Genomic DNA, 1153433 nt, shown 5'->3' on the forward strand with positions numbered 1-1153433 from the left:
CCTCATCTCGAATAAAGATGAAAACCCCCAAATACGAGAATGGCTCAAAGCCTTAAACGCCCTTCATGTTCCTCTTGTTCCTACAAACTCCGTAAAATCCCTAGGGATCACCCTTGACCCCAAACTGGACATGAAAGAACACATTTCAAAAACTGCCAAAAGTATTTTCCTTAACCTGAAACTTCTCTACAAACTGAAACCCTTCCTCCCCACTAAAGACCTGAAACAGGCCACTCAGGCTCTGGTTCTCTCCAGAATTGACTATAGCATTGCTACTCTGACTGGAACAGCCAAATCGCACCTGGGATCTCTGACCTCTACCCTAAATGCCGCAGCAAGAATGGTCACGGGAACTAAGAAATACGATCACATCTCCCCGGCTCTTAAGCATCTGAAGTGGCTTCCTATTTTATTTATTTATTTTATTTATCTTATAAACTTATATGGTGCAAACAGCTACCCAAAAAGGGTTTCCCGGCGCCTAAGAACACAGCACGATGGATGGAGTATACGGCAGAGGTCGTTCAAGATGACTGGTCGAACAACCAGGTCTTTATCTCTTTTCGGAACCTGGAAAGACTTTGCTCCTTTCTTATATGGATTGGTAGTGTGTTCTAGATGGAGGGACCCTGATGGGCAAAAGATCTTCCTCCCCTATTGACCAACGAGCCAGCTTCCGTACAGCCTGCCTCACACACAAAGCCCTGCATACAGGCAAACCAGAATATCTGGTCAACAAGCTCAAAAGGGCCGGTCAGTCTAGGAACCTCAGAAGCGCCAACACGCTCCTACTCATTCCTCTGAAATCCCAGAAACACAAAACATCTAGTAAATCCTTTGCGGGTAATGAACCCAAGATATGGAACTCCATCCCCCCCCATATCAGAATGACCGCCTCCTTCCCGAAATTCAAGATGCTACTCAAAGCCCTCTTCCTTGAGCGTTCTGGATCGTAACAAGAACTCCACGTTTGACTTTGAAAGACCATGATCTCTATGATCCCAGAGCCGGATGATTCGCTATCGATCTCCGCCCTGTATTGCGCTCATGTTTTTTTTTTGTGGTTTTTTTGTTATTGTACAGACTTTTACTTCGCCCATGTGCTCCCTGCCCTGTTTTCTGTCCTCACTGTCTTTCTGATGCCTATTTGTATTTGTTGTGAAGCGCTCTGATACCCTCGGGTCCAGCTAGCGCTATACAAAACTTCAATAAATAAATAAATCAGAGTGTGGTTAAGTGCCACTGAGGGTTGAGTGTCATATTAGGGTTTTGGGTAGTTGATTGCTAAGTGCCTTTCGATTGTCCAAGTGCTCGCTGGAGGTGTCTCTGTTCTCGTCGCCCTCAGGGACCCTCTGCTAATGATGACTTATGGTGGTCTGAAGTCTGGCTTGGGATCCCTTAAATTAAAGGGTCAGTTGAGTGTCTGAGTCTGTGAAGACGGTCTGTGAGAGCTGAATGATGACGTAAAGCAAGGCCCCCTCAGGGTCAGCAGATGGTCTGTGAGGGTAGATTCAGGGACCTCTTACGAGCTGATTGCGGGCCTCCTGGTGACCAGAACACTGCTCCTTATGCCTTCCACCTTTCACTACTGGGGCAAGGAGGCCCCTAGATTTGGGGGGTTTGCTCGCCAGCGACACCTGTTCTTGTGTGAGGCAAGTATGTATTGCCGATGCTAAAGATGCATATGTTCATGTGCGAGAAAAGCTGCTGCTGCTTGTAAAGTGACGTCATATTTGGCAATGACAACAATATTCTATGTTCACGGTTACAGGTTTTAGCAGGTTATGTCTCCGGGGGCCCTTTAGGCGCTACATAAAAACATTCGAAGACCTCTGCATTAAAATGTGTGTCCTTCACGACTTAAACCCCAGTCTATGTTGCATTGGTTATGCAGGTAGCAAGACATGTCGTGGGCACCACAGCCCCGCGCACTCAGCCAAATAGGCATGCAGCTCTGAACTGACCGTTCGCAGGGGGCATGGTAACTTTCTGCCCCTCAACCTGCAGTCCCTCCACCAGGGCTGGTCACAGGAATGACATTGGGAGACATATGTTGGAGGCAAAAAGCTCACCTGAGAGATGTAGTGGTTAATTTGAGCCTTTTGTTGAGTCCATGGATCCATTGTCAACAATTTTGAGGACGGGGGCTTGTCTAATATCCTTGCCCGATTATACATAAAATAAACACACATAAAAACTCAGCAGTCCTCAGGTAGAAGCCTAAATTTGTCTGCTTGGCCGACTGCTGCCATACTCAAAAATTAAAAAATGAAAGTGCATTTCTTCCACATACACCGCAGAATCATTTCACTTTAGTACAATAGATAATCTAATGAAGGGGTTCTTTACCTTTTCACAACTATGGACCCCCACTTAATCATTACTGAAACCTGGGGACCCCCAGTGAATCATTATTAGAATCCATATACCCCCAACGAGTCATTACTTTAAGTCGGGGAGCCGGACCTAATCCTTTCTGATTATTTGACCCACAAAATAGTACACATAAAATACAGAAGCAAGCATTCATCAAACAAATACACAAATGAGGAAATATTTTATTTAAGTCACAAACAAATGTAAACAACATACACATTTTACTGGGTAGTTTGGAGCTTTTCAAAAATTCATTTGAGGCCACTAATTGTCCATACTATATTCTGTTAGATGCACTTGCTCTGACTCCACAAACCAATCTGGATACTAATTTAATTATTAGCCTTCAATTTCAAATCCTTTCACATTTACAGAATGTTTCAAAATATTAGATTTTACCATTTGATTCTTTATTAATATATATTTTATCAAAACATTGGAATGTTGAGAGCTCCATCGAAGACAATTGATTAGCACCAGCCTTATAATAACTGTGTAAGCCTGGAGCTCCGACATTCCAGTGTTGTTCTTCGTATTTCTCCCCTTATAATTTACAACACTCTAACGCTAGTGGGTGGAATGTTCAAATAGCCATATAGCCCTTCTGCCTCGGATGTCCCCAGTAAATGCTGACTTTGAAAGGGGTCTCTATCGACTCTCTATTCTTAACAGCCTTAAGTTTACAGGCAACAATGTTGATTGATTTATAAGACTGGGCTTAAAAAACCCTTAAAATAATCCATGTCAGTGATGCAGCACCTGTTTACATTTCACATTTCACTTTATCTTGCATTCCCTTCGAGTATTTGCTTTAAAAGATGTGTTTTATTTATGTAACACATGAGTATAGCCCATACTGCGAACTGGGGTGGCTTATTTACAAGACCTGTCTGTCGCTGGAACATCACTCTTTGCGATGTCCCGGAAGAGCACAGGGCTTAGCTATATCTACATGGATACATAAAGCCACCCTGGGTGGATTTTCATGGCCTTGTAGTTATGGAGTCAGGCAATGCAGTGCAAGTCACTGTGTTGCCTCACAGTATAATGGGGAGACATGCCATGGGCATTACGGTGGGTGTTCCCATGTAACACCCATAACATTTGACACATTCCAAATTTACAACAAGCTGTAAACCTGAGAATGTGTTAAAAGCCTACGCCTCCCTAGGGGAGGCAAAATGAGAAGTAATAACATTATTTTTCCTCTGTTCCTCTTTTCATGTGCGCTGCATTCCGCAGCACACATAGCACTGCTTAATTTGCGCCGGTGCTTTCCGGTGTTTAGCACCAGCACTTATTTCCCAGGGCCGGTCTATAGAATTTCTCTCCCCTCGAGGTGTGCCCAGTAATTATTGCTTACCTGTGGTGCATGTTCCCTGTTCTACCCATAGTCATAAGTGACAAGGCTGTTGCTGCCATGGATTAAACTGCGCAGCAGCGTCATGACTGATTGACCTTTTCTCTGGCTCGTCTTTCCAGCACACTTTGAATTCTATGTCAGTCCACGGAGGCACAAATTATGCTTCTCTATCTTTACTGACAAATACAGCAGCAAAAGAGTTAAACTATAAACAATCATAAGCCGGAAGAACAGCCCCTTCCAGGCCTGCATCAATAACATCACAGCAATAAATATAAATGTCAAAATGACGTAGGCACTTCCTCTTTCTTTGCTGCTGCAGCAGCGAGATAAGTGCTTTCCTTATTTACATGTTTTGAATATTTACATGCTTATTTGTTTCCAAAATTTGAGCGCGCTTTGCTGCCTTTACTTCACGCGAGCTTGCGCGTCTCAAATTAGTATCGGGAGCAGCGTTTTACTTCCCGTGGGTTTCGCATGGTTTTTATCATTGCGCATTTTCAATTTTCTGTAGCGCTGCTTCGCGCTTCATTTGGCAGGTTTATTTTACTGCTTACTTGGGGGTTGAGGCTTCGGTGCCCCTCCTTGTTGTCTCTCTGTTGTGGGCCGTGGCGAGGGAGCTGAGCTACGCACTTCGGTGCGCGTGGGGAGCAGGCTCTGAATTGGCCCCGCCTTTGAGTTTCTGCACATGCGCGAGGAGCCGGTGACTGAATTGAAGCCCGGCTCCTCAAGCTGTGTGTTCTCATTCGCCTGTCAAATCCCTGGCTCATTACTGAACGCTGACTGGAGTGCTTTCCAGATAAATGCATTGCATTAGGGGAGTTTCTTAAGGGCTTGCTCCTGCCACTTCTATATTGCTTTTTGACCCAAGTCTTTTCTTTTTGGCTGTTTAGAGGTCTTTTTGCACTTGGGTTCTCCCATCCTCAGAACTCCTTCAGACCTCCTGACATTGTCATGGTGTACTACGTTGAGGAGGAAGACAAGTGGGTGGAATACAATGAATACGTAGAATATCAGGAACCATATGAGGAAAATATGGAGGAGCAACCTATTGAGACCCAGGATGCCCACTCCCGGGGTTTAATGAATAAGGCGCTTCTCAAGGCGCTAAAGCCTTTAGTGAAGACTTTAAAATCTTCTAGTAAAAGAAAGTCTAAATCCGCAGGCACATCTTCCTCTTCCTCTCGGGCTTCGGCTGAAGCCCTGTTGAAAGCGGCAAAGAGTGTGCTTTTAGACCATGGTTCCTTGGCTGACAAGGATATACAGGATGACAAGTCTCCGACTTCTCCTGATGCTTCGGACTCTGATGAGTCAGTTCAACACAAAAAGAAGGTCATGAAGACCAAGCACACATTTTATGACGCACAAGAAGTGGTGCAGCCTAAAACTTTGTTGTTTAACCCTCAAAATGTAATCCACCCTCGTTCCACGGAATGGCAACCCTGTGTGGAAGTGGCACATTATGTACAAAATAATCTACGTCAGGGTTTTGAGAACCAAGTCAGAGCCACCCTACGGTCTGAGTGTCCTCTGCCGTCTTTATTGGGCAAGGTGACTGATACTCCTGATTTGGACCCCAATATGGCTACCTTTATGCCTAAATTCGCAAAGGACCCCAAAAAGGGTTTAGATAGGGCCTGGAAGGGATGCCAGGATAAGCTTTTGGACATCTCTGGACCACTGACTAAAATTTTAGACGCTGAAGTCGTGGCTAAGGATAAAGGTACTCCTCTGAATCCTTCTGAAATTATGGAGTGGGCGCAACGCGCCATGTGTTTCTTAGTCAACGCAAATGTTGCATTATCCACTGAGAGGAGAAGATCCTTTTTAATGCATATTGACCCTCAGCTGGCAGAAATGGCAACCACGGAACCAGGTTCTTTAGCCAATGGCGTGCTCTTTGGTGAAGATTTTGTAAAAAAAAATGGGAAAATATCTGTCAACTTTTTCGGCTTTAGATAAAGCACAAGCCAATATCAGAAAGGTTTTTCACTCTGGTGTTTTTAATAGGGCCGGCCGTTTCAGAGGTCGCGGTTCCGGCCGAGGAGGGAATCAGACCTCTAGAGGGCTATAGAGTCAAAATATCGAGTCCATAATATCGACTAGACACAATATCGAGTTAAAAATATAGTATGGACATAATATCGACTACAATACATACAAAAAGGGGGTCTGAGGGAATATTAACGACCAAAATGCTACAGCCCTCTATCTTTACTTCTACCAACAACAAGGTAGCATTTGGTCACTATCTCCGAAGGGAATGAATTAAATAAATAAAGGTGTGAATGAATTGCTTACAGGAATCGTTCACTGGGCACTTTCAGACCACTGATAGTGTTCCCATCAGGCAACCGACCTGTACCGCCCTTCATCATTTGGGACAAACATCTTCAGGCTCACTGGAAATCGCCCAGTGTGCGAGCATGCACAATAGTGCTATAATGGTTCTTTATATCCAAACGATTGGCTTAGTCAAAGAGTAGGTATCAAGGGTTGCTCACAAGCAGGTCAAAAGTATTAAATTAAACAAATTAATTAAATATAAACGGTGGTGGTGCCATTAAAATAGGGTAAAGGAAGGAAAACAGTTTAATAGGGACCTTCCCTTCCCAACTTTAAAAACAGTGGAAAGGAGGTAGCATTAACAAATAACTACCTTAACAGTTGTTCTGGTCGACATGTTTCTGCAGTATTTACCTTGGGCCCAGAGGTCACCTACTGCTTCATCAGGACCTATTGATTCTACTGCTTGTAGTGAGAATAACAAAAAAAGTGTAAACAATATCCCCTTAAGCTCTCCTATTCTTTAGGAGAGTAGCGCCTCACCTCACCCGGCATCAGCGCAGGTAGCAAGGAGCCCCGCTCTGCCCGTCGGTACTCCAGACGTCCTTCTGGGCTGTAGGAGAGCTTAAGGTGATATTGTTTACACTTTTTTTGTTATTCTCACTACAAGCAGTAGAATACTGCAGAAACATGTCGACCAGAACAACTGTTAAGGTAGTTATTTGTTAATGCTACCTCCTTTCCACTGTTTTTAAAGTTGGGAAGGGAAGGTCCCTATTAAACTGTTTTCCTTCCTTTACCCTATTTTAATGGCACCACCACCGTTTATATTTAATTAATTTGTTTAATTTAATACTTTTGCACTGCTTGTGAGCAACCCTTGATACCTACTCTTTGACTAAGCCAATCGTTTGGATATAAAGAACCATTATAGCACTATTGTGCATGCTCGCACACTGGGCGATTTCCAGTGAGCCTGAAGATGTTTGTCCCAAATGATGAAGGGCGGTACAGGTCGGTTGCCTGATGGGAACACTATCAGTGGTCTTAAAGTGCCCAGTGAACGATTCCTGTAAGCAATTCATTCACACCTTTATTTATTTTATTCATTCCCTTCGGAGATAGTGACCAAATGCTACCTTGTTGTTGGTAGACATAATATCGACTAGACATAATATAGACAACAAAAATATCGACTAGAAAAAATTAATATCGAATAGAATGGACATAATATCGAATCAAAAATATAGAATGGACATAATATCGACTAGACATAATATAGACAACAAAAATATCGAATTTAAGGTAAGTTAATATTATTTTTAATTGTTTGTGTAATATAATTCTGTAGCGGGTTGTGGGTTTATAGGGGAATAGGGTGGGAAGTAATTTAATTATAATTAATTAAACATGTTAATTTATTTATTGATATTTATTTAGAATTAATTGTTAATTAATTATTAATTGGTAATTAATTAAAATATAATTGGTAATTAATTATAATTGATTAATTGATACATATTTTAATTTTAGTAATTTATTTTCAGTAGCGGGTTGTGGGTTTATAGGGGAATAGGGTGGGAAGTAATTTAATTATAAATAATTAAATTTGTTAATTTATTTATTGATATTTATTTAGAAATAATTGTTAATTAATTATTAATTGGTAATTAATTAAAATATAATTGGTAAATAATTATAATTGATTAATTGATAAATATTTTAATTTTAGTAATTTATTTTCTGTAGCGGGTTGTGGGTTTATAGGGGAATAGGGTGGGAAGTAATTTAATTATAAATAATTAAATATGTTAATTTATTTATTGATATTTATGTAGAATTAATTGTTAATTAAATATTAATTGGTAATTCATTAAAATATAATTGGTAATTAATTATAATTGATTAATTGATAAATATTTTAATTTTAGTAATTTATTTTCTGTAGCCGGTAGTGGGTTTATAGGGGAATGGGTGGAAGTAATTTAATTATAATTAATTAAATTTGTAAATTCATTTATTTAGAAATAATTGTTAAATAATTATTAATTGGTAATTAATTAAAATATAATTGGTAATTAAAATTAATAGATTAATATTTAAATTTTAAAAATAAAATTGTTAATAGTTAATTAATTAGTATTAGTAGGTGATTTTTATAATTAAATAAATGTAATTTGTATTTATAAATAATTATTTAATATGTTTTATCCAATTGTTAAATATTTTAATTAATTTGTAATTGGTATTACTATTTATGTTATTTATATTTATATATAAAGTATTTACTTTCCCTACTATTGCACTCTCTGAAGTTGGAATAGTAATTTTAACCCCTACGCTATCCAACTCTTTCTCTACTGTTGAACTATCTGGAGTTGGAATAGTAATTTTAACCCCTACGCTATCCAACGCTTTCCCTACTGTTGCACTCTCTGGAGTGGGAATAGTAATTTTTACCCCTACGCTATCCAATGCTTTCACTACTGTTGCACTCTCTGGAGTTGGAACAGTAATTTTTACCCCTACACTATCCAACGCTTTCCCTACTGTTGCACTCGCTGGAGTGGGAATAGTAATTTTTACCCCTACGCTATCCAACGCTTTCCCTACTGTTGCACTCTCTGGAGTGGGAATAGTAATTTTTACCCCTACACTATCCAACGCTTTCCCTACTTTTGCACTCGCTGGAGTGGGAATAGTAATTTTTACTCCTACGCTATCCAACGCTTTCACTACTGTTGCACTCTCTGGCGTGGGAATAGTAACTTTAACCCCTACGCTATCCAACGCTTTCCCTACTGTTGCACTCGCTGGAGTGGGAATAGTAATTTTTACCCCTACGCTATCCAACTATTTCCCTACTGTTGCACTCTCTGGAGTTGGAATAGTAATTTTAACCCCTACGCTATCCAACGTTTTCCCTACTGTTGCACTCTCTGGAGTGGGAATAGTAATTTTTACCCCTACGCTATCCAACGCTTTCCCTTCTGTTGCACGCACTGGAGTCGTTACAGTACATTTAAACCTCTTGCTATCCTACGGTAAAAATATTGTATATGTTTTGTTAATAATATGTATATATATATATATATATATATATATGTATATATATATATATATGTATTCAAAATAAATTACTATTTTTAAAGTTATATTATTTATTTTTTAATGTTATGTTTATTTAAGTATTTTTAATAAGTTAAAATTAATTTTATTTATTATTATATTACTTTTAAATTACTTTTAAGACATTTAAAAAAACGATATTTTGACAGTCTATATTTTTTACACTCGATATTTTAAAGTCGATATTTTTGTACTTACCTGTTTGAAGATAGGAAGTCGATATTTTGTCAGTCGATATTTTTACCTCGATATTTTGACATCTCGATATTATGACAGTCGATATTATGTCAGTGATCCCTCTAGAGGTTCAGATCAAAGGGGCAGAGGTGGTACCCAGACATCCAAATTTTATCCGACCAGGAACAGAGGTGACAGAGGCGGTGGTCAACGCGGCAACTATCGAGGCCAGCAGTTCCAGTCTGGAGACTCCTCGTATTCAGGTACCCATTTTGCATTATGGGGATCACATGGTGGGAGGTCGTCTGGCACAGTTCCTTCCCAGGTGGGAGGCCCTGTCTTCAGACCCTTGGATCCATCAGACTGTTCAGGGTTTCCGGATAGAGTTTTATTCCACTCCCAATCAAACAGTGGTTCCGAGACCCCTAAGTTTTTCCCCTGTAGAGATGACTTTCATCAACGAGGAAATTCAGTCTTTGTTGGTCAAAGGGGCTATTGTGCAGATGGATCTTCATCCGCACAGTTTTGTAAGTACGATTTTCCTAGTGCCCAAGAAACATCTTGGCTTTCGTCTAGTTCTGAACCTGAAGGATTTCAATGTGGATGTAGTGTACCGCCATTTTAAGATGGAGGGTATTCATCTCTTACGAGACATGTTGTTGAGCCACGATTGGATGGTTCGGTTAGATCTAAAAGATGCTTACCTAGCTGTTGCCATATTTCCTCCTTATCGCCGCTTCCTCCAATTTCAGTGGCGCAATCGATGGTTCGAGTTTACGGCCATGCCCTTCGGTCTTTCGTCCGCTCCATGGTGTTTCACGAAACTCATGAGACCGGTTGTTCAGTGGTTGTGGGAGAGAGGAGTCAGACTAATTATCTATCTAGACGACATTCTGACCATGGGTCAGTCAGTCGAGATAGTTCAGCTGCATCTGTCCTGGACTATAAGTCTCCTTCAAGAGTTCGGTTTTCTCCTCAATGTTCCCAAATCTCTCCTGATTCCATCGCAAGTCGTCGACTTTTTGGGTTTTCAGGTCAACTCTGTGACGTCTCAACTACTTTTACCTCTCAAGAAGAGGACTGCGATCAAGAAAGAGTTGAGGAGAGCGCTTGCCTCTCCGACAATACCATTGAGGACATTAGCCCGCCTCGTCGGTTTGTTGGCAGCGTCCATTCAAGCGATATTTCCAGGTCCCCTTCATTACAGGGCCTTACAGAGGTTAAAGATCTTACATCTTCGCAGGGGCTTGCATTATGCAGAACAGATTGCGCTCTCTCGGGAGGCTCGTCTGGAAATGAATTGGTGGTTAGAACACATGGATGCTTGGAGTGGCAAGGCCATCTTTGCAGCGACTCCGGATGCCATCATCAAGTCCAATGCCAGTCGTTGGGGTTGGGGGGCTCATTACGGGACTCTGGAGACCGGTGGTCGGTGGTCCCAGGAGGAGATGCGACTTCATATCAACTGCCTAGAGCTGTTGGCGGGTTCTTTTGCTATTCGGACTCTTTCTCCTCAGAAAGCAAGTTGTTGTATATTTCTGCGCATGGACAATGTGTCCGCGGTACGTTTCATCAATCGCCTGGGAGGCACCAGATCCCGGCTCTTAGTGGAAATTGCCAAGGATTTTTGGCATTATTGTCTGGATCATCACATCTCAGTGACGGCGGAATACATTCGGGGTTCCTTGAATGTGGTGGCAGATTGGAATTCCAGATTTCTAAGGGACACCAGCGATTGGAAACTTCATCCCAGTGTGTTCCAAGCGTTGAACTCCAAATGGGGCCCGTTTGCTCTAGATCTCTTTGCGTCTCGACTCAACAAATAACTTCCCCTATTTTACAGTTGGCGTCCGGATCCTCTGGCGATCAGCTCGGACGCCTTCCTTCAATCATGGACGACGGGCATTCCACCATTTGTAATGATCCCCAGGTTGCTGGCTCACACTCGCCGTCAGGGAGCGGAAATAATCCTAGTGTCACCTTGTTGGAAAGCCCAAGCGTGGTTTCCCGGTGCAATGACCCTTTCATGTGCCCCTCCGATTCGGATCCAGTCTTTTCCGGAGTTGTTGACGAACCCAGTAGGCCTTCTACATCCTTAGGTCCTGCAAGGCCAATTATCTCTCATGGCGTGGAGACTTTCCGGTGACGCTGGCAAGTGCCGGGAGTTTCGCAAGACACTCTCTTTTTTCTCTCACAGTCTTGGGCACCCTCCACTCACAAGCGTTATGAGTCCGCTTGGCGTCGATGGGTGCGTTGGTGTGGTGTACAACAGAGTGATCCCTCGGGATCTCGAGTCTCTATGATTGTGAATTTCTTGTCCGAGTTAGCCAAGTCTGGCATGGCTTACAGAACGGTAGCGGTACAAAATAGGGTGGTGATGGACGGAGCATCTGAATCATACAAACACTCATACCCAGTCAAAAGATCTGGGTTTATTCCATCACGTTCTTTAGCCCACTCTGCCACCCCAGTTCAGACATGGCTATATGCAAATCAGTCTGACCCTGTGCCTCATGGGAACAGTCCAGCCCGAACTGCCAAGCCATGCCTTCCCTGGACCGGAAACAAGCTTCCGAGGACCGGTTTCTGGCATTCCAGCCGTCTTCAGCCCGGCTTGCTTGAATTCAGTGGCAAAGTGAGCAAGGGACTCACGTCTGAGCATACCATGCCATTCTAACATCTCGGCTTAGGGAGGCAGAGGTCACTGGGCCGGCTCTGAGCCTTCTTAACTCCTTTCTCCATGGTAGAGAGCAGAGAGTAATGCTTGGAAATTTCCTCTCCCCTGCCAAGTCATTGCAATGTGGGGTGCCACAGGGGTCGGCCTTGAGTCCGACCCTGTTTAATATCTATGTGGCCCCCCCTTGCTAGACTAGTAAGATCGCAGGGGATGGAGGTGGTGTCTTACGCAGACGACACCCAAATCATGGTATCGCTGGCTCACTCCTCTGTCAGCACATCCGCCGTTAGCTTTAGATCATGCATGCAGCATGTGGCAGACTGGATGATCATCAACTCCCTAAAGCTTAATGGCGATAAGACAGAGGTTCTGATCTTTGGGAAAGACCAAGATGTTTGGTCGAGTGAGTGGTGGCCTTCATCTCTTGGCACCTGCCCCACTCCCTCGTCTGCCAGAAATTTGGGTGTTATCTTCGACACCTCACTTTCCATGACACTCCAGGTGAACAGGACTGTGGCCACGTGCTGGGGTGTTATCAGGATCCTTAACAGAATTGGTAATTATCTCTCCCTTCAGGCGAGTAAACAGATCGCAGTCGCTCTCGTTGGTTCCAGGATCAATTACTGCAATTCTTTGTATGCGGAGCTCAACAAGGGCCTTATTCATCGACTGCAAATTGTGCAGAATGCTGCAGCGCGCTTTGTTTTGGCCCTTCCCATGGCATCATCGGCCACGACTGCTAGGAGAGACCTTCACTGGCTTCCTGTCCAGTATAAAATTTCTTTTAAGATCCTATGTCTGACATATAGAGCACTCACGGCTGGCACCGATGATGCACTGGGTACTTTGCTTACCCGCTATGTTCCAACAAGATGCCTTCGATCGGCCGGCCTATTTCAACTTGTAGTGCCCCGTACCAGGCTGGTCAGATGGGGAATGATAGCTTTTTCTGTAGCCGCTCCTCAGCTCTGGAACTCCCTTCCAATTGAGATTAAAACCCTTCCCTCAATTGATTTGTTTAAAAAGGCTCTTAAAACCTGGTTTTTTATTAGAGCCTACCAATGAGAGAATGCTGTCTGATTTGGCGAGCTGTTTTATTTGAAGTAGGCGCCTTGACGCCCATCGGGCAAAGTGTGCGCAGGACAAGATACATTTCATTCATTCATTCATTCATTCATACTCTGCCACACTTATGGCGGCCAAAAGCGGTACAAAAGAGGGTGGTGATGGACGGAGCATCTGAATCAATCAAACACTCACACCCAGTAAAAAGATCTGGGTTTATTCCATCACCGTTCTTTAGCCCACTCTGCCACCCCAGTTCAGACATGGCTATATGCAAATCAGTCTGACCCTGTGCCTCATGGGAACAGTCCAGCCCGAACTGCCAAGCCATACCTTCCCTGGACCGGAAACAAGCTTCCGAGGACCGGTTTCTGGCATTCCAGCCATCTTCAGCCCGGCTTGCTTGAATTCAGTGGCAAAGTGAGCAAGGGACTCACGTCTGAGCATACCCTGCCACACTTATGGCGGCCAAAAGCGGTACAAAAGAGGGTGGTGATGGACGGAGCATCTGAATCAATCAAACACTCACACCCAGTCAAAAGATCTGGGTTTATTCCATCACCGTTCTTTAGCCCACTCTGCCACCCCAGTTCAGACATGGCTATATGTAAATCAGTCTGACCCTGTGCCTCATGGGAACAGTCCAGCCCGAACTGCCAAGCCATGCCTTCCCTGGACCGGAAACAAGCTTCCGAGGACCGGTTTCTGGCATTCCAGCCGTCTTCAGCCCGGCTTGCTTGAATTCAGTGGCAAAGTGAGCAAGGGACTCACGTCTGAGCTTACCTTGCCACACTTATGGCGGCCAAAAGCGTTACAAAAGAGGGTGGTGATGGACGGAGCATCTGAATCAATCAAACCCTCACATCCAGTCAAAAGATCTGGGTTTATTCCATCACCGTTCTTTAGCCCACTCTGCCACCCCAGTTCAGACATGGCTATATGCAAATCAGTCTGACCCTGTGCCTCATGGGAACAGTCCAGCCCGAACTGCCAAGCCATGCCTTCCCTGGACCGGAAACAAGCTTCCGAGGACCGGTTTCTGGCATTCCAGCCGTCTTCAGCCCGGCTTGCTTGAATTCAGTGGCAAAGTGAGCAAGGGACTCACGTCTGAGCATACCCTGCCACACTTATGGCGGCCAAAAGCGGTACAAAAGAGGGTGGTGATGGACGGAGCATCTGAATCAATCAAACACTCACACCCAGTCAAAAGATCTGGGTTTATTCCATCACCGTTCTTTAGCCCACTCTGCCACCCCAGTTCAGACATGGCTATATGCAAATCAGTCTGACCCGGTGCCTCATGGGAACAGTCCAGCCCGAACTGCCAAGCCATGCCTTCCCTGGACCGGAAACAAGCTTCCGAGGACCGGTTTCTGGCATTCCAGCCGTCTTCAGCCCGGCTTGCTTGAATTCAGTGGCAAAGTGAGCAAGGGACTCACGTCTGAGCATACCCTGCCACACTTATGGCGGCCAAAAGCGGTAAACAATTTTCGATCAGCCAACTCGGCGGGACATCCTCATATAGATGGTAGACCTGTAGGAGAACATCCCTTGGTCTGTAAAGTTTTGCGCGGTATTAGGTTGGTAAATCCCCCTCAACCTAGATATCAATCGTTATGGGATGTTTCCATAGTTTTGAGATTTTTACAATCTTGGCCGGCTAATGAAGGTTTGTAGCGTAAACAATTATCGCCCAAACTTACTCTGTTGCTTTGTCTTATTTCATGTAGACGTGTGTCAGATGTTCGAGCTCTGGATTTAGCAGTTAGAGTATTTACTCCCTCTGGAGTTTCTTTTACGATTTCTCGTCGGACAAAGACTAATTCTAAATGTGTTTCTTATCCTGCTTTTCCACATCATAGCAAACTATGTATTGTGCAATGTTTGAAAGTCTATGAGGACTGTACCAGGGAATTTAGGAATGATGTTGCAGGTCAACTTTTGATTTCTCTTCAGAGGCCTTTCTGCCCAGTCTCTTCAGCTACTCCAGCCAGGTGGGTTACTTGGCTCTTGACCCTAGCTGGTATTGATTCCTCCATTTTTGGAGCACATTCTGTTCGAGGCTCTATGGCTTCGAAAGCCCATTTCACAGGGTCTAGGTTATAGGATATCATGACTGTGGCGGACTGGTCTTCTGAGTCCACTTTTAAGACATTTTATCACAAACCTATTGTGGATATTGCGTCTGTTGTGGTGGAGCAACTTTAAACTAGCATAATTTCAGCCTCCGTGGACTGACATAGAATGAAAAATTGTCTAGCAAACACGACAAAGAATTTTCAATTCTATTAAGGACACGGAGGCGAGAATTATCCCACCCAGGATGTTTTATTGTATTTGTATATACTTTGTAATTAATATTGACTTTGATTGCATTCTTTGATGCTATGTTTGACTTCTTATTTTTTCCCCCACCCAATTCTCTTTTGTGACTGTTTCCTTTCAGTCCGACATGGGTGTTATGGCTGTGTTTCTTTTTTTCAGGTGATCAAGGCACCCAATCCTGAAGGTTGAACTATCCTGACGATCTTTGACCAGACCTCTGCGTTTTAGGAGGATTGCTTCTGATGTTTTCCACGTCAAGTTCACTTTGATCCTGTTTTAGTTCGATGGACATTGCAAAGAAAGAGGAAGTGCCTACGTCATTTTGACATTTATACTTATTGCTGTGATGTTATTGGTGCAGACCTGGAAGGGGCTGTTCTTCCGGGTTATGCTGGTTTAAAGTTTAACTCTTTTGCTGCTGTATTTGTCAGTAAAGATAGAGAAGCATAATTCTCGCCTCCGTGTCCTTAATAGAATTGAAAATTCTTTGTCGCGTTTGCTAGACAATTTTTCAGTCTCCCAGCTGCACTGCCTGAGAGCCGGAGGGAAGAGAGAAAGCAGCTCCCTGTTCTTAGATGGAGTGCTTGAATTACGTGTCTCAGGCAATCTAGTTGCCCCTTTCAAGTTTTTCTTTTTAGTAAAGAGGAGAGTGGCTTCAGGATTGGACGGGAGGTCTGCCTCGGTGCAAATCAAACTCTGTAGACATGTGCACAATCAGGAAATTACAGGCAGCGCGAAGATGGAAGCACGCACAGTCTCACCAATCACAGGGCAGCTTCATTTTGAAGGCATAAAGTGGTTGGATATATTTTGGTTAAATTTCAATTTTAACCACGTTGGAGAGGCGCATGCACCGTTTATGTGGCTGGCGGCACTATGTGTTCCCATTTCCTGATATAGAAGTGTCACATGGCTTTTCTTCCAGGAGACCACAAATCTTTTCATTTAATTTTGTATGTCTATGCCGTCATCAAAACCATCATCTGACAAATGATTGAATCTAGGCATTTTACATGAATGTATAATAAAAGCAAAAGCTTTTTTTTGCTTCTATTAAATTTATGTGTCTGGTTGCAACTCAACTATTTTACCTCTCATTATTTACCCGCTAAGCCAGTGAATCATGCACCCATGTGTGCAGAAAGAAAAAGTACTACTGTGGTCACTGTACAAATTTGACAAATTATTTACTTATGTGCATGAGATAATTTTCACCAATGGGAAAAATATAAAGACGCACTCAACCCTAAGAAGTACAATCGGAATTGCTTTTAAAACATATATTTCCAACCTACTGTTTTCTCAAAATATTCTGTAAAAAACATCTTTCTGCGCTATTCTCGGATATTTACCTTGCTTTGCTCTCTCAATTTGGGAACATTCTTTAACACCACGACTGCGCCGAATTACACTGTGTTTTTATGGTCTGTTTTCTAATTCTCACATCCCACTATATTGCTGGGCCACCGTCTTGGCTTCTGGAATGTGTGAGTGCTGAGTGCTTTTTGATCTGGTCACATTTTCTACTTTCCTCTGATTGTGGAGGCAGAGACTGCTCTTTGACTTCGGCATTCAGTGTGCTGTAGATCCAACCCGAGGGTAGCTGAAAAACGTCACTCTCCAATCTCACTAGGCGTTTTCCCCATCCTGGTCCAAATACCGATGCATACATTGAAAACACAATGGACTTCTACATTTCAGATTTATATTCTATGCACATGCATGTCTGTGCGGTATTTATCTAGAGCAAAGTGAGCTAGAAAAGAACAAGGCTCTCTACAGAGACCGCTGTGCAGACATGGAGAATATCACACAGGCTCAAACTTTCAGTAAAGAGGAAAGGGTATAGAAACGAAGAGGGGGTGGGCAGTGGCATAGCAAGGTTCCCATGGGCCCTTATACTAGCAAAGAAAATGGGGCCTAAACGTTCATGTTGGGCGGTAAAAACATAAACACTTGGAGTTCAGAGGCGCCCTCCCAACCACTGCATTTGCTGCACAATTGACAGCCCAAGCCCCTGGGGTCCCAAAATTATATGTCTCAAAAGATGACCAAGCCTTAAAACAACAGAGTGCTGAAAGTCACTGGAGAAGAAGGCATGGTGCTCTATTGATATAAAAGATTTAGGTCCAAGAGATTTAGATCACACCAAAGCTGAAATATTCCATCAAATGTTAACCAACTATCACAATTTACCCCCTTCTTTCCCTTCTCCTTCTTCCACCTTGCATACCTTAATTTGTCCACTGGCTTGAATGCCATCGACTTTTGTTCAGTAAGATTTGGTGGGGTGAGCTTCAGGTTTCCAAACAACCACACTGGCAAACAATGTTAACACACAATCTATGGAAAGCAGGGTGCATGAGAGGGTCAAATGGGCAGTGGAGAAGGAAAGGAATGCAGACTGGTACAGGTACTGCGTGAGCTAAATTGCAATAATTTGTAAAAATGCTCAATATTTTTGAAGAGTTTCAAAACAGAGAGCGGGAGAGAGTGTGTGTGCTTTTGTGTGTGTGTGTGTATGTAACAATTCTTGGTGAAATGTTTGATCTGAGGGTCATAAATTTAAATCTTCGTGTGGCCACTCATCCTTTCATCTTTCTGAAAAAATGAATGCCTTTATTTATTTATGAAATTTGTTAAGCGCAGGCAAATACCCAAAGGCGTCTCGGAGCTGTAAACTTTGAGTTGGATAACAGCATTTTGAATTCGGTTGCAAGGACTACTCTGGCGAATATGTGATTTACAAACATACATGATGTGTTAAGGACATAGAAATGTATTTTCATCTTTTTTTCTTTCAATTTATTTGCAATATTCCTCAGTCATTATTTCCTCTGTCGCCCCTTGACCCAGTACCTTTCATGCTTGTATCCATTCCCCTGACCTCCTTTATTTCCTTCTTCTCATCTTTTTCTTATTCTCTTCCTCAGCACTTTAAGCCATGCCTCATTCATTCCCCACCCTTTCTCCTTTGATGCATAGCTTCTTCCTTCCTCCATTCATTCCTTCCTTTCTTTTTTTCTAGATCCTTCTTTAATTTCTTCCTCTTTCATCCTCAACCCTTCCTTCTGCTTGTCTGCCTCCAATCCTTTCTTCTTTCTATTCTTCCATCACACAGAATTCACTTCCTTTCTGGTCATAAATATCCAGTCTTGCTCTTTCAATGTTAGAGCTCTTCTGCTGAGCTGCATGATATCCTACTTCGATGGCTTCTCTGTCTCCTCTGAGAAAAGTACCTTAACTACGGCATATTTCTATGGTCAAATCTCAAAGTTTTGAATTAGAGGAAAGTTTATTAAGCACAACAACTAAAGGAAAGATGCAGTTTAAAATATGAAATTATAAGTGATATTATGTGTACCCCAGAAATGATATTTCGTATTTTATTTATTGTGGTAATTGATTATGTTGATTAGTTATATTAGTTTGCTATGTTAATTAATGTACAATTACTTTTACAGGTATAAAGTGTAATTATACAGGTATAACGTGTAATTTATCTCCTAGTGTGAAGTTAACATGGCTGGTCAGGGGTTAGCTCCACCCCCTACATTTCTGGCTACTCTGGATGAACTGTCAATACCTTGAAAACACTGGAAAAAATGGTTTCATAGTTCTATGTTGTCTTTGGTCCTGTGAGAAGACAAGCTATTTTGTTCCACTATCTTGGTGTTGAAAGGCGCAGGCTGTAAGAAGATTTGTGTGAAATATCTCTGGGAATGGGGGATGGCCAGTCCATTAATGTATATCAGATGTCTTTGCAAATATTGGATGCATGGTTTACAGGAAAAGTAACCACTGTGTTAGAGCGCCTTAAGTATTTTTTTCTAGGGTTCAGAGATCAGATGAGGACATTGCATCCTATATAGCAGCATTGTGAGGATTGTCATTGACCTGCCTATTTGAAAATTTGAGTGATTCGTTGATTTGGGTTCAAATAGTTTGATGCACACACACTAAGCGTAAAGGAAAAAATGTTGATCAAATATCCTACAGTTAAAGAAGCCATGCAAATTGCCAAAGGGCTCTATCACAATCAAATGTGGATAAAGGAAATAGTTGAAAGTGGTGTAAGTGAACTAGCAAAGAAACCTCAGGCCAAGATATCTGAAATTGGTATGTCAATAGAAGATATTAAGAAAGTGAAATCTAATGAGAAGGTCAAACAACAAGGGAAATAAAAGAAAAAAGAGCAGAATCAGTCTATTTTTTCAGGATCAAATTCCAGAATAAGAAAATATTATTGATATGGAGCTCCGGGACTGATAGCATCTAGCACAAGGTGTATTGCAAGTAATGTTGTATGCCGCAAATTCAGACACAGGGGTCATTTTGCGTACGTTTGCAGAATGAAAGGTGGAATCAAAAAAAATTAAGGAAATAGATAAATGAAATAGTACTCACTATGGAGGATTTGGATAATAGTGATGAAATCGTCAATACAACCCAAGAAGGAAAAGAATTAGAGAAGGAGAGCACAGACCAGTTGTAAAAACCTCACTGCAACCTGCATATAGAGAGCCAAGAAGTGTGGATAAGGGCAGACTCTGAAGCTTATATACTTTGCTATCTAAACATACCTAGGGAAACAAATGGGACAATGAAGAATAGAACAAATCTGACATCAGGGCTGTGGGGTACGGATGAAAAACCATAGATTTGTGGGGATAAAATGGATAAAAATTGAGTTTGGAAAAGAGCTGTATTGGGCCGTGTGAACATAACCAAGCAAGGTTTAGATCTGTTGAGCTGGTGTCATCCAAAGGATCTAAATATAATACTAAACCCTAATGCCAAACAACCAGTTATGTTGGCTGAAATGCATAGTGCAGCCACAGAGAGACACTTGTTATACGTATGGTGAAAAGTTAATGGAAAGATATCCTGAAGTATTTGCAGAGAGTCAGTGTAAATTGAAAGGCTTTTCACATAAAGTTGTGCTGAAGAAGGGTGCTATTCCAATTGTTCACAAAGTGAGGAATATCCCACACCTGATGAGAGAGCCTTTGCAAAAAGAACTTGATAAATTATTGGAACATTTCGGGGACCTTTAAGGAGGGGGGAAAAATTCCCCTGTTCATTGACTTGCATGACCACAATAGAAAAATTTGGGTTGACATGCAACCACTTCCAAATATTTCAGAGATGCTGAAGGTAATGGGATGTGCTGAATATGACTAAAAGGCGAGGTTGTCAGTCATTCTCATGGCCAAAAATAGATGATGTCATTGAAAATATTGTCTAAGAATGCTATGCGTGCGCCAACAGTGACAAAACCACAGTTGTGAGGCAGCCACCACTGGGTTGTGTGGAGTTACCTAATAGACCTAGGGATAGGTTGGCCATTGATTATTTGTGTCCTGTAGGCAGACTGGGCACAAGAGACAGATACATAATTACCCTGATTGATTACCACACGAAATGGTTGGTGACCACAACTACTGATCGCATTTGTACGGAAAATGTGATTAGATTTCTGGAAGGTGTATTCATGGATGAGGGTATTCCTAAGACATTAGTTTCAGATAATGGTGTACAGTTTATTTCTAAATCTATGACTGTGATTTTGGAAAAGATGGGTGTCAAACATGAGAAGGTGGCATTATTCAGACCTCAGGCCAATGGACTATTTGAGTGAGTCAATCGTCTCATTATGGGGAACATCCAACTGTCCTTGGCCAATAGGTTATCTTGGAAAGAGGAGTTAAGAAAATTGGCTAGTTCATATAGAGATACGCCTCACTCAATGACAGGGATGTCACCTTTCATTTCCTTTAAAGGAAGGGAACCAGGGAGGAAGGAAATTCAAGCGTGGTTAAAAAGTAAAGAGCGTGTGTGGGTTGCCCCAATGTAAAGAGAGTGTGTCAGAGAAACAACGAAAATCAAAGAAATGTTATGACAGTCAAAAGAGTGGGCATAAAGAAGAATGATTGGGTGGTAGGGGAAAAAGGCAGAATTTTCAATAAAGGGAAAAGTACATTTTCTCAACCAGTCAAGGTGAAAGAGGTAAAACACAGTGTAGTGATTCTAGAAGATGGATCTGTTTGGAGTTTGGGGAGTGAGTGCATATGTCTGAAAAGAGACATGGATGATGAAGATGAAGAACCATACTAAATGTAATTGTATTAATTAAATTCTTATACACTTGCATTTGTGTGCTATGAACGATTTGCTAAGTGCATGCATCACATGCATCCTTACATGTTATTATGATGTCTTATATGTATATTTCTTGTGTACATATGTTCTTAGAGATATTTATTTAGTAATGTATTTAATTTGTAAGAGCATAAGCTCTCTTTTTCCTTCTTATTGATAATTGTCCTATGTATGTATAAGAGGGGATATGTGTGGAGGTGGTAGAGCTTTGCATATGTTACATAGAATTTAGAATGTGGGGGAAATGGATTCTCTGGTGGATTGAAGCAGGAGTAGGTTGGAAAGCTGTAAGCTGGAGGTAACGTAATGGCAGAATAAACTTGGATATGTATCTACTATATCTTTGGTGAATGTTTAAAGGTAGTTTGGAGTGGAGTGGCATAGTGTGGAGCAGAGGGGCATAGAGTGGGGTGTGTGGACTACAGTGGCGAGACGTGTTCTAGAGTTTTTACATTGGAGTGTTGTGTCGTTGAGTGGTGTGGTATGGCGTGGAGTGGCATTGCTTAGAGTGGAAGAGAATAGAGTGGATCTGAGTGCTTTAGAGTGAAGTGGTGTAGAGTGTAGTGTAGTGTAGTGTACAGTGGAGTGGTGGAGTGTGGAGTTTGCATAGTGTGATAGCGTACTGCAATTAAAGACAACACATTTCCAACTGAAAATGGTAATTTGTTTTGATCGTATTAAAATATTTGTTTCTACCACTCTCCAGAATTACAAAACAAATTAGCTGCATTTATATTGTTCTTATTCTGATGTGGTCTGAAATATCAGCACAGTTCATTTTTGTTGTGTGCTAGAAAAGATAACATCGTACACCCTGTCCTCTCACATGGGTACTCAGTGGGATGGGTGTCACATAAATTCTCAAACTTTGAAGTCAGGGAAAGAAAAGTAAACACCAAGTTCCCCCGGAACACAAAGCTTGACATTTGATCTTTGTTTTTGAACGCACAAAAAATGAGACAAGATAAGAACAAGATTTAGGGCCTGTTTACAAATAGCGAGAATTGGCATGAGAAAAAGTCAAGCTGAGCAGCCTAAAACAATAAGCAAACTACAGAGGCAGTTAGTAAAGATGAACTCTCATGGCTCAGCAAAAAATTAAAAAATTGGTCCCAAACGTGTGGGCAGTGTAAGGACACAAGTAGTTGGGCCATCTAGGGCAGGGTCACATGCAAGAAGAGGAAAGTGCTGACTGCAGAACTGACCAGCAAGAAGCAAGCAACGGAGAGTGGCATTGAAGCCCACCAATGGTTAGTTACCTAGGGGCTCCAAGCCCACTAACAGTACACAAAATGTCTTGAAGACACAGCACATGCGCTGTCTACGTGAAACCTAAAAAATATTGGCTCCTGCACTTGTGTTTGTTACATTATTTTTTACAAATTAAATGCAGGAGAGATCACGCCTCCCAGGATTTCTTTAGAAGATCAGTCATGGCAATGTGGTGAAGGATTGCAGAATGCAGAGTGGAATGCATTGGTAGAGGAAGACCATTTCTTTCCTTTTTGCTGCTTAATATGGGCTCTTCCAAGAACAAGGGTAACCTGTTATCCCTACTGAACTCTAGGTACATTATGTACAAGGAAATTAATGGTTTACTAGAAACTTATTTAGAACCATTAGGCTTGTGAATATTGTATTGACTCCTAAACCACAAAGTATATATTAATAAAGTAATTTATTCACAGAACAAACATCAGTCAGTCAATTCACTTTATTGGAAAATTATTTTATAAGATCACAAAAGTACAGATAAACACAGTAAAAATAGCCTTCCATATTCAAGTTTTTAAAAACCAATTTAAAAACATCCATTAAAGAACTCAATACAATCGCAATTACAAAAGCAGTCATTAGAACCCAACTGATAAAAACAAGGGTTACAGTTCATTCTTGGGTGTTATACAATCGCCTGGACTTCCATGATAGAACTAAAAAAGTCGCCAAAGAGTAATAAACTAGGTGATCGGGTAATAGTTGTAAAAAATATATTCCTACACAGCATCATTTAAAATTTTATTTATGCATCATTGGCAATAAAAATCTTTTGTTGCGGTGTTCCTTATAAAATTTTCAAAAGAAAAAGATGTGCAAATTTGATTGTGCAGAGACACCATCACAAGGACAGAACGGTAAAGCATGTATAGAAAAAATTCCTGCTGGATGGGCCAACATACAAGGGATGAAATCCAATCAAAATCTGATTAAAAAGAGTCTGTCATGCACATTTGTCACGGTCAAAAGTTATGACGATATCCCTTCCTGTACCATCGGTCCCTCTAAATAAGATTTAACTGATACTTTTCTGTGGTTGATTTTCAATCTTTCGTTTGCGCTTTATTTAAGGAAACTGGATTTGATATCCGTCTTCAAGATATTCGAGCAATCACTGGGGGAAACAAATAGATACTCTAAACCGAGAAAAAAGAGAGTGTTTTTAATATAGGTAATCCATGGGATCCTATGAGCATGTTCCAGAGATAGGCAATCTTCAATTAGCTTTTGGGTGATGTGAATGGATTCCCTTCTTCAGATAGAATGCCATAAGATTATTGGAGCCAGGCTAATAATATCAGTAAGGTATGGAACATCTATTTCTGCATGGCAAGTAAAATTGGAGCAACCTACGAGGAATGTTTTCCAGAAAGTGTCCTCTATGGTCTGGAGAGCTAAGGAGTTGGAAAAACCCCAGATACCTGCCCCATAAGTTGCTACCAATACAGATTTGACAGTGTATACTTTTTTAACCATATCAATCGGTTTTGCATCCACTTTTTAATGAAAGAGTGTAGAGCAATAATGCTTTTTTTCTAGTAGTAAGCCCCTTGTGGTGATCATATTGGACCATGTTAGTTGTGTGTCAAAAGTCACACCTGGGTAGGAAAAGTGAGGTTCTGTGAATTCTGAACCCGTGGGTTCCATTTTGTGTATGGCAGCCATTTTGTGGTTGCCCTCACATAGGCCGATGATTGTGGCTGGACTAGTCTTTTAAGGACATGTACACCTTAGCTCGAGTTCAAGCTGACTCCTGTTTGACCTGAGTGAACTGACCCTGTTGACTGAAGCTGACCTTGTTAAACCAGTTCCTGCCCTTTAGCTGATCAAGATTAAGGATCAGAGCACAGGACATCATAAAGTTTTACTGCACACAAACATGCCTTATCCTACTTCTATCTGTTTCTGTTTCTTCTTTTATGGTCTATTTACGATATGGGTTGTGGTCCTTTTTATTATGGGTTTGTCCGGCTTGTCTAAAGAAGAATGTTGGGTTTGTTCAACTTGCATGTCCATGTTAGGCATTTTTGCATGCTTGCAAAAGCAAGGACTGCCCCTTACTTTTATGCTGAGTTTTGTAACCCTGAGCATATATAAAGCCTCTGTTCTCTGTACTCCTCAGACTACCTCATTCAGTTGCTACGGCTTCTGTGTGACGTGGCCTCACTTATTAAATTTAATAAAGATGTCTTTTCATATTTTCAGCTTCTGTGCCAAGTTCTTTTTTCTATTAGTAAGTATTCCCTGAGAATGAAAACTAGATTTCTTCAAATGGCGCCCAGCGTGCGGCTTCATCAGAGAAGTGACTATCTGTGGGAGTGATCTTGTCAGAGGACTGAAATCTACTGAGGAGGACAGAACAGGATTCTACTAAGGAGGTACTCTGTGCACAGGGATTCTGGAGATTCTTTGTTTCTGCAGCCCAGTATATTTCTGATCTTCCTGATTTTGATCCTCCACATGATGTCACTCCTGACTGAGAACCTTTTTTGGCGTGAGTATTCTAAAAAAGACCGTTGGGTCATGTAGAACTAGACAGTTAGAATTTGGATAACTTTTGATTAGTAAGAATAAGAAGTACAAGTGGGTCGCTCCCACGACTTTGTTTGGTTTCTTGGTTTTGATTTGGTTATTGCAATTACCAAAGCCGAGGGGTTGGTTTCTTGGTTTTTATTTGGTTATTGCAATTACCAAAGCCGAGGGTCTCGTATATTTGCGAGTATATCGTTTTTGATAACCCCTTGAAGTTTGAAGCTAGATTAGTGAGCTATAAGATGCCTGGTCTTAGCAAATTTAGGACTGTAACTTTGGAACTTTGGAATTTGTGTTGGCCAAATTTGGATTTGGATAGGTTTGTATATGCGAATAGCAATTTGTGTAGAACAGGTAATGAGGAGAATTGTCTCTATTTAGTTGAATGGTGCACGTACGAAAAGTACATTAAGCACTACATTGATTATAATATTGTATATTTTGCAATATTTCTGGCATGCCTGTTTAAAAGCTCACATAGAAGAATGTGTGGCTTTATTTGAAAGGTACCATGTTGTGATGTGAAATTAATTAGCCGGCTCTTCTAGAAGGAATACTTAAATAGGTTTAAGTATACAAACATATTTCTTCCTTGGTGATTCTGTAATCCCCAGGGAATTAAAATATGACATAATACAAAACAAGGATCCTTTGTTCTGTGCAATTTTATAAATGAAGATATGCAGAGCGATTTTTTGGTGTTCTGCCAGCCAAAGCTACGGAATTAAGTGTGTTTTGGCTTCTTGGATATGCAGCAGTCTGTTTTTGCAGTCTTTTGGAACACTATTGAGAAGCGTTTCTTGTAAATATGACTTACAACTAGTATTTGCAAATAGTTTGGTTTAAGTACAGTCTGTGGGCTGTCCTTTATTTTTGTTCTGAGTATTGATTTGTGGGTTAAATGTGTGTTTAAATGTCTATGTGGTTTTCCCATTAGTGCAACTTCTGTAAGTACATAGCGATGGCGCTATTTATGAAATACATGGCTAAAGCTCGCCGTATTGTGTGTGCTGAGTGTTTCACCCCTTTCTGTTTATGTCTGAAATGAGCTCAAATGTGTGTTTGTGGTTTTTTATGTTTTCAGTCTATTAAGCAAAATATCTAAATGCTTAAAAAATAAAATTAAAATTTGCATTCACTAGGAATAAATTGTCCTTTTTAGAAAGAAAAATGTGGCGCCAAATTTTGTTATGTTTTAAGTTAGGCTTCTGTGCTTAGGCTTATAAATGAATGCGTCTAAAAATGATAGGCAAGGGATGCAGCTTGCTTTTATATGTGGTATTATAAAAAATGATTGGGTTTATTAAAAATAATTATTAAATTATGAAAAATAATTATTAAAAATAAGTGCTACAAAATTCATTTTTTACTATTCATGAAGCTTAATGCTCATACTGTGACCTCCTAGCATTATAATTTAATTTGAGTTGTGTTGCACTGCATAATGAGGACATTAGCATATGACATCTCACTTAGCGCAGGCGTAAAAAACTCATTTTTCTAAGGATTTGCATGAGATATGTCTAATGTCTAATATCTGTAATGTGTAAAGAACATTCTGAGGATGATTAATATGTAATATACTTATAGGATATTTATTTTTAAGTGCCCCAAGTATCAAAGTCGAATTTGGGTATTTTTTGCCATTTATAATAGCTTTAAAGTGCTTTTAGGCTTCAGTGAATGCATACATTTAGGTATAATACAAATTTGCAGGCTGTCCTCATTTGGGGTTTGCTTTTAAATGGCCCAGTGAAATTCATTTAAGGTTGATGAAATAAGTGCCATTGCAACAAGCACTTGTTCTAAAACTGGTATGTATGTTATTAGGTTCTGTGAATTATTCACAGTAAATGTTGTTTAATAATCTGGAAACAGAGATAATTTTTAGCGCCTAAAAAGGAGACATTATTTTTCAAAATAGAGTGAATTTTTGCAGGTTAGGAGGAATTAGGAAGGCCTTTTGCCTTTGTCAGCCTCAGAATGAGCAGAGGGTGGGGGCTAGTAGAGCTGCAGAGGCTTGCTCAAGTCGCGCTGAGGTGTTATCTTTAGTTTCCCTGAAAACAATGGAAGGAGGCTGTCATGTTAACATTTGTGACCTTTTAAATTAGGGCCTTGTCTCTGTGAAATGCAGAATGACCTTGCTAAACAGGCCTCTAAAAAGGGAGGGTTTCTGGTTTCTCCATAAGAACATCAATAAAATTAAAGAACTTAATACCAAAGGGAAAATATGAAAAAAGGGTTTCTTTGAAAGTCCCAACATCATGCTAAATGCTCTGTAGAACTGATACATTTGTGTCTCTGCTCTAAAAAAATAATGTCTGCTAGTTGCTTTCATTTGACAGAAAACGAAGTATTGCATTAAGTCTTAGACAGAAAAATAAGATGAAGCCCTTTACTAAAATTTTGAAGGCTACATGCCTAAGTGAGAACGATTTGCCAATTAAGAATTATTTTTTTTCACAGTGGAAATTGTAGGTGCCAAATTAATAGGGAGTGTCAGTGAAACAATTCTACTTTTAGAAAGTTAAAATTAAGGTGACTTAATGTTGCAAGCTGACTGACAAGATAGTAACAGTTAAGTAATGGAAATTTATTTTTGTGTCTGTTAATTTGTATCATGTTTGGTCTTCTGATTACAAGTTATACAGAATATTTGTTTGTTATGAGAAATGTTTTCTCTTTTGTGTGTTGTGTATTTTTTTTTGCTTCTGCTCACAGATCATCCATTGATTGCTCTGGGTGATTTTAAGGCTGACAAGACACGTGAGTTTGGTTGGTTGAAATGAGATGTGTTTTTGCGTAACTCCTTTGGAAAGAAATGTCCATGCGTTTTTCATGTTTGTGTATTTGGTTCTATCATGAATTGTTCTTGCTGGTTCTGTGTGTCTGAAAGTTGTATTTGACAGCAGATATCCACTAACTGGTGATCTACTGTCAAAAAGGAAGGTAAGGATTTTAAACCTGACACAGTGTTATGCGTCACCGCTCATTTATATATGCTATTGTTTTGTCTATGCTTTTTGTGCTTGATATACAGCAAGTATATCTGATGGCTTGACATGTGCGTTTTGTGCGTTTTTTTTGCATGTTTTTGTTTTATGTTGCTGCTTTAGATACTATTACAAGTTCACCTGTGTTGTGAAGGGTTCTACATGACGATGTATATCGCTGTACAACAGTTGGGTGAATTTGCGCTAAATTTCACAGATATGATATTTTTTCATCCGGTGAGCAAGACAGACAACACTTCACCAGTGCATGTCTATTTTGTCTATATATTATTGAAGTAAAATAAAAGAGATATACAGGAAACAAGGTTTCACCTACAGTCACGTTACTGCCCCCTTTCCTGTAAGGAACAGGCAGCCCTAAATTTATGTATCCTGAATTGGACGTAAGGATAAATTATAGATCTGTGACTTTTGCGCATGGTGACCTAATTTTTATATTACATTAGTCAGTTTTGTTCTGCTTCCTAAGTAGTGTATGGCTTTGTACCATAAAGGAAACAAGGTTTCATTTTTCTCCCTGAAGAAGGAACTGGAACATTAGCTGAGGTTACCGTATATGGTGTAGCGGCCAGCGGTAGAGTTAAATTTGTGAACTATTTGGACTTTTTGTGTATCATCCATACTCTTGGTATTGTGTAACATGCTTGACTATCACCCAAGTAATTTCTTGTTCTTCCTAAAGATTTTTCTTTTGTCATTTCTCCCCTGATTGATGTCACATTGTGCCTAGTTATTGGGGATTTTAGCTGTGTCCTAGTTCCATTTCCCTTTTCCATATTCCTTTCACCAGATAGGCCATTTTTTATTGTTGGTGTATAATTCAAGTTCACACTTCCAGATTGCAGTAATGTACTAGGAACCCATATTATGTATAAATCCCTTTTGTATAACTAGACTGGTTTTTAAGAATTTTCCTTAGGCCTACTTTGATGTTTTCCAGTCTGACTGTCAGGGTAGTGATGGACTGGTTAACTGTCTTGATACTATAGTAAGACAAGTTTTCCACCTCAATAGGAGACACCTTACGGTTTTTTTAATATAACAAATTCAATGCCTATTCTAATTTGGTTTTTAGTTCCTTTTTTCTGCTGCTTTAATTTTTGATGGACCAGATGTGTTTTAACCCCTTCAGCGCTCATGACAAGGTCAGCTCGTCATGGGCGTTACCTGCGATGCGCGCATGACGAGCTGACCTTGTCACGTAACGTGGGATTTTTGAAATCGCAGCGCGCAGCGGGAAAACCGCTAGCGCGCATGCGGTTAATAATGGAAATACCAGGACTCTCTAGTTCTTGTCTTTTGTTTCCACATTTGATCATTAGCCTTTATATTGTATAGTGCACCTGATGCAGTTATTCAAAGGGAGGTATCTACATGTCCCTGATAATCTGTATCATGTGATTTCTCTTTTGAGATGTTCTAGATAAGGAATTTAGGAACACCTAGACTTAATCATTGAGAAAAAAAATGTGTTTACCCCATTAGACGATGTCACCATGCGTGAGGACATCCATTCAGATAGAATCCCCATGTCGCTATCTACCAATAGATGGTAGAGGATATGCTCTCACACGGAAACCCAATTGAAGAGGCTAGAGACACTGTTTTTCCTACTGCCCGTGTCTTTGTATTGCTTTTGAGAATGACAGTGTGTTCTAGACCAGAATTGTCTCATGGCGTATGGCCACTCCCTCGCAGATTGCAGACCACCTGCTTGCAATCCTCTTGTTAAAGACATACTGTTTTTTTTACTAAATTGAAGGTAACTAATAAATGTGTCCCATTTCCTACGTCACTAGGTTCTGCGGGATTAAGTCATAATAACCTGCGGACCTTTGATGAAAAGCTAATTCCCATCAGTGACAGTCCCAGCCCCCAGACAGTGATCGCCAGTGTGTCATCCTTGATATCTCCAACGTATTGTACTTGCTTCATCAGAAGGCGTTGAACATCAGAAAAGAAGGAGGAGCTGGTTTTGCCACAGAACCAGAGTTTTAGTGCAAAAGAGCGACCTTTCATGTGCTGGTAACCTCTGACAGTGTGCAGTCCCTTGAGCCCCTTGGCCTGAGTTTTGGCCACACACACCCTTTTCTTTGCTCCAACAGAAAGGCAGTGCACCAGAGGATCCAGGATTGGAAAAAGGCAATACATTGTGGTACCTATGATTAAATGAAAGAGCAGCCCGAGTATCCTCTGACACTGAAAAGCGAGTGTTGGAGTCTGAAAGTGTTGCTGAGTATGAAAGCCTGTTCTCTTTCCTGATTATTAGTACTTGGGTCTGCATGAGATGATCTGTGCCCATGATCAATGGAGAGCACACTATCTGTAGTGCCTGCCGCAGAGGAGAGATATTGGTGCACTGCCTTGAGACATTGAGACTTTCAAATAAGCTGCGAGTGTTTGCCAGGAGGGTACTCCAACGGATACTGAGAAGGACCATTTTCATGAAAGGCCTGAATGAAGAGGCCCATGCGGAAGAAAACAACAGAAGAGGACTTGATGAACAATAGAAGCCTGCCGGAGAGGCTTGGATGGACTCTGGGTATTTCCCGTGCGATTGCATACAATGGGTGTTAGGAGACTGATTTTTGCTGTTTTGCTGGCATTGTTTTAAAGTAGTATTCTGTTTAGTAAAAGCAGAATAAAGTCCATTCCCTGTGGAAGAGTATCCCTTTTCACCTCAGAGCATTGACAAGGATCACCACTGTTTCACCTGAACATATAATAAGTTACTGAAATGCATAGGAGCCATAAAAAAATGTTACTAGATAATTTTAGGATTTGCTTTCTGCTTAGAGTTGTGAAAAATGATAATTTTGTTTGTAATAGTGGTCATTACTTTCTCCTGTTGTCCATATGTTCTTAATAACATGTTTTCTAGTATTTTTAAGCATGACGTTGTCTTTTGTGGGTTGGATTGTTTTTGCTACCCAATTGACATCTGTACCCACCTCCCAACCTATGTCTCTTCCTACTACTACTTCTTCGCATTCTTTCCATACTTTATCTGAACATGAACTGGTTAGGAGGTCAGAGTTTACTAATAATTCCTTAGTACAGCTTCTGCATCAACACCAGTTAGTAATGAACACCACTAATTGTTGGGTGTGTGGTCTTATGCCACATACTACAGATAGAGGTATTCCCTATTTGGTTCTGTCATTTAGTTACAATGGGTCTGTATGGGGTTATCAGACGATGTTTATTTATGTCAACGAAGTCTATCCCTTGCGTTCCATGAAAGATAACTCGAGTAATAATGCCTTAGTGAAGGGAATAACGGATAATATTGACATCGATTCAGATACAGACTGAGTGATTGCCTATGTAAGGGCAAAAGGAGGGGCTGAGGTTCTGTGAATTCTGAACCCGTGGGTTCCATTTTGTGTATGGCAGCCATTTTGTGGTTGCCCTCACATAGGCCGATGATTGTGGCTGAACTAGTCTTTTAAGGACATGTACACCTTAGCTCGAGTTTATGCTGACTCCTGTTTGACCTGAGTGAACTGACCCTGTTGCCTGAAGCTGACCTTGTTAAACCAGTTCCTGCCCTTTAGCTGATCAAGATTAAGGATCAGAGCACAGGACATCATAAAGTTTTACTGCACACAAACATGCCTTATCCTACTTCTATCTGTTTCTGTTTCTTCTTTTATAGACTATTTACGATATGGGTTGTGGTCCTTTTTATTATGGGTTTGTCCGGCTTGTCTAAAGAAGAATGTTGGGTTTGTTCAACTTGCATGTCCATGTTAGGCATTTTTGCATGCTTGCAAAAGCAAGGACTGCCCCTTACTTTTATGCTGAGTTTTGTAACCCTGAGCATATATAAAGCCTCTGTTCTCTGTACTCCTCAGACTACCTCATTCAGTTGCTACGGCTTCTGTGTGACGTGGCCTCACTTATTAAATTTAATAAAGATGTCTTTTCATATTTTCAGCTTCTGTGCAAAGTTCTTTTTTCTATTAGTAAGTATTCCCTGAGAATGAAGACTACATTTCTTCAAAAGGCATCAGTATGGACTATTTTCTGGCCAGCTATATAAAAGCGTGGGACCTATCTATCTTTACGGCCTGTAATTAAGATGAAGGACTTGGCTTCATCCGTTTTTAGCTCTAATTTATGCATGTAGTTCACATAAGTAGCAAGTAACGTTTGCTGGGCTAGGCCCGTGCGGGCAATTAACACTGCATCATCTGCGTACAGGTGGATTGGGGTACGTACATTATTAATCTTAGGGATGCCTGGTGTTGATTCTGACAGGGGAGCTTCCACCCTATTGGTATAGATGGAAAAAAGAAATGGGGCGGGTACACAACCCTGTCGGACATCCCTGTTGATTGGAAACACCCTGGTGCACTCCCCCTGGCTCCCGTATCAGACGCTAGCCGAGGAATAAAGCTGCTTAATGAAGAGTATAATTGCCTCATCAACACCCATTTCTTGGATTATCCTCTATAGGTGTTGGTGTGCAACGCAGTTAAATGCTGCTGATAGGTGTATAAATGCCAAGTATAACTTACCAGGCTTAACTTCAGTATACTTGGCAATTCGGAGACTTAAATTAAGGCACTGATCCTGGGTGCCCAATCCCTTTTTGAAGCCATATTGGACCGGGACCAAAATGTTGTTATTAGCAGCCCATGCCTCAAGTCTGTTCAGTAAGACCGTGCCCATGAGTTTAGCTGTGCTATCCAGCAATGAGATTGGCCTATAGTTTTGTACCTCGGATTTGTCTCCTTTCTTATGGATCCGGATTAAAATAAATTTCTTCCATGAAACTGGTGGACCCACCATGGCACCTGTGTTGTCAGCACCGGTCCCCATCAATCCAACTGGTCAGTGAAAAAATCTATGGGAGCGCCATCCGGGCCAGGGGCTTTATTGCTGGAGCACTACATAGGAGCTTCTCTGATCTCATGGAGATTAAAAATAAGAAGTGGTTTAGTGAGAGGGGAAATGGGTGCCTGTTGTGTTGTTCCCCCTCAGCTTTTGGATCAAATATTAAGGAGAAGTGTGTAACCCAGAATTCCTCATCTACATGACAATCCAAACTTGGGACAATTATTGGTTTGAGGAAAGGGGCATTAATGGTACTCTAGAAGTCCCTGGCATTTTTTGAGATTGCGGCTAGATACCTTTGTTCCCATGCTTCTTCCTTTTGAGTTTTAATTCTGATCTTCCTGGCCTCTTTATATTGGAGACGAAGAAGCTTGAATAAATCCATAGTTCTAATAGCCTGATATAAAGCTGATAGGGACTTGGTACAAGCTTGATCAAACCATCTGTGGCCTGATGTTTTGGCATTAGGATTTTTGCGCCTGCCTCTTTATTTTGGTAACTATTATTAAAGTGAATTACAGGCGTCTTGCGCCAGGCAGCTTTGGTATTTACAAGAGAAACGCTGTTTTTCTACAGCTCTACCTGATTTGGACAGAAGGGCAGCAGTATAAAAAGAGAGATAACCATCTAGATTAATCAGCCTAGTAACCCATGTTTCCTTGAAACAGATCAGAACGTACATGGTAACAATTTTTACCTAATCAGGATTGAACAGTTTGTTGCTCAGTCCAGCAATATTCCATGTCATTAGTTTAATATATTCAATCCGATTGTGTGTTGTGTTCAAGGGCTTGGGACTTATGAATCCTAATATAGAAGAGCTTTGAACAGGAGTGGGAGTTCTCCTGTTCATCCTCTGTCCATCACATCCCTCTAAGGGGGATATTCTCAAGAACTTGTGATAATTACCGCAAAATTATCCTAACGCAACTCTCTTTATTGCAGTCTATTGCGGGAAAATAATGCTGTGTTAACATAGCATTCCCAACGCGTGGTACCATGCGATAGGCTCGCGATAACACATCAAATATCCACGATAAAGTCAACGCGACGCTGCAAAAATGCAAAACATGAACACAAAAAAGTTGCGATGAGGCCAATTGCGATACAAAAATCTGTGAAAACCAGTGACAGACCTGCAATTCATACACATCAGTCAGGAAACATTACCATAAAAGTAGGAAAACAACAGACAAACAAATGCCAAACAACAGCGAAGCACAATGAATGTTTCCGGAGCAAGTACGGGGGACAACCAGAACCCCACAAGCCCCCTTGACGACCAGCCAGGGACCTCAGGGTCAGGGAAGGGCAAGGAGAAGAAGAGTAGGAAGAAGCGGTTCAGTCCACAGGACAACAGGATCCTGATAATGGAGGTGGTAGAACACCATCAACTACTGTTCGTCACCTCCATTGTATCATTGGCAACAAAAAATGGACTATGGCAGTCCATTGTGGACTGGAATGATGTGAAGCGCAAAAATAAGCAGAAACTCGCCATCAACCGGAAGGCAGCAATGCAAACTGGAGGTGGTAGTCCTGCGCCACAGGAGGACCTGGACAAAATGGAGGAAATGGTGTCCACAGTCATCAGTGGGGAGACGGTTGCAGGAGTGAGGGGACCGACACTGCTCAACATGACCGGACACAACAGCACCAGGGTGAGTAAAGACCAGGGACTGGGGGGCAAGGGGGAGATGGCACAATGGCACACATGTACAATTAAGTAGAGCACATCTGCGGACAAACCATGCCCCAGCCCCCAACTCCCACCAAGAGACCAATGTACCCAAGTATGCAACATGACAGCAGTGTATAAGCACAGAAGTCAAAGGCACACCCCAAGAAAGGGAGAAGGGGGCAGCAAGATCAGGGCTGCAGGGGCGACTTCCACGAAATGCAGCATACACACACATAGCATGCAGAGCACATCAACATTGATAAAAATATTGTACAAACCGCAACACGTCCACGACAGAACACATGACACAACTGGTGCCGCTTGTGTGTAGAAACTGGCCAATCACATTTGGCATTGCAGAGAAATGTGAGTTGATAATGTACAAGTACAAACACACATCCGTTATGTTGTCGAAATATCCACTCTCCCCCATCAAATAGGCAGCTCCTCCCAAACAGCCACAATGTACACAGTCATGCAGTCTGTATAAAAACATGTACAATGTGACAACATACATGTGAACGCATTGTTAAACTGCATCTCCCCTTCACATTGCAGAGGGAGAATCAACACCTCCTGCAGAGCAGCCCAAACCTCTCTTCTCTAATGATGAAGAGGAGCACCACAGCTTCGACTTTGATGCCCGCCAACAGCTTGTGGAGACCCTCCACATTCCACCTCCAGGAGCAGGGCAGCCCAGCTGCTACGAGAAGACACCACCCCCTGCACAGACCACACAGCAGGCAGCACCCACCACCACAGCTGCCTCCCAGGACCCCAATGAAGGACACATGGCCTTCCAACGCCGTGTGTTGGGGTACCAGGAGAATCTGGCTGGACAGGTGCAGGTGGGCTTCGACCGCATGGCAGCCAAACTAGATGCCATATGTGGGTGTCTAAGTCCCATCAGGCACCACTCACGGTCCCTAACGGACACCCACAGTCCACTCCATGCTCTGCAACAGACCATGGCTGACATCGCTGGAGCCCTGACTCAGAGACTAGAACAACTGTCCAGTCAGAGTGGCTCTAGCGTTGTGACCCGGGAGTTGGGACACAAGCGGAGGTTAATGGAGACCATGGAGCAGCGGCTGCCACGGGCGCACACCAGCAAGAGGTAACTGGGTTTCTCATTGACCCCAGGACCATCCTCATGGCATTGCTGCCACAAGACCTGGTGCTGATGCATGCTGATGCTACCACTACATCCACATCACCGCCCCCTGAAGTGTCAGTGCCACACAGCGCGGCAGACATTCCACACAATGCTGGTGACAGAACACCACTATCCACACGTGAGGCACATGAAACAGTAGAGGACGAAGATGCGGATGAAACCGCCTTACTGGGTAAGAAGAAAACTGTAGCATTCATCTCCGACATATGGTCTGTTTCTGCTTGGTTCTGCCCTCTGCATCATCACCTTCCACTGTCCCCTGATACACTCTGCGACACTCACCTTGTACCTCGACATGGACTGCCATATTATGTTTGATTGACAATGACACAGCAATTAGACTGCGGACTGAACACATCCTCTTCATTTGGACTTGTCATTCCCTGAAGGACTCTGGCTGGCCCTCCACAGGCCAATATTGTAAAGTGGGGTTTGCATGGCCCTGCACTGCTCCAGCCGCAACACTTCACTGAATGTTCATTAAACATTCATAATCACACAGATGTGTCATGTCTATGATCTTTCAAGTGTGGAAGTATGGATGAATGTAGGCTCAGTGATTCCCCCTTACGTCTATGTTGCTCATGTCGTTGGACTTGGGTCACAGGGTGACACATTGACGAATGCGGTCCGGGTGGCGCCGACACAACAACAGGGACACACGCATTAGTTACTTCCTTGTCCAGCCCAGGACAGAACCACCCCCAGAGCCCCGGGGTCATTGTTCACACCCTTACACTGGACTGGCATACGCCAGGCCAGCCCACTCCGCTCACGCTCACAGGGGGGACGACAACGCTACATGTCCCAGGTCTTCCCTGTGGTGATCTGCTGATCACGGGTCTAGTTGTCAGCATGCCCAAGCCACTCCCTCACGGCTGGTTTACACCCACACCACACCCATCCAGCACACGCGTCACAGGAAATGTGACCATGCCAATAAAAAGGGCTGGGCGCATGTGCTCGACACCATTTCCACTCTCTATCTGGGTGTATCCGTGTGGTTATTATTTATGCATGAGGGCCTAGGGCCGGAGGTGACATGATGGCGTCCGCACCACGATACTCAATCATAGAGGATCCATGACTTGCGGGGCACAGACTTGGTGGCACCGGATACACTGCGGCCGGCACAGGCCCACCGCTACTTGACGGTGAATTTGGTGCACTGAGGTAGGGGCATCTTAAGTGCTGAGCGGGTGTGCAGCCTGCGATGATGCCCCGTCCTGGCGGTCCGGACTGGTGACGATCGTTGTGAGGCCTGCTAGACCGCAGTGTAGGCCTGAACCAGCAGGCAGAGCGTGCCTACTGCCATGTGGCGTTACCTCGTGGGTCACAGAGTTAGTGGCACCTAAAGGGCTGAGCGGGTGTGCAGCCTGCGATGATGCCATGTGCACTGGTATGTCCTCTGCCATAGGGAAATCAAGACCCAGAATCAAGTGTGAGACCTAGTTGCCCATGGAGCGGGGCTGCATGATGTGGAGGGTGCCAAGGTCACAGGCCCCGGGCTTGCACCTGCACGTGGTGGGCCCTCTTTGCCACACGCCGCTGGCGGAAGGTAAGCAGTGAGGCCTGGGTGCGCAGGGGCGGGCATGCACCGCTGGGCGGCGGGAGGGGCTGGGGTGCAGCTGCCTGGGTGCGCAGGGGCAGACAGGTGATGATGGCGTGTGCAATTGTATGTACTTTGTACTTTGTATGTACTTTGTCATTCATGTATCTGTACCCTGTTTCAGATGAGGGATCTGTTTCAGATGAGGGACTTGGTAAACTGCACTACATACCGGCACGTGGTTGGAGACACACCGGTGGCAGCAGGTGAGCAGGGAGGCCTGGGTGCGCAGTGTTGGCACTCTCTCTCCCTGTCCCTCTCTTCTTTTCTCTGTGTCTCTCTCTCCCTCTCTTTCCGTCTTTCTCTCTCTCTCCCTCTCTTTCAGTCTACCTCTCTCTCTCTCTCTCTCTCTCTCTCTCTCTCTCTTGGTCTCTCTCTCTCTCCTTCGCTCTCTCTCTCTGTCCTTTGATAGGCACATGACACACCTTCTTATCGGGATTTTGTCTTGCAGGCTCTGACCTACAGATTGTCCCGAGGAGAGCTGCCGTGTGTCTTCATTAATGTTCTTCTGAGTTTTTTAAAATACATTTTCGTTTCGTAATTCGAAGGTGAATGTGTGATGCTCATTTTTGTGATGACACATGCATGTTACCTGTTGTGATTGTGCAACATCAGGCGGATTCTTTGGTACATGATTTCACGAAGGTGATGTGGCATGTCTTTGCCTGGGGGGAGTGCCGGGGGCAGGGGTGTTCGGGGAGGGGGGTCCTTGGGGTGGTGGCGGTGGGTGTTGTGGCCCTATTGGGGCTTCGAGCTGCATGATCAGTGGGTCCATGGCATCTGTTGTTCTTCATGTGTGGCTCTGGGATGGGCTCCCTTTTCTGGTGCAGGCTGTTGTCCGACTTTGCACCAGGTCAGAGCAGGTGTTAATTTCCTGCCGCTAACGCGCCTTATTGCCTGTTTTGGGTTCTTATCGCCGATCTGGCTGGTCGTAGAGAATGTTGCGGAGTGGTGTTGTCGCTGCTTTTTGCACGGGAACTCCTACTCTGCATCTCATTAGTGATAGTTGCTGGGGTCATCTGTGCCAATGTTTTTTGCAGCTGCTATAGCAGGTAAACTGGTGATATGGGCTGTTAGCACCTGCAACTTTGGCTGCGATAAAGTGCCGATAACTCGGTGATAGCTCCTTGAGTATATCCTCCTAAGTCTGCTAGCACGCTAAATTGGTTGTGTGTGGAAAGGGGTTGACCCAAGTTAGTGCCCTTTCATTTCTGGTGCCCTACAACCGTTTTAAGATCTTCTTAGAATTTCTTGTTGCTCAAATGGGTGTAATGTCTGATATTTATATGTTTCCCTCCTCTCCATTGCTTAAGTTTGCTAGCGAGAAAGTGTCACTGCTGGTCATTGAAATGTCACTTATAATTACACTGAAATTGTGAAAATGTCATACATAGCAATTTGAAACCTTGGCAGCTATGCATAAGTGCTGGTGGTTAGGACAGATTAGACTTGAGAAGCCTCTGTGGGGAAAACAGTGTTTACAATGCTGTCATTACATCGCATTACTATTACAACGCAGTTGTTACAACAATTTGCAGTAGGGGGCGCTGAGGTATTGGAAATTAATTCTAACACCTTCCCTACTGTTGCTCAAACTGGAGTAGGAATAGTAAATAATACTATTCCTAAGTCCAGCGCGCCCTCTACTGCATGTCGTTGTAATGACTTGCGATGTAAATGCATCGCGTACTAACAACGCAGTTGTTGTAACGACAGCGTTGTAAAAGCTTTTTTACAAGCCAGACACTTTTTGAAGGAAGTCAGGGGACGAGACATTAGAGCAAAGTTCTCAGCTTGTGTAACCCACTGTGCGAGTTGTGTGTAGTGGAAGGCATCGGAAGAAGGTAAGTCATAGTCTTTACACAATTGGGTAAAGGGGATTAAGCCCTCGGTATCAAAAAGGGAGCCCACGCTCTTGCATCCCTCTTCCCTCCGGCGAAGAAATACCGGGGACGAGCATCCTGGCTGAAAGTCGGGATTATCTACAATAAGGGACATGGGAGAAGGGAATGTGGTCCAACCCTTTGGCCCTGCTAGACGATCCCACACCTTAAGGGTGGGGGAGGTGACCGGTGATGAGTACAGCCCCCATACTCTATGCTTATTCGGGAGCCAAAATTCACGCCAAATGTTCTGTCCGGCCACAGATTGGTCCATGAAGTTCCAGTGTTTGCTGGACAGGGGCCTATTCCATTCAACAATGTAGCGAAGGCACGCCGCTTGATAATAAGCGCCCACCAATGGGAAGCCCAGCCCTCCCTGAGCCTTTGAGAAAGCAAAGTGCGCAAGCGAGATGCGGGGCTTCTTATTTTCCCATATAAACTTATTGAGTAGCCCTTGCAATTTCTTTTTTTTTGTTTAAGAAATTTTTATTATGCATTGATAAGTAATACAAAAGACATGTCATAAAAAGTTAGAAAAAAGTACATATGAATATAATATTAAATGACATCAGTCCAGAGGAATTTTATGAGGAAAAAGGGGGAGAAAGATAGAGAGAAAGAAAAGAAGGATAGAGAAAGAAAGAAGAAACGAAAGAGAAGGAAAGAGTAGAGAGGAGAGAGGAGAGAAAAAGAGGGTAACCAGAGGAATCATGTGGGAGTAATAGCACGTGGTAAGTGAGAGGGATTAGAGGAAAGATATGAAGTGAAGGGAAGCCATAACAGATCGGCTTTAATTTTTAGAGGTACAGAGGTGGAGGAAGCAATAGAAATTCTGTGTTCATCACAAATGTAGTTCCACCAAGTGTGGACAGATAGTTTAGAATTATCCTTCCAACACGATAAAATAACTTTAAATGCAAGAGCAATAAATAGGTCTAATAATTTAGCAGAAAAGGATGTAACAATATTAATATCATCAGATAAAGAACCTAAAAATATGTGTAAAAAAGATAATGGGGAAGAGAGAGATAACATTTTCATGCAAATATTCCAAACATTAGTCCAAAAAGAGAAAACAGGGGAACAATCGTATATTTGGTGTGTTAGAGTGCCTGGAACTTTGGAACAAGACCAACATAAAGGAGAAGAGGCATGAGAAAATGTATGAATACTAACCGGGGTAATAACAACTCTATGATATATAAAGAGTAAGGATTGTGTAATGCGTGCAGCAATGAAGACTTTAAAAATCTTGGACCATAACCGATCCCACATTGCAGTATCGAGGGAGACATCAAGATCAGTCTCCCAGGCAGTCTCTATATTAGATTTGGAGCGATCAGAGGTATTGGATAATAAAATTGAGTATACAAGAGCAGCTTTAGGGAGTTGAGTAGAAAATAAAGGATAAAGTGGAGTGACAGGAGTGAAGGAAGAGAAAGACTCAGAAGAAGAAAGTAGGGAAGACAAGTGAGATTGAATGGCAGATGTTATAATAGTATATTCAGAGAGAAATGTTGAAGGTAAATGAAACATGTTTTGCAATACTGGAAAGGAAATAAGAGAGGAGTCAAGAAAAAATTGATGTACAAACAGTATATCCTTTTCCTTCCAGTGTTTAAAATAGAACGATTTTCCTTTGTATCTAAGAAATTTGTTAAACCAAACCACAGAGGATAAAAAACATTGAAGAGGGGAAAGGGTAGAGGAAAAACAGTGTGTAATAGGGATTGGGAATATTTCAAAATGGGATATTTGGATAGAAAGGTACAATTTGACATAAAGGTGATATGTTGAAAGGAGAAATCTTTCAAAAGGGAGCGTTCCAGGAGAACCCACATCAATGATGTCATAAGCCAAGGAGAAGGATTGTTTGATCAAAAAGGCAGAGTGGTATGATTTAAAGTCAGGGAATCGAACACCACCTTCATTTTTAGGCCGGATCAACTTATGCAAACCAATACGAGGATGTTTATTATTCCACAGGAATTTTATACATAGAGAATTAATACGAGTAAAATAGGATTTGTGAATTTTGAAAGGGAGCATAGAAACTGTGTACAAAACATGTGGGGTGATCATCATTTTGATGGTGTCCAATCTACCCCACCAGGATAGGAATAAGGGGGACCAAATTTGAAGAAGAGATTGAATTTTGTTAGTCAGTGAATCAAAGGTTAATTTAAGGGTATCCTTTAGAGATGAAGAAAACCATATACCAAGGTATTTAATTTTGGATGGGCACCATGCAAAATCAGTGTTATTAAACATGTATTGAAAACATATTGAGTTAAGGGGGAGGACTTCCGTTTTGGATAGATTAAGCTTATAACCTGATATGGAGGAATACAACTGAACTTCATTTAAAAAAGGTGGAAGGGAGGATTCTGGATTAGACATGTAAATGAGGACATCATCAGCATACGCAGATAATTTAGTATCAACAGAGGAACATTTTATACCAGTAATAGCAGGGTTGGAACGAATACGTTCTAGAAAAGGCTCAAGACATAAAATAAATAACAAAGGGGAAAGGGGGCAATCTTGTCTTGTGCCTCTGGTCAATGAAAAGAATCTGGAAAATTGGTTGTTAACAAAAATACTGGCACGGGGGGAGGAGTAAAGAAGCTAAACCAAGGATATAAAAGTTGGACCAAAACCAAACCATTTGAGGGTACGGAACATAAATTGCCAATTAATACGATTGAAGGCTTTCTCAGCATCTAGGGAAAGGGCTGCCAAGGGGGCTTTGACATTCTTACTATGAGCTATGACATTAGAAAAAAGGCGAGCATTATCAGCAGCAAGTCTGCCCTTAACAAAACCCACCTGGTCTGTTTTGATTAAGCGAGGGATAATGGTATCAAGGCGAGAGGCAAGGATTTTAGCAAAAATCTTACAATCATAATTAATCAAAGATCTGGGGCGGTAGTTTTTGCATTGTGAGTGATCCTTGTCAGGTTTGGGGATAATGACAATGAGAGCATCCAAAAAGGACCCAGAGGCCTTAGCATCTGAAATAAAAGAATTAAATAACTGAAGGAGTTTAGGGGCAAAAAAGGAATGGAAGGAGGAATAAAACTCGACAGGCAGACCATCGGGGCCAGGGGCTTTTGATTTTTTGAGAGAGTGGATGGCTGTAGTAATTTCCTGGAGAGTAATTTCCCGTTCCAAGTGAGTGAAGTCCACCGGGAGGGAAGGAGGGGAAGGGAGGCCTTCAAAAAATGTCGTTAAGTTTGCATCAGAGGGGTGTGTATCATCGGAGTATAGGGCTTGGTAATAGTTGTGAAATACTTCAGCAATGTCTTCATCAGAGGTAACCAATTTATTAAGAGAGTCATTAAAGATTGGGCCAACAGCTTTACGTTCTGACTTAATTTTCAAATAATTGGCCAACATTTTCCCTGCTTTGTTCTGGCCACCATGGAATTTAGATTTTATTTTAAGGAGGGTGTGACAAGCTTCATTATTGATAATTTTGTTAAGGTCTGTTTTGGCGAGAATCAACTCCTGAAGGGCAGAGGAGGATTTAGAAGTAAAATATATGTGTTCAAGGTTTTTAATCTGTTTAAGCTGATCTTCATACTTTTGTCTATTAAGCTTCTTTTTCGTAGAAACATATGAAATAGTAAAAGCTCGGAAAGAAGCCTTAAAAGCATCCCAGGTGATGGGAATTGAGGTATCCGTGGGCTTATTAAAGGAGAAGTATTCATTGAAAAACTCGGTACTTTTTTTCATGAAAGTGGCATCAGATAAAAGAAAAGAATTAAATTTCCAGCGACTAAATTTAGAGGAGGTAAGGGAAAGATCTAGGGTAGTGTAAACAGGAGCATGGTCGGAGATTAAAAATAGAGCCAATAACAGATTTTTGAATGGAGGGCAGAAGAGACTTACTAATCATAATATAATCATTTCTCGAGCGTGTATGATGAACATTAGAAAAAAAAGTATATTCCAATAAATCGGGGTTACACATTTTCCAGGAATCATATAAAGGACGCGAGGCAATGGCAGATTGAAAACTCTTATGGGATTTGTCAGGCTGAAATTTACTAGAGGACAATCGGTCTGAAAAAGGGTCTAACCATTGGTTAAAATCGCCAGCTACGATAAAATCAGGGCAATCTATGGATGCAATAAGAACTTTGATATCTTTCCAAAATTTTGGGTCTGGGCGAACTGGGCCATATATGTTCAGCAAAACCATTGTCTTGTTATGTATAACAACCTTAGCCATTGCCCAACGTCCTTCATCATCATTTTGAGAGGAAATAATCTGAACATTTAAAGCTTTGTGAAACAATATAGCAACCCCTCCCTTTTTGTGGACAGCAGGTGAAAACACAGCCTGACCCACCCAATGTCTCTTAAGCTTAAGGGATTCAACATCCGAGCAATGTGTTTCTTGAAGGAAAACAACCTGTGAATGAAATTTGGATAAGTGAGACAATACCTTCTGACGCTTGACAGGATGACCAAGACTTCGTACATTCCAAGAGACAAAATTACACATGTTGGGAGGAGGGGAGGATGGGCGACAAATGGAGGCGACACATGGCAAGGAGATCACTACAAAAGGGAAGACAAAAAATACCAGTTAAACAGTGGATTCTTAAGACGCTCACAATAACAGGACCAAAGAGAGTCAAAAAACGAGGAAGCAATAATTGTAAGAATAGAAGTAAAAGTAGAGACCACTTAGGAAAAAAATACCAAAGAGAAAGAAAGAGGAGAGAAAAAGAAGAAAGATAGGTAAGGACAGAAAGAAAAAGAGTGAACAGATCAAGGCACCAAGGCTTGATCGGAGAAAAAGAGAGCAACCAAAACATGTGAGGCGAGGGTACACCAGAGAGAGAACTTGACCCATGAGCAGTCAAGAGACGGACAATAGTAGAAGGAAAAACACAAGGATGTGAGGATATTATCTCAAGAAATAGATAAGGAAGGTAAATTAACAGAGGTCAGATAGAATAGGATAGTGACAATAAAAAGGGAGAACAAAGAAATAGATAGAAGCATTAGCTAGCAGTGTCCATAGTAGAAGGAGAGACACTCAGAAGATATTCGTGAAGTTTCTGCGGATCATCATAGGATCTGGTACGGCCATTGTGTGTGATCTTGCAGAAGCAGGGATGCAGGATTCCATATTGAATGTTCAGCTGTCGCATCACGGGACGAAGATTCAGGAATTCCTTGCGCCGAGCATTCGTAGCCGATGAAAGATCCTGCGAAATAAAAATGTTATGACCAGACCACTGGAGACGACGTTTGGACCTGGCAGCCTTCAAGACAGCCATTAACTCTGTGAATTCCAAGAACAGCATGATGATTCCACGTGGTTTGGAGGAATTGGAATTGATACGGCCAAGACAATGCGCTGTTTGGATGTTGAGAGGATGGGACGATGGTTGGAGCTCCAAAAGTTCCTGAAGAAATTTCCGAATAAAGGATACCATGTCAACACCCTCCAAATTTTCCGGAACACCATAAACGCGTAGATTATTTTGTCGATTACGGTTTTCCAAATCCTCGGTGTGAAGTTTGAGCTTATGGATCTCTTGTTCCAATAGTGGAATTTTAGTTGAGATGTCTTGGATATCGCTCACACGCTGTTCTAAGTTCAAAACTTTATTTTCCATAACCACCCAGCGCTCCTCAATCTGCTGAAGTTTAGCATTAGTAGCAGACATAAAAGGTTGAAGACCACGCACCTCTTCAAGGATGGAGTCCAGTACAGGATTAGACGAAGAGTTAATGCGGGAGGGTGGGTCATTCTTAGGCCTTTTAGGTTTGGTTCCGGTCTGTGACATTTTCGGCGAGGTAGAGACATTCGCCATGGTAAAGGACACCAAAAGCACGTAGGGTGTAGATGTGTACCACCTTGAGAAGCAGAGTCCAGTGAAATTGTGGAGTTTGAACTGGCTTAGAGATGCACGATGATAATAGGGGCACACAGTGTGTGGCAAATATAAGGCGAGAAAAAGGAATCGCCAAGAAAACGCACTTCACTTCAGTGCTAATCCAAAAAAGCCACACAGCACCAAAGGAGAGGCATCAACCAAGACCAGTACATGGACAAGATGGTACGGCACGGTAATTTAGAAGGTGTTGGTCTGAAGAAAAAATATATAATGAAGACCGGAACACAGTAAGACTTGTAGTGGCAAGTGTAGGCACAGTAATATCAAAATGCAGGAGGCAGATGATCATGGGAGGCCAGGGGAGCGAGCGCCACGAAAAGATGGTGAAGCAACCACCTCAAAGGCCTCAATTAGAAGCAGAATACTTCGCATTCAGGAGACTCAAAATGGCGGCCGTTTTCCCTCAGAGGAGCAGGTTAACAGTAGAATTCGATAGGTACAGTGCACAGAGTAGAAAGAAACTCTGAGTATTCTGTAAAGAGAGCAGCACACGCCATAGTATTATGTCCAAAACGAGCTAACGCTGGAATGGAGAAAGAGGGACTGAAGAAACGGCGGAGAGAGACATTCACGCGATCGGCAAACAAAATGGCGGCAGTCCGTGATGAGGAGATAGAGAAAAGTTACCGCTGTAAATATTCGGTGAAATGTCGCTCGTAGAGACTGCACAAGTACTCCATTGTAGACTGTCCACCTTCCGACACTGCTGTAGGCCAGAAAAGCCTTCCGAAAAACGGCAGGAAGGGTCCTCACGGCATCCGCGGATCAGTCTGTAGCGGAGCTCACGGGAAAGACGTCCTCTACAGATGGCGTGCAAGCCATGCCCCCCAGCCCTTGTAATTTCTGAAGCGCACTCTGCTGTGGGGCCAGTGATAGCATTTGGAAGATGTAAAGGATGCGTGGGAGCACTGTCATCTTCACGCCGCTATTCTTCCAAACTACGCCAACTTGAGGCGTGACCAGGCAGCCAGCTCCTTGGTCGTTTGCTCCATCAGCATGGAATAGTTGAGGGAGACCGTTTTAGCAATGGTCGAAGTTAGCCAAAGACCCAGGTAAGTAATGTCTGTTGGTGCCAAGCAGAACGCAAAGTCTCGTTGCAGGTTCAGAACCTCATTCTCTGGTATCGAGATGTTGAGAATCTGTGACCTTGCGAAGTTAACCTTGAACCCTGCAACATTCCCTAAAGCAGTAAGCTCTCGAGTCAGGGCCTGCAGCGACAGCCGGGGTTGGGAGAGTAAAAGGATGACATCATCGGCATACATACTAATTTTATGTATGTTAGCTCCAAATTTGAGGCCAAAGATGTCAGAATTTGACTGAATGCACTGTGCAAATGGCTCCATATAGAGTGCAAATAAAAGAGGGGATAAGGGACAGCCCTGACGCATTCCCCGGGCGATTGGGAAGAGGGTCGACTTACATCCGTTAACCAGCACCGAGGCTGTGGGGGAAGTGTATAAGCAATAAACCCACCGGATTAAGTTATTACCAAAACCGTACACGTGCATCACCGTGAACAAGAACTCCCAGTCAACACGATCAAAGGCCTTCTCCGCGTCGATCGAGAGTAGGAGGGCCTGTGCTCGCGAGCGATGGATGAGGTGAAGGAGATGCAACAGTCGTTTAGAATTGTCACTCCCTTGCCGAGTCGGAATAAAATCAGACTGGTCCGGATCTATGATATCATCCATAAGGGGGTTAAGGCGTGCAGCTAAAATGCCAGCAAACAATTTCGCATCAATGTTAAGGAGCGAGATAGGTTGGTATGACCCACATTCCTTGGGCTCTTTCCCGGGCTTCAGAATACCAGAAATTGCTGCTTCGGCCATTGTAGGTGTCACCTCCCCGGTGTCCAGGAAAGAGTTAAAAAGCTACGTTAAAAAGGGAGCCAGCTCCACACAAAATGTTTTATAAAACACGGCCGGGAAGCCATCCAGGCACGGTGACTTAGTAACCTTTAATCTCGAGATCGCCGATATGACCTCTTCTATGCAAATGGCTGCATCTAAGTTCTCTGCCGAAGATTTGAGCCCAAATATGCTGCTGGGTCATGCAGGATGGTATCACCCTTGGCATAAAGGCGCCGATAAAAATCACGAAAGGAGTCGACGATAAGAGCATCTGTGGTGTGTTCCACCCCATTCTGATCCTTTATGGAATGGATTGCGGACATCTGAGCCTGGGCTCGCAATCTATGTGCTAGCATTTTCCCACATTTGTCCCCAATGAGAGAGCATTTGTGCCGCAACCTCAGGAGACCATGCTCAGCCCACCTCCTTTTCTAGTTCCACGCGCTTCTCAGTGCGTAAGCTCAAAAATGTTGCCGCCGCTGCGATGAATTCACCCCGCACCACCAGCTTCAAAGCCTCCCAAACTGCAGCGGGAGGTGTATCCCCCGATCATTCTCAGAGAAGTAGTGTACAATAGTATCTCTAATCCGTTTGGTAACCTCTTCAGAGTGGAGGAGGGATTCACGGAGTCTCCAACCCGGTGGGGTTGACTGCGAACACCTCGCCGGCAGAAGCACTGAAATGAGAGCATGGTCTGAGAGAGAGCGTGGGGTGATATCCGCTGTGTGCAATTGGGGAAGAAGAGATGAGGAGGCTAAGAAGTGATCAAGATGCGCATATGTTTTGTGTGCTGCTGAGAAGTAGGTATAGTCTCGCTCGGTGGGATGCTGCATCGCGCAATCCACAGTCAGCCAACCACTGTTCCCAGCCTGCGAAGCGCACCTGTTTGGTGTGATCTCTGCCCCGATCTATCCATGTCTGGATCCATTACCACGTTTAAGTCCCCCCGACCAAAAGCGCCGCATCAGGAGAGGCAAGAACCTCGGATAGGGCAAGGCGCAGGAAAGATTCTTGCCGTTCATTAGGAGCATATAAAAATCCTATTGTAAGATGTGCATCCCCCCATTGTACCCTAACAGCTAGTAAGCTGCCTTTAACTTCTGCCAATGTGGAAACAGCTTTGCATTGAGAGCGCGCACTGAATAGGATCGCTAGTCCATTTTTCTTGGATGGCCCAGATTACCACAACTGTTGCGGTAAGCGCCTATCACTCATGCGCCTGGTATCTTTAGCTAGGAGGTGGGTTTCCTGGAGCAGACAAATATCGCTATTAGCGTTCTCTAGGAGTCTGAGTATTGCAGAACGTTTTACGGGATTATTCAACCCACGAACGTTCAGGCTAACAACTTTCAGATCTTTACCTATCGTAGTGTTGGGGGGGGAGAGCTAGGTACTTGCGCAAGCCTAAACAATATTCGTACTGAAAAGGTTATCCCATCTAGTTTGATCACCTGCCTGTCTCGCCCATGAACTGATGCGGAGCCCCAACATAATATCCGAAAACCCCAAACCCCAAACAATAAGAAACTGCAAAGCAGGAAAAGGAGAAGGGGAAAACCAAAAAGCATGACAAAAGTGCGTCTCGTTGACCAAATGTTCAGGAGGACGTGGCGCACCCCCAGTCAGCACCACGTAGTACGAAGCTCTCACTTAGATGGCCAGGGAGTAGTGTCACTGCACACATTCAGACTGTTTCCTCCCTCCGGCACCAGCAGGTATACCCAGGTGGATGCCATACCTCAGGAAAATCAAGGGGCGTCAGGGCGGTCTATTACTTGTGACACCGACGAAAGGGCTGCATCTCTTTCAAGTTTGCTAGTGGCCATGTCAGGTTTGGAGCTAGGTGACGATCTCCTGACCTGCTGCCAATCCGAAGAGTGCCGGCGTCTACGAGGGGTAGGCTTATCATCTCCTGCCACGGCAGGGTTCCTTTCAAGGCCTAAGATATTATATGCTTCCTCCAGGGACCGAATCTGCAGGAGTTTGCCTTGGTGTTTGAAGATGAGGCGAAATGGGTGACCCCAGGAATAGGGGATGCCTTGCCACGGAGGTGGTTGGTGGTAGGTTTAAATTCTCTGCGCTTAATCAATGTGGAGGCCGCCAAGTCTTGGATGAGCGCAGACTGGTGGCCACGGAACTGCACCGGGTTAAGATCTCTTGCCTTGCGGAGGATACGCTCTTTCAATTGAAAGTCATGGATACAGACAAGGATATCTGGGGGAAGCTTTAGCTTTGCGTGGACTCGGTCCATTTGAATCTCCTGGCCCTCTTCATCCCCGAGGATCTGGCAGAACAGCACGCTGACGTAGGCACGAAGGTCATCACCTTCCTCTTTCCAAGGGACCGCTCGAATTCGGATGTTATTACGTCTGGAGCGGTTCTCAAAGTCCTCTGTATGGGCCTGAAGGTCAATATTCTGCTCCCGTAGGCTCACCATTTCTTGTTGTAGCTGATGTATGTCCTCCTCCCTCCCCAGATCGTGCTCCTCCAGAGTCACCACCCTTTCTCCTATGCCATCAACATCACACCGGACCTCCCTTAGATCTGCCGAGAGTTGGGAGAGCAGTTCCTGAATATCATCCTTGATAGCCGAGAAGAGCTTGACCATAAAAGCCTTAGTCGCTGGTGTGTCATCTCCTTCCATAGGTGGTACCTTGGTATCAGGCTGTGAAGTCGAGTGCCCAGACGTTTTCTGGAGGAGTTCCTTCAATGATTTCTCTTTCCGTCCTCTGGCCGACGACATGATGGAGCAACTAGGTCACAGTCCTTTGCACCACTCTTCCCACTGCGCCACAGGAGAAAGCATTGTGCCAAGCCCACCAGTAGTACTGCCTTCACACTGCCAAGCGTGAGTAATCCAATTAGAACTCCGTCCAGCCTTAGGAGTGGCGGTAGGCTCTGTTGCGCAGAGTAGGTCAGCGCCGAACTCGTGTCTCTTTCAGTGCACCTCCCACCAGACCGCAGGTCGGTCAATATATCCCTCCGGGCCAGCACTCCCTCACAACGGAGCTCTGGGCCAAGTCGGGGAGGATGCAAATCAACATAGCATGCTAAGTGGACTCGAATGGCACTGGCAACACGCTGCCTCTGAGCTGTATAAAGAGACAACGGGCACTCAACTCAATTCCTCACAGGTCTCAAAGCACAGCCGTGAAGAAGGTGGGAGGGAGCATACCACAGTCATCAACCACCCCCTTGCGCCGACCGGCCTGTGGTCGTCTGCACAGAAAATAGGCACCTCCTGGGACCTCACAAGGGAAAGCGATGCACACACTGTAGCCCTCTGATACTGATGAGAGGCCTCGTTGAGAAAATCGCCGTCCGACGAACTACGGACCGAAGTCAGCCCCACCTATCCACCCGAACACAATAGGCCACGCTCTCCTCACTGCCAATCCTTTGGAGATCAGGCAGATCCCTTATCATGCCCCACACAGAGAGAAAAGCACTGCATCCGCCATTGCAAACATAATGCTAGGATACCCCACTTTGGCCCACAGTGTCTGCCACTTCACAACTTTAGCCCAAGGCGGCAGTGCTGCTCCTCTTCCACCCGGCCCCGCGTTCACCAACAGACACCCCCCGGGCGCTGGACGATGACCACGGCAGCCCACCATGCTGCAGGCTTAGGGGGGCCCCACAGGAGAAGACACATATCTCGGCACGGCCCGCAAATACAGGCGAGAGCCCTCGCCCGCCACTGGCACCGTCTGCCAACCTGCAGACCGGGGCTAGTGCCAGCAGGCCGCACCCCACACTACCGGCCCTCTGCTCCGAACCTCTGGGGGGCAGTCTGCTTCATCGGCGCAGGCGGTCCAGACCACACCGCAGCTCACAGGCACTTCAGCCGGGTACAGGCCCCAAGCAACAGGAACACTCAGGGCCAGTCCCTCGTGATTGCTAGGCCCGCATTCCTTTGCCCGTAGTCTTCCAGAGGGCCCCGATCAGGCCGCGGCAGGGGAGTCCAAAATGGCACCAGCGCCGCGTTGCTCCTCGCCGCAAAACTCGCCAGCTGCTACACCGTCCCGATCCGCCTCCCGGCGGACAGCTCACCAGGGGGGCACATAACAGTCCCCTTTGCCAGTCAATCACGGCAGCGACAGCGCCGGGGCTTTGCGATGAGCGCAAGCCCGCACCAGGCCCACTGGGCCGCAGCAATGTCGGGGCCGGGAAGGCCGTGGAAAGCAGAAAAGGCCACCGAAGAGCAGGAAAAGAGGCACAACGTCAGTGTCGGGGCAGCAACCCGAGCAGCCACTCTTGCCGGTAAGCGTAGATGGGCTCCAATTAGGGTGATAAAGCAAAGCTGATGAGTGGCGGCGCCGGAGGGATAGGAACACACGTTCTATATTGTCACCATCTTGACCACGCCCCTCTGCATCACTTTTTTTGACTCACCGGCGGCGCAGTGTGCCTGCCCATATTAACAAGGCCTCATAAGTCACCCTGCGTGATTTTACATGGCCTTGTAAATATGGGCCCCTTTCACATATTACTCTGCTTGAAAGGGGCATTCCATGAGTTTTGCTGTGGGTATTCCACGCAACATCCATGGAACCTGACACTTTGGCAGATTTACAAAGTTTTGTAAAGCTGGGAATGCATCAGAATCCTACGCCTCCCCAAGGGAGGTGTAGGAATGGCGCAACAAAGAGAAATACTTTTGTGTGCTACAGAAAAGGCCATCAATGGTTGTTTTTTTGCAGGAAGGACGTAATTGCCATGGAAGGGCTTGACTACAGGAAGGAACGGTGCACCCATTCAGGTGTTAAGCAGGCTGTGCGTTTTTCCTCCTTCCATTGTCGTTCGTTCGGAAATGTGAGTGTTAATGAAGGCTGACGACATCTCACTTTGGTGCACTCTTCTTATCTTCTCTGTTACTTGGTTTGGTTTATGGGTAATTCAGAAATATTACATGTGCTCTGTTAATAATGATACTCTGAGTCCTTGTACTTTTACCCTGAGGGTGTGATCTCCACACTCCACTAGTTGTGATCTAATGAGGCACCGGAAGATGACCCCTATTGGGCGTGTTTTAGTGATTTCAGGCAGTAAGGGTGGTTATTTGGTCATCTGGAGTAACTCTTTTTATAAGGCAATGAGCCCCCCCTCCAATCCTAATGAGATGCTTAGATTGGTGCCACATATGTTTGTGGGGTGGTCTAATGGGCATCGGGATGGATAGCATCATGTTTTAGCTGGGGTTCCATAGACGTCACTGGTTCTCAATAAACCCGTCTAGCCTGGTGTGTGCAGGAGGGTGCCGTTGCTGTGACCTGCGTTTTTCAGTCTACATCCGCGCTGTAATATGTGATGAGGTGGCGTGTCGCTATTTAGTGCTGATGGTTTTTGCAACCTGCCTCGGGATCACGTGTTTGTGCATCTCTGGCACATGGTGTGCTGTGGCTCTCCCTTGTTTCTTCCAGGTACCAGGCTTCCGGTTGATCTTGACTCCGCCTTGGTTTCTGGAACCTTCTTTTTGGGCTAGATTTGGGCGTTTTTCTTCAGTTACGGGCATTTCACTTAATCTTGCACAACCTGTCTGTGCCCCCTATTTTCCTAATCATGCCACCTTGCGGGTCCGAGGTTGGGCCAACTGTTTTCCCTTGTCAGAGTCTGCGAGGTTTGGAGCACAGTTAGTTGCTAATCTTTGTATGGAAGTGCACTCACCCGGTGCCCTACATTCATCTGGAGCCAGAGTGGATATTTAGGATCCCTCTTCCCGCAACCCCGCCCCCCCTGCCTCAGACCACACCCTGCTTCCTCTGAGTGCGATGGTGCGCCCGCTGTCCCTAGCTTGTGGCTGGAGACTCTACGGTCGTGTATTGCTAAATGAATTTTGGGATGGTGTGGCTAGGTGACCGGACTTTGTAAATCATATAAGGAGACCTGTCCACAAAATGTATAAAAAGGCTGTCTAAGCTGATTATTCACCGTGTAAAATCAAAAATGTATAACCCCGGAATTTGACCAAAAATCAGAAAAGCCTGTTGGGTGATGATGGAACAAATGGGACAGCCTCCACAAATCTGTGATACCTGGTCAACCTAGTGACCCCACCTCCCCAACCTGGATGCTCAGACTCGACATCATGTTGAGACTTCTCGCTTATTGACTCCTCATGTGTGCACTGTGGAGTCTCTTGGTGTTTTACCATCCCAGGCGCACTGGAATCCTGGTGGCAGCCACCGAGGATAGCTCAATTTTAGAACTGAAAAGGGGGCCTCAATTGGTGCGGAGGCTTCTGACTTTCGGGGTGCAGTTGGGACTACACACCAAGATGGAAACTTTGGCCCCGGACCTGGTGCCCGAGAATAGGGACCTTTTGACTTGGTCATTGAAATGCGCCCCTTGGCCTTAGGACCTGGGGGACTGCTTTCTAAATACTTTCTGGGTGGCACCCCTCCCCCTTGTCTGACTGCCTTCCCCCTGGGATGTGGCCAGCCAACCCCACCCTGGGGAAATCAGCAGTAGAGTGGGGCCTTAGCTTCTGGAGATGCCCACAGTAACCTGGCTATTCCACTCTACCGTGGGGTCGCCATTGATGTCAAACTCAAAGTTTAGTGAGGATACCCGGTCGACACAGCTCTCAGTCGCTCTGAATTTCTGAATGCAAGCACAAAAAATATTTTTTAACTCCCACTGTTGTCTTGTTAGTCATTTTTTGCTTTGGTACAGTTTTTGGGGAAAGAGGGTAGGTGGGTGCTAGTTATTAACCACCAGTTTTTTATTTTTATTCCTTTTATTAACCAAGAAAAACAAACGCTTCAGTTTCAAACAGAATGAAAATACGTCAGGTGGTTTAGTTTAGGCATATACACAGATGCATACATGTTGCGCAATCCCGCTGGCCCATCATTCCCTCTCAGGATGTCAGGGATATCACCGATCCCATGAGCCCCGGTCAGAGTCCCTCCCCACTTTACTAGCCTAGGTCCCTATAAATTGCCCATGCCCCCCATATCTTTTCCCATTTGAGCGAGCACCCTCTGCTCTGGTAAATGGTCTGTTTGGCCTGTTGGCACCAGTCCAAGTCCCTTTCCCAGGACTCTACCAATGGTACCTTCCCAGCCCCCATAACGGGGCTATGTTCCTATTTGCAACAACGCCTACCAGTGCAAGACATGTTTATGCCCATTTCGGCAAGACAGTCTCACCCATCACCCCGAGGATGTGCCCTCTCGCATCTGCCGGGACCGGGGAAACAACCACCTTGGATATCACTTGGGCCAGTCTACCCCATTACCTTTGAATCCTGGTGCAGGCCCATAATATGTGAAAGAATGTTTCGGTCTGCCCACAGCCCCTGGCACACTCATCAGACACACATTTTCCAATAGGGAACGGCACTATGTTATGTTATGTTAAGTATGTTTGTATAGCGCATGGCTGCCCCAGTAACAGGGCGTCCCAGCGCTTGCAGACAAGTCAACCAGAGGAGTAAGAAGGATAGGTAAGTTGAGCTAGAGACGCTCGTGCTAAATGGAGGCGAACAGCCAGGTTTTTATTTTTTGCCGGAAGAGCCAAAGGTCTTGGGTGGAGCGTGCCTCAAGGGGGATGGAATTCCATAGAGCAGGGGCCAGGGATTTGAAGGAACATCCGCCTGCTCTGCTCTTGCGTATCCTAAAGGTGCGGGTGAGGTGGAGGTCCGCAGAACGCAGGGCACGTGTGGGGATGTAGAAGGAACAGAGACCCTGTAGTATTTGGGGGGCCTGGCCATGTAGGATTTTGTGGGTTAGACAGAGAGTTTTAAATTGAATTCTCTGTTTCACCGGCAGCCAGTGAAGACGGCAAAGGATGTGTGAGGTGTGGCAGCGTTTGGGTAGGGAAAAAAAGGATACGAGCAGCTGCATTTTGAGCCCTTTGGAGTCTATTTGTGGTCGTCAGGTTAGCACCGGGCAATAGGCCGTTGCAGTAGTCCAAGTGGGATAGGACCAGGGACTGGACTATTACTTGTCTGGTGGGCGGCTCAAAAAAGCCCAAAATGGGTTTAAGGGTGCGTAGGCATCCAAAATAGGTACCAGCCACCTTTTTTGTATGTGACTCCAAGGAGAGAGAGTTGTCCATTAGGACTCCCAGATTCTTAACTTCCTTCTTGGGAATCGGGGGAGGGACCATCGTCGGGGGCCACCACTGGTCGCCCCATTTCTGTGACTCCCGACCAATCAGGAGCACCTCCGTTTTCGAGGAGTTAAGTTGGAGGCAGTTCTCCGTCATCCAGCGTGAGATAGCTGTGACATCTTCCTGAAATTTTACCTGATCCGATGGTGTTATTGGAAAAGGTGAAAATAAGCTGTGTGTCGTCAGCGTACGAGATCAACTTGATCCCGCGTTCTTTTGCTAGCAGAGCCAAGGGGCGAACATACACATTAAACAGCGTAGGGCTAAGGACAGAGCCCTGGGGAACGCCGCATTTAAGAAGGAATTTGCTGGATGAATAAGGTGGGGCGTGAATCTGGAAGGAACGATCAGACAGAAAGGATGCGAACCACGCCAAAGCCTTGCCCTGACTCCGATCTCCCCGAGACGTTTGAGTAAGATCTCGTGGGAGACCGTGTCGAACGCCGCACTTAGGACGAGCAGGATCCAGGCCGAGGTGTGTCCATGGTCCTGTGATGCCCTTAGTTGCTCCGTGACTGCCAGGAGCGCAGACTCCGTGCTATAGTTTGCCCGGAAGCCGTTCTGTGACTCGTCCAGGATCCCATGTGCTTCCAGATATTTGGTCAGGGTGGAGTTCACATGGGCCTCCATCACCTTGGCCAGGTATGGTAGGAGGGATATGGGTCTGAAGTTTTCTGGCAGGGAGGGGTCCCGGGTGGGTTTTTTTAACAGGGGGATAACTTTGTCATGTTTCCAGGATCTGGGGACAGTGGAAGACTGGAGGGATCTGTTAATCAGTTCCCCGCCCACGAGCAGAATGGAGTCCTGGAATTGCCTGAAGGTATCAGGTTTGACAGGCTCATCGGGTGACCCAGGCTTTACCTTTATGGCCAGGAGCTCGAGGTCTTTATTGGTCATGAGCGGGAGAGTTAGGAGGGAGAAACGGGAGTCCAGCTGGTCAGGTGGTCGGGGGGGAGAGGGGGGGTCGGCCAGGTAACGGGGAGGGTCCACTAGTATTCAGCAGTTTATAGATCCCCTCTACCTTATTAATAAAGAAGCAGGCCAGATCTTCACATTGAGAGTTGGAAACCATTAAGTACTGTTGGTTCCCTCTGTCACTTTAGTCAAATTCAAATTTTTCAAATTCAAAAGGCTATTCCAATTCAGTAAAAAATTCATAAAAGCGTACAAGTTAAAAAGACACAATACAAACAGACATCAATTATATTCATTTCAAGGACACTATATATACAAAGCTAACAAAGTTACTAGTCAAAAACAGACCCTAGCAGCATAGATATAAAACATTTTAAGTGACCGAGAGGCAGTAAGATAGGGACTCAATCATAAATGAATTTCCCACACCAAGATTAAACGGCGAACATAAGCAGTTATATGAATCCTACCACATGGAAAAAGATTTCGGAAAAGGAGGAAAACTGGGGAATTTGGGGTAAAAGTCATGTAAGTCCCATAAGGATATTGGGCCGTCTCTTACTTGAGGCGGCCAAGTTTTCAAGTAAGGGACAATGTTTCTATCTCTGAATCTCACGAGTATCAAATCCCCAGCAACGTCTTTGTGAAGGGAGCCCAACCATCCCACCCTTCTGACACTCCTTATTGCTCTGAATAAGTCACGAGGCAGTGGCCTATTTTTAGACAGCCAGAATGTGGTTTTATTAAGTAAGTCAGATTGTCTCTCAGTTTTTCCAGGTTGAAGAACTGGTACACCCGCAAGGATGCACAAAAATGGGGCCGCTTCCGGAGGTAACTGTATAGAATTGACTTTGTTGTTGCCTGTTCCTGGTGCGGTCGTCTGGAGGAGGGAAACTTTTGCAGGGCATTTAGCTATTTTTTGCCCTGAAGCACTAAGGCCAGCAGGTTGTTTTAGCCGCCTTTTTTCCTGGGCAAGGGGTTTGGGGGCTGGGTGAGTGGAAGGCGACCTAAGGAGGTTAGGTGTGTCGCTACGTATATCAGCCTGCGGGTTTGATTTAATGGATCTCTCTATTCTAGAGAGTCTATCCCCTAGCATATTAATTTTTTCAAGCAGTGGTGCTAGCATAGCGCTTACCATTCCTTCGATTAATGGTAATAGGGAGGAGTGGGGAGGAGGTGTTAAAGCCTCTGAATTCTCAGCATTTGGGGGGATAATTAAAATATTGGTGGAGGGTGTGTTTAAGCACAATTTTGGTGTTATGGGGTTGCTTCCGCCTTGGTTCCGTTTCGCCGATAGAACCTGGGATGGTTCAACACTTGCGGTGTTCGGGTAGCAAGTTTTGTGAGCATCTAGAGGTGTAAGAATGTCAGAACATGTACTAGCGTTAATGAGCGGAGGGGGGGGTTCAAAAGGGGCATAGTTGGTTTTACATAAAAGATTTAACTCATCTAAGAAGGAGGGCATGGTGAATGGGGGAAATAGGGAAACGAAGTATAAACAAGTGCACAGGTAAGGGATCGAATCAATTGGGGGAAGGGGGGGGGATTACCTTCTTAATGGAGGGCCAACAATGTAACGGCCAAATGGGATGGCCCGTCCCGTCCTTATCCGGCCTTTGAGGGCCGTAGAGGGCCCGCCCTTTGCCCGGGCTTAGCTCGGCGTCCCGCTCGCGTCCCGCGAAGTGAAGCAGAGCGCTGTTTGTAGGCGCCTCCTGGCGCTTGCGATGCGTGGCAAAGCAGCGCCGCCGCTGAGGCAGCCGGGAGTTGCAGTCCCGGGGCGGCGGCGCTGTCTCAACAGTGAAGTGACTCCTGGCGGTGGCGGCAGCGGAAGAGGACTCCCCTCGTCCCCCCAGCACCGGTAAGTGTTGGTCCCCCCTGCTCCGCCAAGCAGAGCGCTGTCTGTAGGCGCCTCCCGGCGCCCGCGCCCGCGCCCCCCAGCACCGGTAAGTGTTGTCACTTTTTAATTAGTGAGAAGATAGTTTTGGATGGGTTGGGACTAATTTTAATCATGTTCGTATAGAAAGCAGCTTTCGGGTTTTTTATGAGTTTATGGTATGCTTTAGTAGCAGATCTGTAGGTATTCTTTGCCAACGGGTCATAAGAACGCCTCCAGGAACGCTCGAGGGTTTTGCAGTGCTTTTTTTCTGCTGCTAGCGTCTCTGAGTACCACGGATGTGACTGCTCGCGTTTGGCCCGGGACAATTTTTTAGGGATGAGATGGTCGAGAGAGTTGTTGATCCACCCTCTGTAGGCTTTATCTGCATCCTCCAGATTGCTGGGCCAGACTGGGCGCGAGGCTTTGAGTCTGGATTCCAGACAGGTAGCATTTAATTTGTGCCAAGGGCGCCTCCAGAGGGGGAAGGAGGAGGTCTGCTGTACCATGGCTCTTATGCTGATGCAGAAGTGAATGAGAAAATGGTCTGTCCAAATGAGCGGAAGAGGGGCATGGACTTTAATTCCCTCTATATTGGAGAATACAGGGTCTAGCAAATGCCCTGCTAGGTGTGAGTGGGCTTCGACTAGCTGGGTTAGCTGACAGGCTTCCAGGTCGTCCAAAAAGTTAGAGATGACAGGGGAGTCGAGACGCTCTAGGTGGAGATTAAGGTCACCCAATATGCTAAAATTGGCTGTCTGAAGTGCAAGAGTGGGAATGGTCAGCGTTAGGGATTCTTTAAAAGAGCTCGCCGGCCCAGGAGGTCGGTACATGAGAAGCCCTGAAAAAGTAAAGTTGTCTGATATTCTGATCTTAAATAGGGTGCATTCACAGTCTGATATAGTAACGGGGGAGAGAGTGCAGGAGTAAGTTGTTTTAAATATCTCTGCTAACCCACCTCCTCTACCTTTAGGTCTGTTATGAGTGGACATCGAAAATCCTGACGGAAGGGCCAGGGCTGGAATGGCCGTCGAGTCACTGGTTAACCAGGTCTCGGTTAGAAAGAGTAGATCTGGTGACTGGTCCATAAGGAGGTCAAATACCTCTTCGTGGTGTTTTACCAGAGACCTACAGTTCAGACTGTATACGTTCAGTTTGGTGGTTTTCGGGGGCTCTGATGGAATCTGGGGAGTCTCCGTGGCCCTGAACCCACATTTATTGCACCCTAAGTGTAGCGTATCAGGGTGCCTGTACTGGGCCGTGCAGGATGCCCACTTGCGAAGGGCAAGCCGGTCCTCTCGGGAATAGGGGGACATCTGCCTGGTCCGAGGGCCAGGGGTCGGGCGGCGGCAAGGCGCGGACGGGCGCAGACGGGCTTGCCTTTGGCGCGCCAGCGGCGCACCCGCTGCGCGGGAGTGGTGGGCTTCGGGTTTAAGAAGCTGCAAGCCCCGCCTCCACCGGAAGTGCTACGCCCACGGGGGCCGGGCACAGGTCTGTTCACGCCCTCCACGCAATCTGCACAGGCCGTGGTGGAACAGGGCTCAGACCAGGAGGGAGGAGCAGTGAAACAGGTAAAATACTGTCTTCAAATATATTACAGTTTTTAAAAGCACGAGAGATCCAAATACAAAATACCGCCACTAGCGCCCTGCTGAGCGGCGCGTCCGCTGCGTGGGAGTGGTGGGCTGCGGGTTTAAGAAGCTGCAAGCCCCGCCTCCACCAGAAGTGTGATGCCCACGGGGGCCGGGCACAGGTCTGTTACGCCCTCCACGCAATCGGCACAGGCCGTGGTGGAACAGGGCTCAGACCAGGAGGGAGGAGCAGTGAAACAGTTAAATACTGTCTTAAAATATATTACAGTTTTTAAAAGCACGAGAGATCCAAATACAAAATATTGCCGCTAGCGCCCTACTGATCGGCGCGTCCACTGCGCGGGAGTGGTGGGCTTCGGGTTTAAGAAGCTGCAAGCCCCGCCTCCACCGGAAGTGCGACACCCATGGGGGCCGGGCACAGGTCTGTTCACACCCTCCACGCAATCTGCACAGGCCGTGGTGGAACAGGGCTCAGACTAGGAGGGAGGAGCAGTGAAACAGGTAAAATACTGTCCTAAAATATATTACAGTTTTTAAAAGCACGAGAGATCCAAATACAAAATACCGCCGCTAGCGCCCTGCTGATCGGCGCGTCCGCTGCGCGGGAGTGGTGGGCTTCGGGTTTAAGAAGCTGCAAGCCCCGCCTCCACCGGAAGTGCGACGCCCATGGGGGCCAGGCACAGGTCTGTTCACGCCCTCCACGCAATCGGCACAGGCCGTGGTGGAACAGGGCTCAGACCAGGAGGGAGAAGCAGCGAAACAGGTAAAATACTGTCCTAAAATATATTACAGTTTTTAAAAGCACGAGAGATCCAAATACAAAATACCGCTGCTAGCGCCCTGCTGATCGGCGCGTCCGCTGCGCCACTATGCCCCACTATCCTGGGGCATATGACCTATGGAGGATTCTGAGTTGAATTAGGGGGAATCGCGCTCTCACTGCAATTTCTCTAAGGCACTGCAGGGCCACTGCCCAGTCGCCGTCTTCGAGAAGACCCACATCCGATTCCCAAACCCCCTCAATGGTCCCATGGGGTCTTGTGAGTTGTTAACCAGCTTCTTGCATGTGAGGGATATCACTCTATCTATCATTGGATCAAGTAGGAGTCTATCCTCCAGCAGTGTGTATTCCGGCAGTGGATACCCCTCCTTCAAATGACAGTAGAGAGCATGGCACAGTTGTAGATACCTAAAATACTTGCCCTTTCCCATCTGATTCTCTGTTTGAAGAGTGCCAAATTCAATTTTTTCCCCTTTTTTCCAGACATCACCCAGGAGGTCTATGCCTATATTGCTCCAGCTAGAGAAGCCCCAAAGGCGTGCTGACTCTCTCAAAAGGCCCCCCTCCCACAGTAGGGTTTGTTCTGTGAATTTAGTCTCCCACCCGGTCATTTTGGTTGCCTACCCCCATGCTGGGACCACTGTCTGAGTGTGAATGGGGAAGGTCTTAGTACACAACCTTTTTTAATAGAGCGCAGAGAGATAACCGCCCTTGCCCAAATCCATTCGGTCAACCCGATAATCTGGCTCCTCATTCGTAGAGAATACCCACCCATTAACATTCATAAGTTGAGTTGCCCAGCTGTATTTTCTGATATCAGGCACAGCCAGACCTCCCTCATATACCCCCTGTTGCAGTTTTCGTAGGGCAATTCTGGGACTGCCCCCTCCCCATAACAGCGTGCATTGCTCTGACTCGATCGCAAGAAAGAAGTTCTCCAGGATCAGATGAGGCTGTAATGCATATAGCAGGCATGGGAGGGCCATCATCTTAAACAGAACTGCTCTCCCCATAAGGGATACCGGCATACGTTGCCAGTGGGACACGTCGCCCTTCAGCCTATCCAGTTGTGCATTTACATTTAACTGCATACATTCCTCCTCCGATTTGGTGATCCAAATGCCCAGGTATTTGAAAGTTTCCTTGTGCACCAGCTCCCTGCATGCGGACGTCAAAATGGGTGGCTCGCCCGCCAGGGAAAACATCAGGGACTTGTCCCAGTTTATGCGATACCCAGAGTATGCCCCGAAATATTGTATAATGTGAATGAGTCTATGGAATGTCTGTCAGGGTCTGTGGGCATAGAGCAGGATGTCATCCACATAGAGGGAGATACGCTCCTCCCATCTCCCTCCTATGTCAATGCCCCTAACCACTGGATTCCCTCGCACCCACAAGGCCAGCAGTTCGAGTGCCAGCGCGAAAAGTATAGGCGAGAGCAGGCTGCCCTGCCGAGTGCCCCTATGTAGTTTGATGACCCTAGACATTGTGCCTTTAATCCTGACTCGTGCCATTGGCACTGAATAGAGAAGCCCAATCCATGCCCGAAAATTTGGGCCAAAGCCCAGTTTAGCCAGAACTGCAAAGAGGTACGCCCATTCGATACTATCAAATGCCATATGGGCGTTGAGCGATAGGAGTGCTTCCGGCACCTCTGGTTGTTCTGAAACCATATGCAACACACCAGGTGTCAGAGATTCAACCTGGTGCCGCTGTGGGACATAAAGCTGGACTGGTCAGGATGTATCAGGGATTGTATTACCGGACATAGTCTGTTGGCTAACACCTTTGCCAGCACCTTAGTTTCATAGTTGAGTAACGAGATAGGCCTGTAAAAGCTTCAAAGATTCTAGGGCTTGGCCTTTTTAGGGATAACCACTATGGTGGCTGTTCTCAGGTCTATTGCCAACTGACCCACCTCCAGCACCTCTTGAAGCATATTGAGCATGTATGGTGCCAGCGACACACTTGAACGATTTCGTAGAAAAGCCGTTTTGGACCACCGCCTTCCCTGACTGCAGGTCACCCATGGCCTCTTCGATTTCTTCAATTGTCAAGTCCGACTCAGTCATGTCCTGCTTCTCTACACTCAGCACCGGGTGCGCTATGCCTTTCAGCAGCTCGTTGTAATCTAGTTCCCCTCTCCCAGTACACGATTGATAAAGCTCTTCAAAGTATTGAGCAAACGCCTCTGCTATTTCCGCACCCGCTAACCGCTGTATACCCTCAGGGATTCAGAAAAGGGGGTGGTGATGAACAGAGTGTCTGAATTAAGCAGACCACTCTTACCCAGTCCAAAGATCAGGGCTTGATCCATCACCGTTATTTAGCTCACTGCCCCACCCCAGCTCAGAACCTGGCTATATGCAAATTAGTCTGTCCCTGGCCCAGTGCATCATGGGAACAGGGCAGACCAAACTACCAAGCCAATTCTTCACCAGAAAGGAGACAAGCTTCCGGGGACCGGTTTCTGGCATTTCAGCCGTCGTCGGCACGGCTTGCTTGAATCCTGATGGAGCAGTGAGCAAGGGACTCATGTCTGAGTATACCCTGCCACACCTATAGTGGCCAAAAACGATTCAGAAAAGGGGGTGGTGATGAACAGAGTGTCTGAATTAAGCAGACCACTCTTACCCAGTCCAAAGATCAGGGCTTGATCCATCACCGTTATTTAGCTCACTGCCCCATCCCAGCTCAGAACCTGGCTATATGCAAATTAGTCTGTCCCTGGCCCAGTGCATCATGGGAACAGGGCAGACCAAACTACCAAGCCAATTCTTCACCAGAAAGGAGACAAGCTTCCGGGGACCGGTTTCTGGCATGGCAGCCATCGTCGGCCCGGCTTGCTTGAATCCTGATGGAGCAGTGAGCAAGGGACCCATGTCTGAGTATACCCTGCCACACCTATAGTGGCCAAAAACGATTCAGAAAAGGGGGTGGTGATGAACAGAGTGTCTGAATTAAGCAGACCACTCTTACCCAGTCCAAAGATCAGGGCTTGATCCATCACCGTTATTTAGCTCACTGCCCCATCCCAGCTCAGAACCTGGCTATATGCAAATTAGTCTGTCCCTGGCCCAGTGCATCATGGGAACAGGGCAGACCAAACTACCAAGCCAATCCTTCACCAGAAAGGAGACAAGCTTCCGGGGACCGGTTTCTGGCATTTCAGCCGTCGTCGGCCCGGCTTGCTTGAATCCTGATGGAGCAGTGAGCAAGGGACTCATGTCTGAGTATACCCTGCCACACCTATAGTGGCCAAAAACGATTCAGAAAAGGGGGTGGTGATGAACAGAGTGTCTGAATTAAGCAGACCACTCTTACCCAGTCCAAAGATCAGGGCTTGATCCATCACCGTTATTTAGCTCACAGCCCCATCCCAGCTCAGAACCTGGCTATATGCAAATTAGTCTGGCCCTGGCCCAGTGCATCCACGCATATATACCTCAGCTGGGTAATGGTCCGATATTCCACAGGCCTTCTGGCATCCAGCCTGAAAGAGCCCGGCGGACAAAGTGTGTGTGAGGATGTAGTCTAATCGCGCTCCGCTGCCATGCGCCGCTGAGATATGGGTATATTGACTTGCGCCAGGGTTGTGCCTTCTTCAAAGGTCCACCAGCCCCATTGCACTCGCAAAAACATTTAACGGCTGCAGTCCCCTAACTCTCTGGGACTGTGTGTCAGTTCCAATGACATTGTCTCATTGATGTCCCCACCCAGGATCAGAGAACCCATGGGCATCTCGAGCAACAATTTACTGAGATCTGGAAATGTCACCCCTTGCATCCTAGGAGGTATGTATACTGAGCATATATTCAGGCTGAGGCCCTCCCACTTCCCTGAGAGCGCTACATAGCATCACAAACGGTCATACCACGTGCAGTTCAGTACAAGTGGCTCCGAGTTTTTGATCAAGATTGCTGTCCCCCTAGAGCCAGTGGTGAACCCAGCATGGGCCATAAGTGTTTATCTGAACCGATTTAAAGCTAGGTAATTGTTTCCTTTCAGGTGCGTCTCCTGCAGGAGCACGATATCTGGGGAGTGTCTATTCAGATACTGTAGTACCATGGTACGTTTAATTTTGTCCCCCAGCCCATTCACATTCCACCATATAACCTTTAGTCTGCTGGTTGGTTGTAGGGCCATCTGGGAGCCTTGCACTTCCCATGTACCCCCTCCTCCCGCCCCTCCCGTTCAGCCCACCGACCCCGAATACACAGCAATACTGAAGCATTGTGTACACAACTTTACGCAAGCAAATCCAGTTAACAAGTCCCCTCTCCCTGCTACCCCGCAATTGTAGATCTAAAACTACCGACATCCCCAACTAGCAGAGCGCCTGTCGCCCAATAAACAGACAGATAATGTAGGGGGTGCCGAGCGCCGCCTCCCTTAAATCCCCTGGGGCCCAACTTAGCCCGAGTTCTTCAATGGTTTTTGCGTCATAAGAACCGTATCTCACTTCGGTTTACAAACATGCAGACCCACCCACCTTGTTGAGTGCATTTAACCTTGCGCTTAACTCAGTCCTGAGCGTGGTGCGCGGCCACTGTAAGTCCCAATGTCAATACTTCGGCGATACCTGGATTACTTTTGGCGATTTTCCGAGTTTGCTGGGCTCAGCGATCTCGACCTACTAGAGCGCTTCCCAAGAGTGCCCATTTGGAGACCCCGATTGCAGACTCCGATTTCCTCTCCATCTGCCCCTTTGGTGCTGAGCACGCTTCTGGGGACGCCCCATATCCAGCCATTCCTAAACTTCCAACTTGGCCGTGAAGAACCATGACTTGCCATTGTCGATCACTTTAAGTTTAGCTTGGAAGAGTATCATGTACTTTATCCCTTTTTCCTCAGAGAGCAGTCCAGGAAGAATTATATGGTTGTGTTCTCATAGGCAAGATCACCATGTAGTCTGGCAGCTTGCAGGATCCTGTCAATAATAGTTCTAGGGGGAGCCCCAGGTTTTGGTGGGGAGACCGGTGCCCTGTGAGCCCTCTCCTCTCTGAAAAAGGTGGACAGTTGTTTAGGTTTCAGATGGTTCAATATTATGTCTTCGAGGAAAAGGTCCACGCTAGGGTCCTCCGCCCCCTTCATGACCACCACCCTTATGTTATTCTGACGGGTCCTCCCTTCTTGATCCTCCAGCTCTGGGAAACTTGGTTGTGTTGCTGGATCAGTTGCTGTACCTTTTCTTCGAGTTTACGTGTGGCAGCTTGGATATCTGTGATACTAGTCTCTGCCGCAGCAACCCTCTCCTATGTGTTTTTCATATCTGCCCTCATTAAGTTAATTTCTATTGTAACTTTATACATTTTTGTCTCTATTGTCGTTCCAAGCGTCTGGCTGGCCGCCATTATTGATCCAAGCGACAGTTCTGGTTTATTGTCCCGTTCTCCGGTATTTCCCCCTTCCGCCTGTGACAGTTTAGGGATCGTATATTTGTTGAGCCCCCTTAGGCTTCATTGCATCAAGTTCCAACCTTCAGTAGGGGTGATGTATGGTGGGCATCCTAAGTACACACAGCTGTCCCGTAGCGTCGCACCAATCCCAGTGCAAGGGAGGGAGTGCCAGTAGATTAGACCCTTCTTGGAACTGCCAGGTCTGTTGCCCCCACCCACGTGTGGCAGCCGCTGCGCTCGATCTCTGCTCCGGAGTGTTTTATCAAGCCTAGCTCCTCCCTCTGTTGTACCTCCGAAGTGGTCCCGTGGGTCAGCTAGTATCGGTGCCCAAATAGCCCACCCAAGTAGAACAGGCCGGGTATTCCTTCCAGCTCAGCATAGGCATGCCAAATTACGCTTTCCTGGTCCCTCTTGCTGCGCACACCCAGGATATGGAAAGGGCGGTGGTTCGGCCGCTTCCTAGTTCTCCGAGTAATGAGGAGGTGTTGCACTGCCCCAACCACCCAGACAGCCCGGGTCCGCGCTGCAGCGGCGTTCCCGGCCCTTGCCGTAATTGCTGGCACCTGTGTGGGAGGGGCACTTCTTCTGTCCTGTCTGCATGGTCTGTGTAGATGTCCGCCACCCAGCCTCACTGGCCCCCACAAGACACACTCTGTCCGGCCACACACTTCTCTGTGGCTGTCCGCTGGCGCCCGGCCTCTCTGCTTGTACCGGGCAGGAGCAGAAGCCAGTCTATAGGATCACTGGAGGTGCCAAGTTGCCCCGGATGCCCAGTTACCTCCGGCCCGCGCCGCAGCAATGCTCCAGGATCTCGATGAGTTAGTTGGCACCTGTGAGGGAGGGTGCGCTCCTTATGTCCTGCCCGCGTGGTCCGTGATGTGGGCTGCCGCCCTGCTTTCTCTGCCTCCACAAGGCTCACTCCATCCGTCCACGTTCCTCCCTTCTGCTGCCCATCCGCACACCGGCCTCACAGTTCTCACCGGTCAGAGGCGGCAGCAGGTTCACAGGATCACAGGAGACTGGCCCCTGGTTTCTATCACACTCACATGGCCTCTTCTCCTTCCTGCATCCGTGCTGCGCAGCCCGTTCCGGCGCGCGTCCCACTCCAGCACCTCCCAGCGTCTACACGGGCCCTCACTCCTGGAAGTCTCACAGGCCCATCCCCGCCCCGCTCCGGATTCACGGGGTGGGGCTCCATCTGCGGGCGCCAAACACTGGTGCGTGATATTGAGCGGACCTACACTCGGGGGCGGTGTTGCAACAACAGGATTTAGAGTGGATATTTACGGCCTTTTGTTGAGGCCCCTGTGGAGCTCTCGCTCTACGCTGCCATCTTGGCAGACGCCAGGCCGCGCCCCCCAACCACCAGTTTTTAAGGTGTTGGAGTAATTCCTACTTATGCTGGACATTAATCTTACTGTGCAATGTGGCTTTGTGATTGTGGGAAGGTGCTACCTCCCCTTAATGTCACCTCTCTCTGCAGGGAGTGTGGCCCCGGTCCCTGTTGTGCGGACTTCCCTGTCTCTGGCTGCTGCTGCCACATGTTTCTCCAGTTACCTGATCCCTGCTTTGGTGGTCTGGTGGGCAGCAGACCTCCCTGAGGTTGAATGTAGGATGCACTCTGATTCCCCTGAGCTTGGTGTTGGCTTTCATGAGGTTTTGTGGTGGCTGGCCCTGGCTCATCGATCTCTTCTGCTTTTGATGCTCAAGTTATGACTTTAACCGGCATCTCTCTGCCAGGTGACCCAGCCTACTGCAATTTTAGCACTCCCTAGGGTCTGGTTGCTGCTAACAGAGATCAAACAAGAAGGATAACCCGCCCTATAAATTCAAAAGGAGGCCTACAAAAGGTCCAAACCACTTAGTATTACACTCTGAACCCTGAGTGGATGTATCAAATTTGAATAAGTATGTATATAATGAGAAACATTTTTATTAGAATTTCATTTTATTTCTTTTTCATTTATATTTTAGCACAAAAAACAATACATATTTTAGAACAAACAATTATAAATATACGTGAATAAAATTCATCGCCCAAACTCCCAAGGGGACTACCACCAGCACACAAAAACAACAATCATTCACACATCATACAACACTCCACACAATGGTCACAGATGGATACGATGGGTGGGGACCGATGTCATATAGTCCCAGATGGTTCAGAGAGTTCCTATGGTGGAACAAACGCCGACGCACGTTTCGGTGTATAGCCCACACGGGCTACACCTTCATCAGGGCGGGAGTGAGGTGGGAGGGGGAGAGAGGTCCACACGAAGGTGATGATAATCTTAAAAAGTGCTATAGAGAGTCAGAAGGACTGGGGTTCTCTGCTCTCTGGGGGGTCATCGGGGAATAGTTGTCGTATCAGTTCTTCACAATAGTTGACTGGTAAAATTCAAAAGGAAGAACGCTCAACAGGGTGGGGTATTTTGGGAATCAGGTTCCAGATTCGATGCTCATAAGTTAGGGAACTGCACAGAAGTAGGGGAATTCAGGGAGCCCAATTCGGCTTCTTGATGGAATAAGGAGCAACACAGGATTTTGGTCTGTCTCAGAAGTATCCATGGGATGGCTATATGTGTAGTTATCAGGCGGTAACTGATAGCTTCCTCATGCAATCTTGGTGGGGGCGGCGTGGGTTAAATAAGGCACCATCTTGATGTAGCCGGCCGTAGGGATCAACGATTCGCGGAAGACTAGTCCTCTGTTTTCTTCCCCGTCAACCTGCCTACTATTGATGTGGGGTCCCCCGCTGGTTGCTGCTAACCTCTCTAGCTTCTAATGCCTTAGCTACTTTGGAACCTTCTGGGGCTTGGGGGTGGATGCCCCATTGAGACTGGTGCCATTTGCATGGTTGCGTCCATTGCTCCCCTTCGATGACGGTTTTTTTCAATTTGTTTTGAACCAGTTTCGAGTTGTCTCTTTGGGCCTGCTCCTGTTTTTCTCTATTCTTTTTGTGCTTCTTTTTGTAGTAGTGTAATATATGGACTTGTATCTCCTGCCAGGGTGTGGTATCTAAACCAACTACGCTATCCAGCCCACGTTGTATCACGGTGGGTAACCCCTTTTAAGAATATTACAGAAAAATGCGACTTGTGGGCCCGTCTCAGTCAATGGCTGTCTTGTCTTTTGTCCCCATAGTTTCCTCATTTTACTCAGGAAATCTGTTATGCTTTTCCCTGGCTTCAGGGTCTTTGCTTCACTCTGAATGGGGAGGACATTTTTCTGTCCAACAGCTCGATGAGCAGCCTTCTTCGGCAAGCAGTTGACAGGGGCGTTTCTCCCGATAGGTTCTTACCCTCAGTTTGCGCTGCACATTTTACTACTGCTACACACTTGGGTAGAGTAATCAGCAGATGAAAGAAGTATTTGTGGAGGACTGGTGTACCGTACGACATCGCGAAGCCTCACCTTCACTACCCCCAGATGTTTGGGAGCACTGCGCTGGAGGGATAAGCTGAGTTCAAGAAAATCATGAGCTGTGGTTTTTGTAAAGGTGCATGACTTTGGGCTGCTACTACCACTGCCCCCATGTGTTTAACCCCTGTTTCCTGTCCTATCATAGGAGACCTATCAATGAACAGTGCATTGCTGTCTGGGTTGGGATCCTCCTCTGCCTGGCTAAACCCATGGGTACATATGCTGCACAGACAAAAATCTCTTTTCCCTCCTGCACTTCATTGGGCATGATGGCTTTTGCCCTTTTAATAGCAACAAATAAGGGGCGATGAGCATGCCATGCCCAATGCCTAATGTAATGACAAAGGTCTAAGAATGTTTGCATGACCTTTAAGACTGCCTTAGAGAAGACAATTTGATCAGCAGGTGATGCCCTTATTTGATTACCTGCTCTGTAGGGGCATGTTAATGACGTGGGTCTCGGGATGATACCGCAGGGGAGGAGTAGGCCATAGTCCTGTTGTCAGAAAACTGAATGGTGGTGTTTAGCATGGCCATTAAATCTCATCCCAATATATTTGTTGGAGATGAGGGATAATATAATAGCAGTCCCCTCAAATGACTACCTCCTATGTCCAGTTCTAGGGGTTTCGTGATTGGAATCCTAGTCACGTACCTGAAAAACCTTGCATGACCATAGTGATTTTTGACAAAAAAACTATCCCCTCACTTAGTCCTGACTTTGTTGCCCTTGTGTCTATCAGGAAGTTATGATTGGTGCATGGTTAACAGTATGAGGTATGTGTTGTTGTGTGCCCTTTCTCTTTCAAGCATCAGTTCACGAATTTCATCCTCTCCCCTTCCGGCCTGTGTCTATTTCTCTGGACTACTCTCTGCTTCCGATGACCTGGCTTCACTTTTGGGCAAATGCTGAAGCCTCACCCTCCACATCGGTTCCTGGGGGACTGGAGCAACTTTACTCTCCCCAAACTCACTGCATCGCTATTGAGAACCACCATATACCTCCCTGTCACTTGAGTATGTTGGCGTGAACCAGTGGGAGAGTGTGTTTTTCTTGATATTGAGGTCCTACCTGTTGGACGTGGTAGACGGGCGGTCAAACATTTGGGGACCTTTCCCAGGAATTTGGGCTGCGCTGGAAGCATCTAAGCTCACGGGCTTTTTGCTCTCTTGTGCTTGGGTCTAACTGTCCTCCTATCGGTGGGAGGCTTGTCGGCTTCTATATTCTTAAATTTGAATATCCTAATGCGGGGGAGCTGGCTTCTGGTGTGAGCTATTCCTGCATATGGAGGAGGAGGTGCTAACACCTTGCTTCCTACCAGCATTGTAGGTCTATCGCTCTTGGCCTCTTTGAAGATGGCCCATAATGTTAATACAGTCTCTCTCTAGTCTCACTTTTGACCTGTATATTTAGTGTTTATGTGTTTTAGCATGCTCAATTGTGTTAGTGTGAAATGTTTCCTCCTTAGACCAAGGAAATGTCTGTGCCTTTGTGTGCGAGTGCCATTCTTAGCAAAACTTATTGAGTTGCTTTACCTGTGTGGGGAATCTGGTTTCCATATGCTTTAATGGTCAATCAATGACTATCTTAGAAGTTTTGTGGACAAATACAACTCAAATCTTTTGGGAATTTCTGTTTGCTCTAATCATGGGGGCAAACATATATGGTGCACTCCTACAATTTTATGTCCTATGAGCTCAGCGGTGACAATTTCTTACATAGAACAGTTCAAAAAAGCATTTACATGAAATAACATAACACTCAATTCAGAGTATTGTAGCACAGAGTGAATATTCAATGGGTTAGCACACAATCTGCATCAATTCTCATGCAATACAGGTTTCAAATGACAGGAAATGCAATGACATTCCATACAACAATGCATTTCATAAATGACTGAAAGAATGAATTTATTTGATGACATGCACGAATCACCCCCACAGTGGTATCTCGGCACATGGTCAATACAGCAAGGTGAAATTGTTGTAGTTGGGCTGGTTTTGACATGAAATGTCAGTTTCTTCCAAAGGGTAGGAGCCAGATAGGACAAAGATCTCCCACCCCATCTAGATGGTTGAATGCGGAGGACTACCAGTAGTTCCTTCTCACTGGAAAGCAGGTTCCTAGCAGGGTGATATCATTGGAGCCTCTGACAGAGATACTCAGGGCCCTTCCCAGCCATGGCTTTATAGGTTAAGTGGCACATTTGTTATTTTATCCTGTTCTTTACTGGCAGCCAGAAAAGGGATTTTAGGGGGGGAGCAGATGCTGATCTGGGTTGTTGATTACAGATCCGACCTGTATTTTCAACAATAGAGACTCATTTACAGACGCAAGTAAAGTGTTGCCATAGTCCAGCCTACTCACAAGAGCCTGTACGAAGGTCTTCCTAGCAGATAATGGAAGAAATGGAAACACTTTCTTCAGTAGACCCAGCATGTAGAAACGCATGTCCGTTATAGATTAGAATTGATCTTTCATGTTGAGTTCCTGATTTAAGTTGATTCCTAGGTTTTCCTAGGTTTTTTACTTACTTGCCTAATTCTGGTGGCCACCAGTCTGGGGTACACACAGTTTGAGCTTCCACAAACACAGTAATCTCCATTTTCCACGGGGTAAAGCTGTAGGAAATTATCTAATATCCACTTAACAATTGCTTTCATGCCCTCTGAGAAGTGACCCTTTACTTTGTGAAAATCCTTGTCAAAGCTGAGTATTGTCTGGTGATTGACAGGATCTTAAACCTATATGCTGTGATAACTTTTGCAAGGGAAGCCACATACAAGTTAAACAATGTGGGGCTCAAACTTGGCCAAAGAGGGACCCCTTTATCTATCTGCCTGGGCTTGGCTTTGATGGCTCCCAGCAAGACACACTGCATTCTCTCTTTCAGGAAGTCCTGGAACCTGGCCAGGGCAGTCCCTTCAATCTCGACATCTTGGAGTCTTTGGAGTAGCTTAACACGGGACACATTATCAAATGCTGCAGATAGATCTAAGAGCACAAGCATAGTAGGCATACCAGCATCTAGTGAGCACCTGATGATGGCTGTCATGGCCACCAGTGCCAATACGGTGCTATGCTCTGCTCTAAAACCTGCTTGTGAAGGATCCAAGATTTTGTTTACTTAAAGATAATCAGTCAGCTGGTTGTTGATTATACTTTCCAGCAACTTGCCCAAACACGGAAGAAGTGAAATGGGTCTGTAGTTTGAGAAAATTGATGTTTTGCCCTTTTCATCCCTTGTTGAACTTGTTCCAGAGTAAAGGTTTGGAAATTGCCCAGCCTGAAACCCCTGGTGCTCAAATAGGTCGTGCTGATTGGTTCTTCAGTGGATTGGAGTGGCTTGCTGGTAAAAGTTTGATAGATCAGTTTGATCTTGTTGTCAAAGTAGACTGCAATGGAGTCACATAATTCCTGTGTTGGCTAGATTGGCTGAAGGTAGAAGGATGAGTAAATTATTTGAGGATTTTAAATAATTCCTTAGAGGAGCTACCTGCTATATAGATTAGGTCTCAGATGTATATTTTTCGGGCCATTTTAATGTTGCAATGGTATCCTGAGAGGGCCTCCTTAAAGGCAGTATTGTCGTCTAAATCATAGTTATGTCATCTAAATCAGTGATCAGCAGAGAAAAAAATTACTTTGTCCAAAAAAATGCATATGTTTCAACATATTTTATCCGCTAGGAAGAGACAACTAGAATGGAACAAGTTCCTACGTGAACTTGATAATCTTCCACTCCTAGACAAAGGTAGTAGTAGTAATAGATACGGAAAAATGAATAACTCTGGAATTACAGGCCTCGCTAGGCCACACACAAGTTCACCTAGTTTCCCAGGTCCAAATTTTCCCTAAAGTGCAAATCACACCCTGAATCACACCCAGGGGTGTGTTATGCCCAACGGTCCAAGTGACCAACACCTCTCACTCCTTCCAGATGCCAACTGTGTTAAGAAATCAGAAGCACTGAGAAATTCTTTTTGGCTAAAAACTATGAGATTGAAGTGCCAACTCCTCCCACAGGATAGCTGTATCACACCAATAGTGTCCTTGGAGCTCAAAGGGGCTATACAAAATGCATAAATATTCACCTTTCATAGTGTGCTAGCTACCGAAATAAAGGTGACTTTCGCAGGATCGCCTCCGACACCGTTTTACGACTGGTACTGTTGTGATGTATAAAATTGGTAATATACCAGACTCTGTCAGTTGCAGGGTGCTCAGGTTATTTTTTAAAGCTTCTCTCTCGTTTGCCATTTGCCAAATGGTTTAAAAAAAATGCAATTTTTCAGGCTTGGATGTGGTCTTATACCCTCTGTGACGGCTGCTTCAGGACGGAGTTCTGCCCCTCGGATTCAGCAGAACTTCCAATCAATTGTGGTGTCTGCCCACATCTGTTGTGGCGCAATGTGAATCCGTTCCGTTGGGGTCAACTTCCTTCGGCTGCAGTCAGGTATGAGGTGACAATTCCTCCTGGCTGGCTTATCAAAATGTTACTTGAGTATGAAATACCTTGAAAAACAAGAGACAGGAAGTGGTTGGTAAAACAGGAACAGTTTGTTTAATTAAATGTAGTGGCCGGGAGAACAGTTACAGGCACAGGGTCTGAGGACCGTCTCAATTTACATTCTGTTGGAATCCTTCTTAAATACAGTTTTCACAGGTTGTAAAAGTTCTCCCGTTAACCTTATATGGTGAGGAATTGTGGTTGCTGCCTTATAGTCATAAATTAATCGTCAAATGGTTACCACAGGTGGGCCTCAACCTTGCGTGGGCACACTGTGGCCAGTGGTAAATGTGTCCAGATGTCCAGAGTGGGGAGTGCAGGATCACCCTGTGTGCTAGGTCCATTGTCTATGTGTTCCTAACTCATGTGGCATCTGACTTTATGGTGTTTTTTGAAGCGTGCATACCCCCTCTGGAAATGTCTGCTTTATTGGAGGCAATCTCTCCTGACCATTGTGTTGTCGCTGGCCCTATCTGTGGGATTGATTAATAGTTTCCTGTCCGTGTGTTTGTCCACCACTATGCACCCTATCAAATGTGATCTATCAATCACTGACTGCAGGCCTCTGTCTCAGAGCTTGCCTGACTATGTATTTGTTCATCAGGATTGATGTGGAATTCACGACGGGTGATATTGCTAATAGGGACATGATTTTGTTTTCATAAATGAATGTATCGTTTTCCATATTAACACTACTGTTGTCCATATAAACAAGGGAGTAACCAGAAAATTCAAATGCCCCTCACTTTGAGCCAAAACTCTTACAGCACCATGCAAAGGAAGCAAGTCATTGCAAACCTTCCCAAAAGAGCTTGCTTGTCTCTTCCATCCAAGCATCTGCAATTCATCTTTTCATCCTTCTATCCACCCGCTGATATCCGCCATTTCATCTTTACATTCTGTCATCTATTCAATTTTTGATCCAACTTTCAGTTTGACGTGAGCGTGGCTTAGCCGGCTGCAAGAAGGCCGCACTCTAAGTAGGCTCCGCTGGGCAAGCCTTAAATCCGTCATCATCCTGCAGATTTCATCTGAGCTGATTCTCTTACCTCAGGGCTCTTAACACCCTGCTCCGTGGGGCAATGAGAGATCCTTCAGCGGGCGCTCAACTCCACCTTAACGCCGCTTACTGTCGAGGTCCTCTGGCCTGCGTGTGGCTGCCAGGCCTGCCTGGTGGAGTGCAGGCGGGGGCGTGCCAGGACGCTGTGGTGCTGTGGGATTGCTTTGCTTGACCTGTTGCTGCCTGCTGCTGTTCCCTGGAGTCCAGTTATCCACTCAGTCCAGTAAGAGGGCTCGGTGGGTGGGGCGGCTTGAGATGGGGTTGGGGGCTCGCAGGCCGCACCGCGGGGCCTGGGCTATTTCTCCCATGATTGAGCTCCTTCTGACGCTCTATTAGCCCTGCTCACTACCAAGCCCTGATTTGGGCCCGTGACGTGGGCGGTATGCTCCCCGCGTCTCCCTGCTGCCCGTTGCTCCTTCGTTCGCGGGCTTCCGGCTGAGACCCAGCCATCTTGCCTCTCAGGATTGGAGCTTTGCGCAGGCCCACAGTGGGATCGCCGTTATTGCTGCCTGGACTGCTGCACCAGCCCCAGATTACTTCAGAGGGCTCAACCTTCTACAGCACTGCCTCTGTGGCCTATATTCTGCTGCACCCCTTGCATTCTTTGGGGACCACTGCACATTGGGGGCCCTGCCAGCCACCACTTTCTGCCTCACCGCCTGGCTCATACACTGACTGTTCCTGGCGGCGGGGTTGGAGTTGGCCCTCTGTATAAGCCATACTTTCGCTTGCCAGCGTCTCAGGTCTGCTCCTTTCTGGTTCCACCTCCTGTTTTGAGGCATGAGTCAGCTGCATCGTCCACTCCAATGCCTGTGGCCGCTGAGTTTCCTGCTGGCCCCCGCCTTCCCTCAGGCAATCTCATCACACCTGCTTCCTTAGGGTACTGGAGGTGCGTTTTGGTGACTGGGCAGCCTGGGTATGGGGAAAGCATACCCCAAACAGTCTAAGCTGGCCTTCGACCAGCGCAGACAGACGCGTCAAGATGGTTCTCCCCCGGATACGGGCGACCTTGCTACACAGACTGAAGTTGGCTCAACCCGTGAGGATGGCCTAAAAGCCATCATGCTGGATGTAAAGGCCACCGTTTCTGGCATCGCTAATTCGCTACCCAACTTGACCAACTGTCTGCTCGCCTAGACATTGTTAAGGCCCGGGTGGACACAAACGCCTCACGTCTGGCCCACGTGGAAGCGAGGGTTTCCGATTTTGAGGACGCTACGACTGGTGACCGCCAAAAGTTTCTCCAAATGGACAAAGTGCTGGAACTCATTAAGAATAAGAACGAGGATTTGGAGGCGGGCTCTCACCGGAGCAACCTCTGCATTACGGGCGTGCCCGAATACTCCAACATTTCCAAAATGGAGGACTTTGTTGAGCAACTCCTGCGTGACCTATTTGGCGATGTATTATCCCCAGTCTTTATTGTCGAGCGGGCCCACCACTCTCTGGGTCCCCGGCCCGCTCCTGGCTTGCCCGCTCGTCCAATAATCGCCAAACTGCTAAATTTTTGGAATCTTGACGCAGTTCTCCGTGCTGCCAAGGAGAAGGGTGAAATTCGTCACCAGGGCAACGCTCTTGCCTTTTATCCCGATTACATGTTGGTGGTGCAGGCTGCCCGATGCGAGTTCCTCCCGGCCAAATGGCTGCTTCAGAAGCACAACGTCTCCTATTCCCTGGCCTACCCGGCCAAGCTGCGAGTCAAGCAGGGCTACCACATGCACGTCATTACTGAGCCAAAAGATGTCCTGGCCTACGCTAAGAAACAGGATAAACAGCATCGCTCCACCCCACCCAGATCCCAGCTAGCCAATGGTGGGGGTTTGAGTGACAATGACTGATATCGATCCTCATGGCAAGGTTTTTGCTTTTCAGGTGGCTTGCTTCGTTGTTAACTGACCTAACTGTCCTGCCGCCCAATGCTGTAACCGCACCTGTGTTTACTCTATACGCGTCTCACATGTCAGTGTGTTATTGGGTATCTGATTGCCTGTAGTAGAACACCTCTGGTCCATTTTATACTCGCTTTGCCTCACTCTTCTATTGCACCGTTGCCACCATTGTTGCCTGATTACTTATTTGTATTGTTACGAGGCACTCTCGGGTGGGGATGTTCTATAGTACCTCTTGTTCTAGCTCTTGATGTCTGCCATTATATGCGGCTTGGCCACCCTGTCCTAGTGGCATGGCTGTATGCCTGGCAGAGCCATGCCTCCTTGGGAGGATTCCCTACTTTGCCTATGACTGTTCCCCTCCCAGTTGGGGTGGCCCTGGGAGGTGGGGTGGGTAGCTCAACCTAATTGAAGGGTTGGTGTGGGTGGGGGGTTAGGGTATGGGATGTTGCCTCCTCGTACAGGCCTGTTTTTCTTATTGTTTTGGTTTGTTCTTTGTTAATGGTCACAAAAGGCGTTCAATTGCATCTCGTAAGACCTGGAACTCGCTGTTTTTTTTAACACTGTGGCACGCTTGGCACGCATCATTTTATATCATTGTCTCACCTTCAATGGTTGACACTAGAATCTGGACCTGGAACATTAGAGGTCTAAAACCGTAAAGCACACCTTATGCCCACATACCTCATACGCCACCAAGTCAACATCTGTTTCCTCCAGGAAACCCACCTTGTCTCTGCTACCTCCTCCAGGTTGAAATCGCGACACTGGGATGAGACCCACTCATCCTTCTACTCTAACTATTCCCGCGGCATCTCCATCCTGCTTCGCTGGGGGCTCCCCTGGCACACTACTCCCTCTTTTATTGGCTCCGAGGACTGCTATGTTATTTCAAAAGGCACACTTTTTACACAACCCCTAATACTTGCCGCAATTTATGGTCCTTATATTGACACCCTTGAATTTGTTATTCATGTGTGGCAACTTATTTCTTCCCCGGGTCCTTGCCCTCTCCTTTGGGGGGGTGACTTCAATATTGCTCCTTCACAGACACTTGACCGCTCAGGTCTGCATGCGCAGCACCCCCAGTCCACCACCCTTCTTAATGTGATCATCTCTGACCACTCCTTGCTTGACATGTGGAGACACGCCAATCCGGATTGGCATATAGGCACTTGCATGTCTGGTTCACGGGGTGCTGGTCCTGTCTTAAGCTTTGGCTCACCACTCGTGATGCCACCTCATCGGTTACATCCGCAGACCTTATGCCTCATACCATTTCGGACCATGCTTCCATGTAGCTACGCCTTCGGCTCATGCTCTCCACGTGCCGCTTGTTCTCTTGGAGGCTGCCTCCGCATGCTCTCCGGGATGCAGTCTTCCAGGAGGAGATCCGCACTGCTATTGTCAATTATTGTGAGCTGAATGTCGGCTTGGTTGAATCCCCTTCTACCTTCTGGGGGGTTTTATGGTAGTAATCCAGGAAGAGTGTATTTCCATACAATCTGGAGTGCTGCGTTCTCTTCGTGGTACCCCTGCATGCCTTGAGACTGAAATTAAATCTTTGGACCCTCAACAATCCCTCAACCTACGGCCCAAAGTTCTAGCCCAGATTTGAGGTAAACTTTCTGAGTTCCAGGAAGAGGCAGATACAGAACTGGCATTTCTAGGCAAGGTGGCGAAGGCTCGCCCCTATGGAGAAGGCGAACGCCCTGGCAAGACCCTTGCCAACTTACTCCGGCACCCCCACGCTTCCTCCTATGTCACTGCCCTACAGAGTGGTCCCACTGACAGAATTACTTCCCCTTCGGATATCATGGCCCACTTCTCCGCTTTTTACGCCCAACTTTACTCTGCAGGTGCGGTGCCCTTCCGCGAGCTATCGACCAATATTTTGACACCCTTGAACTCCTGTGGTTGGGTTATGCACACCGGGAGTACCTGGATGAACCGTTCCCCCAGGAGGAGACATACGCTGTTATCTCAGAACTTCCCGGGAACAAAGCCCCCGGCTTTGATGGCCTCACTCCGGCCTTTACAAGCAATACACGCCCCTCCTGGTTCATCACCTAGCTGCCATGTAGAATGATTCTCTAGAGCACGGGTGCCTCCCCCCTTCTCTTCGGGAAGCCATGCTCATCCTTCTCCAAAAGCCCAACAAATCCCCTGAGCTGTGGACACCTATCACCATTTGTACCTCATTAATATTGACATATAAAATCTATGCTAAACTACTGGCCATTAGTCTCCTTCCCCTAATGTCTCTGATCGCGTGTCCTGACCAATCTGGATTCATCCCCTGGCGTGCCACGTCGCATAATCAACGGACCATCTTTGCTGTACTTCACCAGATAAACCCGTCTCTTCCTGCTGTTGTGGCACTTTTAGATGCTACTAAAGCTTTTGACACCCTTGAGTGGCCTTTCCACTTCTACCTCCTCCCTCACCTGGGCTTCAGTCCGGGCTTTGTGCGCAAGATCCAGCATCTCTACACCCTCCCTACGGTCCGCATCCACATCAATGGACATGTCACGGAGCCTTTTTCCATCTCGAGGGGCACTAGGCAGGGGTGCCCTCTTTTCTCCTTGCTTTTTGCCATCGCTATGGAACCCTCGACGCGCGACTCCGACAACACCACACTCAGCACGGCCTTGGCTTCGCAGCACGGGCCCTGGTTGTATCCATGTATGCGGATGACATCACGCTTTACATCCGCAATCCGCAAGATAATCTCGGCCCTATGACAAGGGAGGTTGTGCACTTTGGGGGCCTCTCCGACATCCAGGTCAACAGGAATTATTTTTTCCCTTACCAACGCTACTAAACCCTTCATCCCAGACTACCCTTTTGTCTGGGCATCCGGCCCCGCCAGATACCCAGATACCTCGGTATCTGGCTTAGTCTTGACGTTGATGAACTCTGGCGCTCTAATTTCGGACCCGCTATGAATTGGTTGGAGTCCAAGCTACCGGTTTGGCAAAAACGTCCTCTGTCGCTGGCGGGACGCATTGCGATAGCAAAAATGCCCGTCCTCCCGAAATTTGTATTACTTTTTTTAAACATTCCACTCCCACTCACCTTTCACTTTTTACGTAAACTGAATTCACATATCATCGCGCTGGTATGGCCTGGGGCGACAACCCAGAATAGCTTCCAAAATTCTCACACTTCCCCTATCCCTCGGGTGCATGGGTGCTCCTGACTTTCGTCTATATGCGCTCTGTGCCCAAGCTAGCTTTCTTCACTTCCGGCTCCACCTCAACCCCTTCCAACCCCACTTGGCTGTCGAAGCTGATCTTGCTGCCCCTTTGCCACTCCAGACCGCACTATTTATTGCACCTAGGCCTCCGTGCGGTGAAGTAGACACGGTAGAATGTCTGCGCTGGGCCTGGAACAGACTCCAGAGTCTGGCTGGCCTATCTACACTCTATGCTCCTTCCATACCTCTAGCTTGTAACCCGGCGGTTCCTCCCCTCCAAACGTCCGGCATGGTTAAATGCGCTGTGTCATTAGGTCTCGCCACTATTGCTGACCTCTACCGTGCCGATACTTTCTTCGCCCTTCCCGAAGATGCTGGGCCGCTAGATCGGCTCCTCTACTACCAAATCCGAGCTAATTGTAGAGAACTCCACCTCACATTTCCAAACCCTCCACCGAAGCTTGTTGCCCTCGAGTTGGTATACTCTTCTAGCTCCTCCAAGAAGTTAGTCACCAGGCTCTATGCTCTTTTGCTTGCCGCTTCCCCCGCTAGCACTGACAGAGCCCGCACAGTGGAGTGAGGACCTTGGCAGGGATCTCCCCCAAGACATTTGGCAGAATTGCTGCAATTAGATAAAGCGCTTGTTGCCTAACTATCGCTTGCATTTAATCCATTTTATATATATGCACAGATTATATCGTACCCCTGCTTCACTGCATAGAAAAGGGCTCCTCTCTAGCGATATGTGTGTGCACTGTTCTGCTACCGCTGCCGACTTCTCGCACCTGGCTTGGCTGTGCCCAAAGTTCTCCACCTACTGGCAGGTTGTATGTGCGGCCATTAGTGATATCACCTCTGTGAGAATAGACCCTGACCCATTGGCGTGTCTCCTTCTCTATGTCAAGCATCTACCTAACGCTAGTCGCAAGCTGATCGCCATGCTCCTAGTCCCTGCCAAACGCAGGGTGTCACTTCACTGGGGGGCGCAGACCGGTGCCTACAGTGTCTCGTTGGCTAAACAATGCTACCCATTGCTAGACGTTATTGGGTGAATTTTGGGACCTGATACGTGCTGCTTGTCGTCCCCCGTCATCTGTGCCCCCCTCATTTCCTACTTACAGAGCTTAACCGCTAGAGTCAGTCCCTTACCTGGTTCCCCCAGCACTGTTCTAAGGGCCTCCCCTGCTTGAACTACTGACGACCGCCTTACCCCCGCTACTGACCCTCTATCATTTGAGTAACATGCTCACACCACTGTTTAGATCTTCGTGCCTGAAATGTACCTTTTTCCTTTTTTATTTCTCATGCATGTTTTCTTCCTAAGTTTCTCAGGGGAAGTAACGATGTAGTCCATGTGCCGATGCCATTAAGTCATTGTATATTGTGTCGCTCAATTATCTGCCTGTTTTGTATTGTTTCTTCAAAACCAATAAATACAATTTTTTTCTTAAAAAACATTCAGTTTGTCACCATTTCGTCCACCCGTCCACCCATCCATGTCTAAAACTCTCCATCTATCTTTAAACCTATCCTTCAAATATATCCATCTTTTCACACAGTCATTCTTCAACGTATCCATACCCCCTTTCATTCATTCATCATCCATCCTTTCAGTCATCCATCCATACCTTCGCTCGTCCATTAACCCTATTACTAATGCATCCATTGCCTCCATATATCCATCTATCCTCCCTTTCACTCATCCATTCATTATTTCACTCAGCCACCCACCCTTTGACCCTTCCATCCATTCACTCATCCATCCATCCATTTACCCTTTCACTCATCTTTTCTTTCACTCACTCATCCATCCATCTACCCTTTCACTCATCCATCTATCTTTTCACCTGTTCTCAAGTCCAGCCACCCTTTCACTCAATCCATCCATCCACTCATCGATCCACCCATGTACCCTTCCACTCATTGATCCATCCATTAATTTATCCCTCTTCTCTTTCACAGATCCATCTTTTCACACATCCATCCTTCCTCCTTTTCACTCCTCCATCCTTACATGCATCCTTTCACTCATTTATCAATGCATACACCCATTCACTCACCCATCCATGCACCATTTCACTCACACATCCATCCATCATTTCATTCACTCAACTTCCCACCATTTTGAGGGAATGATGAGCCTTCTCCCTCGGAGCAGCCGAGGCTTGGAACAAATTGCCACTCAACCTCAGACAATCCTCGGACATGATGGCCTTTAGGAGAGAGCTTAAAACCTGGCTCTTTACCCACTAAGTTACCTGACACCCACACTCTCCTGTACAATCATGTTAGCGCCAGGACACCTCCAGGTAACAGAGCGCTCTACAAATGTGATAATAAATAAATAAATAAATAAATTTGTCTGCCAAATCCTACCCTAACTGTTGCTGCTAAAGCGGGGGGTTGATGAGGCCCCTGCACTGATACTTACTTTGGAACGTGGCCTATTCGATCGATTTTTGCTCACTATACCACTCTAGACAGGACCAACCATCTGCAGCTTAGCCCTGTTTGCATACTTGTTGTAACAGTACAGTCCACCAACATCTCTTCTGAGCATGAGTACAAGCATCACTGACAGTTGTCAACTTCATTGGGCCTCCCCAGTGGGCTGCAAATTAAACACGATGTACTGGAGCGTGGCCTATAGTAATTACTAGATTAATTCAAATGTTCACTTTTTGTGCCATTCAGTGAGAAACCTGAACATTTTGGGCCAGATTTACTAAATTCTCATGCAACGCAGGGGCTACAAATGCTGTGCTGCATTTGCTGAGAAGGAGAGAGCAGGATAGTGCCATATCTACCTCTCCCTAGCACCGGCACAGACTTTTCCTGCATTCACTCACCTACAATCCATATTGCATAGGTTTCGTACTGAAAGACTACTCTTTCAGTACAAAATACTATGCCTAGACAAGTTTTAAAACGTTTCCTACTGTGAACGTGTGTTATACAGTGCAGCACACATGCAAAGTCGAAAAAGAAAAGAGAAATGAAAACATTTCTCCTTTTAACGTCTGCTTTCAAAAGGCTTTAATTTTTTAAGCAAACCCTTGTCTAAAATGTTTGATATATAGGGCTTTGCATCAAAAAGCATGGGTGGTTGCATGGGAAGGCCCCCTTGACTCTAAATAACGCAAAGCAGCCATTCGCGCTACTTTGCATTACTTTTAGGCAATTTCCAGTGCAAAACAAGTTTTGTGCTGGAAAGTAACAAAAAACGATGTGTGCTGGTTCATGTCACTTTGTGATGCAAACACAATGCAAAATGTTGGTGAATGTAGTCCCTAGTGACATGATCACATGCTTGAGATTGCTGCTCTGCTTCACATATTTTCATCATAATCGTTCCACACATTAAATTGCAAATCTGAAGGTGGCCTGAACCCACAATATCCTTTCCTTTTAAATGTGCATAAGTGATGAAGTAGATCGGTAAAGGATTAGGAAATTATTCACCCGGAGCTGTGACTCTGAACAGCCTTTCAGATGTAAGGTCATTCTCACACAGGCCAGCCGGCAGCTGAACTGTCAGGTTTCCTACACACCCCTGCCACAGCCCTTGCCTTAGTAGAGGTCCACATTGGGGACATTTCCTGATAGACCAATGCCTTTAAAAGACTTGTAGGGGAGGGGAAAAGTCAGTCTTCAGTGAGGGGAGACACTCTCAATATGGCTGGACTTGGGCAGAAGGGTCACTGACATGGCATTACCTCTGAAGAGTTGACATGTCCTAACAGTAGCTCTGTCATTTTTTTATTTGATGGTTTATTTACTTATGAGCCCCGCCATAGATAAATAACTAGTCACTTCCACGCAATTCAAGGGTCCCCGTATTGTATTAGTGCACCTCCATACTACTGAGTTTTTAATATCGACCTATAAAAATATCAACTGCAACATATCGACTACCACTGGGTACTGGGTAGCCTTGCTGGCAGTGGTGGAGGAAGCAAGGAGCATTCTTGATTCAGGGGGATCAGTGGCAGTGATCCTCCTGGACTTGAGTGCGGCCTTTGACACCGTTAATCATCAGGTGCTCCTCCAACGGCTGGCAGAGGTGGGTGTTACAGGGACGGCCCTGAAATGGCTGAAATCTTTCCTCTCAGACCGGTCTTATCAAGTATGGGAAGGGGGAGAACAGTCCACCTTGTTCCCTCTTCAATGTGGAGTCCCGCAGGGCTCATCCTTGAGCCCTACTTTATTTAACACCTATATGGCTCCACTTGAAAGAGTGGTCTCCCCTTCAGGAGTGAAGATCATCAGCTATGCTGATGATACTCAGCTGGTTGTAGGCCTCACCCAGCTGGAGGAACAACCCGAAGTCCTTCACAACTGTCTAACTAATGTTCAGCGCTGGATGTCCCAGTCCGCTTTGAAGCTCAACGGTGACAAGACCGAGCTGATGGTGCTGGGCAAGGCCAGTCCCTCTCTCATCACTAGCTGTTGGCCTCGGTCCCTGGGTGACCCGCCATCCCACAAGAAGGAAATCAAGAGCTTGGGGGTATGTTTAGAGGAAGATTTATCCTTCAGGACCCATGCTAGGAAAACCGCGGGGGTTTGCTTTGGCTTGCTGCGATCTGCCCGCAAGGTGTTACCTTTGCTCCCTAATTCATCTAGGAAGCTTTTGATCCGTGGTCTAATTCTGTCGCGGCTCGACTTCGGGAATGCGCTATTTTTGGGCGCACCCGAAGCGACTTTTAAAACCCTTCAGCAGGTGCAGAACGCAGCCGCGAGGGTTCTGATGGATGTGCCGCGAAGGCAGTCAGCTGCCCCCGCCCTGAAAGCGCTCCACTGGCTCCCTGTTAAGGAGCGGGTGAAATTTAAGGCGCTATGTACGGCCCATAAAATTTTGCATGGTAGGGGTCCTTCTATTCTGTCCGCGATGGCACGCCCCTACAAGCCCACACGTCCATTGCGCTCAGATCAAAGACATCTGATGCAGACTACAAGAGTAAAAAGAGCTCGCTCTGGGGGCCGACGTTTCTCGGTGCAAGTGGCGGCACACTGGAACTCCTTGCCCCTCAAGATCCGCGCTGAGCCCAATATCCTGCACTTTAGGAAACTATTGAAAACACACTTGTTTCCGGTGTAGGACTGAGTGAGAGCCTTTCTTCCTGTGTTCACAGCGCCGGGATGCCCCTGGGTAACTGCGCGATATAAATTTTATATAAATAAATAAATAAAATAAATAAAACTATATAGAGCTAAGTGCGGATTTATTATTCTTAACATCACGTCTACTTAACCTGACAATGTAAATATTTAAGATGTGACGTTGTATACATTTTAATTGAATTGACGATATAGTGGCTGCAGATATTCAGCATTAAATATTGTTGATTTTGATATTTTTGACCTTGATATTCTGACATACAACCCTTGCACTGGCTGAGGCTGCTCGAAAGGAGTGTCTCCCACATCTTGTGCCGCCATTCCCTGGGTTCTCCATTGGTGCCCCTTTCAGCATCTAGACGGAATGTGGCTGACTCTTCCTAAACCCTACCAAGATTTGGAAGTAACCAGCATCACAGTAGCTCCTTCTGCCCCAGATCTCATTAAAACTGTAAGAGACCACCCTGTATTCCTAGAGTTGATCAGTAAATAGTGCAAAGAGTGGTTCCCTCAGAGTTAATGCGGCTCCTCCATTGGAGCGGAGGAGTGCCGCCCCACTTAAATGCACCCCAAAAGAAGCCCAGAAATGTAAAATAAAATGGCAAAGTTACCACTTTATTTTTCACCCACCCGTCCTGAACAGAGCATTAGGATGAGGCAGAGCCTGCTGAATGACAGCAGCAGGGAGGAGGGGGGCTACCTGAGCATGTCTCTTTGCCTTGCCGTCTTGCGATGGCCAACCAGACATGTACACTTTAAAGCTCTCAACCCAGCTGCCTTAAGACAGCTGGATTGAGAGCAAGTGCAGGCCTCCAGTGCGCTGTGGAGCACCGGGACAGGACGCTCCCTCTAATCAGGGTGCTGTTTTCATGCTGTGAGCAGCACCAGGATTGGTCAAGGGAGTTGCAGCAACCAGTTCCTGTTTAGTGGGCGAAAGAAAAAGTCCAGCATGGAGGATGTCATGTTGAAGGTAAGTGTTTAATATTTGAATTGTATTTGCCCACACATCCGATCCACTCCGCCTCCCCATAGATGCCAGCCTCCACTGCGTTCAGTACGTAGGTAACATTTTTGGTGAGATCAATCAATGTATTCCCAGACAACACATATGTTAGAAAGACCCACAGTTCAACGAAGAACTATACCATAATTAAAGTTTGATAACAAAATGTTGGGAATGTGCAACATAGAACCAAAACAAGGGGCCTCATCCGCCCGCCACCCTATCGGAAAACGGGACCGCCCGCCTTAAGGGCGGGGGTCCTGGGGGTGCCATTAGGATGTGCCCGCCACAGTGGCGGGCACATCCTGTATTCTCAGCATTGTGGCGGGCGGTGCTCTCTGCACCGCCCGCCACAATGCTGACAATACATCAATATGAAACTTGTTAAAAATAAGTGAAATAACACACGAGCTGTTTAATTGATTTGAAGCTCACATTTTGCTGGTAATTAAAAAGCAGCATGAAATTCGAGACCAGGCAACTTTGTATTATTTAAACTTCTGTGTCCTGCCTGGCCCCGTAGGACAAAACCCCTGCAATTACATGACAATACATCACAGCATTTTCATTTCCAAAGCGGCAGGCAACGCGCGGTGCCTGCCGCTTTGGAAATTAAAATGAAGGGGGGTACCACAGGTACCCCCGTGTGCACCCCCCCACTCACCTTCAGTCTGGGGGCCCGCAGGGGGCCCCCAGAGTGAAGACCGCATGCCTTTCCGTGGCGGCATTGCCGCCACGGAAAGGCATTGCACCCTTGCCATTGTAATATGGCTGGCGGTGTCTCATAGACACCGCCACCATATTCAACATTTTCCACCCCGGCCGCAAGGCGACCGGGGCGGAAAAGTGGCGGGCAGTGGTTTTTTCCGCCGTGGTCCCCCCCGCCATGCTAATATGGCGGGGGGGAATGCAGGGAAGGATGTCGGGCGGATTGCCCCCGCAAGGCTGGCGGTGGCTACCGCCAGCCTGGCGGGGGCAATCCGCCCGACATCCTAATTGGCCCCAAGGTGTTCCAAAGGAAAATGAGAAAAGGTGCAGTGAATGAAGCAATCTTTTGGGTAACAACAATATGGAAGTAGAGAGCATGGTCCCGTTGTTGAAAATACTGCATTCATGGAACTAAGCTGTATTTTGAAAGATGTGTGTTAGAAAAAGAAATAAAAAGATGATATTCGCATTTTAAGTGTTAAACGTAAAAAATCATACCCAGCAAAATTGTGAATAGTAGATACTTTTGACAACTGGGCAATATTTTTGGTGTATCTTTTCTTTGTGATCAAAAAGCTGTAAATCCAACAACATGTTATCGTAAAAACAAACTAAAACAAATGAACATGCAAGTTTAATAAACAAACAGCCTTAGTTTATCGTAAAGATAAACAGGCTGCAATTTCTAAATAGAAAATCAATGCATCAATTTGGTAAAATGCAATTTCCGCCACTAAAGGAAAAACATCTGAATTGGAATCTACAAATCTTGGGGCAGATTTACAAGCCCCTTGCACTCCCAATCCGTCACTTTTTGTAACGCCCCTGGCAGCTTATTTCTCCGCCCCATATACACAAGGACCGGGAAAGCCACTCTGCTTGGCTTTTCCTGTCCTAGTAAATACGGCCCCTTTACACGCAGCACTTTGCGTGAAATGGGCGTTCCATGTGTGTTGATGTGGGTGTTCCCACACAACAACCATGGAACCAGACACTTTTCCAGAATTAAGATGATTCATAAACCTGGAAATGTGTCAGTATGCTACGCCAGGGGTGGCATAGCGAGGCGCAACCTTTTTTTCCTCTTTCAATGCGTTCTGCATTCTACAGCACGCATTGAAAGAGGAAAATGCCAGTAGTGATTGTTCTTGTCCTGGAAGGTGCCCCTTCCTGCACAAAAACAATCTCCCCATGACGCAGGCATCCTTGCACCATGGTGCAAGGGTGCCTGTGCATTGCAGCTATTTGTGCACCAGCACAGGGGAGAGCACAGGAATGTGACATATCATTGTAAATATGTCGCATTCCTGTGTTCTGAAAGTGCAGCAGTGTGGCGCAGACAAAGGGCTTGCGGTGCCACCCTGCGGGACCTTCTTGTAAATCTGCCCCCTTGTTGGTTGTGTAGTGTAACAAAAGCATTACTTGAGTTCATAAGAAGATCAAACTGAGACCCAATGAGACATAGTAACTATCCACTAAATGTCATGACCTTGATGGACACCCCATCCAAGGAATGGCAAACTATGAAAAAACATGAATGCCAAAGACTACAGTAAGCTGTCCAAAAGCCCGCTCTCTTTTTGCTACTTATTAGATGTACCTTTGTCTTAAGTATTGGTAACATGAGCTAAACCTGTCTGTAGCAAGACCTATAAAAAAGACTTTCAAATTCCCACTGCAGCCTTTCTATTCAGTTTAAAAACATTTTGGATTGATCGAGTACATTGAGGTTTCTGATTGATATTTCAGACAAGTTTAGTAAATGTAGGAAGATATGGGAGTACCTGTACGTATGTGGTCTGTGGGGAAAGTGTAAGGTCAATATCAGAGTCACAGAGATGGAAAGCATAGCAGGAGATTCTGTGTAGTTCAAGAAGGCCAGAGTGTTTTCCCAGACTCAGGCTCAAAGAAAGTGGCAGTGCCAATACCCTAACTGGTTTCACCTCTTCTCTGACTTTATCTACATCGAGGGCACCTACTCTCAGCATTCTCTTGACTCACAAATACAAGAGAATGCCAGTACTTCTCTGCCATACTCTGTACTGTGCTCCATAATCACTACCTCAAGTCATTTAAGGTTTTTGTCACCACATTCTCAACTGAGGGTTGTTCCAGGGGATCAATATATTTCGTTTAACTGTTATAGGCATTTTCCATTCCTTCATTGTCCTTTCGGGGATGTTACCTCAAGAACTGGCCATGGGATCTAGACACACTAATCCAGATGTGAATATGCGAGCAAGACACAGTACCGTGGATGAGGCATCTAGGACTGGAGACAGTACTCCAGACACAGATGTGGCCTTCTAAACTGGATACAAGATAACAGGTATGCTATTTTGAATTTGCACACAATATCCATAGGTGTCCTCCCAAAATGGTCACAGTACTCTAGATGAAGCTTCCAGACCAGCAACCCAAAGTCCAGATTAGTTCGTTAAAATTATAACAAAACACAGTATTTCACATGAGGCATCCAGAACTTTGCATAATACTCCAGACAAGAGATACTGAAATCTACACAGTCCTCTAGATAAAAACCCTTAGAAATGGAAGCCATAGGGGAAATGTGCAATCTTTTCATGCAACGTAGTGCAGCAACCAAAGTTTCTGTGCTGCATTGCATGGAAAGGAGGGATCAGGATAGATATGTGCTGGGCAGTTTCAAGCTCCATTGCAATGCATTTACACCATTTTGCAAAGAAAAGTGCTAAGTCTAGCATAATGTTTTGTACTAGGAGGGAAATTCCTTTCAACACTATGAGGGCTCTGTCCTAACTTACTAAAACTTTACAAAAGAGAGAAATAGTATCAACTTATAAATACAAATACAAAATACAAAACAGCTGTACAAACCTCTATACCTACAAACGTAAGATAATATACAGAGCAGATTAAATTTAGCACACAAATTCTTTGTACTTCTTGGGAAATTTAATTTTCATGTTTTTTTCTCTCTCACTCTTGTTCATCCATATCAACCAAACCTTCATTTCCTCATCGACTGTCTTCACGCATATCACTAACTTTCACCAACCTGCTCTTACCATCTAGATCCATCCTTCAATTCCACATAATGCCTTCCTACTCTCTTGACAACTTTGGGGCAGATTTACAAGGTCTGGCATATCTGCAAATCAGCATGGATGCACCAAAAAACTTGTGACACGGAAAACTACCAGTGCGCCCCCAGGGATGCGCTGCATTTGCAATGTGGCGCGCCGTGGTGCACGGATAGGCAGATGCGTGTCATATTTGCCGGCGTAAGGTGGGCGCAGTGCTAGAATCGTGTCGTGGGTGCGACGCAACTCCAGCACTGTTCCAACCCAGCCTATCTCCAACATGCTGCGTCTCGCCTTACGCCTGAGTCAAGCAGGGGCAAGGTTTTGACGCAGCGTCGTCGAAAAAAAGTGACGGGGTGAAATCTTGTAGATTTCACTCGGGCACTTTTCCGAGGCTTTCCTGCGACAGACTGCCCACACTGTGACGGTACGCCCACATTATAACTGACGCAGGTTGTTAGAAATGGGGGTCTCTAGATGGCACTGTCCAAGTAGGGACCCTTCTTCCTAAGTCAGAGTAAGGGGGCTACAACCTTTGATAACCCCTGCTCAACCCTGTGGTAACGTAGCAAGAGCAGCTAGGCTTATCTTAGAGGTAGTGTGTGAAGCATTTATGATCATATACTGTAACACAGTGAAGAATGCTACATAGGGACACCACACGAGTAGTTATAAAAAATAAGTATCTTTATATATAGACTTAACACAAGACCAATAACGATAAAAAGCCACAATACTGTAAAATAGGGAAACTCTTGAAATGCTGTAAAAATAGTTCAAAGTGTGCGAATAGGAGTTCAGTTCAAAGCAGTGGTCTCTGCGACCCTTTTACTTACAACGTACCTGGATTTCATAGAAAAACAGACAGAATGTCGCAAACGAGCTGTAGCGATGATTTTCCTCACGCGAGGTCGGCGCTGAGTTGTATCCTTGCCGCAAGGGAGGATGATGCGCCGATCTGCAGATGCGTGTGGGACACAGCGACAAACTTCTTCACGCAAGGCCAGCGATGCGTTGAATCCTTGCCGCAAGGGAGGATGATGCGCCGAGCCTGTTGCGTGTGCGAACCTGTTGCGATGAGAAGAAATGGCGCTCCGCGAGGGAGCGACGCACCGTGTGTGATACAATGATCTTTGGGTGTTAGGAAGCACTGTGTGGCCCGCAAGTGTGCGATGCAATGATTTTTGGTTTGCGAGCGCTCGGCGGCAGCAGCGCGATGATTTTCCTTACGCTCTTCAGCTGCAGCAGCTCACAAACAGGGGTTAGCGACAATTTCAGCACTCTCTTCTCTGTAGTAGAACTAGAGGCCCTGGAACTCACAGGAGCTTCACCTGCAGATAGAAATCCTCACTGGGAGGATTCAGGAGGCTGGTGGTGGAGTCAGATGTGCCTGAGACTCCAGCAGGAGGCTAGCTCTCTTCTAGCCCTTGGGTGATTGCTTTAGCAAGTTGGAATAAAAGTTCTCTCATTGTCCTTTCCCCTCTTCTTCCAAGTCCAGGGAAAACTACTCCAGGCCACTCCAAGAAACAGCACACAATCATAAGGACAGTCCTCTCCTGCAGATTCCTTCAGTTACACTGACAGAGGTTCTTCTTGACATCCAGGAGCAATACCAAATACAGGGGTTTGGGCAAAGATATTTATACCCCAAATGTCTTTGTTCTGAAAAGTCACTAGTCACTGAACCCAGCCAAAACCAGTTCTGCTCAGTCCTGGAGCACTTTGTTTACCAGGCTGCATACTTCCTTTTAGAAAGAGGGGTCTGCCATCAGACGCACAGTAGGAGGTGGAGCCAGCATTCACCTTGCCAGGCACAGCCCTATTCAGCTCAAGGAGCTACCCCTCCCCAATACTCAATCAGATCTCTCTATTCAACCCAAGTCTGACTCAGCCTGCCTTGCCCCTCTAAACCCAGACAGCCAATACACATAACAGCAGAGCACACTGGAAGGCTTAGGCCAAAAAATACCTACTTTCTAAAGATGGTATTTTCAAACACAGAATGTTAAAACCAACTTCACTAAAAGATGTATTTTATCACCCTGAGTTCAGGCATGCTAAACTCGAATTTATACCATGTTCCCTGAGTCAGTTAGGATTATAAGATGTAATAATCAAACTGCCAATTCTAGCCTATGGAGAACAGGTAGCCTTGCAGTAGTGAAAAACGAAATGGGGTGTAATTCACTACCAGGACATGCTACACATATCAAGCCATGTCCTACCTTACACACACAATGCCATAGGGGTGACTGATATCATGCCAAGGGAAGGTTCAGGGGCTGGGAAGTTTGGGCACTTCACATCCAAGATGGCAGTTCTGGACCGCACACAGAAACTGCAGTGGCAGGTCTGAGGTATACTTTACAAGCTGCTTCTGTGTGTGGCGCAAACCAGCGCTGCAGGCCCACCAGCAGCATTCCGGTTACCAGCCCTCGGCACACACTGGCCACGCTACTAGGGACTAACAGGTAAACCAAATAATTCAATCAGGGATATACCAATTCACAGTCATATTTACACAGGGAGCATTTGCACTGTGGCATTGAATGGCAGTGGAACAGCGCCCAGAGCATCTAATACCAGCAAAAACAGAGGAGACAACAGCGAAAAATGGAAGGGAGACCCACGCCAATGGTGCCAGGTCTAACACTGGTATAATGTGGTGTAGGGGTTTACGGTGTGATGCATCTCCCTGGATGCATCACGTTGTAAATCCGTCACAGCATGGTGCTTGCTTTACGCCGCCGCTGCGTCACAGAAGTGACACAGCGGCGGCGTAAATGCATCGCAAGTACCTCGTAAATCTGCCCCCTTGGACTCTGAAAATACCGATCTTGCTTTCCATATACACCCTGGCAATTTAATTCTGACCTTTTGACCACACACCACATCAAGCTCCTTAGCCATCCTCCTCTATTCAAGATACTTTTTATACAATATCTGAGTTTCACTAACATTCTTTTGCAATGCCTTCTCATCAATCTCAATACTTCTTGTCTTGTAACCAAAATCAACATCCAGTTCCGGCTTCCTCTTTCTCAGTAGTTCAAAAGGAGATAAACATGTGGTATAATATATACTAGTTCTGTATGCTCATAATATTTTGTTATCATGCTCAATAACATTTTACCCATTTGCCACTGCCAATTGAATGTTTTCCTTCACAATCTTATTGACCCTTTCAACGAGACCATTGGCCCTGGGATTGTATACGGCAGTTTTGCCATGACGAATGTTTCTATGGCATAACCTTCTCTAATGATTCATTTGTCCATGAATTGTATAACATTTTTACTTGTCATGTCACTCATGAATTCAATCTCAAACCACTTAGAATAGTAGTCTAACATGAATGCCGCAAACTTCTTGCAATCTCCCATGATGTCAAAAGGACCCTTTATATCTATGGCAAACCTCAACCAGAGACCAGCAGGATAACTAATAGGTAGAAGTGGTTGTGTGTTGGTTTTCAAAGTTGTATCACTATTTCCACATAGAACACATTCTTTAACCACCTTCTCCATATCCTTGTCCATTCCTCGCGACCAGAACAAATCTCTCTACCTACTCTTTGTTTTGTTCCTCCCCAGATGACCATGGTGCCCACAATCTGTAATTTGTTTCCTCAATGTCATGGGAGGAATGAGTTTGCCACCTCTTCTGACACCCCACTCATCCACATTCATGTCATCCTTAACTTGTACATACCCTTTCATGTCCGTAACATCAGACCAACCTACCTTAATACCCTTAGCCAAAATTGTCAATTCAGCATCTTCCTTACCATCATCCAATCATTATTTCATTGTGATGGTTTGTTCCTCAAAACATTCTAGGGGGCCCATTAGGATGTCGGGCGGATTGCCCCCGCCAGGCTGGCGGTAGCCACCGCCAGCCTGGCGGGGGCAATCCGCCCGACATCCTTCCCTGAATTCCCCCCGCCATATTAGTATGGCGGGGGGACCACGGCGGAAGAAATCACCGCCTGCCACTTTTCCGCCCCGGTCGCCTTGCGGCCGGGGCGGAAAATGTTGAATATGGTGGTGGTGTCTATGAGACACCGCCAGCCATATTACAATGGGCATTTTGCAATGCTTTTCCGTGGCAGCAATGCCGCCACGGAAAGGCATGCGGTGTTCACTCTGGGGGTCCCCTGTGGGCCCCCAGAGTGACGGCCAAAGGGGGGTGGCACACGGGGGGTACGTGTGGTACCCCCCTGCATTTGCATATTCGCAGCGGTAGGCACCACGCGGTGCCTTCCGCTTCGATTATGCAAATACGTGCATTTGTTTTTAACATTGTGGCGGGCGGTGCAGTGAGCACCGCCCGCCACAATGTTCAATTGAGGAAAGTGCCCGCCACTGTGGCGGGCGCATTCTAATGCCAATGTCGGGACCCCCGCCCTTTAGGCGGGCGGTCCCGATCTCCGTTAGGGTGGCGGGCGGACAAAGTCCGCCCGCCATCCTAATGGACCCCATAGTGTGCAACCCAACCAAATTCCTGCAAGTTGTCCCCAGAAAGGGTGCATGCCTCCACCACAACGTTGTTCTTAAACAGAGCATCAGCTAAAACATTTTTTGAACCTGTAATACATTGCATCACAAAAAAGTTTTCCAAATTAGCCAACTATCTTGCAATTCTAGGTCCCAATATGCCTGAACCTTTTGTTAAAAAAAACATGTATTAATGGCTTATGATCCATTCTGACCATAAAAGGTATGCCCCATAAGTAAGTTCTAAAGTGTCTGCTTGCCCAAAAAACAGCCAATGCTCCTCTTTCGATCGCTGAGTAGTATTATTCCATTTCAGATAATGTGCAAGAAGCATAAACAATTGCAATTTCTTCACCTTCCTAAATTTGTGTAAGAACTGCTCCAGCACATATCAAAACTACCTGAATGGGTTGCATTTTCAATTTCTAACTTGATGATGTCAAATTCCTTTTGACAACCTTCACACCATTCAAATTTGGAAGATTTCATCTGTAAACTCCTGGTTGACTTGGTCTTGTCCCAAAATTCAATTGCACCCAAAAATGACTTCATATCATCATTGTTGCTAGGTACCAAACTTTTAACAATATTGTCTAACAGTTTTCACAAGGTCTTACCCCCTTGATATCAATATTGTGTGATAGATATTTCACACTATTGACCTTAATTTTGCATTTTTCAGCTTTCATCGTGAGGCTACTGGTTTGTAACTTTTCCAAAATATTTCTTCATTTTCTGTCATGATCTTTCTCATCTTTCCCACATATCAATATGTCATCCCGAAAATAACATACCCTCTTAATGTTCACAAACTGAAACACTGAGGTTGCAGAGGCTAACCCAAATGGCATACGGGTGTCTGTCAATCAATATAGCAGTGTTCAAATCTCTCAAATCAATGCACATTCTGATGGATTGATCAGGTTAACGCAGTATTACAATGGGTGCCTTTTAGAAATGGGGGTCTCTCGTTGACAAAGGTTTGCACCTTTGTCAAAGTAGGGACCCTTGCTTCGAGTCAGGGTAAGGGGTTATGCCCTTAGACAACCCCTGTTCACCCCCTTGGTAGTTTTGCAAAAGGAGACACAGTGAAAACACTACAATGGACCCCACACCAGTTTAGAAAAATAAGCAATCTTTATCTAAACCAAACAAGGTGAAAACAACACACATTCAACATACAGTTATCAAGGTATGACTTTTAAAAGGTAAAAACAGTTCTGTCCATAGCAAACTATAGATGGGACACTTTCAACACAAAGTACCTTGAATGCGTCAAAATCATAAACAAAAACAGCTGCAGGGAAGGTGATATATCGGTTCCAGTGTTGATCTCTCCAGCCGCAGTCCCACGATGCGTTGGTTCTTGCAGTCGCACAGCAGGGCTTGTGTTGGAGTCAGTGTGGTGATCTCGGACTTCGGAGATCAGTGCACAAGACTCAGCATGCTGCGATTTCTCCAGCGTGGGCAGGCATTGCATTGGTTTCTTTGTGACACGGCCGCATTGCCTGGAAACGGATGTGGATGTAGCAAGCTTCTTTAGTTGCTTCTCTTTTCTCGGCTCACAGCAGCAGGAACAACCTCCATAGGCCCAACACAGGAACAGGCACCTCTTGGCAGGTCAGAACTCCCAGCATGGGAATTCTGAGGAGCTGGTGGTGACGTCTATGTGTCCCTTAGACTTCAGTACAGGAGGCAAGCTCTACTTCAAGCTCTTGGAGATCTTCTTCAAGCAGGGCACACAGCAAAGTCTTTGTCCTCTCCTCAGCAGAAAGAGCCACTGCAGGACAATACCAGACAGCACACAGCAAATAGGCAGTACTTCTTCAGCTTTCCTAGCTCTTCTAATTGGCGGAGGTTCCTCTAGAGTCCAGAAGTATTGTAAAGTTCTGGGGTCTGTGCCCCAATATTTATACTGAATTTCTCTTTGTTGTCTGGTGTCAGCTAGGCTCTGTGCTCAGTCAAAACCAGTTCTGTCCTCCCTGGTCAAGCTGCCCGGCAGGAGGTGGAGTCAGCATTGTGTAAGGCAGACGAGGCACATTCAGGTGCAAGGACATCTCACCCACTACCCTAAATGCAGCACAGGTCTATTCAGCCCAGCCCTAGCAGGACACACCTCAACACCCTCCCCCCGTGGCTGTCTACAATTAATACATATCCCAGCCCTGTCACTCCAAAGCCAGACAGTCAATCCACAAACCAGCAGAGGCACAGAGGATAACTAAGCAAGAAAATACCCTCTTTCTAAAGGTGGGATTTTCAAACACACACTATAAAAATCATCTTTACTAAAAGATGCATTTTTATATTCTGAGTTCAGGCATACTAAACTCCATCTTTCTATCTTGTTCCAATGGGAAGTAATACTTAGAATATGTTATAAATAAACTTGCATTATATCCTATGAGAAAGATAACATTTCAATAATGAAAAACGAAATACACTGTATTCAACTACCATGATATGCCACACATACCAGTACATGTCCTACCTTTCATATATACTGAACTCTGCCCACAGGGGTACTTTGGGCCTACCTTAGGGGTGACTCACATGTAATAAAAGGGAAGGTTAAGGCCTGGCAAGTGGGTGCACTTGCCAGATCGACATGGCAGTAGAAACTGTGCACAGAAACTGCAGTGGCAGGTCTGAGAACCCTTTGGAAGACTGCTTGTGCAGGTGGCACAATCAGTGCTCCAGGCCCACTAGCAGCTTTTGATTTACAGGCCCTGTGCACACACAGTGCACTGTACTAGTAAATCAAATAAGCCAATCGTGGAAGCACCAATCCATAATAACAATTTACACAGAGAGCATATGCACTTTAGCACTGAGTAGCAGTGGTAAAAGTGTCCAGAGTCCTAAAACCAACAAAAACAGTCCAAAAAGCGAAATGTCTGGAGATAAACCCGCTGTAAAAGCCAGGTCTAACAGTGCCAATCACTTGGATGATTCAAACTCCTCAATAATATCTGCATCAATCAAGTTGCTTAATTCAGATTTAACATCATCCCTGACAGCCAATGGTAAACTATGTGCCTCATGAACTTTTGGGTGACAACATTGACATAGTTCAATTTGATGTTTAAAACCTTGTAACTTCCCTATTTTCTCAGAAAATACCTCTGGAAATGTTTTACTATACTTTCTCCTTCTTTAGTATCCCCCACCTTTTCCTTCTCACATGGATATAATTGCATTCACATAGCAGTTTGGTGAATCAAACCAAATAAGCTTGTGCCTGTCTTTGCAGCATACACTCTTCCTGAAGTTTTTTTGTTCTTACATGCAATTTTAGCAATAAAGAATCCCAAATTCACCACCATATCGTTTAAGTCTTCCATCTGGTTTGCACAATTGCTTGGCTTTGAATATCTCACACTTCCTAAAATCTTACTCTGAAACGATTATATATTGAGCTCCAGAATCTTCAAAAGAAAATCCTCAGCACATGAAAGTCATGTCACAATGATTATGACAGTGCAGAACGTGAGCTCAAATTCAATAAAGTAATTCTTGTTCTTTTCCTTTATTCCTTAGATCTTCAAATAGCCGACACATGTTTAGTTGCTTACTAGGGAAATCATCCCGCTACTTTATCAAGGCTATGTTTTCTTTATGTATATCCTTATAAAGTGGTGATAATTCCAACCCTCAAGGGGGAATCTGTTTCTAGCGAGGTCCACTATAGTTGTGCATGTATCCAAAAGGTCCAAGTGTTTCATACACTCTCTTAGATCCATGATGTGTGAAGACTGGTCTGGGGACGTCGCTCCTCGTGTTAGTCCGAGTATGGAACATGTCAGTGTTCTGCACTGTGATAATCATTGTGACATGACTTTCGTGAGCTGAGGATTTTCGATGCATGTTTAGTTGGCTTAGGTCAGCATTTTTTGGGGACATCAGTGGTTGTTCTCACCTTACAGCACCGAGACAAAGATAGGCATTTTCATATCGCTATTCTCCTATGTGGCGCCCTTTTTCCTAAAAAACAATACCACTGTCCAGTAGTGTCTGCTGAGCTCCAGAATCCACCAACATATGGAAAGGATTTCCATCAATTTTAATAACACACTTAGAGCCCCTTACCCCCATGAGTCTCTCTTCATCCTAATCGATGACTGACCAAACTACTTGTTCATCGCATTCTTCCCCATCAACATCAATAATGCACAAAATGTGATTATCATACCCCTTTTCATTCTCTGAGTCATCAAAACTCATTTCACTCACATCTCCAACATATTTGAATGCCATACTCTTGCAAACATGCATAATGTCCTCATTTCTTACATTTCATGCATGTAACATTGCGTGCAGGACAGGACATCATTTGCCCAATGTCTCATACTGCCACAGCTCATATATGAACTTTTTTGTCCTCCTTTATATTTATTTTTACTTTTCTCTGTAGATTTATTGCATTATCCTTCTGCCTTCACCTTACCCTTGACTAAGCAAACGTGTGGCCCTTCATGGCATTTCTCATCTTTTGTTTTATTGTGATTGACAGCCTTGACTTGCAGGCCAGGTCACCCCCTACCGCCGAACAGCTCCACCTGTTCACCGCCCGCTGCTGCCACCGCCTGCTGCTCCCTCGAGCGCAAGTTCACGCCAGCTGTCCCCTGTGCCCCACTAGCACCGCCGTGCCTGGTGATTTGTTCTTTTTTCTACATTCCATCCTTGGATTCCTTCTTGTATTCTGCGCTCTTTTTTTACCGCTTTTCGCACTCTCTTGCCCGCATCTCCCCCCCCCATTCCCACTTCTGGTCCCCGCTCCCCGCCGCTGCCCTTGTGGCCACGCCCCCTCGCCACCCCCTCCCGCCTTTCCAGCTGCTCCTCCCTCCCTCCTCGCATTTATATGGCGGCCGCTAGGCGGCCGCGCCGCTGGCGCGCCAAAGGCAAGCCCGTCTGCGCCTGGTCCGCGCCCAGCACCAGAACCACTGGACTCCGCGGACCCCGCAAATACCACAACACCAGACTCCGCTACGATGCCAGCACCCTCCACGCACTCAATGCCGGCCGAAACGACACCTGCTTCCAGGCCGCCCCGAAACGGACTCACTGACCGTTTTCCTGCCACACCTGCAGCTTCACCTGCGACAGAACAACCAAACCTCCAAGGACCGGACCCAACCACCTCCATTGCATACTCATCAACACCCACTCCGCACGCAAACACGCAGTCGAGCTTTGGGACCTGCTCGACACCTCCGCCCCAGACGTGGCCTTCCTGACCGAGACCTGGTGGAACGATTCCTCGGCGCCCGACATCGCCATAGCCATCCCGGACGCTAACAAGATCACCCGCAGGAATCACGCAAATGGAATTGGAGGAGGAATAGCCATCGTCCACAAGTCGTCCCTCAAGTTCGCCACCCACGCAGACGACACCCTCAACACCCCCGAACAGCTCCTCCCTCCCTCCTCGCATTCATATGGCGGCCGCTGGGCGGCCGCGCCGCTGGCGCGCCAAAGGCAAGCCCGTCTGCGCCTGATCCGCGCCCAGCACCAGAACTGCTGGACCCCGCGGACCCTGCGAATACCACAACACCAGACTCTGCTACGATGCCAGCACCCTCCACGCACTCAATGCCGGCCGAAACGACACCTGCTTCCAGGCCGCCCCGAAACGGACTCACTGACCGTTTTCCTGCCACACCTGCAGCTTCACCTGCGACAGAACAACCAAACCTCCAAGGACTGGACCCAACCACCTCCATTGCATACTCATCGACGACACCCTCAACACCCCCGAACACCAGCACTTCCAAATCCACACTGACCCCAACACCACCCTCAGAGGAACACTGATCTACAGACCACCCGGACCCCGGGCTCAGTTCAGCGACTCCATCGCCGACCTCGCCAGCACCCACGCACTCGCCTCCACGGACTACGTCCTCTTCGGGGACCTAAATTTCCACCTTGGGAACAACAACGACACCAACTCCGCCACCCTGATCGACAACCTCGCCCACCTCGGCCTCAGACAACTCGTTACCGCACCGACCCACGCCGCTGGCCACACACTGGACCCGATTTTCTCTACAGGCACCCACGTCACCTTCGACCACACCACCGAACTCCACTGGACCGACCGCCGCTGTATCCACTTCACCTTCAACAAACCAACCACGCACCACCGCACCCAACAGATGCCTCGCCGCTACTGGAGCAAAGTCACCGAAGACCAGCTGACCACCTCCCTCGCCCAGAACCCACCCACCGACCCCACCGACCCAGATGCCGCGGCCCGCAACCTCAGACAGTGGATCAACGACTGCACCAACACCCTTGCCCCACTCAAGAAACCCTCCAACAACCATGCCAGCAAGAGAGCCACCTGGTTCACCGACGAGCTGCAGACCTCCAACCGTGCCGGCCGGAAACTGGAGAAGATATGGCTCCACGAACGCACTCCGGACAACCACGCAGCCCACAAAGACGCCATTCGCAGACATCACCACCTCATCAGAATAGCCAAGAGATCCTCCTTCAAAGACCGCCTGGATAACAATGCACACGACAGCAAAGAACTCTTCAGCATCGTAAAGGAACTCTCCAACCCCAGCGCCAACGCCAACGACATACCTCCCTCACAAGAACTCTGCGACTCGCTGGCCACCCTCTTCCACCGCAAGATTGCTGACATCCATGACAGCTTCAACACCACGACCGCCCCGACTATGCCTGAACCCACCTCCCCTGTGAACACCACCAGCACCAACCGCCTGTCCATGAACTCCATCCACTCAGGATCCCCGACAGACCCGTGTCCACACCACATATTCAACAAAGCAGACCCTGCCATCGCACCCCAACTACGGAAGGTCATCAACATCTCCTTCGAAACAGCAACATTCCCGGAAAGCTGGAAACACGCCGAAATCAACGCCCTCCTCAAGAAGCCCAAGGCGGACCCCAAGGACCTCAAGAACTTCCAGCCCAGCTCCCTGCTCCCGTTCCCGGCGAAGGTCATCGAGAAAATCTACAACATACAACTGGCCCACCACCTGGAAGACAACAACATCCTGGACCCGTCCCAATCCGGGTTCAGACGTAACCACAGCACCGAGACCACCCTCATCGCCGCCACAGACGACATAAGGCGCCAACTAGACAACGGCGAAACATCAGCCCTCATCCTCCTGGACCTGTCAGCCGCCTTCGACACGGTCTGCCATCGCACTCTAAAGACACACCTCCTAGAGACCGGAATCCAAGAGAGGGCCCTCGACAGGACCACGTCCTTCCTCTCCGGCAGAACCCAGAGCGTCCGCCTCCCGCCCTTCTGATCCGAGGCCACCGACATCATCTGCGGCGTTCCCCAGGGCTCAGCCCAACGCTGTTCAATGTCTACATGACCCCCCTCGCACAAGTGGCCCTCCAACACGACCTCAACATCATCTCCTACGCCGACGACACCCAGCTCATCCTCTCCCTCACCAAGGCCGCACACCGCCAAAACCAACCACCACGAGGGAATGAAGGCCCTCGCCGACTGGATGAAGAACAGCCGTCTGAAGCTGAACTCAGACAAGATGGAGGTACTCATCCTCGGATCCACTCCCTCAGCCTGGGCCGACTCCTGGTGGCCGACCATACTGGGGACAACACTGACACCCACCGGCCTTGCACGCAACCTAGGATTCATCCTCGACTCCTCCCTCTCCATGTCTAAACACATCAATGCCGTCTCCTCCTCCTACTACAACACCCTCCGCATGCTTCGCAGAATCTACAATTGGATCCCGACCGACACAAGAAGAGCAGTGACACAGGCCCTCATCAGCAGCAGACTGGACTACGGCAACGTACTTTACGCAGGACGACTACAACGCATCCAAAATGCCTCCGCCCGACTGATCGTCAACGTCCCTTGCCGCAGCTACATCACCCCCCACCTGAGAGACCTACACTGGCTCCCTGTCGACAGGAGGATCACCTTCAAACTCCTCACCCACGCACACAAGGCACTCCACAACGCCGGACCAGCCTACCTGAACAGCAGACTCAGCTTCTACACCCCTACCCGCCAGCTCCACTCCGCCAGTCTCGCCCACGCAGCTGTCCCCCGCATCCAACGTACTACCTCCAGCGGCAGATCCTTCTCTTACCTCGCTGCCAAGACCTGGAACACCTTCCCTACCCACCTACGGCAGATCCAAGACCTACTCACCTTCAGAAGACTCCTCAAGACCTGGCTCTTTGAGCATAGCGGCCCCCCCAAACGCTCCCCCCCATCAGCGCCTTGAGACCCGCACGTGTAAGTAGTGCGCTTTACAAGTATTCTGATTGATTGATTGACATATTTATTTGTTAATTCTTCACCTCTAGCGAAATCAAGTGCTTCTGATAATGTAGGATTACGTGTACTCCACAATTTTCTTTTAATTGCAGGACTAGAAGTATGCATCATGAGTTGAATATGGATATATTCATCTTGATTACCAGTGAATGCACATTTCACTATTAATACTCTCGAACAAGTTACAAACAAATCAGTATTTTTATCAATTGTCTGTATGAGGTAAAAAAAAATAAGGCTCTGAAATAACATTTGTCTTGTTGGTAAAATGTAAATCCAAAAGTTTTATAGTCTTAGCATATGACAACAAATTACCTCCTTCTTCCTAATTAGGAATATCAGGGAGAGTGCGATACATTCGTAACCATTCTGTACCTAGAGAATGTAACTGTATAGCTTGCTTCCTATCATCAGCCATTCTTTAATTTCCAGCAGCCAACATCAAGATTTTAAAACTATCTATCCTCTCCTCTCACGGAGTCACAGGAATACCTGGATTAGGTCAAAACATTAGCGGATCTGAGAAATTGCGTGACATTTTGTACATTCAAAATAATAAATCAAAATAAGTATTTATTTTATTTATAAAGTTTTATATAGCGCGAACAAGATCCCGAAGGATATTAGAGCACTTTACAATAAGTTGTTAGAGGGGACAAAATGAAATGTGCACAGCAATTTGGAAAATAAATAAATAAATAAATAAATAATGCTTAACAGTAAACAATGGTACACATATAGGGTATAATATTATGCAGAAGAGACGATCAGTGACTGTTAGGTGTGCCATGGAGATAGAAACCAAGAGACAACCACCTTATGAGTGCCTCCACACCTTATGGTAAGAATTTGCTCATTAGGAATCTTTTGGCTTCCAGTTTGAAAGCTGTCGTTGAGGAGAGTCTGCGTACATCCGGAAGAAGAGGGTTTCATATTTTAGGAGCAGCACCAGAGAAGGCTCGGTGACAAGTTCTCTTTTTGCTAAAGAAGATCAGTTTCAGGAGGAGAGTAGAGGCACTTCTAGATGGCCTCGCACCACAGGATAATTCAAGTTTTTGCGCCAGATACGTGGGAGTATTGTAGTGCAGGGCTTTGTGCGCCAGTTTTGCAATCTTTAGCTGGATTCGTGCTTCAAAGGGTAGCCAGTTGAGAGATTTAAGGACTGGGGATATGTGCTCATTTCGGGAAACAACCCTTACAACGCAACTATTACAACGCACACCGTTACAACGCACACCATTACAACGCAGGATCCGTTACAACGCATGCCTTTACAACGCATGACATTACATAGCAGATGCTATTACAACGCATGCCATTACAACGTAAGTATTGGTAAGTATGTTATTTTTTAAAATCATTTTTTTTTAATGTAAATTAAATAAATTAATTTAAGTAATAGTATATATTTAGTTTTGGGTTATGGGGTACAGGGGTATTTTTAGGTTTCAGGGCTAGGTTTGGGTTTTGGGGTACAGGGGTATTTTTAGGTTTCGGGGCTAGGTATGGGTTTTGGGGTACAGGGGTATTTTTAGGTTTCAGGGCTAGGAATGGGTTTTGGGGTACAGGGGCTAGGAATGGGTTTTGGGGTACAGGGGTATTTTTAGGTTTCAGGGTTAGGTTTGGGTTTTGGGGTACAGGGGTATTTTTAGGTTTCAGGGCTAGGTTTGGGTTTTGGGGTACAGGGGTATTTTTAGGTTTCAGGGCTAGGTTTGGGTTTTGGGGTACAGGGGTATTTTTAGGTTTCAGGGCTAGGTATGGGTTTTGGGGTACAGGGGTATTTTTAGGTTTCAGGGCTAGGTATGGGTTTTGGGGTACAGGGGTATTTTTAGGTTTCAGGGCTAGGTTTGGGTTTTGGGGTACAGGGGTATTTTTAGGTTTCAGGGCTAGGTTTGGGTTTTGGGGTACAGGGGTATTTTTAGGTTTCAGGGTTAGGTTTGGGTTTTGGGGTACAGGGGTATTTTTAGGTTTCAGGGCTAGGTTTGGGTTTTGGGGTACAGGGGTATTTTTAGGTTTCAGGGCTAGGTATGGGTTTTGGGGTACAGGGGTATTTTTAGGTTTCAGGGCTAGGTTTGGGTTATGGGGTACAGGGGTATTTTTAGGTTTCAGGGCTACGTTTGGGTTTTGGGGTACAGGGGTATTTTTAGGTTTCAGGGCTAGGTTTGGGTTTTGGGAGACAGGGGTATTTTTAGGTTTCAGGGCTAGGTTTGGGTTTTGGGGTACAGGGGTATTTTTAGGTTTCAGGGCTAGGTTTGGGTTTTGGGGTACAGGGGTATTTTTAGGTTTCAGGGCTAGGTTTGGGTTTTGGGGGACAGGGGTATTTTTAGGTTTCAGGGCTAGGTTTGGGTTTTGGGGTACAGGGGTATTTTTAGGTTTCAGGGCTAGGTTTGGGTTTTGGGGTACAGGGGTATTTTTAGGTTTCAGGGTTAGGTTTGGGTTTTGGGGTACAGGGGTATTTTAAGGGTTCAGGGTAACAGGTATTTTTAGGGTTCAGTTTTTAAATAAATAATTTTAAATAATTTAAATAATTATTTTAATAATTTTATTATTTTTTAATATTAGTTCTTTAATAATAATTGTTCTTTTTAAAATAAACTATTTTTTAAGTATATATATTTACAAATTAATTATTAAAAATAATTTAATTTATTAAATAATTAAATTTTAATAAATTACATTTTTTTTTAAATAATATACTTACCTATACTTACGTTGTAATGGCATGCGTTGTAATAGCATCTGCTATGTAATGTCATGCGTTGTAAAAGCATTCGTTGTAAATGTATCTGCGTTGTAAAAATTGCGTTGTAACGGTGTGCGTTGTAAAAGTTCGCGATGTAACGTCATACATCCGCTCATTTCATTTGGAGCCTGTAATCAGTCTTGTTGCAGAGTTCAGCAAGGCCCTAAGTGGAGCCAAGGCGTATTTAGGAAGGCCACGGAGAGTTGCACTGCCATAGTCTAACCTTGGTAAGACAAGCGCTTGTACCACCTGCTTGAAAACCTTTTGTGGAATTAAGGGTTTGATATTTCTGAATGTCCTCATCAAGTGGTTCGCTCCCTTACAAACATTGCTGATATGAGTCTTCATACTCAAGTGCTTTTCCACTGTGACTCTGAACGATTTGGCTGAGTCTATGATAATCGGAGTGCAGTTGAAAGCCGTGAGGTGAGGCATTCAGAGATCGATCTTGGGGTAGTGATTCAGCGGGGAGATGAGCAAGAACTCCGTTTTGTAAGCGTTGAGCACGAGATGGTTCTCCGTTAACCAATTTTGAGTGGACGTGAGGATAGAATTTAGTGAGATGATGTTATCCGGGGATGAAATTTTCAAATAGAGTTGTGTGTCGTCGGCATACATGTGGAAGAGAATGTTCAGAGTTAAGTAAGTTAGCAAGAGGTTCCAAGAAAAGGTTAAAAAGGATAGGAGAAAGGGCGGATCCTTGGGTGACCCCCATAAGTACTGGGGAGGGCTGAGAGAGAGAGTGGTTTGTCTTGAATCTTTGAGATCTGTGAAGAAGGAAGGATGAAAACCAGTGAAGCACCCGATCTGAGAAACCCATTCTGTTTTGTAGGATGAATAGGAGAATGTCATGATTGACCGTATCGAATGCAGAGGAAAGGTCAAGGAAGATCAAGAAGCAGGATTCGTTTTTGTTAAGCATTTCCAGGATGTCATCAAAAATGTGTATGAGGGCCGATTCAGTGCTTTGACCCCTCCGAAAAACCGGATTTATGAAGGTCTAGGGGTGGGTAATTCTCAATGTGAGCACAGAGCTGGGATTGGACGCATTTTTCAAGAAGTTTCGCTAGGGTGGGGATGTTGGAGATAGGACGGAAGTTATTGAGGTCGGATTTGTCAGCGTTGATTTTTTTTAGAATAGATGAGACCTGGGCTTAGGCAGTCGGGGATCGAGCCTTGAGATAAGGAGGTGTTTACAATCCTGGTCCAGGTGGGGATGAGCGCTCTTGATCTCTTTGAAGATGGCCGGAGGCAGCGGATCACCGAAGTGGTTAGACGGGTTGATAGTCTGGAGAATTTTTTCTGCAAATTACTACATTCAAAATGCTACTATTTTGTATGCCAAGTTAATGCCGCCACAACATACTGTGTCAATTGCTGTTAACGCGCATGTCGTGACAGCTATACCAAGTTTAGACAGTAGATGGAGGCATCTCCTTATAAAAAAACTAAAACAGGTTCTCACGCTCCAGAAACGTGCCGAACGAAAGCAAGCTTGGTATGTTGATAGGCAGTCACAAAAAATGGCTTTCACTTGCAGGGAGCCCTTCAATGTCGACAGGCAATGCAGAACCCTCAAGATGTCACAAGCAGCAAGTCATGAGTCCTCCATGTAAGCTGATGGAGGCAGCAAACCTTAATCAACAACGGGGCCGCAAGGGATACTAAATGTAGCTAGCCCAGTCTGTCTTGATTAAGACAAGTGTGAAGCGCAGGTGCAGGACATCTGGGAGTAAAACAGTGTCTGTAAACTGATGCACACTGAAGTTGGATCGGTGAAGTTGAAACTAGAGATGAAACTTGATACTGCGATTAATAATCCTCACACAGCGTGGACCCACAACTGGGGGGCCGTATGCTCGTCGCCAATTTGTAGCGGGCATCACACAGCACACTGAGACATCTGAATGCAGTTAAAGAAAGCTTTATTTCCACGGCTCCCCCGAGCAGCTTGTCTCATTCCTGCTCAGCTCCAACTGCTTGTTTCTTAAACCACAGCACCGCCAGTGACCTGCATACACATCCTTTTACAGGACACTGGCTGAGCTCGCTTTACTACATGAGCCAAGCTTGCAAATGTTTGAAACATATCAGACTCCATGGTGAATTTAGCAGGGGTACCACAGTACAAGCGGGGGCTGCATTTGCGACACTGTTGAGTTTCAGTAATGGCGCTGCAGTGGGTGAGGCAGGTGAAGAGTGTGAAGTGTATTTACCATGCACAGGGTGGGTCTCAGTACTAGAATAGCACGTGGGGCTCTGAGATGGTTGTGTGCATCAGTAGAGTTGTGTGTGGTTCAGCACTGGACTATCATGTCAATTTACAGGCAAGGACTGATATGCTTTGTCAGTGCTGGGTGGGCTCCCTTGGGTGAGTGAGTCAAGGTTGCATATGCCCTGTTTCCTGGAAGCAGTGGTGGCTGTCATTGCTGTGTGGCCTCGTGCCCAGAGTGGGTGGCTTAGTGCCCAGTGGCCTCAGTGCCATCAAGCTGCACTTCTCCGAAGGCCGCACTTTGTGTTCAGAGAGCTCTGCCATGTGGCTGTGATTATGTTTAATTAGGGCGATTGGGGCGTGATGCAAGGTGTTTGGCCGATGCAGTTGCAAGATAGGTCAAGGGACTTCACCCACATTTCAGACACAGGGGACTTTAGCACAAAACACACCACCGGCCAGGCCTGACCTGCGGCTTCGAGGATGCCAACTTGGTCACAGCAAAAAAACACAACTCCTGGTATAAAGTCAAGGGACAGTCGAGGTGACCTCAACCGTCTGCTGCACATGAGACTGCCACATGAACACCTACACCACAGAGGGTCTCGAAAGCACTGGTAAATAGAGATAATCCCTGAGTCACAGACTAATGCGTGTTCCTCTTTTATTAAATATAATTCCGACTAGTCCTTTTCTAACTTCCCGTATATGGTAGGACGCTATGTAATGGGACAACGTCTGAGAGGTCCACGTGTCTATTCTTATGAATATGTTGCTCCTGCTCTCAGGTGTTGGGTACGCTGTGAAAGCTGGCCTTATTGATGTGCTTGATGAACAGATGGAGGGGCTTATTTACAAGGCCCTTGTGCCGCCAGTGCGGCACTTTTAATATGGGAAAGGGGCGTACCTGCGGCGCCAGGGGCTTGTAAATACGCTCCAGAGTGTCCTGTCCTAACAGTCTAGTGTTTCTTCTGCAAAACTGCTGGGGGACTGGGGTTGACTTTATAAGGACCTGTGTTCACAGACCGGGCCAGCTCTAGCGCTGGCGGTGCCCTGTGCGACAATCATTTTGGGCTTCTCGCCTCCCATGACCGACTACTAGGATTCCTACACTACCACCTGCCAAAAGCGCCGCTGTTCTCTCCATAGCCCCTCTCTCACATGCATGTCTTTTGTTTTAAAGCACTGGCAAAGGCTGGCTTTACTCATTAGAATCTATATCTACCCAAACAAACCATTTTTTGGCAACATTAGGAATAGATAATGAAAGATTGGGAAAAAAACATAGGGGCATGTTATCAAGGCAGGGGAAATGGAATTATTGCAGCTTTTGCGGCTCTTTTCGGCCGCAAAGTGGCGATAATTTCATCGCCTTATTAGCAAGCTGTCGCTAACATCAGTTAGCGACAGCTTTTAGGTGATAGCGAGCGGTTTGGGGCCCGCTTTGCATGTCAGCGATGTTTATCGCTAAAGACATGCAAAGTGGGCGTACTCAACCAGTTAGCGACTGAAAGCAGTCGCTAACGTCGCTTTCGCCTATTAGCAAGGCAGGCGTAGCGATAAAAAAATTCACGCTAAGCGCGAATATCGCTGAAAACTAGCGCCTGCTCAGACCAGTTCTTAGCTTGTATATTGTTGTAATCAATGAGAAGATGGATACTTCAAGTAGGATTGAATAAGTTACTTTATTTAAGTTATTTAGTTAAGATAGAAAGGAAACCCCATCAGGAGCAGCTGTCCTGCTGCTCAGCCCTCACTCAACTGACATTCACTGCATAGCTACATTCTAATCATCCAACATTCCACATGACATGCATACCAGCTGAGCAGCAGGGAAACATAAGTTACAACATATCTCCCTTCGTTATGGGTACAATTGCATAAAGCAATAAAATAGTTGTCAATTAAATGTATTCTAGTACACATAGTCAAAGGTATTAAAACTGTGCACCAAAGTACAAATGGACAACACAAATAAAATATTTTAACACATCCTTCACTGCATTGCTTCCTGAAGAGAACAACTATCTTCATCCTATATCCTTATGCCGCTAATTATACAAGTTGGCCAGACCAGCATAACTAGTAAGACACAAAGGAACAAACTTAACACAACAAATATCAGGAAACAACGCGTATTCCATAGACTAAGAATAAGCACTTACATAACTTATTCTTGTCTCAAACAAAGTAATAAGTGGCAATATACAGTATAACCAACTCTTACTCGAACTAATGGTTGGGTAGTTTTATACTACATAGCTTCCACAAACATGAGCTAATGAGTCGTCTATCATCTAGACACTCTCACACTTAACATTAGTCTTTAAATCAGCATCAACAGCTAAACAACATTTACTAAGGGGTGACTATATACCACATAGTCCCCACAAACATGAGTTAATGAGTCTCCTAATTTCTGGACACACTCACACACAACACTAGTTGTGGAACAACTCTTGTTAAATTAGCGTCAACAGCTAAACAACACAACCAAGGGGTGACTATATACCACATAGTCCCCACAAACATCAGTTAATGAGTCTCCTAATTTCTGGACACACTCACATACAACACTAGTTGTGGAACAACTCTTGTTAAATTAGCATCAACAGCTAAACAACACAACCAAGGGGTGACTATATACCACATAGTCCTCAAACAACCATGTGACTACATACTACGTAGCCACTACAACATGAGTTAATGAGTCACCTAATATCTAGACACACTCACACACAACACTAGTTGTGGAACAACTCTTGGTGAAACAATGACTAACACCAAAACAAAATAACCATATACAGCATGGTCCTCAAATAATCATGTGGCCATATACAGTATAGTCCACAAAGGCACTACCAGCCCACAAATAGACACCAGACCTATTGTGAAACAGTTCTTGAAAATTCAAACAGAAATCCAAAACCACAGTGACCCCAACAATTGCCAACAAACCTCACCACGTACAAACAAATAATACCTCACTCACACACAACAATAATGAGAATTAACTCATAATGTCTGCACCCATCCTCATGTACTCCTAACATTTTATCTACACTGTTGCTTGTCAAATTCAGCAACACTTGTCCCATCAAAGTGTCCGCAGCGTAGATCCACTTTCTGTCACTGGGACATCTTCTTGCTGCAGGCACGGATTGCAGGAACAAGACTGCACTGAAAAGTTGTCTTTCTCTTTTGCTGCATCATCAAAGCTGCGCATATACAATACCAATAGAACAGAAAACGCTGTCCAATGTGTTCTAAAGTCATTCTTTTGAATAGTATACATGAGCGTAGGCTTTACCGTTTCCGTTTCCTTATCCCGCTCTTCCTCTCTCCTCATATAGTAACTGACACTTCCCCAAAACGAGTTGCTCCGGTAGAATTGGTTGCTTAGCAACCTAACACTGACTAAAAATGGCTGCCACGTAGCGTCATTACGTCACCACCGCTAGGTGTGATGACGCTTGCTTCCTCTTCCTGCCTGACGCTTGCTTCCTCTCCTTGCCTCACGGTGGTAACAGAATCATCAGCGTCAATGGCTCCGTTCGGAAGATGTCATCAGGAAGGTTCCAACGGTGAGTAGGCTCGTGTTTTCCTGCTCGTGTACGATTTCAAAAAACGCTACGCTATGATTTAATGACTCAGTTTTTCTGCTCGAGCTGCAAATTGATTTCAAAAGACGCTAAAACTCACCGCTGTAGTCCCTTTTGCATTTGAGCCATGAATAAAACGTTTGGGTTGACAAATTCCTGTTTCTTCTGCTCAAGTTACACTTTCCAAATTGCCCGAGCATCAAGTTTACAGTTACAGTCAAGTCCACAGTTTTGATCAAAACCAAAGTACAGGGGGGGGGCAACGTCAAATATTTATATGAACTCTTCTGCCTCGCCACAGTTAGTCACAGCGCTAATCTTTAATCTCTCCTGGCTTGTCAAAGTTTGTCAAAGTTTTATTTTCCTTTTTAGACAGTCACAGCGCTAGTTCTTTCTGCTTTGCCAAGAAGTTTAAAACAGGTAACCAAGCAGACCACAATGATACTCCACACTGCTGCTGGTAGTTTAAACTAGATTTTCTCTTTTTGCTCTGGCAAATCTTGGTTTCAGGGCGACCGATGTAGGGGTCACTGATGGGGTTAGTTTGCCAGCCAGCGTTACACACACACTTTACATCCAAACTCAAAGTGTTTTACCTCTAGTTTTCTTTTCTTCTCTTTAACAGTATTTGTGTGGTACCGGTTCTTAATCCTTTTCCTTCTCTCCTTGGTCACAATGTAGTCTTCCTTATATAGTCTTCTTCCTTTAAGTTGCACGCGTTGGTTCTTTACAGAACAGTCCCCAAATGTCGCCAAAATGTTGTAATCAATGAGAAGATGGATACTTCAAGTAGGATTGAATAAGTTACTTTATTTAAGTTATTTAGTTAAGATAGAAAGGAAACCCCATCAGGAGCAGCTGTCCTGCTGCTCAGCCCTCACTCAACTGACATTCACAGCATAGCTACATTCTAATCATCCAACATTCCACATGACATGCATACCAGCTGAGCAGCAGGGAAACATAAGTTACAACATATATCCAATGGAAGGTGGATATTCAGGCTAAGACCCTATTAGCGATAATGCCTGAATATCGGTGGATTTCCAACGATATTCACACGTTTCTCCGCTATCGCCGGATATTGTATCGCTTTGGAGATAAACGTTGCTAATGGCATGTCATCTCTGCGATAAAATCCGGCGATGCTTGGCGATAAAAAATATGTCACTAAGCTTCTTTAGCGATAAATATCGCTAGTTGTTGATAATATGCCCCATAATGTCCTAACCTATTTTATGCAGTTGGCATGCAGTTCTTTGATGGCAGCTCATAACAGTCACTGTTCTATATTAGAATTGTATTTCATGAACAGTGGTAACAAAGGGTTGTCTGTGACACAAGCAGTAATTCACTCAAGTATCCACATAAAATACAGATCTGTGATCTACACGATGTGCGTTCTTTGCAGGGGGCATATTAACCCTTTGCGATACTTTAAGCCTGCCACTTAACACATCTCCGATCTCTCTCTCTGGCAGGAACATTATTCACACGAGTTATCATGACATTTTGATTGCTGGCTGAAACTGGAGCACAAGGAACTCTGCAGCAGGTGTTATTAGATTGTCAGTTATTGCTAAATACAGAGCCCCCCCTTGGTCTGGGACCCCTTACCCAGGTCAGCGCCCAGTGTGGCCGCACCAGTGGCACTGCCCTAAAGCGGGCCATGTTCACAAAGGTAGGACTATGGAGCTGGGCAAGATTAGTCTTATGATCCTTGGGCCCCGCTAATCTGTGTATGCCAGGCAGGCAAGTAGACGTGCTACCCGCAACTTCAATGGCGCTCAAGCCTTTAGCTGAAGGGGAGGTAACTTAGGGCCCTATTTCTGAGGCCTCGTGACAGTTTTGCGCTAACTTTGCTTCACTTTTTGTGATGCATTGGCGGCGTAAAACATGCCTCCTGTTGTGCCCTATTGACAAAGTGATGCATTTAAGCAGATGCGTCACTTTGTAAACCCCTGCGCTACATTATACCTGCGTCAGGTATAATGTATGCAGGGTGGGCGTTCCCACGTAAGTAAGCCTCGTAGAAGTGACGCAGTGAAATCTACCAGATTCCATTCCAGACATTATTTTAAAGGGTTATATATGTCTTTATGTTGGTCATCACAGTGTCCTCTCCTCTCTATGACAGCTAAATCAGGCACTCCCCTTGTTCTTCACAGCAGTCCCCTCTGGCATACACGGTCACTTACATCACTCCACACACGGGCTACGGCTCGATCAGCACTGCAGTAATCTTCATAGTTGCCCCCACTGGCATACGGGGTTGCCGACTTCCCTTTGCACATGGGCTACAGCCCCACTGGTACAACCACTGGCTTGAGCCTGTACATGGGCAACCACCCCACTGGTGCAGCCGCTGTCTCCTCACACCTTTCTACAGCGATCCACATGCCAGGATTCCCCATTGGACCTAGCTTCCACCAAGCACTCTCCTCTTCCTCACAGGGCACACTCGTCTTGGGTATCAGGCAAGCACTGGTGCTCCAAGCTCCAGGGGCACTTGATCTTGGAATTCCCTGGGTGATGATACCTCCTCCAGATGGGAGTCTGGCTGGCCTTTGCCCCCAGTCGTGGTCACAGTTAGAAGTCTTGCGGAACTTCTCCTCGCACAGTCTGACTGGCTGCTGGACAGTTGGCAGTTTTTGGGGCCTTGAGCTCGCCTTCTAATAGTCCATTTCCAGAAATGAAATGTGATTAAGGATCTGAGTTTTGGGATTGTGTTGGGGGTCTGCTTCCTTGTGAAGTGCCTACTCCTCTGTTATGCCCTTCCTCTAGAAAGCCGTCTGTCACCGTAGAAGCGACTCCAAAGCTGATTACCTCATAACACGGCCATGGGAGTGACTAGAGTTCACACCTGGATGTCAGCCATAGTAATATGCCATAGTAATATGTGCATCAAATGGCTACCCAGGGCCCAGCCCTACTCATTATGTTTCTCTTATGAACCCCATTTCCTTCCTGAGATGTGCCCAGGGCCCCTCTCCCCTTTACCTCTTCCTGAATCAAAGAGCAGACTTTGAAGTGTACTGAGGAGCCTGGCTGGCCTTCCTCCAGTGTGTGTCTCACCCTGCTCACAGGAATGCAGCAATACACAAATATATCTGGGAGGATTCCTGTACCTCCTCATGCTCCTCCAGTCAGCCCTCGGTCTTCCAGAATGGAACACAGAGTCTTCTATGTATTGTACCATTCATAGGTACACACACACCCAGCACATGCAATCAACACTTGTGGTGCACAGCGCTACATACTAAAGTGATGTAGGCTAAGGTCAGCTAAGCACAGAGCAGCAGAACTTTAAATGAGTGAGCCTTTAGGCTTCACTCAAGTAACAGAGGTACAAGGGCTTGTTCACTTCTACTGTTCACTACACAGTATGCTGCCACCACTGGGATCGTGCCACGTAACTCCTGACAAATGCAGTCACTTTTCAACACTATTAGAGTGGCGCTTTGGGTACCCCTCTTGGTCCAACAAGACCGCAGTGCACGAGACAGGCCTATGTCATGGCACACGTGCATGGTCCGTATTCACCCATGCCAACAAAAATCAGCCCAGGGATCCAGACATCGTTGCAGGTGGGGCGCTCAGAGCAGGGGTGCACATCTATCATCACGTGAGTGACTTTGCCTTCCCAACATCTGCGATTTTTCACACATGTAATCTCCTTGTGCAAAACAAGATGCCTTGAACTGGACCCTCAACTCCACTGTTAATTACTGCAAGACGTGCCCGGCACCTGAAACATGCAAACCAAATTCCATAGATTGGGCATCACTTTTACCGTAACTCAATGGATACTTTGAAGCATGTTTATAAGAAATACAGGCATTCTCAAGCAGAGCTGAGTCTAGATAGAACACATGCTGTATTCAGTGCACTAAGCATGTCAGATGGGTGACTGGGCAAAGTTTCTCTCAAGGCATGCAGGCTGAAGGTCACCACTGCTTTAACCTTGCTTTTTAAGGAAGCCTTTCAGATATGCTTGCAGCTAGATAATAGAAGGTGAAGGTGAGTGAGTCGATTACAAGACTTTGAGTCATTTCGGTTGGGTGAGGGTGCCCAAACTGTCCTCTAAAGGGCAGCTAACGACTTCTGTTCCACAATCTTTGTTTTTCTCCTAGCTAGATCTGATTGGATAGGTTGTATCCAGCAATGAATAACCGAGGGATCTAGTTCGGTCCTGGTCTATTTATAAAAAATTAATCAGTTCAGTGGATTAAGGGTGCAAGTACCAGCTAAAACTTTGCTGTTTTATGGAAGCCTCCTGTCAGCCATCCTTGTGACAGGTGACCATAAATATTATCAGGCTGGATTATGCATAAAAGTGGACATGGGGACGTGGCTGAACCAGCAATGCCGCCATTCATTTTTTTCTGAAGCACCGTGCTGTCCACTAGGCCCATTTCAGAGATCTGTACATTAATCTCGTTTCAGTGCTCAACCATAGGCCCTAAAAGGTGGTTGTGTTGGCCAGCTTGCGGAGCTTAAAGTGTGGAGTTTTTGCTGCTTTGTCAGGCATTGCTAGAGAAGAGTGATCTCTGAATACAAGATGGCAGCTTCAAAGGCTTGAGTCAGCTGCACATTGGTCGAACGGGAGTCGGGTTGCGGGATTGAAAGGCGAAGCCAGACAAGTGAGACAGTGGTGTAGCTAGAGCTTTTGCCGCCCGGGGTGGTCTCTGAGTTTGCTGCCCAGTGATGGCGGCCAGTGCAGGTAAGAGTGGGTGGATGAATCAAATTTAAAAAACAGAAAACTTACCTTGCACTCACTGCCCCCCTCCCCAAATAAAGTGCTGCCCGGTGTGCCCACCTAGCTACGCCACTGCAGTGAGGGACCCCAAGGAACACCTACCAAGGACAGAAAGAGCCAGAGGTGTGGCGACCTCACACCCGTGAAATAGCACACCTGGCATTAGCCAGCCTGTTTCAAATCCCACAATGAGATTGGGAGGGTGTGGCAATCGCATGGCCAAAGTGGCATAGAGCAGCAGCACCTGCAATGAAATTCCATACATTTCACTGTGCCAATTCTACAAGGCTTTTTTACTGGGGAACGCCCACCCTGCATACATTATACCTGATGCAGGTATAATGTAGAGCTGGCCTTTACAAAGTGAAGCATCTTCCTTGATGCACCACTTTGTAAATTGGGCACAGTGTGGCACATTGATTACGCCGCCGCAACATCACAAAAAAATGGCGCAACGGCGCAAAACCCTTCATAAATAAGGGCTTAACTTGTGTTGCTGATTTGAATGTAGGCAGATCTTTCCCTCCTCTTCCCAGGGCAGCGAATAGATTTTGTATGTGGTTATCAGAATGGAGATTGTTTGATGTTTGGAGAAGCTTGGACCCCGAGGTTAAGGGTTCATACATAACACACTAAGATGCATGAAGTTCTCTGCAACTCACAGTCATTCATGGCTGTGACTGACTAAGAATATTTCAGTAAGAGATTCTCTGATCATAATTCTGTCAAGTTGACCTTTCAGTGGGGAGTGTTTGTTCCAAAGGTACCCAATGAGATAAGCCATGCTTGTTTCCGAAGTATGAGGGGGCGAATGCAGATAATTAAGCTGTCCTGTGACTGAAATGGGACTTGATGGGTTTTCAGTATCTGGGCATACAAGTGTACCATAAAGATGTGGACACTATTGAGGGTAATCTGTGGAAGGTCATATCTAACTTTATAGATTTAGGGGCAGATTTATGAGTTCTGGCGCATCTCTGCAAATCAGCAGGGATGCGCCAGAACTGATGCGTCACGCAATTCCCTCCTTGCGGCACCACAGATGCGCCGCATTTACAATGCGGCGCACCATGGTGCAAGGAATCGCCGATGCGTGACGCATCTTGTGTTGTACGGGCGGCGCATTGCTGGAGTAGCGTCGCAAGTGCGACGCAACTCCTGCAATGTACAGAGGCCACCCATACATAACATGGTGCGTCACTCCTTACGCCTGCTTCAAGCAGGCGTAAGGATTTGACCCAGCAGCGTCGTAAAACTGACTCAGTGAAATCTTGTAGATTTCACTGCGTCAGTTTTACGGGGCTTTCCTACGAGGGAACACCCACCCTGCGACAGAACGCCCACATGAAACCTGACGCAGGTTTCATGTGGCGCAGGGCTTTACAACGTGACGCATCTGCCTAGATGCGTCACGTTGTAAATAGGTCATAGGGATGCGCCGCGTTTCCGCGCCGTTGCGTGACGCAACGGCGGCGTAAACGTGGCGCAAGTCCGACATAAATCTGCCCCTGTGTCTGTTTTGGAATAGATTGCCTTTATCTGATATGGGACAGATAGCCTTATCTAAAATAGTGGTCCTCCCCAGACTCTTATATTTATTTTCATATGTGCCTTTATTCGTTCCTAGGAAATATTTTAAAATATTGAATTCCTTACCACTGTAACTAATATGGAGGGATAGTCGTCATAAGATCGCCTTACGCAAAATCCAGCTGTCTATTGCAGAAGGTGGAATGAACATACCTGATTTTGAGTGTTATTATAAAGCAGCTGAGTTACCATGGATGGCCCACTTGTGTTCCTCTACTGCCAATGATGCATCAATTCTCTTTGGTCCAGAGATAATCCAAATTATGAATGCACAATGGAAGCTGGAATTCAAGGTTAATTTACCATGTAGTACCACGGAATACAGCTTCAACATTCTGTGATAGTGCTGGCCAGATTATGTAGTGAACCATTGCTCTATCTGTGCACACCTCCAGACAGGGAGGTTCTGGAAAACCTGAGCTTTCTCTACTACTTGAGTGACTTTGAACAAGACCACGCCCATCTTCCTGTTCTCAGCTGTTACTTCTATCCCTTTAATTATAAAATATAGCTTTACACAAGTCTAATGATGGGTGGCCACACCGAGTCACTGGTAGGTATGTGCCTGGAATGATTCCTGTTTACACCAAGGTCTGTACTCTGATCTGCAGTACACCTACTTCCCCATCCAGGAGCAGAAGATGGCAACATGTTCTGTGAGGCTCACTACAAACCACTGGCTTTTATCAGCAGCTGTTGCTATTTTACCGTCGCTGCTTATTTAACCCTCAATTGTGTAATTATTAGAAGTGCTGCCTATTTTTATTTTCTGATAGAAAACCCTATGCTGTCCATAACTCCTATTGTTGCCGTCAGGTAGTATTAATGAACTTGATTGACGTGTGCCACTGGGCTAGCTTGTGATAGCCCAGAAGGCATCACTTTTTATTCCAAGGTTCTGTCTAGGTGAAGTTGTCTGTATCAGTTGGTTCCAGAAAAGGTTTACTCACCAATCACACCCACATTATGCCCATTTGAGTGTTCCACCCGCGGTGTGGAGAAGTTGTGTTAGTTGTGCATGTTTTCAAATCCCAGTACATCATAAGATCACTTTACATGCTTACCCATACATTCCCATGATTTACAAGGATCTGTAAACCTGCGAATGCATCAGAACTGTAAGCCTCCCCGGGGCCTTTCCGCCCTTGAGATTACAATGACGGTTTCCAACATGGTTTCCATGCTGGCCTGTTCGACATAGAAACCATGTCGGAAATCATCTTTGGAGGCCCTCAGCAGGGCCCAACCAGAGGCCGAGGGGGCAGGGATGAACCACACCTCTCATTTCACTATGGGAGCATGCATTATGGCCGGAATGCATGCTGCCATAGTAAAATGTAGAAATGGCAGTCGAAACCGCTGAATGGGTGTCGGGTGGCCCCATGACCAATGCGGTGTCTTGCGGATGTGGTTCCTATCGACATTGTAATGACCTCCTGAATCTCCGATGGCACCAAGCAAGTGAGTCCAACCCTCCCTAGAAGGGTTCTCTTGTATCTTCCATCCAAGCATCTATCCATTCATTCTTTCACCCTTCCATCCACTAGCTGATATTCCTTATTTAACCATTACATGTTGTCATCCATTCATTATTCATCCATTATTCACTTCCCCCATTGCATCCATCTACCCAGCCACTCTATAATTCATCCATTTATCCATCCAATCCCGTTACTCTGCTATAAATTCACCTCTCCATCCACTTATCCATCCCTTTACTCTGACATCCTTTCACCTGTTCAGCCACCTATACACCTATCCCTTTACTCTGGCAATCCTTGAATCTGTTTATCCACCTATCCATTCACTCGCTCATCCATCCATCCATCCTTTTAATCTGCCATCCTTTCACCTGATCATCTACCTCTCTAGCCATCCCTTTACTCCGGCAATCCTTTCACCTGTACATCCACCTACCATTTCACTCACTCACCCATCCACCTATCAATTTCCTCACTCATCCATCCATCCCTTTACTCTGCCCTCCTTTCAACTGTCCATCCACCTATCCAGTCACTCACTCAACCATCCACTGAGCCAAACATCCCTTTCCCCAGACATCCTTTCAACTGCCAATCAATTCACCCAATCATCCATTCACCCACTCATTCATCCATTCACCCACTCATTCATCTACCCAGTCAACCATCCACTAACTCATACATACATCCTTCCTTCCATTCAATATCCCTTCTTTCTTTCCCTTTTCTATTTCCCCATCTGTGGTTTCTCCGTGCTCCTGCTAGCGCAGCTATTAAATCTGCATTCCTTTCTAGCGTTAATTATGAACTTCTGTCTGTGAAAATGTGGACAAAAGAGGCTCATAAGGCACTCCGCCCCCTCTGCAGCTGCACCAAGGCCCACGGGTCCTGAGGGGCCCACTGAACCCAGACAATTGCTCTATTTTATTACCCTTAAAGCAGACCGTGGTTCCTAGGCCCTTATTTATGAGGCTTGCACCGCCGTTCCGTCACTGTGTTGTGATGCTGCGGTGGCGTAAACAATTCGCCACACTATTTACAAAGTGATGCATCTAGGTAGGTGCGTCACTTTGTGAAGGCCTACACTACACCTCTGTCAGGTATAATGTATGCAGGGTGAGCGTTCCCACGAAAAAAAGCCTCGTAAAAGTGTCACAGTGAAATCTATGAGATTTCACTGCGCCACTTCTACAACTTGACTCCCACATACTCCTTACACCTGCTTCAAGCAGGCGTAAGGAGATACGCAGGGCCTTTACATGGGACTCGCCCCATGTGTAATGACATGTTGATGGTGTTGCATCACTTTACCTGCACACTCCAGCAATGCGTCATTACTGCTCCACCAGACACATCAGTATTCCTGACTTATCTGTGCAATCCTTGCGACATGGAGTGCCGTACTGTAAATACAGCGCATCCATGGTGTCGCAAGGATGGCGCTATGAAAAGTGTTGCATCGCTGTTCTTCCCAAGGATTGCAACACTTTTCACAAATGAGGCCACTAGTTGTTTACTTGAGCTTGGGTCGTGACCGCCTTGTACGTGTGTATCCGTTGTCATTGGTGCTGTCCCTGACATCTAAAGGGGGAAGCAGGGAGCAAAGTGTCCTACATTCACTCGCGAACACAACAGCGTAACACACATCATATCATACATAGTACACAATGCCACAATAGCCTATAACAGAGCCAAAACAATGTACAACATAAAGCAACAAGACATATCATAACAATAAAGCTACATATAACCTATAATGATGTATAACAACATATAACAATGCATAGCATGCATGAGATAACATGCAGCACGACAAATATGACAACACATTGCACATGAAATACAATACGACACAACATTTGGGTTGTAAAATAAGATATGACACAATGCAACACTGCATTGAACTGGTGTTTGCGTAGTGCAAGGTTTGTGTTCCCCTGGATCTCTTGACTGGTTGCACCTGGCATGCATAGGTTTCAGTGAGTTCAGTGCGTGCCCACAGACACTAACCATAGGGGGCCTCATTTATGAGGCTGTGCGTCACTTTTACGCCGCTGGTGCGTCACATTTTGTGACGCACCAGCAGCGTAAAAAATGTGCCTTGTTGCACCATATTTACAAAGTGACGCATCTAGGTAGATGCGTCACTTTGTAAACCCCTGCGCTACATTATACCTGCGTCAGGTATAATGTATGCAGGGGGGGGGGCGTTCCCCAGCAAAAAGGCTCGTAGAAGTGACGCAGTGAAATCTATGGGATTTCACTGCGTCACTTCTAGGAGTCCGTTGCGTTAAAATCTTGCACCTGCCCCACAGCAGGCGTAAGGCTTACGCAGTCCCTTTCACATGGGGCTTGCCCCATGTGAACGGACGCATTGCTGGAGTTGCGTCACTTTTTTGACACACTCCAGCAATGTGTCACTTTTGCGCTAACAGATACGTCAGAAATACTGACGTATCTGTAACTCCTTGCGACATGATGCGTCATACATTAAATATGACGCATCAGGTATGTCGCAAGGAGGGCGCACTGAGAAGTCACGCATCACTGCTTTCACGCAGCGATGCGTCACTTCTCATAAATGAGGCCCTGGATGAGGGGTCATTTTGCAAGAAATCATGGATTATGCCTGTTTTCTTATGTGACGGAACGTTGTCACCTGAGGGATAGCTGAGGTGTCTGGGGCCTCACCTCTGTGTGGACTGAGAGATAGCTCGGCTAGGTGATACCCGGGCATACACATTTTGTGTAAACAGAGGGATACCCGGGCGTGCCTCCTAAATCAAGGGCCATTATGAGCAATATTCCATAGTGCAGTCTAAGACAGAAGTATATTTTGCTCTAAGGCGTGTCTTGTGTGTTTTCCCTGAATTGGTGCCTGTGCAGCGGTAGTACAGCATAACATAGCACTCCCTTTGTGCAGGTACTGCAATGTATCGATGTGTACTGCCTTTTCAAACTGATGACGCTTGCCAGTAAAACACCCGTAAAGCATAATCTGCAGTCAAATGAAGCTTGAGCCTGTCAAAAGCAGCATAACTCTGATACTGCGTCGAAGGCTAGTAGGGTACCAGTGCTAAATAACTGCACAGGGAAAAGGTTCGAATTTGTGTACAGCACGTTCCAATGACAATTGCATAAATCACTTTTTGCTATGATTAGTACAAACATATAGGAGCAGCCATTTCCAAGAATATGGTCATTCTCCCAAAAGAAGTTTTGAATAAATGAATAAAAATGAAGCATTGTATAACCAACACTATTTCTGCAAGCTTTAAAGACAACATTGATATTTTAGTGGATCTAACACTTTGTGTGCTGTGGGCTTTAGAATAGAATAGAAAGCATGGTGGTTGTTGTTATAATGTATTTTATTAGAAGGCACTTCTGTTAAGGTGACCTGCTTGTAAGATATGGCAAAACAGCGCACTGATTGAAAACTTTGGGGCAGATTTACACGCCCCTTGCACCACTTTTGCGTCACTTTTCCCATGTTAAAAGTGATGCAAAAGTGGCACAAGGGGCTTGTTAAGCCGCCCCTTTGGGCCTAATAACAACTCTGGTGGTTCGAGGACCGACAGACTCGCAGACGGTGGAGGAGGTGGTGGCAGTCCAGCCACCGACGCTCTGACCACCGTGTTACAACTAGGGTGGTTGGACTGCGACACCCCACAGGGAACCACTGTTCCCTGGCAGTGGCATGGCGGTTTTGGGGCTGCAAGCATATTACAAGTTTCCTCTCGGCCATGGTTTTCATGGCAGTTTCTCCTCGATGACAACCGTGGCGGAGAGGAAAATTTGCCTCAGGGCCATAGGATGCATGCAGGGGGCACAAGATGTGCCCCCCCCGTGTGCGTGCATCCCTCTTCCTGATTGGCATGGACTTTATAGTCCATGCCGTGCAGGAACTTTTTTTGCGTTACCCATTTTTAGAGGCACAGCTGTGGGACCACAAAAATAGCCAGCTAGACACGAGACGCACTCGTAATCTGGTGGGTGGCCCGACCATGGTTTGGCAGTGCGGGAGCAGGTTGCCGACATATCGGTCCGCTCCCGCATCGCCAAACTAGTAATCAGGCCGTTTATGTGTCCTGCAGCTTGAAGTAATACTTGTATACTTTGCACTTTAGCACGCCATTCTTTGCAAAGTTATTTTAAGGTGACCACCTTTTTTGCAAGCTTAGAAGGCCTGGTGGCTTCAAAAAACCTAGATTTAGCTCCAATACGCATTGCATATGTGAATGGTTCAATATAGGATGCAAACAACTATTTTATTTTTATTTAGTATAGAGGATAATCCTGCAGAGCAATTAAGAATCGGAAAGATGAAACAGAAATCCAACCTATATCATGCCTGACACGTTGCTCAGCATCAGGTGTGTTAACCCACTCAGCTCAGTATTCTTTAAGACCTATACATGCATGTGTAACCCAACAACGAAATGCTGCGACATGCAAAGAGCAGATGAAAACATCATTTTGGCCAATAAAAAGTCTGGGGCACCTTTCTGGGCATACAATGGAGCATTTTTCATGAGCACGCTGTGCTTTCACAGAAGAAATTCTCTGATAATTGGCAAAAGGGTTGTGTCTTGAAATTACTTTGTGAAACTGGTTCCAAAGCTTTTTTCCTGTTGAAATCTGTACAGGTTGCTTTCTCTTTTATTAAGACATCTGACAGTAGCTTATAGACAGGGTTAAATTGAGAAAAAAGCATGTGTTATCATGGAGCATATTAGCAAGGGCAATATCGCCGCTTTAGCAGGACTTTTTCCAGCTAAAGCGGCGATATTTTTATCGCCCTATCAGCAAGCTGTCGCTAACAGTAGTTAGCGACAGCTATTAGGTGATAGCGACTGGTTTGGGGCCCGCTTTGCATGTCAGCGATATGTATCGCTAATGGCATGCAAAGTGGGTGTACGCAACCTGTTAGCGACAGAAAGCAGTCGCTAACACAGCTATCGCCTTTTAGCAATACCCGCGACGCGATAAAAAAACGCACGCTAACCGCGATTAGCGCCAGGATTTTACACCTGGTAAAAACCTGACTTGGCCATATTAGTCAATGGGAGGTGGATTCTATGGCTAAGTCCCCACCTGCCTATTAGCAAGATTTCCTTAGCGATAGGATTTTTATTGCTGGATATCTCACATTAAACATGGGTTTCGCCGCTATGGCTGGGTTTTATATCGCATTGGAGATAAACGTTGGTAATACTGCGTTATCTCTGCAATAAAATCCAGCGATAGGGGGCGATAAAAAAATTCACGCTAAGCGAGGTTTGCGATAATTATCGCAAGTTGTTGCTAATAGGCCCCTGTCAAAAAATATTAGTAACTGGGTTAGCAGTAGTGTGGCAAGTGTTGGCACCTCTAAGGTTCACGTAAGTCTGAACAACTAAATAATATTTGCGGTGCAACAAGTAAGAGGATAACCCACAACCTCCAAAGTGGACCGTAGTCCTAATACATAAAACAAGCACCTTGTGCACACGCAATTATTATTAGCAGTATTAATGCTGAAAGTATCCCATGAATCACACAATCATGCAATATATGATTTCAACGAAGTTCTTTTTCTCCTTTTCAGGTTCATATATTTTTCAGGTGCCCAGCCAACACGTGTTTCGTCTGGGATTACCCCACGACTTCTTCAGGGCTATCGGACCGAAGGCACAACTATAAAGTAAACCTCTCTGTCGGTTCTACTTCCGTCCCGGCTGAAATCTCAACAGTAATTAAAACCAAAGTTCGGTCAAGTGGCGGCGATAAGTCAATCCCAAAGTTGGGGCGAGGGGGGGGGGGAAGCGCGAGTGTGGCTCCCTGTGTCCCCGTACACGCCTCTCCAGCACGCGTAGTGCTTCTTAATTCTGCAACTGCCCCTGTGTTTCTCCAATGTGCTTCGAATATGCAGTCTGTCGTATTTTCTTGCATTAGCTCCGACCATAGCTCTTCCCTGTTGCTGAAGCCGTTGCTCCTCCCAACACTTGGGCCTATTTGCCCCCTGATAACTTGTATATTGAAAGATACAACCCTGTTTATCATTTGTGTTGTTTTAAGCACGATATTTTGGCAATTTATTACACCCCTATTGTAGCCTGATCTATTACTTCGACTTTTTCCTGTATTTGGGCCAATAGATTCCCCTGTGATGCCAGAGTTTATTCAGTGTGTGCTGGCAGTAACATCACGGGACGCGAATTTCGTGGAACAGAGTTCTAGGCATGCCTCCAATGCAGGTCAAGAATAAATCAGCACAGAGCCCGCGGGATGTTGGCATTGCCAAAATAATGGGTCTGCTCGACTCCATTGAGGAGTTATTAGCCTGCCCAGTCAGGTGATGCAATGGGGCCCAGGTGAGGGAAATAGCCCTTGAGGATGAGTGACCTGGAAGGTCTAATGTCACTTCCCAGGGGGCTTTCCTGCCTGTGCCTCAGTGTCAGGAAGGAAGTCTCCCGCATCAAAGGGTCCTTGGAGGGGATCTGGGGCGGTGTCCATGGCTGAGGGGCCCTTGCTGCCTTGGGTGGTGGAGGTGGTTGACACATCCACATACCGGCGTAGCCGTGTGGCTCCAGTTGATGTTTCTCCGGTGTTTACTCTTTCTGTGGTGGTCAGTTGGTGGCAGCTCAGGAGCCTACGTCTGATCTGGTGCCCAATCTTCCCAAATTTGACCATGGACATCCAAGCTGGCGGGATGGTGATCTTTAGCTGCAGGGGTGCACCAGCGTTGGAGCCTCCAGGGACAAAAGAGGATAACGTGGCTACTGCCAGTGCTTAATTTAGGCCCGAAAGGGTGGTTTCCGGTGCTCAGTACGTGCAACTAATCATCAACATCAGCACTTTTCATGAGCACCAGTCAAGGACACATTCATTTGTGGTTGTCACAGGAAGATGAAGTGATTTGCACAGAATCACAGGATGTTGAGTCAACACCCAGACTTGAACCCAGTTCCCGTCCAAAAAATCGGCAGCTCTGGCCATTACGCCACATCATGTCCCAACTTTCATGGTTAGTAGTTGGTTTCGTTTTAGGTGGCGCTAGCAGTAGAAAAGGGCTGGTGCAAGCTGCCTCATGACGAGAGCCCTGGCACTTTTTTTAACCAATGCTGCCAAGACATTAGTAACGTCTAAACAAAAGGAGAGGCAGGGAGAGTAGAGTGACACTCTTATTCCCCGGTAATAGCCAATAAACAAAAAAAGAGTGTCCAATGGTTGTTTTCGACCACAAAAAGGAGCAAGTAAACGGCTTCACTTAAGACGTTAAAGAAAGCCCTCACTCACCACCTAGTGATGACATGCTTCATCATCGGGCCCCACCAAAGAGACCGAGTGTCTCTTTGGTGTGCTGCAACGCCAGATTTACTGCGGAGCGGGTTGGTGAGTTCAGGCAGTGTTGTGCAAAGAAAAGAAACTAGTAAGTGGTGGATGGTTAAAAAATAGTCCGTAGTGTATCAAAATTGACTTTATTTTAATGATTACTAAGGACAGGATTATAAAAACTTATGTGTTGGAAATTCGTCCACAATTAGTTGAGTGGTAGTTTCCTAAATATCAGTCGACATGTTTCAGCCACGAAACGGTGTGATTTTACCTGGCATTCATCAGGACTCTGCGTGTGCTAAACCATGGTGGAATGGACGTGCTAAGGTCCACCCTTACCTAGGGATGTGAAAGTGAAAATTAATGAAAAGGTGTAAAGTGCAAAAAAATTAGGAAGAAAAGATTGTCTTCCAAATTACTCCTGGTTTAGGAGGCTTCCAGCTTAAGGATTTCTGCACTTTCGTGGTGTTGAGGATTCACACTATGGGTCACAGGAGGGGGGTGGGAACGTAATTGGCACAACGCCCTCGACGCTCGGCACCCGCTGTATACCTGCATCTACCCTTGACTGGTCCCCCCTCCTGTGACCCATGGTGTGAATCCTCAACACCACGAAAGTGCAGAAATCCTTAAGCTGGAAGCCTCCTAAACCAGGAGTAATTAGGAAGACAATCTTTTCTTCCTAATTTTTCTGCACTTTACACCTTTTTATTAATTTTCACTTTCACGTCTCTAGGTAAGAGTGGGTCTTAGCGCGTCCATTCCACCAGGGTTTAGCACACGCAGAGTCCTGATGAATGCCAGATAAAATCACATCGTTTCGTGGCTGAAACATGTCGACTGATATTTAGGAAACTACCACTCAACTAATTGTGGACGAATTTCCAACACATAAGTTTTTATAATCCTGTCCTTAGTAATCATTAAAATAAAGTCAATTTTGATACACTACGGACTATTTTTTAACCATCCACCACTCACTAGTTTCTTTTCTTTGCACAACACTGCCTGAACTCACCAACCCGCTCCGCAGTAAATCTGACGTTGCAGCACACCAAAGAGACACTCGGTCTCTTTGGTGGGGCCCGATGATGAAGCATGTCATCACTAGGTGGTGAGTAAGGTCTTTCTTTAACGTCTTAAGTGAAGCCGTTTACGTGCTCCTTTTTGTGGTCGAAAACAACCATTGGACACTCTTTTTTTGTTTATAAGACATTAGTAACCTCATTGGAGAGTGATAATGGGAAATAGGACGGCTCATCAGCAGCCTAGGAAGCGGGGGAGGTGGCGGCACTGTAGGGGTCACTGGCAAGCTCCAGGGGCCCATGGCATCAGTGGAGGGGGGGGGGGTAGACATTGCAGTCTACTGCCTCCTCAGCAGTGCAGGACAAACTTGTTGACAAGGAGAATAAGAAGAAGTTGAGAAGAAGCCCTCTAGACCTCAGCCTGTGAGCTCAGTCCTGTACCCTAGGCATCAGTTGGGGTTGCTCGTTCCAGGGGCTGCAAAGGAAAGGGATAGGAAGGGGGCACTTGTTGAGATTTTCAATTTGATCACAGAGAACCCAGTTGCCGAGGAGAGTGAGCAGGTTAAGGAATACTCTCACAAGCATGAGAAGCCTGAGGTGGAGGACATTCTAATTCAATGAAGGAGCCCACTATCTGCCTTGGGAAGATCCCAGAGCTAGCCCCCTGCCCTCTCCACGAGAATAAGATTGTGAATGCACACGAGCAGTTCGGGCAGAATTGGTGGAAGAAATGATGTGCAAAACGATGAACTGGGATGCGGCCCGACGAATTACCAGAGGCTGAGTTCAGTGCTTAATTTGTTAAAAAAAAGCATGTGACAGGGCCCAGACGTGGGTCCCATGCAAACTGTGTCACTGAAACCAAGTTATACCCAGCTGATGAGCCCATAAATCGGCCCTGGGTTGCTGGTGTTCCAGTTCATGTAGGACGTGGTTTGGCAGTTCGGGCTGGACTGCTCCTATTGGACCCGGGTCAAGACTGATTTGCATATAGCTGGATCAAAACTGAGGTGACCTGATGTGCAAAATAATGATGGATTGGAATGCGGCCCCAGTGATTACAAGTGACGGAGAATAATTCAACCATTCCAATCCTTCCCTTTTTGTATACCTTAAAAAATCCAAAGGCAAGAGAGTCCATAAGTAAGAGTCAGACCCAGCTAATGGATAAGGCCCCATCACCCATTGAGATATAAACAATGATCCCATGGCTCAATCAGCACCCTAAATTGCATGCTGCCTTGCTACTCTTGGCAAAAGTGGATATAAAGTCTGCTCCCAGGCTCCTACCAGAGCCCCAGAGTATTTCCATCTTTTGGGCTATCGGTTTAAGGGTGCTCTTTAGTTTTATAAATGCAATGCTATGGACAGTTCCTTCTCTGCCCATTTTTACAGATTTAACACCTTCCTGTGGGTGGTGTTTAGAAATGAATCTGGGACAGGAGTGGTCTTGCATTCCTTGGATGATTTCCTGTTCCTTGATCGGTCCAGCTCTCCCTGCCATGGTAAATCTTAGGCAGCATTCAAGGGCTTGGTGTCGTCCTTTAGGGTTCCATCAATGGCTGAAGGCACAGCAGGTTCTGTGACTGCTTTAATTTTCTCAGTATTGAGACCAATACAGTCTAGGGCCTTTGCTGGTTGCTCAGTGAAAAGGTGGCTGCTTTCAAGAAGTCAGTTCAGGTCTACTTAGGGGCACACAAGGTTACTTTCCATCGGCATCAGGTCCTAGTGGACCCGTTGAACTTTGTGCTGGACAGCATTCCTACAGGCTGCCCTTTCTCTTGGTGAATTTTGCAGGCCATCTCTGGCTTGAAGGAGAAGCATCATAAGATTATGCTTTTTGTGGCAAGCAGACAGGACTTACATATTTGACCCTAGATAGCTTCAACAGCATGGCCACACTTAAGTCAGGAATCAGGGTATTTCATAGAAGAGACAGGAAGTCTAAGATTTAGGCAGTGCGTAATTTGTGCCGGTGTTTGCCAGTGCTCGGCACCAGCACTTATTTCTCAACAAATGCAATTATTTCTGACAGGTGCTCTGTCTGCATATTTGTGAGAAAAGCCGTTCAGTAAAGCCTTTCAAACTTCAATGTGCACTGAAATTAAAATCAGTTTTTTTTTTACAGCGTCTGTGACATGTCCAAATTGTCACATTTGTTGGAGTCTGACAGTGGGAGGCAACTGTTGCACTGGCATTTGGCAGCACTGGTAGTGTGTTCAAGGTACGGTGCATCCAGTGAAATTCCTTGCACTGTGGCACTTATTTTACAAATTAGGCATTGAATTTGGATCTGTCTATGGGGTGGCCATAGATGGCCTCTGTAATGATTTGAGTCTGGATTAGTATTAATGACACATCCTTGGAGTTGTCCTCCATTTCAGTGGCCTTCTGCATCTGGAAGGATCACCTCTGGTTTTTGGTCTGAATACATGGGTATGATTAAGTCAACTAACCTGCAGCACGTTATGTGCAGGATGGTGCTGAGAATGTTGAAGGAAATTGTCCTCTTCTGTCTAATGAATAATATTACCCTTAAATTGAGGAATGTGTCTAGTGTGATGAGTACATATTTAAGATACAGGAATTCAGATACCTCCACCAGGAGGCAGCAGGAAGAAGCAACTCCATTTACGAATCATCTTTAGAAGCATGGTGTACTATTCTGCCCAACTTCATCTCAGCTAGCCTAGTGCCAAACACCAAAAGAGCCTATAAAGGGGAGTTTGAGAGCTCCTTGCTTTTCCTGGAGGGACCTCCTGGGTTACAATCATTCTATTTGGAGTCTTCGGTATGATCCTGGTATTTCTAAAACAGGGCACAAGTCAGTCACCTATGCTAAAAGGCACAAGGCTAACCCTAAATTGTTTTGTGAGGGATTTGGGGGTTTAGGATCACAGCAAGTAATGTTGCCAATAATAAGGCGTAGAGAGTTTGTGAGAGGCAAGAGGGTTGTAAGCAAGATGGCTGGTGGCATATAGACCTGAATAATGTGGTCACGATAATAGCGGGGCTTGCGTTAGTCTGTACTTCATCATTTGAAGCCCTACTCTTCAAGGCTGGTTGTGGTTTAGCTTTTTATGGGGAGTTCAAAGTTGGCGAGCTAGTAGCAAAATCAAAGCTGTGTTTGGGTGGCAGATTGCTGTTGTCTAGCAACACGTGTACTCAGGGACTCCGGCTCTGTCTCACTCTTCTTTTCCAAAATGGATCAAGTGGGTAGGGGTGAACACATAGGGGTCGATTACAATGTCATTCGGAAAGGCTCTGATTCGGATTCGTGTCTGCCGAATTCGATTCGGCACCCGTCTTTCTGACTGATTCGGAAAGCTTTCTGAACGGCTAATTACGATGTTCGGAAAGCGTTTGGACTTTCCAAGTCGGTTCCGTATATCATTCGGAGGAACCGAGTCATTCGGAGCCGACTCCAACAGGTCAACTGACCGCATTTCCGACTGAGCAATTACGATGTCAGATTCGGACAGCCTTTCCGAATCGGTTGTTACGACAAGAATCGGCTGTCGGAATCTGACTTTGGGGACCAGTAGCAGGCCCCCCTTCACCCAGGGCCTTCCAAGTGGGGCCCGTGGTGGTACCCAAGGGACCTCTATTTTCAACCAGGCACATTGTGGTAGGCACCATGGGGTGCCCGCCATAGGGTGCACGATTTTTCCCAGCAACAGCTTTCTTCAATGGGAGCCTGTGTATTCGGTCGGAACACAGGCTCCCAATGAAGTCAATGGGAGTATGACCGAATTGTATTCGGAACAATCGTAATTGGTCGGTCGGACTCCCCGAATCCGATTCGATCGGAAAGCATTTCGGGACCGATTCAGTCGGAATGCTTTCCGAACTACATTGTAATTGACCCTATAGTCTTTGGAAAGCCGTCTGGCCATCCCTGCTGCCCAGTGGTAGCCTTTGGAGGCCTTATTTTTACATGCTAATGAGGTTCCTGTGTCTAGGTTTCAGTTTGGCAGCACATTAGTTAAAGTGCTCAAACTGGCAGGTATTGATCATGCTAACTTCAGCTCACTTTCTATTAAGATAGGGGATGCAACCTTGGCAGCTCGGTGGGGTTTAGAGCTTGGGCAGGTACAGAAGATTCAGAAAGGGAAGGCTGACTGCTATAAGTGCAATGTGAACCCGAACGATCAGAGAATCAGAAGCCTCAGGATGGTTTTGGATAGGGAATGGGTTCCAGGTTGATTGCTAATGACTTTTTTCACTTTTTTATCTTCTTCAGGACTTTTCCAAAGTCTGTGTAATATGCCATTCCTATGTCAGATGAGTCGAGACAACATTCTTTTCTGGGGATTTTGTGTAGAGAACTCAAAGAGCTGGCTTTGAATGTGGGTTGGTGTTGGCGACCTTTGTATGGTGAAGAAGAAGCAGGTTGTACTAAGGACTTCGACCAGATGGCTTATGCAACTGGCTCGGGTGACTCTTCATAAGGGAAGTGTGAGAAATTGGGTTGGTGGTTGAGAGGGTTGAACCCTGCTCAAGCAACAGCCACAATTCTTGTCAGGGTGAACCACTAAAAGTCACTAAATTAACCTGTGCTTTACCCTCTGGTTGCTTGGCACTAAAGCAGTCAGTCAATGTGTAAAGTATTTACGCAGCCCTTAAACAGTAATAAATTCAAAACACAACACGAAAAATCCCACACCAACTTAGAAAAATATAGTACAATTAATAAATTATTTGACACCAAAATGACAAAAATCCAATCAATAAGACATCAATTACGAATTTTTAAAGTGAAAAATGGCACCTAAAAGATCAAAATGCCAACTGCAGGGAGGAGCTTGGCGGGCATCCGAGATGGCCGCTTGAGCACAGCGCTCTCCGGACCCTCGCCGCTCCCGGCATTTTATCCTGACTGAATCCTGATTTCTTGCAAGAATCCGTGTGGAGGACGTTTGGCTGATCAGCCTGGCACCTTTCAGAAATTGATTTGGATCTCTTATTCCTGAGATATGATGGTCTGAACTTTTGGACTCCGCCCTCGAGGTGCGCCCGGGACGGGGTGCGGTTCTGTAGCCGTCCTGGAATTGAACAACAACGGCAGGAGATCTGGCCTTGTGGGTCCCCCTTCCTAAGTTTCGGTTTCGATTCTGTTCCGACTTGGGCCACGGGTGTGACTATCGAGTTGCGGCTGAGACCTGGAGGCGGATCGGCTGTTGGGTTTTCCTGCGGACTATTTGCTGGCTTGGCGACCTCTACCCGAGTTGTGCCCCTCATTTTTGTGTACTTTTGATCCTGTGCTTTGGGTGTCGGGCCCGTCGACCCTGGTGGCTTGTCCTGTGACGCATCTTCAAAATGGCGGGCAGAGGGGACAGAGAGACGCGCAAGACGAAAGCACCTCTGCGCGGAGCTCCGGTTCAATCAAATGTCATGGACCGCTATACTCATTCTAAGGGGTCCCCCGGAGCTGCCCTGCCTGGTTCTAGTACAGCGTCCGAACGAGTTTTGGAAGAGTCGGCGGAGCCCTCCCTACAGGACATCATGGGCGCCATCTCGGGCGTGTGGGAATCCACCGGCCTACAGTACGAGGCCTTGGCCCATAAACTTGACACCGTGGCTATTGAGGTTAATCTTATTCGTGCTGATCTCGGCAAGACGAATGAGAGGGTGCAATCGTTGGACATTAAATCGTCCAGCCTCACGAAGGACGTCTCGGAGCTCCAGACAGAAGTCGGAAATCTCCGTCGGGTGAACGACTTCATGACCCGACGCCTGGAGGATTTTGAAAATAGGGCACGTCGCTGCAATGTTCGCCTGGTTGGTGTACCGGAGAACCCTGAACCCCACTCGGTGGATCTCCTGGTTGAGGATCTGGTCTTGAACCATCTTGCCCCTTCCGGCCTTACGAAGTTCTTCACGGTGGAACGCGCACATCGTGTTCCAGGGGGCAAAGTTCGGCCGGGAGCCCCGCCGAGACCCATTGTAGCGAAGCTTTTTCACTATAGAGACCGGGACGCTATCCTGCAGGCCTCGCGGGTGAAGGGCCCGGTGGCCTTTGAGAATGCTACGGTGAACTTTTACCCGGACTTTTCCCAACAAGTTCAGAGACAACGGATGGAGTTTCGTGGGGCCAAGAAACGTCTTCGGGATCGGGGCTTACGCTATGCTATGCTCTATCCCACCAGACTTCGGGTCGAGTACAATGAGCGTACCCTTTTCTTTGATCGCCCAGATGCTGTTAATGACTGGCTGGACTCCTTGCCTGACCGTACTCCTGAGACTGAATCCGCCGCTCACCCTGGTGGTGCCGAAGGTGGTGTGGAGATCTGACTGTTTGGCTCACATGTTTTATTTTGAATACATTTTCAGGATTGTTGACCGGCGTTCCTCTGCATTGTGATTATTTTATCTTTCTTTTGTTACTTTTCGTTCTTGATGTTTGTCAGGGGCGGGTGGAACGGAGACCTTTCCTCCTCCGGGGTCTTTGTGTAGACTAGGGGTTATGGGGCGACAGGCACACTGCAGGTTGGGGTGGCTCTTTAGCTTTTTGCAGGGGTGCAGGGTGGGGGGTGTTTCCTTTCAGTTTGGGGGAGGGGGGCTGGGAAGTTCTTTCTTTTTTGTGTGTTGTTTTCAAGGCGAATTGCTCCTGTGTCTGCTGCTGTTTCTGGTGTCTTGCTCGTGGATGAGGGGTCTTGGCTCGGGTGGATGGGATGGGGGGTAGAGGGTTGAAATTTGTTTCCTGGAACGTTAATGGCCTGGGAGATCGTATTAAGCGCAGTGTGGTCTTGAATTGTATACGACGTTTGTCGCCAGACATTGTTTTCATGCAGGAAACCCATTTGATTGGTAATGTTTGTAATGCAATGAATAGATGGGGCTACCGCCTTGTGGCGCACTCGGGGTTTACCTCCGGATCTAGGGGTGTGGGTATCCTTGTTCGAACCTCCCTCCCCCTAGCAATTGACGAGGTGATTCAAGATGACCGTGGGAGATATACTGTCTTGGTGGGTAGATATGAGGGCCGCACCCTATCTCTCTTTAATGTTTATGTTCCCCCGGGTTTACAGACTTCTACTTTCACTGATTTGGGCCGTGTTTTGTTAGATCTCCCTGAAAGTACTCTCTTCCTGGCCGGTGATTTTAATTCGGTGCTTTCCGGCCTTCACGATCGCCATCCCCCTAGGGATACTCCGCAGGCTCAGCAGTGGTTGGGTGGGTTTCTAGATACCTTTGGCCTTGTGGACTGCTGGCGACTTTTGCATCCCACTCAGCTCCAATACACTTTCCATTCTGGGGCTCATGGCAGTCTGTCTCGGCTGGATTATTTCCTGATGCCCGCGGCCCAGTCGTCGGCGGTTCGTGAGATTTTGCATTTGCCAAGGGGTATTTCTGACCACTCGCCGCTCTGGCTTCGTTTCGAGGTTGGGGTGGAGGCAGCGGGCCGAGTGGCTCCAATTAACCCATGGTATCTTTCCTCCCCTGAGACTCGTACCCTCTTGCTCAAGTCCATGGATGCATATTTCCTGGAAAACGAGGGGTCGGTCCCTTCGGCTGTGTCCCTGTGGGAAGCCTTTAAAACTGTGATTCGTGGACAGGCCCTTTCCTTGATTGTTGAAGCCAAAAAAGCCGGGAGGAGGGAGGTGGTGGACCTTGAGGGGGAGATCTCTGCTTTGGAGGACGAGTTGGAATCTGGTGTCACGCCTGAGAAACTCCATGCCCTGGGTCTAAAACAGTTTGCATATAAATCCCTGGTCACTGACGCTGCAAAGGTGATGTTTCGTGAGCAACAAGGCAGATTGTACGATGTGGGTGATAAGGCAGGTAAACTCCTAGCGTGGTTGGACAAGAAAGAAAGAGTTAATCGTGTGGTGCCTGTGATTCAGTCTGCGAGTGGTGAGAATGTGATTGATCCGACTGCCATTGTTGATCGTTTTGCGGAATATTTCCGTGTTGTATATGCTCCCGTGTCTGTGAGGGACGTGGCTGACTCCCGCTTACTCTTGCGCGATATCACTTTGCCCTGTGTCTCCGACCTGGACCGTATTGCTTTGGACTCCCCTTTTACGAATGATGAGATAGCGACTGCTATCCGTTCGCTCCGTTCGGGCAAAGCGTTGGGCCCGAACGGGTTGCCTATTGAGTTGTACAAGCTACGCCCCGATAAGATGGCGCCGTATCTTCGCGCCATGTTTCTAGAATCTCGTGAACGTAACATCCTTCCCTATGATCAGCGCCTGGCGACAATTGTCGTCATCCCTAAAGATGGTAAACCACGTGACCTCTGTTCCTCATATAGACCCATATCCCTGTTAAATGTTGAACCCAAGGTTTTGGCAAAACTTTTGGCGACCCGTCTCCTTTCGGTTCTCGGGGATTTGGTCCATCCGGATCAGTCTGGCTTTATCCCGCATCGCAACACTGCTTTGAATCTGCGACGCCTTCACGGCGTGATGGCGAGGGCGGGGCTTCTGACTGAGCCGGCCATTTTGGCGTCCCTGGATGCCTCTATGGCCTTTGATACTGTGGAGTGGCCCTATCTATGGGCGACTCTTGAGAAATTTGGATTCGGGTGCGAGTTTATTAGCTGGATTCAGTTGTTGTACGCGGAACCTCTGGCACAAGTTGTGGTAAACGGTAGAGTGTCGGCTCCCTTCTCCTTGGGCAGGGGTACCCGTCAGGGTTGCCCCCTGTCCCCGTTGTTGTTTGCGCTCGCTCTTGAACCATTAGCGGCCTGGCTCCGGTGGGAACCGTCCCTTAAAGGGATTCGCTGGGCCCCGGACTTCGAAGACCGCGTCTCGCTTTATGCGGACGACATCCTTTTGTACCTTACTTCCCCTCGCAAGTCTTTAACTGTTTTATTTGACGTTCTTGTGTCCTTTGGCGCTAACTCAGGCCTCGTCATCAATTGGACTAAATCCTGTGTATATGTTTTATCTGGTGTCTTGCCTCCGTTGCCGAGCAGACTTCCTCTTCAGGTGGCCAGGGATGGCTTCAAATACTTGGGGGTTTTTGTTACCTTGGACTCGTCCCTTCGTTTTGATCGTAATCTCCTTCCCCCGTTGCTTAGGCTACGTTTGGACGTTGCCCGTTGGCGCAAACTTCCCCTGTCTCCCATGGGTCGGGCGGCCCTGTTTAAGATGATGTCATTGCCGCGGTTTCTCTATGCTCTCCAGAATTATTATGATCCTATCCCTAAGTCCTATTTTCGGGAGATTGAGAGCCTTCAGAGGCAGCTTATTTGGGATGGGCGTCCGCGCATTGCTCTCGCGAAACTTTCCATCCCGTGGTATGATGGGGGCATGGCGCTCCCCGACATTAAGAGATATTACTGGGCTTCCCATCTGTCCGCTATCAATCACGCTATGTTTTCGCCAGGTCGTAATCCGGCGTTTGAAATGGATAAACTTCAGCTTCCGGGAGGTGACTTTAACAGAGTGCTTTATTCTCGCTCCGCTGGGCGCCATCTTGTGGGACCTACATTGACTGCTTTGACGGTGTGGCGTGCCGCGAATGTGAGCTTGGGCTGGGAGGATCGCTTGACGTTGGCGACGCCGCTTTATGCTTCAGAACGTCTGGGCGGTCTTTGGTCTTCCAAGGGTTTCGACCGTTGGGACATGATTGGGATTTCTAAGGTGGGGGATGTATACTCTAAGGGTTCTGTGCGTTCGTTTCAGGCCCTCCAGGCTGACTATGGCCTGAGTGGTCGGGAATTCTTTCGTTATTTACAGCTCAGGCACGCCCTGGCTTCGGTGTTTGCTCCTGGTGAGATTCCGCCTGACTCTTCCCCCCTTGAGGACCGTATCCTTGATGAACATCTTCCTGATAGCACTATCTCCCTGATCTATAAAAAGTTGATTAACAATCGGACCGACTTATTGGCCCGACTTCGGGAATTGTGGATGGGAGATGGGTTAGAACTTGATGATGAGGATTGGCAATCAGCCCTCTCCTCCCCGAAGGAGGTGGCTATTCCGGCTCGTCTCCGTCTGGTCCAATTGAAGATCCTTCATCGGGTGTACGTGACGGGACCGCGACTGGTGGTGATGGGCTTTTCCTCCGATGGATTGTGTAAGCGTGGGTGTGGTTTGCGTGCTACTTTCCTGCATATTCTTTGGGAGTGCCCGATGGTGGCTGCTTATTGGGCGGCCGTGCTTGAAGTGATGGCTGTGGTGACAGGTGTGTCCTTGCGTCCGGAACCTCGTCGATGTCTTTTGAATGTTTGTGAGCCCACGGACTACTCGGTGGCACAGACTAGATGGGCCACCCTGGGGTATATGGTTGCGAAGCGAGATATTGCACAACTCTGGGGGGCCTCCAGGCCCCCTGACCTCTCGAAATGGGAGGATAACATGGATTGGTCCATGTTCCGTGAGAAAACTGTCTATGTGGCCAGGGGCAGACCCGGGGCATGGGTGAAGGTGTGGGGTCAATGGAACGACTACCGTGGCGATATTTGTACTCCTCCCCTTGTGGGCACTATTGAGCTTGCCCTGTCTCCTTAGGCAAGCGTTCTTGGAACCTTTCATATAGGGGTTGTGCTGGTGTCTCCGGCCCTCCCCCCCCCTTTTTGTACTGACTTCTGTGTCCCTCCCCCCCCCCCCCCGAGCTCCTCAGTGCTTAGTGTTTTGCTACTGTACTTCTGTTGCTGTCCCCCCCCTTACGTCCATTGAGCTGACCTTCAGTAATACACTTTCGCCTTTTGTGTGTGTTTGTTCTTTCATATAAATAAAATCTGTTTTTGTCCTGTAAATAGTGATGAGTATTGCATTGTTGATTGACTTTTACCTCTGCGGGCATATATGATATGTGTCTACTCCTCTTTAGCGGCCGGCCCGTGTGGTTGTAGGCCCATCCTTGTACTTTTTTGCTTACTCAAATAAAGGTTTTTGAAAAAAAAAAAAAAAATTAAAAAAAAAAAAAAAATGCCAACTGCAGACATCTAGTCGAGCGAGATTGGGTTAAAGTCGAAAGTTATGGCAGACCACGAATGAGCGCAGTTCATATACACAAAGTGGATTGGGCATGGTCTCTGCTACCCTACCGACTTGGAAGAAATGTTGCAGAAAAATGTCTGAGAAGGTAAAGTTTGCTGTGGCAAGGCAGCTGGCGGTGTCCAAGGAGGAGGTGTCATTGTCAGGGAGCCACTGGATAAAGTCGTGGTGAAGAGTCCTATGTTGGGAATTAGTCATTTTTATGACAGTTGAAAACCTCCAGAAGTACGAAGCTTAAGGCTGCAACTGACGAGGGCTCCACAAGGCCAGATACCTCTTCTGAGGCAGTTTGGGCTGGATTGCTCCAATGAGGAACAGGGTTAAGACTGATATACATAATACTGGGTCAAAACTGAGGTGTAATGGTGAGTAAAAGAATGATGATTGGGATGCTACCCAGAGTGATTACCAGTGGTTAGACACATTGCAAGCATTCCTCACATCACATTTTGTGTGTTTCAATGAGTTTACTTTGCCAAATCGAATTGACAATATTAAACTGTTATTTTCGTATTTACGGGTTGCACACCTTTCTTTTTCACAAATCTTCCAAATTTCACACAACGCTTCTTCCTTATAGCGTGCTTATCACTGGTGACGTGCCTAGCCCAAACTGCACGTTTCAAACTACACAACATCATTTTTGGGGCGACCTTTCATCCCAATTCCAATGGCACTGCCGAAAACTGCATTTGCATTTCTTATTCCAATATTTTCTGTTTTATCCGTTTTATTCCTTTAATTTTTCTGTTTTCATTGGGATCATTACTCTGTTCAAGTCTACATGCAAGGTAAGCATTTTTCTGGGTTTCTCATGTTAAAAACGGGCCATCCGAACCTCTTATTTAAAACACGTACAAGCGCTTGGCTCAATGACAGCAGTTTATTTAGATAACCCAATGCATTTCAGGCCTCCTGGGCCTTTCGTCAGGGGCAACTGAAAATAACAAATAACACATACATTAAATCCTGTTCACTTATTTCAAGTTCAACAATTCAAATTATTTATCAATTTCACATGTTAAATACCAACGGCGTTATAAATGTAGTACCTCTGCACCTCGAAATTACTCTGGCAGTGCTTCCTTCCTTCATTTTTGATGTAACACCGGGTCTGCACCCACGTTGAACAGTGAATCTAAAATTGGATTTATTAGAAACTATGTTGCTACGCTCATGCAAGGCGGAACATCTACGTTCAAGAAGCACGTTTATTTATTCAGGAGTTGGACGAACATTGAAAAATTAGCAAAAGACATTGAAATAAGAAAATGATAATGTGTTTTAAAGTTGTTTTCATGAAGTTGCACATACAATGAATGCTGATCGCAGGATTAACAAACGAGTATTAAAAGACTCAGATGAGTAGCACAGTTAAGGTCAGCACAACGGTGCATTATGGGTAGTGTAGTGTTGGTGGGAAGCGTGGGAGAATAGAGTACGTAAAATCACGTGGGAAAAATGGGTGGTTACCTAAAGGGTTTAAATCTGAGGAGTGCAATGAAAGAGGTGAAAGCCGTTATGTAGGAGAGACGAAAATGATGTTAGACAGCAGGTACGTGTGGAAAATAAGTTAGGCAGAGGTTGGAATTGTGAAGGGTGGTTGAGAATAGGAGAGAAATGTGATTGGTAATACAAGCAATGAGTTTACTGGGTACGAACAGTTGAAGGGAGGTAGAGTGGGTGTGCAGGAAACTGAAGAGGTTTAGGCGCAGCTCGAGTTAAGTTGTGTTACATCAAAAATGAAGGAAGGAAGCACTGCCAGAGTAATTTCGAGGTGCAGAGGTACTACATTTATAACGCCGTTGGTATTTAACATGTGAAATTGATAAATAATTTGAATTGTTGAACTTGAAATAAGTGAACAGGATTTAATGTATGTGTTATTTGTTATTTTCAGTTGCCCCTGACGAAAGGCCCAGGAGGCCTGAAATGCATTGGGTTATCTAAATAAACTGCTGTCATTGAGCCAAGCGCTTGTACGTGTTTTAAATAAGAGGTTCGGATGGCCCGTTTTTAACATGAGAAACCCAGAAAAATGCTTACCTTGCATGTAGACTTGAACAGAGTAATGATCCCAATGAAAACAGAAAAATTAAAGGAATAAAACGGATAAAACAGAAAATATTGGAATAAGAAATGCAAATGCAGTTTTCGGCAGTGCCATTGGAATTGGGATGAAAGGTCGCCCCAAAAATGATGTTGTAATATTAAACTGTTGCCAGTCTGCAACAGCAGGTCTGAGACATGTTTTAAGGAGTTACTCAAGTGGGTGGCACAATAAGTGCTGCAGGTGCATTAGTTTCAAGAGAGGTGGGAAACCCAATATACCCTTGGAGGCTTGGGCGATAAAGCTTTAAATAAGTGAGGTTTGCCTACAAGGGATTTTGTTCGTCTATGAATTTTAGAGATGATATCTCAAGTGCAATTGTCAAGAATCAACCCTGATTAGTGGTGAGCAGTTGAATAATCAAGCAGTGAATGAATAAGTCTATCTCGCAGATTACTGTCTTAAAAACACAGGATGTATTACACGGGGCAAAATCTGCTTCAAAACAAACATATATTTAATATATGGTCAATTTACAAATCAAGGAAAACAAAAAGATCAGGATCAGCCAAACATAGTTCATGAGGTAACATAAATCAACCTACAAACAAACGATGTAAACATCTTTTCTGTGAATTAGTAGAAGGAAATAATCAGATACATCAATGAAAAAAATTCCTTCAACACAACCAATGTACATAAGAAAAGATGTCGCAGTCGACGTTTCGGTCTGTGATGGCGATGAGACCGTCAGACCATCTTCAGGACAAAAGGTTGATGGATATCCTTCAAGAAAATCCTAATTGTAAGTTGCTTATGCTGACTCAGGGAAAAAACATTGGATTCCTTTAAGTTCAGATAACAATCCCACAATTGGTGGAAGCACGGCATGCGAGGGCACAACTTAATCAGCTCCTCGGCACATCCGGTATTTTATTTAAAGACTTGTGAGTGATCTCGTGGGAAAGCGTTGGTGAAGAAACTGTAATTTTCTTAAATATGCAGCTCAATGTCAGCCATCAGTGGTTTATTGGTGAATTTCTCTGTACGATTTAAAATCCAGGTCTACACACTCCGGTTCCTGTCACTCTGAAACGAAATCCCTTGTAGGCAAACCTCACTTATTTAAAGCAGGTGCATTAGTGGCATTTAATTTTCCAGCCCTGTCTATATGGTATACCACTTTACTAGGGACTTGTACATAAATGTAATATGCAAGTCAGGTGTGAGTCAATATTAACACATTTTCGGGAGTGAATACAAACACTTTAGCACTGGTTAGCAGTGGTAAAGGGCACAGAGTCAAAAGCGAACAATTTAGCAAAAAAGGATGGGTGACGGCAAAAAGTTTAGGTGTGCCCCTCAGGGAGGACCAATCCCAACAGGACGTAACTACTTGATACCCCATGATCGAAGGAAATTGATCAAGCTTTTGATGGTGGACATTTCTTGGCTATCACTGATACTTCCTGGGGCCATGATTGCCTGATTATATGTGATTCACAGTAAGGTTTGAATGGATTAAAATTTTGTTACAATCCTTTACAACTCCGCCAAGTGCCTGGTTAGGTATATGCTCAAGCTTTTCAATACTTGTCAGTTAAAGTTAGGTAAAGAATGGTAGATGAACCATGGTTGATCTGTGATAGGAGTAGACTCATGGGTAGCAAAAAACAGTGCTTTATTTTTTTTAAAAATGAGTTCCGGAGCCCTCACAAGGAGGCAACTGCAGCTTGTACCATCATTGCTACTGCCAGAGCCGCCATTGACAGAACCAATACAATTACTAACCATCACACCCGTGTGACAATTCAGACTATTCCTGGCCACCATTGCTATAAGAATAGCTTGGACTGTAGGTATTAAACATTTTTAATAAACAACTTTTGTTGTGTTCATTTCTAATTCCAACAAACAGTGCCACCATGTGTCAGACTGTCAAAAGTGCCGGTGTTGACAATTTAGTTAACCGGAAACCACTGGCTGAAATTAAGCACTGCAAATTAGTCTGGCAGGTACTTTGGCATCTCGCATCAAGAAGTCAGTCTAATGATGAGCAATGTTCATCCCATGATTGGGTTGTTGAAGCTCTGTTTATGACAAGGAGCTGGGCTGTTTCTGGCTATCAATTAGCTGGGTATTCCATCTTGTAGCTTGTGGCAGATGAGACTTCTGCCAGGGAAACCTGTTATAACCCAGGTGTGTTTATCCGGCTTCAGGTTCCTGCAAGTCATGCACCTGGTATCAGTCTAATCTTTGGGTTTCCCATGTAGGGGGGTTGTTAGGAATATACTTATTTATAGTTCTTGGTTCTGGGCAGTGTTTGGCGACAACTTGCGATGACCTGTATCCATTGTTTGTAATGGATACTTGGACAAGCAGGCACTTGCAATCCCAGAGAGCTTCCTTCTCAAGAGATAATTCTCTCCCATTTGTAGCTCTCATTCACAGACAGTGACACAAGGAGTCCAGTGATCAGTCACTGACACTGAAAGATCAGTCACACAGTATAACACAGAGAGATCAGTACTCAGTCACTTAGGGCCCGATTCACAGAACTAACTTAAGACAAAATCCTAAACTTACTACCATTTTGGTATTCACAGAAGGCACTTACTCATTTTGGTATTCACAGAAGACACTTACTCATTTCGGTATTCACAGAAGTTAGGAGTCCTAACTTTACTACTACTAAATTGAGAAAGATCCTAATTTTAAGACTTTCGGTATTCACAGAAGGCATTTAGGAGTCCTAAAGTTAGGAGTCCTAACTTTACTACTACTAAACTGAGAAAAATCCTAATTTTAAGACTTTCGGTATTCACAGAAGGCATTTAGGAGTCCTAAAGTTAGGAATCCTAACTTTACTACTACTAAATTGAGGAAAATCCTACTTTTAAGACTTTCGGTATTCACAGAAGGCATTTAGGAGTCCTAAAGTTAGGAGTCCTAACTTTACTACTACTAAACTGAGAAAAATACAAATTTTAAGACTTTCGGTATTCCCAGAAGGCATTTAGGAGTCCTAACTTCTGTGAATACCGAAATGAGTGTCTTCTGTGAACACCAAAATGAGTAAGTTCCTTCTGTGAATACCAAAATGGTAGTAAGTTTAGGATTTTGTCTTAAGTTAGTTCTGTGAATCGGGCCCACTGAGTGACATGGGGTGGTCGGTTCTCAATCACAGACAGCAGTGGTACTGGAACAATTTTCAGAGTTGTAGTGCTGACCAGTGACATCACCTGACATTAATACCTTGATTGTAATTTCCATGCTGATGATGTAAATTTTAAGATATTTGTACTTTACTTTGTAAACAGAGCGAACAACTTTGTACATGTGCTTGAAAACCTCTGGAATTCTATGGCGTTTTCCTTTTATCTGTACCCCAGGAAAAGTGTCACAGGTTAAAATTTAAAAACATGCCCTAAGCAAGCAGTCAGAGAAAGAACCAGTAAACATAGCTGTGCAAGTTAAAACAATAGAAGCACTTTCTCAATTGAAGTTGCCTGTCTTGAGACAGTATGTGCTTAAATGCACCGTAAATACTTCAGGACACAGGATGATCACGAGCCCCCAGTCACAGACAGTGACACACCGAGACCAGTCACGGACAGTGACACTGAGAGACCTGTCACAGACAGTCTCACAGGGGGACCAGGCACAGACAGTGACTCACAAAGATCATTCACAGACAGTGGCAGAGGGATACGAGTCACAGACAGTGACACAGGGAGACCAGTCACAGACAGTGACACAGGGAGATCATTCACGGACAGAGACTCTGGGAGATCAGTCACAGACAGACACTGGGAGACCAGTCATACAAAGTGACTCTGGGAGACGAGTGACAAACAGTGACACAGAGAGACCAGTCACAAACAGTGACACAGGGAGACCAGTCACAGACAATGACACAGGGAGATAGTCACAGCCAGTGACACTGAGAGACCAGTCACAGACAGTCATGGACAGTGGCACAGGGAGACCAGTCACACACAGTGAAACTGTAAGACCAATCAGAGACAGTGACACAGGGAGATAGTCACAGCCAGTGACACTAGGGAGACCAGTCACAGACAGTGACACAGGGAGATAGTCACAGCCAGTGACACTAGGGAGACCAGTCACAGACAGTGACACAGGGAGATAGTCACAGCCAGTGACACTGAGAAACCAGTCACAGACAGTCACGGACAGAGACACTGGGAGACCAGTCACGGACTGCGCCACAGGGATACCAGTCACAGACAGTGGCACAGGGAGACCAGTCACACACAGTGACACAGGAAGGCCAGTCATAGACAGTGACTTTCGGAGATGAATCCTCAGTCATAAACAGTGACACCAAGAGGTCATCAGTCTCCAGTTACAGAGAGTAACACAGGAAGATCAGTCACAGGCATTGACACTCCGAGATCAGTAACAGGCAGTCACACTGGGAGATCATTCACAGACAGTCGAAGAGGAATGTCAGTCGAAGACTAACACTGCGAGATCAGTGGCAAACTGTGATTTTGGGAGACCAGTCCTCAGACATAGACAATGACACGGGACGATCAGTCCTCAATCACAGATTAGTACAGGAGATCCGCATTCCTCTAGTTACAGAGAGTAATACTGGAAACTCAGTCCTCAGTCACAGACCGTGATATAGGGTGATCAGTCATCAGCCTATGTCACAGTCACCGACAGTGGCACCGAGTTATCATCAGCCCTCAGTCACAGACAGTGACAATGAGAAATCAGTAACAAACAGTGACATTGGGAGATCAGACTACAGTCACAGACAGTGACTCCAGAAGATCAGTCTTCAGTTACAGACAGAGAAACGGGGAGATCAGTACTCAGTCACAGAGGTTTACAGGAGATCGTCAACCCTCAGTTACAGAGGGTATACACTCAAAATATCGAGTTTTTAATATCGATTAGCAATAATATCGAATAAAAAATATAGAATGGACACAATATCGAAGGGACAGAATATAGACTACAAAATTATCGAATAGAATAGCAATAATATCGAATTCAAAATATAGAATGGACAAAATATCGAATGGACAGAATATAGACAACAAAAATATAGAATGGACAGAATATAGACAACAAAAATATCCAATTTGAGGTAAGTAAGTTAATATCCAATTTGTTAAAGTTATTTTTTATGTTAGTATATGTGTGAAAAGTGTATATTTATTTTAAATTTTATTTTAATTAATTGATTTTATGGTATTTAATTTTTGCGTAATATAATTCTGTAGCGGGTTGTGGGTTTATATGGGAATAGGGTGGGAAGTAAATTAATTATAATTAATTACATTTTTTAATTTATTTATTGGTATTTATTTTGAATTAATTGTTGATTAATTGGTAATTGGTAATTAATTAAAATATAATTGGTGATTAATTTTAATTGATTAATTAATTGATAACTATGTTCATTTTATTATTTTATTTTCTGTAGCGGGTTGTGGGTTTATAGGGGAATAGGGTAGGAAGTAATTTAATTATAAATAATTTTATTTTGTTATTTATGTATTGATATTTATTTTGAATTAATTGTTATTTAAATTTTTAATTGGTAATTAAATAAAATATAATTAGTAATTAATTTTAATTAATTGATTAATTGATAATTATGTTAATTTTATTAACTTATTTTCTGTTGTGGGTTGTGTGTTTATAGGGAATAGGGTAAGTAATTTAATTGTAATTAATTGAATATTTTAATTTATTTATTGTTTTTTGCTGTTCTAATTTTTTATTATTTTATAATTGTTAATTAATTAATTGTTAATTGGTAAATATTTTGTATTAATAGGTAATAATGTTTAATAATTAATTTTTAGTAGTATTTTTAATTGATTCATTATTATATTATATAAAATGGTTAATTACTTTTAATTAATTTGTAATTGGTATTAATATTTAATGTATTTGTATTTATATATGAAGTATTTACTTTCCCTACTGTTGCACTCTCTGGAGTGGGAATAGTAAGTTTTACCCCTACGCTATCCAACGCTTTCCCTACTGTTGCACTCTCTGGAGTTGGAATAGTAATTTTTACCCCTACGCTATCCAACGCTTTCCCTACTGTTGTAGTCTCTGGAGTTGGAATAGTAATTTTTACCCTCCCGCTATCCAACGCTTTCCCTACTGTTGCACTCTCTGGAGTTGGAATAGTAATTTTTACCCCTATGCTATCCAACGCTTTCCCTACTGTTGCACTCTCTGGAGTGGGAATAGTAATTTTTACACCTACGCTATCCAACGCTTTCCCTACTGTTGCACTCTCTGGAGTTGAAATAGTAATTTTTACCCCTACGCTATCCAACGCTTTCCCTACTGTTGCACTCTCTGGAGTGGGAATAGTAATTTTTACCCCTATGCTATCCAACGCTTTCCCTACTCTTGCACTCTCTGGAGTGGGAATAGTAGTTTTTGATAGCTACGCTATCCAACGCTTTCCCTACTGTTGCACTCTCTGGAGTGGGAATAGTAGTTTTTACCCCTACGCTATCCAACGCTTTCCCTACTGTTGCACTCTCTGGAGTTGGAATAGTAATTTTTACCCCTACGCTATCCAACGCTTTCCCTACTGTTGCACTCTCTGGAGTTGGAATAGTAATTTTTACCCTCCCGCTATCCAACGCTTTCCCTACTGTTGCACTCTCTGGAGTTGGAATAGTAATTTTTACCCTTATGTTATCCAACGCTTTCCCTACTGTTGCACTCTCTGGAGTGGGAATAGTAATTTTTACACCTACGCTATCCAACGCTTTCCCTACTGTTGCACTCTCTGGAGTGGGAATAGTAATTTTTACCCCTACGCTATCCAAAGCTTTCCCTACTGTTGCACTCTCTGGAGTGGGAATAGTAGTTTTTATACCTACGCTATCCAGTGCTTTCCCTACTGTTGCACTCTCTGGAGTGGGAATAGTCATTTTTACCCTGCCGCTATCCAACGTTTTCCCTACTGTTGCACTCTTTGGAGTTGGAATAGCAATTTTTACCCCTACACTATCCAACACTTTCCCTACTGTTGCACTCTCTGGAGTGGGAATAGTAATTTTTACCCCTATGCTATCCAACGCTTTCCCTACTGTTGTACTCTCTGGAGTGGGAATAGTAAATTTTACCCCTACGCTATCCAACGCTTTCCCTACTGTTGCACTATCTGGAGTTGGAATAGTCATTTTTACCCCTACGCTATCCAGCGTTTTCCCTACTATTGCACTCTCTGGAGTGGGAATATTCATTTTTACCCCTATGCTATCCAAAGCTTTTTCTACTGTTGCACTCTCTGGAGTGGGAATAGTAATTTTTACCCCTACGCAATCCAACGCTTTCCCTACTGTTGCAGTCTCTGGAGTGGGAATAGTTATTTTTACCCCTACGCTATCCAACGCTTTCCCTACTGTTGCACTCTCTGGAGTGGGAATAGTAATTTTTACCCCTACGCTATCCAACGCTTTCCCTACTGTTGCACTCTCTGGAGTGGGAATAGTAATTTTTACCCCTACGCTATCCAACACTTTCCCTACTGTTGCACTCTCTGGAGTGGGAATAGTAATTTTTACCCCTACGCTATCCAACGCTTTCCCTACTGTTGCACTCACTGGAGTGGTAATAGTACATTTTACCCTTTCCGCTATCCTACGGTAAAAATATTGACATTTTTTATTAATATTACGTTTATATATATATATATGTATTAACAAATCAATTTGTATGGTTTTTTTTTTACTTACATTAATTATTTATTATTTTTAAGGTTATTTAAGTATTTTAAGTATGTTTAAGTTAATTATATTTATTATTTAATTCATTTTAATTAATTTAAAGCATTTTAAAAAATTCGATATTTTGACTAACTATATATTTTACATTGATCTTTTTTATTCGATATTTTTGTACTTACCTGTTTAGAGATAGGAGGTCGATATTTTGGTATTCTATATGTTTTTCCTCGATATTTTTGTAAATCGATATTCTTGACATCGATATTGTTTCAGTGATCTGTTACAGAGAGTAATACTGGAAGATCAGCCCTCAGTCACAGACGGTGATATGGGGAGATGAGTCCTCAGTGATATTGATATATATTTTGCAGTCCAAGGACCTTATCTGTGGGGCGTGTATCATTTGCATTCATCTTTTCCGATTGCATTTCTTCCATGCCATCGTGCTTATGATGCCTTGAGGTGATTCAGCTCCTGAGCTTTCTCTGAAAGTGTTTCATTCATTCATTAATCCATTCATTCATCCATCCATTTATTCACCTGATGTTTATGTCATTGACAGAGCATAGCAACCCTTATTGTCAGTAATGGGATATCTTCCTCGTTTCTGAGAGTTCCACTAAAAGAAAGATGGCCAGTTCCCTCTCAGCTGGACAAATGCACTTCAGGCGTCACTCTTCCTTCCCAACAGGTATCTGGTAAAATCAGGTCCCAGGGCAGCAACACTACTATCCTGTAGTGCCACCCTAGTGACACTAACATCTCCTAGCCCTGGTCTTGTAGCGTCATTTTGCAATATCATACTTCAGCATGTTTTCAGTACTTTTATTATAATGAATCCTTATCCCTGTAGATTTATCCTGGTATAAACCTGGTAGTGTTATCTTACAGCATAGCCCTGTTCTACCAACCTAAAATTTCTGTTTGTAGGATCACCCTGTGGTATCATCTTGTGTGAATTTACTATGAGCCGGACACCAAATAGTATTATCCTGCAACTCAATCATTTTTTTTATTAACCCTTACTATCATCCTATGATGTCATGCTGTAGTATAAGGCTCTGTAGTGTCATCTTATACCATCAGCCTGTAGACTCATCCTGTAGTACCATTTTCCTGTCTTATTGTGATGTCTGAAGGCAATAATCTTTCATCCTGGCTTATGGCAAGGAACATTTTGGGATATATTAACAATGAAGCGGGGGTGCGTGGCATTAGTCTCCTTGGCTTAACGCCACGCTCTGCCACTTCTGAAACGCAGGGCTGCACCATATTTACAACAATATGGTGCAGCCCTCTGTTTCCCCTGCGCTGGCACTAAATTTAGCAGCTGAGCGCCAATGTTTCAGTTGAGGGGAAGATTGTTTACGTGCAGGAAGGTGGCCCTTCCTGCGCATAAACAATCTTTAAATGGTGTTTTGTCACTTCTATGTGTGCTGCTTAATGTAGCATAGAAAGTGACGTTCCTGTGGCTAAAGGGGCTTGTAAATATGCCCCTTTGTCTCTTGAAGGTGTGATGGGATCCATTAGCCATTTTTCAGAAGGGATTTGTCTCAAGAAGGATGTTCCATGGGAGCAGCTGCAGCTAACTCCTCAGGAAGTGTGAGAATGCGGTGGTTTTGTTGTGACGGAAGCTGAATGGCACTAGAAGAATTGTGGTTCCCTCTCCCTCCCAAGACTTCTTTACCCGGCACCTCTGAGAGGCAATGGGCCCTCTGATGTGCATTCTGTGGCTGGGCTTAGTCTACAGGTTAGGGGTACTTTGAATAGGTATGTTTATTGTATTGCAACATTTATATAGTGCGTACTACCCCTATGAGGGGCGCTGAAACACATGCCTACATGGGTAGCATGCTACACCACGCAGGCAAGGTGTTTGTTTGAAGTGTGTTTTCTTTGTTCTGATCTTGTGTCGAGAGTGTTTCTATGTCGTGAATGAGGACCACCGGGGTGCAGTTATAGTGTTATGGGATGCAGCCCTTAGCAGTGAGATTGATGAAGAAGTGTGAGAGATAGACATGCAGTTTATGGTTTTCAGTAAACTGGCAGCTTTGAGAAGCTCTGCAGGGCCCTTTCGGATATTTCTTATATTGAAAGTCAACTTAGCTGGCTACTGTACTGGTTTGTCCATTCTGAGATATTGTGCACCACATTTATGGTCCTGAGCAGGCACAGGTTTCAGGGAGAAGTGGTGGAGAGATCTGCTGGGATATCATCCCAAATCTGCTCGTCATTGTGAGATACCAAGAAGTGGCCATAGCATGTTGCTAGTCGGAACCTGCAGTGCTGACTAAATTAGACGATAATGGAAGAGGAGGAAATTTTGTTTGCTGAGTGGATAAACGTAATAGTCATGGGGTTTTGGTATGTTAATTACTTTAAGCTTTAGGAGACATGAGACAACTTTTGCAAAAACTATTAATAATTAGGCATTTAAAGCACTCCTGATATGTTGTTTTTTCCTACATTACAGTTACTCCTGAAGAAGGGCGTAAAGCTCGAAATGCATTGAGTCATAAACGTCACATCACTCATCCGCAACCAGGAGAAGGGGAAGAGACTATATCTGGAAGGAGTCTTTCAATGAATGGAACAGGTATGGCTCAGATGCCTGTGAAAACTAGTACTCCACTACCAGCTACTGCTGATCCATCAAGAATGGACAGTAGGTCGGAACAAAGATGAACAGGAGCTTTGACAAACACTAGAATGTGGTTCCACCAGTGAGAGAGTCAATGATACAGACAGAGGAATTGGATATGAGACGAGAAACACCTCGAGTACTGTTCGAACCACAGAGTCTATGTGAGGGTAACCACTGGAGAAGTCGAAGTTGTGAGAGAGAAAGTCGCCCAGTGTTGAGAATGGAGGAGAGTGTAGGTCCAAGAAGAGCACAAAGATGTGGCAGGGAAGAATCAGGAAGTGAAAGAGGTCAGAGAATTATACAAGTTGCAATGAAGGCACCATTGATAGATGTGGTAAAATAAAAAGCGGAAATAGATGAAGTGATTGAAGGGAATCTGCCATTGGAAAGAATTGAAACATATGACCCATGTGAATTGCTATTTGTAGCTAAGGATTTAACTAAAAAGGCTAAGCGAGCTCACGAAGCATTGGTACAGTTGGCAAGAAGGTATGAAGTGGTGAGGTGAATCATGGTCCTTCACCCGAGGTAATGAAGAAATATGAACAAGTGATCACAGGGTTAGAATCCAAAGTAGCTCCACAAACTGTCGATTGGCTTAAAATCGATCGTACTACTCAAGATCTTAAGGAGTTGGTACATGACTATTATGAGAGACCTTTAGTGGCTTTTAAACAACATTGTGGTTGGACACCATTGAGCAGAAAGACATGGGACAGCTTGTCTAGAATTTTGTGTTAGGATTGAAATCTGATATTAGCCTGATGCTACAGCATCATTTGATATGTTGGCAGTGTAAGTCAGTGGCAAAATTCTGCATTATGCAAAATACTGCATGAGCAGGTAGAGGCATCACAAAAGAAAATGAAAGATAAATTGATGATGGTACAGTTGAGAAATGCCGAAAGGCCTGATTGGATGCAAGGGGTTGGAGGAGCGATGGGCCCAGGAAAAGAAAGTGGTAGGGGAATGAATCAACAGACAGTACCTCAACCTGGACAGGGAAGAGGAAGGGGTATGGATGCAGGTATGGGAGGTGATTGGATGGCGAATCAAAAGAAGGTCACTGCTTGTCATTATTGTCACAAAATCGGGCATTGGAGGCGCGATTGTCGGTTAAATCCAGCAAATCAAATGCAATATGACGGAGAGGGACAGATGTCTGAAGGGTTGAACGCCGTAACAAGACCTAGATCTATGAATGGGGGAGGTTGTGAGTCACAAATACAGATACCTCAACCTCCAAGAATGCCCATAAATAATCAGGTATATCATCAAATGTCTTATTTTGAGTAACAAGATAGATTTGACCAAACTTAAGGTCCTCATGGGTGTCAGAGGGGGATGCAGGGAGAGTGCACTTTGGGTGCCGCTCTGGAAGTAGATCAGAGTGGACCATTTGTAGATGCTGACGTGAATGGACAACCTGTTACCGTTTTGTTAGACACCGGAGCTGCACGCTCCACAGTAAGGACAGAAGTGGTCCCAGATTGATCCCTTTCAGGAAAATCAATTCAAGTGGTGGGAGTTACCAATTTGAAAATGACTAACCCGTTGACAAACAAGTTACCTGTGAGAATAGGACCGTTCCAAGACAAACACCAATTTGTGGTGTGTTACCCAAGCCCAGTCTGTCTATTGGGACGAGATCTTTTGTATAAGCAAAATTGTACAATATTGTGCACTCCGAGGGGTGTGGAGTTGCAAACTTATGATGACAATGCTGATTTTAAAATGGCCAATATGAGCTTGTGTGCAGAAATATTTGTCGTTCTTACGACAGAGGATTTACCCCATGATTTGAGAGATTCAGTTTCTCCGAAAGTGTGGGATATTACAGGTGAGGAGATAGGATTGATTCAAGGGGTTGAACCTGTTAAGGTACAGGTCAAACCAAATGCTGAAGTCCCACAAACTCCACAGTATAAATTGACTCCAAAAACTGTGGCTGGAATAAGACCTGTAATCGAGTCTCTGATTACACTAGGCGTACTTAAGGAGATAAGAGGAAGTCCCTGTAACTCACCTATAATGGGAGTACAGAAGCCTAGTGGCAAGTACAGAATAGTGCCGGATTTGCGCAGGGTTAATGAAATAGTGATCCCATGTTGTCTTGTGGTACCGAATCCAGCTGTTATACTATTTCAAATACCATGTGAGGCAGAATGGTTTACAGTTATCAAATTGTGTCAAACGTTTTTTTCCATACCACTCCACGAGGATAGACAACTTATTTTTGCATTTAGGATGGATGACCGTGTGTTAACATGGTGTCCTATCCCTCAAGGGTATACAGAAAGTCTCTCTATCTTTAGTCAATGTTTGACAAAGAACCTTGAAGGACTTGTGATGCCCCAGAGCTCAGTCTTGTATCAGTATATCGATGACCTTTTGGTCGCTTCAGAGACTGGGGATGCTTGCAAGATCGATACAATGGCTGTTCTGAATCATTTGGCAGAAAATGGACACAAGGTGTCCCCAAATAAACTTCAGTATTATCAGACTGAAATTCAGTATTTAGGTCACTGGATTGAGAAAGGAAAACGATCGCATAGAGACGATTCTGCAAATGGGAACTCCAAAAACGCAGAAAGAAGTCTGCTTGTTTTTGGGAATAGTCGGCTATTGTCGACAGTGGATCCCAAATTTTTCCTTGCTAGCAAAGCCACTGTTGAGGCTGACTCAAAAGGACATTAGTGATCCGGTACTATGGGATGATGATTGCTTGAGAGCCTTCCATGAGCTGAGAGAGGGCCTATGTCGGGCCCCAGCTTTAGGAATGCCAGATTACAACAAAGCATTTTCGCTCATTTGTTGTGAGAAAGAAGGATGTGTGTTAGCAGTGCTTGAACAGACACATGGAGGTGTCCCGTAGCCTCTGCGTTGCCCGGATGTCTCAAATCCGTTGCTGCAACCAGTGTCAGCATTGAGAGATGTGAAAGCATAGTGATGGGTTACCCACTGATTGTTTATGTGCCACACTCAGTAGAACTGTTAATTACAAGAACTAAGACACAGTATCTAACGAATAACAGACTTACAAAGGATGAGCAGGTTATATTTGCCTCCGAAAATGTTCCTGTGAAACGTTGTACCACTTTGAATCCTGCCTCGCTGTTGCCTCTTCCACAGGAGGAAGGAGAGGATTATGAAGAGCATGGCTGCCTAGATGTTACTGAGCTATCTAACAAATCCAGACCTGACACTGTTGATAAATCTTTGCCTGAATCTGATTTGATCCTTTTTGTCCATGGTTCATGCTTAAGAGACAATGAAGGGTGTCTGAGAGCAGCGTTTGCTGTGTGCACCATTTTGGGGGTAGTGGAAGCTGCCGGTTTGAAAAGAGTATACTCTGCTCAGGTGGCTGAGATTATTGCTTTGATACGTGCTTGTACCATCTAGAATGGAGTCCGAGTGACTATCTGTATGGACAGCCAATATGGGTTTGGAGTTGTTCATGACTTTGGACAGTTATGGCCACAAAGGGGATTTTTAACGTCCTCAGGATCCCCTATCTGTAATGGAGAATATGTGTGCCAATTGCTAGAGGCTTTGCAGAACCCTAAGGGGTTACAAGGGAAATAAATATGCTGACGAAGTAACTCGGTTTTGTGCTATACATGCATGTGTTTTCAATGGCGAATATGTAGGTGAGAGCACAGAAGAGACCAAGCTCAGCATTATGTTAGCTGTAGCCGATACTTGGGATGCTGTGAAGCGGTTGCAGGATGAGGTCCCAGAGGAGGAAGCTGCATCATGGGTTAGAGCAGGCTGTGAAAAGAGAGAAGATGGCATTTGGGTATCAACAGATGACAGAGCAGTATTACCCAACTGTCTACAAAGCCCAATGGCAAGACACATTCACGGAGCAGTTCATCTTGGAAGAGATGCCATGGTGTGAGTATTCAGGCAACGTGGTTTAACCCACGATTTCGTGTGTATGCTGAAGCAGTGTCACAGGTGTGTTACATGTCAACAAATGAATGTTGGAAAGAGAACTGTGGTTGCAATGAGCCACATTGGAAGATCAGGAGGTCCTTCCAACTGGATACAATTGGATTTATTGAAATGCCGAGATGTAATAGGCGGAGATATGTTTTAGTGGTGGTGTGTATTTTTTCACGTTGGGTTGAGGCATATCCAACTAGACGATATGACAGTCTCACAGTGGTGAAACTGTTCTTAAGGGAACAGATACAGCACTTTAGATTTCCAACCTCAGTGGAGACAGATAGAGGAACACACTTCCATAATGAAATTATGAAATTGTTGTGTACAGCTTTCAAAATTCATCAGATATTACACTGTAGCTACAGGCCTGGGGATTCTGGTTTTGAGGAGCAGATAAACGGCACAATCAAGATGAGGGGAATGTATGATGTTACAACGCATTCATTTACAATGCAACATCCACTGCAACGCATTCCATTACATCACATGACACTACATCGCATATTAAAAAACTACCTTTACAACGCATTCCATTACATAGCATACTACCTTTACAACGCATACCATTACATTGCATTTAAGGTAAGTATTGGATAGTATAGTGGTAAAAGTTACTATTCTAACTCCAGGGGGTGCAACAGTAGGGTAAGTGTTGGATAGTGTAGGGGTAAACATTACTATTCTAACTCCAGGGGGTGCAACAGTAGGGTAAGTGTTGGATAGTGCAGGGGTTAAAATTACTATTCTAACTCCAAGGGGAGCAACAGTAGGGTAAGTGTTGGATAGTGCAGGTGTACTATGTGTTGTAATGGTATGTGTTGTAATGGTATGTGTTGTAATGCCTGTGTTGTAGTGACATGCGTTGTAAGGGATGTTGCAATGTACTGACTGCGTTGCAAAGTTTTTTTCCCACGTAGTCCTCCTGATAGGAGGACAGGGCTCTCTCCCCACGAAATATTGATGTGAAGAGCTATGAGATTGCCTATGGTGCCAGCTACAGCATTAATAAACATCACAGATGGGTGTCCTGGAACTTGGGATAGGAAATGGGGACACTGGAATGTTTATAGAGGTGAACTTTGTACTTCCCCAACAACTGAAATGGCAATGACTAGAACTGGTCCTCCCCAAACTCGTACTTGTGATGCACCACTGTAATGTATGCATTCTATGTCAATTCTGTAATTTCTGATTGTCAATTGATTACTTCCTCTGCTTTTGTTCAATAAAATATTTTAAACAAAAAAAAATAAACATCACAGATGATTTGGTTATGGATTATTGAAAGGAACAGGCTGATGTGGTTAATTCTGTGTCCCACCAGGTCAAGGCTGCAACTGCATCCACCTCGGGAGACCTGTTGCATGATCTTAGCCCTTGTGACTGGGTGCTTGTCTGAAAGCATGTGAAGAAGAGCTGTCTTGATGCTCGGTGGCGAGGAGCATACCAGGTGATTTTGGTTACAAGTACGGCTGTAAAGTGTGGAGGATTGCCAAACTGGATTCATGCTTCACTTACGTGTAGAGTTCCCGAGCCTGTTGAGGAAACGACTCCTGTTGTTCCTAGAAGTGCAACTGAGAATGCCACAGAAACAGGAAGAACAGGTAATAGAGCGTGAGAACTCCTGACGAGGCTGAAAAATCAACCAAGCAAGAAAGAATAGACCAAACAGCGACAGAGTTGAATTCAATTCTGAGATAGACTAAATTGCAAAAGTGAACTTCGAACCAGACCAGAGTGAACGGCCTAGTGCAGAAAGATCAGATCAAGAGGAAGAGAGGAGGGCAGGTGCTTAAGCAGAAACGTGGCCAGCAGGAAGAGAGAGGCTGAATATAAGGCTTGCATCTGAGAAGAACCTCACTTCTATCCTGAAACATCTGAGTCCGATCAAAGTGAAACCGAAGAGAGACCGGATGGTCGAAGACGATCCAGAAGAGAAAGGGTACTGTCTCAAAAATACGCATCTCCCAAGTGGACGTACTTGTTCATAGATGCATAAACTGGAGAGCTCTGGGAAGCTGGTGTCCGGGACCGTAAGTTGCAGAGGCAGCACTCTGACAATTGATATTCAGTGGATAATTCCTAAAGTCGATGCTTTCGGAATTCTGACTTTGACAATTCCCGATCCACCAAGGCTAAGTGGTTTGCGATTTCTGATCCTAAACCAGATTGCTTTCCCCACCTTTGGTCAACAGCCCAAAGCACAGGACATGGGAGAAATTCGTGCTGTAATCCTACAGCTTGTTCTTACTATACTTTGATCTAATATCATAAACAACGAAGCTTGAACTGTGAAAGAAGAACTTATTAGCCTTAGAAAGAAGATAACCTAGGACCAAGTGGAAGAAGATTTATTTCACTAGAAAAAGAACTGAGGACTGGGCTAACTATATCTCTTCAATAGGTTTAGTATTGTTGGACTGAAAATGGCAATAATTGAATGGAAAACAGAAAATAAAAAGACATTGTAAATAACAGGATAAAGCAAAGAAAAGAGACTGTTGATTTCGTTTGCGCCTTAAGAAATCTAACAGTGGTTCAACATGGAGTCTGGATAGTCAAGACCCAAACAGAAGTGCATCATTGGTACCCTTTTTGTTGTGGTGATGATTCGCATAGCTGTGGTGATTATTACATCTTTGGTTGGGTCTCAAAATGATAAAAAAGAATGAAGAACAGGCGACACTTACCCCACCTGTTTCAAATGAAGGAGGGGGTACTTCTGCAAAAGAAAGAAATATGATTAGGGAAACTAGTCGTATGTTACACGTAGATTTGTCAAAAGGTGATTTCACGTTGAATGCATATGCTCATTTGTTGTATGAGTATTTTGATACAATGGAAGCGAAAGATTGCTACTTGTGTATGTAATTGCCAGCATCAGTAGACGAGGGCATTCAATATCATCACTTACCCTTGACATATGGCATTACATGTAGAGGTAAGGCACATTTTGAGTACTACTTCTAAAATTATGATGTAGTACTATCAGAAGTTCCAGTTCTTAAGTACATCAATAAATATGATTACTATAAGTAGGTAGAGAGGATGTCTACGTATTTTGTGCCTACTACTACTTTGGATACATCATATACTCATAGACACAATTTGACTTGCATGCTGTCTGACATTGAAAAGAAATTTGTAGATCAGATAGAATATCGGCCTAGGCAGACTTTATTTAGACCAGATCCAAAGCATAAGGTTATTCCCTGGACACAGGAAGAATTGGATCATAGGGCAAAGGGAAGTACTGGTCCAATAGCTTTGGACTTTCAGCAGAAAGGGAAATTGTGTATTAGACATCCATCGATATATTATGACAAAATATTTGTGGATGAGAGTGATTGTGAACACATTTTCTTAATTGAAGAGTCACTAAGGAAAGCACTATTAGATAAATTAACCATAGTGCCAAATGTGTATTTTGTGTGTGGAAAAAGTGCTTATGTAAAATTGCCTAAGAATTGGTATGGTACGTGTTATGTAGCTGTAGTGTTTCTCAAAATCTTTCATGTGGATGATTTATGGCCTTTGGAAGGAAAAGGATCTTACAGAGGGAAACGTGGTGCAAGTGCTAGAGAAATTGTTGGAGATGTATTTGGAGCCATTATACCTAGTGTGGGTGTGATTTTGAATGATGTGAAAATTAGAAAGTTGGCAACAATAGTGGATAAGCTCTGTGAATACATCCCAAATCGTATTACTTGTTGATGGGTAGATGGTCTCGATAAGGGTTATGGTCATTCAAAATCATCTTGCTTTAGATGTATTATTAATAATGAATGTAGGTGGAGGTCGTACTCAGTTAAACTACTAGTCTGTTTGAGTGGTATGTGTGCTGTGCTGGATTACTGCCTGCTGAACAGTGACTAAACATGAAAGTGGCCTGACCCCAGAGTATGGCGGTTAGGACTGCAGAACGCAACAACAATCTGAATTTAAATCATTCATCAATATTTTAATTCATATTTATCGTGACATTCCACAATATTCTTCGTTGAAAACATATGATTACATGTTTAACAAATCAATCGTTGTACATATTGCATTACATGAAACTCAATTGCTTCTGTGACAAAAAGAAACCACAAACTTTGAGTACCCAATGCATTTCAGGACCTAACTGTCCCTTGCGAAATCATGATTAATGGATCGGTAAAGGCATCGGATTAAAGGTTTCCTTTTTCTTACAGGAACCCCTGATGAAGGGACAGTTAGGTCCCGAAATGCATTGGGAATCGCATTCAAACAAGGTTGTTTAAAAAACCTACAGATAAGAACAATGCACTGCAATTTCACAGATTTCATCCAAAAAATTTGATTCAGAACTTACCTTTATCTCAGTTCATGCGCATCAAAAGAATCTCATCAGACAAAGATATTTGCAATACAACACTAGAAGAACAAAAACTGCGCTACATCCAACGTGGTTATCCAGAGGGAATCTTGGATAATCAAATCGTTAAAATTAAGACTATGCCAAGAACAAAACTGTTGGAAAAGAAACAGAAAAAGAGCATGCAAAGAATGGTGTTTGTTTCCAAATTTTCTTCAGCGTCTCGAGACATCAAAAACATAATCACAAGAAGGTGGGAATTTTTGGAATCTGAAAGTGAGTTTGTGAATTTATTCACAGAGAAACCACTGTTCGCCTTTAATCGGGCGCAGAATTTAAAAGAATTGCTAACAAAACGGAAAGGTGACAGACTTGTCAGAAGTGAACAACCCCGCGGTACAGGAAAGTGTTGGAACTGCAAAAAATGTAACAATGTTATCCCTGGAAACGTCTTAGCACATCCTAGAACGGGAGAGAGTATAAAATTGCACCATACAAGTAATTGTGATTCAGAACATCTGGTGTATATGATTAAATGCCCTTGTGGATTATTGTATGTGGGCAAGACTGAGCGTAAAATCAAGACACGCCTATCAGAACATAAAAGTCGCATCCGGAATAAAAACACCACATCACCACTAGACTGGCATTGCACTGGATAGAACAACGTCATTCGATTGCCCAACTAACATTCCAAATCATTGAACAAGTACCAAAAAGACCCGGCATTGACAATTCTAAAATCCTCCTACAGAGAGAGGTCTTCTGGATTAAAAGACTTAAAACTTTGATGCCATTCGGGCTTAATGACAAATTGGAAATGAGTTGCTTTCTATAAAAATAGGTTATGGACTTAAGAAGTCTATTAAGCCTTAGATCCCAAATACACAGTGGGTAGTACAAATAAACATACACACATCTTAGCAAGATATTTATTGGCCATCATGTGTAGATCTATTTATATGTTTAAAAGTGGAATATGATTGCTGTTGCCAACTGTTTATATTACTAATGTATTTTGCTGACGATTTACGTAATGTGGTAAATACATGGTGAAATAAGAGCTGTATGTCACTGGTTGAATGTGGCATTTACAGAGAGGGTATATTTTATAACTAGATACGACGTCCGTTTTTCATTTCTTTTTATTTCATTCCCTTCATTTTTGTCTATTTACTCATCTATCGCATTAATACGTCGGTAAATAGTAGGAGGTTCCGCTGTTACCAAAATTCTATTCTCGCAAAAGTAGCAAGGTTTAATCACGAGTGTCAATATCGTAAAAAGAAATCCTTAAAAAGCATATTGCGTGCTTGCAAATAGCTAGAAGACTGCAGTATAAAGTTTAGTTGAAAATGAGGAGTAGCGTTAAATAGCAGTAGTCCACTTTTTGTATTCATTAACCGTGACGCAATTGTTTTATTCAGTGGAGACGGACACGGAAGTGTATATACCCCTCCTGATATGGAAAGGCGTATTGTTTAATGCGCGAGTGGCGTTGTTCACCGGTAAGCGGTTTAAGTTTTTTTTTAGCCATAGTCTGTTTGACAAAATATTTGTTTGACACGATGTCACTAGACGAGGTTTCTTTCGTTTTTTCAGACGATGCTCGCATAACTGCATAGAGGCTGTTTAGAAAAGCGACTCTTTAAGTTAGGTGAGACCAGTATGCCTTTGTTAAAAAAAGAATGGCTTCATACCTCTTTTTTGATTTCCTTCGGTTTTAAAGATCACATACAAATATTTGTTTGCATACATATTTTTCGACAGGTCCTGAACCTGCAAGCCGCATTTTAATCTCCCAACCGGTAAGACTGGTTTCTAGTTATAAATAGTGTGGGATCTTTTTTCCTTCTTCTTATTTCCGGACGTTTAAATCTGATTATCAATCTGTTGGTATTTAGGTCCCAGCAGCAAGAATAGCTCCGCAATAAAAGTACAAGCTCTTTTTGCATTTTAAGGTGAGCTTTCCACGAATATTGTTTCAGCAGGGTTTGAGATGGTCTAAGAGTATTTTTTTGCTAAAATATGTCTATTTGAATCACATTTGGAGATAAGTGTTCATAGAGGTTGTTATGTAAATATTGATTTGTATAATAAGACATGATGATCAAATGCTTGCAAAATCATGATTAATGGATCGGTAAAGGCATCCGATTAAAGGTTTCCTTTTTCTTACAGGAACCCCTGATGAAGGGACAGTTAGGTCCCGAAATGCATTGGGTACTCAAAGTTTGTGGTTTCTTTTTGTCACAGAAGCAATTGAGTTTCATGTAATGCAATATGTACAACGATTGATTTGTTAAACATGTAATCATATGTTTTCAACGAAGAATATTGTGGAATGTCACGATAAATATGAATTAAAATATTGATGAATGATTTAAATTCAGTTAGATGTATTATTAGCAAAAGCCGGAGGAGTCTGTAAATAATTGAAAGTTCAACAGTGCTGCACGTATATTCCTGACAATATTTGGAATATCCAGAAATATATTAGTAACATATCAGAGATAGATCAAGATTTACGTGATTTGGCTGCAGATGGAATTTGGGAACCAATTGGTAAGAGATTTGAGAAAATTGGGTGCTGGTTTGGAAGTCTGGGACAAGGAATAATGGGATATATCTTGAAACCTATCATAATACCTGTCATTTGTATAATCATACTATTGGGAGTCATTAAGGCTTACAAATGGCAAAAGGCACATCATAATGAAAACTCTTTGAAGAAACGAGAGCAGCAGTTAAAACGACTGCAGGAGAGTAATTATCTGCACCTTAAAGGGTTAGAAAGATTTATACAGGGATGGTAAGTTACAACTTCTGTTTAGGTCGGTCTTTTCTACAAGGAGGAAACTTGAGTGAGTAGATGTTGGTGCTATGACACTAGTCAAAAGAGGGGTAACTGATAGAGCTCTTACAGCACTCTAAATTGTATGGGTGCATTATACTCATAATTCAAGTGCACTTACATATATTTTGTCATTTGCAGTGTTTCACGATTATTAAAATGCATTTCTTCAAGTCACATAAGCATTTGTAATGTAGTATGTGTAAAGTCCGTGATGGGCCCTAGGCCCTCATGCTGGCAATCAGTCACACGCAGACACAGGACACACTGGAGGTATGGTGCAACTGGCCCAGAGCACGTGGGCTTGGCCTCTTTTATTAATGCTGTGTCACCTGACCAGTGACATCAGTGGTGGGTGAGTGTTAAGTGTAGTTACAGGCTCAGCACTAGAATGCTGACTTATGCTGGGCATTACATCCCTCCCCAAATTGGTTAAAAATTCAACCAAACAGAAAAAGTCCAAAAACCTGTGGGGGAAAGAAAACATAGAAATGTACCATTGGACTTGTGCTTTCAAAACGAGTCTCTTTGGCTGCTTGCAAGCCGCAGGCAGTATAGTTCTTGCATTCAGGACTAACAGTTCTCGGTGGCACGGTTCGCAGTTGTTCGGCGGGTTCATTCTTTGTCTGTGCTGTCTGTCCGCTGTTCTCAGCCCTGCCTTTGCTTCGCTCCGTTGGTGATGAGAGATAAATGGATGACACAGGTGTCACCAGTCTTCTGGTTTTGTTCTCTCTTCTGGCTTCGTGATGTTTTCCGGGCAGGCTTGAGTGTTGACTCTTGGCAGGTGAATAGAGTAGGTGCACACATCCCTCTCACTAGGATGCCCCTCTTGCCTGTATTCTTCTCTCACCAGATGTCCGGGAGGACCTCTTTGCCAGGCTTCCACTGGACTGGTGTTTTCGGTCGTGTTGCTCCACCATAGCCTTCGGGCCGTGAGCAGGGCGCTCCACAAGCCTCACCGTCGTGTCCTAGTTCCACCTGAAGGTTGAGTTGTAGACTCTTCTCATTGCTCGCGAGGCTTTCATCCCCTTGGGTCCTGCAGACGCGCATCTGTGGATCTGTCTCCCGTGCGGGACTTGCTGCCACCAGAGTCCCTTGAGGCCTCTGCTTCTGGGTTGCCACGGGCTGGTGCGAGGTGGTCAGTTCCTCAGCTTCCGGAGTCCTGAGTAGTCTCGCCATCCAATCTTCCGCTCAACCCCAGAGGTAGATGTCGCCAACAGTCTAGCTTGCTCTCTTCTGCAATCGCCATGTGGATGGGTGGCTCGTAGGTGGTTGTCTTTGGTCTGCGCTGCCGGTGCTCTTGCCAGGCTTGTCTTCCGTTGCACTCAGGTGTTCCAGTGCCTGTCACCTTGCTTCTTTCCACAGGGGCGGCTTCTTCTTGCAGTGGCAGCGTGCCATTCCGATTTCTCCCTTCTTCTTTTCTTCTTAGTGGCGGTGGCCACTCTGTTCTTTCTTCCTTCTTCTTGAAGTGGCTGTGTGCCACTCTGACTTCTCCTTTCTTGCTTTCTTCGGTGGCGGCGTGCCACTCCGATCTTTCTTCTTCTCTTCTCCTCTTCTCGTGACGTACCCTGGTCCCCTTTTCTTCATCTTCTCTGGCCCGGGTTCCCCCTGCAGCGCGCGCACTCTGCACGTGTCATCCTGGTCTTGTCCTAGGACACTGTCTTCTTGTCACTCACTTCCCAGGGTTAGCGTCACGACCTTCACTTCCTCTTTCTGTCACTTTCAATATTTACGGGGTTGAATTTCGTGGGTCCATGTCCTTTTCTTTATGGCGTCGCGCCCTTCTTCTCCCTGTTCATTCTTTTTTTTTTTTTTTTTTTTAAAAACCTTTATTGAAAGATACGTATTATTACAAGCGCAGGCCTACAACCACGAGGGCCGGCCGCAAAATCAGGAGATAAAAAAAAAAAAAGGCAACATCAATGTGTACGATAGAATGAATACAGGATAGACGTGGAATAAAGTCGTTACACAGTCAGCGCCAGGATAAAAAAGGTTTCATTTTACGTTTTATAGAGGAGGCAGCAACCATGTCTACCAGAGCGTCATGCAACAGATACAGAGAAAGAAAAGGGGGGGGGCGGGAGGGAAACAGCCCCCCACGCAATCAGATAACCACAGTAAGGCAAGGCCCAGAGTCATCCCACGCCCATCAAAGATTCAAAAATAAAGGACAAATCGCAGCAAACAAATAAAGTGGACGCCACATATACAGCCCTCCCGCCCCGAAAAAGGAAAAAGTGCAGACATTTACGAAACAAAGGATATAAAACAAAGGGACATAGCCCACCCCCTAGAAAAGGCAAAAAAGGGACCATAGAAGAAAACAAACTAAAATAACAAACACCCCCCCCACCCTACATCACTGTAATGGCTACGGCCTACCCCACTAAACAGCGTGCCTGTCGCCCAGAGTCACCCGAAATATAGAAGAAAGAGAAAGGGAATAATAACGAAGAAAGAGAAAGAAGAAAGAGAAAGAAGGAGAGGAAAAAGAAGGAAGGGAGAGGAGAGGAGCCAGTGACCGAAACATAGAACACCACCCCCCCCCGCAACAACGGATCACTAATCGAGGACGAAGAGGATATTGAGAAAAGCCTACACAAGGATAGAAACAGGAACTGTCCAAAATAACGAGGCCCGGAGATGCCATTTAAAAAGGTCCCACAGGCACCCAGGCACGATCACCCCTGTCCACTTCTATGAAGAGTTGAGCTGCCAGACCCCGCCACGGCCAAAGAACTGCATGATACAGTGGGTCCATACCAGTCAGGGACGGCCAGTGGGATCTCCGCAAAACACCGTCCCGGCCAACAAGAAGCAACCAGGAGAGCTCGGCAACAGTCAGAATGCAAAAGTACCTCAAAGATACACGTGGCCAGGCACAATTTCTGGACTGTCCAGCACGAAGCAAAGAAATCAGGATATAGGAAATACTGCAGCATCGGCACCGGGTCCATTTGATCCCATTGAATCGAACACCCTGCCGGAGATCCCAGCACAGCAGCTGGAGAAGTTTCAACCATCACAACTCGGGGAGACGACTCTGCGTCACAAAATGGCGAAGCAACCATGGCGGCGATCCGCAACTCCAAGTCTCGGCATTTCAAGGACAGGTCAATCCGCAGAGCAGCCAGGGCAAACAAGACAACACTCCGAGTAGGGGCCGCCCGAATCAAACGAGGCTCGGAGAGAGCAAATGCAGCAACTTCCCTGTCTCCAGGAGAAAGAAACTCCGAGGGGGCATCCGCCATCTTGAGCACATCGCCCACCGCCATCATCGCAGCCGACTCCAAGTCCACCAGGAGCACCGGCGGTCCCAGGGCACACAGCCGATCCGCGGCGGATGGCGCTCGGCGGAGAAAGGAGAGTCACCAGAAGAACGGGCGTGCTCCCCACAGCACTCGGGGGGAGCCCAGCACCGGATCCCAGGCGGGTCAAGCAACAGGAGTGGGCTTCTCACTTGAGGGGTGCCGGACAGCGCGGCTTCTCTTCTTCGGGCCGGCAGGCAATCGGGCATACGGGGTGGTCCACCATCGGGGGTGGGTCCGCTCCGGGGCTTCCGGCCCGCGGCTCTCAGGCTCCCACCATCGGGTCTCCCCACCGGTTCCGGACCGCCGGCACTCTGAACATCTCCGGGCAGGCCCAGCACTCGAGGCCCCGGCGTCAGGGCCGGGAAGGCCAGCAAGGTGACAAGGGTAGAACGCCGAAATCCCTGCACGCCAGAGCCCCGGAAAAAGGATGGTAAGTGAAGGCTCTTCCTTGGTAACCAAATTCGGAACACCCCGAACAGGATTAAAGACAGGATAGGTGGCGGGGAGGAAGGGATCACGGAGCGAGGCGGTTATGCGACTGTTCCGATCGCCATCTTGGCTCCTCCCCTCCCTGTTCATTCTTGCGACGTGATCCGGTCACTGTCCTGCCTTGGTCTTTCCAGCCAGTCTTCTCCAGGTAGCGTGCACTCCACCTGTTTCTCTCTGGTCTGGGCATGGTTCTCGGACACTGGTCTTATCTTCTAGTGACTGGACCGGTTGTCGCCATCTTCTCAGTTGCATCTTTTCTTTCCTTGGCGACCAGACTGGGTGGTCGGCTTTCACCTTCGGCATGAGTCGTCATGCTGTGCTATCTTCTTCGTGGTCGCTATTCACCGTCACGGTGTTTTGGCGTTGGCGCGTCGCTGTGTAGCGTCACTCTGGCGCTCCTGATTCCTGGCTCTGCTGGCACATTCTGGCGCAGTGCTGCGCGGTCCTGTCGTGCGGGTGTGGAGTTCTTGCACTCCTGTCGCGTTCATGCGCTTTTGTGGTATGGTTCCGTGCTTCCTGGTGCGTTACTGCGCTGTCTCCTGGCGTCTTCTTTGCGCTTTCTGGAGAGTACCTGCGCTTCTGGCGTCGCAGTGCTGACCTTTGTTCCTCGCTCTCTTCTTTGAGCACTTTGGGCACTCCTGGTGCTTTCTTGCGCTTGACCACTGTCGTCTTGCTGGAGGGCAATGAGTTGCAGTCTGCCCTTGGCTTTTAACCTTGCTTTTGCTACACTCCCTTGCTGCTACAGTCTTGTGCTGCTGCGTGGCGTTGCTGTGCCAGTCCTATACTGCCTGTCCCCTTGACTTTACTTCAGGGTTGGCTTGTCGAAAAGACTGTTCCTTTCTTCTGTGCTTCTGGCACAGTCTCCTTTTGTCCTCAGGAGGTTGCGTATTGATGTGGCGTCGCAATCTGTGAGGGAGAGTATTCTTCGCAGATCTTCCTCCCTGTAGATGTGCTCACCGCAATGTCCCTGCGCTGTTGTGTGCTTGTGCATTCGCTCATCTGGCACTTGGTTTGGCCAATGCTTGCTTGCTCTTCCTTGGGATTCTTCACCTGCCCTTAATTGCTCCCTCCGGCCACTAGATGGCAGCTTTCTATTATGTTATTTTTTTCTCTCAGCCTCGGATGTTCCATCTACTGCAGGCTTCGTGCTCCGTTTCAGGGACCTCACAGCTAGCTTCATTCCCGGTCCTCCTAGCACGATGCTGGGATTCCAGCCATGCCTCCTGTCAGCCTCAGTTGCTCCCCATGCGCTGCAGACCTCAGTTCACTGCGGCTTTCTACTCGGGCAGCTGCACGTTCTTGCAATTCCCCTGGTAAGTTCAATTACTTACTTTTTTTTCCTAGTGCATTGTATTTCGCGCTCTGCCGGGTAGGAGCGGGAAAAACACGCAGGTCTTGGCTGAGTGTCCGGGAGATGCTGCGCGGGAAGGGGGGGCTTGTCTTCAGTCCTTGCTGACCGCTCTGTACGGCCACAGGCCCGCTGTCTCTCTTCTCCACCGCCTCACACGCTGCACGGGGTGGAGGAGGTGCTCGCTACTCCCCGGGGCTTTTCAGGTGGGGCATCGGCACAGTTCGTCTCTTGGCGGGGACGGGGGAGCAGTTAGCTACTCTGCTCTCCGTCCTCCTTCCTTGGCCTTCGTCCTCGCCCCCACGTCCTGCAGCTAGGGCTCACCTTTGGGCTGGGGCCTTTTCCCTCCACGCGGGTAGGCTCCGCTTGTCTTCTCTATACCGCCGGGGCTCTTCACACACTCCCCGCCGCCTTGTTCCTCTCAATCGCGGGTGGGCTCCGCTTCTCAGTCGACGCCCCGCAGCTTCCCTCACGCTGCGGGCGCTCTGGTACAGTTTATTTACTCGCCGCCGCACTTCCCACACGCGGCGGGGGACGCTGCAGGCAGGCCGCGGGTGGGCTCCGCTGGTCCTGCTTCGCTTCCACCTTCTTTCACCCTCGCAGCGGCAGCCGCGCATCACACATGCTGCGCTGCGGGGGTAGGAGGCGCTATAGGCAGGCCGCGGGTGGGCTCAGCTGGCGCTGCTTTCTTCACTGTTCACCGGGGGGTGCCATAACTATGCGGGTGGGCACCGCTCTATTGTTCAGTCATGGGGGGTCGCTTCAGGCTCACGCGGCCCCCCAGGCAGTCTATCGCCAGGGCTCACCTCCGGCCTACGGGCCTTTCACGTTGTCGCGGGTGGGTCCGCGTTGGTTGCCGCATCTGTGGGGGCATTCAGGTCCGGCGTGATGGCAGTCGATGCGGGTGGGCTCCGCACGGCTCTCACTTCACCCCAGGCAGGGGGGTACACACGCTGGGCACGGGAGATGCGGGGTCGGCTCCCGGTCACCTCTTTTCCTTCTCTGGCCCTGGCCTCTCGGCGGCCGGCGTGTTCTTTAGGGGGTGTGCCTTCACTGCTGGCAGCTCCCCTTTCCTTTTTCCCCCGATGTTCTTCAGCCGCGGCACACGTGGCTAGCGTTACCGCCTCGTCGCCATTGTAAAGTCTGTGATGGGCCCTAGGCCCTCATGCTGGCAATCAGTCACACGCAGACACAGGACACACTGGAGGTATGGTGCAACTGGCCCAGAGCGCGTGGGCTCGGCCTCTTTTATTAATGCTGTGTCACCTGACCAGTGACATCAGTGGTGGGTGGGTGTTAAGTGTAGTTATGGGCTCAGCACTAGAATGCTGACTTATGCTGGGCATTACATCATACACATGAAAAGTTTATTATTCCTGTATGTATAATGTGCAGGATGGAATTATACTCATATAATGTAATTGTATGTCGTTCAAGTTGCCTGCATTGTAGGCCCAAATTGCAGGTTATTGTTAGTTTCTATTCTCCTTGGTTGCTCAAGAATTATTTAAATGAATCCTTTTTGTATTTGAAGATAGTATTTAGGAACCAAGGCCACTGGACAGAAGCTGAACAACAAGGCTCCTGTGGAAAAGTACAGAAATGTTGTGATTGAAAAGTTTATTCTGTGAAGTAACGGGGCTGAACATTGTCTTTTTGTATGATGCGCAGGGACAGATTCAAGAGCCTTCTCTTTTTTCGGAGAAGAAGGAGCATCTTGGAACGAGCTTCATAGCCTTAAGCTATCTGACCCATTTTTGACGTGAGTACTTCTTAGGAAGTCAACACGTGCTGACACCTTTGGGGTATGATGGAAAGGAGATAGGCAGGACCCTCATTTAGCAGAGAGTAGGGAAAGATATTTTTGTTTATTCCTCAATTAAAAGAGAATTGGACTCAGCTTCTATTTTGTGTTGCATTTTGATTTTGGAGTTTATCATATTGTGCCTTTTATGCCGAATGATTTATATTCGTAGATTTGGCTCTGTATTGATTTTCATGTACCTATATTCTCTGATATTAAGGTGTGTTTAAATTCAATTATTTTTGGCTTTATGATAAATCCATTAAAATGATGTCCAGAGTCTGTGGTCCTTTAGAGCTGACTAAATTGTAAGTATAATCTCAAATTGCTTTTATCCCCTCTAACACTTTTAGCAGGCGAATAAAAGACCATTTAGTAGGGAAGGCAAGGAGTAAATTTAGCATAATCATGTGCTATTGTATAAGTGCTCTTTGCCGTGCTTATTGTAGTGCATGGTTTATTCTTTGCCCAAGAGGGCAGTGCTTTGATGGTAAGTGCATTGCAAATTTTGACCAATGGGTCTTATAAACAGCTAACTCTATTGAGCACCAGCATTCTTATCCTGTGCTGCGTGCACTCCTGTCCTCTGCCGCAGCTGTTCTCAGAAACATGCGACTCAGCTCAAGTGCCTCCATTTTTTATCTGCCTCCTCCCTTCAGTTCAAAGATCGTAGGAAATTTTGTCAGCCAAGTTTATGTACCAACTGTCCTATTTATTCTCCTAAATTCAGATATGAAGAAAGTATAATAAAATGTACTTCACTTCATAACATGGTTTAACTACTGGAAATATTACTTGTTAGATCTTGCATTTAATTAAAGAACAAATCACATGGTGCTTCCGATCCAAAAACCAATTCACAATTTGGCAAGCATTCTTTACCAGCCTTTTCTTGCGTAATAGCTAAAATGACAATAAGTGACTTTAAGGGTGTCCACCGTAGGTCCGAGACACCCAAGTTCATGCCAGATCTTCTTGCAATCCACATACAAATGTACTTACATTGATTTGAAAAACAACGTATGTAATTAGTCAGTGGGTAGGTTATCCTTAAAATATGGTGTTGATCCAGCCCATCTGGACTTATTTTGGGCACCCATCTATGCCCCACATTTGGAAACGACACAGCAGTTCAACTGGTGTCACACTCCACTGCCTAGCTCCCTCAAGCTCCCTCATATGATACTATGTTTCAAAGGAATTTTTAGGACAGATTTGTAAGTGTGTGTGAATAACAAAGAAAGAAAGGATGGAGTGTTTCACAAGAATACTTATTTTAAGCAGATATCTTCCTCATAGAAACTTTATCCATTCAAATCAGTGGCGGCATGCAGAGGGAGTGCTGCGGGGCGGCAGGGCGTGGAAGGGCAGGGTGAGGGGTAGTGGACGTCGACATACGACGGAACGGAGTAAAGTAAGTAAATAAATAAATAAAACTATTTGCCTTGCATGCGCTGCATTGCCAACACGGCGATGCAGCATGCGCAAGGTAAATAGTTTTATTTATTTATTTACTTACTTTACTCCTTTCTGTCGTATGTCCGAGTCCCCCACCCTACAGCCCCGCAGCACTCCCTCTGCGAGCCGCCACTGATTCAAATGATCCACCGAGTAGGATGGTTTTAGAGGCGTGAGATGGGATTATTGCAGTAAGCGTCGCAGGCAGACTGTTTATTAAGCATTTTAGAATCACCCAGGCTGTTTAAGTCCTGATTTACCATCCGGAGCTGTAATATTGTCCTTAATCTCCATTTCAAGGCTGTTTAGGGGAGGTGTCCAGGGCACTGTCTATTGCCTCACAAGCGACAGGATTGTGACATCCTACTTAGCTGATGTAATAGTTTTTACAATGTGTATACATTTTCAGTCAGTCACATTCTGGGCACAGCCACTCCATTAAACAAATCAAAGTAAAATAGAATAGGATAATCATAGTCAAAATAAATAACTCAGGACAATAATACAAATTGATGACGGGGAAGAAGTGCATTACTTCCTAAAGTGCATATCAGTGATTAGAAAATCAGCCTAACAAGGCTTTTGGCCAGCATAATAATTCAACAAAGATAAAACAATATTGTTCCTTTTAGTCCTCAGTGTTGGCCGCTGTGTACAGCTCTCTGCAGAAACTGGATTATTGCGAATGTTTTTACTGAGTCGTGAACACAACTGGTTCGTATATTTTTGGGAGCCTTGCGGTGGGTGGATGTGTGAGTGCAGGCTGCAAGCACCTATCCATTATCTCTTTAATGTGCAATAGGTGGAGCAGATGTGGGTTTGAAAAATCATCTGGTTTATGACTGAAATAAAGTAACATTCCTGATGTGCACATTATGCACCAATGGACCTTAATAGGGTCAATGTGCAGTATTTGGCTGATCACCACTCCAAATCACTGACAGTGTTTTCAGTAGAGTACGTTTCACCTACCAATCATTAGGTCCGCGTGGGACAGCTCATTGAGCTTAGACCCCATCCATTGCTTACCATTGGTTGAGTTAATTGTCACTGTCATTTCCTTGCTTCTCTTTGGTCAGTGTGCACCTGATTCACTTCATCTTCATGGGTTTGTCTCCTCCCTTGGAGCATGGCCTAAGTACCTCTCCATTGCCCACTGTGCTCCCAGTATTCACACTTTCAGAGCTACTTTTTTTTTTTTAAATTACAGCACTCCATAAGAGTGCATATGTTTGCAGACCATCTCTCTGCTGATTCGTGCTTGCTTGCACCCATCCCCTCCTGCAATGTGTTGCTTGCCCCATAACCCTGAGCCCCCTCCTACATTGTGTTGGTTGCACCATCACCCCGATGCCCCTTCTGCATTGTGTTGCTTGCTCCATCCCCCTCCCATGTTGTGTTGTTTGCCCCGTCCATCCCCAGCATTGTGTTGCTTATCTGATCCCTCCCGGCAGAAAAAAAGCATTATGACACAACCAGTGCTAGCAGCACAATAGCACTTTCCCCCCGTAACTTTCAGCCATGCTCTGGTACAAAGTGGCTAAAAGACATTGGCAAAGCCAATATGTCTCACATAGACGAGACCTATTGGCTTTGACAATGCTTGTTTAGCTAGCTCCAAAGCAGAGAATTGCTTCACATTTGCAGAACCTTAATCAACACATGGGTATTGGTAGTTAAGAGGTTAAAAACAGCCTCCTGGGCTATTCTCACAAATAAAGCAGATATTGCAGGTTTAGTGGAGGTTTCCAAACATCCTGAGGATAGGTTACAACTGTGAACAACACTTACAACGCAACTTTTACATCGCAGAGCCTTTACAACGCAACCATTACAACGCAAACTATTACAACACATTGCTCTGGGGGGCACTCTAGGATAGGGAATAGGTTAATTTACTATCCAATAACCTTCCCTAGTGTCCACGGGGACTGGAGTTGGAATAGTAAATTAAACTATTCACTATCCAGCACCCCAAAGCACTATGCATTGTAATGGACTGCGTTGTAATACTTACGTTGTAAAGGCATGCGATGTAAATGCATGCGTTGTAATGTCATACATCCGGTAACCCCTGGCATAGTTCACGAAGTAGCGCTACGCATAGCTACGCGAGCTACACAAACTGCATAGTGCACTCTGCAAAATGCTGTTCGCACTGATAGCACAATGCCGGATGCTTGTCCGCACTGTGCAATCAGTGCAAACTGCATGTTGCACAGTGCAAGCAGTCGTTTTCTGCCGCTTCAGTAGATTTCTACTCGAGCAGCAGCTTTCTCAACGCAGACTGATAGTTTCTCATCGCGAGCGGTCACGAGCATACGCAACCACTCACAATGAGAAACTTGACATCCCCACGTTGAGAATCTCGCTGGGAGGTTTATTTACCTCGCTGCAACATCAAGTTGCCGATCGCGAACAAGGACAAAGTCTCCCTGGGATGTCATTTTGCTTGCTTGCGGTCGCCAACTTGACGTTGGGGACCGCGAGCAAGCAAAAAATTACCGTTGCACTACGCTATGTGTGTTTGCACTGTGCTACGTGCAATTTGCATAGTGCGAAGTAGCGCAAACTTCGCAAACAAAGCGAGCGTAGCATAGTGCTTTGCCCAGGGTTAATTTTGATGCTCTGGTGAGGTAGACCTCTCAATCATATCTATGTGGCGACACAAAGCTACCATGCCTGGCTTTGCAGGACCTCATAGATATGGAGTAAGGCAAGGCAGTGCAATACGATGCGTTGCCATACTCGGCGTCAAGGAGGCATTCCATGGGCGTTGCGCTGGATGTGCCCAAGCAACACCAATGGATTTTGATGCAGCCCCAGATTTACAAAATCACATAAACGTTGGACAAAAGCAAAACCTTATGCCTCCTCAGAACAGGCATAACGAGGAGAAATGTTTTCATTTCTCCAAATTATTTCCTCTTTCCATCATGGATTGTTTTTGTGCATAAAGTTGCCCCTTCTTCCACAAAAACAATGCAACCAACAATGTAGACACCTATGCACCATTGTGCAAGGGTGACTGTGTAGGCACCATATTGTGCACCGGTGCTGCCAGAAAGGACAGGAATATGCCCTATATCATAAAACGGCACATTCCTGCCCTTTTCTTTTAAGGCAGAGCAGCAAAGTGACTTGCTGAGCTGCCCTGCGTCAAAAACTAGTAAATGAGGCCCTATGTTTAGAAGTTGCATTTCATCCCTATTAGTACTACATTGTGTTTTTTTATGTTGGTGAGCGCAGCGCTGTAATCTGTCATTCCGTGCTCTTTGCTTAATGCAAAATTATAGTCTCACTTCTATCTTGATGAAATGTCCCCATTTTTCGTTTTGAAAGTCTGGCCACTCTAACAAAAAGCCCAATCACCACTTCTAGCCGAGCTGACCTCGAGGGCAGCTGAGTACAATGTCTCATCTTCCCGTCCTAAATTCACGGACACTGCGCGTCTCTCTTTTGTTTCCTTGCCGCGCTGTGTAACATTGATACGTGACTATCTGTCCGAGCCTGCGAGCTTTTTGGGTGTAAATAATGATGGCATTGTTGTTGTGCTTCATTTTGTCAGCGACTGTGATACAACCCCAAATAACCGCGGGGACTGCAGCTTCAGTTGGATGCAGTGTTTGCATGCCTTAGGCAGATGTCCTTGGGATGGAGCTGGAGCTGGAGCTGCTGTGTGTGGTATCAGGACCTAGGGCAGAGGATAGGCAAAGAAGTGAGTGCCACTAGTCCAATATTTTTTAGATGCATTCAGGAATGTGTAGTCCTAAAGTACAAAAAGCCCTAGAATGCAAAGCAGACACTAGTCTGGATAGGCTAGCCAGGCAGGGAGAATTGTAGGATTAGTGTGCCTTCTCTGATTACCCCCACCCCCCTTCTGGTGTACACGCAGAGTATGCCACACCGACCCTCTGGCTGGAATGGTGCTGTGTTTTAGTCGTGATTATAATTTGCACACCTGTACAGACCTTACACCTCCTTCTCCGTCACGTTGCTACGTGCTGCGTCCCAAAACGAGAGCACATCTCTGCACACTAAAAACATGACAACAAAATGGTTCCCATCTAGGATCGCAACAAACACAGCAGGCTACCAACCACACACACCCTCCGCCGCGGTGCATTGTGCTACCTGTCAGAAAGTGCTTGTTGACACCCCACAGCGTTGAATGCAGCATTATATGAAAGCTACTGTACAATGCACTGCAATCCTGCCAATCACTTGTCTCGGCTGGTGTTTGATATGAAAGGTCTGTGGAAGGTCCTTGCCTTGTGATGTGCAGGAGTTTGCGTGTTGAAGAGCTTTTGGAATAAGCAGTCCAGGATCACAGGATGCAGAGCACCTGCAGCCCCAAACATATGTCAAATATTCAGTGACATGATCGTGTGTTTTTGGGAAGGAGGTGGAGGTGGAGGGCAGGGGCATTGCCTAAATGTTTATACTACAGAAGTACTGCAGAAATTAAATTAAACATGGGAATCTTTTCCTGTCACTTGTCAGATGGCATGTGGTGGGCCAATTGTTGTGTTAGTGCTGTGAGGCTAACGCCTCCAGTGCAGGCTGTTGGCACTGCCCAGTTATTGAGGGATGAAAGTCCTCTCACTGTGCAATGAGCTTTCCCGCCCTGTCTCTGTTTTGACTTTCTGGCTAACCCTGTCTTCCCCTCTATGACAATCAGGCAGTTTCAAGCCAGCTGATCTGGGTTGCTGCTCAGCAGACCATTAGGATCTACAGGGTTGTGGATGTACCCAAATGTACCCCCGTCAAGGGGTGACATTTACTTGCTGGTGATTGATACTGGTATCTCTAGCCAAGGGGTCTTCTAACTCCCCCACCTGTAAAACCCACTCAGGCACCCATAACTTTATTTTTTATGGAGTGCATGTAGTGTTACTGTGCATAAATGCACTATGCATGGAGAGATTGTGTTCTCTTTGTTTGATACACAAGATATTAGTTCCTTGCACCAGACTCAGTTCCGTTTTGGCTTCCCTACCCCTCATTGTTTCATTTGTGTCTAGGTTCTGGTCTTCAGCTGTGCTTTAAGTGGAACTATAGAAGTGCAGGTACTCTCTCTCTTTACAGTACCTGTTTGATCATGAGAAGTGCCAGTACTCTTCAGTTAAATGTATTGCAGCGGTGCTGAGAAGTACAGGTACTTTCCCTTTCAAATTAAAGAAGTGTGGGTACACAGTACCAGACAATGGAAGGGACGTGGGACCTGACATCCTGGACTGTGTAATGCACACTGCCAGAGGAATCTGTTGTGCACAAGGAGGAGACTGCTATTAGATAAAACCCTGCACCCTGCCTGATTAGTGGCTGGCCTGGGCTGACTACCTGCTGTTGTGTGGTGCCCTGACGTGTGCTCTCCAAGGGCTTGTTGGCTTGCCCCCTACTCTTTGCAGAGGTCTCAGGTACATCAAAGACCTCCCATGAGAGGCCTACATCGTGTACGTCTTTCGCCTGGAGAGCGGTGCCCTCTCAAGCATCTACTACGTCTGCTGGATCCTGACTGCAGCGCGATGTCAGTGTGGAACTAAGTATTGTGCCTGAAGACCGGATTGCCTTGTGCAGAGCCCCAAAACCGTGTCTGCATCTAAGAAGTGTGGCCCCTACATCGTGGGACCTCAGCACGCACAAGCATTTCATTGGTGGTGAGCAGATTAATCGGTTGCTGAACTCAGTGTAGCCCGCTTTGCCGTCTGTGCCACTTCTTTCTCGTGCAACACACCGACTGCATGCTCATTGCATGTGGTGTCCGATTCAAAGGTTGTGACCCTCAGAGGGAGGGTACATCTGTAGAAGTGCCTCATCCTACCTCGTGCAGTACTACTGAACTTGCGACTGTGTCTGGGACCAGATTGTCTGGTGTGGCTCGCATCATCATGCACTAGACATTGTGCCTCATTCCAGGGATGTACGGCGAACCAGACTGTGGGTTGATTGCAAACAGATTTTCTGATGCGACTCCTATCATCGCATAACAGACGTGCCTCATTCCAGGGATGTACGGCAAACTCGACTGTGGTTTGATTGTAACTGGATTGTCTAATGCAACTCCTATCATCGCACAACAGATGTTGTGCCTCATTCCAGGGAGGTACGGCGAACCGGACTATGGGTTGATTGTAATCAGATTGTTTCATGCGACTCCTGTCACCGCACAACAGATGTTTTGCCTCATTCCAGAGAGATATGGCAAACTAGACTGTGGTTTGATTGTAACCAGATTGTCTAATGCGACTCGTATCATCGTACACCAGGCATTGTGCCTTATTTCCTGGGAGGTATGGCAAACCCGACTCAGGATTGATAGGGACTGGATTGTCTGGCTTGACTCAGATCATTGCACACCAGACTTTTTGCCTAATTTCCAGGAAGGTATGGCAAACCCAGCTTTAGGTTCATTGTGACCAGATTGACTGGTGCGACTCGTATCTTCGTGCACCAGATGTGCCTCATTTCCAAGGAGGTATGGAGAACAAGACTTGTGGTTCATTGTGACCAGATTGTCTTGAGAGACTCCGATCAGAATGCACCAGACATTGTGTTTCACTTCCCATGGGGTGCGGGGTAGCTGATCCTCCCATTCACCGAGTGCTCCGTTTTTCCCTCAGTGCAGCGAATCAACTGCTTTCTCCTCTCCCAGCCCAACGGCTTTGTGTTGCCAGGTTGTATTGCCCAGATCAGTCCTGGGTGGTGAGAGTAAGTGACTGGGCCAAGGAACACTTCCAAAAGCGATCTGAAGTGGGTTGAGGGTCTGCTCGACCTCCCCCTTTGCTTCACAGAACTGGGCTGGTGCGAGAAGGCAAACTGAGAACCTCTTGATTCAACTAGGACAGCCTCTAACCCATTTCTGCTCCACATAAAGTGGTTGAACTTCCTGAGTGGTGGCCAAACCCCCATTTGTCGACTGTTACTTGGTTACCGTGATTGTTACTCTAGCCTTCTCCCATTGGTCCCTGACTAAGTATGACTCTGGCCATAAACTGGTGGAGTAAGAGTTGGAGGGTTTTAACTCTAACCTGTGGGTAGACTAGTGGGGAAGGTAACTGAGAGGTGTGGGAGGGATTGTACCATGTGGTCTGTATTCATATTATCAACGTACCTGCCGGTTATCATTTGCAACCCATTACTGTGCCGAGTGTATGTGTGCACAAGTGGGCTTCCTACAGACTTGCTGATATCATTTGCACTGTGTTATGGTGCTGTGTGAGTGAGAGAGAGAGGGAGTGATGCATGGGAACAGCCTGCTAAAAAGTGCACTGCGCAGCAGTGTCATTTTAATGGTTTGCTTCATTACCTAATGAATACTCCAATTTGACATAGTTTTTATCTGTGCAAAGTTTGATAAATTCCTGTGTGTTCACATTCCTGATATCGTTGTGACCTGGAGTACCTGTGTCATTTGCGTATCGCACCACATAATGGAGCTGGTGATAAAATAGGATTTTCTCAAGTGTACATATTACTGATGTCATTTTAACACTGTTGGGCCTAGTACTGCTAGTAATATTTTCAAGTGTGATATGCCCAGAAACACACGATGTTCATGTGTTAATTGTGTGTTTTGAATACAATCTTTATTTACATACACCACGTGTGAAGTCTCTTTTGTTACGCTCAGTGTACTTACTGTGTGAGAGTTCTGTGCCAATGCTTTACACATTGCGTCTGTGATAAGCCTGACTACTCAGTGCCAAGCTACCCAAGGGTGAGCACAGGTTATACAGTGAGTGTAATCACCTAACCCTGACAGGAGTAGAAGGTTCTGCATGGCTGGGGCACCACCATAGCTAACTAGGAAGTACCAGTTCCAACACACCTCTTCCATCAGCAGGTCCATTTTGTTCCTTTCTGAGAATCGTTCACCCCTCCCCCAGAATGGCAGTAGGATGTCTCATGGCCAGCAACCGTAAATTGTCACTGGAAATCTTTGGGCAATGAAGTGGCTACTTGCCACTTGTGCAAAATTTACAATAAATTCAACATGGGCATCAAGTCAGGTTTTTTTCAGTGATTCTTGGGATACCTTGAAGTGTCTTATTTAGTAATCCCATTCAGACATTACCATGGCTGAGTTGTCAACATGTAACTCCCCAATGGGGCTACAAGGCAGGTTTTTTTACTGTCAGGGCAAGTAAAGTTAAGAACTGCGGGGCATATTAGCAAGGGCACTATCGCCGCTTTAGAGGGACTTTTTCCCGCTAAAGCGGCGTTAATTTTATCGCCCTATTAGCAAGCTGTCGCTAACAGCAGTTAGCGACACCTTTTAGGCGATAGCGACCGGTTTGGGGCCCACTTTGCATGTCAGCGATATTTATCGCTAATGACATGCAAAGTGGGTGTACCCAACCTGTTAGCGACTAAAAGCAGTCGCTAACACAGCTATCATCTATTAGCAAGGCAATTAAAAAAGTCGCGCTAAGCGAGATCATCGCCAGAACCTACCGCCTGCTCAGACCATGACTTAACCTGTATATACAACGGGAGGTGGATATTCAGGTTAAGTCCCCATTAGCGATAATGCCTGAACATCGCTGGATTTTCAGCGATAGTCACGCATTGAGCCGCTATCGCCGGATATTTTATCGCATTAGAGATAAACGTTGCTAATCTCTGCGATAATATCCGGGGATAGACAGTGATTAAAAAAAAAGCGTCTTTAGCGATAAATATCACTATTTGTTGCTAATATGCCCCCACTTGTCCAACTTTTAATATAATGCATACTGCCCATACGGCTTAGTAGGCCTACCTTAGATGTGACTTCTGAATATTAAAAAGGGAGATTTGGGCCTTTCCATTCCTTCAAAGGGCAAAGTTGAGTTGGCAGTCGCAAACTGCCCTGACAGCCAGCAATTGCGGGCTGGGAGCCATCCTTTGCTTTATCACAATTGTGGTGAAGTGCTGCGTTCCAGGACAGACACTTCTACTTATAGACTCTGGTTATCCCTAGCACCATATACTAGGGATTTATAAGTAAGTTAACTTATGCCAATTGTGGGTGTGTCAATCAGGCATATACCTTTTTAATGATTAGAGAACATATAATGAGGTCTGGCCAGCAGGGCCCAGTGCCTAACAGAGTACTTACACCAGTACCTAATAGTCAAAAAGTGGGGCAAAAAGTGAAGGGGGGTCATCAACCCATACTTATAAAGGACACTGCAAATCGAAGTGTAATATATAATATAGCTTTGTATGATCTATCTAGAACTTGGATCTTCCTCTACAGAATATGTGTGAACCTTCTGGAATGTGTTACTGAATATTTTCTGGATTGTATTTTAGTTCTCTGGATTTCATTACTGATTGCCGACCACAGAAATATTGTAATATACAGATTTTGAATAAAAAATATCGAGAAACACAAAATCAACTTTGAATTGAATCTATGGAATTGACAAAAATATTGAATAATATAAAACTGATGATTTAAATATTTAAAAATATTCATTAACAAAAGATTAACCGAGACATCCAGAAACACCAAACATTAAACTACTACTTCAATAATGAACACATATCACAATATTACAAAATAAAATACTGAGAAATGTATTATTGACAAAATATTAAAATAAATACATATAACTATACAACTCACCAAATAATAAACATACCCAAGCACTTAGATACACGTTTTACATACACATTAATTAGTGTTTTCTGTAGCAAGAATGTCAAAAAAATAAAATGCTCAATCGCATTAATATAGAAATACTGATTGCAAATCAGAATAAAACATTAATTAAAAATGCATAGAAATGAAAAGAAATTGCAAAACTCAGGGGATTGCCTTTAGGAATTTGAGGTACTTTATCACATCCTGGTATTACTCCTGTCAATCGCTGTGTGCATGTTTACATTGCTAGGACCCTCCTTCCCCATGTCACACGATGTGTGGTATTAACGATGCAGCATTTTACTGCCTCATCTAAGGAGCATCTCGATTCTTTAAACTCCTGGTGATGTGGCCTCCAGGCTGGGCATACTATTCCCAAGATTAGAAACAATGCTTCAGAGTTGCTGCCCTCACAGTGCACTGTACTGAACTCACACTGCATGCCTCTGTGCTAACTGCACGGACAGTCCACCCCTCTGAAATTGCACTGTAGGGGAAATGGACCAGCTTCTCTGTTTTAAGACCAATTAATTCCAATCATATTTTCCTAACAAATGTGGAGCAGAAAAAAACAGCTACCAAGTTTTCTCTGACTTCTTAATTGCTCCAATTCTGTGTTTGCAGGGCAGCATGCAACAAATGAGAGCAGAGAAGTGTAGCGGCAGCCCCAGCCACTGAGTAAGGGGTTCAGCTCCTCTGGTCTGTGGCATCTCATCATTATGCAGGAACAAGCCTTCTGCCCAATGATCCAGTAGCTTAGCAGAAAGCAGACCTTTATCCATAATCAGGGAGCAATGTCTTGTAAAAGAAGGCAGTGTGCACGCCGTTCAGGTAAGCAGATATCTTTATTCAGCACAGAGCAGACAGAAAACGGTCCTTTCCTCAGCTGGTCAGCCGCAACTGCCCAGCCGGGAACGTTTCTGTTTAAAGCATAACAAGGAACCTTTAGGCAAAGTTCTGTAAGGCATAGAAAAGGAAAACAGCAATACAATAAGAGAGCAATTGTGCAAACAAAGTAAAAACAACTTTACAACACATCTTTTTCCTCTCTGCACAAAACAAAACAAAATGAGGATAGGGAAAAATGGAAGGGTCAGAAACAGAAAGGTAAAGAAGAGGAGAGAAAAAAGGCACATAAGAATCAACGTACAAAGTCCTCCAAGGAAGCAGGGGTTCTGCGATTTCTGTTCCCACTCCTGACACCAATCTCTACCTGAGTGGAGGAAGACAAAGAGGAGATGCATGGCACTGAGCCCTCCACTTGGCCAAGCTCCGCTCTGGGTGTGACAGCTGTGTCAGTGACATCATTAGCCAATACATAACCATCATTCCCAAAGGTAGCTTCAGCATTACTAGAAACAATAGCTTCTTCTGAAACACCTATTTTCTGGTACACGGCCACCAGCCTAAAATTTTTATCTTTGATCATTTTCTAACTCAACACCGTAACTGTAAAATCCTCTTGATCTTTGAAGGGAACCGAGAATCTTAAAAAGACCACTTCCCACTCTTCCTGAACTGACTTTGACCAGAGCACCAACAAAAATGTGCTGGGGACGAGCTTAAACCTTACACGTGGTAGTATCAGGTGTCACCCCACCTTTCTCAAACTTCTTCAACCACGCTGGGACTAATTTGGACCCAGTAGGTCTACCACGCAAAAGTTCAAAAGTGGTTTTGAGATCAGGGGAATGGCCAGTGATGTCGTATGCCCAAACCATCTCCTCGACAATCTTGCGTACACCCAAACCGTTGGCACATGCCATTTGTAACGTATCTTTGAGCATTCTGTTCACCCTCTCACAAAGGCTGTTTCCCTGTGGGTTGTACAGGGCAGTACAGTGATGCGCAATCCCACATTCTCTCAAAAACACTTGCATCTCAGATTAAACGAATTGCGTGCCATTGCCCATGATAAGCACCAAGGGAAATCCCTCTTCTTGAATTAAACTACTAAGGGATTTAATAGTAGCTTGTGTAGTGATTTCTTTTAAGAACGTGGCCCACAACCATTTTGAGTAGACATTGACAACCATGATGGCAAAATGTTCGTTCGAGGCAAGATCGTGCATGGGCCCTATGAAATCAAGGCAGATGCTATGCCAAGCGTTCCCCGGGTTCTCGATATGCCCAGAGACGAGACTCTTGTACTATCCACCTTGAGTCTTTTCTCTCCTTCCTTTCAAATGGAACACTCTTTGACCCATGACCTAACCTGGTTGTCTAACCCAGGCCACCAAAAATAGTATTTTAGGCGGTGTTGAGTCAGAGTCTGGCCCAGGGGACCTCCATGGGCCATAGAGAAGATCCTCTTTCTCAAGCCAAATGGAGGGACAAACCTGTCTCCCCTCATGATCATCCCATTGCCGGGTACATACAACTCATCCAAAATGTTGACATAGGGACTTACTTGTACAGCCAAACAACTTTCTCTCCTATCACATTGCTTGACCATGTGTTCCACTTCATCCAAAATAGCATCTTCTTGCATAGCAGTGTGCCACTCCTGAGCTGTAAAGGCTGCCTCCCCCAACACAACAGCATCTTCAATTGAAGTAACTGAACCACAATTTTCAGTTTCAGTTACCAATGGACCATCCACTAATCTGCAGTCCACCAACAATCTCGACAAACAGTCGGCCTGTGCATTCCTCCAACCCTGGTGAGGATGTAACCTTACAGCTAGAGAGGTTGACCTCGAAGGTGGGGAATAGGGTTTGAGTCTCTGCAACAACGCTCAACATCCTGTGATTCTGGGCAAATCACTTAATCTCCCCGTGACTAACAAAAATGAATGTGTCTATCTGTAACAAAACTAGTGCTCATGTAAAGCGCTCTGATACCCGAAGTCTCGGGACTAGTTTGTGCTACATAAAAACTCAAGAAAGAAAAAGAAAACCCGGATATAGCATACATCATACTGATACTCCTGGATCCATGCAAAAGTCGAGCCAACCTGGCTGAACCCTTGCCTGCCCCCCATGGGGAGAAAATTTGGTTAAGGGTTTGTGATCTACACTGATAAGAAACTTAGCGCCCCACACATACTCACAAAAATATTGCACCGCCCAAGCAGCCACCAGAGCCTCCCTCTCAATATCCGAATATTTTTGTTCAGCTAGGGTAAGAGTTCTGGATGCAAAAGCCACTCTCCTCTCACCATCCTGTTCACACTGGGAAAGAACAGCGCTCAACCCTGAGGCGCTGGCATCAACAGTGATGATGGATTTCAATTTGATGTCAAAGGTAGCCAACACTTAGGCTTCACAAATTACGTCAAAACACTCAAACTGTCTTCTATACCATTCAAAGATGACACCTTTCTTAAGAAGGCTTCTCAGGCATTCTGTCTTGTCAGGAAAAAAAAATCACAAATCTGGAGTAGTACTCAATAAGACCCATATTGGTCCGCAACTGGTCCTTGTTCTTGGGAGCAGGTGTCAACTCAATGGCACTCATGAGGCTTTTCTTTGACTTAACACCAGAGGCCGAGATACGGTACCCTAAATATTCTACTTGCTCAGTCAAGAACAAACACTTTTCTTTTCTCAAGGTAAAACCAACCTCAACCATTCTCCTTGAGATGTTCCTCAACACAGAATTATGCTTTTCCACAGACTTCCCAAAAATTAAGATGTTGTTTTGGAAGCACACAGCATTTGCTATACCCTTAAAGACGTGTGTTACCACGCGTTGAAAGACGATACCGCAGATGACAACCCAAACGCCAAGCACTTGAACTGGAAAGTGCCTTCTGAAGTGATGAATAACCCTGGGCGGTGAACTCCGCTCCGCTCATGGAGTTTTCTGCTCCCCGCATTACGCAGAGCTCGTGGAGTTCCAAAAAACATCAAGTTGGAGACCGCGAGCGAGGAAAATCAATCTCCCGTCAAAATTTTTCCCTGTTCGCGATCATCAACATCAAGTTGCCGAGCACGAGCGGGGAAAATCAATATCTCAGCGAGATATCTCAAAGCTGGGTGGTCAGGTTTCTCATTGAGAGTAGTCGAGTATGGTCGCGACAGCTCGCATTGAGAAACTGCCCCTTTTGCGTTGAGAAAGCTGCCGCTCGAGTAAAAATCTACTCGAGCGGCAGAAAAGGAAAGCAGAGACCGCTTTCACTGTGCATGGTGCTGTTCGCAATGATTGCACCGTGCGGACAAGCATCCAGTTCTGTGCAATCACCGCGAACAGCATTTTTCTATCGAACTCCACTGCTTGCGGAGCTCCGCATAGTGCGACTGAGTTTTTTTTGCACTTCACGGAGTTCCGTGTAGTGCAACTCCACAAACTCCACCCAGGATTAGTGATGAAAGACGTGAGATGTTTGGATACATCATGTAAGCGTATTTGGTGATATGCACTCTTGAGGTCAAGTTTAGAAAAGAACCTCGCTCCATTAGGAGTGGACACTGATTCACCAATATTGGGCAAGGGAAAGGTATCAGCAATCACACAGCGATTGAGAGACCTCCAGTCCACACAGAACCTAAGGCTCCCGTCAGGTTTCTTGGTTATGACAACCGGATAAACCCATTCTGAGGCCTCAACGGGTTCAATCACACCAGAATTCAACATATGTTGTATGAGGGATTTAACTCTATCACAAACAATAAGCAACACTCTTCTTAATTTATGCTGCACTGGTACAACCCCGCTCACCAACTTAATCTTATGCACATAGCCCTTCTGTTGCCCCAAGTCTGGTCTTAACACCTCACTGGCATCACGTAAGACATTATCCACACCTTCTTCTTCTACCTCCATAACTTATGTGGGGGCCCCAGGGTTCACACTGATATGGAGGTCGTACTGGTAAATCCAACCAAGAATAGGGGGACCATCAACAGCAACATATATCTTGCCCTGCGTGGACCTATTTGAAAAAGAAATGTTTGCGGAAAGTATCCTATTATATCGATGGACTCCCCTTGGTATGCACAAGGGGATATGTCCTTGGGCAACAAAATCTTGTTGCCCCCCCATAGACTTACAAAGAGACTCCTAGGGATTATGTTGTATTTGGACCCAGTATCTACCAGAAGCGAAAAATCTTTGCCATTAATTTGGAATAAAGCTTTGGGTCTGTTGAGCCTTTTGTTTTCCTCCAATACCTTACAATCATCACCAACACTCAGAATCCTATCTCCTGCCTCAGCATTATTATAAGCTTGTACATCTGAGAAAACGGCAATCACACTTCTAGTTTAACCCTTACAGACTCTAACATAATGTCCCACTCAACCACACTTCAAGCATCTATAGCACACCCTGGAAGAGGACAGCCTAGGTTGATTGGTACGTTCGAAGTTCTTATTCTTACTCCTTACTGCAGCCACAGGACCTGTGGCCTCATCATATCTGGCTTTCTCAACATCCTCCAAGGATCCCTAGTCAGATACTTCTGCAACTTCTGGACTACGTTGCATTTTTCTAACTCCTTCATACTAATTTGAGATTGTTCTACTACTTTGGCTAGTTCTTACGCACTCTTAAATGATGGACTATGGCAGCCCATAGTCTTTTCTAGATCGTTTTGCTATTATATTTTAATATTAACTGATCTCTGATTAATCCATTGTTTATTGTGCCTAACTTGCACTGGACAGATACATCTCTTAGTCTAGCTATAAATTCATCAATAGACTTCTCCGGCTTCTGATGTTGCTTGTAGAATTTGTTTTGATTCATGACCAGATTTTCCTCCTTAGCATATCTGGCTTCCAACCGACACACTGCCTCCTTGCACTCATCAGGCATGGGCTGCACATTAGTTTGTAAGGCTTGAGGTAAGTACCTATAGATACTTTTACCTTCTTTCGCTAAAGTGCTTAAAAGTAATGCTGTTTACCTTTTTGCACTAAATTCTTGACCCTCCAGGGCATCCAAATAATTTTTTAATATTAAAATCCAATCCTCCCTTGGTATGGGAGAAGGGCCGGATCGTGATAGAAAGGTAGGTGGAAGTACGATGCCAAACTGTGAATTAGCCATAAATGATGAAAAGGTACAGGTGATCCCAGCTGTATCACGATGGCAGCCAAACTAGACGCGAGCTGAGACTCACCAAGATTACAAGAGAAACAGTTCCACATAGTGCTTCGTATATGGAGGAGGCAACCTGGCACAGAGTGGTGATCTGGACCTGTAGTATATCACACTCTTGTCAGTTCTGAGTAGAAGAACAATTCTGATAAATGGTGATTTTTTTAATTCTTTCATAACCCCCAAAATATTTTTGGGACCAATTATATGACTTATTACATCTGTTTCTTGCCACAGATGAGATGTAGAGTATTTCAGCCATAGAGAATCGCCTCACAGTAACTTCCCAGAAACAGGCTCTGCACATTCTGATGAGTGCAACAATTGCTGTTGGGGAACCATAGAAGATCTGGAAGAGTTCAGTGTTAGTAGAGACTTCACCCCTGAAGTCTGCGAAAGCCGCACTCAAGCGCTGCATCCGAGTGTCTGCCCCTGTAGATGGGCATCGCTGATATCTCTAGACTTTCTGGACTACATGAGTTCTTCAAAGGGCAACTGAGTTATGGAGCTCGCTTTTTTATCACAGGAAGTGTGCAAAGTACTCTGATTGGGTAACTAGTGTATGGATAAAACACTGATACCAGAAGGTGACATGACTGATATTCCACAGAGAGTCAGTCTTTGGGGACCTACAGTACACCCCCAACTGGAATATGGAATCTGCGGCACCGGAGTAAACTTCTCTACCCACTAGGGTGATGGTTATATTGTTATACATTGTCTTTAGAATATTATAACCTTTTATAAACCACACACTCAGCTCATAAGTAAAAAAGCGCTAAACAAACACGAATGCATACAGAAATCCTCACAGAGACATAACAACATATCCCGGCGCATCACGGTAATATTTGCTTTAATATTCTATTTGTATTTGTGGTTTGCTTTATTCTTATTTAAAACCGCCTGCTGCATCGCAAGCTCTTGTCCTATCTGCTGTCTGCTGGTTTCTCGGTTGGTGTTCTGCCTCCATAGCTCAGGCTGCTCTTTGTAAGTTGGAGCCTGGTTTCTGGAGCGTCTGGTAACTGATCAGTGTCTCCTTACGTTTATCCTCAAAAAGACTTTCAGCTCTCTGCTACTTTGCCTTCGTGATCCTTCAAGTCTTCACTTCTTCACTGACCCCAATACAAAGAAATTGGAAAAATATGTTGAAAACTCTGGGGTTCTCCAGGTGAAGCAGGACACAAGCCAGCCTTATGCGAAAGAATTCAGCTTTAGTAAATCACTTGAGTAGAGCATGCCCCCCCCAATCCACCTTGCTCACAGGTTAGACCAGTGATGTGAAATAAAAGCCTCAATTATTCATAACAGGTGAAGATGAAATTGGGCTGTCTTTTATTTCCATTATGAGCTGATAGAGTGGACACTTGAATGAAGTCCACATACTTGGTACAAATTACAATTTTGAGAGTCATGAATGTAATTCTAGAGATTAATTCATAGAAACAAGAATACATTATTTGGTATACTGAATTTAAAAAAAATCGGAGGACAATCTGGACTCAGTGACATAGACAATCCGATTTCAGCAGGAGAGAGGGAGATCTGGAGTTTTCTGCCCAGAATGAGTATCTCCAAACCAGAAGGGAGGTAAACGACACCAGAGATAATCAAACCAAAGCCTAGCGAGAACAAAGAGAAAATGATACATTGGCACATTAAATGACGTTGAAAAGTCAAAAATATTCAATCTATAATCAAACATGAAAATGGTCTTGTCCAACAACAATGGAAAGTTGGCAGTGTCTCTATTACATCTAAAACTTGATTGTTAAGGTTTTTGCACACTATCACAGACAATATGTAATTGCAACAAATTTGATGTACACTTCTCAGTGGTCTAAATGAAGAAAGGGGTTGGGTTATTTGTTGTTTATTATCAATATTGCTGGTGTTCAGGATGGATTTTGCAATTCTATCAGAGCAGCTGATAAAGAGGGTGATAGCTTCTTCAAAGCGTGAACTGGACCTACATGATATGATATCCATAAATGATGTTGGCTGAAGACAGAAATGAGACTGCATCACATTCTGGAAAAACTCACCTTATTACAAAAGCTGGATCAGTTGAAAGGATGTGCAGTAATCCAGTTTAGCAGCAGTACATTGTGACACTGGAAGAGAAAGACAACCTACAGTGGTAGACACTGATAGGCAGATCAGCGCTTATTCACCATCAGTGACATTGGAAGAGCGAGATATCCTGCAGTGTTAGATACTGACAGTCAGATCAGTTCTGATTCACCAACTAAGATGGTGAGAGACAGAGGGAGACACTTCTCAGAGACAAACAGTGCTAAGCAGGTCAGCTCATAAATTTATAAAAGCAAAGATGATGGTGGTAAAGTAGCCTTCAGACAGACTCAGGCAGTAACCTGTGAAAGATGAGGTCTCAGTACCCAATTCACCCATCTCTCGCATATCAGCAGACATAAATGGAGGTTTCCTCATGTAAGTGAACCCCCTCCTTGAACTAGAGCCATACACAGTACTTCGGGGTTGGCTTCTACAACTGAACCAATGCTCACCAGCGAGATCTCGCAGGTGATGTACACATCGTGTCATAGAAAATCTCCTTACATGCTAATTGGAGGCTGAAAGGTTCATTGACAAAAGAAAAATGAATAGTTTGGAATCATAAATGAAATCGATCAGGGGGCTTACCTCAGCAAAGGTTAATGAAGCAACCACCAGCTATCACGCTCTCAGGAACGGAAGACTATACGCCGCCTTCACGAGACTCTAATTGAGCTCCTCGGAAATTAGCAGCCATTGCTTGCCGCTCCCATCCTCTTTGATTCTATGGATAACGTGCCCGGCTGGGCACTTGGACCGTGAAATGGTCACACAAGACCACGATCCGTAATTCCATTCTCAAGGTCAATCTACATTTAGAAATTTGACTACGATCCTGTCAACACTGGCTTTCACTCCAACGAGCCCCTTAAAAAAGGCGTTAAAATCAAATCAGGCAATTATGTATTTTTTAGTCCTGAAGATGATCCCATTGTACTAGGAGCTAGGGATCGAAACGTCGACTTTCAAAACAATACTGCAATTTATCCATTGTGTAAATTGTATTGTGGTAACTGCTGGGTAGAGCTTACTGAAGCTTGCATTATATTGTAAGCCACCACTTGCTCCAACGTTTTTGCCTGATACTTTGCTTTCTTCTCATTTTTCTTCTGTCACGCTTGGTACAGAATTGTGCCCTTGTTTCATCTTTCTGGTGCTCTCATTCTAACTTTATTCTTTTTGCATTTGTGTTAATAAACATTCCTTTGTCCGGCTGGGCATCGGGAGACTATCCATAGTTCTTATTGAAGTCTATGTGAAAATGTTTTCATTATCAATTGTTAGGCTAAGGACCTATGTTCTTTAAAATACATAGGAAGAAGGCAGCACTCACAATTACATCTTAGATTACATGAGTTTCGAGCAGTAGGGGTTGCAAGGGTATTTTTAATTTTTTTTTTATTTATTAGCGTTTGGCATATGACACTAGAAAAAAAACAAATTCGACAGTTAAACAATGTGCATAAATAAATCCAGTAGTTGTAAAGCGGTAACTACTCACCCCTAAGTGTCTCAAGGCACTGGGGGCCGTCGGGGAGATTAAGTGAGCCATTGCCTAGAGTCACATGAATCTGAGCTGAGCTGCCGCCGGGGATCGATCCGTAAGCCCTGTGCTCTGGAGTCAGTCAGTGTGGCCACTGATTTTTACAAAGACAGTTTAGGTGTCCCAGACTTAAATATGGACCTGGCAGTCTGCCTGCGGCTACATGTCCAAAAAGTTGAACATAAACTAGTTTTTCATTCCATTGCCTCTCTCCTCCTCAGCGAGGAGGCGGGTCGGAGGATGAGGGGTGGCTTATTTTAGCTTGAAGTAGATATGCTCTTAAGGGCTCCCATATGTCCTTCAGACGTGATGAGGGATGCAGTTCCTCTGCATTCGGCTTAGCCATGTTCCCACAATAAGCAACATCCTTGAGCCATTGGGTGACCATGGGCGTCCTTGGGTGCATCCCAGACCATAGCCACACGTCGTTTAGCTAATACCAACAGTAAGGATGGTAGACGGCGGGTCGCCAGGGGAAAAGCAGGTGTGTCTCCCAGCAGAACAACCTGATGGGAAACTACAATTACAAGTTCAAGCATGTCACTCAGCATTTGGAATGTAACACCACCATTTTCACTAAAGAGATAAGACCCATCATGGAGTGGGGCAATCAAAGCCATCTCTCTAATCACATTTGTAAAATTGTCTAAAGCCACCCCAAAGTTTGCCCTTCCCATCTCAGCATGGTTGCACTTAACCCTTGTTCCCTCGTAGTTAACAACCTCAGGGCACCACTGTAGCGGCTAATCCATTGACAAGTCAATATCAGTGAGCGGAAACATTTCAGATTTGGAAAAATTGATCCGAAGTCCAGAGTGGCCCCCAAATTCGGATATTTTCACAAATGATAGGCAATAGATTTTATTCTGTTTTTTGGACATAAAGGATCATGACATATACATACAGTGCGATGATTTAGGATCCACTATCAAACTCCAAGCCCTGATGTGTGTGTAGTTCCCTTTTGTAGCATGCAAGCGGCTCTAGCGCTAATACAACAATTAAGAAACATAACAGATATCCCTGATGGGTGCCTAGGTTATTGAAAAAAGCAAACACAAGGAGATGATGGACGGAGCGATGAAACTTTTCCGACACTCACCCCCAGTCACAGATCTGGGTTGAATCCATCATCGTTCTTTAGCTCACTTTGTCACCTCAGTTTGGACCCAGCTTTATGCAAATAAGTCTTGACCCTGTGCCTTATAGGAACAGTCCAGCCCAAACTGCCAAGCCGGGTCTTCCCTGAACCTGAAACAAGCATTCTGGGACCGGTTTCGGGGTAACACCCCTCATCAGCCAGGCTAGCTTGAATCCAGTGGCAAAGTGAGCATGGGACCCACGTCTGGGCATACCATGCCAACCTAGGGCGAACAAAGCAAACACAAGGAGATGATGGATGGAGCGCTGAAACTTTTTAGACATTCACCCCCAGTCACAGATCTGGGTTAAATCCATCATCGTTCTTTAGCTCACTTCGCCACCTCAGTTCAGACCTAACTATATGCAAATCTTGACCCTGTGCCCGACATGGGTGCCCTGCTCACTGTGCCACTGGATTCAAGCTATCCCGACTGATGAGAGGTGAAACTCCAAAACCGGTCCTAGGATGCTTGATTCCAGTCCATGGTGGACCTGGCTTAGCAGTTCAGGCTGGACTGTTCCCATGAGGCACAGGGTCCAGACTGATTTGTATATGGCCAGGCCTAAACTGGGGTGACATGGTGAGCAAAAGAATGATGGATTTAACCCAGATCTCTTGACTGGGGGTGAATGTTTTGATTGGTTTTGCAATCCGTCCATCAACTGTGTGTCTTTTGCTAGGCTATCAAAAAGGCGTCCGAATGCAGCCTATGAACATTGATTCTGGAACAGGCGTACAATAGAGTGATCAATGAGACAAAATATTCACCATACTGTAGTGTTCTGAGTATTGTGCCTCTCAGGCACTTGTAGATAGAATACTGTTGTGTGGGCATTCTATACTCTGTATTGGAATGTGGGCATTCTGGCAGTTGATGCCTGCCTTTCCCTGATGTCGCTGTTATTCTCTTGAGCAGAATAAACCGACTTTCAACCTTCAAGCCTAAGTGATTTTATGAACACTTACTACATTATTTTTGGCGACGATGCTCAAGAGAAGGTAAAGAACCCAACTAACCTCGTGGTTTCATCTTTATATCGAAATTGTGTGGCGAGCGCTGTTGCCGAAGGAAGGAACGCTGTTATCTTCGCAGCGAAATAAAGATAAGTCACGTTCATTTCCAGCATCATCGCAAGGTAACGGAAGCTGTTTTAAAATTAATCTACAGCGCAAGTCGTGGTTGTCAGAAGGAGACGCGTGTGTTTGGCTGCGCGTCACATCAGCGAGAGTCGTGATTGGCAAATTAAGACGCATGTGGTAGGCAGCGCTTCACGACGTACTAACGCGTTCAAGTCGGCCATTTCACAAACTGCAGTCTGTGCGCGTGTTGACTAGTAACCACAGCAACGCTGCTGAGACGCGGAGAGAAATTAAACAAATGCAGCGCGGAGAGAAATTGAATGCACTGATGCAGCTTTGTGAATCAATGCGAGGAACATTTTGAAATGACATTTGCGCTGACTAATAGTTTAAAGTCAATCAACACATTAAAATATATGCAGTGTTGCTAACCTGACACCAAGATTTTCGAAGTTAAAATAAAGTGTACACACTGAATTTGTTGGCATATCTATCTCTTCATTAAACGACTGATTAATTATATTTTTCAGCATTTGTAATGCTTGTTCATAGTATTGCTTACACTAATTTACTATCTTATGAGAACAGCGTATGAGAACAGCGACAAAAGTATAGTTCTGTGGTAAAGCAATTACTTTTGAACAGGATGCAATCAGTTTCTCCTCCACCACCCTTTTTGGAGACACCAGGAAATCCTCCAATAGTCTGGAAGAAATGGTTTGATTCGTTTGAAACCTATTTGGGAGCAATTGGTGCTTCAAGATATCGAGCAGAAAGGAAGAAATGTTTACTGTTGCACTCATTAGGGTTTGAAGGAAGAGAAATTTATAAACATTTACCTCCTTTAGTTAGAAACAACGCTGAAGAAGACATAGATGAATATACTGAGACAAGGAGGAGACTGGAGTTGAGATTTGATATTAAGCCTAGCCTTGTTGTAATTAGACACAAATTTTTCAAAAGAGAACAGCTACCGGGAGAAGATGTCGAGACGTATGTGTCAAGTCTAAGGCAGTTAAGTGCGGAATGTGAATTTGAAGGTTTCAGAGAACAATTGATTAGAGATCAGTATATATGTAAGTGTACTGACAAGTCAATTCAACAAAAACTGCTTACTTTGGGTAATCCAACACTCGAAGAGACTATCCGTACGGCGAAAAGCATAGAATTGTCAAAGAAAGAAGTAAAGGAACTTGAAAAGAAGAATGAAGAAGCAGTTTCTGCAGTTAGGCCTAAGGAAAATAGGGAAAATAAGGCAGTACCTGGCCAACAACGTTTCGAAAGGAACAACTTTCCTAGTTCACAACGTTATGATAGAAATACTTTTCCTAGGCAAAGTGACATTTGTTACAGATGTGGTAATCTTTCGCACAATAAGGGTAACAAGTTTTGTCCTGCAAGGAATTCCACATGCCGGAATTGTGGGAAATATGGTCATTTTGCAAAGATATGTCAAAATAATAGGCAGGGAAATTCAGTTTTCATGTACAAGTCTCAAGGACAAGGTAATGTAAGTGGGGTAGACAATGTTTCTGAGTTTAATGAAAATGCTGAAAAGGAATCAGATTCTATTAACAGTATCCAAGACAACCTTAGGGAGATGGTTGTGGTGGTACGGGAAGATGGAGTTATCATTGGAGACCCTTCAGATTGTGTGGATCCTTACGAAGAATTTGGCGTGGGTGATAAAGTGCTTACCTTGTTAGTTGATTCGGGTGCAAGGATAACAATGATCACTCAGGAGTTGTTTGATGAAACTTGGCCTGAAAGGAAGCTAGAGCCACCTGATAGGGCCCATGTTTCCTATGAAGGGTGCAAAATAGTTTTGGCTGGATATTTTGAAGATGTCCTGCAGTTCAAAGGTAGAAGGATACTTGGGAAGATCTATGTTGCGATACAGGGGTTAAACATTTTGGGGTGGTTCCACCAGGGTCTTTTCCAATTGGTTCTCAGACCGGGTACTAAGGAACAAGTAAGTGTGGTAGAATCTAATGATTATACAGAAAAATTGGCTTTCACGTATCCTACAGTTTTTGGAAAGGGTCTTGGGATGGTTAAAGGTTTTACCCATGAGATAAGAGTGAAAGATGGAGCTATACCCGTAAAGCATAAAGTCAGGAGTGTCCCTTTTAGCGTGAGAGAAAATCTAGAAAAAGAGTTGAATGAGTTGTGCAAGAAGGGGATCATAGAACCAATAGAGTCATCCTTGTGGTTGTCTCCACTTGTTGTCGCCAGGAAAAGGAATGGAGATTTGCATGTGTGTGTTGAATTGCGCAGTCTCAATAAAAACATCTGGATTGATTCACACCCATTGCCGAAAATTACAGATTTGTTGTCACTCACTAGAGGTGGAAGATGGTTTACTAAGTTGGACTTAGCCTCCGCTTACCATCAAGTGGTGTTGAGTCAATCCTCTAGACATTTGACGGCGTTTGTCTCTCCTTTCGGTAGTTTTCAATACTGCAGGATGCCGTTCGGCCTCGCGTCGGCGGCAGCAGTTTTCCAGAGACTAATGAGTCAAATGTTTAAGGATACTCCTGGAGTCATAGTCTTCCAGGATGATGTTTTGATTTTTGGCGAGAACAAAAGTGATCATGACAATTCTTTGAATCAGGTTTTAGAAATTATGCAGGACAAGGGTATTGTACTTAAGAATGAGAAATGTGTTTTTCTCAAAGAAAAAATAGAATTTCTTGGTCATGTTGTTTCGCATGATGGTGTAGAACCTCGTCCTGGGTTGGTGAAAGCCATTGTAGATGCTTGTCCTCCTGTCGATAAATCTGGATTGAAGTCATTCATTGGTCTCAGTGAATTTTACTACAGATTTATCAAAGATTATGCATCAAAGGTTCAACCATTGACAAACATGTTAAAGAAGAATGTGCCTTTTGTATGGGATAAAAATTGTCAAGAAATTTTCCAATGGATTAAGTTACAATTAGTAAGTGACAGAATCCTTAAACCCTTTGATCCAAATAAGAAATGTATTGTGACTGTGGATGCTAGTGGTTTTGGTCTTGGAGCTGTGCTTACTCAAGAGAATGGCCAAGTTGATAACACCGTAGCATATGCTTCGAGGGTCTTGCGTGGGGCTGAAATGAATTTCTCTGTCATAGAGAAAGAGCTTTTAGCTTGTTGGTGGGCGGTCAGGAAATTCAATTCTTTTCTCTGGGGAAGTCATTTTGTAATACGAACTGATCATAGCCCTTTAGTCTCTATTTTGACAGGTGAGAAGATCAAAGAGCATACTCTGAGGATTGCTAGGTTATCAACAAAATTACTTCAGTATAATTTTGACATTGTTTATTTACCTGGAGTGAAGAATGTTAGAGCAGATTACCTCTCACGTTTCCCCATTACTGGTAATTGTTCCGATTTTGAAAAGGAAGATGATGAGGAAGATTGTTTTGTTGCTGCTTTGGATGTTGAGGGAATGTGTGCTATAAGTGAGGCTGAGTGAAAAAGAGAGTTGATGAAAGATTAGGTACTTGTTCAAGTCATTAAATACTTGAAATCAGGTTGGCCCAAAGAGAAGAATGTGTCTGGCCAGTTTCAGACCTATGTTAAAATTGCAGAAGAACTCACTGTAGAGGATGGTATTCTTTTGAGATGTGGAAGACTTATACCTCCAAAAAGTTTGAGGTGCTCATGAAGGACGTTTAGGGAAAACCTTTACGAAACGTAGGTTGAGGGATGTGTTTTGGTGGCCGCAAATGGATGTTTGTGTTGACACATTGATTGATAACTGTGTTATTTGTAAATCTTCTGACAAAAGTCACAAAGTAAGGACACCCCCTTTGGAACCTATTCAGTTTCCCGAAAGAGCGTGGGAGGATTGGAGTTGATTTGGTTGGCCCGTTCAATCTTTTACCATCTTCTTCACGTTTTGCCATTGTTGCCATAGACTATTACTCCAAATGGCCAGAGATCCGCTTTATCAGTGAGCCAACCTCAGCAAATGTGATTCTCTTTTTGAAAGATATTTTCCTGAGGGAAGGGTTTCCTTCTTGTTTCATGGCGGACAATGGTGTACAGTTCGTGAGTTCGAAATTTGAGTTTTTTTAAAAACAAGGTGGCGTTACACACAAGAGGAGTTCTTTCTATCACCCTCAGGCAAATGGCCTTGTTGAAAGGATGAATCGGGTACTCAACAATTGTGTGCAGTGGGCCATCGCTAGCAAGTGTGTGGTTGAGAATGCGGTGCGTTCCATGCTATGGTTTTATCGCACTACAGCACATTCGTCGACTGGAGTATCTCCTTTTGAACTTCTAAGAGGGAGGAAACCTTCTACGAAAATTTGTCCTGGTTGGATGTCGAAATGGGTGAAAATGGATGTTATGGATGGTATTGATGGATTTGTGAGGGACAAAGTTATTGGGGCTCAAGTGAGACAGAAGGTCTATTTTGATGAAAGAAAGAACGTTTTTCCTCAAAACATTTGTGTTGGAGATGTTGTACGTATCAAAAATCCTGTTCATGTTACCAAGGGAAGAAGTAAATTCTCTGAACCTTTAGTTGTTGATAAAGTTTGTGGTAATGCTGTGCGGGTCAATAACAAGAATTGGTGGAACATTTGTAAAATTGTTAAAGTTAAAAATGTGGGTGTTGACTGTAATGACTATTTGACTACTTCTGGTTCCAATGCCAGTAAAGTGAATGGAAAGTGTAATGGTGTTGATTTTGTGCCAGAACCTCGCAGGAGTTTGAGAGTTTGTAAAATTCCTGTTAGGTTCAGGTAATCTTCTTTGTTCTTTATCTGCAGTTCTTCCCTGTAGTTTTTCTTGTTCTTTTATTTGCTGTTTTTCCTTTCTAGTGTTCTTCCTTTGTTCTTTCTTCCTTTCTCTCTTTCTCTCTTGTTTTCTTTTCTTTGTTTTCCTTCTTTTGTTTTGGAAGAAATGGGGATATGTAGTGTTCTGAGTAGTGTGCCTCTCAGGCACTTGTAGATAGAATACTGTTGTGTGGGCATTCTATACTCTGTATTGGAATGTGGGCATACTGGCAGTTGATGCCTGCCTTTCCCTGATGTCGCTGTTATTCTCTTGAGCAGAATAAACCTACTTTCAACCTTCAAGCCTAAGTGATTTTATGAACACGTACTACACATACTCCTATGCCGGAACCTCTCCATCATTATATACAGCCATTCCAGTGCATCAAATGCTTTTTCTGTGTCAAACAGGGCAGTCACTGATGGCGGTACTGGATCTACCCTGTGAAGGACGGCCATTAGGGTCCTCAGATTGAAGGTGGTGGATTTTTGGGGCATGAAACCCTATTGGCCTGTCAAAACTAGGAACTCCATGTGAGGCTGGAGGTGCTGTGGCAAAATCTTCGCTAAAATGTTGTTATCAGTATTCAGCAAAGACCGAGATATATATATATATGAAGAACAGGTCTCAGGATCCCTGTTGGGCTTTAATAAAACTGTGATAGCTGCCTTCATAGTGGATGGAGGGAGCTTGCCTTTAAGTATAGCTACATTTTGCATTTGAAGCAACTAAGGCGCCAGTAGATCTCTATAACCTTTATAGAAATTCATCTCCTCCGAATGCTTTGTCACTAGGTAGACTCATTTTGGCTTTCATTACATCTATTAGCATTATAAGGGAGCTAAGCAGGTCTGTGATAAGGGATCTCCAACCATTCTCGAGCAATACAATCAAGGTAGAAAGAATATCTGCTAGGGTATGCTGAGTGAAGGAGGTGTACAGATTCTCACGGTACGGCCAGGAAAACGGCTAGGATCTCAACTGGGTTAGTAAGGATATCCCCATCATTCCTACGGATGTCGGCACCGTTAGGAGGTTGGATGAGGATTTTACCCGGGTGGTCACAATCCCCAATTTGCTACGCACGGGCTTTCCTGCCCATGTAGAAATCTTCCAGTGCAGCATCCTCTCTAAACTCAGAAAGAGTTTCCTGCAGCGCCACCATGATCCTTTCCTTGGAGGTTGCATAAGTGTTTTCAAGAGTATGAAATTCAGACTTGAGTCGGTCCAAGTCGTGGCAAATGGATTTGAAGATGCAAGCAATTTTACAGCTACGCATTCTCTAATGTAGGCCCTAAAAGTCTCCTACAGAGTTGAAGTATTCCTAACCATTGATCACAGGGACCAAGAGACCAGCAAATCCAGTTGAAAAGACATGCCAGGCACATGTGAGTGATAGGTGTATTCAACTTTATTTGTATGTTAGTCATGCCATGCGTCCACCATATCACATAGCTGCGTCGTGTGAGCTAGAGCTCTCTGTATGGGATACAGTTTCACAGAGGGTCGACCCAACAAGATAAGAAGAGTTATTCTGAAATTGTCCCTCCTCCCCCAAACTGTAGGCCAATCTCTATATTTAGCACAAAGGTTATCATTAAAAACTCAGAACAATCCACATTTGGACTATATACATTAACTGTGAGTAGTCCAACCTCTCTAGTTTAGCAGCAACCGCCACCACCTTACCCTTCATTTCTTTAAGAGTATTGATTATCATGAAGTCAATAGATTTCCTGATCAGAATGACCACACCACAGGCATTAGTGGAATGCAAGGAGAAATACCTATGTGTGCCCCCACACAGTTACAAAGGTGGGGAAGCTCATCAGCGAGCAACGAGTGCCCTCTAGGGGAGCCACACTGGCCCGGTGGTGTTCGAGGTAGGCGAGCACCTGGCAAGCTTTGCAGGAGTTAGTCACACTTTCCATGTGAGGAAAGTTATCATGAGAGTAAAGTAGAGGAAAGAATATGTTTGGCCAGTGTAACCCTGGTCCACAATATGGTCACTGTTGTGTCGAGATCAGATTGTATGTTAAAGTGCCCAGCGGTTGTTTTGTGGAAATTAACAGGTAAGATAAACAATCCTGGAGATGGAAAAAAGATCCTTGCCACCCCCTCCCAGGCCAACCCCATCATTAGTGAGTGCCCACCCCGTCACAAAAATAATGATTAGAAGTGTCCATGAAGGTTGTGAAGACCTCTTGTCATTTGTCTCATGAGTGGGGGGGCAAGGAGCACAGCTAGACCTTCAGAGGCAACCCAGTAGCATTTCAAACATCATTGCAATTCCACCAATGCCAGGCAACAAGTAAATAATATCCTATAGTTACATACTGACATATACACCAAGCCCAGTGCTATTTCAGGTGATATAGCAACAAGATCTATACAACATATAGCCATTCTGGGTAGATGTAATATTTATCCAGAGGGAAGCTCGATGAAGAAACCAAATAATGCAAGCCCATTCTCAAATTCCAGCAAATTGAGGATCATGTTGAGTGTATGGACCTATGGTGGGAGGGAGTATTTAGTCATTATCGCTGAGAGCCAAGGCACAGCGTCTTCTGCCTTTCCTGGGTGATGCAGGTTGCCCATCTGCAGGTATTTGTGGCTCAATAAATTCAAGTGCCAATCCTTTCCTATTGTATTTTAATCCGAGTTTAGCTGGGTACATCATTGAGTACTTGAGGCTCCTAGTGCAGAGGACTTTCTTGGCCTCTGTAAATGGTTTTCATACACAAATAACCTTGTTATGCTGAACACATCATAGTCTTTATAAGTTATATATGATGGGTATTTATATACTCCAAGGTATGGCTATGCTAAATTATATAGTCATGCCTACCTCTAAGTTTTCCTCATTTAAAAATGATCAACCATCCCCAACTAATATCACCCCACCAAGGAGAAAAAAATGTGAGAAAAGTCATAAAGTGCCTCACGTAAGCACCATCCATGGAGCTGCTGGTTGGTACTCACCAGTTTGCTTGTTCTGTCATCACTGGCAACTTTCCTGACAGAAAGGAAAAGTGTGTGACCTAATCCTTGGGCTCATGTGAAGTGGTTAAAAAATATAGTACTAGTGTGTAAATGAAAGTGCTATCTATTGTACATCTAAGCCCAGTCGTGTAAACAAGTGAATAAATCTCCTAATTAAAAGTGAGTTATGAACATCTATTCCACACATACTTTAGTTACATAGTGTCCACACTCAATTAAAAGAAGCGGCATGTTTAGAATATCTTAGCTTGGGGGGCGTGGCTTACGCGCCGTGGTGTGATGGCGTCTCTCTAGTGAGCTCCGCGGCAATGTGAGCCTACGGAGCTATTTAAGGACCTTATCTCGAATTGTAGAGGTCCCCGCTTCCTGTTCCTGCCCTCGGAAGATGCCGTGAACGGACTGTTATCCATGCCTGCTGACTGCCGCCTTGTTCTCAGCTAATTTTACTGCCGGTAAACTTGTCCATTTTCGGACGCGGGCGGCCGCCATTTTGTGTCGCCGAGTCCGCGTCCTCTCTACAATTCTCACAGCTCAACTGTTGCTGGCTTATTAAGCGACCGGCACTCTCCCAATATCGCGTTTCCACTTTTCTTCACTTAGCTGTAATGTGGTGTAAAACGCGAGGTAAATGAACTCTTTCTGTGTAACTTTCGCCTCAGCTGCCTCTGCCTTGAATACTCTGTGCTAATGCCGGCCGCCATTTTGAGATATGGCGCAAATGCCCGATTTTGATGTTTTGTGGCTCCTACAACTATATTTCCTAGGGAAAGGCTACTGAATATGTTGTAATGATGCTTATTTCCGCATATTACCTACATTCAACCTGGAAGACATGCTTTTCCTCATAAAATTGATTTTTCTTCCTTTGGTCAGGCAGTCAGTCTACTATACTACATGGTCTCTCATCCTTTCATCTCTGTTTGCCGCCTGCCTTTCTTGGAACTGCCACATATTTACATATTCTGCATTTGTTTTTGGGATCGAGACTGTTTGACACTACATTTTTAACTGCAGGTATTTATTTGCATATATACTCTTTGTGCTCTTTTGAGGTGTTGCTTCTGTCCAGCCGTGTAGTGGGTCACTGTTTTAACTTTCTTTTCTCAGTGTCACCATGGCTCATGAATCTGGCAATTCCAAGCATTCTCTCACTGGAACTAAGTCAAAGAGACCAAAAAATGACCCGCCCTCTCCTACTTCATCTCCAAATCCCATTCTGGATTCTATTTTGGAGGAGGTCCGAGTTCTTCAACCATTCTTGTCTGCTACTAACGTTAAACTCAATCAAATTGAAGGTAAATTGGCTCTTATGGAAGGCAAAATTCTAGACTTGAAACAACGTGTTAGTGATATTCAAGATGTCTCCTGAAATGTCCCTTTATTAGAGCAAGAGATTCACAAGTTGAAACTTCACACTGAGGACCTTGAAAATCGTAATCGAAGGAATAACCTACGCCTTTATGGTCTTTCTGAAAATATTGAGGGGCCTGACATGGTGTCTTTTGTACAGAAATTCCTGATGGATCTTCTAGAACTCCAACCTAAGGCACAACCTCTTAATATCCAGAGAGCCCACCGTTTAGGTAGCCTTCACCCTAACGCCTCTAAGCCTCGGGGTATTATTATGCTTTTTCTTGAATTTACTGAGTTAATGACTGTGTTGAAGGCTGCTAAACTCAAAAGACGTCTTATTTGATCTGGTCACAATATTTTTATTTCTCAAGATCTTTCTAATGCAACGAATGCTCGACGCAAGGAATTTTTGAATCTTCGACCTCAGATGAGACAATTGACTATCCAATATGGTATTCTACACACATGTTTCTGTAAAATCACTCACAATGGTCGTACTCGGTCATTTGACTATCCGCAAAAACTCCATTCATTTTTGCAGAATATTTCTCCTTCAGGCATGGATACTAATGCTTGATATTTCTTTTTCCGTTTTGATTAATGTTCCGTTCTGGAATGTTCTGAGTTTTGTGTTTCATATCTCTCCTCTATGATTCCTTTTCTCAATGGCTTTTCTCACTTCTTGTGATTCTATTTCCCTTTTACCCTATGCGCTGCTCCCTGGAATCCGCCTCCTCTTCGGCGTCACTACGCTCCTACCATTTTGGTTTTTCTTTGCTCCTCAGACCTGGCTTTCTTCTGCTCACTCTTTCCTTGCTATCTTTCTCTCTTTGTTCGTTTTTGTTCCCTCCTTTCTATGCTCTTTCTCTCTTTGGTTTTATATTTTTGTTCATACTTTCATTTATGGCTCTCTATATCAGCGATCTCTTTTTTTGGTTCACTTGTTTTCCCTATCTCCTAATGCTATTTGGTGTTATTATGTTCTAATGTTGTGAATAAGTCTGACAAAATGTTTCATTGTAATGTTTTCGTTTGTTGTGTTTTTTTCTGTAGTTTTTTCCTTGAGGTGTTTCCACTCCAACTGTTCCCCATCTTCCTTACCATCCTCCATGTGTAACTTTGTCTCGTGGAACGTCCGAGGTCTTGGTCATCCTGTTAAAAGACAAAAGGTACTATCCCACTTATCTAAACTTAATTCTCAAATTGCTTTTCTCCAAGAGACTCATTGTAATGATGTGGAATCGGCTAAGTTGAAGAGACAATGGGTAGGCCAAGTTGTATTTTCTCCTGCTGTCGACAAAAAAGGGGGTGTCGCTATATTGTTCCACAAAGCTTTATCAGTTCAAATATTGTCTACGCAGGCTGATGATGGCGGCCGTTGGGTATTGGCAAAGGTTGTGATTCAAAATAAGACATTGGTCCTGTTAAACATTTATGGTCCTGTTCGTCCTGACCCCTCCTTTTGGAATAATATTAAAATTATTTTGCCCTCTGTAGACTGCCCTAACATAGTAGTTGCAGGTGATTTCAACCAATGGTTGGACCCTTTCTCTGATAGACTTTCTTCCTGCAAATTGCAACCTGATAAATCCCACAAATCATTCCAATCTGCCATTGCCTCACGACCGTTATATGATGTCTGGAAAACTTGTAACCCTGACTTACTTGAGTATACTTTTTTCTCTAATGTTCACCACACTCGGTCACGAATTGACTATGTTTTGGTTAGTAAATCATTGCTTCCCTCCATTCAACTTTCTGAAATTGGTTCTATTTTCATTTCTGATCACACACCTGTATACGCTATCCTGGACCTTACCCTTGCTTCTTCTAAATTTAGTTGTTAGAAATGTAATACTTTTCTTTTATCTAATGATGTTTTCATAAAGGAAGTTACTGTTTTTATGAATGAATTTTTCACCTTGAATGACCGAAATGACACCTCTATTCTCAATAATTAGGACACATTTAAGGCTGCTCTTCGAGCTTTCACTATTTCTTATGTTTACAAAAAAAATAATTGAATATAACTAAATATATGGCTCAATTGCAGAAAATTAAAAAACTGTAACATTCATATTTCTCGTCTAAAGCTACTACTGCCCTTCATGATCTAATTGTAGCAAAAACTGAGCTTAATAAAATTGCCACATTTGAAGCTTGTAATACCTTGCTTAAGATTAAATCCAAATTCCATGGGGGTCAAAACAAAGCGGGTAAAATGCTAGCTAATTATTAAAAAATTAAATCTGAGCATAAAGCTGTTGGCCCTATTCTCAATGAAGCTGATAATAAACTTGTTACATCGGATGAAGATATTGCTGCTGTTTTTCATGATTATTATCAGTCTCTTTATACGGATGATACTCATCCCTCCGCTCACAATTTAACGTCTTTTTTTGACGGTCTCCCCTCACCACCATCGCTTCCTGATGAATTTGCTCAATTAGAAAATGCCATTACTCTTCTGGAAGTACTTTCAGCCATTAACGCATTGAAAAAATCGAAGGCACCTGGCCCCGATGGGTTGCCTGTGGAATTTTACTCTACTTTTCATTCAATATTTGCCCCTCAACTCTTACAGCTTTTTAATTCTTTTATTGCAGATGCCAAGGCCTCTGGTTCCTTTATGGATGCATTAATTGTTATTATTCCCAAACCTGATAAAGATCATTCCCTATGCAAAAATTACCGCCCCATATCGGTAATTAATTATGATTGTAAGATCTTTGCTAAAATTCTCGCCTCCCGCCTTGACTCAATCGTTCCAGTCTTGATTAAAACAGACCAAGTTGGATTTGTGAAGGGCAGATTAGCCTCTGATAATGCTCGTTTGTTCTCTAATATTATTTCTCTTGGCAAAAAATTCAAAGACCCTCTTGCTGCCTTATCTTTAGACGCTGAGAAGGCCTTTGACGGCATTAATTGGCACTTTATGTTCAGACTCTCCATTGGTTTGGTTTTGGTCCCACCTTTATTTCCTATGTCAAACTTTTATATTCCTCCCCTCGAGCCAGTATTTTTGTTAATAATCAGTTTTCAAGATTTTTTCCACTGGCTAGAGGCCCTAGACAAGGATGTCCTCTTTCCCCTTTATTGTTTATCCTTTGCCTCGAACCTTTTTTGGAACGCATCAGAACTAATTCTCTAATTACTGGTTTTACATCCTCCTCCGTTGAAACTAAAATATCTGCATATGCTGATGACATATTAATCTATATGGCCAATCCACTTACGTCCTTACCTCCTTTTTTGGATGAGGTTTGTTTGTACTCCTCCATTTCAGGTTAAAACGGAAGTTCTACCCTTAAATGATCTTTGTTACCAATATATGTTCAACACTACTGATTTTACATGGTGCCCCTCCAAAATCAAATACCTTGGCATTTGGTTTTCTTCGTCCTTGTCTGACACGCTTAAATTCACTTTTACAGCCCTTACTAACAAAAATTCAATCTCTACTCCAAATTTGGTCTCCCTTATTTCTTTCTTGGTGGGGTAGGCTCAACACTATCAAGATGATGATTACCCCCCATATATTATATACTGTTTCTATGCTCCCTATTAAAATACCCAATGTTTATTTTTCTCGCATAAATTCCATTTGTACTAAATTTCTGTGGAACAATAAACACCCTCGCATTGCCTTAACTAGACTTACTCGCCCTAAAACTGAAGGTGGTGTCCGCTTTCCTAATTTTAAAAATTATCACTCTGCTTTTTTGATTAAACAATCCTTCTCTTTAGCGTATGATTTTTTAGACACCCCGGTCCCTAGATGGGTTCTTTTTGAACGCTCCCTTTTGAAGGATTTTTCGTTCCCTCATATTGTTTTTATGTCTAATTGCTCCTTTTTGGCTAAATACCCAATTTTGAAATATTCACAAACGTTACTATATAGTACATTCTCCAAGGATTTTACCCCCTTACAATGCTTTCTCTCGTCACTTGTATGGTATAATACATTTCTTAAATACAAAGGCAAATCCTTTTACTACAAAAATTGGAAGGAAAAGGATATTTTATTTGTTCATCAATTTCTTTCCAATACTTCTATTATTACTTTTAATGAACTACAAACTATTTATCACTTACCCAACTCCTTTTTACGTGAATATACCATCATTACTAATCAGCCGCGGGCCGTGGAGGGAGTTACTGTGGGGCAGGGAGGCTGGGAGGGGGAGGGGCAGGGTGGAGGGACCTAAAAACCGGCATATGGATAATTGCATGTAAGTACACAATTTAATTATTAAAACGAATTTCGTAGCGCGCACTGCATCGCAAAATGCGATGCTGTGCGCGCTACGAATTTCGTTTTAATAATTAAATTGTGTACTTACCTGCAATTATCCATATGCCAGTTTTTTAGGTCCCTCCACCCTGCCCTTCCCCCTCCCCCTCTCCCCCCTCCCTGACCCACCGTAACTCCCTCCACGGCCCGCGGCTGTTACTAATACCATACGTTCTCACTTGCCTACATTCACGTTGCCTCCTTCATTGTCACAGACTACTCCCTCTACTCCTTTATACCCTTTATTTTCTATTCAATTGCCTAAGGCTTCATATGTATATACATTACTGTTATCAACTGTTATGGTCCGTTCTAAATCTACTGTTGAGATTGCTTGGGAACATGATTTATCCGTTTCTATCTCTGTTATTACTTGGGATAAATTATGGACCAAATTGTTTAAACTTTCGGCTGCTGCCCGTATTACTCAGTCTTTGTTTTTCATTTATAATAGAGCTATTATAACTCCTGTTCATGTTTGTAGATTTTCACCATCATCCTCTTTGTTGGTCATGTTCCAAAGAAACGGGTACGTTTAAACACCAACTCTATGATTGCCCTTCTGTTTTATCTTTTTGGAATGCTATTTGGAATATTTGCATGCTAATGTTTGGTTTTACTACTCCTTTATCCTTTTTGCATGTTTCTTTAGGCTCTTTATCACATGATATTGACATTGTTCCTTCCTCTATGAGATTATTGGATCTCTTTATTGCTCTTGCTTTTAAAGTAATTTTATCCTTGTGGAAGGATAACTCCAAATTATCTGTACTCACTTGGTGGAATTTCATTTGTGATGAACATAGTATTGCTATTGCTACTGCTTCATCTTCTTCTGTCTCTCAGAAAATTAAAATTGATCTACTATGGCTCCCTTTTACTACCTATCTTTCTTCCAAACCTAACCACTGTTAACTCTGTGTTCTCCCTTCATGCAAATATTCACTTTCACATTACTTGGTATACCCTTTCTTTCTCTTCCTCTCTTTCCTTTCTCCCTTTCTCTTCCTTTCTGTCTCTCCTCTCTCTCTCTTTTCTACCTTCCTCTTTAGTCTTCTTCTTCTCTCTTTTTCCTTTCTAGGATATATTTGTTTTATGTTTTATGCCTAATGGTTCCCTTTATCAAATTATTTGCTTATTCTTCATTTGGCCTGTGTATTGTATTTGCAAAAAAACCTAATAAAAATCTTTTAAACAAAAAAAAATACATAAAAAAGAATATCTTAGCTTGAACGCCCGACATGTTTTATTGAACGAACACTTTTTGGCAAATTCATCAGGGCACGGGGACGCATCTCCACCTCACCGCCTCTTTGAAAACATGAACTGTACTTGGGAGAGTGCTGTGTCAGGAGAAACTTTACCCAGGCAGTCTGTGACGTGTGTCAGGGATGGTTGCCAACATCAAAAGCCATTCTTTGTGTCTCAGCTTAGAGAGGCCCAGTAGATTGGCAGACACTGGCCTCTGCTGTTGCCAGACTTTCCCTGAGAACAGAAAGTTTTTGAAGGTCGTCACTGATGCTTTCCTCAATTAATCAATGTCTGCCTAACTAAGGTGAATGTAACACACATGCTGATTAATTAATTAAGTTGATACTGCATTAATAATGTCAGCTCCCTCCAGCATTACAGCAAGGCAGACTTTGGTTTCTTGCGCATAGCTCTTAAATCCCAACTGGTCAGGGGTGCAGAAATTCGAGAATCTCATGCTGACAGAGCAAAGTCCTGGGACAATCAGGGTTATGTTTATTTGTGAGAATTATTTAAAGTATGAGCTTAGCTCATTGGTACAAAACTCTGACTGAGTTAAAAACATAATATATGCATAAAACATGATATTACATCAGGACAAGGAACACTTTGGCTTCAGCACATCGCAGCCTGTTATACTAGCCAGAAGGGCAAACAGAAAAGCACCTCAGGCTCATGGAGTGCGGCGCTAAGAGGAAATGTCAATGTTATATCATCTTGACATACTCAGGATTAATTGTGTTGTCTTGCAACATTCATATAGTGCTTACTACCCCTTTGTGGGGCGTTGAAGCGCTTGGCTACATGGGTAGCAAGCTACACCGTGTAGGGTGTGTGTGGTTGGAAGTGTGTCAGCGTTCTTTTGCTCGTGATTGGCAGTGTTCAAGGGAGTTGTTCTCTCCTGTCTCTCTTTTTGTGCAGCCTTATTAAGGGGCACAATTAGAGGTTAATAAAGAACAACTGTGAGACTTGAGATCCCATCCCGAGAATTTCCTTTAAAACAAATAGGGATGCCCTTCCTGTCTCTTATCTGTGAGCTGCAGTTGAGGATGCTGTTGAATATTTAAGGTAGCTGGTCACTATGAAGGTCCAAGCCGCATTGGCGCAATCAACCAAACCTGGGGTGACTTGAAAAGAAGCTTGGATTTTAGAGACCGAGAAAGTACCACCCCAACTCCAGATGAGGGCAAGAGAGGGAATACTATAGGACCAATTAGGCTGACAGCCTGTGTCAAACTAGAGATTTACAAATAGAGATAAAGGGCTTACCAGTCTAAAGGACTGCCTCCTTCGGTGAGACAGATCAGCAGGTGTTGAAGTGTCAACAAGAGAAGAGGGGAGTGGGAGGAGGTGAAGAGTATTAGAGGGAAATTATAGTTTAACAATTCTGAGTACTTTGGCTCAAATTTACTAAGATTTTGTGTCAGGTTTGTGTCACTTTTGTGGTGCATCCCTGTTGCAAAATCTTTTTTGGCATTTACTAAGCCACACAAAGCCACTTGCATAGCTATGCGTGATTTAGTGCATACAAATTAACACAATGGAGCGCATAGCACTGCCTTGCATTACTTTGCATCAGGTTGGCATTACCTTGGTGGAGCAGGGATGTTCCCATGCATCCACCCATGTTTTTTGAAGTAAACCCAAATTTACAAAGGTGTGTAAACTTGGGGTTCCATCAAAAGGTGTGCCTACGTGAAAGAGGCGTAACTAGCAGAAATATCTTCATTTCTCTCCATTACTTCCTCTTTGCAAATTCTACTGCATTCTGCAGCACACATAGAAAGAGGAATATGCCTCTAAGGATTGTTTTTTTGCATGGAAAAGTGTGCCTTCCTTCACAAACACAATCCTGCCCATAGGGCAGACACCCTTGCACCAAGGTGCTGTGGGGGCGCTAGGCAGCCTGAAGTATGCTAGCACAGGGAGAGAGATGAAGAGCACCATATCATAGTGGATATGGCAGTGGTATAATGCAAAATAATGGGCCCGATGTAGAATATATGAGGGGTTCTGAGACTCCCATATGTCGCCGATATTCAAACTTCTGAGGATGAATGGTGGCACCCTGAAGGGTGGCCCCCCCTTGCACTGTAGGGGCTACAGGGGCCTGTGTTACACCCCTACATATGGCTTAGTTCAACTCTTTCCCATTCAAGCAAAGAAGCACAGCAACATTGTGCTGTGTGAACTTTTAATACATATGCCCTGCAATGTTTATCTTTGCTATTTATTTTGTGCAAACAAATCCTGGAAATAATAAAATGTGAATTATTAATCCCTAAACCTAATCACCGAAGTCAGATGAAGGATAAAAGAAAAGAAAAGCTTACAAACCAAAATATAAACATACAATAAATGAACAAGGAAAATGTGTATCCCATAATCAATCATGCAATAAACAGTACAGATCTCAATCTAGTTTAGACTCCTCAACAGTTGCGGCTCCTCCGCTAAGGAGGAGGAGCGTCGCCCACTGATTTTTAGCAGTGAAATAGACGGTAAATAAAATGATAATAACTGATGTTATTATCATTTTATTTTGTCCTACTTCTGGCAGCTTTCATAGTGAGCATAGTACCCCTGCTATGACCATAACGCAGGGCAGGGGACGAGTGGACGAGTGGGCCCTCATATGTGTGCAATGACTGTTTGCCCGGCCATCTTGGGCCCTCCAAACAGTCATGCATATTACAGCCTGCACGGAGAACATGCCTAGGCTCCCAGTCAGCGTCTGAGCACCAAAAATTGGTGCTCAGACCAATCACAATGCTGCAAAGGCAGCATTGTGATTAGCTGACTGGGAGCCAGGGTGTGCTTCCTGTTCAGGCCGAGCAAGGGACTATGGAGAGAGACGCGATGAGGAAGCGGTGAGGAGGTAAGTTTTTTCTTTTATTTTTTAATACCCGCTTCCCCCGTGTCCTACCTTCCCGTTCGTCTCTAAAAATTGGATAATTGTCCTTGTTATCTGGCTCATTGGCTATAAGGCTAACACATGAGAAGTTATGCTTGCATGAGGTAATGAAAAAGATGGTGCAAGGACTACACGTGATTAAGAAGAACAACAGGCTTAAATATATTACTAAATTCAGGCAATGGCAAACATTCATCTATCTTATATGCAAGCTAGTCAAAGTCATCATGAACCGAAAGAAAACTTTCACATTATGATTTCTTTAGTAGATATTATGGGGCATATTTATCAATATTTCGGGCAGCGCAGTGCAGCACAGCAAGCCACCTTGCTGCGCTGCGTGAAAAGGGAAGGGCATGAATGTGCCGTATTTAACATTATAGGGCGCATTCCTGTCCTTTCCTTGCGCTGGCACACAATATGCTGCCTAGGGCCAAAGGAGGCACCCTTGGGTCATGGTGCAAGGGTGTCTGTGTTGCAGGCAGGACTGTTTTTGTGCAGGAAGGTACACCTTCCGGTTCAAAAACATTCCTTAGAGGCAATTTTCTCTTTCTATATGTGCTGTAGAATGCAGCATGCAAATAAAGAGGTGAAAACGAGGAGAAATAAAGATATTTTTCCTCATTGCGCCTCACCTGGAGAGGCATAGCATTTTGATGCATTCCCAGGTGTACCAATAATGGTAAATCTGTGAATGCACCAAAATCCATGGGTGAATGCATAGGAACGTGGGTACAGCCATGCTCCACCCATGGAATGCTTCCCTGGGCAGAGTAGCGTACCACAGTGATCTGCTCTGTGTTGCGTTACTCTAGATTTATCAAACCACTCAGAGCCATGCAAGGAATTCTAGCGTGGCTTGATAAATCTGATTTAGTAGTTGCATCGCCCATGGCCCCTTGCATGCACCAGGACGACACAACTCTTTGATAAATATGCCTCTTAATGTTACATCATCAGGGAGTAGGAATCACAAATAGTGATTGGTACTAGTGATTGGTACTATTTGCCACAGCCCAGGATTAAGTTGTAACGTTAGAGAAGGATGTTATAAAAACAATATTATAAGTGTAGCTAAATCAATACAGAACATTTCACTAAATTGTATGACATACTGCTCAAGCCATCTTTTTGGGTTGATGTACATTAATCAAGTGAAATGTATGTTTGTATTAGAAAAGATAAGGCAGGACAGTATAAAACCCCTTCCGTCCTTCTTGTGATACACAGCTAGAACTCTCATGCCTCGAAGGGAGCGGTCATTGACAAATGCGCTCTCCTTCGGAACAACATCTTGCTTTTTCCATTTCAAGTTAGTAAATGGATGAATAATGATCAAGTCTCATCAATTTAATAACCACACCATAGTACCTACAATATTGTTACCAAGAATACTAGAGATCACCAACACCTGTTACTACGACACACTCCCTAAGAAGATACCAATACTCAATACCTATAACAATTAGCATCCCTTCATGAAGCCGTATGTCACCCGTGGTCATCATGGGGCAGATGTACGACCCTTTTTAGCAGTCACAAATGGAGAATTGGCCCATTTGCAACCTCTAAAAAGGGTTGTGGTATGTACAAACCTTATTTTGTGAGTCGGTAATCAATTACCGACTCACAAAATAGGGTTTGCGATTCGCTATTAGGAAGGGGCGTACCAAGGGGGCATGCCATCCTAATAGCGTGTCACACTGGTATGTTCAATTGTTTTGCAACCGGTTGCAGAACATTTACAGGTACCACCTTCTTCAAGTAGGTGGTAATTCAGTCACAAATGGGAAGAAGTCCTCAGGGGATCACTTCCCCTTTGTGTTGGGCAGCGAAAATATTTTCTAAGAGCAGGCAGTGTGCCACAGACCACTGCCTGCTCTTAAAAAATTAAACAGAAACATTTCATTTTTCTTTTTTAAATGAATCCCGTTTTCCTTTAAGGAAAACATGCTGCATTTAAAAAATAATTGGTCTATTTAAAAAGCAGTCACAGACATGATGGTCTGCTGACTCTAGCAGGTCACCATCCCTGTCAGTGCTGGCCATTCCTAATGAGTCGCAAATTGCGACCTGGCTCATGAATATTGATGAGGCAGGTCATTTGCCAACCTAATGGGAATCGTTAAATGTGTCTAAGAAACCTTAGCACATTCCGTTTTGTGAGTAATTTGCGAGTCGCAAAGAAATTGCAATTTGTGACTCGTAAAATGGAATGGTCGTACAACAGCCCCCATATCCTTTACCAGTACTTTCAATCTTCCATTCCTGTATTCGTCTTGGAATCTAACAAACACATTTTCATTTTTAGAAATAGGAAGCCACCAAGTGCAAAAATCCCCTCCTTAATCATGCAGCAGTCGAATCGCTAAAAAGGGATGGATCCTACTAAATTGGCATGTATGGTGAACTGGTAGGAATTTTGGACTCATTACAGGTATCAATCAATCAATCAGGGAAATTGTAAAGCGCACTACATACCCGTGAGGGTCTCAAGGCGCTGGGGGGGGGGGGGGAGCTGCTACTGATCGAAGAGCCAGGTCTTGAGAAGGTCTTCTGAAGTCCAGTAGGTCTTGGGTCTGTCGTAGGTTGGTGGGGAGGGTGTTCCTGGTCTTGGCGGCGAGGTGGGAGAAGGATCTGCCGCCGGCGGTCGTTTTAAGGATGCGAGTGACCGTAGCGAGGGCCAGGCTGGCTGAGCGGAGGCTGCGGGTGGGGGTGTAGAAGCTGAGTCGTCTGTTGAGGTATGCTGGTCCGGTGTTGTGTAGGGCTTTGTGAGCGTGGGTGAGGAGTTTGAAGGTTATCCTCCTGTTGACGGGGAGCCAGTGTAGGTCTCTCAGGTGGGGGGCAGGCACGGCCCGTGCAGGGCGTTATACTGGGGCGTCAGGCAGGGGAGGGTCAGGGTTGGGGGTTGTAAAATACGGGATATGGACCATTAGAGGTAAGTACCGAAAAAAATGAATACAACGAATTTCGTTGCCCACGCTGCATCACACTTGGCGATGCAGCGTGGGCAGCGAAATTTGTTTTATTCATTTTTTTCGCTACTTACCTCTAATGGTCCATATCCCGCATTTTACAACCCCCACCCTGACCCTCCCCAGCCTGACGTCACTGCCCCAGTATATCGCCCTGCATGGGCCGTACCTGGTGGGGGGTGATGTGGCTGCGTCGGGGGATGTCGAGGATCAGTCGTGCCGAGGCGTTCTGGATGCGTTGCAGCCGTCTCAGGAGCTTGATTGTTGTTCCTGCATAGGGGGCATTTCTGTAGTCCAGCCTGCTGGTGACGAGGGCTTGGGTGACAGTTTTTTTCGTTGCGAAGGGGATCCACTTGAAGATCCTGCGGAGCATTCGGAGGGTGTTGAAGCAGGATGCGGAGACGGCATTGACCTGCTTGGTCATGGAGAGGGTGGAGTCGAGGATTACCCCCAGGTTGCGTGCGTGGTCAGGTGCTGGAGCTGTTCCCAGGGAGGTAGGCCACCAGGAGTCGTCCCAGGCTGACGGGGTGGAGCCGAGGATGAGGACCTCAGTCTTGTCAGAGTTAAGCTTCAGCCTGCTGTCCTTCATCCATTCGTCGTCGGCCTTCATTCCCCTGTTGAGGTTGGCTTTTGCGGTGAGAGGGTCTTTGGTGAGGGAGATGATCAGCTGGGTGTCATCAGCGTAGGAGATGATGTTGAGGCTGTGCTGTCGGGCGACGTGGGTAAGTGGTGCCATGTAGATATTGAACAACGTCGGGCTGAGTGAGGATCCTTGTGGTACGCCACAGATGATTTTGGTGGTCTTGGAGCAGAAGGGTGGGAGGCGGATGCTCTGGGTTCTGCCGGAGAGAAAGGATGTGGTCCAGGCCAGAGCCTTCTCTTGGATTCCGGCGTCGTGGAGGCGTGCTCTTAGGGTGCGGTGGTAGACCGTATCAAAGACGGCAGATAGGTCCAGAAGGATGAGGGCAGCTGTTTCTCCTTTGTCCATCAGGGTCCTGATGTCGTCGATGGCAGCGATGAGGGCGGTTTCGGTGCTGTGGTTGCCGCGGCAGCCAGACTGGGGTCCAGGATGTTGTTGTCTTCGAGGTAACGGGTCAGTTGTCTGTTGATGATTTTCTCTGTGGCTTTCGCCGGGAGCAGGGAGATAGGACAGACGTTTTTTAGGTCCTTGGGGTCCGCCTTGGGTTTCTTGAGTAAGCCGTTGATCTCGGTGTGCTTCCAGCTCTCTGGGAAGGTTGCTGTCTCGTAGGAGATGTTGATCGCTTTTCGGAGATGGGGGCCGATGACTGTGCTGGCTTTGTTGAAGACGTGGTGTGGGCATGGGTCGAACGGGGATCCGGAGTGGATGGAGTTCATGGTCTTGATGGTGTCTTCGTCGCTGACGTTGGACCAGGAGATCAAGCGACTGGTGCGGATGGTGGTCGCAGGGGTGGTGAGCTCGGCAGTGGATGTGGGGGTCGTGGTGTTGAAGCGGTTGTGGATGTCGGCGATATTGCGGTGGAGGAAGGTGGCCAGCGAGTCGCACAGGTCTTGAGATGGGGATGTCGTTGGTGTTGGAGCTGGGGATGGAGAGTTCTTTCATGATGTTGAAGAGCTCTTTGCTGTTGTGTGCGTTGTTATCCAGGTGGTCCTTGAATGCGGTCCTCTTGAGGTCCTGATGAGTTGGTGGTGTCTGCGGGTGGTGTTCTTGTGGACTGTGTAGCTGTTTGGTGATTGTTTGTGGAGCCAGTTCTTCTCCAGTTTCCGACAGGTGCGCTTGGAGGTCTGGAGGTCTTCGCTGAACCATGTGGCTTTCTTGTTGGAGTGGTTGGTGGCGGGGGTCCTGAGTGGAGCGAGGGTGTCGGCGCAGTCGTTGATCCACTGTTTGAGGTTTAGGGCGGTGGTGTCGGGGTTGGTGGGGTCTGCGGGTGGTCTCAGGGCGAGGGTGGTGGTCAGCTGGTCTTCGGTGACCTTGCCCCAGCAGCGGCGTGGCATCTGTTGGGTGCGGTGGTGCATGGTGGGTTTCCTGAAGGTGAAGTGGATGCATTTGTGGTCAGTCCAGTGGGGTTCGGTGGTGTGGTTGAAGGAGACGTGGGGACTTGCGTAGAAGATGGGGTCAGGCGTGTGTCCAGCGGCGTGGGTGGGTGTTGTCACGAGCTGTCTGAGTCCGAGGTTGGCGAGGTTGTCGATCAGGGCAGTGGAGTTGGCATCGTTGTTGTTCTCGAGGTGGAAGTTTAGGTCCCCGAGGAGGGTGTAGTCCGTGGAGGCGAGGGCGTGGTTGCTAATGAAGTCGGTGATGGAGTCGCTGAACTGTGGTCGGGGTCAGGGCGGTCTGTAGACGAGGGTTCTTCTGAGGGTGGTGTTGGGGTTGGTGTGGATCTGAAAGTGCAGGTGCTCGGCGGTGTTGAGGGTGTCGTTGTGTTGGTCGAGACTCTGATGGTGTTCTTGTGGACGATGGCGATTCCATCTCCCACTCCGTTGGTGCGGTCTCTGCGGGAGATCTTGGAGCCTTCTGGGATGGCTATGGCGATGTCTGGTGCTGAGGTGGTGTTCAGCCAGGTCTCTGTCAGGAAGGCGACGTCGGGGGGGGGTTGAGTCGAGGAGGTCCCAGAGTTCGATGGCGTGTTTGCGAGCAGAGTGGGTGTTGAGGAAGATGCATCGGAGGTGGTTGGGTTCTTTGGTCGACAGTTTGGCGGGCTGGCACTGGACATCACATACAGCTTTCTGTGTCTTTAATTCCGCCCCCTAGTAAAACTTGGGTGATTGAACTTGAAGAAAACATTTTATGGGCATTCTGTTTGTTAAATAACAGATCTATAACAGATCTATACAAGAACATCAGTGAGAAAATCTTTTTTCCTCTTTAATGACCAGAGGTAATCTCCTGCACATCACACCAAAGGTATGAAAAGGGTTACCTTGTAATGAGGCTGAACCCAGTAACTTTTGTGACCCATAGGAATTTACAGCCCACTCATAATGAGGGCCTATGTGTGAGGAGCACAAACCCATTTAGATGCGCACCAATGCTATTTCTTTCCACATACACACAAGATCATAATGGTGTTTTTTCGCTCCAAAGATTGGTCAGACCAAGACAGCTGTCAGCATCCATGGTTCACACTCACCTGAAGATGATATTAATTAACCTACAACTAATAAAATAAAATGTTACAGAGCATTAACTCATCAAATTAAGTGTGTAATACATAACACATTTAAATATATTAACATAATTTAGAAATACATTATAAACAGTAATACAAATAAAGTCCAACCCTCATTGGCATATTTATTTTATTTATTATGTGCTTAACTTAGTTAGCAGTTCTGCGTTTCATTAATTTAAACAAAAATAATAAGTATGTCGATTTTTTTAATACTGAAAAATATAAGCATATACCACATAGACATTTAAATGGGTCCGTGTCTTCTTTTGCAGGAGTTTTGCTGATTTGAAGACTTGGTTTTTCATATATATATATATATATATATATATATATATATATATATATGGAATATATATATATGTGTGTATATATATATATTCCACATAAAATCCTCTCGCCTGCTACTCCGGAGGAAACAGACACACCAACGTGGAAATGGTTTACGGGTATTGTTTATTCGAGCAAACGAAACTGACGCATTTCGATCTTACGATCTTTTTCACAAAGTGAAAGAGGAGGCCCAAATGTACAAAAGAACTCCAGCTCAGCCTTAGAGTAAGTCAAGCACCACACATAGCCAGCCACTGGTACCGCAACACACTTCCTTAGAAAATAAAATAACACCCATAGGAACTAATGTTAAATTAATTAAATTATTGCAACATTTCTATGGAAGTGTGTTGCTATACCAGTGGATGGCTATGTGTGGTGCTTAACTTACTCTAAGGCTGAGCTGGAGTACATTTGGGCCGGCTCCGTCACCTTTAGGGCTGTAGTAACTTTAGAATTGCAGTTTGTGAACCACAATTGTATTACTCTTTAGTGGGATGTGTGTTTGTATTAGCATATCTCTCCCTTAACGCCTCTTTATGTTTCCCTAAATCTGTTACATTTTGTAGTAGATATTACTAATTTTCCACAAATCTTGTGGTCCCTTTCACACTTACTACTAAGTCATATAGCGACATATGTGGAGGTCTCCACCATCATGGTGTAATATCTACACAGAAAAGATAGAAGAGGAAGAGCAGGAAGTCTCTATTTGTAGGTTTGTCAATATTATTTAGTGGTACAATTAGTGTATACCACAAAATTCAGTTTGTGAATAGGCGCCTGAGTCTATGTGAAGGTCCTGTTGCTTACATAATAATATGGAGGTCTATAATTGGAATCATTGTTATTTTTGGTCAGTTAAGATAATGATTTTAAAACCACAACGAATAGAATTGCCATATATTCTCGTTCCACTGCACAGAATTAGTTGTTAACTATTAGTTAACTTTTAAGTAATGGCCATTGGTTGAAATGGCATGGGTCAATCAAACCTAAACTCTGACTACCTGGGGATGTGGGGGATCCCTTCTGGGATCTTTCCTATTCAGTCATTGCCTCAGATTTCTTATATTATACTGATTTAAGTATGGTATTATTAAGAGAATTACTGTTCTTCGGGGTCCAAGAAAAATATGATATGCAAAGTCTTTGAAATTGATATTTTCTTTCTGCTAATGCCTTAGTCAAATCTTTCAAGGAGTTTGACAATTCAGTCTTCCTGGGTCATCCAATAAAAAGCGTCCAATAATTGGAAGCCATCCAGAATGCCACTCTCCTTCCACTATCAATCTAAAGACGTTTGACAATCCTTTTGGTCAGTTGAAGCAACTTCACTGGGCCAACATCCTCAAGATCTACTTTAAAAGCAGCTTGCTAGATTAATAGATTTTTTCACAACTTTAAATGTTCTGTGTTATCTCAGAATATCTCTGTATACATCCCTTCTTGGTCATTATGTTCTTCCACCAACATGAATTATTTCACTGTCCTGAAAATATGTAGTGGCTGGGCGTTTAAGATCCAGGGTTCTCAGATGTGGAATAACCTTGCTACTGACCGCAGCACTGAAACTTCTTTATTTAAGCTTAGGAAGTGTTTAAAACCAGTTTGTTTAACAGAGTTCTAAGCCTGCTTTTCCTTCTAACTGTTGCTGTTAAGTTCAGGCTCTCCCTTGCAACATCTCTGCTGACTTTTTCTCATACAGCTATGTTGTCAATAGTCTGCCGCTGAGTGATTGTACACTTTAAGAATGTCCTAAATAAAATACAAAACATCAAATGTCATCTCCTACCCCAATGCTTATATTATTACAGACCATTCCAGATGCAATAGGACTGGATTTTCCCAGTTTTATCGCATGTAGTCTTATCGCATTATAAACTGACAGTCATGGAAAGCATGATCCAAAAACCATTGATTGTCAGTTACCGCCAGGTCTTCTCTCGGAAGTGAGCCAACAATCTTCCTTGGAACATTACAATAGCCAAGAAACTTATACTTCATTCCTTAAGATGTCACCCTCAGCTAAGTGTGATAACAAACGTTTAGTCATTGTTTTCATCTCTAACACACTTTATTTGGGACTGCTTTTGGGTTCTGATACATTATCCCTGGGGAATTAATATTTATGTTATGTATAAGCCTGTTTGATTGTTCACAAATGGTATCCATTGAGAAATCCTAACATATGAATTTAAGCTGATTTAACCATTTGTATCAGGAGGTAAATTCTAATCCTGAGCCTGGGTACCATTGATTTGTTTGTGCAACTTTTGCTTTCTGACTGAGGCGCCTACAACAAACATGTTACCAAGGTCATATGGCTCCACATAGTCTTTACTTTGTTTAGGCTTAACTCAGCAGGTCACTGGTTCACATTGGCTCACAATGCACACCTCATTATTTGAATATTTATTGCACGAACTGGCTCTTTTCATATACAAAAGAGATGACACAGTGCTCTTTCATACCAGAAAAAACTTTAAATGGTAGTACATTTTGAATTAATGCACCCATAGGAGCCACTGCAACTCTTTGGATTGACACGTTAGTTGTTACATTGCTAGAGGTCCTGGCACAATGACTTGCGAAGGATACGGTGCAGAGTACCTCTTTCTTGTTAAATATGCACATGCAGAGCACATCCAAATCACTTCCTACATATTGTGGTCCTGTTTGCACTCATTTTATTGCTATTAGGCTTGCATTTGTTTGGGCAGTATACAGATCATACACATTAATAGAAATTTACGGTGGGTATTGAAATTCTGGTTGGATATGCAGTAATGGTTGTGAACAGGTATGGACAGTAAGGATACGGGTCAGGTATGAAAGGGTTTGAACAGTATTAATCGTAATCAGAAGTGTAAAGGCTGTCATCTTGACTCCTTTTATGTCCTGCCAGTTAGCAAAATGCCCCGTGTCCTACCCACACAGGCCAGGGTGGAGCCAGGAGGGTATGTTTGCGCTCATGTGTGTAATGCTGAACATAGACCTTCACTATGCGAGGGAAATTCCTCATGTCTCCAAGATGCTCAGGATTATAAATCAGACCTCCTAGATCCGCAGGAGTATGCTTAAAGATTATATCTCTGGGATCATGGATCCTCAAAGTTATGCTTTAAGATTACAACTAAGGACTCCTGGATCATTAACAGTATGTTTTAGAATTAGAATGCAGACCTCCTGGATGATCAAGAGTAAGATTTAGCATTGGGAAGCAGGCCTCCTGAATCCTCAGGACCATGCTTTAGGATCATACCTCAGGAGTCCTGGATCTGCAGTGTATGCTTTAGGATTATAACTCAGGGATCCTGGATCTGTGGATTGTGCTTTAGGATTATAACTTTGGGGTCCTGGATCTGTAGGACTATGCTTTAAGATTATAACTCAAAGAACCTGGTTCTGTGGGTTGGGCTTTAGGATTATAACTCAGGTATCCTGGATCTGCAGGACAATGCTTTGGGAATATAACTCGGGGATCCTGGCTCTGCGGGTCATGCTTTAGGATTATAACTTTGGGATGCTGGATCTGTAGGGATATGCTTTAAGATTCGATCGCAGGACTCCTGGATCCTCAGCATTATAACTCCCAGTCTTCTAGTTCCCCGGTATAATACGTCGGACACCCAGCTCCTTAGGATTTTAACTCAAATCTTGTGGGTCCTAGTACTCCTGCCTCTTGGTTTTAATCCAGCCTCTGTTTCAGATGTGCAATCCCCACAGCATGATTTTGTGACTTTTGAAATGGGCTCAGCAATCAATGTACCTAATTCTAGTAGGTTATCATCTAGCAGACATCTAAACATAAATTCAGAGTATGTCGCTCCCGCCGTCAGGTCAACACTCACCTTTATCTCTAGAGTGGTTACGGCAGCTGTGCACCTCTCATTCTTCCATCAAGCTCACTTTGAAGGCATTTGCTCCCCTGGGAGACACAATTCTGGAACCATATGGTTTATTTTTTAAATTATTACTTGGGTCTTGTTCCTCAAAAAGTAGCCCAGTTCTCTTGATTCTCTGGGGTTATAGATCAGCGATCCTGTTTCCCTAGTAACTAACTCCGGCATCATGATTATTCAGGATTATAGCTCAGGTCTCCTGGTTACGGCTCAGGTACCTGGTTCCCCTGGATTGCAGCTCATGTCTTTTAGTGCCACCATCAATAATGCAACACGTAGACCGCATCACCCCCACAAGAAAGACAAACACCACAGTGCGTTAGGCAAATATCAATAGTTATTGCTTTATTCTCAAACATTATTCTAAGAGCAGGTAGTAGTCCAGGACAAGCATCAGACTTCAGCAGTTCCACACAGGAGAGTCGGCCCCCGCTCCCCTAAACCTATGTTAATGTCGGATTGTAAACTGCCATGTTTAACTCTTCCCACCGGGACTGTGGGTAATTCCATGGCTCTCTGTGTGTAATGGCCCTTCCAGTTTACATTCATGTGTCTTAATGCGAATGGACCATAAGCTTGAAGGGCTGGGCTGGCTTCAAATGACACTGGGGGCTTTCCCAGAAAGCAACTGAACTGAAGAGAATTGTGAGGTTGCCTTATGGGCATGATCTGATTTGTAGTTATCGCAGCAAATGTATCTTGCATCACCTGGGATGTTGGGGGTGCAGAAGATGAAGGGGTGAAAGGGCAGAGTTTCCTACATCTGACCTCTAGCAAGCCTCTGCATGTCTGTGACAGGAGGGGTGCAGGGTGCTGTCCAATGAAAGCTCACTCTCCAGTTCCCAGTTCTTGTTCTATTCTCCACTGAAAGATAACACTGAGCGATACAAAGCATGTGAAGGGGGAGACTAGGGAGGGATAGAAAATAGAAAGAAATACAGAGAAAATGGAGGTGGAGAGACATCAGGCGAGTAATAGACAGTAAAGTGAGACAGTTGGAAGCGAAGTGGGGGAAATGAGACTTCACTGGAGACTTTTCACTTGATTGTGGTCGTTAGGCGTTATAGTGGGATGGTTTTAATTCATAGAGAACTAGGACTCTAAAAAGGGCAATCTACATCCCCGTTGAGAAAATCAAAAGTGGGAGGGCAAGGTAAAAGAGAGAGGGGGAGTGTTAGAGGACAAGGATGGGGGTAATAAGGATTAGGGGTGTTAGGAAAAGGACTAGGCAGTTAGATAAAGGATGGGAAATAGAACGGGAGGGAGAGTTCAAGTGGTTTGTAATGTGCATATATAACAAACAGAAGGAGGGCAGCCGCTGGAGGGGGTGGTCAGAGATGGTGACGAAGGTGAGGTAAGTGGTCTGGCCCACCACTTACTTCTTCGTTTTAGGGGCTGCTGTGAGATATGGAGGCGGCTCTAGCCTTCACAGCTAGTGGTGCCCTCCACTTCTCACATCTCTCTTGCACCAGTACCTGAAAAAAGTCACTCTTGTTTTCCACTCACAGAGGTATAAAGGCCATTGCAGGTCTATGAGTGTGTTTTGGGAGACTGTGTTTCTGCCCCCAAAATCAGTGGCATTTTAGGTGAAATGCCATATGGGATTTGTCAGTATAGACGTTTACAACCAAACAGCAGTGATGGTAATGTGTAGATTTTTGTATGTGTGTGATTAGGATTACCAGGTAATTTACAAGCCTATTAGATCACGGTGCCCAATATATGCCCAGAAGAGCTGAAGTCATGCCAGCTTTTCATTATTCCCACATAAAATGCATTTACAAACAATAAATCCAAAGGGGACTCAGCTACATACTCAGTAGTTATCCTGAGTGTCAGGGATATTCTGCTGGTCATCCTGGAACTATGCTGAACACCTCGGCTACAGAGCAAGCTCCGGCGGGTATCTAATTGTCAGAAAAAGTGCACGGATAAGAAACTTGCTGCAGAATAGGCAGAATGTGTACAGGATTAACAGTGAGTTCCAAACAAGGAAACAGCTTGCACGCATGTCTACAGATGAAGTGTGATTTGTACAGAACAAACCGAATTTGTGTAAAACCAGCGAAGTGAATAACAAGTAGAAACGTGAACACAACAATACGAAAATGTAAACAGAACAAGCAGAGTTAGTTCAGGACATTCGTGAAATGTGACCACAGACACCAACAAACCTGCCTACTCCAAGAGTCTAGTACCAGCGAAGAATTTGCCAGGCTGGACACAGGGCCAAAAAATGAAAAGGAAAAGAGCAGAAAACAGGTCTGCTCCAAGCATTTCCCTAGAAGCTGGAATAAAATCCCCATTAACGTCAGTGGGTCTGACTCTACTGCAGTTCAGAGAAAACTGAAGACTTAGCTTCAAAAGCACCATTTACTCACTCCATAGCGCCTAGTGGACCTGTGCTACTGTGGAGGTGTTTAGGGATCTGTAGACGGTGTTCCAAGATCTCGTCCCAGTCCAGTGCTCAGTTGTTACTCAGCTAGTTAGAACCATATAAGTACCATTACATACATACATGCATGCGTAAATACATAGCAAGGAATGTGCCTAGAACAGCAGCATGTACAGGATCAACGTAAAATGTATCTGAACAAGAAGAGTTTGCATGCAAGAAATAGGGGTGTGTAGGAGAAGTAGGATTATGTATCTGTGCAGGACGGAGATTGGAAATAACAAGACAGCGAGTGAGGCTCAAAGTGTCTGCAGAACACAGAGATGCCACACAAGACACGCAGAGCCGGTGTACAAGTAAAGCAGAACGTCTACATCACTAGCATACATCCTGCAAGAACAAGCATCTGTGGTGTGCATAACATGCATAGAGTCTAGCCAGGCAAAATTATAGGCCAATCTCCCTCCTCCCTGGAATCAGTAAAATTACTGAAAAGCTGTCCAACAAAAAACTATCGCAGTTCCTCGAGTCCAACAACCTGCTCAGGAACTTGCAAACTGGATTCCGTCCAGGCCAGGGCACCGACATCGCCCTACTAGCGGCAGTAGAGGAGGCCAGAATCATCCTGGACACAGGAGGATCAGTGGCAGTGATCCTCCTGGACCTCAGTGCAGCCTTCGACACTGTTAACCACAGGGTCTTAATCCAGCGACTCAAAAACATCGGTGTGGGTGGCACTGCCCTGGCATGGTTTGCATAATTTCTAGACCACCGCTCCTTCCAGGTTTGGGAGAACGACTCCCGCTCCCCCGCAACCCCCCTCCAGTGTGGTGTGCCCCAGGGCTCGTCGCTCAGCCCGACATTGTTTAATGTCTACATGTCCACACTGGAGGAGGTGGTCATCCCGTTCGGAGTTAAAATCATCAACTACGCGGATGACACGCAATTAGTGGTGTCTCTGTCTCATCCCAACCAGGAACCCTCTAACCTCTACAGCTGTCTTTCGGAAATCCAGGGATGGATGAACTGTTCCTCACTGAAACTTAACGGTTCAAAAACAGATATCCTAATCCTCAGCCAAAAGGGGACCTCTCTTCCCCCCAACATCTGGCCCCCCTGTTTGGGTGAACCTCCAGCCCCCAAAGCTGAGATTAAAAGCCTGGGTATCTGGTTAGAAAAAGATCTGTCCTTCAAGACCCAGGCCAAAAAAACCACTGTGATCTGCTTCGGGCTGCTTAAATCTATTAGGAAAATCTTGCCCCTGCTCCCTCCCGCCTCCCAGAAACTGCTCATCCATGGCCTCATCCTCTCAAGGCTGGACTATAGCAATGCCATATATCTGGGTGCCCCCGAAGCAACCTTCAATAAACTGCAAAGGATCCAGAACGCCGCGGCTCGGATACTCACCAACACCCCGGCCAGATCATCGGCCAGACCAGCCCTGAAGTATCTCCACTGGCTCCCAGTGAGAGAGCGAGTCGAATTCAAGGCTCTCTGCCTGTCCCATAAACTCGTACAGGACAAAGGTCCCCCCATCCTCAAGAAATTCATCAGGCCCTACAAAGCTGCAAGATCCCTTCGCTCTGACCACAAACACCTTATCACCACTTGCAGAGTGAAGAGGGCACGCACTGGCGGAAGGCGTTTTTCGGTGAACGCGGCCCGCTTATGGAATGCCCTCCCCCCCAAACTTAGAATGGAGCCTGATCACCTTTGGTTCAGAAAATCTCTGAAAACCCACCTTTTCCCCTGATCTCCTCCCTCACACTATCTTCTTCAGTGTCCGGGTCTCAGCGCTGGGATGCCTACGGGTTACTACGCGCTTTACAAAACCTAAATTAAATTAAAAACCGAATGTGTGCAGACCATGCATAGAGTGCGGCCAGGCAAACAGAATGTGTGCAGCACAGGCATCGAAAGCAGCCAGGCAAACAGAATGTGCGCAGAAGAGGCATAGGGTGCAGCCAGGCAAACAGAATGTGTGCAGGACATGCACAGAGTGCAGTAGGCCAAACCGGATGTGTGCAGCACAGGCATCGAAAGCAGCCAGGCAAACAGAATGTGTGCAGAACAGGCATAGGGTGAAGCCAGGCAAACAAAATGTGTGCAGGACATGCACAGAGTGCAGCCAGGCAAACAGAATGTGTGCAGAACAGGCATAGGGTGCAGCCAGACAAACAGAATGTGTGCAGAACATGCATAGAGTGCAGTAAGGCCAAACCGGATGGGTGCAGAACATGCATAGAGTGCAGCCAGGCAAACAGAATGTGTGAAGAGCATGCCCAGAGTGTAGTCAGGCAAACAGAGTGTGTACAGAATATGCATAGATTTCATCCATGCAAAACCGAATGTGTGAATAACACGCATAGAGTACAGCCAGGCAAGCAGAACGTGTGCATAGCAGGCAGCGGGTGCTTGGAACAAGTCTAGAGATAAGCAGTGAGTGTGTGCAAAGAAGAGCGTGTCCAGGCCAAGCAGAGTGTGCAAAAGACACGCAAAGAGTGTGCAAAAAAAGAGATGCTGTTCATAATAAGCAGAGTGTGTGCAGCATAAGCAAAGAGCAAACTGTTTTTACAAAATGTTGAGTGTTTCCAAGCCATGGCTGTGTACAGAATGAGCGGTGCACGTGTACAGGACAAGCAGAGCATGCAGGCGACCAGAACAGGTTGCGCATAGAACAGGTACAGGCCACATGGTCCGCCGCAAGACCCCTGGCACGGATGGGCTACCGATAGAATTTTATGCGGCCTACGCGGACGTACTGATCCCGCGACTGCAGACGGTTTATCGGGAGGCCTGGGACACCGGGATCTTGCCGGCGTCCACTCGTGAGGCGTTGGTGATACCCCTCTTGAAGCGGGACGGCGATGCGAGTTGCCGCTCGGCCTACCGCCCACTCTCTATGCTCACGACGGACTATAAGGTCCTGAGTAAGATCCTTGCGACGCGGCTTCTGGCCCACATGCGCACCTTGGTTCACTGCGATCAGGCGGGCTTTATTCCCCAGCGCACCACCGCCACCTGTGTGCGCCGGCTGCTTCGGATCATGGGGGGTGAGGCCGCTGCACAGCCGGGTGCCGCTGTCCTCTCGATTGACATCGAAAAAGCATTTGACAGTGTTGAGTGGCCATACCTGCTCCGTGTGCTGGAGGCCTTTGGCCTGGGCGAGCGCTTTGTAAAGTGGACCGCCCTTCTCTACGCCGCGGCTACTGCCCGAGTCAAGACGGGGGCCACCATCTCTGCCCCTTATGCAGTAGGTCGAGGGACCCGACAGGGATGCTCCCTGTCCCCCCTGTTATTTGCGCTCGCTATCGAGCCACTGGCAGCTCACGCCCGCATGGGTCGAGCGTATGCCGGCCTTCCTCTGAGAGCCGACACCCACTATATCTCCCTCTATGCGGACGACTGTTTGCTGTTTCTGGCGGACACGGGCGACTCCCTGCGTGGAGCCGAGCGATTGCTGTCGGATTTTGGCCGTCTCTCAGGACTGAGCGTCAACTGGGGGAAGTCTTGCCTTTTCCCGCTGACGCCGGGGGCGGATGACTCTCAACCGGAGGGTGAGTTACGATGGGAATACCATTGCCTCCCTTATTTGGGTATGCACATCTACCACTCGCCGTTGGCCCTCTTAGAGGGTAACATCAACAGAGCAATTCGGAGCCTGCAGGGATGCATGGGATTCTGGCGGACGCTACTGCTTTCGGTCACGGGACGAGTGGCGTTATTAAAGATGGTGGCACTTCTGCGATTGCTATATCTGTTTCGCACTTTGCCGATCTGGATCCCTGTGTCGGTCTTTAACAGACTCCGCTCCATAACCTCTGGGTTCATCTGGGGGTCGGGCAGACGACGAGTTGCACTGGCGACGCTGATGCGCCCCAGGGCGGACGGGGGATTAGCGTCGCCGGACTTCGAGTGGTACTACTTGGCGGCGCAACTGCAGTGGCTCACCCAAGCGGTGGCTTTGGAATTTCGAGGTCCAGAGGAAGTAGCGGGCAGACTATTCCCGAGACACGTCCTCTCTTTTATAATCTTGGGCCAGAAATTGGACCTTGCTCGGCTCACAATGGAGGAGCGTACGATGCGTAGCTGCTAGCTTCGTTGCCACAGGCGCGCCGGTGCCACTTGCCCTTATGCCCTTATGCCCCCGAGATCCCGTTAGGGATGTGCACGGCCTTCCCACATGGTGGCGACTGGTCCGCACTGGCGACATGGGAGGAGCTTGGCTTGCAAATGATTGGCGTTCTTTACAAAGACGGATCGCTGCTGACGTTCCAGGAGCTGCGGGACACCTAAGATCTCCCGAGAGGTGACTACCTGCTACATGCCTCGTTAGTAGCCGGTATTCGCCGACACTGGAAGAGTGGACTTGCCGAACCGCCGACCTCGGAGAGCTGCCAATATGTGGTTGCGGCTGCTGGCACTTACAAGGCCGTCACATGCCTTTAAGTTGTCGACGGCCACCTTGCGGCCCCTGGATGGGCTGAGAGCCAAATGGGAAGGGGATATTGGGCGCCCAATTCCTGAGTCGACATGGCCGCAACTCTTGCGGCGGGCATGGAAGGGCACTAGGAACGCCAGGTTCCAGCTGGTCCAGTTTTTCACCCTGCACCGAGCGTACTTAACACCGGTTAAGATCTCGCAATATTTTGAGGGTGCATCTTCGCTCTGTCCTAGATGTAGGACACCGGAAGCGGACTTCGCGCACATGCTATGGACCTGCAGTACGCTGGTTGGTTACTGGGAAGCAGTAATATCTTGCCTGAATGCTGTCACGGACCGGCAGATTGAAGCTGAAATGGGCGTTTGCCTATTGTTGTGGTTCCCTCACACCCCTCGCACTCGCGTTACCAGTAAATTTTACGATTTGGGCCTGATACTCGCCAAACGGGAGATCACCATGCACTGGAAATCTAGCCAGGGACCCAGCTACTTGCGTTGGAAGACCACTCTGGAGCGATGGGCGAAAGCAGAGAGCGTTTTGCGGCTGCGACAGGCCAGGAACCTAGATAATGACAAGGCTCTGGAGGTGGCTAAAGCGTGGGAGGCCCTGGTTGTTGCGCTCCAGCAGCCTGAGAGCGAACTGAGCGAAGATGAGGGAGGAATAACATAGTAGGGGCACTGTTTTAGGGAACACCTCACTTCCAGCGAGACACACACGATTCACGAACGATAACAGGGGATCTGAGGAATCGGATTCCCCATTGACGTGCGCTATTAACCCCTTGTTACGACCCTTGCAATGGGATTGACCATGTTGACACTGGAATGACGGGAGAGGGAGGAATGCAGCACACTGACCAGGGGGGAGGGTAAAGGGGAGGACTAGGTTTGGGGGAATGTTCTATATCAAAGGTGTCTTGCCCGAAATGTACGATTCTCCTGATTTATTGGCTAGCGTCATACTAGCTTTTCTTTTCTGTACTGTTATAATTTTGTGCTTGACCACCAATAAAAATTGTTTTTGCAAAAAAAAAACAGGTACAGGCTCTACTGAAGAAGCCCTCAGCAAGCAGCGTTAGTGTGTAGAACAAAAAGTGTGCATTGCATTGGTAAAGAACAGTCAGGGAATGACACAAGCACAGAACATGTTCCAAACAAGCAGAAAGAGTGTGCAGAACAAGCATTAGCACGCTGTAAGTGGAGATTGTGTACAGCACAGGTAGCTCTGTGTGGGGTATAGTGTATACTAAGCAGAAAAAGAGAGGGCGTGTGTGTTTGGTGACAGGTGATGTGTATGATTCTGTACACCTCAAGGTCTTACATAGAGCATGAGTACATTGTGGAGAGCAGCAGGGCGACATATGTGCATCCACAGTTGCAGAAGTGCCCCCTTGAGAGAACACCCCTACATCATATGCACCAATGGCGTTTGATCTGCTGCTTCCCTTCCCCTGGTCTAGCTTTCCCGCTCCTTCTTTGAGTGCGCCGGAACCTGTGTTCCAGGCACTGGTCCCTCCCTCTCACCACTCTTCTTATGCACTTCCTCTTTGTCTTTTCTGATTCCTCTCTCATTGTGCCTCATGTGCCAACCTATCCTGTGGTCCTCTGCTCACCGTACCATTCAACTGCAAACCTAATATGGACTGATTCCTTTTTTCCAATGTGTGCCCTCGGGCACGACTAGGTACCATGGGCCAGATTACAAGAAGCTCTGTTTGCATCAAAGTGTTGTTTAGCACCATGGAAGAATATACCATTTTGCTTCATTTTTTTCTGCAATACGTTTCTGCACTCCAAAAATCACTGTCCGCACTGGCCTGATTTGGAGTTTGGTGGACAGGGGACTCTGTCACAAACGTGAGGGCGTTGGCTGCCGCCACACTGTCTGTCCGCCCACCTTAAGTAGAGATGGGCAGACCTTTACTATCCCGTTCACTTAGCTCCTATTGACTCTTTCTCTGAAGGTCCGACCGAGCAGGAGCCATAGGAGGAGGAACACTACCCCACGCTCTTTACTGACGGTGGGCGGTGTAAAGCCCTTATTTTTACCACCAAGAAAAACCTGGCGGTGACGGGCAAGAAAAAAAGTAATGACCTCGAAACACTGGTAGAAAACTGCCAGAGTGTGGCAGTCATTTTTTTATTTAAAGAAACAAATTCTTGCATTGGAAGTTTGTTTCTGTCAGGTGGTGGAGGTAATGTCCTCTTCCATCATCATGGAGTGTAGTCCGTCCACCACACCTTAAATCATTCCCATTGTCTCTATTTGGACAAAATACAGACACTGATGTTATCTGCTGCAAAATGAAATGCGGAATAACACTCAACACTTACAATATGTGATATTGTGTTAAATACCACTTTGGTGCAAATTAGCACAAATGGTATTTTGTGAAATCTGGACCAACTCTTTTTACACACGCCATCTCTCTTTCAAGGGTAACAGGAATTCATTTTTTATGAACATACATAGTTTTCATTTGTATACTAAATTAAGTGGTATTACACTTGACTTAGTGGACAAATATACCAAGTTGTGGGTCTGTGTCTTTGTGTGGTCGTGAGCGCATGTGTTTTATGCCAACAGCCAATGGAAAGCAATCTTAAAGCCTAAGAGCAGACATCCATAACAAACTGAGGATGCATGTATATATGAATATACATAAGGGTATTTATATAGCGTAAACCCAGGCAGGGAGCAACGGAGTGCAGAATAGAGCAAGAGATCGCTGAACAAAAGGATGAACTTATCTCTCTCAAAACTGGTTGGATTTCATAGGCACAGACTGTTTGGATTACGAGAGTCTGTATGAAACATGGCAAACATAGGCGCGTTCTATACTAACTGCGAGTGAAGGTCATATTTACAAGGAAATGTTGGAGCTAGGAGTTGCGCCAAATTTGGCAGTGTCGTGCTTGGACATTTCCAAAACATAGGGATGAGCCGTATTTACAACAATACGGTGCATCCATGTGTTTTCCCTAGCGCTCATGCTAAAATTTGCTGCAATGCACCAACACAGGCACCCTTGCACAATGGTGCAAGGATGCCTGCGTTGCGGAGAATGATTGTGCAGGAAAGCTTCCCTTCCTGCACATTAACAATCAATAATAATGATGTTACTTCAATGTGTGCTGCATTCCGCAGCACACATTGAAGTAGCATATCGTCATTATGTAATGATGGGTTATGTGCAGGAAGGGACACCAACCTGCACATAAACTATCATTAAGGGTATTTTGCTCTTCCTATGTGTGCTGCAGTGAGCACCACACATAGAAAAAGCAAAAACAAGGAGAAATAATAGTACTTCTCCTTGTTGTGCAATTATAACACCTGCTATTGCAGAGCATTAGTTTTTGGAGCTGCCTCAGATTTACACATCGTTGTATATCTGGGGCAGCGTCAAACTGCAATCGGTTTTGCGTTCGAATACCCCCAGTAACGCCCATTGCACACCCTTTTCACACTAAGTGATGCTTGTAAAGCGGCCTTATTTATAAAGCAGCAGTAATCCACTCAAAGTGGCTTAGCACTGCTTTGTAAATATGGAGATGGGCATAGTGCCATCAGAACATCACTATGCCCTTGTAAATATACCCCTAAGTGTTTTGACAGAGAGGTAAAGCTGTCCCATGTACGACACCGGTTGCCGCTCAACCTGTTTTTGTTATTTTCTTTGACTTCCTAGTATTAGAAACCCTCTGTTTCAAACGGAGAAAGCAAAATTACAAAAATAGGATATGAAGAATAAATAGGAGTATATAAGCCACTCAGGCTTGCCACGGGACAGCTTGAAATTTCTCGAATAAAAGACCTTAGTCTAGATGCTTTATCCGGCTGCAAGTTGATATCTTGAACAGAATAAGAGTTTTTTCCAGTTCAAGTTGGCCTTATTGACGACTCTGTGTATTTATTTGCCAGATATGTATTTCAGAGTTTAAGGGCTGTCGTATTTGACAAGCTGATAGCAGGTATGTTTGACACGCTTCCTTCTAGTACATCACAAGCTGAGAACAGATGTACTTGACAGGCTGAAGACAAGTGTACTCGATGGCTGAGATCAGGTGAATTTCACAGGCTGAGGACAGGTGTACTTGACAGGCTGAGGACAGGTGTACTTGAAGGCCGAGGATAGGTGTATTTAGCAAGCTGATATCTGGTGTCTATGACAGGTTGACATCAGGAGCATTTCACAGGCTGAGTACAGGTGTATTTCACAGGCTAAGGACAGGTGTATTTCACAGCCTGAGGACAGGTGTACTTAACAGGCTGAAGACAGGAGTACTTGAAGGCTGAGGATATGTGTATTTTACAGGCTGAGAACATGTGTATTTCATAGGCTGAGGACAGATGTACTTGGCAGGCTGAGATCAGGTGCATTTCATAGGCTGTGGACAGGTGCATTTAACAGGCTGAATACAGATGTACTTGAAGGCCTAGGATATGTGTGTTTCACAGGATGAGATCATGTGCATTTCATAGGCTGATGACAGGCGTACTTGACAGCTGGGATAGCTATATTTAACAAGCTGCTATCTGGTGTGTATGACAGGTTGACACCAAGTGTGGAGAAGTGTGGCTCAAATGGTTAGAGCGGCAGACCCTGATGCAGAGGTGTGGCCTGGGACCAGGGTTCAATACCCGCCTCGGCGGGTCTTGGGCTCAATTTCCTCGGACCTGATCATTCTCGCCTCGGTGCCTATTCTAATCATGGGTCCCACTCTGTGACTCTGGGCAATAGCTTGCTTAATCTCCACAACGGCCCCAAAAGCGCTGGGATGCCTGGTTTTACCCTGGGGGTTCCCAGGAGTGGACACTCACAGGGAAAACCAGGAAGGGTTCCTAAGCGGTATACGGACAGCGCCGGGACACTACCTCAGGGAAGTAGCTGTGCGCTCTATAAATACCGGTACATTTACATTTATTTGATAGCCAGAGAGCAGATGTGTTTGACAAACGGTTACTATCTGTGTATGACAGGCTGTGAGCATGGGTATTTGACAGACTGAGAGCAAGTGTATTGGACAAGTTGCTTTATTTCAGAGTTTAGGAGCGTGTGTACTCAACAGGCTAAGAGACAGATGTACGACCCTATTATGCATGCGCAAACGGGTTTGCAACCCGTTTGCACATGCAAAATACAAAAGGGCCAAGTACTAACCCTATTTAGCGACTCGCAATTTATTAGCGACTCGCTATTAGGAAGGGGCGTTCTGAGGGCGTCCCTTTCTAATAGCTAGTCTGAGCCCTATGTATGATTGTTTTGCAACCGCAATTGCGGTCGCAAAACAGTTGCAGTTTACCACCCTTCTCAAAGGGTGGTAAAGCACTCGCAAAAGGGAAGGGGTCCGAGGGACACCTTCCCCTTTGTGAATGCCGGAGAAAATATTTTTTAGGGGCAGGCAGTGGTCCCAGGGACAACTACCTGCCATTAAAAATTTCAACAAAGTTCTGCTGAGCCCAGCAGGCCACCATACCTGGGAGGGCCAGCCATTTCCAATGGGGTCACAAATTGCGAGTGCCTCATTAATATTCATGAGGCCTGCAATTTGCGACCCCATTGGGAATCACAGTGTCTTAGACAAAGTTGTAAATAGCATTTTGCAACTCGGAAATTGCTACTCGCAATTGAACACAATTTGCAAGTCTTAAAATGCTATGGTCGTACACCTGGCCCTAAGAATCTTTATAATTTGCAAGCTGTGAGCAGGTGTGCTTCACATTTTGAGAATAGACATATTTAACAGGTTGTGAGTGGGTGTTCTGAAAGGCTTACAGTCTGAAATACGGTCCTGTATCTTTCAAATGTGTACACTGAAGTTCTATTAGCAGAGCAGGTAGAAAGGAAAATTAGAGAGTGGGGGTACTGGACAGGAAGGTTTCAATGCATTTGGCAGGCTAAGAGTAGAGACATCTGAAAGGCTGCGAGTTAGTGTATGGTGCTGGCATCTGCATTTGACAAGTTCAAATAAGGTGTTTACATGTTGAGAATTAGATATGTAATGACTGGGTCTGGTTGGTTGGCTGCGAGGTGTGTATTTGACTGGTGGGTACTATGTAGGCACATAAGTGCTTTTATTAGGGTGCGAGAAGATGCATTTGGAAATGGGTGTATTTAACAAAAGAGTGAGGGTGACTTGAAAAGCTTCGAATGGGTGTGTTGGACAGGCTAAGTCTGGGTGTGTACTCAGCAGATTCCGAAAGCGTGTAACCGCACATAGTGGGTGGACAAATGACCCTATGCGTGTGCTCTGAACCCCCCTTTTCTTGTCTTATGTTCTTGGTCCCTCATGTCCATCGCCAGCAGTGGACATTGTCAGGTGTGTGCTAGGGTCACATGATTAAAGCCCTTTGAGTAGGAAGGATTCCAGTGTGTGTCTCCCTCCCAAAATATGTCACCTGGCTACAAATGTTCATGGTTCAGCCACTTGTGAGTCTCAGTCCATTCCAGGCAGCCTAAGGGCCAAACAGCAGGCATTGTCATTTGAGGCTCAGAGTGTGAGGGGGATTCTCCTTCATGCACAGACACACAGATTAAACATAAATACTGAGGTTGACTCTCCTTCCAGCCCCCCCCCTTCTTCTCTACTCCCTCCCATGATGAGGTCAGTTTCATTTATGGAGGTATGCGTCGAGCCAGAGCTCCCCAGACTTCTTCAAGGACCTGAAGAGGAAGAAAATGTAGACATGAGATAGGGGCCACTTTGCCACCTCCGAGTAAAATGTCACCTCTACTAATTGGCTGAAACAGAAAATGTATACAATGAAAGTCACTGGGTACATGATAAAACATCAAATGAAGTCAGTAGCACAAAATGACAGGTACAGGCCATGTTACAAAATGGAAGCCACAAATCAGCCTATATCACAAACTAGCAGAAACATGCAATATTAAAAATGGTAGACACAGGGCAAATAACAAAACAGATGATACCTAATACCTTACAAAATGGCATATAATGGGAATGTCACAGAATAGCAGATACGGGGAGAATTAGATGAATGCTGCAAAACAAGACACAGGCTAAATTATAAAATATGAGACGCAGAGGTGACTCTCGGGTACGAATTTCAGACTGAATTGAGGATAAGTAGCTCGTAGGGAATCCCACACATTTCCCAGATTGTATTAGCCTCTCAAAGGCTTGGTAGACCTGGGCCACAAATAATGGCATGTGACTTACGCTGCCATAGTCATACTTACATTTCTGTGAAACTTCAAAATAGGAAAGTCTACTGGGTTCCCATGGGATAGCCTCACGTTTCATGCACAGCCTGCAAGATTAAGGCTTGCTAAGCTTTCCTTTAGGCAGCAGTGCCTAGGCGAAGTCAAGAGAAGGAAACCAGGCTTGAGGACCGGCAGAAGGAAGCAGGAAGAGCCCTGATCATGAAAGGAAATAGCGGGGAAGTATTTGGGGATCTTCCCAGAACTCAACAGGCCTGGCAAACGTTCTTGAGGTGACTGTTTCTCCAACATAGGTAAGCACGACAGCAGCCTGTCAAAGTGGTACCTCAAAAACTATACCATGAAGAAAGTGTTCACACCCCGTTCGGCTACTCTCCCAGGGGCTGTGCTAGCCGGATGACGATCTTTGGCCCATGGATGCTTCTAGTTATTGTCCCAGCTGTTCTCCTGGCTTGGAATTATCCTTAGTTTATTTCCTAGCTCTAATCAACTATTTTACCCTCTAATACTCAACGTTTATTTCCCAAGGAGTCTGTGTAATAGGAGGGTGATTCAAATATTAAATCTGGTACTTCGAGATGTTTATAGTTTTGATATTGTATTGAGAGCGTTATTAAGCACCATGTGTTCCATGAATAGACAATATGAACGATTAATAACAATCTAACGAGGGAAAAAAAACACTCAAAGTTTGCTTCTTGGGTTTAAGTGGAATGTTACTGCTGCAATGTGGAAATAAATTTCCATCTGTTTACTTCCCTCGTTCCTTCCCCAACAACGTTAATAATTATATTTTGGGGGTGGCCGGCCCTCGCAACCTCACACCCATGGTCATCGATGTCACCTGGGGCAGTGCGCAGAGGAGCACGCAGTAAAGGGCACTCCGCCCGCGTTTCAACCCCAAGCACTCGCGTCTTCCTAGCGCCCTTCCCCCCATTTCCACCCGTCTTCTCTTTTAGTTCCATCCTATTTATCTGTTAATGTTGTACGCAACTCCTCCATGTTAAATATTGCATATGGATCCTGCCTGTAACGAGAGGGGGAAGTACCTCCACGCTGTATAACTTCCTTGTATATTTAATTAAAAATTGCAACACAAAAAAAAATATATATATATTTGAAATTCCCTCACCGGATGACGTCTTGGAATGCCCTTAACAGCGGCTTCTCCTCGTAGTGCACACCGTATTTGCTACACAGCGACCTCACCAGTGGTGCAATCTTGTAGTAGTTGTGCCTTGGCATCGTAGGGAACAGACTAGGAGAAAGAGGGGAGACTGTGAGCCATTCCCATCAATCTGGTCAGTGGAGAGGTGTGACAAGAGTTTAAGGAAGATGAGCCTGGGGAGAGAAGTCGTCCGGAAGGAGGAGGCAGAGGGAGAATAAGAAAGGGAAAGATGGAGGCAGAAGGACCAGAGTCCGAGGATGTGGAGTAAGGCAAGGGATGAACGCCACTCACTGGTGCTCTATCTGGAAGTTGAGATGCCCGCTGAACCAGTCATTGAAAAAAGATGGCTCAATGTTGCAAGTGGCGGCCAACTGTGTAGACAAGAAACCCAGGTGAGATTACAAGTACCCTGATTTTCTGCACAATAGAACCTCTCACGCATAAAAGGTCAAACCAACACCACTCCTTTGCACCATGCAGCCCGCTCCCCAACAAGAGGCAACATCAGCGCACCCCCCTCTACCCAGCACCTCACCCCCACATGCTGTAGAACCTTTTTGTGACTATGGGGCTCAACACCATCCTCATTCTTGACCAGCATTATCATTTAACACAAACACCATCATAGTACTCTTCTCTGAATTTCAGATGTCAGTCTATGAGCATTCAATGACCTGACTAGAGTCTTATATTTTTGAGGCATGCCATTCAAAAAGGCTTCAGAAGTAGGTGGTCTGTGTACTTACCTGACCACTCAGCCAGTCTCTGTGTTTCTCGTTATCAATCTCCATTGGGAGGTGATTCATTTGTGTCACCCACACAAACCAGTGAGACTCGACAAACCTGGACAAGGAACAACATTATATACATGATAATGCGGCTCAACCAGGAAAGCATCAGTAGCATCTCACGAAGTGCATGCACTGGGGTTAATTTTATAATGTAAAAAGTGTCTAATCAATTTACAGATGAACCTGTCCATGGACCGAGGTCAAGGTTCGCACGCTGTACCTGCCAAATCAAAGCTATCTTTAGAGATGGGAAGAGTTGCCCAAAGAGTGAGGTCCTCAGTGACTGATCAATCTGGCCATGGACCAAGGTCATCAGGGATACATACACTCTCAAAAGGGATTAGGTAGTCAGTGATGAGCAAGCACGCCTAGGGAAAAGTCCTCAGTGGTGGATTCATGGATCCATTGAGTGACGTAACACAAAGACTGATAAACCTTCTCATGGAGTTACTGAGGTGACTGATGAACCTCTTCATGTTGTGAGACTATCAGTTATAAAACACACCTGCGCGTGGAGTGAGGCCCTCATTTAAGGGTGATCCTGCCCTTGCAGGCATACACTCAGTAACTCATCCACCTCTTGCAAGATTAATCAGGTCCATCAGAGCACAGAGGACTCTGGGAAACAGTGGATGACAATAGCAAGCCACCACCCTACAGTCCTCACTGGTGCAGCACATGCAAGGAAACTTAAATGAAATAGGATTCCATTGCGATCCTTCCTTCCCCGGTTTTAAAATGGTCACATAATGCTGGATATTTTCCAAATATAATACATAAATAGGCCTGATGCCAGAAAATAGACACTAATTAATGCTGAATATAATTATAACAGACGCTCCAGAGCCTAAACTATATAGGTGTTAACCTGCTAACCCATAGAGACGAGGTCCCACTGGTATAGGACTAGATATTTGAACAGATATCCAGAAACAAAAAAACAAAACAAACTCAAACAAGGGAGCAAGAGAGAGCGAGAGATGGATAGAAGGAGAAAGGCAGAATGAAAAAAAGAGGAGAGAGAATAAGAGATTCTGTTAAAGAGGGAGAGTGAATGTAGTGACTGCTATTTCTGACGTGAAACAAATATTTTGAAAAAGTGTCAGTCAGTGGCAGATGTGGACCAGTGTGTCATCCCCTTATCTGTACTGGAAACAATACACTTGCATCCTTCATATGGTCACACCTGTGACTTAGTGTAAAGGCACAGACACGATTACCGCATTCAGGCTTTGGGTGAATTGAGGTGGATAGCTTTCAAATGGTGGAAACACTTGTGAAAGCTCAGACTCTTTCAGCAGGCTTAGTGGTAGTGGTAAGCCTTCTCGAGCACTGGTCTTTGTCCTCTGTGGCTTACAACAGCACCGTAGCCCTACCTTGCTCCCCCCTTTTTAGTTGCGATCTGGAAAGAAAACGAACTGGTCTCTGGGCTTCCAGCCTCTAAGACTAAGTCAAGTAGACCCCTATTATTTCAGTTTTAGCTGGGTGGCAGTGGGACCGTCACATCTTCTCAGCGGTACTGGTGGTTTTACATCAAATTGGTGGTGGTATTTGCACAAGGGGATCAAGCATATCTCATTCTTGCACTTGGGCAATGGAAGAGCTATAACCAGGGCCATGACATTTTGTGATTTTATGGCTGTAGCATCTTCAGCATAATTATAGATTTTACATCTCTTGTCACATAATCCATCATCTGCTGCAGAATTTTCAGATTTCAAACAAAACTTATTTCTGGCTCATATGGATCTAAAGTTACTAAAATAATTGCTACATGTTGATGCAAACTGGAAGGCATTTTGCAAAGATTAACTGACCTCCTTTCAGTTTCAGATTAGGGCCCCAGCTTTTCAGCTCCGCCCATCACCCCCCCCCCCCCCATAGAGCCAGTCTTGCTCTGCAGAGAATCTTTCACAGATGACCCTGAATAATTCTTAAACATATTGTTTTAGAAACCGCTTTCCTTTCATTTATTTTTAATGTGGGTGATTGTGTGGGAGTCTATTACAAACAATTTGCAATATCATGTCCTTCCTTGCGAGATAATGCGTCATATTGTAAATATGACGCATCATTGGTGTCGCAAGGAGGGCGCATCACTGCTTTCAAGCAGCGATGCGCAACTTCTTGTAAATGAGGCACATAGTCGCTGCCTGAGTGATCTCATCCTCTGTACATTCCTCTACCACTTTCAAAATTCGCTCTATGAGTCTCCATTTGTAATAGCCAGGCAAGCATCTTCCCAGCTGTATCATCCTTTCCTATATATTCTCTGTTGACATGAAGCGTGCAAATGCCCATCTAATTTATCATAACGCTGCAGGAGATGTATATGAAGGTCCTAATCCCCTCTTCGTTTGGGCGATCTCACTTTATCAATATATCTCCCAATTTGTGGATTTATTTGAAAGATTCTGCTGGTAAGTAATCTCCTCACAAACACCTACATCGATCCTCACGTATTAGTTGTTATGGTGATCAAGTTCTACTTAACATCAAAAATTGTGGGCAGTTCTTCATTTTCCAGAACTTATTCTCAGAGTAACCATGCATGGTGGGGTCTTAGCCACTGGTGAGTATATGTTAAATGGGAAGCGGTACCATCCACTTGGATCCTTCCTCGATGCGCAGCCCATAAAGTAATCCAATCTTCTATAGAAACCATGGGGGTGGACAGTAGAAGGCAGAGTACATGGTTCCCTGTGATGCTGCTTCTTCCAATTATCAACCATATAAAGCCTGCCAAGCAGGTCGCTTGAGTGTACACTGAGCCTGCTTTGTGACCAGCTGTTGGGAGTTGTCAATCAATCATTCCTAATGTAATGCAATTAACATGATCTGCGGGTATCATATGTGGTTCCTGCCCATCCTCGGTAAAAACAAAGTAATGCCAACAGCGTTTGGACTAAATCCATCACTGTGACCTGAACTAAAGGACACTGTTAAAACATGTGGGTCATATGCAAACTTTAGATCTGCTTTACTGAAGCGAGGAGAGGTTCAACGCTGGTCTTCGTTTGTGTTTGAAACCTGCATATACTTCTCTCTCTCGGTGTGGTGGATAGGACTTCAATTCTTCCTCGTTGATGGTTATCCGCTGCGTCACATGTAGGTTGCGACACCATACACAACGGAAACATTGCAGAGTGTACAGCTCCATTGAAAAGGTTCCTGTGTACATTTCAGTGCATTCCTCACAGAGTCTAGGGATTGGCAAATCATGGAATCAAACAGAAGGCACACACATACAGTAACACACACAGATGTTACACATGCATACTGCATACACACACACACACAGATGCTACACATGCATGCCACATGCACACAACATACATGCAATCGCACAGACGCAAGCATACGCACCAACACAATCGCCACACACAAACAAACCTACCTGACAAGTGAAAGCAGAACGAGGCATCCCAATACTCCGAAGAATGGGATGTACGTCCCGAAGTAACGGCCGTAGTAGGTGAAGGCCCAGATGAGATCCTAAAAGGACAAGAAGGAGGGTTGAGTTAATTGTTGCCCATTTCCTATTCAAATGCGCTACTAGAAACAAAGACAACATCCATAATGGAGACGGCTTCCTGCTCGTAAAGGTACCCTAAGTGAAAGAAAAGTGAGTGCCTGTAAATACAACTTCATCCTCATGGTCTTCACAAGGTGGGGTCCAGCATTGAGGAGAGAAGACTCAAATACTTTCAGTAATGAGGGGCATGCTAGAGGAGTCACTTGCACTGATGGGAGTAGTGAAGTGTAGTGAAGTGCCCGCAGAGTCTCACAGAATTGGAAGTATAGGGGTGGCATCACTGAGCGCACAAAAGAGTGGTGGTCTGCAAGACACCTGGCACTACAGAAGAGTAGTACATGCAACTGGAATGGAGCACTTGGTGACCCTTGAAGAAGTGACCGCAGAGACCCCAAGGTTGAGGGAAGGATTTTTGAACATCTAGGCACAGTCATACTCACCCCTCTACTGGAAGTGATGCCGTATTTGATGCTCCTGGAGAGCATATGGTTCACCCATATAGGTAGGTCCTCTGTAGTTGCCAGCTATTATCTGACTGTAGCATTGACCCCTCACCAGTGGCACAGCACAGGTACCATCAGCCCTAATGTTAACATGGAAATTCCTCTCCGGCCTGCATCAGTGCCCTGTGCAGAGCCCTGCAGCAATAGGGAGCGCAAGGTGCCTGCACCGTCTTACTGTACTACAGAGAGTGGTAGAAGTGAAGCGTGCAGCTTGTGGCCTTACCACACTGTAGTAGAGTAATACAAGCCAAGGACTTTGATGTGATAGCGACAGACCATCCACCAAGGCACCTTCCCAACAATTCCCACCTCTGATACGCTGCACTGACAGCACCACATACTCACCACCCAGTCCTTGCGGGTTATCATTGTCGTCATGATCTGGACAGTGAAGTACACAGGGATAAGAAGTGGTGGTCCAACTTCCAGGAGAAAGAAGGAAGAGATCATCAGAGGCAGTGGGCCAATTACAGTACAGATCGAGATCAGATACATGAAACAGAAAATAAACTAGCATCCAGGCCACTAAATGGAACGGTCTATTAAGCAAGAAGAACAATCAGAAACAAAAGTAGCCAATCATGACCCAGTTATAAAGTAAATAAACAACACTGATTAGAACCAGGTTACCAAGGCTATTGTTCACAAATACGAACATCTAAAGCACAGAACATAGTAGCAGGCTGGAATGCAGCTTTCCTGGTAGCCTGCTGGCTACCCCTGTTGCTTGTAAAGCTGGATAGACTGCCATGACTCAACCATGAAAGCCCCCATGACCCTCTTCTATCTGCGCCTCCTGCATTGTGGGACTGGGGTAAACATTGCTGCTAGGGCTGACTTAGTGGCTTAGGTTTTGAGGGCCGCCCTGCAAGCGAATCCATCGGAGAACAAAATAAAGAGGATGAACTATAGACAGAACAGAAGCAACAATGCACCACCACACTCATGCATATTATCAAATAAGCCTGGAGGAAAACAGTCAATCACGAACCAGACTAAAGAGATTTAATGAACACAGAAGAGTATCTATAACTATTTGGGTACTCAAAGGAGACTCGTTATGGTCAAGTGCACCAACTAACAGGCAGATACAGATGATAGGAAGGAAAATATCAGTCAAACAGGAAGTAGCTCTATAGTATCCATTGAGTAAAGAGTGGATACAGACTGTTAGGAGACACACACAAATGGAATAAAGAGAATAGAGGAGAAACAATCAAACAGACGGTATACAGTGCTAATTTAGTAAGCATAGTAAACAAACAGCCAACAGGTTTCACAACCATGTGACTCAAAGAGGAAGATACAGCTAATCTGGTTTCAGGGACAGGACATGTACACATACATAAGAGAAGCAGCCAATAAAAGATCCTTTGGATCGCATTAGAAAAATAGACTTACTAATCAGACAAAAACACACAGGGATTTAAAGAACACTGCAGATTAAACAGCAGGGAAGCAGATCATTGTGATCGAAGAGCTATGAAGGCATATCCAGAGCAGGCAATGAGCTTGGAGATGTACATACTCAGGAAGAAGTACTGGTGCTGGTGGTTGTAAGGCAGCATCTTCATCTTCTTGATTCCATACTGCAGTGGAAAAGGACACAAGAGACAGCTCAGCATGTGTGAATGGGAGAGTGCTGTAATGCATCCGTCCTAGGCCACTTCAGCGGAACTGGTCCCCCATCCCCATCCTTGCTCTGATTGGCTTTGTGTGTCTCTCAACCCCGGGCTCTCCTCCTCTCTGCTCTCTATCTCTGGTGTTGGGTTTCTCTTGCACTTTCCTATATAATACTCCTGTTCTCCAACTTCCCTCCTCTGCTAGAAACTCTTGTCTCATTTGTTCAGACCATGGTTGCATTATCTCTTTCCCCTGGCTATTGTTTCCTATAATATTGTAAGGCCTGATTCTCTCGTTCTCCTTTCTCTGAACTGGTTCTTTCTCTCCTCTTGCCATGTCAGGTGCTTGCACTCCTCTCTCAGGTTTCCGTTGTTGTTTTTTTCCTTTACCTCGTTTTGGTTCTTTTCCCTCTACTCAGCTATGTTCTTCCACCTCCAGATAGGCATATTAAAATCTACTGTAGGGCCGTAACCCAAATTGTATTGGGGCCTCTCTTTGGTTTTCGAGCCTAACATCAGCTGTTAATCAAGGAGATGCACAAGGGGGGGGGAGAGAAAATAAAGCATTGGGCGTCACTTAGTGGTGTTGATGTATTAGCTGCATCACATAGGAACAGGTCCGGCTTGCTTTCTATTGTGTAAATACATGATGCAATAGGCATGTACCCCAAAAAGGCGAAGGGAAAAGAGCCCCGACTACCGTCCCATTGTGACTGCCATACCTCCAGGTTTTGTTGCCTTTTTCCTCCATCTTGCCTCCTGCATTGCTCGCAAATACTGGTTCTCTCTCTCCTCCATCTACCATTGATCTCTCTCTTTCCTGTCTCTAACAAAGTCTCTCTCACCTCGCTAACACTGGGGTCTTCTGTTGCCTTTCGTTTGCATAGGCTCTCTCTCTTCCCTCTCCAACACTTTCTCTCTTGTCCCTCCAACACTGTTTCTCCCTCTCCTTTCTCTAGCAGTGGTTCTCTCTTTATTCTTCACTAACTGGGGTTATCTATCCTTCTCCATGGTCTGATTTTCTCACTCCTTTCCCGGTTCTTGGGCGGTGTGGTAGTAGTGTATCGTCCTCCCTAGAAAAATACATAATAAACATCAAGGTATCCTCTGATGGAAAAGACACTTTATAGAAGGGAGTTGTTACAGGACACACCTATGCACCACTTACAAAGGAGGTGGGGAAAAGGTAAAGAAATCCTTTACTAACCCACACCCACTCTAATAGGGCCATGCTTCATCATCAGGTTCACCCGGATCCCTAAAAGTCAGGATGGGCTTGATCATGTTCCAGGGAGCTCTTTAAATATTATTATCTAGGGGGCGTAACAATTAAATACAAATTGCTCATCCCCTGCTACTGTATCCCTTTATTAGCGGGGTTGATTTGAAAGAGTAAAACTAAATATAAAAGGGGAATTAGGATATTATGGTCGTATGACCCTTAAATTCACTAACATATTTCAGCCCTACACTACTGGCCTGTTTAGGTCCTGGGCTTTCATCAGGATGGCTTTGTTGTTCTTGCACTCTCCCAGTGACGTATATTTTATACGTGGACATTTTTATGTGGCATGTATTCTAAGTCAGGGCATGCACAAGGCAGAGTTATACTGGCCAATTCAAACTTTACCCTCTCATTGGGTAATATTCACCGCTCGAGCAGTGAGGGACGCTTGACAATTGTTTGACTACAAGGCCAACCCCCACCGCCCAAGGGGTGAGAATTACCTAATGAGAGGGTACAGTTTGGATCTAAAAAGTGCCTTTTCTAACAGAGGGATACCTTGATGTTTATTGCGTATCAATCTAGAGTGGACGTATCCCTTCATCCTTTGACATAATAAAGGATCTCCCTTACTCCCCCCCAGGTTCGGCAGGTCTTCCGACTTCCCTTACTGTAGTTCAACTTCTGAGAAGAATTGGCATATCGTCTGACCTAAATATTATGTCCTAAATATCGTCTAGAAAAGCACTGTGTCATTGAAGGTAATATTAAAAAATGCAAACCATACTGGTTACTATGTGTCAGAGCGATATTTAGAACACCTTCTATGATAGATGATATTAATGTATTAATATTCTAACATACAACACTATAGCACACTTTCCTCTCTCCCACTGTGATTTTGACCTCTTCTTTTTAGTTGTGATTTTCTGTCTCTACAGAATACAATTCTTATTTTTTCTCTCATCCTCTTATGACACTTGTTCGATTCCCCTTTATTGTAGTTTCTTCTTCTCTGACTCAGGTTCTTAGACTTCATGACTCTGTTTTCTGCTCTCCTCTCTTTTACTCTAGTTACTGAATTTCCTGGTTCTGCTTCTCACTCCCACCCGCCCTCTTGCTTGTTCTGCTCTACTCTGCCCTTTTTCTTGTTTTTCTCTTAACTGTCCTATTGTTACCGCTGGCTCTCACCTCCACTGGCTGCGTTTCTCCCAGAACGAATATATGCACCATGTTAACGTCGGGGTCCTTTTTGAAGATGTTGGGCTTGGCATGGTGCTGGAAGTGTCGGTGATTCCACCAGTTTGCAGAGGCTCCCTTGAGGACAGAAAAGAGGAGTCTCATGAGAAGAACCACAGACACAGCACATTATCGAACACGAGGAACTAAAACACGACACACCTGGAAGAGGCCACCTTATCCAGAATGCCACTGGGTGAAAGACAACTGATGCCAACATACATCTGCATGGAAGTGGTAGGACAAATGCAACAGACAGAGGCAGACACCGCATGTACAGAATAATACACAATGGTGCCTCCATTATAACGGAAATAACCTCCTTTACTCTAGAAGGGAGAGCGATACATGCCTGGAACAACATATACGCATTTCCATTTTCGGTAAGTGCCTCTCTAGAACATATGGCTATTTAGCAAATTCACTTTGAAATTTGGCCATAAAATGCACAATCTGAACCTATTTTTCAAACTTTAAACTTTTCTTGGGAGGAAAACAGACTGATTGCCTTGCCCCTAGAGCAGAGGTTTTTTAACTGGGGCGGCGGTCCCCCTGGGAGAGCCTTAAGTGATCCCTCTCAGGCACCAGGCACTGTCCAAGAGAAGCATCACTCTTACAACAGTGCTGGGAGTAGGCGTCAAAAAGAAGGGGACTCCAAATAATCCTCAACCCCCACCCCCTCCATTTCCGAGAACCACACTTTTACATTTCAGTAAGACATGGTTGAACAGAACAGTATGTTGGCAATCATGTTCAAGTTTTCAAGTTTATTTTCTTTAGCATAGTTACTTAAAACCGTTGCTACAAAATATCTCATTGCAGATTAAAAACCGGTTAAAAGACATTATAACCAAATGATATTTACAGTACATTAAAAACAAGCAATTATTATAGCAGTTTTAGGCCTTTTCCTTATCTGTAATTTAGTTGTTCGGACCTTGGCATTTTCTTCTCCACTCGCGATAAAAAATTTACAAAGCGACATTTAAGCTGCGTGTCCTCGGGTGCAAAACATGACAAGACAGCTTGTCTCCGTGTGCGAATGCCTCTCTGGTTAAAAAGTGGTTTTAGAAGCGGTCTCCTTTCCTCGGTTAGCTCTTTGCATGTGCAGAGGAGATGCAGCATATCTTCTTGCATTGTCCCACATAAGCGGCAGTTAGGATCAGATTGAATTTTTAGCCAATGTGGAAGGTGCTTTGTGCATGGTAACAAGCCTAATCTGTATTTTGTTGGCAATCATGTATTTGACTGTATTTTTAAAAACGTTAGCTGAAACTAACTGGAGTGTTTAAACATGATTAGACACATTTAAACACTGCCAGTTTTATAGAATAATACAAAAAAAATCATTCTGGGGGGAAGGGGGCTCTGATTATTTTAATTTTACCCCATGGTTGCTGCATTAAAACATTGAACACCACAGCCCTGGAGGAAGTTGAGCTTGCTTGCTTTACGCACTCACCTGGTACAAAGTGTGACAGGTATTTACACAAAAAGTAGACCTGTTGCTTTTTTTCACTGCAAGACACACTGGCTCACTTAATGGTAAAACAAATGATGTGCTGGGAATGCCAAAGGGCTGCTTCTATAATATATTCCTTTAGAGGAACAACCCTTTAATGACCTAGAAACATGATTCATCTGCTTAGCCTCTACTGGAATACAAATTCCGTGTGGATGTGCCTTTGGCAAAGCCAAGAGACCTGACATATTATTGATAAGTGGATTATAATTGGAAGGTCTGAATTATAACTGAAAATTCGAGCCAGACCTATTGGATTTGCTGACAAGTGTTGTATCTGCAATCGCAAAGTGCAGGAACTGAGGGGCATATTTACCATGAAAGTGCTGGCTTAACTCCTCACTCTGCCACTTCAGAAACGCAGGGCTGCACCATATTTACAAGAATTTGGTGCAGCCCTGCGTTTCCCCCTGCGCTGGTGCTACACTTAGCAGCCTAGCGCCAACGCAGGCTGTATAGTGCAAGTGTGTCTGCGTGCTGGGGAAGATTGATAATGTGCAGGAAGGTCCCCCTTCCTGCACATAATCTTTAAATGCTGTTTTGTCACTTCTATGTGTGCTGCTTAATGCAGCACACACATGTTGCAAAATGGCATTTAAAAAAAAAATTATGGTTTGTTTATGTGCAGGAAGGGGGACCTTCCTGTACATAAACACTCAAGACCTTTTGCTGTTTGCATGTGTGCTGCACAACGCAGCACCCATGAAAACAGCAAAAACGAGGAGAAATGAAACATTTCTCCTTGTTGCGCCGGAGTAAGACCATGTTTTCCCTGGTCTTATTTCTAGTGCAGCCTCCTATTTACGCCTTCTTAGTAAATCGGGAGCAGCATCAGAATCAATGGGTGTTGCGGTGGAATGCCCACAGCAACACCCACTGCCCCCCTTCCCGCTAAGCGTAGCGTTAAAGGGGGCCTTATTTACAAGGATCCTTAAGCCACTTTGTGTGGCTTAACGCTGACTTGTAAATAAGGGGAGCCCCTATCACCACAGGAACGTTGTAAAAAATGTCGTTCTAGTGCCGATAGGGGCTTGTAAATATGCCCCTAGATGCGCTACGATTTCCATATATTTTACCGCCTTGCAAACACTCACTATCTCTCTGCACCAATGTTTGCGCCTATTGCTTTTTCTTTTTCTAACAGATGGTGCTGCCTCCTCCCCCGACACCTTTGTGCCTTTGCTCCCCTTCCCAACCTGTTGACAGCCAATTTGCCACCTATGACTGCAGGACTATTTAATTATGCGCTGCAGTACAGGCACAAAATATTCGTCAGCAGAAAGAACGCAGCCCTAAGTAAGCATACCATGGGCTAGGAGTTCTACCCGTAGCCTCTTATAAGTTTAAAGCTTTTATTTCTTGTTTACATTACATGTCTTCAGCAAAACAACCTCGAGAAATGCTTTGAGCACCAGTGTTTGCCCCTGGGGTCTAAATGTATTTGCATATGAGGTCTGTTTACAATTCCTCTTGCTATTTCTGATCTTTGGGTAGAAGGCTTGTATGCATTGTGTCTGCAAGATGTACACATCCTAGTGTCTTGTTTATGCTTTTAATCAAATTTGAGGTTTTACAGCTTTTTTTCACATCGCGGACTTCCATAGTTCAATTCAGGTGTGTCCGTCTCAAAATTAAAAACAAGCATTTACAATGCAATAGGTCTCGCAATTGCAAGATTTTGAGCTATTGGCATTGAAAATGGCAATGCCTTTTATAAAAATTAAAAAGCATTGTCATTTCCAATATCAATAGGTCAAACTTCGCCAAAAGCGAGACCTATAGTATTGCAGAGCGCAGTGTCCATTAAGCAGGCGCCGTGCTCACCATTAAAGTAAAAAAAAAAAAAAAGAGAGAGCATGGTGTCCCTGAAGCAGGCATAAAATAAGTTAATAGGGTAATTATCAAACTCCACGTCTGTTTATTAATGTTTTCCTCTTCAGACATTTATATGCTCAGTTGCACATTAGATTGTGGAGAAAATATGTCTTTTTAAAGTAAAAAAAATAAAAAATTGACACATTGTTTTCGCATTTGTGTTTGACTACATTAAATTGATGTTTGTGTAAAATGCATATGCAGCCAGGAGCTGCTTTGTATAACATAATCACAAACCTCATGCACTATGACATATTTTTCAAAATATAAATTACATTATTGACACGTGGCATCCTAATAAATTCCATTATTCATCTTGTTTATATTTATTTGAACATCACCGATATACATGTCAGTTATCACAGTTTAAACAAATGGTTAAATGTTTATGAATACGCGGATAGAGCTTTAAATGTAGACTAGGTGATGGTCTCTAAACAGTCACTGCTTTGCACTCATAGACAAGTAGATGTACATTTTCGTTTTGGTTTCAGTAATAATGCGTATATTGTATAAAAATCTTCATATTCTCAAAAATCACAAAGGAAGCAGCTCTGCTTTGAATGTAAACGTGAAGCCGTGTCACTGTACTCCAGGCTACTAACTCTGCACACACAAACACGTTCTTTCTAAATTTGGAATACGTTTACAAATAAAGTTACTTTATTTTATGTAAATACAAGAGTCACGCAATGTGTTTGCCAACAACTACACCACATAAAAGAAGATAACTTTCATCCTTAGTTCTTCCGCATAGCAGTGCTAATACAAAAGCTAATAGCACAGCCTGCTGTATTGTAAATCTTCCTTATATGATCCAAAACATGTAAGACATACGACCCAGATGGGACTCGAAATCACAATCCCAAACTCCGGAGACTGATGCCTAATCCATTAGGCCACTGGATCAATGTGTAGTTGATAGGCACGCTAATGCTTTGTATCTAGTACACATGCAGCATTATTCTTATCATGCAACGTGAAGCCTACCCGTCTATAATGTTTGCTAAAGCCTCTTCTCAAAATGTTGTTTCAAGCCTCGGTTTCTTGGCAAGAGCACTTGAATACAAACAGTTACACTGAAATAGATCTAATACTAACCCAGTCAGAGCAGCTGGTTGCTTCCCGGATCGCAGCACGACTAACCTCGTGGTCATCACTGAACAAGAACAGATCAGGTTTCCGGTGAGGGTACTCCCAACGCTTAATTAATGGTGATTATTTTAATGCTAATTAAGTGAAACAGCAGGAAATGAAAATAGATAAGCAAAATAACATGGGCACGCAACACAAAGGGTATGGATGTGGAGAGGGGTGAACAATGACGCGTGCGAGTAAGTGGCAGCGCAGCTTTTTTATTCATCAACATGGTGCACGGGGAGAAGAGCGGAACGCGCTGAGGAAAGAAAACTCGGGCAAAAAGTGCACTAACACAAAGGGTACAAGGACAACGGGAGGGGGAGAGAGCAAAGGCGACAGGGATAAGAGTTGCGCTGGGAGCAGATCATAGATATCCAAAACAAAAGCGGTATCGGGCAAGCGGCAAATGCGAGTTCGGTGAGCTGCCCGTATGTAAATATGACACCAGATTTATAATATTAAGACAGAGCCTGCCTTGCGGGCGTTCGTAGGGCAAGGGAGGAAGAGAACGAACGGAGCGCATTTAAAATGTATAGCGCGACGCTCTAGTTAAAAGTAAAACAAGTAGTCCCAACACGAAACTAACAAAGCCATACAGTGCAATTAAACTGTAGTTGGTCGATGCTGCTTCTGATGAAAATGGAAGTGATGCATACGATTAACAGCCAACAGAAAGCAAGCGAAGAATAGCAATGCCAGAGTTAAACAAATCGCAAGGTGCAGGAGAAATTACACTGTCTTTCAGCCAACATACAGATTACTTTAGGTCTCGCTGAGATAGCGCATGCAGCGCATGCGCTGCCAAGGCGAGACCTAATGACGATGTTATTGTGAACAGAGCTCAGTTCTATGATGGTAGTGAATCAGTGGTTTTAATTTTTCTTTACCACAAACATATGTATTTGTCACACTTGGATACCAGAATCTGTTGACGTTTTGGAGTCTCTGCGCAGCATAACCGCTCAATAATGAGGTAAGTGGCTGTATCATCTCTGGGGATAGTGTGACACACACTTAATTCTTATAATCCCTTGATATTTCTGTTAAGAGGCCAACATGTTTAGGTTTCGCCTGCACAGCGCTTGGCTTCACCTGCATAGCGCTTGTGCTGTGCTTGAAAAATGTCTTCTATTAAAAAGAATCTTAAAAGGGGCTGAGAGCCTGCACCTTACTTACCTTACTTACCATTGGTTGGCCCCCACGTCAGCTTCACTTACCATTAGTTGGCTCCCATGTGGCTCATATGTCACTTTACTTATCAATGGCTGTCTCCCACGCATGTCACACATTACTTTACTTACATTACTTGCTATTGGCGAGTGCCTCCTCCTCGCCTCTGTCTGCCTCCTGGGCTGCGGGTCTTCATCCTGCTATGGAGCCTGGACAAAATTCTGCTTCTGGTGGCCAGTATCCTGCCACTGCAAGCTCCTTCAGGTACTCTTTTTTAACTTTTCAACAAGCACTTTTATTGAGTACATGTCACTGCAGTCCCTCTCCTTCACTCCTGCTTTTTACATTTCGGCGTGCCCCCCCTTTAGTTTTAACGTATGCTTTTTTATTGTTTAATCCATGTCAATATGGCGCAAACTCAACATGAAGGTATTGAAGCACTTTAAATGAGCACTGCACAGAGAACCATGTTTGCCTCCTATCGCCCGCCACTTCTTGATGTCCCGCTCATGTGAAGAGAGGTCCTTAGCACTGGGTCAGGTCTGGGGTGGCACAAGAATCAGGAAGGATAGGAAATGATGCAGCATACTTTCTCTTCCAATGCAGTGTCTTGAGCCACACGAGCGGTGCACCACAAAAGATGAAAAAGCATTTGCAAAGTCAATAGGTTTCAACCTACGCAAAGTCTTTTGGGTTCGTAAAATTATTTTGACATGTTGCACAGCAGTTGAAGTGCTTAAAGTAAAAAAAGATGCTATGACGAGGTTGTCGTTTTTAGTTAGTAAATATTTTATCAGGGTTGTACAGTTGTTCACGGTGCTCAAATGTTCTAACAGAATTTAAGGCATGCAGAAATAATTTTCACCATGCTTTTGCACGTTTTCCTGCGGCCAAGGTGTATACATGTATTAATTCCTAGAAATATGGGAAACGTCTTAAATAAATCAGATTTTTTTGTAGGAAATAGAGAGTCTATATGAGAGGGAATGAAAGTTAGCATAACTGGGAGACAGAACGAGACGCAGAGAGTAAATCAATGAGTAAATTCAATTATGTATGTCAATTAATTAAAACTGATACAATTATCACAAACTAATAAAATCAATGAATAAAATCAGCTAAGAGCACACGAGCAGCAATCCCAAAAAAGAACAATATTATAAAATACAACGGTATCAATCAATCAATCAATGACATTTATAGAGCGCACTACATACCCGTAGGGTCTCAAGGCGCTGGGGAGGGGGGGTGCCGCTACTGCTCGAACAGCCAGGTCTTCAGCTTCTTCCTGAAGGAGAGGTGGTCTTGGGTCAGGCGCAGGTCAGTCGGGAGGGAGTTCCAGGTCTTGGCGGCCAGGTAGGAGAAGGACCTCCCTCCTGTAGTCGCTCTTCGGATGCGGGGGACGGCGGCGAGGGCGTGGTTGGCTGATCGGAGGTGGCGTTTGGGAGCGTAGAAGTTGAGTCGGCTGTTGAGGTAGCTCGGGCCTTGGTCGTGTAGGGCTTTGTGTGCGTGGGTGAGGAGGCGGAAGGTGATTCTTTTGTTGACGGGGAGCCAGTGTAGGTCTCTCAGATGTCCGGAGATGTGGCTGGTTCGTGGGATGTCGAGGATGAGTCTGGCTGAGGCGTTCTGGATCCGCTGGAGTCTCTTCTGGAGCTTGGCGGTGGTACCGGCGTAGAGGGCGTTGCCGTAGTCCAGTCGGCTAGTGACGAGGGCCTGGGTGACGGTCTTCCTGGTCTCGGTGGGGATCCACCAGAAGATCTTCCGTAGCATGCGTAGGATGTTGAAGCACGCCGAGGAGACGTTGTTGACTTGCCTGGTCATGGAGAGGGAGGAGTCCAGGATGAAGCCCAGGTTGCGTGCGTGGTCTGTCGGTTTGGGTGCGGTGCCCAGGGCGGGAGGCCACCAGGAGTCGTCCCAGGCGGAGGGTGACGAGCCCAGGATGAGGACCTCCGTCTTGTCTGAGTTCAGTTTCAGGCGGCTGGTCGTCATCCACTCGGCTACCTCTTTCATCCCTTCGTGCAGGTTGGCTCTGGCGGCGGCGGGGTCGTTGGTCAGGGAGAGGATCAGCTGGGTGTCGTCGGCGTAGGAGATTATGCTGAGGTTGTGTTGGCGTGCGATGGCCGCGAGGGGGCTCATGTAGACGTTGAAGAGGGTGGGGCTCAGTGAGGATCCTTGAGGGACGCCGCAGATGACTTCGGTGGCATCTGACTTGTACGGTGGTAGGCGGACTCTCTGTGTTCTTCCGTCGAGGAAGGAGATGATCCATTCCAGCGCCTTGTCCTGGATTCCGACGTTGCTGAGACGTTGCACTAGGGTGCGGTGGCAGACAGTGTCGAAGGCCGCGGAGAGGTCTAGGAGGATGAGGGCCGCTGTTTCTCCGTTGTCCATCAGGGCTCGGATGTCATCGGTGGCGGCGATGAGGGCGGTCTCGGTGCTGTGGTTGGCCCGGAAGCCAGACTGTGAGGGGTCGAGGGATCCATTCGTCTCGAGGAAGGCGGCCATCTGCTTGTTGACGGTCTTCTCGATGACTTTGGCTGGAAACGGGAGGAGCGAGATGGGGCGGTAATTCTTGAGTTCGGTGGGGTCCGCTGTGGGTTTCTTGAGTAGAGCGCTGAGTTCGGCATGCTTCCAGCTCTCAGGGAAGGTGGCGGTGTCGAAGGATGTGTTGATGATGTCTCGCAGGTGGGGTGCGATGACAGCGTCGGCCTTGTTGAACACGTGGTGACGGTACAACAAACAAGCATTTGCAATGCAATTCAATAGGTCTCACGTTATTGAAATTTGGCGCTATTGGCTTTGCAAATTATATTGTTTGTTGTGGGGCTGTTTGCCAGTACATACATTTACAAACAAATGGACTAAAGCCACCCCAATGGGCTGTACTGTTTGGGAGAGTCAGGATAAAACCCTTATGCATGTCTTTTTTTTCTGCCCAGGCTACAATGCACCCAGGAGGTACTGGCTTGTACCACTATGCAGGAACATCGGGTTTAGAGAGATACGGGTGGCCATTAATTAGTTTCAGTTTCTTATCTGTTAGTGTGTTCCTCTGCAGATGTCTAGGTGCTTTGTTCTGTATGGAGATTGGATACTCTGTGACTGGCGGTTGAGTTTCCAGTCTGTAAATGTGTTCTGCACTCTGGCTTTCAAAACAATTTGAAATCCACACACAGAAAACAGCATTCCTGTATTTTCACATCACTTATTTAGGTAAGTGTCACCGATCCGTTTATCAGTCAATTAATGGCAGTTTTATTTTTACACTCCTTAGGATTACAATTTCTCATTAAGTCTTAAACAAAATTAAAAAAATTAAAACAATTTGGGCGGGCCGTGCTCTAAGAAAGTCGCACAGCAGCCATTATTCAAGCTCAAACACGGCATGCTAGTCTACTTCAAAAAGTATTGCAAGCTGCGCATGAGAAAACTCAAAAGAGGCGTGGCCGCTATTGTTAAAGGTGAAGTGTGCCATGATCCGCTGCCTTGCTCAGATGAAGTAATTAGCAAAATAGTGCTCACAAACGATTAAAAATAGATCCTCATCAACAACACACGTAACAGGAGCAGTCCTTAGGGGAGGGTACAACAGGAGAAAAGGCGGGACTAAAGAGGAACTAGAAGAGAGAATAACCAAAGAAACAAAAGCATTTGGAAAAGACAGTCAAAAGAGGCAGTATATCTCGAAGAGACAGTGCAAGCCCTGCCTAGGAGAGAACTAAAAAAGCAAATAAATATGGTTTAAAATATGGATCCTGGGACAGTGGCAGTGGTTGAAGTATTCAAGTCCTTCACTGCCTGATGGCTGTAAAGATCATGTTAACAAATTTCCTGAAGCGTGCCAAATAGATGGGAACTGTAGTAATCTGGCACATCATTGAAGGAGGAGACCACATTCTAACTGAACTTTGGCTTTAATAAAGTGCAGCGTGCAGTAAAAAACACTGGACAACGCAGATGAATCATGGACTCTCTTCTATACTTGTAAAATCTACAAGGCCTCCCCCCGCTATTTCTGCTTGCAATGGAGTCTTTAGCACTGTCCTTGCGCTAATCAGAACGGATCATAAATATTTCTATGCTCGGAGGTCCCTCCACAGTGAAACTACACGCAGATGATATCTTAGTCACACCTATCGGCCATACCATTCTCCATCCCAGCGGTGCTGGAGACCATTGACGCCTTTGTGGCAATATCTAGATACAAGGGATAAGAGCAAGGTTTTGCAGTTGTCATGTATCATCACATGCAAGTTACCCATTCCAGTGGACGAATTCCAAACTCTTGTATCTGGGCATCTTAGTTAACATGGTGGCAGACAACCTGGACCCACTTATGGAGCGAATGCGACTGAATTTCGCAAAGTAGTCCTACCTGAAATCGACTCAAGCGGTGAAAATAGTCACCCTCCACCGATTCACATATGTGTGGGGCTGCTTCCCAAATTAATACACCTATAGACCCTCCTTCAGATTGATAAGACCATTAATGCCTTCATCTGGGGTTCAGTAAGACCTCGCCTGGCAATTCAAAAGCTTATCTCCCATAGATCAACTGGAGGACTGGCCTGTCTTGTGTGGAGCATTACTGTCTAGCCCTGCATTTGGCACAAATGGCATGCATGCCCCTTTGGGTAAAAGACCCCCCAACCCATGGTATACACATAAACTCTAGGAGGCCTCACTGGGACTACAGGCTCTCTATCTTCCTGGCCCCCCGGATCCCTCAAACCCATGTTGAAAGCTATATATGCTACCTGGATGCGGACCCACAAGTTCTTTTCGGTGGATGCGCACCTCATTGATTACTCTCCCCTCTGGAAAAATACTGGTGTTTGCATAGGAAGGCCATGCTGGACTGGGGCCCCTGGCGCAGGCTGGGATCCTGACCCTTATGCATCTGATCTCCAGGGGTGAACATAAGTCTTCTGAGATGCTACGGGATGAGATTGGCCTTTTGCAAACTCAATGACGGCGTTACACACAGCTGCATCTTTGTCTGCTGAGCAAAATGTGTCTCCTACCCTGGGCCATTCCCTGTTCTCCAGTGTTCTCTGACCATAACACCTGTGGTCAGTTTAAAGGTGTGCTGTCTGGATTCTACAATCTTCTGATTAGCTACCCCTGCTCCCAAACACAATTGGCCAGCCTCAGCACGATTTGGCAGGCTCACCTGCAGGTGGAATATGATGAGGAAAATTGGGCAGAACTTCTGGAGGGCCTTGAACGGGGAGTCCAGAAGGCCTGGAAGAAGCTCAGTCTTTTTAGGATCCTTCAGGGATGGCACTGGACCCAGGCATGACTTCAGGTTGCAGTGTTGCTCCCACACTCTGCCTTTTGGCAATGCCATCATGCACCTTGTGATATTGTTCATATCTTATTGGACTGTCTCGCTATTCACCCCTTCTAGACGGCAGAGGGGCCTACGCTCTGGGAATCTTTGGATTTTCCTTCGTCTCTACTGGGCTCCCTAATTCTCCTCCATGATCTGACGGACATTTTCCAGCTGACTCATCATGCCCGCAGCTTTTTCGTCACTGCCCTAGAGGCTGCCAAGATGGGTATCCTGTGACATTGGGGTTCTCTACAGTTGCCGTTGCATGAGGAATGATTTGTAGAGATGAACAAGACCACGTCCTATGAAAAGATCATTAGCAATCTAATGGATGAGGCAGACCTTTTTCTTTTCACGTGGTGCCTCTCTCTGCAGGACGACTTCCCTTAATTTACCTGGACTCTTAATTCTTCCTCACCACTGACCCTCAGCCACTTTCTTTCTTCCGTAGTGTTTTTTTCTTCCTTCTCGCTCTCTTTCTCCCTTTCTTATATGTTAGCATTATTTGATGATGGTGCATGTATCACAATCAACATTTGTATCCCAATATTGGTCAGTGTCACTGTATTTACTGTTACTTCTTAGTACTTTATTCATGCCAATAAAAATAAAAGCTACAACTAAAAAATCTGGAAGGCCTGCTGTCTGATGTTGGTGCCCACTCTGGTCGAAATTAATTAATTAGAGGGACCATAAGTTGCACTGTAAGAATACAGTGCCTGGTCACCCTCATTAATGGTGACTTTAGGTACGCTAGCATTCTCATTTTCTTATACAATTTTATGAATTAGTCTGCATCGGTAATGGAATGTACAGTTGCTAAGTCGACTTTCCTCTAAACATGTGCAACCTGTTTCCTCCAAATTATTTTGTTCTGGAATAAGAGTGAGGGCCATCAGCGTGTCCACATTTACATCTAGATCAAGAGCTGCCTTTCTAATATATATCAACTATAGATTGGTCAAAGCGGTGAAAAACATCTGAAGAGCCTTATTTAAGGTATCTAGTTTGGCTTGTTATATGGTGTAATTGTACTTGAGAAAGGCAGCCTTGCAATCAAGGTCTTTGCTATGCAGGCCAAACTCCAGGTGAAGTAGTGAATGGCAAGTGTATTTTGGAGGGTGGAACAGCCTCTTAAAGGCATTGCACTGAGATTAATCCAGTACTGGAGAGAATTCCCACAGATAAGCTTTTTGACCATAGGAAAATTTGGTAGCAACTCTGCCTGCATGACTCGAAGGATGGCCTCTGCAGGTGATATAATCTGCATAAGGCAAATGTGACTGCCAGAGTATTCCTGATAATATGTTTACGATGTCCACTAGCTTTGCCTGTGTCCGTAAACCAGACACCAAGATAATTATACTGGGATGTTTGAAAAATCAAGTGGTTGCCCAGTCCCCATTTTTGATTTCTCTTGTTTTTGTAGCTGCCAAAAAATCATAACCTTTGTTTTATCTGGATTAGCCACCAGCTTGTTTGTAGTATTGTAAGTATGGAGCTCGTTAAGAGCACGCTGCAGACCAACTCTTGTGTGATACAATATGAGGAGGTCATCAGCATATGGGATCAGGGCCGGACTGGGAACCAAAACCGGCCCTGGCAAAGTGCTCGGCTGGCGAAAATTGTGCATGTAGACAAGACTGACACTGGACTTGGGTTAGTTGGGCTGTAGCCCAGAGGTGTCTGGACATACAGGGCTTCATTTGCAATATTTGAATGTATGGCAGCACAGCAAGCCTCCCTGCTGCGCTGCCATGTCTCAAAATGAAAGAGCAGGAATGCGCTGATCTGCAAGATACAGCACATTCCTGTCATTCTCCCCTGCGCTGCACATACAGCAGCCATGCACCAGCGCAGACACCCTTGTGTCATTCCTGCTCAAAACAATCATTAAAGTCATTTTCCTCTTTTTATGTGTGTTGCAGAATGCAGCACACATGGAAAGAGGAAACAATTAAGAGAAATAAAACTATTTCCCCTTGTTTTGCCTCATTACGCCTCCCCTGGGGAGGCATCGCATTCTGATGCATTCCCACGTTTACAAAATGTTGTAAATCTGGGAATGCGTCGAAGTTCCATGTATGTTGTGTGGCAAAACCCACAGCAACACCCATGGTATTCTCCTTTCACACAAAGGTCTATTTATATATTTACAGGGCCATTGACGACCACTTGTGGCTTAATCTTTATTATACTTCTTTATCTCATCATGCCCTATCCTTGCATCTATTAAAATTATAGGTGGGCAAGCTAGAGAACTTATGGGAAGCAGTGGTCCTGTAACTATTTTCTGTCTCGGGTACAAGTCAAGGCCCAGCTTACTAAAATTATAAAGGTTCTAAGAATTCTTGTTACTAATTGAGCAGGAGCAGCAAATGAGGAAAAACTTTATGTGGGGTGTGTGTGTTTCTGACAGGTAAAGAGGTAGGTAAAGAGGTGGGTGAAATGGTAGTTCAAGACTTTTTTGTGAGAAAACGTAGTTCAGTGGGGCATTATGACACAAAATTCATGAATATATGTATAAAAAAGACCATTAATAAATTAGAGTGGCTTTAGCCATGTGTGCACACAAAGTTAAGATAAATAATGTTCTCATTGTATTTTGAAACCTGCCTGACACCATATCCCACAATTAAGTAGTGCAAATTAAAATTAGCTGTCTGGTTTGCAAAGTCTTTTTAGGGACATTCTGAAAGTTTCCCTTGAAATGCATTCCCCCTGTTAGTTACTATTGGTTTTGTGATTTGTAACTCACATTTGCTTACTTTCTAATTGATGGCTTTATTTCATTTAGGTTGTCCAGTATGTCTTTGTCCCTCCCATGGAGCATAGCCTGTTTGCCACCTCTTTGACTCGCTCCTTTCTAGGTAGTGTGGTAAATAAATAAATAATACCCTATTTTTGACTAGACATATATCATAACAGATAGCTCAATAAATAAGAGTCAAGATTCGAGGTAGTAGGAGTTTTTGCAGGTTTAATACAGCATAAGGACAGGAACAGGACAACCTGCATAGGAATAGGATGACAGGGCCCAGCAGCTGCTGGGGCTGGGATGAGCGCGCTAACTTTTAATAACAATACACGAGCATATATACATAGCGCAAACACATAGCATTACATTGCAGTAGGCGTAGCAGTGGGTGGAGCAGAAGGCGTGACGCGTAGCAGTCGCGAAAGATAAGGGTAAAAAGAAGGTGTAACTCAGACATGTGATGCAAACGTAACAGAATATGTCATGAATGGGCGGAAACATAGGAGGGGGCTACCTAAGGAGCCGGGACCTCTAACCTGATGGTGCGCGCAAACTGGCAATGACGTGTATTACGAGGAGAAGCTGGGGGCTATGAACTCTGTGCTAGGAGCAGAGACTAAAGTCTGGAGGGTCGGAGCGACATGTACCTAAACCCTATCTAGTATCTGATGTTTAGGGAACATGTTGATATGAACTAGAAGTTATGAGGGGAAAAGCTAATTGACTCTAAGACTAGAGCATGCATTTATTCTACATGTAGTGCGTGATGAAGAATATTAAATGACCATTAAATACAGTATTTCTCTTAATATGGAGCCGCATAGGCTAGACAATGACGGAAACTATTGATGCAGTTCAGTAGCTTAGGAATGCAGAGAAGGAGGACTAAACTGATAGCTGGAATCATAACATAGTCTTGGCAGACTCGGAGGCAGAGCCAAGCTGCACCGGGGACTGCGAGGCAGGAAGTAAGTGAAAGGTCGAGGATACAGGTGGGGGCTGGATCGCTCCTCACCGAGGCTTCAGGAGACAGGAGCTGAATCTGATGTCCGGGCCCTGTTGAGGCCTGGAAACGGGGACTTTATAATGAAATAACGTGCACACTGAGAAACGTGGCAACGTAGCTTTACATAGGCCTGATATTCGTAGTATTCACGAGGACTGGAAACTGGCATACTAGAGGAGGACACAACTATAATTGCGTCATTAATCGGACATGGGCAATAACATATGCATATTGGTCATGCACACATAACATATGATGGATGACACGTAGGGACACAGAACATGACAAAATTTACTTTTCCACATTCCCTCCTTGTCACTACGTTTTCCATCAGGAAACATCAATATTCATGATACCATCTATCATTTCATACAGTACCATTTGTTCATCTCGAATTGTCTTGGAACGGGATTTAGAACGGGGCTTGGGACTAGGAATACAAGAGGTAGCACAAATGCCGCAAATCGCAGGGCCACATTGTATACAGAGGCAGCAGCTGAATATGATCGCTACTGCAATACCTAGAAAAGACAGGACTTTCCATCCCCAGGCGGAAATTATATTCCAGAACCAACCGGACCATGTCCAGGTGCCTGGATCTTGGTGTAATAGATGGGCAATTTTATGAAGTCTGGTTATAGCTGAATAAACAGACGGCGCGTTATTTGGAATGAAAATGCAACAACTGGATCCGAGGACTCTACAGGCCCCGCCCCTATCGGCCAGTATGACGTCAAGGACGAGACGATTCTGGAGCACAACAATTCTCATAAAGGATTGCTCTTCGGTTAAGTTACCCAGAGCGGAGGCAGTCTCATCTACTACAGCTTCAAGGGTTCTTGTTAACCTACGAATTAGCTTACTATTTACAACTGTACCTAAATAAGGGAACACACCTTTATCAATATCAATGAATTGCTCTGCAGCAGTCTCAGTATAATCGACAATCGGGAGGTTTCTCTTGTGTCTAGTGTGTACTAGGTAGGAATTCCTATGGTAGTCAGGTGGGGCTAGAAAAACAGGTGGCAGTAGGAAGGCAATGTAACAGGTTCCCTCCCAATCGAGGGGCAGACGAACATATGCAGTTTGACCACAAACAAAATAAGAATGACGTGAAGCTTTAAAAACAGATTTCCCACTGTCACTATACTGGATAATAGTAGTACAATCACTATGTCCTACGTGTACAGAACCATTATTTCGGACACATAATTCGCCTTTGACTGGTAATACTGAAATAGCAGGTGAGTCTGGAGTAGTATCAGACTGAACATTCAGGACCATGAAATTCGACGAATAATTACCTAAATTGTACACTTCATTTTCTAGATCTAAACCTGTTCTGTGGGGGAGACCTTTCTTGTCTGGGAAACATGTGCTGTTAAGAAAGGACATATCTGTCGAGGATGACGTTAACGTGGACCATGCTCCACATGAACCATTATGTGAAAAAGGATAAGGAAAAAGTGGCAGAACTCCCTTCGGTGTCTGGAAAGGGGGGAGTCGACCACACACCCAACAATTAGTGGCATTGCTGGTCTGGTGTGAATAATGTAACATGCGGATAAATGTATTGTTACGCATAGCGAGGCGGTATGAATATTCGTGAGGAGGCAGATCACTAAACGTGTGCTCTACTGTAACATTAGAAGGCTTATTTACATGAGGAACTGGAAAACACAGGAAAAATGCGTAACTAGTGCAGGAAATCATTATGCTGAGAAATAATATGAAACTTAGAAAAACGATACATCGGTTTGAGTTTTGACTAACTCTCTCACTATGGGGGTCTATTTTATACATGTCAGAAACAGTCTAACCGTTTCACCTAGGGGAGGACTTATACAATCAAACTGACTGACTTATTTTACTAGACCGGAGTTTTTGCTTATACTCCTGCTGCGGAGTTTTCTCTAACAGGGGAGGGGTTGTGTCAATGTCATTTGCGGGACAGTCCTTAGGAACAATGTTTTGACAAGTCTTGATATCCTGGGAAATGTTCTTGGAGACCGGTTTCAATCCGTAGAATTTCTTGACGTGCGAAAGGTGCACCCAGCCGCGGCGTCCTTCCAATTTCACAGCTGTACGGGTGGTGAGGAGGACCTGACGGGGCTCCTTCCAACGTGGCTCCAGCGGACTTGATCTGTCAAAGTTCCGGACGAGCACCATCGAACCTGGAACGATCTCATGCGGTGCCACCTCGGTATTGTCTGGAAATGCGGCGGCAACCTGTGAACGACATGAGTTGAGGGCAGACATCAAGGAAGCTAGGTAATCTGTCAGCATATTACATGAAACATCAGTAATACTTCGGGGTCTAGGAGTACCCCACATGTTAGGGGGGCGGCCGAAAACGACCTCATACGGGGACAGACCTGATCTGGAATGTGCGACCATGCGCATATAAAACAAAGCAACTGGCAGAGCTACTAGCCAGTCCACACCCTTATCTTTACATATTTTGGCAATTCGAATTTTCAGAGTCTGATTATGTCTCTCGACTAGACCGGCTGCTTCAGGATGGCGTACACAATGAAACTTCCACTGGTACCCCAACAACAGGGAAACGTGCTTCATCAGTTCAGATGAGAATGGCTGACCGTTATCAGAATATACGACTCTAGGGAGTCCATATCGAGGGAAGAATTCACGAACCAACTGCTTGGCAGTGGTCGCGGCTGTGTAATCTGGGACTGGATATGCTTCTGTCCATCTGGACAAAGCGCATACAACTACAAGAACATACTTGAAACCTCGACATCGCTCCATCTGAATATAATCCATCTGGAGGACCTCAAAAGGGTGGTCAGGAGGCTGGAAACCACCTTGTTCCACCGGGACACTTTTACCTGGATTAAACTGACAACATATCATACAGGTACGGACTTTCTGCTTGGCTGCAGCTCGTAAATGCTTGTTGAACCAAATGTTCTGGATACTGTCTAACATTGCTTTTTCTCCTAAGTGTGCTGGACTATGTGCGGTATTAATAATGACTTGAACCATAGAGTCGGGGAGAAACCATGCGGTCCTACCCTTTGTTAACCATCCTTGATCTGTCTGGACCCCTCCTTGTTCAGACCACTTCATGGTTTCATCGGGAGTAGCATGTAACTGGATATCTATGACATCTTGAGTAGGGTCTTTAACTGTCATACATGTAGTCGGATCTGGAGTATGTGTCTGTGTCGGATTAACTTGAATGTCTGGAGTCTGTGCTGTAAGCTTGGCTGTGCGATCTGCTAGATCATTACCTTGGGAAATAATGTCAGTAACTTTCGTATGTGCTTTGCATTTCATGATAGCGATAGATGTCGGTAAATGTATTGCATCTAACAGAGCTTGGATAAGGAGACCATGCTGAATCTTGGTTCCATGAGAAGTCATGAAACCTCTCTCCTGCCAGAGCACTCCAAAGTCGTGTACAACTCCAAATGCGTAACGTGAATCTGTGTAAACATTAACTTTCAGGTTCTTGGCGTGTATACAGGCTTGTGTCAGAGCAACTAGCTCTGCTGCTTGAGCGGACAGGGTATCAATACGGTGTGTCTCAATAACTTCGGTGTCAGTAGTCACTGCATACGCGGCGACTAGTTCTCCTGTACTAGTTCTCATACATGAACCATCCACATAAAGTGTCAGGTCAGGATCTGGTAACGGAATGTCTGTCAGGTCTTGTCTTGGCTTTGTCGTAATGTTGACTACTTCCACACAGTCGTGTGCGGCAGGATTTGAACTAACTGATGGTAACAGTGTAGCAGGATTCAGGATGTTGCAGCGTCTAATATCTATGTGTGGCTGAAACAGTGTCAATTCATAACCTGTTAAACGTGCAATTGTCAAGTGCTGTGTTTGTGTTCGGTTTAAAAGAACTTCCACGGAGTGTGGGACTTGTACTGTCAAGGAGTGTCCTAAAACTATGGAATCACTTTGTCTGATAGCTAGTGCTGTGGCTGCAACTGACTTGAGGCACGCAGGCAGAGCCTGGGCTACTGGATCTAGTGTGCTAGAAAAATAAGCACAAGGCTTGTATTGTCCTGCTTGATCTTGTGTGAGAACAGATAATGCTGTACCTTCACGTTCAGTAACGAAAAGTGTAAAAGGCTTACTGTAGTTCGGTGTAGCTAGAACTGGAGCTTGACATAAAGCTTTCTTTAACTCGTTGAAACTAAGTGTATGTTCAGATGTCCAAGGGAGGACAGTCGATACGGCTGCCTCCTGTGTCGTTAACTGTATCAGTGGCTTGGCTAGAAATGCATACTGAGGAATCCATTGTCTGCAATAAGAAGTAAGGCCGATAAAGGCACGTACCTCCTTCTGGGTCTTGGGCTGAGGAAGACTCGCTATTAACTGGATACGGTCTGGTGTCAACTGCCTACCCCTCTTGGACAGTAAGTGTCCTAAGTAGACCACTTGCTGGACACAGAATTGAAGCTTCGAAGGGGACACCTTGTGCCCCATCTCGGCTAGGAAATACAGAACCGTCAGTGACGCTCGCTCGCAGTCACGTTCAGAACGGGCTGTGATCAATAGATCATCGACATACTGGAGCAGGGCAGTGTCAGTTGGCATGTGAATGTTGTCTAGTTGTCTCTTGAGTGCTTGACTGTAAATACTAGGACTTTCTGTGAAACCTTGAGGAGCGCGTGTGAACATATAGCTCCTTCCATTTAAACAGAATCCGAAAAGAAACTGGCTGTCTGGATGGATGGGAACACTAAAAAATGCATTCTTGAGGTCGATTACAGTGAAGAACGTGGCTTCGGAATCAATGGCCGTTAATAGGGAAGAGATATCTGGGACAACTGGGTACTGAGGAATAATACATTTGTTAAGTTCTCGTAAATCAATCACTAATCGATATACTGGGGGTGCATTTGGATCAGTACGTTTCATGACTGGAATGATCGGAGAGTTACATACGTTGGAGTCAGTTTCTACAACTACTCCTTGAGCCATGAGCTCGTCTATAATTTTGGACAAGGCTGCTACAGCCTCGGGTGGCAATCTGTACTGCCTGATTCGTGGTAACACTACACCTGGTTTGAGAGTCACACGATGGGGTGTGATTTGCATGTAACCTACATCAGTTGGACCTTGCGCCCATAAATGCTGCGGAACATTAGACAGTCTTGAATCAAAATCTCGTAATACATAGTGACCCTTAAAGTCACGTAGGAACAGACGTATTCCCTCTGGGGAACAACATATAACTGCACCTAACTCTTTCAGTGTTTTAATGCCTAATAGATTTTCTGGGCATGACTTAGTAAGTAACAGATCAGTAGTGCGGGACAATGGACCTACTTCTAGAGTGACTGGCTTTGAAATCTCATTAACGATAGGCTTTCCTGAAAATCCAAGGGAAACATTTCTTGAGCCTGAGAGCGGAGCCCCTGGAACTTCGGCATGACTAATTGTGGTCCTACTTGCCCCTGTATCAATCAAAAACTTTCTGTCTTTCCCTAATACTTGACTGTGAACATAGGGACCTTCTTGATCTACAGGTATCTCGATGAGAGGCAAGCCTACCTCCCTCTCTAGGCTGTTTCATGAATATGGCTGGTACTCTGGATACTCAGACTGTGCATACTGGTACATCTGCGATGTAACATGCTGTGTTGCAGCAATAGGCTGCGGTGCTGTAACTGTCTGTTGTGCATTCTGTGGCTGAGGAATCTGTGAAACTTGTTCCTGTCTAGGCGGACGTGGTCTTTCTTTTGTCTTACCGGTAGCTATGTTATGTTTCAGAACTGTACACTCGTTTATGAAATGACCTGGCTGTTTACAATAATTGCAGTTCCCTTTAACGGGTGCTGCAGGATGACTGGCTTGATTTGGACCCCTCTTCTGACTGTCTTGAGGAACAGATTGTGCAACTAGTACTTTCATTTTCGTGTCTTTCATACGTTTTCTTTCGTGTTCTTGTTCTTCTCTGATTCTATTCTGGTGATACTGGAGCATCTGGAGCATCTGGGACGGAGTATTTGCTTGCCAGGTGCTTTCGACTTTCAAAACTCGGTTTTTAACTTGTGGGCTTGAATTCTCGACTAATTTAGTAACGAAAAGGTGAGGGTACGACTCACTACTTGTCTTGAGACCACTGTAAATACTAAAGCACTTTTCAAACCTAGAATAAAAATCACTAATATCTTCATCTTGTTTCTGTTTACAGGCTGAGATTGCATCCCAGTCTTCTTTTCTCGTTGTTAATAATCTGGGTAAAACTTGAATTAATAATTCTGGTAATTCTTTACATTTCTCTCCAAGACCAGTACCTGGTACACGTATCTTGTCTTCAGCTTCTAGAACTGCCCAATCGATCTTTTTCTCTCCCACCTCCCATTCTTTTTCCTTTAGCTTTTCATACACCCCCGCGGGCAGCAGAACCTTTAACATTTTAATGATATCTGGGTAAGTGTATTCTCCCATACGGAGCATGTCTTTTAATTCTCTATGGAACCCTGCTGGATCTTTATCATGACAGGGAATTAATTTCTTCATTTCGAGGAGTTCCATCTTTGTGATCGGAGTGTATACAAACACTCGCTGCATTTCGCCACCCGCTCCTCTGACTGGGTGGACTTCTCGTAACGGATTCTGTCTGTCTATGTAGAATGATTTACTTTCTGGGGGTGAGACATGAACAAAATGCGGGTTCAAGAATGTTCTATATTTATGACGTTGTTCTAAAATGACACTAATTAAATCGGTACCTAGACCTCTCCATCTATACTGGAGTAACTCGTTCAGGATATCATGTAACGGGCCTGGATCAGAATGTTGACCCTCATACAGAGTAATGAGGTGCTGAATCATATACATACCCACCAGTCGCTGCTCGGCTGGGGGCATTTTCAGAAACATTTGTGCCACTATTTCATCTGGAAAAGTGGTAGAATCAGTAATCCATCTGACTGCTGATCGGACTAGTTCCTGTTCATGCATAGTACTTAACTCACTATAACCGATTCGTGATTTCAGAATGTGATCGGTAGCTTGAAATACTTGTTCTAGGGAACCTTGTTCTGGTGCTGAATGATGGAAAGTTGGCTTGTGTTCTAGACGTAAATGGCGATCTGGAAATCTAGGTTTTCCTACATACGCTATTCTGGCAGTATTCTCGTCGTCTTCCTCTTCAGGATCAGAGGTACTTTCTTTCTCGCTTACTTGTGCTGCTTTACGCTGTTCGTGTATCTTTATTATCTCTCTACGGATTTTCTTGTACATACTTTCCATGGCACCAATGGTATTGTGCTTTCCTTCGGCTATATTATCACTCCACTTTGTCAGGGTTTTCATTTCTTCCGGGTCTTTAGACGGATAATCCTGTTCCCTTATTAGACAATTAATTAAGAACTTTAATATCATGCGCTGAATCTCGGCTTTCCTTTGAGACATGGCATCACTAATACTTTGTGGGTCATCCCCTGTACGGATGAAACGATATATCCTGTCTAGATCTTCTTTCATATTCGGCAGGGTGACTAGATACTCGGTCACTCTCCTTACGCGTACGGAATATAAAACCATATTAAACTCGCCTGGAACTGGGTCATAGACACATTCGCCAAGGGTTTGCCTGATCTCTGCAACAGACTTATTACTTTTAGGAGTACGCTGTGATGCTTGAGCATGTAATTCGAGTGCTGATAAACGCTTGTATGGCGGCGGGGTTTGAGGAAGACCTCCTCCTGCGGCCCTTAAACTAGAATCATCGACTGATGCTTTTCGTCCTGGCAGGGTGGGTAATTGTAACGTGGGCTGGACTTGTATGGCGGGCTGACCCGGGGGGGCTGTTAAGGGCACCCCGGTGTCTGGAGGAGCAGGAATTACCTGATTTACAGGGACTGGCGGAGCGTGAACAGGATTTGCATATTCGGGGACTGTGTCGTCCAGATAGGACGAAATAAAAATATCAGCTGCGGTCGGTTTGTGACGTAGCTTGGTCGGAACTAATGGTGGCGGGAAATTACTGGATGCCTCTGGGGTCGCTTTTGGCAAGCCCTCAGCAAGAAGAGGATACATACCCTTAATGAGGGCATTCCTCTGTCTGTCTGATTGCTCAGTTCTAACTCGTTCACCTATCTCGATTAATTCTCTTTCTTGGGCTCGTTCTTGGGATTCTCTACTTAGTTCTGACTTTCTGATTTCTCTTTCGGTTCTTTTATGAGCTTCTTTGCGCCATAGCTCGATGGCATCTTTCTGTGACTGTCTGGCTTTCTTTTTCCATAATGCCTCCTCTACTCGCATGATGCATTCGGCATCCCATGTACCCGATACGGGCCATCTATACTTTTCTTCTAACTGTTTGGTATACTCTACCCATAAATCTAGATACAATATGGCGCTTATGCCATGCTTCTGATACATAAAGTGACCTGGACTGTCCCTGGGCGGGACGGGAACTGCTGCTTCCAGCAGACCCTTTCTAGTCTTTAACTGACGTAACTTGGAAAATATGGGCATGACTGAACTGTAATCTAGACACAATACAATACACAATAAACACGATACTTATTTCCCATTCATACCACGACATTAGAATACATGAAAAACATTTAAAATAACAGTTTGGACAGAATACTACCTGGAAATACTAAGAACAGAACACGTGAATTTTCTCGAGAACAGAAACTGACTAGAACAGAAACTAGATGCACTGCTGAAACAGTACGAAACTTACCGGTCTCTTAAAGAGACACGTCAGGACCCGTATCCACCGAAGTGAACACTTCGTTTGTGGGACTGTGTACCACCAACCCACAGACCAGAGTCAATTAAATTGACCCTGTCTAGATACCACCCCAGTAACGGTACTCACCGGGCAGCAAGAACGGAAGGCCTCGGACTGGACTGGACTGCTACGACGACAAACTTCGGACTTCAGTTACGGGTGGACCTCCGGATACCTCGGACCTTGGACTCTTGGCTTGGGCTCTGGTCGGGACTCGCCGCGTTCCTCCACCGTCTCGTCTGGATGCTGGACCGCCTCCTCCGTCTCCTCCGTGGGCCTGAGGGATACTTGAGCAGAAATATCTGCCACTGCGCAGAAGAGTTCCGTCACGACTGCAGAGGGTCAGGGGTCGGCGTGGCTTCACCGACGCGTGGGGAAAGGGCAAGTCCCTGTTCGGGCGCCATTATGTGGTAAATAAATAAATAATACCCTATTTTTGACTAGACATATATCATAACAGATAGCTCAATAAATAAGAGTCAAGATTCGAGGTAGTAGGAGTTTTTGCAGGTTTAATACAGCATAAGGACAGGAACAGGACAACCTGCATAGGAATAGGATGACAGGGCCCAGCAGCTGCTGGGGCTGGGATGAGCGCGCTAACTTTTAATAACAATACACGAGCATATATACATAGCGCAAACACATAGCATTACATTGCAGTAGGCGTAGCAGTGGGTGGAGCAGAAGGCGTGACGCGTAGCAGTCGCGAAAGATAAGGGTAAAAAGAAGGTGTAACTCAGACATGTGATGCAAACGTAACAGAATATGTCATGAATGGGCGGAAACATAGGAGGGGGCTACCTAAGGAGCCGGGACCTCTAACCTGATGGTGCGCGCAAACTGGCAATGACGTGTTACGAGGAGAAGCTGGGGGCTATGAACTCTGTGCTAGGAGCAGAGACTAAAGTCTGGAGGGTCGGAGCGACATGTACCTAAACCCTATCTAGTATCTGATGTTTAGGGAACATGTTGATATGAACTAGAAGTTATGAGGGGAAAAGCTAATTGACTCTAAGACTAGAGCATGCATTTATTCTACATGTAGTGCGTGATGAAGAATATTAAATGACCATTAAATACAGTATTTCTCTTAATATGGAGCCGCATAGGCTAGACAATGACGGAAACTATTGATGCAGTTCAGTAGCTTAGGAATGCAGAGAAGGAGGACTAAACTGATAGCTGGAATCATAACATAGTCTTGGCAGACTCGGAGGCAGAGCCAAGCTGCACCGGGGACTGCGAGGCAGGAAGTAAGTGAAAGGTCGAGGATACAGGTGGGGGCTGGATCGCTCCTCAGCGAGGCTTCAGGAGACAGGAGCTGAATCTGATGTCCGGGCCCTGTTGAGGCCTGGAAACGGGGACTTTATAATGAAATAACGTGCACACTGAGAAACGTGGCAACGTAGCTTTACATAGGCCTGATATTCGTAGTATTCACGAGGACTGGAAACTGGCATACTAGAGGAGGACACAACTATAATTGCGTCATTAATCGGACATGGGCAATAACATATGCATATTGGTCATGCACACATAACATATGATGGATGACACGTAGGGACACAGAACATGACAAAATTTACTTTTCCACAGTAGAGCCTAGACAGTGTTAACGCGGGATTTCTGGCCTATTGTCGTTAATCCAGATCCCAATTCAGGTCGACTAAATCGTTGGTACCTGTCATTGAGTAAAAGGCAATCCACTACTAGGTTAATCAAGAAAGAACTTACGCCACTCTAAAGAACCACTTACCACTGGAAAAGGTTTAAAAGTTTATTATAAAACCAAAGCTATCTGGAGATACAAACATCTCAAAATGAGATTCAAAAGATATACAGGTGTCAAGATAAACATAAATTCCCTAAATGCTCGTAGTCGACAGAATAGAATTACCAAAATCAGCTCAAAGGTCATTAAAGTTACCTGTCATTGAGTAAAAGGCAATCCACTACTAGACAAGAGCAAAACTCTCGCAACCACACAGCAGTGTGAATAAACAGTAAAACAGTAGTTTCAATAAAGTAGAACACAACAACAGATCTTCATATTCTTAAAGTTTTCCAGGACGTTTATTGGATCCACATTCAGCCGACACGTGTTTCGTCGTGTTCCCAAAGTTGAGTCAACACGACTCTTCAGGGCTGGTAAATAGACCCAGACATCTATGGGTCGATGCCACACGTAGGTAAAACGAGCGAAGAATCCAAATCAAAGATTGACCGGTAGTCAGTCTCTATTCAATGCAAAGAGCCCTGGTTCCGGGTTCCAAATGAATTATGTATCGATTCTTGCGACGGAAGCGCTCAGTAAAGCGCATATGCTACGAAAAAACAGGGGAGACAAGACACGTGTAAGTGTCTATCTCTACCGGGAGGGGATCCCAATGCGACAGTAGCGGAATGTGTTCCTGTTTCGTAACTGCAACACGAGTGTGCACTGTGATGCGGGATCCCTCCTCTGTGTATTCCCGGTCGCCGTGTTCCAGGGACGGACCACTACTAGGTTAATCAAGAAAGAACTTACGCCACTCTAAAGAACCACTTACCACTGGAAAAGGTTTAAAAGTTTATTATAAAACCAAAGCTATCTGGAGATACAAACATCTCAAAATGAGATTCAAAAGATATACAGGTGTCAAGATAAACATAAATTCCCTAAATGCTCGTAGTCGACAGAATAGAATTACCAAAATCAGCTCAAAGGTCATTAAAGTTGCGAGAATAGCTACGAGTTGCAACTTGAGAGTCATTTACAGAAAGGAAAATACAGGTTAGGCTGTCCCTACACTAGACTAAGTGACATCCCTGCTTAACGAGATCTTTTACCTAAAAAGGTGTCAGCCGTGGTGACTTCCAAAGAAGATCACACACTTCCCTTAGTCTTTGTCTCAAAGTCGAAGTCTTGCAGTTCCCTATCTGCCTACCCATCCGCTCTCTTAGGTTCCTCAGATCATCTGCTCTAACTCCACCCCGGGGTGCTGTCCCTAATACAAAATCACTTTTCCAAAAGGAACGCCCCTGGAGACGCCTCTCACGTGGTGTTGGTTCTGGCGGCAACTTCCATGCTGGTACTCCTCGGGACCCTTCGTTAAAGTTGACCTTGCTTCCCAGGCTTCTCTCCGGCAAGACGGTACCCCCTAGAAATTCCTGAAGACTCCTACAGGCCTGTGCCAGGCGTCTCTGAACAAAGCCTAATTATCACTTTCCTGATTAAACCCCCTCGCACCTGCAAAAGACACTTTCTCTGTGGGCCCCAAATTCCGGCCTCAGCCATATCTTGAAGTCGTAAACCATTTGAACAGGCTTTACAGTTTGTGCCTAACACGACTTTTCTCTAACGAGCACATGCAGATCAAAGAAGCAACTTTATCTATTCAGGCCTACTAAAGTTATATGAATTGGGCCTCTGCACTATGCACATTTAATTTCTTTGTTTAAACAGTATTCTAACTAACACACATTACTATAATGTAACACATCTATTTAAAACATTTCAATTCTATGATTAATAATACTTTGCAGTAAAATGACATTAGAATTCAAGTTACTTAAAAGTGTAGCAGCATCTTTCTTTTCTTGTGAAATGCCATGTGGCCTACACATCTACATGGTTTGCAGAATTACATTTCTTTTTCACACAGCCCATAACATGAGACTCCAACATCATTCTAACACTTCTACAAATCTCTACATTAGTTTTTCACACTGATATATGTATCCCTATTCTAATTAAACACTCATATATATATTTTCACTCTATAAGTTTGACACTCTTGTATATTATATACTAGACCAATACAACGTGCTTGTAAATATGGTGCACTTCTACATTTTTCAGATTTGTGCTCTCTCAACAGCGCATGCGCTGTCGCAAGACCTGATGACTGAGTGTAATCCACCCTGCTGCTTGGGATTGGTTCACTCCTCCACTACTCTTCTTTGTTGGCTCCTAATTGGTTACTTGTCCCGATACATCATTTCCGGTTTTGCCAGGCAGCACCGACCAAGTACCGCTTACTTAGGCTGTAGCTGGTTAGTTCTTCCTTTAGGGACTGTTAGAACTGGGGGTCTCTAGTTGGCAGGGGTAGGTACCACTGTCCAAATAGGGACCCTTGCTTCTAGTCAGGGTAAGGAGGAAACCCTCTGAGATAACCCCTTTTCACCCTCTAGGTAGCTTGGCACGAGCAGTCTAGGCTAACCAGAGGCAATGTGTAAAGTATTTGTACCAACACTCACAGTAACACAGTGAAAACACCACAAACTGACTCCACAACAGTTTCAGAAAAATAAAGATATTTAATCTAAACTACACAAGACCAAAACGACAAAAATCCAACATACACAGTTCAAGAATAGGGTTTCAAAAGAGATCTTAAGGTTTAAGATAAAGTTCTTTAGGTTGCGATAGAATAATCCACAGATGCGTGAAAAGTTCACAGTTGCGTCACATTTACTCACAGTACCTTTTAGTTGCAAGAAAGTTCCAAAAGCAGAAGCTGGTGCGGTGGAAAACAAGCGATGCATTGCTCCTGAGACCCTGGGGAGGTGATGCGACAACCCCGCTGCAGCAGCGGTCGTGTTGCGACGAATCCGGTCTGTATGCGGAGGAAGGCCACTTGTATGGATTCCGGTGTGTAGGTTCCGTAGGAAGTTTGTTCTCGCAAAGGCACGATGCGACGATCTCGTAGGGGCTGCGACGATCTCCGGGGCGACGATGCGTGATCCATCGGTGATCCTCTCTCTCGCAGCTCCTCGATGCGATGGTTCTGCGACGATGCTCGCAGCATCGTGATGCGGTCCGCAAGCAAGCGGTGCGGCGATCTCACCCAGCGACGACAGGCACTGCGACGACACTGGCAGCGATGTTCGACTTTCTCGCACCGGTCTGGTGCGTCCCGCAAACGAAGGATGCGACAGCTCTGGCAGCGGCAACAGACGCTGCGATGATCTCGACCTTCGTAGCGGCGGGAATCTTCTCGCACTGTCGGGGATGCGCTCCGCAAGCGAGCGATGCAACACTTTTCAATTGCAAAAGTCTCTCAAGCTTAGTTTCAAGCTTCCCAGCACAGGTACAACTTCCAGAGGCCCCACAACTGGATCAAGCACTCTAGGAAGGACAAAACTCTCTCAGCAGAGTTCAGGGAAGCTGGGGGTAAAGTCCTTTTATTCCTGGGACTTCAGAACAGGGAGCCAGCTCTACTCAGGCCCTTGGAGATTCCTTCAAGACAGGGGACACAGCACCACAGCAAAGTCCTTCCCCTCTCCTTGGCAGCAAAGCAACAGCAGGCCAGTCCAGCAGAGCAACAGCAGGACAGTCTTCCTTCTTCAGTTTCAGCTTTCTCCTTGGCAGAGGTTCCTTCTTGATTCCAGGATGATCTAATTTTCTGTTGTCAGGGGTCCTGTACTTATACCCCTAAAAGTCTTTGTTCTCTTTGTGCAAGTGGGTACTGAGCCCGGTCTGAACCAGTTCTGGGTGTTGCTTGAGCACTTTGTTTACCTGGCTTCTCCTTTCCTTTCAGAGTGAGGGGCAGAGTCGTCAGCCGCCCAGCAGGAGGTGGAGCCAGCATTGTGGAAGGCAGGCACAGCCCTATTCAGGCCCAGGTGCTAACTACTACCACCACTCCAGTTGCAAATGCAGTCATTCAGCCTAGGGCTGACTCAGCCAGCCTCCTGGGGCATCCCCAGCCCCTGTCACTCTCAAACCAGACAGTCAATCCACAAACAGGCCAAGGCACACAGAAAGGTCAGACAAGAGAACAGCAACTTTCTAAAAGTGCTGTTTTCAAACACAGGATTTAAAAACAACCTTTCCTAAAGATGTGTTATTAAATTCTGAGTTCAGGGATACTAGATACCTATGTCCTATCTTGTTCCTATTGGAAGAAATGCTGGAAGCCACTGTAGCCAGCATCCCCCATGTTAATCTATGGAGCAAGATAGCCTTACAATAGTGAAAAACAAAAATGGCTGCCATTCACTATCAGAGCATGTCACCTGCACTAGTACATGCTCTACCTTTTACATACACTGCACCCTGCCCAGGGGGGTACCTCGGGCCTTCCATAGGGGTGACTGATGTGCACAAAAAGGGAAGGGTTAGGCCTGGTCAGTGGGGACACTGACCAGGAGGACATGGCAGTTTCTAAACTGCACATAGGCACTGCAGTGGCAGGCCAGAGACATCATTTTAGGGCTACTCATGTGGGTGGCACAATCAGTGCTGCAGGCCCACTAGTAGCATTTGTCATCACCAGCCCTGGCACACCCAGTGCACTTTACTAGGGACTTCATGGTGATACAAATATGCCAAACATGTATATCCAATCAGAATAACACTTTACACAGAGAGCATATGCACTTTAGCACTGATCAGCAGTGGTAAAGTGCGCAGAGTCCTATTGCCAACAGCCAAGGGTCAGGAAAAAAGCAAAAAGTTTGAGAATGACCCTGCAAGAAGGGCCAGTTCCAACAGGGACTACTTGGTTTTTTTCTTGCTTGTGATTCCCCATGGTGCCCGCTTAATAGTATGCTGTCCACATTACGTACACGCTGATTCATCTCGTGATTTTGATCTGTTTTCTATTTACATTATGCTCGTTCCTTAGTATTTATGATTATTCGCTGTTCTCGCACCGTGTGAAAATGTTGCTAGGTTAATTCTGAAAATCTTTTTTGCCAACAATGCAGGATGAAGCCGTACATCATTTTGGTTGAATGAAGGTCTTTAGAAATGGAACAGAGACTGCGAGTGTGCTGTGCAGTCATTTGAGTAAACATGGCCTCCATGGTGGAATTAGACAAATTTGTGTCTCCTGGAACAATAAATATGAAGGTTGGCGCGATCAGACAGACTACTGAATGGGCTGGTGATATTTATCTATATCCTATTGATCTTGCACTTCAGGATTCCTTAGACATGATGTCTGTGGGTCAGGGTAGCTGACTTTGCAGAGCCTATTTGAGGCGGTTCACTGTTATTGATGCATCATTTATGTCTTGCCAGTATGCCAGACATATTTCCAGGTAGCAGGTTGTGTGTTAAAATAGTTACGAAGTAACCTTTTTTATTAGTAAAGTAGCGGCCATGTCAGGAAAGGACTTCGGAAATGAGCTTGTTGTTTTAACAAACTTGGCGGCAGCGTAGAACTGGGGCTGAAACCTTGCATTCGAAATAAAATTGTTATAGAAACTGAACATCTACGTTTTAGACATTTAGGCCTCATTAGGATTGCGTGCGGACTTTGCCCGCCCCCGCCATCCTTGCGGTAGTAGGGACCGCACGCCATAAGGGTGGGGCCCCCGTCGGCAGCATTAGGATGCGCCCGCCACAGTGGCGGGCGCATCCCGCATTCCTACCATTGTCGGTGCACTTAGCACCGTCCGCCACAATGGCAGGAAAGCATGCTGTGCACTTCCATGCACAGCATGGCAGGCACCGCGCGGTGCCTGCCATGCTGTGCATGGAACTGCTGTTGGGTACCATAGGTACCCCCCATGTGCATCCCCCACCCCCCGGAGTCCCTAGGGGCCCGCAACGGGACCCCGCAAGGATTCTCCACATGCCTTTCTGTGGCGGCATTGCCGCCACGGAAAGGCATCCACAATTGCCTATCATAATATGGCTGGGGGTGTCTGATAGACACCACCACCATATTATTCCTTTTCTGCCCCAGCCGCAAGGCGGGGGGGAAACAAATGCGGATGTCGGGCGGATTGCCCCCGCCAGGCTGGCGGTGGCTACCGCCAGCCTGGCGGGGGCAATCCGCCCGACATCATAATGGGCCCCTTACTGAGCATTTACAATTGAAAAAAATAGTTTTGCATTTTTATGTTTTCTAATATACGCACACCATTTCGTTTATTCCATTATGCGTAACTTTAACAAATTCATATTCAATGCACATATTTGATTTACGTTCTTAATTATTTCAGCTACTTATTTTACTTTACGATTTAAATGAAACATGGATTGATTGTGCAAAAAGACCTCTCGATATTTTAAAGTCCTCATGCAGATCCCAGAGTGAGTGAGACATGGCGTCTAGAGCTGAGAGAAGGAGTCTAAATGCAATCCGTGGGGAATCGTCGCCATCCTGTTTAAAAAGCCTCTGGTTTCGTTTTTCCAGCGAACAAGAACATTCTCCCAGCCGGGACCTTCCAAGTTGACTAACTCGTTTGGGTTTTGGTTCTGCAGGAGTTTGGAGTGAAACAGGGCTATGGCTGTCCATATTAAGGTGACTTCGATGGCTGTGCCTTTTTGTTATTGCCATTGCTCTGATTGCTTTGGTTGTTTATTCTCTGCATCGCTTTTTGTACATCTACCGTTAATAAAAAAGATAAAACAAAGCACTTTACAATGATGCGAAAACGGGCTAGCATGTTGCTGCGATAATGAGGATTGAAGGACACCTTTGAATTCATTATGAGCTTTATTTGAATTCAGAGCAGTGAAAAGGACTGCATTTTAAGCCTACAGAAAAGTATAGCAACATGCCTGCTTCGGATTTTTAATTTTTTCTTTCTTTCATTCTCCAGTTAATCCCTAAAAATGGTGCGCTAATCACTTGACCCAGAATACCCAACTAAATGTTAGTCACATTTGCGTGTATGTCTTGTATTTAGTATTGTCGCCCATAGTGAAAGTGCAGGATGCAATGCAATAGGTCTTCTATTTTTTAAACTTTGACCTATTGGTATTGTAGATGACAATGCCTTTAATTTGTTCTTTTTTAAACACATAAATAACAGGCATTATCATTCACAATGTCAATGGCTCAAAATCTAGACCTATTGCATTGCAAATGCTTGTTATTCTTCCACAAGTGCTCGCTTTCAGTAAACAGGCCATTAAATGTTGTTCTGATCTTGTCACATTTGCTGTGCATTCAAAGACAGAGGCCAAATGTCATGCCCTGGAGGAAAGGCTGTAGGATGTTATTTTTCTCTAATGCACAAGAAACTTTAAATGTCTGTAAAGAAATGTGAAATATTTCAGAATATATCAGAATTAAGAAAGCACAAATGAATCCCTTTTTTTATTCTAAATTGTGGTGGAAGCAAATATTTTAACACAATCAAAACAAGTCAATACACTAGGTGGCGCCACTTCTGCACATTGTTGTATGTACTCTATATAGTTTTATGGATCAAACTGTATTTCAGTGCACATGCATTGGTCATTTCAATTGAAAATGTGTTAATTGTAATGGCAAAGTGCTACTACAAAAAAGTATTCTCCACTCTATGCAACTCAACTCTTTGCCACTCTACTCCACTCTGTGCAACTCCACTCTACAACACTCTACTCCACGACAGTCTGCAACACTCCACTCTATGCTATGCCATTCCACTCCACACCATTCCACTCCACTCTATGATACTCCACTCTATGCCACTCTACTATAGGTCACTCAGCTCCACGCTATGCCACTCCACGCCTCTCTATGCCACTCCACTCTTTGCCATTCTATTCTACGACAATTCACTCTATGATACTTCACTCTACTCCATTTATAATGCTCTAGGCCACTCTACTTCACTCTATGCCACTGTACTCTACGACATTCTACAACCCTTCACGCCAATCCACTCTGACACTGCACTTCACGATACTCCACTATAGAACAGCCTACACCGTTCCATTCCACTCTACTCCATTCTACTCTACTGAACTATATTTCAGAATATATTAGAATTAGGAGAGCACAAATTAAAAATTTTATTGTATTTCTGAAGTGTGGTGCAAACAAATATTTAAACATGATCAAAACAGTCAAACACTAAGTTATGCACTTTCCATACATTATCATTTGTGCACTGTTTAGTTGTATCAGATAAACTGTATTTCTGTGAAAATGCATTGGCCATTTCAAATGAAAATTTGTTGTCTGCAATGGCAGTGCAATACCACACCATGCATACTCTACTCTACAACACACTACTCCACTTTATGCTATGCCACTAAACTCTATGCCACTCCACTCTACGACTATCCACTGCACTCAATGATACTCAATGACACTCTACGCCACTCCACAACACTCTACTGCACTCTACAACACTATACGACACTTTACCAAACTGCACTCTATGACACTCTCCTCTACTTTACTCCCCTCTACTGCCCTCTATCCTACTCCACTCAACCACATTCTACTCCGTTCTATGCCACTCCCCTGTTCAACACGCCATTCTATGCCACACCACACCACTCCACTATGACACTCTACTCCATTCCACTCTTTTGCACTCTATTACACTCAACTCCACTCTGTGCCACACTCCTCTACAACACTCTAAGCCACTTCACTGTAGGCCACTCTACTCCACTCTACACCACTCAACTCTATACCATTCCACTCTATGACACTTCACAACACTCTACGCCCCTCCACTCTAGGCCTCTCCACTACACACCACTACACTCTATGGCACTCCATGCCACTTTATGCTACTCCACTCTACGCTACTTTACTCCACTCTACTCTACGCCACTCCATGCTATGCCACTCCTCTCTATGACACCTTACGCTACCACACTGTACTCTACGTAACCCCACTGTACTCTACGTAACCCCACTATACTCTACGGCACTCCAATACACTCCACTGCACTCCACTATACAACACTTTACTACACTATAAGCTTCACCACTCTATGACACTCCACTCTGTTCCTCCTACTCTGTGTCTCTTCACTGTATGACACTCTAATCTACTCTACGCCACTCCACTCCACAAGTCTCTATTCCACTCTATGCCGCTCCACCCCACTCTACAACACTCTACTCTACGACACTCACTCTACTCCACTCTATGATACTCTGCTCAACTCTATGCCATGACACTCTAAACCTCTCCACTCTACAACAGGGTTCTTGACGCCACTCTATGCCACTCCAATCTTTGCCACTCTAGGCTACTCCATGACACTCTGTGACAAACCACTCTACAGAACTCCACTCTATGACCCTCCATGACACTTTACAACATGCCACTCTACGACACACCAGTCAATACCACACCACTCTTTGCCACTCCCCGCTAAGCCTTTCTATTCCATTCTATGCTACTCCACCCTACTCCACTTTGCAACACTCTACTACACTCTATGCCACGCCACTCTACTCCCCTCATCACCCCTACACTTTACAACACTCTACTTGACCCTACAAAACTCTACCCTACTCAAGTCTACAACACTCTACTTTACTCCACAACACTCCACTCTATGCCACCACACTCAACACCACTCTACTCTAGCTAATTAAACTTAACATTATGCCACTCGAACCTGTGCCACTCTACTCAGCACCGTACCACTCTCCTCTGCGCCACTAACTTATAGAAATGCCAAACAACAGCATGCTGGTGTACAACATGGCTAAAAAAGCATTGGCAAAGCCAATAGTTCTCGCATAGGTGAGACCTTTTGGCTTTGCGAATGCTTATACATTTTGTAAACTATAAAAAGAAGCCATTTTTACATTGGTGCCTTTCATGTCTGTCATTATTTTACTCTCCACAGTACCTGATGAGAACTAGGAGAATGGTTTAATGGCAAGTGTGGTCTCTTTCAAGCTACATAATGTAAACGTAGATATGCATTACAAGCAAATGTGCAATGGTTTGTTGAAAACTGTTCCTGGACTCTTGTCAATTATCATTGACCTTTCACTGCACTGGAACACCTCACTGCCTTCTGTAATCTGTCTCAAATGTCTCTACGTCTAGGGGTGCTGGGGCACCTGCCACACCCCTAGTTCCTATGCCCTTAATTGGCTTGGCTCTAGGACCATAATTAAGAGCCGAGCTGCAAAGAGCAGAAATTGGGATGCGAATCTGGATTTATTGCTTTTGGAAAAGCACAAAAGTGATGTAAGTTGTTATGGTTTTATGATGATATCAGTAACTTGTTCTAGTGCAATCCCTGCTAATGAACTGGGCAGTACAGTGTTACCAAGTGGCTCCAAGCCAACGGTCACACACAGTGAAGACACTTGCTCCTCATTTAGAGCATTTAAAAAAAAGAATAAATCACCGGCAATTAGATCACCGCAGAGAATAGAAAAAATATGCTCGTTACCACAAGATTTTTTGCTGATGGTCATAGTGCTTATTATAGTGGGGAAAATCACAAACTATATTTTGCAAGAAACGAGTTGCTTTATAAGTGACTACATTTATGACTATGGTATAAGTGCAAGTTTAAGGTACAGTAATGTAATTACCAGGTTGGTGGTTTTCACACAGATTTAGCAAGCCACTGCAAATTAGGGCCATGGCGCCATGGGTTTTGGGTATACATTTGAACCTAAATTTCACTCTGTATGTTGTGTCTTTAGCTAAAAATTCACAACTGAAGTCACCCTGTGTTTGGCCGCATCTGTTAATTGCAAAAAGAACAATTGATGGACAGAATGCTGAACAATTGAAACACTCACCCCGATACAGAGATCTGGACCTAAATCCATCGTCTTTTTTTCTCCCCATGCCACCCCAGTTTGGACCCAAACATATGCAAATCAGTCTTGACCCTGCTCCCCATGGGTACAGTCCAGCCTGAACTGCCATGCCAGGTCTTCCCTGGACTGCAAACAAGATTGCTAGGACCTATTACATACAGCTCTCTTTCAGAGGTCTCTCTCTTGGTTATGACATATTTTTGTATGTTCTCGCTTTAGGACTTCCTATAATTTACTCTTTAATTTCCATTTGCATCCAGAGGCGGTACGAGGAAGGAGCACGGTCATTCTCGGTTCCAGAATGCTCGATTGGGCCCTTATCAAGGAGGCACCATCTGCCCTTGGAACCGCCATTTGACACATAACGGCTAATACAGCATTTGATTCGGTCATTCCCAGATTAGGAGACCTCAGTCACACGAAAACCATCGGAATAAATTCAGATTATTTAAAATGCCCTGACGAAGTTCACTTTGCTGAACGAAACGTGTTGGCTGAGACTCTTTGCACAATTTTGTTGGAATACCAGAATAAAGAACATTTTTCACTAAAGGAAATTGGTTAGGTCTTGTTACTAAAACAGGAGATCTGGGTAGTGCATCGCTCCACTCTTTCTCAGATTCCTGTTTATCTGCCGGGCAGTTTGCATCTCCTAACGGCAGGTGCAGGAGCAGTTTATGCACACCAATTGTGACCACACTACTAACTATAAATAACAGGAAGACAGCAAAGAGGTGCGACCATTGGTGTCCGCCGTTGACTCCTACTCACCAGACACTATTTAGTTTTCAATATTAATTTCAAACGATGCAGCAATAGAATGCCTGAAAAGAGGAGATGTTGCCTAACATCCAGAAATGCTGACTTTGGAACTGGGGAACCAGGTTCAAGTCACGGCGTCGCTCAGCTTCCTGGGATTCTGAGCAAATCACTTAATGTCCTCCTGAATCTGGCGCTCAAGTGAAGCTCTATTGTGGCCTTGGGCCAAGTTCAGGGTATATAAAAACGCAAAAAAATAAAAAGCTAATAGATTGGTAAAGTCACTGTGCTGCTTTCATTCTTTTTTGGTTAATTAGAATTTGCGTTGACAAGTATTAAATGAACAAAAAGTATTATGAGGGATCAGAAACAAGTTGTTTCTGATAACAGGGTCATGTATTAAATTTCGAGTTCGCATGCTGTACACAATGCTTATTTAAACATGCATTGGCAAATGCAATAGGTAAACTACTGAATGTACTGGCAAGCCAGACCCTAACAATTCCATGTTAATGACTGCCTTCTCTTAGCTGTGCTGCTGCAGAGAAAAACACCATAAATGATATAGTCATCTATGAAACATTAATAGCATTACAGTGGCTTGTGTGTTAAAGTTCAAGCTGAGGTATCTGAATACATAAACATATGATCATAGCTGTGTGAAGGGCAAGCACTTTTTTGTTGAAGGACTCAACTTCTGCCAAATCAAAACATGTACTCATGGCGCCTACAATTCAGGCGGGCCAAAACCCCACTCCTGGTGGTTCGCAAATAACTCTCTGGAGATAGCTGCGCTGTCAAGCAAGTCTATAAAAAATGTGCAGTGCCAGTACCTCAAATATTTGTAGGAGTTTACCGCCACCACTCTTGCTGGGGGCAGCCCACTTCCATCACTACTATCGCCCATGAGCACCAACTGCAGGCTCGCCTACAAGCAGTGATTGCGGTGAACGTTTACAGTGGTGGATATAACTTGGAATAGGACCATGGGAGCGAGTCTCACTGCTTAAAGCACTGTGTATGGGCCTTTTCGAGGATCCCTAAGATTCCATATCCTCTGAAACTATGAACCTGCGGCAGTGCGCATGAGCCTCAGAGACAGATGTTTACAGGTTCTGGGGAGCTGCAGTGGCAATTGGTGACATATGGAATTGGTGAGGCGCAAAACAAAACATTTTACAAATTGAGAATAGCAGGGCCCGTTTTATCTCGTTACATCTCTTGGGCCATGGCTGAAAACTCCTAACCTTTACTACCCTCCTTTATCAAAGCCTTAGAAGCGTGGCTCTTCTGTTAATGTGTGGTTTTATATAAAGCGAACTCGACCCAAGGGTATTGGAGCTCTTTACATGGCGACATTCCCCCGGTATTATTTAAAGTGCCATGCCCACGTGACTCTCTTTCTTCTTTTGAATGGGCACACGAAACGGAGTGGTTTGGACTTTTTTTTTATTTAAAAAGTGTAATCTGCACAGCTAAACAGCGTGGTTAACCCCATGCCTTAGAGGAAACATACAAATGACTGTGTGTTTGGTAAGGGATATTTACTGCTCCGAAGACTGATTTACTCTCTCTCAGCTCCCTGGAAGTATGCGCCGAAGAAGAGCCTTCAGTCCAGCATCCCAGCCCGAAGAGCCCTATAATAATTGTCATACTTAACCAAAAGTTGTACTGATATGCCATTTAATGTGCTAATATACCATACGGCTATCGGACATTAATCTCCCCTAGTAATTGAAGTATCCGCTCCATTTTATTGCAACTATGGATTGTTCGAGTGTATCTCCATGATTAAAATATATATATGTATATGTAGTTTCCTAACTTCTGTTCTATTGGTAGTTAGTGTGTTCCCAACTGCTGCAAAGTAAGTGATTCGCCCTTATCAGATGGCAACCAAGTCAGCCATCTTTCCCATCACTATGAACCGAGAGACTCAGCAATGCTACAGTGGTGGATATTGTGGCCAGGGAAGTGGAGGACAGAAGAAAAGTTTTGATTTAGTGACGCCATATCGGTTAATACTGCCTGGCACTGTCCACCCTGCATGAAGAGAGCACCGTTTGGAGCACTTCACAGAAAGTGTCTAAATGAAGCCCCATGTCTCTCCCAGTTACCCCAGCACATGCCGGCCCCATTGTCAGCAGCTTTATGGTGCAGTGGATGCGGCTCAAACTCACCAATGCATAATTAATCATGCCTTCTGATACAACTTGACTTATCCTCCACCTTTAACACTGTTAAACATGACAGTTTATTGACCCTAGTTCAACGAAGGATGGGCATATGAGGGGTCGTTTTGCAATGGTTTAGCGCATTCCTCCACAACAGATCCGAAAGAGTCAGGGTGAATCAATCCCTATCAAAGCCTTCCACGGTCACACAGGGTGTCCCACAGGGATCTGCCCTCTCACCGTTTCCCTTCAATCTATTCTTGGAACCGCTAGCTGAGTCCTTAAAATCTGCTAACATTCATCATCACATGAATGCAGAAGACACGCAATTGTATCTCAAAATCTCTTCCCCAGATGACATCATATCCCTCAACTCTATTTTACAAAACACTCATCTTTGGCTCACTAACAATCATCGCAAGCTCAATGCTGCCAAAACTGAATTCCTACTCTTATCACCTCCGTACAACATTACCAAAATTGATCTTTGGATCAAAAATCTTACTGCATTCGACTGCTCTCCACACATCATAGACTCGGCTAGATCCTAGGGAATATCATTAGACAAACACAAGAATATACAGGATCACATGAGTACGATCACCAAATAAGCGAATTATCAGATGAATATTCTACAAAAACTTAAACCTTTCCTCCCACAGGAGGACTTCAAGCATGCGGTTCAAGCTCTTGTGTTGCCCAGATTGGACTACGATAGTGCCACACAATGTGGCCTACCTAGATACTAACTGGCCCTTCTAAGAGCCTCCCTCAATGCAGACTTGTCTCCGGTGCAAAACGAAAAAAACACATCTCCCCTGCTCAAAAATCCCTGAAATGGCTCCCCTATGAGGCAACAATTCAACTAAACATAGCATGCGTCACACACAAAGCTCAACATTTCAATACCCCCAGATATTTGGCCCAAACACTAGAAAAATTGGGGGGTTGCAGACAGTAGCGAAGTGCGAGATCTGTGCTACTGAAACCAAAATGTTTCATGAAAAGAAAACTGGATACAGAACTTTCATGGGTGTCGCACCTAAGCTATGGAACTCTTTGCTACTAGATGTTTGCCTAATTTCAATCTACCTCTTCATTTAAAAAAAGAAGTAAAATCATTTCTGATGAACAAGTTTTTACCCTAAGCTAGCACCTTTGTGTTTATTGATTGTATCCATACCTGTGACTCTTTTATGATGCCTGACCTTTCCTTACTGATTACCTTTGAGAACAATCGTAGTAATTTATGTATGTTCAAGGCTTTTTTCTTCTTTTATTATAGGTCATCATGTTAGATGTTCAATTATACCCTAACTTCCCCCCACGTAAAGCACTCTGATACCCATTAGGGTCATGTTTGCGCTATACAAAACTTTATAAATAAATAAAATCAAGGCAACATGATAGACAAGCATTGGAAATGCAATAGGGCTCGCATTAGGAAAGTTTGAGCTATTGGTCTTATAAATGATTTTTTTTATTTATGTGTTATTTTTTAAAATAGCTAAATTAATAGCTTTGTCATTTACAATGCCAATAGTTATAACTTTCGCAAACACCTATAGCATTTGTAATGCAACATGTTGTGTATTTACGTGACTTAGATGTATTGATATTACAAATAACAATGGCTTTTAATTTTTTTAAATAATTAATACTTAAATAATTTATTTAATTTGTAATGGCAATAGCTTAAACTTTTGTAAATACATTTTGTGAAGATTATGTTCAGTGTTTTTTATTGTGACGAAAATCCAAGAACAGAAGTGAAATATTAACATCTTTTTGTGATTTGTAATAAAGCATGAAAGCTTGAAAACAGCTTGAAACATTGAAAGAACATATTTGAACCAGTGATGCTGTGGTTGCGCTGAGTGATGCTGTGGTTGCGCTGAGTGATGCTGTGGTTCACTGAGGGATGCTGTGGTGGTGCTGAGTGATGCTGTGGTTGCGCTGAGGGATGCTGTGGTTGCGCTGAGTGGTGTGTGCATCGGTGGAGCTTAGGGGGTGCATTGGTGGAGCATCGGTGGAGCTGTGTGGTGGGTGTATCGGTGGAGCTGTGTGGTGGGTGCCTCAGCGGAGCTGTGTGGTGGGTGCATCGGTGGAGCTGGGTGGTGGGTGCATCTGTGGAGCTGTGTGGTGGGTACATCGGTGGAGCTGTGTGGTGGGTGCTTCGGTGGAGCTGTGTGGTGGGTGCATCTGTGGAGCTGTGTGGTGGGTGCATCTGTGGAGCTGTGTGGTGGGTGCATCTGTGGAGCTGTGTGGTGGGTGCCTCGGTGGAGCTGTGTGGTGGGTGCATCGGTGGAGCTGTGTGGTGGGTGCCTTGGTGGAGCTGTATGGTGTGTGCCTCGGTGGAGCTGTGTGGTGGGTGCATCGGTGGAGCTGTGTCGGTGGAGCTGTGTGGTGGCTGCATCGGTGGAACTGGGTGGTGGGTGCATCGTTGGAGCTGTGTCGGTGGAGCTGTGTGGTGGCTGCATCGGTGGAGCTGTGTGGTGGGTGCATCAGTGGAGCTGTGTGGTGGGTGCATCGGTGGAGCTGTGTGGTGGGTGCATCGGTGGAGCTGTGTGGTGGGTGCATCTGTGGAGCTGTGTGGTGGGTGCAGTGTGGTGGGTGCCTCGGTGGAGCTGTGTGGTGGGTGCATCGGTGGAGCTGTGTGGTGGGTGCATCGGTGGAGCTGTGTGGTGGGTGCATCGGTGGAGCTGTGTAGGTGGAGCTGTGTGGTGGGTGCATTGATGGAGCTGTGTGGTGGGTGCATTGGTGGAGCTGTGTGGTGGGTGCATCGGTGGAGCTGGGTGGTGGGTGCATCGTTGGAGCTGTGTCGGTGGAGCTGTGTGGTGGCTGCATCGGTGGAACTGGGTGGTGGGTGCATCGTTGGAGCTGTGTCGGTGGAGCTGTGTGGTGGCTGCATCGGTGGAGCTGTGTGGTGGGTGCATCAGTGGAGCTGTGTGGTGGGTGCATCGGTGGAGCTGTGTGGTGGGTGCATCGGTGGAGCTGTGTGGTGGGTGCATCTGTGGAGCTGTGTGGTGGGTGCAGTGTGGTGGGTGCCTCGGTGGAGCTGTGTGGTGGGTGCATCGGTGGAGCTGTGTGGTGGGTGCATCGGTGGAGCTGTGTGGTGGGTGCATCGGTGGAGCTGTGTAGGTGGAGCTGTGTGGTGGGTGCATTGATGGAGCTGTGTGGTGGGTGCATTGGTGGAGCTGTGTGGTGGGTGCATCGGTGGAGCTGGGTGGTGGGTGCATCGTTGGAGCTGTGTCGGTGGAGCTGTGTGGTGGGTGCATCGATGGAGCTGTGTGGTGGGTGCATTGGTGAAGCTGTGTGGTGGGTGCCTTGGTGGAGCTGTGTGGTGGGTGCATCGGTGGAGCTGTGTGGTGGGTGCATCGGTGGAGCTGTGTGATGGGTGCCTCGGTGGAGCTGTGTCGGTGGAACTGTGTGGTGGCTGCATCGGTGGAGCTGTGTGGTGGGTGCCTCAGTGGAGCTGTGTGGTGGGTGCATCGGTGGAGCTGTGTGGTGGGTGCCTTGGTGGAGCTGTGTGGTGGGTGCCTCGGTGGAGATGTGTGGTGGGTGCATCGGAGGAGCTGTGTGGTGGGTGCCTTGGTGGAGCTGTATGGTGGGTGCCTCGGTGGAGCTGTGTGGTGGGTGCCTCGGTGGAGCTGTGTGGTGGGTGCATTGGTGGAGCTGTGTCGGAGGAGCTGTGTGGTGGGTGCATCAGTGGAGCCGGGTGGTGGGTGCATCGTTGGAGCTGTGTCGGTGGAGCTGTGTGGTGGCTGCATCGGTGGAGCTGTGTGGTGGGTGCATCGGTGGAGCTGTGTGGTGAGTGCATCGGTGGAGCTGTGTGGTGGGTGCCTCGGTGGAGCTGTGTGGTGGGTGCCTCGGTAGAGCTGTGTGGTGGGTGCATCGGTGGAGCTGTGTAGGTGGAGCTGTGTGGTGGGTGCATCAGTGGAGCTGTGTGGTGGGTGCATCGGTGGAGCTGTATGGTGGGTGCATCGGTGGAGCTGTGTCGGTGGAGCTGTGTAGTGGGTGCATCAGAGGAGCTGGGTGGTGAGTGCATCGTTGGAGCTGTGTCGGTGGAGCTGTGTGGTGGGTGCATCGGTGGAGCTGTGTGGTGGGTGCCTCGGTGGAGCTGTGTGGTGGGTGCATCGGTGGAGCTGTGTAGGTGGAGCTGTGTGGTGGGTGCATCGGTGGAGCTGTGTGGTGGGTGCATTGGTGGAGCTGTGTGGTGGGTGCATCGGTAGAGCTGTGTCGGTGGAGCTGTGTGGTGGGTGCATCGGTGGAGCTGGGTGGTGGGTGCATCGTTGGAGCTGTGTCGGTGGAGCTGTGTGGTGGCTGCATCAGTGGAGCTGTGTGGGGGGTGCATCGGTGGAGCTGTGTGGTGGGTGCCTCGGTGGAGCTGTGTTGGTGGAGCTGTGTGGTGGCTGCATCGGTGGAGCTGTGTGGTGGGTGTCGGCGGGGTTCCCAAAAATAATCGCATGTCTTTATTTCGTGCTGTCTAATTCCTTCCCCAGCTTCCCCCTGAATCTAAAGCAAGGCCCAAAAGAAAAGAATTCTGTGCGTTTGAATTGATCTTTAAAAGTATAAAGCGGCACAGCTTTGATAAAATATGAGGGTTAGAGAAAAGAGAACGTAAAGTATGCAAAGGAGCTGATGAAACATTTGTTTTAAATATTTCAGTAGTTCTACTGCTATAAAATCCTCCAATCCAAAAGTACAGAGATGTACTGAAATTAGCCAAACAAATATGAAAATTAAGAACGTTTTCAGCAGTTTTACTTTTATAAATCCAATACGTCATTGAGTAAAAAATGGATAACATAAAATGCTCGTCGCAGGAGCTCTAATGAGAAGAGAGAGACTGGAATAGCAGCTATCTGGCAGCCTAGGTGAAAGCAGGGACTCTGCTGGTGTCTGCCTCTCCCCAGCAGAGGCAGGCATGCAGAAATGTCTCGCTGATGTGTTTATCCTCTAATCAGTTCATTAGTTATAAACAACATGACATTAGAAGTTAGGAGGCGGTTGATATTAATTTTTATTTAACTAGTCGATGTTTAATCCGTCACGCTGAACTGCATAGCAACGAGAAGGATCTCCCTGACAAAAAACGGTTAGAACTTCATAAAACGCCATCATTGTCCAGGGGAGAAATAAACAAGGAGGGTGTGGGGGAGGGGGGCATACAAATAGCGCGAGGCGGGCGGTGTGGGGGTGGGGAGTAAAGGAAAGGGCTAGGATAGGGAGAAATAATAAGGGATCTTGTAGAGGCTAGACATATGAGGGGTGAGAATGCTAAGGAAGGAGTAATCTAGGCAGAGGCAGGGAAGGGGCTGATCAGGGTTGGCGGGTAAGGAGGAAAATGACTAGGAAGTGGAAGGGGGAGGGGCTAGGAAAGTCCAAGTGTGCGGCTGAAGAAGAGATCAAAAGCCAGCAGGTTTAGCTTTTGAGTCCTCTTGGCTTTGTCAATGTTTTTTTTGCCCTGCTGTACGGCCAGTGCTTGAAATTGAAAAATATAAGTGCAGGTAAACTCCAATTAAAGTATTACGTTTCTCTTGAGAAGTGCCGGTACTCTCCCTCTCAAAATAAACAAGTTAAAAAAAAACAAGCATCAGAGAGCATAAAAGGAGACACGGCCTGGCGGCCGTGAAACTGAAAGTACGGCCGGCCGGCCGTGAATAATTAGGGGATGAGCGCACGCTGAGAAGCTTGTGGGAGGGAGGCTGGGCTGCCTTTGATGTGGTAATGCGAGGCAGGCACGCAGGCGGCTGGTGGCATTGTGCATGCGCTTTTTAGGGCTTGCGCTTGCGCAATGACCTAAAAAGCGCACATGCACTGCAAGGAATCGCCAGTGGTTAAAGTCTGGATAAGCCACTATAGAGATTCGCCAGCTATGCGCATGCACATCAGCAGGCGAGCCCTAAAAAACAAGCTGTGAATGCAGCTGCCGCCTTGCTTAACAGGGGGGAATGGGAGGGGTTGCTATGTTTCATGCGATGTACGTAAACCTGGCAGAACAACATTGCTAAGACACTGTCAAACAAGCAACAAAAAGCCAAAAAACAAGATAAGGACGTTATTGACGGAGACAAAACCAAGCAGCTTAAAGCCAGAAAAAAAGATGCATTCATTGTACTCGGGGAAGTGCATTATTGTTGTGGCTCGAAAACGAGCTACAATATATCACTAAAAAGAGTGCTTAAAGGGTATGATAAATAACGTGAAGAGTAAGAGTACATGTAACAGGGGCAGTCCTCATGGAAGGTTACAAAAGTCCAAAATGAGGGACTAATAGGTGCATTCACCAATCAAAAACCTGCATTTGCAAAGGACAGTAGGAAGAAACAAATTAACAAAATGGGTGGTGCTTAAAGCCCATATTGTAGATACAGCATGTCTAAAAGAGACAGCGTGCATGCGCTGCCTAGGCGAGACCTAAAAGGTTAAAGTTTGCGCCATTGACACTGAGACGTGAGCAATTTACATACAAGTGCCAGAAGCCTGAGAGACAAGAGCTAAAACAAATAAACACAAGGTAATGCTAGTTTTTAATTTCCAATTTATGAAGCTGGATGATAAAAACTAAACAAAAGCACCCAGGATGTATTCATATAGCTGTCTACTTGTTTTAGGAACAAATATGCCAAATGAACACAGTATGCAGTCAAGCTTTGTAAATTCCAGTATGTTTGATTATGGCAAGTAAGCTTTTGCATTTTAATTGTGTTGTTTCTTTACATTTTGAAGCACTTGGGTGAGAAGGTTCATTCAAGAACTCACAGACAACATGTTAGTGTGGAAAAGGCTGTTTTAACAGGTGCACAAATCTCAACGCGAACCTTGGCACTAAGCCTTAAATACTAAACTTTCACACTTCGGCCTCACTAATACTTAATAAATACTATCCATCCTCCTCCTCCCTCATCTAAGAGACCCTGAGAAACCCAAAAACCCACCAACAACTCACCTCCTTCCAAACTCTCTGCAGCCGAACATCGTACATACACCACTGGTTGCATTCTTATTAATTTCAGAACGCCGCCCCAATGCAACTTTAACTGGGTGTCAACACGACCAAGTTTTGGATAATAACGTTAAACTTGTTGCAACCCCACCTCAGCACCTGGCCATATAAAGCGCCAAACATCCACGAAAAACTCTGCGCCTGATTCAACAAAAAAAATACAATTTCACCAACTGAGCAAAGGAAAAAAACGAAATGGAAAGGAAAAAGTTGGAACAAACACTTGGGAAAAAACAACCCTGAAACCTGACTTGGAACAGAAAGAAAAAAATACACCAAAGACAAAACAAAACAAAGGGGGAGAGTAAGCAACAAACTGACCCTTCCAAGCCGGTGTGCAAACTAACCGTAAACGGTTAAATAGGCCCCCTCACGCCTAGCCTTATATCACAGGAGCCCCCTACTTGAACACTGGTCAATCACTATATCCACTCCAAGCCTCGGCCGTACCACACGGCCAAAGATCCTGGGAAGGTGGGCTTTCTGCCCTACTCCCCAAAAACACATTGCAATCAATATTTAGGTAAAACTGGATGCACAATTTGCCTGGTTAAAATCAGATAAAACAGAGGTATTGATTTCCAGTAATCCATCAGATGGTGGCGGCCCAGATGTCAGGAGAGTGTCTAAAGCAGGCAACTACTGCCCCCAATCTGGGTGTTCTATTCATTAATAAACTTTCTTTTGAAAACCATATTAATAAGCTAATGGCCATTTGTGTGTTAATAATGAAAGAATTAAAAAAGAGGCTACCATTTATTCCTCAATGCTCCGGCAGCTGTTAATACAAGCCTTGATTCTCAGTAGGTTAGACAATTGCAATGCCCTGTATGTTGGTCTCTCTGCTTATCTTATTCAGATACTGCAGTTGATTCAGAATGAGACTGCCAGACTGATATTTGTTATGCAGAAATGTGTTAGTGCCTTGATGCAACTATGTAAGTTACATTAGCCTCCCGTTCAGAAAAGATGCTGGTTTAAGGCTCTCTACATGTGTCCCATGACTATTTATCTAGCTTCTTGAACCAATTACATCTCTGGCATGTTTTAAAAGCACACCCCATTAAGTTTGTTGCACTCAGCCTCCGCTTGTTTGATCACTGTACCTAAACACCGGAGGGCGAGACTAGGACAATATACTTTTACGGTGGTCACAGCGCAGGCATAGAATTAACTACTGGTTAAGCTACGTTTGGATACTAATATTCAAAAAAATGTGTAGGTCCCTAAAAACCCATTTTATCATTTAATATCTTATTTAGATATGTAATAGTCATTTTATTTTCCTGACTACTTGTATTGGGTTGCAAAGGGAGTTATCTTATCTTAGCACCTTACACCCTCAGGTATCACATGCTCTATAAAACTAAGAGTAATAATAAAGACATTAAAATGGGGGGTGTCAAGTGAGCTCAGCCTGCCTTCTTCTGAGTATCAGAGTGAAATTACTGTGACCTGGTTGAGAAGTATCAATGACTAGTCCACTTTACACACATAAAAAGTCCAGTGGCCTGTGGATGAGTGGATAGTACCTGATGTGAGGAAAGTGGTTAATATGGTGTGGTTTTGCGACCTCACTGTATAATAAAGGCACAAATCCATATGCGGTCCACTAAGCTTCATTAGATAAACCTTAGCCCAGCACTGGGTAGCTGTGACTCTTGGGCTTTATCAAAGGAACAAATGTAAATCATTAAGTAGTATCAAAACAGTTGAATAAGAAGGAAACACAGCATAATAAAAATCTGTCACCAATTTATAAAATAGGTTGTATTTTCCTCTTTAAATAGATACCTAAATGGCAAAAATCCACAAGAGAGTTCTGGAGATATGGACTTTTAAAGAAACAAATAAATCACAGATGTTCACTTGGCACAATAAATCATTGTAATCTACTGTGATTTGCCATGATCTCTCAGTTTGGGGCTAGCCATGACAAAGAACTTGCAAACAACTATGAAGGCTGGCCCAAGGATTGTTATAAAGCTCAATCCCCCCAAACTCTAGGATTTTGGCAACCCATCCTTAACGGTAACTTTGAACAGGTCTGACTGTAAATTTTACTCAACAGGCACACTGTCACCTGTGTCCACATTATGAACGCACCAAGTTGTTGGACCTGGAGGTCAAGCAGAACAGACCAGCAAACTGCCTCAACAAGTTATACAGTCCCTTTGATGTTGGTCTGTCAAAGTGAAGGAGAATACTACTCAATCCATTGAGCTATATTTGACATTACTAGACAGGGTGAACAGTCTAAACATCGAGTTTTTAATTTCGAACTACAACAATATTGAGTGGATATATCATAGGGACACAATATCAAAATCAAGAATATCGATGACCAGAATAGTGACATGAAGGTAAGAAATTTCGTTTTTGTTAATATCGAAGTTAGTAATATCAATAACAAAAATATCGATGTTACTAATATGGATATTTATATTAGTGTTATGTATTTTATTATGTATGTTATGTTTGTGTTTATATTTTTTATTAATTATTGTACTAGTTTTAGAATATATGTATAACATTTTTAGACGTTTGTATTATTTTTTTAAGTAAATTATGTGTTTTAGTGCTGTAGCGGGTTCTGGATTTATAGGGGAATAGGGTGGGAAGTAATTTAATTATAATAAATTAATTTGAAAAAAATCAGGAATTAGTAATTATTTTTAAGTAATCTTTTCGTATTAGTTCTGTACCGGGTTGTGGGTTTATAGGGGAATAGGGTGGGAAGTAATTTAATTGTAATTAGGTAATTATTTATTTTTATTTAATGGTACTGATAATTAATTTTATGTTAAATAATTATTAATTGGTAATTAATTTGTATTTGGTGAATAATTTGTATTAATTGGTAATCAATGTTTATTAATTGTTAATTTATTTTTATTATTTGATTAATTGGTAATTATATTAAGTGTATTAATTTAAATATTGAAGTGTGTTGTGAGTTTATAGAGCAATAGGGCGGGAAGTAATTTAATTGTAATTAAGTAATTATTTATTTTATTGTTGAGTATTGATAATGAATGTATTGTTAATTAAATAATAATTGGTAATAACTTTTTAATAATTAATATTTTTTGTTTTGGAAATTAATGTATTGTTAATTAATTAATAATTGGTAATTAATGTTGATTAATTATTATGTTGTGGTATTTTTTGTTAATTAATTGCTAAATATTTTTTAATAATTATTTTTTGGGTATTGAAAACTAATTATTTGTTATTCATTTATTATTTGGTAATTCATTTTTTATAATTATTATTTATTTGTATTTATCATCAATTTAATTGATAATTATTTTATTAATTTGTAATTATTTTTAAGTATTTATTGATTAGTATTGTTAATTAATTTATTGTTATTTAATCATTAAATTATTAATATGTTTTTTTAAAAATGTAATTGTTAGTAAGTTATTTTTACCCCTACGCTATCCAACTATTTCCCTGCTGTTGCACTCTTTTTGGAGTGGGAAAAGTAAATTTTACCACTATGCTATCCAACACTTTCCCTACTGTTGCACTCTCTGGAGTTGGAATAGTAATTTTTACCCCCTATGCTATCCAACACTTTCCCTACTGTTGCACTCTCTGGAGTTGAATAGTAATTTTTACCCCTAAGCTATCCAACACTTTCCCTACTGTTGCACTCTCTGGAGTTGGAATAGTAATTTTAACCCCTACGCTATTCAACACTTTCCCTAATGTTACACTCTCTGGAGTTGGAATAGTAAATTTTACCCCTACGCTATCCAACACTTTCCCTACTGTTGCACTCTCTGGAGTGGGAATAGTAAATTTTACCCCTACGCTATCCAACACATTCCCTACTGTTGCACCCTCTGGAGTTGGAATAGTAATTTTTACCCCCACGCTATCCAACACTTTACCTACTGTTGCACTCTCTGGAGTGGGAATAGTAATTTGTACCCCTACGCTATATTTACTGTTTTAGTTAATGTAGTGTATAATTTATTTTTATTTTATTTTTTTAATTTGTTATATTTTTATTTATATTATTGTTTTATGTGTATGTATGTATTTAATAATTTATAAAATTTTCTTTAACAATTTATAAGCTATTTCAATAATTAATTGAAAACATTATTAAGTATATATATTATATTGTATATGTTTATTTTTTTACATTATTTGTATTACTTATAATTGTAAACATATTTTTTAACTATGTTTACTTTAAATATATGTATTATTTACTTTATTTTACATTATTTTCAACCATTTCAAAAAAACGATATTTTCAACAACAATATTTTTTACAACAATATTTTTTTCCTGCTATTTTTGTACTTACCATAATGTAGCTAGGACTTCGATATTCTTGATCCCTAGATTTCGGCTCCGATATTTTTTACGTCAATATTTTTGACGTCGATATTCTGTCAGTGATTCACTAGACAGTAGTTCAGGGAAAGGCCCACTTTCCTCTTCTTCCCCAGCATCTATCACAATGACCATTGTCATGTCTGCTCTGTCATGGTGTAGTTTAAGTCTACTGACATGCATCACCTTGTGAGGCTGCTTTGGATTACCTAAGTCTACCAAGTAGGTGACTTCTGCCCCCTTTTCTAAAACTGGATAGGGCCCCATCTAATTGTCCTTGGGGTCCACACCAACTGAGCTGGCCTGCACCCCATTAAGGAGGACTTCTTCTCATACCGGTGCTCCTAGATGGCTGCTAGGTTCTGGTCTGCCTTTTTCATGTACTCTGCCATTGTGGAGCAAAGTCCTAGTTCATGTATGTCCTGTTTTGGCTCCTTGATGTGCTTTCCCCATCATTCTCTTACCAAACTCAATGAACCCTTTACAGGGTGGCCAAAGGAAAGTTCAAATGGGAAGAAGCCAGTATGAACATGTCTGCGGATTGAGGGCTCAACAATGTCAATCCCTGACCTCTCAAAGAGGCTCCCCACCACAGGTAGTGGTATCAGGGGAACCCTTTCCTTGCCTCCTGTCTTGACTCTGGCTTGGCAATTGATACAGGAGCAGCATACCTCTTTCATATTCTTTGACATCTGGGGCCGATAAAAGTGCTTTCCAACCTTTCTCAGGTTTTAGTCTGTATCAGATGACCAGCCAGGAGGATGTATGAACTACGTTGAGTAGGAATTGTCTGTATTGTTGTGGGACCACCACTCTCCTTCCTGGTTCCCCCTGGTTTGGGATCCCTTGCCTCACTATACAGAACTCCCTCATCCCAGTACACCATGTGAGTACCTCTCCCCGACCCCCCCATTCTTGTCTTTCAGCTAGTTGCTTAAGGCCCTCAAGAGTGGGGCAAGATCTGGCTAGAGTCTGCCCTGGAGGGACTTCGTGCCCCCTGGAGCTCTGCCAAGTCTGGCATATCTCTCAGGGGGGTCATCCCCCTATACAGACACCAGCTTATTCCCTTCAGGGCTAGACTTCTTCTAGAACTGAGGACTTTTGAATGTTGGTGACCAGACTTTCTGCCTTTTCTCTTGTTCCTAGCGACCTGGGCCATTTGTCCACACTTCAGGTTCCCTTAACTTCCCTGTGAGGCTGTTTGTGCTCTTGTGACCACACAAACCCGCCTGGGGAGGCCCAGCATTCCTGCATGAGCCTTCCTTTCCACACCTGCTGAAGTAGAAGTTTCAGGGTCATTTCCCAGCAGACATTCCACTAGAATGGCAGGGGACACAGTTACCTTCTTCGGGCCAATACTCCCTCCCCACTAAAGTCCACCATTGCCATGGGATGGAACTTTGTATCATTGTTAGAGATTATTTTCTAGTGCAACCCATCAGGAATGATTTGGTCTGGGAAAACCAGCTTGAACATGCCTATGGTTATGCTGGCACCTGCCTGTACCTTTCTACACTTAGAGGCCAGGTAGCCAATATGTCAATTTCCACCCCATCCACTGATACTAGGATGACCTCAGTATGCCCCTTGGAAACCACAGGGACAACTTCCACTCTCATCCCTACACTGGCAATTCCCTAGGGCCGGCTACCAGTTGGTGACTTTTTGGTGCACACAGAATCTCCTCTCTTTTGTCTTGGCTGCTGGCAGTCAACACACACTACAGCCTTTAAGGGGTCATAACCCTTTCCCAGGTACCCCTCCCCTTGGACTGGGATGGGTAATGGGTCTTGTGTCTCCCCCTCTCCTCTCATGGGCATTCTTTTAGGGTCCTTTAGAGAACTCTTTCACTCTTTCTTTTTATCTCTTATCTTTACATATTGCCCATGAGGAGGGGCCTGAGCTCCTTTCTTAGGATCACCTACTTTTGATTTATTGGGTAACCTAGTGATCACTCACTCATCTGCCATCTTGCCCGGCTCTCTGGGACTAGACAGCTTTGAATCTACCGGATGCTGGTATAACTTCTCTCTAGGACAATTAGTAAGTATATGCTCTTTAACCATTAAATTATAGAGCTCTCCATTTGAACCCTACCACTGAAACCAGTTCCTACAATAATGACTCCCAATGCTGGGCACCCATCTTCCTCTGATAGTTCTCTTATTGGATGCCAGAAACGTATCTATGTCATCCTCCTTTACTTACACACAATACCTTTGGGCAATCTGGGATCATAGGCTCCCCTTGCAGTTACCTTGCATTCTTTGTTGCTGCCACCATTCTCCTTGGACTTCAAGCCCAGCTTGACCCTCCTCTCCTCGCGGGCCAGTCTCCTCACCTCTAAAGCCAGTCTTCTCTCCTACAGGGCTAGGGCTTACTTGGGCCTCAAGGTTTCTTTGCCCCCTCTCTGAAGTAGAGCTCCTCTCATTGTCAGATACTGAGGGTAGACTTGGGTGGATGGTGGAGGTCGGAGTGTCGCCCCCCCCACACTCATCTTCCTTGTCCATTACTAGCCTGTCATCATCCTCTTCCGCACTGTCTAGGGAGATTAAAAGGGGCTTGAAGCAGAAACAGGTAGATGGAGCAGAGGAAGCTTTAAACGATTCAGTGAGAGGGTTGGCTGGATCAACATGTCTGATACCCGCACAAAGATGAGTAACAATGTCCTATTCTGAGCATGACAAAAGAGATGTTTGCCATGCGGACTGTGCATGGCCAGGCATAATCAGTTCTGAGGGTGAGGAAAAAAATAATGCCCACTCTGACCCCGGAGGACTTAGAGATAGTCAGACAGGGAACTGAGAGGAGGCTGGTCAGTGGTGCAGTCTGGCTGCAATAAACAACCCTTTCCATACAAACAAGCACAAATCTGAACTCTTTCGTTTTCAGCTTTAGAAAGGCAATGTCTGGAAGGGGACGACAAGAAGGCAACACATCCAAAAGAGTTGGTAGGTGGTAATGGAAAAATATTTTTCAGGGAAGTTATGTTGTTAGTAAATCATGGCCAGAATTTAGGCAGGCGTGAAAGTAAGTATAGGACCTGAGTAAATGTGTACCCACAGACTATCAGTATTAGTGCCATATAAATGTTCATAATTGACTTTCAGGGCATAAAAAAGTTATCCACAATCCACTCAGTAGCGGCTCGCACAGGTAAGAGCGGTGAGGCAGTGGCAGAGCGGAGTGGGATGTGGTGGAAGTCGACAGATGACGCAATAAATAATTTTAAGTAAATAAAGCCAATTACTTTGCGCTCTAGTGGTGAGCGTAAAGTAAGTAGTTTTATTTATTTAATATTACTTATCCCCGCGTCTGTCGACTTCAGCCACCCCCACACACCTGCGCCACCCCCACCCCACTGCTTTTACCTGTGCGAGCAGGCACTGCAATCCACTGGACTTTAGAGAGTTACAGTATCCTTCAAAACTGTCCTTGGCAGTCTGTAACTCTCTGTGGCAACCTGTCAATCAGTAGTCATTCTATCACTACACTAGTTGTGAGTTGCAACTTAAGGTCAAAAGCTCCTTCTATGCCAGGACAGCAACTTATTCCACAGTACACGAAATCAAATGTTCAGGATCCTAAGCAGCCCCTGGGTCTCCTCCCCACACCATCCATCCCAATACCTGGAGCAGACATCCACTTTTACCTTAAGGTGGCCGATGACAAACTTATGCGCAAGGTGGTTCCACTTGGACTTCTTGAAGACGGAGAGATGTCCGAAATCGTGCTGCAGCCAACCGGCCTGAGCCTAGATTGGCGAGAAGGAAAGAGGGGTTAGGGAGTGAGTAAGAGGGAAAAAGCTGAGGAGAGGGAGATTAACAGGAGCGGGAATCGGTTAAGAAAGAAAGAAGACGGTGCAAAGGGACAAGGAGAGAAAGAGAAAAGAGATAATGTGAGAAAGAGAAGATACGCTAGGAGGAAAGAAATCGTTCCTGTGAGAGAGTGGTCAATTGATAGAATGAAGGAGAATAACGGAATATGAAGAACGGAAAGCTGCAGTATTTAGAGTTTTGAGAGGATTTATAAGAACTGAATACAGGAACGAGGTAAAGTTAGTGTCTGCGGATGTGTAGAAAGTATGAGATGGGAGAAACAAGGAAATAAAATTACTTTTTTGTATTGAGTGTTTAATTCCCATGCATAAGCGCTGCAAATTATTTGTGTTAGTATCCCACAGTTGTGGAACAAAGATGCAACTTCACAGCCATACGTATTTTTTTTTCTAAAGAGGCATTCCTAGACCATATCTATAGTTTCCCCCATACCTTTTACACCTGTTTGGTCGGAAGGAAAGCTACCACTGGTGACGAGGTATCACAAAAGGTGGGGGAAAAAAGTATCATAAGTACTTCAATTAAACATTACTGACCCAGAAGACCTTGGACTATGAAAACCAACCTATCCTAACTGTATTATTTCAGGCGCAAGTGCATTACATACACCATTAACCACTAACGTCATTCCAGTAGAAGGGTGGCGACACCCAACGTGGGATACAAATGTGTTCAGCGGATCTATAACTGTGGTATTTTCAGCTCTAATACTGGCGACCACCCACTGAACCTGAGCCAGCTCTATTCATCCAGGGCAAGTGGAAATGTGAACAGCTTAAAAGGTTTCCAACTCAAGAGTACCATAGGCAGATCACATGAGCAGAATCCCCACTTGTTCTCAGGGATTGTCTATGAGTACAATGCAAGTCTGACTGAGTGCAAGTGAGGGTGTGAGGCAGGAAGCAGAGACACTGGCTGTAAAGACAAGGAAACACCTCCATCGCTGTTATGCTTAATAAAAAAAACTAACTCAAACACGCTGTAGCTAATGCACACATTCTGTGCAGATGCAGCGCTTAATTTGTTAGAAAAAAACAAAAGTGCAGGCTCTGAAGGTTTTTTATAGAACACCACCTCCAGAGATGCTGAATGCTGGGGGTCGCTAGATACCAAGGCTGCCTAGTCTTTAATGCATGTGTTGGGGCAGAATGTATCCAAAGTGCGGGATGAGACTCCACCCGAGCCCAGGAAACAGGGCTCCAGTCTGCTTCATCAAGAAATCAAAAGGCCGAGAGTTCCTGGCCACATCCCAGACGCCTTTAATCTGCAGGAGTGAAGTGCGTGGAACTTCTAAACCAGCTAAAACTCCCAATGCGCTTTTGGTTGCAGAACCTGATGACGGGAAGAAAGTCATGAAATACCCTTAGCCTAGCTTGGGCCTGGGACGAGGGGCTGGTGGGGGTGGAGGAGGGTATGATGGCCATTTAGTTTCCATTACATTGATTTTGGGATAGTAAAACTGCTTTGTTTTTCTGTGACTCGGTGAAGTGCAGACAGCATCAAGCCAGAGCCAGTTGTTCAATCCTGCAGGACTCTTGTTTCCCAGATCTGTTGACTGGGTGTGAGTGTTTGATTGGTTCAGATGCTCCGTCCATCACCACCCCCTTTTGTACCAATCCTGCAGGACAGCAGTCACGTAAAACTAGGATGACCATCTCGCTCTATGCCATCAGGAATACGGTTTCCAGTCCTGGTTTTTTATGTAACCACTAATGCATTTTGGGTGCTGTAGTTCTGGTTTAGTTTAATTGACCTAACCAGACAAGCATACCTGCAAGTAGTGTTGAGTAGCTGTCTAGCATGGAGCACGATGCCCGCCCTACTATCCTGGGACATTGCTGGTTAAGATGCAGACCTTTCTCAAATCCATTCGCCAACAGCACTCTCCCTGACCCCACAACAAATATCTGGCAAAGTCACAAACGCTGGATTAGTGGAAAAAAGCTATACTGAGGTAGGAAATGAAGTAACCAAACATGGTTCAGGCAAAGCACCTCTGCATAAGGTTTGATAAAATATTATATATGGCCACTTGGGAAAGGATAAAAGCATCCCATGAAAAGTGCTTCACTGTGATTGGTTGGGTCAATTTTATATCCGAGGTCCTTGTAAAAAGTAAAGTTATCTTTTTCATTATTAGTTATAGGTGCCTGTAGGCCTTAAGAGCACAGGAAGTTGGGGTGTAGAGGGGTACCTGGCCACGGATGACACATTAAATTGTTGGTAAAGGGATCACCTTCTAGAAGCCAAATTGAGCTCTAAAAGAGAAGAGATGTTTGACTGGAAGAGTGCAGTGCCCATGTGGGCATTAAGGGAAAACGCACCTGCTGCCTAGAGCAGGGGCCCCTCAAAGATTCAGGTGAGACGGATCCATGCAAGAGGGTGAAGATAACTACAGACTACAGTTCTATTTACATTAACTGTATATAACTTGAACGTATGTGGATAGCCTGAAAATGTAGCATGGATCTAACACTCCTGGGCATATGGTGGACTCCAGTGGGCTAGCAGAATGTTAATACAAAGGAACTAACACACAGAGACAGTGAGGCACTTTCCAACTCTCTTCACTAGCAGCAACACATGATGCTTTGGTCGAGGGGGAGTGAGTGTAGATGAATTTGCCACACTCCTTATGGTTGAGAGAAGGACATCTGGCCAAGCTGTGTGTAGTCAACTGAGATAACTGTGAATCAGGGGCCATCATAGATGACCATCTTAAGGGATGGTCGGTGATTAAGAGATGACTGCACTTTACAGAGCATTTGTAAGCATTACTACATTTATGGGCTGCAACATGACCACGTGAATAGGGCCGCATACTACCTTCTGTGCACATGTTTTATGTTATTTTTATTCAGCACATTTCAGTCCCTCATGTCTGTGTGCGTCACTAAATATTTTTTTTAAAACATAGAAACCGAAAGATATACATTTCATCCCTTTTTCTCTGTGTGCTTCTTTACAATTTAAAACACATGAAAGAGAGAGAGACAGACAGAAAGACACACATTTCAGCCCTTCTGGTCTGTGCGCTTGAGTAAATAATAAAACACAAGATAGAGGGAGAGACAAAAATATATACATTTAAGGTCTTCTGGTCTGTGTGCTTCTGGAAATATTAAGCCACAACATAGAGACCGAAAGCTGTACATTTCAGCCCTTCTAGTCTGTGTGGTGCTATAAATATAAAAATGCAAAACAGAGAGAGACAGAAAGATTTACATTTCAGCCATTCTAGTCTGTGTGCTTCAGTAAAAATAAACAAAGTATAGAGAGAGAGAGAGAAAGTTGTACATTACAACCCTTTTGGCCTGTGTGCTTCAGTAAAATTGCAAAACACAAGATAGAGTGGGAGAGAGAGAGATGGAAAGGTATTCATTTCAGCCCTGCTGGTCTGTGTAGTTCAGTAAATATTAAAACATAATACAAAGTCAATATGTCCAAGTCTAAGGCACTCAACCTCACTGTTCCGCAGGACTGCCTCCCACACCTCCAGATGCGAGCCCCCATCCCAGTGGGCCATACACTCCATCCAATACCTAGGCATCACCATTACCAGCACCCTTAACACGTGGATGAAGGCTAATTGGACTCGCTGCCGCAAAGCAATTCTTGAGGATATTCAACGATGGAGCCCTCTCCACATTTCCTGGCTAGGATGCCTCCATGTGGTCAATAGGAATATTCTAACCTGAATTCAATACTTATTTCAGGTCCTACCCACATCGATCTCCATGGATGATATTAAGGCATTAAAAGGGGACCAGTGCAACTTCATTTGGAGGGTAAAATGACCTCACATCTTTAATGCCCTTCTTATGCTCACCAGACACCAGGACGATTTGATGAGCCCCAACCATCAACATTATTATTGGGCTGACCAACTCTGCTTTATTTTGGAATGAATAGTGCGGGAGAGTGCAAAACATTGGGTGCACATGGACAGATCGGTGACATGTAGACCACTTTGGGACCTGGCCTGGCTCCCAGAGCACTTGCGCCCAAGGAGTGCATATATTGCTGCTCCTTCGCGAACGGTCTTAGAGGTGTGGGATTGACCTGCAATTCGAAGGAACGTCACCACTGTTCACACTCCAAATACTCCCATCGCTCACAATCCGGATTTTACACCTGCACTCCCCCCCGAGATTACTTCCCAGCATCGACCAAGGGTGAATGCAGAATATTGCAGGGTCTGTTCTAAAGCAAATCTATTAAATCTTTTGAGCATTGCAAGACTGAGTTCAACCTCCCTGACAGCACCAGACACAATTAATACCAGTAACACCATTGGGCCCTACACTCCCCCAATGCTTTAGCAGCTACACACCCCCTCACTCCTTTTGAATCTCTTGTCCCCAACTTTAAGGGTACCTGCGGGCTGTTGTAGAAGACCTATGCAGTGCTATAACAGTCCCGACTCTTACCTAGCTATGTATACTAGTGGACAAGGGAATTAGACTGCTCCCAAGACATAAAGGAGAAAAAAATATTAAAACATATGATAAAGAGACACCGACTGAAAGATATACATTTCAGGTCTTCTGGTCTGTGTGCTTCAGTAAATATTAAAACATAAGATAGAAGGAAAGAAAGAGACAGAAAGAGGTACATATAAACTCTTCTGGTCTGTGTGTATCAATAAATATAAAAAATAAGATAGAGCTAAAGAGAGAGACAGAAAGATGTACATTTCAACTCTTCTGGTTTGTGTACGTCAGTACATATAAAACACAACAAACGGAGAGAGAGAGAGAGAGAGAGAGAGATACAGATACATTTTAGCTCTCTGGTCTGTGTGCTTTTGTGAACATAAAACACAACAGAGAGAGACAGAAAGATATACATTTCAGCCCTTCTGGTCTGTGTGCTTCGGTAAATATTAAAACACAAGAAAGTGAGAGAGACAGAAAGATATACATTTCAGGTCTACTGGTCTGTGTATTTCAGTAAATATTAAACCACAACATAGAGACAGAATGGTATACATTTCCTTACTTCTGGTCTGCGTGTTTCAGTAAATATAAAGAACAACATAGAGACAGAAAGGTATACATGTCATCCTTTCTGACCTGTGTGCTTCAGTAAATATAAAGGATAACGTAGAGACAGAAAGATATACATTTCCGCTCTTTTGGTCTGTGTGCTTCAGTAAATATAAAAACACAACATAGAGACAGAAAGATATACATTTCTGTCCGTCTGGTCTGTGTGCTTCGGTAAATTAAAAAAAATAACAGAAAGAGAGACAAAAAGATATACATTTCAACCCTGCTGGTCTGGGTGCTTAATTAAATGTACACACATAAAAGAGAGAAAGACAGACAGATATACAGTTCAGCCCTTCTGGTCTGTGTGCTTTAGTAAATATAAAACACATAGTGGGTGGGGGGAGAGAGAGAGGGAGAGACAGAGAGAGACAGAGAGAGAGAGAGTGAGAGAGAGAGTGAGAAAGAGAGAGAGAGAGAGAGAGGGGTATCTGAATGTCAACCCTTCCGGTCTGTGGTTTTCCAGTAAATATAAAAACATAACATTGACAGACAGCAAGATATACATTTCAGCCATTTTCGGCTGTGTGCTCTTGTAAATATTAGTATGTTCAATTTGGCAGATATTCTGTTACATTTCAGTAACCATAAGTGGAACAATTGTTCCAAAGAAACATTGATAATAAATTATAGAACTACAGGAATGTATTGTTTTGTTTTGCAAGAATGAAGAAAAAAGGCTGGTGCGACAAAGAAAAAGCCTTACTTTAGTATTCATTGTATGGTATGCAATATGTTTCTGTAGGTGGTTGGGTGGTTGGGAACAATTATCTGATGAAGGCTGTCAATGGGGCTTTGCGGGGGGTGGCCGACCGGAGGGAGGCTCGCCCCCCCGGGGATTTTGGGGCTCCGGGAGGAAGGGGAGGGGTACAAGGAGGCAGGACACAGGAAGGACTTTTTGGGCTGGTTGGGCTGGGTGGCAGTCTGTTGGGCTCCTTTTGGGCTAGGGGGATACATAAGCGGCCATTTTAGGTCACTTGTCACCATTAGTTGGGACAGTGACACAGCAGCCGGTCTAGGTTAGGAGTTTTTTGTTGTGGAGTTAGAGTTTTTCTGTAGTGTGGCAGTCGTTTAGGTGCTGTGTGTAGTTGGAGGAAGAGCGCTTTAGACTCACTTGGTTTCGTGGCTGTTTGTGTTGGCGGCGGTCGGTGACGCGGAGAGCAGGCGAAATGGCGGCGGAGGATATGTCTGATCCGAGGGTGCGGGAGGCTCTTCGCTTGCTGGGAGAGGCCGGGAGGACCGATCTGTTGCGCACCGGAGTGCGGGTAAGGCCACCGCGGCGCGCTGCTGATGGCGCCACGGCAGCTGTGGCGGCCTGTGACCCACCGCGGTCACGTGTGCAGAGGGGGGAGGGGGCGGGAGCCGCGAAGAGGGCGGCGCGAGGTGGCGGACTCATGGCGGCTGGGGCGCCGAAGCGCAAGAAGGCTCCGGGGAAGAAGCGCGGTCCGTGCAGGAAGGCACCGCTGGTCTTTGTGGGAGATGCGGTAGGGTTGGGGGAGGGCGGACATGACGGGGGGGCGGGGGGGGAGGGCCCTGAAGGAGCGGGAGCGGAGGTAGTCGGGGGTGTAGGGCCTGCTAGTGACGCGAGGGAGGGGGTGGGCGAGGGACGCGAGGGGGGAGGGGCCGGGGGCCTGGGGATACTGGTGGTAGAAGACGGGGGGGGTTTGGAGGGGGAAGGGGGCGAGGGGCTGTTGGAGGGGGGGCAGGGGGGTACAGGGGAGGCGGGGCATGGTGTTTTGGAGGGGGTTGGGGGGGTTTCACCGCTGCTCATTGAGGAGACAGAGGGGGAGGAGGAGGAGGGGGTGGGGGGTGAGAGTGGGCAGGAGGTGGTGGACGATGAGGAGGAGCAGGACAACCCGATAGGTGGTGGATTGGTATCCCTGGGTGGGGGGAGGGAGGTGCTGGGGGGAGGGGGTGCGCAAGGGGGTAGGAGGGTGCAGGTGGGGGGTTGGGGGATGCGCCGGGGGGTGGGGGAGGAAGGGGGTGGGGAGAGGTTTTTTGGGGGACGTAGCGGGGGTGCGTATAGTTTTGAGGGTGCGGGAGGGAGCAGCAGGGGGGATTTGCGTGGGTGGGGTGGGTGGGGGGATGTGGGGGGAGGACAGTGGGGCGGCCCGGGCGGGGTGGGAAGCTGGGGGTGGGGGGAGAGTGGGTGGGGGGGTCGCCCGGCGTGGAGGGGCGGACATTCTGCGACAGGGGGGAGAGGCGGTTGGGAAGGTAGTGGTGATGGTTATGCCCCGGCTTGCTGGACTTCCCCGTTTTTCTCTTGGCAGGAGCAGTGGGGGAGGGGCTCGGGTGAGCAGCATGCGGCTCCACCCCGCCGAGTGGATGGGCCGGCTCTGCCTAGTACGGGCGGTCGCGCTCCAACGAGGGACCTGGGGTGGTCGGAGCGAAGATGGACGGAAAGCAGATCTCCAGCGCCCCCCTCCCGATGGGTCGATCCGGCCGCCGGGGGACGGGGATGGAGCAACGAGGCAACGGTTTCTTCTGCTTACCAACATGAGGGTAGACGGAGAGTGAGTGTAGATCTGGGGGCCTTGATGACGGAGTGTAGGGCCAGAGCAGGGTTGAGTAGGGTGTCTCCTGGTAGGATTGTGGCGGCAGAAGCAGTGGGTGCGGAGTTGGAGTCGGAGGAAGACGGGGAGTTGCGGGAGGACGGGGAGGTTTGTAATGTTGTTGCCAGTGTTTTGCAGGAATGCCCCCGGCAAGTGGTGCCGCGAGTGACGGCCCCCCCTGTGGATCTGGTTAGGCGGCGGGATCCGGTGAGGACGCCAGCCTTGACGCCAGGTAAGACCAGTACGGGGTCGGGGAGTGGCTTGGGCACGCCTCAAGGAGGCAAGGCGGGGGGTAGTGGTGTTGGAGGACACCACGTGTCAGTGGGGACGGATGCGGAGGGTGGGGATACGGTGAGACTGGTGAAGGGTAGGTATGTGATGGATGCCGGCGTGTGTACTGAAGCGAGTTGCGGCTCGGCGGGGTCGGGCGAGTCCTCCGGTGCGTTAGTGGCGGCGAGTGGTGGAGCGACGGGGAGCGGCGAGGGCCCGGTTGCGGGCGCGGCGGCGGGGATCGCGGGGACGGCCGGGGGGTCAGGTGGAGCGGCTGCGTCGAGTGTCGGGGGGAAAGAGAGCTGCGACGTTCTGGTGAATAAATTGCCGTACATGGGAGTGGCGAAGCCGTTGGGGGCGCATTTGTCTTTGGCGACCAGGGAAAAGATTTGGAAGGGGGAGTATGTTGAGATATTTAGGTTACTACACAGGGAGTTGATGGCAAAAGAAGGGTCGAAGGAGGAGGAACAGGAATTGGCACGGCGGCCGAGGGTGCCGGTCACTATTGAGAACTGGTCAGCGGCATTCTTAATCTATGCGAGCGTTTATTGCGAGAAGTATCCTGACCGGGCGGTGGCGCTTTTCAAGTACATGGACGTGGTACGGAGGGCGCAAGTGACTTACGGTGGCAATGCGTGGTCGCATTACGATGAAGAGTTTCGGGCGCGTATGGCGTCGGACCCGGAGGCGAAGTGGGGGGAGTTGGATGCGGACCTTTACCAGCAGACAATGAGTGGGGCGAAATTTGGCCGCACGATTTACACGGCCAGTGGTTTGCCACTGACTTCCACGCCCTTTTCGGCTCGCCCCACCCGTGGGGGGGTGGGGCCGGGGGGAGCCGGGAGCTTCCAGAGCGGGGGGCCCTGTTGGGACTTTAACAGGGGTTCCTGTCTCCGGCAGACGTGCAAGTTTAGGCACGAGTGCTCCTCGTGTGGTAAAAGACATCCCGAATCGCGCTGCTGGGGGCTTTGGGGAGGCCCCTCACAGGGTCAATTCCCGGCTCCCGGACCCGGCAGGGGGAGAGGGGGGGGTAGAGGGGGGGCGAGTACCTTGGGAAAAGGCTCGTACTCCGGTTAGGCTGGATCGGTTGGAACCACTCTTGGAGGTGTATCCGCGGGCGGATGATGCGTCGGTGCTGCGTCGAGGTTTCAGGGAGGGTTTCCGGTTGGGGTACGAGGGTCCGCGGATTGCTCGTTGGGCGGAGAACCTGAAGTCTGTGAACGCGCACAAGGGCATCGTCCGGGAGAAGCTTTTTAAAGAGGTGAGAGAGGGGAGGATGGCGGGACCTTTTGTGGTGGCACCTTTGGAGGATCTGATCATTTCGCCCATTGGTGTGGTCCCGAAGAAAGAGCAGGGTCAATTCCGCTTGATTCAACATCTCTCGTGGCCGGAGGGCGCGTCGGTGAACGATTTTATATCGGCAGACTTGGCGTCGGTGTCCTACTCGTCCGTGGACGTTGCGAGAAAACTGGTGACGACGGCGGGACGAGGGGCGCTCATGGCAAAATGCGATGTGAAATCGGCGTTCAGGTTGCTGCCGGTTCACCCGGAGGACCATCAGTTGCTGGGAATACAGCTGGACGGGTTGATTTTCGTGGATAGAGCGCTTCCGATGGGGTGCTCTGTGTCATGTGCCTTGTTCGAGCGATTCAGTTCCTTCTTGCAGTGGGCTTTTTCCTGGCGCACAGGCTCTGAGGCGATTACGCATTATCTGGACGATTTCTTCCTGGTGGGTACCCCTGGTTCAACGGACTGCCAGCAACAGCTGTGTAGTTTTATGGACATAATGAAGTACTTGGGGGTGCCTTTGGCGCCAGAGAAGACTCAAGGGCCCAGCACGGTGCTGTCGTTCCTCGGGATAGAGCTCGACTCAGCGGCCATGGAAGCACGCCTGCCGGAGGACAAGAGGTCGGCAATGGTAGTTCTGGTGAGGGACATGTTGGCAAAAAGGAAGGTGTTGGTGCGAGAGGTACAGGTTTTGCTGGGGCACCTGAATTTCGCGTGCCGAGTGGTGCGGGCGGGGCGGACTTTTTGTCGACGGTTGAGATTGGCGTTGTCTGGGCTGTCGATGCCTCATCACCACGTACGGTTGCCGGCGGGCGCGCGAGAGGATCTGTGCATGTGGTTGGCTTTCTTGGAGAGGTTCAACGGTGTTCCCATGGCGCCGCCGGAGGAGTGGGAGTGGGACGTGACAATGTCGTCGGACGCGGCGGGAGTCGGCGGTTTTGGACTCTACTGGGCGGGTCGGTGGTGCGCGGAACAGTGGCCGGAGCGATGGCAAGCGGGGGGGAGAAGCATTGCTTTTTTGGAGTTGTTCCCGCTGGTGGTGGCTGTGACTGTGTGGGCGCGCGAGTTGGCGCATAGGCGCGTGTTGTTCAAGGTGGACAATATGTCGGTGGTGCAGGTAGTGAACCGGCAGTCTGCGAGAGAACCTCAGGTGCTGAAGTTGATGCGCGTGTTTGTGTTGAGGTGCCTGGAGAACAATATCTTGTTTCGAGCACAACATGTGCCAGGAGTGGACAATGACATTGCTGATGCTTTGTCTCGTCAACAGTGGCGGAGATTCCATGGGCTAGCCACGGAGGCGGAGGCGGTCAAGACGAAGGTGCCGGAGGAGATGTGGTTAGTGGGAGAGCGCGGGTCGTTCGATTGGTGAGGTCATCTGTGGCGGTGTCTACGTGGAAGAGTTATGAACAGGCCTGGTTGGAGTTTCTGCGTTTTGGAGCGGTAAGGCAGCGGGACAAGTGGCGTCGGGAGGAACAGGTGGTACAATTCATGTTGGGATTGATGGACAGAGGTTTGGCGAGAGTGACTATTGCGGGCAAACTGGCGGGAGTGGCGTTTATGGGTAAACTTTGGTGGGGCTATGCTCCCTCGGCGGGGGAATTGGGAGGGCGTCTTTTGGAAGGTTGGGAGAGAGAGAAAGGGGCCCGGGTGCGGCAGAGACGGCCTATTACGGAGGCGATGCTGGAGGGATTGTTGAATCGAATGCCGGTGGTGTGTAGAGATCAGGAAGAGGCGGTGCGGTTTTCCACATTGATGTCGTGGTTGTACTTCGGGGCCTTTAGGGTATCAGAGCTGGTGGGTTTGAAGGGGCAGGCGGGCGTCAGGTGGGGGGACGTGGAGTTCAGGGGCAGGGAGGTTGCCGTGCGGCTGCGACGTTCCAAAACCGATCAAAGGGAGAGGGGCACGTGGGTGGTCCTGGGGCCAGGGGACAAGGAGGCGGTGTGTCCAGTGGAGTGGGGACGGCGGTTAGCGGCCGGGGGAACAGAGGCGGGTACGGAGGTTTTTGACAGGGGTGAGGCGGGACGTGTGACGGCCGCGCAGTTGTTATGGGTCCTGCGGCACGCCCTGCGGTCCATGGGTGAGGATCCAAAAGACTTCGGGACACATTCCTTCCGCATCGGGGCGGCGACGGAGGCGGCGCGCCGGGGTTGGGGGAAGGAGGACATTAAGCGGTTGGGGCGCTGGAAATCGGATTGTTTTAAGACGTACGTCCGGTTGCGAGGGGTAGCGGTGGAATGAGAAGGGGTGCGGACTTGGTACTTACATGTGTCTCTTTTCAGGTGCAGTGGCGGGGCCTACGGTGGCGGCAGTGTCCATTTATGTGGTGGGACATTCTTTTGTTAAAAGAGCGGAAAAGGCCGAATGGGAGAAATGCAAGAATCTGAACCTGGAACTAGACGAACAGTTGTTTAGGTGCCATTGGAGAGGAAAAGGGGGTATGCGTTGGCACGAGTTGGTGCCGGTGTTAAATAACATTGTTCGGAGTGGGGTGTGCCCGGATGTTTTAGTGGTACATCTGGGTGAGAACGACCTGGTGCAATGTAAGGGTTTGGCTTTGGTGAAGCAGATGCGGAGGGATCTGTTGGAGATCAAGAGACAGTGGGCAGGGTGTCACATTATCTGGTCAGAGTTCATTCCGAGGAGATGCTGGAGGGGGGCTGTGAGACCTGGGGCGATTGATAGAACTAGGAGGAAGATCAACAGAGAGATGAGGACCTTTTGCGAGAAGGAGGGATTGGGCAGAATGGAACATCCGGAGTTAAAGTATGGGGCCATATATTTCTTCTTAGAGGATGGGGTACATTTGTCCAGGTACGGGATGGAACTTTATGTAGTACAGTTGAAGGAGGCGGTAGACAGGGCGATAGGGGTCAGACGGTATCCGAAGGTGCAGAGGTCCTAGGGGGGGGGGGTCGAAAGTAGTAAAGGCTTTCGAGTGGCGCTTTCTCTAGTTATAATGGGGGGGGTAGGATAGGAGGAAGGAACTTTACTGGTTAGAAGGGAGGGAGTGTACATAGGGCAGAGGTTATAAAACATTGAGCCAGGCGTTTGTGTACATAATAAAGAGGTTTATGAGGTTGTTTGGGGAAATGTTTAGGGGTGGGGGTGGGGGGATTGGCAGATATGTGTTTATTTAGTTAGGCCTAGTTTTGTGCGGCAAAGGCCAAGGTTTGGGGTATGTTCAGGATGCACCTGTTTCCAATAAAAGCGGCCTTTAACACACTATATACCTGTGTCCGGTCGGTTCTTCCCCTCCCCGTCTCCCGATGGGCCCCAATGGGGCTTTGCGGGGGGTGGCCGACCGGAGGGAGGCTCGCCCCCCCGGGGATTTTGGGGCTCCGGGAGGAAGGGGAGGGGTACAAGGAGGCAGGACACAGGAAGGACTTTTTGGGCTGGTTGGGCTGGGTGGCAGTCTGTTGGGCTCCTTTTGGGCTAGGGGGATACATAAGCGGCCATTTTAGGTCACTTGTCACCATTAGTTGGGACAGTGACACAGCAGCCGGTCTAGGTTAGGAGTTTTTTGTCCCTCCCACCCTCCCTGTGGTGAAGGGATAGGATTAAGGGGTGGATAGTAAAGGGTTTTTGTTGGTTACAGGTGTGTTCTGTGGTAGGGTAAAGAGTGTGTCGCTAGGAGCAGGTGCTGGGGTTGTGTTCTCGAGGTTGGCGCTTTCTCTAGTTATAATGGGGGGGTAGGATAGGAGGAAGGAACTTTACTGGTTAGAAGGGAGGGAGTGTACATAGGGCAGAGGTTATAAAACATTGAGCCAGGCGTTTGTGTACATAATAAAGAGGTTTATGAGGTTGTTTGGGGAAATGTTTAGGGGTGGGGGTGGGGGGATTGGCAGATATGTGTTTATTTAGTTAGGCCTAGTTTTGTGCGGCAAAGGCCAAGGTTTGGGGTATGTTCAGGATGCACCTGTTTCCAATAAAAGCGGCCTTTAACACACTATATACCTGTGTCCGGTCGGTTCTTCCCCTCCCCGTCTCCCGATGGGCCCCAATATATATATAGGTGTCTCAGGTAGGAGACGAAAATGCAAAAAATGATTTATGAATTAATAAATCATTTTCTGTATTTTCATATCCCGTCTGAGAGCGTGTTTTATCGAACTTTGGCAGGAATGGAGTACGCTGCCGGCGAGCGCGCCACCTCCCAAGAGTTGCAAGTTTCGGAAGGCACGCATTTTGTTTATATATATATATATTTCACTGAAATTCGCTTGCTCTGGTTATGAAGGCACACAACACACAAAATAACTCATGACGTCCGCCTCGAACAAAACATTTATTTGCTAATGGCACAGTCACACAAAACACTTAATAAGACAACATCATGGCCGATGCCATAAGTTGTGTCATGTGTTGTGGTCGTTCATAACTATAACCTTTGAATTTCAGTGGTTTTACATATTTAAACGCAAACCATTACTCAGTTTTTAACTGTGTTTTCAGTGAATATCTATCTATCTATCTACTTTCCATCAGTCTGCTCGTGTTTTTGTCCCCCACCTGCAGACCTTCATTGTGATTAAGGTTTTAAGAATTTTTCTTTATCTGTCTGTCTGTCATTCTGTCTGTCTGTCTGTATGTCATTCTGTCTGTATATATACCTATCCATCTCCCATTAGCATTTGCCACTAGGCCGTTATAGTTAAGTCAGCATTTCCATAGAAAATGCCTTTTTTGTTTTGCTAATAAAATTGACGCCATTTGACATATCTCAACAAAACTTTCAAAAAAGGGCTTTTTTGCCCAGTTTATGCATAGCACGTTTATGGGTTATCCGTCAAATGGCAGCAAAGAAAAGGGGCTGGAGGGGGTCATAAAACACAAAATATTCCCATGCATTTTCCGTCGACTTTTTTAGAAAGCGATATCGCAAAAACTGCTGAATGGAATTACACTACATTTGGCAGGAATCTAGATCTGGGTCCAGAAAGTATATGTTTTGTAAGGTGGTGTAAATCCGTTAAGTGGTTTAGAGACATTAAGTTCCCAAAAAATGTGTATATCGGGATGGTTGGGTTCGAAGGACTATCACAAGAGTCTCTCAACCCAATAAAAAAAATAGAGCATTCTGATTGGCCCAGAAGGCTTTTTTCCTTTGCACCATTTTGCTCCCATAGGAGCCACACTCTTTGGGAGTGAGTCCTCTGATTATCTGCCAGCAACATGGAAAAAAATGTTGCTGGCTGCCATTACAGGACTCTATTCTCTCTATTGCAATAAGGAACTACTGTAACCATGTGAGCCTTCACTTAGGAGGAACTGGAGGGTATCAGTGGCAGAGGGGAAAGATCAAGGCAGTTTTAGGTGAAAGGTTGAGTTGGGAAAATATCGTGGAAGACTCACCTGTGATGTAGCAAGGATGAAGAGGGTGATGGTAGTTGGGATCCAGCCAGTGCCAAAGTACCACAGTGTGAACCAAGCTAGGAATTCCATGAGCAGGATGTGGCTGAGGTAGAGAATGAAGAATACAGGGCTTGCATTGAATAAACCCATCTCCTCTGCTGTCTTCCTCAAGGCACGAAAATCTTCTACTTGCTGAGTCTGAAAGGTAAGTACACAAATATGAGGGAGCTTCACCACAGAATCCTGCAGTGAGATGGATACTCGAGCCTGCCAATCACATTCCTTAAAGCCTACATCATCGTGCCTCTCCCCCTCACCCATCTCATCAGAATCTCAATAGGAACATTGCAAAACTCAAGCACACTTTGTCTATAGAGATGCCTATATCATCCAGCGATCTCTAAATGTGACTTTCTAGGAAGGGATTCAGTTGTAAGCATTGTGCCCTTTCCTCTTCTTGGAGGTCAGTGCTTGGGTTTCTGCTGCATCATACACAAGTTGCCATATACCTAGGAATGACAGGAAGATTTTCAAGAGTAACACCAAGATATTGAAGCTATAGTACAAGACCAGAAGAGTTTTGGCATGTCAATCTGAGTCCCCAGAGAGAAAGGGAAGACATGCACATGCACAGGCTGGATTTGCAACAACACATATCTGCGAGACGACTCTTCCACACACTGTCCAGTTCATGGGCCTTATGCCACCAATGCTCACAGTTGACATTTGTAGTGAGCTGTTCACAAGTTTGATTCCCAGCAAGGTATACTCATTCTTCTTCCTTCAGAGATCAGTACACTTCCATTACACTGGGCATTATAACAGGTTGTGTAGAGGGCTTCAAATGGCACGTAAGGTTTGAAGCACTACATTAAATTATTTGTTATTACTCCTAATGCAGTTTTCTTCAGACTTACATTGCTACACCAATGGACTTGATTCCTAGGGAACTTGCTGCTTTCTCATTGGTCTATAAACAGGAGTGACCATCTGATGACGCTAGCATGAATCGAGCCATTGATAAATCTCTTTTATAGGTGTGTCTCCATTTCACATACAATGCAACCAATTCATCTCTTTCATGATGACAAACCTTTTTCCATTATTCTTCAAAAACAGCCCTCATTCTAGGAGAAACTTGTCTTTGTCCCTTCATGCCACAAAAAGGCCTCGGCCTCTTCATATCGGGTGAGCCTCGACATTCTCCCTGGGACTCAGGACTGCGGCCACGGGCTGATGAGGGCCAGCTGAAGCTGTATCTCTCTGTGGCCTAAAGGATTCACAGCGCTTCAGCTTGCAACGCATCACAAGGGCAGCACATGTGCTTGATCTGTTCAGTAATGAAGAAGGGGATTGGATAACAAATGATATCGTATTCCGCCTGTGTGAGCAGACACACTGAGTGTGAGAGACGTGCACATCCAAGTCATAGAAGGCACATGAATAATGAAGGACGGAAGCTTTGTCGCTCATTTGGAACTGCGGCTAGTCTCTGCCAGGCTCCCCAGTCAGGGTCACCACCAGAGGGTACTCAGAGAGGGATAGGCAGCTATTTATCCTAATAAACAGAAAAGCTGGCCTTACTGTTCCTCACAAGGATTCACACATAGGTAATTTCACAGTCTAGGGGTCTTAATACGTACCTGACTCTGAACCTATGGAAGGGCACCTTCCATAGTGCACACTTGTAAGATGGCCGGAGCTAGCCCAACGTCACAGAGATGAATTGTGGATAAGTTTTATGTTAAAGGATCTTCTGCATTTGTTGCCACAGAGGGCTCTCGTGTTAGAAATAGTATCCAGACACTCCATGGAATTTCAGTAAATTAATTACAGAAGTCTGTAGTATTGATAGAGTGGATATCTTATCTCATTTGTAGGGATGCATCATAATCACACGTAGATGGCACCCGCATATAATCCTTTGCTGTATTAACGCGAAGTGTTAGAATTGTGAAATGTATTAACATGAGAACGTGATGTATTTTAGGCTATTGAAAAGTAGCATGGAGAATCCATATAGAAAATGAATGTAACTTGTAGAAAACATTAACATGAAGAACTCGTGTTGTGCAACGGACTACTGTTTAAGTATTAAATGTACTTAATATTTATACAATTTCATACGGAGGTAGATGCATTAATTGAAAGTACCTTATTGGTATGCATATTCGGAAAGCTCATATGATGCTTTCTTATGTTAGCTGTATTTAGTAGGCCTCAAATGCAGTTCCCTGGAAAACTTGTGTGAGCTGTGGAATCTGTTCTATCTCACGTTTTGTGTTGCAGGTGAAAGAAGTGCTCTGGTTAGTTAGAATAATGTATTTGCTTTACTAGTCAGGCAAGGACAGAATAAGTTACAATTGTGTGGCTTGAGTCGATAAAGAAAGGTCATTGTGCTTCACACAGGAGAAGGCCTGGGAACCAAAGACAAATTGTATCAAGGAAAGAACTCTATTGTCCCATGAAATTCACCTTCAGGACCAGGGCCGGTGCGACAATCATTTTTGGCACCCCCACACACCACGACCGCCTACTCAATTCTCTCACTACCAAGTGGCAAAAGAGCCCCTCATCTTTCCAATCATAAGTTATTGCTAAACACAGTACCCCACTCTGAGGTCAGCGCCCCCTTCACAGGTCAGCTCCCAGTGCAGTCGCAACGGTCACACTGCATTAAAGCCGGACTTGTTCAGGACTCTACCCAGAGCAGATGGCGTCACACGAAGTGGTTCTGGGAATGTTACCTATGAATAATGGGTTGTTAGTAGTAGGGAAAATGACCACTTCTTAATTTGCCTTCAGAGCGAGACCATCGTAATACGAGCTCTCTAGCTTTATGCTACTTGACCCATTGATCTTGGAGATACTTCTTAAGACGACTTCACATGCTGAGACCTTTTATTCTTTCATCTGAAAATGTTTAAGTAGAGATGTCACTTCCGTGTTAGAGAAAGGACAGATTTAATGCTTTTCATTCACCATCCCTCGATGCAGGGAAACTTGGAATGCTGCTTCCTGATCTTTTGCATTTTACTCCTTGAATTAATTGTATTGCTTATGCTAGATCGTCTAAACTGGATACGCATATTTGGCTTCATGCTAATTCCTAAGTATTTCTGCACTCTCGTATTGAGGTGTCTTTAGGTTCAGTTATTTTTGACTTTGTAATAAATCAACCAATCTTAAGGAATGCAACAAAATGCCCAACATAGTAGGAGCATCGGAGACGAGCTCCAGAGGGACTGTATCGCCAAAACTGTGAACATCCTAATATACCCACGGACATCCATGCCACTTCCCCCCTGGAACTGAATAAGGAGCCAATACTACCCTCAGAAGATAACTGTAACATCATAAGAGAAACGGCCGTGGTGATGGTGCTGCCGCACTACCATCAGAGGAAGAACAATCGGAGCGGACAGCAGCATAGGTGGAGCACGCTGCTCGTGATCGTGTGAGGCTGGAGAGCGGAGCAGCAGCATGAGCCAAGTACGCTGCCTGTTAGGCGGTCAGGACACAATACTGTTTGGGAAGACAGCGGTGTGGGAAAAAGGATACTTTGAGTCGGCATCGGTGTTAGCGGTGTGGAGCACGCTGCCCGTGATCGCGTGAGGCCAAGAGAGAGCGGGGCTGCAGTGTGAAATTAACACACTGCCCGTGAAATACTCGGTGCACAACAAGTAAGATCAAATTTACCCCAAATATGCGCTAGCAAGCGTTATCTCGCACATAGATCTCTCAGGCTGGCCTGACCTTTATGCTTCTGACTGCTGCCTGACCTAAAGATGGCAAATGTGAAGACTCATTGCCTGGTGAGGTAAAATGACTCAGAAGGCTGCCTGACTTCTGTTGCCTGACCTTAAGATGGCAAAGGTGACTAATTAATGCCCGCTGAGGTAATATGACAAGGGATAGTGATAAAATTTGGGCAACTACTCACGGACCACCTAACCGCCAACTGGAAGAAAAAAAAACTGTGAACATGGAATAATCAATGTTCGGTGAGGTAACAAGACAGGGAACATGATAAATTGCACAACCATGAAACACACTACGGTGGCCACCGACGGAGAGGAGCTATGATAGGAAGCTCCAGGCTGAAGGTATTCTTCTGTTTTAAAATCCCCACCTAACCTAGCCATCCTCAACCATCGACTATTGATTTGATTTAGTTTTAGCATTATTACTGGCAACCAGTTCACATACAGGGTGATGAGGGTTGGCCTAGAGACCACATGACAAGCTACTGTGCATCCTTCGAAGAGCCCGAGATGGCCTGGGCTCAAGTTAGCTCAGCAACAAGAGAGCGTTTCCTACTACCGTATCAGAGGTCGTTCCCTCTGATGAAACATGCTGTGTACTCCTGCCTTCCCCGAACCCCTAAAGTTGTTGCGCTGCTATTCCTATAGTCATTAGCACTAAACACCTGGTAGTATATCAGTTTCAGTTATGATACTGCATTGTAAACTAGGTACATGACTTCTCGGCCCTCCGCTACTCACTATGCCCCCCGCCCCCTTTTCTTGGGTCTCTACTTCCAGGAACCTCAACTAATTGGGCGACCTCTCCACCCTTATTCTTTTGGGTTCCTTTATTCGCTGCCGACTACACTACTTCAGTCAACATGGCATAAAATACTTACCAGGCCTCTAAAACCTTTGTCCAAACTGGCGAAAACTCGGTTAAGATCATCTACCCACCCAACCTATCGCTAAAGGCTAAGAAAAACTTTAAGCATAATACCCTCAAGAGATGGCCTGAAACACTGATATCGGACACATATACCTCAAATAAGGGCACTATAGTGACTGATCTCATCCTCTACACAAACAGAAGAGAGCAGTGGAGAAAGGCCCTCACCTCTATGCTGCGTTCAAACAGACCTAAACTCCACATGGTTTCCGTTTAACTCCGCTTCCATCCCCGACCCTTATGGCGGAGCTGACTATCTACCTTTACTATAATGGTAATGTCCTTATCCAAGCATCAGACCTGAACCTCAAGTGTTTCAATTCTGCCTTTATGAGGTTCAAGAACTCTCTAACTAACTCCACCACCACCACTGACAGTCAAAATGTGCCACTCAATGGCTCTGATACAGAAGCAATTGACGGCACCTCCTCCCCACTGCCCACGCTCATGTCTACATGGCTCATGTATTTAACGTTTATATGGCCCCACTGGAGGAACTTGTCTCACCCTTCGGAGTCACTATCGTCAGCTACGCCGACGACACACAACTGGTGGTTACACTCTCCCACCCCAAACTCGAGCCCTCCAACCTCCACGACTGCCTCTCCAGTGTATACCAGTGGATGAGCGACTCCGCCTTGAAGCTTAATGGCTCCAAGACAGAGATCCTGGTCCTTGGACAAAAAACTGTCAACATCCCTTCCAACCTCTGGCCCGCCTGCATGGGCGCACCTCCTACTCCCAAAAAGGAGGTCAAGAGCCTCGGTGTGTGGCTGGAGACCGACCTTACCTTCCGGACCCAAGCCAGAAGGACTGCTGGAACCTGCTACGGGTTACTCAAATCTTGTAGGAAAGTAATCCCTCTCCTACCCCCCCAGTCGCGCCTTATGCTGATCCAGGGCTTAATCCTGTCCAGGCTGGATTATAGCAACGCCATCTACCTGGGCGCCCCGGAATCCACCTTCCAAATTCTGCAAAAGGCTCAAAACGCCGCCGCCAGACTCCTAACAAGCACCCCGGCCAGATCATCGGCCAAACCCGCTCTTAGGAAGCTACACTGGCTCCCGATCAAGGAGAGGGTCACGTTCAAGGCCCTCTGCCTGGCCCATAAGGCCCTCCATAACACCGGCCCCCCCATACTAAACAATTGGATCACCCCTTATAGACCCACGAGAGCGCTCCGCTCAGAGCACGGAAACCTTATCACGATCCCCAAGGTGAAAAAGGCCCGGATAGGCGGCCGTCGCTTCTCGGTAAACACCGGACTCAAGTGGAACGCACTCCCCCTGAACCTCAGAACAGAGCCTGATCTACTCCGGTTCAGAAAAACCCTCAAAACTCTCCTCTTCCCCTAAACCGGTCTCCTACCTTCCCGCTCCCTCCCCATGAGTTACAAGGTCCTAGCGCTGGGATACCCCCGTGGTGACTATGCGCTCTATAAATCTTTAAAATAAATAAAAATAAATGTCTGCTAACACGATCCTCTCAGCTAGACCCAAGTTAACAGATGCTATCCCAACCCCCCACACCACGAACTTGGAAAACCCACATCTATCTCGTGCCGATGAAGGTTTAACTGACCAGAGTACCTCCCACCTTGTTGATAGCCGTACCAATGGTGTACAGTCATAATATCGAGTCAATTATTTCGACTGGACAGAATATCGAGTAAAAAATATAGAATGGACATAATATCGACTAGACATAATATAGACAACAAAAATATCGACTAGAGAAAATTAATATCGAATAGAATGGACATAATATCGAATCAAAAATATAGAATGGACATAATATCGACTAGACATAATATAGACAACAAAAATATCGAATTTAAGGTAAGTTAATAATAATTTTTATTTTTTGTGTAATATAAGTCTGTAGCGGGTTGTGGGTTTATAGGGGAATAGGGTGGGAAGTAATTTAATTCTAATTAATTAAATATGTTAATTTATTTATTGATATATATTTAGAATTAATTGTTAATTAATTATTAATTGGTAATTAATTAAAATATAATTGGTAATTAATTATAATTGATTAATTGATAAATATTTTAATTTTAGGGTTCAGGGTCAGTTTTCAGTTTTTGGGTAAAGGGGTATTTTTAGGGTTCAGGGTCAGTTTTCAGTTTTTGGGTAAAGGGGTATTTTTAGGGTTCAGGGTCAGTTTTCAGTTTTTGGGGTAAAGAGGTATTTTTAGGGTTCAGGGTCAGTTTTCAGTTTGTAGGTAAAGGGGTATTTTTAGGGTTCAGGGTCAGTTTTCAGTTTTTGGGTAAAGGGGTATTTTTAGGGTTCAGGGTCAGTTTTCAGTTTTTGGGTAAAGGGGTATTTTTAGGGTTCAGGGTCAGTTTTCAGTTTTTGGGGTAAAGGGGTATTTTTAGGGTTCAGGGACAGTTTTCAGTTTTTGGGGTAAAGGGGTATTTTTAGGGTTCAGGGTCAGTTTTCAGTTTTTGGGTAAAGGGGTATTTTTAGGGTTCAGGGTCAGTTTTCAGTTTTTGGGTAAAGGGGTATTTTTAGGGTTCAGGGTCAGTTTTCAGTTTTTGGGGTAAAGGGGTATTTTTAGGGTTCAGGGTCAGTTTTCAGTTTGTAGGTAAAGGGGTATTTTTAGGGTTCAGGGTCAGTTTTCAGTTTTTGGGTAAAGGGGTATTTTTAGGGTTCAGGGTCAGTTTTCAGTTTTCGGGTAAAGGGGTATTTTTAGGGTTCAGGGTCAGTTTTCAGTTTATGGGTAAAGGGGTATTTTTAGGGTTCAGGGTCAGTTTTGGGTTTTTGGGGTACAGGGGTACTTTGTAAAAATAAAGTAAAATTACATTTAAATTACATTTATTTAATAAAATTAAATTATATTAAATTATATTATAATATTTTTTATTAATTTATATTCAAAAAATTATTATATACTTACCAATACTTATGTTGTAATGGTATGCGTTGTAAAGGTATATGCGTTGTAAAATCTTGCGTTGTAAATGTATGCGTTGTAAAAGTTTTTGCGTTGTAAAAGTTTTGTTGTAATGGTAGGCGTTGTAAAAGTATGCGTTGTAACGTCATACATCCCTGGAGTGGGAATAGTAATTTTAACCTCTACGCTATCCAGCGCTTTCCCTACTGTTGCACCCACTGGAGTGGGAGTAGTAAATTTTACCTCTACGCTATCCAACACTTTTGCTAATGTTGAACTCACTATAGTTGTAACAATAAATTTTAAACATTTTCTAAAATTTTATATATGTTTATTTAATAATATGTTTAAATATATATATATATATATATATATATATATATATATGTGTGTGTGTAATTTTTGGTGATATAATTTTTTTAATTATATAAATTATTTATTAAAATTATATTTTTTTAATAATTATTTCTAAGTTTATATTAAATATATTTATTACTATATTAGTTTTAACTTAATTTTAAGACATTTTAAAAAATCGATATTTTGACAGTCTATATTTTTGTAAGTCGATATTTTGGAGTCGATATTTTGGTACTTACCTGTTTGAAGATAGGGAGTCGATATTTTGTCAATCGATATTTTTGACTCGATATTTGTGTATCTCGATATTTGTGTCGTCGATATTATGTCAGTGATCCGTACCAATGCTCCTCCTCTACCTTGCCTCACTTCCTATCCTCAATCCCTGGTATCACACAATATTCGTTCCAATAATGGGAATGATGACCATCCTACCAACCCTTTTTAAAAAAAAATATTTATATATTTTTGGGGTCCTCATTTCACCATCAGCATCTGCAAAAATGACATTAAAGGCCCATTCCGACCTGGGCGCCGAGGGAAAATGTTCTTGCTTTAGCCTTGGGCCAACCAGGCCTGCTTCTTTGTACGAGGCATGGTGTAATCATAGGACCTTTGAGGCCTTAGACCAGCCTAATTTCTTTGCCCCACGAGATCAAAGGAGCCCTGACATTATTGCCATTATCTGCTAAGCCCAAATCCAGACGCGCCATGCCTAATGCAGCACACAACCAATTTTCATAAAGTGGGGGTCTAGGATCTTTCCACAGTTTACAAATCTCTCTGCGGGCGATCAAGATCAAACAGAAAAACAAATCCACTTGTGCCGCAGATAACAGACTTATGAGATCCATATCCAAGCCAAACAAAACTCGAGCTAGGTTGAGGCACAGCTTAACTTTAAAGATGCCTTCCATGGCCCTCTCCACGCCAAGCCAAAAGTCACTCAAAGTAACACAATCATAAAAAATATGGATGTCATCAGCCTCAACCAGGTTGCATCTAGGGCACTTAGGAAGGGGACAGGAAACAAATTTTGCAATTTTTTTGGGCGTATAATACAGAGCAGCTGGCCTGACAAACTTATATAAAGTTTGAAGGGATAGAGCAAATAGACTAGCTGATAACTCTTCCAGGATGGTGGAATTCCATACAAGATAAGAAGGGGGAGCTGTGCATTCTCTACGTCTAAAAGGCTCCTTTACCAGAATCCCACTTCTTTTTTTCTTGGGTTTGCACTTTGGAGGGCATGTTCAATCTCCCAGTTCCCCCTATGTTCTCCTTTTCTGCTGAAAACCAGGAACAAAGTTGCAAATATTTTAAATCTGGAAAAGGAGTCCCCGATTTTTAACCTCAAGACGTCCCAGGGAAGAACCCCCTCAGATGATACGAGGTCAGACCAGATCTTAATCCCTGCTCTCTAAATGGGGGGCGCTCAGCCGTCTTTCAAACATTCGGGCAGTCCTGGGGAATCCCAGATTGGGGCGAGATCTGAATAATATCTTATGCCCCATTTCACCTTGACTTTATACCAAACATGGAGTGCTGATTTAAAAACCTTTAGGCGGACCTTCTTGAAAAACTTTGGCACCCTACCAACCCTAACTATCCGACAGGAATGGATACTCACCCATTATACCCTGGATCTTCCAATCTCATGGCCATGGTTGCTTGTTGATGTTTCCTACACATTGAACAATAACAGACATTCACCCTCACTATCACTACACACTTCACCACCCTCTATCCTCCTAACGCCACTCCGCCTCTCCCTATTCCCACTCCAAAGTCTGATCCCTATCTCAAGTATGACCCTATCTCCCTATATAACTGTGGCAATCGTTCTACCCAAGCCCCTACTAACCCTACCACAGAGGAACCTATCCCACCTGTGCGAGCTACTCCTGCGAATAAGTGCTTAAACAATCAAGGCCTTGACAAGAAAATTGATGACCTCAAACATGATATATTGGTAATCAAAGAGCTGGTGCAAAACATTCAGCAGTTCTCCTTGAAGATGGAGAAATGTAGGGCTTCACCACCCGCGCAGAGATATAATATCTTCAATCCACAGAAGCTGTGTTCTACCAAAGAGATTACCTCATTCTGATCCTATCTTAGCTCCAGCTGGAGCTTGAGGCCTCTGCCTAAACAACTCTCTCGGCCCCACAGACATACCTCAGTTATCTGATGAAGACATTGTCACACTGCTTGGGACCTACACTGAATCAAAGATGGTCTCACAACCCAACTTTACTCTCAACATCCCCTCAATCATTGCTAACCCTGACAGGGAATCAAGCCATAATCTCAGAAAGTTGGACATAGAGAACCTACTTCACATAAACACCTCGACTCAAGAAGTGGTCACTTCCAACCGGCACATCAACGCGATGCTACTCAATTGTAGATCAGCTGTGAAATACGCTGCTGATATTTCGTATCTCATCATTGCGCATAATTTGGACCTTCTGATCATCACTGAAACCTGGCTCAGTAATACTTCCCCCCCAATTCTTGATATCTTAATCCCTCCCGACTACTCTATTCTCAGAAGTGATCGCCTGGATAAAACAGGAGAGGGCATTGCCTGCATTCATCGCTCCAACCTCACAGTAAAACAATCCTCTTGTACTGTCTTATCCACGAGTGAACAGCTAGTGTCTGAAATCTGGAACTAAGGCAAGAAGATTTGTGTGCTGCACTCGATATATCACCCTTCTGGTAACAATCTAGTCTTCACAGAGCAAATCATGGAGGTCATCAGCTCGAGCTCGGACCGACTCAGCCACCTATTCCTCAGAGACTTCAACCTTCAGTAGAATGACAGAAATGATCCAATTGTCCATTCCTTTAAGACCTTCCTCTCTGACCTCAATTTCTCACAGCTCTGTAAAGGCCCTACTCACAATAAAGGCGCCACTCTAGACCTCATCATTGCCAAAGACAACTTCATACAAATAGGAGAAATCCTACCCTGTGACTGGTCTGATCACTTTCAAATTCCCTTCCTCATCTTAGACAAGGGACTGGATCAACAGGGGCAACCCCTTAGAGCGAAACAAATGATTCGCAATATGAGGCACCCCGATGTTAACATGATAACCTCAATGACCAAAAATAGACTACAGCCCCCCTCTAATTTGACCAACCTTGACGATCTTTCTGAGCACTACTTTAACACTTTTTCTAACATTCTTGACTCTGTTGCTCTGAAACAGCTCAAAAGGATCCCAGTCAAACTCTCTAAACCATGGTTTAATGGTGCCTTAAATGATGAATGGCACAATCTAAGACTCTCTGAGAGACTCTGGAGAAACTCGCCTTCCACCAAAGCACTCTCTCAATTGAGAAAGGTGAGAAGAGTTTACAACAAACTTATACGCTTGGCAAAAATCAAACACTTCGGATCTCAACTGGATGGAGCTAAAAATAGATCAAAAAAACTCTTCAAACTTATTAAGGAACAATCTAACCAATCTTCTAACCAGAGCTCTGCTCCGTTATTCCTGCTCCCTAGTGATGATGATTTTACAGTTCACTTCGCAGAAAAAACAATGAAAATAGAGCTGGAGCTATTACTCACAGCCCCAACTTTGTTATCCAAAATACCACCAACAGAATCAAGGGAGGGGGCTGAATCCATGACAATTTACCACCGGCCTTTGGGCAGCTCTCTCAAAAACAACACGTCTTGGAGCAGTTTTCTCCTACCAGACTACACTGAGATACTTTGCAACATGTCATCCATCGAACCCTCCAACCACTTTGGTGATCCTATACCCGCCAAGCTCTATAAAGATTTAATCTCAGCCGTTCTCCCTCTTTGGTCCAAGATCATTCATGAATCCCTCATACAGGGAAAGATTCCGGACTGCCTAAAAGTTGGGCAAGTTACTCCCATTCCTGTGCGGACCTATCAGATCCTAACAACTTCCGACCAATTACCAGCAGCATGACTCTAGCAAAAGTGCTTGAAAAATGCGTTCATTCGCAGGTCTGGAAACATATTGAGAAACAGCAAATCCTGGATCCTCACCAGTCAGGATTAAGAGCAGGACACAGCACTGAAACTGCACTAACTCACATTGTTGATGACGCCGTGAGAGACCTTGACCAAAATGTCCCTTGTCTCCTGATCCTTCTAGACCTGTCGTCAGCCTTCGATACCATCAAACATGAAAACTTGACTGATCTCCTACACAATAGGATGGGATTGTTGGGCCCGGTCCTAAATTGGTTTGCCTCCTTCCTTCACAACAGCATGCAAAGGATCAAAGTTAATCATGCCCTAGCTTCCGGTACCCCTGTCCTGATTGGAATCCTCCAAGTTTCTACGCTCTCGCCCACTCTCTTCAATAAATTTATGGCGCCTATTGCAGTCATTCTGAACAGAGCCAACATTCAATATCACATGTATGTGGATGACACGCAATTGTACCTGAAGATCTCATCATAGGAGGACATAAAAACTTTAAATGCTGCACTTGCACAAACTCAGCAATGGCTAACCCAGAACCATCTGTTACTAAATACTCTCAAAACGGAATTCCTTTTGATCACCCCACCGAATCACTCAGCTCCTATCCCTTGACTGGATTAAACAACTAACTGCTCTGAACTGCACACCTCACATTGTAGACTCTACTAAATCTTTAGGTGTCACCTTGGATAAACATCTAAATATGCACGCACATATCAGCACTACTACTAGGGGAGCCAATTTCCAACTCAACACACTGAAGAAAATGAACCATTCCTCCCCCCACGAAGACCTGAGGCCAGCGGTACAATCCCTGATTATTCCTAGATTGGAATATGGATTGGTAACACTCGCAGGTCTTCCCACAGCCAGCTTAGCCCCACTCAAAGCTACCTTGAATGCTTCAGCCAGGCTTTTAACGGGATCTAGCAAATTTGATCACATTTCACCCAACCTGTTGCAGCTAAACTGGTTATCTATTGAAGCTAGAATCCTACTTAAGATTGCTCGTCTGACTCATAAAGCCATACACCACAATATCCCATACTACCTAGCAAATAAACTTGAGATATCGGGCTCTAGCAGGAACCTCAGAAGTACGTCCTCCATTCTCTTGAAACCGCCAAGATTCAAAAAGAAAAGATTGTACAACCGGTCTTGCTCCAAGAATCTGGAACTCCTTGCCATCCGAGATCAGATCAAATCCTTCCACTACTTCCTTTAAAAAACTGGTCAAAAGACTACTAATGAACAAACATTATTCCCACTGATCATATTCGCGTGTTTTGTTAATAACCAAATTCTTGACGTATTCTCACTGATGTTCTATATGTTTTACCTTCTTTTTGCATTCATTTTTGTCCCAGTCCTCAATAGCTCCTTTAACTGCATCATTTGTTGATTTTTGCTTGATCCCCTTTTGTTAATATTCCTTGATGCGCATTGCACATCTTGGTTCTTTCTATTGTATGATGTTTTACTCGGAACACTCTATGGTGCCTCTGATACACCCTACTCATTACTCTTGAATGTTTTCCCACAGGTTGTACTTTCACTTACCTCCTTTATGTTTTGTATAATGACTGAAGACAACTCCGTACAGAGCTCTGATACCCATTTGGGTCTTGTTAGCGCTCTATAAAACGTTTCAAATAAATAAATATAATAGTTGTCTGTGGTTACTATCTGCCCAAGAGAATTACTGACAAATTGATTGGCTTCCTAATGACTTTTCTCCCCTTTACACGTTCATGCTGCGAGAAAGAACCATCAGATTGTTACTCTAGAGCAGGTCCAGAACTTATGGGCCTGGCCCTTTCAGTATCTATGTCATATTCCCTAGTGGGGGCTACTCAGGGCCCAGTCCTTGGAGGTGGAGTCTAGAGGAACATCTCTGCATGACTGATGGAGGAGTGTCCTGCCCCCTGGCTTCTACATACCTAACAGAGTAAATGCCATACATCCCTCTGTGTTATTAGTCTGAAAGTGGGGGTTGTTAACCAACCATAGGAATCTGGTGATACAGGGAGTGATGTAATATACACTGGGATCCTCATAGGTGGACACCAACACAGCCAGTGGATCCGTCTAGGGACAATGTGAACCACTGCGATATAAGGCACAGTGTTTTAATTAGATGTTAAGCCTACACGTATCCCTGACTTGCCGAGGCACACGACTGTGCTACATGCCTCAATATAAAGGGGAGGAAAAGTTTGCCTAGGCCACTTCAATGATTCTAAAACACAGAACTGTACCATGTACAGGGACTCTGAAAGTCAGGGGTGCCGGAAGAAGGGGGGTGTACTCCCTTTTCGAAAGGACACTCTAGTACATGGCACCCTATCAGTTCACTGCTGCCCTGGAGCATGGCACCGTAACATTTCACTTACGTTTTTGCCTCGGTCCTCGCTGGGTTCTTCGGGCGCGAGCTCCCCAATGTGAAGCGGCTTTAGGAATTTCCTCACAAAGTTGACGTCAGGATGGAAAGCTCGGAATGCGTCCTGTGGGGAAATCACAAAGGGTCATTGGTTACAGGTATGAAGAATTGCCTTGCCAGCCTACAGGAAAATGATTCCAAGACATTGCCTCAGTGTGGGTGAGTAATCCCTGTGAGTACTTTGAGGCTTCTGTAAACCAGTCCAGTGGTTCCATTTATTGCTAGTCTCTGCCACCTTCAAGAGGTATCAGAGACCCCTTCAGCAGCGATAACTTTCTACTCACTCTGGGGGTCCGGGACAAGAATATGGAGTTTCAAATATTATCAACAGGCAAAGTTATCATGACCAGAATATCTGGTCCTAATAGTTATAGACACACACATAAATATATATGTTCTCATAGTCAGTGTACGTTCATGCGGAGTTAGAAATAGTAAACCAACACATACCTATAAAGTGCTTACCTTCACGATTACTCTGCTAGTCAACATTTAGGTCATGATGTTTTTGCATGTTTATATTTTTGTATTTTATATTATGGCATACAGGACTACTGGAGCTGAACTGAAGAGAGCAGGGACATGGCCTACAACCCAGATAGTCTGCCTATGCAATGTCTCATTGACGCCAGGAACCAACGAGGACTCTTAACTCTGAATTCACTCTGGATCATGCATGCCCCACGTTCCCAGAATGCCCTGGGCTACTGTTAAATTCAGTACTCGTTGTTACGCCTGCCACCAGACCTTGGTAAAGCAGCATTAACACAATATTAAAGGATTGTCTGGTGCCGAGGATGGTGATATCCATATTAATAAACACATGCGTTAAACAATCGCCTTGAACCAGAACTATCCCTCACTACTGCATACTGTCACCAGAGGCATGTGGGTCCACTTGTTATAGCCAAACCAGTAACACATTCTAAACGTTGAACAAGGGACAAAACGTATTAGTCTGACGTGTACAGTTCATGCAGATAAAAACACACGACAGGCAGCCGCTTATAAAGAAACAGACGAGCACATCGACAGTGGTGAGTGCTCGAATGGATGGTTAGGTGGTAATGGATATGGGGTAGCCTGAGGGATCGATGAATGCGTTGGTGTGGGTGCAAAGACAAAGGGGCATATGTACAAGGCCCTATCACCACGGTAATGTCACTTTTTCCATCGTTCCTGTGGCGATAGGGCCTTCGCCTTATTTACAAGGCAGCATTAAGCCACTTAAAGTGGCTTAACGCTGCCTTGCAAATAAGGCTCCCTTTCACCCTATGCTTGGCATGAAAGGGGTGGGCATTGGATGTTGTTGTAGGCGTTCCACCGCAACACCCATTGATTTTGATGCTGCACCCTATATACAAGGGTGGCGTAAATAAGAGGCAGTGCCAAAATTAAGACCAGGGAAAACCTGCTCTTAACTTGGCGAAATGAGGAGAAATGATTTATTTCTCCTCGTTTTTGCTTTTTCCTTGTGTGTTGCCTTGTGCAGCATTCATGGAAAAATCAAAACGCCTTAGATTGTTTATGTGTAGGAAGGTGTCCCTTCCTGCACATAAATAATCTTTTCTTCCATGTGTGCTTGAAGTGACCAAACAGCATTTAAAGAAAACAATCTTCCCCTGCATGCAGACACTGCGTTGGCACTAGGCAGCTAAGTGTAGCCCCAGCGCAGGGGGAAACACAAGGTTGCACCCTATTCTTGTAAATATAGTGCAGCCTGGCGTTTCTGTAGTGGCAGAGTGAGGCGTTAAGCCATGATGGCTAACGCCTCACTCCGCCACCTCTATGTACATATGCCCCAGAGTGTGGGTCGATAGAATGGCATGGACGGGTGAATATACCAGTGTGAGTGGATACATGTGTGTGGCTGGAGAGGTATGTTGCGGGGGCATTTGTGTGTAAAGAGATCGATGAATCCATTAATGAATATGGAAGCATAGCTGCATGATTGAATGCATGACCAAGTCCAGGTGATGGGTGAAGAAGTGCAGGGGGGTGATTAAATGATTGTACACGTGTAGGTGTATGAATATGTAACTAGGCAAGTATTCGATCGCCCCTCTTTTCACTTTCGATTCCTCAGCCTCTAGGAGGTGTGTGGATGAACATAATTGCTAATTGGTCGGTGGGCTGAAGAATGGATTTGTGTCTGAAGAGTCAGTAGGTGTGTGAGTGGATCGATAAAAGTAATGTTGATGTGACAGGTTTGAGTGGGTGGATGAAGGGATGGTGTTGTATTTCAGGGCCTGGCAGGTAGGTGCATGCATGCAAGTGTTATGGAGCACAGTTCATGGACTGATAAAAGCATGAGCGTGGGTGGATTTATGGATAGATTCATTGCGTAATCATGGATGCACTGCTGAAGCAGTGCTTAATTTGAGCCGGTGGTTTCTGGTGCTCAACACCTGGCACTTAATCATCAACACCGGCGCGTTTCATGAGCACCAGTTAAGGACACATTCATTTATGGTAGGCACGGAGATTAAGTGGTTTGCCCAGAATCACAGCATATTGAGCTGAGACCGAGAATCAAACCTGGAGCTCCACAGTCGGCAGCTCTGGTCATTACGCCACATCCTCTCCCCACTTTCCTGGGTAGTAGTTGTTTCTTTTTTAGGCGGCGCAAGCTGCCACCTGACCAGGGCCCAGGCACTTGTTTTTTTTACAAACTAACCACTCTGCTGAGGCAGGCTGAATGTTCGACAACTGAGTGGTGTTCAGTAGATTCACCAGGTAGGTGGGTGGAGGGATGGGCGCTGAACCACATTGGTACAGCCACATAAATATTGATCACCACATTATTACTAATCTCATGTATTTCACTTATTTCTCTTAAATTAGAATGGACAATCACAAAAGGATATGTGGTTTCCAAAAAGTATGGCCCTTACACTAGCAATGAAGAAATCACCACCAGAACAAGATATTACTGTGAATATCTGTGATATTAATATGTATCAGTTCATTTTGCTCAGTGGCAGTCAAACATTTGTAGATTGTTTATGTTTGTGTTAATAAAATAGTTTTTAATACTTTGCTGATAAAGTGATGTAGATTTGCTGTTTTGTCTGCCTCAATAGACCTATTGGTTTTGCAAATGTTTTTTGTCGATGCTAGCCAGCTGCAGTATTAATGTCCTGCCCTACCTCAATGGCATTTGAAACCATTACTGCAGATTACATAAGCTCCCTTTGGCATGTGCTCAGCGAGATATAGTACATGCTTTTGTTAAGCCATTTTAGCATAGCACACAGAGGTTTGGTTCTTTCAGTAGGAAGGGGGTCCTATTTTAGTCTACATTGAGTACAGAAGTTGTATGTCTAAGGTATTTATATATAAATCTAATTGAAAGGTAGCTGAGCTCTGTATATTGTCAAGGAAGAGCCATCACTACATATAATAGAAGTGGTAGCTGGTTTGTGGAGTATTGCTGATGCTGTTTGATGTAAAAGTATGAATCAATGTCTGTAAATCAATCCCCCCTTGCAGCACCGTCTCTGCGCAACCATTCAGCGCACTTGTGTCATGTGATGCAGGGTGAAGAAGATGAAGTAGCCTGCTTGCATTACGGCTTCCCTTGATTCTGAACATTACCTTTTGGAACACACGGGGTAGCCGCAAGTCTGTGCACTAACCGTTCCATTTATAAAATACATAGCTATAAATTTTCGGGTTTGCATATATGGTTGCGATAATTATTGTTATATTGTTAATGCATTGTGCCTCTGTGTGATGATTGGTGGTCTCATGTTTGTGTGTGTAGATCTCCAGTGGAAGCAGTTGTGACGAGGGGCCAGGAAACTAAAGCGGGACTCAGAGGGGAGGAGACGGAAAGAGCGGCTGACGAAGTAGGAAGCAAGCAGGAATGAAGGAGGCGATGGGTGGACGAAACAGGCCCCACCGGAAAACAGAAAATGTGACAAGATAAGGACAAGATTTACAGGGTTGTTTACTGAAACAGAGCTAGGAGTATCAACAATGCAAAGAAACAAAACAGAACCTTCCCAAAATACGGACTGAAACAAACAAACAAAAAATAGTAGGTATACACAAACTGAAATAGACAAATGTGAAAGGATACAAGTGATAGGATACAGATCGTGGGAGGGAGCAAGACACAAGAAGGAGGGACAGAAAACACATATTACCCACATAGAAGCAAGATTTTGGGAAAGACACATGAAGAAACGGATCAAAAGCAACGGGCAGGCTGTAAGCCCACAGAGTGGATACAGCATGTCTCGTAGAGACAGTGCATGCACTACTGCCTAGGCATAAAGTGCCCTGCACAAACCACTTTTGGTGCTCTTTCTCATCTTTTTTCCCCTCTGTTTTCCTGTATCACTCCTTTAAGTTCTTTAAATATAAGGAGTCACTTGGCGGGAACAACATCCTACATACAGTGCATGGAGATAAAGAATAGACACTGGTGGCCTGGAAAAAAATAAATTATTAAAAGAGGATTTGTAGGTAAGGTCAGTGTGGCTCTCTGAAATCAGGGGCCCTGGGCCTTTGCCCAGGTCATCTATGGCTAAAACCCTGGTTATGAGTATGTGTAAGCATAGTATCTACCAGGAGTGGTAATCTGGCACGCACTCCTCCCAGGGTGTATCTTTGTATTATCCATGTGTTATTGATATGTTTCAGTTCTATTGTAATGTACTCTGATGCTTCCAGGTCAAGTATGCCCTGTTTAAAAACACAGATATAAATAAATAGAGGTCAACACTGTCTCCAACACGCTTCAAAGCCTATTTGGTACAAATGCAAACTTAGCTGGTTCTATCATAATTTGTACCACAGGTTTTAAAATCTCGGTGATTGTGAGCACGTTATAGATTGTCATCAAGCATCTAGAACCAGAGACTCTTGAATATGCACTATTTTAACACCTCTGTGACCACGGACAGGCAGCTGCCCCACACTAAGAACCGAGAGGCAGATTTACTACTTCTCTGCTAATCAGCAGGGATGCGCCAGAAGAGTTGCGACGCATCTGCCCACCCGTGCGCCACCACTGCTGCGCGTATTTACAATGCGGCGCACTGTGGCGCACGGATGGGCAGATGCATGTCGCATCCCCCCCCGCGGAAAGGCGGTTCATTGCTGGAGTTGCATCGCAAGCGCGACGCAGCTCCAGCAAGGCTCGGGGTGCCCCTATCCCTAACATGCTGCGTCAATCCTTACGCCTGCTACAAGCAGGCGCAGGGTTTTGACGCAGCATGGACTGAAAAGTGACTGAGTGAAATCTTGTAGATTTCACTCAGCCACTTTTCGGAAGCGTTCCCTTTGCAGGAACGCCCACATGCGGCGCAGGGCTTTACAACTTGAGGCATCTCCCTAGATGTGTCACGTTGCAAATAGCCCGCAGCATGGCGCTGGCTTTGCGCCGCCGCTGCGTCACAAAAGTTATGCAACGGTAGCACAAATCTGGCATAAGGGGCTTGTAAATTTGCCCCCAATTGTTTTTCCTCCATTGTCCTCTCAAAATGCCTGCACCGAGCTGCTTTTCTTGACGCAATTATATCTTTGATTCCCCAGGTAAAGAGCCTCACATAATACCGGTTTTACGGTCTACTCGTCCTTTGATGAACTGGCTCCCAGTCATTCTGCCTCTGAGGTTGGCCCTAGTGTTTGCTGACCAATGGAATTGATTTCTGCAACAGCATTAGTGGGGCCTCTCTATCTATCAAGACCAGGACCAAGCTCCTAATAGTGCAGACCGTCGGTGTCCGCCTTATACTTGGCCAGGAGCACACCGAGAGCATCTCCCCTGCTCTAATACCTCCCTGCTGCTTACAACTAAAGGATGGAATTCAACACTGTAAGCCTGGTGCAGAGGCTCCCCTTGGATAGGCGGCCAGACGCTCGGAGTAGCCCCCCTGCCCCCACCCCCCTTAAGGAATCTCAGTGAGGTGCAGTTGTCTAAGATGCAGGAAGTACTTGAAGATGTGGCTGTTTAGGCTTCAACAACGCTAAAAACACTGGCTCCTGTGGCCCACTGCTTCTTCACCTCCTGTCAGCTCGCAATCCTCTTTCTTGATACTCCAATACTCTCCTTTCCCGTGGGAAGTGCTCTGAAGCAACCTCAGCGCTGTGCTGGGGCTACAAGAAGACTATAAATAAATAAAAGGTAGACGATACACGCTTTCGACGTCTCTCTGAAGCAGCGCCATTGTTGTTGGTGGTTAGGTTCTCTCTAGAGGCCTTATTAGCTTCCTGCTAGCACACAAGGGCAGGATTAGATGCAACAATCCAAATTCATCTCCGCGGGGAGTGATGCAGGCTCAATAAAGAACAGAACATGCCACCTCCAAATGGATGCTTTATTTGAAGAGTCACACACAAATACTGAAACTGCAACCGCTTTTTTTAATGAAGTATATATTTCTATTTCTTGTCCTTATTTTTGAATGCATAAACAATATTTAGAAAATAATGACATACACATAATAATTCAACAAAAGAGAACCGTCTAATCCTCATCAACTAAAACGCATTACACACACAAACTTCATACATACCACTCATACATAGCCTTACACATCATCCTACGGCTCATTAAAATTGTGTTTTAAAATGCCCCTTAGATATTTCCAAAATTAAATTTAGGAAAAAAAGTAAATTCCCTCAAAATACAATGCCTGGCAAAGTGTCAATCATTATACACATTGGGATATTGTTAGGCCTGATATACATTTACAGGTCAATACCGGACACCCTCTCATCCAATTCATTACATATAATTTGTTGTGTCATCTTGACTAATTGTACTCCAATGCAGTGTCATCGAGGCTGAAGCCAGGTGCTGATGCACGTTTCGGTGTAAAGTGGCAAGCCGACCACACACCTTCTTCAGGGCACAAATGAATAGTTCAAACCAAGAATAACATTTTTAAAAAATGGAGCGAGAAAAAAGGGCAGCCGCCCACCAGTTCTTTCTTTTCAAAGGAATTGTCCAAGCACCGCCATACTAGAGCAGGGTTAACTCAAATATTGATAACATTGATATCACCAGTCTAGTCGCAGGACTTCATGCTAGTTCCTATCAAGACTCATACAGTCCCCTTCACTGACAGGGCTGGATCTAGGGCATTGCAAACGGTGTGACCGTACCAGGTGATGACTTTGGGTGGGGGTGTTGTGTTTGCAAGTATAATATGGTTTTAAAAGCACGTGCTGCAGCGTTCGTGGCCTTCAGCAATTTTCAAGCAACAATAAAAATGTCAAGATAACTCCAGTGATTAATGTTCTTTCTATGGCGAAATCGTAGGTTTGTCTAGTTAGTGGGAGTTTTGACCCGTTTTAAAGTAGCACAGAGGGGTAATATGCCTGCTGCAACAAAAGTGTACCATGCAAATCACAAAGTGCATATAATGTAAATAGGTCATTGTGTTATTGTTTTTTGTCAGAGAGATCCTTTTGATGCTTGCAGTTTATAAATTAATAACCCTAACAGTGAGCTATTGACTGTCATCAAAGAGGTTCATGCAAACTGCAAAGTATGGATTCGAGCGTTATGATTTCCCCCCAGTCTTGGCTTATCCTAATGTTGGACAAAGGGTTCATTTGGATAGAAATCAATGCTGATTATTAAAGAGACCCCTCCCAACCATTGTGTTACATTTTAAATTCTGAGTTTGTGATTTCCCAAAACAAGCACTATTAAACAATGTTGTCTACCAGTATGGATGACATGTGACTCCTACAAATTGTAGTTCTCTGTCTTATGTAACATTTTCCATTCACTAATTTACACATCTATGATTGACTGTCTCTATGTAATGTGTGTGATGTAAAGTGCTCTGACACCCTCCACTGGAATGAGTGATGCATAAAACTAAATGCATCTGAGAGAGATTGTTTATCAAGACTAGAGGGGCACTGTTAAAGGGTGGTAGTGAGGGAATCTGTGGTGGTGGTGGTAATTGGGAGGGAGGGCAACAAACACTGTTACACTGGGTACCAACAGCAGTAGATGGGTAGGCTATCAAATCCCTTTCGATCTTTGGCCTCTTCACAAAAGAGTAGCCTAGTCATGTAGCAGTGGAAATTCATCTGCAGTTAGTGATAGAGCGATGCAGGGTCAAACTTACTTAATATTGGTCCTGCCTTCAGAGTATGTATTTGTGAATGAAGGGTGATATATCAAAACCCATTCAATTTTGCCTCTGAATAGCAGAATTGGCTCAAGCGGATGAGACTCAGTGCAAATTCAACATTTGACCTACCTTTCACATTCTCCTGTATATAACACTGCAGTTCTGTCTATGCATGCCACTTCATTCTCTGAACTCACTAAAGTTATCACCTTTAGGTAAAATTCAGTAAGTGGACATGCCACGATTTCCAAGATTTTTATTATTATGATTTGGAACTCAAAGAGGTCCAAATACAGTAAAAAATACAATTCAAACAATATACAGTACACGGAGGTCTGAAATACAAGATAAAGAACAATAAACTTCCAACTGAGCTCCAAGACTCCTGAAGAAAAATGCAAATACGCGATCAGTTGAATAAATGAATGAATATAATTTATAAAGTGCAACTAAGGCCCATGGGTGTCTTGGTGCTATAAAAAAGGAGGATAGCTACAGCAGATGTCAGAAGAGAGTCAGGCCGATGACCAGGTGCCATCTAATCCTGCGAGAAAAGCCTGGTCTTTAAGGCCTTCATGAAAGTAAGTAGGGAGGGAGCAGCTTTTAGTGTCAGTGGAAGGCTGTTCCAGAGCACAGCTGTGGCCTTGAGAAAGCTCTTCCCACTGCAGTTGTTTCTCCTAAATGAAGAGACAATCAGGTTCATGGAGGAGCCTGAGCGAAGCGTCCTTGCTGGGACGTACCATTTGAGTTTCTCCCTGAAGTGGGCTGGCCCCAATCCATGCAATGATTTATAGGCCAGACAGGGAGCTTTAAACCTACATCGTTGTCTATCTGGCAACCAGTGTAGTTTCCTGATGGCTCCTCTAGCCCATTCATTTTTAGGGATTTAAAAAAGGAAGCAGGCAGCAGCATTTTGCAAAGTCTGGAGCCTCTTCACGAGATCCGCTATGAGAGTAAAATAGAGGCTATTTGCAATAGTCGATCTTTGTAAGTACCAATGCACTGATAGCAGTTCTCAGAAGTTCAGGAGGAAAGAATTTTTCAATCTTTTTTATAAGCCATAGGGAGCAAAATGAGACTGATGTGATTTTATTTACTTGGGCCTTGAACTTCAGTTCTTTTTTTCTACCAGGACGCCTAGGCTTTTTACTTTGTTTTAGGGTTCGGGAAGTGAGTCTAATTCGAGTGGCCACCAGTCCGATGTCCAGTGTAAGGTGTTGTTACCAAAGAGGATGGCCTCAGTTTTAGTGGCATTTAATTTAAGGTGGTTGTGGCCCATCCACTTGCTCACATTACTCATGCACGTTCATTTAAATACGGTAACGCGATACTTGGCAAGCTTATTATGTTCAATAAACGAGTAAAGCAGAATGTTTTAAAGTCAATGCGGATACAGTACTTCTAATTTCCTCGTTACATTCATCCTTACAAACAAGAAATGTGTACAGTAAATCTATTTCATACTGTGCAGAAATATTTGAAACCTAGAGTACAAATTCCTCAAATTCATGAACAGGGGGAATTACTTTCGGATTTACGAAAATACAGACAATTCTAGAAAATATTCAAATATTGTTTAATTTGAATTTTTATCTTGCACTAGCTCTTTCTGGTGGTGGCACGGCATGCAAATTCAGTCCACACACCCACACCACCCTAGAATGATCACCCGGTTAAACTGCATGCCATTTTCTGTGTACATTCATTAAGTGTTTATTTATTTTTTATGAGATTTGTTGAGAGCGCAAATACCCAAAGGTGTCTCGGCGCTTAGGATAGAGTGATTGTATGATACGTGTTTATTGATTGAAAAGCCAGGTTTTTAACTGTTTACGGAAGGTTATTAAGGATGTAGTAGTTTTAATTTGGTGCGGCAAGATGTTCCAAAGTTTGGCCGTAGTAATTGAGAAAGATCTGTCACCCCAGTATACTTTCTTTGTTTTGGAACCGCTAAGAGGCTGGCAGTGGAGGACCGTAGTACACGTGCTGGTCTGTAGGGGCATAGGGATTGTTTCAAAAAAGCAGGTCCTGATGCATGGATAGTCTTAAAAGCTATATATAAGGCTTTGAATTTAATTCTGAGTCTTACCGGTAGCCAGTGAAGCTGTCGGATTGTTTTAGAGATTGATTTAAACTTGGGTGTTCCTGTAATCAGTCTAGCCGCTGCGTTCTGTACCAACTGTAGTTTGTTCATTACTTTTTCTTGAGCATTGACGAGGAGTCCATTACAATAGTCAATGCGTGACATCACCAGAGTGCTGACTAAGGTTTTTATTGTGCTTATGGGAAGGTAGGGGAGGAGTTCCCTGATCATTCTTATTGTGAAAAACGCAGAGGAGACCACTGTGTTAGCATGATGCATGAATGATAGTTTGTTGTCAAAAATCACCCCTAAGTGTCTAACTTTGGTGACCGGGGTGGGAGGTAGTCTCTAAGAGAATCACCTGTAGGTAATGAGGCAAGTCAGTCTTAGTATTCATTGTTCAATGGATAAATCAAACCTAGGCAGTTGTTCCAACTCATTCAGTGGCTTCAGAAATGTTCACATATGTAACACTGGAGGTCATACATTCATTACCTTTTGATATGATGATATGCCAGTAGCATAGCATGTAAGAACTCATGCCCATTCATTAATTTGCCCTTAAACTGACAGCTGTTGGTAGCAACGTAGGTGAGTCAGGCTTTTTTAGCAGATCCCGCAGTTGTGGGCAGGGCCGGACTGGGAACCAAAACCAGCCCTGGCAAAGTGCTCGGCCGCCCCCCCCCCCCCCCCCGGGCGGGAGGGGGGCGAGCGCTTTGCCAGGGCAGCTTTTCAGCCGATTTTGTTACAGGGCCGATTTTGCAGCTATGCTGCAAAAACGGCTCTGCAACAAAAACGGCCCCAGGGCCCAAAACCGGCCCCCACCCTTGCGGCCGACCGGGGGATTGCCCGGTGCCCACAACGGCCAGTCCGGGCCTGGTTGTGGACAGTGTCATCATATGTTTTGGGGCCCGGGCAAGATTTATTTCCAGGGTCAGTGTTTGGAACAAGTTTGAATTGTACCACCAATTTTTGTGCTAAATCATGCCAAAAATATGGAATTTTATTAATGGATGAGATAGAAAATTCCCTTTCCAAGGGGCCCCTTAAAATGTGGGGGCCCTGGGTAATTGCCCACTTTGCCCATGCCTTAAAAACGACTCCGGTTGTGGGAACAACCCTACAGAATCAAAGGGGAATCGACATATTCATCCGTCTGAGAAGGAGGCTGGGCACATGGTGTGAGGTGAAATTAGGGGCTTCAAAATCCTCCCAGACTTTCAGCGGTGAAAGGCTGATTACGCTGTTCAGGCCCAACTCAGGGCAGGCAGTGTGAAGATTTTGGCAGGTACGGTTTAGTACAACTGAATGCCACATACAGTAAATGTCAATGTGCTGCGAGGGCAATTACTTGAAAAATAAACGCTACCTTAATAAACCCTTAGCCTGAAGGTAATGCAAAATAAACAGACGAGAAATGAAGATGTGAAGCCTCCTGGCTCCAGCCTCAACCATTTCATAGACGTTCAAGAAAAAAATCCTTAGGGAGAGGTCATGGTGCGTATCAGCAGTAGGGGGGCTCACAGTTATCCCTGAGAGTCCTTTTGTCTTGGAGCTTGTGCACTCTTCCCAAAGGTGAGATCAATGGATGACCCAGGAGCAGCTACTAGTACTAAAAGTGTTTAATATGGGAGCCAAAAGAGGTAGGAGACTGTCACGGGGAGGCCGATTCTGATGGCACACATACAGTGTGTTTTGCATGACATTCCAGGGTTTTTAAAATTGTGAGCAAGTCAAAGTCCCAACTTTGATATCAAACCTGAATGAAATTGTTGGTGGTGTCAGAAGTCACCACCACCTTCTGGGGCTGATATTTCATGATCTGCCAGTCATGGCAAAACATTCAAATGTCCTGCGGAACCTGGCTCCTTGGCAAGCCCATGAATAGGGTTAGGGCCACTCAAAACCTTAAATAGGTACATGGAGTTCTTTTCAGTGGTTACCATTCATACTTTTTCCCATTCTGTGCAGAGATGGTTGACTGGTGTGGGCGCGGGCCCCTCACAATTTTAACACCCCAAACCTTTACTTCAATAGAACACCCAAAATTCAATGAATTGGAGAAGGCGTTAAACCTCAGTTTCATTAGGCAATGTGTCCTTACGGTAAGTCACTTTCCAGCATAACAAAAATATCAGAAATACAGTCAACTAAGTAAAAGGCCCTCTAGATAACTGAGTCCTAGATCAGCTGAATAGTTTAAAGGATTTATTTCAAAATTGAAAGGTAATGCAGTACAGAGTTATTGCCACGAAAGCTCTCATCAAATAGGGCATTACAGAGAAGTGCAAACTCAAAAATATTCTGAGCCCCAAGTGGGCAGCAACATCAAAAGAGAAACCGGCAGCCTTTCTAGCAGTCTTCAGGACAGCTCTGGCTGAACCCCAAAATCAAGGGGTTTTATACTTTATTTTCGCGTAAAAAAAATCACTAAAACTGCAGATTCATTGTGCTATGATCAAATGAGTTTCTTTCTCAGATCAGAGCACAGTTTTATTAAGCGTCATATTGCCTAAACACCTAAGCGCTGTCCACTGCATGAATATTGATTTTGCCCACTGTTTCTAATGTCATGTGGAGAAGGTGAAACAAGATATATACATGAACAACAGTAAGTTATTATGAATGAATAGGGTACAGTGAGCTAGCCAGTGGAAGGTCCTTGAAGTAAAGTTACAGATTGTGACTGGGCCAGGGAAGGTTCATCCAGAACAGCATGAATAATGACAATGGAAATCAACAAAGATGTTTCTGCTTGACTGTGATACAGAAATAACAAGCAGTGAAATTCATTCGCAAGGGGGTGACAGCGGAGACATCCTTTTTGAACAAGTTGGCTGATAGGCACAAATTGAGGTCTGGTTAACAAAGGTCAGGAAAACATATTTCTACACATTGGAAACTTGTTTTAAAGACAATAAACCTATACCAGTCTGTACATGTATAATCAAGTGAAAATACACGTTCTGCATGTTGTTAATAATGCACAAAACATAAGCACACAAAAATCTTTACACAGTGGGAAGATCTGTTTATTCCCTCACTGGTTGAGGCGCACTGGCATTTCAGAAGGGCACATGCAGGTCAGCTCAACCTTTTCTGCAGCACACTCAGATGGGAATACCTTGTCTCTGTGGTACAGCATACCGAAATCACAGCCTACGTCATATATTGACCCTCGGATGATCGCCTGCAGGTCAGTCTCCATACTCATTCGATCATTGGCCTCTCTGCAATGATCACCACTAGGAAACAACAAAGGCCCTTTCTCAATCCCGTCCATTTGTTGGCCTCTGCAGTGATCACCAAAGGTAGTACTGAGGGTTAGTCTGCATGCCCATTCACTCCTTGGCATTTCGCCAACTCAGACATCATAATCATCAGAAGAATGCACCCTGAATGTTCAAAAGTGACCATATTTGTAAAAGTACAATAGGACCACTCAGTGATCTGCCAGGCAGCGATAAACTGCGTGACCCAACAAGTACCACACATAATGGATCACTCTTGATCTACACTATCCACCACACAATACAACAATCTAGTACTATAGACACCATCCAAAGAGAGGGGGGACTAGGAGCTGTTATGAGGAAAAAGGTCCTGTACCAATGCTCCTAAGAAAGTCGTTAGAAACATTAAGTGGTATCAGTTCCTAAGAGGGAAAGAGAAAAGAGCTCAACAACCCATTATGGTCAGGGCCGGACTGGCTACCGGGCGTTTTGGCATGCTGCCAAGCTGGAGGTTGATATCACTGCGGTGGGGGCTAATTTAGTTGATGGAGACCTGCATGTGCTACGAAATAAACAACGCAAAAAGAATTTCGTTCAGCACACGCAGGTCGCCATCAACAAAATTAGCCCCCAGCTCGGCAGCATGCCAAAACGCCCGGTAGCCAGTCCTGCCCTGATTATGGTTATGAGTGAATATACTGGTCTCCAGACAAAGGTTCAGTGTGCTTGAGGTGTAGTTAAAACTCCTATCTGTTTTTGTGCCCTCACACACCCTTGCGAGTGTAAAGCATCATTATCAGGCTGTGATCCTCGTGGGGGTGGTGCTGCAGTCCCTCACGGGCCCTACAAGAGGGCTCTTCAGTGAAGATCTTTTTAGGAGGTGCCGCACTAGTGCATGTGGGTGTGTGGGCCAAGTGAGTGGGTGAAAGTGAAGATAAAATTACCCTGGCGTGTTTAATGAGGGGTCCTCTAGGTAAAATAGAAATTGTGTGGGTTTGGAGACTCTTCTCAAGCAAGTAAAGGGAGGGACCAGTGTGTTCCCGCTGCTCTCAACCCGTAAAAAAGTGTGTGACGTTTAACAGTGAGTGGTGGTCGACATGTTTCGCGCAGCCAGTGGGTCCCTAATGGATCCCTGTGCGCGTCATCAGGACCGTAAATAGGAAATTGTAAACAGTGGGACTCAGGGAAATGCACCCTATAATCCCACCTTACCTATTATAAGGTCAGGGAAACGTCTCAGCGTTCGAGACACATATTATTTGTGTTCTCAGTACCCAAACCCTCCCCAGTATAAAGAAGGACCACGCCGGCGAGTGGTCAGGCTGCCGAGTGGAAAAATGTCTCTCCCTCGTTGAAAAGCCAGTAAACCTTTCTCCCAATCATGTTCGCTGGAGTCCACCACTCACTTTTAAACGTCACACACTTTTGTACGGGTTGAGAGCAGCGGGAACACACTGGTCACTCCCTTTATTTGCTTAAGGAGAGTCTCTAAACCCACACAATCTTTATTTTACCTAGAGGACCCCTCATTAAACTCGCCGGGGTACCGATAGGTAATTTTATCTTCACTTTCACCCACTTACTTGGCCCACACACCCACATGCAGAAGTGCGGCACCTCCTAAAAAGATCTCCACTAAAGAGCCCTCTTGTGGGGCCTGTGAGGGACTGCAGCGCCACCCCCACGAGGAGTACATCCCAATGATGATGCTTTACGCTCGCAAGGGTGTGTGAGGGCACAAGAACAGGTAGGAGTTTTACCTCCACCTCAAGCATACTCAACCTTTGTCTGGAGACTAGTATATTCACTCATAACCATAATGGGTTGTTGAGCTCTTTTCACTTTCTCTCTAAGGAACTGATACCACTTAATGTTTATAACAATTTAGTACTCACAGTATACTAGACACAAACAAAAAAGCCAGCAACCCAGATTCCGGTCTGCATGAAACGCATGAAGCACACATTCCCACAGGTGCCATGTTAATTCATAGACTGACTACCCAATGAGTTACTAACTCATCGGATTCAACTCTTTGCGTTTACAGGCCAGTACGACACACTAAGTAACTCACCAACCGTACACACACTGTCCATTACACTCTATTTTATTGTGAACATGAAAGCAATTGTCTGCTGAAAAAGATTATGCTGCCCCAAAGATACATACCTACTCAACAACATATGATTGCGGCGGAGCTAAAAGAAAAGAGCCAGCAAGTACAAGGAAGTGTCTTCTGTTTAAAAAGACACTTAGCGACTCTGCATTAAAACAATACAAGCACATACTCGAGTGCCTGCGGTTTGAACACACATCCTTATAGGATACGGGCAGCATGACTGCAGGAGACAATATTTACACAAGCAAAGCAATGGGTAAAATGTCTGTGGCTAAAAGAAGTTGTGTACGAATTTGTCATGCTGTAAAAGACAAACCTGTGGGCTGGAGTATGCAAATATGACCCAATGGGTAACATCCACGGTGAGTCAGAATTATTTGTGATCAGATATCCCACAATGCAAAGCACCATACCGCAGCAGAGGTGGGATATACAAAGTCCTCTCAATGTTAATTCATTTCCTGGCATTTCCCGAAGGCAAGTTTATCTAAGAGATCTGAAAGCAGATGCAGCACAGAAAGAGTATTTTAAGCATAGCTCTTCAAGGCTAGGTTCAGTTTGAAGATGACATAGAAAACATTTAACATAAATCATTTAAAATGCCCCCTCTTTCAAGGTAAAGACTGAGGCGCCTCACGAAGACAGGGTATTATATATATTATGTCATACGCACTAGTCTAGCCATTATGATCCTCTTCCTAGAAAACGCAGGTTTCAGACTTCATGGAGCCGTTTCCAGACATGCAACAGCTGCCAGTTCCCAGCCACAGCGGCAAAAGGCTGACACTAGTTGGGGCACATTTGTCTTTCTTCCTACACACCTGGACGAGGTCGCTCATGGATGCTTCCAGGACATTATTACTTCAGGATATGCCATACACATTGTTGAACCGGATCTAGACTTCTGAAACCTTGCCCCACGTGGAAACCCCTTGCCTCTACATGAACACGACTGCTGGCACCAGCCTGCCTCCAGAATCCTCCCTTTGAAACTCTAGGTGTGACTTCAGATACTTTTTTGTCCTTGAAAACATTCTTGGTGGTCATTACATCCCGTGTCAGGCTGTGAGAGGTAGAATTACTATTCATTATGAGGAGTTTTTCAAATGATGCTGAGCATTTTCTGCCACAGACTGGTCCTTCAGTTGGATCTGGGATTTAGGCTCTACCTTTCACTGAGAACAGGGTGTTGTTGTTTTTCCAGTTTTCTTCACATTTCCTCCTTTTGAAGCAGATGCAATTCTCCCTCTCTCAGATGTATGTAAGGCAGCCCTCATTTGCCTATCTGGTCTTCTGCTTTTCACACATGTGAGACCCTTTTTTAAAATTATTTATGGCCTGTCGGGAGAGCGCTGCAGCGGGATCCGCACAAGCATCTCGAGGCAGAATTGCCATCCTTCACTCTGGACAGGAAAATCAGAAGACATTAGAATCCAGGTCAGAGGTAGTCATGGTCGCAACCAAACATTTGCAACGAGACTTATTGGAATACCATTACTGTGATTTCAAATCGTTTTTATTGAGGATAAACAAAAGGACAAACAATTCAATACAATAAAAAAGGTGACAGTAATAAACATATTGATAATCCCCAAAAGGCAATACATGACCATAATGATACTAATGTAGTTAAAAAATGATAATAGTTCAAATAAAATAATAATAAAATAATAATAATATTAACTGTGACAATAATAATAATGATAACAATAATGACTGACTATGCTCTAGTGCCAAATAAGGCATCTTCGTCGAGCGCAAGTTTAATAGTATTTAAGTGGTCAGGACAGTCAATTCACACAGAAGGCAAAAGCAAAGTATTACTCAATTTGCGAGGAGTACGAGACCTTCTAGGCATAACAGTGATTGTGAGCTTATGGATGGTCATAACATGAGTACGAAGAGTCATGATAGCCCCACAGTTTTCTGTGCAATTTACGCCATGGGGAAGTATGGAGAGATTCATTATCAGCACCTCCCAAAGAGAATAGCCAGTCTTGCCACATTCTAAAGGAAACTTCACCTACACTTTTCCACTTGCTTAGAATGATTTTGCATGCTAGAGTGAGTATGAGGTCCATCAAGTGCCGATCTTGTATGTTTACAAGTTGAGGATCTAGAACTCCCAATAAAATGTTGGAGAAGTCTCTTGGAAGTCGGTAGTGAAAGGTTTTGTGTATATAATTATAGATCTTGTCCCAGTAGGATTGTAAGGAAGGGCAATAAAAGAGCATGTGGGCCAAGTTACCCATGTGAGATTTACAGTTCCAACATGTGGGACTATCGCTGAGTTTAAGCTTAAAAATGTTCTCTGGTGTCCAGTACGATCCATTTATTCACATTATCTTGGTTTGTGAGAGTATAGGCGAAATTATGTTAGAAAAAGGGGCCAGGTGAATCTTTTCCCAATCAAATGGGATCTTAGAGGAGTTTATCTCATTTTCCCTTGTCGCTCGCATTTTCTATGCGATTTTTGTGAGTTAGGAGAGAGAAGTTTATATATCCTGGAAACGGTGTGCGAGCTTTTACGAGTTGTGCAAGCTTGCCAGCTATCGAAGGGTCAGAGGGTGTGATTTTAATAAGGCCACTCGCTGACTCGCACTGCTGCCACCTCACCCCCACTCTAATCTGTAGATCACCGCGTTTCTTCGCGGGTCCCTGCCCTTTGCCTCGCTGTGGTGGCCATCTTGGGAGGGGGGGGTCACTGCCGGCGGCGCGGTTAGCGCGATAGTCTCCAGGCGCTCGGCGTGCATAAAGGCAGGCGCCTTTCAGGTGAGCTCCCTTACCATCTTAAATTCAGAACGCTGAGAAAGCACGCGCACTACAGCCTCTTTGCTGCAAACTGCACAATTTAATGCTATTTTAAAAGCCCCGTTTTCGTCATTTTGTTTAATTTCATTTTTTACCTTTTACCTTGATTTTAATAAGGCCACTCGCTGACTCGCACTGCTGCCACCTTACCCCCACTCTAATCTGTAGATCACCGCGTTTCTTCGCGGGTCCCTGCCCTTTGCCTCGCTGTGGTGGCCATCTTGGGAGGGGGGGTCACTGCCGGCGGCGCGGTTAGCGCGATAGTCTCCAGGCGCTCGGCGTGCATAAAGTCAGCCATGCCGACGCGCAGCGTCATCACCGGAATATCGCCGGAGTTTCGCCAGAGTTAAGCCCGTCTGGGCCCATCCGGGCCCAGACGGGCACAGGGCATGTTACTCTGTTTAACACCTCTGCCCAAATGGATTCCACACCTAGGTATTCTAGGGATACCCTGCTGTCGCTACGCACCCCCAGACATTCCAGCTGTAGCTATCAGTGGGTAGAAGGGACTCCTTTTGGTCAATGTTCTGTATGTGGCGCTGGCTACTCCTGTAAGGACCGAACTTCGCTGTCCATGGCTTTGCTTAATTGCAGGTCTGTACCTTGCCATGCAACGGAAATTAACACCCTGATGCTAGATCACAATTTTGACGTTTTGTTCCTTACGGAAACGTGGCTAGCTCCCTGCTCTGACCCAGATATTGTTACAGCCCTTCCTTCGGGTTATTCTATGTACCATCTGGATAGGCCGAGTGGGAGGGGGGGAGGAGTGGCCATAATGTACAGAGATGAATATGTTTGCAAAGCGGAAGATTGTGCCATTAATAACTCGGAAGGCTGTCAGTTTTCCCTACGCCTATCTTCTACTATCTCTTTATCTGGCCTTCTCGTGTATCAGCCTCCCGCAACGCTAGGTAATTTCGTTGATTCTTTTATTGAGGCAGTGATACCATTGGCTGCCGCATCCTCCAACTTTGTAGTCCTCGGGGACCTCAACCTACATTTTGATGATACTTCTGATGTAGTGACGAGAGATCTACAAAGTATGTTGGCTGCACTTGATCTCCATCTTGTGAATGTCGGTACTACCCACAACAGGGGCCATCAGTTGGATGTTGCTTTTGCCAACTTTGAGAATCTGCAAGCCCTCCAACCGCTGGCGCTCCCCTGGACGGACCATTATTTAGTCCCTCTTACATGGCAGTTGGGGAAGTGGAGAGATTTCGCCCCTAGGCAGCATACAATGGAACGACTCTGGTCAAGGTTGCCAGTGGACAATTGGGTGGAAGAGTTAGTAAGAACTCATCCCCCCCCCTGTCACTGACCCCATTATTGCTGACCAGCATATAGGTAACTGGCTGACTAAATCCTTGGATTTATTTATTCCTAAAAAGAGTAGGCTTATTAGGGAAAGAAGAGTTGGCTCCGCTCCATGGTACACCCCAGAACTTAGGGGTCTCAGAACTCTATGCAAGAGACTGGAACGTGCATGGAGGAGAAAGCAGACGGAAGACTGTCGATTAGACTATAAGAGAGCGATGAGGAAATATAAAAATGCGCTAAAGGATGCCAAAAGGAGCTTCTTCAGCGATAGGATTGAGAAGGCAAGCAACTCATCAGGGGAATCCTTTAAAATCTTTAAGGAACTCCTGAAAGCCCCAGTCCCTCCAGTCGTGTACGACAACCCTCAGGAAAAATGCGAACAACTCGCGGACTTCTTTCATTTAAAAATCGAGAAGATCCTACTCTCGTTGCCGGCGACATCTCAGCTCCCCGAGTTGGACTCTAGCCCGGTATTATGCCCCGCCGATCTGTCCTCTTTCGGCCCCTTTTCAGAGGAAGAGGTCAGACAGGTGTTGAAAGGGATGAAGAGCGCGTCTCCTAGTGACCCAGTGCCCATGAAATATCTTAAACTAGTGGCAGATACTCTGTCCGCTCCACTTACCGACCTCATCAACCTTTCACTCTCCCAGGGCACAGTGCCTCAGAGGTGGAAAAAAGCGGTGGTAAAAGCATTACTGAAGAAACCAGCATTAGATTCTTCTAATTTGGCCAACTTTAGGCCTATTTCACTTCTGCCCGGCTTTTCTAAAGTCGCAGAAAAGTTGGTCAATCGCCAGCTTTCCATCCATCTTGAGTCCCATCATCTGCTGGGAGACTCCCAAACGGGCTTCCGCCCCGGTCAGGGAACGGACACAGCCTTACTGGCAGTAGTGGAGGAAGCCAGGAGCATTCTTGATTCAGGAGGGTCAGTGGCAGTGATCCTCCTGGACTTGAGTGCTGCCTTTGACACCGTAAGCCATCAGGTGCTCCTCCAACGTCTGTCAGAGGTGGGTGTGACAGGGCTGGCCTTGAAATGGCTTGAATCCTTCCTCTCTAACCGTTGCTATCAAGTTTGGGAAGAGGCAGAGCAGTCGGCCTGGTTCCCTCTTCAATGTGGAGTCCCGCAGGGCTCTTCTTTGAGCCCTACTTTATTTAATACCTATATGACTCCACTTGAAAGAGTGGTCGCCCCCTCGGGAATGAAGCACATTAGCTACGCTGATGACACTCAGCTGGTAGTGGGGCTCACTCAGCTGGTGGAACAGCCAGAAGTCTTTCATGGCTGTCTTGCTAACGTCCATCGTTGGATGTCTCACTCTGCCCTTAAGTTAAATGGGGAGAAAACTGAGCTGATGCTCATGGGAAAATCTAGCCCCTCAATAATTGCTAGCTGCTGGCCCCGGTCCTTGGGTGACCCTCCGCCTCCCAAGAAGGAGATCAAGACTCTGGGAATATGGTTGGAGGAAGATCTCTCCTTTAGGACCCATGCCAGGAAAACCGCAGGGGTGTGTTTCGGCTTGCTTCGGTCAGCTCGCAAGATATTACCACTGCTCCCTGATCCAGCTAGGAAGCTCTTGATTCATGGCCTTATCTTGTCGAGGCTTGACTATGGGAACGCGTTGTTTCTGGGGGCTCCAGAGGCGACGTTGAAAACCCTCCAACAGGTACAAAACGCAGCCGCTAGAGTATTGATGGACGTTCCCAGAAGACACTCAGCTGCCCCAGCCCTGAAAACGCTTCACTGGCTCCCCGTTAGGGAACGGGTGAAATTTAAGGCGTTGTGTACGGCTCATAAAATCTTGCATGGCAATGGCCCGCCCATTCTTGCCCCTATGGCACGCCCCTATAAGTCCACTCGCCCACTGCGCTCGGATCAGGGACATCTCCTGCAGTCAACCAGAGTAAAGAGAGCCCGCTCTGGGGGTAGGCGCTTCACAGTGCAAGTGGCTGCACTGTGGAACTCCCTTCCCTTTAAGATCCGTTCAGAGCCCAAGATCCTACCCTTCAGGAAACTTTTGAAGACCCACTTGTTTCCAGCGTAGCGATTGTCTCGGTGCTTCTTTTTTGTTTCTGTACTGCGCCGGGATGCCCCTGGGTAACTGAGCGCATTATAAATTTCATAATAATAATAATAATAATGATGGAGCGTAATGAAATGATCAATTTGAGTTTTAGGAATTTATAGAAATCTAAAGGTTTGAGCCCATGTCGGTTCTGTAGGTCGGAGAAGGGTAGAGGTAATGAACCTGTAAAGAGATTTTTAACTAGATTTACTCCATTTTTAGACCAGTGATCCCAATAAAGTGACCAGCCATCTAGCTTTAAACTCGGGTTTTACCACAAGGAGGCCAAGTTGGACTTATTAACTTAGTTTTTGGCTTTGGATACCCGTTCTAATCTCAGCAGGGCTCTCTTAATATTGAGCGGAATGTACTTTGAGTGAGGAAAAGCAGAAACATCAGCTGTTAGAAGAGCAGAGAGAGGTATGTTATTAATGATCGCTCTTTCTATGTCCAACCAGACAGGGATATAGTCTGATTGTGGGAGAAGCCAGCTAGATCCCTATTAACATAAATATGCAGTCTGATAGTTTCTAAAGTTCGGAAGACCTATACCTCCTTTTTCCTTGGGTAGTTGAAGTTTACTTAAGGAGATTCTGGGTTTCTTATCCTGCCATAGAAACGTATTAAAAAGTTTATAAATCTTCTTCAGGAAGTCATTCGATAGTAGCATTGGGAGCATGCTGACAAGGTAATTAACTAGAGGGGTTAATATCCTTTTCAATGTTTCCGCCCTACCCCACTATCATAAGAATTTCGGGGACCATCCATCCAGCAACGTGGATATCTTTTTGTGAAGGGAGTTCTCATTAGGTTTTAAGGTGCTGATCAGATCTTTCTCGAAGTCCAGTCCCAGGTACTTGAAGCATTAAGGTTGCCACAGTAACCCTGGGTCACCCATAATGTCTTTGTCACCAATGTTGTTCAAGAGTTTCACTTCCGTCTTATCTTTATTTAATTTGTAACCAGACACTATGGCAAAGTCCGCTATTGAGGACATTAGAGCCGGTATTGCAGTCTCAGCGTTTTCAGATATCACTAAGACATCGTCGGTGTAGGCCGTAATTTTGACAGTGCAATCGCCAAAACATATCCCTTTAATCCGATCATTATTCCTGAGATGGAAAGGAAGGGTTCAATAGCAAGCAGGAATAGAGAGGGGGGAAAGGGGACAGCCTTGCCTAGTGCCTTGTTCTAGCTTAAAGGAGGATGAGAGACAGCCACCCGCTCTAACTCTGGCTGAGGGATTGGAGTAGAGTGCCATCACCATACGAATGAAATTCGCCCCCGATTTGAATTTATCTAGCTCCGCTTTCAGGTAGGACCAGTCCACTTTATCAAAGGCCTTTTCAGCATCTAGGGTAATTGCAACTGTTGGGGAGTCGGTGTATTTAGCCTTTTCTAGTATATGAGCTAAGATGCGTGTATTATTGCTAGAAAGTCTGTTTTTTAAGAAGCTCACTTGTGAAGGGTGGATGAGTTTGGGTAAGAATTTCTGGATATGTTTCGCGAGAATCATAGCATAGATTTTACAATCTAAATTAATTAGCGATATTGGCCTGTAATTTTTGGGGAGTTATGGGTCTTTCCCTTCCTTGGGAATCACTGCTAAGATGGCTTCAGCTGGAGTACCGCTAACTTGACCGGTATTGGCGAATTCATTATATAGGTCGAGTAGAGGCTGAGTCAGTAATGTAGTGAAGCATTTGTAAAACTTTGCATTAAACACATCTAGGGCTTTTCCAGATTTAAGTGCTTTTATTACGATTTCAATTTCCGGGGCAGTGGTTGAATTATTAAGTTCTTGGGCCGATAACGAGGGAAGCGAGCACTTGTTTAGATAATCATCTGTCAAGATCTTTGTTTTTGCTGTATAAAGTGTTCCTTAAAAACGTCTGCGATTTTAACGGGGTCAGAGTGAGACACCCCAGATTGGTCTGTTAAGCTCTTTATCATGGATTTCTGTAGTTTAAACTTCAGGTAAGAGGAAAGGCTTTATTGGATTCACATAATTTGGTATGCTTTTGTGTTTTCAGCCATATTCTCGCTTTTTTACTGACTATCTTATTGTATTCATATTTTTTGTTCATAATTTCATTCAGGACGAGGGTATCTCTAGTGATTACATGTCTCTTCTCTAGTGTTGCAATGTCTTGTTCCAAACGTAGAAGGTTGTTGTTAGCGTTTCTTTACAGCCGCGCTTATTTTTATGAACTCGCCTCTGATGGTGCATTTAAGAGCTTCCCAACATGTAAAATCAGATGTTTCACTCCCTTAATTGGACATAAGGTAGTAATACTGTGATATATGAATGATCTGAGATCACTATTAGTTCAATCGAGGTTTCTTCGATGCTAGTGGAACACCATTACTATTTATGTCTTTCAATATTGTCTTGACCTAATGGAGAGGGGTCCTTTGTACTTTGGAAAGATTGTGCTTTCCTCCATCCTTCAGGGTGGAGAGACACCATTTATTTCAATGTTAATGTTGCTTGGGCACCCTTGAAATATGTGTTTGAGGCATCCTTAAGTCAGCCTCTTACTGGATGGAGGCAGAGGGATGTTGCTTGGGTATATCCTCAGGACTGGACCGGGATGAGGAGGTGGCGCTCAGATTACTTACCAGCAATCTTCGCTAAAGTACTTAGCTATGCTATCCTTGTTTCAGGTTGATGACTGTGATTATTAATAAGAAAAAACAAACAGGGTAAAGAGGTCTCTGTAGAGTGGAGGAGTGCTTGAGTGTTTCTTTCACAGGACTGCCTCCCTCACCCACCCGTATGTGGCATGCTTCATCATAGGGTAACCTCCTCGCACTGCAAGCTCAGGTCCTTCCTTGTTTGATATATGCGGTTATTAATAGCCTGAAGTTTCTTGTTGATTGCATCTTGATAATCTTATAAGTGATAAATGGGGGACCGTAAGGCAAACGATCCGCTGCCATTAGCAGCTAATAAGAGAGCAGGCGTTCAGAGCGTTGTATCGAACTGCCCCATTAGAGATATTGACACATTTATTGAGGAAGTTGATTTTCTCTTATCTGATACACTAACCGCTGTCCCTTCAGATCCTCCTTTATCGTATAATTCCCGCATTCAACCACCATATGATAAAGCTCCACCGCACCCATGGACTACTCCTATGCTTAAGAAATTGTCAGTGAGAAAAGGGGTTAAAGTCCACAGAGATCTGAGCACTACTTGAGGGGTACAGCCAATCCTCTTTTAGATATTGTTGTTGAAACTTTTAGCGGCCAGAAACCGTGAAATAGACGGAATCCATCCATCCCTGTGGATACTAATCCCACTATGGAAAGAACTCTTGATGGTCTCAGTCGACCTGTTTGTGAGAGAATCCTTCAGCTTGGAGGCAACCCTACCCCTCTGAGCCCCCTCGAGTTAGTGAGGCTGTAATTTCAGACTTACGTAGCCTTAAGACTGAAATTATTGAATTCAGATCTTTGGTGATGTCATTAGTTGGAACTTTTAAGGCAGCTAAAATCGACATCCCTGTTCCATCTAATTCAATCACTTCCACATCTGGATATGGTGCTAATAATGTTGTGAATAGAAGGCTAATACATTATTCAGCAGATCCAACACAGCAAAAATCTAATTCTATTGCTCGGTGTATTAATCATGACTCAGAGACAGGACAAAGGTCACATAAGCGACTCCTGGCAAACACAAGGCTACTAGCGCCAACAGCTAGCATGAGGGTGGACATCCCTACTGGAAATTGTCAGGGTCCGCAACAGCTGATTAACAAAGTTTCCGTGATTCACTTGGACCTCTGTCCCGGATCCACCCATTTTTTCTGGTGATTAAGAATGTTCCAAAACCGAGGGGGGCGTGGCTACGAGCCGACAATGGCGGACGTGTAGTTTCTGAGCTCCGTCCATAGCCCATGATACAAGCTACTTATCCTGTTCCCCAGTAATACCACCCACCTGAATTCGACACCCGGAGATTCAGCAAGGGAAAGGGAAGCGGCGACGAAGAACTGCTACCCTCCGACGCCGTCTGGACCCGGGAAAGGTCTCAGTGCGCGCCGGGGCCTGCTGACTCGAGTGGAGCCGCGGCCTCAATTTACGAGAGGGCTGGCATACTGCTTGCTGAAGACGAGACTCTGCGGGGGCGCCGAAGGCAAACGTGGACACTGGGCGCGTTCGCACGCCTGAATCCTTCCATCTGCTCCTCCCACACAGGTGCACCCCCTCCGAGACGCCTTGTGGGACCGGCCCTGCCTCCCGAGTCCGATCTAGGCCGGCGGCGCATACAGACCGGCCTACCGCCTGAGGCTCCACCGCTGCGCAGCCCGCATACCTTCAGGAGCCTGGGCGTAGCGTGGAGGCTGCGGAGCCCAGGCGAGTGCTGGGGTGACCAGAGGACCACTGCACCGGACCGGGGACAAGAGACGGCTACACTGCGCAAGCCGGCTCCACGGATGTTTCAGCGGACGCCATCTTGCATCCTCTCCGAGATCACCGAGGACGTCAAGAAGACAGCGCAGGGAGTTACCAGCGCTGGGGCTCCAAGTCACGACTACGGAGCCGAGCCGCCGGAAGCACAGCGTGACACCAATGGAGTCCCCGATTACACCTTGCAAGAGACGGACCCCAGCACCATACTAGGCCGAGGCACGAGGGTACCGATGTCGCACCTAGGGATATCTCTGCCGGGGCTGTGCCACGGCGCTTCTGGACTCCTCTTGTAGTACCCCTTGCGCCACGCAACGGACTGCTCCTACAACCCCCGCCAACACTCGCAACACTGCTCCATAGGGGACACTGCTAATAGCGCTGCCGCTTCTATCACAGGCGCTACAATTGCCACCGAAACAGCGGATCGCTCCAGCCCCTGATGGGTTAGTGTGCTACCGACGCCCTATCTCCTATCAGATCACCTATTACAGGGACAGTCCGGACGCAGGATATTGTGTGCCGCTGCAAAGTGGAGGTTGTGAGGGGGACATGTGGTCGACATAGCGTCGCCCTGCGCACTAGATCCATGGGAAGACACCGGGGCAAGGCCCAGGAACAGGGCGCATCGACGGATATGCAGTCCACCGGCTCGGAAGACCCACTGGCCTCCTCCAACATGGACGTTATCCCACCGACAGGGAAAGAGACACAGGATGCCAAACTGGACCTTATCCTGAATGAAATACGAGCAACAAGAGAAGCGCTCGAATCCCGCATGGACAACATGGCGACGGGCCTCTCCTTGCTCCGGGCAGACCACAACAAACTGGCGGAGAGGGTGTCAGAGCAGAAAATCGCGCTCAACGATCTAATACCCCAGCAGACAGAACATTCCACGAAGCTGGAAGGCATGGAAAAACAACTCAGACAGCTATGGGACAAAGTGGATGACGCGGAAGGACGAGCCCGCCGCAACAACGTCCGCATATTGGGCATTCCGGAGCGCAGTGAAGGGAGGAACCCTACTCAGTTCGTGGAAGACTGGCTCAGAAAGATGGTAGGCCCGGAGGATCTGACTACCCTGTACAGCGTGGAAAGAGCGCATAGGATGCCCTAGAAACCGCCGCAACCAGGAGCACCACCGCGCCCTTTGATCGCACGCCTCCTTCACTATAAAGACCGCGACACGGTGCTACGCGCAGCGCGGGAGAAAGCACCACTCCGATACGAAGACAAGACTATATCCGTCTACCCAGACTTCACTCCTGCGGTGCAGCGAGCCAGGTCCACCTTCTTGGGGGTAAACCGTAAGCTGCGCGACCGAGAATTGAAGAATGCCCTCCTATTCCCAGCCCGCCTCAAGATCCTGCATGGCAACAGATCATACTTTTTTGACTCACCGGAGGAAGCGGAGGAATGGATGGAGGTAACGCTCACGCCACCGACCTCACAGGACCCATTTGCCGAAGGTGGGAGCGATGGCCATCGGAAACAGCCAGACCGACGACGCACTACCTCGGACACTGGACAAGGCCCCTCAAAACGGACCTCACCGACAGGACAAGACGCGACAAACCACTCGGAGGAGCGGACAAAGGTGGCGCAGTTGACGGAGGAAGCACTTGCCGCTCATGATGCAGACACGGCAAGAGACGTGGCCAGCATTTCAGACACGCACACGGAAGTATCGGGGTCGGCGGACAGCTTACAACTCTTCCCAAAGATCACGGCGCAAATGGCTGCAGAATTTTGACAACAACGCCTTGAACACTGCCTTGGTGGTAACGTATGAACAGCATAAATAGCCACGCACAGGTGGGTGTCATGGGGGATGTACGTGCTACGGGCTTGCTATGTCACTGCAGGTCAGCACCGATCGGGACTGAATAGACCGCACCCCCCCCCCATCGTATGAACATTGTTGTGTTTGACTATTACCCATGTTGGGTATCATGGTTTGGACCCCGGGTCCGTTTATCTGGGGACCTCAATGTTCAGGGGTTAACAGTTACAATGGCACTCCATTTTCATCGCAGGGTACGCTTGGCATGCTCACCCACGAGCTTCACATTTTCACATTATGCGATCAGTTATGGGGCCACTTAATGTTTACAACTTGTGCACCTGGAACGTGCGGGGCATGGGTTCGATCCACAAAAGACATAGAATACTGGCTCAACTTAATCGCAGGGGAGTCATGATAGCTTGCCTTCAGGAGACACATTTGAACAGTGCTGAGAACTCGAAACTGTTCAAGAAATGGAGGGGTCAACTCTTTGCTACGTCCTACTCTGCATTCTCAAGGGGGGCAGCTATTTGGCTCCGTAATTCTGTACCTTTCAAACCAGTTGAGCAAAGAATTGACAAGGAGGGAAGATATGTATTTGTGAGGGGCATGCTGGATGGTACAACTGTTGTGCTTGGATGTGTGTATGCACCAAACTCGGGTCAATCGGATTTTCTGACTAGGCTTAATGGTGTATTAGCGGATTGGGCGGGATATCAATGGGTTATTGGGGAGGATTTTAATGCTGTGTTAGATGTCACTTTGGACAGGTCTCACCCACCATTACACGCCACCGACAGCAGGAAACAGGCGATTGCACTAACACAGTGGGCAGAAGGGTGGGACCTAGCAGATACATGGCGCAGCAAAAACACCCACTAGACAAGGAATATACCTTTTTCTCCCCACCACACCAACTGCACACCAGAATCGACCGAGTGTTCTGCTCCCGCTCCCTGCTGGGGGCGATTCTCACAGCACAACACATGGGAAAGACACTCTCAGACCACAACCCGGTCGAACTGGCTATGCAATGGGGTAGTCTCCTGACACCGATACCGACCTGGAGGTTGCCCGCGGAACTGTTGGAAGACATTGTCTTCAAATCGTCCATGGCGGACACCATTGAGGCTTACTTTGCTACAAATACTGGCACTGCTAGCTCCAGACAAATGGAGTGGGACATGTTCAAAGTCTTCATGAGAGGGGAGGCGATGGCCACCCGGGTGGGCATGAAGAGGGAGGTGCTTGATAGCCTTAAGGAAGTAGAGGGTAGACTGGCAATGCTGGAGAACGAAGCAGTGGGCACAAACCTACACTTCACGCCACTACAAGAAGCACACATAAGGCACGCTGAGTTACTTGAAGACTTAAGATTACTGGACTATCGCGAATACACTAACAGACAGCACACTCAAGCTGATCGGTCAGGCCCACTGTTAGCCCGCATTATACGGGACTCCCCGACACACCTCCCTATCTTGGACATCATAGACCAGGAAGGTTGAATGGCCTCGACTCAACTAGGAGTCAACACTGCATTCAAGGACTACTACGCCACACTATATGGCCCGCACCAGCCCTTATCACAAACGGCACTAGAGAACTTCATGGAGGGTCTGGACCTGCCCCAACTCACTGATAGACAACGAGATGACCTGAAACGTAATATCACCGTAGCAGAGATTAAACAGGCAATACACGCCCTCCCGAGGAATAAAACCCCTGGGATGGACGGCTTACCTGTGGAATTTTACGAGACATTTATCGACCTACTCGCCCCACGTCTACAAACCATCTACCTAGAGGCACTACGCACCAATTCCCTGCCACATTCGTCCCTCCAGGCCATGATAACCTCCCTATTGAAACCGGGCAGAGACGGGATGCACCTAGCTAACTATAGACCCTTGTCTCTCCTTAATACTGACTATAAGATACTGAGCAAAGTGCTGGCAACTAGACTGGCGCAGCACATCCCCCAACTGATCCACCCCAACCAGTGCGGGTTTGTACCTGGTACGAGTACAGCTATGAACCTCCGTAGACTAGCCCAACTGATGCTACGGGACCAGGAAGATGGGGGCACCGAGGGATGTATCTCGCTAGACCTAAAACAGGCCTTCGACTCCCTCAGATGGGATTTCATGTTTGCAACACTTGAAAAATTCGGGCTGCCTCCGGAATATGTTGCATGGGTCAGGCTGCTCTACACCCGCCCCACGGCTCGGGTGCGAACGTCCAGATGCATCTCTGAGCCCTTGGCCATTGCAAAGGGCACCAGGCAAGGATGCCCACTCTCCCCGCTCTTATTCATTCTGGCACTCGAACCGCTACTCTGTAAGCTCCGGAGGGAGGCTTCTCCCCGTGGCATTCAGAGAGGCGGGACGACCCACGTGGTGTCCGCCTATGCTGATGATATCATCATGTACCTCCGCGATCTGAGGGGTGACCTACACCCTATACCCGCACTATTTGAGGAATACAGGTTGTTATCAGGCCTCACGATAAGCGAACCCAAGTCGCATGGCTACTGCTTTAGCGCCACTGGCCCATCTGCACCACTGCTTTTCCCGCCATACACTTTCCAGACGGCGGATACAACTTTCCGCTACCTTGGGATCCAAATCTACAGAGGGGCAGAGGAAATGATAGACGGCAACTTGGGCAGAGCAATGAGGGCACTCAAATCACAAATACAATTCTGGTTGTCGCTGCCTTGGTCGGTGACGGGTAGAGTGGCAGTTTCCAAGATGGTGGTGCTCCCCCGACTCATTTACTATTTCACTAACTTGCCATTCCTGATTCCAGCCTCCACTTTTAGGGCATTAGATACGTTACTTACGGAGCTCATTTGGGGATCAGGGCGGAGACGCATAGGTCTTGCCAAACTACAGCTTGACACTGGGTCTGGGGGACTGGGAGCACCGGACTTCAGGGCCTATAATTTTGCCTGTCAGCTACAATGGCTGGCATACTGGCTAGCAGGCCGGAATCTACATGAGATCGACATGACAGAGGAGGACCGTTCAAATGGGAAGATTCATAACTTGCTTTTGCCCCGATCGGAGTTACCTGGGGACACTCCCCCTCTTCTCCGACTTGCAGTGCAATATTGGCGGAAAGCAGTGAAGTACACGTCTCACACGACTACATACGCCCCTACGATTCCGCTATTAGGTATCCCGCTGGAATCGGGAACGCTCACGGCCCGCAAGCTCGCACCATGGCACGACGCAGGGGTACTGCACATTGGCGACCTCTTCGTAAATGGACGCATGTTGTCCTTCGAAGACTTCAGGGCCACACATAACGTCCCGGGAGGTTCGTTCCTACTGCATGCAGGCTTACGTCAGTACGTGACAGCAGTGTGGGCGCGAGACGGCGAAGAACCACCCACGAACCCATTACTAACGATGCAATACCTCATGGGAACGGGAAGCCACCTGACCAGATGGCTTACTACTGGAATCAGAGCGGGGAGGGCGATTTCATTATTGCCTCTCAAGATCAAATGGGAGGGCGACATAGGAAGGCCACTCGAGGATAAAGAATGGGAGCGTATCCTTCAATTTCACAAAAAAGTGGCTAGAAACCCGAAATTCAAGTTTATTCAATTGATGGTCTTGCACCGGGCGTATCTCACGCCACGCCGTATACACGCTATGTTTCCTGACGCCGTTGACGCCTGCCCTCGATGCAGAGCTAATGATGCTTCACTGATACACATGCTATGGGACTGCCCGAAATTGGGATACTACTGGGCCGCTATACACGAATCGCTTACAAAAGCGGGTGCTCCCTTACAAGCACATACCTTAGAACACACAATACTAGGGCTAGGACCAGTGGCGCGTAAAAGACGTGTGTCGACACGCTTCACTGATATGGCCGTGCTACTTGCGAAACGCGCGATAACCATGCGGTGGAAATCGCCCAAACCCCCGACCCTGACATGTGGAGGACAGAGGTTACACGATGGGGCAAGGCAGAGGGGGAAGCGCTACAGCGCGAGGAACGTAGGGGCCTCAGGAAGATGCCGATATCACTAGACTGGTTTGCCATACTAGGGGCCTTTGTGGCAGAGGGGGACGATGAATCTATTGTCTCGCTATCCGCAGCTTGAACAGTGAGACGCCTGCTTTATATTTCAACTTGCCACGGACACGATTGGTGCACCCCGAAACATAACACTGGGGAAACCCACACATTTTTTGTTTATGTCTCACGCTGATTGTACAGAATAATGTATTTGGAAAGAGCTAATTTTTGGGAGTGCCAAATACCAATGGATATATGCAACTACAAAGTAGGAGTGCCTAGGGTGGGGTTACAAGGGGTGGCGGGTAGAGGGTTTATTGGGGGTTCTGTTTGGTTACCTGTAATGCAACAAAATAGAAAATTTATATTACACCTAATATTATTGTACCGCACAGAGCGTAACACTATGCGATTGATTATGTACCAACTGTCTCACGATGTTGCTCTACTTATTATGCGAATAAACAAATTTAAAAAAAAAAAGAATGTTCCAAAACCTACAACGTACGAGTTGAAGAACTGAAATCTTCATTCTCAGGGAATACTTACTAATAAAAAGAACTTGGCACAGAAGCTGAAAATATGAAAAGACATCTTTATTAAATTTAATAAGTGAGGCCACGTCACACAGAAGCCGTAGCAACTGAATGAGGTAGTCTGCAGAGTACAGAGAACAGAGGCCTTTTATATGCTCTCGGGGTTACAAACTTCAGCATACAAGTAAGGGGCAGTCCTAGCTTTTGCAAGCATGCAAAATACCTAACATTCCTTCTTACACATGCTGGACAAACCCATAATAAAAGGACACCAACCCATATCATAAACAGACCATAAAAGAAGGAACAGAAAACAGATAAGGGGTGTGTGTGTGCATACCAAACTCTACAATGTCCTGTGCTTTGATCCTCAATCTTGATCAGCTAAAGGGCAGGAACTGGTTTAACAAGGTCAGCTTCAGGCAACAGGGTCAGTTCACTCAGGTCAAACAGGAGTCAGCACAAACTCAAGCTAAGGTCGACATGTCCTTAAAAGACTTGTTTCAGCCACAATCATGGCCTATGTGAGGGCAACCACAAAATGGCAGCTATACACAAAATGGAACCCACGGGTTCAGAATTCACAGAACCTCAGAGTCACTAAGAAACAAGTGCGTGCATTGACTTGGGGCTCAGATGAAGGACACAGACACACCTACCAAAGAAATTATCATGGCGACTCAAGTAGACTGGATCGGATGCTCAGTGAAAGACTGCAAAGGGGACTGTGTGATTATCAATCTCTATACACCGCATTTTGTGCACTTTTTGTTAACATTTTAACATACCAGCACAGTTCAAGTTTGAAGACCCTTCATTTCTGCACCTTGGCTATCTCACTAAACCTCAACCTAGTGTCAGCATCTAACCTTTTCGCTTACACCCTAGGAAGAAGCTTCCCAAAAGTGCATTGTGCATTTGAATTACCCTTAACCAATCACTCTCAGCATCTAGCAAATGTGGAGGATGTTGTTTGGCATGTGCCAGTTGGACTGGGATGAATAAACTAAGGGTGTGGAGGGGGCGCTCCTGGTCCTGCTCCTGGTCCCCCATCCTTTAGGCAATTAATTGGCCCAGCACGATCTCTTTGGTTTGGTACATACGGTAACGTGCAGCAATTGTATAGCAATTAATCAAGGGACTGAGAAGCTAGGAGATCCTTGCAACCTTATCTCACTACCTAATCACTTTGATGGCACTAGCCCAATCACCTCTGTAGCCCCGAATCAGGCACATACCATTGACAATGCAGCTTCCTCCACTAAACAAGTATTCTGGAATTTAGCCGGGATACCTGCAAAACCAACATCCCCGGATTGGTGTCAGTTCATCGATAGGTTTGATATTTGTCTCTTTTGTCTCTTTTAGGAGACCTGGTCTTTGTCCCATCAATTTCGCACTGGATTTGTTAAATTTAGCCAGGCTACTGTGTCAATAGGGAAAGATGACTATCAGGAGGGCTATCAATTTGGGTGAAAACCACCTTGTCCTGTGTGAATAAGGAGATTGGCCTATGTATGCTGGTTTTAATCTGTATCAGTCTGTGTTTACCAACAAATGACATTTACCACATTTATAATGTATATTGTAGATCAGGTGGCTATAATTGTGAGTCACCGGTTATAGATCTTTCGAATTCACACCTAACAGACCTTTCTGTTGGTATATATAAAATCATGGCAGTGGACTTTAATAGTGAGCTTGAACCATTGGATTCTAATGATGAGGCTCTCATGGGTGAGGAAGATCATATTTGGTCAATCCCAGGACCTACAATCCGCACTATTAAGAAATGGTCTTCAATAGCTTTTTAACTAAATGCATTTATTGTAAACCACGGTCTTCGAGCCTGCAACTGTAGAACGGCCCCTGACAAAGAGCGGAAACACACGTTCAATCGTATGTACAACACTAGCCTTATTGATCAAATACTGCTAGATATTAGACATTGGTTGACATGCTTGTACTGTCTTGCCAAGATAGTGTTCACAATGCCCTTGACTTCACTCTTAGGCCACTGGGAAAATACTATATCTAGCATTAACGCTGAATCTTTTGATGAAAGCCTAAGAAAAAACAAGAACTGGCATAGAATAAAATGTAGTGATATGGTGCATTCCCCGCATTCGCTGGTGGAGATTTATAAGGGGGTTATGGTAATGGAGCTATGCTCCCATCTATTTCATCCTTGGAACAACTGGATTCTTTGGACAGAGTCAGTGACACCCACAATCTAATGCTCTCAACTCTATGGAAACATTTTTTGTTGAGATTCAATAGGGAGAAAATCCCAGCCTTCTTGGTATAATAAAACCTGCAGAGCTGCCAGGGAGGCACTTCCTAAGGCTTTACGAATTTAGAATAGATCTCAGATCCTAGAAGCTAGAGGTTTACATAAAGCTACCATTACCTCGGCCAAAAAGAATGGGAGATTGACAGGTAGGCAGGCGTGCTGAGTGCCGTTTATACAAAGGACCATCGCTCCTTCTGGAACATTCCTGCCACTGGAAGCACCACGGACAGTGCTTTGTAGAAAACAATATTTCAGCAGCTGATTGGTTTGAACTTTATCAGATCTGTATTCCTCTCCACTTGAGTTGGAATTCCCCCAGAGGGACCCAGTAGGGCCATTGGAGATGAATTCTGGTCCCAGTGTAGGACCATCAGGGCTAGTTAATCAGCAGATAGGTCTAGCTGAGCGGAGTATGCTAAACAAGGATAACATTTATATTCCTCCCATTGAAATTCGCAAAGTCAAAGACCAGATCACTGTCTACAAAGCTCTACGGCTAGATAAGATCCCTGGGGATCTATTTTGTGCTTAATTATACATCTGGAGTCCCTATTTTGTATCTTTTTTCAATGCCATCTTGAGAGGTGCACCTGTGCCCCAACGTGGGATGGGGCAGAGATTATTCCAATTTTCAAAAAGGGCTCCAGGGCACTTCCATCTAATTATAGGCTGATTAGCCTAATTGACAGTGCCCAAACATTATTCAGTAGGATTATTTTGGACAGGCTGCATGAATAATTCACCTTCTCTGAGATGTTTTCATCCCTAGAATCTGGTTTTAGGAGCTGTACAAGCACCTTCAACCAGGTGGTCCACCTTCAGTTACTTCATTGGAAAACTTTTGCACACGGGGGGACGCCTATATGTGGTATTTGTAGACATACAGTCTTCATTCAATCTAGCATAAGAGCCACCCTGTGGCAGGTGCTGGGCAAAACTGGGGTTCTGAAGTATTTACTGGATGTAATTATTAGATTGCTTTTCAACAACTACACACAGATCAGGTGTGGGCTGATGGGCGAGTTGACAGAACCAGCCCAAGTCAACAGGGGTGTCCGCCAGGGGTGTGTCCTTGCCCCTACCCTGCTTACCATGTTGATCAATGATTTGGTAGCCTACCTGGAGAAGTGCAAGAATGATGCATCGAGGTTAGCTGACGTCAGGGGTCCAGCCCTCCTGTCTGCAGATGATACACTCTTGATTTCTAAATCACCCATGGGGCTTCATAACCTATTGGATGGTTTTGAGTGCTTCTGCAAACAAAGGGGCCGGTAGATTAACATCAGGAAAACTAAGTTCCTGGTTTTCCAATCAAAGCAAATTCACAAGAGCTAATCCTTTGCTTACTGTGGGACCACTGGAAAGGGTTCATACCTTTGATTACCTGGGGATAACTTTAATGGACCACTTTGACTGGCAAGGCCATATTATCCACCCCAGACTAAAACTGGAACAACAATTCCGGGGCATAGCAAAGATGCAGCGAAGTTCTCAATTTCAGACAATCTCCCAGTATTACAAATCTATAATCTCCAAGCACTCTGGGCAGCTCTTAATGATGTCTTCAAGGACGCACCTGCCCTGGCGGCGGTTTCCACCAATTTATGCGATCACAGACTTACCTTCCCATCAGCACTCCACTAGTTCCCATTAGATTAAACCTAGGAATTTCAAGAATAAATCAGAGCACACCCAATCACTATATCTATAATCCACCTGATGTAATACACATTCAAAGGTCTACAGATGGATGAGTTCTTTCAATGTTGTAGTATAGGATTCCAAATTTTCAGTCTAAAAAATGAATCCAATCACACTCTTCAATCAGATCCATGAGTTTTTTTATTTTCCAATCATAGCATTGTTGATACGCAGCAGCCGACGCGCGTTTCGCCCACAGGGCTTTTTCAAGGCTTCAGAATAAAAAGAAAGGTCAAAAATTTCAAATAGTATCATAAATCCAAAAGTAAGCAGTGATGAGAATCGAACTTATAGAAGTGATGTCCGTAAACACTTTTTATATCCAAGGTGGAAATAGACGTCCAACATTCATTGATTCCTTTCCTCTATTGAAACGTAATAGCATTTAATTTGACGTCTTTGCCTGGAATTAAATCCCCATCCCGATCCTGATAAACCGTGAGGCTGGAAATTATTGTCTTTGTTTGTATTTGAATTTAATTTGAATTTGAATTTGAATTTGAATTTAAAAATATTTCTATAGCGCACTTTTACCACGCGGTTTCTTGGCGCTTTTGAACAGTAGGAAGGCCAACAGGAGCGGAGGGAAGACTAGGCATTGTAAGCTCGAGAAAAGAGCAGGGTTTTTAGACCTTTCCGGAACTCAGTGTAGGAGGGTGTCCCGCGGAGTTCCGCAGGGAGAGAGTTCTAGAACGCAGGAGCGAGAACTGCGAATTTTGTTCCGCCTGCCTTTTTCTTTCTGAAACGAGGGATGGTTAACAGGGCCTGATGAGAGGAGCGAAGCTCTCTGCCCGGCGTATAGGGCATGATAGCGGAGCAGATGAACTCCGGAGCGGTGCCCATTCTGGCCTGAAAGGTGGTACAGCCAAGCTTAAACAAGGCTCGCTCTTTCACCGGCAGCCAGTGCAGGGCCTGCAATAAAGGAGTGACGCGATGGAATTTAGGCAGGCCATGAATCAGGCGGGCAGCCTGATTCTGCACTAGCTGCAGACGGCGAATGGCATAGGCTGGGGCGCCGTTGTAGATGATGTTGCCATAATCAAGGCGCGAGAGCACCATAGCCATTACTATGATCTTTAGAGCGGGCAGAGAGAAGAAGCGAGAGATCTTCCTAATGGTTCTCAGGGAAAAAAAGCTGGAAGAAACAACTGAGTTGACCTGGGAGTGAACAGAAAGTGAGGAGTTCAAAAGAATACCAAGGGTTTTGACCTTAGGAACCGGAATCGGAGGGACACCAAGTGAAGGAGGCCAGTAAGAGGGGGACCAGGGACTGCAACCACCTCCAGTTAGGACTAGTTCCGTTTTGTCCGGATTGAGTTTGAGGTGGTTGCAGTTCATCCAATCCTGAATGAACAACATGATGGATTGGACGTTCAGGGATGAGGAGGAGGAATGGGAAAGGTTAAAGATAAGATGGAGGTCGTCGGCGTAGTTAAACACCGTGACCTCCAGCTGCTGTAACAAAAAAATAAGGGGGTAGATGTATAAATTAAACAAAAGGGGAGAAAGTGAGGAACCTTGGGGGACTCCACATACAACCCCACGAGGGACAGCAGTGTAACCAGCTAGATGGACCGCCTGAGCCCTATCGCTCAGGAAGGACTCAAGCCAGGCGAGGGCCAGGCCCTCTATGCCCGCCGCCCTGACACGGGTAAGGAGGATGGAGTGGTCCACCGTGTCAAAGGCGGCGGACAGATCTAAAAGAATGAGGGCCTGCGGAAGGTTGGTATCAATGCCCTCGCGTAGGCAGTCCATCACTGAGGTCACCACCTTCTCCGTAGAATGGAGGGGGCGAAAACCCGCCTGCCGAGGGGAGAGGCAGTGATTAGCTTCCACATAGGTGCTCAGAGTGCTGGTGACATGGGTTTCTAGAACCTTGCCCAAGTAGGGCAGAAGGGAGATAGGACGGTAATTAGAAGGTGATGAAGGGTCGGCACCGGGCTTTTTAAGGATGGGAATAACAGCCGCGAATTTGTGAGCGGTGGGGACCACACCATTGCTGAGTGACTCGTTCAGAAGAGTGAGGGGGGGGGTAGGGCAGTTAAGGAAGATTTCTCTCAGAATATGAGCCGGGGCAAAGTCTAGGGGGGAGCCTGACTTTATCTTGCGAAGCAGGGGAGGGAGCGTGACCTCGGTGAGGGGGGGAAAGGAAGTAAGTTTGGAAGCGACAGCGTCTCCTCGTCCGTTGTTGTACTGGCGTTAGTAAGCCTTACTAACGCCAGTACAACAACGGACGAGGAGACTCTGTAAACAAACGAAGACAATAATTTGCCTCTCTATTCCTTTACGGCCAAATGCTGCGAGACCTCAAGGAGGTCGACTGGCGATGTCCCTCTTGTTCTGAGGCCACTGAAACAGTGGAGCATGGATTATTCTTCTGTCCAGCTAACTCAGGAAGTAGAAGGAAATGGATTATCCAGCTGTGCTGTATTTTGGATATAAGGAATTATAGACAAGTGACTAGAATCCTGAAAAGTGATACTAGACAGTCGATAGTATTTGCGATTTCTCTCTTTCTGTAGTCTATTGTGGAGAGTAAGGCAAAAACGAGTACATACTTCGCTGCCCTCCTATGGGTATTTACAGATAAACATCTCCACTGCTCTAGTGATGACTTTAGTGATCAGTGCACTTCATACACATCAGGCACATGCCAGTAGGAAACAGTCCCATACGGGGTAAGACACCAAAGAGGTATTCCATCTATCATTTAGTATTTGGGTTCCCAACAATTTGCAAGTGGAAGATTGCTGTTTCTTATAGCGGTGCACCATTTGCATTACTTGTCTTTGCCCAAGTAAACCGTTCCCCACCCCAGGAGGGCAGAGTAACTACCTGAATAGTGAACAAACAGTGTTGGTCGCTGGGACTCTGATTTTATATGTTTTAAAATTATAGATTGCTAGGAATTTGATTACTAATGATGATTTCTTGTTAAAAGGATTCTGATGAACTAATTAACAGTCCAAATAATGTATACAGATTTGGCAATTGGATTTTATAGATATTTTTACTATTTTATTAATTGAAGTGAAATTGTGAAGAGATCAACTGAATGCATACAGATCCTATCGAATTGATTGTGTATATTGTATTGACTTTAATGGTTTTTATGTGCTTTTATAGCTTTACAGCCGAAAAAACATTTTGATGATGATGATATCCAGGAAGAGACCTATTCACTTGTTATGGTCCTTATCAGTGGAGGTGGTATAAAGAGGGCAGGTACGAGTACAAATTGTTCTGGATTTGCTGCAACAAGTGTTATCTTTGTCAAATAGGATGACATGGTGGGTATCCCCAATTAGCTTGAACTCGGATGAGGAAGGGAGAAAAGAATAAAGATTACCGTATGAAATCCAAGCTTTAATTGAATTATGTCCTGCTAGGGCAGGGATCAGGTGTTAAGCTGGCACGAATGGCATGCCCGCTCCACATCGGAGCAGGGTTCAGCCTAATGTGCTAGGTTATCGAGTACCGAGTCAGTCTAAGGTTTTCCGCGCCAACATCAACTAAATCAGAAGTCCAGTACCACTGAACTCCTGCCAGTGCCATGTGCCAATATTCCTGAAGCCTTTCTGCGGTGGAGCTGCTTCTCAGTGGCCACCCTGAGGGTACCAATCCCTGCCAATTTTCCAACAATCATATGTGACTAGCTGCTACAGGCCAGGTATTTTCTTTGCATTCAGGACTAATAGTATAAAACAAGGACCAAAAGTGTCATACAAACTACTCTAGACTCTTTAGGATGATTATTAGACAGGACCAAAAAGAATGTAAAGCAGCCACCCTATGGATGGAAGAAGCGCATGTCTGTCTTTCGAGGGACATAAGGAGGGGGGCTCTGGCAATCATTTTTGAGGAAAGGAGGTAATTTTTCACTCTCACCTACATGGTGCATGCACTGTGCTGCAGGACATATAATTTGCTTTTCACTGGGCTTACAACCTGCACACAGCATACGACTGGTTATTTTCATGGTCACTCATTTGCAATCTTTTGATTGCTGAGCTCCGGAAAGCTTCCCTTCCTTTCTTCTGTTTGCTACTCAAATTCAAATTCAAAATAACTTTATTTGATTCGAGTGGACCATAAACGTTTAGCATACATACATACAACTGTAACCAATATCATGTCCAATTTATACAATAATGTAGTTAAAATCTCTAAAAGCTCAAAGTAGAAACATTTGAGGCATTTGCAATTTACATAAAACACTAAGCCTCCAAGCTCAGGGCCCTGATCCCCCATACTCAAGACTCTGGACTGTATGCTTTAGTACCTCCTATCAGCTTCCGTTGTATCAGTACATATTAAAAATGTAAAACCCAATTAAAACACTGAATTCTCTTTTGCAATTCATAACATTTCCTTATTGACAAAGCAATTCTGGTAAAATTGGATACAGCAGTGTAAATAGAAACAGTAGACAAAGAGTGTAAAAAATTAAAACCCTCCTGATAGGTACAAGGGCGGTTTTCCCTCAAGATTGGGTTTAGGAATCGTGCCCGTGGCTCTATATAGAGTGTGCAAAGCAGGATAAAGTGCGAAGTGCTCTATGCTGCTAAATTATCACAAGGACAAACAGTGAGTTCATCACTCCATCCTGACTATTTAGGGAAGGTCACTAAAAAGTGCAAGGTAAAAAGGCAAAATCTGGTCATAAAAAACGAGTCTATGCATTAATAGTAAAGGACAAATAAAATTACTGTTGTGTGGAGGACACCCCGTATTTGCCTCGGCATAGTATGCTTCTTTTATAATCGTTTTAATATTTGTATGAATGCTAGCAGGGTTGTTATAATAGTGTCCCAAGCCAATCGCGTTAAACTTTTCTCTGACAACGCGGAACCATGGGATCGCCAGGCCATTATCAAGGTTAATACAATCCATGACAATTTCCCTTGAGAACGTTAAGTCCTCAGACGTCCAAATTTTAACCCAGAGTACCAATGGGCAATATTAATTCTGTCCTCTATAAAGTCCAACCCTACCTCAGAATGACAAAAGACTGTAGGGGCACTTTTTAGTGTCGTCAACAGTCTTTTTATTAATTTATTTCTAAAATTTGTAACTGGGTGATTTTGTGATGTCCCCAAACTCCTGCAACAGATAGGTATTTCAATTTATATAAAATAATCAATTCTGTTAGCGGCTTGTGGCCTAATTTACAGGCAAAGCGAAATAGACCCTCTACCCAACTAGTATGCTGTGCCCGTGCTGTGACAAGAGGGTCCCAATTCAATTTGTTGTTAAAAACATTCCCCAGATATGTAAAATTAGACACTGTATCAATGGCCTTACCCTTTATAGTGAATTTTCTTTTCTTATTCTGGTTTGATTGGGGCCACACACCATGATATAAGACCTAATAAAATAAAATGTTTGGTCCAGTGCGGTCATAAAACCAGTAAAAACATTCAATGATTTTTGGAGGCTATTGTTCTGTTAAAGCCATTAAGACGGTGTCATCTGCGTATGACAATAAAAGCACCAGGTTGCCTCCTATTCTAGGGAAGTCAAGTGCCTTCTGCATTAGAAATGCCTCTAGACCATTTGTATACAGTAGAAAGAGAAATGGGGCCAGGATACACGCCTGCCAAACACCTTCTGTGGAGACGATGGGCTTGGTCTTCCCCCCATGGGCTGTATCTGATGGCTACAGCAGTGGACACGTGCAACCTACGCAGGAGGGTGATAAGAGCTTCTTCAATACCCGTTTTCTCCATCTGTGCCCACAATTTCTCCCGATTAACTGTACCAAAGGCACTGGATAAGTCCATGAAGGCCAGTGGATGGACCCCTTTCTGGCCTTCATGTACTTACAGATGATTAAGAACAAATGAAGGCACTGTTCCTTTGTCCCCATCCCCCTCCTAAAACCATATTGCATTTGGGGCATAATCCCAGAGTTACCTGCCCAGGTCTCAAGACGCAATAGAATAACCCTCCCCAACACCTTTGTGGTGGCATCAATTAAAGATATAGGCCTATAGCAAGCAGGGACGTTCTTATTCCCCTTTTTAGGTCTCGTCCTATTCCATTCCGCAAGGAATGAATAGGACGAGACTATTGGGGCTAAACTAAGAGCTAAACTAAGCTCTGAAAAATGCGGATTTCCAGAAGTGCATGTGGTCTCGTGAACGCGCTTCTATCCGCCTGCCTCGCATCACCACATGAAAGCCATTTGTTGCTTGTTCACACTTCTTTCACGGCCGCGAGGCCGTGCGTGCTTCAAAGGGATCCGCTCACTTCTCCTCCCCCCTCGCCGAGAGCTTCACATTTCAAAGGGCTCTCCCCCGCCCCACTCTGACTTCACATTCTTTCTTCCTCTTTTTTTTTTCTTTCTCTAACGTCCTGGCTCTGTTTTTCTTAGTCTCTGTCTTTCTTTTGCTTTCTCTCTTTTATGCCTCTCTGCCTCCCTTTTATTTCCTCATCTTTCTCTAGCCATCTGTCACTCTGACGCTCTCTCCCTGTCTCTCCATCTGTCTTTCTCTGCCACTTCCTGTCTGTCTTCTTTTTCCCTCTCTCTGTATCTTTGTGTATCATTGTGTCTGACTTTCTCTCTTCTCCCTATCTTTGACTTTTGTCCTGCTCTGCCTGTCTTTCATTATCTCTCTCTGTCCATATCTGGAATTCTTAATTTCTGTCCCTGATTTTCTTTCTTTCGACATCTCCCTCTCTCGCCACCCCGCCCTGCTGTTTTTTTCTCTCTCTTCCAGGCACCGAGCTATGGGTGTTCTTAATGTCACGGACAAGCTACAAATGTTCGGTGCTAAGTGTTATTTTTGTGGTGCACGTGTAGTGAAAAACGTCTGACATGAGCTGATGTGAATGACATGGGCAGTAACACTGCAGAGCTTTCAGTGCTTACTTTTTGTGTTACTTTCAAACTGGAAAGCTTTGGTTGTGAACATTCACTCGTTTTTTTAAATAAAATCATTTTTGATTTTTGTGTCACGGCCTTCTCAAGCACTCTGCTGGCTCTGAAGGGACACAAGTGTTTTTATGGTTACTTCTTTCCCCACACCCGCATGGATAGTAGTCATTTTGTTGGCAAAAGTGGTTGGCACAGAAGTTTGGAAACACTTCTGTAGTCAAATGGGTTTAGCAGGTGGTATTAGTTTCACATTCTGATGGAAGGCCAACTTCGAAAGTAGGTACTTGCGTTAGTCCCACCTCATCAAAGTTATGTGACCTCATCAAAGTTATGTGTTTAAGGCACTTGTGTGTTCTTCCTTTCCCCATAATTCCCTTGTTTCCCTTGTTTTTCTGCCCTACTGCCCTCAGTTAGACTCGCTTTTTGTGCCTTAGACTCGTTTTTTGTGCCTTTCTGCCCCTATTAGACCTCGTTTTTTCCCTTGTTTTTCTGCCCTTCTGCCCTCTGTTAGACCCGATTTTGTGCCCTTCTGCCCCTGTTAGACTCGTTTTTTGTGCCTTTCTGCCCCTGTTAGACTCGTTTTTTGTGCCTTTCTGCCCCTGTTAGACTCGTTTTTTGTGCCTTTCTTCCCCTATTAGACTCAACCCCTGCATCACTCAGCGCAACCCCTGCATCACTCAGCGCAACCCCTGCATCACGCAGCGCAACCCCTGCATCACGCAGCGCAACCCCTGCATCACGCAGCGCAACCCCTGCATCACGCAGCGCAACCCCTGCATCACGCAGCGCAACGTCTGCATCACTCAGCGCAACCCCTGCATCACTCAGCGCAACCCCTGCATCACTCAGCGCAACCCCTGCATCACTCAGCGCAACCCCTGCATCACTCAGCGCAACCCCTGCATCACTCAGCGCAACCCCTGCATCACTCAGCGCAACCCCTGCATCACTCAGCGCAACCCCAGCATCACTCAGTGCAACCCCAGCATCACTCCGCGCCATCACAGCATCAATCTCTGCAACCATTCAATAACAACTGGTTCAAATATGTTCTCTGAATGTTTCAAGCTTTATTACAAATGTCACAAAAAGATGTTAATATATCACTTCTGTTCTTGGATTTTCATCACAATAAAATACACTGAACATAATCTTCACAAAAGTTATTTACAAAAGTTTAAGCTATTGCCATTATAAATTAGAATCACTTTTATTTAAGTATTAATTATTTAAAAAATTAAAAGCCATTGTTATTTGTAATATCAATACATCTAAGTCACGTAAATACAAAACATGTTGCATTACAAATGCTATAGGTGTCACATTTGCGAAAGTTATAACTATTGGCATTGTAAATGAAAAAGCTATTAATTTAGCTATTTTCAAAACCAACACATAAATAAAAAAATTGTCATTTACAAGACCAATAGCTCAAACTTTCATAATGCGAGACCTATTGCATTGCAAATGCTTGTTGTATACTGGTACCACTATGGCCTCCTTCCAAGATGTTGGGATGGGATCAGCTATCGCTGCCCTGAAGACACTGGTCAACATGGGTGCCCAAAGGTGAGTATTGCTTTTAAACAGGTCTAAAGGGACCCGTCAGGGCCTGGGGCTTTCAAGCAGATCCCCTTCTCCAGGGCATCCTCATCCGCAATCACTATAAGGAAAGAGGTAAGTTGGTGAGCCAAACATATTTTTGAGAAATGGGATTCCCAAACTTCCCCCAGTATCATTGAATCCATACCCCTAAGGTTTGTCGAGAATAGGGGGTGATTAATAACCTTCCAAAAGATCTTGGTGTCTTTGAGCGTGCTGGCTCTCTCAAGATTTTCCCAGGCTAGCCTTTTCAGTTCATCTTTCCTCTGATTGATTATGTTTTTATAAGCCTGTCTCGCATTTTTAATTAGGATTTTATCACAATGGATTGCTTGTAGTGCCTTTTTGAGATCCTTTTGGGCTCTTGAACACTCTGCGTTAAACCATTTTGTCCCCCGAACTTCGCCTCTCACTACTGATTTTGTTAAACTTTTGGATACATCGCAGCGGGTTAGTTAAAAACCCTGTATAACCATGTTCGGGGAAGAGTCATGTTGTAAGCATTTCAGAATAGAGCTTAAATTTGCCTTAACAATATTCTCCTCAAATTGGATGGGATTATTTTTTTTACCCCATTTCAGTCTCACCCCGTGGTTGGAGCTATACTGAATGGGGCGGCCATCACCTTTCCCCTCTTTGGCTATTACCCTTAGAGAGGCAGTGAGGGGATTGTGGTCACTTGCGTTATTTGGCTCCATCTCATAACTACCAACAAGGGAGGCAAACTTACTTGAACATGAAATCAATAACACTTTCCCTACCTCCTCCAGTGTAAGTGGGGCACTGTGTTGAGGGGCTACTGACCAGGGTTTTGACCGGGCACAGATCATTTACAACAATAATGGCATTTAAGTCCTCGCCCTGGGGTGTATGTATAAAATGTGACAACGGTTGGCCCTCTGTGTCCAGCAACCCACACATTTGATTTGGGCTATGCAAACAAAAGGTGTAATTAAAACCCCCCACCCAGAAGATACACAGGGGCTGCCACTTCCCGGCTATCTTGTTGATTTTTGCCTTAAAAGTGTTGATAACGTCACAACTGTTTTAGTCAAAAATGCTATAGTTCCAGTTGATCAGTAGTAGCTTAACTTAAATCAGGTTGGAGATCAAAATGAGTTAATACCAGGGAGAATCAATCACAACCTCTGCCTGGATGGACCCATACTTTACTGCGATCAGTGTCACCAGCCCTCCTTTTGCCCTCCCTGCTGGTGAAGGGGTTGCATGGATTTTAAAATCTGCTTCCTCTTTGCTGTATTCGATGGCCCTGCTCAATGTGATGCGTTGATTTTCTTCACACAGTGATGGCAATGCCTCTACATCCTTTGAGCAAAGTGGCAATTCCGAGTCCAATGGCTCCGAAGATGATGTGCTCGCTAATCCAAACTGGGGGAACAATGCATCGTTTTTCTCCATGAGTGTGATGCGCCAATTTCTACACCCTCAAAAGGGTTGATCCACCGGTTCTGCAACACGCAGGCTGGAGATGCGTTGATTTACGTAATACAAATATCTGGGTCCACTTTCATTGAACCAGACACATGAGCAGGGGTAGAGACTTTGATTTTACCGAGTCTCAAGCAGTAGGAGGCGAGCCAATATATACCTTTATTCCATCTCTTCAGTATTGAAACCAACCAAATAGATTACTGAGTGCAGTTTTAAATTTATTAAAAAAAACATCAAACGTAATACTGTACTTGTACATAAAAACAATGTCGATTCAGTTTTAGAAGAAGGCAATCACATTTTCTGCCCAGAGCCCTTTGCGCCATGCCATAGTCAGGCTCTGCAGTAGCCGCGGCCAAATCCGCAATCCAGGCCTCGGACCACCCCTTCTCCCAACCGCAGCACCCGGCACTACACATGTGGCCTCCGTAAGCAGTGTCACAGGGGGTTGGTCGCCTCCGACCCTCCTATTCCGCTTTGTTGCAGCTCACCCTCGCCGTACATTGGCTCCAAGGATTCCTAGCGTGTTAGCTACTCCTTGGAGCATGGACTAAGTACATGTGTTCTTCCTTGTCTTTGTTCTTCTTCCCAGCTTTAATCAACACACTATTTTTTCATAAACGTTTCAGCATTATTCCTGGACATGCAATGTGCTTTCCTACTTTTAAACACAGGCATATAGTTTCTTATTTATGTTGCTTTCACTCCATCTACTATCTTTACTGATGCTTTAGTTTCTTACACCCACAACTTTACTAATGAACGCCACTCCACTCTACGCACTCCATTCTACACCACTCTATGCCACTCCACTCTACTCTACACTTCTCAACTTCACTCTATGCTATTCCACTCCACACCACTCTATGCCACTCCACTCTATGCCAGTCCACATCACTCTACGCCACTGTACTCAATGGCACCTCACTCAATGCTACTCCATGCCACCATGTGCAACTCCAGTCTATGCACTCTACTCTATGCCACTGTATATCACTCTCTCTACGCTATGCCACTCTACTTTAGAACACACCACTCCATCCTACGGTACACAAGCCACACCACACAACGCTCATGGCATACCACACTATTGCAGGCCATAGCGCCCAATGCTCATGATGTACCAATATAGCTCAGGCCACAGAACTCAGCGCTCATGAAACACCAGACTATCTCAGTCCACAGCACCTAACGTTCATATTGCACCAGTCTACTACAGGTCAGAGCACCCAAAGCTCATGATGTACGAAGGTATCTCAAGCCACAGCACGTAGCACTCATGAAACAGTAACCATCTAAGGCCACAGAACACAATTCTCATGATATACCAAAGTATCTCTGGCCACAGCACTTAGTGCTCCTGAAACAGAAGACTGTCTCAGGCCACAGTACGCAATGCTCATGATGTGCCAGACTATCTAAGGCTACAGCAACTTGTGTTCACAATAAATCAATGAACTCAGCACTCATGCAGCACCAGATGGACTCAAGCCACAGCAACCAATGTTCATATTGTACCAGTCTACTTCAGGTCAGAGCACCCAAAGCTCATGATGCACCAAACTATCACTGGTAAAATCACTCAGCACTCATAAAACAGTAGACCAGTCTCAGGCCACAGCACAGTGTTCACGGTGGACCAGTCCTTCTCAAGCCACACCACACAACTCTCATGGCGTACCACACTATTTCAGGCCATAGCACCCAATGCTCATGATGTACCAATATATCTCAGGCCACAGAACTCAGCGCTCATGAAACACCAGACTATCTCAGGCCACAGCACCTAACGTTCATATTGCACCAGTCTACTTCAGGTCAGAGCACCCAAAGCTCATGATGTACAAAGGTATCTCAAGCCACAGCAGGTAACACTCATGAAACCGTAACCATCTATGGCCACAGCACACAATGGTCATGATATACCAATGCATCTCTGGCCACAGCACTCAGTGCTCCTGAAACAGAAGACTGTCTCAGGCCACAGTACGCAATGCTTATGATGTGCCAGACTATCTAAGAAAACTCAAAAGGTCTCACACAGTGTGAGATGAATCTTGAATCCTCCCAAAACGCTGAAACGTGTTGAATGAAGTAAAATCAAATAAACAACCAATGTTTATCGTGAAGTCGATGGTTTAATTTGAACCAATCTTCAAAAGCTTGAGTAAGCTTAAATGAACAATGGATAAGTCAAAATAAAGTTACTGCATTATTGCAATGTTCTTGAACAGTTCAATATATACACGTCATTCATAAATGCATCCCCAATGCATTTCGAGCTGCGCTCTTCATCAGGGGGAATGTCTGTAACAGATAAGAAAGATACAGGGGATGTAGCGCGAAATGAGGGCTAGCAATGTCAATCAGTATAAGTGAAAATTGCATGCTGATCTGAAGTAAGGAAAAGCTGTGCTGAGATGGTAAAATCGTGTTGCTACCCAAGTAGGTTAATAACGTGCGACAAATAATACAGTGAACATACCCAATATTTGTACTGCGTGCCTGAGATCAATATGTGCTCACAAAGTAAAATCGGTGGATAAACTCACATTGTGAATTAAAAATCACTGAAAGTGGCCGCGACCAAATCGTAGAACACAACGTGGCTTTGGAACAAATTAGAATGCATGTCACCAGTGCGGGCGTAAGAAATTGAAACGGAAGATTAAATAGAATTAACGGTGAAAAAAGCCTGTCGGCTGTGCACAACAGTTAGTAGCGGAAGAATCCGACATGGTGCTGAAAAGCTTACCGCAAGCTTGAAAGTGGCGTGCTGAAGTCACGAACGCGAGTAAAGCAATGGTGTCTGTCGTGCGAGGGAGAAGGGAATTTCTTTTGTTCAAGCACAGCCCCCAGAGAATACTGGTACATTGCTGGACCTCCATCCCAAGAGCAACTTCCAAGCACCTGTTAGCCACAAGATATTAGACACTTTCGAATTGCATGTACAACAAGATCTGCACACTATTTATCAAGGTCTTACCAAACATCGGTCTAATTTATCCCGCCATGAACGTTTAGTCATCACACAATTGGCGAACAATCCAGACATTACAATTTGTAAAGCAGACAAAGGTGGTGCTCTGGTTATACTAGACACTAGCATTTATCTGGACAACATCACACAACATCTGAGTGACAACAATATTTACATGGAAATACAGACAGATCCCACCCCAGAATTCAACCGGGTGTTGGAAAACATCATTAACAGTGCCGTTATGGCAGGGACAATCACAGAAAGAGACAAACGTTTTTTGACGAAGGATCATCCTCAAGTGCCATACTTATATATGGTATCCAAGATCCATAAACACACCACAAGACCTCTGTTCCGACTGATAGTCAGTACACGCAACTCCATACACGAACCCATTGGAGTGTACATAGATAGACATCTTCAACTGAGTGTGAGAAAAATGCCTAGCTATATCCAGGATACAACCGATTTCTTAAACAAACTCAATCACATCATTCTAAATTCAGATGAATCTATTTACCTATGCACCATCGACGTATGTTCTCTATACACTTCTATTCCTCATGACCTAGGACTACAAGCCATGGAAGCTGCATTACTTGCCACAGACAAGCCTCTGGACCTTCAAGTGTTTCTCATGGAACTCATTCAGTTTACCTTGCATCACAGTTATTTCACCTGTCTCGAGAAATTTTACATGCAACTATCCAGTGTAGCCATGGGCGATTGCACTGCACCATCATATGCAAATTTGTTCATGCACCAATTCGAATCAGAACATATCACAACCAATCAAGAATGGAGCAACCATCTAACCTGTTATTATCGATATATCGATGACATCTTCTTGATGTGGAAAGGTTCTGAACTCCAATTGATAACAGCCATCAACAACCTTAACCAGATTGACACTCGTTTGCAGTTCACTTACACAATCAACTGTACCCAAATGTCATTCTTGGACGTTAACATCCAGATAGAGAACAATCAGCTTCGCACATCCATCTACACGAAGCCCACAGATCGGAATAATTATTTACATTTCACTAGTTTTCATCAAATGAGCTTGAAAACACACTTACCCTACTCACAACTTCTCAGAGCTAAACGCATAGCATCTACCACGGATTCACCTAAGGCTGACAGTTTGACCATTGTTAACAAGTTCTATCAAAAAGGATATCCAGAGAACATCATCAAATCTGCTGAATTACGAGTATCAAAGAAAACAAGAACTGAACTACTGAGTCTTAAACAACGTACAGAAAACAAAGAGGAGCGTCCTTGTTTTGTGTCTAAGTTTTCCACCACCAGCACTCAAATCAAAGCCTCTATCACGAAACATTGGCAGTTACTACAACTGGAACCTGATTTTAATAACATCTTCAAATCTCAGCCTATCTTTGCGTACCAACGCACTAAGAACATTCAGCAACTGCTGAAAGCGAAGAAACAGGTCACAGATGCTAACTACAAAGACACTATACCGTGCCTGAATTGTGGAAACTGTACCAGTATCATCAAAGGAACCATTATACAACACCCCACACAGGGCACCCCTATCCAACTCAAAGTAAACGCCACATGCGACACCACCAATGTGGTATATCTCCTTAAATGCCCGTGTGGCTTACCCTATGTAGGGAAAACTGAGAGGAAAATCAAGACCAGACTCACTGAACATCACAGTAATGTCCGGACTAAGAATGTAAAGTCCTGCGTAGCAGCACACTTCATTAACCATTCCCATAACGTCAGCCAGTTGCGTTTCCTGATTTTGGAAGTCGTGAACAAAGTCGCAGGCAGAGACAATAAGAAATTCCTTCTTCAAAGAGAACTTTATCGATGCACAAATTAAATTCCATTCCCCCGAAGGGTCTCAATGAAAGGCTAGAATACAGCTGTTACTCATAAGATGCCATTAAGTACTTGTTGAGACCACTTTGCTTTGACTCCCTCTGTGACCTATTGTCCACCTTCGTATGTTCGTCGTGTATTTCGTTCTTATCCTTGTTTTAGTTAATTTTTCACCTTCACACTCTCACTAATGCTGATAATTAAGTCATTAACCTTCTTGTTATCCTATGGTCATCTGTCTACCTTCTTTTTAGCTATGGTTACTGACATGCACACCTACTATTTACTTTCTCCTTCCTTTCCCGGCCTTTCGTCACTCTAATCAGTCCTACTGTCTCCCCTTCTCTGCCTGTTACTATTTCTGGTTTGTATTTTTCACCTTTTTTCAGACATCCTTTACTTCACATTTTACCTCGCACACATATCCTGCTATTTTATGTCATTGTTTATATATAATCTTATTTCTGTATATGATTCACAGTGTTTGATTATCGATTGTTTTTTCCAGCTTTCCTTGTTTTTTAAGGTTGTGTTCTGATTACTGTTTGTTTTCCCCATTCTTTCTCACATGCTTTTGCTCTGCTTCTTCCGTCTTTTTCTTTTCATAACTTTATTCTCCCGAGTCGGGCCGAACATTCACTTTGCTCAGTCCACTCTATATCACATTTGTTTTGCACCGTTTTCTGTGTTCATTACCCTGTTAATGCCACTTTCGCGCACGGCAGACACCATTGCTTTACTCGCGTTTGTGACTTCAGCACGCCACTTTCATGCTTGCGGTAAGCTTTTCTGCACTATGTCGGATTCTTCCAATACTAACTGTTGCCCACAGCCGACAGGCTTTTTTCACCGTTAATTCTATTTAATCTTCCGTTTCAATTTCTTACGCCCGCACTGGTGACATGTATTCTAATTTGTTCCAAAGCCACGTTGTGTTCTACGATTTGGTCGCGGCCACTTTCAGTGATTTTTAATTCACAATGTGAGTTTATCCACCGATTTTATTTTGTGAGCACATATTGATCTCAGGCATGCAGTACAAATATTGGGTATATTCACTGTATTATTTGTCACACGTTATTAACCTACTTAGGTAGCAACACGATTTTACCATCTCTGCACAGCTTTTCCTTACTTCAGATCAGCATTCAATTTTCACTTATACTGATTGACATTGCTAGCCCTCATTTCGCGCTACATCCCCAGTATCATTCTCATCTGTTATGTTACAGACATTCCCCCTGATGAAGAGCACCGCTCGAAATGCATAGGGGATGCATTTATGAATGACGTGTACATATTGAACTGTTCAAGAACATTGCAATAATGCAGTAACTTTATTTTGACTTATCTATCGTTCATTTAAGCTTTTTCAAGCTTTTGAAGATTGGTTCAAATTAAACCATCGACTTCACGATAAACATTGGTTGTTTATTTGATTTTACTTTATTCAACACCTTTCAGCGTTTTGGGAGGATTCGAGATTCATCTCACACTGTGTGAGACCTTTTGAGTTTTGTATATTGAAGCGCCCCAGAGTCAGGAGGCGAACATCTCGACGTCCCCATACCTGGATTACCCCTAAAAATCCATTGATTGCACCACATTTATATTACTTTGGAGTGCTGTGGCCCTTTCATTGATCCAGACTATCTAAGGCCACAGCAACCTGTGTTCACAATGAATCAATGAACTCAGCGCTCATGAAGCATCAGGCTGACTCAAGCCACAGCAACCAACGTTCATGTTGTACCAGTCTACTTCAGGTCAGAGCACCCAAAGCTCACGATGTACCAAACTATCACTGGCAACATCACTCAGCACTCATAAAACAGTACACTGTCTCAGGCCACAGAACCCAATGCTCATAATTTTCCAGACTATCCCAGAACCCAGCACCCACCCCTCAAGACATACCAGACTGTCTTAGGCCACAGCACCCATTGCTCATGATGCACCATACCATCTCATGCCCCAGCATTAAAATCTCACAATGTCCCAGATTATCTAATTCAACAGCACCCTGCATGCGTGATGTACCAGACTACAAGCAAGGAATCATCTTATTCTTGATAGTTCACTAGAGAGAAATACGGACAAAAAGATCAGACACCCTGCTACAGAATCATAAAAAGAAATACTTAAAAAACAAACCATTTCAAGAAGAGAAGCCAACATCCACTGCTTTTCTCTGAAGTCCAAAGTGGGAGATTCAATTATTGAATCCCAGCTTCTAACAAGGCAACTACAAGCAGGTATTTTATCATCAGGAGAGGGCCAGAAGAATACTCACTAGAGGAGGACTTACCATTCAGAGACTGTCTGAAGATGTCTTACCACCCGAGGACTACCAGAAGAAGACCTACCACGCGAGAAGGCTGCCATAAAAGGGCTCACCACCAGAGGATTTCTAGAACAGGACTCACTACCCCAGGGTGCAAGAAGAGGACCCGCCACCCCAGAGTGAGAGAGGAGGACTCACCACCTGCAGACTGTCAGAAAAGGGCTTACCACCCAAGAACTACAAAATGAGGACTCACCACCCACAGTCTGCAAGAAGAAGACTCACCACCCGAGAGGGCTGCCAGAAGAGGACTCGCCACAAGAGGACTTCTAGAAGAGAACTTACTATCCCAGAGTGCAAGAAGGACTCACTACCCCAGAGAGCGAAAGGAAGACTCACCACCTGAGGACTGTCAGAAGAGGGCTCACCACCCAAGAACTGCTAAACGAGGACGAACCACCCAAGGACTGCCAGAAGAGGACTCACCACCCCAAAAGTGTGAGAAGAGGACTTACCACCAGAGGACTGCCAGAAGAAGACTCATCACCGAGGTCTGACATAAAAGGACTCACCTCTCCAGAAGTGCCAGAAAAGAACTTCCCACCCCAGAACTGTGTTAAGTGCCAGAAGAGTACACATCCAGATGCATCGGCTGTTGAAATAAAATTTAACCACAATTGGACCCGAAAGCTTCTGCCTCACTGAATTATGAATGAGAATTTAATATCAGTGTCTGCTTCTGAGAAGCAGGATGGCTTCTGCTCTCCACCCTTTACGCTGCGCAGGGACTTTAATATAGCAGAAGAAAATGTCCACCCAGAGGGATCGCTGTCACCATACAGGGAGACTGTCAGCAATTCTTTGTAGTGAAAGAGCAGTAGGCTTAGAGAGACCTGTTAACATAGCTGAAGTGGGGGCAGCATTCAGGAGGGAGCTATCAGAATAGAAGGAGAGCTGTCAAAACAGCAGTTGAGCATAGGGAGAGCTATAAGCCTCGAGGAACACCTGGCAGCAAAGTAAATAACTTTCAGCACAAAGGGAAAGTTATTAAAGAAGGAGAGCTGTTATCATGGGTGGAACTGTCAGCACAGAAACAGCTGTTAGCACAGAGGCAAAGCATCAGCTAAGAACCTCTAGCGGCATAGAGTGATGGGTCTAAGTTAAGAAGCAGAGCTGTTAGAATGATGGAGAAGATGTCGAGGAAAAGAGATTTGCTCGGAAGCAATCCACTCATTTAACTCACTAACAAGTTATTAATAAAGTTTTGTGACAACTAGTAGCAATTACATGAACATGAGGGTTAGTGAAGCTTGCGTATGCATGTATTAACGCAAATAACACTGAAATAGGACTAATGCCACTTTAAACGGGAAAACTGTTTTGCGCATGCGTCAACTACATCTACGTAGAATGACGAGGTAACGCTTGGAGGGAAATTCTTGCGCATGAGCCGAAGCTGCTAAAATGGAGTCTTCAAGACTCACTTGCATTGCACCTGCTTTTCTGACATAAAAACAAGCTATTTACTAATGCTAATTCAGGTAAAAGTATTAATAAATAAAATGAGATAGAGTAGAGGTGGGGGGTAAACAGTGCAAACATTTTATTTGAGAATTTACATTTGTCTTCTGACTTTTATCATTAGTACGTAATTGGGCCTTTCTTGCATAACTGAACTGAACTGAATGACGTAATGGCCCCACATGACCGTTGAAAGGGGACCATGAAACGATGACAGTGCATTTGAATGGGAGCCAAGAACAAGAGAAACATCATGAGAAAAGGATGGTGCAGAGTTCAACTGTGAAGAGTCATATTCATGAATAAAGTTTAAATGTTGCGATATTGATACAATTAGTACATGGGAATAAATGTTATGAATAAAAAGTAAAGGGATGGGTTTACGAACAATAACTGAATTGATTTTTGTGACATGTAAGCATGGTGTGTTGATGATCCCCCCTTGCCTGAACAATCAAATCTCGTATTTTCCCGATATTGAAACTTTACTGGGTGGAACATGGAGAAACGAAAGGTATAATTAAGGTAGCTTTAGTTAGTTAGTTAGTTAGTTAGTTAGTTAGTTAGTTGGAGATCAAGAGAGTTGGGAGTTGATGAAGACGATGATGCTGGGAGATACTGAAGTTGCTGATGAGAGCTGGAGAGACTGAAGAAGCGCAGAGCAGGGTGGAGGGAGCTGATTGCAGAATCTGAAGCGGAACTTTCTATCCTAATCCAATTGGGTTAGATCTGAAGATTACTGAAGAAACTTGAGGAGGAAGAGAGTGTCAGAAAGGGGTGCAGCGAAACCGTCGGTATTCTAGAGAGGTCAACTATCCTGTCCTGATTTCCTGTCCTGAAGCCTTTGTCTCCTGATCTATCTCGTGGGACCCATACCAGCCCTTTGGCCAGGGGGTTGGTCTTCCACATCACTCCTTGGCTATTATAATTTAGTTTATGTTAATGTTCTTTATCTTGTCTTTCTACCCTCTCTCGTTGAGCATTGATTATTGCATAAGTCCGAGGCAAATGCAATGTGTTTATTAATTGAATGTTTCTCTCCCATGAATGTTGGTGACTGCGCTGTATTGAGATTGTTCACATGCACCTGAAATTTTAGATAAAGATTTAAAACTTTCCAGAGTCTGTGGTTATTTTATTTCGAAAGTATATAAAAGTTAGACTTAAAGTTGTTTGTCACCATCAACTAGTTCAACTAATGGTCCAGAGGAAAGAACGTTTTGATCTGTGAAGGGTTAGTTAGAGATAAACCAAAGTATTGAATAAACTAATCCTAATAGTTTGTGAAAATTATAAAACATGACCCCAGCGATTAACGCACCGTCGGTTTATGGGCCCAGGTGAGTATATGGTAGTGGAGTATCTGTTGTTGGTGAACCGCTGGATCAGGAACAGAGCAGGAGCTGTCAGCATGGAGAAAAGGAAAATCATTTTTGAGAGAATATGTTTTGATAGTAGTGAATACAGGGAAGGTCTTTGTAAATTACCATGGGAGATACCTTTATAAAAACGACGGGCCTTATAAAGGAAATTGAAGTAGGGCAAGAGGGGCTAAGAGGCACATCATTCTAATGTGACAGATGTGGTGTCTTTATATGGGAATGACAGAGTCCCAGATCTCTAGGGTGAGTACACAATAGAGTGAGGAATGATGGAGGCTTCTTAATAACAGAGGGGTCTCGTTAAGGTAGGAGTGAGGAAGGAAGAGATGCGTGAGCTTGTAGCACCACGCCGGCCCACCTTTTCTCTTACAATTACTGGACAGGGGTGGCCTCCCACTGAGCACAGAACATACATTGGAACTGGAGGCATCCACAAATGGTGCCTTCGGGGATGGTTACGGTCCGGGCCCTGAGGAGGCCGCACTGGGGTACCCATCCTGGACGGGATGAGCGGCCTGCGACGACCCCTAGGAGTGAGTTGTGTCGATGCCCAGCGAAAAGAGACACAGCGACGGCAGGACCGACCTGCTCGCCTCTGGTGCTGAAGTGGCAGGGACATGGTGGTATCCGGAATTGCATCGGCCTACGGCCTGAGGCGGAGTACTAGGGCCCCACTAGCGGCGGCAGCAGAAGGGAGACTTCGGCGACGTACCCGACTGCGCCCCGTCGTGCTCCTCCCAGAGAGTGGGAAGACTGATGCAGACCAGCTGAAGCCGGCTGTAAGACTACCGGAGGCCGGTATGCGGGTCCTGAGGCGAGTAAGGGCTGGCTAGAGAAGGAAGTGTCTGGCCCCCGAGGAATAAGTATGGGGGCCTAGATCGGGGCCCGGTGGTGAAAGCAGTGAGATTGGGGCCTTAGTGTGGAGAGAGAGCCCAAGGATTTGAATTAAATTGGGAGGTGGGGAATCCCTGGGGGTTCCCTCTCTCAAATGTCCTAAATTAGCTGAGATACACCCTGGGGACTGTGACACGCCTGTCAGTACAAAAACAACAAGTGATGGACTGAATGTGGATCAATGTCACACACTCCCCCAGTCAAAAGATCTGGGCCCAAATCCATCGTTTTTTTGCACTCCACACCACCCTGGGTTAGACAATGGCGATATGCAAATCAGCTCTGACCCTGTTGCCCCATGGGAACAGTCCAGTCCGAACTACAAAAGCCATGTCCTTCCCAGAACGGAATCAAGCATCCGAGGACCGGACCGGTTTCGAGGTAACACCTCTCTTCAGCCCGGCTAGCTTGACTCCAAGTGGTGTGGAGTGCCTGGGACCCACGTCTGGGCATCCCCAGCGCACTTAGGGCGGCAATTGCAAAAACAACAAGTGATGGACTGAATGTGGATCAATGTCACACACTCCCCCAGTCAAAAGATCTGGGCCCAAATCCATCGTTTTTTTGCACTCCACACCACCCTGGGTTAGACAATGGCGATATGCAAATCAGCTCTGACCCTGTTGCCCCATGGGAACAGTCCAGTCCGAACTACAAAAGCCATGTCCTTCCCAGAACGGAATCAAGCATCCGAGGACCGGACCGGTTTCGAGGTAACACCTCTCTTCAGCCCGGCTAGCTTGACTCCAAGTGGTGTGGAGTGCCTGGGACCCACGTCTGGGCATCCCCAGCGCACTTAGGGCGGCAATTGCAAAAACAACAAGTGATGGACTGAATGTGGATCAATGTCACACACTCCCCCAGTCAAAAGATCTGGGCCCAAATCCATCGTTTTTTTGCACTCCACACCACCCTGGGTTAGACAATGGCGATATGCAAATCAGCTCTGACCCTGTTGCCCCATGGGAACAGTCCAGTCCGAACTACAAAAGCCATGTCCTTCCCAGAACGGAATCAAGCATCCGAGGACCGGACCGGTTTCGAGGTAACACCTCTCTTCAGCCCGGCTAGCTTGACTCCAAGTGGTGTGGAGTGCCTGGGACCCACGTCTGGGCATCCCCAGCGCACTTAGGGCGGCAATTGCAAAAACAACAAGTGATGGACTGAATGTGGATCAATGTCACACACTCCCCCAGTCAAAAGATCTGGGCCCAAATCCATCGTTTTTTTGCACTCCACACCACCCTGGGTTAGACAATGGCGATATGCAAATCAGCTCTGACCCTGTTGCCCCATGGGAACAGTCCAGTCCGAAGTACAAAAGCCATGTCCTTCCCAGAACGGAATCAAGCATCCGAGGACCGGACCGGTTTCGAGGTAACACCGCTCTTCAGCCCGGCTAGCTTGACTCCAAGTGGTGTGGAGTGCCTGGGACCCACGTCTGGGCATCCCCAGCGCAATTAGGGCGGCAATTGCAAAAACAACAAGTGATGGACTGAATGTGGATCAATGTCACACACTCCCCCAGTCAAAAGATCTGGGCCCAAATCCATCGTTTTTTTGCACTCCACACCACCCTGGGTTAGACAATGGCGATATGCAAATCAGCTCTGACCCTGTTGCCCCATGGGAACAGTCCAGTCCGAACTACAAAAGCCATGTCCTTCCCAGAACGGAATCAAGCATCCGAGGACCGGACCGGTTTCGAGGTAACACCTCTCTTCAGCCCGGCTAGCTTGACTCCAAGTGGTGTGGAGTGCCTGGGACCCACGTCTGGGCATCCCCAGCGCACTTAGGGCGGCAATTGCAAAAACAACAAGTGATGGACTGAATGTGGATCAATGTCACACACTCCCCCAGTCAAAAGATCTGGGCCCAAATCCATCGTTTTTTTGCACTCCACACCACCCTGGGTTAGACAATGGCGATATGCAAATCAGCTCTGACCCTGTTGCCCCATGGGAACAGTCCAGTCCGAACTACAAAAGCCATGTCCTTCCCAGAACGGAATCAAGCATCCGAGGACCGGACCGGTTTCCTGTCAGTACAGGCCTTGCCGGACATGACGGGAGGGGAGGGGAAGGGCGGAGCCTGATGGTCACTTTTGCCCCAGCTGGGAGACTCGGGCTGGAGAAATAAGTTGGCGCCTAACTAGCATTCAACAATAACTTCATTGTAAAGATTATGTAGGCCGTGGGAGCCGGCCGTGGGATCTGGAGGTGGCAGGGATGCGGTAGTTCTTTCAGTTACATGGTCAGGCTGAAATGGAGTGAGCCTCACCCAGAAGATCTAACATTACAACACTACATAAGTGCTTCGGTTGGGAAGAGCTGCAGATGCCTCGCCTCCCTCTGGTGCTTTGCTTGTGAGTTCGCCCTTCAGGCTGGAAGTTAAGGAGACACAGGGGAGATTGCATTGTCCTTCAGCTAACCTTGTGGGACTCCCCCTGGACCTAGACTCCTCCTAGTGAGGCAACTGAAGGTCGGTTGAGCCAGCTGATGGATCTGATTTGCCTGGCCTGCGGAGATTGATAAAAGTAGGGCCGACACCTCTTGGACAATATGGGCAAAACATGAGGGAGAACAACAAGAATAGCCCCTGAGGGGGGGGGGGGGGGACACCTTGTGGGACCAGGCGCAGGAGAAGTCAAGCTCTGGAACCCTGGAAGACCCTGTCCAGTCACAACTAAGTAAAATACTTGAAGCAATAGGGAACACTAAGGCCACTCTGCATAAAGATATCAGTGGGGCTAGGCCTGTTGAGAGTGGAACATAAAAACCTAGCGGACAGAGTCAGAGCTGTTGAAACCTAAATCTCAGATCTACAGCCTGCACAGCTGACGATAACTCAGCAGATCAAAGACCTAACTGACAGAGTACGAACACTGGAGTACTGGGTGGAGGATGCGGAAGGACACAATAGACGGAAAAAATGTGCAAGTAGTGAGACTCCCTGAAGGAGCGGAAGGCGGCAGTATGATCGACTACCTGGAGTCCTGGTTAAAATCTGCTGGCAGAGGGACTATCAACCTTTTATACGCTGGAAAGTGTGCACCCCATGTCGCTGCTCGCCGACTGGCGCCTCCCTCCCCACCCCCCGTCCAGTGGTGGCAAAACTCCTTCACTATGAGGACAGAGATGTAATCCTGCAGAAGGCACACTCAAAGGGTCCGTTTGCAGGAGATAACTGCAAAGTTTCCATACTCCCAGATTACATGGCTGAGGTTTAACAAAAATTAGCCTTGTTCCAAGAAGCTAAGAAGGCCCTCCGCGAGGAGGTTCTCCAATATTTCCCGCCCGGATACAGATAATCTTAGATCGAACCGCGCGTTTTGTGAAGTCCCAAAGCAAACCTGGGACTGGTTGGAATCATACAGAGCCGGACTGCCAATTCTGCAGTCTAGCCTAGATCCTGGCGCACAGGTACGGAAGATGAGGAAAGTACTCGGAGAGGGGTCCGGGGAGGACCCCTCTTGAAACCGAACCCTTCCCAAACTGAATAAGAAAGGGTTGCTGCCTTCAAGCAGTGGCTGAGATTGTGGGGTCTTGGGACAATGCCTCAGAAGCTGGTTCTCCTTCTGTAAAAACAACGGAGGAGTCTGACTCGGACTCCTCAGGGGCAAATAGCTTAAACATGCCGCAGGTAACACTGAGAACCGCTGATAACCTGATATGAATGACATTGCTGCGATGGAACTGTAACAGATGGAGAATTCTGAGCCTCTGAGCAAGGTTGGACGTTACACCTGCAGGTTGTGGACATCTTGGGCCGGCACGGACTGGTTGCCCCTGGCCTTTTGCCTAGTCCCCTCCAGATAACTTCACCTCCGATAGGTCTAGAATTTCCGTTACTAGTGTTGATGGGTCTACAGTTTGGACAGTTGGCCGGTGCTGAACCGCTCTTGGGTTGGAAAGTTGGTATTGTTTGCAGGGCAGTACGAGTGTTTTCTGACTTGCAAATTCGGAGGGAGGGTAGAGGTTTGGAGGGGGTGGGACCTGGCCTATGTTGCCTTTCATGGTGACTACTCCTTATATACTGAAATTTTGATCATGGAATATTAGAGGGATGGAGTCCGCTGTAAAAAGTCACAATTTCCATAGGTATTTATGCAGGCGATGAACACTGGTGGCCATGTTGCAGGAAACTCACCTCATACAAAGTGAAGTAGTGAAATTACGCCGTATATGGAGGGGCCAGATATTTGATACTTCCTATTCAACCTATGCATGTGGAGTGCTAATTTGGACTAAAACAGGTGTCCCATTTGAACCTTTATACAACATAGTTGATAAAGAGGGTCGCTATGTATTTTTGACGGGAGGCTGTTGAGTTGAGACATTACCCTGGGAAGTATCTATGCACCAAACCAGGAACAGGTTCCATTCTTACATTCCCTTTCCATATCATTAGCCTCTTTGGGTCCCAACTCCCTCCTCCTTGGGAGAGATTTTAATTGTATGGTAGATATCACCCTGGACCGCTCCTCCCCCCGCTGCTTGGTACTCCCACACATAAAATTTGAGAGGGATTCCAGGACTGGCTGGGGTATAAGGGGGCTTATAGATATATGGTGGACACAGCACAAGGGAGTCAGGGATTACTCGTGTTATTCTCCCATACATCACCTACACACGAGGCTGGACGCATTTAAGTGTTCACAGGGCCTCAGTCAATCTAAAGAATACGCAGAATACTTAGGTCACACATTTTCTGACCACAGTCCCTTATTGCTGGATTTTATACCCAAAAGGGCGTGCCAGCTGGTCCCCGTGTGGAGGCTCGACACCACAACCTTAGAAGATATGTGCTTTCAGAAAACCCTGGGGAAGGCCATAGATGGCTACTTTGCCGTAAACACAGGTGCAGCATCCTCGAGGCAAATTGAAAGGGAGGCTTTCAAGGTGGTGGTGAGAGGATATTGTCTCGGACAAGGGACAGGGATACAACGAGTAGTGCATAGAGAGCTTGGGGAATTAGAAGACAGGTTGCGAGACCTGGATAATGCCATGGGATCAGAGGCCTTTGACCTTGAAAGCTTTAAAGAGTCACAAGCTTTCTACAACGCTGCGTTGGAGAGGCTCAGATGTCATGATTACAGAGGTTATCTCATTAAGGTGCAGGAAGAAGGGAAACACCCAGGCAGGTTATTGGCATGGCTCATTAAGCTGGAGTCACATGGTTCACCTATTACACATATCCGATCTGATACAGGGGTTTCCGTACACCCACTGGAACTCATTAATGCTCAGTTCCGAGACTGTTATAAAAGATTATATGACTTGCCCTTACCTGTTCTACCAGAAGCCCAAGTGGCTTTTCTGGCAGCGCTGAAACTGCGAGAGCTAGATTTCAAAGTACAGGAAGCACTGAGGGGTCCGGTAATGACCCATGAAATGCGTACAGCTATTAAGGATATTGCCATGTGTAATATTCCCGGCCCAGAGGACCTCCTAGCAGAGTTCCACTGCATTTATATTTCGAAACTGATCCCCCTACGTGCAGCCCTGTACGCAGAATTGCTGCAATTAGGAAGACTATCTGGCTCCACGCAAGATGCAGTTGTGATCCCCTCCCTAAACTAAACATACAAGGGGCCCATAACACGGATTTTCACCCCCTCTCCATGCTTAATATGGACTTTAAAATCCTTAGTAAAATTCTACCTCTCCACCTTTTCATCTATATGCCCACCCTTATTCATGAGGACCAGAATGGGTTCATTCCAGCTAGGAGTACGTCATTTAACCTGCGAATACTCTACTCGTGCTACACCACTTCAACCTACAGGCCTTCCCAAAAGCAGCTTAGTTGTCAGTAGACCTTGAGAAGGCATTTCACATGATTAGGTGGGATTTTCTATTTGCAGTCCTCAGAGGTCATGAGAAAGATGGGCCTCGGGGAGGGATGGATTAAATAGATGAAACTTTTGCATGCGATCCCCACCGCAAGAGTCAAAACTGGCAGAATGATATCTTTGCAGTACTAAATTTTCAGATTTACTGGCAGGGATGTCTCCTATCCCCGCTCCTGTTTGCATTAGCTATTGAGCTGCTGCTGGCGCTCTTTAGGGAACAAGGGGGGGGGGGATGAAACTTGATAGCTGAGGACATATCTTGATTTTCCTGGGGGAAGCTTCTGCGTGTTCCCCCAAAGCACTTGCTCTCCTGAATGATTTTGGTCAGCTTTCCGGCCTGAAGGTGAACCAGGTCAAGATATACTTATTCCCCGTACACCAGGACCCCGGCCATAGGGGCTCTCAGTCGACTTTAATTGGGCTCCAACAACCTTCAGGTATTTGGGGATAGAGGTGTTCCACACCCTGGAGGACCTGCGGGATGGTATCCTTGAAATGACACTTAGGTTGCATAGAACATGTGTTCCTTTCTGGCGTTAGTTACAGCTACCGATTATGGTTTGGGTTTCATTGGCCAAAATGATCATGCTGCCCCGCCTTTTATACTTTTTCTCAACCTGCCGGTGGTGGTGCCCTCGCACTGGTTTTGTCAGTTGGACACCTTGCTGCAAGAGCTGATTTCGGATAAAAGCTGCCAAAGGGTGTCCCTGGAAACGATGCATCGTCCAGTAGCAGATGGAGGACTGGCGGTACCCATTTTCGAACTTTACTTTTTGGCCTCTCAAAGCCATTGGATCACTCAATGGTTGGATAGGGCGAGACAAGAGGAGTTAGAGGTAGTGGGTTCCTCTGCCCACATGGGCACCTTTTTGTCAAAATTGCTAAACCTGGCGGTGGAAGTTCCCCACCCGACCCTGCTGCTGAACACTGCATTGCAATGTTGGAGGCAATGTATAGTGAAGACGGCGGGGACCCCCCTATACGCCCCTAAAGTGCCACTGGTGGGCCTTCCACATGGGAATCCACTGAAGTTCTTCACGACCGCTCAATTAACAGCTTGGACTGACGCAGGTCTGGTAATGGCAGGTGATTGTTATACTCAGGAGGATCTTGGTCCGTTTGCAGATTTAATGGCTGATTCTGGGTTACACACTGGCCAATTCCTCAACTGTGAGGCCTTAGTTTGCACACTTAAAACATTGTGGGGTGTGAGCCGTGAAGAGTTCAAGACACATACAGTACTGCAACACCTACTAATTCTTTTTTTTTTTTGTTGAAAAAACAAGGAGTCAGGCCCTGGGACATGTAGTTGGTTGGATTATAGGTAAACGTTATGAAAATACAAATTACCAACTACACACTTCTCTTCTTTATGTGTAAAGGGAATAGACATCAATTGCTCACTAGACCAAGGAATTGATTTATGGTCTATTTTGAAAAACTATTTTGAAAAACTCTTTTCATATTTGGTTGTTGTTTATTTAAATCCTTTAGTCCAAACGTGATTTTTGTCTTGAAGGGAGTGTGAGTATAAACACGCTGTATGAATATGAAGTTTTTGTGTATATTTAAATGTTGTATATCTTATATGTTGTACAAATGTATTGTATTTATGTATAAATTGTAAAAATGTTCAGTGTCCTTTTCACACACGAAACAATGAAGAAAATTTAAAATAATAGAATAAAGGGGTACAAATAAAATATACCCAACTAACCTAGAAGTATCACTGGGTTGTTTTTCCTTAAATTAGAGGATCTAGAGAAGTGTGTAGTTGGTAATTTGTGTTTTCATAACGTACACCTACTAATTCTGGCACAGCGACACACCTAGTGAAATGGTTACATAACTCACTAATGTAAACACCCTCAAGGTCATCTATGTCAGTAATACAGTCCTTGTTTACATTTCACAAGCTTTACCTTCTTGCATTTACTAAGATTTGCTTTTCCCAGATGATGTGCTTCTGTTGTTATTGTTTAAGCGATCCAAGGGTGCTGGAAGGGAGATCCCTCCAAGCTGACTGGCGCACTTAATAAAACTCCAAGTTTTCCCGACATAAGTTCAACGATTCTCATGAAAATAATACTTCATACCCTTTTTAACTCCAATGTTGATTATTTATTCATTCCAGTAGCATATCTATCACTGTTCATATTCATAATACATATGGAGTGACATATGTTCATTTAACATCCAATCTGTGTACAACCCAATGCATTTCGGGTCTTGACTGGCCCTTCATCAGGGGTTATTATAGTAGATCTAAAAAATGAATGAAAAAGTTGGCTTAACTCAACTCTCCACACATAATTACTTAACATAAAATACTGCAAACACTAAGAATGATGCGTATTACTGCCAAACATACAAGTGGAGTTGTCTAAATAGGTATGCTAATGAAAGTGATCGGTGTTCTATAAACGGGACGCGTGTGAAGACACGTGTAGTTCCGTGAAGAATAAACTGCAAGTGCTGTTCAGTGAAATTTAGTTAGCAACGTGCAGGGCCGGACTGGCTACCGGGCAGTTTGGAATGCTGTTGAGCTGGGGGCTGATTTCGTTCATGGAAACCTGCGTGTGCTAAACGAAATTTGTTTTGCTTTAATTATTTCGAAGCACACGCAGGTCTCCATGAATGAAATCAGTCCCCACTGCAGTGAAATCAGCCCCCAGCTCTGCAGCATTCCACACTGCCCAGTAATCAGTCCGGCCCTGGCAACGTGGTTGTGACGTGATCAGATTCCAGAGTCGTATCGACAGATGACAAAGAGTATCCGTTATAAGGGTAAAAAGTGGGGTGAAGTCATCTTACGAACTGTCAAGAAGTGACACGTGTTGAAAAGCAATCACGAAGCAGTAGTAGTTCAAAAGTAAGGTTTATTATAACAACCCCACACCGGTGGAGATGCGTGGGTCAGCAGAACATCAGTTAAGACAGATGATGTCACAGAAGGTGAACTCGGGAGGAATGGAATGTTGGGGGAACCAATGGGGAGGGGAAGAACTCGGAGGGAGCTCACGCGCAGGGGAGGAGAAGGTACCACGCGCTGGGGTACTGGGGGGTGACATAAGTGAGATACAACACATCTTCCTCTCTTGAGGGTTTTGACAACTGTGCCACGGGATGTGGTAAACAATAACATGTGAGTACATAAACTGGTGAACATTTAATCACAGAAAAAGTCATCCAAGCGTTTTGGTCTTCGGATGGTTCTACCAAACCTTCTAGAGACCGACGGTAAGTTAGGTGCACATTCGGTGTCAGAATGGGAATCATAGCTAGTTCTGCCAAACCTACCACTGAGCCTGTGACCGTCAGACGCAACTTCAGAGTCAGAATGTGGGTCATTGTGACTACTCCGATTACATGTCGAAGTGCTGGGATTGACACCAACAGGCTGATCTGTCGATTGACCATCATCTGAGTCAGAGTCAGGTTGGAGATCGTGTGTGATGTCATTTCTAGACAAGTTATTATCTTCAACACAAGACTTATCAACATCCACCCACAGATCATTGCTAAACGTAACATGTTGCTGTTGATTGTGAGCCTTGCCACCAGGATGATAATTTGCCAGTCTGCTCATGTGCCATACTTTTCCATCGCTGAGCCTTGCCGCATTGTTAAACAATTCATCAATGTAAAGAGGGGCAGTGAATCTGCTTTCTCCTTTACCTTTTTTTCCAAACGAACTTTCACAAGGTCGCCAACCTTGAATGCATGATCCTTAGAGCTGTGTTTCGAATCATACCATTCCTTGTAGTATTTCTGTGCTTTAATGATGTTATTCCTTATGTTTTCTGGTGACCATTCAATTTGCTTGGATTCGGACATCCACCCCAGGTCAATCCTTAAAGGTTGTCTGCTTCTCATGAGAACAAATGGTGCTGTGCGTGTGCTTGCACAAGGAGATATCCTGCATGCCCAGATGAGTTTGTATACTTCTTCTTCCCAGTTTAGGTTTGCATTTCTGGATAGTTGTATGTGACCCTTCAAGACACGGTTGAAACGTTCAGTGAGGCCATTACCTTCTGGATGATAAATTGAAGTGGTGTGATGAGTGATGCAGTTCCTCGCTAGGAAAGACTTGAATGCCTCTGAGCAGAATTGTGGACCATTATCGGTGAGCACTGATTTGGGTAATCCTTCACTTAAAAACAGTTTGTCCAGGAAATCAATAAATTTTGAGCTGTCAATTTCATCGACTATTTTTATTTCCGGCCACTTGGAGAAATGATCTATCGCCACTAGGATGTACTTGATTTCTCCGTCATGTCCTTCGATGGGCCCCACTATGTCTAGGCCCAATTTCTCCCAGGACATTTGAGGGGGTTGAATTGGAGAGAGACTGACTTTTGAAGTTTTGAGAGTTTTGTCTGAGTCACAGCATTCAATACAGTTCCTGACCTGGACCTCAATTTGTTTGTCAATACCCGGCCACCAATAACTTGACCTGACTCTCTGCTTAGTCTTGGTGATGCCAAGGTGGCCTATGTGACACAAACTTAGAATTTTGTCTCTGAGCGTGACAGGGGCTATGGCTTTACCCATTCTGTACAACACACCATTTTCCCAACTGAGTTCATTTCTTGTTTCCCAGTACGCTTTGACATTGTCATGTAGGTTTCGCTTTTCTGGCCAAGAAGAGTTGACGAATTTGCATACCTCTTGTAGCGTAGGGTCACGCGACATGTGTTGACCCCATTCTTCCACTGAAATTCCATCCAGGTCAGTGTTGAAGAGCAGAGCTACTTTCTCCTCATCTTCTTGTGTGACCATGTTTTCAGTGTGAGGCAGAGGTAGTCTGCTGAGGAAATCTGCAATTTTGTTCTTCACTCCAGGCCAATATTCTGCCAAGTAGTTGTAATCCAACAACTTGATTGACATTTTGCTCAGTCTTGGTGAGGCATTTTGTAGACCAGAGGCAGACAGTATCTTGATTAATGTGTGGTCTGTGCGAAGATGGATTTTGTATCCCCACACATATGCTCTGAAGTAATTGAGCGCCCATGAACAAGCCAGCATTTCACGCTCAATAACGGAATACTTTTCCTCTGCAGAGGTGAGCGACCTGGAGGCAAAGGCTACAACTCATTCTTGGTTCGATGTGTCCTTCTGTGCTAGCACGGCACCGATTCCTTTGTTGCTTGCATCAGTAGTTAGATAGATTTCTGCTTTGGGATCGAAACCTTTGAGGAAAGGCGCCTCGCTGATTTCCTTTTTGATGGTATCAAAGGTGTTCTGACAGTCAGGTGACCAGACAAATTTGGTTTTATTTTTCAGTAATTGTCTAATACTGTAGGTTTTTTCAGAGAAATTCCTTATGAATTTGGAGTAATACTCCGTCAGGCCAAGAAAGGCTCTTACATCTTTTTTGCTTGAGGGACATGGAGCATCGAGGATTGCGTCCACTAAACCTTGTTTGGGTTTAATTCCTTCTTGGCTGATGGTGTGCCCAAGGTAAATCACTTTGTCTTGTGAGATTTTACATTTGTCTAATTCTACGGTTAAACCATGCATTTTCAGTTTGCTAAAAACTTGCCTAAGGCGTGTGTCATGTTCCAATTGGTTGCTGCCCATGACCAGGATATCATCCTGGAAAAACCTGATGCCATCAACACCTTCCAGGATGGATGTCATGACCCTTTGGAAAAGTGCAGCAGCAGAGGCCAATCCGAATGGTACCCTGGTAAACCGATAACAACCAAAGGGTGTGATAAAGGTTGTGAATTTTTTACTGTCCGCATGCAGTGGAATTTGGTGATACGCGGATTTCAAGTCTATTATGGAAAATACACACATATCATTGGTGGCACTAAACATTTCACATATACGTGGTAGAGGATATTGATCGACAATAATGTTTTTATTGAGGTCCCTGAGATCGATGCACAGTCTAATTTTCCCATTGGGACGTTTCACAACTACCAAGGGGGAAACCCACTCCGCCGATTCCACCACTTCTATAATGCCATCTTTGACAAGTCTGTTTAATTCAGCTTGCACATCACTTCTCACTGACACAGGTAGATGTCTTACCTTGTGAATGCAAGGAACAGCTGAATCCTTTAGTTCAATTTTATGTTCGAAGCTGTTAAGAAGACCAACTTTACCTGAGAACACTTCTGGAAAATCTTTTTGTAGTGCCAGTTTACTAGAATCATTGATAGACAACACCGGATCAGCACTGTTGGGATCGAGCATGATACCAAGATCAGCTTGGTCACTCCAGCCAAGGACAGAAGGGCCTTTTTTTGCAACATAAAGTCTGCAAAATGCTCTCCTGTTTTTTAATTCAAATTCTAGATCACGTGTTCCTAGGAATTCTATGTTGTTTCCCGTGTAGCTTCTGGCAACAACCTTTGGTTTTTCAAGAGTTGAGCCTATTTTATCCGTGAATTGCTTCCAAACGTTCTCGTTGATGATCGTGAAGGGAGACCCTGAGTCTGCCATTAGATTGACTGTCACACCACCCAAATTTACATCACACATGGGTTTTTTCTTCTTTGTTGGCGTGAGTTCCAACACATCATATTCAATTGAGAAAACATAACTGACACTGTCGGAGTCAGAATACTCGGAATCCTCTTCTGTGGAATCACTCTCTTCTTGAATTTGTCGGACCTGTCTGCTTTGTTTGTACAATTTCCTATTGCATGCCTTAGCGATGTGTCCAGTCATTCCGCATGACAAGCATTTTTGATGTATGGCTGGACACCTTATTGAATCAGCTAAATGGGTTGGAGACCCACAGCGATAACATTTAAGTTCAGGAAGATCATAGTCGCTTGTGTTACCACGTCTATCACTGCTTTGTTTTGATTTGCTTGATTCACTTCTTTTGTGATATTCATGCCTCATTTCTTTTTTGTTTCCTTTCTGTTTTACTTTGCTTGCATTGGAGGACCTTATAGCTTTAATTTCCGCTGGTTCATCCATGACTGCTTTGGCGCATCTTCCTGTAAGTTCAGCTTTCTTGACAAGGGCAACAACCTCCTTTAAAGAAGCCTCACCATTGACCCAAAGTTTGTCCTGGATATTGGGGTTGCTCGCGTGCATAATTATTTGATCACGCACAAACTCTTCTTGCAGTGCTCCAAATCTGCAGGTTAAGGCTAAGTTGTTCAAGGCAGCAACGTAATCTTCGAGGCTTTCTTCTTTCCCTTGCTTCCTTCTAGAGAATTTGTACCGGTCGACCGCGACACACACAATTGGTGAGAAATGATCGTCCAGATCATCCAAGGCATGTTGATAAACATCATCACCCGTTCTCCCTTTCTTCTCTATGTTGTTGTAGGTCTTAACTCCACCTGGACCCAAACAGTACAAAAGTACTTTTTTCTTCTTCACAGCCGTGAAATCATCATCCTCCACTGTCTCAATATAATTAATAAAGTATTCTTTCCATTCTTTCCAAGGCATGCATGGTGCACCTTTGAGAGGTAGGAACGCTTGAGGTTGTGAAAGATTCAAGGAACTAAGAGCACACATGGCGGTGGACAAACTATTGGCTCAAGTTCTCACTGTGATAAGTTCAGATGTGCTTGTGAATGTCACTATATACCTCTTTTTGAATTGTTCTCAGCTGTCACCTTCAAAGCTCCTACTTGTCACTTTAATTCAAAATAGTCTTTTGTAAAATGTTTAGTTCATTCAGTTTCACTTGTATAATAATTGGTCCCTTTATGAACACTTTATGCAAGGTTCCACGAATACAGGGTGTTGACCAGGCTCGAACACTAGGCTTAGACAGTACAATCAATTTCACTCGGTACGTTTTTTCAAAATGTCCGCCAACGCTGCGTTTCAGTGACGTCACGCGTCACTGAGCATGCACAGGTGCGATGGATTTTGAGCGCGAATACAACTGACAGGGATTTTCTTGAAGAATGCGTACAGCTGACGCATACACAGCTGACAGGAATACAGTGCGCAAGCTCAACAGCTGCCCAGGGACAACGTCGAACACCTTCAGGCGGCACACATGAAGAGGAAATCCCAATTGCCGTTCGGCCCTACCTCAGTAAGACGCCGCAGCTGACACGTCTTGAGACACTCAAATCTCGGCTGAAGTAATTGGCATCCACGTACCCCGACAGTTACGTGGTTCTCGTCCTCATCCACTCATGACGATGAGGCACCGGAATTCCTAAGGTAGGAGAAAATGTTCCGATCTTTCGGTAGGATACCGATTTCATCAATGTTCAAATCCGTCAGCTGTTTCAAAAATGTACCCCGGTGTGAGGCTGTAGTTCCGCAGGTATCCGCTCCTCGTCGCCACTGTTGAAAAGCAATCACGAAGCAGTAGTAGTACAAAAGTAAGGTTTATTATAACAACCCCACACCGGTGGAGATGCGTGGGTCAGCAGAACATCAGTTAAGACAGATGATGTCACAGAAGGTGAACTCGGGAGGAATGGAATGTTGGGGGAACCAATGGGGAAGGGAAGAACTCGGAGGGAGCTCACGCGCAGGGGAGGAGAAGGTACCACGCGCTGGGGCACTGGGGGGTGACATAAGTGAGATACAACAACACGCTCAATAAAATGTGCTCTAATATGTGATAAGATATCAGTGTCCATTAGTTAAAGTCTGAAAATGAGCATAAGGTGATGATTGTGCCTGAGTGAAAACGAAGATCTTCCGGAGTGCTCGCATTGCACCCAAGCAAAACACGATTGGCAAAGCATACTACGATGTGCTTAAAAAGTGGGTGTAACAGTTTTTGTCTAACAGGTCGATGACCGTGCGGCGAGAATTAAGGTCAAGCAAACACGAGGATCTTACCGGAGTGCTCGCGTTGCACCTCAATGATGCCCATGGGTAGCCATGCGCTCTATAAATGCCACTTCTATTCTATTCTATAGCTAACGGCTCATTGCGTGTGACGTGATACGCGAGTTCGTCATAACTTCCCATTTAAAAGGGAAATCCCATTTAAAGTGCAATATGCATGCATTTCCCTTGCATCAATAAAGTTCATTCAGAATTCATGAACAAAGTAAAACCTGTGGCAGACGGAAACCCTTTGTATACAACTCAAATATGCATACTGAAAAAATATACGTGTGAGATATAAGACATACAATTATAAACGATAATCTGTAATAAAAGATCACTTTCAAACATGTTCATATCAGTCTCTATAGAGTTCATAGAAAGCATTGATATTCCAATCTGACATTCATCCCCAAAGGCTGCATTGCCTGTAATTTTCTGATCCAGAAAAATTCAGATCTATCGAACGTTTTTTGCGGATCTCTGTCATTTTTTGGCTGTAACACCTCAAGAATGGTAAATTGCATTGCGCAATGTAATGTCTGGCTTCCAGCCAGTGTGTTGCCACAGTTGATTTTAAATTTTGTAGTCTAATGTTGCTTTTGTGCTCCATAATACGTACTTTTATTTTGTATTCTGTTCTTCCCACATACATCTTGCCACATGGGCATTTCAGAGCGAAGATCACCTTAATTGTATCGCATGTGCTTGAGTGTTGTAACTGAATTTTTGTTCCATTGATGTGGTGAATAAAAATTTTGCCAATGATTGCGTTGTTGCAGTGTACACAGTTCATGCATTTTTGCATGCCCTCAAATGTTCTTGTCTGTGTTGGTTGTTTTTTGGGAAAGTAAGTTTTGCAAGTTAGTGGGTCGCTGATATGCAAATATTGGCCGTTGTGAAAAAATTGACTCACATCTGATTCAGCTTGAATTACGGACCAATGTTTCATTATGATTAATTTGATTGCATGAGATTGAGTGGAATGTTTCAAAACACAAATGGTGGTTTGATTTCTTTCTCTGGTTTGAAACAATTCTTCGCTTTTGATATTTGTAATTCTTTGTATGACGCCTTTAACTATATTATGAGGATAACCCCGTTGTTGATATTTGTTGGCAAATTGGTTAGTGGTGGATACTGCTGCCTCTGGGTTAGATGTTATTCTCTTCAAGCGGATAAACTGTGAATAGGGGAGATGTTTCTCCAAGGATTTCTGATGAAAACTTATAAAATGTAAAGCATTTTTCCTGTCCGTGGGTTTGGTAAATACATTAGTTTTGATGGCCACTGATTCAATTTGAATAAGTACATCCAGAAATGTTATTTGATGTTTTTCAATGTGAAAGGTGAATGTAATATGACTGTGTATTTGATTAAGTACTTCAATGTTCTTTTCTAGACTGATGATGAGTTTCTGTTGTTATTTTTTAAGCAACATATGATTCTTGTGTAGTGTCTTCAGCGAACTGAGTGACCTCCAAGTGTCTGGGTGAGCACTTGTTAAGGCTGAGTGTTTAAGAGAGGCACAGATGACAGCTCTGGAGCTAAAGAGTGAGGGCAGTCTGAATCTCTTACAATGCCAGTCATAAAGGAATATATAGACTATGTGCACATACAATACTTGGACTCTCAGCAGAGTGCACTAAGCGATGATCACGTATGTGACAACTGTAATTGTGAAAATATTTTTGAAGAGGTCTACATCTGGTAAAATATTGACAGCAACAAAGGAAAAGATAATGCAGTGCTGGCAGGTGAGTGGTGGGCTCTGTATGTGGGGAGTAGTGAAGTGGGGGAGACAAAAGGTAGTATGTATAGCAGAAACGAGCAAAGGGCGTGCTGGAGAGGAAACGGATGACCAGTGAGATATGCAGATGTGGATTTCAGAAATATGTGGGGGCATTAATGGTGTGTTTAACAGAGGGGAACAGTAGGGGGGAGTGGTGGGAGTTCAAGAGGGAAAAAGACGCTCCGAAGGCCAATTCCACAGACCTTAGTAATGCTCATTTCGCAATCTCCTATTTTCAGAGTTGAAACATTTTTAATTCTAATCATTCACAATACAATTTATATTGTAACTCATTTTTTTTATAATGCTAACCCTTATTCACAAAGCCATTAAGCCTGTCTCATTGTATGCATATGTTGGTTTTCGTGTTCTGTGTCTGGACACAATGACTGCAATTTCCAAAGAGGGCCCCGAAAACTGTTCCTGTGGCGCAACGTGTGAAATGAAGGATGTGAGATGGCATGTTTATGCCACTCCGTAAGACCAAAGAACGCCTCCTGAAGTGGAACGCTAGTTTCCAACAAGCGCTCAAGTAGCCCGAGTCTGGCAGTAGTGGTCAGCCCCGGCCAAGGTTCCGGGGCCTGCGCTGGCCTGGCTCGCTGTGGCAGCCTTGCACGGGCCCCTCGGGCCCCTCGCTCTCAACAGTGGTTGGTTTCATCGCTACTCGTGCACAGGCCCCATCCTCAGTAGCCCCGTTCTCCCAGTAATGCTCTTGTACTGACCCGTGGGAGGAACCAGCCACACACTTTCCTGGCTCTACCTTCACTGGCCCGGGTACCTCAGCCTAGGCCCAGGTCCGGGTTGCCCAGTTCCAGTGGTGGCCAGACTGGCCAGTGGCTCTCAGCCCTACACTCCTCCCTGCACCAGGCGGGTTACTGCAGGTCACTGTGTCTGGGGTTACTGCCGGGCACCGACTTTCCCACCATCTGCAGCAGCTCGGGGCGTCTACAGCGACCAACGCTAATCACCTCCCCTCTCAGGAAGGCCGCGTCCCCACTGCCCCCTCTACAGAGCTTTCCATCTGTCCCATGTAATATCTCTCTCATTGTGCCATATATAGACATCTCTACAGCACCACCTCACTCATATCCCATCTCACTCACACCCCACCTCTCTCACCTCCGTGACCCTCGTCACACACTTTCTCTCACTGTCCATTTACAAAGCTCCCCGAAGCACCATTTATCGCACCTCGGTCACTGCACGTGCATCACGAGGGCGATCGATATCTCATAGGTATGCAGCAGAGCTCGAACCTCAAGCAGTAACAAGTGCATTCTGGGATACGGCCAGCCTTCCAAGGTCCCCTAGGCAAACTTCCAGAGACTCTGGCGCCGCTTCAGGGTCACACGCGCTCAAGAACACACAACTACACTGACACACAAGCAGAGAAAGGTGCACACATACCTGCAGATTCATCAGGCACTCGTATAACACACGCTCAGAGACGAACACAGAGTCGGAGAGCGACCCAGGGGTGCTTTAGAGTGGACACAATCACCTTGGCACGCGGTTGCACGCACGCACACCTATCCACGTGTAGTCACTGAGTGGCAAGTGCCAACCATAAGTACTTGTGCATTTGCAGGTGCTTTCGTTAATACATTTATTTTGTAAGGAGCTCCGCTACTCATAGGGCACGTTTCTCGGCGCTCAGTCTAGGAGACGGTCGCAGGAACACTCACAAGACACAAAGAGAGTCATCGAGTGCTTACAGAGGCGTGCCCGGCTGGCACACACCTCTTACGCTAAGTACCTTTCACTGGCAGTTCACACGCTTAAGTCTGCCTTTTGACGCAGTGGTGCCACGGGAGATGTCTTGTACAGTCTTTTCCGACTGTCCTCCCAAGCACAGACCGACACACACTTGCACAGACACACGCCCTTGCACGTACCCGGCTTTGCACTGCCTTTTACAGGTTAGCGTGGATTACATAGTTCCAAGAAGTGTGTGCGCTAAACGCACACAGCTCAGCGCCCTGCCGCCCTACTTCGCCCCCTGGCAGCAGTAATCCGGCGCCTGGTCTCACACAAAGTAATCCCCAGCCCTCCTCCCCCCGCGGATCCTCCGTTGCTTACCGTGGCGTCCTCCCCAGCGTAATGTCCGATGACCCGGCCGCCCCCAGGGTGCCTCCGTGACCACTTGGTGATGTCGTACACCCGCCGCTCGATCACCAGCCACCGGTCGCTCACTCTGTCGTGCTTCCGGATCTCGTCCCAGCTATAGAAGGTGAGGGCCCCCCGGCCAGCATCCCCTTCTTGTTCGCCCCCCATTCCCATGATGACTGTTCCACCCGTGACAGGTGCACCCTTGCACTATGCGCCCTCTGCTCCTTCTGCCTGCCCCACTTCTCCCTCCACCTGCCTGTCCCTCTTCCCCGGCCGCCAGCTGCCACCTAAAGGCGCTCTGCGTCTCCCATGCTCCGGCAGCCCCTCCTGGGCGCCGTGGTCCAGCCCCCAGCATCTCTCCCTCCTCCCTGCATCCATTCATTGCTGTTGGAGTTTCCAGGGTGATCAGCAGAGCGGCTCCACCTATCAGAGCCCAGGGCCACTGCCTCTTCATTGGCTGCGAGAGATCATTCGAAGAAGAGAAGGAGGGTGTGCAAATCCCACTGCAGGACCCAGGCCAAGGGGTGCGCGGAGGGGAGGGGGTAGGGGGCTAGGCGGAGGGGCGGGGGAGGAGGCGACACTGTTCCCATTTATTGATGGACTTTTGTAAGGCGCTCCATGTGCCACAATGCCTGGCATTTTCAGGAACCGCGGTAGTGAGTTAGCATAGCTCACAGAAAGACGCTTCCAGGCTCTTACAGCGTCAGGCGGTGATAACGGGGTGGGTTAAGCCCCCGTTCCAGGTTTCCTTGGAACCCTGGTGGTTTGTCTGTGCTCGCACACGGAACGAAAGACGGGTTAATACGACAGGTAAGGGGGTATCCTTTGATGGTCTACCCTTCACCAGACTGCTCATGGCATTAATTATATGTGGTCCGCAACGTTTTCCCATCACTATGTATTATTCCACTGTCTGGCGCGATAGCTTTCGAATTCTTATTAGCACTGGAATGAAAGCGAGAAGGGTATTACTTCTTTCAGTGAAGAGAGCTCGCTCAGTAGCAGCTGTGAGTTGCTCTTCCTGGTCTGGCTTCCCGTGCGTTATGGGAGTTGTAGTACAGGAGTAAAACGGAAGCTAATTGTAGAAGCAGCAGAATGCAAAGACAAAACTGGACGACCTCCTTGCGCCTGTCCAGGGACTTCTCAGATCTTTTTTGGGGTTGGAGGTTGAAGGATATAGAGATGTTTTGTCCTGGGGTGGACAGAGCTCAAGAGGGGGTGCTCTCTTCTCCTTCACGAAGAGTTGGAGTGGACGGGCTGATGGCGGTCCTCCCAGCAGCAGCACAGCCCTCACTTGGCTGTCAAGCCCCTTCTCGTTTTTCCTGCTCCAGGCTCGGGTTTCCTTGTTCCACATTGTGCATTGTATAGCAGCATCTCCGCCCCACCCCGGACGTCTGACATTGTCTAGGATGATCAGTGTCACTGGAAACCACCACCACCCCCTTGTATCAAGCCTATTTGTGTTCGCAAGCGGCCTCATTCACAGAATTGAGCAGTTTGCAAATAAACATACACAGACTCAGTATTTGAAACCGGAAATACATCCTGATGGGTATGGTGGTGAGACTTTCAATGTGTTAGGTTATCGTTGGTTCTCTTTCAAATTCAAAGGGTGAGAGAGTAGATGCAAATTATATATTGCTAAAACTGGTCCCCCTGTTTTAGGATGGTTTGACCAGAAACAACTGCAAATTGTTTTAGACCCCAACAGTAAAGAACAGGTTTTGGTAGTGGATGAGTGTGGCACTGTGGGTGATAGCACTATAAGACAATTTACTAAAGCCTTCAGCAAGGTTTTGGGTAATCTCCAGGGATTCGAACACAGAATAATTCTCAAACATAATGCCACACCCAAGGTACACAAATGTCGTAATATTCCCATACTTGTGAGAGATGAAGATTACAAGGAATTAGACAAACTGGTTGCAGCACACACTGTAGAACCTATGGAAGCATCTGATTGGGTTTCTTCCTTTGTTGTGGCCAGACGGAGAAACGGTAAGATCAGGGTATGTGTGGACTTAGACATTTGAATAACAACATTGTGGTTGACAGATTCCCATTGCCGAAAACCAATGAAATGGTAACATGTCTGAATAAAGCAAAATGGTTCTCCACAGTGGACCTTTCGTCCGCATATAACCAGATCTTTGTCACCGGAATCGATTAAACTCACCTCTTTATCACTCCGTTTGGATATTTTCAATTTAAGCATATGCCATTTGGGCTTGCCTCTGCTGCCACTGTTTTTCAGCGGCTAATGTTTCAACTTTTCAGCAAGGAACAAGGTGTCACCTTCTTCTTCCAAGTTGACATTCTTGTTTTCGGTGCTGATGAGGAGGAACATACATCAAGACTAAGGAGAGTTTTCAGCATTTTGGAGAACAAAGGTCTTACAGTGGAACACTCTAAATGCAAGTTTACACAGAGAAGTGTTACTTACCTTGGTCATGTTATTAATGAGTCAGGTGTTAAACCTAAACCTACTCTGGTGTCTGCCATCGCAGAAGCCTCTGTACCTACTTGTAAGAAGGATGTTAGATAATTTTCAGGGATGGCTGAATTATGTTCAAAATATGTTCCTCATTTCGCAGAAAATACTTTCAACGTTTGCCACTTACTCAAAAAGAATTGCATGTTTGATTGGTCCTTGGGGTGTGATGGTGATTTCAAGACCATAAAATTGTCTGTTGCTAATGCAACAGCACATACGCAGTTTTGATCCTGCCTTAGACAGCGTCATCACTACTGACACCAGCAACAAAGGGTTAGGCGCCGTATTATCACAGATGGACAGTCAAGGAAAGGAAAATATAATTGCTCATGCTTCCAGATCTCGCTCTCCTTGTGAAGAGAAATACCCAATCATTGAAAGGGAGGTATTATCTTGTGCATGGTCTTTGGAACATTTCAAGTCTTTCATTTGGGGGAAGGCTTGTATACTTTGTTGTGACCATAAGCCCTTAGTGAACATTCTAACTACAGAAGGTGCTATTACTGCTTCTGCAAGACTTGCAAGGATTTCAAGGCGCATGCAAAATTTTGTTCTCAAGATTATTTATATGCCGGGCAAGAACATTGTTGTGGCAGATTTTCTTTACAGGATGCCTATCATGCTAGAAAAGTGTGAGGATGGAGAATGGAAAGATTTACAGATGGACCTTATCCATGATCACAGGTTTTCTGCTATTGGTAAGGATGAGAGGGCTGCTGAGTACACCAAAGCCCCTACTCTTCAAATGGTTATTTCACTCGTTTTACATGATTGGCCTAAAAAAGAATTATTGAACCCTTCCATCAAAGAGATAGGAAACCTTGATCCAAGTTTACCCCTGGTTGGTTATTTCCTTCTGGTGTGGAGTCTTGGTCCATAGATGAGGTGCGAGATCGCATGGAGATAATGCACAATAAGAGTAAGGAGTACTATGACTCTAGGCATGGTGTTAAAACTCCAGTAATCAACATGGTGACTGGTTGCAAATTAAGAAACCTGGTTGGGTCCCTAAAGGTGAAAGTCAATATTTGAACCTGAAGAAGTTGTTGAGACTCTACTTAATGCAGCGAGAGTGAAAAGTGGCAACGTGTGGAATTTAAATAGATTTGCTAAGAGCAAGACTTCTGCTTGTGGTCAACATGTTGAGTGTGATTGGATGTTGAATGACCGGTAAAAACAGCAGTGGAATTGTAGAGGGAGTTAACATTTTGTGGGAAACTGATGAGAATTGAGTTAATATTCTATCTACTACTGATGAGAATACTGTGGAATCAGGTCTGTTTACTTCTTCTTTGGTAACCAAGGAAAATGTTGTTGAGCCCCAAGAGCCTTCCAGTTCAAGTTCCTTGTTGAGTGATGAGTTTAATTCTCCTTATTCTGTAAGGAAATGGATGGCTCCGCTTTGGTTAAAAGATTATATTGTTAATAATAAGTCATGCTTTTTTTTTTCTTTGTTTTAAAAAAAAAATTAAATTCATTTTCCTTCCCTCTTTCCTTCTTTTCTTTCTTTCTTTCTTTTGGAAGAAAGGGGGATGTGTCATGTTTTTGTTTTTAGGCGGCAATGTAGAACAGGCTACGATGTAGTGTGTACGATTGTATTGATTTCATCCTAGAATGTATGTATTCAAGTTGCTGGCAGTTACAACTTCCATACAGGAGTTTAAGGACATGCTCATCCCTGCTCCTCAACTACAGTAAAGGAATTACTTAAAAATTATATTTCAGTGTTCTTTACAACACACCATCTAGTGGAAGGCACTTTAACTGCGGCTTAAGGAAGTTTCATAGTGCGGCGGTCAGATGTCACTGCGCATGCATGTAAACAGAAGTACAGCATGGATGTTCCATCACACACAAAAGGAGGACTCTATTAGTGTAGCATTTGGACAGAGAGCAGCGAAGCTGGTGGGAGAGAGGGAGGAATAGAGAGAGCCTTGGACTAGAAATCCCAGAGTCACCATTAATGTGGCTTTCCTGTGCGACTTTGTCCTATTCTGAAAAAATAAGTAGACGCATGGGAGCAAGAGGAAGAAATAAAGTGGCCTGGAGCAAAAGCAACATTTTATAGCCAGTTTCAGTCAGGTACATCCCTTAAGGTTACTTGGCTTAATTATACCTAGGCTTTCCTGTTTTCAGTTTCTATTTTTGGTAAATTCTGGTGGGGGGTTTTCAGTTTTTTCAATACCTTAAAGAAACAGTGGTTATCAGTGGTTACACATTTTCGCGCCACTAAAAACAACAGAAACAGTGTTTTTCCGGTGTTTATGGAATTTTAATTTTATTTATTTAATTATTGCTTGCTTTCTGCACTGATGGTGCATGTCCAAAGGGTATATGAGATCCAAGTAATTTTTTACTGCACCAGAATGGACTACAAAGTCTATAGCATTCGTCAGTAACTCTGTGAATTGTAAAGATGCTTTCAGCATATTGTCTAGCAAGTGAGAAGGATCTCTTACAGGGAAGCGCTTCAGCTCAGGTATCCATTTTGACAGACCATCATAAAACTTGTTCACATGCATAGCTGAATTACTGCAAATACAAACAATATCACTCCAATCTTTATTGAACTTGATGGGAACTTTTCTCAGCAGCATTCCAAGTGACACTGCGTTCCATTTTTTCACCACTATCTCAGATGCTTGGTGACAACATTCTTTTCACATATACCTGTCACTACATCTTGCATTAAATGCTTAAAGGTTGGGGTGCTTGGTAATTCACTTGGAATCAATACTGACTCACTATAAAAGAGGGCTGATGTATCAGAGGATTTCACCTATTCTCTGTCTGTGAGTAAATGTGACGGTACATATTAGGAAAGATTCTTATGAAGCCAGCCGTTTTACCTATCAGTGAAATCAAATGTAGCCAAAATATCAAATATGATTTTGATATTTCCTGATTCTCTCCAGTTGTAAGATAACTAAATAAGACCCAAAACATGCATCTAAACACTGCATCTTTAGACCAAAGACCACAAACCTGGAAAAAGCAGAAGGAAGACGAGACAATGTTTTAGTGACATCCCTAAATAACAAAACTCAAGCAGAATAATGTTAGCCAAGTCTTTCTTGATGCTACCTTGTATAACAAAGTTACATTGTATTGGCACCTTCAGGAATAAATACAAATGTCTCTTCCACTCATATTTTAATTTCTTTTAATACCACTTAGTTTGTGGTTGCAATGGTGTTTTTTCAGTGTTTATATGTTTACACCGGTGATGGCTAAAAATAGAATTGTTTTACCCACAAAAGCAGCCAAAATCTTGGCTGCTAGTAACGATGTAGTATCAGCTATAGGAATTTGTATTTGTGCAGTGAAAAAATATTTTAATGTGGTTTTGTGATGTTTGTATTCTTAAGAGCTTCCAACTTCAGCATCATCATCCATGTCACGTTCTGACAGTTTGGCCGACTGAGATGAAACAGGGCTGACTGGTTTCTTAGGAGGCAGCGACCGTTGCTTCGATGTAGAAGAGCGGTAAACTTTAGAGAAATGGCTACGTTTGCCGCAGGCGCTGCATGACTTCCCTTTGGCGGGGCAGCCCCCAAACCAACATCAGGTGGGACCAGATGCCTTTGGTTTGGTGGATTCTGGTTTCGACTTATGTGGTTCCTTCCGAAGTGCATTTACAGGTTCCTCTTCGAAGGATTCGGGCAGGTTCAGGTCCGTGTGGACAGCACAAGACTGTTGCGGTGTGCAGGTTGGTGGTAATTGACAGTGGTGTTCCAGTCCTTGTCACTGATGCTGTTCCTATTTCAGTGGGCTGGTCTGTCAGTTGTGCATGTGCATTAGACTGGGAGGAGACTGGTTTGAACTTGTTGTCTCAGATGTTGTGAAAGGTGGTGAAAATAGAGTCCAGGATGTGTACGGTGACGTTGGTAGGTCCCTTTACTCATTGAGTGAGGCCCATACTTCTAATATTTTGATGAGTGCTTTTAAGTTAGGGTTGGAATGGCCTTCCAGGTGGCAGTTCAGGTCTCTGAGTAGGATGTAATTGCTAGCTTTGAAGGCGAGTGGTGTGACCATGGCATGATGGTGTGGGTAAAGTTGGTGCACAGTCCCAGAGATCTGTAGATGAGAGTGGCACTTAGGATGAAGTTGGCTGTGACGTGGAGCTTGAACAGCAAGAGTTCCAAGAGGATGGTGTGTCTTCGGAAGTGGTGCAGCCGATGCTTTCTCGTGGATGATGGGGATTCCTCCTCTGGGCTTGAGAACTCTGTCTTGCCTCGCAATCTTGTAGCCAGGATGGGAGGGGATGTTTGGAGGAATATCATTGCCAATGCAGGGTTCAGGCAGGTTTCTATGTGGAAAAGTAGGTCTGGGGTGTTGTCATGCAGCAGGTCCCAGATCTGCTTTGCTACTAACCCATTACTGCAATGCAGACAGTGCTCTCCTAATGCACCGCAAGTACGTCCTGCAGCGTCCCCTTTTATGAAGAACTGGACTCACGCTCCTCCACCACCGCACACACACACAGCGTTGCCATTCAACTTCACTCCTGGCCTGTTGCATCACCTGTTTTACTAGCACTGATCTCAAACATGCAGCTCTGTCATTGATCCTCAGTCTTGCCCTGGGCGCTGACTCCTCTGGCCCTAATCTCTGAAGTCCATCGCATCCTGGACACACATGGTGATGTGTGACAGACCGACAAAGGCCCGTCCTGCCGTGATCGTTGAACCCGTGCGATGCACCCGCTAGGGGTGGGAACAGCACTCGCGCGCCAGCTCGAGCAGAGGGGAGCTGTCCAGCAGCCAGGAGCCGACACACGCTGATCCGGGCCAATCCAGCAAGCGAGCGCGTGAAAGGAAGACTTTATTCGAAATGTGAAACCGTTCCTCCCCCTGCACTGTGTGAGACTCTGTGTTAGGCGCTCCTGCGTGCGTGCGTATGTGAGCGTACAGCGCTTTAAGGGAAGGCTGGAGAGGGAGGCGCCGAGAACGTGGCTAGGATTTCAGAGCCAAGGATCGGGCATTTCCCCACAACGCACCTGTTAAAATTTGATAACTGGCGCTTTTTAAGCACATTTGTTCTGATTCTGTGACATATATATTAACTGATGAACAGTGATAAAGGTGGTGCTAACAATACCATTATGTAGGCGGAAATGGCACACAAAGACAAGCATTTGCAATACAGTAGGTCTCGCCTTGGAAAAGCTAGCGTTTTTTGCTTTGTGAATGGTAATGTATTTACTGTAAATATGATAATATAACTATTGGTGTGTTTACCTGTGTAACTATTTAAAAGTATTAAATGATTTGGGGAAAGTGATGGATAAAGGTATTTTCTAAACAATGTCTATCTAAAAATGCATATATGCAATGCACTAGGTGTCGCCTTTTTTAAACTTTCACCTATTGGTATTGTAAATGAAAATGCCTTTTATAATTGCAGGTTTTTTAAACCCATAAATGAAAGGCATTGTCATTTACAATGCCATTAGCTCAAAATCTCGCGAAAGCGGGACTTATTGCATTGCCAATGCTTGTCTTGTGTGTATTTGTTAACTGGACTTTTTGAGTTTGCACCTTATACAAAGTCAGTTCTGAAGGAGAAGTATGATCACCTTGTTTGAACTTTTCTAACATGCTGGATGTAACACAGACATCTGACTGTGGCTCCAGAGAATTGGAAAAGTACCCCCCTTTATGACTATATGTGTAGAGGCCCTCGCTCCTCCACAGTCACCTGGCAATGCAGGTAGCTGTTTACTAACCAGGCCCACAGATTTCTCTTCTTTAAATTCCGTCCATGATACTTGAAACTGTTCTTACGCTTAGTGAAACCCCCAAAAATATCCTATGTAACAAGACCTACATTTTCTTTGTACACAATCAGTGCTAATGTAAAGCACTTTGGCACACATCGTGTCTGGCTTGCACTATATAACACTGCAAAACAAATGAACACAAAATAACATATGCCTAGGATCAGCAAGTCTCCCTAGCTTCCCTTGAAGGCCACACACGGTTCATGGGAATTACGGGGTCACTGAGGGGGTGTAGCTAACAGCCGATGGAGCAATATGCGTTTCCCTGAGCTTCTGGACAGCTGGCTGCACCAACAACCATCCGGACATTTAAACAGACCATTAATGCCCGGTAGTGTATTCACCCACCTTGGGGACAAGGCGTTATCAACGTGAATATATGTTTGCTAACAAAGAAGCAATATTCGTAGCAAAAAAGGAAAAGGAGAATCCAATGACACTGTATGCTGAAGGCAAGATAGCAGTGGAGTCAAAAGGACATGAGGCCAATAGAAGCCTGTATTAGGTGGTGGGTTGCCATTGGGGCAAGCCTGGGTGTTTGCCCCCGAGGTAGACTGTGAAGCAGTGGCAGTCGAAGGAAGAATGAACAATGAGCCGCACACTGAATAAGTAGCCAGCATGGCTTAGGAAAGTGAAGCAGCAACTGCTATACCAAGAGTAGGTCAACCTGCTGGGTTTGAAACCCCCACTTTGTCGATCTGACCCATGAAGAGGGATACAAGACTAGAGCCGAAGACAAATGTGGGGGTGGAGTATTACCACATGCAACTATGAAGTAGAGATGAATGGAACTATGTGGCTGGTGCTGCCCCAGGAGGGCCACAGCAGCAGTACAATGCTTCCTAAAAATGGAGGTAAGGTGCGAAGGAAAGAACACAACAGACCGAAGCAAAAGCACTAAAACGACACAGAAGGTTCACACCCCTATAACAAGTTCCTGGCAGCGTCGAAGAGGCCCTGCACCCTCCCGGTTCCACCAAGCAAAGGATAACGCAGTGAGCGTGCGAGCACGCACATCTGCTGTCCGGGCACACGCTCAAAGACATGTTGTGCGCGTTTCCATGTGCTGTCCGGGAGCAAGCTGGTAGACACACCGTGAGCATGCACATCAGCCGTCTGGGAAACTCGTCATCGAGGAAAGGAGCTGAACCTCAGGCAGAGGCTTGTCCCATCGGCGAAAGCGGCTTCACTGGAGATTAGTGCGAGGAACGCAGAGCCCCCTTCGCATCCTAAGGTAACCGGCTGTAACCCGTGACCGGAGTTTGCACAGGGGGGAGATTGTGATCAAAAGCGCTACCAGCAGGCCGCCGCAGGGGTGATTAAATCTTTTATCTATTAACATGGCGCCAGTGGGACGCCCGCCTATTTCCACTCCTGGGAGTTGTTGAACAACGAAGCAGGGGGCATTTTAACGCGGCGCCAGCTGTACATGTGCAGATCTCCTGTCCTGCAAGTTGAGCTAACGCCGTGGTACGTGTTCACGGGCGCGTTCACAATTGTAGTTCTTTCTGCACGTGCACATGTCCTGTCTCCCTTCCAAAGCAAGTCGATAACAATAGATCTGGCTAGCGAAAGCGCTTTCGCGCTGCATCGCTAGGTGAGACCTAAAAAACCTTTTGTGTATTTTTTTCTTTTAATCCCTCATGACCTTCCCGGTGTATTCTAAATATATTAATAGAGTTGCTAGGATATCCCATCTCCCTCAACGAGTCTTACTTATTTCCGAATTGCCTCTCATCTTCCCTAATGTGCCTCGCGCCTTCCCCTGCGTCTATCTCCTTACTCAGTGTCTTTCATATTCCCGCAATGTACCCCCTTCTTCCAAGTGTGTCTCTCATTCTCCCGTAATGTGTCTCTCTTATTCCTAGTGTGTTTCTTTCCTCACCTTAATGTCTCTCATTCTCCTCCAGTGGCACTCTTCTTCCTCCAGTGGCGCTCATCTTCCTTCAGTGGCGCTCATCTTCCTCCAGTGGCGCTCATCTTCCTCCAGTTGCGCTCATCTTCCTCCAGTTGCGCTCATCTTCCTCCAGTGGCGCTCATCTTCCCCCAGAGGCGCTCATCTTCCCCAGAGGCGCTCATCTTTCTCCAGTGGCGCTCATCTTCTCCCAGTGGTGCTCATCTTCCTTCAGTGGCGCTCATCTTCCTCCATTGGCGCTCATCTTCCTCCAGTGGCGCCCATCTTCCTCCAGTGGTGCCCATCTTCCACCAGTGGCGCCCATCTTCCTCCAGTGCTTATCCAAAATAAAAAATAAAGCAATCCAGACTACTAAATCAAAAGCCTTCTCGGCATCCATCATCATAATCAACGCATTAATCTTATTAGTGGAGAAATAATCAATGGCATATATTAGAAAATACGTATTAGATGCCATCAACTGTCCTGGAATAAAACCATTTTGGTCAGTATGAACCACCTGTTGTGCACATGGGGCTACCCTTCTGGCCCAGATTTTCATAAACAATTTGTAGTCCATATTTAACTAACTAATAGGACGATAAGAGTTGGGGTCACAGGGATCTTTATCCTTTTTAAGGAAGACTACTAGCACGGATTCTTTAAAACTTTTGGGGATGTCCATACCCTCCCTTATGTGATTGAACAGTTTTTCTAGAAAGTGAAGTAGTTCTTCATGACATACCTTATAAACTTCCGCCGGGTTCCCTTCTACACCACTAGACTTAGCATTAGGCATACTTTTTAATACTGATAGAGTTTCTGAGATTCCTATTGGGCCATTCAATGTCTCCGAGAGCTGCTGTGATACCTGTGGTAGCTCCAGTGACTCAAAATAATCTGTCAATTCTGTTTCATCTACCGCCTTTGTTTCTGCATATATTTGATTAAAATGTGCAAGAAACACATCAGAAATTGCCTGTTTGTCATCTACTAACATGCCCATCGATGAATTTTTAACTTGGCTGATTAATTGAGCTGCTTTCTGACTTTTCGTAGACCAAGCCAGGAATCTGCCAATCTGCTGGCTTTCCTCAGAAAGCTTTTGTTGGTAGGCCTTGCTTCCTGTAATTTCCTCTACCAAAAAAAAATCTTTCAGTTGCTCCTTGACTTTAGCTAATTCTTGCTGTTGTGCTTTTATGATGGGCTCTGCTATATTTGTTAGGGTTGCATTTTGTTTAGCCCTCTCAACCGCAGTCTGTCTTCCAGAATCTTTTGTTGTCGAAAATACTTATTCTCGCCTTATATGATATAGTCTGGCCTCTAAAAGTAGCTTTGAATGCCTCTCAAACCATAAACATTGGGGCAGTATTTACATTAAGCTGGAAAAATTACTTGATAAACACCCTGGTTTCTGTCACCCAGGTAGTATCTTGTAATAGAGATTTGTCAAACTGCCATCTTAGCCTCTTTTTTGGAGTGATTCCTAACCTTAATGTAAATGAAACTAGAGAGTGGTCGAAAATGAGTTGGCCAGTATTTTTGCTGGACTGTTGGCAAACAACTTATCCACAAAAAAAAAACAATCGGGATGCCGATCTGAATCTTGCAGAGTAGCAGGTAAATTGCAAGATGCCTGGACGCCCTAGTCCCCAGGGATCTAGTAAGGAGAAATCTTTTCACAAACTTCTTATTAATTTTGCGGTTTTGGGCTTTAGCTGTCATTTCGTCTTATCCCATGTATCTTGTGCCAGATTCTGAATAAAATTAAAATGACCACCCAGAATTAGTATGCCTTCCATTCATACTGCCAATTGATAAATTCGCTTGAGTGCTGCAGTATCGTCCTCTATAAGGCCGTAATAATTGACCAGATTCAGCACTATTTCCTCAAGCTTTACTTTTACCCAAAGCCATCTACCTTTACCATCTCGCCGGACATCCTTAACCTGCCAGTCCAGTGTATTAGATAATAAAATCCCTACCCCTCTAACTGCTAAGTTAGCGGATGAAAAATACACCTGCGCATACTTCTTGGGAAGTGATATCTTAGGTGTGTCAGACCTGAGATGTGTTTCTTGTGAAAATATAATTTCGGGAGAGAAGGAAGTTATCCAATTTAAAAAAGCTGAGCTTTTCCGCGGATTCAGAAGTCCATTAATATTACACGTAACCATTTTTATATTCTGCATTTTTGATTTCATCTTGGTTGGCCTTTCCCCTTTTTGTCTACTATTTTAAGCCTACATTTCCCATCGTCACCCCACCAAACTGGTCCCTGCGATTTCCTGCTCCCCTGTGAACATATCCTGTGAACTTCACTATTTTCCTGTTCATTTTTTCCTTTGCTTACCCCTTCCGGCCCCCACCCCCACTACCTTGCCACCCTACCCGTAAACCCCAGCAGATGGTGAATAGCCTCCATACCCCCCTGCCTTCTCCCATTGACTACTCCCCAAACTGGGTGGCATTTTATTGCACCCTTAGTGACCCTGCCCCTTCCTTACTCTTAAAAAAAAACGTTCTCCTTTCTCCCTTCTCTCCCCTTTCCTTCTTTCCACCTCCATAAAAAAGAGACTATAATGATGACAACCAGACTTAATTCTCTATTTTCCCATAGTGATTTTCTGAAGAAACTACTGCGCCTCTTCAAGGTCTACAAACATATGGAATTTCCCTTGTATAAGAACATAGAGCTTAGATTGCTGGGCTATAGAAGCCTGAGCCCCTTGTGCCTTAAACAGGTAGAGAAGTTTAACAAATTCTTTCCAGCGGCGGGCTGCTGCTGCAAACATATCAGAAAAGATGCGACAGCTAGGGGCTTCTTGAGTTGAAATCTGCCTCTTTTGGATAGCCTGAGTCAATACCCATTATTTAATCCGAAAGTCTGCAAAGTTAATGAGGATTGTTCGGGTAACTTTGAATGCGGAAATGGCTGAGCTTGAATTCTATGTGCTCTCGTGATGGTGAGATCTCCAGTGAACCCAGGCAGCATATTACCTTTAAGAAATGACTCGACCCACTGGAGCATTGGAGTCCCCTCACAGCCTTCTGGGACCCCAACTAGTTGCAAATTAGAACGACAGGAAAGATTTTCTAGATCTTCGAGCTTACTTTCCAAAGAGAGTTGTTTTTTTTTTATCCAGGGTTGCCTGATGCTGGATCACAATGATCTGATCCTCAAGATGAGATATTCTGGACTCAGCCTCCTGCAATCTTACCGGATAGCTGGCGATTGCTTCTTCAATTTTTGACAAGCGAAGATGTAAGGCTGCAATCTCATTCACTTGTGTCACTTTCATCTCACGCATCTCATCCAAGATTAGATTCAGCATTGATTTAATGTCACATTGAAAGCTGGCCCTGTATCTGAATGCTGGATCCTAGCGGGCTCTTCCAGAGCCGGCTGAGTCTGATCTTGACTTTCTGCTACAGTCGTTGTCTCCACCAGGGAGATTGAAGTCTTACCATCCCTCAAATCTCCCTTTAAATGATCTAGGGGCCTTGGAGGTAAAATCGGTGGAGAACTGGTAGATATTTGAATATCCAGTGGCCCATCCGCTTGTGTTTCCCCCAGAGGTGCTTGTTCTTGTTCTGTACATGGGGGCTGCACAGGTGGTAGAGGTATTTTGGACTTCAGAAATAGAGGGTACTCCTTAGTTTTGGTGCGGTGCATGCCAGTGAAATCTTCCCTCGCGGACTCTTGATTTTGGCACGTTTCTGAATTTGCAAGATTTTTTGCTGCCTGGCTATCTTCTAGGATGATGGGCCCCAATGGAAACTGAGCCACTTTGAACCAGAGCTGTAGTCCCTCAGCTGTGGGATCTTCATTTGTCTTTTCTATAGCAGGAGTCTCAGAGATTTCCAAGGACTGATGATTACTAGTTCCCTTTCCGAGCTCCACCAAATCGTCTTCTGAGCTTAGTGGGCTTGATATTCTAGCCGAGCCTTGACGAGCTTACTGCACGCGTTCCGCTCTTACAGTTGCTGAGGCTGTCTTCACTTGGGTCAATCGGGTCTTTGATTTAAGCAACCCACTTGTATCAACATGGGCTAAAACGATGGCGATTTTTAAATGTTTCCCATCATGGCAGTAAACAAACGTCCAAAAACACACTATTATTTTGCCCTATAGCAAGTAGAACAGCCTGTCCTTAATATAGTGTGAGGCCGGTGCTTAATTTCCTGCTTCCAGCTTCAAACCCACTGCAGTGAAACTGAGCAGCAGGGGAGAAGGTTCTACAGATGTGTGTAGTCTTGTGCAAAAAATAAACCTTCAATTTTGCATCATGCCACTATATATCTCTCCTGCTAGTGCCTAAGGAGCACTTTGACACAGGTAGAGGGATTTTTTTTTTTACGGTAACTTTATTCCAGCGATGCTTGGTGTACCCTTGTACCCCCACGTGGCATCCGTCCAATTCCAGTCTTATGTGGCCACTATGACTCCGGACAGACCGGCAGGAGACCAACAGTAATGCTCCGCAGCTGGGTCTCACCCCCAGAGTGGAGCTTGCCCCAGTGAACTCAGAGTGGCCTCCCAAACCACCGGCCGAACACTCGTCTGCTCGCGGTATTACTGCGGCTCCTCGTCTCCAGCCAGCAGGGGTTTAGGCCAGCAAACACAGGAATCCTATCCGCGGTCCGCAACACCACCGCGGGACCCGGGACCTCTGTCACACGACGAGCGGCTGCCTTCGCTCCTGTACCAACAACAATCAGGTACATGCCTCAGCTGCATTACAGGAGGGAGGGGCAGAGGGTCACCTGTGGCAACACGCTGGCAGGATTCCCTGTAGCCATCCCAGTTACTGGGTTTGTGCAATCTCAAGGGAATGCTATGATTCAGGCACAGCAAGTACAGAGACCAAGAGTTCACTATCCCAATGTACCTCAAGCTCAGGTAATGCAGGTTCCACAAGCCCCAATGCCACAACAAAATGTAAATGTTCGAAGATGTAAATCGAATCAAGTTCCCAATGTAAACACCAATCCTTTCCCTAGTGTGGCAGCGAGCTGCACTAGTGCCTGCTGTTGGAGGGGGTGGAGTAGGGGGGGGCATTTTTCTTGGCTGGCGTCACGGGGGAAAATCCTCGATGAAGGCCCCCGCTTCATGGAATACAGAGCATCCTAGCAGTGCCATATTCCCCAGAGTAGGCATGCAGCGCCTTCGGCCCAAAGTGGTGGCCAAGAAAGTACAGTAGTCCCCATGTGGGTGTCATGCCTAATGTTTTCCCAGGTTTTTGGGCCCTGTGTGGTCTACAAGTATGAGCTAGTGCGCTCCTTGTGTTCATGACGATTGCCTAGTGGCCTGGTAATTATGGTCTCCTGGGACTGCGGTCTATGTGTGTGATGTGCATTTGTATGACACACGCCCTGAGGTTGTGATGCATGTGGGGTTGCGTTGCTAGGATTTACATAATGTGCTCAGCACATGAGTTATGTATTCCCCAACCTGCTTGAGTTTTAGACCCTGATGTGTACAACCTACCAGTAGTTACGGGCTGTGCTAACTAGTGATAATGACATTGGCCCGATTGACATAATGATTTATGTAATCCCTGTAAAGTCATGACAAGTGCCTGGTGGCACAGTGTATATATGTGTTTATGTTCTAATGTGTTTTTATGATAATACAAAGGCTATTTTTTATATAACCTTGTGTGGAGTTTCTTTCGTGGTGTGCCTAGTGTGTCGCTGCTGTGTGAGTGTGTTGCGCAAACACATTACACATTGCCTCTGGGATAAGCCTGACTGCTCTGCCAAGCTACCAAGGGTGTGAGCAGGGGTTATCTTAAGTGTGTAACTCCCTTGCCCTGACTAGCGTTATGGTTTCTTCCTGGTTTAGGCTCATGCCCTAGCCAAACAGAAATCCCATTTCTAAAAGGTCCCATCTTGTGGTGGTGACTGTGCCAGATTCAGACTCTAGCAAAGGACCTAGTGCAGCAGCAATGAAAGTTGTACCTGGAGACCAGTGGCCAATGAGGCAGGAGAGAGGGAGACAGTGTATCTGAGGTGTATGTGCCACACACTTTTCCAGAAGATATTGAAGGATCTGGCCTAAGCTAAAGTGATGAGGAAGGGCCAGAAATAAGGAGATCAAAAAGAGCTCCAGTGCCCTGTCAAAGGTACTTCTCACCTCCCTCCCACCCATACCCTCACACAGCTGTTTGTAGTTACTCCCGATACCCCCGCCACATACCACCCTCCCCCCAACAGCGCTGACACAAGAGAATAGAGAGAACACATCCCACGGGCAAGCAACCCCCTCCTCCGGTGCGCAGCAGCAAGGCACAGGACACACACTGCTGAACATCTACCCATGCCCTGCGTATGGCATGCAAATATTGTGTAGCTTGGATAGCTACTCAATTCCCCCTGCTATGTAACAGCTGCAACCGCCATCCTTGCGTCCTTTGTTTGAGCTGTTCCCGTCAGAATGTTAAATGCAGTGAATGCATATAAAAGTGCACTGGGGTGGATATGCCCCAAGGGCCTGATCATTTATCATCATCATTGTTGTTATCACAGTTCTTTTAAGACACACACTGTCTACTTCTGACAGTACAAACGTTTTTTTATGTGTGATTTATAGCACCCCAGCAGCCGATCTGTGTCCCATATGTGTACCACCGTATTTTTTCCCGATGACAAATCCTTGTATCCTCCCCCAATAAAATGTAATGTGGACGTCGGTGCTATAAGATTGTGAAACATTGTTGATTGTGCCAATAAATTGTATAAAAAAATACGATAAACAGATTTAAACAAAAAAAAGGTACTTTTCACCTGAGTGGACATACCTAGCTATCAATGTCTCGGAGAGCGCAGTTTGCACCTTTTACTATAACAATTCACATGCAAATGAGCCTCTTTAAACTGAACTTTGCAGCTGAACTGAGTTTTAAAATTGGATTGCCACTAAACAGACTGAGTCAATTTATCCTGGATGTAATTATTTGTGAATTTTAACTGAGTATTTATTGGAGCAAGAACTTAATAGATTTGCTCAAACTACAAAGAAAAGGACCAAGGCCCGATTCTGCTGAAGGAGCGTAAGGTTGTCCCATAGAAGAACACAGAGTAGGGCTAAGGAAGTCTCAAGAAGATCATAGTACATATTTTACTGGAAAAGACATTTGAACTGTGCTTTCCTATTTGCTCAAGTGGAAACTAACTAAAAGGACTGTGCTGCAATCTTTTACTTAAACAGCCTGACATTAGAAGAACTTATGGAGCCTAACCCAAACACTAGGAAACGTAACCGCTTATGTATAGGAGTATTTTGGTTTGTGACTTAAGTACTAAAAGCTTTACTTGTAATGTTGAATTTACTCCATCCTTCCCGTGTAGAGAAGCCTCGATCTACAAGTGCCTCTCAAACACCACTTCCCATGAACAATAGTTAATCTGCTGTAGATGAGAAAGAGTTACAGGAGCATCTACAGGAGATCATACATTGAATGTTTATTCAAAATTTCTTCATGATTATGTTGACACTATGGATGCTAGGGATTGCTACGTCTGCATAAAATTTCCTTTGCTGAGGTGAAAACTTACCATCACCTCCCCTTGAGATATGAAGTTACCTGTAGCTTCTTGCTGAGCTTAGTCTATGGAAAGGGTTACCTTCAATATTATTACTTGACTAATGACCTAGTCTTTTCAGACAGTCTCATGCTGGAGCACTTGGATTGTCAGCCTGATTCAAAAAACCTTGAGATAGTGGAACATTTCTTTAGACCCACCATGACATTAGTTACAGCTTATGCGCATCAATGCAATGTAACTTGTTGCTTAACATGTGTAGAAAAGAAATTCATAGATTCTGTGGAAGACCGATGAAGAGACATATTAGCCAAACCAATTAATCATTCAAAAGTACCCCAATGAGCCAAGGATGAAAGTGAGCATAGGTTAGTGGGAAATATGGCAGCATTATCCTTAGATTAGCAACACTAAGTAAAGTTGTGCATATTCATTACAAAATCCCCAACTGACACACATTTCGTAGGTAATAGTGAATGTGATCATGCTTTTGAAGTTTGGGGAAATTGGGGATTATACTTAGATTGACAATATCCTATTTTTTTCTGCAGTTTATTATATTTGAGGGAAAATACATTTTACATTTTACTCAAGAGATGGTATGGAACACGTTACATGCGGATAGTTTATCCAAATATTTATTATGTGGGACAAATTGATGATCCTACAGGGGAACAACATTTGAGAACAAAGAGTGGTGCTAGTGAAATTAAAGGAGACATTTTTGGTGCTTTAATACAACCTGTAGGAGTGATACTTCACTCACACAAGATTAGAAAGCTTGCTACTGTAGTTGATAAGTTATCCATTAGTACAGCTGGAGGATTTTTAGTTATAGGTACTGAAATGGTTGCCATCAGATCCATGGTTTTGCAGAATCGACTTGCCTTAGATGTCCTTTGCACAAAGAAAGGTGGAGTCTGTCCGATATTAAAAGTTCAACAATGTTGCACTTACATTTCAGAAGGAAGTAAGGACTTAAAGAAATACCTAAATAACATTACTGACTTAAAGAAAGATTTGAAAGGATTAGAAGCAACAGGTGCTTGGGAAGCAACAGGGAATAGATTTTCTGCTATAGGCAGATGGTTTGAAAATGTGGGCAGTGGAGTAATTGGAAGTATTTTGAAACCCTTAGAAATGATTATTCTTTTGGGATTATTCTTGTTTGTAATTGATAAAGGATACAAATATGCACACGTGAAAAAAGGAATGAAGAGAAAGAGAGCAGATGTAGAACTAGAAAATGGAAAGAGCAAATATTATGATGACTTAAATTGGGTTTCTGTTTGGCAGAGGTATGCACCCTGTCCAAGCAGGAAACACAATCCTAGTCAGTGTAAGTAGAGTACACACTAAAAGGTTACCTGTGCTCATCCTCTGGTATCTTGCCACAGAGCAGTCAGGCTAAACTAAAGAGGCAATTTGTAAAGTATTTGTGTGTGCGCGCTCCCACACACCCGCAGTTGAGAAAGGGTCGAGTTCCTCTACAATAGTTACTGTGGAACTCTGGGTCAATTAATCTTTGTTGCCTGCTGAGAAGTGTAGAGGGGAGAAACCAACCGTTAACAAGATCACCATTTACAAGGGCTGTGACTCTGAAGAACTACAAACTCCAGATTCCAATTTAGTGGGTTTATTGCAAAGCCGAAAACACTGAATACACAAGCACTTCATTACGAGGTTGTAAAAGTACATGGGGACTAATACAAATCCAAACCTACGGGCCAACTTATTGCGATGGATCATAAACAGAATGACGATCTCCAAAAGAAGAACACAGGCAATGATTGCCCCCACGTAGAGTTCAGTCTTCATCTGGTGCGGATAAAGAAAAAACATTAGTCTGTCCCTACACTAACATTATAGTGACATCCCTACTTAGCATTTCCCATGCAAGATCAGGAAGAGGAAAGGTGTCCGCACTTGAAGACTTCCTAAGAAGTACACTCACGTTGTATGATCAAATAGCCAAAGCTACAGAGGTCGTTCTAAGATGCTCCTTCTGTCTCTTTTGATGTCCTCACCACTTCTCTCTTGTCGCCACCCCAGGACACTATCCCAGATACAAAACACATGAACACAAAACACGCCCACAGATCACCTCATCTTGCTGGACATTTCTCATAGGTGATTTTCCATGCCGAGTCGGTACTTCCAGCTCCTGGCTCGATGACCTTGATTCCCAAGCCTCCCTCAAGGAGAAAGAACACTGGCTCCCAATTATCAGCTCTCTCCAGCGAAATGTATCACATCCTCCTGAGTCTAACTTCCTAAACAAAAGGCGTTATTTTAATTAACAAAGACAACTTTCTCCACCTGCTACAGAAACGTGAGAACAGAACAAATCCACTGTGCACATGAAATTTCTCTAAAAGTCTCACTACAGAGCCCTCAGGGAAAAGACATTTCAGGCCTACAGAAATCGGACAACATAAGAATAAAATACACAGGCCTCTCAAATACACACATAAGCATACATTTCATTTAGGCCTTTCTACGTTTTTGCATTACAAGGCACATCAATACACGTTAGCCGCAATCATCTCATTTATATCCCTACACGTTAATGCAACTTCATCAGATCTATGTACAACTTTAATATGGTGCATGTCTTAAGTATACACATTATCACATATAAGCAATTTTTATTAGGCAAATAGCCTCAAATACTGCGGCTTACAGTATTATTACCATAAAATAAATTATCTCTTCTACATAATTACAACACTTTCCCTACCATTTGTACTTTCACGTGTTATTACAGAGCACTTCTAATAACAAACGTTAATACAGCATAGGCATTTTTGGGAGTGCGGACTATCAATGATTATGATGCAACCCTTATAATTTTCAGAACACCATCACGCTCCATCAGTTTCCCTCCTCTGATGACAAGTGTCATCACAACAATCACAATTCCCTGGAGAAAGAACCGACCTAAACAGAAGTTGTAGCCGGAACTTCTCTAAGCTTTTGAGATTCTCATAGTGACTGTCCTGCAGTCTCTCCATTTTCCTCTCTCGTTCCCTAAGAGATATCTCAGCTTGTCCTGCTTTCTGCCATTTATAGGCCTTCACAGCTCCCAACCACATGATTACACAAACCACAACTATAATGATGGGCTTCAAGATATAATATAAGTATTCCCTTTCCAAGGTTTGCAAACCAGTTTCCAACTTTCTGAAATCCCTTTCCAACCGTGTCCGAAAAACATCTTCAGTGGCTAAATCATGTATCTCACCATGAATTTCAGTTATGTTACTTACATACTTCTTTAGATCTTTGCTGTTATCAGGTATATAAGTACAGCACTGTTAAACCCTCAACATTTTACAAATTCCTCCTTCCTTTGCTAGCAAAATATCTAAAGCAAGACAATTTTGCATCACCCTAGCTCTTATCAACACTGTCTCCCCATCTACTAGCAACAATGACTGAGCTGTATTTGCTGATAACTTGTCCACAATCGTTAACAACCTTCTTATCTTAACATCATTAAGAACCACTCCTAAGCTAGGTATTATTGTTCCAAAGACATCTATAGCTATCTGTCCTGCGCTTGTATCTCGTTTCTCCCTATGATGCATTCCACCTCCCAAGGGTTCCAACTCTTCAACATGATAGATATTTGGAAATACTACAGCTACTTAACATTTTCCATACCAGTTCAATGGCAATCACACAAAAGCATTCCTCTCACACACAAAGTATACATTCAGTACCACTTGCACTGTCGCTTGCAAGAACTTTTTTGCTATTGCTTTAATTGTGAAGGTATGGTCACATTCCCACGTAAATGTTATCATAGTATGTCTGTACCAGTCGAATGCATAACTTCCCTCTCTGTTCAAAATGTAAAGCTATTTGACCAGAACTCCCTTCTACTTTGTGAGCTAATTCCTCCTTGGTCCAAGCAGTTTTCTCCTCTCTAGTGTCAGTCCTCACTGACAATTGTCTATGTCTGTCCTCTACTTGATCTACACATTTCTTCTCTATATCAGTTAATATACAAGTCAAGTTATGGCGATGTGCATAAGCGGTATCTAATGTGACGGTAGGTATGGAATACTTTCCAACTCTATCTTCTTGCTTGTAATAATCATATTTATTCAGGTTCTTATAAGCTGCAACCTCTGAAAGTACTCCATCATAATGAGAAAATTAATAATCTTATCTTATTTACCCTTACCGTAAAACATACTACGCAATAAACTACATGAAATCCCATATGTCAAAGGAAGATGGTGATAGCGAATACCCTTCTCCACAGACGCAGGCAACTGCATGCACACAAAGCAATCTCTCACATCCATTGTGTCCACATACTCGTATAGCAGCTTTGCATAAGCATTAAGCCTGTAATCAACTTTAGACAAATCTACTTGTAACATACGACTAGTCTGATCTAGCATAGCCTTCTAAGCTCCTACGATACCCTCTTTTGTGCTAGAAGTAGCAGGTGTGGTTGTACCCTCTACTCCCACCCCTTCAACTTCAGCATCATTTGAAGTTTTTATAGACACCATAATAACTACTGCTATTGCTATTAACACTCCTACTATGAGTGTACCTATCATACACTTAGGCCTACGATTCGAATATCCAGACTCCTTTTTCTTTTAAAAAAAATCTTTTTAACAAACTGTAGAGAATCAACATTGCTGATCACAAATGGAAGAAATAATGCAGAAATCAAATACTCGTACATAGGTACTGTTGATGTACAATATAAAGCCTAAATAATAATTTTCAACAGTTATGGCATAGCAGGATCTTCAAGGGAAGGGGTGATTGGTGGGATACAAATATTGCCTCGGTACGCATTCCATTTGGCCAATATAGAAGACCATTTTTTGGGGCACCCACGTGCAACGTATACAGTTTTTTCTCTAGCCATACACCATGTCGGCCTTCCAAGCCTCCACTTTAGGTGGTACCCCAGCACCTCACAATTGAGCTGTATTCCTTTTGGCTACCATCAAACCCAACTTGACCCATATTTTATCCATACTCTTTAGGTCAGTGGGTTCCCAGACATTTAAAAGACATCTTTTAGCCTCAAGTCCTATGTTTAGCTCAAGGACCTCTCCGATACAGTCATGGACTCCCTTCCAGTAGTTGTGGATTCCCAAACGATATGCATGAAGGTACCTACTAGGCCACACTACCTTCTACACATTCCCTCATCTGCTCTGCCCATGCTGACAAGCCTAGACTCGTGACATATATTCTGTGGAGGATCTTAAGTTGGACCAGCCGTAGTCTAGATGAGATTGTGACCTCACGTGGTGAGGCCACTGCCTCCTGCCATTCCTCATCATCGAGCTCTAGTGCGTCCCTCTCCCAGCGTTCCCAGACCAGTTTGAGGGAATATGGGGCGTTATTAATCAACGTTTTGTAAGTCAGTGATATCGCTTTCGTTGGCATATACCCATCGAGTAACCTGTCCTCCAATGGCGAGGAGTCTGGGGAAGAGTCACCCTTTGGTAGACGGGATGTTAGCACATGCCCCACTTGCAAATATTGAAAGTACTCTGTAATGGCCAGCTCATATTCCTGTTGCAGAAAGGCAAATGTGAGCACCTCACCCCTTTTCCAAAGGTCTTCAATCTTTGTGATCCCAATCATATCCCACTTGTCAAATTCCTTTGTGGTTCTCAGGGTGCCCAGCTGTTACATTTCCCACAAAGGAGTGGCCAGTGTGCGTTTCTGATCCCACCCCAAGCTTCTATTGGCTGCATGCCATACCTGTACAGAGTACTTGGTTGGTCCCATAAGGGGACATTTCTGTGGCTTAGAGTATAGGGCAGTATTATAATTACCTCCCAGCAGTAACCATTTGCCCATCCTGTAACCCGGGTCATCCCAGCGGCCGTATGTACAATGATTGATAGCAGCCAGATGGGCCACTCATTAGTATTTTTTGACGTTTGGGAGTCCAATCCCCGTCATACCAACTAAAGAGAAGTTTTGGCAAGGCTAGGCGGGGTCGACCATCCCAAAGCAATTCCCTCTGGAGACCCTCTATCTCCTTGAAGTATTGCGCCAGGACTGGTTCCGGGAAATTCTCAAGCATGTAGAGAAAACGTGGTAGCGACATCATTTTGAACAGCGCTGCCCTTACCAGTAGGGAAAGTGGGAGCACTTTCCAGTTGGCCACGTCTCGCTTCAGTCTCTGTAAGGGTGGGAGCTGATTGCGTTCGTAACTAGTTCTGGGGTCTGTTGTGATAAAAATTCCCAAATACTGGAAGCCCTCCTCCGCTACCTGGATAGGACATCCCCTAGGCAGAGGAGGGGGCTCGCCACTGAGGACATACAAGAGGGGCTTACCCCAATTGATTGTATACCCAAAATATTTCCCAAAGTTTGTGAATATGTTGAGCACTCTATGGAGCAACGCCTTAGGGCAGAGGTCTTCAATCTTGGGGCACGACCCACAGGGGGGTCGTGGAGTCCTTGGAAGGGGGTCGCAGATTCTATCAGAGAGTTCAGTTCCTGGCGTTGGGCTGATTGAGGGTGCTCACGGCGGAGGCCTAATTCACACCGAGGGGTGAAAAACATCAAAGCCTCATTAACAAGTAAAAGGTCTTTTAAAGACTTGTGAAGTACTCAGGTATGGCTGTGTGTGTGTCCCTGAAGCTGTTTCAGCTGGGCTCACATACACGAGCTGGGGGGGGCTGCGGGAGGAGGCTGTAGCCCTTTGAGTTCAATGGACGTTGCGTGCCTGGAGCGGTGGGTCCTGCGGCATGTCCCATAAGTCATTGGTTCAAGTCCCAGGAGCCCTCATACCTGGCGCCTGTGCGGGAGAAATGTGCCCGAGAGTCTGTTCTTCATGGTGCGATGTTGTTGCAGCCTATCTGCCCCCTCCCCCCCGCCCCCAGCAGGGAGGCACAGAGATGCCCTCCCATGAGCGGGAAAGAAGAAGGAAGAAGACGCAGAGAGATACTGACCCCCACCCCCCATGAGAGAGGCACAGAAAAGGTGGGTGGATGAATGATGGGTGGATGGATGGATGAAAGGGTGGACTGATGAAGGATGCATGGATGGATGGATGTGTGAAAAGGAGGGTGGATGAATGATGAGTGGATGGATGGATGAAAGGGTGGATGAAAGGTTGGATGGATGAAGGATGGATGGATGGATGGATGGATGGAAGGATGAAAGGGTAGATGGATGAAGGATGGATGTATGGATGGATAAAAGGTTGCATGGATGAATGATGGATGGATGGATGTGTGAAAAGATGGGTGGATGAATGATGGGTGAATGGATGGATGAACATGTGGATGGATGAAGGATGGATGTATGGATGGATAAAAGGTTGCATGGATGAATGATGGATGGATGTGTGAAAAGATGGGTGGATGAATGATGGGTGAATGGATGGATGAAAGGGTGGATGGATGAAGGATGGATGAATGGATGTAAGGATGAAGGATGGATGGATGTGTGAAAAGGTGGGTGGATGAATGATGAGTGGATGGATGGATGGATGAAAGGGTTAATGGATGGATGAAAGGGTGGATGGATGAAGGATGGATGGATGGAAGGATGAAAGGGTAGATGGATGAAGGATGGATGTATGGATGGATAAAAGGTTGCACGGATGAATGATGGATGGATGGATGTGTGAAAAGACGGGTGGATGAATGATGGGTGAATGGATGGATGAAAGGGTGGATGGATGAAGGATGGATGTATGGATGGAAGGATGAAAGGGTGGACGGATGAAGGATGGATGGAAGGATGAAAGGGTGGATGGATGAAGGATGAATGGGTGGATGAAGGATGAAAGGGTGGATGGATGAAGGATAGATGGATGGATGGATGGATGGAAAGGTGGATGGGTAAAAGATGGATGTATGAATGGAAGGATAAAAGGGTGGATGGGTGAAGGATGGATGGATGTATGGATGGAAGGATAAAAGGGTGGATGGATGAAGGATGGATTGATGTGCGAAAGTGTGGGTGGATGAACGATGGATGGATGTGATGAGGTCTAACAGGCGCATTTATGGTTGTCAAAAGTTGATGATGAGGAGTACCAGTTTCTAGAAACGTTTGTCGGAAGGAGGTCCTTACGCCTAAAAAGGTTTTACAAGGGGGTCTCGGCATCAAAAAGTTTGAAGGCCTCTTCCTTAGGGGATGCGAGGTACAACAGAATGTCGTCCCCTTAAAAAGAGATGCGGTCCTCCCTCACTTCAGTCCACTTCAGTCCCCAGATCATTGGATCACTACGGATCCTTGCCGCCAATGGCTCCAGGGTGAGAACCCGAAACCCATCTTAGCCAAGACCACAAACAGGTATGGCCACTCGATGGTGTCAAATGCCATTGTAGCATCTAGTGAGACCACCACTGCAGCTTCTTGGATCGTGCCCTGTCTTCCCAGCACCCCATGCAGTCTCTTCAAATTTAGCGTATTGTTCGGGGAGGCATGAAGCCCGATTGGTCAGGGTGTCAGACTCCATTTTCAATTGTCGGGTAAACAAAGCAAGAGGATTTACACAAAGTCTCCTTCTCCGCCTCTTATGGCTGCTACACAGTTCAAAGCAATTTTTTTGAACTTCTGGACATGAATTCACAGTTCGATCCTTTATTTACACAGTTAAAAGACTTCCATAGCCCTCTTTTTTCCTTCTAAGGAAGGTCCCTAAATTTGTTCTTCTTCCACTCGGGCCTGGGTTATCTTCTCTAGAGTAACAGATTTACAATTAACAGTTTATTCAACAGTCTCTTATGAGCTCAGAACCAATTTCAATTATAATGCGTTGCAAAATTTCTTGACCAACAGCTGCAATTTCTAGGGCTAATGACTGAAATACAAAGGTTTGAAAAGATAAGTCTTGTAGAATCAAAACCCGCACTTTGCTCAATTTCGGAGTTCTTGATACTGTCACTGTCAACACCCCCTCAATCTCCAGATCAGGAACTATCAGTTCAACATCAATTGTTAGTTCTGAGATCCTGCTGACCACCCGTGAAGACCTCGGCCTCCCGGTCCCCACTATTCCTGGCATCAGTAGCTAAATATGTCCACTCGGGAGAGGCGTATCTCTGGCAAGGCACCCTCGCTCTTCTCTAACTTCTCAAACTCCTCTGTACTTGTTCTGCTTCACTTAGCTCCGATTTAGATGTCTCAGACACAGGAGCGAGATATCTTTCAGGTGCCAATCTTCGGTTTAACCTCCCTCGTCTCCCAGGCCACATTTCCTCTGCAAGCTCTGTTCTTTGTCTTTGCACCGACCACCTTGCGCACCAGTCTGACTCTAGATCACTTGCAACGTTACCGTCTCCCTCAGAGTCAATATCTGGGCCTTGTGAAGCGTGATCCCCCCTCAGCCTGTACTGGTTAGCTACACAGCTTGGTTTGTCCTCTCCTGTGGCCTCACAACCACAGCTGGATTTACTTCTTGGAGAGGAGCTGTTTCTTCCAAGGGCTCTGAAACTCTGCGGGTGTGAGAGGCGTGTATCCAGTCTGCAAGCCTCCACACTTCACAGCTGTATTTGTCACTAGGATCACCTGAAAGGGACCCTTCCAAAGGGCGTCAAGGCAACTCTTCCTCATGTGTTTGTGACCGAGCACCCAGTCACCAGGACACAGATCGTGGCACAGGTCCTTCGAGGTTGGAGCAGTCACAACTTGAACCTGGTAACACACAGAACAGACCACATCAGCCAGTCCCTTGCAATAATCAAGTATCAAATTGTCTGTGATGTTAATCAAAGCTGTAGATGGCACTGCTGGCAAGCGCATCGCCCTCCCAATCAGGATCTCATGTGGCGAGAGTGGCCAGTTCTCCTGCCGGGGATACTACGGATACTCACCAACACCAAGGGCAATGCATCAGGCCATTTGAAAGACGTGGAAGAACAGACTTTTGCCATTCTCATCTTGAGATTCCCATTGATCTCCCACAATTAGTCCCACAATTCCAGATGCCTCAGGCTTGTAGCTGCAATGCAGTCTCTGATCAACTTGCAAGGCCGCACAAAGCATCCTCTTGATCTCACTATGGAAGTTTGTCCCTCTATCCGACTCCAATGAAGTTGGAAATCCGAAATATGGTCTGAGCTCCCTAAACAACAACTTGCCTACTGTGAGACAATCACACCTCCTCGTCGGATAAGCTTCCACCCACCGTGAGAAAACACACACAACAACCAAGATGTATCTTAATCCATTGCATCTGGGCATTTCTATAAAGTCAAGTTGGATCCGATTAAAGGGTCCACCTGATCTTCCAAGGTGACTCAATGCAACCACAGTCTTCTTTCCAGCATTCATTTGTTGACAAGTTACACACGAATGACATACTCCTTCAGCAAACGGACGAAACCGTGGATTAAAACACGTTTGTCTGAACACTCTCACCATGGCATACCTTCCAATAGGAATAGCTCTGTGAATCTGTCTTGCCATAGGACTCAGTAAATCATCTGGCAACACTGCACAACCATCAGCTGAAACCCAAATACCCTCCTCTCTTTTCTCACAACCTGCTTTAATCCAACCAGCTTCTTCCTGTTCTGATACCTTTGCCTGCGGGTGCTTGAGCTCATCCATAGTGTCTGCTTATGGCTAGCATCATGTTGAGCTCTGCTCTTTCTGGGCTCTCTTCGGTATATTCACCTGTGAAAATTCACCCTTGTTCAGCACAGAAACGGGCAACTTCATCAGCATACCTATTCTCTAGGGTGACAAAGTTTTCCCCTTCCCATGGCCGGCACATTTAACCACAGCAATCTCTCTTGGATGTTGTAAAGCCTCCAACAACTGCCTCACATATTCCCCATTCCTGATCGGTGATCCTGATGACATCAAAAATCCCCTCTCTGGCCATAGCTGTCCGAAGTCATGAACCACACCGAAACCTTTCTGACTATCGGTGTAGATTGTGACTCGGATTTGCTCAGCAAACAAACAAGCATGGGTTAAGGCAATGATTTCAGCAATTTGTGCGGAGTAGTCTCCCTGTAAACAAGCCGCTTCCACAACTCCAGAAATGGTGCACACAGCAAACACTGCTCTCAGATGGCCAGTCACATCGAGACAGTCATGGGCCTCACAATCTTTATCATCAACATTTGGCAAAAGCATCAAGGTAGCAGCGTTCAAAACAGAGCATCTTTTCAGTGAAGTATTTTCTGATGCAAGTATGACCTGCTCATAACGCGTGAGTCTGTTAATCGTAAAGTACTGGGTTTTTGTTTTTGTCATCAGGAGCTCAACTGAATGTGGAACATACACAGTTAAAGGATGACCCATGACTATGCTTTCACACCTTTCAATGCTGACACCTGTTGCTTCAACGGATTTGAGACATCCGGGCTACGCTGAAGCTACCGGATCTAAGATAGCTGAAAAGTAAGCAACTGGTCTACGGACACCTCCATGAGTCTGAGTCAGTACTGACAATGTGCAACTTTTTCTCTCACAGCAAAACAGTGAGAACAACTTATTGTAGTCAGGCATTCCCAGAGCCGGAGCGGGGCAAAGGCTCTCTCTCAGCTCCAAGAAGGCAATCAAACAGTCATTGCCACATGGTACCGGATCACTTATGTCCTGTGGGTCAATCTCTGCAAAGGCTTCACCTTCAACGAGAAGTTGGGTATCCATTGACGGCAGTACCCAACCATTCCCACAAACATCCTGACTTCCTTCTGTGTGGTAGGTGCAGTCAAATTCATGATCGCCTCAATGCGGTCTGGTGACACCTTCCTCTTGCCTTTCTCAATTCGGTGACCCAAATACTGAACCTCAGTCAAACAGTACTGTAATTTGCTCGGGACACCTCGTGTCCATTCTCAGCTAGATGGTTTAGCAATGCAACCGTATCAATCCTGCAAGCATCTTCCGTTTCAGACGCAATCAAGAGATCGTCAATGTACTGCATGAGAATTTATTTCTGTGGCTGTACGAGGCTCTCAAGATTCTTCTTCAATATCTGATTGAAGATCGATGGACTCTCTGTATACCCTTGTGGGATACCACACCATGTTAATACATGGTCTTCCAGACGGAAAATGAATAAATATTGTCTCTGCTCCTGGGAGTTATCATGTACAGCGTGCGTTGAAAAAGCTTGGGGCAGCGCTTACGTGCACTTGCGGTTTTCCTCTGCAGAAGAAGCATCTCTGCATTAAAACGCGTCAGGAATAAACTTTATTCTGGACTTCCACGCTGATTTCAAGAATTCCTGGTGTGAAGCCACCCTGCTGGAGGCTCGTTCTCGCCTCAGGGCACATTGTTTGGATTTAGAATGCGGCGGTCCGGCCGCAGAGAACCTGCCAACGTGGTTTAAGGGGCCTTGCGAGGTGAAAGATTTTACACCGTGTGAAAGGCACAGCAGGGAGTGAAAATGAAAAGATCGGTTTGATGGAGCCCGGATTCCCACTGGGGAGTTTTAATGACTATTATTGGCCTCATGTGCAATGGAACCCACTGGGGTAAGATCAGCGCTCCTCTCCCGTCGTGGGCAGCAGCCTCACAGCGCCATTCCGACCATCCAGCCAGACAGCCCTACGAGGACCGGGGACTACATCCCCCAGCGGCCCCATTGCGACCGGAAGTCGCGCACGCCTAGTCCCGCCCCCGGAGGTGCTCTTAGTGCACCGAGAGCCCCCGCGTCGCGGGACGCGCGCGGGACTGCGCCGGGCTAAGCCCGGGCAAAGGGCAGGCCCTCATAGGTCCGAGGAGGACGGGACGGGCCACCCCCCTTGGCGCCGCAATCTGTGGTAGTACTTTGTTCGATACATACTCCTATTATTTCTTGGTCAGTGTGTCTGTTTCCTTCGCAGGTTGCACTATGTCACCTAAGCGGATTAATAAGAAATCTTTTCAAACACTTGACCCAGGACAGGGGACCCTAAACTTTAAGAAGACCAATGGTTCACTACCAATTCTTTTTGAAGATGCGAATGAGTCGCTACAACTGATAGACATTAGACAATCTTCCCCACTGAACCTTGTTAGCTCACAGAATTTGTCTTTTTGGGAGGAAATGAATTCTCTATGTGGCACTAAGTATGCCCCAGTGGCATCCCCATTCCATGTAAAAAGCACTAGCAGTTCTTCCCCAATCAGGAAACAATGTGATCCAATCCTACCATTTCTAATAGACAATACCCAAGGTGTTGCCTCGCCCCAGGGACCAAATGAGAAAAGGAAGCAAGATGAGATTATTGGAAGTGGGAATCATCTAAACACACCAAAATCGTGCGATGGTCCTATAGCGCCAGTCACCAACCCCACCCTAACTACGGCGGAGAGTGGCACTTACATAGACCAAGTACTCTTATTGTCTCAGATAGAGTTATTACTTAATTCTATCGTATCACCATTGGTAGGAAAACTCAACAACCTGGGTGATAGGATAACGGGGATTGAGAGAATTATTTCAGCCAATCTCAAACCACCAAATAATGATCCATCTAACGGGGGAAGACCCATTACGGCTATCTCCATAACAAAAGAGATAAATACTACAACTAATTCCCCTTCCACCCTCAAGAAGGCAATATCCAATGGCTCTGATTTGTCCACCTCAACTAAAGTTCCTTTGTCTACTAATCTAACTAAATACTCCCAAACTTCCCCACAGCTCCTTAAAAAACCTACCATACCCAAAGCCGTTCCTAGACCAGGGTTTAATAGGCATATTGCCGTTAGAGAGGACCCAAGTCCAAGTAGCGTAGAATCGATACACTTGCCCCCTGAAGCCGCCCCATTTGTTCTTGTTTTATCAGGAATTCCGGCACCCTGTCGTGGGAAACTTGAAAGCCGTCAGGAACTTTTAAACAAAGTCATATTCTGGCTTTCCAAGAACAGACCACTTGCACATGATGATGACGGAGGTATCCTGAGTGTTAGAAGGGTAGGCTGGCTAGGGTCTCTAACTAAAGACATTAGTGGGGATCTGGTCCTAGTAAAATTTAGAGATAGGAACATTGTCCCCCTTTTACGAGCTTACCCACCCCAAAAAGGAGACGGCCCTATATCCGTTTGGGATTTATATGACTTTTACCCAAAATAAACCATCCATAAATGTTTTTTCCGTTGCCCTGTTGAAAACTCAACTTCAGGTTATTTTTAACGTATTGTAAATTTTAAATATGAACATATGTATCGTGGTTTTATGATATTAGTGTATACTTTTATGACTCCTTTTTGGAATCGAATAAAGTTATTTGATTTGATTTGTCTCTGCTCGTGCAAAGGTATTGAGAAAAATGTTTGACACAAATCAATCACCATGAACCACTCAGCTTCACAAGGTATCTGGAAAAGGATCACTGATGGATTCAGTACCACAGGACAACATGGAATTACAATCGTATTGACCTTTCGCAGGTCCTGCACAATTCTAAACTTCACACTCAGTTTCTGCTGTTCCATTATAGGGGAATTACATGGGCTCCCCATTATCTCCTTCAGAATTCTTTGCTCAGTCATGGAGTCAATCACAGGTTTGATTCCTGCCACCGTTTCCGGTGTCCGATTGTATTGGGGCGTTCTTGGATACTCAGCATTTGGCTTGACCTGAATCTTAACTGGCTCAACTCCCTTGATCAATCCTTTCTCTTCTCTTGTGAAGTCCCATACCTCCAAAGAGTCGGACTCTCTCAAATTGAGTGGTAAATCCTCGACCGTCAACACAGGGAAAATCTCTATGCAGAGATTCTGGTTCACTAGTTTGAACGCAATGTCATCATCGTTAGTCTGCCACTCCACTCCTTTGGGTGTGCAATAGATGGTGCAGTTCAATTTACACAAAAGGTCACAACACAATAAGCAGACTGGACTCGAGTCACACACCACAAACCGATGTCGATCATAAAATGTTCCTATCCTCACAGGTACCTCATGTGTCAATGGGTTAATCATTCTCTTATTCGCAACTCCTACAACTTGGATCGATGTCCCGAGAGGGGTAGGTTTGGGACTACTGCTAATCTAACAGTAGAACGGGTAGCACCAGTGAAAGGTGATAGGATGACCATCAACATCTGATTCTATATACGGTCCTCTCTGGTCTACTTCTAAGACTGCTCCAAGGGTACAGTCTTCCTCCCCCCTCAGGCACCATCATTGTAACGGGTCTGGACCGAATTCATTGAGTGTTTCAAAGAATGGTATTTGTTGATATGTCCTGTTAGCTTGTAGAATTCTCGGCGGCTGGGAAATTTGCACTTGTGGTCCTAAATTTCCCCCTTGTACAGATCTTGGCCTTACTGTGGCATTCACTATCTCAGGTACCTATACTGTCTCCTAATCTTGGACCCGATTGGCAGGATTCAACCTACACTTGCGCTTTAAATGCCAATTTTGTGACAATAATGACATGCCATAGTCTTATTCAGAGTACCGACACCCACTCCTGTCTTGGGCTCTATACGTTTACCTCTTCCTTGACCTGATGAATTTTGGGCTCCCCTCTGATTGTTTCCCTATCTTCGTTCTAATGTTCCTCCACTCTGCTGTGCTTGGTCTACTATTTCTGCATTTCTCATTTGGACCAGCATCAATTTATCTTTGAGCTTCTTATGCTTTGAGTCTACTTCATCACTGCAGTACCTAGCATAGCATAGACTTATTCTGCCAACAGATCAGATGCTGTTGAATCATGAATTTAATCTATTGGCCTCCATCCTAAAACAAATTTGGAGACAAACTGTCCCATATCTTTGGAATCCAAGGTGTCTAGCCCACTGTACTGCTTAAAGGCTTGCAAGAGCCTCTCGTAGTAAGCATGAACTTAGGCTCTTGGGTAGTCCAATCTATCTTAACCCTATCAATATCTTGCGGCGAAATCTTTGACTGTAGCCATGTGATTACCTGCTCAAACCTCTTTCATAACCACAGGTGAAGGACCATGTGTAATAGGATCTCGCTCTGGTTCTGATGTCGGGCATTCTACAGCAATTTTACACTGTGACCACAAATTACTTGGCACTACAATATCAAACAATGTATTCAAATCAACCCACAGCACCTTCGAGATTTTGACAAAATTATCAACTTGCTTGTACCACTCAACAGGTTTTTCCCTCAGCCGAGGAAAATCATTTGTGAAAGCTGCCAAATCACCCCTCCTCCAATGCACATGCACATGCACATACCCTCCACTTGGCACCTTTCGCAATGGGTAAGCCTCTACTCCTGCTGTTCCTCCTCCTGGAGGAGGCGTATCACCTATACCCTTCTTGATGTTCTTTTTCTTAGACCACCTCTCTTCCCACTTGTCAAGCATGCTCCATGCACATATACCTACAATCAATTCTCGAATATGGGTTTTCAAACCTATGACTCTTTTCTCTTCAAATTCCGGATCAATGTAATTTAGCCTATGACTTCCCTGCAACAGCATTGTTTTGGACAAATATACATCATATCTTCTTGCTAACTCTGTCAACTTCTCATGAGCTTTCCTTGCCTTACGGGTGACATCCTTCACTAGAAACAGCAGCTCATCCTGTTCATAAAGTTACACTCTTTATAAAGGCAAGTTTCCACTCATAATTTCATCTGCTTCTGCATTCAACCTCATCACATCTAGCATCTTGGCCCTTATGGCAGCCTTAATTGTTACCTGACTTGGTGTACTGCTTTGCTGTCCACTTTCGCTGCTCTGGCTTCCTCTCTTCTACTATTGTCCGTGGAATATTCGGACTCCCCCTAAGCTCCTTGACTAGCTCATCCTTCTATCCCTCGTCCCATGGGACCCCTGACTGGAGGTTCCCACATCCTCAAATCATAGCATGATTCTGCCAATGCCCCTGATCTTACTGCTGTAGAATTAGTATGGCCTTTAGAAGTGTTTGCAGTAGCTGGCAACTGAGTACTAGCCTCTAAAGGTCTCAGAAGAGGACCAATTCAGCTCACTGTCCCATTTCCTCCTGAACAGATACCTTCTCCTGTTGCTGATGACTGTGTTTGAATACCATTTTCTGCTTGACTTGGATCGTACACTGACACAATATGGGACCAATGGAAACCCGCACCGTAAGGGCATCCGGTAAACGTGTAACAGCATTAGCTCCACTCGTTCCTGCATCTCTCACTTGCTGTGTCCCTATACCCTCAGTTTCTGTTGAAATCTTGCCCATTACTACCACTCTAGGACTTGCTTGAGATTTCCCTGTTCCTTCAGCAAGCTTTTGTCTTCCCTTCTCTGATGTTGGATTATACGGAGGCGGACGCTCTGCTAACATCCTGTCCAACAAGCTGTCATCTGTGTCAGTATCATCTTCTTCTTCCCTCTTTTGGGCACCTTCTACTTTCACTAGCATTGGGAATAACCTTTCTCCCTCGATAGTCTCCACTCTCCATCTTTTCGCGAATGCATCCCATTGTGCATCCTGTAACACCCTTATTGACTTCTTCACTCTTTCCTGACTTTGGTCCCTTTTCCTCGCATGTGATGCTCTTATCCAGGCATCTAAAGCTTCAAACTGTGTCGGTCTGGGTGGAGGTCGCAATGAAGCCATCATTGCCCTCAACTAGTACAATATATCCAATCTAAAGGACCTTAACGTGGGAAAGCCAAATCTCCCTCCTTCCCAGAAATCTTGTGCCAATTTTGAAGCCAAACTTTAGTATGGAGTCCTACATTTGTGGCCATGTAATGTGCTGGTGTATCCTCAGGTGGTGCTTCTTCACCCACTCGAGTTCCCACTCCTTTATCTCCTATACAAAGATCACATAACACCCTAAAACATTGCATAATTAAATCAACTCCTTTCCCTTTACAAGATGTTTTCGCTTTTACTTCCTGACAACAATCCACCAATCCAAGCGTGACTTTATACCAACCGACCTATCTCTGCACAGCACACTGCGATGTCACTCTTCCCCCTCACAACGGTTTACCCTCCTTCACAATCTCTTCCTTACATATTCACGCATGTCACTCATAGAATCAAGTAACTGTCTGTCCACCGTACGACCGGACAGTCACATAACCGACTGTCTGCACACGAAACGACCGGACAGTCTCACAAGTAATTGTCGACCTCAATCTGGCAACTGTCTGTCCGCGAAACAACCGGACAATCACCTCAACCGTCTGCCCACGAACTGCGGGACAGTCATATAACTAGTTGTTAGGATTCACTCACTAGGGTTTTTTCACGCACACAGTGACCCTTGACCTGCGTTAGCCACGCTAATCGCTGTGGTCCACCCTTGTGTTCCAGTGTCCCACACGACTCTCTCAAGCTCTCTCTCAAACGTTCCCTATCTTCCTGTGGGTTCTGTCGATGACGTCTCACAACCCACAATCTCTGGTCAGACAATTACAACTCTGGATGTCTTCTACACCACAAATCTATCCCGGGATCTTAGGCTACTCGTGACCCTGTGCCTCATGGGAAAAGTCCAGACCGAATAGCCAAGCCAGGTCCTCCCTGGGCCGGAAACAAGCATCCTGGGACCGGTTTCTCTGTATTACCCTTCATCAGCCAGGCTAGCTTGAATCCAGTGCCACAGTGAGCAAAGGGCTCATGTCTGGGCATACCCATCCGACTTAGGGTGAAAAGTGCTACACAAGTAAATGATGGACTTTTTGCATTTGTCACCCCGAGTGGGAAGGGTATGCCCAGACGTGGGTCACTTGCTCTCCATGACACTGGAGTCAAGCTATCCTGGCTGATGAGGGGTGAAACCCCGAAACCGGCCCTAGGATGCTTGTTTTCAGTCCAGGGAGGACCTGGCATGGCAGTTCGGGCTGGACTGTTCCCATTGGGTACAGGGTCAAAACTGATTTGCATATGGCTGGGTCCAAACTGGAATGCCATGGTGAGCAAAAAAAACTATGGATTTAGGCCCAGATCTCTGTACTGGGGTGAATGTATGACATTGTTCTGCATTCTGTCCATCAATTGTTCTTTTTGCAAGGGTACAGGAGTTATGCAGACCCAGTGACAGTACCTTGGAAGCGTCGATTCTCAGGGACGATACTCCAAAAAATGGGGGGGATGCGTTGGGACTACCTCTTGTGCATGGCGTTCTTGGATCCACTCACAAAGAAGCGCAGGCTTATCAGGGTCCTGCGAACCCACATATAGGTGGATTTTAACTATACTAAGAATGTGGGAAATCGAATACCCCCAGTTACCTTAAGACTGAGTATGAGTTATAACAAGCTTGAAGGGGGATATTATTCCCACCAGGAGGATTGCGCTGCAACACTTTTCATTTACTGGCACAACAAAACCAATAAATCCATAACTTGGATTCAAATGAGATTACAAAACGCTTTGGACATTCAGAAATCTACTTAGCCTAGAAAAAGTCCATGAGGACAAAACATGTGTCGGTTGCTGCTTGTTTGAACAATGATGTACTGGGATGTGTTCCTGAATTAAATAAGAACTGTGTACCGTTCATGTTTGGACTAGAATTAACTATTGAGAAGTGGGAAAAGACTAAGGAATGAAAACTGGATTGTGTGTGCTTCGGTGCCATGTTTGTGTTTTGATATTTATCTAAGTAAAACAAGACCAAAATTACAAAGATCCAACTTGCAGAAGTCAAGTTATGAATTTTGCAAGATTAAATCAAAATGCTGTGCTTAGAAATCAATAGCTCCAACTGGGGCTCTATGGTTGCGCTTGACGGGGGCAAATCCAAAAGTTCAGTCCGACCAGTAGGGAGCGTGGTGCGGGCCGGGTACAGGAGTTAAGCAGACCCACTGACTGTACCTAGGAAGTGTCAATGCTCCGGGACGATACTCTGAAAAACGGAGGGAATGCGTGGCTGTCCAAAGCGGTGGTCAGTTTCAAAGTCTGGCAATGTCTTTAAGGCATCGACATCACATGTGCAGTGCATCGGTGCTGAAGTGTTGATGTCGAACAGCTGGGCTGTCGGCGATGCGTTGGTGTGAAGACGCACAGAGCTGGGAATGCGTTGGGGACAGTGCATCACAGACATCGGGGATGTGGTGTCAGAGAGACTCTCGTAGAAGAAGTGATTCGGCGGTGCTGCATTGGCAAAGTCAGGGCTGCGTTGTTAGTCGAGGTCATCGCATCGCACACTCTGCGAGCAGTGTCCATACCTTCATTCGGTGCAGGCATTGACAATGTGCCAATATCTCAGGGAATGGGCCGGTTCCGAATGGCGCTTCAATGTCAATGCATTGGTTTCTTGGGTTGCAGTACCAAACACTCACTTCCAAGCATCCAGGACTGGATTTGGCACCACTTGGCCGAGCAGGATTCAGGGCAGCGGAGCCCAGGTACTGGCAGCAAGATGCATGTGAAGTACTTCATATCCTGAGAATTCAGAAAAAGGAGGCAAGCCCAACAAGCCCTTGGAGAACCTTTAGAAATGCTGGATGTAGGGAGCCATGTCCGGTGCTCTCACTCCCAGGCAAGAAGCAGCAGGCCAACACAGCAATGCACCCATTCACTCACCCACTCAGAGACTTATGCTCTCACTCACAGACCCATTGAGGCACTCATAAACCCGCTCACAGATCCAGTCAGACATTCATACATCCACTCACAGACCCACTCAGACACTCACACACCCATACAGTCACTCACACATCCACTTATAGACCCACTCAGAGACTTAAGCACCCAGTCAGATATACACTCAGAGACTCATGTATCCACTCAAGATCACACTCACTCACTGACAGAACCACTCAGACATTCACATTGCCAGTTATAGACCTACTGAGAGACTTATGCTTTCACTCACAGACCCACTCAGAAACGTACTCACCCACTCAGACACCCACTTAGGCACTCATGTATGCACTCACATATCCAGTCATAGGTTATATACTTTCTTACAAATGCACAAAGGCACTCATGCTCCTACTCATTTTTGCAACATATTTGCAGCGATCGCGGCTACCGATATCACCGCGACTTACGGCATCGCTGCAATTACGCAAAACACCACGTAAAAGGCTTTCAATTAAAAAATTCTTCTAAAAGTTAGGTTTAAAGAGTTTATACATAAATAACTTCTGTCAAATATTAATTAAAATAAGAGTAAGTATGTGTTCCCGAGTTTTAAAAAAACGCGCACTTCGCGACTACCGATGACTACGCGGTTTTCAGGGTCACCTTGAATATATATAACACCACTTTCAAGAAAACCATCACATAAACTCAAATGTAAACTTTACATTACTAAACAACTAGTGTCTGCAATTTAGTAAAATCTTTCTATATATATATGTTTAAGACTCGCTCAAAAACATGCGCCTTTTGCAACGTCACTGTGGCAGTTGCGATTTGCAATTTGATCACTACAAGAGTCAATATCCTGCCCCTAGCTCTTCCAGTAGGTGATGGTGATGCAGCTTTCAAAAAGGATGAGACACCCTCCAAACAGAACAAGTTGTCCAGGTCCCAAGATTCCTGTATGATGACTTTGAAGTTACTCGCAAGAAAGTTCCTCCATCTAATATCATCTCTTTTTACTCTCCGCCCTACTATATTCAAACTTACGATATTCAACCTATTCTTTTTCACCAACTTCGGCTCAAGCCTTTGGTGATGCTTCATCTCACATCTACTCACAGGGGCATTTCTTGTTGGACTAGCTCCCACTTGCAAAGAACTCAGTCAGTCTTTTTCCTCTAAGCTAGTCAAGGAAGCCAAACTATTAGACCCGTTCTAGGCTTACTCTAGAACCCCTGGCCGATGATTTTTGGTGCCTGCTTTGTAAGTGTGGAGGGGAGCAATATTTATTAACCAATTATACGTTACCATTGCCCATAATGCTTAAAGAGCACAGACTCCTAAACCAAGTTTAGAATATTTATTATAAAGCCAAGAAAAGTTGGACATACAAACACCTCAAGACAAGAGTGTAAAGATACATGGGCACTAATACCAAACCGAACCTAAAAAAAAATGTAGTCAGTGCAACATGCACGGAGTAACCAGTTCAAGAATCAGGACACAAATGATTATAGAGAACACATCGAGGAGCTTCGTTACTGGTGATTCTTAAACAAAATAATTATTCTGCCCCTACACTACTTCTATCATGACATCCATACTTCACATTCCCCAGGCAAGTCCCCAGAAAGGTGTCAGCACGTGAAGCCTTCCTAAGAAGCTCACTCACGTTGAATGGGTTGAGTAGAGTAAAGCGACAGTGCTCGTTCTAAGATGCTCTCCAGGAAAGGCAGAAGTTTTGGGACTCTGTCCCTAATCCCAATACAAAAAGTCGAAAATCGCACCCAAAAATATATCACATGGCTGTCTCATCCAGTTGGACACCTCCTTGTAGATAATTGTCCACAAAGCAACGGTTTGTCTAGGCTCTTGCTCGATGATCTTGATTCCCAGGCCTTTCCAGACATGAATGGCATCCTCCTACATTTTCAGTTCCGCTTATTCAAAAGCATTCCTCCCTATGCCTGTCTAACTCCTGAAACAAAGACGTTATTCTAACTAACAAGACAAATACACCTGCAACAGAAACGTGAAAGAAGAAAATTCCACAAACACATAGGGGGACATGTACAAGGAAGTGGCGGAGAGAGGCGTTAGCTGTCATGGCTTAACACCTCTCTCCATTGTACACAAATGTAGGGACAAGGCCTTTTTTGGTATTGATCCAGCATACATGCCCGAAAACATAGGAGTCAAACAATTGGGTATGCAGTTCCTAAGGAAGGGGATGGGCAGGTCAGAAGGAAACAAAATGCCAGGTAAGAGAAGGAACAGAGAGAGGGAAGAGCTCCAATAATAAGCACGGGCCCTCACACACCCCGAGAGGTGTCATGCTTCATCATAGCGCAGGTGCTCGTTGGGCCGGCGCTGCAATGGAGTAAGGTGTATTGCTCAGCTCTGAAGATTGTGCTGGAAAACTGACGAGTAATTTTCAGAGAGTCACCGTGTGATTTGTCTCAGCCCTCTATGGTTGGAGGGCGGCCGTGTATTCACAAATCTTCACCCGGCCAGTGACAGGCACCGGGCGGCAACCCCGCCGGCCTCAGGCTCTGCTCCTGGAGCCGGCAGCAGCGGGGCGCAGAAAGGCAGCACAAAGACACCGCGGCTGCCCATCCATCCTGCTGTCAGAGCGGCCCAGCTCTCAAAGGGACCCTGCCGGAAGCCCTCTGTGACCTACCCATGGAGGTGGTCACGCTGACCTTTTTTTTTTTTATTGTGTTTATTGGAAGCATTACTCAGAAATCACATGGTACATTCATAAGACAGCAGTACAGTGCAATGACTTCTTTTCGAGAAAGCAAAACTAGAACGCACAACAAAACAAAATTTAGCCGCATATCAAACAGATGTTGACAGTTGCTCAGAAGAGAGCCACAGATATCCTGCTGGATCAGTAAGGTACAGATTGCTTGACAAGATCCTAGTTACAACATTACACGTGTCTAGTCCGAGATTTGCTCCATTTGAGACCACAAATACTCCCTGAAAGGAGCCCAGTTGTCCTTTGGTTTGGATTTGGATGGTAATTCCTCGGCATACAGTTCCAGTTGTTCTCGGCAATATGCCATATCTTTAAGCCACAGCTGGACATTGGGTTTCAACTTGCAGTCCCAAGTGAACAGAAGACGTCTTTTAGCCAACAACAAGGCCACTCTCACAAAGCGGCCTACTAGAGATTTACATTGGGGGGCATAGGTAAGAAGACATTCCTGTGGTGTACAAGGCACAGCCTGACCTGTCATCTTGTGTAACAGCGTGTTAACTTGCTCCTAGTACTGGCGTACTGCCCCACAGTGCCATGCTAAATGTAAGAAGTCCGCTTCTAAGTATCCGCATCGCTTGCAGCAGGCTGAATCACGGAGGCCCAATTTGTGTAATTTGTGAGGAGAGTGGTAGACCTGGTGTATGTACTTTATGGGTAATAATGCGAAGGTTGTTGTTAAATGTCAGTTTACTGGTCAGTGTACAAATTTGTGTCCACATCTCTTCAGTGATCGGGGTGGCTAGCATTGAATCCAGCGGGCCAGGCTTTTATCAGGGTCCGCTGGCGTGTCTGTTTGTATCGCTTTGTATAATTTGGTAATCAGTTTCTTCCGATTTGGGGCAATTATCACCAACTGTAATGCCTGAGATGCACGTGGCTCGGTGGGGAATGTAGTGTAGTGAGCTTTCATCGCTTGACGCAGGCGAAATCTAGTGAATTGGAAGAGGGGCGTGGGGTGTACCACGTACGCAAAGTCATCATCCGTAGCATATGACCCGTCTATATATAGGTCTCCCAAGTGCGTTATACCCACCTCCCTAAGTGACTGTAGGGGGCCTCACTCCAATCCTATCGAAAGGGCAGCGTGACCATGCAGTGGCATGGCCGGCGCATATAACGGAAGGCTATTGGTGCACTTCCCGATTTCTTGCCAGGCGTGTACTGTCACATCAATAGTATTAATCTCACATTTGGGTGTGTGGCGACGTGTGTGAGTAAGGATTCCCTTCAACGGCACAGGATCTGCATCACCCTCCTCCACCGCAACATGAGGCCAAAAATCATGTGGTTTAAACCAGAAATAAGCATATTGTGCTTGACCGCACAGGTAATATACGTAAAAGTCAGGAGCCTGAAACACACCTTTTTCAAACGTTTGTGTCAGGGTATGCCAGCTAATCGTAGGCTGTTTGTTCCCCCATACCAGCTTCAATAACTGTGTGCGAAGTTGTGTGAAAAAGTGCTTCGTTAGGCGGATAGGGACATTGCAGAACAGGTACAAGAACATCGGGAGGACGATCATTTTAATCAAAGCTATACGATCAGAGAGGGAAAAGGGCATGCCCACCCACCTGTCAACCTGCTCAGCGAGTGTAGTGTAAGCTTGGTCATAATTCTCTCTCACGACTATCTCCGGGTCCCGATGAACCCACACTCCAAGGTACTTCACTGGCTCAGTCGTCCACAAAAGAGGATATTCTAGTTGCGGGAGGTGGTAGCCTGAGTAAGGGGGATGATAGTGGACTTTTCCCAATTGATTTGGAGACCAGAAAAATGGCCGAATTTGATATATTCACGGATCAACAGGGAAAGGTATAAAGAGCGTTTACGGGCGTACAGAACCATATCGTCTGCATAGAGAGAGATCGCCACAGGTCTGTTATGAAAAGACAATGCTGCTGCCCTGTGCCCCTGCCTGATTCTACACGCGAAGGGTTCTAGGATGAGGGCGAAGAGGAGAGGGGACAGAGGGCAGCCCTGCCGGGTGCCTCTCTGCACAGGAAAAGGATCAGAGGTTCATCCACCCACTCTCACTCTCGCCGAGACATCAGTGTAGAGTATTTGTACCCACCTCATATATATTGGGGGGAAGCCTATTCGGCGCAGCATAAAGAAAAGACAGCGCCATTCTATGGAATCAAAGGCTTTCGCCTCGTCGAGTAACACGGCGACCGCCGGCAAGTCAGGATCTAATACATGAAGCATGGCAGACCGAGTACGGAGGTTGAGAGAGGTGGAGCGTTCAGGAATGAATCCCGACTGGTCGGGGAGCACCAGAAGGGGCATTAGGGGCTGCAACCGGGTGGCTAACACCTTTGCACGGATTTTGGCATCTAGATTTATTAACGAGGGAGGGCAATACGAGTCACAGCGCTCTTGGGGTTTGTCACATTTTAAAAGCGTAATAATCAGGGCCTGGCTTAGAGTGGGTGGGAGGTGGCCAGTATCATGGGCCTCAGCATACAGTTCCAAAAGATGCGGAGCAAGAAGGTCTACATAGTGCTTATAAAATTCCGCAGTCAGGCCGTGAGGCCCAGGAGCTTTATTGTTGGGCAGAGACAGTATGGCCTCCCTAATATCCTTGTCATTAATGGGCATCTCAAGGTATTTCCTGTGTCCATCCGATAACCACCCAATGGCTGTGTCTCGGAGGTAGCCTGACATAGCGTCCTCCTCCATGCTCCCTTTGGTGACGTATAATGACTCATAGAACTGCCTGAACTGCTCTGTAATGGCCTCCTGAGTGTGGTGTGATATGCCAGTGTTGTCCACAATGTGATCTATGGGAGAATATGCCATCCTATGCTGCAGCTTATCCGCTAGGGCCTTGCCCGGTCTACCTCCCTCACCATAGGCCCGGGCGGCATGACGACTCGATAGGTGTTTAATCTCAGTCTCCGCTAAAGCATTATACTCCTCAGTCAACTCTCATATCTGCGCCAATGTATCTGCGCCCGGAACCTGACAATAAAGCGCCTCCAAATCCCCCAATTGACCCTCCAGTTTGGACAGTCTCCCTCGAAGATCCTTAAGAATCCCGGCCGATGTGCCAATACAAACCCCCCGAATCGTTGCCTTAAAGGCCTCCCTTAGTGTAGCCTGACTGCTCACCGAGCCCACGTTTAAGTCAAATAATTGCACAATGTTTGACCTTATAGTGTCAGCAAAAACCGGATTGAGCAGCGATATTGCCTGGAAGCGCCATGTGAAGGGCCTGTGTGGGGAGTGAGGTATCGAGAGGTCAATCGTCACGGGGCTATGATCCGAGAGGGTCCGAGGCAGAATGTCTGCCTTAGTCACCCATGAATCAGTGGTGTCATTAATGAGCCAATAATCTAGGTGGGACCAGCTGCCATACGCCGGCGCTATGTGTGTGCCGGCTAGCATATTCCTGTGTCTTAGCCTCCACGAGTCCACCAGCCCAAATTCTTCCATCGCCACCCTGACGCAATGAGCCACTCTGACCATACGGGCTCCCAGAGGGTCTGATTTGTCAAGGGCCAGGTCAAGATGTGTATTAAGATCCCCACCCCAGTGCATGATGGATTCAGGCCACGCCCGCAGAGCGTCCAGTAGGTGGTGAAAGGGAGTGGGGTCATCTACTACCGGGCCATACATGTTCACGATGGTGACTTGCCTCGTTCCCAACTTACCCTGTACTGCCGCCCAATGGCCCTCGGTATCCGCCCTAGTGCGTATAGCCTGAAAGTGAACCCCTTTCTTGATAAGAATAAGCACACCCCTGGCATATGAGGAGTACGATGCACCCAGCTTAAAAGTAGCCCACCGTCCCGCTATTTTGCCCTCTGAGTGTGTAGTGAGATGAGTCTCCTGTAATAAGGCAATGTTGACGTGATGTCTGTCTAGGTATGCCAGGACCTGTCGTGTTTTCCTCAGTGTGTTCAAACCTCGGACATTCCAAGATATACAATAGGGAGACGCGCGGGGAGGCTCTGACGCCTGCCACCACGCTTGCCGCTCTCCGGCTGCCTTTTGCCCCGCCCTCTCCCCGACGTACCTGTTCTGGGCAGTGGCTACTCTTCCTGACATGCCGCCACCGCTGCGGCCACACCCGTGGACCTCAGCGTGGGGGTCATACCGACCCATGCCTGGTCCAGCATGCCGGACCGCAGGAGATCCGTTCTCCCGGCCCGGCCCAGCACAATGAGCGTGGTGCGGACTGCCGCCACATCAGGGTCCACCATGCTTCCGTCTCCAGGCGCCCCTAAAGGCCTGTATCTCGCCGGCGAGGCCCTTCCCTCGGGCTGACAATGCCCTCCGCAAAAATTCACACCGGGGCACCTGTGCTCGCTCCCTCACCCAGCCGACTGACTGGGGGCTATTATTCGTATACGCTAACAGCCTACAAACTCCTCAAACTTCCCTCAAAACTTCCTTGACCTATTCCCTGAGGCGCTGGGGACAGGAAGAGGAAGGACTTCCTCCCCTGCCCCCTTTTAAACACTAACCTATAACCCCGCCCCCTAAGCCCATCCACTACACTACCTAACACCCTGTCCCTCTTGCGCAAACTCCCCAGGGGAAGACTGGTCTACAGACCTCTCTTCCCCTGCGGGCCGTAACGCGCAAGCAGTTCACCCTCTGAATGCAAAAAGCGCCACGCCCGCGTCTGGCAGCTCGAAGTTCTTGTGCCCTGGCTGCAAATCAATATGCTTAGCATAGTAGGTTAACGATGCAATATGTTTATACTATTCACATTATGTTTTATAGCCCATAAAATGATAATGTCAGACACCTGGGAGGGGAAGACCCATATTTGCGTCTTAAATGCTAAAGCACAGTGGGCAAGCTAATGGGAGGGATCTATTGACGAAGCTGTTGCACCGGCAGGCATGGGCGGACCTCAGTCCACCCGGGTTGTGCTTGCTGCGCTTGCCCTTACGGGACACCTGTTTTATTCAAGGTTTCTTTCTCCCTCTTTTCCCACTGTGTCTGCTGGTGTCGGGCTCCCCCTACAGCTCACTGCTGGTTCTGCACCCCGGTCGCCCGAGCCCGCTCGTCCACCGGGCGTCCCCTGGCGGCCTCGCAGAGCCAAGCGCTGCTCCTGCTCGACGCTGATGGACAAGGAGTGCGTGTACTTCTGCCACCTGGACATCATCTGGATCAACACTACACCCCCAAGTAAGTATGCAGAGATCTCGAGAATCCATGGGAAAGCAGTAGGAGGGCAGGGAAACACCAACCCAATGCATTATGGGAAAGCATGACAATTCCGAGGTGTGTTAGTTACTCTGCTATTGGGAGTGGTCCGCGGGTGGAGCTGTGAAATCCGAGGTGTGTAACACTCAGTGAACGATAATTCAAAATTTGCAAACATTCGTGACAAGAATTTTTAATTCTATTAAGGACTAGGAGGCGAGGATTATGCTATCTCATTTCTTTAATGAAATGCCCAGCAGCCATAGAAACAAATAAACTACAATACCCAGAAACACATGGGTAACAACCATAGAGTATGTGGTATAAAAGGTCATAGAGACAGTCACTCTTCCTCTTTCTGTCGTGAGAACAAATCCAGGAAAATAGAACAAAGCCATTCCGGAAAGTCAAACAAGGAAAACAGCATCACCAATCCAGGAAGGCCAAGGAACATCCCGAAGGCAACCAGGTGAAGAAAACTGAAGGTAGAAGACTCCGACGGAGCAGGAAGGTTGACACCAGACAGTTCAGAAGACTCTTCATTTGGGATCAGATCCTGAAAAGAAGACAAAGCCGTAATACCAAGCTATGCAAAATACTGTGCATAAAAGTAAGGGAGGGTGAATAAACAGTATGCATATAAGGAAAAAACATCATGAGCATAAATGCAGAATATGACTAATAAGAAATGCATACAATAACTGGTGGGATAATCCTCGCCTCCTAGTCCTTAATAGAATTGAAAATTCTTGTCACGAATGTTTGCAAATTTTGAAGTCTATTGCAGGACAGGAGGCTCCGATTATGCTTGTTTAAAGCTGTTCCACCACCGCAGAAGCAACAGTAGCAATAGGTTTAAAATAAAACGTCTTGAAAACAGAGTCCGAGGACCAATCAGCGGCCTTCCTAATGTCAAACAAAGTGACCCCCATAGAGTAAGCTTTAGAAGCCATGGCTCCACGAGCTGAGTGTGCCCCAAATACAGAAACATCAATCCCAGCCTCAGCCATGAGCCAACGAACCCATCTAGCTAGAGTAAAAGGGGTGACAGGGCCGAAAGGCTTTTGCAAAGCAATTAACAACTGACCCTGCATATCTGAACGAACAGAAGCAGTACATACTTCATAATCCTTGAGGCATTGGACGACACACAGATTAGGACGAGCAAGGAAAGCGGGATAAGAAATAACTGTAGTGTTTGTCTTAGTACGCCTGGTAAGGTGAAAGGTAACGCCATCCGGTGTGAACCGGCGACCGGCCAGATCTAAAGCACGGACATCAGACACTCGCTTGCAAGAGATCAGACACAGCAACATAGTCAATTTGGCCGACAGTTGCTTACGGGACAGCAAAGAATTCACAGGCCAGGCCTCCAGAAAACAGAGCACAACCGACACGTCCCATAACGAGACGTATTTAGGCCGCGGAGGGTTCGCAAGACGAATACCCTTTAGCAGCTTAGAAACCAGCGGGTGTTCACCTGCAGGCTTACCGTCCACCAGGAGGTGGCCCGCTGAGATGGCAGAACGAAAATTGTTCACTGTGCGATATGCCAAACCAGAGGAAGCCAGGGAAGCCAAAAAATTGACTATGACAGAGACATCCGCTGAAGGCGGATCAACTTGCCGTTGAACACACCAGTCACACCAACGCTTCCAGGATCCCCTGTAACGTTTGTGGGTGCTGGAAGACCAGGCGTCAGTAATGATTCTGGAAGCGTCCGCAGAAAGGCCTGGGACCGATCAGCGTTCCCCGAAATCCGCCACGCTAGCAGGAGGCAAGAGCCTGAGAGAATCAGGGGATGCGGATTCCGAAGAGGATCTAACAGGAGATTCCACTTCTGGGGAAGAAGGAGCGGCACCGCACAACTCATCTCCAAGCGAACCGGGAACCACGGTTGAGCCCGCCACAGCGGAGCAATCAAGATGATCTCCGACTGGAACCGTTTCGTGTAAGCCAGAACCCTGGGTATCATCAGGAAAGGGGGAAAGGCATAACACAGAGTCGATGGCCACTGCTGAAGAAAAGCATCCGTGGTCAGGGCCTCCGGATCCGGTCTCCAACTGAATAACAGGGGGAGTTGAGTATTGAGCCGAGAGGCAAACAGATCCATGTGACACGGACCCCAAGTCCGGAGAAGAGCGCGAAAGGCGCGGGGATGCAACCTCCAGTCGCTGAAGTCTTTCAGGTGTCTGGAGTGCCAATCCGCAATATGATTGTCGCGGCCGGGAAGGTATTCCGCAATAACTGTGATCCTGTGTTGCAGACAAAAATGCCAAAAATCCTTGGCAACCTCCGCCAGAAGCTTCGAGCGAGTACCGCCCAGCTTGTTGAGGTAACGGACTGCAGACACGTTGTCCATGCGGAGAAGAATGCAGCATTGGGACTGAAGGGGTGAGAAGCACTTAATCGCAAAGGATCCCGCCAGGAGTTCCAGACAATTGATGTGCAGAGAAAGCTCCTGAGGAGACCAACGACCCCCCGTCGAGACGGAACCGCACCGGGCTCCCCAACCCCATTGACTGGCATCCGACTCGATCAGCAACTCCGGAAAGGCCCCGAAGAGGGCTCGACCATTCCAGGCCTCCATGTGGTTCAACCACCACTGCATCTCCCATTTCGCTTCCTCTGAAAGAGGAATGTGGTCCGAGTAACGAAGACCCTTCCGGAGATGACAGATCTTCAGGCGTTGTAATGCCCTGTAGTGTAGAGGCGCCGGAAAGATCGCCTGAATGGAGGAGGCCAACAGACCGACAACACGTGCTAACGACCTCAACGACACAGTCGGTTTGGAAATAACAGTAGTCAGCTCTCTCTTGATATAACGTACTTTTTGAGCGGGTAAGAGAAGTTGACAGGTAAGAGAATTGACCTGGAAACCCAAAAAGTCCAACACCTGAGTTGGGACCAAAACAGACTTCTGGACGTTCACAAGGAATCCCAGAGATTGCAAGAGATCTATGGCCCAGTTCAGATGGGTCAACACCCGAAACGGAGAGTCCGCCAGAATGAGGATATCGTCTAGATAAATTATTAGACGGACACCCCTCGAACGGAGAAACTCCACCACTGGCCTCAGAAGCTTCGTAAAGCAACAGGGTGCTGACGATAGGCCGAACGGGAGAACTCTGTACTCGTACCATTTCCCCAGCCATTGAAACTGAAGGAAGCGCCACTGAGGGGGAAAGATCGGGACCGACAAGTAAGCGTCCTTGAGATCCAGACGAACCATCCAATCCTTCTCCCGCAGAAGATCCCTCAACAGATGGATGCCCTCCATCTTGAAATGCCTGTAAACCACTCCCACGTTGAAATCCTTTAGGTTGAGAACCAAACGGCAACCCCCGCCTTTCTTTTCCACCAGGAAAACCGTGCTGGCGAACCCTTGAGGATGACGCACGGTCGGAACAATGGCTTCTTTCAACAGAAGAGCTTTCAGTTCCGCGGAAATGAATTTCTGATCCTGCGTTGAAAAGGAAAGAATAGAGGGAGGGTGGGACTGATGCGGGCGATGATAGAATTCTATTCGGAAACCCTGAACAGTCTCGAGAACCCAAGCATCTTTGGAGATTAATCGCCAGTTGTCTAGGAAGCACTGTATCCTGCCCCCAAGAATCACACTGCATGCAGGAATTAGGCTCACCTGATGTGTTGGAATCCTGGTATCCACCATAGGATCCTCCAGAACGGCCTTTCTGGTACTGGCCACGTCCTTTCTTTGAAGGGTAGAACTTGGACCTGTTGGAATAACTGGAATCCTGCTGATGGCCTCTGTGGGACTGGGTTCCCCTTTGGGTGGATTGACCACGGCCGGACGGAAGTCCCCTACCACGTCCGGCCCTGCCAAAAACCGGACGAAAGGCCCGGCGTAAAGAGGCTTGAGCTTTGTCCAAGCCACTAAAGGTGTTGACAAATTTCGTGAGCTCTTTTAAGAAAGGTTGGCCAAAGAGCAAACCTTGAGCCTCCGGACCTGCCTCTGAAGTGCACAGCTCAGCAAGCTTGGGATCAAGTTTTAACAGAATCGAACGACGACGTTTGCTAGAAATGGCACAATTTGCATTGCCGAGTTGGCAAATGGCCCTCTGAGCCCATTCGATCAGGTCGTCAGGATCGACCATTGTGGAGGACTCTTTCGCCACAAAGCCAAGGTCAAGGATCTTAGTGAGGGGACCCATAAGGTCTAACACCTTATCCTGGCAAGAGCGCCAAGAACGGTCAAGCCCTTTCTTAGGGTATTTCGCAAATTTGCGAAGGTATGTAAGCATCGTGGGATCTACTTCAGGAGTATCTGCAAGGTGATCCGCTAGGTCTGGAGGCGGACACTCAGAACGAAGACGGGCCCTCACGTCTTTATCAAAAGGCTGGCGTATGTGAGCCTGCACGTATTCTGCCATCGCAGGGGATGGAAGCCATGCTGAAGAGTTAGGGTGGACAATGTCCGAAGGCTCAAAAGATAGGACAGGGGGGTGCATGGGCGCATCCACAAAATGTTCTTTGCAGACCTTCTTTTTAGGAGGAGGACCTGTATGGTCAGAGGAGGAGGAAGAATCTTGATCATCCGTATCCGCAGGGGAAGCAGCCGTAGAAGCCTCAACTCTGGGCACTGGGTTGGCAGTTTGTAATGCTTTAGCCAATTTCTTAAAGTCCGAAGAATGAGGGTTGTTAGGGGAGGTAGTAGACTTGCGCGAAGCAGGAACCCATCCCTGCTGTTGCGCATACTGGGTCAAATGCCGCTTTAAAGGCGTTATGGCTCCCACCAAGGCCTTATTGACCGAATGCTGGACTCCTTGGTCAAGCGCCTCTACCAAATCGTAGTCCAAGGACTCAGAGACGTCGTCCTCCTCATAATAGTCATCCCCATATGAAGTACTCATTGTCCCACTGAGTGAGAAAGTAATTTTAGCCAGAATCCTGTATGCCAAAGGCAAAATGCAGGGGGAGTGCAAAAACCCTGACAGCAAGCTAATAAGCAGAAAAAATAATGCTAATTTTGAACTTTTTAACGTGGAGGGAGGGCTTGCTGAGCACCAAAAACACACTCTAGGCAGAGCCTATGCCAAATTGTACAACCCAAAGCGTCTATGCAACAATGGGCGTCTGAGGGGTTAACACGCCGGCCGTGGGCGTCGACGCCGACAAGAGGCGTCTCTCAGGAGGCTCCGGGAATCGGAAGAGCCAAGGAACCAGGAAATGACTACCGCGCATGCTCGGGGTTCCAGGAAGCCAGAAGCGTGTGAGAAAGAGCTCGCGCTGCACCACGCGAGGCTCTTAAACCCCCGGTCTCCCGCTCCACAAACAGACACACAGGCGCCGAGCGCCCGAGTCACCAGGAAGGAGAACACGCGCTTCCAGAGATAAACGCCGAGAAATGGGCAAAACCAGAGCGCCGATAGAACGGGCAATACAAACAAACGCGTGCAGTACAAACAACAAAGCGCGTGCAGTATAAACAACAAAGCGCCAAGAAGCACAAAGCACGCAATAGCAAGTAACAGTCAGACAATACCAGCAAAAGCGATAAGGTAAGACAAAATGCACTTAACTGGCTGCGGAGCAGCAAAGAAAGAGGAAGAGTGACTGTCTCTATGACCTTTTATACCACATACTCTATGGTTGTTACCCATGTGTTTCTGGGTATTGTAGTTTATTTGTTTCTATGGCTGCTGGGCATCTCATTAAAGAAATGAGATAGCATAATCGGAGCCTCCTGTCCTGCAATAGAATTAAGATTTCTGCATTTCTAATGCTTGATTGGGACCAAAAGCAAAGAAAGCCACACACTAGGATTGGAGATGGGAAGCAACCAATTTCATAGAGAGAACCAGTCACTGAGTCTGGGTTGCCCATTAGAGCCAAATCACGAGCCAAGCCTAGAGCGGTCGACCTCGAAGCTGAGGAACCGGGTTCGAGTCTCGGCAGGGACGCTCAACATTCTGTGATTCTGGGCAAATCACTTAACCTCCCGTGCCAAACACAATGAACGTGTCTGTCTGACAGTAACACAACTGTTGCTCATATAAAGTGCCCTGATACCTTCGGGTCGAATTTGAGCTATATGAAATAAAACATATATATATACATTTGACATGTAAAACACTTCACAAAAGTGATATAAAAATATGATAAAAATTCAACTAGATTCAAATGAAAAATATTATTTATTTTATATGCTTGTTTAATAAATGAGATAGTAATGAGTTCAGTGACGTTTAATTAAACAATACTGTCTAAACAAAACTGCATAGTGATGGAAAGGGCTAGTGATTGAGGTACGGTTTTCTGGCTCTGCGATGAATGAACCATTTCGAAACCATGAGAGGGCTCCGAAGTAGAATGTTCTGAAACACTGGATTTGACCATGATTTATAGATAAAGACACACTAGGAAGGCACCCAGGACTAAATAGGCCGAACTCAGGAATAGGATATGTTTTAAATCATATCCATCATTAGGGTTCTGCCCATATTTTAACATGTACAAGGAAGCAACGTTTAAAAAAGCAACAAATATGCACAGCAACATGCTATATGAAATGTAAAAGAAAAGCATACACATTATTATTAGCCTTATTATAAAATAGCGGAACTGGCCCCCAATTTAAACATTAGGATGCACACTATTGGCATGCACAATTAAATATACCTGCCAATCAGATGGGGCCCCATTGTAGTGTCGGCGTTCTAGCGTTCACGCTGCGCGATGATGTAGCGTGAACGCGGTGGCCATTTTGGGTCGCGTATGAAGGGCGCCAGTTCGGGCGCCGGGGCAGAGCTAAGTGGAGGCAAGCTCGGCGCTCTCCGTGAGGAGAATGTATTTACAATAAATACACCAGTTCACCCAATTTAGTGTCCTGTCTTCATTAGAGGGCACTGCACCTCTACAGTGGCGACGAAGGCTGGGACCTGAGGGACAAGCAACCGCTGGAAGCAACCCACAGGAGCAACAAGGCAGGACAGCCACACAGGAGCACACAAGCAGGCCCCACACCGAGAGGCCAGGGAACCACGGAGAGCGCGGCAGAAGCGCTGCAACCACCAAAGCTGAAGGAGGAAACGAAGACCAGGTACAGGGGCACTGCTAACCCCGGAGCAACAGGGGTAGAACCACCTTAGCCAAGTAGTGTGAGGGGGGCAGGAAGACAGTTGCCCACAGCCACCGCACGCCCAGCAGAGCGCGCAGGGGCGCTACAAGGTATGAAGGGGGCCCCAACCGAGAAGAAGCACTGGCGGAATCAAGGGACAGTGAGGCAGGCGACGTAGAGAGCCCCCCCCCCCCCTGACCGGAACAGAGAGAGGAGAACAGCGCGCCGGGCAGTCCCAAGAACCAGAATACAGGGCCGGATAAGCGCGAAACCATGTGCGCGCAGGCGACTTCGGCCACAGCCCCGATACCATTTCTACCTAAGCCTGGAGAACCCCTAATGAAGTGGGACGACTGGAGAGAATACATCCTAAACTACATAGAGGTCCTGGAAGATGAAAATGAGGAGGCGTTCACGAGCAAAAGGAAAAGAAGAATTTTGATACACAACCTAGGCCCGGAAGGGATCAGGGTATTCAAGAACTTAGTACCCAAAACCCGTCAAGACACAGACGAGGATGTCTTTGCCCATGTGATAGAAGAACTCAACGAGCACTACCGGCTGTGTGCGTGTCGATAGACCGTTACAACTTTCAACAACGGAAACAAGAAGCGGGAGAATCGATTGACAAATATGTGGTGGCATTAAAAAAGTTAGCGACGACATGTAAATATGGCGCCCTCCATGATGAGTTCATCAAGGACCAAATTGTAATGCACACAACAAATAAATCGGTGCAGGACAAGCTATGGGCGAGTGGAGATTCCTCACTGAAGGAAGTGATCGCGATAGTGAAGAAGGCGGAGTTGGCATGGAGGTGCGCAGACGCAGCGAAAAGGGAACCAGCAGCAAGGCAAATGGTAAACAAGATAGACGATGAAGAACCCAAAGGAGGAAACAGGAACACGGGCATGACGTACAGAGGACCTCACAGGTGGCCGGGGAAGGCAGGACCGCAAGGGAAGCAGACGAAAGGAGTCAAGAATCCCTTCTACCGTTGCAGCAGTTTGTCTCATGAAGCACACGACAAGAGATGCCCAGCGTTCCGCGCCAAGTGCATGTTCTGCGGCATAACAGGGCATTACGAAAAGGCATGCCGAAGGAAAGCAAGTCACGGGACAGTGAAGTACTTAGACCAGGACGAAGAAAGCACGGAAGGAAGATGTCAAGAGGAAGAGGACGAGGTATTATGCATAGAGGATCAAGTCCTAAGCGTGGGCGCCAGGAGGTCAAACAAACCAGTACTGGACATGCTAATAGGCGGAGTGTTGATAAGCATCGTAGCGGACTCAGGATCTCCATACACGATAGTCCAGAGAGCAGTATGGGCTGAGAAGTTCATGCCTTGTCTGGGCCCGCAGTTGGAACAGCCAGACATCAGACCGGTCACGTACCTAGGAGACCGCATCCCGATTGTGGGGTATAGACCACTGGAATTTGAATTCAGGGGACGCAGCGCTGCATGTAAATTATACGTAGCGGAAAAGGGCCCGTCGGTCCTAGGATGGATGGACCAGGGAGACCTGGGCATCAAGCTGGACCCTGGAGGAGCGGTACAGGTGTTGATGACGGCGCCGGAACAGTGGCCAGACCTAGAAAAATGTAAAAAGGACTTCCCGAAGGTATTTGGCGGAAAGGTTGGGAAGTTGGAGAAATTCACGCACAAGATCGTCCTCAAGATGGATGCCAAGCCGGTATCACACAAGGTGAGGAATGTGCCGATTGCAGTGAAGGAAGCGGTGCAACAGGAACTGTGTGAACTGGAAAAGAATGGGATAATAGAACCTATCACATGTGCGGAGTGGCTTGCGCCCCTAGTGGTAGTCATGAAGCCCAATGGTAAGGTCCGTCTGTGTGTGGACCTGCGTGAACTAAACAAATACATAGTGGTAGAGAAGTTCCCGATAACCCGCATCGAGGAAATGATGGCGAAAACTAAAGGAAAAAAATGGTACTCCACCATCGATCTAATGTCGGCGTACCACCGGATAGCGTTACACCCGGAGAGTAGGAAGCTGACGTCATTCATAACTCCCTTTGGGTGCTACCAGTTCTGCAGAATGCCATTCGGCCTCGCATCCGCAACGGCTGTCTTCCAGAAACTCACGCACTGCCTCTTCAAGGACATGGAAGGAATCCAATACCTCCAAGATGATATCCTCGTGATGGGCAAGGACCAACGAGACCATGACACCAAGTTGGTCAAGGTACTGAATGTGCTAGAGGATAAAGGATTGACCGCGGAATGGGAGAAGTGTCGGCTGGGGATGGCCACTGTCACCTATCTGGGACACGAAATCAGTGAACACGGGATCACACCAAAGAAGGAGAATGTGAAGGCAATATGAGAAGCTCTACCTCCCTCCAGCAAGGAAGAAGTAAGATCCTTCCTAGGGATGGCTGAATATTACAGCAAGTTCGTACAACATTTTGCCACCAAGACTCACCACATGAGGCAACTCACAAGAGAGAAAACGGCATTCGCATGGACGGAGGAGGCACAGAAAGAGTTCGAATGTATCAAAGGAGATGTTGTCCAGGCCATACCCCTCCAGGGGTATGTTCCACAGGGTCATACTGTCCTGACAACGGATGCCAGCGACAAGGGACTGGGAGCAGTCCTCATGCAAGACTGGGGCAGAGGAACGATGGAGACACTAAGCTTCGCGTCCAGAGGCCTGACAGACATGGGAAAGAAGTTCAGTGTCATCGAAAAGGAAATGCTTGCAGTAGTATGGGCCATGGGCAGATTTCGTCAGTTTTTGTGGGGCACGAGGTTCCAGCTCAAAACGGACCATAAACCCTTGGTAAGAGTCCTCACATCTACCGGACATGCGAGTGCAACGCCCAGAATTGCAAAAATGACCCTAAAACTGTTGGATTATCGCTATGATGTGGAATACATCCCGGGCAGCAAGAACAAGGTAGCTGACTACCTGAGCAGGGCTGCAGCCATGGAAAATGCCGCAGAGGAGAAGGAGGTGGGTGAAGAGTTGGTGGCATTGATGGAAGACCCGGAGAAGGTAATAAGTAACCAAGAGTGGAAGGATTCATACCAGGCGGACGGGAACATGAGAGAGGTGATAGACCACATATTCAGAGGTTGGCTTGAAAAGATGCATCTAAACAGGAACCTGAGGAAATATTATGAAGTGAGAGAGGAATTGTCCCTGGATGACAAAGGTGTGTTTGTGTACCGAGGGGATAAGGTGGTACCCCCGGTGGGGCTAATCCTGAGGCTGATGGCGATACTACATGAAGGCCACCTAGGTATAGGAAAAACTAAACTGAGGGCCAAGCAAGGAAACTGGTGGCCTGGCATGGACATACATACTGAACGCTATGTGAGAGAGTGTGACCAATGCCAGCGGGCAGATAAAACCCTGACACCACTGCGTCCGGCATTAGGAAAATTCACTGCCCCGAAGAATCCTTGGGAGGAGCTCTCAATTGACATATTGGGGCCAGTACTGGATGAACAAGGGACTCCAAAATACCTATGTGTTTTAGTGGACAGATACTCTAAGTGGCCAGAAGTTCAGTTCCAAGAGGAGATGGATACAGAGACCATACTTAAGTTCCTCACGACAACTTTCCTCAGGGAAGGCATTCCCAAGTCCATATTGAGCGATAATGGTCCTCAATTCACTGCAGAAAAGTGGCTTAAGTACATGGAGAGGAATGGGATTGTCTCCAAACATACATCCATCTATCATCCTGCAGGAAATGGACAAGTGGAACGATTCAATAGAGTACTAATGGGGTCCATCCAAGCCGCTATCATGATAGGGAAGGACTGGGAGAAGGAAATGCTACACATGATTTGGGTACACGCCCACAGGTACGGGGTACAGCCCCTTCCAGATTCTCAGTAGTAGAGATGCCTTTACTAAGGACAATTTGGCGTGGAAAGAAAAGACTATCACGAGCAAATGGTCCCCGGCTGTAGTGCAAAGGTACTTGGAAAGGGCACAGACCATCTATACAGAACATTACAACAAAAGGAAGAATGTGAAAGACACAGCTTTGGAAGAAGGAGAATGGGTGAGAGTCAAGCTGGCAGTGCTGCAGAAGAAGGGAGACCGCAAATACAGCAGGCCCCTCCAAGTCAAAGAAGTTTACGATCGTGCGGCAATGTTGAGTGATGGCAACGTGTGGTCCCAGGATCGCATGGCTCGATGCAACAAGATCCTACAATGGACTCCCGAAGATCGGGAACAAGGAGAGACAGATCAGAGCACAACAGAGAACGAGAACACCACCCCGGTAGGAGACATGGAAGGTGCGCACCCGGTGTTGGAGCAAGGAGGTGGTGAAACGCCCAGAGCAGAGACACAGAGGCGAGAGAAGATGGCCAGTGGAGGAGAAGCGACGTCCACCCCGGGGTGTGATTGTGAGACCTTCCAGGTTCCAAGACTTGAGATGGGTGATGGACAATAACCCCCTAGACTGCTTTGTTTGTGTGATACAAAAAGGGGGAGATATGTAGTGTTGGCGTTCTAGCGTTCACGCTGCGCGATGACGTTGCGTGAACGCGGCAGCCATTTTGGATCACGTATGAAGTGCGCCAGTTCGGGCGCCGGGGCAGAGCTAAGTGGAGGTAAGCTCGGCGCTCTCCGTGAGGAGAACGTATTTACAATAAATACACCAGTTCACCCAATTTAGTGGAATTTTATTTTAGGGATTAAGGCAAAGATGTTCGCACCACTATTTAAGTACTGCAACTAAGTTCAAAGCGAAGGTGCTAGAACCAGGAATGTAATCCCTATACAAACCCAACAAGGAAGAAAAGGAAACCCTACTCCCTTGACAAACTAGACTTTTGAAAAATGGACAGCACCCTTCAAAATTAAATACACAGTTTTTTGATAAACGATGTCTCAGTATTTGTTAAGACACATACAACATTGTCATGCTTGTTTTCCCAATGAATATATACACAAAAGACTTTAGATCTTCAATTTTCTTTCTTTTATTCAGTTTTTCATTTTCCTTAAAATAATCGCTGATAGCCAAAAAGCCAACACGTTTCGTCCGTCACCGGACTTCTTCAGGGCTGAATAAGCGTATAATAATCAAATTCATAGATGCTGCATAATTTCACGTCAGAAAAAAGGTCATAAAATATCAAAGGAAAATCCTTACTTGTATATGGAGTTTTGATAGTTCAGAATGACGTCATAAAAAGATGTAGCAACGATTTTAAATTGGCCAAGGTAAGCCAACAAACCGCAACGACGAACGTAGCAACAGATGAAGAGGACAGAGGACCTGTTGCTACGTTCGTCGTTGCGGTTTGTTGGCTTACCTTGGCCAATTTAAAATCGTTGCTACATCTTTTTATGACGTCATTCTGAACTATCAAAACTCCATATACAAGAAAGGATTTTTCTTTGACATTTTATGAACTTTTTTCTGACGTGAAATTATGCAGCATCTATGAATTTGATTATTATACGCTTATTCAGCCCTGAAGAAGTCCGGTGACGGACGGAACGCGTTGGCTTTTTGGCTATCAGCGATTATTTTAAGGAAAATGAAAAACTGAATAAAAGAAAGAAAATTGAAGATCTAAAGTCTTTTGTGTATATATTCATTGGGAAAACAAGCATGACAATGTTGTATGTGTCTTAACAATTACTGAGACATCGTTTATCAAAAAATTGTGTATTTAATTTTGAAGGGTGCTGTCCATTTTTCAAAAACCACCCAATTTAGTGTCCTGTCTTCATTAGATCATTCCTAATATTAATTTGTTTAGCATTGACTAGACTTTGGGGGAAGATTATGTTCCGTCATTCTCTGGCAGCGGTCTTCATTCTACAACAGATTTTATAATGGTATCAGGCCCACTATTACCTTGAGTTCAGGATCTGCGGGTGGAAAGGAATAATTTTAGCGATCATAATTCGATCTTTTTAGATGTAATGTGGGTTCTGGAAATAGAAAGAAGGCAGGAAGTAGGCCCCTCGGAACCTGGAAATCCTCCCTAAGAATCAAGAAAGAAGATTAAAATGGGATAGAGTGATCAGGAAACTTTAAAAAAAATTACACTGTAAATGCGGCTGAATTCACGATCTGCCTAGATAACAATACACAGAAGGGAGAAATCCTATCGGCCCTTGTTAGGCCGTTTGGGCAGATCTCATCACGCCTTTCCATTAGCAAAGGAATGGTTAGGAAGGGGAGAAGTGGTTTGATTTGAATTGTTCTAAAATGCATAAAAACTCACTCTCTGCCTTAAAAATAAAACCCACAGAATAGGGATGAATTAAGGGCCTGCAGAAAATTGTATAAAACAGTTACACTGAGACGGGAGCAGGAAGTTAGAGATCAAGCCGGTGAGGAACTTTTACAAGCAAGGTTACTTCATGATGGTTGTAAATTAAAGTAAATAGACCCTTCTTTTCAGGTTGTCAAAATACTAATATGGAATGTTTAATTCCCAATCGATAAATGGGTTAGATATTTTCCAAGAAATGTTTGGGAAGGTGAGGGCTGAGGACGGGGAGCCAGATAGAAATGTTCGATCGTCCTAAAATTTTAGTGAAGAGGAGGTCCATGAAGTCATCATGGCCGCTGTTGGGGGCAAAGCCCTTGGAGCAGATAATGGCCCAGCAGACTTGTACATGGCTGATATGTCAAAATGGGCTAAAATATTATCCCAGGTTTCTAATGCAGCATGCAAAAGACGTTTTCCCGAGGCCTTGTTAAAATCGATTATTGTCCCTATATTCAACAAGCATTGGCATAGCCAATAGGTCTCACCATTGGGACCTTATAAGTGTTTAGCCATGCATCAGTTGATGTTGTTGCACCAAGGATATTGTGCTGGATAACTAAACACTTATAAGATCCCAAAGGCAAGACCTATTGGCTATGCCAATGCTTGTTGTTTTTTTTGCTGCTGTTGGGTCTGAAAGCAGAAGTTGAAACTCCACGGATGCTGAAAAAAAGTTGAGAATCCTTTAGGGTTAGTTGAGGGAACTGTTGAAAAAGCAGGGAAGAGTGAAAATCCAGAAAAAAAAACTGAAGGCACTGAGAAACACGGGAAAAACATAGGTGATGTGTGCAGCACATGGGCAACAGGCTGCACTATGATCGGATAGTGGCTAGAATTGTTGAGGGAGATGAAAAAAGCACCCATTAAATCGGGCTTTTCCATCAGGTAGCTTGTATGATACTAGTTGATCTCCATATACCTATCCATCTACCTATCAGTAGATCATGCGCAGTCCAGTTAACTAAATTAAAAGCTTTTGCTTTGTTTAATTAATGTATATTAATTAAGCTATAACTAGATGTTTGAGAAAAATGGTTTAATTTCTAAAATATATTTAAAAATGATATTAGTGATAAAAGTGCTGGGGAAACTAATGCTAATATTAACTTGTTTCTAGGGGACATTGCATCGATCGTTGTTATGTATTATCCATGTAGAGGCATTCCACATTGAAAAAGTAGTTTTTCATGACTACTGGCATCCTTGCCTGTGGACTGAGGGGATCCCTGCTGGCAATCTTGCATATTGTATCCACTAAATTAATCTTGACTGTGTTTACAATTACATCTCTCATAATATTAGTAGCTCAGGAGAATTGTGATATCTATCTAGCTCTTATTACAGAAAAGGTTGGAGACCCCTGTTTTAGATTCTGTCCAAAGTGCCACAATAAATTTGCCCAGAGGGGCAGCCATCAGGTCTTTAACCTCTTTCTATTGATTTATCACAGCTCTAAACACTGTGAGGTGTGTTCAGAGTTAACAGGCAAAAACGCTCAGAACTGGAGAAAAACAGACGTGGACCCACTACGCCACCGTGCATACAGAGAAGGGAAGTCTTTCTGAGGTAGCTCGGATTGTCTAGCGATGGTGAGGGAAACATCAAGGACACAGATGGCTTTTGGGGTAGGACTTGACGCCAAAGAGGACAAACCGAACAAGAACCACCACCTAAAAAATCAAGAGTATAAAAGCACACATGTAACACTGAAAAACATGGTGGAGCAGAGCTGAAATAGTCAGATTCGAAACCTCACAAGACAGCTTTGGCACAGCAACATACGGCAATTGTAAGGCGAGACTGAGAGTCCACAAGTCCCAGCAGAAGGACATTGGTGGAGGACGTCCCTCTAAAAAATTCTTTACGTCAAAAGGCGATCAGAACCGAGCAAGGACAAAGAGGCGAGGAAAGGGACCCCATCCCAGATGAAAAGACTGCCGACATCACTTGATGCACGAAGAACGGACGCTTGAAGTGGAGCAAAAGAGGCGCCGGAAATGTGCGAAGCGGGCTTTTGAAAAGGAGGAGGCTAGGCAACAGGTACAGAGAATAAGGCAAGGAAATGCTTAGGATAAAGAGGGCAGGCAATAAGAGGAGGGGGATGAGAGAAGTGGTATGAAGAGTGGAATGGTGAATAGGAGGGAAATCAAGGTGGAGGAAGCAAAGCCTGAAAGAAATCGAACAAGAGAAATTAAAGGAAAGGGAAGCGGGAGAGTGGACAAAAAGAAAACAAGCACGCAAATGGTGCCTGCGTGCGCGCCCCTCGCGCTAAAAGTTTTTAAAAAAGGAGGCACGTCTGGTGAGTGGCGAGTGACGCACTTAATGAGCCATGACGAGAGAGGAAAGCCAGATGGTGCCTCTGTGCGTAACTGTGCGCGTAACCGCAAGCTTTATGCCACAAACAAAAGCATGTGGTGAGCTTTTTAAAGCTCACTTACTAAAAGTTTTACCAGAGCAGCGCATGTGCTGGCTCAGGCAAGACCTAAAAAGGAGGCTAGAAACAACCTCCGTTGCTACCGGTCCATCTCCCTGTTATCATCTGCAGTTAAAATCTTGAGGAGGGCAGTACTGGCTAGATTGACCGATTGGCTAGATGACAATAAGATTATCTCAGACCTCAGGTATGGCATTAGGAAGGGTCTAGGGACATTGGACCAGTACATGAATTTACAGCTGATCATTGGCAAGTATACTTTCGCCAAAGCTGGGAATCTCTATCTGGCTTTCACGGACCTTTCCTCAGCCGTTTACCGAATAAAACAGAGCAAAATAATGGCCCATGCTTATTAAAATAGGGGTAGACTATGATTAAGTGGCTTTCCTGCTCACCCTCAATGCAAATCTGATGGCTTGTATTAGGTATGGTGAGGATGGTAGTTTGTACTCCATAGTGGAGATCAGAAGGGGAGTCAGGCAGGGGTACATTCTTGCCCCTCTGCTTTTCACTCTCTATATATAAACAACTAGGGCCCACACTTAGTCCACTTGTGATCTATACCAAGAGTTGGCCCAAAAAGGATTTCTGTATGCAGACGATGCAGTCCTGATAGCAACGACTCCTGTGAGCTTGCAAAGACTTTTGGATGCCTTTGTGTGCCTCATGGATTCTTTGAACCTTGCAACTAGTTTTACAACAATTTACACAATGGTAGTGGGCTAACTGAAAAAAAATTAAGACAAAAGTAGCCACTTTTCTATATTTGGGTGTTGTATTTGATGAGCAAGGGTCTTGGAACCCTCATAAAACATGAAAAAGAACACCTTGCTAAGAGCTGCCGTAGCAACAACAGACTTTGTAAGAAGATTTGGGGCCAAACCATTGCAGGTACTAATAAAGGTGTATTTAGAAAAATGCCTTCCTATGATACGTTATAGGTCTGATCTATGTGGCTACAAGAATAGTAGGGAGTTGCAATGTGTAGAAGATACGTCTTGAGAATTATTTTTACAGTTTCCGATAGTTCCCCTGCTTATGTGGTCCACAAGAAGTTGGCCATTGGTTATATCTTGGACCTTATTGCCTTGCCCCTATCCTGCAATGGCTGAGAATTTAGACAAACCCAGCTGCTGATCTAAATAGGAAAGTGCTCAGGGACTGTTTATCACTGGAGAAAGGCCTCTGAATTCATTGGATAGTGTATGTTAAATATTGGTTAGATAGGGTGAGTCGACAGTACCTGTTTATCAACCCTGTATAAGGGGTGAAAAGGGATCTCTTGGAGATTAAGAACTTATCTCTCTCATTAATGGTTTCAGAAAGGGAAGGAGCTCGCCAAACCCTTGGTGAGAACGTATACCATGTTATTAATGCGACCAACAATCGAAGCATACTTGACGATCGTTGTTCATCTCCATCACCGATATTTATGAATGAGATTCAGGTTAAATACAATCGACTGGGTCCTTGCAGTCCCTAAAGGATTTAGTAAGGTAGAGATTTTGGCCCTGTGTAGTGTGTACTTGTGACAACTTCTCATTTCAAAGAACGGTGATGGATTAAACCCAGATCTGTTGACTGGGTGTGAGTGTTTGATTGGTTCAGATGCTCCGTCCATCACCACCCCCTTTTGTACCGCTTTGTTCACCATAAGTTGGCTGGGTATGCTCCGACGTGAGTCCCTTGCTCACTTTGCCACTGGATTCAAGCAAGCCGGGCTAAAGACGGCTGAAATGCGAGAAACTGGTTCTAGGAAGCTTGTTTCCGGTCCAGGGAAGGCATGGCTTGGCAGTTCGGGCTGGACTGTTCCCCTGAGGCACAGGATCAGACTGATTTGCATATGGCCATGTCTGAACTGGGGTGGCAGAGTGGGCTAAAGAACGGTGATGGATTAAACCCAGATCTGTTGACTGGGTGTGAGGGTTTGATTGGTTCAGATGCTCCGTCCATCACCACCCCCTTTTGTACAACTTCTCATTTCAAGACACTGTGCATTTTATATTCTTTTGTGAGTTTTCTCCTCCATTACAGAGGCGTTTCATCCTCCCATTGATAAAAGGAATGGATTTCCAACAAATTAAACCAGCCATGGTATATTTGCAAATGCTTTCATCTCCCCTGGTCATGTTTCATGCTGCAAGCTTTTTGGCGGGAGCTTTCAGGTTTAGGATTAAAATGTTAGATGTTAATATGTGCACTTAATGAAATTATCTAGCCCATTTATCCAGCCTAAGGTGCTGAATTTGGATATTTTGTATGTTTTCTTCTAAAATATTTGATATTTGTTGTATTATGTGAGCTGCTTTAAAAGAAATTAATTGTTTAAATAAGGGTTGCCGATTTATTATTGATTACTCGGTGTTACTAAAGATCGTTGTTTTATCTTGCTGTGTTCTATGCATTTTGCACTTTTTATTTACCGAAGAAAGTATTTTTGACTGATCGATTTACTTAATGGTTTCTGTGGTAGATTTGCTTTTCATATTGATGTGAAGGGCATTGGTGTATCCTGTTGCCTCACTTTGTACTGTACTTGCCAGCTGCCTAGAAGTTTACCAGCTAAGGGTAGTAGAATTAATACCGGATCCCCTTCTGTGAATTCCTGTTATCTTTATAGTAACTCAGTTGTTGTTCATCTTGGGCCTAGGACATACATTGCTTTAATTTGACGCATAATGGTTGCAAACTGTTCTGTAAGGGAAGAGTACATTCTATTGCAGGGCTTTCAGTACGTTCTTGCTCTATACAGTGATACTCCAAGTATGGCCCGCGGGCCACTTGAGGTCCTCCTGACCTTTACATACGGCCCTCTGGTCAAAAGCAGCTCTGGGCTGGTGTTTACTTTACTGAGCTCTAACATTCAGAATGATGTCAAATAAACTGGCAAGCATTTATTTACAATTTACCTGCAGTGAAAGAAAGGATAGTAACTATGGTGTACGTAGCCGCATAACTCTAGAAACTCCTTCATTTTTACAGACAGCTTAGAACAAACGTGTAAAAATAGGATAAAGTCTTTGGCAATTTAAAAAAGTGTATTTCATTAACGTGTAGAAGCCGTTCCACCTTACTAAATCATCTCAAATTGTTGCATTGAGAGCTTTTATTTTATAAAATGATAGTTTTCAAACATGTATTTAGAAACATTCTTGCTTCCACCCACCCATACAATAATGCCAATAGTGAACTAATTGGCAAATCAGTTGTCATGCGTATCCTATCGGTGGCCTGGGTTGCTAATAACCTGGATAACATTATGATGCAAAATATCAAACTCAAAAGGAGGTTTTGTACTGCGTACGTTCTCAACTCGTGTATTACGAGGTTCTCCTATATGTGATAATGAAGAAAAAGGAGGCAAAGTGAAAAATATAATTGCCAACTATCACACAGGTTGGTAAAGGGGGGAAGCCGGGATTGAACCAAGGTTTTATGATTTAACATTGTGCAATTCAGCCACTAGATGTACGTGCTTTTCTTCCCCTGCACCCACCTTACACACATTCCTCACCCCGACCTACACCTTGCTGGCATCAGGGCGATCCTCAGTCACTTCATTGACCATACTTTGTGACCCCCTCGAGAAAATTTTGCATATACCCTCGCTCTATTCAATGTTCATGTGCCACGCCATTAGGCTGTCTGGCGAAGATCACTTTGGATTCATATGAGTAGCATCTAACAGCAAAAAGGATAAGGGGCAGTTTCATCTCATAATCATTTCCATCTTCGTGGACCATCTTCTTGGGGTACGTCTTGATGAACTTATTATACTGTTCCACAAGGTAGCTGGCATGGGGATGACAAACTGAGGATCTTATGTTTTTTTAATTCCTTGTAATTTGGTAGACTTGGGCCTTAATTCGAGACATGAAAGGTGTTCTCTGGTCAACAAATATTTGAACCTACTCCAGATGAAAATTAGAACATAGCTTGGGCAATTCTGGATGTATTCATTCTTTTAAAAGGAATAGCAGAGTAGCATCAGGAGATTATAAGTGGTCCCACTAGATCCATCCCTATAACTGACATGATGTACATGACTGACAAAATCTTCGTATGTTGGAGAAACCGCCTGGTCATTAAAACAAGTTCCAATCAGTATTCTCTGTTTTCTCTCACCCTAGATGTCCTTGGGCCAAATGTGATATTTGCTCTCAGAAAGGGAACCCATGATAATCATTTCACTTAATGAGCGTCTGAACCCACGCTGGTTATGTTACCATATGGTGACAACTAGTATCTAACAAGCATTTACAATGCAACGGTCTCGCCTTTGTAAAAGTTAGAGCTATTGGCATTGTAAATGACAAACTTTTTATTGATGGGTTGGTTTTGAAAACAGCTAAATAAATGGCATTGTCATTTAAAATGCCAATAGCTTTAGCTCTCGCAAATGCAAGACCTATTGCATTTGCACACACACACAGAGCCACACACACACACAGGTCCCTGCTTGCCAGCATCCTTCACCGCACCTTAATATTCAAAGAGGAGCTAAGCGGGGCTGCTCTCTCTTGGATTAACCAGAGTATTACGTCTGGCATATATTAAGAGCGATTTGCTTCCAAAACAGAGCTGTCAAGACACTGGGTGAGTCGCTGGAGGGCACTGCAGGGGAAGGAGGGGTGCAGCTGGAATGTGGGTGCGGGTCACATGCTGCACGAAGCACTGGTGCGGGTGAAGGGGGGATAGACGGGGGGGTGAGATAAAGGTCTGAACACTGCATTTTATTTTAGAGTGCGGCACACAGAGAAGCATCCTAAATCTCTCGGTGCCACTTACCTTACACAAAACTCCCTGTATAAAAAGTGGAAACTTCCCTTTCAGACCCGCTTCTGACATTTCTCAACAAATTTAAAATTCTGCTCTCAAATACAGTCAAATCTTGTTCACCTGTTACAAAAGGTCTCTACATGACCCAGTGGAATGGCAGCATGTGTGTTTTGGGGAAGTTGTTCTCTAGATGTACCAATGGAAAAAAAGCCAATAAGAATTCTACTGATAAAATTTAAAACATATTTGGTGAAACGTATTTTCAGCATTACACACCAAAAACAAGTTCCGAGACAGCTGTTTTTTTCAGTAGAAGTTCAGTGAATGTGGAAACCCGATAATATAACAAATGAATTAAGTAAAAAACATTTGCAATTGGGCTATTGAACTTTCCACCAGGTACCCCGATTAAAGTAAAAAACAAAAAATGCACGCCTCCCCATTTTTGCAGTGTCTTGGCATGTTGCGGTTTGTGTCTTTTTACATCTCCAATGCCATCATGGCACCAAGAACGTATCAGAAACATGCACCCCTGCTCCAAAGTTCTATGACCTGTATTCAATGCCTCCCTTACTTGGTGCACGTGTGCGCAGCATTCCGCAGCCCCTGAGGCTAGGCTGGTGCTGTGTAGCTGCCTGCATGTTGTATTCATAATTACACTTGTAATTTACACATCTTATCCATCACATACCCCATCACACTGCCAAGCGCTGAGTACTGTAACACCGCCAAGCACTCAGTCCCGTAACTCGATAACTGCACTTTGGTGGTCATGTTGCACAATATGAAAGCACTTCCCAACTAGGCTCAGAACAAAAACTACAACCTTTTAACAGTGCAGCCTGTGGAGTGTAGCCAGCTATCCGCGTTGGTGTGTCTTTCCCCACACAGGGGTAGTAAGCGTATACAAATGCAACCATACACTAAACAGTGGAGACCAGTGCTTGAAAAGGAAATATATTAGTGTAAGTGCTCCTTATCCTTGAGCACGTTTGCTCCTGAGAAGTGATGTTACTCCCCCTTTAATAGCAAGGGAGCAGTGCTGAGAAGTGCCGGTGCAATCCTTTCCAAATGAAAGAAGTGCAGGTGCAGAGTGCTGGCGGCGGCAGATAACCCACTGAGACACAGGCACGCGCCTCTATGTAGGAGGCATCTCAACTAATTGACTTCAAGCAGAGACATCTGACATTAGGACGCATGACACTTTTGAAGACAGGGGGTAAGCCACACCCTCAGGATGTACAACTTGCCGGACACTTTGGCTTGGAGCACGTCATTGTTATTAAGATGAAACCTCCCAGCATACGCAACAGATGTCAAACCACTTTGCTTTATATGCCAATATCTGCCAAATCCGGGAGTGGGAGATGATTAAAGGAGCGATTGTTTGATTTACAAAAAATGCACGGTTTCTTGGCAGGTGGGTACATAATCTTCCCTGCGGCGTTTCACATCCCTCGAACTCAGAGCAATCGCTCGCTCTGCCAACCAATGTCACCCTCTTGGAAATGGTACATTCTACACACTTCCGAGCGTTCAAACACATCGCAAGATCGCCCTTTCTTTTCATGTGTATGTGCTGAAACGCAGTCGCAGCTCCGCGGGTCATGCTATGCACAAAAGCAGACCAAGTAAACACAATGAGTCTTGGAGGGCGCATTTAGGGGTAAAGGTGCTAGTGCTGGGTGCGCGAATCGTGGTAACCTCAACTGGCTTTAATGGAACCAGCCTCTTCAGAACAGTTCACCCCGTTCACTTCAATGTGATCACCCTTCCATCACTAAGCGCTTTGGCGTATCGCCGGAGGTATGAAGCGCTATGTGAATGCAACAGCACATTGCAAATCTCCAAGGTAGCAGACCTTCATCCATCAGGAATGGCTCACCTCGACTGACTGCAATGTGGTAACACGCCACCCACCTTAAGACTGACCGGCACTGAATTCAATGGAACCTCTCTTTAAATCGCTTTGCTCTGACAAGAGTATGCATGCTTTATTGTGGCACGAAAATAAATCTGACTGTTGCTCTAGCAAATTTAGGTGGCGACAGGAGAAATAAACACACCTGAGCTCAAAACGTGCTCCAAAGCAGACCTGGACGGGCCCACGATGTTTTCCAAATCTTTTAATAGAAAGTCAACTTTGCGCCAAAAACACAAGCTGCGGGACTTGGAACACGAGAGCTAAGACAACACATCAGAGGAAGGGCGGAGACGGCGAAAGTGAGAACCAGCAGCTGTAATGACTCCCGAAGCAACCACCAGCAAAAACAAGCCCATCCCGCGAGTGGTGGGAGGAGGGGCCATCGTACGCTGTGCGAGGAGCTCCTACCCCACGGGGAAAAACATAGCATGACACAGTCTTCAGGCAGTTACAGGCTAACTTAAACAAGCCCATCCCGCGAATGGTGGGAGGAGCGCGCGGTAGCCGGCGCAGTGTCTCGTTTACAATCTTTCCCGCAGGAACAAAGCAGGCCCAGTCTGCCTCGCGGCGCATATGGCTTGGCAGCGTGCGGCGCGCAGGCCCACGAGAGGCCCCGGATCCACCCGCGGTCTGCTCCCCGCCGCCCCGAGGCCTCCTGGATGTGGCCGGTTGCGACGAGAGAACAAGCAACGGAGAGTGAAAGGGTAGGGGGGCGGGAACGGGCACACGGGGAGGGGGGCGGAACGGACACACAGGGAGGGGGCTGGAACGGCGCACGGACAGGGGGGGGGCGGAACGGCACAGACGACATGAGACGCTGGCCCCCACTACAGACGCAGCAAGACTTCTTCCGGCGGCGGTCGGCCTCGAATGACAAAAGCAAACACGGAGGACACAAAAAAAGAAACCCCGCCCACCGCCCGATGACTACACAGAGGGAACGCCCATGGAAAAAATCTCGGGAACGCCCCCGAATCTGGTCCGTGAATGACGGACAGATCTCTGTTCCAATGGCTAGCCTCCATTTATGGAGCAAGCCAATGGGACAGGGGGGCGTATTCCAGAGTCCTTACTGAAATCAAGAGATTTCTCTTGGAGGCGGAGCTTACGCTCCGTTCTCCAGGCGAAACCTAAAAAGGCGGCATAGCATTTTTCTGAGCATGATCTGATAAATATATCTAACAGCTCTTGCCCCTCTGACATATATTTGTGCACCCTAACATGTCCAGTCTACAAAATGTGAAGCTTTTGCTTGGCTGAATAAATATATGTGTACACAATTAAAATGTGTGCATCTGAGATGAAAATGTGTGTATTTTCAGACCTTAGATAATAAAATATTTAAGTGAAAAATCATGTGACATTGCGGGAGATTTATACTAATATGACCTTGGTGCCAGAGGCATTACTGCTATGGTTGCTAAGTATTACCCATGTAAAAGCATTCCAAATTGACAAAGCCTTTTTTTACATTGTTTCATGCAACCCTGCTTGACGCATTGAAGTGATCACTGCTGGCAACCCTGCACTGTGGTCACCAATGCTGCTAATCTTTCATAGGGTGTGACTAATGTAATCTTGTTGTCTATTGTGATCATTATTATTACAAATCTAATAATAGTAGCTCAGGATGGTTTTCACATTACAGAAAAGGTTGGATACCCCTTTGATATAGGCTAAATTACTGGTGTGACCTGTCTTCGAACCAGCAAGATCTCTGTTATCTAAGCGATAATACTGTATATGAGCCCGAAAATTCGACAGCTCTGCCTTGTATGCTTCAGATTGTGAGATTCCTGATTTTTGTTTCTATTTTTCACTCTTCAAAGAGATTTTCAGGCACCCCTCCTCATCCCTCTGGTTCCCTTGAGAAAGTGAGGTTTGCAAGCTTCACTTGCTTGCTCATTGCAATTAAGTGCAAGTAATGATCCCTCCTCATTCTAAACGTCACCAGCCCCCACTGCTGTGGCATTCTGGGTTTAAACATTCACTCTTTTCACTGCTCTCATAAAGACTGCCTCCCTCTGTTCTTTCCTCTTGCTATTCTACTCAGACCCTTGTTATATCCTGAGTACGTAGAGGATGTGTTTAGGATGCAATGCTTTTGTTTGTCCTTCAAATCTGCTGGGGCACGGGTGAGCGGAAATTAAAGCCACAATGCTCTGAAGGCATGAAAATAATCTGTCTGCTACATGCCTGTCCCCCCCCCTCCCTGGGGGGGGGCGGGTGGGGTGGAGGGTGTGTGTGTGTGTGTGTGTGTGTGTGTGTGCGCGCGCTTTCAGGTGAGAGTGGGTTTATGTGAGAGAAAGCTTGCATATGTGTAAGCAACTAAGCATGCGTGTGAGTGTCAATAAGTGAGTAGGAGTGAGTCAATGTGAGTGAAAATGAGATGAAGAATAATTGTAAGTGATTAAATGAGGATGTATAAGAATTAAGGTGAGTGTTAGAGAGTGTGTGTCCGAATGAGTGCAAGTGAATTAGAAAGAATGACTCAGAATGAGAGTGAGTGAGAATGAGTGTGTGGATGAATGTAAGTGAATGCGAATGAGAATGTGCTGGAAAGTTTGTTAGTCTGTTTTTGGCCCTGGCATATTGGAGGTAATTCTTATCTGAAAGAGACACACATGGCAAAAAAATGGCTGGGTGCCAGTATTTTTCCATGGGGCACCAGTTCCCCACCGGCGCGTATATTTGCAATTGCTACCATACTTAAGGACATTCTTGAAATGGAGTATCCATGGTAAAATGCTGGTGCTAGCACATTTAAGGTAATTCTTGGCATAGAGGAGGGTACCAACGCAGCTTTTGAGATAAAGTTCTCCTATGGTATGCGGGCAGCATTAATGATAACATTCTGACACTGACATAGTGTATGTCTTTTTTGCTATGAGGGGGTCCACACTATATATGGGGGCACCCATGACAAAATACTGGCTCTCACAACATGGAGGTAATTTTTGACACCTGGGTGCACCCACAGCACATTTTTTTAATGACATTAACTCCTAGGGTAATAACAAACAAGGGCTGGCTCCAATCAGTAAAGCTGAGCCTAATATAGTTGAACAACAAAAGAGAATGCCAATACTGATACTCTATTTGAAAAAGAAAATTGACACAAATGCATAGACCACAGTTCAATACATCCGGGTGCTGTTTATTTCCCCAATTTTTTTTAAAGATATATAGTTTGAAATTCAGAATACAAGTCATTACTGATGCACTTGCGCGCACGCGCAGGATTTGGACTACATTACCCAGCCTCCCCTGAGAACGCGCACGCGTATTGGTGTAGCGTCCTTGTTGCTCCCGGTCCGGATTGACACGGCGACTCGGTCATTGTAGCGTTGAGATACCGGTAAGTCTGAACGCGGACCCTGCCACCTTGCTGTTGGTTTCTTTTTTTGAGCTAGCATTTATCTCAGTATACCCTTTCCGTTTTTTACAGCGTGGCGAATTTAGGAAGCTCCGCTCCTTCGTCTTTTGTTTTGGTAGCGCGACAAGCTACCCACAAGGGGTGGGTGTAGCCTGTTTGTCGACAGGCTACACCCACCCCTCCAGGGGCTAGTGGCCCGCGCCCCCTTGCTTTTGAACATCCAGTCTAGCAAAGAACAGATTGTTTTGGACTTTTTTAAGGTAAGCGCCTCTTTGGCCATTAGATAACATAGTTGATAGAAGGCTTTGATATGGGTTCACTGATTGGTTTCTTCCATTTCTCTTTTTTCTTTTCTTGCCTCTAAAGAAGGATTTGACAAATTACATTTGTTGCTTACAAGGCTTGATTGCTATTAACCGGTAAGCTGGAGTGCTTTTTAGGTCTCGCCTGTCGATGCGCATGCGCATCGAGCAAGCGAGACTATAGGGGCTCATCCAGACTTTATCTAACTTTCAAGGAATCGTGGCGATTCCTTGCAGTGCCCGTGACTTTTAAGCTCAATGCGCATGTGCATTGAGCTTAAAAGCGCGTGCACAGCCGCCCGCATTCCTCCGACACCTTTGAAGTGAAACTTAGCTTCACTTCAAAGGCCCGGCTTGTTCACACCCACATGCCGCTCTGCCCCGCTCCGCCCCCTCCCCTGAGTCATCCTGCCTGCCCCTTCCCGCCGTGTCGCATTTCTCCTCCCCCCTCCCCTCTCCCCTCTCCCCTCTCTTCCCTCCGTCTTGTTTTCTTTGATGCTGGTATTGCTGGCAGCGGCATTGCGCTTGGAGGGACAGCAACAACATAAAACTGACCATGAAGTTAATCACAGGACCCTGCAGCCGAAGGCTTCGTGCACTGAGCCCTCCCGGCATACACATAATTTTATCGCTCTCTTTCTCTCGCGCTCTCCCTACATCTATAGCTCCCCCTCCCTCTCTCCTGTCTTCCTCTGTCTCACTCTAACTGTGTTCCTCCCTCTGTCTCACTCCCCCTCTCTTTTTCCTCCTCTCTCCCTCCCTCTCCGTCTCGCAGCTTAGATTCACGTTTCTGCCTGTTTCACTCTCTCTTCCAACTCTCACCCCCCTCTCCATTTACTTACACAAATCTCGCAGATACCCCAAGCAGCGGTGCACGCAGTACCAATCCTTCTGTTATGCCACATCTCGCAGCTTAGATTCTTTCGCTCTTTCTTTTAACTCTCCACGTTTCTGCCTGTTTCACTCTCTCTTTTAACTCTCACCCCCCTCTCCATTTACTTACACAAATCTCGCAGATACCCCAAGCAGCGGTGCACGCAGTACCAATCCTTCTGTTATGCCACATCTCGCAGCTTAGATTCATTCGCTCTTTCTTTTAACTCTCCACGTTTCTTCCTGTTTCACTCTCTCTTTTAACTCTCACCCCCCTCTCCATTTACTTACACATATCTCGCAGATACCCCAAGCAGCGGTGCACGCAGTACCAATCCTTCTGTTATGCCACATCTCGCAGCTTAGATTCATTCCCTCTTTCTTTTAACTCCCCACGTTTCTGCCTGTTTCACTCTCTCTTCCAACTCTCACCCCCCTCTCCATTTACTTACACAAATCTCGCAGATACCCCAAGCAGCGGTGCACGCAGTACCAATCCTTCTGTTATGCCACATCTCGCAGCTTAGATTCATTTGCTTTTTTTTTTAACTCTCCACGTTTCTGCCTGTTTCACTCTCTCTTTTAACTCTCACCCCCCTCTCCATTTACGTTTCTGCCTGTTTCACTCAGCCACGCAACGCCACTCAGGCACGCAACGCCACTCACGCACGCAACGCCACTCAGCCACGCAACGCCACTCAGCCACGCAACGCCACTCACCCACGCAACGCCACTCAGCCACGCAACGCCACTCACCCACGCAACGCCACTCACCCACGCAACGCCACTCATGCACGCCACTCACACACGCAACGCCACGCACACATGCAACGCCACTCAGCCACTCACTGCCACTCTGCCACGCAACGCCACTCAGCCACGCAACGCCACTCAGCCACGCAACGCCACTCAGCCACGCAACGCCACTCACCCACGCAACGCCACTCAGCCACGCAACGCCACTCACCCACGCAACGCCACTCACCCACGCAATGCCACTCACCCACGCAACGCCACTCACCCACGCAACGCCACTCACCCACGCAACGCCACTCAGCCACGCAACGCCACTCAGCCACGCAACGCCACTCAGCCACGCAACGCCACTCACCCATGCAACGCCACTCACCCACGCAACGCCACTCACCCACGCAACGCCACTCACCCACGCAACGCCACTCACCCACGCAACGCCACTCACCCACGCAACGCCACTCTGGCACGCAACGCCACTCTGGCACGCAACGCCACTCTGGCACGCAACGCCACTCTGGCACGCAACGCCACTCACCCACGCAACGCCACTCACCCACGCAACGCCACTCAGCCACGCAACGCAACTCAGCCACGCAACGCCACTCAGCCACGCAACGCCACTCACCCACGCAACGCCACTCACCCACGCAACGCCACTCACCCACGCAACGCCACTCACCCACGCAACGCCACTCTGGCACGCAACGCCACTCTGGCACGCAACGCCACTCTGGCACGCAACGCCACTCTGGCACGCAACGCCACTCTGGCACGCAACGCCACTCACCCACGCAACGCCACTCATCCACGCAACGCCACTCCCCCACGCAACGCCACTCTGGCACGCAACGCCACTCACCCACGCAACGCCACTCACCCACGCAACGCCACTCCCCCACGCAACGCCACTCACCCACGCAACGCCACTCAGCCACGCAACGCCACTCAGCCACGCAACGCCACTCAGCCATGCAACGCCACTCAGCCACGCAACGCCACTCACCCACGCAACGCCACTCACCCACTCAACGCCACTCTGGCACGCAACGCCACTCTGGCACGCAACGCCACTCTGGCACGCAACGCCACTCACCCACGCAACGCCACTCACCCACGCAACGCCACTCACCCACGCAACGCCACTCAGCCACGCAACGCCACTCAGCCACGCAACGCCACTCACCCACGCAACGCCACTCACCCACGCAACGCCACTCACACACGCAACGCCACACACACGCAACGCCACTCACCCACGCAACGCCACTCACACGCAACGCCACTCAGCCACGCAACGCCACTCAGCCACGCAACGCCACTCACCCACCCAACGCCACTCACCCACGCAACGCCACTCACCCACGCAACGCCACTCACCCACGCAACGCCACTCACCCACGCAACGCCACTCACCCACGCAACGCCACTCACCCACGCAACGCCACTCACCCACACAACGCCACTCAGCCACGCAACGCCACTCAGCCACGCAACGCCACTCAGCCACGCAACGCCACTCAGCCACGCAACGCCACTCACCCACGCATCGCCACTCACTCACGCAACGCCACTCACCCACGCAACGCCACTCACCCACGCAACGCCACTCAGCCACGCAACGCCACTCACACACGCCACTCACACACGCAACGCCACGCACACATGCAACGCCACTCAGCCACGCACTGCCACTCTGCCACGCAACGCCACTCAGCCACGCAACGCCACTCAGCCACGCAACGCCACTCACACACGCAACGCCACTCACACGCAACGCCACTCACACACGCAACGCCACTCACCCACGCAACGCCACTCACCCACGCAACGCCACTCACCCACGCAATGCCACTCTGGCACGCAACGCCACTCTGGCACGCAACGCCACTCACCCACGCAACGCCACTCACCCACACAACGCCACTCACCCACGCAACGCCACTCACCCACGCAACGCCACTCAGCCACGCAACGCCACTCAGCCACGCAACGCCACTCAGCCACGCAACGCCACTCACCCACGCAACGCCACTCACACACGCAACGCCACTCACACGCAACGCCACTCACCCACGCAACGCCACTCAGCCACGCAACGCCACTCAGCCACGCAACGCCACTCAGCCACGCAACGCCACTCACCCACGCAACGCCACTCACCCACGCAACGCCACTCACCCACGCAACGCCACTCACCCACGCAACGCCACTCACCCACGCAACGCCACTCACCCACGCAACGCCACTCAGCCACGCAACGCCACTCAGCCACGCAACGCCACTCAGCGCCACTCACCCACGCAACGCCACTCACCCACGCAACGCCACTCACCCACGCAACGCCACTCACCCACGCAATGCCACTCACCCACGCAACGCCACTCAGCCACGCAACGCCACTCACACACGCCACTCACACACGCAACGACGCAGCAACAAACACGGAGGAATAACACACCTTTACCGCACGAACATTCACATCAATTTGGAAAAAGCCCCGTTGACGCATGTCAAATGCAACGCTACGTCACACAACGTAGAGCTGCGATTGGCTAAAAATTACGTAACGCTCATAATTACATCACCATCAATTAAAAAATAGAACGCTAACATCCCTTACGTAACAAACGTAAAGGGAATACATTGCGTAATACCCTTTACTAGAACAGAAAAAAAAAAACTTTTAATTACATACACTAAATAATTTTAGAAACGTATACACAAGCCAAGTGCGACCAAAAAACACGTACGGCAAAACGGAACACAATCCATGGCAACAAATACACCAAAATAGCAGCCATTGATAAAATAAAAACTCAAATGCAAGAAGCCAGGCAGAAAGTACATGCGAGCAGAGAGACCTAATAAAATAATTACATTAGCTTTACAATAAGCAAATCAATAAACAAAAGTATAAAAGTCACAAAGACACGCTTCAATATTATGCAAATTAATTTGTCATTACCTGTCCATCGTAGCAGCTCATTCCCTGAAATAAAGAAAATATAAAAAAGAAAACACACAAAGAGAACATACACAGTGCATACATAAAACTTTTCACTACAACAATAAACAAACAAAAAAAAAAACTGTGCACGCACTACCAATCCTTCCGTTATGCCAGATCTCACAATCTTCCATCACACACGGAGCTGCTCCAGCACAGGCAACGGCAATGCAAGCTTCACTCAAACACGGAGCAGGTACAGCACAGGCAACAGCATTCCCTTACACATGGAACAGGTACAGCACCGAGAGCTGCAGTGCAATCTTCCCTCACACATACATCAGGTACAGCACAGCCGGCAGCAGTGCAAGCTTCCCTCACACACAGAGCAGGTACAGCACAGGCAGCAGCAGTGCAAGCTTCCCTCACACATAGATCAGGTACAGCACAGGCGGCAGCAGTGCAAGCTTCTCTTACACATGCAACAGGTACAGCACCGACAGCAGCAGTGCAAGCTTCCATCACACACGGAGCAGGTATAGCACAGGCAACGGCAATGCAAGCTTCACTCAAACACGGAGCAGGTACAGCACAGCCAACAGCAGTGCAAGCTTCCCTTACACATGGAACAGGTACAGCACCGACAGCAGCAGTGCAAGCTTCCCTCACACATACATCAGGTACAGCACAGGCAGCTGCAGTGCAAGCTTCCATCACACACGGAGCAGGTATAGCACAGGCAACGGCAATGCAAGCTTCACTCAAACACGGAGCAGGTACAGCACAGGCAACAGCAGTGCAAGCTTCCCTTACACATGGAACAGGTACAGCACCGACAGCAGCAGTGCAAGCTTCCCTCACACATACATCAGGTACAGCACAGGCAGCTGCAGTGCAAGCTTCCATCACACACGGAGCAGGTACTGCACAGGCAACGGCAATGCAAGCTTCACTCAAACACGGAGCAGGTACAGCACAGCCAACAGCAGTGCAAGCTTCCCTTACACATGGAACAGGTACAGCACCGACAGCAGCAGTGCAAGCTTTCATCACACATACATCAGGTACAGCACAGGCGGCAACAGTGCAAGCTTCCCTCACACACGGAGCAGGTACAGCACAGCATACCCTCAGACCCTCACCCTCAACACCTCACCCTCACTAACTTCACCCTTATCACCTCACCCACAATTCCACACCCTCACTCACCCTCACCATCACTCACCCTCACTCACACTCAACACATCACCCTCATCTACACTCAACATCACCATCACTCACCCTCAACATCTCATCCTTAACACCTCACTCTTAACACCTCACTCACCCTCACTCATCCTCAACAAGTCACACTCACTCACCCTTAACACCTCACCCTCACCCTCAATACCATTCAACACCTCACCCTCACCTTCACTCAACATCACCCTCACTCACCCTCAACGACTCACCCTCAGTTACACACACTAACACTCAAAAACGCAACAGCACTCTGCCTCTCCATCATTCACACTCTATCCATCATTCACACACTATCCATCTTTCAGAAACTCTGCATCATTCACCCACTCACCATCATTCACCCAATCTCCATCATTCACCCAATCTCCATCATTCACCCAATCTACAGCATTCACCCAATCTACAGCATTCACCCAATAGACAGCATTCACCCAATAGACAGCATTCACCCAATCTGCAGCATTCACCCAATCTGCAGCATTCACCCAATCTGCAGCATTCACCCAATCTGCAGCATTCACCCAATCTGCAGCATTCACCCAATCTGCAGCATTCACCCAATCTGCAGCATTCACCCACTCTGCAGCATTCACCCACTCTGCAGCATTCACCCACTCTGCAGCATTCACCCACTCTGCAGCATTCACCCACTCTGCAGCATTCACCCACTCTGCAGCATTCACCCACTCTGCAGCATTCACCCACTCTGCAGCATTCACCCACTCTGCAGCATTCACCCACTCTGCAGCATTCACCCACTCTGCAGCATTCACCCACTCTGCAGCATTCACCCACTCTGCAGCATTCACCCACTCTGCAGCATTCACCCACTCTGCAGCATACACCCACTCTGCAGCATTCACCCACTCTGCAGCATTCACCCACTCTGCAGCATTCACCCACTCTGCAGCATTCACCCACTCTGCAATTTGAGGAATGTTAGGCCATTTTCTTACACATAAAGAAATTTCAGGACGGAAAACAAGGGGGTCGACGGAGTATAGCATCAGATACGTTAGACACAAAAAAAACTTAACATCATTGACCTAAAAGGATGCAAGGATGTTAATCAGTCTTCGGGCCAAAAAGTAAATTTAATTCGTACGATATTACAACAATATTACACAAAGGAAACAAATACAAATATGTGGCAGGAAGCGAGGACGAGGAGATACAAAGACACAAGTGAAACAGGCAACTTTTTCGCCGGGCAATAAACAAGCACTATTCATCCGGAGAATGGGACGGTTTAAAGACAGTAGTCAACAGTTACACAAAAAACCGGACGCATACAACAATAGCACTTCTTCTCACGGAATTCCGTCTAATATAAAGCAAATATGACGAAATAAACAAAAATTCAGAAACAATCAAATTTTTCAGAGGGAAATAAACAAGAACGATTCATCCGGAAAATGGGACGCATTGAATACAATAGTCGAGATTTACACAAAAAAAGAAACGCTTAACACAATAGCATTTATCCAGACGGAATTAGTTCAAATACAATAAAACATATTACGAACATAGAAAGAGTCAGTCACAAAAATCTAACGAAAAATACATTAGTTCACTGTACATGTCGTTCATACATTGCTAAAAATACTACAGTCAGCAAAGACACAAAGTTTCATTTCATACTTCAAGTACGTCAATAACAAATTATCCGACTACTTCAGCATCACACAAAAAAATAATAAAAAAACAACTTACATCAATATATTACAACACATTTACCACTTCGAAATGAAACAAACCCCTTTTGTATGTCAAATTACCAAAAAAAGGACATTAATACATTACATTACAGTTTAACAAAACATATGCATTACACATCGCCAATAAAAAACACTACTTTATGTTACATTACAAACATTTACAAATATTACGAGTGAATTAAATAAATTTAGCAAGTATTTAAATTTTACATAGTATATATACTACATTACATTACATTAAAATAAACTTAGGAATACATTCTTACCTGTCAAACGACGCAGCAACACCACCGGGACAAGAACACGCCTTCCGCGCACCAACATTCTCGATCAATGGGGAATTCAACGGTTGACGTATGCAAATCGGAACGCCACGTCAAAAACGTCGCGCTCCGATTGGCTAGAAAAATACGTAAACAAAAAACACACACAACTCAAAAATAAACTAGACCGCTAAACATAGCAGACGTCGACGTGACGCTATACGTCGGCCATTTTAAAAAATAAATAAAAACGAGACTACACAAACATGTTACAAAACATACACATAGTTAGTACAATACATACACATTTAAAATTACATACTAATATACACATAAGACTGAAGTAATACAAAGGGGACACCTTTAGTTACAAACAACACATTACTTAATTATTATTAACATATACACACACTCTTAACATCACCCTCACACAACAAAACTATCACACTCTTTCACACACGCTCAGTAACGCTAAAACAACCACGCAACGCCACTCAGGCACGCAACGCCACTCACGCACGCAACGCCACTCAGCCACGCAACGCCACTCAGCCACGCAACGCCACTCACCCACGCAACGCCACTCAGCCACGCAACGCCACTCACCCACGCAACGCCACTCACCCACGCAACGCCACTCATGCACGCCACTCACACACGCAACGCCACGCACACATGCAACGCCACTCAGCCACTCACTGCCACTCTGCCACGCAACGCCACTCAGCCACGCAACGCCACTCAGCCACGCAACGCCACTCAGCCACGCAACGCCACTCACCCACGCAACGCCACTCAGCCACGCAACGCCACTCACCCACGCAACGCCACTCACCCACGCAATGCCACTCACCCACGCAACGCCACTCACCCACGCAACGCCACTCACCCACGCAACGCCACTCAGCCACGCAACGCCACTCAGCCACGCAACGCCACTCAGCCACGCAACGCCACTCACCCATGCAACGCCACTCACCCACGCAACGCCACTCACCCACGCAACGCCACTCACCCACGCAACGCCACTCACCCACGCAACGCCACTCACCCACGCAACGCCACTCACCCACGCAACGCCACTCTGGCACGCAACGCCACTCTGGCACGCAACGCCACTCTGGCACGCAACGCCACTCTGGCACGCAACGCCACTCTGGCACGCAACGCCACTCACCCACGCAACGCCACTCACCCACGCAACGCCACTCAGCCACGCAACGCCACTCAGCCACGCAACGCCACTCAGCCACGCAACGCCACTCACCCACGCAACGCCACTCACCCACGCAACGCCACTCACCCACGCAACGCCACTCTGGCACGCAACGCCACTCTGGCACGCAACGCCACTCTGGCACGCAACGCCACTCTGGCACGCAACGCCACTCTGGCACGCAACGCCACTCACCCACGCAACGCCACTCACCCACGCAACGCCACTCCCCCACGCAACGCCACTCCCCCACGCAACGCCACTCACCCACGCAACGCCACTCAGCCACGCAACGCCACTCAGCCACGCAACGCCACTCAGCCATGCAACGCCACTCAGCCACGCAACGCCACTCACCCACGCAACGCCACTCACCCACTCAACGCCACTCACCCACGCAACGCCACTCTGGCACGCAACGCCACTCTGGCACGCAACGCCACTCTGGCACGCAACGCCACTCACCCACGCAATGCCACTCACCCACGCAACGCCACTCACCCACGCAACGCCACTCACCCACGCAACGCCACTCACCCACGCAACGCCACTCAGCCACGCAACGCCACTCAGCCACGCAACGCCACTCACCCACGCAACGCCACTCACACACGCAACGCCACTCACACGCAACGCCACTCACCCACGCAACGCCACTCAGCCACGCAACGCCACTCAGCCACGCAACGCCACTCAGCCACGCAACGCCACTCACCCACGCAACGCCACTCACCCACGCAACGCCACTCACCCACGCAACGCCACTCACCCACGCAACGCCACTCACCCACGCAACGCCACTCACCCACGCAACGCCACTCACCCACGCAACGCCACTCAGCCACGCAACGCCACTCAGCCACGCAACGCCACTCAGCCACGCAACGCCACTCACCCACGCAACGCCACTCACCCACGCAACGCCACTCACTCACGCAACGCCACTCACCCACGCAACGCCACTCACCCACGCAACGCCACTCAGCCACGCAACGCCACTCACACACGCCACTCACACACGCAACGCCACGCACACATGCAACGCCACTCAGCCACGCACTGCCACTCTGCCACGCAACGCCACTCAGCCACGCAACGCCACTCACACACGCAACGCCACTCACACGCAACGCCACTCACACACGCAACGCCACTCACCCACGCAACGCCACTCACCCACGCAACGCCACTCAACCACGCAATGCCACTCTGGCACGCAACGCCACTCTGGCACGCAACGCCACTCACCCACGCAACGCCACTCACCCACGCAACGCCACTCACCCACACAACGCCACTCACCCACGCAACGCCACTCACCCACGCAACGCCACTCAGCCACGCAACGCCACTCAGCCACGCAACGCCACTCAGCCACGCAACGCCACTCACCCACGCAACGCCACTCACACACGCAACGCCACTCACACGCAACGCCACTCAACCACGCAACGCCACTCAGCCACGCAACGCCACTCAGCCACGCAACGCCACTCAGCCACGCAACGCCACTCAGCCACGCAACGCCACTCACCCACGCAACGCCACTCACCCACGCAACGCCACTCACCCACGCAACGCCACTCAGCCACGCAACGCCACTCAGCCACGCAACGCCACTCACCCACGCAACGCCACTCACCCACGCAACGCCACTCACCCACGCAACGCCACTCACCCACGCAATGCCACTCACCCACGCAACGCCACTCAGCCACGCAACGCCACTCACACACGCCACTCACACACGCAACGACGCAGCAACAAACACGGAGGAATAACACACCTTTACCGCACGAACATTCACATCAATTTGGAAAAAGCCCCGTTGACGCATGTCAAATGCAACGCTACGTCACACAACGTAGAGCTGCGATTGGCTAAAAATTACGTAACGCTCATAATTACATCACCATCAATTAAAAAATAGAACGCTAACATCCCTTACGTAACAAACGTAAAGGGAATACATTGCGTAATACCCTTTACTAGAACAGAAAAAAAAAAACTTTTAATTACATACACTAAATAATTTTAGAAACGTATACACAAGCCAAGTGCGACCAAAAAACACGTACGGCAAAACGGAACACAATCCATGGCAACAAATACACCGAAATAGCAGCCATTGATAAAATAAAAATCAAATGCAAGAAGCCAGGCAGAAAGTACATGCGAGCAGAGAGACCTAATAAAATAATTACATTAGCTTTACAATAAGCAAATCAATAAACAAAAGTATAAAAGTCACAAAGACACGCTTCAATATTATGCAAATTAATTTGTCATTACCTGTCCATCGTAGCAGCTCATTCCCTGAAATAAAGAAAATATAAAAAAGAAAACACACAAAGAGAACATACACAGTGCATACATAAAACTTTTCACTACAACAATAAACAAACAAAAAAAAATACTGTGCACGCACTACCAATCCTTCCGTTATGCCAGATCTCACAATCTTCCATCACACACGGAGCTGCTCCAGCACAGGCAACGGCAATGCAAGCTTCACTCAAACACGGAGCAGGTACAGCACAGGCAACAGCATTCCCTTACACATGGAACAGGTACAGCACCGAGAGCTGCAGTGCAATCTTCCCTCACACATACATCAGGTACAGCACAGCCGGCAGCAGTGCAAGCTTCCCTCACACACAGAGCAGGTACAGCACAGGCAGCAGCAGTGCAAGCTTCCCTCACACATAGATCAGGTACAGCACAGGCGGCAGCAGTGCAAGCTTCTCTTACACATGCAACAGGTACAGCACCGACAGCAGCAGTGCAAGCTTCCATCACACACGGAGCAGGTATAGCACAGGCAACGGCAATGCAAGCTTCACTCAAACACGGAGCAGGTACAGCACAGCCAACAGCAGTGCAAGCTTCCCTTACACATGGAACAGGTACAGCACCGACAGCAGCAGTGCAAGCTTCCCTCACACATACATCAGGTACAGCACAGGCAGCTGCAGTGCAAGCTTCCATCACACACGGAGCAGGTATAGCACAGGCAACGGCAATGCAAGCTTCACTCAAACACGGAGCAGGTACAGCACAGGCAACAGCAGTGCAAGCTTCCCTTACACATGGAACAGGTACAGCACCGACAGCAGCAGTGCAAGCTTCCCTCACACATACATCAGGTACAGCACAGGCAGCTGCAGTGCAAGCTTCCATCACACACGGAGCAGGTACTGCACAGGCAACGGCAATGCAAGCTTCACTCAAACACGGAGCAGGTACAGCACAGCCAACAGCAGTGCAAGCTTCCCTTACACATGGAACAGGTACAGCACCGACAGCAGCAGTGCAAGCTTTCATCACACATACATCAGGTACAGCACAGGCGGCAACAGTGCAAGCTTCCCTCACACACGGAGCAGGTACAGCACAGCATACCCTCAGACCCTCACCCTCAACACCTCACCCTCACTAACTTCACCCTTATCACCTCACCCACAATTCCACACCCTCACTCACCCTCACCATCACTCACCCTCACTCACACTCAACACATCACCCTCATCTACACTCAACATCACCATCACTCACCCTCAACATCTCATCCTTAACACCTCACTCTTAACACCTCACTCACCCTCACTCATCCTCAACAAGTCACACTCACTCACCCTTAACACCTCACCCTCACCCTCAATACCATTCAACACCTCACCCTCACCTTCACTCAACATCACCCTCACTCACCCTCAACGACTCACCCTCAGTTACACACACTAACACTCAAAAACGCAACAGCACTCTGCCTCTCCATCATTCACACTCTATCCATCATTCACACACTATCCATCTTTCAGAAACTCTGCATCATTCACCCACTCACCATCATTCACCCAATCTCCATCATTCACCCAATCTCCATCATTCACCCAATCTACAGCATTCACCCAATCTACAGCATTCACCCAATAGACAGCATTCACCCAATAGACAGCATTCACCCAATCTGCAGCATTCACCCAATCTGCAGCATTCACCCAATCTGCAGCATTCACCCAATCTGCAGCATTCACCCAATCTGCAGCATTCACCCAATCTGCAGCATTCACCCAATCTGCAGCATTCACCCACTCTGCAGCATTCACCCACTCTGCAGCATTCACCCACTCTGCAGCATTCACCCACTCTGCAGCATTCACCCACTCTGCAGCATTCACCCACTCTGCAGCATTCACCCACTCTGCAGCATTCACCCACTCTGCAGCATTCACCCACTCTGCAGCATTCACCCACTCTGCAGCATTCACCCACTCTGCAGCATACACCCACTCTGCAGCATTCACCCACTCTGCAGCATTCACCCACTCTGCAGCATTCACCCACTCTGCAGCATTCACCCACTCTGCAATTTGAGGAATGTTAGGCCATTTTCTTACACATAAAGAAATTTCAGGACGGAAAACAAGGGGGTCGACGGAGTATAGCATCAGATACGTTAGACACAAAAAAAACTTAACATCATTGACCTAAAAGGATGCAAGGATGTTAATCAGTCTTCGGGCCAAAAAGTAAATTTAATTCGTACGATATTACAACAATATTACACAAAGGAAACAAATACAAATATGTGGCAGGAAGCGAGGACGAGGAGATACAAAGACACAAGTGAAACAGGCAACTTTTTCGCCGGGCAATAAACAAGCACTATTCATCCGGAGAATGGGACGGTTTAAAGACAGTAGTCAACAGTTACACAAAAAACCGGACGCATACAACAATAGCACTTCTTCTCACGGAATTCCGTCTAATATAAAGCAAATATGACGAAATAAACAAAAATTCAGAAACAATCAAATTTTTCAGAGGGAAATAAACAAGAACGATTCATCCGGAAAATGGGACGCATTGAATACAATAGTCGAGATTTACACAAAAAAAGAAACGCTTAACACAATAGCATTTATCCAGACGGAATTAGTTCAAATACAATAAAACATATTACGAACATAGAAAGAGTCAGTCACAAAAATCTAACGAAAAATACATTAGTTCACTGTACATGTCGTTCATACATTGCTAAAAATACTACAGTCAGCAAAGACACAAAGTTTCATTTCATACTTCAAGTACGTCAATAACAAATTATCCGACTACTTCAGCATCACACAAAAAAATAATAAAAAAACAACTTACATCAATATATTACAACACATTTACCACTTCGAAATGAAACAAACCCCTTTTGTATGTCAAATTACCAAAAAAAGGACATTAATACATTACATTACAGTTTAACAAAACATATGCATTACACATCGCCAATAAAAAACACTACTTTATGTTACATTACAAACATTTACAAATATTACGAGTGAATTAAATAAATTTAGCAAGTATTTAAATTTTACATAGTATATATACTACATTACATTACATTAAAATAAACTTAGGAATACATTCTTACCTGTCAAACGACGCAGCAACACCACCGGGACAAGAACACGCCTTCCGCGCACCAACATTCTCGATCAATGGGGAATTCAACGGTTGACGTATGCAAATCGGAACGCTACGTCAAAAACGTCGCGCTCCGATTGGCTAGAAAAATACGTAAACAAAAAACACACACAACTCAAAAATAAACTAGACCGCTAAACATAGCAGACGTCGACGTGACGCTATACGTCGGCCATTTTAAAAAAAAAATAAAAACGAGACTACACAAACATGTTACAAAACATACACATAGTTAGTACAATACATACACATTTAAAATTACATACTAATATACACATAAGACTGAAGTAATACAAAGGGGACACCTTTAGTTACAAACAACACATTACTTAATTATTATTAACATATACACACACTCTTAACATCACCCTCACACAACAAAACTATCACACTCTTTCACACACGCTCAGTAACGCTAAAACAACATCTCCCTCATACACCATCACACACCTTCAGCCTCACACACACTTACTCACCCTCACACTAACACACTCACACACTCTCTTACGCAAATAACTTCACTCATCCTCCCCCCCTCACACCCCCTAACACTCTACGCGATTGCAGCCTGGAATCCCTGATAAATTTTCTTGTATCCGTGGCTGGCATTCAGTCATCCCAACGTAAACTGGTGCATTTGTCTTTTCTTTGCTGAAAATAATTTTCTATACTTCTATTGCATGATTGATTGAAATACTTTATCGGACAATCGTTCACATTCTAGATAGGCAACTTGTACATCACACCCCTCGATGCATTTCGGGTTCGCGCCTTGTCCTTCCTCAAATGGTAAATACTTTTAGGGATGAAAAGGCGCCGGGTCCTGCTGCGTTGTTTTCATTTATATTTCAGACTCGTGCTGTCAATGTCTCAACTACGCTTAAACACACAGGACAAAAAATGACAGTTTATTAAATGTATAATTCTGTTTTTATCAGCTCTGAAGTAGCCTCCCTACCGAGCGAGTGCTATTTTATAACAATAAATACAACACATAAGCTCACAATTTTTTTTGTAAAATGTACCTATCGCATTTCATTCTTTTTCACATCTAAGAAGATAATTGGGCTTTTCACGGGCAATCAGTAAGACGCTACCTCACCCTCACTGACACTCACTCACACTCAATCACTCTCACCCTCACTCACCAGCAACACCTCACCCTCAACGCCTCACCCTCAAATCCTCACTCACCCTCACTCTCACTCATCCTCAATCACCCTCAACATCACACACTCACTCACCCTCACTCACCCTCAACACCTCACCCTCACTCACCCTCAACTCCTCACTCACCCTCATTCTCACTCATCCTCACTCAACCACCCTCAACTTCAATGACCCTCAACGCCTCACCCAACACCTCACCTTCACTCACCATCAACATCTCACCCTCACTCACCCACAAAACATCAGCCTCAACACCTCACCCTCAATCACTCACCCTCAACAATTCACCCACACTCACCCTCCCTCACCCTCAATTCCTCACCCACACCCTCAACACTTCACCCTAAACACGTCACTCATCCTCAACGCCTCCCCCTCCCCCTCACTCACCCTCACCCTCACTCACCCTCAACACCTCACCATCACTAACACTCAACACCTCACCCTCACTAACTCACACTCAATCACCCTCAACACCTCACCCTCAACACCTCACCCTCAACACCTCACCCTCAACACCTCACCTTCAAAACCTCAACCTCAACAACTCACCCTCAACACCTCACCCTCACTCACTCTCACTCACCCTCACTCACCCTCACTCACACTCACTCACACTCAGTCACCCTCACTCACCCTCACTCACCCTCACTCACCCTCACTCACCCTCAACTCCTCACTCACCCTCACTCATCCTCACTCACCCTCAACACCTCACCCTCACCATCACCCACCCTCAACCCCTCATCCTAACTCGCAATAACCCTCCCTCACCCTCACCCTCACTCACTCTCACTCTCACTCACCCTCAACACCTCACTCACCCTCAACACCTCACTCACACTCAACTCCTCACTCATCCCCACCCTCACTCACCCTCAACACCTCACCCTCACACAGTGCAATAGGTCTCGTAGGATTTTTAGTTACAGCTTTTACAATTGTTTATTGCTTTTTTGATTTGTAATTCTTTAGCATTGGCAAAAAAAAAAAAAAATGCAAAAGATTTACAACAAAAAACCCATAAACAATTCTAAATGCACTAACTCTAATGCTGCGAGACCTATTGCATTTCCAATGCTTGTTATGGTGTTGTAGTGCTCTCTGGTTTTTGATTTAAGATTGGCTAGAAACACAGTCTTTCTTTATTTTTTCTACAGATTTTGGTTGGTCCTGAGGAGAATCCCAAGATCTATTGGGATTCGAAACACGTAGGCCGTTGGGTCTGCCCTTTTTGCCCTTTTACTAATTTGTTTTTATAAATCTGTTGGCAATTATACACCGAATTGTGTTGTATTTTGAATGAATTTTGTCATTTAATTCAATTGAATATGGTGTATTTCTTCGAACAGTACACATTGTAATTCATTCATTATTCTTTTGCTGGCAGACCTTGTACTCCACAAATTGGTTTATACATTCTCCATTTGTTTGAGTACATGTTTGAATGAATGTGTGAGGTATGACTGTGATATGATTGAAGATTTATGAATGATGGTATGTGTGATTCCTTGGCTTATTTTTGTGTCCACGTTCATTGTTGTTATACAATTTTATTGGAACTGTATTCTAAATTTCAAACTATTTATCTTAAAACAATTTTTTTAAATAAACAGCTATCGACTAGCACCCGGATGTATTGAACTGTGGTCTATGCATTTGTGTCAATTTTCTTTTTCAAATAGAGTATCAGTATTGGCATTCTCTTTTGTTGTTCAATTAACTCCTAGGGAGCATCAGGTTTCATTGGCTTGGCACAGCATGAAAGGATCTGAATATTTATTAAGTGACCTTTCAGATCCTATGCCCTCTTCCCCACATAAAAAGTCAGGCTCACTCACTTCATTCACACATTGCCCTTCAGGGCAAGTATGAGTGTAAAAAGGAAAGACATGGTGAGTGGAGGAAAGCAACTGGGGGCTGGTGCGAGCGGACTGGACAGGAGCCAGTCCTTCTTTATCGCCCTGTATAAAAGTCTACGCCATGAGTCACTGTTAATTGTTACAGTAAATTTGGTTAACAATTGAATATTTATTTTCAGGATTAGGATCAACATATTTTGAAGACTAAAAGTGCTAAAGAATTTGACAAATGTTCAGAGGAAATAGGAGTTTACTGAGAAGGGGAGGCAAGGGGATAATGGAATGGGGACACAGGAGCGAGTCTAATTTAAACATGCACTTGTAAATGTAAATGTAGTTGAGCTTATATAGCGCACAGCTACCCGCAGTGGGTTTCCCGGCGCTTGCTTAGGGAACCCTTCCTGGTATTCCCCTGTGAGATAGCAGGGTATCCACAAGGTGAAAGTCAGGCATCCCGCCGCGAGGGGCCGTTGTGGAGATTAAGCAAGCTATTGCCCAGAGTCGCAGAGTGTGAACCCGTGAGTCGAGGAGGCCCCGGAGCGAGAATTATCGAGTCCGTGGAATTTTTAGCCCAAGACCCGCTGAGGCGGGGAATTGAACCCTGGTCCAGGACTGATCTCTGCTTCCGGGTCTGCTGCCTCTAACCCCTGAGCCACACTTCTCCACTTCTTACAAAGCCAATCGATTTGTTTTTTTGTATAGTGAAAAACGTTACAAAGCTTCACTGATAAATAGCACAGGTACAGGATGCACCGCAGAGGTGGACACAGTGATCCCCCCACACATACAGAATAGGATCAACGTGCTGCAAGACTTTTTAGGGGACACATCTGGCATACACACATAGGCGCCGGGAAACCCTCAGGGTAGCTGTTGCGCCATACAAATGGAATAAATAAATAAATACTGCATTGAGTTCTGAAGACCTTATCCTGGGTGTGGTGCGTAGTGGCAGGCCCGTCCACTGTATTGTGAGGAAGGAAGTGAGGGTGTGGTGACCTTCGCCCAACATTGAGGTGAGAAGGAGAGGCAGAAGTGAGAAAGAAGTGAGGTTGGAGTGGCTGTGAGGTGCGCTTGAGGCACCAATGAGGTCGGGGGTAAGGTGAGGTATTGTGACGAGGGGTAGGGGTGAGTCAAGGCTGAATTAAGGAGGAAGTGAAACTTAGATGAGTTTGAGGAGTGTTTCAGTTTCTAATGAGGTGAGTAAAAGTGTTGAGGTGAGGTGTTCATTGAGTCCAGGTGAGATAGCGGTTCCAGTTAGGGTAAGGATAGGTTGTGATGAGGAGGGAATCAGATGCAGGTGAAGATGAGGTAAAGGTTTGAGGTGAGATTTGATTTTCGGCTAAGGACAGGTTGAGAAAGTTTGGATTGATGGGAGGAGGGTAGGTTGAGGTAAGGAGAGGAGAGGGTGACACTGAGACCAGGAAGAGGTAGGGAGTGCATGAGACTGAGAAAAGGTTGAGCGTGAGGTTGAGAGCTAAGAAGTACCCTGATAGAAGAACATCTTGGAGGTTTCATAGCCCTCGAGTGCTGATGATGACACTTCCGCCTGCTGTATCTACAGCTACTGCATCTTACCTGCGCCTAAAAGCTGTTTTTTTGTGGTGGGAAAAGACCCATCCAATGCACATCGATGTGACTGCTGACAGACAAAACAGAAGGTGGAATAGACTGAAGAAGACCCCACAGAATGCATCTGAATCCTCTTGTACTGCAGTATCTGTCCGCAGTTGTCAGATTCCGTGGAGTGGAGTGTTTCTCAGGTAGGGATTCAAGGCATCCTTATTTAATAAAAATAAAATGATAGTGTGCAAAACGCAGGTGGCCGTGAGGACAGGAAGCGACCAAGTATCTACTGCTACTTTGAGCATCACATCTGGAGGCACGTCATTAAGTACTAGACCTAAACCAAAGACTACTGCTACCTCTCCTCTTGTGTTGGGAATATGTAGAGGCCAAGTTCAAGATGGTGAATGAAGCACCACTTTACATAGGAGATTGACTCAGCCGTGACAACAAAGTGCACACTGGCATTAATGCAAATTAATAGGAGCACTCTTTGGCAATGCCAAGGTAGGGGAAGCGTCCTCTGCGTTGGTGCCACCAGCCTGCGTTGGTGCCACCAGCCAATTTCTCATAATGCCATCGCAATAGGTTATCCTTAGTGGCACATCAGCACCACTGGACAAGACCCCAGTGGGATACTAACACCTCGGCCTGCTCTTTGTGCTGTAGATTTAAGGACAGTAATGCTGGGAATTGTCTTTTTCGATTCAGTGATACCATGAGAGACAAAGGACAGAAACGGCTAGGGATGTTGTTTAGTCCACTAAGTTGCACAATCTGGAAAATGGAAGAAGGACAAGCATTTCTGATGATATTCTGTAGTCAGTGAGTGATGGAGTGGGCAAAATGTTGGAAAGAAAAGGGGAGGCTTTATGTTTCATGCAGAAAGTAAAGGAAGGAAAGGCCGGTAGACAGTTATCAATCTGGGTGTTTATGATGTGTGACAGAAAAAAAAGCTAATGCTTGGTTTGTATATATTGAGTTAAGGTTCTGGGGGTGGTGCTGGTCAGGATGGCGTGTACGTTTGTGTGTTTGTGTGTGTGCATGCGTGTATCTCTGGGTGCGTGTGGGTGCATGCATTTGTAAGTAGTGAAGTAGGATGGACTCCCACAGGTCAGAGTTAAATTACCCTGCTAGAGCTGCCTGAGATCCAGTTTCGGCTTTTTTGCCTCCTCGTTCACGCTTCCATTCTTTGGAAAGTAAACACGATATACCTACTCACAGAAAAGGACCCACAAAAGGTCAACCCAACAGATCAATTAGCTTTGTGGTCACTGACTGCACACTCTCCAACCTCAATGAATGACAGATATGGGTCAAAGACCAAGAATCAATTGCAGGGTGAGTCCAAAGCTGGCCCAGTTTTTGGTGGAACACGTGATTCACAAATACAGTACTCTCAAGTAAATGCCACTATGATCTGCATTTTTTGATTTTTCATCCACATTTCATCAAGGTGCTGGAGGAATCTGTGAAGGAAACTAAATAAGATGGGCATAGACAAGAAGCTATTCACAGCTGCCAAGTTGCACTCTCACAGGAAAGCACAAATACATCTGAAGTAACGGTGAAAACTGAGTTCAGAATTGAAGCCAACACACGTCTGAAGCAGTCAAGGGCTGGATTAAGGGCCATATGTAATTAGCAAAATTGAATTCGCAAACGCCGAAATTTGCAGAATTTCGGCGTTTGCGAATGCAATTTTGCCAAATGGTATGTATTAAGGCGAAATAAGGAATCGCTAAATTTGCAATTCCTTATTTTGCGATTGCATTTAAGGAATCGCAAATTTTGCGATTCCTTAAATGCAATGTAAGAAGCACTAAAAAAGTTCAATTTGGCCTCAAGGAATCGCAAATTACCACCAACTTCAATACCATTCCCAGCATGAGAGAGGTGCTGGTTTCCCAGCATAAGAGAGGTGCTGGCATTGGTGTGAGCAGCCTGGTTTGCTGCCCAGACAGTGCATGGGAGCTGTGGCTTTTTTCCACCCAGCTGTAAAACACAGCCGGGTGGAGAAATGGTAAGCGCAAGCTGGTTTGGCCAGCCTAAAACGGACAGCCAAACCGTCATGCGCACTTAGTAGTGCCCACAACTCCTACCCCTCAAGCTCAGGAGGATGGCCCGGCCCAGCAACTCGGCTACCCAGCAGAGGCAACAGCAAAAAAGAAAATGATAATAACATTATTTTATTCATTTATTTTTCACTGTTGTCTCTGCTGGGTAGCAGCAGGGAGGCAAAGCTCCTCCGCCATAGCGGGGGAGCCTCCCCTGGCCTGATGAGGGTCTTAATAGGGAGGACCCACTAAAACTGTTGCAGAAATTAATACCATAGATCAGCAAACACTAGGTCGAACCTCAGAGGCAGAAACAGTGGGAGCCGGGTTCATCAAAGAGGAGTAGACAGAAAAACATGTATTATGTGAGGCTCTTTCCCTGGGGAATCAATGACAAAACTGCATCTAGAAAAGCAAACCTGGGTGCAGACATTTTGAGAGGATAATGGAGGAAAAGTAGTCGGGTCTAAGTGTGGCGCGGCTGCCGGTCCCTGATCATAGAGGTGTTAAAATAGTGCAGATTCAAGAGTCTCCAGGACTAGATGCTTGACAGCAATCTATGATGTGCGCACAATCACCACGATTTTAAAAATTGCCTCATACATACTTATGATACAACATGCTAAGTTTGCTTTCATACCAACCAGGATTTGAAGAATGTTGGAGACAGTTTTGACCTCGATGTATTTATATCTTTGTTAGGTCTCGCCCTGGCTAATACAGCGCGACGTGCTGTCTCTCCGCGAGACCTATAGCTAACGGCTGTGCTTCCCAGGAGACATGAGATGGGCACGTGCAGCATGCCGGAATTGGATCAGGTCGCGCGTGTGAACACGCGCTCCGATTCCGGCATGCTCTTCAGTCACAATGGATCAGGACGTGCGAACGCACGCACACACACACACACAGACACATGCACGCGCACACGCACACACACACACAGACAGACACAGGCGCGCACACATAGACACACGCGTGCACACACAGACACACGCGCACACACACACGCGCACACACACACACACACCGCCCCCCCCAGCAGTCTAGACAAGCAAGTTGTGAACGCGTAGACACACACACGCATTACCTGGTACACGCGGGGCTTCCCTCACTTATGGGAGCCCCGCACTTACATCGACGGCCTCATCCGATGCCATTTCGGACCCAGGGTTTCTTCTGCAGCCACAGCGGGGCTCTCCCCTTAGGCATGGGAGCCCTGCAGTGCTATCCGCTGGTCTTCACCCGGGCCCCCTCCTGGGACCCGGGACTTCAGCTCTCGCACTTCGCTTTGGCGCCGAGGCTCCCTCTTCCCCACGAAAGTTCAAAATACCGCGCATGCGCGGGCAGCCCCCGCCCTCCCAGCCCAGATGTGCAGCTGCTTTCTGTTCTCATACACAGGTACATAGTCACCCGTTTTCAAGGTATGCCCTGTCTGCGTGAATAAAACAATAAGGGCTGCTTAGAGAGGATGTTAAGTTGGATTTTCCTGATGTAGTGCTTAGGGTCACACAGAAAAAGAACGTGCACTACAAAAATGAGTGGAACGATGTAATGTGAAACATTTTGAGGGGGGAGCTTGGGGCGCCGTTGCTTTTTTTTTGTAGGCATGGGGACATGACATGATTTGCCCAGAATCACAGGATGTTGAGCCGCCGCCACCGAGACTCGATCCTGGTTCCCTGTTCCAAAGTCGACAGCTCTGGCCGTTACGCCACATCCTCTCCCCAGTACTCCCTATTGCAAACCTGCCTGTGGCCCTATAATGCACACAGACCTGTGCCCATGAACTGTACTTAGTAACTGCCTGTCGCACAGCGGCCCACGTTTCTCTAATGCACAGAATGTAGTGCTCCTGTGCGAAACCCCACCCAGGGTTCACCTGAAGTACATCACTCATTTTCGCACCGAGGCAACCACCCTGTGCCTCCTGCTGCATAAAGTTATGCATGACTGGTCTTGATTGGTGGGTATGCGTTGATGCCCTTATATTTTAGTTAGTCTTTGTGCATAGGTTTGTTGAATTTTGTGAAAATCAGTGTCTGCAGGTGTGCCGGTCTCTTTGTATGTTCTCTGTGCGCATGCATTACACATTTTGAGTTGGACCAGGCCATCAGCTCTTATAAAATGGACCTGATGAATAGGGGAACCTTTCCCTCCATACGCCACAGATTAACCTCTTCGGGGTCCGCCCTGGAATCTCGGAGACGCTGAGGAAGGAGCGACCTTAGCAGCAAGGAGCTCTCCAACCACCCTGGCAGCACGCTGCAGCCATGGCAACCGAGCAGGGCTGTCCCAGACAGGGCCTGCTGTGCAAAAGCATCAATAGATGGACGTGGTGCTGGTGGAGGGAGCTAGCGGGCGGGGTGCTGGGTACAGCCCTCGGGGGCCCTGCAGTGACCTGAGATATGTGCATAAGAGGGTGGCAGAGAATAGCCTGATAGCAATATTACCCAGTGCCTCAGCCCTGCTGTCTTCAAAACACTGCCGGTCCCCTGTGCCCAACGGTGCACTTTTCCTGGCTCTGTCTCCTTTGTGAGCATCTATATTTACTGAGCCGTGGCGGCAGTGAAGGGCCCTGCGGATTGGCACCCTAAAGCAACCCTGGGAAAATGTTAATACCACATCCATCGAGCAAACTTAGCATGCGAATTGGACCCTCTGCGCGGATGTTTGGGGGTGGGCGGATTAAAAAAGGAGCATTAAAAAATTTGACCAAAAACTTCACATTTTAACTTCAGGGTCTTGCAACGCACCAAAAAGCGCTATACTTTTTCAGAAACACCTCGCCGCTGGTGAAAACCATTTTATACTCCTGGTGTCTCCAACACTTTGAGCCTTTTGGAAATATTTGTAATTGTAATGGTTTGGTCACTTCGGATTTTGCATACAAATGGACTACTTTATGTACTGAAAAATTGCGGAGCGAGGAAGTCACAGTTCCTGAGGTGTGTGTGCAATTAATCAGCTCCTGTGTGTTACTCTTTACCTTCTGTCTTTGTACACCTCACAAGAGAGCTGGCAGTAAGTCACATGCGAAGCTATCCCTACTACACCCTCACACACCCTCACGCTCACACACCCCCACTCTCACACACCCTCACCCTCACACCCCCTCCCCCTCACAACCCCTCACCCTCCCTCACACCCCCTCACCCTCATACCCCCTCACCCCCCCTCACCCTCACACCCCCTCACCCTCAAACCCCCTCACCCTCACTCACCCTCACACACTCACCCTCACCCCCCTCACCCTCACACCCCCTCACCCTCACACCCCCTCACCCTCACACCCCCTCACCCTCACCCTCACACCCCCTCACCCTCACAGCCCTCTCACCCTCACACACCCTCACCAACCCTCACACACCCTCACACACCCTCATTCACTCTCACACACCCTCACAAACCCTCACCAGCATAGCATAACAAAACATAGCATAGCATAACAAAACACAGCATAACAAAAACAAAGCACAGGATAGCAAAACATATCATAGCATAACAAAACAAAGCATAGAATAGCAAAACAAAACATAGCATAACAAAACATAGCATAGCATAGCATAACAAAGCATAGTATAACAAAACAAAATATAGCATAGCATAACAAAACAAAGCATAGGATAGCAAAACAAAACATAGCATAGCATAACAAAACATAGCATAACATAACAAAACATAGCATAACAAAACACAACACATAGCATAACTAAACATAGCAAAACACAACAAAATATAGCATAGCTTAACAAAACACAACAAAACATACAATAGCATAGCAAAACATAGCATAGCATACCAAACACAACAAAACATAGCATAGCATAACAAAACATAGCATAGCAAAACAAAGCATAGCATAATACAACGCAACAAAACATAGCATATAATAACAAAACAAGGCATAGCAAAACAAAGCATAGCATAACAAAACATAGCACAGCATAACAAAACACAGCGTAGCATAGCATAACAAATCAAAGCATAGGATAGCAAAACATAGCATAGCATAACAAAACAAAACATAGGATAGTAAAACAAAACATAGCATAGCATACAGCATCACTCGGCACCACCACAGCATCACTCAGGGGCACCACAATATCACTATGCGCTACCACAGCATCATTGAACGCCACAGCATCACTCGTTCACCATCACAACATCACTCAGCGCCACCACAGCATCAATCTGTGCAACCATTCAACAACAACTGGTTCAAATATGTTCTCTCAATATTTTAAGCTTTTATTTTAAGCTTTATTACAAATGTAACAAAAAGATGTTAATATTTCACTTCTGTTCTTGGATTTTCGTAACAATAAAATACACTGAACATAATCTTCACAAAAGTTATTTACAAAAGTTTAAGCTATTGCCATTATAAATTACAATAACTTTTATTTAAGAATTAATTATTAAAAAAATTAAAAGCCATTGTTATTTGTAATATCAATACATGAAAGTCACGTAAATATAACACATATTGCATTACAAATGCTATAGGTGTCCCATTTGCGAAAGTTATGACTATTGACATTGTAAATGACAAAGCTATTCATTTTGCTACTTTCAAAAACAAAACATAAATAAAAAATGTGTCATTTACAATACCAATAGCTCAAACTTTCCTAATGCGAGACCTATTGCATTGCAAATGCTTGTTTTAAATAGCGCTTACTTGGGCTGCAGGCATCAGAGTCCATTACAATAGAACTGAAACATATCAATATCAAATGGATAATACAAAGATACACCCTGGGAGGAGTGAGTGCCAGGTTTACCACTCCTGGTAGATAATATGCTTTACACATACTCACAACCAGGGCCGGCTTTAGGCACAGGCATGCTGGGCAAAGGCCCAAGGCACCTGATTTCAGAGAGCCACAATTGCCTCACCTTCTTTCAATAATTGATTTTTCTCCATGGGCTGTATAAATGACGTTTTTCCCTCCAAGTAACTCTTATATATTTATAGCACTTAGAGGAGAGACAGAGGAGGACAGAGGGAAAAAAAGACGAGGTACAGCACCAAAAGTGGTTCGTGTAGGGTGATTTTCACCCAGGCAGTGCATGTGCTGTCTTTTCAAGACATGCTGGATCCACTCTGTGGGCGTACTGCCCGCCCATTGCTTTTGATCTGCTTCTTCATGTGCACTTCTAAAAAGCTTGCTTCTATGTGGGTAATCTGTTCTTTTGTCCCTCCTTCGTGTCTTGCTCCCTTCCACAGAGCAATAGCCTATTATTTGCATCCTTTCACTTTTGTCTATTTCAGTTCACGCATGCACACTATTCTTAAAATGTATTTGAGCCCTTATTTTGGGAAGTTTCTATTTTGTTTCTTTTTAGTGTTGATGCTCCTAGCACCGTTTCTGTGAACAGCCTTGTAAATCCTGTCCTTGTTTTGTTACAGTTGCTATTTTTGAGGGCGCCTGTTACATCTACCCACCACCCACCCCCTCCCTCATCCCTGATTGCCCCCTCTATCATCGGCCTCTCTTTCCATCCCCTCCACTCTGAGTCCAGCTCCTCGTTACAACTGCTTCCAATGGAGATCTACACGCACACATGACACTGCCAATCATCACAGAGGCACAATGCATTAACAAACCCAAACCGTTACTGCTATGTATTTTATAAAATGAATTGTCACGTTTTAGGTAGGTTTCCTTTTGTTTCTTTGTAGTGTTGATGCTCCTAGTGCCAATTCTGTAAACAGCACTCCAAATCTTGTCCTTATTTTATCAGATTATCCGAGGGTGCCTGTTCCTCCACCTCCCTCCCCCATTGCTGCCTGCCCCCTCCGTCGTCGGCCGCTCTTTCTGTCTCCACCCCTCTGAGTCCTGCTTTAGTTTTCCGGCCCCTTGTTACAACTGCTTCCAATGGAGAACTACTTGCACACATGAGACCGCCAATAATCCCACAGAAGCACAAAGCATTAACAATAATTATAGCAACCATACATGCAAAAGCATAATGTTCCAGCTATGTATTTTATAAAATGAACCGTTCACTTTTCTCTATTTCAGTTCCTGTACAACACTACTTTTTTTTTCTTTCAGGCCTGATTTTGGGGTGGTTCCCTTTTATTTCTATGTGGGGTTACAGCTTCTAGCACTGTTTCAGTAAACAGCCCTGTAAAATGTGTCCTTAACTCATCACATTTGCTGTTTTCCAAAGGGACCTGTTTCATCCACCCACCCCCTCATTGCTGCTTGCCCCCTTCGTCGTCTGCCGCTCTTTCCGTCTTCTCCCTTCGGAGTCCCGCTTCAGCTTCCCAGCCCCTCATTATAATAGCTTCCACTGGAGAGCTACACGCATAAATGAGACTGCCAATCATCACACAGAGTCACAATGCATTAACAATAATTATCACAACCATACTTGCAAACCCAAAATTTTACAGCTGTGTTTTTTTTAAAAGGATCCATTAGTGCACAGTCTTGCGGCTACCCCGTATGTTCCAAAAGGATCAGGATCAAGGGTAACCGTTATGCGAGCAGTCTACTTCATCTTCTTTGCGCTGCGTCACGTGACTCCAGTTCGCTGAGGGGTTGCGCAGAGACGATGCTGCAAGGGGTGATTGATTTACAGACATTGATTAACACTTTTCGGTCAAACAGCATCAGCAATACTCCACAAAACAGCTACCACTTCTATCATATGTAGTGATGGCTCTGCCTTGAAAATATACAGAGCTCCGCTACCTTTCAAGTAGGTTTATATATAAATACCTTAGACATACAACTTCAGTACTGAATGTAGGTTAAAATAAGACTCCCCTTCCTACTAAAGAACCAAGCCTCTGTGTGCTCTGCTAAAATGGCTTAACAAAAGCATGTACTATAGCTCGGTGAACATATGCCAAAGAGAGCTTATGTAATCTGCAGTAATGGTTTCCATTGTCACTGAGATAGTACAGGGCATTAATGCTTCAGCTGGCTAACATCAACAAAAAACATTTGCAAAGCCAATAGGTCTACTGAGGCAGAAAAAACACCCAATTTACACAACTTAATCAGTGAAAACTATTTTATTAACACAAACACAAACAATCTACAATTGCTCTCCACACAACAACTGTAGAAAAGAGAAAAAAAATTGAACCTTTCGCAAAGGCGAGACCTATTGACTTTGCCAATGTTTTAAAAAAAAACAAAACATTTTTAGCTACGTTTGGGTCTACTTGTACCACAACGTAGCAATGAAAATCAGGTAAAATGAGTCAATGGAATGGATGTTGTACGACATGATGTTCGTCAATAGTTCGTACCAGGTGAGGTCGGAATGCACCACAGAGAGTGTGAGGAGGAATGAAGACGTTAACTCAAGTGTAATTCAACGAGGAGAGCTTTGAGGTCTTTTTCGAAGGTGCCAAGGCACAGAATCTTTTCTTGCGGCACTTCCCAGAGAAAGTTTGGTTCATGCAAAGCTCCCAATTAAAGGCTGGATGTTCCAGGAGAAGGGATTGAGTGCTTCTTGAATCCCAGTTGGCAGCTGAAATTTTCCGCTTCTCGGTTAGCTAAGAAGGTGCAGAGGAGTGAAGTGTTGAATGTGTGGTGCAGGCAGTGTTACTTAGAGCTCTCTCCCCTTTTGGAAGCCACTGGAGGGAGAAAAGAGTAGGGGGCACCAGCCTCACTGAAGGGCATATCTTTGGATATTTATAGCCCGGCCCTTGAACAGCATCCTCATGATAGCTGCATCAGTTATTACAACCTCTTAAGGAATGTGAGTGCATTGAGCAGGCCATATGTTTGAAGCTGCATGGTTTGGTCCGCCTTTCACCTTTAAAGTTTTACAGTGAAAACCATTGAGGTGAGTAAAAGCATTCATTACAGTTGTTTGACTGCCACTGAGCAAAATTAAATGATACATATTAATATCTCTGATATCCACAGTAATATCTTGTTCTGGAGCGACCCTTGACCCTGTCCACAGGCAGTTCGCTCCTCCACGCCGCACAGCACCGCCTGTGTGCACGTATCCCTCTGCTCGCTGCCGCTATTGTAAACTCGAGGCCCCTTCGCCTTAGGACGCGCTCACACTGGTAACTGCTAGTGTTCTTTTGCCCTATATTGCTGTGTTGCTCTCTGTGCCCTTTTTGGGTTTCGCCTGCCGAAGGCTGCGCTCTGCGCAGCTTTTCGGCGCAGGTGAAATCCTTTGTTGACAATAAGGACTTCGGGAACGTCCCCCGGCTCTCATTGGCTAGCTCCATAAATGGAGGCTAGCCATTGGGTGCCGGATCTGTCCGTCAAGGCCGGACCAGATTCGGGGGCGTTCCCGAGATTATTTCCCTGGGCGGAGTTACGTTTTTTCCCGTTCCCTCCCCTTTCACTGAAAGTGATTTCAGATGCGCTGTCCATTCGCGCCCCCTCCGTGTGCCTCCCCGCCCCCCCCTCGCTGTCCTGTGCACGTTTCCCGCCTCCCTCCTGCCATCCGTGTCCCCTCCCGCCGTCCGTGTCCTCTTCCGCCGTTCGTGTCCTCTCCCGCCCCCCTCCCGACGTCCGTGTCCTCTCCCGCCCCCCTCCCGCCGTCCGTGTCCTCTCCCGCCGTTCGTGTCCTCTCCTGCCCTCCTCCCGCCGTCCGTGTCCTCTCCCGCCCCCCTCCCGCCGTCCGTGTCCTCTCCCGCCCCCTGTGTCCTCGTAGGTGCTTGTTGTTCGCTTTTTGACGACTTGGGCTTGTTTTTAGTTTATTTTGGTAGTAGTTGGCTTGTTCTGGGCTTGTTTTTTTTTACAGGCACCGCAACCCTTCTGCGACTCAAGATGGGCGGAAGACGGCAGCCCTAGCAACTATACATCATCGTTACGCAACATCAGAAGACTGTGTGTTATCCCTTACACTTCTCAGGTGGCACTGGGGGCGCTTTCCCAGTGCAACCCCTCCGTTCGTGCTTTCCCAGTGCAACCCCTCCGTTCGTACCAGCCACTTTGCACCCCTACCGTGAAATATCATGAACTTCAGTCCCACCTCCGGCCCACACTCGGCCATCAGTCTCGTGATCCTGGCAAGCCGCCCACGAGCTCCTGAATTCGCCACCTCAGCAGACATGGCTCAGTCAGACAACCACTCTCTAGGAACCAAACTACGGGCCAAACTGGCACTGTGTAGCAGCAGTCTGAGACAAGGCTATTGCGTCTGGACCTTCTTCTAAAAAAGCGCGGCACTTAGAGTAAACAAGTGCACGTCTCAGATGGAACTTAATTAAAGCCAAATCTCTATACCATAAATTGCATTTATAAACACCAAAGTCACAGATGAGAGACTGAATCGCTTTTCCCCGACCGGAAGCTGAGTGCCAGCGTTTCAAGCCTCAGTTTGACACACATTTCATTTGTTCGTGGATTTTGCAGGAGTGGGCTGCGCACTGAGGCTGCTGGCCGATGTCTGTTTCTTTTGGCCTCCAAGCGCCTGGGAGCGCTTTGCTTTTTCCTCATAGCGCCTAGGGGCGCTGTAATTGTGCCACGAGTGCTGGGAGCGCTTTATTTTTGCTTTAGCGCCTGGGAGCGCGGCATCTTGTTCACTAGCGCTTGGGAGCGCTTTATTTGTTTTATTTAGCCGGTGCCCACCCGGCATTGGCCCCCTGGATTGCTGCCCCTAGCGAGTGCCCACCTCGCTTTATAATTTGCTTGAAGAGGGAGCCCGTGATTCGCCGCCGCTGGCCCGGAGATCGCTAAGGAGGTGCTGTGCCCGCCTCCCTGCCAAGGGCCGCGCTGCCATTGGCGGCCCTCAGCACAGGAAGTCAGGCAGGCCGGGGGCGGGATGACGAGACGACGGGAAGACTAAGAGCTTCCCCCCGGGGCTCCCAGGAGCTAGGGAGAGCCCCGCAGTATACCGGCCGAAGAGCGGCCGCCGGAGGAGTGCCGCAGTGGAGCGAGGCTCCCCCGAGTCCCGCCGGTGAAGATAGCAGCGAGTGGCCGAAAAGGAGAGGGGGGCGTCGGGGCACATTGCCGGTGCCCGCCCCTCCAGTGCGAGTGTGTGTGCTGAGAGGCCCGTGGGGCCTTACCTGATGCCGAGTCCCCCGAGAGGGACTTCCCTGACCAGGCCCACATTATTGAAGAGCTCCGATGTTGTAATGTAAGTACGGACCAAAGTGGAGTAAATTAAGTATTTATTGAAATATATATACTAGAAAGGCCCACAGACAACAGCTGGGGCAGAGGTAGTATAATCACAAGGAGGGAAGGGGAAATATGCCGGGAGGCCGGGTGACGTCACTTAAATACATTCCTAGCATTCCAAAATGGAATGCGTGACGTAGTATAAACATAGATAACGCACAACAGTAAAAGTAAGGTCGCCGGTAAGGACCACAATGTTAAGTCACAACATCTCCCTCCTTCACATATTAACAGAAATACAACTAATCCTGAACAAAGTCTTCATAACGTTTGGGCATTCTAATTTGCCTTCCACATCTGGTCTGAACAGTTTTTCCACTCAGAGTAGGAGCTGTAGCAGGAGCATTGTCTGTTTCTACTTCGCTGTAACTCCTGTCAAGTATGCTGCTTTCAGCCATGCCTCCGGTATTAGACAGGTCACTAAATCCCTCTTCTACTCTGGAGGACCGGCTATTGGAAACATCATCCCATTCCAGAATACTGAAAGAAAGAAAGAACATTTTCACATATTGGCAGCAACTTGACGTGTTGCATGAACCCTTTAAAAGTGACTTGAATTAACGCTGTCCTTTAAAAAACTTTTTGGACCAGACTTGGCCACAGTATGTAGGCGACCATTTTAAGGCATCACACAGGCCTTTGGCTATGTAATGAATATGGCATGGGTTTTCTTAGATTTGAAGTGCTTGTGTACTTTTGGGGGGCAAAAGAGAACATAGCTGATTTTTCGAGTAGGCAGACTCCACAGAGCCCTGCTAAATGGGTAATCTTTATTTGCAGTGTCTGGGCCACAAAGTTCAACCGGAGGAAGGGGGGCGTTATTTACTCAATACCAACCAAAAAGATTGACGCAGTGAGTCCCTCAAGACTTGTCCTCAGTCTCCCTCTGTGTGCAGTGAGTCCCTCAAGACTTGTCCTCAGTCTCCCTCTGTGTGCAGTGAGTCCCCCCCATGCTTGTCCTCAGTCTCCCTCTGTGTGCAGTGAGTCCCTTCAGGCCTGTCCCCAGTCTCCCTCCCTGTGCAGGGAGTCCCTCCAGGCCTGAAATGAGACTCCGCCTTTGTGCAGCTAGCTCATGCAAGTGAGTTCTAGCCTGCACCAAAATAACAGATACAACTTTGTTTTGTTTTTTCTTGCCTTCTGCCTTTTGATTGTGCCTGTGCCTGTTCCCGCCCCCCTCCTGCTGTCCGTGTGCCCGTTCCTGCCCCCCCCTCCCGCTGTCCGTGTCTCTGGCCCCACTTGTAAATGCTTGTTTTAATTTTTCAGTATATTTCCTTGGGAAAGCACATGTCTGAGTTGCATTTGGGGAATGAATCTCTGAAACTGAGATCTGTTTTGAATTTGGGAAGTGCTTCTCTTAGAGACAGCAGCATAGTGTGGGCTGTGAGAGCTGTGTGGGCTGTGAGAGCTGTGTGGGCTGTGAGAGCTGTGTGGGCTGTGAGGGCTGTGTGGGCTGTTGGCAATGTAAATAACAATGCCATTTATTTATAAGTAAAAAAAAAAAAAATGGCATGAGCAATGCCAATAGCTCTAACTTTTCCAAAGGCGAAACCATTGCATTGTAAATGCTTGTTGCCTTTGCCTCTGTGCCTCTTCTGCTTCCTTTTCCCTCTGTTCCCTCTTGCCTTTTGTGCCCTTTCTCCGTTGTGCCCCTTTTGCCTTTTGTTCCCTTTTGTGCCTTTTTCCACTGTGGCCCTTAGCCTTTTGTGCCCCCTTCCTTGCCTCCGTGCCCCTGCTCTCCGCTGGTTTTCCCGCCGCTGCATCCCCTGCAGCCCCACCCCCCCTGCTCGCCCAGCCCCGCCTCTCAGCTGCTCCTCCCTCCCACCCCCCCTTATATGGCGGCCGCTGCACAGTGGGCGCGCCCATGGCATGCCGAAGGCGTGCCAAAGGCAAGCCCGTCTGCGCCCGTCCGCGCCTGGACCACGCCCAGCGCCAGACACCCTGGCCCCCGCCTACACCACGATGCCGCTACAACGCCAACACCCTCCAAGCACTCAACACCGGACGACCGCACGCCTGTCTCTTGGCCACCCCGAAGCGCACCCAAGGACCCTTCTCCTGCTGGAACTGCAGCTTCACCAGCATCCGACCCGCCAATACACCCACCGCGAAAGAACGCAACCACCTCAGATGCATTCTTCTCAACACCCGCTCCACCCGCAAACATGCCGTCGAATTCTGGGACCTACTCGACTCAACCTCCCCAGACGTCGTCTTCCTGATGGAGACCTGTATGAACCCCTCCTCTGCACCCGACATCACCATAGCCATCCCGGACGACTACAAGATCACCCGCAGGGACCGCACCTATTGAGTAGGAGGAGGAATCACCATTGTCCACAGGAACACTCTCAGAGTCTCGAGAAACACCAACGACACCCTCAGAACCGCCGAAAACCTGCACTTCCAGGTCCACACCAATACTAACACCACCCTCAGAGGCACCCTCGTCTACAGACACCCCGGACCCCAGCCACAGTTCGAGGACTCCATCGCCGACTTCGTCAGTACACATGCCCTCGCCTCCACAGACTACATCCTCCTCGGGGTCCTGAACTTCCACCTCGAGAACAACAACACCAACTCCACCACCTTGATCGATAACCTCGCCAACCTTGAATTCAGACAACTCGTCACAGCACTGGCCCACTCTGCCGGTCAAACGCTTGACCCCACCTTTCCGTAAGCTCCCAAATCTCCTTAACCACACCACCGAACTCCACTGGACCTACGATCGCTGCATCCACTTCACCTTCCGGAAACCCACCTGGCACCACCGCATCCAACAGATCCCTCACCGCTGCTGAAGCAAAGTCACCAAAGACCAGATAACCACCACCCTCTCCCGGAGCCCACCCACCGACCCCGACTCTGCCGCCAGCAACCTCAGACACTGGATCGACGACTGCACCAACACCATCGCCCCAATCAAGAAACCCTTCAACAGACACACCAGCAAGAAAGCCAGCTGGTTCACCGAGGATATCCAGGCCTCCAAGCAAACCTGCCAAAAGCTCGAAAAGAAATGGCACCATGAACAGACTCCAGACAGCTACGCAGCCCACAAGAATGCCACCTGCAGACACCATCACCTCATCAGATCCACCAAAAAGACCTCCTTCAAAGACCGCCTAGACACTAATGCACACTACAGCAAAGAGCCCTTCAGCATCATGAAGGAACTCTCCAACCCCAGCTCCAACACCATCGACATCCCACCCTCGCAAGACCTGTGCGAGTCCCTCGCCACCTTCTTCCATCGCAAGATCACAGACATCCAAGACAGCTACAATGTCACGACCGCCCCGACAGCCACTGAGACCTCCGTCCCCGCGACCACCAACCGCACCGATCCCCTGCTCTCCTGGACCAACATAAATGACAACAACACCATCAAAATCATGAACACCATCCACTGCGGGTCTCTGTCAGACCCATGCCCACACCACATCTTCAATAAAACCAGCACCACCATCACACCCCATCTCCGGAAAGCCATCAACATCTCCTTCGAGACAGCGACCTTCCCGTAGAGCTGGAAGCAGGCAGAGATCAACGCCTTACTCAGAAATCCCAAGCCTGACCCTAAGGACCTCAAGAACTTCCGGCCCATCTCCCTGCTCCCGTTCCCGGGGAAGGTCATCAAGAAGACCGTCAACAGACAACTGACCGCTACCTTGAGGAAAACCGCATCCTGGACCCGTCCCAGTCCGGGTTCCGCAGCAACCACAGCACCAAAACTGCCCTCATCGCCGCCTCTGATGATATCAGGGCCCTGCTGGACAACGGCGAAACCACGGCCTCATTCTCCTGGACTTGTCAGCCACCCTCGACACTGTCTGCCACTACTCCCTACGCACACGCCTCCATGGCGCTGTGATCCGAGACAAGGCTCTGTACTGGACCACCTCCTTCCTCTCCGGCAGAACCCGGTGCGTCCACCTCTCCCCTTGCCGCTCCGAAGCCACAGAGATCATAACCTGCGGCGCACCCCAGAGCTCATCCCGTCAGCCTGACATTGTTCAACATCTACATGGCACCGCTCGCCCACATCTCCCAACTGCACGACCTCAACATCATCTCCTACGCCGACGACACCCAGCTGATCCTCTCCCTCAACAAAGACCCCCTCACCGCCAAAACCAACCTCCACGAAGGGATGAAAGCCGTCGCCGAGTGGATGAAGAACAGCCCTCAGAAGCTAAACTCGGACAAGACGGAAGTCCTCATCCTCGGCCCCACCCCCTCGGCCTGGGACGACTCCTGGTGACCAACCGCACTGGGAACAGCACCAACACCCACCGACCACGCACGCAACCTGGGGTACATCCTCAACTTTACTCTCTCCATGACAAAGCAGTTCAATGCCATTTCGTCCTCCTGCTTCAACACCCTCCGAATGCTCCGCAAGATCTACAGGTGGCTCCCCACCGAAACAAGAAAAACGGTCACCCAGGCTCAGATCAGCAGCAGGTTGGACTACAGAAACGCCCTCAACGTAGGAGCCTCGGCCAAACTCCTGAAACGACTTTAGCGCATTCAGAACGCCTCTGCACGTCTGATCCTCGGCATCCTTCACCGCAGCCACATCACACTCCAGCTGATAGACCTGCACTGGCTCCCCGTCAACAAAAGGATCACCTTCAAGCTCCTAACCCACGCACACAATGCATTCCACAACACCGGACCAGCATACCTCAACAGACGACTCACCTTCTACACCCACAACCGCCAGCTCTGCTCCCCCGACCTCGCCCACGCCACAATCCCCCGCACCCGAAGAGCGACCTCCGGTGGCAGAATGTTCTCACACCTCGCCGCCAAGACCTGGAACACCCTCCCCACCCACCTACGGCAGACCCAGGAGCTGCTAACCTTCAGAAGACTTCTCAAGACCTGGCTATTCGAGCAGTAGCAGCATCCCCCCCACGTGACTAGAGACCCCCACGGGTGAGTAGCGCGCTTTACAAATGTCCTGATTTGATTGATTGATTGGTGGTCATTTCTTCATTGCTAGTGTAAGGAGTCATACTTTTTGGAAACCACTTATCCTTCTGTGATTGTCCATTCTACTTAAAGAGAAATAAGTGAAATACATGAGATTAGTAATAATTTGGTGATCAATATTTATCTGGCTGTACCAGTGTGGTTCAGCACCCATCCCACCATCCACCTACCTGGTGAATCTACTAAAGGTTACCATGCATCTGTCCACCAACACAACTCAGTTGTCGAACATTCGGCCACCCTAGGCAGTGCATGTATGATTACTCTATGAATCCACCCACACTCATGCTTTCATTAGTCTATGAACTGTGCTCCATAACACTTGCATGCATGCACCTACCTGCCGGCCCCCTGAAATACAACACCATCTCTTCATCCACCCACTCACACCCGACACATTAACACTAGTTTCATTGATCCCCTCAAGCACCTATTCACTCTTCAAACACATATTAATTCCTCAACCCACCAAGTAGCAAAGTTGTTCACCCACCCACCCACCTCCTAGAGACTGATGAATCGAAAGTGAAAAGAGGGGTGAAAGAATACTTGCCTAGTTACATACTCAGTGATACAGAAAATAATGGTCCTAGAACCTAATTTGCAACAGCAATTTAATCAGAGCACATAGTTAATAGGATTCATAAGTTCAGAAACAGGAGCCTGAGTCCAGAATTCAGGCCAGACTCCTAAACACGATATAAATCAATTATTTCAGGACATCGGATTTTGAAGGATAAAACATACACACACAGACCAAGAATAAATATCCACCAAACAATGTAATGTATTCTTTTTCAGATGGACACTCTTTTGGTCTTCAAGGAGTAACAGTTATGATGAGGTTGCTCCAAGAGGGAACGTGCTAATAGAGTGAGATGTGCTCAGTGTAAAGGAAAAGAAGGATTCAGTGACATAGAGAAGAGGAACTGTGTATTATTTCAAAAAGCAATACGAAATGGTTAACTTTCACCATCATATGCAGCCTAGCTATACAAAATTGTATACACCGTTAAATTATAACATGTATGACTACAGAATTGAATTCAGCTTCCTGCACGATAGGGGACAGCAAAATGATGTTTATAGTCTAGGCCTTAGTCAAGGGCGTCGACGTTTCGATCCGGCTTAATGCACAAGGGAAATTCCAGCCTCGGCCGTGCGGATCTTCATCAGGACTGGGGGAGAAGGGGCAACCTGGAGGGAGGTAGTTAATGCACCCTCTTTGTGTGGCGTGTAGCCACAGGACAGTACATCCAGTCAATGGCTGTTCAACGTGTCATAAGTCTTCATCTAGGCATCATGGTTATAGCACTCCGTTTACGTTCAGGAATTAAGCCTGGAAAAGGGGCGGACGCATCCTGCAAATCATTTGCAGGATACGGCACGGCGAACATCCCTCGCTGGCCCAAGACGGCCGATCTATTCACCGCGACCCAGACACGGGTTGAGACGGCGTCCGCCCCTTTTCCAGGCTTAATTCCTGAACGTAAACGGAGTGCTATAACCATGATGCCTAGATGAAGACTTATGACACATTGAACAGCCATTGACTGGTTGCACTGTCCTGTGGCTACACGCCACACGTAGTGGGTGCATTAACTACCTCCCTCCAGGTTGCCCCTTCTCCCCCAGTCCTGATGAAGATCCGCACGGCCAAAGCTGGAATTTCCCTTGCGCATTAAGCCGGTTCGAAACGTCGACGCCCTTGACTAAGGCCTAGACTATAAACATCATTTTGCTGTCCCCTATCGTGCAAGAAGCTGAATTCAATTCTGTAGTCATACACATTATAATTTAACGGTGTATATAATTTTGTATAGCTAGGCTGCATATGATGGTGAAAGTTAACCATTTCGTATTGCTTTTTGAAATAATATGCAGTTCCTCTTCTCTATGTCACTGAATCCTTCTTTTCCTTTACACTGAGCACATCTCACTCTATTAGCACGTTCCCTCTTGGAGCAACCTCATCATAACTGTTACTCCTTGAAGACCAAAAGAGTGTCCACCTAAAAAAGAATACATTAAATTGTTTGGTGGATATTTATTCTTGGTCTGTGTGTGTATCTTTTAACCTTCAAAATCCGATGTCCTGAAATAATTTATTTATATCGTGTTTAGGAGTCTGGCCGGAATTCTGGCCTCAGGCTCTATTTCTGAACTCATGAATCCTATTAACTATGTGCTCTGATTAAATTGCTGTTGCAAATTAGGTTCTAGGACCATTGTTTTCTGTATCACGTTGTACCCACTCACACTGATATATTCACCCGTGCATTCGTCCGTGCCAATCAGTCGACCCACCCACTCCGTCTTTCCACCCACACAAACGCATTTATCGATCCCTCAGGCTACACCACACCCTTTGCCACCCAACCATCCATCCGGGCTCTCGCCACAGTCCGTGTGTTCGTCTGTTTCTTCTTATGTAAATACATCTCGTGTGTTTTTATCTGCATGCACTGTACACGTCAGACGAATACGTTGTGTCCCTTGTTAAACGTTTGGAATGTGTTAATGGTTTGGCGATAACAAGTGGACCACATGCCTCTGGTGACAGTAGGCAGTAGTGAGAGATAGTTCTGGTTCAAGGTGATTGTTTAAGGCATTTGTTTATTAATATGTATTTGACCATCCTCAAAGCGGCGCAAAACACGTGTTAATGCCGCTTTACCAAGGTCTGGTGGCAGGCGTAACAACGAGTACTGAATTTACCAGTAGCCCAGGGAATTATGGGAACGTGGGGGCCTGCATGATCCAGAGTGAATTCAGAGTTAAGAGTCCTCGTTGGTTCCTGGCGTCAATGAGACATTGCATAGACAGACTATCTGGGTTGCAGGCCATGTCCCTGCTCTCTTAAATTCAGCTCCAGGAGGCCTGTATCTCATAATATAAAATACAAAAGTATAAACATGCAAAAATATCATGACCTAAATGATGACTAGCAGAATAATCGTGAAGGTAAGCACTTTACAGGTACGTGTTGGTTTACTATTTCTAACTCCACATGAACGTACACTGACCATGAGAACATATATAATTATTTGTGTTTCTTTAACTATTAGGACCAGATATTCTGGTCGCGATAACTTTGCCTGTTGATAATATTGAAAACTCCATATTCTTGTCCTGGACCCCCTGAGCGAGTACAAAGTTATTGCTGCTGAAGGGGTCTCTGATACCTCTTGAAGGTGGCAATAAATGGAACCACTGGACTGGTTTACAGAAGCCTCACAGTACTCACAGGGATTACTCACCCACACTGAGGCATTGTCTTGGCATCATTTTCCTGTTGGCTGGCAAGGCAATTCTTCATACCTGTAACCAATGACCCTTTGTGATTTCCCCACAGGACGCATTCCGAGCTTTCCATCCAGACGTCAACTTTGTGAGGAAATTCCTAAAGCCGCTTCACATTGGGGAGCTCGCGCCCGAAGAACCCAGCGAGGACCGAGGCAAAAAGGTAAGTGAAGTGTTACGGTGCCATGCTCCAGGGCAGCAGTGAACTGATAGGGTGCCATGTAGTGTAGCTAAAGTACTCTGTGTTCGAAAACACATGTGTAAAAAGTGTTTCTTCCAGCTGGATTCCCAAAATAGCACTAGACTGTGACACAGACTACCAGTCAATATCGGACTGACAAGGAAGTGCCGCACTGAGATCCAGAGTTAAGAGAAATCCTCAGTGACTGAACTCCTAGTGACAGGGCATTGAAGAAGCTTGACTTGATAGAAAAACAACTTGGCCTCTTCAATGCTAGTAGGAAGTCAGAAAACAAACTGGACCCTTGCACCCCAATTGATGAAGCCCTAAAACCAAATAGGAAGAGGGCTTAGTGGGGGTTGACCATGATAGAGGTGTAAACTAAGACAGGTAATGTGCCCAGGCCCGAGTAATTGTGATCTAAATCTGGTCTCCGACCGGCATTGGGTGCCCTCCCACCCACCCCAAGGTTCGCTAATCATATTTTACATCAGATGATCTCGTCAGCGGTGTTGGGGGTCACCACGGGCAGTGTTAACCTGCCACTATGGGAAGAGTCTGGGTCAAGCCCCTCAGATTCTCTCGAGGAGCAAGTCCCAGCCTCTGAAGGGGCCGTTTATCTTGTATGATGGCCGCTACTGCCTGTAGGGACTCCGCTCTCTCCTTTTCAGTTTGTGAGGACTTGGGACAGCCTGGAGCCCCTCCTCTGAGGCGTCTGTTCCAGGGTTCTCGCCTCTTGGATCGTACCACTTGTGTCTGTGTCGACTGGGGGGTTCTGGTCCTGTATTCTTCCAGCCATGCACAAGTAGACCTGGGGTCATCATAAAAGTGCCTCTTTTCAACTATGAGTATGCTTAATTGGGCAGGAAAGATTAAAGAGCCCCTCCTCTCTCAGTGCTTTCTTGACCTCTAAGAATGAGGTTCTTCTTTTCTGAGTGTCCAGTGTGGAATCAGGGAAGATGGAAACTTTACTGTCTACAATATACAGGCTGTCAGTTCCGGCTCTAAGCAGGAGGGCATCTCTATCTCTGAAATGGAGGAACCTAGCCACACACGGTCTTGGAGGCTGTCCCACTGCTGATGGTCTGGCCGGAACACTGTGCGCACTCTCCAGCGTGTAGAAGGTCGACAGGTCCTCGGGGGCCACCACTGTGTGGAGACACTGTTCCAGGAAGGACACCATATCATTGACCTCGATTCCTTCGGGTACTCCCAGGACTCTTATGTTGTTCCTTCTATTGGATGTATGTTCACACATCATAAACCATTACACCGCATGCTTTAACCACACGGTCATTACATCGCATGTTCCACAAGATCGCGTACCTTAACATCGTACGATGTTGCAACGCCAATGCGTTGACTTCTACGCGCATGTAGGTTACTTTGCACGCCACTAAATCGCACGTTTTTACAATGCGATTTGTGGTGTCCTCCATCAGTTTTTGCATTCTTTTTTTTTAATGCCTCATCCCGCCTCTAACCCCTGGCCCCCACTCTCTGCCCGACCCCAGGCGACTTCACGACGATCAATCTTCCCTTTTTGTACATGACTTGATATGAGGCTCGAACCTTGTCCGACTGCACCAAAGTCGGCATAGGTATCCAGACCACATCCGGTTCGTGGTATTGATGCGTTAATTCTAACATATATGATGTAGTAATTATAACATATATATGTAAATGTTGGCAGATGTTTCTTAATTAATGCAGTCGTGAAATTGCACATACCACTGCTATTAAAAATTGTTCCCAACACCCACAGACCTCTAGAAAGTAGTAATATGGTTATACAATAATAAAAATACTAGAGCCACTGCACTGTTTATTAAATATTACATTTTGCACTGTAAATGACATGATATGGAGAAGTGGAGAAGTGTGGCTCAGGGGTTAGAGGCGGCAGACCCGGAAGCTGAGATCGGTCCTGGACCAGGGTTCAATTCCCCGCCTCGCCGGGTCTTGGGCTCAAAAATTCCATGGACTCGATAATTCTCGTTCCGGTGCCTACTCGACTCACGGGTTCACACTCTGCGACTCTGGGCAATAGCTTGCTTAATCTCCACTACGGCCCCTCGCGGCGGGATGCCTGGCTTTCACCTTGTGGATACCCTGCTGGGGCTATCTCACAGGGGAATACCAGGACGGGTTCCCAAGGCAAGCGCCTTGATGCCTACGGGTGATAAGTGCGCTATATAAATCGCAATACATTTACATTTACATATGAGGGGTAAAGACCTCTAGAAAGTAGCTATATGGTTTTAAAATAAGAATAATACTATAGCCATTGTTGATTAAATATAACATTCTTCGCTGTAATTGACTTGATATGAGGATCGAACCTTGTCTGACAGCACCAAAGTCGGCATAGGTATCCGTCAGACCACATCCTGTTCCTGTTATTGACGCATGGCAATGATAACATGTATATGTAAATGTTGTCATATCTTTCTTAATTGGACGTTTTGTAGCACACCTTGGCATCGCTATTTTGGAAAATGTGGGTACATGTTTCATGTGCGCTGTACCACACCTTGGCATCGCTATTTTGGAAAATTTGGGTACATGTTTCATGTGCGCTGTGAATGTTTTTTTATATATGAAGAATAAAAAACAGATTAATGTATATGTTTTCATCCCTTGGGTAGAAATATTGCGCTATAAAAATGCTGCTTAAATCTTTGTTTATAAAAAGTTTATCATGTGCGCTCTAAAAAGAAACACAATACACAGCTAGTGATGTATGTGCGCTATAAAAATAAACACAATACACAGCTAGCGATTTATACACAGCTAGCGATTTATATGTTTGGCATCCCTTGCGTGCGCTGAAATATGTAGCCACTGCTGCTTAATACAGATTATCATGTGCGCTTTAAACAAAGATTATCGATATCCCTTCTGAAATATTGCTACATATTGCTAGTGATGTAGGTAGTGTTAAAAAACATATTAAATATGAAAATGTGCTATCATGTGCGATTCCAGTAAGCATTAAAAATAGATATCCCTTTATGAAATATTGCTACATATTGCGCTATAAACAATCACTTGCATCATGTGCGCTTTCTACAAAGATTATCATGTACACATCATCACTTGCATCATGTGCGCTTTCTACAAAGATTCTACAAAGTTTATCATGTACGCATCATCACTTGCGATGTAGCCGTTAACGATGTATATGTTAGTGCGATGTAGTACCATGCGTCCGGATGACATGCGTTGTGTTGCCAGCCGCGATGTAATAGTCGCGTTGCGATGGCAGCGCAATGCGATATATCCGTTGTAACGGGTGTTTCCCCCTTCTATTACGCCCTTCGGCATCTTACGCTCTCCGTTCCAGTATGCGGATGCGATCTGTAAGGTCTCCCATTTGCGTCACTAGTGATTGCTGCGCTGGCTCCATAACTGTTATTCTGTGTCCTTTACTCTTTCTGCCAGTTTTTTGTGTTCCTCCCTGAGCAGGCCCAGGCCCACCGACACTGTACTAATGTCCTGTGAAGGGTGGCCTTGGTATCAGCGATAGCCTCCAATACTTTCGCCAACTGCTGTTGCACTGGGTCGCCCATGTCATTTTGCACTTTTTCTGGGGCAGTATCATCAGTTTCCAGAACTTGCCCAGTCGGTTTTGCTCGTGGTTTACCCATTTCTGCCAGGCAATCCTAGCTTCTTCCCCTCACAACAGAGTGTTTTCAACGATCGCTGCTCTAAGTGGACCCGTAGCACTTTGAGGTGCCACAGGTCGCTGTCCCTCTGTTTTATTTTACTTTGGCAGCAGGTTCCAATAGACCTCTACTCGAGCTCCACTGGTAGCGCCTCTGAGTGCTCCAGCATGTCCTCAGGGCCCTCTGCTCCCATTTCAGCTCCAGCCGGACACAGCCACCAGTCTATACTCGAAGGGATCTCTCCCACCACAGATCGGGAGCACCCACACATGTGTTGTTTCCGTTGGTCAATGTTCTCACACAGTTCATGTGTTTGGGAGGCTTACATGCAACCCCTGCATTAATCACTTTGCTGTGTACTCCCCTCTGCAGTTTCTGGCGCACTCACACTTAATCTTAAATGTCTAGTGGACAGTTTATCTCTTCAGGCCTGCGCCCCCAACAGTGAGTCTACACAAGGCAGGTATTTTTTGCCAGGTTCACTGCAGCCTCGCGTAACTGCACACAAGTACCTCCGCTTCATTCCACCAGTGCCCAAATCGTTCTTCCGGGTGCAGGCCTGGCAGTGCCCACCTGGTTCTCAAAGTCAAGTCTTTTACTGTTTCCAACCAGGGTTGTGTGCACAGTTCTGGCCCTACTCCATGGGCCAGGTCACAGCGTCTCACTTCACGCCAAATACCCCCGTGATGGTGTCTCCAGCAGGGTGCAGCTGCCTATGCAGACAGCTGATCGCTGTCTCAGATGGTCAGAGTCCCAGACCATATGCTCCTCGATGTTCCACTGCAGTGGAGTGCCTTCTTGGTTGTCCCCTTATTACTAAGCTAACCATGCGCCATGCCTCTATCCTGGGGAATTACACCACAGTCCTCATATTCCCCTGAAGTGCGCAAAGACCCGCAGTCTCAAGCGCAGTCGGCAGGCTCCCAATATGCTACTCTGGGCTCCGCCCGCAGCCCCGTTGGCCAGAGTATTCCTGTGCGAGTGCTTCACTGTACTCCTGTGGCCAGGTCTCCCCTCAGGGCACACCGTTCCCTAGACTGGCCGCAGGTCGAATTGCCAACCCAGGAATCCGCAGAGCAGGTCCGGCTCAGGGCTTTACTACCATTACGCCAGAGCGTACGCTGCCCCACGATTCGCCTTCAATGGCACAGGGCCAGTCAGCAGCACTCGGTGCAACATCTCACCGTCACGCAAGCTTCGCAGTTGCTAGGCCTCGCTGCTCCATAGTTGGCATTTGCAACAACGCTCCAAGGTTTAGGCCTTGCCACCTGCAAGTCTCCAATCCTCTGTCAAATCCTCCAGGGCACACAGACAGCACCTGCGTCAGTCCGCACCTCCTTTTTGGTCTACAGCAGCCCCTGCGGCAGCCACAGGTCACTCCTCTTAGTCACATCAGGGCCACAGGAACCCCCCGCCCCAACATAACCAACATCCCGCAAATAACACACAGACACAAGTGTTAAGATTGGGAAAAATTGCTGCAGGTTTATTGTTACATACAACATTATGTAATCACGGTGGGTTATCTTACGGGCAATCCAAGGGCAGGCCGCATTCTCGCCACCTGCCCGCCTGATGAGCCAATCAGCACAGTGGCGAACCACCCAGCTGCTGACCATTATGGTAATACACTACTCACGCCCCTTGCGGGGTGTATCTAGGCAAACCCCCGGTTGCACAGGCCCACAACCGCCCGAAGGACTACTGGGGCGCCGACTCGGGTTCCTAGACCTCCCATGATGTTCTAGGTTAGGCTCTGGCACCCCTATGTGCCCGCTGAAGTACAGTGTTGCACCTCTCTGGTTCCGGATTGCCCTGTAACTCCGCCACAGCCCGGGCGATGGTCCCCGCCGCTGCTCGGGCCCCCCACCAACGCTACCACTTTTACCTGCAACCTTTGCTGAGAAGTGCCTCTTTTAAATCGAGGAGGAATAGGTCTAAGCCCACAGGCGTCAGATGAACTCCATCCGCCTCGAAGTAACCTTTGATTTTGTCCTGAATCATTTCATGTCTGATGAAGCCCAGACCTCTCTGTTGGGTAAATTTTTTCATGGCGCTGTTGATTTTCTTCCTAGACCTATCAATAGCTTGGCACGACTTAGCGCCCCACCACACTCTACGTGGCAAAATTTCAGACCACCATATCTCGCACTCACGCATTAGTCCGCAGATGACCTCAATATCTTCTTTCATTCTCTGGAGTAAGGTTGACCTCCCCCAGTTTGTGAGGTCATTACCACCCAGGTGAATCACCAAGTGTTGAGGTGGCGGTCCCGCTGTAGCTAAAGCTACCTGTGATCTGTGCAACAGACTATTCCAACGCATGCCAGGGAACCCCATCCAAACACAGTCGATTTCTGCGAAGCCCTGCGTCCAGTGCCTGATCGCTGCCCACCGGCCCAACCTGGCGACTGTGGAATGCCCCAAGACCCACACTCTTGACCCTGTCAAAGAAAAACGCAATTCGTTTTAAATGTTTATTTGACAAAGAGTGCACAAATAAATTGCAAGGGGGCAAAAAGGCCTACAACTAGGAACACAGCAAACATATATACAATAGTCTGACCAGGCCAGGATAACTTGTTCATGGGCGAATATAACGTTTATAGCAGGGGGACTCCCAGCGCCCCACTTTCTGAACACTCTCTGGCTGCAAGCCTGCCTTAAACGCAGAGGTGGCCACCCCAATTGGGAATAAATAGCTGGAAAACCTTTTCCCCTGTTTCAACAAACCAGCTCTATCAAGGCATGCTAGCATTATTTTATCCATTTGGTATTTGGTCAAGGGACTCAGATCAGCATGGATGAAGAGGTAACCCGGGACCGCAGGACGTAAGGTGAGGTAAGACTTGAGGGCCACCACTGGGCAATAAGAGGGATCACCCAAAGGGGCCAGCGAAATAACAGACCCCTTGCCTGCCTGATCAGTTTTGGACCGTCTGAGGGTGATGGACAGGCCTACCTCTACACTTATGTCCGCCACCCCTAATGCGTCCCCGGACATATCTGCCTTGGAGCGTGCTACCAGCTCGCTGCTCCTGTAAGCCCCAAAGAACGCTAGGCTGAAAGCCGCAGAAAAAAGGGAAGCCTCAATTTGCGAGTACACCACCGACTGCAGGACCGCCAACATGGCCTGCAGGGTGGAGAACTCAATAGGAGACCTGTTGTCTGGGGTCCTAGGTTCATCACGCGCCCACCCCTTAAGGGCTGCCTTAATTACAAAAGACTTGGTCGGATCGCCTACCCCTCTCAACCTGGCATCATGACTGATAGCAGCCCGATGTCCGCAAACCCAGGAGTGGGATTTACCCTGCTTCTTGGCCCAGACCACAAAGGCTTGTACCCTGTCATCCAGTGGCAGGGGGGACAAACTCAACTCGACAATTGCTTTCCGGAAATTTGCCAAATGACTACCATAGCGCCTCCTAGTACCTGGGGCTAGAGACCTCTCCCCTAACTCTCTCAGTTCTTGCTCCACTCCAAGATGCGCCAAAGTCCTGGTGCGAAGGGGGTCATCTCTGTTCTCGCTTGTGGGCACGCCGCCCGGAAACGGTCCCACTGAAAACGAGAAAGAGCGTCAGCCGCAACATTAGTGACCCCCGCAATGTGCCTCGCCCTAAACTCCAAATTGCAGCGCAGGCTCCTGCTAGCCAACTCCCTTAGTAAGCAAAGAACCAACAGGCAACTGGCTGTTAGACCGTTGATAGCTTGCACAACTGCCATATTATCCGACCAGAAAAGGACCTTCCTGTTGGACAACGGGGCCGGCCACAGATGCAACGCTACCACAATGGGGAAGAGCTCCAGGACAGTTATGTTGGAAGTGATCCCCCGCTTACGCCAGGCATTCGGCCACTCCTGTGCGCACCACAAATCACCCAGGATTGCCCCGAAACCTTCCCTGCCCGAGGCATCGGTGAACATGCTAAGTTCAGGGCTGTCCACCCACGGGGACCTCCAGGTGACAGTCCCATTAAAGTCTGACAAAAATTCAGCCCACATTTGCAGGTCTTTCTTCAAGACCGCTGTCAGCTTTACAAAGTGATGGCGCTTGAAGACCTTAGCTGTGGCTCTGGCTAATCTCCTAGCAAACACTCGTCCTACGGGAATGACTCTGGCCGCAAAATTGAGTTTGCCCAGGAGACTCTGGATGACCCCCAGCGGTGCCTTGTCCTTTCCTAGCAAGTTCTGAATGTCCCGTTTTAGGTCCTGTACTTTCTCAGCGGGGAGTCTTGACACGCCCATAACTGTATCTAGCTCTATGCCAAGGAAAGTTAGAACCTGTGCAGGGCCCTCAGTCTTGCCAGGCGCCAAAGGCACGCCCAGGTGTCCCGCCAGGTCAACGAACGCATTCAGCCCCTCCCTGCATTCCTGAGTGCCCTCACTACGATGAAAAGGAAGTCATCAAGGTAATGAGACACCGCCGAGACACCATACTTCCATGAGAGGGCCCACTGCAAAAAAGTACTAAATGCCTCAAAGAAGGCGCACGACACTGCGCAACCCATAGGCATGCACTTATCAAAATAGTACTCCCCTCTCCACTTGAAGCCCAAAAGATGCTGGCTATCTGGGTGCACGGGCAAAAGTCTGAATGCAGCCTCAATATCCGCCTTCGCGAGCCAGGCCCCTTTCCCTGCTCTCCTCACCAGGTCGATTGCCATGTCTAGGGAACAGTAGGAAACAGAGCAAGCCCCCTCTGTAAGCCAGGAGTTCACCGAATTGCCCTCCGGGAAGGAGAGGTTGTGAATTAGCCTGAAAGCCCCCGGCTCCTTTTTTGGTACCACACCCAGTGGGGACACCACAAAATCAGGGAGGGGAGGTGAAGCGAACGGGCCTGCAACCCTCCCCAAGGACACTTCCTTGCAGATTTTCTTACCTACCACCTCAGGGAGGTCCCTGACTGACTTCTGGTTCTCGGCATCCCTGCTGACCCTGGGACCCTGGTAAGGGATTGTAAAACCTTCAAGGAAACCTCCCGCCAGGACAGTCCTGTCTTTCTCATTGGGATAGGATCTTAGTAAGGGCAGAAGGTTAGGAATGATAACCGGGGACGGGCCTTTGGCATGGCAGGAGGGAACCCCGATGGGGACAATACAAGTATTTGGATCAACATGGCCGTGCAGGGGGGGTGGAGAAGAGGAGTGCGCAGCAAGGAGTGAACAGGGGGTAGCTTGGAAACAGTTTTTACTTGTCTTTGCTGGTTGCGCTTGCGGAATCTCGCTTGTCACATGCTGACCCGGGGTGTGGCCCACTGCACTTACTGCAAAAGTGCGCAAACCTGCATGCCTTACCCCAGGTGCAATTGCAATTACCTGCATTGAACAACCTACAAGTGGCTGTGAAACCTTTCCTGCTTGCCTGTCTATTACCTCCACCGCCGCGCCCCCCACGAAAGGACTGCTTGAAATTACCTTTCTTCTCTGCGTACTGGGTCTTACTAGTTTCAGCTTTCTTTTCCTGCATGCTCACTTTGCCACCACCTTCTAATTTACCCTTACCCATATGTTGCATCCAGAGTCTCACCTCAATCTGGTCCCATTCCAATTCAGGGCAGACCGCCATTTTCATGCGAAATTCGCAGTCATACCTGTACCACCCCATGCCCGCAGCTGACTCCGCTTCATCAGTTATTACACTCGCGTATTGAAAAAGGCCCTGCGCCTGCTCTGGGAAGCGCTCAGTGATCACTGCTGCTAGGATGGAGAAAGCTTGTCTCCAGTTTTTAATTGTTTTCTCAGGCCAGGACTGAAAACGAACTTTCTTATATTCATCTTTGGCACCCACTTTCCTGATGTCAAAGCCAACGGCACCCACCATGAGGAAGGAAAAGATATTGACAAATTCCCTACGCCAAATACATTCTTTTGCTGCCTGGGGCACCTGCCAGGCCAATGAACATTTACCAGACAGTAGAGGGGCCATGGTCATCTTAACCGCTGGCGCAGAGGGGACTGACATGGGTACGAGCGCAGGTGCAGCTGGGAGCGCGGGTAAGGCTGTGGACACATGGGACGGGGCAAGCAATACTGAGGCAGGGGATGGCGCAATAACTGAGATAGGTGGTAAGCAATCCACCGGCGACGCCACGTCGACAAGGGAACACTCGGGCGCTGCCCTGCTGACCCCACCTTGAAGCCCGCCCCATACCCGAGCAACTAGCGTGTCAACTGGAGCCGTGGGCGGAGGAGCAATGTTTTGTGGCTCCACTTCCAAGGGGCCTGCTGGCGACAAAGACGGCGGTGGGTTGGCAAGCAAACTCGCTCTAACTTCTGACATGAAGACAGAGAGCGAAACCGTGAGCTTACCCAAGTCCTCCCTGGTGGCGAAGTCTGCTGTGGAAGCCACCGGGCGAGGGGATCGGGGGGCGCTAACCGAGGTCACCGCCGGGGGTGAGGCTGGGGCATGCACAATCACATTCCTGACCAGTTCGGGCACCCTGGTTTTGGGAGGAGACTCAGCTGGGAAGTCTTTCACTGTTGGTTTCCGCACACATTTGGACCTGGTGTGACCAGGCTCTTCCACAATGTCTTGTTCCAGGACGAGGCCGGCCCTGGGGACTCTGGGGGGGTTGGCTGTCAACAGTTCACAAGCCCACGCAACCCCATTCGCCTTGATCAAGTCCATCAATGCCTTCATCTGCGCATCCTGCGAGAGTCCTATCCCTGAATCGTCGACCTGTGACGTCTGCGTAAAAAGCCGAGGGGACCCCTGACTCTCCATGCCTAAATTTGGCTCTTCCCCTGTAAGAAAAAGTAACTGTGAGCCAAAGTACATGTATTAAATAAAGTTGGGGTCAACAGCTCTGACTACCTACACTAGCCGGAATGGCGTGGCACGACGCTCACAGGGGACGCAATAGGCACAACCACATGCTGACAATGGAACGGCTTGCGCTACTTTGGCTTGACCTGCTCCTAAAAGCCCTGCCACCCAACAACGACCTTGCCCCCGTACACTTACCTCACCGACTAGGTCCTATCGCCTGTTGTGCGAAGGGGGGGGGTGCTGCCGGGAACACGGGGGACCTCCCAAAATCCTAAGCCGGCGACGAGGGCGAGTTTCTGTGTGAGAGAAAAGAGAGTGTGAGACTGGACAGGCCCTGTGGTGGTCCACGAGCTACAGGACTAATGACACGCCGACTCGCCACACTGCCCGTTAAAGGAGCGCTGAGGAGGCAACGTTAAAGGGCATGTAAAGCCTAGCCCCGAATCGCCCCAAAGGCTTGCACGAGCCTGTGTCTCCATGTTGCGGGTGGCATATCCCCGATCGAGACACACCTAGGATGACAACAGCAGAGACGGCAACCCAAGTGACCAGACCAGCACACTTGCATGATCCCCTGAGGCACGCCCAACAACCCATAGGGCATATACGTACCTCCACTACTTGCTGTTGTTGCGAAAATGGGTGCGCCCACCGGAGGAGCGCGCAAGGTCGAGGCCTGAAAAAAGCAAGGAAACGTTCTATGAATAGAAGCTCCGACAAGACGACCATACCTGCTAAAATTAGCTAAATCATCATCACGATAATGGTCACCACCGCAGCGGACTATGATGAAACCAAGTTGACAAGCCGCGTGGCAACGTACATGCGAGCTGCTGAAAGACCAATACTCATGGGGGTGTGCCAAGGTGGCTCAATCATAGGATCGTATTAGCAGATTGAGAACTTGGTGCGTGAGCAGGCTCGTGGAACGGGTGGGAATGGTGGAACCAGAACAGAGGGAGGGCCGGACCGAGGGCCCCCAAACTGCAATTCCCAACACTCCACCTCGGCTCCACTTACAGACGTAGGCCCGCCAGCAGCACACTAACACACCGGTTCACGGAGCAGTAGCGAGGCACAACTAAGCTTTTTATGGCCCCCTGCGCCGAGACAATGAACCTTTGTTGGCGCCTCGCGGTGAAGACCTACAAGATATTGGCCCTAAGACAGCATTAAAGTAGAAACTTTATACACGTGCTAGGCGGACTCATCCCCGTGCCAGTATGAGCACACGAAGGTGACAGAACTACCGCGCAGCAAATGAACATCGACCTTCAAAACATTTGCTTGCACTAAATGCGCACGAAACAGCACAGTAGAACCTTTGCCAGTGTGAGGCTGGCACACCCAATCGAATCTAACGATAACACGAGGGAAGCACTGTGACGGCGTGGCAGACAGAAAGAAATTTGAACATTTACTGCATTATTAACACTCGAGAACGCAGCCTCAACAGTAGATCCTTATCCACGCGTTAGGCTGACACACCCCATAGGGCATATCGCACACAGTGGGGGAGCAATGCGACCGCATAAAGCATGAGCATCGGCAATTACAAACATATGCCCACATTTACACACATTATACCACATGTGCACGTGAAACCCCGCCGCATGCACGAAAACCATAAATGTGAGGATGTGGACTTTACCATGAGGCCTAAATCATCACTGCCCTCAGAGAAGGCCCGCCGGGGCCAGAATAAATATCGAACTACAGATTGCGATGCATGAGAACACAATGAATTAAATCCATGAGGTAACGTGCAACCTGGTGGGGGGGTCACCCGGAAAGCGTACGTACCGCGTGAACCTCGACCATTATATACATTTGCCCACATTATTAGCCACATGTGCACGGGGAAACCCACCGCATGCACGGAGCTTAACTGTGAAGATATGGTCATTCGTAACGAGGCCTAAATCATCACGGCCCTACGATAAGGCCCGCCGGGCCCAGCATAGTTATCGACTGCTAGGCCCGACAAACGCCCCCACCCGCTACTTCTCGGGCGGGAACCAGCCGAGCAACACGTGGGCGCTGCATCGTGGATGGGATGGGGAGGGGGCGACTGTAAGGGGCCTGGACGTAAGTCATGGCGGGGCGCCCCCTTGCCACAAGGGCAACCATGACGAGCGACACCGCTGCCGCCACGTGGCACACTGCAGCTTGGCATACTGGCGATTTGGGGCAAGCCGCCATGGAGACGCCGCTCAAGACCGCTTGGACCCCGGCGATGCCATGCGGAGACGGGAGGCCCGATAATCCCCACCTCTCCCGACTCTCTGCGGAGCGGACTGCATGCCCGGTAAGGGAGGGGCAGGGGAAGCCAGCCCGTGGGCCTCCGGCGGCAGCCAATACTGCCGAGGAAGAAGCCCGTAACCCCCACCTCCACAGCGGCCCGACGCTAAGCGGGCCGCCTAGCCATCGCTCTGAAACCTCCAAGGGAGGGAGTAGGCCGAGGGGGGGTAATGCCCGTAGGCCTCAGCCCATGGGTCACTCACCGTGAAGAGTGAAGAGTGTCCCGAAGTGTTCAACGCGACGTCCGGAGCGGCAAAGAGGCCACCACGATGGCGAGTGGGAGAGATATACCCTCTCCCTACCTGCCGCCCCCGGACGCGCGTCACGGATCCGCCCACCTCCACCGGGCAAGCCTGCCCTGAGGAGGGGTGGCTAACCACTGCTAGGAGCGGGGGCAGCCCTCCGTGACTAAGGGCCCGCCCTCCTGATGGCCACCGGGTGGCCTCGGGCAGGCGCAGATCTGCTGTCCAGAGTTACTCCGCCATTTTAGGTGCAGGCAGGCCAGCTTTGTCATCGTACCATCCTCAAGCGCGCCAGTGACCCCAAGCGGCCGAGAGCACCGCGGTCTGTTCGAGGACACCTCCAGTTGCCAGTTCCTCCCCAGTTTGAGTGTTCGGACCCCGTCCGCCTCCGGGTGCCAGGATAATTTTGGGCTGGTGCGGAGCTACAGGCTTACGCAACTGACAACTTTGGCTTTCAAGCCACGCCCCCGTCTTTACAATGAATTTCATTGTAAAGTCATAAATGGTAAAGGCGTATGCCTGGTAAAGGATTCTCCCCCAAAACAAAAAGCACCTCTGTCCCAGGCCTAAATACTTAAACCGGCTCATGGCGCAACCCTCCCCCTGTCCCCCAACCCTTAAAAAAACCTGCTCCCAGCCTTGAGCCCTAAATCTGGATCCGATGCAGCCCGCTTCACCTTGCACCTCTCAAACCCAATCCCACACCTGGCCGGCATTCACAAACCTACTCCTGATCCCAATCCCGGCTCTATCCCTAAAACTGGCCCCTAGCGCAACCCTCCCCAGCCCTTAAAAAACCCACTGCCAGCACCGAACCCTAAAGCCCGACCCGGTGCGGCATTAGCCCTAAAACCCATCACTGAGCCCTAAAACGTACTCCTGATCCCAATCCCGGTTCTGAGCCCTTAACTACATCGTGTGCATTCCCCCATACCTATGGCAGGAAAAGGAGGGATGAGGTCGTACTGCGCCCAGGTCTTTTTCTTTTTTTAAGCAGAAGCAGCATACTGACGTCTATCCCTTCGCCAGTTCTTCCAGGTCGCAACTGGATGGGGTAAGGACCCTGATTGCCTTTGCCACACATATGCCTTTTACCTTCATTTTGGGATGAGACTGTGGGCGGAGTTATGAGTGGTACCCAGTGACCGAGCATCATTGTGAACAGCTGATCCAGACTGAGATGCGGTGGTAGTGCTGGCTGTGGGTACCCAGGGCCGGCGCTAGGCATGGGCAGTGTGGGCATCCGCCCAGGGCCTCGCGCTCAGCAAAACACAGGGGGCCTCGCGCCCCTTTGAAAGGTCACACTTTCACAGCTCACTACAGGGCCCCCGGCAGCGCCTCGGTTAAGTACCGGCCATTCTCGGCTCTGTTTGGGCATTTTGTATCCAAGCAACAGAGGCCCCTTTGTTTCTTTCGAGCACCAGCCGGACACAGGTAAGAGAAGTTGGGTGAGGGGAGGAGGGAGCAGCCAGATCAACTGGCTTTTGTTATACTTCGAATCTTGGTAGGGCAGTGTCTCCTATCTTAATTGAACAGCTCGATAAATTAAACGCATTTCATTTATGCAGAAGCAATATTTGACTTGTACTGATCTGACAGGGGGGGTCAGTATTACATACAAATCGAAAATATATTTACTGTTGCCATCTAAGCTATGTACAGCTACAATTGAAGCACACCCCTTCAGCTGACGTTTTTTTTTTTTTTTTTGCTCTCTGATGAGCTCTCTGCAGTGTCTTGGGAAGTGCCTTGTTACGGTTTGAAGGCCCAGGGGAGGGGGGCCCCCTCCCAGGGCCTCATAGCACTGTGTCGAGCTGGAAGGTCATGGTGTGGGGGCCCCCTTCCCTGGGCCTTGTAGATCGGTGTCTGTTTCAGAAAGCGCAGAAAGAGTGTAGGTTTTAAGCAGGACTCATTTATATATTGGTGACACATTCGGCAAGTCAGTGAAGGTGGCAATGTATGCCTCCAATGAGCCTGTCCTGGACTACAAAATTGTTATCATCTTTGTAATGTGGGCATTGTAGCCATCGGTGGCTATTGGGCAGGAAGCAAAGACGTGAAAAAGTAAGTGAAGCAAAATCAGTTGCAGTGGAAACCACGTTCATAAATTACTAGTAGAACAGCACCTTGCCGTTTAAGTATAGTGGACCTTTTAAACAAGCATTTGCAATGCAATAGATCTCGCATTAGGAAAGTTTGAGCTATTGGTCTTGTAAATGACAATTTTATTATTTTTGTGTTGGTTTTGAAAATAGCTAAATTAATAGCTTTGTCATTTACAATGCCAATAGTTATAACTTTCGCAAATGTGACACCTATAGCATTTGTAAAGCAACATGTTTTGTATTTACGTGACTTAGATGTATTGATATTACAAATAACAATGGCTTTTAATTTTTTAATTAATTAATACTTAAATAAAAATGATTGTAATTTATAATGGCAACAGCTTAAACTTTTGTAAATAACTTTTGTGAAGATTATGTTCAGTGTATTTTATTGTGAAGAAAATCCAAGAACAGAAGTGAAATATTAACATCGTTTTGTGACATTTGTAATAAAGCTTGAAACATTGAGAGAATATATTTGAACCAGTTGTTGTTGAATGGTTGCACAGATTGATGCTGTGATGGCGCGGAGTGATGTTGTGGTGGCGACGAGTGATGCTGTGGCTTTCAGTGATGCTATGGTAGCGCATAGTGATGTTGTGGTGCCCCTGAGTGATGCTGTGGTGGCCCTGAGTGATGCTGTGGAGGCCGTGAGTGATGCTGTGGTGGTGCTGAGTGGTGCTGTAGTGGTGCTGAGTGGTGCTGTGGTGGTGCTGAGTGATAATGTGGTGGCGCTGAGTGATGCTGGGGTGGCGCTGAGTGATGCTGTGGTGGTGCTGAGTGATGCTGGGGTGGCACTGAGTGATGCTGTGGTGGTGCTGAGTGGTGCTTTGGTGGTGCTGAGTGGTGCTGTGGTGTTGCTGAGTGGTGCTGTGGTGGTGCTGAGTGGTGCTGTGGTGGTGCTGAGTGATAATGTGGTGGTGCTGAGTGATAATGTGGTGGTGCGGAGTGATGCTGGGGTGGCGCTGAGTGATGCTATGGTGGCGCTGAGTGATGCTGTGGTGGTGCTGAGTGGTGCTGTGGTAGTCCTGAGTGGTGCTGTGGTGGTGCTGAGTGATAATGTGGTGGCGCTGAGTGATGCTGGGGTGGAGCTGAGTGATGCTGTGGTGGTGCTGAGTGATGCTGGGGTGGCACTGAGTGATGCTATGGTGGTGCTGAGTGGTGCTGTGGTGGTGCTGAGTGGTGCTGTGGTGGTGCTGAGTGATGCTGTGGTGGTTCTGAGTGATGCTGTGGTGGTGCTGAGTGGTGCTGTGGTGGTGCTGAGTGGTGCTGTGGTGGTGCTGAGTGATGCTGTGGTGGTGCTGAGTGATGCTGTGGTGGTGCTGAATGGTGCTGAGTGATGCTGTGGTGGTGCTGAGTGATGCTGTGGTGGTGCTGAGTGGTGCTGTGGTGGTGCTGGGTGGTGCTGAGTGGTGCTGTGGTGGCCGTGAGTGATGCTGTGGAGATCGTGAGTGATGCTGTGGAGGCGCTGAGTGATGCTGTGGAGGCCCTGAGTGATGCTGTGGAGGCCCTGAGTGATGCTGTGGAGGCCCTGAGTGATGCTGTGGTGGCGCATAATGATGCTGTGGTGTTCCAGAGTGATGCTGTAGTGTTCCAGAGTGATGCTGTGGTGGTGCTGAGTGATGCTGTGGTGGTGCTGAGTGGTGCTGTGGTGGTGCTGAGTGGTGCTGTGGTGGTGCTGAGTGGTGATGTGGTGATGCTGAGTGGTGATGTGGTGGTGCTGAGTGGTGCTTTGGTGGTGCTGAGTGGTGCTGTGGTGGTGCTGAGTGATAATGTGGTGGTGCTGAGTGATAATGTGGTGGTGCTGAGTGATGCTGGGGTGGCGCTGAGTGATGCTGGGGTGGCGCTGAGTGTTGCTGTGGTGGTGCTGAGTGGTGCTGTGGTGGTGCTGAGTGGTGCTGTGGTGGTGCTGAGTGGTGCTGTGGTGGTGCTGAGTGTTGCCGTGGTGGTGCTGAGTGATGCTGTGGTGGTGCTGAGTGGTGCTGTGGTGGTGCTGAGTGATAATGTGGCGGTGCTGAGTGATAATGTGGTGGTGCTGAGTGATGCTGGGGTGGCGCTGAGTGATGCTGGGGTGGCGCTGAGTGATGCTGGGGTGGCGCTGAGTGATGCTGTGGTGGTGCTGAGTGGTGCTGTGGTGGTGCTGAGTGACTTCTTGCAGTGATCATTTCGATGGCCATGCTATCACATCTCAACCATATTGCTTCAAAACGCATTTTATCCTCTAGTCCTGAAGTACGGCATAGACCAGAAGATGCTCTTTATGCGTTACTGGCAAGATGTGTCAGTAAATCAGATGCTCACTCCTGACCTGCGGTTCCTACACGTAAATCGTGCCTAGGCAAGCTAACACTTTTAACCTTCCAAGGTCGGTATATTACACACCCTTAAAGATTACGTAATAGTAACGCTCGCCACTGCACAAAAAGTCTGCTCTACATTGCTGTTCACTACCGGTAGGTGAGGTGGCCTCCTCTAGAATTCTCTGCGCTTCAACACTCGCCAGTCCTCTTATAGCTCCTTACTCATCTCAAGCACCTATGGCCTAGGATACTAAGATTAAATGTTACTATGTTATGTTACGTCATGATGGTACCTTGACTCTACAACTTGATAGCAAAGCATGCTGTTCCGTCTCACAGTCCTCATACCCCACTATGCGATTGCTCCTCTTTCTTCTATACTGTGCCTGTACTTTTTGTTTGAAAAATCGCAATTAAAAAGATGCTGAAGCCCTTTGAGCCCAATGGGCAACGTGCCTGATCCGGAGTAATCACTGTTGTAGGTGCAGAGCTTCCTGGTGCAAGGTCGGCGATCTTTGGACCAATCTATGTAATTTTCACTTTCAAACTAAAACCAGCAGAATCAAAAAGTTTTAACTTGTCAGCTAGAAGAGCCATGGGCCAGATGTTCAAACATTTTTGTGGTTACAAGCGATCTGGTTTGGAGTTTGTGACCTCACTGCATTTTGCAACAAGCATTGTGTTCATTCTCTCAACCTTGTTTGATTGCAATATTTAATTGTATCTACTTTTTATAATAAATTGATATTTGCTCACCTGTTTTCAATCCCCTCTACTTTTTGTCCATGTTACTGATATCCACATTAGTTAGCTTCAGTGATGCCAAAAAAAGATCAATAGTACTGCGATGTCGCTTTCTGTGATGTCACTTCTTGTGACGCAATATGCAACTAGGGGGGCCTCGCATCTTCCCTTTCGCCCGGGGCCTCAGAAGGCCTAGGACCGGCCCTGTGGGTACCAGTACTAGAACAGCATTAGGTGCTGCAGATCAGAACTGAGACACGTTGGTAAAACTGTAAGCACTGGAATCATAGGGGGCTTGTGGAGCCGACCATGAAAAGGCTGCACCAGGACAGCTTTGTGTGGGACCCCACCGTAAAAGCGAGGGCTGCTGCAGGCAAGAATTGATGTGAGAAGGCAGGATTGTTCCCATCTCGTGTTACTATGTTACACTGTAAATGTTAATGTGCATTTTACTGCTAGACCGGAGGCTATTTTAGGCATTAGCTTTTCCTTATTGAAATACATTTCTAAAAAGAACAAATATGCAGCCTCTAACAAAGCAGCTCTTGGACACCGCGGCCGTGGGAAGCAGAGGAAGTTGGATACTTGGTTGAGTGTGGTTCCCAGGCACCGCTGCCCGGACACACCGTGCCCCCGAGGCAGGCCCAACTTCCCTTCCTTGGCTTTAGTGCCAGATTACTGATGAAGAGCTGTTAAAAGTCAGAAGTCGGAAATGCAGCACATTGTCCTGGGTGCTGTGCCGCCAGAGATTGTAGAGCTGGCATATGTATGTATTTATTTATTTATTTTAAACGTGCAGTGGCCTTTAAACCCACTGGAGAGAGACACTTGCACTGCACATTTTAGAAACTGAAGTCTACTCTAATCTAAATCTGAAACGTTGCAGTTTAATCTGAATGCATGCACAATGTATAGAGGCAGGACTAAGAGAGCTGCTGGAAGTTTAAGGTGCTCCCACAATAGGTGCTCCCACAATGCTCAAATCCGGACGTCGTTTTTTACACGTATAAATCCACGGGCTGCTTGAACAACCTTTTTAGCTCACCTTTAATAGTGCTGTTCGAAGGTTAAGGCTTAACTATCCCACCGGTACTCGAAGAGGCGGGAATTAACATGAGCAATTACAAGCTCGTGAAAAGAGCAAATACAGAAAATGCCAGCCCCACGAATTTCAGAAGACAGGGCTGCTTTTTTACTAAAAAAAAATCACACAAAAAAGTTGTAAAAGAAAAAAAATGAAGAAATGTAATTGTTCCAATGAAAACAAGGGCAGTCGTTAACAAAGAAGCATGTCCAGGGTTAACTAAAGACCGAGGGCAAGGCAAAGTCCGAGAAAAAGGCCAGCCTCCATAGAACCGTTTCCAGGGCACCGGGACCACCAGTAAGTCGAGCATATGAGCGGACAGTTTGTGTCTAAGGTGCCAGCAGGGTCCGGTTGGACAAGTTTCATTAATTGCATTCCCATTCCGCCTTCTCTCATGCCAGCGTGCTCTTCCCATACATCACACTGTCTTGTATTTGTAAGCATCAGTACGCTGGTTTTAAGCAACCAGATGTACATCAGCAGTGAGCTACAGTGTGGGGTCACAATAAAACCACACATTAAGTTTATTCAAGTTCAGCTAGCCTTTTTGTTATAGTTTTATATAGCGCGCACTCGTCCCGAAGGTATCACAGCACTTTACATCAGCACCAGTTGCATTACAGACGAAAACATTCATTAAAAAAATGTAGGCACGGGGAAATAAAGTGCTTTGCCCACAATCATAGAATGTTTGAGCCTCCCGACAAGACTCGAACCTGGTTCCCCAGGTTCAAAGTCAGCTGCCTCAGCCGTTAAGCCACACCCTCTCCCCAAACTGCCTCAAACTGGTGCTTTCCATGCTCCATCACTAACACCTCTCAACTCATTTCATGTCCAGATGCATGGGAACTGTTACAGGAGTGACAGGCCAGACAGGGTTTAATGGGCCCAGACCATAACTATCAACACGTTTACAGCAAGAGTCCTAGATCTTTACCTTACTATTAAGCCCAAAAGCGAGTGCCAAGTACACCCTCTCAGCACGTGTCCCTAGGGGTAGCAACCTTGAGTAGTTCATGCCTTACTCAGGGACGTGGAGGGTAGTGAGGCTCAGAACTCAGTGACACATGTAATGATAGTCAGTAATTCATTGTTCAGCCAGTGCTTACATTTAAAGAAAAAGTTCTTCTGACACACAATGCAATACTGTACATAAAAGTTAGAGTGGTTGAATACACTTAACCACGCAGTCAGTGTTTAATTTGAACCGGTGTACAGTGGTTTCCAATGCTCAGCATGGCACTTAATTGTCAGCACCCGAGTTATAACAGTCCACCACCTAGTTTGTCAAATTTTGAGATGAGCAAACCAACAATTGTTTAATAATTCATTATACATTAAACATGACCAGTAATATTCATTAATCTGAGACGTAGACCTCCCTGTCACAGTCCTGGTTCCCATTCCTCCCTCCCTGGTCGGCTTCTTGTACTTGGGGCTACAGGATTTGCTGATGTGGGTCAGGGCTTATGAGTCACATAATGTGGGAGTGGCCTGGAGGGTAGGGATGGGCTAAGGGAATTTTACTTGGAAGTTCTGGGGGAGGAGCTATTACTCATGAGGTAATGACTGTCATAGGGAGGTCTGACGAGGAGGAAATGACAGAGACCTGCTGCCAAGCTATTCTTATAGCATTGGTTGACTTTGAAGAGTCTGAATTGTCATACTTGTAGTAGTCTTATGGTTAGTAGTTGTTTGAGTACTGCCATTGGCAGCACTGGCAGGCACAGTGGGTGGTGCAAGCTGCAGTGCGCTCCCAAGGGCACTGGAATGCTCCTATTTCTTATATGCAGGACGGTACACAGACAAAATATCGAAATTAAAATATCGATATACAATAATATCGATGTTTTAATTTCGATAGTATAGAATATCGATGTCCAAAATATCGACAGACATAATATCGTTTTTTTAAGGTATGTATGTTACTAATATCGAATTTCACTAATATCGAAATTTTGTTTAGTGTTATGTATTTTAATGTGTTGTTTATATGTTTGTTAAACATGTTTTGTAATGTATGTTTGAAAATTTGTAAATTTGTTTACATTTTGCGTTTTAGTATCAGAGCGGGTTGTGGCTTTATAGGGGAATAGGGTGGGAAGTAATTTAATAATAATTAATTAATATATGTTTGTAAATATTTTTGATTATTACTTAATTGGTAATTAATTAATATTAATTAGTTAATTAATTAATATAATTTTGTACATATTTATAATTAATAATTAATTGGTAATTAATTAATATTAATTAGTTAATTACATTAATTAGAGTAATGTTTTTATATATATAATTTTTTGTTATTGTTAATTAATTAATTGGGAAACAATAATATTAATTAGTAAATTAAATTATTTACAGCTAATGTGCTAATATATTTACTTTATTGTTATTGTTAATTAATAATTAATTGATAACTAAATAATATTAATTATGTAATTAAATTATTTAGAGTTAATGTGCTAATATATTTAATGTGTTGTTATTGTTAATTAATAATTAATTGGTAATTAAATAATATTAATTATGTAATTAAATTATTTAGAGTTAATGTGCTAATATATTTAAATTTTTGTTATTGTTAAATAATAATTAATTGGTAATTAATAATTATTAAGTGAATAAATGATATGATTTATTTCTGTGTAGTGGGTTGTGTGTTTATAGGGGGATAGGGTGTGATATAATTAAATGTAATTAATTAAAGAGATTGTAATTTTCTTTGGTATTTATTGTTAGTTAATTAGTAATTAATATGTGTTATTTAGTTCATTTATAATTACATCAATTTAGTAATATTAATTGTTATTAATTGAAATTTATATTAATTGTCTTTTTTATATGTGTAGTGTGTTGTGTGTTAAAGTGGGTGTAGTGTTGGAATTAATTTTTACCCCCATGCTATCCAACGCTTTCCCTACTGTTGCACCCTCTGGAGTGTGAATAGTAATTTTTACCCCTACGCTATCCACCGGGGAAACAACCTTTACAACGCAACTTTTACAACGCACTACCATTACAACGAAATGTTTACAACGCAAAAACCATTACAACGCATGTGTTTACAACGCAAAAACCATTACAACGCAGGTACCTTTACAACGCACACCATTACAACGTAAGTATAGGTAAGTATATAATAATATTTTAAATTTTATATGTTTTAGTTTTTTTAAGGGGTATTTTTAGGGTTCAGGGTCAGTTTTCAGTTTTTGGGTAAAAGGGTATTTTTAGTGTTCAGGGTCAGTTTTCAGTTTTTGGGTAAAGGGGTATTTTTAGGGTTCAGGGTCAGTTTTCAGTTTTTGGGTAAAGGAGTATTTTTAGGGTTCAGGGTCAGTTTTCAGTTCTTGGGTAAAGGGGTATTTTTTGGGTTCAGGGTCAGTTTTCAGTTTTTGGGTAAAGGGGTATTTTTAGGGTTCAGGGTCAGTTTTCAGTTTTTGGGTAAAGGGGTATTTTTTGGGTTCAGGGTCAGTTTTCAGTTTTTGGGTAAAGGGGTATTTTTAGGGTTCAGGGTCAGTTTTCAGTTTTTGGGTAAAGGGGTATTTTTAGGGTTCAGGGTCAGTTTTCAGTTTTTGGGTAAAGGGGTATTTTTAGGGTTCAGGGTCAGTTTTCAGTTTTTGGGTAAAGGGGTATTTTTAGGGTTCAGGGTCAGTTTTTAGTTCTTGGGTAAAGGGGTATTTTTTGGGTTCAGGGTCAGTTTTCAGTTTTTGGGTAAAGGGGTATTTTTAGGGTTCAGGGTCAGTTTTGGGTTTTTGGGTAAAGGGGTATTTTTAGGGTTCAGGGTCAGTTTTGGGTTTTTGGGTAAAAGGGTATTTTTAGGGTTCAGGGTCAGTTTTGGGTTTTTGGGTAAAGGGGTATTTTTAGGGTTCAGTGTCAGTTTTGGGTTTTTGGGGTACAGGCGTACAGGGTAAAAATAAAATAAATTTATATTTAAATTAAATCAATTAAATGAAATTAAAAAAAAAATTACATTAAATTAATACGTTTTTAATTTATTTTAAATGTATATGTATTAGTTTTAATTTTTTAATTATGTTTTAATGTTTTTATTTATTATTTGTAAAATTATATGTATTTTAAAATTATTTTTACATTATTATTTATACATTTAAAAAAACGATATTTTTAATTTCGATATTTTTGTACTACGATATTAATTTTTCGATATTTTTGTACTTACCTTTATGAAGATATGACTCCGATATTTTTGATTTCGATATTTTTGTGTCGATATTTTTGTATGTAGATATTCTGTCTGTCGATATTATGTCAGACATTCATGCAGGACACAGTTGATGCTGTATTTGAGCTGATCCTTTCACCAAGATACAGATTTCATTAGTGCAAGTAAAGACATATTGTCCCTGTGGGGTGAGAAAGGGTGGGTGGCTCCTCCTGGTTTCAATGTCTATCCCTCCTAAGTGATTATGGTTCAGTAGGATGTACTCTGTGTAAAAGTCTTCCCTACATTATCTTTTGGCTTTACACTGTACCAACCTAATGTTTGGCCTCTCTGTCCCATGTAAGTTTGGCATATCGTAGGTGTAAGATTTGGGGGTCTCTAGTTGGCACAGGTAGGTACTTGTGACAAATAGGGGACCCTTGCCTCTAGTCAGGATAAGGGGATTACACTCCTAAATAACCCCTGCTCAACCCCTTGGTAGCTTTGCACGAGCAGACAGGCTTATCTCAGAGGCAGTGTGTAAAGCATTTGTAATCACATACAGTAACCCAGTGACAACACTACAGAAGGACACCACACAAGGTTTTAAATAAAAAATAAGTATACTTTATATAGATTTACCACAAGACCATAAACAACAAAAATACACAATACTGTTACTTTAGGATGGTAGTTTTAGCTTAGTTCAGTTCAGTTCTTAAGATGCGACACTTTGCGTCAATGTACCTTACGATGCGTTGCGATTCCACGACAAGCAATGTCGCAGCGAGGGAAATGCGTGTAAGTTCCGGTGCAAAGAAATAAAGACCTGGGACCATCCATGCCGTTACTTTGTTGCTAACGAGGAAACTTTTGAGGTTCATAACTTTTGAACCAACATTTCACTGTGGGAGAAGGAACTAATACGGCTTCCTTCGCCAGAATCTACGGTGCCGGAGCGTGATATTGGCAATTAAAGGATCCTTGCAAAATTAAACTGAGAGGTTTTGCCAAGGTCCACGAACATTCTAAGGCGGAACTAGAAAAGGAAAGAAAAAAATATGCAAATAGTATTTCTGAATCAACAGGAAGACTAGGAACTCTTTCAAGCTTTATTTTTTCGCGACTCTGGAGGATCCACTTATGCGTATAAGTTCCGGTGCAAAGAAATAAAGACCTGGGACCATCCATGCCGTTACTTTGTTGCTGACGAGGAAACTTTTGAGGTTCATAACTTTTGAACCAACATTTCACTGTGGGAGAAGGAACTAATACGGCTTCCTTCGCCAGAATCTACGGTGCCGGAGCGTGATATTGGCAATTAAAGGATCCTTGCAAAATTAAACTGAGAGGTTTTGCCAAGGTCCACGAACATTCTAAGGCGGAACTAGAAAAGGAAAGAAAAAAATATGCAAATAGTATTTCTGAATCAACAGGAAGACTAGGAACTCTTTCAAGCTTTATTTTTTCGCGACTCTGGAGGATCCACTTACGCCCAGTCCAAACCAGTTCTGATGCACTCTGTTTACCAGACTTCTTTCCTTTCACAGTGCAGGGCAGAAACATCAGACGCCCCACAGGAGGTGGAGCCAGCATTGTGGAAGGCAAGCACAGCCCTGGAGCACTTTGTTGACAGGATTCCTCCTCTTCTTTCAGTGTGCAGGGCAGAGACATCAGCCGCACCCCAGGAGGTGGAGCCAGCATTGTGGAAGGCAGGCACAGCCCTATTCAAGGTTCAGGTGCAACTCCTCCCACCCATCTAGATGCAGATCTCTCTATTCACCACTGGGCTGACTCATTCTGTCGCCTGGAATCCCCAGCCCTGTCACTCACAAACTCCAGACAAGGAATACACAACCTAGCAGAGGCAGGCTTGAAAGGTTAGGCAAGAAAATACCTACTTTCTAAAAGTGGTATTTTCAAACACAGAATGTTAAAACCAACTTCACTAAAAGATGCATTTTATCTTTCTGAGTTCAGGCATACTTTCATCTCGCCCTGAAGAAACTCCCTGGTAGGGAGTGAAACGCGTTGGCTGACTTTGTGCTAATTGCACTGTGACTGCTTTTAAAATAATTAACAATATTAAATAAAGGATTCTTTCATACATTAAAATTGACAGTTCTCTTGGACTTCTTTTCTGTGCGCCCCCACATAAGCTAACAAAGAAATAAAGACGTAAAGATCTTCCAGATGCGACACGCTTCTTCGGGGATGCGAGAAGATCTCGGTTCGATGCGTGGACTGTTGCGGCAGGGAGTCACCCTTGTTCAGAGATGCGACTGCAACAGCTTCAGCTGCGACACTCTTCTCCCACGTTTGCGTGAAGCTTCCGCACGATGCGACAACTACAGCGGCGATATCCTAGTTCAGAAATGTGACGGCAGCAGCTCCGATGGTGGCGCGCTTCTCGGGGGATGCGAGGCGCTTTACTCCATGCGGTGCAATGCGACATTTCCAGCGGCGACACCCTTGTTCAGAATTGCGACGGCAGCAACAGCGATGGCGACACGCTTTTTCCTCATTGCGAGACTCTTCTCACGATGCGGTGCAGTGCGACAACTCCAGCTGCGACACCCTTGTTCAGAAGTGCGACGTCAGGCAGCAGCGACGGCGACATGCTTCCTCTTCCTTGCGGGACGCTTCTCTCGATGCAATGCAGTGCGACAACTCCAGCGGCGACACCCTTGTTCAGAAGTGCGACGGCAGCAGCAGCGACGGCGCCACGCTTCCTCTTCATTGCGTCGCACTTCGAGCACCTTGCGACACGCAGTCCCTCAGAAGGCCCAAAACAGCAGCAGGCACTTCCAAAAGAACTCTGGGGAGATGGGGTTTGAAGTCTGTTGTCCCCGAGACTTCAGCAGGAGGCAAGCTCTTTTCCAAGCCCGTGGAGATCCTTCACAAGTTGAAAGCAAAGTACACAAAGTTCCTTTCTCCTCTCTTTGGCAGTAAGGCAATCCCTTAAGCAGCACTTCAGCTTAGGAATAGTCTCTCCTCAGTTTCTTCAGGTTCCTCTCCTCAGCAGAGGTTTCTTCTTCTTTGTCCAAAAGTGATCTAATTTCATAGGATCAGGGTCCCAATATTTATACCCCAAAATCCTTTGTTCTCTGAGGGGAGGGGGCCTTTGCCCAGTCCAAACCAGTTCTGATGCACTCTGTTTACCAGACTTCTTTCCTTTCACAGTGCAGGGCAGAAACATCAGACGCCCCACAGGAGGTGGAGCCAGCATTGTGGAAGGCAAGCACAGCCCTGGAGCACTTTGTTGACAGGATTCCTCCTCTTCTTTCAGTGTGCAGGGCAGAGACATCAGCCGCACCCCAGGAGGTGGAGCCAGCATTGTGGAAGGCAGGCACAGCCCTATTCAAGGTTCAGGTGCAACTCCTCCCACCCATCTAGATGCAGATCTCTCATTACATTACATTACATTAAAATTATTTATACCGCGCACTTTCACCAGTGGTTTCTTGGCGCTCTTGACAAATGCAGTGATCAAGGATGGGGGAGGTTAGTCATAGGCAGACTGGAAGAGCCGAGTTTTTAGTAAGCTACGGAAGCAGTCATAGCTGGGGCATAGACGAAGTGAAGGTGGCAGGGAATTCCAATTGACAGATGCCAAAACAGAGAAGCTCAAACCGCCGTGTTTTTTGCGTTTGAATTTGGGTACCTGAAGGAGGTTAAGTGATGCAGAGCGAAGAGTTCGGAGGGGGATGTGGCGTGTCAAGGCAGATGAAATAAAGGCCGGAGCTGCCTTGGAGAGGGCTTTGAAAACTGAACATGCCAACTTAAAGATGCAGCGCTTAGAGATTGGCAGCCAATGTAGACTGCGCAAGAGGGGGGTGACGTGCTGGTGTTTAGGCTGGCGGAAAATCAGGCGGGCAGCCTGATTCTGCACCAGCTGCAGCCGATGTAAATGGCATGCCGGAATACCTGCATACAGCGTATTGGCGTAATCGAGCCTGGAGGTGATAAGAGCGATGACGACTTGGATTAAGGCCTCCCTTGTAAGAAACCAACTGATTTTGCCTATCCGCCTAAGATGGAAAAAACAGGATGAGGTGACTGAGTTGATTTGAGGTCTCATCGAAAGGTCTTCAGAGATGATCACCCCCAGACTTTTCACTGCTCTCACAGGAGTGGGTGCCGCCCCCAGGGCGATTGGCCAGAAGATGGAATTCCAGGGGTGAGTGGGACCCCCTATGAGTACAAGTTCTGTTTTTGTGGGGTTCAGTTTTAATTGACTGTGGTACATCCACTCAGCAATAGTCAGCATAGTGGATTGAAAGTTAAGGCGGGTGGATGGAGAGGAATCGATTGGGAAAATTAACTGAAGATCGTCCGCATAGTTGAAGGATGTGCACGGGGAATTACGGAGGGACGTGAGTAAGGGTTGAAGATATAAGTTAAATAAAAGAGGGGAAAGCGCAGAACCTTGGGGAACACCACAGGAGAGAGATGTGAGAGGTGCGGAGAAAGTGGACAAATGAACAGCTTGTGAGCGTTGGTCCAGGAATGATCTGAGCCAGTTGAGGGCCACCCCCTCAATGCCAGCATTATGGACACGGTCGATCAAAATGGCATGATCGACCGTGTCGAATGCAGCCGAAAGATCTAGAAGGATAAGGGCCTGAGAGATGTTTTTATCGGCACCTTTCCTGAGGGTGTCCATGACTGCTACAATGACCGCCTCAGTGGAGTGGAGGGGTCTGAACCCGGCTTGTTGGGGGTCGAGAAAGGAGGATTTTTCTATGAAGGAACTCAGGCAGCGGGTGACGTAGGTCTCTAAAATCTTGCCTAAGTAGGGCAGGAGGGAGATAGGACGATAATTACTTAAAATTGTGGGGTCCGCATTAGTTTTTTTAAAATAGGTAGAACAGCTGCTTGTTTGAAGGAGCGGGGAACCTCCCCAATAGCAAGGGAGTTATTGAGTAATGCCAGTGGGGGGCCTGGACAAGCAAGAAAAGCTTCTCTCAGAATCAGTGGAGGACAGCAGTCGTTAGGGGAGCCTAAGCTGACCCTGGACAGAAGGGAAGAAAATTCCTGAAGGGAGATCGGGGGAAACTCCGACAGGGTGTTAGGGTTCCTTGGGGGAAGGGAAGGAGGAAGGGGAGATGCAGGGGTAGGGATGTTGTTTTTTATGGTAATGATTTTGTCAATAAAATATGAATTAAGTGAGTCGCACAAGATTTGGGTGGGTTGAGGTTGAGGGGTGACCCTATCGGGCAGAGAAAGCTCATTGACGATTGCGAAAATGTCCTTGGTTTTGTTATGGGAATCCATTATTTTCTGAGAGAAGTAGGCCGTTTTCGCTGTCGTGATCAACTTTTTATAAACTTTTAGGGAGTTGATATAAGAAAGTTTAAGCTGTGGATCATAATTACGGCGCCAACGGCGTTCGGCTTGCCGCACAACGAGTTTCTCAGTTTTGAGTTGGTCCGTAAACCAGCGTTGAGCGTCATGAGGGCGCTTGGTTTTGATATTTTTAAAAGGGGCTACTTTGTCGCTGGCAAGACGAAGCCATTTATCCAAATGATCGGCTTGATCATTTAGTGAATCCAGTGGCAAGGGTGCAGTGGAGGCTAAGATGGCATGAAAGTCGAGGGAATTAAATCTTTTCCAATTGCGAGCAAGAAGATTTTTGACTAGAGGAGGAGGACATGGTATGTGAAGATGCAAATGGAAGCCATCTCTCTATTCACCACTGGGCTGACTCATTCTGTCGCCTGGAATCCCCAGCCCTGTCACTCACAAACTCCAGACAAGGAATACACAACCTAGCAGAGGCAGGCTTGAAAGGTTAGGCAAGAAAATACCTACTTTCTAAAAGTGGTATTTTCAAACACAGAATGTTAAAACCAACTTCACTAAAAGATGCATTTTATCTTTCTGAGTTCAGGCATACTAAACTCGAATTTCTACCATGTTCTATGAATCAGTTAGGATTATAAGAATGTAATAATCTAACTATTAATTCTGGCCTATGGAGAACAGGTAGCCTTGCAATAGTGAAAAACGAAAATGGCTGTAATTCACTATTAGGACATGCCACACACACCAGGGCATGTCCTACCTTGTACGTACAATACACCCTGCCCTTGGGCCTACTATAGGGGTGACTGATATGAAGAAATGGAAGGTTTAGGGACTGGCAAGTCGGTGCACTTGCCCAGTCAGCATGACAGTACCAGACTGCAGCACACAGGCTCTGCAATGGCAGACATTAGACACATTTTACAGGGCTGTTTCTGTGGGTGGCACAACCAGTGCTGCAAGCCCACCAGCAGCATTTGGCTTTACACGCCCTGGGCACTCCTGGTGCACTGTACTAGGGTCTGACAAGTAAACCAAATAGTCAATAATGGAATCACCAATTAATACATTAATTTACAGTAGGGAGCACTTGCATCGTGGCACTGGATAGCAGTAGTACAGTGCCCAAAGCATCTAACACCAGTAAAAATACATGAGGCAACAGAAAAAATGGAAGGGAGACCTACGCCAATGGTGCCCGGTCTAACAGTAGGTAGCTGGTGTTGGGCTTTATTGCTCCTGCTGTGCTACTGTCTCTGGTGTGCATACATGCCCCCCTATTTGCAATCAGGAATGATTGTGGCCATGCAAATCCTCAATGGTGGATCTTCCTCGGGCCCAAAACGAAACCAAGCTATCAAAACAGCAAAGAGCTCAGCCCAAGTGGCACTACAGGATGATCCGGGCAAAGGTTGCAGAATGCAGCACACATAGCCAAAGCAAAAACGTTTTTTTAATTCTAACGCCTGTTCTTGCATGGCGTTAGTTTTTGGCGCTGCCATAAATTTACTGATCCTTGTAACTCTGGGGCACCATCATAAGGCAGAGCATTGCAGGGAAGTCACAGATGGGCCCCGAGGAAGGCCAGTTGTCCTGTGAGCACCTGAAGTGCTGGGAGGGCACAAGGCCTGGAGATGGTGCATAATGTGTTTATGCCTAAGGTGATGTATGCACCTAGGGAGTGTTACTACGGTGCACTTCTAAATGTGATTCATGCCTGCTGTGTTTATGCATGATATGTTTCCGTGAAGTACAGTATTTTATCAGTAGTCACTGGCTGTTTCATTACTTATATGGTTTTGACAGTAGCCTGATTGGCCCTATCCTGTATATAATCCCCTGTGAAGTATTGCCTAGTGCCAGGTGGCACAGTGTACATTTGTGATAATGATTCTAATGTGTTTATGAGTAATAGAAAGGCATGGCCGGTCCTAGGATTTGGGAGGCCCGGGGCTAAAAGGGAACGTGCGAGGCCCCCTCTAATTTAGATAAGTGGCCCCTTGCAAGGAGACCATTCAGAGACACTGTGGGGGGCCCATTGTCCAGCTTTTTGGCGCCTCCACAGTGTGTAAAGTTTCTTTTTGCGGTGTGCCTAGTGTGTCGCTGCTGTGTGTGTGTGTGTTGCGCAAACGCTGTACACATTGCCTCTGGGATAAGCCTGACTGCTCATGCCAAGCTACCAATAGGGTGAGCAGGGGTTATCTTCAGCATGTAACTATCTTACCCTGACTAGATTGGTGGTTTCTGCCTAGCTTAGGCGCATGGCCTAACCATCCAGAAATCCCATTTCTAACAGTGGATATTCACACTTCCCCAATCAATAGCATGCAAGCAAGACACTGTGTGCTTAATACCACTGAACCCACTCCCATACCACAGAATAGGCCACAGGGATTTGCTTGCCTACATGGTTTTATCTGAAACCACAGTAAGAACACTCCAGCTATGATAAATGTCCCCTGCAGGATCCACATTTGAGGAGACTGTCAGGGTCTCTTATGGGATTACCACTTTTGCAGATGGGCATGCCAGCTCACTACCTAGGCCTCTGGCTCTAGTTGAGATGGTCCAGTAGCACACTAGCCTACGTGGTTGTTTACACTGCTCTAGTATGTAGCCAGCCTGAACTGGGTGTACCTCCCGGTTAAAAAAACCTCAATGCCAATGTGTTCTACCATTAGTCATACAGGTTGTCTCCCATTTAAAACAAATGTCCTAGTAGCCTTCAGGGCTGGAATATTTTACTATGTGTTCAGCTGCTTGTCTAGTGTAGGCTGCACATCGCCATATTTAAATAAACTTGTTGTTAAATACTGGCAATCCCAGGGTCAGACGTTTAATCATTCAGCATACACAGATAAGCAAATAAAAAGAGGTATGAAAAAACACATTATGTTCGAGATATACGAGTTGTAGATCACATGCTTATGCATAGATCGCCATCTAGTGTTGGGTCTGGATGTTTGCACTTTGTTTTTCTTCAAAGAAGTCTTCCTAGTCTCGAGGTAGGTGACTCCTCCATTCGGCGATAGTGCGCATGGTCATCAACTCCATCTTCAGATTGTTTTTTTCCGCCATCGGCTTCGGATGTGACTCGCTGCGCTCCAGTTCGACGCTGATCCTTCAGTTTCTCTCGGTGCAACCTCAACAGTATTGTTTTCAATTGTGTTCTCTATTCTTCTCGGATCGTGTTTATCAAAAAATAATCTATTTCGATCGGAGACTTTGTGGTAGGCTGTCGGGCCTAGCCCCCGGTTTGACTCGCAGTCGATTGAACAAACTCCTTTTAGATTTTGATTTTGTCCTCGATGTCACTCGAAATACCCGTGCATCGACTCACACAGAGTGTGCAACCTGTGTTTGTCACCGGAACACAGTGAGCAGGACTGCGACTCTGAGCTTTCCACTCTAAGAAGACTCTTCGTGACCATCAGGCCAGACGACGGGACATGCAGAGCCAACACACAGGCTCCAATCTGGACCTCTTTGGACCTGAATCAGAGGAAGAAGAAGGTGACGACGCTATCGGAGCCAAGGGGGACAGGAACAAAGCTCCCTTTCCAATGATGACTCCGACCAGGATGAAGACATCCCGCATGGGCAACGTACTGTAAGTACAGTCCCTGCCTCGCCCCAACTTCGAATCCCACTGAAAAGAAGGCTCTGGACCAACCCGTGCCCTCGGGCCCCGGTCGGCACCGAGACCACGCTTCTGATGCCACACCTCCAGGCTCGGCACTGAAGCCAACCAAAAAGCCTTCCGGCTCCGAAAAGCCCCATGCCAAGTCGGGCACTGTTGGACTTGGCCCTTCTGGCAGGTTCACCCCTAAACTTTTTGCTTTTGAATGTGACCTGGTGATGGTGATATTTGGTTTCTGCGCACTTTCACTGTATCCCAGTGGAAAGTGCTTGCGCACTCTGAGTGCATGTGGTGAGATAGGCCTGCCCTCCCATAGGAATGCATGGGGAATGTATGTGTCCCTGGTAGTTCCTGATGCGTGGGGTGTGCAGGCTCGAGTCTGGTATGTGCGGACTCGTGTGATTGAATGCTGCGCAATGATGCATGCGGCGTGTAAGTGTCTAGTATGGAAGTGCCACTTCTAGAAGTGTGCCTGTCTGTGCAGTGAATGTGCTGGCGTGTGATTGGCTAGAGCTGGCTGGGGTGCCAGGCTCCATGAGTCATGTTGGGTCTGCCCGGTGGTGAGTGTTGAGATTAGCATGTGTGATGTGAGGTAGTGGTGCACCTGGGTCCTGAATAGGGCTGGGCATTCCCCACACAATGCTGGCTCCGCCCCCTGTGGTGCGTCTAACGACCCTAGCCCTGCCAGTGAATAGAGTGAGGGGCTGAGCACATCAAGAGTGCTCACAAACCAGCTGCGACTGGTTTTGCCCCCTCACCCTGAAGCCAGACAAAGGATTTAGTAAGATAAAAAGGGGCTGTGTCCCCTCACAATCTGTTCTTTTCCAGGATCCTATCTGAGGGGGGGCTGCTGCTGGGTGCCAGGAGGACTGCCACTTGAACTGCCTCCCTGCCTGGAGGCCCAGTGACCTGGCACTGGGCCCAGCCTTGCCCCCCCCCCCCCAATACGCTGCAGTCCTAGGAGGACTTTGTTCTGGACTTGTTGTTCCTCTAGCGCCTGGAAGCGCTTTATTTTGCCCTACAACGCCTGGGAGCGCTGAATTTTCCCTAGCACTCAGAGCGCTTTATTTTCCCTTTGGCGGCTGCCCCCGCCACATTTTTGCCGATTTTTGGCGCGGGTGCCACCCCGCTTATTTGCCGTGGTTTTCGCATTATGGGGATCCCTGGCGGGTGCCCACCTGGCCAGGGACCGTGCTCACTTGAGTTTTGAGGGTGCTTACCCCTCGTTCGTGCCGGATAGGAAAAGAAACTCAACGCTGCGGCTCAGGGGCCGGAGAATGGCCGAAAAAGGAAGTCAGGCAGCCTGTCGCCTGGCGGGACTTCCGGTCTGCGGGAGGAAGTCCCGCGCACGCTGCCGCCTGAAGCTGTCCGGTGAAGAGGGAGAGCGGCGCCTGCCTTTATGGGGCTCCCGGGACTGAGGGAGAGCCCCGGAGTGCAGCAAGGAGGCTGAAGGGAGAGCCCCGCAGCCAGTAAAGAAGAGCCACCCTCAGAAGCAGCGCTGGAAGTTCAGCCGCCGCGAGACCCGGTGAGTGACAGTGAAGGGAGGGGGGCGTCGGGGCACATTGCCGGTGCCCGCCCCTCTCCTCTCGTGCAAGGCCCGGAGTGTTGGGAGGCCCGTGGGGCCTCACTTGATCTCGAGCCCCCAGAAGGGGGGCTCCAACGACCAGGACATTCTTAGTTGGAGCCTGCGAGGCTCGGGGGGCATATTGGTGTTTCTTGTCCCCCGTGGAGGGACTCCAATGTGTGGCGCATAGTTGTTTACGAGCCTGAGAGGCTCAGGGGGCATTTAATTGTTGAGTCCCCCGAGCGGGACTCCAACGAAGCCGGCATTCTTGTTTAAAGCCCACGAGGGCTCCGGGGCCATTTCATTGATTTCGAGTCCCCAGAGGGGGGACTCCCAACGACCGGGCCCATTGTTGTTCAAGAGCCCACGAGGCTTGTGAGGGCCCACATTTGTTGCAGAGCCCCGAGGCTCCTGGGGGCATTGAGGCATTTGTCTTGAGCCTGAATGGCTCCACAGTCACAGGGGCATATTTGTTTACAGGGTCCCTGCCACAGCTGCCCAGCACTTAGTGGGCAGCTGCTCCGTTTAGGCCCCTGACATTTGGGACAGTTCTGGTGTTGTGCCTATGTGCACCTTGCGCAACTTGTGATTTACTTGCCAATGTGGTTTCTGCGCAATTGTTCCTTCCCTGCACCTCTGAATGTGTTGATTATGCGTCATGTGCCTTGTTCTTACACCGCTGAATGTATGTTTATGCATCATGTGTTTTCCTTCCCTACACCTCTGAATGTTAGGATGCATCATGTGTAAAATGTTCCTATGCCTATACCCCTAAATGTAAGACAAGTTTTCGTCTGTCTCATCCTCAAGAAATAATTTTTGCTGGATTGCGCCTACTTCGGATTTACTGACTTTGTTTACGTTTTGGATACAACGCAAAGTCATTGAGGTACATGAGATTTATATATTTACCGTTCGGCCGTTGTGTGCTCGTGGATGCCTGCGTGCGCTGAACTTCGTGCACGAGAACGGTGACTGCAGCGTTCGTGGTCCGAATTTCCTTTGATGTTCTAAGAGGAATGACGTTGGATCGTCATTAGCAACCCTACGTTGTGGTTCAACAAGCACGTTGATAGCACGTAAACAACGCTAAATGGTGGCCATATTCTTCTACGTTGCTAAGTTACCTACACGGCGTTTCAGTCCCTTTGATTGTTTTAGCACGCAAAGCACATAGACTGGCGGTCATCTTGAGTTTTCATCGTAGTTTGTCAATTTCACACGGGAACCTACAGCAAGTCCTTTGGCGGTTCTGTGTGCATCTCTTCATTTATTTGGTAAAAATTTTTTGTGATTAAGGCGAATCCAGTGATTCGCACACTATTCCTCTGGAAGCCTTGTTATCATTTCGGTATTTTATTCATGTTACTTCCTTATTGGCTTACTGGCACATTTTCACAGTGATGCGCACACTTCATAGACTACCATATTTTCATTAATTTTTTTCTACAGTGATATGCACACTTTTAACAAGTACATTTACAAAGTGCATATTTACAGTTGTGTCTTCTTCTACAGTGATATGCACAATTTTGACAACTGTATTTACTACATGTATGTTTAATAGTTTTACTTTATTATTTATATACACACTTACAGTTATGGTTATCACGTATTTCTTTAAAGGAATTTTTCTTACTGTGTTTACGTTTTTATTAACTCCTTTTACGTCATTTTAACATGGCTGCTTCTCAGATTTGCAATCAAACCTGCTATATTTTTGCAGATTCCAGGTAAACCCAAGTTACGCTGGAAGAAATGGTTTACTACTTTTGAAAATTATATCGTAGATATAGATGGTACTAAATTTGCACCTGACAGGAAGAAGGCTATTCTATTTAGTTTCCTCGGTACATCATCTATAGAATTTTTTGAGAATCTTGTACCCATAGCACCACCTAGTGGTGAAGGGGATGGGTGGAACGTTTTCAAGGAAGCCGTGGCAAGATTGGAGAAATAATTTGAAGACTAACCTAATGTCATGATAGAGAGACATACTTTTCATAAAAGAAAACAACTTGCGAATGAGACTATTGAAGAATATGTTGCAGCTCTTAGAGTTTTAGCTCCCACTTGTGAGGTTGAGGCTATCCTTGATTTTTCGATTAGAGATCAGTTTGTTTTTAGTTGTGAATCTAAAAAGGTGCAAGAGACACTTCTTGCTTGTCGTAATCCTACATTTGCTGAAGTGATGGACTTAGCAAAAGGTATTGAAAGATCAATTCAGTCTGCTAAAGCCATCACTAATGATGAGGGTAGAATTGATGTTTCTCCTGTTTGCACTATACAATTTTCTGTCAAGAGTTCAGTCAGGACAGTGCCAGCCAAAGGTGCTAAACCTAGTTGCTATATGTGTGGCTCTAAATTTCATTTGGCTAATTCTCCTGATTGTCCTGCATTAAAAAAGAAATGTGTCAAGTGTGGCAAGTATGGCCACTTTCAAACTGTGTTCAGAGTACAAAAAAGAGTGTTGAATACTACTGTGAATAACATATCTAATGTTGAGCATGAATTACAGAATTTGCTTCTTACTGTTTATGATTCTTCATTTGACTATACTGTCAATAATCTTAGTATTCCTTTCAAAGCACCTTTGGGTATTTAATATTCATATGCTAGGAATTTTTGAAGACACTTCAGAGTTTAAAGGACGCAATATCTATACCAAGATTTATGTAGCTATTGATGGCAAAAACATAGTTGGATAGTTTGATTTGGGGAAGTTGGGTGTCATGTTATGTCCAGGCACGGATTGTCCTATTCAACTAAGAGACATTGAAATCAAAAGTGTGACTGATAGTATTTCTTCTGTAAATGTTATTTTAACTAAACATCACTGTTTTTCAGAATAAAGTAGGACAAGTTAAAGGTTTTGCACACAAAATCAAACTAAAAAAAGATGCTGTGCCTATTCAGCACAAAGTGCGTATGGTATCCTTAGGTCATGGGTACTCCTAGTACGGCCCGCGGGCCTCCAGCGGCCTGGCAAGCCTTCCCTGGCATCCCACGGACCTTGAGACATCGTACCCGTTTTACTTTTTTTTTTTTTAAAGAGTGTCTGCAGCAGCGTGGAAGACTCTGTCGCTCTGTGGGGGCCGGGTGATCCTAGCGATAGCCAGAGTAAAGCTGCAGGCCTAAGAAGACGTGAAATACAACACCGCCTCATTAACATGCAAATGGTCATTTAAAGACCTGTGAAGTGCTCGGGCGGCTGTGTGTGTGTGTGTGCCCAGACGCTGTCTCAGCCCGGGCACACACAGGCAGGGTGAAATGACAGAGGGTGACAGAGGGAGTAAGAGGGAGGGAAAGAGAGGGGGACAGAGAGGGAGGGAGAGTGAGAGGGAGACGGAGAGAGAGTGAGAGGGAGGGAGACGGAGAGGGAGTGAGAGGGAAGGAAACAGAGGGAGACGGAGAAGGAATGAGAGGGAGGGAGAGGGAGTGAGAGGGAGGGAAAGAGAGGGAGACAGAGGGAGTGAAAGGGAGGGAAAGGGAGACAGAGGGAGTGAGTGGGAGGGAAAGGGAGGGAGAGAGGGAGGGAAAGAGAGGGATTGGGAGTGAGAGGAAGGGAAACGGAGGGAGACGGAGAGGGAGTGAGAGGGAGGGAAAGGGAGTGAGAGGGAGGGAAAGGGAGTGAGAGGGAGGGAAAGGGAGTGAGAGGGAGCGGGAGTGAGAAGGAGGGAAAGAGAGGGAGACGAGAGGGAGAGGGAGTGAAAGGGAGGGAGACGGAGAGGGAGTGACAGGGAAAGGGAGTGAGGGAGGGAAAGGGAGTGAGTTGGAGAGGGAGTGAGAGTGAGTGAAAGGGAGGGAGACGGATAGTGAGTGAGAGGGAGGGAAAGGGAGGGAGACAGAGAGTGAGTGAAAGGGAGGGAGACGGAGAGGGAGTGAGAGGGAGGGAAAGGGAGGGAGACGGATAGGGAGTGAGAGGGAGGGAAAGGGAGGTTAAGGGAGGGAGAGGAAGAGAGAGGGAGGGTGGGAGAGAGGGAGTGAGACAGTCAGAGTGAGTGAGACAGGGGGCGAGAGGGAGTGATAGGGAGTGAGAGAGTGTAAGAGGGAGTGAGACTGTCAGAGTGAGTGAGACAGATGGAGACAGGGAGAGAGGGAGGGAGAGAGAGAGCTAGAGAGAGGGAGGGAGACAGAGAGAGATAGAGAGAGAAGAGAGAGATGTGTGAATGCCGGGTCTGGTGGCTCAGTGGACGAAGGCGTCTGCTGCAGGGACCTGTGATCAACCTCATGGTCAGTTTTTTTGTTGCTCTAGTCCCGCCCCCTCCCCCACTGACCCCGCCCCCACCAGTGCGGCCCTCGGACACAAACCAAACTGTAAATTTGGCCCCCGAGAGAAAGGTTGTGAGTACCCATGCCTTAGGTGTTCGCCAGAAATTTAAATCTCATTTAGATGGTTTATGTTCTGAAGGCATCATTGAACCCACTGATAGTTCTGAATGGGTTTCTGCCATAGTGATCGCTCTTAAGAAAAATCTAGATTTGCGGTTGTGTGTGGATCTTAGGTCATTGAATAAGAACACGTTGCCCAAAATTCAAGAGTTATTGGCAGCAGTTAATGGTGCAAAATATTTTTCTGTGATTGACCATAAATCCCCTTATCACCAGGTGGACCTTGATGACACTTCTTAAGATCTTACTGCATTTATCACTCCGTTTGGTCTTTATAGATTTTTAAGAATGCCATTTGGACTGGCCTCAATGGCCAGTGTTTTAAAAAAAATTAATTGAGAATTTGTTTCAAGGATTGAGAGGAGTGCAGGCCTTTCAAGATGATATTTTAATTTTTGCTGAAACTTGTGATCATCACAACGTTATTTTGGATAAGGTGTTAAGCATTTTGGAAAGTAAAGGGATAACGGTGAGCAAAGATAAGTGCAAGTTTGTAGTTAATGAAATTGACTATTTAGGTCATAGAATCACTTGTGAAGGTATATTTCCCAAACATGATCTCATTAATGCTTTGGAAAAGGCTACTAAAAATCGTTCCAGCTATTAAATTCAGTGTTAAGAGTAACCAATCTACAAGCTCAGCAATACAAGACCCTGTTTGAGCTTTATTATACGCCACACAGAATTGCTCAATGGGGCGGAACAACGGGGGTTGTCTGCCCTAGATGCCAAGCAACGCAGGCAGACACTATACATATGTTTGCGGCATGTCCAGCCCTGGACTCTTTTAAAAACTCAATAGAGAAATTTCTTGATAGAGAATTAGGGATTAAAATCAGTATAACAAATGAAGTTATGGTTCTAGGGGTAACCAGGGATGACGTAGAAATACCTCAATATGAATTTGTATATTTAGCAATGACTCTAAGCCGGTTATGTGTCGCAACAATGTGGAAAGATCGAAATCCGCCAACATTCCAACAATGGCTATCACGGTTGCTAGTGATATATGTATTAGAAAAAGCGATGTATGATAAAAAGGGCCGGAAGGTAAAGCAATTGGGGAAAAGGATATGGGCCCCTATAACTGATTGGAAACAAAGGCTAGAAAATGGTTAGAAGACTATATTCCTCCCTTGCTCTCCTTCTCTTTTATCTCTCCCTCTTACTCTCTTCTCTCTCTCTTCTTTTCTGTAGCTTAATTGCAAATGGATAATTTGCTTAGTTATCAAAGTATGTTGTTTTATCATGTAGAGATATGTTGTATAATTTTCTCATATGTATTTTTTCTACTTATACAAGATTGTGATCTATTAATTGGCGGAAAAAATTGAATAATGAAATATCTTATGTGTGATGATGATGAATAAAAAAAATTAAAAAAAAAAAAAAAAGGAAAAGGCTACTAAACCTCAAGACAAAGACACTTTACGTTCACTTTTAGGTTTAGGAGAGTATTATGCCAGGTTTGCGAAGAGGTATGCTCTTGTTGTGGAGCCTTTAAGAAAACTTTTAAAGAAGGGGGCTCCTTTTACTTGGACTGTGGTACATGATGAGGCTTTTCAATCAAGTTAAAAAAAACGTATTGATAAAGCTCCTGGACTCAATACTTTTGATCCTGAAAGAAAATCTTATGTTACTGTTGATGCCAGTGCTGTCGGCCTAGGGGCTGTGTTTACTCAAATGGTGAACGGCAAGGAGAGGGTTATCTCATTTATTTCTAGAGGTATTTGTGGTGCAGAGAAACTCTACAGTACTATTGAGAAGGAGGCGTTAGCCAGTGTGTGGGCGGTGGAGAAATTAAAAAACTTTTTGTGGGGGCGTCCTTTTGTTTTGGTGACTGATCACAAACCTCTGGTTTGTTTCTAACACGATGTTGTTGTTTTTATAATGGTTTTGGGGTGCGTTCTGAGAGGGCACCCTTGTATTGTCCTAGGGCCAATGGTCAAGTGGAAAGGGCGAACAGATTTATAAAGGAAGGGATTCAGACTGCCTTGGAGAGTAATCTTAATGTTTTTGAATTTTTAAAAAAGAAAGTTTGGAGTTATCATATTACTCCAAATGCCTGTACTGGAGTGACTCCTTAGTTTTTAATGAGAGGTAGGCAAGTTAAAATGTTACTTATGCCTCCTTTTGGTAAGAATGTGATGAATGACACACTAGAGATGTTTATTGATAAACCCAGAAGTAATATAACTTCTTCTCGTATCTATGGAAAAACGTATCATGACACTACTCGCAAAGCCAAGAGCAAAGTTGTTGAAATATGTCATTGGGTGCGTATTATCAAACCACTTTTAACTTGTAAAGGCTCATCTAAGTTAACTGTTCCTTTCAAAGTGATGAGAGTGTTGGATTCTGCTGTTCTGCGAAAGGACAAGGGTTGGTGGAACAAGAGTTCTATAGTTGTTCTCAAACCTTGGCAGGAATGTTTGCGTGAACAGGAAAAAGCAATGGATGCTGGTGGGTGGTTTGGTGAGAATGGTGCAAGGTGCACTCCTGCGCAAGGTTCCGCTGTTGAAAGTTCCAGTGGGGTCAATGCTCATCAGGTTGATTCTACTCATGTTCAAAGTCTCATTCCTGAAAGTTCCTGTGCGGTCAATGCTCATCAGGTTGATTCAACAGTGGAAGTAGAAGCTTCATAGGGTGCTTATGATGAAGATAATTTTGTGTTACAACAGAGAAGCACAAAGATTCCAAAGAAGTTTGATGATTACATTTTAGATTGATCCTTTTATTTTTTATTTTTTAATAAAAGGATACATGCGGTAATTGTGTCCTTTGGATTTCTTTTATTTCTATTAGAGAACTTAGAGTTCATTTATGTCATTTAGAAGAACTTAGATGTAATGTTAGAATTTGTTGTAGAAGCGCTTGGTTTGAATTGGGGAGAAGCGGTTGGAGATTGCTACAGCTGGACGCGTTTGCATCAGCACCAGTGGGTCGTTTTATAGCACTTAAATAAATATTCATTTTTATATATCTTCTGACTCCATCACTTCATTACACTGTCACAATTTCTACCAAAGTGGCAGTCAATAACAACAGGCAAGTGGGTTGTTCAAATTATCCATTCTGGTTACTGCTTGTAGTTCAACACTCCTCCAAACATTCCGCCAAAGTCGCACAAACTTTCACCCGATCACCTATACCTTCCCAAACAAGAAATACAATCCCTGCTACTCAAACAAGCTATGGAGCCGGTACCACCACACATCAAGGTTCGGGCGTCTACTCCTTTTACTTCCTAATTCCCAAGAATGACAACACTCTCTGACCAATATTTGATCTCAGAGAACTACATTTTTACATACAGTCAGACCATTTCCACATGGTAATACTTTAACAAGTTCTACCTCTTTTGCAAAAGGGCGACTTGCTTTCTACTCTAGACTTAAAAGACGCCTACGTTCATAATCCAATCCATCCGACTCACCACAAATTTCTCAGGTGCGTGGTAGCAGGTCAACACTACCAGTTCAAAGTGCTCCCATTCAGAGTCACCACTGCCCCCAGAGTCTTCACAAAATATCTGGTGGTAGTAGTTGCGCATCTATGAAGACAAAGCATACCGTCTTCCCCTATCTGGATGCCTGGCTCATCAAAGCCGGCACGGACCAACAATGCCGCAACCATACTTCCGTAACCATTCAGTTACTTCACCACCTAGGGTTTACAGTCAATGTGTTAAAATCACATCTTCAGCCAAACAAAATCCAGGACTACCTAGGAGCCACTCTGAATACTCAAAGGGCTCTAGCATTTCCCAACGCAGCCAGAATCCGAAACATTCAAACGCTAATTCTCAAATTTCAAGCCAGTCAGTCACTTCCAGCGCGAGTGTTTATGCAACTGTTGGGAATTATGGCATCTTGCATCATAACCGTTCCTCACGCCAGACTGCACATGCGTCAGCTTCAGGAATGCTTACACAGTCAGTGGAACCAGTTCCACGGTCTATTAACCGATCTAGTGTTGGTAATCGGGCATACTCATCGCTCTCTGCAGTGGTGGAACATTCAAAATCTGTCAAAAGGATGGCCGTTCAGAGACCCGGTTCCACAGACAGTACTAACAGCGGACGCATCCCTTACTGGCTGGGGAGTTCATTTTCGACAACACACAGTACAAGGTTGTGGAACTTGCAACAAAGTTGCTCCACATCAATCACATGGAGCACAAGGTGATCTCTCTAGCTCTCAAAGCCTTTCAAGATCACCTGTCTGGCAAAGCTGTCTTGGTCCGAACCGACAACATGACAGCTATGTATTACATACAGAAACAGGGGGGGACATACTCTCTCCAACTGTCCCACTTAGCCCAAGACATCTAGAGTTGGGCTATTCACCACAATATCTATCTCCTAGCGGAACACCTCCCAGGAGTCAACAATCAGATTGCGGACCTCCTCAGCAGGCAGAGGTATCAAATACACAAATGGGAACTTCATCCCCAAGTTCTCCACCCATACTTCCAAGCTTGGGGAGTCCCTCACATGCCAAAGCGTCGCCTCCAGGTATCCACACCTGTTGTCCAAAGGCAATGCTCTATGGATGAACTGGTCAAGGATATTTGCTTACGCTTTTGTGCCTCTCCCACTCATTCCATCAGTGGTTCGGAAACTCAGGGAAACATCCCTCACACTAATACAGGTAGCTCCAACATGGGCATGTCAACACTGGTTCACAACCCTGTTGGAACTCTCGCTGGTACCATATCAAAAATTACATTTAACTCCCAGTCTCCTCACACAGAGCCATGGAGAAATCAAACACCCAGATCCCAAACAATTGAACCTCTCAATCTGGCTCCTGAAGTCAAAGAGTTTGGTTATCTGAACCTACAACTGTCTGAACATCACTAAGGACGCGAGAAAGCCCACCACAAGAGCCTGCTATGCAGCCAAATGGAAGCGATTTGTTATCTATTGTAATAACAATACCATCAACCCTCTGGATGCTTCCATACAAAAGATTAACTGCTACCTCCTACCTGTTACATTTACAGCAGTCGTTGTTGGCCTATACTTCCATCAGACTGCCTCTCGCTAAAAACAAAGCACTAACAATCAATATACAAGGGGAATATAACATAAAGCTCATTGTCAAAATGGGACCTGTAAACATTGAAGTACATCATCATCACAGTACCCTTTAAAATTACGTTAACAATATTAATTTAAAAGACTTCTTATGGTTTGATAACATTCCTCCAGTCAATAGAATGTAATAAAACTCATAAGGGGGGAGGAGCTACGATCGCAAACAAGATGGCCGCTTAGGCTCCCGGCTCCGCCGACCTCCGTCTCCCGTCGGATTATCCTGTTATGTATCCTGATCTTACGGCCGACCTCCAGATGGATGAATAGTTGCTGACCCTGGTGCTGCAATCCCGATCATTTTGCGGACTTTATCGACAAAGTTACACCGTGTTGCAATTCTCGGCCTAACCCGGCTGGGAGCCGGGGCCTCGAGTACTGGCCAGGCCGGGTTACAATTGAACAACATCGGCCATGGGACCCAGTTTGGGTCCGGTCTTTCGCTGCAGAGGTTATTTTGCCTGATTCTGATGGCGGTCGCTCGGTCTGCGTAACACCGAAGAAGAGGTACCGCGACGCTCCTGTGGCCGCGTGCCGGAGTCCCCCGTCCGGAGACCGGGTACGCCCCCTCCCCGGGTTTGAAGGGCCGAGGTCCCCGATCGCGGTAGCGGAAAATAGACTGCTGAGCGGTACAAGATCAACCGCCCACCGTGACCGTCCACTCCGTTCTGGCCTGTTCCACCGGAGAACCTGAACTTTGGGGACCAAGATCCTGCCAGTACTAAACAGAGCGGAGATGGGTCGATGGAGAGCGAACCATCGCTGCGGACCGTCCTGATGGCCATCGGGGCTATGCATTCACATGTGGAGGTTCTGATCCACAGGATGTCCGCTTGTGTAGCTGGGATTCAGCACCTGAGACCGGACTATGCTTCATTGCAAGAGCCCAAATGTGCGGAGCTTCCGACGGTAAATGCCTTACCGGTGGATGATGGCCGTGTGCTGGATGCAGAGTTGGATCCCTTGGTTAGTAATCGAATAACTGAACGCAACCTTGGTATCGTTACTGTATTGCCACATCTACTAGTTCTCCCGATGAAGATGGAGCCACTCGACCATCCGTTCCCGGAGCTTCTCTTCAACTACTCTCGAACCGCAATAACAACTTCTTCCCCCCCGGCAGTTTCATCGTGTCTTCGGAGGAAACGATATTGGGACTTACTGTCGGAGAGGGGGTGCGTATGTGAGACTGGGATCCGTGATGGACTACTACTATTGATCTTATACGGACTGAACATTTTTGCCCTTATATTCCATCTCTTTTATTCTGTGGAGAGAGTGGTTCCACCTGTGGGAGTTCGTATTGCAGACCGCAAGGGCCAAGGTTGAGATTGACTGAAAGGGGCTTGTAACGTTGCTTTAATAGATATGGGTTTGCTACCACTATTCTTGCGGAGGGTTGGTCGATGTTTATAACCTCCCCTGTTAGCTTTGATTGAATATCCTGATTGTTTTTTGGTTACGCGCTCAGGGGTCGTTGCTTCTGACGGGGTGGAGGGGGGACTGGGAGCCGTATGTCAATTTCCTCCCCCACTTTTCTACGTTTAGTACACAGTTAGTTGGGGCGACAGGCACACTGCTAGTTGGGGTTGGACGGAAGCCTTATGCAGGGGTGCAGGGTGGGGGGTAGGGGTTTGTTGTAATGTCTTTTTTTTGTTTTGTTTTTTTACGTATAATATCCTGTTCCTCTTCTGTTATTAGATGCCTGCCTGAGGGGTTATATCGACTGGTGGGTGGACAGGTCCTAGGGGTGGTGATGTACAAGAGATCCTTATAATGTATTGCCTTTAAGTGCTGCAAACGGGGAGCGATCGTTGTTTTATATGGTTCACTTCTTTCAAGCCTGCCTGCCACTCGAACTTTATGATTCTTTTTCTCCTTTAAAATTCTGCTCCTAAGGGTGATGGCCTACCGAAAAGTGCCGAACTGGTTGAAATGATATATCCTGTGTTCTCACAATCGCTTGCCATGTAGAAATTTTTTTTGCTTTCGCTTTGTGAGACTCCCGTCCATTACCCACTGTTGGTCTGTATAACTGTTGCTTACTCCGTAATGTAAGGCATCTGCCGACTGTTTTCTTGTATTTCTTAATAAAAAGATTTTTTTTTTAAAACTCATAAGGGGAATGTGCAAAATAAAGCATGTGCTAAGGTGCAAGCTAATTTAAAAAATGTGTTGTTAAAAAAATTTGCAACAAGAGGCAATACAGTTACAAATGTTGTTCTCAAATTTGCCTTGGGATTGTGCAACAAATGCATAAAGTGACCATGCATAGTGCAAATAAGCAGGTAAGCAGCAATACATTGAAGGGAAAATCACTCTACGGAACACAGCAGTCTATGGCGCTTACAACTTTTTGCCTTTTAAACCACACTACTTGCAAAAATGTACTTAAAGCAAATACTGTTATTGGCAACGTTTCGCTTTTTAAAATCCTGAAGGCTTTGAGGTGGCTACGGGTAGCCAAGTTGCGGCAGAATGGAGCTAGCCATTTGTGACGTTTGAGAGGACACTCTCTGCAGAAGAACAATACATGTTTCTCATCTTCGGTACCCGATCTACATATAGGGCAAATTCTGAGATCTTGGTTAGTGCGTCATTTGTTAGTAAATGACCTCAAGGGTAGGAATCCCATATCGGAACGGAATATACAAGTTCCTGGATGAGGATGGGAATATTAGATCTAAAAATTCTTCAAACCTGGTAACATGCTTGTGGACTAGGAATGCACTAATTACAGACCCATTTTGGCTACTCAGAACATAACGGTCATTAATGTAAGCCCAGTATCAAATTTTAAGCAATTTGTTATCAGATTTTGAGATATTTTTCGGGGTCGTCCCACAAGTTCTGCATTCCAGGTTTAGAGAACCAACTTCATACGGACTTTAACCATGGGATCAGGGGCGGCTCTAGGCTCATGGCGGCCCTGGGCAGGGAGTGTAGGTAGGGGGCCCCGGAAGAGGGGGTCTGGGCGGGGCGGAGCGTGGAGGCCTGTGAAGAGGGCTGGGGTCAGGGTGTTTGGAAGGGGAACAGAGCCGGAGGCCGCCAAATCCCTGCGAGGGGCCACCACGCAAATATGTATCCATCCTCCGAGAATTATTATATTAAGGATATATATTGGCGTGGTGGGCCCTGGGGTTTGGTGGCCCTGTGCAGGTGCACAGCTTGCACATGCCTAAGGCCGCCCCTGATGGGATGTCCCTAGCACCTTGAAAGTTCAATAGCTCTACCAGTGAATCTTTGAAAAACTTCAAGTTCAGGTGTAGACCAAAGTCTGATCCAAAATAATAGGATTTTTCAAATAGCCAAGTCGGCAACTCTTTTTATCCCATCATCCAAATACACAGTGAATATACTTTTAGAAGCTTAATAATGAACCCCAAAGTTTAGTGCATGTGTGCAGGTTGCTCAGGGTGTCCTGCACTTTAAAGCCTAACAGTAATCCTTACTGAGGGGGGGCCCAGTCAACCTATACTCAGCTGAGTGCATTGTACTGCAGTGATATTTGTGTAGTGCTTTCCATTTCCCTTGTGAGATCCAAAGCACTTTTCTGAGTTGCTCAGTTTGCATTCATGAGCTCAGTGCGAGCTTGCAGTCAGGAGGAGAGTGTGGGTCTATGCTCGGGATAGAGCTAAGTCAGCACTTAGCTGCTGAGTATGCTCCATAAGCTCAGAGTGGCTACACTCAGGAGCCCATTATGAGTCTGCACTCTGGAGCCTGCGGGATTCTAAACTTATGAGCCCCGGGTAAGTGGCACTCGGGAGCCCAGTGTGAGTGCACTCTGGAGCCTGCGGGAATTCTATACTTATGAGCCCCAGGTAAGTGGCACTCAGGAGCCCAGTGTGAGTCTGCACTCTGGAGCCTGCGGGATTCCATACTTAAGACTCCGGGTAAGTGGCACTTGGGAACCGAGTGTGAGTGTATTCTGGAGTTGGCTGGATTCTATACTTAAGAGCCCTGGGTAACTGGCACTTAGGACCCCAGTGGGAGTCTGCACTCTGGAGCCTGCAGGATTCTATACTTATGAGCCCCGAGTAAGTGGCACTCGGGAGCCCATTGTGAGTCTGCACTCTGGAGCCTGCGGAATTCTATACTTAAGAGCCCCGGGTAAGTGGCACTCAGGAGCCCAATGTGAGTCTACACTCTGGATCCTGTGGAATTCTATACTTAAGAGCCCCGGGTAAGTGGCACTCGGGAGCCCAGTGTGAGTGCACTCTGGAGTCTGCGGGATTCTATACTTAAGAGCCTCGGGTAAGTGGCACTCGGGGCCCAGTGTGAGTGCACTATGGAGTCTGCGGGATTCTATACTTAAGAGCCTCAGGTAAGTGGCACTCCGGAGCCCAGTGTGAGTGCACTCTGGAGTCTGCGGGATTCTATACTTAAGAGCCTCGGGTAAGTGGCACTCGGGAGCCCAGTGAGAGTGCACTCTGGAGCCTGCGGGAATTCTATACTTAAGAACCCTGGGTAGCTGGCACTCAGGAGCCCATTATGAGTCTGCACTCTGGAGCCTGCGGGATTCTAAACTTATGAGCCCCCGGTAAGTGGCACTCGGGAGCCCAGTGCGAGTGCACTCTGGAGCCTGCGGGAATTCTATACTTATGAGCCCCGGGTAAGTGGCACTCAGGAGCTCAGTGTGAGTCTGCACTCTGGAGCCTGCGGGATTCTATACTTAAGACTCCGGGTAAGTGGCACTTGGGAACCGAGTGTGAGTGTATTCTGGAGTTGGCTAGATTCTATACTTAAGAGCCCTGGGTAACTGGCACTTAGGACCCCAGTGGGAGTCTGCACTCTGGAGCCTGCAGGATTCTATACTTATGAGCCCCGAGTAAGTGGCACTCGGGAGCCCATTGTGAGTCTGCACTCTGGAGCCTGCGGAATTCTATACTTAAGAGCCCCGGGTAAGTGGCACTCAGGAGCCCAATGTGAGTCTACACTCTGGATCCTGTGGAATTCTATACTTAAGAGCCCCGGGTAAGTGGCACTCGGGAGCCCAGTGTGAGTGCACTCTGGAGTCTGTGGGCTTCTATACTTAAGAGCCTCGGGTAAGTGGCACTCGGGAGCCCAGTGTGAGTGCACTATGGAGTCTGCGGGATTCTATACTCAGAGCCCCAGATAAGTGGCACTCGGGAGCCCAGTGTGAGTGCACTCTGGAGTCGGCGGGATTCTATACTTAAGAGCCCCGGGTAGCTGGCACTCAGGAGCCCATTATGAGTCTGCACTCTGGAGCCTGCGGGATTCTACACTTAAGAGCCCCGGGTAAGTGGCACTCGGGAGCCCAGTGTGAGTGCACTCTGGAGTCTGCGGGATTCTATACTTAAGAGCCTCGGGTAAGTGGCACTCGGGAGCCCAGTGTGAGTGCACTCTGGAGTCTGTGGGATTCTATACTTAAGAGCCTCGGGTAAGTGGCACTTGGGAGCCCAGTGTGAGTGCACTCTGGAGTCTGTGGGATTCTATACTTAAGAGCCCCGGGTAAGTGGCACTCAGGAGCCCAGTGTGAGTCTGCACTCTGGAGCCTGCGGGATTTTATACTTAAGAACCCTGGGTAGCTGGCACTCAGGAGCCCATTATGAGTCTGCACTCTGGAGCCTGCGGGATTCTAAACTTATGAGCCCCGGGTAAGTGGCACTCGGGAGCCCAGTGCGAGTGCACTCTGGAGCCTGCGGGAATTCTATACTTATGAGCCCCGGGTAAGTGGCACTCAGGAGCCCAGTGTGAGTCTGCACTCTGGAGCCTGCGGGATTCCATACTTAAGACTCCGGGTAAGTGGCACTTGGGAACCGAGTGTGAGTGTATTCTGGAGTTGGCTGGATTCTATACTTAAGAGCCCTGGGTAACTGGCACTTAGGACCCCAGTGGGAGTCTGCACTCTGGAGCCTGCAGGATTCTATACTTATGAGCCCCGAGTAAGTGGCACTCGGGAGCCCATTGTGAGTCTGCACTCTGGAGCCTGAGGAATTCTATACTTAAGAGCCCCGGGTAAGTGGCACTCAGGAGCCCAATGTGAGTCTACACTCTGGATCCTATGGAATACTATACTTAAGAGCCCCGGGTAAGTGGCACTCGGGAGCCCAGTGTGAGTGCACTCTGGAGTCTGCGGGATTCTATACTTAAGAGCCTCGGGTAAGTGGCACTTGGGAGCCCAGTGTGAGTGCACTATGGAATCTGCGGGATTCTATACTTAAGAGCCTCGGGTAAGTGGCACTCCGGAGCCCAGTGTGAGTACACTCTGGAGTCTGCGGGATTCTATACTTAAGAGCCCCGGGTAAGTGGCACTCGGGAGCCCAGTGTGAGTGCACTCTGGAGTCTGCGGGATTCTATACTTAAGAGCCTCGGGTAAGTGGCACTCGGGAGCCCAGTGTGAGTCTGCACTCTGGAGCCTGCGGGATTCTATACTTAAGAGCCTCGGGTAAGTGGCACTCGGGAGCCCAGTGTGAGTCTGCACTCTGGAGCCTGCGGGATTCTATACTTAAGAGCCCTGGGTAAGTGGCACTCGGGAGCCCAGTGTGAGTGCACTCTGGATTCTGCGGGATTCTATACTTATGAGCCTCGGGTAAGTGGCACTCGGGAGCCCAGTGTGAGTGCACTCTGGAGTCAGTGGGATTCTATACTTAAGAGCCCCGGGTAAGTGGCACTCGGGAGCCCAGTGTGAGTGCACTCTGGAGTCTGCGGGATTCTATACTTAAGAACCTCGGGTAAGTGGCACTCGGGAGCCCAGTGTGAGTCTGCACTCTGGAGCCTGCGGGATTCTATACTTAAGAGCCTCGGGTAAGTGGCACTCGGGAGCCCAGTGTGAGTCTGCACTCTGGAGCCTGCGGGATTCTATACTTAAGAGCCCCGGGTAAGTGGCACTCGGGAGCCCAGTGTGAGTGCACTCTGGATTCTGCGGGATTCTATACTTATGAGCCCCAGGTAAGTGGCACTCGGGAACCCAGTGTTAGTGCACTCTGGAGCCTGCGGGATTCTATACTTAAGAGCCCTGAGTAAGTGGCACTCGGGATCCCAGTGTGAGTGCACTCTGGAGTCTGTGGGATTCTATACTTAAGAGCTCCGGGTAAGTGGCACTCGGGAGCCCAGTGTGAGTGCACTCTGGAGCCTGCGGGATTCTATACTTAAGAGCCTCGGGTAAGTGACACTCAGGAGCCCAGTGTGAACTTTCATTCATGAGACCAGTGCGAGTCCGGAATCAAGACGCTAGTGAAAGCCTGTGCCCCTCAGACCAGTGCCGGTTCTAGGATTTGCGAGGCTAAAAGGGAACCTGCAAGGCCCCCTCTAATTTAGATAAGTGGCCCCTTGCAAGGAGACCATTCACAGACACTGTGGGGGGCCCATTGTCCAGCATTTTGGCGCCCCCACAGTTTTAACTTTTACTCCACAAGCATTTCTCACACCTTCAGTCCGATAGCTGTGAGAATTGATTGTGGTCTAAAAGTTAAAACTGTGGGGGCGCCAAAATGCTGGACAATGGGCCCCCCACAGTGTCTGTGAATGGTCTCCTTGCAATTGAGGGAGCGTCTCCATCTCCCTCCCCTATTCAGGACACCTTCCATGAGAGGCCCAGGGAGGGGGGCCCCTCCAATGGACCTTAATTGCAGGCGACACCTTTCTTTGTAATAGATCGCCAGGGAAACACCAGGACACATCACCGGTGCGTGCCCCATGCTGCTGGGCTGAGTGCGAGGCCCTGTGCAGCCGCCCACGCTGCCGATGCCTAGCGCCGGCCCTGCCTCAGACCACTTGTTCTCTTAATCCTACTGTGAGTCCGCACTCACAGTGTGAGGAGGGACTCTGGAGCACAACCTGCACTTGAGCTCAGGACCCGCAGTAGCTCCACTCAGGATCACAGAGTGAGTATGATTTGAGAAGCCCATCGCAGCCGGCACTCCAGAGCCCAGTGTGCGTATGTACTGTGGTTGCAGTAGCAGCCCGGCGCCAGTCGTCTCTCTGAAGGGAAGCAAGAGACGGAGAGTGCATCTACTCCTAAGATCAGTGCGAGTCTGCACTCACGAGCCCAGCGGCCCGAGTCTCCTCTCAAAAGTCCAGCTGAGCCCACTCTTCAGAGCCCAGACTGAGTCTCTCTGCTCTCAAGATTGTAGTGTCATAGCTTACACTGTTAAGGGTTAACAATGTAAGCCTACACTAAACACCCACCCGCCACTGATGTCACAACATCACGTGACACAGTTAATAAAAGGAGCCGAGCGCACGTGCTCGAGGCTCACTAACCCACGATACCTCTGGTGTGTGTGTCGCAGTTCTTCCACCATGTGGGCCTAGGGCCCCACACTATTACAATGGCGACGAGGGAGTGTTTCGAACTCCACGCGACGCAGCCACTGCAAAAGGGGAGGAAAATGCTGCCCGTGTAAAGGGCACCCCCTGGTCAGGCGGCGCCGGCCACTGAGAGGCCTGAGGGGCGTGTGTTATGCCTCGGGCCCAGCGTCGACGAAAAGCGGACCGGCCAGAGCCCACCTGCACCGGCCGCAACTGAGACTGCCACAACGCGGATCGACCGGAGCCCACCCGCGTCGACCGCGACTGCCCCAACAATGAGGCGACCTCCGCGCGGAGCCCACCCGCGAGGAGGAGGAAGGCCAGCCGGCCGAAGGTGAGCCCGAGGATTGCGAATGCCCCTGGGGGGTCGCATATGCCAGGAGCGATCCCCCCTGTGATCCAACACTGGCGGAGCCCACCCGCATGGTCAGGCGCCCCGCCGGGCGTGAAGCAGCCGAAAAGACACATTAATTAAAAGCAGCGCCAGCGGAGCCCACCCGTGGCCTGCTTGCAGCGTCCCCGCCGCGCAGCGTGTGAGCAGTGCGGCGGCGGGGTGAAGAACAACGCCCGCAGCGTGTGAAGTGCTGCGAGGCGCTGCAGGCCGCCAACGGAGCCTACCCGCGTGGCCATGGTGCCCGGCAACGTACATTAAATACAGCAGGGCCGGCGGAGCCCACCCGCGGCCTGCCTGAAGTATTCCCTGTCCCCCGCCCAGCGCAGCGTGTGAAGAGGAGCTGCCGCGGGCGAGGAAAGTGAAAGTATATATGCGGAGCCCACCCGCGATCAGCATAAGTGCCCCCAGAAAACAGCACACTGTTAGCGGAGCAACCCGCAGCTACAGGGAGAGATGCCCGAACCCCGGAAGCTTCCCATGAGGAGTGTAGGGAGGAGCCGGTGGAAAGGAAGAAGCCAGCGGGTGCTCACCCCGCATGACTGACTATGGCCCATAGCTTCCCCCCTTGCCCGCGCGAGTACTGTGAAGCCGGCAAACAGGGAGGGCAAAACAAGTGAGGGCAAAGCATGTCCGCGCTGCCGGGTGCTGGTGATGGACAGGAAACTTGCATGCATCACAGCGGCACCCCGAGGCCTCTTCAAGCAGGACTCGGCGACAGCTCCTGCCCCTCCCTGCGCAGTGAGTGAACTGTAAAGATGCCAGCGCGGGAGGGGGCGAGAGAGCACAGAAGGAACTAGGTCAGACAGCCTGCAAGAGCCCCCTCCCTGACAGCAGGCAGAAAAGAGGCAGGGGGAGGCTGAAAGTTAAATAAATAATAAAGTACTCACCTGGCATCATCAAGCCTGAAACACAATGCCCAGCACTGGCAACTCCCTCAGCAGCAGGTTTCCCGACAGGAAAAGGAATAATTTAACCTGCACCAAGAAGCAAACAATAAGCTTCAGGGAACAAAACGAGAAAGACTGCCAGCAAAGTGGAATACACTGCCATCTACTGGACATTGGGTGGTACTGCACCAAATGAAGCACAATGAACAAACAAGCACAAGACAGCACAAGGGACAGCCTACAGGAAGAGCAAGCCTGCAGCGACGCGGATCAAGACGGAGACCCAACACCGCGGCAGAAGTGACGCCTGTGGCCACAGGTGATCACCGCAATCGCAGATGAAGACAACCTCACGCTGGACGGAGAGGAAGAGTCAAGACGTCTACCGCAAGCAGCAAGATCCAAAGGCAACCAACTGGAAGAGCACAGGTGTACTCCGGACGCGGACAGTACAGGACAGCGCCTGAAAGTAAGGAAGCCACACCCAAAGCACCAGAAGACGTGCGAGGCAAGTATCCAAGTGTGAAGAAGAAAAGTGCGACATGCAAGTGGAAAAGCGACAACGCCAAAGAATCAAATGAACCGCAAGGAACAAAGCTACACTGAAGATGTATCACGACGGTACCAAGTGAAGCAAGAACTTGCCACTACACTGCACACTGACGTGCACCGGAAGAGTAACGCAAAGTTACCCCGCAGCCAAAAGGAGGCGAAACAACCAAGCAAGGTGAACGCCCCAAGAAGCTAAAGAGCCTCACCGGAAGCGAGCACGAGAAGTGCATCCACCGGAGAAGGTCCAAAGAGAGGTGAAGCCAACGCTCCGGAAAAGCAGAGCACACGAAGAGCGCAGGAGAAACTGCGCCAACGCAAAAGCACTGCAGCAGAGCCAATAGCGATCCCAACGGTCGCGGATAGCAAGAAGACTCACGAAGAGCAAGCTGTCCACCCCATCTGGTAGCAAAGAAGATCGCCCAAGAAAAAGGATGATCCGACAAGCCAGAGGGGCGCCCAAACACAAGCCGATCACCCAAAATGATCGCTAGAAATGAAAGAAGAAATTCTGCCAAGTCAGGATGAATATGTCCTGCCAGAAGACGTCCGTGAACTGAGAGATCAGAAGACCCGGAGAGACGGACGCAACACCAAGAGTAACTAGAAGTAATCGGAGACAAGAGAGAAGATCGTAATGACCGGTCCAGTCACCGAAGAGTGGAGAGAAGACAGTGTCCTAAAGACAGGACAAGAAGGAAACAGGCGGAGTGCACGCTGCTTGAAGAAGCCTGGTCAGCAAGACAAAGGAAGAAAGGTGACCGCACTGTGTCATGAAAAGGAGAAGAGTGGCACGATGCCATGAAGAAGAGAACTGAAGAAGAAGTCATGTGGCACGACGCCATCATCAACAACTTCAGGAAAAGGTGAAGAGAGGTGTAACAAATCCATACACCTACAAGAAGAAGAAGAGGTGACACACCGCAACATTGTGTACAGTGACCCGCACGTCCTGGAGAACACTGATAGCACCAAGAACAGAACAGGCACCTATTCACAAGACCCCGACGACCCGTGGATGGTAGGAGAGCACAGGCCGGACCATTGGCAACACCCACCTTTGGGATTGAGCGGAAGTCTGGAAGCTGAGGGAGCTCAGATGTCCTGAACACGGAGAACTGACCAATCCACACCAGCCCGTGGAGATCCAAGGGGCAAAGGCCTCAGGGACACCGGTGGCAGAGGGTCCCAACACGAGAGATGAGTCCATCGCCGTCTAACCTGCACCTCCCAGGAAGATGAGGAACTTGTGCACAAAGGCAAGAGTCAACAACTACCCTTCAGGTGGAGCTACGGACTTTGCGAGGTAGTACCCCATCGACTCCTCCATTCACACGCAGACTGTGGAGTTGGTGCAACGCTGTGGAATAATATCCGGCCTAGTGGAAACCTGGTAAAAGGGCCTCCGGTGATATCTCGTGGCAGGAGAACACCCGCGAGAGGGGCGTCCTAGTGAGAAGAATGTCCTTCGAACACTCCACCCTTTGAAAAGTGAAGCCAAGCTGCCTACAGTGAAGAAACCGACGGACCAGCTGAAGACAACCCCATCCAAGTCTAACTTCTGGTCATCCTGTTTGACGTCATCCTCAAAAGCAAGATCTCCGTGGACTGACCACCACACGTCCACGGCGCAAACAAAGAAGAACACGCCCACCGAGAACCAGGACGTCGAGCCAAGAATAAATAGTCTCAGCAGCAATTTCCATCACCGTCATCAAGCAAGCAGCTGAAGAGACTCACTGTAAATTTGTAATTACTGTATATTTATGTACTTCCTCCCACAGGCTCGGACTTTGTGCCTTTCCTTAATTTTTATTAAAGTTTGGGAGGAATGTAGTGTCATAGCTTACACTGTTAAGGGTTAACAATGTAAGCCTACACTAAACACCCACCCACCACTGATGTCACGACATCACGTGACACAGTTAATAAAAGGAGCCAAGCGCACGTGCTCGAGGCTCACTAACCCACGATACCTCTGGTGTGTGTGTCGCAGTTCTTCCACCATGTGGGCCTAGGGCCCCACACTATTACAAAGATCTCAGCTTGAATCTACACCCAGGAATCTAGTTGCAGTATGCACGTAAGAGTTCCCTTTCTCTGCGGTTCAGATCTCAGTGTTGAAGGAGTTAAAGAATGGGGCGTAAGGAGAAAGCTAACGAGAGAATAGAATAAGCGATGAAGAGAGACTGCTGGAAGAGGGAGCCGAGGGGCGGAGGGGTGCTGTGGGGACAGAGGCCGGAGGGTTCTGGTTCTCTTGAAGGCCGCGTCCCTGAGTAGTACAATGGCTGGCCGGTGCCCGTGAGAGCCGCCCTGGAAGTTCTTGCCGCTTGTTCCCCGGCTGCAGTCCAGGCTCTCAGACGTGTCTTTGTGCCGGAGAACTGCAGCTCCGGAGCACGGAGGGGGCACCGCAGGGGGCCACAAAGGCCCCATTGAGAGAATGCAAACCCACGACTAGCCGCGGGCACCTAGACCACAGGCCCGCGTGGCCGTGCGCAGCATTGACTAGGGATATGCTGCCCAGACTTCCAGTACTGCACCCCTCAACAGCGACCAGCATCAAATGAACGCCCAGACAATGCAACAACGCACCCTTCAAACTGAGCTAGGCAGCAGTCAGTAATGCACCCCTAAACCCTGACCCAGAAAGCAATATTAGCCCTCTCTGCAGACAATCATCCAACAATACACCCAGTGCTTTAAATGGGCTGGTACTCACCAGTACTGAGTACCGGCACTTCCAAATTTTCTAGCCCTCAGTGCCGGCACTTTTCTTTTTGCCGGGGAGAGTATCGGTACCCTGATTTGTTGCACAGCATGCTCCGGTTCTGTATCCCCTACAACGTAGGACAGATGCCGCACGCTTCCAGATCTGGCAATCACACAGCCACGAAGTCGGCTTTTGCAGAGCCACTGGCAAAGTCCAGAGGCGCCCCCTGCAATTCCTCACACTGCAGGGGTTTGAGAGGGCTTGTGTCACACGCTGTGATTGACAGAGCAGGGTCTAGCCAGACCTTGCACTGTTGATTAAGCGTGTAGCGACCATTCAGCTACAAGAGCTTTAAGTTGTTCAGTTCTGAAATCGGGGCTTAAAAATTGCAGTTCAAAATCTGCTGTATTTCTTGTTCACTTTCATTATTGTTTATAAATATATATATGTATGTGTACGGAAATACTTTGGCACTTTTGAAGTGATTGAATGATTTATGATTTTATTTACTGTTATATATCATATGTATCATTATGTCTTGCCCATAGCCCCGCCCCTAGCCCCGCCCCCTCGACACACCTCTAGCTTCTTTTAATGAGTACCTGCACTTATTTTTTCCCATTTAAAGCACTGAATACACCCCTCAAGCTTCTTCTAAGGACCAGCCAGTCAAATGCGGTTTGTAAGAAAGGGCAATGCCCCCTCTCCCCCGTCAAGATGCCAACAATTACCTACATCTTTGAACTTCACACCTCAACCAGCATCACCTCCCCCACATCCAGTCTAAAGCATGATTCACAAAGTAAAACCGCCCAGGATCAGACAGCACAGTGTGGAGAATGAGCCAACAAGAGACCCATAAACTGTGCCTAGCACCAGCTAGAGCTGTGCCCCCAGCCAGTGCCAGCATCAGAGAGCAGCACTCCCAAAGTTAACCGGCCATCCAGCCAGCAGCCCTGGCGGGAATCCAAGTCTGCGAGCAGAGGCAGAACTGGTCAGATGAGTGGGAGACAAAATTGAGGCGGAGCTGGGGTGAGCGATGAGGCAGAAAAAGAGTGTCTGCTTTATTATTAGGATTAAGTTTTAGATAGTGCCTTGACTTCAGGCCGCGACAAGAGAGAGGCAAGTAGAGATGCACCGCTGGAGAGAAGTGCACTAGGCGGAGAGCACACCCTGGAAGCTGTTCCTATGGAAACAGGGTGTATACATAATGCAGCACAGTAGAAGATACAACAGTGGACGGGGGACACTACAGATGGAAAAGAGTGGGGTAGGGTCCAGGACACCTCACTGCGGTGCACCAGACAGGATGAGTGCAGGAAGGGACTCATCCGGGAAACTGAAATGATACGGTCAAACAAGTAGGAATATAACCAGCTCCCCTGTGACCTGGGGTGGGGGGGACAAGAGTTCGGCAGTTATTCTGCTACCGCTCAAACAAGCCACAGCACAATGGACTCAAGTGCTTCTAAGAGGAAGTGTTTGCTAAAGAAAGACACAACGACTTTATGTTGTAAACAGACACATTACACTGACTATTAAAGACACACCGGCTGTACAAGATCTAAGAATCCTGTAAATGGGATCACATACCCGACATACATTGGCTGTACATGGGAAACCTATGCTCATCGTGTTCAAGGACTCTGCATACAGAGACAGAGAAAGTTCTATTTTATGCGATGGTCATTTTGCATAGAGTAGTTCATTAGGGTTCTCCAGACTTCTTGGTTACCAAATAAAAAATGCATCACCCCTCGGACCCTCACCTCCTCACATTCGTGTAGGTTGGTCATTCTCACATTTTGTGTGGCAACATTTGGAGACCATGTCTTCTCCACTTCCATTCCTACTGCCCATAATACTGTCACAGCTTTTTACCTGCTTAGCAATGCTTTTAGATTGGTTTGTTTGATCGAGTATTTTACTCATCCTTTTGTTGTCTACTGTACCTGTTGTTTGACAGGTCTTGCTTAAGACCTCATTTTCCACTGTTCAAAGGTCAGAAAGTTCTGGAAAGAAGTCTTCACATTAGCAAGCAGAGCACTAGGGTGCACACTACAAGAAGAATTTGCCACAATCACCACAGCACTTGTGGGTGGAGACACAATTGCAAAACAGGACAGAAGCCTCCTTGAGTTCCTCCTAACAACGGCAGCCAAAATGGTGCTTGCCAACTGGAAGGACACAACCAAGGCCAAGTTCAAAGGGTGGATGAACTAGGTAACATTCCTCAGAGGTGCAGACAATACAGCACTTAGATACGCCCCATGGAAGAATCCCAATAGAGAGATGTGGACTACTCTAGACAAGTTTCTAGACCCATACGAACCCCCATGAGAGAAGGAAGGGCAAAACGAAGCACAGTAAGACCCATCGGAGCACTAGGATGGTCTCCCGCAACACCCACACTAACATCTGCATGTTCTATGTTATGTTTAGAAACACTGGTTAAGAAAACTACCGCTAGCTGTTCTTTCATGTTATTTGTGCTATATATTGAGTTGTAAGATACCAATAAAAATATATTTTTTTAAAAGATATCTCTAAGCTAGATATTTGGTGTATTTTGTTGTATTTTTCCCCGAGGTTGTGTTATTTTCCATGAAACTTTCTATCATGCATTCTAAAAAGACAGTAAAGATTAAAAAAAATTAACACAAACTTTATTGCATTTTCTTATATAAAACAGGCGATATTGCAGGGGAATGATGTCCAACTTAGAAGCATATATACTTGTGTACTATGCATAACACATTAACACGTTGAGTACATTAGTCTCTTGTTGAAGGTGTGTCAGAACATGTACAGATAGTTACCATGGACAAGAAATCATTTGCTGGGGTGTTAAACCCCACACACCCGGATCCCAACCCAATCTAAAAACTTCCGTGTGTCACTTAAGGGCCAACAATGTAAGCAGATGGCGAGAGGGGAGCGGGGGTCAGGGGTGCCTATGTGGACATGATGTGATGTATTTATGAACCTAGTGAACCCTGGTGATAATGGGAGTCTCACACTTGCGATCATCAGGATACGACTGGTTCTAAACCAATGGGTGTCTGTTCACTGGGAAACCGCCTCCCCCCCCGGATCCAAAGTCAATGCTTTAAAGCTCTCTAATAACAAAATCCCATTCCATGGAGATTGGGGCTTTGCGAAGTCCCCTATGTTCTTCACGCCTGAGGGCTAATCTCTTAGCAAGGCCCCACTGACAGAGGTGTACACACTGGTGTATAATCTTGGGGCTCTTGGGGGCTTGACTTCCAGCACTTGTTAAGAAGGCGCTACACCAGTAGTAATGCTGGGTTTGTAAATCGCGCCCCCACCTTAGAACCTTTCGGACCTACAGGTAATCCCAGTATACAACATTCCATAGTTTCACTACGGGACAGACCTGTAACCTCATTTAGTACTTTTGTTACTCGTGTCCAGTATTCTGATAATTGTGGGCAGACCCATAGCATGTGGAGTCAGTCAGCCCCCTACTCGGCAAAGGGGACACAACAAGGGTGCCATTGGGTATATCAAGTTAATTTTATATGGGGTTAAGTATGCCTGGTGTTTCCATAATTTGGTTTTCAGTATGGAGAAACTGGTGAACTCTTTGAACCCTGTAGTTTACCTGACTTTCAAAGGGAGGGGCTGTAGCTCATTTATTGACTCTATATTTGTCTCAGGCCCACTAAACTTGCACATCTCTCATTTTAACATAATGTTTACTCCTTTTAGTGATCACAGCCCATTATCTTTTTATCTTGAATATCACAATTGTCACTAAACCACATCTAAGGGGGGTGCTAACAAGGCTATCCGTTGTTGATCTGCGGAGAAGGTTGAAATGGTCTCAGGTGGACCTTCAGCGCCTCCAAGTTTCGCTCTTTGCAACCTGTTTGCATGAAATAAAAATTTGTCTTCGTGAGAGTCCTGGGAGAGAGATCTCAACTGGTGTAAGTTTAGGGAAAAGACGACAGACATCGCTAGGGGTAACCCCAAAAAATGGACCCGCATCTGGAGTCCCTGGAATAGTTATCGGGGTGAAATCTGTACACCACCGGAATGCTCTGAACCGAATACCCCCCTCACCTGTGATGTTCCCATCTTATGTTGTAATGTAATCCTTAATATCTGCATGTCGTTTAGAATTTTTCATCAATTACTGGGACCTCTTGCTGTATGAACCGGGTGCTTATTTCAATAAAAAAGAATTATTTTAAAAAAATTGTCTTGACAGTGATGCAGGAATGAGGGATGTTTTGAAAGCTTTTAAAGGCATAGCCTTGGGAGTTTGTAAACTAATGACTGTTACAGCCTCTAGCACCCGAGTATCACAAAACCCAAAATGGTCTAAGAACCCTGCGCCACTTGAGGGCGACCCTGAATCAGTCACAGAGGGACAGGCAATTGGTCAAAGACTGTAGGTGGGCTTATAAACAGGCTCATAATTTACAGGAATTAGCCTTGGTGGAGCTCTGTCAAACTTGTGAGACGGGTGACCGCTCTCTCATTTGGAGAGTAGTTAACAGGCCTTGCTTTGCTGAGGGCTCTGGACCGCTCTTATGCCATCATATCCCAGAACAACAGTGGGGGAATCATTTTGAGGATATTTATAATCAAGGACATGGTGGGGGTGTGAAAAACCGTGTTGCATCGGTCACAGTTGGAAACCCAGTGGTCTTTACTCTAGATGAAGTCACACAAGCCATTCTTGCCTTTTCTAGTATTAAGTCCCCGGGCCCTGACAGTATACCGCCAGATCTGTTCAAAGCAAATATAGAGGCCTGGGCTCCAAATTTAATGCAAGTCCTGAATGCGACTGCATAGGAGTGGAACGTTACCCTCCTGGTCCACTTCCCATTTTCAAGAAGGGGGACAAAGAGACCTCACAATGTTACCGACCAATATTTTTATTGGATGCAATGGTCAAGGTATTGGGAAGGGTGACTTTAAATAGGCTGGGTAATTGGGCAGAAGAAAACAACATTCTGGATGATGTTCAATATGGTTTTAGTACAGAGAGGTCGACATCAGACCAATAAATTAACCTCCAGCTAAAAATTAATAAATACACGGTGACCTGGTCTGAATCTTTGCATCTAGCATTTATGGACTTGGCGTCTGCATTCAATAGGGTGAACCGAGTGAAACTCTGTGCCTTGCTCAGTGAGTTGGGGGTTGATCCTAGTATTGAGGCCCTTTATAATGATCTCCACTCCAGGACTTCAGCCTCAATGCGTTTTCTCAGGGCTCAATCTGTACTCGTTCATTTCCTATGAGCTTTGCTGTTCATCAGGGGTGCATACTTGTCCCTTTTTTGTTCACCTTGTATGTGAACGGGTTAGAGTCAGCACTTTTATCAGTTTCAGCTGATTACCCTAAGGTTGGTGATAGATGTCTCCTTGTTTTATTATATATGCGGATGACACAGTCCTTACAGCTCGGACCTCAAACTGTTTGGATTTACTGCTGGTAGGTATGTGTCTTTTATAGGGAACCTAGACTTGTCGGTTAACTTTTCAAAGTCATATGTAATGGTAGTGGGCCCCAAATCGACAAGTAGAAAGACTTTCAAGGTATCTAATTTTACTCTGAGCAAAGTTAAGGTGTTCCCTTACTTGGGTGTTTTATTTTATGTTAATAATTGCTGGAAACCTTTGGTCAAGGCAAAAAGATCGGAGTTTGTAAAAACAATTTGGGAGGTTGTTAGTTTTGCACACAGGCTTGGCTCCAAGTAACCAAGAGATCTCTTAAAACTTTATCAGGCCAAGTGCATGGCGCAGCTTTGACATGGCCGTGAGGTCTGGGACTATGACAAGTTGGATCGGATCCAAACGGTGGGGAATAATATTTTACGCACGATATTTCAGGCCCCCCAGTCTACAGCAGTATTTTCCGTGCATGCAGAGCTTTGATTTGAACACATTTCAAACCTGATATCCTTAAGTGCTAAATTAAAATTTGGAGCAGAGCGAAATTGAAGCTAAGCTGGTTGATCCTAGCAGACTGTTTGACTCGTGGTAGGGTAATTAGTATAGCATGGATAGCCTATGTTCAGGCAGCTTTTTCCTCTATAGGTCTGATATTTGTGTGGACCCGACCTCTGTCTCTATGTGCGAGCTGGGGTGTGTCAAAAGGTTGTTTTTGGAATGCACTCAAACGGAGAGAGAATGCTTAGAACTTCTGAAGCCCTCAGCTCGAGGTCACATATTGTTAAAAACTGTGATGGGGATTGAGCCATATCTTGTCATGGTTCGCTCACAGTCTGACAGGTTTTTACTGGCCAGGTTTAGGATCAATCAATTGCATTATTTTTTGGCAACTCCATGTGGGTGGGTACGGTCGGAAGCAAGGGCACCCTGCAGCTGCGAGGATTAGTCTGCACAGGACATGCTGCATTTTACAATGTTCTGTTCTTATTTCAGCTGACAGAGGAAGCGTTTTTTAATCCCCTTGTTGAAAACTTTTAATCTTAAACAAGTTAGGACTGCTTTGAAGTATCTTCAGACGCTACCCACTCAGTATGTGATTTTTATTGTTTTATCCTTTGTACGGGCAGTCTGGGTGTCCAGGAAAATAAGACTTTATTAACTGTTTTAATGCTCACAGTATTTATGAGTAACTATACTGTTTGTTCCCAATGTTCCCTCTAATTTTTTTCCCTCGGTGTGCGTCAGTGTAAGGTCTAAGTGCACTGCAGCCAAGGCTATGTGCGTCAGTAACCAGACCGCACGTGTGAGTGCAGTGCCACGTATCACTCCAAACCTTTGCTTAAAAAAAGTGAAGAGACGGCGCATTTCCACACATACAGCGCCAGATGAAGGCTCTTAAGGCAGGCTTGCAATTTAGATACATGCGCCATGACATGAATTGGTTACAAAGGGAAGTATACTTTGAGTTTAGAAATGTACACGACTCCAACGGTGGTACCATTATAAGATTTTACTAACATTTCTCAACTGTAGCACTGTTCATAGGGTGGGAAAATGTTGGGATCCTATACAAGATCACGTATTCACAATAAGTTACACAATAACATACCATATCTACAATTTGATGTGCAAGCTGCTGAGTAATGTCTGGATATCTCACCTGAGAGATAGTTTGTGAAATGTGTGGCATCTAGGCAAACATGGACTGTGGGAGAGGGCCGTTCACACAAGTCAAGTGCCATCACTGGATGGGTGACATGGTTGCTTTTCACGTCGATCCTTGCCATTTTTCCAGTGCTAATAATCTTTATTGAGGTAAACTTTCGCATTCAGGAGGTAGGCCTTTATCCTCACCATCATATCCAAATGATCCTCCTCTAGTCTATTTCTCGATTTACTCTTGATAGTGGTCATGAGGCTAAACCCTCATTCACAATCTGCACTAGATGCTTGAAATGTTGCGCAGACATCAACAAGCTGAGACACCACACTACACTGAGCAGCATTGCGTACAGTGAAATTCACCATGTCTTGAAAGGTGGTAAATAAGCTACCCTTTACATGTTCTGCCACCATATATTATATTCTCTGTATTTTCGAACAACATCTTCTGGTGTTTCACAATCACCCAGGACCAAGACATTTTTGTACTTTTCAACAAGTCTTTGTACATTCTTTGTCCCAAAATAAAAATATGATTATGCTGCTATTGCCAGGAATTTAAACTTGCCCATTCTTTCAGTTAATCTTCAGGGAACCTTTTTTGCATGTACTCAAAAAGAAGGGAAATGAAAGACAAAATAGGCCCACTGTCAAACTTTGTACAACTTGTACAACCTCATCAGATCTCTTACTGTGCTGCTCCAAAAGACAATGTCCCCCAAGTACTGTTCCTTAATTTAGCCAATCTTTGCACTTGCATATTGTACAGCTTCAACAGTAGTCAAAGAACTTTTTTGCAACAGTTTACATAAAGATGCAAATTCACCCAGAATGTCATTAAGTACGGCAAGGGAAATACGGTAGTTTGAGTCTGATAGCTTTTTGTAACAATATTTAGCAACTGGATCATTCTCCTCAACTTTCTTATGCTTAAAGTACTTAAGAACAGCCTCATAATTATGAATTAGTGCACCAACTGCAAAATGCCTTGAAAGCCATCGGACTTCATTCAGTGGTTGAAAGGAGACCGATGCGATTTCCTCCAGCTTGGACTTCCTTGAAGGAGATCTGGAAAGCACAGTGTAGACAGTCCTCAATAATGTCTCCATCTCTTAAATCATTGGAACCCTCCTCCAGGCATCATCAACTCACAAATATTCTCGATGGGGACACAATGCTGCCCAACTAGATGAGGAATGGCTTGTTTAAGGCGAGTAGCAACACCATTATTCTTACCCAACATCACAGACGCACCATTGAATGTAAACATAACCATTATCATAAGGTCCAGTTCATTGGCAGTGTAGAATTCTTTCACAGCAGTAACAAAGTTTTGTGCTCTGTTGATGTTACAGGTCAGAACTTGAAGTACAGGATGAACATTTTTGTAACAAACATTGATCAATTATCAATGTGTGATACAAAGCATTATGAAGTTCTTCCATCGCTTTACAGTTTATCACGCTATTGATGGCCTCAAGGAACTCAAAGGTATAGTTCTTGCTCCTCCAGTTGTCTGGTATCTTCACATACAAAGAGATTTGGTGGTCATGGATGTCTTGGACAGACAACATTGAAGTAGTTATCTTGACTGCCAGCAACACGTTGTTGATGACAATCTTTATCTCCTCAAGCAGGGATCTTTGTTGCTTAACCACTTCCATTCTGTTTGCTTTGTCAGTGGCAGTTTCTGTCAGCATTGCCCGCCCTCCATAACCAAACCTGCCAGCAGTACTTCTGTTTCTCAATATCACCAAGGCAGACTTGTGAACTTTGCTAATTAGATGGCGTTTCATGTAATCCAATTTCCAGACATCACTCCATTTCTTCCCTGTAGGAAAGTCCCCAACAATCTTTGCTTCGGCACATGCTTTACAAATCAAGCCCATGTCTGGACTGTATTGAAATAGTTCCCCGAGTTGCATGTGAACCTAGCTTTGTGATTTCTGTGTCTCAGTCTCCACCATTTCTTTCATCCACTCTTCCTTTAATACAAGCAACATTTCTTCCTTTGTGGTGAAGCACCGCACACTGCAGAGGCTTCAGCTTTGCGCCTGAACATTTTCATGCAAACCGGGTTTATCCTGCTGTGCCACAAAGCCTGCAAAAAAAGGAACATGGCTAAAGTAGATGCCTATGCTCATGAATGCAATCTGTCACATAGTACTGAGGCATCACCGGCAAAACATAGAGTGTAATTACCCTGATTTTTCTGTTCTCTGCCCGGCCAAATTTATATGTAGCACTGTCCGCACAGCCTGCAATAGAAGTAAAGATTGTTATAGCACATTGTGATACAGCAATATACCATGTGCACCATAAGGGAACTCCACTAAAAAAAGTACCTGTTGTGCTTGCACTCATGTATGCCTGTCCAAATGTGTGGGGTACTGTCTGCGAAACCTGCAACGGAAGAGAACATGGGTAAGGTATGTTGTTATACTACATTGTAAAAGATGGACCGGTTTAACTCTGCCAAACAATTACCTGTTCTGCTTGTACTCACGTATGCCCATTCAAATGTGTGGGGTACTGTCTGCAAAACCTGCAACAGAAGAAAACATGGGTAAGGTATAATGTTATATACTACAATGTACAAGATTCACCAGTTTAACTCTACCAAGCAATTGCCTGTTTGTTCTACCTGTACTCATGTCTGCCTGTGCAGTTGTATTCATAGTACGGTCTCACAAACCTGAAAAAGAAAAGGGGTGCATATTGTGAATCTATTTACCCAGCAACCCCCAATCTAATGAGAAACATAAATAGAATTACCTTGTATTTGTGGGTACTCACGCCTGACCATTCAAATCCAAATACCTTACAGACTCAAAACCTGCAATTGAAGACAAGTTCGTTAGCAAAGCCTCAAAGGGTTTCAAACAATAAATGGGACTGGTCCAGAGACTCCAATAGGAAAAACTAACAAATAGTTACCTGGCATTCCAGTTTAGGCCAAACAGGCACGTGCACATGTGCTTCATTATTAGCATCCATTATGCTAAACTGGTCTATAAATCTGCATTGTGTGTTACACCTTCTGTGAAGCAGCTTTTCCCTGGCATTGAAACTGTGCAAATGGTTCAGTTGGATGAACTAGGAAATTCACAAGGAGGACTGAGTCGCACAAAAGCCATCAAAAGTTCCCAACTGAAGACGATGCAGCAAGTGGCGTGCAAAGAATATGATAAAGATTTTCTAATTAAAAAATAGGTTACTTTTCTAACACTTCAGTTTTCTCATATCACCTTTATTACACTAACCCCCCACCCAATCGACCCACTCACCTGCATTTTCTTTACCCTTTGCCATGTCAATGTTTTAACAACTATGCATCTCTTTCACACACATTTGCATGTAATCACAATTACAATACACCATGGGTACTCGCAAAAAGTTTCCCAGGGGCCAAACATATTTGGTTGTGGTGGTACAGATGCCTGCAGGGTAGTGGTCAGGGATTTGGGAAGTGTTTAGGTGAGTTTAGAGAAGCATGTATATTTAGTGGCTGAATTAAATTGCACAATGTGATACCAGAAAATTTGGGATCAATACTGGCTTCTCCGCTTGACTTTGGCTGGATGCATATTGTTGCTGAGTGTCACGCAGTCCGAGCCGTTCACATCATGTGACATTGGCGTCATGTGAATGTACCCATTTGCTAACAGGAACTCACTAGTGAGGCACAGTGGCAATTATGTTAATTGGCGCACCACTGCCTGCCCTCATGCCTGTCTATTTGTAGAGCAGAGGAGGTCGCACAGTCATCTCTACAGAGAGAGATAGGATTTCAAAAGATGTGACTGCCTCCAGTGCCGTGCTGAACGGAAGAGCTCCCTCATTGAGTCGGCCGCCCAGGTCTGGTAATTTATGAGTTTTGACAAGTTAATTTACAACATTAATAGTACTTGGCAACAAGCGACGATACAAACTGCATTTTTACTAGGGTTTCTGCTTGGTGAATGGAATTAGTGATTGAGAGGGTCTTGGAAAGGCTAAAACCTCTCAAAACAGTTGAAGATTAAATAAAAGCAAGCATTTGCAATGGAGCTATGTTTCAATCTTTAACTCCAGCTAAAGAAAACAGGCTCTCAGCAGTGCATTTAAAATAAATTGCTGTGCCTCTATTAAGCACTGATGGCATACAAAATTGCATGTGTAATAACAAACCTTTCAGTGTTTTAAAATAGTCCCTCATGAATTCCAAAGGAGGAGGGAGGGGTGATATTTCTGATATTTATATGTTTACCTCGTCTTCATTGCTTGCAAGAAAGTGTCACTCAGTGGGGCCGGCTCTATGGACGTGCGATCGGTGCCACTGCACCAGGCGCTGACTTTGTAAAGGCGCTGTGTTTTCAAGTGCAATGCAGTTTTAAAAGCACCTCCAGCCATTTTCAGGCAGCCATAAAAATGTCAAGATAACTCTGGAGATTGAAACCTGCTGCAGAGAGATCTGAGTTTGTCTAATGGAAGTTTTGACTCATCATAAAGTAGCGCAGGAGGTTAAAATGCCTGATGCAAAGCAGGTGAACCATGCAGATCACAAATTGCATGCAATGTAAATAGTTCAGTGCGTTATAGCTTCTGTTAGAGAGCCCCTTTTCTTACTTGCAGTTTATAAATTTAAATCCTAATATAGAACAGTGAACTATTAACTATCAAAGAGCCGCATGCAAACTGCAAGGTATAGATTAGAGCATTATGAATTTTACCCCCAGTCTTTAATTATCCTAACGCTGCAAAAAGGTTTCACTTGGATATAAATCAATTCTTATTAGTAAAGCCAACCCCCAACCATGGCGTTACATTTTAAATTCTCAGTGTGTGCTTCTTCAGTCCAAGCACTTTTAAACTATACTGTCTACCAGTATGGATGACTTGTGACTCCTACAACTTGTAGTCCACTGTCTGATGTAACATTTCCTATACATGGATTTACACACTATGGTTCAGTGTCTCTGTGTAAATTGTATGCAATGTAAAGTGCTTAACACCTTAAACTGGTATGAGTGGCGCTATTAAACAAAATAAATGAGAGAGAGAAGGTTATGGAGATTTGAGGGGCACTGTTAAAGGGTGGTAATGAGGGTATCCATGGCGGAGGTGGTCATTGGGGGCACCAACAAACATTGTCGCACCAGGCACCACCAGCACTAAAGCCAGCCCTGTTCAAATGTCACTCATATTACACTGAAATTATGAAAACGTCCCACATAGCAATTTGAAGCCTTGGCAGCTATGTTGCTCATTTCTTATCTTAATAGAGCTGGGCCAGGGTGATTGTGAGCATTTGCTAAAGTTTTCATGTGAATTGCAGCTCATGATGGGTGCTGCGATTAACATGAAAACTTTAACAAACGCACAGGGACATCTTAAGGATTTTGGGGGCCCTGGGCCAAACGTATTTCTGAGGCCCCTGTTTGGAACAGCTTTGGATTTATGATCCAATTTCAGCTTTTTCATGTCCTTTTTGGCTAGTTCACCGACACTGAAGAGGCACACCGGTCCAAATTCAAAATGTGCTTCCATCTAATATTTAGGGATAGTGATATATGTTTTCAAAATTGTTACATCGCAGCCACTCACTAACATTATAGCAAATAATCTTTGTGACCCACTGCCATTTCTCATATGTGAGGTGCTGTTTCAATCAATCAATCAGGGGGTTTTAAAGCACAACTACTCTCTTGAAGGGGTCCCAAGGCACGGGGCAGGGCTCCTGGATGTTCACAGTGATTAGTTGAAAAGCCAGGTCTTGAGAACTTTCAAGAGCTTGGAGAGAGTTGGGGCCATATGTATCAAGCCTTTTTCCCGTTTGCACAGGGTCAGATTCTCAGAATCTGCCCGTTTGTGAATGGTAAAAAGCCTTTTGGGATGTATCATCCCAAAAGGCCATCGCAAAAGGGAGAATTGCAAAATTTGCGATTCTCCATTTTGCAAATTGCAATTCCTTAAATGCAATTCTAGAAGCACCAGAAATTTGCTATTTGGCCTTAAGGAATTGCAAATTACCACCAACTTCAAGTTGCTGGTCATTTGCGATTTTCTTTAAAAAAGCACTTTTTTGATTTTTAAAAGTGCGATATGTCGCACATACATGCCCTTAGGGCATGTATGTGCGCAAAATGTGCATACATGCATATTTCAGGGGTGCACCCTTGCAACCTTGAAATTGCATTCTTAATTTGCGATTCTCTAATTGGTAATCGCAAATTGAGAATGTTTTCCCATTCATTTCTATGGGCCACCTAGCCCATGGGAATGAATGGGAAGGTATTCCCTTATTTGTGAGTCTCAATTTGCGATTCGCAAATAAGGAATGTGTAGGATTTGCAAACATTTTTGCAAATCCTAAATATATTGCATTTTGCGATTCTTTAATTGCAATTCTCTAAAAATCACAATTTGAGAATCGCAAAACTCTTTTTTGATACATATGACCCTTGGTGTCTGCCAGAGGTGGAGGGGGAGGATGTTCCATGCCTTAGGCGCGAGGTAATAGGAGTGACCTCCAGCACTGGTATTCTTGATGCGGGGTACTGTCGCAAGAGAGAGCTGGGCCAAGTAGAGGGATCTTTGGGGTGTGTAGAACAAAAGGCAGTGGCTCATGTAAGCTGGTCCGGTGCTGTGGAGGGCTTTGTGGACGTGGGTGAGGAACTTAAAGGTGATTCTCTTCTCGACGGCGATCCAGTGTAGTGTCCAGAGGTGTTGGCTGATGTGGCAGTGGTGCGGTAATTTGAGGACTAGTCTGATTGTGGTGTCTGGAGTTTGCAGGTGACGTTCTTGTCGATCCTGGCATAGAGTGCGTTGCCGTAGTCCAGTCTGTTGCTGATGAGAACGTGGGTGACGGTTTTCCTATGTTTGAGGGGACTCCAGTTGAGGGTCTTCTAGAGGAGGCGGAGGGTGTGGTTGCAGGAAGAGGTGACAGCTCTGATCTGGCGGTCTATTTTGAGTTCGTAGTCTAGGATGATTCCGAGGTTGCATGCGTGGTCTGTGGGGCAAGGGGTGGTCCTGAGGGGGGGGGGGGCACCCATTGTTGTTCCAGGCGTCGGGGTGTGGGCCCATGATTAGTACTTCGGTTTGGTCCATGTTGAGTTGTAGGAAGCTGTTCTTCATCCACCTAAGGGCTGCTTCCATTCCTTCTTGAAAGTTGTGTTTGGAGATGTTGGGTTCGTTGGATAGGGAGAGGATGAGTTTGGTGTAATCGGTGTATGATACGATGTTGAGTGTGTGTGGTCTGACGATGAATGCGTGCGGGGCCATGTTGACATTGAACAGGGTGGGGCTGATGGGGAATCTATGCGGGACTCCACAGGTGATCTGCGTGGGTTCCAAGAGGAAAGGAGGTAGTCTGACCTGCTGCTTTCTGCCAGAGAGGAATGAGCGGATCCAGTTCGAGGGCCTTGTTTTGGATTCCTGCATCCTGAAGTTTGCGGGCCAGGGTGCAGTGTGAGACTGTGTTGAAGGCAGTGGTAAGGTCCAGGAGGATGAGGACCACAGTCACTCCTCTGTCAAAGAGGGAGCAGATGTCATCTGTCGTGGCGAGAAGGGCAATTTTAGTGCTGTGATTCTTTCTGGAGCCTGATTGGGAGGAGTCGAAGATGTTGTTTTCTTCTATGAGGGAGGCGATTTGACTGTTGACAGCTTTTTCCAAGGCTTTCGCCGGGTACGGGAGTAAGGAGATCAGTCTGTAGTTCTTGAGGACAGTGGGATCCGCCGAGGGTTTTTTCAGGAGAGGGTTGATTTTGGCATGTTTCCAGCCGTCGGGGAAGGAGGCGGTCTCGAAGGAGCGGTTGATGATTCGTCAAAGCTCGGCGATGATGTCTGCGGCTCTGTGGTAGATGTGGTGGGGGTAGGGGTCCGTGGGGGCCCTGGAGTGAGTTGACTTCATGGTCTTCAGGTTGTCTTCAATGCTGAGTGTGGTCCAGCTGTCAAGTGTCGGCTGCGTGTTGTAGGAAACGGCGGGTGTGGGTTCCGCGTGGAGGTTTTTCTCATCGGAGTTGTCATTGATGGTCTGGATTTTGTGATGGAAGAAGGTGCTGAGTCTGTCACAGAGGTCCTGGGAGGATGGGATGTCTGTAGTCTCACTGGTGGGTTGGGCGAACTCTTTGATGATGCCGAAGAGTTCCTTCCTGTTGTGTGCATGAGTTGAGGTTCTGTCCTGGCGTGCTTGTTTCCTTAAGTATCTGATGAGTTTGTGGTGGGTGGTGGTGGTTGCTTTGAAGCTGTCAAAGCCTGCTGTACTTTTGGTGTTCCTCCATAGCTTTTCGAGGCGTCTCCAGGTTCATCTAGATTCTGGGAGTGCAGTGGAGAACCAGCTGGTTTTCTTGGCGTGTGCATTGGAAGTTTTCTTGAGGGGGGCGAAGGTGTTGGAGCAGTCGGTTATCCAGTTGTGTAGGGTGCGGGCAGCAGTGGTGGTTGGGTCATCGTCTGTAGCAGTGGGAGCGGAGCTGCGGAGGGAGGCGGTGAGCTTGTCATCAGAGATATTGTTACATTTCCTGCTCTGGAGATGGAGAGGACATTTGCGGGTGATGTAAGTTTTAAAGGTGAAGTGGAGGCAACAATGGTCCATCCATGGGAGTCAGGAGGTATGGCTGAAGGTGATGAAGTTTCCTGCTGAGAAGACGGGGTCGAGGGTGTGTCCTGCTGAGTGCATAGGTTCTGGTACGATCTTTTTCAGTCAGATGTTGTGGAGGTTGTCCAGCAGGGAAGATCGAGTTGGGGTCTTGGAGGTTATTGAGGTGGAAGTTGAGGTCTTCCAGCAGGGTGTAGTCGGTGGAGGTGATGGCTTGCGGGGAGATGATGTTGGTAGTGGAGTCGGAGAATGGTGCGAGGGGTCCGGGGGGTCTGTAGATGAGGGTGCCTTGGAGGGTGGTGGATGGGTTGGTCTGTATCTTGCAGTGGAGGTGTTCCATCAGGTCTGTGGGCCCGTCGGTGTAGTTGCTCAGACAAAGGTTGGACTTGTGGGCGATGGCGATGCCTCCCCCAGGGCAGTTGGGGCGGTCCTTTGAGGTGATCTTGTAGCCTTCGGGGATGGTGATCGTGATGTCCGTTCCCAAGGCGGCATTCATCCAGGTTTTGGTAAGGAAGGTGACGTCAGGGGTGGTGCTGTCAAGGAGGTCCCAGATTTTGGAGGTGTGCCTTTGGAGGAAGCAGACATTGAGGAGGATGCATTGCAGGGTTTGGGGTGTGATTGAGTTTTTGCTGGAGGGTGGAGGAGGGTCCTGGGACTCAGCGAAGGTGAAGTAGTGGCGGTATTGACGGCAGGTGAAGGGTCCGTGGGTGTCGAGAGGTGAAGAGAGTTTGCAGTTGTTGTTCTTGCCAACGTTGTGTGCGTAGAGCCAAGGGGCTGCAGAACTGGTGGGTCAAAGGTTCAGGGTTCCTGGCCCAAGTCACAGTCGGGTCACGCACGAGTGCAGACAGGCTTACTTGTGGTGCACCAGCGGCTTGCCTTTGGCGTGCAAGCGCAGCTGCCATCTTTAAGAAAGAGTTGGGGGAGGGTGGAGCATCTGGGAGGTGGGAGCAGGATCACGCGGAAGGGGCCGCGGTGGCAGCAGTGGCAGGAACTATACGGTGGAAAAGTGGGGAAAAAGAAAATAAGGCAACGGAGAAAATAGCACAATAGAGAATAAACAGCTAAGGAGAAACAAGGAATAGGCAGAAAACGGGGAAAATGAAATTCAGGCAGAAGGAGAGAAATAGCACACTAGAAAATCTAACAACTAAGGACAAACAAGGAAACAGGCACGGAGAAAAATAGAGGAAAGAAACCAGCAAAAGAGAAGATCCGGAAAGAGAAGGGCACAGGGCTTCAAACCTGTTTCAATCTGAAAGGAACTTTTTTATGGATGTTGCATGGTGTTGAAAAACAACATTTGTCTGCAAAATGTCTGTAATGGGCTCCCACACATCACTCGTATTAAAAATAAATCAAAGCAAAATGTTTTTTTAAACAATATAGGTTTAAGAATCATTCATGGTCATCAGTGCTGGACTGTCTGGGGACCAGAGCCGAACTATGAAGGGGCCCATAGATAGACTGGGGCCCTTAGCCACAGCCTACTCTGCCCATGAATAAAAATATCCCTGCAAATGCATGTCCTTTTTGACCAGGTCACCGACACTGCAGAGGCACACTGGTCCAAATTCTAAACGTGCTTCCATCTCATATTTAGGGATAGTGACATATATTTTCAAAATTGTATCACAGCAGTCACTCACTAACATTATAGCAAATAATCATCTCTGTGACCCACTGCCCTTTCTCATATGTGAGGTGCTGTTTCGATTTGAAAGGAACTTTTTAATGGATGTTGCATGGTGTTGAAAAACAACATTTGTTTCCAAATGTCTATCAGTGACTCCCACACATCACTCGTATAAAAAAAAAAATTAAAGCATAATGGTATTTTAAACAATCTAGGTTTAAGAATCATTCATGGTCATCAGCGCTGGACTGTGTGGAGAACAGAGCCGATCTATCAAGGGGCTCATTGATAGACTGGGGCCCTGGGCCAGAGCCCACTTTACGCATGCCTTAAACCAGCCCTGCAAATGCAGACAATCCCCGCCCAGCTCTATTTAATGCGCAAGCCAGAGCAGACGCGCGCAGCGGGCGTGCCAAAGGCAAGCCCATCTGCGCCCGTCCGCGGCGGGTCGGGGCCTGGGGCCAGAACCCCTGCCTGGACTGGATCAGCCCGTATCTATACCGCAAAACAGCTATGCGCACTATGCCTCTCCATCATGGAAATGTGAAAGGATAGCATAAGGTTAAGGAATCAGCGTAATAAATGCAGTCATTGCTCTTTTACTACAGAGACGTCCGTGGAACTGAGAGGGACCCGCCAGAAGTTAAGTTTTGCCTTGATTAACTGTAGATCCCTGATGAAACATAAACAGGAAATTCATGATTATTTATTAGACATCCAGCCAGATGTGTTATTTCTTACTGAGACCTGGCTAAATGAGGACTCTGCACCAGAAATCCTGGAAGCCCTTCCGCATAATTATGGAATTAGCAGAGTGGATAGGACGGCTAACAGAGGAGGTGGGATTGCCATTATTCATAAGCTAACTTCAGTGTACTTTAGAGTCCGCCAACATTGAGGATATCGAAGCTGGCTTCTTTTCTATAATGGTATTGGCCAATTACATTATAAAAGGGTTTCTAATTTATAGGCCAATTATAGGCCACCTGGGCCCTCCACCCAGATGGCATCCTGCCTTATTGAGCAGCTAATGCAGCCCCCGCCCTGCATTAAGAGAAAATTTTGTTGGGGGACCTGAATCTTCATTTTGAGGACATGACGAACATCAGAGTGCAGGAGATCTGTTAGGAATTGGGTGCCCTCCAGATGAACCTACAATCAGGACTCCCTACTCACCAACTAGGCCATCTGCTGGACCAGAGATTTGCAAATTGGGGGACCTTAGTAACTGAACCACCGATCGCAGTCCCTTGGACTGATCACTATGTGGTTCCCTTCAGCGGCTTGTTGCCACAGACATATATATCCAAGATGCCTAGCGCCGGTGAAGCACACAGAAGGTAGGCTAGCTTCTCACCAGCAAACTTTATTCTGGCCCTCCAACAGGGTGGGCCACCTGGTGGTAATGATATTAACTCTGCCTGTAGCGCTCTTGACACACGTATTATGAAGGCATTAGATAGTAACGCTCCATGGTCCTTGAGGGCGCCTGGGAGACAGTTAAAAACTGCACCATGGTTTAACACTGAGCTCAGGTCAGCTAAATCCGCCTGTAAGCGCCTCTAAAGAGCTTGGAGAAAGGACTTTGCAGAGCATAGGAGAATTGAATACAAACTCGTTCTCAAACACTATCGCTCCCTTATTAGGAAAGCTAGGGCCACTTACTATAGTGACAGGAAAGGGACAGCTGAGAACTCCTCGAAGGAACTCTTCACTATTTTTAAAGAGATCTCGTCACTAGCAAGAGTCACTGCTCCTAACATCAGCTCTGTAGAGTCCTGCAATTTGGTGGGAGACTTCTTTGCGGAGAAGGTAGGAAAGATTTACTCCACCTTCCCAGATGTAGCACATAATCGGTGCCTGAGTAGTGATGGGACTTCGGACTTAGTTGTGCGACAAACGCGGTGTGTGCTTTCAGGTGATTCTGAAAGCACACGCCGTGTTTGTAGACTTGCTGCTTTTCTTTTATTAATAGAGCTGGGCTGTGGGATGATTGTGTGCCTTTGTTAAAGTTTTCAGGTTTATTGCAGCTCTTGACGGGCGCTGCGATTAACCTGAAAACTTTAACAAAGGCACACAATCACCCCACAGCCCAGCTCTATTAAGAAGAGAAATGCAGCAAGTTTACGAACACGGCGTGTGGTTTCAGAATCACCTGAAGGCACATGCCATGTTGTAAACTTGTTGAATTTGTAACAGGGAACAGTGCTTGAGAGTATTCTACTGGTCCCACTTGTCTATCTCTCAACATTACCCCAGGGCTTGTCACGTGATATATTTTCAGTGGCAAGAGCAGGAAGCCTCCTCTCTTACGAGCATATAAGCATAGAACAGCATTGTTGGCTTTGAAGTCTGACTTCCTTTACAGGTATAGCTCAGAGGGTCAGAAGAGCTATTACCAAGAGTAGGCATGCAATATTATTCCCTCTGTGCCAAACTCCTGCGGGCTGACTCTTGAGAGTTTATGGCAATCTCGCTGAATACTCTTGTAAAGACCATGGTGTCATTCAAGAAGACATTAGTTTAGTTTCCTTTGTCTGCACTCATAGTCAATCACCTCACAGCGCAGCTCTATTATGGAAAGAAATGCAGCAAGTCTACAAACGCGGCATGTGCTTTCCCGCGATTCTATAAGCACACTCCGTGTTTGTAGACAGCCCTGCCAAGTACCACGCATCTGGCGCTAGACGAAGGCATTTTAGTCCGCATCACCACACTGAAAGGCAAAGTCACGCATATAGTGCCTCCTCAGCAATACCTGTCAAGCGGCCAGAGAGCGCTGGCTCATAATTATAATAGCACGCTATTCATTTGCGGAGTCAAGTGGCAGCCAGCACACAGTGCATGCTGCCTGGCAACTGGGGGCTGGCTGAACTCATCAAGCTGCTTGCTACTATGTTTAATCACCCCACTAAGGCGTGGCATAGTAATAGATACATTTAGTGTCCGACGTCAAGTGCATGCATTACATCACAATGAGCTCACTGCGTAAATGAAACCTGTGACCAACGCCAGAGTGGGGCCCACTACAGGCGGGGCAGTGGAACTTAGACTCAATGCGGCAGTGGTGTTTCATTTCATCCTGGAATTAGGCATAAAATCAATCAGATGACGGCGGCTTGAGTTTAATGCTGGTTACGTTCCAAGTATGTTTGCACTCCAACATACTTGACATAGCGCCTCCTAAAACTACCAGCGCTAACACGCTAGACGTTAGTGCCACCCATTAAAAGCACTCACATTGCGGACTGCACTCTGCTTTGGCATAATGCACTTCACCAATGGCACATTTTGGCCCATTTTGTAATGCTGCCTGCTATAGCTGTTTATTGAAGTTCAATTATGGCAGAGGGCAGAATGGGCCTGGTGACTCAACTGTGATGGCTGTATTAATCTGTTCAGCAGCTGAGACTCGCACAGCCTGCCGCATCACATGACATAGGGTCGCGTAACTAGAATTAACACCGTGGGCCCAAATCTTATGTAGTTCAGAAGGCCTCCGAATCGGATTTGGCTTTCCTGGATCCAATTCGTAGCCCTTGTTTACAAGCGAATTGTACACAGGTCCGAATGACTAAGTACGATGCTAAGATCACATATGCGTCAACCAAATCGTTTCTGGGACCCGAACCTGTCCGCACAACTTGTTCATATCCAAATCGTGCCACTCTATGGAGCCGAATTCCGACGAGCGAGTACGATGCACAATTTGGACAGCCACTTCTCCTCTGTCTCAGCACATTGAAACGGCTGTCGGAATCCTACTTCGGGGGGCTGTAGCAGGTCCCCCTTCACCCGGGGTCCTCTGAATCCATCACGGGGATGTGCCCATGGGTCACCCCGATCCAGGCATGCCTAGTGTGGCAGGCACAATGGGGTGCTCACCACAGGGTGTACGCTTTACCCCACCCACCCCTTTTTGATATGGGAGCCTGTGTACACGTCTGTACCCAGGCTCCAATAGAGTTCACAGGGAGTCCGAGCGAACCGGGTCCGTAAGCATAAGGCTGCATCGTACTCGCTCATTCGGACTTCCGGAGCACATTTCACTCGGAAAGCCCTGCGGATTCGAGTCATACGGAGGGCTTTCGTAGCAAGATTGGAATCGGGCCCTGTGTGTTAATTTGCCAACAAGAAGTGATCAGACGGAACTTAGCTTCTTTGGCCACGGGGAGGTTAGGTTTCCATGCCACACTCCATGCATAATCATTAGGAGACCCAAGAGAACACACAGAGTCATGCTGCAGAGGCAGGGAATATGTTTTCAAAACATCTGACTACCTAACTTGCGATGCTGTGCTGCAAAACTAGGCTGCCGCTCAGGTCTATGTCATTACTGACATGTTGATAATTTATATTGAGAACAATAGTAAAGATATAATTTAATTTTAGCAGCCTGAGCCTGCAAGTAGTGATGCAGGAGATGATTAGTCCAGATAAGGTTGTGAACACAGAGGTGGCAAACATGTTTTAGAAAAGCCCCCATGTGCTCGATAAAAGGTGTGTGGTGTTAGAAATCTGGACTTGTATGTGGACTCTGAATCTGTAGTTTCATTTTTCCATTTTAGTAATTTTATATACCTGGACAGTGGGCTCATGCATACCTTGTGTATCAACTCGACTCATTTATTTTTGTACACACATTTTCTTGTTACATTTAAACTTTTGTTTTAAACTGTGTAACTGCCAATTTAAATGCTCACAGGCACTATTATTTATGACTTGACTCTAGAATCATGATAACCGAGCTGGGAAGATGTGAGGGCGAGGTGATGGGACGGCGCTTAGAGTTTCTTGTTGCACAAATGTTTGTCATTTCAGATATTTATAGGTTTCCCTTGTCTTCATTGCTTGAATTTTTGCTCACAAGAAAGTGTCACTTTTAGTCGTTGACTGTCAGTCATAATTACATTGAAATTATAAAAATGTCACACCTAAGCAATCTGACACCTTGGTAGCTATGTGTAGACTTTCTGCATTTCTTTTCTTAATAGAGCTGGGCTGTGGAGTGATTGTGTGCCTTTGTTAAGGTTTTCAGGTCAATTGCAGCTCATGACGGGTGCTGCGATGAACCTAAAAACTTTAACAAAGGCATATAATCACCCCACAGCCCAGCTCTATTAAGAAGAGAAATGCAGCAAGTCTACAACACAGCGTGTGCTTTAAGAATCACCTGAAAGCATACGCCACATTTGTAAACGTGCTGCATCTAGTTGTGCTGGCTATGTTCGCCCTAAGTACCCAAGGGTATGCCCAGATGTGGGTTCCTTGCTGGCTGTGCTACTGGATTCAAGTTAGCCTGGCTTATGAGGGGTGAAACCCCCAAACCGGTCCCAGGCTGTTTGTTTCCGGTCCAGGGAGGACCTGGCCTGGCAGTTCAGGCTGGACTGCTCACATGAGGAACAGGGTCAAGACTGATTTGCACATGGCGATGTCCAAACTGGGGTGGCATAGTGAGCAAAAGAACGATGCATGTGACTGGGGATGAGTGTTTGAAAAGTTTCAGCACTCCATCCATCATTTTGTTGTGTTTGCCATGTTACCTAAATAAGTGGCATGGATTATACGAGGTTGGCGGTGCGCTGGACACAGAACGCAGTCCAATCTTATATGCAGGGTGTGTGTAAAAAGAATATTCTCTCATACCTTCGTTTCGACCATTCCACACATCAGTCAATTCCCAACCATCCACCCCTTGTATCAATATACAGGTTTGAATGGTTGGTGTGGTATCAGACAGTGGGGGGTGTGAGTGACCTATCAAGTGTAATATCCAATACTGCATTAAAATCTCCCCCCAGTTCCCAGGGGTATGGGCACAATCTGTCATTACCATAGACAATTGTTTATAAAAGGCATTTTGCTCTGTATCGGGAGCATAGATGTATCCAAATACTATCATGTCCCCATCCAGGGTGCCCTTCGCAAAACATAGTGGCCCGCCGTATCTACCTTCGAGTCGTGGAGTTCAAATGGCACTTCAGCACGTACCCAGATTGCAGCCCCTCGGGAATAGGCAGAGTAGGAAGTGTGAAATAGTTGGCTATGCCAACGTTTGTGCAATTTAGAGCCCTCCGTGGTGATGAGGTGTGTTTCCTGGAGAAAAGTAATATGGGCTTGGCGCCTGTGTAGCTGGACTAGTATCCTATGCATCTTTTGTATGGAACCCATACCACGTACATTCAAGGTTGCCAAATTATAGTTTTTCTTCACTGATGACATTTATGTAACTTTGACAATAAGGCCACTTCTTGGCGTGGTGAGCCCCCAACCAAATCTCCCCTCCCAAATGATAGCAGTGACACAAGCAAACATATTAGAAAAATTAGCATCCAATACTCGGTCCAGAGATTGTGGGTTGTTCGACCAAACCTGTGGGAAAAATGGTAACAATGCAAACATGAAAAACCAGGTGCACCTGCTATAGGAGTACAAACAGCCAAACCTGTAAGACATGTTCTAGTGGCTTAGCACTGTCCAGGGAGCAAACAAGAGCTATCTGGCACCCCAGATCCTGAAAGGACAATGATAGATAATATTACAGTGTCATTGAAAACCACCCAACACAGTCCGTCAGAAGGGACCGCGCAGCAGTGACAATGGGCAGCATTCAATTTCAATCCGTGGGGATACACGGTCATATAAAATCCAGATGTATGCAAATGAGGAGGCGCATAATGTTTTTATAGGTCATCATAACATACCTAGAGCTTCCTGAGGTGACTGTTCCTAGGTTCCTTTTATAGTTTGTCTGCAGACTGTGAAGTAACTGCGCTTTACTTCCTGCTGTATCTGAGTCCGAATTGCAAACACAACAGTGATGGACAGAATGTGGATCAATGTCACACATTCACCCCAGTCCAAAGATCTGGGCCCAAATCCATCGTTTTTCCACTCCACACCACCCTGGGTTAGACAATGGCGATATGCAAATCAGCGCTGACCCTGTGCCCCATGGGAACAGTCCAGTCCGAACTACAAAAGCCATGTCCTTCCCAGAACGGAAACAAGCATCCGACGACCGGCCCGGTTTCGAGGTAACACCTCTCATCAGCCCGGCTAGCTTGATTCCAGTGGTGTGGAGTGCCTGGGACTCACGTCTGAGCATCCCCAGTACACTTAGAGCGGTAATTGCAAACACAACAGTGATGGACAGAATGTGGATCAATGTCACACATTCACCCCAGTCCAAAGATCTGGGCCCAAATCCATCGTTTTTCCACTCCACACCACCCTGGGTTAGACAATGGCGATATGCAAATCAGCGCTGACCCTGTGCCCCATGGGAACAGTCCAGTCCGAACTACAAAAGCCATGTCCTTCCCAGAACGGAAACAAGCATCCGAGGACCGGCCCGGTTTCGAGGTAACACCTCTCATCAGCCCGGCTAGCTTGATTCCAGTGGTGTGGAGTGCCTGGGACTCACGTCTGAGCATCCCCAGTACACTTAGAGCGGTAATTGCAAACGCAACAGTGATGGACAGAATGTGGATCAATGTCACACATTCACCCCAGTCTAAAGATCTGGGCCCAAATCCATCGTTTTTCCACTCCACACCACCCTGGGTTAGACAATGGCGATATGCAAATCAGCGCTGACCCTGTGCCCCATGGGAACAGTCCAGTCCGAACTACAAAAGCCATGTCCTTCCCAGAACGGAAACAAGCATCCGAGGAACGGCCCGGTTTCGAGGTAACACCTCTCATCAGCCCGGCTAGCTTGATTCCAGTGGTGTGGAGTGCCTGGGACTCACGTCTGAGCATCCCCAGTACACTTAGAGCGGTAATTGCAAACACAACAGTGATGGACAGAATGTGGATCAATGTCACACATTCACCCCAGTCCAAAGATCTGGGCCCAAATCCATCGTTTTTCCACTCCACACCACCCTGGGTTAGACAATGGCGATATGCAAATCAGCGCTGACCCTGTGCCCCATGGGAACAGTCCAGTCCGAACTACAAAAGCCATGTCCTTCCCAGAACGGAAACAAGCATCCGAGGACCGGCCCGGTTTCGAGGTAACACCTCTCATCAGCCCGGCTAGCTTGATTCCAGTGGTGTGGAGTGCCTGGGACTCACGTCTGAGCATCCTCAGTACACTTAGAGCGGTAATTGCAAACACAACAGTGATGGACAGAATGTGGATCAATGTCACACATTCACCCCAGTCCAAAGATCTGGGCCCAAATCCATCGTTTTTCCACTCCACACCACCCTGGGTTAGACAATGGCGATATGCAAATCAGCGCTGACCCTGTGCCCCATGGGAACAGTCCAGTCCGAACTACAAAAGCCATGTCCTTCCCAGAACGGAAACAAGCATCCGAGGACCGGCCCGGTTTCGAGGTAACACCTCTCATCACCCCGGCTAGCTTGATTCCAGTGGTGTGGAGTGCCTGGGACTCACGTCTGAGCATCCCCAGTACACTTAGAGCGGTAATTGCAAACACAACAGTGATGGACAGAATGTGGATCAATGTCACACATTCACCCCAGTCCAAAGATCTGGGCCCAAATCCATCGTTTTTCCACTCCACACCACCCTGGGTTAGACAATGGCGATATGCAAATCAGCGCTGACCCTGTGCCCCATGGGAACAGTCCAGTCCGAACTACAAAAGCCATGTCCTTCCCAGAACGGAAACAAGCATCCGAGGACCGGCCCGGTTTCGAGGTAACACCTCTAATCAGCCCGGCTCGCTTGATTCCAGTGGTGTGGAGTGCCTGGGACTCACGTCTGAGCATCCCCAGTACACTTAGAGCGGTAATTGCAAACACAACAGTGATGGACAGAATGTGGATCAATGTCACACATTCACCCCAGTCCAAAGATCTGGGCCCAAATCCATCGTTTTTCCACTCCACACCACCCTGGGTTAGACAATGGCGATATGCAAATCAGCGCTGACCCTGTGCCCCATGGGAACAGTCCAGTCCGAACTACAAAAGCCATGTCCTTCCCAGAACGGAAACAAGCATCCGAGGACCGGCCCGGTTTCGAGGTAACACCTCTCATCAGCCCGGCTAGCTTGATTCCAGTGGTGTGGAGTGCCTGGGACTCACGTCTGAGCATCCCCAGTACACTTAGAGCGGTAATTGCAAACACAACAGTGATGGACAGAATGTGGATCAATGTCACACATTCACCCCAGTCCAAAGATCTGGGCCCAAATCCATCGTTTTTCCACTCCACACCACCCTGGGTTAGACAATGGCGATATGCAAATCAGCGCTGACCCTGTGCCCCATGGGAACCGTCCAGTCCGAACTACAAAAGCCATGTCCTTCCCAGAACGGAAACAAGCATCCGAGGACCGGCCCGGTTTCGAGGTAACACCTCTCATCAGCCCGGCTAGCTTGATTCCAGTGGTGTGGAGTGCCTGGGACTCACGTCTGAGCATCCCCAGTACACTTAGAGCGGTAATTGCAAACACAACAGTGATGGACAGAATGTGGATCAATGTCACACATTCACCCCAGTCCAAAGATCTGGGCCCAAATCCATCGTTTTTCCACTCCACACCACCCTGGGTTAGACAATGACGATATGCAAATCAGCGCTGACCCTGTGCCCCATGGGAACAGTCCAGTCCGAACTACAAAAACCATGTCCTTACCAGAACGGAAACAAGCATCCGAGGACAGGCCCGGTTTCGAGGTAATACCTCATCAGCCCGGCTAGCTTGATTCCAGTGGTGTGGAGTGCCTGGGACTCACGTCTGAGCATCCCCAATACACTTAGAGCGGTAATTGCAAACACAACAGTGATGGACAGAATGTGGATCAATGTCACACATTCACCCCAGTCCAAAGATCTGGGCCCAAATCCATCGTTTTTCCACTCCACACCACCCTGGGTTAGACAATGGCGATATGCAAATCAGCGCTGACCCTGTGCCCCATGGGAACAGTCCAGTCCGAAATACAAAAGCCATGTCCTTCCCAGAACGGAAACAAGCATCCGAGGACCGGCCCGGTTTCGAGGTAACACCTCTCATCAGCCCGGCTAGCTTGATTCCAGTGGTGTGGAGTGCCTGGGACTCACGTCTGAGCATCCCCAGTACACTTAGAGCGGTAATTGCAAACACAACAGTGATGAAACCGGGCCGGTCCTCTGATGCTTGTTTCCGTTCTGGGAAGGACATGGCTTTTGTAGTTCGGACTGGACTGTTCCCATGGGGCACAGGGTCAGCGCTGATTTGCATATCGCCATTGTCTAACCCAGGGTGGTGTGGAGTGGAAAAACGATGGATTTGGGCCCAGATCTTTGGACTGGGGTGAATGTGTGACATTGATCCACATTCTGTCCATCATTGTTGTGTTTGCAATTACCGCTCTAAGTGTACTGGGGATGCTCAGACGTGAGTCCCAGGCACTCCACACCACTGGAATCAAGCTAGCCGGGCTGATGAGAGGTGTTACCTCGAAACCGCGCCGGTCCTCGGATGCTTGTTTCCGTTCTGGGAAGGACATGGCTTTTGTAGTTCGGACTGGACTGTTCCCATGGGGCACAGGGTCAGCGCTGATTTGCATATCGCCATTGTCTAACCCAGGGTGGTGTGGAGTGGAAAAACGATGGATTTGGGCCCAGATCTTTGGACTGGGGTGAATGTGTGACATTGATCCACATTCTGTCCATCATTGTTGTGTTTGCAATTACCGCTCTAAGTGTACTGGGGATGCTCAGACGTGAGTCCCAGGCACTCCACACCACTGGAATCAAGCTAGCCGGGCTGATGAGAGGTGTTACCTCGAAACCGGGCCAGTCCTCGGATGCTTGTTTCCGTTCTGGGAAGGACATGGCTTTTGTAGTTCGGACTGGACTGTTCCCATGGGGCACAGGGTCAGCGCTGATTTGCATATCGCCATTGTCTAACCCAGGGTGGTGTGGAGTGGAAAAACGATGGATTTGGGCCCAGATCTTTGGACTGGGGTGAATGTGTGACATTGATCCACATTCTGTCCATCATTGTTGTGTTTGCAAGTATCTGAGTCCGAGGCACTATTCTGCGATGAACTGGAGCTGATGAGGGGGTGCGGTGACCACAGAGTGGTCGCTAACCGCAGAGCCATCAGCTGTCCCTCCAGCACCTGCTGTGGGCCTCCACCGTCCCTGCGAACAGTGAAGTCTCACCGCCTACTCTTCAACTAACCCGCTGTCCTCAATGGTGTTGTATCTGGTCATTCCCGTCCTTGGGAATCAGGGATGTGTCCAGCCAGTCCAGAACTTATTCCAGGATGTCAAAAAAGTGTGCCTGTTGATTTCGTAGCTGGGAAGAGAAGGGCGTATGTGAGGCTAGTGTCTCGAAGCCACTTCTCAGCTTCTTGAAAGGAGGCCCGCCTAAACTGGACAGCAATAGTATAATCTGGGAAGAGAGAGACTCTCACATTGTTCACCAAAATAGGTGCTCGGTCTCTGGCTACCTGCAAAAGGACATCTCAATCCCGATAATTGGAGGAGCACTGGGGATTAGATACTTGGTAGGGACCCTGTGGGCCCTCTCAACTACAAACATGTTTGAGATACCTGTAGGGGCCACTGCAGTCTGGAGCCACTTCTCCACAAACTGGGTTGCGTGCGTTCCTTCCACGCCTTTCGGAAAGCGAGCTAATATTTGAACATTATTGCCGCGAGCTCTCCCCTCCGCATCCGCCACTCGGTCCTGTAGGAGATCCACTCGACGCTGAGCTGGGCCACCTGCGCAGTAAGTTGTTCCTGAACAGGAGATAATGTCGAGGACAGGAACAGACTAATTTGCATATAGCCAGGTTCTGAGCTGGGATGGTGCAGTGAGCTAAAAAACGGCGATGGATTAAAACCATGATCTATTGACTTGGTAAGAGTATTCTGCATCATTCAGAAACTCTGTCCATAACCACCCCCTTTTTCCAAAATCGGTTTTATCCACACTATGTGTGGGAGGGTATACTCAGACGTGAGTCCCTTGCTCATTGCACCATCAGGATTCAAGCAAGCCAGGCCGAAGAAGGCTGTGATGCCAGAAACCGGTCCCCGGAAGCTTGTTTCCTTCCCAGTATAAGAATTGGCTTGGTAGTTTGGTTTGCCCTGTTCCCATCATGCACTGGGACAGGAACATACTAATTTGCATATAGCCAGGTTCTGAGCTGGGATGGTGCAGTGAGCTAAAAAACGGTGATGGATTAAAACCATGATCTATTGACTTGGTAAGAGTATTCTGCATCATTCAGAAACTCTGTCCATCACCACCCCCTTTTTCCAAAATCGGTTTTATCCACACTATGTGTGGGAGGGTATACTCAGACGTGAGTCCCTTGCTCATTGCACCATCAGGATTCAAGCAAGCCGGGCCGAAGAAGGCTGTGATGCCAGAAACCGGTCCCCGGAAGCTTGTTTCCTTCCCAGTATAAGAATTGGCTTGGTAGTTTGGTTTGCCCTGTTCCCATCATGCACTGGGACAGGAACAGACTAATTTGCATATAGCCAGGTTCTGAGCTGGGATGGTGCAGTGAGCTAAAAAACGGTGATGGATTAAAACCATGATCTATTGACTTGGTAAGAGTATTCTGCATCATTCAGAAACTCTGTCCATCGCCACCCCCTTTTTCCAAAATCGGTTTTATCCACACTATGTGTGGGAGGGTATACTCAGACGTGAGTCCCTTGCTCATTGCACCATCAGGATTCAAGCAAGCCGGGCCGAAGAAGGCTGTGATGCCAGAAACCGGTCCCCGGAAGCTTGTTTCCTTCCCAGTATAAGAATTGGCTTGGTAGTTTGGTTTGCCCTGTTCCCATCATGCACTGGGACAGGAGCAGACTAATTTGCATATAGCCAGGTTCTGAGCTGGGATGGTGCAGTGAGCTAAAAAACGGCGATGGATTAAAACCATGATCTATTGACTTGGTAAGAGTATTCTGCATCATTCAGAAACTCTGTCCATCACCACCCCCTTTTTCCAAAATCGGTTTTATCCACACTATGTGTGGGAGGGTATACTCAGACGTGAGTCTCTTGCTCATTGCACCATCAGGATTCAAGCAAGCCGGGCCGAAGAAGGCTGTGATGCCAGAAACCGGTCCCCGGAAGCTTGTTTCCTTCCCAGTATAAGAATTGGCTTGGTAGTTTAGTTTGCCCTGTTCCCATCATGCACTGGGACAGGAACAGACTAATTTGCCTATAGCCAGGTTCTGAGCTGGGATGGTGCAGTGAGCTAAAAAACGGTGATGGATTAAAACCATGATCTATTGACTTGGTAAGAGTATTCTGCATCATTCAGAAACTCTGTCCATCACCACCCCCTTTTTCCAAAATCGGTTTTATCCGCACTATGTGTGGGAGGGTATACTCAGACGTGAGTCCCTTGCTCATTGCACCATCAGGATTCAAGCAAGCCGGGCCGAAGAAGGCTGTGATGCCAGAAACCGGTCCCCGGAAGCTTGTTTCCTTCCCAGTATAAGAATTGGCTTGGTAGTTTGGTTTGCCCTGTTCCCATCATGCACTGGGACAGGAACAGACTAATTTGCCTATAGCCAGGTTCTGAGCTGGGATGGTGCAGTGAGCTAAAAAACGGTGATGGATTAAAACCATGATCTATTGACTTGGTAAGAGTATTCTGCATCATTCAGAAACTCTGTCCATCACCACCCCCTTTTTCCAAAATCGGTTTTATCCACACCATGTGTGGGAGGGTATACTCAGACGTGAGTCCCTTGCTCATTGCACCATCAGGATTCAAGCAAGCCGGGCCGATGAAGGCTGTGATGCCAGAAACCGGTCCCCGGAAGCTTGTTTCCTTCCCAGTATAAGAATTGGCTTGGTAGTTTGGTTTGCCCTGTTCCCATCATGCACTGGGACAGGAACAGACTAATTTGCATATAGCCAGTGTTAAAATCTGGATTGTGGCGTAAACATTATCGGCGCCATCTTGTCCTTTTCAGATCCATACGTGCGCGTAAGCAGCAACCATTTTGATTGCCATGGCCTCTCTGCCCACTCCCGATAGCCAGCGTCTCTCTCTCCCCCTCACTCCCCAGCCTCGCAAGCATCCCCGACAGCCCCCGGTCTCTCCTGCTTGGGTCATAAACGCACCTCCAGCGCGACCCTGCCTCCGAGCCACATCCCGTGCTGAACCCCCCCTCACTCTTTCATCTCATTCATAGAACAGGCCCTTTTGATAACCTCTTCCTCCCTGCCCGGTTGTCCGGCCTGACCCCAGGCCATCACTTAGCTCAACAGATGCAGTTTATTGCCCCCTACAGTAGGACCTCGCCCCACATCAAAGGAGCGGGGATTAATCAATGCCTTCACACCCCTAGATCCGACCGATCGCCCACATTCCTGTTCCCAGCGGAATGTCCAGCTGCGCGATAGCCATCATGCTGTGATTCGGGTGGGGACCTCTACTGTAGATATGTGTGAGAACGGGCCTGAACCGGGGATTCCAAAGATGCCTTTTTGAACTTCAAAGCAATATCACGGATGTCATAAATGTAATAAAGCCATAAACCTGTGTATAAGAGGCCAGGCCTCAGAGATGCGGTTAGAGCACCTCGAGAAGATACTCTGTTGTCTGATTTGTCGTGTTCTGCTCCGTCGGAATAAACTCCTGTTTCCTGCCTTCCAGTCTCCAGCGCCTGCCTCTTTATTTGGTAACCGTGAGTTGGGTGAGAGGCGGCTAACGCCGGGCAAACCTTGAAAAGGGGTAATCGACCTGATCTGCCTGACCCTTTTTCCTCAATTGGCGTCCCAAACGTGGGGCCCATCGGCGACACGTGGATCCAGTGGGAGAGGTCCTGACGACGGAGTGAACGACTGCAACGATCGGGAAGTGCACCTGCCCGATAGACCCTCGTCTGGCAGCCGATCATCCGAACTTCACTAGTTCCGAGCAGACCTCTCTCGAGTGATCTACAGTCCTGACTGGGAACCATCAGGAGTGCCACGACAGAAGATAGAGGACGATCGGGCGCTGGAATCGGAAGACAGGAAACTGTCCATGCGGTCCGGGTAAGGTCGTGTAACACGACAAACTGTGAAATATTTGATTGATTGATTGGAAAATACTAGTATCACTCTCCGAATTGTTGGTTCTCTTGGAGATTCTCTGTCTGCAAACGGAGAGGAATAGAAAGTATTCTCTCTTCCTTTGCAGGTAGTGAAGGGTAGGTAACGCAGGCCTTTGCCCCCGTTGTAATCCGTCGTGCCTATCTTTCTCCCCCACTGATTGATTGTTTGCCCGAACATTGTTTGTTCGTGGATTGTTTTCTCGAGAATTCTCTGTCTACAAACGAAGAAGGATAAAAGTATTCTGTCCTCCTTTGCAGATAGTGAAGAATAGGTAACGCAGGCCTTTGCCCCCGTTGTAACCCGTCGTGCCTATTTCTTTCTCGCCACTGATTGTTTGATTGAACGGACATTAATTGTTTGATATTGGTTCTTTGGAGGTATTCTCTGCTTACAAATAACGTGGAATAGAGATATTCTGTCTAGTCTTTGTAAGCAGTGAAAGGATAGGTAGTGCAGACTTTTTTCCCCATTGTAACCCGTCATGCCTATCTTCTCCCCATTGTTCAGTAGTTGGTTCAGCCCGGACCGCTTATTAAAGGTGGATCATCCGGCTCCTCTGGAGGGCACCCCTAATAAGGATATGTTTTTAAAGTATGGACTAGTCCCCGTAGCTTATAGTAAGTTATGGCATAAATATACTAAAAAGGATCAGGAAAGTCAGTGGCCACTGATAGGATCCTTCGATGACGCAAAAATAAGCGTGCTGGAAACAGCCCTTTGTAACAATAAAACCACGCCCACTATGCTTGATAGTTTCGGCATGTGGCGCAAGGAGACGGAACAACGAAAGAAAAGAAACGAAGTCAGACTAGAGAAAGAATTGCGAAAAGCAGCTCATTTAGCCGCGAGCAAGTTGAAAGAAGAGATAAAGGAAAGAGAGGGAGCTAGACTGAAGCAAGAATCCGAGACATCGAGCCAATGTCCCGTTAGAACACCCTCTACGCTTTACCCTGAGCTACCTTCGAAGCAGCGAGCGAACAATGATCTACTGCTAGGTCCCCCGATCATCTACATGCCCCCTCCATACGCCCCTTCCCAACCTCTAGTGCAACGCACGCAACCCCCTAGCACAGATGAGAGCAGTGCCAGAGCCTCGGTCCTCACGGCCTCCGCGCCGGCCGAGCCCCTTGTACTCAGCGCAGCGCAAGCAGCAACATTAGATGAGCCCGAAACTGAGAAGAAAGACTCTGCTAGGCTTCATCGATTGAGTAAGGATGAACGAGCAGGGATTGATAAGATCGTAAAGACGCTAGTAGAACGGAAAGAAAACGAAGATTACGTGACAGATATATGCAATACATATGCTGATAACCACAAACGACACTTTGTTGCACGTTTCTGTTACCACACCCTTAACGCCTATGAAGACCGGTATCGTAACAAAGGTCCTGAAAGCCTAACGACTCTGTATAGAAAAGTCGACATTGGAGAGCAGGGCGAGGGTGATGTGACGGACCTCTTCTCGCGCACGCTCGAAGTCTTCCGCCACCTCACTGAACAAAGATTAGAAGCCGACACCACGACCCCTGTAGCGACTGAACCTCAAACCAAGAGAACTGACACCATGATGCCAATAAGAGAGGCGGCACCTTATTGGGTCCCCTCACGAGGACAGGGAACACACGACGATATTAACCACGAAGATGCGAGAGGGAGGGTAGTGTACAACTGGGTCTACCAACCCTGGGATCGGCAAGACATCCTGACTTTCCGAAAGTCCTTGCCCGATCTACGAAAGAACCCCACTGCCTTCTACACAGAATTAGGTACCGCCTTGGGTTCGACGATTATGACCCTAGCGGACATCGACTTGTTTTTCGGGTTATGTCTGCCAGCTGATGTGTGGAAGCAAATCTGGAAAGTCGACCACCTTGAGCTGTTCGGACATACCTGGTCACAACTCGATGGCATAGACAAACAGCGAGAGCCCGGACAGAAACCCTTGAAATCGATTCTAGACCTGCCAGACAAAATAGTACTAAAACTGAAAACCATAGTACCAGAAAAGAAGGTGGACTGGTCGATAGTAACGGCTTGCTGCCAGAAACCACAGGAAGACGCCTCAGACTATTTCTCCCGGTTCGAAACGGTGTTCTCCGATTACAGTGGCCAGGACATGACCTCTGCGACCGGACATCACTTGTTCGTCCAGAACTTTGTAAAAGGCCTGACACCAGAAGTCTCGCAAAAACTGCAGACTAGTGAAAGTAGTTGGGCTGCCTCCAAACCCGCGGCTATCCTTCAGATGGCTCAATACTACGAACGGCAAAAGAACGAGAACGATAGGGCGACTGAGAAAAAGAAAAAGGACTTGAAAGAACGAGTGATGATTGCTCAATTGCAAGGAGTGACGACAGGAAGGGAACAGTATAGAGGAAACTACCAGTCGAATGCTCCTAGAAATCCACCCCCTAGAGACCGCACACCCGCACCCGGCGCTCCACGAACAGACCTCGATGAGAACCAGTGTGCGTTTTGCAAAGGATATGGGCATTGGAAGTCCCCGTGCCCGGTCCTGCTAGAAATGTACAAAAATAGGGACGCAAAAGACGTAGCGGGTGGGCCGAAAAATAGAGGACAGGGACGAGGGCACGCAAACGACGCCAGCAATAACAGATCAGGCAGACCGAACACTTTTGACCACCCCCGACAGAGCCAATGCCAGCAGACTGACTGTGACGATGCCCGCGACTTTGCATAGGACTGCCTAGGACAAGGGAGGGATCCAGTCGAGCTCTATGTTGACCAGCAAGGTCCTTATGTCACCGCTAAGGTCCTAGGTACGAAGTCTCCATTTCTGGTAGACACTGGCGCGACACGTAGTGCGTTATCTAAACGACTGATTCCAAGGGCACCCTTGTCTGGCTCACGCATAACATCAATAGGCTTTGATGGAACGCCCTCCACTAACCCCTTATCCGCACCGGTTTCCTTCGACTTGGACAGTAATCCCACTGACACGACGTTTCTGCTTTCCTCCAACACCCCCGATGCCATTATGGGACTTGACTTACTGAAGCATTTCCGAGCTACTATCAGGTGTTCACGGGACGGAGTTCGAGTCATTCTGTACGATAACCCGACTTTGCTCAGACCTCATCCCGCACGACACATGTTCTCCATCTCAGACGCTGACGCATCCTTACTTGACTCTCTACCTCTGTATCTGTGGGCTAAAACTGACGCTGACGTAGGACGAATGATGATCGACCCCGTGCACATAACTGTTCGCCAAGATGCGATACTCCCAAAACTCCCACAGTATCGGATATCGCCCGAAGGTGAGAAGGCATTGGTAATGATAATCCAGTCCCTGGTAGAGGCAGGAGTGGTAGAGGAAGTAGTCAGCAATATTTGCAACAGCCCTATCCTACCCATTGTGAAGAAGCAGGGCGAGGGAGATGAGAAGCGTACCGCTTCATCATCGACCTTCGAGAGGTCAACAAGGTAGTTGTACCTCAGTACCCCGTAGTCTCAGATATCGCCACCATTCTGACCCTGGGATGGTGCAGTGAGCTAAAAAACGGTGATGGATTAAAACCATGATCTATTGACTTGGTAAGAGTATTCTGCATCATTCAGAAACTCTGTCCATCACCACCCCCTTTTTCCAAAATCGGTTTTATCCACACTAAGTGTAGGAGGGTATACTCAGACGTGAGTCCCTTGCTCATTGCACCATCAGGATTCAAGCAAGCCGGGCCGAAGAAGGCTGTGATGCCAGAAAACGGTCCCCGGAAGCTTGTTTCCTTCCCAGTATAAGAATTGGCTTGGTAGTTTGGTCTGCCCTGTTCCCATCATGCACTGGGACAGGAACAGACTAATTTGCATATAGCTAGGTTCTGAGCTGGGATGGTGCAGTGAGCTAAAAAACGGTGATGGATTAAAACCATGATCTATTGACTTGGTAAGAGTATTCTGCATCATTCAGAAACTCTGTCCATCACCACCCCCTTTTTCCAAAATCGGTTTTATCCACACTATGTGTGGGAGGGTATACTCAGACGTGAGTCCCTTGCTCATTGCACCATCAGGATTCAAGCAAGCCGGGCCGAAGAAGGCTGTGATGCCAGAAACCGGTCCCCGGAAGCTTGTTTCCTTCCCAGTATAAGAATTGGCTTGGTAGTTTGGTTTGCCCTGTTCCCATCATGCACTGGGACAGGAACAGACTAATTTGCATATAGCCAGGTTCTGAGCTGGGATGGTGCAGTGAGCTAAAAAACGGTGATGGATTAAAACCATGATCTATTGACTTGGTAAGAGTATTCTGCATCATTCAGAAACTCTGTCCATCACCACCCCCTTTTTCCAAAATCGGTTTTATCCACACTATGTGTGGGAGGGTATACTCAGACGTGAGTCCCTTGCTCATTGCACCATCAGGATTCAAGCAAGCCGGGCCGAAGAAGGCTGTGATGCCAGAAACCGGTCCCCGGAAGCTTGTTTCCTTCCCAGTATAAGAATTGGCTTGGTAGTTTGGTTTGCCCTGTTCCCATCATGCACTGGGACAGGAACAGACTAATTTGCATATAGCCAGGTTCTGAGCTGGGATGGTGCAGTGAGCTAAAAAACGGTGATGGATTAAAACCATGATCTATTGACTTGGTAAGAGTATTCTGCATCATTCAGAAACTCTGTCCATCACCACCCCCTTTTTCCAAAATCGATAATGTCGAGAGCACCAGTGCAGTTGCCTTGACCTTGTCTGAAAGTTTGCGATGGTCATCCTTTAACAGACACATGTCTGTGGTAATGGCCCCCAGCTGTTGTTCTAGTACTTGACATGATTCCCTAATTTCCTGCAGGATAAGGTCTAGTTGTCCAGAGGATGTGTCGCTCCTGAAGAAGGCACACTAGTTTCAGTTTCCAGAATCTTAGTTGGAGAGCCATCCAGAGGAGGCGACAGGGAACAAGTTGGTAATATATTTCTGTCCCTTTTTTTGTCCTAGTGCCCCCTTGTTTTACAGAGATGTCCTAGGTTGCAAGCAAGGAAATCCTCTGGAATGAGGATGGGGAAGTTCCCCCTAGCTCCCAGGGGTCCATTTAGCATAGTTTACAGCGGTCAGGAAGCCCGCGAACTGTCGGAAGGCCAACAGATCTTTAGTGTCAAATCTTTAGTGCCACCACTTACCCAGCTGAGGGCCTTGGACCGGGGAAGTTCAGCTTCTCACCCCAGGAGCTGTAGGGTCTGTTCACCAGTGAAGTTCACACGGGGAGAGACGGCCGTCCCAATTATTTTCACGACCCAGCACTTTTGATTGTAATTACTTTGCCAACATCCACGGTCATGCCCCCTCCTGGTCCCACAGACACAGAGTCCCACAGTCTTTCCAAAATTCTCCTGCACTCAGCCACATGCACAGTAACTGACAGGGAAGGATTAGAGGCTGAGTGCCAGTGGAAAGAGTGAAAAAAAGTTGACAGGTAGCGGGGATCTCAGGGTACAGTGCAGGACACCTTCACCGAGAGCAGATATACAGAGGCTCCCTCTAACCTCCTATGCCAATACGGGGCCAGGCTCTGCGTCCGTGTAGTGCTGAGATGATGAAGCACAGGGGGCAATTCCAGTGCCTAGGCCCCGAAGTCTGTCCAGTAGCGGCAGCTCCCTGGGTAGCTACACTTCACGTCGGGCCTCGTGATGGGCTTCCACCGGCACCGCCCAGGGGTTCAGGAGTCCACTGTGTGAACCGCTCACTAGGGTCAGACGCCCGCCAGGAATCTCCGTCAGCCACCGTTCCACTGCAAGGCGGGCAGTGCGACAATCAGCAGGCACTCCCTCACTCAGGCTGTCAAATGCAGTTTCACCTACCTCATCAGCCGCCTCCTGGCCAGCTGCAAGGACTCCGGTGACCTCGGTGAACACTGCAGGGTATTGATAGGCACCGACTCGGAGGTTAGGTGTCACCCGCCATCTTGGCAGCGCGGTGCGGCCAGCTCATCCCAGGAGTCACCGCCACACACCTCGGTTCCAGGGCACAAGTCCTAAACAAGCATTGGCATAGCCAATAGGTCTCGCCTTTGGGACCTTATAAGTGTTTAGCCACGCAACACTTGATGTTATTGCACCAAGGATATTGTGCTGCATAACCAAACTTATAAGGTCCCAAAAGCGAGACCTATTGGCTACGCCAATGCTTGTTATTTTTATGCTTCTATGAAGAAATGCTGTGAGTTGGCAGGCGAGTATCGAGACTTTGAGCAATTGGCAGTTAAATTACATCATATTAAATACAATGCATTTTATTTATGTTTTACAAAATAAAAATAAATCCAAAAAACAATGTCATTTACAATGTCAATATCTCAAAATAATGTCCGTGCGAGACCTATTGCATTGTAAATGCTTGTTTTATTTGAACCCATGTTTGTGAGTAAAGATTGATGATTGCCCCTGGTAGTTTGGCGGAGGCTCCCCATGCTGCTTTGAGGTCTACAAAGCATGCGTAAAGGATGTTCGATTTTGCAATGGCTTGGCTGGCTAGAAGGGTGACTGCCGATATGTTCGTTAAAGTGCCCATCCCTGCCCGAAATCCCGTTTGTGTATTCGGAATGAGATTTGTGCGGCTGACCCAGTCCTCCAGGTCTGCCAGCAAGTTGGATGTGTAGGTTTTTGCCTCAACATCAATGAGTGCTATCCATCTGTAGTTGGATGGATCGGAGCGTGCCCCTGATTTGTATATTGGTTGTAGAATACTTACTCACCAGTAGTCAAGAATGGTGCTGGACTCCAGGATGTATGTAAACTGGGGAGTGAGATGGCCAAAAGAATGGATCTTGTCTGAACAATGCATTTGGCAGGCTATTTGGCCCTGGTGCCCCATCTGATCTCAAATTTTTTATGGTGTTCAGTACCTGCTGTTGATGGTGGTAATCCGATGTTCTTAATCATGCAAGGAGTTGATCCTGAGCGAGAAGCTGAAAGAGTGTAGGTGACAACACGTCATTTTCCCACAAGATTAAAGTTGCCTGGTCTGCAAAGATCCTTAGGAAGTGACCTAGACGCAAGCACGAGTCAGTGCTTTCAACATTTTGATCAGGAAAATTCATTCTTGTTTCGCCAAATGCACTAATGGACTTAAGAAAGCTGAGGTTCATCCATTACCTACGGTTGTAAAATGAGGGCATGTTCCAAGGGGTAGGGGGAACTGGGTGGACCAAGGGGTAGGTGTTCATTAACGTCTGTTATGTTTGTGGAACAGTGGTGATTAGGTGAACAGCAATGGACGTCGTCATCCTTCCGCCGGTTTTCGAGTGCTCTACTTGGTAAGTAATTAAGTTGGCAAAACTTTACATCTCACAAATTATCACAATGAGGTTTTGAATGGAAAAATTTCTGGGACCAACATGGGCCCATGGGTGGGAGATTTTCGGACACTAGCTAAGCTAGCACCTTGAATGTCTGCAGCAAACTACCAGAAAATATCAAAGCCGTCCTGTTAAATATTATGTTATGGGTCGGTTTCTTAGCTTCCGTCCCAATTAATTTAGGTGAAATGACATGACTCTCATACCAGCCCACTGGCACCAACAGATTTGAGGATCCTGCTGGGCGCCTATTGAAGTCACATCTGGGAAGATCGGCTGCCCATGTGTTCCTACTTGGCAAGAGTCCTCAAATGAAGTCCTAGTACTTTTCAGTTGGCAAAACCGATCAGCAGAGATCAAAGAAGTACCTGAAATAGATGATGATGTTTGCCATACTTGACAGGACCACATGAACATACAGACCTTGACTCCATATGTAGGGCATAAAAAATTGTTGCTTCACAGTTTTGCTCCGAATTTACAGATTATAATTTGTTCAATAAATCGGAGTCAAAGGAGAATAAAGTAAATTTCACTTTTCAAACAGTCCTTTTCTGAAGGCAGAGTTATACTGACAGCTTCAAAGCAGTCTCCAGCCACTCCTTATCCATGCATATGTTCTAAATATGCCCATATCTTCAACTACAGAAGCTGATAAGTTACCACCAACTCCGTTTTACTTAGATCCTCTGGCAATAAATGCGCTTTCCTGAGCCACGACCCAACTATACTTGCCAACCACGGAGCAAATGTTGGCAAGAAACAATGTGTCATTATTCTGATCCTTTTTGCTCGGGGGGAGGGGGACATGCAGATGAACAGTGAATGTTGTGCAAGGCAACTTAGGAAAGAAAACTCTGTTGTAGTCAGGCCGAGAGTGGAGTCAAGACAAATTCTTCACAACAGTCAGTCAGTACGAGAAAATCCCAGCTGGAAACCTTTATTTCAAAGTGGGTGGGCAATGTGGGTCACAACCCGTGGCCAAGCAGACAGCATCTAAAGGAAACCCTTCTCCGCTCTACAACAGCAGAACAAGTCCAAAAAAGAGTACTAGTCAATCTCTGGCAACGTTATCAATTCTGAATATTTTTGGAGCTGAGAATAAAATATGTCTTGGTCTGTTACTGGCCTCTTTTATGAATATATGACGTTATCCAGCGGGATAAAATCCCGCATACCATTAGTCCGCATTTTTGATAACGCAAAACCAATACAACGAAATTCCATTATCCCGCAAACCTTTACTCCCCATATGCCTTTACCACGCATGCCATCACAACGCAAAGGCATGCGTGGTGAAGGCATATACTTTGTAAAAGTACATTATACATCAAAGAATTCCTTTAAAGCCCTGCGGTGTTCCCCGATTCTTTTCAACCGAGAAGAATAGCTGCGGAGATATTAGCGTGTGACACGCACGAGGGACCCTTCCAGAAGTGTCTTCCAGGAGTGTTAAGGGTTCAGTGGCTTCAACCCGGACCGCCCGCACCCGATGGAGGAAGAGATCTTGCTGCCAATTGACAGGTCGTGACACACACGGAGAAAACGGAGTTACTTGAACAACGTTTCCAAGCCTCACCAACTGAGGTAGTGCGGGGTTGGAAGTGCATGGGCAGGAATCAACTATCACCCAACACAGAGTTACAACTCAAGACGCCCACTCTCAAAACTCAGCCACTCACTGTGAGTTAGGTAAACACTCGGCTGTGTGGGAGCACTCGTCCGTGCGGAGCACCAACTGCATGATGGGATCTGTAGTACGCACATATGAACTGGCCGAGTGATCCTTAAAATGAGATGTGGTGCAGGTGAGCCCCGCACTACTTTAGAAGGAGGGGCATAATATATAAAGAGAAAGAAACAGAAGACCATGAGATTGCAACAACGGAGGCATCTGATGAGGCAACCGCCGAAACGAGTCATGCCAATACCAAAGAATTCCTGTAAAGCCCTGCGGTGTTCCCCGATTCTTTTCAACCGAGAAGAATAGCTGCGGAGATATATATATATATATATATATATATATATATTACCTACTGGCGGTCGCCAGTAGGTATATATAGTTAGGATTTTTTCTCTATGGGATTTTTGAAAATTCTATGTCTAATAACTTTGGCGTTTGTGGACGGAATTGGCTGAAATTTTCAGGAAAATGGAACATTTTGTTTCTGAGCAGCCCTTGAGAATTTGGGGGGTGTTCGTCAAGGGGGGGCTGAGAAAAAAGGGGGGTCCCAAAACGTGTTTTTAACATTGAGTTTTCCATAGGGCGGTTGGCCTCACTTTTAGCCCGAACGGCTGAATGGATTTGCATGAAACTTGGCAAAATTGTAGGGACTGGTAGCCCGATGTGCCTTTTGTAGGTCTCAATATATGTGCTACAGTGGATTTTGAGAAATTAACGTTTAAAAAAAGATATATATCTGTAACAGCGGACCGGGCAGCGCTCCAGGACGCGTACTTTTCGCGCAACGGAGCTTTGTGAAGCGAAGCTGATTGGTTCTCCGGCGTCTGTCAACATTCCAAACAGTCCGTAGCGGCCGCCATCTTGTCTCTCGGTAGGATCGAGAGACAAGAGGAGGCCAAAGCGAAGGGGCAAATGACCATAAGGGGGAATAGTAGATCCTCGCTGACCCCGTAGGTTTGATGTGGAGGTTTTAAAAGTGCCCCGCGGGGCAAAAAAAATAAATAATAATAATAATCGAACGGCTGAATGGATTTGCACGAAACTTGGCAAAATTGTAGGGACTGGTAGCCCGATGTGCCTTTGCTAGGTCTCAATATATGTGCTTCAGTGGATTTTGAGAAATTAACGTTCAAAAAAAGATATATATCTGTAACAGCGCACCGCTTCGCGTACTTTTCGCGTTACGGAGCTTTGCGAAGCGAAGCTGATTGGCTCTCCGGTGTCTGTAAACATTCCAAACAGTACGTAGCGGCCGCCATCTTGTCTCTCGGTAGGATCGAGAGACAAGAGGAGGCCAAAGCGAAGGGGCAAATGACCATAAGGGGGCATAGTAGATCCTCGCTGACCTCCTAAGTTTGATGTGGAGGTTTTAAAAGGGCCCCGCGGGGCAAAAAAAATAAATAATAATAATAATCGAACGGCTGAATGGATTTGCACGAAACTTGGTAAAATATTAGGGACTGGTAGCCCGATGTGCCTTTGCTAGGTCTCAATATATGTGCTTCAGTGCATTTTGAGAAATTAACGTTCAAAAACAAGATATATATCTGTAACAGCGCTCCGCTTCGCGGAGATAAAATTATATCTGTATTACCTAGCTGTTGCTAACACCAGTTAGCGACGGCTAGTAGAAGATAGCGACCATCTTGGGCCCCACTTTGCATGTGAGTGATGTTTATCACTAATGACATGCAAAGTGGGCATGCCAAGATGTTAGCGACTGGAAACAGTCGCTAACATCGCTATCTCCTATTATCAACTTTTGGAAATATTCGAGATAAGCGCGAATATCTCCAAAAAGTAACAGCTGCCCTGAGCAGTTCTTAGCCATGTTATCCAATGGGAGGTGGATAACATGGCTAAGAGCATTAGCTCGGTAATGCATGAATATCGCGGAGTTTTCAGCGATATTAATGCATTGCGGTCGTTTTTTATCGTATTGTGATAAACATTGATAATAGCAAGGTTTATCTGCGATAATTTCTGACGGTAAAAAAATCTTTGCAATGCATCGTTAGGGATAAATATCGTTTAACTTTGGTAATATGCCCCAACGTCTGTTAACGTTCGATTAGAAGGAAATCAGGAAGTGTTGAAAAACATTGTCTGCGCCATCTTGTCTTTTTTCAAATGCCACACTTTTGTCGTGCACGGCAGCCATTTTAGATGCCTTGACCAGACCCACTCTGTGCACGCTGTCGATCCTTAGCATGGCTCCCCACCCTCGCAAGCATCTCACCCAGGCAGTGGTCACCCCCGCTGTCTGTGTTATGCATGGGTAATAAACCTCCCCCCATCTGCGCTGCTCTTCCCTGAGAATCACACCCTGTGCCCGCCCGACACCTCCCTTTCGCCCTATTCACTACCGCACCCTCTGACACTCCTTTTCCTCTGTGTCCGATTGTCCAGGCCGGTCCTAGGCTATCAGCTAGCCCTGCAGATGTAGTTTATGGCCACAGCTGTAAAGAATCACCCCTCTTCAAAGGAGTTATAGTAGATCAAGGTCCACACTCGATGAGATCCGTCACAGCAGAAGCGTTGCTATTATCTGAAAACCATCCTGTATTGTGATTGGGGAGGGGACCGAGCGTGAAGCGGAAGATTCCAGGGATGACTCTTTGTACATCAAAGTTTTTACAATTATGTGTCACATTAAAAATATATAGCACTCCGACAAAGTAGTAAGATTATAAAACTTTAATAATTTATAAATATATACAAGAAAACAAAAATAGTAATAACATATAAACATTTTTAGGGAAAAACAACGAAGTAGCGGTCGGCTGTGCGAATAGTCCCAACGCAGCACAACGTCCAGATTTCCGGCGTGGGGCGTCGCGGGGGGTGGGTCATCAGTAGCAAACTGTTGTGCGAATAGTTCCAAGGCAGCAGAACGATGGCACCAAGGTGATGTCCAGTAAGTTGCCGCACTGGTTTTGGTATCCTACAATGCTGCTCCGAATAACGGCGTGGGGCGCCCCGGGGGAGGCGGCGTGAACGGGCCTCTCCAGGTGGAGTCTCATCTGTTGTAGTGGGGCGCCCCTTTACCGTTTCAGTTGCCATTCCGTCCGTTTTTGGTCCACTGTGTCAAAAGCCGCAATTCAGCTGAGTTGCGCCACTCTTGCGGTGCAGCGATAGGCGGCTGTCACAGGACTCTCAAAATGGCGGCAGGCTCTTTCCTTTTTGGGCCTGGTGCACTGAAATGGCCCTGGGACACCTTGGAAATCGGACGCTTGTCTGCTAGGTCTTGGACCCCATTCTCGAAAGCGTCCCCTCCGCCTTGAGAATTCATCAAAAGTTTTGGGGGCCCCGACTCCTGCAGGCTTCTGGTGGGGAGCGGCTGCCATGATTGCTCGCGGAATGACCACGATGGAGCTACGAGATGGTGGTGCTCTCATGCTGACGCCAGTTTAGTCTGAAACATCCAGAAACAAGGTGGGGCTTTCATCGTTTGGGGAAAAAAAAAAGTTTTCATCCAATGAAAAGTGTTGTTTTTAGGTCATATGATCAAGCCTTCCATCATTAGGAAACCAAAAGTAAAATGAACCAATGAAAAGTTTTATAAACAAGTCACATGACCTGTTATGCGGCATAGGGTATAAAATGCGGAGAAAATACGTTGGCACGTCAGGCGGCGTCAGTAGCGGAGCGATGTGCGAATAGGCCGAAGGCAATACAACGCGTCAAGATCCAGATGGCACCGAGGTGGTGTCCAGCAAGTTGCAGCACTGGTGTGGCCATCCTACAATGCTGAAAGTCGGCGTGGGGCGCCCCGTTGGCCTGTGAGTTTGCGTCAGTAGCGGACCGATGTGCGAATAGGCCGAAGGCAGCACAACGCGCCAAGATCCGGATGGCACCGAGGTGGTGTCTAGTAAGTTGCCGCACTGGTGTGGCCATCCTACAATGTTGAAAGTCGGCGTGGGGCGCCCCGTTGGCCTGTGAGATGGCGTCAGTAGCGGACCGATGTGCGAATGGGGCCAAAGGCAGCGCAACAATATTTTCTGACTGACACCACAAGGCGCTGAGATGCCAAGATCCGGATAGCACCGAGGTGGTGTCTAGCAAGTTGTGGCACTGGTGTGGCCATCCTACAATGGTAAAAGTCGGCGTGGGGCGCCCTGTTGGCCTGTGAGATGGTGTCAGTAGCGGACTGATGTGCGAATGGGGCCAAAGGCAGCGCAACAATATTTTCTACAATATTTTCGGAGTAGAAGACACCACAAGGCGCTGAGATGCCAAGATCCGGATGGCACCGAGGTGATGTCTAAGTTGCGGACTGATGTGCGAATGGGGCCAAAGGCAGCGTAACAATATTTTTTGTATGGAAGATACCACTAGGCGTTGAGATGCCAAGATTCGGATGGCACCGAGGTGATGTCTAGCAAGTTGCTGTACTGGTGTGGTCATCCTACAATGCTGAAACTCGGCGTGGGTCGCCCCATTAGCCTGTGAGATGGCGTCAGTAGCGGACCGATGTGCGAATAGGCCGAAGGCAGCACAACGCGCCAAGATCCGGATGTCACCGTGGTGGTTTCATAGTTGAGAGGCACTTCATCTGCAGTGGGGCGCCGAGATCCGGATGGCACCGAGGTGATGTCTAGCAAGTTGCTGTACTGGTGTGGTCATTCTACAATGCTGAAAGTCGGCGTGGGGCGCCCCATTAGCCTGTGAGATGGCGTCAGTAGCGGACTGATGTGCGAATGGGGCCAAAGGCAGCGCAACAATATTTTCTGAAGAGAAGACACCAAAAGGTGCTGACATTCCAAGATCCGGATGGCACCGAGGTGGTGTCTAGCAAGCTATGCAGTTGAGTTGTGTGCGCACTTGCGGAGAATAGGTCGAAGGCAGCATAACAATGTTTTCTGAATAGAAGACACCACAAGGCGTTGAGATTCGGTTACCACCGAGGTGATGTCTAGCAAGTTGCCGCACTGGTGTGGCCATCCTACAATACTGCTCCGAATAACGGCGTGGGGTGCCCGAAGGGGGGGGGAGCCGGCGTGAATGGGCCTTCCTAGGTGGAGGCTCGTCTGCTGTAGTGGGGCGCCCCTTTACCGTTTCAGTTGCCATTCAGCTGAGTTTTGGCTGCTCTTGATGCTACAGCGACAGGCGGCTGCAAGAGGACTCTCAAAATGGCGGCCTGTTCTTTGGATTTGGGCCTGGTCCACTAAAATGGCCCTGGGACACCTTAGAACTCGGACGCTCGATTTTTTTTTCCTTTCCTGTACATGCAAAGAAAGGTAAATGCCCGGTACGTTACACGCTTCATCTGCCACGATGAACTCTCCAGAGGAACCGAAAAAAAATATAGTTGTGGTAACTATAACATGCATCGTCATATGGAGAGGTGGCACCAATTAATTATAGTGCTGCATAAAAGAGAGATTTGGAGGAGAACCCCTGACCTGCTAGTACATTCATCAAAGAAGTGGCACTGAGAGCTTCAGAGGCAAGGGAAACGGTCCCAAATATTTAGAAGAACTTTGGAAAGATTAAAATGACATGTTTAGATTGTGGCAAATTAATTTCATGTGGACAGATGAGTGTTACTCTAATAAATACAGCATATGAACATCATCATAGTCGATGGTTGGTAGAGACATTTTGACTATATCCTGGACCTGCCCGTCCTCGCCTAAAATGGCGCCGGAATAAATGGGACTCGTAACTCCTTGTTGTGTACTGGTTGCAGAACCTTGAAATCACGAGATACGTATGCAGTTTTGAAGCACATGGCGGGCGGGGACGAGAATTGATTGAATATTTCGACATCCCTATTGATATTAAGTTCTGATGTGTTATTGATTACTGTACTGTTGAAAGTTCGAATTAACGTCACCCATGGTACTTGCCCGCAAATGTATATCTAGATAATTTTATTGTAACTGGCCCTGTCGTATTTTAATTATAAAATGTACGTCCACCGATTCCGTAGCTGTTAGACACCTTAGTTCTTGCAACCTAATGGCCCGCCCGTTACGTTCCTCTACAGTGTAAATGTCTATTCATCATATACGATTACAGTTTGCTCTGTGGCAGGCCCACGTGGTTATAGGCAAGTATTTGTATAATGAAATTTTCACAATAAAGGTTTTTAAAAGAAAACATGGTAGTAGTATATACATTGGTAAAGTTTTTAATAATAGTGACTGTTTTAGAATCATTAAAAGGCAAGTGAAATAAAGCAGACCAATTACATGAAGGGTAAAAGCTATAATACGAAGGAACGCAGTAAAGATAAATGGTCAAGGGCTGTTGTGTTTTCTATTCCTGCAACATAAAGTGATCGATAAGAATCTCATATTCAGGCGTATCGGCGACTAAGGCAGCAGGTCGACCCTCTTTTGCTCAACGGCTCCGTCATGGGACGAAGAAACGCTCTTTTTCTCGAAAAAAGAATATATTTTACTTGCAGGACAGTTGTAAAATTTCCGGGAAAGTACATTAGCCTGGAACATTATAACATATATTTAAGAAAAAATAATGTTCGGAAGTAATGAAAAGCGTAATTTTTAGGTCATATGACCAAGCCTTTCATCATTACAATAAGAAAAGTAAAATGAACCAATGAAAAGTTTTATTAACAAGTCACATGACTTGTTATGCTTACGTTACGCGCTGCGCGCCCCGGATGACTTCCGGATGCGCTAACGCGGCGCGTCATATGACGCATTACGCGACAACGCAGGTACAGAATATAGTCAAAATGTCTCCACCAACCAGCGGTCGGAACACAACCCCTTTCAGCAGGCTAAATAGTTCTGTTAAATGACAACAGAAGGGACAGGCAACAAGAACCATCAGTCAAAGAGGGGAGGGCTAGTTCTTCTCTACCGGGTTACATTGGGGCGCTACCGGAACTGATCGAATTGGTAGTCTACAGTGTTTCTGGATGTTTCAGACTGAAGCTGGGGTTAGCATGAGAGCAGCACCATTTTGTAGCTCCGTCGTGGTCATTCCGCAACCAATCATGGCAGCCGTTCTTTATCGTTATTTTGGGCGGGGTGGGTGGCGGAGCCGAGCTGTTTTGCAGCCATCATTGTGTGGAGTTCAGTTCATCTCACTAGTTTTGTATTTGTCATGAGGGGTTGTTCCTAATGTTTCTATTTTAGCGAGGTCAAAAAGAGATCCCATCAGTGGCCTACTGATTTTGCTCGATTCCTTTTCTTTTTTTTTTACACGATTTTTCGTTATCTGCAAAGACTAAACAGAGTATTGCGACTCTGTGTTTGTTTGTAAATAGAGAATGAACCAAAGAGAACTAATTCTAAAACAGTAAATACTTGGCTAACAATCAATCAAATGGAGAGAGAAGCAGGCACGACGGATTACAACGGGGGCAAAGGCCTGCGTTAACTACCTTTCACTATCTGCAAAGAGAGAGTACTCCTAATAGAAATGAGGGGGGGGGGCACCATTCAAAGCAGATCAGTGTGCATAAACGCGAAAATGTTTTCACTTACCACGTACTTGACATTCGACAGCTTATGATATTTGCTATTAAAAAACCATTGAAATTCACTGAAAAAACCATAGGTTATAGACCATATATAGTTAGGAATTAGCATTTACAAAACCTTGAAAATTCACTGAAAAAACCATAGGTTATAGACCATATATAGTTAGGAATTAGCATTTAAAAAACCTTATTTTACTCACACAAAACCATTGAAATTCCATATATAGTTAGTTGCACTAACTATATATCGCGCACCCGCTATCCACTGCTGATCATGTCACATATTACATCATTCATGACATGGTCAGTGACATCACTGATGACATCTCAAATGACATCATTCTTGTGCTAATACGATAAACCTCTTCAGACTCTAATATAACCTTAGATACACTCAGTGTATACAGACACTCACACACTGCCACTCATCCATGGAGTTACTCACACACCCAGTCAGTCATGCAAAGAAACAATCTCACCTCCATTTCTTCAACTATACAGTTAAACACACCTTACTTATTGAAACATATACTAACACATATTTACTCTCTTATACAATCCCTGATACAAGTTCACAATGATCGATACAACCACTCACTCATTCAGTGGCTCTCATGCACAGTTATTTATATATGCCAACTCTCACATGTACTGTGTTTTACATATGTACTTACTATGACATGTAGCATTGAGATATCCATTCACTCATGCACACAGTCAACTGCCTATGTAGCTGTTTCCACATGCACTCTTGAACTCATACACCTAGTGAATAAACTGCTCACACATCTATGCATAGAGTCACACACCTTCCAGCCACCCCCACACAAACTCAATCTCCCATATAAATACTTGGGCAACCAATTAATAACACATATAGCCTCTCGTATAGCTAATGATCAACACATGCAGCAGTTTACAGAACAACAGACATAATGATGCACAAATTAAGACAGTTTAGTCACTAACCCATGCATTCAGTGAGACACATTTAATCACTCACTCATACAGTCAGTCACGCACCTACTAAATCCTTCATCCAGACACTTATACATCCACTCATTCTTCAATATGTAAGACATATTTTAACTTTACAGAAACATACAGTCACTGGATGTTGTCATCAGTGATGTCATCAGTGATGTCATTTGAGATGTCATCAGTGATGTCATCAGTGATGTCACTGACCATGTCATGAATGATGTAATATGTGACATGATCAGCAGTGGATTGCGGGTGCGCGATATATAGTTAGTGCAACTAACTATATATGGAATTTCAATGGTTTTGTGTGAGTAAAATAAGGTTTTTTAAATGCTAATTCCTAACTATATATGGTCTATAACCTATGGTTTTTTCAGTGAATATATATATACATACAAATATATTTTACTAAATTTAAAAATAAACTTTTTTCATTTTAATTGAATTATTTATAATTATATTTGTTTATAAAGATATATTTAATATTTATATACATATATTATTTTTTTAATTACCCTATAGACCCTAAACAAAAAAAACAACCCTGGTCCCTTAAAATACCACTGCACCCCATAATCATAACCCACCCTTACTCCTTATAATACCCCAGCACCCTTAAACAATAACCCATCCTGACCCTAAAAATACCCCTGTACCCCAAAACCCAAACCTACCCCTGAACCCTAAAAATACCCCTGTACCCCAGAACCCAAACCTACCCCTGACCCCTAAAAATACCTCTGTACCCCAAAACCCAAACCTACCCCTGAACCCTAAAATACCCCTGTACCCCAAAACCCAAACCTATCCCTGAACCCTAAAAATACCCCTGTACCCCAAAACCAAAAACTTTCCCTGAACCCTAAAAATACCCCTCAACCCCAAAACCTATCCCTGAACCCTAAAAATACCCCTGTACCCCAAACCTAGCCCTGAACCCTAAAAATACCCCTGTACCCCAAAACCCAAACCTATCCCTGAACCCTAAAAATATTCCCTGTACCTCAAAACCCAAACCTACTCCTGAACCCTAAAAAGACCCCTGTACCCCAAAACACAAACCTACCCCTGAACTCTAAAATACCCCTGTACCCCAAACCCCAAACCTAGCCCTGAACCCTAAAAATACCCCTGTACCCCAAAACCCAAACCTATCCCTGAACCCTAAAAATACCCCTGTACCCCAAAACCCCAAACTTTCCCTGAACCCTAAAAATACCCCTGGACCCCAAACCTCAAACCTAGCCCTGAACCCTAAAAATACCCCTGTACCCCAAAACCCAAACCTACCCCTGAACCCTAAAAATACCCATGTACCCCAAAACCCAAACCTACCCCTGAACCCTAAAATACCCCTGTACCCCAAAACCCAAACCTAGTCCTGAACTCTAAAAATACCCCTGTACCCCAAAACCCAAACCTATCCCTGAACCCTAAAAATACCCCTGTACCCCAAAACCCAAAACTTTCCCTGAACCCTAAAAATACCCCTGTACCCCAAAACCCAAACCTATCCCTGAACTCTAAAATACCCCTGTACCCCACAACCCCAAACCTAGCCCTGAAGCCTAAAAATATCCCTGTACCCCAAAACCCAAACCTATCCCTTAACCCTAAAAGTACCCCTGTACCCCTAAAACATTTACCCCAACACACCCTTAAAATACTCTTGAACCCCTAAAACATATACCCCAACACCCCCAAACTAAAACCATATACTTACCTTACACTTCAATATTAAAAACATATGCTTTTACCATTCATGCTTTTACAACGAATTTCGTTGTAAAAGCATGCGCGGTAAAAGCATATAAGATATAATGGCATGCGTTTTAAAATTTTACGGACTGATGGTACTTTCGTTTTAATGGTATGCGGACTGAAGGTATGTGGAATGAAAGTTGTGGTATGAAGGTGTTGAACCCTCTGTTATAGATTATTGCTGTGGACTTAAAAAAAAAAAATAAGTATTGCACTAGCTGGTGTTACTCCAAGAGATCATGGCTTTATATTAATAGGTAGATAATGTACTAACAGCAAACAGGGGGAACCAATGTTATTTCAGGTACAAGAAACATAAGGGGGGGTTTGTTTGTTGTTGGGCTACTCGGCTAAAGTCTGAGAGATGTATGTTCAAGTTCGTAGTTTATTTACGTTTTTCACAGTACATTCCAGCAGCCTCAGTGAACACGCTGTGAGCAAGGAGCAGCTTGTAACAAGCTTGTAATAAGTGTTTAGCCATGCAACACTTGATGTTGTTGCTCCAGGGATATTGTGCTGGATAACTAAACACTTATAAGGTCCTAAAGAGGCGAGACCTATTGGCTATGCCAATGCTTGTTTTCCATCTCTTCAGGTATCCTGGCCCTGCTTTAACACATCCTATTACCATAAGGGAGGAACTAGGCATGTGGTGCTGTGTCCAATGAACCAAACCTCAAGTAGGTTCTCATTGCTCTGGACAATAAAGGTGTATTTAACACCTGCATTTGTTTTCAGAGCAGTGTCAACATAATGCAAACCTCTGCACCTCAGCTCCACCCTCCTCTTGCCTGATATACAATGTTATATTGTTAGAAATGTTACAGCAGTTTTATGTTCTCTTTGTGGGTTGTAATGAATTGGTTATGGTCACAATAAAAGTCGTTCATATCACAACATTTTAGAAAAATGTTTGTTTCACTTTTATATACCACACAAACGGTGTATAATTATACAACATGGTGTAATAGCATATTAGCATCATTAAGGGAACTACGTATTTCAAGCGTAACTTCAAATTAAGTGAGATTAAGTCTGTGCAGAGGAAATTTTACTCAAGCATAGTTTTAATGGGAGCATTGTATAAAAATACATCTGCTGTTTGTTTGGCATTTGGGGTCCCTGCTCTCTCAGCTGAACGCATTTCAGAAAGAAGGTCGGCCTTATCCCTCAGAATATATAATGGTCCTGATTTACAAAGCTTCACAAAACAAGTCCAAAATCTAATCTTCCACAATTGATTTTACACTTGACATAGATTTTAGACTTTTTGAGAGTACACAAACATCCAGCGCAGTATTTCTGGGAATCGACACGCATTTACGCTACTACTCCTAGTACCCAACAGTTACTCTTGAAGATTTTCAACTGAATGGGACATGTGCATGATTAAATCTTGTCCAGCGTATATCGTGCCTTTGCATATTCAACTTTTCTTTCCTTATTTCTCCACAGGGAATTTATTTTGCCAGCGACGAAACCGTTTTCTAAGAGCCACTATAAAACCATGGGTATTTCCTACTTGCATATAAGTTCCAAGACAGACCAATGAATGCATCCTTAAATAAACTACAAAGCTTTCCCCTACATGGTTAATAACTTCTCCTTTGCTAAGTCCAAGCCTAAACCCTTAATAGGGTGCAGCTTTATTTCAAACTTGTTCAACCTACATAAGCCAGGTGAAGAAAGTGCCACGCCTAATCTGGTACGAAAGGCTGTCGGCCACCAAATGGGGCCCTGCAGCTAGTGTAATGTGCCTCACCTCTGCCAAACTTTCAAACACAATATAATGACTGCTAGATTAATAAATCATTTTAAGGTTCTCACAAAACAGGCCAGAGACTAGTAACAAAAGCTGCAGGGCTAAAAACTATTCGATAAACAATGCAGGGTTCAAGGGGACCAACTCATGCAACGAGGAGGGAAGTACATAATACTAGCACAGGTTGACTCAGGAAGTGCATTAATTACCATAAACTCATGTTTTAAAATGTATCCCCTACCTGAAGATGCTAAGCCAGAAGCAGGAAGAAATTACATTCCTTTTCATAAGCCAATTTTTCCTACCATTATGCTGACTTTTTTGTTTTTATTCGCTTTTTTTCTGAGTTTAAAATGCACATAATGTTCATTATTTGTTGCCTATTTATCAACCAGCTAGTTTTAGCCTGCAGATGGCACTAGCCACTTACCAAAGTTAATTGTATTGTATAGTTATTTATACAGCAATTCTCTATCCCTTGCATGATCCAAAGTGCTTTCTGGATGGTTGGATTGTACTAATTATATGGAAATTCATATCCCGGGAGAGGAAACTAAGGGCTCCAATTTGCATCAGGTTCGGGATGTGGTGAGTGTGTAGCTGTAAGGTTGTTTGTGGATTGACCTATACAGAACGTATTGGGCTGGATGCATGAGTTTGACAACACAGTGAAAGCACAGTGTGTAGAATGTTGCTGTGCATGGGGTATTGTGGAATATGTGAGACAGGCGCAGTCATGCATCAGGTGCCTACCATTGTTAGGGTGGACAGTATTATATTTGGCAATGTACGTAGGTAGAGTCCTCTAGAATATTTGGTGTCAAAAGGCCCAACCTACTGGATGCACTGTTAAACAAAATATGGGTTCAACACAGGAGTGACAGAGGGCCATCCCCTTTGGAGGCACTCTTAAGCCGACAGTGAGTATTATCTAGAGTCTCTTCATGAGTCACCGTCCAATTGGAGGCAATGTTTAACTAGCAAGGGATTATTGTATGGCATCCAGTGGAGTGAGGGTATGGATCCTACCCAGAGCTCAGTGAGAACCATCCCATGGGTGGCACTGTTAACCACCAAGGGATTATTATGTGGTCAGATTCATGGAAGGATAGGAGGGGGGAGAAGAGTATGGGTTGAGCTAAACGGGCTAAAACGGGAAAACCCATAGACTCACAACCCTTTACCTGGATGTCCAGACTGGACTCCACAGGAGGGGTAGGTCCACCAGCCAGTAGGGAACTTCACTCCATCAGCATTGCTGAGCCACTTACTCTTGGCAAAAGTCATGCTGTGATTATGCGCGTGTCCTGATTGCATTCTGAGGGAATGGAGGGCAGGGGTGAAAAATCAAGGTTGGCATCAGGAGATCTCCACAAGATGGGTGTTGGTTGCTATGTGCTCCTGCGTGCCCTCACGCACAGACTTCCAGCAGCTCTGCTTCCAACTTGGAGAGATAAACCACAGCACAGAAGAAGTGGCAATACGTATGACACAGATGCGCAGACACTAAAACCAATATCCCACCCGTATCGTTTCTACTACCTGAAATAACACTGCAAAATGTGCCACTAACTAGCGAATGATAGTAATTACAAACAAACATTAGCAAAGCTTTGGTAAGTTACTGCAATTGTTAACGTATTTTATTTTACTTTTTTATTACAAGCATATGCCCTAAGGAAAGAAAACAGGCCACCACCTGAAGTGGCTACCATATGGTTGCAATCAAATGTTAATCGCAATCAAAGTGAAAGACATGCGTCCGAGTGGTGCTAATGACATGTGACCCGTGAAAGACAGATGGCGGCTACGCGCGTGCACGCTCGCGTGAGCGCAAGCGTTAGGTCAGCCAGAAGAACTTTGAAAACTCACCTAATAAAGTCTATCCGAGCAGCGCATGCTCTGGCTCAGCAAGACCTAAAAAGGATCATGATTCTAAGAAAGACATTGAGTCATACCACTATTCAAGAAGTAATCCAGTTAGGTCCAAATTAGTCTCCTGAATTTAAGGGACCGAGTTAGCCGAGACACTGCACAACATCAGTAGAACTATGGAACTATTACATTTAAGGAACTTGTGAATGTTATGAATAAACTCTCCATTCACTAAAACTGCATTCCGCTTCTCTGCAACCAGATGAGTTTTGTAAATGGATACAAGACCCGTAGTTCACCCCTACCAAATTTACAGGGACTCGAAGGGCGATGGGAGATTGAGGAGGAAGGTTATAGTAAAATAAACGTTTGATGCTAAAATGTAGCATTTTTTTTAGGATTTATTTTGTTCACTACAACCAAAGAACATGACAAAAATAGTGACACAACAAGGTAAAAGGGATCAAAGATATGGCAGTACTGCGAGTTTACTCGTAACAAACAGTCCCTGCAAGGGACAGAAACACCACATAGCAGAAGAACACAGAAAAATATACCAGCATAGAACTCTCTGGGCAAACTGCCTCGGCAGGACAGTCCACCTGATGGCATCTTTGGCCCTGCTAATGTAAAGACTGCTTGCAGAAGTTGCAGCCAGAGGACAAGGTTGCAGTGCTGCAGTTCTTCGTGCCTGAAACAGTGCTTTATATGGGCCGGTACTCATCGGTACTGAGTACCAGCACTTTTTAGTATTGTCCCCTTGAGTATCGGAACGTGTTCCAGGACAAATGAGGGCACAGGTACTCATGGTGGCCCAGCATTGGCGCAAGCACCGTTGTGCTCAAAACGCTTATTCAAATCTTCCCTCAACCCGAGAACGAACCACGCAGCGAGCCGTATACAGAACACTTGTTATGTAGCACCTGCTCCATGATTCTTGCTTCGAGGTGCCAGCCTACTTATACATCCAATTGGCTAATTTGGTTCAGCAAGGTGGACTGTGTAGGGTGTTTGTCTAGGTCTACCTCTGCTGTTGGGTCAGACTGTCCTTGTGCCTCACAGCCTCGCCTGAGAGCACTTCATCCCATTAACGCCAGCTGAATGGAGGACAGAACCAAGTACCACACAGCTCCAGGAGTCTCAACTGAGCTCCAGGGGGTAGCAGGAAGATAAAGAATGTCTATTTTCTGGTAAACTGCAGGAAACTAGTTCTGCGCTGGCCATTGCCGTAGCGGCTGCAGACTGTTTATGTCTTCTGCTTGCAACATGTCTAAGCATTGTACTGCAAGAACCACATGGGGTTAGCCAGCTGTATCTGCCTTGTGCAATGTAACATTTGCATTAATTCAAACAGTGTCAGTGAATATCCCTCACTCACCAAACTCCTACACGTTACCAGAGAGGTAACATTGCAGGGTTAGCAAAGGAGCTGTGGTCTAATGTACAAAGCTGCCAACTTTAGAAGATTCAAATCCCGGCATTGGCTAAGCATCCTGTGATTGTGGACAGATTCATTTTTTTTTAAAACTCTGCCAAAAAGAAATTACCAACAAGGACACATGCAGTAGGACGTGGCAATTTATTTAATTCAGGAATATGGTGGCTCAAATTCCAACATCGTTCTGACACTGACAAAACGCATTCTGAATGATTTAGTTAGAGTTGCTAGCCCCATATAGCCCAGATGTTGATTTTGTGTGTGCCTGAACATAGGGTGTCATTCATATTAATTGCCTAGTAGACTTGCTGATTATTCTATTTGTCTACTTCTCGCCCAACATTTTCACAATCCATGCAAATTTCTTGCATTTAAAGTAAAAAAAAGTTAGTAAAATAGTCCTGCCCCAAACTCCACCCCTTGCTTATAGGTCTATTTGGTGAGTATCTGCACTTATTTCTTTCCATTTAAAGCACTGGAACGAAGAAAGTTATAGTAATGCCTTTGCGATAAACTTAGCAGAGTATTAAAGCAATACTGCCACTCCACATTACTTGTACATAATACCAGTGGGGGAAGGTCTAAAAACTAACACACCTTCATTCAGCTGTAGACAACAGTGAAGTGTCAGTATCCGCAAAAAAATGAATGGACCCAATGTTGTGAAGAAGCTGCATTAGTGTTTTATGGTCTACTACAGTCCAGTCGAGATTCATAGTATGTAAAACTATAGAGTATTTTGAGCTGTGATTATAAATTCACCTTTGTTTCCACAACATTTTAACCAGAGGGGAGAAACGGAAGTATATGGAGAGCAGTTGAAGCATTGGAGATTTCCAGTGCTTAGTTCGAAATAGCTCAGTTTTACATGCAAGCGATAAAATACTTGCATTTTTCAGCAGTATGACAATGTCAACCCATTCCTTTTCACATACAGGCTTACAATTTTCAAAAGGTTCATTTGCTCCTCTGTGCTGTAATAAAGCATGCCAACTACCACCCATTTTAAATGCCCTGATGGACATGGGCTACAGCAGTAAGCAGTGTCACAAAGATTGCTTTTTCGTATGAGCAGAGGCACAACACGCTTGTAAATAGATGTTTTTGTCTTGGCCAACAGCAATCTGAGGTCAAAGTCTTGGCCTACATTTCGCAGAGATTCTGCGTCAGTCCTTTAGTTTCTGTTGGCTCCATAGGTCGATGCACATACCATGAATTGAAATATTGAGAGCGGTTGTGGCCCTGTCAACAGGGTACAGTCCTCGACACTGGTCCTCTCTCAAGTGAACGTCTTATTTTGCTATTAAGTCCCCAATCAGTATTGATAGAAAGATGTAGAAACAGCTGTAGCATGATTTGAAGGAAGCTGAAGCCAGTGTGATTTTAGCAAGAGCTTTTACAGTGTCCCTTTAGACTCACAAAACTCCGCATGCAACTATTTCAAGTCGTGCTCAAGAAGCCTGGGCCCCGCCCTCCTTCCTTTCCAAGCACGCGGGCACGAAGCACAACATGTTCTTCAAAATGTGCAAAAAGAATTACGAGTTTATAAAGGCGGATTCTAATGGGAACGGCCTGCATTCTGGTAGCTCGCCTAACAGGACGATCTAGTTGAAATGAGTTTGCATATATGGGTTCGAGAGACTTTACACCCAGACCATATTAAAAACCTCCCCCCACATACCAGTTGTGCTGCCAACACAAAAGCCACTGTACACAAACTACCAAGTAGACAGTAATCGGGCACCCGTCCGATTGTACACCCTAGAAAAGACGCAACCCGTCAGATCAACAGACAAGCTACCTACAATGTCAACACCGCCGACCCCCACTCCCACCCCTGCCCCTGCTCGCACAATAACCACTCCACGCATCAGTTTAGCGTAAAAGGCCATTTATTAGGACAGGCATGACAGACCATAATCAAACATAACATCTTTAACAGTTAACAATCCCCCCAACATCCTGCCTTTCAACCATCATCCACTCACGTATTCCACTGGGCACTCCCAATTCACACCACGACCTTTCCATGTATACCATTCACATCCCCTTTCACTTCCAACTCATCCAGCATCTCCATCCATCGCACTCCCATCTACCACACCCCCATCCTGCACCTGTAACCCCCTCCCCGGAAGGGTGATTCTGCCCATCATGGACTCCCCACCCCTCCCAGGTCCCGCAAACACCCCTCGTGTCAACCTGTCCTAAACTGGCACTCCGAACAACTTGTCCAACGAAACACCCGCACCTCACTCCTGAACCATTTGTAGGGTGGGCGGGCAGACAAAAACTACACCTATTCACTGAGGCACTGGGGACAGGAAGAGGAAGTCCTTCTCTTCCTGTCCCCTTAAGTAACCTCCTATCCCCACCCCCTAAAACCCACCCCCTAACCTAACCCTCTGCCTGCCGTCCTCTCACGCGAACACCCCGGGGAAAAGACTGGTCTGTCGACCTGCTTTCCCCAGGGGCCGCATCGCGCAATAACCACTCCACGCATCAGTTTAGCGTAAAAGGCCATTTATTAGGACAGGCATGACAGACCATAATCAAACATAACATCTTTAACAGTTAACAATCCCCCCAACATCCTGCCTTTCAACCATCATCCACTCACGTATTCCACTGGGCACTCCCAATTCACACCACAACCTTTCCACGTATACCATTCACATCCCCTTTCACTTCCAACTCTTCCAGCATCTCCATCCATCGCACTTCCATCTACCACACCCCCATCCTGCACCTGTAACCCCTCCCCGGAAGGGTGATTCTGCCCGTCATGGACCCCCCACCCCTCCCAGGTCCCGCCAAACAGGGAACCCCCCGGAGGGCGGTTACCTGCCCCACCAATCATGCACCTTTCGCACTCAGTCACGCCTACACCATATCGATTCGTTCCACAAAAACTGAGCAAATCCCGCAATTCCATAAGGTAGTACGCATTCCCCATGTGCGAAAGGTGCACCCTCACCCTCACACCCCTTCACCCTCACAACCCTCTCACCCTCACACACCCACATACACCCTCACACCCCCTCCCCTCCACTCACCCTCACACACCCTCACCAGCATAGCCTAACAAAACATAGCATAACAAAACAAAACATAACATAGCAAAACACAACAAAGCATAGCATAGCATAGCATAGCATAACAAAACACAACAAAACATAGCATAGCATAACAAAACAAAGCATAGCATAACATAAAGCATAGCAAAACAAAACATAGCATAGTATACCAAAGCATAGCATACATAACAAAACACAACAAAAATAGCATAACATAACAAAACATAGCATAACATAACAAAACAAAGCATAGCAAAACATAGCATAACAAAACATAGCAAAACACAACAAAACATAGCATAGCATAGCAAAACCCAACAAAACATTGTCATAAAGATAGGCTTTGCCTTCACACTGTGTTAAGTTAGCATTAGCTTATTAGAAGTTTAAACGCCATTTTACCTTTCTGCTGCTTCTGCACACGGCACATATTGTTATTAGAGCTTTGAGCCTAGTAGAATATTTTGCTTCACACGAGAATAATATGTTTTCCTATTGTATCGGCTTTGCTTGGTAAGCTATGTCTGAACAGTGAGTGCCGAGGCCTTCAAGGTTATTTCAACACAGTGGTTGTTGTGAAGTCTGATCAGGGCACGTCCTATACATAACACATATGCAGCTGCGGCCAACTCTGGCTTTTGGCGCATTTTAATACTGCACTGCGCAGAGCATGCACATACACTTGATGAATTTTCGCATGCAGAGAGCTGGTGGAAGATGATGTGATCCCTTTCCACTAAGATCAGAGGTATGGGGCCGCCCTTCTAAAACCCAAAGAGATCTTTAGATATAATATAATATACTAGCATGGGAGGGTAAGACTTAGGTGCCATTTAACCTTCTTCCCTTTAGCATTTTAACATGCTTTCTCCCTTTGTATTATGGACTAGTAACTATGCTGATAACCTTGTTGCTTACAATATGTTTGATTGTATTAGCTAAGATACTGCGCCTAAGAACACGGCATTAGAAATAAACATTTCAAACTTGCTTGTGTCTTCATTTACTCCACGTTTTGGATTGGTATGTCAGTATAACGAAAGAATGTTCATGTGTTCCACGTTACCTGAGGTGTCCTTAGTCCATGTTCTGGGTTGTCTAATCATTGGGGGTGTGGAAGAACCAATGAGACACTGATTGCTGGTCTGGTAGGGGATTTTGGATACTGAGGTGAGTTTTGGTACACCCTAATTCACTAAGGTTCTAGGTCTCTATGCACAGTTCTGTGTAGGAGCAGAATCTCTTCGACATGGCGCCCAACGTGGAGCATAACAAAACAAAGCATAGCATAGCATAACATAAAGCATAGCAAAACAAAACATAGCATATTATAACAAAACATATCAAAGCATAGCATACCAAAACACAACAAAAGATAGCAGAACAAAACATAGCATAACATAACAAAACATAGCATAACATAACAAAACAAAGCATAGCATAACAAAACATAGCAAAGCACAACAAAACATAGCATAGCATAACAAAACCCAACAAAACATAGCATACATAACAAAACGGCAAAGCACAGCAAAACATAGCATAGCATAACAAAACACAACAAAACATAGCATAGCATAACAAAACACAGCATAGCATAACAAAACAAAGCTTAGCATAGCATAACAAAACATAGCATAACAAAGCATAGAATAACATAACAAAGCATAGCAAAACAAAACAGCATAGTATAACAAAACATAGCATAGCATAACAAAACACAACAAAACAGCAGAACATAACAAAACATAGGATAGCATAACATAACAAAGCATAGCAAAACAAAACAAAACATCCCATAGTATAACAAAACATAGCATAGCATAACAAAACATGACAAAACATAGCAGAACAAAACATAGCACAACATAACAAGACACAAAAAAACATAGCATAGCATAACAAAACATAGCAAAACAAAACATAGCATAGCATACCAAAACACAACAAAACATATCATACATAACAAAACAGCATAACAAAGCATAGCAAAACATAGCATAGCATAACAAAACACAACAAAACATAGCATAGCATAACAAAACACAACATAGAATAGCATAACAAAACAAAGCTTAGCATAGCATAACATAACATAGCATAACAAAACATAGCAGAGCAAAACAAAGCACACCATAGCAAAACAAAGCATAGCATAGCAAAACACAACAAAACACAGCATAGCATAACAAAGCAAAACAAAACATAGCATAGCAAAACAAAGCATAGGATAGCAAAACAAAACATAGCATAGTATAACAAAACATAGCATAACAACATAACAAAACATAGCATAACACAACACATAGCATAACAAAACATAGCAAAACACAACAAAACATAGCATAGCTTAACAAAACACAATAAAACATAGCATAGCAAAACAAAACATATAATAACATAGCAAAACATAGCATACCAAACACAACAAAACAGCATAGCATAGCATAACAACACATAGCATAGCAAAACAAAGCATAGCATAGCATAATAAAACACAACAAAACATAGCATAGCATAACATAACATAGCATAACAAAACAAAGCATAGAATAACATAACAAAGCATAGCATAGTAAAACATAGTATAGCATAACAAAACATAGCATAGCATAACAAAACACAGCATAGCATAGCATAACAAATCAAAGCATAGGATAGCAAAACATAGCATAGCATAACAAAACAAAACATAGGATAGCAAAACACAACATAGCATAGCATACAGCATCACTCAGCACCACCACAGCATCACTCAGAGGCACCACAACATCACTATGCGCTACCACAGCATCACTGAACGCCACAGCATCACTCGTTCGCCATTACAACATCACTCAGCGCCACCACAGCATCAATCTGTGCAACCATTCAACAACACCTGGTTCAAATATGTTCTCTTAATGTTTCAAGCTTTATTACAAATGTAACAAAAAGATGTTAATATTTCACTTCTGTTCTTGGATTTTCGTCACAATAAAATACCCTGAACATAATCTTCACAAAAGCTATTTACAAAAATTTAAGCTACTGCCATTATACATTACAATAACTTATATTTAAGTATTAATTATTGAAAAATAATTCAAAGCCATTGTTATTTGTAATATATCAATACATGTAAGTCACATAAATACAACACATATTGCATTACAAATGCTATAGGTGTCACATTTGCGAAAGTTATAACTATTGGCATTGTAAATGACAACGCTATTAATTTAGCTATTTTCAAAAACAAAACATAAATAAAAAATGTGTCATTTACAATACCAATAGCTCAAACTTTCCTAATGCGAGACCTATGCATTGCAAATGCTTGTTGTTGGTGTGAAGGGAGATGAGCAGCACTGGCGCTGTCCGGTTTTGGTATCTTCTTAGGCAGTTGGCTACTCCCCTCAGGGATTACCAGGCAAAGGTCACTGGGCACTTAGGAATCCTGGGGTGAGGGCCCTTTTCTCTGCAGCACCATGCTCCCTCCCCTCCCCCTTTTCACGGTGCTCTCAAGCACTCCGAGCCTCCTGAGAGAAGCATGCTTCGGGCCCTAGGACCGGGTTTCTCAGGGGTTCTGGTGCTCTTTGGGCGAGTAGGTACAGGGACTGCCTGAGAGACATGTAAGGAGTGAACGTATAGCAGCCTGGTTGCCTGTGCCCCGGGCACAATGCAATCGGAGCCGCCTGGTAAGCAGGCCCAGGGTTTGTGGGGCGTGTGGAGGAAACACGATCAACAGGAAGGATGGTCTGCGGCCTTGCTGTCTGCACGGGATCCAATTTTGTTTGGGAATCGCATTCCTGCCAGGTGCATGCGGTGTGGACGTACATGGGCAGTGCCGTGCAGTGATTTATACGCTGGGCGTGAATTGTGCTTGGGGAGAGGCTAGCAGTCAGGTTTTAAAAAGTTTATAGCAAATCAGAAAAGCTAGGTGGGCTTCCCCAGCTCCTTCATTCAGGCACTTGCACGCGGCTGTCGAGACGAGGTATGGGTACATCTGGCCCGCCGTTGTAGGGGGGAACGGAGAGCTGCACGGCCCAGGAGCTGTGTGCCCTGTGCAGCGCGGGCACATGGGGCCGTGATCTCCAGTATCTGATGTGCTGATCTAAGGGGTTCTCAGGGGCACCTAATCTATAAAATTCAACATGCAGTATGGTTAGTTCCCTTTGATGTTAGTAAAACACGTGCCAGCGTTTTTTTGGGGCGATGCAGTGACAAAGAACCATGACGGTGACTGCTATAGTAATTTACTGGATATTTACGTGCTCAAGCCAGGCAGGGTGCTTACTGAGTGATGCCGTGGCTTTGCTTAGTGAAATACTGCTCGCGTTTTCACTTATTGGATGGAGGGCTGTCGTGCCCACATGATGGCACTAGGACCATGGGGCTCAGGGTCAGGGGGACAGGGACACCGGACACCACATCCGGTCAGGGTACAGGGTCAGGAAGCACTGACCTGCAGGACCTCAGAGCGAGAGGTCAGGGGACCACGAGCGCTGCCCATGCACAGCGCAATATGCTAACACATGTGTACCAAATAATAAAGAAGGACGCTGACTGACCCTACCGTCTCCTGTGTATTTCCTGACCCTCGCCGATGCGACAACTGGCGACGAAGGAGGATTGAGAACCGGCGTGCAGGAATCGGGAGTCGAAACCAGGAGCCCACCCTGGATTGCGTCGGGGTCAAGAAGGAGAACAGGCGCCACGAAAGTGTATGCAGCGACGTGGGAGCCCACCCCGATCGCTGCAAAGGAAGAAACATCCGACCCGGTAAGCACCCAGCAAAAAGAGCGCGAACGCATAAGAAAACAGAAAGCCAGTGCGAGCTCTCGCGAGAGTCTCGGCGGCCATATTGGGGCCAGGCGCTAGGACCAATAGGAAAGAAGAGTCAGCGTGGCGGCCATTTTGAAGACAGGCTGCACAGCGATTGGCAGCAAAGTCCCGCGAGAGTACGGCGGCCATTTTAGAGACAGGCATCTGAGCCAATAAGAGCCCAGAACGAGCGCGGCGGCCATTTTAAGGCCAGGCACAGCGTGGAAAAGAGAAAAAACACACAAAAGTGAAAAAAAAAGCACCGGCAAGGACATAAAAGCATTGGCAAAGGCAAAAGAAAGAAGGAAAGAGTATATTAACAAAGAATAAAGAGAGGAAAGAGTAATTAAAGACCAGTGAAGAAGAAAAGAAGGGTAAAAGAACAGAGGTAGCAGGCAGCGAGCCACGAGAAAAATAGAAGACAAAAGTGACAAAAGGGAAAGTAAACGAGAGGAGAGAAAGGAGTACAAATGGCAAACCCAAAACCAAGTGCGCAATACAGAAGACCACTGCCATTCAGCCTATCTGAACCGCAAACAGGGATAAGATGGGAAAAATGGCTCAGGCGTTTTGAAAACTATACTGACGCAACAGATGTCACAGCGGCCAAGAAACGAGGACTGTTTCTAAATCTAGTGGGCGATGAGGTCGAGGATCTGCTGGTGACACTGCCAAAAGCAGACATTGACACCTATGACAAGTTAACAAAGTGCCTGACGGACAAGTTTGATCCGCAAAGAAATGTGGATTTTGAGAGGTACAGTTTCACGATCGCCTTCCAACAGGCTGATGAATCACTAGACGACTTCGCAATGAGGTTGAGGAAACTAGTGACTCACTGTGAATTTGATAAGTTCGATAACGAGCAGGCCATAAGACTACTAATCATCACAGGTTGTCGGGACATTGAGTTCCGAACAAGAATACTCAAAGAGCCGATAGCCCTAGAAAACATCCTAGCACTAGGGAGGGCAGAAGCACGAGCAACAGTACAGGCGAAAGAAATGGAACGTGGCAAAGGAAGAGGTGGAGAACAAATTCATTGGATGGCGAGCATCAACAAAACAGGAAACTGGAGACAAGACAGAGGCGGCCAGGCTGGGAGGAAGCAGCAAGAAGGAACGTGTTACAGATGCGGACTAGAGTTCCAACACCGAGGAGGCCCATGCCCATTGTTTGGCCAGACGTGCTGAAAATGCAATGGAAGAGACCACTACGCAAGCGTATGTCAAGGGGCACAGTTCAGGATCGACTGTGGAAGAACCAGCAGAGGAAGAATGCCGACGCGCAGACACATCAGGCATGTCGAGACAGGAGGGATACGTTTGTCCGCAGAATCAGGGGGAGATTGCGAAGAAGAGGAAACAGAGCGGCTATACCTCATGACAGAGGTCAACACAGACTCAGAGGAAGATGAAGAAGAGTGCGATGAAATAATATGCCTGGTGGACAAGAAGAAAATAAATAAAACGGAATCAGTAACAATAAAAGTAGGGCCACACGATACCACTTTTGTTTTAGACAATGGTGCAACGTGCAATATCATGTGCGTCTCTGAATATGAGAAGAAGGAAGTGAAGCCGACTCTGAAGCAATCCCGAGTGAAAGTCTTCACATGGGGGGCGAAGCAACCGGTGATCAACTTGGGGAAATTTAAAGAAGAATTAAGATACAAGGATAAAAGACTCACGGAGCAGATACATGTGCTCAAAGGAGACATTCCAGCACCATGCTTGTTGAGCAACGTCACGGCACAAGTGATGGGGCTGATAGAAATGACGTATCATATGTCAGAAAGAAACAACATTCTAAAGGAATACCCCAAAGGGTTAGGAAAGCTGAAAGGACGGCAGATAACGTTGCACATAGATGAAACAATAAGACCAGTTGCACAACATCGACAGCCACAAGTTGAGGAAGAGCTGGAAGCCCTACTAAAACAGGACATCATAGAACCAGCGGATGGACCGACACCGTGGGTATCACCCATCGTGGCCGTCCCAAGGAAAGACCAATCAAAGATTAGGATATGTGTGGACATGAGGATCCCGAACAAAGCAATTGAATGCGAGCGACATCCAGGCCCACACCTAGATGATATGATTAGCTGTCTCACAGGCACGAGGCGATTCTCAAAACTGGATCTATGCAAGGGGTACCACCAACTTGAACTAGACCCTCAGTCGCGGTATATCACGACGTTCTCCACTCACCTCAGACTATTTAGGCACAAACGCTTGAGTTTCGGGATCTCATCGGCTGCAGAAATTTTTCAAGAGACAATTCGTCAGATCATCAGGCCGGTCAAGAACAGCCTGAACTACAGTGACGATATCCTGGTGTTCGGCAAATCGGACGAAGAACATGACACGGTTTTAAGAGAGGTATGCTCACAGCTAGAAGAAGCAGGCCTAACGCTAAATGAAGGAAAATTCGAACTGGGGCGGAATTAGCTAGTATTCTTCGGTCACATCTTTTCCAAAAAAGGAATGCGGCCAGACCACAGCAAGGTAGAGACACCGGAAAAAGCAAAGCAACCCACGGATGTGGCAGAAGTGAGATCGTTTCTGGGGCTAGCAAGTTACTGCGCGCGCTACATTAAGGACTTCGCCACCGTCAGCGCGCCACTGAGAGAGCTGACGAAACAAGGACAACATTTTCGGTGGACCAGCGAGTGTGAAAATGGGTTCGAGGAGATAAGAAGGGCAATGACAGCAGTGGATCACTAGGCCTACTTCGACCCGAAGTTATGCACAGAGCTGACAGTGGATGCAAGCCCCGTGGGGTTGGGAGCAATTTTAGCACAACATCAGCCCGGGAGAGATTCCCCAAGACACATCTTCACGTACGGGAGTAAGAGCCTGACAGACGTTGAGAAAGGATATTCACAACCCGAGAAAGAGAGTCTGGCAGTGGTATGGGCCTGTGAACACTACCACATGTTCATATGCGGAAAGCCGTTCACGATCGTAACGGATCACCAGGCTTTGATAACAATATATGGCAACCCGAATGCAAAGATACCACCAAGAATAGAGAGGTGGGGAATCAGGCTCATGGATTACAATTTTAAAATTATTCACAAGCCAGAAAAAGAACAAAACCCAGCAGACTACGTGTCAAGGCACCCCCTACCACAAAATTCACAAGCGACCACAATGGCAGAAGAGTACCTGAATTTTGCACTGAAACTCAGTACACCTGCGACAATCACAGCGAGTGAACTGAAACAAGAAACGAAACAGGACAACACCATGCAAGAGGCAATGAGAATCAACAAGGCGCAACGATGGAGACACGTGAACAATAACATGTGCGTAGGAAGAGGAATAGACAAAGAAGAACTGCTGGCATTTAAAAGAATAAACGAGGAATTGTCAGAATGTGAAAACGGAACAATAATGAGAGGCACGAGAATAGTGATGCCCCAAACGCACACGAGTCACACCAGGGCATGGTAGCCACTAAAAAGATGCTGCGGGAAAAAGTGTGGTTCCCGGGACTTGATAGCATGGTGGAGGAGATGGTGACAAAGTGCCACGTATGTCAAATAACAGGACCACCGCCAAAACCGGAACCCCTGCAAATGTCCCCGCTACCACAGGCGGTATGGACAGAGCTGGCAGCAGACTTCTACGGGCCGCTAGAAACAGGAAGCTATTTTCTGGTCGTGATAGACGAGTACTCAAGATTCCCTCTAGTAAAGCCAGTGTCATCAACATCGGCGAACGCTACGCTGCCAGTGCTGGATGTTTGCAGCATGGGGTTCGCCACAGACATTGAAAACAGACAATGGCCCACCATTCTCGGGCGAAGATTTCAAGAGGTTCATGGCGTACCTAGGCATACATCACAGACGAATAACGCCACTGTGGCCGCAAGCAAATCGGATAGCTGAGCGGTTCATGGGAACCATCAAAAAGGCGGTGCAAAGAGCAAAGTTGACCCAAACGTCGGTCGGACAAGCCCTGTGCCAGGTACTAAGGGATTATCGGAACACACCACACAGTTCCACGGGGAAGTGGCCCGCTGAACTGGTACTAGGGCGAGTGCGCAGAACAAGACTGCCGCAGATAAAGGAAGAAAAAAAGCGGAACAGAAAGACATTGCCACCAGAGACAAGAGACAAAAAGCGAAAATGAAAGAATACGCCGATCAAAGAAGACATGCAACGAACCACAAGATAGAGGAAGGGGACATGGTTTTTGTGAAACAGCGGCAGGTGAGGAAGACAGACAGCGCGTTCGCAAAGGATCCGCTGAAGGTGGTGAAAGTGAACGGGCCCATGATCACAGCTGCAGCTGGCCAACACCAGATCACAAGAAACAGTTCCCACTTTAAGGAAGTGAAAACGGAAGAAGAAGATGACAGACCAAAGAGAGAACCGACCAGAGAGACATCGCAGGAAGATCCATCACCAGCCGTCGGAGAACAGCGACCAAAGCGAGAATGTAAAAAGACCAAGAGACTGATCGAAGAGATGTGACTCTCTCTCTCTCTCTCACTCTCTCTCTACCATCACGGTCATGAGTCACGGGGACAACAGGCAAGAAACGTTGTTTGCAACAAGGGGGGAGATGTCGTGCCCACATGATGGAACTAGGACCCTGGGGCTCAGGGTCAGGGGGACAGGGACACCGGACACCACATCCAGTCAGGGGACGGGGTCAGGAAGCACTGACCTGCAGGACCTCAGAGCGAGAGGTCAGGGGACCACGAGCGCTGCCCATGCACAGCGCAATATGCCAACACATGTGTACCAAATAATAAAGAAGGACGCTGACTGACCCTACCGTCTCCTGTGTATTTCCTGACCCTCGCCGATGCGACAGAGGGCCATAAGCGCTCGTGTTCTGTGATGAATAATTTCCAATAGCAGACCCATTTGCGAGTTTCCAATTCAATGTTCTCTAATGCTCCGGTAACGGACGCTGTGGCAGCCAGCAGTTTCACGAAAGGCTCACAGCCAATGGCTTGGGCGCAAACATGTGAGAAGGGGGCATGGGGGTATGGGATTGGCTGCCTCAGTTGTTGCCAGGTGTTCATTGGCGGTGGGCTTGGATAGCAGCACGGGCCCAAGCACTGTGTTTAGCTGCTACACTCCTTGCTCTCCTTCCGCCAGTGTTCGGCCTACAACAAAACATGGGCCGGGATATTAACACTACCACTGGCTGACAGTTTAGCGAGGAAACCTGTTGTTAGAACTGAATCAAACCTGTCCGTAAGATAGAAACAGCGTGCGAGCCTCGGGGTGTCAGAAGACCATGACACACGTGAATGGTTTTATTCTGAAGTCTGAAGTGGCACACGTTGTACTGTACACTGTGGCACTCTAGGGAACTGTCTGGCTAGAATGAATTAGGGTAAGAAAGCTGTCTCTACAGTGGAATTAGTCCTCGGGAAGCGCAGTGACCAAGTGTGAGTGCTTCACCGGTATTAGGAAAACCTGGCAACTGTCGGCCATCCTTCGTGGTAGGGAATTGGCATGCTGAATGCCTAATGTTCTGTAAAGTGCATGTGTGCAATGTAACAAATCGACTGAAGTCAAAACAACTTATGGCGACTTGTGGGGTTTTGAGGATATTTCGTGTGAGCTTTCGTTGTTTATGTAACCATGAAGGGTCTGCACTTGGTGGTGGTTAGCTGTAATGGGTAGGCGGTCCATCGTTGCACTCCAGGCATCAACATCAGTGGTAATGCAGCTCCTCAGCGAGGTCAATGGAGCCGTGCAATGCAGGTGTTGCAGTGGGTGACCTCTTCCCACAGTAATTGGCCGGGTGTTTTCCGGTCCACAGCACCGTCACTTAATTGTCAGCGATGGTGACAACCAGCCACTCTGAGCGGTGTCTCTGTTTTAGAGATTGCCACAGCATCGGACAGTTATTTCAACATACATTAAATCTATTGCCTGCTGCTCATGCCATCCTTATAGCACTGGGGCCTGAAATAGTCTGAATATTCACACTTGCACAATTGTTTTGGTTAGTAGTTGTCATGTTACTAGGACTGGCAGCAGGTCAGGAGCAAGGTGGTGCAAACTGAAGTGGCCTCCGGACGCGCGGAGGGCCAATTAATGCCTTGGGGGTGATTTAGCAGACATAGGACAACGCATACATCCTGGGTGCCGTTTTGACTAAATGAACTTTGCAGTAAGAGTAGGGGTTGTATTTGCATTGAGCCGATTCTTCGCTGCGTGGCCAAAATGGTCCTTGGGCCACCTGGAGTGAGGCACGTTGCCCCTTCTCTTTCTTATGGATAAATGCTGCCACTTCTGACAAAGGAAGAAAAATAAATGGAAAAATAAATAGTTAGGGCTGGGCACATCGAGAATGGGTTCATCTTTCTCACCTAGGTGTTGGGACAGGTGTATTAGGGGTTGGCCCTTTATTTTAATTGCACGTAACTCATTGTCAGGGGTATCTGGGGGCCATTAGTTTAAGAACTCATTTGGACTTGCCACATTGCTGCGCTTGAAAGACTGAGGGAATGTCTCCGGACAAAGTTCGCATTTTGTTGTTTCAGCACGGGGACTGGTGCCTACAATGTCCTTGAATTTGGCAGTTTTAGAAAGAAAAGAAGTGTAAAGGAATAGCAGTGCATGAACTGGGCACACTTCGCCGTAAAGCCAGCAATTATGAAGAATTGGTGGGTGTCAGATATTATTTGCGTAACATCAGGGAACTGCAGCTATGTTCCAACAGTGGGAGGATTCTGACTGTCATGCTTTTATTCACAGATTACTATATATGTTATCCAATAGAGTTTTGTAACCTGCAGGGGGAAGGACTCAATCAACTGTCACCCTCCCAATAGAGTTAGAGTGATACACACTTTTCAGTCGAACTACACATGTGGTTGAACCATGAACTGACGGATATATCTCTGCCCAAATTATCTTACGTTGTATCACAACATCACCATCTTCAGACTCAGGGCCATTGTCATTTGGTGAAGCAGCAGCAGGGCACAGACCTTGGGGCCGGCAGTCGCCGCCCATATACCTCCTCCATCCTAGCCCACACTTAGTCCATTCCACTTTGACTCCACTGCTGGACTGGCTGACACAATAGCCTCATACTGGTATTATCTCTTTGGACACATATTGGCACATTCGGGCCATGTATTTTTTGTTTCTTCGCACGAGGGCCTGCGATTGGTTCGGAGGGTTTCGACTGGAAGGGCACGCATGTACGCCGTGTCTGGAGTAGCTAGGTCCAAGAAGTAAGGCAAGAGGGGTCCTGGCGGGATACTGAGAATCTTAGACGTGATGCTGTTGTCATCGGGTCCACTCATATTGGTACTATTTTCACCCTGGGGAATGGAGACAGGGCTGTACAATAATTTCCTACACGTGGGTGGGGGATGCCCTCCACATCCTAGCTCCTTCTAGCTATCCAGGGGACGAAGGCAGTTCACTAATAATGAACATTGGTAGTGGCACTGTTATCAAATTTGGATCCCCACTTTAACCCCTTCCATGCTGATGACGGCCCCCAGCCGTCCTGCAGTACGGGGCTCGTGTGCTGATGAGGACTGGGGACCGCCATAAACCCACCCACTCGCGGTTCTGCCGCACAGGCGCAGAATCGCGGCCGCATGGAAGGGGTTAAAGGATTAGCACCTGATTGGGGAAAGTGTTCTGGATGCGGTGCGAGAGGATATCTGCCATTTGGGGGTATGCTGCTACCACTAATTGATTTATGCAGGGTGATGATAGGGGGTATGGCAAAAGTACCTGATAGTGGTACGGTGGAGCGTGGTACTTGGCAGGCAGCATTTGGTACCAGCCAGCAAATGGAAAGACCACAAGGGGCTCCATAGTATTCTGCACATGTGTTGGCAGCAAAGGCATTGACCTGTCATATAATAGTCCCCTATTAACGTACAGGTAGTAAAGGTCAATAGCCTGTCTAGGTGGCAGGCACAGTAGAGGCCAGGCTGCACTTAGCGCTGGACTGGGCCAGCAGCAATACGTTCAGTTGGGGCTGTGGTTGTACTCAGGCATAACTTAAAGTGGATTAGAGCCTTCTACATGTCCTTTCCTGCTCCCAGCAACATCCTAATCTGGGGGCTGGGTATTCCACACCTCCCGTTCTCAACATCCACTTGTATGCTTCCACGTTACAATAGCAGTAGTTGGGCAGGAGGTCACTCACGCCAGGGTGGGGACAATAACAGGTTGACTCAGCATCTTTGATCGCTTTCAGACAGTAATGGACGTGCAGGCAATAGGAAACGAACGGGCAGGCAAGTTATGCGTATGACTTACCACAGGGCTCCACTAGCCAAGAACACTGGCCCTGTGTACACACTTGTCTCTCTTGGGGAAGAGGGATATGTTGCAAGAGATAAAGTCCTCCAGGTGTAAGTTACGCAACAATTGGGGGCATGTGCGTTAGGCTTTTGCTTGCCTAGTCCACGGGCTTTGGACGGAGATGTGGCTTCCCCTGCTAAAAGTGGCCTTGGACTTGTTTGCTGGACCGGGGAGAGGCCCGGGTATCAGCAGGATGTAGGTAAAGATGCCTATCCATGGCCAGAGGGGGCATGGACAGGTTTGCTGGACCTGGACAGGGGCTCGAGCAAGCAGGATGTAGGTAAAAAGGCTTAGGTGCAAACTGGAGTGTATAGAAAGGTGTGCAGTGCTCAATTAAGGGTGTTAGCAACCCAGCATTTCCTTATTTGGCCAGGATCATTGGTTAGTATATGGCCTTTCGTGCATCTTCAGGGTGGCACGCGGGGCGGAAGGCAGGGATTGGAGACAGGTGTTGTTTCCACCACTGAGTTAATTTGGTTGCTGAAGATAGCTATGTCACAGACCGGGGGGTGGGGGGGAGTGTCTCCCTCCCTAACAGTGGGACATACACTTAAGAAGCAATGAGTTGTCTTTCCTGGGTGAGAAGGCACTGCTGTAAGACATGAATTCCTCCATTCGTAAGAAATGTGGGGGGAGATTCCTCCTCCTAATGTGCTGGTCATACACCTGGGAGGGAATAATTTGACATCTCTGGGGAGAAAGGCACTGCTTCAAGCATTGACGGTCACCATGTCCAAGGAGCAACTAGCTGGGGATCTGTGAGATATGGTGGTCTGAGACATTGCCCCGGCGGGTGTGTCAGGGCACACAATCAAGGGAAGCCATGGAGGTCTCTCGCAGGAAGGTTAACAGCGCCATGAGGAAATTCACTGAGCAAAGGGGGTTTGGCTTCATCCGTCATGGGTTACTGCACACTAAGGCCACAGGGTGTTTTGATGAAGACTAGGGACACCTGTCCAGAGTGGGTATGGACATGTTCTTACTTGATCTGGGGGAGGCCTTAGAGACAGCAGGGTGTAAGTAATGAAGGCTATCTTGGTGGGGTCCTCTGGGGTGACGGTGGCCACACCCAGAGCTGTGGCGGAGTTACAGGGCAATCCAGAGGCTGTAAGGTACATACAGGTACCCTCTGCAGGAGAACAACAAGGGTGTAAAGGCCAAATATCCACAGGGAGGTCCTCGCGTTGGACCCTGGAGGAGCGACGGCGCCCCGTTAGTCCTGCGGGCGGTTGTGGACCTGAGCAACCAGGGGTTGCCTGGCAGGCTACGCCCCCTTATGGGGCGTGAGCAAAGGGGTGGGCTGTTGGCCCCCCGGTGGGAAGGGTCTCCCCTCCCCAAAAATATGGCAAACACAGTTGGGCAGGGCCATGGTGTCATTTGGCTCATTAGGTGGCGATGGGCTGCCTGCCTTGGGATCGCCCATAAGATAACCCACCAATGTTGGCATATTTGTAATGCTAATAAACCTGCAGCAATTTTATCCAGAAGAAGGTGCCTGGTCATTGCTCTAGGAGAATGCTGTATGGGGAGGGTGAGTGTTTGCCGATATTGGCACATGCAGGCTGCCCGGGGTCCACGAAGGAGACCCACTAAAAGGGCGGCCTATTTAGTGCCACAAGAGGCAGCCTTCCCGTGTTTGGGACCCTCAGGCGTCCTTGCGTGCTGCATGGCTTCCGGGGAGAAGGGGGGTGGGGGATGAGGTACATATCCCTCTACCCGCCCTCTGGGCACCCTCTTTGCCCACTACCCCGGGGTTGGGAGGGGTCTCCCCTCCCCAAAAATATGGCAAACACAGTTGGGCAGGGCCATGGTGTCATTTGGCTCATCAGGTGGCGATGGGCTGCCTGCCTTGGGATCGCCAGTAAGATAACCCACCAATGTTGGCAAATTTTTAATGCTAATAAACCTGCATCAATTTTCTCCACAAAGAAGGTGTCTTGTCTGGTTATTGCTCTAGGAGAATGCTGTATGGAGGGGGGTGAGTGTTTGCCGATATTGGAACTAATGGCGCTCACTCCTGCCAGCCTCATCAAGGGAGAAGAGAAAAACAAATGTCAACAATAAGGGCAGACACCGCAAACAACAGCTCTGCTGTCGATTACTTTTTTTTTAAAGGTACTCTGAAATTTCGCTTCCACCTTGGATGATTTATATACAGTGGAGAACAAGAATTACTCTTAACTGTAAATATTAATGACAGTATGCCTTTCAGTTTTTCACAATCTAATGTTTTATGTGAACAAAATATATTACAAAATCGGATTGATAAAAAATGCCATACTATTCATCTTTGGTAGAAACGAGGAAAGTGGCCTCAGAAAACAAGCATTGGCCGCGTGGCCGTGAAAGCAAAAGTAATGCCAGGGACGCGCTCTGTGGTGGGGAGGAGCAGAGCGTGGCGCTTGGGAGAGCAAGGTTTAATGAGCCATGAAAGCCACATGGCGGCTGCGTGCGTGTACGTGCGCCTGGCCGCAAGCTTGAGGCTAGGAAAAGATTGTGGTAGCACTTTGAAAAGCCACTAACTAAATGTCTCGCAGAGCAGCAGCGCATGTGCTGGCTCAGCGAGACCTAAAAAGGAAGTGGGGAGACTGACCTAGTTGGCAGTATGCAAGTGACATCACGGCGCGTAACATCACAGCGCGCAACATCACGGCGCACAACATCACACATGGCATCACAGGAATTGACATCTTAGAAAGTGGCATCACAAGCCACAACTCTACAGGAAGTGGAATCAGAAGAAGTGACATCTGATCTAAAACCCTCACATATATATTTAGCAAGTCTATCATGTGTATGTTATAGCGCATTGCGAGAATAATAGCACAGCGAGCTACGGAAAATTATATGTGACTCCTACACGTTGCAATACCCCAATTTTATGTAACACATCCTGTACATTCATTTACAAACTTATATAATTTATTATACATGTAAAATGCACATGTTGATGTAAAGCGATCTGAAACCCTGCATTGGAAAGAGTAGGGCTATACAAGAAAAAATAATGGTACTTAAATTATTTCAACTCCTACTCAGGGGAAGTAAGCTCTGTATAAATGCAACTTGCTTTGTGTAAATACTGGGAAAGAGCAACACATCTGATATTCTTACAGTGCATGCATATCTCATAAACAAAGACTGAACAAAGTGGAAAGCTGTCTCTCTTAAGTATGTGTGAAGTGCTGACAAGGAGTGAGCCTTTGTTTCCCCTGTGCTTCATTTGCATCAGGTGTGAGGCTCCTGACTTCTCCCAGCCAAGAGACTAGAACAAAAGGAGGCCTGATGACTTCTCAAATTCGGCCTTTGGTATGGGCCCAGAAGGAGTCTTAAATAAGAAAGCCCCTTCCTTGCCTGCCTGCATGTTGTTGCTGGTTGCAGATGGAAAGCAGACAATGTGCAGGCGTTGCTGAAAGTGTCCCGGTGTTTGGAAATTACACCAGGACGCGTTCAGCACATTATTCAGTATGGCCCAAATTCTTGGCAGGGTGGACGGCGTTCACCCTGTGAAAAAAGTGGTTGGACGCGGTCCACCAGAGTGTGCCTCCGACTTGTGCCCTTCTCGGTTCCTCAGTGGGAGGAGATTTCCCCGTTGCATGGCCACAGGTGTCCCCTCTCCAGATCGAGCCCCTGATGGTTTCAGATCAGTTGAATTGAAGCTACTGTCAATGACTTCTGGAGCAGTCGTTCCCCAGATAGGCATCTGCCATGTTCAGGTGTTGGCCATGCAACCCACAGTAAACGTAACATAACATACTGTGCTCTAGCTTTTTGTGATGTATCCAGGCTCTATACATTATAACATGACTGACGCATTTAAAACATGCTGGGGGTGCTATGTAAATGCTGTAAGCCCTGTACCATCTGTATCTAATGCATGCAAACTATACAAGGCATACCTGTGAACACTATGACTGCAAGCCGGTCACTCCATGGTGACGTGTTTTCCCTTAGTTCCATCTGTTGTACTGCACATGATATACCCAGAATGCACACACTATGCTTGGGCTGTAAGATGTATACCTTCATTGTGAGTGCAACAAAGCTGACATACAACAGCTAAACATAGCATATCCAAATGATCTCTCTAGAGTCTGGATCTTGATCTGGAAGGAGAAGACAATGGAGGTGAGATAGCAAGAGTCTGACACAAAATTCATGCCAAAAATACTCAGATAAGAGTTTGCTGGGGTTTCCATTTAATCAGCTGTGCTGTGCTGGGGATCTTTGAAAGGGGTGTAATCTAATGCTCGTTGCAAATTCCAGTGAGCGAGTGAGAGAAGCAAGCTTGTCCCACTTGTTCTACAAGGGCTGGGAGTTCTCAGGGAGAAAACTTTTAAACAAAATTGAGTTAAAGAATGCATTTTATGCCTTCAATGCATTCAAATATGTGAGTGCATATTTCCATACATACTTGGTGAACAGCTTTTGGCTCTGAAAGGGCATTCATTAAATATTCATGTACTTTCCTGGTGTGCCAATGAAGCTTGACACTCCCAAAAGGTTGAGCCCATTTTTGTCAAAATGCGCTATGGTCCCCCCTCCCTAACCCATACGTCAAAACAAGTGTGCCAGGGACAGAATTGTGCCATGGTTGCCATTCCACACCCTCAGGTGACATGGTTGCTCTCCCTTATGCCAAGGATTACATCCAATATTCAGTTTGAGCAATTTGCCATGGGTACCGCTTAAATAAAAAATTACTTTCACGTATGCCAGGGCCTGCATTTTTCCATGGGTATCTTCTTTTACACCAAGAATTTCTTTAAATATGCCAGCACCAGCATTTTGTAATGGGTATACACCCCCGCCCCACCATAGGCCATTGGTGACTGCCTAAACTTACAACTGCTTATAGGGAAATATACACAAGTAAAGCAAGGATCCCTGCATATTGCTTTCATGGATCTGTCCTCGGCATTCGACCGAGTTAACAGATCCAAGTTGTGGGGACAGCTACTTAGTATTGGAATTGACCCAAACGTAGTGTATTTTTTAGCTGACCTGCATAGGGACCTTACCGCCACTGTCCGTTACGACAGAAAAGGGAACTGTACAGGGAAAATCATGATCACTAACAGTGTAAGGCAGGGTTGCATCCTCGCACCCCTGCTCTTTACACTATATATCAATGATCTAGGTGGAACATTGTGTACAGCTTGTAAGGATATAACTAGGGCGGGGAAATACTTACTGCTAGCATTACTGTATGCGGACGATGCTGCCCTTATAGCGAGAACCACAGTGGGTCTACAAAGTCTGTTGAACTCTTTTTATACTTTTATGACAAAACTGGATTTAAGTATCAATTTTGGCAAATCCCACGTCATGGTGGTAGGCCACAATGTAAAGGCAAAAAAAAATGTTATGACACTGCACTGTAACGGCCACAAGCTATCAAGAGTTTCTAGATTCCCTTATTTGGGTGTCGTATTTGATGTCCGCTCTACATGGCATCCCCAAATGTTGGAGAAAAAAAAGGTTTTGGCACGATCCATATCTGTGGTCCTGGGTTTTTCACGTAAATTAGGGGTGAAGCCCATAGAGGCAGTATTAAAAGTGTATGCTGCTAAATGTATTGCCATTGCTATTTATGGTGCAGACCTGTGGGGCTTTAGGCCTATCAAATTTCTTCAAGTGATTGAAGATAACTTTTTAAAATCAATTCTTTCCTTACCAAGATCCACTGCCAGTTTCATAGTCCACCAGGAATGTGGGGTGGATTTTTTGGAAGACCGAGTTTCTATGGCCCCCCTCTTAAAATGGATATTGGTATGGCTCAACACAGAGCTGGAAGTTAACCATGAAATCCTAAAGGACTGCTTAAAGTTGGATCATTGGAACAAGATTCCCTGGCTGAAATACGTTGAACAGACGTGTGTAAAGCTGGGACGGCCTGAACTGTTTCATAACCCATCTACCCTGGTGAAAGCTGATTCGAAGTGGGCAAAGAACACTTTTTTGCAGTACAGTGGAATGGACAGAGAAAGCAGGGAGCTGTTAAAGCCCTCTGTTAGGACTCACCAATTGATTGTTTCCTCAGATCACGACCTGGAACTCTATCTAAAGGTTGTTAATAACTCAAATCACAGGTATCTTCTCACCAAGTTCCGACTGAACAAAGTCCATCTGTTAATCTCTGGCCGTCCTGGCTGGACCAGGGACTTGGATCTGAATTTATGTAACTGTGATGGCTACTCAATCATGGACACTGCCCATTACTTATTTTTCTGTGCCCACTTTGAAGACATCAGGAAAAAATTTATTATACCCCTATTAAAGGGGAGAGGGTTCAGGCAGGTCAAACCAGCTTTATTGTATCTTCAACTGTTAACAGACATTTGGGAAATCTATAATGTGGCCAAATTTTTAACCATTGCAGTGAGACTGGGCAAGAAGATTAATTGGACATAGAATAGCCACCACAAATAATGCCCACTGTAACCTGAATCAAGTTCTGTATTTTGCAAATTTTTAACTGTTGTATGTTTTTTTTTTAACTGTAGAATGATACTTTTTCTTAATGTTGTATCGTGATTCTTGGACCATTTTTTATGTGTGTCTTGTACTTTTATGGCTTTTGAATATTGAGCCGAATAAAGTATTTCTTGACTGACTGACTCCTTTATGCATATAATCACCTACAATAAGCTAGTGTCAGAATTGTGGTTCAGTTAATATATTATGGGTGACCCATATGTCAAAAGTTATTCCCTCCCCCGTCCTCCCTCTATGTTAGGCCCTGCATTTCATAATGGTTAGTTCCACATAGGACATGGTTGTCCTCTCTTATGCATAGAGTGATCCCCAATATTCCAGCAGGAGCATGTTCCCATGGGTGCCTCCATAAGCCAAGAATTATCTATGGTATGCAAAGGCATGTTGTCTGACAGAATTTCGAGACAACAAATATCATGTGGAGAGAAAAAAGTGTCAAAAGTATTGAGGACCAAAATATTGAGAAGGTAAGTGCAATGAGGTAAGTATAGATTTACTATTCCTTATCCATATCTACATACCTTGGACTATATATATATATATATATATATAATATTACCTACTGGCGGTCGCCAGTAGGTTGTTATAGTTAGGATTGTTTTCCATAGGAAATCCGCAACATTCTATTGGGAATAACTTTGGCGCCGGTGGACGAATCTTCGCGAATTTCTCAAAGAAGATGGCCCGCTCTGCTCCTTCCCTGAAAGTTTGGGGGGGATTTGTCAAGGGGGGGCCGAGATAAAAGGGGGGTCCCAAAACGTGTTTTCCCCATGTTAATTTCCATACGGCGATTGGACTCACTTTTAGCCCGAACGGCTGAATGGATTTCCACCAAACTTGGCAAAATTGTAGGGACTGGTAGCCCGATGTGCCTTTGCTATGTCTCAAGATATGTGCTCCAGTGTATTTTAAGTAATTTAGGTTAAAAAAAAGATATATATCTATATGCGCGCCCCGGTACGCGCACCGGGGCGCGTACCAGCGCGCTACGCGAGTTCGCGAGTGGAAAGCTGATTGGCTCTCGGGTGTCTGTCAGCATTCCAAACAGTCTGGAGCAGCCATCTTGTGTCTCAGTAGGATCGAGACACAAGAGGTGGCACAAACAAAAGGGGAAGTGACCAAAAGGGGGCAGAGTAGACACCCCCTGACCCCCTAGGTTTTCTGAGGTGGGCCTAGAAGGGCAAAAAAAGTTTTGTTTTCTTTTAAAAATTTCACGGGGTAAGCGCTGGGTGCACTCACAGGTGCGCGCTCCGGTACGCGTACCCTGAGCGCACCACGGGGAAAAACTGTAAAAAATTAGAGTGAAAATACAGCTCTTTTTTGAGAATTGGAGGTAGTTCTGAAAATAACTTTTTTTTTAAATTTTATTTTATTTTTTTTATACTTTTTTGTAACGATTTAATTTTTGGGGGGATTTTTTTCAGGGGAAAAACAAAAACAGGGATTCCAAAACTGCTCAACAGGAGCAACAAATTGTGAAAAATTAGGGACGGGGAGGGCAGCGGTGTTCCTGTCTCTTCATAGCAATGAGTTCAACGCTCTGCTCCCCATAACAGAGCAGTTCATCACAGTCCACGCATAGAAATTTTATGCCTGCAAAGACCGGCTGCACGTTAGGGACCATTCTTCCATGTGGTGTTCCTGAAGGTGTTGCTCCACCAGTGGAGGTGCTGCCGCCATCTCTTGGTAAATTCCGTGCCAGGTCCCTGACACTCTCCCTGGCATAGTTATTTGGATGTATTCTCTGGACATGCCTAATTAAAGTGGCATTTCCAAAGCTATATTTCCTATTAGGATTGCCTCTGGATAAAATAGTGCTACATATCTTGCAGGTTACCTTAGCAGCATTAACCTTTTTTTTCCTTCAGGGATGTCAAAAAATTTCCAAATGAAGTGGTCCTTTGTTTTGTGGTGAGGAGGGTCCTCAGGCAAAAAACCATCAGAATCATTGCCGGATGACTCCCTTTCAGTCATTGCTGTAGATCAGGAAACTTTGAGAAGCAGATAATGCACAGAACACCTCTTGCTCTCTCCAAGTACAAAGCAATAGTGAGAGAAATGGGTGGGTTTCTCAATATTTGGAGGAAAAAAATGTGCTGAACCAATGAAAAGTGTTATTTTAAAGTCACATGGCTTAACGCGCTTACGATACGCGCTCCGGAGCGCTTCCGGGGGCGCTTACGCGGCGCGAACGTAGGCGCTTCCGGGGGCGCTTACGTTGCGCGATCGTATGCGCTCGGGCGCTTCCGGGTGCGCTTACGCCGTGCGTCATAAGACGCATCACACGGCTACGCGATACGTCACGATGATGTTTTCGTTCACGGCACGCTCACCGGTACGCGCACTGGGGCGCGCCGCAAGACTGCGCTTACCGGTGAGCGCACCGGTACACGCGCCGGGAGCGCCCCAAAACATGAACAATATACATAAAAAAATAGTATTACATACAATATAGGATTCATTATAAAAAATATTATATTTCATAGCTATAGAATTTTGCTATTAAAAACCTTTGAAATTCACTGAAAAAACCATAGGTTTCACACCAGTTATAGTTAGCTGGATATTTTACTCGCATAAAACCATTGAAATTCCCACGTTATAGTTAGTTGGACTCACTATAACTTGCGCGTGCAATGCACTGCTGATGATGTCACATATTACATCACTCATGACATGGTCAGTGACATCACTCATGACATCACTGATGACACCATCCTTGTGACAGACTTACAGACCTCCTTTCACTATAATGTAACCCTTGAAACACATATTCAAAAAAGAAACAAAAATTTTCAAAAAAATCGAGATACCCATACCAGTTACAACAACCAATTCAGTAATTCCACCATCTATATACACATCCACTCATTCACCAACAGTTCTATATAGTCACTCATACATATACTCAATCATCATATGTAGTGATACACCTATACATCCTGTTACACACCGACAGTCATCCAAAAGTTACTCACACATGCAAATAAACTATTGAACATCCATTTATTTGCATATACAGCTATACACACACTAACACCTTACTTCTAAGGAAACTTACACATACTTACTCTCTTAAACAATCTCTTATAGAAAAACATACTTATTTAAACAGGAACTCTTACAATCTCTTACTCTCACATATTCTCACTTATGTACATTAATATTCACATATACTAGATTAAAACATATGTAGTTACTGATAATCACACTAGTGAGACAGTCATTCACTCACTAACACACACATATACACACTCATCCACCCATACAGTCCTGCACATGTGCTGTTTTCAAAACACATACAGAGACCTAGTCATTCATGCATCTATGTGCTAAGTAATACCCCCACCAAACCATACAGACACTCATAGAGATACTAAAACAAAAAAAACTTCTAACTCATATACATACACATGTAGCTACTCACCAACCCATGCAGCCACTTATACACAAAGTGAAAAACTAATACATATATTTAAATATTTAAACATTACTCACTAATATATGTATTCACTAAGATACACTTAATAAGCCAGTTAACCAATCAATTTGTTTTTAAAAAAACATCCCTTTAGACACTTATTTAAACATTTATTCGTCCATCAACTTTTACATATACATATATAAAACATATGTATTTTTCAGAAAGACACACATTCACTGGATGGTGTCATCAGTGATGTCATGAGTGATGTCACTGACCATGTCATGAGTGATGTAATATGTGACGTCATCAGCAGTGCATTGCATGCGCAAGTTATAGTGAAATCCAACTAACTCTATAACGTGGGAATTTCAATGGTTTTATGCGAGTAAAATTTGCAGCTAACTATAACTGGTGTGAAACCTATGGTTTTTTCAGTGATTTTAATAGGTTTTTTAAATGCTAATTCCTAACTATAACTGGTGTGAAACCTATCGTTTTTTGAGTGAATATATATATATATATATATATATATATATATATATATATATATATATTGTCAAAGTACATATATGTGAAGTTAAGTATAGTTAAAGTTTGTGTACTCATAAAAATGTACCTTCACAATATTTGTTTCCTTGATATTCTTGACACGATATGTTGTTCACACAATATTTTTTCTCCAATATTTTGTCCCAACATCCCTAGGGCCAGCGGCAGCCTCACTAGCATAAAACACAAACATACACACACTCTCTCTCTCAAATAGTCACTCTCACATGTTCATACACTCTTGCATAACTCCAGATATCTCGTTAACATGTTCATGCACATTTCACTAACTCACAAATGCTCATACACATTCTCACTCACTGTCTCACTCACATGGTCACACAGTTTAATTAATATGCTCACACACTGGCTCACTCATCTTCAGACAGGTTCATTCACTCTCACTCATATGCTTACATACTGTGTCACTTTCATGTTCTTACTGTCAAACTTACATGCTCCCTCAATGTCTCACTCATCTGTTCAGTCAGTCTGATATACTCACTGTCTTACACACATTCACTCACTTACTCATTTTCATTCACTCTCACTTATGTTCTCTCTCTTACATGTACACTCAGCGGCGGTTCCTCAGATAGGGTGGAGGAGTGCCGCCCCACTGCTCTGAGCAGTGAAAAATAGAGGAAGAAAACAATAATAACAAAGGTTATTATCATTTAATTTTTCCTCGCTTACTTCCTGCAGCGAGTCAAGGGTGGGCCATCCATTCACGTCAACACAGCTGCTTGAAGGAGGAGGGGTGGTGGCACTGCTTTAAGTGCGCATGCCGGTTTGGCCGGCTGTCAAAGGGTTTACAGCTGGGTGGAGAACAAGCAGAGGGTCATAATCCCTATGTGAGTGCCTGACTATGGTGCTCACACAAATCATGGCACTGCTCTCATGCTGGGTAATACCAGCATGAGATCAGTGCCTGTATTGGCATAGGGGACCCTGTGGACTGTCCGGAGTCGAGGAGCAGAGGCCGGCAAGAGCACCGACACAGCAGAATGCAGGTAAGCATTATCTTTTTAATTCTTTTCCCAAGAGTTGCCCCCCCCCCCCCACGGTGCCCTCTCCCACCTGCCCCACCACTTAAATGCCACAGCAGCTGCCACTATTTACACTCCCACATATGCTGTCACACTCACGCTCACGCTCACCCCCACACACATTTAGGAGCATTCTTTTGCAGCTACATGTGGGGGTCCGGCTTCAGGTCCTCAGCTGCTGATGCTCCATGAACGCTCTGGTGAGGCACTCAGCAACCTCCCAGTCAGAGTTCCCACCCGAATCTCTAAAGCAGGAAGCTGAGAGCTGGAGCCTGACAGTGCGTGCGACAGGGACTCTGTAACGTCAGGTGCATGGTGATGTACTGTGCAGGCCTCAGCTACCTGCTGCAGATTAGCCACATGCTTTTTCACCCCACCCTTTGCTTATTCATCAAACAGGTAGCGAAAAGGTTGGCTGACAGGCTGATTAGTGATTTGCCCCAGGCGCTATCTGACTGGAGCTCACAGTGTCAAGGGCTCACTGTACAAGTGAAGCTGCTTCGTACCATCAGAGGGTGGGGATGTCAGGCATGACAGGGGCCTGAGGCCAGGGCTGTGACTTTGCCATCTAGGCAAACAGTCTAGAACAGTCTGTGTAATAGCTGATGCATGTGGCTTCGAGCACATGCACACGCCATCACACAGACCTCACTGATATAGACTGTTAACCATTGGCCACAGCAAAAGTCTGCATTTTTTCTGCTACACTAAGTTCATTTGTCACTATTAGAATAATGGAAAAAAGGGCCCAAAATAGGAAGGATGGAGCCCTGATGCCCATATGAACAAGACACTCCTACATTAAACATTTAGAAGTTGCTGATGAGTGTGCACTCATGTCTCCAGATGGTGTGCCTGGAGTATGTCATGTCAGTTACTATAAATGAATAGGGATCAAAAGAAGGGGCATCTTTGTGTGCTGGGTTTGAATGAGGTAGGGGAGGTAGGCCCAATACACCAGGTTCTGACTGGGCCGTATATAAACGTGTAGCAAGGGGGAAGGCCAGGACCTGTTTTGTTTTGGCGTCTTTAAATTAACGCTAGACCAAACAATTTATTTTCATTTGATCTGGTACTTTATTTATACCTTTTATTCCACTTTTTGTAAATCTTTGTTATACTCTCAAAACAAAAAGAGACGATTAAGTCCTTATACAGAAAGTGCTTATGTACATGTGGTTCACAAAACATTAAACAACCATATTGTGTTTCAAATACACAATATGAACAAACATGAGTGAGAAAAATCATACACAAAACATCCTATTATCTTAATGATCTTGTGTTACCTTTAGCATCAAGGTCTGAGTATTATTACATACCTAAATATTATTTCATAGACATTGAAAAGATGTTATATGCATCAACGTTTCAATTAAGAAAGAGGGATCCCAGGGAAAACATTAGTGTCACATACATGGGACTTTTCTCTCTGTATAGACAAAAAATAATTTCATAATTCCTCCATGTTCATATCGTATGTCGTGATTAAGCCAACGCGTTTCGAGTCTCTAATAATGAATATGTGGACTCTCATCAGGGCTCTTGATTTTTGGCAGCACTGCTTGTTTCTGGACAGCAGTGTGTTTTCTGTCACCTTAGTTGTCTCTATCTTTTATTCAAGTTGGAGTTGTTGAACTTCTGCCTATTTATTGTTTTGGTTATCAACCATGGAAGCTGTATTCGCTATTAAAAAGCGGGATTTTTTTCTACGCGTTAATTGACTCACGGGGACTTTTATGAGCTTTAAAAGCTTGGTGTGTGGGCTCTCGTCCTTGTGATGTAATTTTCAATTAATGTGGCGCGTCTTTCTTAAATTCTTCTGCTCGCTCTCATCACGTTATTCAAAGGTCTAGCGTTAATTTAAAGACGCCAAAACAAAACAGGTCCTGGCCTTCCCCCTTGCTACAGGGGTTTGAATGTTTGAGCACTCGTTCTGTCTAACATGTTCCTGAGTTTCTTGCGCATACCCTCTGACCTGAGTATTCACTCATTTTGCTCTTCTGATTATGGTGCAACCTCACTTATTCCAAGTCAGGGTGCTGTTAAGTGTTGGGTTTTGACCAGACAGCAGGACAGCTGGAGAAGTTCCGGTTGTGCCTTACAGGTTATCGCATTAGTCCATAAGATACAGACACTGCAGATCCGAGATGTAAGATTTTGGTAACTTTATCAACCTTTATGGTTTTCTTTAGTGTGGCCTTGAAACACTCCATGATTGCTTGGTGCCAGAGAGGAGAGAGCAAGTCCATTGATATGAAACATCTTGAGGCTGCTCCACTGCAATCCTCTATTGCAGCCCGAAGTAATGTGAACCACATCCCCATGTTAATCTATAGGAAGAGCAGGCCTCATAGGTAGTGAAAACACGCATAAGTATACCATACTACCTGGGTGCACATGCTCTATTGCCCACACCGATCTGCGATGTCAGGAGGGAAACACAGTTCCCAGAACCAGTGGGGCAAGTGCACCCGCACGAGTCTGCACAGCAGCCCGGACATGGCTTTAACTAATATGTTTGTCTGTGAACATGCACAAGCCTGTGTTGGCAGGGGGCACATTCAATCACAGGCACCATAGGAGCAGGTGCATACTCACAGCCGCCTAGTTTACTTACAATAGATACCAGTGTGCACCCACCGGTCTGCAATGACAGATCGACCGTGTTTCAGATCATGGAATCAGCGCCACTTCCCAACATGGATAGGTAAGGTGAGTGTGCTTTCACACGGCAAGGACAGGGCTGGGCACATGGCTTACCCAGGCCCTAGCACATTTGGTGGAAGTGCGCTCATTCCAACTTGCTCGGGCATGGGTGAACCTCCTTATGGGTGCAATTGCATGCTCCCAGCCAGCGACGGTGGACTGGAAACCTTGCCACCAGCACCATGCATTTGCAGACACAGGCCTGCACCACTAGACCTGACAGGGAGGTTAGAACACCAGTGTTAGAGGTATATGCTCATCAGCCCGCGATGGCAGGCTGGGCATCCATCCAAAATGCCATATGTGCCATGGTGTATCGTGGAGAAGTGTGGCTCAATGGTTAGAGCGGCAGACCCTGATGCAGAGGTCTGGCCAGGGACCAGGGTTCAATTCAAGCCTCGGCGGGTCTTAGGCTCAATTTCCTCGGACTTGATAATTCTTGCCTTGGTGCCTATTCTAATCATGGGTCCAACTCTGGGCAATAGCTTGCTTAATCTCCACAACGGTCCCAACAGCGCTGGGATGCCTGGCTTCACCTTGGGGGTGCCCAGGAGTGGACATTTCACAGGGAAAAGCCAGGATGGGTTCCACAGCGGTATGCGTACAGCGCCAGGAAACCCCGGTTGATGTATAAGTGCTCGTTACAAGTACAAATTCATTTCATTTCATTTAAATTCATTTCATTCAGCCTGCCACTGCAGGTAGAACACATATCCGAAACAGCATCAGGGACGATGCGCACTCCCTGGCCTGTGTTGGCAGACCAGCTTATGTTCCGGAACATAGTGTCAGCACCTCTTCCTAATCTGTGTAAATAGGTGCGCGCACTTCCAGAATGCCTCTACAGTGAGGACGTGCGCTGGGCCCAGGGGCCACTCCAGAGAATTGGCAACACCCCCAGGAGTATCCATGGGTAGAGCCAAACTCTAAGGCAGGGGATGACCCATTTGGGAGTTTCCTTGCTAGACTGGGAAGGGCACATACACATGTTCCAACCCGGCCTTCAGCCTACCACCCCCCTGGGGCTGGTCATGGCTTCCCTAGGGGGTTGCCCTCATGATATGGGATAACCTACTCAGGGTTGGCCGAGGCTTAGGCAATGCCAACCTAAGTAGGGCTGCAATGTCACCCCACAGACCTGTCATGGCAGACCCGATATAGGGTTGAGGGCTATCTTGTGGGTGGCACACTCACTGCTACATTCCACTACTAGCCAGTGCCATACCCACCACGGGTATATGGTGTACCTCACCTAAACCCCATCGTATATGCACTCCCAGCCCAATGCGGGCAAGGCGGGTGCTCATACTTTCCCTCTGCCATCCAGGGGGAAGGTGGCCAGTTTCTGGGGGTTATGAGAGAGAGTCTGCAAAGACTGGGAGGAAAAAGTGAAAAGTTTCGGGGTAATATCCCAGAAGGAGGCCATGTCCAACAGTTAGAGATTTAGAGTGGGTTTTCCATAGCCTTTATCATGGCCTACTATGTCAGATTGTTTGTTTCAGCTTGACTTACTGGTGGAGGTTGAATGGAATGTCATGAAGTTTTGAGCCATTGACTTAATTGACTCATAAATATGCAAATTAGTCTGTATGTTCTTCAAATAGGCCAGTCCATTACTCAAGTTTGAAAACAGTTTTTCAATATCCGTTTTATTTGATGACATCACTTAGACAATTAAATGACAGAAGACTTGCAGCAGCCCTAGCTTTATGGTACATTCAATGCTCAGCAGACAGCCTGCACTCACAGTTGGTTCAACTACATAAACATCAAAGGCCACATGATAAGCTTAATTTCAGGTGTGAAGCAACCTTTGCAGTGCAGCTGTGTCTTAGACCCAAGAATATAAATCCGAGCCTTGGTGGCTTGTAGTTGTGAGCTCCCTTAGAAACATGCACATTCAGAATCAGTCATAACATTGATTGAGACAACTGCATCCACCCAGAATGATATCTTTACAGGACTGCATCAATGGTACGAATTAGCTCCGTGAGTGCATCTCCATCAGCTTCATCATTGTCCAACGTAAGGCTGCCTTTCATTGAGAAAACCTTCTCCGCTATTATCTTGGCACACTTGGGTGAGGGTGATCTTTCTAATCAACCATTTTGGGCAGTAACTTCTCTTGCCCTCTGATGTGATCTGTGCAGGAAAGTGGAGTATCATGTAGTGCGGCTGGTTAGGCTTCCCTATGCAATACTCTCACAATACCCCGAAATAGATCCTTTGGATTCACACTTATAAATCCCTAGCGCATACCTGGCAGTGTGGCACAGAGCAGTCAGGCATTGATAGAGGAACATTTAAAAGCATTTTAGAGTACCAACGTGGACAAAAAGAAATTGACAACCAATGAAAGGAATCCAAGACCACTTTATTAAACGAAGCAGATTTTTATATAAATTTGGACACCAAAATGAACAAAAATGGATAAATATAAACAGATTGATGAATTTCAAAAGGGAAAATAAATCTGTGCAATTCACCACAATAAACTGTTAACGTTGCAATCAATGGAGAAAAGCACTAGTGACAATCAGTCATTTGCATGTCGAGTTGCGTGTAACCTACTGGAGGAGGGGGGTAAGGTGATGCAGGTCGCAGAACCAGGTCATGACAGTCAGTTGAATTTTTGCTGGCTGATGGGGCCTGTTTTAGTTGTCCTGGCTGTCCCTGGTACTGGAGCGGGAGCCATGGAGGAGCTGTTTTTAACACTTAGACGGAGCTGGTGAGGAAACGGATGCAAAAACTTGACAACTGGGCCACTGTTGCAGAGAGTTGCAGATGCTGCGGGGTTCCCTCGAGTTGCAGCGTTGAAAAAAGTTGGGGGTAGCTGGACTGCTCATCAACAAACCTGGGCAGAGATAAGTTCAGCTTGGAGTTAATTCAACGTCCTGGAGTCCGTGGGAAAACGATAGCCACCTCAAACTTGCAGGAGGTCGGGACTACGTTTGCACTAGACCATTTACTTTAGGGTGATCCCTCGGCAGAACCGATGGCCAGTGATTCTTTAGTTCTGGGAGTGTTCGGTGCCGTGGGCTGCAGGGGAAAGTAATTCAAGTCCAAGGGAGTTCTCGAGTTGCCTTTGGCTCTAAGGGAAGTTCCTCGGGAAACTGAACTCTGGTCCAGGACAAGTCGCAGTTGTGCAGTTGCAGGGTGGTTGCTCTAGGTGCAGAGTATCATGCTTTTGCTTTGTGCAGGTCCTGAGGTAACAGACTCTGGTTTCTTCTCTGTCCTTTGTTGCAAGTCAAAAAAGATCTGGGGTTTTAGTGTGAGGAGTGCCCCTTAAAAGCTAGATTTAGGGCATTAGGGGTGTGGGAGCAAGTGGCCAAATTGCAACTAGCCCTAGCTGCTAATCCGACCCTGAGGGGAGGTGTGTGTCACCTTTTCGACCTAGAACCCTCTAATCTGTCACTTTTAGAAATGGCAAAAACCTTACTTGGCTGTACAGACCAGGTAGCCCACCCTTGGGGTGTGGCTAGCCTTTTGGGGGTGTACACCTCCAGACTACCTAATTTTCCCACCTGCCTGGGAGCAAATGTGCCTGGGGGCAGGGTGCTAGCTGTTTCCTCCATTATGAGGCAACCTGGATGCATATCAGAGGTGGTGCAAGCTTCGAAGTTCACCCCCTTGATGTGCCATCTCACTAGCCATCCTGGCCTTTGTTTCTGTCTCCTGGGAGTGTTTACACCTCCTGGCAGGGATCAGATTCCTGTCTTGTCAGCAGCAGCCACAATGGACTGTCAGCCAGGGAACGGGAAAAGCAGGGGCAATCAGGTGAGCAACTTATAAGGTAGCACCCAGGTGCAAGTCACATTAAATCTGACTTTAGAAAAAGGTCAGGTTGAATGAGACAAGGAGTTTGATACCAAACATGACTTATTTTAGTGGGACCATAACGGAGGTGGCAACTCGGGATGCCCGGATGCTAGCCCATGTTAGCCTATGGCCCCTGAACACTATAGTAGCCCTTAATGGAAAGAGGCTACTATAGGTTCATGTATGCTTGCACTTATATGTCTACACCTTTAATATAATGCACCCTGCCTCCGGGGCTCAGGGGACCTACCTTAGGGGTGACTGACATATAATAAAAATTGTGCCGTGACCTTGCTACTCATGGTGAGGAAAAGGTTGAGGTGGAGCAGTCTGCACTGTTTCTGCAGTCTGCAACAGCAGGACAGCTCCCCTCTGTTTACTTGGGTCACTCAGTATTTCAAGCCCTAATAACCCCTTTAACTCCCAGGCCCTGGGTAACACTGGTATCACTTACCATGGACTTAACTAGGGGGTTAAAGTCCTTGCTAATTGGGGATATCAATTCACAGACGCCATTTTTAGAGAGACAGCACTGGCACTGAGGCCTGGTTAGAAGGTTCCAGTGCACTTTCATAACCATCAGCATAGAAGAAAAAAGTGTGGGTGTGAGCATACCAAAAAGGGCACATTCTTACAATCTGAGTGCATATCGAGCAATTTTGGGGATCCTGAGTGACACCCTCCTAAGAGCTTAACTGCTGGGCCTATCTACGTCTTTACCAGCCTTTTCTCTGTTTCAAAACACCCATGACCTTCATGGCACATGCTCGTTTTGGGAAAGCTTTAGCTATAACATGAACACATCCTTTTGAATTATGTTTCTTGGACACACCATACCATGCTGACTACAACATCCTCCATTCTGTACCAGCTTCCACCTGGAATTCAACAAAGCAAGCCAACCTTGCTGTGTGAATAGCGTCCGAGGCTTTTGTAAGAGGTTCTTTGTCAATGATGAGGACTCGCACCCAGCAATGATCTCAGATGTCAGGGTTTCCTTGATGGTGTACTAGTTAAACACCCAAAGCTCTCACCAGTTTAACAAATGAGTCAATAGATTTGACAAACTGTTGACACATGGAATTAGACCACGTAGCCTTTATAATAAATATTCTTTTCTTTTTGGACACGTAGTACATCATATGACAGTACAGTATTCTGTCATACCTAACGGTGACATCATCCTCCAACATAATGTCCCTAATGCTTGGTCCCACTCAGTACCATTATTAACCCTTTGACGTGCTTTCAATTTTCAATGCCAGTGGCAGCTGCTTAATGCCAAAGTCCTTAATCGATTGACTCTATAATGGGCCAAGTTTGCTGGAGTCACGGAGGTCAGAAAAAGGTGGGAGCCCAGGAACAATGAGTTAGGGGTAGCGGGTGGAGCAGAGCAAGCGCAGCCTATAAGCTACTGGCAGAAGTAGGGTGCAGGAGCCTTACTTTGAATATTGGACGCCACTTCTGATCACTGCTCAAGATGCCACATCAGGGTGAGAGCAGCTCAAATTAGGACCGTCCATGTAAATACAGGAGCAGTGGACAGCTGGAAGGGGTGAAGAGCGAATGCCTCGTCGCCAGCGTACTGCACCCAAACATGGTGGATGGAAGAGCATTAATATAGTCTCAAGTCCCCTTCCTGCAGAAGTGGTCATTCGGCCGACAGTGGATACATGAACTGCAACAAGGGCAGGCACCAACTATTTACAGGACATGTGACAGGTAAGCATGATCTCCTTGCGTCTTGCTCGCAGACAGCTGGGCTCCAGGCGTCTTTTCCCTGCTCTTTGCTCTGCTGTCTGTGGATTCTTAGGACGCACACTCTATAGGATTAGTTGAGTGCATCAGAGTGACGCACAGTCAAGGCCATATGTGCTATGCTATCTTGGTTATCTATACAGCCCTTAATACCATCCTAAGAATGTCTCAAAATACTGAATTATTAGGGATGAACAGAAGAGGTGGAAATAAGGGCCTAGAAAACAGAAAGAAAATGGCGTCAGAAAAAAGGCAATTGGGTAGTCTTTCCTTCAACACTAGCATTTTTCAGGGGGGGGGTTGAGGATCCCGGAGCATAGGTGTGCTTCTGCCCTTGATGTCCGCAAACAGAGCCGGGGAAGTATTGGAGGGAGTGCAAAAGAGGAAAGTAGGTGGATGGAGGTGACTGTTAAAGACGCATAAATGATTCATGGTAAACATTCAAGAGATCCAATGGCAGAGAAAAGAGCTCCAGAGATGTCAGGTGGCCACTATGTACTCCCATCTCCTTGCTACAGAGTCTGCATCACTGAGGTCTTCTACAGCTTCCCTTTAATAGATACTTTTACCTGTGTGGTGTGGCTCCAGCGAGGGAGAGTTGGGGAGGTGCTTGGACTTACAGAAGAACAGAATGTCAAAGTTAAGAGTCCACTGATCTTGGCAGTTGACTGTTCCCTGCCCTGCACAGCACAGCCTGGTAGCTACTGCCCCCATAGCTGCTGCTGACCCTCTGGCTTCTGAATGCGTCTCATCCCTGGTGGTCCAGTGGTAGAGCATCACTGCTCTGCTGCTGCGCTGCATTCTGTCTCTCTGCTCTGCCTTCTTTCTTTCTGTTTTTCTCCCTCTTTTTCCATTTCACTGTCATTTGCCTCTTTTTTGCCTTTTCCCACTTTTTGGGCATTTTTCTTATCTGCTTCTTGTTTTCCCCAGTCTTGTGATACCCAGCAGCCTCGCCCCCCTCCAGTGCTACTTTCCCTCTCCCCGTGTTTCCTGCCTCCCAGCAGTCCAGCCTCCCCTCCACACTACTTAATGGCAACCGATTTGCGGGAGCGCCACTGGCATTCCAAAGGTAACCCGTCTGCACCCGTCCGAGCCTGGATTACACCCAGCTCCACAGACCCTGGTTCTGGGACCAACCAACGCTATGATGCCAGCACCCTCCACGCCCTTAACATCGGATGCCACTCCGCCTGCAGCCGGACATCGCCGACGGACACCCAAAGCCCTTTCTCCTGCCCGAACTGCAGCTGCACTTTTGCTTGCCACTGCATACCAGCCGCACCCACCGCATGACCGACAAACAGCAGCCACCTCCACTGTATCCTGCTGAACACACGTTACCTCCACAAACACGCCGTGGAAAACTGGGACTTGCTAGACTCCATTGACCTCTACATGGCATTCCTCACGGAAACGTGACTGAACTCCACCTGCGGCCCGTACATTACTACCGCCATCCCGGATGGCTAAAAGATCATTCACAAGGACCGCGTCAACAAACTGACAGGAGGCATTGCACACAAAAGCACCCTCCACCTCACCACTTATGTGGACGACCTCTCGACCAACATAGAGCACCTCCACTTTCAGGTTCAGCCCAAACTGAACACTACCCTCTGCAGCACACTCGTCTACAGACTCCGTGGTCTTCATCCACGCTTCAACAATTCCATCGTTGGCTTCATCCCACACCTCACCTCCACAGAATACATCCTCCTCCACAGAATAAATCCTCAGCAAAGTCAACTTTCACCTGGACAACTCCAATGATAAAAACACCTTGTCCCTGCTGAAGAACTACCCTACCGTCAGACTCAAATACCTGGTCACCTCCCCAAACCACTCAGCAGGACACACCCTTGACTCCATCTTCTCTGCCAGTGACAACATCACCTTCAGCTACACCACCAAACACCAGTGGACCGGCCACCGATGTGTCCGCTTCTCTTCCACCAACCCACCGTACACCACCACGTCCACCACTACCCTAGCAGAAGTTGGAACAAGGTCACCGGAGAACATATCACCACCTCCTTCAGCAAAACCCTCACAAACATCCACAGACACCAACACATCACCAAACAACCACTGCCGATGGATATTCGACCACGTCGACTCTCTAGTTCCCCTGAAGAAAACCCCAAGCAAGCAACACTCCAAGAAAGCCAGCTGGTTCTCTCTCACCCTTCATGAGTCTAGACGCACCTGTAGACGGCTTGAGAAGAGATGGAGGAGCAGCAAGACCCCAGAAGACCACTCAGCCTTCAAGACCGCTGTCACTAAACACCAACACCTTATTAGAACAATAGGGAAGTGGCCCTATAGGGACGTCACACTATGGGGCTGATTCCGATCTCGGCTGGAAGGGCTCCGAACCATGTTCGGAGACCCTTCAGACCGAATTGGTCAGTGCCGGCCGGATTCCTTCCCGACCGAGCCATTCGATGGGCTCAGTTGGGAAGGAATCCGACTCGGATTTCCGAATTGCTGATGACAGGCTCGGAGAGCCTGTCCGCAGTCCGGAAATCCTCCAGTACTCCCCCGGTCGCCTCTGTGGACCGAGGGAGTACGATGGCAGCTTTTTACTGCCTTTTTGTGCCAGTCTGTCCAGCACAAAAAGGCAGTCGGAAGCGGTCTCTGGGGACCCCCAGCAGGGCCCCCATGGGTGTGAGGCCACCGGATGGCGGCCTGGGGGCACCTATGGTGCCCCTCCGTTGATACCTGCACCCGGCGGCAGGCACCTTGGGGTGCCGGCCACAGGGTGCAGGGATAAACTGCACCCCTGCTTTCTACATTGCAAGCATGCTTTCCGGTCGGAAAGCATGCTTGCTTTGTAAGGTATACGAATGCGACCGAACCCTGTTCGGTCGCATCATACTAGCAGGGCTGTAACCGACGACAGCTGGTCGGTCAGTTACAGCTCCTGCCCGATGTCAGACGGACTTAGGTCTGTCCGAGATCGGAATAGGCCCCTCAATAGTAAAGAACTTTTTGCCGTGGTCAAAGTATTCACCAGATGCAGCACAGAGACAGCAAACATCCACCCCCCATCCCACAAGACCTCTGCAATAACCTCGGCACCTACTTCCACCACAAGATTAAGAAGATATACGACAGTTTCAACAGCACCATTACCCAAGACCCTCCCACTCTATCCACAACCACCTCATCCTACAACACCGGAACCTAACAGATCTTGCTCAACTGGACTCCCCTCACCATGGACAACACCCTCAAGATCATAAAGAGCATCCACTCCAGAGCACTCTCGGCCTGCACCACATATACAACAGAGCAGTCAGCACCATCGCCTCCGAACTCTGCTGCACCATCAAGTGCTCCATTTACTCCGCCACCTTCCCAGAAGACTGGAAATACACAGAGATCAATCCCTTGCTGAAGAAACCCTCTGCTGACTTAACGGACCTCAATAACCTTAGACCCACTTCTCTTCTCCCCTTCCCAGCCAAGGTCATTGAGCAGGCCAGCAATACCCGCCTTTCTGAGTTCATCGAAGCCAACCATGTCCTGGACATCTGCCAATCTGGCTTCTGAAGCAACCACAGCACCGAGACCGCCTTCCTCTCTGCCACAGACAATGCCCGTGCCCTCCGTGACCGAGATGAGACAGCAGCCCTCATCCTCCTGGGCCTCTCGGACGCCTTCAATACCATCTCTCACCGCACTCTATGCACAAGACTCCACAGCGCAGGCATCCCTGACAAAGCCCTGAAATGGATTTGCTCCTTCTTCACCGGCCGAACACAGAGACTCAGACTACCTCCGGTCCTCTTGGAACCCACATAGATTAGCTGCGGAGTACCTCAGGGCTCCTCCCTCAGCCCCACTCTTTTCAACACCTACATGGCCCCGCTCGCAGCTAGTGTCAGGAACCACGGACTCAACATTGTCCGCAATGCTGACGACACTTATCTGATTCGCTCCCTCACCAACAAACCCTCAGTCGCCACGAACAACTTTCACAGCGGGATGAAGGGTGACATTACCTGGATGAAGAACAGCTGCCTCAAGCTCAATTCAGAAAAGATTGAAGTCCTCATCATGTGTTCCACCCCCTTTGCCTGGGACGACTCCTGGTGGCCTGCAGTCCTTAGACCTCCCCACATTCACAGACCCTGCACGGAACCTCAGCATTATCCTGTACTCCTCACTCACCGTGAGCTGCCAGATCAACACCGTCTCCTCATACTGTTTACACACACTGCGCCTGCTCCGAAAGATTTTCAAGTGCATTCCCAGAGTCCAGCAAGATGAACACCCATGCACTCATCAATAGTAGAACAAACTACAACAATGCACTATACGCCAACATTACCCAGAACCTCTTCAAGAAACTGAAGAACATTCATAACGCCTCCGCCAGACTCATCCTCAACATCATTCGCAACAGCCACATCACCAGCCGCCTGAGAGATCTCCACTGGCTCCCGGTAAACAAAATAATCACGTTCAAGCTCCTCATACATGACTACAAAGCATTACATGATGCGTGACCCGGGTACTTCAACCATCGCCTCACATTCCAAACACCCACTAGATACCTCCGTTCTGCCCAGCTGGCCCTGGCTAACATCCCATCTATCCGCAAGACCACAGCCCGAGGAAGATCCTTCTCCTACCTCGCACCAAAGACCTAGCACACAAAACGTCTCCTCCTCAGGCAATCACCGTCACTGCCTCACTTCAGGAAGGACCTCAAGACTTGGTTGTTCGACTCAACTAGAGCGCCCTTTCGGACCAGCAGCTAAACCCCCTCTGCTCCCCCAGCACCTTGAGACCCTTACGGGTGAGTAGTCGTGCTTCACAAGACATCTGATTGATTGAAGAGCACTCAGCTGGTTGCTGGCTGGCTCATGAGGCCTACACTGGGCCATCCATGCATACAAGCTTGCCCTTGGTTTTCTAACTGGCTGCTCAGTTAAAGCCCCTGTGCTTTTAGCAAGGCGTGGGATGCAGCTCGTGATTCGGATGCCTTCACGATGTGTGGAGGGTGAAGGGCACTGAATGCTGTCCAATTCACTCCAGTATTTCTGGGTGTCTGTGGCAATTAGCAGACTGGTGTAACCGTAGGGTGAGATCCCAGCCAGTAGAATGTAAAATACTGGTTTGAACAGTCCAGCAGATCTGGTCACTGTAGGTCCATGGGGTAAATAAAATTATATATAGTTAAGGACGTTACCTTGCCAAGATGTTTTCTGTGAAATGCAGCTTTTTCTGTAAGATATGCTTCTTCTGATGGCACGTAGAAATAAACTATGCTACATTTTCAAAAGAGCGCTTCTCCAATGTAGCTGTGGCTTTCTACAGGTTCAGACAGTTTCTTGAGGGCTTTTATGAGCTCTGTACAGATCCTCTGGCCACTTTGGACTGGCTGGGGGGGGTCTTCTTACAGACAGCACCTGCGCCTCTAACCAGCAGGTAGGCAGACAAGAGAATCTGAAGCAGAGCCTTAGGCGTAGTTCCAGCCTTAATAAACACAGCTCCGGTCTATGCCACACCAGCACACCATGCAAGTAAAGTTAAATTGCTGTACTGGGTCCAGTTTGCATTTCCAGTTTGTAGCACTTGAGCCGACAATCCAAACCTAATCACAGGGCTCATAAGCTGGGTGCCAGGCAGCCATGCTGGTGTCAGTTTCACCTGCTCCCTCTCGCCTTAGAAACTCCTGAAGTGGATTCAGAGCCCCAGTACATACACACACAGTGTCACACACTGAATGGAGGATATCTCGTTGCTGGGCAGAACAACACATGCTCTGCTCCCAGGAAGCTTGCTGTGCTGTGTGCAGACAGACCCGTTTCCCACCCACCTATTTCCAAGAGGTTCCTGGACAATAAGGCTTTTGGGTTTCACCACAACAACAACTAAAGTTACAACAGGTGGCGAGGGACGGTTTTACCCAGTTAATACCAAGGTCAGGCAGCCTTCTACTATTTTACACGCGCACATGCCCAGGGCTGGACTGGAAACTGAATGCAGCCCTGGCAAATTTTGCCAGACTAGCCCCAGTCTGGCGCGCTGCGAGCAAGCGTAGCGAGCGAGCCTGACCGCTACTAGGGGGATTTGGGGGGTTCTCCCACATGAAAATTTTGGAAAAAGACAGACCAAAATGGTGAATTTCACAGCACCTTTTTCATTACATATTCAATTGTATCAACTTTCAAAGCACAGTAAATAGTGGATGATGACCTTAAGGAGCACCAGGTTACCCACCCAGTCATATGTACCCATAGACATTCTTTCAGAGAGCACCAAAAATAGACACAAGTAGTGAATCAGAGAGAACAAAGTAAAAGTGAGACCTGCCCCCACATGGTGTGTAGCGAGCAAGCGCAGTGAGTAACTACTACTAGGGGGAGTTTGGGGGGTTGTCCCCCCCCCCCCCAAGAAAAGTTTGGAGACAGAAAGGCCAAAACAAAGCATTTTTCAAGACATTTTTCATTACATATTAGATTTTATTAACACACCAACGTCATAATATAAGGAGACACTGGGTTCAATGTGTCGTGTGTGTACTGCTCAGAACACTGCAAAAAATACAGTAATTAATGAAGAAGGCCCATTTGAAGACTGCTCAACAAAATACCCTCAAACTGGAACAAGCCGCTCTGTCCCACTCTGCCCAGTACCAGATCTCTGTGCAAACAAACAACTGCGTTAATTGAGTACAAACAGAACAGCATCACCGGGTCCCACTCCCAGAGCTCTCTCAGTGTTAAAAGGCCTCATATGGCACTGGGTACTTCTTGCTACAATCTGAGCCACCACCAGAAGGACAACTTTGATATAAAGCATGGGTACTCACAAACTTTCTCTCGGGGGACAAATTTACAGTGTGGGTTGTGTCCGAGGGCCGCACCGGTGGGGGTGGGGTTAGTGGGGGAGGGGTCGGGGCTAGAGCAACAAAAAAAACTGGTTCCATGAGGTTGATCACTGGTCCCTGCAGCGGATGCCTTCGTCCACTGAGCCACCAGACCCGGCATACACACATCTCTCTCACTCTCTCTCGTTCTTTTTCAGTCTCTCTCTCTGTCTCCCTCCCACTTCCTCCCTCTGTCTCCCTCACTCTGACTGTCTCACTCCCTCTGTCTCACTCACTCTGACTGTCTCACTCTCTCTCTGTCTCCCTCTCTCTCTGTTTCCCTCTCCCTGTTACCCTCTCCCTCTCTGATTCCCTCTCCTTCACTGTTTCCCTCTCCCTCTCTCTCCTACCCTCTCTCTTTACTTGCCTCTCCCCCTTCCCTCTGTCTCCCTCTCTCTCCTTCCCCCTCCCTCACTCTGAGGTCTCCCTCACTCTGAGGTATCCCTCCCTTACTCTGTCTCCCTCCCTCCCTCGCTCTGTCTCCTTCCCTCCCTCGCTCTGTCTCCCTCCCTCCTTCGCTCTGTCTCCCTTGCTCTCCCTCTGTCTCCCTCCCTCTCCCTCGCTCCTCTGTCTCCTCCCCCTCGCTCGCTCTCCCTCGCTCCTCTGTCTCCCTCCCTCTCCCTCAGTCTCCCTCCCTCTCCCTCTGTCTGCCTCTGTCTCTCTCCCTCGCTCTCCCTTGCTCTGCCTGTCTGCCTCCCTCGCTCTCCCTTGCTCTCCCTCTGTCTGCCTCTGTCTCCCTCCCTCGCTCTCCCTCTGTCTGCCTCTGTCTCCCTCGCTCTCCCTCTGTCTGCCTCTGTATCCCTCCCTTGCTCTCCCTCTGTCTGCCTCTGTCTCCCTCGCTCTCCCTCTGTCTGCCTGTCTCCCTCCCCCGCTCTCCCTCTGTCTCCCTCCCTCCCTCCCTCGGCCTCTGTCTCCCTCCCTCCCTCGTTCTCCCTCGCTCTCCCGCGTTCTCCCACGCTCTCCCTCTGTCTGCCTCTCCCTCGCTCTCCCTCGCTCTCCCTCTGTCTCCTTCCCTCGCTCACCCTCTGTCTCCCTCCCTCGATCTCTCGTGCTCTCCCTCGCTCTCCCTCTGTCTGCCTCTCCCTCGCTCTCCCTCTGTCTCCCTCCCTCGCTCTCCCTCTGTCTGCCTGTCTCCCTTCCTCGCTCTCCCTCTATCTCTCTCCCCCTCTACCTCCTCCCTCTCCCTCTGTCACCCTCTTCATCTCACCCTGCCTGTGTGTGCCCTGGCTGAGACAGCTTCCGGACACACACACACGCACACACACACACAGCCGCACCCGAGCACTTCACAGGTCTTTAAAAGACCATTCACATGTTAATGAGGCTTTGTTCACCTCTTAGGCCCCTGCAGCTTCACTCTGACTATGGCGGGAATCGCCCGCCTCCACAGAGCAGCAGAGTCTCTTGAGTCGCGCTGCTGCAGGGGTGTTTGCTGACACACTTAAAAAAAATATATATTAAAGCACGGGTACGATGTTTGGACGGTCCGCCGGCCGCCAGGGAAGGCTTGCTGGGCCTCTGTTGGCCCGCGGGCCATACTATGAGTACCCGTGATATAAAGGAATCACGTCAACACACCAACACCAGTCATTGAGTACCAGCTACTAAATAAGTCGTGAAAGATTCAGTGTAGAACATTAAAAGATATCTCAAAACTTCATCCTTTTATTAGGCATTACTAGCTTGTGTCCAACCAACACACTGGCCACTGCAGAAGAACCTACTGATTTCTAAAGTGCACATTAGCGTAAAACGCACTTCTGTCTGTGCTGGCAACATATTTATTGGTACAGTGAGTCCTGCCATCGACAACACTGCACAGTCCTCGGGACAAAATTCAGGCCAAGGCGCAACTCAAGTCCTAAAAGAAATAGTGGAGGACTAATAGGACATGCGCGATGACATCAAGTGGAGTGACATCACAGAAAGGAATATAACCGCCTTACAGCTCACTTTTCAAGAAAGTAGATGTATCTTACAGTTAAGGCTACGAAACAGGGTGGCCAAGTAGGATCGTTTAATGGAAATGTACGCACACAGAGTACTTGCTAGTTATATTTAACGTTAAAAACTGCAGTTTTGTAGAGTAAACAAAATAACAAGCATTTACAATGCAACACCAACTGCAACAAAAGTCTATAAATTGTAGGCCAAAAAAATTTGTATTTATTTTTGTAGCAATGGTGGCATGCTGCGCTTTAGATGAATATGTTTAAAAGTAAAGTGTGCCATACTACGATTGCTACAATAGGTAATTGTGGATGCGTTAACAAATGATGTGTGCACTGATGGCTGGTGGTGTGTGTGCCTGTAGAAATTGTGCTCTGATGGCTGGTGGTGTGTGTGCCTGTAGAAATTGTGCACTGATGGCTGGTGGTGTGTGTGCCTGTAGAAATTGTGCACTGATGGGTGGTGGTGTTTGTGTCTGTAGAAATTGTGCACTGATGGCTGGTGGTGTGTGCGCCTGGTGGAAGTGTGCACTGCCGGCTGGTGGTGTGTGTGCCTGGTGGAAGTGTGCACTGATGGCTGGTGGTGTGTGTGCCTTGTGAAAGCGTGCACTGACGGCTGGTGGGTTGTGTGCCTGGTGAAAGAGTGCACTGATGGGTGGTGGTGTGTGTGTGCCTGGTAAAAGCGTGCACTGATGGCTGGTGGTGTGTGCCTGGTGAAAGTGTGCACTGACGTCTGGTGGTGTGTGCCTGGTGGAAGCGTGCACTGATGTCTGGTGGTGTTTGTGCCCGGTGAAAGCGTCCACCGACGGCTGGTGGTGTTTGTGCCCGGTGAAAACGTGCACTGACAACTGGTGGTGTGTATGTCTGGTGAAAGCGTGCAGTGACGGATAGTGGTGTGTGCCTGGTGAAAGTGTGCACTGACAGCTGGAGGAATGTGCCTGCTGAAAACGTGCACCGCCTACAGCACCACTCAACCCCCAACGCCTACATCACCACTCAATCCCCACCGCGTACAGCACCGCTCAACTCCCCACGCCTACAGCACCGCCCAATCCCCACCATGTACAGCACAACTCAACCCGCAACGCCTACATCACCACTCAACCCGCAATGCCTACAGCACCACTCAATCCCCACCACGCCTACATCACCACTCAACCTGCAAAGCCTACATCACCACTCAACCCGCAACACCTACAGCACCTCTCAATCCACACCGTGTACAGCACCACTCAACCCGCAACGCCTACAGCACCACTCAATCCGCAACGCCTACAGCACCACTCAATCCGCAACGCGTACAGCACCACTCAACCCGCAACACCTACATCACCACTCAACGCACAACGCCTACAGCACCAATCAACCCGCAACGCCTACAGCACCACTCAAGCCCCACCGCGTACAGCACCACTCAATCTGCAATGCCTACAGCACCACTCAATCTGCAACGCCTACATCACCACTCAACCCGCAACGCCTACAGCACTACTTAACCCGCAACGCCTATAGCACCACTCAATCCCCACCGCTTAGAGCACCACTCAACCCGCAACGCCTACAGCACCACTCAACCCGCAACGCCTACAGCACCACTCAACCCGCAACACCTACAGCACCACTCAACCCGCAACGCCTACAGCACCACTCAATCCCCACCGCGTACAGCAGCACTCAACCCGCAACGCCTACATCACCACTCAACCCGCAACGCCTACAGCACCACTCAAGCCCCACCGCGTACAGCACCATTCAATACGCAACGCCTACAGCATCACTCAACCTGCAACGCCTACATCACCACTCAACCCGCAACACCTACAGCACCACTTAACCCGCAACGCCTACAGCACCATTCAATCCCCACCGCTTAGAGCACCACTCAACCTGCAACGCCTACATCACCACTCAACCCGCAACGCCTATAGCACCACTCAATCCCCACCGCTTAGAGCACCACTCAACCCGCAACGCCTACAGCACTACTCAACCCGCAATGCCTACAGCACCACTCAACCCGCAACGCCTACAGCACCACTCAACCCGCAACGCCTACAGCACCACTCAACCCCTACAGCACCACTCAATCCCCACCGCGTACAGCAGCACTCAATCCCGACCACGCCTACATCACCACTCAACCTGCAAAGCCTACATCACCACTCAACCCGCAACACCTACAGCACCTCTCAATCCACACCGTGTATAGCACCACTCAACCCGCAACACCTACATCACCACTCAACCCGCAACGCCTACAGCACCACTTAACGCGCAACGCCTACAGCACCATTCAATCCCCACCGCTTAGAGCATCACTCAACCTGCAACGCCTACATCACCACTCAACCCGCAACGCCTACAGCACCACTTAACCCGCAACGCCTACAGCACCACTCCATCCCCACCGCTTAGAGCACCACTAAACCCGCAACGCCTACAGCACCACTCAACCCGCAACGCCTACAGCACCACTCAACCCGCAACGCCTACAGCACCACTCAACCCGCAACGCCTACAGCACCACTCAATCCCCACCGCGTAAAGCAGCACTCAACCCGCAACGCCTACATCACCACTCAACCCGCAACGCCTACAGCACCACTTAACCCGCAACGCCTACAGCACCATTCAATCCCCACCGCTTAGAGCACCACTCAACCTGCAACGCCTACATCACCACTCAACCCGCAACGCCTATAGCACCACTCAATCCCCACCGCTTAGAGCACCACTCAACCCGCAACGCCTACAGCACCACTCAACCCGCAATGCCTACAGCACCACTCAACCCGCAACGCCTACAGCACCACTCAACCCGCAACGCCTACAGCACCACTCAACCCGCAACGCCTACAGCACCACTCAATCCCCACCGCGTACAGCAGCACTCAACCCGCAACGCCTACATCACCACTCAACCCGCAACGCCTACAGCACCACTCAAGCCCCACCGCGTACAGCACCATTCAATACGCAACGCCTACAGCACCACTCAACCTGCAACGCCTACATCACCACTCAACCCGCAACGCCTACAGCACCACTTAACCCGCAACGCCTACAGCACCATTCAATCCCCACCGCTTAGAGCACCACTCAACCTGCAACGCCTACATCACCACTCAACCCGCAACGCCTACAGCACCACTTAACCCGCAACGCCTACAGCACCACTCCATCCCCACCGCTTAGAGCACCACTAAACCCGCAACGCCTACAGCACCACTCAACCCGCAACGCCTACAGCACCACTCAACCCGCAACGCCTACAGCACCACTCAACCCGCAACGCCTACAGCACCACTCAACCCGCAACGCCTACAGCAACCCTCAACCTGCAACGCCTATAGCACCACTCAATCCCCACCGCGTACAGCAGCACTCAACCCGCAACGCCTACATCACCACTCAACCTGCAACGCCTACATCATCACTCAACCCGCAACGCCTACAGCACCACTTAACCCGCAACGCCTACAGCACCACTCAACCCGCAACGCCTACAGCACCACTCAACCCGCAACGCCTACAGCACCACTCAACCCGCAACGCCTACAGCACCCCTCAACCTGCAACGCCTATAGCACCACTCAATCCCCACCGTGTACAGCAGCACTCAACCCGCAACGCCTACATCAGCACTCAACCTGCAACGCCTACATCATCACTCAACCCGCAACGCCTACATCATCACTCAACCCGCAACGCCTACAGCACCACTTAACCCGCAACGCCTACAGCACCACTTAACCCGCAACGCCTACAGCACCACTCAATCCCCACCGCTTAGAGCACCACTCAACCCACAACACCTACAGCACCACTCAACCCTCAACCCCTACAGCACCACTCAACCCTCAACGCCTACAGCACCACTCAACCCGCAACGCCTACAGCACCACTCAATCCCCACCGCGTACAGCAGCACTCAACCCGCAACGCCTACATCACCACTCAACCCGCAACGCCTACAGCACCACTCAAGCCCCACCGCGTACAGCACCATTCAATACGCAACGCCTACAGCACCACTCAACCTGCAACGCCTACATCACCACTCAACCCGCAACGCCTACAGCACCACTTTACCCGCAACGCCTACAGCACCATTCAATCCCCACCGCTTAGAGCACCACTCAACCTGCAACGCCTACATCACCACTCAACCCGCAACGCCTATAGCACCACTCAATCCCCACCGCTTAGAGCACCACTCAACCCGCAACGCCTACAGCACCACTCAACCCGCAATGCCTACAGCACCACTCAACCCGCAACGCCTACAGCACCACTCAACCCGCAACGCCTACAGCACCACTCAACCCGCAACGCCTACAGCACCACTCAATCCCCACCGCGTACAGCAGCACTCAACCCGCAACGCCTACATCACCACTCAACCCGCAACGCCTACAGCACCACTCAAGCCCCACCGCGTACAGCACCATTCAATACGCAACGCCTACAGCACCACTCAACCTGCAACGCCTACATCACCACTCAACCCGCAACGCCTACAGCACCACTTAACCCGCAACGCCTACAGCACCATTCAATCCCCACCGCTTAGAGCACCACTCAACCTGCAACGCCTACATCACCACTCAACCCGCAACGCCTACAGCACCACTTAACCCGCAACGCCTACAGCACCACTCCATCCCCACCGCTTAGAGCACCACTAAACCCGCAACGCCTACAGCACCACTCAACCCGCAACGCCTACAGCACCACTCAACCCGCAATGCCTACAGCACCACTCAATCCCCACCACGCCTACATCACCACTCAACCTGCAAAGCCTACATCACCACTCAACCCGCAACACCTACAGCACCTCTCAATCCACACCGTGTACAGCACCACTCAACCCGCAACGCCTACAGCACCACTCAATCCGCAACGCCTACAGCACCACTCAATCCGCAACGCGTACAGCACCACTCAACCCGCAACACCTACATCACCACTCAACGCACAACGCCTACAGCACCACTCAACCCGCAACGCCTACAGCACCACTCAAGCCCCACCGCGTACAGCACCACTCAATCTGCAATGCCTACAGCACCACTCAATCTGCAACGCCTACATCACCACTCAACCCGCAACGCCTACAGCACTACTTAACCCGCAACGCCTATAGCACCACTCAATCCCCACCGCTTAGAGCACCACTCAACCCGCAACGCCTACAGCACCACTCAACCCGCAACGCCTACAGCACCACTCAACCCGCAACGCCTACAGCACCACTCAACCCGCAACGCCTACAGCACCACTCAATCCCCACCGCGTACAGCAGCACTCAACCCGCAACGCCTACATCACCACTCAACCCGCAACGCCTACAGCACCATTCAATCCCCACCGCTTAGAGCACCACTCAACCTGCAACGCCTACATCACCACTCAACCCGCAACGCCTATAGCACCACTCAATCCCCACCGCTTAGAGCACCACTCAACCCGCAACGCCTACAGCACCACTCAACCCGCAATGCCTACAGCACCACTCAACCCGCAACGCCTACAGCACCACTCAACCCGCAACGCCTACAGCACCACTCAACCCGCAACGCCTACAGCACCACTCAATCCCCACCGCGTACAGCAGCACTCAACCCGCAACGCCTACATCACCACTCAACCCGCAACGCCTACAGCACCACTCAAGCCCCACCGCGTACAGCACCATTCAATACGCAACGCCTACAGCACCACTCAACCTGCAACGCCTACATCACCACTCAACCCGCAACGCCTACAGCACCACTCAACCCGCAACACCTACAGCACCACTCAACCCGCAACGCCTACAGCAACCCTCAACCTGCAACGCCTATAGCACCCCTGTGGGGTGTGGGGGTGTGCGGGCCGGAATAACAGGCGTGGAGGCCGTATGTAGTGTGCTATGGTTAGCAAGTATTTATTGGATACAGAGGAAATCAAATCCTTGGGCACAGGGTCCAGGTACACGGTTTGTTGGTCCTGTTCCGGGTCCTCGAGAGGGGGTCCGAAGAGGGGAACACAGGTAGGTCTTCCTCCACCGGGCTGGGGATCTCCTTCCTGTTGGCGGGCGTTGGGGTGACCCTCGGAGGTAAGTGAGAAAGACACAGGGCGGTTAGTTCCAAAGCACACGGAACTTAGAAGACCGTTACCGGCACCAGGAGTGTAGGGACGGAAATAGACGGTGGGGGAGAAGAACAGGGTAGGGTAAGATGGGAAAGAAAAGGGAGGGGTCGGGATAGAGTGGATTGTCGTGAAGGAAGGGGGGGGTTGAATATGTATCATACAGTGTGGGGGTGACTATTTTACACAGTGCAAGTGCGCGTGCTGTCTGTACAAGAATTACACTATTTACACTATTTACACAAGGAGGGGTAAACACGGAGAATGATAACGGATTACTCACGTGCCCCGCCGTAACTCTCATCCGAGTTACGGCCGCTTTCCAGCCTCCTCCTGAGGATGCCACCAATCCTCGCACCACAGTTCTTCCTCTTCTTCGCTCTCTCCTCGCGTCTGCTCTCCTACAACCTCCGTCGCTGATCCTTCGCGTCTCGCCAACTCCTGCCACGAGTCCACCGCTGGGGATCCATCCTCCTCTGTGTTGCCGGTCTTTATACGATCCCCTCGGGTCGCTGAGGAAAGGCTTCCGGGGTCACGCAGGGTCACTTCCGGTCCTTTAGTAGCCGTTGCACTTCCGGGGTCATTCCAGGTCGTTTCCGGTCCGCTGGGCGCCGGTGATGCTGTCGGTACCTGCAGGGAGACAGAGAGAGGTGTAGCCGGTTTGGGCGGCAGGTTAGTGCTGTCGCCCCTATGGGCGTTCGTACGAGGTCGCTGCAACCTGGAGGTAGGCTTTGACCCTTCACATCCCCTTTCCCTAGGATTGTTTCTTGTAGGGGTTAGGTTTGGTGGGTACCGGGAGAGATAGTCCGCGTTGCCCTGTTCATGCCCTTTCCGATGTAAGGTTCGGAAGCGAAAAGGTTGGAGAGAGAGGAACCACCTGAGTACCCTATCATTGTTACCCCGATTACGCGCCATCCATTCAAGAGGGGCATGGTCTGTGTATAGAACGAATTCCCGTCCTTCCAAGTAATACCGGAGGCTTTCGATCGCCCATTTAATGGCGAGGGCTTCTTTTTCGACCACTGAATAATTGGTCTCGCGGGGAAACAACTTCCTACTTAGGTACAGAACGGGTTTTTCTGCCCCTGATTCGTCCTTTTGAGACAACACTGCCCCCAAACCCTGATCTGACGCATCGGTCTGCAATATAAAGGGCTTGGAATAGTCAGGACTCATCAGCACGGGTTCTGAGGTCAAGGAATGCTTGAGGAGATGAAAGGCCTGTAACAACAAGGGAGACGGTTGTTTGAGGATCTCCTCCGTTTTCGTTGCTTTCTTTAGGAGATCCGTCAAGGGGGCTGCCGTGTGGGAAAAGTTTGGTATGAACCTCCTGTAATATCCCAGCATACCCAGGAACGCTCGGAGATCTTTACGGGTTTGGGGAAAAGGGATGCCCTGGATGGTCCTAACCTTGCTGTCTTGGGGCCGAATATGTCCCTCCCCCAGCAGGTATCCTAGGTATTTCACGCTTTGGGCGGCTAACGTGGTCTTGGAGGGATTTATGGTAAAGCCCGAGGCACCTAAGGAGTCTACGATTGCCCGTACATGAGACAGATGTTGGTCCCAGGTGTCGCTGTAGATGACTATGTCGTCTAGGTACGCACCCGAGTAGTGGGAATGGGGCTGTAGTACCTGATTCATGGCCCGTTGAAACGTTGCTGGGGCACCATGAAGGCCAAAGGGCATAACTCTAAACTGGAACAGTCCCTCTGGGGTGGAAAAAGCGGTTTTGTGTTTATCCTCGGCTCTCAAGGGGATCTGCCAGTATCCCTTGCAGAGGTCGAGGGTACTTATATACTGGGCCCTTCCGATGCGTTCTACCATCTCGTCAACCCGAGGCAGGGGGTAGGAATCGAAGGCTGAGATTTTGTTTACCTCCCTAAAATCGATACAAAACCTGGTAGAACCATCGGGCTTGGGTACTAGGACTATGGGCGAATTCCAGTCGCTACGGGAGGGTTCAATGATGCCCATCTTTAACATTTGATTGGTTTCCTCATGTATGACTGCTCTTCGTGCTTCTGGGACACGATATGGACGCTGCCTGACTATTTTCCCCGGTTCGGTATGGATGGCATGCTCCACTACCGTAGTGTGTCCTGGGAGGGAGGAGAACACGGTTTGCACGGGGGACAGGGTCTGGCAGAGGTCTCTCTTCTTGCTCTCAGATAGCTCTGCATCAAAGCAGCACTCAAAGGGGAGGGGGCTAACACCAGTCAAGACGGGTCGAGGACCCTCCCATTTCTTAAGGAGATTGACGTGGTATATTTGGGTGGACCCCCTGGTGGCGTCTAATTGGACTTCGTACGTTACGGGAGTCACTTGTCTGGTGACGGTGAATGGACCCTGCCATTGGCCCAGCAGTTTATGGTCCGAGGAAGGAAGGAGCAACAGGACCAACTCCCCGGGAACAAAGGACCGGAGTTTGGTTCCTTTGTTGTATTGTTGTTTTTGAGACGTTTGAGCGGCCAGTAGATTCTGCCTCACGATTTCTCGGATCTCTCCCAAATGGGTCTTCAGGTTGTTGACGTATTCGGGGAGAGGACGGGTCCGATCAGGTTCGGCCTCCCAGGCCTCACGAGCCATGTCCAAAAGAGTCCGGGGGGCGCGACCATAAAGCAGTTCGTAGGGCGAATACCCCGTGCTGCTTTGTGCCTTGCACCGGATGGCAAAAAGGGCCAAAGGCAACAATTCCTCCCATCTTTTGCTCTCGAGACCCAACAGTTTTTTCAAGGTGGTCTTTAGCGTGGCGTTGTAGCGTTCCACCAAGCCGTCCGTCTGGGGGTGGTATGCTGATGTTCTTATCTGTTTGATCCCCAGTGTGGAACAGACTTGGCGCATGAGGGAGGAGACAAAGGGGGTGCCTTGGTCAGTTAGTATCTCGCGGGGAAACCCCACCCTGGAAAATATGGCTATAAGCGCTTTGGCTATGTTCTGGGTGGTTGGTTGACGGAGAGGCACTGCTTCAGGGAAACGGGTGGCATAGTCCACTACTACTAAGGCATACCTGCAGCCGCTTTTGGAGGGCAACAGTGGGCCTATAATGTCCATCCCCACCCTGGAGAAGGGGATATCTATCAGGGGGAGGGGATGTAGGGGTGCTCTCGGTGGTCGGTACCGGCTGGTTTTCTGGCACACCGGGCATTCCCGACAATAGCGTTTAATCTGCGCGTACACTCCGGGCCAGTAGAACTTCTCTAGGATCGCTTCACCTGTCTTTTCGTCACTGAAATGTCCACCTAACAGATGACTGTGCGCCAGAAACAAGACTTTCTCACGGAACAACCCCGGGATAAGCAGTTGAGTAGGGGCCTGGGCACTTCCTTTGCGATACAACAGTCCGTTCCGGGTGAAGAAGTAGGGACCTACGTGTAAGGGGTCTTCATCGGGGAGGGCCCGACTCCAAGCGTCCTGCAACACTGGATCTTCTTGTTGGGCAGCTCTGAATTCCCGATCGGTTTCCCACGGATGAGGGTCCACCTGTGCTGGGCAAGCCAGAACGAACCCCCTCTTTTCCTTTTTCCTTTGGGCCTTGGTCTTCCAGGGTTTAGGTGTCTCGACGGCAGCAGGGGGATCATGGGAAAAGGGTGCCTCTGCCCACCATTTCTTCAAGGAGTCGGTGGTGTCTTGGAGGAGATGCGGAAGACCACTATAGTCGCTTCCCAGTATTGCCTGTTCGGGTAGGTTGGGAACCAAACCGACTGTCAATAAGCTTCCTGGGTCCGTAGGATGTTGTACACGTACTTGTGTGGTCGGGTAACATTTGGTGTCTCCGTGGACACACTTGATGGCCACGGACCCGGTCACGGGTCCCAGTGCGTGTGATAGTTCCTGGGGGCGCAGAACACTGTGGCGACATCCGGTATCTGCAAGTGCCATCATCCTTTGTCCTTCAATCTGCACGGGACACCTGAAGGGTGGAGGGGTGGTTTCGGTGGTGAGACACACGTAATTTCTTGTCAAGCCGATCTCCATGGGTTCCTCTTTCTGAGGGCATATGCGGGCAATGTGTCCGTATCCACCACAATGATAACATTGTGGTCCTGGTGGCGGTGGCCTGGGCATGACCGGGTAGGGCATCAGTGGGGCTGATTCGGGTTTTCTCTGTACCAGAGGTGGTCTTGTTGGCCTGGGATGGTTGCCCCGACTTAGGTGGGTTGGGTGTTCCTCCCTCGCCCGCTGTCCTTCCTGTGCTCGGTTGTAGGCACTGGCTATTTCGACAGCACTATCCAAAGTCAGATGGGCGTGTTGGCGTACCCACTTCTGGGTGGCGGGATGTAGGGAAGCCAGGTATTGTTCGAGGTATATTTTGGCCATTATTTCCGCCTTACTGGAGGTTGCAGGTTTGAGCCATCGGTCGGCCAGGTCTTGTATCCTGAATGACAAAGCCCGGGGATTCTCTTGGGGTCCCTCCTTGGCCTGGCGGAGTCTAACCCTATAGGTTTCGTCATCAATCCCCAGACGTTCCAGGATGCATTTTTTTATATCCGCATAGGGGGTCTGTCCTTGGATGTTGGCCTGCTGATAGGCTGCTTGCAGTTCCCCTGTTAGTAGGGGACCTAGGTAATGGCCCCATCGATCTGCGGGCCAGGCAGCGGCCTGAGCAAGCCTTTCGAAGTTAGTGAAAAAAAAGTCTGGATCTTCACCAGCAACATACTTCTGCAGGACTACCGAGGGTAAGGATGCCATTGGTCTCTGCTGCCCCATAACGGTGGTCAATTTTTCCAGGGCCTGGTCCTGGGCTGTGCCCTGTCCTTTCAGGACATCGTGCAGTTGGCCCCTGTCGTCTTCTGCGGTTTTCAAGAACCTCTCCATCAGTTTGCCGAGGAGCTCCTGTCCCTCGGCCAGCTGTTTGACGGCGGCCTCCATGCTCCCGGGCGATCCCACTTCTGACACCACTTGTGGGGTGTGGGGGTGTGCGGGCCGGAATAACAGGCGTGGAGGCCGTATGTAGTGTGCTATGGTTAGCAAGTATTTATTGGATACAGAGGAAATCAAATCCTTGGGCACAGGGTCCAGGTACACGGTTTGTTGGTCCTGTTCCGGGTCCTCGAGAGGGGGTCCGAAGAGGGGAACACAGGTAGGTCTTCCTCCACCGGGCTGGGGATCTCCTTCCTGTTGGCGGGCGTTGGGGTGACCCTCGGAGGTAAGTGAGAAAGACACAGGGCGGTTAGTTCCAAAGCACACGGAACTTAGAAGACCGTTACCGGCACCAGGAGTGTAGGGACGGAAATAGACGGTGGGGGAGAAGAACAGGGTAGGGTAAGATGGGAAAGAAAAGGGAGGGGTCGGGATAGAGTGGATTGTCGTGAAGGAAGGGGGGGGTTGAATATGTATCATACAGTGTGGGGGTGACTATTTTACACAGTGCAAGTGCGCGTGCTGTCTGTACAAGAATTACACTATTTACACTATTTACACAAGGAGGGGTAAACACGGAGAATGATAACGGATTACTCACGTGCCCCGCCGTAACTCTCATCCGAGTTACGGCCGCTTTCCAGCCTCCTCCTGAGGATGCCACCAATCCTCGCACCACAGTTCTTCCTCTTCTTCGCTCTCTCCTCGCGTCTGCTCTCCTACAACCTCCGTCGCTGATCCTTCGCGTCTCGCCAACTCCTGCCACGAGTCCACCGCTGGGGATCCATCCTCCTCTGTGTTGCCGGTCTTTATACGATCCCCTCGGGTCGCTGAGGAAAGGCTTCCGGGGTCACGCAGGGTCACTTCCGGTCCTTTAGTAGCCGTTGCACTTCCGGGGTCATTCCAGGTCGTTTCCGGTCCGCTGGGCGCCGGTGATGCTGTCGGTACCTGCAGGGAGACAGAGAGAGGTGTAGCCGGTTTGGGCGGCAGGTTAGTGCTGTCGCCCCTATGGGCGTTCGTACGAGGTCGCTGCAACCTGGAGGTAGGCTTTGACCCTTCACAACCCCTCAATCCCCACCGCGTACAGCAGCACTCAACCCGCAACGCCTACATCACCACTCAACCTGCAACGCCTACATCATCACTCAACCCGCAACGCCTACAGCACCACTTAACCCGCAACGCCTACAGCACCACTCAACCCGCAACGCCTACAGCACCACTCAACCCGCAACGCCTACAGCACCACTCAACCCGCAACGCCTACAGCACCACTCAACCCGCAACGCCTACAGCACCCCTCAACCTGCAACGCCTATAGCACCACTCAATCCCCACTGCGTACAGCAGCACTCAACCCGCAACGCCTACATCAGCACTCAACCTGCAACGCCTACATCATCACTCAACCCGCAACGCCTACATCATCACTCAACCCGCAACGCCTACAGCACCACTTAACCCGCAACGCCTACAGCACCACTCAATCCCCACCGCTTAGAGCACCACTCAACCCACAACACCTACAGCACCACTCAACCCTCAACCCCTACAGCACCACTCAACCCTCAACGCCTAGAGCACCACTCAATCCCCACCGCGTACAGCACCACTCAATCCGCAACGCCTACAGCACCACTCAACCCGCAACGCCTACAGCACCACTCAACCCGCAACGCCTACAGCACCACTCAACCCGCAACGCCTACAGCACCACTCAACCCACAACGCCTACAGCACCACTCAACCCGCAACGCCTACAGCACCACTCAATCCACACCGCGTACAGCACCACTCAATCCGCAACGCCTACATCCCCACTCAATCCGCAACGCCTACATCACAACTCAATCTGCAACACCTACATCACCACTCACCATTCACCTCCTGCACAGGGACATCTTTCGCCCCGGCACCGACTATCCCCGCGCTGCTTCTAATGGAAGACAACTGGGGCATTCAGCTCCTGTCAGTGCCACTCATGGTTCATCAGATAACCTCCGGCTGCCCAAGTGCAGGTGTAAAGATCCGCCTTCAAAACGGGCCCCTGGAGGACAAGGGCTCGGAAGTGCTTACAGCTCTAAACATATCGCTGGACAATGACATCACGTGTGCATGCACACGCACGAACACGCACGCACACATAGTGCGCCAGCTGATATAATAAACTTCCGTAAGTGAGCGAGAGGTGGTGTCCTATAGCACTGTCCTCGGGCACGCCGTCTCTTTGACTGATTGTTCCGCGTTGTTTGTAGTTCCCTGTGCCTAAAAAATTGAGTTCCATTATCCTGATCTCGGGGAAAGCGCTGTGAAGTTCTAGAGCCATATTCGCGCTGTATAAAACTGCAAAAAAACCTTTTAAATTAGATTTTTATGACAGCCCTCTGATAAGGAAAAAACCCGGATTGTGTTTTTTCTGTAAAACATTATCTTAGTTTGCGCCTTCCACCACTGAATCGTTAAAGTGCATGAGTTGAATATGAACACGCACTGACTTAAGGAGATATGATCAGTTGGAGAACGGTCATGAGTGTCAATGAATGATACTCTGTGGCAGTCCGCCAATCGTCTTCTGCAGTTCCCAGCATTTTGAAAGTATGCAGTGCAGTTTTTTATGTTTGGGGATTTAAACAAACATATGTATGGAGGGGTGATAGTATTCACGGGACTACTCATAGTGACTTCCGTTTTCGAGTAGCGCCTCTTGCTGCAGTTTGCGCTTTCAGACTCTACTATACAATCAAAAACGTGTTCAATAAATGCCCTTTTAAAATGCATGGTTTTTTTTAACCAGGAAACGTGAATCCATACTTTGATAGTTTGCAGTCGTAATGTTATATGATTCTGTTGATGAAGAATTTCAAGCACAATTAACTGGACCTTGGGATGTTGCGTGGTGTTCGTTCGTAGTGTGTGTTTTTTAAGAAATCCCCAGTTTGTTTCCTGCCTTGAAATCCTCTCTGTGGACTCTGTGGCCTTATAAAAGTACACCAAAGTTAGAACAAGCTCTTCTAGCTAGAATGTATACTTTCCAATACACAGTGCGAACGGTGCTGGCAAGGATGAAGGTGCGGATTGTTCTGAGACGCTGCGAACCGTGCCAACAAGGATGAAGGTGCGGATTGTTCCGTGATAAGATACGCGGAACTAATATTCGTTTGTGACAAAATGTATCATCACAGCGAATCGGTATTTTAACACTTGACACTTATCAACGTTCATTAACTGCGAATACATGTCAGCAAAGACAATCATAACAAAAGAAAGTATGCAATTAGCAACGTCTAAAAGGGAGGCGAATTTGAAAGTTGCAACAGAAACATGAAAAAACAAGATTTCTCCGAACAGGGGCCCAACATATGTCTGGGCCGGGGTCCCAAAAATTCTCAAGAGAACACTGGCGGGAGTGACCCTATACTTTGGGTAAATATGGCCATTGTGAGTGTTTGGGACTGAAGAGGCGTCTTCAGCCCACAGGGGCCCTGTGCTCACCAAGACTAGCCGATGTGGCACAGAGGGGCGTGTGTTGCAAACGGGGTGTGGAATTGGTTTTGTGTTTATCGACTTACTGGGGCCTGTGGGGGAGGTAGCTGACGTGAAGCTATCCTCTGAAATGGGGGCGAGGCAGGTCAGAGGGATAGAAGGCTTTTAGGTCTCGTGACCTATCAATGCGCGCAAGCGCATTGAGCGGAGCGAGAAATCAAGTGCTCGAAATCCTCGTCAAACCAAGGGCTTCTTGCGCTGCGGTTTTCATTAAGTTCACGTGAATCACGTGATCAAACAAGCACGCGCATTCACGGCCGCACAGCACATCAAAGGGCTTTGCCCAGCGTGCGCTCTGCGGCATCTCCTCCCCTAATTACCAGCTTCCCCCATGTCTCCCTTGTGTGCTTCCCTCGTAGGCTCTCCCGCCCCCATCCGGCTTCCCTCTGCCCATTTGCCACACTCCTTGCCTCTGTCTTGCCTCCCCCTCCATTCTCTTCCCCTCGCTCGCATTCCCGCCCCCCACCAGGCTCTCACGCCCCCATCCGGCTTTGCTTTCACCTTCTGCCCGTGACTGTTTATCATTTAGCCGGGTGCAGTTTACTTTAATTTACACGTCCCGCTTGCTGCTTTTTATTAGATTTTTACTCAGTCCCATGAATGTTTGCTGCCCGTGTCATAAATGCGAACACATACAACAGGAGACGCTTTACTTTCCAGGACAAAAACTGCGTTATTTTAGCTTTCTTACAAATTCCAGTCTATTTTTCAATATCTGGCCCGCCCCCCACCAGGCTCTCACGCCCCCATCCGGCTTTGCTTTCATCTTCCGCCCGTGACTGTTTATCATTTAGCCGGGTGCAGTTTACTTTAATTTACACGTCCCGCTTGCTGCTTTTTATTAGATTTTTACTCAGTCCCATGAATGTTTGCTGCCCATGTCATAAATGCGAACACATACAACAGGAGATGCTTTACTTTCCAGGACAAAAACTGCGTTATTTTACCTTTCTTAAAAATTCCAGTCTATTTTTCAATATCTGGCATGTGTAACGTCAGTCCCACGACCATTAGAAACACCAATGTGTTCCTCGGTTTTGAGAGTTTGCAGCAGGCGTTGTTGTTGGTACCATTTAAAACTGTTCGATCGTATCCCAAGTGTTTCATTCTTTCCACTCAGCCGCATTCCTTGTGTAGTGTTTTCGTGGTTCGTGTGCCTCCGCATTCGTGCTCCCTTCTTCCAACCACAATGACTATATGCTGCAGCTGGATTGAGGCTAACCCAAAATCAAAACAACTGTCCGGTTTTACATTTGCAACTCGTTGCCTATCATTTTTGCATCGAACAAGTATGTCTATTTTCTTAAGCTGTAACCATCGCCCGAGGTTTCTGTTAAACCAAGGTAGACTTATCGCCCGAGGCAGCTTGGGAGGGGCTAGTACTTGCAGTAAACAACTTGCCCATCCTTCTTACGAGGCTGGTCTCGAAGGCTCTCTTGTAGGCGTGGGCAGGAAGGCGAGCGATCTAGTTGCATTGAAATACAAAACAAGCATTGGCATAGCCAATAGGTCTCGCTTGTGGGACCTTATAAGTATTTCGTTTTGCAGCACAATATCCTTGGTGCAACAACATCAGCTGTTGCACGGCTAAACCTTGTACCTTATAAGTGTTTAGGCATGCAACAGTTGATGTTGTTGCACTAAGGATATTGTGCTGCATAACTAAATACTTATAAGGTCCCACAAGCAAGACCTATTGGCAATGCCAATGCTTATTTAGGTGGTGCAGGTTTGAGGTTTTAATTTTGTCAGAAGACAGGCCCACTTTGAGGGTCAATGGCCGTTTTGCAACCCGCAGAAAGAAGCAAAGGACCCTAGGGGCGGTGTTTATAGCCAGCTATGCCCGGAGGACCGAGGCTGGACGTCCCATATTTAGAGGTGTGGCGTGGGTTCCACTTCCTACCTGCCAACAGATTACGAGATTTGTGGGCTAAAAACCGGGTTGCGGCCCGAGATATTCTGCAAACGGCCCACTATCCCTATCCGTTGAATAATGCGGGCTAATCATTAAAATGTCGGTGAGGGCACATATCATAGGGGTAGCAGGCAAGGCAGCGAGTTTGATTTTGTATTTGTCGGCAGATTTAGGGTCTTTGAGGTTAAACAGGCGTTCTGCAGCCTACTGATGTTGTGCAGCGCATCCCCTGCCGGTTCTGTAATGCGTATTGCACGTGAAGTATTGGCTGAGGAAATAGATCGGTGGAGAGAATGGGGTTTTATGGAGGTGTGGGGGGATTCGGTGTTTTACGGCAGATTGAGAGACTTTTGGAAAATAGCCAGTTTCCAGCCTCTTGGTACTCAGACGTGAAGGGTGTGAGTACCACCCAGCACAGCCGTCGGTTGTTCAGGAGTGGGAAAGCAGATCTTGCGTTTATCTGCAAGTTGGTATAACAGCCATTTTGCAGCTGCAGCTTCCTCCGGAGAAATATTCTCTGTGTGTGATATGCGAGCTCCCCCCACGCTCTCTAGAATTCTGGGGTGTCTCGGATGGCTGGGGAGGCGGCGTTACCCAGGAGGGGGGTTAAGGCGCCAAATGTACAGCACTGTCTGTCAGACGTGGAGCAGAGCCACCACTGCCATCTTGTGCAGTACAGAGAGGGACGGGTGGGTGCGGGGAGAGAGAAGGGCAAGCTGGGTGCGAAGGAAAGAGGGGGCGAATGAAAGGTAACATAGGCCAAACAACGAGGGCAGTTGAGGGGTGTGGGCAACAGAGAGAGATGGGTAGTTGCTCGGGGGCACGTGAAAGTAGAGAGGAAACGAGAAATCTGGATTGAGAGAAAAAGGGGGCAGGGCGGAAACAACGGGCGGAGGACTCGGCGACTTCTTGCTGCAGCGGTCGGGGCAAAATGCCAGAACAAAAGCACCGCCATTTCCGCGATTCGGGGGCGTGTTTTTAGCAGTTGAGTAACAGATGATGTAAAAAACTCGTCGGCCCTGGCCCCTGCTCACCAACAGCAGGCCTGCCCTGCTCACAGTCACAAATAAATCCAGAGTGACTCTCAGGGGCCAGGGGCTAACCTAGTGTGCTGCTTAAACAAAGATATAGGCCAAGGCCCTGGTCCGGAGAGGGGTGGGAGAGGGCCTCTACCTTTCTTTAAATCCGGCCCGTCCCACCAGTGCCATGATGATGAATCTGATCGCAAAATTTGCAAAAATAGCCAGGCACTAGTGAGTGACTCACCGGCGGGCGGCAGTCGGCAGCAGGGAGTGGCTCACTTCTGGAATGCTCCTCGGCCTGGCCTCACCACCGGTAACGCGCACTTTTTATTGCGCAAGCCCAAATGCGCATGATCACCACCGGCCCTACCCTAAGGTGGGTGAACTGAAGAGACTGTGGAGACATCTGCGAGCTGCGCGCGACCCACCCTAATAAATGGTGCACAGCAAATGCATGCCATTATTTATGCAGATTGCAGAACCCAGACTCAGAGATTGATAGGGTTGTGCCTGCTTTTTTTTCCCGCACGGAGCGAGGAGAGAGAGACGCATGCAGAGAGTGAGTGAAGTGAACTTCTCTGATTTTTAGGTCTCGCCTCTCAATGCGCATGCGCATTGAGCGAGACTATAGGGGCTTAAACAAGGTTTACCTAGACTGGCGATTTGATGCTGTGCCCGTGCGCTTTTAGGTCAATGCGCAAGCGCATTGCCCTAAAATGCGCGTGCACATCATCAAATCGCCATCTGTTCCCCAGCAGCACCCCTCCCACTCCTTTGAAGTGAAGCTTAGCTTCACTTCAAAGGCCCCTGCTGCTTCACACTCGCCGCTCTCCCTGTTCCGCCCCGTGTCGCATTTCTCCTCCCCCCTCACCACAGCAATGCCCTCCGTCTTGTTTCCCTTTGCTGTTTTATCTAGCATAAACTCGATACAGAGGTGGGCGCTTTACATAAGCATCAGTTACATTACAGGAAGGCACATTCAGCCACATATAAGCTTGGCATGCATTCCTTACATTCTACAGAGGTAGAGTTTGGAAAGTGAGTGTAGGTATGTTATGCAAGTATGTCTCATGTAGTTGCACGGTCCATACATTACAACGGGAGCATGAACTTGTGGTCAGGTATAAATTGCATGCACAGTCTTGTATTTTTTTTGTTTATTTACATAGACATTATTAGTCTGTTCAGATCCCTGCAATCTGCAGGGCTTGCTTTGCAACCACGCCGCCACCGAGGAATGCTTGTTTCTTCTACTAGTTTGTTTGACTCGAATGTTTCTTAAAACCGGACACGATGTAGCGCCATCTGGTGGTCAAGTTGATGCTCCACGTGTTTTACTCGTACATGTTTTCTACAAGATTTTTGCTCGTCATAAATCCGATTTGCTTCTTCTACAATCAAATTCACCCGATTACTTTGGCAGCGTGTAGTTTAATAACGTATGCGCCCATTGCCATATTAGAAATAATTGCACTGGTGCAAAATATAGAGTAACACTATTATTTTTTTCTTTGTAATATGATAGAAAACTGCACATACTCAAGACCATAGTACAATAATATATTTTGTACCAGGTCAAAGGGAAGGCTATTGACAGAGTAGGTAGCCACCACATCCACCACCAACAAGTCCACGACAACCACCACTGTGTCCACCACCACTACGTCCACCACCACTACGTCCACCAGCACCACATCCACCGCATCCACTACCACCACCACATCCACCATCACCTCCACATCCACCACCACATCCACCACCACATCCACCACCACTTCCACCTTCACATCCACCGCCACATCCACCGCCACATCCACCACACCCACCACCACCACACCCCACCACTACATCCACCACCCCATCCACCACCGCATCCACCATCACCACATCCACCGCATCCACTGCATCCACCATCACCACCATATCCACCACCACATCCACCATCACCTCCACATCCACCATGACATCCACGGCCACATCCACCACCACCACATCCACCGCATCCACCACCACATCCACCACCACCACATCCACCGCATCCACCACCACATCCACCACCACATCCACCACATCCACCACCACTTCCACCACCACCGCATCCACCACCACATCCACCGCATCAACCACCACCACATCCACCACCGCATCCATCACCACCACCACATCCACCACCACCACATCCACCACCGCATCCACCACCACATCCACCACACCCACCATAATTTCCACCACCACATCCACCACCACATCCATCACATCCACCACCACATCCACCACATCCACCACCACCACATCCACCACACCACATCCACCACCTCCACCACATCCATCCACCACATCCACCCCGACATCAACCACCATCACCACCACATCCACCATCAACACCACCACCACCACATCCACCACCACCACATCCACCACCATATCCACCACTACCATATCCCCCAGATCAACCACCACCACATCTATATGTGTGTGTGTGGGTGGCTCTGTGTGTGTGTAGGTGCAAATGCAATGTTCTTGGATTTTCGTCACAATAAAATACACTGAACATAATCTTCACAAAAGTTATTTACAAACGTTTAAGCTATTGCCATTATAAATTACAATGAATTTTATTTAAGTATTCATTATTTACAAAAATAAAACCCATTGTTATTTGTAATATCAGTACATCTAAGTCACGTAAATACAACACACATTGCATTACAAATGCTATAGGTGTCACATTTGCGAAAGTTAAAACTATTGACATTGTAACTGACAAAGCTATTAATTTTGCTATTTTCAAAACCAACACATAAATAAAAAAAGTGTAATTTACAATACCAATCACTCAAACTTTCCTAATGCGAGACCTATTGCATTTCCAATGCTTGTTTTTCTGCCTAACGTCGCCGGCCGGACCAAAAATCGGCCCCAGCACCAAAACCGGGCCGACCAAAAATCGGCCCCAGAACCAAAACCGGCGCCCTGCCAAAAAACCAGCCCCCCACCCCATCCAGCCTATCTGGGGATTGCCCGGTGTCCGGCATTGCCAGTCCGGCCCTGCACATGCCTGACGTACAGCGCGCACACACACCCCGGTCCAGTGTCCCTAGATACTCTGGATGTGGGGAAGGGATCATTCTTACTGAGGCTGCTGGTGGAGTCTGTGATGTCACCACTGAGGAGCAGCAGTTCCGCACACCTACAAATATAATAATGCCAACGTCCTTACAGGAATAAAATTAGGGAGCTTCAAGAATAATGGTAGGGGGCCCTTTCGGAGACCCCCACCCACTTTGCAAGGATTGGGGTTGGTGTGTGATGGTCCATTCGGTTGTAGGCCATCCAGACATGCAAAGAAGAAAAGAAGGGACTATCGAAAAATACATGAATATGGGAGAGCTGAAAGAAAGAGCTGAAGACTTGTCATTCCTACAGCCCAGGTGCTGTCAAGTGAGCTTCCTGTAGAAGAGAAATGCCTGAAAAACAATATGTTCAGATCTCGTCTCCACTTGCTTTCCATCCACCGTCTATTTTCTCTGCCTTTATGGTGTCGCTTTATCACTACCTCCCAACCCACTGTGCTGATTAAGCCCCTAATAAATAATAATAATAGGGGGTCTTATAGAGCGCTTGGTGACGCACCACGGCGTGTCCCAGCGCTAAGAGGCAAGTGCTGCTAGGGAAATACCGGGACAGGGACCCAACTACCGGGCAAATAGGAAGGTTTTTAACTTGGCTCTAAAGGTGCACTCTGAAGGTTCCAGGCGCAGTGCCACAGGAAGTTTATTCCAGCTTGAGGCTGCCAGATACCTAAAGGATCTACCGCCCATCCGTACTTTAGATACCTTAGGAATGGATAGGCGCCCGAGCCGGAAGATCTGAGATCACGGGAGGGCTCATATTGTGTTAGCAGGCCCTGCAGAGGGAGGGGTGCCCTGCCGTTAACTATCCGGTGGCATGTGCATAGTGCTTTAAATTCCACCCTACTTCTCACCGGGAGCCAGTGCAGGGCCTGGAGCGCAGCTTTAGATGATGCTCTTCTGGGTAATTTGAGAACCAGCCGCGCCGCAGCATTCTGCAGGACCTGCAGGCGGCTCAGGTTCTTCTTAAGAGTCCCCAGATAGAGTAGGTTGCCGTAGTCCATCTTGGACGTGACTAGTGCATGCACTAGAGTGTGATGGGCTTTGATTGGCAGAAGCTCCAAGACCTTCCTAAGGCTCTTAAGAATCCCGAAACAGGCACCAGCTACCCGGTTCACCTGGGGTCCAAAGGTCAGCTTAGAGTCGAACCAGACACATAAATTCCTCGCCTCCTGGCAGGGAATTGGTGCTAGTCCCAAGCAAGGAGGCCACCACGCCGCCGTCCAAGCCGCTTGGTCTCCCCCCACCACCAGCACCTCAGTCTTGCCTCCGTTGAGTTTAAGGCAATTGGCAGACATCCAGGCGGCAAGATCTTGCATGCATGCTCTGAAGATGTCCGCCGCGAGACTTGGTGCACGCGAGAGGGAGATGACCAGCTGCGTGTCGTCGGCGTACGACACCATGCTCAGGCCGTGACTCTCCACTATGGAAGCAACCGGGGCAACATATAAATTAAAAAGGGTTGGACTCAGGGATGAGCCCTGCGGCACCCCCTGGTCCAAGGCAACTCGCTCGGAGTAACAGTCGCCCTGCCTGACTTGAAAACCTCGGCCAGCAAGAAATGATTGGATCCATTTCAGCGCTGCCCCTCCTACTCCTCCTTTGTTCAGACACTGTAGCAAGATGGCGTGTGCTACAGTGTCGAACGCAGCGCTAAGATCCAAAAGGATCAGGGCCATAGTCTGGCCCTCATCGGCGCCCTTCCTAATGGTTTCGGAAGCCATGAGGAGCGCTGACTCCGTCGAGTGTCGGGCCGAACTGGGTGGGGTGTAGCCGGTTAGTGTCTTCTACATAATGCATTAACTGCATATTAGCCACCTTCTCCGCCACTTTGGGGAAGTAGGGTAGAAGGGAGATGGGACGCAGGTTGTCCAGTTTCTCGAAGCTGATATTCGGCTTCTTGCGGAGGGGAAGCACCACGGCTTGTTTCCATTCCTCTGGCATGGTGCTGGACCTAAAGGAGACATCCATCAGATGCCTAATGTAAGGTTCTAGCGTTGTCAGGCTGTCCCCCAGCCGCTTGGGTGATGCTGGGTCCTGTGGAGAGCCTGATTTCACAGATCTACAGATTTTAATCAGGTCATCTGCTGGGGGGGGTGGTGAAGTTAAGCAGCAGATTTTGTCCACCTGCCTCTCCAGCAGATGCTTCAAACTCTCCCCCTGCCTTGGGTTGGGTAGGGAAAGCTGAATACATTTTAGACACTTTGTCACCAAAGTAGTCAGCAATACGATTACAGGCGGCAACTGAACAGTCCTCCAGTCCTGCCGAGGACTTAGGGACAGTCAGGGATTTATAGACACTAAACAGTTCTTTAGCTGAGTTATCAGCACCCAGGATCCTGTCTGCGTAATAAGCAGTTTTCACTGTCCTAATCAGGTTATGATATGCTCGTCTAATGACGAGGTATCTCTCTCTCGCCAGGCTGTCATAGGCTGCTCTCCACTGCCTTTCTGCCCGCTTGCAGTCCCTCTTGGCGCCTCGTAGTTTCTCATTGAACCACGGTGCCGTTCTCTGTTTACTTCGGTCGGCCTAAAGGGGCCGTACGATCTAGTGCGGCCATGATACGGTCGTTGAGCAATTTGTTTGCCGTGTCTGCGTCATCGCCTCCGGGAGGGCCCCCTGCGATAAGAGCCTCATTGAACTCTGGCAAGGAGAACCTGGCCCATTTACGCCTGGGGTAGTTGAGGGGCGGGGGGTCTGACACCTTGTGTTTAGGGAGATGAATTTTGAATGGCACCATGAAATGGTCTGTCCAGGGGAAGGGCGCCACTGTGACATCCTCCCAGTTCGCAAAGACCGGGTCGAGCAAATGGCCATGCTGATGTGTTGGAAGCTGACCCTTTAACTCGAGCTTTAAGGCCTGAAGTTCTTGACAAAACTCCGTTGCTCCTGTGTCTGACAGATCCTCTAGGTGCATGTTAAAGTCTCCGAGTAGCAGAAACTTGTCTCTCCGTAGTGCTATCTCCATGACATGCTCTAGTAGATTCCCTTTGAACCTTGCCAGTGGTCCCGGGGAGCGGTAGATTAAATAGCCCTTCACCGTGGTACCCCCATTAATTTTTATGGTAAAAACACCGGCCTCGCTACCAGCCAAAGGGACTAATTCCAATTGACAAGCGAACTGTTGTTTAAAAGCAATCGCTATGCCCCCCCCCTCTGCCCTCGAGTCTGTCCAGTCTCACCATCAGATATTCTTCTGGCAAAGCCTGAATGATGTCAGGGTCCGAGTGAGCATCCAACCACGTTTCCGTGAGGAAGAGCAAGTCTAATTGTCTATCCACAAGAAGATCGTATATGTCGTGCTTATGGCATCGCAACAATCTCACGTTAAGCAGGCCACAGGACAAGATGGAACTGCCCCGGGTATCAGCTGTCAGTGTGCTAAAACGAAATTGACAGTGCCTGCACACTCCCTCTTCCCCTATCTTTAAACTATGAAGGCCCGGCATGCAGGTAGAGATGGAGAGACTTACAAGATCGCTCCTACTCCAACACACTCGTTTGTCTGGACCAGGGGTGGGGACCCTGGGCCGTGTCCGGTCGCGGACGGGCGCAGACGGGCTAGGCTTAGGCGCGGCTTCGGCGCGGCTTCGGCGCGCCCGCTGCGCCGTCTGGCCATGACGCACATTATGTAGTGGTGTGAGGAGGGTGGGAGGCCGGCGCGACTAGAGCGCTCCCCCAGCCACACCTAAGATGGCGCCCACCGTCGCCAGACGCCGGCTCGAAAATCGGCTGGGCGAGGCAGGGAAGAAGATTCAGAGCGTGTGAAGGGTGTCAGAGTGCCTAAAAATATAATTCCCCAATTATCATAGAATAAAAGCCCCCAATGCTAAAATAGCAGAACGATGCCCAAATGCTTCCTAAAAAGTCCAAGTGCATCCTAAAATGTTAAAAGGTATTCCCCACACAGTAAAATCAAGCAGCAAGCTCGCAGCCCTAGTTGCACTCACTAGGGAGAGCTTCGAAAGGCAACGCGGCCGCCGAGAAGCCCAACTAAATACTCAGGGAGGGCGGGAGGCCGGCACGACTAGAGCGCTCCCCCAGCCACACCTAAGATGGCGCCCACCGTCGCCAGACGCCGGCTCGAAAATCGGCTGGGCGAGGCAGGGAAGAAGATTCAGAGCGTGTGAAGGGTGTCAGAGTGCCTAAAAATATAATTCCCCAATTATCATAGAATAAAAGCCCCCAATGCTAAAATAGCAGAACGATGCCCAAATGCTTCCTAAAAAGTCCAAGTGCCTCCTAAAATGGTAAAAGGTACTCCCCACACAGTAAAATCAAGCAGCAAGCTCGCAGCCCTAGTTGCACTCACTAGGGAGAGCTTCGAAAGGCCCAATGAAGTTCCATGCTTTTTTCACTTAACGAATAATGGCTTTCTCGTCCAGCATGGTAATTTTGTTGAACTGCAAGTATTTCTTCAATTACATTAGGGCCGATAAACCTAGGCATCTTTTTTCACTAACCATTTTGTCAGATTCACGTATTACCATAGTTAAGTTTGTCTCTCTGACAGAGAGACTCGAACCAGTGATAGAGCACACAGGGACCTACTAGCTCAATTTTACCATACTCACCTGGGCCCATATAACATTCACACTTTGAACTAGCAGTCCTGCCTAACTAATTACTAAATTAATCACCCTATCAGTGCCTTGAGTCCTTTCAGGACTTATACCTGTAAACCATGACTTACCAATCCTTGTCACCTTTGCTATAAGTCCTGGGGAGTGAAGAGGGAGTTAATTTAAAACAGGCAGTATTTAAACATATTTATGTTTTCCTGTAATAACCACTGACTCTGGGAAAGTTTTTAAAACCTTTATCTATGAAAGATTTTCTGAGTCAAAATGAAAAGGGCCACAATCTTGTGACCATAAATTTTACAAGCAAGAATATAACCAGTAGGACATAAAGTTTGTAAGAAATCACAGTAACAACTTTAAACATTGATACCTGGGAAGGGTGAGAAAGGGAAATAGCACAAGGACATTATACCAGGGCCGGACTGGTAAGTCCGGGCACCAGGCATTCCCCCAGTAGGCTGGAGGGGGTGGGGGCCGGTTCTGACACATGGGGCCGGTTCTGGTGCTGGGGCCGAATTGGCCATGTGGAACTGACCCCTGCGTGAGTTAGAGACAGTCATTACGTTGAGCAGCCAGGCATTACCTTCTCTTTCCTCCTTGCGTTTATTTGCTTCCCTGAGAAATGGATCCAAAAAACAAAAACACGTTTGCTGGAAAGGTTGCACCATTAAGCATTCATTATAACATCGCTGCTGCAGGCCGGCAGGGGCATGGCATTCACGTGATGTGGTCATGTGATTACATTGTATCCATAATCACTGAGTGTGCGGCAGTTATGTTTTTTTTTGTTTGCCACCGCCGCTGCCCGCCAGGCCGCAATAACTATTTTGGCATCTCCTCCATAATTGATGTCAGCATTCACTGGACAGTGAGAGGTCCGGGCTGAGTCTTGGTAGAGGCAGCTGAGGTTATGCGCAAGCCACCGTGACCCGCACCATGATTCCTCGCCTGACCACCGCAGGCTTGCCTCGGCCTTCTGAGGCTCACTAGGCCCCACCAGCGTTGGCAACAGCTGACTCAGTTGTGAGCCTGCTGCTGCCCTGTAGTGATAGCTGCCACTCTTTCGGCCCATACTGTCAGTAAAATATTGATCCACTGGACTAGGGGTCAACCAGCTCGGGCCCGACCGGAGCCTGCTGGCGAGCTGTGACAGCATGTCCCAGCCCGGGGGGTGGGGGGGGCTCCTATTGCCATGGCGCCGTCTTTGCTCGTCGCGCCTGCCTCCAATTAAAGTAAGTAAAAACTCTGAACTTGTAAAACTGTGTTCTTAAATAAAACGGATGTCCTTTTACTCATTCAATTTGGCCAGATCTATAACGGCAGAGGAGTCAAGAAAGCGATTAGGTAAAGCTTGTTATTTTATTTACGTTAGTCCAAGCAGAAGAAATTAACGAACACCTGCTCAAAATTTCGGTAGTGGAGTCTGCAGTGCACTATGGCTACATTCCGTACCCCAGCGAACGTTGATGTGTACTTTCAAGTGAGGAGACCCATGGAAAACAGTCCGTATCTGCCTCCCTCTCTGTTGATCACTCACTACAGCAGTCATGGAATACTCTGTGCTTGAGGTGAGCAAGTGGCAAGCAAACTCTGCCGTTTTTTGAAAAAGAGAATTTAACCCTATTACAATAACTGACCGCAAAAATGTACAGAAACATTCTTTTGTTTGCAGTGGCGCGGTGCACACTGTAAATGACTAGGGCAGACCTGAATCCTCGTTTTGTTTAACAGCACGATCCGCTTAGAAGAGAACTCTGTGCTTCAGTTTCTGGTGACTTGCTTTCCAGCAGCTTCAACATCTTCTTAGAATGTCTTGTTGATCAAATGGGTTTAACTGCTCATATTTATGTTTTCCTGGTTTTCATTGCTTGATTGTAATTGCAACAAAGTGTCACTCATAGTTGTTGAAATGTCACACATAATTACACTGAATTTACGAAAATGTTGCACACATCAATCTGTAACCTTGGCAGCTATGAGGAGTGCGTACGCACCATCCCTCGCCTTGTAAGGATGAAAGCGGCGTGTGCAAGGTCATCATTCATCAGTAAAGCCAATACCTGTGAGGGACAAAGGATGTGGTATTTTAGGTCATCACATAGCGGGGAAAGCGAGGACTTTAGGGAACGTCCCACTGGCAGCCCTCATGGACAGCATGTGCTGCACCGCTTCGAGGCAGGGAGCGTCACAGCGGATGCTGCAGGCGCCCCACAAGAATCAGACTAGCCTCTAAGCGGAGGATGGGCCCAGGAAGAGGGGTGCAAGCATGTGATTTCTCTTTTCGTAGTATTTCCTCAGACATATTCGACTGTTGCTCTCACTGTATCCAGTGCAACACCTTATGCCTTAGATCTACCTCTGATTTTTTCATGCTCTTTTCAGTGCCGGAAAGCAATCCAAGTTAATAGCGTAGGGGGGTGGCTTAGGGAGGAAGATGTAAATGCGGTTGTTGGATAAGATGTTCTACATTATCACCCATAGGTCCAAGACCAGGATATAAAAGTGACTGTCTGTTTCCTGTTCTGTTAGACATAGAGTGCTTTTCACCCACCTCCCTAGCCTGTGATGCAGTATGGATGGAGTGGGCAGGTGTAAGCATGGGTGCTTCAGATGGAAAGGGATCCTGGGGTGAAGGAACGAGTTCTGGCTGTGTATACCATGCTGGACTGAGAGACAGGTCCCTGTGTGAAGCCCTGGTCTTTTCTAGCCCCTGGTCCAGGCTGTAGCATGATCAAGAGTGTCTTTCCGAAAAGTGTGCCATTCCTACTACATGATGAGGGCCAGTGGCCTGCACTGAAGAAACTATCTGAGGCCTAAGGATGCAGAAACGCCACCTAATTGCCTCCAACTTAGGACTGCTCCCCTTCCCCAGCCAGAACTCAAGTAATGCTGTTTAAGTCGTTCACACTCAGACACACTGTAGGTGTAGTGGAAAGCTGGTCTCTTTGGCACTAACACACCACATGCCCTAACCGTGCTTTGAAAGTTGATGCAATTAAATATGTAATGAAAAATGTGCTGTAAAATTCGCATTTTTGGTCTGTCTTTTTCCAAACACCCCCAATCCTCCCTAGTAGGGGTCGGCTCGCTTGCTGCGCTGGTTTGCAATGGGCCAGTTGGGGGCTGGTCTGGAAAAAGTTGCCAGGGCTGCTTTAAGTTCCCAGTCCGGCCCTGCATATCACATGGATTATATTTACCGAGAATGGTGCAATGACCAATCCTGGCCAAGGGTTGGGGCTAGGGCAAAATATGACCAGGCTCCCGACTAATCAGGTGCCCACGGGACAAGACAGGTGCAGATCAGGAAAGGTGACCTCAGTTAAGTGCAACGCCAGCGTCACACCCCTCTCTCTCTCTCTCGGGAAAGCCAATTAGTACCCCGACTGGGTAATCGATAATTTCCACCAACACCTCGATTCTTCTGACAGAGTGCTCCGCCAACATCTCTGCTCTCGATCTCCTATAGCATGCGTTGGGTCAGTGACAGGTCAGCTACTCTGACAAGTCTGACAATTTCTCTATCTAAACCTACCTTAGTTATACCATTTCGAGGGCAATGTACCACCCCTAAATGTTGCAAATCTATGTGTACGCCATCAGTGATTGGTCAGAAAGACGAGGAGAGGTCATCACACCATACTAAGATGAGATCATCTCAATTAACTGGTATTGATTAAGTCTCCACCCACCAATTTATTTTCCCATGACTTTATGCCACCCACCAATATTATTTCATTTTAGCATACAATGTTGAAACAATTTGCAAGTCTTCTTCCTTTCCCCAGGTCATGGGATGGGGTTCTCAGGCGCATCGCGGGTAAGACAATCCCTGGCACAGTTTCAATGCCACAGTTCGAGGTCTCTCGTTTCTCCCGGCTCATGCGCAGAAAGGGTTTCAAAATGGCGATTCAAGACACCCCTCGGCCCACATACGAACTAGTAACAAAGTCAAAGAAAGACACATCAGAATACAAAAATAAATGAATGCACTGTAAACCGCTTATTTCTACTCTACCCCATTACTTTATTTTAACTTTCGCATTAATAGTTAAGCAGAACGAACAAGCTTAGTACAAGCTGCTTCATAAGCGTTAGCATGTGAGATTTAAAGCGGCCATTTCTGGCACTAGTGCGCAGAAGCGAGAAATTCCCTCCAAAGCAGAAAGACGTCACACCACGTAGAAGTGGCCGATGCATGGGCAGAAAAGTTCCAGTGTTTTCGGCGGCCATTTTAATACACTCGAGTTAATGTTAGTAAAAGCACATAGGAGAGCTTCTCCTAGATACTAGAAATGTTGTGTAATGCAAATATTAGTTCAAACATATTGGTTAATATATTACAGGTTATTTAGAAAGGGCTGAATACAAGCAAGTCTCTACATATGTGCGACCTTGCTCCATCACCAGAGCAAAGACTGCTTGCTACATTGCTAAATTGATTGAAATTAACAAATAAGCAGCTTTACACAGTGCCCTCAGCAATTTGCTATGGCTGCACTATCTTGGAAGCACGTTCAAACCCGAAGAGGAGAATGTTTGGTGCATTATATTTGTTCCCTATAAAACACTTAAAATTTGCTGATTAGCCAAATGCTCCAAACTAATAATTTATACTAATTCATTCACGAACAAAAGAAAACCATGTCAACTATTATGGAAAGCTTGTTTTCACCACTTTGTTAATTGTCAATCACATGTTCTGCCCAGCCGTGCCAATAAAATTCACCACAAGGACTTACTGGAGCTGCGGTACAATCTCAGAGCTCTCGGATGCAGGGGTTGCAGGGGTTATTGGCGTCATGGGTGTCATTGGTGAGGGGTAAAGCGGTGTGGTCCCTGGTAAGGGGGCTGTAGTAGTAAGAGCCTGTGAATGGAAAAGTTGTGGCGTTTGACCCGTGAGTCCTAATTATGTCTGGCTCGAGGTCACTGTAGAGTCTTTGGCAGAGCACATAACATAAAGAAAGAGTGCGTGGGTCGGTGCGGGGTGCTTACCGGAGCCCCTCCAGGCCCCGGCTCCAAGAACTGCCACACGTCTTGGTATCAGCCCACGGCATGTCGAGATGTTTTACAATTTTCACTTACAGGTTCCTAGGAGAAAAAGTAGCGTGCTATTGAGCCGCACCACATGGAGCTCAGTTTTTGTGCACACACTGGTGCAACCGCTCCCAGGAAGCTCACACCTGACTTCTAGACCCCTCAGTTTTCACCACAAGCCCCAGGCAGAGGTTCTCAGGCTGGGGTCGGCTTATAAGTGCCCGGGCAGCTGCGGGCTGTTTCATGCTTTGTCAAAGTGACGTATTAAAGACAGTACTGAGCAGTAACATTTTAACTGTCCATTCTCCAAATAGAATACATTTATTGAAAGATTGAACAATAACTTTTACAGTCCTATCCTCTTCTGTCCATTCACCCTCTGCTTAGCTCTTCGCTCCAGCACAAGTCTCCACTTTGAATCCCTCTTTCCTAGCCCCACCACTCTCGTATCACCTGATATTTGCCCGTCTTGTACACTTCTCTCCATCCTCCAATCCCTACTCCCTTTCCTCCTCTCTCCTTTACATTCTGTCTGCGGCCTCCCCTTTCTCTCCTTGACAGTTCTCAATGGACATCTTTACTCTCTTGAACCGCCTTCTCTTTCTCTGATACCCTCTCCCCATCTCTCTACTCCTGACACCATCATTGCTCTTTATTCTTTTCTTCATCCTAGATACAGATGTCTGCAGCTCTTTCCTCTAAATGGCCTTTCCCTTTCTTCCCACCACTTTCTCTCCTAATCACTTATCCCTCTCCCAACCGCCTCTCACACTCCAGTCTCCCACCCTCTCCTCTCTCCTACTCATTTCTGCCAGCACGTTAGTTCCCTTCATTTCATTTTCTCTTTACACTTTATTTCTCCCACTAACACATCCCCCCCACCCTAGCTCTCTTGCTATTTCCCCCTTACTTACTTAACGTAACTGTCTTATCTCCCTTTTGTCTATCTTTTTTAATTCTTCCAAACTTCCTATCAGCTTCTTCCAAATTCCTTTCACTTCTTTCCCACCATTCTCACCTTTCTCTCTCTCTCTCTCCAAATCTCTTCTGCTCACTCCCTTCCCATCCACGGTGACTCTCATGCCATTTAGCAATCTGTGGATGTCTCTGAACCTTGGGGCATCTGAGTACTGGCCAGGAAGCACCATAACCTAATGTGCGAGAGTACACCAATGTACACCACGTTGCATATTGCGAAAAACAGGCCTCCTTTTACAAGATGTACATCGCCACCTCAGCAGTTTGTTTTAAAGTGGCTGTTCATGTGATTTTCACATGTAATACTTTTTTTTTATTCCCCACTACTTCATAAAAGTGCTTACTTTTAGGAAGTGAAAGTTACAGTCTAACATTAAACTGGCCCCCGATCAAGCATTGGCATAGCCAATAGGTCTCGCCTTTGGGACTTTATAAGTGTTTAGCCATGCAACGGTTGGTGTTGTTGCACCAAGGATATTGAGCTGTATAACTAAATACTTATAAGGTCCCAAAAGCGAGACCTATTGGCTATGCCAATGCTTGTTACTTTATATCACTGCCTTCATTCCGCACACCTTCTTGTCTACTTTCTCTTGTTTCTGTTTTCCACTTTTCTTCATTCTTTCTGTCTTTTTTCTCTCTCACTTTATTTCCTTTGTTATTTTATTCATCATTGTGGAAAATAATACTTACTTGGTTATAGTGCTGCCCCGATGCCCTTTGATGTGGAACTCTTTTCACGCACGCTAAAAAGTCGGATTTGCTTCTAAAAGCTTGTAGCTATGGCCGACCTCTGCCCCTTTTGCTTAGTGCTCCCAACAATGAGCTGCGATGAACGACACCATGTGTTCATTTTTGTGCTTCAAGAATTTTAGGTTCTCTGTGAACCAAACGCCGACCAACCATTTAAAGAAATCCCCAATGAACATAGTATTTGATATTGTTAATGGCATGTTTTGAAAACATTGTGTAAAGCCCCAAAACGTCGTCGTATATCTGCTTCACAGAACTTAGATCTGTCAGGACTCAGGCTGGCTGTGATGTGTACTCATTTTTCAGATGTATTGCATTTGTCAAGAACTGTAGTGTGGTTTATGGGCCTCTTTCTGCATGCATGTTAAGTTAGCATGGCTTATTAGGAGTTTAAACGCCATTTTTCCTTTTGCTGCTTTTTTGCACACGACAATGCTTAGCTGTTTTTACAGAGTTAGCTTTCACGAAGGTCTATACATGGGAAAAGGTTTGTTTTTCGACATCTCTAGACATACATCGTGTCCCCAGTCTGTACAGTGAGTGCTGAGCTGCCTGTTTATCGGCATGTCCGTGTAACACATTCTAGACACAACAATTTGGCAACTGCAAGCCGAATAGGATTCTGGCACCTTTATCATAGCACACTTGCCAGAATTGAACACACTTGGAAGATTCCAGGCATGCAGAGAGACTAACCGATCCTGATGTATTTACACTTACTGAGCGGACAGGTAAATTGGGTCCCTCTAAGAAAGCTCAAGAGACCTTCTATAGTTTTATAATACATAGTTCTTAGATAGGGAGGGTGCTTTAAATAGGCGCTTTTATCACCTGTTTGCACTATCATTGTAATATGATTCCTCCTTTTGTATTTTATGGAATTGTAACCATGCTGACCGTATTATTCTTAATCAATGTATGCTTATGTTGATTAAAATACTGCCCTTGAGATCACGTTGTTAAAATAAACATTTTAACCTTACCGTGTCTCTATTTTACTCCTGTTGTGGACTGGTATGAACGTATAACAAAAGAGTGTTCTCACTTCCCACCATTCCTGAGATGGTCCTAAGTCGCATGTTCTTGGTTGTCTAATATTCATTGGTTTCTTTGCTATAGGACGAAGAGCTAATGTGACACTGATTGCTAATCTAGTAGGAGATTTTGGGTACTAAGGTGAGTTTTGTCACAGCCTAATTCACTAAGGTCCTAAGTCTCTGTGCACAGTTCTGTGTTTGAGCAGAATCCCTGTTACAGAACATTCCCATTTCTCCGTCCTCTTTTTATCAAACAATATTTTTTCAGTTGGATAATATATTTTCTCGTATTTTTAACCACTGAAAGTGAAAATAAATAATAAAGCACACTCTTCGAGTCAGTGTCACTTACCAGCTACAGATATTTGAGAGACCCTGCCGTGGAGTTCATTGTATTTACATTCTTCTGTGCCTTATTGAGCCACAGCTGTCATGGGCCTCCTATCAAGGAGAGGAAGCCAGCAATCGTCCATGGTTTATGTAAATGTAAATGTAAATGTAGGTGTACTTATATAGCGCAAACCTGTCACCCAAAGGGCATCCTGGCGCTTGCTTAGGGAACCCGTCCTGGTATTCCCCTGCGAGAAACCCCGGCAGGGTGTCCACAAGGTGAAAGCCAGGCATCCCGCCGCGAGGGGACGTAGTGGAGATTAAGCAAGCTATTGCCCAGAGTTGCAGAGTGTGACCCCGTGATTCGAGAAGGCACCGGAGCGAGAATTGTCGAGTCCGTGGAATTTTGAGCCCGAGACCCGCCGAGGCGGGGAATCGAACCCTGGTCCACGGTCGATCTCAGCTTCCGGGTCTGCCGCCTCTAACCACTGAGCCACGCTTATTTTTTAAATAAAATAGTTTGCAATAAAAATAAAACTCTTGCCAAGGGCCTTTTGTTGCCTTTTATCTGTTTTGGTGATGAAACACCATAGTTTTGATCTGTTTAGGGTTGTGGGGGTCTGAGGTTGGGCCTCACACACTCACAGTACGCACAAAAACAATAACTGCTGCAAACTCTCACTTAGATGCAAATCTCAATAAGCAATTGGGATAGCCAATAGGGCTTGCCTCTGCGAGAGCTATTGGCTTTGGCATGGTGTTTTAGCCATGTTGTATACTAGTGGTCCCAAAGTGTGCGCCGTGGCACCCCGGTGCGCCGTGATGTGAAGCTAGGGGCACCGCGCAGGATGTGGGTCATGGAAATTGCAGCAGCAGCTGCAACATGCGGGGGGGGGGAGTTTAAAATGCCACCTTTAAAATGGTTAGGCCCAATAGCCCACTGCCGCCATATGCTTACATACGCACGTGTCGTACGTGCTTTAAAATGCGTACTCTCAGCATTTCCAGTATACTCAGCTCCGAGCGTTTGAGGATCGTTGTTGGTGACCGCCGTGTTGTGCCGTGCCTCGTGGGACCCTCTTCATCAGGAAATCGGTAAGTAAGGGCTGAGAAATGCTCCATCCATTCCCCTGTTTAAGCAAATGTGAAAAGAAATTGGGTTGCGATTTTTGTTGCATGACTCGTGCCCTTCGGGGATATTATCTTGAAAGATAAACGTATTTAATGTAGCGATGAGATTTTCCCCGCTTCGTTTATTTGCTACCCGACCTCTATGAAACTGAGGTGACATTTGACCTTCATAAGCTTCCCTAATGTATCTGGTGCTCTTCTGATCGAGTTCGCGCTATATAAATCTGCAGCAAAAAATAATAATAAATAAATTCCAGCCGGCCAAAACACACAAAAAGGGCAAAACTATTCAACTGTCAAATCACATTCACGAACGTTCCTGTTATGACGGCTGTTTCAAATTCATAAGCAACTTTGTAGCAAGTCCATTATCAGGCAAAAAGCATAATATTGAAGACATATTTTGGATTCTTAAATGGTGGAATTATTTAATGATTGGGAGAGAGGGTGTTCGTGCGCTGCTTAATAAACCTGTGGCGGTATCCCAGTGTTCTCTCTGGGAGCACAGATACGTGTAAAATGACTGTCTTTAATCTCCAGCCAAAGCAAGGGACCGCATGGGGCTGCCTCTTACTTAGGAGTACGTTTTTGATCCATTATTTGTCCTTGTAAGCACCTGCATTTTGGCTGCAGTTTTCCAGTCGAATTTCCAAATGAAAACCCTTGTATCAGGAGCATCACAGCAGTTTAAAATGAATAAATAATGTTATTGCCTAGAATCGAAGGTACTCAGAATTGCCTGGATATGTACGCCTGTTTGACTAACCAGAAACCTATGAACCTGGTCATAAAAGGAAGTACCAAAGAATACAGAATTTAATGAAGCGAGGGAGCAGGAGTACAAACCTTCATTTCTGCATTCCTGGTTTGAAACTGTACCACTAGACCACATTTTTTCCAAAGGATTGTTGAATAGAATCACCAGCCCCAGCCTTTAACTTCCAATAACATCAGTTGGAAATGGTTTGAAAATGCAAACAATGGCAGCCACATAGACTGAAGAAATTGTAAGTGTGCCTCAGTTAATATTCAAGCTCTGTAAAACACGTGGCACTTCCTAAATTCCCAATTTTCAATACTTCTCTAAAGAGGTTCCCATATTTTATCAGTAAATTAATGTTCGTTTAACCATACTCCACCCTACTGTACACACCTAGTTTGTTGGCGTTTCTTCAGTTTAAGATGTACCTGTATTTTATTGGCTGGAGCACAATACCTTCATTGCATCCCAATTAATTTAAGGAAGACAGCCGGAAGTACTCCTGAGGTCGGGATTACATCCCGCCCACCAGTAAAAAAAAATGGTGAGGAGCCAACTGCCAATTAGGTCAAGGGAGCCATGGGTCAAAAACGTTTGGGAACCACTGTTGTACACCATTGTGGCTGCTGTTTAGGTTAGCTAAACGTCAGTGGTCTTGGAGTGGGGTAGATTGAGGTAGAGTGGAATGGTGTAGATTGAACTAGAGTGGAGTGGGGTATATTGGTACAGAGTGGAGTGGGGGGAAGAGTGGGTAGAATTGAGTGGTGAGGGTTAGGATAGATTGTGGTAGATTGGAGTGCGATAGATTGAGTAGGGTAGATTGGAGTGGGGGAGTTGAGTAGATTAGAGTAAAATGGGGTAGACAGGAGTGGAGTGGGGTAGATTGGGGAAGAGCAGAGTGGGAGTAGATTGAGGCAGTGTAAAGTGGGGTAGATTGGAGTAGAGTAGTTTTGGTTGGAGTAGATTGAGTGCGGTGGAATGGGTTAGATTTGGACTGGTGTGGGGTAGATTTGGGTGGCATGTGTGAAGTGGAGTGGGGAAGTTTCTGTAGAGTGGAGTGGGGTAGGGTTGATTGGAGTGGAGTTGAGAATGGAGCGGAGTGAGATAGAGAAGGGTGGAGTGTGGTATATTAGAATGGAGTGTAGTGGGGTAGATTAGGGTGGAGTGTCGTGGGTTAGATTGGGTGGATTTGAGTATGCTAGATTAGAATGGAGCGGGGTGGATTGGAGTGGGTTAGATTAAAAAGGGGTGATTGGATTGGAGTGGGGTAGAGTGGGTGGGGTAGATTGCAGGGCGGTGGAGTGGGGTAGATAGGGCTGGAGTGGGGTAGATTGGAGTGGAGTAGATGGGGCAGATTTGACTGGGGTGGGGTAGATTGGAGTGGGGTGGACTGGGGTTGAGTGGATTAAATTAAACTGGAGAGTGATAGATTGGAGTGCTGAGTGGTAGAGTGGGGTAGATTGGCGAGAAGTGGGGTAGGTTGGACTGAAGTGAGATAGATTGGGTGAACTGGAGTGTGGTAGATTATGGTGGAGTGGGGTAGATTGGAGTGCAATGGGGTAGATTAGAGTGGAGAGGAGTGGTATAGATTGCAGTGGAGTTTGGAGTGGAGCAGGGTAAATTGTAACAGACTGGAGTAAATTGGACTGTGGTAGATTGAAGTGGGGTAGAGTGGAGCAGGTAAATTGGAGTAGAGTGGGGTAGATTGGAGTGAAGTGGGTTGGATTTGGTTACATTGGAATGAGGTGGATTGGGGTATATTGGAGTGCAGTGGGGTAGACTGGGTATTTGGAGCAGAGTGGGGTAGGTTTGAGTGGAGTGCAGTAGACTGGGTGGGAAAGATTGAGGTGGCGTGGGGTTCATTGGGTTAGATTGGTAGACTGAAGTGGAGTACACTAGAGTGGAGTGGGGTAGATTGGAGAGGGGTAGACTGAAGTGGAGTAGATGGGGCAGATTGGACTGGGGTAGGATAGATTGAAGTGGGGTGCACTGGGGTGGAGTGGGTTAGATTGGACTGGCGAGTGATAGATTGGAGTGGAGGGTGGTAGTGTGGAGTGGGGTAGATTGGATTGAAGTGGGGTAGATTGGGTGAACTGGAGTGAGGTAGATTGGGGTGGGTTGGGGTAGATTGTGGTAGACTGGAGTGGGGAAGATTGTGGAAGAATAGAGTGGGGTAGATTGTGGTGGTGTGAGGTAGATTGTGGTGGTGTGGGGTAGATTTAGGTGGAGTGGGGTAGATTGGAGTGGAGTGGGGCAGATTAGAGTGGAGAGACGTTGGATAGATTGCAGTGGAGTTTGGAGTGGAGCAGTGGCGTATGAAGGGGGTGCAGGCCGCCCCAGGTGTCATCACTGAGGGAGGTGACAAAATGGCAAAATTTCTCAAGCCGGGAGTTTCAAGAAATTTTCCACACCGGGTACCACCTGACCTTGCTACGCCACTGGAGTGGAGCAGGGTAAATTGTAATGTACTGGAGTAAATTGTACTGTGGTTGATTGGATTGGAGTGGAGTGGAGTAGAGTGGAACGGGGTAAATTGGAGTCGGGTAGATTGGACTGAAGTGGGTTGGATTGGGTTACATTGGAGTGTGGTAGATTGGGGTCGATTGGAATGTGGTTGAATGGGTATTTGGAGCAGAGTGGGGTAGATTTGAGTGGAGTGCAGTAGACTGGGTGGAGTGGGGAAGATTGGAGTGGAGTTTGTAGGAGAGTATGGTCTGCTTTCCTATGGTCACCCCATTTTTTTGCTTTTTGCTTCACTGGTTTTCGACTTAATGTGACTGTGGCCTGCTAATCAGACCTACAGCACTGATGTTCTCTCTCTAAATTCACACCATGTAGTTTAGGTACATCACCAATTGGGATTTGGGTCACTCTTATGAGTCCCTGTACAGTGTACTATAGGTATCCAGGGCATAGGTGCACCCAAGGCCTACCAGGGGCTGCAGCATATCGTTTGCCACCCCTGGCTGGCCATCCAAACTGACACAACTGGCTGATCACTCAGCTGGGGCAAGGTCGTGTAATCACCCCTTGCTTAGATATAGTATTCCTATGTCTAACCTTATATCTAGGCACATATACACCTATAAGTCACTCCTATGGCAGACCTTAACAATCCTGAAGGCAGAGTGCTTGGTTTTATGTGAGATGGTGCTCTAGCATGAGCTGAGACTGTCTGCAGCTTTCGGAACCATGTCCTTATAGCTGTTCTAGGATATTGCCATACCATATACTCTTAAGTGCATTATTAACCTTGCGGTTAAATGCTAACTCTGGTTTGGCTTTATCAAAACATGTCGTGTAAGGTGTCATACGCTTTGGAATACTACCCCCTCGCCAGTCGTGGCGACGGGGGTAGCTTTCCACCCTTCTAGATGGAGAAGACATGTTACTTTCATTAATCCCGGTTAAAGTTAACCAGAGCCTCAGCATCACAAAATGGATGCTGCTGCCACAGACACAAGTCTGACCTCCTGCTGCTGGGAGTCCTTCCAGCGAGGGAGGCTTGGACAATAGGTTTCCTTTCGCAGGGAGGGGCTAGCACCACCCCAGATAGGCTATAGTGTATTGGGGCAGGGAGGGCTGAATGAAATGAGACACTGCCTGGGGCACACAAGGTGTCCCATGCATAGTCCAGTTCAAACCGGTGCTGGGGCACTCCAGCCCCAGCTCTGGTGCGAAACTGGACAAAGGGAAAGAGGTGTAACCACCCCCTTCCTGGGTCCTACCCATAGGAGGGACCTAGCAGGTAATCCAGCCCCTAGGTTTGGTATATAGGTAGGAGCTGAGTCCCAAGACTTTAGATTTATCCTGACTGAAACTCTGAAACGAAACTCTGGTCCTTCGACATCCTACTCGACGTAGAAGACTGAAGAATCTCCCTTGTGGTCAAGGAGTGACCACCCTGTGCAAGCAGGCACCATCAAGCGCTAAACTGTTTGCTTTGTCGTTGATCCCGCCGGAGCCGGAACACAGAGTCTGACAAGACCCAGACTTCCAGACATCCAACAGCCCGATCCACAGCCACAGCAAAGCTGAGACCCGTGGAGGCGACGAGAGACGTGGGACCGGCCATCTTGGAAAGCCAGCGAATTGCTTTCCGTGCAACTTCTGAGGCACACTCGAAGTTGTGCATTGGCGATTGAGAAGCCCCAGCCCCAAGCACCAACTGCACCGAAGATCAGCCCTCCACACTCCACGAGTTCTGCGTGGGGCCCTTCTGCATTTTCCTGCTCGACGCGTCTGTCCGGTCACTTGCCCATTGGCTAGTGGCCTCTGTGATGACGAACCTTTGAATTTCCAATGCTGGTCTGGTTGCTCCAGACTAACCCTTGCTCCCCTGAAAAGGAGCAGCCCATTAGACCTTGCTGGTCTGATTAAGAAGCCATCTTCCTTTTCTGCGTGGGTTGCCTTTGCCAAGGCCTGTTGACTCCAATCCGGAAGCCGACACCGCCGACAGTGAGATCCTTCATGGGACAGTCCGTATCCAGCTCCTGGTCATCGTCGACACCTCCTGGTCCACGTGGCTGCAGAGACAAGCTTCACGACATCACCTGATTGCTTCCCAACATCAACTGGTTCCTTCCTGGTTCCATCCTGGTCATTGGCTAGTGACCCAGACTCTGTCCCCTCTGCTTTCAGGTACTCCTCATCCTCGATCCGCCCTTGGATCCAACCGGACTCTTCTCTCCTGGTCGCCTGCAGCATCTTTTCTCCAAGGCTACATAGAACTCCACGACGAAACCCGACACACTTTGGGACCTATGCACCCGCTTCCTGTGGGTGAGGTAACGCGAGTACTGCGGTGCTCCTGTGAAGATTAACTCTCCTAGTGTCCTAGTTTCAAGTGGCTAGCTTCTATTCCAGTCGGAAGACTCCTAAAACTCTAGCTTTCTCATTTTATGCACCCATTGACTTCTATGTGTGCACGCGTGTGCCTTTAGACTCTGCACACCCATCCCGTGGGCCTCCTGCTTCCTAACAACTGTTAGTCCAGTGTAGCCCCAGCGATTCCCAAGGCCCTAGGCCTTCCAACTGTTCATGACGTGGTTCTTATACCACTATTTTAGTATGTGGTTTAGCGGGCCACCAGGGCCTATCCATATTTCTGCAACTTATTGTATGTTATATTGAGTTACTTATTATGCGCTTGTGCCTCTGACCTCATAAAGAGTTCAGAGGATTGATTTAGAAATAAATACATATATTTTGAATATATAACCTGTGTGGTGTCCTTTCATTTGGTATCAAAGAGATTGCATATGGTAAAACAGCTGGCATCACATGCCCTCTTGAGTTTAGCCTAAGACTGCTTTTGTCCATGCTACCCCTAGGATAACTGGTCTTTAAGGTTGACTTTACAACCATCACCATAAGGGTTGTTTGGACCGATGCAGGGTGCCCAGTAGAATAGTGGGCATCACATATCAGGCCAACTTCTCACATTGGTGTGCAGCGGTTGGGATTTGAGCTTGCTGTTGTTTTACCAATTGTAATCTTTGATATATCTTTTGAAAGATCACATTAGGTACCATAGGTACATATAACAAGACTTACAATACATAAGTTCTACTGAACTTAGTTGTTGTAGACCAAAGGGCCTAGCACACCCTGACTACAACTCCTAGAGAGGTTCTAGTAGAAAACACATAGTGTAGGTAGGTGCACACACCACATCTCACTAGAATCATGTCTACTACAGGTGAGCCAAGCATGACTCTTCCTGTGGGGGGTGACCCTCCCAGGGCACCCTCTAGATATGAAATGCTCAATTTCCAAGAGATGAGCCACTTGTGTACCTCAAGGAGATTGAAACAGGGTTCCAACCCTACCATTTCCCACCTAATAGAACTCTTAGAGAGGACTGATGCTGAGAAGGCCTCTAAACAAGGTCCCTCAGTTCATGCAGAAGAGGTCTTACGCTCTACAGATGATGCATCAGATCCCACTATCATAGGGGAAGAAGGAGATGAACCAGAGGAAGAATCTGAAGGAGAGGTTTTCCAAGATAGCCAGGTCCAAGTTGGGAGACTTAGCCAGGCTAACCTAAGCCTACATGGGGCTAAGAATTGGCTAGCGCCATACAGACCTATTAGTAGACTATACCAGGGGTATGAGAGGAGACGGTCCCTCTCAGGTGAGTCCCTCCACTCTAATGCCTGTAGGGGATCCAATACCCTTGCTCAGAGAAGGATGACCTCTTCTGAAAGGAGGGAACAACAGGCTAGGATGAGGGAAGCTAACCTAAGGATTGAGAGGCAAGAACTAGAAGTTGCCATTGCCAAATAGAAGCTTGCCCTAGCTAGAGAGCAGAAGTTGGGTGGGTCACATCCCACTGGTGGCAGCAATATCCCTAAGGATAAAGACAGGTCCCATGAGAATTCTAGGCACCGGAGTAAGATAGTGCCCCCCTACAAAGTTGGGGATGACATCCACAAGTGGATAACTGCTTTGGAAAGGGCCTGCAAAGTCTAGCAGGTCCCCCAGACTCAGTGGGCAGCTATCTTGTGTCTCTCCTTTGAAGAAAAGGGTAGAGATAAGCTCCTTACAGTTAGTGATGCGGATGCTAATAACTACCCTGTCCTGAAGAGTGCTCTAATTGATGGGTTTGGCCTAACCACTGAACAGTACAGGTTGATGTTCAGAGATACCCAGAAGACAGACTCAGGACTGGACTGATTTTGTTGATTGTGCCACTAATGCTCTGGAAGGTTGGTTACTGGTAAGCAAAGTTAAGGACTATACAGGATTGTATAATTTGATCATGAGAGAGCAAACCCTTAATAATTGTCAGAACCAGTTGTTGCACCAACACCTGATTGACTCCGATCTGACCTCTCCCCAAGAATTGGGATAGAAGGCAGACAAATGGGTCAGGACCAGGGTTAAGCAGAAGCCCCAGAACCAAGTTGGTGATCAGGAAAAGGCAGGCCAAAAAGGTGGGGATCAGAAACAAAAAGACCAGAAGTCTTCAACAGGCCCCCAAAATTCTCATGAAGGGGGTCCCAAAATTCTAAGAAGAAAGAAGGTCCAAAGAAAACTTGGGGTAATTATTGTAAATCTGCCTCTCACTGGTTTAGTGAGTGCACCAAGAAAGGTACATCCCCTACCACTGCAGCCCCTAAGGCAACTGCGCCCCCTAGTACAGTCAGCAGTGGTAGTTCCCAACCCAAGGTTATAGTGGGGTTAACCATGGGTACTGAGGTGGATTCTGGCCTAGTCAGGATTCCAACTCAGGCTGTTCTGATCTGTGATGTGGACATGGCTATGTCCACTACTGTGAGTCCCAATACCTTGGGCAAGTACAGACAGACACCTTTGATTAATGATAAAGTGGCTCAGGCCTACAGGGACACATGTGCCAGTGTCACTATGGTGACACCTAACTTTGTGGACCCTGGACAGATTGTACTGGGTGATAATAACCTGGTGACCAATGCTAGCAATGTCACTACTACACATAGTGTGGCAGTTGTTAATTTCTCCTGGGGAGGGGTAACTGGCCTCAAAAGAGTTGTGGTAAGTGCAGACCTCCCAGTTGAATGTCTTTTGGGCAATGATCTTGAAAACTCAGTATGGTCAGAAGTGGAGTATAGGACTCATGCAGAGATGTTAGGCATATCAGCACATGTCCTTGCTGTGACCAGGTCACAGGCCATAAAGTGCCAAACTGAACAGGCCTTGGATCCTGAAACTATGGACCAAGTGCCATCCAAGAGAAAGAGCAGTAGGGTTAAGGCAGTGCCTCCCCCCCCTGACCTCAAGTGAGGATCAGCCTTCTCAGGAAGCTGATTCTGAGACTCCTGAAGGAACTGTCCTGGAAGAGCTTGAACCTGAACAGGTTGAGTTTCTTGGGACAGGGGGACCTTCAAGGGCAGACTTGAGGCAGGCTCAGTTAGACTGCCCCTCTCTTGAACCCCTCAGACAGCAAGCTGCTTCTGAGGATGCTGGGAATGCTACAGGTACCCATAAAGTTTACTGGGATGAAGGACTCCTTTATTCTGAGGGTAGAGACCCCAAGCCTGGTGCTTCCAGGAGGTTGGTCATACCTCAGACCTTCAGGGGTTTCCTTCTTACCTTAGCCCATGATATTCCCTTAGCAGGACATATAGGCCAGAACAAGACTTGGGACAGGCTTGTCCCTCACTTTCACTGGCCCCATATGTCAGAAGATACTAAGGAGTTTTGTCGCTCCTGTGTGACCTGCCAAGCCAGTGGCAAATAAGGTGGCACAACAAAGGCCCCCCTCATACCACTAACTGTGGTGGAGGTACCCTTTGAAAGAGTTGGGATTGACATTGTTGGACCAATGGATCCCCAAACAGCCTCTGGGCACAGATTTATACTGCTGACATTGGATCAAGCTATTCCCCTAAGGACCACAACAGCACCTGTTGTGGCAAGAGCCCTCCTGGGAGTTTTCTCAAGAGTGGGCTTTCCAAAGGAGGTTGTCTCAGACAGAGGTGCAAACTTCATGTCTGGGTACTTGACTGCTATGTGGAAGGAGTGTGGTGTTAATTACAAATTCACTATACCCTACCATCCACAGTGCAATGGGCTTGTTGAAAGATTCAACAAGACCCTCAAGGGTATGATCAAGGGTTTACCTGAAAAGCTTAGGCGAAGATGGGACATCTTTCTACCCTGCCTTCTGTTTGCTTACAGAGAGGTCCCACAAAAGGGGGTTGGCTACAGCCCTTTTGAGCTTTTGTTTGGGCATCCTGTAAGGGGACCCCTATGTCTGGTGAGTGCAGGAAGGATGGGAGTTACCTCTCAGAGCCTAAACAGGACATTGTGGACTATTTACTTGGTCTTCGCTCCAGGATGGCTGAGTATATGAAGAAGGCTTCTAAAAACCTTGAAGCTAGCCAAGAACTTCAACAAGCTTGGCATGGCCAAAAGGCTGTGCTGACTGAGTACCAGCCAGGACAGAAGGTGTGGGTGTTGGAGCCAGTGGCCCCAGCAGCACTCCAGGACAAATGGTCTGGACCCCACACCATTGTTGAGAAAAAGGGAGAGCTCACCTACTTGGTGGACCTTGGAACCCCTAGGATCCCCCACAGGGTGCTCCATGTCAACCGACTCAAAGCATATGTTGACAGGGCAGACATGGGCTTGCTCATGGCTACAGATGAGGGACAGGAGGAAGAGTGTGACCCTCTCCCAGACCTGTTGACTCAGAACCCTGATGATGGTTCAGTTGATGGTGTGGCCTTAGCTGGCAGCCTCACTGACCAGCAGCAACAGGACTGCAGACAAGTTCTACAGGCCTTTAGACATATGTTTTCATTGACACCTAGTCAGACTAACTGGTGCACCCATGAGGTGGACACGGGTGACAGTCTGCCTGTGAAGAGTAATATCTACAGGCAACCTGACCATGTCAGGGACTGTATAAAGACTGAGGTACAGAAAATGCTTGAGTTGAGTTGGGAGTAATTGAGCAATCAGAGAGCCCCTGGGCCAGCCCCGTAGTCCTTGTACCAAAACCTCACACCCAAGATGGTAAGAGAGAGATGAGGTTCTGTGTGGACTATAGAGGTCTCAATGCTGTCACTAGGACAGATGCTCACCCAATTCCAAGAGCAGATGAGCTCATTGATAGACTGGCTTCTGCCAAGTTCCTGAGCACATTTGATTTGACAGCTGGCTATTGGCAAATCAGGTTAGCTGAGGATGCCAAGGCCAAAACGGCTTTCTCAACCCCAGGAGGTCATTATCAATTTGTGGTAATGCCGTTTGGCTTGAAGAATGCACCTGCCACTTTCCAAAGGTTGGTGAACCAAGTCCTCACTGGGTTGGATGACTTTTGTGCAGCTTATCTTGATAATATTGCGGTCTTCAGCTCCACCTGGGAGGATCACCTGATCCACCTGAAGAAGGTTTTGGAGGCCCTGCAGAAGACAGACCTAACTATCAAGGCCACAAAGTGCCAGATAGGGCAGAGTAAGGTTGTGTACCTGGGCCACCTTGTAGGTTGGGATCAGGTTCAACCACTGGAGAGTAAGATCCAGACCATCAAGGACTGGGCTCCTCCAACCACCCAGACATAGGTCAGAGCTTTCTTGGGCCTGTCTGGGTGCTACAGAAAGTTTGTTAAGAACTATGGGTCCATTGTGACACCACTTAATGACTTGACTTCTAAGAAGATGCCAAAAAAGGTTCAGTGGACAGTTAGCTGTCAAAAGGCATTTGATGACCTGAAGAAGGCCATGCGCTCTGCACCTATCTTAGCCCTGACTACTCCAAAGAGTTTATTGTCCAAACAGATGCTTCTGAGTTGGGGGTGTGAGCTGTGCTTTCACAACTTAATGTAGATGGTCAAGACCAGCCCATTGCTTTTATTAGCAGGAGGCTGACCCCTAGAGAGAAACGTTGGTCAGCTTTGCTGTGGTTTGGGCCTTGAAGAGGTTGAGACCATACTTGTTTGGCACTCACTTCGAAATTCAGACAGACCATAAGCCCCTCTTGTGGCTAAATCAGATGAAGGGTGAGAATCCCAAACTGCTCAGGTGGTCCATTTCCCTACAGGGAATGGACTTTACAGTGGAGCACAGACCAGGGACTGACCATGGCAATGCAGATGGTCTCTCCAGGTACTTTCACTTAGAACATGAAGACATAACTGGTCAAGGTTAGTCTAATGTCCCTGCGTTGGGGGGGGGGGGTTATGTAGGAGAGTAGGGTCTGCTTTCCTATGGTTACCCCATTTTTTTGCTTTTTGCTTCACTGGTTTTCGACTTAATGTGGCTGTGGGCCTGCTAATCAGACCCACAGCCCTGCTGTTCTCTCTCTAAATTCACACCATGTACTTTAGGTACATCACCAATTGGGATTTGGGTCACTCTTATGAGTCCCTGTACAGTGTACTATAGGTACCCAGGGCATAGGTGCACCCAAGGCCTACCAGGGGCTGCAGCATATCTTTTGCCACCCCTGGCTGGCCATCCAAACTGACAACTGGCTGATCACTCAGCTAGGGCAAGGTCCTGTAATCACCCCTTGCTTAGATATAGTATTCCTATGTCTAACCTTATATCTAGGCACATATACACCTATAAGTCACTCCTATGGCAGGCCTTAACAATCCTGAAGGCAGAGTGCTTGGTTTTATGTGAGATGGTGCTCTAGCATGAGCTGAGCCTGTCTGCTGCTTTCGGAACCATGTCCTTATAGCTGTTCTAGGATATTGCCATACCATATACTCTTAAGTGCATTATGAACCTCGCGGTTAAATGCTAACTCTGGTTTGGCTTTATCAAAACAAGTTGTGTAAGGTGTCATACGCTTTGGAATACTACCCCCTCGCCAGTCCTGGCGACGGGAGTAGCATTCCACCCTTCTAGAGGGAAAAGACATGTTACTTTCATTAATCCCGGTTAAAGTTAACCAGAGCCTCAGCATCACAAAATGGATGCTGCTGCCACAGACACAAGTCTGACCTCCTGCTGCTGGGAGTCCTTCCCGCGAGGGAGGCTTGGTCAAAAGGTTTCCTGTCACAGGGAGGGGCTAGCACCACCCCAGACAGGCTATAGTGTATTGGGGCAGGGAGGGCTGAATGAAATGAGACACCAGCTGTGGCACACAAGGTGTCCCATGCATAGTCCAGTTCAAACCGGTGCTGGGGCACTCCAGCCCCAGCGCAAAACTGGACAAAGGGAAAGGGGTGTAACCACCCCCTTCCTGGGTCCCACCCATAGGAGGGACCTAGCAGGTAATCCAGCCCCTAGATTTGGTATATAGGTAGGAGCTGAGTCCCAAGACTTTAGATTTATCCTGACTGAAAAGAAAACTCTGGACCTTCGACATCCTACTCGACGTAGAAGACTGAAGAATCTCCCTTGTGGTCAAGGAGTGACCACCCTGTGCAAGCAGGCACCATCAAGCGCTCAACGGTTTGCTTTGTTGTTGCTCCCGCCGGAGCCCAAACACAGAGCCTGACAAGACCCGGACTTCCAGACATCCAACAGCCCGATCCACAGCCACAGCAAAGCTGAGACCCGTGGAGGCGACGAGAGACGTGGGACCGGCCATCTTGGAAAGCCAGCGAATTGATTTCCGTGCAACTTCTGAGGCACCCTCGAAGTTGTGCATTGGGGATTGAGAAGCCCCAGCCCCGTGCACCAACTGCACCGAAGATCAGACCTCCACGCTCCACGAGTTCTGCGTGGGGCCCTTCTGCATTTTCCTGCTCAACGCGTCTGTCCGGTCACTTGCCCATTGGCTAGCCTCTGTGGCGATGAACCTTTGAATTTCCAATGCTGGTCTGGTTGCTCCAGACTGGCCCTTGCTTCCCTGAAAAGGAGCAGCCCATCAGACCTTGCTGGTCTGATTAACAAGCTATCTTCCTTTTCTGCGTGGGTTGCCTTTGCCAAGGCTTGTTGACTCCAATCCGGAAGCCGACACCGCCGACAGCAAGATCCTTCGTGGGACAGTCCGTATCCAGCTCCTGCTTGCCATCGACACCTCTTGGTCCACGAGGCTGCAGAGACAAGCTTCACGACATCACCTGATTGCTTCACGACATCGCCTGGTTCCTTCCTGGTTCCATCCTGGTCACTGGCTAGTGACCCAGACTCTGTCCCCTCTGCTTTCAGGTACTCCTCATCCTCGATCCGCCCTTGGATCCAACCGGACTCTTCTCTCCTGGTCGCCTGCAGCATCTTTTCTCCAAGGCTCCATAGAACTCCACGACGAAGCCCGACACACTTTGGGACCTATGCACCTGTGGGTGAGGTAACGCGAGCACTGCGGTGCTCCTGTGAAGATTAACTCTCCTAGTGTCCTAGTTTCAAGTGGTTAGCTTCTAGTCCAGTCGGAAGACTCCTAAATCTCTCATTTTACGCACCCATTGACTTCTATGTGTGCACGCGTGTGTCTTTAGACTCTGCACAAGCATCCCGTGGGCCTCCTGCTTCCTAAAAACTGTTAGTCCAGTGTAGCCCCAGCAATTCCCAAGGCCCTAGGGGTTCCAACTGTTCGTGACGTGGTTCTTATACCACTATTTTAGTATATGGTTTAGCGGGCCACCAGGGCCTATCCATATTTGTGCAACTTATTGTATGTTATATTGAGTTACTTGTTATGTGCTTGTGCCTCTGATCTCATAAAGAGTTGAGAGGATTGATTTAGAAATAAGTACATATATTTTGAATATATAACCTGTATGGTGTCCTTTCATTTGGTATTAAAGAGATTGCATATGGTAAAACAGCTGGCTTCACATGCCCTCTTGAGTTTAGCCTAAGACTGCTTTTGTCCATGCTACCCCTAGGATAGCTGGTCTATAAGGTTGACTTTACAACCATCACCATAAGGGTTGTTTGGACTGATACAGGGTGCCCACTAGAATAGTGGACATCACACATCAGGCCAACTTCTCACAGAGTTGGGTAGATTGGAGTGGAGTAGAAGGGGCAGCTTGGACGGGAGAGTGATAGATTGGAGTAGAGAGTGGTAGAGTGGGGTGGGGTAGATTGGAGTGAAGTGGGGTAGATTGGGTGAACTGGAGTGTGGTAGATTGGGGTGGAGTGAGGTAGATTGGAGTGGGGTAGATTGTGGTGGTTGAAGGTTAGATTGTGGTGGTGTGGGGTAGATTGGACGGGAGTGGGGTAGATTAGAGTGGAGCGAAGTAGGATAGATTGCAGTGGAGTTTGGAGTGGAGCAGGGTAAATTGTAATGGACTGGAGTAGATTTGACTGTGGCAGATTGAAGTGGAGTAGAGTGGAGCGGGGTAAATTGGAGTGGATTCAGGTAGATTGGAGTGAAGTGAGATGGGTTGGGATACATTGGACTGAGGTGGATTGGGGTAGAGTGGAGTGGGGTAGAGTGGGTATTTGGAGCAGAGTGAGGTAGATTTGAGTGGAGTGCAGTAGACTAGGTGGAGTGGGGAAGATTGGGGGGAAGTTGGGTAGATTGGAGAGGGGTAGATTGGAGTGTAGTCGATGGGGCAGATTGGACTGGAGAGTGATAGATTGGAGTGGAGAGTGGGGTAGATTGGAGTGAACTGGGGTAGATTGGGTGAACTGGAGTGTGGTAGATTGGGATAGAGTGGGGTAGATTGTTGGGGTGTGGGTAGATTGTCGTGGAGTCAGGTAGATTGGAGTGGATTGGGGTACATTAGAGTGGAGAGGAGTTGGATAGATTGTAGTGGAGTTTGCAGTGGAGCAGGGTAAATTGTAACGGACTGGAGTAAATGTAACTGTGGTAGAGTGGAGTAGAGTGTAGCAGGGTTAATCGGAGTGGAGTTGGGTAGATTGGAGTGAAGTGGGATGGATTTGGTTACATTGGAGTGAGGTGGATTGTGGTAGATTGGAGTGGGGTAGTCTGGGTATTTGGAGCAGAGCGGGGTAGATTTGAGTGGAGTGAGGAAGATTGAAGAGGCATGGGGTTAAATGGGTTAGATTGAGTGGAATGGGGTAGACTGAAGTGGAATAGACTGGAGTGGAGTTGGGTATTGGAGAGGGGTAGAGTGGAGTGAAGTAGACTGGATCATAGTGAAGTTTACTGGGGTAGATTGGGGTAGAGTAGGGTGGACTGAAGTGGGGCAGATTGGAGTGGGGTGAGGGAAATCGGGGGGTAGATTGTAGTGGAGTGGGGTGGATTGGATTGGGGTAGATTGTAGCAAAGGGAAGTGGTGTAGATTGGAGGGGAGCGGGGTAGATTGGAGTGGAGTTTGGTTAGTGGTGTGGAGTGGAGGGGCATAGAAAGGCGTGTCGTGTTGTGGACTAAGTGGCATAGATTGGAGTGGCGTAGAGTGGAGTGGCATGTCATGGAGTGTTGTATCGTAGAATGGAGTGGTGTGGCATAGAGTGGAAGGGCACAGAGTGGAGTTGGCATAGTGTGGAGTATGCATGGTGTAATAGCGCACTGCCATTATAGACAACACATTTTCAATTGAAATTACCATTACATTTGCACCGAAATACGGTTTTACTGCACACAAACGATAATGTGTGCAAATATATTCTCCTAGTATACTAATGTATTTTTACCGTATTCAAATATTTGTTTCCACCACACTTCAGAATTACAAAAACAAGTGCTTCATTTGTACTAATTCTGATATATTCTGAAACATTAGGAAGGTTCTTTTCTTTTTTTTGTGTGCTAAAAAAAACCTACACCCTCTCCTCTTACAATGGTGCTCAGCAGGATTGTCACATTAAAGGCCAGTTTAGAGAATGCGAGTTTGTGGAAGACTTCAGTACAAGGGTTTGGGCAATTGGAGGGACAAACTCAAGCTTGACAGCCTAAAACAAATAAAGCCAGCAAATAGAAAACCAGAAAATATGAGCTAAGCCAATGGTCAGCAATGGACAGAATGTATTCCTTGGTCAGCTTTCTGAAAGTCCCCAAGATGTCTTTAGCAAACCAGATAGCTGTCTGGTAGGCTTCGACCGAAAAAAGCGTTCTATTTAAGCTTCCTGCCTTCAGTCATCTGTGTATGCAGTGCCATCTTCCACTGCAAACCTAACTATTTGGGATATGTGATGCAATTGAGAGATTTGGTTCTAGAGCTTGACTTTATTATTTACCGAAATCCCGGACGTTATTATATTAGCAGCAATGGAAACGTGATGCTCAAAAAGCCTGATAAACGGAGTCATGTAATGGTTTTATGTATATGCACAGGGAACCTACCCCATTGCTGTTAAATGACAATTTGTTTTTCCTAATGAACATTTCACTTTACCTCTCCATCGTCAGATTTGTTGTTGGAAAGATTTATGTGATTTAGATAGATAGTAGGTTTAGTATCGCAAAACAAGCCCATAGCTAGGAGTATACAGATTGGAGGAGCATAAAATAAGAGGGGTGTTTGCATGAAGACAGAAAATATTTGAAAAACGGCTACAATATAAAAAGACAGGAAACTACACAATTGATTTAGTTGCTATTGTTTTCGCCTGAGGTATTTTTGACAAGATATATGAACAGCCATGCTTTTTAAAGCATACTGGGCAACTAACATTGGTAAAAAATACTAGAATTTAAATATAACTCGGGAGTTGTGGCTCCAATGTCCAGTTTAGAATAAACCACATTGGACGGCACTATTGATCAAAACGATATGAATGTATTAGAGTTATATACAAAGGGATTGGGCAAACGGGCATGCTGGGGTTCACACTTCTCCCCCAAATGATTATTGTATATAAAGTGATGCACTTCAAAGCACACTGTACCCCTAACAGTGAGGAGGATGGGATTTTAACACCCAATATTCTCTCCAAGGGAACTTTCTTTCACTATGCCTTGTGTACACTCACATAATAGTTAAGGCTTCCAGTTTTCCGTTTTTACAGATAAATACAGACAGAAAATAATCTATTTTCTGTAGGTATTTATTTTTAAAAGCGTAAAAGTATAGACAATTGTGCTTTTTGTGAGTGACTCTCCTTGTTGTCCTTTACAAATTCCAGACCAACTGCTAAGCAGCTAAACACCTTTGGGATTTAACAACCGGATGAAGCTCCCTTAAATTCAGGCATATATTAACATATATTTGTATATAATGCTAACATTTACCTGTCGGTGTAGTGTTTTGTTATGTTTGGCTGCTTAAATTGCTAAAAGGCGGTACGCATCAAAGTATGAATGCATGTTTATGAGTTAAATATATATGGAAATATACCATTTGACAACTCCATTTATTCTTAAAACATAAAATAGGTATGGATAAATACCAACAAAATAGCCACACGAAAAAAGGATAAATCTAGATGTAATGTAAAAAAAATACCATAAAGCCAGGAGCCCTAATTATAACTTATGTTTTCATGCAAGGGTAAAGGAAATGTAACAATGAGGTGACGTGTCAATATATACAGATGGGTCAGACAAGAGAACAGCAACTTTCTAAAAGTGCTGTACTCAAACACAGGATTTAAAAACAATCTTTCCTAAAAGATGTGTTATTAAATTCTGAGTTCAGGGATACTAGATACGTATGTCCTATCTTGTTCCTATGGGAAGAAATGCTGGAAGCCACTGTAGCCAGCATCCCCCATGTTAATCTATGGAGCAAGATAGCCTTACAATAGTGAAAAACAAAAATGGCTGCCATTCACTATCAGAGCATGTCACCTGCACTAGTACATTCTCTACCTTTTACATACATTGCACCCTGCCCAGGGGGTACCTTGGGCCTTCCATAGGGGTGACTGATGTGCACAAAAAGGGAAGGGTTAGGCCTGGTCAGTGGGGACACTGACCAGGAGGACATGGCAGTTTCTAAACTGCACACAGGCACTGCAGTGGCAGGCCTGAGACACCATTTTAGGGCTACTCCTGTGGGTGGCACAATCAGTGCTGCAGGCCCACTAGTAGCATTTGTCATCACCAGCCCTGGCACACCCAGTGCACTTTACTAGGGACTTCATGGTGATACAAATATGCCAAACATGTATATCCAATCAGAATAACAATTTACATAGGGAGCACTTACACTCTGGCACTGATCAGCAGTGGCAGAGTGTCCAAACCATCTAAACCAGCAAAAACGAAATCCAGCACAGCATCAAAAATACAGGAGGTAGAGGCAAAAAGATAGGGGGAAATCACGCCAAAGATGCCAGGTCTAACAATCGTACTCCTACATAAAGTAACAGTAATCAGAATAACAATTTACATAGGGAGCACTTACACTCTGGCACTGATCAGCAGTGGCAGAGTGTCCAAAGCATCTAAACCAGCAAAAACGAAATCCAGCACAGCATCAAAAATACAGGAGGTAGAGGCAAAAAGATAGGGGGAAATCACGCCAAAGATGCCAGGTCTAACAATCGTACTCCTACATAAAGTAACAGTATGCTGTTCAAACAATATGCACAGTAAACACAAATAACAAAATTGGGCGCCAGAATGCCATCAACTAATTTGAAAATCACATTGCTGATAGCGTTCAAATAGCTTCTGGCACCAATTTTTAAAATAATTCTATGCATTCATTTTATAAGACAGAACACAAAAAATACAAACACAGTCGATGCTGTATGATGAAACCTATGGGGTTGGAGAAAGAACAAACAGCAGAGAACCAATGCAAAACTCTCAGGTTTATGAAAGTAGGACCACAGCAATGATGCATATAAATGGCATCTACTCTGATCAGCCAAGTTAGTAGTTTAACCATTGCCCCAAAGTTTTACGTATTTTGCCAGTCACCCTCTCCAAATGTACACCGTCGTCTCGGCTGTCGCACAGTAGTTCATGCTCCTTTACCATTCCGCCATCGGCAGAGGTGAAGAAGCACTTCTCCAGTGATGACCAATATCCCTCATGGCATCCAGGAATACCACTCCAGTCACAACTGTTTAGCTCAGAACAGTACAGCTCAGCGTGGAGCTAGCCTGTCACTGAGCCTCAGCCTCACGAGTCAACGTGGATGGTAAAACCCAATGCATTTCGGGCAAACTGCCCTTCATCATGGGTAACCATGATGCAAGAAAAACAGCATCAGAACCAACAGTAACCAGTAAATCAAACATTCTATTGTACAAATTATAATTGCCACTTGCATGACACATAATTGCTCAATGTTGTAAAAAGAACAATCTACCATACACTTTCGGTGGATGACATCATGACGAATTAACTAACTATGGACCTGATTACGATGTCAGTCGGAAAGCCTCCGACCGACAGTCGGAAAGCCTCCGACCGACAGTCGGATACCCTTAGACCGTGTTGGAACCCATCGTAATCGGTCGGTCGGAATTGTTTCCGACCGACGGAATAAGATTCTCGCGGTCGGAAGGAGAACCGTTTGTTCATTCCGAAATTTGTTCCGAACGGCATTCTGATAATCCGAGTCGGTCAGAGACGATTCGTACAGCTCTATAGACAGCGTTTCCGACAGATCGATTACTATGTAGGATTCCAACAGCCTTTTTCACTCAGTCGGCCCGGCATGAAAAAGGCAGTGGAAACTGACTTTGGGGGCCCCTAGCAGGCCCCCCTTCATCCTGAGGCCTTTGGTTTTGGGTCGAGGGGGTACTCAGGGGATCCCCCTGTAAAACCATGCACAGTGTGCAGGCACCGTGGGGTGCCCGCAACAAAGTTTTCCGCAGACATCCATTTTCCCCGTAGGAGCTTGTGTTGTCAGTCAGAACACAGGCTCCTATTGAAGTCAATGGGATTCCTTCCAAACGGAGTTCAGAAGTATCATAATCGGTCGGGAGGAACCGCCGACCGCAAGTTGGTCGGAACCAAATCTGACAAGGAGTCGGGCGGTTTAGTTTCCGACCGACATCGTAATCAGGCCCTTAGTGTGTACGGCAAATAAACTACTATGACAAACAACCAATTTACTAAAAACAAGTGAAGGGCCTTCCTTTGTATCCATATCCTAAAAATGTGCTCTGTGTAAAAGACCAAAATCAGAACCATGTGTGAGAAGTGCCTGTTCTGAAACATCAGTGCACTGAACGAAACTAAAACCAATTAAACTAAAATACAAAAAATATGCCATTAGATGCAAACTAAATTTACCTGCACCAGTGCGTGAAACCGAATATGGTTACCCCATTGGTGAGTACACTGTTACTAAACACACGTGGGTTTCAACTGCTTTTTAAATGGTGCCGAATAATTAAACCGTATCACATCACAGGAGGTGGAGTCAGAGTAAACTATAAACATGCTACTCCAATCGCGCCATTCATGTAGTGAAAAAAATAAATGTGAATCAACTGTACTTAATGAACACACACCATAACGGAGATTTGGTTAAAATGAACCTTTCGTGTAACAATCATTGTAATATCGTGAAATAAAAAATAAAAAATGAATGATGGGTCAAATAGAGAAACAATAAGAAATACATGAACATATGGTTACGACATCATTAACACAGCTTTGCCGGCGTTGCCATAATATTCACTGATATTCTTATCTGGTTGAGGCTGGGACCAAATGGCCGGGCGTGGAGATGACTGCCTGGGGGCTGCTGAGGCAGGCAGGGGTCAGGAAGGCAGATCTTTTGTAAACATCCTGCCTCAGGCAAGCGAGACCCCGGCTTCTCCCGATGGTTGGGCATTGATGGGCACCAAACTGGTGGCACAGGCAGGCAGCGGTGCAGCAAAGCACATTAACTGCTGCTCGCAGCCTCAGAGACTTCCTTGTTGGCAAATTAGACACTACGCGATTGCTGTTGTCACATGATGACGCCTGGGCTGATAGATGAAAGCAGCCAGCCCAGCTTAGGCCCAGTTTGTGCGGTGCCGTGTGTGCATGCACAGCGATACAAAAGGGGATGATCGACGGAGCGTTTGAGCAAATCAAACACTCACCCCCAGTCAACTGATCTGGGTTTAATCCATCACCATTCTTTAGCTCACTCAGCCATCCCAGTTCAGACATGGCCATATGCAAATCAGTCTGATCCTGTGCCTCATGGGAACAGTCCAGCCCGAACTGCCAAGCCATGTCTTCCCTGGACCGGAAACAAGCATCCTGGGACCGGTTTCGGATTCATAATCCTCATCAGCCAGGCTATCTTGAATCCAGTGGCCAAGTGAGCAAGGGACTCACGTCTGAGCATACCCTGCCACACTTAGGGCGAACAAAGCGATACAAAAGGGGATGCAAATGCAAAAAATGTTTTGCATTTGTCACCCCGAGTGGGATGGGTATGCTCAGACGTGAGTCCCATGCTTCCACACCACTGGAGTCAAGCTATCCTGGCTGAAGACGGCTTATAGCCAGAAACCGGTCCTAGGATGCTTGATTCCGGGTCAGGAAAGACATGGCTTGACAGTTCGGGCTGGACTGTTCCCATGAGGCACATGGTCAAGGCTGATTTGCATATGGCCATGTCTGAACTGGGGTGGTGTGGAGTGCAAAAAACGATGGATTTAGGCCCAGATCTCTGTACTGGGGTGAATGTATGACATTGTTCTGCATTCTGTCCATCAACTGTTGTTTTGCGTGTGTGCATGCACAGTTGGAACCTCGTACCCCAAAATCCCGCCGGCAATGGAACTGAATGATTTATAATGCCCCTCACTTCACAGCAAGGAACACTTACTTTAGCTTTTTTGCACTCGACTCCAGCCAGCAAATGGTGTTATTAGCGGCCAGCGCTCTCTGGGTGGCAGCGCTGGACAGGCCCAGCTCAGGCGGCACTAATGTGCGTGACTTACGCATTTCAGTGGGTGATGCGGACCACTCCACTGAAATGCATTAGTCTAACGCCGGATGCGTGGTACTTGGCAGGGCTGCACACAAGTCCGGTAGTGGCACCTGCTCCCACCGAACGCAGACTTTTTAATAGTGGGTTTCCGTCACTGCAGACACCACATGTGTGGATGGAAACATGTGTCAGCTGTGCCCTCTCCCTCCTCAAGCCTGTAGGAAGCCTCTCATGGGTCTGTCAGAGGAGGGCAACGCTCTACAGAAGGCAGCAATGCTCAGGTGTGTTGCTGTGAAGCAGACATGACATATTCAATCTAGTCTTCGATGTAATCCGTAGCGCAGCTCAGAGACAGCCACATCTATGGGCGTTGCGGTGTCCGGACCCTAAAGGACTCTGCTCACAGTTTGAGCAGGATGATGAGTGCGGAAGGGGCTGGTCCCCTAGCTCCCGGGCAGGATGGCGAGGTAATAAAGCACACATGTCATGAAAACACTGGCACTACCTAATTTAAATTTCAAAAATCATTACTTTGACATTTGCTCTTATTGCAAAAGGAAAATGAATTATCATGTTGCCTTATAGCGTATCCATTGCAGCTGGCTATTCACATATATTCTTGTATGCATAGTAGTCTAGTTCTTGACAGGAGTTTAGTTGGGACTATTTATATGCATTTGTGCTAATCAAATATTAATTATTAATCCCCATTGGGACAGATGGCAGCCTGGAGTCCAGACTGCAGATGCTCCGCTCTGCATGTAATTGATTGCCAGAGAGGAGCCATCCAGGTGACCCAGTCACCATAGGCAGGATCTGTTTTAATTTCTTTTTTGCTGTCCTGCCCGACAACACACACAGGTAGATGTCCGACCTATCCTTGTTCAACAGTCCGATCGGGTTAAAAGGGCACTAGGTTAGTTCCCTTACATTTCTGGTGCTTTGCAGCACTTTTCAGATCTTCTTAGAGGTTCTAGTTGCTCAAATGGGTGTAATTTCTGACATGTATATGTTTCTCTTGTCTTCATTGCTTGATTTTTGCAAATGAGAAAGTGTCAATCAGCAATTTTGTATAGCGCGCTACTCACCCAGAAGGGTCTCAAGGCGCTGGGGGGGAGGGGTCCGTTACTGCTCGAAAGGCCAGGTTTTGAGTAGTTTCCTGATGGAGAGGTGGTCCTGGGTCAGCCGTAGGTGGATGGGTAGGGAGTTCCATGTCTTGGCCGCCAGGTAGGAGAAGGATCTTCCTCCAGCGGTGGCTCTGCGAATGCGTGGTACGCCGGCGAGGGCGAGGCTGGCCGATCGTAGCTGGCGGGTGGGTGTGTAGAAAGTGAGGCGGCTGTTGAGGTACTTCGGGCCTATGTCGTGGAGAGCCTTGTGTGCGTGGGTGAGGAGTCTGAACGTGATCCTCTTGTCGACGGGGAGCCAGTGCAGGTCTCTCAGGTGGGTCGAGATGTGGCTGTGGCGAGGGATGTCCAGGATGAGTTGTGCGGAGGCGTTCTGTATGGCCTGGAGTCTTTTCTGTAGTTTGGCAGTGGTTCCCGCGTAGAGGGTGTTCCAGCAGTTCAGTCGGCTGGTGACGAGTGCCTGGGTGACTGTCTTCCTGGTTTCGGTGGGGATCCATCGGAAGATCTTACGGAGCATGCGCAGGGTGTTGAAGCACGATGACGATACGGCATTGGCTTGTCTGGTCATCGAGAGGGAGGAGTCCAGGATGAAGCCCAGGTTTCGTGCGTGGTCCGTTGGCTTGGGGGTGGTGCCCAGGGCAGGGGGCCACCAGGAGTCGTCCCAGGCGGAGGGCGATAATCCCAGGATGAGGACTTCCGTCTTGTCAGAGTTCAGTTTCAGGTGGCTGTTCTTCATCCACTCGGCGACGTCTTTCATCCCTTCATGTAGGCTGGCTCTGGCGGTGGCGGGGTCGTTGGTGAGGGAGAGGATCAGCTGGGTGTCGTCGGCGTAGGAGATGATGTTGAGGTTGTGTTGGCGTGCGATGGCTGCGAGGGGGCTCATGTAGACGTTGGAGAGGTTGGGGCTGAGTGAGGATCCTTATGGTACGCCGCAGATGACTTCGGTGGCCTCGGATCTGAACGGGGGGAGGCGGACTCTCTGGGTTCTTCCGGCGAGGAACGAGATGATCCACTCCAGGGCCTTCCCTTGGATTCCGATGTTGTTGAGGCGCTGTACTAGGGTGCGGTGGCAGACCGTGTCGAACGCCGCAGATAGGTCCAAGAGGATGAGGGCCGCTGTTTCCCCGTTGTTGAGCAGGGATCTGATGTCGTCGGTGGCTGCGATGAGGGCGGTCTCGGTGCTGTGGTTGGCTCCGAAGCCGGACTGCGAAGGGTCGAGGGATCCGTTTGTTTCAGGGAAGGCTGCGAGCTGTCTGTTGACGGTCTTCTCGATGACTTTGGCAGGAAAAGGGAGGAGCGAGATGGGGCGGAAGTTCTTGAGGTCGGTGGGGTCCGCTGTTGGTTTCTTCAGGAGGGCGCTGAGCTCGGCGTGCTTCCAGCTCTCCGGGAAGGTGGCGGTGTTGAAGGAGATGTTGATGATGTCCCGGAGTTGGGGTGCGATGATGGAGTCGGGCTTGTTGAAGACGTGGTGGGGGCAGGGGTCGGTTGGTGATCCGGAGTGGATGGTGTTCATCGTGCGGGTGGTGTCTTCGGTGCTGACCGGGGTCTAGGTGCGGAGGGTGGGTGCGTGGTTTGTGCGCTGAAGCTGTTGTGTATGTCGGCGATTTTGCAGTGGAAGAAGGTGGCGAGTGAGTCGCAGAGGTCTTGTGAGGGTGTGATGTTGTTGTTTCCGGCGTTGGGGTTAGAGAACTCTTTGACGATGCTGAAGAGTTCCTTGCTGTTGTGGGTGTTGTTGTCCAGTCATTCTTTGAATGTTGTCCTTTTGGTAGTGCGGATCAGCTGGTGGTGTTTGCGGGTGGCGTTCTTGAGGGCAGTCATGTTTTCTGTGGTCTGGTCGTGGCGCCAGGCTTTTTCAAGGGTGCGGCAGTTTTTCTTGGATGTTTTGAGTTCGTCGGTGAACCACAAGGCTTTCTTGCTGCCGGGTCTGCTGGGAGGGTTCTTCAGTGGTGCGAGGTCGTCGGCGCAGTTGGTGAGCCACTGTGTGAAGGTGCGGGCTGCTTTGTTGGGTTCTGTTGCGCTGGCGGGAGGGTTCAGGCTGAGGGAGGTGGTGAGCTGGTCGGCCGTGATCTTGCTCCAGCTCCTGCGAGGAACCTGTTGCGGGTGGTGGTGGGTCGTGGTTCTTCTGAAGCTGAAGTGGACGCAGCTGTAATCCGTCCAATGAAGTCCGGTGGAGTGGCTGAAGGAGATGTGCTTGCTGGAGGAGAAGATGGGGTCAAGCGTGTGGCCGGCGTAGTGGGTGGGGGTGTTCACCAGTTGCTTGAGTCCGAGGTTGGCGAGGTTGTCCAGCAGGGTGGTGGTGTTGGTGTCGTTGTTTTTCTCCAGGTGGAAGTTGAGGTCCCCTAGGAGGATGTAGTCGGCGGAGGGGAGGGCGTGCGGGCTGATGAAGTCTGCGATGTCTTCGCTGAATTGGGTGCGTGGTCCCGGGGGTCTGTAGATGAGGGTGCCTCGGAGGGTGATCTTGGGGTCGGTGTGTATCTGGAAGTGGAGGTGCTCGCGGCGGTGAGGGTGTCGTTGGAGTTGGTCGTGATGCGGATGGTATTCCTGTGGACGATGGCGATGCCTCCTCGGTCTGGTTGACGCGGTCCCTCCGTGTGATCTTGTATCCGTCCGGGATGGCTATGGCGATGTCGGGCGCTGAGGAGGCGTTCATCCAGGTTTCCGTGAGGAAGGCGACGTCTGGTGCTGTTATGTCGAGCAGGTTCCACGGCGTGTCTGTGTATGGATCGGGTGTTGAGCAGGATGCACTTGAGGTGGTTGTTGCTGGTGCCCGGTCTTTTGGGTGCGGTGCAGGTCCGGAGGCAGGTGAACTTGCAGGCTTGGCAGCTAAAGGGTCCGTGGGTGCGTTTCGGGGTGGCTCGGTAGTAGGCGCGGTTCCGGTCGGGATTGAGTGCGATGAGGGTGGCGGCGTCGTAGGTCCGTCGTGTGGGCTGGCATCATCGGGGGCCAGGGGTCCTGGCGCTGGGCACGGTCCAGGTGCGGATGGGCGCAGACGGGCTTGCCTTTGGCACGCCTTCGGCGCACAATTGGCGCGACCGCTGCGCGTATGTGCGGACTCTGCCATAAATCGAGAGTGGGAGGGAGGAGCAGCTGGGAGGCGGGAGCGGGGTGGCGAATAGGAGGGGTTGAGGGTACAGAACAAAGAAGGGGGGCTGGGGCGCAGCGGCAGGGAGCTGGGAAAACAGCGTGAAACAGGCGGAAGAGAGGCACAAAAAATCGGGCAAATACAGGGGCACAACGGTCAAACAAACACAAAAATGGCACAAAAGTAGAGAGTCACGCATAGCCATTGAATGTCACTCATAATTACACTGAAATTATGAAAATGCCACACATAAGCAATCTGAAACCTTGGCAGCTATGGGAAGTTCTGAAATTTGTCAGAGACTAACAGTACTTCAGAACAGGTGGTCTAATAAATTTAATGAGAGCATCTGCTTCTCTTTGTAGGAAATAGGAACTCTGAGTTATTGCGTACAATATTCCTATTCAAGTGCTGCCTTAAATCTACATGATACCATCAGAATACCAGAGCTGTAATCATTATACCCATCAATAATCAGAATTCTCTCATGGTTTATTCATAAACATTCCTTAATGTGTGAATGAAACACATACTGGGAACCAGTGGCAGCTGGTGACCTTTGAAAGTGGTGCGGCGTAAAATTATTTCCGTACTGCACCATGGCGAGCGAGTGTAGCAAGCCAGCCTGAACAACTTAAGGGGTGTTCAGGGGGTGCTCCACCCAAGAAAATTTTGAAAAAAAGAGTGGACAAATGGTGCATTTTCTGCCAAGGTTTCAGTTTGCTTATATGTGACATTAGGTAGGAAGCAAGATGGCGGTGTGACGACGGAGAGGATGCTCCCGTTGTGAACCCTCAACCCTCGAGCTCTCAATGATTGAATGATTGAAAATGCTGAGAATGCTCCTGTAATGTCTATGTGTAGGCAAAAACAGTTCCCAACAGGTATTATGTAGAGACAATTTCAAAGGTGTATGCAACAAGCATTACGAAAAGATCAGAAACAAGGAGTCAATTGATTTTTAGAAGAGGTAGTATTATTTACCAAGAAGCAAAAGGGGAAAGTCTTTCATATGCAAATACAGTTTAAACAGCACTGTACAGACCGGATCTTGTGACAACCCAGTGACACTTGGTGCAAGGTGCTATATACAATTAGTGAAGTGAATGTGCAAGTGCTTAAAAACAACAGCATTGGCGACGCATTGAGCAAAGTATGTACATCAATTAGAGGCTCCGAAAAACAAGTTACAGTCACTTGGAAAACAATTATTTCTACAGGAGCACAGAACGTGATATGCGTCGTATAAATCAAGCTGTACAGTCGACGGCGTTTCGATCCCCTTTAGTCGGGATCGTCATCAGGACAGAGTTGTCGATGGACACAGTGAGTTCAGCCAGGCAGGCAAACGAGGCTAGAGGGACTCCGGATATTCATTCAATGGTCGGATGCTGATCGTGGCTTGAATCTGACCAGCGGACGGGATTTGCTGCGCCTGACTCGCGCAGGGCGGCAGAAGGCAATTTAGGACTCTTCTGGCGTATGGGCTACCGGCAGTGAATGCGGGATTCACTGCCGGTAGCCCATACGCCAGGTCGCTGGTCAGATTCAAGCCACGATCAGCATCCGACCATTGAATGAATATCCGGAGTCCCTCTAGCCTCGTTTGCCTGCCTGGCTGAACTCACTGTGTCCATCGACAACTCTGTCCTGATGACGATCCCGACTAAAGGGGATCGAAACGCCGTCGACTGTACAGCTTGATTTATACGACGCATATCACGTTCTGTGCTCCTGTAGAAATAATTGTTTTCCAAGTGACTGTAACTTGTTTTTCGGAGCCTCTAATTGATGTACATACTTTGCTCAATGCGTCGCCAATGCTGTTGTTTTTAAGCACTTGCACATTCACTTCACTAATTGTATATAGCACCTTGCACCAAGTGTCACTGGGTTGTCACAAGATCCGGTCTGTACAGTGCTGTTTAAACTGTATTTGCATATGAAAGACTTTCCCCTTTTGCTTCTTGGTAAATAATACTACCTCTTCTAAAAATCAATTGACTCCTTGTTTCTGATCTTTTCGTAATGCTTGTTGCATACACCTTTGAAATTGTCTCTACATAATACCTGTTGGGAACTGTTTTTGCCTACACGATACACCCATCCCAACGAGGTTTATGGGTTTTCTCCTGTTATTCCTATACCTGTAATGTCTATGGCCTGGTTTCTGGAAGCTTTGGCTGCTGAAGGAGGAAAAACGAAATCTCAAAGCGCCGAGGGGTGCCTCGCGCTACAAAAAGTTTTTCACAGCGCTGTATAACTTTATCAGCTATTCAGAACTACAGAGCTACAAAGTTACCGGCGCTATCGGGAGCCTGCTTACCCTCCGTACCTTGCCGCTGGCTATCGCTGTGGAATCGGTATCTTGAGCACGAAAACTCATTGCTCTGTTTGGTTTGGCTCGAGCTCGGTAGCGCTTTGAAGGGCTGTGAGAAAGCCGCCGAGGCGGACTGCTGAGAGGAGGAGTCGGCAAGCCAGCGAACGCTTGGAACACCCACGTAGGCAAGGGTGTCCAGTGGCGTCAGAGGCGGAGGCAGACATTCTTCCATAGACTCGAAGCCGGCAAGCTCTGTTTAGAGGGGCCTGCCAACGAACTAGAGAGACTGCCTTAACTGACAGACTTCACCAGGTAAAGCACGTTTTTTTTTATTTTCCGAGGAGCTCTGTTTGCTTTACCTGAGGTGTTTAGCCTGAGCTGCCAGTAAGACTAAAGTGACTGTGCTGGAACTTGAAACCGGCCCCGAAGCTCAAGGTCTGCCCAATCTTGATTGTTAGGGCATTTTGGGAGAAGACACACCAAGCTATTGTTCTTTGGTGCTGTAACCTCAGTATAACACAGCAATCTCTGATTTAAACAATTACGCTATCAGCTTTACTAATTACGCTATTAGGGACAAGGCAGGCATATTGCGCTAATGGCACCCAAAAACGTCAAGAGTAAATTAACTAAAGGCACTCCCATGAAAAATGGAGTGGACGAGGAGACTTCACCAATTTTCAAACCGATTTCACCAGCAGTGGTAGCAAGAATGCCCCGCCACACTGATAGGCAACTTGATAAGCAACATGCTATTCAACTCTCTCCAGATACACTCATTAAAACTAGCTCTACCACAACAGCTATCAAAAACAAAGATAAAGATAAAGAAAAGGAAAAAAACAAGGACAAAGATAAAGATAAAGGTAAAGACAAAAACGAAGCAGCAGGAATATCCACCAATAAATCTGATAAATGTATTGATAATTTAGTTAAAGAAGGCAAAGCGATGTCAGACTTGGTGGGTAGGAATGCTACATACAAGGCGGACAAGCTGGGTAAGGCAGAACATAATGAGAATACGGTGGCGGAGGCCCATATTACGGATGTTATTACTAAATCTGCCCTACAACCTGCTCAATCTCCTCAGTCCTTACTGGGTTTAGATCCGACTATAATTCACAAGAGGAAAGACAATGTCTTTGATGACGCTGATGGCACTGATGGAAACGATGGCGCTGATAATGAGATATTCTTAGAGGTTAACTCTGATGATCCGGAATATGAGGAGATAATTGAGGGAGGCGATACCGAGGGGGGAGAAGACACACGCGAGGACATAGAGAATAGTTCTGTGCAATTAAAGGCTAACAGATCCTCAGCCCTTAAAAAAAGGGGAAAGGCAAAAAACAAAACTAAGAAAGGGGGGAGAAATATTATCCCTGCAGCTTTATTAAACACATTGATACCAACCATCACTGGAGGGAAATTGCTTACAGATCAGAGTCCGCTGAGTAAATGGTTTCAAGCTACAAAGAGAAACAAGAAAATTAACACCGACCTTACCAGCAGATAATTCTACTGTAGATGAGAGCCTTAAAAAAAATAACTTAAAAAACCCGCAGGCTACTCTGCTCGGGAGCACTATCCTATCTAGTACAGGCTCAGAATCTCTCCCCTTGCCGTTGCCTCCTACAACTGACCTCTCCGCTCCTGCTTCTATGAATATACTATCTACTGGAAAAACTCTTGACGGCAATATCGATACTATTGGGAGTATTGGGAATATTCAGAAAAACAAACCTCTTGAATTTACTTCATTTCATAGCGACTCAGGCCTAATATCTACTATCTCTCCTCCACTGGCTTCTCTCTCGGCTAATGCTGTTAATATCAATGCCTCATCTTTGGACCTAATCTTAAAAGCACTAATGGATCATCGCCAAGAGGTACAAGACAATTTTCGACAATTACGGGAGGACAATACTAAAATTCACAGCTCCCTTCAGGAAGTCACTAACAAACTGAGTGGCGTAACAAAAGAAATTGAGGAAATACAACAAAGAGTTGTTGAAGTGGAGGAAACCCTTGCCACTACTACGGCTTCATCGGATCGACACAATGAAGAAATAGGAACTCTGCAGAGCAAAGTTGAAGATTTGGAAAATCGGCAGAGGCGACAGAATCTGCGACTCTTTGGAATACCTGAAGGATCTGAGGGAGCTGATGCAAGGGGTTATATGGTAAAAATACTACAAAAGGCTTTCCCGGATCTATCTGACTGGGACTGGGACTCTCACCTTCAGCGAGTACATAGACTTCCTATTATCCCCAGAACCCAGGAGAGTAAATACCCACGGCCCTTTCTAATCTATTTTGGCAATTATTTACTTAGGCAAGCAGTTTCAATGAAAGCCAGACCAAGAACTCCAGTGACAATTGATAATCTAACTTTTTTTGTAAAATCGGATCTGAGTAAAGTAACTATGGACAGAAGGTGGGGCCTACGTAAATTGATTGACCCCATTAAGTCTCATGGAGCAACGGTTTATTTACAGGAACCGGCCCGCCTCAAAGTTATTATGTCTGGCCATAATTATTTCTTTCATGATGTCAAAGAGGCGGAGGATTTTCTTTCGAAAATAGACTCAAAATCTTAATTAAGAAAATAATGGGGAAAAAGGAGAGGGGGAAAAAATAAGATACATTAGCCTAACTTGCTATGTTGCTAACCTGCTATTGGTGCTATATGTGTTTACAATTGACTAGGGCAATCTCCTTCTCTTCTGAATCTTGTTCTATAGTTTTGGGTCATTTATCTTTCTGTATGAGAGCAATACAGAGGGATGGGGTTCCTAGGGAAACCTCTCTGGATGGCTGCCCCATAAGCGGCAGCAGAAGATAGGGGGATGCTTCCGGGTAGGTACAGGGGGAGGGATCTAGGAGAGTGGAAGGGAGGGAAGGGTGGGAGAAGCTTCGACTTGGATGAAGCGGGGGTTGGTCAAGTGGGGGAAAATTTATTGCAAGAGGTGCAAGAGGTTGAAAATAAAAAATGGAAAAAGAGTAAATTCGACATTTTGAAATATTTAAAAACACAGAGGAAATGCATTCATTTTTGGTATTTAGATGACCCAGATTAGATGTCTTGCATGGAATGTGGCAGGTCTCAACAGTAAACAAAAGAGAAGATTGGTTCAGGAAGAACTTAATATGTACAAACCGCACCTAGCTATGATATCGGAAACTCATATTGGGTATAAAGATAGGAAATTACTGGGACAGATTGGATACGAACTTATTGTTTGCTCTAGTTTGGGGGCCTCAATTAGAGGGGTGGCAATATTAAAACTGAAACATTTTGTTATTGAAATTACGAAGACGGCTGCTGATTCAAAAGGGCGATGGGCAATCGCTCAAGCACAATTTGAACATAGTAAATATGTATTTTGTGTTGTTTATGGGCCTAACATTGACGAACCAAAAATGTTTGATTTCTTAAATATTGAACTGCTGGAATGGGAAGGGGAGTTGCTGATTATGGGGGATTTTTAATTGTGTTATGAATTATGCGGTGGACTCTACTAGACACGGTATATCACAACGTATGCGTAAAGTTAGAGCAGCAATATTGGAACTCAGTCGATTGCATAATTTGACATTTTCATAATTTCAGTGTAATTATGAGTGACATTCAACGACTATGGGTGACACTTTCTTTCAAGCAAAATCAAGCTATGAAGATGAGGGAAACACATAAATATTGGAAATTATACCAATTGCTGCAACAAGAAACTCTATGAAACATCTTAAGACTGCTGCAAAGCAACAGAAATGGAAGTGCACTAGAATGTGAGAGAGGCTACAGCGTGGAGCCTGAGCCAGCCTCACTGACGATGAACTCAACATTGTGCAGATTGCAGACAGTGACTGAAATGTTCAGCTCAGGCGCTGTAACTTTACTTATAGGCTAGGCTACTGGCTCAGGAAGTTAGATAAAATATCTCTTGTGACGCTCACTCACCCCACTATTATCTGCTGTCTCTCCTGTGCAGTCACTCAAAGACAGCTTGTTCTATTCCACGCCAGCACTGCCCCTCAGATAGCAGTGCTGCAGAGAAATACCCAGTGGACTAAAAGGCCTTACCAGCCCTGACTACTACAAGATATGTTTTGTATGTTTCCATTACCATCCTGTTCGGTGTTTCAACAGTATACCCTACAGAATTAAAACATTAAAAAAAACACGAATACAAAAAAACAAAAATACAAAAAGGCGTCTCAAACAACAACAACAAAATCAGCAATTACAATATCAATGAAACTGAAAGGGCATCACAGCTATATAATGTTGTAAATGGTAGCAGTGAGCAGGCCCAATACTAAATAAAATACAATCATGCCTCCTGACTCTTAATAAGCAGCCATGATACACACTCTGTGCCCAGGTGAGCATTCTATACGTGCAACTTTCACCATATATGCAGTGGAACAAACCTTGGTGTTATAATACCCGCAATAACTTTAAGGAATCAAAATATTTTTTGAAGTTTATATGTATATTCACGTAGCCATACAGTGAGCCCTAAATAAAAGCAATACAGTGACGATTCAGAGTGAGTCCCGAACTCACCTGGCATTGTGTTCAGAGGAGCGGCACGTCTGTTCTAGGTGCCACACAGCTGACCTGCCTGGAGACTGTCGGGGATGGCAGGGCAGGAGGGTCCTTCTCCATCATGTCAGGACTGGTGAAGTCCTGTGTGAATGGTCTGTAGTGAGTTGGGCTCAGCTCGAACTGTGGCAGACAGAACAGGCGGGCTGGGACAGGAACGGCTTGCTGAAAACGTGCTATCCGGGGGCTGGTGCAGCAGCTTGTGGGCCGACGGAGTAGCAAAGTGATTTTTAGTGACTGCAACGGGAAATTAGGCCCACTCTGACCAACAAGGGTGCGAGAAGCGCCACCTGTTATGTCTGGAAAACATTGAATGCAAGATGGAGCTGCCATTTAGAACATTTAGCTGTGGAGTGCACCGTATGCCTGGAATAATATTCCAAAATTACAGACAGTGCAGCCAACTCCACTTATGCTGGGCCTGGTGCGTACTACTGCTGTTTTACATGAAGCATGTAAAACAGAAAAAGACACCCCCAGCCGGGGGTGTTTAACCACTTCCATGCTAATGACAAGGTCAGCTCGTCATGCAGTTTACTGGAGCTGTGCTTATGACGAGGTGACCTTGTCAAGAATGGGAATTCATGAAGCTGAGCACCCAGCGGGAATTGCCTTAGCAGGAAAGGTGTTAACAGTAGCTAGCAGCTGCCTGGGGGCAGTCTGGAAGGGGCTGCTGGGCACCCTCGTTGTGTGAGCAGTGTAAGAGTGGCAGAGAAGAAGATCCAGCCTGCATTGTGAGCAGCATCCCAGGGGCAAGGGAGGACTCCGAGCGGGCATAGAAGAGAGTGGGGTCCCTAGTGGCTATGCTTTTCCCTGCAGAAATCCCACGTAGCTACATATAAAATTCATGAAGCTGAATGCACAAGTGGTTCGCTAGATTTCTCTCTCCATGACGCCTGATATAAATTACCACATTAAGATGATCAGGGGGCACGCGCTTTTCCTCATCTATGCCATACTTCTCCAGGGGAGAGTGGCAAAGCTTTTCTTTTACCTAGCGAGAATCATTCTCTGTCTGAATATGGTTTGCTTACAGTTACCCAGGCAAAACATGTTTTCCCCTATTCCGGTGCAAAGATTACATGCCATTATTTCAACTTACTGTCAGTTGCGGCTCGCAATACTCCTGGGTGGGGAGCGGGGGGTTGGAAGGGGTTGTGGGCCAAAACTTCTCTGACCAGGTCCGTGCCATTTCTGCTCCTGGGCCATGGTACCGCCTCCTTCAACTTCTGAACAGGCTTGCTCCTAGTCCCTCCCCCTCCTGTAAGCCAATCACAAAGCTGCAATGGCAGCGTTGTGACTGGCACAGAGTTCCTGACGGTGCCCAGCCGGTCACCAGAAGGGAGGCCATTTTCTCTATGTAGGCTGCTTACAGCCTACATAGAGAAATAGAGAAAATGTAGAGTGCGCATGACTGCTTTGGTCGGCCCCAGGGCCGACCAAAGCAGTCAGGGCTCTCAGAGGGGAGCAAGCCACTCCTCCCCGACTCACCGCCTGCCCCCAACCAGGCATACCCTCCCACTCGCCCCCAACGATGCATACCCCTGCCATCTGCTTTCTCGCAACGAGAGAAGCAGAAAATAAAATGGTATTTGAGGGGTGTCACTCCAACGCCCTAATGGAGCGGCCACCACTGCTGGGAACATTCATTGAAAAAAATAATCACATGGAGTATGCCTTTGCCATTAATTTCTTCCATTAAGCTTGTTTGAAAGTGCTGCTGCTAAATGCGAAGGCTATATATTTACTACCATATTACGTGTTGGTGAATATGCAATGGCACTCGACATTTCTCCCCTCCCTAAGTTATTATTCAGTCCATTTTCTAACCACACACTTAGAAGCAGCTTTTACACAGATTGTACATATTTGTATCTTGCCAAAAAAGAAAGCAAAGGGATACGTTAAAAAACTGACTGCTTAAGAACACACACTTTGGCCATATCGGAGGCAGGATTAACAAGCATTGGCATAGCCAATAAGTCTTGCCTTTGTGACCTTCAGTGTTTAGCCAGAGTGTAGTAATGTATTCCAATATTCATTAGAATGTTCCTCTAGAAACCATGGTTATGGAAAGTATACACTTGAACTCCCAAGTGCTGTTACTCATTTCCCTGGAAGCTGTGGAGACAAACGGTAATTAAACTGCAAGTGTAACTACTTACTTCGTATTTGTGGTTACTTCAATTGACGACGAGGTGGTCTACCGTTCACCGTTTCCATCCACGGGTGTAGATGAGAAAGAGTGGAACAGACTGAATTCTGCACTCAATATTTTTGAAGTGCCATTTTGAAGAATTCCACTTAGAAACTACCGATGGGACATCGTGTCTTGGCTTAAAGCGTTGTTAAAAATCTATGGACAGCATTGGAAAAGCTGCAACTTTTCTCTGATTTGGTGGCACACAAGGATTTTTTTTTGTGAAAGGCGAATTCTGGATTTCGATGGGACATTGTATTTTGGCTAACAGTCTCCAGTCTCTTCCGGTGTCTTTTTGAGGCTTGTAATTCCCTCTTCAAAGAAAGTGTGTTTCTCAGTTTTCTATTCTTCTATTTGGTGCTACGAGGTGAGACTGGAGGAGAAACCGTTGGTCTGCTACCGCGCATTGAGTGATGACGTAGGCGTATATATAATCCACGCGTGCACTCCCGCAGTAGACTACTCACAATACAGAAGAGATGTGCGCATGAACGCAGCGTCTTTCAAGTCGGCCGTCGGGTGTCTGTTACGGACACAAGAAATCACCATCGCGTAGAAGGAACAAGATCTGTGTCATCTTTACGCTAATCACATGGAATTATCATCACGCAGAAAGAACAAGGGTTTGTTTTATTCCTCCTGTTAGCGTCATTATACTGTAACTTGTTCCATTCAGTGTGCGCATTTTCTTTTACATGTTACCTCCTGTCCTGCGTTCATCTTTTTGGACTGTGTTTTCTTCTTCACTGATGAAGACAACCACTATGAGATTTTGAGGACAAACACTACTCTTCACTCGTGAAATTTTCATCGTAGGATGTATGAAACGTTTGCGGTGTACAGATGAGTCATCTTGCACATTTCTCAAAACAACATTTTTTTTGAGTATATTGTTTTGACTTTCCAGAGTGCCTTTCTGTTGGACCCGGCCTCGTGGCGTGGTCCTACCCCTCCCGCGTGGCGGGCCCCGGACGACATCGGCCCTCCACAGAGCCCCGGGCGGCCCCTCCCGCCCGATCCTGCACGCACCAACACTATCGGTCCGGTTACCACCACTGGCCACCACACCGGCCTGACTCCATCATGGGCCCATCACGTCCTGAGCACGAGGCCTCGCCCGACTCCATCTTGGGACCACCACGTCACGAACACTCGGCCCCGGCCCAGGCCCCAGCGAAGCCCCGACATCGAGGCGCCAAGATCTACCCAGGTGGTCGAGTGGCCACTCAACAGATCCCAGAGGAGGGAAGTTTCGATGGGCCTCCAACCCTCCCCGGACGCCTGGTATCGATCGCCCCCGGCATCCCTGGGTGCTGGCTCCGCCCCCCTGCTGGGTGTCTGGACACCATCTTCCCGGCCCCTCTGGCCCCCAGGCGCGAGGGTCCGGACATCAAAGGACTCCAGTCCTATATCTGGGCCAGCCCCGGAGTAGGACGGCAGTTGTATCCTGGACTGGAAAGCCCTACTGACGCTGTCACGGCCGACACCAGAAGAACTCATTGACCCTGTAACCCGAGGATACCCTGAGAGCCTGCTGGCACTGCCGCGGCCCACCTTTGCCGAACCATCTTGAGAGCCTGCTGGCGCTGCCGCGGCCCACCTTTGCCGAACCATCTTGAGAGCCTGCTGGCGCTGCCGCGGCCCACCTTTGCCGAACCATCTTGAGAGCCTGCTGGCGCTGCCGCGGCCCACATTTGCAGAACCATCTTGAGAGCCTGCTGGCGCTGCTGCGGCCCACCTGTGCCGAACCATCTTGAGAGCCTGCTGGCGCTGCCGCGGCCCACCTTTGCCGAACCATCTTGAGAGCCTGCTGGCGCTGCCGCGGCTCGACCTCTCGGAACCCCCCGGCTCGAGGATTGAGAGCTGTGCGCAGGGTATCCCGTCCTACACCTCAACCGAGACTGTCCCGCTCCCCTGTCCCCCCTTTTTCGTGACTTTAAAGACCCCTCGAACTACTTGTACCTAGCGCTGAGACCCAGCAGCCTTTATTTCCTGATAAAGCTTACGAACTCGACCTCTGGTGTGGTGTCCATTTGTAGTGTTGTGGTTACTCTGCTGTACGATCCTAGGAGAGGGCCCTCCCCCCGGAGGCCTCTCAGTAACGCTCGGCTACTTCTTGACGGAGAGGTGGACCTAGGGGTGGTCAGTCAGACATCTTCTGCCTCCCCCGGGGTCGCCTTTCCAACATTGGTGGCAGGCGACGGGATCCGAGCCGACGCAGATCATACAGAGAGTAATTCACTCACTACCGAGAAAAACACACCGCGACCATGACTACTCAGGAAACCAGACCGACTGCGGAATTCCAGAAAGAAAAGATGGAAGATTACAGCCACAAGGAATTAAAACAATTCTGCAAGGATCTAGGCATCGCTACCACGGGCCTCAACACCAAAGAGGACTTTAAATCAGCCCTACAAGCCTGGGCGGACGCCGATAACGCGCCACCTCAGAATGAAGACAACCCGGGCCCGAATGGACGCCCGGAGACCGACGCGAACCCAGCGGGGGAAAGACCCGCCAACCTAGACACGGGCCTCCCCCACGGAGACGCCCGAGAACGAGAGAGGAACCGGCTCCACGAGTTGGAGCTCGCCAGACTCCGACAAGAAGGAGAGATACAGCTGGCAGAAAGGAAATTAGCCCTCGAGCAACTACGGCTGGAAGGAGACCTAGAGGAAAGGCGAAGACAACGAGACCTCGAAGAAAAGAAACTCGTGCTCGAGCATGAGCGCGGCATCAAAGAACTGGAAATCAAGGCCAAGACAAACGAAACCGGCACTGCCGGGGGCAAGACCTCACCCCCGCCGGTGGACCCGAAGGTGCACATACCCAAGGAGGTCGTCAAAGAATACTATAAGAACAACAACATCCAACAGTGGTTCAAAGCCTACGAGGTCGCCATGACCGCCCATCGAGTACCCCTCAAAGACTGGGGCGCCGGCTTATGGGGAAAGTTCATCAACGAGGGGAGAGACGCCCTGCTAGAGCTCCCCGACGCCGAGATGACCTCGTACGAACACATGAAGACCGCCCTCCTCACTCGCTACGGACTCACCCCCGAAATGTACCGGCAGCGATTCCGAAACTATAAAAAAAATCCCCGGTACCACCTGGGTGGAGTACGTGAACGTTTACAGCAGAGCCTTCGAGGGGTGGATCAGAGGCTGCCAGGTCACCACCTACCAGCAGTTGGTCGACCTCATCCTATGGGAACATCTTTCCAATAACTGCTTCATCGAACTCCGGCAGCACCTCCTCGACAGCAAATTGACAGAGCCACGAAAACTCGCTGTCGAGGCGGATAGATGGGTGAGCACCCGAGTTCCCCGGAATCCGATGGGAGACTACGGCCGGGGATCCCCGGGGAACCACCGACCACGAGGCGGCGGAGGAGGCCAGAGCAGGGGCCGAGACACCCCCACGGGGTCATCCCCTACCTCCCCGTCGCCATCCCTGGGTTGGAGGGGGGGCCCCCCAGCAAGACCCGGGCCTCGCACGAATGTTACGTGCCACAGATGCCAGCGACAGGGCCATTATGCGAACGACCCTCTCTGCCCGATGAACCAGCGACCCGGCACTACCGGTCCCCCGAGCCGCCAGATCGCGGCCGCCGCCCTGAGTGTAGAGGGAGGCGAAGAAGAAGGCGACGACACCGAGCAGGCCGAGTGGGAGCCCGCCGCCATGATATTAGCATGCCTGGGTGATCGAGACATGATCCCCCGAGACCCGATCCCAGGTAACACCCAGAAATACCGCCAATGGGTCACCATCAATGGACGCCGGGCCGAAGCCCTCCGGGACACTGGAGCCAGCGTGACGGCGGTCCGCTGCCACTTGGTGACCTCCGAACAAATTCATCCCAACGTCTTGTGCCCAGTACGGTCGGCGGACAACTCTGAGAGTTTGTGCCAGATGGCCCGCATCCCCTTCGAGTGGGGAGGGGTGTCGGGCATGCTAAAAGTGACTGTCCGAGACGATTCCCCCGTGGACTGCCTCCTCGGGAACGACCTGGAAAGTTCCCTCTGGGCCGGCGTAGAGAGGAGAGAGCATCTGGGAATGCTAGGCCTTCCCGAGTGGGTCTGTGCGACCACCCGCTCCATGTCCGCCCGGGCCTCCACCCCAACGGAGGACGACCCGATCGAGGAGCCGGAGTGGCCCGCACCTCCACCGCCCGCTGTCCCCGAGGACGCCGACCTGGAACCAGGCCCCCAGGGGCCCAGCCATGAAGAAATCACCGAGCTCGGCCACCTTCCAGAACTAGCTCAGTGGCGCCAAGAAGGTGGTCCCACCCGCGAACAATTCCGACAGGAACAGAGCACCTGTCCCTCCCTCGAGGGAATTCGACGACAAGCCGCCACTCAAGCCGCTGGAGACCCGGCGGGGTCCCACTGGGTCTATTGGGACAACGACCATCTCTACAGTTAGCAGAAGATTGCCGAACTAGGGGCCAGCCGGGTGCTGGTCGTTCCCCTCCGATTTAGAGACTTCCTCTTGAACTTAGCACATGATGTGCCCCTCGCCGGGCACCTGGGGCAGGACAAAACTTACAGCCGCCTGGTGACTCATTTCTACTGGCCGAAAATGCGCAACTATGTGCATAATCACTGCAGAACCTGCCCGACCTGTCAAGCCAGCGGGAAGAGCGGGGGGAAAGTCAAAGCCCCGCTCCAGCCTTTTCCCGTGGTCACCACCCCCTTCGAGCGAGTGGGGATAGACATCGTGGGGCCCCTGGACCCCCGCACCTCTCAAGGGCACCGCTTCATCCTCGTTCTGGTAGACCATGCCACTCGCTATCCTGAAGCCATCCCCCTCCGAACCATCACGGCCCCAGTAGTAGGTCGAGCCCTAATGGGGATCTTCTCCAGAGTCGGCTTCCCCCGAGAAGTCGTGAGTGATCGGGGCACAAACTTTATCTCCATGTATATGCGATCCCTGTGGCAACAGTGCGGGGTCACATATAAGTTCACCACCCCGTATCACCCCCAAGGAAATGGACTTGTGGAGCGGTTTAACCGAACACTGAAGGGAATGATCAAGGGCCTAGAGGAGCCGCTACGACGCAAATGGGATGTTCTGCTGCCTTGCCTCCTGTTTGCGTATCGAGAAGTACCCCAGAAGTCCCTGGGGTTCAGCCCCTTCGAACTATTGTATGGGCACCCGGTCCGAGGCCCCCTCAGCCTGGTCAAAGAAGGCTGGGAGACGGCTGTCCGAGGTGCTCCACCAGATGTCTACCAGTACCTCTTGACCCTCCGCAACCAAACTCGGAAGTTCCGGGAACTGGCCGAAGTCAACCTGGAGGCAAGTCAGGAGGAGATGGAACGCTGGTATGACCGGAACGCCTCGTCCATCGAATTCGAGCCGGGCCAGCAGGTCTGGGTCATGTCCCCGGTCGAACCTTGCGCCCTCCAGGACCAATGGACGGGGCCCTTCAAGGTGGTGGAGCGCAAGAGCCCCGTCACTTACTTGGTGGACATGGAGTCCCCCAGGAACCCCCTCCGGGTTCTACACGCTAACCGGCTCAAGCCGCACTTTGCCCGCACTGAACTAAGTCTGCTATTAGCGACCGATGACGGAGCTGAAGACGACTCCGAACCTTTGCCAGATCTTATGAGCACCACTGAGAAGGACGGCTCCATCGAAGGGGTCATGCTATCCTCCACCTTGACCCCCGAACAGCACCATGACTGCCGGCAGCTGCTGGGGCAGTTTGCAGATCTGTTTTCCCTCACCCCTGGAGTCACCCGGTGGTGTGTCCACGATGTAGACACCGGAGACAGCCCGCCTGTAAGACACCGAGCTTTCCGAGTGCCCGACCGAGTGCGGGCCTGCATCCAGTCCGAGGTGGCCAAGATGCTAGCGCTGGGGGTGGTCGAACCCTCCGACAGTCCGTGGGCCAGCCCAGTTGTCCTGGTCCCTAAAGCTGCCGCACCCGGCACGCCCCCGGAGCTCCGGTTCTGTGTTGACTACCGGGGGCTGAATGCCATCACCAGGACCGACGCCCATCCCATCCCCGGGCGGATGAACTGATCGATCGCCTGCGGGCTGCAAAGTATCTCAGCACCTTCGATCTCACGGCCGGGTATTGGCAGATCGGCCTCACACCCGGAGCGCAAGAGCGATCAGCCTTCTCGACCCCTGATGGCCACTACCATTTCAAGGTGATGCCCTTCGGCATGAAAAACGCATCGGCCACCTTCCAGAGACTCGTGAATAGTGTGCTGGCCGGGCTAGAAGAGTTTAGCGCCGCCTACCTAGACGACATTGCAGTGTACAGCCTCCACTGGGATGCGCACCTGACCCACCTCCGGGAGGTCCTGACGGCCCTCCGTCGGGCCGGACTGACCATAAAGGCCAGCAAATGCCAGATAGGACAAGGGTCCGTGACGTATCTGGGACACCAAGTAGGGAGTGGCCAGGTGGCTCCCCTCCAGCCAAAGATTGACGCTATCCAGGCCTGGGAGCCCCCGGTCACCCAGACCGCCGTCCGAGCCTTCCTGGGGCTCACTGGATACTATCGGCGCATCATCAAAAGCGGCACACCTTTGCCGAACCATCTTGAGAGCCTGCTGGCGCTGCCGCGGCTCGACCTCTCGGAACCCCCTGGCTCGAGGATTGAGAGCTGTGCGCAGGGTATCCCGTCCTACACCTCAACCGAGACTGTCCCGCTCCCCTGTCCCCCCTTTTTCGAGACTTTAAAGACCCCTCGAACTACTTGTACCTAGCGCTGAGACCCAGCAGCCTTTATTTCCTGATAAAGCTTACGAACTCGACCTCTGGTGTGGTGTCCATTTGTAGTGTTGTGGTTACTCTGCTGTACGATCCTAGGAGAGGGCCCTCCCCCCGGAGGCCTCTCAGTAACGCTCGGCTACTTCTTGACGGAGAGGTGGACCTAGGGGTGGTCAGTCAGACATCTTCTGCCTCCCCCGGGGTCGCCTTTCCAACACTTTCCATTAAAAAAAAGGGGGAAATGTTATCTTGTTGAAAAAGGGGGTGGTAGTTAATTCACAAATTGTTGATTTGTGTACATTTTGCATTTGCACTGTTTTTCTTAGGAGTTACAACTTTTGCTGTTTCACAGTGTTTATCCATTTAATCAACATGCAGAGTGTACAAGCTCCCCCTCCTTTTTTACAGCTTCCAGGGGACCCACCAGTAAGGTGGAAAGTATGGTATAGGGCCTTTACAAAATATTTAGGAGCTATTGGTAGTATTAGATTTAGAGCGGAACGTAAAAAATATATTTTAGAGCACAATCTTGGCCTTGAAGTACAAGCTGTTCTAGAACATTTACCCCCACTTGAAGTGCAGGAGGATGAGGAGCCTCTTAATGAATTTGACCAGGCTGTCGCTGTTAGAAAAACAATTTGACGTTGAGAGTAGTTTAGTTGTGGCTAAGCACAAATTCTTTACCAGAAAGCAAGAAACAGGTGAAAGTATTGTATCGTATCTGGCTTCGCTGCACATTTTGGCCTCTGAGGGTGAGTTTGAACAGTTTACTTCGCAACTGATCAGTGAACAAATTGTGGTACGTTGTAGGGATAAAAAAGTACAAGAAAAGCTCCTAACATTAAAAAAAACCCTCATTACAAGTAACTATTTCTATTGTTAAAGGTATAGAGTTATCCCATATGGCTTCTAAAGAGTTGAAACCAGACAAAACTGCTGTGGGAGTGATCAAAGAAGGGAAGGATTTTGGGGAAAAACAAACCTCTGAACAAAAAGGGAGTAGGTTACCTTTTGTCAAGCAAGAAAAAAAATGAGTCAACAAAGAAATCTGTGTCCAAAGTGCGGTTTCCGTTCACATTTTCACAACTTGCGTGTGTGCCCTGCTAGGAATTCATCTCCAGAAGTAATGTCAATGCGGTATGGGTTGACAATGATAAGTGACACATCTGTGGATGTGGTAAGTTCTATGAGTGAGTTAATGTTAGTAGTCAAGGATGATTGTGAAGACTGTGTAGATCCTATTGTTGATGTCATTGTTGATGGGAAAACTTTAAAATTACTTGTTGATTCGGGTGCGCGGATAACGATGACCACGAAGGAACTGTTTGAGTCTGTGTGGACTGATAAGTGTCTAGAATCTCCAGGCAGAAATCCTGTCTTGTATGAGGGCAGGAGAATTGAGTTGAAAGCTTTTTTGTGAGTAGTTTGATGTTCAAAGAGAGATGTATCACTGGAAAAGTGTATGTTGCAAAAAAAGATTGAACATTTTAAGGTGGTATCACCAAGGGTTATTTGGAATGACTCCTAGTCCTGGGACAAAGGAACCTGTGTCTGTGGTCGATGATGGGGTACATAATGATGGTTCATCTCCTTGGGCTATCAAGTTCAGTAGTGTGTTTGATGACAACCTTGGACTGATTAAAGGGTTTAAACATCTTATCAAGGTGAAGGATCAAGCAGTTCCTGTGAAACACAAGTTGCGTAATGTACCATTCAGGGTTAGAGATGATTTAGCAGAGGTACTTAAGAGAATGTGTGAGTCGGGTGTCATTGAGCCTGTGGAATCATCATTATGGTTAAGTCCCCAAATTTGCAGCTTCAAAGTGTTTTTCAAAGATTGGAAGATGAATCCAGCTCAACCTGATGGTACGCCGAAGATAAATCAAACATCTGGCTGTTTTTGTTTCCCCTGTTGGAACGTTTCAGTTCAAAAGGATGTCTTTCAGGCTTGCCTCGGCGGCTTCGATGTTTCAGTGTGTTATGGAAAAAGTATTGATGGGAATTGAAGACACTTTTTTTTCCAGGATGATATTCTGGTACCAGGAAAATTTAAGACTTCACATGACAAGAATCTTACCGAAGTTTTGAGCAGGTTACATGAGAAGGGGATTGATGCTAACAAGATTAAATGTGTATTTGGTGTTGAGTCCATTGAATATTTAGGCCATCTTATTTCTGGTGAATGAATTCTTCCAAGAGAGGGGTTGATTGATTTAGGACATGGAGCCTTAACAATTACATCAAAGGAACAAGTGTCATCGTTTTTGGGGATGTGTGAATTTTATTCTAAATTTATCTCCAATTTTGCTGCTAAGACTGTTCATTTACGTGAACTTCTTAAAAAGAGAGCAACCTTTATGTGGGATCAAGTGTGTCAAGGTGAATTTGAACAGAGGTTGAGGTTGGTGCTTGTAAAATTGTAACTCCTTTTGATCCTTCTTTGCAAAGCATTGTCTCAGTTGAGGCTAGTTTGGATGGTCTTGTTGGAATGATAATATAAACAATAAAAGAGTGTGACTACTAAAAGATCAAGAGAGGGAGCATGGGGAAAGATATATAGATCTATTTAGATTTGTATAGAAGGCCCTCACTCACCAACCTGGTTGGTGACATGCTTCATCATAGGGCCTCACCGGGAGAGACCGAGTGCCTCCCCGTTGTGCTTCGACACCAGAGTTACTGCGGAGCTGGTTTTTTGTGAAGGGGGGAAGGGTAATAGCGTGATTTACTTAAAATTGTCTAGATTGTGTCACAAATTTTTTTTATTGGGTGGCCAATCAGACATATTAACAACAAGGTGTGGGAAGGGGGCCAAATAAATTGTTCGGCTACTTCCTCTTAAGTGGGGTCAACATGTTTCTGCCATCGTGTTGTTAGTTACCTGGCATTTGTCAGGACCTAAGAGTTGTACCTCAGCGGTATGGGCGCGCTAAGGCCCACCCTGACCTGAGACGTGATAGTGTAAAAAGTGCAATTAGAAGACACACAATTAGTTTCGATCTTGCTCAGTTGGTTTGTTAAAAATATATACCATGCTCTCAATGCGGTGCATTTGTGCTCGGGCTGATATAGTAGGTTGCTTTGTACCCAATATTCATTATCTTATGAGTGGAGGTATTGCTAGCCGTGTTTCGATATGTGACCATTCTCTTCAGCTTCTTTGACCAAGTTACTGATACGTGTTTTAAGCTCTGGTGATGGATCTTTCCTGAGTGGGGTGTAGTTCTTCCTATCATCTAGGAGGTTACAACAGATTTTGTCATAATCCTTGGTGTTCAAGATGACTATACCACCCCCTTTGTCGGCTGGCTTCAGAGTGATATCTTTATTATTCTGCAGGTCCTGAAGGGCTTGGTATTCTAGTGCACTGAAGTTTTTGAAGGTGGTAGGTTCTTGGCAAGTTTCAATATCACGGAAAACCGCTTGTTCAAAAGCTAATATCTCCGCAGGCACTGTGTAGGGCGGTGGTGTGAAACCAGATTTTAATCTCAGGCTGGTGTCGCCTTTTGCAGTTGGTGTTGTGGTGTCTTCTTTTCCCTCAAAGAAGGCCTTTAACTTCAATTTTCTGAAAAAGTCTGATAGCTCACAATGCAGTTTGGATTTGTCTGGTCTGGGTGGAGGGACGAAGCCAAGACCCTTTTCTAGGACTTGGGTTTCTACAGGAGAAAGGCCTTTATCTGAAAGATTAGTGATCAGACTTACTGTGAACTTGTGCTTGGTAGTGGTGCCTTGCTGCGGGTGTTGTTGCCCACTGAGTCCTCTGTTTCCTATGTGACTTGGTTTGGTCCTCTTCTCTTGCCTCTTCCTCTCCAGCCCCTCTCTTAAAAAGGCGTTTGGTATTGATTTTGTTGGAGATGTGGTGGTTGCATATATGCTGGATTCCAGCCCATCATTGGAAAGGGCGGTTGATGGAAGTGCATGGGTGGCGGTCCACCCCCAGGTGTGGAGAACGGGGGCCACCTTGGCTGTTGATTATTGTGTCCATATCTGCCCCTTGTTCCTCGTCTCTGTCTATAGCTACCACCGGTTGACCCGCTACTATTGGATGAATTGCCATCCGAGTAGTCAGAGTTGCTGGTATTCTTTGTAGGTGGTGTATAGGTTGGGTCAGCATAGGGATAGACCTTGTTAAAATCAAATTTTTTAAGGTCTTTTTGGAATTTGGTCACTTTTGATTGCATTAAATTGTCCTTGTATTCAGTTATCTCTTTGTTAATTTCTTCGAGTTTTTTCTTGTAACTCGTCAGTGTGGTTTTAAAATGTGTCTCAGTCTGCTGTATTTCCACCATCAGGGCTTCTGATAGGCGTAGCGCAGTTTTTATAATCAGCACTAACCAATCGCATGTGCAGTGCCATGCTATCATTGGCCACTCTTTACAGAAGGTTGCATCATTCATAAAGATTCGGGGGGCATTTGTCACCAGGAGTCCTCTTGGTGCTGTGTTAGTCCGGAGGTATTCTTTGAGTATGGTCCCATGTAAAATGGTCCGAATCCTTTCACGTTTTTGCTCAGTCAATTTCTGCCACTCTGTGGTGTGGGCGATGGCCTGGGAAATAGAAGGGTCATCAAAAAGGGAAGGGTCAGCTAGAATGGCATCTACCTCCGACTCAGAGTATGTGAGTCCCAGGTTCGCCATTATGTGAGAAAAAAGTGTTATTTTTAAAAAAAATGGAGGGTCAGACAGGATGTTCTGCCTCAATTGTACTCTCACAGCTGTGCGCTGCTAGATACTCATAATCAACAGGAGAGAGAGGGATATTATAGAGAACACACCCTTGGTCCCCCAATATGTAGTATAAACAACAAAAGAGTGTGACTACTAAAACATCAAGAGAGGGAGCATGGGGAAAGATATATAAATCTATTTAGATTTGTATAGAAGGCCCTCACTCACCAACCTGGTTGGTGACATGCATCATCATCGGGCCCCACCGGGAGAGACCGAGTGCCACCCCGGTGTGCTTCGACGCCAGAGTTACTGCGGAGCTGGTTTTTTGTGAAGGGGTGGAAGGGTGATAGTGTGATTTACTTAAAATTGTTTAGTTTGAGTCATGAATTTTTTATATAGGGTGGCCAATCAGACATATTAAAAACAAGGTGTGGGAAGGGGGCCAAATAAATTGTTCGGCTACTTCCTCTTAAGGGGGGTCAACATGTTTCTGCCATTGTGGTGTTAGTTACCTGGCATAGGTCAGGACCTAAGAGTTGTACCTCGGCAGTATGGGCGCGCTAAGGCCCACCCTGACCTGAGGACATGAAAGTGAAAAATGTAAAAAGTGCAATTAGAAGTAAAAAGGGGGGTTGGTTAGCCTCTAATTTAGACGAACCAGTTGCACCTGTAAAGGAAAATGACAATGACAATAACAAACACAGAAAAAAGAGACAAGACACACAATTAGTTTCGATCTTGTGCAGTTGGTTTGCTAAAAAATATATACCCTGCTCTCAATGCGGTGCATTTGTGCTTGGGTTGATATAGTAGATTGCTTTTTACCCAATACTCAATATCTTATGAGTGGAGGTATTGCTAGCCGGAATGGTATGGCTAGTCAGTGTGCACGGTTTAGGCGAGTGTTGTTCATGAATTATTAAAACACCTGCACGCCAGCTAGGGCGTTTAGCGATAAAAGTTGTGTCTGGAGAAAGATCAAATGGCCAAAAATGGCCAGTGAGCCACTGCGGCGTGACACCAACCATATCTACACATGCACAAAGTCAGAACAAATTATAAACAAATACGTAAATAAAATCTCACGTTTGATGTGAGAAATCCTCACACCATGGTTCTCGGCAGGGGGGTGGTGGTAAAAATGGCACACCCTGCGACGGAAACCGAAAAGGGGAAAGGAGGAGGGGTCTCAGGGTGAGTATAGAGCTTGCTAGTAGCATTGGATCCTTAGCTTAAGATCCGTAGAATAGACTCACGCCCGCGTCGCCAGGCACTTGCTTGGTAACTGTGTGTGACCCTCAGTGACCGGACCCCGTCGATGCGAGGTCCAGTCTGGCCGCGGTATTTATGGTAGGTGAAATCCAGGCAGTCTAGCTCGTCCTCGCGGATGCGGTGGGCGCGGCCATATACGTCACAGCGTATAGGCGTGCCTCAACCGCCAATCACGGGGCGCGTATTGGTGAGGAAAGTGCTGGTAGTGTAAAAAGGCTAGACTGCTGCCTAGAAGGATTGAAAAAACTTTATTCACAATCAACGAGCGCTGAAGTTAACAGCGACGTGATGCATTGCACACTGCTGGCAATGAAAAAAGTTCTGGCTGGCAGGGAAAGGTGGAGCTAGCAAATACTACAATTGTTAAAGAATACAACAATTGTTAAAGAACTGTAGTTAACGTACTTGGCATAAAGCCAGGAAGCACGTTGTAGAAGAAAGTCATAAGGGTCAATGGGAAGAGGAGAAACTCTGAGGCAAAAGAAAAGAAATGTCATCTGATGCGGTTTACTCATGAGATTGCCAGGGCGATAAATAAATAAACTGGGTTTAAATTTGATGCCCAACTTGGCGCTTCTATCGAGCAGGTGTCAGGCTTTGTAAATAGCTAGAGCCCAATTCTAGAGGAGTAATTCACCCTGAATCGGGGCAGCATACTGCTGATAGGGATTGGAACTGGCACAGTAGGGATATTTGTTAATGAACATAAGGACCACCAGCGAAAAGAGTGGGCTAGAAGATGGATGTAGGTTAGACCCATTAAGTCTTAGGGTTTTAATACTGTGGCCCAAGGAATATCATTGTTTAGGCTCTGTTTATGAGTCCCTAGGCGGTAGACCCAGACTTGGTGGAATGATAACACAAATCAAGCAAGGTGTTGAGCACTGTTGGGTTCGCATCCCGTTCTTTGCGTCCAAGTGAAAAAACTACTCTGTAATTGAGAGAGAGCTCTTAGCTTGTTGTTGGGGGGTGGAGAGATTCAAGAACTTTTTGTGGGGCAGGACATTCAAGCTGTTGACTGACCATAAGCCTCTTATTCCCATTTTGAATTGAGTCATGGTAAAGGAACATACCCCCTGGATAGCCAGATTGAGTTCTAAATTGCTTCAGTACAATTTCCTTGTCGACTACATTCCTGGTGGAAGAAATATTAGACCTGATTTTCTCTCTAGATGACCATTACCATGTTGTGAGTCTGATTTTCCTGGGTGTAATGAAGATGAGGAGTGTTTAATTGCAGCTGTGGATGTTTACAATGTTAGATTTTTTAATGAAAAAGAATGGTTTGATGCTTTGGATTCTGATTCTACACTCAGGGAGGTTAAGAATTTAATTATTCAAGAATGGCCCAAAGAAAAACACCTTGATGGTGAACGCCTGCCATTTACGAAGGTTGCTGATGAACTTTCACTTGAGGGTGGTGAAATGATCTTAAGTGGTGACAAGTTTGTGCCTCCGGTGTGTTTCAGAGATTGTATTGTTGATGCCAGACATGAAGGTCATCTTGGACAGACTAGCACCAAACGCAGAATTCGGGCTGTCTATTGGTGGCCATCCATGGACCGTCAAATTGAAAATGCGGTCAAAAGCTGTGTTATTTGTTGCTCAAGTGACAAGGTGGTTAAAACTGTTACTCCTCCTAAACTAGTGGTGGAGCTTCCTTCTGGACCTTGGATGAAGTTGGCCGTTGATTTTGTTGGACCTTTTAATGCGTTACCTAACAAGTATAAGTTTGCCTTGGTGGTTGCAGAATAATATAGTAAATGGTGGGAGGTGCACTTTATGGTTGATCCAAACACTCATGAAGTCATTAGATTTTTTTGAAAGTCTTTTTGCCAGGGAAGGATTTCCTTAAGAAATAGTGTCAGATAATGGGGTCCAATCTGTCTCAAAGGAGATGTCCCATTTTGTTCGTCAATCTGGCATTGTTCACCTTCGAGTCGCTCTTTATCACCCTCAGGCAAATGGTTTTATTGAGCGCATAAACTGAATTTTGGTTGAGCGTGTTCAGTGGGCGGTATCCAACAAGGTGGAGGTAAGAGAAGATGTTCAGAGCATGTTGTGGGCTCACCGTACCACTCCGTGTGCGGTTGTGGGGAAGAGTCCTTTCGAATTGCTGTGAGGGAGAGTGGCCACTTTTGGTATGTGTCCTGCTTGGATGAGGCGATGGGGTTTCTTCTCCAAAGTATCTACTTCTTTGTTTGATGCGGAAAGTGTTGGTGAGATTTCCAAACCTAGATGCGGTGGTGAATGTAGTAAATCTTCTCTTTCTGTTCGCTCCAAATTTGTTTTGGATAAGAAGGAATAGGATTCGAAAATCAAGGTCGGAGATTGGGTAAAAATTAAGATTCCTCCCAATGTGCCTACGGGTTTGTCTGAATTTGGTCCACCTGTTCGTGTAGATGCTATTTCTCAATATGCATTCAGAGTCAATGGCAAGAGTTGGTGGAATATCTCAAGGATTTACAGAATTCCTGATCTTGTTGTACATCAAATGGGACTGGAAGTCGGTTCTGAACGTTCTTTGAAAAAGTCTATCCAGGGAGCTTCTGGTTCTGATATTGACAAAAGTCTTGTTCAATCTCCTTCTATGCGGAAAAGTAGTCAGAGAAGAGTTCCACCGAAACGTTTGAATGTGTAATCTACATGGATACTTTTCTATGTAAATGTTTTTATATCCTTTCTCTGGATATATTTATTATATTGTATTTAGCTTGTTGTTTTTCCTAATATTTCTTTGGATCTGGTGTTTTTGCTTCTTTGTTTCTCTTTTCTTTACTTTTTCTGGTTTTAATGTTTATATCTTGTGTGCTGTAAAGAAGGGAGATATTGTAGTAATGTATTCCACCATTCATTAGAATGTTCCCCTAGCACCAGGAGCTCCAAAACCCGGAAGGCTCCGAAATACATCCACAACATTAACGTGGAGAACAGAACCGCTTCTTTGGCATTGCGGCATACCTGCGGCATAAGCCGCGTTAAGCCGACCAGTATACCAACCGTAATGGGCCTCCTCTGCTGGGATCTGCTACCCCTTTCCCGAGACCAGCCTTCGATTAGGCGTGTGCCCAATTCCCCCGCTGATGGCACGTACCCCCACCACAATTTTCCCATGAATGCTATGGCCGACAATTTTCCTGCAATCGTCACTTTGGACAAACCTTTGTCAATCATGGACAGAATAAATTGTACTACCTGTTCTTCCCTTACCCAGTGCTTGTCATGGCAAGTTGCGCCACTGTCAAGGAAATCCCCCAAGTCTGCTCACTGAACGACCCTTTCTCTCCCACAGACCATATCCCTGCTAGTACCCGTGTCCTGCCTTCGTCCGCTTCCATGGCTAACCCATGGAACCTCTGCCACTGTGAACGAGACAAAGCGTCCGCCGTGTCATTTTTTTTGTTTGAATATATTTTTTATTGGTTTATGTAAACAGTTGGTTGATACACAGATATACAATGCCAATATAAAAGGATAGGGAGTATTTCGCGTACATTTGCACATAAAAGAGGTGCAACCAGGTAGTACAATGGCAGCACTCATCAAAACAGTTGCTATGCGTACCAGATCTCATATTAGAAAGGCTATGACAACATTAATAGATAACCTAACTGCAATGGGTGTAATAGCATTCTGCACGCGTGGCAATGCTACCTTAGGGCATCGTGGAGTAAAGTTCAGTGGGAGGTGGCATGTACTTGTGGCTCTGTTCCGTGTTTACCTAATTCCTGATTTGCAACGTGTGGTAGCACTAGGTGCGGTGTGTGATCAGGAGTACCGAATATCGGATGTGGTCAGTTCTCCAAATCCGCATATTCAACATTATAACAAATATGGCAGTGGAATCTGCCACAGTAACGTCCAAACAAGACCCCATCGGGGACAAGAGGTCAAACAGGACAAAACAGGGAAAAAAGGATAGGGTCTCAGGTACCACGGAGTGATCGCTGAGTGGGGTGGAAAGAAAAAATGGGGGATAGGACGTGTCATTAGGTGTACAGTGTCGTGAGGTGGGTCAGTGTGCAGCCGTGAAGGTGAGTGTACGGGTCCGTGATCAGTGTGGCAGGAGTGCGTTGTAATCGTCGCTCAATGGAACAGGGGGGGGTTGATCTATCACCAACCAGGAGGAGCCGTGGTGTTAACTCTTGGGGCTTGTAGGTGCCAGGGGGACAGCACAGCCTAGCTGTATGGCAGTGTCTCATCTCATAGCATGTGTCTCCTCTAGTGCGCTATCTCCTAAGTGAGCCCTTGAGCCAAGCTTGCCTGTTGAAAGGATCTCAGGGTATCATCCCAGAATTGCGCGATTGGGAACTTCCTTAAACCTGCAGTTTCTTCTCGGTGTAGTGTGATGCTTTCAGCCCTCGCCCAGTTAGTAAAGGAAGTACACCAATATTTAGTGAGCGGAGGTTCACCCTTCTTCCAATGTTTGGTGAGCATGCGTTTGGCAGTGATGAGCCCTAGGTCCCAGAATCTGGCCGGCACTTTATTCAGTTAAGTCCTTTTATACAACCCCAGGATGCATGCTTCCCATGTATAGGGTAGGCCTGCGCCAGCGCTTTGCGTTAGCAGGGTCGTCACCTCATTCCAATACGTAGCAAGAGTGGGGCAATTCCAGAGCATGTGTAAAATGTCCGCGCCAACCAGGGTGCATTGGGGGCTGCTAGCGGTGGTAGTCGTGAAATACCTGTTAATCTTATATGGTGACAGATATGCCTGGTGTAGGATATAAAACTGTATTATTTTGAAGCGTGAATTACGTGGGATGTTTACAGGGCCGGCCAATACCATAGTCCACTCCTTGTCAGACCATCCCCTCCCTCGTGTAACCGCCCATTTGTCCCGCAATGGCTGTGTGGGCGTCCGCCGTGTCATTGTCGACCCCCAGCACATGTCTGGCTTGAAACAAGATATCATGCTCCAAACATCGCAGCACAAACACCCTCAACAACTTGAGAACCTGAGTGTCCCTGGCTGACTGCCTGTTCACAACCTGCACTACAGACATATTGTCCAACTTGAAAATCACTGTTGTGCGCAAGCTCCCGGTCCCACACAGACACAGCCACCACTAGTGGAAACAATTCCAGAAAGGCAATGCTCCTCCCCCATCCTTCCAGTGCGATCCCCATTCTTTGGCACACCACCTCCCTTGCCACACCACCTCCCTTGCCAGCAGAGTCCAACACCTCCCGCCACTGCCGCATCCGAGTAGATGGTAATGTCCCATTCCCATTCTTCTGAGGTTGCAATTGGAATACCTATAAAGTGCTCCAAAAACGAATCACATGTCCCTGGCGTGATATTTGGGCTTGGGAGAGCTCTTGGAAGCTGCTAGTGCCTGGAGGTGAGACCCATGCTCTAGGACTTTGGGACTGTATTTGTTGCGAAAATCGGGGAGGCCTACTATATACCCGACACCCTGAGACTTTGTGGAATTGTATTTTGTGTGGGTGGTCTGCGGCTCCTGCGGAGGACATGTGCCCGCTGGGAGCACACAGTGCACAGAAGGGTTGACCATACTGCTTGACCGTGGCAAACAAGACGCTAAACAGCCAAGCTTAGCTTTGAACAGCGCCGTTCCACCATACAACAGGAATCAGACACAGAGACCATCGCAGGGGGGTCCGCTGATGGTCAGCAGGAAGATTAGGGCGAAGACCTGCGTGCGCTCATGTTGGAGATGCGCTCTAGCCTGCGCACCATTGACACCAAATTAAATACCCTGACAACGCAAATGGAATCAGTGAAAACACAGGTTGGGGTACATGAGCACAGGCTAGATGTCTTAGAAAATAAACATACCACCCTACACGAATTTCAGGTGGAAACCAAGGACCAAATGTCTCAGATGGACAGACTCCTCAACGTGATCCGTGCTAAAAATGAGGATTTGGAGGCCATGTCGCGTCGAAACAACCAACGCATCACTGGGATTTCGGAGACAACGGCATTCATGAGGATGGAAGTCTACGTGACGGATCTGCTCAGGGACCTGTTCGTCGCACATCTATCACCAGTCTTTGCTGCGGGGGCTCCTCCATGGCCCATATTGGCGAGAAGTTTGAACTATCAGGATCGGGATGTGGTGCTGCAACAGGCTTGCACGATGGGAACAATAACGCACCAGGGGAACCAAGTCGCCTTCTACCCTGACTTCACCCCAGCAGTGCAGGCTGCCAGAAGAGAATTCTTGCCGGCTAAAAAGATCCTATTGCAGGCACAGATACCATGCTCAAAGTCTCTTATGACGGCTCCGCAAATTTTTTCACAGACGCCAAATCCGCTCTGAAATTTGCCAAGCATGTGGGTGGTAAGCGTAATAAGAACGGCCTGGGATCAGCAGAAGCGACAGAACGGCAGCTAAGTGATAATGACTGAATGATGAATAATCTTATTTTTATGTAACTGTTTTTTTCTCTACACCACAGCTTGCAAATCTGGGGAATGTTATTCTTTATAGTTGGGATTTGAGGGCCATTTTTTGTTTTCCTACGTAAACCACCACTGTATTGACATGTTTTATTGCCATAATAAGTTGTCACGAGCTACAGCACTATATATGGTGTGCTCCAGTTGCACTTACACCCTTTCTGCTTGTTTAGCCCAGTTGGATGGGGCAGTTAGGGGAGAGATGTCAGATTGTAACTACAAGTTGAGGGATGGTGTAAGTAAATGCTGCCATACGACCGCATGTACTGTTGGGTTAACTGTATTGCAGGTTCAGTCTCTTCCAGTTTCTCGGCCACCCTGCCACGGTAGGAAAGTGTGCCGGTACTCATACGTCTCCATGGAAAATGTTCCTGAAGTATTCTGTTTTAAGTCTTTTCTGGGGGTACTGCCTCAACCTGATTGGGGGTTGATGTGGGTGGGGGTGCATGGGTAGGGTTTGGTTTGGAGTTGTTTGTTTGGTGTATGGCCACTGAAGAATAGGACTGGCAAACTTTTGTTTCAGATGGAGCGAAGCGGTTACACACATGTATATTTACTGACGATCACAAGACTAAGGTGAATTGTTTAACATGGAACATACAAGGCCTTAATGACAGTAGAAAGACGAGGTTAGTTCATGCATACCTTACACGACACAATATAGATATATGCCTGATACAGGAGACTCACCTCCGATCCCAACACTCAGCAAAACTCAGACATAGCCACTGAGGCTCATCATATGAGTCAGTGCACTCGAACTTCTCTAGGGGAGTAGCAGTGCTGGTGCAACAAGGCATAGACTGGAGGAGAGGGAGGTGTATACGGACCCTGATGGCCGTTACGTAATACTCCTGGGTTATTTAGGCGGCACTTTACAGACGGTCATAGTGTTATATGGCCTCAATACAGATTCACCTGGGTTCTTTCAGGACATCTGGGCTAAAGTTAGGGCCACGGGCTGCACCACAGACATGGTACGGCTAGGAAGCACCACCCTGCAGCTATATAAAACTTTATAAATAAATAGTAAAGTTTTAAACGCCCTATTAGAAGAGGGGGAAATGGTGGACGTATGGAGGCTTCGCAACCCACTGACTTAAGAGGATACGTGCTTTTCAGAACACCATAAAGCCTGGTCTAGGCTAGACTATTGGTTAATGACGAAAGATATGGCCAGCTGGGTGGTGGACATTAGGCACTTGTCAAGAACCATATCGGACCACTCGCTATGCCTGCTGACTCTCTCCCTGCCCAACACTACACGAAGGGCGTTTTTCTGGAGACTGCCCCCACAGGCGCTTTTAGATGAGGCATTTAAAGAATAAATACGTACTGAAATTACTGATTACTTCACACTTAACACGGAGACCGTTGATACCGTGGCCTCACTATGGGAAGCGTTCAAGGTGGTCATCAGGGGTCAATGTATCTCCTGGCAGGCGGGGGTCCTTAAGGCCATAAGGATAACCTTGAGTAGTAGACACAGATTAAGGATCTGGAGATGCGTATACAGACAGGTGGGGAGGCCGCCCGTTTGGCTGAGCTAAAGGTTAAGTTGCTGGAATATGAAGAGGAAGCGCACAGGGAGGTGAAATTCCTGGGTAAATATGCAGAAGCCAGGAGGTATGGGGAAGGTGAAAGACCGGCTAGAACATTGGCTGGTATGCTTCGAGCTCCTCTGCCTTTATCCCCGAAATTGTAACTCCACAGGGTGAAATTGTCAGGGGCTCCTCAGATATCCTAAATGAGTTCTCCTCGTCTTATACCAACCTTTACACTGCTACACAAACTGCGTGTCCGGAGGGTATGCAGGAGTTCCTGGATTCAGTTACGCTGGTGTGGTTTAATGATAGACACAGAGAGTATATGCACCTACCGTTCTCAGTTGCCGATGTAAAAGATGTTATCACTAGCCTGCCTCTCGATAAGGCCCCAGGTTCAGACGGTCTGACGACCGCCTTTTACAAAACGTATGTGGAGGAACTGGCTCCTAAACTCCTCGCTGTGTATGGGGAGGCACATGACAAAGGTGTGTTACCTCAGTCGATGCGAGAAGCTATCGTTATTACTTTTGAAGATCAATAAAATATTTTTTTTTCAAAAGAAAGTGCTCCAAAAATGGCCGCCACATGCGCAGGTCCTCCTTTGTGCCCACCGACAAGCGCATATGATGGTGCGGCAGTATCAAACCGGACAAGGATAACCCTAATCTCCTGCAAAAGGTACACCCCGCCCGCACCAACTGGCACACAAAATGTAGGTGTCCTAGGAGTACCTGCACTTCCCGCACTGTCACCTTCTTTTTTGCCAGCAGGCTGTCAATCAAGAGCAGCATTTGCACCTTCTTATCTCCGGGCAAACGGGCTTCCATTGCCACTGAATCAAGCTCTATACCAAGAAATACCAGCACCATGCTGGGACCTTGTGTTTTGTCTGACGCCAGGGGCACACCCAGGTAGCCCATGAGCTCTTTAAAACTAGCCAGCTGTTGCTGAGAGTCCGCAGAACCAGGCAGTCCCACCAGGAAAAAGTCATCCAGGTAGTATGTCACCGTCTCTTTACCAGCGTGCCACGAAAAAACCCACTGCAGGAATGTACTAAATAGCTCGAACAAGGCACAGGATATGAAACAACCTATTGGCAATGGTTTGTCCATGAAAATGGACCCTTCAAACTGTATTCTCAACAGCTGATAGTCCTCTGGGCTGGGTGTACCAGGAGCAGTCGTAATGTCGACTTTATGTTGCATTTTGCCATTAGGGCGCCCGCCCCTACCGTCCCGACTAACTGCCGCGCCCCGTCATCTGATGAGTAGGGCACTGATGATAGCTCGGCCGCTATGAAATCATTAACCGAAGCACCCTCTGGCCTTGACAGGTGCTGAATCAGCCGGTAATGTCCGGGTTCCTTCTTCTGTACCATTTAGATAGGGGAAATGATCAGGTCCCGAAAAGGGGTATCCTGAAAGGGTCCCGCCAAACGCCCTTCCCGGACTTACTTAAAAAATGTTCCCGTACCACCAAGCCGTACGCCTTGGTGGATTTCACATTTTCAGCCCACCTAGCGGCCCTCGGACCCTCGTAGCTCAGCCGGACACCCTCCTGAAAACCATGTTGCAACAGTACTGCGTCCTCGGTCCGGGGATAGGACGCCAAAAACTCCTCCAGATGGTCCTGTATAATGGAAGTATGAGCCTTTGCCCAAATTCCCCTGTCCTCCCCTACGCCCTATTTTCTGCCCTGCCCGAGTGGACTGCCGACCCTGCCCGCTGCCTCCCATCCCACAACATCGCACAACTGGATGTCGACCTGCACACTTGGAGCATTCGTGCCGAAACTTGCAGCATTGCCTAGTGCACGTGCCCTTGTTAAAGTCCCAACTACTTACAAGCTGTGTAGCCTTCAACAGTCGCACACTGTTCACAAGGTGTGTTACAACAATTATATTCTCAAACAAATTAATTAATTGCTCTTTTCAGTTTCACTGTTATAGTTTATAGTTCATTTTTCATTACAATAAACCAATCATCATGATTATATACATCGTATTTACAATGAATCAAATGATTTTTGTACAAATTTCATTCTTGTACATATTACATAGTTCAACATGTTGGCTGTACAGTTAACGTCTACATAGGTGTTGCCCAATGCATTTTGGAACCTGATGGTTCCTTCCTCAGGGGCTAATCTTGTTTGCTGATAAAGTGATCGTCCTTAAAGGTACCAAACCTTAGACCATCCGATGCTGTAGCACTGAGATGGTGATCACTAATACTCCCTTGTCTGTTGCGAGATGCCCAATGTATCCAATATCGCTGTGATCTGTGAAATGTGCCAAATCTTGCTCTACACTCGATAATCTCCAAACCGTTACCGACTTTATGTTGCATTTTGCCATTAGGGCGCCCGCCCCTACCGTCCCGACTAACTGCTGCGCCCCGTCATCTGATGAGTAGGGCACTGATGATAGCTTGGCTGCTATGAAATCATTAACCGAAGCACCCTCTGGCCTTGACAGGTGCTGAATCAGCTGGTATTGTCCCTGCCCGCTGCCACACTTGGAGCATTCGTGCCGAAACTTGCAGAATTGCCTTGTGCACGTGCCCTTGTTAAAGTCCCAGCACACTCCCACTGTGCCTCCAGTATTGTTCCCTGCATACCCCCCCCCCGGGACGTGATTCAGAAAAGGGCGAGGTGTGAGCGGTAGCCAGCTCGCTGTGTATATTGTTTTCCCGAACTTGGCCCCTCACATGGTTTGCTGGTATAGGCCTGAGTCTATTTCCCCCCACTTAGCCTCCGTCTCCCAGGCCAGCCGTGCCCTAAATTCATCGTCATAGTGCGACCATGCATACCCCCGTACGTGACCTGGGCTCGTCTGATGACGTCCATGTATTTAAACAATGCGACAGACTTGTCAGGTACATCTTGCAGTACACGCTAGTGAAAATCAGGAATGCCGCTCTCTGTGGGATCCAGCCCGCTCGCTCCCTGCAAGTGCGCAGTAGCTCTCCCAAGTCAACACTCCCTTGCTGCTGCCCTGCATGCTGTTTGTTTGGGCCCCGCTCTGTGCTAGAGGGCTCCTGAGCCCATCGACCCATCGGGGTTGGGCCACCAGGGAGTGGTCACCCCCCCTCCCATACAGTGCCGCTGGTAGGTCCCTCGTGGGAGCACGGCCGCCCGCATAAGGCAGAACCGGACCATCTTCTTTGTGGTTTGGAGCCGCAAGAAGCTCTCACGAGAATCTCATCTGCCGTTCCTGTCAAAAAGAAGTGTAGGCTGACCTGCCGGGGTTAGTCTTGCCCTCTGGACCCCCGAAACCAGAGTCCCCGAGACCCGGTAACCATCCCTTACCCGTCCTAGGCCCGGCGCACCAGATGAATGCCCCTCGCCGCGATGGGGTAGACCCCCCCTGCCCCCAACTTACCCCTTCCGACCGGGGGCGCCCCAAACTCCCTCCCCCAAGAACCCCCATCCCCCTCCTCCACGTCACTCCATTCCAAGTCATCGACCACCCCACGCCGCCGTACCAGGCTCCCCCTGCCCCCCTTCCCCCTGCTCCCCCTGCCTCTGTCTCCAAGGGCCTCCCCCACCCATCCATCTCTGACAACCTGCCTGGCAAACCCTCGGGTGCTCTCTCCAACCGGCCCCCTATCTCCAGGGACAGCATCGTCCCCCAGCGCATCCCCTTCCTTCATGTCATCTCCTTGGACCCCCCGTGCCCTCCCCTGTACCTGCTGTTTGGCCCCCCACCCTCCGCCCTGCATGCGCCACACTACGTAACCTACCACCCTCCCCCCATGCCTACCCCAGGACTTATTAGCCCCCCCTGTTGTTCCCCGGGCCCCGCCCTCCCGCCACGCACGCTCCCCCGGTCTACCTGCACCCCCTTCACGTTCTCAACCTCCTCCTCACTCTTAAACAACAACAGGGAGGACCGGCCGCTGGCCCCTGTTCCGTGGTCTGCCCCCCCCACCTTCCCCCCCGACCTGGCCCTCCTCAGCTGCTTCTAAACTCATTGTGGCCCCCCAGCCCTGCAGACACCCCCTGTCCCCGGGACCTTCCTTGTTGCCACTGCCCCTACTGGTGCCCCCCCAACCCCCTCCCAAAACTGCAGCGCGGGCAGCGGAGCCACGCCCCGCCCCCCCACGTTTTCTCTTTACCGGCGCGGCCGCGTTAGCAGTGCAGGCGCCCCCACTGCCTCCTTATTGCCACGCTTATGGGCTCGCGGTGGCTCGCAAGCCAGTACTGCCACCGCGACCCCGGCCCCGCAGCCCGCCAGGGGGGCCTCACCTTCACTTCAGGCCGCAACATATCCGTGTGGCCTGCTTCCTCTAAGAGGCGTAGCACCTCAGTCACACGGGGATCCTGACTCTGCTACGCAGCTGGCAAGAACGCTGTACACCACGAATGCCACTAGACCACAACAGAGACAAGATACCGACAAAAACATTCCCACTACTATGTCCCCCAGCCGGCCGTCGTGTCCATACCACCGAAATGGTGGCCAGTGACCTAAGATGGCCGGCTAAATACACCCCAGCCCAAGGCAGCCCAACAAGCCCAATTGGGCTCTGGCTGCCGCCCGGCCCAAACTTCACCCCGGGAGGGGCAGGCCTCCCGGTGGTCGGACGCGCCCCCTCCCACCCCACCCCCCCCAACCCCCTATTGCCACTTAAAAACGCGGTGGAAGACTAACAAGCATGGCCTAATATACATAACTTTCGGTGGAATGTCGGTGTTGTCTCTCCCTTGAAATTGATAGCTTACACCTTTGCACAACACTCATGCCTAAGAGCTGTAATCAAAGTGCAGGGTTACCATCTGGTTTGGAAAAGTAAGGGTTAAGGGAATTAAAATAACTTTTTCTATGCACTAACCCCACTCATCACTGCCAAAAGGCACGGAGATAGTTCAGTCCCCTTCCACCACTGGAGGGTGGGAGGGAGTGCAAAAGCATCACAATGGAGATGAGGGGAGCAGGCTTTGCCGCCAGAAGCTTTCTTAAAAAGAAATACGAAAGTTGCAGCCAAACACAGTAATGCCTAGCAGGAGAGAGGCTATGGCGTATACAGCATGCCTCGCAGAGCAGCGCACATTCTGCCTAGTCTCAACCTAAAATTGGTGTCTCCTGGTTCCATGTTTCCCACTAGTCCACTAGAGGACAACTGGGATGGCAGTGAATCTGATGGCAAAGTCAAGGAGCTGCCCTTCAGAGGGAAATACCCCAGTGTTGCAGCTGTGCCCAGCTTCAAAATCCAGTCTTTTTAGTAGCAAAGCTGAGATTAGATTTCAAGTATCATACTTCCATGGGTAAAACCTACCCACTGGGCCAGGTCCTGTGGCAGAAGGTGGTTACTGGGTATGATGCAAGGTAGATACAGATATTACCATTGGTGTCTCAATGTTTAAGAATTTTTTATTCAATTTGAATACTAGAGTTGTTCATTTTCTAAACGTCTCTCAAAAGTTGCAATAGAGAGCTGTCAAAGCTTACTTTAAGATGTGGTAAAGGGATTACAACTCACATACTGTATGAATAGTAAGCACACTCAATAAATTCAATCTATCATCGAGTTATATCTTTTAAAATGGTCTGAGCTAGTGTAGGGAGATTTAGAATTAAACCCCCAAATGCGCTACACCTCATAGGACAACTTCGCTACAACAAATTTCTTCTGATGTGTCTTTGCGCGAAGTGTCCTGCAAAGTGATAATGAAATGTTGAGTACTCTACTGTCAAGATCATGCAGAAGTATTATTCAGATCAGGTCAAATTAGAACAAATGAACACGAAAGTATTTTTAAGACGCTGCCTGCAGTAAACGAGGATGTGCGCCAGTCAGTTCTTATATCTTATTTAAAGACAAGGTACTGGGTGAACATGAATAGATTGACATGAGCCAGTCAGGTCACATTCCAACCAGGCCACATTCTGAGTTTAAACACCATGAAATGGCTGGGACAAAGATGTCTGCTACTAAGGGCCCTACATTTCTGAATTTTTAAGATTTGATTTGGATTTTATTTCTTAAACAAAGAACACCAAGTACTTGAAAGTTATTTGGTGCTGAAAAACACAAATCAGAGGAGCAGAAGTAACAACAGAGCACACTAACAGAATAAGAATGGTGTCAACTCCTTCATAGGAACCACACATGAAGACATGATTCAATGCTGCAACAGAAGCTTATTCGAACGTCAGGGACCCGGAAATCTTACCGATATCCCACTAACAATCTCACACCTTATCCTGGGGAGTTACAGTAAGAACATATTCTCAGATCACAGGGGGCAGAAGAAGAAGGGCAGAAATAGGAAGAAAGAACAGAGCGTTCAGGATCACAGAAGCTGCATGCAAGAGAAACATATGTTTAAAATTGATTCTATGTTAGGACTGAAGGATTCGTCATCCATTAAAGCAATCTCTCAGGGTACGCTTCACTATAGAGACCTACAACGCCTCAAAGGGTATCATCTATGGAGGGGCATCATGTATTTCCAATCGGTGCCCTTGCCCAACGAGCAAAGGAGGAGATAGACTGGTGGCTTGCCCAAATGGAGGCTTGAAAGGGAAGAGCGATTTTTAGTTCTTCCCCAAATCGATTCATTGAGTCAAATAGCAGCAGATTAAGCTGGGGCACAAGGTGTGGGGAGTTCTCCACAGGATTCATGTAGTCTCAACAAGAAGAGAAGTTACATATCAATTGCTTGGAGGTCCTTGCAGGCTCTTTCACAGTTCATTGTTGAACCATGGACAAGATCCAGTCCTGCGTCCTCCTCAGGATGGACAATGTATTGTTGGAGCGATATATCAATCACCATGGGGGCACAAGATCCAAGGCACTGTCTGATCTAGCAAAGAACTTCTGGCACTAACCCCTACTGTGTTTTTGCAACTGTCACCCCAAGTGGGACCGGGATGCCCAGGCGTGAGTACCGTGCTCACAATGCCACTGGATTCAGGCTATACTGGCTGATGAGGGGTGATACCCCCTAACAGGTCCTTGCATGCTTATTTCTGGTCCAGGGAGGACCTGGTCTGTCAGTTGGGGCTCAAGTGCTTCCATGGGGAGCAGGTTCAAGAGTGATTTCCATATGGCTAGGTCCAAACTGGGGTGGCGTGGTGAGCAAACAATCTATGGATTTAGGACCAGAGCTCTGTACTGACAGATCAGTCACACCAGAGTATCTTGAAAGCCAAGCGAACAAAGGGGTGGATTGGTACTCCTGTCACTTCCACAACTTGAGTCTGTAGAAACTTTAGCCACAGGTTTTCTCCTTAATCTCAGGCAGGCGGGCCCGTTCCCAGTCGATCTGTTTGCCTCATGCCTGGATCACCAGTTAGTCTGGTTCTTCAGTTGGAGATCGGATCTACAGGCAGCGGACATCCATCTACCCTCAGCGAGGATGTGCAAGAGTCTTCAAATCACATGAACAAGATTCATCCAACTTTCACAGTGAGTACGATTATTTTTCCTACTTATTCTTCCCTAATAAAAGTGAGGGGCATCTCAGGCTTTTCCCAGGCTTGGAAAACAAGTACTCAGGATCCTTGGGTTCTGGAAACCGTTCAGGGGTCCGGCTAGAGTTCCAGGAGGTACCGCTTCATTCATTGCCACCAAGAGAATTACATTGGTCTGTAGACCAGCAGAAGGTGGTAGAAGAGGTGAACCCCATGATGGAAAGGGTGCTATCGAAGAGGTGTCCTGGGAATGCAGGGTTTTCGCAAGTATGCTTTTCTTTGTGGAGAAAAAAAGACAAGGGATGGAGACTGTAATAAATCTCAGGGATCTGAACAGGTTCCTTTTATACAGACACTTCAAGATGGAAGGAATCCATCTTTTGAGAGATATATTATTAGAAAAGGATTGCCTGGTGAAGTTGGGTCTGAAGGATCAGGAGGTCAGATTGGAGTTTGAATTAGTAAACAGCACCACAGACTTACACGGCAGTCTCAGCTGTGCAAAAGCACACGCACCACGCGTCGCTGAGACATGGTTGAAACTTTGATGTTCCTGAGTTTCCACAACAGGGGACCAGCTATCCTCGGGCCCTTGTTCTATCGGTGAAGAAGAAGCGGGCCCAGTTGAGGAGGATCTGTTGGCGGGCGTCGTTGTCGAGTGTAATGACAGCGGAAGTGATGGGCGGGTCTTGGGTGTCAAAGTGGTCATAGATCTGCTTGTTCTTGTGGTGGAAGCAGGTGCTGAGTTTGTTGCAGAGGTCTTAGGAAGGTGGGACTTCTGTGATCTCGCTGTTGTGTTCGGTGAACTCCTTGACAATGGGGAAGAGTTCCTTGTTGTTGTGTGTTTTGGCTTTGAATCTGTCTCGGAGGGCTGGTTTCTTTGTAGTTTTGCGAAGCAGGTGGTGCGCAGCGACAGCTGTTATGAAGGCTGTGTGGGCTTCCAGGGTTTTGTTGTTCCTCCATCGCTTCTCGAGCCGTCTACAGGTGCGTCTGGACTGGTGGAGGGCAGCAGTGAACCAACTGGCCTTCTTGAAGTGTTGCATGCCAGGTGCTTTCTTGAGGGGTGTCAATGCGTTGGAACAGTTGGAGATCCATCGTGGAGGTTGGGTGCTGAGGTATTGGCGTCTTTGGATGTTGGTGGTGTGGATGTGTTGAGGGAGGCAGTGAGATGTTCATAGGTGACCTTGTTCCAGTTATGGCGGGGGTGTGGGTGCGGTAGTATATGGTGGGTTTAGTGAAGGTGAAACGAACGCAGTGGTGGTAGGTTCGGAGATGTGGCTTTAGGGGATGTTTCCGCTGGCGGGGAATAAGAGGTCGAGCATGTGTCCTGCTGCGTGAGTCGGAGGGGTGACTAGCTGCTGAGTCCAATGTTGACGAGGTTCTCCAGATGGGATGCTGTGATCTGGTCATTGGAGTTGTTCTGGTGGAAATTGAGGATGCTGAGTAGTATGTAATCAGTAGATGAGAGAGCCTGCGTTGCGACAAAGTCGATGATGGCATCGGTGAAGGGTGGGCAGGGGCTAGGAAGTCTGTAGGCTAGATTGCCGCAGAGGGTGGCTCGAACTGGAAGTGGAGATGTTCCATGGTGGTCGTTGGGTCACCCGAGTGGGTGGTAAGGCAGAGGTCAGTACGGTCCTAGTGAGTGATCTTGGAGCCGTCAGTAATGGCAATGTCTGGGCCTGAACTGGGGTTTGTCCAAGTTTCCGTGAGGAAGGTGATGTCAGCAGAGATGGAGTTGAGGAGGTCCAGATTTCAGTGGCATGTCTGTGGAGGGAGTGCGTGTTTAGGAGGATGCAGCTGAGCCGGTCGGGTGCACTGAGGGACATCCGGCAGCGGAAGGAGCTGGAGTGCGGAGATGAGAGAGGGTGCTGCTGCAGTTTAGGCAGGAGAAAGTTCCTTGGGTGTCCTTCAGCGACGTGAGTTGACAGGTGGCATGACGTCCGGTAATGAGGGCGAGGAAGGTGCTGGCGTCATAACGGTGGAAGGTCCGTGGCACTGGGCGTGGTCCTGGCGTAGACGGGCTTGCTTTTGGTGTGGCCATTCAGCAGCCGCATTAAGTAGTGTGAGGGGGAGGACTGGACAGCTGGGAGCCGGGAAGTGTGGCTCTGGACAGGGGTGGGGTCAAGCAGCGACAGGGGCATGCGCAGAAAACAGAGAGTGACAAAGTTTTAAAAAGTGAGCAAAATGGGGGAAAAGAGAAAATGTAAGCAGGAGTGCAAAGAAGGCAGAGGGGGAAAAGAGGCAGAAAGCAAAAGGACAAAAGGCAAACCAGCAGCATAACAAAGATACTCCCCACTATACCACCAGGGATGAGGCGCAGCCTGCGGATGGAGGAGGGCCTCGAACACCAACCAACAAGGGTCAGTGGACCTGCAGGGGCAGCAGCTACCAGGGAGAGCTGTGCAGGACGGGAAGCAGTTTACTGACAAGGTCAGTGAAATTGCTCCTCGTGTACACATAACATAAGATGCAGTGACTGTAAGCGATTACAAAAAAACAAAAAAAAACTTTTCCCGAGACACCTTTTGTACCTAGGCCCTGGCACTCCAAATTTTCCTCTGAGTTGTATTTGGTACCTATTTGCGACAATCTTGCCCTAGCACCAGTAATATACAGGCTATGTTTATATCACAGCTGCCACCAGCAGTCATATTTTGAAATGGTATAGGAAGTATCAGCCCCAGGCAATTTCCAGAACAACCCCATGTCAATCTTTGGTCCAACCCAGGTCTTACTTATCCTATGACAGCTGGTATCGTCATACAGAGCGTAGCTACTGCAGTGAGCCAGTCTGACCACTACAAAGGGGGATTTTGTAGATGTTCCCGCCCCAAAAAAAAGATTTGGGGGAAAATGGTGCATTCTACAACACATTTGTCATTATATATTCAATTGTATTTGTGTTGAAAGCATAGTAAATGGTGCCCTTACTGTGCACCAGGATACAACAATCTTTGATGGGGCTCTAAAATAATTTCTTCACTATCACCCTCCAACAGTGCCTCTCATCTCTCCATAGAGAGCCCCTCTCTCACATGTATTTTGTTTTATAGCAGTTCATACCAGTGTAGGGTATGGTAGCAATTTACATCATAAAGTATATATAGACACTGAATCATATTTGTGTATATCAGTGTATAGAAAATGTTACATAAGGCAAAAAGTAGGATTCACATGCCATCCATACTGGTATGCACTTTTTAAAAGTGCTTGCTCTGGAAAAGTACAAACTTGGGATCAGAACATAACACAGTGGTTAGGGTTGACTTTATTAATAAGAATACATATCTACCCAAGCAAACCTTTTTTGGCAACAACCAGGATAATGGAAGACTGGGGGAAAAGTCATAACTTTCTAAACTGTACCATGCAGCTCTTTGATGGCAGTTCATAGTTCTCTGTGCTACTGCATGTTAACCCCATCTCTCTCTAGTAGGTACATTAAATACCATACTTGACACTTTTATTGTTGCCCAAAAATATCTGGTATACAAGGAACTTTACAGGGCTTTTAAAACTGCTACTCTGCTACCCTGCTACAAAACGAACCCCCCCCCCTTACAGCCTCGGAGAACCGCCAAATGCACAGGTACGGGCAGCCCACGGGCAGTCCGGCCTTGGTTGACAGAACAAAGTATATGGTCCAGGGACAGTATAGGTCGCTTCATAAATGACAAATAACGGGTAGTAAGAAGAATGGGAACGACGTGGTTAGCGGCCATAGATGTGAACTTTGGATTTGAGTATCTGGTTTTGTGTCTGGGTGTCGGCTTCTGTGATTCTGGGCAAATCCCGGAATGTCCCCATGCCTACCAAAAATAAATATGCCCTTGTGTTACGAAACTGCTACTCATGTAAAGCCCTCCAACCTTCCGGTCGAGATAGCGCGACATAAAAGTGCAACAAAAGAAAATTGCAATAACTTTTGACAAATCAGCTTGCACCATGGTCTATCCCAAGGTCTCACACTCCTTGACCTCCCACATCACCGTTACCGCAGCATAACCGCACTAACAGCAGCTCCAGTCCTTTTGTCTTCTCATTGCATCCTTCAATAAGCTTCTATGCCTCGCCCCTACTGTGACGCGGTGGCAAAACACCAAAAAAGGAAGGTCTTTAAACCCCAATTTCGCCACTCCCTGAGAGCACCTAGTGATGTGCCGAAGCCAATAGGAATGCGCAAAGCAGGTGGCGCGCGTGAGTAGGAGGAGCCTAAGCCCGGTGAATCTATGGGCGTGGCCTGTGACTGAGATAGGCGGGCACGAGAGATGAAAAGCTCCGTGAGTAGGCGTGGCTTGAGATGAAATGGGTGTTTCCATTTGGACGTTGGATGGGGGGCGGTTAAACAGCAGTTATACGGGGTGGCCTCATGCAGTGGGCGGAGACACGCTCAGCGGAGGGTAGCGTCCGTATAGCGCTGCTATGATTTGTAATAGCTGTAGGTGGTGCCTGGTTCGAAGTGGGCAGGGAGTGTGACCTGGTTGGGAGTGGCTTGTTATTTCTAAGCACGGACGATTAACCCAGGCCAGGTACTGGTGAAGTGGCAACAAGAACGGCGAAGCAGCGGAGCGGCGCTCTGAGGGGCTGGTGGGTCCGGAGCTGAGGGGCCAGCAACCCCCGTGTCAGGTACGATGCTAGACTTCAGCTTTTGCAGCCGGTGCCGATGGAAGTATCTGTTTGCGATGTTGGGTACCAGCTGTTAATTTGGGGCGTAAGGTGCTGTTGGGCTTGGACTACGTGTCCGGGGCATCTAAGGATGCGTGGTTTCAATTGTGGTTGTGAGATGTGCCACATGCTTATGGGTAATTAGCCGGAGCATAGACGCCCATTTGATATCCGTTGCGTCGGTAGGAGCATCGTTTTATTTTTATTTATTTAATGCGATTTTATATAGCGCGAACATTACCCGAAGGTGTCGGAGCGCTTTACAAAAGAACCAGTTGCGTTACATAAGGACTTTGGTTTACATGAGTTACATAAGAGATACAAACAGGAAAAAATTGCAAATGTACAAGTTGCTTTTTTACTTCAAATCGTTTTTATTGAGGACAAACAAAAAGACAAGCAATATAATACAATAAAAAGGTGACCGTAATAATCATAGTAACGCTAAACATAAAAGTGATACTAAAATGATTATAGTTAAAATAAAATAATGATAATGACAATAATAATACAATCACAATAATAATAAAATAATGACTGTGCTCCAGGGCCAAGTAGAACTTCTTTGCAGAGCGCAAGTTCAATAATATATAAGTGGTCAGAACAACCAATATTCACAGCATGGCAAAAGCAATGTTTTACCCCAATTTGTAACGAGTATAAGGCTTTCTAGGCATAACAGTGATTGCGAAATTATGGAGAGTCATGACATGAGTACGATGAGTCAAGGGATCTCCACAGTTTTCTGTGCGATTTACGCCATGGAGAAGTATGGAGAGATTCATTATCGGCACCTCTTAAGGTGAATAGCCAGTCCTGCCACATTCTAAAGGAGACTTCAGTAGCACTTTTCCATTTGTTTAGAATGACTTTACATGCTAGAGTGAGCATGAGGTCCATCAAATGCAGATACTGTATGTTTACAAGTTGAGGATCCCGTGCCCCCAATAAAATGTAGGAGAAATCTCTCGGCGGTAAGAAGTGAAAGGTTTTGTGTATATAATTATAGATCTTGTCCCAGTAGGATTGTAAGAAAGGGCAATAAAAGAGCATGTGCCAAGTTGCCTATGTGAGATTTACAGTTCCCGCATGTGGGGCTATCACTGAGTTTAAGCTTAAAAATTTTCTCTGGTGTCCAGTACGATCTATTTATTAACATTACCTTGGTTTGTGAGAGTATAGGCGATATTTTGTTAGTAAATGGGGTCAGATGAATCTTTTCCCAGTCAAATGGTGTATTGTTGGAGTTGATTTCATTTTCCCATGTCATCTCACATTTTCTATGTGATTGTCGTGAGTTAGGAGAAAAGAAGTTTATATACTTTGGAGACGGTGTGTCCAGACTTTACGAGTTGTGTTAAATTTGGCAGCTATCGAAGGGTCAGAGGATGTGATGGAACGTAATGAAAGGAGCGATTTGAGTTTTAGGAATATATAAAAGTCCAATGGTTTAAGCCCATGTCGGTTCTGGAGGTCAGAGAAGGGTAGAGGTAATGAACCTGTAAGGAGATTTTTGACTAGATTTACTCAGTTTTTAGACCAGTGTTCCCAGTATATTGACCTGCCATCTATCTTTAAGCTCGGGTTGTACCATAAGGAGGCCAGGTTGGATTTATTAATTTTGATTTTCTCTTTGGAGACCCGTTCCAATCTCAGCAGGGCCCTCTTAGTATTGAGCAGAATGTATTTTGTGTGAGGAAAAGCAGAGACATCAGCTGTTAGAAGAGCGGAAAGAGGCATGTTATTAATGATCGATCATTCTATATCCAACAGACAGGGGTATAGTCTGCTTGGGGGAGTAGCCAGTTAGATCCCTGTTTACATAAATATGCAGTCTGATAGTTTCTAAAGTTCGGGAGACCCAGACCCCCTTTTTAGGTCTCGGACTAGCGTCCCACGCAGTGGGCGGAGTCCGAGATTTTATGTTTTGGCACTATGGGGGCTTGAACCCGCCCCTCTTCTACATTGGCTGGCCTCGCAAATGCTGGCCAGCCATTGGAGGAGAGGGGCGTCACTCGGTTCTAGCCCCGGCTTGAGCAGATTCATGGGCGTTTCTTTCTCATTTTTTAAGCCCCGTCTCTTTTTCAGAGGTGGGCCTTTGTAGGTGTTTCCCTTTTTTTTTTTTTTTTTTTAACAGGGCTGTTTTTGCGCAGTTGGTACCGTCTCTGTTGCCAGGATGGACGTAGCGATTTGCGAGCAGGTAAGCATTTTGTCTCTTTTTGTCATCTAATATGTTTGTTTGTTTATTCCTGTTCCTCATTGTGCTCGTGCCCCCCCACCCCGCTGTTCCTCGTTGTGCTCGTTCCCCCAACCCCGCTGTTCCTCGTTGTGCTCGTGCCCCCCACCCCGCTGTTCCTCGTTGTTCTCGTGCCCCCCACCCCGCTGTTCCTCGTTGTGCTCATGCCCCCCCACCCCGCATGTTAAAATCAGGAGTTACACTTGGAGGGACACATGCGTGGTGAGCACACGCTGCCCTGGGCCAAGGTCTGGGGCGGTGAACAGCACATTGAAACCCCGCAGGCACCCCCATGTCTACACATACAAGAGCCGCACAGCGCGTCTGTGTGTCCATCTCTTGCCGGCAGTGGCGAACAGCACAACTACACTCATGGCCCGTGAAACCCGGGCAAGCACCCAGGCTTTCGGGTTTACCCTTCTGCACTCTGCGAGGAAGAGGAGTCGTGTCCTCCTCCCTCCCGGAGCCACTCCGCCCCCAGCTAAAAAAGCTGCTTTACATATGAAATGCCTAATACTCAGTGCATCTATGCCAACATGCCTGACTATACATAACTACCCCTCACACACCAAGAGGCCCCTTGGTGTCATGCTTCATCATCGGGGTCTTCGCAAACCTCTACGGAATGCGGCGTGCTACGACTCACGGCTACGCAGGAGCACTTTAAGGTGAGCTATGTGTAAACGTGTGTGAGGGTAGGAAAATGTGAGTGAAGGTGAAGAGAAAGGTTTAAAAAATACCTGGCTCGTGGGCTAACACAAAAATATTTTATTTAAACCCCGGCTGGTATTGTTAAAAAGTGCAGGGGTGGCGGCCTTTACTAGTTAGGGTAAGGCAACCTCACAAGTGCGTCGTCAACATGTTTCGGAGTAAAGAACTCCTTCTTCAGGACAAGGATATGCACTAAGTATCCCCACCTTACTCACATGGATGTAGATTTAAAAGTGTGCTCTACAAAAATAAGTCTAGGTGTAATGTACCTATCAAATTGATACAAGTTCGTTGCGCCCAATTGGCGAGAAATAGGAACCTGTGAAGGAACAAAAAGGCAGAATAAACCATATTGTCACAATGGGTGTGGAATCACACTACAGGGTAAAAAAGAACCCAGTGTCGGTCCAGGAACCCTAGAAAAAATGTAAAAGAACGTATAAAAAACACACAGACACACACATGGACAGGGACACACATTATTAGTCTCTGAAAAGACATCAGGTATCACACTATGGAATATAAGGCATGCTGTAAGTAAAAGTGTGGCTTACTTATGATCACAAGTTTAATAACCTCATGAGCCCGATGCGTGATATTGGGGGTCAGCTGTCCTGCCTACTGTGGCGACCTAGAGAATGTTTAAGCATTTAGGTAGTTAGATTTGCTGATCTTAGACCCAGATCTAGGTAGGAAGAGACACCCTGTATCAACATTTGAACTTACGGTTACAGCATAGCCTGCTCGACTTCCTCCCGTCAACGTGGCTCCGACGAAGTGTCGGTTCAATGGGAGGTTTAGCGTTTATATATTATCAAGGTAATTGAATAATTGCCCCAAAATTGAAAACGGGAGATGCCCAAACAAGGATATGTATCCATCGTTTTCCCGGTATTGCGCGAGAAAGCAGGGCGCGACCAGGATTGAACTGAGCCTGCGTGAAGACATGGACACTACCCGTCGGTACATGCATACGGCGGTAGTGTCTCAGGCAGGGCTCAGCAGTGCGAGAGCCATCCTCAAGCGCATGCGTACGGGATGGGAATTGCAAGAAGACAAGCGCGTGCAATAGCAGTGTCTCTGACTGAAACCAGCCCGATTGTTTAGCGCATGCGCAAGTCGGGGTTATATTGTTGTTGCCACTTTGAATAAAAGATATCTCTGAACATCCTAGGCTCTTAGAGTTTGTTGTAAAGGCAGATAACCAACAGTATGAGGAATTAACGAGCCTTACTTCTATCATCCAGTGGGAGGGACATGAGATAGAAGTATAAAAATATTTCCATAAATTTACTTATAGAAATTATTATTGGTGGCGCTACCTAGATGGAATTAATATAAGAACTGTGTAGGTCATTCTAGCCTGGTGTAAATGTTACACACCCGAGGTTTAGCAGATTAATGCGCCTCAGTTCTACCCAACATAGTTGAATATGCGTGGGAAGGGGGGCCATGAGATGAAAGTTAAATGGGCTGAAGCCTATTGTAATAGGACGTAAAGGTACATTTAGCTGGAGTCCTAGAGACCAATAGATTTCATTCCATCAACGTAATTGGCTCCATGGGATGGAGTCATTAAGCCCATTCACATCTGAGCCCAGACGGAAAACCCATCTCTGCTCCTTCTCGAACAGGCCCTTGTCAGAAGGAAGTTGCTCAATCACTGTCCAATGTATTTCGTTCACACAGTGTTGTGCCTCGAGGAAATGTGATGCCATCTTGGTGGTCTGTTTTTTGCACCTCACGTTGCTTTTATGTTCGTTGATCCTGGTTTTGACAGGGCGTGTAGTCATCCCTACATATTCCTTTCCACAGGGACATGTGATCAGATATATTACGTTTCTGCTGTTGCAATTTGTGAAAGTACGTTGATCCCATCTGGTGCCATTCCTAAATACAAGGCTGAGACTTTTTCCAGTAAGGTGACAGTTATTGCAGTTGCCACACGGGTGATGCCAGTGGAGATCTCGTAGTCTCGTCTGTTCGGTCACTGGGGTACAAGGTCTAGTATGTACCAAAATATCCTTGAGGTTTCTTCCTCTCCTGTGGGCAAACAGCGGTTTCTCTAATTCCAGATTGCCACTCGTCAGGATACGCCAATGTTTATTAACAAGTTTGGAGACTTGGTTAGAGACCGAACTGTATGTTGTTACACAGACTGTTCTATTCCGTGTCACTTCTTTTGGGGGATTGTCTTCTAACAGTGCTTCCCGGTTGTTGTTGCGGGCCCTTTTCATTGCCTGTTGTATTATCCTTCCTGGATATTTCCTTTGTTGTAATTTCTTGCTTAGGTCTAGGGCTTGGGACTTATATTTTCCCACATCGCTACAGTTCCGTCGGAGGCGTAGGAACTGTCTGTAGGGCAGATTATCTCTTAGATGGCGTGGATGGAAGCTATCGTACCTTAGGAGACAGTTCCTGGCTGTAGGTTTAAAGTGTGTCTCAGTTTTCAGAAAACCCGCCTCATGGTAAATGTTTAGATCTAGAAACACCATAGAGGCATTGGACACCTGGTGCGTGAATTTAAGAAAGTTGTTCTGAGTGTTGATCCAATGCATGAAATCGGTGACTGTTTGGCCATCCCCTGACCAGATAACCAGGACGTCATCGATGTAGCGTCTCCAGGACAGGATCCTGTTCCTGAACGGGTTGCTGGGGTGCAGAATTTTAGTGGCCTCCAGATGGTGTACATAAAGACCCGCCAGGCTCGGGGCAAAGGTGCTGCCCATACTGGTACCATGGCATTGTAGGTATAGGGTTCCTTCGTATTCAAAAAAGTTCTTAGTCAGGGCCATAGAGATACATTCCATCACTACCCCACGGGGTGTGTGATAGTCCCATTGTTTGCTGTGTAACACCTCCTCAATGATGAGGAGGGTCTCGTCGTGGGGGAGGCTCGTATATAAGCTTTCCACGTCGAGGCTCAGTAATAACTGGGAATTGGGATCGAAAGGGTGGTCTTGTAATATTTGGAGCACAGCTTTGGTGTCCTTCAGGTAAGTATCTGTGGCTTGAACCAGAGGTCTCAAGAATGCATCCGCAAACTTGGAAAGTGGTTCAAGTATTGAGGATATGCTGGACACAATCGGGCGACCAGGTGGATTTTGCAGGTTCTTGTGTACCTTAGGGATCGTGTAGAAATATGGTATTCGTGGATCTTTTTGTGTTAGAAAATCTGCCTCTTTTTTCGAAAGCCAGTCGTGGGCCAGGGCCTCCTCAGTCATAGCCCCAATGTGAACTCTTATGGACTCCGTAGGGTCCTCAGTCAGAATCTGATAATTTCTCCTGTCCGCGAGGAGTCTTCTGCATTCCTGGTCGTATGCAGCGGTTGTTTGAATTACAACCGCCCCGCCCTTATCCGCGGGTTTGATCACTATTTGTTTATTCTGAGAGAGTTCTTTTATAGCTTCATTCTCTTTTTTGCTTACGTTCTGGAACACTCTTTGGTTTGTATCCATTCTGCTCAATTCCAGCATTACTGCTTTTTCGAAAGCTAGAACTTCTACAGGGAGTTGGTGATCCAATGGTGTAAAGGATGATTTGGGTTTCAAGCCTGTGTCAGATGTCTCAACCGTGGGTTCTTGGTTGTAAAAGAAAGCTTTTAATTTGATAGTTCTGACAAAGTTCTGGACCTCTTGATGTAGACGGAATATATCCGGTTTGTTTGTAGGGACATATCCTAGACCTTTATTGAGTACTTGTATCTGTACATCAGTTAGGGGCCAGGGGGATGTATTTATAACTAGGTCCCTCTCTTGCTCGTTGTCGCCCTGCTGGCTGTCATGCTCCTGGTGTTCATTCGGGGATCTGGTTCTGGCGTTTGCTGCCAGGTCACATTGTTCCCTCTCTTGTTGCGGCCCCTGTTGGGTTGGATCCCGGGCCCCAGGATAAAAAAGGCTGCTGGTTTTGAGGTGGTGCACTGGTTGGACCTTCCATCCATTGTCGGTACATAGGTCCCATTTGTGGAGGGCCGTATTGGTATTGTGGCATTTGGTACTGGCCTTGGAAAGGGTTAAACGGTGGTGGTACTTGGTAGCCTCTCCACCCTCTTTGGCGGGGGAACTGGGTTCTTTGTTGGCGATAACCCCCCCTCTGTTGTCTTCTATTTCTGAAACCCCCTGAGTTAGTACTGCTTGTACTACCATCTGAATTCACGCAATCAGCATCACTTGTATTGCCATTAGAGACATAGTCCGCTTTTGTGTATGGGTAAGCCCATTCAGCTGTGAAGCGGTCTTTATCTTTTTTGAACTTGTTGAACTTGCTTTGTTTTAAAGTGGCCTCAAAATCTGCCATCTGTTGATTACGTTCATCCAGTCCTTTCTTAAGATCTGCTGGTGAGATATATGCTTTCAAATGGACCTCCAGTCTTTGTATCTCTGTTTTTAACTCTTGAGATTTACGACTAGCAGTTTGTACTATCAAAACTAGCCAGTCTCTGGTACAGTGCCAGGAGATCAGTGACCATGCTTTCTTAAAGGTCAGATCATCCTGGAAGATGAAGAGTTCATTTTTAACTAACAGGCCTTGAGGGGCCAGTTTGTTTCTTAAGTATTCCCTCATCAGTAGGCCGTGGAGGGCGGCTCTTATCTGTACCTTCCGTACATTGGTTAATTCATCCCAATCTCCTACCGTGGGGGCAGGGTCATTAGTGCTTAGTCCTTCAAAAGGGTTGTCTGCGGCCAAAATTCTGTCAATATCATCCTCACTGAACGTCAGTCCATGTTCATCCTCCATGTTGGTGTAGAGGGTTGTTTGGTGTGAAGTGTGATGTGTGTCGCCTGAACAAAAAGTGTGCTGTTATTGGGAGGGGCTCCCACAGCTGTGCGCTGTCTAAACTTTACAAATAACAAGGGAGGGAGGGAGAGGAGAAGTGGATCCTGTCTCTCCTAACGTTATGCATAAACAAAAGGGAATCCACAAAATGGGACAGGGTGGACCCTACAATGGAGGGGAGCACCCAGTGTGGTTTAAATACCCCTCACACACCAAAAGGCCCCGTGGTGTCATGCTTCATCATCGGGGTCTTCGCAAACCTCTACGGAATGCGGCGTGCTACGACTCACGGCTACGCAGGAGCACTTTAAGGTGAGCTATGTGTAAACGTGTGTGAGGGTAGGAAAATGTGAGTGAAGGTGAAGAGAAAGGTTTAAAAAATACCTGGCTCGTGGGCTAACACAAAAATATTTTATTTAAACCCCGGCTGGTATTGTTAAAAAGTGCAAGGGTGGCGGCCTTTACTAGTTAGGGTAAGGCAACCTCACAAGTGCGTCGTCAACATGTTTCGGAGTAAAGAACTCCTTCTTCAGGACAAGGATATGCACTAAGTATCCCCACCTTACTCACATGGATGTAGATTTAAAAGTGTGCTCTACAAAAATAAGTCTAGGTGTAATGTACCTATCAAATTGATACAAGTTCGTTGCGCCCAATTGGCGAGAAATAGGAACCTGTGAAGGAACAAAAAGGCAGAATAAACCATATTGTCACAATGGGTGTGGAATCACACTACAGGGTAAAAAAGAACCCAGTGTCGGTCCAGGAACCCTAGAAAAAATGTAAAAGAACGTATAAAAAACACACAGACACACACATGGACAGGGACACACATTATTAGTCTCTGAAAAGACATCAGGTATCACACTATGGAATATAAGGCATGCTGTAAGTAAAAGTGTGGCTTACTTATGATCACAAGTTTAATAACCTCATGAGCCCGATGCGTGATATTGGGGGTCAGCTGTCCTGCCTACTGTGGCGACCTAGAGAATGTTTAAGCATTTAGGTAGTTAGATTTGCTGATCTTAGACCCAGATCTAGGTAGGAAGAGACACCCTGTATCAACATTTGAACTCACGGTTACAGCATAGCCTGCTCGACTTCCTCCCCTCAACGTGGCTCCGACGAAGTGTCGGGTCAATGGGAGGTTTAGCGTTTATATATTATCAAGGTAATTGAATAATTGCCCCAAAATTGAAAACGGGAGATGCCCAAACAAGGATATGTATCCATCGTTTTCCCGGTATTGCGCGAGAAAGCAGGGCGCGACCAGGATTGAACTGAGCCTGCGTGAAGACATGGACACTACCCGTCGGTACATGCATACGGCGGTAGTGTCTCAGGCAGGGCTCAGCAGTGCGAGGGCCATCCTCAAGCGCATGCGTACGGGATGGGAATTGCAAGAAGACACGCGCGTGCAATAGCAGTGTCTCTGACTGAAACCAGCCCGATTGTTTAGCGCATGCGCAAGTCGGGGTTATATTGTTGTTGCCACTTTGAATAAAAGATATCTCCGAACATCCTAGGCTCTTAGAGTTTGTTGTAAAGGCAGATAACCAACAGTATGAGGAATTAACGCGCCTTCTATCATCCAGTGGGAGGGACATGAGATAGAAGTATAAAAATATTTCCATAAATTTACTTATAGAAATTATTATTGGTGGCGCTACCTAGATGGAATTAATATAAGAACTGTGTAGGTCATTCTAGCCTGGTGTAAATGTTACACACCCGAGGTTTAGCAGATTAATGCGCCTCAGTTCTACCCAACATAGTTGAATATGCGTGGGAAGGGGGGCCATGAGATGAAAGTTAAATGGGCTGAAGCCTATTGTAATAGGACGTAAAGGTACATTTAGCTGGAGTCCTAGAGACCAATAGATTTCATTCCATCAACGTAATTGGCTCCATGGGATGGAGTCATTAAGCCCATTCACATCTGAGCCCAGACGGAAAACCCATCTCTGCTCCTTCTCGAACAGGCCCTTGTCAGAAGGAAGTTGCTCAATCACTGTCCAATGTATTTCGTTCACACAGTGTTGTGCCTCGAGGAAATGTGATGCCATCTTGGTGGTCTGTTTTTTGCACCTCACGTTGCTTTTATGTTCGTTGATCCTGGTTTTGACAGGGCGTGTAGTCATCCCTACATATTCCTTTCCACAGGGACATGTGATCAGATATATTACGTTTCTGCTGTTGCAATTTGTGAAAGTACGTTGATCCCATCTGGTGCCATTCCTAAATACAAGGCTGAGACTTTTTCCAGTAAGGTGACAGTTATTGCAGTTGCCACACGGGTGATGCCCGTGGAGATCTCGTAGTCTCGTCTGTTCGGTCACTGGGGTACAAGGTCTAGTATGTACCAAAATATCCTTGAGGTTTCTTCCTCTCCTGTGGGCAAACAGCGGTTTCTCTAATTCCAGATTGCCACTCGTCAGGATACGCCAATGTTTATTAACAAGTTTGGAGACTTGGTTAGAGACCGAACTGTATGTTGTTACACAGACTGTTCTATTCCGTGTCACTTCTTTTGGGGGATTGTCTTCTAACAGTGCTTCCCGGTTGTTGTTGCGGGCCCTTTTCATTGCCTGTTGTATTATCCTTCCTGGATATTTCCGTTGTTGTAATTTCTTGCTTAGGTCTAGGGCTTGGGACTTATATTTTCCCACATCGCTACAGTTCCGTCGGAGGCGTAGGAACTGTCCGTAGGGCAGATTATCTCTTAGATGGCGTGGATGGAAGCTATCGTACCTTAGGAGACAGTTCCTGGCTGTAGGTTTAAAGTGTGTCTCAGTTTTCAGAAAACCCGCCTCATGGTAAATGTTTAGATCTAGAAACACCATAGAGGCATTGGACACCTGGTGCGTGAATTTAAGAAAGTTGTTCTGAGTGTTGATCCAATGCATGAAATCGGTGACTGTTTGGCCATCCCCATACCAGATAACCAGGACGTCATCGATGTAGCGTCTCCAGGACAGGATCCTGTTCCTGAACGGGTTGCTGGGGTGCAGAATTTTAGTGGCCTCCAGATGGTGTACATAAAGACCCGCCAGGCTCGGGGCAAAGGTGCTGCCCATACTGGTACCATGGCATTGTAGGTATAGGGTTCCTTCGTATTCAAAAAAGTTCTTAGTCAGGGCCATAGAGATACATTCCATCACTACCCCACGGGGTGTGTGATAGTCCCATTGTTTGCTGTGTAACACCTCCTCAATGATGAGGAGGGTCTCGTTGTGGGGGAGGCTCGTATATAAGCTTTCCACGTCGAGGCTCAGTAATAACTGGGAATTGGGATCGAAAGGGTGGTCTTGTAATATTTGGAGCACAGCTTTGGTGTCCTTCAGGTAAGTATCTGTGGCTTGAACCAGAGGTCTCAAGAATGCATCCGCAAACTTGGAAAGTGGTTCAAGTATTGAGGATATGCCGGACACAATCGGGCGACCAGGTGGATTTTGCAGGTTCTTGTGTACCTTAGGGATCGTGTAGAAATATGGTATTCGTGGATCTAGTGATGGAATGTATCTCTATAGGATCCTGTCCTGGAGACGCTACATCGATGACGTCCTGGTTATCTGGTCAGGGGATGGCCAAACAGTCACCGATTTCATGCATTGGATCAACACTCAGAACAACTTTCTTAAATTCACGCACCAGGTGTCCAATACCTCTATGGTGTTTCTAGATCTAAACATTTACCATGAGGTGGGTTTTCTGAAAACTGGGACACACTTTAAACCTACAGCCAGGAACTGTCTCCTAAGGTACGATAGCTTCCATCCACGCCATCTAAGAGATAATCTGCCCTACGGACAGTTCCTACGCCTCCGACGGAACTGTAGCGATGTGGGAAAATATAAGTCCCAAGCCCTAGACCTAAGCAAGAAATTACAACAACGGAAATATCCAGGAAGGATAATACAACAGGCAATGAAAAGGGCCCGCAACAACAACCGGGAAGCACTGTTAGAAGACAATCCCCCAAAAGAAGTGACACGGAATAGAACAGTCTGTGTAACAACATACAGTTCGGTCTCTAACCAAGTCTCCAAACTTGTTAATAAACATTGGCGTATCCTGACGAGTGGCAATCTGGAATTAGAGAAACCGCTGTTTGCCCACAGGAGAGGAAGAAACCTCAAGGATATTTTGGTACATACTAGACCTTGTACCCCAGTGACCGAACAGACGAGACTACGAGATCTCCACGGGCATCACCCGTGTGGCAACTGCAATAACTGTCACCTTACTGGAAAAAGTCTCAGCCTTGTATTTAGGAATGGCACCAGATGGGATCAACGTACTTTCACAAATTGCAACAGCAGAAACGTAATATATCTGATCACATGTCCCTGTGGAAAGGAATATGTAGGGATGACTACACGCCCTGTCAAAACCAGGATCAACGAACATAAAAGCAACGTGAGGTGCAAAAAACAGACCACCAAGATGGCATCACATTTCCTCGAGGCACAACACTGTGTGAACGAAATACATTGGACAGTGATTGAGCAACTTCCTTCTGACAAGGGCCTGTTCGAGAAGGAGCAGAGATGGGTTTTCCGTCTGGGCTCAGATGTGAATGGGCTTAATGACTCCATCCCATGGAGCCAATTACGTTGATGGAATGAAATCTATTGGTCTCTAGGACTCCAGCTAAATGTACCTTTACGTCCTATTACAATAGGCTTCAGCCCATTTAACTTTCATCTCATGGCCCCCCTTCCCACGCATATTCAACTATGTTGGGTAGAACTGAGGCGCATTAATCTGCTAAACCTCGGGTGTGTAACATTTACACCAGGCTAGAATGACCTACACAGTTCTTATATTAATTCCATCTAGGTAGCGCCACCAATAATAATTTCTATAAGTAAATTTATGGAAATATTTTTATACTTCTATCTCATGTCCCTCCCACTGGATGATAGAAGTAAGGCGCGTTAATTCCTCATACTGTTGGTTATCTGCCTTTACAACAAACTCTAAGAGCCTAGGATGTTCGGAGATATCTTTTATTCAAAGTGGCAACAACAATATAACCCCGACTTGCGCATGCGCTAAACAATCGGGCTGGTTTCAGTCAGAGACACTGCTATTGCACGCGCGTGTCTTCTTGCAATTCCCATCCCGTACGCATGCGCTTGAGGATGGCCCTCGCACTGCTGAGCCCTGCCTGAGACACTACCGCCGTATGCATGTACCGACGGGTAGTGTCCATGTCTTCACGCAGGCTCAGTTCAATCCTGGTCGCGCCCTGCTTTCTCGCGCAATACCGGGAAAACGATGGATACATATCCTTGTTTGGGCATCTCCCGTTTTCAATTTTGGGGCAATTATTCAATTACCTTGATAATATATAAACGCTAAACCTCCCATTGAACCGACACTTCGTCGGAGCCACGTTGAGGGGAGGAAGTCGAGCAGGCTATGCTGTAACCGTGAGTTCAAATGTTGATACAGGGTGTCTCTTCCTACCTAGATCTGGGTCTAAGATCAGCAAATCTAACTACCTAAATGCTTAAACATTCTCTAGGTCGCCACAGTAGGCAGGACAGCTGACCCCCAATATCACGCATCGGGCTCATGAGGTTATTAAACTTGTGATCATAAGTAAGCCACACTTTTACTTACAGCATGCCTTATATTCCATAGTGTGATACCTGATGTCTTTTCAGAGACTAATAATGTGTGTCCCTGTTCATGTGTGTGTCTGTGTGTTTTTTATACGTTCTTTTACATTTTTTCTAGGGTTCCTGGACCGACACTGGGTTCTTTTTTACCCTGTAGTGTGATTCCACACCCATTGTGACAATATGGTTTATTCTGCCTTTTTGTTCCTTCACAGGTTCCTATTTCTCGCCAATTGGGCGCAACGAACTTGTATCAATTTGATAGGTACATTACACCTAGACTTATTTTTGTAGAGCACACTTTTAAATCTACATCCATGTGAGTAAGGTGGGGATACTTAGTGCATATCCTTGTCCTGAAGAAGGAGTTCTTTACTCTGAAACATGTTGACGACGCACTTGTGAGGTTGCCTTACCCTAACTAGTAAAGGCCACCACCCTTGCACTTTTTAACAATACCAGCCGGTGTTTAAATAAAATATTTTTGTGTTAGCCCACGAGCCAGGTATTTTTTAAACCTTTCTCTTCACCTTCACTCACATTTTCCTACCCTCACACACGTTTACACATAGCTCACCTTAAAGTGCTCCTGCGTAGCTGTGAGTCGTAGCACGCCGCATTCCGTAGAGGTTTGCGAAGACCCCGATGATGAAGCATGACACCAAGGGGCCTTTTGGTGTGTGAGGGGTATTTAAACCACACTGGGTGCTCCCCTCCATTGTAGGGTCCACCCTGTCCCATTTTGTGGATTCCCTTTTGTTTATGCATAACGTTAGGAGAGACAGGATCCACTTCTCCTCTCCCTCCCTCCCTTGTTATTTGTATACATAACTACCAACATGCATACACAACACACGCACAACTGTATGTTCGCACCCTGTGTGCAGTAATACAGATACGTGTGCGACAGTGTCCAGAGGTACAGACATGCATGTAGACATCGATATACATACGGGCGCTCATAGGCATATGCTCATCTTTTATTAGCGCCAAGAAACCCACGGATAAACATGCGCTTTGTAAGCACGCTATGCTTTAAATGCTTATGTTATGCTATAAATGCATGTCATTATATATGCATATTTGTTCATGTAGTACAAATATGTATTATATATAAATACACCCGCACTCATGTGTATAATCACATATACACGGGGATGTGAGTAGTCCGCATGCACCTATAAGCACAATATATATGTGTTCCTTACAATGTATTCATACACATATTTTGTGACCATATAAACATACACCCGAGCAGGAAAAATGACTCATTCGACAGCTATTTACAGTCATACGGCTATTACATGTTTGTGGGCGCGCAGTACATACATGAGCGTGGTCATGCTCACTTATGTGAGCCCACATATCTTTCTATTTGCCCTCGCATGCGGATGGACCACATTTCAGTACAGCGAATAGAACATTACATTATACATATACATATACATGCACACACATGTTTCCATACTTATATGCGTGTCTGTGCACATAGTCGCCAATATTTTACATTTTAGCAGCTCTGAGCTCCATGAAACATTCATGTAAAATACGCTTGGACTGAGGAAAACCTCGTTCTTTCTACAGCAGTGGGGAGAGAGCCTGTCGTGTTTAAAACATTTTTTTAATTCAGGATAACTGTCCTGAAACGCGCAGTTACTTTCCACTGCTGCCAACCAGACATCTGATACTTTCCCCTAAACTTTTATCGTGTAAAAATAACTGCCGATGCTATCTCGCATGTTTTACATGTTTTACACCAGCGCCTTTCTGCGTCCACGCCGCAGCGCGCGTGTGAGCCTGGGATTAAACGTTCGCAGAGGAACATGCTCTGGATTAACTATTATATTACATGACATTATTTGAATTCATTTCAGTTTTTTGTTTTTTTAAAAACTTTATTTATTAATTTTATTCTCCAATTACAGTACAGGTGTGTTCTCACAGGCAAAAGTTCAGGCAATCTGTACATCGCAGAACACTGTCATAGTAAGTATTTCGGTAACATACGGGCTAGGTCTTTTGTAAGTAACGTATATCTGGATACACAATTACATCAGAATATACATCCTTTACCTTCAAGCAGTTCATGTGATTAGAGTAAGTTCGTGCATAAATCAGCATAATCTCTACAGCAGGACATTACTGACGTTTCACCAGTCACAATACAATTACGCACTTTTCTTCTTCACAATATCTATGGTAATGCCAAGCAAATAGCAACAAATGACATTTTTCATGACATAGCGGTTTTACATATAGTGTATTTTACAACTCAGTAGCATTGTCAGCACCTGCTTGGTTATTATCATTTGATTCACTATCGTATTTCGCAAGGTAGACCCGCAAGGGATCCCATACATCCTTAGGTTTGCAGCGTATTGGTAATGTTTCCGCATATATAAGATTTTGGTCTTGGCTGTATATAAGGTCATTCAGCCATTCCTTAAATTTGGGGGTTCTCCCGCTCCCCCACCTACACGCAACTCTGCGCTTCGCTAGTAGTAAGGCAATGTTGACAAATTTCCTAACAGATTTTGGCACTCCCATCGTGTACCCTAGTAACATAATGAGTGTATCTCTATCTATCGTACCTTCTATCATCTCTTGGAGCGCTGTGTAAAACTCCGTCCAGTATTCAGAAATCGTCAGGCATTCCCATGCTAAGTGCAGGAAACCCGCACCCTCCATCCCGCATCTGTCACACCTGTCATTGTCAGCCAGGTGAAATCTCAATTTTTTGACTGGGGTATAATATAGTCTCTGTAAAAATTTGTAGTGTATAATCTTGAGCCTACAGCTTGAGGAGATGTTGGCGGTGATATCACAACAGTAGGCCCATTGTTGATCCTCGATTTCTATTCCCATGTCTAAGCTCCACTGTATGCAAGCCTTACACTGTGTTTTCGTGCTTTGTTTCCTAATGTCTATATATGTGGGATACCATGTGGCTCCCGTCTGCCGACATCAATACACCGTGCAGTGGTATCGCTGTTTCGGGCTCTTCGGGAAATTGTGGCAGTATATTCCTCAAACCCAGTCGTAGTCTGATATAGTAGAAGAGGTCAAGAGGCTTGGGCTGGACCGATTGAAATATCTGATCCCTACTTTTACATTGACCGTTCAGGAATAGATCACCCCATTTTTGTATGTCAAGGCGACAGCACATAATTTGAAACTCGCCCTCCTGCAGTAATGTCAGCTGGGGATGATATACAAGAGGTAAGTCGGGTGAGTAAAGTATCGGGAGCTGCAGCAGTTTACGAATCCGTCGCCATGCGTCTACTGTGCACGTCACAGTCGTGAAGGGTGTTTCTATAGCTTCTACAGGGGCATGTATTACTCCTTTCAGGGGTAAGGGACGTGCTATCCAATCCTCAGCGGCCAGCTGCGGCATGAAAGGGGTCGGTGCAAACCAATGGTATGCATATTGTGCCTGCGCACTCATATAATACACTAGGAAGTCAGGCACGTCGAACCCTCCATTAGCATATGGCTGAGTGCTCACAGACCAAGCCAGTCTCGGTTGGTTGCCACCCCAGAACAGTCTGAGCAGTTCCGATCGAAGTGTTTTGAAGACATATGTACCCGGGTAATAAGGGATATTTTGAAAGAGATACAAAAATCTTGGTAGGATAACCATTTTTATAAGTGACGCTCTCGAGTGACATCGTCAGTCAATTTCGTGATAGCAGTACCATAGTTCAGCTTTATGATTTCATCCTTTTCTATGGTCAATTGTATGCCCAAGTAGCGAAGATCCAAACTGCACCAGTCCAGTGGATAGTCTAATTGGAATTGAGTCACTGCCGGAGTCAGTGGTAAGAACTGCGATTTCTTCCAATTAATTTGTATGCCTGACACGCGTCCGAACACTATAAACTCTCGCAGCAGTGGATTGAGGTTAGTTTGAGGATCTGTGACGTAGAGCTTCAAATCATCCGCATAGAGGGACACGTCAATCTGCCGTTGGAAACACCTAAACGCACTTTGCTTATGGAATTGCCGAATACGACATGCCAAGGGCTCAATCGCAATGGCGAAGAGCAAGGGGGAGAGCGGGCACCCCTGCCTGGTTCCCCTAGTGATAGAGATCGGGTCAGATAGTGCGCCAATAATAAGCACTCTCGCCATTGGTTTATTGTAAAGCAATCCAATCCAGTCTACAAACAGTTTTGGAAAGCCCATCCTGTTCAATACTGTTATCATATAGTCCCATTCGACTGAATCAAATGCTTTTGTAGCATCTAGAAAAACGGCAGCCACCGGGACTTCTGGTGCAATGGTACGTATCAGTGAAAAAAGGGTACGCAAATTATGAGTGGTGGATCTACCAGGTACAAACCCAGCCTGGTCCGGGAGCACTATCTTGGTCATTAAAAGGGATAACCGAGTCGCCAGTATTTTGGCCAAGATCTTTGCATCGCAGTTTATAAGGGAGAGCAGCCGGTAAGAATCACAATCTGATGGGTCCTTCCCGGGTTTTAGAAGGGAGGTAATCACCACCTCTCGCATTGAGCGTGGCAATATCCCAACCTCCATCGCACTTTCAAAAACCTCCTTCGGAACTGGGGCCATTGTGTCCACATAACATTTATAAAATTCCGCCGGAAGGCCATCTAACCCTGGGGCTTTGCCATTCTTTAAGGACATTATGGCATCCCGCACTTCATCCAGCTCTAAAGGGGCACTAAGAAACTGTCTGTGTGCGTCACCAAGCCAGCACAGCGCCACCTCACTTAGGAAGTCGTCAAACATTGCGTCTCCAGATCGTTTTGTATGGTATAATCCCCTGTAATGTGTTGTAAAGAGATGCATGATGCTCCTAGTATCCTGACACTTCTGACCATCTGGCGCGGACATTTCAAGTATGTGTGTGTTGTAACGGGGATTTTGTGTGAGGCTTGCGAGTGCTCGCCCCGGTCTTTCTCCCTCGCAATATCTTCTAGCGGCATAGTGTTTACCCCTAAATTTAACTTCTCTGGCTGCCTCAGTTTCATACTGTGTGAGTTTATCTCAGAATTCATTACGGGATCTCCCCCCTACTTCCCGCGTCATCTTCATCTCCAACTCTTTTAATTCCTGTTCGAGTTTCGTGATAGTGCCTCGAATGTCTCTCAGAACACCACAGCTTTTGGAGATGCAGTAACCCCTGACCGTGACTTTAAACGCTTCCCATATCGTTTCTACTTCCTCCACAGACCTCTTATTTCTAGGAAAAAATTCCGTTATCTCCTCCCCTAATTCCGATTTAAAGACCTCATCCAGTAGTGCTGTAGGTTGAAGACGCCAAGGGGGTTTCGGTCTTTCATACCCAGGTATGCTGATTTGGACCAGTAAGTAGTGGGCAATGATCCGACAATGTCCTCGGCAGATGGCACACCTTGCCTAAGTCCACGCTCAACCCCCGAGACACCAGACAGTAGTCTAGCCGAGCCCATGTGTTGGAGTGTGCAGTGAAATGCGTGCCTTCTCTATGTGTGGCAAGGGTGAACCTCCAGCTGTCCATCAACCCCCCTTCTGTCATTATGCCCCTCAACATCTCACTGGCTCGTCTATTATATTGGGGACTTCCGTCTGATCTATCCATTCCTGGAACTAGAGCCACATTAAAATCCCTCCCCATATAACATGCATGGAACCTATATTAATCACCTTTCCCCACAGCTGGGAAAAGAAATCAGGTGTGGCGGTGTTGGGGGCATAGCAATTCACTATCGTGATTGTGTCCAGTCCAAGTCTACCCCACATTAGGACAAATCGACCCTCAGAATCCAATAGGTCTCCGAGCAGGACGAAGGGCACTGACTTTCTGACTAATATAGCCGTCCCTCTAGCATATGCAGAATATGAAGAGAATCATCGGAGCGACGCCCATTTACTAGCAAATGTATGTTTGGCGCGGGGGCTGAGGTGTGTTTCCTGCAATAGGGCGATTTGTATTTGGTGTCTATCCAGGTAAGCTAACACATTCCTACCCTTTCTGGCATCGTTCAGGCCCCGTATATTCCAAGTCATGACAGAAATCTTTGTCATCAGCCCATCAGCCATTGTCACACTTGGCAGTGTTACCACACATCTGAAGGATAGTATACACCTGCACTGCGGTTGCCCAAACCTGTAACATCCAGTGTAACATCACCTACATCTCATACCCTCCTAAAGAATAAAGCCTATATAACAACCAGCTTTCCATCATTTTGAATCCAGGAACCAGGTAACACCCACCATCTTCGATCAAATTGGAGATATCCATAAAATTCCTCCCTCCCCTCCCACCCCCTCCCCCATCCTTATGCAGTACTTGAACCTCCAGTAGCATATAAGCAAGTAAAGGCTGCGTGATAACACATTTCCATCCCCCCCCCTGCTTGCCGCCCCCCTCCCACTGGAGCATCCCCAACTTGCCAGCTTCCTCGTCCCACCCTCCACCCCATTTTCCCATGAACAACATAACCATCTGCAGAAAAACAGTAGCGAAGATAGGGGAACACCCTAGGGGGTTCAACTCTAGATGGTCACACAACCACCCTCCCCCCCCCCCTGCCGCGCCTCAATCCTTGACGTCCCCCAGGCAACGGTCAAGGAGGGGTGGTGGGGCCTGGAATACATTACCACTGGAACTCTTGAACCCAGTCTGTACAGTAAGCAATCTTTGTCCCCATTCCCGTTATCATTTGTGGGATATCATCAACTGAGTGCAGTAGTCCATCCTCAGCGCTGGGCCATCCTCTTGTAGATTGTCTCATGCGTCGTCGTCCTCATTTAGATTGTCTGGGTCCGCCGGACCCCGTCCAGACACTCTGCGTTGCTCTTTCTTCAATGTCTTTAGGTAGTCTTCCACCTGCTGCGGCTTAGTGAAGAATCGTTGTCTTCCCTGGTGCGTTACCCTAAGCCGGGCCGGGTATAACAGGGCATAATCTATCTCTGCTTCGCGTAGTTTCTTATTCACTGCGATGAATTTTCGTCTTTCCTCCTGAACCATTGGAGTAAAGTCCGGATAAATGGAGAAGACGACGCCCTCATAGTTCAGAGATCTTTAAGTTCGAGCTACCCTCAGGACCACATCACGATCTCGATAGTTTAGTAAACGAGCAATTATGGGGCGGGCGGAGCTCCAGGTTTGGGCTGTGGCCCAAGGGATCGGTGTGCCCGTTCCACTATGAACTGCGCGGAAAGAGTTTCTGCCCCGATGGTCGTCAACAGCAGCTTTTCAATGTAATCCTCCATACGCCCCGTATTGGTGGACTCCTGAACACCCGTAACGCGTATATTATTGCGCCGGCTGCGGGCCTCCAACTCTTCGTTCTTTGCAGCTATAGTGCGTAGGAGATTGTCCATCCTCGTGAGTTGCGCTGTGTGCCCGGCCGAGATGTCATCGTACACTGAGATGCGCTGTTCCGTCTCCACTATCCTATCTTCGTGCTGATCCATCTTATGTACAATGGCGTCCATCCTGGTCGACATCTTGTCCACTTTGTCCACTACTGTGGCAAATCCTTGTCGTATTTCTAACAGGAGTTGCTGGACATTAATGTCAGTGGTAGCTGATCCACCTGCCGCCTGATCCGCCCCAGCTGGCATGCCTTTCTCGGCGGTGGAGGGCGATCCTTTTTTAGCGGGATCAAATGTTAGTTTAGGTTGGCGGAGGTCTGGTTTTCCCATCTTGGCTCCGGTCCAGTAGCTCCCACCTCCTGCCAGTTCTCAGTTCGGCAAGAGGCCGCGTCTTGGTTCAAAACCGCCTAAGGACTGGTCAGACCTTCAACCGGTGCACCCCCTGGACGGCAGCCACAGTTTCTGTACTACTTAGAGATCTTTGGTGTCTCCCAGGAGGGAAGCATGAGTAGTGTATAATGTAGCTCAGCCGACTCCTGGTCTATAAGCCCCTCCGTTGTCGCATCAGCGAGTTATAAAGATACGGGGATACCGGCCTGGTGAGGCAGGGCCGTGCAGCGGCAGCAAGCAGCTTTGGAATGCTTATGTGTAGGGCAATTCATTGTACGATAGGCGGCCACTGCTTCTGGTAACAAGTATAATGTCTTGGTATGACGCGCTCACTGTCCGTGTGTTGCCGCCATTATCTTTTGCGCGCCAAATATACAATGGGCAGATCAGTCGCCTTGCCTGCCGTGGTCACGGCTACCGTTTAGAGCCCCCACACCTACTGGTCTCCACAATGCGTGCCTATTTTCCCTCGTCCTTTCAGTGGCCCTCAAGGTAGGCCGCTTGCTGTCTCCCGATAGTCCTCCCCTTCAGGCCGCCATATTGCGCATCTCGCATTGCCCCGTAGCCGGCTTGTGCCTAGAGCCGAAGCCGCATTTGGAGCCCTAGCGGTACGTCTTGCAGCTTCTTATCTTGCGGCGCAGCGATTTCCTACCGTACTTGGATGTGTGTCGGTGGTAACTGCCGCGGTGGTGTTCGGGTCTTTGGGCCGGAGACGCGGCCTGTCCGGCACATGTGAATCCGCGACCTTTCCTGGTCGCCGCCGCCGCTTGTAGCGCTCCCCGCTAACCAGCGGCGCGCTCGGGGAAAGTTGCAAGTCTCTGAAAGTCCAGTTGTAGTTGTCCGATCCGTGCGAGACTTTCACCGAGTGTTGGGTAACTTGTCTTGTTTCGATCAGGATAATTCCAGCTAGGTGCAGAGCCAGCAATTCAGGATAAACGAAGGATGTCGATCCAGGCTTCAGGAGCCTCACCCAAGGGCGGCCATTCTGTCGTGTGCCCTCTAGCGCCCCCATTTCAGTTTTATTTATACAGCTAGATATATAAATTGTGCCTCATTGCAACCACTGCTCTGAAAGTGTCAACTCTTCGATTCTTTAACCAAAGTGAAGCGCTGAAGGACAGCACGGGTGTCTGAACTGGGGCCCTAAATAGAATAATTAGCTACCCACTTCTGTGCCACCTATTGTGGTTTTACCTGGAGCTGCCGAGAATACACCTGAGTCTCTATTACTAAAAAAAAACACTTTTTAAAAAGGCTGACAGCAGTTCCGGGCGAGAAGATAAACATTTTATTCTTCCATTTTTCCCCCTTTTTTTATTCCAGTTTTATAGCTCCCGAGTATTGAACACAAACACCGCTCTCCTTCCTTAAAATATTATTCTTTTTTCTATTCCCATGCCTGGTTCTGGGGACCCTCCAAATCTTTGCAGTGGAATTTGTGAGCAACGCTCACCCGTTAGTATGTTTAATAGATTGGAGAGAGTTATTTTATTAATATATTGTAATAACGCCCCACCTGCGCCCTGGCATGAAGTCTGTCTCCCAGACATACATGTGGTGTTAGGTTATTGTCCATTTGTGTAACATTTACTATGATTATGGGAATATTTGAACCCCACGCCCTCTCCATTTAAAATACTCCCACAATGTAAACAAAGCGCTCATTGTAGGCTGGAGCACTGAACCAAAAGCAGGCTTTTATATTTTTAAATGTAAGAGCGTTTGTATGTGTTACACACCGACCGTGACTCCGACAGCTTGTGTGATCTTGGGTGGACACTGCTCTCTTTCCGCCTTGTGTGATCTTGAGCGGACAAACATCTGTTCTGTGTGATCTCAGGTTGATGAGCCCTGGTCCCACCCTGTAAATGGCAGTATATCTCCTATCTACATATTTGTGGGTGGGAGTGTGGGGCTGTGTGTGTTGTGCTCTCTGTGTATGTGGCTCTCTGTGTATGTGGCTCTGTGTGTGTGTGGCTCTGTGTGTGTGTGGCTCTGTGTGTGTTTGGCTCTGTGTGTGTGGGGCTCTGTGTGTGTGGCTCTGTGTGTGGCTCTGTGTGTGTGTGTGTGGGAGGCTCTGTGTGTGGCTCTGTGGGTAGCTTTTTTTGTAGGTGGCTCTGTGTGTGTGGGTGGCTCTGTGTGTGGGTGGCTCTATGTGAATGACTGTGTGGGTGGCTCTGTATCTGTGTGGGTGGCTTTGTGTGTGTGGCTCTGTGTGTGGGTGCAAATGCAATAGGTCTCGCATTTGCGAGAGATTAAGCTATCGGCATTGTAGATGACAATGCCATTTTTTTATGTTTTCAAAACAAAAACATAAATAAAAATAATGTCATGAGCAATGCCAATAGCTCTAACTTTAATAATGCCGAGACCATTGCATTGTAAATGCTTGTTCCTTGGGCTGTTGAAGTTTACTCTATGAGATTCTGGGTTTCTTGCCTTGCCATAGAAACGTATTAAAAGGTTTATAAACCTTCTTCAGGAAGTCATTCGATAGTAACATTGGGAGCATGCAGGCAAAATAATTAACTAGAGGGGTTATCATCAATTTCAATGTCTCCGCCCTTCCCCACCATGATAAGAATTTTGGGGACCACCCGTACAGCATAGTCGATACCTTTTTTGTGAAGGGAGTTCTCATTAGTTTTTAAGGTGGTGATCAGATCTTTCTCGAAGTCCAGTCCCAGGTACTTGAAGCATTTAGGTTGCCAAAGTAAGCCTGAGTCACCAATAATGCCTTTGTCACCAATGTTGTTCTTCAAGAGTTTCACTTCCGTCTTATCTTTATTTAATTTGTAACGAGAAACTATGGCAAAGTCTGCTATTGAAGATATTAGAGCCGGTATTGCGGTTTCGGCATTTTCAGATATCACTAAGACATCGTCGGCGTACGCTGTTAGTTTGACCCGGCAATTGTCAAAGCATATACCCGTAATCCGATCGTTATTCCTAAAATGGTAAAGGAAGGGTTCAACAGCAAGCAGGAATAGAGAAGGGGAAAGGGGACAGCCTTGTCTAGTACCTTGTTCTAGCTTAAAGGAGGATGAGAGACAGCCTCCCGCTCTAACTCTGGCTGAGGGATTGGAATAAAGTGCCATCAACATACAAATTAAATTCTCCCCTAATTTAAATGTATCCACCGCTGCTTTCAGGTAGGACCAGTCCACTTTATCAAAGGCCTTTTCGGCGTCTAGGGTAATTGCATCTGTTGGAGAGTCTGTGTATTTGGCCTTCTCTAGTACATGAGCTAAAATGCGCTTATTGTCGCTAGAAAGTCTGTTTTTTAATAAGCCCACTTGTGAAGGGTTGATGAGTTTGGGTAAACATTTTTAATTCGTTTAGCGAGAATCATAGCATAGATTTTACAGTCTAAGTTAATTAGTGATATTGGTCTGTAATTTTTCGGGAGTGACGGGTCTTTCCCAATTTTGGGAATTACTGCTATGATGGCCTCAGCTGGAGTACCGCTAACTGGGCCGGTGTTAGCTAATTCATTATATAGGCTGAGTAGTGGCTGAGTCAGTATCGGAGTGAAACATTTGTAGAACTTTGCATTAAACCCGCCTGGGCCGGGGGCTTTCCCAGATTTAAGTGCTTTGATTATGATCTCAATTTCTGGAGCAGTGATCGGATTATTAAGTTCTGATTGATCTTGGACCGATAACGTGGGAAGCGAGCAATTGTTTAGATAATCGTGAGTTTTAGAGCCTTTAACCCCTTGCAAGCTGCCGTGATTCTGCGCCTGTGCGGCACATTCCAATCACGGGTGCGGTCATGACGGCCCCCAGCCGTCATCAGCACACGAGCAATGTAGTGCATGGCGGCTGGGGGCCGTCATCAGCATGCAAGGGGTTAAGATTTTTGTTTTTGCTGTATAAAGTGTTATAAAAATCCTTAAAAACAACTACGATTTTGATGGGGTCAGAGTGAGTCACCCCAGACTGGTCTGTTAAGCTCTTTATCACAGATTTCTGCAGTTTACACTTCAGGTAAGAGGCAAGGCTCTTGCCTGCTTTATTGGATTCACATAATTTGGTCATTTTTTGTGTTTTCAACCATATCCCCGCTCTTTCACTGACTATCTTATTGTATTCATATTTCTTATTCATTATTTCATTCAGGACGAGGGTATCCCTAGTGATTATATGTCTCTTCTCTAGTGTAGCAATTTTTTGTTCCAAATGTACAAGTTGTAAAGTCACTCAAGGAAGAGATACAAACGGATAAACTTTAAACTCATAGGAATGGTAGTAAGTACAAAGGTCTACTACATATACTAGTGGTTAGAGTTATATATAAATATATATATATATATACAAATAGTAAATTTACTCATGATTACATTTTACCAGCGATTAGACTTGGACAATTAAATATTACCTATTTACAGAGTATGGCCACAGGATGGCCAAATGTGAGGCACTTGCAGCAGGACATTACCTAGGACATCAGGTGGAGATATGAGATTTAGTTCTGTGGTCTGGTGGAAGCTTGGCCCGATAATTTCAACACTGTTGTTCGGTTTGGTACTTGTGAACTCAAGTTTCGCCCTACGCTCCTAACGCTTCTGTCATGCCAGATTCTAAAGCCTGTTACCCGGTGTCTAATACCTCCATTGTGGTGTCGGCTATGTATTTCCTGATGTCTGTTCCCTGAGGTTTCAAGTTTGGTTCTGACGTCTGTCCCTTGTCGGCAGGTTCTTTTTAGGGTCAGGGTCCAGTAGTACTGGGTTTGTGCTCTGGCGCAGAGGTTTGCTACTTGGAGGTCTGGTTGCTGGTATCAGACGTTGTTAAGAGGTCTTCTTTGTATGCCATGGTTCTAAGGTCTGGCCTCTGTGGTTTCAGACATGGTTCTCATGTTTACTTCTTATGTGTGAACTGTGGTGCTATGAAAGGTGTTGAGATAGCAAAGCGATGTCGGATTTTACAGTGGCAGGTTGCAGAAGCACCAACAATGAGAAGTGGAAGCCAACGTGATAAAGTGGGCAACACTTGAAGCGAAGGCATTACACATTCGGAGAGGCGTAGTAGACTGAGGGGGAGCACAGACATGGGATGCCCTACTCTTAGAGTTTGTTCACCATTGGCAGGATGAGGAGCATGACAATATTAAGGGAAGACAAGCATTGGCATAGCCAATAGGTCTCGTCTTTGGGATCTTATAAGTGTTTAGCCATGCAACAGTTGATGTTGTTGCACCAAGGATATTGAGCTGAATAGCTAAACACTTATAAGGTCCCGAAGGTGAGACCTATTGGCTATGCCAATGCTTGTTATAGAAGCGAGCCGCCACTGAGTGTAGTGACCCCTCACACCCTTAGGCCCCGGTGCAACTGCACCTGCTGCACTGTTGCTCCCAGTAGCACTTCTTCCCCCTCGCACCAGTCCTCTGACGCATTCCAGCTGCATTGGAACCCTGCCCCCATCATCGTGGCACTGCAAATAACAGCCCTAGTACCTTCTGATGAGTAGCTCTCTTTTTCCACCTTCTTGACGCAGACACATCTAAAGATAGCTCATTTCTGAGCCTGCCATCTTCCTTTAGCTCAGATCATACTCTTGTTAGCTGACTGCCCTAAGTAGAATTCCGCAGATCTCTCTCTGAAGACGACCCTTTGTTTGCTGACAGGTACAGCAGGGCATGAATGGAGATTAATTGCATGCCACACATTACAGTTTTCAAACTTGCCATGTTTCTGCCTACCCACCAGAGAAGGGGGCTTACGAACACTTGGGGTCCGTCTGTGTTTTGAGAGCGCCTATCGTAAAATGAACGCCGAGATACATTTTAACAAATGGTATTTTTATTTTGTGACAGCCTTTTGTGTAGCGTTTCAAGCCAACGTAGGCGCTATGGCACGCAACAGGAATAGACAGTGAAGGCGGAGCTCCATATATCACGGTTTCTAAGTTAATGCATAAGTAACCCATCCAGTCTACTTTTATGGCTTTGGATTCTGGGACTTGTAGTCCTAATTAGCACTTTATAAAATCAGGATTACAAGCTCCAGAGTGCAAACCTGAGACTTGGTCTGAAAGGGATACTCGCGCATGGACCTGGGAATCCTGAGCGCTCTCTGCACGATTGAGTCGAAAGGTTTCATCTTGTAATCACCAGAGATCAGCCACCCACCCGCATCACGGATGATTCCAAGAAAAACTTCTGATAATGATGTGACGTAAACGCAGTTTATGTGTTACCTTGACATGGATGTACGACATTACAACGCATGCTTTTACATCGCATGTTTTTACAACACGAGTTTTACAACGCATACCATTACAACCCATAGTGCTTTGGGGCGCTGGATAGTGATTTATTTAATTTACTATTCCAACTCCACTCCCCGTGGATAGTAGGGAAGGTGTTGGATAGTAAATTAAATATATTCCCTATCCTAGAGCGCCCCCCAGCGCAATGCGTTGTAATGGTTTGCGTTGTAAAAGCTGCGATGTAAAAGCACTGCGTGGTAAAAGTTGCGTTGTAAGTGATGTTCCCCCCTTGACATTGGTGGTGGGAATACGACATGTTTCACTGATGCTCAGCAGTCACATTAGTGGTGTGAGAGCAATAGAGACCAGAGTGAGTAGGTCAATGAGAGCAGTGCGGGAGAGATAGAGAGAGGTGAAGAGACAGTGTGGGTGACAACGGAAGAGAGAAAGAGTAAGATACAGGGAGAGGCACAGACAGAAAGGGCACAGGAGAAGAAACGAGGGTGACAGGGAAAAGAGCGATAAGTATGGTGTGTGTGCGATAGAGTTTAGAGCGAAAGACAAAAGATGCGGGAAGAGAGAGAGTAACACACAAATGTTGAGAGATTGAGGGGTGACAACGAAAGAGAGCGTGAGAGACAGAAAGAGGAACAAGGAAGAGCTTATTAGTTCATTCAGGCTGGTTTTCACAGACACCTGTGGTACCACTATTTTCTCTCTTATCACACTAATATGCTTGGGAAAGCTAACAATCAGGGTGAGGTGCCAACAGCTTTTCCTTAATTTTGTGAAAACAGAATTAGCGACGCCATGGGACAAATTGGTGCAGATTGTACAGCCACAGGGCACGGTGTACAGCGTAATTACTGCGCAGCGGTAGAGTTGCATACAGAGTGAAGCTAAATGCGAAGTACTGCCATGGCGGAGTTCATCTCAAAATCACTCCGAGTGCAGCCTGTCTATGCAAAACCATAAATCTCAGAATGTGTCTAAACACCATCCCGGAGACAGGCTGCAATTTCCCGACCTCCGTGGCAGGCAAGAGCCAGCAGAGCGCTGTCATTTAACCCCAGTGGTTTTGTTGGTAGGCTTGAGAGGAAAGGTTTTTTTACACTGTCCTGTCAGAGAATGGCTTCGGCAGCTGTTAACGCTGTCGGACAATTTCACATGCTAAAGTAACACAATGCATATGGTTTTGGCATGTTGCTGTTAATAGCCACAAGGTGGCAGCACATCCCTAGTTCTAGATGGGGAAAGCTAAAGGTGCAGCTAATAGTGTCTAATGGCCTTATTCATGGTTCCAGCTGCCTTTTATGCTCATGTACAGCGTTTACCTTGCGGGAGCGAGCGGCGGCGCCATCTGTTTTAGAAGCACGAGCGCAATAATTACAAACAGGTGGTGCCGCTGCTCGCTCCCTCAAGGGAAACGTTAAACAAGCATGATTACCAATAGCAAACAGTGCAAAACACGCACTAGTTTCAAGAAAAGCCTGGAACGTTTCCAAAAGGTCTGGAAAGCAGCGCTTGCGCGCTGTGTAGGTGGGACCTAAAAAACGATGCTGCTTATGACTTGGGGCAAAGGACTGTAAACTAGCACTATAATGTCCAGCCCTCTCAGTTCCCTCTTTGGACTTAATGTTTTATTTAAAAATGTATTTCACTTAGTTGTTGGAGTTACTTCTTTTTATTGGTTCCTTTAAGTGACTATAAAGGTAGCACCAAGAACTGCCAAGATGAATCTGTGAAAGAGCATTCGAAAACAACCTAGAGAGCGGATCAGGGATAGACCGACTCAATGCCAAAACACCAAAGTTGAAATGTAACACTTGAGCATGACATGATTGTAGCAATGATTGAAATTATATATTAAAGCGCAAGTATAAATGAAAAAGTACAGGCAAGGGATGTTCTGCGAAAATCGATATTGCAAGTATGTGGCTGTTGATCTGTATATGAATAATAATGTCAAAAACCATCAAAAATCAATTAAAACAAAATATGGTTTTGAGATCTGGTTATATGGGTTGGTCATTCTGTTGCCAATTTGAGGTCTGGGTCTAAGAAGTCAGGCCTGGTTCTAATGTCTTTTTAGGGCAACTCGCATGTCATGCCTATGTTTAAGGTTATCATTCAAACCCTCTTGGTTGTGAAGTAAAATTATGAAGCTTGCCCCTGACATTTTCAGGTTAAATTCTAAGGTCATGTTCCAGTACGGATGTATGACATTACAACGCATGCTTTTACATCGCATGCTTTTACAACGCGGTTTTTACAACGCATAGCATTACAACGCATAGTGCTTTTAGGCGCTGGATAGTGAATTGTTTAATTTACTATTCCAACTCCAGTCCCCGTGGATAGTAGGGAAGGTGTTGGATAGTACATTAAACCTATTCCCTATCCTAGAGCGCCCCCCAGCGCAATGCGTTGTAATGGTTTGCATTGTAAAAGTTGCGTTGTAAAGGCACTGCGTGGTAAAAGTTGCGTTGTAAAGGTTGTTTACCGTTCCAGTACTGTCACATTGGGTTTCGAGTATCGATCTGACTTGTTCAAATGCCCAATTCAGGGATTCAATCACTGTGGTGTCGGCAAGGGTCTGATGACTTCCTCAGAGGTCTTTACCCTAATCCCCATTTCTTTTTTCTCTCCAGAATGGGTTCCGGAGCACACAGCAGCGATGATGGTGGTGAGCCTGGACCAGTCAACTTCTGCAGTCAGCAGTACTCATGGGCAGAGGTGCAGCGCCGTTCGGGCCCTGAGGAACGATGGCTGGTCATTAACAGAAAGATCTACAACATCAGCAGCTTTTACCAGCGACACCCGGGTGGGGCTCGTGTAATCAGCCACTACTCGGGACAGGATGCCACAGTAAGTTTTCAGCACACTTCCTTCCCATTACAGGCAGGTGTATTCCAGTGACACAAAATAACTGCCCTCTGGGCAATCAGGTTGTCACAGGGGTAGGTAGTAACTTTTATCTAGTGTTCCATAACACACTTCAGCCATTTACAAGTTTTGCAAATAACGGATATCACTATTATCTAATTTCCAGAACTCAATTTACAGACCATAGACAGGTTGAAGGTTTACTTGGCCCTGCCAGGATTACATTTTTTGACATCATGCCCTATATCCACTCAATAGTGTGATGGTGTGAAATTAGTGGCATGCTTTTGGAAAGGCAGGTAGTAAAGTGAGAGATAGGTAGGTAGTGTATTATGGGATTGCCATTTAGCTTGAGGCAGACTGCTAGTGTATGGGGTATAGCTGACATTGTGTCACGTGGCTAGGTGGCATGAGCTCAATGTGTGGTAGGCATATATTGCTAATCACACAAAAAAGTCAGAAGTCTATAAACAGGAGTGTTCCTTGATATATGAGCACTCCAAATCTCAAGTACTCAAAAACTAAAGTACAACAGATGAATTGATGGTTTAGGTAGAGAGTAGATTTGAAATGCAGAAATTACGGTCACCAGTTGGATGACCTCAAGGAGAAAGGAAAAACAGGAGAAAGCCTCCGCAAGGGATCATTGGTGTCCTATCATTACACAATACTTGTCCAGTGTCATCATCTGGGATGCCAAACACCTTACCCCCAACAAGGAGGAGGATAGAAGAAAATAGTTGTATCCTCTTTGTAGAGTTCTGTATAAGAAGATAGTATCAGAGGACAAAACTTACTTGAGTGAATAGTGCAGTGCAAAAAAGAGGAGAACAAAATGTGAATTAAAAAAGGATAAACATCGGAGACACAGACTATCAGTGAATCTAACACGTATAGCCTCACAGATGTCCTCCTATCTAAAAACAGTGAAAGGAAAAAATCAAGAGCAGTTGAAATGTAGCACTGCTCTTATGGTCGACATGTTTCAGCTTATAGGGCAAAAACTCCCTAGCTTTCTTCAGGACCTTAATGCTTCAGAGAAGCTGCGTCACTGTCACCAAATCATACTTTATACATACTGTTTGTCAAGTTCACAAATTGAATGATCCATTCTCAAATCCTCCATGTGGACATGATGTATCTGACATCAATGCACCACGAGGATTAGGCCTCACCTCTCTTGGCACCAGCGTATGTCAAAGAGGCCCGCTCTGTCCGTCGTTACCTCCAGCAAGCACAATGCTGGGATGGAGGCAAATATTGCTGACGCTGGATCAGGCCCTTGGTGTCATGTTTCATCATGGGGGGGTCTTCCCATTCCCCATGATGAAGCATGACACCAAGTGCTCTTTGGGTGTGTGAGGGGTATTTAAGCAAACACTGTGTTTTTCCAACCAATGTAGGAGACACACCTGTGTTAATTGAGAAAATTTCCATTGAAAGAAACCCATCTACAGGTGGATCCTTGTGTTTTGTATATACTTATTTTTCCTCACCAGACATTTAATTAGTCCGAAAGGGGGGAAAACAAACAAAACGGAAAGACAAAGGAAGAGAAAGATAGAAAAAACTTCTTAAAAGGAGAACGCAGGAGAGGGATAAAAGGATAGGGAATGTCTTAGTGGTTTAAAGAAGCATGATGTGAATTGAAGAGTATGCAGTATTGGGCACACCAACATTTAATAGTGCCAGCTAGGCTTCTGAGCAGAGCTTTGGGCTCCGGCACTCATTTTTTCAGAAATTGAGCACTGATGTTAGATACATAGGAAGAGTTGGTGAGTATGGGGCACAGTTTGACAATGCTATGTAGTGCAGTGTGAGACAGAAACTACTGTAGTGTGGTTGCATGAAATAAGAATGTTGTTCGGTGTTGGTTGAACAGGTTGTGTCGCAAACAAGTAGCACAGTGAGATGAAGTGTGTAAAGTGTATGCTTTATTTATGGCCTCTGTGCCAACTCGTTTAAAAGAGTTCAATAAGTTTAATGGCACTTTTTATGAAAGCTTTTGTGTTTGTTTACCTACACTATAAATCTATATTCCGTCTGCAACTGTGCCTTTTTCAGGAGCACATATATTACGGGATATAAACAATTTCTTCATTTGTTCTTGTAGGCACTAGGGTCATGATTTCAGTGGTGCAGCAGGTGCAGTGGCACAGGGGCCAAAAGGTTTAGGAAACCATCTGAATACCGATTATTGCTATATTTTACTACTAAACACACAATCACGAGTGCAGTTACCTTGCAGGCACTAGGGTCAGGATTTGAATGGTGCAGCAGGTGCAGTCGCACAGGAGCCAAAAGGTCCAGGAATCCCACTGAAAATGGATTATTGCTATATTTTACTACTAAACAAGCAGCCAGGAGTGCTTTGTTAATTCTTTTGTAACCATTGCTCCCAAAGGTACACATTGCCTAAAGCATCAACGTAGTAAAAGCTGTAACCTATTGGACGTTGCTGTCTACCTGCTACTTATGTTACATTCAGTGCATTTATATGGCACAATTTCACAGTTTTTGCCTGGTCCTAAAATGCTTCTGAACCTGGACACACTTAACATCTTGACATGGGCCTTTTCTATTCTATAACATTAGCACTTCAACTGTTGTAAACACTATATATATACTTATAACTTGCCACATGGGATTCCATACCAAGCATTGGCATAGCAAGAAGGTCTTACCTATGTGAGATGTATTGGCTTTGTTAATTTATTTTTGTCATATTATACAGCAACGCTAGCTTCAGTGCAGCATAATTGAAAATACAAAACAAGCATCTGCAATGCAATAGGTCTCACAGTTGTTAGCGTTTGAGCCTTTTATTTACGTGTTGGTTTTTAAAACATAAATAAAAGGCATTGTTATTTACAATGCCAATTGCATAAACTCTCGCAAATGCGAGACGTTTGTTTCTGCGGCACACGGACTAAGTGCACATTCATCAGGTTTGATAAGTGTCCCTCCACTGGCCATGTGCTGTTCACACTGTGATTCAGTTAGTATTTCTGTTTTTATGTAGTGCAAATTCTGCTAAGGTCATTGGAACACTTTACGTAATCATTGTATTAGGTTTCAGAAGAGCAGAATTTTTTTTGTGCTGTTGCCTTGTAATCTTCCCACTTTTACATCGTCGTTTTCAATCCCCCCTACCCTCCTGTTGCTGCGTTCAATTATGCTGCTTTCATCCTTTTGTAGCTGCTTTAAATTCTTCTCTACCCTCCTGTCACTGCTTTCAATTCCCTTCATTCTCCCATCGTTGTTTTCAATTCACCACCACCTTGAGGATCACCGTGATGCGCCCCACCCAAAGAGGCTTGTCTCGGCAGCCAGGGCTGGAGGGCAACGTAGGGGACTTGCACTTGTCCCAAAACTAGCACAATGGTACATTGAAGTAACCCTGCACCGACAGGCCTTCCGAACACCGCGTACCACATAACTCGTATGTTAAATTGGGTGCTATTAGTTCTCCTCAGAGATGCATTCTGGGAGTCATAGTTAAAACTTCCGATTGACTATAGTTTGTAATAGAAATCAAAACCAATGATTGGAAACGTGCAAAGGCCTGCAGCGTGTGATCTGTCAGACTGTGGTTGCAGCGGAGCCCGGGTAAGCTGCTCGAGAGCAGACCATGGCAGGGAAGGAACACAACATTTGCAGGTACAAGGAGTGTCTTAGTCTGTTTTTTCCGGAAAGTTCAAAGGAATTCTTCCCTTTTTACTTTAAAGACAAACATCTGTTCTGAAGCCTCGTTTTATTAGGTCTCGCCTAGAGATGCAGTGCAAAGCGCTGCTCGCTATCGGCGAGCCCTATTGTTGCTGACTTGTAGTCGGAAGCAGGACAGGATCTGTGCACGCGCGTACCGTAAGACATGAGCTGTGCACACGTACGGCTCCGGCGTGATTACAACTCCTGCTAGCACCATACACGTGCACATCTCCTGTCTGTGCACCGCACTTTCTGATAGATACATCTGCCGTGTGGATTCCTCACCTTGTGAATACCCCTTGTGTCAGCAACATTCGGAAATTCTTTTTTCGTAGCCTCGCGCCGACGTGGACTCCTGACGTCATAGAGACACGACCTCGATCGCGACTCCGCTGACGTCACCGACGCCTATAATAGGCCCACACCGGCGTGATGACATCAGTTCCCTTTTTTCCGCGTCGTCGACGCTAACGGTTATCGGGAATCTCTGTAGCCAACGGATACTTTGTTGGCTATATTGTTACCTTTTCCTGTTTCTCTGTATCTTATTCTTCGAAGATGTCTTCTAAAAAGACCGGCTTCAAACCTTGCAGAGAATGTGGAAAAATGATGTCCATCACCGACCCTCACAGCGACTGCATTTGGTGCTTGAGCTCGGACCACGATGTGGATGACTGCTCTTCGTGTAAGAAGATGAACCCGAAGGCCCTGAGAGAGAGAGAGGCGAAACTCTTGGTAGCTAAGATGAAAGCTAGAAAGGAGAAGTCATCGAGGTCTCGTTCTCGAAGGGCGAGGTCGAAGTCAGGATCGAGGTCTAGATCTGGATCTCGGGGGAGGTCGTCCTCGAAGTCGACTTCTGGGCATGTTTCGAAGAAAAGGAAACATAAGAAGAGGAGACATGAGTCCCGACGTCGTTCTGGTAAGGAGTCGGGATCGAAGTCGAGGTCACCGAAGAAGGTACGTTCGAAGGTGGTGACCGTTGATGTTTCGGATCCAGAACCTGAAGGTGAGGCCTCCCCTTCTGAGTCGAGGGCGCCGTCTCCGGCTCCGGCTCCGAATCCGTCTCCGAATCCGTCTCCGGCGCCGTCTCCGGCCCGAGATGAGGAGGAGCCTCTTGAGGATGAGGGTTCCGCGCCCTGAGGTGAGCCGAATCCGGGTGCTCCTCAAGACAGGCCTGAGGGTTTTCAACCACCCTTTCCTACCCCAGGCCAAGACCCATCTGCGTTTCTCAACGCAATGTACGGAGTATTTTCGAGGGCATGGTACCCCTCTGGTGCACCTTCGGGTCCCATGGGTCCCTTAGCTTTTAATTTAGGAGTCCCTCACTCCTACCCTCCAGCTCCGTTTATGCCGTGCATGCCGGCTCCGACGCCGCTGTGGCATTTTCCGGCTCCACCGAAGCCGTCGACGCCGGTTCCGGCTTCGCCTGCTCCGAGTCGTCCTCGAACACATCCCTCTGAGCCATCGAGTTCGGTTCCGACGTCGATTCCGAATCCGTCGGATCCGATGTTGGATCCGGTGGCAAAGCGTGTCAAGATGAGATCCAGAAGAGAGGCTCAACGACTTTTGGAGGAAAGGAGGTTCTTAGATTCACAATCTGACATTGAAGAAGGTGAATTGGATGAAGATGCTTTTGAGGAGTTGGCAGACGCAGGACGCCTGGATTTTTCTCCAGAGTGGGAGTTACCCTCAGGCTCTAGTACTCCTTCTAAGGACGTTCAACCCTATCATTTAATTATGAGGAAGGCTGCCAGTCTCCTTAAGTTGACTTTGCCTACAGCAGAATTCAAGTCTAATATTCTAACTGAAGTTTTGCATTCTCCAAGTTCAGTGGTGGAACCTCTTCTTCCTTTCAATGATGCTCTGACAGAGCCCATTCTAGAGGTGTGGAAGAAACCTTTGTCGGCTCCGGCTGTCTCTAAAAGTGTAGCCAGAAGATACAGGGTTGCCCCTGAGGATCCTGCCTTCTTAACCTCTCACCCTTCACCGGAGAGTTTGGTCATTCAGGCTGCATGCTCCAAAAAGAACGTTAGCGCTTTCCCTCAGGTTCCTTTTGAGAAGGAGGCGAAGAAGCAGGATCAGGTGGCAAAGCAGTCCTTCTCCTCTGCCAGTATGGCATTGAAGTCATCGAATGCCACTTGCTTGATGGGGAGATATTTACATGCACTGATGGACTCTTTGAGTGTTCTTGTTCCAAAAGTTCCTGATGGCAGCAGGAAGGATTTTGAGGAAGTCATTTCTGACGCTCAGGCGGCGGCTCGCCAGGTCATTCAGAGCGGTTTGGATACTGTAGACTCTGTGGCACGCATTATGGGCACTGCTGTAGCTACTAGGAGATCTGCCTGGTTGAAATCTTCTGACTTTTCGGCTGATGTTCAGGCGACATTGTTAGATCTTCCTTTCGATGGTTCAGGCCTCTTTGGGAAGAAGGCGGATGCGGCCCTTGAGAGGTTTAAGGATAGCAGGGCGACTGCTAAATCCTTGGGTCTTCAAATGAGGGGCTCTTCATCTGGCAGAAGATTTAGAGGTTTTGGCCGCTCTTCCTTTCGGAATTTCAGGCAAGGCCAGCAGCAGCAGCAGCAACAACAGCAGCAGCAAAACTCCTTGTACAGGACATATAGGGGAAAACAGAGAGCACGTCCTCGTGGACGTCAGGCCTCTTCCTCCTCCACTTCCTCCAACCCCCCTACCTCTGAGAAGCAGCCCTAGATCCGACATTCAGGATCATGTGGGTCCGGTTGGGGGCCGGCTTACCCATTTTCTACAGGATTGGGAATCGGTTACATCAGATCTTTGGGTTCTCAATCTTGTAGAAAATGGGTATGCCCTTCCCTTTCGGGAATTCCCTCCCAATTACCCTCCTTGCCAAGGGTATTGCACCGAGGAACATCTGTCACTTCTGCAGGAGGAAGTGTTGACTCTAATAAGAAAGGGTGCGATAGAGGTGGTCCCAGAGCAGGAAAGGGGTCAGGGATGCTACTCCCGGTATTTCCTGATTCCAAAGAAGGATGGCAGACTTCGTCCAATCCTGGATCTCAGGATCTTGAATCTCTATCTGAAGCAGGAGAAATTCAAGATGCTCACCCTTGCTCAGGTTCTTCAAGCGCTGCAAGAAGAAGACTGGATGGTGTCGCTCGACTTGCAGGATGCTTACTTTCACATCCCAATCCTGAAGTCGCACAGGAAGTATCTCCGTTTTACAGTGGGATCGCAGCATTACCAGTTTGCGGTCCTTCCGTTTGGACTTACTACTGCGCCTCGAGTCTTCACCAAGGTGATGGCAGTGGTGGCGGCTCGTCTCAGGAGATCAGGGATTCCAGTATTCCCTTATTTGGACGACTGGCTGATCAAAGCAGAGTCGTCAGAGAGAGTGCTCCATCATCTGCGAGAGACAACCCAGTTGTTGTACAGGTTGGGTTTTTCAATAAATGTACCCAAGTCTCACCTGGTGCCCTCCCAGCGCAACCTGTTCATAGGTGCGGTACTGGACACAACCGTATGTCGTGCATTCCCTCCCCCTCAAAGGATTCGCGACATACGGGAGATGATTCCTTTATTTTACAATGGAGCGGTCGTTCCAGTCCTGAAGGTCCTTCGCCTGCTCGGTCTGATGGCTTCTTGTATTCTGTTGGTCAATCATGCACGCTGGCACATGAGGGCGCTCCAGTGGTGCCTCCGCAGGCAGTGGTATCAGCACAATGGAGATCTCAGGGAGTCAGTGAGGATCTCCAGAGAAGCTGCAGCGGATCTGTCTTGGTGGGGCGTGGAAGGCAATCTGTCCCAAGGAAAGCCTTTTCATCTTCCCCCATCGGTGGCCACGGTGATAACGGATGCATCCACTCTCGGGTGGGGTGCTCATCTGGGGGATCTGGAGGTCAAGGGCCTTTGGTCTCCAGAGGAAAGGTTGCTTCACATCAACCTTCTAGAATTGCGGGCGATACGTTTGGCGCTCAAGGCCTTCCTCCCTTCCCTTCGCGGTCAGTCTGTTCAGGTCCTAACGGACAACACGACTGTGATGTGGTACATCAACAAGCAGGGAGGGGTAGGGTCGCAGTGTCTCTGCAGAGAGGCTCTGCGTCTCTGGTCCTGGGTTCAGGACCATCAGATTTGTCTGATGGCGAATCATCTGGCCGGAGTGTTGAACGTTCGTGCAGACAGTCTCAGTCGGCAGTTCTCTGCCGACCACGAGTGGAGGCTCCACCCGGAGGTGGTTCACGACATCTTTCGGATGTGGGGGACTCCTCGGGTGGACCTGTTTGCCACTCACGAGAATGCGCACTGCCTGTCATTCTGCAGTCTCCAGTATCCGATGCAAGGAGCCTTGGGGGACGCGTTTCAGTTGAGTTGGGGATGTCAACTCCTTTACGCGTTTCCCCCCATACCTTTGATTCCTCGGGTTCTGAGGAAGATTCGCCAGGACCGGGCCCAAGTCATATTGGTCGCCCCGGATTGGCCAAGAAGGGTGTGGTATACAGATCTACTCCACCTCTCCTCTCACCCGCCGCTCCGTCTCCCTCTCAGGGCAGACCTCCTCTCTCAGATGGAGGGGCAGGTTCTACACCCCCACCTCCAGACATTGCACCTTCATGCCTGGAGATTGAACGGGGCAACCTGATTTCCTTTTCCCTCCCGCCTGACGTTGTGGATGTCATCCTGTCAGCCAGGCGTGATTCCACTAAGTCCATCTATTCTTATAGATGGGCGAAATTTGTCTCGTGGTGTGGGGAAAAGTCTATTGATCCATTGAAGGCCCATTTGTCTAATGTTCTCCAGTTTGCCCTTTCTCTGGCGCAGCAGGGTCTTGCGGTTGCCACGGTGAAGGGTTACCTGTCGGCGCTGTTGGCTTTTCTCTGTTTGCCTGACCAGCCTTCTCTTTTTAAGTCTCCTGTGGTTTTAAGGTTTCTGAAGGGTCTCACTAATAAGTTCCCTCCTTCACCTTTTATTGTGCCTCAGTGGGATTTGAATCTTGTGTTGACCTTTCTGATGGGTGCTCCCTTTGAGCCTCTCCACAAATGTCCCATGAGGCTTCTTACCCTTAAGACAGTTTTCCTGGTTGCAATAACCTCGGCAAGGAGGGTTAGTGAGCTTCAAGCTCTTAGTTCCAAGCCCCCATTCCTGACCATTCATGCTGAACGAATGGTTCTTAGGACCAGGGCTGCTTTTCTGCCTAAGGTGGTAACTCCTTTTCACCTGGGACAGTCCATTACCCTTCCTACCTTCTATCCTCCCCCTCACCCTTCCAAGGAGGAAGAGAGACTGCACCGTCTGGACCCTAAGAGGGCGGTGTCCTTTTACTTGGACAGATCCAAGGACTTTCGCTTGGAAGACCAGCTCTTCGTTGGATTTGCTGGCTGCAAGCAAGGAAGAGCGGTCCATAAGAGAACTTTATCGAGATGGATCGTCCTCTGCATAAAGATCTGCTACTCTTTGGCCGGTAAGGAACCACCAGAGGGTATAAGGGCTCATTCTACAAGAGCTAAGTCTTCATCCTCTGCATTGGCTAGAGGTGTACCTGTGGAGGACATTTGTAGGGCGGCAACTTGGTCTTCCCTCCACACTTTCGCGAAGCATTACTGTTTGGATACCGAAGTGAGGAGGGACGGTCATTTTGCACGCTCTGTTCTTCAGGATTTCCTGGTCTAGAAGAGTGGACACCCTCCTCCGGGAGTGGGGACTGCTGTGGGACTCTATTCACAAGGTGAGGAATCCACACGGCAGATGTATCTATCAGAAGAACAAGTTACTTACCTTCGGTAACGCTTTTTCTGGTAGATACAATATCTGCCTGTGGATTCCTCACTGACCCACCCGCCTCCCCGTTGTCCACTCTTCTATGCCGGAGTTACTGTAATGTATATATATTTTGCTTTCCTGCTTTTGCTTAACACTGTGTGTTTTGCCTTGACTATTGTGTACTGTGTATACTATGTGCATTTCTACTGTCATTGGTCCGTCCGTGTGCCTCGATGGCACGGAAAAAAGGGCGGAACTGATGTCATCACGCCGGCGTGGGCCTATTATAGGCGTCGGTGACGTCAGCGGAGTCGCGAGCGAGGTCGTGTCTCTATGACGTCAGGAGTCCACGTCGGCGCGAGGCTACGAAAAAAGAATTCACAAGGTGAGGAATCCACAGGCAGATATTGTATCTACCAGAAAAAGCGTTACCGAAGGTAAGTAACTTGTTCTTCCTGAACACGTGTGGCCAGCTTGTAATTAAACGCGTACGACGGTGTTACATTAACTTGCAGTAGGAAAAAAACAAACAGCCTTGCTTTAAAAAAAAAAAAGCTTTCATTATTGCAAGCAAACCTACCCTACCCTGCACATTCTAGCACGTTCCAGCTCGCTAGATGCATTCCATATAGCCGCTTTAAAAAACCCTGTCCTTACGCTCCTGGTTGGGCCCTTACCTCAGTTGTTGCTCTGTTGGCAGCCGGCAGCTCCACAATCTCCACAGCCCACTCACAGTATAACTTTTTGGCATGGTGGTGCAGCAGTTATTCCTTGCCAAGTCCCAGTTTGTGGCTAGGCTTCTTAATCGCGTCGCATCACCTTTACCCAGCGCGCCCGGACAGCCAATGTGCATGCTCACTGCGTATCTTCTCTAGCCATCTCAGTGCGCCCAGACAGCCGATGTGCACTCTCACGACGTGTCTTTGAGCTTGGGCCCGGACAGCCGATGTGCATGCTCACGGCGTGCCTACAACGCGAGCATGGCGCGCTTTCCCGTATCACTCCAGCCACTGTAAAACAATGCGAGCATTATAGCAAAGTCTGGAGGCTGCAAACAGAGATGGCTGACCAGCGCCGGGTGCCCTTCGGCAGTCTTCCTGTCACCCAGGTGGTTATTGTGGACGATGAGGTGAAGGGACAGGGCGGACAAGTGCTAGAATCAATCAATCAATCAGAACACTTGTAAAGCGCGCTACTTACCCATGAGGGTCTCAAGGCGCTGAGGGGAGGGGGTGCCGCTACTGCTTGAAGAGCCAGGTCTTGAGGGGTCTTGAGGAGTCTTCTGAAGGCGAGTAGGTCTTGGGTCTGATGTAGGTGGGTAGGGAGGGTGTTCCAGGTCTTGGCGGCGAGGTAGGGGAAGAATCTGCCGCCGGAGGTTGTTCGTTGGATGTGGGGGACATCGCGAGGCTGGCGGAGCGGAGCTGGCGGGTCGGGGTGTAGAAGTTGAGTCTGCTGTTCAGGTAGGCTGCTCCGGCATTATGGAGTGCTTTGTGTGCGTGGGTGAGGAGCTTTAAGGTGATCCTCTTGTCGACGGGAAGCCAGTGTAGGTCTCTCAGGTGGGGGGTGATGTGGCTGCGGCGGGGGACGTTGGCGATCAGTCGCGCGGAGGCGTTTTGGATGCGTTATAGTCGTCGTAGGTGTTTGGCTGGGATTCCTGCATAGAGTGCGTTGCCGTAGTCCAGTCTGCTGCTGACGAGGGACTGTCTCACCGTTCTGCTTGTTTCGGCCGGGATCCACTTGTAGATCCTGCGGAGCATGCAGAGGGTATTGTAGGAGGAGGAGGAGAGGGGAACATCCTTTATAACGCAACTGTTACAACGAAGTACCTTTACGACGCAACCATTACAACGCAACTTTTACAACGACTTGCGCTGGGGGCGCTCTAGGATAGGGAATAGTTTCCAACACCTTCCCTACTATCCACGGGGACTGGAGTTGGAATAGTAAATTAAACTATTCACTATCCAGCGCCCCCCAATGCAAGTCGTTGTAACGACTTGCGTTGTAAAACTTGCGTCGTAAAGGCATGCGTTGTAATAGCATGCGTTGTAACACCATACATCCGGAGGAGACGGCGTTGACCTGTTTAGACATCGAGAGGGAGGAGTCGAGGATGAATCCTAGGTTGCGTGCATGGTCGGTGGGTGTCGGTTCTGTTCCCAGTGTGGTCGGCCACCAGCAGTCATCCCAGGCTGAGGGGGTGGGTCCGAGGATGAGTACCTCCGTCTTGTCCGAGTTCAGCTTCAGACGGCTGTTCTTCATCCAGTCGGCGACGGCCTTAATTCCCTCGTGGAGGTTGGGTGTTGGCGGTGTGTGGGTCCTTGGTGAGGGAGAGGATGAGCTGGGTGTCGTTGGCGTAGGAGATGATGTTGAGGTCGTGTTGGCGGGCCACTTGTGCGAGGGGGCCATGTAGACGTTGAACAGCGTCTGGCTGAGGGATGAGCCCTGGGGGACGCCGCAGATGATGTTGGTGGCCTCGGATCGGAAGGGCGGGAGGCGTACGCTCTGGGTTCTGCCAGGCAGGAAGGATGTGGTCCAGTCAAGGGCCTTCTCTTGGATTCCGGCTTCTAGGAGGCATGTCTTTAGAGTGTCGTTGGCAGACCGCGTCGAAGGCGGCTGACAGGTCCAGAGGATGAGGGCTGATGTTTCGCCGTGGTCTAGTTGGCACCTGATGTCGTTTGTGGCGGCGATGAGGGCTGTCTCGGTGCTGTGGTTTCGTCTGAACCGGACTTGGACGGGTCCAAGATGTCAGGCCAGTTGCGTGTTGACGATTTTCTCGATGACCTTCGCCGGGAACGGGAGCAGGGAGATGGGCCGGAAGTTCTTGAGGTCCTTGGGGTCCGCCTTGGGCTTCTTGAGTAGGGCGTTGATTTTGGCGTATTTCCAGCTTTCTGGGAATGTTGCTGTTTCGAAGGAGATGTCGATGACCTTCCATAGTAGGGGTGCGATGGCAGCGTCTGCTTTGTTGAATACATGGTGTGGGCACGGGTCTAACGGAGATCCTGAGTGGATGGAGTTCATGACCTTGCGTGTCTCGTCGTCGTTGACTTTGGACCAGGAGGTCAGGCGGTTGGCGCTGGTGGTGTTCACAGGAGGCGTGGGGTCTGGCATAGTCGGGTCGGTCATGGTATTGAAGCTGTCATGGATGTCAGCGATTTTGCGGTGGAAGAAGATGGCTAGTGAGTTGCACAGTTCTTGTGAGGGTGGGATGTCGTTGGCGCTGGCACTGGGGTGGAGAGTTCTTTTACGATGCTGAAGAGCTCTTTGCTGTTGTGTGCTTTGTTATCCAGGCGGTCTTTGAAGGAGGACCTGTTTGCTATTCTGGTGAGGTGGTGATGTCTGCGAGTGGTGTCCTTGTGGACTGCGCGGTTGTCCGAAGTGCGTTCGTGGAGCCATATCTTCTCCAGTTTCCGGCAGGCGCGTTTAGAGGTCTGCAGCTCGTCGGTGAACCAGGTGGCTCTCTTGCTGGCGTGTTTGTTGGACAGTTTCTTGAGTGGGGCGAGGGTGTTGGCGCAGTCGTCGATCCACTGTCTGAGGTTGCGGGCTGCGTTGTCTGGGTTGGTGGGTGGGTTCTGGACGAGGGTGGTGATCAGCTGGTCTTCGATGACTTTGCTCCAGCAGCAGCGAGGCAGCTGTTGGGTGCGGTGGTGCGTGGTTGGTTTGTTTAAGGTGAAATGGATGCAGCGGTGGTCGGTCCAGTGGAGTTCGGTGGTGTGGTCGAAGGCGACGTGGGTGCCTGTGGAGAAGATGGGGTCCAGTGTGTGGCCAGCGACGTGGGTGGGTGCGGTGACGAGTTGTCTGAGGCCGAGGTTGGCGAGTTTGTCGATCAGGGTGGCGGAGTTGGCGTCGTTGTTCTCGAGGTGGAAATTCAGGTCCCCGAAGAGGATGTAGTCTGTGGATGCGAGTGCGTGGGCGCTGGCGAGGTCGGCGATGGAGTCGCTGAATTGTGCTCGGGTTCCGGGTGGTCTGTAGATGAGTGTTTCTCTGAGGGTGGTGGTGGGGTCAGTGGGGATCCGGAAGTGCAGGTGTTCAGCGGTGTTGAGGGTGTCGTCTGCGTGGGTGGCGACCTTGAGGGTGGACTTGTGGACGATGGCTATTCCTCCTCCGGTTCCGTTGGCGTGATCCCTGCGGGTGATCTTGTTGCCGTCCAGGATGGCTATGGCGATGTCTGGCGCCGAGGAGTCATTCCACCAGATCTCGGTCAGGAAGGCCACGTCTGGGGAGGTGTCGAGCAGGTCCCAGAGCTCGACAGCATGTTTGCGTGTGGAGCGGGTGTTGAGGAGTATGCAACGGAGGTGTTTGGGTCTGGTCCTTGAAGGTTTGGTGGTTCTATCGCAGGTGAAGCTGCAGGTGTGGCAAGTGAAAGGTCTGTGAGTCCGTTTCGCTGTGGCTTGGAAGCAGGTGTGGTTTCAGCCGCCGTTGAGTGCGTAGAGGATGCTGGCGGAGTCTGGTGTTGTGGCGTTCGCTGGGTTCAGGGGTTCTGGCGCTGGGCGCGGTCCAGGCGCGGATTGCTCAGACGGGCTTGCCTTTGGCGCGCCTTCGAGCGCGGCCTCCATAAGAGGCGGGAAGGGAGGGAGGAGCAGCTGGGAGGCGGGAGCGGTGTATCCAATGGGGAAGAGGGGGGCGGGGCCGCGGGAACGCGTGAGCGGGAAACGGCAGAGGCAGGTAGGCAGGAGTAACGAGTCTGCTGGCGGCTGTGTGGTGGCATAGGGAGCGACCTGCCTGCAAGCAGGTTCAAAGGTCGCCTCTACGACACTGCTCAGCCCCCTTAAGAGGAGGGAAGGGAGGGAGGAGCAGCTGGGAGGCGGGGTATCCAATGGGGAACGGGGCGGGACGCAGCGGCGGGAACGAGGGAGCTGGAAACGGCGGCGGCCGGTAGGCAGGAGCAACGAGTCAGCTGGCGGCTGTGTGGTGGTGTAGGGAGCGACTTGCCTGCAAGCAGGGTAAAGCAGCATCAGCTCTTCGTGATGTGTGCTGTGCCCTCGCTGGGACACAAGGTGGATTAAAGATGTCAGCTTTAATCCAGCGACAGCTTCACATAGGCTTATTTGAGTCTGGCTTAGAGTGGTAAACGTGCTATGTAAGCAAATGGTCTGGTTTGTGTGATTTGTAAGGACAGGCAACTTCCAGTACAAATATAATAAGAGCATTCTCTTCAATAGGGGTAGAAACGTTTTACACAATTGCATGAAAATGTACTGTAAACACGCTCTGCGCTAATAGAGAGGGGGGGCGCTAATCGAGGGACGAGACAGTGCTAATCATGGGGGCGGGTGGGGGACGGGACAGCGCTAATCCAGTCAGACGGGACAATGACAATCAGGTGAACTTACACATTATCGGACTCCAAAGGCTGAAAGGATACAGAAAGGCAGGCGTGTCCTCGGGTACCTGGTGTCATAACTGTTGACAAACAGAAAATAAGCCTGCTGGATTACGTAATAAAGTGCACACGTAACACCAAGGGCACACTGTCAAGTCGTAAGCTTTACTTAACCAATTACTGCACTCTGATGGTTTACAATAATTGGTGCCATTAACAAGCATCACCTCCTGACAGGGCGTGTAACTCTAGCTGCTGCAGCGGACCCTGACGTCTTTAATCCACCTCATGTCCGAGCGAGGGCACAGCACACGTCACGAAGAGCTGACGCTGCTTTTCTAGCACTTGTCCGACCTGTCCCTTCACGTCATCGTCCACAATAACCACCTGGGTGGCAGGAAGACTGACGAAGGGCACCCTGCGTGGGTCAGCCATCTCTGTTTGCAGCCTCCAGACTTTACTATAATGCTCGCATTGTTTTATAGTGGCTGGAATGATAAGGGAAAGGGAAAGCGCGTGTTTTAGGTACGCCGTGAGCGTGCCCATCGGCTGTCCTGGCCCAAACGCAAAGACACGTCGTGAGAGTGCACATCGGCTGTCTGGGTGCACTGAGATGGCCAGAGAAGACACGCCGTGAGCGTGCACATTGGCTGTCCGGGTGCGCTGGGTAATGGTGATGTACCGCGATTGAGAAGCCTAGCCACAAACTGGGACTTGGTAAGGGATGACTGCTGCATCACCATGCCAAAAAGCTATACTGTGAGTGGGCTGTGGAGATTGTGGAGCTGCCGGCTGCCAACAGAGCAACAACTGAGGTAAGGGCCCAACCAGGAGCGTACGGACAGGGTATTTTAAAGCGGCTATATGGAATGCATCTAGCGAGCTGGAACGTGCTAGAATGTGCAGGGTAGGGTAGGTTTGCTTGCAATAATGAAAGCTTTTTTTTTTTAAAGCAAGGCTGTTTTTTTTTTTTCCTACTGCAAGTTAATGTAACACCGGCGTACGCGTTTAATTACAAGCTGGCCAAACATGTTCAGGAAAGTGCGGTGCACAGACAGGAGATGTGCACGTGTATGGTGCCAGCAGGAGTTGTAATCACGCCGGAGCCGTACGTGTGCACAGCTCATGTCTTACGGTACGCGCGTGCACAGATCCTGTCCTGCTTCCGACTACAAGTCAGCAACAATAGGGCTCGCCGATAGCGAGCAGCGCTTTGCACTGCATCTCTAGGCGAGACCTAATAAAACGAGGCTTCAGAACAGATGTTTGTCTTTAAAGTAAAAAGGGAAGAATTCCTTTGAACTTTCCGGAAAAAACAGACTAAGACACTCCTTGTACCTGCAAATGTTGTGTTCCTTCCCTGCCATGGTCTGCTCTCGAGCAGCTTACCCGGGCTCCGCTGCAACCACAGTCTGACAGATCACACGCTGCAGGCCTTTACACGTTTCCAATCATTGGTTTTGATTTCTATTACAAACTATAGTCAATCAGAAGTTTTAACTACGACTCCCAGAATGCATCTCTGAGGAGAACTAATAGCACCCAATTTAACATACGAGTTATGTGGTACGCGGTGTTCGGAAGGCCTGTCGGTGCAGGGTTACTTCAATGTACCATTGTGCTAGTTTTGGGACAAGTGCAAGTCCCCTACGCTGCCCTCCAGCCCTGGCTGCCGAGACAAGCCTCTTTGGGTGGGGCGCATCACGGTGATCCTCAAGTTTTTAAAAGCGGGTATATGGAATGCTTCTAGCGAGTTAGAACGTGCTTGAACGTGCAGGGTAGGGTAGGTTTGCTTGCAATTAATGAAAGCTTTTTTTTAAACGCGAGGCTGTTTGTTTTTTTTCCTACTGCAAGTTAATGTAACGCTGTCAAACACGTTTATTACACGCTCGCCACACGTGTTCACGAAAGTGCGGCGCGCAGAGACAGGAGATGTGCACGCGTATGGTGCCAGCAGGAGTTGTAATCACGCCGGAGCCGTACGCGTGCACAGCTCATGTCTTGTGGTACGCTCGTGCAAAGGTCCTATCCCGCTCCCGACTTCAAATCGGCAACAATAGGGCTCGCCGATAGCATGCAGTGTCGCTAGGCGAGACCTAAAAAGGCACTATAACAGGATTAACGCTGGCTGTGTCATACTGTTTTTGTATAATACTTTCAGCCATTTTCACCAGAGCTAAAAACATTAGCAAAGCCAAAAATCTTGTATAGGCAAGACATATTGGTTTTGCCAATACTTGTTTATTTAAGTCAGTGTTTCGATTTGTTGGAACAGGACCTACTTGCTTCTTGAAGTGCACACTGAAGCTATCATATTATTCTAGAAAGCTGGGCACACCATTGGCAGTAACTCGAAGGACTGGCTAAGGTACGGAAAGAATTATTGGACTTGGTAGTAACATTTCTAATGGGGAATAATTGCACTGCGCCCCATCGTACAACGTATTCACTGAAAAATTACATCTTCATATTATGTTGCTAAAGGCGTATGAACCTCTTTTGGGTAGCTCAAACGTCTATTAGAGCACAGTCTTTTTCTGCAATCTAATGCAGAGTAAAGTAATCAGACACATTTTTTTGTCATGAAGTACATGGTAAAGTAATTACCGTCATCTTCTGTAAATCTATTTAGGGTAAAGTAATTGGTGTAAGATTTCTTCTTAAATAGGGTGATGCATTTAAACCTATCAGAATAATCTTTGTAATCCAGTAAATGGTAAACAATCAGAATAAGATGATTTAAAAAGAATAGTAGGTTGCAGTCTTCATAGTAATATCCTTCAATGTAACATGCAACAAGTTTAATAGAGTAATTAAATTCTGTAATTTGAATTGGGTCAGCTTGTAACCCAGCACAGGTTAAATAATTTAAGGTATTTTTCTATAACGCAATCTAAGTTACAATAATCAGAGTAAATGCCTTCTATGCTCTAACAGAGATGCATTTAGGGTAAAACCGTTATCTATGTCTGAAATCCTATATGGTATGGTATAGGATAGGTTCATCAGATCAATCTTTTGTACTTTTTTGCAGGTTAAAGTAATAAGAGAAATCTTATGTCATCCAATGTAGGGCAAAATTTGGGGAATCTTCTATCTTGTGTAGGGTCAAGTAATCAAAGTAATCTCATTTCATTTTGATCTGGTTTTAGATAGCGTGGGATTACAATTGGATATCCTGACACAGAGTTAAAATAATAAAATACTGCACAGTGAAAAGCCAAGGTTTAAAGACTGTTGGAAAACGAGGCAGTACCTGTGAGGCCTGCACAAATAACATGACTACATTTGTCCTTCACTGGGAACCAATCACCCAATTGTAGCGCCTGACTCTCAGAGAGTGGCCTTGCAGAGAAGTCTGAGGCTTCCTCAAGGGAGGTGGTGTGAGCTAGCAATCGCCATTTGCAGGTACGCACCAATAACACTCAATAATTAATTGTCCAGTCTGTACTTTGCTTTATAAAAGTAAGAGTACATTTATTAAAAACACACACTACTCAATACTATGCACCAATTTACAAGTATACATAAGCTGTTGGAATTACTTTGTGGCATTTCATAACATCTCCTCCCCTCCCGCAGGTGGGGGTGGGGCCTAGTACCACCACTCCCATGTATGCACATTATCTTGCACATAACCCGGGGCGTGGGCCCTGCACACTGGCACCATCCCAGTGGTGACCCACCCCATTACCTCAACAAGCATTAAAAATGGGTACACCTGCTTTGGTGACACATAACCCTGACTGAGCATCTCCTACTGACCATAAAATATGCACCTCTAAATCTTTGGGGCTAACAGTCTGGGTTGTTCCTCACCTAACAGCAGCAGCATGAATACATGTTTAAGCATCACTTTAGAATGTCAGTACTCATCACATTTGTGTATCATTAGATTGCATTGCAATTACAGCCTGTAAAGGCATCACAGATGAAATCACAGAATTACGCATATACAGCCAGACACCCTCGCAGGAATGTCTGGCAACATAACCCCACTTTGCTTATGACATGTGACCTTCAGTCCCTCTAAAAGAAATAACGGTAGTAAAAGCATTTCGGTGCAATTACATCTCTTCACCTCCAGGGGATGCCCTTCTCCCGACATCGCCAACTCAGCCCTTCAGTCCTGGATTCACTTCTCAATACACCCTCAGCTGAAGAACAAAAGATCCAACCCAAAAGGTGTTTAATTGCAGACTGAGAACTTGAGGGGTTATTCCTTTCAAGTCCCCATGTGACTTAGGGAGGGACTGTTCTTCTTTGTGCTGGGGGAGGCTGCGTTGCTCCTGTATGTCCCCCTGCACCTCTTTTCACACATGAGGGTGGCCCCCTTCACTGGGGGCCACCAAGTGCCCAAACTGCAGATTCTCAAATGCCTGGAAAGGCATTCTGGGGTGCTCTGAGCTCCTTTTCATGAATATCAGATGAGCGGCTCTGCCACTGTGCCGGGGAGAGCTTTGCTGGTGGTGCTGGCGCTTTGCCGCTTTCCTGGGCCTCAGTGGGGGTCCTGGACCCCCAGGTGAGGGTAAAGGCTCGGGGAGCCCACCCCCGGCAGATCGGCTAATTTTCGGGGGCCAGTCCCACCCGGGCCGCGATGCCCAAACTCTCCTTCTCGGGTCCCGCTCCCACCCGGGACCCCAGCATGCCTTCTTCGGGCAGCCCGGGGAGCCCACCCTCGGCTGCCCCCGCCAGCTCCCCGTCCGGCCAGCATCCTCTTGTGCTTCCGAGAGAGCCGGATCCTTCATTCTGCAGATGCTGGGATTCCGGCCAGTCCTCCCGGTCCTCTGGGGAGTGCGACGCCATTCCCTCGCCTTCTCCCCGACATCGGGGCCCGGGGATGGGGTCCCGGGCCCTCGGCCAGCGTTGTGCCACTTCTGCGGGAGCCAGGGTGGGCTCCTGGCAGCCCACGCAAGCCTCCTCCTCTACTTCGGGGCCCGGGGATGGGCCCCCGGACATCTTCAGGGGTGCACGACAGCGCTCCCACTCATCCCGCATCAGGGTGGGCTCCTGGTGCCCGCTTGGGGCCATTTTCACGGGGAGCGCAACGGCTTTCCCCGACTTTGCTTGAGCAGATTTTTGCAGGATGCGCGATGGCGTACCCGACTTTGGTGGGCCCGGGGATGGAAGGTCACCTTCACGGGGAGGGCGGCAGCGCCCCTCCCCCCGGCTTGACTTCTCGTTGGTGGCAGTCCCCGGGACCTGACCCACCGCGGGGCATCTCTAAGCCCGGCGGCGGAGCCCCACGTTCTTCGTCATCGGTCTTCGTAGGGGTCAAAGGTCACCTACCTTCCGGGGCACATATCGCAGCTCCTGGGGGTCCGATCTTCCCCATTTAAGGGTCCTCTTGCTCCCCCCCAGCCACAGGGAGCACTGTCCTCTGGGCCTCGCAGAGGAGGTATTCAGCGGGGAGCTGTCTTCACTGGCTCCCTGAGCCAGCCTTTCGCCGGTCTCTCCCCCTGCGCCTCTCTTCTGCTTGTGCAGAGGCGCCTGATTCTGCGCACTGGTCCTGGACTCTTCTCCCTGGAGCGGTTCAGGTGCCTGGAGGGCAGTCAGGGGGTTCCTCCTTCCAACTGCCCATTGCCAGGCTCCAACACCTTCCGCCTCAGCAGACCACTCCCCAGAAAGAGCTTCTCTTCTGGTGCAAGCACTTTTTAAAAGTTGAGCAGGGGGCTGGCAGGAAGTCTCTGTTGGTCCTATCAAACAGTGACACAAACAGCCCCCTCCTTCTTGTCCAGCCTCTGGGTTTGTTCAAAATGGTGTCTTCCAGGGTCTCTGGCCAGATATAGCCTTAAACAGCCTTGGCCGCCAACTTATTCAACCTACATTGCTGACTTAGATTGACATCTGGCACAAGTGGAGTGTTTTCCGGCAAGACTGGGAACACACAAAATCGGGCATCTGCAATACACTGATGATATAGTTGTGCTAATACAGACTCCCTTTGGCCTACACAGGTTGATGAATGCTCTGGTCGGTACATCGAGCCGCAAGGCCTGGATTAAACCTAAAAAACACCAAGGTGATCCGCTTGGTTGACCCAAATAGAAAATCCACATATTGGTTTGTGAAGGGCAACCGCTTAGAGGTTGAAACCTCTTATAAATATCTTGGAATAGTGATAGAGCATGCTTTGATCGTCAAACAGCAGTTCGCTATGATTAGAGTAAAAGTACGTACTTTATCCTTTACATTCAATCAGCTGCAAACGAAAATCAACTGACCTTCACGTCATCACCTGCTTACGGTAATGGCAGCACAGTTCCTACCGACGATTTCACATGGCCTGGACATCACCCACGGAAAAGAGTCGGGATTATTAAACCGTTTACAAAGCCTTCTCACAAGTTCAAGTACGGATGGAATTTGGCCTAAAGAGCCAAGCACTGCAAAGAATGAATGCATTTATTAAGCTATGCTGGACTCTACGTGCTTCTGAAAAAGGCTCCCTAAACAACTTGTGCTGGCAGAAAATCGAGCTTCAAAGATGTGCAAAAATCTAAACAACTCTTTGGGAGTCATCAATCACAGCTTTAGGTTTAAAAGGAAGCCTGGCCCCCTCCATGGAAAAAACATAATTCACTTAACTAAGCAACACCTCTGCCAAAGATTTGTCTCAGCTGCAAGATAAGAATACACTTGCTGTCAAACGCCATGCTTGGAGGGTTATATCCTCATACCAACAATTGAAGCCCCACGCCTACTTAACAACCCATTTCTCGCCCAATCTAAAACATCAGTTCATGTTGTTACGCTTCGGGCAGTTCGATACAAAAGACGTAATACCTTCCTGGAAGACTTAAGTCATTAACTCCCATCTTATGCACATGTCCAGCACGTTTGGTACACAGAAGGGAGCTACTTAGACCTGTTTTTCTACACCAGCAAGTGCGTACCTGCAGGCAAGCAGCAATTTGTTGGCTCAGTGATGTAGGTTCAATGCTTAATAGATGTTGGGTCGATTATTTTGTAAATGTAATTTTAGATACATAATTTAATATGCACAATATACTTGCACTTTGGCTTTTATACAATTTAGTAGCTGTTGTCTTTTAATCAAATAACGTACTTTTGCTGTTTTTAAATTGAAATAATTGTAACTAACTAATCAATCAATAAAGCATTGACTTATTCTTTATCTACTGCAGCTTAAAGTATTTAGAGTACTTTTCTATTACTTAATGCAGAGTGAAGGGATGAGTGTAATCGACTTCTGTAATCCGACACATGGCAACCAATCAAAATAATGTTTTGTACCTAGTAAAGGATAAAGGTAAAGTCATACCAATTTATGTGATCTCTTTATAATACCGTAACGGGTAAAGTAATCAGTGTTTTCTGCGTTTGCATTGACCCACATAGTGATGTCATCAGCTATTTCATACTGTACCTGGGTGCCAAATCTGACATTTACAAATCTTTGGTCAAGTAAGGGGTCATCTAATTCAAGGAATCTGCTTTGGTAATCGAATGCAGGGTAAAGTAATCAGAGTAATTATTCTGTAGTGCATGATGAAGTAGTCAGTGCATTTTCCTTCACTGTCACTGTAATCTTATATCAGGCAAAGGCACTGCAAAGCAGAGAAAACAACTCTCTTTTGTTATTCAGTTAAGAATAAAGTAAGCAGTGTATTCCCCTTCTGCAATCAAATACAGGGTGTTGCGTTTCAACCCATGACCCAATGTAGTCAAATTTAAGGTAAAGAAATCGGAATTAACTCCTTTTATATGAAACACCTCAAAGTAATCAGAATAGTTAGTCAGCCTATAACCACAAAAGCACCTTCTGTTGCCTTTCAATATTGCTGCATCCCATTAAAATTATTTGCCTCAGCCGATAAACTATTACATTGCTTGGGAAATAATTCCTTCTTTTCAGCATGATTAACATCCCATTTGGTGTTTAGGCTAATAAATCACACAACAGTTAGGACCTAATTTAGATGTCGGTGGGACCACCACTGACATGCCGTTGGTGGTGGTCCCACCGACATCCAGGGCAGCAGTTCCACCGCTGGATTACAGTATCAGCGGTTGGAGCGCAGTGGTAGGGGGGAAAGACTGCAGCCTCCAACAGGATCAAAGATCCAGTCGGGGTGTCGTTAAGAATCCTGCCCCTACTATGGGGCATTGCCTGCGCAGGCACCACCGTAGGGATAAGGATGCTCCTTTCCCTCAGCCTTTACGTAGAGGCAGACAGAAACTGACTTTGGGTACCCCAAGCAGGGGTACCCAATGTGGGCTTTGCGAAGTGGCCTGGGGGGAACATACCTGGCACACAGTGCATGAATGTGCACCAAGTGCCTTTTTCTACAGCGGTTTGTGCTGCAGCCCTTTTCCTGGGCCGCAGCACAAGCCGCTGTAGAAAAAGGCATTTTACGACCGCCTGCCGAGCAGTCCTTATGTAATCGAGCAGGGGGGACCGCGGACACATTATCGGATGGACACTGTTATGAGGGCCTTAGTCTTTGCTGTTAAATCAGGTATTCCTGATTCCTCCCTGCAACAGCAACAGTTATCGCTCCAGCTTCCTTTCAACAGAAGCCCCACTCTGCGCTTAGTTGTGATATTAACCGTCCCTTGTTTTTTCTATTCCTAGTTAGTTGCACATTATCTCTCAACATATTTTATCACACTATAGGAAACCCTTCATTATTAATGCAGTGATTCCTCATCTCTCAGCGAGAGAGTGCTCATCCCGCTCTAGACAGCCCACCAAGCATGACTTTACACATTGTGTTTGCATAACCACAACACAGCATCCAAATCCACCAGGGTCGGTCTCATCTCGCCCAGGGTCACTGAAGGCAGAAACCTTTCTAATCCGAAAACTGTCCCCAGAACACAAGCTCTCACAACCAAAATGAAGGCATTAAAGAGTGTCTGTTGAGCCCCTGCATAATTTAGCGTCAACCAGACCCATGAAATGTAGTGACACCCTGCATGAGGTGTATGGTGCACCAGTGGGGAAACCAGGTTTGCATTTTAAAGAACAGCAGGAAATTCTTCAGCGTCACATGCTGTGGTATGGTCTGTGGTATTGTGCTATATAGAGTCATAGCTTCTGCTCTCGAGAGATTTGGCTTTTGTTGGTGAAATGTAGTATGGGGGAAACATCCTTTACAACGCAACTTTTACCACGCAGTGCCTTTACGACGCAACTTTTACAACGTAAACCATTACAACGCATTGCGATGGGGGGCGCTCTAGGATAGGGAATAAGTTTAATTTACTGTCCAACACCTTCCCTAGTGTCCACGGGGACTGGAGTTGGAATAGTAAATTAAACTATTCACTATCCAGCACCCCAAAGCGCTATGCGTTGTAAAGGTATGCGATGTAAAAACCGCGTTGTAAAGGCATGCGATGTAAAAGTATGCGTTGTAACGTCATACATCCGTAGTATGGTGCATTGCGGTGTGGTGTAGAGCATTATTGTATTGAGTGATGTGGTATGCAGTAAATCCTGTATAGTGTGTTATGTGTTGTGTTGTAGTGCAGTATTGTGCGTTGTAACGTGGATATTGGCAGTATGTTCCATCTGTCTGGAAAAGAGAGTAGAGTAAGATTACAAACTCATTAAGAGGAAGTGATACTACACATAGGTAGGGCATCTCTTCCGGGCTAAAATGTTTGAATCAATTGTGAGCGCTTTATCAGAAAAATTGAGCATTCTCTTTGAGTTGAACAAGTACAATAGAAGAGAGAAGTTTCTCTTTATATGCATTGCTATGCATTATATCCTGCACAGATGATGGGGTTCCGGATTCACCATTTTACAGCCCAGTGTTGTGATCTTTGATGGATGTGTATTTCCAGACCGCCCCCCCTGCCCCCGGAAGTCAATCTTCTGCTGTCTTCCACATCTGTACAGCTCATGTTGTTTTGTTGAGTTTAGCGTTTGTGTTACTCCTTTTTTCGCAGGATGCCTTTACTGCTTTTCACATCGACAAAGCGCTAGTGAGCAAGTACATGAGCTCCCTGCAAGTGGGGGAGCTGGCCCCCGACCAGCCCAGCTCAGAGCCCGCCAAGAACGTGAGTACCCCTTCTATCACCCCACTCAGTATGAGCTATCCAGCAGCCTGGCCAGCTGTGAGCCACCCAAGGCTGTGAGCACCCATAAACCACTGCATCTTTTCACTCAAGGATAGGCCGGATCAGCCCAGCTCTGAATTGGAACCGAACATAACACCCTCCCTGTTCCCCACTAGATCGAGGCAGCCAAGAAGATGATCAGTCCCCAGTTGCCCGACTGTGACTAGTACAAGGCCTTCACTGGCCCCACATAACACGACGAGTTCGCCTATGAACCAGTAGTAGCTTGGGAGTGCATGTGCACCACTGCTTCCTCCAGCCTCCCCCTCAAGAATAAACACTTGACACTACTTCTGTGGGACAACTGAACAAGAAAGGGATTCTCCAACACCCACCCCAGGGAAGGGCCCGGGCCTACCAGGCTGCGACCTAAGATCAAGGTAGCCCAGCTCCGCTTCCAAGACCAGATCAGCCCAGCTGCCAGTTCCCACCTTTAGCCAGGAATCACAGATACACAGCGTGTCTCTTGTTTTATAGGAGCTCCTCTCCTTCCCAGTGTAATGTGTGCCATCCCCCCCCTTCGCAGGCCATGCTCACGGCTGAGTTCCGAGAGCTTCGTCTGGCTGTGGAGAAGATGGGTCTGATGAAGCCCAGCCAGGCCTTCTTTCTGTGTGCCCTCCTTCACATCCTCCTGCTGGACGTGCTTGCCTGGCTCACCCTCTGGCACTTCGGCACATCGGTGGTGCCCTTCCTCATCACTGCTCTGCTGCTTGGGACTGTACAGGTAACTTCTGACCAGGCGTGGGAGCCCTGCCTGGCTCATCCAATCTCCCAGTGGTAACCTAGTGGAGGGAATATGTTATGCATAATCCAGATTTAGTTATTCTCCAAGTTTGAACTTGCAAGCATGCAGTACAGTGAAAAGAAGTGACATTCCCGGAAGAACAGTTACTGCAGAAGGCCAGTCATCTATATTGACTTGAGGCAAAGAATGCTGGCAGCGTGAGGGCCTGGGGAGAATTAGTTTAATGCATGCAGGGAGTGCATATGTTGGCAGCTTCTTGGGGGATGTGCGGGGTGTATTAGGCAATGCATTTTGAGCACCAGTAATGTTAATGCAGCCTCTCACATGTGTAGGAAGGGCCAGACAGTGCACCACGGGTGATACTATCTCCTTCCCTCTCCAGGCTCAGGCCGGGTGGCTGCAGCATGATTACGGGCACCTCTCTGTCTTCAGCAAGTCCAAGTGGAACCACTGGCTCCATCATTTTGTGATTGGGCATCTAAAGGTAAGTGGACTAAACAGTGTGGGGTGCCTGGAGATGCACAGAGTAGGGAGCTGCGCGAGATCCGGCGGATGCTGGGCATCTGGTGGGACTTGGTGCTTATACAGAGAGCAGGAAGTGGCATTAGCGCCACTGGGGATGCAGAGAGCTGGGTGGGATCCAATAGAGATGCAGTTCAGGTAGACCTTTGGCATCAATTGGAGAGACATAGAGCAAGGAGCCATTGGGAACTTGTAATGATGGATGTTGTCCCAGTGGAGATACAAAGAGCAGGGACCCCCATTGCTATCCTGTGGAGGTACAAAGACCAGGCACCTGGTTGGGATCCAGTGCCAGTACTTAGTGGGAGGAGTTGTGTACTATGTATGGATACGTGAAGCAGGAGGCAGCGCAGAATACATCTGAGGCAAGGAGAATAGGCATTTGTGTGGAATTCAATGAAGATGCACTGAGGAGGTCAGTGAGGGCTCACCATTCAGTTTTGTGTAGCTTTCTTCTCTGTGTGAAAGGGTGGGTGTCGCTCAGATATTCTCTTCTACGTTTTTGGGAGGCCTAGTTATTGCAGCGTAGTGTTAGTTACACTGTTTGTACTGTGGGATATCCCTCAGTAGCTTTGGGGTGCTGTGTTGTTACTGCTGCTGTGAGTGGGAGGCGCAATCTCTCCATGAGTTATCGGGCGGCGCTGTATTTCCTCTTCATTGATTCTGTTTTCATATGTTTTATGCAGGGTGCACCGGCTAGCTGGTGGAATCACCTTCACTTCCAGCACCATGCGAAACCAAACTGCTTCCGGAAAGACCCTGACATCAACATGCACCCCCTCCTTTTCGCACTGGGGAAGAAGCTGTCTGTGGAGGTGGGCCTAAACGTAGTCGACAGTTGTTCTAAGCTGTCCACCTTCCATGCTATCCTTTCCCTCACCTTTCCTCTCTTCCCCTGGGCTTCTGGTTCAATGCTTTCAGGCTGGTAGATTCGAGCATGAAGTAAATGTGCTCCATCAGGTCTTTATCACATCCTCATGAAATCCAATACCTCTCTTGGCTCCGTCACACTCCCTTTCTTCAACCCAGGTTTTTTCATTACTTTGAGTTTTACATCATTATTTGCAACATCTTTGTCATATATAACCCGGACGGGGTTGTTCTTCATGAGCAGAATTTTGAATCTTCCCCAACAAATCCTTTGGTGTCTTGAGGGTCCGTATCCCTTAAAGCACGGTTCTTACTTCACATGAAAAGAATAGTCTTAATAGGTAGAAATATACTAAAGGATATAGGTGTATGTGTTCAAAATAGGCTGTCTGCATAGCAGCTAGGCCCTCAGGAAAGCGGCCAGAACTGGAATACCCCCCCCCCCCCGCCACATTATTGACAGCACAAATTTGAGTCACACTGCTCAAATGTACAGTCAGTATTTGCATTTTTTAAATATAATGTGTTTTTTGGGTTCAAAGCAAAAAATACAGTTTTTTAATTTTATCTATGTGTACTTTTTGTTCCTTATATACTTGGATTGAAGGAGCTGTGACTTACCCGGTGGCTGAATTTGGGATTCTGGAGTAATGTCACAGCCTGTAATGAGATTTCTAGAGTGATGCTTTCTGAGGTCAAGCCTTTCGAATAGAGAGCATTGGTGCTACGCTGGGTTTTGGGTTTAACTTCAGAATCGGAGTGGATATCTAATTCTTGGAATTTCTTGGATATACTCAGTGCCACAAGACATATGGCTACCTTTGTTCACAGAATATGTCAGCAGTGGGCACGTGGTGCCTGGCCAAAAATACTTTTTAAACGTGTTAAACTTTATTTAACAATACAAGTTTAGAAAAAGCCTGCAACATATTTCAATAAAAAGTACATTGTTATGGCCGTTACATACCACGCAAAAGTCGAGCAAACAAGAGTCCAATGAATCTTGGCATGATAAGCCTTCAGATATCCAGGAGGCATCAAATTATCAATAAAAGTTGCGCGGACCACGCATAGCTGAGAGAGCAGATTACTTTTTTCCGCATCCATTGATTGCCAAGTGAAACTTTAGTCAGTCAGGCGCGAGTGAGCATTTAGTTAATCATGACCCTCCAGATAACCATTAGCCTTTCATGCCTTGAATTTTCCAGTTCCTATATACATACCATTTTATTCGAGAAGTGTGAGAAAATGGGTTATACTAAATTTTGTGGTTGTGCAACCTCACTGTGTAATACACTTACCATGCTCTCTAGGACCCTTAAGTTTCGTTTGTCAAACCTTCACCTCAACCTGGAGTAGCTGTGGCTCTGAGCAGCAAGGCTAATATAAAGGAATGAGTTTAAAGGATTTAAACAGCAGGAAAAAATTAAGAAGAATTTGACAAGAGACCAAAGAAATCCATCACCAATTTTTAAAAATAGACTGTATTTTTATGTATTTTTAGACCCCACAATGAAAAAGATCCACCAGGGGGGTTCCAGAGATATATAATATAAATGGTATAGTAAGTAAAAGCATTTCACTCAACCTCAAACAAGCACTGGCAACTTCAACATATTTGAAAATAAGTGTAATGCGGTCACTTAGAGTTACTTTTGGTGGCCAGCTCCAGGGAGAAGCCAATCGGGTGGACCAGCAAGGTCCTCAGAAACAGTGACCTCATCAGGTGTCGCTGTCTTCAGTCAGTTCCAGGCACTTTTATCCTTTGCCGGGATTTCGTATGGAAGAGGTCCTGATGAAAGAGATGAACGATGCTCAAAGGATGCTGTGGATGTGATGTGGTTGACTGGGGTCCTGCTGCGACTATTCCTAGATCCACAAAGGAGTTGAGGTGGTACTAGTCACAGGAAACATCCTTTACAACGCAACTTTTACCACGCAGTGCTATTACAACGCAGGTTTTACAACGAAAAACCATTACAATGCATTGCGCTGGGGGGCGCTCTAGGATAGGGAATAGATTTAATTTACTATCCAACACCTTCCCTAGTGTCCACGGGGACTGGAGTTGGAATAGTAAATTAAACTATTCACTATCCAGCACCCCAAAGCGCTATGCGTTGTAATGGTATGCGTTGTAAAAACCGCGTTGTAACAGCATGCGTGGTAAAAGCATGCGTTGTAACGTCATACATCCACTAGTCACAGGATTAACATCCATTGAAGTCCTCTCAGGGCTGACAGAAGTCCTTTCACCACTGTACAACAAGTATTGCGGTCACAGACCAATCCTTCCTGGCTCATTAACTCGTCCTCTGGGGGTCCCAGCTGCATTCTAATGACACTCTCAGGCTCAGCCAACTCTGGCGCAACTTTGTGCTTTGGGTTGTGGTCCCTAGTGCTGCAGTGTTGTGGTTGGCGGCGGGTTGAAGATTCTGGGTTTCCAACTTGCCCCAGCAGGCCTCTCAGCTGCTGTGTCCCTGTGAAGGCCACCTCACAGTCCCTTGGAGAAGGGACGGCTCCTCCACTATGAAATGAAATGAATCTTATAACGCGCGACTTAGCCCGAAGGCATCAAGGCGCCTAACAGAAGAACCAGGGAAACAATAAAACAGTAACTACAAGTACGCCCTTGCAAACAGCCAGATTGTTAGTGCTTTGCGAAACCGCAGAACCGAAGGCTGAGCTTTAATTTCACATGGAAGGGTATTCCAAAGCTTAGGGGCGATTAAGGAAAAGGCCCTACCGCCCCATCTGCTCTTACGGAAGCGAGGTACCACAAACAAGTTCTTTGAGGAAGAACGTAAGAGTCTGCCCGAGACATAGGGGGCCTGCAGTTTCTTGACCCCTCCTGCACCATTGCCAGAAAGTGCACTATGAGTCAGGCAGAGCACTTTAAAGGTGATCCTCGCTTCAATAGGAAGCCAGTGTAAGGCTTCCTGGCTGCTGTCAATGATGCTAGTCTGGGAGCGTCAAGAACGAATTTGGCGGCCGCATTTTGGGCGGTCTGAAGACGCTGTGTTAAGCTCTTATTCATACCGGTGTAAAGGGCGTTACAATAATCGAGTCGCGAAGCAACAAGTGCTACAACCACTTGCTTCCGCGCCTGGGGGGACAGGTAATGTTTTATTTTCCTGAATATTTTGATGATCCCCCAGCAGGGAGCAACAGTTCTGTTTACCTGCAAAGCCATGGAGAGGGCAGGTTCAATCAAAACTCCCAAATTCCGCGCTGACTCTGTGGGGGTAGGACAAGGCCCCAGCGAGGGCGGCCACCATTCATGTGACCAGATGTTATTATTAGGGCCAAACACCAGGATCTCCGTCTTCTCCCCGTTCAACTTTAATGAATTGTAAATCATCCATTGTGACACTGCTTCCATGCAGTTCCTAAAGTTGAGCGGGACGAGCCATCAGGGTGAGAAAGAGACACCAAGATCTGTGTGTCATCTGCATAGGAGACTACCTCCATCCCAAAAGATCTAACCAACTTGGCAAGTGGGGTCACGTAGATGTTAAACAGGGTCGGACTTAATGCCGACCCCTGTGGGACCCCACATTGCACAGGTAGGGATGGAGATAGAAAGTCTCCCAGCTTAACCCTCTGTGTCCTCAGGTCGAGAAAGGAGGCCAGCAGAGTCAAGGCCGCCCCTTCCACCCCTATCTCCCTCAGGCGAGATGTTAGCACCGAGGGGGACAGGGTATCAAAGGCGGCCGTGAGGTCTAGAAGGACCAGGATGGTGGAATGTCCCTGGTCTACCTCCAAACAGATGTTGTTCAAGACGATCGTGAGGGCGGACTCGGTACTATGATGTTTCCTGAAGCCGTGCTGGGATTGATCCAGGAGGTCTGAGGAGGCAAGAAATGCCGCTAGATGTTGATTGAGATACGTCTCAAGCATCTTTGCAGGTGCTGGGAGCAAATATATGGGGCGATTATTCTTGAGCACCTCAGGGTCAAGTGTGGACTTCTTTAAGAGGGGCTTGACCACAGCATTCTTCCATTCAGATGGAAAAATGCCCTCTCTCATAGCTCTATTCATGATGTCAAGTAGAAGAGGGAGCAAAGAGTCTCTGCAATCCTTCAGGACTTTAAGAGGACACGGGTCCAAAGGGGATCCCGACCTTGTCTTATTTAAAAGCAGGTCAAGCTCCTGATAGGATAAAGGCGGAAACTCTAAAATACTCTTGGAGGCAGTTGAAGAGACCTCCTTCGAGAGCAGAGAGAGAGGGACATGCGGGGGAGATGTAGCAGATCTTTGTACTTCAAGATTCCGGTAGATGTCCGTAATCTTCGAATGGAAGAATCATGCGATTTTAGCACAGAATTCCTGGGTACCTGCCACAGGGTCCTGTATCTGTAACGTGCAAAGCAAGTCCACTATTTTAAAGAGATCTCTGGGAGAGTAGAGAGTCATTGTCAGGTTAGTAAAGTACTCTTGCTTAACTCTGATAATCTCCAACTTGTACTCCTTAAGGAGTAACTTATGTTTATCCCTCTCCTTCAGATTCCAGCTTGCTTGCCAAAGCCTTTCTTGCTTCCTGCACCCTTGTCTCATGAGCCTAAGATGCTCCGAAAACCAGGGTGCAGAAAGTTTCTTTCTAGCAGAGTAGCAAGAGGCGAGAGGAGCAAGCACATCGACTGCTGCACTAATGGCTTTGGACAATTCCGAAGCCGCTAGGTTGGTATCCACATAGAGGTCAGGTTTATAGTTATGCATGAGTGGGGCTAGCGAGGTACTTGTAATTTTCTTAAGGTTCCTCCTGAACTTGATGTGGCTGGTGACACCTGTCTTAGCAGGCGTAGAGGCGACCAAAAGCTCCAAAGGAACAGCAAAGTGGTCCGACCAGGACAACGGAATAGGGACTTCTGTTTTAAGCCTGTCATCATTGGAAAACACTGCGTCCATGTGTGGCCTGCCTGATGCGTGGGGTGTTTGACCAGTTGCACTAAGTCACATGCGGATAAAGAATCGAGGAGATCTAAAGAGTCTTTAGAATCAGGGTTGTCTAAATGAAAGTTCAGGTCCCCCAAAACTGTCAAGTTGGCTGCTCCGAAGTAGGGTTCCAGGATATTAAGAAGGGACTGGCTAAAGTCTATTCTAGACCCAGGAGGTCTGTATACCAAGATACCCACGAAGGGAGCGGCCTCTGGAGATTTAATAAGAAAGTGCAGGGCTTGAAAGAGGTCAGAAGGCCTGGAGAGTTGGATAGTATGACAGGTGTGAGAGGTCTTATGAATTCCAAGGCCACCTCCTCTACGCCCCACTCTATCCAGTCTAACTAGAGAATATCCATCCGGCACAGCCTCGACCAACTCTGGTCCTGAGGACTCAGTTGCCCAGGTTTCGGTGAGGAAAACCCATGTGGGCTTTCGGGCTAAAACAAAGTCGCGAAAAGCGATATTATTTTTCACTAAGGATCTAGTGTTTATAAGAAAACCCGATTCTTTCAGAGGAGGCGACAAAAGAGTAGTTGCAGGGGGGGGCCTAACCTGGCGAATTGCCGATGACTTACCACAAGTGCTACAACAAGTACAATAAAATGCATCCAAAAGAATGTCAGGCAAGCAAGTAAAATGGCAGGGAAGCCATACAGGTCTCAGACGAGCGAAGTCCTGATAGGAATATAGGGGACCTGCTGATGGAGGCATATCAGGAGCACCCAGAGTACAGAGTCTCACGCCCTTTAGCCCGTCCGTAGCGCGGACGGGCGCAGACGGGCTGGACTCTGGCGTGACTCCGGCGTTACTGCGACGCAAACGCTGCGCGTAAACGCTGCGCGTATAAAGGGCAGCTTTATATGCAGGTCAGCGTGTCCTTGTGACAGCTGGTCTGCTAACCCAAATGGCACCGTCAGGCGTCCAAGTCTCCCCCCAAGATGGCCGCCAACAAAGAAAGTGACTCAAGGGACCCGCTGAATGCGCGGTGATGTTAACAATTACAGTGCAAGTAATGGGGATGCGCCGATCTTCTAAAATGGGGCAAATACGAAAGTAAATTAAAGTAAATACAAAAACAGGGAAGTTTTAAAAAGAGAACACTATCGCGTATGCAGCAACCCGCCCTGCAGCGCGCTAACTGCTGTTTAGTCCAGGTGTACATGGAGATACAAACAAGGAGAGCCCGCCTAGAATTCCCACCTTATATGCAGGTCAGCGTGTCCTTGTGACAGCTGGTCTGCTAACCCAAATGGCGCCGTCAGGCGTCCAAGTCTCCCCCCAAGATGGCCGCCAACAAAGAAAGTGACTCAAGGGACCCGCCGAATGCGCGGTGATGTTAACAATTACAGTGCAAGTAATGGGGATGCGCCGATCTTCTAAAATGGGGCAAATACAAAAGTAAATTAAAGTAAATACAAAAACAGGGAGGTTTTTAAAAGAGAACGCTATCGCGTATGCAGCAACCCTCCCTGCAGCGCGCTAACTGCTGTTTAGTCCAGGCGTACAGGGAGATACAAACAAGGAGAGCCCGCCTAGAATGCCCACCTTATATGCAGGTCAGCGTGTCCTTGTGACAGCTGGTCTGCTAACCCAAATGGCGCCGTCAGGCGTCCAAGTTTCCCCCCAAGATGGCCGCCAACAAAGAAAGTGACTCAAGGGACCCGCCGAATGCACGGTGATGTTAACAATTACAGTGCAAGTAATGGGGATGTGCCGATCTTCTAAAATGGGGCAAATACAAAAGTATATTAAAGCTAATACAAATACAGGGAGGTTTTTAAAGAGAATGCTATCGCGTAGGCAGCAACCCGCCTTGCAGCGCGCTAACTGCTGTTTAGTCCAGGCGTACAGGGCGGAGGAGCTTCTCCCCACTGCTTTCTCACAGTGCGAGAAGCGGGTGGATGGGGCTGCTCTGTGAGCAGGGCAGCGGAGGAGTTATGTGCCTGCCCACTCCCGAGTGCACAAAGACTGTTTGGTTGGTCCCCTGGGACCGCCAAAACCAGTCATGCTCACTCTGCCCTTCTCCATGCAGGCTGCAATGCTTCTGCTTCTTGTTCCAGGGGAAACCAAAAATTTTCCTATGCCTCCAAACAATGCAATAATGCAAACACTGAATGATTAGAGATAAACCATAAATTTATTAGTTTATCTCGACAAAACTTTTGTCATTGAATCAATACGTAAGTTACAAAATTCACTTATTTTAGGAGCAGACAAAGAGAGAACCATCGACTTCCTTTCTAGCCATATGGAGATCAATTGAACAATGTGTAAGTATCTACAGTGAACAATTATAAAGCAAAAACATTGCGCTAAATCGTACATACATGGACATTAATGAATCAAAAAGAAACTTTTCAAGAAACAGGTAAACGATCACAGTTTGAAAATCATAAATACAGCAACATGTGAGAGCAAGGGTGAATCTTTCAAATACAACAACCCCTAACTCATGAAATGAATTCGTTTGTGTAAAAAATCACAGTAAGCCCATTTTGAATATGTGACTATCAAAAGCCATTGGTGTGAACACAAATATATGAGTTCAAATGTCAAAATGCCTAAAGTCAAATGCCGACGCGTTTCCAATCCTGCCAGTAGTTTACAGGATTTTCATCAGGGCGGGGAACGAGTCCATGGGAACTGTTTTCCAAAAAGAATAAAGAGTTTGTTTTAGTAAAATGCAAACAAACGCCATTGTGTTCAAGTGCAAAATGAACCGCATTGTGGTGCGGCATACCTTGAAGGTAGTGGCCTGTGTGGCTTCAATTTTGGGAATAGCGCTTTGGCTCTTTTGGTCAGGCGGGTCTGGGCTGTAACAAGAAAAATGACTGCTGTCACTGATTTGAAAGTGACCCACTACACGCTGAAGGAAATAACATGAAGGAAAAAAGATTTTACCTTGAGTCTTTACAACATTAAGTCAAGGCAGCCGGTGGCAGGGTTATTTTTCAATTATTTGATCTGGGGACAGAAATGACGATATTTTGAGAAGTTGTGCCAAAACGGTAAAAGAACAGGCACTGGAGCATCACCGCTCCGATGGGAACACTTACTTTTAAAAGTTGAACACGGGCGGAGGGATCGGACCGGTGTTAACAATGGAACGCTGTCCGTTCTAAAAAATAAGAAGGAGAGGAGGCTAGCAACTGTGCGCTGAATCACGCAGTGGAAAGGTAAAAGATAAAAACTGACACTCAATGGCAGGTGAAGAAGGGATCAATCGCTTACCAAACAACGCCACGGGGGGCTCTGCTAGACTGCATCCTTGCTTCTACCGGCACCTACAGGCTTTAGTTGTCCAGGGCGCTGCCGGTACTGGTGGTGATAAAAGCATGTGTATGCTAACAGCCAATGGGATGAGTTAAGAGTGCTACTGCATTGTGGGAAATGGAGTCCAAGTGTGGAGTCAAGCTCGATTGATTTCACTAAGCGTGTTTAGGCCCTTGTTCACACTATCGAATCGCAGTATGAGGTATGCCTCCTTACGCAAAAGCATAGTTTCTACATTGGGGTAGCGTTTAGAGTCCAGCCAGACAAGTGGTGTCCATTTGAAATCGTTTTCTGTGTGCTGGTTATTTACAAAGTGTTCAACCATGGGTGCGGTCATTACTCGTTTTTTTATCCGGGATCGGTGTTGTGTAATGCGTGCATTAATGGCTTGATTTGTCTTGCCAATATAGACCTTGTCACAAGGACAGACCACTGCATAAACGATATTTTTTGTTTTACAGTTGGTGAATGCATCATGTGTCCATTTGATGCCATGATTAATGAAGGTGTCCCCTTCAATTGTAGAAGAACATGAAACACAGTTACCACATTTGTGGTGCCCAGTGATTGGTCTGAGGTTCCACTGTGATATGAGGTCACTTTTGGGCGGAGGAATATGGGTGTCTGCTTTGATGAGATGCTGACCGATATTTGGGTTCTTTCTCATTGCGAAGATCGGTTTGGGCAAAGGATGCTCCATTGTTTCCAGCAAGTGCCAATTGTTTCGGATGATGTTTTTGAACTGGTTCGTGTGTTGCCCGAAGGTAGTCACACAAACCAATTGATCTAATTGCTTTTTTTCTTTTACCTGAAGGAGTGTCTCCCTCGGGGTGAACTTCGCCCTGTTTTTGGCATGCTTTAGTAATTTCTTGGGGTATCCTCTGACAGCCATCTCATTACAGAATCTTGTTGCGTGGAATTCAAAATCCTGTAGATTGGTACAATTGCGTCTTATGCGCAGCAGTTGCCCATAAGGTAAATTATCCTTAAGGCTTTGTGGGTGTGAGCTATTGTAATGCAGGATTGTATTCCTGTCGGTAGGTTTTTTGTGCAAAGAGGCCGTCAGTCCAGATGTGCTGGTACCTACTAGGACGTCCAGGAAAGTCATTTCTTTGGAACTCGAGTTCATCGTAAACTTAATGTCTTGGTGTCGTGAATTCAACCATGCGTGGAATTGATCAAGTTCGGTCTGGCTCCCCTGCCACAGGACCCAGACATCGTCTATGTATCTCAACCAGTGAATCATGTGATGTAAAAAGGGGTTGTCCTTATAAATGAAGCGTTCCTCGTATTGGGACATGTAGAGCACCGCCAGCTCCGGCGCATAAGGACAGCCCATGGCTGTCCCTTTGATTTGTATGTAAAAATCACTCTCGAATCTGAAATAGTTACTCCGAAGAGTCAATTCAGCCAATTCCACAATAAATGCGGTTGGAACCCGGTGGGGTCTTTCGCGTTTTTCTAGGTATAGTTCAATAACCTCTAAAGCCTCATCCTGAGGTATTTGTGTGTAAAGAGAAGCGACATCTAGTGTCACCATCAATTGCGTTGTCTCATCAAATGAGTGTCCTTCAATGTGGTTAATGAAATCAGTCGTGTCTCTCAGGTGCGATTTGACTTGTTCTATACATGGTTTTAAGAAAAAATCAATGTATTTAGATATCGGTTCAAGCACTGAATCGCAACCGGACACAATGGGTCTGCCCGGGGGTGTCTGATCGTTCTTGTGGATCTTGGGTAAGAAGTAGAGAATTGGCGTTCTAGGTGATTTTTTGTTTAGATATTCATGCTCTTTTGGTCCTAAGAAGCCTTCAGCTAAGGCTCTTTGAGTGATTTGTGCTATTTTGCCCTGGATCATAAGGACAGGATCCTCTTTAGATGGTCTGTACCAATCCTTATTGTTTACATGCTGTTGTCCTTCGGTGAGATACATGGGTCGGGGCCATAAGACCACCGCACCCCCCTTGTCCGCCTGTTTAAACAAATCACTCAAAGAGCCTTAGCTGAAGGCTTCTTAGGACCAAAAGAGCATGAATATCTAAACAAAAAATCACCTAGAACGCCAATTCTCTACTTCTTACCCAAGATCCACAAGAACGATCAGACACCCCCGGGCAGACCCATTGTGTCCGGTTGCGATTCAGTGCTTGAACCGATATCTAAATACATTGATTTTTTCTTAAAACCATGTATAGAACAAGTCAAATCGCACCTGAGAGACACGACTGATTTCATTAACCACATTGAAGGACACTCATTTGATGAGACAACGCAATTGATGGTGACACTAGATGTCGCTTCTCTTTACACACAAATACCTCAGGATGAGGCTTTAGAGGTTATTGAACTATACCTAGAAAAACGCGAAAGACCCCACCGGGTTCCAACCGCATTTATTGTGGAATTGGCTGAATTGACTCTTCGGAGTAACTATTTCAGATTCGAGAGTGATTTTTACATACAAATCAAAGGGACAGCCATGGGCTGTCCTTATGCGCCGGAGCTGGCGGTGCTCTACATGTCCCAATACGAGGAACGCTTCATTTATAAGGACAACCCCTTTTTACATCACATGATTCACTGGTTGAGATACATAGACGATGTCTGGGTCCTGTGGCAGGGGAGCCAGACCGAACTTGATCAATTCCACGCATGGTTGAATTCACGACACCAAGACATTAAGTTTACGATGAACTCGAGTTCCAAAGAAATGACTTTCCTGGACGTCCTAGTAGGTACCAGCACATCTGGACTGACGGCCTCTTTGCACAAAAAACCTACCGACAGGAATACAATCCTGCATTACAATAGCTCACACCCACAAAGCCTTAAGGATAATTTACCTTATGGGCAACTGCTGCGCATAAGACGCAATTGTACCAATCTACAGGATTTTGAATTCCACGCAACAAGATTCTGTAATGAGATGGCTGTCAGAGGATACCCCAAGAAATTACTAAAGCATGCCAAAAACAGGGCGAAGTTCACCCCGAGGGAGACACTCCTTCAGGTAAAAGAAAAAAAGCAATTAGATCAATTGGTTTGTGTGACTACCTTCGGGCAACACACGAACCAGTTCAAAAACATCATCCGAAACAATTGGCACTTGCTGGAAACAATGGAGCATCCTTTGCCCAAACCGATCTTCGCAATGAGAAAGAACCCAAATATCGGTCAGCATCTCATCAAAGCAGACACCCATATTCCTCCGCCCAAAAGTGACCTCATATCACAGTGGAACCTCAGACCAATCACTGGGCACCACAAATGTGGTAACTGTGTTTCATGTTCTTCTACAATTGAAGGGGACACCTTCATTAATCATGGCATCAAATGGACACATGATGCATTCACCAACTGTAAAACAAAAAATATCGTTTATGCAGTGGTCTGTCCTTGTGACAAGGTCTATATTGGCAAGACAAATCAAGCCATTAATGCACGCATTACACAACACCGATCCCGGATAAAAAAACGAGTAATGACCGCACCCATGGTTGAACACTTTGTAAATAACCAGCACACAGAAAACGATTTCAAATGGACACCACTTGTCTGGCTGGACTCTAAACGCTACCCCAATGTAGAAACTATGCTTTTGCGTAAGGAGGCATACCTCATACTGCGATTCGATAGTGTGAACAAGGGCCTAAACACGCTTAGTGAAATCAATCGAGCTTGACTCCACACTTGGACTCCATTTCCCACAATGCAGTAGCACTCTTAACTCATCCCATTGGCTGTTAGCATACACATGCTTTTATCACCACCAGTACCGGCAGCGCCCTGGACAACTAAAGCCTGTAGGTGCCGGTAGAAGCAAGGATGCAGTCTAGCAGAGCCCCCCGTGGCGTTGTTTGGTAAGCGATTGATCCCTTCTTCACCTGCCATTGAGTGTCAGTTTTTATCTTTTACCTTTCCACTGCGTGATTCAGCGCACAGTTGCTAGCCTCCTCTCCTTCTTATTTTTTAGAACGGACAGCGTTCCATTGTTAACACCGGTCCGATCCCTCCGCCCGTGTTCAACTTTTAAAAGTAAGTGTTCCCATCGGAGCGGTGATGCTCCAGTGCCTGTTCTTTTACCGTTTTGGCACAACTTCTCAAAATATCGTCATTTCTGTCCCCAGATCAAATAATTGAAAAATAACCCTGCCACCGGCTGCCTTGACTTAATGTTGTAAAGACTCAAGGTAAAATCTTTTTTCCTTCATGTTATTTCCTTCAGCGTGTAGTGGGTCACTTTCAAATCAGTGACCGCAGTCATTTTTCTTGTTACAGCCCAGACCCGCCTGACCAAAAGAGCCAAAGCGCTATTCCCAAAATTGAAGCCACACAGGCCACTACCTTCAAGGTATGCCGCACCACAATGCGGTTCATTTTGCACTTGAACACAATGGCGTTTGTTTGCATTTTACTAAAACAAACTCTTTATTCTTTTTGGAAAACAGTTCCCATGGACTCGTTCCCCGCCCTGATGAAAATCCTGTAAACTACTGGCAGGATTGGAAACGCGTCGGCATTTGACTTTAGGCATTTTGACATTTGAACTCATATATTTGTGTTCACACCAATGGCTTTTGATAGTCACATATTCAAAATGGGCTTACTGTGATTTTTTACACAAACGAATTCATTTCATGAGTTAGGGGTTGTTGTATTTGAAAGATTCACCCTTGCTCTCACATGTTGCTGTATTTATGATTTTCAAACTGTGATCGTTTACCTGTTTCTTGAAAAGTTTCTTTTTGATTCATTAATGTCCATGTATGTACGATTTAGCGCAATGTTTTTGCTTTATAATTGTTCACTGTAGATACTTACACATTGTTCAATTGATCTCCATATGGCTAGAAAGGAAGTCGATGGTTCTCTCTTTGTCTGCTCCTAAAATAAGTGAATTTTGTAACTTACGTATTGATTCAATGACAAAAGTTTTGTCGAGATAAACTAATAAATTTATGGTTTATCTCTAATCATTCAGTGTTTGCATTATTGCATTGTTTGGAGGCATAGGCAAATTTTTGGTTTCCTCTAGTTTAGGCCCTGCCTACCCTCCCTCCCATCGGGCCAAGCCACCACTTTGGGTTAATCTTGTTCCAGGGGAGCAGAGAAGCCGCGGGACCCGGCCGGCGGAAAGGTACGTTTAATTAAAACAAAATATTATTATTAAATTAACCATTAACCCTTGACAACTGGGGGGCGCTAGAGGGCGCACGAGCGGAATGGCTGCTTGAACGAGTAGCTCCCGCGCCTTGGTGCCAAATCCTCTCATTATCCTAAGCCACAAGGTGCAGACTCACCAGCAAAACCCATCGCTGTATGCAAGTTGTCATCCTCTACCCTCGCTCCAAGTTTGGAGCCGTTGCAGGACTCGGAGCCGGAGTTATCGCGGCCGCGACATTTGCCGAGGTTTGCCCTGGAGCCGGCAGGCGACGAACGCCGGGGTGACGTCCTACGTGAGGCCGTGGTCGACCACGAGGGACTGGGCCGCATCTCCGGGTGGCCACCTGGAGTCGTGGAAGAATCCTGTGCCGGACTCTGAGGCCGGAGGAGAGCTGCGTTCATCCCGCTGCCTGTGCTGGACCTCCGTTGGCGCCGATCCCCGACGCGGAGACCTGAGGTGAGCCTTCCCGATCCGCCCGGTGAGGAGGCGGGTGAGACGGCGGACGAGAACCGCCCGGAGGGGGGCGGCCACAGCACTGGCCGGCTGGTGGAGGCGAGGGGCGTCGGGACTGCCCTAGACCGCCGGCGGGACCTGCATGCCGGACGGCCTGGCCTTTGAGGGGTTACGCGCACGAGGACGCCGTCGCCCGCAGGAGGCCCCCGAAAACAGCGCGGAGCTCTTTGCTGGCGCCCTCCCTGTGCTACATCCCCACCGGGCTATCCTGCCTCCTTGATCCTTGCTGGCACACGCAGGCACCCGCTGCACGCCGCTAGCAGGGGATCTGTGACTGCCCTGTAATCTGCCTGTTGGGCCACCTGCGACCTGGACACTGATCTCCCTGCACTGCGTGTCGGCGACCATTGCGCTGCTGATTAGGCTGCAGAACATTGCTCTGTCTGTGCTCCTATTTCACCGGCATAAGCGGGCTTGGGACCGTGAGAAGCGCGTTAGGCTTGCACCCTCCTTCTGATAGTTACTGCTACATAACATCCTACCAGGGGCTGACTCACCGAGGGCTGCCGGAGCTGACTGGGGCTCTGCACCGCCTGACGGCCTGCTCGGAGATTCCAGGGTCACATAGTGCTTCCCAGGCCCACGGTATTTGTGGACTGCTTCCATCTGCGGCCATGGGGCGCCTTGATGGTCGACAGGCGAAGCTAAGCTTTGATGGAGCGAAAAAAGGCGCGAAGTCGGTGCCTGACGGCTCTGGGACCAGCGGGACGCCTCCGGCGGCCGCTACACCCCCCGCCCCCCTTGGACCTTGATCTTCCAGCCCTATTCCAGGAAATGAGGCAGGGGTTTGCGACAGTGGTTGAGAAGGTTGACGGCGTCACTGCTCGACTGGACGCTCTGGTCCATAAGGTGGATCGTCATGAGGAACGACTGACAGCTGCGGAGCAACGAATCTCTACTACCGAAGATGCGGCCGCATCCCATACGACGCAGCTGGCACGGATGGATAACCTGCTCCGAATCATAGCGGCGAAGAATGAGGATTTGGAGGCCCGCAGCCGTCGCAACAATATACGCGTCACAAATGTGCCGGAATCTACGGACACGGGTAGGATGAAACTGTTCATTGAGAAATTGCTTAAGGGGTCAATTGGAGAAGATGCTTTTTCTACCCAATTCATCGTGGAGCGGGCGCATCGCTCACTTGCGCCTGTACCCAAGCCCGGATTGCCGCCTCTGCCTATTATTGCCAAACTGTTGAATTATCGCGATACAGCGCTGAGAGCAGCCCGAACTCAACGGAACTTGCAGTTCAATGGCATTAATTTTTCCATCTACCCGGACTTCACGCCGATGGTGCAGGAGGAGCGCCGCAAATTCCTACCCGTGAAGAAAAAGCTTCGAGAGGCCCAAGTGGACTATGCTCTTTTATACCCGGCGAAACTGCGCATCACTCATCAGGGACGGCAAAGGTTCTTCACAAACCCGCAAAAGGTAGAGGACTTCCTGAAATCACTCCGAAGGGCGAGACAGGAGGAACAGGGCGCTGCAGCGGAGATGGGACACGATGATTCGCCACCGGACCAGGACGAATAATGCTTGCCTCCATAGATTGCGTTGGCTGCTTTCCCTGCAATGTTGGAACGTCGCTCATCTTGTAGACCATGGTGCCTACACTGAACTTGGACACCGACCGTGCATGGCCTCGACGCACCTGTGGTAATGTACACCAAGGCCCACTCTCTTGGCCCTAGGCTCCACCGAGGGTGGTACAGACTGGAGTTGTGGGCCAAGAAGTGGTTGTGCGTACTCTATGTTTTACCCCCACAGGGTGCTCCCCTTCAAGCTGTTGCTGATTGTTTGGTTACTACGGGGGTTGGGAATGGCGGGGTGGGGCGGGGAATGCTGGGTGGGACTCATTGGCTACTGGCATGATTGGGATGCTGGGGTGGGCGGGGGGTTGGGCTGTTCTCTGTTGAGGCTATACTTCCTTGGATTCTGTAGGCAGATTATGCGATGGTACATGTGGCCCTGGCGGAGGGTAGCTGCAGACCCGAACTTGTTACCTTGGCTGCTATTCCTGCTTCTGCTATGCACTGCACTATGGCCCTACCGACTGCTAATGTACATTTAAATTGTTTGTCTTGGAATGTCCGGGGACTGAATGATGCTAGAAAATGTCGTAGTGTCCTTGCCTATCTCGATAGACACCACGCTCAGGTGGTTATGTTACAAGCAACTCCTTTGCCGCCACGAGATGGGATCACCTTCGCAGGTAGATGGGCTGGGGACCGCATTTTTTCCTCTTCTTCCACGTATGCGAGGGGGGTGGCTATCCTTGTGGCCCGGAATATGCCGTTTCATAGATATGGAAACTTGGCTGATAAGGAGGGGCGATACGCACTGTTGTGGGGCAGACTAGGCCGGGACACTTACACATTTGTTGTAGTTTATGCGCCAAATGTAGACACGCCTATTTTTTTCACCACACTCTGGGGCAAAATACTGGCTGCGGGCTCCCGACACGTCATCTGGGGTGGCGATTTTAATTTGGCATTGGTGCCACACTTAGATAGAGCTGATGGATTATGCTCCTATAAACCCAGGGCTCGTGAGGCACTGGAGGGAGTGATTGCAGAAGGGGACCTTCTTGATGCTTGGAGACACTTACATCCGTTAGGGAGAGAGGGCACTCATTTCACCTCGCACACGGGGACATGGGCTCGTTTGGATTATTTTTTAATTACCAAAGGGGTTGCTGAGGGACTGGAGAGGGTGTTTCACCTCCCTAGAACGCATTCTGATCACAGCCCCGTTGTCCTTCACCTCCGTATTCCTGGGTGGGATAATCAACGACCACACTGGAGACTTCGCGCGGAAATTTTGCTGGACACTCTGTTTCGATCTGAACTGGGGGAGGAGATAGCTGCTTTTTCCCCCAGAAATAAAGGATCAGTTGACTCTGTGGAGCATATTTGGGAGGCATTCAAGGTAACCATAAGGGGCTATTGTATATCTAAAAGCTGTGGGGTCCTCCGGGATATCCGTCGTACTATTAGCAAACTGGAGACTGAGCTGGGCGTTCTAGAACGCCGAATGGTGGATGAACCTAACCCTGAATTACACGCTACCTTTAGGGAGACGCAGTCGAAATTTGAGGAGGAGGCTGCTAGGGAGTCTAAGTTCTGTGGCAAGTACTGGCAGGCTCGTAAGTACTGTGAGGGTGACAGGCCTGGGAGGGTACTAGCTGCACTCACTCAACCATCACGAGATCGCAATATCATATTCGAACTTACGGATCCACAAGGCACCACTCTCAGAAACTCGGATGAAATCCTCACCTCTTTCACAACACACTATCTGTCACTGTACACTTCCACTGTGGGGACTGCACCGTCCTATACCGCTTACCTGAAGGATGTGGCATTGTGTTGGCTTAGCGATGGAGATAGGGCCTTTTTAGCTGCACCTTTCAAGCTTGATGAGATCCGGGATGCCATTATGTCTCTTCAGAATGGTAAGGCCCCAGGCCTCGATGGCATTCCTGCCGAATTTTATAAAACATACATTGATATCATGGCCCCTGTTTTGCGCAAAGTATACTCTGAATCTCTTGATGATGGCGTTCTACCCTGTTCTATGCGCGAGGTAGTCATCACCTCCCTACTGAAGCCCGATAAGGATCCCAGCTCCTGCAATTCATATTGCCCACTTTCCCTCTCAAACTGTGATGTAAAGATACTCGCCAAAGTTCTGGCTACTCGGCTTTCGCTTTTGATGACCAGAATTGTGCTGCCTGATCAATCTGGTTTCGTGGCTGGCCGATCCACGTCGCACAACCTTCGTACCCTGTTCTCTCTTCTACGCACCGTGCATCCTAGAACACCAGTCGCAGCGGTATTTCTCGACGCGACCAAAGCCTTTGACTCAGTCGAATGGCCCTATTTATTTTCTGTATTGACAAGCATGGGGTTCCCACCCTTGTTTATGTCCTGGATCCGCCTGCTCTACACCCGGCCCACGGCGAGAGTGCTGATCAATGGTCGTCTGTCACAACCTATTGACATCACCAGAGGCACACGCCAGGGTTGTCCGCTCTCGCCCTTATTGTTTGCCATAGCTGTTGAGCCACTGGCTTGCCGTCTACGTCAGCTTCAACGAGATGGCGCGATTCAATGTTTACAGCGACAGATTGATGTGTCCCTGTATGCCGATGACATCACACTATATGTCAAGCACCCTGAGGTGAACCTCAATCCTATACTCAGGGAGTTCATTATGTTTGGCGGCATGTCGGGTGTGCACATTAACTGGTCTAAGTCCCTTTTTTTCCCCCTGACTGAGGCGGTGAGTGATTTTTCCCTTGATTATCCGTTGGAATGGTGCCGAACGGACCTCCGCTACCTGGGGATACGTGTTTCCCGGGACAGGGAGGAGACGTTGCGAGCCAATTATGGAGTGGCTATTACAAAACTAACCGCTTCTATTGATCGCTGGCTCGCCCTGCCGCTCTCCATGGTCGGTAGGGCTTCCCTAATCAAAATAGTGGTCCTTCCCCGGTTCCTCTATCTTTTTATCAACATCCCCTATTTTCCCGGCGCTTTCTTTTTTAAGACACTAAAGGCTGAACTACGCAGATTCTTTTGGGGAGGCAAGAACCCACGGCTCCAATGGTCCCCGCTTACCTTGCCCTACGACAAAGGGGGATTCGATGTCCCAAACTTCGAGGAATATTACCAGTGCGCTCAGGCACACTTTGTCTACCACTGGATGGCTCCTACACCTTTCATGCCACATATAGCGGTTGAAGACTGGATAGTCCATCCCCTCCCGCTATCGGGACTGCTCCACTGCCCAGAATCGTCCATTACCACGCCGAATACATCTGTATCGTGCACGATGGATGCATGGCGGCGCATAGCCAAGAGCTTGTTATGCCAACTACCGTATTCGCCGAAGTTGCCACTTACCTATCATCCGCAACTCACCCTTTTGCGAGAACAGGGATTCCGCATACTGTGCGCTACACTGCGTATCTCCTGTTGGGGCGACTTGTTTGTCAATGGTCAGTTTAAAACGGCGGACCTTTTCTTTCAATCGCATGTCCGCACTCCGCTCGATCTTTTTTACTATGTGCGCCTACGTGCAGGGATGCGGGACATACTTCCCAACTTCCCTGACGAGCCTGAGATTTTGCCTCCGCTCCACTTCCTGTTGAACTCCAGAGATGGGGCACATTTGGTGTCTGGCCTCTACCGTCAGCTCAGGAGCGCTGCGCAGATGCCGGACTCCAGCGCTCGGGCGCGATGGGCTGCCGAGTTGGCTACTGACATCACTGATGAGCAGTGGCAATACTGCTGTGCGCTCACCTCCCGCCTCTCTGCCAGCAGCAGATTTAAAATTATACATTATAAATTCCTGCAACGGATGTATTATACACCGGTACGCAAACTCAGATTTGGCTTGGCTGAGGACGACCGTTGCGTACGCTGCCGTGCAGGCCATGCGGATATTCTACATTTAGCATGGGAATGCCCACAGGTGGCACTTTATTGGCAGCAAGTGGTGGATGCCCTTGCAGACATGACGAACACCACGGTGCCTGTAGACCCCTTGGTAACGATTCTCGGCTATACACAGCAGATCCCTAGCACTAGCCGGAAATTTGTCGACATTGCGCTGCTGCTGGCCAAACGCCGCGTGGCCTGTCGTTGGGGCCGAGGCAGAGCGCCTAAATTTAAGGACTGGCTTGCGGACTTGACATATTGTCAAGATCAGCATAACACATTTGCTGACTTATTACCTACATCCTGTAAACCCAGAGACATATGGGGTCCCTTGGTGTGCTACATGCTCCAGCGACCGGTTGGGGAAGTTGCGACTGAGGAGGACTCTGCCTCTATTTGAGGCCACATTTTACGGCCCTAGGACAGACCTGCACTCTGGCTGCAACATCCACATATCATCGAGATTGGCATGGGTCGTGCTTTACCTCCTGCGGGTGGGCTAGACTAGTCAGTTGTCGGTACTGATACTCCTATACCTGCCATTGTCGCTTCCCCCCGCCTGGTAGCGAATGTCTCCCCCCCCCCTCTAAGTTGATCCATTACCCCCTACACCACACCTTGCATATCCCCGGACTCAGCTTCCATCCTAACGCATTACATTCCACTGACAGCACATATCATCGCCTCCTGACTCATTGGAGAACCGTTCGGAGGGTGGAACTACGACCGCCGGACACTACACTGTACTACTTAACCAGACTGCCTTACTGCTTCGACCATTTTTTTCTTTTTCTTTTTTCTTTTCCAGGGAGAACGAACTGCCTCTTAGTTTCTTCTATGTTGGGAAGTTTTTACTATTGTTCTGTTACTGAATGTTGATATAGATAACACTGTTCTGCTGCTGCTCATCCTCTAAAGGCCCTTCAACATCGGCTGCTTTACCACCATCTCCCGTGCTTATACTTTGCCGCCGGGCCTCAGGGATGCCGGCTACGAGGCTGTGTTTAGATTACTGTATCGCGCTGCCAGCCTCCGGGTTGTGGGCACGAAAAGCTGTGTACTCTGGATTGTACTATGCAATAAAGCAGTGTTGAACTCCAAAAAAAAACCCTTGACAACTAAAAATGGAGCACGTGGTGGTCTGCCATATCTCTGGAAATTCCCCCTGTATTGACCCAAGGCTTGGGAGTTAGCATTGAATTCATTTAATAAAATCCATGGGGGCAGGTGTGCTTGGACCCAGTCTTAAGAGCGCTTTTTGCCCCTGGGTCCCCCAGCTCCCTAAGGGTTGACACAAATAGAGGATGCCCTCCCTGCCGGCACAGGAAGCAACCATCCCCATCACCGAGGACCAGAGTGGGAAGATCGACTTTGCTCCCACCTGGAGCAGAAGAAAGTGTTGGGATCTCCTGGCAGAACTACAGCAACCGCGCTCCCACCTGGGGCATGAGCACCAACAGAAGATTGCTGGCTCCCGCCTGAGGCGGAGGTCAAAGTGCCAGCAGGGCAGCTATGGAGTGGACTCCCTGACCTGCCCCCAAGTTAAGTGAGGCTGCTGGTGCCCCAAATGGAACAAAAAGGCGAAACAAAGGAACATTTGCTGCTCAGGGCTGCAGAAGAAAGCAGCAGGATATGCTAATTAGATATTGACTGTCCTGCGAAAGAGCATCCAGTAATGCCCCCACTAGGGTGTTATTGACAAAGTTTTCTTGCCTGTGGTGCTCCATGGAGGGGCCTGGTCGCCACCAGTGTGTTTGCCAAGTACTAGGGGGATTTGCAGAAGGTGCAGCTGTGCCCCTGGTAGTTTTTAATAAAAACAAACCCTGTGTCTCCCGGGTCAATGACCTAGTAGGACTGTTCAACATCATTTAGCTTTTCTGGAGCTGGGGCATGGTGCTCTTCAGCTCGGGAGTGCAGGACTCCTAGTGGTGGTCCAGTGGCTACATTATGTGGCTGGTGAACATAAATAGACTCTAACACATCTGAGATTGTTTTTCAACTGCTTTATTTAAAGTATTTTACTGTGCAATTATTATTGATGAACACTGTAATGTTTTTGAATAACAATGAACATCCTTCTGTATGATAATAAATTCCATTGATATGAATGGTGAAGACTAACAGAGTGATGAGTATTTAAATCTTGAAGTGATGTGCGACAAAGCCAATAGGCAGTTATAGTTAGGACCTAGTTTCCATAGGAAATCCGCAACATTCTATTGGGAATAACTTTGGCGTTGATGGACGGAATTGGCTGAATTTTTCCAAGAAAATGGCCAGCTCTGCTCCGCTCCTTCCCTGAAAGTTTGGGTGGGATTCGTCAAGCGGGGGCCGAGATAAAAGGGGGGTCCCAAAACGTGTTTTCCCCATGTTAATTTCCATAGGGCGGTTGGACTCACTTTTAGCCCGAACGGCTGAATGGATTTCCACCAAACTTGGCAAAATTGTAGGGACTGGTAGCCCGATGTGCCTTTGCTATGTCTCAAGATATGTGCTCAAGTGGATTTTGAGTAATTTAGGTTAAAAAAATATATATATCTATAAGCGCGCCCCGGTACGCGCACCGGGGCGCGCGCTACGCTAGTTCGCGAGCGGAAAGCTGATTGGCTCTCGGGTGTTTTGTCAACATTTCAAACAGTCCGGAGCGGCCCACACAAGAGGTGGCAAAAACAAAGGGGGAAATGACCAAAAGGGGGCAGGGTAGACCACCCCTGACCCCCTAGGTTTGATGTGGGGGCCATAAAAGGGCCCCGCGGGGCAAAAAAACAAAGTTTTTTTTTCGATTTTCGCGGGGGGAGCGCCCGGTACGCGTACCGGGGAGCGTACCCTGGAAAAAAAAGAATTACAGAGTTTTATAAAAATGTAGCATTTTTTTATAAATTGGAGGTAGTTCTAAAAAGAACTGTTTTTTTAATTCTTTTTGTTTTATTTTTTTTTTTACATTTTTTAGTTTTTTTGGCTTTTATGAACAATTTTATATTTTTTTTGTAATTTTTATGGGGACAAACAAAAAACAGGGAATTGTAAACGGCTCAACTGGAGCAAAAAAAATCAGGAAAAAATTAAGGTGTCTTTTTGCAGTTGTGGTTGTCTCCAGCACGGGTGATCAATTTGATACTTTGCTCTCCATAGGAAATTGTAGTCCCGCAAAATATACAAACTATTTTAAAATCTCCATTCTGGGGTTGGATATTTGGGACCATCTCATTTGTCTCTGGACCCGATGGAGTGGCTTGTTTGCTTTTAGAGGTACTCGGAGAAGATTGGGGAGGGTTTCTTGTCAGTTCTCTGACCTCTGCCGCAGCATAGTTGTTTGGGTGCCTGCGTTGCATATGGCGAATCATGGTATTGTTGCCAAATGAATACTTTTTTGCAGGGTTCCCCCTGGAAAGTGCAGTGCCACAGATCAGACATGTCACTTTTGGCGCATTGACTTTCTTTAGTCCCCTTGGGATTTTAAAAAACTCCCACACAATGTGCTCCTTCGGTTTATAGGGGGGATTATCTTCAAGCAGGAACTGCCTCTCCTCCTCCTCCTCCTCCTCCTCCTCTTCTTCTTCTTCACCACCACTGTGGTGTTGTGGTGGTCCTTGTGGTGGTGGTGGTGGTGGTGGTGGTTGAGATGCTCCTGCTGCTGCTGCTACTGTAGCCATTTCTCACTTACTAGAAAGAGGTCTTCCTCAGTCAAAGTACAAAGTGAGAATGAGGAAAAAAGGTGGGGGCTTTCATCATTTGGAAAAAAAAACTGTTCTGAACCAATGAAGAGTGTTATTTTCAGGTCACATGACCCGACGCGCTTACGCTACGCGCCCCGGGGCGCGCCCGGGGGCGCTTACGTTGCGCGATCGTATGCGCTCGGGCGCTTCCGGGTGCGCTTACGCCGTGCGTCATAAGACGCATCAAGCGGCTACGCGATACGTCATGATGATGTTTTCGTTCGCGGCAATAGCGCTAACGGGACGCTCACCGGTACGCGCCGCAACACTGCGCTTACCGGTGCGCTCACCGGTACGCGCACCGGGAGCGCTCCAGGGCAAAAAAAATAAATAAATAAAGGGAAAATATACATAAAAAAATAGTATTACATAAATATACAATATAAAATTCATTATAAAAAATATTATATTTCATAGCTATAGAGATTTGCTATTAAAAAACCTTTGAAATTCACTGAAAAAAACATAGGTTTGAGGCCCTATATATAGTTAGGAATTAGCATTTACAAAACCTATGAAATTCACTGAAAAAACCATAGGTTTCACACCAGTTATAGTTAGGAATTAGCATTTAAAAAGCCTATTAAATTCACTGAAAAAACCATAGGTTTGACACCAGTTATAGTTAGCTGGAAATTTTACTGACATAAAACCATTGAAATTCCCACGTTATAGTTAGTTGGACTCACTATAACTTGCGCGCCTGCAATGCACTGCTGATGACGTCACATATTACATCACTCATGACATGGTCAGTGACATCACTCATGACATCACTGATGACACCATCCTTGTGACAGAGTGACAGACCTCCTTTCAGTGTAATGTAACCCTTAAAACACATATTCAAAAATAGAACTAACAGTTTAAAAAGAATGGAGATACCCATACCAGTTACAACAACCAATTCAGTAATTCCACCATCTATATACACATCCACTCATTCACCAACAGTTCTATATAGTCACTCATACATATACTCACTCATCATATGTAGTGATACACCTATACATCCTGTTACACACCGACAGTCATCCAAAAGTTACTCACACACCTACTCACACATGCAAATAAACTATTGAACATCCATTTATTTGCATATACAGCTATACACACACTACCACCTTACTTCTAAGGAAAATTACACATACTTACTCTCTTAAACAATCTCTTATAGAAACACATACTTATTTAAACAGGAACTCTTACAATCTCTCACTCTCACATATACTCACTTATATACATCAATACTCACATATACTAGATTAAAACATATGTAGTTACTGATAAAGACACTAGTGAGACAGTCATTCACTCACTAACACACACATATACACACTCATCCACCCATACAGTCCTGCACATATGCTGTCTTCAAAACACATACAAACAGTGAGTCAGTCATTGATGCATCTATGTGTTAAGTAATACCCCCACCAAACCATACAGACCTTTACATATACATATATAAAACATATTTATTTTTCAGAAAGACACACATTCACTGGATGGTGTCATCAGTGATGCCATGAGTGATGTCACTGACCATGTCATGAGTGATGTAATATGTGACGTCATCAGCAGTGCATTGCAGGCGCGCAAGTTATAGTGAGTCCAACGAACTATAACGTGGGAATTTCAATGGTTTTATGTCAGTAAAATTTCCAGCTAACTATAACTGGTGTCAAACCTATGTTTTTTTCTGTGAATATATATATCAATGTGATGACCCCTTGACAAAGCCAATACACTTGATTGTGATTAGAGGGTCCTGACCCACTAGTCATCAAGTGTGATGCATGAGTTTCACTAAAGGTATTTGGATCTACCTGCTGTTGTGTGTAATAAATGTACTTTTCCTTTTTCAAAGAAAAAACCCTGACTGAACAATATATATTTGTTGCGGTTGTGTGCCAGCGAATAGAGATTATTAGCCCACACCACCTCGCATGAGTAGGCCTTGGATGGCTCTGCTTCGCTACCCTGAGAGAGTAAAAAGCTACAATGTGGTACTTGGTTCCCAATAAGGAGACGATTGTTCACCTATTACGTACGCAGGAGCCGCATCCTACACAACACAAAATGCAAAGGAAATGCTAAGGAATAGCGCATATATAAGCCTTCAGATATCCAGGAGGCATCAAATTATCAATAAAAGTTGTGCGGACCACGCATAGCTGAGAGAGCGGATTACTTTTTTCCGCATCCATTGATTGCCAAGTGAACCTTTAGTCAGTCAGGCGCGAGTGAGCAATCAGGATAAGCACCTTAAGAGGAAAGATCCTTGGATATCTTTGTACCGTCAGAGTTACCTGCCACTAAAGGTATGAACAAGAAAGTGGAACATGGCCAAGATAACAAGAATACAGTTATTTAAGGAAAGGATCTGGCTAGGCATTACTTGTAAGCCCTCGACTCTCGTTTCTTTTCTGTCTTCAGTAGGTAGACGGACTAGTGTGTTGTCATAGCAACTGGACGTTCTGAGCATACGTGCCACTGCACTCATACACAGGCCCACCCATTTTCAGTCTCTGCATGCTCATATTTTGCTTCTTCTCCTTCGCTTCCCTCAAAAGGAGTGCACATCCGTCACTGTCTCCTGAGACACCTGTCATGTAGGGTTTCTTTCTCTCCTGCATTCTGCATTTTATCTCTCTGTGCAGCAGGAATATATTCCACCTGAGGGCTTCTTTTCTGTTTCTTCCTTTGCACATATAGGATGGGGTTCTTAGAATGAACAGAATATTGGAGGTGAACTCCAAAGACATCGCTTCAGAGTCTCTGCTCATTGGCCCAATTAGTGCAGTGCCTGCAGCTCCTTTTTACCTGCAGTGACTTAGCTGGCAGGAAACCTTTGGATGCAGTACCCCATTGGGATATAATTACAAGAACCAGTTGGTAGAGTTGAATCCCCCCATTTTTTGTAGGCCCCAGTCCTGAGGACCTGTTGGTTGCTTTCCCTGGCCTGTGTAAGGGCTCACTAAGCTGACTTTCTCCTGCTGCTTCATGGGTATTCCATGGGATGCCTTTAGGTCTAACTGTGTTTCACCCCTTCCATTCGTTGGTGGACCCTGGCCGACCGACGTCACGGTGGGCGTGTGCGTCGTACGGCCGGTGGCCGTCCGATGTGCGCACGCGTCAATTTCCGATGCACCGCGGCGGAATTTGCGCCGTGGCGAAGCGGTTAACCGGAATGTGTTAAAGAAGACTTGCACCAGGATAGCTTGTGAGCAGCCCTCAGAGCTTTACTTTGGCACAATCCCCTGGAGGGGCTGCACTGTGTGTGTTGGTGTCAGATTAGTGCTCTGCTATGAAGGTGCAGTCTCTGCATGGAAAGACAATGAAAGAACTGACATATACCCCACAATTATAAATCGTTCAGATAATTCAGAAACTGCTAGACTTCACAGGAGTGATTCAGGAGGATTGGTCAATTTATTTAAAGTTCTTGATAACAACACTGTGATGCCGGAGTCATAAGTGGACTGCGTTGTACAAGGCTGGAGGCCTAGGGAAGCATCTCCAGGGGTCTTTGTGGTGTCATTGTATACCACGGGCAGTTTGAGTCCTAGAGATTTCATTTTCCTGTGTACTTTTGTCTATATTAAACCAGATGTTCAGCTTCCGGGTTGGGCATCCAATCCTGGTTTGAATAGCAAGTGTCAACGTTCTGAAATCTTTACCCGAAGAGGAGTGCGAGTATATTGACATAAAATATACATACAGTGCCTTCACATAGCTAGTAAAGAAGCTTTTCAAACTAGGATGCAGTGTTTGTTGGGAAAGTGTTAAATGTTGATGGACGAGTTTTTACTCTCCTGAATCAGACTTGAGTGCTTGCATTAGGATAGCTCACCCACCAGTCTGTGCTTCTTCCACAGGGTCGAACCGGAACAGAAATTAGTCCTGGGCACCAAATCAGAAGTGGCTTCCATTAGCGAGTCAGATAGCTTAAAAAGCGACCTACATTTGCAAATTAGAGCAGTTTTAAACTTGTAAACACACTCTTTATAAGTATTTTGCAAGGTATGGGAGATTGCATGCATTTTCGCTTGGTTCAGACAATTTTTATGGTAATATCAGAGAAATCATGTAAAATTAGCCTACCAGCTCATAAAAAGTTCCACAAGCACTGACAGATTTCCCTAAAGGCCAGTTCGACCCTTTTTCGTGCACTGTTCATCAGTTTTCCCATGACCCTGACGTTTACCACGTTTAGCCTATGCAGGTGAACCTATATGTGAGGTAACCGTGACATATGAACAGTAGTAAATGTATTTTGCAGGAGTTTGCCAATACCGAATGAAAATATTAGAACAGAATAATAATATGAGATACATTCAGGATGACATAATTTTTTTTGATTAAATAAATATGTTTATGATTATTCTAAGAGGTACTTGCCAAAACTTAGCATCATTTAAACCGTTATATTGTAAAGAATTTGGATTTCTCTCTGAAGAAGGAAGGATCATCCAAGCAACAGGGGTCATGCAAACAGTAACTAGGTTACTATTTCTAAAGAACATAAAGCAACAAAATTAAGGCATGTACAGGATTGACTAATAGAAGAGATCACAGAGTAAGAGCTAAAGCTGGTGACTAGAATCAGTGGTGTAACAAAGAGTGGATGCTCCTACTGATTGCCTAGAATAGATACAGAGCTGTTCACTGATTCCTTTGTTTATAAGTATGAGCTTACTGCTGGGGACATCAGGCCTCAGTGCAAGCTTTCCATGGAAATTCATTGTGGGTGCATCTCACTCACTATTGATACAAAGCAAGTCCAAGGACAAATGCAGCAGCCATTTTAGATCCTTCCATGTCACTGTATGAAAAGGTTTTTCTGCACCCGGGCAGCACTCGCTTCCAGAACAACAAATGCTACATGAATAAAATGACTCCCTTGTCTTATTATCAATGGACATGAGCAAAAAACATTTTCCCATCAATTTTTAAAGCTTTTTTCCTTGTTTTTTTCTCCAACTTGGACTACTAACCACTGCTGTATCTTTTTAATGTTATTTTACTCTAATTACTTGTTACCATTCCTCGCCCCAGCTTCCTTTTTTATGCACTCTTATTCAGTGCTGCCCTCCTGCTTTTTTCCCCTGTTGTAATTGCCTGCAAGAAATGTTTTGATTACTTCCATTAGAAAGATATTATTTTCGCCATGCTAGTCTTATTTATCTATTGTTGTTTTTATTTATTTTATATGTTTCTTTTGGCGACCTTTCCATAGTAACCATGAAATCACAGAGTAGTGTTTAAGTGTCTGAATGTCAGCTGCACTCAGCAAGCTTCTCTACACTGCATGTATTATCTTTTTCTTAGATCTTGAAGTGTACGTGGTTTGCACCATCTCTGCTTTGCAATATGCGTGATTTCTGATTGGTCCCCCATGCTCAAATACAGATATTGTTCAGTACGGGAAGCACAGTCATGCAACTTCTGAACTTGACCTTCCTCTCGTGCCTACAGTGCATGGACTGCGTTGGTTGTGTAGCCCAGATCTACTATAGATTAGGCACTGTTTTACTAAAGGGGCCTAGGGGATCCCAGTGGCCAACCCTAACAAGTTAGGCAAACGGAGTAGTCCGCCTGTACGTAGGGAATTCTGGGCCTCTGGGGCATTAGCTTAGAAGGAAATCAATTCTGGGGCTGGAGAAGGAAAAGGAATAAAGGTTAAGCTGCCCATGAATTGGAGAAGGGATGTCCTGCTAGCAGTGGATCACCAGAATACTGGTTGATTAGTGAGCAACCCATATTTAAACACTTAAATGGTCGACAGCCAACTAAAAGGACTGGAGTTACAGGTAAGAAACTACTCCCTCCCCCACCCCTCCCCGAAACCAGACTAAATCCCTCAACGGTATCCTTAAAGAAAGAAGTTAAAATACTTCTCCGGAACAAATTTCTGCCCTAGGTTCTTGGAAGTCTTCTCGCTGGGCCTAACTGAACCTGTTGTCTTCTCTCATGATATGGCTCGCTGGTTATTTTATTGTTTTGACTTTCTATCCTATCATGAATGCGATCTCGCCCTCTCAGGGATTCCGTCAAATAATGTTCCTTTCCTAACTATATTTATAGTGATTGTATGTGTCTCTGTTCTTTAACATGTGTAAACCGCTCTGATACCCGCGAGGGTCTTGTTCGCGCTATATAAAACCTTCAAAATAAAATAAATAAATAAACTACCAAGGAAAGGATGACTGCACCTGAGAATATCCATCTAGTCTTCCACATGCATTCAGCCCACAGTGTCTAAGCGCACGACTCACTGTAGCGTTGTAGTGCCATGATGACTGCTCACTGATACTAGTCTATGATCAATTTATTTAAAGAACTCACTTAATCTCTGCCTAGAGGTTCTGCCAGATGACGAACAAATGGATAAAAAATAAACACTCTCCCCTCCATTTAATACTTTGTAAGAGGGTTCCACCCTGTTTTTTCTTCTGATGCCTCAGGTGTGCCTTTGGAGAAAGATAGCGTCGGCTGGCTGACCCAATGAAACCTGAACTCCCAGAAAACTCCCTATCGCTGGGACCTTGCACAGACATCTCCTACTGCTATTAGACTCATAATCCAACATGTCATCCTTTTTACATCTCTTTTCTCCCAAACCCTTTAGCAGGGAGGCAAAAAAAACACTCACCACTAGCACGCATTGAAGGCATGAAGGGAACACTTCAGAATCTTAAGCTTTCAGCACCATATGTAACAACTCATCTTCCTGTCAGTCATCTTTGTCAGTTGCTTCTTTTTAATGCTAGACGCCTCTAGATGCTTCCAAACATACTGTACACTATCCTCATTTCTGGTTCAAGTTCCACTTCCCTTTCCAGAAACGTTCCCAGAAGTCACTGCAGCAGTCTCAGAGGCCTTGACTACTGTGTAACCTTAGCATCCTTCGACCTATACATGGCTGTAGGGTGTGGGGGAGAACTGGAGAGTAAGAAGGATTCAAGGAGCTCCTCCATATTCCACACTGTCATCACTGTTGTGCTTTTTTGTATCTCTGACCAACATTCCCTTTTCCTCTCTGCCTTGCTACCCTCCTATGTGTCACTCCCATAATGTCATCCCTACACCAGAAAATATTGAACTCTTGTCCCCTCTTTTACAGCTCGGAATGCAGAAGAAGAAATACATGCCCTACAATCAGCAGCACAAGTACTTTTTCTTCAGTACGTACCAGGTGCCCTTCGCGCTCACCCCCCTGACCTGGGCATGGTGCACTCATATAGGTGCAGAGGACAGATGCGGCAGATGGAGAGCTGGTAGCTGCGTCAAGGGAGGGCAGAAACACGAAGGGGTGTAGATGTGGACTGAGGAGTCGGATAACGGGATGAGATTGAGGGCAGAGTGGGTAACAGGAAAGAGTTGAGCCTGAAGCTTGGAGCTGATGATATGGGATAGGTTACAAGTACAGAAGAAGCTTCTTAAAGCAGATGACTGTAGGACAAAAATTTTGGATGTAGAGTGAAGGAAGATGGAGATGTCGGGTGAAGGGCACGAGAGCGACTGGGTGCAGCCATGGGAGCTGAATGCATAGGACTCCATTTCAGGGAGAATGACCCCTTTCCAAAGATAAGACAATGTAGAGACAGGTCTTGCTGCAGATCAGGGGTGGTTCCCATGGATTGCATTGTGTGCTGCAGAAGGGAGCTGGTGAAAAGCCTGTAGCTAGAGCACAGGTGGGTTTATATAAAACAGACCGTGCCAACGACTCGGGTACATGTGTCCATAGCACAACAATGCAATGTAACAGTCTCCAGTGAGCGACGTCTCCATACATAATGAAGTTAGCATAGCTTGAATGTACATAGTGTGGAATACAGTACATCATATACCAAGTCGAACGCTATTCTAGTACTTACAAATCATGCCCATACTTGGCCGCCACATCTCCAATTCCTACCAACATGAAACACACAGATGTGACCCCTCGTCTCCGCAGCCAGAGTCAGGGTTGCAATCCTAATCACTTTTTAACCTATCTAGCAGAAGCCCCCAAGCCATCACATCATCTGCGGCTCTATTGTCAGTTCAAGACAAGCGCTGCTGAACTTCCGCCACCCCCAACTCAAGCAGATCTTTTAGCCAGAGCGACACCTGCGATGCTCGGGATCCTAACCACTCAATGGCCACCCACTGAGAGTTAGAGTTAGTATAAATGGAGTGATGGTATGGAGATAGGTGTTGGTGCAGAGATCAGAGCCTTCTATAGGCTTGGCTTGGGTGCAGTGGGAGGGATGGCATGTAACAACAGGCATTGGGAAGAGGGTGAGTTGCAGTGAGGGTTAATTACTCCCTGATGTCTCTCTCATATACGTTTCCTTTCTCTAGTTGGACCTCCTGCCCTGATGCCTCTCTACTTCCAGTGGTTCATCTTCTATTTCGTAGTAAAAAGGAAAAAGTGGGTGGTAAGTACCTTGAACATTACCTAGACTACAATTAATAGAGCTAGAACAAAAATCGAATTTACACCAGGAAGAGGCATTTTTTTCCTATAGTTTTTGGTAGCTGTGGTGAATGTCTCTTCAGCCTAGACTCATACCCTTTTCTACGTGTCTGCCTGTCCTACTGCGTGAAGGTATTTGCTTATAAACAAGTACTGTAGAACCTACACTGGCATCATAAACTCATGCCTAAAAAAAGTTAGATCTAGATTCTGGTTGTTGGGTACAAGACAAGGGATCCTTCTCTGTAATTTCATTCACTTATCAAGTCAGATATCTCATGCATTAAATTATTCTTTGCACCCTACCACTGCAAGTTAAGACCACTTATAAACCATTCGGTGCAACTCACAAAGAAAGCATTCACTGTGTTGGGAGTGTCTTTCCTCACTTATTTTTGCTGTTTCATAGAGATACAAATAGCTGGGTTACCAAAAGGATGGTGCTCAACTTCTCAGCCACAGGAGAATGGAAGGCTGAGTTGGACCTGCTGAGATTCTAACTTGAGACTTGCAGGTTATAGTTCGATCTCAGCAGTATATGTCCAATTGTCAACCTATACTATTGGCCAATTTTGACTTGGAGGCTTTTTCTTTTAAAGTAGACAATGCTGGGCCTTCCGACACCTTGCTACTCCCTAGAACTTATCAGGGTTTTAACTCTCATAATCATGGCTACCTTCCATCTGGATACAGACACTTTTCTTCCTAGGTTAGTCTTGATTTCCTTGCATGAGGCCAATCTGTGCTAAATGTAATGAGAGGTTTTGATTTCTACAGTGACCGTAACCGAGCTCTCATGTTCTAACTTCATCTGGCCACTTGCAGAGATAGCCAGAGGTCTGCTGATACAACTAGAAGCAGTATCACTGCAATGTGCAATCTCCTCATGGGAGCAATCATTTCTTTACTTGTTGTGGGCTGATGTTCTGGATATAGCAAAACATTTCTTACAGGAGAAACATGTCCTGTGATGTCTTTGGCTTTTTCCAGATCTGCTTTAAGGGATTCTTTTTGAAACGTCTCAATACAGTTAGATTTGTGCTGATTTATAAAAATAAATATGTGTTCAAGGCATATGAGCTGTAGATCATATGCTTTATCATAGATACCCATCTGGTGTTGGGTCCGGCTGTATGCACGTTGTTATGTTCGTAGAAGTTTTTGCAGTCACAAGGTAGGTGACTCCTCCTTTTGGTGATAGTGCGCATGGGCATCGACTCCATCCCCAGATTGTTTTTGTCCGCCATCGGGTTCGGATGTGTATTGCTGCGCTCTGGTTCAGTATCGTTTTTAACCCCTTCGACAAGCTACCCTCTACGGTATTGTCTTTCGATCGCAGTTTCCTATTCAACGTGTATCATGTACACTGTAAAAACCTTTGATCGGAACCTTCGAGTCGGGCCGTTAGGCCTACCTGTGCCGACCACGCCAGCAGTAGATGGAACGGACTCCGTTCAAGCTATGTCCCGGGTGTCGTGTTAAGTTTCGATGCACCAACTTGCATGACGTCTTCAATCTATGCTTATCCCCGGAACATGACGAAAAATCCTGCGAGTCGATCATTCCGATCGAAGAAGACCATCCGTGATCGTCGCCTCGAAGCCAAGAGATGCAACGCGGCTCCGTACCTGACATCTTCAGCGAAGACCTAGAATACCACCGTCCTGCTGCAGAAGGCGAAGAAGAAGAAGAAGATCTGGTCTCCGTGTCTGAAGCCGACTCCAACATGGAGGAAGACCTGAACGTCACTCCGAGTAAACGTACTGTGAGTACAGATCCCCATGTGCCCACTCAAACAAAAGATAAGGCTCCCGTATCACCCTCGGGCTCTGGTCGACGCCGAGTAAAAGTTTTAGATGCCCCACCCTCCAGCCCGGCTTTGAAACATAAACACAAGCCTTTTGGCTCGAGCCGGCCCCATTCTGGTGCTGAACCAACACCTTCTGCACCGAAACATAAGGAGAAACATGTGCCACTTCCCACGCCATCGGCACCAAAGACACTTTCGACACTGAAAACCTCTGAGCCAAAACCCTCCAGAACAAAAGATTCAGAACCAAAGTCGTCCAAGCCTAAAGCCTCCGAGCCGAAACGCTCCACACCTAAAAGCTCGGAGCCAACACCCTCCACGCCGAAAAGTTCGGAGCTGAAACATGCCACTCCAAAAACTCAACAACCTAAACCGGCTATAACGAAGCATTCGGATTCAAAACACTCTGCACCCAAATCTTCGATGCCGAAATCCACTCCTAAAGGAAAAGATACTCCTTCCAAGGAACTTCCATCTGAAGACACATTTCTGGATCCAAAATAAAAAAGACTTAGTGATGATCCAGAAACTGGACACCTTCAGGCTTCTCTTCCTAAAAAACGGAATTTAGACCTCTCAGAAGATGCCCCTATACCCCGAAGGAAAACAGAGATATGGATACTAACCCTTCTCCCCCGTACATACCTCCCTCTCCTCCTCCTATTCCCAATTTACAGATTACACCATCAAATTCACCACCTCCAATTTCACCTGACCCACAGGATGACGATTTTGGGGATGGGGATGGGGATGACGATCATGATACCCCACAAGATCCGGACATACCACATGACACTGATCCCTAGGAAGATTACAAGAAGGATTCAGATCAACCTAATCACCCTGACCTGTATCCCTCCAGACCCTCCCCACCTGATGACAACATTGGCTTTGCACAACTTATCAACAGGGCCGCCCAATATCACAGGGTGGAGCTACATACAGACTCTAGAAGAGGATTTACTTGTAGAAACATTCACACACTCACAAAGGTCTACTAACACTTTGCCCATGCTGAACTGCATGTTAAAACATACCGACAAGGTATTCAAAGACCCAATTAGAGCCAGGATACTGACACCTATAGCGGATAAAAAAATACAATCCCGCTCCTACAGAACCTGCATACATAAAAGGTCAGTTGCCTCTAGACTCTCTTGTTGTATCTAACACCCGCAAGAGAGCTAACTCTCAAACAACAGGCAATGCCCCTCCTCCTGATAAGGAGTTTAATCTTATTGATGCCTCTGGCAAGAGAGTAGCTACACAGGCTGCTAATTATTGGCGTATTGCCAATGCTCAGGCTCTGTTAGCACGCTACGAAAGGGCCGACTATGATGAGTTGGAAAAGCTCGTGCAACATTTGCCAGAAGCTCATCACTAACACTTCCATAAAATGCGCCCTAGATGCAGCTGACACAGCTTCTCGTGCTATCAACACAAGCATACTGTTGCGAAGACACGCTTGGCTTCGAATCTCTGGATTCAAGCAGGAGGTACAATCCTCCATACTTAATCAGCCCTTTGATAAAGAGCATCTTTTCAGGCCAACAGTAGATACTTCATTATAAAAAATTAAGAAAGACACGGAAAGTGCAAAATCCATGGGAGACCTACAATTACCTTCTAGCAGGGGTTCATTTTGTCGCTCCTTTTACAGGGGTGGCTCAAAAACACTGTCATCAGAAAATCCCTCCTCTTCCTCTTACAAAGGGAACATCCAGTCTAACTCCTCCAGAGGCTATTTTCGAGGAGGTTACAGAGGAAATAATAAAAAGGGAAGAGGCAGAGGTAACTCCACCCGCACTTCCCCTGCCAATAAACAGTGACTTCCCTCCACTACCCCGATGATTCCACTCCTCTTAGGGGACGTCTCTCACAGTTCCTCCCTGTCTGGAATTCAATCACCTCAGACAAGTGGGTAATACAAATTATCCAATATGGTAGTTGCCTGGAACTTGCCAGCACTCCACCAACAATCCTTCAGAGAGAGCGTGCAATGTCATCAGAACATCTCACCCTGTTAAAATAAGAGGTCCTCTCTCTGTTAGACAAACATGCAATAGAACCGGTCCCATTACATCATCAAGGGACGGGAGTGTACTCCCTATACTTTTTATTCCAAAAAAAGATGTCTCCCTCAGGCCCATACTGGACCTCCGACAGCTAAACCCCTACATTCAATCAGACCACTTCCACATGATCACCCTTCAACAGGTGCTCCCATTGCTTCAGCAAAGCGACTTTCTTTCCACTCTAGATTTAAAGGACGCCTACTTCCATATTCCCATTCACCAAGCTCACAGGAAATATCTCAGGTTCGTGGTGGACGGATAACATTACCAATTCAAAGTCCTCCCATTCAGGGTAACTACAGCACCAAGACTCTTCACCGATTGTCTAGCAGTGGTCGCAGCTCATTTAAGAAGACAACACATTCATGTCTTCCCCTATTTGGACGACTGGCTAATAAAAGCCAAGTCACAACACAGCTGCATACGCCACACTCACAAAACAGTTCAGCTGCCTGACGACTTGGGATTCACTGTCAACCTCACCAGGTCTCATCTTCAAACCTCCAACACGCAAGCATACCTAGGAGCCACAATAGACACTTGCAAAGCTCTAGCGTACCCCAACCCAGTCAGAATACGCAACATGGAAACCCTAATATCACAATTTCAACCGCAGCACTCACTACCAGCCCGAGTGTTTATGCAGTTGATCGGAATGATTGCCTCTTGCATTCTAATTGTTCCTTACGCAAGACTCCAAATGCGTCCCCTACAGGAATGCTTAGCACATCAGTGGAACCAGGCTAAAAGTCAGTTAAGCCATCTGGTGTTGGTGGGCGGCGGCACTCATTGCTCTGTGCAGTGGCGGAATACACAAAACCTTTCCAAAGGGCGGCCATTCTTTAACCCAGTTCCACAGATAGTGCTCACAGCAGACACATCCCTCACTGGTTGGAGAGCTCATCTTCAAAAACATACCATTCAGGACGTGTGGCTCTACTACAAAAACAACTCCACATAAACCATCTGGAGTTGCTAGCAATTTTTCTAGCATTGAAAGCTTTTCAGATGCATTTAGTAGGAAAAGCAATGTACTACATACAAAAACAGGGGTTTCACACAGCTTTCACATCTAACTCAAAGCATACAGAAATGGGTCATACCTAAAAAAATATATCTCCTTGCAGAACATCTCCCAGGAGTAAACAATCAAATTGCAGATCTGCTCAGTCGTCAAAAACAGATCCACAAATGGGAACTACACCCTCAAGTTCTTCTCCCATTTTTTCAAATGTGGGGCTACCCAGAGATGGATCTGTTCGCCACACACCTCAACTCAAAATGCCCAAACTTTGCATCCAGGTATCCACACCCATTGTCCAAAGACAATGCGCTATGGATCAATTGGTCAGGGATAGTTGCTTACGCTTTTCCACCTCTCCCGCTATTTCAATTGGTGGTTTTGGAATCTCAAGCAACATTCCCTCACTATAATCCTAGTTGCTCCCACATGGGCTCGACAACCCTGGTTCACAACCCTGTTGGAACTATCAGTGGTTCCTCATAAAAAACTACACCTCTTCCCCAAGCTTCTCACTCAGAACCATGGAGAGATAAGGCATCCAGATCCAAGTCAACTCAACCATGCGATCTGGCGCCTGAAATCATAGAGTTTGGCTACCTTCATCTCCTGCCAGACTGTATGAAAGTCGTTAAAGAGGCTACACGCCCTACCACAAGAGCATGCCATGCAGCAAAATGGAAACGATTTGTAATTTATTGTAATAACTATCAAATTAATCCGCTTGATGCTTCAATTCAAAACATCATTTGCTATCTGTTACACCTACAACGGGCTAACTTAGCATATATATCAATAAGACTGCATCTTACTGCAATAGCAGCTTACCTACAAAACAGACAACACTTGTCCTTGTTTCGTGTACCCGCCATAAAAGCATTTATGGAAGGACTTAAGTGAATCATTCATCCTAGACTTCCACCTTCTCCTGTGTGGAATCTTAATATAGTCCTTACAAGACTTATGGGCCCCTCATTTGAGCCGTTGCACAAATGTGAACTACAATTTCTGACTTGGAAGGTAGCCTTCCTCATAGCTATTACATCTCTTAGAAGAGTTGGTGAGCTCCAGGCTCTAATCATACAAGAACCATTTTTACAAATTCACCAAAATAAAGTGGTTCTTAGGACTAACCCCAGATAATTACCCAAAGTCGTTTCTGCCTTTCAACTCAACCAGTCTGTTGAGTTACCCGTATTTTTTCTCAACCAGACTCAGTGGCAGAACGTGCTCTTCACACATTAGATGCTTAGAGAGCATTACTTTATCACATTGAAGAACTAAATCTTTTAGGATACCCAAACAACTCTTTGTTGCTTTTTCACCACTACATAAAGGCAATCCTATATCAAAAGCAGGTATTGCACGGTGGATAGTTAAGTGCATACAAATATGCTCCATTAAAACTAAACGCACATTAAGAATTCCCCCTAGAGCACACTCTACACACAAATTAGGGGCTTCCATGGCATTCTTAGGGAACATACTTTTAGATGATATTTTCAATGCTGCAACATGGTCTACACCACACACATTCACAAAACACTATTGTGCAGATGTGTTAGCGAGACAACAAGCTAGTGTGGGGCAGGCTGTTTTAAGAACACTATTTCAGACCACTGCAACAGATACAGGTTAGCCACCGCTTGGGAGTAACTGCTGTATAGTCTATGCTAAAGCATATGATCTACAGCTCATAAGCCTAGAACTGAAAATGCTACTTACCCAGTATGCATCTGTTCTTGGCATGTAGAGCTGTAGAACCATATGCGCCCACCTGCCTCCCTGGGTACCTTTATCTGTTGCAGTATTATCTTTCTTAGATACACTATACATGGACATCTCTTTCTACTCTTACTAACTCCATCAAAACCGCCAAAACAATCTGGGAATGGAGTCAATGCCCATGCGCCTACCCCCGAAAGGAGGCGTCACAAACAAAGTGAAAACATCCGGACCCAACACCAGATGGCGATTTATGCTAAAGCATATGGCTCTACAGCTCTATATGCCAAGAACAGATGCATACTGGGTAAGTAGCATTTCCCTTTTTTTCATACAGCAAATACACTAGCAATATTAACAGTGTGTCAAAGTCAGCTTATCTTATTTTTTTGTTGTTGCTGGAAGTCTTGCATTTAACTCTCAGTCTGTCTAAGCTTTCCGCCTTCAATAAAGCCTTCTGAATGTTATCATCTATACTTATGGTATTTGATGTACTTAATAATGTACGTACTGCAAACCAGATCATCTCTAAACTCAACTTTTTGGGGCTATATCACACTTGGTGCCCATGGCTTGTGCACCCATTTTCTGTGCTCTTTGGGCACTATGGCATTACAGAAGCAGAGCTCGAAAAATCCATTTGCCCGCTCGCATTTGCAAGCCAGATTTAATTGGGGCAAGCTATTTCTAGGTCCTACCCGCCCTTTCTGACGAGTAGGAAGACCGACTGACTTTTGACCTCTGTCTCTGAAAGCAGAGCAAATATGACAAGATAGCAAGATTTAAAAGCATCTTTATTGCTCACAAAGTGATTGAGCAAAGAAATGCCTTTAAATCTTGCTAACTTGCCACATTTGCTCACAGAGGTCAAGTTAGGTCGAGTAAATTTTTGAAGTTATTAGACCTGCAGGTCTAGGAAGAATTTTAGGTTTTTTCAAGCCCTGACGAGGAGCTAAAAACAGTTTTGCAGCCCCTCCTGTAATACAGCTCACACTGTTGCTACATGTGCGCCGGCACGGTTTTAAGGCGGTGTTCCCTCATCTTCATGGGGGCTTGTCCCAGTAAAATGAGGAAACACTGCCTTTGCTCCCACACCACATTAAAGACAAGGCCCAGAGGCAAAGAGACAGCCAGGAGGTGCTGTGGCTGTGCTAAAAAGTGGTGGGGCTCCCAGACACACCCCTGCAGGCAGGTGCAGTCTTGCCCATCTCTGAAAGGCAGGTTGCGTTGCCGTCTTCAAACAGATTGTCGGCCTTTCACTAACACGTTGCCCCATAGGCAGGTACAAGTCCACGGGTCTCTCTGGCCAGTTCTATGCCTGGCGCACCCATTTAAATGTACGCCGTGGCACATAGTAGGGCAGTGCACCCTCTACATAATTTTCCCCTGGCCCCCTCATCTTTTCCAGGCCACCCTGTTTCCTCTTGGTCTCCTCTTTAGCCTTCCTCTTACCCATGGCTTCCATGACCCCTTCTCTCACAACTTGACTTCTGGCCTTTCCACACTGGCTGGATTATTCTGTTTAGTACATTCCTAGTTTGGACTTACACTGTATTGTGTGGACAGGCAACGTTTTCTAAACAATATATTGGACTTATGCAGTACGCATATCCTGTACATTCTTTCAGCAGAAAATTTTGGCTCATCATCCTGCCCTGTTTCAAAAACATGTTTGGAACAATAACGTGTTACCACAAAGTGCTGCCTGGATTTCAAACTTGTAAGACATATTTGTAACCATTTGAATGCAGATAGGTTGAGTTGCCTGTCCCTCTGCAGCAATTAGAATTTTCACTGTGTCTATTATGCCGAGACCTCCAATGAATTTCTCAAATTTAAAAATCCCAGCTTTAACTTTTTTAGTTCTGGAGTGCATTGCAACTGAAAGCATGTCAAAACCTGCTTAGTAAACAAATTTAAACAAGCATTGGCAAAGTAAATGAGCCAAGGCCCTAAAGGTCCTAATTTTTGGGGTAAGTAATAGCACAGAGACCCATGTGTCGAGACGCAAGGCTTCTATTTTAAGACTGGTTTTCTATTAAATAAATCATATCCAAGATGTCTGCCGTGGGGCTGCATGTGTGTTTTTGCATATTTCACTCACTTTCTAATATAATGAAAGTGTGTGAATTGTCGGACTAGAACATTTACCAATTCTGAATTATTATCAATAAGACAAATAGAGGTGCCTGCTTATGTGGGTAGGGTACTATGTGCTCGTTCATGGGGTGTAGTGTTACATCTCACTTATATTGGTGTGAGCACTGTTGGCTTTTCATAATGAGTTCATTAGTGACTTATTTGTAATACTAAAATGGTTTATCATACATAAGGCTCCCCGTTTTTCGTTTAAACGGATTTTTGCATATAAATACAGAAAAATATTTTTCCTTTGTCTGTTTTTATAAATATAAACGGAAAAATGACAGTAAATATGTTGACTGCAAGATTTTTTGTAGCCACAATAACGTTGCATGTTCGCATTTGTGGATTGGTCAACCAGGTTTCAGCTGCTTCGGATGCTAGCTTTTTGTTAGGGTTCTCCTGTGAAATTGATCCAAAAACACTTTCGCTGGAAATGTGGCCTTTTTCTGACATTTTTCTCTTGCAAAGTGCAGCCTCTGGATGGAGAAAAAAACGGTTATAAGCATCTAAAATTAAATAAATAAATCAAGGCACAGCGGTCACAAAGTGGCTTGACTAGGTTTATTCCCACTCAAACACATTAGCACCTCTTTACAGAGTTTGCCAGTTAAGTGATACTTTTGTTTTCTTGTCATTCTTTGAACAGCATTGAAGTCCACCATTCCTGGAGTTGCCATTACAAAGGCAGACAGTAAAAGGCCATCAGCCCCCTTTTGTTGTAGTATTCTGGCTGGGAGCGATGAGGTTGGGGAGGAGATGCACACCTAAAAGCAATGGAGGGAAAACAAATGCACAGAGCTTATCAGACACTTAAAAGGGGCATGCACTGTATATAAGAGATAGGCATGCACTGTAGGAATGTCAGGTGTGCTGGTCTATCCCAGTATTTACACAAATAACAATGTAAATACCTTTATTTTGCTTTATTTCTTTTATAGTGCTATAGCGCTACTCATCCCAATGCAGGTTGTCAGAGCACTTTATATCACACGTTCACATTATACTTTGACAATAAATCATATGTGTGTAAATCAATGTGTAGGATGTGTTAAATAAGACAGTGAGGGTTACAAGGTGTAGGAGCCACATGTCGTTCATAGCTCACTGTGCTACATAAGAAAGATTACAATTTATGAACTGCAAGTAACAAAAGGACCTCTTTGTTAAAAGCAGTAACCCATTTACCCATCTACATAAATCTATCTAAGCCTATAACAACCATGTGCCCGTTGTCTATTTAAATAAATGTGAAAAAATACTAGCTGAAGCTCCTTATTTTGCTTGCGACATAAATAAATGTGGATAAATACAGATAAAATGGCCAAAAAATAAATATGGATAAGTACAGACGGAAATGCTAAAAAATAAATACCATAAAACCGGGAGCCCTAATCATACACCCTGTATGCATTAAATTGCTATTGTGGTTATATTAGTCCACATAAAATGGGGTATGTAAACCCCTTTGGGTAAACTTTGCTGTGAACCAGATCATCAGAAACCTAACATGTCTTACCTAAAATCAGTTGTATCCTGCATTCTCCAGTATTTCATCTTTTATAGATTCACATGCTTGAATCTTCCCCGTCGTCATGGTGGGAGTCCCACAGTACAGTAAAATAGCAGTATAAAAGCTAAAAGGACATTCTCCCATGAGAATCAATAGCATTTAGTAACTAGTTAGCCTCATTAAAGAACATCCACACTCCAGCCAATCACATCGCAGACCCTTGAGTATCCATCCCCTGCAGGGCCTAAGGAGTATCCCTGAGCTCTGTTCAGTCACAGTGTTTCTACATTGAACTTTTGACCTTTCAGCTACCAGTTCCTTTTCCTTAACCTTCTATTCAACTGAGGTGCTGCTAGAAAGTGGGTTTACTCCTTTATTTCTGTATTTACTGCAGAATGGGAGAGTCTAAAAAAAGGGCTGTTTAGTCCCTGCAAGACTGGTGGAAAGTCCAGACTTTTCTCGGAAGACCCTCATAAAGAGTGCTTATACTGCTTTTACCCAGATAGTAAACCTAAAGATTGTAAGCACTGCTGAACGTTTTCATCACAAACCCTCAAAGATCGTGAGGGAAGATTTCTCATTTGGCTTCAAAAGAGAAAATCTGTGAGGGAATCTGACTCCAAGAGTGAGGAGAGGCCTCATACCTCCTTCAAGAAAACGAAGGAAGAGGATCCTTCTGCTAGTCAGAGATATCCAAAGAAATCAAGATGTCGGAGCAAGGAGTCTGTGGTGGGAAAAAGGGCAAAAAAAGAGCAACCTGGCTTGTCTCAGGCCCAACAAAAGAGCTGGTTCTGCTCCTCCCTCTTCGCCACAAACTCCCTTACAGAAAATCCGCCCGTCGCCGGGCTCGTCGACGAGGCATTCTCCGCCTACGACCGTTGTAAAAAAGACTCCATCCACGGTTTCACCAGCGACATCGCCGGTCAAGACGACGACGACTGCCTCGTCAACAAAGACAGAAGTTGTGATGTTGGCTGAGTTGGGTGCTGCGCCATCGATGAGCGTCTCCCCCCATCTACGTTGGTCCAGTCTCTGGTGACGATCCCGTCGACAATCCCTTCGACGAAGAAAATGGGCATGCCAGTGTCCAAATCATTATTAGAAGACTTTTCCAAGATATCTCCTCTGCCTCCTTCTCGCCTCCTGGATTGTCAGGAATTGGAGGATGAAGGTCCTCATGGCCCTGCTTACAGCCCCTCTCAACTCAGAGTAAAGTGCCAGGAATCTAAAGAAGAAGATCAACCAGATGACCCTCCTGCATTCTTGGAAGGTGATTATTCCTTTCCGGACAGACGCTCCGTTATGCAGCGCTTGGACACCTTTCAGGAACATTACCCATGAGCAGGAAGAGGAGGACGGTCAACAAGCACCCTTCATTAACGTTCCAATGTCACTGGTCACGGACTTATGTTTGATGCTAAATGACTATTAGAAACGGTTCCCTGAGGTCAATGTGGCCCAGAAGCCAGTTACTCGACAGGGGGACCCTACCATTACTCCAGATCAATAAACCCCACCTGCTCAGCCAAAGCAGAAGCCCTTACCTCCCCTGCAAATCCCTACTACGGCATCAGACAGTGGTGACCAACAATTGGAAGAAGGAGAGATGCAGGTGGACATTGATGTCCATGATGAGTTGTTGGATTATGTAGCACACACACCACCTTCTCCCAAGCTGCCAGTGGCTGACTATCCTCCAGCAGATATCAGCATCTTCCTTGACCTTCTTGAAAGAGCACCGAAAAGCTTTGACCTTTCTATGCCTGTCAAGCAAATAGAATGCTTCTTGTATGACTTCAAGGCTACCACGCAGCGTTCTTTTAGGGCAATCCCTATTGTTGACTTCTTGTGGCAAGAAGGCGTTAAGTTAATGAAAAATCCAGCGTCTGTTCCAGTAGTCCTTCCAAAACTGGATAACAAGTACAGAGCACTGGAAGACTCTCCGGCATGTTTCATCGGCTATCCGAAGCCTGATTCGGTAATAATACAAGCTGCTCAAAGAAGATCTACGAGCCCTGCATCTCCATGTACCACCCCGCCAGACAAGGAAGGGCGTAGGTTGGACAATATTGGGAAAAGATTTTCCGCGCTGGCGGCTACAGTCATCAGAGCCTCCAATGCCATGGCCATCCTTGGGAGGTGTGATAGGCAGATGTGGTCAGACATTGCTTCTTTTCCGGAATTTCTGCCTGAAGACAAGAAAAAAGAAGCAAAAGGGATTCTTTTAGAGGGTGAGAGAGCCTCATCGAAAGCCATTGATGTGGCGATGGACATTTCTTCTACTGCCTTCAGGCAGATGGCAGGCGCTGCAGTGTTGCACAGACATGGTTGGCTGAAAGCAACATTTTGCCAAGAAGTTCAAGCTACGGTGCTGGACATGCCATTTGACGGGGAGAACCTGTTTGGCAAACATTTTGATGAGGCACGTCAGGCTATCAAATCAGACACAGATACGGCAAAATCTTTAGCCAGTCTGCAACAGAAAAGGTTCTCTTCTTTTCGAGGAAGGGGTCAATTTACATCTCAGTCCCAGATTTCAACCTTATTACCAATAAGGTTTCCAACCTCAATACTCTGCCCAGTCCTTTCGGCAGACGTCTGCACCGACTTACACCAGGGCTCCAGCTCGAAGACGTCCCACATCTGGGGAAAATCCCATGATACAGGTAGAAGGCAGTGAGACTTATCAGGCACCCGCCACCCCAGTCCCACTACATTCGGCGTAAAATTGCTCCAAATTCTTTGTTCAAAGGAACTCCCTTTCGTCCAACAGATGGGTGTTGGATGTTTTCAGCCATGGTCACACCCTGGATTTCTTCAACCATCTCCGGGTTTCCCCCACAGAAAGACTGTTCACCGCCGTCTGGCACTTCTCAAAAGGGAGATAAAGCTCCTTCTAAACAAACAGGCAATCGACATAATGCCACGCACTCAGTGCAACTTGGGCTTTTACTCCCACTTTTTGCTGACAAAGAAAAAGTCTGGAAAATGGAGGCAAGCCATGGACCCCAGGTTGTTGAACAAGTTAATCAAAAGTCAGCCGTTTCGGATGTTGTCGCTCCACGAGATTCTCCGTCTCTTGGTTCCTATGAGATTTCATGACCTCCTTGGATCTTCTGGATACGTATTTTCATATTCCTATTCATCCAAAGCACCATCGTTTCCTCAGGTTCCAAGTGGCAGTGTACCACTACCAGTTCAAGGTGCTACCTTTTGGACTAAAGTCTGCGCCCAGGGTTTTCACAAAAATGCTTGGTGCCAGTAGCAGCCTATCTCTGGCGCTCCGGTCACCACATGTTTCCCTACCTGGATGACTGGTTGGTCAAGACTCTTAACATTTCAAGGTGCAAGAAGTCCACAAATGCCTGTCTTTGGCTTTTTCGCTCTCTGGGTCTTAATCTCAACTAGAGTCTTCACTCCTTCCTTCCAAGTCTCTGGTGTTTCTGGAAGCGATGTTAGACACCAACCGCTCAATGACTTTTCTCACAGAGGAAAGAATTTCTCGTCTTCTAAGGATGGTTCAGTCCCTTTCTTCAAAAAAGTTTTTTCTTGAGGATTTACAAATCAATGTTGGGGATGATGTCATCTTGCATTTTGTTGATTCCTCACTGTCGATTGCGGATGAGGCCACTTCAGGAAAAGCTCGACGCGCAATGGCTACAAGCTCGAGGCTCCTTCGAAGACACTCTGTCAACCACGCCTCAGATGATCAGGGCAATGTCTTGGTGGACATTAAGAAGCAATCTCTCAGAAGGCCTATCCTTCCTTCCACCAAAGCCTTAGTTGATAATGACGTTTCCATGGAGGGATGGGGAGCTCACCTCCAGGAACTTCAGGTTCAAGGGAAGTGGTCGGACCAGGAGTCTCTATGCCACATCAACCTGTTGGAGCTGAAGGCAGTTTTTCTAGGGCTCCCTTCCTTCCTACCAATGAATCATTGTCCGCACGGACAACACAACCACCATGTTCTACCTGCAGAAACAAGGAGGGATGCGATCTGTGGCTCTTTAGAGTCTGACGCAATGAATTTGGAGGGGTCAGTTGAAGGGTCTCCAGACCCCTCCCAGTCCTCTTCACCTTCCTCTGGGGGTGCTGAACGAATGGGCCAATTTGCTCAGCAGAGATACCAAGCAGTGTCACAAGTGGGAATTGGATGCCGTTCAGCTGGAAGAAATAAAATCTGTGTTGATTATCGCCAACCCTAGATCTGTTTGCTACATTACTCAACAAAAATTGCGAATTCTACGCCAGCAGATTTCCTCAGCCAGGTTCTCTGGGGAACACCTTGCATTTCCCCAGGGAAGCGACGTTTGCTTACGCGTTCCCTCTGTCCCCACTAATACCCAAAGTTCAACAGAAGATGAAACGAGAGCCTTGCTGCATCATTCTCAATGCCCCGGCGCGGGCAAGGCAAAACTGGTTCACAGAGCTGTGTCGCCTATCAGAGGCTTCTCCAATACATCTTCATCCTTCGGAACGTCTACTTTCAATGGACCAAGGCCAGGTAATTCATCCACAGATTCACTCTCTTCACTTGTCGGCCTGGCTCCTCACCACGCGGAGTTTAGCGACTTGGCTGAGGAGTGCTGTTCCATTCTCAACATGACCCATCCTCCCTCCAGTGTCAAGCGTTATTCAGCCACATGGAAAAGATTCTGCTCCTGATGTACAAAACACTCCGGCCATCCGCTCTTTTCTTCTCCGGAGGAGGTTTTGCCACATTTCTTATCTCTGGCAAACGCTGGCCTTTCAAATTCTTCGGTTAAAGTTCATTTGGCTGCAGTTTCAAGGTATAAGAGACGTTCAAGCCAGTCGTCCCTATGGTCCTGCAGACTAGTGAAGGAATTTATGAAAGGTCTTATCTGAAAGAAACAGTTAGTTATAGATTCCTTATCTTAGAATTACCCCCAGGTGTCAGACTGGATCCAGAAAGTTTTTCACCAGCAGTACCTCTGTGCTTCGGAAGGTGACGTCGGTCGACTCAGCGCTCAGCATCGTGGTCACCGGGATGATGTTGCGGTAGCTACATAGACGCCGCCCGCACGCGCTGACGTCAGTTTTTTCTTTTTCCGCGCCAGCTAGCACAAATCCGGAGAGAGCGGTACCTCCAGTCACTTTTTGACTGACTTTTTTTGAGCGACTTTTGTCATTGTCGAGTACATCGACTCCTGGTGCACAAGGGATGCCCGGCTTCAAGGCTTGCGGTTCTTGTAACCGACGGATGTCGTGATGGATCAGCACTGCGTGTGCCTCTTCTGTCTGGGGCTCGACAATGACCCCAAGTTGTGCCCCGACTGCCAGACCATGAATCCGAATTCTTCGCAGGAGCGGTCCCGAAAGCTTATCGAGGCCCGGCAGTCGGCTCTGCGCCGCTCGAGGTCCCAGGTCGCGTAGGAGGATGAGGGACCAGTCGCTGAGCCACCATCATTCTTCTTCCAAGTCTTCGCACTCGGGTTCAGGTAAGTCAAAGCATAAGAAGAAGTCGAAGTAGCATCGTCGCTCTTCGACTTCTACCCATCTGTTGGCTGACGCAAGATGCGGGTAGTGCCCCTCCCGTGCCTCTGCGTGCGGAGCCTGAAGGGTCGACTACGGCTCCGCCACACCCCATCCCCCCCACCCCTGCCCAGCTTCATTAATCTTACTAAGCGATGCACACCCTCTTCGGGCCCCGCGGACTGTGCTGTAGGTCCTGGGCCTTCGACGACGGCGGTTCCGGCCTCGGCACCGCAGGGTCCCCTGGGATCCAGGCCTGGATCAAGAGCAGCGCCGGTCGACCTCCATGGACTCTGACTCCACTGGCACCACGTCCGCAGCTGTGCGTCGGCTGTGTCCCCAGACGACGTCGACCCCGGCCTCCACCTCGAGGTAGACACGAAGCCGGACTGGCGTCGACCGACTCTGGATCCGGCGCCGACGGGTATTTTTGTGCCCCTATTCAACCGTAGCTCTTTGAGACCAGATTGGCAGCCAGAGGAAGGTGAAGAGGACTTAGGAGGAATCTGTAGACCCTTTAACTGACCAGTTGGGTTGTGAACCGGACTGGAGACAGGAACTGGGGAAGCCAGTGGTTTGGATACCTCACCAGACTTTGTCATGTAGTCTCCACTTACCGTGGCTACAGAGGAAGGAGGGTCTTACGCTGTGATGTTGTGTAGGGCAGCCAAAGCTCTCCACCTCGAGCTACCTACTGTGGCAGTCAGGACTAACCTCCTGACAGAGGTGCTTTAACCGGCGGCGAGCTCTTTGGAGCCTCTGCTGCCGGTTAATGGAGCCCTGACCGTCATCCTTTTGGGCACCTGGTTCAGGCCCAACACAGGGGCTCCTGTGGATAGGATGATTGCCCGACGCCACTGCCCAGCCCCGAGCGACCCCACTTTCCTCTCCCAACACCCCACCGCTGAGAGCTTCATGGGACAAGCCTCCACCTCCAAGGGCGCATTCCCTACCGCTCCACCTGATAGGGAATCCAAAAGGCTGGACAATCTTGGGAAGATGTTTTCTTCCTCTAGCTTGGGACTGCAATCGGCAAACACTGCATCTCTGTCGGGCTGTTACACCCACTCTGTGTGGGAAACGGTTGCGCATGTGCTGCCTCAGTGCCTGGAGTAGACCCGGGCTGTACTCTCTCTAGCAGTTGATGAAGGTAGAGACGCAGCAAAGTTTACCATCCACTATGGGCTGGATAGCGCCGACTCACTAGGCAGGACGATTTCCACGTTGGTAGCCCTTCTACGCTATGCCTGGTTGAGGTCAACTGGTTTATCCGGTGATGTCCAATCCACCCTTATGGACATGCCCTTTGATGGCCGTCGCCTGTTTGGCGACAGAGCAGACAGCGCGCTAGAGCGTTTTAAGGACTTTCGGACTACGGCCAGGTCCTTGGGCCTCTCCATCACCTGCCCTGCGCAGTCTGCTTTTCGCCCCCTTTCGTGGCTACGGAAGGGGTGCCCCACCACGTCCTGCCCAGAGCCACAGGCCAGCGCAAGCTGTTCAGCTCCTGCACGGCCGGGGACGTGGGAACCAACTCTGTGGTTCTGGGGGCCAGCGGGCAGAACCCTCCAAACCCTCCTAGTCCGACCTTTCAGGGTCACCAATCGCCAGTGGGCGGCAGGATTCGCCATCACCTCTCCCACTGGCGCACCATCACGTCGGACAGGTGGATATTGCAAATAGTCCGAAGGGACTACTCCCTCCCCTTCAAAACTACCCCTCCATCCATGCCACCTCAGTACCATCGCATGTCGGAGGATCATCTGGCCCTTCTCCAACAGAAAGTTTCGGCACTCTTGGCCAAGGGTGCCATTGAGCGAGTTCCTGTCCCAGAAGTAGGTCGTGGTTGCTATTCCCACTACTTTCTGGTGCCCAAAAAGGACAAAGGCCTGTGTCCCATCTTGAATCTCAGGGACGTCAACCGCTTCCTCCGAAGTTCAAAAAGTTGATGCTGGCTCAGTTCCTGTCTGCCCTGGAGACTGGATGGTAGTGTTGGACTTGCAGGACGCTTTATTTCACATCCCCATCCTGCCGACCCACCGGCGATACCTACAGTTCACTGTAGGCCACGAGCATTTTCAGTTTTCCGTGCTCCCCTTTGGCCTTACCAGCTCCCCATTGGGTGTTCACGAAAGTGATGGCAGTGGTCGCAGATCAGAGGTTCCAGTCTTTCCCTGTCTCGACAACTGGCTGTTGAATGCAGGCTCGCCCCAGGCTGTCGTCTTCCCACCTCCAGACTACGGCCGACCTCCTGCATTCACGGAGGTTCTCCATCAACATGCCGAAGTCACACCTGACTCCCTCTCAGAAGCTCCTCTTCATCGGAGCGATTCTGGACACGACGCAGTTTCAGGTCTATCCTCCCGAACAGTGAGTCCTTGATATTCAGGCTATAATTCCGATCTTTCGGCCTCTATCCCTGGTTTCGGTCAGGATGACCCTGAGGCTGCTGGCCTCATGGCCTGCTGCATGTAGATCATGTCAGGGGGCATATGTGGGCTCTGAAGTGGGACCTGAAGTTCCAGTGGCGCAGCATCAGGGCAATCTGTCAGATTGCGTCGGAGGGCACTGCACGACAATTGCAGTGGTGGCTAACGAACCAGGATTGGGTCAGCGGCAGATCCCTCTCCCTTCCCAAACCAAAACACACAGTGGTGACGGATTTGTTCCTTCTGGGATGTGGCGGCCACATGGGAGAGGCAGAGATCAGAGGCCTCTAGTCTCCGGCGGAGTCCGGGCTCCACATCAACCTTCTGGAGCTTCGTGTGATTCGTCTTGCACTCACAACATTCCTTCCCTCTGTCCAGAAAAGAGTAGTGCAGGTGTTCACGGACAACACCACCGCCATGTGGTACTGCAACAAATAGGGCGGGGTGGTGTCGTGGACCCTAGGTCAAGAGGCCCTCCGTCTCTGGACGTGGCTGGAACATCAAGGCATAGCCCTGGTGGTTCAACACCTGGCAGGTTCACTGAATGCCTGTGCGGACGACCTCAGCCAAATGGTGCATGATGGATCACAAATGGCGTCTTCACTCGGAGGTGGTGCAAGGTCTCTTTCAGCAGTGGCGAGAGCCTTGGTTTGATCTATTCACCACCGAAGAGAACGTGCAATGTCAGCAATTCTGCACGTTTGAATTTCCAAATTGGCACTCGCTAGGTGCCACTTTCGTCGCGAGTGGAGTTCCAGTCTTCTATACACCTTTCCACCTATACCACTTCTGCCCAGAGTGCTGAAGAAGATCAAGCGCAACCGGGCCCAAGTCATACTTGTGGCTCCAGATTGGGCACGAAGAGTCTGGTATCCTGAGCTGCTACACCTGGCCATCGATCCTCTGATCAGACTGCCTCTTTGGGAGGATCGTCTGTCACAGCAGCAGGGGACGGTCCTCCACCTGAACCTGTCCAGCCTCCACCTCCTTGCGTGGAGATTGAGCTGTGGTAGTTGTCGTCGTTTGACCTGCCTCCCGAAAGCTGTGATGTAATCTTGGCAGCCAGGCGTCCCTCCACTAAGACGGTATAAATTTGTGGCATGGTGCACAGCAAAGGCTGTGGATCCCCTTTCCGCCCCTCTTTCTGAGGTGCTCTTGTTCCTTCTTTCTTTAACCCAGCAGAGCTCTGCTCTGGGCACTCTAAAGGGCTATCTCTCGGCCATTTCAGCCTTCTTTAGGCTTCCTGAACAGCCTTCTCTCTTCAAGTCCCCTGTTGTAAAATGTTTGCTCAAGGGCATTACTCATCTTTTTCCTCCTGTTCCCTTCGTAATGCCTCAGTGGGACTTGAACTTGGTTCTTACATACCTTATGGGACATATTCTCAATGACATATTGCCGAGTTATCAGCACTTTATCGCAGCCAAAGTGGCGATAAATTTATCGCCCCATTCACAAGCTGGTGCTAACAGCCGATATCACCAGGTACCTGCGATAGCAGCCGCTAAAAACATCGCCACAGATTACCCCGGCAACAATCGCTAATGAGATGCAGAGTAGGCGTTCCCGTGCAAAAAGCCGCAACAACACCTCTCCGCAACATTCTCAACGATCATCCAGATCGGAGATAAGCTCACAAAACAGGCGGTAAGGCGCGTGGCGCGTTAGCAGCAGGAATTTAACACCTGCTCTGACCTGATGTAAAGTTAGAGGATAACCTGCACCAGAAAAGGGAGCCCAGGCCAGAGTCACACCTGAAGAACAACAGATGCCATGGAGCTACTGATCATGCAGCCCGGAGCCCCAAGAGGGCAATAGCACCCATCGCCACCACCGCAATTCCCCCCTCTCCTCCCTCTCCCTCCCCCTCCCCCCCCCCCCAAACCCCGGACTACCACAGAGGCAGCGCAGACCAAGACAGCAGACCTTCAAATAATGCACCAGTCTCACAGACCCAACACCAGAGGATTGCCCATTACAGGGTCAAAAGGACAACCACCAACTGCATCCTGAACATCATTACCCACAGGCTGACGTTACCCACACAGCGGACAACCAACATCCCTCCACTGACAAAGCTGCTGGCTGTGCTGCATCTGTGCATCTGTTGGCCTCTGGTACCTTCCAACCAACAACTTTCAGTCGTAGGAGTCTCACAGCCAGCCCTATCAAAGTTCATCACAACTGTCTTGGATGCCATAATCAGCTTGGTACCCCAGTACCTTCACTAGCCCTACACTGCGCAGGAACAGCTGGAGACCAAGCAAGGCTTCTACGCCATAGCTGGCTTCCCTCACGTGTTGGGGCAATTGGCTGCATATATGTCCTACTTGTGCACCCTGCCGACACTGCACACAATTACAGCTACATAAAGCACACGCATTCCATCAATGTGCAGGCAACCGTGGACCACCGGGGAATCTCCACCAACGTCGCCGCCAACTACCCAGGCCGTGTGTATGATTCCTACATCTACCGACAGTCCATTATCAACCAGCGCTACCAGGATGGCACCCATTGAAATGCACTGCTCGTTGGCAAGTAGCAAGTGAACACACCACACACCTCAACTCCACAATCATGCAACTCACAACTCTGGTAATGCACGTGACAAACTCACACTCAACATGCTAAACATCATGCCCACCCACCAGACACGACAGCACAACTTACTGTGGTAACCTGGGCAAGCCGTGTACATGAACCATCAATGACATAGCACCTCAGTCACACAATAGCAGAATGTGAGGAGAGTTGGGAACCAGCCATGTGCGAAGGAGACAAGTGACCCATGAATGAGAATGTACACAATGCCAAGTGTGGCGTGGATGTGCTGGCCAGACTGCAGTATGCAGACCACAGACATATTCATGTCTACATACACTGCTGGTGTTTGGAGTGTAGTGAACAGTGGACGCAACCATTTCACCCCAGCCAGTGGGGAAGATCGCAGAAATGTAGCTTGTTACGTCCTCCCCTGTAAGCGTGAGCGGAGTGGGCTGGCCCGGAGTATGCCAGGCCAGCGTGGGGATGTGAATAAAAAGCATGTAGCTCTAGGCGTGGTTCGCTTCCGTAATGGCCAACGTGTCTGCCAGGGCAGCGCCTCTCACCCTGCCACTAGGCCGTTGCAGTGAGCGGTGTTGCCTGCGATCCTGTGAGCCTCCTGCACCCAGGGCCGCTGGTCCCCGAACCTGTCTTGCCCGCCACTGCGCACCCAGGCCTCACTGCTCACCTGCCGACACCGCCGTGTGTCAAAGAAGGCCCACCAGGTGCTGATGCAAGCTCCAAGCCGGAGGCCTGCGACCTTGGCAGCCACCTCCGACCATCACGGCCTCCGCGACACAGGCCCGCAGTACTCCTTTCTCATTGACGTACTGCACCGCTGCCTCCGGCCTACACTATGGTCAAGTAGGTCACACATTTGGAACGGAGTCTTGATATCCTGATGGCCGAGTTCATATGTTCATGGGACGTTTGATATCACTGTACTCCCTTCGATGTGGTGCCACCAACTCTGTTTGTAGCATTCCAACCACACGTGTCTGTGGTCCCTCGCTGACTACTGCCTTTGGCCCACACTGCGGTCCAGTAGGTCACACATTTGGAACTGAGGCTTGATTTATTTATGGCTGAGTTTATATCATTGTACAGGCCTCATCGCAGACTGCATCCCCTTTCAGCTCCGGTGCCACTAACTCTGTTCCCCTACATTCATGGTCACTCTCTGGTTATACTCTGGTGGCATCTGAGTCTATGGACTGGGGGTTGTCTTCATCACCATGTAGGTGATACTGACTTGGTGGTCAAAACGAGGCTGTAGCATTCCACTCCTCCATTTGCCTGTTTCTGCCGGCTTCTGCCTTCTGCCTTCCACTGTCCCCCGCAACCCTCCGCGACATTCACCTTCGACATCGGTGAGGACCCGCTCAGCTCGCATGGCCCTACCTCAGTGCACCGCAAGTCACCGTCCCGTGGCAGTGTGGCTGTGCCGGCTGCAGTGCATCCAGGGTCACTAACTCTGTGCAGCACAAGTCATGGACCAAGTTGGATTGAATATTGGATGGCCTCTGGGTCGATGGACAGGGGGCCATCAACACCATGTGTCTGTGGCCCTGCGCTATTCGCTGTCTCTGGCCTCAACTGCGGTCCACCTGGGCTCACACATCAAATCGAGTCCTGACCTGCCCAGACGTAGCATCACCGCAGGATGCACACGCCACCACCACCAGGACCACCTCCAACCAACAACTGCCAGAGTCGGAAGAGTCTTACTTCCAGACTATCAGAGTTGCTCACACCTGTCATGGATGCCATAATCAGTGTGATACACCATTTCTGATTGACTGTTGTGCTGTGGACAGCGCACGCAGCAATGTCACCTCAGGCAGTGTGGAAAACCTGGGACGATAATGAGGAAGATGATGCAGGTGTAACACACCCCACTGCAGCTGCAGCGGGAATATCCCGAAGGAACACAATCCTAGACAATTTACTCACTCTGGTGCCCCAACCTCAGTGCACTGCAACTCTCGGACCCTCATGATTGCATATTGGGTGACCTCTGTACTTGCTCCGGCTACCACCATGATTCTTCGCAGTTGTTTCTGTAATGCTGGTGTTTTCTGTTTCTGCTTTAATTGTGATCACTGTTCAAGTTGTTGCTTGCACCAACCGCTCCATGAGGGCTGGCTTACACTCACCCTACACACATACAGCACAGGCGTCACTGTACATGTGACCCCAGCAATAAAGGTGCTGAGCGCACGTGCCCGTAGCCAGTTTCACAAACTATCCGAGTGTGTCCGTATGGTCATATTGTATGCATGAGGGCCCCGGGCCCTACAACATTACATTGTGCTGTGTACAGCAGATGCAACATGTCACCGCAGGCAGCGGGTAAGACCTTGGACATGTAGCTTTGTCGTCCCCCACTCAATACTTAAGAGGAGTAGACTGGGCCGGCGTACGCAAGTCCAGCGTGGGGGTGTGAATGATTATCCCGGGGCTCTGGGTATGGTTCAGTACTGGAAATGTGTAAATGCATGTGTCTCTGTCGCACTGTGGGTCTCCGTTGGAGAGTGTAAGTGCACCCTGATGGGACTTAGACACCTACTTATGCGATCTAGTTTGGCTTCCATGAGGTCGAACCCCACCCACACCTGTTCGGCCACCTCCTTCTGGCAGTCTGACACCTGGCCTTGGAATGCGATGTGTGCTTCAGTGGGGTGCTGGGAGCCAGCCGTGGTGGTGGGTGCTTCCAGCTGTGTGGTCTGTGCAGGGGGCGGGGTCTCCTTGATGCAGCTGGGCTGCCCTGCTCCTGAAGGTGGATTGCCTAAGATGTTCACGAACTGTTGTAGGTCGTTGGTGTCGAAGGGGTGGAGGTCCTCTTCAGCATCACTGATGAGTTGTCTGGTCTGCTCTGCTGGAGGTGTTGTTTGTCCCTCTGCAATGTGAAGGGGAGATGCATTTTGACATTGTGTGACGCATTGTTCAAGTTTACATACAGACTGCATGACAATAGACATTGTGACTGTTTGAGAGGAGTGGTCTATTTGATGCGGGACGGTGGACCTTTGGACTACATCACGGATGTGCGGTTGTACACGTACATTTTCATCTCACAGTTTTCTGCTATGTCAGATGTGATTGGCCAGTTTCTACACACACACACACACACCCAGTTGTGTCCTCTGTTCTGCAGTGTAAGTGTTGCACTTTGTACCACTTTGTTGTCAGTGTGGATGTGCTGTTATTGCTATGTGTGTGTTCTGCATTGTGGGAAAGTCGCCCCTGCAGCTGCGATTTTGCTGCCCCTTATCCCCTTTGAGGCGATGTGCCTTTGACTTTTGTGCTTTTACGGTGCTGAGATGTTGGCGACTTGGGTCAATTGTGCTTTTGGACGGTTTTTGTACTCTTGTGCATTGTTGGTCTGCAGATGTATTGTTGACGTCAGGGGTTGTTTGTGCACGTGGATGTGTCAGAATGTGACCTGCTCCTTTATGGATGTGGTCCTCACTCAGCCACCTCAGTGTCGTGGTGTGCACAATGTCATGATGATTGTACTGCAGCCATGCTGATCATCATGTAGTGTCACTTATATTGTCAGTGTGGCTCACAAATACGTATTGTTGCTGTGTTTCGCCCGTGTGCATGTGTTGGTTGTGAGATTGGTGATGTGTGGGGTGGGACCCCCTTTGGGCACATGGTGGATGGGGGCCTACTTGGTGTTTGTATGTGTGCTGCAGTGTGCCATGGGGATCAGGGACATGATCCAGGGTCATTGTGGGTGTGCAGTGTGCTACACGTGATTTTGCATGGGTGCCATTGTGCCCATCTCCCCCTGTCCCTGTTCGTTACTCACCCTGTTGATGTTGTTTAAGGTAATATAGAGCTGTGTCCGGACTCCCAACTCCTTGCACCGTCTCCACACTGATGACTGTTGCCACCATTTCCTCCAGCTCCTCCTGTGGCGCTGGACTTCCACCTCCAGTCGCCGTGGCTGCCTTCCTGTTGGCAGCGGGTTTCTGCTTGGTTTGGCTTTTCACATCATGCCAGCGCCTCTTGACCTCCTCCATTGACCTCCTCGACACTCCGACTGCATTCTCGTTGTTCGCGATGGACTGGCATGTTTCCGTTTGTGTTGCTAATGACACAGTGGAGGTAATGAACAGTGTTGTTAGTGTTCTATCATCTGACAAATATCCGGTTTTCTTGCGGACTGAACCCCGTCTTTCTCTTCTCCTTGGCCTTCTACGACCCGAGGTTCCTTGCTGCTGGTCTGTGGGGCTTGTGGGGTACACGTTGGCCTCTACACTCGGTCCGGGTGCATCAATGGTGCTACGCGGTTTAGTTTTTTTCCCCTTTTTTTGTTCTGCTTTTATGGTGCATTTTCCAGCATGACTCATGAGAATTGCAGGTCTGTTGCTGGTTATCGCTGATTTTTGTATCGCGATTGGCCCCATCGCTACTATTTTCACCTTCGTGTTTTGCGTTTTTTCGGTGTCACGTTTATTTTAATGCGATCATTTAACGCGTTATTGTGAGACTATCGCATGGTACCGCCGTGTTGGGGATACAACGTTAACACAGCGTTCTTTTCCCGCGATAGACTGCGATGTGAAGAGTTGCGTTAAACTAATTTTGCCATAATTATCACAAATTCTTGAGAATATCCCCCTATGTGTGCTCCCTTTGAGCCATTACATAACTGTCCTCTCAGGCTTCTAACTTTGAAAACTGACTTTCTGGTGGCCATCACCTCTGCGCATAGGGTGAGTGAGCTACAAGCTCTTTCTTCCAAGCCTCCCTTTCTGGCTGTTCATCCGGACAAGGTAGTCCTCAGAACTAGACCTTCCTTTCTTCCCAAGGTAGTTACTTCTTTCCACATTGGTCAATCCATCACTTTGCCCACCTTCTTTCTGCCTCCGCATCCTTCAAAAGAGGAAGAGAAGCTCCACCGTCTGGATCCAAAACGTGCGCTTTCCTTCTACTGGGATCGCACCAAGCAATTCCAGGTGGACGACCAGCTCTTTGTTGGTTGAAAGGTCGGGCTATGCACAAACGGACCATAACCAGGTGGGTCGTTCTGTGCATAAAAGCTTTCTATTCTTTGGCAAAGAAGGAGCCTCCAGTGGGGCTGCGCACCAATTCCACCAGGGCGACGGCAGCTACTACTGCTTTGGGACGGGGAGTACCTCTTAATGACATCTGTCAGGCAGCTACGTGGGCATCGTTGCACACGTTCACCAAACACTACTGCCTGGACATCCAAGTCTGGTGAGAAGGCTTCTTTGGCCGTTCTATTCTGCAAGACTTTCTGGTGTGAACTTAGTTGGTAGACCCACCTCCGGGGTTGGTATTGCTGGGGTATCTATTCAAAGGTAAGGAATCTATAACTAACTGTTTCTTTCAGATGACAAGTTACTTACCTTCAGTAACGATATATCTGTAAGAAACATAGGTTAGGTATATATTCCTTACAGTCCGGCACATCATCCCCGTTCTACGAACTGACTTCTAGGGTTAAGGACTTCCTTTCAGGGCCCTAGTTTTGTGCACCAGTGGTCAGTGTCTTGCATGGCTCTGCGCCTCTGGCATGGAAAGTCGTGTACAGAACTGATGTCAGCGCGCAAGGGTGGCGTCTATGTAGCTACTGCGACGGCTTCCCGGCGACCACAATGCCAACGCCGAGTCGACCGACGCCACCTTCCGACGCGCAGTGGTACTGCTGATAAAAAAACTTTCCGGATCCAGTCTGACGCCTGGGGGTAATTCTAAGGTAAGGAATCTATAACTAACCTATATTTCTTACAGATATATTGTTACCGAAGGTAAGTAACTTGTTCTTTAGAGCCTACCCGTCGGTTCTGCCTCCTCCAGTGCTCTAGCAATTGAACATTATGTTGTCTCATCTCATGAAAGCACCATTCAAACCAATTCACAAGTGTGATCTGAAATTTCTCTCTTGGAAGGTGGCTATTCTCTTAGCCATCATGTCTACGTATTAGTGAAATTCAAGCTTTCACAGCAACAGAACCTTACCTTCAATTCCAGCAGAATAGAGTGGTGCTCCGCAACAGTCCCTCTTTCATCTCCATGGTACCTACCACGTTCCATCTGAATGAACCTGTAGTCCTGCCTTAATTTTTTCCTGCTCCGTCTACACCAGCGGAGAGAGCTCTCCGTTCCTTGTATATCAAACGATGTTTGAAGTTTTACTTTTAAAAGACAAGACCTTTTCGTAAATCTACCGAACTCCTCATCGCATTCTCTGCCCCTAGGAAGGGTCAGGCTTTAACTAGAGCTTCAACTGTTCGTTGGGTTTCTTCTATTATAACTTACTGCCATGAAAGAGCGGGACGCCCGATTGCTTCTAAAGTGACAGCCCATTCCACAAGGAAAATGGAAAAGTCCTCAGCCTTGTTTGCCGGTGTGTCCCTACCAGACACCTGCAGAGCGGTGACCTGGACAAACGTCCATACCTTCTCAAGGCACTACTGCCTGGATACTTTTGCGAAAGACGGATACTGCAGTTGGCCAAGCGGCCCTTCGTCGTCTGTTTGCTTAAGGTAGTCCTCGGTTTATTGTGGTTTATTAAGAATCTTTTATTATAATTCTTGTTATTGCTTTATGCAAATGTTATTTATGTATATATATATATGTATATGTGTGTGTGTGTGTATATTTATATATATATATGTATATGTATGTATATATGTATATGTATATATATATATTTTATGCCTGCAAAAGTTATGTTACTTGTTTCAGTTTTAGGCGATGATACTGTGTCGCATGGTGGAATTGGAATTGGATTTGTAAAGCGCGTGGCTACCCGGGGAAGTCCCAGCGCTGAGTTGTGGACTGGCTAAAGAGCAGGGGTGACCTAGGGAAAAAGGCTAGTTTTCAGGAGTTTACGGAATTTCAGTAGATTGGCTTCTTTGCGAATGTTGAGGGGGGAGAGAGTTCCAGAGCTTTGCGGCGTTGTAGGAGAATAGCCGCCCTCCTGTTCGAGCTTTCCTAATTTTGTGAGTGTTTGCGAGGAAGAGGTGGTCAGATCTTAGCTCTCTGTAGGCTTTGTAGGGAGTAATCAAGGCTCTTAGGATAGGGGGGCTCTTGCCCTGGAGGAGTTTGTGCGTTATTCAGAGGGGCTTAAATGTAATTCTCTCCTGGATAGGGAGCCAGTGGAGGGAGTTTAGGGCGGGTTTTGCTGAAGACCGTTTTTCATTCCCTGTGAGCAGTCTGGCTGCCGAATTCTGGACAAGTTGGAGTTTGTTTATAACAGATTCCGGGCCGCCTAAGTAAAGGGCGTTGCCGTAATACAGTCGAGATAAGATGAGGCCCTGAATGAGGCGTTTCTTAGAGTGAGGTGGTAAGAGGGGGAGGATTTTCCGTGCAGTGCGAAGCAGGCCAAAGCAGACACCAGCAGTTTTCCTGGCTTGGGTTTGGAAGGTGAGGTCCTGGTCGAGCCAGACACTGAGACTTTTAATTTCTGTTTTGGTAGGGGGGCTGGACCCATGCATGCCGGCCACATGGATTTGGGGGTGAAAGTAGCTTTGTTGCCCAGCACCAGAAGCTCTGTTTTATCTCTGTTGAGTTATTCATCCAGTTGAAGATTTCTGAGAGAGAACCGTATGTTTTCAGGGGAGTGATCCGGCTGGTTTAGTGAAATGACCAGTTGGGTGTCGTCTGCGTAAGTAATCAGTTTGATACCAAAGGGGGCAACAATGTCTTCCAGTGGGGACGTGTACACATTGAAAAGTGTAGGGCTCAGGGACGAGCCCTGCGGCACCCCACATTGGAGAGGGATTGCTCTGGAGTAGACGTTGCAATCGGAGACATGATAGGTTCTGTTTCCTATAAATGATTTGAACCATGCAAGAGCCGACCCTGTGACTCCCAGACTGCTAAGGCGGTGGGTCAGAATGCGGTGATCAACCGTGTCAAAGGCTGCGCTTAAGTCCAGGAGGATCACAGCAGCTGAACCTCCTGAGTCCAGGATTTTCCTTGCCTCTTTTACAACTGCCACCATGGTGTTGTCTGTGCCCTGGCCAGGGCGAAAGCCAGTCTGGGAGCAGCGTAGGAGCCCACCAGCCTCCAGGAAGGTGTAAAGTTGTTGGTTGACAAATTTTTCTGCAACCTTGGTGGGATTGTTCACCTGTGTTTCCACCTCCATTTATTATTATGTACTGCTTACTAGTCTGAGTCAAGCATGTGAATCTATAAAAGATACAATACTAGAGAAAAACAAGTTACTTACCTGTACACTGTGGTTCTCCAGTATTGATATCTTTTATAAATTCACTTGCGGCCCTCCATTCACCCCTTACAGTTGCACCATTCCATACTCTTTTATTTTACTAACTACACGTGTGCTCGAAATCTGAGGTATGATGGCCCTGCAGGAGATGGATACTCAAGGGTCTGCGTTGTGATTGGCTGGAGTTTGGATGTTCTCAAATGAGGCTAACTGGTTACTAAATGCTATTGATTCTCAAGGGAGATTGTCCTTTTAGCTTTTATGCTGCTATGTTCGAGGCATATGAGCTGCAGATTACACACTGTGCATAGATCGCCACCTAGTGTTGGGCCCGGATGTTTGCACCTGTTTTTTTCCTGAAAAGTCTTTGAAAGTCACGGGATAGGTGACTCCTCCTTTGGACAATAGTGCACATCGGCATCAGCTCCATCCTTAGATTGTTTTTTTCCGCCACCGGGCTCGGATCTGTTTCCTGTGCTCCGTGTTGGAACCGATTTTCCTTCGGCGCACAATCCTCACCAACTTCGACGGTATTGTTTCGAACGCGTTTCCAATCGACGCTACTCTTCAAATCCGAAGTCTTCGATTTCGGCCGTCCACGAAGGTCTTCGGGCCTACCTAGGCCTCATCTTCCAGCTCATGGAAAGGACGCCATTTAAAAAGTGTCCTCAATGTGGGTCGAAGTTTCCTCACACTGATCTCCATGAAGTGTGCAACCTTCGCCTTTCACCGGAGCACTAACCCAGAGACTGTTCTGCTTGTGCCTCTTTCCGCTCCAAGAAGACGATCCGGGACCAACGAGCTCGAAGAACAATGGCTCGCTCGTCCGCTTCGATCCGAGACGACATCTTCGAAGAAGGCGTCGACGTCCCAGAGCAACATCAAAAACATGGCATCCACAGTAACTCCAAGGCCGAAGATTCAGATGTCAAGGACATCACTCCGGCACAGAGGGTCGTAAGTAAGAACATCGACGCCGACCCTTCCTCGACAGCTTCTAAAAAGGCTACGGTCACACCCTCACCCTCAGGTGCACACCGAGACACTGCTTCCCATGCCCCGCCTTCGAGCTCGGCAAAGAAGCCTAATAAACCTTTAGGCAACTCGGGCTCGAGTCAGCCTACCCCTAGTGCCGGCGCACACCTACCGGCACCGAAAAAGAAAGCATCGTCTTCCTCCACGCCAGCTGCTTCCACATCTAACTACTCTGCGCCGAAGACTAGCACCAGTTCCTCGGCACCAAAACCACACTCCGAGCCGAGCAAGAAATTGCCACTAGACTCCCAAGCTTCGGAGCCGAAAAACCCTCGGAGCCGACAAAACCCTCGGAGCCGACAAACGGAGCCGACAAAACCCTCGGAGCCGACAAAACCCTCGGAGCCGACAAAACCCTCGGAGCCGAAAAAACCATCGGAACCGAGAAAACCATCGGAGCCGAAAAAGACAAATGTTCCACCGGCTAAAGACACTGCTAGAGAACATGTTTCAAAGCTGAAAGATTCTCACAGCTCGGTGCTTAAAAAGCACTTGGCACCAAAGGATTCACCTCCCACAGAGGACTTATTCTATCCAGACCCTACACAGAAGACTCTGGTTAAAGATCCAAAAACTGGTCGACTAACTCTTAGTTCTGAAAAACGACCATTGGACAAGCCTGCACCTGCTTCTCATCCAAAGAAAAGGGACATTGCAACCTCTCCTTTAAGGATACCTTCTCCTCCTTCTTCTCCACCTCATATCTCTTCACCACCTCCTCCCCTACCACATCACTCCCCTACACCTTCTCCTACTCCATTAGAAGACGTTGATAACAGGGATGATGGCAAAGGGGGTGGTGCAGATAGTGAGCCACCAGATCCTTCTAGTCATCCGGGCTCACCTGACCCTTGGGATGATTATAGCACCCCAGATGTCCCTAACGTCCCACACGACGACATATATCCCTCCAGGCCTTCCCCACCAGAAGACACTATGGGATTTAACCAACTAGTACATAGGGCTGCCCAATACCATGTGGTTGACCTACATACTGACCCAGTAGAAGATGACTTCTTTCTGGATTCCTTTGACAACGCACAAAGGTCCACTTGGATTTTGCCCATGCTTAAAGGTGTTATTAAGCAGGCGCCCGAAGTCTTTAAAGATCCAGTTAGGGCTCCAATCATGAACCCCCGAATTGAGAAAAAATATAAGGCTGCCCCTTCAGATCTAGCGTACATTAAAGGGCCAGCACCATTAGACTCCATTGTAGTCTCTAATGCACGCAAAAGAGTAAATTCACATACATCAGGCGAGGCTTCCTCACCAGATAAAGAGTCTAAGCTCCTTGACGCGTCAGGTAAAAGAACAGCGTCACAGGCAGCAAACATTTGGCATATTGCCAATACTCAAGCATTACTGGCAAAATACGACAGAGAACATTATGATGAGTTAGAATCAATAATGCAGAACCTTCCAGATAAATACAAACACAGGGCACATGAGCTTATACAAGAGGGTAAAAACATCACGAATATCTCTATTCGTTGTGCACTAGATGCAGCAGATACTGCTTCAAGGGCAATTAATACCAGTGTCCTGTTGCGTAGACATGCTTGGTTATGCATTTCAGGTTTCAAACCTGAAGTACAAAGTGCCATCCTCAACAAACACTTTGATGAGCAACACTTATTTGGGCCTAATGTGGACGTATCTGTTGAAAAAATGAAAAAAGATACTGACACAGCTAAATCTATGGGAGCCTTACAGTCGCAAGCTCCCAGATGCTCCTTTCGCCGCTCATCTTACAGTGGCATCACCAGGGGATACTCCTCAGACAGCCTCTCTACTTCTTACAAAGCACCTACACAATCCACCTACAGTAGGGGCTACCAAAGAGGTGGTTACAGAGGTAACAACAATAAGGGCAGAGGCAAAACCAACAACTCCTGCTCTGCCTCCACCCTTTCCCCAAGACATTCCACTCCAGTTACTGTCTCGTACTAACATCTACCCCCCAAACATACTACCTAAACAGCGTCCAATGTCACAAGAACATTTGATACTACTCAGGCAAGATGTAACATCCCTCCTACAAAAAAACGCAATAGAACCAGTTCCATTGCATCAGCAAAACAGAGGAGTTTACTCCCTGTACTTTCTAATTCCAAAAAGGACAGATCTCTAAGGCCCATTATCGACCTCAGACCACTGAACCTGTACATACAATCAGACCACTTCCATATGGTCACACCCCAGCAGGTTCTTCCTCTCCTTTTACAAAACGACTTCCTTGCCACTATAGATCTCAAGGACGCATATTTCCACATTCCCATTCACACAGCTCACAGAAAGTACCTCAGAGTTGTACTAGACGGTGAGCACTATCAATTCAAAGTACTCCCATTCGGGGTCACAACAGCACCAAGAGTGTTTACCAAGTGCCTTGCAGTAGTGGCAGCACACTTAAGAAGACAGCATATTCACATCTTCCCATATCTCGACGACTGTCTCATAAAAGCCAGCTCATACAGTCAGTGTGTACAGCACACTCACACCACCATCCAATTACTCCATGACTTGGGGTTCACAGTAAACCACACGAAGTCCCACTGTAGTGTAGTTCCTATATTCCCAATAGGCTCTGCGCATTGGAATAATATATCCTATAGATGTGACGTAGGACTTATGTCTACTAAGTCTCTATCGAATATATTAAACTTAATTGTGAGTGCCAGCTAGCTCAGAGGTCACTAGAAAATTTCTCGAATTCACAAGAAGGGATTAGTTTCTGACAACCGCATAAACATGACAACTTTGTTTCCCCAAGATAAAACGGATCTTCAGAGTCGTGGAAACAATAGATAGATATTCTACTCAGACAATCGTGCATGCTTCGTTTCATCAGTGGTGCAGAGAAATAGAGAGACGGGTGTTTTCTATAAAAGGTATTTATTGAACAGTCTTCTTTCTCATGTAGAAGAAATGAACTGCTACAATCGTAATACTGGCTGTAAAGTATAATGCGTACAGCAAGAAGAGTATTATAAAATAATACTGTAAAAGCATGGTATGGTTTCTAAGCCATAAAATACATACATGAATAAATACAGACTAAAAGTACTCAACTGGTGCTTCTAAAATACGCCTACCCCGATGTACCTAACCTAAGTCTAGTACGAGGGAAGAAGTAAGTGTGGTGTAGCATAAGTTTAGTATTCTTTTGCCAAGAATCTATCCAAGATTTCTCTTAGAGTCTAATAAGCTCCGTACCTTGGTTTAAAATGAAAGAGGTCTGGTATCTCTCTGTCTCAGGACTCGATTTCCCAACATCCTGCAAGGGGAGCTTGGAAACACTGGAGCTGGATTTCTCAGCAAGAGAAAACACAGCGTCTCTCTCAGTGCATCAGCTGGAGGGTCGGCTTCCTTCGGCACTTGCTGTAGCGAGCTGCGTCGGGCAAGTAGATAGTCGAACTGCTCCAAACCACCGTGTGTTTGCTATGGCAAGTGTGGGCATATTTATACCTTTTGAAGGTGCCGAATTTGACATAAAGTTGGACATAATAACGTCATCAAAGAGTCTCAGTTCTTTGAAAACTCCATGAGTTCTTGGACAAATCAATATTCAAGTGAGGGGCAGTCCCTAACTGCTGAAGCCGAGTTTTCCAAGAAATCGTTGTGGCTTTTCTGAACTAGTGGAAGTATCCATGCCTGTATTTGGACTGCATGGGCTATGTCTAAATATGGGTATGATTTTTATGCCTCTATAAGGACAAGGTGATTTATACCTATATAAGGGCGTGAATCGGGAAAATTACACTAGGGTCCTAAAACGCTGTACAACAATATCTATGTGCCACAGTAAACACCTCCACAACGCTAGCTTATCCCTCCCTGCTAGGATAACAAATATGCAAGCTCTTCTTACCAAATTCCAACCGGAACACTCTCTTCCAGCTCAAGTGTTCATGCAACTCATAGGAATGATGGCCTCTTGCATATTCATAGTGCCTTATGCAAGACTACAGATGCGTCCTCTTCAAGAGTGCCTAGCATGACAATGGAACCAGGCTCAGGGTCAATTACCAGACCTAGTGTTGGTAGACGGTCGAACGCACCGCTCTCTGCAATGGTGGAACACCAAAAACCTTTCTAAAGGGCGACCGTTGCTAGAGCCAGTTCCTCAAATAGTCATGACAGCGGACGCATCGCTCTCCGGCTGGGGAGCCCTCCTCCTGCAGCACACCATGCAGGGAAGGTGGACACCGCAACAAAAGTTACTCCACATCAACCACCTGGAGTTACTAGCCATTTTTCTAGCCCTAAAAGCATTCCAAAAGCACATATCGGGCAAAGCTGTCTTAGTCCGCACAGACAATATGACAGCCATGTACTACATAAACAAACAAGGAGGGACATACTCTCTGCAACTCTCTCAGTAAGCGCAGCAGATATGGAGATGGGCTATACCTCAGATCATCTCCCTTTTAGCCCAAAATGTTCCAGGGGTACAAAACACCATGGCCGATCTGTTAAGCTTTCAGACACAACAGATCCACGAGTGGGAACTTCATCCACAAGTTCTTCATGCGTTCTTACAGATGTGGGGACAACCTCAGATAGACCTCTTCGCCACCTACGAAAACACCAACTGCCCAAGCTTTGCCGCCAGGTATCCACACCCGCTGTCCAAAGGCAATGCGATATGGATGAACTGGTCCGGCAAATTTGCGTACGCTTTTCCACCTCTCCCACTGCTTCAATTAGTGGTGCGCAAACTTCAGCTACATTCCCTCACTCTCATTCTAGTTGCTCCAACTTGGGCCAGACAACCGTGGTACACCTCACTGCTGCAAATTTCTGTGGTATCCCACCAAAAGCTATACCTGTCTCCACGTCTCTTAACACAGAACCATGGAGAGATCAGACACCCGGACCCAGCTCAGCTCAACCTTGCGATCTGGCTCCTGAGGTCCTAGAGTTCGGTTATCTTAACCTTCCTCCTGACTGTATGAACATTAAAGAAGCTAGACATCCCACCACTAGGGCATGTTATGCAGCCAAGTGGAAGCGTTTTGTAATATACTGCCATAACAACGACATCAATCCTCTAGATGTGTCTTTTCAAGACATCATAGGATACCTATTACACCTCCAAAGATGTAACTTAGCGTACACATCTATTAGACTGCATCTTGCTGCCATTGCAGCATACTTACAAAATAAACAACATCTATCACTCTTTAGAGTACCTGCCATAAAGGCTTTTATGGAGGGCCTTAAAAGAGTAATTCCTCCCAGAGCACCACCTTCACCTGTGTGGAATTTAAACATTGTTCTCACACGGTTAATGGGACCTCCATTTGAACCTTTACATAAATGTGAGTTGCAATTCTTAACCTGGAAAGTTGCTTTCCTAGTAGCTATTACTTTTCTAAGAAGAGTTAGTGAGCTACAAGCATTAACCATTCAAGAACCTTTTCTGCAAATGCACCATAATAAGGTTGTTCTCCGTACCAATCCTAAATTCCTTCCAAAAGTCATTTCACCCTTCCATCTCAATTAATCTGTAGAGCTGCCAGTATTCTTTTCGCAGTCACAGACAGTCGCAGAAAGAGCTCCTCATACTTTAGATGTCAAAAGAACATTGCTTTACTACACTGAAAGATCACAATCCTTTCGTAAAAGTAAACAACTTTTTGTGTCTTTCTCACCACCACACAAAGGCAACCCCATATCAAAATTGGGGATAGCTAGGTGGATTGTCAAATGTATACAACTTTGCTACCACAAAGCTAAACGTACATTATCTATTCCTCCTAAAGCCCACTCTACTAGAAAGATAGGGGCTTCAATGGCATTTTTAGGGAACATTCCCCTAGATGACATCTGCAAAGCAGCCACATGGTCGACACCGCACACATTCACAAAACACTGTTGTGTAGATGTGCTAACCAAACAACAAGCTACTGTGGGCCAGGCTGGTCTCAAAAGACTGTTTCAAACTACTGCAACAGATACGGGTGGTCGCCGCTAAGAGTGGGTACTGCTATACAATCTATGCACAGTGTGTAATCTGCAGCTCATACGCCTCGAACGGAAAATGCTACTTACCAGTATGCATCTGTTCTTGGCATGTAGAGCTGCAGAGTTACACACGCCCACCCGCCTCCCCGGCTACCTTGATCTGTTCCAGTATTATCTTAATTAGATACAACTTACATGAGCATCCTTCCTGTTTCTTACAAAACTCCATCATTTCCCTGCTGGCAAAAAACAGTCTAAGGATGGAGGCGATGCCCATGTGCACTATTGTCTAAAGGAGGAGTCACCTATCCCGTGACTTCCAAAGACTTTTCAGGACAAAAACAACTGCAAACATCCGGGCCCAACAATAGGTGGCGATCTATGCACAGTGTGTAACTCTGCAGCGCTAAATGCAAAGAACAGATGCATACTGGTAAGTAGCATTTTCCTTTACTATTACCGTGGGACTCCCACCATGACGACGGGGAAGATTCAAGCATGTGAATCTATAAAAGATATCAATACTGGAGAACCACAGTGTACATACAGGTAAGTAACTTGTTTTTTATCAAAATTAGTTGAACTGGAATGACAATGATTAAGTACCATATATGTAGATAACTCACACTGAATTTATATTATTTTGATTTTGGATTGCCTGTTTTGGAATATATTGTGAAAATCGATAACAATGAATGGATCATTACTTCCATCAAATAATGCAATAGTAATGCTATATAGGAAGAAAGCAGTGAAATAGATTGTTATTTTTTATGTATTCATAATGTTACAGTCTTGAGAAAGCGAGGTAAATCACAAAACATATGTCAGCTGCTTCTGGAGGCTACAGTATGAGGGACTCCTACTGTGAAACATTATCACAACTTGTTTGGATTATGAAAAATGATTGGAACTATTTGTCTGGTGAAGATTAACCCCTTTGCCGCGGGGCACGTCATGACCACGCCCGTTTCCACAGAACGTTCAGCACAGCAGGGGAATTATCCCCGCGTGTGAGCGTTGTGGCGGTCATGACGAGCTCAGCTCGTCATGAGCACAGCGCCACCATGCCTCATAACGAGCTGAGCTCGTCATGAGCACGCAAGGTGTTAAATAATCAATGCATAGGCTCACCTTTGTTTGGGGTATCTTTATACTCTATAAAACTATATTTGTTTTACCCCAAACTTCAATTAAATGTATGAAATTAACGCATCACAAGGTTAACTGATGTAGAGCACCGGCCAATTGTTTTTCAATACCCTAAAGATAATAATAGTACTCTAAGTATATGTTCTATATTGGTAACAATAGGTCTGCCTAAACTGTCTGTAGGTGAGACCTAAAACGGGGCAGTCATAGTTAATTTTGCATATGCCTCCCCAGACCACAATAGTCCTGCATGGTGCGGCTACACATTGTTCTGCATCGCTTCCTAGTGGTCGATCAGAAGGCCTAGCCAAAGAGACCCATTTCTCTAAACTGGGCTCCTGGCGCACTAGGTAACACACTGGCATGTGCTTGCTACACGTGTAGTCCTTTTATAAAGTTCTGCATTAGTAAGCAAGGTTATGTAATGCTTTTTTATATTGAAGAACGACGACTGGTAAGTTTCTCCTTACTTTGCAATTCCTGCCAACAACCAGTAACCAACAGTTTTGTTTTCTTGTGTTTTTTTCCTTCTGCTGCTAGTACCCCCGTCCTGCCTTGACTATTTGCTTATGAACCTTGACTATTTTCTTGGAGACAACTGTTGCCATTTAATTGAGATGTAGGCTGGCTTCTTTTCTGGTTGACTGTCTCGTATTTATCTTGCAGGATCTGGCTTGGATGCTCACATTTTACGCTCGACTCTATTTCACCTACCAGCCCCTCCTGGGAGTAGGCGGACTCTTTGGCCTCTTCATGCTGGTGAGGTGAGTGCCCTCTACTAAATCGATTCTCTGTCTCACCTCATCGTCATCCTTCACACGCCTCGACAACCACAATCTACCTGTACCTAAACCACTGCCAAAGACTAGCCTGCCTCCACCGCAGTGTCCTTCTTCTATGTCATTGGTCACTGTAGCCGCGTCTGTCGTGGTATTTTATTGATTTATTGCCCTACTGGTCTGGTTACAGGATAAGGATAAGACAATCCATAAAAACATGTCTGATCTGCATGGGCTCTGATAAGTAACTGGCTGGTGCGTTGCTTTTATAGACCTACTCCTGGAGAGCAGCTGCTCTGTGTGTTCTTAAGTGATTCCCTGAGTATAGTCTAATACATGGAAAGTAACTGACCTATCTACTTCTTACCGTGCAAATTCCTTTATGGAGAATGCCTGGTTTACATGTTTATTACTGCCAGATTCTTAGAAAATAATTTGCGTTTCCTTAAACAACTGAGTCTTGAAATGCAACTTGTTTATGTGTTGCCTTGCTTTGCTGGTATAAGAGTAACAGATGCATTGACGTACTTGGAAGTCTATCGAAAATGCAGTGGTTTTTACTTTCTCAATGACCTGGTTCCTTTGGGAAACTGGTATTGAGTTTCATAGCGGGTGTAGCTCATTGTTACAGGTTTATGTTTTCATGCTGGCCAGATTATTGGGATAGTAACTCTCCAAGTGGCTGTAGTAAGAAGCCCATTCACCTACGCTGTGTCCTACTTAATGCTAGATCACTAGTAAAACATTCGGAGGTAATCTATTTGCTACTAGAGTCAGGGGACTGAGATGTACTGTTCTTAACGGAAACCTGGACCACCCCTGACTCAGAGGCAGATTCAGGCATAACAAGCCCGCTAAGGTTTAAAGCATTGCCTTAACCACGCACCAACAAGAAGAGGGGTAATAGTTGGAGTAATTACATTGAAAAGTGAAAAATCTCTATGCCGGAACTTGATGAGTTAGGTGGCCCTGAACTCCTGGATTTTGCATTGAAAACTGAGAAAGGCAGTGTTTTTTTCGGCCATCCTGTGCATCCAGGTCTCCCAAATATATATCTTGATCCCCTGATAGAAGCCATCTCCAATATGGAGCGTGCTCAATCAAATCTTTTTCATTTGGGGGTTCTTCAATCTATGTACAGAAGGGTACTTTTCATCTTCTTTTAAAGAATTGCAGGGTTTATGTGAAGCCTTGGGTCTCCATCAACTAGTGCATGATCCAACCCATAGGCGGGGCACACTCTGGATCTTATATTTGCCCCCGACGGGCCCATATTTGTGTAGGATATTCTACCTTTGTACTGTACTGACCATGCCCTTATATCTTTCCTTATATTGTTGAAGCAATCTTGTCCTCCCACGCTAGTCTCAGGATTAACAAGGAAAGGGAGTGCATGGTAAAAATTGAGTAGACCAACCACACTTTTCTAACACCGTTGACTCTAGGCAATGCGTTGTGGACAACTGCCTAGCATATGAGCAGGGGATTGTTGAAACTTTGGACAAAGTAATACCCCCTCACTAATTTGAAATTGCGCCATAGATCATCTTCACCTTGGTATAACAAACCATTAAAAATGCTCACGTTGGCATGTAAGAAGCTTGAAAGGAAATGGCATAGTGGCTATTCCGAAGCAGATACAAAATGTCTTGAGTGCACTAAGTGAATACAAAAAAGAGGTCAGTAAAGCCAAGGCTGACTTTTATGGTAATAGCATTCTTGCAGCTAACAATGGGGCAAAAAATGTCTCTGAGATTCTTCAGGAACTAACAGACTGATTGTTTAAAGCAAGCTGTTACTTCTCCCCAGGAACGTTGCAATGATCTTTCTGATTTCTTTGACAAAAAGATCAGCAAGGGGGGCGTGGCCAACCATCATGGCAGCGAGGACGTGACTCCATTCGGCTCCGCTCTAGGCCCCGGGAATCCCGCACTATCGACATATGAAATGCAGTGAAATTCATGGGTGCAGCTAATGTAAGTTGCGCTGATTATAGAGGATGCTGAGGCAACCCGAATCACCTCCGGCGCACAGAATCCAAGATGGTGGCAGCCACCGCAGAGCGCTAGACAGAGCACCAAAGGGAGCGGCGACCATTTGGGTTTGCCGGAGAGACCGCATTCACCATGCAAGTCGGAGGTGTGGCACGGTCATCCGGACCCTGTAGCATCGCGGTGGCAAAACTGGAACGGCCGCCCCCAGCGCCATGAGGCATTAAGTGAGGAGACCCGGCCCCCAGGGGGAGACGTACGCAAGCGACAAGGCAAAGAACAGAGGAGCTCCCTGACTCTTGTGATCACTAACCTCTGGCCATGAAGAGGCATTGGAAGCTCTTGTCCTGCTGGCTTCCGACTATGCCTGACTTCAAGATGGCGCCCGATAGGCACTGACAATGAGGAGTTCTGAGGGACTCACTTGGTGGATGTTCTAGCCTCGTGGAAAAAAAGGAAATAGTCGCTGGGGGACATTCAGGATGAAGATCTGAGGCAGACAAGGTGGAGGGAGACACTGGGCCATCATTTCCTGCGGCTGCTACGTCGGTGATCCCACTTCACTCGCGGTGGCTGGGTCTGTTGCTGAGGGGGCCTACTGAACCTGCTGCACTCCGGCTATCACAAGCGTGGGCCCGGGGCCTCGCTGACCTGCCTGTGACTGCCGTTTTTTCTGGAGATTCGCCACAGCCCGGAGGACCTTGTTCTGTGCTCACACCTACCTAGATAGGAGGTGGCCCCGTGCTGACTGAGACTCCCCAGCCCTATGCCACCCAAAAAATCACAAGCCAACATGGTTTACAGCTATTTCGCACCTGCCGAGGCTGGGGCAGAAAAGGAGGGGGATCCGCAAGAGAAAGCAGGTATGGCACTCACCCGAGAAGATCGACTGCTGACACTAAAAGAGTTCAAAAAAATAACTGAGCGAGGACATTAAAGCTGGAAATCAGTGCCTCCTTTAAAGCGTTCCTGACGGAGATGGGAACAAAATGAGTGGCGCTGCAGGCAGAAGTAGATTCGATGGGCACCCGTACCATGGATTTGGAAGCGAAATGCCAAGAACTGGAGAGCCGGTTAAAGCCTCTGGAGGAGGGATCTGCCACTCTAGGCACCCAGTTACATGCTACCATGCTCAGGTGTGAGGACCTCTGGACAACATAAGGGTGAGGGGTCTGGAAGAGGGCTGCAAAGGTCCGGACCTAGAGTCATTTATAGTGGAGCTCTTATCGACGGTCCTGGGAGATGTGCCCAGATGTCCAGCTAGAGCAAGTGCACAGAGCGGGCCCAAGACTCCTTGGAGAAAACAGGTGACCAAGAGACATTCTTGCAAAATTCAGCTCCCATAAGATCAAAAAAATGGTCCTACGGAAAGCTAGAAACAACAATAAAGTCACCTTCAAGGGTCGATGTGCTCCCTGTTCCATGACGGTGCCCAAGCCACCCGGCCCGCAGACTACAAATCCGTCCAATGATTGAGGCGCTGAGGGAATGCCAACTTAAATACAGGTGGACTTACACCTTTGGCATAGCCTTTCTCCTCGACAACAAAGAGTACCACTTTACAGAGCTAGTGGAAGCAGCAGCGCTGCTTGTCTCAGGGTCGACCCACCGCTTCAGGCAGCAACCTCAGGAGAGAATCGCTCGTATTCATCCCCAGAACGTCGCTCACCCATACCTTGGCAGACCCCCAGGAGAGGGGGCAAGAAGACGAAGGGATGACCTACACAGGGGCACATTCTCCTGAATTAGGGAAGACTCAGTGTGCACACTCACGTGGATATAATGCCCACTAGGAAGAGTCTAAATCAGTGCCCTCCTAAGCGCGCAGGACTAGCGACTAAACTCTACATTAGCCAAAGCACTACAGTGTATGCACCCAACACGGGGCAATAGGACTTTCTCCTCACATTCCTCTTGGCATTGGAGAGATTTGCCTCAGGTGACAATCTTATTGGAGACTTCAATCTCATCTGGGACTCGTCCATAGGTACAACCCACCCCCATAGGTCAGCACGAGGAGTTTTTAGTAAATCTCTTAAAGCCTCCCTTCAACGTCTAGGCTTACTATACACTTGGAGGACTTTTAATCCTTCAATGCGGGACTACACGTTTTTCTGGCACTCCCACAGAACCTACACTAGTATAGATTATGCTTTTGCTAGTCAGGCCCTCCTCCGTTCGCTTTCTGGAGTCCACTTGCATCCGATATGCCTATCAGACTGAGCACCTCTAGCTTTACTACTCAATTGACCGGCGCCGCGCTCTAAAACCGATAAATGGTACTTCCCAATTTTCTCTGTAGGGTTTGGCTCCTCCGAGATAACCTATGGAGGGCAATTAAAAAGTTCTTCACCACTACTGACCCCATAGACCCCTCTCACGTGAACAACTGGGATGCATTTAAGGCAGTCATCAGGGGTAAGTGTATAGCTCTGGCCACCACCCTTAAAAAGCAACAGGCAGGGGAACGAATTTTACTAGAGGGGGAGCTGCGGGGCGCGGAACAGGAGCACAAAGACACCCCATCCGTTAAAACCCTGAGGCGGGGTAACTGCACTTCAAGGGTAGCTGCAAGCCATAGACACCAACAGAGCAGAAAAACTATCCTATGCCTACCATCCCGAGGACATGAAGGGGGAACAAAATTGGTACACTACTAGCACGACAACTCAGAGCGCGTCAGGAAAAGGAGTGCATCAAGCACATAATCGACAGCAGGGGCACGTCACATTTTAGCGAAGCGGGGAAAGCAAACGCTTTCCGGGATTTATAGCGTTCACTCTATGTAGCAGATCCCACGATAGCCCAGGACCAATCGCGATACCTGAACTCAGTAGACCTCCCGCAGGTCTCCCCTGTGAGCAACTCTGAACTTAGCTAGCCTATCTCAACAGAAGAGGTCCAGAAGGCGATCAATACTCTCAAACGTCGGAAAGCCCCAAGCCCGATGGGTTGACTGCCCAATTCTACAGAACCTTTGCTCCCGAATTAACCCTGCTCCTGAAGGACCTCTCTAATGCAATAGCGACTACGCAACAGGTCTCCTCGTCCATGGGGGTAGCGTTAATTACCTTGATCTCGAAAGCGGCGAAGGATCCCCAACAATGCTCATCGTACCGACCCATAGCCCCCCTAAACTTGGACGCTAAGATTCTTGCAAGTCGAATTGAAAACATCCTTCCCTCATTAATACACCCCGACCAATTGGGCTTTATCAAGGGTAGACAAACCTGCGATAATTTACGGAGGATACTTCATCTAATAGAAGAAGGTGCAAAAGAAACGTATCCCAGCGGACCTCCTCTCAGGATGCGGAGAAGGCTTCCACTGGGTCGATTGGGCCTTCTTACGTGCTACCCTACGCCGCTTTGGGTTCAGCGAACCCTTTATAGGTATGATTCAGACCAACTATCACTCCGCCAAGTCCCGAGTGCTTGTAAATGTGGAAACCTCGGAACCCTTCTAACTCTCGCGGGGCACGAGGCAGGGCTGTCCGCTCTCCCTTTGCTCTTCGCCCTATGCATCGAACCATTTGCAGCTCTAGTAAGAGCCAACCCAGATATCAGAGGAGTTACGTTTGGCTCCGACAAGCACAAAATGTCGTTCTTCACAGATGATGTCCTCCTTCCCATTACCAACCATTCGACCTAGCTGCCGAACATACAGGCAGAACTTAACCACTTTGAAAAGGTAGCAGGTTTCAGAGTCAATCTCTCTAAGTCATTTCTACTCTGACCTTCCTCCAAGAAGTGATGGCATCGATTGAAGGGACTTCTCCCTTCTGTTGTACATGTAAAGAAATCACCTACCTGGGTATTAAATTTACCCCCATACTCACAGACTTATACAAGGCTAACTATCCCCCACTCCTGAGGTAACTCAAATCCGATTTAAAAAAATGGGAGTCTGCATTTATCTCTTGGATAGGCAGAATCAATGCGATCAAGATAAATGCCCCGCCACGTCTCCTTTACCTCTTTCAGAGTCTGCTGATTGCATCAGATAAGGAACTGTTCACTGAGTTAAAGACAATGGTCACCAAATTTGTCTGGCAGGGGCGAAGGGCCTGATTATCCTACTGCCTACTGATGAGACCCCGGATTTCCATGCATACTACAATGCCGCCCAGCTTAGGGTTCTTGCTGAATGATGTCTTAAAGCCTCCGATTAACATTGGCTCCATATGAACAGACAGATTGCAGGTAGGACCATGTGGAACCTGCCATGGATACAAAAGAAACATAGGTCACCTAATGTAGATCTCAGCACCCCCACAGCAACTACTCTCCACACATGGGACAAAGTCACCAGGGAGTCTCCTCTAACTACCTTTCCTTCGCCATATACCCCAACCACTTCAACTCTGCCTATTGTATTGTTGTAAAAGACCAATAAAAAGATTTTGACACAAAAAGATCAGCAAGATTTTGTAGGGCGTTGGTACCTCGGTTCAAACTGCATTCTTTGAACTGAACACCGCTGATACTCTAGAGACACACTGCTCGTGCGACTGACAGCCAGAGATTTACCAAATTATCTGTGGTCGGCTCCACTATGACCCTATAGTGATAGCCATAATTGCAGGCTTGATACCTTTGATACTAACTCAGAGGAGACCTTTTTAGATATCGCCAGGTACACTAATTCGGGATCTCTCTTGGATCCCTTGCCTCCGAGGATATGGGAAGACCTGGGAGATTAGCTTACCCTGCCTACACTGCAGGTGTGCAACCAATCATTGGAGATGAGTATGGTACTGCAGACGTCAAAGTAAGCAATGGTTACATCCTCTTGAAGAAATCGTCAGCTGATCCCTCAGTTCTGAGTAACTATAGGCCCATTTCGCTCCTCCTCTTCTCTGTGAAGATTCTGGAAAGATGTGTAAGCACAAGATTATCTCAATATCTGGAATCTTACTGTCTCCTTGAGAATGAAAATTTGGTTATCGACCTGGGTATGGTACGGAATCAGCCTTACTTGTCACTCTGGACAGTCTTGATTATGCTTGCTTTGTTGGCTGCCTTTGACATGGTTGGCCACAAAGTCCTTGTGTCCAGATTAGCCTCAATTGGAGTTGTAGGTACAGCGCTAAAGTGGATGGAGTACTACCTGTCGGACAGGTGTCAGGCTGTTCCTTATGCCCCTCCTGCTCTGAATTTAAAAATCTGCGACATGTAGTACCATAGGAGCCCTGTTCTGTTCAACATTTATATGAGGCCACTTATTACCTTGATAAAGAAGCATGACATTAGGCTGGCCAACTATGCCAACGACACTCAGCTGATTTTGTCCTTTAATAGTAATCAAGAGGGGGCAGTAACAGCATTTCAGAAATTAATGTTGAATATCGTCAGTTGGATGAATGCAAATTCATTAAAACTAAACAGGGACAAAACAGAATTTCTGTGTTGCTCGGCAAGTAAAATTTCAATGGCTCTCCCCTCTAATTTTTGACCGCTCTCATTTGGAAATCAACTGTTGATATCAGACACAGTCTGAAACTTGGGGGTCACTTTTGATAACAAGTTATCCTTGGATAACCATGTCACAAAAGTAGCAGGCACATGTTTTGCACTCCTACGCAGTCTCGGGAAGGTGCACCCACTATTCCCTATTGAAGCAAAATCGCTTGTAGTGTGTAGCGTCATACTTAGTAAATTTGCTACTTGGGGCCCCCCGATTGTCTGCTTTATAGAGTCCTAGTGGCAGCAGCCAAACTTGCCTTAAGCAGACCTCGCAGATCATCGGCATCATTGAAGGAATTGCACTGGCTTCCTCTGAAGCAGAGGATCTACTTTAAAGCCATTTTCATTGTGTTCCAGGCATTGCAGGGCACTGGCCCGGTGCCCCTACAAATAAGAAAAAAAGGGCATACCCCTGGGAGACATCTTCTCTCTGGCACTGCAGATTTAGTCTGTATTAATACGTTTCGGAAGGCAATACAAGGGATCAGGCCTTTTCAGTCAAAGCGACCCAACTATGGAACACGGTGCCGCCACCACTTAGATCTGCAACAGATTTGCTGCCATTCGGGAAAGCATGGAAGACCTGGCTTTTCCCCAGATAATTATTGTGCCTGTTCTTCCCTGATTGTTATATGTTTAGCAGTTTGCACCTGCTCAGATGTTTTAGCGCCAAGATGCAAGTTTGGTGACAGTTGCGCTTTATAAATGGTATAAATATAAATAAAAAGTAACTGGTGTGAATGCTTCAACGTTGGCTGGTTTTGATAACGTAGACTACATACATTGTTTTTCCTCATTGGACAGATTCATTGAGAGCAACTGGTTTGTCTGGGTGACACAGATGAATCACATTCCGATGAACATCGACTATGACCAGAACAAGGACTGGGTCTCCACTCAGGTGAGATTTCGGCAAGGGGAAGGGTTGGAAGTGTATCCTGTTATTTAATGGAAAACCGAGACACGAGGGAGTTGAGAAAACAAAACTCTGTGAATAGCGAGCTCATCAGACGGAACCAGAGAAACCCTGTAAATGGGAAGGAATACATTGGCTGGACAAGGAGCTCTATGAAGAGGGAGGTTGGATAAATGTCCTTATCATATGAAAGTCCATGGGGGTGAAAGTTGTGACGAGGAGGGTGATATAGTTTGGTGTCTTGTGGGAAGATTCTGTCATTTCACTAACAGTCTCCCTCTTGATCCAAGCTCCAGGCTACCTGCAACGTTCATCAGTCACTCTTCAATGACTGGTTCAGCGGACACCTCAACTTCCAGATTGAGCACCAGTGAGTATGGAAATCCATCTATCCCTTCCCTTTTCTTCGTTTGTCACTACATTCCCTCTCCATTATATTTAATGTGCTTATCATACGCTTTGGTTCTACCCATGCAGAGAGGGCTCTGTAGCATAACTTGCACACTTCCAACTACAAAAACTTGGTTTAAACCCTGAAATGATTACGGTAAAGCATGATAAGACTTCCCTTTACCTGTAGCGTCACAGAAAAAGAGCTGCAATGAGACCACTCCTCACCATAGTGTGAGACAAATGAGGCACATCTCCTTGAAGGCTGAAGGTGTGCACCCCCCTCACCAGCTGCATTCTTAATGCGAAATGTACATACAGAATGCTCTCAAACTAATTTGTCTTTATGCTTGTAGGTAAACGAGCTCCATGGTATGTAACATCTATGGGCCAGATGTAGTCTATAATAGTGAATTTTTGCCGATTCGCTATTATAGACTCGCAAAATGCAATGTATGTAGGTTATTGCAAACATTTTGCGATTCCTACATATTCCTTAACAGCAAATCGCGATTCGCTATTGAGGAATGCCTTCACATTCATTCCTATGGGCCAAGAGGCCCATAGGAATGAATGGGAAGATATTCGCAATTTGAGAGTACCAAATAGGTACTCGCAAATTGCAAATACATTTTGAAGGGTGATAGGGGGGGCCAAAAGGCCACCCTGATGAACCCCCAAACAGGTAAGTGTGCACATGTGGCGCACATACATGCCCTAATGGCATGTATGTGCGCCACATGGCACTTGGAAAAATGCAGAAAATTGCATTTTTCTAGGAATTTACAAATTACCACCAACTAGAAGTTGGTGGTAAGTTGCAATTCCTTAATGCCAATTCACAATTTGCGATAGCTGCAATACTTGCATTTAGGGAATCACAAATTGCAATTCCCTAACTGCATTAGCAATTTACGTAATCGCAAATAATTGCGATTACCCATATTACGAATTAAAAATGTTTGATACATTGCAAAATGCATTTTTGCGATCGCAAAAAGCGTTGATACATCTCGCCCGAAGTTCTCTTTTTTAAATGGTGAAAGCCTGGTTCATCTTTACAGACAGAGCTTTGCCATTTAGGGCGTAATTGGTGAAAGACAGAGTCATGGTGCCCAAAGCTCTGCTCATAACGTGAGGCTGGTTCCGTTAATCGTCATTACATCTCATACCAACGCTGGTAGCCTCTAGTCTACTGTCAGACACTCCCTGTCCCTTTTCTTGCTCGTGCAGGGTCCTTCTTTTGTCTCTTTGCAACGGTTTTGCATTCTTTCTCTTCCTCCGTCTTTCTGATCTCTGTCTTTTGTCTCTTGCACTCAGGAAATATATGATGCATGAACATAAGTGCCAACGTTTAAAATAAATTTGGTGGCCCCCAGCGGCAACCACGAGCTCAAATTAAGCACTGGTTGCCAGCTCGAGTTATACTTTTGTCTGCGATAGAATACTAAATTCCAGTGGAGAATTGATAGATTCACAACAGGTTGGTACGAAAAGCCTAATTACCAAGATGATAAAATGAGCAAAAGCTGACAAAGAAACACATTTTTGCCCCAGTATTGGAACTTTCATAGATTTCCATGCTTTGTATCATTCCCCGCCGTCAGCCTGGGAGCCTCGGTAAATAGAATATACCATAGCAGTATATACAAAAGAGAAACTAAGGCCTAGGCCTCATCTAATTTTGTAGCCTATCTACCTCTTTTTGTAAAAGGGACCAACATTTTGCAACAACCAATCAGATTAGCCTCACCCCATAGAACCCTCCTGAGAGAGCCTCAGATTTTCTACCTCCCGTTGCGCTAAGGGAGTCTCCACTGAGCTCTGCTCAGTTTTCTCTTCAACTTTGGATTTCTACACCTTTTCCTCTTCAGGATGTCTGAAAAGAAAACTTTATTCAAAGCCTGTGCTACTTGCTCAAAGAAGAGGCTATATGTCGCAGATAAGCATAAAGATTGCATTTATTGCTTATACCCAGATCACAAGGCAACTGAGAGCAAGATCTGCAGGACCTTCTCGACCAAAACTCTGAGAGACCGAAATAGGAAGGCTTCTGACTTGGCTACAGAAAATGAAGTCTTGAAAGGAGGTTCTGTCTAGTGATAGTGAAGATTCTTCCTCAGCAACATCTTCGAGGAAGTCTACAAAAAGGGGTAGGTCTTCCCCTTCAACTTCAGCCGAACCTCCTGCTAAGGCCTCTCAAAAGACCTCTGAAACGTCTAAATGGCTTAGTCCCAAAAAATCTCCTCACCATCTAAAGGAGAAAGAGGGACTTATTCCTGAGGTGTCATCTGGAAAAAAGGCAAGCCAAGGCCTTTCTGTTGCCTCTTCGCCGTCGGAAAAAGAAAATATATTTAAAAAACCTTCAAGTACACCTCAGGTGGCGAAAGGAGAAAAGAAGATTCGTCCGTCGATGACAATCTCCTCAGGTACGTCGACGAGGTCGTCAAAGACTCAATTGGTTTCGGTTTCTGATCCGTCGACGGGCCCGTCGTCAAGAGCTTCGCCGACGACGCCATCGTTGACGATACATCCTACGTCGACAAGACTAACAACCTCGACGGTGATGACACCGACGATAGTGTCGACGACGACGACATTGATGACTACGGGGACGACGATCCTGATGTCAGCCCACCGTCGACGGCTACTCCACCGTCGACAACACTTCCAGCGACGACGATTTCCTCGTCAACGACACCGTCGACGATCCAAAAAGTGAAAATTTCCATCAGGAAAAGACTAAAATTACTCCGGAAATGACATCACCCCGTAGGGTAACACCATTGCCTCCACCTCTTTTGACAAAGATGAGAGTCCATATGGGGATGCTTATAGTCCATCACAACTTCAGGTGAAGCACCAGGACTCGGATTCAGATGACTATTACCTGGATCAACATCATCCCGGAACTCAATTCACTCCACGTGATACACATCAGGAACCATCAGGACAAGGTATGGTTGCTGTGCCGTCTTCACTTATAAATGACCTACAGCTGATGTTGTTGGATTACAAGAAGAGGTTCCCATCAGAAACCTCCGGAACCATACAACCTCCCCCGCCACCACCTCAGCAACCTCCTCCTGCTTCTGTGGCAACAACCTCTCAAAGGCAGGGAGAACAGCCTTTGATAGAAGGACATGATGTGGTTACGGTGCCTGATGATGATGATTCATCAGATGAGGACCAGAATGTGGAGCATATCCATAATCCAGACGCAGAATGGGACGATTATGTGATCCCAGACCCGGCTTCTCCATCTCCGGACCCGGTGGATTCACCTCCAGTGGACATAGGAGGTTTCCATAATCTGATGGAAAGGGCATCTAAAAGATTTGGCCTTCCTGTTCCTATATTACAATCAGACTGTTTCCTCTATGATTTTAAAGACCCCTACAAGAAATCTTTTCATTCCATACCCATTGTAGAACATGTTTGGAATGAGGGCAAGAAGGTAATGCAGTCTCCAGCTACTGTAACTCCGGGTTCGAGGCATATGAGCTGCAGATTGTACACTGATGATTGCAGGTTGTTGTCTTCTTGGAAGAAGTCTTTGTAGTCACAAGATAGGTGACTCCTCCCTTGGACAATACTGCGCATGGTCATCGACTCCATCCTCAGATTGTTTTTTTCCGCCACTGGGTTCAGATGAAAGTTTTCCGCTCCGGCTAGAAAAAACTTTTTCTGCATTTTCGAAGCGTGAAACTTTAGATAAACTTTTTTCGACATCGAATAGACTTTTCGACATCAGCTACATTCCGGTGCGTCGACGCGGGCCGTTGGGCCTATCTGCGTCGTACGGCCTACGCCTCATGGACAGAACTCCATTCAAGAGATGCCCGGTATGTCAAGCAAAATTCCCTCATAGTCTCTCGCCAGAACACGACGAGTCGACCTGCACAGCCTGTGCCTCCTTCCGATCAAAGAAGACCATTCGGGATCGGAGGGCCCATCGACGCGAGATGAGGAGATCAGCGCCAGCACCGGAGGCCATCTTTGAGGAGGAGATCGTCGGAGAGGACATCTCCGAAGACGAACATCCACTCGAAGATATCTCCGAGGACGAGGCTCCACTCGTCGCCGAGGAAGACTCGCCTGATCTCCAGATTTTATCAGGGGGAGAGGACTCAGACGACTCAATACCGTCTCGGCAGCCCGTGAGTACCACTGCCCCTGCACAACATACACTACCCAAGCCAAAGGCAGCGGTCAGCACTCTGCCCATGGGGCCCAGTCGAGACCTAAATTTACCCTCCGACGCCCCGCCTTCGGGCTCGGCTCAGAGGAAAAAGACTACGCCTTCCGGTGCCTCGGCGCCGACAAAACCACATGTGCCAATTCCATCTCCACCATAGGCACCGAAACATCCTTCGACACCGAAGGACTCTTCAACACCAAAGCCAAAACGCCCTTCGGTGCCCAAAGACCCTTCGGCACTCGAACCAAAAGACACATCGTGCCGAAGCCAAGAACCGTACCGGACCCGAAAGCTTCGACTCCGAAACCCTCCGGTTCCAAAAATAAGGAAGGGAAGCTAGATTCCGGCGTCGCAGGCCCAACGAAACTTGTCTCCACGCCAAAATCTCCAATATCGGTACCAAAGACTCCAAGGCCTGATACAGACACGCCTAAACCCTCTGACAAGCCTACCAAGCCTAAACCACCTTCGGCACCAAAAAAATTGCCACAGGACTCAATCACTCCTCCTAAGGCAAAGAACCCTAAGCAACCCCTATCGGCACCGAACAAATCGACGCCGAAGAAGAGTATAGAAGAGGAAGAACTGTTTAGACCAGATCCTAGACAGAAAAAAGTCCATATTAATCCAAAAACAGGACATGTGGAAGCAATTCCTTATAAGAAAAGACCAGCAGATACACCACTTCCACCTGTGGTTCCTGCCAAAAAGGATTGTGCAACTTCTCCAATGCACCCTTCCTCTCCTTCACCTTCTTCCTCTCCTATCCCTCCTTGCATTGAACCTATAACTTCTCCTGTTCAATCTCCTGCATCATCACACCACACTGACGAGGAGTATGATTTAGATGGGGGGGGATGACGTACCAGAGCCACATACATACCCTTTAGATGAGGATGTCAATCCAGAATATCCCAAGGATGACGATGCATATAATTTTCCACCAAACAATGTGCCAGACTTCCCTGATCCTCAGTACTACCCAACAAAACCTTCCCCTCCAGAGGATAGTATTGGGTTTAATCATCTATTAAACAGAGATGCCCTTTACCATGGAGTTTCAATGCACACTGATGCCATTGAGGAGGATTTCTTATTAGACACATTTGCGCAGTCACAAAGGTCTACTCAAATATTACCCATGATCAAAGGAGTCATTAAACATGCTCCAGACATTTTTAAAGATCCAGTACGACGTAGGGTGCTAAATCCCAGAATGGAAAAAAAGTATAGACCAGCACCAGCTGATCCAGTCTACATTAAGGGACATCTGCCACTAGACTCTTTGGTAGTGTCAAATGCACGTAAAAGAGCCAATTCCCAAACTTCTGGTGACACACCCCCGCCTGACAAAGAATCTAAAATTATTGATGCGTCAGGGAAACGGATTGCTGCGCAAGCAACAAACAAATGGCGCATAGCAAATATACAAGCCTTACTTTCACGCTACGACAGGGCTCACTACGACCAACTAGAAAAATTAATGGAGCACCTACCAGATCAATACAAGGATCAGGCAGCAGAGCTCTTACAAGAAGGCAAATTAATATCTAATGCCTCAATTAAATGCGCACTAGATGTCGCTGACACAGCATCCTGAGCAGTTAATACTAGTGTTATTCTCAGACGTCATGCATGGTTACGCATTTCAGGTTTCAAACCAGCAGTACAGACTACCATCCTGAACCAGCCCTTCAATCAGAACCATTTGTTCGGGCCGGAAGTAGACAACACACTAAGAAGATGAAGAAAGACAGACACTGCTACGTCTATGGGTGCATTACAATCCACCCAGACTAGAAGTTCTTTTCGCCGCTCCTTTTATAGAGGAGGCTCCAAGCAGACCGGCACAGATACCACATCATCTTTTAAGACACACACACAAACCTCCTCTAATAAAGGCTACTTTAGAGGAGGATACAGATGCAACAACAGTAAGGGAAGAGGTAGAGGTAATAACAACAACCGCTCCTCTTCCACTCCCAAACAGTGACTTCCCTCTGCCTCCCCTACAGCATTCCACTCCTGTGGGGGGAAGACTATCACATTTCCTACCTGTCTGGAATTCCATCACAACAGACAGGTGGGTAAGACAGATTATCCAACATGGCTACTGCCTAGAACTCACAGCAACCCCCCCAAACATACCACCCAGGCAGCGTCCAATGTCCGCAGAACACATAACTCTGCTTCAACAGGAAGTTCTAGCACTTCTAGAAAAAGATGCTATTCAAGTAGTCCCTTTACAGGAACAAGGAACAGGAGTTTACTCCCTGTACTTCCTAATCCCCAAGAAGGACGGGACATTAAGACCAATTCTCAACCTCAGGCCCCTCAACCACTACATACAATCGGATCATTTTCACATGATCACTTTACAACAAGTACTCCCATTACTACAACAGGGAAATTTTCTTGCGACACTAGACCTAAAGGACGCCCATTTTCATGTTCCTATACATCCTGCGCACAGGAAGTATCTAAGGTTTGTCAAACAAGGACAACACTATCAGTTCAAAGTCCTTCCATTCGGGGTCACAACAGCACCACAAGTGTTTACAAAGTGCTTAGCAGTAGTAGCAGCACATCTCAGAAGACAACAGATACATGTCTTCCCTTACCTCGATGACTGGCTCATGAAAGCAAGATCGTTCAACCAGTGTGTACAACACACAAAACAAACAATTTAAACATTGCACAACTTAGGGTTTACAATAAACGACACCAAGTCGCACCTAGAGCCTTCGCATGCTCATCAATATCTAGGAGCTACCATAGACACATCGGCAGCTCTAGCGTATCCCAGTCAAGCCAGGATTCAAAGTATTCAGAACTTAGTCTCCCTTTTTCAATGCCAGCACTCTCTTCAAGCCAGAGTGTTCATGAAACTAATGTATGTATGTATGTATTGCGATTTATATAGCGCACGTATCACCCGTAGGCATCAAGGCGCTTGCCTTGGGAACCCGTCCTGGTATTCCCCTGTGAGATAGCCCCAGCAGGGTATCCACAAGGTGAAAGCCAGGCATCCCGCCGCGAGGGGCCGTAGTGGAGATTAAGCAAGCTATTGCCCAGAGTCGCAGAGTGTGAACCCATGAGTCAAGTAGGCACCGGAACGAGAATTATCGAGTCCATGGAATTTTTGAGCCCAAGACCCGGCGAGGCAGGGAATTGAACCCTGGTCCAGGACCGATCTCAGCTTCTGGGTCTGCCGCCTCTAACCCCTGAGCCACACTTCTCTAATAGGCATGGTGGCGTCTTGCATCTTCATAGTTCCTCACGCAAGACTGCAAATGTGCCCACTACAAGAATGTCTAGCTCAACAGTAGAATCTGGCTCAGGGTCAGCTCACAGACCTGGTGTTGGAAGACAGCCGTACATATCGCTCTCTGCAATGGTGGAACACCAAAAACTTGACAAAGGGACGGCCGTTCCTAGACCCTGTTCCACAAATAGTGCTCACGACAGATGCATCCCTCACAGGATGGGGAGCCCATCTCTTGCATTATAACACACAAGGCCAATGGAACAATCAACAGAAACAGTTCCACATCAACCATTTGGAGTTGCTAGCAATTTTCCTTGCACTCAAAACTTTTCAAGTAGAAGCACAAAACAAAGCTGTTCTAATCCGGACGGACAATATGAAAGCCATGTATTATATACAAAAACAGGGGGGGACACACTCTCTGCAACTGTCCCAGCTTGCACAGAACATTTGGAGATGGGCCATCCCTCAAAACATACACCTGACAGTAAAACACCTTCCAGGAATTCCCAATCAAATAGCAGATCTGTTGAGTCGTCAGTCACAACAGATTCACGAATGGGAGCTGCACCCACAGTTCTCCAACCATTCTTCCAAAAGTGGAGGCATCCACAAATAGATCTGTTTGCCACCCACGAAAATGCAAAATGCCCAACCTTCCCCGCCAGGTTTCCACACCCACGGTCGGAGGGAAATGCGATATGGATGAACTGGTCAGGCAGATTTTTGTACGCTTTTCCGCCTCTCCCACTCATTCCACTAGTAGTACGCAAGCTCAGACAACAGTCTCTCAAACTAATACTAGTGGCCCCCACATGGGCATATCAGCCGTGGTTCACCACGCTACTAGATCTCTCACTGGTTCCACATCAGAAATTACGGCTCACGCCATCCCTGTTAACACAGAACCATGGAGAAATAAGGCACCCAGAACCAAACCAACTGAATTTGGCGATCTGGCTCAAGAGGTCTTAGAGTTTGGCTACTTAAACTTACCAAGGAAAAACCAAAGGTGGTGATGGACGGAGCATTGACAATACAAACACTCACCCCCAGTCAACTGATCTGGGTTTAATCCATCACCGTTCTTTAGCTCACTCCACCACCCCAGTTCAGACATGGCCATATGCAAATCAGTCTGACCCTGTGCCTCATGGGAACAGTCCAGCCCGAACTGCCAAGCCATGTCTTCCCTGGACCGGAATCAAGCTTCCCAGGACCGGTTTCTGGCATTACAGCCGTCTTCAGCCGGGCTTGCTTGACTCCAGTGGCAAAGTGAGCAAGGGACTCACGTCTGAGCATACCCTGCCAACTTAGGGCGAACAAAGAAAAACCAAAGGTGGTGATGGACGGAGCATTGACAATACAAACACTCACCCCCAGTCAACTGATCTGGGTTTAATCCATCACCGTTCTTTAGCTCACTCCACCACCCCAGTTCAGACATGGCCATATGCAAATCAGTCTGACCCTGTGCCTCATGGGAACAGTCCAGCCCAAACTGCCAAGCCATGTCTTCCCTGGACCGGAATCAAGCTTCCCAGGACCGGTTTCTGGCATTACAGCCGTCTTCAGCCGGATCAGTTGACTGGGGGTGAGTGTTTGTATTGTCAACGCTCCGTCCATCACCACCTTTGGTTTTTCTTTGTTCGCCCTAAGTTGGCAGGGTATGCTCAGACGTGAGTCCCTTGCTCACTTTGCCACTGGAGTCAAGCAAGCCCGGCTGAAGACGGCTGTAATGCCAGAAACCGGTCCTGGGAAGCTTGATTCCGGTCCAGGTAAGACATGGCTTGGCAGTTCGGGCTGTACTGTTCCCATGAGGCACAGGGTCAGACTGATTTGCATATGGCCATGTCTGAACTGGGGTGGCGGAGTGAGCTAAAGAACGGTGATGGATTAAACCCAGATCAGTTGACTGGGGGTGAGTGTTTGTATTGTCAACGCTCCGTCCATCACCACCTTTGGTTTTTCTTTGTTCGCCCTAAGTTGGCAGGGTATGCTCAGACGTGAGTCCCTTGCTCACTTTGCCACTGGAGTCAAGCAAGCCCGGCTGAAGACGGCTGTAATGCCAGAAACCGGTCCTGGGAAGCTTGATTCCGGTCCAGGGAAGACATGGCTTGGCAGTTCGGGCTGTACTGTTCCCATGAGGCACAGGGTCAGACTGATTTGCATATGGCCATGTCTGAACTGGGGTGGCGGAGTGAGCTAAAGAACGGTGATGGATTAAACCCAGATCAGTTGACTGGGGGTGAGTGTTTGTATTGTCAACGCTCCGTCCATCACCACCTTTGGTTTTTCTTTGTTCGCCCTAAGTTGGCAGGGTATGCTCAGACGTGAGTCCCTTGCTCACCTTGCCACTGGAGTCAAGCAAGCCCGGCTGAAGACGGCTGTAATGCCAGAAACCGGTCCTGGGAAGCTTGATTCCCGTCCAGGGAAGACATGGCTTGGCAGTTCGGGCTGTACTGTTCCCATGAGGCACAGGGTCAGACTGATTTGCATATGGCCATGTCTGAACTGGGGTGGCGGAGTGAGCTAAAGAACGGTGATGGATTAAACCCAGATCAGTTGACTGGGGGTGAGTGTTTGTATTGTCAACGCTCCGTCCATCACCACCTTTGTTTTTTCTTTGTTCGCCCTAAGTTGGCAGGGTATGCTCAGACGTGAGTCCCTTGCTCACTTTGCCACTGGAGTCAAGCAAGCCCGGCTGAAGACGGCTGTAATGCCAGAAACCGGTCCTGGGAAGCTTGATTCCGGTCCAGGGAAGACATGGCTTGGCAGTTCGGGCTGTACTGTTCCCATGAGGCACAGGGTCAGACTGATTTGCATATGGCCATGTCTGAACTGGGGTGGCGGAGTGAGCTAAAGAACGGTGATGGATTAAACCCAGATCAGTTGACTGGGGGTGAGTGTTTGTATTGTCAACGCTCCGTCCATCACCACCTTTGGTTTTTCTTTGTTCGCCCTAAGTTGGCAGGGTATGCTCAGACGTGAGTCCCTTGCTCACTTTGCCACTGGAGTCAAGCAAGCCCGGCTGAAGATGGCTGTAATGCCAGAAACCGGTCCTGGGAAGCGTGATTCCGGTCCAGGGAAGACATGGCTTGGCAGTTCGGGCTGTACTGTTCCCATGAGGCACAGGGTCAGACTGATTTGCATATGGCCATGTCTGAACTGGGGTGGCGGAGTGAGCTAAAGAACGGTGATGGATTAAACCCAGATCAGTTGACTGGGGGTGAGTGTTTGTATTGTCAACGCTCCGTCCATCACCACCTTTGGTTTTTCTTTGTTCGCCCTAAGTTGGCAGGGTATGCTCAGACGTGAGTCCCTTGCTCACTTTGCCACTGGAGTCAAGCAAGCCCGGCTGAAGACGGCTGTAATGCCAGAAACCGGTCCTGGGAAGCTTGATTCCGGTCCAGGGAAGACATGGCTTGGCAGTTCGGGCTGTACTGTTCCCATGAGGCACAGGGTCAGACTGATTTGCATATGGCCATGTCTGAACTGGGGTGGCGGAGTGAGCTAAAGAACGGTGATGGATTAAACCCAGATCAGTTGACTGGGGGTGAGTGTTTGTATTGTCAACGCTCCGTCCATCACCACCTTTGGTTTTTCTTTACTTAAACTTACCACCAGACTGTATGAACATAATTAAAGAAGCTAGAAGACCCACTACCAGAGTATGCTATGCTGCTAAGTGGAAAAGATTTGCTATATACTGTAACAACAATCACATTGATCCATCCAAAATATTATTTGCTACCTTCTACACCTACAAAGGTCCAATTTGGCGTATTCTTCCATACGCCTGCATCTAGCAGCAATTGCAGCCTATTTACAAAATAGACCGCATCTATCTCTCTTTAGAGTACCTGCAATAAAAGCATTTATGGAAGGATTAAAATGAATAATCCCACCTAGGTTACCACCTGCGCCAGTATGGAACCTAAACGTGGTCCTTACAAGACTTATGGGTCCCCCTTTTGAGCCTTTACATAAGTGTGAACTGCAATTCCTAACATGGAAAACTGCCTTCCTTGTTGCCATCTCCTCTCTCAGAAGAGTTAGTGAAATACAAGCATTCACAATAGAAGAACCATTTTTTCAAATACACCCTAACAAAGTGGTTCTTAGACCCAATCTAAAATTCCTGCCAAAAGTTATTACTCCTTTTCACCTTAACCAATCAGTAGAGTTACCAGTGTTTTTTCAAAAACCGGACTCTGTTGCAGAAAGGGCTTTACACACCTTAGATGTTAGAAGAGCTCTATTACACTACACAGACAGGACTAAATCCTTCAGAAAGACAAAACAACTATTTGTATCTTTCTCTCCCCCACACAAAGGCAATCCCATCTCTAAAGGAGGAATTGCCAGATGGATTGTAAAGTGTATTCAGATATGCGATTAAAAAGCTAAACGTACACTAACGGTTCCTCCCAGAGCGCACTCCACTCGCAAACTAGGAGCCTCTATGGCTTTCTTAGGCAACATACCACTAGAGGACATATGCAAGGCAGCAACATGGTCTACAATACACACCTTCACTAAACACTATTGTGTTGATGTGCAAGCCAAGCAACAAGCTGCAGTAGGCCAAGCTGTCCTTAAAACACTATTTCAGTATGCTGTAACGGATACAAGCGACCACCGCTAGGGGAGACACTGCTGCACAATCATTGCTAAGTGTACAATCTGCAGCTCATATGCCTCGAACGGAATATGCTACTTACCAGTATGCATCTGTTCTTGGCATGTAGAGCTGCAGAGTTGTACACGCCCTCCCGCCTCCCTGGGACTTGTATCTGTTCCAGTACTCATCTTACTTAGATGCACACGCATGGACATCCTTTCTCTTTACTTCTACTAACTTCATCATTTCCCATCATGGCGAAAAACAATCTGAGGATGGAGTCGATGACCATGCGCAGTATTGTCCAAGGGAGGAGTCACCTATCTCGTGACTACAAAGACTTCTTCCAAGAAGACAACAACCTGCAATCATCTGAGCCCAACACCAGGTGGCGATCTATTGCTAAGTGTACAACTCTGTAGCTCTACATGCCAAGAACAGATGCATACTAGTAAGTAGCATATTCCTTCTACCGCGGCTGGAGAAAAAATATAAAGCTCCGGAGGACAGTTCTTTCCGAGGTGCAAGAGGTAAAGGATTCTCTACATATAGGGGAGGTTATCAGCAACGCTGCTCCTCCTATTCACAATCCTCTCAATCATTCAAGCCTCAGTACTTTCAACGGCAATGTAAATCAGCGTCTTTCTCTCGCCAATCTTCCAGAGGTAGACAAGGACGTCAGGGGAGAGATACCGCTAAATGCCAATAGCGGCTACCTGGCTCTGCCTACTGGTCCTTCACCCCTTGTGACATTGTTAGGGGGCAGGATTACACATTTTCTTGATTGCTGGAAGATCATATCAACAGATCGGTGGGTCCTGAATATCGTTCAATTTGGCCACACATTAGAATTCCAAAACCTCCCGCCTCCCAGAGCCCCTCGCGCCACAGAATCAAAACATCTGCACCTTCTCCGTCTCGAAGTTTGTCATGTGCTCAACAAAGGAGCGATAGAACCAGTGCCACTCTCTCAAGGAGGAAAAGGGTTCAATTCCAGGTTTTTCCTCATTCACAAGACAGAGGAAAAGTGTTGCCCAATCTTAGATCTGAGGGAGCTCAACCCTATCTCATAAAACTCTTTTCGAATGGTCTCTCTTCAAGACGTCTTACGTCTTCTAAATCCAGGGGATTACATCGCGACCCTGGATCTCCTGGATGCATATTTCCTCGGCCCGATCCACCCAGCTCACAGAAAATATTTACGCTTCACAGTAGCACAGAGCCACTTTCAGTTCAAAGTACTACAGTTCGGCCTCAGATCCGCGCTGCGGATATTCACAAAGGTGTTGGCCCCGGTAGCAGAATTCCTAAGGAAACAATCGCTAGAAGTTTTCCCTTACCTAGACTATTGGTTAATAAAAGCTCCGTCTTCTCAAGCAACGACAAAGGCAGTCGAGAGTTGCATCCAACTTTTCAATCACCTGGGTCTAAATCTCAACAAAGAAAAATCAGTCTTTGTTCCATCCAGAAGGGTCAAGTTCCTGGGTGCCATTCTGGATACAAGAAGCTGCAAGGCTTTTCCATCGGAAGAAAGACAGAAAAAGCTAATCTTCTCTGCCAACCATTTACGGAAGAGACGATCCCTGACGGTTCGTCAATACAAGTCTTTCCTAGGATCGATCTCATATTGCATACCATTAGTTCTGCTTTGCAGACTGCGAATGCGTCCCTTGCAAGAACAGCTAGACATACAATGGCGCCAGGTGGAAGGTTCTTTCGAGGACAAGATAAGGGTCACTCCTCTCATGAGGAAAGCTGCTGGTTGGTGGGCTATCAAGTAGAACATCTCAAAAGGTCTCTCTTTCAGAATGGCTCCACCCCCTCCGATTCTAACCACAGACGCCTCAATGGAAGGGTGGGGCGCTGTCTTACAGGACCACCAAGTTAGTAGTCACTGGAGCGCAGAAGAGCGTTTTTCTTCATATCAATCTCTTGGAACTCAGAGCGGTTCGCCTAGCCTTGCAGGCTTTCAGGCCGAAGGTTCAAGACGCAACAGTGCTGGTCAGGACGGACAACACAACGGCCATGCATTACATAAACAAGCAGGGAGGTACGAGATCTCGTCTACTCTCAAAAGAGGCCCAGGAGATATGGGAATGGGCGATTCTCCACAATGTAATTCTTTCAGCAGAGCATCTACCAGGCACTCTCAACACAACAGCAGACACCTGGAGTCGTCTGAAATCAACCTGCCACGAGTGGGAATTGGATCAGGACATTCTGGAGGAAGCGTTTCAACGCTGGGGAACTCCAACAATAGACCTGTTTGCGACTCCAGAAAACAGGAAATGCCGACCCTATGCAAGCAGGGATCACCCTCTAGGGTCACTGGGGAATGCTCTTTCGAAGTCTTGGTTAGGCGCATTTGTTTACGCCTTTCCTCCAATTCTCCTAATCCCACGGCTTCTCAGGAAAATAAAGATGAAACCTTGCCGGATGATCTTAATAGCACCAGCGTGGCCTCGCCAATTCTGGTTCACAGAGCTTCTCCTACTACCTCAGGACCATCCATTTCACCTGTGTCCCATTCCATCTCTATTAACAATGTCCCAAGGGACAGGTGGTACATCCAGATCCGGGCCCAGGGACAGGTGGTACATCCAGATCCGAGCTCTCTCCATTTGAAGGCCTGGCTCCTGAACACAGAGAATTCCACAGCCTAGATATCCCTTAGGAATGTAGGGAGATATTAAGTCAAACACGCGCACCAAGTACAAATAAAACTTATCGTGCTAAATGGAAGCGCTTCTGCCTGTGGTGTCATCGGGAACGCATCCATCCATTCTCTTCAGCTCCTCATCAGATACTGCCTTACATTCTATCGCTGGCCGAATCAGGTCTTTCTCATACATCTGGCGGCTATTTCAAGGTTCAGAAGATCAGCTTTGGATCCTTCTCTCTGGTCGGCCAGAATTATCAAACAATTCCTGAAAAGGTCTTTTCGGGGTTTTTCCTCCAGTGCGTCCACCACCTCCGGCTTGGAATCTGAATCTCAATCTGGTTCTGGCTCATCTCATGAGACCTCCGTTCGAGCCAATCCAAAGGGTGGACTTCAAATTTTTGTCTTGGAAATTAGCTCTCCTTTTAGCCCTCACTTCAGCTAGGAGAGTAGGAAAATTACAAGCTCTGCCCATTCTATAACCCTTTCTTCAGTTCAAAAAGGACACTGTGATTTTAAGGACCAATCCAAAATGTATTCCAAAGGTCCCTTCGGATTTCCATTTGAACGAGCCAGTGGTTCTGAAGTCATTCTTTCCGCGGCCTACATCCCCTGCAGAACGGTCTCTGCATTCCTTGAATGTTCACAGATGTCTCAAATTTTACCTTGTACGCACAAAGGATTTTAGAAAATCATCTCAACTTTTTGTGGCTTTTAGTGCACCTAGGAAAGGACTTCCTCTCTCAAAATAAGGAATCTCACACTGGACTTCAAGTGCAATTCATTATTGCCACAAAGCGACAGGAAAGCCGCTGGAAAGACATGTAAGAGCTCACTCCACAAGATCAGTTTCATCTTCAGCAGCACTCTTCACTGGAGTCCCTATAAAAGACATTTGTAGGGTGGCCACATGGAGCAGTGCCCATACATTCACAAAGCATTACTGCCTGGACTCTTTCATGAGGAGCGAAGCGGCAGTAGGACAAGCAGTCCTGAGGAATCTGTTCCAATGAGAAGTGAGCTTTCCCTTTTATCCCTCCTTCCCATGATTGCACATTTTGTATCACATAATTTTACTGATGTATTGTTACAAGGTTTATATATATATATATATATATATATATATATATATATATATATATATATATATATATATGATCATATGGATACAGTTATGCTGTGATGTTGTAATACACTAGCAAAATGTGCACTGGTGGCTTACTGCTAGCTACTCTGACACAAAACATGGGAATCTATGAAAGTTCCAATCCTGGGACAAGAAACCAAGTTACCTGTAACTTTGGTTCCCCAGTATTGGTAACTTATATAGATTCCCATGCGCCCACCCTCCTCCCCTGGGAAAGCTCAGCCTTCAGCAAAACTTGTTACTGTTACACAATGGCTACGAAAATCAGGCTCTGAGGCTCTCTCAGGAGGGTTATATGGGGTGAGGCTAATCTGATTGGTTGTTGCAAAATGTTGGTCTCTTTTACAAAAAGAGGCAGATAGGCTACAAAATGAGATGAGGCCTAGGCCTTACTTTCTCTTTTGTACATACTGCTATGGTATTTTCTATTTACCGAGGCTCCCAGGCTGACGACGGGGAATGATACAAAGCATGGGAATCTATGAAAGTTACCAATACTGGGGAACCAAAGTTACAGGTAAGTAACTTGTTTTCTTCTTAAGGTAAACACTCAAAAGCATGAGCTGACACAAAGCAGATGAAAGGATATGGCTGTCTTTGCGAACAGGACAATTTAACAACAGAATAACTCTAGTCTGTTCAATCTAGTGGGAAGTAAGTAAGTCGTTAGGTGGCATGGACATCAGATTTCATAGCATAAACAGGGAATTCCAAGCCCACAGCTTGGTTCACAAGATGTTGTCAGCCTGATTTGGAATGACCAATTACTGTTCATTCCTAATATTTTCAATTGTTTGGCCACAGTGGATCCATACTCCTGTGTTTGCATCAAATATTTAACTTTTTTAGGACCCTTTTTTCTGTAAACCTCATCTTTGCCAGTTCTCTCAGATCTAGAACCTAACAACATTTTCTCAATGTGTTTAACACATGTTTGTCTTTTTGAAACCTCTTGATCAGCCTGTTGCTGTTTTGTTTTTTAACAGAAGCAGACAGTATAATAGGGCATACCGTCCCATAAAACCTGAAAACTCTGAACTGGTCTTGAAACAATGTTTATTATACAGAACCAGTGCTGGAATGTAGGGGGCGGTGCTCATGCTGGATCCTAGGTCTGGCTGCTATTTCTGGGCCTAATCGGGGATCCAGCTAACCTAAGGAAATATGCTGAATTTGTTCTAGTGTCATTTTCCGACTGCAGTACACAATCCAGCAGCACTTGCACGTTGTTTGTATTCCATTCAGTGCAACAACTTTCAGGTGGTGAGGAGCTTTATTCTTCACTTCCAGCTGGGCCCAAAACGAAGACCTGATTCAAAGAACCATCAGCCCTTCTTTTGTTCAAGTGTCATCTTGGCTGGGAGCTCTCTGGAGTCTCACCCCTGAATGCCAATACATTAGAAGAAAGCAAAGCCACATAGCTTATCAGTTCCTAAGTACTTTAGAGAAACTATGACTTGGAGGCAGGTTTAGGACTTTGTTCAACCCCCATGTAAGAGATGTGCATTTCCTGTAAGAAAACAGGATTTATGTTTTTATGGGTAATTACACCAATAACGATTTAAACGGCACCTACTAATTTATTTTTTATTTTGTTTTTTGATAGCGCTACTCATCTATATGTTTGGTGTTTTCCCATCACACACAGAAACACAATTAATCATACAAGTGTGTATATCCGTGTACAAGAAATTGTACTTACAACAGTGAGGGTTATAAGGTGTAGGAATCACATATCATGTGTGGACATATGTTATGAGTGAATGGTCAGGAGAAAGAGTCAATCAAGGAGAGCCGTCTGTTGAGGTAGACTGGGACGGTCTTGTGGAGTGCCTTGTGGGTGAGGAGCTTGAAGGATATCCTCTTGTTGACGGTGAGCCAGTGCAGGTTTCTCAGGTGGGGGGTGATGTGGCCGTGGCGTGGTACGCCGAGGATCAGTCGTGCTGAGGCATTTTGGATGCGTTGTAGTCGTTTGATGAGCTTGGTCACGGCTCCCACGTAGAGGGCGTTTCCGTAGGTCAGGATATAAAACGTAATGCAGTGATTGGGGTTGTCTGTACTAATAAGACTTTATTCATTCCTAGCGAAGCCCTTCATTGCAAACTTAGAATAACAGCATATTAAGAAAAATAGGATCTAAACCCCTGACTTGCAGTTTGCATGCAGCTCCTTGATGCCGGTAAAAAGATCACTGTTATATTAGAAGGACTGCAACTTATGAACTGGAAGAAACAAAATTATTGAAGTGTCTAAATCATTAGCCCACTTACCTGTCTACAAAAAAAAAAGAATGCGATCTGCACGTTATACAATTTGTTTTCAGCAGGCCCTTTACACTGTATCAATCAAATGAGATTTGTAAAGCGCTGGCTATCACCCGCAAGGGTATCCAGGCACTAAGGATTTCTGCTGCTGGGTGGAATCAGTCTAACAGTAATGTCTTCAGATCCTTTCGGAATTCCTGCAGGGAGGGGAAGGCTGTACCAGGTCTTTGTGGCCAGGTATGAGAAACAGAGTCTGATGCTCTTGCTTCGGCGGATGCGGGGTTTGAGCGAAGGAGAAGGAGGTGGAGTGCAGGTGTCTGGAGGGCTGGTGGAAGTTCAAACGGTGATTGATGTAGGCCGGTCCCTGATTGTGCAGGGCCTTGTGGGTGAGAATCTTCAATTGGCACAACATCTGGATTGGAAGCCATTGGAGTTTCCTGAGTTGTGGGGTGATGTAGGCCTGTCTGCAGAGATAGAGGACGAGTCTGGCGGCTGATTCTCTTATGGTCTGTAGTCTCTTTAGTAGGTGTGAGATGATTCCTACGTAGTGTGTGTTGCCTTAGTCCAGGCGGCTGGGGATGAAGGCCTTGGTGACGGTGCGTCTGGTGCTGACTGGGAACCACTTGAAGACTTTCCAGAGCATGTGGAGAGTGAGGAAGCAGGCTGAGTATACTGCGTTGATTGGGTTTTTATGGTGAGTTTGCTATCCAGTATGATGTTGAAGTTCTCAGCCTATTTTGGGGGTGAGGGTCCCAGTTGTGCAGGCCACTAGGTGTTGTTCAGCGGGGATGCGTCACTACTGAAGAGAAGTACCTCTGTTTTGTTTGGTGTTGAGTTTGAGGGAGTTGTTTTACATCCAGTAGGTGACGCTGGTCATGCACAGGTGGAAGTTGGCTTTGGTGGAAGAGTGGTCTGCGGATAAAGAGAGAGGATAAGCCTGGTGTTGTCTGCGTATGTTGGTCAGCAGGGTCATGTAGGTGTTAACAGGGTAGGGCTGAAAAAGAACCCTTGGGGGATGCCGCAGAGGACGTCCCTGGGGTCGCAAGTGTAATGTGATAGTGTGGAAGGCAGATGCTCTGGGTTCTTCGTTGGTTGCTGTGATTCAAGCTTTTTCTATGCTGTAGTTCGAGTGGAACCCAGATTGGGATGGGTCCAGAGTGTCGTCATTCTCTAGGTAGTTTGTGAGTTGGCAGTTAATGGATTTTTCCAGGACTTTGGAAGTTGGTGATCCAGGCAATGACATGTTTAACAGCCTCTTTGCAGTTGGAGGTGGTATTTGGAAGGGAGGAGCTGAGGGTGTTGGTTCATTGGTTTTCGGGTATGTTGCTCCAGCTTCTGTGGGTGGTGCTTGGATGATTTGTGTAGGCGATGAGGGCTGCTGTAATGGTGAAGTGGGCGATTGAGTCGTCCGGCCTGGTGACATTGCTGTACCCGACTCTGTTGCTGGTTGTAAAGATGGGGTTGACCGTGTGCCCCGGCGATATGACTGGGGTCTGTAACTAGTTGGGAGAGGCCGAGGTTGTTCATGGTCTCAAGGAGGTTGACTGTGTTGGTGTTGTTGAAATCATTGAGGTGAAAGTTGAGGCCTCGGAGAAAGATGAAGTTCTCTGAGGTGATGGCCAGTGGTTGAGTTGGTAGTTGAGGTGTTCCATGATAGTGTTAATGCCATCAGTGGCAGCTGTGCAGTGGAGGGATTCTTTCTGGATGATGACGATTCCACTTCCGGGTTTGTTGATGCGGTCCTATAATAATAATCCACATTTGTATAGCGCACAATCACCCGTTAGGGTCTCTAGGTGCTGGGGGCCGTCGGGAAGATTAAGCAAGCTATTGCCCAGAGTCACATGGTGCTGGGCTAACCTGCCGCTGGAGCCGGGGATCGAACCCTGATCCCCAGATTCCAGCGTCAGTCGCCCTGGCCGCGGCGCCACACCTCTCCCACAAGAGAATGATCTTGTATCCGTTGGGTGTGGCGATGTCTGGTTGAGCCAAGTCTCAGTGACGAAGATGATAATTGTGGTGATGGAGTCCCAGATCTCGATGGCGTGTTTGTGGAGCGATCGGGTGTTGATCAGGAGGCAGTGGAGACATCCCGTCTCAGTGGTGGCGGGCGGGGGCCTGTGAGCGGCAGTTCTGCCGTTGAGCAAGGAGATGCTGGTTGAAGTTGTTGCGAGGTCCAGGGTTCTGTAGTAGGGGATCTCTGTGTATAGTCATAATCTAGTGAATAGTCCCGCTCATGTGCGGGGACCCCGGAGCAATCAAAAATAATCTCTTAAGCTGTCTTCTTTGCAGTCCTGCATAGACACTTAAGAGAGAATTTAAAGACAAATAATGCAGCCTATACAGGCAAGGCTACACTGTCCAGTTTCAACTAGAAATGCAAGGATATTCCACTAATATCACATTTAAACCTGTCTGCCAGGTTTCACCATGGAAAACACTCCCCCCCCCCCCCCTTCACCAAATCCTTGGAATGATAGAGAGTAAGGGCAGGACAGACAAGCCCCTATAGGCTGCCATTACGTCGAAGAGGTCGGCGTCGACGCGTTCGACGTCGAGAAACAGATTGGAGTCAAGAAGAAGAGAGTCCAGGTCCCGAAGACGTGCTAAGGCCAGGACAGAGTCCCAAGGCTCCGTTATCAGCCTTTCTTCTTCGAGCACGAGCTCACGGTCGCGGCAGCACCGTTGCTCGTCAAGGAAGCGGTCGGCCTCAAGTTCTCCTTCAAGGGTACGGAAGCCAAAGAGACAGAGGGTGAAACAGTCCCCGGGCTCGGGGTACTCACAAGCCTACTCACCCTCTAGGCATGGAACACCGCCTCCTCCGTTACCTAGGGGCCTTCCCCCCGAGGATACCTACACCTACTCCGCCTCCGTGAACACCTACACCTCCTCCGAGGACTCCAACTACTCCTCCTCCTCCTCCTCCTCCACCTCCTCCTCTGAGGTCTTACTCATTACATCTACCTACGCCACCCTCAGGCCCTCCAAGACCTAGGCTACCGTCTCAGCCTCAACAACGCGCACCTGTACGCCCAGTGGATCGGCCAAGACCAAGGAGACCGAGGTCCCGCTCCGAACGGAGCAGGTCCAGAGATGATCGTCGGTCGTCTACTAGATCCAGACGATGTCACAGGAGAGACAGGTCCAGGTCCCGCCGCACGGAGTCATCTAGTGCCAGGGACTATTCCCAGACGCTTTCGGATTCCCCTCGGACGAAGGTGTCTCCGGTGGACGACATTGCCTCCTTTCAGGAGGTCTTGTTGCGAGGAGCGGCAAAACTGGGCATCACGGTTCCTACGCCCTCAACCTCAGTTATATTCAAGACCCTACATAAAAAGCAGCTGTCTCATCCTCTACTACCTTTGGTGCCAGGGCTAGAAGAACCAGCCATGGACCTCTTCCTTACGCCTATCTCTACGAAGTCTGCACCGTCGAGGCTACAAAAGAAGTACACGGCCCCTGAGTCGGACCCTGCTTTTCTGCGTGTGCATCCTGTACCGGACTCAGTGATAGTGACGGCAGCAAGGAAACAACATTCCACAGCGCCATCATCGACGGTGCCTCCTGACAAGGAGAGTCGATTAATGGACTCAGCGGGCAGGAGAGTATGTGGTACGGCCTCCACGTCCATGAAGGCCGCCAGTGCCTCGGTATTGTTGGGGCGGTACGATTGAGCATTGTGGGAGTCCCTGCAGCAGTTTGCAGAACATCTTCCCAGGGAACGCAGAGAGGACTTCCAGGAGATCATCTCGGAGGGGATGATGGTCTCTAACCAGATAATCAGCTCCGAGGCAGATTCCTCACTGTTGGCAGCCCATGGGTACTGCCGCGTTATTAACCTGCGCCGACACGCCTGGGTGCGTCTGACGTCGCTGAAGCCCGAAGCTCAACAGAGGGTCGCCAATCTGCCCTTTTCTGGAGCGACCCTGTTCGGCAGACATGCGGATGAGGAGATGGCCCGCATGAAGGCGGAGGCTGAGACCCTGATGGCTGTCGGGTTAGAGAAGCTGAAGGAACAAAGGAAGACCTACCGCCCGTTCCAACGGCGGTACGGGACACAGGGCAGAGGACAGGGTCGGCAGGCTGGACAGCAGCAACAGCAGCAGCAGCAATACCAGCGGCGACCGTTCCAGAAGCGCCAGAGGGGCAGAGGTGGACAACAAGTCCTCCTCAGCGAATAAGGGCCCGGCCGGGTCTAAGCCCTGAGGTGCTACTTCCCCCTCGTCCGTTACCCGCTCCGGTGGGGGGAGGTATCCAACATTACCTGGCAGATTGGAGAAAAATTACTCAGGACAAGTGGGTGCTGAATATTGTTTGCAATGGATACAGTCTTCGTTTCATCAGCCCGCCTCCAGCGATTCCACCGGTTTGCTCACAGTACCAGCTACGTGAGCTCCAGGCGGAGGCCGATACCCTGTTAAGGAAAAGGGCGATAAAAGACGTCCCTATGTCTCAAAGGGGAAAGGGTCACGCTTCTTTCTGGTGCGCAAGAAAGACAAGAACGAGTTCAGGCCCATTCTGGATTTACGACAAGCAAACAAATGGATTTGCAGGGAGAAGTTCCGCATGCTATATTTGCACCAGATTAACCTCAGCTGCAAAGGGGAGACTGGCTCTGCGCGATAGACCTGCAGGATGCGTACTTCCATGTGCCCATCACACGGAAACACCGGAAGTTCCTGCGATTCTTGGTCGGCACCAATCACTATCAGTAAACCGTTCTGCCGTTTGGACTGAAATCTGCTTCAAGGACTTTTTCAAAGTGCATGGCAGTGGTAGCGGCACACCTGAGAAAGAACAAGGTGTTTGTCTACCCATACCTGGACGATTGGCTGATCAAAGCCTCGACCTTCCAGGAAGCACAACTGCACTTCAACAGGACGGCCGCCCTGTTGAGCCAGCTGGGTTTGCACATCAACATGTCCATGTCGGTCCCGACTCCTGTCCAGTGCCTACAATACCTGGGGGCAGCGATCGATACGTTGTCAGCAAGCGTGTGTCCTTCGGAGGAGAGACGCTTATCGATCCTTCGGAAGGCTCAGACTCTCACGACTGCTCGATCTACAACAGTGAGGACGGTGTCTTCTCTACTGGGGTCGATGGCCTCTTGTATATTCCTCACTCCGCATGCACGCCTGCACATGAGGCCGCTGCAGGAATGTCTGGAGGATCAGTGGGACCAGAGACGAGGGACCTGGGAAGACAGGATACAGTTGTCTCTGCATGCTCACCAGTCCCTGAGGTGGTGGTGTTCGGCGGAGAACCTCCTCAAGGGGGTTCCGTTCTACAATGACATTCCCTCTCAGACTATCGTGACGGAAGCTTCTCTCCACGGATGGGGAGCGCATTCCGGACAGTTACAGATCCAAGGACTGTGGTTCTAGACGGAGTCAACGTACCACATCAATTTCCTGGAACTCAGAGCTGTTCACTTGGCACTGAAGGCCTTTCTTCCGTCCTTCCAGACCAACTCTCTGCTTGTACAGACGGACAATACGACCACAATGTATTATCTGAACAAGCAAGGGGGATCGAGATCGTGCACACTGTCACAGGAAGCGCAGGCGATCTGGCACTGACTGCTAGCCAGAGGATTGACGATAACGGCCACCCATCTGCCAGGTGTGCAGAATGCTCAGGCGGACGCCCTCAGCAGACTGATTCAGGAAAACCACGAGTGGGTCATAAACGACGAAGTACTCGAAGACGTCTTCGCCAGGTGGGGCACTCCAGACGTAGATCTGTTCGCCACCGCCGAAAACAGGAAATTCCGAGACTTCGCATCTAGGTATTATCAGCAGGGGATTCTGGAGAATGCGTTATGGATCAACTGGTCGAACAGCTTTCTGTACGCTTTTCCACCCATTCCCCTGATTCCGGCAGTGCTCATCAAGCTGCCCCAGTCCAGGGCGCGGATGATCCTCATTGCTCCGGAATGGCCCAGGAAGTGGTGGTTCACGGAACTGCTACACTGGTCTCTCCTTCCTCACATGCGACTGCCGTGCAGGCCGGACCTTCTCACAAAGTACGGGGGACAGATGGTGCACCCCAACCTCTCGTCGTTGAGTTTGGCGGCATGGCTCCTGAGATAGTGCAATATGGCCACTTGAATCTTCCTGAGGATTGCATGGACATACTGAAGGAGGCTAAGAGGCCATCCAATAAGACCTCTTATGCTTACAAATGGAAGAGATTCTGCATCTGGTGCATGTCTAAGAACTATGATCCGATGACCTGCAAGGAAGATGTCATCCTTCCATACCGTCTTTATTTAGCTCAGTCTGGACTTAATTTCCATTCCATTAAAGTTCATCTTGCGGTGTTGACTGCGTGCAGAAAATGTCCTTCACAGACATCCTTCTTCCAGATTCCTGTGATTAAGCGTTTTTTGGAAGGGTTGAAGAAGGTGTTCCCTCCTGTTCGGCTTCCTTCGCCTGCATGTGGTGCTGTCCAGGCTGATGAAGGAACCTTTTGAGCCTATTCACAAGGCTTCACTGCAGCACCTGTCTTGGAAAGCGGCTTTCCTCGTGGCCATTACATCGGCCCGCAGGGTGAGTGACATTCAGGCATTGTATTGCCAGGAACCTTATACTGTATTTCATGCTGCTACGGTTGTTATGCGTACTCATCCTAAGTTCCTTCCCAAGGTGATTTCTGATTTTCATGTTAATCAGGTTATAACTTTACCGACTTTTTTCCAGAATCCTTCTACTCCAGCGGAAAGGTCTCTTCATTCCCTGGATGTCAGAAGGGTGTTGAAATTCTATCTGGATAAAACCAAAGACATTCGCAGATCCGACCAATTGTTTGTCAACTATGGGTCGGTTAGGACTGGTCTGGCTACTTCGAAACAGTCCATCTCTAGGTGGATTGTGTCTTGTATCCAGCTCTGTTTTCAGAAAGAGAATAAGACCGTAGGAGGTAAGCCTAAGGCTCATTCCACCAGCGGTAAAGCGGCTACGACAGCTTTGCTTCGTAACGTTCCCATTGCCAAAATCTGCAAGGCTACCACTTGGAAGTCGGTCCATACCGTTGCTAAGCATTACTGTCTGGATTCGGATGCCAGGGCAGATGCTCAGGTTGGGCAGGCTTCATTGAGAAATCTGTTTGCACAGTAGTGGTGTTGCCTTATTTTTCTCCACCGTCAGGTTGTTTTTTGGATGGGCTTGCCCTTCTATTCACTAGATTATGACTATACACAGAGATGCCGTACTACAGAAGGAGTAGTTTCTTACCTATAACTCCCAGTTCTGTAGTAGGGGTATCTCTGTTATAGTCATAAGCGCCCGCCCTCCTCCCCGGTGGAGAAAAGGATAAATGCTACAGGTCTAGCTGTATACACCTCCAAAAAGAACTGAAATTGGAGGGAGTTGCTGTGCATTCTGGGATACCAGGAGAGTTCTGGAAAGTTTTCTTAAAGGCACGGTATCCCTTTTTAAGCCACATAATGGCAGCCTATGGGGGCTTGTCTGTCCTGCCCTTCCTCTCTATCATTCCAAGGATTTGGTGAAGGGGGGGGGGGGGATGTTTTCCATGGTGAAACCTGGCAGACAGGTTTAAATGTGATATTGGTGGAATATCCTTTGCATTTCTAGTTGAAGTACTGGACAGTGTAGCCTTGCATGTATAGGCTGCATTATTTGTCTTTAAATTCTCTCTTAAGTGTCTATGCAGGACTGCAAAGAAGACAGCTTAAGAGATTATTTTTGGTTGCTCCGGGGTCCCCGCACATGAGCGGGACTATTCACTAGATTATGACTATAACAGAGATACCCCTACTACAGAACTGGAGTTACAGGTAAGAAACTACTTCTTCAGGGCTATCAGCTCGGCGCTGGTGTAGCTGTGGGTGGGCAGAGAGCCAGGGTCCCTGGCGCTGGGCACAGTCCAGGTGTGGATGGACGCAGATTTACTGTGACATTTGTCCTTGTTAAATAAATGTGTATGTTGACTATCAGACTTGGCTTTTCAAGCTCCGCCCCTCATGACTGCACCCATGTTTCTGTGCCACACATAGATCCCCCAGTTTATGGGTTCCCAGAGTACTTTTTTCTCCCAATTTCAGCAGTGTCCAGAACTTTATAAATGTATACATAAAACACCCAAATGTAAGCATGTTCTCTGGACCTGGGTGTAGTACAAAACAGAGTGCTGTGTTATTGCCAGCTTCTGGTTCATCCGGCTCATGTTACCTGAAGAGTCTAGGATATTCTATAAGGAGCTGTTCTGTGAAAAGAAAGCTCTAGTAATTCTTACTAAGGTTTTCACATCCAAATCGAATGCGATTCCTCAAAAAGAGGAATGGGGGACTAAATGTATCTAACTGTCCTACCTGGAGTCCAGCATGGCTCACATGCTAGATCTGAACAATCTCAATCTCCGGCCGTAGCTTTCGCCAGCTACACTCATTTGTGATCCAGCACCTCCAAACTTCCCCTTCTCCCCTGTCTTGCATCAGCCACAGAGCTCTTTCGGTATCGGCCGTAAGCACAGCAAGTGGGAGCGCGACGGCAGACTGGGAAACGCCGAGCAAGGGAGAGGACTCAATTCAAATCACGTCTTTGAAGTAAAAGAAAATAAACCCCACGCTGACAGAGCTTTGGCCTGTTTGTCCTGGGAGTGCAGATTAATCGTACGATCGAGCTTAGGATAAAAAACATTATTCATACAAGATGAACACCCGGCGCAATACCTAATGAAGATGAGGACTTAACCCCACGAGGTCCTGAGGAGAATCCCCACATTAAAGGGGCTTCGAAACGCGTCGACCCTTCTGTGCGATTTGTTGTACATAAGGCCATTCTTTATGTTTAAGTAGACTGTGAATATTTAGATTGTAAATAGATACGATGGCCTTGTTCTAAATGTAATGTAAATATTGCTGAAACCTAACCTCATCTCCCACAAATTAGAGCAACAGGTTCCTTCTGAGCCTGGGTGAGGTCCCCTTGTTTTTTCCTAACTTGTCCTTATTCACTTCCCCCAGTTTCTTTTCAATTGTTTCTTTTTCACTTGCACCAACCACTTTTTTATTATTTTGCGCGTGTCCATAAATGACAAAAAGAATGACGGTATGACAGCTTCACGTGTAAATGACGGATGTGTAATATAGTGTGTTTGAATGTGATTTACCTTTTGATTTTGGGTGACAACTTGCACCACTTTCTTCTTCTCCCCTAAATTGCACATAGTATACCCCCCCTGTTAAAACAAAATTAAAGTTTTGATTCCTTTGAATAAGTCAATTGAGAATAAGAAAAAACAAAAATTATTACAGACACATTAGCGTCTTGTGTATATGCGACAGTTGTTTAACCTCACTGTGCATGAAAATTGTTGAATATGGTTGGCAGTACTGGCATTTTGTTTTGTTTAGATTGATATGTGGCGCAGCCTTACTGCGTATTTGCCAAACCCTTTTGGTGTTATTTGCTACCTGGAGTCCAGCATGGCTCACATGCTAGATCTGAACAATCTCAATCTCCGGCCGTAGCTTTCGCCAGCTACACTCATTTGTGATCCAGCACCTCCAAACTTCCCCTTCTCCCCTGTCTTGCATCAGCCACAGAGCTCTTTCGGTATCGGCCGTAAGCACAGCAAGTGGGAGTGCGGTAGAGGGTGGGTGGTGCTGCAGACCCCCCCCCCCCCCCCCCCAAATAACCACTGCTGGATTTCAAAAGGTGAATGGCCAATAAAGATGCCTTTATATTTTGATTGTATTGTTTTACATTTGCTATGTGTTCAAAGACCGAGGTCAAATATCAGGCTTCGTCTTGTGTCAAATTGCTGCTCATACTCCTAACATGGAGATTGGTGCACTTGTCTTTTCCCAACAGCAAACAAAAGTTACAGGATTTTGTAAAGTGAGCTATGTCACAGCCTTGCTGAGTTACGGGGAATGTGAAAGTAAAGTCTGTAGAATGTCACTTTTTTCCAACACACAGCAACATTTAAATAATTATAAATGAACAGCACAAAATATTCAATTTATAGAAACAGTCAGGAAAGCACAAATGAAGCAATTGTTTTTGTAATTCTGTAGTATGATGCAAACATGGAAAATAGTTTAATACGATCAAAACAAATCAAGGCACTTTTCTTGGTGATGCGCAAATGACAGTGTGAAACCTGATTTCCACACATTATTGTTGGCGTGCTATATAGTTCAACCAGTAAAACTGCATGTTTCTGCCAATTTTGTGTCCATTTTAATTAAAAATTTGCCATCCGTAAATGACACTCTGCTACCACATCACACTTTAGTAATATATGTACAACAGCGTGATGCAAAATGCACTGGCAGCTACACAAAACACCCAATCTTACCAATCTTCTGCTGAATTGGAGTGGCTCCCCTGCCACACTTGTGTTTAGTTTGATGCTTGAATTGTTCACAATCCCTCTTACTTCACCGACTAACACTGAGGGTAGCACCACCACTTTGAAAATTGTTCGAGCACCACTGTACTCCCCTCACCCCGTCCTGTCAGTCACAAGACTCTGTCAGTATCACAGATATCCCACCGACAGCCATATGCCACCCACGTCAGGCTCAGTGCTCTTTCAGTGCCACAGATATCCCCACCCATGTTCACATGTTCACCCCTTCCTGTCACGCTCAGTACACTTGCAGTATCACAGGTACCCCAAGCCCCCTGCCTGCCCGTCAGCCTCAGTGCTCTTTCAGTACCACAGATATCCCACCCATGTTCACCCCCTCCTGTCACACTCAGTACACTTGCAGTATCACAGGTACCCCAAGCCCCCTGCCTGCCCGTCAGCCTCAGTGCTCTTTCAGTGCCACAGATATCCCCACCCATGTTCACATGTTCACCCCTTCCTGTCACGCTCAGTACACTTGCAGTATCACAGGTACCCCAAGCCCCCTGCCTGCCCGTCAGCCTCAGTGCTCTTTCAGTACCACAGATATCCCACCCATGTTCACCCCCTCCTGTCACACTCAGTACACTTGCAGTATCACAGGTACCCCAAGCCCCCTGCCTGCCCGTCAGCCTCAGTGCTCTTTCTGTACCACAGATATCCCACCCATGTTCACCCCTTCCAGTCACACTCAGTACACTTGCAGTATCACAGGTACCCCAAGCCCCCTGCCTTCACGTCGGCCTCAGTGCTCTTTCAGTACCACAGATATCCCACCCATGTTCACCCCCTCCTGTCACACTCAGTACACTTGCAGTATCACAGGTACCCCAAGCCCCCTGCCTTCCCGTCAGCCTCAGTGCTCTTTCAGTACCACAGATATCCCACCCATGTTCACCCCCTCCTGTCACACTCAGTACACTTGCAGTATCACAGGTACCCCAAGCCCCCTGCCTTCACGTCAGCCTCAGTGCTCTTTCAGTACCACAGATATCCCACCCATGTTCACCCCCTCCTGTCACACTCAGTACACTTGCAGTATCACAGGTACCCCAAGCCCCCTGCCTTCCCGTCAGCCTCAGTGCTCTTTCAGTACCACAGATATCCCACCCATGTTCACCCCTTCCTGTCACACTCAGTACACTTGCAGTATCACAGGTACCCCCAAGCCCCCTGCCTTCCAGTCGGCCTCAGTGCTCTTTCAGAATCACAGATATCCCACCCATGTTCACCCCTTCCTGTCACACTCAGTACACTTGCAGTATCACAGGTACCCCAAGCCCCCTGCCTGCCCGTCAGCCTCAGTGCTCTTTCAGTACCACAGATATCCCACCCATGTTCACCCCTTCCTGTCACACTCGGTACACTTGCAGTATCACAGATACCCCAAGCCCCCTGCCTTCCAGTCGGCCTCAGTGCTCTTTCAGAATCACAGATATCCCACCCATGTTCACATGTTCACCCCTTCCTGTCACACTCAGTACACTTGCAGTATCACAGGTACCCCAAGCCCCCTGCCTTCACGTCAGCCTCATATTTAACAACAAGGGGTGGTGATGGACAGAGTTTCTGAATTAAGCAGAATACTCTCACCCAGTCAAGAGATCAGGGCTAGCTCACTGCACCATCCCAGTTCAGAACCTGGCTATATGCAAATTAGTCTGTTCCTGTCCCAGTGCATGATGGGAACAGGGCAAACCAAACTACCAAGCCAATTCTTACACTGGGAAGGAAACAAGCTTCCGGGGACCGGTTTCTGGCATTTCAGCCGTCGTCGGCCCGGCTTGCTTGAATCCTGATGGTGCAATGAGCAAGGGACTCACATCTGAGTATACCCTTCCACGCTTAGGGTGGACAAAATATTTAACAACAAGGGGTGGTGATGGACAGAGTGATGGACAGAGTTTCTGAATTAAGCAGAATACTCTCACCCAGTCAAGAGATCAGGGCTAGATCCAACACCGTTTTTTAGCTCACTGCACCATCCCAGTTCAGAACCTGGCTATATGCAAATTAGTCTGTTCCTGTCCCAGTGCATGATGGGAACAGGGCAAACCAAACTACCAAGCCAATTCTTACACTGGGAAGGAAACAAGCTTCCGGGGACCGGTTTCTGGCATTTCAGCCGTCGTCGGCCCGGCTTGCTTGAATCCTGGTGGTGCAATGAGCAAGGGACTCACATCTGAGTATACCCTTCCACGCTTAGGGTGTACAAAATATTTTTCATCACCACCCCCTTTTCTGAATCGTTTTTGGCCACTATAGGTGTGGCAGGGTATACTCAGACATGAGTCCCTTGCTCACTGCTCCATCAGGATTCAAGCAAGCCGGGCCGACGACGGCTGAAATGCCAGAAACCGGTCCCCGGAAGCTTGTCTCCTTTCTGGTGAAGAATTGGCTTGGTAGTTTGGTCTGCCCTGTTCCCATGATGCACTGGGCCAGGGACAGACTCATTTGCATATAGTCAGGTTCTGAGCTGGGATGGGGCAGTGAGCTAAATAACGGTGATGGATCAAGCCCTGATCTTTGGACTGGGTAAGAGTGGTCTGCTTAATTCAGACACTCTGTTCATCACCACCCCCTTTTCTGAATCGTTTTTGGCCACTATAGGTGTGGCAGGGTATACTCAGACATGAGTCCCTTGCTCACTGCTCCATCAGGATTCAAGCAAGCCGGGCCGACGACGGCTGAAATGCCAGAAACCGGTCCCCGGAAGCTTGTCTCCTTTCTGGTGAAGAATTGGCTTGGTAGTTTGGTCTGCCCTGTTCCCATGATGCACTGGGCCAGGGACAGACTAATTTGCATATAGCCAGGTTCTGAGCTGGGATGGGGCAGTGAGCTAAATAACGGTGATGGATCAAGCCCTGATCTTTGGACTGGGTAAGAGTGGTTTGCTTAATTCAGACACTCTGTTCATCACCACCCCCTTTTCTGAATCGTTTTTGGCCACTATAGGTGTGGCAGGGTATACTCAGACATGAGTCCCTTGCTCACTGCTCCATCAGGATTCAAGCAAGCCGGGCCGACGACGGCTGAAATGCCAGAAACCGGTCCCCGGAAGCTGGTCTCCTTTCTGGTGAAGAATTGGCTTGGTAGTTTGGTCTGCCCTGTTCACATGATGCACTGGGCCAGGGACAGACTAATTTGCATATAGCCAGGTTCTGAGCTGGGATGGGGCAGTGGGCTAAATAACGGTGATGGATCAAGCCCTGATCTTTGGACTGGGTAAGAGTGGTCTGCTTAATTCAGACACTCTGTTCATCACCACCCCCTTTTCTGAATCGTTTTTGGCCACTATAGGTGTGGCAGGGTATACTCAGACATGAGTCCCTTGCTCACTGCTCCATCAGGATTCAAGCAAGCCGGGCCGACGACGGCTGAAATGCCAGAAACCGGTCCCCGGAAGCTTGTCTCCTTTCTGGTGAAGAATTGGCTTGGTAGTTTGGTCTGCCCTGTTCCCATGATGCACTGGGCCAGGGACAGACTAATTTGCATATAGCCAGGTTCTGAGCTGGGATCGGGCAGTGAGCTAAATAACGGTGATGGATCAAGCCCTGATCTTTGGACTGGGTAAGAGTGGTCTGCTTAATTCAGACACTCTGTTCATCACCACCCCCTTTTCTGAATCGTTCACGTCAGCCTCAGTGCTCTTTCAGTACCACAGATATCCCACCCATGTTCACCCCTTCCTGTCACACTCAGTACACTTGCAGTATCACAGGTACCCCAAGCCCCCTGCCTTCACGTCGGCCTCAGTGCTCTTTCAGTACCACAGATATCCCACCCATGTTCACCCCTTCCTGTCACACTCAGTACACTTGCAGTATCACAGGTACCCCAAGCCCCCTGCCTTCACGTCGGCCTCAGTGCTCTTTCAGAATCACAACTATCTCCATCTATGGCCCTCATACTCCTTCCCCCGGCCCCCACCTAAAAGCGCCCCTTATAATCTGTCACGGTGTTCTTTGAATATCAAGTGTCTCCATCTGTGGCTTTGCCCTTCCGTGAGATCCTGTCTCTCTGCCACCGCTCTCCAGTATCCCGCATTTTGTTCCCTTCTGTTCTTCTCACTGTGCGCTCAGACTGCCCTGGTGGGATTGCGTGTCCGTGCGTAGTTGCACAGCTGCTCACTTTTGAATTTTTGTTCCTACAGTTTGTTTCCGACGATGCCCAGGCACAACTACTGGAAGGTGGCTCCGTTAGTCAAGTCGCTGTGTGCCAAGTATGGCATTGAGTACCAGTCAAAGACGCTACTGACGGCCTTCGCAGACATTGTGCAGTAAGTTCCCGTTTCTGAGAACTCACCCGTGAAAGCCTGTAGCGACGCCACCGCCAGATGAGGAAGCTATAGGTTGGGCGATGCGATGCTTAGTTGATTAGGAGAGGTGAGGGGCAGCTAGATAGAGGAAGACAGATGGTGAGTGGGGCGCACAGTTGAAGATGGGAGAAGGTAAGACATAATCGGGTAGATGGAGTTCAGCCTCTGCGTGCGGGGGAGTGGTGGTGGGGAGGGGAGAGAGAATATGATCTGGCACAATCATGTAAAGATGTGGAAAAAGCGGAAGCAATGCCAGGTCAGATAATAAAGATGAAGATGGGTCTTGGGCGGCCCGCTCACTGCCTCGTTGCAGTGTGTGCTGCAGTTGTCCATTAGGGTGACTTAGTGGTCGCCAGGACAGTAATGAGTATATTTCAAGCCCCTAACACCACCAGACCGTCCCTTTTTCTGACACTCTGGTGGTGGTGCTCCATACCCCATATTTACAAGGGGCGTTAAGCCAACGTCACCTTGTAAATATGGCCCTTTACGCAGCAGTCCACTGTGGCAAAGGGGCACGCAATGGATGTTGCAGTGTGCGTTCCACCACAACACCCAATGCTTTTTGACTTTACCCCATATTTACTAGGATGGGGCAGTACCAAAAACTAAAGGCCAGGTAAAACCTGGTCTTAGGATGGCGATACAAGGTGAAACAATTTCTCCTCTTATTTTTGCTCTTTCTCTGTGTGCAGCGTTCTGCAGCACACATAGAAACAGGAAATCGCCCTTCAGCGCAGGCACCCTTGCAACATGGCGGAAGGATGCTGGTGGCGCAAGGCAGCTTTTTTAACGCCAGCGCTAAGGTATGGGCAATATTTTGGTAAATACGCTCTTTTCTGCCTTTTGAAGATGTGCGAGTGCAGCGTTGCCAAATTTGGCGTTACACTGTGCTCCAATATTTTTTTGTACATAACCCCCTTAGTGTCAGCTCTGTTCTCAAACTAGCGTCACTCAGACGGTCTAAGGCAGTGACTTAACAGATTCCCCCCGCAGCCCCCGGGTTGGGGCGGCAGTCTTCTATACATAAAGGAGGCGGCGCTCAGTTTGTCAGTTCGAGGATGGGAAACGGCTTTTACAACGAAGCCGTTTCCACGAAATCTTTAACCACGCATGCAGTACAACGCATGCGTGGTTACAACTAATGCCTTTACCACGCATGCCTTTACTACGATGTTTGTAGTAAAGGCATATGTGGTCAAAGTAAAAAAAAAATGGGGGGGGCTTGGGGGGGGGTCTCCCCCCCCCAAATAAAACAACTCACCATAAGTCACGTCGGCATCAGAGTCGATTAAGAGAAATCGGTAAAAATGTCGTTTTCTCTTCACGACGTATGACATCACCACGCAAATAGTCGGTGAAAGGTTTATGCGTGCTAAACGAATTCCGTTGTAACGCATGCGTGGTAAAGGCATGCGTTGCAACGGAATTCGTTGTATCATCATATATCCCTCGAGGATATGGGTATTACGCCCCCCTCCCCCCATCATTTCTTTGGGGGGTGGGGGGAATTTGAGGTTGGCTTACGTCACAGGTCAAGAAGTCTGAGAATAGCTAAGAAGTTACGGTTTCGGCCGTCCACAGCCCTTCACGCGTGGTCACCCCCGCTCGGCGATTGTGTATCGATATTTAGGAGTCGCATACCTCGTCCTAGCATTGACTGCTGCCTCTCTTGTTTTGCAGCTCTCTGAAGGAGTCGGGGGAACTGTGGCTGGACGCATATCTGCACAAATAACTGGGACTGCTGGCAGCCAAGCATTAAGGATATGAAGGTGTCCGGTCGGCACAGTGAGGGTCTGAACCTGCCCCGTCCAAAAATATCTGGCCTGTACCCAACTCTTCATTCCCATCATAGCCTCTGGCTCCGGAGGCCGAAGATGACTGCTATATAAACACAATCTACGTGGATTTCCGTTCTCAAACGCTCAAGATTTTGTTGACAGAAATTTGGGCATTATTTGGAAGACAAAACAGGGTTAATTGGGCCTCTCAGTTTTGCTAGTCGTGTGCAGAAGCGACTCTTTCAAGCACAAGGGCTTCCTGCGTTTATTTCTAATGTTGTAGTGCCACCGTGTGGCTATTTTGTTTATTACTTGTGTTTTTAGAGGTATCCCATGGCGGCAAAACCTATGAACCGATATAACAAACCGTTTTAACTTTTTCCCACTGCTACCGTGACTTCCAGAAAAGAGCAATTGTGCTAGGCGATAAAGCCGGGGTTTAAACGCCCTGTAGTGTTCACATATAAATAGATCAGTTGGAAATATGACCGCTGCATTGCTAAGACCGTTTCTTATGGAGTAGGCAGAGATTCTCTTACCACGCGCACACATACTGTGGCAGCCCTCTCTTTCATTTATGATTATTCAAAGAAAGGTGGACTTGTAATCCTTTTTGCCCAGAAGGCGGAAAGGTTTCTATTAGGATACACTACAGTGCATTACATACGGTACAGAGCAAGACGAAGCACCCTAAAGACAGTTGATGGATTCAGGCTAAATTAGCCTCGAATGCCTTCTTTAATACATACTATTTTAAGCATGCCACTTTTGCAGACGTCATTGGTGTGAACTTAGCTCCTAAAAAACACTGCGACATCACTGGTAGTGTGGTTCAGCCCAGTACACACATTCTCCTCGTGCAGTGCAAACACAAATAGGCAATTCAGCTGAGCTTGGCACTGGGATCTGGGGGAAGAAGAGTCTTCCTATTAAAACGTAATAAACAACATAGTTAGAAAAGTTACGTTTTTCACCCAAAGCACTTCACGCTTGGTGCTGAAGACGACTGATGCCTGCTAGCTAGTACCTTTGTGCGGCTAAAGGAGTAATACATTGGGGTATATTTACAAGAAAATATTGGCGCGTGGAGCTGCACCAAATTTGGCAGTGCCGTGCTCTGACATTTTCTAAACGCAGGGATGCACCGTTTTCACAAGCAAACAGTGCACTGTCTTTCCAAGCACTAAATATAGCTGCATAGCGCCAACACAGGCACCTTTGAACAAGGGTGTCTGTGTTGCAGGGAATGATTGTTTAAGTACCGGAAGGTGTCCCTTCCTGCACATAATTACTAACATGATTTGTTACTTCTATGTGTGCTGCAGAATGCAGCGTACATAGAAAAAGCTAATCATCATTATTTAATGATTGTTTCTGAGCAGGAAGGGACACTTTCCTACACATGAACAATCATTAATAGAAAGAGCAAAATGCTGTGTGTGATGCAAAATGCAGCACACATACAAAAACAAAAAGCGAGGAGAAATATTAGTATTTCTCCTAGTCTTGCCATTCTAATGCCTTCTCTTTCCTAGAGTTAGTTTTTTGCGCTGCCTCAGATTTATACCTTCTTGTAAATCTGGGGCAACGCCAACAGCAAGGAATGTTGTAATGGAACACCCACAGCAACACCTATTGCACGCCCCATTCACACTAAGGGATGCGTGTAAAGGGGCCTTATTTACAAGGCAGCGTTAAGTCACGAAAATAAGTGGCTCAATGCCGCTTTGTAAATGTGAAGAAGAGCATATCGCCTCCAGAATGTCACTAAAAGTGAGGTTCTGGTGGCGACATTCCCTTGTAAATATGCTCCAATGTTTTTTTCAGAGTAATGACCCGTAAGCAGACTTTGAAGGATTTGATGTTCCTGTGGGACGTCAAAAGGAAGAGCCAGATTACTTTTCATAAGTTTGGAAGGGTAGTCTGAAGCTAGTCTGCAGTGCCAATGGTAGACTAATCTCAGCCTCAAGGTACTCTTATAGTACTTCAAGCTTATTGATCTAAACTGGCCAGAGCAATTTAGTGTACTGTAGTGATGGTAGGATTATATAGATGCCAGTGTAATATTGCCTGGTTTCTGTGCCATTATGGCTGAATATCTATGCCATTGTAATATCAAAAACAACAGTTGATGGACAGAATGCAGAACAATGTCATACATTCACCCCAGTACAGAGATCTGGGCCTAAATCCATCGTTTTTTTTTTAACTCCACACCACCCCAGTTCAGACATGGCCATATGCAAATCAGCATTGACCCTGTGCCTCATGGGAACAGTCCAGCCCAAACTGCCAAGCCAGGTCTTCCCTGGACTGGAATCAAGCATCCTAGGACCGGTTTCTGGTTATCAGCCAGGATAGCTTGACTCCAATGGTGTAGAGAGCAAGGGACTGGCGAGCCACCCCATGGTGCTAACAGCGGTTGCCCTGCAACAATATATTGTGCCATTTGAGACTTCAGAAATTAGACTGATTCACGCTATATTATACTTCCTTAGGGTTCTAGTGATAGGCAAATATATACCTGTTTGAAATTGTGCCATATCTGGGTTCTGCAGAGTAGCAGATTTGTTCCAAGAACTAGTGCACCACCCGAGTACTACATGCTGGTAGATTTGTGCTAGCAAAATACAGTGCTAGCCAAAAGTACTAAAGTTAGGCAAATTCACAAAGTTTTACGTTTGTCCCTCTACGGAACTAAAGGCAGGTCGATATGTGTCACTGTTCCACCTCAGGGTTTCAAAGGCTGGCTGACCTGGACCAGTGGACCTTTCAGACCTGGGTTTTGAAAATGGGGTTTGGTAGAACATTGGGACATTATAAATGTCAAAGATAGGTTGCTGTGTACCAGTATTACACATCAGGTTTTGAAAGCAGGCTTGTTTATGAAAGTCATACTTTATTGCTTAGGTCTTCAAACTGGGGAGCAGGCCCCGTGGGGATGGGGGTACCAGCATCTAGCCAAGAGAAGCATTGTGCTATGATTTAAGTGTTAAAAACATGAGCAGCACTAAGCCATCTTGTAGTGGGCCGTCAGAAACAACTTTTGTCATGTATATCCTGACAAAGGAGTATGTGTAAAAAGGGGTAACAGAGCTTAACTTCAATGTTTAAGTATGTTTAGACATATTTAAACTGCCAATTTGGCAGAATAATTATTGAGGACAGATGAATTCTTTTTTTTGGGGGGGGGGGGGGGGGGGGTTACACAGCATTAAGAAGTTTGAAGACCACTGCTCTATAGTGTACTGATGGCAAGAGTACCCGTGCCCATGTTATAATACACCCAGGGTGCCAAAAGCAAGCGGATACGTGGCTGTACAATGCCAACCTCAGGTCCTAAAAAGAAGTTGCCAGTATGTCACTCCATGGATATCTGTGCCACTTCAAGTCTTATTTGTCTTGACCTCTGTGCTAACTTGTGCTCGCCGACTGTAGAAATGTATCATCAGATGTGACTACTGTACTGACTAATAAACACTGATGATTTTGCTAACTCAGCCTAGTGTTGCGATTTCCTCTACATATTAGCCTAGTGGCACTGTGCCATATCTGTATAAAGGGGTACGTTTCAGCACAAAGAACTGGAGACATGAGGGGAACCCACAGAGAGTCAACTCTTTTCCATCAGATGTTCGTGACCTATGTGGTTGCAGTGGAAATCATCAGTCTTTTTGGGTACCAGGTCAGGAACTTGGGCAAAGAGTAAAAGAGGTTTTAGAAGACAACCCCAGGAGCTGGAACCAACTTCTTACGGGTTTACCAAGAGAACACGCTGGCTGCTTTACCACTGCAATGCATGTTATAGCATAACTGAGCGTTACATTTAAAAGGTGGACATGTCATAAGTGACCATGAATAGTTTCACAAAGTACATTTCTGGGATTGAAAGCGTTTGATAGAAGTGGTGGAATTGGATTTCAGTGTTTACATATGTGAAATAGGTTTCCTCTTCGCACCTGGTTTTCTTTACAACTTCCTAACCATAGGCACTCCTAATCCTACATTTCTCTTCTTTCAGGTCGTCAGTCCTGCAGGGGGCAGCTTCTTGGATGCACGCTTGGCACCCCTCGCTTCTAGAGCCCCTAACAACCGTCTGCCTCTGTCAAAATAAACATGCCACAACACTGGGCCAAACATTTCCTCAGGCGTGGCTTTAACAGATCCAGTGCCTTTGCCCAGAATACATCAGCATGAACTCTGACTGGCAGCCATATCACCTAACAGTAGCGTTGTAAAAATGTCCAGCACAGAAAGGAAGCTGTGAAAGCCTGCATAGAGTCAGTGGCACAATCTCAGGCAGTATTTGAAGTGGACAAAAAAGTTGTATACGTTTATATCGCAGGTTTTAAAAATGTACAAACCTGCGATATAAGAGTAGCAGTCCCTCCACCAGCCAACTGACTTCCTTGGAACATTCCTGCCACAGCTGGAACCTGAAACACCAGGTCTGACTGTATTCCACATAACACAGAGAAAGGCTATGCAAGAGTATAACACATCCACTTCCCTCATTACATTCAAACTAAAGGAAACTAATTAGCACTACACGTAACAATAAAAACATTAAAAAATTGTCATTGAGATACCACGGTGAATGATGAACTCTTCCGACACTTGTTCCCTCCACAAAATTATTGGGGAGATCCAAATTGCAAGGGGCCTCAACACTCAGTTGGCCTCTATTCCGGAGCAACATTCTCACACCAGGACCAATTTGTGGAGAGTCTAAATTCATCTTCCAACATTAGTATAAAAGCACTGCTACCATGCTGCCCATCACCCAGTTTACAATGACCACCTCTTTTATTACAGTGCTACCCGCCTACTGTTCCACCTTTCACCATTTTCCAACACCACTGCATGAAGATGGCCCCGAATCTCTTTAAATGGCCCCTGAAACTTAGACAGACCACCACCACTCTGTAGCTTCAACCTATCACCTTCACGAATAAGCCCAGAGGGAGATCACATCCCACTGTTCAAGAACAACTCTTGACTCCCTCCCTGTCGGTCTTACAATCTCATCCAGGATTAAACCAAGTTCTTACCCAGTAATCTACCACCCATTAACTCAAATGGCGTCTTGCCCATCACACCTTGCGCACTTGAGCGATACACCCGCACCATTTCTGAAACCATACCATAGACATCTCATGCACGCGCCACCACCATCTGAATGGTGCCTTGAGCCATCCGGTTGGCCCTCTCAGCAATACCATTCCCCTAGGGGGTTGTTAAGAGAGGTGCGGTTGTGCCCAATACTGAAGGACGCTAAAGACCCTGCATTTCTTGGGAGGTCAACTGCATGCCATTATCCATGATGATCACTAACAGAAAGCCTTCAGGCAAAATTTCCTTAAATAGAGCAACTGTCGCACTGGTGGTAATCTCCTTCATAAACATTACCACCAGCCATTTAGTGTGCACATCCACATTTACCATAGCCAATCTCAAATCCCCTCTCAGTTCATTCATGGGCTCAATAAAATACAAGCAAATAGTGTGCACGAAGGTTTTCATGGATCTGTTGTGTGCCCCGAACCAGTCTGTGTGCCCGCTTTCTATCGCTTTTCACTCTCTCTGCAAACATCACAATTCTCCACCCACTAAGCCACGTGAACATCAATTCCAGGACACCACCACTCAGCAAGCAATCTTTTCTTCGTTTTGGTCTGGCCTAGATGCCCCATATACGCTAGCTCAATGAGCTTAGCCCATAAACCTTTAAGGGGAATGAATTTTTTTCGTCTCCTAACCACCACACACTCACACACAGACACCTCATCCAGGAGTTTAAGATAAGGTCTGACGGAGGGCCACTGCACTCTGCTCCTCTGCAAAACCATATGCAATGTCACGGCGGAGAGCCCACTCTAGCGCCTCACGCTACACTCGCCATACCAAGTCAAATAAAAAGATACATTCGCTCCTGCACACAATACCGGTACTGGTAGTTGGTTGGTGCCGGACAGTTCCTCACAGAGTACTCAAGTAGCAACGTTACAGTTCCTCACAAATTACAGCAGAGATGGTACCATTGCATACGCTGGATCCGCTGCAACTTAGTCACAGGTGTGGGTGGCTAACTCGTCATTCAATTCTTGAAGTGGGAACAAAGTCGACATGACTTCAGGTATGGAGGGGGCGTGGCTTGGACGCCGATCGGGATGGCGGCGTGAGCTCGTAGCTCCGCGCAGAATCCCGTTAATTCTCCTGTTTTCGGAACCCTAGGCGGCCCGGAGACGACGCTCCTGCCCTCTGAAGTGTGAGGGGACAGCTGGACACTATTGGTGAGCCGCTGGGGGACTGCAGGCCCCGAGGAGACCGAGTCGAAGGGGCGGCTGAGGTGTTGCCGAGGGTGCGAAGAAAATGGCGGCGTGGAGTCCGGCGGGCCCCGAACTCCAGCTCTGAGCCGGGTTGTCGCCGTCTGGCGAGGGATACTGGCAGGAGACCCTGCGTTCGGCTGATCGAGGCACTGGGGTCGGCGGTGCTGTGCCTTGGGGTCGAGTGACGCTGCCTTGACTCGCCAGGAGCTTGGGGACCCTGGCTGGCTGCCGCCTGGAGACTCATACTTTCCCCCTCAGGCTCCCGAGGGGGGCGGCGGAGCGGAGTGTACCTAGCTGGTTGTTGCTCCTGTGAGTTTCTGTGGAGACATTGCTCTGCCCGGTGCCCGACTACCTGGCACTAGCCTGCGGGCGCTGACGACAGCGGGCTCCAGGACCTGTGACGCAGCACCCTGGAATGGCGGCGACTGGAGGGCCGGTGGCCGTGAGATGCACTGAGGAGGGCTCGGCGACATCGACTCGGCTGGGCGAGGGTCCCTCCCCGGAGCTTGACCGAGAACAGCGGCTGAACCAGCGATTGGATGCCATACTTGATGCGATCGCCTCGACTAAGGACGCGTTGCACCAGGACATCGCCCAAGTGGCCGCGGGCCTAGGGCTGCTCCGCGCGGATCATGCGAAGCTAGCGGACAGAGTTAAGGACCATGACCAACTGTTGCTGGACCTGAAACCATCGGTGGTGGCCGCGGAGCATAGGATTGCGGACATGTTGGCCCGGCTGGACTCGCTGGAACGGAGGGCGGAGGATGCCGAAGGCCGCAATAGGCGGAACAACGTGCGGGTCGTCGGCCTTCCGGAACGGATTGAGGGGGAGGATGCGGTGGCCTATATGGAGACCTGGTTCCGCACTGTGGTGGCGCCGGAGGGGCTCACTCCTTTTTTCACGCTAGAGCAGGCCCACCGGGTTCCTGCTCGCCCGCCGGGGATTGGCCGCCCCCCCCGACCGATGGTGGTGAGGCTCCTCCACTACAAGGACCGAGATCTCCTCATTCAGCGGGCCAGGATGTCGGGCCCTTATGAGGTGGAGAACAGTAGGGTTACGATCTTCCCGGACTACACCCAAGCGGTCCAGAAAAACCGGGCATCATTCTTGGCGGTGAAGAAAGAACTCAGGGAGGAAGGCGTTCAGTATTCCTTGCTCTACCCGGCTAAGTTGCGGATCATCATGGATGGGGCTACGCACTTTTTTCAGACTCCGGACGAGGTTTGGCTTTGGCTGGAGTCGTATAGAGCGGGGACGGACAGATCACATAAAAGCAGACGAGATGAACCCAAGCGGCCCCGGGTGAGGCAATCGCAACGAATCAGATCCCGCAACAGGCGCCAGCGGGAGAAACGGGAGGCTCAAATGGCGGCGGAGAAGAGGGATGCACTCGCAGCAACGGCGGCCATTACAGGGTCGCAACAGAACAGTGAACGGGCTGAAACGGACTCGGGAGGGGAAGGCAGCAAGACGGGCGAGGAACTCTCGGAGGCGGAAAGCTTGAAGGGGCCGACGGTGACCCCACAGACTTCGGATGGTATCTTTTGCGGCTGAGTTTGGACTGGGCTAGTTCGAGACTTCATGGTAGGGTGGTATCCTGCTGTTGGAGGACGGGATGCCGGGAGGGGAGGCCGAGTGCTTCGGGAGGGATGGAGGCGCGGGGTGCGAGCTCCGCTTGCTGGGGTCGGCGGCGACTCAACCCCCTTGGGCCCTTAAGGCCGACTGTGGTGGAGACCACAGGGTAGGAGTGTGGGACGTTGGTTCAAGGTTTGGATGGGGGCGGCCATTGGGTTCGTGAGCTCTGTCCTGGGGAGTGGGGTTTGGGGAGTTTTTCTGTTTTGGGGGTGTTTGGGGGGGGGCAACTGCATTGGGGGGGCTGTGAACATTCGTTATTTGCTTTGGACTGTACGAAGTTGGAATGGGGACGTTACCTAATCTGAAATGCCTGACGTGGAATGTCCGGGGGCTGCGAACTATGGTGAAACGTCATAAGGTCCATGCATATCTAGTACGCAGGGGGGTTCAGATTGCCATGCTCCAGGAGACTCATCTTACTAAGAAAGAGTGTACTGCCTTGCAGAAACGATGGAGGGGCCAGGTGTTTGGCACCACTTACTCAGCGTATGCCAGGGGGGTGCTGATCTGGGTGAGGGCGGGGATACCCTTTCAATTACTGAATCAAGCTGTGGATCCGGATGGCAGGTTTGTGGCGGTGGAGGGGAGGTTATATGGACGGGATGTGGTTTTCTGCTGTGTGTATACGCTGATCAAGCTCGATATTTTGATAGCCTCTCGGGGTCTTTGGCCTCTTTCCTGGCGGCCCCAATAGTGCTAGGGGGGGGACTTTAACTCGATCACGGATGTGGTTCTGGATAGGTCCCATCCCCCCCTGGTGGACTCCCCGGTGCGCAGGTTAGCCGCGCACAGGAAGGACTGGCAGGATAGGTGGGGGTTGCTGGATGTCTGGAGGGAACGGCACAGGGAAACCAGGGATTATTCCTTTTACTCTGCTCTTCATGACCTGCATGTCAGGATTGATTCGGTGCTCTGCAGTGGATCCCTGGCCCCGCTGATCTCCCATGCGGAGTACTTGGCTAGAACGATCTCAGATCATAACCCCCTATTGGTGCACATTCAGTGGCAGAGAGAGCGCTCAGTAATTCCAACGTGGCGGCTTCGGCCGGAAACGCTTGAAGATCCTGTGTTCTCTGATGCGGTTCGACAAGGCATTGATAGCTATTTCGGAGTGAATGAGGGCTCGCCACGAGTAGGTCCACTGAATGGGATGCAATGAAAGTGGTGGTGAGAGGAGTGTGTTTGGGTAGGTTTTCAAATGCTCGCACGGCTGTGTTGACTGACCTCATGAACGCGGAAGAAAGGTTGAGGGATTTGGAGCGCCGCAGGCCAGCTAGGCCGGACTTACAGGCCCAGCTCTTAGAAGCGAAAGAAGTGGTCGCCACTGAGACGGAACGTTTACGTAGTTATGATCACAGGCAATATATCATCAGGGCGCATGCGGAAAGAGACAAGGTGGGTACCCTCTTGGCCAGACTGGCTAATCCGGAACTTAGGGGCTCCCCGATCCTCGGCATTCGTACTGCGCAGGGAGAGATGGTATACACCCAAGCAGCGGTATTGGAATGTTTTAGGGGGTACTATGAGGAACTGTATCAGGGCCAGCTGGGAGTGGGGGCCCAGGACATTGCGGAATACTTGGGGGCAAGGCAGCTTCCGGTCCTAGATGAGGAGGACGCGAAGGAACTGGGCGGCCCGATCACGCTCTCAGAAATACGGGCGGCCATTAAGCATATGGCTCGCAACAAAACGCCCGGGGTGGACGGGTTACCGATTGAATTTTATCAGCGGTATGCGGACTGTTTGGCGCCCAGGCTGTTGGTGGTGTACGCTGAAGCCTTCGAGGCTGGGGTATTGCCTGGGTCCATGCGGGAGGCCTTGATAGTGCCGCTCCTAAAGCCTGGCCGGGATGCTGCGGATGTGAGGTCTTACCGCCCGCTATCCATGCTGACGGTGGATTATAAAATTCTGAGCCGCATACTGGTCACCAGACTGGCCCCATATATGACGGGCCTGGTACATAGGGACCAGGCCGGGTTCATACCCACGAGGAGCACGGCGCTGAATATTCGCCGCTTGGTGGGGATAATGGACGCCATCTTGGACGAGGAGGGAGCCCCGGCGGTCCTATCCGTGGACATCGAGAAAGCCTTTGATAGCTTGGAATGGCCGTTCCTGGACGGAGTTTTGGAGAGGTTTGGCATGGGCGAAGGGTTCCGCAGGTGGACGAGGGTCTTGTATGCTTCGGCGGCGGCGAGGGTGCGTTTGGGCGGCCTGGTGTCTGCGGCGTACCCGGTGGGCAGGGGCACGCGGCAGGGATGCTCTCTGTACCCCCTGTTAGCTCTGGCGATGGAACCTTTGGCGGTCCATGCGAGGTCGGGTGTCAGATACGCGGGGATAGCGAGAGGCGGGCAGTGGCATTATATATCGCTGTATGCGGATGACTTGCTCCTATACCTGGCTGATACCTCGCGGGCATTGACAGGTGCGATGGAGCTATTGTCGGAGTTCGGCCGGCTGTCGGGCCTTAAGGTCAATTGGGCGAAGACTTGTGTGTTCCCGCTGCGAGCGGACTCGCCCGTTCCTGGCGGCGACTTGGGCGTGGTGTGGGAGCCATCTTGTTTTACCTATCTGGGTGTTCGCATCTACCACGCGACTGCGGACCTCTTGGAGGGCAACATTGGACGCTGTGTTCGGGCACTGAGGGGCAGCTTGTCTTTCTGGTCGACCCTCCCGCTGACGGTTCTGGGTAGGATTGCCCTTTTGAAGATGGTGGCGCTCCCCCGCTTCCTCTATTATTTCCGAACGCTGCCTGTCTGGATTCCCCAAGGGGTCTTCAGAGACCTGAGATCGATGATTATTGGCTTCTTATGGGGGCACGGCCGCCGTAGAGTGGCCCTGAACACGCTCCTCCGCCCTAAGGTTGAAGGGGGCATGGCTGTGCCTGACTTCGAGCTGTATTATCTAGCAGCGCAGCTGCAGGTTCTTACACAGAACGTAGCTAGGGTGTTCCGGGGTCCAGAGGGGGACCGGGACCGAGGGATACGACGCCACGTGCTGTCCTATATTGTCATGCAGCAGAGGCTTGAGCTGCGGGCCCTCACTATGGAGGAAAGGACGCTCCGGCTGTGTTGGCAGAGGAGCCTTCGGAGAGCGAGGGCTTCGCGGCCTTATGCGCCGGAGTTCCCGATCGGCATGCTGACGGCCTTGCCGCACGGAGGAGATTGGTCCCCGTTGCTGGATTGGGAGGAGGCGGGACTACAGGTGGTAGGCGACTTGTACATAGATGGGGCTTTGGCACCGTTCGAGGCGCTCCGGGACCAGTTCGGGCTGCCCGACGGGGGGTTCCTCCTGCACGCGGCGGTGGTGGCTGCCATACAGAAGCACTGGAAGGGGGGGCTCGTAGAAACCCACGACGACTATGGCGTGCCAATATGTGGTGATGGCAGCGGGCACGGTCAAAGCTGTGACATGCCTCCATAATAGGATGTTGAATGAGGGACTGGAGCCACTCCTGGGGCTCAAGGCTAAATGGGAGGAGAGTGTGGGCCGGCACATACCGGATACGGCTTGGGGACACATCCTGCGGCGCACGTGGAAGGGCACGAGAAATGCGCGCTTTCAGCAAGTGCATTTCTATGTGCTTCATAGGGCCTATTTAACTCCAGAGAAATTACAGCGGTACTTCCAGGTACCGGATGCTCGATGCCCACGGTGTTCGTCTCTGGGAGCGGACATGGATCATTTGTTTTGGAAGTGCCCGCAATTGGGGACCTATTGGGCGGAGGTAGGGGGACTCCTGAATGCAGTGACAGATAGGGAGGTGGAATTCGACATGGCGGCGTGCCTGCTGCTCTGGTTCCCGCACACTAAACGCACCAAGGTGACGAGCAAGTTCCTTGATCTGGGTCTGATATTGGCGCAGAGGGAGATATCGTGGCATTGGAAGTCCAGGGGGGGCCCTCGCTGCGTAGATGGAAGAATGAATTGCTGCGGTGGTCTGCCTGTGAGAGTGTGCTCCGGATGCGGCAGGCTGTTAAGATGGGGAATGAGAAAGTTTTGGAAGCGGCGCGTGCATGGGAGCTAGTGGTGCAGGCCTTGCGTGATTCTTTTGTGGACGACGAGGATGGGGAGAACTAAACCGGTGGACACCACGGGGCGAACACAGAAGTGCTATCTTCCGCACTGTGGTGGTTCCATCTAACTTGACAGGACGAGGCGTACGCCCAGCAGTTGCCAGGGGGGGGGGCCTTGGGGGGGACTGGTTCATGAGGGTTCGGGGTGGGACGGAAGCCACTGGATGGTAGCCGCCTGGGTGCTTTGACTCTACTAGGATGGTTGGTACAGGGTGGAGTATGAAAGGGCTGGAGGGAGTAGCCAGGCGGGAAAGAACCTAGGGCAGGCCCCGATATGAGCGGTGTCACTGTTTACCTCTGGGATGGCTGACGGAGATGTTGTTGTGGGGGGGGGGGGATAAAAGCAGATACGTACAAAGACTTTTCGACCATGGTCCCCGTGGGACGTGCACCGTGCTTTTCCTATTGTATGTAATGACAGGCCGCCCGGCCCCCGGGATGCGGGCTGAATGGCTGTGTATGGTTTGGACTTATTAGTGGACGGGGGGATGTCACGAGTGCACTGGTTGATTGTTTGTATCCTGTGGTTTCTAATTTTGCAATAAAAATATATTTAAAAAAAAAAAAAAATGACTTCAGGTATGGAAACAGTGCGAGTTTTAATAATGGATCACCCTCCAACAAAAGAGTAGCTGTCCTTCTGCCAGCTGGTACCCAACTGACTCCCTTGGAACATTACTGCCGCAGTTGGAACCTGGAACACCAGAACTGACCGTGTTCCACATTCCTCCAGAACACAGAGAAAGGCTATGCAAAATTATTACAACAGTCTTATAAAACTTAACATACAATAAAAGTCACAGACTTATTTTAACTCCAGTGTGAGGAAATGAGTGACTTTTAGCATCCGAGAACGACTGTGGAAGAACATAAGAGCTCCCATGGTTATTGCATCCAGAAATATCACACAACTGACATGCACCTAAAACAAGACCTCTTGGACTTGCCAGTGCTTATTAAGCATATCAATAAATGGGCAAGAACAATGAGCTTGTTGTGAATGATTAGAATTGAAAATGTTTCAATTCTGAAACATGAAACTGAATTAAACATTACTATGGTCTGATTAGCCTAGTCTTCGTAGTGTCCGAATGACTTCTGTTCATCCCTTCACGCCACTTTCTCTGTAGCCTCCTTCTTGGACACTTAGGTCTTCCCCCGCCCATCTTTTTGGAATCCTACATCTGCATAACCCACATCTTCCCCAGAAACACCATCTTTTCGCTCTCCTTTGTATAATGCCTAGCATAGCCTTCACTATCCCACAACGCAACCACTCACCTGTAAACATAGTACTTTCTTTTACTTTCCTGTCGCTATTGTTTACAGCTGTGTACCGCATTCACACACGCTTTCGCTTAGAACCACAATTGCAGCTGGCACCTGAATTTTTCCTTCGTGAGACCACGGGTTGGATTAGCGCATGTTCTGAACACTGAGAAGCTTGTTACACCTTCAGCCTCAACTCCAGGGGTCTCAAGCGTGGCCATTAAAAAAAAGGCATGCAACCTGAACTCGGACATCTAGAGGCGACTCTGTTCATAGTAAGTACGCATTATAGAGGAGTAATATGCTGAATGACAAACTGCAGAAACTACATACTGGAGAAAGCAAACGCCTAGGGAAGGCAAGATGAATTAAATATGTGAAATGTGAACAGAAACTCACTGCTGACCTGCTTTACCGTAACGGTTTTTACAGCAATTATTCAGAAATCCTTCTGGACCCCTCCATCTACCCCGTACAGTTAGGGACATGAATAGAGTAACCCGTTTCAAGGGAGAGTATTGAGGTGTACACATTGAATGTTCTTTTATTTATTTTTAAATTTTCTAAAGCGCACAAATACCTTCCGGTGTCTCGGCGCTAGAGTTCGCAGATTGCGGGGATTCCACTGACAACTTACTGATTAAAAAGCCAAGTCTTAAGATGTTTTCGAAATAGTAGTAGTGAAGAGTGATGTTTGATATGGGAGGGGACCTGATTCCATAATTTTGAGGCAGCCACTACAAAACGTTTATCTCCCCATGTTACCTTTTTTGTACATGGAATTCGGAGCTGTTGAGCTGAAGATGAACGTAGTGTTCGACTGGGTTTATACACTTTAATTGCTTTTTTAAAGAATTCAGGTCCATTGTTGTTCAAGGCCTTGTGAATAATACACATGGCCTTAAACTTTATCCGGCTTCTTATTGGTAGCCATTGAAGCTCGCGAATTATGGGAGAAATGGATGAGTACTTAGGTATACCCATAAGAATCCTTGCAGCAGCATTTTGGACAAGCTGTAATTTGCTCAAAACTTGCTCCTGTGCGTTAAGCAATAAACCATTGCAGTAGTCCACCTTAGATAATACCAAGGAGGACATTAGGGTTTTACCTGCAGTTGGGGGAAGAAATGGGAGCAGTTTCTTCACCATTCTTAAGGTGAAGAAAGAAGCTGAAACCACAGCATTGGCATGGCTGAGGAATGTAAGCTTATTGTCGAAAAGCACGCCCAGGTTTTTCACCTTGGCTACTGGTAGTGGAGGATTTCCCAGTTCCGAAGGCCACCAGACCGGAGACCAAGACGGGGTTAGTTCACCAAAAACCATCACCTCCGTCTTGTCGGAATTTAGCTTTAAGCTATTCCGATTCATCCATGTACTGATGGCCTTCTTGCCCTCCTGAAAGTTCGCTGCCACTGCTTCTCCATTTTTGTGTATCCCCAGGACCAGTTGTGTGTCATCGGCATACGATGTTAGACCTATACCGGATGACTTAATTACCCTCGCCAAGTACGACACATAGATGTTAAAAAGTGTCGGACTTAGCGAGGAGCCCTGGGGAACACCACAAGGGAGAGTGAAGTCAGGAGAGCAATAACACCCCATCTTCACGGCCTGTACTCTCTTGGCCAAGAAAGATGCCAGCGTTGCTCTAGCCCTACCCTGGATGCCAATGGCGGCGACACGGTCGATCAAGATGGTATGATCGACCGTGTCGAAGGCCGCAGACAGATCCAGGAGTATAAGGATCGCTGCGCCACCCCTGTCCATGATTATCCTAACCTCCTCTGCAGCTTTTATCAGAGCAGTCTCCGTCCCATGGCCCTTCCTAAAACCAAACTGCGTGTTGTCAAGTAGATCGTTCTGATCAATGAAGGTCGACAGCTGTTGGTTCATTACCTTTTCAATTATTTTTGAAGGATAAGGGAGTGAGGCAATAAGACGATAGTTTTTGGGCTCTAAAGGATTTAATGTAGGTTTTTTTAAAAGAGGTATTACAGTTGCCTTTTTTCAGATTGGAGGATAAACACCTGTCTGAAATATGGTGTTACAGATGTTGGTAAGTACTGGGGCTATTAGGTTGGATACTGATTTAAGGATAAATGGAGGACATGGGTCCAGTGATGATCCTGATTTAACAGTGTTCATAAGTTCCACCATAGACAGCGCTGGAGAGAAAACCTCAAAGTTTGGTTTTGGTGACAAAGGGGGAATCTCCGGGGTGGCAGAGTCAGTAGTCGTTATTTTAGTAAAATTGTCAAAAATATCTCTAACCTCAGCCTGAAAAAAGTCCGCTACCTGATTGCAGAATATTTGGGATGGTTCAAATGGGGGGGGGGGGGGGAGGATTAGCTAACTCTTTTACCACCTGATACAACTGTTTGTTCGAGTTGAGAGCTCGTTCTATTTGTGTGCTATAAAAAGCGCGTTTTTCTGCAGTGATCAGCTTTCTGTAGCTCAACAACGCATTCTTATTCAAGTTTCTGCAGCGTTGTCTTTCGAGCCTTAGTGACTCCGAAAACCAAGCCGCAGATGGTTTGGTGCGATTTGGCTGCATTTTTTTATTTGGTGCTAGGTGGTCAAATGCCTTATGTAGCCAACGTTCATAATTATGGGATGCTTCATGAGAATCTGATATATCTTCTGGTATCGTAGATTCCAGGATGTTATGTAAAGCAGTGACATCAATATTTTTCCAATCACGACATATAATCAGAGGGCATGTACTGGTAGAGGGGTTCTTATGATTCCTAACTAGAATTGTAAATTTGACAGCTAAGTGATCCGTCCATATGAGTGGGAGCACTGTAGAGTACGTGATATGGGCGTTGTTAGTGAATAAACCATCTAAGGTGTGTCCTGCTTGATGAGTGGCTACGTTAACCTGCTGTACTAAGCCAGCGGCCAAAAAGTCAGAGATCAGAGTGTGCGAGTCCTTATCGTTAAAATTCTCTAAATGGAAATTAAATGGAAATTAAAATCTCCCAGTATGGTGTAATCCTGATTAGCAGCTACTGGTTCTAATAGGTGATTAAGAGATTTCAAAAAGGATGTGCGTAAAGTGGGCGGTCGGTAAAGGAGAGTTCCTTTAAAAGTTTGTGTAGGGGAGAGAAAAATAGTGAAGGCGAATGCTTCCACAAAATTATAATCAAGAGGTTCAGTTTTGATGGCTAACTTAGCTCGATGTATAATAGCTAGACCCCCCCCCTCTTTTTCCTGAAGATCTGTCTAATCTTGTTACCCGGTAGCCATCTGGCGTGGCAATATTAAAATCCGGGCCAGATGCAAGATCTGCCCAGGTCTCAGTAATAAACATAACGTCGATGTTTTGACTAATTATTAATTCTGCGACATCATTCCTGTGTTTTATAAGAGAGCGTGTATTTATGAGTACGCAGCTTATGTGTTTTACATTATTGTCTCCAGAAGGTAAGACAGAAGGGTGTTGGAAGTGGGGTGATATAATCGTAAATGCACAGTTTGGACAGCCGTTATAGGAGAGATTATACAGTGACCCAAAATCAAAATGAGTGCAATTCCTGTCATGTATTCTGTTTCCTATGCTCAGAAGCTGTGTTCTAGAGTAGGTAATTACCTTCGATGTTTGATGGATATTGTGGCGGCCAGAAGAACTGGCGCAGACTGGCACCCCTTTGGCGCGGCTTCGGCGCGGAGACGGCGCTCCCGCTGCGCTTCCGGGTGGCCATTTTATGTCCTGAGCCCCGCCCCCAGCTGAAACACTACCTCCGTTCGGATTGGTGAGCCAGCGCTGAGGCACAATGGAGCTCACCCTGCCCTCCACACAAACGGCACAGAGCCGCGATGGAACGGGGCTAAGGGTGGTGATGACCAAGAGGGGCGAGAGAATGCCAGAGAAGCCTCTGTGATGGGTCTGGACAAGTCTGAGACCATTTAGTCAAACCTGATATATCACAAAACAATTCTTATTTATTAAGCAGCTGCGATTTTGGGTTAGTGGTGGATGGACGATGGCAACAGTTAATGTCTGGAGCAGCATAAACCCTTGCACCAGCACCGGATATATACATGAAAGAGGGGTAGCCCCACAGTTGAGATTCTTTCAAATAGAAACAACTAAAACATGTTTTAGTAGTTCGTGGTGTTTGGTTTTCCTTCTAGTGTTTGCCCGTTTTCAAAATGAAATGGGCTTACAGCTTTATGTCTTGTGAAAGATCACTGTAGCTGCATACACCAATAAAATGCCATTAACTGAAATGGTACTATGGTGTTTTCGCTTCTGGGCAAAGTGGCATGGCTAATGGTGGGATTGATAAGACGTCTGTCCAGTAGGTTGGGGAGCTAAGAAATACTGATGTTTAAAGCTGAAGTGACTGTCAGTCTCCGGCAGGTTGGCGTGGGCCTGGGCATTTCATGGAAAAGATCGAAGATGTGTTCTGGCTTAAGGGTAAACTTTCAACATGTATCTCCAGGGTCCAGCAAGTGTCCTCCAGAAATGTTTTTTAATTCCAGGAGGGATTGTACTCCACTGCAGATGTCATTTGGTACTTTTACCAACTCGATGCTTTATACTGTTCTGTCCCAAAAAGGGCTGACTGCAGTGTCCTGGGTTATGTCAATAATAGTGTTGAGTCACTGCAGCTGCTTATTCGATGCTGTGACTTTAGCTTTCCCAGTCTTATTTTTGATCTTCTTGAATCTATTATTTTTAATGTAGCCGTTTAAGGTATATCATAAAATGCAGCCCTTGTTCTCATTATGCCACTGACCCGTCTGTGGTGTTTGTGCTGTTCCTCATAATTTGTCCTATGCCTTAAACAAACATCAAATTCCCCTTTTCCCTACTATCGCCCAAAATCTGACAACGTATGCACGTTTATCTCTAATCATTTCCTGACTTTTAGTAACCACTCTTCAGCTACTCAACCTCTCGCCTATCAGCGTTCCTTAACAGTCCAATAGATGAAGGTTTAGTTGTAAAAAAAAGCTATACTATATTTTTGATGCGACTAGAATCATTCACCACCCGCAGGTTTGACCTGCCAGAATCGGTCAGGGGAAACTGAGGGTGTCCTCTTTGGCTCATAACTTAATTTCACCCTGCTATATGCAAGTAGTGTCTTTATGTTGTAGAGGTAGTTGTATCCTTTACTATGCTGATTTTTTTTTCTGGCCACTGTTCGATTACATTAGTGGCTAAAAGGCAGCCATAAGCTACAGTCTATGGTATTGCTCGTCTTTTAGAACTTATACATTTATTAAAAATCCCACCTTCCCAATAAAAATATCATTTTAACTTTTTATGAATTTAAGAACATATTTCGCTATTCATATAATTGATCTGTACATGTTTCTGTAACTTGTCTTTTTTGAACGTTCCTATGATTGGGCATAGGTCCCTGGCTTCCAATAGTGACTCACCGTGCTCCACTGAAGTCAAAAGGTAAAAAACCACTGATTTAAATCTTTTAAGCCATGCCCTCCCCAGTTTACATAGGTCACACCTTTTAGAAAAGATCCAGTTATGCTCTAGCCCATATCTAGACCCCCCCCCCCCAACTTTTTTTAGCCCAATTAAAGTCCCGAGGATGCCAATTAGTTTTTCTAAATCACCTACGTCAGAGGAGGCTACTGCTGTGGTCACTCATTTAAGTGCAATGGTAAGTTCATCGCTACTTTGACTTTCTACCTCAATTGCATTCCCATTTCATCTTGCTGGTCATTTTAGCCATCAACTCTTCTCAGGTTGTTGGTATCGCAAATGAACTAATCTGGTCAAGCATACAATCCCCATTACTTGGCCTATAAACTACAACAGTCGATCTACAGGTGCCTTATGTCCTTAGCACATTTCTACTAAGCAACTCATGTGCAACGCACAAGAATCTTCTAGTGATCGGTACCATGAACTGCATCCTAGTGAGATCAGTCCAGTCAAGTTTTGCCCTGCTGAGTCGGCACATGCATATCTTGCTAATCCTTCCTCGGAGTAGCACATATCCCCTCTCTCTCTTATGTTTACACAACACAGTGAGGCAATCCTTTAAAACTAGCCTCTTGAGCACCTGATTGTGCCATTTTTGCCCTGGTTTAAGAGATACTCTTTCTGTCCGTCACTGGTATTTTGGAGACAACAGTAGTGTTGTTCTTCTAGGTAGGTAGACCAGGTGTCACAAATGAACACGGTCTGGTGTGCTGAAATTTCAGTGAACATGGATAAGGTTAGTGATAATTTATACGTTTAGATTTAGTCAGGCACGGTAGGAACAAGGTACACAGTAGTAGCGTTAAAATAAATTTTAAAAACGGCCACATTGCAGATCATCAAGCTTCATAAAAGGCAGTAGTACGCCTTCAGCCCCTTTCCACCATCTACACTGATACAGACCTTTGGCAAAGAGTTTTAATCCCATGGATAACCTTCCGTGTGCACAAGGGGTCAAATTTATGATCTCCAATTCCATTATTTGTTTAAACAATCTCACAAATACAACCGGGTGAATGGGGAAGAAAAAAAAAAACAGTAAACGGTTCAATATGATACTAAAACAGTTAAGTCCTGGGCTGGCACGTTCTTCATGACCCCCTAAGGCTCATTTTAGGAGTAATGGACGGCCTAGATGGATCTATGCAGTGGCCAAGCGAGACATTGCAGCGACATGGGCTCAGTCTAAATCTCCAAACGTAGGTAGCTGCTGCCGGGGAGTGGACTGGTGTGCCGCGCAGGAAACCCCCTGTTCGAGGCCCAGGGCGGTCCCACTAAATACCAGAGGGTTTGGGGCGAGTGGACGAACCAGCTAGAATGATTAAGTGCCATCTGTCTCAATAAATTAGTGCAAAGTCCATATGCTGCGGTTGTAGATTGACACAGCTAACTGTATCTTATCCACGCAAAGTGTACCCGACGATGCGGTGAAATTCTGATCGTGTGTTATGCTGCTATTTGTTTATTCAAAAAGCAATAAAATTGATTCTTGAATCAATCAATAACAGAAAGTGAAAGTGTCGAGCACAAGCATTTAGTTTGCCAAGTGACACTACTCGGACTGGAATGTTCGCTGCATGCGCCCCTTTCCGAGTGGCCCAATTGCGTTTCAAAGTGGTTTTCTGACTTTTTACAATCTCAGGTAACAATCTAATCTAGTGTGCATGCGGAGGTCTAGGTCTGTCTGTGGTAATGCCATGGTCCACACTTGGTTATGTAACCTATAGAGTCGCACCAAACGTCTCTTCTTAAAATGGGACTGATGTCCACGTCCTGGGCTGCTGACTTGAAATGGTGGTGGTCAGTATGCCGATTTTCACAAAGTATTGGCTGAGAACAGAACTTTTCTGGCAAAAAAGCGTGGCTTGCTGGCACCAATTGGGTACAGTTCCCACTTTAATGTAGCACCCAGAACCCTACACTAGCATTCCATGTGTGCACACAGTGTGCTTGTGTGACCATATATGACGCCATCAAAACTGTGTGCAATGCGAGTGGGACCAATTTTGGTTGGCCTCGGGTTTAGCGTGGCACACAACGGAAGGTGGATATAGCTTTGAGCCAGACAGTGGAAGTATATTGCTTGCATTTCTGTGGCTGAATGGTGGAGACCTAGACAGTGATGGTGTGGGAGGACGGCCTCAGAACTACCAATAGAAATTCTGACAATGTTTTTTGCTATTTGGGAGATTGTAAGGGAAGAGGACATGGGTCAGCTGATTTTTTTAATGTTATTATTAGCATTTCAGTGATATGCAATTTCATTCCAAGCACAGGTATGAACACGTTAGGTTTCAGTCCAATGGGTACATACCCTTTCTGTACAGATATAGCTTTACCGAGCAACAGGAGTCAGCAGATTCTATTCTTTAAGGTTGTGAGACATTTTGGCAGTTTGCCCTTTTGTCTGCAACGGACTGCTTCTTCGGGAAGTCCGATGACAGCCAGGTGCACTGTCTTCACACATTATTATGACAGTCTTTTGGATACTCCTATTTGGCACCATCATTACTACATTATGCAAGAGCCTTACGCATTCTGCATCTGTACTACAGACAGAAAATTACATTTAAAGAGGGGGGGGGGGGGGGGGGGGACCCCAAACCAGTTTTAGGACAGAAGCCAGTAGACTTCAGAGCAACATATCTTACCTGCACAAATCTACAAGTGGGTCCTAAACTACCCCTCTTTGTTCCAGGTCCAAATTCTTCTTCACCAAGTAAAGAAGTGCTCCGCAGACTATTCGAGGGCTGCTATGTGACCAGGGCTGCTGTCTACAGGACAGTCAATCTGTCTCCCAGTGGCACAGGTATTCTAAGCACCTAGAAGCCTACTTGCCTGCTGAGAGAGGCAAGGAGAGTGCCTGACCCTGGAGGAGAGACGGTCTAGGAGAAGTTCTGCATGTAGAGCACCTAGCTTTCTACCAATTGGAAAAAAGCTGGTACAAACCCAGGTCGCGAGGGATCCCCCCCAGTGCAGATCCCACAGTGAAAAAGCTATCTGCAGGAACAACAATGTGCTAAAGCCCAACACTTAGGCCAGAGCCTGCTACTAGAGTAGCGCCCATCGGTACCAAAACCGGAAGCCACAAAAGCGAACACCCACTGAGCAGGTGTGCTGCATTGCCTAACCCCAGGTGCCAAGTAAAGAGCAACGAAGGTGTGAGATCACCAAACATGCCACCCAGCACCATACAACTCACATCTTCTTTGAGTACGTAACACAGGGCGTGAACTCATAAAAACTGAAGGCTGGGTCTTAAGCATGAAAAGGTGAACCTGCTGTTAGAACGCTTATTTTTGCAAATGCAAAAATTCAACTTAAAGAGATATCGAACTGAAACTAGATTCCAAACACTAATCACTTATGTTCTGCACACATGACTTTGCATAAGTTACCAGACACTGGGAACTTCTTAGAATGTGGAGAAGGCCCTGCATTGAGCACCGGCCTGCACTAGAACTCATAGGTGAGAACAAAACCCTGTAACCACACTGAATGGTATAGTATAGTATTTCGCTTTACTACGGTCTGGACACTTAGTGTGTTTGCTGGGTTCTAAGGACTTGGACTGGTTGCCTTTGCTATCTTTAGTCAAGTGTGGAAAGGGTGTATTTTAGAACTAACAGTATCCGATAAGGCTGTTGCATAAATGAGCAATTCTGTGTCAGAATGCAGCTTCTGGAACTATCCACCTGGAAAAGGCCCAAACATTTTTCACCATGGTGTGACTAAATAGGCTCTTAATGCCATTAATCCAGAAGGACATACTTATCAAAGTATACTTTTTAGAATAGCCTCTGTCTGATTCTTTATTCTACAGCCTCCTGAAACACTAAATAATGTAACTGTTAGTGTAGATGAGGACAGCCTGAGGAACAATGTAGTTCTGGGATATCCAAACCACAAACGTAGTTTAGCTTTAGAACCACGATAGAGACAGCAGAACACACCACTCGTCTTTTGCCACCTTGGTTTTAGCTACTTCAAGATGAAACTGAAAACGGCAAAAAAAATTAGGTTAGTAATCGGCAGATAAAAAAAAAATACGTTTTACAGCGTATAATGTTCTGTATTTTTGGGGAATGTATAAATTGGACATCGAAATAGGTTATCATGAACACAACACACGGTAAATGCCTGCGTTAGTTTGCAGAAACGACCACAACGTTAAACAATTCTGATAATCTTGCAATTTCTTTGCAGAAAATTATCAATAACTGTTATGCATTTAATGGTTGATTAGTTAAGTTGGTTTAATGCGTCGTATCAGGTGATCTAAAGTGTCAGTTACATTTTACATTATTTGTGAAAAACCCAAGGTTTCTGCCCACTCCGCACTGAAAATCACACACCACGTCACGTGATCATGGAGGTGCAAAGAAAAATAGAAGCAATGTGAAACTAACAATCCGTTTGCTTATGTATTTTTTTTAAACAAAAAGTGTTAACTTTATTCAAACTATATTAGTTCAACATTTATCAAAAGAATCACCATGCAAGAGCTTCTGGAAGATGTTTTTTTTGTCGTATTAATCGGTCTAGGAAATCGACAGTGAACACCACCGCACGGGTTTGTAGCAGAATGGTGGAACATATAGCACATTCCACAATGGAGCAACCATAGGGAACAGTTCTTATTTCCCCTTCTTGAATTTCCCTGGAGTAGCGCCACTCTTAGCTTTCTTTTTTGCAGAGCCTTTGGGCTCTGGCACTTTCCTTTTAGTGGAGCTAATTGACCCAGTCACCTTAAAGAAGTCATCCAGTCGTCCTTGCGTGGCACCCTGGCGGTTCTTGGCTAGTTTCTTTGCCCCATTGCGGATTCGATCTTCGCTGAACTGCTTCTCGCCACACATGAACTCCACCAGCTTCTCCTCATCAGGTTCTGTCCATTTGAGCTCAATGCTGCTTGCATCTATCACCTCTGGCTCTAAGAAGAGCCGACGGGCCTCCTTGTGCAACCAGTTCTCAGGGACAGGGTACTTCTTTGTGTCAATGTTCTCCAAGATCTCTTCAATGCTCTTGTACTGTTTGATTAGGTCAATGGCCCGTTTGGGCCCCACACCCCGGATGGTCTCACAGTAGTCACTGCCTAGAAGAATGCACAGGTCCACAAATTGCTCATGTGTCACCTCCATGTCCTGATGGATGCGGTTTAGATGAAACTCTTGGATCGGCAGCTTCTTAGCCTCACTGGCAGTCAGATGCCTCAGCAGAACTGGAGTCCCAAAGGTGAGGGCATCCATATCCTCTGTTGCAGCTGCATAAACTTTGCCTGCCTTAACCAAGGCCGCACAAGTGGCCTCTGCCTCGCATGGGGCCTCTACATAGGGGACCCCCATCAAAGTGAGCAGTTTCTTGCACTCGTCATTATGCTGCTTGGTAACCTTCACCAGTCTTTTATTGAACTTTTCAATGTTCTCTGCCTCGCCCGCCTCCACAGCAGCCTCTAGCTTCTTCTCTGCCTCCGCCCGCCTCTCACTGCGCTTGACAAGTTCACCAGATTTCAAATCAGGGGGCTTCCCATCAAAGACGTAGACCGGTTTGATGCCACTGTCAACCATGCGGATAGTGCGATAGAACATGCCCATCAGGTGACTGGTGGTTTCACCATCTTCATTCTGCAACACATTGCCATCCTGGCGCACTGCAATTAGAAACTGGTAGATGCTCATTGAGGCATCAATGGCCACCTTCCTACCAAAGTAACTTTTGAAGTCATTCTCCTTGATGGCCCCAGGAGCCACATCTGCAATCAGCTTGGCCAAGCCATGAATTCCCATCCTGGTCACAGTGAGCAAGAGTCAGGACAACAAATGATTCCGGCTGGTGTTCTTTCACTGGTACGTCCCTGCATTTAAAATAAAAAAAATATAAATTCAGGGCCTTTGGTGGTCATATCACTGCAAATACAAGATTTGAAAAAATATATTATTGTCTACGGGTGCTCGTGGAAGACAATTTCTATGGACTGGAATCTAAAGAATGCTAAAGTGAATCTGGTATTTTACTGACCTCGGATGGTCGTTTTCTATCAAGACAGTTAAATAGAGGCAGTTGAACAGAAATGAAGAGTCCCCAAGCAGAAACAGACAAGTCCTAGAGCTGATCTCCAGAGCTCACAGTACTTACACATATATGTATATACAAATGTATATAAAAGCGGTCATGAATGCTCGACCTAAAAACTAAAAGGTAGGGTCAAAAATAGAGGGGGGTGGGCAGAATGGATGGCCTAGTCTTTAACAACTACAGTAAACGGGAACCGTAACCCCAAACACAGGTTTCTTCCTCTAGAATTTGCCTGGGCAAATGCATTCTTGTGAATAAGGAAAACTGCACGTACCAATGTGTTTTGATAATTAGGTAGTGACAGCACATACGCCTCTCCAAGCCCATGAAGTCTGAAACTCCGTTGTAGCATGCTAGACTTTATCCACATATAAAAAATAAAATTTTAAAAAAGACGTGTACTTCTGTTGCAAGAGTTTAAGAATTAGGTTGCTGCACTGGTCAGACTACCTTCTTACTGAAGCAAAACCAATGACCCCAATTGGCACTGAAGAACACACCATGCACCCACACTAGCAGGGTCGCAAAGAAAAACACCAGATCCCCCCCACCCTCCATCTCATGATGATCTCAACACATTTAACATAGCAAATCCAGCAATCCATCCTTCTTGAGGAGACTCCATGCTTATTCCTTAGAATTATATGGCACAGCCAACACCCAGACAACCTCATATCCCCAAACCACTGGACCTTAATGCACAAAATTGCCTGAAGAGGAGTACTTTCCCACCATAAGAACTACAACCTTAGTAAGAGATCCACTCCTCGTATTGAACTACACACCAGAGTCAAGCAACACATAGAAAAACCAGAGTTCATGAATGTACCGATCACTCGAAAGCCAACAGGGTTGCTGTTGCCTTCCTAAATGATCAGACTACTCAATTCTGGCTCAAGCCTCGAGGCGGGAGCAAAGTGCAACTAAAGAAGAGGAAATGCGTTGATCATAGGTCTTGAACAGGTTTCACTTATGAACTAATGTCATGGTGAAGGTAAGTCCAATGTTTGCATCCAGCACATTTGGTGCACAATTGTAGGCCTTTTCTCCTACACCCATCCATCAATTAAACAAAAGCTAAACTATATTATCACCATTTAGCATATGCTTTCACACTCCTTGGATAAAATGTTGTCAATTTATGTGGCACTGAGTGTGAACAATTTATTCATGTATTGTGTTGTTTTCCAAACCTAGTTTCAGTAGAAAGGTGTTTAATAATCATAGAGTGCTTTCTCAAGGACATTATCCTAAAGTGTAAATGTAATAACTCAAATGATGCAGTCCCAAAACTATGCAGTGTACAGATCACATCGTAAGGATCTGCGCCACAGATTTAGCACTGTTGCAGGGCTATGGCACTGCCAACATGGTAAAGAACTTCAAACCAGCGACTGTTACAATCACTAAAGACTAACCCCTATTCTATGGCAATTGCATTTATGTAGTGCTTCCTACAACCGACAAGGCATTGTAGCACTTTATGGCAAGTAGGATCCTACTGAACACCAACTGACAAGTAGCATAAAGTCAAAAGAACCCTAACACGTGAGGGTTGAGTGAATGCATGTGCTGATAGCGAAATCAATCATGGGGCACCTTCAAGTTTGTTACAGTGTTCCCATCAGAGTCCATCCTGTACCGCCCTACATCATTTGGGAAGGTTACCATAGGTACACAAGGAGAGACCCAGTGTCCGATTTGGCACAGCGTAAGCCTGATGGTAAGAAATTACCCAATGAGATATATCTAACAGGTAGGGATCAGGATGTGACTACTAAGCAGTGCTAAATATTAAAGAAAATAAAGAATTATTCAAAAAGTGGCGATTTAAAAATGGGTCGAAGAAGCAACCTTCCCAAATGATGTAGGGCGGTACAGGATGGACTCTGATGGGAACACTGTAACAAACTTGAAGGTGCCCCATGATTGATTTCGCTATCAGCACATGCATTCACTCAACCCTCACGTGTTGGGGTTCTTTTGACTTTATGCTACTTGTCAGTTGGTGTTCAGTAGTCTTAAGGGATGTAGCATTTAGGTCGTTAAATTTCCCTTAGACCCCCTTTAGTGTATTTTGTAGTTAGAGCAGCCGCACGGCTGCGGGTCATTAATTTTTCTTTTCTTGTCTTTAAGCTAGTGCGTACATGTAATTTCATGCATACTCACGGTTTTATATACACACGCACATAGACTCAGTGGAAGTTGAGGTACGAGGTTGGCTGAGGCAATAGGCCTAGAGACACCGTGACTCTTTAAATATGGCTATGAATTTGGGCTTGGCCTTTGATGAAGACGAAATACAGAGCATTTTACTAGAGAATCCCAGTATAGTGGATCAGGTACCAGCCACACAAGCCAACACCGATAAAGGATGGTCGAAAGTTCTCGTGCTTAAAAAGAACCAAGCCAGGGTATGTGTGCACGGTACCATAATGGCAGAATATTTGCGTAGCAATTGCGCACCGAGTGGGTTGATAGTTAACAACGTACCCCGCCTATTCTTAGATGATAAAGACTTCCTGAGGGACTGGTATCTCATAGCGTGGCGATGCACACGCGACTGGCTAGTCTTGATTATCAAGACGGCCAAAAAAACAGCAGATAATATTCTGGTTGAGATACAGACCCTAGAAGGACAAATAAGAGCTACGATATCCTCTAGCAAAGTTTTCTCGAAGAAACAGGAAGAAGGAAACAAAACTAGTAAAGATTTCCGGGATTCAACTCTGTTCACGAAGTTAGAGAAATTCAAAAAAGATCTGGCGAATTTCAGTACTAGTAAAGTCTACCCTTACACAAGTGATGACTATTCCCCCCCTACATATAATAAAAATAACCAAAAAGCAAGCTCCAATTATGGCTCCTCTGGCTCAGATAACGACTCGAGCGACCCCGATACCCCTCAACAGGGAGACTCCTCCAAGAAACAGAGGGGTAGAGGTAACAATAGGAGGAGTTGGAGAGGCTATGGTCAACAGTTTGGACCACCACCACCACCTTGGTGGCAACCCTCACCATGGGGACCTCCAGCTTATCCTCCTATGATGGGGATGTACGATCCACATCAATCCTTTCAAACATATGGTCAGCAGCCTTTTTTAGGGTCTGGCCGGAGAGGACGAGGACGCCAACGGCCAGCGCAACAAGGCCATGTGCGCTGGAATCTACCACAACCACCGCCTCAAGCGATGGGACTGAGGAGCGGGAAGGTAGTGGGTCAGGATCAAGCGGGGACATCGAGCGGTCAAACATCGTGATAAATCTAAGCTCGCATCAACTCACAGAGACAGAAGAGAAAGCTCTGAACAAGGGCTTAGGCTTTGTCTCCACTAATAAGAGTGATCCCTTCATTACCCAAATTGAAATGGGAAAGTTCTATCGAAAGATAAGACTACACTACCTTTTTGCACATAAACAACAAGCTACAACTCAAGCGACTACGATAACCAGAAACACTGGGTTAAAAAAAACCCTCTACTTTCAATCCTACTACTATGGGGATTCCAGCTAAAGTCATCACTTTTGAAGAAGCTGTAGACCAAGATCTGAAACTTTTTCGGAAAGAACATAGACCTTTCCAGAACTTCTCACGTAGAGAACAAGATGCTATTACCAATCTAGCCAATAATCCGGCCTTGGTCATCAAACCGGCCGACAAAGGTGGCGCAACTGTACTACTTGACTCCGATGCCTATAGGCGTGAGTGTCTTCGCCAACTAGAGGATACCAGGGCATATCAAAAGCTGACCTCAGACCCCACTGCAAGATTGACTAAACAAATAGCACATATAGTGGAGGAGGCCCTCAGTGAGGGCTGGATTACAGCTAAAGAAGGGCAGTTCCTATGCACTACGAACCCAAGAATTCCCTACTTCTACCACCTACCAAAAATACACAAGCCCCAGCGTCCACCTCCAGGTCGCCCAATCATTTCGGGGATTGGCTCTCTCTTAGAGCCCCTGTCAACATTTGTTGATGTGTTTTTAAAACCAATGGTGAGTGAAATGCCAACTTATCTCAAGGATACTAAGGATGTACTAAGACTGTTGAGAGACATCGAATTTGATGATAGGACTGACATCCTGGTATCTTTTGATGTGGAGAGTTTGTACACCTCAATCCCACAGAGAGAGACATTAGAAGTAATTGAAGCACTCCTGTTGGAGAGAGATCTCGATTCCATCACCCCAGTCAGGCTCATAATGGCTCTGGCAACTATAGCCATGACGGAAAATTTCTTCCAATTCGAAGATTCGCTCTATCTCCAAATCAGTGGGACGAGCATGGGCAGCATTTTTGCTCCGTCGTTAGCGAATTTGTATGTTCATAAATTTGAAACAGACAACATCTTCTCAGACACCAACCCTTTCACAGACAAGGTGTGTCTGTGGAAGCGGTATATTGATGATATTTTGGTGGTCTGGAGAGGGAGTGAAGAGGAATTAACAACATTTCACGAGTGGCTTAATAGGAGGAATTGTTTTCTACGCTTTACGATGGAGTACAGTAGATCCAAATTAGCGTTCCTTGATATTTTGATAACGCCTTCAGCCACCGGTTTGTCTTCAGAGTTGTATCGCAAACCGATGTCAAGAAATTCATTACTAGACTACAACAGCTGTCATCCGAAATCTCTTCGAGATAATTTGCCATATGGGCAATTCGTGCGCATACAAAGAAACTGTTCCACCAAAGATCGTTTTGAATACCATGCCGTATGCCTTGAAAAAGATCTAGGCCAGAAACATTATCCTAAACACCTGGTCAAGAGGTCAAAAAAGAGAGCCTCAAATAACAATCGTGAGGGGTTACTGGAAGTTTTACCACCTAAACCTCATCACGATCGGATGACTTGTGTGAGCACTTTTACCACACAATCCAACGAAATTCAGCGAATCATAAAAAAACGCTGGAGTATTCTCAATACTGGAGGTGATACCATCCCAGCTCCGTTGTTCGCCTTCAAAAGAGGGCAAATCTAAAGGATAGACTGGTCCACACGCGTCCCAAAGGAGAGTTACCACGAGCTCTTGGCACATTGTGGAACATGCCTGCGGCCACAGGACACCATCCCTGTGGGAATTGCGCAGCCTGTCCCAATACAACTAGATCACAAAGCATCGACATAGGGACAGATAGACCGTGGGAGCAACGTTGATTCACAAATTGCAACAGCTCCAATTTGGTGTACTTAATAAGCTGCCCTTGCAATAAGAGATATGTGGGCATGACCACTCGCAAAATTAAGACACGCATTTGTGAACACAAAAGCTCCATCCGATGCTCTAGACAGTCAACCAGACTGACGAATCATTTTTTATTAAGCATACTCCGTCTGATCTGCATTGGACTGTGATAGAGCAACCATTGATACCGACCCATATCACAGACATAAAGAGTTTCCTGTTCCGACGTGAACAGAGATGGGTTTACAAATTGGGGACAGATAGGCAAGGACTGAATGAAGATATTCCTTGGATGTCGCTCTGAATTTAACAGCCTCTAAAATCAGTGCTTTGACATCCATGAGCTATATACCCGAATTATGCACTTTCATTATCTCATTAATGAGTCTTCCCGTTGTCATGAGTGTCATGTGACGGAATCACAATAACTCTTGTACACATAGCCTATCTGATGATTTCATGCCAGAGGGGCGTGATCACCCACTGACGTAAGATACGATCAAGTAGTGTTCTAGCAGTAGTCAGAGTGGCAAATGAAACGAAGGGTAGATGTTGGCTATGGGTAAACGCTTACAGCGTGATTATATTGCCCAATAGATTCCACTAACAAAGGTCAAGTGACACCAGATGGCCCTCTTGTATGTACACTGTAATCAGCATGTAGTGCACAGGATAAATGATAAAGCGCGATATTAATTTAGATGAGTGAGGCGCTGTTGTCTAGATCGAGATGGTATATTTGGGAGTACTTGTAAGGAATAATCGTTCGTCAATAACTTTTCACTTACACTCGTTCTAAATGTTGCCTCTAAATTTTCAGAGGTTCGCATACCTTGTAGAGTGATGTCTTCACCCCTTAATTTTAATAAATTCATCTGTGAACCCGAGAACGCAGATCGAGTAGTCCGTGATTATATTCTAAACGGGCCACGGTAAAACTACATTACCCATGAGTCTGAGCGCGACGCATGAGTGTCATCGCGCCGCGCCGACCAATGGGGAGAGAACACAGCATATCCGGTAATAGACAGACGACGCTCCTGGTTACGAGCGCAGCGTCCACCACCCGGTATGTAAATAGAGACTTATAAAAGTCTGCTTACTCACACCGCCGGTACCTCCCACAGACAGCCCAGTTGGACGTCTGGAGTACCGACGGTTAGGTGAGTTAGGAGACACGCAGTAAGATCTCTCAGAACCATGTGATGTTGAGTGCCTTGCTTTGGCCAGAGAGTACTTCCTTTTAACTGGTCCATTGTGTGTGTTTGTTGTTTGCACAGAGCGGGGCTCCGCAGTACCTGAGCTAATGCCGGGTGAGGTGGGGCAACATTCTCCTTGAAATAGGGTGAGTGTTTTTATACGAGTGAAAACTTGGCTCTCTTGTGAATATTTGTAAGAACAAGATAAGTGCTACAAGCAATGAATTATTCATCATTGTTAGCGGGAGATTGTATAGATTGACGCCTCGCCAGAGAGTGTTGCTAATTGGCATGTTCTCTTTTTCTTTTTATGCATGTGCTGTTGTGTGAAATCCAACGGTCCTCTCATCAGGAGAATCGAAGGTGACATTTAATTTATTTGATTTTTCTTGTTTACCATGCACTAATTGAGCAGTAGCAAAATAGGTCCTGACGAAGCAGTAAGTGACCCCGGGGCACAGGTAAAGCTGCAGAAACATGTCGACCCTGACCATGTAAACTGTCTAGGTAGTTATTTGTTTGACACTACCTCTTGCACTGTTTTTAGAGAGTGGGAGCAGAAGGTTGTTAATAAATTCATTTTCCTTCTTCGACCCATTTTTAAATCACCACTTTTTGAATAATTCTTTATTTTCTTTAATATTTAGCACTGCTTAGTAGTCACATCCTGATCCCTACCTGTTAGATATATCTCATTGGGTAATTTCTTACCATCAGGCTTACGCTGTGCCAAATCGGACACTGGGTCTCTCCTTGTGTACCTATGGTAACCTTCCCAAATGATGTAGGGCGGTACAGGATGGACTCTGATGGGAACACTGTAACAAACTTGAAGGTGCCCCATGATTGATTTCGCTATCAGCACATGCATTCACTCAACCCTCACGTGTTAGGGTTCTTTTGACTTTATGCTACTTGTCAGTTGGTGTTCAGTAGTCTTAAGGGATGTAGCATTTAGGTCGTTAAATTTCCCTTAGACCCCCTTTAGTGTATTTTGAAGTAGGATCCTACTCCAGAACCAATGGTTAGTTGTTAATTCAGTGGGTATGAGATTAGTCTCGTGCTCTTAAGGAAAACATTCCATGCACTTTACTCCTCTGGGATTAAGGGTAGCTAACCGGGTTCATTAGTAGGGGCTATGTGAGGTCAAGCAAATGGTTTGTGGATTAAATAAATAGACTAGACAAGATTAGGTTATGGTAGGATGCCGGGCCATAATTCGAAGGTAAAGATGGTGTAATCTATTAAATGTATAGGCCGTTTGCAAACACAAATAATAGAGATTAAGCAGATAGCCATGCAATTTAAAATAGGCCACATACTCAGATTGAGGAGGCATGCAAAAGATTGGTGGTAAGGAGATGGTTTTACAAAACAACTATAGGGGAGGTAATCCAAAGTGTTATGGCAATTTACAGTGCAGGGGTTGGGAATAAAGTGGGAGTATATCACATAGTCTGAGGATGTAAAACTGCATTAAGAAAAATACCGGGATCTGAATGTGACCTACATAAGATTTTCCTCCAGGAGAATTAAGCCCGAGTTTGTCTACTTCCATTACAAAGACCAAGTATGCGGTTTACACCTTCCTTGTTGCATTAGTTACCTGCAGTTTACATATAGACTCTAAAGAAGAGATAAATTAACCCACTGCCACCGTACATAGCCCATGCTCTTTACCTGCAGCCACTTGATTATATTCCTTGGCTAACTTGCTGGGCTGAAACACATTGGGCTGTAATATTGGCCCTCTTCACCACAACCTCTCTAGGTACACAGGGAGACCTGCACAGTGCACATGCTGTGCAAGTCGTAAAGCCAGACCACAAGAAACTACAGGGGACCTTGGGATGGATGCCTAGCATTAGCCATCACCATTATTTGTGCACCATCTTCTGCTGGCTTAGTTTTGTTTCTGCCCAACAAATCGCCCATGTTCATTCTCTAATCAAGCCTCGCCGACCGCACTACCTGCCAAGTGGTTTACACACAGAAGAAAAAAAAATACTTCAAAACTGTCCCACGCCAGGCTCCTGGATTGGGTAGCTACCAAACTACACATGTCCAACGCGGTCCTTAAATCAATAGCCTTCGTATGGTAATCTACCCAATTGCTGTCAGAAATGTGATAAAAGTTGGAGCAGAGGTGATGTCCAAGTCAGCGATTCCCATCCGCTTGTAGCATTATTAAAGGTGGATCGTTAATATCAGATTAATAACCACCAATCCAGAACTCTCAAATTTAGTAAAATAAAATTGCGACAGCCGAAATAAAAGTGCCACTGTCATAACCAGAAATTAAAATCCTTAACACAACTGACCATGGACGCAGCCATTCTCTCCCTCCCCACCTATGTTTAGGTTTTCTTCATTAGTTCTGGGATTAGAGATAGAAAAAAAAACGTGTTTATTTTCCCTACACACACACATTAAGTGAGTTTCAACATAAAAAAAAAAATGGCACTTGTCCGAATAATTACGATATTTAAACTGCCAACAAGAGCATGAAGCATTTTTACTAAATTTGTACTATTGAACCCACGTGCAGCGTATACATATAAAAAGATTCCTGGAGCTCCTTTCAGTTCAGAAAGGCCGTTCAAAAAGCCACACATATATACACGCATACACTTTTTCCATTGAAAGGTTAAAGAGACGTTACAGTTGGGTGTAGTAATAAGATCTTACTTTACATTGAGAAAAAAACAAAATTCATAGTTCGCTTCGGGAAGGCCGCTCATGCAGCAAGCCTATCCACAACGCAAAGTCCCTCTTTGTATACACCAAGTAATTGTGGTAGCAACAACATGCTGATCAAATATTCCAATCTGGTCTTAACCTGAAAATAGGTAACGTGCCAAAACCAGATCGCCAACCTAACTTCGTATAAAACACGACACGTAGTTTCTAAATCATGCATTACTCGTTTTGTTGCGACGTACAGCACTTCGCTACTTTGCAGCTAGGTTCATGCTTTATAAATAAGGCTCCCTGCTTTCCGTTTTTACGAATAAATACAGACAGAAAACATTTATTGGTCTGTATTTTTAAATGTGGATACAAAACGGAAATTGGGTTGCTTTCTGAGTAATTTTAAATACCGTCTGTCATGACTGCCAGGCCAATAGCTGTGTGGATATGGGTAAGTGGGCTACAAAAGAAATGAATTTTAGTAAAGAGTCTTTAACAGTTGGTATTGAAATTTGTATATTTTCTAATCACACCAATTGGTCAGTGGGTGTTTACAGCATTGAAACCTAGTATGCATTCAAGCATGAGTGCATATTTACCGGTTAAATACATTTGGAAATATACTAATTTCAGCTTACTTTTTCCATAAAACCCAAAATAAATATGGATAAATGCAAATAAAATTAGCAAAAAATAAAAAGATAAATACAGACGGGAAATGTAAAAAAAAAAAAAAAAACACACCATAAAACCTGGAGCCCTATTTATAAACACCCTAAACAAAAATAAACATACAACTTGCTTTTTATGTAGCATTGTAGACTACGGTTCTGCCTCCAGGCGAGTGCGTTTTAGCAAGGTTATCTTCTTCTAGAGGGCAATCACACTTAAAAACAATCATTTGTAACAAAACTGTAAAATGTTGAAAATATGGAAGTTTCGCATCGTATTACCAAGTGGATTCAGGGCCGGCGCTAGGCATGGGCAGCATGGACGGCTGCCCAGGGGCCGAGCTCAGCCCACCAACAGGGGGCCTCGCAAAAGTGTTTCTCTACCAGCCTCGCGCCTGTGGTGAGCACTGCGTGGCCCAGGGAAGGGCTGCCTCTCCTCTGGGCTTCGCAAGCATGTGTAAGAATAGGAGAAGAGGCCCCCCCCCTCCCCTGTGCCTCGCAGCACTGGTTAATGGCTGTTAACCCCAGGGAGGGGGCCCCTTTTCCCCAGGGCTGTGCAGCCCACATGTAGTGCGAGGCCCATCTGCATTTGCAGCTTTGACCTGTAATTGGGGACAGGGTCGGATTGCGAAGGCAAGCAATCGAGCATTGGCCGATGGGCCGGTGCTGAAAGGTGTGACATGTGGGCCGGTTGTTAAAGGGCCTCAACTTCATTCCTGCCTCCCAGGCCATCACACTTCTGGCTTTTGTGTGCGGGGCGAAGGTGTTAAGTGTGGCAATCTGCCTTAATTGTGGCCAGGTGTTGATCTAAGTGTTGTGTCATTCTCCCTCAGCCCCCCATTGAGGCCGCAAAGAAGTGTCTTGCATCAGACCGCTCCCCTGCCAGGCAATGGTGGGTGGGGGCAGGTGGGAGTATGCCGGGCCGTCACTGAGGGAGCAGGTTTTTGGCTATGGGTAATTGACACCTTAGCCTCCATCTTAGCTGCCAAGGTTTCAAATTGCTATGTGTGAAATTGTCATAATTCAGAGTCATTATGACGACCATGAGTGACCCTTTCTAGTACGCAAAATCAAGCAACGATGAAGAGGAAAACATATAAAATAACGTGGGACCCAGCTCAAACAGGGTGTGTGAAGACCCAACTGAGGCACGAAAACATCATGGACCTGCCTGGACATCTGTGTTGATGGGCAGGCCGGCAGAATCCTGTCTTCCAGCCTTTGGCGACTCGTACTGGGTCCCCTGGCTCCACCCATGAAGTGAATGATGCTGTTGTTTAGAGCATCAGCCTATCAAGGGCCTCTCTGCCACGTGGGACACAGCCCTATCAAACAACACACTCCACCGGTGCCTACTGTTGCTGGGCGGGCGGGCCACCGGAAAAACAAAATTCAGATTGCCAGCCTATGTGGTAGGCCCCCTCCCCGCTGGCAAACTCGGGCCTCTGACATCACGTGAGTGACCTGGGCCAACTGGGAACGGGGACGGACCCATGTCAGAGAGGGCCCAACAACATGAACAGGTGTCATTTATATATACATTCGATCGGATCAATCCACCTATGTCACTCTACAGAGTAACAACTTTAAAGTAACACCGGCAGGAACGACTGCAGATTCCTGATGTGATTGTGCGCTGCACTGGCACCATCACTGTCTATTACAAACACACACAGGCTCACAGTGCCTGGTACTTACGGTCTTGGGCCACGGCCGTGGATGAGTCTGAGTCAGTACGGAGTCCGACTGTGGCGCATGCAGGCAGTGACTCAGGTCTGCTTAGTATACATCTGAAGGGCGTCGCTTCGCTATTTCAAGGCATTACTACACACCTATTCTTGAATTACTTTAACAGCAGGCACTTGCTCACTTTGTGAAAGGAGAGGAGCGGCAATTCAGCATGGGGCGCCTCTTGGCCGCAGCGACTTCCGCCGCAAATGTCATCTGCTCGGGCATACTTCAGTGACTCCACTAGGGTGGAGGAGCGTCACCCCACTGCTTTCTCGCAGAGCGAGAAGCAGAAATATAAAATGCAAAAACTACCATTTTATGTTTCTGCTACTCACACTGCGAGAAAGCAGAAGTGTTTGGTTGGGGGCAGGCGGGTCTGCTTTAGGGCAGGGGAGGAGTGCCTTGCCCCCTGCTAAGGGCCCTGACTGTTTGGTCGGCCCTCCGAGACCGACCTAACCAGTCATGCACACTCTGGCCTTTCTCCATGTAGGCACCAATGCACCCTACATGGAGAAAACGCCCTCCCAACCAATCACAATGCTGCCATTGGGGAGGGAGGCTGCCTGCTTCCTGTTCCTGCCAGAGGCAGGAAAGAAAGAGAGCAGGTCAGGAGCAGAGATGACACGAGACCTGGGAAGGTAAGTTTATTTAATAACCCCTGCGAGACCTCCCACCCGCGAGTCATGCTAGCCGCAACTGGATTTTACATGCAAATTAGAGGGGCCTCACATCTTCCCTTTCGCCCGGGGCCCCAGAAGTTCTAGGACCGGCCCTGTTCAGATTGAATAGTTCACCATGGTACCTCGCCTCACCGTCATGCACCCATATGCCGCTCTCCGCTGCGCGCTTGTACATGCTCTCAATGGCCTGTACAGAGATGTCCTTCGACTGCTCTCCCTGCCTCACTTTGCACGCCACTCCGATCATCTCCCTTTATCCGGACCCCTCGTCTCTCATTCTGGTACCCATGCGTATCCTTTCCTCCAATTATCCCTTCCCACAACGGTCAGGGGTAACTCCACATAGCCTCATCCAGTTTGTCTTCAAAAAAATCCCTACCGATCTTCTTTGTAGTCTGCAGGACCACAATATCCTCATTGGATCCCGTATTGTTTTTTTTATTTAGTGCATTTTTATAAAGCGCGGACATTACCCGGTGTCAGAGCGCTGTAGTGTAAAGCGTTGATCATATCCTACTTTTTTCTACTCGCCTCGTCTCACTTTTACCTCCACGCACCCCCTCTCACCAGTCAGTAAGTGTGTCAAGGCCGTGTTGGGAAGCTGTGTCGATGCTTTCCTCTTGCTACTGGTTACATAACGAAAATCGGGTGAACCCAGGAGTCGCTAACGCAGGGCGGGAATTTAGCCAAAGACTACGAACAGCTGTCCGGGTTTGGAAACGAACACAGCTGCCTTTGCTCCGAAGCCTACAAAACTACCAGGTTTAAAAATAATAAATGCAAACGGCTCATTATGCCATATCATATCCCTCCAAGACCACCCTCATGAACTTATTAAACTACAACACCAAACCCGGAGACTCCTCTCCTTGCTACGCAATTCCGTTATACACTTTAAAACACTTTTTAAATAAAGCTACATATAAAGTCCGGACCTCTCTGACGGTGCTTTTCTATGATGAATAGTAAATATCTCCAAAGTGTCTCACAACTTCAAATAGTAAAACTACACGCGGGGCATATTATAAGCCTTGGCAATAAAAAATGATAATTTTATCTCTTGAGCACACTCAGGCATTTTCCTATATACACTAACGGAGGAAGGCTGTCTGGACTCTATGGTAACTACCTGTCCAATACTTACACAGACCAGTCCTAAATCCACACACGTGTCCACCACCGTAGCTGTTTCTCTCATGAAAGTAGTTCAGTCGAAGAGTAGCACTTCCGATCTAATAATAACCAATCCCGTGGCTGAACATATTCCGGGAGTTTTCTGGTAGTGGGCGTTCCGCCGTTGTTTAAGGTGACCTAGGATTGGCGTATTAGGAACTTTAGCCAATCCCAGCCAGTCCCAGTGCGTCATGCAGTATTTAGAAGTACTGATTCGCTGTTGAGTGCGCGCGGCAGAAGGTGCCTAGCTTCGACAGTGGCGGGAGAATAGATCCTGCGGAAGTGATTGAGTTAGATTTGGGACATGGCAATGGCCGGTATCCCACTTTGTCTCCTGTCCTCCTGGTAGGAGAGGGCGGGAGGAAGGGGGAATTGTTAAGCAGACCTGTGAAGTGATGCGAGTGAGAGATAGTTGGAACTTGTCACCGTCTCCCGTCTGCTCACGACTAATAGCCGGGCAGGCCGTTTTGAAAATCATTTTTATATAGGGGTCTTTTCCGAGATCGGTGAAGATGTTTATGCGTTTTTATATAGCGCTTACTTTACCCAAATGTGTCAGAGCGAAGAACGCCACTTAATAAATTCCGAGTATTATGTGACAGTACGTAATTCCACTATGGCTACTTACTTATGGTGAGAGTTTTACCATACCTTTTTGGATTTAAAAATTACATATTCACTGAAGATTACATATTTAAAAAAGTTAGAGCGATTAGGGTGGCACACATACATATTAAATATTTACAGCTTTGAAGCGGGAGGTCGTAATATCTCTTGAGTGTCAGGATAGGGATGGGCTGCCAGTTTTCAAAATTGCATAATGGTTTAAGTATATTGACAATGGATGTCCAGTTTTTTAGGTGACACTGGTTCGATTCGTACCCTGGTGCTACTAAATTTCATCTTCAGAAGGATCACATCAATCATTTGTGGCTTGGCTCACTGTCAGGGGACAATTACCCATGTACATGCTATATATCCTGCATACCATCTGTTCCCCAGAGAGTTCTTAATGTTGCTTCCTAGTCCTTCCCCATCTAGGCTATCATTTAGCTCCTCTATTTTTTGTGATGGCGTGTGTAGCATTTACAAGCTTTTCTGGTCTAGCTTTCATTGAGTAGATCTTTTACCCGTTTATGATTTCTCCTAGGTCAGCTGTTCTTATCCTTAGTCTATGTGCATTGCCTAATCAGGAAGTTTCTGGATATATGACCTGTAGTCAATATTTTCTGCCAATAGTCGTAATTGCTTTGAGCTAAATAACAATATAAAGGTATTTCTCCTATGAGGATAATAGTTTTTAGGTCAAGCCTAGCAGAGCGCATGCCCTGCTCTTCAAGGCATCTTATATTCACTTCTACAGGCTATGGCCATGCTCTCACTGCTGATTGGTTAAAGTGTGTGTCGTTTGGAGAAGCTTGCTTCTCTATGGTTTTTTGTGTTTATATGTCCCACCTTCTCGTGCCTTATGTCTACCCTGGAATATTGGCCTATTGCAGCATCCTTTCTCTGAAGACTTTTTCCATTGTGTTTGCTTGCACTCTCTTCATTTACGTCTGTAGCATTTGTCGCTCGTCAGTCTTTATTTCTGCACAACGTCGCTTTCACTTTCCTTTGTGTTTGCTCACTCTTTATTGACTTGTGTAGCATTCACTACACGTCTTTCTTTATTTGTGCACAATGACGCTTTCAATTAAAATTTAAGGAGCGGCAGAGCTGAGAGCCACGTTTCCACGCATAGCATGTACCTGTGAGCCCAGCTCGCTGTTGTTGACCATTTACTGATTTCCATCTTGTTTTTATTTACAAGGGGCCCTTGTGTGGGTGCGTGTGCGGCTGCGTGCCTTACCAGCACAGCACCCACTTCACGACCGCCAAACTTCTTGTTTCATGAAGCTCAGCAGGCACCAATGTTGCTAAAAGGACACACTTAAATACTTTTTTAAATCTAAAGAAGTCTGCCGCGATGTGCTACTCTTTGAAAGTACGTGCTGTGGCTGACATTACCCTGACTGACCTTTGCAGTCTGGCTGTAGTCACTGCACCTCGGACCACAGACTTTTAATTTAAGCGCCAGGCCCGGGCTATTAAGGAAAAGTACTTGGTGAGTGGGTGGGTCATGTCCGGAATTTCCATCAACAATCAGACACTGGACCCAAATTTATGGTTGGCACTTCTCCCTCAAGTGGTTACACCTAAGAACCACTATGTTGAACAACTTGCACAGAGTGTTAGAGGGGAGAAGTGTGCTAAAAAAAAAATCAATCATAATGCCCTAAAATAACATAGTCCAAAGAGTCTTCTCTGATTTGCATGTTCATTTATCCAAAGCAAATCCAAACGTTTAAATTAAGGAGAAAAGAAATAACAGCAACCGACAAGTGTTTTGCCAGTAGGGTTCAATAAACCAAGGGCTTTTTCAAGTCTTAAGAGCTTGTTTAAGGTCATGTAACTTGTAGGCTGGTCGTCGCTCTTGCAGTCTCTGCTGTCCTTACGGACCACATATCCATAAGGACCACAGGGACTGCAGGAGCGATGACCAGCCTACAAGTTACATGACCTTAAACAAGCTCTTAGCCTTGAAAAAGCCCTTGGCTTATTTAGCCCTATGGGCGAAACACGTGTCGCCTGCTTTTATTTCTTTCCTCCTTCTTGATTTAAACTTTTTGGATTTGCTTCAAATAAATGCAAATCAGAAAATATCTGGACTACGTTATTTCAGGACATTATGATTGAATTATTGGGCACAATTCTCCCATCCAACACTCCTATTAAGAAAAAGACTCAGGCTTTAAGCCATTTATCAGCTCTTGTGCTAGTGTGTGAGCAGGCACAAAGCACAGCGCCTATGATGAGGTGGCTCTGCCCCATGCAGAAGGATGCCACAGGTGAACCAACATAAACTGTTACAAACTCAGGTACACCAAACATTATACATAATCATCTACTACACAACTAACTCAAAGCAAACAAATGCAGTCTCCTTTCCCGCTTCCTTCACCTCCTGCTGCCTCCCTTTGTTGCTGCTTGGCTTGCTGCTCCTCTCACAGTCCTCTCCCTCTCCGAAAGCTAATTCCCCCCCCCCCTCATTTTTAGAGTTGTTTGTTGGCAGATCTGTATAAAGTCAGGCACTTCCACTAGTTCTTTATTTTTCCCCATCCGATTTACTCGTATTGTTGCTCTTCCACAATTTTTCCATTTTTTTTCTTCGTCAGCTTTTTTTTCTCATCGTTATTTGTTTCATTTCCTTGTTCGTCTCTAGTTCATTACCTCCACACTTTCTCTCTGTTTTCAGCCCCTCTATCTGTCTGTGTTTTCTTCTGTGCCTCTTGGCCTTCTCAAGCCCCTTTCCTTGATTATCACATCCTCTCTTTACCTACTCCTTCGCTAGACTCCTCATCTTCATTCCATTTTTCTCCACCCTCAGATTTTATTTCTCTCTCCCCATTCATTCACTTCTCTTCACCTTTTCCATTCTCTTATTTCTGTCTACTTTTGTGTCCCTCCTCCTCCCGTTTTCCCTCCTGTACCCCACTATCATTATTTCTAACTGCCTCTATACATCACCTTCCTGTTGTCAGGGGAGTAACAAAGGGTCCTGCTTTGCAGGGGGCCCCCATCCTTCAAGTGGGCCCCCTGTACAGCCGAAGGCCAACAATATCTCTAAAAGGTCAAATGTGTGAACCTTGGCCTCAGACACAGCCCGCTCTTTGCAGAGAATCAAGTACTGACAGTGTGTCATGATATCCAGATGTCCTGTGCATGGGAAGAGCTGACTCTGTATGATTTCACTGCACCCTGTCACCTGCTAACTCTCGCTGTCCCCCCACCTTCCTCTCTGCCCATTTCGTTTTCGTCACATCCTTTTCACTCCGCTCTTAGAGCCTACACATTCTCTTCCTATTGTCTCATGCAGTGTGTAATTGCAAAGCTTGAGGGGAGGAGCACTTTACATGTGCACAAACTCCGTCTTTTCTCTTTCTTTTAAAGCACTACTCCTACCACTCCTGCTTTCGGCTCTTTCCTCTCCATCCTTTTCCTTCCAATCTCTGTACATAGGTCAAATAATCACTCCACTGCAAACAAAAAAAATAACTAAAAAACATTGTCATTTACAACGCCAATATCTCTAACTTTCTCAAATGCGAGACCAATTGCATTGCAAATTCTTGTTTGAAGTAGTAAAAATAATACTTATTAGAAGTCTACTGTATTGCCTCCCTAGCATATTTGATGTATGCATTAATCAATAAAGTGTTTTAAAATTGGTTTTAGACTGAAGCTGATTTTTAGTACTCATTGGAGTACATATGAATGCACAGTCACTGTTCATGTTCAGACATGTTCCAACGTGAGCTAGCAATCAGCTTCGGAGTAAAGATACTTATTTTGAATTGCTTATGATTTTCTAGAAAATGATACACATCTGCACACTTAGAGAGCCAGTGTTCTATTTGCTCAATGAGCTATGCATGTATATAAACGTTGACTGCCCACAAGGTCCCTTGAGGCTGTATGTTATCCCATCTTTTGCTTTACATGGACAGGCACTTAGGCGTCAAGCAGCAACACTTCTTCGTTTGGTCAAAGCCCACACCTATACTTTATAGCAGAGCTGAAATTCTTCCTCAGGCAGAGTACCACTTCCCAGTAGTTGGGATGAGCACCTTGTCTTGTTACACTCTCTAGAATATTTTAGATTTACAGGGTTCAGATTTCTGATGGCATGCATACATGAGTCAGAAAACCAGTTGGACTGCAACCCATACACAACCTATGTGGAAATGCTTGCATAAGAAGTGTTTCAGGTAATATTCTTTCCATGAGACATGACGGGCAGTTAATGGAACACCAAACTGTCTTTCATAAATGAAAAAGATACGCAGGGATCACTAGAAAACGATTAGCCTGATTTGCAAATGTAAACTTGCACTTTAGTATAGTGTCTTTACGACTGCAAAATGTCAACACATAAGATAGTACTGCTTTATCTATTTATTACGTAGACTATGCAGCCGTAAAGATACTACTAGTAGAATACCATTGTGAATAGCAAACAGTAGTAAACCTATACAAAAGTGTATGTTTGTTTACCTTTGTGAATCAGGCCCAGAGCATACACTCTAAAATATGTTTTTTAATTAAATACTGTCTAGTGAACACACTCGCAAGTTTGAGTAATGTAAAAAATAATCTAACAATATTTCAATTTATTCTTTTGTACTAAAACTGAAATTTACTACCATTTTAACTGCTATGCTAGTTCCAGAATATTTGTAGCATTTTATTAGTAAAAATTCTATTCTAAATTTCAAAGATCGTTAACACCTTCCTGCCTGATTCCAGAACAATAACCCACAATATAATCCATGGTAATGATATGCTAAGGTATAGGTGGTACTTGTAACGGCTGCAGTAATTCCCTTGGATGGGTGGTAACACTGGCACCGGCAGGCCCAGGCCCGGACTGACCGTTGCTGGCACCGGTCAATCCCCCAGTGCGCCGCAAGGGTGGGGGATGTTTCTGTTACAGGGCCGTTTATGCAGCATAGCTGCAAAATCGTCCCTGTAACAAAATAGGCCGAAAACCGGCCGCAGCAAAGAGCTCGGTCGCACCCCCAACATCCCCCAGGGGGCCGGCCGAGCACTTTGCCGGGGACGGTTTTGGTTCCCGGTCCGGCCCTGGGCAGGCCCCGCCGTGTGGGGGGCCCCGGAGCTGCAGGGGGCTTCCTCATTACAGAACTCAAGCCTGCGAGCTCCGGATTAAATCCAGAGTGGGGGCCCCTCTGTGCATCTGGCTGGGGAGCCCCATCAACTTTCGTTACGCCACTGTGCCTTTGTCAGGTTATGTGGTTTTTTTTTGCTCGCAACCGTTTCCTTAGCTGTTAAGGGCAGAAGGGGCAGAAATTTCCTGAGAAGTTTCAAAATGCTGAAGCAAGTACCAGTCAGTTTATTAATTTGATTACACAAATTCAGCTTTTCATCAAACCAGATCCCGAGATTTTTTACCGGGTGTCCAGAAGGAGATGGCCTGGGAGACTCATCAGGCCAGAAGGTGGGCCAAGCCTGGGGAGGACATTCTCCAAAGAATAACATTTCCGTTTTATCCTCATTGCATTTCAGCTGAGCACGTGTCAGCGAATTAAACACTGCAGCTAAACTGGTTTTAACATGGGCAGTGGATGACTCAGATTTTTTCCAAGTGAACAAGAGCTGGGTGTCGTCGGCATAGGCACCAACCATAGCTCCTAGTTCTTCTGCCATCTGAATAAGAGGAGTCATATATAAGTTGAACAAAAGTGGGCTAAGTACCGACCCCTGCGGCACCCCTGTCAAAAGAACTTGGGGAGTGGATGTGAAGGGAGGGATTCACACTTGTTGGGTTCTACATTTCAAGAAAGATTTCAGCCATTCACCGGCGGCACCAATAATGCCTAATTCCTTGAGGCAGTCCAGTAGAATGGGGGAACAGTATCAAAAGCGGCAGAGAGGTCCAACAGGACCCAAACTGCCCTGCCCCCCGCATCCACAGTCTCGGGAATATCTTCCGTGATTTCCACCAGGACATACTCCGTGCTATAGGCAGCCCTGAAACCGTATTGGGCCGGATGAATGAGGCCATGCTGTTCAATAAAGGCAGTCAGCTGCTTATTGACCATCTTTTCACATACTTTGGCAATAGCAGGGAGCAAAGAAATAGGGCGATAGCTAGTCGGGAGGCTAGGATACAAAGTCGGCATTTTGATCAGAGGGATAAGCAGTGCCTATTTCCACTCAGTGGGGACATATGTCCAGCCGCGGGCCGTGGAGGGAGTTACGGTGGGGCAGGGAGGAGGGGAGGGGAGGGGCAGGGTGGAAAGTGTTAAAAACCGGCATATGGATAATTGCAGGTAAGTAAACAATTTAATTATTAAAACGAATTTCGTAGCACACACTGCATCGCATTTTGTGATGCAGGGCGTGCTACGAAATTCGTTTTAATAGTTAAATCAAGGTGACCCCCTTGATTCGGCGGTTGGAGTCTTTACCGGAGTTCCACATGCTGGAGGGATGCTTACTGATGGGGGATATTGGGGCCCACAAAATTCAGCAAATTTATTAGACACAATACTCAAATTGAGACCACCATCCACAAAATCCGGGAGACCTAGGCCGCTGATCTGCCGGCCCTCACAGATGACGATTGGGGCGAGGCTTTGGGTAGCCCTCGGTATGCCGCTGTGTCTACCAGACACAGACTAATCCAGTTTAAAAACCTTCACAGGGTGTATTACACTAGCCATAGGCTTTGGAAAATGGGTGGAATCCAGTCCCCGATCTATCTCCACTGCCGTGCAGACGGTGGGTCGTTTTTACACACAGTGTGGGGTTGCGTGGTGATTCAGCTGTTCTGGTCCAGTGTGTTGTCTTATCTAGGTCGTGTCCTGGCGTGGGATATCCTCTTGGACTCTAGACCAGCGCTCTTACACAGCACGAAGGACATTGGGGGGAACCGCTACAAGAGACGCCTTTTATTTTTGGGCCTCACCTTAGCTAAGCACGACATAGCACAGCACTGGAAAGAGCTGTCCCCTCCAGTGTCACTAACTGGAGAAAGGCACTGCACAGATATATGTCTGCGGAGGTTGTAGTGTTTCAGGCAAGGGGCTGCCCACAGAAGCACGGAAAGATCTGGTCTTGGTGGGCTGATTACAGGGGTATAGAGTTACCTCCAGTGTCGCAGTCCGCTGCTCGTGACCCTATTAAACAATTGGTGGTGAACAACTTACCTGTCTAGTGCATTGATGTTAATGAATGTGTGTGGAAACTTTCTTGAATCTATATGTAATGTTTTTCATGCATGTATGGTGCGTTTTGGGGATGTTTGGGGGTTTCAATGTACCCAGAGACATTATCTTATGCACTTCCTTTGTATTTTGTTGTTGGACCTTGTCTATCTGTTATGCTGAAAATGCAATAAAATTTTAAAAAGAAAGACTGATTTGCATATGGCTGGGTCTAAACTGGGGTGGTGTGGTGACAAAAGAGCAATGGATTTAACCCAGATCTCTTGACTGGGGTCAATGTTAGATTTGCTCTGCATTCTGTCCATCATCTGTGGGTCTTTCACAAAGGTTCTGAGCACTGTTCCTCCAACCGTTGTGGGTTTCTTAGCTGGGCTGGTTGAAGGTATCTTGTTCAAAGACAGTTTTGTCTTCTGAGCGCTGTGCAGTTAGTGGCACAGTTATCAAATTGGGCAACGGAGTCTTTCCACACTTTGTAGAACCTTCCAGCCCTCTCATCACCTGTCCACAGCTGAACAGCCCAGTCAATGCTATCTCCCTGTCATAGCCTTGGCCATGGAAAAGGCCTGGTCTGGAAGGACCCCACCCAGAGCTACTTGAGGTATGAACATCTGCATATGAAGAGGTGGAGGAAATTACTCCGGAGCATAGGGTGTCAGAGTCCTGGAGGCGTAGGGACTGGGAAAGGATAAAAATAACAGCCCCGTGCACCAGGCCTTTGAGAAAAGACTGCAATGCGATGGGCCTTAATTACAATCCATTGCACAAGAAAAGGACCCTGGGGATTGTCAGTGGGGGCTGATGGGGATTGGGACATTTTTAGGGGGTTCCAAGGTAGAACATTGCTTACATTCCCGGGCGGGGCTTTAATGGGCGAATTACATGGCCTGCACTAATGTCATGTGCATCTGCAAGGAAAGCACAGGCCCGCACTATCCCAGAATAAAGGGAAATGAGGACCTCCTCATCCTACCACCCCATGGCCGCCGGTCACATCTCAGAATAATTTAGCCTACGCTTGTGGCCCCCAATGGTTCCAGAGGAATTTGCTGCAGAATTTGAAGGTATTTTGGGCACGCAACTTCCTTCATTTCCTTGGAAAGGAGCTGCAGGAATGGACCCCAAAGCTTCGCATATTTTGACCCCTTCCCATCAATGCTAAGCGAGAGGCACTCCATTGCTAAAAGGTGCCAGTGTCTCTGGATACATTCCTGCGGGTCAGGTGTAGCTTAGGAATCCTTTGCACTAGAACATGGGTACTCACAAACTTTCTGTCGGGGGCCAAAATTATAGTGTAGGTGTGGCCAAGGGCCTCACCAGTAGGGGCTAGGTCAGTGGGGGCAGGGTCAGTTGGGGGCAGGGCTAGAGTAAAAAAAAAATCATACCTGTTTCAAAACATTAGACAATGTGACACTGCTATATTTCAAAAGCATATGTAACTACAAAGAGCACATTTTGACAATATATTCGTATTAACAGACAATAGCAGTCTTAAGAGGCATTGCATAGCTCCATACACACTTTGACCCCAATTCCATCAGTCTCTCTCTGTCAGTCTCTCTCTCTTTCAGCCAGTAAGTCTCTCTCCCTCTCTCAGACAATCTCTCTCTCTCTCAGTCAGTCTTTCTCTGTCAGTAAGTCGCTCTCTCTGTCAGTCTCTCAAAGGGCCATGACCGATAAAATTAAGGGGTTGGCTTAAAAACATGTAAACAAAAATCGTTGTTTAGCATAGTGTGCCACCCTACTGGTATATTGCTGTTTGTCATTGAATCCAGATAAATCAGATACAACCAGTGACATTATACCTGCAACAAGTCAGGACTATTGGCTTTGCCAATAGTTGTTAGATGCATGAGATAAATAAGCAACAACTATGGCTTTGTTGTATATAAATTATAATATTGAAAATGTGTCAGTTCTGTAAAGATGAAACTGTGAAAGAAGTAAAACCAGTCTATATGAAATGACATCAAAATCTTTGTGCAATGATGCTGCTACTGAGATTATATTTTCTTTGTTCACCCGAAGGGCGAAAATGGAGACCCCGATAGTTTTTTGCATAAGATAAATAAGCAACAACTACGGCTTTGTTGTATATAATATATAACATTGAAAATCCTTCAGTTCTGAAATGATGACATTGTGAAAGAACTTAAACGAGCCTATTTGGAATTACATCAAAGGCTTTGAGCTGCTGTTGAGGTGAGATTTATCTAAGGGCGAAAATGGAGACCCAAGTGGTTGTTAGTTGCATAAGATAAATAAAACTATGGCTTTGTTGTTTATAATATTGTAATGCTTCGGGTCTGAAATTATGAGACTGAAAGAATGAAAACATGTCGATTTGAACTGACAAAGGCTTTCTGAGCAGTAGTGCTGCTACCGAGGTGATATATATTTTTTTTTCCACCCTGAAGGCAAAAATAGTCACAACAGTGTCATTTTTGAATTTTGAAGACACCTTATAGTCTAACTTGCTGCTTGTTGCATTATTTGCAAGTCATATATTTCAAGACTCCATGCATGGGCTCTTTAAGCCAGAGCCCACTCTTATCTCCGCTCTCCCTGTTAATTTGAGGCTCGCCCACCTCTACTTCATCACTCGAGTTCACTCAGTCCATCCGGAAGTAATATCAGTAACCTGCAAATTAGGAAATTTATTTTCAGTTAATAGTTCTCTCCTCGAAGAATATTTTGTGTGGTGAGGAGAACCGAAGGGCGTGTTCTTCTCCATTTTTAAAAGGAAGTGGTTGCCTCTGCCCAATTCAACGAAGCATGCACGTTATTTAGGGACGTGGTATTGTATTCTAGGGTGCTCTGTAGTAATGTAGGTAAGAGGGGTATCTAATGTGACCAATGGAGCTGGATAAGAAGGGGGATGCCCAGAAGCATTGGAACTCCGATAGATGCAAGAGTGCTGTAAGCAGTCCAAGTCACGCATCTCATTTGTGTTTAGTACTCTTGAAGTGTGACACACTGAAATCTGCATGGCCTTTGCCACTGTGTTAGCTACTGGCAAAGTGTGTTGGTGCTACTATTTCATGTTGGGACAAGGACCCTGGATTAATCGGTCTTACAGTGTGTATGGCTTAGCGAAGATGACTCCTGCAGGGTTTGTGGATAAACAACCAGGCAGGACAGGCAAAGTGATGAAAAACTCCCCAATGAAGATTTTACCACTGAGTGTTTCGGTTCAAAAACGACCAATGCTAGCAGCCTGGAATATAGTGACATGGCTCATCTTTACCATTCAGGGGAGCTCACGGTGAGGAATATAGGCTACATAACCCCACATTCCTATCTTCCTGTTGCATAAGATAAATACAACTATGGATTTGTTGTATATAATATTGAAAATGCTTCAGGTCTGAAATGACGGGACTGAAAGAATGAAAATATGTTGATTTGAACTGACAAAGGCTTTTGAGCAGTAGTGCTGCTACCAAGTTAATATATATATTTTTTTCCCACCCTGAAGGCAAAAATGGAGCCCCCCCCATAGCTACCCGTCTCAGCATCTGCTTTGAAACACCTGGCCCACTAAAAGCCCTGCCAGTTAACTCCGTGAGAACAAACTCGCATATCAAGTAATTTTAGCTGATGAGTAACTCACAATTGATCACAACAGCGCCATCTACTGTCACATTCAAGTAAATTAATATGCAAAACCACTCGCAATAAATAAGGGCAGATAAAGAAAGGCAGCAACTTGCGAGCCTTCTTTTAAAATCCTCTCCTGCCATGACCCAAGCCTATGACCTCACAATGGCAGATGAGGGCGGGGGCCGCAGGTGAGCATGCGAGACACTACTTGTCTGCGCATGCCCCTGTGACCTCTTCTCGGCAAATGCGGCCCCCGAGGAATCACAACAGCAGTAATGGCGCTGAGTCCTTGACTGCTGCTGTTTTCCATGGGGGGCCGCAAGGGAAGACCTGGCGGGCCGCAAGTGGCCTGCAGGCCGTACTATGAGTACTGCCGCACTAGAAGAACCTGTCACGCCGTGAGTAATGCTAACGCTATCTGTCTACCCCTCAGCAAGCGCAAAGGGAAGGACTTGGGGTGGGGGAGTCCCAACAACATGTGCTCAGGTGCCCGGGGGAGTGTAATTTGAAACGCAGCATCAAGGTCATCAAGAACCGTCTTCCAATATCGCACCAGTTTCGGACAGTGCCATAGCAGGTGTATCAGGGTGCCAAGAAGGCCACACCCCCGCCAGCAGAGGCCTGACTCAATTCCGTCCCAGGACTTGATACACGCCGGTGTATAGTACCAATAAGTGATTACTTTATAGGCAGATTCCGCACCCCCGGTATTGGAGGTCGTGTGGTGGGCTCGATAAAATATATATTCCCATTCTTTGTGCATCAGAGGATGCCCTAGTTTAGTCTCCCAACGAACCTGCACCTTCGTACGCTGCCTCTTAGGACGCGTCATAATCATCGTGTACAGTTCAGATATGAGCTTACGCTCATCCTTTTTGCAAACTAACCATTTTTTGAAAGCGGTCAAGGCGCGAGACATTAAAGCGAAATTGGAAAGTTGGGTCAGCCAGTGTGCCAGCTGCGAGTAATGGAAATCGTCTGACTCTGGCAGATTAAAATAGTCCTTGCATAATTGAGAGAAGGGGATCAAACCATCCAGGTCAAATAGGGAGCCCACCCTTTTGAAGCCCTCCTCCCTCCAGCAGGGAAAGACTGGGGTTGTGCACCCCGGCGGAAAATCTGGATTGTGTGCAATAGGTGTCATAGGAGAGAGAAACATAGTTCAGCCCCTGCACCGCGCTAGTTGATCCCAAGCTTTGAGAGTTGGCGAGGTCACCGGCGAAGAGTAGAGGCCCCACGCTCTGTGTTTGCGCGGAAGCCACAGTTCACGCCAGATATTACAGCCAGCTACTGTCTGGTCCATAAAGGTCCAGTGCTTGCTGGACAAGGGGCTATTCCATTCGGTGATTTAGCGGAGACAGGACGCTTGATGATAAGCACTCAATAGTGGGAAGCCCATCCCCCCACCGCTTTCGGCGAGGTGACAAGTGATAATGCGAGCCACGGCCTCTTGTTTTTTTATTAAGGAGCCCCTCCAATTTCCGAAGGGTGCCCGGGGGCGGGCTCACTGGGAGCTTCTGAAACAGGTAAATGACGCGGGAGCACAGTCGTTTTCACTGCCGCCAGCCTCCCATACCAGGCCAATTTGAGGCGGGACCAGTTCGAGAGCGCTTTGGTAGTTTGATCCACTAATAATTTATAATTGAGGGAGACCGTTTTATTGCTAGAGGAAGTCAGCTGGATGCCCAGGTATGTAATATCGGAGTTCACCCACTGAAGGCAAAGTCCTGTTGCAGATCATGGACCTCATCGTCAGGGACAGAAATATGAAAAATTTGTGATTGCAAAAAGTTTACTTTAAACCCTGCAACCTTTCTGAATTCAAGGAGTTCTGCCGCCAGATACCGCAATGTGGAGTGAGGTTGGGTAAGTGATAAGATAACATCATCAGCATACATACTAATTTTGTGGGTGTCATCACCGAACTTAATTCCCACAATATCCAAATTTGATCGTATGCATTGGGCAAAAGGCTCTATATAGAGCGCAAAAAGTAGCGGGGATAAGGGACACCCCTGCCGTGTCCCTCTGGAGATGGGGAAAAGGGCAGATTTACACCAGTTCACTCTCACCACCGCCCTAGGAGACGCTTAGAGACATTGAACCCACCGAACAAATTTATCACCAAGCCCAAACGCCTGCAAGATTGCAAACAGATATTCCCAGTCCACCCAGTCAAAGGCTTTCTCTGCATCAATGGAAAGGAAAAAAAGCCTTGGCCCGAGACCGGTGGACTAGGTCTATAAGGTAGAGAAGTCTTTTGGTATTATCCCCACCCTGTCACGTTGGAATAAAGCCGGCCTGGTCCGGATCAATGATACCAGGGGGCTAAGTCGTGCCGCCAGGATACTCACGAAGAGTTTTGCATCAATATTTAAAAGGGAAATTGGTTGATACGAGCCACAGTCTTTTGGATCTTTCCCAGGCTTAAGGATGACCGTGATCGCAGCATCTGACATGGAGGGCGTTAATTCCCCAGAATCGAGAAAAGAGTTGAAAAGTCGTGTTAAAAGGGGAGCCAGCTCCACGCAAAAAGTAAAAAAAAACAAAGCGGGGAAGCCATCCGGCCCGGGGATTTAGCTATCTTCAAATGAGCTATTGCTGATAAGACCTCCTCTATGCGAACAGTGGCATCCAAAGCATCGGCTGTCGATTTATACAGAGGCGTAAGGTTACAGGATGTTAGATATTCCGTCATCCCCCTCAAGCTTGATGCCTCCCCACCATACAAAAGAAAAAGAAGAGTGATGAAAATTGCATATTATGCGTGTCAACATTTTGCCCTACATCGAATTGGCTTAAAAAACTGATCCATTAAAATTGGCACTTAGTCAAGGACCTGGATACTAAATTAGAGGAAGTCCCTCTATTTGCTTTAAAAAAGACAAAAGTATAGCAAACCAAATTGTGAGGGCGGCGCTTCCAAAAACAAAGATTCCTTCTCTGAGAGAATACGTCAACTTATCACCAATTTCTGGCCACCACAAATGTGGGACATGCGTCTGCTGTCCGCTTACTATTGAAGGAGATTTGTTTCAACATAATGGTATTTCTTGGAATTACCAGAAATTCACAAACTGTAAAACCAAATATGTGATTTATGGCATTATATGCCCTTGCCAAAAATTATACATAGGCAAGACCAACCAAGAGATTAGACATCGGGTCACCCAGCATAAATCCAGGATTCGCAAAAATGTTGTAACGGCGCCACTGGTGCAACATTGGAACGAATGTGCCCATACTGAAAACGATCTAAAATGAATGATCATCTCAAAGATCGAGCCAGATCAAAGAGGAGGTGACCTGGAAGCAAAATTGGCCAAAAGAGAAGCGACATTAATTTTGAAATACAACTCGGCAGTCAACGGGCTAAACGAAATGTCAGACTTATACCATCTCAAAACACCAGTGGTCAGCATAAGGTTTTCTAAGTGAACCAACTTTTCAGGAATAATTCAAGCAACACATTAGACAGATCGGATGCAACATCTTATCAGTAATGACTCATTATAAAAAGAAAGACTGAAGGTTCCATCTCAAGACAGTAATTTTTTACTCTGATCAATTTATAAAGAGAAAATATTTGCCCTGTGCTCTATTCATACAGATAAGGACAATTAATCATCTCTCCGATCTGGCAATAGAGATCATAGCCTAAAACCATGCTCATTTCATCAACATTCAGCATTGCCATCATTTGCACCTATATCATTTAGGCCTATGACCAATACGAGCCCATGCCGGCATGAAGTGCATTTGCGCGAATATATTAATGACGTTATTAGACAGATACATCCATATAGGAAGCACCCCTATAAAAGTTATAAGCGCAAAAGTTAAAACAAATAACATAAAAAAGCGCTATTAAAATAAAGAAAACCTTAATAATATAGAAATTATAAGATCGAGGGAAAATGGGCATTCAGGTCATAAAGAACAGTGTCAATAAAGTTCTCAAAAAAAACTATGAGGACAATGGAACTCCAAGTCCCATGATTCATAGCAAACATCACGTGTTTACAAAAACGCGATGTTACCCGGAAACAAACACTCAATCTAGCGTGTTTGAAGAAGCTGAGTCCTGACGCCTGGGGAGCCCTTTGTAAAGCCATTGAGGTAGGCAGCTGCCCGATATATTTGCATTCTGAAACTCAATAGAGTAAAGAAACAAACTTTGAGCTTGTCAGCCTTAACATATTAACCATAGTCACCCGATACATTGTACAGCCAGAATGTAAAAGTGATGTCTCTGTGCGCGAACAAACCATATATATGCATAAAAGCCAGCACGTTTGTATCTCAAGTGGCTTACTTAAAATTGCCAAACCTTGCACCAATGGTACTAGAATATGCACACAAAAAAAACAATGTTCAAAAAACCACGAGGACAATGGAACTTTAAGTCCCATGTTCTAAAGCAAACACCACGCGTTTAAATAAACGCAATGCTATCCGGAAACAAAACACTTGATTCAGCGTGTTTGAAGAAGCTGAGTCCAGACGCTTAGGAGCTTGCTCTAAAGCTATTGAGGTGGGAAGCAGCCCGATATATTTGTATCCTGAAACTTAACAGAGTAAAGAAACAAATTTTGAGCTTTACAGCCTCAATATATTAACCATAGTCACCAGATATATTGCACAACCAGGATGTAAAAGCAAGGTCTCTGTGCGCGAACAAACTATATAAATGCACAAAAGCCCGCCGGTTTGTATAACAAGTGGCCCATTTAAAATTGCCTAATCTGGCACTAAGGTTACTAGAATGTGAACAAAACCGCGATGTTCTATACAAAGAATTCGACAAACGAGTCAAGTTTGGTACACGAAACATGCCCGTTTTGGTTGTCAGTACTAGTATCAAAGAAGACGTTCCTCACGTTTGGAAACCAAACATTGAGACAACATCGTACAATTCCAGCGCGTGCATTTAATCTTCCAGTAAGTACTGGAAGAGGACAACTTTTAGTTAGAAAGTAGAGCACAATCATTTAAAATCATCATTTTTAGGTCTCGCCTGTCGATGCGCATGCGCATCGAGCTTGCGAGACTATAGGGGCTTAAACAGTCTTTAACCAACTTGCAAGGTATCGTGGCGATTCCTTGCAGTGCCCGTGAAATTCAAGCTTAATGCGCATGTGCATTGAGCTTAAAAGCGCGTGCACATGCCCCCAGCCGCCTGTTTGCATGTATTTTCCCTCAGCCGCACTCCTCCCACACCCCCGCTCCGCCCCCTCCCCTGCCTGCCGTGTCGCATTTCTTCAGTTCCCTTAGCCGCACTCCAGGCCCCTGCTGCTTTCACACCCTCATGCCGCTCTCCCCGCTCCGCCCCCTCCCCTGCCCGCCGTGTCGCATTCATCCCCCCTCCCCTTCTCTGCCTTCCCTCCGTCTTCCCTCCCACAGGCAACAAGAGGCTAGTTCATGACGCGCGTCCACATCACAGCCATCAGCCTCCCTCCCGTGGGCAGCTTGGCCTCAGGTATTCACCCCAGCGCGACTTCTCCTCCCCCCTAATTACATGCCTGCTGTTTACTTCTTTCACGGCAGCTCTCTCGCACATCAAAGGCTGCCCCCCACGCCTCGCAACAGACTTCATTGGAATACGCTCTATGCATTCTCCCCTCCCTTTCAGCCTCTTTCCCAGCTCCAAGCCGGTCCCTCCTTTCTCACCTCCTCTTTCTTTATTTACAGGGAGAACTTGTATTTTTCCCCGAGGCAACCAGTTCTGACACACACCAACTTAGAGCTTGACTTGTACTGACGCTGTCACCCCAGCAGACATGCAAGCATCAGACATCCACAAGCATCAGACATATATATTCACCCACTCTGCTTCATTCACCCACTCTGCTTCAGTCACCCACTCTGCTTCAGTCACCCACTCTGCTTCAGTCACCCACTCTGCTTCAGTCACCCACTCTGCTTCAGTCACCCACTCTGCTTCATTCACCCACTCTGCTTCAGTCACCCACTCTGCTTCAGTCACCCACTCTGCTTCAGTCACCCACTCTGCTTCATTCACCCACTCTGCTTCATTCACCCACTCTGCTTCAGTCACCCACTCTGCTTCAGTCACCCACTCTGCTTCAGTCACCCACTCTGCTTCATTCACCCACTCTGCTTCAGTCACCCACTCTAAATCTTTCACCCACTCTAAATCTTTCACCCACTCTAAATCTTTCACCCACTCTGTACCTTTCACCCACTCTGTGCTTTTCACCCACTCTGCACCTTTCACCCACTCTGCACCTTTCACCCACTCTGTACCTTTCACCCACTCTGTACCTTTCACCCACTCTGTACCTTTCACCCACTTTCACCCACTCTGTACCTTTCACCCACTCTTTACCTTTCACCCACTCTGTACCTTTCACCCACTCTGTACCTTTCACCCACTCTGTACCTTTCACCCACTCTGTACCTTTCACACACTCTGTACCTTTCACCCACTCTGTACCTTTCACCCACTCTGCACCTTTCACCCACTCTGTACCTTTCACCCACTCTGTACCTTTCACCCACTCTGTACCTTTCACCCACTCTGCACCTTTCGCCCACTCTGCACCTTTCACCCACTCTGTACCTTTCACCCACTCTGTACCTTTCACCCACTCTGTACCTTTCACCCACTCTGTACCCTTCACCCACTCTGTACCTTTCACCCACTCTGTACCTTTCACCCACTCTGTACCTTTCACCCACTCTGCACCTTTCACCCACTCTGCACCTTTCACCCACTCTGTACCTTTCACCCACTCTGTACCTTTCACCCACTCTGTACCTTTCGCACACTCTGTACCTTTCGCACACTCTGTACCTTTCACCCACTCTGTACCTTTCACCCACTCTGCATCTTTCAACCACTCTGCATCTTTCAACCACTCTGCATCTTTCACCCACTCGGCATCTTTCGCCCACTCTGCATCTTTCGCCCACTCTGCTTCATTCACCCACTCTGCTTCATTCGCCCACTCTGCTTCATTCGCCCACTCTGCTTCAGTCACCCACTCTGCTTCAGTCACCCACTCTGCTTCAGTCACCCACTCTGTACCTTTCACCCACTCTGTACCTTTCACCCACTCTGTACCTTTCACCCACTCTGTACCTTTCACCCACTCTGTACCTTTCACCCACTCTGTACCTTTCGGCCACTCTGCACCTTTCGCCCACTCTGTACCTTTCGCCCACTCTGTACCTTTCACCCACTCTGTACCTTTCACCCACTCTGTACCTTTAACCCACTCTCTACCTTTCACCCACTCTGCACCTTTCGCCCACTCCGTACCTTTCACCCACTCTGTTCCTTTCACCCACTCTGTACCTTTCACCCACTCTGTACCTTTCGCCCACTCTGTACCTTTCGCCCACTCTGTACCTTTCACCCACTCTGTACCTTTCACCCACTCTGTACCTTTCACCCACTCTGTACCTTTCACCCACTCTGTACCTTTCACCCACTCTGTACCTTTCACCCACTCTGTACCTTTCATCCACTCTGTACCTTTCACCCACTCACCCATCCACAAGCGTCAGACCTCCACAAGCATCACAAGCAGCAGACATCCACAAGCAACAGACATCCACAAGCAACAGACATCCACAAGCAACAGACATCCACAAGCAACAAACATCCACAAGCATCAGACATCCACAAGCATCACAAGCAGCAGACATCCACAAGCATCAGACATCCACAAGCATCACAAGCAGCAGACATCCACAAGCATCAGACATACACAAGCAACAGACATCCACAAGCATCAGACATCCACAAGCATCACAAGCATCAGACATCTACAAGCATCAGACATCCACAAGCATCACAAGCATCAGACATCCACAAGCATCAGGCATCCACAAGCGTCATACATCCACAAGCATCACAAGCTGCAGACATACACAAGCAACAGACATCCACAAGCAGCAGACATCCACAAGCATCAGACATCCACAAGCATCACAAGCAGCAGACATCCACAAGCATCAGACATACACAAGCAACAGACATCCACAAGCGTCAGACATCCACAAGCATCACAAGCATCAGACATCTACAAGCATCAGACATCCACAAGCATCACAAGCATCAGACATCCACAAGCATCAGGCATCCACAAGCGTCATACATCCACAAGCATCACAAGCTGCAGACATACACAAGCAACAGACATCCACAAGCAACAGACATCCACAAGCATCAGACATGCAGCAAACACACTCACTGACGCTCATACACCCTCACACACCGTCACACACCCTCAGCTTCACTCACCCTCACTCACACTCACTCACCCTCACTCACCCTCACCCTCACTCACCCTCACTCACCCTCACCCTCACTCACCCTCACCCACACTCACCCTCACCCTCACTCACCCTCAACGCCTCACCCTCACTCACCCTCAACCCCTCACCCTCACCCTCACTCAACCCCTCACCCTCACCCTCACTCACCCTCAACCCTTCACCCTCAACCCCTCACTCACCCTCACTCTCACTCACCCTCACTCACCCTCAACCCCTCAGCCTCACCCTCACTCACCCTCACCCTCACCCTCACTCACCCTCAACTCCTCACCCTCACTCACCCTCACCCTCACCCTCACTCACCCTCAACACCTCACCCTCACTCACCCTCAACACCTCACCCTCACTCACCCTCAACACCTCACCCTCACCCTCACTCACCCTCAACCCCTCACCCTCAACACCTCACCCTCACTCACCCTCACCCTCACTCACCCTCAACACCTCACCCTCAACCCCTCACCCTCAACCCCTCACCCTCACTCACCCTCACAACACATATTGTGTTACAATAGGTGTCACATTTGCGAAAGATAAAACTATTGGCATTGTAAATAACAAAGCTATTAATTCGTAATTTTAAAAACAAGCACATACATAAAAAATGTGTCGTTTACAATACCAATAGCTCAAACTTTCCTAATGCGAGACATATTGCATTGCTGTGCTTCTCTCCCCTGCTGCACTCTCCTGCTCTCTAGAGATGTAGCATAACGACCAGAGGTGCCATATAAGTCACGTACATACAAAACATGTTGCATTCCAAATGCTATAGGTGTCACATTCGCGAAAGTTATAACTATTGGCATTGTAAATGACAAAGCCATCAATTTAGCAATTTTAACAACGAAAAAATAAATAAAATATGTCATTTACAAGACCAATAACTACAACTTTTCTAATGCGAGACCTATTGCATTCCAACCCCACTCATCCACGCAACGCCACTCACACACGCAACGCCACTCACACACGCAACGCCACTCACACACGCAACGCCACTCACACACGCAACGGCACTCACACATGCAACACCACTCACACACGCAACGCCACTCACACACGCAACACCACTCACACACGCAACGCCACTCACACATGCCACTCATCCACGCAACGCCACTCATCCACGCAACGCCACTCATCCACGCAACGCCACTCATCCATGCAACGCCACTCATCCATTTGCAAAACGAAAAATGTCAAACTCTTCTATTGCGAGACCTATTGCATTTTCTAAAAGTCAATTTCCCTGCTAATATAATTTTCTCCATGTATATTGATGAACATTCACACTACATGTGTGGATAATCGCTGAGCATTGTAGCTTCACTTCAAGTAGGAACACAGCTATTAATTTAGTAATTCATCACTCGAAGATCCAGTCCCGGAACAGTACGTTGATGTCAGATAATGTCTTTATACAGCAATTAAGCAATGATGTCTGCTGAATGGGTATTTCAGAGGCAATGAAACGCTGCCAAGGATGATTAAGCAGCAAGTGCAGCTGACGTGTTAAATCAGCATTTAAAGATGTTAGGTTTCAATCTGTTGCAATAGAGTAAACATGCCAGCTATAATTCGATGAGCCACTTCACATAGGATGGACAGACAGATAAATAAATATATACATATATATAGATAGATAGATAGATAGATAGATAGACAGACAGACAGACACGCAGGTGGTACGGTAGGTATTCAGAAAGATAGAGCTGAATGGAAGGATAAGTGGAAGGCTGTATGGACAGGTTCGGATTGGATGCTGGTGGCTTTCAGCTCCCTCTGCTTCATCAAACTATTATACTCGTACTAAAACAACATGTGTTTACCCTTTCACCGCCTCCAACAACAACCTCTTCTTCCTTCAAGCACCTGCAAAATATGGTCTTTAATAGGCTCACTCACAACCCAACAACCAACAGCAGATCAATGATTGACCTTGATTTAAGCAGTAAGCCATGTGGTTCCAAATCTGATGGGGTCTATATTGTGTGCCTGCACTATACTCTTTGTGTGGAGACGTCCTCCAACATGTTATCTTTCCAAAGTCAAACAACCCATCATTATGCCAGGCCCAAACCAAAGAATAAAAAATATAGCAATGTGTGTTCCTATCTGTTCTAAACATATTAAGAGCTTTATAGTTGGTAGTGAAACTATACAAGTGTTTAATTTAGGGTTGATGACGTGTCAATTATTTTCTTGTTCTTGAAATTTATTTAATTCAGAGGGCATCTTGGAGATGGATGAATACCATGTGTCGACATAATTATTTCAGATTTTGAAAATCCATGGGGGTAAATTTCGAAACAATATGAAGCTCAAGTGTGTTTACTTATCAAATTTTTATTTTAATAAGTTAAAGAAATGCATCCATTAAAATATACAACCTTAACACAGTAAAGTAATTTACATTTCTAATGGCTAATTGAACAAACTCAGCTTCAGTCACCCACTCTGCTTCAGTCACCCACTCTGCTTCAGTCACCCACTCTGCTTCAGTCACCCACTCTGCTTCAGTCACCCACTCTGCTTCAGTCAACCACTCTGCTTCAGTCAACCACTCTGCATCTTTCACCCACTCTGCATCTTTCACCCACTCTGCATCTTTCGCCCACTCTGCATCTTTCGCCCACTCTGCATCTTTCGCCCACTAAGCATCTTTCGCCCACTAAGCATCTTTCACCCACTAAGCATCTTTCACCCACTCTGCATCTTTAGCCCACTCTGCATCTTTCACCCACTCTGCATCTTTCACCCACTCTGCATCTTTCACCCACTCAGCATCTTTCACCCAATCTGCATCTTTCACCCAATCTGCATCTGTCACCCACTCTGCTTCAGTCACCCACTCTGCTTCAGTCACCCACTCTGCTTCAGTCACCCACTCTGCATCATTCACCCACTCTGCATCATTCACCCACTCTGCATCATTCACCCACTCTGCAAATTGATGAATGTTATGCCATTTTCATAGACAAACAACTTTTAGGACGGAAAAAAAGGGGGTCTACGGAGTAGTGCATCAGATACGTTACACACAAAATATACTTCCCAAAAGTGAGCTACAGCATGCAAGGATGTTGATCAGGCTTCAGGCCAAAAAGCAAAAATCATTCGTACAATATTACACCAACAAAACAAAGAAAAATATGTGGCAGGAAGCGAGGACGAGGATGTACAAACACAAAAGTGAAACAGCCAACTTTTGATTGGGGCAATAAACAAGCACTATTCATCCGGGGAATGGGACGGATTAAACACAATGGTCAAGAGTTACACAAAAAGCCGTACGCATATAACAATAGCAGTTATTCACACGGAATTACATCAAATATAAGAAACATATTACGCAACTTGGATTCAGCGCTAACAGCATCAATAAACATTACATAGGTCTCTTAGCTTCACAAAACAAATGTGAGCTACAGCATGCAATGATGTTTATCAGGCTTCAGGTCACAAAACAAAAATTATTCGGACAATATAACACCAACAAAACAACGAAGAAATATCTGGCAGGAAGCGAGGACGAGGATGTACAAACACAAATGTGAAACAGCCTATTTTTTATTGGGGGAATAAATAAGCATTATTCACCCGGGGAATGGGACGGATTAAACACAATTGTCAAGAGTTACACAAAAAGCCGTACGCATATAATACGAGCATTTATTCACACGAAATTACATCCAATATACCCAAAAAAATTTTTCCCTACTCTACAGTAATGTGGACATAAGTCAAAATTCTGATAGCAACATGGAGAAAGCATATATAACAAGACAATATTGCTTTAAAAATACATCGTAACACAAAGCGGAGACATTGCATTAATTATTAAAGAAGAGGAAGTATCACAAACCACAGCACGAAATTTACATACACATCAAAATAAAAAGCTATACAAACATACATTTAATAATAACTGAAATAACATAAAGGAAAAGATGAAACAATATAAATTATTCACGCAGATATACAACATACTACACAATTACACACAAAAAAAAAACTTCTCTAATTATTAACACAACTACTAACCAAAAACAACCATTTTAAAAATTAGATCTGAACAATAGGATACAATGCATTACATACATAAAGAGCCGACAATTCAAAATAAACATCCTTCGTTGCAAAACAAAGACACTACTATGCCAATAAAACTAATAGGAAACAACAAATCGAATAATTCATAACACTATACACACACAAAACAAACAACAAATAACAACTTACCTGTCGAACGATGCACGGAACAGACAACGAAGCCAACACTCCTTACACGGGACCCGCTTTCAACAATATGGGGATTTCCAATTAGACGCGAGTAAATTGTTACGCAACGTGAGAGGATTTTGAAATCTCATTGGCTGACACGGACGTCAATCAAAATAGTACGGGATTCCAAATAAAAACTAGAACGCTATAACTTAAATACGTTAATATAATTATGGGACAGTCACACAAGCACAAACACCACAATCACACAAATACACAACACACAAACACCCTCACACACCCTCACCCTCACACACCCTCACTCACACCCACCCTCACCCCCCCACCCTTACAACACACTCACCCTCACTAACCCTCACACACACACCCTCACACTCACACACCCTCACCCACCACCACCCTCACTCACACACCTTCACACCCTCAACCTCACTCACCCTCACACCCTCACACACCCTCATTCACCCTCATGACCTCAACCACACACCCTCACATGCCCCCACCCTCACACACCCCCACCCTCACACACACCCGCCCTCACACACTCTCACACATCCTCACACACCCACACACATTCTCAATAAGCCTCACACCCTCACCCTCGCCCACCCTCACTCACCCTCACCCTCACCCTCACTCACCCTCACTCACCCTCAACCCCTCACCCTCAATCACCCTCACCCTCACTCACCCTCAACCCCTCACCCTCACCCTCACTCACCCTCACCCTCACTCACCCTCAAACCCTCACTCACCCTCAACACCTCACCCTCACTCACCCTCACTCACACTCACTCACCCTCACTCACCCTCACCCTCACTCACCCTCACTCACCCTCACTCACCCTCACCCTCACTCACCCTCACCCACACTCACCCTCACCCTCACTCACCCTCAACGCCTCACCCTCAACCCCTCACCCTCACTCACCCTCACCCTCACTCACCCTCAACCCTTCACCCTCAACCCCTCACTCACCCTCACTCTCACTCACCCTCAACCCCTCAGCCTCACCCTCACTCACCTTCACCCTCACTCACCCTCAACCCCTCACCTACCCTCACTCACCCTCAACCCCTCAGCCTCACTCACCCTCACCCTCACTCACCCTCAACCCCTCACCCTCACTCACCCTCAACACCTCACCATCACCCTCACTCACCCTCAACCCCTCACCCTCACTCACCCTCACTCACCCTCACTCACCCTCACCCACACTCACCCTCACCCTCAACACCTCACCCTCACTCACCCTCAACCCCTCACTCACCCTCAACCCCTCACCCTCACCCTCACACCCTTCACCCTCAACCCCTCACTCACCCTCACTCTCCCTCTCCCTCACCCTCACACCCTTCACCCTCAACCCCTCACTCACCCTCACTCTCACTCACCCTCACTCACCCTCAACACCTCAGCCTCACCCTCACTCACCCTCACCCTCACTCACCCTCAACCCCTCACACTCACTCACCCTCACTCTCACTCACCCTCAACCCCTCACCCTCACTCACCCTCACCCTCACTCACCCTCACTCACCCTCACCCACCCTCACCCACACTCACCCTCACTCACCCTCAACACCTCACCCTCACCCTCACTCACCCTCAACCCCTCACCCTCACCCTCACTCACCCTCAACCCTTCACCCTCAACCCCTCACTCACCCTCAACCCTTCAGCCTCACCCTCATTCAGCCTCACCCTCACCCTCACTCACCCTCAACCCCTCACCCTCACTCACCCTCAACCCCTCACCCTCACTCACCCTCACTCACCCTCACCCTCACTCACCCTCACTCACCCTCACCCTCACTCACCCTCACTCACCCTCAACCCCTCACCCTCACTCACCCTCACCCTCACTCACCCTCACTCACCCTCACCCTCACTCACCCTCAACCCCTCACCCTCACTCACCCTCACTCACCCTCACCCTCACTCACCCTCACCCACACTCACCCTCACTCACCCTCAACGCCTCACCCTCAACCCCTCACCCTCACCCTCACTCACCCTCAACCCTTCACCCTCAACCCCTCACTCACCCTCACTCTCACTCACCCTCACTCACCCTCAACCCCTCAGCCTCACCCTCACCCTCACTCACCCTCACCCTCACTCACCCTCACCCACCCTCACCCTCACTCACCCTCAATGCCTCACCCTCACTCACCCTCAACTCCTCACCCTCACCCTCACTCACCCTCAACCCCTCACCCTCACCCTCACTCACCCTCAACCCTTCACCCTCAACCCCTCACTCACCCTCACTCTCACTCACCCTCACTCACCCTCAACCCCTCAGCCTCACCCTCACTCACCCTCACCCTCACCCTCACTCACCCTCAACCCCTCACCTACCCTCACCCTCACTCACCCTCACCCTCACTCACCCTCACTCACCCTCACCCTCACTCACCCTCACCCACACTCACCCTCACCCTCACTCACCCTCAACGCCTCACCCTCACTCACCCTCAACCCCTCACCCTCACCCTCACTCACCCTCAACCCCTCACCCTCACCCTCACACCCTCAACCCTTCACCCTCAACCCCTCACTCACCCTCACTCTCACTCACCCTCACTCACCCTCAACACCTCAGCCTCACCCTCACTCACCCTCACCCTCACCCTCACTCACCCTCAGCACCTCACACACACTCACCCTCACCCACCCTCACCCTCAACCCCTCACCCTCACTCACCCTCACCCTCACTCACCCTCACCCTCACTCACCCTCACCCACACTCACCCTCACTCACCCTCAACCCCTCACCCTCACTCACCCTCAACCCCTCACCCTCACTCACCCTCAACCCTTCACCCTCAACCCCTCACTCACCCTCACTCTCACTCACCCTCACTCACCCTCAACCCCTCAGCCTCACCCACATTCACCCTCACCCTCACCCTCACTCACCCTCAACCCCACACCCTCACTCACCCTCACTCACCCTCAACACCTCACCCTCACTCACCCTCACCCTCACTCACCCTCAACACCTCACCCTCACTCACCCTCAACCCCTCACCCTCACCCTCACTCACCCTCAACCCCTCACCCTCACCCTCACTCACCCTCAACCCTTCACTCTCAACCCCTCACTCACCCTCACTCTCACTCACCCTCACTCACCCTCAACCCCTCAGCCTCACCCTCATTCACCCTCACCCTCACTCACCCTCAACCACTCACCCTCACTCACCCTCACCCTCACTCACCCTCAACACCTCACCCTCACTCACCCTCACCCTCACTCACCCTCAACACCTCACCCTCACTCACCCTCAACCCCTCACCCTCACCCTCACTCACCCTCAACTCCTCACCCCCTCACCCTCACTCACCCTCAACCCCTCACCCCCTCACCCCCTCACCCTCACTCACCCTCACTCACCCTCAACGCCTCACCCTCAACCCCTCACCCTCACTCACCCTCACAACACATATTGTGTTACAATAGGTGTCACATTTGCAAAAGATAAAACTATTGGCATTGTAAATAACTAAGCTATTATTTCGCTATTTTAAAAACAAGCACATACATAAAAAATGTGTCCTTTACAATACCAATAGCTCAAACTTTCCTAATACGAGACATATTGCATTGCTGTGCTTCTCTCCCCTGCTGCACTCTCCTGCTCTCTAGAGATGTAGCATAACGACGAGAGCTGCCATATAAGTCACGTAAATACAAAACATGTTGCATTCCAAATGCTATCGGTGTCACATTCGCGAAAGTTATAACTATTGGGATTGTAAATGACAAAGCCATCAATTTAGCAATTTTAACAACGAAAAAATAAATAAAATATGTCATTTACAAGACCAATAACTACAACTTTTCTAATGCGAGACCTATTGCATTCCAACCCCACTCATCCACGCAACGCCACTCACACACGCAACGCCACTCACACACGCAACGCCACTCACACACGCAACGCCACTCACACACGCAACGCCACTCACACACGCAACGCCACTCACACACGCAACGCCACTCACACACGCCACTCATCCACGCAACGCCACTCATCCACGCAACGCCACTCATCCACGCAACGCCACTCATCCATTTGCAAAACGAAAAATGTCAAACTCTTCTATTGCGAGACCTATTGCATTTTCAATGCTTGTTTAAAAAGAAGCCCAATGCATGTAGGTTTTTCAGATAGATACTGCTGGCAATTTATAATGACCGGGGACAAACACAAAACGAAGCTGATTAAATTTTCTCTTTTCATAGAGGCTGATTAAAAGATCAGAGTAATACGTTTTCGAAGAACGGACAACAATATACTAAAGAGTTCTTCAGACTAAGGTAACCATCCATCATAATGTATGCAAGAGTTTCACTATCAATATTTGCCCGACTCTAATGGTTGTCCGTATGTTCCTGTTATAAACAGAAATTTCACAGATAAGATCCCGAAAGAACTGCCTTGGCAGTGAAGCCAAAAACCCTGTGCTAAGTAAGATTCTCTCTATCTTCTAAAATGAAGGCAATTTTTTTAGACTTAAAAGACTGGATGTGACCACTAATACCCGTACATGTCATTTTCAGAACCTGATTGCACCGATCCAACCAAGCATTAAGAGGTAACTTTGAGTGCTGTATGTCTGTTCGTAAGTAGAAGGTTGCTCATTCAGAATAGAGAGTAAGAATAGTAAGAATGTTTTATGTTTTTCAGGATAATTCTTCTTGGTCTTGATGAGAACCCCCACAACTAAGGGGTTTCGAAACGCGTCGACCTTTTACTTGTTTAGGCCAATCTGTTATTTCACTTTTCTGGTATATAAGAGTAAAACTACAAAAAGCTGGATGGCCTTTGTTTTGTTATTTAGGATGTTTTGTAAAAGAATAGGTATTAATCAATACCCCACCCCTTCAAAATATTATGGAACGTAAACTTCTAGGTGAGGTACTCTTCACATTTTTCATTTTCCTTTAGTTTTTCTGAGTGTGAGTAGTTGAGTGTAAGATTTGTATGATAGTATCATGGAATGATTGAGTATGCTTATGGTATAAATTACCCTATTCTGTCTCTTTTTATTATAAAAAAATTCCAATTTTTTCCACTGTAATTATCCCCTTCCCCTGATTTTTACAAAAAATAAGGGCTCACTTTGTAAATAGGCGATTTTTGTAGTTTTTTTCTCCAATTTATAAATCTTTTAAAAAATACGGATAAAAAATTATGAAAAATTAAAAGCAATTTGATTGAAAGATTCATTCGGACTGTACTAGTGGTCTATACAGAACAGTTGTTTTGTTCATTGTTTTGTGAAATTTATAAAATTATTGCGCAGTACTGGCACATTGTTTTGTTGATTCTCATAGTGGCGTGGCCTTGCTGCGCTTTAGCCAAACCCCTGTTGTTCCTTTCCCCCCTATACAGGCACTGATGGAACTGGCGGAAGGAATCCACAATAAGGGTGTCTGTGGTATGCTCAACTCTCTAATGGACTGAATAGTCGACATCTGCGCCCATTGTTCTTAGTCTATGCACCAACATTCTCCCCCCTTTTGTCCCGGCTTAGGTAAAACTTGTGTTGCAAGTGCAGGAGGGCATGCTCAGCTCTATCTAAGTCTAAGTGTTTCAGCATGCGCCGCTTTGTTTCCAGCTCCCTCGAAATTCTTGGAGCCCCCGTTCGTTTGTGTACTGCCGCCAGGGCTCCCACTTCCTTCTCTAACTCTGCGCGCTTATCATTGCGTAGCCGCGCGATTGATGCCGCCAGCGCGATGAACTCCCCCACACCACCAATTTCAAGGCTTCCCATACCGATGCTAAAGATGTACCCTCCTGGTCTTTATCTGCTAGGTAATTGGTTAGTGTCCCGTATTCGGGTGGCAACCGATTCCGAGTGGAGCAGGGAGTTGCAAAGGCCGGGGGGCAGCGGGCGCTTGCCATGGGAAATAATAATAATGGGAAATAAGTTGAACTGAGATGAGGGCATGATCCGATAGAGAACGGGGTAATATTCACTGCAGTTAAGTGAGGTAGGAGAGAGGTTGTGGCTAAAAAGTGGTCTAGGCGAGCGTAGGTATTGTGCGCTGCGGAGTAGTAGATGTAATCATGCTCAGTAATGTGTTGGATACGCCACACATGATGCAATCCACCATCAGTCAGCCATTGTCTACCCCCCTGCGATGTAGCTCCTGCCTGATGTGACCGCTGCTCAGACCTATCCTTCACTATATTCAGGTCTCCACCCACCAAGATCAATGCATCCGGAGATGTCAGAACCTCAGAGAGGGCCAGGCGCAGGAAGGATTCTTGCCACTCGTTCTGAGCATACAGCGAGCCAACCGTCAACTGTGTGTCCCCTCATTGGACGCGGACAGCCAGGAATCTCCCCGTAATATCAGCCACATGGGAGAGTACTTTGCAGAGTGCGTGCATGCGTGCTAAAAAGGATTGCCACCCCATGCTTTTTAGCGGGCCTGAGGATCACAGTTGTAGCGGGAAACGCTTGTCCCTCATCCGTTTAGTATCCTTGGAGAGGAGATGGGTCTCCTGCAGCAGACACACATCCCCCTCAGCGTTTTCCAAAAGTGAAAAGATGGCCGAGCTCTTAACAGGGCTATTCAGCCCCCTGACATTCAGGCTCACAACCTTTAAATCTCTACCCATAGCATCCAGGGGATAAGTAGTAGCTATCTAGTCGCCTAATATCAAAGGTACGAGGTGAGTAAGAATGCAATGACCGCGGACCATGTATCCGCCATGCCTGCCAGAGAACTGATGCGGAGCACCAAAAGCAACCCCAGAACCCCAACGAAACCCCAATCCCTGTACCATAATGCAAGAGAACATAATGAGGAAAGAAACTCAAAAGTTGTGTACAGGGACATCAGTCTGTCTCGTGAATCAAACGTTTAGGGGAACATGGCGCCATTCTAGGTTACATAACGTGCCTGATACAGGGCAAATCCACCATACAAGGGTTGAGAGATGGTACAAAACCTCAACAGAGTATTCCCGCCTCCAGCGCCGAAAAAGAGCCCACCTGATGCCATTCGTATGTAGCTCAAGGGACGCCAGTATTATCCGTCACTTGCCCACAGATGAAACAGCCGCCACTCTCTCCAGCATACTAGCGGCCATGACCGGTTTCGATGGCTGGGGGATTTCTCGACACGCTGCTAGTCGGTGGAGCGCATGCGTCGTCTTGGAGGAGATCCAGTGTTCCCAGGCTGAGAAGAGGACCGCTCCAACCCTAGGACAACGTAGGCGGCGTCCAGAGAACGAATCTGAAGAAGCTTGCCCTGGTGCTTGAAGACAAGTCGGAACGGGTGGCCCCATGAGTAGGGGATGCCTTGTTTACGCAGATGGTTAGTGATGGGCTTAAATTCTCTATGTTTGACAAGGGTGGAGGCCGCTAAATCCTGGAAGAATGTCGGTCGATGGCCCCGAAACTGCACCGAGTTGAGGTCGCAGGCCTTGCGAAGGATTCGCTCCTTAAGTTGGAAATCGTGGACACCCACCAGTATGTCCGGTGGGGGAGCCTTAGCACCTCTTGGCAAGCCAACACAGTGGACACGGTCCATTTGTATGTCTTGTTCATCGCCTTCTCCTAAGATCTGACAGAAAAGCTCGCTGACATACTCACGGAGGTTATCTCCTTCCCCCTTCCATGGCACCTTCCGAATTCTAATATTGTTATGCCGGGAGCGTTTTCTAAATCCTCAGCGTGGGCTTGGAGATCTAGGTTTTGCTCCGTGAGGCGAATTACATCTTGCTGGAGCTGGTGAAGATCATCCTCACGGCCCAAGTTGTGCTCCTCCAAGGTTGCTCTCGCTCCCCAATGGCATCCACATCTCGCCGTACCTCCCGCAGGTCAGAGGAGAGCTGAGAGCGGAGCTCCAGGTTATCCTCCTTTATAGCAGAGGACAGTTATATCATAAAACCTTTGGTCGCCGGCAAATCATTGTCCTCAGACTGCGGTGATTTAGCGTCTACCTGAGAGGTGTACTGACCTGCCGATTTCTGCAGGAGATCCTTCAGAGGCTTCTCTTTCCTACTCCTGGAGGAAGACATGTCGTCTAGGGCAAAGGCCTACGCGTAGGAACGTGTGGTCAAGTCAAAGGCGATATCAGCCCCTCAGGGAGCACTGTCGGGGCACACTCCTGGCGGGGCCCAGACCTAGAGCCAAGGGCAATCAGCAAGTTACCAGAGCTCAGTACCACCAAGCCTACGTGGGTATTGAAGGGCAGACCCCCTTCGCGCTGTGGGGTACGTATCCAGGGTGGAGGGGAGCCCCCATGACCTTCTCTGCTCCGGGTATCTCCCGGCCAAGGCACTGCCACGCGAGCAAGGAACAGCCGAGTCGGGCCTCCACCAGCTTATCCAAGCCCCTGCTGTTCCCAGTGCACAGGTCACCCCTCAGGTAGTGGAAATAGTAACAATGGAAAGTCTGGCCCACAAAACGCTCTAGAGTGGGGGGGTATGGAGGACTACGGCCAGGTAGCACCCCACACTGTGCGCAGCGAGAGCCCCCCCACGTCACCGCTTCTCCGCTGTCGGGCCACACAACACAGCACCGACCGCCAATACACGGTTCGAGTATCACCACCGGGGTGCAAGCGCCCGTTCTCCACCACTTGCCGCCCCCCACTGCACACGCATGGAAGCAGGTCACCGGGCTCCACACAGGGCAGAAGGCCTCAGCAGCACTCTCCCCCGAGCTCTCAGGCGAGACGCAGCTCAAGGTGAGGAACCAACACCGCCTGCTGAATCACGGGCCAAAGGTAGGCCTCCAGCTCCTAGGCCACAGACTCCCAGCAAGGCCCAAATGATGATCACACGGGGGGCGCCCACAGCTGCTACAGCCCCTCAGGTCTCACCGTGGTGGGGGACGCCCTCACCGCGGACTTCGCTCCCGGTCCCAGCTCTCTCCACACGATGCCTGGCGCCGCCTCCTAGCCAGGCGGGGGGCGGTGTAAGGGCCGCCACAGACACCAAAGCTAGCTCTAGGTGCCCAGCAAGACCCTCGCCCCCACCGCCAGCCAGGCCCCACACCGCCTGCTGACTCGCGGACCAAGATTTACGTCCCAGCGCCTGCCGCACCTCCGCTCCTCTCCTCGGTTCGTCAGGGCCTCAAGCACCTCGGCCCCTCTCAGTTGTGGCGAGGAAGCACAAACCCGCTCACCGAGGGTCCGATCGCTACCATCCCACAGCGAGGTTCATATGGGCCAAACGTCGCTGGGCCACCAGTGCATCTGGGCTCTGCTTTCACTGATCAGACCGGATCTTCCATGCGGAAAAATGGCGGTTGCGGTGCGTGCCTCGCCGCCGTTTTCACTCCTCCACCGCTCTGTAATGGATGCTGCTCTCTAGCCTACAAAGCTGCCGCTTCAGCCGTGTCGTCGGTCGCCCCACTAAGCAGTCGGGGCACCGCAGGGAAGGGGATCGCTGCAGCGGCCTCACTTCACCAGGTCCACTGGGCTGCACTGCCCAGAAAAAGCAGAAAGCCACCCCACAGCGCAGAAATAAGCACACCGCTGATGCCTGGGGGTCAGCATGCACCGCAGGACCCAGCGTCCAGATTAGATGGGCACCAGGAGAGATGATAATTAAAGCTAAAGTCTGGTGGCGCCGGAGGGACAGGTAAACACGTCCTACTCCGCCGCCATCTTGGCGACGCCCACTCCCCCCCCCCCCCCTCCCCCTCCCTGGAATAACTACTTTTGACATATTGGTCATAGCTTGTGAATCTTGTGCTCATAACCTGCCGAGAAATCTGGAGGTAACAGTGAAAGGTTTAATAAGACACTAAAAAATACCACCTGCAACCAATAAACACAACTCGTAGCTCATAACTATCCAATATGCAATGGAATCCAGTAAAAATGCCCCTAAGTCCAAAGTGCACGGACCATGCCTAAAACCTCGGCATTCTCGACTCACCCCTCACCATGGACCGCCAGGTCAACGCTGTCCAGCTGCTTCAACACCCTCCAAATACTCTACAAGACTTTCAAGTGGATCCCACCTGAGTCAAGAAAGACAGTCACCCACGCACTCATCACCAGCAAACTTGACTATGGAAACATGCTGTACGCCGGCATAAACAAGTCCTTTCTCCGCAAACTCCAGACGATACAGAACACCGCCACCAGACTCGTCCTCAGCACCCCCTGGCACGAACACATCAACCAACACCTACGAAGGCTCCACTGGCTCCCCGTGGAGAAAAGTCACCTTCAAAATCCTCACCCACTCCTACAAATGCCTGCACAACACCGGACTTGAATACCTCAATGACCGAATAAGCTTCCACGTACCAAAGAGGAACCTCCAATCTTCCAACCTCGCTATGGCCGAAACGCAGTGAAACCACAGAGCCAGAGCAGGTGGAAGATCATTCTCCCACATCGCGGCCAAAACATGGAACAAACTCCTGGCAGACAACAGCCCGCCCCTCCCTGAACACCTTCATGAAGGCTCTCAAGTCCTGGCTCTTCGGCTGAACGGATTTGCTGACACCCTCCCCCCCCAGTGCCTTGAGACCCTCATGTGTGAGTAGCACGCTTTACAAAACCCCGATTGATTGATTGATTGATTGTTAAGTGCATATGCCAGAACCCATTTAGAACTGGTGGAGATCAGCCACATAACATGAAGAAAATAAAACATGCACCTGTACAGTCAGTGCCTGGGCTGTAGAAATTCATTCTGAATCATGCCATGGAGTCCCGGGTATTGCCCAAGAAGGGATTATTGCTTAAAAAAATGAAAGAGTTACTTTCTTGAATAGGTCCAGTGTTTATACTGCCAGACTGTTCTACTATCAGAGGTGACTGGTATCATCATTATCGATTTGTCAAGTTTAGGTGACAGTTGTGTTATTTTGTGATGCTATGAAACTGGGATTAGAACTCTGCTCTCTAGGGTCCAAGAGCAACCATGTCACGCTCTCAAATTCCATCCCCAGGTTGGAGCCTAATATTACAATAATTTAAAGGTGTGACTCAGCTTTCCTAGGATTACTACTTCTGAAATGTTCGCCGCTTGTGAACCGCGTGCTCATAACCTGCTGAGAAATCCGGTGGTAACGGTGAAAGGTGTAATAAGACAGTAAAAAATATCATCTGCAACCAATAAATGCGACTCATCGCTCATAACTGTCCACTATGCAATGGAATTCAATGCAAATGCCCCCACATTCAAAGTGCATGTGCTGCCAAGTGCATCGGACGGAACCCATTTAGAACTGGTGAAGAGGAGCCACATAAAATGAAGAAATTAAAACATCCTTCCCTACATCCAGTACCTGGGTTTTAGACATTTATTTTGAATCCTACGTTGGAGCCTGGGTGCTGCCCAGGAAGGGATTATTGCTTACAAAACAAAGGGTTACTTTCTTGAAGAGGTCTGGTGTTTATACTGCCAGATTGTTCCCATATTGGAAGCGAATAGTATTGTTAATGCCAACCTGTCGATTTTGGGCAACAATTAATTGATTTCGTGCCGCTGTGAAACCAGGATAAGAACTCTGCTCTCTAGGGTCCAAGAGCAACCATGTCTCGCTCCCACGTTACAGCCCCAGGCTGGTACCCAATATTACAATGGTAGGTGCTTTGCTGTTGTGTGTCTCCGCACTTATTTTATTGTGAATACACGTTTATAGTGCTTTACAGTGCAAGCAAACATCGACTATCACACAACAAACTCACCCCTATATACCTCTGGCCACTTCTGCCTTTTGCTTTATTCATAATGAAAGACATGCATGCAACTATTAAGAAAATAAGTATATATAATATAATATATATATATATATATATATATATATATATATATATATATATATATATATATATATGTGTGTGTGTGTGTGTGTATGTATGTATATTTTTGTATTTAAAACACAGTTACATCTTTGTTATAGTTAGAAAATAGCATTACAAAAATGTAGAAGTTCACTGAAAAAATGAAAGGTAATAGGGGCATTATAGTTAGGTAATATGATTCATAAAAACGTTGAAATTCACTGGAAAAAACAAAGGGTACAGGGATGTTATAGTTAGGTTCAGATTTAACACACACAAGACCATAGAAATTGAGCAGTTATCGTTATCTCAAGTAATTATTACTCGTGTCCAAAGGTAAATATGACTCGCGACCTCGCCATGCACAGCTAATTAACCCACAAATTACATTACTCATGACATCTTCTATGACATCACTGATAATATCACTGCAACATTTGCTGTAAATTGGGAGGCGCTAGAGGGCGCACAGCAGCATGGCCGCACTGCCGTGAGGCTCCTGCAGCCCGGAGCTCTCATCCGGTCATTTATCCTTTCCAACGTCACCATTCGACACTCTGACCCTGGATTATTGGCTGGTGGGCTGTGGACTGCACTCGGTCCGCTTCCCGAACTGATCGGAGGTTCCTGTCCGTTTTTACAGGGTCCGGAAGATTCACCGCTGAGCGTCCTGGAAGTCTGGTGCTCTGCTGCCCGGCGTCTCGGTCCACTATAGACCGCTGCCACACACGTGGGGTGGAGGCCTCATCCCATCCCCCCTCGGGGTCTCTTCGATGCTCTCCGCCTGGACTTGGCTGTCGGCCTTGTGTGTGGCTCTAACCCGGTGACGGGGACTGTGCAGCGTCGTCGTGGAGTTCGCCCTGAGCTGCAGTGGAGGAACTGCGGCGGGGGCGCCGATCCGCCTACGGCCTCAAGGCACAGCAATTACACGGTAGGGAGTGGCGGGGCATGCATGCCTGCTTGTGCCCCCGCCTGTGCTGACCTCCTGACCGACTGGCCCCTGCAGGATACGAGCGGGGATTGACTGTAGCTGGGGAGGCAGCTTGTGGAGGCACTGGCTGATCGCGCTGCTGGGGGGCCGCTTTCTCTGCCGTCTGACGCCGTTATCCTTCAACAGTTACTGATCACTGGAGCTCGCCATGTTGGACTTGGCGGGGCCCGACTGGCTGCGCTGACTACTGGTGCCCCCCTACTGTGTTTATGTGTGCCACGCTGCTATGGACTGTACTGCTCTGCTCCTTGGGGGAAGGCATAGTAGCTAATACCTGCGTGTTGACTCGATAGCGCCTTGTGCGTGGCGCTCCATTCATTGATCTGTGGTGTGCTGTGGTGTGCCTCTGCTGTGCCCTTTCGGACTCCCCTTGCCTGCTGCCGCTGTGACTGCCCCCTACTTTCCCGGTGGAGGCTGCATGCTGTGATTCTTGTAGGGTGCTGGTGCTACTGCGTGGGTATAGTGCTACTGCGCCCTAATTCTGGATTTTGCTCTGCTGGGGGGCTACATTAGACGCATAACATCGGCTGGGGTCAGTGGACTTATACCCGGAGATCTCCCTACATCTCCTTGCGACTGGTAACTGCTACTGGCTCTGTGTGCTTGACCATGGGGAAGCCGGACAATAAGCAACCTAAACTTTCATTTGACTCTGCGGCTTCTAGGAGGGGCGCTCGCCTGATGCAGGAGGCTGGGAGCTCCAGCTCCCCCCCCTGCCTGTCGCTGAAGCTAGTCCGCAGCCTACTGCCCCGGATTTCCAGCAGATGATGCAAGAAATGCGGCAGGGATTTGCTACCATTGTGGATAAAGTGGACAAACTACCCTCACGCATGGACGCGGTGGTGCAAAAACTTGATGTTCATGAGGAACGCCTGACCGCGGCGGAGCAACGCATCTCGGATCACGACGACACCGCGGCCACTCATACCACGCAGCTGGCAAGGATGGACAATATTCTGAGGGTGATAGCCGCTAAGAATGAGGAGTTGGAGGCGCGCAGTCGGCGAAACAACATACGCGTTGTAGGTGTGCCGGAGACGACAAATGTAGGGAAAATGGAGACGTATGTGGAGAGACTACTGGTTGGTGCGGTTGGAGCGGAAGCTTTCTCCACGCAGTTCATTGTGGAGCGAGCACACAGAACCCTTGGGCCACGTCCGGCCACGGGTGCGGCGCCGCGCCCTATCATTGCGCGCCTCCTGAATTATCGGGATCCTGATGCGGCTCTGCGGGCGGCTCGCACTAATCGCTCCCTTTCCTTTGAGGGGGTCAATTTCACTGTGTATCCGGACTTCACCCCGATGGTGCAGGAGCAGCGACGCAAATTTTTGGCGGTCAAGAAAAAGCTTAGGGACCTACAGGTGGACTACGCCCTGCTCTACCCTGCGAAGCTGAGGGTGACTCATCAGGCGAGGCAGACTTTCTTCACGAATCCACAACAGGCGGAAGACTTTGTGAAGCGTCTCAGAAAGGAGCGTGCTGCTGCGGACCGGCAAGACGGGGCGGAACAGGATGGCCACCGCTCGGCAGGAGAGGAGGAGGACGCTTGATCAGGTTTCTAGCGGCGCACGGACTGGGCTACATATTTTGCAATGATGTCTCAGCGGCTGCCCTTGTCATTTGGAGCTTCGCATGCATACTATGGCTGCCCTTGGGGTCTAGGGTTTCACAGGCATGACTTCTGGGAGCGGTTATGTGGATCGCCGGTACATTCTGGGATTCCACGTGTTGGATCTGTTGTTGAGACGATGGTTGTTATTAATACTCTGCTCCGGGCACCCTCTCTCGCACTGTGCCTGTGTCGTATCTTCAGCTTGTGGCTGGGGGGTCGGCGTGGTGCGAGAGGGTGGTTATGTGCACCTCTGGTGGGCACTCCAACGGGAATACCCCACCACTGTTACGTTTTTTTCCACTATTGTTTTTCGGGATGGCTGAATGGATGCCTGGAGTCTGGGGAGGGGGGGTGGCAGGGGGTCCTGACGGGTTGGGGTTGGTCAGGTGGGTGGAGGGAGGGAGGAATGCCCTGGTAGGTTCTCTTTTGCCTGGCGTACGTACTTGGTGCGCGCGGTTCTTTGGTTGTGATGCGTGCTTGTTGCACGGCTGTTTATCTCTGTGTTGGGGAGGGAGGGGTTTGTTGCAATGTATGGAAGACGGCATGGTTGGATGTGGTGTGCGGCGCGCGAGATGTGTGATGTATATAGCGGTGCAGGCTTGCTGCGTGGGATGGGAGCTGCGCCTAGTGCAGTGTTTTGGCGGTCATTGTCGTGCATTCTTTGGGGGTGATGTCTGATGTGCTGTTGGATAAGATATCGATTTTGTCTTGGAATGTACGTGGACTGAATGATGCCAGGAAATGTCGTAATGTGCTGCAATATCTTGATCGGCATTCCATACAGATAGCATTGCTGCAGGAGACTCATCTGCGCTTGGCACCTGCACATACGTTCGGTGGGAGGTGGGCTTCAGTGAGGAAATTTTCATCGTACTCCTCTTACGCACGTGGGGTTGTTATACTGATCAGGAAATCACTTACGTTCCAGGAGCTGGGGTCACGAACGGACGCAGATGGGAGATATGTGATGTTGTGGGGGAGGATTGGACAAGTTACTGTGCTGTTTGTGAATTGTTATGCACCAAATGTTGATTCTCCTGCTTTTTTCCTTACACTGTGGGGCCACATTCTTGAGGTAGATGCCTCACATATTGTGTGGGGGGGGGATTTTAATTTGGCATTGCGAGCTGTCGAGGACAGGTCAGAAGGCAGCTCTCAGTACAATATCCAGGCCAGGGATGTCTTACGGGGCATTGTTGAGGAGGCAGGCTTGCTTGATAGTTGGCGATATATACACCTCACGGGGAAGGAGGGCACGCATTTCACAGCACAGGCCCGTACCTGGGCGAGACTGGACTATGTCTTCCTCTCCAGGGGCCTAGTGGCGGGACTACGAGGTGCGGCGCGCCTCCCCAGGACGTACTCAGACCACTGTCCAGTTAGGGTTGTGTTATCGGTGCCTGGCCTGCACAGGCCGCGACCACCTTGGAGACTATTTCCGTCTGCCCTGTTGGATCCCGTCTTTAAGGCGGAGCTTGGCGAGGAAGTGGAGGCCTTCTTCCCGAGGAAAAGGGGGTCTGTGGACAGTGTGGAAGTGATATGGGAGGCATTTAAAGTTACCATCCGTGGGGTCACGATCTCCAAGAGCTGTGGGGTACTCAGGACTATTGTTCGTACACTTGCTAGCTTAGAGGATGATCTACGGCAATTGGAGCGTGAAATGCTGGATGGCCCTGCTCCTGACCTCATGCATCAGTTTCGGGGTAAACTCTCAGAATACGAGGAGGAGGCAGCACGGGAGGCGAAACATAGGGGGAAATACTGGACAGCGAGGAGGTACTGTGAAGGTGAGAGACCAGGGAAAGTGCTTGCCGCACTTACGAGGCATCAGAGGCATAGTTCGGATGTGTTGGAGTTGGTTTTACCTGATGGCACCCGCTGTAGGGACACGAACGACATACAAGAAGCGTTTGTACATCATTACACACACTTATACACCACGCAGCAATCAGGAGATGTGAGGTATGGTGGGTTTCTGGACGATTTGGCGCTCTGCTGGTTATCCGACGATCATAGAGCATTTCTGGGTAGGCCCCTTGAGGTGGATGAAATCAGAAGGGCCATTATGTCCCTTAATAATGGTAAGGCCACAGGACTGGATGGGATACCCGCCGAATTTTATAAATGTTACGTGGATATTATGGCTCCGGTGCTACGGGAGGTCTTCGAGGAATCCCTTGAGGTGGGGAGATTACCAGGATCTATGAGGGAGGTTGCCATCATGTCGTTGCTCAAGCCTGGGAAAGACCCCCTGGATGTAGGGTCCTATAGGCCTCTATCGTTGCTCAACTGCGATGTCAAAATATTGGCCAAGGTTTTGGCGACTCGGCTTTCTGAGCTCATGCCCGTTATAGTTTTACCTGACCAATCGGGTTTTGTGCCTGGCCGGGCAACATCTCATAATCTTCGGACGTTGTTCTCCCTGATTCCGACGATAGCGCCTGAGCTCCCGGTAGCTGCTGTTTTTCTGGACCCTACTAAGGCGTTTGACTCAGTTGAATGGGGTTACTTGGTAGAGGTTCTGTGCAGAATGGGCTTTCCTCGGATTTTTATCTCCTGGGTCCAGTTGCTGTATACCGATCCGGTGGCCAGGGTGGTTGTGAATGGTGTACTGTCCTCCACTTTTCCTATCACGAGAGGGACCCGGCAGGGCTGTCCCCTTTCTCCCCTCCTGTTTGCCATCGCAGTGGAGCCTCTTGCATGTAGGGTCCGCCAATTCCATCAGCGGAGTGCGTTTAATTGTGTCCAGCGTCAAATTGGGATATCTCTGTATGCGGACGATGTTACCCTTTATGTAAAAGATCCGCAGTTGAACCTTAACTCGATCCTGCGTGAGTTTGTTGCCTTTGGCGGTATCTCTGGGGTGCATATCAACTGGCAGAAATCCCAACTCTTTCCGCTCACTGCAGCGGTTCGCCGCTTCCCGCTTGACTACCCCCTGGAATGGTGTGACTCGGAGCTGCGATATCTTGGTATTGTTGTTGCATTGAACAAGGAAGAAACGATCAGGCTGAATTATGGTGTCGCTATAACTAAACTGGCAGATAGCATTACTAGATGGATGTCGTTGCCTCTTTCCATGGCGGGTAGAGCGTCCCTGATAAAAATGGTTGTGTTACCCCGCTTCCTTTACTTGTTTCAAAACATTCCGTACTACCCTGGGGCGTTTTTTTTCAAGCGTCTCCGTTCGGAGCTGATCCGATTGTTCTGGGGGGGCAAACAGGCACGAGTGGCATGGTCTACGTTGACGCGGCCGTATGTCGATGGGGGCTTTGACGTCCCAGAGTTTGAACTTTATTATGTTAGCGCTCAGGCGCACTATGCGTATCACTGGATGCGTCCCACGCCGTTTATGCCTCAGGTAGCTGCTGAACAATGGGTTGCTCATCCCCTTCCTTTGGATAGCATGGTGCTGGGGCGTGTTGAGGAGGTGGACACCCACCAGACGACGGTGACGTGTACGGTGGATGCCTGGAGGCGAGTTGCGAAGACGCTGGTTCTTACATTTCTTTACTCCCCTGCACTGCCCTTGGTGCACCACCCTGACTTGTCCTTGTTACGAGAGACGGGATTCCAACGAATGTGCAAGCGTCTTGCGATCCTTACTTGGGGGGACCTTTTCAGTGGAGGTACTTTTCGTACCCCTGAGCAATTTTTTGGGGGAGGAGAATACTCCCCGCTGGAAATGTTCTATTATGTCCGACTGCGACAGGGCCTGCGGGCGCTGCTGCCTGAGTACCCCAGGGAGCCGGGCGTGGCGTTACCACTCCATGTGTTGTTGCTCTCGGATGGGCGGCATCTGGTGTCTAAGTTGTACGGAGCCATTAGGAAACAAAGGGTGGCGTTGCCCAGTCGGGCACGAGAGCAGTGGAATGTTGAACTCGGAATCGTTATTTCTGACGACCAGTGGGCATACTGTTGTGGTGTGACTGCCAATATCTCCTCTAGCTGCCGTTTAAAAATCATACACTATAAGTTCATACACCGATTCTATTACACTCCAGCTAGGAAACTCAGGTTCCGACTAGCGGAGGACGATAGGTGCGCTCGTTGTCATACAGCGGGGGCCGACTTCCTACATTTGGCGTGGGAGTGTGGGCCCATCTCAGAGTACTGGGTGCAGGTCCATGACGCCCTTCGGGTCATGACGGAGGATGGGGTGCTGTTCGATCCTGTGGTCCTATTGCTAGGTTATACCAAGGAGGTGCCGGCGACCTCTCGCAGGTTTGTGGATGTGGCACTACTGTTAGCGAAACGGCGAGTAGCCTGCTGTTGGGGGCGGGGCAGGATACCGCGATTCGAAGACTGGCTGAAGGATATTGTCTATTGTCAGGACCAATTTAATGTTTACGCAGAAATGATGCCTGTGCGTTGTAGGCCTAGGTACTTTTGGAGCCCACTGCAGGTGTACCTACTTACCAGGGCTGTGCAAGATTCTGATTCGGACAGTGAGGATCGGGTTGGGGTGGGCTGATGGGGTCTCGTTTGATATGATCATCCCTTGGTATACGACACTCCATATGACACAGTGACCGGGAGGGGTTCTGTGTACTGATGCTCCGGACCGTGCATGGCTTACACTGTATTGTCATGGTGTGGGGGGAAGGGCCGCGTTGCCTGCTCTTCTGTGACGGTGCTTGTGATGCCTCAGCTCAGGACCTAATGAACTCTGGATATGCACCCACTCGCCTGGTACTGTTCTTTCTGTAGGGATGTACGATTGCTATCCTCGTTATTGATGTACTTCTATGATCTGTATTGCTATGCTCCACCTCGTGTATTTACTGATATTGTGCTATCGCTCCTGCCCACACTGTTCCCCAGCTGGACTTGGCGCCTGTACTTTCCATGTACAATACTGCACTGCACTGGTCTCTGAATCATAATATGCTTTGTATGTGCTGCACTACTGTCGTTTGCTTGTCTTCCAATAATAAAAAATAAAAAGGTTAAAAAAAAAAATTTAAAAAAAAAACATTTGCTGTAAATTTATTGATGAAAAAACTGCATGGCGGGTGAACAGTATTGAAGTAAAAAAAATGAAAATAACCTGCTCGGTGTTATGATGTATACAGGTGCGTGGGTCACCAAAAGTGTGCATGTACTGAAGCAGATTTTTAAAACATATTTTTATTTACCATTCCAAGATAGCCAACATCCACTTGGTGTGGTGAGTTTAAAAAAACATTAAATGTATGCAAAATTGATTTTTAGGTAAATGAATAGCCCAGTAGCAGTATGCAGCTAATGGTCCGCCAAAAAAAAAAAAAAGGCTGAGAAGGGAGAGGAGCATTGCATAAGCAGGGTGGCGGAGTCATGTGTGGGAGAGCAACTCAATGCTGCTGATTGGCAGTGAGCAACGAGAAGCAACTCAGGATCTGGGGGGATGGTTTCAGGTAAAACATTCAGAAAAACGCAGAGCGGGCCACAGGAAAAAAACAAAGGTTACAGGGATGTTGTAGTTAGGAAATACCACTAAAAACATAGAAATTCTCTGAAGAAAACAAAGTTTACAGGGACGTTATAGTTAAGAAATAGAATTTAAAAAACCTTAGAAATGTATTTAAAAAACAAAGGTTACAGTGACGTTATAGGTAGGTTCAGATTTAGCACACACAAAACCATAGAAATTCAGCAGTTAGAGTTATCTCAAGTAACTATATCTCATTCCCTAAGGTAAGTATAACTCTCACCCTCGCCATGCACTACTTATTTCCCCATCTATTACATCACTCATGACATCTTCTATGGTTTCACTGATAATATCACTGCAACATTTGCTGTAAATTTACTGATGGCAAAACTGTGCATGGCGGGTGAACAGTATTGAAGAGAAAAAAATTAAAATAACCTGCTCAGTGTTATGATGTATACAGGTGTGTGAGTCACCAAAAGTGTGCATGTACTGTTTATGGTGCTGAAGCAGATTAAAAATAAAATGTTTTTATTCAATCAATCAATCAATCAATCACTGCATTTATATAGCGCGCTACTCACCCGGGAGGGTCTCAAGGCGCTGGGGGAAGGGGTGTATTACTGCTCGAACAGCCAGGTCTTGAGTTGCTTCCTGAAGGAGAGATGGTCTTGGGTGCGTCGAAGGTGAGTGGGGAGGGAGTTCCAAGTCTTGGCTGCCAGGTAGGAGAAGGATCTTCCTCCGGCGGTGGTTCTGCGGATGCGAGGTACGGTGGCGAGTGCGTGGCTGGTAGATCGTAGCTGGCGCGTGGGCGTGAAGAAGGTCATTCGGTCGTTGAGGTACTTGGGTCCCAGGTCGTGTAGGGCCTTGTGTGCGTGGGTGAGGAGTCTGAACGTGATTCTCTTGCTGACGGGGAGCCAGTGCAGTTCTCTCAGGTGTCCGGTGATGTGGCTGTGTCGGGGGATGTCCAGGATGAGTCGTGCGGAGGCGTTCTGGATTCGTTGGAGTCTTCTCTGGAGTTTGGCTGTAGTTCCGGCGTAGAGGGCGTTCCCGTAGTCCAGTCGGCTGGTGATGAGTGCCTGGGTGACGGTCTTCCTGGTTTCAGTGGGGATCCATCTGAAGATCTTACGGAGCATGCGCAGGGTGTTGAAGCACGACGAGGAGACGGCGTTGACTTGTCTGGTCATGGAGAGGGAGGAGTCCAGGATGAAGCCCAGGTTGCGTGCGTGGTCTGTAGGTTTGGGGGCGGTGCCCAGGGCCGGGGCCACCAGGAGTCGTCCCAGGCGGAGGGTGATGATCCCAGGATGAGGACTTCCGTCTTGTCTGAGTTCAGTTTGAGACGGCTGTTTCTCATCCAGTCGGCGACGTCATTCATCCCTTCGTGTAGGTTGGCTCTGGCGGTGGTGGGATCGTTGGTGAGGGAGAGGATCAGCTGGGTGTCGTCGGCGTAGGAGATGATGTTGAGGTTGTGTTGGCGTGCGATGGCTGCGAGGGGGCTCATGTAGACGTTGAAGAGGGTCGGGCTGAGAGAAGATCCTTGTGGTACGCCGCAGATGACTTTGGTGGCCTCGGATCTGAACGGAGGGAGGCGGACTCTCTGGGTTCTTCCGGTGAGGAACGAGATGATCCATTCCAGTGCTTTCTCTCGGATTCCGATGTTGCTGAGGCGCTTCACTAGGGTTCGGTGGCAGACGGTGTCGAACGCTGCGGAGAGGTCCAGGAGGATGAGGGCTGCTGTTTCCCCGTTGTCGATCAGGGTTCTGATGTCGTCAGTGGCTGCGATCAGGGCGGTCTCGGTGCTGTGGTTGGCCCGAAATCCGGACTGCGAGTGGTCGAGGGATCCGTTCGTCTCGAGGAAGGCGGCAAGCTGTATGTTGACGGTCTTCTCGATGACTTTGGCCGGGAAAGGAAGGAGCGAGATGGGACGGTAGTTCTTGAGGTCGGTGGGGTCCGCTGTTGGTTTCTTCAGGAGGGCGGTCAGCTCGGCGTGCTTCCAGCTCTCCGGGAAGGTGGCGGTGTGGAAGGAGGCATTGATGGTGTCTCGGAGATGGGGTGCGATGGTGGTGGCGGCTTTGTTGAAGACGTGGTGTGGGCAGGGGTCGGTTGGTGATCCGGAGTGGATGGAGTTCACCGTGCGGGTGGTGTCTTCGGTGCTGATCGGGGTCCAGTTGCAGAGGGTGGTGGTGGCGGGCGTTGGTTCGGTGGTAGGGTGCATGGTCTGTGGGTCGAAGCTGTTGTGTATGTCGGCGATCTTGCGGTGGAAGAACGAGGCGAGGGAGTCGCAGAGGTCTTGCGTGGGAGTGATGTCGCTGGTTCCGGCGCTGGGGTTGGAGAACTCTTTGACGATGCTGAAGAGTTCTTTGCTGTCGTGGGCGTTGTTGTCCAGTCGTTCTTTGAGTGCCGTCTTCTTGGTGGCGCGGATCAGTTGATGGTGTTTGCGGGTGGCGTGCTTGAGGGCAGTCCAGTTGTCTGTGGTGCGGTTGAGCCGCCAGGCTTTCTCGAGGTTGCGGCAGTTCTTCTTGGATTCCTTGAGTTCGTCGGTGAACCAGGGGGTTTTCTTGCTGCCGGGTCCGCTGGGAGGTTTCTTGAGTGGTGCGAGGTCATCGGTGCAGGCGGTGAGCCACTTGTTGAGGTTGCTGGCTGCTACGTTGGGGTCCGTTGGGCTGGTGGGAGTGTTCTGGTTGAGGGAGGTGGTGAGTTGCTCGGCGGTGATCTTGTTCCAGCTGCGGCGGGGGACCCGTTGCGGATGGAGGTGGGTCGTAGTTCTACTGAAGCTGAAGTGGACGCAGCTGTGGTCTGTCCAGTGGAGTCCGGTGGCGTAGCTGAAGGAGACGTGCTTGCTGGATGTGAAGACCAGGTCCAGCGTGTGTCCGGCGTAGTGGGTGGGGGTGTCCACCAGTTGCTTGAGTCCGAGGTTGGCGAGGTTGTCCAGCAGGGCGGTGGTGTTTCTGTCGTTGTTGTTCTCCAGGTGGAAGTTGAGGTCCCCTAGGAGGATGTAGTCGGCGGAGGGAAGGGCGTGCGGGCTGATGAAGTCTGCGATGTCTTCGCTGAACTGCGTGCGTGGTCCCGGATTTATTTACAATCTCAAGATGGAAATCACCCCTCTTGGTGTGGTGAATTAAAAAAAACATTAAATATGTGCAATTGATTGTTAGGTAAAGGAATAGCCCAGTAGCAGTATGCAGCTGACTGCCCTCCAAAGAAAGAAGAGACACGACTGGGAAGGAGAAGAGCAATACATAAGCACGGTGATGGAGTCAGTTGTGGGAGTGCAACTCAATCCTACTGAGTGGCAGCAAGCAATGAGAACCAGAGGAGCAATTCAGGAATAGGGGGATGGTTTGAGGGACAGCGTTAAAATGTGCGGAGGGGACCACAGGAGCTGTGAGACTGTAGGAGCAACACAGAGCGCAGGAGGAGGAGGAAAGGTGTGAAGGAAAGCAAAGAAACATGCAATGCCATTGAACAAGTATTTCCCTGAATATAAATAGAGGAAGGATTCAAGTAATCCAGTCAGACAGTAAAGAAGCTCCAGGGTAGGGACAAACCACAAGAAGAGGAAGGAAGCTATCAAAGAAGCAAGAAAATAAGATTGATAAGAAAGCCATCTGGTTTAGCAATGGGATGGCCCAAATCCCTTTGTAAGTATTCTTATTGTACAAAATAGGTCTTCTACAAAAAACAACTAAAAGCTGTCTTTCGGTGAGACCTAATAATCATATTTCCACATGAATGTGCCAGAAATATAATCACCTACCATCTTCTGTCCCTTCCATACCCGGCTGTCTCTGGTGGAAGAACTGCATCTAAGAGGATCTACAGTAATTAAGGACTTCTTCGTGAGCAACTGAATTCAACATTCCAATGATTTTGATAAGCTCACTTATCAGCCTATTTGAATACAATTCCTTATTAAATTGCAGGTGCAATGTGTTTCTACGTGTGAATTTTATCTCTTCCTCACTGGCAAGAGTGATGCTAGAGTACATTAGTAAATATAACAACATCAATAAAAATAATGTGGCATATAGGAATTAGAAATTTAGGGCTTGATGTACGAAGTGTTTGCAAATAGGTAATCAGTCACAAACTGCTTATCAATCGCAAGAACACTATTTTTAATGTACTAAAGATATTTCAGAGGTTTGTTTTTGTGAAGCGATTAATTTGCAAGTCATTACAACTCAAAATAGCATGTTGCATTTAATGAATCGTTAATTGCAATTTGCTATCAGTTTGGTAACGTAATTCGCAAATTGCAAATATTCACAAAATGACCATTTTGCACATGCAATTTACCACCAACTCGAGACAGGTGGTAACTATGTGCAACTATAAAAACAGCCCCAGCATGCCTCTGCAGCTTCTAAAATAGAAGCTTTATATGTGATGATAAGAATAATGTGGGTACTAGCTGGTTTACAGAGGAGGAGGAGATTCAGGAAGAAATATATGCAAAGTTCAGGCTAAGTAGAGCAGTTATCTGGGACCTCATAGCTGATTTAAAGCCACAGTTTGAGAGTAGTCCTTTTCCGAAGTAATTCAATCTCCATCCATGGGCAGGTGTTATGTACTTTGCACCTTTTAGCTTCTGGTAGGTACATGGTGTTATAGCTGCAGCTTGTGGAGTTCCACAGAGTGCCCTATCTAAATGTTTTGTACATTTATAGATGCTATGTTAATGCAATGATTAAATAGGCATATTTATTTTCATAGCAATGCACAGAAATTTAAATAACGAAAATCGAGTTTTATAGGATTGCCAATTTTCCACATGTATTAATGGTACACATGGGGTTCTATGCCCACCATTTGACACTATTTATTTCGTAATAGAAAAATACTCATTTACTGAACATACAAGTAGTTTATGATGCAAAATATGTTACTGATATTTCCAGGCTGCACCATGTTTCATTCATGTTCAGACAGAGTGGCATTTACACAAGGCGGTTTTGAGCATGGATATTTGTTGGGTAATTTTTGTTTGTTCTAATGTACCTATTAATTTCATATTTTTTATTATTGTTTGTTAATATGTTATTCGTTGTTGTAGGTGACAGTGCCTATGCCCGATGCTTCTCGGTAATAACTTCTTATCTATCCCCTTCAACTGGAAGTGAGCCTTGATACAGTGTTGCCCACAGAAGAATAAGAGGTGTGATAGAATGTAACTTTGGATCTCTAAAATGTAGATTAAGATGTCTATACAAGAGTGGTGGTGCCCTCCAATATGCATTAAAAATCTCTTCCAAAATTATAGTAATATGTGCATATCTGCAGAATATAGCTACAAGAAAAGGCTTAGAAGAAAGGATGTCAGAGGACGAAGAGCTGCCACTACCTCAACCACATGATGAGAAAAAAGCAGCAGAAGGAGGAGTCAGACGTGCCAACATAACCAACCATTATTTTTTTAGGTAAGTGTTAAAGGCAAATATTTAACATGTAAAAAATAAGAAAAAAGGCTTTGTAGTTTGTAAACCATAATATTGCTCTACTTTCAGGTATGGAAATGTATGAAAGATAAATCAATATGATTTTCTTTTATGTTTTCAATGTAAAAGTAAGGTATTCATTTATTGTTGCACAAGCACAAAAGTTAAAATGGCTTTGTAACATAACTTTTTAGGGCTTGCGATTGCCTCAAGAAGATGTTGTAGCTCCTACATCCTCCCCAATGTCTGTTTCTCCGAAGATTCCTACTATCAGTTGCAGAAATCCTGCTGACAATTAATTGATCCTCACTTTCAGCCTCACTTATTTGTGTGACACTTGCAATTTGCAATGTTTGTATTAGTTCCACAGCATTAGTAATTTGAATTAATCTTCTGCTGACATCATCACGGTAGTGCCTCATTTCAACTTGTAAACTCATAGTACGAGATGTGACCGCGTGGATGAGGCATGTGCAAGGTGATTTATTGACCTGCGTAAGCTATCAGTACATGCTGAGCAATGGCGTTCCCTATGTCTTCGACTCATGTTATACTGATGTAATTCAACACATAAAGTATTGCTTGCATCTGTCAAACTATCACGTTTCTCATTCATGAAAATCTGCTTTTCAGCAAGAGTATTTGCAACATTTTGTAAACTAATTATTATGCTTTTATAAATAGTTATCAGTTTTTCTTTGACAAGTTTGATTTGTTTCTTTTTTGCAGGTGCTGAGCCTTCACCATTGATGCCTCCAAACCTTCTAAGAGTGGCACATTTTCTGTTATATTAACATTACCCAAAGGTTGTTGGAATTGTGTATTGACAACACAGTGAGCTCCAGATCTTCCCCATAGTTGTCTTGACCTCACTACAGGTTCCCGGGTAACACTCTGTGTGCCTCTTTCAACACCACCTAGTAATTACTTTGTATGCTGTGTAACTCGAGTACTGAATAAATTATTTATAGATAAAAGATTTAAAGGTTGTCTGGATGTATAAGTGTCTTTACAAAGCATAACCACAAAATGGTTTAGCTACTAGTGCAATATTACACTTAGCTTGAGAAGTTCCTGGTATGTCAGAAGTATCAATTGTACTAAATCCACAAAAATATTCTGGTTCCAGAGTAGCCTCAAACAGTTCTTCAATTGCAGTGGGTGCTGGGACAGTGGGAGAACCTCCTCCAGTTTCTCAGGCCTCACTAAGTCGGTTTGCCACCTTCTCTTTTCTTCTGGGTCTGAGATCATACCATTGTTTTCTGATTTCCTCAATGGAGCTCTGTGTTACTCCAAAAGTGTTGATGTTCTCCTGCATTGATTTACAACGTTGTTTCTTGTGTGATTCAGACAGTGTGAGGGATGATTTTCCAAACAGTTTGTCATGGTGCCCAAAACAGTACTCTGTTAATATTTCAAATAGATTCTCAGAATTTTTTCGTTTATGTTTTATAGCCCTAGTCTCTTTCTTCGTATTTTTTCTTGCTATTTTAAAGATGTTTATGAGTGGATGGCACACACACAGGAAGATGTAAGTTGGATACTGTAGGAAAGTGCCCCTTTTTGCATGGTTACCCACCACATTTGTCCTGATAGCTGACACCTGACTTGCTGTGTCCTGGGTCCCTGCCTGTCCGGTTCCCAGGGCCTGTGTCCTTTCCCAAAACTGTACCTTTGTACCCACAACTGGCACCTCTGTGGCCACAGGTAAGTCCCTTATAAAAGGTACCATAGAAACCAAGGGTAATGTGACCAGGGAAGACCTGCGGCACCTATTGTGCCACCCTTGGAGACCCTGTACCTTAACACCCATCTGTGTGCCATGCTTGCTATCCACTACCTAAGGCCTGGGAAAGTCATTCCTCTAGCAGGGTGCACTAGCTTTAAGGTGAGGATGCAGTGGCATGAGCCCTGCAGCCCTAAATTGTCTACACCCATTATTAGACATTGTTAGTGTAGTAAAGCCATAAAGTATATGGCCTGGGAGTTGGTCATTATGTACTTCACAGCTCCATAATGGCTTTACTAAGAAAATGGAAGTTTGGTAGCAAACATCTCAGCACATTAAACTCACATTGATGCAAGTATTGGATTTAATGTAAAATGCACTCAGAGGGGATCTTAGAGATCCCCTGAAAATCGATAGACCAGCCCTGGTGTGGTTCCAGAATGGCTGCCTGGCATTTGCCATGACCAGAGAGATTTCTGGGCCTCCGCTCTCTGGGTTTAGAAGCAAAGCCCATCCTAGGCAGAGGTGTCATGCTTCCTCCCCCAGGATGGGCTGGGACCACGAAACAGGAAGTTTCGTGCACCCAGGCCTCTCGCCTTTGGAAGCTGTGTACCTGCCTTTTGCTGCCCCCAGCAACTGGCTCCCACTGGTTCTGGCCCCCACTTTGGGTGGGAGAATCGGTGGAAAAACCAAGCTAGGAAGAGAGGTGTGCCCACCTTTGCCAACCCCTCCCCTCAGGTGGGGAAGGCGATGTGAAGCACACATCTCAGTCCCCTCCATCTTGAAGATAAGGGGACTCAGCCAATTAGGGAGAGGCTCATGCCCCCTCTCACTGGAGTGTGGAATAATAGGGAGCGTACGACCCCTGCAGCCTCAACCTGAAGGGTGCCCATGACCGCAACCGGAGCTGGTAAAGAATACTAGATGCCAAAAGACACCCCTGCACCCAATGCCCCACGGCCTTGGGCGGCCCAACCAATGGTATCTAGGCATCCCCCATGAACCAAACTTACCTCTCCAGCCGGTGGTCACCATCAGGAAGTCTCCCTGCCCGAGCCTGCAGCAACTTTACCAAACCGAAGGTCTCTATTGAAAAGCATAGGGTTCCCGATGTACTTTTTACACCCTGCACCCAGCTGCCCCAGTGCCACTGGTGGTACAGCTCCTTTGTTGGTTGTTGGCCCCTGCGGTGCTGACCTTAACATCAGGAGCTTTGCTCCCACATCCGAGTGGCCTGGTCGTCAGCAGTCCCTAACCGAAGGCCCCATTGACTAACATTGGGCCCCTGCACTCTGCACCCGGCAGCCCCAGTGCCGCTGGTGATCCTAAGGTGTGGTATCTGAATGTGACTCTTTACTACACGAGTCATTACATCGCGTGCCTTCACAACACAGTTGTTACAACGACTGCGTTGTTACCACGCAATGCCATTACTACGCAAGTCATTACTTGCAGTAGATGGCCCCATAACATTATTACTATTCCAACTCCAGCCTACGCAACAGTAGGGAAGGTGTTGGAATAGTAAACTATACTATTCCTTATGTTAGAGCGCCATCTACTGCAAGTCAGTGTAATGACTTGCGTAATAATGGCATTGTGTGGTAACAACGCGGTCATTGTAGCGACTGTGTTGTGAAGGTATTGCGGTGAAATGTCCGTGATGTAAAGGTTGTTTCCTAGGCATACCACCCCAGTATACAAAGTAATCCAAAAGTAACTGAATTACTGTGCAATTTAAACTGTTTACAAAGCATAATCAAACATAATCAAACATGTGACATTTGCAACTTCAATTATAACTGCATTTCCTTGAACTGTCTTGCATTTGAGAGTATATTTTACTTGCCTGTGCCAAGTCCTGCTTGGTTATAAAATAAAACATATGTATACCTTTTTCATACTTACCTAATTGGTCTGAATTCTGTTTCTGAGTGTGGGTGTGTTCAGTCCTTGATTGAATGAATACAATAAATGCATAACACACCCTCTGGATAAGCGTAGCTGCTCACCCACGAGGATTTTATTGCATTTGTAAGGCAATACACAGCTGAAATGAGCCTACAACCCTGAGGCCGGCAGCGAAAATAAATAGAGGATTTGTCTAATACACAGCTTAATGGTCGACAACCCGGGGGTCCGGCAGCAAACTTAATCCGTCAATAAGACATTATAAAGAATACAACAACATTGCCCTACACAGCGATAAAGAATAGGCATACCAAAGGCAATAATTTGCCACAATCATTACCATAATGAATAAAAACTTTGTACCCCGAACTCCCCCCCCAAAACTCTTCTCTGCCCTCATCTGCCCAATACATGACATACAATTTTGACCCGGTGTAACCAGGTGTGTGCAATGGATGTACAATATATTCATTCTGTATAGCATTTTGTACTGCTCGAGTATAGAAGGTGCTCCATGCAAAATTAGAGCTGTTAGTATTTACCTAATTTAGCCTCCACTATACCTCTGTGGACTCCCTGGATTCTGTGCACACTATACCTTACTTTGGTATAGTATATACAAAGCCAGCTTCCTACAGATACTGTGCAGCAATCTCCAACATGAACACTCTCCAGTTTCTAACTGATCAACACTCCCCGGTCGCCAGTCAATGTCAAAAAGGGACAGTAGCTAATTGTGGCCAAAGCCGCAATTTAGGCAATCAAAAAATAAGATTACCTAAATAGTGTTCCAATTAAGTACCGATTTGCTAAATAATGCGTGAGTACTGTCGTACATACGAAATAGTGATTTCCTAATTGCAATTTGCTAAAAACACCAATTAGGACTCACTATCCAGATACTTTGTACATCTGGCCTTTGGTAAGATGGGAGTAGCGACCAAAGAGGTGATATGGATTAGGAGTGTCAATAAAGCAGTACTAAAAGATTGGGAAGAGCAATTTATTAATAATTTCAATAAGTAGTTCCAAACTGCACTAGATGTTTTTGATAAACATATATGTTAAATGTATTAATAATTCCTGCAATACTTGCACATGTAGCATAGACTCGTTTTTTATCAACTTATGACAACTTTGTCATCAAATTGCTAGAAAGAGAATCACATTTCAATAACAGTGCAAGAGAAAACTACAAAGCACAGTAAAATGGGGATTACTATGAACTACAATAAGACACAACACTGCCAAAATTGGAACGGCTGTACTTAAGAAGCAAGTTGGATCCATTTAGTACTATTCAGATCTGTGTGGACCTTATAAGCTACAGTCTTCTCATTTCTATAAAACCTTCCAGAACTTTGGTATGCTTCAACATATCTATTCGGACGTCAAAATACACATATTGAAAAACAAAATAAAAATAAAAACATGCTGCTATGTAATGGAATACATTATCCTTGTCCAACTGGAAGTTTGTTTGTGCATAGAATTATATGAATGCCTACGTCTTGATGTCTCTACAGTCTGTTAGCCAATAGTTTGGTTTCCATTATTCACATGCAACTTTGGCTGAAAGAAACGTGTCCCTGACACTTCACAATATCTTGGCAGTATGCTGAAGTGAGCATCGTGTTATAGCGTGTGCTTGAGTGTAGTGTCCTACAATTCTACATTGTCCTATGCTTCTTAGGTTGCGGAGTGGTACATATCTCTTTGGTGGTCTTCATGTATGTGATTGGACTTTGCCTGGTATTCCAGCAAGAAATACACGTGTTGCTTGCTACATTAATCAATACATCAAACAGCATTTGTAAAGCACAACTCTGTCACTCCTAGGGGTATCTGGGCGCTGTGTCTCTGTCAAAGAGCCCATTCACAAAACATATTTACATAAGAGCTAGATTAAAATTATTTGTAAGTAACGGACTACAATAAATGTCTTCTCTGGAAGTAACACTTGTTCCTGACATGCACCTCCATAGATGTTGATACAAATTAATTTCAACAGCCGGTGTTCAAATGACTGAATTATATTACTTGCTGCACTCTATCACGAGGGCAGAGTTCGAACAGGAATCATGGAAGTTTATTTAAGGCTTTTGTTTTCTGTTTTTCAGTAATCACTGAATAGGATATTTTTCTTGATCCTGTAGTGTCAACCTAGAGTACTCAAGTGATGGAAACTAGGCAGGTCTTTCAGGATCCCCAACAGCTATGTAAGCTCACTGTGGAACTGCAGTGCATGTCGATACATGCCATTTGCGTTTTCTCAAGAGCTGGCACGGACCTGCACTCGATGGCCACAACTAGACACCCCACGGTCAGAGAACACTTTTTTTATATGACACCCTCTAAATTCACTTAAAATGCTTCCCATTAGAAATCAAGCATTGGCAAAGCCATTAGAGTTAGTCAATGGAAGACCTATTGACGCTGTCAATGTTTTTTTAGACATGTTGCACAGCAGCACTATGGTGCAGCTAGCGTTGACCGCGTCATAGTGCTTTTGTGTTTACTATAAGCCATTTTACACAGCAGCCCACGCAGCTGTGCAACATCGCTAAAAACATTAGAAAGTCAAATAGCTCTGAGAGAGCTTTGTTAATTTATTTTGTAACTAACAGGAGGGCTAGAGGGTTACGGGGTGGAGGGGCTGGACTGCAGGAGGGGCAGTAGGGATGGATGGGCAAGCAATATGAGAGGGCGTGGGGGAGGAAGTTGGTGGAAGAAGAGGAACTGAGGCAGGAGGGCACAAAGAAAACATAGCTGTGACCTTACCACGAAGGTTGTGGGGGAGGAGGTTTAGGCAAGACCACCGATGGCGGCAGGTGGGAGGAGATCAGGAAAAGCTCAGAAGCGGGCGGATGGTATAGACACATGCACTCTTAGAGAGTGCATGTCTAAAAGTAAAAAATAAGTACTTCGGGAAGGACACTCACCAAACACAAAGAAGTGTGTAGTTGATTCATGCTTCACTCCAGGGACAGAAACTTGAAGTACAAGAGGAAGCAGGGGGGCACTGACTAATAAGAAGCAAAGAAACAAGACCAACATGCAAGCCAACCAATGGTAAGTAATGGACGGGCGCTAAGTCCCCTTTAAGAGATTTCCTCCGAAGACAGTGCAAGATCTGCCTGCGGACAAAACCTGATAAATGGGAGTCTAATCAACTCACTGCCATTTTAGCCTATGTAAAATATTCCCTTGCTTTTAAATGCTTTGGTTTTAAATGGTAGAATACCACTATATATCCAGAAAACATTAAATTGCCATGTGCAAGGGAGAGGATGTGGCCTTACAGCTATCCACTTTGGAACTGGGGAACCAATTTGGAGTCACGTTGTCGACTCAACGTCCTGTGATTCTGCGCACATCACTTAATCCCTCTGTGCCTAAAAAATTGATGTGACCATATGTAATGTAAATGCTGCTCATGCGAATCAATTTTATTTTCGGCATCTAGCTGGAGAAAGTGTATGAGACATGATACCAAAGAGAGGGAGAACAAGCATTTGCAATGCAATAAGACTCGCTTTTACGCTAGACCTATTGCTTTGCAAATGGTAGTGATTACGGACAACGGGGCGTGGGGGGCCAGCACGGACAACGTGAGTGTGAAGGCGCTGTAGGCCTCACGACAACGGGAGGTATGGCGGGGGTTGTTATTTGAAGGCACAGACAACAGGAGGAGGAGGAGAAGGCACGAACAACAGGGGCGAGGGGGTGAGTAAAGAACGCACCAAAGAACGTTGTGCCTGCAGTTGGACAGCCGCTGTTGTCATTAAAGTAAATATTGCTCACCCACTAGATAAATCATGCCATTTTAGGAGCGAAGTAAAAGGTCTAGTCCTTATGGGCGGCAACAAATGGAGACCGGGCGGTACCGAGGCGGGACTAACAAGCCGCATAATGAAATGGAAGCCAGCGTTTACCAAGGACATGTACACCAGCGAATTATAAATATGGGAGGAGAGTGGACGAGGCTTCCGCAGCACTTCCACAACGTACCCTACTATAGCATGCCTCGCAGAGCGAGCAGCGCATGCGCTGCATCGCTAGGCTCAACCTAAAAAAGCAGGGCAAGGACTGAGAGGTGAAATTAGAGAGACACAGCTAATAAGAAGCAGATAAAACAGCCTTCGAGAGGGGTGTGGGATGCCTCAGTCGAGCTTAGAGGTCAGACGAGAAGCAACATGAAGAGCATGGGGATAGGTATTTCAGCACATGAGGGAGAGAGAAGAAAACACATGCACTCTCATGAAGTACTGAAAGAAAAAGTAAAAATTAATTCCCTGAATTGCAGGCGTTGCAACAATACATCTCAGCTACGTCAGCTTGAGCTGTCTGGTAGGTGAAACCTAAAGAACTTTTTGCAGCCACTATGACTGAAACTTTGAATGGCCCAAAGCAGCCAATCAGTTTCAAGCGCCCGGCTCCAAGTGGCCAAGAGAAAACATTAGTACAGTGATGGGTGAGGATGAACAATTCAAGACCTGTTTGTATGTACTCACTATCCTCCGCCAGGTCATGGGTAATACTATGCTGGAGCCCACTTAGGGTTGGAGGAAGAGAAAAGATATGTCTTTTTTCAGGGCAGTGACAGAGACAGCAGGACAGCTACGGAGAAGAATGAAGATGAAATGAGAGTGTGCACAGTAACAGTTAGATCTGAATTCACTATATTAATCTACAGGGAAATCATTTGCTGCTGGTGACTTTGATACTGACAAGGTGTTTTTTTTTTCCGGAGTTTTATTTAGCGTGAACTTGAACCCAAGGTATCGGGTATCAGAGCGCTTTAAACCAGCACCATTTGTGTTACATGAGGACACCTTCATTTTTGTTAGGCACAGGGAGATTAAATGATTTGCCCAAGATCACAGGATGTTGCACATCCTTGCAGAGACTTGAACCCGGATCCCCAGATTTGTGGTCGACCGCCATAGCCGTTAGACCACATTCTTTTACTCTTCTGACTTAGCTCATAGGTGTTGTAACAGCTGCTTGATTTGGTGAACCCGCCAGCCTGGCGGGGGCTATCCGCCCAACATCATAATGGGCCCCTTAGTGTGAGCCCCATAATTTATGATCAAGTGTGTGTTCTAAAGTTGCATTCTTCCTAGCACTGTGGACACTTTTCATGTGATGGAGGGCTCAGCTGTATTGCTGTGTGGTACTGCAATACAGTTCATGTGAGGACAAATAAATCAACACCTTTATACCAACAATCTGAAAAGGTAGTGGTAGCTGAATAAAAGAAGAATACAAAACTAAGCACTTCAGGTAACAGGCAATGGTGAGTACATCATACCAAGGTTTCTTTTACAAATATTTTCAGTGGAATTAACATTTTTAAAACCCTTAGTGGCTACAACATTGTGGAAAATCAACACTATAACTTGGAGGGTGGTAATGGGTGGGGGGGGGGGGGAATTCAAGATTATGGTTACCAGATGGTGCTATGTCATTGTGACATTGATTTCAAATTGGTCTTCTTATTTACCGAACTGCATTCTGGGAGTTGAAGAATTGATTCTGTTGAATTGCACTAATTGGCTGACAATCACACTTTTATGCAGTTGGAACATCAATCCTGTCTTACTGGCTGCAGTTTCTGGTAAATTTCCTGCAATTTGATGTAGCTCATGTCTCATTTCCCGTGGTATCATTTTGTGTTAAAGGCCTTGTCATTCCCAGTGGTGTCATTGTTAAGCTAGTTATAATTTTTGAAATCTTAAACATTCTATCTATTTTTGGCCACAGAACATTGTCAAGTATTTACCAGAACTGGCTAGAAAAAACCACAACTGTCAACAAAACTTGGAACTAGACACCCTAACATATATCTATTTGTAAATTGTTTCCTTATGAAATGCACTGGGAAGAAGGGCAGACAATGATCTCCTTCGTCCCTGTAAATGTTGCTATTTTCAGATTTTGAAGTCTATGACGTATAAAGCAACAGAAAGGATTGATAGTCTGAAGCTAAACATTTTCTTTTATTAATAGAGTGACAGGATTTTGATAACCAAAAGCCGGGACATTCCATAATTAGGTCTAAAATTTGGCAATAATCGAAGGGCACAGAATATGTTAATTGATGGTGCTCGCCACTATAGTAAAGGCACTAAGATAATGAGGCACTAAGAGGACTAAATGCACACAGTATCATCAGTGTTAATTAAATTGCTTTCTGATCAGGGGCTGCTACCTATAAAAAAATGTCCCTTTTCTGCGTGGTCACCCTGTATTTTTCACTTTTTTCTGTCTTATATTTCTGCTGGTTTTAAAGCTCTGTGCAGCTTAACCCTGCTAACCAGTAGTAAAATGCCAGTGCCCCCCTTTAAACATGGTCTAATTGGAATATTCCTAATTGGTATAATTAACTTAACTATAAGTCCCTAGTATATGGTACAAGATGTGTGCAGGGCCTGTAAGTTCAATGTCACTAGTCGATTGTAGCACCTACTATACCATCCACTACAGTGACAGTGTAAAACATGGCTTCAGACTTACTTACCAGTGTAGCCTGACTACAGCAGTTTTAAAACTGCACTGCGAACTGTCAAAATAAACCCTTTGGACAGGTCAAAACATCCAGTTTAAATATTAATAAGTCACTCCTGTGTAGGCCTAGTCGCCCACAAGGTAGTGTGCCTTGTATTTAAAAGTAGGACATGTAGAAATGTAATGTTAACATGTCCTTACGGGGACTAGCACCTAAAGTCTATTTTTTACTGAGGCAGGCCTAGCTATCCTTTGCAGAAAACCAGAGTACAGCTTAAAAATCATAATAATGCATCTCAGGAATAAGACTAGCTAGAAAATAATTAAACAACTAATTTAATAGTTATTAAGAAAATACAATTAAGTGTAATGGTAGTCAGATTTTTTGCAAATATTAAGGATAGGCAACTTTTAGAAAATTTACCTTTCCTGCCTGAAGTTCCTGAAGGCTACATTTGCACTTGCTTTTCCACTTCTGCCAGCCAGTAATGAATATTTGATTAGGACTAAACAATAATTGACCTGAATAGGTAGAGATGCCTCCACTGAATATGACATAATATGACGGTGGAGCTGTTAGCATCACTTTTGACATTACAAATATTGTTTGAATGTCAAATCCTGCTTGCCAGTTCTGATGGGTTTACATATAACACTTTGGGGCACACTTGAAAAGAAGGGAAAAAGGATGCCCAAAAAAGTATTGTCTATTCACTATATCCAGGATCTGGTTGCTGAAAACCCTACTTTTGTCCTACCAAATTTCTGTCTCTGAGTTTTTATCTCTGAGGGCACATTAAAAAGAAGGAAAACATGATGCCAAACAAATTCTTGTACATCTGCTGTCTGATTGCTGGGAAACTCTACTTTCATACAGCAACGAGCGCTCTCTACTCGCCCCCACAGACAACATCCTCACCCTCCTCGACCAAGGACACACCGCAACCCTGATCCTACTTGACCTCTATGCAGCATTCAACACCGTCTCCCACCGCACACTCACCGCCAGACTCCACAACGCCAGAAAACAGAGAACCGTCCTTGACTGGATCCACTCCTTTCTCACAGGCAGAACCCAAAGAATCAGACTGCCACCCTTCCTCTCCGAACCAACGGAAATCAACTGCGGAGTACCTCAAGGATCATCGCCCCCATGCTTTTCAACATCTACATGTCCCCCTTCGCCACCATCGTCAGACAGCATGGATTCAGCATAGTATCCTACGCCAACGACACCCAGCTCATCCTCTCCCTCACCCAGGACCCCATCACCACCAGGCTCAAATTCCAGGAAGAAATGAAGGTTGTTGCATCCTGGATTAGCAGCAGCTGGCTGAAGCTCAACTCGGAGAAGACAGAGGTCCTCGTACTCTGACCCTCCCCCTCTGGATGGAACAACACCTGGTGGCCCACCGCCCTCGGCTGCCCTCTCACCCCCACAGACCACACCCGAAACCTCGACATCATACTTGACTCCTCCCTCTCCATGACCTGCCAGGTCAACGCCATCACCTCCAGCTGTTTCAACACCCTCCACATCCTCTGAAAGACCTTCAGATGGATTCCCCCCCCCGAATCAAGGAAGACCATCACCCACGCACTCATAACTAGCAGACTGGACTACGGAAACGCCCTCTACGCCGGGATCAACAAGTCTCTGCTCCTCAAACTCCAAACCATACAGAACACCTCTGCCAGGCTCGTCCTCGGCATCCCTCAACACAAGCACATCACCCTACACCTGCCGAACCTCCACTGGCTCCCCGTAGAGAAGAGAGTTACCTTCAAGATACTCACCCACACCTCCAAATGCCTTCGCAACACCGGCCCCCAATACTTCAACGAGAGAATCTCCTTCCAGGCACCCAAGCGAAACCTCCGATCCACTGACCGCTCCCTCGCCAAAACCCTGCGCCTCTGCAGAGCCAGAACAGGGGGAAGAGCCTTCTCCTACAATTCAGCAAAGACCTGGAATGAGCGCCCAATCGACATCAGACACACCCCTTCCCAGAACATCTTCAGGAAGACACTCAAGAGTTTACTCTTCGACTAAATGGAGCTGCTTAAAGCCCCCCCTCCTCAGCACCTTGAGACACTCACGGGTGAGTAGCACGTTTGCAATTCCCCTGATTGATTGATTCCAGACATCTGTCTCTGGGCTTATTGGGCATACAGTGACTGTCCCAATCTGGATTATAGTGTTAGATGTGGGAGAACACTAGGATTATTACAGTACGCTTGCCATACACCCCCTCAGCCCTCAGAGCCCAAATTTAGTGTGGTCGAAGACTTTTGTTATCTTGAAAATGCTCAAAGTGGGTAGGCTTGGCCTGGGAACGTTTACTACATTGGTTTAGGCGTGCCCAGGAGTCATTCACAAATACTAAGTCGTACCAGCCATAGCCATAAATTTGTCATTTCTAGGCACTTCATAACACTGCTGGACCTGAGGAATATCAGAAGAGGACTGATCCTGCCCTGAAGGACTTACCTCCAGAACAAAGAAGTGGACTTCAAGAGTCATAAGGCTGACCTCCTGTTAAAGCTACAGAGACACAACAATCTATAAGATGCCTTTTCTTCTAACTGCCCTGCTGACCAGTGGCAACTAGATCTGGAATGGACCCTGCTGTTTGGCCTCTGCCTCACACCCTGTGAGTTTGTCACGGTCACTCGTGAGGTCCTATAGGGCTTAAAGAGTGTTCTTGTATTGGATTACTGACAGAATATCGGAAATAAAAATATTGTGTGGACAGAATATTGTGTCAAAAATACTGAGGACCAAAATATTGAGAAGATAAGTGCAAATAGATAAGTATAGATTTACTACTTTTAACTCCACATCTATGTACCTTAAAGATATATAGCTCATCAAGGTACATATATGTGTAGTTATATATAGTAAAACTTTGCCTACCTATAGACACTTACCATCACAATATTTTTGTCCTTGATATTCTTGACACAATATTTTGTCCACACAATATTTTTTCTCCGATATTTTGTTTAAACACTCTCCTATAGTGGATTGGGAATTAAAGGGATATAGTTAGAAGGTAAAAACGTTGACCAGGATGAACCTGGTAGGTGTATCTGACCCGCGCTCCATTGTGGCCAGTGTCAAATTGCACCTACATCCTGGCCTACTGCAGTCATTGACTATCATTGGACAGTATGCTTTATGGCACTTCAAACTTTAAAAATTAATATTTTTGGTTTCCCTTTTTGGATTTTTGTCAATTTGGTGTAATGTTTGCTACGTTTTACTCTTCTTTTTTTTATTTGGTTTGGAATTTTTATTGTTCTGCATTTCGATTTTACGATTGTTTTGGTACTGCATAAATACTTTAAACATTGCTTCCAAGTTAGGCCTGTCTTCTCGATGCCATTGCTACCTAGAGGATGAGCTCAGGTTTATTTAGTGACATTAGTGTTTCAATTTGACACGGGTTGTGATTATTCCTTGAGGTAGGTAGTCACCCTCCCCACTTTATAACCCAATTTTTTGTACTTACGAATTCTGCGCTTGAAAGACATGAAAACTTGCCTCATTCTATGTACAGTTGACCCTCGCTGAAAACTGGGACCTGTACAGAGTCACTCCCTATCCCTGCCTTTACCACCTGAGCTCAATCTGACTTGACCCCAAAACACGAAGCTCCCCCCAGTGCGTAAGCATTTGCTAAAAAGAGGAATCAATCAGGACACAATCGGATTTGAATCCTGATTTATCCTCTGAATTCCACAACAATGCTCAATCTCACCCCGACTCTGGCACACACAACACGCTTCCACTGCGGTCAATGCCCAACCATAGATGGGATCCCCTCCTAACTCAGGAAGAGGGTAGAGAGTCCCAGTCCCTCAATGAGTGTAGCTGACTCGGGCACCAGCGACACGCCGTGCAGGGCTTGACCCTATCTATACTTTTTCACACCTCGTCCCATCCTGAAGCAATACCTCCGCCACGGACAGAGCTCATTCGCCTTCAACACAGATGAGAACGCCTTCGCCCCGGACAAGCAGAGGGCTAATTGAGTAGTAGGCACACTCACGTCACAAATCGGCACCCAACCCCCCAGAACAGTACCCAGGAAGGAAACTCCAGTTAGCGGCGACATCACAACTCACTCCGCCCACACCCAAACCCCCTGCTCCTCGGAAGCATTTGCCCGACCCACTAACAGAGAAACGCGTATCTCTACACCTCTCGCCCACTACTCACTGAACGCCCGCTGGGAGCACCCCTCCCACTCTCCAGAACACAGAATTGTCCCCTCTCACAAAATGCCCCCTGCCAAGGCAACCCACACCGACTCGTCCTCTTCGAACCATGTAATCCCTCACGGCTTAAACTCCTTCTCGAATAATTTCCCCCCGTCCTCTCATCCAAAGCAAAGAAGAATTTCAAACAGAAACTGATCAGGCAACATCCAGAATCCCTTTTCACAGATATCTATCACTGCTCCGCCAAAGGAAAGATAAAAATGGACTTTATCTTCCAAACTAATAGACAAGAAGCTTGGAAATCAATCTTTCGATCGCAACTAAATATCTCCAAAATCTCCAACACCTCACATAGCTGCAAATTGTCAATTTCACTCCCAGACCGCGCAAGGCGTACAAGCAACACCACGGTGATCATATACTACAACGGCACAGTCCTAATACAAGCCAACAATGACAATCTAGAGTCCGTTGATGCCCTCTTCCCCGCTCTCCGGAATGCACCATCTAGCGCACCCCCTCCCCACCCGAGCCCTCACCCTCGCCAGAAGAACAATACCTGCCCTCTTAACCCACCTACTGCCCTGGTACCCTCTAGACACCACTCGCTCCTCTCGCTACGCGACACCCCGCACACCTCCCTCTGGAAGAACACGGCCCCTCCACGTACCTCACCCGGCTCCCACACCCCACTGACTCCTACCTCGGCGGGACCCCGCAACAACCTCAAACGCACACCTCCGTGTGACAACATCCCCACAGCCACCAAGGAGAATAGGACCCCCCCTCCTCCCACCACCAGCTCTCCCCACCTCCAGACACACAACGGACCGACATTCCCGAACAACCCCACTTACCTCCAAGCACACAACGGGCCTACACTCCTGAAAACCCCCACGTACCCCCGCCACGCAACGTCACCCCCAGAGAGTACAGGTCCTCCATACCGCTTGACTCCCCTGAAGTAAACAGGTCTCCCTCACTGCACACCTCTCATCCCCATCAGTCACCCACCGGCTCCCTCCCTCAACAACCCCCGTCCGCCCACTCACCCCAGCCCACTCAAAACAACCCGAATAACCAGCACACTAAACACACAGGAATCAAAGCACCAACGCACCAAAAAAACACTAGCCAAACCGCATTAAGGGCCCCGCTGTCAACATAACCAAATCAAGGCGGCCAAACTCTCTGAGGCTCCCTCAACCAAGAACCTTCTCGGGCAACACAGCCACCAATATGCTCTCCAACACCTTGAGAATCACCCCCCTCAGGGCCAACACATCCCCTCAAAACCAATCCTAATGGCCCAACAAATATGAGACGGAGCAGAGACTCTCCCTCCTGGAAACCCAGATAACAACCATAACCAGGGGTTTAAGAGAAATAATAGCCAACCTCGCAGCCTACAAACAACATCGATGCACCCACTCCTACACCACGAGCGCACAACAGAGAGCTCCCATAGTCCCCCCTCAGATAGGGATCACAACCCCCTGCCCAGGACTTCTCAGAGACCCAAAAGAACTAGTGAGCCTCTGTCCGAGAGTGAGGTTGCGGTCCTCGCCTATCCGAACGACAAGCTCGGGTCCATCACCCTACATACCAAAATACAGGTGATCACCGGGCTAGGAAGAGGACAAGACACCAAAATCACCTAGACTGCCGACCACAATCTCCAAGATTGAGCTCTCACTAGACACAGACACCAGTGCCAACTCCACATGCTCAGGCCCGCCCAAAGTCGCAATGGAAAACACTAACAGGCTACACACTAATACGTGGAAATCCTTCAATCCCATCTCATTATCAAGCTAATCTCCACCACCAATCCCTCTTCTCACGCCCTCGACCCTACACACTTCCAACTGACCAAAGAACTCAAACTCTCTAGAGCCCCGTTCTGGTGCAGAATCATCGACAGCTCCTTGAGAACCAGTAGCATACCTGACTGCCTTAAAGTAGGCCAAGTAATGGCAATAATTAAGAAACCAGACCTCGACTGCACAGACCTAAACAACTTCAGGCCCGTCTCCAATCTCCCCCTCCTATCCAAAATCCTAAAAAAATGCGCACTCTCTCAACTGACTCAGCAAATGGACAATATCAGCCTTCTTGACCCTCACCAGTCACGGTTCAGAAAAGGTTACAGCACTGAAACAGCGATCCTCAACATCACAGATGACATCTGTAAGTCACTGGACACCGATCACAGCTGCCTACTGATTCTCCTAGACCTGTCGGCTGCCTTCGACACAGTTGATCACCAGCTCCTCATCAAGGCCCTACAAGAAAGGGTTGGCGCAGATGATACGGTCCTCTGTTGGTTCACTGCCTTCCTTCAAAACAGATCGCAAAGGATAAAAATCAAAGACTTTGCATCCGACCTTCGCCCTATCAGCAGGGATGTACCCCAAGGTTCAGTGCTCTCTCCAAAACTGTTCAACATATACATACAACCCATCACCACTATACTCAAAAACGTGAAGATCCCCTTCCACCTATACGCTGATGACACTCAGATCTATCTAGAAACCACCTCCGAGACAACATCTCCAGACTAAATAACTGCATTAAAGAAATTCAACAATGGCTGTCCCAAAACCACCTCAAACTCAATCAACTCAAAACAGAGTTCCTCCTAATCTCCAACAAGAAAGAAAACCAACAAATTACAGACTGGCTCAAGGATAAGGATGCTCTAAGCAGCACTCCCACCATGGCTAACTCAGTAAAATTTCTGGGAATCTTCCCTGACCCAAAACTGGAAATGACCCACCACATCAAAAACTCTGCAAAGACTGCCTTCCTCAACCTGAAACTACTCCGCAAAATTAAACCATTCATCCCTACCGAAGACCTCAAACAAGCTACACAAGCACTGGTGCTATCAAGACTAGACTATGGCAACGCAACCCTAACCGGCACTGGTAAAGCCCTCCTAGCTCCCCTCAAAACAACCCTCAACGTGGCAGCCAGAATGGTCACCGGAATCAGGAAATATGATCACATCTCACCAGCCCTAAGAGAACTAAAATGGCTCCCTGTGGAACAGCCGGCCAACTTCAAAACTGCCTGCCTCACGCACAAAGCCCTACACACAGGAAAACCGGACTACCTGGCCGCCAAACTAAAGAGGGCTGGCCAAACAAGGAACCTCAGGAGTTCCAACTCCCTCCTTCTCATCCCCATGAAAGCACGCAAACAAAAAACCGCGGCCAGATCATTCGCTGGAAACGCGCCCAAAACCTGGAACTCCATCCCAGTAGATATCAAGACCACCCCATCCTTCACAAAATTCAAAAAACTCCTGAAAGTCCTCCTCCTCAACCGATCCCTCCCAAACGGATAGCTGCCACCTCTAAGCCAACCGTGATCCAGTGGATTCCTGACCCTGCATCGTACTGTCCCACGAAAGTCCACCACCAAACAAATAAGCCCAGAAGGCGAGACTGCTCCTAGACTTCTGCACTACCTCAAAAATGCATGCTATGAAGCTACCTCAGGACCCATCTACTACCTCATGTATCCACAGCACTCGTTGAATCCAGATTCCCTATGATTAAGACTCCTCTACTATTGCAATTTCTGAAATCACACTGTTGTAAAGCGCTCCTATACCCTCGGGTCCGGTCAGTGCTATATAAAACTCATAAAATAAAATAAAATAATAAAAATACTATAATTTGCCAGGACAGACAATAAAAAGTGGAGACTGTCAAGCCAAATCCAGGACACCTCGTTGTTTTAATTATTGTTAGCCATGTGAAACTATTTAATCACACAGCTGACTCAATGACATACCATTATTTTAAGTGAAATTGTTAATTGTAGCTGTCCTTTATGATTGAATTTCTAGAGCAAAATTAAGGCAACTATTTAGAAAAGAAAGTAAATAATAGTACAAAAAATATACATTTTTTGTAACACAAAGCTCCAAATGTACATTAACAAAAACACTAGTACTAGTGACATTCATTGGTGTTCATTTTGAGTAGTCTCTTATTTAGGAAATTATGTGAACTTTACGCATCCTTAGGGTTGCAACCTGGCTTTTTTTTAACCCTCACATAATTGTCAACAGAACCGATTGAGGGGGGAGACTCGATTTTTTAAGCTGGAAACTGCTTTATTTTAGCTGTCTCCTGCCTAAAATTGCCTCTTCAACAGAAATCAATGGTGAATATGCATCCCAAGAATTTTCTTTCAAAATCTCCCACTTTTATACCAATAAAGTGGATTCAGGCGGGAGACTCCTGATTTTTCAAGCCAAAAAATTGCTTTATTTTAGCTGTCTCCCACATGAAATTGAATCTTCTTCAATAGAAGTCAATGGGGAAATTACATTCTCCCGATTTTTGTTTCAAAATGTCCCACTGCCCAGTCCTAAAATATAGGCATGTATGCACTTTCCTATTCTAAACAAGCATTTGCAATGCAATAGGTCTCGCATTAATTAAGTTTGAGCTATTGGCATTGCTAAATATTGCAACACCAATTGTAACACAAGTCTATAAATTGTAGGCCAAAAAAATGTGTTTTTATTTTTTTTGCAATGGTGGCATGCTGCGCTTTAGATGAATATGTTTAAAAGTAAAGTGCGCCATACTGCGATTGCTACAATAGTTAATTGTGGATGCGTTAACAATTGATGTGTACAACACCAAATTGACAACAGTTTAAGGGAGCGCACAGCAAGTTTAGGAAATGTAGATAACAAAGTAAGTTGGTGCTCAAGGTAGATATGAGCCTGTTGCCTTGACTCAAAACTGAACCACACGGAGGTAGTTCGACCAAATAACAATTAGATCCACCAAGCACTCAAATAGTCAATTACAGTCCACAATAGAATTGTCCTTCTTCAAGTTTTCTTTTCTTTATTCTTTATCTTTTCTTCTTCCAAATTAAATTCCAACAGAACAGCCAACACGTGTTTCGTCTTAGTCAGTCTTTGACATAAAGACTTCTTCAGGGCTGTAAACAATTTACAATAATCATAGTTGTAACCTAAATACAATCGATGTGTCAAACAATAATAAACTATTCTTGTCTTTAAGAAGACCACCGAGTTATTGTGGGGTATAGTAAAGACATCATTATAGTCCCTAACGCCAAGTATGAAACCAAAGTCACCACATTATTGTAAATTGTTTACAGCCCTGAAGAAGTCTGTATGTCAAAGACTGACTAAGACGAAACACGTGTTGGCTGTTCTGTTGGAATTTAATTTAGAAGAAGAAAAGATAAAGAATAAAGAAAAGGGAGGAGCCAAGCAGCCATCTGAAATGGCCGCATAGTCGCTCGGCTCCGCGAGTCCCTTCGCCCCACACGACTATCCTGTCGAATATCCTGACCCAAAGTGCCCTCCTTTGCCTACGGAGAGAAAGCGAACACCTACCGTCTGCTTCCGGAGCGTCTACGTGCCGCCGATCCTGGGAAATCTCCCCGTCTGCCTTGCGGCCCGTGTGATGGTGAGACCGGGGCGTTGATTAGGCGGGGCCTCCGGCCTCGGCCACAGAGTCGTCGGCCGTCGAGGGTGGAGCGGCGCCTCGCCGGTGGGGGCCGATGTTATGAACGACCGCTGCCAGCGGTAACGGCACGGACTGATCGACGTGGACCCTCGTGGGACAGAGTGGCGGCGTGGGATCGGAGGGGGCGCCTGACTCCTGCCCCCTCCCCAACGTTTGTTGCCCAGGCATAACCGGAGATCGCTCTGATATAGGTGGGCGACTCCCGGGGCCCGGCGGGACTTTAGCCTTTTGGTGCCTCTTCTTTCTGGACCCTGCCCCACAATTTGTTTGTCCTGGAGATGCATCCTGCGGTATCCCCGCGGTGCGGCCCGCTCCCTGGATCTGTGCAGGGGACCGGCGCCGATCGGCTCAAGATGGCGGCTGGCGCCTTTCTTCGCAGCTCACGTCCGGGCCGGGCGGCTGTTGCAGAGCTGGGACAGGGATGCCCGCATCGCACGATGGAGTTCACATCCCGTGATGTGTTGGCTGGCTTAATGGCTTTGCAGGGGACTGTTGATTGCTACGCCCGAATCCTGAGTACAAGACTGGATGCCATCGCTGTTCCGCTACCTATGACGACCATGGTCCTACTCCGGGACTCGGCCGCTGACCATGCTGCTGCTTCTGTGGGGAAGGTTTTGGTTCCTCGGAGGCTCCTCGGGCCGCTTGGGGTCCGGACTTCTTTGCCCGTGCTGGCCGTCTTGATCGCCTGTATGATTTTATCCTTGGGGCACATGTCTGACTGGCGGCTGGGAGTGGAGCGCTGTTTTCCTTCTTGGACTGGCCCCGGGGGTGCGCGGCCATGGCCGGACTGTTTGACTTTCTCCTCCTGGAATCTGTTCTTTTGTGTCAGCTTTTGGAAGTTCATGGGGCCGGCGCTGTGGTTGCCTTATTTTTACTGTCTGTATTTGGGCGGCTCTGGATTCTTATGCTTTTTTATGGCCTTGTTCCGTCCGAGCCCACCTATCCTGTTCGGACCTTCGAGACTGTGTTTCCCATTGCTTATTGATAGAACTTCAGGCAGTATTCTTATCAGACAGGGTCAGGGCTGAGGTGGCCTGTCGTCTATTTGCTTTCTTATTGACGGGTGGTGTCGTGGATATCTGTGATTGCTAATTTTTTTGTCCCTGTCCCCAGGCTCTATTGATCTTCCTTGTGGTATTGACTCCTTTTTGGGATTTTCGTTGTGTTGGGGTGCAGGGCGGGGCCGAGCGGCGCATTGGGGGTCCTCCTCCATTTCTCTCTTTTTCTTTCTGTTTTCCTTCTTTTCTCTCTTTCTATATTTCGGGTTCTATTAGGGCGACAGGCACGCGGCTGGGGGGTAGGCCATGACCTTCTGCGGGTGTGCAGGGTGGGGGGTTGTGGGCGGGGCATATGTTTGTGTTCGTTATTATGGCCCTTTAGTCTTTCTTTTTCTTAGTTGTCGTCGTTGCTTGTGTTTCTTGCGGTGTGTATGGCGCTGATGGGTGGGTTCTGACCTGTTGTATGCTGGGGCTGTGCCTTTGTTTCTCCTGTTATGTATATTTTGTCTCCTGGGGCCCCCCTCATCGTATTGGCACTGTTTTATCTATCCTGATTTACGCACTATCGTGGGAATGCGTGTGATTGCGTGACGCTTTTCTTTGCTCCTTCTTAGTAAAATGAACCTTTCATATCCTTACTCGAGCTGCTATGCCTCATCCGAATTCTGTACTGCTGCTGTATTATCCTGTGCCTTGAATTGTTGCCACAATGCTTCTTGCTTGTAATGTTTTGACTTTCCTAGCGGCCGGCCGTAATGGTTGTAGGCCCATCTCTGTACTCTGATTTGCTACAAATGAAGGTTCAATAAAAAAATAAAAATACATTAAAAAAAAGAATAAAGAAAAGAAAACTTGAAGGACAATTCTATTGTGGATTGTAATTGACTATTTGAGTGATTGGTGGATCTAATTGTTAACAATTGATGTGTGCACTGATCGCTGGTGATGTGTGTGCCTGTAGAAATTGTGCACTGATGGCTGGTGGTGTGTGTGCCTGGTGGAAGCGTGCACTGACGGCTGGTGGTGTGTGTGCCTGGTGAAAGCGTGAACTGACGGCTGGTGGTGTGTTTGTGCCTGGTGAAAGCGTGCACGGACTGCTGGTGGTGTGTGTCTGGTGGAAGTATGCACTGACGGCTGGTGGTGGTTGTGCCCGTTGAAAGCGTGCACTGACGACTGATGGTGTCTGTGCCTGGTGAAAATATGCACTGACGGTGTGGTTGTGTGTGTGTGGTTGTGTGTGTGGTTGTGGTTGCATGTGGTTGTGGTTGCATGAGTGTGGTTGTGTATGTGGTTGTGTGTGTGGTTGTGTGTGTGTGTGTGTGATTTTGTGTATGTGGTTGTGTGTGGTTGTGTGTGCGTGTGTGAGTGTGATTGTATGTGTGTGTGGTTTTGCGTGTTGTAGGTGTGTGGTTGTATGTGTTGTGTTTGTGGTTATGTGTGTGGTTGTGTGTGTGGTTGTGTGTGGTTTTGTGTGTGTGGTTGTGGTTGTGTGTGTGTGTTTGTGGTTGGTTGTGTGGGGTTGTGTGTGTGGTTGTGTGTGTGTGTGGTTGTGTGTGGTTGTGTGTGTGTGTGTTGTTGTGTGAGTGTGTGTGTGTGTGTTTGTGTGTGTGGTTGTGTGTGTGTGAGGCAGCCAGCCACACCGCACCAGCTGCTGAAGGCAGCCAGTCATTCTGCTTCACTGCACTGGCACGATGAGATGCCATTTGCTGAAGGCAGCCAGTCACCCTGCCTCATTGCACTGGCACGATGAAATGCCAGCTGGTAAAAGCGGCCAGTCACCTTGCTTCTCTGCACTGGAAAGATGTAGGTTCACAAATGTTATCACTTTATTCCTCCCTGGTGTCCCCTCAAGTCTTTCTTCCATCCCCATCCTCACCATGAGAGACTGAAAGACTGAGATGACATGAGTGACTGGTTGAGAAAAAGAGGGACAGAATGAAGAGGGGAGAGATAGCCCATGTAGTACAGGATGGCAGTACCACTAGAAGACAGTGGCAGGAGGAGTCCACTAAGAAGCCGAGAGCTTCTGGTGAAAGGAGGAACGGAGTGACTCGGAGAGGGAGAGACAGCCCATGGGGAGGGCAATTAGGAGAGACTGAAGGGGTGAAGTGAATGGAGGAGACCGGTAAGAAGCAGAGACTCTAGAGAAGGAAGGGGGAGGGTGACTAGGAGAGCGCAGAGACAGCCTAGAGTGGTGGTGGGGAGTGCCACGAGGATAGACTGAAAGGCTGAGATGAAATAAGTGACCGGGTTAGAAACAGAGAACCTCTGGTGAAAGGAGGAGCAGGGTTACAAGGAGACTGGAGAGACAGCTGTGAATAACCGGTGGGCAGCATCCCCAACAGCCACGCCCTAGCTTCCGAGCCACAGAGCACAGATCTATTGCATTGACATTGTGAACCCCCCACTTTAACAGCTAGAGCGGGGTGGGGCTCTGTATGTACCTCTTCTGTCTGCAACTTGGCAGATAAACGGGCAACTTTAACGCAATAAAAAAGAAAAATAACTGTGTTTTATTTCAGAAATGCGTTTTTAGTTTAAAAACAAACCTGCCAGTAGTGCCACCACTGGGAACCATTGAACACTACTAACTCTCCCTACTTCAGCCTCTAACACCTAGCACTTCTACTAGGGATGTGAGGTTTTTAAAGTGCCATTTTCTTTCAGGTGACTTGTTCTGCCAGATACTTCTTTCTGTCTCAAATCAGTACATTTTTTGGCGCATTGTCCTACCTCTACCCAAGCAACTTAGACAGAGGAGAGTTTATTTCTCACGGTGCAGCCTCCCATTGGCCCACATAAACAAGCCGCTGCACACAGATCAGCAATCGTTTTAAAATCTTTTCCTTCTTACTCAGTCAGGCCATCATCCATCCCATCCTGGCTCTAGTGCACACGTTCGTCTCTGTGATGATGGGGTCATTAAGGTAGAGTGCTGGGAGACCCCCTTGCTGATAAAAGGTGGGCATGGGGACATCTGTCTGCCCTTACTGGCCTGTCCCGCCTAAGGATTCTTGAGGCAGCCCCCGCCACACCGCTGGTCCTCTGCCAGCAGGCGGATGAAACCTGATTCTGTACAGCCCGGGCCACAGTGTGTGTGTCCTTGTCCAAATATGCCACATACATTCAAGCAGGGGCACTGCATTCTAAGGGGGATCTCTTCACAACACTCGGGAGAAGCCGCAGCAGGGCATGGACTGAGCAAACGTGCAAACCCCCTGACAGTGGCACAATACACCAATTCAAAATATTTTCGAGCACATACCTGAAAGGCATTCGAAATATTTCTTGATAACAAAGTATCATTTATTTCGCCACCGTTTCAACAGCCGCATTATTGATAAGTAAAAAAAAAACAACCCAAATCCAGCTTTTCAGTGCATCTTTCTTAATTTTCAAGTACAACTTCAATTTACGTTTGGTTCATTACCCTAACCCTCAGCCTCCCTTCAAAACTCTCCTTCCAACACAACCAAAAGCCAAACAACAAACACTGGAGGCAGTGAAACAAATATTAGGATTTGTAGGCAGGACAAAGCAAATAATAGCAAACGCAACCAGAATCGAAGACCAAGACAAGACAATTTTGTATTCTGTGCAGAATGATTCCTTCAACAGTTTTCCAGCTAATTATATTATGCAGTACCTAGGAACAGAGATAGAAGTGCGTAATGATTCCTTAAACATTTTTCCCTACGAGCAGAGATAGAAGTACGTACTGGTAAAGCGGAAACATGGTTTTCTGACTGCACACTGTATGTACAGCGTTTACAACCAACACGCGGGACAGTGTCTTGTGCAGGAATGTTTAGTAATATCTGAAATGCTGGAGGCAGCACAATGGGAGCCGCACATTATTCGCTTCAGTACTTGACAAGAAAACTAATGCTGCGTGTCTTATGAAATAATACACATCCCCACTCCTGGAAACTCTCATGCAAGCTAGCAGTGCTGAAAGGGCACGCAAATTTTGAATGAAACACCTCCTAGTCCCTTCCAGAGCCCTGAATGCCATCTCCACCCTCACTCAGTGACTTGCAATACTCACAGCTCAACCTCTTGACTCCAGCACAGAGTCATTGACGTAAACAAATACAAGCACCGCACACAGCACTCCTGCCGCTGCAGCTACGTGAATATTGCAGAAATCTTACTTGGGCTTAGATCCGGATTTGTGCATGGTCGGCAGATTTATGCCTCAAACTATCATTTCCCAAATTGGAAAAGAAACGTCTCTACTGAGAGCAGAGGCGCACGACCACACTGTCTACTCACTGCTGAAAGCATCCACTGGACTCTCAAGTAAAAAAGAAATAAATCACTTTCAAAAACGTCCGCGAGTGGTGCGCGCGCCACTGCGGGCATATGTCTTCAATTATCACGCCCGTGTCGGCACGATAATTGAAGACATATGGGCTTTGGTGCGCGTAACAGACACCAATAGGCCATGGGCGGAGCTACGTGACCGTCTATGGCCTATTGCGTGTTCTGTTAAAAGACAGCATGCACGCAAAGCCCAATCAAAATGGACCTAGGAAATGCACACGCACGAGCAGTGTGGAATTTCAAGGTCCGCTTTGAAAAACCCCTACAAAACGGCTCGCCTACGCGAGCACTGCTACGCAGTGCATAACGAGTGCTCTCCCTAAAAATACTGGCATTTATGCCATCATGACCTGTATTTTAATGCTTACATGCCAACAGACAAATGTGAGACTCCCGATTTATTAATCCAAAACTCGCTTTATTTTAGATGTCTACTGTAGTGTTGTAAGACTATGTGTACTAGGACCCTTGCACTCCTGGGTGGACTCATTAGAAGAATTACATAACTTGCTTGGAGGTGTGAAGGTGTGGTTGGGAACAGTTATGACGTAATGAGTATGCAGGGTATGATAGTTTGCTGAAGAATAAAGAAGTCTGTTACAGAGCTCTGTGTGTGGAATATTCATTTAAATGCTCCTGGGCTGGGGAGGGTGATACATCTGGTGACGAGTAGAGGATACGGGCTCTGAAGAAAGATATTGCTCTCCTTGAGTTTGCAACGGTACAGCAAACTGCTGGTGTGTGCCATGTGCGCCCCAAATTGATGTGAAGAAGTTCAAAGTTGGTGTGTGTGGAGCCACAGCCCCGCTCCAGCCCATATACGGCCCTCTAAGAAGTTGAAGGCCCTGCGGAGGAATGCATTCAAAAAGCCCACTAGACACTTTTGGTAAGGTTGAAAGGAGAAATTCTGTGTCATGCCAAAATACACAGCCACCATCCATGCAAAGCAAATGCTAAAGTCAGTAATAATCATAAAAGACCAGAATATTGGCGCAAGATGAACTCCATGCATCGAGATGTTCAATGACATCATAGGGGACACTCTCACTACCTTCAGGCTGCTCCTGATTTTCACCGCATCGCTGTCTTGTTGGGTCCGTTTTGCTGGTGCCGGTCCCCCTCCCTGGGACTCTCGCTGCTGTGCCCGGTCTCTCCCTGCTGCCGCAGCTTTCTTTCAACCTAGTGCGGCCGCGGTGGGGGGGGGAGACCCAGAGGGCAGGACTACAACTCCCGGCTGCCCTAGCGCCCGGAAGCATGCACCTCTGAAATCGCGCCAGGAGGCGTTTAAAACCCAGCATTACCCTCCGCGTCGCGGGAGCGTCCCGGGAGAAGCCCGGGACAAGGGCGGGACCGCCTGTGGCCGTCCGTGGCAGGATGAGGCAGGGCTGGGCCCTTTCCCTTGATATTTCGCTTCTGACAGACGACCGGTGAGTGGCTCTTAAGTTACTTCCATTACCTGGTATTCATCTGTTGAATAAAATGGGAAAGAATGGTGCCAATACGCACTGCGACCAATTTAAATTCCATTGACACCGTATTGGAGGATGCTATGACCCTGGTGAGCAATGAAATTCAGATGGCGAAGAGAAGATTGTCCGTGGGCTCTTTTAAACAACCCGGCACAAACCTTCACAACATCTCAGATAATAGCTTGGCACAACCACTGATACATGCAGTAACTGTACACTTACCTCAGACTGCAACTGGAGAAATCTCTCTGGACTTGGTAGGACCTGATCTGACCAGTCCGGTTGCCAATGTCGAAGCTGACTCTAGCCAAATTGACACCTCATTAATAGCGAATGCACCCCCCATGCCTGACCCTGAAAAATGTGGAACCAATAAGAAGAGGAAGGCATCAAAACCACCCTGCCCCAAACCCAAAAGAAAACAGCCACCTCGCCTAAAATCCCAAAGTGCAACTTTAAATAAATGGCTCGAGGGCAACTCCACCTCCATTGACCCCAACATTGATCCTGCCTCAGATCGAATTCCAAGCAGTGACCGACGTAGTGATACCGCCGTTCCAATTATCGTAGTTGAGGAGGACTTACAATGCAACTTTATGGAAACAAAGTCTACACAAACAGGCTTTTCAGACTTTACATTGGGGGACACTGCAATTGATATAATTGTTGATACAGTGTGTAATCGCATTAAAGGGTTTGTAGATTCAAGCTTTGAAAGGTTGTGGAAACGATTAGATCGCCTGGAAAGCCTAACCCTGAAACCCACACTGTCAAACAAGGAAAATAATGATTTTACCAATCTTGCTAATACTCAGAGAATTCATACGCCAGGAAGACAATCGCTTATCCCTGCATCACCAGCACCCAAAGTTGTAAAATGTACGCCATCAGGGACATCACTGCCCTCCCCCGCACCTCTAGTAACCCAAACTGCAAAACCTATGCCATCCACCACTGATTGTAATATATCTTCACGCCCTGGTATATCATGCGATGCAAATTCAAACCCTGCTCATAGCAGGACGATAGATAATGCTAGCACAGCTGTGGATGTGGATAAAGGGCCTGATGAACCTAATAAGGACATTCTGAACCTGCCACCCCCATCTTGCCGATATGTTTTAGTTCTTGCAGGGGTTCCTCCCCTACAGAAAAATAAATCCGAGTCATGGGTACAGCTAAGAAATAAATGTATGGATTGGTTGGCTAAACATAAGAGGTTCAAGGCCCGACATGCGCAAAATCCTAATGGTCCGCAGGGTGGGCTGGGTGGGACCCGCACCAAAAACTATTAAAGGGGACTGTATTGTCATTAATTTTTCACACCCGAGGACTATTGGATCCATACTTGGAGTTAAGGAAACTAGCAGTTTTAGCCAAACTAATATTTGCGCTTTATCCCCTGGTTTCTTTTATAAACGTCCACTGACACAACACTCAGTCTCTAGTTTCCCCCAGTCTGCAAATCAATACTTGGCTATCTCTGACTTGGACACACTCGACTGACCCTCCGAGACAACCACCTCTAATAGCCTGATGGTGTGCAGGAACATGGACGTGACCGTTCCTGTCAACTCTGAGGCGTCTAACTCCTGCCAAGTTGACAGTTCTGAATCCATACTGAAGGTCCTAAGTTGGAATGTGGCAGGCCTAGCATCAAAGTTAAAATTAGTAGAGTGGGTGGACATGATTAGAGCATTTGATGTTCTTCTGCTCCAAGAGACCTGGGCCTCCAAAGAGTTATACCTCGAGGGATACGAATGTTTCAACATCGTTCCTGCCATCCCCACCCATGGCAGACCGATAGGGGGTTTATCAATATGGACCAGAATCGCCTCAGGGGGTAGAACAAAACTAATCCCTACCGGGTGTACTAACTTCCAAGTTCTAATCTACACACGGGGTGCTTCTATTTGTTTTATTAATTTTTATAATAATGATTTCTTAACAACCCCGAACCCTAATTTTGTACAACTTTTTAATTTCATTATGGATCGAGACAACCTATTAGGGAAATATAACTTGGCGGGGATCTGTCTGGGGGGTGATTTTAATGCAAAGATTGGAAGTGGTGTCAACGGACTCCCTATTGACTTAAACACTCACAACCCATGTAAAAGGGGGTATGAGTTAATAGATCATCTAGTAAACTCAAGTCTCCTAAATGTAATGGATATTGCCCCAATTAACATCAACGGGAATCCAATGCCTACATATAGAGGACTAGGACGAGCGTCAGTTATTGACTATGTTTTTTATCTCCCTCGTTAAAAGGTCACCTCCTTGGGGCAGAGGTAAAGCCGTCCACCTTTGGAGACCACAACCCCATAATTGTCCTGTTAAAGGTAGCACGTCGCGCCAATTTCAGGAAAGAACGGGGAGTGAGCAACTTACATCTCTCTACTGACACCCTGAGAGTTAAATGGAGAGGTCTAGACTATAAAGAGATTTTTGTGAAGATGATAAAAGCATACCCCACTCTATGTGAGACGTGCCTGGTCTTGTCAGACCCTAATCCTGAGGCCGTCATTGCATTTAATGAATTATGTGTAGGTATAAAAAATCTGATCTCTAGACCAGTGGGCACACGTAACACCGACCCCAAATGGTTTGATAACATCTGCTCCAGAGCTAATAGGCATTTGAGAGTGGCTTTGTCGGCACACCCTAGAGATCCCACCTTTATTCGTGTGCTAAGTTCCAACTATAAAAGGGAATTAAGATTCAGGCGTGACACCGTCCTGAAAGAACACTGGGATAATCTGGCTTGTGCCGCCAACACCAAAAGTACAACTGTCTTTCGGTCCGCAACCAAATCCCTAAGAACTCTTGGGAACCCTTCCACTCCCCTCGACTGCAATATCACTAGCGAGGTATGGGTCGCCCACTTTTCTAAGATATATGCCTCCCCATTATACTGCGATAATTCCTTGTCTAATATGTGTCCTACCGAAATTTCAATAACCATAGGTGAGGTTGAGGAGGCAATATCCCAGAGCGCGGGTAATAAAGCCCCAGGTCCGGACGGCCTACCTATAGACCTTATAAAATCAGAACAGGAATTTTGGGCCCCCCTACTATTAAATGTTTTTAATAACTTAATTACAACTGATATCCCCAGTACATGGTCAACTTCTGTAATTGTACCAATTTTTAAAAAAGGATCAAGATCGGATCCGAGTTGCTGTAGGCCGATTTCACTAATCAACAACACCCTCAAAATATTATGCAGAGTTTTATTTAATAAAATCAGGGCATGGGCAGAGGGAGAAAACATTTTAAATAAATGCCAGTTGGGATTCGGGAGTCACCTGGGTACATTGGAACAGTGTATGAACCTAATAATAGGAAAATATACCATCGCCCGACACAGTCCACTGTACCTGGCTTTTATGGGCCTCTCGTCCGCTTTCAACTTTGTTAACAGATCAAGGCTCTGGCAACGCCTCTTGGACTATGGTCTGGATAATAATTTGGTATACTTTGTGGCATACCTCCACAGAGATTTAAAAGCTAGAGTAAGGCTAAGTATGGATGGAGCAGTGTCAGGAGACATAACGGTCGGTAGAGGCGTTAGACAAGGGTGCGTCCTGGCCCCTCTTTTATTCATTTTATACATAACGTTCTGTCTAACCTAACTCCCGACGTCCCTATAATAAATGGCACTAAACTCCCCGCCCTACTCTATGCTGACGACGCAGTTTTAATGGGTCGCACACCAAATGTCCTGAGAATTTTAGTGAGGGGATTCGTGGATTTTATGTATAGTCTTGACCTTTGCACCAATTTTAAAAAATCGTTTTTAATGTGCTGTGGCCCAAAAAAACGCCACATCAATAGGATCGCCCTGGACCAGGAATCACTGTTATGCATCCGCACTTTTTCCTACCTGGGCTTACAATTCTCCGACAACGGCTCATGGACCCCACACTTGGCCTATGGTCGGTCTAAGTTTATTAAAGCCATAAACTCTGTACTGACCCTTCCCAAGCCTAAGAGATTTGAGGTGGTACAGTCTTTATTAAAAATCTACAGGACACAATGCATTCCAATTATGACGTATGGGGCTGAAATTTGGGGATACTCAAACTTAAATGCCCAGGCTGAGGTGAACAGATTCTGCAGAAGGCTTTTGGGTCTACCAATTTCATCATCCACTTTCATAAGCCACACTGAATTGAAATTGTCTTATTTGGAGGACTACATTAAGGCGCGTCCTGTGTTGTTCTGGATTAAGGTTTGGAAAAACCCGAAGCCTCATTGACAAGAGAAATTCTGGCTGACTGCCTAAAATGTGATCAGGGTATTAAAATCCCATGGCTGGCCCAAGTTCAGGCGAGCCTGGCAGCAGTCAATCTTGAACACATGTTTGATAATCCAAATGGAATAAAAAATACAGCAAGTTCCTCTTGATACCATTCTTTAGAGCTAAAGGTATAAAGGATTTTAATGTGGCATTTAAGACTGTTCTGCAGCTTAAAGATGATGGATTAATATACCGTGTGTGTACTTTTTTAAAAATGGCCATTCGATCTCGTATTTCTATGAATTATTATCTATCTACATGGACTAATGTGATCTTTACAGACCGGGAGGAGGCCTTTTTGCACCTTGCACTTTGCACAGTTGCACTTTAACCCATGCTGCTAATTTTAAATATGTGAATTACAATAACCTGACAATTAACGCCTATCTGGCCAACATGTTTTTAGAGATCTTACATATCAGCACTTGGCACAGTTGCACTTTTTCCCCGCATTTCCATTTGTAAATACGGAGGCATAGATAACGGCCCACCTTTGATCTTTGGCTGACATTGCATTCTGCATTTTACCTAGATGGCCTATTAACTAGGATTTATACTTTATGCACTTTACAAAATCTGTGCCCAAAATAACGCTGCTAAACATGTGTTCTATGTATACATTGCTGCTAGTCTAAGGGTGATTCCTGTATACGTATATTTTACCTGATAATGCCAAAGAAATAGACATGAATTTGTGGACTCGGACAATAATGATACCTTGCACTTTTTTGCTGTCACTGTTTTTATCACGGAAAAACGCAGTATTTTTGCCGTATTTTAATGTGATTTTATCTTGACCATGTACGTAATTATGTGTGTACTTTTATGGATAATGCAATATCCGAATAAAGGTTATTTGACATTGACATTGACATCATAGGTGCCCTAGAAGAAGTAGATGATAGGAAAATCATTAAGTATTTAAAAAATCTTGCAGGTGACAGAGTAAAAGAACTGCTGAAGAAAATCTTGCAGACTGTTGCAATATCGTACCGTCAGATCAAAGAAGCATTGGGAACTAAGTTCAATCCAATGCCGAATGTTGACTATGAAAGATACATTTTTAATCAAGTCTGGTAACAAGCTGGTGAAACAATGGATGAGTTTGTTGAAAGACTTGATGTGCTTATCAAGTCAAGTCAAGTCAAGTCAAAAGTGCTTTATTCGAGTATTACTCATAAAAGCAGACATACAAACACATAAATTAAAAAACAATTAAATTTACAAAGGTCATATATGACATAAGCACGTTTACACAATAAAAAGGAAACAATTATATTTCATCAAGATTCATAATCACAGGTGTAAAGTTCATATAGTAAGAATCAAGTTAAAAATCCAATATCAATGCTAAAAATCATTAAAATTTTCCATCCGAAAAGACACGTTACGTGGGGCGATACAGAGAATAGATTTATCTAGCAATCTCTGATCAACTAGGCAGAGAGTAGTTACCCTACTAGCAATCTCTGCCTAATTACCCACGCCCACCCCAGGTACTTTGCAATCGCAATTATAATCCAGGTCAAGGAGGTAGATTTGACAATACGCAAAGCTACCATACTACTTTTAGTACCCAGGTTTCTACACATAGGTGCCAACCAAACACGTCTTGGAGCAGAATATACATGGCAGGAAAACAAAAAATGACCAAGCGTTTCCTTTCCTACCCCACATACCGGGCAGGTAGCTGGTCCTCCATCTCTCCACTTTGATGTTAAATTGCGGAGAGGCAGTGAGCCGGCCCTTAATTGGAAAAACAGTTTCCTGTCCATGGGTTTCGATATATAATCCCAATACAATTCATACATAGGAAACAGTTTAACCTCAAGGAAAGTTGTAGTCATGGACCCATTATTAATGCTGAGCAAACACCTATTTTCAACCCGTTCCCAGAATAAGTTTTTTAGGGTTGATTTAGAGGGAAAAGATGACCCAGCTGGATCGGACCATAATGCGTTTAGTCCTAATTCACATAATGCTGTTTTTAGTGATTTGAACCATCTAATTTGATTAAATCGGTCCGCTTTGATAACATCAGCAAACCCTTCAGCGTAATGGGAGAGCTCAGGCGTAGTCCAAATCCTGCGCCAATACAATATCGGTCGTAGTTTACCCATTTCCGAGATTTCTTTCCTGCCAAGCTCATATCTCAGAGGCAAAAGCGGACTGCTCTGTGGGGTGCCTGTGAGTTTCCATAGGAAATTATTCTCCGATGTTTGTAACTCCTGCAAATTTTCTTGCCCCCACAACTCTGCCCCGTACAGTGCTGACCCTATTGCCTTTGCCTCATATATGATCAAGGGTGGTTTGATCGGCTTGGTCAATGATTTCCTGTGTTCCTTGACGATGGTGCCAGCCAATTGCTTATGTCTTAATAATGCAATATTTATGTGTTGGTTCCATCTATTGTCATTAGAGATTTGAATCCCCAGGTAAGTAAAAGAATTTACTAATTCAAGGTAGCGCCCGCTCATGGATATTTTGGATTTAAAATTTCTATGAAGATTAAAAGCCATGAGTTTGGTTTTGGAAGCATTCACCTCCAGGCCGTGATCAACACAAAACTTATCAAAAATTGCCAATGCTTTTTGCAGACCACTTGGGGATTTAGATAAAATTAAGGTGTCATCGGCAAACATTAAAATAGGAACTTTTACACCTGCGAGAGAGGGAGCATCCACAGCCTGAGATTGCATACGGGGAACCATGCCATTAATAAAAAGGGTAAACAATGTTGGTGCCATGAGCATCCTTGTCGGACCCCACGCTCAACAGGAAATTCAGGAGTGTCATTTCCATAGCCACCCCATTGAATTTTGGCGTAAGTGCCTTCATGCAGTCTCATTATCATGGTCAGCAGGATCCCTGGAACCCCCAGAGCCATCAGCACGTCCCACAATTTTGCCCTAGGTACCAGGTCGAATGCAGCCCGCAGGTCAACAAATGCTGCGTACAGACTACCTTCACCCAGTACCACAGTCCTCCACTGGATTAATTGAAAACGGAAGACCTGGTCCACAGTACTAGTTGCTCTGCGGAACCCAGCCTGAAAAGAGAGCCTGGCAGCAGTCAATCTTGAACACATGTTTGATAATCCAAATGGAATAAAAAATACAGCAAGTTCCTCTTGATACCATTCTTTAGAGCTAAAGGTATAAAGGATTTTAATGTGGCATTTAAGACTGTTCTGCAGCTTAAAGATGATGGATTAATATACCGTGTGTGTACTTTTTTTAAAATGGCCATTCGATCTCGTATTTCTATGAATTATTATCTATCTACATGGAATAATGTGATCTTTACAGACCGGGAGGAGGCCTTTTTGCACCTTGCACTTTGCACAGTTGTACTTTAACCCATGCTGCTAATTTTAAATATGTGAATTACAATAACCTGACAATTAACGCCTATCTGGCCAACATGTTTTTTAGAGATCTTACATATCAGCACTTGGCACAGTTGCACTTTTTCCCCGCATTTCCATTTGTAAATACGGAGGCATAGATAACGGCCCACCTTTGATCTTTGGCTGACATTGCATTCTGCATTTTACCTAGATGGCCTATTAACTAGGATTTATACTTTATGCACTTTACAAAATCTGTGCCCAAAATAACGCTGCTAAACATGTGTTCTATGTATACATTGCTGCTAGTCTAAGGGTGATTCCTGAATACGTATATTTTACCTGATAATGCCATAGAAATAGACATGAATTTGTGGACTCGAACAATAATGATACCTTGCACTTTTTTGCTGTCACTGTTTTTATCACGGAAAAACGCAGTATTTTTGCCGTATTTTAATGTGATTTTATCTTGACCATGTACGTAATTATGTGTGTACTTTTATGGATAATGCAATATCCGAATAAAGGTTATTTGACATTGACATTGACATCATAGGTGCCCTAGAAGAAGTAGATGATAGGAAAATCATTAAGTATTTAAAAAATCTTGCAGGTGACAGAGTAAAAGAACTGCTGAAGAAAATCTTGCAGACTGTTGCAATATCGTACCGTCAGATCAAAGAAGCATTGGGAACTAAGTTCAATCCAATGCCGAATGTTGACTATGAAAGATACATTTTTTATCAAGTCTGGTAACAAGCTGGTGAAACAATGGATGAGTTTGTTGAAAGACTTGATGTGCTTATCAAACACTGCAAGCTCAGTGAATTAAATGATGAAGAAACAATGCACCTTGGAGTAATTGATGGCTGTCTTGTAGACTTCAAGAAGATGCAAGCTGAGAGAGATGCACAGTTTAGAAAAAGTACTAATGGCTGCAAGGGCTGAGAAAAGAGCAGATCAACAAGCTGCTGATATGGAAGATGGAATGGTGGAAGGTGAATCAGTGTTGATTGTGAAAAGCAGGCATAAACACAAGGTAGAAGCACTCATGTTGATGTCTAAAGAGAAGAAAAAGTTTCCGCTGTTAGTTTTCATCTCCCCATGAAGGTAAGTGTCCTGCCATGGGAGAGACATGCAAAGGCTGTGGGAAAGAAAAACACTTTGTAACGGTTTGCAAAGCTAAAGAGAAACCAAATACGTCACAGCAAGAAGAGAAAATGGACGCCAGAAATTTCCAGAAGCATTCTCACCACACCCACAAGGCCAAAAAGCAACATCAGTTACGACAAGTAGACACCAGACAAAGTCGATCGTCGTCAAGTTCATCCTACAAAGGCTCTTCAACATCATTATCAAGCACAAGTGAAGAAGATCGATGTGCGATGATGGTATAGACTGAGGAACGGCAGGCACATGTTGGTTTGGCGGCTTGCAAGGAAGAACATAATACAAAAGCAAACCACCAAATGAAACACTGCCCCAAGATTACAACAAAGATCAATGACTGCCACATAACCTTTATCATAGACAGTGGTGCATTGATTAACATCATACCACTCAAAAGGTTCTAAAGTCTGCCTCCTGTGCCATGCCTCAACCTGTCAAACACAAAGGTATACACGTGAGCTGCTTCTAAACAGTTAGAGAGGCAAAGGTCATTCACAGCGACAATGCCACATAAAGCAGTATCAAATCAAGCATCAATTCACATTCTTCAAGAAACCTGGTCCAGTGCATGCCAACTTTGTTTTGCCACTGGGCTGGACGGCTGGTCGTCGGGTCGCCCCGTAGAAAACTCTACGGTAGTCAGGTACTCAAGTTGTGAGCTGCTTAATTTAAAACCAGCTTGGCTCCCCTGTCATTATAAAACTTTCCCGGACGACCTCTGTTACCCTCTATGCTGCGGGTGTTCGCTTGAGGGCCCTGGAGGCCCCAGCCTTCTTTCGTTATCCCATCCATCGGGAGACTATATTAACAAAAGAGGCAGTATTGTGAGAGAAGACGGCTTCCTTATTAATGCCCGCTCGCTAATCAAGCATATTTTCGCTTTTAAAGAGTTTGTGCTGGACACAAAGCCCTTGTGGGTATTTGTCACCGAAACGTGGGCAAAGGATTCTTCTGGCCCTGATCTTATTGAGGCAGTTCCAGAGGGCTATATTTTGGCGCGGCTGGATAGAATAGGCAGGGTCGGAGGAGGGCTGGCTATCCTCTATAAAGATAGCCTTCACTGTCACACCTTACCTTTATCGGATCCTCAGGATAACTTCCAGGCCCTGTACTTCACTCTAAAGGGCGTCTCTAACATCCCATTCAATGGGATCCTGATATATCGCCCCCTTTGGCCCCAGAGCTGATTTTGGACAACAACTGCTGCACATCCTTGAACCCTATTTTGGCCGCGACCATCTAACGATCTTGGGTGATTTGAACTATCACTTAGAGAAGTTGGAGGCTAGTGACACTCTCTCCCTGCTGGATGCCTTGTCCGCCTGTGGGCTGAGTCAGCTTGTGAGAGGTGCCACCCATCAAGCGGGTCATACGCTTGATGGGATCTTCTCTAACGACGGCAGGTTGGTGGTAAAGGATCCCCTTCCCCTCTCGTGGTCGGATCACTTTGCTGTACCGATTGAGGTTACCGGTCTGACTGCTGTCAGGAATGAAAAGATTGAGAGCAAAATGGAATCACGGAGGAATTTAAAAAATATTTCTAATAGCTCCCTTGCCCCTTGGGTCTCTAGTATGTCCATCCCTCAAGAAGAAGACGTTCATCTGGCGGTTTCGCAGTTCGAAAAGGCCGTTATTAGGGCATTTGACGAACTGGCTCCTGCCCGGTTGCGTTACTCGGCGAGGAAAAAACCTTCGGCTCCGTGGTTCTCTGAACACCTATGATCTCTTAGGCAGGGGGTCAGGAGACAGGAGCGTCTCTGGCATACCAGCTGGGATCTAAGGGACAAAGAGGCGCATAAGGTCTTATTGAGGGGCTATAAGGCGGAGGTAATAAGGGTGAAACAGGAATATTTTACGGCTCTCACTGTTTCTCTCTCCTCCCCGAAAGAGCTCTTCAAGATTGTTGACTCTCTCACATCCCTTCAGATCCCGGACCCCGTCATTACTTCTCAGCATCTCTGCGACAGCATAGCTCTTTTCTTTCAGACCAAGATCGCTGATATTTATTCAGCTTTAGAGCTGCAAAGGACCCTTATCACTGAGCCTTCTGTCCCCTTTGTCTCTGCACCTGGTCCTGCTGAGAATTCCTCCTTGGGGCGCCTGGCCTTCTTTCCTCCTCTTTCTCTTCAGGAATTAGACAATCTACTGAATAAAACTAGGTCTGGCTCCCCATTAGATGCCTGTCCACTTAAGATCCTCAAGCAGTGCAGGGAATCTCTCCTGCCTCCTCTTCTTGAGATTATGAACAGGGCTATGAGGGACGGCATCTTTCCTCAGCAATGGAAGAGGGCAGTGGTAAAGCCACTGCTCAAGAAACCATCTCTCGACCCAGGGGTATTAAAGAACTTCCGCCCTATCTCCCTGCTCCCTGCTCCTGCGAAGATGCTGGAAATCCATCTGAATAAGCATCTCGCAGGCTTCGTGGAAAGTTCAGGTCAGCTGGATTACTCGCAGCATGGTTTCAGGAGGGAACATAGCACCGAGTCTGCCCTCACCATAGTGCTGGACAATATCCGCACATGTGCTGATAAGGGCCTGACCACCCTCCTGATCCTGCTAGACCTCACGGCTGCCTTCGACACCCTTTCTCCCTCGGTTTTAACATCTCGCCTGAGGGAGATTGGGGTTGAGGGGCCTGCCCTGCGTTTGCTGACCTCCTTCCTCGACCAGAGAGAGCAGAGGGTGAAGTTGGGGGACTTCCTATCTCCATCCCTGTCTGTGCATTGTGGGGTCCCTCAGGGGTCAGCATTAAGTCCGACCCTCTTTTTATTATTATTAAGGGAATTTTGTAAAGCGCTTGGTTACGCTAAAAGCGTGTCCCCGCGCTAACTGAAGCACTCATAGGACACAAAGGGGAAGGGGCCAACTATTTTGAAAAGAGATGGGTTTTCAATTTCCTCCGGAAACTAGATTCAGAAGGGTCCAGACGTAGATTGAGAGGTAGAGCATTCCAGCTCTTAGCCCCCAGGTATCGAAAGGATCTTCCTCCCATGCGAGCTCGCTTTACCCTCGGGACCTTAAGTAGGCCTCCCTGCGAGGAGCGCAGAGCGCGAGATGGAACATACCTGGTGACTAGGTTCTGGAGTGGTGCTGGTGCCTTATTAGCAAGGATACGGTGGCAGGTGCAGAGAGCTTTGAATTCAACTCTGCTCTTTATAGGCAACCAATGAAGGGACTGGAGGGCAGCTTTGGAGTCTGATCTTTTAGGTAGTTTTAGTATGAGGCGAGCTGCCGCATTCTGTAGCACCTGTAGTCGATTTATTTCCTTTATTATTATTATTATTAATAGCATTTGTTAAGCGCATGGTTGCACAAAGAACAGTAAGTCCCCGCGCTGAAAATCCCAGTAATCCTCAATCAGCAAACTAAAAGAGGGACAACACAAGGCCCTGCAGAAAAAACTAAACTAATTAACTTTGGGGAAAAGAAAGGTTTTCAGCCTCTGTCTGAACCTTGACATCTATGTGACCCCACTTGCCAGACTGATAAGATCTTTCGGGATGGAGGTAGTCTCCTATGCCGACGACACCCAGATCCTCGTCTCTCTCTCCCAGCCTGCCAGCTCGGCTGCCTCCAATTTCAGATCTTGTATGGAGGCAGTCGCTCAATGGATGACCTGCAATTCATTGAAACTAAATGGGGAGAAGACTGAGGTCATGGTGTTCGGAGAAAAGGAAGAGATATGGTCGGCGAGCTGGTGGCCGGACTCACTGGGAGCCTGTCCTGTTCCTGCCACATTGGCCAAAAATCTACGTGTGCTGATTGACTCTACCCTCAGCATGCGTCAACAGGTTAATAGAACAGTCTCAACCTGCTGGGGCATGATCTATGTGCTGAGGAAAATTAGACACTATCTCTCTCAGCAGGCAAGAAAACAAGTTGTGGTCGCACTTATTGGCTCCCGTCTGGACTACTGCAATGCGCTGTATGCGGGACTAAATAAGGGTCTGCTGCAGCGCTTGCAGGTGGTCCAGAACGCTGCGGCCAAATTTGTATTAGATCTGCCCAGACGTGCCTCGGCCACCTCCGCCAGAAAATCGCTACTCTGGCTTCCCATTGAAGATCGGATTCTTTTTAAAACTTTGTGTATGACCTACGGGGCCTTTGCTAGAGGCAGCGCTACTGGGATTGGATCTATCCTGTCCCTCTATAGCCCCTCTAGGAACCTGTGCTCTACCATCACATTTTTGTTAACAGTTCCACGCATTCGTAGAGCTAAATGGGGTGGTAAAGCCTTTTCTACTCTGGCATCTAAGTGGTGGAATTCTCTTCCGGTGGAGCTCAAGTCCCTCCCCACCATGCAGTCATTTAGAAAGGCTCTGAAAACTCGGCTTTTCGCGAAGGCATATTTGTAGTTGTGTTCTGCCTTTATGTTTTGATCTGTTGTTAGGCGCCTTGATGCCTTCGGGTTTTAGTTGCGCGGTATAAATTTTATTTCATTTCATTTCATTTCATTTCCACTGCTGCTGAAACAGGTGTGATATCTCTCAATTACAACCTTCACACTGAATCTGAAGTCCCATCATTGTTTCATGGCCTAAGAAGGCTCAAGACAATGAAAGTGTGACTTCATATTAATGAGGACATTTACCCTTTTTCCCAGCGGCACCACAGAGTCAGTTTTCATTTGCAAGAAGCTGTTGAGAAAGAATTAGGAACGCTGTTGACGCATGGCATCATTGAGCACTCCACCGGTCCTTGCCCATAGTGGTGGAGCCAAAAAAGGACAGTGCGCCAGGCCTTCAAAGCCTTTGAGGGAGAAAGAGATTCTGTTCCACACATAGCAGACATGATCATGCAACTGAACGGTGCCAAAGTATTCTCCCATCTTGACCTGAACTAGGGATACCATCAACTCCTGTTGGAAGAGAACTGTAGGTACAGCACAACCTTTTCGACTCATGTTGGTTTGTTCAGATACAAAAGGTTGAGTTTTGGAGTGTTGTCAGCTGCAGAAACATTTCAGGATGTTATACATCGAATAAAGCAACCTGCCACACATGCTTTTAATTACCATGATGACATACTAGTATTTAGAGCAACACAAAAGGAGCATGACATGGCTCTTACACAAGTATGCCAGTTATGTGCTGATGCAGGTCTTACTCTGAATGCAGCAAAGTGTGAGTTTCACAAGACCAAACTTAAATTTTTTGGGCACATATTCTCTGATGAGGAAATGGCTCCTGACCCAGTCAAAGTGCAAGCACTGTCAGCTACTCCCCCCCCCACATGATGTCACCATGCTGCGTCCTTCTTAGGCATGGCCAGTTATTGCTCGAGGTGCATTTGTGACTTTGCTACTGTGAGTGCCCTAATGAGAGACTTGACAAAACCAAATGTCCCTTTATAGTGTTCTGCTGAATGTGATCAAAGATTCAAAAGAATAAAACATACAATTCAAATGCATACGAGACGGCAATTCAAATGCATACAAATAGGCAGGGTCGGAGGAGGGCTGGCTATCCTCTATAAAGATAGCTTTCACTGTCACACCTTACCTTTATCGGATCCTCAGGATAACTTCCAGGCCCTGTACTTCTCTCTAAAGGGCGTCTCTAACATCCCATTCAATGGGATCCTGATATATCGCCCCCCCTGGCCCCAGAGCTGATTTTGGACAACAACTGCTGCACATCCTTGAACCCTATTTTGGCCGCGACCATCTAACGATCTTGGGTGATTTGAACTATCACTTAGAGAAGTTGGAGGCTAGTGACACTCTCTCCCTGCTGGATGCCTTGTCCGCCTGTGGGCTGAGTCAGCTTGTGAGAGGTGCCACCCATCAAGCGGGTCATACGCTTGATGGGATCTTCTCTAACGACGGCAGGTTGGTGGTAAAGGATCCCCTTCCCCTCTCATGGTCGGATCACTTTGCTGTACCGATTGAGGTTACCGGTCTGACTGCTGTCAGGAATGAAAAGATTGAGAGCAAAATGGAATCACGGAGGAATTTAAAAAATATTTTTAATAGCTCCCTTGCCCCTTGGGTCTCTAGTATGTCCATCCCTCAAGAAGAAGATGTTCATCTGGCGGTTTCGCAGTTCGAAAAGGCCGTTATTAGGGCATTTGACGAACTGGCTCCTGCCCGGTTGCGTTACTCGGCGAGGAAAAAACCTTCGGCTCCGTGGTTCTCTGAACACCTAAGATCTCTTAGGCAGGGGGTCAGGAGACAGGAGCGTCTCTGGCATACCAGCTGGGATCTAGGGGACAAAGAGGCGCGGAAGGTCTTATTGAGGGGCTATAAGGCGGAGGTAATAAGGGTGAAACAGGAATATTTAACGGCTCTCACTGTTTCTCTCTCCTCCCCGAAAGAGCTCTTCAAGATTGTTGACTCTCTCACATCCCTTCAGATCCCGGACCCCGTCATTACTTCTCAGCATCTCTGCGACAGCATAGCTCTTTTCTTTCAGACCAAGATCGCTGATATTTATTCAGCTTTAGAGCTGCAAAGGACCCTTATCACTGAGCCTTCTGTCCCCTTTGTCTCTGCACCTGGTCCTGCTGAGAATTCCTCCTTGGGGTGCCTGGCCTTCTTTCCTCCTCTTTCTCTTCAGGAATTAGACAATCTACTGAATAAAACTAGGTCTGGCTCCCCATTAGATGCCTGTCCACTTAAGATCCTCAAGCAGTGCAGGGAATCTCTCCTGCCTCCTCTTCTTGAGATTATGAACAGGGCTATGAGGGACGGCATCTTTCCTCAGCAATGGAAGAGGGCAGTGGTAAAGCCACTGCTCAAGAAACCATCTCTCGACCCTGGGGTATTAAAGAACTTCCGCCCTATCTCACTGCTCCCTGCTCCTGCGAAGATGCTGGAAATCCATCTGAATAAGCATCTCGCAGGCTTCGTGGAAAGTTCAGGTCAGCTGGATTACTCGCAGCATGGTTTCAGGAGGGAACATAGCACCGAGTCTACCCTCACCATAGTGCTGGACAATATCCGCACATGTGCTGATAAGGGCCTGACCACCCTCCTGATCCTGCTAGACCTCACGGCTGCCTTCGACACCCTTTCTCCCTCGGTTTTAACATCTCGCCTGAGGGAGATTGGGGTTGAGGGGCCTGCCCTGTGTTTGCTGACCTCCTTCCTCGACCAGAGAGACCAGAGGGTGAAGTTGGGGGACTTCCTATCTCCATCCCTGTCTGTGCATTGTGGGGTCCCTCAGGGGTCAGCATTAAGTCCGACCCTCTTTAACATCTATGTGACCCCACTTGCCAGACTGATAAGATCTTTCGGGATGGAGGTAGTCTCCTATGCCGACGACACCCAGATCCTCGTCTCTCTCTCCCAGCCTGCCAGCTCGGCTGCCTCCAATTTCAGATCTTGTATGGAGGCAGTCGCTCAATGGATGACCTGCAATTCATTGAAACTAAATGGGGAGAAGACTGAGGTCATGGTGTTCGGAGGAAAGGAAGAGATATGGTCGGCGAGCTGGTGGCCGGACTCACTGGGAGCCTGTCCTGTTCCTGCCACATTGGCCAAAAATCTAGGTGTGCTGATTGACTCTACCCTCAGCATGCGTCAACAGGTTAATAGAACAGTCTCAACCTGCTGGGGCATAATCTATGTGCTGAGGAAAATTAGACACTATCTCTCTCAGCAGGCAAGAAAACAAGTTGTGGTCGCACTTATTGGCTCCCGTCTGGACTACTGCAATGCGCTGTATGCGGGACTAAATAAGGGTCTGCTGCAGCGCTTGCAGGTGGTCCAGAACGCTGCGGCCAAATTTGTATTAGATCTGCCCAGACGTGCCTCGGCCACCTCCGCCAGAAAATCGCTACACTGGCTTCCCATTGAAGATCGGATTCTTTTTAAAACTTTGTGTATGACCTACGGGGCCTTTGCTAGAGGCAGCGCTACTGGGATTGGATCTATCCAGTCCCTCTATAGCCCCTCTAGGAACCTGCGCTCTACCATCACATTTTTGTTAACAGTTCCACGCATTCGTAGAGCTAAATGGGGCGGTAAAGCCTTTTCTACTCTGGCATCTAAGTGGTGGAATTATCTTCCGGTGGAGCTCAAGTCCCTCCCCACCATGCCGTCATTTAGAAAGGCTCTGAAAACTCGGCTTTTCGCGAAGGCATATTTGTAGTTGTGTTCTGCCTTTATGTTTTGATCTGTTGTTAGGCGCCTTGATGCCTTCGGGTTTTAGTTGCGCGGTATAAATTTTATTTCATTTCATTTCCACTGCTGCTGAAACAGGAGTGATATCTCTCAATTACAACCTCCACACTGAATCTGAAGTCCCATCATTGTTTCATGGCCTAAGAAGGCTCAAGACAATGAAAGTGTGACTTCATATTAATGAGGACATTTACCCTTTTTCCCAGCGGCACCACAGAGTCAGTTTTCATTTGCAAGAAGCTGTTGAGAAAGAATTAGGAACGCTGTTGACGCATGGCATCATTGAGCACTCCACCGGTCCTTGCCCATAGTGGTGGAGCCAAAAAAGGACAGTGCGCCAGGCCTTCAAAGCCTTTGAGGGAGAAAGAGATTCTGATCCACACATAGCAGACATGATCATGCAACTGAACGGTGCCAAAGTATTCTCCCATCTTGACCTGAACTAGGGATACCATCAACTCCTGTTGGAAGAGAACTGTAGGTACAGCACTACCTTTTCGACTCATGTTGGTTGGTTCAGATACAAAAGGTTGAGTTTTGGAGTGTTGTCAGCTGCAGAAACATTTCAGGATGTTATACATCGAATAAAGCAACCTGCCACACATGCTTTTAATTACCATGATGACATACTAGTATTTAGAGCAACACAAAAGGAGCATGACATGGCTCTTACACAAGTATGCCAGTTATGTGCTGATGCAGGTCTTACTCTGAATGCAGCAAAGTGTGAGTTTCACAAGACCAAACTTAAATTTTTTGGGCACATATTCTCTGATGAGGAAATGGCTCCTGACCCAGTCAAAGTGCAAGCACTGTCAGCTACTCCCCCCCACATGATGTCACCATGCTGCGTCCTTCTTAGGCATGGCCAGTTATTGCTCAAGGTGCATTTGTGACTTTGCTACTGTGAGTGCCCTAATGAGAGACTTGACAAAACCAAATGTCCCTTTATAGTGTTCTGCTGAATGTGATCAAAGTTTCAAAAGAATAAAACATACAATTCAAATGAATACGAGACGGCAATTCAAATGCATACAAATAGGCAGGGTCGGAGGAGGGCTGGCTATCCTCTATAAAGATAGCCTTCACTGTCACACCTTACCTTTATCGGATCCTCAGGATAACTTCCAGGCCCTGTACTTCTCTCTAAAGGGCGTCTCTAACATCCCATTCAATGGGATCCTGATATATCGCCCCCCTGGCCCCAGAGCTGATTTTGGACAACAACTGCTGCACATCCTTGAACCCTATTTTGGCCGCGACCATCTAACGATCTTGGGTGATTTGAACTATCACTTAGAGAAGTTGGAGGCTAGTGACACTCTCTCCCTGCTGGATGCCTTGTCCGCCTGTGGGCTGAGTCAGCTTGTGAGAGGTGCCACCCATCAAGCGGGTCATACGCTTGATGGGATCTTCTCTAACGACGGCAGGTTGGTGGTAAAGGATCCCCTTCCCCTCTCATGGTCGGATCACTTTGCTGTACCGATTGAGGTTACCGGTCTGACTGCTGTCAGGAATGAAAAGATTGAGAGCAAAATGGAATCACGGAGGAATTTAAAAAATATTTTTAATAGCTCCCTTGCCCCTTGGGTCTCTAGTATGTCCATCCCTCAAGAAGAAGACGTTCATCTGGCGGTTTCGCAGTTCGAAAAGGCCGTTATTAGGGCATTTGACGAACTGGCTCCTGCCCGGTTGCGTTACTCTGCGAGGAAAAAACCTTCGGCTCCGTGGTTCTCTGAACACCTAAGATCTCTTAGGCAGGGGGTCAGGAGACAGGAGCGTCTCTGGCATACCAGCTGGGATCTAAGGGACAAAGAGGCGCATAAGGTCTTATTGAGGGGCTATAAGGCGGAGGTAATAAGGGTGAAACAGGAATATTTTACGTCTCTCACTGTTTCTCTCTCCTCCCCGAAAGAGCTCTTCAAGATTGTTGACTCTCTCACATCCCTTCAGATCCCGGACCCCGTCATTACTTCTCAGCATCTCTGCGACAGCATAGCTCTTTTCTTTCAGACCAAGATCGCTGATATTTATTCAGCTTTAGAGCTGCAAAGGACCCTTATCACTGAGCCTTCTGTCCCCTTTGTCTCTGCACCTGGTCCTGCTGAGAATTCCTCCTTGGGGTGCCTTGCCTTCTTTCCTCCTCTTTCTCTTCAGGAATTAGACAATCTACTGAATAAAACTAGGTCTGGCTCCCCATTAGATGCCTGTCCACTTAAGATCCTCAAGCAGTGCAGGGAATCTCTCCTGCCTCCTCTTCTTGAGATTATGAACAGGGCTATGAGGGACGGCATCTTTCCTCAGCAATGGAAGAGGGCAGTGGTAAAGCCACTGCTCAAGAAACCATCTCTCGACCCTGGGGTATTAAAGAACTTCCGCCCTATCTCACTGCTCCCTGCTCCTGCAAAGATGCTGGAAATCCATCTGAATAAGCATCTCGCAGGCTTCGTGGAAAGTTCAGGTCAGCTGGATTACTCGCAGCATGGTTTCAGGAGGGAACATAGCACCGAGTCTACCCTCACCATAGTGCTGGACAATATCCGCACATGTGCTGATAAGGGCCTGACCACCCTCTTGATCCTGCTAGACCTCACGGCTGCCTTCGACACCCTTTCTCCCTCGGTTTTAACATCTCGCCTGAGGGAGATTGGGGTTGAGGGGCCTGCCCTGCGTTTGCTGACCTCCTTCCTCGACCAGAGAGAGCAGAGGGTGAAGTTGGGGGACTTCCTATCTCCATCCCTGTCTGTGCATTGTGGGGTCTCTCAGGGGTCAGCATTAAGTCCGACCCTCTTTAACATCTATGTGACCCCATTTGCCAGACTGATAAGATCTTTCGGGATGGAGGTAGTCTCCTATGCCAACGACACCCAGATCCTCGTCTCTCTCTCCCAGCCTGCCAGCTCGGCTGCCTCCAATTTCAGATCTTGTATGGAGGCAGTCGCTCAATGGATGACCTGCAATTCATTGAAACTAAATGGGGAGAAGACTGAGGTCATGGTGTTCGGAGGAAAGGAAGAGATATGGTCGGCGAGCTGGTGGCCGAACTCACTGGGAGCCTGTCCTGTTCCTGCCACACTGGCAAAAAATCTAGGTGTGCTGATTGACTCTACCCTCAGCATGCGTCAACAGGTTAATAGAACAGTCTCAACCTGCTGGGGCATAATCTATGTGCTGAGGAAAATTAGACACTATCTCTCTCAGCAGGCAAGAAAACAAGTTGTGGTCGCACTTATTGGCTCCCGTCTGGACTACTGCAATGCGCTGTATGCGGGACTAAATAAGGGTCTGCTGCAGCGCTTGCAGGTGGTCCAGAACGCTGCGGCCAAATTTGTATTAGATCTGCCCAGACGTGCCTCGGCCACCTCCGCCAGAAAATCGCTACACTGGCTTCCCATTGAAGATCGGATTCTTTTTAAAACTTTGTGTATGACCTACGGGGCCTTTGCTAGAGGCAGCGCTACTGGGATTGGATCTATCCAGTCCCTCTATAGCCCCTCTAGGAACCTGCGCTCTACCATCAAATTTTTGTTAACAGTTCCACGCATTCGTAGAGCTAAATGGGGCGGTAAAGCCTTTTCTACTCTGGCATCTAAGTGGTGGAATTCTCTTCCGGTGGAGCTCAAGTCCCTCCCCACCATGCAGTCATTTAGAAAGGCTCTGAAAACTCGGCTTTTCGCGAAGGCATATTTGTAGTTGTGTTCTGCCTTTATGTTTTGATCTGTTGTTAGGCGCCTTGATGCCTTCGGGTTTTAGTTGCGCGGTATAAATTTTATTTCATTTCATTTCATTTCATTTCCACTGCTGCTGAAACAGGAGTGATATCTCTCAATTACAACCTCCACACTGAATCTGAAGTCCCATCATTGTTTCATGGCCTAAGAAGGCTCAAGACAATGAAAGTGTGACTTCATATTAATGAGGACATTTACCCTTTTTCCCAGCGGCACCACAGAGTCAGTTTTCATTTGCAAGAAGCTGTTGAGAAAGAATTAGGAACGCTGTTGACGCATGGCATCATTGAGCACTCCACCGGTCCTTGCCCATAGTGGTGGAGCCAAAAAAGGACAGTGCGCCAGGCCTTCAAAGCCTTTGAGGGAGAAAGAGATTCTGATCCACACATAGCAGACATGATCATGCAACTGAACGGTGCCAAAGTATTCTCCCATCTTGACCTGAACTAGGGATACCATCAACTCCTGTTGGAAGAGAACTGTAGGTACAGCACTACCTTTTCGACTCATGTTGGTTTGTTCAGATACAAAAGGTTGAGTTTTGGAGTGTTGTCAGCTGCAGAAACATTTCAGGATGTTATACATCGAATAAAGCAACCTGCCACACATGCTTTTAATTACCATGATGACATACTAGTATTAGAGCAACACAAAAGGAGCATGACATGGCTCTTACACAAGTATGCCAGTTATGTGCTGATGCAGGTCTTACTCTGAATGCAGCAAAGTGTGAGTTTCACAAGACCAAACTTAAAAAATTTTGGGCACATATTCTCGGATGAGGAAATGGCTCCTGACCCAGTCAAAGTGCAAGCACTGTCAGCTACTCCCCCCCACATGATGTCACCATGCTGCGTCCTTCTTAGGCATGGCCAGTTATTGCTCAAGGTGCATTTGTGACTTTGCTACTGTGAGTGCCCTAATGAGAGACTTGACAAAACCAAATGTCCCTTTATAGTGTTCTGCTGAATGTGATCAAAGTTTCAAAAGAATAAAACATACAATTCAAATGCATACGAGACGGCCTATATTGCCCCAAGTTACATACTAAGATCACAGCAGATGCAAGCCCAGTGGTGCTGGGGACAATCCTTGCTCAACATAGTGGTCAACCGAATGCTCAGAGACACATTTTGGCCTATGCCAGTCGAAGTCTGTCAAACACGGAATGTGCCAATTCTCAGCTGGCGAAGGAGAGTCTGGATCTAGTGTGGGCCTGTGAACATTTTTCATGTGTTTCTATACGGAAAACGTTTCACTATTTTTACAGACCCGTAAGCTCTGCTCACTATTTTTGGAAACCCGAAAGCCAAGATGCGCCCTCACATTGTGAGGGGGGGGGAGGTTGAGACTGCAAGAGTACAACTATGAAATCGCACACAACCTGGGTAAGGATCAGAGCCCTGCTGATTAATTTTCAAGAGTACTGCTATATCATCACAGTTTGACATCCAAAATGGCTGAGGAGTACATTAATTTAATTGTAAATGTAACAAACAACTTCTCCATAAATTGTATAACCAATTTGCACATTAATTCACCCCTGAATTCCAATTCAAATAAACCACAATGACCAATACAAATCTATTGCCTCTTTCCAACACATCCATGGGACCCATTACACCCATGGCCATCTTCAACCAAACACCCTTGGAAAAATGGACGGGTTGAAGGGTCTGAGTACTGGATTTCAAAATGTTATCCATATGTCCACACAACCCACAATCCTTAACCAAAATCTCAACATCCCTGTCCATGCCTGGCCACCAAAATAATTCTCTTAACCCCTTTGCTGCCACCCCCGCTCCCTTTTTTGGCTATTTGGGGTAGTTTGCTCTTAGGCCCCATAACCTTTTGTCAACATAAGGTATCCACGCCAAATTTGCGTCCTTTTCTTCCAACATGCTGAAAATTCTAATGGTACCCAGGGTTTACGGAGTCCCCTGGAGGGGACAAAGAAATTAGGCAAAATACCGCAACATTTTGGGTTTTTAGGGGGAAATTGGAAAAAAGTTTCTGTTTATTTTCCCTGCAAATGGTATCAACAAAGTGTTTGTGGTGTTAAAATCACCATATTCCCAGCATTCAGGAACAGGAAAGCATATGTCAGAAAACCACAATTTTCTACACAGTTTTTGCATTTTACTGGGATATAGCCTATTTTTACTATTTTTTGTGCTTTCAACCTCTGTCCAGTTAGTGGTTGAAATGGATGTGAAATCAATAATGAATCCCGGAACGTTATACATGTCTGCAAAGTAGATCAAATTATGAATTCAGAAAGGGCTCATTGCTGTAGATCCTTCAAGGTTGTCCTATAGAAAGTAACAGTTGAAATAAAAGAATATTGAAATTTAGTTGAAAAAAACACCCATATGTGCCTACATTTTCACTTGTAACCTCTTTTAACTATTTTTAAAGCTATATACCATTACGTCCGTGGGACCCTCCTGGTTACGGGATATATGAGGCTCATAGGTTCACCAAGAACCCGAGGTTCCCAGAGCCAATAGCTGAGTTGCACCTCGCAATGGTTTTTCATTGTGTACCAGGTATATAGTAATTCATTTGGTTAAATATAACGAGTGGACAATCGGTATCAAGGAAACCTATGTATATCTGAAATGTGAACAGGATATGGAGTTTAGTAGCAGTGGTTATTTGTGCATCTCTGGACATGTGGTTACCCACATTAGCATGTGATTTAGAGGGTATTGTTCAAAATGACATATTTTGCTACACACGGTCTTACATTTGGAAGGCAGAAATGCATAGAAAGACAAACAGTAATACCACTTGTTCTACTATTCTGTGTTTGCATACGTCTCCCAATAAAAATGATACCTCAATTGTGTGGGTAGGCCAAGTATCTATGACTTGAAATGGCTCAAAAAGCAACAAGGACACATGACATTTTTCCACTGAACAGTAATACCACTTGTTCTACTATTCTGTGTTTGCATACGTCTCCCAATAAAAATGATACCTCAATTGTGTGGGTAGGCCAAGTATCTATGACTTGAAATGGTTCAAAAAGCAACAAGGACACATGACATTTTTCCACTGAAAACTGACCTTTTTTTCGCAATGTGCCTAGCTGTGGATTTTGGGCCCTAGCACAGCTAGCACCTAGGGAAACACAGCATACCTGTACATTTTTGAAACCTAGACACCCTGAGGAATCCAGGGTGGGGGTGACTTGTGTGACTCTCACCAGGTTCTGTTACCTGAATCCCTTGGCAGGTTCTGTTACCCAGAATTTCTTGCAAACCTCAAACTTTGTCAAAAACACATTTTCCTCAAATTTCTGTGATGGAAAGTTCTGGAATCTGCCACAAAATTCCTCCCACCCAGCATTCCCCCAAGTCTGCCAATAAAAATGGTACCTTACTTGTGTGGATAGGCCTAGTGTCCGTGGTAGTGTTAAATCTAAGGTCAGGGGACAATCGATATTTGCCCGGCGGTATCGCCTCTTTAACCCACGAATTATTAATCAATGAAGAGGCAGGCGCTGGAGACGGGAAGGCAGGAAACAAGGTTTATTCTCTCCGGAGGAGAACACATCAGTTCAAACAGCAGGTATCGTTCTGAGGTGCTCTAACCGCATCTCTGAGGCCTGGCCTCTTATACACAGGTTTATTGCTTTATTACATACAACACATCCTTGGCAATGCTTTGATGTACGGAGGGATATCCTCCGAATCTCCCCTTCATACCCGTTCCCACACACATTTACAGTTGAAGTCCTCACCCCGGTCACAACAGGTGATGATTACCGCGCAGCTGGACATTCCGCCGATTCATGGAATGTGGGGGTTTGGTCGGATCTCATAGGGTGAGGGCTTTGATCAACTCGGGGGTCCTTTGATGAGGGAAGCTTTCTACTGTACGGGGAGGGGCAAGGAACAGTATCGGCAGAGCTAGGTGTCGGCCTGGGAACGAGGAAGACAAACGGGCACACAGGAAAAGGGGTTTTGTATCAAAAAAAGGGCCTGGGACCATAAAAAGAAGGAAGGGAGGTGTCGCGCTGGGGACAGGATGGGGTTCTGAGGCAGAGCTGCGCTGAAGAGGGGTTTATGACCCAAGGCATGTGCGAGCGGGGGTTGTCAGAGTGCGGGCTTTGTGAGGGAGGAGGGCTATGCCGGGGGCCAGTGGCATGCAAAAAGGGTTGTTCTGATCGAGGCACCTAAAATGGCGGGTGCGCACGACAAAAAGTGTGGCATCAGGGAAAAAAAGGCAAGATGGCGCAGATAATGTTTACCAGACCGTACTAATTTTCCACAGTCCTCCCTTTAACATATCCAAGACATCTTGCTGGCCTATTTCCAATTCATGTCGACTGTGGTGGTCATAGGAAAAGAAGTAGGTACCCAGGTAAAGGAGTTATAAACATTACATTTTAAAATCTTTCATCTTAGGAGGCGGGTCTATAGATAAAACTCGTTTGCAGGAAAGTCATAGTAATGCAATAACAGACAAAAATGATTCTGTAGTGAGAGCATTGAGTACATTTCATAGCTACTTATAGTCGTTTTGAATGTAAATTGATAGGTCATTACATATGTGAGTTCTGTTCATGTTTGGTTGGGGCATAATTAATACAATGGTGGCTGGGAGAGAAATGAGACGTAGCAAAAACGATGATTGAGGGTGTCAATGTTCGAAGTTAAATGAGTTCTCAGCATTCTTTGTCGTCTTTTGTTGGCGCTGTGGAGCACCGGCGGTGGAGCTAAGGGTCCAGCTCTGTTCTAGGTCCCGCGTTGCAGGGCACGACCTTTTCCTCGCGTTTCTGGTCAAAAAGGTCTTTTTCGCCCTGTGTCCTTTGAGTTGATTGTCAAAAAGGTTCAGATGGAAGAAATGTGCGTGTGAGCAGTCCTTTAGGGTAGGTCGGAAAAAAAGGGGGATGGAGCAGGGCCAGATCGGGAACAGACTAGGGGGACGGAAAATTTCAGGTAGGCGGGCTCATGACCGAGTTTAGAGAGCGGGGACTTTTCGGCATACATTGAACATCGAGCAGGGGCATCAGGTCAGCCCTTTCCTCTTATTTTGTCGAAAACAGTGCCTCGTCCTGCAGCTCCTTACTGTCGCGGTCTCGCCTTGGCCAATGTCGCAGATGTTCCATAGTCTGTAGTCAGGCCACGTGCTCCCACATCCGGTCCTTCTTTCCTCCGACAGTCGTACTCTTAAATGAGTTTGAAAAGACAGTCTTTAGAGAATTGGCAGAGGAAGGTAATCACATAAGTCTATTTCTCTCCCAGCTCCCGGCAAAAATGGAAACGTCCGTCATATTAGGGTTCGCAAATAACATATAAATGATTGATGATGGGCCTGCTGGATTTACTATAACTTTCCTTCACAACCATTTCTTTGGTGTTTGTTGGTCGTGGGACGAGATCCGGTACCTTTTATTGTATTACAGTTACGTCAGTTCTTCTGACGGAGACCCACCTTCCTAGTACGAGCCTTACAAAGCTATACCGTTCTCCTGGGCTTTATATCAAGAAAACGCAATGTGCTATCACCATGGTCTGATAGGTATCTTTCTGAGAGATGAATATAGGCTAAACATTTTTCATTCTATCAATGCATCCTGCCTTTCAGCTAAACATTTTACTTTCAACAGGGTTTATTGCAACGATTTCTTCACTTCGGTCTAATCTTAATTTTGCAAACATCGTTCTAGTTTCTACATGGCCTCTTACAACCTGACTACTTAATTAAAAAAAAACGGGGTTTTATGAAAAACAACTAGGGACATAGAAAACTGTGGTAAGGGCGTAAATCGACCCATCTCTTACAACCGGGGGTGAGGGACAGTTTTATAACTCTCGTCTGGGGCAGCTGTTACGAAACAGGGGGCGTTCCGGGAACATGAGGATGTTTCGCTCACCTTTACTGTTTGGGTATTGTGACAATTCGGGACGGGGAAGGTCGCATTATCTGAGGCATCTTTTTTATAACACAGGAGCCGCTGACATGTAGTTCCCTTATTTCGGGTCAGATTAGGGAACCTCAGTCGTCTTACCTGTCCTTTCCCTAATGGCCAAATCTCGGTTTTATCAATTTTTTAGCAGAAAGGAGAGGTAGTGACACGGCGTCAGGGTGGTTTTTTATTTAGGATAAATTTCGAGCAAATACTTGTGGTATTTGGGGCCAATTGGTGGTGCACTAGGGGTGGCGGTTTGCCAATTTAGGTGCTAGTCATTGGGAAGAGCGAGAGAGAGAGAGAGAGAGAGAGAGAGATGTGCAACAACAGGCTAAATAGTACACGTGCGACATGGGGAGTGGCCGTGCATTAAGATAGGCTATTCAGCGTATTATACAACATAAGACATTACGGGTCCGTGTTAGAATGTTGAAAGCATGCAGTTTGGGATGGACGAGCATTAGGCCGGGTACAGGGGACATGCATCGAGTAAAAGGGCACCATTGTGTCGCATTTCTTGCATTCTCGGTCCTTTAACCAGTTAAGTCAACGCGTCAGTCATACACAAACATCATCTCATAGTTTCAGACATACGTGACAGGTGTCCATTCACGCAACACGGATCAAGGGTGATCGCTTTCATCATGTCATACAATTTATTGGCTCTTCTGGTACAAGAGCAGTTTGTGGGTGTGTTTAGGTGCCACCAGGCAGTGTTAGTCCGCTTCGTGTATCAGACATGGCGAGGCTTCAGATCTTCACCGTACCTTGGTCGTGATTCCGATGTGGCCTGCAGGGGGGGAAAAGGAGGGGAGGGGGACAACATTCGAGCATATCAAAAGCACGGGTACGAAAGTCTTTTACTTACCTCATACTCGTCTTATCTCCTCGGGATAGAATCCCTGGGGTTGTGGTTTCTGGAGCCAAGGGGGGGGGGGGGGCAGTGTGTCCTTATAGGCTGTGAGTAGGAAAACGTTAGAGAATCAGAAGCACTTAGCGCGAGGTTTCTAGTTGGTAGGTGTATTTAACTATCGGGGTCCTTAAATCTCTTTCAACGCTGTGATGTTCTAAGGTTTATCAGCTCTTCGGTCAACTCTGTTCCCTAGTACCTTTGAGTGTCGTATCTTTATAATATTCTATCATTTACATCGTTTCACTTTACCCATCCTTTATATTCCATCTTTCACACCATTTCGCTTTTACCCATCCCCAGAAGTCGAGGTCTTTCTCCATGCGCGAGTCCCTGAGTCAGTCGCATATTTGACAGCAGAGTGTCGTGTCTCAGATTCGATCCTCCATCCGGGGCTGGGCAACCATCTTCTAATAACCTTAAAGAGAGAGCAGAGTAGGGTGCAGAGAAAAGAACTCTCCCGCCGATCCCACATTTTAAATAAAGCATGCAATACCCGTTCATAGTTTGGAAAACCTTTATTTTCACAATCGTTCAGCATGTTGATAGGACAGTGTGATCGGGGTTGGCCGGATACGGCAATGGCTAAAGTCCGTACAGTAGGGGGGGGGGGGGGGGGGGGGGCTATTTTGTAGGATTAAAAACATGTTTTAAAAGGTTCATTCATTCATTTGCAGGGAACTAAAAACGTCTATCGAATAGTTGAGGGACCAAGGGGCATTCATTTCATAATTGGAGACACAGTTGGGCTAGGTGTAATCAAATTCCTATAGGTATACCATGGGAGCGTGTCATAAGCGAGGTTACATGTCAGACATGATAATATCATAATGAATCGTACATTTGAAAAACATTTTTCACGCGGTCCTTTTATATGTTCGTCGAGTGAATCCTCCCCCTTTTTTTTTTTGTCAAGTGTACAAAGGATCATAACATATCTCGGAACATCGAGTCTTTTTTAGCAAAAGAAAACACCACGAGGCGTTCGTAAGTTCCTATTGTTACCGGCGCCATTTTGGGCGGGGCCGGGCTGGTCCGGAAGTAGTATCAAGGAAAAAAAAAATGTTTCCTACAACCGGCAGTTGGACCAGAGTCCTTTTCGGCAGTTCAAGAATTCATGCTAACAGAAGGAGTGGCTATGTCATGCTTATTTCGTTAGCGGTCAAGGCAGTTGTCCCTCACCGGAAGCCTGCAGGGGCCGAGGGCTCCGGGGACTTTTGTAGAATCTTCAAGGCTGTGGGGGTGCTGTTGGAGGTGGGGGCTCGTGCTCCGGTGGGCAAGCGCCCGAGTTACGTTGCTGTTCACAGTTACTCTAGCGGCCGAGACCCGCCTTCCAGGGGGCCCAGAAGCCATTTTGAGGCCTGCAGCAGCCGCCCTTCGTCGAGTCCGCAAGAGTGGAGGAGACCTTTTGGAATGAACCCATGTCCAGTGCTGCGGAAGTATGGCCACCTGCGGTGCATGTTCGGTGCTGTGCAAGTATCGGCACCGTTGCATGTTCGGTGCTGCGCAAGTATCGGCACCGTTGCATGTTCGGTGCTGCGCAAGTACTGGGGCGCCACCATGGTATGTTCGGTGCTACGCAGGTATTGGCACCACCGCCTGGCTCGAGGAGTTCGGCGCTGGGCCTGGGGCTGGGAAACCTCCTATCCGTGGAGGTGGGAGAGGCTCGTCCGCGTCGCCTCTCCCTCCCAGCCCGACCTGGACTAATTTTCGCGGAGGTATGTACAAGACATCCCTCTCCCCAGAGTTGTCGCAGCCATTATTCAAGTGGCGCCTGGCGTGCTGCTGTGGCCATTACGGAGGAGAAAAGAAAGAAGTGTCCCGTCCTTCTCTGGGCCGGGCTTCCGGTGGATGTCGGCCGGACGCCTCTTGCTCTGGCCCCATGAACGGGTTCCTTGGCTCATCGGCTGCAGCCGGATCCAGTTGGCCCCAGTCCCTGGCCATTGGTGGCCGGACCGGGAAGACATGTGGCGGGACTATCTGCAACTCTCACGTGCCACCGTGGCCGGACTGGGGGAGAGAGAGAGGGGGGGGTCGAGGACATAGACATTCCCCCCCCCCCTACAACTCTCCGGTGTGGTCAAGGTGATCCCCTGGCTGGGTCCCGCTGGCCCTTGTCTCTCCTCCGGCTCCACCCTATGTTACGATTTCCTGGCCGACTGTTGGCAGCAGGACCCGCCTTATATGGGTTGCTGCCGGTTGGGCGTAGCCGTAGCCCTGCCCTACTTTGGAAGGTTCCAGAATGGGGGGGGGGCGAATGTTCTGCTGACTTTCATTTTCTAGCTTACTGTTATTTGTTTCTTGTTCGTCATGTTAAATAAAAGTTCAAGTTCATCAGTGGCTTACGGATTTCGTTTTCTCATTCCTTTCTTTCCAGGTTGTTTCATGCTAAAGCTTCTGTTAACAGAAGTTTAAGTAACACGGTAACACAGGCAGAGGGATGACGCAGATTCATGCATCACGTACACACAAACTCAGACGGGGAGACAGTACAAGTATTATATAGAAAGACCCAAGACAAACATAAAACAGTTATTGGCCACAATTATCTTATTTCTATATGCTGCGCATACTTTTTGTTAGAGCAATGGGGCAGGCTTTAGTTATATGCCTATAAGGATGCGGAAGAAAGGAGGTAGTAGGTTTTCAGACATTGGCAATCTCCCTAGTCCTCTCGGCGAAGGATACTTGTGTAACCCTTACCTCGAAATACCCTAGACTTTTCCCTACTTGGCTAAACGTAAGGTTGCTTGATCGTGTGTGTACGTTATTCTTTCGGGTTTCTTCGGGGTTTGTCGTCTGTCAATTTTAGAGCTACACTGGGTTTTCACGTCTTATCGTTGTTTGATCTATGAGGACTCGAACATGTCGCTGAAATCGGCTTGGCGAAATCTGTGCCATCGGGCGTAATCGAACGTGGTGGTTCTATCTGGCCTGTTCAAGTCAGTCTGATTCATCTTTGTCTCGCGCCTTTTCCCTTTCTGCCGGCCTGTTATTCCTGTCGGTCCTCTGCTCCTACTCACGTTCAGTAGAGTCGGGCATTGGGCTTTCCAGTGCCCGGCATATCTACAAAAAGCACATTGGTTTTGCCCTAAGTCTGGCCGTCCTGTGCGTAGTGTCGGGGGATTACTTTCGGGACGTTGTGTTCTGGGGTCGTCCTGTCGATATGTTCCTTTACCTGCTCTGTCCTCGTCTCTATTCTTTCGTTGCATTGCCTCTTTGCGCCACATACCGAGGCAGTCGAGCATAATAGGCGTTGTCTTATTATCACGAAGGGCTATTTCTAACGTTTCTATTTTATCAAGATCGAAGGATCCTATCAGTGGCCACTGTTTCTCTTGACTTTCTTTGGTATACCTGTGCCACAGTTTACTATAGGCTATAGTAACTAATCCATAGTTTATGAACATGTCTTTATTAGGGGTGCCTTCCAGCGGAGCTAGATGATCCACCTCTAATAAACGGTCCGGGCTGAACCAGTTATCGACCAGTGGGGAGAAGACAGACATGACAGCTCACAACGAGGGACAAAAGTCAGCACTGCCTATCTTATCACTGTGTGCAAAGACTAGACAGAATATTTCTATTCTACGTTGTTTGCAGGCAGTGAATACCTCATGAACCAATATCAAATGAACAAAAAGAGGACCAGTGGGAAGAATAAGTAGATTCGCAAAAGATCTGCGTCCTCTACCCTTTCACTATCTGCAAAGGGGAACCTGTTCTTTCCTGTTTGTAGACAGAGAATCTCCAGAAAACAATCCGCGAACAGTAGCTCGGGGTCAAAAACAGTTAATCAGTGGCCGTTAATAAATAATCGATTCAGTGGGGGAGAAAGATAGGCGCGACGGCTGCGTTACCTATCCTTCACTGTTTGCAAAGAGAAAAGAGCCTACTGTTTCTTCGTGTGCAGACAGTGAATCTCCAAATAGGTCAACAAAGAGTAATACTAGTATTTTCTGAACAATTAAACAATTATTTCGTGTTTCGTCGTGTCTACACGACCTTACCCGGACCGTATGGACGGTTTCTTGTCTTCCGAATCCAGCGCCCGATCGTCCTCTTTTCTTTGTATTCCTCGCAGCACTCCTGATGGTTCCCAGTCAGGACCGTAGATCACTCGGGAGAGGTCTGTTCGGAACCAGTGAAGTTCGGATGATCGGCTGCCAGACGAGGGTCTATTGGGCAAGAGCTCTCCCGATCGTTGCAGTCGTTCACTTTGTCGTCAGGACCTCTCCCACTGGATCCACGAGTCGCTGATGGGCCCCACGCTTGGGACGCCAATTGTTAAATCTAAGGTCAGGGGACAATCGATATTTGCCCGGCGGTATCGCCTCTTTAACCCACGAATTATTAATCAATGAAGAGGCAGGCGCTGGAGACGGGAAGGCAGGAAACAAGGTTTATTCTCTCCGGAGGAGAACACATCAGTTCAAACAGCAGGTATCGTTCTGAGGTGCTCTAACCGCATCTCTGAGGCCTGGCCTCTTATACACAGGTTTATTGCTTTATTACATACAACACATCCTTGGCAATGCTTTGATGTACGGAGGGATATCCTCCGAATCTCCCCTTCATACCCGTTCCCACACACATTTACAGTTGAAGTCCTCACCCCGGTCACAACAGGTGATGATTACCGCGCAGCTGGACATTCCGCCGATTCATGGAATGTGGGGGTTTGGTCGGATCTCATAGGGTGAGGGCTTTGATCAACTCGGGGGTCCTTTGATGAGGGAAGCTTTCTACTGTACGGGGAGGGGCAAGGAACAGTATCGGCAGAGCTAGGTGTCGGCCTGGGAACGAGGAAGACAAACGGGCACACAGGAAAAGGGGTTTTGTATCAAAAAAAGGGCCTGGGACCATAAAAAGAAGGAAGGGAGGTGTCGCGCTGGGGACAGGATGGGGTTCTGAGGCAGAGCTGCGCTGAAGAGGGGTTTATGACCCAAGGCATGTGCGAGCGGGGGTTGTCAGAGTGCGGGCTTTGTGAGGGAGGAGGGCTATGCCGGGGGCCAGTGGCATGCAAAAAGGGTTGTTCTGATCGAGGCACCTAAAATGGCGGGTGCGCACGACAAAAAGTGTGGCATCAGGGAAAAAAGGCAAGATGGCGCAGATAATGTTTACCAGACCGTACTAATTTTCCACAGTAGGAAACAGCTCAAAATGCAACATGGACACATCACATTTTTCCAGTGAAAACCGCCCCTTTTTTGCAATCTGCCTCACTGTGGATTTTGGTCCCTCGCTTAGCCAACACTGAGGGAAACCTAAAAAACCTGTACATTTTTTAAAACTAGACACCCAGGTAAATCCAAGAGGGGGTGACTTGCGTTCCCCTTGGACTCCAAATAAAAATGATACCTCACTTGTTTGGGTTTCCAATGCATAATCGTCTAAAAACATATATAAAAAGAAATATAGTGCTTAGAGCTCGCTGTGCTATGCCCTCAATCTCTATGTTTCTGGCCTTTCCCAGTTGCAGGCCCTTGGTTCACCCACACAAGTGAGGTATCATTTTACTCTGGAGACCGGGGGGAACGCTGTGTGGTAGGAAATTTGTGCTGGTGCAGTGATCCCAACCAGAAATGTGAGGAAAATGTCATTTTGTTTAGCTAAATTTGAGGTTTGCAAGGCATTCTGGGTAGGAAAACGTTGGAAAATCCACAAAAGCCACACCTCCCTGAACTCCCCCGGATGTCAATGGCGGGGATTAGTAGGTTTCCCTAGACGGCTGCCTAGACCGGGACCAAAAAACGCAGGTGCCCCCCTTTCTAAAACCAGGTCGTTTTGTGATAGATAATTCTGATGTCTCCACAATATGTTTTGGGCCCTTCTCTGTCGCGGGTAGTTGGGTCACGCACACAAGTGAGATACCAATTTTTAGTGAGACCTGGGGGAATGCTAGGTGGTAAGAAATGTGTGTTGCCCCAATGTTCCCACAACTCTCCCACAACTCTCCCACACAGAAACATGAGGAAAATGTGATTTCTATAGCTAAATTTGAGGTTTGCAGGTGATTCTGGGTAAGAAAACGTTGGGGGATCAATGCAAACCAGAGCTCCCTGGACTCCTCCTGATGTCTAGTTTTTGGAATTTTTTGGGTTTGGTAAATTTCCTTAAATGGCCGCTGAACCCAAACTAAAAATACAAGTGACCCCCTTGCACAACCAGGTCATTTTATGATCACTAATTTAGGTTTGCAGGGGATTCTGGGTAAAACAAAATGTTGGAGGATCCATGCAAGCCATACCTCCCTGGACTCCCCTGGACGTCTACTTTTCAGAAATGTCTGGGTTTGGTATGTTTTCATAGATGGCCGCTGAGCATGGGACCAAAAACTAAGGTGCCTCACTTGCAATAAAAGGTTGTTTTGTCATAGGTAGGGGGCACCTGCATTTTTGGTCCCTGGCTCAGAGGCCATCTAGGGAAACCTAACAAAAAACAGACATTTCTGAAAACTAGACGCCCAGGGGAGTCCAAGGATGTGTGGCTTGTGTGGATCTCCCAACATTTCCTTACCCAGAATCCCCTGCAAACCTCAAATTTAGATAAAAAGTCATCTTTTCTTCACATTTCTGTGTGGGAAAGTTGTGAGATCAACTCACCTACACAAATTTCCCACCACCCAGTGTTACCCTCAGTCTCCTAATAAAAAGGATACCTCACTTGTATGGGTGACCAGAGCAGTGTCAACCTAAACATGTATGAGAAAAACCTGCTCTTTTAGACCCACTTTGGTTCCCCCTCAGTTTTTAATTTTATACTTTTTTAGTTTTTTTCAGGAGCCTGAGGGAAACTCTGGGTGATGAGAAATGTGTGCCAGCGCAGTGATCTGGCAAATTTTCCACACAGAAATGTGAGTAAAGTGTGAATTAGCTAAATTTGAGGTTTGCAGGGGAATCTGGGTAATAAAACGCTAAAGGATCCATGCAAGCCACACAGCCAGGCATGAGCCATCCACGCACACAATCAGCCAAGCGCCATTCACGCACACCACCAGCGAAGCACCATTCAAGCACATCGCCAGCCAAGCGACAGTCCAGGCACAATGCAAGCCAAGTAACAGTCCATGCACATCGCCAAACATGTGCCATCTACGCAGACCGCTAGCCAAGTGACAGTCCACGCACACTGCCAGCTAAGCACAAGTCCACACAGACCTCCAGCAAAATGCAGGTTCACACACAGCTGCCAAATGGCAGTAAACATAGACCATCAACTGAATTGCAGTTCACACACACAAACACAGAAGCTTTGGAGAGTGTCCAGTGGTTTTCTGCCCCTCCCCTCCCCCTCCCGGAAGCAGATGTGCCTATATATATTACTGATCTGGCAGAAGCAGCCAAATTATGTTCACAAACAAAGGGAAGAGACCATTGCCTAAGGGACTGGTCCCTGACATGCCCATAATCATATCTCTGGTTAGGGTGACCAACCGTCCGTAAATTTCACGGACTGCCCGTTATTTGGGCCTCTTGTCCGTTGTCCGTCAGGAAGTCTTTCACGGACACCTTTTGTCCGTAATTCTGGGCGTTGGTACAAGCTGTCCCTCCTACAAGCAGCCTGAGAGTTCTCTAACTCTCACTGCAGGGGCCCAGCTCGCACTGCTGTGAACTGAAAGGCCTGCAGCAGCCCCTCTGGGCACAGATTGTTATTGGCTATTATCATTCGGTTGTCTGCCTGTTTGTCAAACACAAAATAATAATGGGCCCCTATGTAGAGATACAGCATTTGCTGGGCGGCCTCCTGCCAGAGGTCTTCATGCAGTGAGGCGCGCCCCCCTGGGGGTCCGTGACTGCATTCCCAGAGGGGTGCAAATGCCTTAGCAAAGAAGTGTAAATGAGGACGGCCTGGAAGTGTGGCCTTCTTTATTGGCGCAATTCCAGGCGGTTTTCATTTACAGACTTGAAGTGTAAAATATACAACTAGTGCTATGGGGGCTGGGGTCATTTGGAGTCGTGGCAGGGTCAAAGAGGTGGCTGAGAAGAACAAACTATTCTGTAAGGACTTTATTTCATATGCAGTTACGAACGCAAAAAAGCAACACACACACAATGAAAGAAAAAATAAATTCAGGTTTAAACATCGTGTTATTCTGGCAAATCCCTTAATCTCCAGTGCCTGCAAACTAATGTGACCTTGTGTAATGTAATAAGTGCTCATGGCATTCTGGTTTTGTTCAGAAACTATTGATAAATGAAGGCGTCCAAAGGTATTAATGTAAGACGTCTGATATTTATCAGAAAATACTTCTACTATGTCACACCTGTAGGTACACTAAAAAAACCTGGAAGGGTCCAGAAATATACAAATGAAAAAAAATCCAAATTGGTATAACATATATTTGTGAACAGTGTGGCAAATTCAACAAATGCAAATGCGGGGTCAGTTCGCCCAAACTGATTTAAGTGTTCCTGAGCGTCTGGGTGATGCTGGTGTCTCATCTTTCTAACAAGGGACAGGATTCCTCTCCGTTAATAACAAGCTGTGCAACCTGCAATAGATTTACTCAAAACACAGCTTTGATAGAACTGGCTCTGGTCTAATACCACCGAGGTAGTTGAGCCTGTGGATGAGTGTTCTCAAGAAAATTTAAGAAACTTAGAATCTTGGGTCAGTTTTTCAATATTCGCCATAGTCCTTTCCCGATGCTGCAAAAGCGCTCCATTTTCCAAAGTCTTTTGCTTTAATTTTATTAGGGACTTTTGCCGAAGTGTACACCACACCCAGAATGGGGACGGTGTCTTTTTTTCTTTTCTTTTTTTTTTTAGACTAGTTTGCTCTTCTGCCACTGTAAAATGCTGACTCAGCAAATATAGAAGTCAATAACAAAGGTTTTCCAAATATTTGCCCATTTTCACATGTTTTAAGCATGTTTGGTTTTAATTTATGGTTTGCGACGGTGAGAGGTATGCGTGTTTGTGTTATTTTAGCAACTTGTGATGTCTTTGGATTTATGTGAGTTCCTACTCTGTGCATATTGCATGGCATGTGTGCGTGATGGTCTGTGTGTGTATGTGAGGGTGCATCTTTATGTGATTATGCATGATGTAGGGTGACTAACCATCCATAAATTTCATGGTCCGTCCGTAATTTGGACCTCACGTCTGTTGTCCGTGAGGATCCCTTTTACGGACGCCTTTTGTCCGCAATTTTGGGCATTGCAGAGAACAGCGCTGTTCCCTGCATGAAGCCTCAACTCCCTGATGGGGCCTCTTCGCACTCCTCCTTGGAGCACAAGAGCAGCCCAATACGCCCGCTGTCATTCTGTATGCTGGCTGATTGTCACATACAGAATTACAATGGTCCAGTCTAGGTTGGTAAAGCATGTGGTGGCCTCCCCCAGGCTCTGTCTAGGGCAGGACATTCTGTCAGACAGAAGAAATGTGCAAAAACGCCAATGTTGCTACTTGAGAACCCAGCTCAACAAAAGGAGCTGGTGAAAGAAGTTAAAAAGAAGGGGCTAGAGTTATTTCACAGTCTCGTCATTTTAGATCTAATGCATTTTCAATATTATCTTCAAGGAAGCCAGATTGCTACTTTTTTATTTTATTCAACTAACAACCAATGACAAAGCCAATAGTTCTGGGATGTTGCAGGTGTAACATTACTTGTTGTTATATATCTGGATACAATGACAGAAGAGGCGAAATACCAGTCAGGCAGCACACTATACTAAGCACAGATATTTAGCTTACGTGTTTTAAGCCACGTCCTTAATCACATCGAACACCCCCTTTGGAGTAACCCCCCGTATTTTCATCCCACTTAAAGCCCTGGAACAACACCATGTCAGTCACCTCAGGTCCTGGCACTGTGCATCATGCATGACCCATGAATTTCATGTTTTCAGATTTTCTATGTTCAGGGGCATAGGGAACCCTACCCCCACCCATTGCTTTAGAACTACTGCAAGGGTGAAATTCTTGATGTTCCTCTTCAGTCTGCATTTCTGCAGACAAAGGCTCAGCTCATAATTAATATGAAAAGGTGGGCTGGTGAGTAAATGGAGGGATGGGTGGATGGCTGGATAGATTAGTGAAAGGGTGAATGGATGAACGAAATGGTGAATGGATGGGTAATGAGAGGATGGATGGATGGATGGATGAGTGAGTGGAAGGATGGATGAGAGAAACAGTAAAAACATGTAAGGATGGGTGGAAGGGTAGATCGATGGGTAAAAGGGTGGATGGATGAGTGAAAGGATGGATGGATGAGTGAACGGGTGGGTGATGGGTGAGTTAATGGGTGGATGGAGGAGTGAAATGATGGATAGAAGAATACATGATGGATAGGTTTACAAATGATTGAATATGTTTGGATATGGATGGGCTTAATTATATTCTATTGCATGACCTCCTCTGATGTGTCTGTAAAACGTACTTTTTGTCCCGAAGTTTTGTCCTGAATTTTGACCTCCTGTCCTGAATTTTTGTCCTGAATATTGACCCTTTGTCCTGAATTTTTACACTCACCGTCCTGAATTTGCACGCATGTTAGTTGGTCACCCTATCTCTGGTGCCAAGTGGTTTTTCTGTCCCCCGGGAGGCAGATCGAGGGCTAGTGCCCCCATCTGCCCCCAAGGGGGGAAAAAGACTGTCCCTTTTGTATTGGGAGTATAGGCATTGGCATTCCCATTGTGGGCCGCCCGCTCCTCTTTTATAAAATAAAGTCATCTCTGGTGCCTAGTGGACTTTTTGCCACCCCGGGGGTGCAGATTGGGGGCTATTGCCCCCAATCTGCACCCCAAGTGGGGCAGAAAGACTGTGGCACTTTTTAGGAGGGGTAGGGGCATTATAGTGCCCATTTAGGGCAGCCCCACGACTAGGTACTAATAACAATCTCTGGTATCTAATAGGCTTTTTGCCCCCGGGGGGGCAGATCGGAGGTAAAAACTCCAATCTTCCTCCTGTGGGGGCAGAAAGACTGTCCCTTTTGCGCTGGGTGGTGAGGGGCATTGGCATGCCCATTGTGGGCAGCCCCCACCACTCTTTTATGAAAACAAAACAATCATCCCTGGTGCCTTGTGGGCTTTCATGGGAACATGCCCATTTAAATATGGGGGGAGCAAAGACCATTGCCCATGGGGCAGCTACCCTTCCCTGGTGTCTAGTGGTAGATCCCTGCTTGGAGAACGCCTTCCTGCGGTGATCCCGAAGCAGGGATCCAATAGGGAAGGGTTCCATTAGAAAGGGGAGATTCTCCCCTTTCCAATGATTTTTTTTTCTTCTTTTCAGACTTTTTTTTTTTTTTTTTTTTTTTTTTTAAAACCTTTATTACGCAGTATTGGCAAACAAATACGGACCTACAACCATCCGGCCGGCCTCGAAATCTTGTGGGTCAAAGTAGCAATCTATATGGCGACTCGGTAACATATCGGAACAAAGTACAATCATCCTGAATTACACTGGAGACATGTGTATTACCAAGAAATAGAAGAAGTGAAGGTTCATTTTAAAATTTTATAAAGTATAACGAAAAAAGTAGGAGCTGAGAAGGATCGAAGTCCATACAATCCGTCTAAAACATAAGCGGGCGACTGCCACTAAAAGAGATCCAGCAAGCAGGAAATCTAAATCAAAATGGCGGCATACAGATAACACAAAAGGGTGAACAATCCCACAGCACGATACGTGCCAGTCGCTACCCACCCCGTATCGATCCAACCCACAACCCAAGAAAAAAGGGGAGAAATAGAGAATATAAAAGGAAAGAAAAAGAAGGCCCATAGAAACTGAAACGGACAAAAGAAGACCCCTCCCCCCCACCCTACACGCATGCAGAGGCTACGGCCACCCCCCCCCCCAGCAGCGTGTCTGTCGCCCAGAAAGAATACCCGAAATACAGAAGTAGAAGAAGAAAGAAAGACAAGCATTGGAAATGCAATAGGTCTCGCAGCATTAGAGTTAGTGCTTTTAGAATTGTTTATGGGTTTTTTTTGTAAATCTTTAGCATTTTTGTTTCCTGTAGCCAATGCCAAAGAATTACAACAAAAAAAAGCCATAAACATTTCTAAAAGCTCTAACTCAAATGCTCCGAGACCTAAGAATCCCATGTGGAAGCCTAGACCATAAAAACATCTTTTTATAGAAAGCTGGTTCCAAATTATAGATAATTTATTATATCAGCCTTAAACAACTCCCTACAAAAAATGCAACCTGTATTTAATTTCCAAATCCAGCCAAAGCCTATTCTCGTGTGCATTAGGACTGGCTCATTTTCCAGTTCTGACTCCAGTCGCAGCATGTTTGCGGACAAGCGCTTGAGAGCAAGTCAAAAATGTTGTAGCATATTTATGTAAATTCAGGTCTTTGGCAGTCTGCCTTTTGGAGTCTATATTTTGGCAATCGTTTTTTTTCTCAGTCAATATTTTCTCAGGCTTCTTCGGAAAAGACACAACACTGGTGTAACCCAAGCCCTTTGTGTAATCCAAAACCCACTAGCTACTTAGGAAAACACTCACTGGCAAAGCCAATAGGTGTGGCCTTGTCATGCTGAGGCAGTGCTCACATATTTTTATTTTTCATTACAAGCACTGGCTTCAAAAAGAAATAAAAACATACTGCCTGGTAAGTGTGGCAGCTATAGGATTGCAATAAAATATTACTGTTTTTTTAGAAATCAGTAGCGTGGCTGTTTAACTGGTGAGGATGTTTTTAATACAAAGCCTTTCAGTTGCATCATGCATTTTATTATCATTATTTGAGAAGAAGTCAAGAATAAACCGCCCCCACCAAGACAAGGATTCAAATCACGTGCGTCTACGATGTTTCAATGTCACTTAATGACATTATAACAGCAATTAAATTTTTTTTTAAAAAAAAAACAAATCACCATCTAACTGAACACACGAATTGCAGGCAAAATAAATAGCTGGTATTTAAAGTTAAAATAAACTATAAAAGCACACTTTGAACCGCCTATGCCACTGGAAAAAAATAATTTTAGGCAGATGTGAACAATGTGCACTGGCTTTGTGCAGTCACTTTTACTGAATGGTGCCAGCAGGTAAAGCCCAATGCAGGGGTGGGAGAATGCAAAATGTGAATGACAGTTCAACAGACCAATAGATGAGGACTGCTGATCAAAAACTCCTCTATATGTTTTTTGGGGGGTTAGGGGTGATCAATAGTCTGTATCTGTCTCAGTTTCAAAGCCAGACTTGAAAAAAAACGTGCTACTAGCTAGTAAGTTTGGGCGATCATTTCGAGGTGCACCCTAAGAGGAAAATACCATGATTAAAGGCCTGTGGTTAAAGAAAGTGGCCTACATTGTTTTCACAAGCGCTGACAGGGCTTTGGATCCGGCAGCACAGGGGCATAATGGAGACCCCTCTGCAGCCCCCGAGGTGCGAGGGGAGGGGGGCCTAGTGTACCTTGTGTTGGAGAGGGCCCCCCTCAGCCCTTCCTTGCCATTGCATGCCGGCAGAACGTGTACACTGGCAAGCAATAAGAAACAGTTTGGAGCTCAGGAAAGCCACTCTGCTTTCCCGAGCAATAACAAACATAATTACAAATCTGGTAAGTAAATATTGCGGGCAGACAGAGGCCCAGCGAAAGTGCCTGGAAGGGGGTAACACGGGCAGGGCGCGTGGAGACAACCAACCCTTTAGAGGGGACCTCACTTCTGGGGGGGGGGGGCAATTGAGCCCAAGACAAATGAATATCTGTTCAGTGTGAGAGACTCTGGGGCCCACATTACATTCTGCATGGGGGAGCTGTCATCTTGCGTTACGCCACTGCGACAGCCTGGCAGACGGGGCCCTCGACAGCTCGCTGCCCGCTGTGAGGGGGACGCGCCCGAGGTACAGCAGAGGCGCACGCCGCGCGGGCAGGCGGTGTTTACATGACATGTTTCCCTCCACTACCCCCAACCAGCCCCCACCGCTCGCTGGCGTGGGCCCTCAGTCTCCACGGCTCCAACAGCGGGTGGTTTGTCTCCCGACAGCTCCTTCCGGAACGGGGCCCTTCCCCACAAAATATGTTTAACTCGAAACTTAAACTAAGGACAGGGAAAGGACGACGGAGATAATGGAGAGAAGAAGAAAGAGGGAGCGAAGAAGAATAAAGGAGAGAAGGGAAAGGGAAGAGGGGAAGAGAGAGAGAGCGCGGCAGAGAAAGGAGGATCTAAAGGGAAGGGGCAAGATGGAAGGGAAAGAGAGAAAGCCAAGTGATGATTCAGAGAGAGAGAGAGAATAAAGAGAAAACCGAAGAAAGAAAGGGGGCGGCGAGAGAGACTAAACGAAGAGAGGAGCTAGAGAAAGAGAGGGTTAAGAGAAAGACTGGAAGAGGCACAGAGTTTAAACAGAGGAGATGAGGAAAGTAAAAGAGAGAGAAAGGAGAAAGTTAAAAAGGCAGAGACAGGGGTGGAGGAGTGAATGGGAGAAGAAGAGAGTAGCAGAGGGGTGTCAGCGAGTGAAATGGATACAGAAACAATGAGAAAGAGGGTCTGACCAAGACAGACAGAAGAGAGAAAACGTTAGAGAGAGGAGGGAATAAAAGCAGTGCAGGTGGGAACGGGATACGGGGTGTGAGAAAGAAGGGAAGGAACGGGGAAGAAAGGTGGAGGCGGGGAGGGAGGATAATTAGCGAGGAGAGGAATGATTAACCTGAAGGAGAGAAAGAGAGGATACTTCTGGGGGAAAGTATTGTTATAGCGCCCAATGAGGCGCGTGTGGTGCACAGGGCAGACACATGAGGCTAGGTGGGCGCTGTGGGGGCTTCGGTGCCTTTCGTGAAAAGGAGGCAGAGAAAAGGTGGAGTCACTGAAGGAGGCACGGGCAGACATAAGCAACAGGTTAAAAACTACATTTAATTTTACATAGCGTTAAATGGCGCACGGGTGGCCTCGGAGCGCCTAAAAAGAAACAGCGAAGCCAACAAGACGGAGGGAAGAGAGGGGAGGGGGGAGGGGGGAGGAGAAATACGACACGGCGGGAAGGGGCAGGCAGGATGACTCAGGGGAGGGGGCGGAGCAGGGCAGAGCGGCATGTGGGTGTGAAGAACCGGGCCTTTGAAGTGAAGCTAAGCTTCACTTCAAAGGTGTCGGAGGAATGCGGGCGGCTGTGCACGCGCTTTTAAGCTCAATGCACATGCGCATTGAGCTTAAAAGTCACGGGCACTGCAAGGAATCGCCACGATTCCTTGCAAGTTAGATAAAGTCTGGATGAGCCCCTATAGTCTCGCTTGCTCGATGCGCATGCGCATCGACAGGCGAGACCTAAAAAAGGAATCAGAGAAGATCAGAGGAGGGACAAACATTTGTAAACAAAATAGCCAACATGTGTAATCTCGGCCGCCCCCCCCCCCCCGGGACCCCGAAACCGATGCATAACTAACGTCTAACTCCCCGGTCCGTCCGTCACTATCCAATCAGAACAAGCAACAGGAAGCAAAAAAGGAAAAACATCATCAACCTTGTCCCTTCCGATCAAGCGCGACGACGAGGTACAATCGTAGAGCAGTCATCTTGGACGGAAAAAGCAGACGAAATGACAACCACAATACAGGGCACTGTCCACCAAGGTCTGTCCACCTCAATGTCCTGTGGTCAACGGCTGCACAAAAAAGGGAACCACACAGCAGCAATCTTCGAACGTCGACCGGCCAAAGCAATAGTAGCAAATCCAGGATAGGGCAGAAAGACACGCCAGTAGAACACAAAGGAGTTGCCCGGCATGGCGTCCAAAGACGATTCCCCAGCCACTGCACAAGTCCAGAAACCACACACTGCACCATAACCATTACAGGCAATACCGCGGCGGTATCAAGATCTTGGACCTCCGACGCCTCCATGTAGATCTGGGTAGGCAGTTCACGGTAGCCGAGCACAGGGTGTGGCGAAGTGCTCAGTTCACGAAAACCAACACAGCCAGTCGAGGGCACTGCGGGCAGAATGGCATCTAGTCGGTCCCCCAGGTCTCGGGCATTGTCAGATAGGGCAGCTCGCAAAGTACCCAAAGCGCTCAGAATATCACCAATCGCCAAAGATGCCGCAGGAGAAGCGGATGCTGCAGCTTCCTGCACCTGGGGCTCACAAACATATGCCAGACCCCGAAACTGTTCGTCGACATCCATTGTTAGCAGCCGGACATCACACCGCAGAGCACAGCCACGTCAGGGGTCCAGGGGTCACTCACTCCGTTATGACACCGCACTCAGTTGCAGTGCAGCGCCGGTCGTCGTAAATACCCTTAGTAGCAGCCTGGGGTCGTCAGTTGCGAGCGCCGAGCGCTCGGTCCAAAATGGCACCCACAACAGCGCTGGAAGGCGAAGAGGCACTCAAAGCCGTCTACAGGCTGGAGAAAGGACACTGTGTATCACTGGCCGCGGCAACATTGTTGCGAGAGTGGAGGTGAACTGGCCAGGATAGCACGTTGCGGCGAGAAAAGCAGTACTGCAGCCGCTCTCCGCCGGCCGACCCCGCACCGTCGTCAGTGGCCGCTGTTGTCGTAATCAGGGCCGGCCATCTCCGAGGAACAAAGACCCGGTCACCGCCATTCCGCTCAGAAAGGAAACAAGGACGCTCTGTCGCGTCTGCCGCAGGGAGCACGCCGGGGAGCGCACCGTTGGAGTCAGGATCACTTCCCGGTTTCGAAACATCAACGCGGTCACAGGATAACTTGCAGGATCAGTAGCTATTCGGAGGGAAAACGAGAGGGTCGGCGGAGCCGAGGGTTTAGGCGGCCATCATGGTTGCAGGCTAGGCTCCTCCTCCTTTTCAGACTTTTATACAGTGCACTCTAGACCCAAATCGGGTATCAGAGCGCTTTACATAGCACCAGTTGCATTACACGAGGACACATTCATTTTTGTTAGGCACGGGGAGATTATGTAATTTGCAAAGAATCACAGGCTGTTCAGCGTCATTGCAGAGACTCGAACCCAGATCCCCAGATTTGAGGCCGACCGCCTTAGCCGTTAGGCCAACTCCTCTCCCCAATGATACCTCTCTTGTGTGTTTTGGTGCTCGGAGGCTAAGGTAGGCCCATGAGCACTGAAGCAGTGAAACTGAATTGAGTCTATCAGCTCATTTCAGTTTCACATTCAATGTAATAATATGAGCTCCCCATGCACACGATTGTCATTACATTGAAAATGTGCATCTGGAGTTTCGGGAATCTCTTCCACACGTCCCGAGGCAAAACAAACAAGCATTGGAAATGCAATCGGGCTCGGATTTATTTGAGTTTGAGGTAATGGCATTGTAAATGGCAATGTCTTTTCGCCATGTGTTATGGAGTGTGTGCATGTGGTGTGTAGTGGAATTATGTGGGTTAGATTGGAATTGTAGCAATGGTGGCATGCTGTGCTTTACATGAATATGTTTAAAAGTAAAGTGTACCATACTGAGATTGCTACAATACTTAATTGTGGATGCGTTAACAATTGATGCATGCACTGATGGCTGGTGGTGTGTGTGACTGCCTGTAGAAATTGTGCACTGATGGCTGGTGGTGTGTGTGCTTGGTAAAAGACTGCACTGCCAGCTGGAGGTGTGTGTGCCTGGTGGAAGGGTGCACTGACGGCTGGTGGGTGTGTGGTTGGTAAAAGCGTGCACAGATGGCTGATGGTGTGTGTGTTTGGTGAAAGCGTGCACTGACGGTTGCTGGTGAGTGCGCCTTGTAAAAGGATGCACTGACGGCTGGTGTTGTACGCCTGGTGGTGTTTGCAGTTCGTGAAAGCGTGCATTGATGGCTGGTGGTGTTTGGCCCTGGTGAAAGCGTGCACTGACGGCTGGTGGTGTGTTGTTGTGTGTGTGGTTGTGTGTGTAGTGGTGAGTGTGTGGTGGTGAGTCTGTGGGGGTGAGTGTGTGGTAGTGAGTGTGTTACACCAATGTGGCGCACTGGTGCCACTGCACCTGCTGCACAATGGTAGCTACGCCACACTGGTGGTACTAAACCTGCTGCGCAATCATAGCTAAGTAACACTGATAACACCTCACCTGCTCCACGAATGGTAACTACGCCACACACTGGTGCCACTGCACCTGCTGCACAATCATAGCTAAGCAACACTACCACTGCACCAGCTCCACCAATGGTAGCTACCACTCACCGGTACCACTGCACATGCTGCACCAATGATAGCTACGCCACACTGGTGCCACTGCACCTGCTGCACAATCATAGCTAAGTAACACTGATAACACTACACCTGCTACACAACGCCATCTACCACACACTGGTGCCACTGCACCTGCTGCACAATCATAGCTAAGCAACACTACCACTGCAACTGCTCCACCTATGGTAGCTACCACACACTGGTATGACTGCACCTGCTGCAGCAATGGTACCTACGCCACACTGGTGCCACTGCACCTACTGCAGCAATGGTACCTACACCACACTGGTGCCACTGCACCTGCTGCACAATGGTAGCTACGCCACACTGGTGGTACTACACCTGCTGCGCAATCATAGCTAAGTAACACTGATAACACCTCACCTGCTCCACGAATGGTAACTACGCCACACACTGGTGCCACTGCACCTGCTGCACAATCATAGCTAAGCAACACTACCACTGCACCAGCTCCACCAATGGTAGCTACCACTCACCGGTACCACTGCACATGCTGCACCAATGATAGCTATGCCACACTGGTGCCACTGCACCTGCTGCACAATCATAGCTAAGTAACACTGATAACACTACACCTGCTACACAACGCCATCTACCACACCCTGGTGCCACTGCACCTGCTGCACAATCATAGCTAAGCAACACTACCACTGCAACTGCTCCACCTATGGTAGCTACCACACACTGGTACCACTGCACCTGCTGCAGCAATGGTACCTACGCCACACTGGTGCCACTGCACCTACTGCAGCAATGGTACCTACACCGCACTGTTGCACCTGCTATACCACACTGGTGCCACTGCACCTGCTCCACTAATGATAACTATACCACACTAGTGCCACTGCACCTGCTGCACAATGGTAGCTATGCTACACTGGTGCCACTGCACCTGCTCCAGTAATGATAGCTATACCACACTGGTGCCAGTGCTGGTACTACTCCACCTGCTCCACCAAAGATACTTACACCACACTGGTGCCACTGCACCTGCTGCACAATGGTAGCAATGCCACAGTGGTGCCACTGCACCTCCTGCACAAGGGTAGCTATGCCACACTGGTGCAACAGCACCTGCTGCACAATTGTAGCTATGCCACACTGGTGCCACTGCACCTGCTGCACAATGGTAGCTACGCCACACTGGTGGTACTACACCTGCTGCGCAATCATAGCTAAGTAACACTGATAACACCTCACCTGCTCCACGAATGGTAACTACGCCACACACTGGTGCCACTGCACCTGCTGCACAATCATAGCTAAGCAACACTACCACTGCACCTGCTCCACCAATGGTAGCTACCACTCACCGGTACCACTGCACATGCTGCACCAATGATAGCTACGCTGCTGCCTGTGATGTCCTTGTGAGTGTGAGAAGCTTGCACCACTGCAGCCTGTGATGTCCTTCTTGCGAGTGTGAGAAGCTTGCACCACTGATGCCTGTGATGTCCTTCTTGTGAGTGATGTCCTTCTTGTGAGTGTGAGAAGCTTGCACCCCTGCTGTCAGTGATCTCCTTCTTGTGAGTGTGAAAAGCTTGCACCGCTGCTGCCTGTGATGTCCTTCTTGTGAGTGTGAGAAGCTTGCACCGCTGCTGCCTGTGATGTCCTTCTTGTGAGTGTAAGAAGCTTGCACCGCTGCTGCCTGTGATGTCCTTCTTGTGAGTGTGAGAAGCTTGCACCTCTGCTGCCTGTGGTCTCCTTGTGAGTGTAAGAAGCTTGTACAACTGCTGCCTGTGATGTCCTTCTTCTGAGTGTGAGAAGCTTGCACCGCTGCTGCCTGTGATGTCCTTCTTGTGAGTGTGAGAAGCTTGCACCGCTGCTCCCTGTGATGTCCTTCTTGTGAGTGATGTCCTTCTTGTGAGTGTGAGAAGCTTGCACCGCTGCTGCCTGTGATGTCCTTCTTGCAAGTCTGAGAAGCTTGCACCACTGATGCCTGTGATGTCCTTCTTGTGAGTGTGAGAAGCTTGCACCGCTGCTGCCTGTGATGTCCTTCTTGCGAGTATGAGAAGATTGCATTGCGCATCTCTGTGCTGTGCCTGTTCTTTGTACGGGACTCTTGCTCTGTGCTGTGCCTGTTCTTTGTACGGGACTCTTGCTCTGTTGCTGGTGCTGCCTTGGCACAGTACCTGCTGTGAGTGTGTGAGGGAAGCTTGCACCACTGCTGCTTGTGATCTCCTTCTTGTGAGTGTGATAAGCTTGCATCTCTGCTGCCTGTGGTCTCCTTGGGAGTGTGAGAAGCTTGCACCGCTGCTGCCTGTGATGTCCTTCTTGTGAGTGTGAGAAGCTTGCACCGTTACTGCCTGTGATGTCCTTCTTGTGAGTGTGAGAAGCTTGTACCACTGCTGCCTGCACACACTCACAGCAGGTACTGTGCCAAGGCAGCAGCAGCAACAGAGCATATCTATGTATATCAAAGCATGCTTTTTATTATATGAATTCCAGCGGTGGGGGCTGAAAGGACGAGCAGCCTGGGAGAGGTGATGTCAGAGGCTTCTGTGAGCTCCCAGCCTGTCGTTTCCAGTGGTGGGGGCTGCAGTGAGGAGCGGTGGGGGCTGAAAGGACTGTCGTTTCCAGTGGTAGGGGCTGCAGTGAGGAGCGGTGGGGGCTGAAAGGACGAGCAGGCTGGGATCGGCGATGTAGAGTGCCTGGTGTACTGTCAGCTGGTGGTGTGTGTGTCTGTTTGGTGAAAGTTGCACTGACATTATTTGTTGTGTTTGTTTTCTGTGTAGTGGTGAGTCTGTGGGGGTGAGCCTGGGGGTGTGAGTGTGTGTTGGTGAGTGTGTTGTGGTGAGTGGTGACGAGTGTGTGGTCTTGAGAGAGTGAGGTGTGTAGTTTGTGTGTGTGTTATGTGTGTGTGGGGTATGTGTGTGTGGTGTGTGTATGGTGTGTGTGTGTGTGGTATGTGTGTGTGGTGTATGTGTGTGTGGTGTTTTCTGTATACTCACACAATGCCCTTACAAATTCAAAAAATGCTCACCCACACACTCCCAATGTCAACTTGCATAGTCACACACAGTTTATCTTGCACACTCATTCTGCACACTCACACAATGTGCACCCTTTGTCTTTACACACTGTAACTGCAGTCACTCTGCAAAAAATGCTCACCCACACACTCCCAATGTCAACTTGCATAGTCACACACAGTTTATCTTGCACACTCATTCTGCACACTCACACAATGTGCACCCTTTGTCTTTACACACTGTAACTGCACTCACTCTGCACTCGCTGTTACTTTACAGTGACTCTGCACTTACTGTCACTCTACAATCACTCTACACTCACTGTTACTTTTGCTTTCACTCTGCTCTTACTGTTACTCTGTACTCACTGTGCACTCAGTGTCACTGCACATGCTGCACCAATGATAGCTATGCCAAACTGGTGCCACTGCACCTGCTGCACAACCATAGCTAAGTAACACTGATAACACTACACCTGTTACACAACGCCATCTACCACACACTGGTGCCACTGCACCTGCTGCACAATCATAGCTAAGCAACACTACCACTGCAACTGCTGCACCTATGGTAGCTACAACACACTGGTACGACTGCACCTGCTGCAGCAATGGTACCTACGCCACACTGGTGCCACTGCACCTACTGCAGCAATGGTACCTACACCACACTGGTGCCACTGCACCTGCTGAACAATGGTACCTACACCGCACTGTTGCACCTGCTATACCACACTGGTGCCACTGCAACTGCTCCACTAATGATAACTATACCACACTAATGCCACTGCACCTGCTGCACAATGGTAGCTACGCTACACTGGTGCCACTGCACCTGCTCCAGTAATGATAGCTATACCACACTGGTGCCAGTGCTGGTACTACTCCACCTGCTCCACCAAAGATACTTACACCACACCGGTGCCACTGCACCTGCTGCACAATGGTAGCTATGCCACAGTGGTGCCACTGCACCTCCTGCACAAGGGTAGCTATGCAACACTGGTGCAACAGCACCTGCTGCACAATTGTAGCTATGCCACACTGGTGCCACTGCACCTGCTGCACAATCATAGCTAAGCAACACTACCACTGCACCTGCTCCACCAATGGTAGCTACCACTCACCGGTACCACTGCACATGCTGCACCAATGATAGCTACGCTGCTGCCTGTGGTCTCCTTGTGAGTGGTCTCCTTGAGAGTGCAAGAAGCTTGCACCACTGCTGCCTGTGATGTCCTTCTTGCGAGTGTGAGAAGCTTGCACCACTGATGCCTGTGATGTCCTTCTTGTGAGTGTGAGAAGCTTGCACCGCTGCTGCCTGTGAGTATGAGAAGATTGCATTGTGCATCTCTGTGCTGTGTCTGTTCTTTGTAAGGGACTCTTGCTCTGTTGCTGCTGCTGCCTTGGCACAGTACCTGCTGTGAGTGTGTAAGGGAAGCTAGCACCGCTGCTGCTTGTGGTGTCCTTCTTGCGAGTGTGAGTAGCTTGCACCTCTGCTGCCTGTGGTCTCCTTGTGAGTGTAAGAAGCTTGCACCACTGCTGCCTGTGATGTCCTTCTTGTGAGTGTAAGAAGCTTGCACTGCTGCTGCCTGTGAAGTCCTTCTTGCGAGTATGAGATGATTGCATTGCGCATCTCTGTGCTGTGCCTGTTCTTTGTACGGGACTCTTGCTCTGTTGCTGCTGCTGCCTTGGTACAGTTCCTGCTGTGAGTGTGTGAGGGAAGCTTGCACCACTGCTGCTTGTGATCTCCTTCTTGTGAGTGTGATAAACGTGCACCTCTGCTGCCTGTGGTCTCCTTGTGAGTGTAAGAAGCTTGCACAGCTGCTGCCTGTGATGTCCTTCATGTGAGTGTGAGAAGCTTGCACCACTGCTGCCTGTGATGTCCTTCTTGTGAGTGTGAGAAGCTTGCACCTCTGCTGCCTGTGGTCTCCTTGTGAGTGTAACACAGCTGCTGCCTGTGATGTCCTTCTTGTGAGTGTGAGAAGCTTGCACTGCTGCTGCCTGTGAAGTCCTTCTTGTGAGTGTGAGAAGCTTGCACCGCTGCTGCCTGTGAGTATGAGAAGATTGCATTGTGCATCTGTGTGCTGTGCCTGTTCTTTGTAAGGGACTCTTGCTCTGTTGCTGCTGCTGCCTTGGCACAGTACCTGCTGTGAGTGTGTAAGGGAAGCTTGCACCACTGCTGCCTGTGGTCTCCTTGTGAGTGTAAGAAGCTTGCACCACTGCTGCCTGTGATGTCCTTCTTGTGAGTGTAAGAAGCTTGCACCGCTGCTGCCTGTGATGTCCTTCTTGCGAGTATGAGAACATTGCATTGCGCATCTCTGTGCTGTGCCTGTTCTTTGTACGGGACTCTTGCTCTGTTGCTGCTGCTGCCTTGGTACAGTACCTGCTGTGAGTGTTTGAGGGAAGCTTGCACCACTGCTGCTTGTGATCTCCTTCTTGTGAGTGTGATAAGCTTGCGCCTCTGCTGCCTGTGGTCTCCTTGTGAGTGTAAGAAGCTTGCACAGCTGCTGCCTGTGATGTCCTTCTTGTGAGTGTGAGAAGCTTGCACCGCTGCTGCCTGTGATGTCCTTCTTGTGAGTGTGAGAAGCTTGCACCTCTGCTGCCTGTGGTCTCCTTGTGAGTGTAAGAAGCTTGCACAGCTGCTGCCTGTGATGTCCTTCTTGCGAGTGTGAAAACCTTGCACCGCTGCTGCCTGTGATGTCCTTCTTGTGAGTGTGAGAAGCTTGCACCGCTGCTACCTGTGAGTATGAGAAGATTGCATTGTGCCTCTCTGTGCTGTGCCTGTTTTTTGTAAGGGACTCTTGCTCTGTTGCTGCTGCTGCCTTGGCACAGTACCTGCTGTGAGTGTGTAAGGGAAGCTTGCACCGCTGCTGCTTGTGATGTCCTTCTTGCGAGTGTGAGAAGCTTGCACCTCTGCTGCCTGTGGTCTCCTTGTGAGTGTAAGAAGCTTGCACCACTGCTGCCTGTGATGTCCTTCTTGTGAGTGTAAGAAGCTTGCACCGCTGCTGCCTGTGATGTCCTTCTTGTGAGTATGAGAAGATTGCATTGCGCATCTCTGTGCTGTGCCTGTTCTTTGTACGGGACTCTTGCTCTGTTGCTGCTGCTGCCTTGGCACAGTACCTGCTGTGAGTGTGTGAGGGAAGCTTGCACCACTGCTGCTTGTGGTCTCCTTCTTGTGAGTGTGATAAGCTTGCACCTCTGCTGCCTGTGGTCTCCTTGTGAGTGTAAGAAGCTTGCACCACTGCTGCCTGTTATGTCGTTCTTGTGAGTGTAAGAAGCTGGCACCGCTGCTGCCTGTGATGTCCTTCTTGCGAGTATGAGAAGATTGCATTGCGCATCTCTGTGCTGTGCCTGTTCTTTGTACAGGACTCTTGCTCTGTTGCTGCTGCTGCCTTGGCACAGTACCTGCTGTGAGTGTGTGAGGGAAGCTTGCACCACTGCTGCTTGTGATCTCCTTCTTGTGAGTGTGATAAGCTTGCACCTCTGCTGCCTGTGGTCTCCTTGTGAGTGTAAGAAGCTTGCACCACTGCTGCCTGTGATGTCGTTCTTGTGAGTGTGAGAAGCTTGCACCGCTTCTGCCTGTGATGTCCTTCTTGTGAGTGTGAGAAGCTTGCACCGCTGCTGCCGCTTATCACACTCACAGGAAGGAGATCACAAGCAGCAGTGGTGCAAGCTTCTCACACACGCAAGAAGGACATCACAGGCAGCAGCGGTGCAAGCTTCTCACACAGAGCCTCTTGCTCTGTTGCTGCTGCTGCCTTGGCACAGTACCTGCTGTGAGTGTGTGAGGGAAGCTTGCACCACTGCTGCTTGTGATCTCCTTCTTGTGAGTGTGATAAGCTTGCACCTCTGCTGCCTGTGGTCTCCTTGTGAGTGTAAGAAGCTTGCACCACTGCTGCCTGTGATGTCGTTCTTGTGAGTGTGAGAAGCTTGTACCGCTTCTGCCTGTGATGTCCTTCTTGCGAGTATGAGAAGATTGCATTGCGCATCTCTGTGCTGTGCCTGTTCTTTGTACGGGACTCTTGCTCTGTTGCTGCTGCTGCCTTGGCACAGTACCTGCTGTGAGTGTGTGAGGGAAGCTTGCACCACTGCTGCTTGTGGTCTCCTTCTTGTGAGTGTGATAAGCTTGCACCTCTGCTGCCTGTGGTCTCCTTGTGAGTGTAAGAAGCTTGCACCACTGCTGCCTGTTATGTCGTTCTTGTGAGTGTAAGAAGCTGGCACCGCTGCTGCCTGTGATGTCCTTCTTGCGAGTATGAGAAGATTGCATTGCGCATCTCTGTGCTGTGCCTGTTCTTTGTACAGGACTCTTGCTCTGTTGCTGCTGCTGCCTTGGCACAGTACCTGATGTGAGTGTGTGAGGGAAGCTTGCACCACTGCTGCTTGTGATCTCCTTCTTGTGAGTGTGATAAGCTTGCACCTCTGGTGCCTGTGGTCTCCTTGTGAGTGTAAGAAGCTTGCACCACTGCTGCCTGTGATGTCGTTCTTGTGAGTGTGAGAAGCTTGCACCGCTTCTGCCTGTGATGTCCTTCTTGTGAGTGTGAGAAGCTTGCACCGCTGCCGCCGCTTATCACACTCACAGGAAGGAGATCACAAGCAGCAGTGGTGCAAGCTTCTCACACACACAAGAAGGACATCACAGGCAGCAGCGGTGCAAGCTTCTCACACAGAGCCTCTTGCTCTGTTGCTGCTGCTGCCTTGGCACAGTACCTGCTGTGAGTGTATAAGGGAAGCTTGCACCACTGCTGCTTGTGATCTCCTTCTTGTGAGTGTGATAAGCTTGCACCTCTGCTGCCTGTGGTCTCCTTGTGAGTGTAAGAATCTTGCACCACTGCTGCCTGTGATGTCGTTCTTGTGAGTGTGAGAAGCTTGCACCGCTTCTGCCTGTGATGTCCTTCTTGTGAGTGTGAGAAGCTTGCACCGCTGCTGCCGCTTATCACACTCACAAGAAGGAGATCACAAGCAGCAGTGGTGCAAGCTTCTCACACACACAAGAAGGACATCACAGGCAGCAGCGGTGCAAGCTTCTCACACAGAGCCTCTTGCTCTGTTGCTGCTGCTGCCTTGGCACAGTACCTGCTGTGAATGTGTGAGGGAAGCTTGCACCACTGCTGCTTGTGATCTCCTTCTTCCTCATACTCACAAAAAGGACATCACAAGCAGCAGTGGTGCAAGCTTCCCTCACACACTCACAACAGGTACTGTGCCAAGGCAGCAGCAGCAACAGAGCATATCTATGTATATCAAAAGCATGCTTTTAATATCAATTCCAGCGGTGGGGGCTGAAAGGACTAGCAGGCTGGGAGAGGCGATGTCAGAGGCTTCTGTGAGCTCCCAGCCTGTCGTTTCCAGTGGTGGGGGCTGCAGTGAGGAGCGGTGGGGGCTGAAAGGACGAGCAGGCTGGGAGAGGCGATATAGAGGCTTCTGTGAGCTCCCAGCCTGTCGTTTCCAGTGGTGGGGGCTGCAGTAAAGAGCAGGCGGGGAGAGGCAATATCAGAGGCCTCTGCGAGCCGGCATCTGGCGAAAGGCCAACACTTAAACATGAAAGGAGGCAAAGGGACGCGCGCACGCAAAACTCACGGCAGACTGGTGAATGCGCCCCGACCATCTGGATTCTATTACCGCAGCGCCCTGACAGCTCTGATTGTTAATTTATTGCACTGCCGTGCGCATAACCACACAGGATATGGCGGAAGTGCTGAAGCAGAAAAACATATGGCCTATTGCATGAAGGCTACTAGAAACAGGGCACCGCGAGGACCAATTACCATGCACATGGCAAAACAAACTACTGAAAAATCTCGCGCACTGAGGAATTTTTCCTACACTATCCAGAAACCCCTAACAAAAGGAGCTCGGAGCTCCGCCCCCCTGCTGACGCAGGGGTGACGTAGGCCGAACCCTAAAAAAGGAAATCCCTCTGCTGTTTGCAGCAGAGGGATTAGGCAGTGGTGTTCATTGGACGTAATGGTTACATCCATGTCACCGGAGCACCACAGCCATGGACGTAACCATTACTTCCATGGCACTGAAGTGGTTAATCAGAAGCTTTTGGTTTTACTTTTACCTACATGACCCTGAAGGCCAAATTCTCCAATCTTACGGCTCAACACATTGGGTGGAATAAGTTTACAACCCCTTCTCACACCCCATGCATCAACACTCAACTCATCCCTGACCTGTACATAATATACATCAGACCATCCTTAACCAAATGTAGGTACTCAAGTTCATCAATTCTACATCACACTTCACAGCGTATAACCATTCTTTTGTTTGTAAAGTGCTCTGATATCCTTCGGGATCAAGTTTGCGCTATATAAAACTTTATAAATAGCAACAGATTTTTCATCAAAACATTCTCCAGCTCCTACCCATCAACATTTTTCCAAATCATCCCCAGAATAAATGCAAGATTCAGGCAAAACCTTATACCTGATTAATGTATCTGTAAACGTATTACTTGCACCAGACACAAATTGATTAAATTATAATCCTGTAAATTCACCGCCCACCTTGGTGACCTTCAGCCAAGATCCCTTAGCAGAAACAACATTTAGCAATGACGTATGGTCAGTCCTGATTATGAATGGTATACCCCACACAAATATTCTGAAATGCCTAGCAGCCCAAAAACTTGGTAAAGCTCCCTTTCGATAACCGAATATTGTTGTTCCACCTCAGACAAGGTGCACGAAGCATACAATACCACTACTTCCACACCATCTTGTATTTGGCTCAAAACAGCTTCTAGACCATAAGCAGTTGCATCAGTAGTGATTATGGTTTTGCAGGTTATTTCAAAACTGTTCAAATAGGGTGCATAGTGATTTCTGATTTAATCATGTCAGACTCTTCCTGACAACAATCATCCCATTTGCAATTTTTTAAGCAAACTCCCCATAGATTTAGTTTTGCCAGCAAAATGTGCCACACATCTGGCATAAAACTCAACAACCCCTAAAAATAATCTTAATTCATCCTTATTATCGGGTGTCCTGGTGTTGACTGTGTTATTCACCAATTTCTCATGAGGTCTGACACCATTGGCATTAATATTATGTCCCAAGTATGTTACACTACTGACCATCAAATTGCACTTAACCTGTTTTATGGTTAACCGACTGTTGCGTAGCCTTTCTAATACAACTCTCAATTTTAGATCATGGCCTTGTTCATCTTTACCACAAATCAAAATATTGTCCTGGAAGTAGCTCACACCAGTCATGTCTCCAAACACCTTCTGCATCAGTCTTTGGAAGACCGATGGCCATTATCACCCTCCAGCAGCACACAACCTTTGGGTTTTTTGATGATGTCAGAGGGATTTTTCCTAATAAACTGTACTACCGTCACTTCCCTCTAGCCATCTTTTAATATCTGTACTTCACCCACCCATACTCAGACCCGCACACACCCATACAGCTAGATCACTAAAAAATATCTCCGAAAAAGTGACCATTATGGGGACCCGTAGGGCATTTCAGTGCCAGCCTGACGAGGAGTACCACCCCATGCTGAAGCATGACATCCTTCGGGGTGTGTGAGGGCATCAAGTAAAGAACACACTGTCCCCTACCTTTTTTTCTAAAACGAACGGCACTCCCTTCTCTCTTCCTTACTCTTTCTTAGGAACTATGACTCCCCTCAGTAACGATACTGACCACACTTCACCAGACCCTTTTTTTTCAACCTCACTATCGTTCACCAAACATAAAATAAGGTCAATATAAGGGTCTTCACTCATGGCTTACAGAGCTCCATGTTTAGGGCATTCATTTGGATGCACCCGAGCTGTGGGGACTCTACATGCCCCACCTGAAATTAGCACTACTTTAATATACTTTTTTTATTATCAAGTTTATTGGCATTTCTAAGAACCAGCACAATTACATTGACAGCACAATCAGGCACATCACTTTGACAATCTATAATAATAAGTTTGAAGACAGAGACCTGCTTATCAGGTTTCAGATTTAAATACACAAATAAGAGGAGCACAATACATGAAAAACACCCAGGAATCAGGACAGAAGATTAAACCATTTACCCCTGATCTTTCCAAACAATTCAGGGCATCCCCGGGCCTCAAAGAGGGGCTCCTCCTGGTCCCCACTCCAGTCCACCCCCGTCTCCAATTTCGTAAGGTCGGGGGCCTAGCCTGCGACCAGAGCTCTGCAATATCGTGTTTTGCTACTGCTAACGCTGTTCCCAGGAATCGTTTATTGGCCTAAGAGCCGTCCAGGCCATCAAACACACCTAAAAGCAGGCGCACCGGATGATGGGGAACGACCCACCCTAGGGTCTGTGTAAGCTCAAGTTCTACTCCCGCCCAGAATGCTGCAATGGCTGGGCACTGCCAGACCATATGATAAAAATCAGCCGGAGCGTGGTCACATCTTGCACAAGTCGGGGAGTGTCTCAGTCGGGCTCTGTATAAACGTACGGGGGTCAGATATGCTGTATGTAAATAATAGAGTTGAATGAGGCGCAGTTTGGAGGAGGTCGTCAAGGTCTTGGGAGCCATGAGAGCGTCCCGCCAGTCTGCATCCTCTAGGGCGCCCAACCACTCGTCCCAGTGAGCGCGCAATGAGTCTAGGGTCGCGTGGAAATTATTCACTAGGGAGCGGTAGATCCGCGACACCCCACCGCTACCAAGATTCCCCATCATCACCTGGGCCTCAAGGGGACTGAATTCAGGGAGGGAGGTGGGAGAGGTGATGTGTGTATGGAGGGCGTGCTGCATCTGCAGCTGCAGGTATTTGTAGAACTGGGAGGCAGGAAGGGAGTAGCGCTGTTGCAAATCCATGAAGGCCCTGATATGGTACCCCTCAGACGTCCCCCAGAAGCGAGATTCCAATGCGATCCCATTTACAAAAGTCTCGGAGGGCTGAAGTCTCCCTCAGCCAGGTACTGTGCCACAGAGACGTTTGTTGGGTAAGCTTTCCATCCCATTTCGTGTGGCGCAAAGCAGTGTGCCAGGCCAATAGAACAGCTCTAGTGATAGGGGGAAGGACATGTGGTATGGGGGCCCGTACAAAAAGGACAAGAGTTGTGGAAAGTCCATCGACCGGAGCTCGACCCAGTACGCCGGGTCGGACCAGCCACCGGTGAACCAGTCGTGCACCACAATAAGTCCTGTGGCTAAATAGTAACAAGCATTAGAAATGCAATCGGGCTCGGATTTATTTGAGTTTGAGCTAATGGCATTATAAATGCCAATGTATTGTTGCTATGTGTTGTGGAGTGTGTTCATGTGGTGTGTACTGCCAGTGATCTCACTACTCTACTCACTACTCTACTCACTACTCTACTCACTACTCACTACTCACTACTCTGTACTCACTACTCACCACTCTACTCACTACTCTACTCACTACTCACTACTCTGCACTCACTACTCACTACTCTGCACTCACTACTCACTACTCTACTCACTACTCACTACTCTACTCACTACTCTACTCACTACTCTACTCACTACTCTACTCACTACTCTACTCACTACTCACTACTCTACTCACTACTCTACTCACTACTCACTACTCTACTCACTACTCTACTCACTACTCTACTCACTACTCTACTCACTACTCTACTCACTACTCTACTCACTTCTCTACTCACTACTCTGCACTCACTACTTTACTCACTACTCTACTCACTTCTCACTACTCTACTCACTACTCACTACTCAGCACTCACTACTCACTACTCTACTCACTACTCACTACTCTGCACTCACTACTCAGTACTCACTACTCAGTACTTTTACAGACACGGGAAAATGGGAAGCGACAAACAATATCTTTTATTGTCGAAATGAATATTTCTTCCCAAAATGAAGGCCTCCAAGTGCCGAATGTGGCGTAAAGGCGCCGGCTGATGTGTGGGGAGCGTTAAACCAGCGGTGTTTTCAGTGGTTCAGCTGTGGAGATAATTTTAAGTGTATCCTCAACCCACTTTCGTGTTCTCGGACAAACCGTGGTAATTTGTGACTTATTCACGTTGAACATGGATGAAAATTGTTTTGGGACACGCATTTGCCCGAGGGCTTGGCCCGACTCTGCAATGCGTCCTCGAAGTGTAAATATATGCCAAAAAGCGACATGCACACATGGGTCTTGCTGCTTGCAAAGAAGATGAGCAAATGACAAAACAAGTGAGTCAACTAAACAAAAGAATTCATATGGTGTTCGAACCGGGGTCTCTAGTTGGCCGGGGTACGTACCCTAGTCCAAGTAGGGACCACCGCTTCCGACAGGGTAGCTTGGCGCAGAGCAGGAAGGCGTAACTTCAGAGTCAATGTGTAAAGTATTTATGCAACACACAGCGGTAGTGACACAATAAATGCACTCACAAGAAGACACTACACCAATCCTTATAAAAATATGAGAATCTTTATCAATAGTTTAGGCCTGGTACACAATCCGGTAAATCCAGTTCTTAAGTAAGAGCAAATCACCAGAAGTTCATATATGCCAAGAGCTCTTAAGGTGCACTAATTGCTGATAGTGTTTTTTGGGGGGAGGAAATAATCCTCTAGGTTTTGGCAGTTTTTTAGGCAAACGATTGTGCACTTATCAGTTCAGTCTCAGGTCTGTATTAAAGAAAGCAAATGTGCGCGGGGACTGGATTCCTCCTAGTCCCCCAGATAAGGAGCTATAGTGTGAGGCCACCTTAAGCCTGCGATTGGCAGCCACCCGTTCAGTCCCAGTCAGGCAGACAACATAAAAAAAATTTGTGCAGGGGCTGTCTTTGGCGCACAGGACTTCCCACGCTGCATGTTTTAGGACAAAGTTATCCTGCAGATATTTAAATGGTAGTCCTGTGTTCCCACGCGTCAGGGCGGCCGAAGCGCTGCCTTCGTGATTGGCGTGAGTTGGGGACGTAAGGGAGCCTGAGAAGTGTGCCTAGAAGAGCGCTACATTTGCAAGTTGGCCTGGCGGGTCGGTGTCACTGCTATCTCGAACCCGCCACAGCCGAGGCACAATCTCTGGGGTCAGTTACGCGGGAATTGGGGGGGGTAAAAGTCCCGCTGCCAGGCTAGTTCTAGCCTCCCACCTCTCCAAAATACAGCCTGTACCCTGACCACGATAGTACGACCCGCAGCGGCATAGCGCAGGTCGCTAGGGGTTACCTGGAGTTGGGGCGAGCGGTGCACTGGCGGGAAGCTCCTCCGTCTTCTGGAAATGCGATCATGGCTGCAGCTGCACGAAGGGAGGAGCGGGGCAGCCCTTCCGGTGCTCAGCGCAGTCACACCTCCCGGCTGAGGCTGACGTCCAGCTGGGCGGCTTCTTCCCTTGGCGGCAGGGCGGCCTGGTTAACAGGCAACGCCTGATCTCCTCGTGGCGTCCCGGTCAATTTCAGACTGATTATACACTCTGGGCCAGCGGCGGTGATAAATTACACCGCGGGATATGTTAAAGGGGCCGGGGTGCCAGGGGGAAAAAAAGCACGCACTTCAAAAAATAAATGTAAATCAGGCGGGGAGACGGGGGGTGAACCAGAGAGCGGCAGAGCAGCTCCCCGGGCCGGCAGGAAGGAGCCGCACACGGCGTCTATGCCTGTGTGCACGTGAGGAGGACGCGCGCCCGACAAACACACTGCTAGATGGTGAACGCGCGCACACCATCTGGAATGCATTACACGGCCACCCTGACAGCTCCTAATTATAATTAATGTACTTCTTTGCGCGAGCACGAACGAAAAATGCCCAAAATGGCGGAACAAAACTACATTTACCCTATCACTTCAAGCCTATTAAAACGACAACACAACGAAGACGAATCACTGGCCAGATGACAGAACACGCTAAGGAATGTGTGGAATTTGTCTCGCCAAAGCCCTAGGAGATACTTTTTTTTTTCTTCTTTAACATTAGGATCTCGAAACTCCTCCCACTTTCAGTGGGGAGGAGTCCGAGCCCTAAAAATGAAGATTGGTCACACCCATGCCCCCATCATAGGGAGGTATTCTACACCGAGCCAAGGCCATACGAGGTCTGCTGCCCATCCATAAAAGCCGAGTGATCAGCCCGTCAATCTCGCGGAACCAGCTTGCCGGAAGGTGAAAGGTTATGTTTTGAAGAATTTATAAAAAGAGGGGGAGAACCATCATTTTAAAAAGCGCACTTCTACCCAGGGGATTAAGAGGAAGGGTTTGCCAACGCTTGAGGTCTGCCTTGGTCCTAGCAACCTGGGGCGTAAGATTGAGGGCCCATTCAAGCTCAGGGAGCAAAGTAACCCAGACACCCAAGTACTTGACGGACTGCCTACATAGGGGAATATTTGTTTGCCAGTCGAAACAGGCGTGCGATGGGTGGAGGGGGACCAGAGTGGATTGCGCCAGATTGAGCCGTAGGCCATAGACTCGCTCGAAGGCAGATAGGATTTCTAAATATCGTGGGCCGGAGTCCTCAGGGTCTGCTAAGAAAAGAATGACATTGTCAGCATAAAGGGCAACTTTGTCAACTTGCTTGTAATCAAGAGGAGAGTGAGGAACTAGAGTAGCTAGTTCATTTCCCCAGGGGATATATATTTAATCAACAAGAGCTAGCTACCTGGAAAGGTTATGTGTCTAGTAGTTCAAAAAACAATTGCTTTTAAGGAAAAAACTTTTTGTTTTTTAAGAAAGCCCTCACCCACCAACCTAGTTGGTGGCATGCTTCATCATCGGGCCCCACCCGAGGCACAGAGTCTGCCTCAGGTGTGCAACGACGCCTGATTACAGAGAAGCAGGTTTTGATATGTGAGTGTGCAGTGAAGTGATTTGTGTGGGGTTAAAAGCAACTGTCCTGGTGTGCCCCTCTAGATGGGGAATGCCTCAGAGAGTACACCATTAACCCCTTCCATGCTGATGACGGCCCCCGGCTGTCATGCATCACGTTGGGCGTGTGCTGATGACGGCTGGGGGCCGTCATGATCCCGCCCACTCTTCAAAACGGCCGCACAGCGCGAAAATTCGCCGCGCATGCAAGGGGTTAATTAGAACCCGTGCTCTAGGACTAGAATACAAGACTCAGATGAAACGTCTGAATTCAATATAAGTTAATAGGGACGATACATTCCCCTTATTGTTATTTAAAATCTCCCACTTTGTTTTAAAATGTGGGCATGAATGTTAATGTCAAGACCCATACAAAAATGAAGAAAATTCTGTTGAACACGTATCTTGTACTGTAATGGAATGTGTTGTCTATTTCCATGCTAGTACGTCACTGTCATCAGCCAATGTTATTAGGGATATATATATGACGTCACAGCTGTCACTTGCCATCTAACAGCTGTCACGGCTACTTACTGCCAGCTTTTTCCCCAGGCTCCCCGTGGGCCTTTGTAGTTAATAAACCTAGTTATATGTCATACTTAGTTGTGTCATTATTGGCCCCCACTACAATTGGCAACGAGGACGTGGAGATCAAAGGCCCACGGATGACGATGTTGAATTTGCATACCGGACCGCACCTTTGATTGAAGATTGGTAGCGGAATTGTCGGTACAAGTGCAGTTGTGGGAAAATATTGTGGAAGATAATGAACTGGAAGTAAGTGCGCTTACGGCATTTAACGCAACGCAGAAAGTGAAGTTAAGAGGAGTTCTGCCATTGCGCGCTAGTCTTCAGCGTAGCGCTCAGCCTTTAACGCGCACAAGTCTGTGACAAATCGTGATAATTTGACGTACAGTAAGAATAAAATACGTATCGAGTAAACTGGTGAGGAAGCTTAACTCTTTTCAAGCCGTCTCTGTGCTGGATCAGTAAGTCCTGAGGGAAATTGCTGGCACTGTGAAATATTCCTCTCAGATGTGTCGCGTGAGGCATTCTGGGAGGAAACTACGATGTGGAACAGGATTGGATAAGCCGGTTAAACTTCTAATCAGAGGTGAGGGAGATGGAATATTGATCCATTCATTTTCCAAAGGATATCTTGTAATCAAAGGGGAAAGGATCACTTGTCCTGAACAACCTTAGGTCTGCAGGATGGTTTTCGGGGGGAGTTCTGTCCCAATATAAAGACCCTCATGGGTCTGGTGTTGTCTCAGAGCGGTATATCTTGGTTCTCCGCTTCTATCTCACGTGTGTGCATAATCATCAGGTCTACTTAGGTTATGCAGCCTCCACCAGGAGGATTTTACCCAAAGGTTGGTGCAGTAGTGCATGAGGGTCTTTATATTGGGACAGAACTCCCCCCGAAAACCATCCTGCAGACCTAAGGTTGTTCAGGACAAGTGATCCTTTCCCCTTTGATTACAAGATAAGCCGGTTAAACGTCATCACATGTGACCATCGAGCGGCCATTTTGAAAAAATCTCCTCAGTGTTACCGATCCTGTGTATTCGATCTATGAATACAACAGTGTTAACGAGGAACAAACAAAGTGAAGAGGCAATAAACCCAAAATCGGATGTGACTTATAGAGCAAATTAATAAGCTTATTTGAGAAATATAATATACATTTAAAAAGTGATGGAAAAATAAAAGTCTAAACGAAAAAAAAAAAGTGTTTTACTCATCGAAATAAGAATAAAACAGAGTAAAGAATATAACAACAAACAAGTGTGAAGAATTATATTAAGTACAACAAGTGTAACTGAGGCAAATATCAACCATAAAAAGGGAAAAACATGGCTCAAAGTAATAATATATGTGCACCTCCACGTTTTCTTGACGAGCCAGGAAAGCCAGCTATGAGATGGAGGAAATGGATAAGAGCGTTTGAGAACTATATTGTATCAATTGATGGGAAGGCTTATGATGCAGTAAGAAAGTGTTCTATTTTATTTGGACTACTAGGGAAAGCCGGACAGGATGTATTCGATAGTCTACCGGAATATGAAAGTCCACCAGGCACATTTATTCCATTAAATGAGTATGAGGAAGCTGTAAAAAGGCTAGAAAAACCGTTTGATGAGGAAAACAATGTCATGGTTGGTAGGCATGAATTTGCAAAGAGGAAGCAACAGAAAGGAGAAACCATTGATGAGTACATTGCGTGTTTAAGGATCTTAGCTATGGAATGCGAGTTCGAGGACATGACTGACATTTATATTAGAGACCAAATTGTTTTCTATTGCTATTCTAAAAAGGTGCAAGAAAGGCTGCTTGCATGTAAAAAGCCAACCTTGCAAGAAGTTATTGATATCACTAGAGGGATAGAAAGATCATTAGTGTCTACAAAAATGTTATCTAATGCTAGTGGTAATACAAATGTATTTTATATGCAGGAAAAAAAGAAAGGGGACAGCGTGAGAGGTGAGAAAAGCTGGGGTGAGAAAAGGACAGGAGGTAAGCAATTAAGCTGTTTCAGGTGTGGATCTAAAGAACATCTCGCTGATAGCAAAGCATGCCCAGCAATCAATAAGAAATGTATTAAATGCAAAAGATATGGACATTTAACAGCTTTGTGCAAAACTAAAAGAGCCAATAGTAATGTGAATGTAAATACTGTTGGGTATTTTGATGAGGAAATGTGCGCAAACATTATCTTATATGTAGAAATGGAAGAAAGTAGGATAAAAGGGCCCATCAGTGAAGGGAAAATTGGTGAAATAGAGTTACATTTTACTGCCGATTCTGGGTCGCCCATAACTACTATTTTTGATAAAATGTTTGAAGATAAATGGTCAAATATAGAGTTAATTGAATCAGATGTCAATCCAAAAGCATTTGGTGAAAAAGACATAAACATGCTAGGATATTTTCATGACACTGTCACCATTAGAGGTAGGAAGATTAATACTAAAGTGTATGTTGCTGAAAAAGGGAGAATTTTAATTGGATGGAGAGACTTAGCCAAATTAGGAGTAATGTTAGTACCTGGTGCTAAAGATCCAATAATTCTAAGAGAGGATTGGGTGAACAGTGTGAGTTTGGATGTCAATAGAAATGATCAAAAAGGTTACATTAGACAAATTTAAGAAAGTGTTCAAGAATGAGATTGGATGTGTAAAGGGGTTCGTCCATGACATAAAAGTGAAAAATGGAGCCATTCCCAGTAAACATAAAGTAAGGACCATACCTTTGTCAATAAAGAAGGAGTTGAAAGAGGTATTGGATAAGTTAACTAGAGAGGGTGTCATTGAGGAGGCAGATGAATCAGAATGGGTTTCTGCTATCGTAGTGTCCAAGAAGAAAAAGACAGGAGACCTTAGGCTATGTGTGGATTTAAGGTCCCTGAACAAGAACATAATTGTAAATTGTAACCCCCTCCCCAAAATCCAAGAAATTTTACAGTCTGTATCTGGCTCGAAATTTTTCAGTTTGATTGACTTGAAAGCAGCCTACCACCAGGTATGCTTGACTAATGAATCGAAAAATCTAACAACTTTTGTAACACCATTTGGGGCATACAGATATGTCCGTTTACCATTTGGTTTAGCCTCCTCATCTGGAGTTTTTCAGAAATTAATGGATGTTTTGTTTAAGGGCTTAAGCGGAGTTGAGGCATTCCAGGATGACATCCTGGTGCATTCAAAAACCGAAAAAGAGCACCTGGAATTGATTGAAAAAGTATTGAGCATACTGGAAAAGAGAGGTATGACTGTATCAAAAGAAAAATGCAAATTTATGACAGAAAAAGTGGAATACTTAGGACATGTATTGACTTCTGAGGGTATCACCCCTAAAGATGATCTTGTACAGGCAATAAGAGAGGCACCAGAACCTAAAGACAAAGATAAACTAAAGTCATTTTTGGGCCTTAGTGAATATTATGCCAAATTCATTCAAGGGTATGCTAAAAAAGTAGAACCACTCAGGAGGCTATTAAGGAAAAATGTGTCCTACAATTGGTTGGATGAGCAAGTGCAAGCTTTCAAAATTGTGAAGGAGGAAATAGCAGGAGCTCCTGCTCTAAAACCCTATAACTCTGAACTTGAGAATATTGTAACAGTCGATGCCAGTGCTGAAGGAATAGGTGCAGTGTTTTGTCAGCTAGAAGGAAGAAAAGAAAACACCATCGCATTTATTTCAAGGAAGTTGAACGAAACTGAAGTAAATTACAGTACAATCGAAAGGGAGGCATTGGCTTGTGTATGGGCTGTACAAAAATTAAAAGACTATTTATGGGGAAAAAGGTTCACCATAGTCACGGACCATAACATTTTTTTACTCTAAGAAAACTCCTGAGGCGGAAAGCCGGGAGCAACGTTTTATTAACTTGTGCTGAATTTTAAAAGTGTCATTCTGTGTTTTTAGATACCTGCTTGCACTTTAACTTGCTGGCATTACCGCGATAGCGCTCAGCAGCAGAACAGCTGTTGTGTAGCCTTGGTCCCGCGTCTGCCGCCATTCCCCCTGGTCGAGGGTCCTGCCAGACACGCCCACCTTGGCTGGCCACGCCCCCCCTCCCAGGTGCATTTAAAAGCGCGCTGATTGCTAGCGCTGTGCTTTTACTCTAAGAAAACTCCTGAGGCGGAAAGCCGGGAGCAGCGTTTTATTAACTTGTGCTGAATTTTAAAAGTGTCATTCTGTGTTTTTAGATACCTGCTTGCACTTTAACTTGCTGGCATTACCGCGATAGCGCTCAGCAGCAGAACAGCTGTTGTGTAGCCTTGGTCCCGCGTCTGCCGCCATTCCCCCTGGTCGAGGGTCCTGCCAGACACGCCCACCTTGGCTGGCCACGCCCCCCCCTCCCAGGCGTTGAGCCCCTATATAATATGAGTCTTTGCAGGAAGCGCAGCGGACGAGCGCAGCGGGCGCGACGATTGCGCGCCGAAGGCGCGCATAAGGCAAGCTCGTCTGCGCTCGTCCGCGCCTCGGCAGCGGCTGGATCGGCTCCTCCCGTCCAAGTCCCCCACTTTTCCCCTCCTTCTTCGTCTCTTTCTCGAGAGTCATTACTCCGTCTCAGAGATTCTGCTCACGAAGGTAACCTTTCCTTTTCCGACACCGCCTACCCGCTGCATGACTTTGCCTGCAGAGGTTTGTTTTTGGGTGGCTTGTTGAACGTTAGGTCCCTGCCTAAACACGCCAATGAAATCGTACAGGTCATTGATAATCATCATCTCGACGTACTATTTCTTACTGAGACCTGGACCAACTCCGACTGCAACATTGAATTGGATTGGGCTTGTCCACCTGATTTTAAAATACTACATCTTCCCAGACCCAAGGGTCGTGGTGGTGGGGTGGGCATTATTTACAGAGCCTCTTGGTCCATCAACATCCTCGATATGGATCCAGTTGCTGGAACGGAAATTCTTGGCCTCTCTGTAAAATGTCTCTCCGGAGCTACCTTCACAGCCTTGATATGCTATCGCCCCCCGGGAGCCTTCAACTCCCGGCAGCAACAGTCGCTACTTTCTACCCTCACTAATATGGCCACCACCCACAATAAGTTGCTTGTTTTGGGCGACTTTAATCTTTGGCCAAATGGCAGCTTGGACACCGCCCTGAATAATCTCCTAATGTCCTGTAAAAGTCTGGGACTCTCCCAACTGGTCGATAAACCCACTCACTCCGCCGGCCATCTGCTCGACCTAATCTTCTCCTCTCCTCAGCTAGCATACCTTAGCGACATTCTGCCTATGTGCTGGACCGACCATGCACTTATCAAATTTCACATAGACGTTAGTAGAGCCAGTAGGCCGTCACATAACATCTTTCCCGACACTTTCTACAGAGATTGGAAAGCTCTGGAGAAAGTCAGATCGGCTGGTCCGGTGTTCAATGTGGTCAATAGTTTCTCCCCCTTGTCATCGGTAGAGGACAATTACAACGCCCTCTGCACTTCAATTTCCAACACTTCAAATTCTCTTGTCCCCCGGAAAAAGTGCAAACCTAAGAGCAGAGCACCAGCCCCCTGGTTTGACGACTCCTTGAGAGCCCTCAAATTACTCTGCAGACAATCGGAGCGAAAATGGCGGCAAGGCTACTCCGACATTGACAAATCGCTCTGGAAAGACAATCTTCGAGCTTATAAAACCGCTATAGTGCAAAGTAAAGCTAATTACTTTTGTGCAACTATTGCCAACGCCTCCAATAGCTCAAAAAGCATTTTCCAGATCCTCAAAAATTTAACCCATCCAGAGTGTGCTACAAGGACTCAGTCACCCACACAAGAACTCTGTGATAATCTCGCAGCTTTTTTCACAGAAAAAATTAATACCATCATTCATAATCTGCAGACTTCACCTTCGTTGGGTTGTTCCAACAGCCCGAGGGCCAGCACTGTTGGCCACGACTCGATGTTATCTGATCCCCCCCCCATGGCTAGGCTGCGAGAATTCCCCCCTATCCCAGAAACTGAGTTTGAAAGACTGGCGCTCGGATTAACTTCGGGCTCCCCTCTTGACCCTTTGCCTCCGAAAATCTGGAAAAGCTTTGGATCTGACCTCTTCGACACTCTGCGCAGAATTTGCAACCAATCTTTGCACTGTGGGTACGTTCCCACTCCTTGGAAGCAAGCTCTTGTCACCCCGCTTCTGAAAAAGCCTTCTCTAAGCCCGGACTGTCTGTCGAATTATCGGCCCATTTCCCTCCTGCCATTTCCAGCAAAGGTCACCGAACGATGGGTCAGCTCTTGTCTTTCCACTCACTTGGAGCAGAACCACCTCCTGGATGACCTCCAATTCGGTTTTCGCCCAGCCCACGGCACCGAAACAGCGGTCTTGGTTGCCATGGAGGATCTTCGAATGCGTGCAGACAGGGGCCAGGCAGTAGCCCTGATACTGCTGGACCTGTCTGCCGCATTCGACACGGTCAACCACAAGATTTTGCTGGAGAGACTCGGAGAGGCCGGTGTGGACGGCACAGCCCTGCTGTGGCTTCATTCCTACCTGAAGGACAGGAGACAGGCGGTATCCCTTCCCCCATTTCAATCGGAATTTGCAGCCGTGCCCCAGGGGGTTCCCCAGGGGTCCTCCATCAGCCCCATTCTTTTTAACGTGTATCTCAAGCCTTTGATCACGCTTATAAAGTCCCACAGGATAAAAACCATCAATTATGCTGACGACACCCAGCTCATTCTCTCTTGGGAAGGTGAAGACTCTATTCCCTTAACATCCTTCCATGATTGCCTACGAGAGACGGCTGGGTGGCTGCATAACAACTCCCTACAATTCAACTCTTCCAAAACCGAGGTATTGTTCTGTGCTGGAAATAGAATTCCTCGTCCGTTCCCGAGCGATTTTTGGCCTTTGGAAATACCGGATAAACCACAGCCAGTAACCTCGGTCCATAACCTTGGGGTTATGCTCAATAACAAGCTGAGCATGGAAACTCAAGTTACAAAAACAGTGGGGACTTGTTCTGCTTTGCTGCGTTCTCTGCGCAAAATTATGCCACTCCTACCCGCACATGCCCGAGTAACGATAGTCAGGTGCACTATTCTTAGTCGCCTTGACTACTGTAACGCGATGTTACTCGAGTCTCCAACCGTGTTGCTGGATCGGCTGCAAAGAATTCAGTCGGCGGCTGCCAAACTAGCCCTCGGCTGGACCAGGAGATCCTCGGCCACAGCAGCCCTAGCCGAGCTACACTGGCTACCACTGAAGCAGCGGGTGGCATTCAAAGCCCTCTGCCTGGTCTTCAAAGCTTTGCATGGACTCGGACCTAAACCTCTGCAAGCCTTGTTCTCTTGGTATACCCCCAACAGGACCCTGCGTTCTACATCTGCCTGTCTTGTAAAAGTGCCGAACTACTATAAAGTTAGAATCGGGGGCAGATCTTTCCAAATCGCAGCGGCTAAACTCTGCCCATTGATATTCGCCAAATTTCCCACCTCCTCCCTTTCAGGAAACGCATTAAGACTTGGCTCTTTCCTTAAACCCTCCCCCTATCCCCCCGTTACGATTTGCCTCAGTTAAGAGTTTTCTTCAGCGCCAGGAAACCTGCAAGGTGTCAGCAGCGCTTTATAAATTCTTTAAATAAAAATAACCCATTAGTATACATGATGGATGGTGAGGGTCGTGGCAACGGCAAGGCGAGCTCAAGACTAATTAGGCTGTTGTCTAAGCTCCAAGAATATAATTTTGAGATACAACATATTAAAGGAGGCAAGAACTACAGAGCAGATTGTTTGTCTCGGTTACCAGTAGACATAAAAGGAGAAGAGGCACTAGATGACATTGAATGTGTGGTGGCATTAATTGACGCAACTGTCATGTGATCTATAACAGAGGAGGAATGGCAAGAGAACATGGAGAAGGACGCTACCTTGGGAAAAGTGATGTGTTTAGTAAGAACCAAGTGGCCTCATATTAGGAACTTGCAAAATGAATTAAAGAGTTACCAGCAAGTGAGCAATGAATTGTCATTGGAGAATGGTTATCAAAAGAGAGGAGAACTTTTTGTGCCACCAAATGGATTAAGGAAGAAAATAATTTCTCTTGCTCATAAGGGTCATCCAGGAAGTACTGCAACCAGAAACATCATCAAGATGAACAATTGGTGGCCCGGGATTGATAAAGAAATAAAAGAGTTCATTGACAAGTGTGAGCAGTGTTTGAAATCTGATAAACATTGGAGAATAGGAAAAAACGAACTACAATTGGTAGAAATCCCAAGCGGACCGTGGGCAAAAGTTGCAATTGATTTTGCTGGTCCTTTCCAAATTTTACCTAATGAATGTAAAAATCTGATTGTTCTCACTGATTACTACTCAAAGTGGGTCTATTTCAAATTCGTAAATGCAGTAACAACTGAGATAGTAATAAAATTTTTGAAGAAAGTATTTGACAAAGAAGGCCAGCCAAAAGTATTAGTATCAGACAACGGCGCACAGTTGGTTTCTAAACAAATGACTGATTTTCTAGAAAAAGCAGGAATCGAACAGGTAAAAACACCTTTGTATAGCCCAAAGAGTAACGGCCAGGTGGAGAGGGTTAATAAATACATAAAGGAAGGTATTCAGCTGGCTGTGGCTTTAGAGATGGATGTAAAAGAGTTCATAAGGGTGAAAATCAATGCTTATAATAATACACCAAATGAAACTACTAAGCAAACACCGTTCTTCCTAATGAGAGGGAGGAAATGCAACAGTCAAATTACACCCAAATTCAATGACTGGAACAAAGAGTATGTAATTTCAGAAGAAGTAGATGACAGAAACCTTATGGTAAGGAAAAAAATAGTGGAAAAGCAAGAAAAGGCAAAGAAGTACTCAGACATGGTTAACAGAGTAAAAGTAAAAGATGTACAACCTGGTGATTGGGTGTTATTGAGAAAACCTGGTTTGGTATCAAAGGGAGAGACAAAATTCAGTAAGCCAGTTAAAGTTTGCGATGCATCCAAAGGTGCCGTTCATGTCGAAGGAGGTGGATGGCGGAGCAAAGACGATGTGGTAATCTTAAAGAAAGGTCAAGAAAAAATAATAATGAGAAATAACGAAAATGAGGAGAGAAGTCTAGATGATAGTATACTGGAGTGGGAAAACGTATCTGAAAAACAAAGCTACTCCAGCCAGGTAGCTAGCCCAAATGTTTCTTTGGAAGAAGGGGAGAGAAACAGGAGTCGCATGACTGACACAGATAGTGGCACTACAGGAAATGATACGTCCGTGTTAGTTGGGAGCATGGACAGAGTTGTGTCTTCCAAGGAACACGGAAATGACATTGCGTACCCTAGTACCTCTGGGGTGCAGTCTAAGAGTGAAAGAATTGTTAGGATGCCTAAACACTTTGATGACTACGTTATGGAATAACTTGTATTTTCTTTCAGCAGTTGTATTTGGGGGAAAGGGAGATGTTGAACACGTATCTTGTACTGTAATGGAATGTGTTGTCTATTTCCATGCTAGTACGTCACTGTCATCAGCCAATGTTATTAGGGATATATATATGACGTCACAGCTGTCACTTTGTTATGTTAGGATTAATGATGAATTGGAAGTAGACGAGGTATAGAGGTTGTAGGTCTCTTTATTGAGTAGATGGTAAGTATATAGATGAGAACCCCACCAGGAGCAGCCCACTTGCTGCTCAGCCCGCTCACAACTGAAGCTCACGCTCACACACTCAAACACAGCATTCTAACCACTCACCAACATTCCACTCATTCTACTCTGGCTGAGCAGCAAGACCAACTATGTTTACATACTACATCACCTTCCCCCTTTTGAACGGAAACAAAAAATGATGCAAGTACAATAATAATACGAATACATAGTAAGTCTGAAAATTGATAACATTGCATCTGAAGGGGAAAAGCCAAGTTAAAATTTATAAAAATATTGTAAGGCAATTCTGATCCTCATTAACCAAGCAAATGAAAGAGAGAAAGCAAAAGATGGAAAAAAGAGAAGAACAGAAGAAATCATTCATAAGAAATGTGAAAAGCATCTGAAAGGGGAAAAGACAAGTTAAAATTCATAGGAAACAATGCAAGGCAATTTTGATCCTTATTAATCGAGCAAATGAAAGAGAAAAAGTTAAAGATGGAAAAAGAGAAGAACAGGAGAAACCACTCATAAGAAATGAGAATAGAGTGTAATAAATAGATTAAGATAGGTGAAGATTGTATCTTGTTAAACTTTAAAATAATTCCAACATTTCATAAACAGATTGCAGATTCAACACGCTGAATAAAATTCCAGTAACGTAAATTAACAGAAGAAGTAGACATCTAAATTGTGATATCTGTGTATCCTAGAGGATATCATGAAGTCAGAAGACTTATAACTGTCCACGTAAATGTGAACACCATCATATCATGAATAAAATAACCCTTTTTAAGAAAAACGATGAACCATGCACATCAATAGATGAGAATTCCACTTGTCGGTGGAAGACCCATAGCCGAAGCCTATTTCAGTCCTAATCTGAAGAAGAATTGAGTGAATAGTGTATTTAAATATGAAGGTTGTAGAACCTAAGAATTTTATACTAAATGGGTACTTTATTATGATGGTTACTCAGCCCCTTGTGCATCTCTTAAAATAAATATGGATACACTGACCAAAATGAAGGGTACTTAGCTCATTGCGCATTTTTAAAAACAAATATGGGTAAACTGTCCCCAAGAAAATGGGTATTTAACCCGATGCGCTAAAATTAAAGTGGGTACATTGCCCTATGTGCAATAAAATTAGTATACATTTTATTTTGCACATGACCAGTTAAAATATGTAAAAACGCTCTATTGTCCATTAAATCTTTTGTACTTAAAACCAAAACGCAGCCCATTGTGCATTAATCAATTTGTAATTTAAAATAAAGATGGACTACATATCATTGAGCATTTCTTAAAAAGTATGGTTACACAGGCCTCTTAATTTATTAAAATGAGGTCATTGCGTCAAATCCATATATATTACTATACATTGTGAAATTAAACTTCAAGCAAACCACCATCCATATAGCTAAACAAAGTAAGACTAGGATGTTAATGCTAGACACAAAATAAACCAAGAAGGGTAGAATCAGTGTATAGGGTGTGCACTACCCACACTGTAGATTACCAGAATGTGAAGAGACCGGCTCCAACACAAAAATACCCTAAATGAATCAAATAATGCCTAGAACCCTCAGTAACGGGAATCTAAACTAATAAATAAAAAATTTCGTTATGTGGTTGTAATATGAGTAATTTCGCCAGGTAAGTATGTAATAGTATGTATAACATTTACTCAATGTACTAAACAGATCGAATAAAAGCTGTAAAATGTGAGTAAAAGCAGTAAGGTACTCTAACTTAAATCGACTGAACTCAGTAATGCAGATAAAGTAATGTCATATGATTTCCAATGAAACATATAACTACATTAAAATATGGTAAAATATCGAAGTAATGTGAAACTAAAATTCCTTAACCAAGTAATGTTTTTCATGGTGATCGGTGTCTCACCCGATCTCGAACAGAGTTAGAGAATTTCCAAAATGAATCTTGTGAGCACTTTTAGTCCATATGAAGATACGAACCAAAGTTGGAGGACTCAATCTGCCAATAGAAACCAGAGTCTGTGGAAGATTATTTCTACCGAGCAGGAAACTTGAAAGTTGGCAGCAAAATGTAACTTGAAGCGGTAAAGTACTGTGTATGGCTCGAGAATAAATCCAAAATGGTGGTACGCTTGCTGACGGCATGCCGGGTGGCTCGCTGTACGCCAGAGCAGCAAAACGTCCTATTGGCAGCACCTGTAACGTCACTAAGGAGTAAGAAGAACGTATCCTCGGAACAGAGGTGAGTGCGTGCCTGAGTTTGTGGCGTATTTTCAAAACCAAAATTGGCAGTTGACAATAAATGTGCGCAACAGGTTCTAAGGTTAAAACCACATTTTTGGAGAAAAATTAAAAGAAGTCTTACTTGAATTAGTCTTTCGGTACGAAGCATACACAGAGAGCCAAAACTGATTAAAATATTGAGAATTGGTCGAGTATGGTTAGTTTCCCTCACAAGACCAACTTATTCAGCAGATTGTACTCTCTCCACTGTACACCCATCAGGAAATCGGTGGTTGTTGCGCAGCAAAATTAGTTTTTCTCCAATGGAACGAAATTGTGCAGACTCCTCGAGCAAAAGAAATTGAGTAGTTTTACTGCTCGAATTAGTTTAAAGCACAAATAAAAATTCCTTTTTCATCCAGAAGGTGGCAGCAACCTTTCATTCATTCCCACTTTACGAATAAATTATCCAACTCTGACCTGAATGTTGGGATCGATCTCGATCGAGTCAGATTTCTTTACCGGTCACTTAAACTCTCGTTAATATTCCGTTGTTCTCCGGACTTTTTTTTATCAGAAATGATCCTCTCAGGTCTTTGTAGGAAATTCGACAGGTAATCTTTCAACTGAAGAAAATTAGACCAATGTCTTTTCTTTTTAAAAATCAATAAACAGCGAACTGTCACATGGAAATCCCCGAGTCCTGACACTCCAGCGGGCGACAGATGAAGGTCACTGGTGGGGTCTCGGTGTCAGGGTCTTGAAGACGATTACGTTTCATGAAGGAGCTTTACCTTAATTAATTCTGTTTTCCGTTTGACCATCTTTTAAGGCAGCTGTAAGGCAGGTTCTTCCGGATCGTCGCCAAATGTTATGTTAGGATTAATGATGAATTGGAAGTAGACGAGGTATAGAGGTTGTAGGTCTCTTTATTGAGTAGATGGTAAGTATATAGATGAGAACCCCACCAGGAGCAGCCCACTTGCTGCTCAGCCCGCTCACAACTGAAGCTCACGCTCACACACTCAAACACAGCATTCTAACCACTCACCAACATTCCACTCATTCTACTCTGGCTGAGCAGCAAGACCAACTATGTTTACATACTACACACTTGCCATCTGACAGCTGTCACGGCTACTTATTGCCAGCTTTTTCCCCAAGCTCCCCGTGGGCCTTTGTAGTTAATAAACCTAGTTATATGTCATACTTAGTTGTGTCATTATTGGCCCCCACTACAAATTCCCTAAAGCAGAATTTTCCTTTAGTCAGTGCATACTTAAAAGAGCAAATATAAGAAAGAAAACACTTTAAAATGTGTCCTACAGATGCCTTAATTATCCGTGACTGTTATCTAAAAAACACAAAAAAGGCATAAAACAGTTTTGAAAATGATTACGGGAGATTGTATATAAAGTCCTGGCCGGGCAACCTTAACTGTTTCAGCTATCATGGCAACTATTGCTGCGTCACTTGATGAGTAGTGAAATCAGCGCTCTAGTTCTTAGTTGGAAGGCTGTAAATTATACTTTTCTAGTCCATTGTCTATGTCGTTGCTTCTCTCGTTTACCAACCTGTTTTTCTGGTTCACCGAAACTCTTAATGTCGCATAAGCGGTCATGTAAATCAGGCATGTAGAGTTCGACAGTAAGAATAGAAACCAGAGCAGGTAAAGGCCATTTGAAGAGATGCGATATACACAGGCGAATTGACTGCCTGGCTCGAAAATGGCAGCATGTCTGCTGCGGGCAAGCCTTTGCGCAAGCGTTAGGAAGAGTAGATCTGTTCTTTCCCAGCATGCCATGCTCCGTGACCTCTGACCCTACGTTGTGAGACGTGTCTTTCCGGTGGTGACAGCAGCAACAGACAGCAGAAGAGATGGTGAGAGAATATCAGAATAGTGGCCGGGATTTTGGGGGGGAACGACTCGGCAAAAAAAAAGAACATGAATAATTGCAGACCACATCGCTCTGTCATCCCCCCTTAACCCTTCTATAAACTTGTATCTGCCTGCATTTGTTTACTCTCTCCTGACGAGTTTTTCATAGCATCAGATCTCAATCGCCAGACACTTTTTAGCCACACTCAACTCCCTCAGAACCACAGTCCTTTTCTCCCTTCCTAAAGTTACTCCGAATACACTACTAGTGCGCCCTCACATACTGCACACAGGAAGGCTGTGGAGGGTGTATTGCTCTGTGATGTGTGAACCTCGCTAAAGACCAAGAGCAGCGTTATAGAGGGATGCTGCATGCAACCAGGAAGGGCACAAACCATGCCATGCCATGCCAATGTATGTAAATTAATTTTATTTACGTTCGGTCAATTGTGAGTAAGTGTATTTTATTGTGATATACGTAAATCTGGCATGTATTCAGCGCTCATGGACCTATTTTGAACACCTCCTAACCTCTCCCTGGATGTGCAGTGTTATCGGTTATCTATCCCATATCCTACTAAGTCACAAACACCCTTTTCCATAGTGCTCTTAAAATTGCAGGCAGGTAACAGAATACTTATTTTTGGATAACATATCTCTTGGTTTTTGTTCTATACTCAAAAGTAGCTCTTCAGTTCTTTCGCCAAATTATAGCTAATACATTTCCAGAGTAGACAAACCAGTGTTTCTTCTAAATGCAAACTATGCTAGGGCTTTTTCAAAGTAGCTGCTGAGCGAATCATAAGGGCATAGTATGATTTGAATTGTCATTAAAAGTCCGCAGCTAGTAAATTTAAGCTCCTTTCAAGGATTAAACGGGAGCGAAATGTCCTGAGAAGAGTACACAATACTATGGCGCTTTATGGAAGACAGCCTTACTGAAGACACCACAATCGATGTGTGTTTCTTTAAACTTGCGGCTACCTGGGAAAATGGTCTGCACCCAGAGTTGCTCCCTTGCTGGAACTGGTACCTGAGTATTTTACCATTTGAATTTTTCTACAAGATTCAAAGTCAATACCACTTATAAAGTTAAGTTCCTCTGACGAGCTTTAATGGCGTCAAAAATTCAGGATATCAGGAGAGTGCATTAGTGAAACACAATTTGCACTAATTCTTTTAATCAAAGGAGATTAACTGTTTTTTTCCAAATAGTTTTATATAGCGCAAACTCGACCCGAAGGTATCAGAGCGCTTTACATGAGCACCAGTTGTGTTACAGACGGACACATTCATTTTGTTAGACACAGGGTAATTAAGTGATCTGCCCACAATTACAGGGTGTTGAGCGTCCCTGCTCAGACTCGAACCTGGTTAACCAGTTTCGATGCTGACCGCTCTAGCCGTTGGATCACATCTCTCCCCAGAAAAATAAAATAAAAAAATGAAATTGAAAAATAAAATGGGTAATGTTAGGAACACACCGTCCAGAAAGCTATTGGGGCTTTATTAAAGGCACAACACACAAATTTAAAACGCACTGTGCTGCTATATTACAGCACCACTAAATCGATATTTATTGTTTTTCTTTTATGATATTAACCTTTTTGGCATTTCAAACAAATCAGGGATGTTCATTTTCCCTCTTAAGGCACATTTTGCAATATCATGTTGCTTTTGGTTTTCAGAGACTTTTGTGAAGTGGCTAAGACACCTTCCCACATATTTGCACCCCCCCTCACCACATTGGGCATCATTTTGAGACTGAGTTAGAAGGGGTTAAACCCAGTTTTAAAAACCGAGTGACTCATTCTTCAATTGCCCCTCACCTGGATATTTGGTATCTTTTTCAGCATTCTTCCATTTTCTGTGAGTGGCACCACATCTTTTTTTATTAGTACGAGCTACACATGTCACTCCTAAATATTGAGAGACAAATTACCATCTACAAATGTGATGCCTTTTACCTTATCTTTCTTATATCTCATTTTATTTGTAAATTGAACACTTCAACTATACAGTGTAAGGGGTAGGAGTAGCCCATTTCACTTTACCAACTGGATCCAACTAGCCACAGTAACACATTAACTCTATTAGATTTCTCAACCTATCCACTGCCGTGCAGATGTTAGAAACCAATCTTACAGTGCTTCATTCCATGACATTTGAAGAATCTGTTAAATTAGGATGACAACAATCATACCTCATTGATTGTAATTTACTCCCTTTGATACCCTTCACAACTGAATGCACAGTAAGATATTTACTCCCTGTGGCACAATTCACATGATACATCTTGACCACTTTGAAAGATAATTTGCCATCCCTAGAGCAAACAAAAAGCTGGCCTGTAGAATGGAGAGGAAATGTCACAACAATGAGCATCTAAATGGAGAATACTTGCACAGAGAGCCTTCCCTGCTGAATGGGCGAAAATATTGTGAGCCCAGCGTTAATTCCTTTCCAAGTCAAGTGTTAAGTTTGTTACAAAGCAAGAGAAGGTTTGACAAAGGACATAGGTGTTGTGGTAAAGATTAGGTTTAGGGATATGAATAGCGTTTCTGTAAGGTTTAGGGTAAGGTTACTGATAGAGTAGAGAAAGAAACATGGTAAGTTTGGGCTAGTGTTATAACAGAATAGAGGAGATAAATACTGTGTTCCTTGTGAAGGCTTGGCAGGTTTGCAATTATTGATTGATTATCCTTTATAATTGCCGCAGTGTGGGTGGAGAGGCTTCTGCGATGGTGCCCATGATTATGGGGTTTGTTGGACTGCTTACATAGGGACCATTACCTGAGGTAGCTATAAATAGTTTTGGATACAATGAGGAGTTGTCACTGTTGCCATTCTACCAGTTATTGTTCTTGGTCATTTTAATATTGTCAAAATCAATATTCATCCCCCTAGGCCTTGTTCAATTCCATTCTCGCACCCAAATGCCCTTTTCGTTATGTTCGAATCTTCTCTTAGGATGGTAAAACGTAAGACGAACGAGTAAGAAACAATCAGAACTGCATCAACCCTGTAACTATCTGTTTCCCTGGTACTAATAACTTGCAGTATCCCATTCTGTCTAATTCATCTGAAACCGTGGATAAACCTGGGGAGGGGAGTATCTTGGAGAGATTCTCCTCCACTAGCCCTTTATCCAGCTTGACATTTGCAATGGTCTTGAGTTTACACCATTTAGAATTGTTATATCCACGACAACGTAAGCATCCATTTGTGACTCCCTGAGATGGACTCCTTAAGGTAGTTTAGTTTAGGCTTGAGTCTCTCTGAATCCAAGCCGTAGGCTGGAGCACTAGAGGGACTCTACAGGGGCAGAACTTCAAATTAGGAAAAACTGTTAGGAGAATGTGCCTCCCATTACATCTAGTGCACAAATTTGTCATCAGGCGTGTTACGAAGGAAGTACCATTTTTAGGACATCATTTGGCACATTGTTCTGCTTTTTTCTCCATGGTAATAATATGACACATTGTGGAATGTTACATACGTTTTATAAATCACTTGTATATAGTCTATGCTCCCTAAAAGCTGATGGAAAGCACCGAAGGCACATTTTAACAATGAGTGTACTGAAAGGAAACCGTTTTGCCTTTTATATGTTGGGATTTTAATTGGTATATTTTGCATTAGTTGAATTTAGTGCTGGTCAAAAACGTTCCTGCAATGGGAGGGTCTTGGGTAGGCGCCAGTTTTCTAATCTTTGTTAGGAAGTAATAATTGCACTATTTTAACTAAAACTGCAATGGCTTATACTTAAGACTTCACACATGTTGGGCCGACTTCTAAAGTAGTATTGTTTTTCATACAACTTTCCAAAATAATTGATTTAATACCTTCTTCTGAAAAGGAGTTAGTCTACGTGAGAGGCACATTTGTACACATGGGCTATGGAGAAAAACACAGTGGGATGTCTCTAATGATCTGCTGGCTATCCGCATCACTGATTCAGTCTTCTTTCTAGAGTATGTGTCAGAAAAGGTAGATTGAGTGTGGTCTATGGAAAGCCCCGACTAAAAAAGGAAAATAGCTACAAACTTTACTGTCATTATCACAATCTAAATACTTGCTTACTATTAACTCTTTTCCATACAGACACTGTAGGAAAATTTATGGCCACTAGGAATGGGTGTGCAGTTTTGGATGCTTATGGAAGCCACCCTTTCATCACCCGCTTAAGCAGTGTAACCATTACAGTCTCGTGAAATTGTGTGGAGTATTGGGAGGCTGGATAAGGACCCTGCCTCTCAGCTCCAAGTTCTAGCAGGAAGTCCATTGCCTATTGTATGGTTGTTCCCAGTTGGTAGGTTGTGGAGGGGTGGCAGCAACAAGGGACCCTTACCGTCTTGAGTTTGAGTGTGTATTCTTTCGATGCTAAGTGAGGAACCTGCCTCCTGCCCCAGCCACATGGTTTTGAAGGGAAGTCCATGTCTTTGAAAGGATGCATGTGTTTTATTGTGAGGCTGATTGCAGAGACTACGTGTGATGCTGTCATGAGCATGGAAGTGCTGCTTTCCTGAGGAAAATTATTTTTGTCACTGAACTTCATGATTCCAACTCTGACCGCTCTTTGTGGCAATTTCTACCATAAAGATAACTGCAAAGGAACAAAGAGGCTGACGTTGGGTGTATGTTTGTTTTCTTGGTTAAGTTCTGCAGTCCCAGGCTCTATTTTACCAATGCCTTGTTTCTTTCTGTCTTCCTTAGGAGCTTGAGGCTATGAGCAGATACACCAGCCCGGTGAACCCCGCTGTCTTTCCACATCTGACAGTGGTGCTCCTGGCCATCGGCATGTTCTTCACTGCTTGGTTCTTTGTGTATCCTTACAATAGGAAGTGTCGGTGGTATCAAGAGAGTTAACAGGATTGTCTCTTAAGTGATATGAAAATGAGTGTGTGCCATCACATTTCTTTGGTAATTCTGCACTCTTTTCCAAAGATTGCGGGTCACATGTTTTGCTGCAATCCATGCCAGTTGTTTTTGCAGATTTCTAACGCACTTTTTCCATTCACACTTTGTCTTAATATTTCCTGTTTCTTGTCCATAACTTTTGTTTTGTGTATTATATTGCTTGTATGCATGGGTTTTGAAAATGTTCAGATTTACTCCTAAATCTTATAAGCAGTATAGGAAAAAAGAAATGTGTTGAAACCCATGTTTGTTTGCAAACCATCATCAAGGCAAGATCAGATTTGACTAAAATGTGTACTTTTTCTCCAGTGCGCTGGGTTAGTGTAGCATCCTATCCTGTGGAGACACATTTACTCGAAGAAAATATTCTACAACGGAACATTCAAGTTTAAGATTGCTTAGACATTCCATGTGTGCCAGTTGGCTGGCAGTTCCCTTACTAAACACCTCTTTTTAGCCCACATTAATACGTGATGCTTAGATATTATGTCTCCAGTGAACAAAGCTACAAACATAAATCTACTGACTAGCCCATAAACCTGTATCCTTGGCCTCTATCCCAGGCCCCAAAACACAGGTTTATGACCAGATTCATTGAGTTTGACCTAGTTCAGGCCAATAGGCAGATAACAATGAAAGGAAGCACATAGTGTCCCCAGTTATGTTGTATGGAAAAGAGATATCTTACAATGGGCTGGCTATGAAAGTTGTATCCTGCTTTGACAGGCCAAAAGAGAAGGGGTATACTGGAGTTAGCTAGAGGCTAGAAGGCAATATTGTCCTCATTAACAGAAGACTAGGCCGGTTCAATGACGGACACGCCTCCTTCCATATCACAAGATGGGTCATAGTCATGTGACAGAAGGTCGAAAGATAGTGGTCTGCCGTTGGTGATAAGGATGTGGAAAAGCTGAATGCGCAAGTCTAGATCCAGTTCCACCTGATCCCTTCCTTAAACCTAATTGAGTATCTCATTGTTGTTTATTATTACATAATGTAGTTGGAACACTGATGTATTATCATTGACGGGTTCCAAATAAGAGGTAATATCCTCTTCGGCCATTAGATGATAGCATTAGATCTCATCTCCGTTGTCCCCCTCTGCACTGTTGGACTGCATTTACTATGTATATGACTGAAACGTACAAATGTGTATCGATTTTGAAGATGTTATTCATTATCTTTTGTATCAAGAAATTGCTCTCTAGAATTTTTTTTTAATAGAACCTTGTTCACCAAAAATTAACTAGAGTGCTTAAGATGTGTTAGTTTGTAAATGTCACTAGAACCCACCACTAGTTTTTTTTTTCGCTCACTCTCGTTCTACCACGTATTTCCTTAAACAATGAAAATCAATTTTTTCACAAGGATGCCATTGGTAAACGAGAAACAAAAGAGCGAGAATTGTCCCCAAAGAGAAACCATCTGGAATGGATGGTAATTAAATGCAAATGCCAATAGAAACAGGGGTTTTCTCATTTTGGAGAATACCACAATATCAGAAATTGTTTTAAAATCTCATATATGTTATATACGTTAGCCACTATTCCAAACTTTACAATCTGTTAATGCATTTTCAAGGGCCACATTGTAAATCCTATATAAAATCCCAAGAGATCAAACAGGTGATGCACATCCGAATGACTTTGCACAGACAACTTATGACGCGTATTTCAGTGGAAAAACATTAGTACAAAGAGGGACTCTTACCAAAGGACCTCCCGCTTCTGGTGTTAATGGCTGCATTAATCTTAATCACAAGCTAGCTTTTTATTTAAGCTTTTATAACGCATACATTGTTTTACCTTGGCCATTGCGGTGTCCATAGCAGTGCTTTGATAATGTTATCCCACTAACATCCTGTGCAAATCTTATTTTAGTACCCCTGTCTCCAGGAGATCAGGTACTTATTTTTCTTTTTGGAAGGACAGTTAGCTGTCTTTAAAATGTTTTCCTGTTCTTTACTTGCAAATGCTGTTCTCTGGTATCCCGTCTGACTGCTGTACTTTAAAACTGTAAAAACTGCCTATTCCTATGACACTGCATTAGGTTTAGGCCGGTAACTCTGAAGAAAGGACTTGCGTGACCAGAAAAGCTGATGTGCAATTCTGTTTTTTTTTTTTTTGGGGGGGGGGGGGTCAAAAATACGTTTTACTCTTTACAACATGGATATTCCTGGGCATAAAGTGATGAGTAGAGAAATGTACTTAAAATATTATAATTGTCAACAAATAGTTGTTAAAACGAACATCCAAAGTGATTAGCCTGTCATTGAGTCCATTCTGAGATGTATATGACAGCAGCCTCCTAAAAGAAGAGAGGTTGCTTTGGATCACCTTGCCTAGTTCTTGCCCTTAACAACTAGATTCAGCTATGAGGTGACGTCGACCAAGTACACGCGGGACATCTACAAAGAGCTGCTCATCTCACTAGTGGCCTCACTCTTCATGGGCTTTGGGGTCTTGTTCCTGTTGCTCTGGGTGGGGATCTATGTGTGAACAGGTAAGAGAGTGACATATTCATTTCCAGTGGTCTTTCTGACTCCATGAACTGCTTCATACATATTGTGCTCCTTAATCTCTTGACTGTGAACTCGCTCGTGTGTGATTCCCCCTCCTCCTGTGCTGGTATCTTGCTTTTTTTATTGCTGAATCCTACCCACCCCCACTCAGAGTGGCACCCTCATTCACTCCACTCCCCCATTGCTTGCCAACCCCTCTCACAAGATTGATCCCCTCTGCTAGCTGGAATTCTCTGCTGTTGGGCTACACCCCCTTTGTCTTCGCTGAGCTACCAAGCTCCTGAACGCTGCTTACATACCCCTGTTTTTTTGTTTTTCGACTTCCCAACCCATTCACTAGCTTTGCTCCCCCTGTGCTCGACAGGCCCTACCCTCTCCCCACACCCACTTATCTCCCCTATCACTTTGATTTTCTTTCCATTGTTCACTCAGGTTCTCCCTCTTTTCTTTCTCCCATGGTCCTAACTTTTTACTCTGCTTCTCATGTTCGCTGGACTCTTCTGTCACTGATCTCTCATTTATTAGGCACCGCCTTCTAGTTCTGTGACCATCTTCCCATAGATTGTAGATGTTTGCCTTCTGCTTGCTGAATTTCTTATTTCTGCCGTCTGGGTTCCTTCTTGTGCCCATTGGGATCCAATCTAATATTTGCTGCATTCCTTCTTGGTGCTCTCCGCTCAGTATGTTATCTTCTTGTTTCAGAGTGTACATGGAGGTCCTTTTTACTTCTATCTGTTTGAAATTCCAGACATTATGGAAGGATGGTAGGATCACCTTGCTGAGATGTGGACAGCAACCACTCTTGTCTGCACATGGATTGTCTCGCTGCCATTCTGGGAAGTTGATATTTTTTATTGTTTGGAAACATTGCCCCACTTTGTAATAAAATAAACTTCTGCTGCAACCCCTTCTTTGTAGTGTGTCTTGAAAAGTTGATGCATTTGATTTTTCATAACAGGCACCACATTAGTGGAACACTAAAATAAGTTGTAAGACTGCTGTTATTTTGTAGAACTGATCAAGTACTGGAGTCCTGTGTTTTGACAGAGTGCTTCTGTTGAAATTACACGCTGCTGTGATTGAGTTACCGTACAATACTGAAAGGTAGTTTATGCTCCTAGGATCCCGCATCACGGCTGTAAGTCCTATGGGACCCTATCAAACATTACACACTGATGGGTATCCTCACTCGGTGAATGTATCTGGTAGGAATCCGATAATAACAAGTTCCGCCATCTGAACTAGAAGCAACACTATGGACCCTCGCCCCCTCTAGTAGTGGCATGCTGGCATGCTTCATCACGGAGTCTCATCGTAGTACCTAAAAAACAGAATGGGCTCAACCATGTTCCAGGGAGTTCTTTGGAGCTAGAGAAGCAGCCATGGTCTTGTCTTGGAGAATAAAAATACTTAGAGCAAACCAGGTATTCCTTTATTGGTGGTTGCTCGGGTATGGTTAAAAGCAAATCCGGGGTTAAAATTCAGGGGATAATGGCCCTTTTATCCTACACTTCTGTTATCATATTTCAGCACATTAAAAAATTGCCACCTAATGTCCAGGGTTTTCATCAGGACAGAAAAGTTCCCCGAAGTCTTGTCTCCGGTCTACCTCTCAATTAAAGGGGGACCGACAATCACACAACATTAATTGCATTCAAGAACTGGCTTACTAGCCCAAACTACTGGAGCGGTTTTCACTCTTGATTCCTGTAAGAAGAAGAACGGATACATACATTTTAGTGAATTTATTGCATCTGAGTGTGTTCAAATCCATGGCAGTTGTGCAGAGCAGAAGAGACAATCAACAGTAGCCAAATGGTTCCTCAGTAGTACACAATAACTCAAGCTTTTAGTGTCCTTGTCAGTGCACAATTTGGAATCCTGCTGTGAAAGAAAATGCACACTGACATTCCGAGAATATTTTTATTGTTAATGGCAGACAGACTTAATGTGTTCATAAAGATGTACAGACTTGTGACATATATAAAAACATAACCATTCTTACCCTATTCTGAGATTCTGGTGGGCAACACGGGAGGGAGGGGTGTTCCCTATAGTCTCACACTGATGGCTGAAATGTTATTAATCAATACAGCGAAACGCCTGTCTAATGCCATGCTGATCAAAATAAAAGCAAGTGAGGACAATTTAAACATAGATCAAAATTGGGGTTTCAAAAAGAAATTGGATGAGGCGAATAAAGAGATTGGCGAATCCAAAGAATTCCTTATACAGAGTAAGGTCAATAAACTGCAAAATGACCAAGTTTTTGCATGAGAAAATCTATCCCTGGAACATGGTTGAGCACATCCTGGTTTTAGGGACCAGGATAAGGGCTGATGATGAAGCATGCCGCTACTATACTGAGTGAGGCTCTAACAAAAGAAACAGTTTTGCGTCTAGTGCAGATGACATAACTTGTTATTATCTGATTCTTATCAGATACATTCACTGGGTGAGTCTACCCATTGGTGTGCATTGTTAATTGTTTAGGGAGAATGTACTCTTTCCCCCCCCCCCCCTCAAAATACAACATTCTCTCTCCCCTTCTTGGAAGGGGGGGCTAGCTTTCTGCCATCCCCGTCTGTCCTTTGTAATTTGGATTCTGAACAGTGCACAGCTGAAGGGGTACCATAAAGTATGAAAATATTTTTTTCATTAAGTTCTTGAGACTAATTGTAGTTGAGCGCAATGACAGAACAACTAGGATTAGACTACTGATGAAATGGTATCCATGATTTTATCGGCACCGCATCTGATAAACGAAATTAACATAACTCAAGCCCTAGCACAAGCCAAAAGTTGGGACCAATTGACTGATTTGAAACGTAACCAAGTCAAAACATTTTTACATGGGGCAATCATAATAGACTACCTAAGGGCAAATATTGCGCCCATGGGCCTCATAGTGAACAATCGATCTAGAATCTTTTTGAATGACAAATAATTCAGAATGGATTGGTCCTTGATCACGTGGCGTTGTTCTAGAGACTGGCTAATTTTCATAATAAATACAGCCAAACTCCTGACGGACGCCATGCTGATCAAAACAAGGACTTGCAACGTTAATAGGTTTCGACTATGTGAAATATATGCGACGCCTCTGGGATTACTGTTGCTGGTTTGGGTTCTGCCACACTAGTTATATAAATAAAGGTGTCCACCACCAGCAGACACCAGCACATGGTGCCACGTCCAAGCATATGACTCCAGTGTTCCGTTGAGGTGCCAGTTAACTCGTCCAGTTATACCAGATCATAAGCAATAACTTTGTAGTCTCCATCATGCGACAAATGTGTAAATGGCCACCACCTTAAAAGGGGGAAACCATTGCAGAGCATGCTTAATCAATCTAAAAGTTTCCGTCAAAAGTTAATAAAGTACAGTCACCATTGTAATGGACGTCGGGTGGCAAGGCTACCATTGACATCCAAGCTGGATATTGGATTTAGTGTTGCATAGTCTATTGGTGAGTTAACGACATATTAGTTCTGAGGCAGGGATGAGCAGGCAAATGTTTGTTGCAGGGAGGGCTGGGGCAATTGTATGCACTTTCTTTACTTTGCAATGGAAATTGAAAGACAGTCTCTTCAGTTCACCAATTTGAACTGAACATTGGCTCGGTGGGTGAAATCAGCAAGGGGCAAGCAACCGAGGGAGGGGCAAGTGCAAGCAGCAAGGAGCCAGCAACGGTGGGAGGGGGCGACGGAAAGCAGCAAATGGCAAGGGAGAGAGCTAACCGGCAGTATCATAGATGGCAGAGCACTATGACACAATAATGTATTATTGCTGATTGGAACGAACACTTATAAAGTTGAGGATTGTCCAGTGAATCCTGGTAGATCTGCAGTGGGGCTTTTTACATAAAACTGCAGTGTAAGTTTACACAAAGAACAAACATGAATACTATGCCTCTTGCAATAAGTTGGTGTCCAGCACAATATTTGAGGTGTATTGTGTAGGATTACGTGAAGGCTGAAGACCTTACCACTACATAGCTTTCAACTGCCATCAGTCACAAGAGGATTGCTGTAGAAATTAACGATGGACGAAAGTTCGCTCTACTAGAGATAAGAATAGAACAAAATAATCAAATCAGGACACAAAGTACTGGAAGGTAAACTTCAACGCTCAGCACTCCTATGATAATAATTGCCTATCGTTAAATTCTTTTACACATTGTAGCGCAAAACAGTGATGCACTGCTACAGGTAGACATGCAAAGTTAAACCGAGGAAGGGTACATTTGTATAATCAGTTTTTGAGAGAACAAATGTGCCTCTTATGAGCGAAACGGTTTTCTGTAAATTAATTCCTGTTCTTTCCACATGACTCGTAGTAATTCATTGCAGTGTTTTGGCAAAGCTTTGGCATCCGCTTTATTGAAATTATCTTCATAGTGTTAGGACTTGAACGAAATGCAGTGTGGTATTCAATAACTAGTCCACACAAGCGGACTGAATTTGGACAGATATCGGAAGACTGTTTATGGGTAGAGAAAGAGCACGGCATGGCTGGGACAGTACACAGCATATGTAGGGCCGGACTGGCTACCGGGCAGTTGTGTGTGCTGCCGAGCTAGGGGTTAATTTCTCTGTTGTGGGGGCTTATTTCGTTGATGGGGACCTGCGTGCGATTTGAAATAAAAAAAAGCAAAACGAATTTCGTTTTGCACACGCAGGTACCCATCAACGAAATTAGCCCCCAGCACGGCAGCACACACAACTGCCCGGTAACCAGTCCGGCCCTTGCTGGGGAGTGCTGTATACAGCTCTACAGAGAGAAATTCTGCTTTCAGAGGCATTAACCACTAAAGAGATTCTAGTCATTGACGCTGAAGTGTACTCTTTTAGCGAATGCAGACAGTGCACACGGACACTTGCAGACACGTCATTTTGGTAAGGGCGACGTTCCCAATAAATTAACATTAAAAAAACACTTCCACACAGCCACTGGCTTTAAGAATATTAGAAATTAAATAAACGGGAAAAAACTTGCGAGTGGGGGTTGGTGGTCGGCAACGGTGTGAGAAGAGTATGGGGAGGAGAGAGACTGCCTGCAGGTGCACTCATATGGAGAGTTGGATAGCTAATTAAAACAAGCATTAAAAATGCAATAGGTCAAGCCTTTCATTAAGTTAAAGCCATTTGCTTTGCTGTACAATACCATTGGCAAAGCAAATGGCTTTAACTTAATCAAAGACGAGACCTATTGCATATTCAATGCTTGTTTGTTAGCGCCATCCGTTTCCTCTGACTTAGGAAATAGACTGATTTTAAGAGGCTCAACACCTCAGCGAAGGCAATCACTTTTATTATTCCCGGAGTCTTAGGCCTTCACTGACGCAAAAGTGAAGTGCAGAGCTCAACTGCAGACAGACTCAGTTAATGCGGCCACATAAGACTGCGGTCTTTGTGCATTGTGTTTTTTTTTACCATGTGGGAGGATTAATGCAGAAGGATTGATCTGAAGTTGTCATTTACACAGTAGTAGTGTGTTACCATTCCTTATTGGGTAAATTTGCAAACAGCTGATATTCTGTGTCTCCCGTCGTTAGTACATCTATGCCAGTAGATACGGGCTGGCTATTTACGCAAGAGCGCGTGCACTATTGCAGCCGCTAGCTGAGTCGGGTGGCAAAGTTTAGTCCTTTTCGAACATACTTCATCTGCAGAACTTATATCACTCACTACATCTGGTCATCTCTGCAGAAGTTGCAAAGCTTCTTGCTCTCAGCAATCTGGTTATTCATATTTGCCTCACGTGCTCCCAGACGGATGGATAACTTCAAAAGAACAGCAGATTGAGGTATTCACACTGCAGTCACCTCAGATGTGGCTCACCAAACGGAAACTTGGAAGCAGAAGAAACTACTCGATGGAGACAGATGCCCTTTGTAGCACGTACCTGGAAGGCGCCTCCCCAAACAAGGGGAGAAATCCCACCATACATGTGTTGAAATCACTGAGCAGTGCTAGCCGTATACAGAGCTAGCACGGATAGAGTGCGGACGAGCGGTGGCCTCGTGGAAAATTAGCGTTAAATGCGACGCTAGTACAGGCGGACGAGGGGCAGCTGGACGGGAAGCCCTAGAGGACATACAGAGCCGATCAACACACAACAAACAAGCTTTGAGACACAGAGTGTGTGTGGCAGAGAGGCAGGGGGAAAGCGAGGGCCAGATGGAGTCGAGAGAGGACAGAGCGCTTGTGATCGTGCATATAATCACCCGCATTTAACACATCTCACAGTTAATTATGTTCCCAATCTGAAGCTAGTAAACAAGCTAGACCCACACTCCCCCCTACTTCCGAGGAACCAAGATGCCGTCGGCCTGTCCAGATGGGCCGGCCTAAAAGTGGACAAGGCGGTAACCCCAAAGCCCGGTTTTCAATCACGGGCCAGCGTATAACATAAACGGTGACGCGAGCCAATTGAAAACAAGGGCGGGGCTTAAAGTTCCTTCCGAAAGTGTATTGATTACAAAACGCCCTCGCATGGCGAGAGCAGTGCATGCACGTTGCTAACGCCAGGCGAGAACTAAAAACCCACTGTTTCTTACCCACACACAATTTGTCAGGCTACCCTGGGTGGGCCTTAAGCACCAATATTCAGAGGGGCACAGCAGGGAGCAGCCTGCGTTAATGGCATGCAACAGCAGTTCGCCCATCCCACTTGGTCTCAATTGGGGGGCACTAAGGACGTTGGGCCTCATTAATGGGTTTTTTGCCATATGTTTTTTTTTGCCGTAGGGCAGCGCAGCACCTTGCTGCAGTGCTGCCCGACGGCAAAAGAAAAGGACAGCAATGCGCCGTAACTATTAGATAACAGCGCATTCCTGTCCTTTTCCCCAGCGCCGGGGCACAGCAAGCTGTTTTGCACCATCGCAGGCACCTTTGCACCATCACCACCATGGGAATCCTTCCGAAATAGAAACAATCACAAGAGGTGCTTTTTCCTCTTTCCATGTGTGCTGCATTCACACATTGAAAGAGGAAAAACAAGGAGAAATAAAGATATTTTTCCTCGTTGGGCCTCCCTTCCCCCTCCCCTTGGGAGGCGTACTTTGTTGGCGCTGCCTCAGACTTACGATTTCTTGTAAACCTGGGGCAGTGTCAAAAAGCCATGGATGTTGGTGGGAATGCCCCCAGCAACATCCATGGAACGCCCATTTCATAGTTTTCTGCGTGAAAGGGGCACATATTTATAAGGTCATGAAAAGCCACATATCTGAAAGAAACGGGTTAGTATTAGATTCCTTACCTTAGAATATCCCCAGGTGTCAGACTGGATCCAGAAATGTTTGCGTAGCAGTACCTTTGCGCGTCGGTAGGCGTCGTCTGCGGCTCCGCGTCAGTCGTCGGCGTCGTGGGCGCCGTGATGACGTCGTCGGAGTACTTAGACGCCGCCTCCGCATGCTGACGACAGTTCTTTTTTCCGCGCCAGCAGCGCAGATCCGGAAAAAGTGGTACCTTAGTCATTTTTTGACTAAACTTTTTACGATCCCTTTTGATCATTTTTCGAGTCTTCGACTCCGAACGGTGCCGGTAGGGATGCCAGGTTTTAAGCCTTGTGAGGACTGCGACCGACTGATGTCGGTTACCGACCCTCACCGCCGGTGCTGCCACTGTCTCAGCGTCGACCATGACGACAAGACCTGCCCCGACTGCCGGGCCCTGACTTCGAAAGCTAGGCGGGAGAGGTTGAGGGACCGGTCGCGGGATCGGAGCCATCATCGCTCCGGGAGTCGACATCACTTCTAAGGTTCGAAGTCGTCAGGTAAGCACAAGAAGTCGAAGAGACGTCATTGCTCTTCTGACTCCCCCCGACGCTCGCGCGACGCGGCCGGGGGTTCGGATGACACTGCCCACGCGGCTCCGTCAGAGTCGCGGGCCTCACGTGTGGCCCCACACCCTCCGGTCCCTAGGCCGCACACGACGCCGGAGGAGATCGAGCGTTTCCTCATGGCCATGAGGTCTCACTCCGGCGGGCTCCGCGGCGCCTTCGGGCCCAGCGGACCCGTCTGGGGGCCCTAGCCGGTCGGGGGCTTTGGCCCCGACGCCGTCGGGTGCTTCGGCCCCCTGACTCCGCCGGCGCCTTCGGACTCGGCGCCGCAGGGTCCTGCTGGATCCGCTTCTGGATCCGGGTCGTCGCAGGTTGACCTGACGACCTCACCGGCGCCGGTCCCTCAGGTGTCCCCTCCGGGGCGCCGTCTTCGGGCGGCGCCGTCCCCGATGCCTCCCTCGATCCGGTTCCGGCGCCGCTTTCGATGCCGTTTGGAGAGTTTTACTTCAATGAACTGGTCCCATCATTTGACAACCCTAAGTATCAGGAGATGGGTGATGAGGAGAATTGGGAGGGGCCTGAGGACCCTCTGACACGAGAGTGTCAGTCCCAGGAGGACTGGACAGGTTGACTTGGGGATGCCAGTGGTCTGGACACCTCGCCAGACACTGGTTTTGTCTCACCTCCTACCGTGGCTACGGAGGAGGGTGCAACCTACAGCGTGGTGTTGCCGCGGGCGGCCAAGGCCTTGGGCTTTGAGCTCCCCTTCGCGGCCATGAGGACTAACCTCCTCACTGAGGTCCTTAAACTGCAGTCAAGCTCGGCTGAGCCTCTGCTGCTGTTTAATGAGGCCTTGACCGACATTCTTTTGGGCACTTGGGTCCAGGCCCGCTACAGGTTCGCCTGTAGATAGGAACGTGGCCGACGCCACCGCCCGGCCCAGAGCGACCCTTGTTTCCTGTCCACCCACCCCACTCCTGAGAGCCTGGTTATCGAGGCTTCGAATTCCCAGACCACATTCCCGTTGGCTCCTCCTGACAGGGAATCCAAGAGGTATGAGCAATACGGCAAAAAGGTATTCTCCTCCCTGAGTCTGGGACTGCGGTCTTCCAACACTGCATGCCTCTTGGGCCGTGACACCCACTCTCTGTGGGATACGGTCGCGGATGTGCTGCCAGAATGCCCGTTGGAGGTACGGGCTGAACTCGGCCAGGCCCTTGTGGAAGGCCGAGATGCAGCACGGTATGCTATCTGGTGTAGGCTGGATACCACCGACTCACTAGGGAGAGCGATGGCAACAACAGTGGCGATTCGTCGCCACGCCTGGTTGAGGTCCGCCAACTTCTCGGCTGATGTCCAGAATGCACTCATGGACATGCCGTTTGATGGCCGTTGCCTTTTTGGCGACAAGGCAGACCATGCGCTTGAGCGCTTTAAGGACTCCAGGGCTACGGCCAGGTCCTTGGGCCTCTCGGCCCGCGTCAGCAAATGGGTGCCTTTCGCTCCTTTCGTGGCCAAGGAAGGGGCGCCCCCACACGTGCTGCCAGCCACGCGCCGCAGAGTAATACCCAACGCAGTGGCGGCCGTGGAAACTGCCGTGGTGGCAGTCGGGGACAACGGCGAGGACAGTCCACACCTTCCCCCGCAGCATCCGCCTCAAAACCCTCCTATATATATAAATCTCTTATGGGGTGACCCAGTATCCCTCAGAACCTGGGCAGTATATTTAAATATAAACAATGGTTCTGTCGGGTATGAACCTAGTTGCCTTAAATCATATATACATCTGAAATCTCTTAAAACCAGTGATTCATCATATTTTGCATCCGATGAAATTATTTACATGAAAATAGTACATACAAAACCAAACCAGAAAAAGAGGGTCATAGAGGTTTTAATCACCAAGTCTACTCATTCATGACTTATTTCTTGTCAGGAGCCAAATACAAATACATAGAAAAGTCAATCTTCACATGTTATTTCACAATAAACGGTGCAGCAGAGCAAGTGAGTGAATTGTGACAATGTGGATAAGTGATAAAGACGGTGATTTATATACAAGTGAGTAAAAAAGGGGGAGTGAAGGTAGAAAACAATTCAATAGGCCAGTTATTTCCTAAATTCAAAAATCATGTAGTCCAGTGTGCTAAATTATTTAGCTCTTGTATCCTGGATTCAATCAACTGGTCCTATAGTCTAATGTCGTTGACGTTTCGACCCTAATAACGCCTGATTTGCAGGTCTGTACGGGTCTTCCTCAGGACAGGAACTTAGGTAAGAGTGTAGGCGCCTATTAATCCGGTGGTGGATTAATATCGTGTCTATATAGTTGTCATCAGATCAGCAGTTTAATCCTGAATAATTATTTTCAAAGAATCAAGCTCGCATTAGTTGGCATGATTCACCGTATAAGTCGGCACTTGGAGATATTGCTCAAAACCCTCCTAGTCCGTGCTTTCAGGCCCATGTGACGCCAGTGGGGGGGCAGGGTTCGTCATCACCTCCTCCACTGGCACACTGTCACAGCGGACAGGTCGGTGCTGCAAATCGTCCGAAGGGGCTACTCCCTCCCCTTCGAGGCGACCCCTCCAGCCATGCCACCGCAAAACCACTGCGTATTTCTGACTTCTGCAGGAGGAAGTTAATGCCCTCTTGGCCAAGGGGGCCATCGAGCGCGTTCCTGGGCCAGAAGTAGGGTGTGGTTGCTACTCCCACTACTTTCTGGTATCCAAGAAGGGCAAAGGGGGCCTACGCCCTATCTTGGATCTACGAACGTCAACGGCTTCCTCCGGAAGGAGAAGTTCAAAATGCTGACACTGGCTCAGGTCTTGGCTGCCCTGGACCCAGGAGACCTGCAGTTCACAGTTGGCCACAAGCACTTTCAGTTTACCGTGCTCCCCTTCGGCCTTACCAGCGCCCCACGGGTGTTCACAAAGGTGATGGCGGTGGTCGCAGCTCATCTGTGCAGGTTAGGGGTTTCAGTCTTCCCCTACCTCGACGACTGGTTGTTGAAGGCGGGCTTGCCCCAGACAGTCGTCAGCCACCTCCAGACGACGGCAGACCTCCTGCACCAGCTGGGGTTTTCCATCAATGTGCCGAAGTCACACCTGTGCCCCTCTCAGTAGCTCCTTTTCATCGGAGCTGTTCTCCACTCGGCGCAGTTTCGGGTTTATCCTCCTGAACAGCAGGTTCGGGATATTCAGGCTCTGATTCCACTCTTTCAGCCTTTATCCCGAATCTCGGTCAGGTTGACGCTGCGGCTTCTGGGGCTGATGGCCTCCTGCATCCTTCTGGTGCATCATGCCCGGTGGCGGATGCGGGCTCTGCAGTGGGACCTGAAGTTTCAGTGGGCCCAGCATCAGTGCGACCTATCGGACCATGTCCTGATCTCGGAGGGCACTGTGAGACAGCTGCAGTGGTGGCTCACGGACCGCGATTGGGTCAGCGGCAGATCCCTCTCCCTTCCCCAACCGGAGCACGTAGTTGTGACGGACGCGTCACTCCAGGGCTGGGGA

General features: G+C 46.7%; 4 protein-coding genes across 7 annotated transcripts in view; 2 read left to right on the forward strand and 2 right to left on the reverse strand.

The window, feature by feature from the left end:
- Positions 1-233274: 233274 nt before the first annotated feature.
- On the reverse strand, positions 233275-403355 carry LOC144822745 (fatty acid desaturase 2-like). The gene is made up of 12 exons (XM_078680600.1): positions 402983-403355; positions 327059-327169; positions 312728-312925; positions 298029-298130; positions 244021-244146; positions 241511-241571; positions 240328-240404; positions 239342-239439; positions 235900-235996; positions 235445-235524; positions 235118-235243; positions 233275-233463 (listed from the first exon to the last, which is right to left on the reverse strand). Exons 1-12 carry the CDS (start codon positions 403181-403183, stop codon positions 233412-233414), a joined length of 1329 nt encoding a protein of 442 aa, XP_078536726.1. The 5' UTR covers positions 403184-403355; the 3' UTR covers positions 233275-233411.
- Positions 403356-403640: 285 nt separating this feature from the next.
- FADS1 (fatty acid desaturase 1) lies at positions 403641-948575 on the forward strand. 3 transcript variants are annotated; one of them, XM_078680603.1, is made up of 14 exons: positions 403641-403822; positions 514888-514998; positions 805024-805240; positions 829947-830057; positions 830644-830841; positions 831245-831346; positions 832071-832199; positions 862437-862497; positions 863660-863736; positions 901559-901656; positions 909932-910028; positions 910334-910413; positions 943130-943255; positions 944978-948575. In XM_078680603.1, the coding sequence occupies exons 3-14, from the start codon at positions 805025-805027 to the stop codon at positions 945027-945029; spliced, it is 1347 nt and encodes a 448-aa protein (XP_078536729.1). In that variant the 5' UTR covers positions 403641-403822; positions 514888-514998; position 805024; the 3' UTR covers positions 945030-948575. The 3 variants fall into 3 exon arrangements, with proteins under 3 accessions (XP_078536729.1, XP_078536728.1, XP_078536730.1); XM_078680602.1 differs by lacking the exons at positions 403641-403822; positions 514888-514998 and adding an exon at positions 774754-775043; XM_078680604.1 differs by lacking the exons at positions 403641-403822; positions 514888-514998; positions 830644-830841 and adding an exon at positions 774755-775043.
- Positions 948576-968479: 19904 nt separating this feature from the next.
- The window catches only part of FEN1 (flap structure-specific endonuclease 1), a 388273-nt gene continuing 203319 nt past the window's right edge, over positions 968480-1153433 (reverse strand). Inside the window, exons 1-2 of one of the 2 annotated variants that reach the window (XM_078680608.1) lie at positions 983224-983330; positions 968480-969697 (exon numbers count right to left, since the gene is read on the reverse strand). In XM_078680608.1, the coding sequence (XP_078536734.1) occupies positions 968484-969629 (1146 nt within the window). In that variant the 5' untranslated portion in view covers positions 969630-969697; positions 983224-983330 and the 3' untranslated portion in view covers positions 968480-968483. Of the gene's footprint in view, positions 969698-983223; positions 983331-1153433 lie in introns of those variants that run through there. The other variant, XM_078680609.1, reaches the window with a different exon arrangement.
- TMEM258 (transmembrane protein 258) lies at positions 1134566-1143037 on the forward strand. The gene is made up of 4 exons (XM_078680610.1): positions 1134566-1134694; positions 1139409-1139518; positions 1141984-1142114; positions 1142836-1143037. The coding sequence occupies exons 1-3, from the start codon at positions 1134692-1134694 to the stop codon at positions 1142108-1142110; spliced, it is 240 nt and encodes a 79-aa protein (XP_078536736.1). The 5' UTR covers positions 1134566-1134691; the 3' UTR covers positions 1142111-1142114; positions 1142836-1143037.

Source organism: Lissotriton helveticus, chromosome 3_1, assembly GCF_964261635.1.
Source record: "Lissotriton helveticus chromosome 3_1, aLisHel1.1, whole genome shotgun sequence".
Taxonomy (NCBI): Eukaryota; Metazoa; Chordata; class Amphibia; order Caudata; family Salamandridae; genus Lissotriton; species Lissotriton helveticus.

Excerpts from the sequence above, each read along its gene's own strand:
- LOC144822745 (XM_078680600.1), bottom strand. The coding sequence starts at position 403,183 with ATGGGAATGGGGGGCGAACAAGAAGGGGATGCTGGCCGGGGGGCCCTC. Across the intron at positions 239,440-240,327 it reads TAACCCGCAAGGACTGGGTG|GATCTCATCTGGGCCTTCAC; the intron begins GTGAGTATGTGG and ends TTGTCCTTTTAG. Across the intron at positions 233,464-235,117 it reads GCATTCCAAGACGTCATCCG|GTCCTTGAAGAAGTCTGGGG; the intron begins GTGAGGGAATTT and ends CTTCCTCTTCAG.
- FADS1 (XM_078680603.1), top strand. The coding sequence starts at position 805,025 with ATGGGTTCCGGAGCACACAGCAGCGATGATGGTGGTGAGCCTGGACCA. Across the intron at positions 830,058-830,643 it reads GCTCAGAGCCCGCCAAGAAC|GCCATGCTCACGGCTGAGTT; the intron begins GTGAGTACCCCT and ends CCCCCTTCGCAG. Across the intron at positions 862,498-863,659 it reads GCACAAGTACTTTTTCTTCA|TTGGACCTCCTGCCCTGATG; the intron begins GTACGTACCAGG and ends TCCTTTCTCTAG.
- TMEM258 (XM_078680610.1), top strand. Across the intron at positions 1,139,519-1,141,983 it reads TTCACTGCTTGGTTCTTTGT|CTATGAGGTGACGTCGACCA; the intron begins GTATCCTTACAA and ends AACTAGATTCAG.